The sequence below is a fragment of the Schistocerca piceifrons genome, chromosome 3 (assembly GCF_021461385.2).
Source record: "Schistocerca piceifrons isolate TAMUIC-IGC-003096 chromosome 3, iqSchPice1.1, whole genome shotgun sequence".
Lineage (NCBI taxonomy): Eukaryota > Metazoa > Arthropoda > Insecta > Orthoptera > Acrididae > Schistocerca > Schistocerca piceifrons.
Window position 1 is genome coordinate 621334709 of NC_060140.1, and position 1153433 is coordinate 622488141.

The 1153433-nt window shown below is 40.2% G+C and overlaps 2 protein-coding genes and 4 non-coding genes across 6 annotated transcripts; 3 read left to right on the plus strand and 3 right to left on the minus strand.

Moving 5' to 3' along the window:
* Positions 1–38775: 38775 nt before the first annotated feature.
* LOC124788082 (MAP kinase-activating death domain protein) lies at positions 38776–632717 on the plus strand. Its single transcript, XM_047255179.1, has 37 exons — positions 38776–39015; positions 42976–43637; positions 45938–46100; positions 86884–87082; positions 119595–119752; positions 139769–139910; positions 145960–146118; positions 152276–152407; positions 152493–152563; positions 198634–198760; positions 209650–209682; positions 215968–216375; positions 234224–234382; positions 234891–235098; positions 245712–245813; positions 253932–254254; positions 263622–263855; positions 270772–271005; positions 276436–276510; positions 283790–283990; positions 300825–301029; positions 301949–302053; positions 317253–317386; positions 351049–351207; positions 355186–355395; positions 376608–376737; positions 398402–398550; positions 401827–401991; positions 460376–460520; positions 460667–460796; positions 485456–485672; positions 508472–508744; positions 518672–518851; positions 582122–582130; positions 611778–611850; positions 612176–612222; positions 631891–632717. Exons 2-37 carry the CDS (start codon positions 43340–43342, stop codon positions 632035–632037), a joined length of 5904 nt encoding a protein of 1967 aa, XP_047111135.1. The 5' UTR covers positions 38776–39015; positions 42976–43339; the 3' UTR covers positions 632038–632717.
* On the minus strand, positions 535841–535915 carry Trnal-caa. Its single transcript has one exon. It is a non-coding gene; the product is annotated as a tRNA-Leu (tRNA).
* Trnal-caa lies at positions 536142–536216 on the minus strand. Its single transcript has one exon. It is a non-coding gene; the product is annotated as a tRNA-Leu (tRNA).
* On the minus strand, positions 573512–575862 carry LOC124788081. The gene is made up of 2 exons (XM_047255178.1): positions 573805–575862; positions 573512–573572 (listed from the first exon to the last, which is right to left on the minus strand). The coding sequence occupies exon 1, from the start codon at positions 575571–575573 to the stop codon at positions 573819–573821; it is 1755 nt and encodes a 584-aa protein (XP_047111134.1). The 5' UTR covers positions 575574–575862; the 3' UTR covers positions 573512–573572; positions 573805–573818.
* A 509299-nt stretch (positions 632718–1142016) lies between the features above and the next one.
* On the plus strand, positions 1142017–1142091 carry Trnas-cga. The gene has a single exon. It is a non-coding gene; the product is annotated as a tRNA-Ser (tRNA).
* A 524-nt stretch (positions 1142092–1142615) lies between these two features.
* Positions 1142616–1142690, plus strand: Trnas-uga. The gene has a single exon. It is a non-coding gene; the product is annotated as a tRNA-Ser (tRNA).
* Positions 1142691–1153433: the final 10743 nt, after the last annotated feature.

The following is a 1153433-nucleotide window of genomic DNA, read 5'->3' on the forward strand; positions in this document are numbered from 1 at the left end:
TTTACCTCCGGAATATTTTACCCAAGAGGACGCCATCATCATTTAATCATACAGTAAAGCTGCATGCCCTCGGGAAAAATTACGGCCGTAGTTTCCCCTTGCTTTCAGCCGTTCGCAGTACCAGCACAGCAAGGCCGTTTTGGTTATTGTTACAAGGCCAGATCAGTCAATCATTCAGACTGTTGCCCTTGCAACTACTGAAAAGGCTGCTGCCCCTCTTCAGGAACCACACGTTTGTCTGGTCTCTCAACAGATACCCCTCCGTTGTGGTTGTACCTACGGTACGGCTATCTGTATCGCTGAGGCACGCAAGCCTCCCCACCAACGGCAAGGTCCATGGTTCATGGGGGGGAGACAATATACGAGGTGCGGCTAGAAAAAAACTGGACTGATGCTGGAAAAAACATTTATTTACAATTATTTACAATTTCATGTTATCTCCTTCAATGTACTCTTCTCCTCGGTCTCTACACCGCTCCATACGAATTTTCCACTGTTCATAGCAATGCTGCAGATCATTTTCGGTAAGTCCATACAGTACTTCTGTCGCTTTTTCTTTTACTGCTTCAACAGTCTCAAATCTAATTCCTTTCAAAGCTGACTTGATTTTAGGGAAAAGAAAAAAGTCACAGGGGGCCAAATCAGGTGAGTAGGGTGGATGATCTAAGATGGGAATGTTGTGTTTTGCCAAAAACTTCTTCACTGACAACGCACTGTGAGCTGGGGCATTGTCTTGGTGAAGGATCCATGACTTTTTTCTCCACAAATCGTTCCGTTTTCTCCGTACTCGCTCACGTAGGGTAGCCAGGACGCTAATGTAGTAATGCTGATTCACTGTTTGTCCCTCTGGTACCCAATCAATGTGCACCATCCCTTTGATGTAAAAAAAAACAATCATCATTGCCTTGAATTCCGATTTTGACATTCGTGCTTTTTTTTGTCGTGGAGAACCAGGAGTTTTCCAATGCATCGATTGGCGTTTAGTTTCGGGATCGTAAGTAAAAAACCACGATTCATCGCAAGTAATAACATTTTGTAAGAAGGTGGGATCACTTTCAATGTTTTCCAGGATGTGAGAACAAATCATTCTTCGGCGTTCCTTCTGTTCAATTGTGAGACACTTCGGAACCATTTTTGAACACACTTTGTTCATGTTGAAACTTTCATGAAGAATCTGCCTAACACTTTCCTTGTCAACTCCTGTTAACTCAGACACTGCTCTGATTGTTAAACGGCGATCTTGTCGAACAAGTTTACCGATTTTTTCAATGTTTGCATCAGTTTTTGCTGACAATGGTCTGCCAATGCGAGTGTCATCACTGGTGTCTTCGCGGCCATCTTTAAATCGTTTAAACCACTCAAACTCTTGTGTTCGCGATAAACAATCATCGCCGTACACTTGTTGTAACATTACAAACGTTTCACTTGCAGATTTTCCTAGTTTGAAACAAAATTTGATGTTAACACGCTGTTCTTTCTGTACACTCAACATTTTCCGACGCACAGACAAAACGTCAACTACTTAAAACAGACGCCACGGGCAGTGAGTGCAGGAGGTAGATGAAACTCGAGCAGTAGGCGGAGCGAGAGTCACGTGACAGGCCACGCGACTTTCAGCCTTATTGCATTCGTTTTATTGTTTCACCAGTACTAGTCCGGTTTTTTTCTAGCCACACCTTGTATGTTCCAAAATCCCACAGCAAATCGATGTTAGCGACATGGGTCTGTAATTCAACGGATTAATCCTATTTCCTTAGATTTAGATCTTCCGATGAGCGAGTGGTTGCAAATGATTGCTAAGGATGGAGCTATTGTATCAACACACACTGAAATGAACCTGATTGATATACAATCTTGCCTTCATTAAGTAATTTAAGCTGCTACGCTAGCCTATACCGAGGATATATACGTCTAAGTTACACATGTTGAGAGTTGTTCTTGATTCGAATTGTGCAACGTTTACTTCATCTTCCTTGATGAAGGAATTTCGGAAAACCGTGTTTAGTAGCTTTGCTTTAGTGCCACTGTCATTGGTATCGCACAGTGAAAGTATTGATTACGTCTTACGTCTAGTGTACTTTACAAACGACCAGAATCTCTTTTAGTTTTCTGCCAAATTTCGAGTCAGAGTTTCGTTGTGGAAGCTGTTAAAAGAGTCTCGCATTGAAGTTATTACTAAATTTCGAGATTCTGTAAAATGTCGCCAATCTGGGGGATTTTGCTTTCTTTTAAATTTTACAAGCGTTTTTCGTTGTGTCTGCAATAGTAATCCGACCTGTTTTATGTACCAGGGGGTCAGTACCATCTCTTATTAATTTCTTAGGTGTATATCTCTTGAATGACGTCCATACTATTTCTCTGGATTTAAACCACTTCTGATCTACGCTTGCATAGTTAAATGGGAATGAGTAGAGGCTGCCTCTCAGGAAGTCGTCAAGCGACTTTTCATGTTTTTTTCAACAGATCTATTTTGCATTAGGCAGATATATAAACGTATCATTCGTTTTCTATTGAGAAAAGATGTAAACAGAGCAAGTAATATACGTGGAATGTGCAAATGTTAATAACGGAAAAATGCTTTTATTCTCTGAGTGAACTTATTATTAGTGGACTATATGACAAGTTGTTTTAGCAGGATTTTTCGCAGGGACAGAGAAACGAAATTTTAACGAAATTTTATAAAACTAGCAAATTGTATACTATAATGTGTAGACTTGATTATATATACACAACTTCTGATGATCGTTACAAGTTATAATTTAGCTGAAGGTAATACAAAATTTAAAAAGTTTATTATTGGATGAGGGCAACACATTTGCTCAACATTAGAGTTTAAATTTAAGTAACTTAATACTAGTATCATTAACAGGTTACTTAAAATACACTCCTGGAAACTGAAATAAGAACACCGTGAATTCATTGTCCCAGGAAGGGGAAACTTTATTGACACATTCCTGGGGTCAGATACATCACATGATCACACTGACAGAACCACAGGCACATAGACACAGGCAACAGAGCATGCACAATGTCGGCACTAGTACAGTGTATATCCACCTTTCGCAGCAATGCAGGCTGCTATTCTCCCATGGAGACGATCGTAGAGATGCTGGATGTAGTCCTGTGGAACGGCTTGCCATGCCATTTCCACCTGGCGCCTCAGTTGGACCAGCGTTCGTGCTGGACGTGCAGACCGCGTGAGACGACGCTTCATCCAGTCCCAAACATGCTCAATGGGGGACACATCCGGAGATCTTGCTGGCCAGGGTAGTTGACTTACACCTTCTAGAGCACGTTGGGTGGCACGGGATACATGCGGACGTGCATTGTCCTGTTGGAACAGCAAGTTCCCTTGCCGGTCTCGGAATGGTAGAACGGTGGGTTCGATGACGGTTTGGATGTACCGTGCACTATTCAGTGTCCCCTCGACGATCACCAGTGGTGTACGGCCAGTGTAGGAGATCGCTCCCCACACCATGATGCCGGGTGCTGGCCCTGTGTGCCTCGGTCGTATGCAGTCCTGATTGTGGCGCTCACCTGCACGGCGCCAAACACGCATACGACCATCATTGGCACCAAGGCAGAAGCGACTCTCATCGCTGAAGACGACACGTCTCCATTCGTCCCTCCATTCACGCCTGTCGCGACACCACTGGAGGCGGGCTGCACGATGTTGGGGCGTGAGCGGAAGACGGCCTAACGGTGTGCGGGACCGTAGCCCAGCTTCATGGAGACGGTTGCGAATGGCCCTCGCCGATACCCCAGGAGCAACAGTGTCCCTAATTTGCTGGGAAGTGGCGGTGCGGTCCCCTACGGCACTGCGTAGGATCCTACGGTCTTGGGGTGCATCCGTGCGTCGCTGCGGTCCGGTCCCAGGTCGACGGGCACGTGCACCTTCCGCCGACCACTGGCGACAACATCGATGTACTGTGGAGACCTCACGCCCCACGTGTTGAGCAATTCGGCGGTACGTCCACCCGGCCTCCCGCATGCCCACTATACGCCCTCGCACAAAGTCCTTCAACTGCACATACGGTTCACGTCCACGCTGTCGCGGCATGCTACCAGTGTTAAAGACTGCGATGGAGCTCCGTATGCCACGGCAAACTGGCTGACACTGACGGCGGCGGTGCACAAATGCTGCGCAGCTAGCGCCATTCGACGGCCAACACCGCGGTTCCTGGTGTGTCCGCTGTGCCGTGCGTGTGATCATTGCTTGTACAGCCCTCTCGCAGTGTCCGGAGCAAGTATGGTGGGTCTGACACACCGGTGTCAATGTGTTCTTTTTTCCATTTCCAGGAGTGTATAAGTATATGCAACTTACATTGCAACATGTTTCACGAAATGTTACAAATTAAAAGATTTGTATCAGGCTGCTCTGAGTTTGTTGATTTTGGTGTCTATTCCATTTCTTTTGTAATAGTCGTTAGGATATAACGTAGGGCATGTGTGGAAATTCTTGTACAGTTTTCTGACTGTTGGGGGTCCATGTTCTGTTTAATTTGCGTGAACAGCCAAAGAAAATATATAGCAATTGTTTGTTAACTAGCTGCACTTTCTTATTTAGAATGCATAGGGGTAGTCCATTTTCCTGCCTTTGTTAGTAGTAGGAAATATCTGTTTTGTTAGTTGTGTGTAATATCCGTAAGTTAACTTTGAAGTTGGGAACAGTGTGTCCATGCTGATCCACGTGAGTGGCTATGACAGATTTATTTAAAACTTTTAGTCTAAAGGCATCCATGCGTTCCCAGTATCTTTTAGTGGAGAACCTTGCGGTCTGGGCAAGATCAAAGCTGAGGTGGTTGTCACAAACAATCTTGTAAATTTGGGTGTAAAACACATCTGTGACTCTCTGTCAATACGAGTATTATGAAGTGTGTCACTGTGATTTATTTACAATATGTGTCTGTTTGCAACGCAACATGTTATACATCGACCTGGAAAGACCTAAAGGACCATAACAAAACAAATCGCCATCCACTGCAACATATGCAGGGTAAGGGTACACAACTTTTTCACCTTGTATCTAAATAAATGCACGCAGGTTACCGTGTTTTTACGAATGAAACAACGTATAAAGTGGCTCTAAATATTGCACTATTGTTAGGCAGTGAAGGAGCAGCCGACATGTCTAATACCCTTGTAAAAAAGATCTACAGATTAAAACTAATACTACTACTACTACTACTACTATTACTACATGCTGCTGACCAAAACATTAATGCAGCTGGAAATGTTATCCATGTGCAGATGGACATGGTAGCCCAAAACCGGTTATGACTTTGAAATAAAGTATTTTAAATGATTTGTGACTGGTTGCGTTATTCAGCAACGGTATTAACATTCTGCATCTTCATTCTCCATGTCTACATATTTATTTCTCAACAGAGTCACCTTAGCAACATACTCATTTCTCCCAGTGAGAGGTTAATTTGATGAAACCGTCACTGTAGAATGTTTGTTGGTGGACCACAACATCGCCTCTGTTTTCATCACTTCTTCACTATGAGAATGAAGCCCTTGAAGACGTTCCTTAAGTTTTGGAAACAGATGAAAATCTGATGGAGCAAGTTGATGACTTTCCATCAGTGTTCTTTGCTTCAACTCCTGTATTTTGTACATGTATGCATATTTATCAGTCCATCTTTAGTATGGATAGGAACTGTGACCGTTGCATTCAGATGCGAGAAGAGTTGATGACCCCTTGCTCACAGCTCCAGGTGGTGTTGGCTTCAGTCACGCAGTTACGAGGCTGTTGCTAATGGACATCACTGTGTGTTGGGGGGGGGGGGGAGGGGGAGACAGGGCGATCCGAGGGACATCCAGTACGACCCATGTGTCCACTGATCGATCCACTACTGTGGCCACCCTAGATACTGACCACATGGAGACTGATCTCTCACCTGTGGTCGAGTGGGAGGTCGTTCAAAGATGTGGCCAGCAGCGAAAGACCTTCCAAGGGGTTGATCAGAGTGCCTTCCCAGTTCATCTGACGAACAGGTATCGGACACTATCAGTGGCTGACAAAGTGACTGAGTCAGACGAATTCTCTCAGTCTGCAGGGTCTGTTCATTGACAAACGGTGGGATTACAGGTAGTTGGGTGCTCCAATTTTAGGCGCATAGTGGGAAGGAATCCAGTGTGCACTTTGTGTGTATACCGAGAGGTGTCATTCCAGATGTGGAACGGGTACTTCTGGATGCCTTGAAGAGCTCAAGGTGCAGCCAACTGTAGGTGGTGGTCGCTTTGGATCAGAAGAGATTCTCCCTGGTTTCGGGCGGCTGTCTGAAGTAGTAAAGACTGCCAGTCTTGCTTGTGAGATGAAGGCGAAGTTCACCATCTGTATCATTGTCGACAGAAGCGACGGTGGTTCTTTAGTATAGAACTGAGTGGAAGATCTGAATCAGATCAGATGGTTCTGCGACGTTGTAGATTGCAGATTCCTCGTCTTGTGCCATAGGCTGGTGGGTTTCCAGATTCAGCTAAATATGTCAGGAGTTCAATACACGTAGAAAGCGACTACACGGATAGCGGGGGACATAGGAGCAATCAATACTGTAGTTGTAAACTGTCATAGCCGTGTTGGAAAAGAACCAGAGCGCCAAGCGCTGACAGAAAGCACTGAATCTCAAACAGTTATAGGTACGCAAAGCTGGCTAAATCCGGAAATAAGTTCAGCCGAAATTTTTACAAAGGACCTAACCGTTTTCGGAAAGGACAGATTAAATATAGTTGTTGGTGGAGAGTGTATTGCTGCCAGAAGTAGATACTATTGTAGTGAAATCGAAGTAGATAGGTTCTGTGATTTAGTATGGGCCGAGGTTATATTAGACAACGGAATACATTAATAATTAGTTACTTTTACCGACCCCTCGACTCAGATGATACAGTTGCTGAACAGTTCAAAGAAAACTTGAGTGTCATTTCAGATAGGTGTCCACTAATATAATTATAGTGAGTGGTGACTTCAATCTTTACCTTCGATATGTTGGCAAAAATACATGTTTAAAGTCACAGAAACATCGTCCGAAATCGTAATGAATGCCTTCTCAGAAAATTGTTGTGAGCCACTAGTTCAGGAGCCCATTCGAAATGTAAATGGTTGCGAAAACCATCAAGAATAAACTCAAAATATATTTACTTAAAAAAGCAGATAAAAATTCGCTTGACACCTTCTTAAGAGATAGTCTCCACTCCTTTTAATCTACGAGTATGGCAACTGAGAGATATGTGCCAGATAAATTAACAAGAGATGGTACAGATCCCCCACGGCACACAAAACGGGTCAGGACACGGTTGCAGACGCAACGGAAAAACATGCCAAATTTAAAAGAAAACTAAATCCTCCAGATTGGCGAAGTTTTACAGAAGCTCAAAATTTAGCGAGAACTTCATTGCGAGATGTTTTTAATAGTTCCCACAACGAAACTCTGACTCGAAATGTGACAGAAAACCCAGAGAGATTCTAGTCGTATGTAAAGTACACCAGTGGCAACACGCAATCAATATCTTCACTGCGTGGTAACAATGTTGATGTTATTGACTACAGTGTCGCAAAAGTAGAGTTATTAAACACGGTTTTTCAATATTCCTTTACAAAAGATGATGAAGCAAATGCCCCAGAATTCGAATCAAGTGAGAAACTTAGACGTAGATGTCGTCGGTGTAGCGAAGCAGCTTAAAACACTTAAGAACGGCAAGGCGTGTGGTCCAGATCGTATACCAGTCAGGTTCCTTTCAGAGTGTGCTGAAACAATAACACCGTACTTGAGAGTGGTATACGACGGCTCGCTCGTCGGGAGATCCAAAGCTAAAGACTGGAAAGTTGCACAGGTCACATCAGTACTCGAGGCAGGAAATAGGAGTAATCCGATAAATTGCAGAGCCATGTCACTAAAGTCGATTTGTGGTAGGATTCTGGGACATATGCTGCGGTCGAACGTTATGAATCACCTAGAAGAAAACGGTTCATTGACAAATTGCCCTCGTATTTGTGGTTTGATGCGTTATTCATCCAAAGTCGTTAACGGCTGCGTAGTTCACAAGATCCATCATGGATAAAGTGATAGTGGATATTCAGTAGTTGTTAGAGTCACGCGGTGCCATCGCAGCTTTCATTTTTCACGTGACCAACACTATACGAAAGTAATGCAACCTCCAAATTGTACTTCTAGAGTTGGTAATTGTTAGGTTGGTGCATACGTTTGTAGCGTTTTTGTTCTAACATTTTGGTATTCGGGTCGCTATGGTTTTTTTTGTCGATTGTCATTTTTTATTTGTAGCTCATTGTTGCTATTTGAGTTTACAGATTGTCATTTTGTCATTTGGAGATAGTGAGTGGTGCCATGGACGCTAGAAAACGAAGTGACAACTGGAGAAACCGGAACGTTTCCGACAAATTTTTCTGTTTGAGTCCAATAGAGGGATAACAGCAGCGGAATCAGCCGGAAACGTTTACGTCATACATGGGGATTACGGCAAGGAAATGGTTTCCTCGTTTTAAGCAGTATAGTTTTGACATTCGTAACTCTTCTCATTCAGTAAGATCTTCGGCATTTGATGAAGATCGTTTAAACACATAAATCCACAATGATCCACTCCCGTGTACTCGATAACTGGCAAATGTGATGAACTGTGATCATTCCACCATCGTGCGACATTTGCATGCATTGGGGAAGAATAAAAAAGCGGCTACACGGTTACTGCATGCTCTAAGAAAGACTTCTTGCTCCACGATATAACACCCGCCCGCGTTCTTTTAGACTGACAAAAAACGCTGTACCGGGCAGCTGCGTTGGGGAGCTTCTCAAAACCAGGAGATTTCTAGAGTCGCGAAATCGAAAAGTTGCAGCAGCGCTGGCAGACTGTTGTAAATGGTGAAGGTATATCTATTATTGATGACTAAAGGGAAAGCAGAAAGGTGGAAGGAGTATATAGAGGGTCTATACAAGGGCAATGTATTTGAGGACAATATTATGGAAATGGAAGAGGATGTAGATGAAGATGAAATGGGAGACACGATACTGCGTGAAGAGTTTGACAGAGCACTGAAATACCTGAGTCGAAACAAGGCGCCGGGAGTAGACAACATTTCATTAGAACTACTGGCGGCCTTGGGAGAGCCATTCCTGACAAAACTCTACCATGTGGTGAGCAAGATGTATGAGACAGGCGAAATTCCCTCAGACTTCAAAAAGAATATAATAATTCCAATCCCAAAGAAAGCAGGTGTTGACAGATGTGAAAATTACCGAACTGTCAGTTTAATAAGTCACAGCTGCAAATACTAACGCGAATCCTTTACAGACGAATGGAAAAACTGGTAGAAGCTGACCTCGGGGATTCCGTAGAAATATTGGAACACGTGAGGCAATGCTGACTCTACGACTTATCTTAGAAGAAAGATTAAGGAAAGACAAACTTACGTTTCTAGCGTTTGTAGACTTAGAGAAAGCTTTTGATAATGTTGACTGGAATACTCTCTTTCAAATTCTAAAGGTGGCAGGGGTAAAATACAGGGATCGAAAGGCTGGACGATAAACAGTTTGGACAAGAAGAGAATAGAAGCTTTCGAAATGTGGTGCTACAGAAGAATGCTGAAGATTAGATGGGTAGATCACATGACTAATGAGGAGGTACTGAATAGAATTGGGGAGAAGAGGAGTTTGTGGCACAACTTGACAAGAAGAAGGGACCGGGTGGTAGGACATGTTCTGAGGCATCAAGGGATCACAAATTTAGCATTGGAGGGCAGCGTGGAGGGAAAAAATCGTAGAGGGAGACCAAAAGATGAATACACTAAGCAGACTCAGAAGAATGTAGGTTGCAGTAAGTACTGGGAGATGAAGAAGCTTGCATAGGATAGAATAGCATGGAGAGCTGCATCAAACCAGTCTCAGGACTGAAGACCACAACAACAACAACAAAGTGTCTGTTACGCGTATGTGTTGTGTTTATTAAACTTATGGATAAACGCTACGGATTTATGCACCAACCTAAGCTCGCTTTCTTACAACATGGACCATTGTGTTAACGCTCGGAACTGAGATTGTTCATTGCGGTAGAGTCGTACAGCTTTCAGCACACGCGTACCTCTAGCCTCGCGCGCTTGCATTGCGGGAGGGTGAGCATCGCGGCTGTGTGGCCAGGATGAGACTTCGAGGGGTAGGCGGGCAAAGGCGGCTATCGATCGGGCGTGTTGGAAGGGGGCGGAGGGCGGACTTCGATCCGTGCTCCAACATGTGCCGCGTGCGTATAACAGCTGCAGGCCTCGGCGCCAGGCCGTCTGGCGCGAGTGCGCCCTCGTGCCAGAGCCAATGCCACAGTCTAAAGTGACAGTAGCGACTCTCCGTCTCGTCTTTGTTACTCACTACGATAGCAGCGCGCCAAGTATCCAGTAAGTGACACTTCTCAGTAGGATATCGGATGAGTGCGAATACTATCTTTTATATTGATTTGTAACATAGTTTCTACAATGGGGAGCGTATGTAGTGCCATAAAAATCGACAATAACTAAAAAAATGACACCTTATTTGCCTTTCTTTAGTTTCCTAAGCATCCTAGGACATACAGGACAGTTTATTTACTTTTCTCTTGTAACATACAGATATTTACTGACGAAAGTTGTACTCTTTTGAGAAAAAAAAGCTAGTAAACAGCAGAAGAGCTGTCCTTTTGCAGAAACACATCGTATATCTATCCTAAAACGCTGAGTTTTGTTCGCTACACTTACAGCCAAATTAGTGAAGGGGGAACGCACGAAACCTGTAAGGAATGTAACATCTGCATTCTTTAACGTACCAAAGAAGCCATCACGACTATTGCTAAAAGAAAAACCACACATACGTGATAATAAAACGTCAAAAGCAAGAAAACTGTTCCCCAACACAGAAGAAACCAATTCCACAATTTCTGCTAAATCTGAGCTACAAACTTAGTATTAAGAGAACAGTCTTGATCGCGTTTCTTATTTATTTAGTGCCGACCGGTTCCAGCCCATCGCAGCGGCCATCTTCAGGGCGAACATATGGCCGACTGCTGGTGGCTTCACTTCTACCAAAGTGTGCCACACCTTGGTAGAAGTGAAGCCACCAGCAGTCGGCCTTATGTTCGGCCTGAAGATGGCCGCTGCGATGGGCTGGAACCGGTCGGCACTAAATAAATAAAAAACGCGATTAAGACTGTTTTCTTAATACTAAGTTAATTTATATCAATCGCTGTTACTCCACAACCATGTTGTCCAAACATCTGAGCAACAAACGACAAGAAGTAGGGCTGTTGATGAAATATCGATATATAGACATTTTTTCCAAAAGATATCGATGTACATCGGCGATACCTATTCCACCGATACATCGATATCGAAATGACAATAGCGAGTGGCAGTATGTTAATTTTATATTTTTTCGCAATTTTCGATAAATATTTGAAGTTGTTCTTTTGAATTTGTAATAGAACATAATTTTCACTGGGTGAAAAAGTCTTACTACTTTTTGAGCTTTCATCACGTCCAGTCTTTCTCTTTGTGTGGAACAAGTACTTGTATATATGGCAGCAAGAAGCTGTCTGATTACCTTGGGGCTGGCGGTGTGAATGGAATAACAAGATATCCGATGTGGAAAAACTGCACACTAGTGTGCTGTTACTTCGCATCGCTGTTCTTCAGAAACAATTGTTAAACTGATGAACAAAAATCTAAATGACAAGATTGGTCTTCGCGATGAGCAGAGACGTGTGAGGGGAAGTGCTGACGTAATCGTCGCTCGGTGTCACCATCAGAGAGTGCAACGTTTAACATCACCACGCAATTCTGACACTGCAACTGCTACGTCACTGGCGTTTACAGAAATGAAAAATCATGGAAGGTGACATGAAGTATCCAGACAATTCGATATGTAACAAAACCTAACGACGGACCCACCGGACACCTTTCTTGCATCACTTACGTGTAGTTACCATTGTTAGCAAAGTGGTTATCGCCAATGGTGAACTTGCATCGCTTTCCTTTCAATTCTTGCTCGAAGGAGGATAAGCAGGCTGCTAGTTCCTTGATGTACAGAATATCTAATAATAAATAAATACGTAGATAATACAGCTCTAAACCTGGCAGTATATTTACAATGTGCAGCAGATATTTTTGTTTTGGTCCATACGTCGAAATTCGAGGGCCAATTTTGTTATTTATTTTAAATATCGATGTATCGGACTTTAACACGGCCACTTTTGAAGTAGAAGAGTTTACATTCACAAAAGTATTCATGTATTAGGAATTCATGTGAAACATAAGAATAGGTGAATCATTAAAGTTCATAAAAAAATTTTACATGTCAAGGAAAGTGCCTCTCATAATAAGAACAGACAACAACAAAAAATTCTCTTCTCATGCTTGAAATATGTGTTTTTATTCTCTTGCTGTCAGCGGTATAAGCTCCAATTGCACACGCCTTCGAAAATATTTCTTCATAAATAACTTGTGGCTTATGTCACTGAAGCAGTGAGATGTGGCCGTTTCTATACTGCTTATATCACGTAGGTATATCAAGTAGGTAAAAAGGCGAGGGCTTGGGTAACAGAAGATATATTGAATTTAATTGATGAAAGGAGAAAATATAAAAATGCAGTAAATGAAGCAGGCAAAAAGGAATATAAATGTCTCAAAAATGAGATCGACAGGAAGTGCAAAATGGCTAAGCAGGAATGGCTAGAGGACAAATGTAAGGATGTAGAGGCTTATCTCACTAGGGGTAAGGTAGATACTGCCTACAGGAAAATTAAAGAGACCTTTGGAGAAAGGAGAACCACTTGCATGAATATCAAGAGCTTTGATGGAAACCCAGTTCTAACCAAAGAAGGGAAAGAAGAAAGATGGAAGGAGTATATAGAGGGTCTATACAAGGGCGCCCCCCCCCCCCCCCCCCCCCATGAACCATGGATCTTGCCGTTGGTGGGGAGGCTTGCGTGCCTCAGCGATACAGATGGCCGTACCGTAGGTGCAACCACAACGGAGGGGTCTCTGTTGAGAGGCCAGACAAACATGTGGTTCCTGAAGAGGAGCAGCAGCCTTTTCAGTAGTTGTAGGGGCAACAGTCTGGATGATTGACTGATCTGGCCTTGTAACATTAACCAAAACGGCCTTGCTGTGCTGGTACTGCGAACGGCTGAAAGCAAGGGGAAACTACAGCCGTAATTTTTCCCGAGGACATGCAGCTTTACTGTATGATTAAATGATGATGGCGTCCTCTTGGGTAAAATATTCCGGAGGTAAAATAGTCCCCCATTCGGATCTCCGGGCGGGGACTACTCAAGAGGACGTCGTTATCAGGAGAAAGAAAACTGGCATTCTACGGATCGGAGCGTGGAATGTCAGATCCCTTAATCGGGCAGGTAGGTTAGAAAATTTAAAAAGGGAAATGGATAGGTCAAAGTTAGATATAGTGGGAATTAGTGAAGTTCGGTGGCAGGAGGAACAAGACTTCTGGTCAGGTGACTACAGGGTTATAAACACAAAGTCCAATAGGGGTAATGCAGGAGTAGGTTTAATAATGAATAAAAAAATAGGAGTGCGGGTTAGCTACTACAAACAGCATAGTGAACGCATTATTGTGGCCAAGATAGACACAAAGCCCATGCCTACTACAGTAGTACAAGTTTATATGCCAACTAGCTCTGCAGATGATGAAGAAATAGATGAAATGTATGACGAGATAAAAGAAATTATTCAGGTAGTGAAAGGAGACGAAAATTTAATAGTCATGGGTGACTGGAATTCGTCAGTAGGAAAAGGGAGAGAAAGAAACGTAGTAGGTGAATATGGATTGGGGGGAAGGAATGAAAGAGGAAGCCGCCTTGTAGAATTTTGCACAGAGCATAACTTAATCATAGCTAACACTTGGTTCAAGAATCATAAAAGAAGGTTGTATACCTGGAAGAATTCTAGAGATACTAAACGGTATCAGATAGATTATATAATGGTAAGACAGAGATTTAGGAACCAGGTTTTAAATTGTAAGACATTTCCTGGGGCAGATGTGGACTCTGACCACAATCTATTGGTTATGAACTGCAGATTGAAACTGAGGAAACTGCAAAAAGGTGGGAATTTAAGGGGATGGGACCTGGATAAACTGAAAGAACCAGAGGTTGTACAGAGTTTCAGGGAGAGCATAAGGGAACAATTGACAGGAATGGGGGAAAGAAATACAGTAGAAGAAGAATAGGTAGCTCTAAGGGATGAAGTAGTGAAGGCGGCAGACGATCAAGTAGGTAAAAAGACGAGGGCTAATAGAAATCTTTGGGTAACAGAAGAAATGTTGAATCTAATTGACGAAAGGAGAAAATATAAAAATGCAGTAAATGAAGCAGGCAAAAAGGAATACAAACGTCTCAATAATGATATCGACAGGAAGTGCAAAATGGCTAAGCAGGGATGGCTAGAGGACAAATGTAAGGATGTAGAGGCTTGTCTCACTAGGGGTAAGATAGATACTGCCTACAGGAAAATTAAAGAGACCTTTGGAGAGAAGAGAACCACTTGTATGAACATCAAGAGCTCAGATGGCAACCCAGTTCTATGCAAAGAAGGGAAGGCAGAAAGGTGGAAGGAGTATATAGAGGGTTTATACAAGGGCGAAGTACTTGAGGACAATATTATGGAAATGGAAGAGGATGTAGATGAAGATGAAATGGGAGATAAGATACTGCGTGAAGAGTTTGACAGAGCACTGAAAGACCTGAGCCGAAACAAGGCCCCGGGAGTAGACAACATTCCATTAGAATTACTGACGGCCTTGGGAGAGCCAGTCCTGACAAAACTCTACCATCTGGTGAGGAAGATGTATGAGACAGGCGAAGTACCCTCAGACTTCAAGAAGAATATAATAATTCCAATCCCAAAGAAAGCAGGTGCTGACAGATGTGAAAATTACCGAACTATCAGTTTAATAAGTCACAGCTGCAAAATACTAACACGAATTCCTTACAGACGAATGGAAAAACTGGTAGAAGCCGACATCGGGGAAGATCAGTTTGGATCCCGTAGAAATATTGGAACACGTGAGGCAATACTGACCTTACGACTTATCTTAGAAGAAAGATTAAGGAAAGGCAAACCTACGTTTCTAGCATTTGTAGACTTAGAGAAAGCTTTTGACAATGTTGACTGGAATACTCTCTTCCAAATTCTAAAGGTGGCAGGGGTAAAATACAGGGAGCGAAAGGCTATTTACAACTTGTACAGAAACCAGATGGCAGTTATAAGAGTTGAGGGACATGAAAGGGAAACATTGGCTGGGAAGGGAGTGAGACAGAGTTGTAGCCTCTCCCCAATGTTATTCAATCTGTATATTGAGCAAGCAGTAAAGGAAACAAAAGAAAAATTCGGAGCAGGTATTAAAATCCATGGAGAAGAAATAAAAACTTTGAGGTTCGCCGATGACATTGTAATTCTGTCAGAGACAGCAAGGGCAGTTGAATGGAATGGACAGTATCTTGAAAGGAGGATATAAGATGAACATCAACAGAAGCAAAACGAGGATAATGGAATGTAGTCGAATTAAATCGGGTGATGCTGAGGGAATTAGATTAGGAAATGAGACACTTAAAGTAGTAAAGGAGTTTTGCTATTTGGGGAGCAAAATAACTGATGATGGTCGAAGTATAGAAGATATAAAATGTAGACCGGCAATGGCAAGGAAAGCGTTTCTGAAGAAGAGAAATTAGTTAACATCGAGTATAGATTTAAGTGTCAGGAAGTCGTTTCTGAAAGTATTTGTATGGAGCGTAGCCATGTATGGAAGTGAAACATGAACGATAAATAGTTTAGACAAGAAGAGAATAGAAGCTTTCGAAATGTGGTGCTACAGAAGAATGCTGAAGATTAGATGGGTAGATCACATAACTAATGAGGAGGTATTGGATACAATTGGGGAGAAGAGGAATTTGTGGCACAACTTGACGAGAAGAAGGGACCGGTTGGTAGGACATCTTCTGAGGCATCAAGGGATCACAAATTTAGCATTGGAGGGCAGTGTGGAGGGTAAAAATCGTAGAGGGAGACCAAGAGATGAATATACTAAGCAGATTCAGAAGGATGTAGGTTGCAGTTAAGTACTGGGAGATGAAGAAACTTGCACAGGATAGGGTAGCATGGAGAGCTGCATCAAACCAGTCTCAGGACTGAAGACCACAACAACAACAATATATCACGATAATCCATGTCTCTTCGTAATTTCTAATGCATGGAATGCAAAAGGATAACAAGAATTTCGTTAATTAAGTTTATCGTAACCTTCACTCATCTCAAATTTTCCATAAAAGACTGCTTATTGTGGAGAATAACTAGAATTAGGAAGGAGGGGGGAGGTTACAAGTTCCAGTATCTCCAACTGTACGGCTGCTGTATCGTTAATATTTCGTAGTGAAACGGGGTAGCTGTCTTCCACAACATCATCAAGGGAAGGATTTTCCAAGAATGAAAATAATGGTTTAAGTGCCCTCAGTTCATTAAATCTGACATTTATTTCTTCAGCAAGGGCAGACATTGTTGTTAAATAGTCTTGTATTTGCACTTGAACTAAAGGTGGACATTCAGTAATTTTCTTCAAGCATATGGATTGAAAAAATGGTTTCTAAATCAGAAATAGGTTTATCTCTTTCCCGTAATTACGTGTTTAGTGTTTGTAAATGCTGAACATCAACAAAAAGGCCATATCTAACAGCAGCTGTGGCTCATCAAGCTGAAGGAAAGATTTTCCTTTTTCATACAGAAATTTCCCCACTGGATCCAGTAACTGAAAAAATCTGCCTAGAACATTACCTACTGATAGCCATGCTACTAAACAATAGCAAAACACATCATCACGGAGGTCATCATTGCTGATTTCCTCTTTGATGGATTTGAAGTGAGAGTGAGTTTTGACATTTGGGCGAATGTAGCTCACAATTTTAGCACCACCTCGTACTGTGTGGATAGCGAAAATATTTAGAAGCTAAATTTTCTGTATTGATGGTGCAGTGAACAGATAGGAATTTAGAGCACGAAGTGTCAGCGTTTAAGCCCCACAAGGCCTTGGTTTCCGCCTGTCATAGATGGTGCATCATCGGTAGCAATACTGACAATGTTCCCAGTAGGCATTGAATATATCACTAAAACATCAGGGCTTCTTTTATGTCACAACACCGAGCAGTATCCTTCACTGTAACAAAGTGTAAGAGCTCTTACACCATCTCCAAGTCATTTGATGCGTATCTGTTTGTCTTGGATATCTGTAGAGGCATCCAAAGATAGACTCATTGCAAGTTACTTACAACATCATCACTAACAGCAGAAACTTGCCTCTTTATTATACGTCTAGAAGCGGGCATTTGGTCACCTAGTTTGTGTAGTTCCTTTTTTTCGGGGACCGAAATAAACAACAACTCGTGCAATAACGACGTTTGCAAACTCGCCTTCTCTGTAAGGGTTCTTTGATTTTGCAGTATTAAAAGCCAAGCCAAACCTGTATCTCTGGTAAACATGGTCATAACCGTGATCTGCTCTTGAAATGTTTCATTTAACGACCACAATTTACCTTTCCTTAACTGAGAACCAAGAGGAAAGTCTTTCCTGAAACGACTGTGGTACGTGTCATGATGGCGTATGAGATTGCTGGCCTTGTACTGTGACAATGTCATTTGACAAAAAAGACATTAGTTTACCGTTCTTCTGCAAAAAGAAATTTATCCTCACACTCTTTATTAAACACTCTGTTCTTTTCTTCGTATTTTCGCTTCTTAGATAACACTGCAGCTGTTAGGAAACCAGCCAGTAATCACAAGCTTACTTAATGTCGCTGCACAGAGAAAAGTAACCAAGTTATTAGCTACGAACGTGACAAGCTACTGGTTGCTGGACTTCTATCCGCCCATGGACGGCGCGGTGCGGCGTAGCGTTATCAGAGCGTCAAGAAGGTTGTACAGTTGAGAGGTTAAGCGTGGAGTCACTTTTGTACTAACTACAGGCTAAGCGCAAATCGAGAACGTATAGCACGTGTGACGTAACACGACACTACAGCGCGACACGCACGTTCCGCACATGCCGCGCTGGTCCTGCACATATTGCGACGCGTACAGATACTTCGCACGCGTCGACTGCCGATGCTTTGCGCTGACAAAACCAAAGCATGCCCACTCTGTTGTCTTTCTCAAACGATTTTACAGAAACTATTCACTGAAAATATTTGATTTTTGCCTTACTTGTAGCGTTATATGTCAGCTTCGTGACGAAGTGCCCATCATCTCGCTAATGGTCATGCTTATTGTGATGTACACATTTTAGTAAGACACTACGCAAAACTCAAAAAGTTTGCAAAGAAAATTAGGGGTCGCTGTGATTTTGCGTTTGGTGCATATTACACAATATGTTGCTACGTATGAAATTTAGCTAACATATTGAATTTTTGCTTAGACTTGGTAGGAGGTCTCTCTCTGTCCCCGATCTCAAGAAAATGGATCCTATGTAGCGCATTCACTCCCGATGTCATGCCCACGGGAATGAAATATTCTTACATCCCTCATATCTCCTAAAACGCTCGAGACGTCGAAACGAGATTTTGGCGAATGATGGTACACAAGGTGGAAAGTTCTTTCCCAGTTCGTAAACACACTGAACTTTCTTATCTATGACGATATATCAGAAGCTGTACTTTCTATTTTGTGTTTTTCATTCCATTGACTGTAATACTTTAAGAGTTATCGACACCTAGTGATACAAGAGTTTCCTAGTATGAGAACAAAAATGAAGTTTCTTCTCTTATGTTACCACAAACCGACACAATGAGGTTTTTCGTAAGCTATTGTGCTCTCTGGCCGCCAGTTACTCGTTTAATGAGACACTGTGTTTCAGAATTCTGCCGCAATAGCTGCTGCAAAAATGAGTTTGTGCAAATTATATTGTGTTTTGGCAAAAGAAGTACTATCAAAGCTGTCAACAAGAGAAATGTGGCCGTTACTCATAAATAGTGATGCTTCTTCGAATGAGAAAAGGTTAACAATTCACAATATCAGTTCAATAAATCGCCAACTCTGTTAGAATTTTGGTTGAATCCCATAACCCATGATATTTTGAACACTGAGCGACTGGAATGGAAACTTACCAAACGATTTTATTCCTGAAACTTCCTGGCAGATTAAAACTGTATGCCCGACCGAGATTCGAACTCGGGACCTTTGCCTTTCGCGGGCAAGTGCTCTTGCCCGCGAAAGGCAAAGGTCCTGAGTTCGAGTGTCGGTCGGGCACACAGTTTTAATCTACCAGGAAGTTTCATATCAGCGCACACTCCGCTGCAGAGTGAAAATCTCATTCTGGAAACATCCCCCAGGCTGTGGCTAAGACATGTCTCCGCAATATCCTTTCTTTCAGGAGTGCTAGTTCTGCAAGGTTCGCAGGAGATCTTCCGTAAAGTTTGGAAGGTAGGAGGCGAGATACTGGCGATAGTAAAGCTGTGAGTACCGGGCGTGAGTCGTGCTTCGATAGCTCAGATGGTAGAGCACTTGCACGCGAAAGGCAAAGGTCCCGAGTTCGAGTCTTGATCGGGCACACGGTTTTAATCTGCCAGGAAGTTTCGTATCAGCGCACATTCCGCTGCAGAGTGAAAATCTCATTCTGATTTTATTCCTTTTCTTCGTCTGAGCAGTATTAAAGTAATGACCAGTATACTCTTCAGGCGGAATGACACGCACATGCCTGAAGCTGGGTACTCACCTCCGCCTTCCCAAACTGACAATGCGTGATTCGTGAACAAAATAGTTGTTATTGATAGAAGTAAACAATTGATACGTGGCACAACACAACGGTCAGAGTATCGTCAGCAGCCGAGAATAATGCGCCCGACAGGAATGCGGAAGCTAGCCAAGTGTGCTTTGTGAGAGGAAGAGTTCACGTCGTTTGAAAAACATTGTCATGAAAGTAGATCTGCCTTTGTCAGCAATACGTTTCAACAAATTAAATATATCAAATAACCACACTCTTTCACGATACTCACTCTTTCATAATAATACCATACACTACTTCATTTGTGCAGCCTGTTGTATAATTAGTTTATTAATGCTGACAGTGTGTAAGCGACCACTGAAATGCTTTTTCTCGGCGCGACGATCCGATTAAAACATTGTTATTCATGAGGACTTCTCGACTGTTTCTAGCTTGCAGTGGAACTCTGATGTCCACATGCACGTAGCATAATGTCTCTTATTACATCCATATCCAAATAATGATAGTGACACTTATGTGCTTCATATCTCGGACGCTTTTTACCAGGAGTACAAAGGGAACGTATATGTGGAAATTACGCCTTTTCGACTTTTTGTAACAGATTGTAGAGATACGCTACCAGAACAGGCAGCGAGTATATAACCTTGTTTTACTTACCTGCCTTGCTACTAGATCATATGATTTTATAATATTCCTTACTTCCTTATTCACTACCCTCACGATGAATCGTTTGCCCATTCTTACGATCTGAAAACATTGTGGAGGCAGGAGATACTTTTCCAGTAGCTAATGTTCACCAGTTATTGAACTGTGCGTTGTTCTTAACAAAAGAATAAACAAAACAAAAAGTATACTGATATATGTAACTGAAAACTATTATGAATTAACGAAAAGAAAGGGAGCGCTTAAACGGCGGAAAACGAAACACTACTTCAGGAGCTCTGCGCAAAAACGGATAAATTCCGCGCAGTGTCGGCACATCAGGGGAAATGGTTCGCTGGTGCGCAACTCTGACGGCATTTTCCGTTTCCCATTTTTAATAACGTCCGCGCGCATACCCACAGGAACATTACTGCGTGTACATACTAGTATACAAATCGGGAGAATTTATATCAAGACAGTGTCTCCTGTTATTCTCATTGTGACGTGGAAAAGCTTCGTAGTTTTTTTTATTATCTTTGTTCTGTAGGCTTTGCAACCGTGCAAGACTCTTTTGTGTACAAAAAAAAAATGTGGGATGACTAATAAAAGAAGTTTGTAAATTTCCTGTGCTTTACAAGCAGCCTCCAGAAAGTGTCGTTTTTACCCAATTTTGGTTGTAGTTTGATTAAAAGTTGACAGAAGGTGTGCTCCGTCATCTTAAAATATTAATAAGACTTTGTTTCACCATCCATGACATGAGGAAATAATATTCAAAACTCTCCCTGTACTGATCATGTTTTCCAAACAATATGGAACCACATTTTTTTTCTTCTTCCTATAAAGCAAGTGCTATAAGCCCCAATTCACTATTACGAAAATTAGCGGATATATTTACAACTTTTACAAACAGAAACACAGACCACCGTTTCCGAGTCACTACTAGGAAAAACAGACATGCCGACGAGCCATGGTTAATCGAGAAAGTGTTGCAGCTTACAGAGGATTTTCACACGGCATCATGTCTGTTTCACATGGCACCATGTTTGTGGGAAGTTAGTAACCTCTCTATGCGAAAGGAAATGTCCAGTGTGACAAACTGACTGATTCTCATCGCCCAGCCCAAACCGCTAAGGGTAGAAACTGGAAACGTGGAGAGGGTAAGGAGTCGTGTAAGAAGAAATTTTTCGAAATTACATCCCTAGGGCGTGGGGAGACGAAACTGGAAATCAAAGTTTTATGAAAATTCTTTGTTATTGTAAAAAATAGTTAAAGCTGTATCTATGAAAACTGTTGTTTGACGTCTAAGGAAATATGTACTAGAAAAACAAATAAAATATTTACAGACCATACAGACTGTGCGAGGAAAGCAGCAGGTGCTGCGCTAGTTCCGAATACAAAAATCACAACAAGAAATTGGCTAAAAATATTACATTTCAATGAATGATGTTGAAAAAATCATGCTCTTTTATCTTCAGCGCCATAAATAAATTACAGCCAAAACGAGGACCTTCCACAAACAACTTTCCACCACCGTCTCCTCTTCCGATTTCTCTCACTGTCCGTTATTTCATTGCACAAACCGCGATCCCAGCAAGGTCAGCCATATTGACAAATTTTGGGGTACAACGCATTCAGATATGTGCACGAGACAAAATATCTAGATTACCTGTATACAATGTGTGTCTATGGATAGTCCCTCTACTCTGTTTGCAGACAATCGCTCGATTTTGTGTACAACTTGTTCTTAACCTACAGACAGCTCCAAACTGCGCTGCTTTGCTCCGGTCAGTGCTGCACTGCGCTGCGCATTTTTCTTTTTCTTTTTTACTTTTTTAAATTTTATTATTTTTGTACGTTATTTATTTACATACTTTATTTCAAGAGCAGCATTACACTGAATCAAGAGCCGCATGCGGCTTGCGAGCCTCGTTGTGGCCGGTCCTGCTGTACAGTAATGATCTTGGAGACAATATTCCTAGTAACCTTAGGTTCTTTTGCACATGATGCATTTATTTATAATGAAGTACTGTCTGGAATAAGGCTGCACAAATATTCAGTCAGATCTTGATAAGATTTCAAAGTGGTGCGAATATTGGCAACTACACTCCTGGAAATGGAAAAAAGAACACATTGACATCGGTGTGTCAGACCCACCATACTTGCTCCGGACACTGCGAGAGGGCTGTACAAGCAATGATCACACGCACGGCACAGCGGACACACCAGGAACCGCGGTGTTGGCCGTCGAATGGCGCTAGCTGCGCAGCATTTGTGCACCGCCGCCGTCAGTGTCAGCCAGTTTGCCGTGGCATACGGAGCTCCATCGCAGTCTTTAACACTGGTAGCATGCCGCGACAGCGTGGACATGAACCGTATGTGCAGTTGATGGACTTTGAGCGAAGGCGTATAGTGGGCATGCGGGAGGCCGGGTGGACGTACCGCCGAATTGCTCAACACGTGGGGCGTGAGGTCTCCACAGTACATCGATGTTGTCGCCAGTGGTCGGCGGAAGGTGCACGTGCCCGTCGACCTGGGACCGGACCGCAGCGACGCACGGATGCACGCCAAGACCGTAGGATCCTACGCAGTGCCGTAGGGGACCGCACCGCCACTTCCCAGCAAATTAGGGACACTGTTGCTCCTGGGGTATCGGCGAGGACCATTCGCAACCGTCTCCATGAAGCTGGGCTACGGTCCCGCACACCGTTAGGCCGTCTTCCGCTCACGCCCCAACATCGTGCAGCCCGCCTCCAGTGGTGTCGCGACAGGCGTGAATGGAGGGACGAATGGAGACGTGTCGTCTTCAGCGATGAGAGTCGCTTCTGCCTTGGTGCCAATGATGGTCATATGCGTGTTTGGCGCCGTGCAGGTGAGCGCCACAATCAGGACTGCATACGACCGAGGCACACAGGGCCAACACCCGGCATCATGGTGTCGGGAGCGATCTCCTACACTGGCCGTACACCACTGGTGATCGTCGAGGGGACACTGAATAGTGCACGGTACATCCAAACCGTCATCGAACCCATCGTTCTACCATTCCTAGACCGGCAAGGGAACTTGCTGTTCCAACAGGACAATGCACGTCCACATGCATCCCGTGCCACCCAACGTGCTCTAGAAGGTGTAAGTCAACTATCCTGGCCAGCAAGATCTCCGGATCTGTCCCTCATTGAGCATGTTTGGGACTGGATGAAGCGTCGTCTCACGCGGTCTGCACGTCCAGCACGAACGCTGGTCCAACTGAGGCGTCAGGTGGAAATGGCATGGCAAGCCGTTTCACAGGACTACATCCAGCATCTCTACGATCGTCTCCATGGGAGAATAGCAGCCTGCATTGCTGCGAAAGGTGGATATACACTGTACTAGTGCCGACATTGTGCATGCTCTGTTGCCTGTGTCTATGTGCCTGTGGTTCTGTCAGTGTGATCATGTGATGTATCTGACCCCAGGAATGTGTCAATAAAGTTTCCCCTTCCTGGAACAATGAATTCACGGTGTTCTTATTTCAATTTCCAGGAGTGTAGCTTTAAATGCACATAAATCTCAAATTATGCACTATAAAAAACGTAACATCGTATGACTGCAGTGCACATGACGTAATGCACATTTAAAATCAGTCAACTCATACAATACCTAATTTGTAGGGAGGGATACGAAACGTGTTATGAACTTGTCTCAAAGACTAAGTCGCTGGTAAGACTGGTTGCAGACATCAGCTCACTGGAAGGATACTGGGAAAATAAAGTCAGTCTACAAAGGAGATTACTTGCAAATGAGTTGTGCGTCCCATTTTGGAATATTGTTCAGGTATGTGGGACCCGTATCAGATAGGACTAACAGGGGATATTGGGCATAACGATATACTAACAAGGGAACCTCCCCATCGCACCCCCCTCAGATTTAGTTATAAGTTGGCACAGTGGATAGGCCTCGAAAAACTGAACACAGATCAATCGAGAAAACAGGAAGAAGTTGTGTGGAACTATGAAAAAATAAGCAAAATATACAAACTGAGTAGTTCATGCGCAAGATTGGCAACATCAAGGATAATGTGAGGTTAGGAGCGCCGTGGTCCCGTGGTTAGCGTGAGCACCTACAGAACGAGAGGTACTTGGTTCAACTCTACCCTCGAGTGAAAAGTTTAATTTTTTGTTTTCAGATAATTATCAAAGTTCAGGCACTCACAAATAATCAACTTCGCTCTCCAAAATTCCAGGACATGTTCAGATTTGCTTGCACATATGCAGGATTTGACGGTCTACACACGGAAAAATTTGAAAACGTTAGAAGCATATGTTTTGACAGAGCACAGGGAAAACTGCGACTGTGAAACTGTTGCATTCATTTGTTGCAGTTTATGTGACAAACTCTTATGTTTTCATCACTTTTTGGGAGTGATTATCACATCCACAAGAAAACCTACATCGGGCAAGGTAGAAGAATCTTTTTACCCATTCGCCAAGTGTACAAGTTACGTGGGTCGACAACATATTCCTGTCATGTGAAGCACATGCCGTCACCAGTGTCGTATAGAATATATCCAAAAAAGAGGCTACCAGCGTATTTTCCATAAAAAGCATTACCGGAGTGTGCGGCGGGGGCGGAGGGTGGGGGGGTAGTGTACTTTACGCCCACACAAACAAAAAGGAATATGCATAAGATTCGATGGCGCATTACATTTAGTTATTGTTCCTTACGTTCCAACGCATTGCTGTAATTCTGAACTTCGTTACATTATTGTTGGCCTGTTACTGGATAGTATGTTTGCATTAAGGTGGTCTGGTCACACTAAGATGTCCATTCGTCCCGCTTTTCCCGGGACAGTCCCGTTTTTTTACCAAAATGTCCCGCTATCCCGAAAGTTTTTTTGGGGACCCTCGAATGTCCCGTTTTTTATGATTCCGCTTGGCTAGAGTATTTTACGCTACTGGTTGTTTGACTTGCTATTAACTGCGCAATTATTTACGCTAGGAAGCGTGTGATGACTTTCAGCATACCCCAAACATGCACCGAACAGTGAAAAATCGCAAGTAATTTTAAACGCACTATAGGTTACGAATAACAAAGAAGATTCTTCTCTTCTAAATCGATCCACTGAATCCGTCCTTTCGGTCCAGAATACTCTACACCACTGATACTTGCTCTCTGGCTTTCGTCGCCACACTGTTAATGTTTTGCATTGTGCGATCACTGTTTCATTATGCCAAAATGAAAGTGTAATTTTAACAGCAATATTAAAAGCAAGTTTCCTTTAATCACTGGTAGTGGAGAAACTGTAGAATGTTCGTTGTGCAGATCAAAATTTGCTATTGGTCATGGTGGAAGATCTGACATTGTGAATCACATTAAGACGAAGAAACATCACATGAGTGATCAAACATAAACAGCAAATAAATGCGTGGGTGACTACTATGTAAGCTTAAAATCAGTAACAGTAATGGATAGGCAGTTGGCAGCACAAGAAGCTACGTTTGCATAGCACAATGCAGTGCATAACCATAGCTTTAAGACAATGGACTGTACTACAGCAGTTGTTAAAAAACTTTTCGATCCTAACTTCACATGTGGACACACAAAATGTAATGCAATCATTTCAAATGTTATTGCACCATATGCAACTCAGCAGGTTTTAAATGAACTGAAAAGTACTCGATTCATTTCTGTAATGATTGATACATCGAATCATCTGGATCTGAAGTTGGTTCCTCTCCTTATCAGGTATTTTCACCCTGAAAATGGCATCACGGTGAAAGTGCTCAAATTGGTTAATTTAGATGGAGAAACTTCAGATGTACTTCAGAATTATGTGCTAGAGGTTTTAAAGAAATATGATCTTGAGGGAAAGGTCATTGCAGTTTCTGCAGACAACACTAACACCAATTTTGGTAGTAAGCAGAAGGAAGGAAAAAACAATTTGTTCTATAAACTGCAACAGAACACAGTGAATAATGTAGAAGGTGTTGGCTGTCCAGCACATGTGGTGCACAATTCCTTTCAGACTGGCTCAGATTGCCTACCTATCGATTGCCAGGTAATTGTAAACAAAATCTACCAGCATTTCCACATATATACAGTAAGGGTTGAATCTCTGAAGTCGTTCTGTAAATTTACTGAAACTGAATACAGAACTGTACTTGGGCACAGCAAGACAAGGTGGCTTTCCAGTATTGGAAAGAATTGTAGAGATATTTCCTGCATTGAAATCATATTTCATTTCTCTTGACAAGTGTCCTGTTATCCTTAAACAATTCTTTGATAACCCTGTGTCTATTGTTCTTCTACATTTTCTTGTTAGCCAGCTAAAACCTTTCTCCACAACAATTAAATGTATTGAGAAACAAGAAATCACAATAGTGGAAGTTTATCAAGAAATAAACAAATTATTGGGTAAATTACAATGTAGAAAATCTGAAAGATTACTCACATCCTTTGTACATGAGACTCTAAGAAAGCTGGAAGAAGAGGGTGAAATTACAGTAGAACAATTTCATATTTATGCTGACATCTTCTATATCTCTTGCATTGAATATATTAAAGAATGGTGTTTACCATTTCTCACACCTTTTAAAGCATTTGACTGGGTTAATACTGAAAAGGGGCAGCTACAGTGGAAGGATGTTCAGGACTGTTATGTTTTTGTTAAAAGCATTGTACCAAATTTTCCTGTTGATGAAGACGAACTGTTTGATGAATTTTCATGTGCACAGAACTTCATAAAAAGTGAAGAAGGAGACAAAGAAAGTGTTAGTGCAACGTGGTGTAAAATATTTGCTTAGTTCAAAAGTAAAAACATTAACATGAGAAACATGATTAATTTGGTGGAGTTTTGTCTGGCAGTTCCTGGGTCAAATGCTGCCGTGTAACGTGTGTTTTCGATAGTGAACGCTTTGTGGTCAGATGAAAAAAACAGAATGAAAGTTGAAACAGTGAGGGCCTTGCTCATTGTCAAAACACAGTTTAATGGTGTATCGTGTACTGACTTTTATGATAGAATTTCAAACGAAAATGCACTTCTTGATAAAGTACATAAAAGTGAAAAGTACGGTGGTAGTGTGGCTGAATAATTGTAAAAAGTGATTTGGGATCATCTGAGTGCACGTTGTAAAGGTAAACTTGTATGTGTATTAAATTTAGTCAATACAATATTTATGTCCTGTTTTTTTTCTTCATTGTCCCAGATTTTTCTCTAATGTATTTTAAATGTCTCCGTTTTCAATGAAAATGAAATGGACACCCTAGGTCACACATGTCCGGGCCGTGTGAAGACCAAGCTTCGGACAAATGACGCCAGTGCTCCGACCTGTTCCTCTAGGAAACACACATAACCGAGACTCGTCTGCATGTCTGTTGCTCCTAGTAGTGACTCGGGAATGGTGGTCTGTTTCTGTTTGTAAAAGTTGTAAATATATCCGCTAATATTCGTAATAGTGAATTGGGGCTTATAACACTTGCTTTATAGGAAGAAGAAAAAAAAGTGAGTCCATATTGTCTGGAAAACAAGACCAGTACAGGGAGAATTTTGAATATTATTTCCTAATCTCATGGATGGTGAAACAAAGTCTTTTGAATATTTTAAGATGACGCAGCACACCTTCTGTCAACTTTTAAACAAACTATAACCAAAATTGAGAAAAAACGACACTTTCTGGAGGCTGCTTGTAAAGCACAGGAAATTTACAAACTTATTTCATTAGTGTTTCCACTTTTTTTGTGCACAAAACAGTCTTGCACGGTTGCAAAGCCTACAGAACAATTCTAACATGGCGTCGTCCGTCACGTAAAAATTGAAACAGAACAAATTCCACCCGGCACGCTCTCGGCTCCTTGACGTTCCTCGAACACAGTCCGGTCATATCTGGACCGCTACATTTATTGTAATGGTATTTCGTCCTCCGGGTGACGACAGATACTCGGACGTGTGTCGCCACGGTCATGGCCCGGACGCGTGTGACTGGACCCTTAGGTCATAGACTTTGGCGGATAAGACGACCTTCGGATAAGACGAAGTACAAATTTTCGTCATAGATACGTAGTTTTGCTGTATGCCCGTCCTATAAGACTATCCCCAAGCTACCAACGGCCAGAAAATTTAGTTTAGAACAGTGTTCATCTGGATAATAATACACGCACTGAGTTGGGTAATAAACCAACAATTTGTAAAAGCGTCAGTCAGGTATATAATAGTGTTTTCAATCATCATCCAGTTTGGGGTTTCAGATAGCGTAATCCAATCAAATACTTGATATTTTAAAAGAAATAGCCGATTTCTCTAAGTGCTAAAATCCTATGGCATAGAAAGCCATTGTCTCTTCCTCAAATTTCAAAATCAAATTAATTATTTCTTGATTAGTGTTCTAATTCTTTAATTTGTTCAAATTCATCTTGGTTTGCATGCCAATGAAATTGGCAGTCTCCCTTTCACTCAGACTTCTGTGAGTGTCGATTAATATATTTCTTATTTCAATTTTCGAGACTTTATTCTTCTCCATGCCTCTTATATTTATTTTCAAACATAGCCAAGTTTGACTGTAGAAACAAGATCGAACTACTGAAGAAACTTGAAATTATTTTAGGTGGCCTGTCTTCGGCGTCAAAAATTGTTTTAATCGCATCCAAAGCTCAAATTCTCTTCAACCTTTCTTTAGAGAAAGTGATTCGAGAGAGTAAGTTATAGCTATAAAATGGTCTCCGACACGAACACAGTGAAATAAAACTCCTGGAATACGCAGGTAATCTAGTGTTACTCAGTAAAACAGAAGAAGAGCTGAGGGACACGTACGGATCTCTCAGGCATAGTGCCAACAAAATGGAACTTTTGATAAGCCAAGAGAAAACGGAATATATGGAAATAGGTCGAGTCATAAACCCAAATCCTCACTTTGAAACTGACCACCATTCTAGATTCAGAGAAGTTCATCAGTTTAAATACCTTGGATCACGCTTCAGCAGTAAAAATATCGTAACACTCATAACACTGGATATAAATGACAGAATAGTTCAAATGGCTCTGAGCACTATGGGACTTAACTGCTGAGGTCATCAGTCCCCTAGAACTTAGAACTACTTAAACCTAACTAACCTAAGGCCATAGCGGTCGCGCGGTTCCAGACTGTAGCGCCTAGAACCGCTCGGCCACTCTGGCCGGCAAATGACAGAATAGTCTCAAGGTCAAGATGTCTGTACGCTCTAAGCAGCTCAGTTAAAAGTAAGATATATAACATATCGTCTGCCCAGTAGTACTATATGGTTTGGAAAGCTGGACACTTAGCCGGCCGAAGTGGCCGCGCGGTTCTGGCGCTGCAGTCTGGAACCGCGAGACCGCTACGGTCGCAGGTTCGAATCCTGCCTCGGGCATGGATGTGTGTGATGTCCTTAGGTTAGTTAGGTTTAACTAGTTCTAAGTTCTAGGGGACTAATGACCTCAGCAGTTGAGTCCCATAGTGCTCAGAGCCATTTTTTGAACCAAAGCTGGACACTTACCAAGAAAGAAAGAGAAAAACTGAATATTTTCGAAAGAAAAGTGATGAGAAAAATCTGGGGACCTGTGTTGGAGAATTACATCTGGAGAGTTCGAAAGAACACTGAAATTTATCAGTTAATGAAGCAACCAAGTAGGAGGCTGCAGTTGCCTGGCCATGCAGCTCGAATGGAAACCAGCTCAGTTCTTAAGAAGGCATTGGAGGGCACTGTCCAAGCAACAAGATCATTGGGCCGATCTCGCACACGGTTTTTTTATGTCGTGTGACGAGGACCTCCCGTCGGGTAGACCGCTCGCCTGGTGCAAGTCTTCCGATTTGACGCCACTTCGGCGACTTGCGCGTCGATGGGTATGAAATGATTAGGACAACACAACAACCAGTCCCTGAGCGGAGAAAATCTCCGACCCAGCCGGGAATCGAACCCGGGCCCTTAGGATTGACAGTCTCGCGCTGACCACTCAGCTACCGGGGGCGGACCTCGCACGCGGTGTAAAGGTGACATAGAGGACATCGCCGCATTAGGAACATCTGTAGCGTGGAGAGCGACAGATAGAAGAAGATGGAATCAGATCGTTGATGCAGTACGTGGTCTACACGGCCTGTGATCGCTGAAAAGGAAAAGAAAACTCAAGAATTCTACTCAGCTGCGGGTGTTAACGACAGCCGTTTTGTTTTTGAGTGAGATGGAAGCGTCTGATGATATACATCAACCTATAAGCAGAACTATCTCAGTTTCTCTATCCTTACCGTGTATATTGAAAGATAATTAAATATTTTCGTGGTGATTATTTCAAGCCGACAGTTAAGACTCCAGCAGCGTTTGATATAGCATCGAGGAGAATGTGAATAAGGTACTCAATTCCTTCTACATGTTTTCCTAGTTCGTCTTTAATTTGGTGAAACACATTCCCCTGGCTGCGTCGAAGAAGCCTTCCGTTCGGTTAGTATTGGTACCGGCTCCACAAAAAGCGATTAATTTATCTAATGAAATTTGCAGTTTTCATGAGTTTCTGTTGGATTACATCAGTTTCAGTAAAGTATTAAACAACTAAAGGAAACACCTTTTCATCCTTTTGGTTCGATGCATTGGTGCCTATGCCGTAAAATGAAACTTCTTGCAATTGTTTTATGCATTCGGACACGAGTGTGGTGTGAGATTATTTTTATTAATCGCTGTCTCAGGTAGCACCTGAAGAAGACAGCGAGGCACGCTGTTGAAATAACTTGCGAGAACGACGCGAACATCCCGCTGGATTCCCGAATATCCAAGACGTCAACAGATAGCCGGGAAAGCATGAAGAATTACAGCTTTATAAGCTGTTATTAGTTAAGCAGCAGCAACGAGCAGTTCTTCCTGGGTATCTTCTTTAATCATGAATGTCGAAATAGGCTTTGTTGTCGATGCTACCGCTAATCTGTTTGTATGGTTTCTTGTAGAAGTGCGATGCCTCACATCTACCTTACCTCCGCGAGTTACTGAGATGAAACAGCTACAAATCTCACACAGCGAGCCCTGATCCGTACGTCCTTTCTTAGCAAAAGACCACAGACCACCGTCTCTTTTGATACTCAGGCATTTTCGTAAGCTATGATTTGATAAATCCATTAGACGCAAACAGTCGCCGATATCGCTTTAGTCATCAAAGTACACGTCACTCACTACACTTAACTCTCTAAATACCTGCAGTGAACAGACTTCAAACATTATATTAACTTGCACTCGTTCGTAGTACGTTTAGAAAGAATCATCTTATCACATTGCTACTCAAATGGGAACTGCCCGATTCTTCCGTGTGGCCCTTCATCACAGTCCTTGAAGTTTGGTATTTTCTCGAATAATGGCGCTACACCTAGAAGATACGTGCATTGTGGATACAATATGCCCAACATGCAACGCCGTCAGTGAGACATTGTCAACATACACTTGTTGACATAAATAAAACTAACTGTGGAAAAAATTGGGTCTTGTCGGGACAAGAAAGTCTATAACGGTGATAGCTCCCATATTTCGGGACAATCGGCAACCCTATGAGAATAACAAAAATCACAGTATTAAGACTGCTGTTTTATCGGGGTAGTTTGACTTCGATGCTATAACCTTTTGACGTCCCTCTGAATAAACCATTCAAAGACCACATGTTGATCGATGGAACAATAGGATGATGAGTGGCAAAAGTCGTTTACGAAAGGTGGAGCTATGCTGGCGGCATCACTTGATGTTTTGTGTGATTTCGTGATCAGATCACGGAAAAAGCGAAGGTGGAAGCAATGATCAAACCATTCAAGTAGTGTGGGATATCCAAGGCTATGGATGGCACTAAGGACGATTTGTTATGGGATATTATAGACGAAGCGGAAATCGATTCACAAGGTGCCGAATGGGACCCAAATGACGGGCTTCTTAAAAAAGTAATTGAGGATGTACTTGAGGAGCTGCTTTCCTTAGATGTCGAATTGTATTTTGCAGCGTTTTGAATCAATTGGTGTATGTTTTATTTAATTCTACAATGGTTTTAATTTATATAAATTTCAATCTATATTTTACGTCTGTCGTAAGACGACCCCGATTTTGGGTGCATTTTTTTATGCTGCAACTATCGTCTTAGCAGCTGAAATATGCGGTAGTCACGAAACAGAAAGCAAGCAGAGAACATCGTATGATGCTACTTTCAAGCGCAAAGTAATTCTTTTTACTGAAAAATACAGTAACAGGAGAACGGGACGAAATTTATGTTTAGCTGAGAATAACGTTCGCTTGTGGAAGAAACAGAAATTGACATCATTTGCAACTACCGCTACTAGAAAAAAATTCACTGGTCCTTGCAAAGGAAGACGTCCTAACGTTGAAGTAAAAGTTTTGGAGTCTGTCCGTGAAAGGAGCAAGAATGGGCAATCTGTGATTTGTGACACCATAGAAACAAAGCGAAAGAGATGGCAGGAGTTATTAGTATACCGAGGCAAGAGTTTTCAAGGCTAGCCGCGGATGGGTTGATCCCTTTATGAAACGTCGGCCTTATCTCCACGACGCCGTACAACAGTATGCCAAAAGGTACCATACGATTTTGAGTAAAAACTTTGCGAGTTTCAGCGGTATGTCATCACACTTCGGAAAGAGTAGAATTTTTCGATGGGCCGAATACGCAACGCTGATGAGACTGCAATTTAGTGTGACGTGCCGTGTAATTACATGATTGATGAAAGGGAACAAAAGAAGTTACCAGTAAAATATCAGGTGTGAAAACGAGGGCATAACTGTAATATTGGCAATCACAGCAGATGGACGCAAATTTCGACCTTTCTCAATCTTTAAGCGGAAAACAAGCCCCAAGACCCCTAAAAAATTAATAGTTATTCCCATACGACGTTAACATTCTAAATCAAGAGAAGGGATGTTCAAATGTGTCTGAATTCGTAAAGGACCAAATTGCTTAGGTCATCGGTACCTAAACTTTCACACTACGTAAAATAACAAAAACTAAGTTATGCTAAGAACAACACACACATATGCATAAAGTACGAAGAAGAGCAGATAGAAGAGGTTGACAGTCTTAAATTCCTGGGATTACAACTTGATAATAAATTCAGTTGGGAGGAGCACGCCACAGAACTGCAGAAACGTCTTAACAAATATGTATTTGCAATTCGAGTGTTAGCAGACATAGGCGACATAAAAGTGAAAAAGCTTGCATACTTTGCCTACTTTCATTCCATAATGTCATATGGTATAATATTTTGGGGTAACTCTTCAAGTCAAACAAAAGTTTTCAGAGTCCAAAAGCGTGTAATACGTATTATTTGTGGAGTAAACCCACGGACGTCTTGTAGAAACCTCTTCAAAGAACTGGGTATACTAACTACTGCCTCTCTGTATATTTACTCCTTAATGAAATTTGTCCTAAATAATATATCTCTTTTTCTAACAAACAGCTCAGTTCATACATACAATACCAGGAACAAAAATGATCTGCACAAGGACTTAAAAGCACTTACTTTAGTTCAAAAAGGGGTCCACTACTCAGGAACACTCATCTTCAATAATTTGCCAGCAAACATAAAAAATTTAGTTACAAATAAAGATCAGTTTAAAAAGAGCCTGAAAGACTTACTAGTGGCCAACTCCTTCTACTCCATTGACGAATTTTTTAATAGAAACAAATGATGTATTGTATATATTCATACTATTAGTATTGTTATTTCAGCTTTTTTTTTAAAAAAAAGGTGACATGTTCCATATCCACGAGGATCTCCTCAACACGGATCTATGGAACAAAAAATTAATCTAATCTAATCTAATCTCTAATCTAATGCCCGAGGGGGGACTCGAACCTCCGGCGGGAGGGGCCGCCCAGTCAGTGACATGACGCCTCAAACCGCGCGGTGCGACAGGGTGGATGACTGAACTTTAATGCTTTACTGGCTCCGAAACGCATGAAAACTCCATCCAGGTGGGCTTACCAAACTACCATCAGTGCTTTGTCGTGGTGCATTTTGTGGTCATCTCAGTGACGACGCAAAAAAGATCCACGGCCAGGAAAAGTACGAAAAATGGTTTTGCGAACTAAACTATGAACTGACTCCGACAGGAAAAATTAAGCGTGCCGCACCCCATATTATTGCACACTGGGTTTCGGCTGTCTTGAAAAGAATCGAAGCGCCAACGAGTGTAAAATCAAGCAAGAAGTACCCGGTAATGTATTTCAAATACTCTGGATGGAAGAGAAGATGTTTTCTGGAGCGGCATCAAGGATGGTTGTGGAACTATTATTTGTTTCGAATGCGGACACTGCTCAGAGCATACCAGCAACGATGACATTAGCGACTGATGATTAATAATGCCTGTAATTTACGGACTGTTTTTTTTTTTCATGTATGACTAAAAATGTGTGACTTAAAAGTTGTTGTTTTGATAAATCATTGTTGTGGAAAATAAATGTAGCCTATCAGTAACGCACCAACAAAATCTTTTTTTCCTGATTTTAATTTTTAAAATTGGGGTGTACATTACACTCGATGACGCATTAGAATCACCTAAAGTAGTAGTATAGATGTGCGGGTTCGGTTAGTGGCAATATTAATATCCCTGTGCTTTGGTGCAGGAGGGACTAAGTTGTGGTGCCTTGATCATTTTTAAGACCATACCTTTAAGAAAGTTCCAGATAAATCATCATTTGCTTTTCTCTCGAACGTAGAGCCCAAACTGCTGCAGGAACATCCGCTGTATGCTCTGGGTGTGGAAGAGACGTTCTTTAATCTATTCTTTGTACAACACCATCTGCCTGAGTAACATGAAATAAATTTCTTATCATACCGCATAGTTGTTTCTGGTCTCTCAAAACTTAAAGTTACGATCATATTATCTGCGCAAACAAGTTCTTATTTGCAGATTCATAGATTCATCCGTGTCTCTAGTCACTGCAATGATTACAACACTGGTATACGTGTTTATTTTCAGTCGCTATGATTTAAAGTCGTTACATATCTGACAATGAAAGAAAACTGCCACAGTTGTGGAAATGCACCAAAATGTAAAATACGAACAACAGTCACACAACGTAAATACCAGAGAGGTGTCTGCAAATCCAGAAGGACCACTTGTTCTTTGAACAGCGAAAAACTTTGTTTTACTGCTGAGTGAATAAGGCATTACATGAAGTGAATGTGGAAAGGAAAGTTTTATGCAGAATTTGGCAAACATCTTTCAGTGGTGACGACTCGTGCAAAAGGGCAAATGAGAAAGAGGAATCGTCTCTCATTGCTGTGAAGCAGGAATAGACATTGTTAACAACTTACAATTAGTATCAGAATATAGTGGCAGTAGTTCTCATAAAGTGTTGTGATAATATAGTGACTCTGATCACTTCATAGAGGTAGCAGGTATAGTTTTTGGATCATACTTGCTGCCAGTAGCTTAATTTGTCTGGTATGGGGGTGGATGCTAATGCAGTGTGATCTTTATACACAAATTCATATTTAGAGAAATTACTAAAACAGTTTTAAATTGCACTGTGAAATCTATTTGATAGTAACTGGACACAATATTGGCTATAGTTTTCTGTATGACATTACTAATCCATTGTAACAGTGGCATCAGGCATGAGGTTTTGGCACTCACAACAGGAATAAATGAATGCAGGAGCCTATATCAAAACAATGAATTAAAGCTGTAGTACAGGTATATTTACAGTACAGAACAACCATCTTGTAAATAATTAATGTATATTAGTTGATCATTGTATATTAGTTAATGTATATTAGTCATTATTTATTCATCTGTTTTCATTTATTACATACTTTAATAGCAGGACCTTTATTGATTATAGGACAAGTCCGGTTTAAAATGTTAGACATTGATGTTTGTTGTATACTGTTAAAAGAATGTGTGCCACTTCTTTTCGCATTTCGTGTGATCTGGCTTTCTCCTACATTCCTTCCTATATCTCGTTCCCCCCCCCCCCTCCCCCACCCCCCTGTCTTTTTTGTTAAATGTTGCAAAATTACAGTTACATTATGTTGAAGGTGGAGAATTCAAATTGACTAGGTCTGTGTATAAAGTGGCTCAAGCAACACAAGTGGCCACTTAGGGCACCAAGCTGAGAGGAGCACCTGTATTACCTCTAGCACAAAACTTATGCACAGGGTTTACTGTAATTAGTAGTGATAACAGCCAGTTTCTGAACTCACTAGATTAGATTTTTAAAGATCTTACCAAGAGCCCAAGGAATGGTACCGAATGTGTGAGGGAAGAGAGGGGTGGCAAATGATACTTCACATGCTTGGAAAAGTGAAAGGCGAAGGCAAAGGGTGCCAAATGATGTGTTGCATGTGTGGGAAAGTGTTGTCAAACCAGCTGTGTTTGTGTATCATCTGTTGGTAGATTTTGTTACTGAACAAGATATAATCTACAAATTAAAGAAGAATAATTGGATCAGTAAATTTACAATGTGCAGGTGTTAAAACCTCACAGTTTTAAACTAAGGCTCTTTCATAATGCAGTTTTCTTACGATCACTTTTATTTATTTGTAAGATCACTATGTTAACACATTAGTGGATTGCAAGCTTTGGCAATATAAATTGCCATTTCAAGTCTATAAAAGAAAATATGGGCCGGTTACAGACTTGAAGCAATATAAAAGCACAGTAGGGCATTTACGAAAACTCAAAGTGAGAAAATTACTTATCCATAAAACTGCCCAGTGCAAGTTGCATTGTAAAATGATTTAAACCACATCACCACAAGAAGAACATACAATGTGCTGTCAGATAATAAGTCTCATAAAATTCTGTTCATATGCACAGATGCAATCCAAAGTTCAAAATACAACAATAAATACACCGAATAAGTAAAATTAAATAAAAACATGCTATTATAAAGTAAGAGCATTACAGCAATATGCCAGATGTGCAACCATAATGTATGTACAACTTCGAATTTGTAGAACATGAACAAAGTAGATACATGGCATATAATGTTGTTTCATGGGTTTGATGCTATGTTGACTATAACAGAGGAACTGAGGTCCATATGAACAGAATTTTATGGGATTATTATCTTACAGCACAGTGTGTGTTCTTCTTGTAATGGAGTGATTTAAATTATTGTGTGATGTAACTACCACTGCCTGGTTTTATGGGTACATAATTTTTTGTCATTGAGTTTTCGTGTATGCCCTATTGTGTTTTAATATTGGTTTAAGCTTGTAGCCTTGGCATATTTCCTTTTATAGATCTGAAGATGGCAGTTTATATTGCCAAAACTAGTAGTCCACTAATGTGTTAATGTAGCAATCTCGGCAAATAAATAAAAGATTTCATAAGAAGATTCATAAGATTTATAGATTGCCTCCTGCACAAACTGATTATGCCAGGTAACCACAGTACAGGGCTGTTCCATTTGTGATACACACACATGTGCAAAACCTAGTCAGTGTTGTTATGCCCCATCCTGCTAATCATAAAATTAATTAACTCTAAATTTATTGATTTAGGTTTTCTGTGGTTTCCCTGTGTTACCCCAGGCAAATTCTGGAATAGTTCCTGCTATAATGTCATGGCCAAGTATCTGTCCCATCCTTCCCAGACTATGACCTGTATCTAGTATGTAAATGCTTGTATATGTGAATGATGTCTTATGTTAAACTGTAATACCATGACATATCCAATAAAAACTGCCTCTGCTAGATAAATGACATTATTCGTTGTTGATTTATGTCTGTAATAAAGGAGGCCTCAAAATAATACCCAACTCATACATTTTGTTACTCCTTATGAAGCATTTGTAAGGAAGTTTGGACAGATAATGAGTAAATGGTCATTTAATTAACTCACCTGCAACTCAGTTTTTATTTGTGGGTTGGTTTCTGATTTCCAAAGAAATTAGTATAAGACAGTCAACTTCAATTAGAGAATAGAGGATAATTAATTTGATGGACTCCCATGAGGCATGAACAAATATAATCTGAAAAGGAACTGCTTAAGTTCCTGGTAACTGCCTTTACTTTCTCTTTGTCATGAATATTTTTCTGTAATTATCCTAAAAATGTTTTACTATCTGATAAGATTCTTGCTCACTACTCTTAATGAATAATTATTACTGTAGTAATATTATAAGTGACTACAAATAACAATTTATTCATTTTACTATGGCATTTATATATAAGAAATGCTCTCGAATTGTACCTGGCTTTAGTTCTACAATATTTTCCTTAATTTACCTCAGTTTACATTTTCAATACTGTTTAACACATTGTTATGTGATGAGATTATAAATAAGTTGCTTTGTTTTTAAAAATGCAAGTCAGATGTGGTGTGTGCAGTGGATCAGTATTTCAGCATGCAAGAGAGCTGCAAGCAGAAGCTACCAGATGGCAGCATACATTCCAGCCCCAGATTGTATTGATTGGTGGATAAAGGAGCAGGCTCAGAAATGGGTCAACTCCCTGATGCCTCCAGTGGCTCTCGGGCACTGGGAAGGTTGTCATGTCTCCTGGTATTTTATCCGCAAGACATATATGCCTACCTCTTCTTTTGTACAATTGTACTTATCTTTCTCCATAGTTTTGCATTCATAGAGAGAGTGAAACATTTATATAATCTTATCTCAATCGAAAGAAAATTCTCTTTGAAATTTTAGTGGAAACCTATGTGTAAGTATTAAGAATCTTTTACTGTGCTGCAGAAATAACTATAAATTGTGCTGGAACTCAAATGTGTAGTCATGTATATTGCAAGGTTGCTGTATTAGCTGTTGACTGTGTTCTGGGAATTTGAACATAAAATTAGTGCAGACATAAATAGAATATTTTTTTCCCATTTGTGATGTGGTTTTTTTCCTCCTTTGGCTTAATTTTTTTTCTGTTTGGTCAATTTATTTCTAGTTTCGCTACTTTTTTTTGCATTCTCATTTCAGTAAGATTTTTTATGTGGTGTTTTGTGGCTCACATGATGTCAGTAACTTTCTAAAATTTGTATGGTGCTTTAGTTATTTGTAAATGTACCATATTTATCAATTAAATAATGTATTAAATAGTTATCTTAAAAGTGGTACTCATTATTGTGCTTTATACTTATTGGTTTGACTTTCTTAGTACTTATATGGTACACAGATGATTTTCTCCATCATTGGATGGCTAGGGATTCAGCTGACTCCCTCATTAACTGGAGGATTTACCAGTTGTTGGACGTTTTGTTGCCTTTCCTTGAACTGGCTAACTATGTGCTTTCCGATACCTTAAAATGTATGTGTTGTGAATGTTTCCAATTAATTCACGTAGCCCTGATTCTGTAAGATTTTTCTTGGCATTTTCAGAAACAGTAGCAGTACATGAAATATCAGTTCATAGCATCAGCAGTGTTACTGAGCTACTTCATTTCTCTTGGAAAGGGAGTTTTTGAAATGATGGTCTGCCATATTAATGAACATAACTAATCCAGCAAAGAAATACTTGAAATATAATTAACAGACACTCAAATTAGGGACTAACCACAGCTGCATTTCTCCTTCTCCCTCTCTCCCATCCCATCTTTCATAAATAAGATACATAAATCCAATAGAAATAGGGAACATGAAGTTAGAGTGAGATAGTTTGGTGGTGCCATAGAGAGAGAGGGAGGGATGGGTGAGTGGGGAGTGATTCTGTTTATAAATTTCCCAATTAAATTTTATTTTCAACTTTTTAGTGTCACACTGCTGTTCACAAAAAAATCTTTTACAGTAAGTCTGTGTGCTAGAATCCCCAAAAAGATCTAACTTATTCCTTACAGTTTTTTGTTTTTTTCATCCATTGTGTCTGCTATATCTAATTTACGTTTATATCATTTTGGACAGCTGCAATTAACAGATTGTGTTCCCTAATATGTAACGTGGAGGTTGGTGCTTCATGTAGAGTGAGAGTCTTTGTTTTAAATATGGAAATTTTAATGCAAAATAAAATTTGGATTAATTTGGTACAAAGAATTGTGCAATCTATAATATCTTGTGACATGCTTTTAAGACCAATCTTTGCAAACTGCATGAACATTTGAAGCTTATGTTTAAACCAAACCATTACCTGATAATTCCAGGTCCAAATATTTTCCTATTTCCAATAAAGTGCTTCTATGTTGCTTCGTTTGCAAATGTATGGCAGTTGCAAATTCCAAATATATCTGGACCAGTTGTCTGTAGACAGTTGTGAATTCTTCTGCCATTATGTACTAAATTGATATATTAAGACTTCAATACATGTTTGTGCTGGTAGTTGGGCATATTAGACATAATTGTGTAATTGGTGCAAAATTTCAGTTCTTTTGTGTTCCATTTCTTGTAATTTCCGTCGAAGGAAATTATCCTTTGGATAATTGAAGACATTTTCACTGCTTTCTTTGGCAAGGAATTTGTAAGAGTTGAGCTCATTGCTCGGAGGTCCCTATTCTTAGGCATTAGAATGGATTCCTTGCTTTTGAACCACTATCACAAGAAAAACTAGCATAAGCTAAAACTGGTCACTTCATAGTTGTGTACAAAGTTAAAGGAGTGGTATAATGGGCTCCCCACCATTTTCCAGGTATTAACCTCATAATTATCAGTGACTTTTCTGTTTTGTTCATAATGTATGTGTTATTTTCATTCTGAGTAGATGTATAAAATTGAGTACTGTATAAATCAGTTAGTGTGTGTGTGTGTGTGTGTGTGTGTGTGTGTGTGTGTGTATGTAGCTTTATCATAGGCATACTGCAGTAACCAGAGCAAAGAACAATTAGAATTCTCCTTCGAGTTGCTCTTTGAGGTTACCTTTGCATCATTATTCCGGCACCAATCAATATATTTTTGTATCTAACTTATATTTTTCTCTCATAAAAATAACTTGATGCCAAAGACAAGGCAGTTAGGCTGGCTGAAGTTTATCAGTTTTTATAATAATATAAGAATTACCATGGTTTAGTAGTCACCATCAAATAATGGTGACAGACACTGGATTTCTACATGCAAGTTGCCCTGACATTGATGATTTATAAATTGTCCTGGGTACCTGTGCTCTTTTGGAAACCATTTTGGGGTTAGGACAGGAATATCTGTGTTTCCAACTTGTTCTTCAAATATCTCTCACAGAGGGATTGTGAGGGTAATATTAGAATAAATACTGCATGCACAGAGGCACTCAAGCAATCGTTCTTCCCACACTCCGTACGTGAATGGATCAGGAAGAAACCTTAATAACTAATACAATGGGATGTAGCCTCTGCCATGCACCTCACTGTACTTTGCAGATTGTAGTTGTAGATGCAGATGTTTTACCAATGCAGGATGAAAGTGCTAGAAATTTACACAATTTTGTGTGTTGTAGTTAGGTTTAGGAATTGTGATTTGTAAGGTCCACTCAGAAGTCTTCCTCTTTCATCCAAATACTAGTCATTCTTGTATGATGGGGACGAATTGTGTTTTGAATGATGAATGTTATCCACACTAGGCAATGTATTTGTAATTGTTTTCAGCAATTTCTGAATGCTTAACTTTTGATACAAAAAATTTATCAGATTTTTTTGACTTGTGCTAAATTTTTATATGCTTGGCAATATGAGATTGTCCACAAATTTTTCTAGCCTGCTATCACCAGCTGGTATCTGATTAGCTTCCAAGTACAAGAAACATCTTTTCATCTCCTTTGCACATTTACTTGCAACAGAAATTGAAATTCCTACCCAGTCCTGACAGAACTTCATAACTGCTTACTACTTGTGTCTACTTCATAATTGTTCATGTATTTTGTTTCTTTCAGAAATCTGTAGTTTCTGAGTGCTAATCCCTAGCTTCCTATTGCTTTAAAGTAGCATAAATTACACCATCATGCCAAAGTGTCTTTATGAGTTAGTGTAATATATTGTACAACTCGTTGAATAGCATAGTTTTGTATTGACTAGAGTACTCACACTTTTTCTTGCACATTGCTGTGCACACTGCTACAATATCAATGCCTCTGCACAGCATACATTCAACTGGCTTGTACTATAAGAAGGTTTCATTTTTTACAAACAAAGAAGTGCTGTAATTGAAGGTCTTCAGCTTTATTGACATCCTGCTTATTTGTAAAATTTAATATGATTCTTCAGTTTCTCCTGGTGTACTTGTTAATTGAAACAATCTTGAATGCACTGCCAGTTAATAGGACCTAACTGGTGCAATATTTCGGCAATCAGACGTGTCATCTTCGTCAGATGTGCTGATGAACTGTGCACCTGATGATAATGGTGACATGTCTGATCACCGAAATATTGTGCCTGTTGTATGCTATGACCTGGCAGTACACCCTTGGACTGTTTGATCATAAAAATTAATTGTTATAAAGTCTCAAGCAACTTTAGATCTAAAATACAACATGTGAAGTGAGGAATATAGACTGCTAGAAATGAAGGCTGGCTTGTTGAAATTTGAGCACAACTTGATTATAGCACCTTGTGCCAATTTCAAAAATTTTATGGTATTTGTATTATTAGCTTCTCAGTGCTTCAGTTATATTTTCTAATTATTAATTAATCCATAAAAATGTAATTGCAAACTCCTTTCTGTTGTCTTTGGTAATAAATAAAAACACGTTTTTTTTATTTTTTATTTTTTATTTTTTTTACAGTGGCATGAAAAAGATGGAACAGGCAACACTAGACATCATAATCTGCTGTCTGACTGAAGATTTTATGCACCAGTGCCATTAACAGCTCACTTTTGTGCTGTGAAATGAATCACAGTTGTGATTATCTAGTTCACAAAAGCTGCAGAATACTCAGTAAGAAAACACTTTGGATTTTAAACAATTTCTTGAGAACATTAAGATGACCAGGAAAAGTGGAGATTTAATGTTGCATATTAATTAACAATATCCTCTTGTAAATAATAGAATTAACACAACCATGTGCTCATCGCTGCACTGTGCTGTCATACAAGAGCTCCGTCATCAAAAATTTAGCCAACAAGTAACGTGACAAATTCTGTAGACAATGTGTGATATTCAAAAAAAGTTTCTCTGTCCCCGTTTGGTGGACTACCTCGCCATTGTGGGAGCACGCCCACCAGGTCCAGGACCAGGCTCAAGAGTGGGCTCCAGTGGCAGTACTCCTGCAGTGCAGACTCCAGAACTGTTGCGCAGGTATCCAATGGAAGACCACAAGGATTTCCCTTTGCCTCTTGACATGGTTTACTTTTGTCAGCCGGAAGGCTGTGTCTCTGTGGGACCACGCCGTACTGCTCTACGAGAAGCAACCTCTTTTGTCTTCACATTAACTGAGAAGGATTCAGGTCAGTATTAATCTCCTGGTAACATTATCAAGATTTAATTCCATGAGAGTAAAAAAAAAAAGTTTTCACTTTGAAATTGTGTTGTAATTTCTATGTAATGTTAAAAAGGTGCTGTGAAATAAGTGGGATATAGATGAGTGAATTGATGTTTCCATTTTATCAAACTGGTTACTTGTCCATCAGTTTTAAAGTGCAGTTACAGGGCATATGTGTGGCAGAATACATACAATTATCTATTCTGTTGTATTGTTCTGAACATATTAATTAACCTCAACACTGAAGTTTAGCCTGTATGTTGCAAGCTGCATGTGTTCTGAATATTAATAAACAATGGGCTTTTAAGAAATCTGCAACTTTCAGGAATAACCTGCTTCGACAACATTAACTATTTTTTGTTATTTTTCAAATTAGGGATTAAATCGTGAAAGATAATTTAAAAATGACAAATTTTGTTGATTATAACAATAATGGAAATTCCTGAATGGAACAAAATGTAAAAATAAGGGAAAGATAACTACCTATAGTGGACTGATGTGTAGAGCACAGAAACATGTAATAGAATAAGTATTCATGGTAGCTTTCAAGAACTTGCTCTGTTTCTAGTAAAAGTACACACATTCACAGAAAAAAACACACCAATACCCAATTGTGCACTCCCACTGCCTGAAACAGAAATTCCCAAGAGTAATGTATAGCATATTGCCTTCAAATTGCATTTCAGTTAAGTATGTATTGTGGTGCACATTAACATAAAACAAGATCAACTGCTTCACTTTAAATTAGCTGAAGCAAAAAGGTTGGCAATCTCTTGTATGTATTATTTTAAAGGATTTTGGGGCAGTATGTTATTACTAGCACATAAGAATCATAATACTTTCGATACAAAAAGAACTGAAGTTATGAAATTGTCCATCTAAATAATCAGGCTTTTTAAGGCTCAGGTTTTACAGATAAAATGGTTTTATGATTCTTTCAGGCTTCCATGTCAGTAATTACTAACATTTACCAGATGCTTATTTTCCATTTTTAATTTTCCCAGCACTTTTTAGGATGTGTGGCTGACAGGCCAACTACTAAATGGAATAATAATTATAAATTTAAAACTGTAACAATATTAGTGCCAGTCTGTGGGCAATACTAACCACAACTGTGAGTAAAACATGGAGAAACAGCTACGCTGGTTGCCTGCCAGCAAACTGATTTGTAGGCTGCCAGCGTAAATGCTTTCACATGCAGTGAGTGGTGAGAAGTTCTCATATAAATAGTCACACGGAACTTGATGATAGCACCCATTTTGATGCTGCAGTGTAATTAGGATCAGGTCATCTCTTCCAGTGGCATAATAGCATGAGAGCACTGGTCCATAGCTACTGCCTCTGATCTGACAGTCTAGTATGTGCTACTCAATGTCAGGTAATCAATTTGGCAAACCCAGTGCTCTTCTCTCAGCCTTGCAACACTAACCACCATTTTACTAGGGAATTTGTTGGTTTAGTTGTGACACACAATAATTTTTGCATCCAATACTTTCTCTTTTTCACAAACATTTCTTTATAGTAAATTTTCCATATTTTATAAAAACCTGCATTGGTTGTAACATAAAAATATGTTTCTCAGTGAACTGATTTATTTAGTGGTGATTCTGGCAAAAGTTTATGAAAACAATGTTGAGTCACTTATCAGTTGAGATTTCTTTTTAAACACTTTTATCAAATTAATTAGTGTTGCAGTTATTGTCAGACAGTGGTGAGCGAGAACAAGTAGAAGAAACACTGGGGAGGGGGAAGAGATAGAAGGAGAGAATGAGAGGGAATTTCAGACCAATGTATCCTGATAGAATTTACATGACAGTCACCAGATTACCCAACATGGGAAGTATGTAATCCAAATTATTCTCAAATAAATTTTCTCTGATAAATATATTTTATTTGAAGGTAAGTGTTTACTTTAATCTGTATTGATCCATTACTTTTTATCAAATTGTACAATTTCTGGTATAGCAATTTTTTGATGAATTTTTATCAGCTTTGTGCATTTGATGCCATATAAACTTGTGTTGGACCGATAATAACATTTCTGTAGATTAAGTTTCAGATAAAGCCACTCTATCGGTAGTATGCTAGTAACAGACTACATTAAATACAATGTCACAGCTACTGATGCTCGATAGCTCCATCCTACCATTTATGCAAAATCACAGCAAATAAACTACTCAAAAGGTTCCTCATGATATTCAAAAATCATATTATGTATTATAAACAAGATATGGACATTCATCATTGATCCTTTTACTAATACAGGCAAGAGTCGATATGGAATCTGCGTTAATTTCTACCGCCCAATGGAACGTGTTGCACCACCTGCTGGACTTGGTGGATCTCGCCGAGACCGTCGCTCGTCAGCATTTAGAAGAGAATCCTGGAGAAAGAGTGTTGAGAAAAGCTCAGATTCAGCTTTTTCTAGGTGTGTATTGTCACCTTGTTGCATCTACGTTTTAATAAAGAATTTGTCATTTGTAACTGTAGGAGACATTTAACTAAAAGATGTTTTTTGTGTGTTACTCACTGCAATAAGCTTGTGTGAGTTATGAGCATGTTAGTTTTGGTATATGTGGTACAATAATGATGAAACTAAAATTTATGTTTCAAGCCATATTTTCCACGAGAAACAGCTTATTGACTTTATGTATGAATTAATTGGTACAGTCTTCAACAGATTTCTAAATTATTGTGCATAAAATAAACCTTTTCTGCACAGTACAAGTAGCAAGGGAAGGTAGTGCAGATCTTTGCACTTAATTATTTGTATAAAGATCCATAGGCCATGTGATTGACATTAATAGCTTATGCCCATCCTTAGTATAGCTTCTAATCATTTGTAACAAAATTATGTTTTTTGCATATTCCACAAAAATATGCTGTAACCATAAAATTTTGGGAGAACTGCTGGATGTCTTCAACTTGCTGCCATGATATTTCAGTGAAGAGTCTTCTGGCCACCTTCAGGTGAATACTGACAGTTAAGGCACTGAGCTTGTATATTTAAGACCCTGTCAGCACATGCAGGTACCAGTGGGATCATAAATATGTGAACTCAGTGCTTTCCCTGTCAGTATTCAACTGAAGAGGGCCAGAAGACTGTGCCAAAATATTGTGGCAGCAAACTGCAGACATCCAGCAGTTCTCCTGAAATTTTGTGGAATGATCTGTACACCAGGAAAGTTTTAAATCTCAAATGATGTAACCAGTTTCAAATCTTGTCTACCAATGCTACTTTCAGTGTTCCATTTCCTAATCTAATTTCTTCAACATCACCAGATATGTTCTATTGCTCGTTTTTTACTTTTGTTGGAGTTCATATTATAATCACTTTTCAAGGCACTATCCATTCCAGTCAACCGATCTTCCAAGTTCTTTGCTGTCTCTGGCTGAATTACAGTGTGATCAGCAAACCTCAAAGTTTTTATTTCTATTCCCTGAACTTTAAATCTGTTTACAAGTTTATCTTTGAGGTCCTTTACAGCTTGTTCAATGTACAAATTGAGTCAAATGGGTGGACAGGGTACTACTCTGTCTTAACTCTCTCACCAGCTACTGCTTCCCTGTTCTGTCCTTTCACTTAGTACAGGGGTCACTAAACTATGGCCTGTGGGCTGTATCCAGGCTGAAACAGCTTTTCATCCAGTCCACCGATGGTACCTGAATTTGCTTGATAAAACATACCGAACATGAGACGTTTCTTTCATAGCACTGGTATTGCTAGGGCTATGAGCAGCACTGAATCCTAACAGTGGAGCTTCTGCAGCACAATGTGTGATGAACTACCCTTCGGTATTTTTTGGGCAACAACTTATCTGCCCATCACATGAACCTTCAGGTCAAGAGTTCCATCTGTAACTTTTGCCTGTTGCCAGCATCCTGGCAGACAGAGCTGGATTTCTTTGCGCACAAGGATCTACAGACATGTTCGCATGTCTTGTTTCATACAGAACTGTCAAATCACCATTACAAATGTCATACAGGGGCTCTTGTCCTGTGTCTAATTCATTCAGTGACACACACTCATTCACCATCATTGCCAGGCTTTCCTTGAAGAAATTGATTCTGAATTCTGTGACTTGGCTCATCACTCTGCAGTGAGGTGGCTTAGATGTGGTAAAGTCCTTCTTTTGTTCTGACAGTCTTTGAAATAAAACATATGTTTTTCTTGCCAGAAAAGAGAGCTGATCCACAACTGTCAAATCCTGCCTAGCTTTCAAAGGTGTCATTTTTTATTGACATCACATCCCACCTGAATGAACTGAACTTGAAACTTCGGGGAAAGGATAACCTATTCTGTGACCTCTAAATGATGATCAAAGGATTTTGGTGAAAGCTGTCACCATTTAAAATACAACTGGGAGAAAACTTTTCTCATTTTCATTTCAGTCCCCAAAGATGTCAACTTTAATTTTCTAAAAAAATTATCTGTGACTTGAAGAAGCATTTTTTCAAGAGATTTTCAAGTCTTGACAGAACGGAGAGTGACGTTCTTCTGTTCCACAACCCATATGGTTGTAACTTTGATGATGTGTCTGTTGAGCTACATTTATAGCTCATTGATCCCCAATCACACGACTTGTTGAAAGAGAAGCACGGAGAATGAAAACTTCTGGAATTTTATTGGTGCTTATCTGATGTTGAGTTTCTGAATCTTTTGCCTCTGTTATAGGATTGGTATTTGTAACAACTTATGCCTATGAGCATACATTTTCAAGAACAAAGTATATGAAGTCAGCATAATGAATGAGTATGATCTCAGTCCGGCACAAATTTTCATTGTCGTCATTCCATTATACAGCTGATAGTTATCAATATTCTCAAGTGCGAATACATTTAATGTATAATGATCGAGATTGACTGATGGACATTTGAAAGCAGTTCTCTTGATTGTATTCAGCAACTTCAAACCAAACATTGATGATATTTTGAAAGCCAAATGTCAATTTCACAAATCACACTAACACTGCTGCCTCATTTTTTTGTGATTCAGCTGTGTAACTGTCTTTTTGTTAACATCACCTTCTTTGATAATTATTTTAGTAAATAAATAGGTTGGCTGTCATTGTTTTTTATACTTTGCATGCCACTCATAACTGCAATCAGATATTTGTTTAAGTTGTAGATAACTTTTTGTTCTCTGTTTTTTTATCCCTGCCACCTTCAGAATTTCAAAAAATATATTCCAATTAGCATCTTAAAAGGCTTTTTCTAACTCCACAAATGTAGGTTTTACATCTTTCAATTTATGTCTGAGGTGAATTGTTGCATCAATATTGCCTCAGGCATTCCTACTTTTATTCAGAACCCAGACTAATCTTCTGTGAGATCTGCCTCTACCAGTTTTTCAATTCTCTGTGAGTAATTCATATCAGTATTTGCAACCATGACATATTAAGCAGAGAGTATTGTAATATTCAAACCTGTCAGCATCTGGGATTATTGAAATCTGAAGATATTTTACTTGCCTCTTATATCTTGCATATCTGGCAGAATATTTTTGTCGTGGTTGGTGCTCCTAAGGTTCTCAATAATTTTGAGAGAATGTCTTGCATTTAAAGTGCAATGTTTAACATATGAGGTGTGATTGGAAAGTTTTAAGAAAGGGCTTGTAAGTGTACAATGGTGGTACTTACATGCTACTGTGTTGCATCTCCTTCAAAATAGTCCCCTTCTAACTGAACACACTGACTCCAATGGTGATTGCACTTTTAGAAACATTCCTGGAAATTCTTTTCCTGAAGTGTGTCAAGGACGCTCTCTGGATGTCTTCAATCGAGTCAAATCGCTTCCCTTTCAGTGAAAATTTCAATTAAGGAAACAGGTAGAAGTCCGCAGGGGCCCAATTAGGGGAATATGGTAGTTGTGGAAACACAGGAATTTAGAATTTGGTCAAAAGTTCAACAATGGAGAAGGCACAATGAGCCGCAGCATTGTCATGGTGTAGCACCCAACTCCTGTCTTTCCACAGTGCAGGCCTTTTCTTCAGTACCTTTTCGCACAAATGCTTGAGGACACATTTGTAGTATTCCTGGTTAATTGTCTGTCCTCCAGGGGTAAATTCATCATGCACAACACCGGTGGTCTTGAAAAAAATCACCAACATCGTGTTCACCTTCAACCGACTTTGCCGTGCTTTTTTCAGTTGTGGTGAACCTGGAGTCTTCTACTGCGAAGACTGCACTTTGGTTTCAGGATCATATCCATATACCCATGATTCATGACATGTAATTACCCTATTTAACAAATCTGGTCATTTTTTGTCTGATTAATCAGTTCTTGGCACACTTCAAGTCAGTATTGTCTCTGATCACCTGACAAAACTTTTGGAATGAATTTTCAGATCTTCAGTTAAAATAGACTGAACCGAATAGAAACTTAAATTAAGCTCATCAGCCATCTCCCTAATAGTAAGTCTATGATCAGAGCACACTAAGTCACAAACTTCCACAACATTTTCATTCGTTTTAGAAGTGGAAGGACAGCCAGACCATGGTTCGTCTTCAAATGATTCACGGTCATTTTTAAATCCATTGAATCAAGTGAAAATATTTGACTGTCTCATACAATTATCTCGAAAAGCTGTTTTTAATAATTCATAAGTATCAGAAGCTGATTTCCCGGTTTTAAAACAAAATTTCACGCAAACACATTGCTCCATTTTTATGTCCATTTTCATGCAGACAGAATCCGGCAACAAGCCCTAACAGACCCGCACTCAACCAGCTGCCACAACAAACTGAATGAAGGAAACAGCTTCCTGTCAGAGGGCGTTCAAGAACAAGACAATGACTCACTCCCCACCCTCCATGTACCTGCCCGCCAAACCAGTAAGCAGTAGCGTATCCATTCTTAAAACTTTCCAATCACACCTTGTAGGTGTTTCAGTGCCATGTTAGATTCTTCTCACAGTATCATATCCTCCATCTCATATTCATTTAATTCACCTACCCTTTCCATAATGTTATCTTTAAGTTGATTTTTGTTGCGTATACTCCTTCCACCTTTTAGCCTTCTCTTCTTTGCTTTGTAATGACTTGTTATCCAACCTACACACCTGTGGTCTAGGGGTAGTGTCTTTGATTAGCAGTCCTCTGTCCTGGGTTCTAAATCTGCCATTGCTTGAATTTTGATTAATAATCAACATTGGTGGTCGAAGGCTTCCGTTATAAGAAGAAATCCCATTCTGTGAACGACCTTGTCAAAGATGGCGGAGGAGCGGACAGAGGTTGAGGGCACTCACTTGTCCTCAGGGTGGGAAACTGCCCCTAAAGCTGGAAGAATTAGCAATGATTGACTGCGTGAGGATGCAGAAGGCGATAGAAACAACCACTGGTTTAAGGACATGTAACATGAATCCACAGGACATGTGGCCTTTAATTGAAAAAAGTGTCATGATGATCTCTCCATTGGCAAAAGATTCCAGAGTAGTACCCCATTCGGATCTCTAGGAGGGGACTGCCAATGGGGAGGTGACCATGGGAAAAAACTGAATAATCAACAAGAGGACAACATTCTACAGGTTGGGGCATGAAATGTCAGAAGCTTGAACATGGTAGGCAAGCTAGAAAATCTGAAAAGGGAAATGCAAGGGCTCAGTTTAGATATAGTAGGGTTCAGTGAAGTGAAATGAAAAGAAGACAAGGATTTCTGGTCAGATGAGTATAGGTTAATATCAACAGCAGCAGAAAACAGCATAACGGGAGTAGGACTCATTATGAGTAGAAAGATAAGACACAGAGTGTGTTACTGTGAACTGTTCACTGACAGGGTTGTTCTCATCAGAATCGACAGCAAACCAACACTGACAATGATAGTTCAGGTATACATGCTGACATCACAAGCCAAAGATGAAGACATAGAGAAATTTTTTGATGATATTGAGAGAGTAATACAGTACATATATAGAGATGGAGAACTGGAATGCAGTTGTAGGGGAAGGAATAGAAGTAAAGGTTACAGGAGTATATGGGCTTTGGACAAGGAATGAGAGAGGAGAAAGACTAATTGAATTCTGTAATAAATTTCTGCTAGTAATAGCTCTATTCAAGAATAACAAGATGAGGAGATATGCTTGGAAAAGGCTGGGTGATATGGGAAGGTTTCAGTTAGATTAGATCATTGTCAGACAGAGATTTTGAAATCAGATACGGGATTGTAAGGTGTGTCCATGAGCAGATATAGACTCAGATCAAAATGTAGTAGTGATGGACAGTATGCTGAAGTTTAAGAGATTAGTCAGGAAGAATCAATATGCAAAATAGATACAGTAGTAAGGAACAGCTCTGTAGGAAGTACAGTTGAAGATGAGTGGACATCTCCAAAAAGGCCAATTACAGAAGTTGGAAAGAAAAATATAGGCACAGAGAATGTTACTGCGAAGAAACCATGGGTAACAGAAGAAATACTTCAGTTGATCAATGAAAGAAGGAAGTGTAAAAATGTTTAGGGAAATTCAGGAATACAGAAGTACATGTCACTGAGAAATGAAATAAATAGGAACTGCAGGGAATCTAGTAACTGGAATCTGACATGACCGTGAGATGCAGGGCGACCACAGAAAGACAACAGCTATGGGCAACAGTGAAGACAGCAACGACAAATATTGATGGATACGGCAGTCTGCAAGTCCAAAGTGTAACCCAAATCTAGAGGCCAGACATAGGAAGATCAGGAACCAACAACGATGTGTACGATAAAGAATACAAGAGTGCAGTCGGGGCATGACTGACTGCTGAGCCCCTGTGCTACCAGCTTTATAGGGCCCCTGTGAGTGCCGATAAGCTGTCATGGTGGGTGTGGCTCGTGCCCAGCACTATGGAGGCGACAGCAGCGCTTGCAGGTTATACGGGTGCCACCTAGCAGCTGTTATCTATGTCCATGCCTTCTGGCAGGTTGTCCAAGTTGTCAGAATGGGATACCAGAAGGAATCTAAGACGAAATGGCTGCTTGAATAATATGAAAAAATCGGAAAAAAATGGTTGTTGGAAGGACTGATGCAGCATATAGGAAAGTCAAAATAACCTTAAGGTAAAATTAAAAACAAGTGTGGTAACATTAAGAGTGCAACAGGAATTCCACTGTTAAATGTAGAGAAGAGAGGGGACAGGTAGAAAGAGTACACTGAAGGCTTCTGTCAGGGGAAGATTTGTGCGATGTGATAGAAGAAGAAACAGGAGGTGATTTAGAAGAGATAGGGGATCCAGTATTAGAATCAGAATTTGAGAGTGCTTTGGAGGACTTAAGGTCAAATAAGGCAGAAGGAATAAATAACATCACATCAGAATTTCTAAAATCATTGGAGGAAGTGGCAAAAAAATGACTATTCATGTAAGTGTGTAGAATGTATGAGTCTGACGACATACCATCAGACTTTCGGAAAAATATCATCCACACTATCCTGAAGACTGCAAGATCTGACAAGTATGAAAATTATAGCAAAATCAGCTCAGCAGCTCATGCATCCAAGATGCTGACAAGAATAACATACAGAAGAATAGAAAAGAAAATTGAAGATATGTTAGATGATAATCAGTTTGGCTTTACGAAAGGTAAAGGCATCAGACAGACATTTCTAATGTTGTGGCTGATAATGGAAACAAAATTAAAGAATAATCAAGACACGTTGATAGGACTTGTTGACCAGGAAAAAGTATTTGACAGTGTAAAATGATGCAAGATGTTTGAAATTCTGAGAAAAAGAGGGGTAAGCTATAGGGTGAGACGGGTAATACACAATATGTACAATAGCCAAGATGGAATATAATAGTGGATGACCAAGAATACAGTGCTCAGATAAAATAGGGTGTAAGACAGGAATGTAATCTGTTCAATCTGCACATCAAAGAAGCAATGATGGAAATAAAAAAAAAAAAAAAGGTTCAGGAGTGGAATTATAATTCAAGGTGAAAGGATATCAATGATAAGATTTGCTATCCTGAGTGAAAGTAAAGAAGATCTGTGAAATGGAATGAACAGGCTAATGAGTACAGAATATGGATTGAGAGTAAATCAAAGAAAGACAAAAGTAATGAGAAGAAGCAGAACTGAGAAGAACGAGAAACTTAACATCAGGTTTATGTTCATGAAGTAGATGAAGTTAAGGAATTCTGCTACCTAGCTAGTAAAATAACCAATGATAGGTGGAAAAAGTAGGACATCAAAAGCAGACTAGCAGTGGCAAAAAGGGCAATCCTGGCCAAGAGAAGTCTGCTAATATACAGTATCAGCCTTAATTTGAGGAAGAAATTTCTGAATATGTGCTTTTGGAGCACTGCATTATATGGTAGTGAAACATGGACTATGGGAAAACTGGGTCAGAATAGAATTGAAGCATTTGAGATGTGGTGCTACAGAAGAATGTTGAAAATTAATTGCACTGATAGGGTAAGGAATGAGGAGGCTGTGCACAGAATTGGAGAGGAAAGGTATATGTGGAAAACACAGACAAGGAGAAGAGACAGGATGTGACAGGACATCTGTTAAGACATCAGGGAATGACTTCCAGGTACTAGGGGGAACTGTAGAGGCCAGAAACTGCAGAGGAAGACAGAGACTGGAATGCATCCAGCAAATAATTGAGGATCTAGGTTGCAAGTTCTACTCTGAGATGAAGAGTTGCCACAGGAGAGTAATTTGTGCCAGGTTGCATCAAACCAGCTGGAAGACTGAAGACTCTCTCTTCTAGGAAATCTGGTATCATAATAGAAGAATCAGCAGGAGATGGAACAATCAATTGATGAAATGATAGTATTTTTATGACTTGCTTCATGATATCCGTAAGGGAATGCTGACCATCTTGTTGGAATAGGAGAAGTCTTTTGGAATTAAGTACCACAGAAGTGAGGTCGTGATTGTTACAACTACAGAAAGGAGAAAAGTCTGACTTTATAATAGCAAGATGGGTAGACAATAAGGTTGTACACCTAGCTAGCTCATACTGTGGCAATGAACCCATCAGTGCTGTGAAAAGATGGAAGTCTGTAGAGAAGAAAAAAACTGATGTTCCATGTCCCAGAATTGTAACACATTACAACAGATACATGGGTGGAGTGAACTTAGTTGATGTGCTTATAGAACTGTACAGAACACCATTCAAATCAAAAGGCTGGTATCTGTGCCTTTTGGTTTGTATTGGATCTTCATGTTATAAATGCTTGGCTTCTATATGTTGGCAAACTGGTGATGAGAACACATGTCTAAAGCTGTTCTGAGCAGATATTGCGGATGGTTTGATTCCAGGTGGAAAAGAAAGAATGATAGGCCATCACTGAATGCAACATGATCTGTTGAGAAGAAGAAAGAAAGAAACAGCTCCTTTACCTGCCTGTGACACTAAATATGACAATGTAGACCACTGTCCTCAATGTGGAGCTAAAGGGAGGTGCCAATTTTGTCAACATGGATATTCAACAGTCAGATGTGGTACATGCAATGTGTTATGGTTTGTTCCACAGCGAAATAGTTTTAAAGTTTTCCATGAGAAGCAGTGAAATATTTGTACAGCAATGTAGGGAAAGACAGATTGCTACTTATCCTAAAGAAGACACGTCAGATTGCAGACAGGTGTGATTAAAAGACACTTACATAGTGAAATATTTATGAATTACAACGAGAAAGAATGGAATACAAATTTTTGTTGCAGTGGCTGTGTTGGTGAATACGCACCTCAAATTGGCAATGTTGCTTACATGCAACAACTTGTATTTTCCAAAAATGAAAATAAAATCAGAAAAAAATCATATCACATTGTTAATATGGCTATATACAATGAAATTAACTGTATAAATAATTTTTCCTGTAGGTGTTTTTGGTTTGCCAATTAGAGGATTAAACCAAGTGTTTGCAATGATTAAACTGTGGTGTGTACAAAATTTTACCAGATAGATTTCCCTCTTTCCCCCAGTCCACATTCTCCTGTCCCTTTACCTACTATAGAGTTCCAGTCCCCACCAAAATTAAAGTTTATCTTCCTGAACAAACTGATTAATTTCTTTCACCTCTTTATACATTTCTTTTTTAAATTTCGTCATCATTTGTGGAACTAGTAGACATATACACTTGTACTTTTATAGCAGGTGTTGGCTTTGTGTTTGTCTTGGATATGATAATGCATTTACTACACTGTTCATCCCAATTCCCACTTTCCTATTCATTAGTAGACTGACTCCTGCGTTACCCCTATTTGATTTTGTGCTGCTTGCCTTGCACTTGACAGACCCGGAAACCTGTCTTCCTGCTGTCACACTTCAGTAATTCCCACAATATTCCTAACTTCAGTCTACCCATTTCTCTTTGCAAATCTTTAACCTTCCTACCCACTCTAAAGCGGCCTAACATTTCACGTCTGCAGAATGCCAAATTTGGTTTTTCTTACTACAACATCCTCCTGAACAGTCTCTGCCCATATATCTGACATGGGTTCTGTTTTATCTCCAGAATATTTTACCGAGGAGTATATCATCATCATTAAGCCAGCAAAATGGAGCTACAAGTCCTCAGGAAGTACAGTAGCATTAGTTTCACCTTGATTTTAGTCATCTGCTGTACCAACATAGGAGGCTAATGTTACAAGTGGCTAATGTTACAAGGAGAGATCAATCATACATGCAGATTGTTATTCCTGCAACTACTGAAAGGCTGTTACCTCTCTTCAGAAGCTATATGTTAGTGTGGACCCTCCACAGATTCCTCTCTACTATGGTTGCACCTATTTGTATATTTGAGGCATCTGTATATGTTTGGTTGAGACATCATAAGTTTTTCATAAATGTTCATATCATTGTAAAAAATTTTGCTGAATCTAAATGAATTTTGCTATAAACTTTATAGATGCTGACTCTTTGCTATAGTCATTAATCTGAATTTTTCCCTAAGCATTTGAAAAGGTTCTTTCATTCCTTGAGGTCATTTCCAGTTATGCAACTATACTTAATATGCAACAAATTGGAGGAGGATACAGATATTTTCATTTCTGGCCCCTGTTCCACCACATCATTTTGTTGTCACCATTCTTTACATGTTTGGGAAAAGAATATTCTCTGTATGAATGTGAACATGTCAGTCTGCTCTTGTTGACCTGAATGCCCCTGTAAAAATTCTTGTGGCCTTATGTAATGTCAGTTTTGTGATTGAGGTTATAGATATGGTGACAACAGCTCCCTAAATTTTTCTGGAAGACCTTTAGAAAAGTTGGCATTTCTCAATGTTTGTGATTTAGTGGTGCATCAGTAAGAAGCTACAATGATCCATGGTTTATCTGTCTGTGTAAAAGGTAGAAAAGTAAAAACTTGAATTAATATTTCATGCTGAAGGATAATATTTATTGTTAAATAATTTTGTGAGAGATGAAAATTTTATACCGGTCTACACTTGATCCACACCCTTTCTTTTCATAGGTGTTCCTCTTACTGACTGAGTTACCCAGGCGTGTCCCATTACTCAAGTCAAAGCTTCAGTTTGTCAATACCACTTCTCTACTTTCCAGCCTCAAGAGATACTCTCCAGGGTGGTGATTCTTCTGGAAAACCTGGAATTCTCAGGGAATTACATTTTACCTGGAAAAATCAGGGAAATCTCAGGGAATTTCAGGAATTTCATAAAATCTCAGGGGATTCTGTGTTTAACCCAACATTGGAATTTACTTTTATTGAGCTTTATAAATCACAAATTGTAAAGTACTTAATATTTCAAAGTGTGTCACATATTTGAAAATTACTACATGTAAAGTATCTGTGTTTAAAAATTGCAGTTAAACTACAGCCAAGAAGAAAGAAAAGTAGTTATTGTGAGATGCTCAACACCATCCCCTCCCCCCTCCATTCACCATTAATTCTCAGGAGCTTCTTATGACATCACCTTCCTCCCCACATCTGGAATTCTCAGGGAATTTCCCACTCTGCTCTAATTTTCTCTATATCTTTCTGGACAAACAGGAAAGAGGGAGGCAATTGCAGGAAGACAATGGCTCTAAACCATGTCAGGAAATGTGTGTGGATAGTTCATTCATGAAGAGAGCAGCTTGTGAAAGATGAGGGCTCAGATTCAAGAACTGACCTGTCAGAAAATCTGAGTTTAAAATTTTTGATAGAAAGGAAACAAAATATTTGCATGTATCAAATACACAGTTCGAATGCAGCCCAGAGCATTTTGGAAAATGAATATGTGAGTACTGCAGTGTTCTGTAAATTCCACCCTGCAGAAGAGTTTTTCATCTGATACTACAGTGAAACCTCTTTACAACGTTCCTCCACATTATGTTTTCCTCTATGCTACAGCCATATTTTCCAGTCCTGACCAAAAGCACATATGCACAATGCTAAAGTTTCCTCAGTAGTATGTTTTTTCTATACAGTGATTTCCTCCATGTAACACTAATATTTTATAGCATTTAAGCCACTGCTGTAGATGCTTCATTTTCTGTTCTGTGGATTTGCACAGGCTCCAAAAGGCCGTGCTCAGCATGAGTCACATGTCAGTGTCAGTGCCCGAGTCAGGTGAGATGTGGTGCACATCGTGCTTGCCGTTTGTCTCGTTGGCACTATTTTCTTGTTTTTCACATGAGCGAATGGTGAACATCTGTACAGTGTGTTTAACACTGTGCCCCTATTACACAATACACTGAGGTGCATCCCAGGCTACATGTTTGAAACTGCAAACTGGTTCACGTTGACTGATTACATGGTTCACTTGGGATATCTGCGCATTCATGCTAGATGGAATAATGCTTGAAAATCAAAGGGGAATGAGTGATATTTTGTAAATTTGTTCATTTGAATTAAAAATTTCTGACAAGTGAGAGCTCAAGGCTCCTATTTTTTTTTTAAATTAATTGTTGTTCTCTTATGTAGCCATCACAGGATTAAGATATTACTGTTCTGAATGTTTATTTTGCATTATAACACTTGTTTGCTCAAGGATATTTTATGTAAATTTATAACAATAATGGAAATTCCAGGATGGAGCAATACATAAAATAAGGGAAAGGTAACTACTCACCTTATGTGTAACAGATTGACATGTGGAGCATAGAAACACTTAAAAGGAGCAGCATTCATGCTAGCTTTTGATTCTTTGTTCTTCTTCCAGCAGTAGTACACGAAACCACACAGATCCTAAATTTACATGCATACAGCATTTAGCAAATGGTGGACGTTATTGTTTCTTGAATATTTCCCTGGCAGAGCCTGTAACCATTAGGATTATGGCAGGATGACAGTGACAATGAATCACACTTGCAGCTCAACATTTTACAAGCTATGAATTTGATAACGTTTTCGTGGAGGGAAGTGAGTGCTGAAACTATTAGAAACTGTTTGGAAAAATCAGGATTCCATGAGATCACAACAGTTTCTCCTATGGAAAAAGCTGGATGCGAATTGCAGGAGTTCCATGAATTAGTAGGCAATAATTCTGTCACTTTTGAGGAGTTTGTGATCATAGATGATCATGTGGCAACTACAGTGATGCTGGGTATTGAGGAATTAACTGCTGAGAGAAGTGTTGTGGGTGGATGCCAGGAGATGCCATATTAAAACTCGGCGAGAACTTTCCAAATGATTTATTTGTCTCCACTACACTGCTCCGTTCACCTTGGTCTGCGTCACAGACCCTGCATTGCTGAGGTAGCACCCCAGCGACCTGTGCAACGCAACACTGTGTTGTGCCGGCCTTGTCCGCCAGCTGTAGAGTTTCGATTACATCAGGAGGGCTGCGCCAGCACCCAACGCACCGACCACTGTCCTCATTGTCTCCACGCTGCTCCACCAGAATCCATAGGCTGGCCCCGCTGCTGCTTCTTCCTCGCTGGTGTAGCTGAGAATGCCGCGGCAACGACCACCCCTGATCCGGCATCCAAATTGTGGCCCTCGCCTCATGAGTCTCCGGCATGTGTTGGGAGCCAAGATGACTGCCCGTGGTAGCGAGCCAAAGAGGGGCCTGCCCTGGCTGGCTGCGGACCCTGTGTCGGCCTCAGAGGATCAAACCAACGACCCGTCGTGGACTGGGATGCTGGCACCCCATCTGTTACTGCATGTAGCCTGCAGTGTGACACGCCTCGCTGTCCAGGAGAGCTGCCACACTTGAATGCCCCGCGTTGGCCTCAGAGCATCGAACCAGTGACCCGCCATGGACTGGAATGCTGGCACCCCATCTGCTCTGCCTGTAGCTGGTGGTACGACACGCCCCACCGTCCAGGAGAGCTGTCACACTTCAGTGAATCTCGTTAGAAAATGGCACCTATTTATACTTGGCTGCATGCCTCTGTTTTGTTAACGTGCCGCTCCAAGTCACACGTACACCCCACATCCCGGTTGCGCCAGTGGGCCCCTTCTGCCTATATCTTGCGCCATGCGAACCGCTACGCTTACTCTTTTCAGCAGTTCGATGGCCCTGTGGCCTTCATTCCACTTCGCAACCACTGGTCAGTGTAACATACTGGAATCTGACCTGCACCTGACTGTAACTCGTGCTCCGAATATCGCATAAAACTAACTTTCCCTATCCTAAATTGTGGTGTCGCTACAGAAGAATGGAACCTGGAAGTGAAAATGGATGTGATAGTGAGGTGGAAGATGAACCTGTGCCCACATTTACAAAGGCAGCTGAAGGATCTGACACATTCAGAAGGTTAATGATGGCCCATAAACTTGAGGCTATAACAATAGCAGAACTTTCTCATTTGGTGCAAGAAATGGTTCTGATACAATCCAGAAGAAATAGAAGGCAAACATGTTTGCTTGACTACTTCAGAAAATTCTAGGTATGTGAAGTTCAAATTACGCCAGTTCATAGATTTTTATGAAAATTTGACTGAAGTTGTATTTTACATGTTTGTTATTAAAGTAGTTGCTTGCAGTTAATTCTTTTTAATTTTTACCATTTACTGTTTTTTTCTTCCATATTTCCTCAGTAAAATTTGACTTAACTTTTATAATTATCAATTGGAAGTCTTCCTCTTTATAGTGTATTCGCTCATACAGAGTTCAGAATTTGTGGTCCCTCAAAAAACGTTGTATAGAGGTTTCACTGTACACAATAATTTTAATAATGAGATATGGCCAAGATAGAACATAAAGGGACTTATTTGTCATTGCAGTGAATCTTCAATAGTTTTTTTAGTCCATAATTTAGAATTGACATTTTCTAAATGTTCTTCAGTTGTTGAAAATAATTATTTGTCTCCTAAAGAACTTAGTTCAATGACACTAAAATAACAAAACCACGAGAATGGCCAAGAGGTGCTTACATAGAATATTGCTAACAGTGTTACAGTTTTAAGTTCTGAGCATGGGAAGTCAGTGGTTTGAATTTTTGTGTTTCTGCCTGTTTTAGAATCAGACAGGGAGGGGGGAGTGAAAAGACAGGTACTTTTCAGTCTGGTGGGATATCAAGTGCTCTCTTTACATTTGACAATAATTTTCTGATGAAGTGACTTCTGTCTATACAACTGCATTATCTGCAAAGAGCCTCAGAAAGTTTTAGCAATAATAAATTATGGGCATCACTTTTTAAATTATTGGCAACACTTTTTGTAAAAAGCCAGTTTCTTCATGGGTAAAGCTGAAACAGAGCAAAGAAGCATCTTCTGTATGTTTGATATTAATCGTATAGAGTTAGGAAAGTATAACTGTTGGTCTCAATATTTTCATGGTACACTGAAATATTTTTCACTAGTCTGTTCATAAGAGCTGCAATGAGTGAGCATTGTAATAATTTTATAATACATCACAGCACAGGCATGTTATCTTAAATAATATACATAAAATAGTTTTCTCTTCATAGCAGTGATCTAGTCTGAAGTAGAAGGTAAATGTGCTATTAAAGGTCTGTCATTATGCAGTTATTTTATAGTAATTGATGTAAAAGACTAATGTTAAATATTTCAGGTCTTAAAACATATTGGATATAGTATCTGTATATATTGGGAAGATGGAGATTTGATTTAGTGTTACCTTGAAAATTAGTATGAGCACTAAGTACATATATGGAAAATTGCAAAAAAATGAGCACTAAATACTGATTTGGGAGGGGAAAGAAAGCTCTGTGGCATTGTAGAGTATAGAAGTGGAGTGCCTTCTTAGCAGGCTATGAATGAATAACAACTGGAGCATGGCTGACAGACGTATTCACTTCATGGGCAATTGAATTAGTTTAAATGTTTCCAAGACTAATGGAATAGCTGTGTGTGCTATATTAGTAGGATTTTGTCAGTCCTTGTCCTGATCACTGATGTGATGGTGGATGGCCAAGACATGTGATATCTATTTATTCGAACATTGCCAAATTGTGGGTGCCCAGTGTTTGTGTCACTACAATTCTTTTGTTATGCAGGCATTGGACTCTTCAAGTGACAATGGCGAGATAGTGCAATGTGTATCTCAGTTTGCAGAAAACCACTGCTGCCAGACCCAACTGCTCTCTGCAATAGATTGCTAATGAAACAATGGAAACTCAAGGTTGGAATATCAACAATATAAGGAAAAGATAGATTGCTACTTACCTTAAAATGAAATGTTAAGTTTCAGACAGGCACATCGAAAAGACACTTACACATTATCTTTTGGCCGGAGCCTTTGTCTGAAAAGGAAACATATTCATTCACTCAAGCAGTGCCATTCTGGTCCTTGTTGCCGAAGATGGCAGTTCTGTCTTAGCAAGGTGTGTTTATTTGAGTGAATGAATTGCTAATGATAATGATTGCTGCTAACAGTCACAAGTTTTAACAGCAGACAAATGGGCACAATGCAGCAAACCACTTGCTAATTCAGTTCTAGATAATAGCAACTTGTGAGCAGCAAAACCATTCAGAACAATCTCCTTGATGTGGATACAGATTCCCCTTGCCCACCGCCCACCTCCCCCTCAGTCATATATCTGCTTTCATCACATTTCCTGGAACCAGAGCTCAGCATAGGCTCAGGAACATTACCACTGAGTGCTCAAAGTATGCAAAGAATGGAGGAAGATCACCTGAATTGATGACTCACAATATATGTTCATACCTCTGATGGTATGATATAAGTGGTGAAAACCAGAAGCCAAGAATCTTGCTTATCAACAGGATAATGTTTAAGCTGACGGTGGAAGTAATCAAGTGTGAGACATATTGACATGGAGTGAAATGTGGTCTAAGATACATATGCTATTGTTTCTAATTGACAAATATATGGGAACCCACTATATAAACGTGTGAATATGTTTGTTTGCCTACAGCAGGGCTTCTCAGACTTTTTTCTCATTGACCCCCTATCGCACAAGTGCATTTCTTTGAAACTCCCAGTCACTGTTATAAATGCTATTAGTCCTAACAGCATATACAGACAACCAATAAACTACTTTACATGTGTATTTTTCTGCATGAAATCTGTCTCAATATCCCTCTTTATCGAGATCCTGATGGATAAAATTCTTATGTGAGAACTCTATTTGAGGAAAAAAAATTGAACTAAACAAATATGTCATTAAGGAACTACATTAAAATAGTGGATTGGACATCAATAATGAAATGAACAAAAAGAAGGACATAATAAAATTTAAAAAGACACTATTAATTAATTTATCACCTACAATTTTAACATAACTTAAGATATTTTATAGAAGGCTGGAAAAAGATAAATTTACCTTTAACATGATGAATGTGACTGCTAACTCTGACACACCATCTTGAAATGTGACTTAATGTCCATCACTGTTAGTCTCATGCCACTCTCAATGTTCTGAACACTTGAGCGATATTTTGAATTAATGACCATAATTATGAAAATTATTCACACAGATAAGTGGCAGAAAAATTGTGATTGCTACATCTGGCAGTACTCCAAATCCTACCTTAACACCAAGATAGACATTGTTCAACTGCATATTTGAAAATTGCAATTTATGTAAGAGATGTTTCACCTGTTTCATTTGTATGGTGAAAGGATTTTGAATCCAATCTGGCTGAAGTACAGGTAGAAACTTATGTTCATTATTAAGCCCACCAGTCAAAACATTAGTCTCTCCTTTTGAAGAGTGCAGAGTGCACTAGATGCTTTGGAACACTGTAGTTGTAGTACTGGTACTAGGTGGTCTTGTGCTTCTCCACCTTTGACATTAGTTGTGGGTGTGAAATGCTGTGTATTTGCCTGTTGGGTACATGGGATAAGCTCAGTAAGACGTGTTGCTGTGGAGACATCACAGAATGGCAGCCCTGTGAATGAAACTGCCTAATATGTTGATATATTGAATGCGATCTGTTTTTTTTTTTTTTTTTTTTTTAAATAAAGGACCACCACCAGGAATTGCTGCTGTCAGTGAATGCAGGTCCATTTCTACCAATTTCCAAGTGAACATTGAGAATGCATGCAATGGACATTTGAAGTTTGGTACCTTGTAAAAGGCCATTGTTCACAGTGGCTCATAAAGCTACATGTTTCCAGTGGGAGAAACAATGCATAAATTGGACAGTGGCTTACTGGAAATGTACTATTTTGCTTGCTTTTAAACAGTGCATCGACAGCCCAATTAAGCACTTAATTGGTGTGTGAGAAGGGCGTAATTCAGGCGGGATATGGTACTTTGTTGTTTTGGGACAGTTTTTACTACCATGACTTGGTGCTATTCAAACACACTACCGAAAACATTCTTGGTGATCAGGTGTTGCCTTTTCTTCTACACCTTCTTGATGAGTCTGCCATGGAGACTCCTGCCTTTCAGGATGACAACAGCCATTTTCATTTGGCAGTGCACATATGTTCTTGGATTAATGAATACACAGGCACTCTATCATGCATCAACTGTCATGCTAAATCACCCATTCTCAATCCCATAGGAAATGTTTTGGGCTACCTGGAACAGCTGAACAAATATTACAGTCAAGATCACTGTAGTTTGGTAGTTCAAGGGGATTTAATCATCAGTGAATGGCTCCAGCTGGATATGCCATATGAGTTCATTATCAAGGATAGAGTTGACATTACACAGTATTAGTGAGGTGCCTCTAGGCATTGTTTAATCTTTTGTCTGGTGTGCTGAGTTTACTGCATTTTACCAAATCAAAATCAAACTTCTTTTCAACAGTAAAGTCATCTGTACATAAAAACAATTCAAGCTATTTATTTTCTACCTTATACTTAAAATGAAATTTTTTCAAAAGTCTGAATTTTATGTTTCATTGTAAACATATTTCTGCTTTTCCCTGTAGCTCATGAGTTCCTCAAATATATCTGATAAATGAAAATTCCTGGCCGATTAAAACTGTGTGCTGGACCGAGACTCGAACTCGGGACCTTTGCCTTTCGCGGGCAAGTGCTCTACCAACTGAGCTACCCAAGCATGACTCACGCCCCATCCTCACAGATTTACTTCTCCCAGTACCTCGTCTCCTACCTTCTCAACTTTACAGAAGCTCTCCTGTGAACCTTGCAGAACTAGGCAAAGGTCCCGAGTTTGAGTCTCGGTCCGGCACACAGCGCACACTCCACTGCAGAGTGAAAACCTCATTCCTGATATCTGATAAATACCATGATTTGCACATACAATTTTCCACGTGGGAGAAATTGACATATTCAAATTTATTTAGAGACAAAAACAATATTACTTAATTTTTTGACCATAAGAACTGTTTCTGAGCTGGTCGCCTTTGTGGCCATCATACTCCGTACAATAAAAATTTACTGAACCTTGTTTCCAGTTTATCACATTAATTTAGAAAAAGATGACTAACAAGTGCTCAGATCCTGCATATGCTGTTATCTTGTCGGCATAATATGTGGCATATGTTGTCATTAGTTGCTGACAGTGGTCGCTGCTAATTTCCAGAATGTGTTTACCTACTGTTTCATTTCACAGGAGTTTTTTTTAAGTTAATTTGCAAAATGTGAGTAATTTCACTCATTCATATTGCTACAAATAAAATGAGGTCTTTGCTATAGTATATGATTTCATATCTTTTAAAATTAACTGGGAGGTTTAATAGCATGCTCGTATCAACCAATATATGGGATTAATGGACTCTTTTAAATTTTCAAGTATCCCAGTAGCCCTTTGAAATTAATTGGGAAGTTTAATAGCATGCTCTTATAATCAGTACAAGAGATTGATAGACTTTTTTAGTCTTTAGAAGATCCCAGTAACCATTCAAGGTGTAGTGGAATAGGAAATATATTTTGCAAGTAGATGTCCTTTCAGTTTTTTGGGTTTCAGGTATTCACTTGCTAAGTGTTTATTATCCTTTGAGATTTAAGTGAGAAGTTTCATAGGATGATCTTATCAACAAATTTATGTGATCGATAGACATTTATTTAGATTTTTCATAATTCCATTAAATGTTTAAGAAACTTAACAGGTGTGTTGCAATGGAAAATATGTTTTGTAAGTAGATGTCTTTTCAGTTTTGTAGGTTTCAAGCTTTTGCTTGCTAAGCATTCATTACAAATCAAACACATGCCTATGTCTTCAGTAATTGCAGAAATAGAAGTATCCATATTGCAGAACTGTTTCAGTGCATTTTCACTTTTTTGCCCGCAAAGGCACAATGTCTGCAGTTTCATCCATCTGCACATATAATTTATAGCTGTGTGATTCCAGTGCTGCAAGATCTGTAGCTTCAGTATCCATTGCCAAGATAGTTTGGATTATTTGTGGCTCTGAAACAATGCCAGCCTGTAGACTGATGTTATTCAGTTGCTTAGTTCCATCATTATATGCCAAAGTTGATAAAAACACTGGATTCTCTTGTATAGAATTCTATATGAATGCACTATACTTCTAAATAGATAAAGACTGAAACTGAGAAAATTGTTGGCTGATGGAACATAGCAGGTTACAAACTGTTCCTAATCAGTTGCACACCTGCTGTAAACTTCAGCACAGATACTCCACAATTGCAGTTGTTAGAACTGAATGGGATTTCTTCACACACTGGGAGTCAAATGTTCACCAGAGTAGAGGCAACAGGGTGGCCAAACACAACAACAAACGAATTTCAACATTTATCATTACTGCCAACAGTGACTCCAGGCTATAAAATACAAAAATCTGTAACCAATATCTGTAACCAGTGAGTGATACAGTTCATGTTACACTACACAACGAACAGTGTCAACACTGTTATCTAAAGCAAGTGATACAATTAAAAAAGAGGAAAAACCATTTTCCCCAGCTTATTAAACACTCCCAAAAATTATCACAGGTCCCCCAGGTGGTGCCTCCAAGAAAACAGTTTGCCGCCTAATCATTCATGAATTGTTTTATAAAGCTATGAGGAACTCTCCCCACACATTCCCCTGAGTTACCTAACCCCTACTTAGTACACCTCAAATAGCATCAAGTGAGACAGTGAACCTCAGAGTCAGCTGCAGTCAATGCCTGTGACCTGTGGAGAGTAATTGAGTAGTCATAGCTGAGAGTGATTTCCCAACAATAATTTTGTTATCTTGTGGAGATCATGGTGTGACTTGTCACTATTGTCACTGGGGTTAAAGGGTTGCTGTATGCTATTTTGTTAGTGTCTCTAATTCATTTGCCCATGAATGTAAATAGAAAAGAAATATTCATTAAAATTCAGCTCTCTAGACTTCTAATCTCAGCTGTTCCCACTGTAGTCAGTTCTTTCTGCATCTAATTTTATGCTTAATTTTGACTCCATAGCTGTGTATCCTTCCACTTGTCACCAATGTGTCTTCTCCACAACTTCTTCTGTTTCCTTCTTCCCTTAATAAAGAAATTGCCTAGAAATCTAATGATTAATTCATTTACTCCAGGAGGGTTTATGTTATGAGAATTGTATCTGTTTTGAGATTTTTCTGTTTGTGTCTTATCAGCCCTGCTCTGATTGTTCATACTGCTGCATATGATAAATGGGTATTCTGTACCTATTTCAAACAGTGTTGATTTTCTTATTTCAGATTTCAAAACTGTAATCTTAATTTTTATCAGATATTAGGAGGATTATGTTTTTGAGGTAGTAACTTTCACCTAATTGTTTGTGCTGCTTGTTTCTCCATGACTTTTAATATTTTTTATTGATATTTTGGTTTAATATATGTATGTGTTTTTTCTATTCTAATGAGACACATTGTTTTTTTAGTAACAATATTTCAGATATATTTCAAATAAATGATAAGTTTCACAAACGCAGTTATGGTTTACCAGCAACTTCATGGAGACACAAACATTCAGGTTAAATCACCAAGTCACTGCTCCACTTCTGAGCTAGTCCCCATAGTAGTGTTCTGTATCCTGCATTACAGTTTAATTCATCATCTTGAAAGTTGGCTTGCACTTCTTGTATGTCATAGCATTTTTGCACAAAATAACTGTGAAAATATGAGCCATGCCTGATGTCACCAGCTTGCTGAACTCAGCTGTATGGTTGGCCTGCTGTTCCTGCATTTGTTTGCAAACCTGTCCTATTTCTGAAATGACAATAAAGATATTTTCCCATAATGTCTGAAATAAGGTTGCCATAACTTATATTAAATGGATAATGCTATCAGCCTAATTTCATTACTCTCTTCCAGTCTCTTTGTTAGCTGAAAACTTATGCTATATGTTTGTGTTATGAATAAATATGAACAGCTGTAACAGAAGAAGTTTATGTGAACTTTTGCCTGTGAAAAATATTTACATTATACACTGAAACACTACAAGAAAAAATTATTTTTAATTTCTGGTTTTAGAATAGTCATCAGCATACCAAAATGGGAACAGTTGCTGTTTTTATAGTTAAATATTCTGTTATTGGCTGCCCTTAAAGTTATAAGTTAAAATAAGGGTCAAGCCATAAGTTTCTTTGTCTACATGTTTATTAAGTAGCATGCACTAGTTGTTTGCATAGTGATGTAATTTTTATGTTCACCTTTTTCTTTCATAATTTTATTCTTGAATTCAGGTGACTGTTACCTATGTCATTTTATAGTTTTTGAATATAATAGAGGTAAACATTCAACGTGGGAAAAATATATATAAAAAATAAAGATGCTGTAACTTATCATACGAGAAAGCGTTGGTCTGTTGATAGACAAAATAAAAAACACACAAACACACACACACAAATTTCAAGCTTTCGCAACCCAAGGTTGCTTCATCAGGAAAGAGGGAAGGAGAGGGAAAGACGAAAGGGTGTGGGTTTTAAGGAAGAGGGTAGGGAGTCATTCCAATCCCGGGAGCAGAAAGACTTACCTTAGGGGGAAAAAAGGACAGGTATACACTCGCACACACATACACACACATATCCATCTGCACATATACAGACACAGGCAGACATATGTAAATGCAAAGAGCTTTCGCATCTCGCAACTACCCTCCCGACCCGATACAGAAACAAATAGCTAGAGCCACTTCCTCATCCCCTCAAACCCAGAACCTCCCACAGAAGAACCCCAAAAGTGCCCCACTTGTGACAGGATACTTTCCAGGACTGGATCAGACTCTGAATGTGGCTCTCCAGCAGGGATACGACTTCCTCAAATCCTGCCCTGAAATGAGATCCATCCTTCATGAAATCCCCCCCACTCCACCAAGAGTGTCTTTCTGCCATCCACCTAACCTTCGTAACCTCTTGGTTCATCCCTATGAAATCCCCAAACCACCTTCCCTATCCTTTGGCTCCTACCCTTGTAACCGTCCCCAGTGTAAAACCTGCCCCATGCACCCTCTCACCATCACCTACTCCAGTCCTGTAACCCGGAAGGTGTATATGATCAAAGGCAGAGCCACGTGTGAAAGCACCCACGTAATTTACCAACTGACATGCCTACACTGTGAAGCCTTTTATGTGGGAATGACCAGCAACAAACCACCCATTGGCATGAACGGACACAGGCAGACAGTGTTTGTTGGTAATGAGGATCACCCTGTGGCTAAACATGCCTTGGTGCATGGCTAGCACATCTTGGAACAGTGTTACACCATCTGGGTTATCTGGATACTTCCCACTGACACCAACCTATCAGAACTCCAGAGATGGGAACTTGCCCTTCAATATATTCTCTCTTCCTGTTACCCACCAGGCCTCAACCTCCACTAATTTCAAGTTGCCGCCACTTGTACCTCATCTGTCATTCAACAGCATCTTTGCCTCTGTACTTCTGCCTCAACTGATATCTCTGCCCAACCTCTTTGCATTTACATATGTCTGCCTGTGTCTGTATACGTGCGGATGGATATGTGTGTGTGTGCGAGTGTATACCTGTCCTTTTTTCTTCCTAAGGTAAGTCTTTCCACTACCAGGATTGGAATGAATCCTTACCCTCTCCCTTAAAACCCACATCCTTTCGTCTTTCCCTCTCCTTCCCTCTTTCCTGATGAAGCAACCTTGGGTTGGAAAAGCTTGAAATTTTTGTGTGTGTTTGTGTATTTTTTATTGTGTATATCAACAGACCAACACTTTCTCATTTGGTAAGTTACAGCATCTTTGTTTTATATATATGTTTTATAGTTTTTGATATTTTTGAAAACGTAAAAGTGGAAGATGAAATTAAAATCACTTTGGTTTCCTTGTGAGTAGTGAGTATTTCATATTTCCTTGGAGGATTAAGTACTACAGTAAACAGTTATTAGAGTTCGCAGTCACATGAAAATAATGCAACCTGTTTTGTGTGTAAAATTCAACAATGGAAAATCCAAGATGGAATGTAACAATATTATGAAAAGGATAGTTGCTACTCACCATATAGCGGAGATGCTGAGTTCTAAATTGGCACAACAAAAAGCTTCCAGCTACAAGGCCTTTGTCGGCAATAGAACACACCCACCCACCCACCCACCCACCCACCACACACACACACACACACACACACACACACACACACACACACACACACGTGTGTGTGCAAATGCAACTCACACACACATGACCACGCTGTCTGCTGAGGCTTTGTTGGCCAAAGGATCATTTTCTGACAGTCTTTTTATTGTGCCTATCTTTCTTTGACTCAGAATCTCTGCTATGTGATGAGCAGCAACTGTCCTTTGCATAATACCATTTTATGTTTACACACTTTTGTAAAATGGAAGTCTTCTCATCCAAATTATTACAGCAAAAGGCATGAGAGTTTTGAGAGCCCCTAGAGAAATAACTTGAGTTATTCTATGAAATGGAGAAATGACATATATTAACTAAAACTCACAACCGATGTTTCTCACTTCACTTGGAGTTTGCATAGATGCATATCTAGACAGAGTTGGGTTCCAGATATCTGTCTGTAAGTGTTGCTTAACTACTATAGTGCACAAACTACAAGTCAAGTGACAACAGTCAGAAAAGAGTGAATATACCAATCAAAATTCATTGATAACAAAATGGCACAAGTAGTCAAGCCAATGCATCTCCTTTTAAGAAGAAAAATCATCAGAAAGTTCTGTACTTTCAGGATACTAACTGTCATTTGTTAAACCACTTATAGTTATTCATGATATTTTACTGGCATGCACAAATTTACCACCAGGAAAACTAACTTGAAAATTAAAACTAACGGCATTTAATATATATAAAAATACCAAGTGTAAAAATTGCAGTTTTTTTGTATCCTAATACAGATTTCACGCCCATCTGATTTGTGATGACAGAAATACAGTTGTCTCTTTAAAGTACATGTATACTGAAATGAAGGTTACATAAGCGATTACCATATTGAACTAATCACTATTGACATCTTTACTGTCCATATTTGATCTACATACACAAATTCTTCAATCCACTATACTGTGCCTGTTGAGGGAATTAGCATAGTTGTTCCCTTTCCTATTCAAATCACAAATGGAGAGGTGGAAAATGAATGCCTGTAAGTCCCTAAATAAGCCCTTATCTCTTTTATTTTGTCTTCAACATTCCTTACATGAGCTGAATGATGGAGATAGTAAAATCATTTTGCAGTTTATTAAATACTGTTTCTCAAAACTTCTGGAATGGTATTTTGTGAAAAGGTTGCCTTCTCTTGGAGGATTCCCATCTGAGCTTGCAGAGCATTTATGTAACTCCCTCATGTTGATCAAGGTAACTAGAAAAATCTAATTGCAAGCCTCTGAATTGTTCTGTGTCTTCCTTTACCTAACATGGTGAGGATCACAAACACCCAAGCCATACTCAAGAATGGTTCTGAGTGTGATCTCCTTCATAGGTGCACTACACTTTCCTTGAACTCTCCCAATATATACACATATTACTATCATGTTTTTTGCATGATTTTATGTATATCTATTTATTATGTGGCTTGGACACTGCTTATACCCATTTGAAATTCAGAATAATGGCTCTATTTATGCCTATTTGCATTTGTAATATTTGCTTGAAAATTATGAATGCCCAAAATTAAATCACAATAAATAATAATGTGTAACAGCCTCAGCTGGTAATTACCATGTTTAACTGTTAAAACTGTGTCCTGAGCAAGAAGTTAGATCTAGAATTTTGTATCTCGAGGACAATGCCCAAACATTGGAGCTCTTAGTATACATGAGAAAATAACTGACTCAGTATTTGCACCTACCAGTATAAAAAAGTACTGTGTTGTTGAAACTTTTAATCTAACTGTTTCAGTTATATGGGAGAATATTCCTTGTGAAAAGCAAGTTCTGATCCAGCATGCAGGTTATCTATAAGGGTTACTAAACTTTTCTCTTCTTCCTGTTTTATTTCACTGTGGCTGTCCTTGTTATTTGTTTCTCCTATTTCTCTTAACTTTTCCCTCAAATAATGTTTGAAACTTCACAGTCAGGTACCCTACATTTTTTAATTATGAATAGTTGTATTCTAATTGTATGTATGCAAGTAGTTGTTGCTGATAGGAGAGTGCAATGATAGGTCATGAATTGAAGTGACATTCTATGACTATAAGTCATATCAGCATCTACTTTATTCTTTCTTGTTGTACTAATACAGTTTTTAACTTTGTGGCTTTTCCTTGTGTCTTCTTTTCACAATAGTGTAGTGCACTTGGCTGAATTTTCACAGTTTAATAGAAATTTTGTTAAGTTTACGTAGAACAGTGGGAGGGGGTCATTTGTCCCCTGGCATAACTCCTTTTTAGAGTATTGCTGTTCTCATACACATAAATGTATTTGCATTGCATTTTGCTTTGATCAACAATCACTGCCTTGAATGACGATACATTGTTGGAAATGTTTACACTTAAGACACTGTAGTGTAATTTTTCAGTCATATTTCATTTGTTGCTGTAGTTACTTGCTTCGTCAGTTAGGTAGAATTTTTTTTTCTTTTACATGCATTTACAGTTATGTCACATCAGTGTGGCCCTAGTAATGAAGGGATTTGTGTATTGTGGAGAACTCAGACGATATTGAGTCAGCAAATGACTTATCAGGTTCAGACTGTGATTTTCTGCCACAGACAGCTGACAATGAAGCTAGTGAGAATGAGAAGAAGTTACTGTCAGTAAATGTCTACCCACCACAGTTTTTTCCACCACTGTCTAAGGAGTCAACTGGCACAGCAGTGAAGATATCAGCTCAAGATGGAACGGAAGGTCGCTAAAACACCATCACCTGGAAGAAGGGCTGCTTCGAACATCCTGAAGGAGAGAGGACAACTCACTACAAATGCCTGCCACCAAGTGGATGATTCCATCATCACTGCCGTCTGACTTCTTTTTGATAATCACTGCTTGAAGTGAAATAAAAAACACCACTTGGACTGTATTGTTGGGGAAATTGAAAGCCAGTGATTAATATTATGTACACCAGAAGTGTTTTGTGCTAAAAGTGTTTCCTTGGATGACCTTTGATTGGATTAGTTGCAGGCCTAACGTTAGCAGAGGTAAAATTACAAAAACAATTCTTCCATTTCGGTGACACATCATCTCAAGTTCAATAGAAATATGGAACTAAATCATGCAGAACTGCTTCCACTTTTACTGCAACTATGAAAATATTAGAATTTACGAACAGTTACTTGCGAGCAAAACAAGGTGCAGGAATACCCAGTTAATGTGAAATGAACCTGACAAATGTGGACTGAGGTTCTGGATAGTGCAGACATGGCTTCTAAGTTCATTTTCAGTGGCTTTCCATACCTTAACAATGAGGAAGGATGATCAGACAAACATCTATTGGGAAAGTGTGCCATACTTCGCCTGATGGAGTCATTCCTAAACCAAGGAAGGAAAGTGACAACAGACAACTTCTTCACATCGCTTCAGCTTGCTAGGAAAATTCAACTGATGAAAATATCATTAGTGAGAACAATGAACAAGATTCACTGAGAAATCCCCAGCTGTGTGAAGAAGAACAATTCAGACTAACATTCCACCATCATCTTGAAAAAGACTGATTAGCCACAATACACCCTGACAGAGTACCAAGGGAAAAATAATAAGAATATCATTATTCTCAGTGTGCTACATCCAGGTGTACCACTGAATGAAGATGAAAAGAGGAAGCTAGAAACTGTTAGTTTCTATAATGCTGTGAAGTATAGAGTGGACATGACTGATCAGATGAGTGGTAAATATTCAGCTAAGGTTGCTTGCAGGAGATGGTCACTGCATTTCTTGTGCAATAACCTAACAGATCAAGTAGAAATAAATGTGTGGATCATCTACAATCAAAATAACCGAGATTAACCTGCAGGGGATGGCATTCATTCTTTAGCTGAAAAATGAGAAACAAGAAAGAGCAGAACAGGTGTAAAAAAGCCAATAGAAAGAGGAAGCAGTGTTAAGACTGGAGAAATTACAAAAGGAAAGAAATTACAACTTGGAACATGCAAAGGAAATGAGACCAGTGACATCTGTGAGAAATACAAGACAACTTCCAGAGAAAAAATGTGTACTGAAAGCTCCATTAATCTGCTCAAAGGGAGACTGTAATATTAGAAACAAAAAATGAAGTAATTGAGAAATGCTAGGAACTTATGAACTAGGTCACATTTCTGGGTAGGCATGCAATGTTGTGTATCCAAAACAGTAGTGTTGCGAATTTGATGTATAACTTTGACTGAAATGTGTACATGATATAAACATGAATGGAAAAAATTAACTCTTATTTAACTGTATTGTGAATTTTTAATGGTAATCTCATTAGGGTTCAAATGTTCCATTCCCACTGTTCTGGAGGTATCACATTTGCCACTGTTCTGGTGTTAAAAATTTCTCAGTACTACGCTATGCCAGCCGACTATGTCAGTTAAGGATGTGTAACAGATCATTTAAATATTGATGCACCTTTGTAGATTTGAGTGTATCTCATTGGTTTTGCACTTATGAAAACATTAAATGGGGAGTGGTATGAACATACGTAATAGCATTATGTGCATATAGTAGAACAGTTCATAGATGATGATTGTATTAGCTTAACAATGCACCAAGTCATAAATCAGCATCTTTGGGGCCGGCCTGCCCATAGTACAAACCTGAACAAAGTGAACACTTTTGGGATGTTTTAACATGTTGCCATTACTCCAGAGCCCAGCATCCAACACTGCTACCTTTTCTGGCTTCAGCTTTTTAGTAAGAATGGGCTTTCCTTCAATGTCATTCAGACACCTTATTGAAAGTCTTCCCAGCAGAGTTCAAACTGTCATAAAGGTGTAGGGTAGGCACAGCCCATATCAGGGCCGGTCAGAAATTCTTCACGCGTGCGGTGCTCCTGCACATGTACAACTTCCGGGTCACAGCGTGCACGCCGCAGCCATCAGTGTTCATGTAGTGAATGTTCCTACACACAGATGTCACTTTATCCACTTCCTGGGATACTCTGTACCAGCGCATTCTAGTGCTCTTTCCACAGCTTGCAAGCCAACCATGGGAAAGTATTTCGCGTATTAAACATTTAAAATACTGTCACAGTGTACTCATTGAAACGTCTACTTTTAAATTAACAGTTTAACCCAGTAAGACAAGTAATACAGTTAACAACTGTGGGTTTTTACTAAGGCAGCTTGACTGACGGCACGTAAATACGCGTAATGTTTTTGATCCAGTATTTAAGAAAGAGAGCACTTAGCGACTTCCAACGAATCTTATTCATGATTTCAAATAACATTAAACTAATGCAAGGTTTCCTGTAACTAATTCTCGGTGTCCTCAGTTACACCCACATAATTTCTGTCTCACTGACCTCTGAGCAGAATGATAACCTCAGACCTCTCAATGATCACCTGTTATTTCAATACCATTATTGCTATATCTTTCATTAGTTCCATCTGAAATCTGCATAATAACCGACAATTTGATGAATGTTATGTTTTATCGACTTCAGCTGAGCGTAGCCCTTCACACATTTAAAAAAAAAAAAAAAACCCTAAATGTAAGTATACATTGGAACAGTCGGTTTAATGACCAATTTTCCTGATGATAATATAACATGGAGCAGAATGAGGCAATAATGCACAGTTAGTAAACAATAATTTTTAATTATGAAAGGAATAAATCCAAACACATTTATCACTGCTCATGAGAAATGATATAGTTAATATCGGGCACAAAAGCACGGCTCATTGACATACGCAAGAAGTTGTGAAGATTTTCATCACTTATGCTTGATCGAAACCTTGATTTATTCATTTTCATCACCGAGAAAAATCTTTCACAAACATATATTGACCCAAACATGGACATAACTCTCGCGGCTTCTTGGTGCAGGCGTGGAAGTTCTTGTTGTGAAAAATTTTCGTAGAATTCTTTTGTACTCTGCATTGCAAAGAACTTGTCCTTCAGTCTTGTATTGCACTGTAGGTCGATCAGTTCCATCTGTAGATCATTTGGAGCATATTCAACTGATGACGAGAATGGTCGAACAAAGAGGCGAATGACAGGGGGCAAACTCATAACATCTGCAAATCGTGCTCGAAATTGTTTCTTAATTTTTACAATTATTGACACGTATTCTTGAAATCTAGCACTTTAATGGACCAGTCCAAGAGTCGGGAAATGTGCAGTGTTTTCTGTCAATAGCAGGCTCTCCCAAAGCACAAGCTTCCTTTCAAAGGTATTTACTTTCTCCAACATGTCAGATATTAAATTATTTCCACCTTGCAAACTGATGTTCAGGATGTTCATGTGAGATGTAATGTCCACAAGAAACGTAAGGTATGATGTCCAACAAGGGTCTTCCAACATAGGTTCACTTTTTCCCTTCTCATGTAAGAATGTTACTATGACCAAACGTAAATAAAAAAATATTTTCAGCATTTTACCTCGATTGAGCCAGCGTACTTCAGTATAGTAAAGTATGTCGCCGTACTCCGCTCCTAATTCCTCCAAGAACCGCCAAAACTGGTGATGCGTAAGCCCATGTATCTTCAGATAGTTTACAGTATGCACAACAATTTGCATGATGTTTGCTAACGTTACTGATTTTGCACAAAGCGCCTCTCGATGCAGAATGCAGTGAATTCCATACGTCGTCTCATCTATGCGCCCTAGCTTTTTGCGCATCCGTGCTCTGAGTCCTCTCTGATGGCCTTGCATTGATGGTGCTCCATCTGTGGTCACTGAGACTAACTGATTCCAGTCGGTACTGACCCCATCAATTGCTTGCTCGACAGCTTGGAGTAAGTCCGCACCTGTAGTAGTCGCTTTCAAAAGTACTAAGTCCAAAACGTCCTCTGTTACGCAAAGTGCATTATCGACACCTCGTGTGTATATCACAACCTGTGCTGTATCTGTAAGATCTGTTGCTTCATTGAGCGCAACAGAGAAAGCAACGAAGTCTTTAGCCTTATTTATTAGCTGCCTGTGCACATTGCCGGCCATAGCACTGATACGTCTTGTCACTGTTTGTTTGGATAGACTGATTTCTTGAAACCTGCTAATGTTCGTGGGACACACAAGTTCTGCAGCATCAATCAGACACTCTTTCACAAACTCCCCTTTGGAAAAGGGTTTCCCAGATTGCGCAATTCTTAATGCGATTTTAAAACTTGCTTGAAGTGAAGATTTAGTGTGGTTCTCATTCTGGAAAATTGAAAACAGTGCATTGTACAGCATACAGTAAAATAGACATAAGTGTAACACAAGAAACTAAGAGTTCAAGAAGTATCAGTTACTTTGACATACAGTAAAATCGAGTTATTGTGTCTCATCCATTTTCTTAAGGACTAAGGACATTTAATTTTGCTTACCATTCTTCACTGTTGAGTACACGACACTTGTCTTTGTAATATGTATTGTAGTGTCTTTCAATTGAAAACTTACGCTGGCCGCCTATTATTTGGTGGCACAGCAAACACTGTGAGTTTTCGCCAATGGCTACAAAAAAGCACTGCAGTTCCCAGTCATTTTTAAATGACTAAGAACATAGATCTCCTGTCCTTTACTTTTTCACAGTACCTGCTATTTCTCAGTACTTTGCTGTTAAGGTTACGGTCATCAGGGGTAAACGAGACTGGGTATGTTGCGCTCTTGCTTGTACCACATAAACAGGGACGTGGAGCTGCCGCTGTTCATTTAGGACACATGTCTAATAACAGATGTCGCTGTCGCACACGTGCGCACACGTGCGCACATGTGCAGCACTTCCGCACATCTGCACACTGTGCAGCGTTTGGCTGGCCCTGGCCCATATTAATGTCTGCTAATAGGTGTGCGAATACTTTTGAGCAGATAGTGTATGTTAACTAAGACAAGATGCAGCTTCAAAGTCTGTTACTAATTAACTATTATAAAATGCCAAACACTATTTTATCTATGTAGGCTAGATTTAACAGAGTAAATTTAGCAGTAAAGCCACAACTTACAAAAATTAATACCACTATTGACTTGTATTAAATAGGTACTATTTATCTACTTCTGCTTGCATATTATTTATATTCTGACACTGATATTTATCAAGAATAACAAATACCTACATCCTCAAAGGGTAGAGGCCTATTCACAATAAACACTGCCTCTTGTTACGAAGCTAACAGGAATCATCAGTCTTTGAATCTATATAAATTGAATTACATTGTTGAATGAGTGAAAAATCAAACAATGGAAAATCCAGAATGGAATGTAACAACATTATGAAGAGGATAGTCACTGCTCACCATATAGTGGAGATGCTGAGTGACAGATAGGCACAACTAAAAGATTGTCACAAAATGAGCATTCGGCCAACAAGGCCTTTGTCATAAAAGACAACAGACACACACACACACACACACACACACACACACACACACACACACACACACACACACACACATGCAAACACAACTCACACACACATGACCACAGTCTCTGGCAGCTGAAGCCTGACTACAAGCAGCAGAGCATAATGGGAGAGGCTTCATGTGCTGCTGCTCATAGTCTGGCTTCAGCTGCCATAGACTGTGGTCGTGTGTGTGTGAGTTGCATTTGCGTGAGTGTGTTTGTGAGTGTGTGTGTGTGTAGTCTTTTTTTGACAAAGGTCTTGTTGGCCGAAAGCTCATTCTGTGACAGTCTTTTTGTTGTGCCTATTTGTAGCTCAGCATCTCTGCTAAAAATTCTGTATCAGAAAGCAGAACTTCATCATATTCTTACATATGCTGCAAATTCCTTTGAAGTGTATGGGAAGAACTTCTTCCTATAGTACCATTTATTAGGTTTTCTACCTGCTCCATTTGCATTTCACTTCTTCAGTGCCTCTGTGCACAGTGTAATGAGTCTATTGTTGTACTCTTGGTCCCTTTGGGAATGATATGTAAGGTTCTGTAATAGATACCTATATTGCTCACTTGATTTCAGTTCTTGGTACTCTGTAAGTAGGCTTATGAGGGTTAGTTGGCATCTGTCTTAAAGTGTCTGACAATTTGGGTTCTTCCTCATTTCTGTGACCCTTTCCCATGAGTCAAACAAACCTATCACCGTTTATGTCCCCTTCTTTGTATATGCTCAATATCTTCTGTTAGTCCTATTTGGAGAAGGAGGGAAAGGGGGAGGGGGGAACTCCAGTTTCTTTTACATCTGTCAGTGGCTTCATCCAAGATGACATGGAGCATCCTCCTTACCAAGATATCCTCAATCTGGTCACAAATTTCACTTGATACTGTGTACGATTTTACTTTCATTAATATGAATTGCTGTGGTACTGAGTTAAATGCTCTTCAGAAATCAAGAAATACTGAATGTGCCTATTGCCTTGATCCCTGACTTTCTGAATGTCATGTGAGAAAAGGACAAGTTGGGTTTTGTGTGACCATTGTTTTCGGAACCCATGCTGCTTTGTACAGTGATGTCACTATGTTTGAGCTCAGAATATATATGTTACTAAGCGACTAACCCAGAGCGTAGAAACCAGACTCCATTGGAGGTTGCCTGTCTAGTGGCTTTGATTTTCAGTATTTCATAAACATGTGACCAAATTTAAAAATTAAAATGCTGACATATTCTACTCATTAAGAGGTACAGTCTTATGTGAAAAGTTCAACACAGTAAGACAAGTATTACAGTTACAAGCTTTGTGTATGTCTTGAGGCAGTGTAACTCCCCATGTGCAAATACCCAGACTGTGTTTATCCAACAATTGAGAATGAGAGCACTTAGTCACCTACAGCAAACTATACACATAATTTCAAATGTTTGAAGCACTTTATCTTGCTGACCCCCCCCCCCCCCCCCCCCCCAAAAAAAATGATGAAACCTAAAAATATTTATCGCTTATTATGTTTTTTTTTTGTTCATGCAGTACAACTGCCACATCAGGCATGACATTTTAATTTATTTCTTCTTTACTACTAACTTTAATCGCAACACATTTTGTAGACATTACCCACTCATTCCAACTGAATGTACCTGCAAAATTGTATCATTCTGTGACACAGAATTTAGGAGATATGATGTCATAAACATTGAGAGACTTGAAAAACTTGCTTTTGCGTAAAACAGAGCACAAATTACCCAGGATATACTCATACAATGTTTGATAATGAGAGTACCTAGTGGTTTACAATGAACTTTAAATATAATTTCAAATTTTTTCTAAACTTTTTCATGCTTAATGTCAAATATATTACACAATAACACGTTTGGAAAGTAATCAGAAGTTGGAAGCCATTTTAGAAGCTGTATTTGATTCTGTGAAGAACCAGTGTTTTACTAGTTTTATGAGATTCTTCAACAGGTGGATGCCAAAGATATTGGATAGTAGTTAGTGGGCCACTTAATGCTACCCTTCTGACAGATGGATGTAAGCTGTGCTGCCATCCAACTACTGAGCACAGCTTTTTTTTCTCCCAGAGACCTAGTAGGATTAATAAAGGGGCTAACTCAGTTGAAAATTCTGTGTATAATCTGATACAGAATCCACCAGGTTAAATTTCAGCAATTTTTAACTATTTCTCAGTGCTACTGGCACTAATAGCTATGTGGCTTACCTGAACAATGGTGTAAAAATTAATTTTTAAAAGAACATTTGAAAACAGAGTTCAGCTTATCTGTTTTTGCTTCTCTACCCTCAAATGTAAGTTCATGTGCTATCCGTGAGTGTCTGGAGATGAATCATGGTGCCACTGACAGCCTTTACATGAAACCAGAATGTTTTTTGTGTTTTGTTAGAGGTATTTCAATAAAGCTAGGCTTTGGTAGAAATTGAAGACTTCACACATTACTCTTTCTCAAGGGTCAGGAGGTTGATGGAGTCGGGTGAAAGGTTTTGTAGGGGGCCTAAGCACCTTTCACCCGACTCCATCAACCTCCTGACCCCACCAACACCCCGCACCCCTACCTTCTACCTTCTTCCCAAAATTCACAAACCCAATCATCCCGGCCGTCCCATTGTAGCTGGTTACCAAGCCCCCACCGAACGCATCTCTGCCTACGTAGATCAACACCTTCAACCCATTACATGCAGTCTCCCATCCTTCATCAAAGACACCAACCACTTTCTCAAACGCCTGGAATCCCTACCCAGTCTGTTACCCCCGGAAACCATCCTTGTAACCATTGATGCCACTTCCTTATACACAAATATTCCGCATGTCCAGGGCCTCGCTGCGATGGAGCACTTCCTTTCACGCCGATCACCTGCCGCCCTACCTAAAACCTCTTTCCTCATTACCTTAGCCAGCTTCATCCTGACCCACAACTTCTTCACTTTTGAAGGCCAGACATACCAACAATTAAAGGGAACAGCCATGGGTACCAGGATGGCCCCATCGTATGCCAACCTATTCATGGGTCGCTTAGAGGAAGCCTTCCTGGTTACCCAGGCCTGCCAACCCGAAGTTTGGTACAGATTTATTGATGACATTTTCGTGATCTGGACTCACAGTGAAGAAGAACTCCAGAATTTCCTCTCCAACCTCAACTCCTTTGGTTCCATCAGATTCACCTGGTCCTACTCCAAATCCCATGCCACTTTCCTTGACGTTGACCTCCACCTGTCCAATGGCCAGCTTCACACGTCCGTCCACATTAAACCCACCAACAAGCAACAGTACCTCCATTATGACAGCTGCCACCCATTCCACATCAAACGGTCCCTTCCCTACAGCCTAGGTCTTCGTGGCAAACGAATCTGCTCCAGTCCGGAATCCTTGAACCATTACACCAACAACCTGAAAACAGCTTTTGCATCCCGTAACTACCCTCCCGACCTGGTACAGAAGCAAATAACCAGAGCCACATCCTCATCTCCTCAAACCCGGAACCTTCCACAGAAGAACCCCAAAAGTGCCCCACTTGTGACAGGATACTTTCCGGGACTGGATCAGATTCTGAATGTGGCTCTCCAGCAGGGATACGACTTCCTCAAATCCTGCCCTGAAATGAGATCCATCCTTCATGAAATCCTCCCCACTCCACCAAGAGTGTCTTTCCGCCGTCCACCTAACCTTCGCAACCTCTTAGTTCATCCCTATGAAATCCCCAAACCACCTTCCCTACCCTCTGGCTCCTACCCCTGTAACCGCCCCCGGTGTAAAACCTGTCCCATGCACCCTCCCACCACCACCTATTCCAGTCCTGTAACCCGGAAGGTGTACACGATCAAAGGCAGAGCCACGTGTGAAAGCACCCACGTGATTTACCAACTGACCTGCCTACACTGTGAAGCGTTCTATGTGGGAATGACCAGCAACAAACTGTCCATTCGCATGAATGGACACAGGCAGACAGTGTTTGTTGGTAATGAGGATCACCCTGTGGCTAAACATGCCTTGGTGCACGGCCAGCACATCTTGGCACAGTGTTACACCGTCCGGGTTATCTGGATACTTCCCACTAACACCAACCTGTCAGAACTCCGGAGATGGGAACTTGCCCTTCAGCATATCCTTTCTTCTCGCTATCCGCCAGGCCTCAATCTCCGCTAATTTCTAATTTCAATTTGCCGCCGCTCATACCTCACCTGTCTTTCAACTTCATCTTTGCCTCTGTACATCCGCCCCGACTGACATCTCTGCCCAAACTCTTTGCCTTTACAAATGTCTGCTTGTGTCTGTGTATGTGTGGATGGATATGTGTGTGTGTGCGAGTGTATACCTGTCCTTTTTTCCCCCTAAGGTAAGTCTTTCCGCTCCCGGGATTGGAATGACTCCTTACCCTCTCCCTTAAAACCCATATCCTTTTGTCTTTCCTTCTCCTTCCCTCTTTCCTGACGAGGCAACCATTGGTTGCGAAAGCTAGAATTTTGTGTGTATGTTTGTGTTTGTTTGTGTGTCTATCGACCTGCCAGCGCTTTTGTTTGGTAAGTTTCATCATCTTTCTTTTTAGATATATTTTTCCCACGTGGAATGTTTCCCTCTATTATATATATATATATATATATACACACACACACACACTGCTTGATTAACTATTCTTCTAAGCCTTAGGCTACATACTCCCCCATTCTGAACAGTAAAGAAGGAAGGCAGTATAAACATGGAACTAATATTTGTGTCTTTTATTGTGGTCATATAAATCTCATTTCACCTACAACTCATTATTATCAGAAGTTAATACACTATGCAATGAGTGTAAGAATTCCACGGTAACTGAAGAGGCCTCTGCAAGGAGTGTGTTACTTATTTTACACTATTTTCTCACATTGCACATGTACTGAATTATTACTTTATTTGCTGTTGCTGTATTGTTTGAGAAGATTATTCATTAAGACAACAGCAAGTTTAAAGTATACTGACACCTTAAGGTCAAAACAGTAAGAAATACTTCTAAAAACATGCCAAACTGAGCTTTTTGGTTAGTTTCTCTGTGTTGATTTTATTTTAACTTGCTATCCAGCAGAAACACAGGAAGTTTTCTAATTGTGTCTCGATTATTGTTGTCGTTAGTGTCTACCTTATGTGCTGAAAGATCATTTTATTTGTTTGAAGTCATATAACATCAAGTCATATAACATCAGTATTTGTGGGATTAAGACTTGAACTGTTTGCTTTGAACTAGTTGTAGACCTATTCAGCTGTATTACTTGCTGTGTCTGGTATTGTTGGGTCTGAGACGTGATAAGTATTTTCGTCATCAGCAAGTATTAGTGTTTGTGAACTGTCCTTCAGAGTCACTGAAAGGTCAACTACTTATGTGGAATTAAGTAGCATATCTAGCACCAAGTGCTGTCGAACTTCATATATTATGTTTCCACATTCTGTGATTGGTTTTATTCCTGTAGTGCGATATGTCAATGTGACCCACTGCTTTGTTTTATGCAAGAGGTAAATAGTGAACCATTGCAATGATAATTCAGTGTGAGACTGATTTTGTGGTAACTATGTCCAGTTCACAAACCTGAACTTCTCAAGTCCCTAGAAAGAGTTTCATTAGTCAGCATTCTCTTCCTCTGTTCTATTACTCTCTCCACTACCATTATTTTATGTGTCTCTAAATGTTATCCATTTGAGTACAGTTGTGTCTCATTTACAACTGTTACATTTGCTTGAGATTTCTGCTAATTCCATGATAATACTGTTGTATACCATGGCTGTTCTTGGAAATTTTATTGTAATACAACAGTTGTGAAGCTCTATTTATGTCACCTAACTTTTCATTATGATGTAATAGTGGTGACTGTTGGTCTGATGGAAAAGAACAGCTCAGTCAGGAATTCTATGCAGAACCTTGAAGCTATACAATTAGAATTATTTGGTCATTACATCTTGAAAAAGTACTTTTAATTTAGGTTATATTTTTGTTCTACATTAACATTTGTAGTTGAAATTCTAAGAACGTTGAAACAAAACACATTTAACTGTGTGAAATATTTATAGTATTGTATCTGATTGTGTCTCAAGCATATGCAACAATAATTATTCTGCATGCATGTGTTAAGTTGACAGACATACTGCATGAAACCTCAGAAGTTTTTAGAAGGCTGAAAAACATGATTCACAAGAACTCAATTCATTGTTCCCCTGTTGGAAGTATTCTTGGAATAACGATAACTTAATATATGATTTGGAATTGCAACACATCCATGCTAATGAACATATAGTAACAATTTTGCATTTATCTAATATTAGAATAGAATTTTGCCTCTGGATGGGCCATGAAAATTCAGTTTACAGACACTTCTTATTTTTTTATTTAAAGGTTATGTAAGATATGGTGAAAAAATTATTGTATGCAATACGTTGTGTAACTACTAGACATTTCAGGATAATCATGAGTAAACACGGCATTTATGTCATCTACTGTTAACATTCTGTGTTGACTTATTCATCAGGGAATTAAAGTCACTGCACAAAAGTAGTTTGCATCCTTTGTATGGACCAGAATATATGATGATACCAGTCAAATTAAAGAAAATGACTGTGTATTTGTCTGATGTATTGGATTTTTCTTGGACTGTAGTGCATGTCTGTGTTAACATGGATGTAATTGCTATGTGTAGAATATTATGCAGCTTCTTTTATCTGTGCATCTTTTTAAAAGAAGTTTCTCCATTTGTGGAAATAGAAAAAAACCACTGCAGAAAATATGAATGAAATACTTACACAATGAAACGTTATTCCAACTTTAAAAAGAACTTTCACATTTTTTGTTTGTCAGAGAGAACATACTTGGGTCAGAGAGAACATACTTAGATTTGCTGATGATGCAATAGTGCCACAATTTATCAAAATATTAGGTCCACTAACAAATTTTATCAGTAGTATGAGAAATAAGAGCGAAGATTTGCTTTGTTGCTAAAGTTATCACTTCTGACAGAAGTTTCATCATAGTGATATAGTGACAGTAAGGATAGTTCACATAGAAAACTAACCTGTCCAAATTTTCCTGTTGAAGATTACTGTCTGTATGTCTTCTCCTCCTCATTCTTCTTTCTTGGATGGGTCATTTAGGACTATGCAGTATCAACCCTTGTTGGTCTTCGTTTTGGCCCAGTATTGTTTTATGCACACTGAATGAGTGTGTTTCCATTACTCCGTCCAATCTATCATTTGGTCCTTCTGACTTCTTCCTCAAAAGCTTGTGTTTCTATGAGTGATTGCGCCTGGGTCTTGTAAATTTGGTGATCCTAATTTTATAACATCTTTTTCTGTTTGTACCAGTTGGATCTAGTAATCTTATTTTTCAAGACTGCATGAATCTAATTGATTAGCTCCTGTGGGTTGATTCTTTCTTCGTGTCCCATGAATTGGATTCTTTTTATTCACATTGAAACCATGATTTTATAGATTAACCTGTACATCACTGCATGGAGTATTGGAAGACATATTTCAAATTTTATTCTTCGTCCTAAGATTTTTCTCCTGAGTTTATGTTCTTTTGCTTCCAAATGCTTGGACAGTAAGGGCCTTTGATGTGTAGTGCTTCTGATTTGATCACAGTTGCATAACAGTGGAATTTATAGTTACAGGAAAGGCATTTTTTGTGAACTGAAATATGGTTTCTGTTTTCTGAAGTCTCAGTTCTTTGACTTTCTTTTTGTTACCATTTTCAGTGCTTAGTATTTAAATTCTTTAACAGGGAATACTCTGTTATTGTCAGGCTTTGTCACCATCAATTTTGATATCTGTTTGTCTATAATATTACAGTTTAGATTATATTTATTTCTTATTAGTGATGTCAAAATTAGTTATTTTGTGGGTATTACTTTGCTCTATGTAAAGAGCTGTGAAATGGAGGGAAAACAAGCAAACAGATAATTGAAACACATCAAAATATGTCCTGCAACGAAGAGAATGCACTCCTTATTTTCCTTGGTAGGTTGTAGTACTGCCACAGCATGGTGACCTACCCTGTATAATTGAGCCCTGTATTTCTCTTGAATTTTACCCAGGAATGTATTTGTGCCTCTGTATGTATGGGTGCATGGCATGCACCCTGACCTGAAGTGGAGAGCGCTGTGACAGTGGTGTTTGTTGATGACAGTGATTACCGGAGCAGTCAGGTGGCCCCTAGTGACTCTGACCGGGATTGTCCCAGCAGCAGCAGACGGGATTCTGACAGCCAGCATCCAGGTAGCCTGCGACTGGGGGTGGCCGGAGCTGGTGTACCTGGCGGGGGCAACGATTCGGAGAGTGGTGGTTCTCATTCCCCTTCACCTCGTGCCAGCCGTCGTGCGAGACAGGTACATTGCTGATCTCTCATTACTTTAGAGTTGTAAATTTCATTGTTGTACCTTCCAAATTATTTTATGTTTGTGTATTACTTCCTGTTCAGATACATTGGTAAAGCATTATTGTAGGCAGCACTGGGATAACATTGTTATAAACCATATAAGTGTTTGGAAATATAACTTTCTCACTCTGTTTTCGAATTCTTTGATGATCTTTATGTGTGATGAGGTCAGGACAGTACACTAGTGACAATGTAACATTCTGTGATATTTTCCTTGAATCAAGATTTTTGTATATTGCTGCAACACAAACCAAACTTTCTTGGAAAATGTATAAAGTAATCCTTCATGAAGTTTTACTTTCTGAACCCTATTTCTATGGCCTGCAATTCTATGAGATTTCTTGTTATTGGGCTGTCCTCTCCTGTGCACTGTAATGTGGTCTCTAAAATTTGTAACCTTTTTCCTGGTATGCATGGAAAATTATAATTCCCTGTTAATTACGTTTTCTCTGAAGGAAGTTGAATGAAATATATTAAAATGTTGCAGACATTTATAAGTATCATATAGAAGCTTGAGAAACAGTCATTACTCTTGTGTCTCTTCTCAGTTTATTGCACCCCACAGACAACATTTTGCATGGGAGATTCTTTATATCATGTTTGAATACTCAAGTCACAGTCCTAGTTTTACTAATTTATTTTATAACACAAGTAGTCATGAAGTTTTAATTATCACCTTGGAAAGCTAAACTGTGACCATGAAGTTTGATGATAACATTTATAACTCTCTTCATATTTACCCTTCACTCTTACACATTTTTCTCAATGGTGGATGACTTGATGGAGACATTGGCCATAGATACATGCAAATTTGTTGTGCAGTAAATATCCCACCTTGAAAATCAACTTGTCTTTATTCTGGAAATGCCTGCTGTGCAATTTTTTCATCAAATGAGAAAAGAGCAAGAAGTCATTAGGGGCCATGTCAGGAAAACATGGAAGGGTGAGAGAAAATGATAGACCACAGAAGTAGCATGTGTGACTGACTGTCTCCTGCACATAATGAGTCGGGGTGCTGTCTTGGGTAAAAAACACCCCCTTGGACATCTCGACAGCCTGTCATAACATCAACAGGTGTTTTCAGTAATATGCTCTTACGACAGTTTGCAAGCATGATAATTAAAACTTCATGACTACTCCTCATATTTACTATTTCCCTCCTGAAAATTTTTTGTTCCATGGCAGAAGTGAAAGACAGATAATTAATTGAGAGAAGAATTCCTTAATTGTCAAAACTGGAAATATACATACCATTTTACACTTTTTTTTGTTAATATGATGCCTTGTGCATATAACATAAGAAGTAAAATTCTTTTTGCTTCAAAGTTTTTTTGTTTTTAAAAGAAAAGCTCCACTCAAAAAATGAGCAATACATGTTTCAGACAGATAAAACTGTTCATGCTTTTACATATTGAAGTATATGTATTACAGTGTCTTTCTCTTTTAAATTATACATAACTGCCTGCCTGTGTTAACTTTTAGTATGCTTGTGGTTTGCAGTTTTTCTGAAGTTTGTTATACTGACATCAGTTCTTTGTGTACTGCGACATTATAGTTGTAACTTCATTTCATTTGGTGTTTGCATGTAAACCTGTGATATATTACTGGTCATACAATAGTTTGTTAATAATATGAGAATTCTGAAGCATTCCCATAATACAGCATAAAGCAAAAATGATTAATACCACAGGAGAGACAAGTTTATATTATCTATACATTGAAGTTTCTCACTAATAGTGAAGGGTGAAATGATTGACGGAAGGTCACGAAGTATTTGATTTTAAGTTCTAATTGAGTCATCACAAGAAATGTAAAATTTATATAAACTCTTAATAATGCTTGATAATATTATTTAATCTTTGAAATAGTAGAAGTTTCAGTTACAAAGTTTCTTGCCAATGGTAATGTGAATCATAATGTAGAAAATCATAACTTCTTGGTAACTGATTTAAGCTGTGTTGGAACAGTAAAAGAATGTAGTGCTATGGATATGAAACTTCATACAAATACAATAATATTTATTTCTTCTACAACTACGCTGGCTTTGAATGATTCTTCATCATGCAAAGATCTCAAGATTGATCAAAATATTTACCATTTGATCGTCACTGGTGATTTTAAAGTACAATTACATGTTTTCTATTCTGTGTGGTGCACTGTTTGCATTTTGTGTAGGAATATTTTGCCACTGTCATTTTATACATACGGTGCACCATTTAAAATGTTTATGCTACAAACACTGATTGGTGACAGATATGTAGACAGGATCTTGACAACTTTGGTTGAGTGTTCTTTACTCTACTGAAGAGTTACGCAGCATCTTATCAAAAGTATTTCAGCAGCTTTATGTATTTCAGAAATTAACTGCAGTTGTTTTATTAGAATCTGGGTCCTTCCTAGTGAATGATAATGGGCCATTCTGAATGCAGTAGGCAGCAAAATTGAAATATTTAATTCCAGTTGCAATACATGTCACAAGGATAGGCTGAACAGCAATGCTGGTGGCATATTTATTGCCATAAAGAAGCTGATTACCCCTAGTGAGGTTATTACAGATACCAAAAGTGAAATAATTTGGGGTGATGATAAGTGTGAAAATTGGATGGACATGGTAGTTGCATGCTTTTACAAACCTCTTTTCCCTAGAGAAGTCGCAGAAGAATGGTTCACAGAAAAATTAGAGAATACCATGTATAAATAACCTGATCATGCTATGGTAACAGAAGGAGTTTCAAACTTGCAATCTGCAGACTGGGAAACACACATGTTTAAATCAGGTGTCAAGGACAAGTTTCCATGTGAGATTGCTGTAACTGTCTTTTGTAATAACTGCCTTGAGCAGTTAGTCAGAGAACAGAATATGTGAATGCAACATAGTAAATATCCTGATAACTGATGTAGCTGAAGTTCCCAGTTCAATTAATGTAAATGAGGAAGTCAGCGACTATAAGTTTGCTGTACTATAAATGATGACAGGTGTTAAGAAAGGTAGGAAAATATTTTTGTGCATTTAAACACTGTCAAAACCATACCAATAAACAAAAGTTGATCAAAGGCAAAATGAAGTGGATTTAAAAAAAGTAGATCTAATTGATCTAACAGAAATTCCTACGAATTTTCGGGCTTAAATTCTGTAAATGGATCAAAATCATTTATATAATTGTGCACCTTGTTATTTTTTTTAATTCTCTGACTGATAAATTAGATTTTAGATGTGCAGCTGCAGAAACTTCATTTCTTCAATTAATATTCTGGCCATATACAAGGTGCAATCCAAAATTTTCGGGACTGGTGCTGCCATATGGAAAGTAGGGGTAGTAGATCTTTGCACTGCTGGGTGGCGATAGCTGCATTTCTGATGAGTCAGTGTGTGGAGTGGCATTCAGCTGGGAGGACGTGTTGCGTGTCCGCAGTGATTTCCATAATACTCTGTGTGTGGTGTGTGGTAATTTTATGATGGATCCATGAACAGAACAGCACATGTGTATCAAATTCTGTGCGAATCTCGGGAAAAGTTCTACGGAGACCCTTGCAATGATTCAACAAGTGTTTGGGGGACAGCTTGAGCCGTATGCGTGTGTTTGAGTGGCATGCTCAGTTCAGGGCCAGTTGTACAGACGTCGAAGATGATGCTCACACTGGAAGGCCCGTTAGCTGTATAATGCCAGACATTGTTGCCAAACTTCAACAATTGGTTCATGCAGATTGACGTCGAACCATTAAAGACTTTGTGGATGAAGTGGGTATTGGTTATGGGACATGTCAACGAATGTTGACTGATGAATTGGGCATGCATCGTGTCACTGCAAAATTTGTGCCATGGATCTAGACTGCCGATCAGAAGGCACAGCGTGTTGAAGTGTGCATGGACCTTCATCGGATTGCATCTGATGATCAAACCTTCTTGTCATGGGTAATCACCAACAATAAGAGCTGGATTTATGGTTGTGACCCAGAGACAAAGCAACAATCATCCCAGTGGAAGAGCCCGGGCTCTCCAAGACCCAAAAAAGCAAGATAGGTTAAGAGCAAAGTGAAGAGCATGATCATCATTTTCTTTGATACCAAGGGAACTGTGCACAAAGAATTCGTTGCATCCAACCAGACAGTGAATTCTGTGTACTATTGTGACATTTTGCAACAGCTCCGTGAAAACATGTGGCAATGATGGCCCGAACTTTGGCATCGAGGGAACTGGCTGCTGCATCACAACAATGTGCCCTGTCACATGTCCTTGCTCACCAGGACCTTTTTGGCAAAAAACAACGTGGTGGTTGTACCCCACCCACCGTACTCACCAAATTTGGCACTTTGTGACTTCATGCTATTCCCAAAACTGAAATTCAAGTTGAAAGGCTGCTGGTTTGACACTCTAGAGAGGATTCAAGAAGCATCGCTGGCGATGATAAACACCCTCAAAGAACATGACTTCCAGAAAATGTTTGACCTGTGGCAGAAGTGCTGGGACCAGTGTGTATGTGTAGATGGGAACTACTTCGAGGGTGATGGTGACCATTAGTCTGAAGATAAGGTTTTCAACAGATGGCAGCACCAGCCCCGAAAATTTTGGACAGCACCTCGTACCTCTCAGCCAGCTTCAGACTGAGCTAACATACTAAAGCTACAACACTCACATCCATTATGTTAAATGTGAGGGCATTATCACTGCACTTGTGGCCACAATACACAAGGACTAGAGATGTTGTTCAGCAACAAAAAGCTTTGTATGAGTGGGAAGACACTCAGTCTATACTGGGATACTGGTTCATCAATAGGATCTGCACTGTAGTGACCACTTTTCAAGTTGATCAAAGAAATTGCTTTGTCCAAGCTGTAACCCCTATCTCTGTGAGTCAAATTCTTTCCAACATGAATTTCCCTGCTTCTTTCAGCACCGAGTCCCAGAATGATGATGTCATTGCTAGAATTTTGACACTGTCATATAGCATAAAGTGACTACTGTTGATTCCGTGCTTTGTCATAGCCAATTTATTTGTCTGTAAAAGCTGGGTGTACCTTTGGTGTTTCATGCACCTCTCATAGATTTTACACGTCGTCTTCCCTATGTATAAAAGGCCACATTTGTATGGTATCTTGCAATCCTCAGCATTGCATAGGATCAAGTCATTTTCGGCGGAACCCGGAAGTGCTGCTGCCTTTTGGTGGAGGAAGAAAGATCACTTTAACTTTATTCTTGGTGATGATATACAGAAAATGCTCCCATTGCTGATCTAGACGTCTTATAAATTCTTCTTATTTTTTTCCTTTTTTGTAATGAAAGAATTACTTAAATTTTTTGTAGCCAAAGAGCCAGCTACAATTTTTAATTTATGTGTCAGCAGTGATGATTCCCCATTTGTCTCTGCACTTCTTATATACTATCCTTAGCACATCATTAGACCTCAATGATACTAGATGGCATTTAATCTCATGGTGTGCAGTGGAAATAATGTTTTAGCTCATCAGTGTGTATACAAGGGTTAGTATGAAGTTTTAAATTTCAGCCTACAGGTGGATGTCTTGAGTGCTGGAAAACATTGAAATCCATGGCCACAGTACTGTAGCAACTGCTACAGGAGCCAAAACAGCATAGCCCATTGATAAACTTGAGTATCATGTGGTAATTTGATTTTGGCAGCAGCGGAAATGTTGCAGCTCAGCGAAGCCAATCCAGACAGCTAAAAAGTCATCCGGATTGGTCTGACACAGTTACAAAATTTTGTTTTGGTTGTCGTAGCGGCATGCTATGGTACTGTGAGGTGAGAATGTTCGTATGTACCAGGACTGCTAATAAATACCTACAAACAAGTGAAAAATTATGTTGCACTAGAAAATTATCTCAGACTGCTTACCTTAGGGGGTTTGTGTCACTCTGACATCAAGATCAAAGCTTCTGGTGAGAGAGCATGTGAGAGAGGCTAGACTTGTATAATGGCTGTACAGAACTGAGGTTACGTTCCTAAATGTTGAAGGACTTTCTCATGAAAGTAATACAAATAAGTTGTTCAGTATAAAGAAAAGAAGTCTGATCCTAGTTTGATAGGTGCAAGTACAGATTCAAGTCGCACTTCACTCCTCCATTTTTAACAGACATGAACACATCTGCCTTCATCTCTCGTAACACCAAGTGAAGAATGTCAGGTTGCACTGGAATTCAGAAACTGTATTAAACATCACATCCCTTCACTACCAACTGGGACAGAGCCAATTTAAGTTGGGCCACTACAGTCGGGGAAGGGTGGGGGTGGGGGGTTATAAAGGAGACCCGGGCTTGATTCGTGGTACTGCCAGGGATTTTCCTTTTTGGGAAAACTGGTATTGAGTGTATTCAGCCTCTCAAGGCCAACTGAGGAGCTATGTGACATATTAGGAGCAGTTGAGAGGTCAAGAAACCCAACAACAACCAGGAGAGTGGCGTGCTGACCAGATGCCTCCCCATACCACATCTGATGACGCCATTGACAAAGAGTGACAAGGTCATCAGTCAGGCCTCATTGCCTCACCCACGGGCAGAAGCCACTTAAAAACTGTGGATTGCTTAGTCGACAACAGAGATGCATGCTGACAATTACAGAAGAGAATGACAAACACACAAATAGATGAGAGAACAGACTGGAATAGAGTGAAACTGCAATTATAATGAAAATGAAATGAAAGTAGGTGGTCACATAGCCAGAATGGTAGATGATAGATGGATCTAGGAAGTTCTTTCCTAACATAATGGAAAGTGAGTAGATGACTTTACAGAGCATCCAGGAACACGGAAGCTGAAAACAATATTCAACTGGAAAGTCTATATAAGGCCTTTATCAAGCAACAGATGTCAAACTGCTGCAGCTGATCATGATGATCAAGATATCAATACACAAAAAAATGACACCTCTTCATATAGCACAACTGGCTTTTTGATGTTCAAATCTGTATTAAGAGAGAAAGTAGCTACATTTTTTTCAATACTGTTGCTCTATATGATTCATCTCCATGTTGCTATTCAGTTATGAGTGTCTTCAAAAGTCAACTCAAGTTTAGTCTGATTGCCACATATTTCGTGACAGACATTAGGGAAATTAGATTATAAATCTCCATCTACATATACTCTGGAAGCCACATGATGGCACATGGTGGAGGGCACTTTGTATCATTAATAGTTATTGCCTTTCCTGTTCCACTCACAGATAGGGCAAGGGGAAGACGACTGATTATATGCTTCCATACATCTTATCTTGTCTCACAGTCCTTTTACGAGATGCAAGTTGGTGGCAGTAGAATCATCCCGCAGTCTGTTGAATGCCAGTTTTCTAACTTTTCCCAATAGCGATTCACAAAAAGAACATCATCTTCCTCCAACAGTTCCCATTTGAGTTCATGGAGCGTTTCTGTAATACTCGCGTGTTGATTGAACCTACCAGAAACAAATCTAGCAGCACACCTCTGCACCACTTTGGTATTTTCCTTTAATCTGACCTGGTTGACATCCCAAACTCTTGAGTAGTACTCAAGAATGGGTCACATAATTATTGTGTATGTATGAATTACACTTTCCTTGAACTCTCCCATTAAACCAAAGTCAAACGTTTATCTTCCCTATTATCAACCTTACATGCTCCTTTCATTTCATGTTGCTTTACAGCGTTATACATCGATATTTAATCAACATGACTGTGTCAAGCAGCACACTACTAATACTGTATTTGAGTATTACAGGACTGTTTTCCTTCTCATCTGCAGTAACTTAGATTTTTTTCCACATTTAACGAAAGCTGCCATTCATTACCCCAATCATTTATCCTGTATCCTACAGTCACTCAACTATGACATTTTCCCGTACATTACAGTGTCATCCACAGACAGTCACAGATTGCTGCTCACCACGTCCAGCAGATCATTCATGTATACAGAAAAGAATAGTGGTCCTATTAGAGTTCTCTGGGGGACTTCCAACAGAATTTTTGTCTCGGATAAACATTCGCTTTCTAGGATAATGTACAGGGTTATATTATCTAAAAATTCTTCGAGCCACTCATATCTGAGGACCTATACCATGTGCTCGGACCTTCAGTAACAGTCCTCAGTGTGACACTGTGCCAAATGATTTCTTGATATCTAGAACAATGTGACAAATTCTGAATTATGAGTTATGCTGAAGTAAAGCACATAAAGAGAGTATTCTTCTCTGGGGGAAAAAGGAAAAAGAAGAAAAAGAGCCGTTACGATTTTGTGCACTCTCAATAAATATGTAACTCTCAATAAATATGTAACATTTCCATAAAAATCGTCCAGACAATTGCTGCAATTTCTTTGCCATCATCATAGAGAGTGGGAATGATTATTCACTGTAAAATTCTCTACACAACACATAAGTATCCAAAGTACGAATTTTTCAGATAATTGTAACTTGGCACCATTTGTGATCCAGTATGGCCCCCTGGATTTTGTCAATTACAGTTTTCCAATTAAGTGTCACGATCGACAGTGGCCCCTGATGACATATGCTGGTCTATAGCAGTAGCCCAGGAATAGAAATCTCATCGAAGCCCCGAAGTGTAAGAATTTTACTTTTGCTCTCATTCAGCAGTGTACCAGAGATTCAACAATATTCATCTAACACCACCTTTACAAGGGAAACTCCTCACTATGGCAGAGAAGAATCATAGTGTTGTCAGCATATACTGTAACCATGAGGGTCGTACTAGTAACAGCAAAACAACGGTTCCAGAGAGGGAACAAGTAAGAACATGGAAAGCGGGCTGCCCTGGGACACACCCAAACTAATCATGATCTGTGGCGTCAGCTGACCATTAACAAGTATCTTTGCTGGAATGCCATGAAAATGTAGGAAAGAACTATAAGAACCACAGGAATGAAACTGAGTATCTCTAACACAAGGACCAAACAGCTATGAGAAACACACTCAAATGGCTTATTAAAATTGAGAAAATGAAGAATGCAGTGAACAGAATTGACTGAAGCACCTGAAATCACATCCTGGTTCTTCACTGTTGGAGTCAAGTTGAGTGACCAGGAAGGCAACTTTGATGTTCTCCAATCACATTTACCAACAGAGAAGATAACCTGCTATTGATTGCCCTAACAGGAGTTTTATAATCAAAGTTAAGCAAAGTGAGAAGGTATAGAGAATCTACAATGACACAGCCAGAGTATTTCAGTATTAACACTATCTTACCTTCCTCAAAGGCTGTGGGCACAGTTTTCCCCTGAATAAACTTGTTTAACATTGCTATAAACATCACACTCACGAGGGACCAAAAGCAGATATAAAACTCCTTAGGGAGACCATCCATACCAGGCAATTTACAAGAGTGAGAAGCAACAATAAGTCTAAAACTCCTCATTCATCTGAAAGGTGGTAAGAAATTCAACATTCTGAGCTGGCATGATCCTCCCACTTAGGATTCCATGAACATCATCAGGAAGGGGCCTCACATTTTCATTCACTGCGTATAGTTCCATGTATTACTGGTAGAAAGCACAAACAACATCATGTTGTGCAGCCAGTTGGTGGCCTTCAGCATCTGTGAGAATCGTAATGAAGGAGTGACGACACCACGACTGATGGCAAAGCAGTTGATACAAGGATGTCAGTTCCCCTTCAACAAGTGACCAGGGTCTAGATTTGATGTGTAAACCCTCCACCTGGTGCTACTGGAGCTGCGGATGCTTTGTTTTAACACGACAAATGTTTTGGATCTGTAGAAGGATCCTTATTCTGCTGGGACAAAATCACACCTGACAAGGTCTGTAAAGCTGTTTCCAAATTGTCCAGTTCCAAAAGTATGGACTGCTACTGGATGCCCAATTATGTTGTTAAAAGAGCAGTTCAGTTGATAAGTGAGCCACTATGCAAGGATTGTCTTAAAGAACCCTGTCGTCCTCTTTTTACCAGATTAAGTTGCTTACAGTTGTGAACCTGGACGTCTATGTCTCTGTGCTCTTTTTCAAGATCAGCATTAAGGAAGGGAAACAATACACAAACATGACACCAGAAATAAGGCAAATATTGACATTCCAAGGCACGTGCTAGCTACAACAGGAAACGCCCATGAAGTAAATGCCCTCAAAATTTTTAACAAGCTGCCTCTCAGTGCTCGATCCCTGCCATTCAAAAACTTCAAAATAAATGTGACTGGCCGACAAAAATCCCATTATATAATATGAAAGAGCTCTGTGATAAGGACAATATTGACATTAATATTTAAATTATAGCTGTGTATAAGATAGTTAATCTGTGCATGAATTGTAAATGTCAATGGTAATAATTTAAGTGCAACTGTAACTTCATATGATTAAGATATTACCTAATATTATTAAGAAAGCCTATTCTATTGAATGTGGTCAGTGGCAATGAAAGATTCTGATGTTGATTCTGAGGGGTGACACTCACTTGTTTGTATAGTGCAGTTAAAATAGTGTTATAAAATACATACGTTTTCCTGAAGTTCCTCGTTCAAGCAGCACAGAATGGTATTAAGGACTGATGAAGCTACAGCTTTGCTAAATCTGTCCACCAATCCAAAAGCGAAGAGTAATGCACAGCAAAGTGGAGGCAATGCTTCCACACAATTCCAACCATATCACCTAGTGCGCTATCCATGAGATAGGAGACATTCAGCATCCATTGAGTCTGAAACAGTTTTGTACATTGCTGTTCAAGGCTTACAGTGGCCCCCACAGCACAGTGGTCAGAAAAAGAAATGGGTATACTGTCAGCCACAAGAACCCTATCATGTTAACAATCAGATAAATGAAATCCATTGATATTCCTACAAGAGGTGGCAGTAAAAAATGTATATGAAACCAAGGTGGATATTCCTGCTCCCACATGTCATGCAAATGCATTGAATTAACCAATTCACTTAAATCACTACAAAAATTGTAATGTGGGTGCTGATTGCTAGTATGTAAAACACAATTAAAATTGTCACCTAACATGAGACACCGAGGACTCTTTCACAAAAGATAGACATACTCTTCTTTGTAAGACTGCAAATGCACCTCTGTATGACCCGAGCTAGATGATATATATAAGAAAAATAAGGTAAGATAAAAAAGATGACGGCCCATCCACCTTCCAGAGTCATGCATTTCAATATCAGCAGTGGGAATACCCTCATGAGTGACAACATTAAAAATTGCCTGAAGTCCAGGGAGAGCAAAACTGCTCTACAAAACTTATTGTAAAAGTGCAATATTGGCACAAGAATCATAAATTAATTGATGTAACGAAGGAAAACATAGATCTGAGTCAGTTCTACTAACATTTAGGGTAATTAAGGTGTAACCTTGGGCTATCAAACAAAATAAGAAACAGATGAAAATGGCAAAAAAGAAATATGACTTATTCCAGGCCTTGACCATCACAATCCATCGGCACATCCATCAATGAATCTGAGGGAGAGCAGCTAGTGTTGCATTCTATCCAACCTTTATTATTATGTTTTGCAGCATGATGGAGCTGGATTCATTGTTTATACCAGCTGTGTGGCAAGTTATACACTGCCGCTGGTGAGGTGGGAGGCTCATTCACCACTTCCAAACCAATCATTGTTGGGCCTTAATTGGAAGCTGTCTGCGCAGAAAGAACCCCCAGTGAAAGTGACTGGTCCACATTGGGAGTACTCTACAAGGAACTAGGGGGCTGCTGTGTTTCAACAGTTTGAACACATGGAACAGGCAACAGGGATATCGACACCAAGTGTTCTGACCATTGGTGAGGTTTCGAGTAAACACCTGCAGAAAGTGAGGGAGCTCCAGAACACTCTGTCTCAACTCTTGGCATATTAGTGCTGATTCCATCCTCACCATCTGTCCAGAGGATCAGCAGAAGCATAAGTTGTGGAGAGAGGGTGAGGGTTGCCAGACAGAGGGAACAGTATCAGCAGTATCCCCATCTCGTGTATGGCACCTATTATTTTCAATCACTTGAGCTTCTGTGTGTCCTCAGTCATAACAGCAGAAAATCATGCACAATGAAATTTAAACACATCCAGTGGTCATCATTAGCCCGTGATTTAGTGCCAGTGGGGGCAAGGTCCACAACTGTTAACTTACGCCACTGTTCAGGGGAAGATCACAAACAAAAGCCCTTTACAGACACTGTTTGTAATGTGTATACAATAACCACAGACTTCTAAATAAGATGGAATATTCTGTTTCACCTGAATTTCTATGGAATGAATCCTGCTGTGCTGTCTGGACCATCATCAAGGGAAATGTTTGTGACCTCACCATACTTCAGCAAAATGTGTTTAAGGTAAATGTTATCTACCTTGGGAGGCAGGTTGAATACATGAGCATTTGTGTATTCCATGTCAGTGTTTGCAAGTAGGACTGTAGTAATTGAGACATCTCTGTGAGGGACATTAACTTGAGAATCTAAGCAATGATTTTTCGACCTGTGAGGGATTCCCAAATTTAACAAAGAAAACATAGTGTTCGGTGTCGGAATAAACTGTACATACCTGATCAAACAGCAAATCAAAAGTATCCACCAACTAATCGTGGATTTCCGTGGAATAGACCTGGATGCCATGGGAAAAAAGAAGCAGACAAACTGCTACCAAGAGAACACTTAAATGGACACAAAGACGAATTCAATGTAGTGAATACTCTCACAAAACACAAAAGTCATAAAATATCAAACTTTGAATACTTGTACCACTGTGACGGAGTGCAAGTAAACAGCATCCTAATTGTACAGCATCATGAGCAGAACTGCTGCAGAGGCTGACTTATATATATATAGAAAAATCACCTACACACCAAGCAGTGGCAGGAGAAAACACACAAAAAGATATGGAAATGCACAAGTTTTTGGAGTCAGTGGCTCCTTCTTCTGGCAGAAGGTTTAAAGGGAAAGAAAAGAGGGAGGAAGGAAAAGGACTGGCGAGATTTGGGAAATGGGGAGAGTTATGGAAAAGTCACCCAGAACTCCAGGTCATGGAAGACTTAGAGGGTGGAATGATAGAGAAAGACTGAGTATTGGTGCTGGCACTGGATTAAGATTTGAAAACCTGAGAATTTAAAGGTGGAAGATAGAGTAGCAAGCAAGACAGATATTATTGAAAAAACATTGTGAAAGAGTAAATAACAGTGGAAAGACCTACCTTGTAGACAGGGGCAGGAGAAAGTAGACAGATGAAAAACTAAAAAATATAATAAAATAAAAGCAAGTGAAGAAAAGTTAGGGTTACTGAAAAGAAATACTGAGACTACAGAAATTAACATAAATTTAGGCAGGTGGTTGGTGAGAATCAAGCACATTTTGTAATGAAAGTTTCCACCTCCAGTTCTGAGAAACTTGTGTCAGGAGGGAGAAACCAGATGACACATTTGATGAAATAGGCACTGAAGTCATGACTGTAATGTTGTGCAGCATGCACCACAATAGGGTATTGTGTGTTACCAGTATACACCATGTGCTCTGCTCATTCGTTTTTACTGATAACTCGGAGGTATTCATACCAATGTAAAAGGTCAATGAGTGTTTGCGTAACAGCTGATACGTGATATGTGTTGTTTCAGAGGGAGCTCTCCCTTTGATAGTATGGGTTTTCCAAGTTACAGGGCTGATATAGATGGTGGTAGGAGGGTGCATTGAGCAAGTCTTTCAGTGGGGACAGTCACAGGAGTAGGTACCATAGGGCAGGGAAATGGATGCATAAAGAGTATAGGGTCTGATCAGGCTATTGCGGAGATTATGGTGGGTTCAAAAAACTATTCTAGGTGAGGCTGGCAAAATGTCAGATGGAATGGACCACATTTCACTGCATGACGTAAGGAAGTCCCAACCTTGTCTAAGTAGCTGATTAATATTAGGTTGGTCCACAAGTTCGTAGTGCTTTTGTTTTACATGTTGATGTTCTGAATGCTATGGGTTTAATTACCAATTGTCATTTCTTATTTTTAGTTCACTGTTGGTATTTGAGTTTACATATTGTCATTTAGTCATTTGGAGATAGTGAGTGGACCTGTGGATGCTAGAAAATGGCGTACCAAGTGGAGAAATTAGAATATTTCTGACGTATTCTTCTGTTTGTATTCAGTGGAGGGGTGACAACTGTGGAGGCAGCCAGAAACATTTGTGGCATGTTTATGGATAATGCCATTGGACAGAGCATGGCAAGAAAATGGTTTTCTCATTTTAAGGTTGATCGTTTTGACTCTCCACATTCCGGAAGACTTTCGAGGTGTAATGAAGGTTGTTAAACACATTAATCCACATCCAAAATGATGTATTGGAGAACCGGCATATATGATGAACTGTGGTCATTCAACCATTATGCGATATACACATGCAGTGGGGAATGTTGGAAAAATTGAGTGTGTGGATACTGCATGCCCTATGCCAAAATCACAAAAATCAGATGGTGGCCATATGTGCATCTTTGCTTGCTCATCATCAGTTGGCTTGTGAACTACACAGACTATTCCTATTCTGTGTTGTTACTGATGATGACAAATTGTGTCTTTACCTGCACAAAAGATAATGTTATGCATCTGGTGGAACAGTGACAGTGTGGTTTACTACGAATTGCTTCCCAGAGTTGTGAGAGTTCTTACAGATGCAATGCAAAAACAATGACAAGGAAGACTGCGTCAAGTGATGCTACTCCACGATAATGCCAACTGGCATTCTGTTAGACTGATATTAAACGCTATACAGTAGTTGGATTGGGAAGTCATTCCATACACACCTTATTCACCTTATCTTGTGCTTTCAGATTTTCACCTTTTCCGCTCTCTATCAAACAAAAATCAAGGACCTTCCTTCCTGGATGAAAATGCATTCCAAACGTGGCTCAGTCGGTTATCTGCCTCAAAACCAGATGATTCCTACAGTATTTGAATCAAAAAGTTCCCCAAGTGTTGGCAGACTGTTGTAAGTAATGAGGAAGAATATATTATCCGTGACTAAAGTCTCTATGGATCTGTTGGTTTATTAAATTTATGGAAAAATGCTACGTACTTATGCACCAACTTAGTATATTCAATCCCAGGACAGTCCTCAGTGACAAAATGTGTATTTCTATGTTGTTTTTTGAAGAATCAGTAGTACTAGGATTGGATGTGATGGCCTTGGCAATCTGCTACTGAGCTAGGCTGTTGGGGTAATGGTATACAGTGAAGACTGACGTACTGCTGTGAAGAGTCTGCATGTAAACAAATATATTTGGCTCAAATGCCAAGGCTGTATAGGTGGAAACATTTGATGTGAAAAAGATGAGAACTGTCAGAGTGTTAAAGTACTGTTGTTTGCTTGTAGCATTAATTTGAACGGAAGAGTGTAGCTGACCATCAGTGAGGATGTGGTTAACATCAAGGAAAGTGATGTGATGCTCAGAATAGGACTACATGACATTTAATTGGGGGAATGTATTTAGAGATTCCAAAGATTTTGACAGGGCAGTCTCACCATGAGTCCATATGGCAAAGATGTCATCATTGTATCTAAACCAAACCAGAGACTGAATGCTTATTGGTAAATGGAAAGCCCCCTCTAAGCAATCGATGAAAAGGTTGACATAGGAGGGCCATCGTCCACACCATTGTAGGGAGGAGGTTCAGCATGGTGGACATTGAATTTTTGTACACTCTATGAAATGTGTAACGAAATTACCTGGTATCCACGTGATCATGTAGTATCATAGAGGGGTCTGATGGTGGTATATGATTGCAAGTAAGACCTAGAAATGCACCTGAAAGTGTCATTCCTGCTGCATAAAGATGTAATAACAGTCGTTATTTATCACACAAAGTTAAGTTGGATGTACGCAAATCGGGATATTTAATCTGACATATGTTTAGCTGGTGAGTCATAGTACTGTCCATTCTCCTAAAATGTATAAGGTGGTCTAGTCTCAGTAGAGGTGTGGAAGAGGGGCACCTAGCGATTCTAACCATAGTAATCCTCTGGACTGTGTCTGTTCCATATGTATTACTCTGGCCACTGAAGTGCAACATGATTTTAACCTCCAAGAAATATTTACTCTGCTGGAAGAAGCGTCATCCATACATAAAGTCGTTGTGTTGCAGCCTCTAATGTATATTTTCTTTGGGAGATAAAGAGGCCAAACTATATAGCACATCCAGAAAATAGTAACACAGCACAGCATATTGTTAAAGAGAGAATGGTAGACTAGTCAGAAAGGTCATAATGAATCTTTTATCCAACATATGAAGGAATGACTAATATATAAAGCATTACTGAGATTGTTAAAATGGGTATAAAGACAAGTATTCAGTTGAGTGGTGGCACAATGACTTGAGATGAGAAAAGCCCCAAAATGGCCCTGAAAACACGGCCAAACAAAGGAAGTTTACATGATGACAGAAGATCACAAAAAAGTCTTACGTGATAGAACAAAAGCTTGTAAATTTACTCGAAGGTAGACTGTTGTTATTCTTTCCAATATTTGGCCAGCAGCCGTTATAAGTATATCAAATTCATGACTAAAACCTTTTTTGTTTTAAATAAATATGAGGCAGAGGTCCAACTATTTGAATATTCAGTAAAAAGCTTTGCAGTCAAGTATTATTTACTTATCTGTGCAATGTTTCTTAAATTCATAATTGGACAGACATTTGCTGCTTGTCTGAATTTGCAGAAACAGTGTCTAACTACACTTAAATGATCTCAATAATGTGCAATATTTGTTCCTGTTCCTTTTGGGAAATAAAATCTTGAATAATTCAATTTATTTAAAAACTGAATGAGGTGATACACAGCGGACCATCACTTTGATTGTGCTTTATAATTTCCTTTTATTTCTTATGTCATAACTTAATGACAAAAATCAATCATTTCTATGACTTCTTAGTCCCCATACATTACATTACAATATTACAGTCTTTAGTTTCATTTATTGTCACTGTGATTGATGTTTTGAAAAAGAAAGTTACTAATTCATATCTGGCTATTACCCATGCAAATTAGGGAATTTCAGGATTATACCCAAATTTGGTAAGTACCGGTGTTATGTGGTAGCTTTACAGAGAATGTTTCTGAGCACATTTAAAATATTATGCCGATGGCATATACATCTAGCAGTGTAAAGAGCTTATTTTGAATAACATCTTTGTTTTAGTGGTTATTAATGACCATATTTTATGGGTATTAAAGAATTTTCGTGGTCTTGTTTGTTTTGCATGCCTTGATAGCACTGATATTTCACTACTCATTACTCAGAAATTTTATTATGACCTTTGTTATGGGAACATTGCATTGATGTAATGCACTACACTTATCTGCTATGGAATATAGCCTTTAAATGCCTTCATTTGTGAAATTGAAAGAGATATTATAATATGTCGCAGAAGGAACAAGTAACAAATTGTAATTGTATGTAAGGCCTACTCTCAAGCAAATATTATTGCAGTTACATAGTACACGATATTTAAAAATCGAGGGCATCCCCCCATTTGCTCACAATATTTGATATATCAAAAATTGCAAGGTACTGTGCATGCATATGTCACAAGCTGTAACAGCTTATAAGAGCACAAGTATGCAGAAAGTATAATGTGAAGCAAAATTAAAAATGGGTGACTGACAACTGTATCTTGGTATTTGAATGTGCAATATTTTGCACTATTTCACTGTTGTGATATGACTTAGCTATGCTTACATCAGTTCAGTTTTTTTATGGAAGCCTAGAGACAGCAGTAAAATTTTGTTGTTCCATCACTTTGCTTTGTGGAATCATTTCTTTTTCTGGTTGGTTAGCAAAATCACACCCATTGTGTTGTGCGAAACCATTATTTTTCATTTATTGGACTCCATGTGAATTGAATTTGGATCTTTTTGCGTCAAGAAGGATGGCTCATACAACTTCTTCTTACTATTGAGACTTTTCAGCCAGTGTGGCAGTGAGAGTTGAAGCTATAATTTGGCAGCACAATACCTTACTGTTTATCTTAAACATCAAAGCCTTGTTCACATGTTGATAAACAACATTTTTTGTTTAATTAGGAATGTGATGAAATTTTATGGTGCAGTGTTACTAGAGCTTTGTTACAGCATTTGAAGTTTGATGTGTGCATTCTCTAGGAATTAAAAGAAAATGTGTAACTCTAATTGTTAACCAGTAATGAAACGAATCCAACAAGACCTTCAGGTATTGTTCATAAGTCATTGTGAAATTAAGAAAAAGGTCAAAGATAATAGATTTTTATTATTGTATTCATTAGCTGCTCATGCACTCCATAATGTTTGGCTGATTTCAATTTCTGCCATTCTCTGATTCTCCCCTCATTCATTTTTGAGTTAAGTGTCATATATTTGCTCAAGAGAGTGATAACATGGAGTAACAGGTGAAGAACATTTGTGTATAAATTCTGGTGTTACCATTTGGAGTATGAATTTCAAGTGTACAAGGAGATTTGAAATCGGTTACTAGCATACTAAAGCTATAGAAGCTCTTTCTTTTGATTTATTCATTTAAAATAAAAAAAATTAAAAAAAACCATATGTGCCATACAACTCAAAATCACAGGTGAATTGTGAAGTAGTGTCTTTTTTTCAAATACTTTGTTTTTAATTTGAATTGAAATCATAAATTTAGAGGCTGAAGTGGTGATTCCTTGATAAACAAGAGTGAGAACATTTCTGAACTTTCAGATCAGTCTTTCTTTGGAGCAACAGAATTTGAATTGAAAGCACAAATTTATAAGCTGAAGTAGTGATTCCTTGATAAACAAGTAAGAACATTGCTGAACTTTCAGATCAGTCTTTCTTTGGAGCAACAGAATGCACGTACAAATACACACATACACCTGCATGGCTACATTCTCCCAGATGATCACATTGCTGATTACACTGCAGCTTGACTAGTGTGCAGTGGGCAAGGGAAGAAATGAGAGGGGGAGCAAGAGAGAGCTTTGGGAGAGGGTGGCTGATGGCTGGGATGGAGAGGCAGCAGGTGCAAGGTGTAGGGATGTGGCAGCACAGCATTCTCAATACAGGCTGAGACAGCAGTGACCAGTTCACAATTTTTGTGGAGGAATAGGCCTGGAGGAGAGGGGGAGGGCGGAGGGGGGTAGGGGGAGGGGCAGAGAGCACAAGAAGAAACAGACTGCAGAAAGGAGGATGTAAGTGCAGATCTTCAAAGACAGTCATTTTTACTCAAGTAAATTCCATCTTCTCTTTAGTCATTTTGGAGCTATGTTTGTTAGCTTAAATCCTATTGGGCAGGATAAGTTAGTTTTAAGACAGGCTAAGACACATTTTGAATTTACATATTTTGCTCAACAGCATGCTTCTCATTTAAAGGGGCACAAACCAGTTGCACTCTGGTGTCAGCTGATGTGAGATCAGTTCCTTCACATCTGCATATAGCAAGAAGTTTAAAGGTGTTGAGTTGGAAGACCATGCTGGCCATAAACAGAGTCCATTTTCTCTGTACAATACTTTCATTAGATGTTTTCCAAATGTGCTCACATAACTTTGCTGAAACGCATTGTCATCCATGGTCCAACACTGTAGGTATAAATGCAAACCAATTACAAGTGTATGTGCTATATGTCTTAAATGGAAACACAACAGTATGTTTCAGACAAACGTGAAAAATTCCATAGCAATACCCTGAAAGCCATGCATTATGTTACAAAAAATTCTCACATTTTCAATTCCACCATTGTGTGGACTTTGCAACCAAATAAAACACAAAAAGAATAGCTTGAGCTTCCTAAGTTACAGTAGACATAGGCAAACATAAGGAAAATGACAAAAACACTAACTTTCAGAAATAAAGACTCTTTCACCTACAGAGAGGGGAAATTAAGTAGAAAGTCATTCAGCTTATGAGAAGCACATCAGGACATAACTTGATGGAAACATATTGCTATCTCAATTTGTTTTACATATCCTATGTTTTTCACTCATCTGCACTGTGTATGTATGGGAAGAGAGCTAAATTACAAGTAGAAAACAAAGATTTGTTGGTCAGACAGAGATTACTAACAAAAATTTCAACAAAGTGATTGAGATTATTGCTTTGAGATATATAAAATAGGAATTGAAAATTAGAACTTAAATTGTTTTCCTTTTAATTTCAATCAAGATTATTATATAAGGGGCGTTCACAAAAAGAAATGAGCCGGAGTCTGGAATGTGCAAACCGGTGACTGGGGGATAATATCGTGGCATTTGTAATGAGGTATGGTTCTGACCAGAGTGTGGAAGTTCACAGCCCATCGCTAGAGGGCACGCGTGCACGTCACGTGACTATACAGAGCTAGCAGCAGCATGGATCAATTGTCCAACGCTGCCAGTCACAGGTTATGCTGATGTTCTTCTTTGACCAAGGTGGCCCCCTTCTGATTCACTTCCTGCAACATGGGACAACAGTGAATGCCCAGCGTTACTTGCAAAACTTGCCCACCCCTTGTCAAGCGATCAAATCAAACCGACCAGGCAATCTCACCTGTGGGTTCATTCTGCTCCACGACAATGCAAAGTCTCATATGGCCAACACAGTCGCGGCACTCCAGTAGAAATTCAAATGGGAGATTCTTGGCCACCCTACATACAGTCCAGACCCCTCTCCTTGTGATTACACCATTTTTGGTTCCCTTAAAAAGGCTCTGAGGGGCAAACAATTCACCTCTGACGATGACGTCCAGCTGTACGTGCGGAAATGGTTGACATTGCAGCCGCAGGAATTCTATGAGGCAGCCATTCTTCACCTTGTTTCACAGTGGGACAAGTGCCTCAACAGCCGGGGTCAGTACTTCTAACATACAGGTACTGGTTTCTGTAATTATGCCTCTGGCTCATTTATTTTTGAACGCCCCGTATAATAAATTATCTCTTTTTGGTTCTACTTAACACTGGACATTAGTTTACACAGAATGAGTGTATTATAATGCATCATTAAATTTCACAGAAGGACAAATGCTGGCACTCTATTCCCAAATTGTATGCCAGCTGCATCCTAAGTGTTTCATATTGGCAATGTACATACTATAACTGTTAAGTAACTCTGACATTTAGCTCTTATATTCATTTTTGTATGGTTGCAAATAGTTTATTGTGCTCTTGGGTGAATAAAATTGAGCTTGAAGATTGAAAAAAGGCTAATTATCAGTTTGTGCAGGTACTGATATGAATCTTGTTAGACATATTGGATCATACTCTTGCCATCCGACATCTCTGTCTTGTTATGAGGTTCCACACTATGCACAAGTTTTCAGGTTTGGGGGGCATTGCATTGTTGTTGTCAAAGATATGATGTTGTGGCAAGTATCCTGCACATTAACAAGTGCTAGGAGTCATTCTGCAGTCTTCATAGGATATAAATATGTTTTCAGATAGCACTAGGCAAAGTTGAATTAAGTTTCACAGAGAAACTAACTGCAGCTAGAGTTAAAATGTGAGATGTATAGCATTTGGAGAACTATGCCTGTTTGAAACAGCAATCAGATAAGTACAAATTTCAGTACCATTCCTCCATTATTGAGGCTTGTGAAGAGCATGGATTGAAGAACAAGCATAATACATGAAGTTCGTAGAAGTATTTCATGATGACAAACTCCAAAATTCGCCAAGTCAGTATTTTTCATGTAAGGGTCCATTGTTTGGAACATAATAAATACTTCCATTGAATTTAAAGAACCTTTTGTTATGTCAGTATCATGTGGAAGCTAATAACTGCACTCAAACTATGTATCAAGTATGCCACCTCCAACCATCTGTTGCCAATGTGTAATTAACAAAGAAAGGAGTGAGTGTTACAGTTGGTGACACTTGTCTTCACTCATATTTACTGGCACATAGCAAGTTAGGTTAGAAAAAATTTATGGTTAGTGCAAGAAAATGACCCAGACTCTGAGCCAGCAGCACAATCTCACAATAAGGCAGTTATCTATGTGATAATTAGTAATCAAATAAGTGATTGGCAGGTGTCTGATTCAACTGTGGTGTTTAATGCATTTGAGATAGGGTGCTTACAATGTGTGCACATAATGTAGTAATTATTTCTGATTCTCTCACCACACACTATGTGTCTCAATAACGACTGAAGTACAGTTATTAACCATTGAGTGTATAAAGTGTGCTACTCACAAGTAACATTGTTTTGTACTGTTCCATTTTTGTTTTACAATTGTGAGCCCATCCCTTTTCCTTCATTATTTCTGTGGATAACACAATAATAATTTGTGTTGTCATATGTACAAGTGAGCAGCAGTAATATAAACAGCAAGTTAGGTGAGAAAAAAATTATGGTTAGAACAAGAAAATGACCCAGACTCTGAGCTAGCAGCACAATCCCACAATAAGGCAGTTATCTACATGATAATTAGTAATCAAATAAGTGATTGGCAGGTGTCTGATACAACAGTGGTGTTTAATGATTCAAGTCGGTCATTACTGTAGGGTAACACTTGTGTGTGGCAACAGAGTGATACAATGAAAGCTTTTTATTATTGTTTAATTAATCAGTGATTTAGCTCATATAACATTAGTTTATTTTATTGATGTTTAATTAAACTAAGAGTAAACTGTAATTTAGTTCATACACGTTTACCTTTGTAACATAGAGATAGCTATTCCTTACACGAGTACAAAGTGCGCTGTGAACCCGCTCATGTAATGAAAAATGGTGCACCAGCTTGAGGGTTAAATATTGTGTGATTCAGAAAGGTACTGATGTAAGAAGAGGTTACCCAACTTCAACTGAAATGTTTATTGCGTATTTTGAAGAATATGTGCTGAACGGTTTTCTAAGTCTCATTTATATGACAATTAATGGCTTGGACACTTTCGGAGTTTCTCATTCTGAAATAGTTTTGAGAATATTTATGAAATGGTTCTACAGTCAGGGAATACTGAAAGTTAATACTGTTTTCATGCCTTAATGATGGCAGCTTTGGCAACAAAATGTGGACTTATCTGCTTCCATCTTGAATAAAGCATAATTCACAAAATGTGACACTTCCCATCTGTAGATTTGCCATTTGTCTTCCTGATAGCTGGTGATGCCTCTACAAAATTCAGCTTTGATAACTTTCTTTACATTTCTCTAGTGCTGCCTGAAAACACACTGTCATTCTGTCATAACTGTTGAATGAATGCCCTGTGCGAGCTAGCTGTCACAATCCTGCATTGTTGGTAAAGCACCACAGTCCTCCCACAATCAAAAACTCGTGCACAGCGTGGAATATTTTAGGAAACTAGAGGTGCTGGCATGTAAAATGTGATTCAGTATGTCCAACAGGATCGAAAACAGTAGCCTTACAAGTTTCTCAGTGTAGTTGCACATTTTTATAAAATGGGCTTCTTACTAGTGCAGTAAATAGTTTGATTTTGATCTGATTGAGAGCTTCACTCAAACTTGAAATATAATGATGTATTTCTGGATAAAACACAGAACTGCAATTTCTAAACCCTATTTATGTAGGTGTGTTAGACATTTCGAAACTCTGACACATCATGGGGTCCAAGAAAATACTAACAATGTTTAATATTGTACAACCATTCAATTGTAATTTATAATTAATCTCTATATTTGAAATAAAACTCTAAAAAGGTTTTATTATTTAATTAAAGCATGTTTAATATATTATTTTAAATATGAGTAAGTTTATGCAGCACATCCTTATGACATTCAGGACTTGTTACACAATCATTTTTTCCTCTGCACTTTTCCAGCCTCTCAAAATTTATTAATCTTATTTCCTTTTGTGCTGTATGATATAAGCATTGCAAGATCCCATTTTTACATGATGTGTATGTTTATCGTAGTTTGCAACACTACCACCATGTGTACTAAATGAGAAAGTACTTCAGTAATTGCATGATTCATTGTTAATTTATTGATCCGTGTAAAATAATGAAATATTTGGTTGTCGACTGACATTTCTTATTGGCACCTCTGTAAATGTATGAGCAGTTATACTGCAAGTATTGTATTGTTATTGCATGTTTTATATGCACCAAAATTTCCAATTATTTGTAGTATCTTGTCATTTCATTACTTATTTATCAGAAAACATTGCTCTATTAAACTTGTTGAAATAGTACATTCTAACAGAAATCTGCATGATTGTGAACAAGGAGTTAATGTCTAAAAATTTAAAATTATCATTGTGAACAACAAGTGAATGTTGTAACATTTAGAAATTGCAATCACATTCCAGCTGAAATAATTTCCAAGGTTACATTTAATTTACTTTAAAAATACAATGAATTATTTGTACTGTAATGTCACTGAACTGTTGTCCTCTTGAGGAAGATGGTTCAGTACTGTCGCCGACCATCCATATTTAAGTCTCCCGTTAGTTCCTGCTCTAGGCAAATGCTGGAATGGTTCCTTTGAAAAGAGCATGGATGATTTCCTTCCCCGTCCTTTCATAATCCGCCCTTGTGGTCTGTCTTTAATGACCCATTTTTGATAAGATGTTAAACCCTGATCTTCCTTCATTCTTCCTTTTTTCATCCCATAGATAATCAGTGAAGTGTTTGTTTTGTAAGGAAAAAAGCAACTTTTAGATTTATTGCTTTATGCTCCTTCGTGTAATATGTCTGTTCTCTTGTTGGGATTAGAATCACAGAGCACAGCATGATAATTTGTGCCTTTACATAATCAGATCATATATTGTTTCAGCTGAATTAAATAGAAATGATAGTTCTGAAGGAAGTAGAGCAACACTGAGATGTAATGGAAATTCAGTAAAACATGTAATATAGAAAATAATATTAAAATGGATATGAACTTGTTGGGGGTGGGGGTGGGACCGATGGGGAGGTGTGGAATGTGAGTGTACGTGTAAATGCAAGCACTTTTGATGTGCTTTCTCTCATAATTCAAAATAAAGGGGAAGTCCCATTCCAAGCCACAGATTACCTGCTCATTCGCAAATCATACATTTTGTCATATGTGGTGTTCTGATAGTTGTAACCCAGAAGCACTAAACACTGACAGGTCTTTTCAGTGGAGAAGAAAGTTCCTATTATGAATGAATGATTTTTTTTTCAGGTGTCAACAAGACTTGACAATAATGAATTAACGAGATGTAATTAATATCTCTGAACCTTTTGTATTCAACAGATAGGTAGCTGTATGCTTTACTTATTTTTGCCTCCAAATGTTCACATTAGAGTAATTGCTGGACTCATTTCTGCCTGTAATCCGATCTTGGTCTAGTTGTATCATTATTTTTGTAAGTAATACACATATCATGAAGTTCTGAATCTCATTTGTCGTTATGGTAACTTTTATGTCAAAGAATATAAGTTTTTTACCTGGATATGCTGTGCTCTGTCTCATCTTTTTACTTTATCTTCTCCTTACATCGCTGTAATGTTTAAAGATTACTGATACCAAGAATCTTCTTTCCCTTTGTTATTGTTTTACAACATTTATATTAGTAAGTTGCATTTAAAATTCCATGTTAGCACTTAAAACCCTCCAAAATTAAGTCAGTATTGAAATTCATGCAAATACAATGTGAAATACACTCAACTATAACATGATGTTGAAATTGTATTTTCTTCAAACACCTAGTAAGTTGACTTTTTTAGAGACCTAAAACATTCAATACTCTCTTCAGCCATTGTTGAGATTTTCTTACTTTAGAGTACTTTTATGTATACATGAATTTGCAAAATGACTTTAGAAATAAGTCCCTAAAGGTAAATTTCCAAAAACAACAAAGACTTATTTATTATCTTACTGAAGTGAATAGTGCACTAAATTATTATATGATATGTGTAAGTAAATTACATAAAACTGTCTTTAAAGTACATAACCTTGAATCCCTTTATATGTTCAAAATTTTAAAAAAGGCAGGGCTTAAGCCATTTTTCAAATTAACCTAAGTCAAGCTTCTTATAAATAAATTTCTTTTATATAAATGGATAAGATACACATATTGCTTTTTTAAAAGTACATTCAGAATACACATAACAATAAAGCACTGGAGGATTTAAATACATAGAAAAAAATTTCGAAAATTAAAATGCAATTTTACTCATTTATCATTGTTTCCAAAACTACAGTTTTTTCATAAATTTCAGTGGATTTGTCGTTGTTTGGAATGTTTTTGAGGATTTTGGTTGTGGGTCTCTTTAACTTTGTTTCATTGATTGGACACATTGTTTAGTTAGGCGTGTCTGGTAGGTGGGTTTGGGATATGTGTATATGTTGACCTAAGGACAAGAGTATGTTGAATTCCTCCTGCAATGAGTGGTTTCTTCTGTTCACTACCGAAAAGTCACTATCTGATTGCAGAAAGGAATTTCCTTGATAGGGAAAAGAAGCCTGATGTTGAAAAAATGCATCTGAATGCATGTAGCCATTAAAAACCTGATTACAATGTTCTTATTCTGGCCCATCCAGCTGTCACCAGAGTTATTTAATAGTAGGTGAAACAGACATTAAAATAATGGAGGAGACAACTTCATACTTCATCTGGACTTTCTTTAGCTTGGCTCTCATGGTGGATATAGAAGGATGTTGTATTAGTTTTCTTATTATGCACAGAAAAAACTGCAACATTCAGTTGATGATAATAATGCGTGTCCTAAACTGGTATCTGATGGAACCATACCTTTTGCGTGTAGTCAGATGTTACAGAAAGAAAATCCTCCCTCTCAATGTATAACTTTATTACATCTTCCAGCGTTGTGTAGAATGTTGTGCTGCAACATTTATGAACTAGTAGTTCTGCTGCAGCTACACTTTTAGCGTAATCATTAAGTGAATTGCTTTTCACTTCATCTTTCACTCCTTCACATCTAATGCATCTGTGTACACATGGCCTACCAAACCTTAAATATACATGGTTACTGTAATATCAGTGATAATAGTGGTAAGAAACATTGTTATTAGGTTATTTGTCAAGGAGCTTGTATTTTTCTGCAGTTCACTGTTAAAATAGTAAATTTCAGGGTTTCCATATAGGGGTTTTTTAGTTGGAAATGAGACAGTATAAGCACGTACAAAAGCAAGAGTATAAGCCTCTTTTGCATTCCCTGGTTTATGTTTTCTACACTGATCTCTTCACCATGGATCTGGTAACTTCAACTTTTTATGACAGTGCTTACAGATTGCTGCTGTAAGAATGTGTGTTATTCATTCTGAGTTGTATGCTCATTCATGTAATTAACTGCTTCTAATAATGTGTTTTCAGTAATGAAGTTGAAACATTTTTTCCTTCATATGAAGAATAAGAAAATACATTATAAGCAAGTGTCTTAATTATTAATGTCATTACTAGCATCAGTAAGCTAAAACAATGTGTAGCTCTTTTGCATTGTGAACTCTTTTTAATTCCTTTCTTTCTTTTTATCACAGTTTTCTTAATTTTCCATAACACTAGTATGTAAATCACCACTGATAGGCACCATTGTCATTTTTAACTTACCTGTTGCAGCTCTACCACACAAAAAAGTAAGCTAGACATTTTACCTACTTAAAGGTGTCCGTGAATACAGTAAAAATTATACTTACCTGACAAGCAAAACAACTTAAGTCCTGGACTAAGGTTGTGTAACTGATAAACATGAATATTGAGTTACTGGAAATACTGTACAGAAGATGTGGACTAAAAGTCTTTTTGATATTAAAAGTTGCTATATACTATAAATTGCACATACTATAATTGCACATAGAAACCAGAATTACAAGTCTAATAAATGAACACGAGCCAGATGCTTTGTTGACTGTACCTGTGAGCAAGAGGGATTGTTATTAAAGAAAACTGTAATACCTTTTTACCTCATTATATATTGACGAAAATATTCCATTACACCAGCATCATAAATCAATCATAATTTTACCTACTTAAAGGTGTCCGTGAATACAGTAAAAATTATACTTACCTGACAAGCAAAACAACTTAAGTCCTGGACTAAGGTTGTGTAACTGATAAACATGAATATTAAGTTACTGGAAATACTGTACAGAAGATGTGGACTAAAAGTCTTTTTGATATTAAAAGTTGCAAGTTGGACATTCGAACGTGGCTGTAATGGTCCTCAAAAATTTATTTACATTGGCTGGTTAACAATAATAGTGAACTGCATATCTAAGAATTATAACTGAAACAATGGAAAATCCAGCATGGAATGTAACAATATTATGAGAATTAAAGTTGCCACTCACCATATAGCGAAAATGCTGAGACGCATTTAGTCACAACAACAAGATTTTCACACTTAGAGCATTCAGTGCAGTTTGTAAGGCAACAAGAGAAACACAGGAAAGAAGAGAAAGAGGATGAACATAGAGTATAGTGATGCAAAGGAAAATAGTAACAAAGGAGAACAGCACTTGTCACCTTACAAACCGCACTGCATGCTCTAAGTGTGAAAATCTTTTTGTTGTGCCTGTCTGTGACTCAGCATCTCCGCCATATGGTGAGTAGCAGTTTTCCTTCTCATAATAAGAGTTATATCTCAATTTCTGTTCCTATCTCGAAAGCTTCACATACTTTTGTCTTTCAGAATACTTAAAATTCATTCATTAATGACTTAAGTTGATTTACTTGTGTATAGTTTCACACTCATTGGCAGAGGACTAATGTAGATTCCAGATTGTGGGTGTTAGATATATTTAGAAATTTTCTCATGCAGAGGCATTTCTATACCATCTGTGATGCACTCCCATAGCTGTCGCCAAGGGGATCTCTTTGAAGTCATTAACACATGCACATTTATGGAAATTGTAATTATTCATGCGTGGCATTGTCATTTTTACACATGCATGTGTATATAATGATTTCTGCAGTGTATCCCAATGACTGAACAAATTTTTTCAGCCACTACAGCCTTGACTTTAAAGACTTTGCCCTCCACAGTGAATATGACAGTCACTCATAATTACCAACTAGCAGAATATTTAAATGCCTTTGGTATACTTGACCTGAAAATATTAGCTCAATTTGTTATCAGCCACTAAGTGGAAATAGCTTATGTTGTGGCATGCCAACTTGCAAACTGCTGATTTTAGATCCATTTTTATTGTCATCTAGACAAAACCTGGAGAATTTAAATGCAGTGCCTTAATGTCCATTTCTTAACATGAGTAATGTGATAATTACTGATGCCAGCTTTTGAGCACTTTGTTTGCTTCAGCTAATCTACCAACATCAGTAAATCTAGATAGTACATAATGTATAACATACCGATAGACCAATGGGACCAAAATCTTTCATTCAATTTGGTAATGTAAACACTAGGTTTGGAATGCTGGTTGTAATAACTTTTTTGACTGCTTTAATTACCTCATTCTACAATGAAAACATAAAAAAGTCAATTACTGTCAGAGTATTTATGGGTATTTTGTATCATTTTTGTAGAGAAATGCAAATATTTCCGAACATGATTATGGAATGAATGGAGAGATGGCTTGACAATAGTAGCATTAAATATGTGTGAGACAACATATATGCACTGTTTTTGCTCGTGCTCATAACAGTAGAAATGATGTGGTTGGTATTAAACATACAAATCAAATAAGAATGTCACCCGTAGTTGAGGAGACTAATATCTCTCTTTCGTAAAGGAATTAAGATTCTTTGTTCACCAGTTTTGAAAAATTGTCAGGTTTATTTACTTGTCTAACCAAATGGCCCTCAATCTGTAACCAACATTTTTAGTTCATGATGCCTGTGTGACTTACCCATCAGGTTTCTTATAGTAACCCAAAGCGAACCCAGGATCTGATCTGGGATGTGTGACAATTCAGTCTGTGGATGGAGATGAGATGGAGAAAACAAATCATAATTTCTTATAAAATAAAACTCAAAACTGTTGAAAAACGGTGTTTTATAATCTCCAGACATGGTAGTGGAGCAATTTATAATAGGGATCTACTACCTACAATGTGCTTAACAGAATGAATGTAGGTTTCATACGATTTGTACATATTATTTTGCTGTCACCGAGTAACATTCAGATACATGCAAATACTTTCAGTATTCTCATTTTAATTAGTTTTTGACATTCATTAGTAACTCAAGAGGGGGACAATCGAAGTTACATTGCTATTGGAAGCTTTTAGAATGTGGGGCCATCTGGCAATTTCAGGTTTAAGGAGAATAGTGGCAAACTGCAAAATAGTTTTGAAATTTAATGACAAGTGGTTCATGGTACCCCTAGTCAAAACTCCACCACATGTTCTAGCATTCTTCAGACTAATACCTGATTGGTACATCTGTCTGTGAGTCAGATAGGATGTGAGATTGGTTTAAGAAGAGAGGAGCTAACCTCCCTTGCTTCTTACTAGATACATTCTTAATCGCAACCTTCTTGATAGATTATTATAATGAGTACTTGTGCAGTGTTGTGATTATGTTGTAAATGTGATGATAGAAGAGAGAGATCGGAACCTCATGCTCCCAACTAATCCAATGGATGGATCATCAGCAATATAGTACAGCATGCCTTTCACTTTGTTGTAGTGCAGGACGCTAGTGTAAAATTTGGTGATCAGGACAATACAGCCAAAAATTTTTTCACCACCAAGATTTAACCAGCTACTGTGCTGCGTCGAGCGTCTCCACATACACTGATCTGCTAGGCCATTGTTACCACCTATCTAATAGCTGGTGTGCCCACTTTTGGCATAGATAACAGTGGCAGCAGGACATGGAATGGAAGCAGTGAGGCCTTAGTAGGTCGCTGGAGGGAGTTGGCACCACATCTGCACACACAAGTCACTTAATTCCCGTAAATTCTGTGGGAGGGGGATGATGAGCTGTGATTCCACAATCAGTCACATCCCAGATGTGTTCGATTGAGTTCAGATCTGGCGAGTTGAGGGGCCAGTACATCAAATGGAACTAGCCACTGAGTTTGTTAAATCACTCCATCACACTCCTGGCCTTGTGACATAGCGACATTATCTTGTTGAAAAATGCCACTGCCGTTGGAAAACATGATCATCTTGAAGTGGTGTACGTGGTCTGCAAACAGTGTACAATACTCCTTAGCCTGCATTGCACGAGCTCGACTGGACCCACGGATGCCCACGTGAATGTTCCCCAGAGCGTAATGAAGCTTGTCTCCATCCTGCAGTTGAAGTGTCAAGGAGCTGTTCCCCTGGAAGACAATAGATTATTGCCCTCCTTTCGGCATGACGAAGTTATCGGGATTGATCAGGCCATGCAGTGCCCTGCCACTGTGCCAACAACCAGTGCCAATGGTCACATGCCCATCTCAGTAATAGTTGCCACGTCATGGTGTCAACATTGGCACTTACTTTTTTTGTCAGCTGTGGCACCCATCGTTAGTGGTGTTTGGTGCACTGTGTTCAGACACACTTGTACTCTGCCCAGCATTAAAGTCTAATGTTAATCCACCACAATTTTCCGCCTGTCCTGTTTTACCAGTCTGCCCAGCATATGATGTCTAACATCTGTAATGGATGGCTGCCCAAACCTATGATGTTTGGACATGGTTTCACCTTGTTTTCACCATGTGTTGAAGACGCTCACCAAAGTACTCCTTGAACTCGTAACAAGTCATGCAGTTTCCAAAATGCTCGTGGTGCATCTCCGGGCCATCACAATCTGCCCTCAATTGAATTCAGATAGATTGTGCACCTTTTCCATTCTACACACAGACAGCACACTCACTGATACTACATGCCTAGTAGTCATTCCTCACCATGTGATGCTGCTGTTGTCTGGCTGGGCCCGTATCCACAGTAGATCGGTGATCATAATGTTCTGCCTCATCCACGTACATGTATTATCGCAGTACTGAAATTTCCTTCCTGAAGAAAAGTACTGGCCTACAATTCTTTTTCACAGTGTTATAGTCTTCTTGAGTGATTTTCCATTTGATACAGTTAAATATATGGTTTCAGACTTCAAATTTGAAATGCAAGTATGTTGCATGAGCTCATAACTTTTGAAGAACTGAAAATTAATTTAAACAGAGGTGAAATATATATTTAAAAATTACTTGCATGATGGCCACTGGATTTGTGAATGGTGGTATGCGTAGTTTGTTAATGTTTGTTTTTGGATTCCCCTGTAGTGATAAGCATAGTTTGTTAATGTTTGTTTTTGGAAAGAACTTATGTCATCTTGTATGCCAATTATGTAATTCATTTTGTGTGTTAACTGTGGTTTTTTATATTCAAGAGATGAATTCTTGATCTGGAAATGAAAGTTTAAAGCTAGTGTAGTGTTACTCCAAATGTCTATGGCAAAAAAAATGTGAAAACTTACATATGTTGGTTGGCTATCCACACATATGCTAATTTCCTGAATGACAGATTTCAGTTTAAGCTGTCTATCATCTACAAAATGATTACTTGTCACTCATAGTTATGCCAGTAATTTAATGAATTATTTCAGCAACCAGAATAATCTGGAAAATATTGACATGATCTGTATTTCATTTACTGATTTGGCTGTTTAAAAATTCAACACTTACCTTTCAGTTAGTTTTATTTGCTTAATGCTGTTTGTTTGTTTGTTTGTTTTAACAGAGGGTCCGGAATCATTCTCTGACTTCTTTGTGCCTCTTATCTCATCACCCATTTTTCTCAATATTTCGCGAATGTTTATTCATTCTCAAGAAACTCATAGATGCTTGCAATGAGAATACATCACCAAGACGTGTTGGGGCTTCCAGGCAAATTTCAAGGTACATTTGCAAGAAAAATTATTTTCATAGTTGGTCATTGTATTTCATATGTTCCATATAATTAAACTGTGTCTCATTTCTGTAGTGGTTTCCGTAAACAAGAATAAAAAACTTGAAATATATGTTTGCAATGTGGCTCATCTAGGTAATTATGGCAAGTGAAAGCGTTTTTTGTAAACACTGCATGTCATGTGGTATGAAGCACAACAGATTTTTTGGACAAATATGTAAAGTAAGGGAAAGGCAGATCAATGCGTAGTGCACAAAAACACTAGCTATCAAGCACTCACTCTTTTTCTACAAAAAGTACACACATCCACGTGCATGTGTGCACATGCGCGCACACACACACACACACACACACACACACACACACACACACACACACAGACACCCAAAAACACACTCCCATGTCCATGACAAGTCTGATTATTGATACTTGATTATTGTTGCCTGAGCTGATGGAGATGGTGAGGGGTAGAAACCGATGCAAGGAGAGGATAGCGGCAAAGGAGCAGGTCTTTGGACAGATCATTATGCAGTTGGACAGTAAGATGAAAAGAGTACAGAGGGTAGGGCAAAAAGAGACGTAGGAAGAAAGAGAGGAAGGAAGGGGGGGGGGGGGGGGGGGAAGGGAGAGAAAGGTGAAGGTGAAGGTGAAGTGAAGTTGAAAAGGGTGAAGGGAGGGGAGAGAGAAGGGAGAGGGATTGAAAATGGGGGAGAAGTGGGAGAGGGAGAGGGAGAGAGAGAGAACCTGCATGGAGGGGGGGGGGGGGGGCGTGGCTGGAGGAGGCAGTACACAGTTTGGACAGAGTGAGGCCATAGCAACAGGTTAATGTAGTTTGAGACAGGAGGATTGTGAGAATGTAGGATATAATGGAGAGACAATTCCCACTGCATAGTTCAGAGAAATTTGCACTGGAATGGAATATCAAAATGGTCGGCATTGTGAAGCAGCAGTTGAAGTAATTTGTGTTGTAGCATACAACATGTTTGTCAAATGGATGATCATTTTTGAGGTTTGCCACAGTTCGATGGTGGCCATTCATATGAGTAGACAGTTGGTTACTTGTCATCTCCATGCAGAATGCTATACAGTGATTGTAGCATAACTATTATATAACATGCATGCTTTCACACATGGTCCTGCCTTTTATTGGGTATGAAATGCCTGTGAGTGAGTGTACTATGGTAGGAGTTAGTAGGACAGGTCTTGCAGCTGGTCTGACTAAAAGAGAATGACCCATGGGGTGCAGGATAGGGAATAAGATTGTAATGTGGATGGAGAAGAATATTCTGTAGATTGGACAGATGGCAGAAAATTATTTTGGGGAATGTGGATAGGATTTTGGGTAGGATATCTCTCACCTCATGGCACAACAAGAAGTAGTCGATGCTCTGGTGGAGTATGTGGTTGAGTGTCCTGAGATGAAGGATATCCTACCCAAAATTCTAACTACATACCGCAAAGTAGTTTCCCACTCCCACCCAACCTACAGAATATCCTTGTCCATCCATGTTCTGATCCTGCTCCTCGTCCTGCACCCCATGGGAAAAAATTGTGTTTCTCTGAATCTAAAACTATGTTGTGGTCAGCCCAGGTGCAAGACCTAGCACACCATATCTTACCACTCTCCACTCATAGGCATTTCCTATCCAATAAAAGGCAGGGTCACATGTGAATGCAGCCATATTATGTAACAGTTATGCTGCATTACTATAAAGCTTTTTTTATTGTTTTGTGGCCATGGAGTCTTCTGACCAACGACCTGTCTCTTTCCTGCTACCTCCCTCCTTGCATCTTTCCCTACCTCATCCCCACTTCCACTGACTTAGATAACTGCTTTCAATAATCAAGTACTAATAATCATTCTTGCCATGGACATATGAATGTGTGTTTGGGTGTTTCTGTAGTCATATGTATGTAGGTGTGTGTACTTTTGCTAGAAAATGAGTGAGTGCTCAAAAGCTAGTGTGAGTGCTGTTGTCTGTTACATGTTTATGTACTTCACCCATCAGTATGCTGTAGGTACGTGGCTATCTTTCCCTTATTTTATGCCGGCCGGAGTGGCCGAGTGGTTCTAGGTGCTACAGTCTGGAACCGCGTGACCGCTACTGTCGCAGGTTTGAATCCTGCCTCGGCCATGGATGTGTGTGATGTCCTTAGGTTAGTTAGGTTTAAGTAGTTCTAGGGGACTGATGACCTCAGAAGTTACGTCCCATAGTGCTCAGAGCCATTTGAACCATTTGAACCTTATTTTGTGGTTCCCCCATCCAGGAATTTCCACTGATGTTATACGTCAAAGATTTTCTGGACACATGTTCATTGATTGTAAGACAGCTAATGAAGATAACTGTTGCTTCTTTGAAAGCTTAATATGAATCTAAGTGTTATGAGTGAAAGAGGGAGTCAACAATAACACATAGTATGAGGTGTGGAGAGAAGCCAGCAAAATTTTGTAAAAGGAAGGGAAATTGTCACATAAAATGAATAATTAGATTATGGTGTATCTAGGTAGCAAAAATTGTGTTTCTCTGAATCTAAAACTATCTAGAAATTATGAACACAGATATTTCAGTAAAACTGTTTCACATTCCAGAAATAGCACTGTCCATAAAAGACTTATATGCAAGTTCAAATGTTAGTCTGACACATAAATTTAAATTGTCATTAATGTTAAGTACAGTGTACACTATGCTAAGTGTAGGAAATCATATCACAACAAATATAATAATATAGAACACTCATCCTTACAGGTGGACCATAAAATTTAAGTTATTAATGGATTCTGATTCCAGAAATGAGCAATTTGTGTGTGTGTGTGTGTGTGTGTGTGTGTGTGTGTGTGTGTGTGTGTGTGTGTGTGTAAACAGGCACCCTCTGAAGAAGAATGAGAGTTTACTATCATTACAGTCAACAAACTTTTCATGTGTCTGTCATATGTCCTCTTAAAGCTCAATGGTTATCTTTCCTGTGAGCTTTATTTATTTATGAGGGATAACTTTTTATAATTGACAAACTGAACTTAATGTTCACCTGACTCTGTTGTAAATTAATTTATACATCCAAGTAGTGCAGTTGTATCTTTTTTTTCCCATTGACGGGAAAGTCCAAATTATTCGTTGCTCCCAGAAATCTTGCTAAAGGGTTGTTGTTGTTGTGGTCTTCAGTCCTGAGACTGGTTTGATGCAGCTCTCCATGCTACTCTATCCTGTGCAAGGTTCTTCATCTCCCAGTACCTACTGCAACCTACATCCTTCTGAATCTGCTTAGTGTATTGATCTCTTGGTCTCCCTCTACGATTTTTACCCTCCACGCTGCCCTCCAATGCTAAATTTGTGATCCCTTGATGCCTCAAAACATGTCCTACCAACCGATCCCTTCTTCTAGTCAAGTTGTGCCACAAACTTCTCTTTTCCCCAATCCTATTCAATACCTCCTCATTAGTTACGTGATCTACCCACCTTATCTTCAGCATTCTTCTGTAGCACCACATTTCGAAAGCTTTATTCTCTTCTTGTCCAAACTGGTTATCGTCCATGTTTCACTTCCATACATGGCTACACTCCATACAAAGACTTTCAGAAACGACTTCCTGACACTTAAATCTATACTCGACATTAACAAATTTCTCTTCTTCAGAAACGATTTTCTTGCCATTGCCAGTCTACATTTTATATCCTCTCTACTTCGACCATCATCAGTTATTATACTCCCTAAATAGCAAAACTCCTTTACTACTTTAAGTGTCTCATTTCCTAATCTAATCCCCTCAGCATCACCCGATTTAATTTGACTACATTCCATTATCCTCGTTTTGCTTTTGTTGATGTTCATCTTATATCCTCCTTTCAAGACGCTGTCCATTCCGTTCAACTGCTCTTCCAAGTCCTTTGCTGTCTCTGACAGAATTACAATGTCATCAGCGAACCTCAAAGTTTTTATTTCTTCTCCGTGGATTTTAATACCTACTCCGAATTTTTCTTTTGTTTCCTTTACTGCTTGCTCAATATACAAATTGGATAACATCGGGGAGAGGCTACAACCCTGTCTCACTCCTTTCCCAACCACTGCTTCCCTTTCATGCCCCTCGACTCTTATAACTGCCATCTGGTTTCTCTACAAATTGTAAATAGCCTTTCACTTCCTGTATTTTACCCCTGCCACCTTCAGAATTTGAAAGAGAGTATTCCAGTTAACATTGTCAAAAGCTTTCTCTAAGTCTACAAATACTAGAAACGTAGGTTTGCCTTTCCTTAATCTTTCTTCTAAGATAAGTCGTAAGGTTAGTATTGCCTCACGTGTTCCAACATTTCTACGGAATCCAAACTGATCTTCCCTGAGGTCCGCTTCTACCAGTTTTTCCATTCGTCTGTAAAGAATTCGTGTTAGTATTTTGCAGCTGTGACTTATTAAACTGATAGTTCGGTAATTTTCACATCTGTCAACACCTGCTTTCTTTGGGATTGGAATTATTATATTCTTCTTTAAGTCTGTGGGTATTTCACCTGTCTCATACATCTTGTTCACCAGATGGTAGAGTTTTGTCTTGACTGGCTCTCCCAAGGCCATCAGTAGTTCTAATGGAATGTTGTCTACTCCCGGGGCCTTGTTTCGACTCAGGTCTTTCAGTGCTCTGTCAAACTCTTCACGCAGTATCTTATCTCCCATTTCATCTTCATCTACATCCTCTTCCATTTCCATAATATTGTCCTCAAGTACATCGCCCTTGTATAAACCCTCTATATACTCCTTCCACCTTTCTGCCTTCCCTTCTTTGCTTAGAACTGGGTTGCCATCTGAGCTCTTGATATTCATACAAGTGGTTCTCTTTTCTCCAAAGGTCTCTTTAATTTTCCTGTGAGACAAGCCTCTACATCCTTACATTTGTCCTCTAGCCATCCCTGCTTAGCCATTTTGCACTTCCTGTCGATCTCATTTTTGAGACGTTTGTATTCCTTTTTGCCTGCTTCATTTACTGTGTTTTTATATTTTCTCCTTTCATCAATTAAATTCAATATTTCTTCTGTTACCCAAGGATTTCTACTAGGCCTCGTCTTTTTACCTACTTGATCCTCTGCTGCCTTCACTACTTCATCCCTCAGAGCTACCCATTCTTCTTCTACTGTATTTCTTTCCCCCATTCCTGTCAATTGTTCCCTTATGCTCTCCCTGAAACTCTGTACAACCTCTGGTTCTTTCAGTTTATGCAGGTCCCATCTCCTTAAATTCCCACCTTTTTGCAGTTTCTTCAGTTTCAATCTGCAGTTCATAACCAATAGATTGTGGTCAGAATCCACATCTGCCCCTGGAAATGTCTTACAATTTAAAACCTGGTTCCTAAATCTCTGTCTTACCATTATGTAATCTATCTGATACCTTTTAGTATCTCCAGGATTCTTCCAGGTATACAACCTTCTTTCATAATTCTTGAACCAAGTGTTAGCTATGATTAAGTTATGCTCTGTGCAAAATTCTACAAGGCAGTTTCCTCTTTCATTTCTTCCCCCCAATCCATATTCACCTACTATGTTTCCTTCTCTCCCTTTTCCTACTGACGAATTGCAGTCACCCATGACTATTAAATTTTCATCTCCCTTCACTACCTGAATAATTTCTTTTATCTCGTCATATATTTCATCAATTTCTTCATCATCTGCAGAGCTAGTTGGCATATAAACTTGTACTACTGTAGTAGGCATGGGCTTTGTGTCTATCTTGGCCACAATAATGCGCTCACTATGCTGTTTGTAGTAGCTAACCCGCACTCCTATTTTTTTATTCATTATTAAACCTACTCCTGCATTACCCCTATTTGATTTTGTATTTATAACCCTGTAATCACCTGACCAAAAATCTTGTTCCTCCTGCCACCGAACTTCACTAATTCCCACTATATCTAACTTTAACCTATCCATTTCCCTTTTTAAATTTTCTAACCTACCTGCCCGATTAAGGGATCTGACATTCCACGCTCCGATCCGTAGAATGCCAGTTTTCTTTCTCCTGATAACGACGTCCTCTTGAGTAGTCCCTGCCCGGAGATCCGAATGGGGGACTATTTTACCTCCGGAATATTTTACCCAAGAGGACGCCATCATCATTTAATCATACAGTAAAGCTACATGTCCTCGAGGAAAATTACGGCTGTAGTTTCCCCTTGCTTTCAGCCGTTCGCAGTACCAGCACAGCATGGCCATTTTGGTTAATGTTACAAGGCCAGATCAGTCATCCAGACTGTTGCCCCTGCAACTACTGAAAAGGCTGCTGCCCCTCTTCAGGAACCACATGTTTGTCTGGCCTCTCAACAGATACCCCTCCGTTGTGGTTGCTCCTACGGTACGGCCATCTGTATCGCTGAGGCACGCAAGCCTCCCCACCAACTGCAAGCTCCATGGTTCATGGGGGTTCATAAAGTTTAATTTGTTATCTTATTTGTAGCCTATTTACATAATTGAAACCTAATACAAATATTTCTGGTGGAAAAACAGAATTTCTGAGTTTTTATCTTCGTTAGCATCTGTAGTAGAAAGTTCTGCTCAGATGCCAACAACATGACAACCTGTTATCAATGATCAGTCTCCCGCTTGTGTGTTCTGAGTTGTATTCGACAATAGGGTACTTGTCTTTGTTGTAATTACATTAGTAGCTGTTCCAGTTTTAATTGATGTTTATCATTAATCGTGGTCAGTTTTACCTGGAATGTGTCTGATGTAGAGTGTGAACACTTAGCTAACATGAATGAATCATAGTGAACTGAGTTCGTGGATGGTGTACGTGTCTATGAATCATCTTCTAGTGAGCATTCTATTGAGCATCCATTCACAGATGAGGCAATGAAGATGATAGTGATGTGTGCAGTTAAACATCCCAAGACCCACCAGTACTTGTATTCAATGAGAAGGAAGGGTAGAAATAAGATTTCAAAAATTGTGAACATTAATTGAAAGTTTACACTGCCACACTGTGGCACTCTATTATGGGTAGGAATAAATTTCAGCTGTTGCTGAAATATCTTCACTTCTCAGACAAAACATTGCAACTGAATGACTGTATCTATGAAATTAGACCAGATGTTGACTGTTTCAATAGCAGTATGATACATAATCACATTTCATACAAGAATCTCTTCACTGACAAACTAAAAACTCTATATAAACTTTGTTAATCCAATTACTGAATATCTCCGAATCTAAGATTACTCTGAATGCAGGATGATCCCTTTTGTTTAACAAGCAATTACAGAAAAACATGTATACACATACTAGGTTTATTTGGAAAACTTACAAATGCTTATCTTATTTAAGTAACTGAAGGAGACAGTGAAAGTACCAATACACAGAAAATAAAATCATATAAAGGTCTTCTAGTCAGATACAGATGCGTCTTAGTCCTCCTCACTGGAATGGTCCACAGAATATGCAATGTCAGTGTCACTGCCATGGTTATCTTGCATTTCTTCCCAAAGCAGATGATCTTCATTCACATCTAATGCATTTGTTGCACAGTACTTCCTAAAACAAGTTCACAATTCATGCACTGGATATGGGTGTCCAAGCAGTCTGGATCCATTATGCAATTAGAGATACTGAACCTTCATCAACTTCCTGATAACCAACAGCTGCTTCAGATGGTCTTTCAATGGCTTCTTCACCACTCCATCTAACATTTTTAGTTGCGAAGTCACACATCCCGGAATGACGACAAGATCTGTGTTTAATTTCAAGATTTTTGCCTTCACTGCTAGTGTCAGATACCCCTTCAAAACGTCCAGGGTCAGAATTCCACGATTCTTTACAGGAGCACCTGGTCTCATCCTCCAGACTGTGTGGAGCCAATCTATAACAATCTATCCTTTTCAGTTGCAACAAAATATGGCACCAGGTGGCACTTTCCCTTTGGCATAATTTTACGATTGAGGGTGATACAGGGTCACAGCTTTGTTCCTTTGTGATGTCTCATTGCCCCTTCCTCTTCAACCTTGGTACTGGATCGCATACCAAAGTGAACAGGATTCTTGTCAGTGTTTCCAATTTGCCATAAGAGGTAAGCATGTTCTTTTCTCAATCTCCTAATGCATCACTGATATCAACTAACTTTTCTAGATGCGATGCTGGAAGATGCAGAGAAAGGGATGTTCAACATCACAGCACAAGTCCATTGTGTCGCATGATGCTTGTGCACCACCTAGTGCTGGCTTTAAGTTAGACACAACGTTCCTGTACCAATTCACATGCTTTATTTTGTATGACGTCATGGGAAACTGCTATTCCTTCTTTAAGTTTCTTGTACACAAATGCCACTACCTGCATTCAAGTATTTTTGAAACTTCCTAATTGGCTTTGCATTTTTCAGATATCCTTTGTCCTTTCACCATCTCCAAACATTAGCTTCTGTGACTTCATACTTCCTCGAAGCCACCCAATTGTTTGTTGCTTTTTCATGCCAACAACCACAATTTTCAAATTTCTACCATAGTAATGCATGCATCATGTTGAAAAATTTGATGTTTAACTACAATGTTCCATTAAATATTGAACTACACATTTTAGAAGGGGGACCTCTGTAGTCAAACAGCAACAGATAAAAGAAAAAATTGTTGTGACAAACACTTCCTGCTATTGAACAACAATGCTCAAAGCACACCATACGTTCACGGTTAAAGCAGTAGGTATGCCACAGAGTAGAGTTAAAGATTACTGAAAGCTTGAGGTTGTATTTGGTAAAGAAATTCCGCATGATGTGCTGTGAATGTAAAATGACCCCCGACTTCTGGGCATGAAAGTTTGGGGAAAAACCTCGCCTTGAATTCGGAGGTACTGGTATACAGTATATGGAACTCAAAATAAAAATCAACTGTGGCAAGTCAGGGGAAAAGGCAGAGATGGTGATGCATCTGGATTTTGTTTTACATCTGATCGAAACCTACTCGAACAAAGCATATGAGCATTTTCTATTACTTTGTAGCTGTGACAAAACTGTTTCTAAGTTATGGATTGTGATGTAACAATAGAAGATATAAACCAAAACTGTCAGTTACGTGGAAACTGAAGAAACGTAAGGTGGTATTTGAAAGAAACAGCTGTGTAGTTTTTGCAACTGAATCGGCATAATAGAAGTCACTATTTCAAACATGTAAGTTGGTGAAATGTCAAGCTTTGCAGTCAGAGTCTAATAAAATCAGTGATTACAGTAATGGAAAGTCACACATTGATCACTCTGATCAAGTACTTTCCCATTGTTTAACTCTTTGAAAAACAATTATGACAGCCAAAAAAGATCATTCTAAAATTACAGTAATTGGCATGTTTTGTGGTTCATTTTCCCATTGGGGGTGATAGGAGTGGACATTGAAACAGTCCAGTAGTTGATATGCAACTCTTGTAATTTACTGGATTTTCCAGTTCTCTTACGTTATCTGTTGGTCACTGTACAGTATCAGTGCTGCAAGGGTCCTGTTATGCAGTACCCTTGATCTGTGAACCAGCTTCTCCTCCATGGACTTCGATCCACAGCTTCGATGATGCTGAAAAAGACTTTTTTTATTGTCTGGTCAAATAACACACACAAGGAAATTCAACTTCATATTTCCTAGAACATACAATCCTAACTTCTTCTTATTGATAGACTACATAGGTGTAAAATCCCGGCTAGATGTTTGAACGAGCATGTCTCAGAAGAGACTCTGATCAATTTTATAGTAAAATCTGAACATCAGTTGTCTTTCAGCGATCATTTCTTTGATGTGATGGAGGTCACATGCACTACTTGCCTTTCACTTGTGGCCCCACAGAGGATACAACTCCACTGAGCAGGTAGAAGCGCCAGTCCAAAGCCGTCATCGCTGATAACAAAGGATTAATACAGCTCTGATCTGCACAAATTATCAGAAACCTGCGAAAAGTGGGTTGCTGCCTACTTACTAATTACCTTAACCCATGAATATCTTTCATCGGCCATTTGCAGTTGAGGACATGGCGCATCTCATTCTAAAATCGAGATGTTACACCTCAAAATGAGTTCACACAATGCACGTCTGTTTTACATTTAAGTAACTGGTAATTGTATGAAGTCTCTATCTGTTAGAGAAAAACTTATTCAGGCATGGATAGGGAATAAGATGATAGAAACCTGGAATAAGTTTAGGATACAAGGTAGCTTTCATTATGTAGAGCTCTTACCTGCTATGGGGAAGAAAGCGTAAAATGTAAAATGTAATTTATTCATCACATTACATACAGTTTTCAAACATTTTGATTTGTGTATATGTATTCAATCTTCTCTGTGTCCATCTCCTCCTCCCCCTTCTCCGTGTCCATCTCCTCATCCCCCTCTCTCTGTCCATTTCCTCCTCCCCCACCTCTCCCTATCCATCTCATCCTCTTTCTCTTTCCATCTCCTCCTTTCCCCTTTCTCTGGCCATCTCTTCCCTTTCTCAGTCCATCTCTTCCTTTTATCTATCCATTTCCTCCTTCTCTTCTATCTGTCCACCTCTCCCTCCTGCCCTTCCTCTGTCCAGTTCTTCTTCCTCCTCTTCTCTGTCTTTCTCCTCCTCTTTCATTTCTGTATCTATCCCTCCTACCCCTCTCTCTGTCCATTTCTCCTTTCCTCTTTTTCTGTCCATCTCCTCCTTCACCTTATCTGTGTCCATCTCCTCCTAGACCCTATCTGTGTCCATCTCCCCCTTCCCACTCACTGTCTGTCCATCACTATCACCCCAATAGGAGATGGCTGAATTCTTACCCAACCCGTATTTTTTTTTCCATGTAATAAGTGGCATATTGAGATAGATCCAGGGGTTTCGAGGGCCTTTTTACCTGTGGCTTTGCTCTGTATGTGCACAAGTCACATGTATTTAAAATATGTTTAACCTATTTCACATATATTTGTGCACATAGTTCATGTGTATCTCTAGCAAATTTTGAACTGCAGTTTTGTTTTCACGCATATCAATGCTGATGATATCGTACCTCCTGAACAATGTGCCATACAATGATAGAATTTTGTGTGCACATTTAGCAGTATATATGAATACTGTCTGTGAAATGTATCATGATTACAGTTAGTAAGAAAGGAGTAAAAAATTTAAACATGATGCATGAGTTTTTCATGTATCTCAGTGTTTATTACATCATACCTCTTGAAATATGTGTCACACGTACACATAATTTTGCTGATACATTGAGTGGTGTATGCCAATAGTCTGAAAAATGTGTTGTGATTGCAGTTGGTAGTAAAGAATTAGATCAAAATGTCATGCCTGAACAGCAAATATGTAGTAAACAATAAACATTTCTCCTTTCATTATTTTGTGGGACTTATTAGAAAGAAAGAGTTTTGTAACAGTTTGAAATAATGTGTAAAGGTTGTTGCAAGCCAGTAAGCAGTCTCATTCTCAAATAATGCATGAATAAATTGTGTGTTGTGGTCTGCACTTCTTTTGCAACTTGACATACACCACTTCAATAGATATGTGTTTCTTACCCTCACAGCAGTTCTTTCCTGACACTGAGTGATATGTGTACCAAGTTTGGTTGAAATCAGTCCAGCGGTGTAGATGTGGAACATATACACATACACAATATACAGATACATACATACAAACATACATACATACATTTATTCTTACATCCATTTTTATAATGTGTGTGTTGTGTGTGTGTGTGTTTTCATATTGGGAAACCATCCTCAATGGATTTTTCAACCGAATAATAATACTTTTCCACCAGAAGAGTAAAGAGCTATCTTTCAGTGAACTAAGCTCCATGTTAAATATATTATTGTCTGTTATTTTTAACCCATACACTGTGGTGTGCAGAGTGTACACTTGACAGAGTAAATGTCATGAACATGCTACAACTATCTAAGTTGTGAGGTAGGGTTCAAGCTGTATCTTCAGTAAAAATAAATTGAATTTTTATTACCATATGCTATACAATGTAACACTTTATGTCTAAAACTATATTACTCATATGAACTTTTATATGTGCTATTAACTTGCTTTTTGTCCAGCATGAAAATAATGATTATATTCCACATGTCTAGACAGTTTATTATACCTGTTAGATGCCCACAACCAGTAATCACACTTATTTGCTACAAGCATTTCTACACCTGACTGTAGTTGGAAATGTGATTTATGTGACTTAATTTGTAGTTGATGTCAGCAGTTCGAACATCAATGACAAGATAACTGTTAGTTATATAGATCAAATTCCACTATCATAAATTTTGTCTATAATATCTAATTTCTTTAGGTTTGATTGAACTTGAAAGGGTTAGACAAGTTCAACAGCTTTTGGTGAAATTTGTTTGTTAGTCATTGTTTCTTTGGTAGGACCATATACTCTTTTCATTTTTACACTATAAAAACAAGTTCCCCCATAATTAAGTCTCATTCAAGACACATAATACAATTTTTAAATGAACTTGCAGTCCAATATTTTTTGGTCAGCATGTAAAGATGACTATTCTGTGTTAATATATTTGGCCTTTGATTAGATTTTTTACACTTGGGATAGTGTATGCAGCATTCATCATTTATGAAAGTTTTGAATTGGGTCCAAAAAAGGATTTGAGCTCATACAAGGCGTGTGAGAGAAGTAACGAGACTGATAACACTGCAAGTGATCTGGCAACACTGTGTTGTTCTGATTACATAGACTGATGTGTTCATCTCCCATTTCCATCACAGAAGTTTTGACCTCAAAAGGCATTGGTGTACCTGAGTCCTTGGACTTTTTCCTTTTCCCAAAATTGAGAAATGTTTTAAAAGGATGTCATTTTGAGACCCTTGAGTACATTCAAAAAAATGTGGCTGACGTGTTAAATGTCTTACCAGTTGAAGCTTTTCGGCACTGATACCAAGACTGGGAACAACGACTCTACCAGTGTATCGGAGCCAGAGGGAACTACTTTGAGAGGGACAATAATGTTGTTAAAAAAACTTTGGTAGATAAAAAGTCAGTTTCATTACTTTTCTCCTCCACCTAGTATACCTATCTTTTATGACAGTGCAATTGCAAGTTTAGTGCCTCACCCCACACTTTCAATGAATTTCTAAATTGTAACTTTACATTAGTTTCTCTGTGTTCTCTGTATATTTGTCAGTATCTCTCCTGTAATGCTGTGAGACCAGTACTTTCTGAGGAAAGTTTTAACTGACTAAAATTTTTTATTCAGCTTATATCTCTCTAAACAATAAGACATTTCTCTCAGTAATAATCTGTGGCTATAATGACATCAACTTTTTATTTTGAGGGTTCCTCTCTCACAGCACTGTTTTACAGTCTGTCGAACTGAGAGGCCTAAAAAGTTAAAACAGGAAATTAATAACCAGATGACTGAAACTGTTTTACACTGTCTGCTCTTATTACATTTGTTAATATTTCTGTTCCATTTGCCATAGGGACAATACTGTGACATATTTTGTAACATACACTAAGTAAATTGTCTTTGTCTATCATTATATTATTGTGCAGCTGCCCATTGTATGCCTATTTCGGGTGTATTATAGTATTTGAGAGTTGTAGCACCACGTTTTAGTACCTGAATACTGTAAATTCGCTTAGTCAACAGTCATCTGTTTTTGTTTTGAATGGTCAGTGTCGGTCGGTCACAGCCAGAGCGCCCCCTGCTGCCATCGGATAAGAAGCAGCCAGCAGAAAGTCGTACTCCTAGCTCACTTATTTGCTTCATAGTTTAATTCTTAATTTCTTTGCATGTTTTTGGGTACTTGCATAGTTTAATTCACAAATTTTGGGTGTATTATAGTATTTGAGAGTTGTAGCATCGCGTTTTAGTTCCCGTATAGTGTAAATTGTGTAGTCACCAGTCATCTTTTTGTTTTGAATGGCTTGTGAGATAAAAGAGACGAAAAAAATTGTTAGGGATGGATAAGGACTGTGCCTGTTGTGTACAGATTCAGCGGGAATTGGCCACCATCCGTAAATAGCTGGAAGCTGTGTTGACCATGGTCGACAGGCTCCAGGCTGTTGCCCTGGGCCACGGTAACATTGGGACATCCGAGGTGAGCACTGTGGTGCCTCCGAATCCTGTAGCATTGCCTGGCATCTCTGATGCCACTGTGCCCTTGGATTCAGACGTCCCTGCAGCTCGACACTTGCCTGATGGTGACTGGCTAACTGTGGCTGGGTTGCGAATCCCTGGGTGGAATGCGAAAGTTGGTGCTGGCCACAAGGCTGTACCCTTACACCTCCGTAACAGGTTTGAGGTGCTGCCCACTGCTGAAAGTACTTCTGAGCCAGCAAGGGTGGCCTCTCCTGTTGCGGCAGTGGTCGGTCTTTCTGAGAGGTCCGGACAAGTGCAGAGGGTGGGATTACTTGTCATTGGGAGCATTAGGCAGGTGATGGAGCCGCTTAGGGGTATGGCAGCTAAGGATGGGAAGAAAGCCAGTGTTCACTCTGTGTGCATACCGAGGGGGGGGAGTCATCCAAGATGTGAGATGTGGAAAGGGTCCTTCCAGTTGCAGACCTTTGGTACAGAGCCGAGTGGAGGGTCTGAATCAAGGCTGAGACAGTTCTGCAATCGTGTAGGCTGCAGATTCTTCGACTTGCGCCATAGGGTGGTGGGGTTTCGGGTTCCGCTAAATAGGTCAGGTGTCCACTACACACAGGAGGCTGCTACGGGGGTAGCAGGGACTGTGTGGCATGGACTGGGCGGTTTTTTAGGTTAAACAGTCTTGGGAAAGATCAAAAAGGGCTCGAATCTCAAAGGGTACAGGGCGAAGAAACGATGAGATTCAACCAAGCAACAGTTGGTATTGTAGTTGTAAATTGTCGTAGCTGTGATGAAAAAGCGCTGATACAAATCACTGAAGCTGAAATCGTTGTAGGAACAGAAAGATGGCTAAAGCTGGAGATAATTTCTGCCGAAATTTGTACAGAGGCACAAACCATGTTAAGAAAGGATAGATTAAATAAAGTAGGTGGTGGTGTGTTTGTGTTTGTTGGTAGTAGTTTATTTTGTAGTGAAGTTAAAGTAGAAAGTTCATGCGAATTACTATGGGTAGACGTTATACTCAACAATCATGCCAAAATAATAATTGGCTCCTTCTACTGACCCCCGACTCAGATGATATAATAGCTGAACGCTTCAAAGAAAACTTGAATCTCATTACAAATAAGTACCCCACTCATACAGTTATAATTGTTGGAGACTTCAATCTACCCTCGATTTGTTGGCGAAAATACATGTTCAAAGCCGGTGGTAGACAGAAAACATCTTTTGAAATTGTACTAAATGCTTTCTCTGAGTATTACTTTGAACAATTAGTTCATGAGCCCACACAAATTGTAATTAATTGTGAAAACACACTTGACCTCTTAGCCACAAATAATCCTGATCTAATAGAGAGCGTCATGACAGATACAGGGATTAGTGAACACAAGGTCATTGTAGCAAGGCTTAAAACCATATCAACCAAAACCACTAAAAATAAACACAAAATTCATCTATTTAAAACAGCAGATGTCTTCCTAAGAGATAGTCTCTATTCCTTCCAAGCTAATTATGTAAGTGTAGACCAGATATGGCTCAAATTCATAGATACAGTATTGACAGCAATTGATAGATTCATACCACATAAGTTAATAAGAGATGGGAATGATCCACCATGGTACATAAAACATGTCAGAACACTGTCACAGAAGCAATGAAAGAAGCATGCCAAATTCAGAAGAAAGCAAAAGCCTCAAGACTGGCTAAGTTTGAAGGAAGCTTGAAATTTAGTGTGGACGTCAATGCGAGATGCTTTTAATAGTTTTCACAATGAAATATTGTCTCAAAATATGGTAGAAAACCCAAAGAGATTCTGGTCATATGTAAAGTACACCAGTGGCAAAAAACTGTCAATACCATCACTGCGCGGTAGCGGTGGAAATTTTACCGATGATGGTGCCACAAATTCGGAGTTACTAAATACAGTTTTCCATAATTCCTTCACGAAAGAAGATGAAGTAAATATTCCAGAATTCGAAACCAGAACAGGCTGTTAGTATGAGTGACATAGAAGTAGATATCTTAGGTGTTGCGAAACAACTGAAATCACTTAAAAAAGGCAAGTCTTCTGGTCCAGATGGTATACAAATCGGGTTCCTCTCAGAGTATGCAGACACAATAGCACCTTTCTTAGCAATAATTTACAACTGCTCACTTGACGAAAGATCTGTTCCTAAAGACTGGAAAGTAGCACAGGTCACACCAATATTCAAGAAAGGAATTAGGAGTAACCCACTGAATTACAGACCCATACCACTGACCTCAATTTGCGGTAGGATTTTGGAGCATATACTGTACTTGAACATTATGAATCACCTTGAAGAAAATGACTTATTGATACATAACCAACACGGATTCAGAAAATATCACTCTTATGCTACACGGCTAGTTCTTTATTCCTATGAAGTAATGAGTGCTGTGGACAAGGGATCTCAGATCGATTCCATATTCCTAGATTTCCAGAAGGCTTTTGATACCATTCCTCACAAGTGACTATTAATCAAATTGCGTGCATATGGGGTATCGTCTCAGTTGTGTGACTGGATTCATGATTTCCTCTCAGAGAGGTCACAGTTCATAGTGGTAGACAGTAAATCATCGAGTAGAACAGAAGTGATATCTGGTGTTCCAAAAGGTAGTACCATCGGCCCACTGCTGTTCCTGATTTTTATAAATGATCTAGGTGATAATCTGAGCAGCCCCCTTAGGTTGTTTTCAGATGATGCTGTAATTTACCGTCTACTAAAATCATCATATGATCAATTCCAATTACAAAAAGATCTAGATAGAATTTTTGTATCGTGCAAAAAGTGGCAACTGGCACTAAACAAAGAAAAGTGCGAGGTCATCCACATGGGTACTAAAACGAATCCGATAAATTTTGGGTATAAGATAAATCGTACAAATCTAAGGGCTGTCAGTTCATCTAAATACCTAGGAATTACAATTACAGGCAACTTAAATTGGAAAGACCACATAGATAATATAGTGGGGAAGGCGAAACAAAGACTGCGTTTTGTTGGCAGAACATTTAGAAGATGGGACAAACCCACTACAGAGACAGCCTACATTACACTTGTACGTCTTGTACTGGTATATTTCTGCGCAATATGGGATCCTTACCAGGTACAATTGACGGAGGACATCTAAAAAGTGCAAAGAAGGGCAGCTCATTTCGTGTTATTGCGCAATAGGGATGAGAGTGTCACTGATATGATACGTGAGTTGCAGTGGCTCTCACTGAAACAAAGGTGGTTTTCTTTGTGGCGAGATCTATTTACAAAATTTCAATCACCAACTTTCTCTTCCGAATGTGTAAACATTTCGTTGACACCCACCTACGTAGGGAGAAATGATCATCATAATAAAATAAGAGAAATCAGAGCTCAAACGGAAAGATTTAGGTGTTCCTTTTTCCCAAGTGCCATTCGAGAGTTGAATGGTAGAAAAGTAGTATGAAAATGGTTCGCTGAACCCTCTGCCAGGCACATAAGTGTGAATTGCAGAGTAACCATGTAGATGTAAATATAGATGTACATAATTCATAATGGCATTCAGTAGTAGTAAAACATTATTTCTTTGTATTGTCTGGAGATGAAGCTGATTGCTAGAATAGTTACAGATGTTCTGTGCTTACCAACAGCATTACACTTACCTTTCACTTTACCCTTTTTGACCATCTCATACTTTTACTTTTAAGTAAAAATTGAAACCTCTGCATAATTTGAATTGTCACATGGAAAATACATATCATATTGTGAAATAATAAAAATCTTATACCAATTTCCAGCACAGGAAGACCATGCATTGTCACTAACAGTGTTGCTGATTTTCACAGAGTGGAATTGAAAAATAAAGATAAAATAAAAACATTTGTATGCAGTGCTGAAACATGGTGGAGAAACTGATTATAATCTACATCTACATCTACACTCTGCAAACCACAATGAAGTGCATGGCAGAGGGTACATCTCATGGTACCAGTTATTAGGGTTTCTTCCTGTTCCAGTCATGTGTGGAGAGCGTAGGAAGAATGATTGTTTGAATGCCTCTGTGTAATTATTCTAAACTTATCCTCATGACCGCTATGTGAACAATACGTAGCAGGTTGTAGTATATTCTGTGAGTAACCATTTAAAGCCTGTTCTTGAAACTTTGTTAATAGACTTTCTCATGGTACTTCACATCTATCTTCAAGAGTCTTCCAGTTCAGTTTCTTCAGTATCTCTATGACACTCTTCCATGGAAGAAAGAAACCTGTGACCATTCATGCTGCACTTCTCTGTAAACGTTCAATATCCACTGTTAGTCCTATCTGGTACAGATCCCAAACACTTGATAGTATTATGGAACTGATCGTATGAGTGATTTGTAAGCAATCTCCTTTGTAGATTGGTTGCACTTCCCAATATCCTACCAATAAACCAAAGGCTGCCACCTGCTTTACCCATGACTGAACCTATGTGATCATTTCATTTCATATTCCTACAAAATGCCACCCCCAGGATAATATGTTTTTTGTTTTGTTTTGTGAAGTGCACAATTGTGCATTTCTGAGAATTTAAAGTTGCCAATCTTTGCACCACTCTGAAATCCAGTCAAAATCTGACAATGTTTATGCAGCTTCTCTCAGGTAGTACTTCATTATAGATAACTGCATCATCTGCAAAAAGCCTCATTTTACTATTAATATTCTTTGCAAGATCATTAATACACAAGATGAACAGCAATGGTCCCAACACACTTCCCTGGGTCACACCTGAAGTTACTTCTACATCTCATGATGACTCTCCATCCAAGATAACATGCTGCGTCCTCCCTATCAAAAATTCCCCAATCCAGTCACAAATTTCTCTTGATATTCCATATGATCATACTTTTGAAAATAAGCATAGGTGTGTTGCTGAGTCAAATGCTTGTTGGAAATCAAGAAATACAGCATCTACCTGATTGCCTTGATCCTAAGCTTTCAGTATGTCTTGTGAGAAAAGTGCGAGTTGGGTTTCACGTGATCAATGTTTTTGAAATCCATGCTGGTTGGCATTGAGGAGTTCATTCTGTTCAACATAGCTCATTATATTTTAGTTTCTGTGTGATAATTTTACATATGGTATTGGTTGTATTGTAGTGTATTGTATCATCTGTATAGTTCATTCATCAAACATGAAACTAGTGCATTTGGCTTCAGATGGGGTGAATTTATTTACTGTTGACAGTATGTCTCCATTTTCTTTATTTATAAAATTAAATAAATATTTCTAGTGACAAGATTTCAAGTACTGTATTTGATATGTGAACAATATTATGAAAAGGATAGACTGCTAATCACTGTAAAGATGACACTTTAAGTTTCAGACAGGCACAATGAAAACACTATTACATAGAAGCTTTTGTCCAAAACCTGTACGTAACAGTCTTTTTGTTGTGCCTGCAACTCACGCTGTCATCTTTACAGTGAGTAGCAATTTGTCCTTTTCATAACATTGTTGATATTCAAAGCTGGGTTTTCTACTGTTTGTAGTTAAACTAGCTTACCTGATTTTCTGTTTCTTACTATAGGCTTATCCCTATTGTGTTAATTTGTTGATGAGATTTACTTACTTAGGGCTTCAGAGGTTTATGTTGCCCATCACTCTGTATTAATTTCTCATTTATTATTTGAGCTATAATGATTCAAGACACTGCAGTTGTTTCATAAATATTGCTGAAGCAATGCTCAACCAGACACATTTTTTGAATAAATGGTTTATTTCACTGTGGAAAGAATGTGGTTGGTTGCAGTTTTTTCTGCAGTAATATTTAATTAGTATTATTTGTACATTTGTAAACTGTTTGCAGCCATTCAGTATCTAAACTGCAAGTGGATCATGGTAAATTTTCAGCTTTCATTTTTTAGCCTGATGTTCAGCTTTCAAACAACCACCATGATTCTTTCTTAGCCTGCTCTGTGTTGAAGCACATCATTTTATTCACTAACGTTGTTATGATTTTGGCAGGGATTCAGTGTGGAGTGTGCTGACTGGTAGGGCCTATGATGGTACACCATCTATTGTTTTACATGATGTACGTGAAATTGAAACATGGATCCTGCGGTTACTGAGTGCACCAGTTCCAGTGCCTGGGAAGACAAGAGTGGAGGTAAGCATGTACTATATTTATTTCAGATTAAATAAATAAATAAAACTAAAGAAATACATGAGGGAGAGCTGTCTTAAAACCAGAAGTGGTGCAAAATGCAGTAGAAATATAAGATGCAAATTGGAAAGAGAAATAGAAATAAGTTTACTGACTAAAGAATCATACAATAAGGCATATGTTATTTCCCTGATTGATAAAGAGCTTATGGGCTTTAATATTCATATGTAAAGCATAAAAGTCATGGTTTGACATTATATTCAAATTGCATCCAATTTCTAATGTTCCCTTGCAAACAGGTGATATCATATTCAAATACTTTTTTCACTTAGTACTCCATTCATTATTTCAAGTGGTAAATGGACTTAGAGTTCCCAGTTATGTTATTTCTTTACTGTGCAAAAACTGTGTATAGAAGCAATACCATGCAGATTAATAGGAAATGACAGAGAAGAATGAACTTGATGGATTTCTTGACCTGTATTTCCTGTGGTACATTAATTTAAGTGGGTATTTGCTTGATTTTCTTTGGCCTTAACTGTGAAGAAAATTATGTCTTGTGAAATGTCTGTCTGTCTGTCAGCTGACTTTCAGTTGTTGTACTGATGATAAAAATCAATGAAAAGAAATAGTACTACAGCTATTGAAAATATGTAAAAATCAGTAATACTGAGTCAGATCTTGGAATTTTCACACTGCTTCTGCTCCAGAATTTATTGTGATATTAGCTGTAATAGTTAACATTGAAGTTGTTTTTGTGAACAGAAATTACACAAACATACAGTAAAAGTGCTGAAAAATGTAACAAAAAAAACTTCTGTTTTTTTTGTTGTTGTGAGTTGAAGAAATTGCTTTGTGTATGGAAACGTATCACAACATATCAACAGAACCACAAAACCATTCTGGAACCACCAGAAAAATATCAATATACTTTGATTCCTTGTTTTTAAAAATTCTGGCAAAATGAAGACTTGGGTAATCTTTATGGAGAGTCTCTTTGGAAAGGCACGTGTTGTAAACTTAAGGTCTGTAGGGAACACACCGAAAATTTCAGCTGATGGGTTCTTTCCTCTGCCTGGGCAGACAGTGCCCTTGTTAATAAGATAAATATGCACACTTTTTCCAAGGTCAAATTCAGTCAATCACTTATTATGTTCAAGAAATCTCATCATGATGGAGAGAATTCAGGGATGTGGGATGAGTCAGACTATACATCAAGATAGAAGCAGCTACTGCAGGCCACATCTGAAAAGTATGCTAACAATAAGTTACAACTAGTGCTAATCTGTTCACACTAATAATTATGAGAATCACTTCTGTATTACTTTATGTAAGTATGGTAGGAAAAAAGCAACTGCATTGTTGGTAAAGGGGGCTGTTAAGATCGTACTACTCCTCTTAAACAGTTTAGCTCCTGTTTTTTATCTTACACTTCGAACAGAGCGTATGTGAAAACTTATACAGAACACTGTCAGAGTTTATATTATGAAAATGCCAAATCTGTATAATACACATACTAGTTCCAGTGGAATTTACATCCTAGAGCCCAAATCTGACTGCCTTTTAAGAAGGTATATACGTGTGTTCAACAACTACTCCTGAGCTGCTGATTTCAGCCAAACTTTGTACACCTGTTACTTGCTATCTTGAAAGAAACATGGTTGGGATAAGAACCCCTACCTCCCAAAGGGGTTGGGAGTAGAGATGAAAAAGAAGCATAACACGATGGTGTGCAAATAAACAGACTGTATTCATCCAATATTTGAGAATAAGAGCACTTCGTTATTTGGAACAAACTTTAAATGTAATTTCAAAACTTTATGAAACTTTTTCTTGCTTACAGCACCCATAAAACGATGAAGGGAAAAAAGTTTACTGATTGCTACATTTTCACTGTTTGTGCACTAAAACTGCTGCATCAGCCTTGATCTTATAATTTATTACTTCTTTACCAATAACTCTATTCGCAACAAATTTTGCATATGGTATTGCCATATACTGGTAAATGTATGAGCAAAATTGAGGATCATTTGTGCAAAACTCACTTCATGCAAAGAAATAAAATTTTACAGGAGACACATTTAGTTAAGAATCAAGTTAAGAGGGAAAAATTTTTTACATTTAGCAACTTTTGTACAGTTCTGAATATGTTTTAATATAGTCTTTGCATATACACAAAGTTTTTATTGTTTATCAATTGCTGGGAGTAGAAAAACAGTCTTGTTTTTTAAAACTTGCTTTATGGTCAGACTAGATTAGTGATACTTGAATATTGAATGCCTGTTTTTTACATTAAAGTTTTAAGATAATATTTCTTTTTTCTCTTCTACACAACTTCAGGGATCCCTTCATCCTCATAAATACTCCGTGAAATGTCATGATCTTGATACTCTTCACCACTTGCAGAGAGTATATCACTGTAGAAACTTGCTACATCCTATGGAATAGTAAAGAAATGTATGACCTTCATTACATCCTTATTTTTTCTGCACTCACGTGAGTTATTTCAGGAATAATAAGAGCACGTTTCATGGGTTTGAACGGAGGACTGCTCTTCTTGGAACATCATAAAGTGTTTCTGATACATATAAATACGTCATTTTAACATCACCTTGATCCTTACCATTCTCTGTGGGTTACTGCTTGTACATACATCATTTTGTGCATAAAAGACTTCTCCAATAGAGAGCTTTTGCAGAGATCGACAATTTTTACAGTGTCTTCAGAGTAAATATTCAGGAATACCCCTAATGGCTTTGGCAAGCTAAGTTGTGTAAAGTGAATTTGTGTTGGATGATGATAATGATGATGATTATGAGAGAAGGGACAGGGTGACACCCTGTGGCAGCCAGCACTTAGCCTACTCCACACAAGTAGCAGCAAGGGGGCTGCCAAGCTTAATGTTCTCATCTGATGGATGGATCACCATCAACAGTGTCACATGCCTTCACTTCATGACACATGGAATAGAGGTTTGGTACTTAAACAAGGATATTTGCACAAAGTCTGGTGATCAGGAACTTCATGCCACCACTTCTCCTCCCCTTACTGGCCAAATACAGGCAGTGAAAATTTTTTCCACCACCAGAATTCCAACAGGCTTACCCCCAGGTCAAGTGCCACTGCACAAGCGAGCATTAGTGACATTAGCCACAGAGGCAGTTGAGAAGCATTTTAATTTATCAATTCTTTTGCACTAATACTTTTCACAACACATTTTGCAGACACTATACATATATACCACTGAATGTATCTGCTTATCATTGCATATGGTTCAGGAGATATGACATCAAGAGCACTGAGATGTGTGAAAAACTAGATTTTCTTAAAACGGATTATGAATTACCTGGACTGTACTCATTCAGTGTTTGACAATGAGAGCAGTTAGTGACTTCCAAAAATTTTGATCATAATTTCAAACCTTTTATAAACTTTTTGTTGCTTACAGGCCTAACATCGAATATTTAACACATTTACTCATTTGTAAAGTAATCAGAACTCTGGAACTGTTTTATACAGGATGGTTCAGTTCTTTAAAGAATTGGGTGATTACTGGCTACTTACAATATGAAAAGAAGCACTCTGGGGTTAAGAATCACCTACATCCTGCAGGGGTGGGAAGGAAGAAAGGGGATGACACGGAAGCACAACTCAGGAACTCCTAGAGCAATTCAACCAAATTTGCTGGTCACATGTCTTCTTATTTGCATAATAATACTGCTGGAGTAAGATTCTCCTTTATCACTAGGAATGGGATTGTGAATGAGAAGGCGTGATATAAAAATGTTTGAAATTTTCCTATTGGTATTTATTTCGTGTGGTTAGTTGATATGGACTGCTTTCAAAAGTGTGAAGTGCAATTTGTCTCTTGTTTGTGATGTTCACTGTATCAACCAAGTACAAGAATAAGCACCACAGCAAGCCAATAATTTTGTCAGCATGTTTTGTGACATAAGATCAAGCCATGTGGCTGAATAACACAGGTAAATTTAACGCCCTTTCTTGGTTGTGTGGTGTAAAGGAGCAGAGAATCAGACATATGTGTGCAATGCATATGTGACATACACATATGTTCAACCTCTCCTCATAAGCCCCTAGAATGATTTCATTCAAACTTTGTACACATGTTACTAACTATCTGGAAAGAAACACTATGGGGTTAGAACCGATCATCATCCTAAAGATGGGGTTGATGGATAGAGAGAGATGGAGGAGGAAGTGGGTAAAGAAAGGGGGAAAAAACATGGACAGAGAGAGGAGGGAGAAGGAGATGGACTACCCTGGGTTTCTCAGTTAGTATTGTCAGAAGTATGGGAGCAGCTGATAAAGTATTCTTGTACTTTGTTTGTGATTATCCTGGAATTCTCAGTTCTCTGCCTGTTGTCTATCAGCACCCTGTTACAGACTTTTGCACCCAAGTATAGAACTTCCTTGAACTGGGCTATTTATTTTTTACAGGTATCAAACTACTATTTTCACATAGTAGTTGCATTATTATCTTAAGGCAATCCTGTAAATATCCCTGCACAGTGGCTGCATGTTTAAGTACAGGAGCACAATTTAAGTAGCTGGTACAGACACAAGTATTTCTCCAGCAAGAAAATCATGCATCCAAAAATTCACCAACATATGTATTAAGTGCCCTAGACATGATTAAGTATAATGACTATTGTTCTACACTAACACTTGCACCATTACTTGCATAAATCAAAATATCAAATGTAATCCCCAAAGCTTTCTGTGGAGCACCCAGTTCCTTGCAAGTGGGAAATGGTCCTACACTGATAGTGAAACTACATGGTGGAGATAACATGCAAGCATCCTCAAGAGACAGTGTGTCAAACACAGTGAGATTAATCTTGGCAACATGAATGCAACAAGGCATTTGCTTGATTAGTATCCAAGGTCTGTTTGGAGTTACAACTTATTACCTAGATGGATCATATGGTGTTTGCCCCTAAAGTTGTCTGTGGACTGCAGTGTTTCACACAAGGGTAGTGTGTGTACACCTTCAATATATATGTGCTCTAGACTTAAGGCATTGATAAATTGAGTACTGGGTTTCAAACCTTCCTTGAATTGAATTCTCAATCCCTGTTCATAAGCTTTTACGGCATCCATATTTTCATGGACTCCTTAATTATGTTGCCATAGAAACTTGGAGCATGTAAATCAAAATTGATCTTTGTGCAACTAATTTCAAGATTATACTCCACACAATACACAAATTATGGTTGAACTCTATAAAACAAAAGTGCATAAGACCACCTGAAGAAGATGCATGGGCTAGTAATGAAAATAATGCGAACGGAACTTGTCAACACAGCAGAAAACTATGAAAATCAATGAGACTGTTAAACCATCAAAAGCCAGTATTTATGTTACTAGCTAGTTGTAAATTACATGAGAATGCTGTATCATGATATGTTTTATTATGGCTAAGGCTGTGTTTGAACACAACCTGAACTGTTCAAACAGTATACATCACAGTTCTGGAAATCTCAGTATGAACAGTTTATGTCACAGTTACGGAAATCATGGGTTCTGTTTGAACTTATTCTCTTTTGTGAATATGGATACTCTTCAGACTCGTAAGTATATTGACAGTATATTCTGCATTCTTTTAAGGTTAATTGTGTTTCTGAGAAGTTACTGTACTAAACACTAGAACAGTAATAATCCATAAGAAGCAGTCTGCTTTTGATGTAATACATGGCTTTTAAATAGTTCATCTTTGTCCAAGATAAAAATGAGAGAAGTTGTTCTACTTACAAGTTGTGGTGTTCCTGTCTGAGACACTAAACATATAAACTGTTGTGTTATGTATGTTCTGTATGAGTGTGTAAAATGATAGTGATAGTGAGGAAGATAACTGATTTCACCAACTTTATTTCTCCTTTACTTCCATCAGTGGTATGGCATCTAATTTTGTAGTGCACTGAAATAATTACACATTGAGTAATGCTTATTCAAATGATTTTACTGACATACTGTCAACTACTGCAATTTCACATTAAATTTGTCAGATGCTTTCTTTATATTGTTTTCACAGGTGGAAGTCTTGTCACCAAGCATTCGTCCACCACTCGTATTTGCTCTTCCTGATCACACACGCTTTTCCTTGGTGGACTTTCCATTGCATTTGCCATTAGAATTATTGGGTGTTGATATATGTGTGAAAGTCCTTACACTCATACTTCTTGAGAATAAGGTAAGTTGCTGTGAAATATTAATGACAGTGCAACAGAATGTATCAATTTATAAGCACCATGCAATTGCACCTGAATAATTTCCACGAAGCTAATAAGCACCAGTCTAGAATAACTTTTTAGCTTTCATTTTCATCATTGTCTTGGCTGCAGTGGCTAACCTAAGGTACTTTCAGAACATGAAATGTACCCTGGGTGTCTATTCTGCTGATTAATGTTTCATTTCTGTCTCAAGGGTCTAATTTTTACTGGGGCTGTAAGAATTATGAATTCTATGATAATGTAGCTATACTTATTCGTTGTTTTGACAAACAATTTTTGGACAGTCTTAAGACGTTTTTCAGCTTATCTGTCCCAAAAGAAAATGTAATTACAAAAAATGCATATCTGTTGAGTAATACTCTATTGAGACTAGATGTAGATTATAGTTGTATAAGCATTAGCTGAGTATCATACATAGTACATACAGGGTATTTAAAAAAAAGTGCCCCATATTCTTACAGGAGATAGCAGAGATAGTACTGCTCACAAACTGAAAGAAAGATTCTCTAAATACGTGTTCATAAACAAATGCATTTTTAAGATATGGATCATTTTATCCTATGATAGCCCCTGTTGACACTATAAGGAATGGTCAGTGCAGTTACCCCTTTAGAATATGATTTGTGCTTCCACTTCTTCACACACTTGTTTCAGAATCATCTTTAACTCATTCTGCCGTATCTAGTGTGTGACCTGAGTGAAGTCTACCATGATCCCCTGTCTTTGTTACAACTGCCCCTGTGCCTGCAAGTTTATAAGCGCTATATCTGCCATCCCTGTGCATGCAAGTTTATAAGTGCTTTGTCTACCAACATCATCACACTCAGAGGATTAAATACAATCACAAACAAAAAATGAGCAATGAATGTCAGCAGAAAGATAGCTTCCACCTTTTTGTACCAAATATTCTTGACGCAAGTATTGTGGTCCATATCTCAACAAGTATTTTTTTCCATACAAGTGTTTATGTGACTCTTTTTGGGATTTTGTCCAGTATTCTCTCTTGTAAGAATATGGGTCTCTTCTTTTTAAGATGCCTTGTATTAAGCACTTTTCGCAGTGGAATTTTCTTTGGTGATGATGATCATAAAACTGAGCAAAGTGCTTTTTAAAATAAAGAATAATGACAGGTTTGTAATTATATAATGCAGTTTCTAAATTACCCAAAAGCTTTTCAACAGCACCTACATAAAATTTGTGAATTGTTAATTGGGCTGTTTGTTTCTTACAAGGTACAACAGATTTTTATTTTTTTTTATTTTAACACATTTCATTCATTTCTCTTTCTGCTTGTGATTTTAGGTTTTTCCAGTGTAGGAAAATCTTGAATAGTTCTTGGGTATTAGATGACGTCATCTGACTGAATATCCGAGGACTATGCAGGATTTCTGTTTTTTATAACTTTGGTCACAAATCTATCTTTAGACTGTTTTGTTTCTGTAAACAACAAGAAGCATGGAATTAATGCAGTGTCAACATTGGGCAAGAAAAATATGTTTGTTGCATTTTGAAAGTAAATCATGTTGCAAATCTTTTTTCTTGCCTATTTTATGGTAGGTATTTATTCCCTGGATTCAGTAGTATCAAAGGAAACTTCTATTTAGAAAACTAATGTATATGAGACAGAACTGCTGGCCAGTACTTACCTGTTGGAGGAGGGTGAAATGTTTAGAATTACCAATAGACATCTGCAAAAGTAGAGCTGAAGACCTTATCCTAATTTTTGGAACTATTAGTTTCTTCATCATGGGGGAGAGGTGTAGAGGGGGGAAGTTTAAAGAGGATAGGCAGGTCACTTGGACCCCAGGATGAGAGGAACACATCTATAGTGAGAATGGGAGCCAATTATTGAGTATGGTTGCTGACCAGAGACTCTTACCTGGTTATGTTCGCTAAGAAGAGAGAGAGAGACAGGCAGAGAAAAGATTGGAAAAAGAGATGTTTCAGACCATAACAGAGACACTCAACAGATTCCTATAGGGGATTTTGCAAGAATGGCATTATATTCAAGAGAACCTAGCTCCCACAGTGTTCCAAGAACCCATGTTCAAGTACAAGTCAAGAAGCAAAGGAGGAAAATGATTCTTGTAAATAGTGACTGCTTTACTATACATCCTGCGGTGGCTTGTGGCAAGCAAAAGTAGTTATAAATGTTACCAGACTATGATCTTATATATCACGCCTTTCCAAACAATGGAAAATTTAGGATGGAGTATTGACAGTATTATTAAAAGGATTGGTTGCTACTCACTGTGTAGGGGAAATGTTGAGTTGCAGATAGCCTGCTATTCCACTAACACTCCCTCAGTCTTTTTTCCCCCTCCTCTATTTCTCTCCTTTTCCACTCTGCTCCACCCCGTTCACCCCTCCTCCTCCCATCTAGCTATCCGAATATACCTAGTTGCCCTGTCTGGTCCCCATTACATCCCTGCGTGCTCCCACAAGCAACACCGTAGCCTCCCTGACCCTACCCTTCTATCCCTCCCCCTCCCTGCCTCAGCCTCCTCCTTACCCCCACCACCCAGATTGCTTCTCCCATTATGTGCAGTTGTTCACAGTCCATCCTCAGAGGCCAGAAACAGAATATGGCCTTTTGGCCGAAAGACCACATGTTTAGCAGTCTTTTGTTGTGCCTGTCTTTGACTCAGCATCTCTTCTACTTCTACATGGTGGGTATCAGCCTACACTTTTCATAATATTGTCATCATATCATGCCATCTGAATGAATTCTGATGTTGTAAGGCTGGCATCTGTTATTGTGATTAAACTGCTTTGGCTTTAAAGCTGCACTGAGCTATTGTTCGTATTTGTACTATTATTCTATTGTGTCTAATAGTTCCCCAATGGTAGATCATTTGGTAATCTAAATTTAGAACTGGTAATTGACCCTTGCACTCTCTCTACATGAAAAAAAAGAATATTGTTTTCTAACGAAAGAAAGCAATGCCTACAAATTTTTTATGTGAAAACTCTTAAAGCTTTTAAATAAAACAAACATTATTGACATTGTGTATCTTTATTCTTCATGTCTACATATCTGTTTCTCAACTTAATCACTCTGGTGATGAACACATGTCTCCCAATGAGAGACCAGCTTGTTGATGTCGTCATTGTAGAATCTTTGACATCGTTGATGGAGCCACACCCTCACCTCTTCTTGCACAACTTAATCACTATCAAAGTGAAGTTCTCAAATGTGTTCTTTAAATTCTGAAAATTGAATGGGCCCAAGTCAGGATTGTATGGAGGATGATAAATGACAATGAACCCAAGGCATCAGATTTGTTGCTGAAGTCACAGCACTTAGGTGTCATGCTGAAGAAGAGTGCGCTCCATGTGTGGATGAACTCTTCAAATTCAAAACTTGATTACAGCTTGCTGTTTCTAACGCACTGACATAGTTACATTACACACCACCATGTTACATGCTTCAATTTGAAGTCCTCTAGTTGCAGAGGGCTGCAAATATGTAGATATGAAAAATAAAGATGTAAAATGTTAATAACATGTGTTATGTGATTCTTGAGTTTCTCCCGGCTTTTTTGATAATCAAAATATCCACGGGTGTGCTGCCGGTCTATAGTGTCCAACAGGCACAATATTTCGGCGATCATACATGTCGCCATCATCAGGTGAACTGACGGACTGAGCTCCTGTGAACGTGCCGGCACGGAGATCCGTACGCTATGGCTGCTCAGAGGGAACTGGGTTCGGTTGCGACAGCGGCCGATTTAAATACCCTCCGCCCGCGGCGCGTTCCCTCCGCCGTCCGCGCCCCGCGCCACAGTCGCGCGGTGGAACAGATTGCGACGGCGTCTGAGATGACGTCGGTGTGATGGCTCTGTCCGCCGTGGTCGTCACAACTATACGTTTGCTCGACTTACTCTTGATTGACCCAATCGCTGGTTCCCAAGCCTTCCTAAGATTATAGCCACCGTCACGGTTTATGAGGTCATCATTGGTGCATATTTCGATGGCCTCTCTAACAATGCTGTCCCAGTATCTCGACGTCTGTACCAGAATCCTCGTGCGGTCATACTCCATGGCGTGATTTTCCGACAAACGATGTTCAGCGACCGCCGACTTGCTTGGATACATCAGTTGAGTGTGCCTCTGGTTTTCACGGCATTGATCCTCGATGGTACACATCGTCTGACCAATATACGACTTGCCACATTGACGCAGAATCTGGTACACGCCGGCCTTCCTCAAACCGAGGTCATCTTTGGCGCTCCCCACCAGTGCACGAATTTTATTTGGAGGACAAAACACAGTTCCGACCCGGTGTTTCTTCAGAATGCGGGCTATTTTCCCCGAGAGTGCGCCTGTGTATGGAATAAATGCAGTGCCTACCTCCTCCCTCGTGACTTCATCTGTCTCAACAGGTTGTGCTGCAGTGGGTGGGCGGAGAGCACGTTGAATCTGCCACTCTGAGTACCCATTTCTTCGAAATACAGTTCTCAGATGTTCCAATTCCTGGGGTAGACTCTCTGCATCAGAGATAGTGCGTGCCCTATGTACTAGAGTTTTAAGTACTGCATTCATCTGTGACGGATGGTGGCAGCTGTCTGCGTGCAAATACAGATCAGTGTGCGTTGTCTTCCGATACACCCCATGACCTAGGGTGCCGTCAGCCCTTCTCTTCACCAAGACGTCAAGGAAAGGTAATTTACCCTCCGTTTCAGTCTCAATAGTGAATTTGATGTTGGGGTGTATGGAGTTTAGATGTGTAAGGAAGTCAAGGAGTTTGTCCATACCATGTGGCCAAATGACGAACGTGTTGTCCACGTAACGGAAAAAGCAAGTAGGTTTCCATACGGATGACGACAGGGCTTCCTCCTCGAAGTTCTCCATGTACAAATTTGCTACCACCGGTGAGAGTGGGCTACCCATGGTGACTCCTTCCGTTTGTTCGTAGTATTCTCCATTAAAAAGAAAATACGTGGAAGTCAAGACATGCCTAAAAAGTTCTGTGGTCTTCTCGTCAAACTTCTGACTAATCAATTCTAGTGACTCTCGCAGGGGTACCCTCGTAAACAATGAAACAACGTCAAAACTCACCATGATATCTGACTCATCCAACCTGAAGCTATCAAGGCGTTTAACAAAATCCACGGAATTACGGATGTGATGAGGGCATTTACCCACATAAGGACTTAATTTTCCCGTCAGGTATTTGGCCAACAAATATGTAGGTGCCCTGATGTTGCTGACAATGGGGCGTAATGGTACCCCCTCTTTGTGAACCTTCAGGAGTCCATATAGTCTAGGTGGTACCGGACCTTGGGGTAACAATTTCTTAGCGTCACCCTCCGGTAAATCTGCGTCCTTGAGAAGCGCCCTCATCTTGTTCTCCACCTTCTTTGTAGGGTCAACGCTGATCTTCCGGTAGGAATCGTCATTTAGCAGGCTCTGCATCTTATCAGTGTAGTCCTTATGGGAGACAACAACTGTAGCATTGCCTTTGTCAGCCGGTAAGACAACAATTTCAGAGCGCTCCCTCAGATCACGAATGGCCGTGGCGCGGGGTGCAGACGGCGGAGGGAGCTCGCCGCGGGCGGAGGGTATTTAAATCGGCCGCCCGGCAACCGAACCTAGTTCCCTCTGAGCAGCCATAGCGCACAGATCTCCGTGCCGGCACGTTCACAGGAGCTCAGTCCGTCAGTTCACCTGATGATGGCGACATGTATGATCGCCGAAATATTGTGCCCGTTGGACACTATAGACCGGCAGCACACCCGTGGATATTTTGATTAACACGTGTTATATTTAAAAAGCATTAAGAGCTTTCACATAAAAAATTGAAGGCATTACTATTCAGCACGCCATCATACAATACAGTGCTTTTGGGGATGCATCCTGTAGCAGCACATCAGGTGTTAAATAACAGTAATTTAACTTGCAACTATGACCTTACATCTCAGAAATTACCAGACACATTGGAGGAAAGTGCATCAGTTGTAGCTTTTATTGTATATTCTGAAACCCTGATTTTGAAATTAGGTATCAAGAAATGCAAATGCATAATAATAGCATTCTCTATGCTAATGTTGTTCCCTGTTTGTTTAATTTTAGTGGTTTTTGTGAATATAATCTAATATTGGTTTTATCCTGCAGCTGGTGCTACAATCACGAGATTACAATGCCTTGTCCATGTCTGTGATGGCATTTGTAACAATGATTTACCCATTAGAGTATATGTTCCCTGTGATACCTCTCTTACCAACATGTATGAGCTGTGCTGAACAAGTAAGTTATAACCAAATGTTGTAGTAGTTTGATGCTTAGTCTCTTAACATATTCCTGTAGCTGACTCTGCACTGACTTATTTCAGCTATTACTTGCACCGACTCCTTTCGTCATTGGTATACCAGCCAGTTTTCTAATGTACAAAAAGAATTTTAGGTAAGTAGAAAACTTATGTTAAATACTCTTTGTGTTGAAATTTTATATACTGAGTGATCCCTGAATTTTTATCAGAGATTAACGAAGTGCCACCTTTCATTTTATTGTCTTGCCTACATCAACAGTCCTATTTGACACTGTTATAATGGTAGTTCCCTAGTAATCTTGTGGTATGTTCATCCAGGCTATGTAGAATGTGCCATTGATTATCATTGTGCAGACAGGGACTGCTTCAGTGGCAGGCTGAGGTGTTACACAGGATCTTATGAGTGCTGTTTGAGAGTGAGTTGGAAAGTTCTAGGCTTGGAACACCGAGAAAGTGCATCATATAATACTGAGCAATTAGCCAGTGGAAGCTCTAAGATAGCTGATGACATAAGGTACAACAGAGAAGGATTTTGATATATTTTACATGTAGAATCATCTCCAAAATCATCTCCGACAAATATCTACAGCAAATGGATGCCACATTTAATAAATGATAATGGAACCCAACAGGAAAATAAATTTCAATTTTTGAAAGAATTGAACAGTTCTTATTCACTGACTTGTTACTCTAAATCAGAAGTGGACTCCCCACCCCAAGTGAGAGATGAAAGAGCACTCAAATAATAATAATAATAATAATAATAATATTGTACTTCATCAGGAATTTGCATCTACTTACAAATGTGCACTGATAACAAGAAAACTAAGGGATTTGAAGTACAAATTGTTGGAGTATTCACTGTCTTCCCCATATCAGATATCTTTTGATTTCAACTTTTTCCCACATCTAATTAAATTTGTGATCAGAAAACATTTTGAGTTCAGTGAAAAGATTGTGACATACGTATTTTGTAGACCTTCCAGAACCACACTTGAAAAATGGGCTCTGCTCACTGGAAAAAAATTTATGAAGTCTATTGACCTAGAAGGAAGGCACAGCCACAGGGAAATAAATGTTTGTTTTTAATCAGAAAATACAATCTTTCTCTACCAGATTGAGAATGTTTCACATTGCCCTTGTATATGACTGAAAATTGATTGATGGCTATGGGTACATGCAAGACAAATCTGATGACAAGATTCATTGTTGTATTGAAAGGTACAGTTGTTATTTGGATCAAAGTCCTTAATTGCCAAATTAATCTGGTCCATAATGAAATCACAGGACCAGAGTACCAGTTATGTGTTGTTCTGTATGCACCAGCGAACATCGCTCTTGCACACAGACACACTCGTGTGTGTGTGTGTGTGTGTGTGTGTGTGTATTTGCACATATATTATTCTTTTGGAGATTTTACTGATTGTGTCAAAAAAGTTATAAAGTGTAGTAATTCATTAATTTGTTTGTTCACACTATTTCCACCACATCAGTGTGACCAATGCCCAGTGTGTAGTAGAGGAAAACAATAGTGAGATATTGTAAGGTAAAGAAATTTATGATACTGAAACTATTGCAAAATAAGATTAGCAGCTGATGATTAGAGAGTTGGTGTCATATGACGAATCATTTCGAGTAAAATACTCACAAATAATTCCTGAACTTCATGATTCTAAATTCATAAATAGTTTTCTCAAGTATCTTTGCAGTATACAGTGTGTAACGAAAACACAGAGGAATAAAATATGTTAAAATGGGTGTGGATCTGGAAATGCTTTAGTTCCATGTTAGAGTTCATTTTCTACTTCTCTTCATGATAGTCATTGTAGGCTTAAACTTATTTGTGTTCATTCAAAATTTTTGAAAACAGTAGGCCTATCATTGTTCAAAACAATCGTTCTCTGATTTCACTGTATAATAACATGAGATATATGTTATGTTTTAAAATTTTTAGATGCTTACAAATCTATATTTTTGAAAATTTTCATAAGTTATGAGTGTTGTGAATAACTCATTTTGTAGCTAATCAATGTTTGTGACTCACAGTTACTGCTAATGAACAGATCAACCCAAATTTCATTGTATATCAACTCAAATAAATGTACATTTTTGGGAATTTTCAGAGATTACCTTTGTTGTGTGCATTAGTCAGCAAGCTTAGTTTAAATTTACAGGGTGTATACGACCCGGAACAACCGGGAGATCCGGGAAAAACCCGGGAATTGTTTAGAATTCCGAGAATGTTTCATTGTTTTAGTTTCCAGTTAAATTTTTTTGATTTTGGCTGGTAGGAACCAATACTCCAACAAAGGATATTACTGTATCCCGCTATTGCAGAATAATACTGCAGCAACAAAACATGAACGAGAGGGGGCAGAAACAACTTAAGTTGCAAAGGAAATGCGCCGTATACAACAAGAAGACACAGTGCTCATACAAGCGTCTGCCAACACCAAAGTGTGTCAAAGGCTTTAGGATGACTGTGCAATGCTTCATAACAACAAATTACTCCTGTGAGCATGACGTGACAACTGTTTAAATTAGATTTGTTTGAGCAGTTGTGGGCAGGCTCTTGCGCATGCGCATTTGAGTTGCGTATGAGTAGTACCTTCTTTTGCTTCTGGTTACAGAAGTATGGCTGGACGCCACTACTTAATATTGCCCCGGTTCGGAAATATAGTAAATCTGGCGCTGATGCCCAGAGCAGTGTTTATGTTCAGTGATTTTGTTGTTTCCTCTTCGTTTATTGCTCTCACGTTAAATGAATTAAAATATGTTCACGTAATTATGGAAGGCTAAAATATGATGAAATAAAAGAAATTATTCAGATAGTGAAGGGAGACGAAAATTTAATAGTCATGGGTGACTGGAATTCGAGTGTAGGAAAAGGGAGAGAAGGAAACGTAGTAGGTGAATATGGATTGGGGCTAAGAAATGAAAGAGGAAGCCGCCTGGTAGAATTTTGCACAGAGCACAACATAATCATAGCTAACACTTGGTTTAAGAACCATGAAAGAAGGTTGTATACATGAAAGAACCCTGGAGATACTAAAAGGTATCAGATAGATTATATAATGGTAAGACAGAGATTTAGGAACCAGGTTTTAAATTGTAAGACATTTCCAGGGGCAGATGTGGATTCTGACCACAATCTATTGGTTATGACCTGTAGATTAAAACTGAAGAAACTGCAAAAAGGTGGGAATTTAAGGAGATGGGACCTGGATAAACTGAAAGAACCAGAGGTTGTACAGAGTTTCAGGGAGAGCCTAAGGGAACAATTGACAGGAATGGGGGAAAGAAATACAGTAGAAGAAGAATGGGTAGCTTTGAGGGATGAAGTAGTGAAGGCAGCAGAGGATCAAGTAGGTAAAAAGACGAGACCTAGTAGAAATCCTTGGGTAACAGAAGAAATATTGAATTTAATTGATGAAAGGAGAAAATATAAAAACGCAGTAAATGAAGCAGGCAAAAAGGAATACAAACGTCTCAAAAATGAGATTGACAGGAAGTGCAAAATGGCTAAGCAGGGATGGCTAGCGGACAAATGTAAAGACGTAGAGGCTTATCTCACTAGGGGTAAGATAGATACTGCCTACAGGAAAATTAAAGAGACCTTTGCAGATAAGAGAATGACTTGTATGAATATCAAGAGCTCAGATGGAAACCCAGTTCTAAGCAAAGAAGGGAAAGCAGAAAGGTGGAAGGAGTATATAGAGGGTCTATACAAGGGCGATGTACTTGAGAACAATAGTATTGAAATGGAACAGGACGTAGATGAAGATGAAATGGGAGATACGATACTGCGTGAAGAGTTTGACAGAGCTCTGAAAGACATGAGTCAAAACAAGGCCCCGGGAGTAGACAACATTCCATTGGAACTACTGACGGCCTTGGGAGAGCCAGTCTTGACAAAACTCTACCATCTGGTGAGCAAGATGTATGAAACAGGCGAAATACCCTCAGACTTCAAGAAGAATATAATAATTCCAATCCCAAAGAAAGCAGGTGTTGACAGATGTGAAAATTACCGAACAATCAGTTTAATAAGCCACAGCTGCAAAATACTAACATGAATTCTTTACAGACGAATGGAAAAACTGGTAGAAGCAGACCTCGGGGAAGATCAGTTTGGATTCCGTAGAAATGTTGGAACACGTGAGGCAATACTAACCTTACGACTTATCTTAGAAGAAAGGTTAAGAAAAGGCAAACCTATGTTTCTAGCATTTGTAGACTTAGAGAAAGCTTTTGACAATGTTAACTGGAATACTCTCTTTCAAATTCTGAAGGTGGCAGGGGTAAAATACAGGGAGCGAAAGGCTATTTACAATTTGTACAGAAACCAGGTGGCAGTTATAAGAGTCGAGGGACATGAAAGGGAAGCTGTGGTTGGGAAGGGAGTAAGACAGGGTTGTAGTCTCTCCCCGATGTTATTCAATCTGTATATTGAGCAAGCAGTAAAGGAAACAAAAGAAAAATTTGGAGTAGGTATTAAAATCCATGGAGAAGAAATAAAAACTTTGAGGTTCGCCGATGACATTGTAATTCTGTCAGAGACAGCAAAGGACTTGGAAGAGCAGTTGAATGGAATGGACAGTGTCTTGAAAGGAGGATATAAGATGAACATCAACAAAAGCAAAACGAGGATATTGGAATGTAGTCGAATTAAGTCGGGTGATGCTGAGGGAATTAGATTAGGAAATGAGACACTTAAAGTAGTAAAGGAGTTTTGCTATTTGGGGAGCAAAATAACTGATGATGGTCGAAGTAGAGAGGATATAAAATGTAGACTGGCAATGGCAAGGAAATCGTTTCTGAAGAAGAGAAATTTGTTAACATCGAGTACAGATTTAAGTGTCAGGAAGTCATTTCTGAAAGTATTTGTATGGAATGTAGCCATGTATGGAAGTGAAACATGGGCGATAAATAGTTTGGACAAGAAGAGAATAGAAGCTTTCGAAATGTGGTGCTACAGAAGAATGCTGAAGATTAGATGGGTAGACCACATAACTAATGAGGAAGTATTGAATAGGATTGGCGAGAAGAGAAGTTTGTGGCACAACTTGACCAGAAGAAGGGATCGGTTGGTAGGACATGTTCTGAGGCATCAAGGGATCACCAATTGAGTATTGGAGGGCAGCATGGAGGGTAAAAATCGTAGAGGGAGACCAACAGATGAATACACTAAGCAGATTCAGAATGATGTAGGTTGCAGTAGGTACTGGGAGATGAAGAGGCTTGCACAGGATAGAGTAGCATGGAGTGCTGCATCAAACCAGTCTCAGGACTGAAGACCACAACAACAACAACAACAAAATATGTTATTAGTTTTAGGTTTTATTTCCACCTTGCTGACAGTCAAACATTAATCGCCTTGCAGTACAATGAAGCTATTTTTGTTGGTTTGCTAAAGAGATTTGGCTTTCATTAGTCTTTTGTGCTTTATTTGAAACAAAGTGTTTAATTTCACACTATTGACTAGTTTCAAATGTTTGCTGCATTTCAAGTGAATGTATGCCATTATGCTATAATAAAGAGTCAAACATGAGATAATACTGTACTGGTACAAATCTGGACATATGAATGTGCATTTTAAGCCGAATTATGCATTTTAGTATGGTTCACAAAATTCCAATGCTCATGAAGTATCCTCTGATGTCTTGTTTCTTTTATGACATAATGTAAGATCTTGTAATGTTTTACACGTACGAACATATGGGCTTCCTGCGTCATTATAGCTGCGTAAGCGCGGTGACACCTATTATCTGGTGCTCTCTTCCAACTACTAAAACAAACCTATTTCTAACAGGTCGCAGGAAAATATTGGGAATGGTGGTTTGAAAAATGTTACATTCAAACCAAATTTCCTTTTACGCAAGATGAACTATGTAGGAGAATGTATGATGAGTTTCTTAAATCACTAAGCGTTTGACTCTCATTTAAAAATCAACTCTTTGAGGACGACCATTTAGAAGAATTTTGAGCCCAGAAGATCAGACATTTATGTCGTTATTAAAAATTTTACTGGCACATTTTTGTCATGTATCTTCAAGTGTAACGTGCACAAAAAAGATCAACATTATATGTGGAAGCTTAGCTTCTCCTCCAGCTTATTAATCTTCGAGACCAATATTATATGTGAATGCTATGTATATTAATTTAAACCATTAACTTTTCTTATTTGTGTGTTCACACTACTTAAAAGTGATCTTGCTATTGGCTGACTACATCACGTATCCTATGCTGCCATCAGCTGGCGAGATCACATGACATGAGCTATGACTGGCTTACGCAATCTCAATTTCAATGCTTCAGAAAGTGACATGCAGTGTTTGGTGGCATTCAGATTTATACCTTTGTAATATGGAAGTATGCAGCGTACATGTTGCTGCACATCAAAGGTCTTTCAAAACGTGCTCCCCCCCCCCCCCCCCCCCCCCCCCCAAGTTTCGTTTTCTAAAGTGCAGGGAAATTCTACATTATATAAAACCATAAACATTCAAAGAATTGATGAGTTTTACAGTGCCGAGGAAGAGTATACTGCCACTTAAGATGGAGAAAGTGTATTTTTAACCGGGAAATCCGGGAAAAATCCGGGAGGTTTTTTTCCGTGTCGATGTATACACCCTGATTTATCTCTTCACTGCTCTGTAAAACAGCACCACCCACAGTGCAGCCCCACTGTGAATGCTGTTCTTGAACATGGGATGAGTTACTTGATGTTCATAAGCAGGTGGAAATGCCACAGCTACTGCTAAACAGTTGGCAGCTGCTGCAAATTGATCTGTTGGAAGAGCTCCTGAGAGCCATGACCAGTACTCATGGTACCAAAGGCACTTTAATATCCTACCTCTCCTGTGGATCCTGTTTCCTCTGTGGGAAATACGGGACCTGTTATTACTCATCCACTTGACTGTGAGTGGCATGTCAGTGGTAGATCTAGGCATCCCTTAACTAACCAACAAGTTTGAGGTGCTGCCTATCAATGAAACTGAAACTGAACCAGTGGGATTAACTTCACATGTTTTGAGGAAACATGCTTTGAGGAAACATGCTTTGTCCTGTGTCAAGAAGAGGCAAATGCAAAAGGTTGAGAGTCTATTAATCATTAGCAGGTCAAAAGTACAGCAAATAATGGCACCACTTAGGTAAATGGCAGCAAGGGTGTATACCTTGGGTCCCCATTCGGCATGCTGAAGAGGCTATTCCAGCAATTGTTGACAAAACAGGGTGCAGCCAACTGGTGGTTGTGGTCCACGTGGGAACAAATGATGCCTGTGTTCTAGGCTCTGAGGTCATACTTTGAGCATTCCAATGACTAGAAGAGAAGGTTGAGCAGACCAGGCTTGAACACAGAGTTTCAACAAAGCTCACATTTGGCAGCGCTGTCCCAGAACTTCTTGTCACCACATGGTACTAAGTCAAGTGGAAGGGTTGATTCAATGACTTCAAAGGTTCTGTGACAAGCGGGGTTGCAACTTCCTGCACTTGAGCCTTAGGGAACTGTTATGTTCCCCTAAATGGGTCAGGTGTGCAATACACATCAGATGCTGCAATGCAGGTAGCTGAGTGTATGTAGGGTGCACACAATGTAGGACACCCAGAAGTATCAGTGTAAAGTCCAATAGAATGACCCTCACAGGTGAGAGTATTAAAATCCTAGTAGTAAACTTCCAGAGCATTCACAATAAAGTGCCAGAGTTTGAAGTGCTCCTGAAAAACAGTGAAGCTAACATAATACTATAGTCTGATCCACGAATGATGACAGGTCACATATGTTGAGGCACGGACACAGATTGCATTGTTGACAATTCCAAGCAGCAGTTGCGGTGTGCCCATGTGCATACTGTCAACTTGAAGAATGCATTTATTCTGCAAATTATCTCTCTCGCTTGCTTAGGCAGAATTTATCACTTACCACCACAATCAGCGATGACAGCTCGCAACAAATGGAATTGAAATTCACTAAACAACTTGCTGTGAACACGTCTGCTGCTCGCATTAGCTATGGCAGTCACAACAGAGTGCTGAGAACATGCTGAAAGCTCATTGGCTGTCAGAGAATGCATGATGTAGGTGTACAGAGCAAGCCTAAACTTGACCGTCATCATTCATGACTCCAACTATAGGTACAGAAAGCTGATTGAAACCTGAAATTAATAGCAGTGTGATTTTTGGAGAAAATTTAAGTTTGTGTCAAAAAGTTAGGCTAAAGGGAAATGGAGGTGTATTTGTCACAGTAGATAAGAAACTGAAATCCACAAAGATAGAAACAGTAGCTGCATGTGAGATTGTGTGGGCAAGGCTAAGTATCAGAGGGAGGCATAAAATGGTAACTGGATCCTTCTATTGCTCACCTGACTCACTTACTGATGTAACTGAAAACTTGAGAGAAAACCTCTGCTTGCTTGTACGTAAGCTCCACAATCATACTATAATAATTGATGGAGACATTAATCATCCAACAATCAACTGGAAAAATTACATTTTTGTTAGTGATGGGCATGGTAAGATATCCTATGAAACATTTTTAAAAGCCTTCTCTGAAAATTACCAAGAACACGTAATTTGGAACCCCACTCATGATGGAGATATATTAGATCTAATGGCAGCAAATAGACATGACCTCTTTGAGTATGTTCGCATCAAAGCTGGTGTCAGTGACCATGATGCAGTTGTGGCAACAATTATTACCATAGTACAAAGGACAACTAAAACAAGTAGAAAAATACATACTGTATGTTCAGTAAATTCGATAAAATATCTGTAGAGTCATATCTCAGTGAGGAACTTGAAACTTTCAGCACAACACAGGAGTATGTAGAGGAACTATGGCTCAATTTCAGAAGAATAGTTGACTATGCTCTGAATAGATGTGTATGACAGAAGGGAGGGACACTCTATGGTATACAGCCACTATAAAGAAATTTCTAAATCAACAGAGACTACTCTGTGAAATTTGGCATCCAATCTTCGTCGTGTGTGGCAAATCCTCTCTTTCTTGGATGTGCTAGTTAGACGGAAGAGTGATGGCTCTCTGGGGCATTCGGTTTATTGAAAGCCCACACATACTGATTTGTATTTAAATTTGTCCAACTGCCATCACCCATCGCAAACAATGAGTGTACTTAAAACACTTGTACACAGGGCTCATGTAGTGTCAGATGCAGATAGTTTGCCTGAAGAGCTTGCCCATCTGAAGAGGGTTTTCAAAGAGAATGGATATTCTACCTGGCAAATTAGCAAGGCACTTGCAATTAAGCCAAAGAAACAGGGAGTGGAGAAAGAAGAGAGCACGTCTACTAAATCTTTAGCTTTTCTTTCCTTTGTTGGCAACATTTCCTTCAAAATTACAAGAATCCTCCATGGTTTCTAAGTGAAAGTAATTTTACATCCACCATCGAAGATTTCCGACCTGCTGGGATCAGTGAAAGATGATCTGGTATTGCGGAAGGCGGGAATTTATAAAATACCTTGTCAGTGTGGCATGTCATATATAGTACAAACATTGCGAACAGTAGAAGAACATTGCACTGAACATCAGTGCTGTACTCGCCTTTTGCAAGCAAGTCTGCAATTGCTGAGCACTGCATTTCCACGGGACACTCAATGGAGTATGACAAGACAACAATTTTGGCCACAGCAACATCCTTTTGGAACTCCGTCATAAAAGAATCAGTGGAAATTCACATTACAGACAATCTTATCAACCGTGACAATGGCTACCAGCTAGATAATGCATGGAACCCCGTCATCTCTAAGATCTGCTCCAGACGAAGACGTCAGAGTACTCCGATGGCCGCGGCAATTGACAACGCCAAAGACAGCTGAGTTCTGCAGTTCCACCAGCGAGGATGCTGCTGGTGGGCGGTGTGGTTCATCTCTCCATATGATTTTGACACATGCGTGGAATACTCGCTGCACGCTATATATTATGGAACGGAGGGTGTCTTCATCAGTCTTCGATGGTTCACCTGAGGATGGCTGGCAGTTGTCCAGTCGAAAAATCATGGATGGAAGCTAACGCCGACCGGCTGCAAGCCCAAAATCTTTTTGAATAGTGACTACTCTGTAATAGGTGTAAAACAAAGGATAGTGCTGTAGATAGAGAGATGCTGAATGAAACTTGTTTAGCTGTCAAGAGAGCAGTGCATGAAGCCTTCAATGACTACTGGAGCAGAATGTTGTCAGACAATCTTTCACAAAACCAGAAGAAATTCTGGTCATATGTAAAGGCTGTTATAGGCACCAAAGTTACTGTCCAATGACATGCAAATGAGACAGGAACTGAAATTGAAGGCAGAGAAATAGAAGCTGAAATGCTTAACTCAGTTTCCAAATGTGCCTTTAGACAGGAAAATCCAGAAAAATTGCCCCTATTTAATCCTCATATCATTGAAAAGATGGGTGAAATAAGAGCTATTATCAGTGGTGTTGAGGAACTCCTTGAATTGTTAACACTGAACAAAGCCCCAGGGTCCAATGGTATCCCTATGAGAGTCTATAATAAATATGTGGCTGAGTTAGATCCTCTCTAACTATTCTATTGTAGATACTCAAACAGAAAACAGTGACTGGTAGTTGGAAGAAAGCACAGATCACACCCGTTTACAGGAAAGGTAGTAGAAGTGATAATCGACAAAACTGCCATCCAATATCCTTGACATCTATTTGTTGTAGAATCTTAGAGCATATTCTGAGTTTTTACACAATGAGGTATCTCGAACAGAGTGACCTTCTCCATGCAAACCTTCTCCATGCAAACCAGCATGGATTCTGAAAACATCAGCATACTAAAAGCTTTGGATCAAGGCAATCAGGCAGATGCAGTACTATACAGGATGTTACAAAAAGGTACAGACAAACTTTCAGGAAACATTCCTCACACACAAAGAAAGAAAAGATATTATGTGGACATGTGTCTGGAAATGCTTACTTTCCATGTTAGAGCTCATTTTATTACTTCTCTTCAAATCACATTAATCATGGAATGGAAACACACAGCAACAGAATGTACCAGCGAGACTTCAAACACTTTGTTACAGGAAATGTTCAAAATGTCCTCCGTTAGCGAGGATACATGCATCCACCCTCCATCGCATGGATTCCCTGATGCGCTGATGCAGCCCTGGAGAATGGCGTATTGTATCACAGCCGTCCACAATATGAGCACGAAGAGTCTCTACATTTGGTACCAGGGTTGTGTAGACAAGAGCTTTCAAATGCCCCCATAAATGAAAGTCAAGAAGGTTGAGGTCAGGAGAGCGTGGAGGCCATGGAATTGGTCTGCCTCTACCAATCCATCAGTCACCGAATCTGTTGTTGAGAGGCGTATGAACACTTCGACTGAAATGTGCAGGAGCTCCATCGTGCATGAACCACATGTTGTGTCATACTTGTAAAGGCACATGTTCTAGCAGCACAGGTAGGGTATCCCATATGAAATCATGGTAATGTGCTCCATTGAGCGTAGGTGGAAGAACATGGGGCCCAATCAAGACATCACCATTAATGCCTGCCCAAACGTTCACAGAAAATCTGTGTTGATGACGTGATTGCACAATTGTGTGCGGATTATCATCAGCTCACACATGTTGATTGTGAAAATTTACAATTTGATCACGTTGGAATGAAGCCTCATCCGTAAAGAGAACAAAAGAGAACATTTGCACTGAAATGAGGATTGACACATTGTTGGATGAACCATTCGCAGAAGTGTACCCGTGGAGGCCAATCAGCTGCCTGCACATGCTGTACGTGGTATGGGAACAACTGGGTCTCCCATAGCACTCTCCTTACAGTGATGTGGTCCACACTACCTTGTACAGCAGCAACTTCTCTGACGCTGACATTAGGGTTATCGTCAACTGCACGAAGAATTGCCTCATCCATTGCAGGTGTCCTCATCGTTCTAGGTCCTCCCCAGTCACAAGTCATAGGCTGGAATGTTCCGTGCTCCCTAAGATGCCGATCAATTGCTTCGAACTTCTTCCTATCGGGACACCTTCATTCTGGAAATCTGTCTCGATACAAACGTACTGCACCACGGCTATTGCTCCATGCTAATCCATACATCAAATGGGCATCTGCCAACTCTGTATTTGTAAATATTGCACTGACTGCAAAACCATGTTGGTGATGAACACTAACCTGTTGATGCTACGTACTGATGTGCTTGATGCTAGTACTGTAGAGCAATGAGTCACATGTCAACATAAGCACCGAAGTCAACATTACCTTCCTTCAATTGGGCCAACTGGCGGTGAATCGAGGAAGTACAGTACATACTGACGAAACTAAAATGAGCTCTAACATGGAAATTAAGCATTTCCGGACATATGTCCACATAACATCTTTTCTTTATTTGTGTGTGAGGAATGTTTCCTGAAAGTTTGGCCGTACCTTTTTGTAACACCCTGTATATCCTGATTTCTGAAGAGCATTTGACTAAGTACCATATCCACGCATATTATCAAAACTACTGTGGTATGGGTATCAAGTGAAATTTATGGCTGGATTGAGGATTTGTTGGTAGGAAGTTTTCTTGGATGGAGAGCCAACAGAAGATTTATAAATAAATAACTTCAGATGTGCTCCAGAGAAGTGTGTTTGGTCCATTGCAGTTCATGTTGCTTATCAAGAACCTTGTGGACAGTATTAATATTAACCTCAGACTTTTTGCAGATGATGCCATTATTGTCTGAAAGAAACTGCATAAATTTTGTCAGATCTTGATAAGATTTCAAAGTGGTGCATAGATTGGCAACTTGCTGTAAATGTTCAGTAATCTAAAATTATGCACTTCACAAAATGAAAAAAAAACTTAGTTTCCTATGACTATAATATCCATGGGTCACAACATTTTGTTGGGATATGAACTGGAGTAATCACATATGTTCAGTATTTGGTAAAGCAGAGGGTAGACATTGATTTATTGGTAGAATACTGTGGGAAATACAATCAGTCTACAAAGGACATAGCTTACAAATCACTCATGTGACCCATTCCAGAATGTTGTTCAAGTGTCTGTGGGAAATACAATCAGTCCACAAAGGACATAGCTTACAAATCACTCATGTGACCCATTCCAGAATGTTGTTCAAGTGTGTGAGACCCGTGTCAAATGGGACGAACAGGGGTATTGGACATATACAGAGAAGGGCAGTATTGGACATCTACAGAGAAGGGCAGCACAAATGGTCACAGGATTGTTGGACCCATGAGAGAATGTCAATCAAATGCTGAAGAATGGAACTGGCAGACTCTTGAAATAGAAGTAAACTATCCTGAGGAAGCCTGCTTACAAAGTTTCAAGAACCAACTTAAAATGACTACTCTAGGCATGTTCTACAACCCACTATGTGTCACTCATATAGGGGTCGTTAGGACAAGATTGAATTAATTACAGTGTGCACAGAGGCATTCTATCCATACTCTGTATGAGGACAGAACAGGAAGAAGCCCTAATAACTGGTACAATGGGATGTACCCTCTGTGATGCTAGTCATAGTGGTCTTCAGGTTATAAATGTAGATGTACATACAGGTTCGCATTAATTATGGGGAAACACAACTGATTTGAATCATTCTTAACGAAATGAATGCAGAGAGCTATGCTCACTAATTCAAATAAAGATGGAAGGAGAAAAATGTTTGTGATAAGGGCGAAATCACGAAGGGAATCCCACTAGCATCAGTTTTGGGTCCATTCCTATTCCTTATGAAGAGGTGTTGAGGACCCTCATGAAGTTGTGCAGTCACATCATAGTGTCAACATTTGGGCCCACATTCTTGCTGAGTGTTTGTTAGGGCCTTATGTTCTTCCACACAAGCTCAGAAGAGAAACTTACCATGTTTTCTTAGAGAATACTCTACATTGTCTGGTAGAACATGTGCCTTTAGAAGTGTAACAAAGTACAGTCCATGAATGGTGAACTCCTCCTCATTTCAGTGTTAATGTTTGCAGGCATCTAAATAACAGATTCCATGACAGATGGATAGGGAGAAGTGGACAAATTCCTTGGCCTCCATGCTCTCTGGACCTATACCCACCAGACTTTTATTTGTACGAGCATTTGAGAGTTCTTGTGTACTGAACCCCAGTGCAAGACGTACAGTGTTCTCATGTCCATATTGCAGAATACTGTGAAACAATACACATTCCTCCAGGGATACAATGCTGCATCAGGGATTCAATGGCAGGTTGATACATGCAACCATGCTAATGGAGGATATTCTGAACATTTCATCTGGGAAAGTGTTACATACTCTGATAGTATGTTATTTTCCTATGTGTTTACTATGATTAATGTGTTTAAGAGTTGTAGAAGCTGACCTCTAACATGTACAATAAGTATTTCCAGACCAATGTCCACATATTTTGTTCCTCTATGTGTGAAGAATCTTTCCTGAAAGTTTGTGACCATATCTGTTGGTAACAACCTGTACCTACATTTCTATTTTTATGTCATGGCATGAATTACCAACACTCTAGAGCTATAAAAGCCACTAAGCAATGAAGAAATTTTCACCAGTTGCACTTATGGCAAGTATTTTTATTCACATATTTGTTTATTTGTAGAAATTTTGGACCAGTGTTTTTGCAGTATACAATGTCCCATATCAGTTGTTTTGTATTTCAGCAATTACAACTTTATCAGAGACATTTGTACAAACTCAATTCTGTCTCTAATAGTTATTTAGCCAAAACTGACTGGACTTGCCATGACTTGTATCCCATTCACAATCAGAGTCCACTATCAAAGTGCACAACAAATGCAATTTCCACCTTGTTGGATTCCTGGAGATAAGCGAAATTGTCATTGATAATCCATCCACAAGCTTAGTCCTGCTGGTATCCATGGAGTGAGCTGAACTGGTAGTTTGTGGTAAGGCAGTACTATTTGCTTCCGATATCGCCCCTGATGTGTGGTGGAGATATCCTTGAAAGTAATGAATAAGGCCATCAAAAAATTAAATTTTGTAGTCTCAGTTATTATGCCAGCAATATGAAATTGTGCTTCAGCTTGGAAAAATCAAATATAAGGTTTTGCTTCTAAAAGTACTGCTGGTTTAACACTGGCATTGCTCACTTCAATTTGATCTTTAGCAGTTTTGTTGGCAGTGTTCTGCTGTTTTACTTTTTCATCATTCCTTCGTGATCATGTTGGATTCGCCACTCAGTGAAATTGTTTCTTATGTTTAGCAATCTGTTCTAAGTAATTTGATGAGGAAACCACCGTTCCTTAGCAACACTTTCCTATTTCATAGTAATATACAGTTGTTATTTTCATAAAAGAAAATATAGACTAGGTAACACAATTTACGGATATTTGTTCTTTACAAGTTCATGTATAGCTTTTTGAAATTCAGGAATAGGGATTGAATCTCCTCTTCTGGCACCATGTCTTAATTTTTAATCAGCCTAAGTTATTTGAGGAACTGTAAAGTTTTTTCCAGCTATTGTTTCAACCAACTTGCCATACCCCTTGCTTCTACTGCTCAGTTAACTGTCTCATCTATAACCATCATGCACCTCACTTTTTGGTGTCTAAAATGATTGTTTACTAGCTGATATGCAGCATCTACATAGTCTGTTTCAGTTTTATGTCTCATGTCAGATTTCCCTCCATCCTTTCTTCTTTAGCATTTCTATATGCCCAATTAACTTCATTTCTTGGTGACTAACATATTTACATTTCTGTTGTTTATTTATCAATCGAAATGAAGTACTAGTATGTTATCTGTTATCCAACACTGACTCCTTTTCTGCCATTTTGAATCTTACTTTGTTTTTATTACACCTCTTGTAAACCCACTACATTAATTTTCTACAGCAATAACTTCTTGAAGTGTCATTATTTCTTTGTTACATATTCTTGCAAGGCATACTGAGCCTGTAGATCCTTGAATTTATCTACATTCTAATGTTTTGGCTGCTTTCCCTTGAACTCTTTGAATTTTATTTGACATTTAATTAATATTAGGTTATGCGCCCTGTAAATGTAAGCTTGTGGCAAACTCTCCTTAACTTGATTCCAGAATCTTTTTATTTCCCAAAGTATACTCAACTGAGTATCATTCTTTGATCCCCTGACATCTTCTGTGTATTATTACTTCTCAAGGCATTCTTAAAAAGAATATTTGTAATGACTAACTAGTGCCAAATACTAATTTCTATTAATCATTCTCCATTCATGTCACTTGGGGAGACCAATTTCTCCCTTCATTTTGTGCTTTCTACCTTTGCATTTCAGCCTCCCAATGGCCATGCCGCAGTGGTAACACCAGTTCCCGTCAGAGCACCAAAGTTAAGTGCTGTCGGGCTGGACTAGCACTTGGATGGGTGACCATCGGGTCTGCTGAGCGCTGTTGGCAATTGGGGTACACTCAGGCCTTGCGAGGCGCACTGAGGAGCTACTTGACCAAAAGGTAGCAGTTCTGGTCTCATAAACTGACATATGGTCAGGAGAGCAGTGTGCTGACCACATGCCCCTCCATATCCGCATCCAGTGACGCCTGTGGGCTGAGGATGACATGGCAGCCGGTCAGTACCACTGGGCCTTCCAAGGCCTCTTCGGACGGAGTTTAGTTTAGTTTTATTATGATTAAACCCTCACTCCCATTGATATATTTCATGACACTGTTAATATTATCAAATTTTCTTTCAATTTCACTTCCATCAACTTCTATGGATGCCATATATATGTAACTTTTAAAGTGTTTGCTGAACATCCATTCAGTTCCATTATCACTGTTCTTTCTGCTTATTGCTGATAATCTTTTGCTGTTCTCCCTATTCAGTACTACTACTCCTAATCTTGTTTTACCATTATCTGGTGAAGTATGGATAATGCTCTGATCTTCATTCTAAAACCCCCTTTTCTGGCCTTTGCATCTCACTCTTCCCTAACAATATTATGCCATTTCATAATATTGTCACATTCCATCCTGGATTTTGCACTCTTTCCTAAAGTACCTCTATATATATCCTTTCCATTTCTACCATATTTTTTATGATTTTCTGCACTATATTACATTTATAGCATTCCACATGCACATCTTGATTATAACAATATTTTTGTATGATAGGACATCCTGCCCAGAGATCTAAGTGGAGAATAATTTCACTTATGGAATATTTTATCTGCAAGGAAACCATCATGACTTTTTAACAGAGAACTTTATATGCTAGCAGCCATTGAAGTCATCTGAATGACGCCAGCAGGTAGCATCACACTAACTACACCAATCTTCCCTTCATGTCCACCAATGCTGTTACTAATGGATGGCTACACAATGAAGTTTCTCTGCATACCAGCTCCATCAGTGAAGGCTGCAGTTCTACTCTGTGAACCACATTGATGAGTGCCTGGGTCCATTTGCCTCACAGATCATTGTAATCTTCACTGTAACTTTGTCAAGAGGCCCTCACAAGGTCTATAGGCTGTCTAATAGAGTGGTGTCAGCCAACCATACATCGTAATTACATGTGCTTTAGTTCAAATTATTCTTTATATAATTTTAAACTGAGCTGCAGACTAGTTTTATCCAAGATTAGCAATATTAGGAAAACTCAAACTATGGAAGCTCCAGGTAGGAATATCAACAATGCAGGAAAAGATTGATTGCTTCTTACCGTAAAGAACACATATTAAGTTGTAGACAGGTACAATTAAAAGACACCTACACAAAGCTTTAGGCCACTGCCTTTGTCAGCAGAGGAGAAACACACACCACTCAGAATGCTGCTGGAGCTGGTGGCCCTAGGTGCATGAGGTGTGCTCGCTTGTGTGTATGAATGGTGTGTGTTTCTCAGCCACTGATGAAAGCTGTGGCTGAAAGCTTTGTGTAAGTGTCATTTAATTAGGTCTGTCTGAAACTTAACATGTCTTCTTTGCAGTAAGTAGCAATATATCTTTTCACTGTGAAGGAGGAAAGTGTGCAGGGACTAGATGGGGCAAGACGAGACTTCCAGACACATCATTGGGAGGTTATGAGGTTGTGAAGCAGCAATTGAAATCAAATATTTTATGTTCAGCTGCTTGATGTGCCATTGGGTGGTCTACCATGCTCTTGACCACTGTTTGGTGGTGGCCGTTCATCCTTGTGGACAGCTGGTTGGTAGTTATACCAATATAAAAAGCTGCGTAATGATTGCAGCAGAGGTAGTACATCACTTGGCTATTTTCACATGTGGGCCAGCCTCTGATGGGGTAGGATAGGCCTGTGAGAGGACTGAAATAGGAAATGCTGGATGCGTGGTTTGGGCAGGTCATGCACTTGGGTCTTTCACAGGGATATGATCCCTGCAGTAAGGGGCCGGGATTGGGAGTGGCATAGGGATGGACTAGGATGTTGTGGAGGTTAGGTGGGTGATGGAACACCACTTTAGGAGGGATGGGAGGAACTTGGGTAGGATATCCCTCATTTCAGGGCATGATGATAGGCAACCAAAACACTGATGAAGCATTTGGTTCAGTAGTTCTTGTCCATCGTGGTACTGGGTAACGAAGGGGCCACTCCTTTATAGTATGTTCTTGGGGGTTGTGGGAGGATTGAGGGTATGAAGGGAAATAGCATAGGAGGCCTGTTTGCTTACTAGATCTGGGGGATAGAGCCTGTCTGTAAAGACCTTCAGCATAATGGCAAGGGATTCCTTGTGACAGCAGATATGCCATCCCAGATGGCCAAGCTGTATGGCAGGGATTCTTTGGGGTGGAAGGGATGGCAGCTGTCAAAATACAGGTGCTGTTGATGGCTGGTGTACTGAATGTGGATGGAGCCATCAGAGATGAGGTCAGCATACAGGAATGTATGATACTAGGTTGAGGAGGACAAGGTGAAGCAGATGGGAGAGAAAGTTTTGAGGTTGTGAAGGAATGAGGAAAGGATGTTTTAGTCTTGAAACCATATCAAGAAGATATTAATGAACTGGACCAAATCGAGGGTTTGAGGTTTTGAGAGTTGAGGAAGGTTTCCTGTAGATGGCTCATAAACAGGTTGACATAGCAGGGTTCATCCAGGTGTCTATGGCTGTGCTGCAGATTTGTTTGTATACTTACCGTTCAAAAGAGAAGTAGATGTGTTAGGATTAAGTTTGTAAGGTGTATGAGGAAAGAGGTAGTGTGTTTGTAGTCAAGAGGACATTGGGAAAAGTAGTACTCGATAGCAGCAAGACCATGGGCATGAGAGATGTTGTCGTATAAGGAAGTGGCATCAACAGTGATGAGTACAGATCTGGGAGGGAAAGGGGTGGGGACGGTAGAGAGTCAATAAAGAAAGTGGTTGGTATCTTTGATGTGAGAGGCTATATTTCAGGCATTCGGTTGGACGTGGTGCTCAATGAGGGTCGAAATTCTTTTAGTGGGGCAAAATAACCATCTACAATAGGATGTCCAGAATTGTTGGGTTTGTGGATTTTGGGAGCATGTAGAAGGTGGGTTGCAGGGTGTCATAGGGGTGAGGAGGGAAATGGATCCAAGGGAGAGCTCTGGGGAAGGGCCTAAGGCTCTAAACAGGGATTGGAGGTTATTTTGGACTTGCGGGGTGGGATCACTCTGGCAGAATTTATAATTGGTAAGGTCTTATAGGACCAAACTGCTGAGATCATCGGTCCCTACAGAATTTGTAGGCGGAGGAACTAGTTAATTGGCAGAGGCCTTCCACCAGGTAGTCATTTCAATTCATAATGACATGTCTGTGTGCAGGATGATTAAGTCAAGATTTGTTTTGAGGTTGTGTCTGGCTGCCCTTTCTTCTGCTGAAAGGTTGGTGTTCTTAGGAAGGAACCTGCGGAAGGAAGAATGATAAGATGAAGTTGGAGATAAGGAATTCCTGGAAGAATACCAGCGGTTAGTTAGTAGGAGGATGGGAGGTTAATGGTTGGATGGTCATATGAACTGGGAGAGGCAGCGTTCAGTATTAGGGTTATGTTTGCTTTGCTTGGAGGGAGTGGTGGGAAAGAAGTGTTTCCATTCCAGGGATCAGGAGAAGGAGAGTAGGTCAGTGATAAGTTCAGTGTGGTTAAATTTGGGTGTAGGGCTAAACGCGAGGCCTTTGGATAGGTCTGAAACTTCTGTGGGGCTGAGGATTTTGGTGGAAAGGTTAACAATGGTGTTCCAGAAACTATGCATCAGACCTAGTCAGCAATCATCTCCCATGCCATTTTCCAACACACTCCCAATCCTCCCACCATCCCCAGGAACCAGCTTCAAAGGAGTGCCTGCCCCCATCGTCACTCAGTACCACCCTGGACTGGAACAACTGAACCACATCCTTCATTCTTGAAATGAGGAACATCCTACCGAACAGCTTTCCTACTCCTCCTCAACTGGTATTCCATTGTCCACCCAGACTCAATAACATCCTGTGCCACTGCCAATCCCAACCCCTTGCCACAGGGATTTCTTTCTTTGTGGAATTCCAAGTTGTGTGACCTGCCCAACATACCCATGCAGCACTTCCTATTCCAGTCCTCTCCAGGCTTATCCTACCCCATCGGAGGCTGGGACACCCGTGAAAGCAGCCATGTCATATATCAGCTCTGCTGCACACATTGCAAGCTTTTTATACCGGTATTAGGAGGAAGTTGCCCAGCAGGATGAATGACCACCGCCAAACAGGGGCCAAGAGCATGGTAGACCACCCTGAGGTACAGCATGCATTTGAACATAACACACTTGATTTCATTGGCTGCTTCACAACCTGGGCTCCTCCCCTCCACCACCTGCTTTTCTGAACTGCATAGATGTGAGTTATCCTTACAACACAACCTTCATCCCCAAATTATGGTAACCTATTGTCCCTGCACCCTCCACCCGACAGTTCCTGCCTCCTCTATCCTATCACCTCTTCCCTGTTCAAACCCCCTCATCCTCATTGTGTGCTCCCATCTGCCAATTCACTCACTCACCTTTTTCTTCCCTGCTCCTCTTCTTTCTCCTTCCCTGATCCTTGCCTTTCCACTCCACAGTCCCATCCTCCTTCCCCCTATCTCTCTGCTCCACTGTCTCCCAATCATGTGTCTGGCAGTCTTGTCATGCCTGATATAGTCCGTGCACCCTCTGACAGACAGTGCTCCTCCCTCCCCACCATTACTCTGCTATCTCTCTCCCTTCTCCACCTAACTCCAGATTGCTGCTTCTGCTGAATGTGACCATTGCATTCCGGTCTGAGCTGCTGGAGATGGTGATCATGTGTGCATGAGGTATGCTTGCTTGTGTGAATGTGTGTGTGTGTGTGTGTGTGTGTTTTCATTTCCTGATATTCCATCCTGGAGTTTCCATTGTTTGATTTATCCAAGATTAAGTACCGGGTGATCAAAAAGTCAGTATAAATTTGAAAACTGAATAAATCATGGAATAATGTAGATAGAGAGGTACAAATTGACATATGTGCTTGGAATGACATGGGATTTTATTAGAACCAAAAAAAAATACAAACGTTAAAAAAATGTCCGACAGATGGCGATTCATCTGATCAGAATAGCAATAATTAACATAACAAAGTAAGACAAAGCAAAGATGATGTTCTATACAGGAGATTCTCAAGATGTCCACCATCATTCCTCAACAATAGCTGTAGTTGAGGAATAATCTTGTGAACAGCACTGTAAAGCATGTCCGAAGTTATGGTGAGGCATTGGCGTCGGATGTTGTCTTTCAGCATCCCTAGAGATGTCGGTCGATCATGATACACTTGCGACTTCAGGTAACCCCAAAGCCAATAATCGCACGGACAAAGGTCTGGGGACCTGGGAGGCCAATCATAACGAAAGTGGCGGCTGAGCACACAATCATCACCAAACGACGCGCGCAAGAGATCTTTCACCCGTCTAGCAATACTTTGTTCTTTTTTTTTGTGTTTTAATAAAAACCCATGTCATTCCAAGCATGTGTGTCAATTTTTACCTCTCTATCTACATTATTCTGTGGTTTATTAAGTTTTCAAATTTATACTGACTTTTTGATCACCCGGTATGTAATCTCTCACAGGTAGCCAGTTCTGTTGGTGTGCCAGTGTATGGCAATTGAACTGGGCTGATGTGAAGATAGGTGGGCTCAAAACATGCAAAAACAAAAATCAGTAGAAAATAAAAATTGAGCTGAATGTTGTTATGGTGCACATCAAGCGACCACATTCAATTTGAGATGTACTAAACTTGAATCAGATATTGTCAATACAAAATATTTTGTATGTAATTATTTTTTCAATTAACTGATATTAATTAAAACATTCTCTTATATGCGAAACTACATATATAAATCAAAGTATTAGAATGTCCTGCTTTGATTGAGATATCTATTGTTTTTATTCATGCAAGAACAATATGGAAAGGATAAATTGCTACTCACTACCCCTGCCTGGCACTCTATGGCTGATGATGACATGGGGCTGGTCAGCATTGCTTAGGCCATCTGGGCCTGGACAAGGAGCTCATTTTCCATTTACTTTTGTCCCTTTCTCCCATAGCCTCCTAACACTGCACTTAGTAGCCCTATGCTCTCCCTATCATGCCCCTGTATGCTCCCACAGGTAGCATCTTCCCCCACCCCTACCTGCTGTCCCTCCCTCTGCCCACACCATGCCTCCTCCTTACATGCACCACTGTCCACAACTTATTGCTGCTTACAACAGATACAATCACAATTGGACCTCAGCAACCAGAGACAGTGGAAATGTATGTGAGTTGCTGTTGTGTGAATGTATGTGTGTTCTACTTCTGAGAAGGCTTATGTATTTCTAGTATATTTTTCATTATATCTATCTGTGAGTCAGTGTCTCCTCTATGTGGTGACTAGCAATCTATCCTTTCCATATTGTTGTTATTCCATCCTGGAGTTTCCATTATTCATCCATTTGAATCAGAAACAAATACATTACATTGTTATTACAATTAAAAGCAAATACTGTGAATCAGCCTGACCAGCCTTGCTTGTGATGTTAAATACCCTTGCTGAACAGATGGCCCCTGTAGGTCCAAAATAATAATGAAAATGTCCCATGTATGTTTAACTGAGAGAGTAACTGGCCAGTTTAGATGTTCTCATGTTGAAGATACATAAAAAAGCAGATAGTGTTGCAGAGTATCATCCCTTTAGACCTCAGGTGCCAGAGTACCCCTATAAAATGTATACAGTATATACATTTGGTTAACATGATATTGTTCAGGACAAGAAAACCGACATTGTTGTATCACTCCATTTCCATAATGCTGGTATGGTTTTAACATCTCCTTAGGGCATTTCATGAATACAACACTATACAGGAAGTCTTTGTCCAAAGGTGCTGTTGAATTCATACTTAGTAGTTTCATAACAGCATGACACTTGCGAGGTCTATTCAAAAAATTTCAGAACGTCCCTAATTTCGCGACAGTGGTGAGTTGGAACAAAATACCAATGGCATCCCTGTGTTTCATGTGTAACTACTGGAAGTTTCATTGTCATATGTCTGTTAATTATTGTTCAGTGCTGTATTGACTAGAACATTGGGTCACACATTTTGCAAATTTTGAGATGGCCTAGTTAGAGAAGCAACATGTCAGCATTAAATTTTGATTGAAACTCATGAAAACCATTACAGAGACACCCCAAATGATACAGGAAGCCTAAGGTGATGAGTGCGTATGCCATACTCAATGTTGTTAATGGTTTACACAGTTTAAAAATGACCAGATGGAAGTTAAAGATGACCTTCCTTCAGGCTGCCCTTCAACATCTACTGACAATGCTCATGTCAGGAACATTAATGAAATTGTGTGTGCCAATCGAAGACTTACCCTCTTAGTGACAGCAGAAGAATGTAACATTTCTGTTGGATTATGTCATGAAATTGTGACACAACGTCATTGAATGCATCATGTTGCCATCAGTTTTGTCCCACAGTTTTTGAGTCAAGACTGGAAAGACCTTCACCCCACAATCTGTGAAAAGCTTTTGGTTTGCCTCAATCAGAACAAGATGTTCCATAAGAAAGTCATAACTGTTGATGAGATCTGGGTCTATGGCTATGATGTTGAGACCAAGGCTCATTCTTTTCAGTGGGTTGGGAAAGGTTGTCCGTAGGCTAAAAAAGCTCATCAGGTTAGGTCAAATGTCAAAGCCATGCTGATAGTTTTCTTTGACTTTGATGCATTAGTTTTTAATGAATTCACGACTCTCAGGACTGTGTCGTGATGCCTGCGAGAAAACATGAGAAAGAAACAGCCTGAAATGTGATGAGACAGTTCATGGCTCTTGCATCATGATAATGTGTCTGTACATTCATCCCTGTTGGTGCGTGACTCTTGCACAGAAAACAAAATCACTGTGCTGCCTCATCCTCCTTACTCTCCAGACTTTTTTTTATTTATTTCCAAAACTGAAAACCCTGTTGAAAGGACGAAGATTTGCAGTAATAGGTGAGGTAGTAAACAATTGACAGGTGGCACTTCATGCGATCAAGTAAGAGGCATATCAAGACTATTTCCAGAAATGTGAGACACTATTTTATGGCTGTGCTTAAAACATCTGAATTTTAGAACATGCAAATCATTCAGCATCCTTTTTTCTTTGTGCCAGGACATTTGATGTGAGCAACTGTAGTAACACTTTCTAGTGCATGAAGTTTTCATTTTGTGCCACCTGTAAACTGTGGATTTTAATATCTTATACAGAATAAATCAAGAAGCTTTTGGCTTTATAACAGGAACTTTTAAAGGAAACAATAAAACAGCATTTGTTGGGGGTTGGTCAGCCATAAATTTGTGCATAATTCAATAGATTTTAAAATCAAGTGCATTCCACATCTATATGCCATGTGGTGTGCATGAGTGTTTTCACATAGAGCAGGAGTACGCCACCATCTGGTTACTCATAAATATAGATACAGTAGCACCTTAACTCTGTGTTATGCTTGTAAACAAATACCTTTCACTATTTTCCTGAACATTGTAATTGTGTTATTTCTGTTGCATTGATGGAACAAGATGGGGCACTGTTGTCAGCTGTGCCCTTTTCCTCTGCAGTATCTTCAAAAGAAGTTACCAAATGAATGTATTGTATTTCAGACAAGGCTCTGAGCAATCCTTCAAGCACTAGAACAGAATGGACCATCTGCAATAGAAAATTTGTCACTTGTCAGATCAACCGTCATTTGTGCCCAGCTTGGAACGTTCACTGGCATAGCCTTGTTATTTTGTGAAAGCACATCATAGTAGTTATAGTGACACAGAGAAATATCAGCAAAAGATTAGCTTAGTATACCACTCTATTGATCATAGTTGTTTTCCATTTTATCAAAGTTATTGATGTAAATTGAAAGTGAACATAATTTAATAAAATCAAATACTTGACAGAAAAATCAGTTCTTTCAATGGCTAAGAATACATGAGATGATGCTAATTCTTCTCCTTATAGAACACTGCTATATTGTCACATAGAGTCCAGGCTCTAGTATCAATTAAGATAGAAGGGTCATCAACAACAACTAACACTTCATACCAAAAGCATATTTATCAAGCACTCATGAAAATATAGATGGAGCTGAACTGCCTGCCACAGCACAGAGATTCTCTGAATTACACAGAGTGTCCATAATTAAAGTTCCAGTTTCAAAACACTGTAGAAAGAGAACCACTGCTCTCATTGATGTATAATTTAAACAGTGTATTATTGATGCATGAGAAAAGTCATGGATTTTTCTTTTTTAAATAAACAAATATTTTGCCAATAGATTGTGCTGTAACCGTCTTAATGTAAATGGGGTCGGCTACAAATGACTAATGAATCACAATACAGCAGATATGGTTTGAGTTGCACATTACACCATCTGTAAGATTCAATGTGCATGACTGCACAAATTTGGCAGCCAACAGTTGTGGCACTATTAGTTAGGTAAGACCATCCACCATGGCAAGGTCATACCACATTGGATGAGAAAAATCGTTTTTTAATTGTCCTGAGGCAAAAAAATGCCTATTAAACAAAATGACATCAGTTTTTAATTGTCCTGGGGCCAAAAGCTGCATAAAAAGCAAAATGACATTGGTTTCAACTGCCATGAGACTTGCTTGTGGCATGTTCATTATGCCCTCTACCATTTTCTGCCACAGGTTGAAATCGATGAACAGCGTATTCCACAATAGATTGGAGTGTTTCAGGGGTCTTGTTCAAAATGCGTTGCACAGTGCACGCCTTCAATTCAGCTACTTTAATAACTGGATCCCTGAACACATCTTTCAGATGACCCCAGCTAGGAGCCACACAGATTAATATCAGGTGATTTGGATGGCCAGACTGTGGGGAAATGATGGCTGATACTTCTAATATTTCTGAAATGCCTCTGCAGCAGCCACTTCACTGGATGTGTAATGTGCAGAGGAGCACCATCGTGCATAAAAATGATCCTATCCACACATCCATGCTGTTGAGGGGTTGGAATGATGCTGGTGTACAAAAGACTCTCATAGCATTTACCATGGCCATTTAACAGGGCCTGGATGACTCATCTCCTTGAGAAAATATGGTCACACAATAAACAATACCATTAATCCACACCACACATTCATCCTTGCAGAATGAAGTGATATTGGTTGATGTGTGTGCAGATTTTCCATTATCCATATTCGGCAGTTCGACATATTGATATGTCCTTGGAGATGGAAATGGGCTTTGTCTGTCAACAGAATGTTCCATGGCCATTTATTGTCCACTCCCGTGTGAGCAAGAAATTCCAGAGTCAACATTTGTCTTACTAGCCGGTCAGCAGAAAACAACTCCTGAACAAGGGTGATTTTGTATGCATAGCAATGCAGGTTGTTTCATAGGATTTTATGTGGTGTCTTGCAGGTATGTCCAGTGTTCGGGGAATGCCATGTGCACTGCATGTTTACACACAATCACTCAACCACTCCTGCAATGCTGTGGCCACATGTTCAACAGATTTCAGATCAGCTGCTTTCCTCTGTCTGCACATTACACTTCAAATGAACCTGTATCTTCGAATTTCATAATCATTTCCCCAGATCCTTAACCAACATTGGACCAGTGCCCTTCTTAATACTGTTGAGTGTTTGGAACTTCTGCAGAGCTACTGTTTCACTCACCATTCACCATTCTTGTAATAGAGCTTTACCAGTAGTGTGCAATTCTTTAAGGGAGCAGCTATGTTGCTCATCTCGGACACATTTGTTGGTGAACATATTCCGACACTTACAGCACCAACTATTGGTCAAATTTTTGTTATATGTTTTTCATTTCATCATGTTCCTCCTGTGTCAACAATATGATCTTCAAATTTGTCATCATTCTGAGCTGCAGTTCTCTTTCTACAGCATTTAGAAACTGGAACTTTCATTACAAACTCCCTGTACATACACAGAATCTTCATTTTCTTTTTCTTTTGCTAGGGGACTGCTTTCCCAGTATTTGACCTTTTTTATTTGGCTATGTGGCCTATTATGAGGTGGAGGTTGAAGACCATCCCAGCATTTGCCTAAATGAGTGTAGGAAATTGCCAAAAACTGACACTCACGTTGGCTGGTGAACCAATCTACAGTCCTTAATCTGGCCCACCTTCCTGTCTCATTAGTTAATATGCTGTGCATCACAGTATATGAGCAAGATATTGTGCATACAAGGTCCATTCAAAAATAACCAGGAAAGTAATTAAAAAAAAAAAACTTTAACAAAGTGTGTGCCTCTTTGTTATTTTTTGCTGGCATCCTAGAACTATTATCAGGTGGGGCTGGCATGCCTGCCTTGTGAATGAGATGCTGGGAATTGGTGAAACAAGATGGTACCCTTGCATGTTTGCACCAATACAGAGCAGCGGAGTATCATTAGGCTTCTTATAGCTGAAGGGTTGATACCAATCAGAATTCACATTATAGTTCAGATCAGCCCACCATGTGTTGTTGTTGTGGTCTTCAGTCCTGAGACTGGTTTGATGCAGCTCTCCATGCTACTCTATTCTGTGCAAGCTTCTTCATCTCCCAGTACCTACTGCAACCTACATCCTTCTGAATCTGCTTAGTGTATTCATCTCTTGGTCTCCCCCTATGATTTTTACCCTCCACGCTGCCCTCCAATACTAAATTGGTGATCCCTTGATGCCTCAGAACATGTCCTACCAACCGATCCCTTCTTCTTGTCAAGTTGTGCCACAAACTCCCCTTCTCCCCAATCCTATTCAATACTTCCTCATTAGTTACGTGATCTACCCATCTAATCTTCAGCATTCTTCTGTAGCACCACATTTCAAAGGCGTCTATTCTCTTCTTGTCCAAACTATTTATCGTCCATATTTCACTTCCATACATGGCTACGCTCCATACAAATACTTTCAGAAATGACTTCTGACATTTAAATCTATACTCGATGTTAACAAATTTCTCTTCTTCAGAAATGCTTTCCTTGCCATTGCCAGTCTACATTTTATATCCTCTCTACTTCGACCATCGTCAATTACTTTGCTCCCCAAATAGCAAACCTCCTTTACTACTTTAAGTGTCTCATTTCCTAATCAAATTCCCTCAGCACTGCCCAACGTAAGTTGACTACATTCCATTATCCTTGTTTTGCTTTTGTTGATGTTTATCTTATATCCTCCCTTCAAGACACTGTCCATTCCGTTCAACTGGTCTGTCTCTGACAGAATTACCATGTCATCATTGAACCTTAAAGTTTTTATTTCTTCTCCATGGATTTTAATACCTACTCCGAATTTTTATTTTGTTTCCTTTACTGCTTGCTCAATATAGAGATTGAATAACATCGGGGAGAGGCTACAACCCTGTCTCACTCCCTTCCCAACCACTGCTTCCCTTTCATACCCCTCGACTCTTATAACTGCCATCTGGTTTCTGTACAAATTGTAAATAGCCTTTCGCTCCCTGTATTTCACCCCTGCCGCCTTCAGAATTTGAAAGAGATTATTCCAGTCAACATTGTCAAAAGCTTTCTCTAAGTCTACAAATTCTAGAAACGTAGGTTTGCCTTTTCTTAATCTAGCTCCTAAGATAAGTCGTAGGGTCAGTATTGCCTCACATGTTCCCATATTTCTACGGAATCCAAACTGATCTTTCCCGAGGTTGGCTTCTACCAGTTTTTCCATTCGTCTGTACAGAATTCACGTTAGTATTTTGCAGCCGTGACTTATTAAACTGATAGTTCAGTAATTTTCACATCTGTCAACGGCTGCTTTCTTTGGGATTGGAATTATTATATTCTTCTTGAAGTCTGAGGGTATTTCGCCTGTCTCATACATCTTGCTCACCAGATGGTAGAGTTTTGTCAGGACTGGCTCTCCCAAGGCTGTCAGTAGTTCCAATGGAATGTTGTCTACTCCGGGGGCCTTGTTTCGACTTAGGTCTTTCAGTGCTCTATCAAATTCTTCACGCAGTATCATATCTCCAATTTCCTCTTCATCTACATCCTCTTCCATTTCCATAATATTGTCCTCAAGAACATCGTCCTTGTATAGTCCCTCTGTATACTCCATCCACCTTTCTGCTTTCCCTTCTTTGCTTAGAACTGGGTTTCCATCTGAGCCCTTGATATTCATACAAGTGATTCTATTTTCTCCAAAGGTCTCTTTAATTTTCCTGTAGGCAGTATCTATCTTACCTCTAGTGAGGTAAGCCTCTACATCCTTACATTTGTCCTCTAGCCATGCCTGATTAGCCATTTTGCACTTACTGTCGATCTCATTTTTGAGACGTTTGTATTCCTTTTTGCCTGCTTCATTTACTGCATTTTTATATTTTCTCCTTTCATCAGTTAAATTCAGTATTTCTTCTGTCACCCAAGGATTTCTACCAGCCCTCGTCTTTTTACCTACTTTATCCTCTGCTGCCTTCACCACTTTATTCCTCAAAGCTATCCATTCTTCTTCTACTGTATTTCTTTCCCCCATTCTTGTCAATTGTTCCTTTGTGCTCTTCCTGAAACTCTCTACAACGTCTGGTTCTTTCAGTTTATCCAGGTCCCATCTCCTTAAATTCCCACCTTTTTGCAGTTTCTTCAGTTTTAATCTACAGTTCATAACCAATAGATTGTGGTCAGAGTCCACATCTGCCCCTGGAAATGTCTTACATTTTAAAACCTTGTTCCTAAGTCTCTGTCTTACCATTATACAATCTATCTGATATCTTCTAGTATCTCCAGGGTTCTTCCATGTATACAACCTTCTTTCATGATTCTTGAACCAAGTGTTAGCTATGATGCTCTGCGCAAAATTCTACCAGGCAGCTTTCTCTTTCATTTCTTAACCCCAATCCATATTCACCTACTATGTTTCCTTCTCTCCCTTTTCCTACTCTTGAATTCCAATCACCCATGACTATTAAATTTTTGTCTCCCTTCACTACCTGAATAATTTCTTTTATCTCATCATACATTTCATCAATTTCTTCATCATCTGCAGAGCTAGTTGGCATATAGACTTGCACTACTGTTGTAGGCGTGGGCTTCATGTCTATCTTTGCCACAATAATACGTTCACTATGTTGTTTGTAGTAGCTTACCCGAACTCCTATTTTTTTATTCATTATTAAACCTACACCTGCATTACCCCTCTTTGATTTTCTATTTATAACCCTGTATTCATCTGACCAAAAGTCTTGTTCCTCCTGCCACCGAACTTCGCTAATTCTCACTACATCTAACTTTAACCTATCCATTTCCCTTTTTAAATTTTCTAATCTACCTGTCCAATACTGTCCATACTGTTCATGATGTTCTGATATTCAAGAAAGTTTGTGTGAGGTGGGTTCCAAAACATTTGACTCAGAAATGAAAGAAAGGTGCATGGATGTGTGCAGGGAGACCTGAAGTTCATGTGCTAGCCCTAGCCCTTCCCCCAGTTCCCTGGATCTGGCATCATGATCAGATTATCATATTTTTAACTGAATGAAAGAAGCTGTTAGTGGTTCAGTGTTCACAGGTGATGAGAAACTCCAGGCAGTAGTACATGACCGGTTACATATGTGCTCCCAGGAATTTTTTGCACATGGAATATTGAAGCTAGTCTAGCACTGGCAAAGTGTGTAGTAAATTAAAATGTTCTGTAAGTGACAACGTCCTGGAACCTTCCAGAAATTAAAAGTCTCAAGTGATAAAGAATTACGGATTGCAGTGACACCACACATTTCCAGCTACAATTGCTACATCATGCAGGTGATGTACAGCACGTACCACCAATTACCCTCCTCGCAAAAGAGCTTTGCAGTTTTGGAATGGAATACAGATTGCTGTATCTGGATCTCATCTGTAATCCTGTATGGTGGTGATGGTAGAGCCTCATGCTTTGGTTATGTTGTCACATCTCATGGTCATTGCGATGTTCAAATGGGGAGACATCCATCACGACGTTACAATTGTTGAACAGATAACTATGTTCCTTGTATCAGAAGCCCTTATCTTTGACCTGGCCCTCAGGAATATGAGTGGGATTCATGTGAAGTATGTAGATGATATCTCTGTGCTTTTGTCATTATCCCTCCCCCCCATGAACCATGGACCTTGCCGTTGGTGGGGAGGCTTGCGTGCCTCAGCGATACAGATAGCCGCACCGTAGGTACAACCACAACGGAGGGGTTTCTGTTGAGAGGCCAGACAAACATGTGGTTCCTGAAGAGGGGCAGCAGCCTTTTCAGTAGTTGCAGGGTCAACAGTCTGGATGATTGACTGATCTGGCCTTGTAACATTAACCAAAATGGCCTTGCTGTGCTGGTACTGTGAACGGCTGAAAGCAAGGGGAAACTACAGCCGTAATTTTTCTCAAGGACATGCAGCTTTACTGTATGATTAAATGATGATGGCGTCCTCTTGGGTAAAATATTCCGGAGGTAAAATAGTCCCCCATTCGGATCTCCGGGCGGGGACTACTCAAGAGGACGTCGTTATCAGGAGAAAGAAAACTGGCATTCTACGGATCGGAGCGTGGAATGTCAGATCCCTTAATCGGGCAGGTAGGTTAGAAAATTTAAAAAGGGAAATGGAAAGGCTAAAATTAGATATAGTGGGAATTAGTGAAGTTCGGTGGCAGGAGGAACAAGACTTCTGGTCAGGTGACTACAGGGTTATAAACACAAAGTCCAATAGGGGTAATGCAGGAGTAGGTTTAATAATGAATAGGAAAATAGGAATGCGGGTAAGCTACTACAAACAGCATAGTGAAAGCATTATTGTGGCCAAGATAGATACGAAGCCCACACCTACTACAGTAGTACAAGTTTATATGCCAACTAGCTCTGCAGATGACGAAGAAATTGAAGAAATGTATGATGAAATAAAAGAAATTATTCAGATAGTGAAGGGAGACGACAATTTAATAGTCATGGGTGACTGGAATTCGAGTGTAGGAAAAGGGAGAGAAGGAAACGTAGTAGGTGAATATGGATTGGGGCTAAGAAATGAAAGAGGAAGCCGCCTGATAGAATTTTGCACAGAGCACAACTTAATCATAGCTAACACTTGGTTTAAGAATCATGATAGAAGGTTATATACATGGAAGAACCCTGGAGATACTAAAAGGTATCAGATAGATTATATAATGGTAAGACAGAGATTTAGGAACCAGGATTTAAATTGTAAGACGTTTCCAGGGGCAGATGTGGACTCTGACCACAATCTATTGGTTATGACCTGTAGATTAAAACTGAAGAAACTGCAAAAAGGTGGGAATTTAAGGAGATGGGATCTGGATAAACTGAAAGAACCAGAGGTTGTACAGAGTTTCAGGGAGAGCATAAGGGAACAATTGATAGGAATGGGGGAAAGAAATACAGTAGAAGAAGAATGGGTAGCTCTGAGGGATGAAGTAGTGAAGGCAGCAGACGATCAAGTAGGTAAAAAGAAGAGAGTTAGTAGAAATCCTTGGGTAACAGAAGAAATATTGAATTTAATCGATGAAAGGAGAAAATATAAAAATGCAGTAAATGAAGCAGGCAAAAAGGAATACAAACGTCTCAAAAATGAGATCGACAGGAAGTGCAAAATGGCTAATCAGGGATGGCTAGAGGACAAAGTAAGGATGTAGTGGCTTATCTCACTAGGGGTAAGATAGATACTGCCTACAGGAAAATTAAAGAGACCTTTGGAGATAAGAGAACCACATGTATGAACATCAAGAGCTCAGATGGAAACCCAGTTCTAAGCAAAGAAGGGAAAGCAGAAAGGTGGAAGGAGTATATAGAGGGTCTATACAAGGGCGATGCACTTGGGGACAATATTATGGAAATGGAAGAGGATGTAGATGAAGAGGAAATGGGAGATACGATACTGCGTGAAGAGTTTGACAGAGCACTGAAGGACCTGAGTCGAAACAAGGCCCCCGGAGTAGACAACATTCCATTGGAACTACTGACGGCCTTGGGAGAGCCAGTCCTGACAAAACTCTACCATCTGGTGAGCAAGATGTATGAAACAGGCGAAATACCCTCAGACTTCAAGAAGAATATAATAATTCCAATCCCAAAGAAAGCATGTGTTGACAGATGTGAAAATTACCGAACTATCAGTTTAATAAGCCACAGTTGCAAAGTACTAACACGAATTCTTTACAGACGAATGGAAAAACTAGTAGAAGCCGACCTCGGGGAAGATCAGTTTGGATTCCGTAGAAATACTGGAACACGTGAGGCAATACTGACCTTACGACTTATCTTAGAAGAAAGACTATGAAAAGGCAAACCTACATTTCTAGCATTTGTAGACTTAGAGAAAGCTTTTGACAATGTTGACTGGAATACTCTCTTTCAAATTCTAAAGGTGGCAGGGGTAAAATACAGGGAGCGAAAGGCTATTTACAACTTGTACAGAAACCAGATGGCAGTTATAAGAGTTGAGGGACATGAAAGGGAAGCAGTGGTTGGGAAGGGAGTAAGACAGGGTTGTAGCCTCTCCCCGATGTTATTCAATCTCTATATTGAGCAAGCAGTAAAGGAAACAAAAGAAGAATTTGGAGTAGGTATTAAAATCCATGGAGAAGAAATAAAAACTTTGCGGTTCGCCGATGACATTGTAATTCTGGCAGAGACAGCAAAGGGCTTGGAAGAGCAGTTGAATGGAATGGATGGTGTCTTGAAGGGAGGATATAAGATGAACATCAACAAAAGCAAAACGAGGATAATGGAATGTAGTCGAGTTAAGTCGGGTGATGCTGAGGGTATTAGATTAGGAAATGAGACACTTAAAGTAGTGACGGAGTTTTGCTATTTGTGGAGCAAAATAACTGATGATGGACGAAGTAGAGAGGATATAAAATGTAGACTGGCAATGGCAAGGAAATCGTTTCTGAAGAAGAGAAATTTGTTAACATCGAGTATAGATTTAAGTGTCAGGAAGTTATTTCTGAAAGTATTTGTATGGAGTGTAGCCATGTATGGAAGTGAAACATGGACGGTAAATAGTTTGGACAAGAAGAGAATAGAAGCTTTCGAAATGTGGTGCTACAGAAGAATGCTGAAGATTAGATGGGTAGATCACATAACTAATGAGGAAGTATTGAATAGGATTGGGGAGAAGAGAAGTTTGTGGCACAACTTGACCAGAAGAAGGGATCGGTTGGTAGGACATGTTCTGAGGCATCAAGGGATCACCAATTTAGTATTGGAGGGCAGCGTAGAGGGTAAAAATCATAGGGGGAGACCAAGAGATGAATACACTAAGCAGATTCAGAAGGATGTAGGTTGCAGTAGGTACTGGGAGATGAAGAAGCTTGCACAGGATAGAGTAGCATGGAAAGCTGCATCAAACCAGTCTCAGGACTGAAGACCACAACAACAACAACATTGTCATTATCTTCATCTTCTTAACAAACACCTGACAAGCAACATATGATTTGATGTAGACCATATGATTTGATGTAGACCATAGTATAACAAGGTGTATATGGCCCGGGAAAGCAGGAAATCTGGGAAAAACCCGGGAATTTTTTCATCCGGTTAAAACCGGGAAAATCTTGGAAAATTTTTTTAGAATTCTGGGAATTTTTCATTGTGTTAGTTTTCAGTTCAATTTCTGTAATTTTGACTGGTAAGAATGGATACTCTAACAAAGAATTTCACTTTATCCCACTACTGCAAAATGAAACTGCAACAATAAAACATAAACGAGGGAAAGAAAACCAAAATAAACTTAAGTTGCAAAAGAAATGTGTCATTTCCAACATCAAAACACAGTGCACACACAAGTGTCTGCCAACACCGAAATGTGTCAGAGGCTTTAGGACAAAGACTATGCAATACTTTATAACAATAAACTGATTCCTATGACTGTGACATCACAACGGTTTACATTAGGTTCATTTGAGCAGTTGCCAGTGGGCGGTGCGCATGTGCAGTTGAGTCGCATATGAACAGTACCTGCTTCTGTCTATGACTACTTGAAGTACAGCTGTTAGTTGTATCAGCAGTAGCAACAAGCTGCCAGATTCGCGCATGTGCAGAGCAGTCTAAGTTGCAGAGGGCTGTAGTCTCCACAGGACCTGTGTTTAGGTTTAGTGATTTTCCTGTTTCTTCTTCATTTACAACTCTCACCTCAAATGAAAACAAAATGGATTTCTGTGGCCAAGAGCTAGCAAGTGAATTAAAATACATTCACACACTTACGGAAGGCTATAGCTAGTTTGACAAAGCATGAACCTGTGTTCAGTGTATACCACCTTTAGCATCTGAAGATGGTCATTATATGGCCGAAACCGGTTATGACTGTGTCATGTATGTGTTTGTGTCTATAAAGAAACAAAAAATTTTTACAAGAGAATCAATCACACATTCCATAGACAAAATGTAATTTTTTCCTGAAAATATTCTGTCACTTAAGAAGGGAAAAGTGTATTTTCACCCAGGAAAAAGTGTACTGGTATTTTTAACCAAGACATCTGGGAAAAACCCAGGAATTTTTTTTCCTTGTTCATGGATACACCCTTTATAATTAAGTTGTATAATATCCAAATGTTATGTGTAAGTGTAAAAATTCATACTAGATCCCCTGGATTACAGGTTACAATTGAATGTTTGGCATTATATTGTTCACAGTTCTTATCCTGGGGGTGCAAGGTCTGTATTTGTGTCAACTACCTTACTTCTTCAGGTGATGGACTGTTTTATGCAGTCATTCTCACAATGATCAGGCTGTAATGGAAACAAGGTATTTATCATTGTTTCAGTCTTTTTACTGCGTACTGAGAAAACTAATGTGAAACCTGTAGTGTCAAGCTGTGCCCTATTGGATTTAAATGTGCTGAGAGCGTGTCTTCCAGCATCTTATTAAAACTTCTATGGGACATTTTGCTTGCAGGCGAAAGTCATCCTGTAGATGATTTTGCATCATGAAGTTATTTTAAACAGCAGTCTTGCTTGAAACACATGTCCAGAATCAGAGATCATTACAGGTGGCTCTCCAAGCTTCAAAATGAACTTTAACACAAGACACCTGTTGATTTCCAGAGCTTTGGCTGTTGTTGCAATCTTGATGATGACAGAGTAAGGCACAGCATAATCCAAGTATTCTTGTCAGTTGACTTGGGTAACCATCCCAAAAGGTCAGCTCCCACCCAGTGAGATAGAGCAGCTGCAAGAAGTGTTACTACCAATTGTCTTGTTGGTAACTAAGGCACACACTTAACATCATTAACATTCCATACAATGCCTTACATAATGTCTGACAGATCAGTAGAGACCTGCCCAGTGAAACTAGCTTCTGGTTTCATCAGAAGCCATTGCAGATCTCAGATGAGCTGATGTTGGAGCTTTGCAAAAACACTTCAGTAAATCTAACTGTAAATGAACTGGGATGACAAGAAATCATTTCCATCCAACTGGGTTGTGATACCTTTTTACAATGTTCCAGCTTTTAATCTGAATTTGCCGTGGACAGATTCTTCTTCATCTAAGGCCTTTGTGGTCTTCTTTAATACTGGCTTTTCCTTTTGTTAAGCTGCAATTTTTGTTGATGTAGAGATGACTGGGATCTTGCCAGTGTTTGTGATTGTGTCCAGTTTTCTGTATTACTGCAATGTAATATTACTAAAGCTCTAAGGCAGTGTTCTATCATTGATATTCACACAACACAAGTTACTATTGGCTGGATGTATTGCAGCTTTCAGAACAGTGCTTTTAAATTTGTGAACATAATCTATTTTAGTTGACAGTGATAAACAGTGAAAGTTATGGCCCAGAATTTGCTCGTGCCTTGACAAGTTGGTCTTTGATAATGACATCCATGTGTTTTCCCGACATTTCAGGAAATCTCATCCATGGAGGATTTTCATCTGTGATGACCTTACCTCCATAGATGGTCGTCTCATTTATTTTACTGATTTTGGCCGTTGCGTAAGCAGCTGAAACCTCTGTACTGTGACACTGAACAGCTGGAGAGCTACCTTGACCAGGGTATGGCAATGAGCTCCATCCAGCAGATCGGCTGTAGTCTTCTGCAATTACATGCTATACATAGAATTACCTTGTTGTTTGATGTCTTGTGGGACAACAATTGTTGAAAATTCTTCTTGTCTCTTTACAGTTGTATATAATGTACCCAGAGTGTACGCAGTGGAAAAATAATAGTGCATTTTCCACAATTCACCAAGTGTCCATTTCTCTGCATGGTGACTGAAGTGGTGTGGGTACCAGTTGCTTTTATGTTGTCGAGAACCTTGGATGTTGTATGACCACTGCAACATAAGTTACAGAGTTTCCAATTTCATTCCTCAGTGTTAGCATGTCTCATAGATATTGATGCAGATGATCAACAAACCTCTTTTTGAATTAGTCCTGGATTATAATGGAGCTGTGCATGGGGCAACTGCCACACTTCTGCTTCATTCCCAGGTCCATTGGGGCCAGGAAACAGTGCGGCAGCAGGCAGGCAAACACACAAGCTTGCCAGTGTGCAGCCTTTCTCAAACTTTTTAAAAGAAACTACTCAGTAAAAACAAGTTTATTCCCATGCATCTCATAGCTTTATTTTTCAGCTTCATGATGAACTGCTTATAGTTTCATTAATCAGCATAGTTATTGTGATATTTCAAAATTAAGCAAGCCACTTCAAAAAAATAAAATAGTTTGCAATGAAAAATAGAGATCACTATGAATTTTTCTTTGGTGCACGTTACATCATATGTTGCTGCATACCAGGTGTAGTTATCATTGAACTATTCTTTAAACTTGGGATGGGGTCTTTAACTCATTCCATTCTGAAGAAAATGGATTGTATATAGTGCACTTCATTCCACTCAAGTGTCCATATGATAAAGCAAGAATGAAATATTCATAAAATCCTTGAATCTCATAAATGGTTTGAGATATAGAAACAATATTTTGGCAAATGATAGCATGCAAAGAGGAAGGTGGTTTGCATATGGTTACTGTGTGTAACTTCCTTACTAGTGCAATATAAGGTAACTACAGTACAGATTTTTTCAGCGTAATAATGTAATTTTTTAAGGGTCACCAACAGCTGATGAAATGAGAATTATTACAAGTTCATGGAAACCAGAAGGTTTCAAGACATGGCTGTGACATTCACAGTAGGATTTATAACCATTCTAAGAATTGTGAAGTTGTGGAGCCAACTTCCAAAGTATTGGGATCGCCTCTGGCCACAATATATGAACACCTTCTGAAGATGATTTTGTAATTACAGTAAATGTTGTATATAACATACAGAATTTTCCTAATGCATTTGGTGATGTTGACAGAAAACACATTTATCTAAAATGATCAGAAAATTCTGGTGAAATGTTTATGAAACATTTTTATTGTGTGATCCTACATCAGTTGCAGGTCCTCACAGGAAACTCATTATAATTAATGTTGGGTGATATGGGAAGGAAAATGAAAGTGGTAGATTTCATTCTTATAGTGTATTTCAAGGCATTTTATCAACTCTTATAGTCAATGGGTTTTAGATCCAAGGAAAGAATATTTTGACGAATTCTTTTCCAGATTATGATGATTAATGGAATGTGCTTTAGGAATAATGACCGCTAACTGGAGCATGTTTTGTAAGCCAAAACAAACTTCGCCAAAATTTGCAGACAATATTGTGAAATGTACATGTTCTCCACAACACTGTTATTGGCCTATAAGGATCCCTTAGCATCAATAAGCAACATACAGTAGAATTTGAGTGTTTTATACAAGGCACTTAACGAACAATATGAGATTTCAACAGAGCTTCAAATGAAGCTGTCCACATAGGATAGTTTTGAAAACATTTTTCACACAATGAAACATGATTTTCAAGTATTTATCAGCTGTGCTACTTCAGTTTTATTATTGCCTATCATTTTAAGACAGTGAAAGAAATGAGAGACTAAGGAAATGTATTCTGTACTTGTAGATTGTAATACTGCTGTCACATGTAGATGTTTCTCTTGTTCCATAATAGACACTGAGTAGAAACAGCTGCTATTATGGCTGTTGCTGATACTACTTTCTTAAACAGTACAACAAAAGAAACACAAGCAGTAACAACACTAACAATAGTAGTGTCTGTGCTACCCGCTGCAACAGTGAAATGCTGCTAGCATTGCCTGAATGCAGCCGGAGTCACTCAAATGCTCTGGTCATCACGCTCAGAAACAATTTTTTTGGTCCGCACATAGCCTCTATGTGCCACTCCTCTCTGCGCAGTAGTGCTTGCAGCACCACTATAACCACATGCACTGAGCAGCACTGGTTTCGTTCACCAGTGCTGCTGTAGTCGCTGCACCATGCTGCTCTGATTGTGCCATGTGGCTCCACTATAACTGCAGCTTTAGTGATGCTACTGATCTGGCTGTGTTCAACAGTCAACACTGCTGCTACTGGCAATGTAATTTTGGTCTTAGAAGATTTCATAAAATTTCATATCTCTTCTCTCACTATTTGCCATATTGACAGTGCAAGTTCCTAAGAGTCTTCTATGATTGCCACCAGTACGACGCTCAGAAAATTGTAGAATACCTCTCGGTCTACTTTTTTTTTCTGCTGCAGTCCCTCAACATACAGGTGCTTCTTGGTGAAGTCCTCTGCCATGCCCTTCATTAGGTGTGAAACTTTGACAGCTACCATCATACTCAGTTTCACTGTGTGACACAGATCTTGAAACTGTGTATGTGACTTCATCATTTCCCTCTGGCATTATGCTATGTTGTCCAGTTGTATTCATGCTATGCAGATCTGCTGCTGGTTGTTACCAAATGTTTCTTTTATTTCTAGCTTTGATCACCTCTTGAACTTACCCTTGTTCTCAAGCCACTGCTGGACTCTATCACCCAAGTGAAAGTAGACACTGGCAAAACACATCATGTTAGTAACATGTTCGAATTCCTATAGTCATTTTGTTGGATTCTGGTCACCATGTACAAAAAATACAACTGAATGCCTGATGGGCCTCTGACTCAATTGGGCCTCTGACTCAATGATATTTTTTTATCCATTGATACCTTGATAATTCAGACCATAGGAGGAATTTACAGTTTTTTGTTTTATTTAATTTAATTCTCCCCTCCCTGGGTTACTGCCAATGAAGCTGACAACTTTCACATATTTTTATTGGAGCCATAGTAATGTTGATGTCAGGGCTACCTGGTGTCTTCAGCAAACTGTCAGATAGAATCTGGAATTGTGTTCAGCTAACACTTCAAACTGAAAGCATATATTGCAAGCAAGCATGAAAGAACGGACAGCTGGACTTAAGATTACTGACCTGGATTTTACCTTTGAAGTAGTGATGCTACACGTTAATTTCTTGCTTCTTGCTATAATTTTGTTTATGACAAACACAACACTATATCAGTTGTAATATTTTCACATTTATTAATATCAATAAAACATAATTAATCAGTTTGCAAGTAATAGTTTTAATAGTTCATGTATCACAGGTCAGCACTTGTACTATGAAATTCTTTGACAGAGTGGTGTAATTTTTACATTATACTTGACTGTCATAAATTTGCCTGACTCACAGATTAATTGTACATTTCGACCGAGAGATGATATCAATTAGATTACTTAGTGCAGACTGCCATAGCATTTTTCCTGCCCATCAGCTTACAGGTGAACAAGATAATAAAATTAAAAATTGTTGTTAAACTGATGGACAGTAAAATCAGTGTACAAAAATTATAATGAGCAGAAGAACTATTTCCTTTAACTAAGAGTTGGTTAATAGAAAAATTAACAAAAGTTTAGGAACTGGGTTGTAAAAACAATTTCTACCTCTTTGGGAATTACTGTAGCCCTTCAAAACTTGTTTAAAAAAGAAATTATCAAAATCAAATAATTAACAGACTAACAAGTTCTTCTAGTGAAAGTGGACATTTTTAGAAGCAGAGATACAGGGCTCCTTCCCTCCATGAACCATGGACCTTGCCGTTGGTGGGGAGGCTTGCATGCCTCAGTGATACAGATGGCCGTACTGTAGGTGCAACCACAACGGAGGGGTATCTGTTGAGAGGCCAGACAAACATGTGGTTCCTGAAGAGGGGCAGCAGCCTTTTCAGTAGTTGCAGGGTCAACAGTCTGGATGATTGACTGATCTGGCCTTGTAACAATAACCAAAATGGCCTTGCTGTGCTGGTACTGCAAACGGCTGAAAGCAAGGGGAAACTACAGCCGTAATTTTTCCCAAGGACATGCAGCTTTACTGTATGATTAAATGATGATGGCGTCCTCTTGGGTAAAATATTCCGGAGGTAAAATAGTCCCCCATTCAGATCTCCGGGCGGGGACTACTCAAGAGGACGTCGTTATCAGGAGAAAGAAAACTGGCATTCTACGGATCGGAGCGTGGAATGTCAGATCCCTTAATCGGGCAGGTAGGTTAGAAAATTTAAAAAGGGAAATGGATATGTTAAAGTTAGATGTAGTGGGAATCAGTGAAGTTCGGTGGCAGGAGGAACAAGACTTTTGGTCAGGTGAATACAGGGTTATAAATACAAAATCAAATAGGGGTAATGCAGGAGTAGGTTTAATAATGAATAAAACAATAGGAGTGCGGGTTAGCTACTACAAACAGCATAGTGAACGCATTATTGTGGCCAAGATAGACACAAAGCCCATGTCTACTACAGTAGTACAAGTTTATATGCCAACTAGCTCTGCAGATGATGAAGAAATAGATGAAATGTATGGTGAGATAAAAGAAATTATTCAGGTAGTGAAGGGAGACGAAAATTTAATAGTCATGGGTGACTGGAATTCGTCAGTAGGAAAAGGGAGAGAAGGAAACATAGTAGGTGAATTTGGATTGGGGGGAAGAAATGAAAGAGGAAGCCGCCTTGTAGAATTTTGCACAGAGCATGACTTAATCATAGCTAACACTTGGTTCAAGAATCATAAAAGAAGGTTGTATACCTGGGAGAATCCTGGAGATACTAAAAGGTATCAGATAGATTATATAATGGTAAGACAGAGATTTAGGAACCAGGTTTAAAATTGTAAGACATTTCCAGGGGCAGATGTGGACTCTGACCACAATCTATTGGTTATGAACTGTAGATTGAAACTGAAGAAACTGCAAAAAGGTGGGAATTTAAGGAGATGGGACCTGGATAAACTGAAAGAACCAAAGGTTGTAGAGAGTTTCAGGGAGAGCATAAGGGAAGAATTGACAGAAATGGGGGAAAGAAATACAGTAGAAGAAGAATGGGTAGCTCTGAGGGATGAAGTAGCGAAGGCAGCAGAGGATCAAGTATGTAAAAAGACGAGGGCTAATAGAAATCCTTGGGTGACAGAAGAAATATTGAATTTAATTGATGAAAGGAGAAAATATAAAAATGCAGTAAATGAAGCAGGCAAAAAGGAATACAAACGTCTCAAAAATGAGATTGACAGGAAGTGCACAGTGGCTAAGCAGGGATGGCTAGAGAAACAATTGTAAGGATGTAGAGGCTTGTCTCACTAGGGGTAAGATAGATACTGCCTACAGGAAAATTAAAGAGACCTTTCGAGAGAAGAGAACCACTTGTATGAACATCAAGAGCTCAGATGGCAACCCAGTTCTAAGCAAAGAAGGGAAAGCAGAAAGTTGGAAGGAGTATATAGAGGGTTTATACAAGGGTGATGTACTTGAGGACAATATTATGGAAATGGAAGAGGATATAGATGAAGATGAAATGGGAGATAAGATACTGCATGAAGAGTTTCACAGAGCACTGAAAGACCAGAATCGAAACAAGGCCCCGGAGTAGACAACATTCCATTAGAACTACTGATGGCCTTGGGAGAGCCAGTCATGACAAAGCTCTACCATCTGGTGAGCAAGATGTATGAGACAGGTGAAATACCCACAGACTTCAAGAAGAATATAATAATTCCAATCCCAAAGAAAGCATGTGTTGACAGATGTGAAAATTACCGAACTATCAGTTTAATAAGTCATGGCTGCAAAATACTAACGCGAATTCTTTACAGACGAATGGAAAAAATGGTAGAAGCGGACCTCAGGGAAGATCGGTTTGGATTCTGTAGAAATGTTGGAACACGTGAGGCAATACTAACCTTACGACTTATCTTAGAAGAAAGATTAAGAAAAGGCAAACCTACGTTTCTAGCATTTGTAGACTTAGAGAAAGCTTTTGACAATGTTAACTGGAATACTCTCTTTAAAATTCTGAAGGTGGCAGGGGTAAAATACAGGGAGCGAAAGGCTATTTACAATTTTTACAGAAACCAGGTGGCAGTTATAAGAGTCGAGGGGCATGAAAGGGAAGCAGTGGTTGGGAAAGGAGTGAGACAGGGTTGTAGCCTCTCCCAGATGTTATTCAATCTGTATATTGAGCAAACAGTAAAGGAAACAAAAGAAAAATTTGGAGTAGGTATTAAAATTCATGGAGAAGAAGTAAAAACTTTGAGGTTCACCGATGACATTGTAATTCTGTCAGAGACAGCAAAGGACTTGGAACAGCAGTTGAATGGAATTGACAGTGTCTTGAAAGGAGGATATAAGATGAACATCAACAAAAGAAAAACGAGGATAATGGAATGTAGTCAAATTAAATTGGGTGATGATGAGGGAATTAAATTAGGAAATGAGACACTTAAAGTAGTAAAGGAGTTTTGCTAGTTAGGGAGTAAAATAACTGATGATGGTCGAAGTAGAGAGGATATAAAATGTAGACTGGCAATGGCAAGGAAAGCGTTTCTGAAGAAGAGAAATTTGTTAACGTCGAGTATAGATTTAAGTGTCAGGAAGTCGTTTCTGAAAGTATTTGTATGGAGTGTAGCCATGTATGGAAGTGAAACATGGACGATAACTAATTTGGACAAGAAGAGAATAGAAGCTTTCGAAATGTGGTGCTACAGAAGAATGCTGAAGATTAGATGGGTAGATCACATAACTAATGAGGAAGTATTGAATAGGATTGGGGAGAAGAGAAGTTTGTGGCACAACTTGACTAGAAGAAGGGATCGGTTGGTAGGACATGTTTTGAGGCATCAAGGGATCACAAATTTAGCATTGGAGGGCAGCGTGGAGGGTAAAAATCATAGAGGGAGACCAAGAGATGAATACACTAAGCAGATTCAGAAGGATGTAGGTTGCAGTAGGTACATGGAGATGAAGAATCTTGCACAGGATAGAGTAGCATGGAGAGCTGCATCAAACCAGTCTCAGGACTGAAGACCACAACAACAACAACAGACAGGGCTAGAAAACTAAGGTACTGAATTTTGGGAACAATAACAAGTCAAGAATGAAATATTCTGGAACACAAAAACTTTAATTCTGAATAATTATTTAAATAGTAAGATGCTCATTGAGAAGAGGAAAATGTGGGATTTTCGATGAGCTGTATCAACTAACCTTAAAACATCTATTAAATCACTGCAGATTCCACCTGTATGTGTTCTTGACCAACTTTAAATTATGACTGCTTCTATATGGCAGTTAAATCCAGCAAATTAACTTTATTTTTGTTGTTAATATTTAAGAAAATATGTCTTGAACAATTAATTCTGTGAAATAAGACCTGAGTATATAATATTTTGATAATATTATGAGAAGGATAGTTGCTACTCATCATATAGTGGAGATGCTGAGTTGCGGGTAAGCACAACAAAAAGACAGTCAAAAAGTAAACTTTTGCCCAAAAAGGCTTTCATTGGAATTAAACAACACACAGATACGCAAGTGCAACTCGCCCACACATGACCACAGTCTCTGGCTGCCGAGGTTAGACTGCAAGCAGCAGTGAATGATGGAAGAAGAAGCAGCTGGGTGATAGATGTAAGGAGGAGGCTGGGATGGGGAGGGGGAGGTATAGCAGGGTGGGAGTGGGGGGGCACTAGATTGGTGCTTGTGGGAACACACAAGGGACTGATCCCAACCCCTTGCCACATGGGTCATATCCCTGTAATAGACCTAGATCCAAGACCTCATACATACATCCACCCACCCCCACCTATTCCAGTCTGGTCACAAGCATCACCTATCCCATCAAAGACAGGGAACCCTGTGAAACCAGTCATGTAATCTACAAGCTACGTATCAACCCATGTGCTGCATTTTATGTAGGAATGACAGCCAACAAGCTGTCTGCCTGCATGAATGGCCACCAACAAACTACAGCCGGGAAATAGCTGGGCCACCCAGTTGCTGAGCATGCTGCCCAACATGACGTTCTCCACTTCAGGTTTCACAGCCTATGTCATGTGGATCCTTTCCACCAACCCAGCTTTTCTGAATTGTGCAGGTGGGAACTCTCCCTGCAATATATCCTGTGCTCCTGTAACCCTCCTGGCCTCATCCTTAATTAGTCATTGTCCTTTACCCACCTACCCCCTTCCCTGTTCCAATTCCAGCACTACACAGCTCCCTGTTCCACACCCACATTCTTTTTACTTCTCTCCTTTTCCGCTGCATTAACATCAAGATGGTTGAAAGAGCAAGGAAAAGGAAATAATACAATAAAAAACTGTCAATCAAACGGTGGGTCAATTAGTAGTTGCTTAAAATTATAAATCCAAGCCTAGAAACAGGTTTTATAATTTGAATTTATTCTCAAATCAAATATTTGTTGCCACTCTTAACTTAGTTTGGTTAAACATTATGGAGAGCAATAGAATGACATGTTATGCTCTTGGTTCTCAATATAAATTATTATTCCAATCTGAATATACTTTTAAATTGTTTATTGGTGCATGATCAATGATTGATTATAAAATAGAGTATTAATCATAAATGTCATAGCAGATTTAAAGACACATTTGACTTTATGAATTAAAGGCTTCCTGATGACATCTGGCTGGTCGACTTGGACTCAAATAAGATAACACCGCCATCTGGAGCAACAGATGAACTACCACCATTACCAGAACCTGAGGGGACAATTTTGAAAAACCATCTTAAACAGGTAAGAAACTGAGACAAATGTTAATGTTAACAGCTTTACACACACACAGCTTTGTACATATACTGACAAAAGAAAAGCTCATGAAGTGTGTAAATAATTAATGAAAAGCACATTAACACAACCTTTTGCCATATCCCAATGTATTTGTGAACATTCAAGTATTGAAAAATAAATGAATAAAGGTAAAACTGTGCTCCAGAATAGCATGTACTGTTTTCAGGTTTTATTTGTATTTTATAATTGTGTTTTTCATGCATAGAAAACTGTAATTAGGCTAGTGCATAATTGTAAGTTATTATTGTTGGTATACCCATAAACTCAACAAAAGGCAGACTTTGCACAACAAGTTATGTTGAGTTAGTGTTTATAACTTGCTTGTACTCCTCGTGACAGAAGAACCCATTCAATTATTTCCTGCACCAAACTATTCTTAACATAAATAGTCTTAAAATTTAATCATTTTTGCTAACCAAAGGTATTATAGTCAGTAGAATGGCAGCTGCATAAAGAAGTTGATGTTTTAATTTGAGCTCTCACGTATGAAGTATATCACTTCAGAATTTAAATTAGGTTAAAAAAAAGAGTTTTGCAATATGACTTGAAGAAATGGCATTTAGAGGATGTAAGGGTAATCCAGCTGTGGAGAAATTACTCTCTGATTTTGAGTGGCAAATACAGTAACATATATCAAAGAAAAAAGTAGTAGGAAAGACATACATAATGGTACTTCTTTACACATTAAGTGTAACTGATTGTGACACATATTTGAATTGACAATGTCTGTTGTCTGGGCTCCAAGGTCATACTTAGAGTATTCCAATGGCTGGGAGAGAAGGTTGAGATCAGCCTTGCTCACAGAATGTAAATGAAGCTCACACTCTGGAGCACCATCCCTAGAACTGATATGGTTCCGAGCCAAACATTTAGCCCCCAAATGTTACTCCACATATTTTATAACCTTCTGAATACTAAAAGGCTGAGGTCTAGGTGTGTTACTGTTGAACATGAAAAGGAAGTGAAGTGGGAAAAATTTACTGTCATTTGACTCATGTTGATCCATAAATGCATGCACAATATCCGTGAATGTATTCAGCAGTGCATCATCACTAATGGCTACCAGCGGAGTGACGTTATTGTTTAAAATTGGCTGAAAAAATATTATTACCACCAAAAACAGAAAATAGTTCTGTTTCTGTTTTGTATCTCCAGTCATTCCAAAAATTTGTAAGTAATTTCCAAACAAAAGAATTCTTCTTACCCAAATTTCTAGGATACAAGTTATACAAATGGTAGAAAATCCTACACAAGTATTTTGCAATGAGGAACTATTGATTAGAATTTAATGTTTAGTTTATTTTATGTTCATCAGCCACTTACATTTTATTGCAGCAACTTAAGCTCAAAGCAGTTTTTCTGACTGATGATTACCAGTCTCTGGTTGTATAAAAATGGCCCATATAATTTTGGTTTAAATGCTCACATATACCTGTTGTCTGCTGTACAATAAGACAAACCTCTGCTGGTTTTACTGGGTTTTCATGACATTCAACTTTCCATAACCAACAGGGGGAAAAAGCAACAGAAGTGAGGTATGACGATCATGTTGGCATCAGCCAAAAGCCACAGTATGGCTAATTGTTGTCAGATGCTCCCAAACATTAATAATATAATGGCACAGTGTACTGCCATGTTGAAAACACTCTCTCTCATGGTCAAGAGATACAGTTCTCAACAGTTAAGCCCACACATATGAAAGGAACATGAAGAATATGTTGCACAAGATACGGTGGCCGAGGTGCAATGACCAGTTTTTGTCCAAGGCTCTGGGTGAGTTCATTCGTTTGTTCAGAAGGGAAGGTCGACTAGCGTTTGCCATCGCTCGGCCTGTCGGCAATGACAGAATCGACGTACAAGCCCAACAGTCATACGATTTTACAGAAACTATTCAGTAAAAAATTTAAGTTTTGCTTTACTTGTAGCTTTATATGTCAGGTTTATTATGATGTGCCCATCATTTCATTGAATTTTTCATTAGACTTGGGTGGAGGTCTCTGTCACCAGTCTTGAGAAAATTGATCTGATGTAGCGCACTCATTAGCAATCACACCACTCCAGCATAAAGCCAGAGTAAAATATCCCCAACATCCCTCATATTTCATACACAGTTTGAGGTATTGAAATGAGATTTTGGCAAATGATGGTACACAAAGGGACAGTATTTTGCAAAACTTCATTATCTACCTGTTATTCCCCAAACTACAGACTTTTCTGAGGAAAGAATGTGGTTTTTAGGGGCCATCAACACCTGGTGAAATGAGAAATGCTATGGGTTTTTGAACAACATACATGAAGTCATTACACATTTGTTTTGTACCAAGGATGTGCTTTTTCATAAAATGCTGACCTTACTTTTCCTCAGTTCCTCACTTAATAAAGTTAATAAACCACTATTTCAGAATTCTCATGTAATTGCATCTGCACACCATGTTAGTGAGGTGGGACTCTGGAGTGTAGGTTTTACTCAAAATTCCCTGATTGTGACACTTCTCTGATAGTTACAAATGGTTAACAAGCCAGGTGAAAATAAATCACTGTTTTTGGCAGAATTCTGTTTAGATACTAACCAAAGAAGAGGTGACAGATATTTTTGAATGGTCACCATGCAAGTGTGGACATGAAGGGTCCCCATGTAAGATTCACAAAAAATGTGAATGTAAGCTTCAGTTTTACAATGGCACTTCCCCTCCTGGGCTCGGCATCTCCCCTATAGCACCTGCCCGCAGCCCCCCCCCCCCCCCCCCACTACCACTCTCCCCATGCGTGCCCTGCCATGTGTGCATCTGCCGGCCACAGTATTCTGCATGAGCTATAACATGCATAATTCAAACAGTGTGGCAGCAAATACAGTCATTTAAGTTCAGAATGTACAATTACAGCCCACAGCTTGATGGAAAATCACTGCTGGTGAACTGAGATCTTTGTGACATATGGATTTTCCTCACTCCAGATGTGACTATTGTATCAGTTAAAAAACTTGCTTCTGATTGAAAGAGGCCTCATCCCTGAGCTGCGTAAAATGTATGAAGTTTGTTACTGTAGTACTGTGCTGGATAATCTATTATTGCAATGGATCTGTGGGTTCAGAAATATTTGGCCCATCATTGCCTGTATATGTTAAATATGATATTCATGTAATTATTGCTCCATTAGTACTCTCAACACCATTTTCTTTTTTAATTGTGCATTTAATGGACAAGTTGATGAGTATTTATTGATGAATCTTGTCCCACATAGTGCAGCACCATATCTTCAAATTCTATTTTATTAACTATTCTTTGGTGAGGACTTTGGCCCTGTGTCTGTGGCTCATATTTCTATACATTGCATGGAGGCTTTCCGCCGGCAGTCGTTCTTCCCGCGAACCATACATGACTGTAATAGGAAAGGGAGGTAATGACAGTGACACATAAAGTGTCCTCTGCCACACACCGTTGTGTGGCTTGTGGAGTATAAATGTAGATGTAGAAGAGAATCATTCAACATGACAGAAGTGTGACCCTTCCGCAAATTGGTGCAGATTTCAGTGTCAGCGTGTGAGACTTTCAATGAAACATCATTGATATGGGCTTTCAGAGCTGAAGGCCCACTTTTGTACCCTTGATGATAGCACAACAGAAAGCTTTACACCTTGCCTGGGCCCATCAACACCGACATTGGACTGTTGAGGACTGGAAGCAAGTTGCCTGGTCAAACAAGTCTCATTTCAAATTGTGTCGAGCAGATGGATGTGTAAGGGTATGGAGAAAACCTCATGAATCCATAGACCCTGCATGTCAGCAGAGGACTGTTCAAGTTGGAGAGACTCTGTAATGGTGTGGGGTATGTGGAGTCGGAGTGATATGGGACTCCTGATATGCCTAGATATGACTCTGAGAAGTGACACTTATGTAAGCATCCTGTCTGATCACCTGCATCCATTCATCTTCATTGAGCTTTCTGACGGACTTGGGCAGTTTCAGCAGGGCAATGCAACACCCCACACATCCAGAATTGCTACAGAGTGGTCCCAGGAACACCTTTCTGAGTTTAAAACTTCCACTGGCCACAAAACTCCCCAGACATTAATATTGTTGAGCATATCTGGGATGCCTTGCAATGTGCTGTTCAGAAGAGATCTCCAGCCCATCGCACTCTTACGGATTTATGGACAGCCCTGCAGGATTCATGGTGTCAGTTCCCTCCAGCACTACTTCAGACATTAATCAAGTCCGTGCTGTGTTGTGTTGCAGCACTTCTGCGAGCTTGTGGGGGCCCTACACGATATTAGGCATGTATACCAGTTGCTTTGACTCTTCAGTGTACAAATATGTTCCTCATTTGTATAGCACTGCCTGAAATTACATTTCAAACCATCAGTTCCTTATTTAAAAACAGTCAGTTTAGGATCCACAAATGTCTTGATAATTTTTACACTAAAAATATAAACCAAAGGGGTCTATTGGTAACCAGCCATGCATTGTGCACAAAGAGGTAACAGAATTCTAAGAACAAAAAGAAAGACAGCATGTATTAGAGGAAATAATATCATTCTTGAGTGGAGATAGTATAAAGTTACAAACATTTGAGATTACTGCGATGTACGGGAAAACTGGACAGGCAAAGTATGGGGCTGCAAGCCAATGTTTTATTTGAAAGATTATAGTGGAGAAGTATAGGAGAGACTGAAGAGACCAAGATGACAGGAATTGCTTTAAAAACTATGAATATTGTTTAAGAATATATGTATGATGAACAAAAAGAGAGACTTGATATGCGTAGTGCCACTGCTTTGTTGCTGTGCATTGTGTAGCAGAATTATACCTTTTAGCTAAACAGGAGTGAACTAGAATTTCATGAGTTTGCAGAGCTGTTGGACAAATGTTCTGTTTGCCTTGCGTTCATCTCAGACTTCTGTATTATTGTTACAAGCAGTCAGCTGTGTGGTCTTGTTCGCTTCCTGTGTCTTCTGGTCAGTTTCTTCTTCCTCATATGAGTATTATGTTCTTTTTATCATTTATGTTTTTTTTTCATATAGCTCTTGCTACTGAGTGCAAGAAAACCTTTATCATGGCTCAAATTAACAGATATCATACCATATGTAGAATCGCTTGATCAGAATACTTCTGCTTTATATCGGAGCACAGGTTTTTTTGAAGCAGGACCGTGAATCTCATATGAATGTTTCCCCACCACTCCATTTCTGGGAGTACATTGCACAAATCAAATCTGCAGAAAAATAAAATAATTCCATCATCTGATGGAAAATTCATGATAACAATGAGAAAAATAAAAAATAAAATAATTTTTTAGTAGGTATACCCAAACGAAATGGCATAATTTCATTGTGGATAAAAATTATTTAACTATGATGAATTAAAATAATACATTGACATCTCATATAAAATTCTTGTGAACTATTGGAAAAAGATAGCTTCGTAGATTTTTATTTATGTTGTAAGTAACTTAGGAGTAAATGTAACAGCTCATCGAGTAATAGAGGCACTGAGTTGTCAACAGGTACACAGAGAAGACTGAAAACTACACTACCTTTCAGACAAATCCTTATTTTGAGCTACAAAACACAAACACACACCACAAACACACACACACACACACACACACACACGCACACACACACACACACACACACACACACACACACACACATGACATATCTGTGTACCTACATTGTGGTACAACTACATTGTGCTACTGAATACACAATATTCATTGTTGATGTACAGGTGTGTGTGTGTGTGTGTGTGTGTGTGTGTGTGTGTGTATATATGTGCGTGTGTGCGAGTGTATACCTGTCCTTTTTTCCCCCTAAGGTAAGTCTTTCCACTCCCGGGATTGGAATGACTCCTTACCCTCTCCCTTAAAACCCACTTCCTTTCGTCTTCCCCTCTCCTTCCCTCTTTCCTGATGAGGCAACAGTTTGTTGCGAAAGCTTGAATTTTGTGTGTATGTTTGTGTTTGTTTGTGTGTCTATCGACCTGCCAGCGCTTTTGTTCGGTAAGTCACCTCATCTTTGTTTTTATATATATCTAAAAAGAAAGATGATGAAACTTACCAAACAAAAGCGCTGGCAGGTCGATAGACACACAAACAAACACAAACATACACACAAAATTCTAGCTTTCGCAACCAATGGTTGCCTCGTCAGGAAAGAGGGAAGGAGAAGGAAAGACAAAAGGATATGGGTTTTAAGGGAGAGGGTAAGGAGTCATTCCAATCCCGGGAGCGGAAAGACTTACCTTAGGGGGAAAAAAGGACAGGTATACACTCGCACACACACACATATCCATCCACACATACACAGAAATGTCTGCTTGTGTCTGTGTATGTGTGGATGGATATGTGTGTGTGTGCGAGTGTATACCTGTCCTTTTTTCCCCCTAAGGTAAGTCTTTCCGCTCCCGGGATTGGAATGACTCCTTACCCTCTCCCTTAAAACCCATATCCTTTTGTCTTTCCTTCTCCTTCCCTCTTTCCTGACGAGGCAACCATTGGTTGCGAAAGCTAGAATTTTGTGTGTATGTTTGTGTGTCTATCGACCTGCCAGCGCTTTTGTTTGGTAAGTTTCATCATCTTTCTTTTTAGATATATTTTTCCCACGTGGAATGTTTCCCTCTATTATATATATATATATATGTGTGTGTGTGTATTTTCTAGCTCAAAAAGAATTTGTCTGAAAGCTAGGGAATTTCACTTTTTTTTTTTTGTGTGCCTTCTGACGGCTCAACACCTACAGTACTTATCGAGTTGCTACTTTTACGCCTAAATTATTTATGTAGTGCCAGAACTTTCAATTCCACCATATCATTTAAGTTATTTATTCACAATCAACAATTATTAATGTTCATAATAGAAAAATAATTTATCACATACGTATGAACATTTGCTGATAAGTGAGTACTTGTTTGTTAAAATTTGACAGGTTCTTTCATGAAAAGAGAGTGAGACCTTGCTATAACTCTGTTACTTTCAACTGCAAATTTGTGAGGCATTATCAAGAAATGTATGAAGTGGCTCTAAGGGCAGATGAGGAACAATAGCTGAATTATTGTTTTACCAGAATCTCACTACCTACCCGGATAGTTCTGGTGTTCAACTGCCAGCATCCGGCACATGGGGAGGTACGTCCATCCTGGATCGAATCCACTTTGCAGGTTAACAATTTGGGCCAGTTTTCTGACCAACCTGGATATGGTTTTTAGGCAGTTTTTCACATCAACCTATGTAAATATTGAGATGGTACCCAAATCTCACTTCAGATACTCAGTGAGTAAACACTTCAAAAATGATGCACATTTGACAGTGCAATTGCACTAGATGCAGATACTTGTATACAGTTATGATCATTTCTCCATGAAACTGGAGAAGTTCCATACCAGTCCAGTCCCAGTATTGGCAGAATACAGGTCACTGGAAAGGAAGGAAGTAATATCTCAGTAGAAATCACTGGCCACTGTAGCCACACTGAATCATTTTAAAGTGATAACTGTTATAAAAATTCCAATAAAATGTAAAGATACAGAAAAGGTAAAAAAGAAAGAAAATAGTAGAATTGATCATTTACCCTGTTTTAAGGAACAAGAAGTGGACACCTAAAGAAGCTCATGCAGTAGACTGTATTAAAGATAAATAGCATTGACAGAGGGACCAAACCAAAACAACATGAAATTTTAGAGATTTTGAAATCAAATGAGCTTCCTTCAGAGGCTAAGAGAAAACAGGGTGATTTATATTAGATTAGATGTACTATCATTCCTATAGATCCATTGTGAAGAGATCCTCCAGGATGCAGAATATGCCAGAAAAACAGTAATACACAATAAATAATTACAAAGAAAAACAAATGTGCTAATGTGCCTTCTACAGATCCCAAGTGAAATGGTCCAAATAGTGAAAAAAAAGCTTAATTTTTTAAAAAAATCATCAGTCTTCTGATGTTGGATGTATCCCAGTCTCTTGTCTTCATCTACAATTTTTACTACTTACTGCTCCCTCCAGTACCACACAGGTTATTTCCTGATGTCTTGGCATGTGTCTGTCATCTCATCCCTTCTTCTTGTCATTGTTTTCCATGTGTTCCTTTCTTCTCCAGTTCTGCAGAGAACTTCCTCATTCCTCATTTTATAATTTCACCTATTTTTCAACATTCCTCCACAGCACCACATCTCTGACACTTCTGTTCCAGTTTTCCACTGTCCTTGATCTGTTACCATTTAGTACTGTGCTCCAAACATACACTCTCAGTAATTTAGTCCTCAAAATAAGGCCTATGCTTGATACCAGTAAACTTCTCTTGGTCAAGAGTGCCCCTTTTGCCTGACTTTCTATGTTACCTTAGATTCACCCATCATGAGTTATTTTGCTCCCAAGGTAGAAAATTTTCTGAACTTTGTTTGATTCTTGACCATTAATTTTAATGTAAAGTTTCTTGCTATTCTTATTTCTGCTGCTTCTAGTTATCTTTGCTTTTTCTGGTTTATTTTCAATCCACATTCTGTACGCACTCTTTGCTCTATTCAACAGGTCCTGTAATTCTTCTTCATTATCACTGAGGTTAGTAGTATCAGCAGTGAATCATCATTGATAGCCTTTCACTCTGAATTTTAATTCCACTCTTGAACCTTTTTTTGTTTCCATCATTGCTTCTTAAGTGTATGGATTGAATAGGAGAGGAGAAAGACTGTGTACCTGTCTTACACCCTTCTTAATTCAACCACTTAATTCTTTGTCTTGTAATGTTATTATTACCTCTTAGTTCTTGTACATATTGTATATTGTTCATCATTTCCTATAGCTTAATCCAATTTTTCTCAGCATTTCGAAAATCTTGCATTGTTTTACATTGTTGAACCCTTTTTCTAGGTTGGCGAATCCTATGAGTCTCTCTTGATTTTTCTTCAGTCTTGATTCCATTATCAAGTGCAACATCAGAACTGCCTCTCTGTTGCCTTTATGTTTCTTAAAGCCAAACTGATTATCATCAAACAAATCTAAATCTTCTTTTCCATTCTTCTGTATATTATTCTTGTCAGCAGTTTGGATGCATTATCTGCCCTTGCTACATTAAGAAGGATGTAGATGATACTTTTCTGTACGCCTGATAATACATCGTGAGTCTCATAGATTCTACATACCAACTTAAATAGTTTTGGTTGCCCCCCCCCCCCCCCCCCCCTATGATTTTATTTGATTGCATTTCTTTCAGAGCTGTTTTAAATTCTGACTCTAATACTGGATTCCGTATGTCTTCCATATCTTCTTCTACATGTCATCTCCCCCTCATAGGAGCCTTCAACATATTCTTTCCAACTCCCCATTCTCTCTCCTCTGCATTTAATAGTGGAATTCCCTGAGCACTCTTAATGTTACCATCCTTGCTTTTACCTTCATAAAATGTTGTTTTGACTGTTCTATATGTTGAGACCTCCTAATGATCATTTCTTTTTCAATTTCCTCACATCTTTCCTACAACTGTTTCACCTTAGCAGGCATGAATTTCCTATTTATTTATTTCCTAATGGACTTATATTACTGTATCCCTGTCTTTCCCTGAACATTTTTCTGCCTCATCCCTTTATTGATCAGTTTTGTTTAAAAGGTAATAAATAACTCGAGACAAGACATGTAAATGTTTAGTACACTGAGGTGCATATTATAATTCTTTGACTATTGTATCCATGCATCGTTAACTAATCCAGCAAAATTTTTGTCAAGAAATAAAGTAGGGAACAATACAAAACCAGATCCATAATTTTATTATTTCATTACTAACAAATTAGGTCATTGATTAATCATCCTTAAATGTTGGGAAGAAAAAGAAATTGTGAAGGAACATGAGTCAGTGGTAAAATATTGAACTTTTCTTTGGGATTAACTACCTAACTGCTGTGGTTTAGATTTGCTTTGAGACTTGAGACAATGACTTATTGCTGCCTTGGTTAGGCTAATACTGTTTCCTTCTTCAGTACCTGTGAAAGTTAAGCTAATGCTTTTAATAAAATGATTTTTTTGTTAGTAGTTGATCAGACAGTAGCCACAGGCTATCAGGAGAGAGGAAAAGACTGGAATTCTGGAACACTGCAGAGACGTAGTTAGCAGATTTTTGTTGGTTAGCAACATCATCATTCAATTAACAGATGTCTAATGAGTACATGTGTTGGTAGACATTTAACATAATAAGGGAAGGTGATTATAGCACTGGAACTACAAAAAGTAATTGGTGCAATATAGGATGGCACCCAAAGAAAGGAGATACAATAGTTGGCCTTTCTTTATAATGTCAAAAGAAAGACTGTCCTCTAAAAGTGTAGTACAAACTAATAACTACATAGAAAATTACATATTGCCTATCATATACTGTTGTTTGTTCTACTGGAGGTGTGTGTCTGATGTGCTTGAGGTAAGATTTAGTGTGGGAAATGAATTTACTCTGTCTTAAAATTCAGATTTAATTTACTCTATCTTAAAATTCAGATTTCTAAGTTGTAGCCATCAATTTTAATGAGTTCATATCATTATTATTTTCATTTGGTTGCATTTATTGTACTTAAGTTTATTCTTACTGTTAATGTACCTGTTTATCTACTGTGTGTTTATTCGATAGAAATACTTTGATATTGATAACTGTTTATCATCTGGTGATTAAAGAATGGAAATAATATGAAATTAATCACTTATTGTTTTATTCTATGAGATGTAGAGATGTTTCAAACAATACATAGATTAGTATTTTCTTTTTGAATTAATGCAAAATGAAAAATTTTATCACTGAATTCCACCTGTCTTACCCTTGGCACAGTTTCTCTTTATCTCTTTCTTCTTTAATCTTAAAGGCTATGCAACTGATGGATCAAGTTGGCGCAGGCGTAAATATTCTGCTTATTTCATCTCTTGTTGCTTTTAAATTTCATTCATAATCACAATTTTTATAACTAAAGATGTAGTGAAGTGTCACTGTTTTACAACTTTACGAGTAGCAAAATTCCACTATTTTAAAATTTTAGGGCCACTGATAGTTTGAGATAGACAGAGTATTTTTTCTTATATGCTTGTAGACTTTGAATGAGTTACGTATATACTTCTGTACATTTGGCTCTTTTTTATCATTAAAATTATTTTCCATATGGCATTTTGTATTACAGAAATTTGTTTCAACTATTTTTGCAATCCAGTGGTGGCTTAAACATGCATGCTGCTGCTCGTCTCTAGAAAGAAATTGCCGTAGTGGATTCATAGGCATTTAATTAATGTCTTTCTCATAACAGTGTAGAATCTTATTTGAATTGTTTGTAAAACCTCATTTAGTTCCACATGGTTTTGCAAAGGGAATAATTTGTAGTTAATTTAGTGGTGACCAACTCAGAAATATTCTGTTTTTCTTATTATATAAATGTAACCAGCATGTTTTTGTTTTCTCATTTGAACTGTCATGACTGAGTTCTTTTATCCATGTCATTTGTTCTCCATATTCATGAAATAATAATAAAAAAAAAACCTTGTGTGATTACCATACAAATCATGTCATCCATAATATTTCATTTGCTAAGATACAATGAAAGGCCAGTTAAAATATTGTCACCTCATTATTTTTATATACAGTTTTTTACCTTCATCATTCTGATGTTCACACAATGGTACTGAATTCTCATCCCAATTTTAAGTTTTACTGTTCTTTCTGCAACTGGAAACATTGTTCATAATTCTGCGGTATTACTGAATTAATGTTTCACTTCACTTTGTTTGAAACAGAGAAAGTCAAATGCCATAAGCCCTTACTGAAACTGTAACATTTGTCATAAGGAATTGTGCTATCGGAAGGAGGCGTAATGTTCATTTAAGTCTGTTTGATAACATTAAATAGATATGGATTGGAGAACATATGCTAAGACATACAAGACTGGATTATTTGTCAAAGGAAGAAGCAATGAAAGTACACATTACAGAAGATGACAAAGACTAAAGTGTGTTAATAGATGTTTAGCTATAGCAGATCAGCACAAATAATGTGACAGGTTCAGGATGTAAAAATATATAATCCCATAAAATATTTACAGCACAGTTAAACTTACAATGCTATCATGAAATCTGGGATAATTTATGAGTAATAGGATATATTTGATGAATCATACATTTCACTGAGTTGCAGCCAGAAGGTGTGCTTATTTGAAAATGATTAATGTGACTTATATATTTTTAGTTGTGTTGTGTATTTAAAATGATATGACTACACTGTGGCTCTTACAATTATCACTGCTTTGCATACCTACTACTGCCTTTCCTGCTACTCTTTCTCACACATTATAAAAAAAACTGTGTATGGGAGGTGCTTTTGAAATTCATGCAACTCCATCAAATCACGCAAAATTTCAGAAATGTGATTCACATATTGTCCTCTGGTTCATCAGCCATAAAAATAAAATCTTGATTACCCAGCAAAAATGTAAGAGTAGTATATGCATAATTTTAACCAAATTTTAGCAAAAATGTATCAGTTTGTTCTTTGACATGTAAAATTTGTGGTAATCCCAAAAGTAACACATAAAAATAAGAAGGTAGAGTTTCTTCCTTTTGGAACTTGTATATTCCTTATATTTCTTCCTCAGAAAGGAAGTGGAGATGTGTTTAGGGTGGTTGAAATGAGGGGCTGATCACTCAGGCTGTAGGTGAGAGGAACACACCTTTTGTGAGAATGTCTTACAGTTAACACTCCTCTTTTTGCATGATATTTTATTCCTTTTACCTGAATTTTTAGTTTGCTCCATTTACTTCAGCTCCACAAATTTTTTGTCCTATGTATTATTGTTTCAAGTAGCTGCAACTATAGCAAATGTACATTATTATACTTCAGATTTAACAAATTGTGTTTAAAGCAATTGTTAGGTTCACTTATTTGCAGTGGATATGATTACAATGTTTGACATAACTTGCAGGAGCTGTAGACTGTCCAATTTCAATTCATCATGGGTATCATTTCATAGAGGTTAATTGTGAAAGTATATTTCATGCACAAAAAAACTAATCTGTTGTGATAATCAGAGACTCAGTCATGATGTAAACAAAATTTTTTCGCATTCCTGATTTTTCAGGTTGTGCAAGGAATTTGATTTGTACATTTGAAATTGTTGACACTTAATCCCACTCCCTGTCAGTATTTCATGATAACACCACCATCATCCGAACAGGCCTTAAAGGCTCAGTACTACCGTCCAGCTACCATGTTGTCCTAGGTCCATAGGTGTCACCGGATGTGGATACTGAGGGGTATGTGGTCAGCACACCACTCTCCCAGCCTTTGTCTATCTTTGTGACGGGTGTTGCTACTTCTCAGTCAAGTAGTTCCTCAACTAGCCTCACAATTGCTGAGTGCACCCCACTTGCCAACAGCACTTGGCAGACCTGGACGGTGACCCAACAAGTGCTAGCCAAGCCTGACAGTGCTTAACTTCGGCTATGTGAAGGGAACCATTGTTACCACTGTGGTAAGGCCATAGGTGGTATTTCATGATACAGGAAATTAAATCTACCTGAGATAACAGATATTTTACTCAAACTTCTCTCAATAAAAGGGGAATAAGCAGAATTTGCTTTTGTCAGACTGGATCTGCTGGTATATATTTCTCGCAGTCTACTGGGTTTTCAGGTTCTTTGCCTTTACGCTGCATTTATAATGTGAGTAGTCCCTGCCTGTAAAGATAGGACTATATTTGGAGTTTCTGAAACACATGACATACTTGACAAATAATATTCAGAAAACCACAATTTGCTTGTAAATAGATCAAGCCATGCATTCATTCAAATGAATACGCAGAACACCAACAGCACTTACATCACTTAATATATTATACTGAGGTGACAAAAGTAATGGGATAGTGATATGCACATATCCAGATGCCAGTAGTATGGCGCATACAAAGTATAAAAGAGCAGAGCATTGACAGAGCTGTCATTTGTACTGAGGTGATTCATGTGAAAAGGTTTCCTATGTGATTATGGCTGCATGATAGAAATTAACAGACTTTGAACATGGAATGATAGTTGGAGCTATACACATAGGACATTCCATTTTGGAAATTGTTGGGGAAGATCCACAGTGTCAGGAGTGTGCTGAGAATACCAAATTTCAGGCATCACTTCTTACCACTTTCAATCTAGTGGCTGACAGCCTTCAGTTAATGACTGAGAGCAGTGATGTTTATGTAGAGTTGTCAGTGCTAAGAGACGAACAGCACTGCATGAAATAACCACAGAAATGATTGTGGGACATACAACAAATGTATCCATTAGGGCAGTGTGGCGAAATTTGTGTTAATGGGCCTTGGCAGCAGATGAATGATGCAAGTGCCTTTACTGACAGCACGACAACACCTGCAGCACCTCTACTGGGCTTGTGATCATATTGGTTAGACCCTAGATGGCTGGAAAACTATGGCCTGGACACATGAGTGCTGATTTCAGTTGCTAAGAGCTGATGGTAGGATGTGAGTTAGCACAGACCCCATGAAGCCATGGACCCAAGCTGTCAACAAGGCACTGTGCAAGCTTGTGGTGGCTCCATAATGGGGCAGACTGTGTTTACATGGTATGGACTAGGTCCTCTGCTTCAGCTGAACCAATTGTTGACTGGAAGTGGTTATGTTCGGCTACTTGGAAACACCATTTGCAGCCATTCATGGACTTCTTGTTGCAAAATAATGGTGGAATTTGTATGGATGACAATGTGCCATGTCACCAGGCCACAATTGTTCGCAATTAACATTCTCAACAGGCTGAGCAAATGATTTGGTCACCCAGATCGCCCAGCACTAATCCCATTGAACATTTACGGGGCATAATCAAGAGGTTAGTTCATGCACAAAATCCTGCACCTGCAACATTTCCACAGTTACGGATGGCTGTAGAGACAGCACAGCTGAATATTTATCCAGCGACTTGTTGAGTCCATGTTACATCAAGATGATTCCATACGTCAGGCAAAAGGAAGTCTGACCCAATTTTAGGAGGTATCCCATTACTTCTGTCACCCCAGTGTATGTTAATGGTAACAGTGGATACATTAATGGAAATATCTTCATATAGAAACCTTTATACAGCACTGAAATGCTAAATTTAAGTATCCCTTTGTCAAACATTTTATCTATTTTCTTCTCTTTTTTTCTTATCATGTTAAAGAAGAATTGTGAAATCTATGCAAAACATTTATGCAGTGCTGAAATTTTCTGAGTCATGAGAGACAACATATAGCTGTTGAAGAATTGCAGTGCAGCTTTCTTTTGGTACTTGTTGACAAATTACCATGAGTGTGATGAAATATTATTATTGTAAATGCAAATGTGAATACAAGTTGGTATAATGTAACCTGAAACTTGAAGTAACCGCAGGACGTTGTCATATAGGCTACTGTGGTTTTAATGAGTATGTTATGTGCAGGAATGCACGTTAGTTTAGAATTTCTCATATAGAGTCTTACTTTCCAGCTACTATGATAATATGAACATCTTTGAAAACTCAATATTTGAATTCAGCAGTATTTAATCTTCTGTGAGAGCATAAGTACTTATTGGGATATAGAAGTAGTAATATATTTTTTACATTTAGTTTATTAGATTTCTAAGAAAAGACATACAATACATATTCAAGGATTTATAACTTTTTAATTACGGTATGTATAAAGTAATTATATATAAATACAAAGATGAGGTGACTTACCGAACAAAAACGCTGGCAGGTCGATAGACACACAAACAAACACAAACATACACACAAAATTCAAGCTTTCGCAACAAATTGTTGCCTCCTGATGAGGCAACAATTTGTTGCGAAAGCTTGAATTTTGTGTGTATGTTTGTGTTTGTTTGTGTGTCTATCGACCTGCCAGCGTTTTTGTTCGGTAAGTCACCTCATCTTTGTATTTATATATAATTTTTCCCACGTGGAATGTTTCCTTCCATTATATGTATAAAGTAACTTACATGAACATATACAGATGAGTGATCATATCCACTTATAGTGACATTTTAATGTAGAGAAACAATAGTCATCTTTCAGACCCACACATCTCATTTGTGCACTAATGAAAGAAGGACAGGTAGATATTTGTAGAAATTATTGAATAAGGCACAAAGATCTCAGGGAACAATTAAGATGAATGTAGTACAGCTTACAAACTAATTACTGAAATGCTTCCATGACAAAGATGTAGTCTGAAAATTATTGTGTTCAAATAGCAGAAGGGGTAAAAATAACTCTCCCTTCCTCCTTGTCTCTCTCTCTCTCTCTCTCTCTCTCTCTCTCTCTCTCTCTCTAACACACACACACACACACATTCTTCATTGTGCAGAGAACTCTAATGATGTGCAATTAGTTTCTAGTTTCTCTTATTTGGAGATAAAAAAAACTACTGCAATTCTGTCCCTGTGTTTGTGTTGTTGCAAAAAGAAGGATACAAAGTAACAGTAGAAGAATAAATTACTCAGAGTATGGAAAAACCGAACATAAATGAAAGACTCAAATACAGTGACCTGAAAACAAAGCAGTAATCAGAACTGAATCTCACATTAGTAGTGCATCAAGATGACACTGTTACTTGGCTAAGACTTCATTAAACTTGAATCTGTGATGTGTGATAGCTTTAGTATGCAATACCAATAATGAGTCTCACTCCTCATGAGTCATATCTGCTGTCTCATTCATGGAATCAATGTCTTACTGTGTCTTTCGATGTGTTGTTGTTGTGCGTCATAGTGCACCATAGCATTAAAAATATTTTTACATTTCCAGAGTGGGTCAAATTTTTTGTGTTAGGACTAATAAATCCCAGGAAATCACTTAGAAAAACAATTCTAGTTGGTAGGATGTTTATTTGTTGTAAATGTTCTTCTCTCTCTCTCTCTCTCTCTCTCTCTCTCTCTCTCTCTCTATCCTTTGATGATTTACTCTTCAGTTAAAAATTTAGGCTATGAACTCTCCATCAAGCTAAACATAATTAAATGTGAATATTTCTCAGCTGTATTTTGGTTATTTTTAGGCAAGATATTTGCATGATCCTTTTATATTTTAATCTCAGGTCCTTAATTTTTTTCCATCATTCATTTCATATTGTATATTAACTTTTTGCATAGATTCATCAACAGTTGATATATTTCTTTTGACAGGCACTGTCAAGTATGTCACTGGCAGCACCAACAGTAGTGGTTCCGAGAGAAGAATCCATAACCACTGAAGCACATCAGCAACATCCCTCTCAGGGCCAGTGGCAGGGTAGCTCTGCTGCACCACCCCAGCAGTATTATCAGCCTCACCAAGTTCAACAACATCATCAACAACTGCAGCAGCAACGGCAACTGCAACAGCAACAGCAGCAGCAGCAGCAGCAGCAGCAGCAACAGCAGCAACAACAACAACAACAACAAATGAGCTCCATCCCTAGGCCAGGAATGGGAGCTCCTAGTGGTAGAAGAGAATCACATGTTCCAGAACCTTTACATGCTACAACAGGATTCAACCCATTCATATATGGAAATGATGTTGACTCTGTTGATGTTGCGACAAGAGTAGCAATGGTAAAGTAACAGTTACAATTCATTTCATATTAAAACAATTTAATACAGTTTTCAAAAGTATGTCCAACCATTTAGGCACTCCTCTTTTGACACACAATATTTCAGTATGTGAGATAGCCCTCTTCATCAAGTGCTAATTGATGCTCCTAGATGTGATCACTGTCTAGACTACAGTCAGACTGCTTGATGTCCAGGCAACACATCTAAGACCTTAACTCTCAATACCACATGAATGTCTCTCAGTCAGTTGTCAAAATATTGGACATAAAAATTAAATTGAGGCAGTAAGCACATATGAAGGGGTTTATGGCATAATGGTTGTAGTAGCCACCAGAAAGATCGCGGGAGGCGCACATTGGCACGGCGCGTCACAGACGGTAGTTGCCGCAAGTAGAGTCCCGTCCACCAGAGGGCACGCGAGAATTCGGACGCGACCTCTGCCGGCATGACAACAACAACAACAACTCCGGCAGTACAGGCCATGCCCAGTCAGTTAACATTGGGCATGCCTAGGACACAGTCCTGGTCTACGCTAAGTGCAGTGCGACGTAAACGTGAACAGTGTTACTACAATGGTGGAAGTCCGTTTTGCTCATTTTGAAAATTGAACATTTTGTAAAACATTGTACAGAAAAGTCATAAAAACCTAAAATAAGTACATATTTTGTCATATAAGGGATAGTACTAATACTGGAGTGTAAATTATGTGTAGCTGTATTAATATTGTTACCATAATTATTATATTTCCATGAATTTCACTTTGAATTAACAATACTTGAGCACAAATTAGTGTAGTAATATTAATATTATCATCATAATTGTGTATAAATTGCATGACTTTCAGTTTGAATTAACACAAAAATACATCTCAGACATCTTTGTCCTCAAAAGTTTCTATCAGAAAATGAGTTTAACATCTCCTTTTCCTTCAAATTACTGACTAGTTGTTTTTTACTGTATAGTGCATCCTGTTTTATAGTGTTGTCCTGGACTGGATGTCTCTTCTTTCCTCTTTGCATGACCAAGGTGAAAAACTTCACATCAGCTTTCATAGTTGTCTTGTAATGTAACTTCATAGGTTCAGCTCTTCTGTACTGCTACCACTGAATCTGTAGCCAAGATACTGGACACTTTAATTCATTAGTTTTGCAGTAACTGTAGCCTTCTCCAAAGTTATTGTTGGTACAAATTATTCTTGCTTCACCTATACTACTTTGTACTGTACTGTACTGTACTGTAAATGGCTACTTTCTTTGTGACTGAGCAATTATTTTTTAACAGTCTGATGGTGTGTGTTTTCCTTTTACCTGAAGGTCCATAGAGTCAAAATCAGCATCATCTGGCAGAAAAACATGGTCAATAACATTGAAGTAGAGGACCTGTCATAAGTTTCAGACAGAAAAGTGCCATTTTAAAATTTGTATTTTGCCCAGGGATCACAGTAAGTTGTTATGTGTTTTCTTGTACTAGCCACTTCTGTTAAGTTATTCACTGCGGATGATGAAATTTACTGTGATCCTCTCAAAGCTATAGTTTCATCCCATATATACATGAAAGCAGAGTCAGTTCTGAAGTAATGTCAGCCAAGATTATATCAATATACTGTAAGACCACAATAATCTGGCATTTGATAATCCAGCAGAACCAATAGTTTGGCACACATAAGAAATTTTCTCATATTTTTAGCTTGGTGTGGCAGTATAATTGGACACCTTTGAGGAACCTCAGAACTGGTTGGGGTGGTGCCTCGTCAGTAACAATTGTGTGCTTCACTGGTTGAAGAAGTTGGGATGGAAAATGACACAAATGATGATCACTCATCAACTGATTGCTTTAAAACTGTACCAGTGATAATTTTTGCAACCAATAATGAACTGAGCATTATTTTCAGCTGAAGAAGTTGACAAATGGATTGATATTCACAGAAATTCAGCTATCAAAAATAGCTGACTGGTGATGTGATGTTACAAAGTGTTTTCAACACACAGGAGTCACCAGAAGCTGAGAGTGAGGGAGAAGAAATTCCTGCAATTCACATCTCTTGGGTGGAGGATTCAGATGTGTTGAACACTTTTATGAAATTTGCTGAGATAGCCAACAATACAACAATTCTGAAGTTATTGATCTGCACATTATAGAAAACAATTTTTGTCAAAAAAGTTTTCTATTCAGGATGCAAGTTAGCATTTCTACAATGTTTCAGACTGCTCATAATAAAACTTTGGCTTAACCATCAGTGGTAGACACCAGCCCACATATTCCACACCATGAACAATGTCAGATATCTGTACTATTCCTGAAGACAGTGATTCCATTTAAACTGCACAAAATTCTTGGTAGCAATTTTTATTCGTTACCTTGTTCTTGGATCTTTTCAAGTCAGCTTGGTGCTTGTTTTATTTTGTAACAGGCCTATATAAAATTATTTGTGGGTACTGAACTTTATTGTGATCTCTCCTGTCAGCTAACTGATTTTGCACATTAAAACTACAGGTCTAACTTACAGCCCTGTTTTTAAACCAGGTTTTTAAAATGAAATTGATAATCTGGCATATTTGATAATATGGCATTGTCAGATCCCTGAGCATGCTGGATTATCAAGGTCTTACTGTAATTCTTTTTATAATATGCTACTGAATATGTGAACTTTGGAAATGCCACTGCTTTTTCCAAATCAAATACAAAAGCATAAACGTCTTTAGATTTAGATTTTGGTACTTCCTTATGCACTTTTATCAAATTTCATGCAGATTCAGTTCTCCTTAAATGTAAGTCATGTTATACTTCTAATTGGTTTTTTTTTTTTTTTTTTTTTTTTTTTTTTTTTTTTTTTTTTTTTTTTTTTTTTTTTTTTTTTACCTTCAGCAACTGATAACAGTATCTGGTACTAACCACATATTGTGCACGTATCTCTTCTTAGCAGATGGAAACTTAGATTGAAATTGCGATGGAAAATTGTCCTACACAAAGCTTCAGACACTGGTTTAATATTATCTTCAACAACTTTTTCTTTATATAAATTGTACATAACCCTGATGTTAAATTCAGGACTCACGTAATGTCTCTTAGGGTTTCCTGATCAAGATAATGTGACTGATGACATGGAAAACTTTTAATACGGGAATGGATGTGACTAGCTGTACCTTCTCGAGCTTTATTGCTGACCTCATAAATTGCGGTCAGGCTCCTCTCCATTCTTGAGTGACCCTGCCATCAGAAGTTTGAGAAGTTAAACAAAAATACTTTTTTTCAGATTTTAACCGAACAGTTCTGAACATTAAATTGTATTTATTAATACAAGCCTTTGGAGGTTGAGGTTCTGTTCATGGTCATCTTGCTCCAGAGGATTCTGATTTGATTAGTCCATATAGGTAGCCATTTTGAGAATTAAAAGGTTCCATTTGCCAAAAAACTATTATGAATACCTTTACTTTCTTCTTTAGTTATTTTTGAAGCACATTGCATCCACAGTGGTTGAACATCATTACAAAATATTTTAGCAGTAATGATTTTAACTTTTCTAGTGCTGTATGTTTTACCTTGATTCCTTTTCAGTTTCACCTCTTGTCTTCCATCTTCTCCCTGTCATTTTCTTGTATGATTGCTGTTGCTCATCTTCTTCATTAGTCTCATGATATTCTGAAGTGCAATACAAAACTTTCCCCTCTTCATTCATGATTTCTCTAAGCCTCTCTGAATCAGTCATATTATCATAAACATAATCTCATACAAACAGCAGTAACAACTGCCAAATAATTAAGCTAATTGTTTATACAACAATGAAATAATAAAATAGTATAAAACTTTTCTGACAAAAGTTACATGAAAACAATTTGTTGGATGGTGTTATAATACAAAAGTCACATGAAAACAGTTTTGGTAATTTTAAAATGAAAAACTTTTCTGTAAGTAGTTGTTAGTAATAATAATAATAATAATAATAATAAACAGGAAACTTCCCAGTGGTGGAACAAATGGCTCAAATGGCTCTGAGCGCTATGCGACTTAACTTCTGAGGTCATCAGTCGCCTAGAACTTAGAACTAATTAAACCTAACTAACCTAAGGACATCACACACATCCATGCCCGAGGCAGGATTTGAACCTGCGACCGTAGCGGTCGCTCGGTTCCAGACTGTAGCGCCTAGAACTGCACGGCCACTCTGTCCGGCTAGTGGTGGAACAGAAAACTAATTTAGTTTCACAGCATTATGGTGTAAGTCAGATTTAATTCACTTTGCCATGAAATGTAAATAGAAAATCTAATTTTGTTTCATGGTGTTGCTGTGCATGTCGAACGGACTTCATTTTATCATAACATTTATCATGCAAACCATTTCACAGTAGAACTTGTGATGCCATCTGTGATGCTATTGCACATACAAAGACATGCATCACTATGCCATCCAAAAGAAAAAGGAGTACTTAACTCATTTTTGTCAATATGTGACTTATATCGTTATGTTGTAAATCCCTTCACTGCATCCAGCATCTGATGGAGATGATGAAGAGTATTGTGTATAAGTATGAACTCATCACAAATATACCACCTGTTTTCTTACTTATTATTTATTAAATGTCTGTGTCCTCTTATAAAACCAAAGAATCATGATTGGAATCCAGATGCATCATGCTGTCCAATTTTATACAATCACAAATCGATGCTCTAAAATTCTAATCCATCAGCATGACATTAAAAAAAATTGAGCATGTTAGTGTACATAAACATCTGTTGACAAAAGTGAAGAATGAAACCATGAGTGATAGAGTGTTAGACTGCAGTTGAATTACACCACTGCAATAAGTTAGAAAAATTAACTTTCATTACAATGACTATTCACAATATGGGTAGAGTTGACAATACCTCCCAAAACTTCCAACCACCACTTGCTCATTTTTGTGTCTGCTGCTGCCCTTGGTTCCCCAGTTCTGCACAACAGTGGTTGTGCAATGGTTGCTGTTGTGGTTGTGGTTGTGGAGATATGAATGTTTGGTTGGGTTGCCGCCATGTTAAGGTGCTCACCAGGACTTTTATGTCTCCTCTGCATCACAGTATTTTTCAGGGAAGAATTTGAGATGTTATATGTTGTTCTTGAATGTTTAGGGATATTCTCAAATGTTCACAAATAGTCTAGAATATTGCCAAATGTTTTAGATGGAAACTGAGAAATGGCATGTATCACATTGCTCCACAGTCTGCCAAAATCATCTTAACCTGGATCGTGCAACATAGTAAAGACAGAGAACCAATTCAACAAAAAAGTATTGCCACTAATGGATAAAAACTACATAAATGAAGAATGGTTATGTGACTAAACAGTTTTAACAAATGAAGTAATTCGATAAGCAAATCATCGAATGCAGAGTATGATTCCAGTGGAAGAAACACATTTAAATCCATTGATACAGCATTAACCAATGAAATTTACAAAAGAACTCTTACATTTGCACTATGTTTCTGATATGCCCACACCAAACAGCTTCTAAATAATGTCATATAAGTGGAAATATAAACTAGAAAAGAAAATGGCAAGTCAGTATTCTTACCACGAATTCAGTTCATTTCATCTACCTTACAATTCACTTTTAAAATCTCCCCATAAGATACTGATGGCACCACCTTTGATGATCCTTGGGCATGGCCACCTTTTGTTTATCTGTTGTTTATGTGCCATTCAATAGACTTTGATTTGTTACTGAGACTTAATAAATGTTGTTCCTTTTTATTCCTGTGTCTGAATTTCGATTCCATGAACCCTAGTAGGTTACAGGCCTAGTTTATTCACAAAATTTCAACACAGAAGTTTATTATGTCTTTTATTTGATATGTGATTCAAGTTACCTCATGTGTCATTTTTTGTAGCATGTAGAATAAAGGAATTTCAAGAAGCATGGTGAAATTTGATAGATCGAATTTCCAGTAATGGAAATATCAAATCTGGGCTTTGTTCAACACCTACAGCATTTGAGATGTGGTGAATGGTGAGAGAGCATAACCCAAGATTTGATGACATCTGCTGGAAAACTGTGGGTAAAAGACAATGGTCATGCCATGTGTTGCATTTCACCTGTGATCGAGTACTTGCAACTCAAATTTTTGATAAGGTGCACTACTGCTTGCGAAATGTGGAAGAACAAACATCCAAAGTGAACAAACTCTGTGTTATGAAGAAGTTTCATGATTAGCAAATGAATGTGAGTGATTCATTATTGCGGCATATTGCAAAAATCATGAACATTCTGAGCCATGTCAATTACTTAAAGGTGAAACTGTGTTGGACTTAGTGATCATGGCCAAGATCCTTGGAAGTCTTATGATGGAGTTTCATGCCATTGTCACGACCTGGGACAGTGTGTCCAGGGCTCAGCAAATGATTCTGAAACTCCAAGAGTGACTCATCCCTAAAGAAAAATGATTGAATGACTTGGAGGAGGCATCCATTATCCTGGCTGCAACTTCATTTCAAGGCTGGAAGGAAGAGCATACAGATGTGAAGAAGAAGAACCTGAATCAGGCAGATTCAAGACGAAAATTTACTTGCTAGACATTGGGGAAGGAAGGCCATCTGTAGAGAAATTGCCATTCTAAGAAGAAGAAAAATAGGGAGCAAAATAGAGGTGATGCATTCATTGTTACTGACAGAGGATCATGCAAAACAGGTCTGCATGATAAAGTGGTTTGTGAGAGTATGTTGAATGCTGATATGAGTGAAGTCTTGATTACTGACTGTGTGGGATCGTGGCACATCATTTTTCCATGAGAATGGTTCAGTGAAATTCATGAGTGTCAGAACATTGAAGTTTCAAGTGTAGATAATGCTAAGTGGAAGTGAAGACAATCAGATCAATTAAAATAAAGAAATTCACAAATGAGTATGGAGAAGATGGACAAACTTATAACGCAGTCTATGTCCTAAAAATGAGGAAGTATTTATTATCTGTCAGTATTTGCATGACAAAGGTTTTGGAGTGAGATTTGTAGCTAAGTTCTTTAACATTTCTTGAGAGGGGGATGTGTCATTATTGAAGGAATAAAACAAGGAAACAAAATTTGCAGAATTTTTTTTCGTATCAAACACCCAATGTGATGTGAATTTATCATCCACAAATAACCTCAAAACTGGCACAAAGGATTGGGTCTTGTAAATGTCAAACTGATTGTGAATTTGATCAGAACAGATCTTATCAAGGGAATAAACATGTCTGATGCAGCATCATTCTTTTGTTAGTGTGTAACTATGCAAAGTGTCATCGTTTATCTTTTAACAAGAAAATCAGAGCAAGACATTTGGGAATCAGCGATTTCATATACAGTGATGTGTGCAGACAAATGGTGATTGAATGAGGTCAGTGGTGCATACTATTTTGTAACATTTACAGATGATTCATCTGGTTTTTGTCATGTCTATTTCTTGAGAAATAAGTCTGATATTTTTATCATTTCAAGGAATTGGGATGACAATGTTGAACAGGCTGTCCAGAAGTGTGAAGACCCTGAAGATTGATTGAGGGATGGAATACTTGAACAAGAACATGAAGAGCTATCTCATTGAATATGGGATGGAATTTGAGACAATGGAATCGTATACTTCACGACAAAATGGGAAGGCAGAACACAAACACAGGACCATCATTGAGTCCACAAGGCCCATGCTCATTGGGACGAATGTTCTGAAAATTCTGTGGGTGGAAATGGTTGACACCACTGTTTATATGTTAAATCAGACTTCAATCAAATAGGGAAGAAATGCGACACCATGCGAATTATGATCAGGGAAGTGAATTAAGACCAGGGAACCCCAAATCTCACAAGTGTAAACTTTCAGTGCAGAAGCATTTCTCTCTGTTCCTAAATTTTTCTGCAAGAAGTTGGATTCGAAGGCCAAGAAAATGATTGTGGTTGAATATCAGGGAGGATCTTGCAGTTACAGACTTTTTTAATCCAGAAAACAATAAAATCATCAAATCCCAAGATTTGAATTTCCATAAACCCATTTCAAAGCAGCATTTTCTCAGTTTATGTAATTTTGTTTGCTATTTGGTCTCCAAAACTGAAGAATCTGAAGGTTAAAATGGAAAACGCAATGTCAAGCCACCAGCTGAAGATGTGAGTAAACTACAAAAAGGTGGGCTCAAGATCCCGGACAACCACATGAAGATTAACAGCAGTCTTACAAGTTACATGACATGAGCAAGATTTGACCTCCAGCCAGATATGATGCAAGCTATGTAGACTGTCTTGAACCAAACACCTTTGAAGAGGCAGTCTTGGGTCTAGACAAAGGAAAATGTAAACAAGCAATTGAAGAGGAACATAAAACACGTCAAATGAATGAAACTTATGTCATCCTGCTATAAAAGGACCAATGGATGATAGATTCAAAGTGGGTTTTCAAAACTGAGCCACCAAAAATAAAAATTGCCCCTGGTACAACGGTAGACTTTTTGCGTGAGGCTTTACTCAAAACTCTGGACTGTACTACTAGGAAACTTTGTTGCCTGTCCTGCGATACAACTCACTGCACACGGGGGAAGCTGCCAATTATCTGGACTTCTTGGATTTGTTTGTGGATGATGGGCTGTTGATTAGAGAAAGCAAAGAATCTTTCAAGGTAATTGCAGATGGAATGAAAATGTATATAATAACTGTTTCTGAAGTGAAGGTCTTTTTTAGAATGGAAACTGAATGAAATAATGAGTTAAAACATTGTTTGTCCACCAAAAAATGTATGCAATGCAAATCTTGAAATGTTTTGACTCAGAAAATTTGAATCCTGTGTCTGTTCCAGTGGATCTAAATGTGAAATTGTACTCAGCGGATGAAAATGTGCCAGTTGTAGTTAAATTTCCATTCCTGGAAGCAATTGATCCACTTTTATTTCTTGCAACTATTAGTCAACCAGATCTGGCTTCCAAAATGCCTGCAGTGAGCAAATATGTAAACAGTTAGGAAGACAGTCATTGTCAATCCATCATACACATTTTCAGGTATGTGCAATGCACGAAGGATTTCAGTATATTGTACAGAAAGAGCAAAGACAAGATGGTTCTGTTCAAGTGTAGCAACTTGGATTATGCAAGAGATATAGGAATAAGGTGGTTGACCTCCAGTTTTGTTATCCTGTTATCAAATTTACCTACAATGTTCCTCCCTGGGTCAAAGAATGGTAACTTTGCCTACCGCAGAAGTGGAATATGTGGCCGCCAGCATGCTGTAAATATGTGATATGGTGCAGAATCTGCTAAGTTATTTCGGAGAGCAATCCAATCAAGCAACAAACCTCGTTACGGATAATCAGAGTGCGATAAGACTCATAAAAAATCCCAAACTTCATAAAAGATCAAAACATATTGATATCATTTCATAAGAGAAGAAGTATGAAGAGGGAGGAATCATTATCAAGTATGTTCCAAGTGAAAGGCAGTAAGCAGACATTTTAACAAAACACTTGACATTTTAACCAAATCCATGAGACCCAGTTCTATATCAACACTTACTTTGATTCTTTGGACTCTCAGAGATTGACATTTAATTCTACCAGGATTTGTACTATCTCTCATATTGTATGCCAAGAAAGAGGGAAAATTGAATCATTTGGAATGTTAGGTATAATTTATGCCATACTATCAGTTGGATTAATAGGATTTATTGTATGAGGACACCATGTATTCACAGTGTGAATGGATGTTCATACATTGACATACTTCACATCAGCAACAACAATTACTGCCGTACCAACAGGTATTAAGGTATTCAAATGACTAGCTACATTATATGGAACTAAATTCAAGTTTAACCCGCCATTATAATGAGCCCTAAGATTTGTTTTCCTATTCTTAATTGGCGGGTTAACAGGCCCAGTATTAGCAAACTCATCTCTTGATGTTCTACTCCATGATACATACTATGTAGTAGCACACTTCCACTATGTATTGTCCAAGGGGCAGAATTTGCAATTATAGAAGTTGTTGTTGTTGTGGTTTTCAGTCCTGAGACTGGTTTGATGCAGCTCTCCATGCTACTCTATCCTGTGCAAGCTTCTTCATCTCCCTGTACCTACTGCAACCTACATCCTTCTGAATCTGCTTAGTGTATTCATCTCTTGGTCTCCCTCTACGATTTTTACCCTCCACACTGCCCTCCAATACTAAACTGGTGATCCCTTGATGCCTCAGAACATGTCCTACCAACCGATCCCTTCTTCTAGTCAAGTTGTGCCACAAACTTCTCTTCTCCCCAATCCTATTCAATACTTCCTCATTAGTTATGTGATCTACCCATCTAATCTTCAGCATTCTTCTGTAGCACCACATTTCGAAAGCTTCTATTCTCTTCTTGTCCAAACTATTTATAGTCCATGTTTCACTTCCATACATGGCTACACTCCATACAAATTCTTTCAGAAACGACTTCCTGACACTTAAACCTATACTCGATGTTAACAAATTTCTCTTCTTCAGAAATGCTTTCCTTGCCATTGCTAGTCTACATTTGATATCCTCTCTACTTCGACCATCATCAGTTATTTTTCTCCCCAAATAGCAAAACTCCTTTACTACTTAGAGTGTCTCATTTCCTAATCTAATTCCCTCAGCATCACTCGATTTAATTCGACTACATTCCATTATCCTTGTTTTGCTTTTGTTGATGTTCATCTTATATCCTCCTTTGAAGACACTATCCATTCCGCTCAACTGCTCTTCCAAGTCCTTTGCTGTCTCTGACATAATTACAATGTCATCGGCGAACCTCAAAGTTTTTATTTCTTCTCCATGGATTTTAATACCTACTCCAAATTTTCCTTTTGTTTCCTTCACTGTTTGCTCAATATACAGATTGAATAACATCGGGGAGAGGCTACAACCATGTCTCACTCCCTTCCCTACCACTGCTTCCCTTTCATGCCACTCGACTCTTATAACTGCCATCTGGTTTCTGTACAAATTGTAAATAGCCTTTCGCTCCCTTTATTTTACCCCTTCCACCTTCAGAATTTGAAAGAGAGTATTCCAGTCAACATTGTCAAAAGCTTTCTCTAAGTCTACAAATGCTAGGAATGTAGGTTTGCCTTTCCTTAATCTAGCTTCTAAGATAAGTCGTAGGGTCAGTATTGCCTCACGTGTTCCGATATTTCTATGGAATCCAAACTGATCTTCCCCGACATTGGCTTCTACTAGTTTTTCCATTCCTCTGTAAAGAATTCACGTTAGTATTTTGCAGCCGTGACTTATTAAACTGATACTTCAGTAATTTTCACATCTGTCAACACCTGCTTTCTTTGGGATTGGAATTATTATATTCTTCTTGAAGTATGAGGGTATTTCGCCTGTCTCATACATTTTGTTCACCAGATGGTAGAGTTTTGTCAGGACTGGCTCTCTCAAGGCTGTCAGTAGTTCTAATGGAATGTTGTCTACTCCGGGGGCCTTGTTTTGACTTAGGTCTTTCAGTGCTCTATCAAACTCTTCATGCAGTATCTTATCTCCCATTTCCTCTTCATCTACATCCTCTTCCATTTCCATAAAATTGTCCTCAAGTACATCGCCCTTGTATAGTCCCTCCATATACTCCTTCCACCTTTCTGCTTTCCCTTCTTTACTTAGTACTGGGTTTCCATCTGAGCTCTTGATATTCATACAAGTGGTTCTCTTTTCTCCAAAGGTTTGTTTAATTTTCCTGTAGGCAGTATCTATCTGACCCCTAGTGAGATAAGCCTCTACATCCTTACATTTGTCCTCTAGCCATCCCTGCTTAGCCATTTTGCACTTCCTGTCGATCTCATTTTTGAGACATTTGTATTCCTTTTTGCCTGCTTCATTTACTGCATTTTTATATTTTCTCCTTTCATCAATTAAATTCAATATTTCTTCTGTTACCCAAGGATTTATACTAGTCCTTGTCTTTTTACCTACTTGATCCTCTGCTGCTATCACCACTTCATCCTTCGAAGCTACCCATTCTTCTTCAACTGTATTTCTTTCCCCCATTCCTGTCAATTGTTCCCTTATGCTCTCTATGAAACTCTGTACAACCTCTGGTTTAGTCAGTTTATGCAGGTCCCATCTCCTTAAATTCCCACCTTTTTGCAGTTTCTTCAGTTTTAATCTACAGTTCATAACCAATAGATTGTGGTCAGAGTCCACATCTGCCCCTGGAAATGTCTTACAATTTAAAACCTGGTTCCTAAATCTCTGTCTTACCATTATATAATCTATCCGAAACCTGTCAGTATCTTCAGGCTTCTTCCATGTATACAATCTTCTTTTATGATTCTTGAATCAAGTGTTAGCAATGGTTAGGTTGTGCTCTGTCCAAAATTCTACCAGGCGGCTTCCTCTTTCATTTCTTACCCCCAATCCATATTCACCTACTACTTTTCCTTCTCTCCCATTTCCTACTGACGAATTCCAGTCACCCATGACTATTAAATTTTCGTCTCCCTTACTATCTGAATAATTTCTTTTATTTCATCATACATTTCTTCAGTTTCTTCATCATCTGCTGAGCTAGTAGGCATATAAACTTGTACTACTGTGGTAGGCTTGGGTTTCGTATCTATCTTGGCCACAATAATGCGTTCACTATGCTGTTTGTAGTAGCTTACCCACATTCCTATTTTCCTTTTCATTATTAAACGTACTCCTGCATTAACCCAATTTGATTTTGTGTTTATAACCCTGTAGTCACCTGACCAGAAGTCTTGTTCCTCCTGCCACCGAACTTCACTGATTCCCACTATATCTAACTTTAACCTATCCATTTCCCTTTTTAAATTTTCTAACCTACCTGCCCGATTAAGGTATCTGACATTCTACGCTCTGACCCGTAGAACGCCAGTTTTCTTTCTCCTGACAACGATGTCCTCTTGAGTAGTCCCCGCCTGGAGATCCAAATGGGGGACTATTTTACCTCCGGAATATTTTACCCAAGAGGACGCCATCATCATTTAACCATACAGTAATGCTGCATGCCCTTGGGAAAAATTACGGCCGTAGTTTCCCCTTGCTTTCAGCCGTTCGCAGTACCAGCACAGCAAGGCCGTTTTGGTTAGTGTTACAAGGCCAGATCAGTCAATCATCCAGACTGTTGCCCCTGCAACTACTGAAAAGGCTGCTGACCCTCTTCAGGAACCATACATTTGTCTGGCCTCTCAACAGATACCCCTCCGTTGTGGTTGGACCTACGGTACGGCTATCTGTATCGCTGAGGCACGCAAGCCTCCCCACCAACGGCAAGGTCCATGGTTCATAGGAGGTGTCATTCAATGATACCCATTATTTACAGGATTAACCATAAACAATACATGGTTAAAAATTCAGTTTACAGTTATATTTATTGGGATAAACTTAACATTTTTCCCTCAACACTTCCTAGGTCTAACAGGAATACCATGATGATATTCAGACTGCCCAGACGCATATACATTGTGAAATGTAGTATCAAGAATTGGATCAACAGTCTCTATTGTAGCATCATCATATTCATTGTAATTATATGAGAAAGAATGGTTACAAATTGAGCAATTATATTCAGAGCTAATATAAGCAAATCAACAGAATGGTTACAAAATAATCCCCCTGCAGAACACAGCTTGAATGTTGTCAGAAATAGATTTTAAGATGCTCAAATAGTGGGAGTATTGAAAATGAAATGTTATTTTTATTTTTAAAATCTCCCCATGTATGATACTGATTACATCACAGTCGTATTTCTTTTGATGTACCTTGGATGTAGCCCCCTTTTGTTTATTTGTTGTGTGTCTGCCCTTCAGTACACTTTGCTTTGTATTAAGATGAAATAAAAGTTGTTCCTTTGTATTCCTGTGTCTGAATCTGAATTACATAAAACTCAATAATTCAGCATTAAGAGACTCCACTATTCAATAAGATAAATGTACAGTGTGACCATCAGTAAAGCATAAGGGCAAACATTCCAACTTGTCGAGTGAATGTAAAAGAATTGTGTTGTTTTGTATGGACAACTGTTGTTGTTGTTGTTGTGGTCTTCAGTCCTGAGACTGGTTTGATGCAGCTCTCCATGCTACTCTATCCTGTGCAAGCTTCTTCATCTCCCAGTACCTACTGCAACCTACATCCTTCTGAATCTGTTTAGTGTATTCATCTCTTGGTCTCCCTCTATGATTTTTACTCTCCACACTGCCCTCCAATACTAAATTGGTGATCCCTTGATGCCTCAGAACATGTCCTACCAACCGATCCCTTCTTCTAGTCAAGTTGTGCCACAAACTTCTCCCCAATCCTATTCAGTACCTCCTCATTAGTTATATGATCTACCCATCTAATCTTCAGCATTCTTCTTTAGCACCACATTTCGAAAGCTTCTATTCTCTTCTTGTCCAAACTATTTATCATCCATGTTTCACTTCCGTACATGGCTACACTCCATACAAATACTTTCAGAGACGACCTCCTGACACTTAAATCTATACTCGATGTTAACAAATTTCTCTTCTTCAGAAACGCTTTCCTTGTCATTGCCAGTCTACATTTGATATTCTCTCTACTTCAACCATCATCAGTTATTTTTCTCCCCAAATAGCAAAACTCCTTTACTACTTAGAGTGTCTCATTTCCTAATCTAATTCCCTCAGCATCACCCAACTTAATTTGATTACATTCCATTATCCTCGTTTTTCTTTTGTTGATGTTCATCTTATACCCTCCTTTCAAGACACTATCCATTCCATTCAACTGCTCTTCCAAGCCCTTTGCTGTCTCTGACAGCAAATGGACAACTATAAATAGCTTATTGAGCAACAGTAAAACTTATTTAGCTTTGCAGCAAAAAACAAGGCATCAAATGTAGTTTATAATAATCCATTTTGAGTAAGTTAGATGCTAAACAGGTTAGGTGATCAACATCCCCATTTTTTCCAATTCTGAAAATGAATGGAAAAAATACCAAAGCAAAATTTGTCATTTTTGGATAGTGGATAATAAGCCCTGCATAAGTGACTTTCTTTGATTAGCCATAAGAGGAAGCTACACATTTTGTATCAGATACAGAGTTTTGAAGTGAAGTATAATTGATGGGTGATAATTTTTCTACTATGTGCAGTGGCTAGAAACTTATGAGGCCGCAAACCACTTGCTAAACCAACCGTTTTTCTGAGTGGGCCTTTTATCACCATTAGACTAATTTTTGTGCATCAGTTTCATTTAATCTGTTGATTTGTGTTTGTGAAATGATCCAGTGGTCCTTCAGAAGCATTTTCCATAATTAACCTAAGCTCAAACATATCTATTGTCATGGTCTTGATGGCTATGATAAGATGTGTTATCAGTTTATCCAATGATTTTGGACATAGAGGAATGGAAATTCATTGGTGAAACCCTGCACCATGAAACAGCAAATTGAGATATATGATCAGAGCAGAAGGTGATGATTGCAGCAGAAACATGACTGCTCTGTAGACTTGGCTGAAGTTGAAATCAAGAAGATTTTGAAAACTCCAATTCTCTTCTTGTTCGTGCTGCTAATTACCCAGGATTTACTTCCATGCAAGACCACACTCCAGACACTACTTCCTAATATCTCAGTTTATATTAGTTATTAAAACACTTCTCTTTTTTGGAAATGTGTTCCTCACCATCACCCTTTTGCATTTTATATCCCTTCTACTTTTCCCAACATTATTGATTTTCCTGCTCCAATAGCAAAAATTATATATGATTTTAAGTGTAAGAGATATTAGGAAGAATTTCCTGAAAGTATTTGTATGAAGTGCAGCTTTGTGCAAAAGTAAAATGTAAATTATAGATAAACTCTACAGACAATAAGATAATAGAGGCTTTTGAAATGTGATTCTGCAGAAGGATGGAGACAATTAGATGGTAGATCACATAATTAATTATGCAAATTGACTGAAAGAAAGGCTAGGTTGATTTGACACATCCGGAAGCATCAAGGAATAATTTTTCTGATTATCAGGGGAATGGGGTGGAGGGTATAAAAATTGTAGAGGGGAATGAAGGTTTGATTACATTAACCAGACACAAGTGAATTATGACTGCAGTAGTTATGTAGAGATGATGAGGGTTTCACAGGATATTAATTTCATTCATCATGATTGATGTTTTGGGAACGCTGGCAACTGTGTCACTAATGATTTAAGTAATGAAACTCTGCAAGAGTTATGTATGTTTCCATCCTTAGCGCAATGCATTTTGAGACCTTATTCACATTTCAAAATGCAGTTATATACATGATTATTATATGAGGTGCTTGAATATGTGTTTTCCCACCTTCCTTGGACAGTATTCACATTTTTGGAATTATACTGCAATCAGAAAACTGAGCAATATAAATCTTGGAATTTGTGTTTATGTGTGGATGTCAAAAATAGCATATTTGTCTGCCTACTTTCAGACATTGTGCCTAGTGCCTTATGCAGAATATCACGCACTTGCAATTCATCACTCGCTGTTTGATGTTTAAACAAAGAGATTGTGACAGTATGGTTCCAGAGGAAATTTGGATACAGAGGTGCTATATTTTCTGTGGATTACATTATTTATTTACTTAAAGTTGTCACTTATAAAATTATTTTACCAATACTGACTATTACTGACTTTTAATTTATAAATTGTTATTTATTATTTATTTATTATTTATTATTAATTATTGACTATACTTTATGCTTTATTTTGTTGCAAATATTGAGTAAAGTCTCAGAATAAATTAGCACATTTATGGAATTTACCGTAGCTGTTACATACAGGAGAAAAATTTTCAAAAATTAATTGATTCACTATCTAGCTTGTCCCTGAGAATTTTTTCCCCTTGATTTTGGCAGGGTACAAAAATTTTCAGCTCCTCCATTAAATACATTGTTTGCAATTTCTTGAAGTGATGGATTATCATAAGAGCTTCTTCTATGTTTTTCAATGGGTGGCCAGTGTTTGTGAATTGGTTATGTGTGTAACAGTTGATTTGTTCAGTATGTCCAGTATGAAAGTTCCTGCCAGTCTGTCCTTTGTGGTAGCTTCATCAAGTCTTACATGTGATTTTGTATATTCCTGAGCCTTAGGCTTTATTTTAAAGTATAAACTAATTTCTGTTGTAGTTTGCTGAGAAATGATACCTTCATATGGTATGCTGGCCACACAATTGATTGTATTATTTGTGCCCTCTAAAGAGACAGGAACTTCTTTCTTTTCTGTTGCTTTTTCTGTGTTTTATCTATCACTGAGCTGGGGAAGTCATTAGCCACTGCAGTTTGCTTGATGATGTCTAATTCCTTCTCACTGTTCTCTTTGTTTGGTGGAATTTTGTTTTCTCTGTATATCATTGTTTTGTAAGCAGGTTTTTTATATGTGGCAGGGATTATGGCATTGGACGTTGTCTTTTTCCTATAGATCGTGAAATTGTGTCTGTTGTTTTGATCTCTTATGCACAAATGTAGGATATTACACACTATGCTATTGTAAAATGTCTTCTTCAGAAAAGAAAGGAAAGCAAACACACATTCACACAAGCAGACAACACTTCCCACACACGTGACCACTATCTCTGGCTGCTTTAGCTGGATTGGCTAAAGCAGCTGGAGATAGCGGTCATGTATGCATGAAGTTTGCTTGCTTGGTTTGAATCTGTGTGTGTGTTTTCCTCCCTTTTCTGAAGAAGACTCTGGCTGAAAGCACACTGTGTAACAGTGTTTTCATTGTGCCTGTCTACAAGTCAGTGTGTGACCTTTACAGTGAATAGCAGTCGATCCTTTTCATAACCATTAAATATATGTTGGTGCTGTATCACCCACAATCACAATTTCTATTGTGATAGGCACTGAAATAAAAATTTTCTAATGATCCTTTTAATTACTTTGCAGGTGAGATTTTTCAATTCCCAGAATCTTCTAGCAAATTTCGCTGAACACACGAGAACACTGAGACTCTATCCAAGACCTGTTGTGGCATTCCAGATTAATAGCTTCTTGAGATCCAGGCCTCGAACAACACATTTTCTTAACCGCTTTGCTCGTACTCAGGTAACATGTCTTAACATTATACTGTCGTATGGCTCAGATTTTCATGATTACCGTAATTTTTTTGAGTGAATACATGTGTTTAACAGTATTGTCATGTATATGTCAACTTACCATTTAAGTACAACATACTGTAAATATGCAAGTACATCTGAGGTGATTAGAACATTTTAGACTTTAAAATAGTGTGTTTGCTACACCTGTTACGATAAAATATCCTTGTTTACATGCAGAGGGTCCCTCTCATCCTGAGGTCTGTGTGACCCACCCTTCCGTTTTGACCTTCCATAAACTTTCCCTCTCTCCTCCTGGCAGTACTGACCAGCAATTCTGTCTCATAATTTATTAGTTTTCTTGCTTGAATATTCCTTTTGATACAATTCACTACATTTTATCTCACTGCAAGAACTTAAGGGTATTGAAGTATTCATATGTATGAAGTTTGTTTTGTTTGAATAATTGAAGTTTATTTTGTTTGAATAATTGTATTTTCTTGGTGATTTATTTTCAGGCTGTGGAATTTCTGGCAGAATGGTCTCTAACTCCTAGCAATGTCGCGTTCTTGCGTGTGCACACTGGGGTGTTTGATCCTACTCTTATTGGAGATAAATCCAAGTGGTATGCACATACTCTGGAACCCATTTACTTCAGTGTGTGGGATGAGAGCAGTTCACTGAGTGGGGCATTGCGATCGTTACGTCAGCAGGAGCAACCAACAGGTTAGGAGTGTTACAGAAGTTAATACAAGGATAGTACTATACAACTATGTTGTAAGTAGCCCTTGAGAGACTTTGTCAGAGTTTAAAACTTTCTTTGAAATATTTCATTTTTCAAAAATGTTTAACTATTGGTATCAAGCCATCTTACCACTTTACACCTTTGCTATCATTAAGAGTAGCAGCATCCCTTAATATGAATTGCATGACTTGAGTTAGTTCCTGTCGTTCCCCCTGGAACATAGGGCCGTGATGAAATTCCTCCGCCTGGTACAATTTCTAGCAAGTCTCTTCACTTCACTCCAGGTTTTCCCATCCTCTGCAGCTCCTCTCTTGATCATCCTTTTCCAGGTCTATTTGGTATGTCCACATTTTCTAACTCCTTGAGGGTTCCAATCCAATGCCACCCTTTCAACAGGTCCATCTGGTTTCCTCAATGTATACCCAACCCAGTTCCATTTTCTTTCCTTGATTTGTATATTGATTGGTTACTGATTTGTCTCCCTCCAAAGATCTTCATTTGTCATTGTATCTGGCCATCTCACATTTAAAATATGCCATAGACAGCGGTTGATGAAACTTGTAGCTGGTTTTTGATGTGGTTAGTCACCTTCCAAGTTTCACAACCATACAACAGAACAGCCTTCACATTGCTATTGAAAAGCTGGAGTTCGGTCTTCTTTGAGATGTTCCTATTTCTCCAAACAGGGTACAGTTGTACAAACACACCATTTGCTTTGCAGATGTGACTACGGACATCTACCTCAGTGCCTCCTGTAGTTGTTACTATACTTCCAAGATAGAGGAAAGATTGGATCTGTTCTAAGTCCTCTCCATTAACGGCCAGCTATTTGTGATGGTCAAATTTATCCACATTTCTTTGGTTTTGCGAACGTTTATCTTGAGGCCAGCAACTTCCGCCTTTCTCTGGAACCTGGCCAGTTTCACTTTGATGTCTTGATATTGTTGTGCCATTAAGCAGATGTCTGTGAAATCTAGATCTTTGAGCCTATCCCGCATCCCCCATTGCACATCTCTCTTCCTTTCCCCCATCACTCTCTTCATCATGTGGTCCAACACCAAAAGAAATAGTGTTGGCGAAAGAATACACCATTGTTGTACTCACGAATTAACTTGGAATGGCTCTGTTAGTACTTGGCACTCATAGTCTTCATACATCTCCTTGATGATGTTAATATTCTTCATTGGCATGCCATATTTTGCAAGTGTATCCCACATGACTCTTCGATTGACAGAGTCGAAAGCCTTTTCAAAGTCAATGAAGGTACAGTGGAGGGTATGTTGCCTCTCTGCACTTTGTTCCAGGATCATTCTGAGAGTATTGATAAGGTCCACACAGCTTCGATGTTTTCTAAAACTCACCTGTTCTCTCTTCAGTTGTGTTTCCACAGAATCCTTAATGTGGTTTAAAATGATCCTTGAAAGAACCTTACTTGGTACTAACAATAGGGTAATGCCCCACCAGTTGCTGCAATTAGTAACATCTCCTTTTTTGCATATTTCCATGATAATACCTCGTTTACAATCTGTTGGCAGTTTCTTCTCTCCCCATATCTTCTCTAAGAGGATGTACAATAACTCGACAGTGGTGTCCAAGTGTGTTTTCAGCATCTCAGATGTTATGTTATCTGGTCCTGGTGCCTTCCCATTCTTGATCTGCTTCAGTGCTATCCTACTTTCTGCTTTCGTGGGTGCATTTACACCATGCTGGGCCTAGGATCATTGTATTCCATTTGTTCTTGTTCTTCTACCTCACCGCCAAGGTCTCTGTTCAGAGTTTTGTTAAAGTGTTCCTTCCACCTGTGTGATGGTTCTTCACATTTAGTTACTATCTCCTCTTTCTTATTCCTTACTGCTCGGTTCCTCTGGAAGCTTTTCTTTGAGAGCATCTTAGTGATATCATATAGTTCTTTTACATCCTCCCTCCATGCTGCCTGCTCTGCTCTATCAGTTTGTTCATCTATTCGTCTTCTGTGGTCTCTTCTCACACTCCTTTTCACTTCCTTATCTGCTGCTCTATAATCAGCTTGTGTCTGTGCTTTTTTTTGCCTGGTTCTGCTCTGATTTACTCTTCCCTTGGCCTCCTTTTTATGGGCGATCTTCCTCCAGGTATGTTAAGACATCCAATCTCTCCACAGGTGATTTTTAAAGCCAAGTTATCTCTCACTTACTTGCACAAAAGTATTCTTAACTTCTGTCCACATTTCCTCCATGTCCTTATCCTCAGCCATCTCTTGTTCCAGGACCTGGAATCTATTCCAGAGTTCCAGCTGGAATCCCTCACTTATCTGTGGATCTTTCAGTTTACCTATGTTGAATCTTCTTTCTGGAAACCACAATCTTCATTTGGAAACGGGCAGTAACAAGATGGTGGTCGCTACTTGCGTCTGCTCCTCTTCTATTCTGCACATCTTCCAGGCTCCTACTGAACTTCCTGGATACTGCGATGTGGTCAATTTGATTTTCTGTAATATGATCTGGAGACACCCATGTTATCTTATGACATCTCCAATGAGGAAACAAAGTCCCTCCTATTACAAGGTCATGGCTTGTGCAGAAGTCACTAAATCTTTCCCCCCTATCATTCATTTCAGCCAAGCCATGTACCCCGATTATCTGTTCGAAACCCTTGTTGTAATCTCCCACCTTAGCATTTATGTCTCCCATAACAATGAGGATATCTTTCTTGCTCACTTTCCTTACAATTCTCATAGCAGGTAATAGAACTCCTCCTTCTTCTCAATGTCTGATGTCTCTGTGGGGGCATAGCATTGGATGAGCATCATGTTTCAGACCTTCATCTTAAATCTGTCAGTCCTGATCCTACTGAACACAGGTTTCCATTCTAGAAAGCTTTCCTTTGCTGCCTTGGTGAACAATAGCCCAACTCCATTCCAATGTTCCTCTTCCTTTTAACATCCTGAATATAAAAATGTAATTCCATCTGATGTCTGCATTTCACCAAACTCTGGCCACTTCACTTCACTCAATCCCAGGATATGAAGCGTATAGTTATTCATTTCCCTTGTCACTTGTTTCAGCTTGCTACTCTCCCTCAAGGTTCATATATTCCAAAAACCAATTTTCATTTTCCTTTTCATGCCAAAGGTTGTTACCAGTTTATCTATCTGGTTTTGTATTCTTGTCTCGGTTTCAGTAATCAGGTTATTTAATAAGGGTGGGTGACTGGCGCACCACTTCTGATTGCCTTGGTGGGGCTGCCACTTTGTCACCCAGGCACTGACGATTTGCCAGATGTTTGGCATAAGGTATTGGCATTTCGTCCGCACCCCTACCCATGTTTTAATTGCCAGCATCAGTTAAGTGGGGGAAATGGGAAGGAAATGAAAAAGATTGGGCTAGGGATAGGAAAAGGATAGGAGACAAGTTTTTGATAGGCCGTTGTGGGACACACTTGGTCTGGCTCCTCCCCTTTAGCCTGTCTGGCATAGGTGGCCCTGCTGGTAGCTACACTACCACTGGCATAGTCCTCTGGATCTAGAGCATGCAAACCTCCTCACCTGCACAGACAGTGCTACGTTAAGGCGGTACCCCCTGAGGAGGATGAATTGCACGGCAACCAGGTAAACCAGTGAATCTGAACAAGTCCCTGTTAATATAAATTGTAAATGCAAGAAAAATCTTCACAAAATCAGAATTTATCTTGGAAAGCACCACAGTAAAAGAAAGGAAGACTGGTGTAGGCAAACTGAAAATTTGTAAAATTACTCAGAATCAAAATCATTAGAGATATGATAGAAAGAGAGTGAGATGGAATATACCTGTGTAATTCTGCATGCACTCTTCTGTCTTTATGGCCCTAATTTCCTTTTTGTCAGTGTTTCTTTTTTTGCTGTCTTCTGTCTTTTCTATGCTGGATATAAAGTCTTTGTGAATTCTCTTTGTGGGTATGTGATATCAATCCCATCAGTTTTTTCCCAGAAAAATGTGTGTGTGTGTAAGACTATTCTAGTGTTGGGGAAATCAAATTAAGCTATTTTTTTGCATACATAACAGATGTAGAAAAATTTTGATAATTGTTTTGGAGACAAAATAAATGCTGTATCCAAGGTTCTCAGGTGTCCAGCCAGATCTGGTCGTCAAAGTTCCACGATATTTCGGCGAATAACCATTCCCACATCATCAGGTGGTGCTGATGGAATTCCATCAGCACCACCTGATGATGGTGGAACAGTTATTCACAGAAATATCGTGGAACTTTGACGATTGGATCCGGCTGGACACTCGAGAACCTTGGATACAGCACATTCACCAGGAAGGCCTCAGATCACAAAATAAATGCTATTTTGCCTGCACCATACAATTTTAAGAGTTTATCTGAAATATACTGTTTGGAACAGAAGAAATGATAACTGCAGTAGCAAAGCTATTGGACATATGTATGGAAACTAAGTATAAATAAAAGTATAAATAAAAGAGTTGTTTTATCTTAATAGTACTCATTGATTGCCGAGGTAGGCAAAAAAATTTGAACACACACCTTATATTGTGCACGGCCAACTTTCATGTCAAAAACAAACTGAATTCTCCTGTAAATATATTCTTACAAATCCTGAATTGTTTTCAATGAGATTTTATATGAAGTATACTGGGCTATCAGTTACTTTTCCAATAAAGACCTGAATGGGTTGAGAATATTCAAACCCAATTATTGTGGGTGTCAGAGAAGACCTGTTGTTTCACACTCATATTCATAAAAATATTGTTGTTATTTACAGCCTTCAACTTCACTGTCATTATGGAAGAGGTGGTCCATTGTTAGGAATAATTTCTTCAAAACTGAACAGAGTCTATCACTTACATTTCTTCTGTTCTGAGTGGTGTACATAGAAACTGTTTATCCTCACTTGCTTTGGTGGGTATCCAAACCACCAGGAAATTAATACATGTTGCTATAAGTCTTCAATAGATGGACTTCACGAAGTGGAAGTCCAGGAGGTAGTGAAGTCTGTGTAACAATACAACAATCCCAGACTAGTAAACACTCAAGACAGAAAGACAGCTAGAAAGTACAGCAAGTGGTGTGCTGTGCCATGAGTCCAGGCCACAGCCTCAGCAGCAAACAGTTGCTAGTGGGTGGCACCATGTGATGTGCTTATCTTGGTGGCAACTCCACCCAATTGCTCCTATTGCTTCTCAGTACCTACTTCCCATCAATGCTTTGCACTGGGGCAAAGGGCAGAGGGGGAAGGAGGAGGCCCAGAGGCTGGTTTGGTTTTGGGATGAGTCCACCATTGCTGCCCCATCAGTGCCTGAGGAGGATTCAGGGGTGACATGTCACACTGTGGGTGGAGTTGATTGCAGTGATGGACCAGCTGCTCCTGGCCGATCACCACCTTGAACATCTGTTGCCACTACTGCAAATCATGATACCCTGGGTCCATCTGGTATTTCGGCTAAACATCATGAGAGCCAGCATGGTAATACAGTGTGGTGCAGGAGGCATGGAGCCTACAGTGAGCATGCAGGAGGTCAAACAATGTACATGGTTGACACTCAAGCAGAATCTTGGCCGGGCTATGTCCATTGGCAAGGGTGGGTCAGTACATAACCAGGTAGCTGTTGAGTTCATCCATTGAGTTCGCCAATGTCAAAATTTTTGTCATTTACAACTTGAACATTCTGACCAACCACTTGGTTTCTGAATTGGATGCTGAGTGAAGCAGGGAGGTGTCAGGTGCTCAAAACAATTTTGCCTTCAGAAATCCTGGAATGCCGAAGTCATAAATTGTGGTTGTCGTCAACAAAATACTAAATTCTGAAGCCTCAAATTGTGGGCCATTGTCAGAAACCAATGTAACTGGGCCCCCTTCTATAGCAAAGATTGTAGATAAGGCACAGGCCTTAACCCTGGAGGATGTTGACATCTGCACTACGTATGGGAAATTTGAAAGGGCTTGGGTGTCAGGATGGGGCTGTAAGCTAAAATGCTGTGCTGAGTTCAACACCTTGCAAATTCAATAGGTTGTTCATGCTGTTAACAAATCTGTGACAGGATGGGACCAACAACACAGTCAGACACACCTGTGGCCAGTATTAATTGTTCACCTGGTTGGAACGTTGCCAAAGAAGCAGCTTATCTAAGACACTTTTTAAGTTTCACAAATGCTCTTGTACACTTTTCTGACCACACAAATGGAGCACCCTTTTTTACATAAATACTTAAGGATGTGGGAAATATGAGCAGCATTTGGAATGAACTTGCCATAATAATTGACTTTGCCCAGAAAACATTGCAATTCTTTTATGATTCTTAGGCACTTGTAAAATAATAATGACAGTCACATGGTCGTGTGTGGGTGTAAGCCTGTCTGTACTTAATAAGTGGCCCAAATAGTTGCCAAGTAAAATAAAAATGGTAGTCTCATGATCTTGTATGGGTGTAAGCCCATCTCCGCTTATTTTGTGGCGCAAATACTTGACTCTCGGCTGAAAGAAACTAAATTTGGTGAGACGACTGTGTAGGCCATTGGCTTGCAGCCACTCAAACAACACATGTAATTGCACAAGTGCTGCTCCCATGTGGCCCCCATAACTAACAAATCATTCAAATAATTGTCACAATTAGGGATGCCCTGGATGAGCTGTTCTAGATACCTCTAAAAAATTTCAGAAGTACTAGTGACCCCAAATAACTATCTGTTATATCTGTACCTGCCAAATGTGGTATTAATCACCAGAAACTGTTTTGTAGACCCATCAACAGGTAACTGAATTTACACATCAGTGAGATCAACTTTTGAAAAATTCTGACCTCTAAGCAATTTAGTTAAAAATACCTCTTGCCTAGGGACTGGTACAAATGGACATTTGTTTGGGCATTAATGGTAGACTTAAAATAACCACAGGTCCAAAGTGATGCATTAGGCTTTTGTGCAATAACCATGGACATTGCCCATTAATTAGACAAGACAGGAGAGATAACACCTAGATGCTGCACTCTGTCCAGTGCTGCCTTAACTTGTTTGCACAAGGCAAACGGTATCAGATGAGCCCTACAGAACTTAGGAATTGCCAAATGGTTCAAAGAGATGTGTGCCTAAGGTAGGTCCAAATAGTTGTTGAAATTTTTGCACCACACATCTAGCTTTGTTAATAGTATTGCATTAGAAATTAGATTTACCTGATTCTGAATTTGGCACCCAAAAAGTGTGATAGTGTCAAGATAATAAATGTTAGTAGTCATCCAAGAATTAACTACAAGCAAGGTTAATTGCTGAGCTAAGTTTTTGTACTTAGCTTGCACCCTGATTTGATCCTGCAGTAGGACCGACTGGCTGTTGTACATCAACACTTTGTGTGCTGGTCCACACAGCGGCAGGGAGCCTATGTGCCAGTAAGTATCCCCATTAATTAGGGACACAGCTGAGCTGGTGTCCAGCTGGAAGTCTGCCGTCACCCTACTGACATCCAGTTGCAACATGATATGCTGCATCCCATCAGCTGTTGTCCCTGGCAGTGGTGGGATAGCATGCAGCTTGTTAGTAGCCAAAGTTGACACCTGCTTGCTGAAGCAGACACTCGAAAGGTGTCCTGGCTGATGACAAACAACACAGATAATGTTACAGTACAGGCAGTGATGCTGTTGATGATGAAGGCCACACTCTGGACGTGATTTTACAGCATGGCTTGTGCTGGAGTTCTGATACAATAACGGAGAGGAAACTTTGTCAGGAGCCACTGCTTGCTTTGGGACACATTGATGGTGAACAAATCCCTTTCAGCTTTGCGCATTCACTGATGTGGAGGGTGAGGAAGCACCAACCACTGAATCTATTGGCATTAGGTGCACAAGAGCTTGGTGAACCAGATTATGGCCTTGACTGAGAGTCATTAGTTGAGTGACACGTGCAATGGTGATTAGCTACTGAAGCCAGTGTCACCTGACTACTTGACGCTCAGATGATGACCTTGACTGGGAGTCATCAGGTGATCATTGGGTGTGATGACAATTAATACTCCTATCAATGTTGAAACCATAACAATCATCAAAAAGAGCTTGTGCCAAGACAGTAACTTTGTATGCCTTAGCAATTTTCAACACACCACTCGAAGTTGGATGTGAAGTTTCTAAAACCTTTACACTAACCTCATGATCTGGAACCTGGCAGATTATAAAGTCCCAAATTAACAAATGTATGTAAGATGTGTCACACTTGTGAGAGGCAAAATCACACTTGCAAGTGCCTTATAAATCAGCAGCCCATACCTTAGTTTCCTTAACACAGCGATTCAACTTGAATCTAGCTGCAATGAAGTGCATTTGGTGACTAGTATTCAGTCAGCAAACTACGAACTTCAGAAAACTTCAAAGTTTTGGGATCCAAGACTGTGTGTAATTTTTGCACCATTTCATACAATTTACTACTAGATCACAGTAACAGTACATTGTGGCGTGCAGGATCATAAGTTTGATTTTCCGTGCTGTGCAGTTCAAAACACTGTAAACAGACCTCCCAACTCTCACTTACCTCATTGAAAGAAGTGAATGGTAGAAGGAGAGGTGCAGACACAGCAGCTGCCTTCTGTTGTTGATTCTAGAGAGACTGTAACAGCAGTGTGTGCTGCTCCTGCTGCTGCTGCTGCTGCTACTACAACTTGACAAATTCAAGATCTGTGGTTCACTAAACGAAAGGGCATTGTGAAAAATTCCTCATTACTAGTTTTCTATCATGTGTGGTGTTGGTAGAAACATGTATATCGTCACTTGGTCTGGTGGGTACACCGAACCACTGGGTAACAAACACACATTCCTATAAGCCTGCAGTAGACTGAGTTCATGAAGTGAAGGAAACACTAACAAGACTGGGACATAGCAGAGTTGATGAATCAGTACAACAATTACAAATTAGTAACTGTTTGAGACCAGAAACAAGCTAAATCAACTTGGCTGCGCAGTGGTGTGATATGAACAGCTAAAAATACAGCAAGTAGTGAGGGAGCCATGAGCCTGGACACAGGCTCAGTGACAAATGCTCGCTACCAGGTGGTGCCACTTGACACTCATATCTTGGCAGTGACTCCACTTATGGCAGCAGCCTGCAGCTGCTGATAAGTCCACATCTGTGCTAGGCAGGGAATCCAAATCACTGCTGGTTACAAAAACATTGGTCTCATAAATGTTTCTAGGTAACTTTCATGTAATGTGATTGTAGGACTCAGTAAAAGCCTTAAAGAGGCTTAGTAGCAGGTGACGGCTAAAGTGAACAGTGGCTCTCTTCACATATTATTCCCAAACATTACTCAGATAGTTGTAGACTCTTGTTCTGAAATTACTGCAGCTGCCATCAGTGACCAGTTTACTCAGCACTGCATAGCATCTCTCGTTGGGGGTTGTTGACACACAATTATTTCACAATAATTGATCTTTTTCCTTCTTGTATCTACGTTGTTAAAATTGCTAAATCATGATGGTGGGGTGGTATTTACTTCTATCTCTACCTACATGTTCCACAAGCCACCACACACACACACACACACACACACACACACACACACACACACTTGCAGTATTTTATGACACTGACTTTTTGTACATCTAAGTCTAAGTCTTTGTAGGTTACAGTCACTTTGTAATGAAATTAATGATTTCTGGGCATGGTGTGGAGTAGAGCCTTGACTGTATGGCTCATGACTATCTGGCTTCAGTTCTGTATGACCTACTTCATTAACCCTTTAACTGCTCTGGACATGTTAACGTGCACGTCTTTGTACCTGTCCCTGTGTGCTCTGAATGTGTTTACACACGACACCGGTCCTTCTACCTGGCATACGTTCAGAGTGTACCAAACTGTCAGGATGTTGATGCAGATAACCTCACAGAATGGACAGCGACTGATGAAGTTGATGAACTAATTGGCAATGATATTGTAGAAACAGTGATGCAGGGGGGAGTTATTCATCAGGAAGAGGTAAACTTAGGTGACAGGAGAAATCCCATCCCAAATTCAGAAGGGTTCTAGACAATTGTGTTAGTGCTGCAGTACATTCAGTGAACAGGAGGAAGCATCGCCAGCTGATTTCATCTTTTTGTGTATGTGGAGGGTTATTGCACCACAGAAGAAGGCTGAAGGAGGGAAACATTCATCTATCAAAGTCTCTCTCTCTCTCTTTTTTTTTTTTTTTTTTTTTTTTTTTTTTTTTTTTTTTTTTTTTTTATATATATACCCTGTAAGTTTCATCTTTTCTGTTAGGCTTGGCTTTTCACATATGTATGATCATACATTCATACTTGCAGATCATTTTATGTTTCCTATAATAATTTTTGAAGGGTGCAGTATGTACATAGCAAACATTGCTTGTACTATTATGCACTATTTTAGTTTTTGGATGTGTGCTTGCAAAGTTGTTTCATACACTTCATTGCCAGTTTGAGTGTCACAGCGAATTTATTGGCTTTCATAAGCGACTGTAGAAACAACTTGTTATTATACTACAATTAATTTTATTGAAATATTATCTGATATTATTCTCAGAGACAGCACAACATAAAAAACACAAAATAAAAACATAAAAAACTGTAATTATTTGATAGTTTAGTTGTGTCTTATTTGTGCTGAAACTGTTTGTTCCAGATGAAAGTGGTTCTGATTCAGAAGGAGCTGAGAGCACAAGCTCATCATACTCTTCTCTCAGTGACTTTGTATCAGAAATGGTATCATCTGACTTATCACCAAGTAAGTGTGTCACCAGTTAGGCAACATTCTACACTTTTCACAAGCTCTACTGTGCATTATAAGTTTTAAATAAAGTCAGTGAGTGTAGATTGTGAATTTGATTATAATTGTATGTGAAAAATATGTGTTTCAGTATAACAGTTAAACATAATGCTCATCTGCTTTCAAATCTAAACTATCATCCTTATGCAACAACCAATCCAGTGATTTATAAGCTATTTTCAGTCTCTCTCCCTTCTCTCTCTCTCTCTCTCTCTCTCTCTCTCTCTCTCTCTCTCTCTCTCTCTGTGTCTCTCTGTCTATCATTTTTTCTTCTTTTATTTACAATAGGGATTTATTTTTACTTTTAATCCAACAGTACATAGACATCTTATCAGAAATCTCCAGTCATAGAACTCTACATATTTTATACATAGTACTCCTCAATCTACTCTTATTAAATTAACAAATTTGTAAATAAACGATAACTGAAGTAGTGAAACAGCAATGTATGTAAAAAGACCAATATACCTATTAATGATCAGATTATGGAGATGTTACTCTACTTACTTCAAAACAACTTCCAATATACAGCTTATATAACACCTCTTTCATTGCTCCCTTGTTGTCTTCTTTGTGTTTCTCCAGACTATTCTTCTTCCCATCACCAAAATCTACATGCTACTTCTTTCAATAGAGACCATGCAAAAACATTACACAAAAATCCCCATGCCCAATAGTCCTGTCATCCTTTAGTCAGTTAGTTATTTGCATGTTATTTGGATTTGACAACATGCTGACCAGTTACACAATTTCTTTTCTCATTTTTGTCTGTGCATAACACTGTTTTATGTTTAACTGTGTTCAATGTCTCTCTCTTCATCTCTTAAAAAAACAACAAAAAAACACTCCTGTTGCACAAGACACACACACACACACACACACACACACACACACACACACACACACACCAAACTAAACTCGTTCAGAAATTATTCTGTAAAACAGAAGTACTTTTCAAGTGGATATGACTTCAGTTTGTGTTTCAAGTTAATTTTAGTATCAATTGCATTCTTTACATCACTCCATAGTTGGTCAAAGACTTTTACGTTTGAATACCTTACTCCTTTCTGAACTGCACTAAGGCTGAGTGATGAACAGTGTAAATTGTTTCTCCTCTCAGGTTTATATTCAGAATGTTACTGTTTTTTCAAGTCTTTGGTTAATAATTGACAAGAAACTTCATAAGGGGCACTTGTCGGTATGCTCAACAGTGTAAAGAGCTTCTGCGAAACATACTCTCTAAGGCAAAAAGGTGGTGCACCATGGAGGAATTATCTGTATGCGATGATAATCAGTAAATGTGATGTTCATGTACAGACAAACAAATGATTACAATTTCAGAAATATTGGATGATTTATTCAAGAGAAAGAGCGAGTCAGTAATTTGATGGTCCACCTTGGGCCCTTATACTAGCAGTTATTTGGCTTGACATTGATTGATAGAATTGTTGGATGCCTGAGGGATGTTGTGCCAGAAACTGTCCAGTTAGTGCGGCAGATTGTCGAAATCCCATGCTGGTTGGAGAGGACTGCTCATAATGCTCCCAACATTCTAAACTGGGGAGAGATCCAGTGATACTGCTGGTTAAGTTAGTGTTTGCGGGGTGTATACGCCACAGGACAACCAGGAAATCCAGGAAAAATGTGGGAATTTTTTTATCTGGGAGAAATCTGGGAAAAACTCTGGTTATCTTGTAGACCTCTGGCAACTTTCCATTATTTTAGTTTTCAGTTAAATTTTTCTGATTTTGACAGGTAAGAACAGATAACTTATACAAAGAATTTTGTTGCAGAGTAATGGTGCAGCAGTAAAATGTAAATGAGAGAATAACACCAAAATAAAACTTTAGTTGCAAAGAAAATGCACCATTTACAACAACAAAACACAGTGCACACACAAGCGCCTGCTGACAGCAAAATGTGTCAAAGAGTATGCAATACTTTGTAACAACAAACTGCTTTCAACATGTCTTTCTTGTGGGCCTTGTTTTAAGGAGCATGACGTCACAACTGTTCACATTTGTAACAGGTTGCAGAAAAATAGTGGTAGTTTGAGAAGTATAACTTTCAAAGTAAATTTCCCCTTACATGTGAGAATGTGTGATGAATTTTGTAAATCATGGAGTGTTAGCCTTGCATTCAAAACTTAACACAGAGGACTAGCCACTTAGAAAAATTTCAGGCCCAGAAGACCAGCCATTTATGCCATTAATTAATATTTTAGTGGTACATTTGCCATTGGTATATCTTAAAGGATAACATACATTGAAAAAAGACCAAATTTTGAGGTTAGTTTTTCATATTTATTTCAGTTCTTTCATAGATTACAGACTGTGCAGTTAGAATGACAAAAAAAGTATTACATTCCTTTAAAAAGTGTGAAGCATTTATTCAGCCAAGTAACCCATGAAATGCTCATGTGCAGCACTGAAATTTATAATCATGCTTGTCAGAAATATTCAACTGCTGAACCATTTTCGTACTACTTCTCTACCATTCCACTCTTGAATGGTGCGTGGGAAAAAGGAACACCTAAATCTTTCCGTTCGAGCTCTGATTTCTCTTATTTTATTATGATGATCATTTATCCCTACGTAGGTGGGTGTCAACAAAATATTTTCGCATTCGGAAGAGAAAGTTGGTGATTGAAATTTCTGAAATAGATCTTGTCGCAAAGAAAACCACCTTTGTTTCAGTGACTGCCACCCCCAACTCGCCTATCATATCAGTGACACTATCACCCCTATTGCCTGATAACACGAAACGTGCTGCCCTTCTCTGCACTTTTTCGATGTTCTCCGTCAATTGTACCTGGTAAGGATCCCATATCGTGCAGCAATATTCCAGCAGAGGATGTACAAGTGTAATGTAGGCTGTCTCTTTAGTGAGTTTGTCGCATCATCTAAATGTTCTGCCATCAAAGCGCAGTCTTTATTTCGCCTTCCTCACAATATTATCTATGTGGTCTTTCCAGTTTAAGTTGCTCATAATTGTAATTCCTAGGTATTTAGTTGAATTGGCAGCCCTTAGATTCGTGCGATTTATCTTATACCCAAAATTTATCGGATTTCTTTTAGTACCCATGTGGATGACCTTGCACTTTTCTTTGTTTAGTGCCAGTTGCCACTTTTCACACTATATAGAAATTCTCTCTAGATCATTTTTTAATTGGAATTGATCATCTGATTATTTTACTAGACAGTAAATTACAGCGTCATCTGCAAACAATCTAAGGGTGCTGCTCAGATTATCACGTAGATCATTTATGTAAATCAGGAACAGCAGAGAGCCTATGACGCTACCTTGCAGAATGCCAGATATCACTTCTGTTCTATTCAATTGTTTACCATCTATCACTACACTGTGACTCCCTGAGTTTATCGCAACGTAGAAAACATAAATGAAACACTACAAAAGAGGTGACTGCTATTTTTTGGACATTTATACAGAATGAACAGCAACAGGTTAACCAAAGGGATTTTTAAATATCTTTGGGACAAGAAGCCAACAATAGCCTGGATTCAAGAAGATATGAAATATTTGCAAAGAAACAACCTAAGTGAAAAAGATGCAACAGAAACAGAGATTTTCAAGAGGAAAGTGTTAAAAATGGAAGGATTTCAAGGCAAGAGAGAGGGAGAAGAAGACAGGCCCAAAACGGTCTGAGGAGAGACAAAGGATACATAGTGAAAAGATGAAACAATACTGGAGGAAAAAGAAAGAACAACAAAGAAAGAGGCATTGAAATTTGTGCATCGTCCTTAGATGACCCGAACGAAGAAAGAAGAATAATAATTGGCAAGTTGTGAGTAGAACTCTTGCACTGAGGGTTCTGTACAAACTTAATTATGTATGTAGACAGTTCATCCATTCCATCTCGACCATTGATACTTGGAAGATATTGGTCCCAGGGATTCTAAGATTTTTGAGAATGTTTTAATTTTTGCAATATATATGTAACATAAAGTCATGCAGGAGGTGGGTGACCATTATGATAATCAGTAGTTCTCCATTCAGGCTGTCTGGGTTGCAATGGTAAAACTCATTTCCTGCCTGACATTTGACTTTATTGCTCATATGATGCGTTTCAGGATTTATCCCTCATCAGATATCCAGTAGTGGTTAATGCATGTAGATATGGTATTTCAAGTTGTATATGAAACAAACGTGCACAGACTTCACCATTGTGACCCTGTCAGTGTCAATGGAGAACTAATGATAGTTTTAATTTCAGTATGATGGCAGATAACAAATGAAAAAAGAAATATTTTTTCCTTGTGTTGTAATTAAAAGTTAACAGTTTTCAGATTTTTTTCCATTACATGGACCATGAAACTTCACTTCTTGCCAAATTTCATCATTGTTGATCAATGGGAAGTACGGTATAGGTTTTGATGAGTGAGCTTCCGAGTATCAAAATACGTAACATAAATGGCCATACCTTTTGATTGCATTGACTTAGAAGCTAACATTTATTCTTCCGCCAAGGGACCATAAACATTAGTATATGGCATAAATTTCAACTTGATATATCTATCCTTTCCTGAGTGAAACAGGTCTTAACAGGTGGATGAACAGACAGACAGTCTGATAACAAATGACAATTTTTTTCATGTGATATAATTACAGATTTACAGTTTTTGGAATTTTTTGCTTTGGATGTACTGTGAAATCTTCCTTTGAGCCAAGTTTCATTATTTTAGGCTAATGAAAAGTATCCTATAGATTTTACTGAGTGAGTTTGCATGTATCAAAATATGTGACATAAATTGCCATGTCTTTTGAATGCATTGACTTAGAAGCTTCATTTTTTTTACACTGCCAAGGAATCATATGCCTTAGTGTGTGGCATAAGTTTAAACTTGATTTGTGTATGACATAAATTTCAGCTTGATATGTTTACCCTTTCCTGAGGAAAAGGGATTTTTACAATCAGTCAGACAGGCAGACGGACAACAAAGCGATTCTTAAGGGTTCTGTTCTTATCTATTGAGGTACAGAACCCTAAACATGCACTTTTTTATGTAGCTCTGTTTTAGGTTGGTGCATTTTGTACAGAGTTTTTCCAGTATTCTATCACAGAATTGTCAGTCTGAAAAATCTATAAAATACACAGTTAATGCTGCCCTAACTACTTCTTTGGAAACAAAACATTGTCCTGCAATGAGTAACATTAGATGTGGCAATATGCCTACCAGATCTGGTGAAAAGATCATATTTTTCAATAATTTGTACTTCAATTCCCTCAGTTTTCCCCTTCTCAAAGCACCTTTGTGGAAAGGTTTATTGACCTGATAAATGTTGATCTTTTTTATACAAACAATTTTTTCTGTCTAGTAAGCCCAAAAGACTTGTGTACTACTTGCCAAGTGTTGTTTTACCAATGAACAGTAATCCAAAAGAGCAGCCCCATTAGCATTCCTAAAAGTGACCATAACCTTTTTGGCAGATTAAATTGACTGTCCTTTGTTTTCTGCGGGGCAGCCAGCTTCTGCCAACGGATTTGGTTGTTGTTTCATTTCAGACTTGTGTCTGTGGACCCTTGTCTCATCCACAGTAACAAACAGGCACGAAAAGCAGTTGAATTTTCATTGTTTCATTTGTTTGTTGTTGGCTTTCAGCTAAAGTGGCTATCATCTTCCATAAAACTGTCTCATATTTAATTCTTCATGTAAAAGGTGCCTTAGTCTTTTTTCTGTTACCATATGCCCTTGACATTATTCTGTACACATTTCATCACTGACTGTCAAAACTAACCAGGATTAGTTGCCCAGTTCTTATCAAATTTGAATGGGTTTATGGGTGTTAACCAAAAGAACACTGGAGTGAAATGCAAATGGCAGCTGTGTCAACATCAGAATCAACCATGATTGTATGCAGGGGTGGCAGTAATCAGTAATCATACAGCTCGACAGAGGCCAAGGAGAATCCACAATAGTCACATTCCTTACATAGTAAAAGTTGAGATATTCAGGCATCAATCTAAAGTGGCCAACCAAAACATTATGACCGCTGACCTACGATCAATATAAACCTGTCCAGGGAATAGCAACATCACCTGGTGAGGAACGACTGCTAGTCAGATACAAATGCGGTGCATGTAGTATCAGTGAGTGTGCTGTCCATGTGTACAATGGGGAAGGCGTGCAGCCTATCTGAGTCTGACTGAGGGCAGATTGTGATGGCCTGGAGACTAGGCACAAGCATTTCAGAAACTGGTCAACTTGTTGGGTTTTTGAGGAGTGCTGTGGTGACTGTCTTCAGCACATGGTAAAAGCAAGGTGAATCTATGTCCATACATCATGGGGTTGGGCAGCCATCCCTCACTGTAGATGTTGGATGTTGTAGGCTGGGCTGATTGGTAAAACAGAACAGGCAGCAAACTGTGGCAGTACTAACATCAGACTTTAATGTTGGGCATGATACAAATGTGTCTGAACACACAGTGCACTGAACTCTTCAAACGATGGGCCTCCACTGCCAACGACCCAGGAATATGCCAATGTTATCAACATGACATCAGCTACCGTGTCTGAAATGGGCACATGACCATCAGTACTGGACGTTGGTGCAGTGGCAGAGCATTGTATGTTTGATGACTCCCAATAAAATCTTCAACATGCCGATGGGAGAGCACTGATCCATCATCTTCCAGGGGAACACCTCCTTGACGCTTGTACTGCGGAGAGACAAGCTGGCAATGGCTCCATTATGCTGTGGGGAACATTCATGTGGGCATCCATGGGTCCAGTGGAGCTCTTACAAGGTGCCATGACAGCAAAGGAGCATTGTACACTGATTGCAGTCCACATACATCCCTTCATAACAATCATGTATCCTGATGGCAGTGGCATTTTTCAACAAGATAATATCACCATGTCACAAGGTCAGGAGTGTGGTTCGAGGAACACAGTGGCGAGGTCCAATTGATGTGCATGTCATGCAACTCGCCAGATCCGAACCTGATTGAACATGTCTGGGATGTGACTGAACCTGGTGTCAGAGCTCGTCTGCCCCCTCCCCAAAATTTATGGGAATTTGGTGATTTTTGTATGCAGATGTGGTGCCAACTCCCACCAACAACTTACCAAGGTCTCATTACTTCCATGCCATGATGCATCACCACTGATATCCATGCCAAAGGTGGATACACTGGCTATTAGGTAGGTGGTCATAATGTTCCACCTGATAAGTGTATTTGATTGTGTAATTCATGAATCACATGATAAAAGTCATACTTACTCTTATGTTATTACTGAATGCAATACATTACCATATTTAGCTGGGTGTGTTGTGTTTTCCATTTTCTTTACTGATTTCATATGAACTCGTTCCTTGCCCTTATGTCTTTCAGGATTTTAGTAATATTATTATGAAATAAATTGTATGTAACACACATGATTGTAAAATAATTTATGTAACAGAGGATTGTGTATATGACAGTGTAATCTTCCATTCAGAATGGAGTAATTCCTCTCCTTTCTTCTCTTTAAAGATTTTTTTCTGGGATCCAGAATCTCCTTCAAAATTACTATTGACTTTTCTCCCACAGAGATCTGTAAGCTCAATGTGTAAGCAGTCAGGTAAAAGGATAAACAGAATGCAGTAAATATACATGAAAAATTCTGAAAGTCTTAAATTTCTGAGTGAGACATTTCTTGTTCTGCTAGACAATTCCTCCTCTTGTAAAATCAGTGAAGAATACACACTTCCACTTATAAAGTGTATCTTAATTAACTGGACTGATCTACATCTATCCAAATTTTCCTTTTTTGCTTGGATCTACAGAAGATAACTTGATGGTTGTGTTCATTTCAATGTGCATACTCAAGTATGAATCAGTGAAGTAAGTGATAAAATAATATTTAAAACAGTTCTGACTGAATTATTTGATTTTTATTGAAATTTCATACAACAAAATTGGAAGAAACATTTGTGCCACAGTTATTCCCTGTAACTCACATTAAGCACACATGATCTATATTTACTATATACATCAGTCTCAGAGACATGCTGTATAAGATCAGTTTATATATTGATTGATTCATTTGCACATTTTGCCTCTTATTACTACAGGTTTCCCACCAACATCGGTTGATCGTACAGAGCCACCACCAGCTGCACTCACCATTCAGCCATTAGCTCTGTGTAGTGGCCTTGACCACCGCACTGTATATAATCCACCAAGCAGTCTGCAGTTTCCTGGTTCCATGATGCCTGCTGTCAGTGCTCCAGCAACATCACCTCCAGGCTCAACCTCTTCTAGCAGAAGTGATCTCAGCTCCCCTTCCCTGAATCGTGATTCTGAACTTGATTTTGCTGCAGCTGTTGCTGTTGCAAATAGTAGTCAGGAACAATTACCAGCTGAATCATTGCAACCTCAGCGACTGGGAACACTGGTGAGTAAAACATCTGGGAGATTCAGTGGAGCATTTAATGGTAGGTGTACAGGCTCTGCATGTGGGGCCCCAACCACTGGGTGAGGAAATGAAATTTTAACAGTTTTGTTCAAGGGTGACTCCATGATAACATACATAACATTTTTACAATTGGCATTGAAATATGAACATGAAATTAATAAAGATAGGCCAGAAAATGAACAACAGACAGCCAAAGTTTGATGAGGCAAGCTTTGTTCGCTTGCCACTAAACAAATGAACAGGAAGTAATACAGAAATAACTGAACCTTCACTTTTCATAGAATAACTTTCAAATTTCTGGTTTAACTCAAATTCAACTAAACCACTTCTCAGTGAAGGAGTGAGGCTGTCTTTTCCTTGCCACCTATGAGACTGCTCTCGACTGTGCTTGTGTTTCTTACTATAAAACAGTGCACTTTTTTTTACTCTGTCTTCAAACGCCACTGGTACATCATATCATAATGTTTGCATGAAAAAGTAGTGCAAAATATTGGAGAACACATGCATTTGTATTCCACAAACTTTGCAGAGGAGGGTACTTGTGTACCATTTTCATTTCCCATCCTTTCCTGCTGAAGTCCTGAATGACCCAGGTGGTGGTAGTGGTGGTGGTGATGGTGGTGGTGGTGGTGGTGGTGGTGGAGGGGGGGGGGCAGCAATCGACTTTTGGGGTGAGTCTTCAGATGAGTAAAAAGTGGTACTGGTGCCTTTTAATGAGGGTGGTAAATATGACTGTTGTGAATGTATACATGGTCTTCAAGGGATGCTGTGAAGGGACTTCTCTTTCAGTGAAAGAATTCAGAAGACAGATTGTGAGAACATGCCTGAAGAAAGGTCTTGAAATGAGGTTAGCTAGGGGGAGACCAACAAAACTCATCTCACCTTCCAGTAGTAATGTGCCAGATATATATGGTATGATCAGAAGCTTCATGTCATCCAGAAGCATGAAAAGCAAAGGCAATGCCAGTATGAGAAATGCAAAGGAAAGCCAAGCACATATTGCGGGAAGTGTAAATTTATGTCTGTATGGAATGCTTTCCCAAATATATCAGGCCTTAACGAAACTTCCATTTTGGAGAATTTTTAGGTTAAAACGTTTGTAAATGTTTCTTATTGTAAAATAAATAATAGTTTCGAAAAGTTATTTTGAGTTTATTATCACCAATTTCTTTGTCCCTTGTCATTTTTCATAGTAAGCAGTGTAATGATGAAACAACTGCCAAGCACCCAGCAGCTTCAAATGAGAATGGCCAAAAATTTCACATTTAGGGAACAGATGATCAAAATTTCTTCATATTTCCATAAATGGGCTGCCATGACACAGTTTTCCAAAAATACAGAATAAATGTTAACTAAAAATAAATTGGGCATCAATGAGTTAACTGAATCAAAAGTTCAAGCTTGTTTATAACTAGATCTGAAGTATTACTCTGAGGAATTGGTCCTCTCAGTCACTATTCAATGTAATAAGATGTTAGAGCTATACCACACCAATTCTTGGTGCTTCCCTCCTGTCCTAATCATTTGAGTCTCCCTGGTAAGTTGAAATCTCCCCCCTGCTACTACAATAGGAAATTTATGTGCAGTCTTCTCCAAGTTTTCACGAAATGTTCCACCACTATGGCTCCTGAAGCATAGGGTTTATAAAAGGCTTCTGGTTATCAAATTTGGTCTACTTGTAACATTTACCTTCATTCAGATTATTTCACATTCAGAATCTGTACTATCCTCACTAAATTTTATCACAACAGTGGAAATTCCTGTACAGAATAGTACTTAAAATACATAGAAAGTGACCACTCACCTATACCGACTGATGTGTGGTGTGTAGAAACCCACAACAGAATACAGTACAGGGTGTTTCAAAAAGGACTTTACAACTTTAAAAATTCATGTAAATTTATTGAAAAAAAATATAGAGCTGGGTTTAGTGTTATTTTGTAGGGAAACACATCAAATTTTTTTACCTTAAACTAAAGATGTTGTATGTGGCTTCCGTTGGTTATCCTGCACACATCCCATTGGAAGTCAGTTTTTTCCCAAACTTGCTCTAGCATTGCAGATGTAACGTGCTCAGTGGCAGTGTAAATTGTTGTTGTAATTTCAGGTAGAGAAGCTGGCATGGGAGGTACAAACATGATATCCTTGATGAATCTCCATAAAAAGAATCAAGTGATGTCAAGTCTGGGGAACGTGGTGGGCATTCAATTGGAGCATCATGTCCAACCCATTGCCTTGGAAAGCAGTCACTGAGAAAATCCTGGACATCAGCCAGGTAGTGGGATGGTGCATCATTTTGCTTGAACTAAACATTCATTCTTGGTCATCCTCATAGATCTGTGGTATCAGAAATTGTTGTAACATATCCAGGCATACTATCCCGTTGATGGTTGTCTCACGGAAAAAAAGGGGCCGTACATTTTGTTCTTGCTCAATGCACAAAAAACCTTCAGTTTAGGGGTATCATGAACATGTTCCAATGTTTGATGTGGATTTTCACTGCCCTAAATTCTGCATAAGTGAAAAGTTGACTCCTCAGAGAAGATGACTAATTTATCCAAGAAATGTTCATCCTCATGTAATTGATTTAACATATATGCACAGAAGTTCTTGTGAGCAAATTTAGCAGTGTCTTTTATTGCTCGTACAGCTGTCAATCTTTATGGTTTCAATTGCAAACAGTTTCTCAACACATGCCAAACAGTTGTATGTCAGATTTGCAGTTCACGAGGTGCACACTGGGTTGATTTATTCGGGCTATTGACAAAACATTGTCTCACTCACTCAACAGCGTCGTCAGATGTGCTTGGATGAACTGATGATTTCCTGCATCTTACTGAACACCTTGTTTCTCCAAAACATTTATACCATTCATAACTTGTAGGCCTACTAAGAGCAGCTTTAGCATACTTGGTATGGAAATTACACTGAATTGTTGTCACTGACTTTGATTCTTCAAACCAAAACACACAGCTAGCACGCTCAGGTCTACTGAAGGCAGCCATCTTTAACGCAACTGCCACTAGTGCTCCTTATGGTGCAATTTGGCACTAGCGAACCATGAGAGATGAAACTTGACGTATTTCCCTACAAATTGACACTACAATCACCTCTGTAGGTACTATGAATTAATTTATACAAATTTTCAAAGTTGTAAAGTACTCTTTGAAACAATCTGTATTTACACTCGTTTTTGAGCTCTTGCTCTTTCTCTAGCAAAAGTAAATACATTCGTACATACAGCCACACAGATATCCAAATGCTCACACCTGCAGCTGTGGCAAGACTGCCTGTTTATCATTGATTATTGAGGGTAGTCGTCTGGGTCGATGGAGGTGGGGAGGGGATAGAGAAGAATGCACAAAGCAAGGACCGGTTAGTGAGATGATGTGAGGTAGATCTTTGAACAGATGAAACAGTGACAACACAACAAGATGACAAAAGTTGAGAGTTTCGATCATATAAGTGATAGTGAAAGGGAGGGGCCAAAAAGGAAGGGGAGGAAAGGTGATGAGGGTGGAGATGGAGGGAGAGAAAGGGAAGGGGGAAAATGGGGAGAGGGAGATAGGGAGATGGTGAGAGAGATAGAGATCAGAGGAATAGTACTCGAGAGAGAGAGAGAGAGCCTGCATGGTGGAAGGGGGAGGAAGGAGGTAGCAGCATGTGATCTGGACAGAAAAGGACAGAAAAGTGGAGGTAGAGTGTAATGTGAGGCTGTGGGAAACAGGTTAGTGGAGGTTTAGACCAGGAGGATTTTTAGAGTGCTAGAGAGACAATTCCCAACTGCATAGTTCAGTGAAACTAGTGCTGGAAAGGAACAGTAGATTCTCTGATCCCTTTGTGCCTCCCCATCTTCCCCCCTTCTTTCTCACATTTTCCACAGCTCTCCCTTTCTCTCTTCCCTCCCTATCTCTCCCTTAATCTTCATCTTCGCCTCCTCTCCTCCCCTTCCTTTCCGATACCCTTCCTTCTCTCTCTTATATGCTCTACCCCCTGAACCCTTTTTGACTTGTTATGAAGCCCCTGATTCATCTGTTGAAAGACCTGACTCACATCATCCCACTACCCACTCCTTTATCATGTGCATCCTTCCCTACCTCCTCAGCACCACCATTAACTCAGGCAACTGCATTCAGAAATCAAAAATCGAATCAGTATAATGGTGGCTGTAGATGTGGGCATTTGGCTGTCTGTTTTGTTGTGTGTGTGAATGTGAATGTGTGTACTTTTGCCAGAGAAAGAGCAAGAGCTCAAAAGCTAATGTAAATACTGTATTCTGTTGAGTGTTCCTATGTGCCGCACAACAGTCAGTTATTGTTCTATGAAATTTCAGGAGAACTTCTGGATGTCAGTACCTTCCTGCCATCATATTTTGGTACAATGCCACCACAACATGAGCACTAGCTTGAAGCCAGTTGACTGTGGCTAAAGCTGCATCCTAGCTTTTCTGCACAGTGGCTAATTCCCTTTCCATCTGCACATAAGAGACCCCATCCCTATTCACATTAGTAGTCCTTTTTATGCATGAGTCCATAGCATCAATAAATTTATCAAAATAAGTAATTTTCCTCTGTTGACATTTTAAATATTTTATGGAAAATACTTATTTTATTATTAGTGGTTAGCTGATTTAATCCCCAGTGCCATTATCAAGCTACTGCAATCCCCTTTGGCATTAAAAAGCTAAATACTGATCTACACGGCAGTATGGGGAAAAAGAGTTCAGCACTGTCATTATTGGTACTGGCATAACTATCTCAAATGTGAATTGATAAGCAGAATGAACATTTTACATATGAATGTCATAATTGATAACTGTGCTTTACCTTCCATGGTTCTGCTGAATTCATAAGAGTAATGAAACCACAAGTTGTTCTTTTTCACACGCTGCTGTGTGAATTATAAAATCTGTAAACATAACATAATTTTTGGTGTGATGTAGCTTGACAATTGCCAAGGGCACAAAATTAACAAACTGCTAGACACAGTCAGAGTACTGCTGTTTTATTGCTCCTAGCTATCATTCACTTGTCCATCACTGGAGCACTTTTGATTCTTGTCAGACACTGGAACACTACTGAATATTTGCTGTTCAAATTGAGTCACGTGACTGCGACGCATTTGTGTTGTGGAACTACAGTACAAAGTCAGATAATGTCACAGTAATTCTCATAAAATACCCAAAAAGTTAGAGAAATGGAGACCACTACTCAGCCCAGCCAAGAAATAAACAGCTTCTGATCACTTCCAAGTTGAAGTAATAAAATGGCTGAATTGGCATTCTATGCAATGTAAGTACTGCTGTTGCAGGGTACTGCCTGCAAAAAGGACTATAGTACCACATTACTAAATCAGTTCATGAGATGCCAATGCAAAACATTTAAACTCTTGGATAAAAAATGGTATTTACTGATAGAGAGTTACTGTCCCCTTATTTTGCAGAATGACACAAGGAAATGTCTAAACTAAAGGTTGCATACATACTGGGTACAGCTCTGCTGATGACTGCTCACTGGTCTGTGACTGGACTAGTGCTGAATTGACAGTAGCTCTCAAAGAATACACAGCAGCCTCTGTCCTTCTTAAACACTGAATGAATGTACCCTTCATTAAGTATTGTTTGAAAAATTCTCCAGTTACAGTAACAAGCTTTTGTAAATTTGACCTGACTGTGTGCTATATCTACACAGGAATAAAATGGGCTTAGGAACAGTATTTTGTTGTATATATTTGATACTTAACTGCAGTCCTAATCTGCTTTTCTTCAGAGGTATGATAGATATTCTCATAAATGTTTCCTTCAGGGTCTGTGAGTGCAGAACATATGTCCTATGTACAGCCTGTGTGTGGATTCTGATTACATGTTGGTAGCTTCCTTGGCTATCTTTATTACTGTTTGTTCCTGCAGAAGATAAAAATGAAATTTTACTTCGCAAAGTGGCTACTTCATCAATATGGGTAATGGAATTCATACCATTAATGTAGTTATGATGACAATTTGTGTTTTATTCAATTTGATAACATTCTATCTATCAGTACACTACAATTTTTATGTATTTGACACCACTGGCAATCAAATTAACTACTGAGAACAATAAAAACTCCTAACATTACTATATTCTGTTCAAATGCACTTCTTGGAAATGCTGCCTCATGCCACCAGTCCAGCTTTGAAATGCTGAAATTAGTAAGAGAGTATTGTATGTCTTTTATAGCTCTTACTGCCCTTGATAGTTCAGTCATTTGTTTTATGATTTAAGCATTTTATTGTATGTGAGAGTTATCAATTTACAGAAATGTAATTGGAAAAGATTTCTCTTTGGTTCTTATCTTTGGCCTTTGATGCCTTTCATTAATATTTAACAGTCAACCTTCATAATCTTGGTACACAAACATAGCTTACTACCCAAATGTTGAGAGTGAGCTTCAGTACATAAATGTCTGTAAAATATGAATCTGTCTCAAGAATGAACAACTCATTTTGGCAGAATTTTTTACTTTGCGATTTTTCTTCATGTTTTGGTAGCAGTTAAAGAGTTTTGAGGTGACAGTTGCAGATCTACTAGTCCATTGTCATGGTGAAAAAATGGGACTGTATTTCTGAAAATTTCATGTCAGACTGGTCCAACATGTCATTGGAATATGGCCAGTGATCATTTAATCTTTTCCTAAGAACTCTTTGTGTGTAGCACCTTTTGGGGGCGGGGAAAAAAAATTACCGTTATTTTTCTGGCTATTGGGACTGTCTTTGCCTTCTGTGGAACAGAGTCACCTGAAGCAACCCATTGCTTAAATGTAGGTTGGTTTCTGGGGTAGCATGTTGAACTAGTTGTCATGGGCTAGATAACTTGGTGCAAAAAGGCCCTTGGAATTTAATTAAGTTGCTTAAATACAACTTTGAAATTGAAAGCAACACCCACTTGTCAACTATTAACAATTGTGGCACCCATCGAGCCAACAATTATTTCATTGCTAGCTTGTCATGTAAAATATTAATTGTCATTCCTGTTGACATACATGATCTGCTACTTAGCACAGTCAACAAGAATTGTGTCTTTGATGATATTCATCACCAACAGATGTTTAAATTCATTCAACCAGTATCAACTATTGTCACTGATGACAAAAGTTCACCATAATCAACATCCAGTTTCATTTCCATCTCTTCACACATTTTCCCATTGAAAAGTGGAGAGTGAATCACTGAATTGCACTGTACTTCTACCATGTTGGTAAAATCCATTTAGTGCAACTAACTGGAATAGTTACCAAATTCAAACTATGACACCATGTAATTCTTTTTAGCAGAAATGGAAAACAGTGTTAACATCAACTTACACTATTGACAACAAGTGTACTTATTGAACCTCCCATGTATGTATCAATTTGTGGGCTATTATTCACACAGTATAGAGTTTTCCTACTATCCTTGCTTGAAGTTAGTGTAAGGTGTTATACTGTCTGCAGGAAACTTTCTCCCTAGGTAAGAATGACCAACTGCAAAGCTGAGATGTGTAAAATAATTTAATCTCCAACTCTAACCAAAGAACTAGAGGACCATCACTTCTCTTTCTTAAGCAACAACTTTCTGATTTCCAAATCTGTTATGACCCATTATCTCTTGCAATATTTAATAGAACTACATATCACCATGAACATTATGAAAATCATTATAAGATTTTTAAATAATACAGCTAATGCAGAAAGCCTGTTATCATCTGAGGAGGCAATTCAACATGAATTTTTGATGAAATCTTCTTTTAAGTAATAAAATAGTTGTGGGTGCAATTTTCACCATTAATGACTACATCAGGTTCTTGTATTCTAGTCAAATTATGCAACAACATTTCATACACGCTAATTACCTTTCCTCAGCCTAATCTATAGCCATCTATATAAGCCTAAGATTGTTGTCATCAAAGTTTAAATAATGCTGTGCTATCTATTAATAAAGAACATCCACTAAACTCATTATGTCAATAAAAAATACATTACTTGACACTGAGTTATCTGTAAATAGGTAAATTGGGAATCTCCTAAACATAAACTAGCAATTGGACCTTCTGCAACCAAGTCGCAATGGTCTTCAGTGACAGCAAGCAGGTTAACATGCTAGGAAAATATTCCCCAAATACTGTCAGTGTTATCTACTTCAAATATAGGATTTTCATGTGCCTGATAAGAAAAGTCTGATGCTGTTACACACAGTGGATGGTGTAGTGTACTCATAATGACAACCAGAAAACATACCTGTCACTTTGCCATTCAGAAATAGGCAATCCTTATTGACTGTCCAATACTTCTTGGTAAAAGGAAACACATATAGCACTATGCTGTCCACTTGATTCATTTTCCCTCTGAAATACAAAGAAAATGTTTCACTGGTGCTTACATTCAAGTGGGTTTCATTAAAATATTGAACAGTTTCATTTTTCACATCATTACAGTGGGTATCTAGTTCATTAAATGATTTCTTTTTGCATATGATGGAGGTATCATACACATACAAAACTACTTTGGAACTTTGAATGCAATGTTTTATGTCATTTACATAATCAAAAACAGAAGAGCACCTGATACTGAGCCCTGGGCCACTCCATATTTTTATATAAGCATTTTTTTATTTGTGAATGCAACTTTTGGTTTTAAGTAGTACAAATGATTTTTGGTGACTCATGTAAGACTTTATTAGGTCATGAGCAGTGCCTCTTATGCCAGTGTTTGATAGCTTATCTAATAGGATAGTAGTGTTCACACAATCAAAAGCTTTCTCAAGCTCTTGTAACATATTGCTTGTTTTCAATGCCATTATTACCTCTTCAATTAACTGGGTTGGTTTCCTTTTTAAGAATCCATTTTGATTTTCAAACATTAAGTTGTGTTTGTTGAGGAAGTTTGAAATTCTTTTATATATGACTTTTTCAACTATTTTTGAAAAGACGGGACGTATTGAGATCGGTCTGTAGTTTTCAATTTTCAATTTGTCACCTTTTTTAAAGTTTTGTGTTACTTGGGCTATTTTTAGTCTGTCTGGTAAGGTGCTTGATTCTATTCTATTCTATTCTATTATTTACTGCTATAGACAGAGGTACAGACATTTTGTCTACACACTTTTAATACATTAATATTGAAGCCATCTTGTCCTGCAAAACTGGAAGATTTTAAAGAGCTAATGATATTCATTATTTCTTTGCAGTTTGTGGAGATTACGTATATACTATGCTCAGATAGATTGCCTTTAAAATTATACTGCAAGTTATTATGTTTGATTCTTTGAAGTTGACCTATTTGTGTTTGTGTCTGTTTTCTCTAAATCCACAACAAAACTGTTCTTTTCTTTCTGTAGGAGAAAGAAGATATAGCAAGCCCAGGTGGAGAATCAGATTCCAACTCAACAATGACAACAGCTACCCCTAAGACTGTACTAAGTCAACAGTCATCTATACCACACCGATCTCCTACTCCCAGCCTTGGTAGTGAGGGCTCTGGTTCACTCTCACTAGGAGGTTCATCAGATAGAGAGAGAGATAGACCTGGCACTCCAAGAGCACCTCATCGTCCACCACGACCTGCCACACCAGTGAGTCAAATAATCTGTTACATATGTAGCATTGTGGAATCTGAATTATTACATGCACTCAAAAGGTTATTGTGTGCTGTTTTGTAAGGTATAAATTTGTGGAATAATCATTTAAAAGCCTATTAGTTAGTTATGTTTCACACTGGTCTACAGTACAGTGTTTATTATTGATGTACAGTGCAGTGATTATCATTTACTAAGTTTGTTATGTATACACAACAGGAAAGTCAATTTTGGTCAAATGTAAAGTTGATTATTAATTTAACACCTTGACAACAGCAGACACACTTGTTAAGTGCAACAGCAGATGCAACTATTAGGTGCCACATTGAGTGCTGAGTTGTAATCACCTAACCAGGCTATCTCTGCTGAGTGTCTCGTATTGGGACTGCATTGAGTTTCATCACCAAAATATGACTACTGCAATTGTTTGAAACAGGTGCACAGTTGATGATTGTCTGTTAATTTTATTTATAAATGAACTAGCAGAGAAATCCTGTATTGCCCAGATATTTATTTATAGCTATGTATCCACACCTGTACCATGCAGCATCTGGCCTTGTGCTTAATATTTATGACATTGTATCTCCCTAACTATATTTTGTGCAATGATATAATTTTGTTGGTATATTCAGTGGTATATGTGGATACTGTCTGAAAAAGGTGATGCATGTTGAGGTAGTAGCAATAGAGTAATAAATGCATGATACAGCAGTTTTTCACACATCTGATTGTTTATGATGTCATATCTCCTGAACTTTGTGACGTACAGTGGTATAAGTTTGCATTTACATTCAGTGGTATATATGCATACTGCACGCAAAGTATGCTGTGAATGTAGTTAGTAGTAAAAAAGTAATAAATTATAACATCATGGCTTATGTGGTACTTATACTGCATGAACTGTGGAAAAGCAGTAAGTGATAAACATTTTTCCTTTCATTGTTTTGTAGGGATTGTCTGTGAGAAATTTTTTTTGTAATGGTTCTAATTGTGTCTAAAGTTTTTTTACAAGTTGCTAAGTGCTCTCATTCTCAAATACTGGAAAGTTTGGAAATCCAACTCCACCCCTTTGATAGGTAGGTAGTTCTAGCACCCATAGAGATTATTGCCTGAAGTTAAGGTATATGTGTACCAAGTTTGGTTGAAGTCAATCCACTTGGTTTAGGAGGAGATGTGGAGTTTCTTACATTTTTATATAAAAGGCAGAAGCATGAAAACAAGACAGATGGAAAAAGTATGTAAACTGTTTAACAATGAAAAATTCAGGATGGAGTGTAACAATATTATTATAGACCTAGATGCAAGAGCTGTCCCACACATCCTTCCACCACCACCTATGCCAGTCTGGTCACAAACATCACCTATCCCATCAAAGGCAGGGCTACATGTGAAAACCCTCACGTGATCTACAAGGTACGTTGCAACCATTGTGCTGCATTCTATGTGGTCATGACAACCAACAAGCTCTCTCTCCACATGAATTGCCACCGATAAACTGTGGCCAAGAAATAAGTGAACTACTCGGTTGCTAAGCATGCTGACAAACATGACATCCTTCATTTCAATGACTGCCTCACAGCCTGCGCCATATGGATCCTACCCACCAACACCAGCTTTTCTGAATTGCTCTTGTGGGAACTTACCCTGCAATGTATCCTACGTTCCCATAGCCCTCCTGGCTTCAACCTTTGTTAGTCATTGCCCTCACCCAGCCAGCATCCCTGTTCCTATTCCAACACTATACAGCCCTCATTGCACCCTCACACCCAGTCTTTTTTACTTCTCTCCTTTTCTGCTACTCCGTCTTCCCACCTCTCCACTGCTCTCTGTCTGACCTCCTGACTGCACATAGCTGCCCTACCCTCTCCATCTCATCCCTGCACGCTCCCCAGCAGCACTGCACTGTCCACCATCCCTATCCTACTATCCATCTCCCTCCCTACCTCAGCCTCCTCCTTACCTCCACACAGTCGCCACTCCCATCCTGCACTGGCGCTGCTGTTCACAGTGTGGCTACAGTTGCCTGAGACTGCAGTCATTTGTGTGTATGTGAGTTGTGTGTGTGTGTGTGTGTGTGTGTGTGTGTGTGTGTGTGTGTGTGTGAGTGTGTGTGTCTGTCTGTTGTCTGTTTTTGACAAAGGCCTTACGGCCCGAAAGCTTTATTTGTGACAGTCTTTTTGTTGTGCCTATCTGCAACTGGCATCTCCGCTATATGGTGAGTAACAGCTTTCCTTCTCATGATATTCTTAAGTAAATTGTTTATTATTTCAAAAGTAATTGCCATAACTGTAAATACATTTATCATACTGTGAGACTATTGTTGGTGCCTTCATGCGAAAATGTTTGAGGAACCATGGTGGTACCCAGACATGAATCTCTTTGTCTGAAGAAAATAAGTGGGCATGAATGTCTTTTTTCAGTGCTCCAGAAATGTGTAAATTGCATGAGGAGAGATTGGGACTGTATGAAGATGTGTAAGGGATTTCCAGCAAAACTTCTGCAGTCTAGTCAAAACAGCCTTGGAAACACGTGCAGGCCTATGTGTTAACAGTCATGGCGATTACTTTTGAAATAATAAACAGTTTAGTTACATTTTTCCATCTGACTCATTTTCATTTAACTGCCTCTTATATATATATGAGTAGGCAGTACTAAGAGTTTTGACTCCTGGAGGTAATACTGGGCAGCCATTCTGTCTCAGAACATTATTTTGTCAGTAAATGGTGTGTTCAAAAAAACATATTGGGACCAAATATCACTCATTTTCAGCCTTTTTACCTGATAAATGAGAAGAAAAATAGCAATGAACTGAAGAATTGCCTCATTTACTATCTCAGTTTATTTTGATTATCAAATTTGATTGTATGGGTAAAAAATATACTCACCAAGAGACAGCAGGAGAACACACATATGAAAGTATTTAAATTTGCAAGCTTTTGGCACCAGTGCTACTTCTACTGACAGAATGGCTGAAGGGGAAGGAAGAGGGTTGAGGAAAAGCTGTGATGAGGTTTAGGAAATGGGGAGGGTTTGGAAAAGTCACTCTGGTCATGCGACTTATCAGATGGGATGAGAAGGAAAGACTAATTGTTGGGGACTGCACAAGACAAGAGTGGAAAGTCTGGGAGCTTAAAGGTGGAAGATAAGATATGCTAGTCAGATATTACTGACAAAGCATCATGCATGAGTTAATGAGAGTGGAAAGCTAAGTGCATTGTATGCAGTAAAGGTGAGGAGGTGGATAGGCAGGTCAGAAAATAAAAGATATAGGAAACTAAAAGGGAGTAAAGAAAGGAACAGCAACTGAGAAGAAATACTGAGACTGAAGAAATTAATGCTAAATAAGGTCAGATGGGTGTGCAAGAGCCAAGGAACTAAAGCCATCTTATTAAGCCAGTTCCCACTTACAGAGTTCTGAGAAACTGCAGTCTGAGAGAAGAACCCAGATGACACATGTGGCAAAAAAGCTTCTGAAGTCACAACTGTCATGTTGTAGAGCATGCTATGGAACAGGATTTTGTCTGTTGCCAGTATGCACCCTCTGCCATTGCCCATACATCTTAACTGGTAACTTGGTGGTAGTCATGCCAATGTAAAAGGCTGAACACTATTTACAAAACCATAATACACAACATGTGTTGTTTTCCAGGTGACTCTCCCTTCGATTGTATATATTTTGCCAGTTACAGGGCTGGTATAGGTAGTGTTATGAGGGTACATAGGACAAGTCTTGCAGTGGTGATGGTCACAGGGATAGGGGTCATAAGGTAAGGAAATGGGTGCAGAAAGAGCTTAGGGTCTGAAAGAGATGCTGTGGAGATTGAGAGGGTGACAACAAGCTATTCTAGGAGTTCTGGGCAAAATGTCTCATTTCAGGGCATGATTTTTGGATGTCATAGCCTTGTCAAACTAGCTGTTTGATATGTTCAAGGCCAGGATAATACTGAGTGTCAAGAGGTGTGCTCCTAAGTTGTTTCTGGAGAGATCAGCAGTGCCAGGATTTGATGTGATGTCCTGGAAAATCTGATTTTGGACTAGGATGGTGGGGTAATTATATCCAGTGCAGCTGAGATATGGGAGTGGTGGTATATTGCTGTGAAGAGTGTGCATCCAAACAAATACATGAATGACAAGGCTGCATGGGAAGGAACACTGTACATGGAAAGGATGGCAAATGCCAAACGTTAGAACTGTTGTTTGTTAGTAGGTTTAATGTGGATAGAAGACTGGCTGTCAGTGAGGATGATATCAACATCAAGAAAAGTGCCGTGAGATTGAGAATAGGACCATGTGAAGTTTAACTGGGAGAATGTATTGAGAGATTCTAAGAATTTTAACAGGTCAGCCTCAGAGTTGAAGAATTTTAACAGGTCAGCCTCACCAAGAGTCCATATTGCAAAGATGGCATCGATGTGTCTAAATGAAAGCAGGGGCTGAATGCTCGTGGATCCCAGGAAAGGCTTGTGCTTCCCAGGAAAGCCCCCTCAAAGTGACCCATGAAAGATTAGCATAGGAATGAGCCATCCTGTTTCCCGTGGGTGTGCTCCTGATATGTTTATATGTCTGCTCCTCAAAGGTAAAGTAGCTGTCGGTAAATATTAAGTTATAAGGTGAGCTGGAAGGACATCATAGGTTTGTAATCAGGTGGGTACTGATTGAGGAAATTTTCAGCTGCAGATAGACCATGTACATTGGGTGTGTTGGTATAGAGGGAGTTGGCATCTGTGGTGACAAGCAGGTGTACGGTGTGAGTAGAATGGGTACATATTTCATACGATCTAGGAAGTGATTGGTTGATCAGAGTGGTTTGATGAAAAACAACCATACATGAACATGAAAGAACTGTGTATAAGCAAGGTAAGTGGAGAGTGAGAAAGAAAATTGCTGTCAAATTTGCAAATAAATCAGCAGAAAACAGTCAGGAGCAGATTCTGTGGTGTAATGACCCGCAAACAAAATGTTAGATGCAAATTCATAAATAGCAGTGGACCCATCTATGTGCACAGAAATCAGTACTAGGAAAGACATGGGGGAGGATGTTGGTCAATACAATAAACAAGCAAACCAGCACATAAGCTAGAAAAGAGATGACAGTTTGAATAATACAGATGACAATAAAGACTGACAAAGAAGTTACATAAGAGGGAATGAGGCCACAAGGGCTAATATATCCATGAAAATAACCAAGTTAATGTGCAAGACTGAGATTACTGGTAAAACATCAGGCACAGATTGATAAGAGCACTGTATGTGATATAGATGAGGCAGGAGATAGATAGGTCAGAAAGTAAACGATATAGAAAACGAACAGTTACTGAGAAGAAATTCTGAGACTGAAGAAATTAATGTAAATTAAGGCCAAGCAAGTAACAAGAACCAGGGAAATGTTGTAGTGCCTGTTTGCACCTCCTGAGTTCTGAAGAGTTGGCGTCTGGATGAAGAATCCAGGTGGCACATTTGGTGAAACAGGCAGTGAGGTCAAGATGCTCTGCAACAGGATATTGTGTGTTGCCAACATACACCCCCTACCTCTGTCCATTCATCCTAACTGATAATTTGGTGGCAGTGCCTGATTAATACATTTGAGACCACAATAATATTACTAATTTATTTTTTGGGGGATTCAGCAGTACCAGGATTGTATGTGATAGCCTAAGAAATATGCTTACATTAATTTCTTCAGTCTCAGGATTTCTTCTCAGTACATCCTCTCTTTTAATTTTCTATATCTTATATTTTCTGACCTGCCTGTTTTTCTCCTCTCCTATCACCCCACCTCAGCCATAAACAATGCTCTTAGCTTTCCACTCTTATTACTTCTTGCACAATGTTTTATTGACAACCTCTTTTTTGTGAATTACCCTATCTTCTGCCTTTACGCTCTCAGGTTTTGCAATCTTGTCTGAAGCAGTCCCCAATTATCAGTCTTTGCATCTCATCCTCTCAGGTAAGTCTCCATTGGTCTGGGGTTCTGGACAACTTCTCTGTACTGACTCCATTTTGTAAACCTCACCAGCACTCTTCCTGGGGTTCCGGGCAACTTCTCCGAGCTGACCCCTTTTCAGTAGCATTTTTCCGTCAACCCTGTTCCTTCCCCTTCAACCCTTCTGCCAGAAGAAGAAGCCTCTGGCTCTGAAAACTTGTAAAGTTAAATATATTTATATGTGTATTCTGCTGCTGCTGCTCAGTGAGTAGATTTTTATCTGTCTAATTACATTTTATTTTCAGAAATTGATTTTTTTTGTAGATATGTTTTGATCATCATGGATTCACTAGTCTTGCACAGTTGCCATGGTGTGTGAATAACATGTATTAATTTGATTTGCTATAAATATCATCATATGTTGTATTAGAAATGACCTAATAGTTGACAGAACTCTTGTACCATTACCTAGTTGATACTTCTGTGCTGAGACAAAATCATGTAATGCGTATATAAATGTATGAAAATTACCTTTTCCTCTCAGTTGTATGTGTCATAAAAGGCATGCTTTCTTCACAGGAGATTCACAATCTCTCTTAGATTTTCAGGAACTTGGTGTGTTTCCAGAATGAATTTTCACTCTGCAGTCGAGTGTGTGCCCATTTGAAACTTCTTGGCAGATTACAACTGGTTACTGGACTGGGGGGGGTGGGGGGTCGGGGATGGGGATGTCAACTGAGGATTCAGTCCCAAACCTTTGGATTTGTTGTCTGTTACTTAATGAATATCTATAAAGCCTTGCACAATAAAAGCAGTTTACATAATTCTGATTGAGTTAAGTTCATATTATGAAGTCAAGATCTTCTTCCATTCTTCTTTCTATGGCATTCATTTGTGTTCTTCTTTTTAGTTATATATTTGGTTATTAAATTCCATTATTGTGTTGACTGTGGGATCTCATTAATTCATTTTAGAACTTCATTTGCATAGGTTCCTCCTTCAAGCCCAGGCCCACAGCGCCAAACAAGCTTGGGAAATGTCCTGGCACGCACTGCTAGTTTTGGTTCGGGAAGCAGCAGGGACAGTGGCAGTGGGAGTAGTGGCGTTCCCCGCCAGGGTAGCCAAACATCATTGCTGGAACAATTTGCTGTTTCTGCAAAGGAATTGGTGCGAGAAACTACGCGGCAGAGTAGTCAGGATGGACTCCTTGCACATATGGACAAGGTAAGCTTTGTCATTATTTGCTCATATTTCTGACAGGCAAGTAGTACACAGTTTTAACAGTGTGTTTAGATTTTCCATTATTTTAAGAATTTACCAGTGTGCTTCCGTCAGATGTAGATGTGGATTTGATTATGTACATACAGAGCGTTACATACAGTATATTCCATAAACTGGGAGTTAATTATAACATCCAGAAAAATAGGAACAATTGTCATAATATCCTTGTATCAAACATTGGGGAATTAGGTTGGAATAACAATATCAAACGGATAGATTTCTGATCACAGCTTAGAGAAGGCATTGATTTGTAGACTGGTACAATGAAAAGCTTGCTAGAAATCTTCAGCTTTCAAATTACATCTTTCGCCACAAGTAGAAAACACACATTCACATGAGCACATCTCACTCAGACATGGCCACATCCATCTCCAGGTGCTAAGACCAGACTTCTGCTGTGTCTGATGTGAACAGAAATCTAGCGGGGATAGGCAGTGGGGCCATGGAAGAGACATGGGTGGGGAGGAAAGGGATAGCACGATCAGAAAATGGTAGCTCTCCCTGAAATAGAGTCAGAGACATGTTGGGGCAGGATATGGTTGCTAGGTGTAACATTGTGATGCTTTGCTGCCAGAGGGTAGAGGGAGGGGGCGAAATAGAGAAGGAGAAGGGACTACATACATACATTGGTGGGATAGAAAGTGTGTGAGTACTGGTGTGGGAGCGGGAGGGGTGGGGGGATGGCAGTTAGAGGACAGGGACTAGCAAAGGCTGTGGCAAGGGGGGAGGGGGGGGGGCTTACAAGAACAAAAGATACATTGCAGGGAGATTTCACAACTATGCAATTCAGAAAAAAAATCTGGTGTTGGTCAGAAGGCTCCCCATGGCACAGGCTGTGAAGCATTCATTAAAGAGAAGTGCATCATTGTTGGTGCATGCTCAGCAGCTAGGTGGTCCACCTTTCATACAGATTAGCCAACTGTGGTCACTATAACTGTGTTGATGAGCAATCCCTCTAAATATGGGAAGGATCTCCTGAGGCCTTCACAAATCGAAATCACTCTCTGACCGTTGTCCAGAAACAGATCTCTCCAACTACATACCTTCCTCCCCATGCCCAATGTTTGGGCACAAGAAGCATTTCTCTTGTGACTCAGTGTCACCCTGAAATGGAGCAGCTTTGAATACCTTTCATCATGCTCTGAAATGAGAAATAGCCTTCCCTCTATCCAACTCACTCCTACCACATCCTGATATTTCACTGCCCACTCAATGTGTGCATACCTGCGACAATCCCTAATCCACCCCTGCTCCCAATCCCTTGTCATGTGGCTCATATCTCTGCAGTAGATGTAAGATACAAGGTCTGTCCCATACATTTTCTGACTATCACCTACTCCATTCCTGTCACAGGCATCTCTGACCCCATCAAAGCCAAGGCCACCTGTGAAAGTGGCCATGTGATCTACAAACTTAGCTGCAATCACTGTGCTGTGTTTTATATGGGTATGACTACTAACAAGCTGTCTGTTTTCATGAATGGTCACCACCAAATTGTGGTCAGGAGACAAATGGACCACCTAATTGTTGAGAATGCAGCCCAACATAGTGTGCTGCACTTTATTGACTGCTTCATTACCTGTGGTATCTGGATAATTCTGACAACACCAGCTTTTCTGTATTGCTCAGCTGGGAACTCTCTTTGCCATATATCCTTCGTTCCTGTAACCCCCCTCCCCCACCCCCCTGGTTGCAACCTTCACTAGTCCCTGTCCTCCAATTGTCTATCCCCTTTCCTGCTCCCACTCCATTACTACACATGCCTTGTATCCTTCAGTGCATCTGTGTACCCATTTCCCCTTCTTTACTTGTCTCCTGGCCCCTACCCTTCCCCCTCCTGCAGTACAACCTCCTAAAGTTACGTGTAGCAGCCTTATACTGTCCCCATTGTGCTCCTGTACTCTTTTATAGGCAGCACTAGCATTTTCCCCTACACCTGCTCTGCTGTCCCTTCTCTTCCTCACCCCATGTCTCTTGCATATGCCCACTGCCTATTCCAGCTAGATTGCTGCTCACCTTAGACTCAGTTATATTTGGTCCTTAGCGTCCAAGACAACAGTGGCCAGTGTGTGTTAGTTGTGGTTGTGCAAATGTGTGTGTGTTTTTTACTTCTGATAGAGGTAGTGCAAAATCTGAATGTTTTTTGTATTCTTTTTTGCTGTGCCTGTCTGTGACTCTATGCCTTCTCTATGTAGTGAGTAGCAGTTTTATCATTTCCACATTGCTGATGTCTGAGTATGTTACCATAGTTCAAGCTACCATGTGTGGGTCAGTCATGCTACAATCCAGTTGCAAAATATGTGGTTTTGAGACAGCTACATTTTTAGAACAGCATGGTGATTTATACCATGATAAGTTTGGGGAGATAATTAGGAACTTCATTGAATGATGCTGAAGCATCAGATATATTATGAACTATGTTGGATAGCAAATTGGAGGCAAATTATACTTAAAGATATCAAGTTGGTTTGTTGTTTGCATTTCTGACGTATACAAATTGTGACAACATTTTCTAACCAAAGTCAGTCAAGGACATGATGCATGATGCTGTCCAATATACCCTACTTTCTGTTGTAACTTGAAGGAATTTGATCACATTCTAATTAAAGTCTGGCCTTGCTGTTGCAGTATTGCTCACTGAAGGCTTTATGTACATGTTGTACGCGCAAGGCAAGAAGTAACAGGATAATACTCTTTGGAGCACCAGAATCCAATATGATGAGCCAGTCTTTGTGCATGAGTTGTTATATTGTTAAGTAGACGAACCAACTTTCATATATTTTATGTGGAACTGTGTTTGCAGTGGTTTATGCAGTGATACCCATGGCAGAATTGATGTTTCCATACCAGGGTTATAGTTAATGATTTCACCATAAAGGATAAAACTCAGTCACACCAGTTTCATCTGGTGGACAAACTTGTTCAACATAATACCTTAATTCTACAGATCATCTTTCGAATGTTCCCAAGAGGCATGTTTTTGCTCTGCAGTCTTCCTCCACAGACTGTTGGCACACTGAGAAATGTTTTGCAAGAAGAGTAGCTTACACTAGCATTACCATACTGTTTAACCTGTATACTGTAGAAGCGATGAAGAAATTAAAAGAGAAGTTTAGAACTGGGTTTTATTTTCAAGGTGAAAAAATATCAATGAGTTTTGCTCGTGACAATTTTGGAAAATTGTTTTCCTTGAATTTCTTTTTCACACTATAGTATTAGGGGAGATTTCAGTGTACCAAACTGTGAAACTCATGTGATCAAAACAAGTGGAAGATTGGGGACTCATGTGATAGTATAATGAAAGTTGTATCCAAAATTCCCTCCATGAAATATTGTTCTTGCTGTGGTGGGGCAGCTTGTGTACCTCAGCAATACAAATATCTAGCTATACATTAGGTGCAACAACAAAGGAAGGCTATCTGCAGAGAGGCTAGATTAACGGGGCAGTGCCCTTTTCAGTAACTGTGTGGGCAACAGTCTGGATAATTGACTGGTCTGGCCTTATAACATTAGCCGACATGGTGTTGCTGTGCTAGTACTGCAGACAGTTGAAAGCAAGGGAAAGCTACAGCTGTTATATTTCCTGACGACATGCAGTCTATTGTATGGTTAAATGATGATAGTATCGTCTTGAGTGAAATATTCTAGAGAAAAAATACCCCTAACCCCCCATTTAAATCTCTGAGCGTGGAATATTCAGAAAGATGTTGTCATCAGGAAGAACAAAATATACAGAGAGCAGAAAGTTATATTCCTTAATTAGGTAAGAAGTTTAGAGAATGGGTAGATTGAAGTTAGATATTGTGACAGGAAGTGCAGAACGTCCAGCTAGATGAGTACAGGGTTATCAAAAAGAAATGAGTCTAATAATGACTCAGAAAGTAGGAAGGTACTATGGACAACATAATGAACACATTATCATAGCCAAGATAAATACAAAACCAACAACTGCCACTGTAGTGCAAGTTTGTAGGCCTACTAGCTCTGCAGGTGCCAAAGAAATTGGAAAAATGTTTAATGAGATAAAATAATTTATTCTGATAGTTAAGGGAGATGAAAATTTAAATGAGGAAAATAAGTGAGAGAAAAATAGTAGGAGAACATGGTACTGGAAGAAAGGAATGGGAGGGGAAGCCTCCTACTAGAATTCTGCACAAAGTGCAGTTTCATCATCAATAGCATTTGGTTAAAGAATCATGAAAGAAAGTTGTCTATGTGAAAGAGACCAATAGAAACCAGAAAGGCTTGCATAGATTTATAATGGTAAGATTTTTGGAAACTAGGTTTTAAATACAAAACATTTCAAGTCCATATATGAACTCTGATTGTAATTTATTGATTATGAACTGCAATTAAAACTGAACAGATTGCAGAAAGATAGGATATTCAGAAGATACAACATGTATAAATTAAAGAATCAGAGATTGTTGAAAGTTTAAAAGGAAGCATTAGGCAGTGCTCATAGATTTATTGAATATAACATGCTTGATATATGAGGGATGGTTATAAAGTTTTAATTGTCACATCAAAAAAACAAGCTGCTACCATGGTGTTATTCCTTGTGCACATTATCTCCCATCAGTGTTTTACAATTTTCCAAATGATAGATGACTTGGCAGAGACCTTGATTATAGAAACCTGTCTTTTGGCAGCTAAAGAAATGATCTGATGTGGCCCAACAATGCTACAACATTTCCACTGCTGCCTCAGTTTGGTAAGCTTTTTGAATATGTGTGAGACAGTGTGGAACGCAGTGAGTGGTGACCTCTGTCATCTTCAAAATGTCATGCAACATGTTGAAAGTTGATGTGACAATTTATGAGAGTTTTGTCATGTTCAGTATGCCATGAAAGATGTTGAAAACTAATTCATGACTTATCTTCACTTTTTACACTATTTCTTCAATTATGATACACCAATTATCAAGCACGGGGACCTCGTCAGACACAAAAAATGAGTATACGTAACATGATAATCCTCTTTACCAATCAACACCAGTAGTTTGTTTTGCCCCCTTAAGTGGTCTGCTACAGTGCTGTGGCACAGGGACGTCCCTGTACCAGGACTGCAAATATGTAACTTCGAACAAACAAAAAATTGTATATATAATTTTATTTTTTGAGATTATAGAAAACTGTATAACTACCCCTCATAGTCCATGTAATGTACTGAAATAAATGTATGTAGACCTAAATAAAGATGAATACAACAATGAGACTTGTATCTGAACTTCTCATCTTACTTTATGTTTTCTTATACTGGTATTCTAACATACTGCTAAAGAAGTATGTGATCTGTGTCTCAAATATTCTGAAGTTGTTTGTATTTCACATTCTCTGTTTCTGGTGCCTTCTAATTTTTTGATCACTGAAGTTGAAACTACAAGCCAAAGAAAAAATCAATGAGGCAACTCATGAAGAGGGAAGCTTATTTGCACCTCTTGAACAGGTAATGTAATTCCAATGCAAAGGTTCACTTTATAGCAACCATGGAATGTGCTTAATAGCACCACTGCCACACATCTGAATTATTATTCAATCTGAGTGGCAGTAGTGAGTTGTATGATTTCCTTAGAAGGAGGAGTTAATATAGTTATCAAACACAATAATATTCCAAGTGAATACTGGTAGTGTGCACAAGTAGCTAGAAAAAGAATATTTGATGAATGATGTTAGTTAACCATTTATTTGGTTACATTAGTTTTTCTTTTGTTTTCTGTTGTAGTGGCAGAAGCAATTTTTGTAATTTTATATCACTGTAATTTCAGATACACGTAAAGCGCAAATAAAATCTTTAGTACACATTCAGAAACCAGATTTCCCTTGAAGTGTATAATTGTATTGACATATATTAACCAGTATCCTTACGTTGGTTAAGCAAGAAGCCTTTTCTTTAGTGCTGTGCAGTTAATTAACGTCTTATATGCCCTGAAACATGAAGATGCATAACATTTTTTGCTGCTGCTTGTTTTTATTTTATAGATAGTGAAAACATAAAGATAAAATCGTGTACAGTACTTTACTAATACAATTGGGAACTGTTTGGATCATTAACAATATTGGCAATTATTAATACCCAAAATGATTATCTTTGATACAGAAATTCTTTGCTTTTACACTGATAGTTTCAAATGAAAAGGAGATTTTTGCATGCAAGCAGAAATTTAGCTTTTCTCTAGCATTTTGCTTGGCAGTAAGAAAACTAATGAACTGACATTTAAAAATATTTTGCTGCTAAAATAGGTTGAATTTATTTTCCATACATTACTTTATGATGATTGTAAGCTGATTAAAAATGGACATTGATGATACTGCATGCAAAATGTCTGCAGTTAAGCAGAAGAGAAAAATATCATCTCACAATTGTTTCATTACAGTATTATTTTCTTTCTGTAATTGGGTTTTGAGTTACTGTGATAAGTTAAAAGCTGACAGCTGATGATCAATAATTCAAACAGCATATATAAATTAAGGTAAATAAATATTAATAAATGTCATATGATTTTTATCAGTTGGAATAATACAGTCCAGCACCATTCCTTAAATACTGATGTGACACATGAGGAAATCCATTATCAGCATGTAACATTAATTACCTGCTAGCTTCATTTGAAGTGGTCTTTCGGCCTTGATCACTGATTAGTGCTTGATAATAGGAATTTTCAATGAACATATTAACTCTGCAGATACATGAAGTACTTTACAATGTATTTATTTCATCAACCACTCTGAAAGGGCAATCAGATTGCAGTTTCACATTTACCAGTGTTCATAAAAAAAACTTATAAGCCAGGGACTTATATAGACTCATATTAAGTCTAACATAATTCTACGAGTGGCAATATTAACATAACAATATTATGAGAAGGAAAGTTGCTACTCACCATATAGTGAAGATGCTGAGTTGCAGATAGTCACAACAAATAGACTCTCACAATGAAAGCTTTCAGCCACTAAGGCTTTGTGAACAATGTACACACATGCATGCACGCACACACACACACACACACACACACACACACACACACACACACACACACACACACTCACGCGAGTGCAACTCACACATGGCTGCAGTCTCAGGCAAATAAAACCACACATATTAACATAAGGTCTTCATAGCACTTTGCTTAACCATGAGTAATTGGTTATGACTGAACGTATGGCTATGACTGACTGCTTGGAGGAAACTGAATGTTGTTTGGAGGAGACTCAATGTGACTGTTTGCTGTTGAATGTCTAATGACAACTACAGTGGCATTGTTTACTACACCTGTTTATAGAGTATCATAGGAAATTGCCAACAAATTGTGCATCTTCATATTTTTGCAGCGCAAAGACTGGTCCATAAAATTTCACTGTGCAGCCACATAAATTTGACTTCTTCTTCTAATATTTTGGCTGAATACCATCCAACCATTTTCAGAGTGAGGCGAGGTGATTTGCCAACAAATTATTTACTGTATGGTAAAATGCAAATCAATTACATTTTCCATAATATGCAGATAACATTCACACAAATTCAGAAATGAAATTATTTTGTTTAGGTATTGAGTCAGTACTCTATTCTTTGAACAAGTTTTTATATTGGATTTGAGCTGAAAGGGTGTATTTTGAAGAGTGGAAATTTCTCCCACATTTGGTACTAAAGCCTACCAAAATTATTCCAGAAACAAAGCCTTATAACTAAAGTCTGTCTGTTTTAGCACTAGAGATTTTGTGTGTTGGATGAGATACACTGCCTGATTAAAAAAAGTGAAGCACCCAAAAGACACGGTCAGAAATCAATGTAACATCCTACACATATACACCATCAGCAAGTATGTAAAGGATTAGAGCTGCAGTTATCTGTGACAGATAGAAAGGGCACCAGAGTGCATTAGGTTTGTTTATGTTTAGTGTTATTACCAGATCTGGTAGGGTATGTAACAGACATAAATAGTGTCAGATACTGAGTGATCACTGCAAAGGACATGGAGATGCTACATACTCTTGTGAGACAGCATTATCAGCACCTGAAGAGTTTGAAAGGGGCGTCATTGTGGGTCTCCATTCAGCCAACTGGTCGAATTATCCAGTATGCAGATCTGTGGGGCATTCAGATGTGACAGTGGCCCCATGTTGAATTGCATGAGAACCTGAGGGAAGGCATACTTGTCATCAAGGTTGTGGTTGACTGCATTTGAACATAACAAGGGGAGACATCCATATTGTGCACCAAGCATTTGATATCTATGCACACCATCTGAGAACAAGCGATGGACTCCCTGCAATGTTTTGGGTCATCCCACACAGTTGTTTGAGAGTAGCAGCAGCCGTATAATGGAATTACTATTCCATGCGTAGATTGCCATTAACACTACAACACAAACAGCTTTTTTTTGGAGTGATGCCGTTTCAGGGAATCATGAACTGCTGATTGTATTGTGTTCAACAATGAGTTTCAGTTCTACACTACCATGAATGACCATCATTGGTGAATAATCCGCAACCTGGGAAGAGGTCCTATTTTCTTCTAATGTTTTGGAGAGACATAGTGGTGTTACCCATGACGTCATGAGGCAGGGAGCCATTGAATATGACATCAGGTCACAGCTGGTAATGATTGAGAAAACTCTTGACAGTGCATCAGTATGTCACTGACATCCTGCATCCTCATGTTAGGTCTCTATGAACTGTTTGCGTCATATTGAGGTATTTCATTGCCAGCAAGACCCACAGGTCAGTCCCCAATAGAACATGTGTGGGATCAGTTTGAACATCAACTCTGTCCCAGTGCTAGTATCGAAGATATTAAGGACAAGTCACAACAGTTGTGGGTGAGCTTGCCTCAGGAGAGGATACAATAGCTTTATGACATTGTGCCCAACTGAAACAGTGTGTGAATCCAGGATGGAGGAGGCTTATAACATCACAAGTGATCTCATGCTGCTAAGTTCTCTGTAAATTTGACTGTAATTTGTAGTCATTGAAATAACATCACATAATCTGTCAAACTGTGAAAATTTATTTAGATTTCTCTTTCCATTCTGGATGCTTAACTTTTTTTTGTCAAGCAGCATATTTTAATTTACTTGTCATTTTCTCAGAATAGGTTTTAGATAGAAAGGTTTTATAGAACATTCCCACAAGTGTAAGAACATGCCAAAATTGTCACCACTTGAGATACTGTGGACAAGGACTTTCCTGTTTACTTCTGGAATTTCAGACAGCAGTATTGAATATTGTAAACCCCTAAACAAAAAAAGAATTTACTCTCATCTTAAGACAGGTAATTGGTTGTAATATTATTAGTACAGGTTTCAGGTTGAGCATTTACTATGAGAAGGATTAAAAGAAATTTAATTTAAAATAATATTTCATGGTCATTAAAGCAATGAACTTGAATACATTGCCATATTCTGGATTCTACCCCCAGTCAGTCATATAATTTCTTTCTGTCTTTTATCTCTTATTTTACCTCTGGCAATGATATGTATGTGAAAAATAGCAAGTTGCACTATAGTTGGGAGTCTACAGTAAACTATTGTTCCTCCTATAACTGGGCAGGTAAATCACTTTGAAAGTCACAGGAAGGCAGAAACATACCACCTCAAATACAACAATACCTCGTAAAGCAGTATAGTATTCAAACAAAATTTTTGGTTGAGGACATCTGAGTTGTATCATTTCATTTATGGAATTGATGTTGTAATCAGTTACTATTTTGAGCTTTTAGTGAAGTAATCTACTAGATGACAGAATTGGTCTATAGGAAATGTTCAGTTGTTGCTAATCTTGTAGTGCTATAAGTTGAAATAAAAGTAATACTAAATTCTGGTAAGTCTACCCAGTTGACCTCAAGATTACACACTTCATCTGGAAAAAGGGGGGGGGGGTACTATTCATTTCTAATTTTGTAGTTATATCTGACTGATGAAGTATGCAAGAACTCCTATATAACTTACGCTATATGCTGCTTTGAAACTTGTGATTTTATTGAACTCATTGTATGAAAACCTTTGAAAGCTATTTTCTATTTAGATAAATCACTTTAACATTCTCTCATATGTGTAAAAATATAGTGGTTGATTACTCCTATAATTCCCATTATTTGAGCTTAGCAGTTTGTTGAGTATGTGCTTTCAGTTTTGTCTATAGTTGTATATATGCTATTGCTTAGAAGGTTCTTTGGTTATTCCGTTTTTTGTGATTGGATATGATTTATCATCCCCCATTAGTACTTAAAGTTCTCATTATGTTTTATGATTTCATATGTCTCACTGATAATTTTCTGGAAGATTTGGAGCCTACCCCTAAGCATATTATGACCTTTTGGTTTCTGAATTTAACTAACATATTGATTTTGATGAATAATTTGTTTTTATAAAAAAGAAAGAACAGTAATTAATTCTCAGTCTCTATGAAATACTCATTAACATTTTGTTATCAGTTTAATGTGATTGAAATATAATATGAATAAATAAAAATTGTACTCACCAAATGCCAGCTGGAGAATACACATAAAAGATGTGGAAACATGCAACGTTTTGGAGCCAGTGGCTCCTTGTTCTGACAGAAGGGTTGTAGGAAAAGAAAGAGGAGTTAATGAGAAGGACTGGTGAAGCTTAGGAAATGGGAAGAGTTATGGAAATGTCAACTAGAACCTCTGATCAGAGAGGACTTGTTGGACAGCATGAAAAACATTGAAAATATGATAAAAAGTTAAAAAGTATCAGAAGTTCGTTAATATTTTTGCCAGCAATGAAAGCAAATTACTTGTAATTGTTGATAATTGGAATAAATTTGCTCTGAAAAATTTTTTTAAACACAAAGAGAACTGTGTAACAATTTTGCAACTGCCCTAGACCCAGTTTTGTAAGTTGTCTGAGGTTCCTGGTGTAACATTTGAAAAAGTGAATTGGGTTTACACCACATTTTTTACAGAAACTGTAGTTTTGTGCTCTTGCTAACAATAGCTTTTCATAATGTAGAAGGAGGCCAATGTCAACAGAATCAGAAAGTGTCTGAAGAGAGTTTGTGTGATATCACCCAACCATAAAGTCATTTTAAGCATTGAGTGGAATTAACCTCCTTTTTCTCCATAGTGCAGACAGAAATAACACACTCAGGATGGAATATAAGAGTGCAGTGTAGTGTAAAATAATAAAATACAGAATCAGTGTGCAATACATGTTTTACCAGTATGTACCAAGCAAAGTTGAGGGATGAGAAAGACCCCTGTGGTTCAGTAACCATGAACAAAGAGAGATCCATCACAAATTTAACCGGAGTCAAAGCATAACTGAAAAACATAAGCTGAACATAAAAAATATGAGCTTAAGGAGATCAATGCAAGAAGCTTTCCATTCATTTGCACATAAAATTTTGCAGTTTTTGTTTTACTTAAATGGATAGAAACCATACATTCAGTTTCTTAGTGCTATACTGTCTCCAAAATGCAAGATGATAGGAGGGTGAAATACTGAATTTGGTGTTCTAAAATTATTTTACTATTTTATATCATAATATGGTTACTCCTTTCACTCAACACACAAGTTCTAAAATGGAAGATATTGAGGTATGTGATTATGGAACAGAAAGTCAGCTAAAATCACTAAACTGTGGCAAGGCATCTGAGCTGTATAAGATACCTACAGGATTCTACAGGTTTTGTGCTAAAAAAACTTGCTACTTTCCTAACAGGACTTTATCATAGATTGTTGCAACAAAGTCGACTACCAAGTATTTGGCAACACAACTCATTCCGATTTCCAAGAAGGGTCTTTGGACTGATGTACATAATTATATAAGCTCAATTTGCTGAACCCTGTCTGTTTTAGAATTATGGAAGGAGTTTCATGGTCATGCATTATGATGTTTTTGGAGAACAGAAATCCCCTTTATAAAAATCAACATGGATTCCACAAAAAGAAGGCTTTCAGATTTAATCTCAGTATCTGATTGCCCTTGAGAGCCGGGGTGCCATAGATAGGGCTGCCCGTGCTGATGCTGTGTTCCTCTACTTTAAGAAGGCATCCATTGCAGTTCCACACTGTCATTTAGTGAACAAATTAAGAGCTTACTAAATGTAGGAGTGGATTTGTGACTTGCTTCAGGACTACCTACCAGATATAATGGGCTGAATTTGTCTAATGGAAAGATGATTTCAGGAGTAGCCTACTTCGTCCATAGTGATGTAAAGTGGAATGATCATATAAAACTAATTGCAGGAAAATAAGATACCAGGCTGAGATTTGCTAGAGGAATCATATGGAAATTTAATTCATCCACTAAAGAAGTGGCTTACAGAACACTTCTTGAATATCCATGTTTTTGCAAGGGATTGTTTAATGAGCATTATGGGGATGCTCAGTGAACTCCAGTAGGAGACACAAGAAGAGGGGTGTTGTGCACCACAGGTAGTCATTCCACCCATGCATCAGTCACAAATGTATCAGGGAAGGGGAGGTTCCTTAATAGTGGTACCAGAAGAACTCTCCACCACACACTGTAAGTGATTGTACAGTGCAATGTAAATATAGATCTGGACACATCAAAACAAAATTTGTGTTTTAAATGACAAGGATGTGAATAACAAGGTGACACATATTTAATTTCCCAGTCAGATGTTGTACAAGTAGATCTTAAAATGTACAGAATGTTTATTAAAGTGTAGAAATAAAATTATTAGCAGCATTGTTGTTTTATATTCCATTCTCATTATGTTTATGTATGTGTATATGCAGCTTACTATCCAGGCCAAAAAAGCAGCTGAAGAGGCTTCAAAATCCGTCCAAGAAGCATCTAAGACAGCTCTGGAAGCCAGTAAGACTGCAGCTGGTGTCAGCAAGAATACATTTGAGGATTTGACATACGTTGGAAAGAGTACCTTGGGTGATCTAACAAAAAGTGCCAAACAGGCTGCAGCAAAGAAAGGATTTATTAAGGTAACTTTTTCATCTGGTAATCAACATGTATACACTGTAAATCAGGGCAGTCAACCTTTTTTACCTACTGTCCACTTTTGTATCTCTCTTAGTAGTAAAATTTTCTAACTGCCCACTAGTTCCACAATAATAATGTTTTATAAAGTACCATAGTGATGTATCTTTATAAAGTTTATAAAACTAGAGTTACAGCAAGTTAAGAATTTACCAAATAGTTTATGACAAGATTGTAAGAAAACCTAATGAAAATGTTTTTAAAACTTCTACCACCATCTGTCAACTGTGAAAGCTGGAACACCCACTAATGGGCACTAGGTGACCTGGTTGGCTACCACTGGTGTAAATTATAAAAGACTATTATCTTTTTGCAATTGAAATGTAGTACACTCATCTTTAGACTTGTGACACTGTCTTGTTTATATCAGACTTCTTACAAATTCATAAGCTTACATTCTATGTGTCAAGCTCTTCTGTGTCTAAATGGTTGAAAACAATTCTTCTGGCTGGTTGTGCAGTTTTCATTTTTAATTTATACTTTATAAATGAGTCAAGATTTTTTTAAAGGTCATTAGTATTTTGACTGTTTTGATGCTGGCCGCCCTTATTCCTATTGTGTTCATCTCTATGTGTAACTGCTCACAAAACATACACTAAAATCTTTTTTGCATATTCTAGTCTTTACCTGCCTCTGCCTTTTTCCTCCATGGTTGTCCTTTCTGGTACCAAGTTAAGCATTCCTTGATGCCATTGCAAGAACACCTAACCACACCATTAACTGGTCCCTTCATCACTCCTTTCCTCATCTGCTCTTTGTAGTATTTCTTTATCTCATACTTCATCTTCCCTCTTAATTTTTAACATACTTCAGTAGTACCACATTTAAATGTTTCCAGTCTCTTTTTCTCTGGATCCCCAACACTATACATCTTACTTCCATACAATGATGTGCTATAAATGAACACTTTCAGTGACTTACTCCTTGTTTCCATATCAACAGGCCTCTTTTTCTATTTAAGCTTTCTTCATTTGTGTCAGTCTACCACTGGTTCTTCCTTGTTTTTGTGGCCACCCTGCCTAATATTGTTGCCCAGGTAAGTGAACTATTACACTAATGTGTCATTCCATATTTTTTATGTTAGCTTGTTGTTATTCTTCTTTTTACTACTCTTATCATCTCCATGCTTTGTTTATCCTTGAACCATGTTGTGTGCTAGGCATGCTGCCAATTTCTTTCAACACATCAACCAGTTCTTATCCACCTTTGCCCATAAGAGCTATGTTGTCTGCGAATCCAAACATTTGATTCTGCTCCTGTTACACACAAGATAAGAATTAATTTATTTTGTTTCTTTGCTTTTGTCCGTAATGACTATGTTGTCTAAGAATCTTGCACACAAGATATGAATTAATTTACCTTGTCTGTTCATTACATATATAATGTTATGTACACACATCAAAAAAAGTTTTGCATCACCCCAGTTCCCAGAACTCCTGAAGATAGTTGTTGACTTTGGATATTGTATCACAGACACAGTCCCTTTGACTGTTCAGAGATGTCACTAAACCTGCCCAAAGATGTAAACAAACATGCATGAGCAGTGCCTATTAGGTGGAGGGGGTCTGACAGCCAGTCATTTCCAGTCATTCCACCAGGAAGGAGGTACACGGCTCGTGTTGTCTGTAGTTCAACCATACCACGATTCGATAGCGTCAGCATTGTTACTTTGTGCCAGGAAGGGCTCTCAACAAGGGAAGTGTCCAAGCATCTTAGAGTGAACCAAAGCGATGTTGTTCAGACATGGAGGAGATACAGAGAGATAGGAACTGTCGATGACATGCCTTGCTCAGCCCGCCCAAGGGCTACTACTGCTGTGGATGACCACTACATACAGATTATGGCTCAGAGGAACCCTGACTGCAACACCACCATGTTGAATAATGCTTTTGATGTAGCCACAGGACGTCATGTTATGACTCAAACTGTACGCAATAGGCTACATGATGCACAACTTCACTCCCGACGTCCATGGCGAGGTCCATCTTTGCAACCACGACACCATGCAGTGTGGTACAGATAGGCCCAACAGCATGCCAAATGGACTGCTTAGGATTGGCATCATGTTCTCTTCACTGATTAGTGTTGCATATGCCTTCAACCAGAGAATCGTCGGAGAAGAGTTTGGAGACAACCCGGTATGGCTGAACGCCTTAGACACACTGTCCAGTGAGTGCAGCGAGGTGGAGGTTCCCTGCTGTTTTGGGGTGGCATTATGTGGAGCCAACGTACACCGCTGGTGATCGTGGAAGGCGCTGTAACGACTGTATGATACGTGAATGCCATCCTCTTACCGATAGTGCAACCGTATGGGCAGCATAGTGACAAGGTATTCGTCTTCATGGACGACAATTCGCACCCCCATCATGCACATCTTGTGAATGACTTCCTTCAGGATAACGACATCACTCAACTAGAGTGGCCAGCATGTTCTCCAGACAAGAACCCTATCAAACATGCCTGGTATAGATTGAAAAGGCCTGTTTATGCACGATGTGACTCACCAACCACTCTGAGGGATCTATGCCAAATCACCATTGAGGAATGGGACAATCTGGACCAACAGTGCCTTGATGAACTTGTGGATAGTATGCCACAATGAATACAGGCATGCATCAATGCAAGAGGATGAGCTACAGGGTGTTAGAGGTACTGGTGTGTATAGCAATCTGGACCACCACCTCTGTTGGTCTCACTGTTGGTGGTACAACATGCCATGTGTGGTTTTCATGAGCAATAAAAAGGTCAGAAATGATGTTTATGTTGATCTCTATTCCAATTTTCTGTACAGCTTCTGGAACTCTTGGAACAGAGGTGATGCAAAACATTTTTTGATGTGTGTACAATATTATGGAAAGAGAGATTGTTACTGGTCATATAATGGAGATGTTGAGTCACAGACAGGCACAATAAAAAGATTACTAAACGTGTAAACTTTTAGCCAGAAGGCCTTTTTAAGGGGGTAGTGACAGGGTGGGGGAAAGGAGGAGGCTGGGGTTGGGAGGGGCAGGGATAGCATGGTGGGAACAGCTGACAGTGAAGTGCTGCAGGTTGTGTGGCGGGCAGAGAGCAGTGGGGTGGGGGGTGGGGTGGGGGGGGGGGGGGGGGGGGAAGTAGCGGAGAAGGACAGAAATAGAGAGAAATAAATAAATAAAAAACGACTGAGTGTGGTGTTGGAATGATGGCTGTGTAATGCTGGAATGGGAACATGGTAGGGGTTGGATGGGTGAGGACAGTGACTAATGAAGGTAGAGGCCAGGAGTGTTGCGGGAATGTAGGATGTATTGCACAGAAAGTTTCCATCTGCAAAATTCAGAAAAGCTGGTGTTGGTGGGAAGGATCCATATGGCACAGGCTGTGAAGCAGTCATTGGAGTGAAGGATATCATGTTTGGTAACATGTTCAGTAACAGGGTGGTCCACTTGTTTCTTGGCCACAGTTTTTCAGTGGCCATTCATGCAGACAGACAGCTTGTTGGTTGTCATACCCACATAGAATGCAGCACAATGGTTGCAACATACCTTGTAGATCACATGACTGGTTTCACACGTAGCCCTGCCTTTGATGGGATAGGTAATTTTAGTGACTGGACTGGAGTATGTGGTGGTGGGAGTATGTATGTCTTGCATCTAGGTCTATTACATGGGTATGAGCCTTAGGGTAAGTGATTGGGAGCAAGGGTTGTGTAAGAATGGATGAGTATATTGTGTAGTTTTGGTGGATGGTGGAATACCACTGTGGGAGGGGTGGGAAGGATAGTGGGCAGGACATTTCTCATTTCAGGGTGCGACAAGAGGTAGTCGAAACCCTGGTGGAAAATGTAATTCAGTTGCTCAGGCCTGGGTGGTACTGAGTTATGAGGGGAATGGTCATCTGTGGCCAGATGGTGGGGCTTTGGAAGGTGGTGGGAGAATGGAAAGATAAGGCACAGGAGATTTGTTTTTGTACAAGGATGGGAGGATAATTATAGTCAGTGCAGGCTTCAGTGTGACCCTCGGTGTATTTCGAGAGGGACTGCTCTTCACTGCAGAAGCGACATCATGGGTGGCTAGGCTGTATGGAACGGACTTCTTGGTATGGAATGGGTGGCAGCTGTTGAAGTGGAGGTATTGCTGGTGGTTAGTAGGTTTGATATGGACGAAGGTACTGATGTAGCCATCTTCGAGCCAGAGGTCAACATCCAGGAAGGTGGCTCATTGGGTTGAGTAGGACCAGGTGAAGCAAATGGGGGAGAAGTTGTTGAGGTTCTGGAGGAATGTGGATAGGGTGTCCTCACCTTCAATCCAGGTAGGAAATATGTCATCACTGAACTGGATATTTAGGAAGGATTCCTTTACATCCCTTTGCTCTTCTTTTGAAGCCTCCACTCCACTATTTTGAAAATGATTGAGTAGGTGCAGTGGATGGTCGAAGTTTGGACATGCTCACTCTGTCTTCATGTGAGTTTGCGCCCATGTCCATTTAGTGCTGAGTCTGGGACCTCAGTGCTCTTATAGAGACCATACTCTCTTCCATAGGCAATAGCATTATGGTCCCTTTAATATTTTTCATTTTATAACCTCCACCTCATTTCTTTTTGAATGACCCTATTATATAAAACTGGATGACGGGTTAAATATTTATGATAGTAACAGATGTACAAGATGTTATGCATATGGGCTCATGTTAATTTATAGTTTGTGATATGTGTGAGGGGACTATGAATTATGGTTCCATGGGGGGTGATCACTGTGGGCCAAAATAAAGGATTCTCATTTAGGCTCTCCCATGGATATGTACATTCTGTGTAAAAGATAGGAAGATCACAGTACAAGAGGCAAAGATTTGTACCCATCAGGTAGAAATTTAGACAGTGAAAATTGAATTAGAGGAGATAAGGGAGGAAAAAGGAAATTGGGATGTGGGAAAAGGTAACAGGAAAGGGATGAAGGTGGAGTAGTTTGCATAGTTCTGTAATTGTTTAACTAAAGAACATATATTGCCTCCTGCTGCTTTTTAAAGAATAGGAGCCTCATTCAGCTCTAGAACAAAACAGAGCACAACAGACCATTAATAAGAATTTAAGAGACAGATCAGAAACTAAGCTAAGTAGAAAAATATATTGCTTCCTGCTGCTTTTTAAAGAAGAGGAGCCTCATTCAGCTTTAGAACAAAACAGAGCACAACAGACCATTAATAAGAATTTATGAGACAGATCAGAAACTAAGCTAAGTAGAAAAAAGACCTTTCTTCTGAGTATCAGTCATGGGAGCAGTAGGGCAGCACACGTAGGAAAAAATTGTGATCATGCTACCAGATCACAAGCATTGTAAAACCTAGTGCTAGCCTTAGCCAGATAATGCAGGATATTAAGGCACTGACTTGGTGTCTGAGTGAAGAAGAGCTGGCTATAACCTGACCAAGAATAGAGAATACAGTACCAGGAGTGACCTGGAGAGGCTAGGTGCAGTAAAATCATGTACAAGTGTGGATTCTGCAATAAATGATAAATCTGGGAAAAATTTGGGAAAAGCTGGGAATTTTTTTTAGAATTCTTGGAATTTTTCACTTCTTTTGTTTTCTGTTAGTTTTTTGTAATTTTTATCATTAAGAACTGATACTCTAACAAAGAATGTTACTTCAGCCCGATATTGGAAAATAACACTGAAGCAGTAAAACATAAATGAGAGCAGCATAATACCAAAATAAAACTTTAGTTGCAAAGAAAATGTGCCATTTGCAACAACAAAACACAGTACACAAACATCTGCTGAGAGCAAAATATGTCAAAGGCTTTGGAATGAAGACTATGCAGTATTTTGTAACAACAAACTGCTTTTGATGAGCATGATATTGCAGCTGTTTACATTTCTAACATGTTGCAGGGAAGTATTGTGAATGATGTATTGAGAAGCACTATTTTCAAAGTAAATTTCCTTTCACAGAAGATGAACTATGTTACTTGTGAGAGTGTGTGATATATTTCTTAAATCACAGACTGCTTGAATCTCAGTCAAAACTTAACACTTTGAGGACCAAATGCTTAGAAATATTTTGGGCCCAGAAGACTAGCCATTTATGCCATTATTTAAAATTTTAGTGGCACTTTTTTGTTTGTTATATCATAAAGGTACCACACACTAAGAGCCATGGTTAGTTTTTCATATTTTTTTAGTTCTTTCATAGCGTACAAATTATGCAAAAACAATGGGAAAAATGTATAATTATCCTTCAGAAAAAATTGCAAGGTCAGTTTTTAAAGTAATTTCACATGTAATTGGCTTTTCTATGGAAAAATTGAAGTGCTGTATAGAACATTTATCCAGTCAGATAATCAACAAAATGTTTGGTGCACAGTAGTGAAAATTATAACTGTGCTTGTCAGAAATATTCAGCTGGTACAATTTAAGCTGTACTCTTAGGATCTGCTTAACCAAACCCTCGTAAAAAAATAGCAGAAAAATTTGATGACTAATATTATATGTGAAAGCTTAGGTTTTTGTTGAACCTATACTGTACGTATATTAATTTAAACCATTAACTTTTCCTATTTGTGCACTTACTTACTTTACTTTCTGTGTCTGGGTAAGAACATCTAAATTCTCTTCTTCTAAAACTCTGCAGCTTTAATTAACTTGTCATTGCACAAAAATAAATCTTCCGCTGTGCAAACAATCTCCATCCTTGGGCAAATAAGCAAATGTTTAACTGTCTGTGTTTCTCTACATACACTCTGGTCATCTTCAAAGTACCCTCACTTGACCATATTTACTTTGCATTTTGCAACTCATGTTCCCAATTTATTCGCTGCTCTGCATGTACTATACTGTAGTTGCTGCTCTCAGGTTTGTATTTTGTAGGGGGTCCAACCATAAAGAAGGGCAGTGGGTCTCAGGTCAGCTTTCTAGCAGTACTGTCGTGGAATAAAGCTCTTTCTAGACTTAAGACAAGTTGGAACTATTTGGTGGCTGTACATCAAGTGCCATGCATCAATTTGCTGCTTTTTCTTCTCTGTTTCACTGTCTACTTTATGTCTGATATTCATGTGTTCACACTACTGAACAGTGATGTTGCTATTGACTGAGTACATCTCACCCTATGCCATGAATATCTGCTGTCATTGGCTACTGAGATCACGTGACTTGAGCTGTGACTGCCTAACAAAAGCACAGCACTATCTTGATTTCAATGCTTTGGAAGCTACTGTGCTATATTTGGTGGAATTTGTGTTTCTTCTTCTGTAATATGAAAATATGCAATGAAGATGCTGCTGTGTTTCAAAGATCTTTGCAAAACACGTTGTTTTTTTGCTGTGTTTCTTTTCCTACAGTGCCTGGAAGTTCTATGCAGGTGTATAAAGCCTTTACCATACAAAAGACTGATTATTTTTACAGCTCTGAGGAAAATATATTGTGACTTTGCACTGAAGAAAATGTACTTTCACCTGGGCTATCTTCTCTGAACTTTTTAAGTAGCGCATCATCTTGTTTGGCATTGGTGTTGATCTCCACTCTTCAACAAACGCTCTCAGCGGAGTGAATCTTCTTTGGTTTGAACCATGATTTGGTCATAAGTAAAGAGTGATCAGTATCATCATCAGCATTGTGATATGCACAGGATTAAGGATGTGATGTTGGTCGCATCTTCTGAATATCTGCTGTCATTGGCTACTGGGATCACGTGACATGAGCTATGACTAGCTAACAAAAGCACAGCAATCTGATGCCAATGGCCCGAATGTGTGTGTTTCCATGTTACTTTGTGCACGGCTCTGTTCCGGAAGGAAGTGTTAGTGATGCAGAGCAAAAGAGAGGTGCAATGTTTCAACAGTTGCTGCCCATTCTTGTTCATATTTTCAGTGCCATGTGGGTCAATGCAGTCAGGCCGCTTGTTCCATGTATTCCCAATCCTTTCATTGAAGTCTCCCAGTAACATGAGGTTATCTGATCCACAAACATTCTTCAAACATTTCCTTAGATCTTTGTCTTCAGGTGGCACTTTAATAGTGGGAGCATATGCTGAGATTAATATGACGGGGCCCGATGTCCTTAATCTGAAAGTTGTTAATCATTCAGAAATAGATTTTGGTTATTCACGGCACCTAAGCAGACTGTTTTATTCTGCAATGCCAACCAACTCCATGCTCATATTTGTCTCCAATTTCTCTCCATTTCCAGAAAAAGATGTAATTATCTTCACACAGGCTGCCTTTCTCTGAGAGATGAGTTTCCTGTAATGCAGCCACTCAGTGCAAAAATCCAGCAGTTCTCTTTCAATAATGGCTGTTTTTCTGACTGCAGGGGCAGTATCTGTAGGAGTGTCATGTCTGGGTAATATAGACATTCCAGGTGTCAAATTGTGTTATTGAATTATTGGTTTTATTCATATGAGCTACTTTATTATGTTTTTTTTCCAGATGTCTCAATAACCAACCTAGTATCAAACACTGCAAGATGCTTGCTGCTCCATACACCCATATAACTACAAGGTGGGGAATGGACTAGTACCTTACTAACTGAGAGGTGGCCTAGTTTGAGGCAGGTGCTAAATAGTTAATTAGCCACAATGGACAATCCCACTGATGAGAGTTATCCTGGTGCATGCACACACATCCCTCAGCGCAGGGCTTAAAACCAGCAACAGTGAATCCCCATTATGTTGTCTACACCTTTGCAGGAGCAAGTGGAGTATCCTCTCCATAGGCACTGCATCACCTGGGACTTATTTAAAAACCATGAACTTGCCCAGCATTCATGACTTTCTCTCAACCCAAACAAAGGTTTCCACAGGAGTGATGGATCACTAAGTGTGAAGTTGAGTGGGTTGCAGAAGTTTCCAACTTGTTCAGGTTGAAACGTGCTATTGCCGTGGTACTCTGGATCCGTTGTCTTTTTCACTAAGCATATGCACCATACTGAAGCCCTCCTGCACCACTGCAGCTGCCATTGGGGAGTTCACGCACAACCTTATTCTGCAATGCCAACCAACTCCATGCTCATATTTGTCTCCAATTTCTCTCCATTTCCAGAAAAAGATGTAATTATCTTCACACAGGCTGCCTTTCTCTGAGAGATGAGTTTCCTGTAATGCAGCCACTCAGTGCAAAAATCCAGCAGTTCTCTTTCAATAATGGCTGTTTTTCTGACTGCAGGGGCAGTATCTGTAGGAGTGTCATGTCTGGGTAATATAGACATTCCAGGTGTCAAATTGTGTTATTGAATTATTGGTTTTATTCATATGAGCTACTTTATTATGTTTTTTTTCCAGATGTCTCAATAACCAACCTAGTATCAAACACTGCAAGATGCTTGCTGCTCCATACACCCATATAACTACAAGGTGGGGAATGGACTAGTACCTTACTAACTGAGAGGTGGCCTAGTTTGAGGCAGGTGCTAAATAGTTAATTAGCCACAATGGACAATCCCACTGATGAGAGTTATCCTGGTGCATGCACACACATCCCTCAGCGCAGGGCTTAAAACCAGCAACAGTGAATCCCCATTATGTTGTCTACACCTTTGCAGGAGCAAGTGGAGTATCCTCTCCATAGGCACTGCATCACCTGGGACTTATTTAAAAACCATGAACTTGCCCAGCATTCATGACTTTCTCTCAACCCAAACAAAGGTTTCCACAGGAGTGATGGATCACTAAGTGTGAAGTTGAGTGGGTTGCAGAAGTTTCCAACTTGTTCAGGTTGAAACGTGCTATTGCCGTGGTACTCTGGATCCGTTGTCTTTTTCACTAAGCATATGCACCATACTGAAGCCCTCCTGCACCACTGCAGCTGCCATTGGGGAGTTCACGCACAACCTTAGGTTAGGGTCGTGCATCCAAGCCTGTAGAAATGGGGTGAGAGAGTTAGGAAACTGAAAGTCACCCTCAGGTCTCGAAACCTAATTCTGTGGGGTTGAAAAAAAAAAAAAAAAAAAAAAGAGTTGGCCAAGGGAGGCTGACAGGAAAGAAAACAGGAGGGGTCTGACACAAGTAGGTGGAAGTAATCTTAGACTCAGCTTGGGGCCCCACGAATGCCACCCGCAAACTTCTAGATGATGTCATCTTCCCCTCATCAGTTTGCCTATAGTCTAGCCCATTAACAGATGCAAATTCTGACCCAAATTTCTCAAGCTGTTGGTTTTGTTTTTCTAATATTGTATATAGTTGAACATGCAATATCAAATCCAATCATAATAATGTTTCACTTCTCACCTTTCTCACGTCTTCTAATGACGTCCAGTTTTTAGTGGATTGTGAACGTCAAATGTTAGCATTTTACTGTTGTAGGCATACTTTTGCTCCGTTTGGAAAACATATTCACAGTATGTACAAAAATTTTACTGTGCTATAGGCTATTTGATAGTCATACATTGAAATGCCAAAGCAACTGGTACAGGCATGCGTAATCAAATACAGAGATATATAAACAGGCAGAATACAGGACTGTGGTCGGCAATGCCTATATGAGACAACAAGTGTCTGGTGCAGCTGTTAGATCAGTTACCGCAGCTACAATGGCAGGTTATCAAGATTTAAGTGAGTCTGAACTTGATGTTATAGTCGACGCATGAGGAATGGGACACAGCATCTCTGAGATAGCAATGAAGTGTGGATTTCCCATATGACCATTTCATGAGTGTACCGTGAATATCAGGAACCTAGTAAAACATCAAATCTCTGACATTACTGCGACCAGAAAAAGATCCTGGAAGAATGAGACCAATAACAACTGAATAGATTCCTTCAACATGACAGAAGTGCAACTCCTTGGTAAACTGCTGCATATTTCAATGCTGGGCCATCAACAAGTGTCAGCATCTCAACCATTCAACAAAACATCATCAATATGGGCTTTCAGAGCTGAAGGTCCACTTGTGTACCCTTGATGAGTGCATGACACAAAGTTTTACGCCTTACCTGGGTCCATTGACATTGACATTGGACTGTTGATGATTGGAAACATGTTGCCTGGTCAGACGAGCCTCGTTTCAAATTGTATGGAGCTGATGGACATATATGGGTGTTGAGACAGCCTCGTGAATCCATGTACCCTGCTTGTCAGCAGGGGTTTGCTCAAGCTGGTGGAGGCTCTGTGATGGTGTGGGGCATGTGCCGTTGGAGTAGTACGGTCTCTGATACATCTAGATATGACTCTGTCAGGTGACATGTACATAAGCATCCTGTCTGATCACCTGCATCAATTCATGTCCATTGTGCATTCCAACAGACTTGGACATTTCCAGCAGGACAATGCGATACCCCACACGTCCAGAACTGCTACAGAGTGGCCCTAGGAACACCCTTCTGAGTTTAAACACTTCCACTGGCCAGTTAACTCCCCAGACATGAACATTATGGAGCATACCTGGGATGCCTTGCAGTGTGCAATTCAGAGGAGATCACCACCCCTTCATACTTTTACGGGTTTATGGACAGCCCTCCAGGATTCATTGTGTCAGTTCCCTCCAACTACTTTAGACATTAGTCAAGTTCATGCCACATAGGGTTCTGGCACTTTTGCATGCTCACACAGCCCTACATGATATTAGGCAGGTGTACCAGTTTCTTTGGCTCTTCAGTGTATAAGTAGCTGAATATTGATGCAATACACTGACTTTATCAAAAAAACTATGAAATTAAATCTCACAACACTGATAAAAATGTAGAGTAGTGTAAATTTAGGTCTACTGAATGAAGAAGTGTTGATACCAACTAGAAGCTAACAGGTTTGTCTTGGCGAGAATACATTCATTGAGGCAGACAATAGTTACTGATGAGATGCCACACGAGTGGTTCTGACGTTTCTTAAAGATGTCAGATTGTGCTGTCAACTGTGCCAAAGAAAATTTCCTGATGCATCATAGACTGCCATGTCTGCCAGATTATATCGAGTGTCAGGTAGTCACGGTCTTAGTGTAGTTTTCCTGTCTGAGCACCACAGAATTACAGGAATGTTAAACACAGAGGACTGTAAAGCTGCAGCCCAGTTTTTGAAGGAAAAATATGAAGAAAGAAGTAGTTGTCATGTGTGTAAAACAGTACAGATATATTGACATCAGTAGTATCTGTGTATATCAGCAATTTAAAGCCTGTGCTTGTGAATTGTTGTTACTGGAATAGTAATTTCTATTTGTTACAGTGAACAGATCCTGACTGGAAAACTTTCAGATATTATTACTGGAAACTGAGTTAACAGTCAAAAGAAAACAAATGATAGTCTTTGGGGATTTTAATATTAATTTTCTGAGAGATTCAAATAAAAAGAACAACTTGGAAATATTACGTAATGCTCATAATGTGTTTTGCAGTTAATTTTCTCACCAGCATTGCATAGGAAAGCAGTACGCTAGTAAACACATGTCTGTAGGTGATGACCCAGTAGTGAATAGTCTTTTAGACCCTGAAGCATGACTGGCTACAATAAACAACTAATTTGATTAAAATGAAATAGGATCATGGAAATGGAGTAATTAATGAACAGACAACAGAAAGTTTCAAGGCAGCCTTACAGGAAGCTGACTGGAATGATGTGCCATATATCAGTCCCAAATTAATATATTTATTAATGGATTTCAGTCAGCTAAGTATGGCACTACTAAGACATCAACTATGTTCTAGGTTGCATAAGGGATAAAAATATCATGTGCAAGGAAATGAATTTTTATGGAATGGCAAGGACAAAAAGAAAAGTAGAACTGATTTTGTGTTATAAGAAATACTATGCTGTTTTAAAGAAAGTGATGAAAAATTGAAAAAGCTCAAAATAATGTCTGAAAACAGTAATTCAGATAATAAAATGTAAATCTAATTGGGCAATACTGGAAAGAAAAACTGGGAAATCAGTTAAGAGAAGTATGGTGTTTGTTATTAAAGGAAACAGCCAAATGATAAATGATGGCAGTCAGATAGACAACATGTTTAATAATTACTTCTTCAAAATAGCTCTGAAGATTGGCATGGATAGTTCAAGAGATAAAGAAATTGAATATATACAAGAAGCAATGCCTCATACACTGAGGTAAATTACAATTACTCTATTCTCTGCCAAAGAAATTAAGAGTGTAATTAACTCCCTGAAAATTAAAAACTCCCATGGAATTGCTAATGTCTCAGGTTTATTACTAAAATTTTGTTCACTTATATGGAATGTTTTCAGTCACATATTCAACACATAAGTGTCATGGAAGATGTTTCAAGACAGACTGAAAGGTATTGGTGTCTGCTCCATTTGGAAGAATGGTAGCAAGACTGATATTAAAAATTACTGACCATTGTTGCTACTTGTCTCTTCAAAGGTACAGGAAAAATTGTGTATGCAAAAACCACAATACGAGGGAGAACCCAAAAATAACCTGTATTTCTTTGTAGAAAGCATTTACTTTATTGTTTTTCAAATCAACATTAATCATCTGTAAAGTGCTGTTATTAGCATTAATTCACTTGTCCTGATGTTCATGCCAGTGTTGGAGGCGCCTTTTTAATTCATCCTCTTTGATGTCGGCTAGCACCTTTGTGACGTGTTATACATCTTAAGTATCAGCAAAACACTTAACTTCCAAGTCTCTTTTCATTGTTGGGAACAGGAAGAAGTCTGTGGGTGCTAAATCTGGCAAATAGTGCTCATAGGTCAAGGTAGTTGTGTTTATTGAGGCCAAAAACTGGTGAACACTGAGAGCTGTGTACACGAGAATATCATAGTGATGCAGTAACTGCTTACCAGACTTCCACACAGCTGGATGTTTTTGCTCTAGACTTCTGTGCAGCCATTTTATAACCTCCAAATAGAATGGCTGATTTAATATGTGATTTTGAGCGACAAATTCCGAGTGCAAGATCCCTTAGATGGGGGTGGGGGCTGCTGAACTGTTTTTGGATTAGGTGAGCCAGCTGACTTCCATTGAGGTGACTCTTTTTAACTTTCTGGATGATACCTATAGCACTATGACTTGTTGCCTATTTTGTGATATGCTTGAACACGACGATCCCTTTGATCTCCGGTGACAAGTGTCAGCATGAACTTATCTGCCCCTCTTTGCATCCTCAATCCACAGTCAAAATACACTGAACTGAGTTCCAGGACAACCTGGATAAGTCGTCAAGTTGGTTAATTGTCCTGCATCAATCTTTGTTGATCAGATCAAGGATTTTTCTGATGTTGTCCTCACTTTGAGCAGTTGAAGAGTGAGCAGAATGGGACTGATCTTCACTGGCTACTTTTCCTTTTTAAACCAGGAAAACTGTGCATACACTTGAGTTTTACTAAGAGCATGTTCTTTGTAAGCTGTTTGCATCATTTTACTGATGTTGTCTTCACTTTGAGCAGTTGAAGGGTGAGCAGAATGGGACTGGTCTTCACTGGCTATTGCTCCGTTTTTAAACCAGGAAAACCACATGTATACTTGAGTTTTACTAAGAGCATGTTCTTTTTAAGCTGTTTGCATCATCACAACAGTTTTCGCAAAATTTTACTGCTGCACATTGTTCATAAGAAGTAGCCATTTTCTTATGTCACTTCTGCACTTTACACATACTCACAGAACTGGCAGAGAAACCACACTAGTCACATTTTGGTGATGCCTCCTGGTGGAATTACCTAGGAGAGGTCCTGCAACAGCCCTCTTGTGGCACAACCTGCTGTTACAAGTACACAGTGCACAGCATTACAATTCTGATTATTTTAGGGTCCTCCCTCATATTATTAGTCAGTCTCAACTAGGAATTCAAAAGTGTCTCTTCACAGTACATGCAATTTTTCAACTCACAAATCAGATGATGTGGAACTGAAATGACAAAATATTGACAATTGGTATATTCTTTGACTTGTTTAAAGCATTTGACTGTGTAATTTACAGCAGATAAGTTGAAATATTATGACATCAGAGTTACTGTTAGTAGCTGGATTTCATCCTATCGAACTAAAAGGATTCAGAGTGTTGTGTTAAGAAACTCGAGGAGTGTACACAATAAAACAGTTTCTTCAGAATTTGAATAATCACTTTGTGTGTATCACAGGGATAGACATTGGATCTGCTTTTCTTTTTGTTACATGTACATGATTTTACATCGTATAGTCAAGAAACAGAAAAAGTTGCTTTTATTGATGATGCAAGTATTACAATGAAATCTAATCAAGTCTAAGTGACTAACTTCAGCAGGTGAAATGTAAATAATTTTTTTTAAAATTATTGAGTGGATCTGTGCAAACAGACTATCACTGAATTTATATAGAACTCAATACATGCAATTCAGTACTGTGTAAGTCCTGAACACACCATTAGAATTAATACATGGGGGTGTATCAGTATATGAAGTATATGTTTTAAACAGTGGAAAATATTTTAACATTATTGTCAAATATATATTTTAAATTTATGAGTAGTTGTATTAGTAAGAACCTGAACTAGAAGTCACATGTTTCAGATCTTAAACATCTAAGCTCTGCAACTTGTACAGTTCATATGTCAGAAAGTTGAATTATTTTTCCTGTTTTCTTTCACTGGTATCTTATGGCAACATATTTTTGGGTAAATTAGCAATGAAGAAAAAAAATTATGTTGGACAGAACTGTGTGTGGTAAGGATAATGTGTGTTGTTTACTCTAGAATCTCTTGTAGATAGCTTTGTAAACAGTTGGGCATACCGACAACAGCCCACAGTACATTTACTCTCTTATGCAGACCATTGACAACAATCAGTCACTGATTGGAAGCAAAATATTTTACAATGTATACAATATGTAAATTCAGATTATAAAACTGTTCCTAATAAGTTTATATCTTATTTCACTGCACAGGGATTTCTGTTTAGTTCAGATACTCCCTCTTATGACTACTCTGTAGGCCCCAGGCCACTATTAACCTTACTTGTGTTTTGCTACCTGTCTCATCAGATTGTCCCTCAATTCCTTGGATTTCCTTTGTCCATGTCCTCCAGAGCACTGAAGGTGTAGTCATGTAGACGAAAGCTAGGAAGCTAACTGCATTTCTTGTGTCTGTTGCCTGATCTTGCAGTTCAACCACAGTCCAGTCATCTGTCCTATTTCTAATCTTACTACTGCCAGCTGCAGCTTTCAAATGTTCTAATTCCACCTATGCTCCTGCTAAGTCAGCTTTGAGTTTTAAATCAGCTGCTGCTCCTCAAAATCTGTCGAATATAGTGTAACTACTCTAACACCATAGACCAGCTATATCTCCTTCCAAACAGATTGCTCCACAGCCTCCAACTTGGAAAAAGCATAGACAGTCTTCGCATTGTCAGCCATTTTCACAGCTCTGTAGCAGTTTGTAAATTTGTCCATTGTGCCAATATTTATTTAGCCAGGACATATTATTAAATAGCTCGTGGTCTTGCGGTAGCATTCCTGCTTCCCAAGCGCGGGGTCCCGGATTTGATTCCTGGGGGGGACTGGGATTTTTCCTGCCTCGAGATGACTAGGTGTTGTTGTGTCATCTAAATCATCATCATTCATCACCATTACAGCAGAGGAAGGCAATGGCAAACCACCTCCACTAGGACCTTGCCTAGTACGATGGTGCTGGTCTTGTGCATCGTCCCCTACGCTCCACAGAGTATGGGACATCATCATCATCATCATCATCATCATCATCTCATCACCTGCTCAACAAAAAGTTGTATTGCATGATATTTTGTTGTTATAGTTAATTTAAAATTACTGCTTATTATACATATTTTATATAAAACAGATCTAAGGCCCTAGTCTTGCTTGGTGAAATAAAGAAAATAGCTGAGGTACCAGATATGAACTGTATTGCAACAATTTCATATAACATACATTCACAGCCCAACCAACAACAGCAGCACCAACAGCAACAGCAGCAGCAGGGAAATATCCAGACAGCTACTGGACAGCCGGGAGGTGGTCCAAACAACTTATTGGTGCAGCCTGATCTAGGCCGCACTGCAGGCAGAGACTTCTTCTCCAATGTCAGTTCAGAGCTGAATGGCATTGCAGCCCAGACCTCCAGCATGTTCAGTGGATTCTTTGGTTTGTGCAAAATTTCTACTATATAAAATAAATCCAGAACATAACTAAATGCTAGAAAATGAAATACAAAAGTTACCAAAAATCGAAATCCTAAGGTAAATGAAATGCAGAATATATTAGAATGATTTTGACAGAAGTGTTAATGAATGATGCTGAGTAGTGAGCTTTTAAATTACAGAAATGTTTAGAACACATCAACCAACATAAAATGAAGAGTCACAACAAATTAAGTTTTAGATACTAGCTAGGAGGAGGGTCAAAATAGTCCTCATGGTAATGTATGTTTGTTGTGTAGACTATTTCTGTATGCACTTTCACATTTACTGTCAGCTCCATCATCCAGCCAATAGCAAGAAGGGATTCCCTTGATAAATAATATAGACAATCTCATGAACATTATTCTCTTTGATAATGCAATTCTTTTCACTGAGGCAGGTACAAGTAGCAAAGTAGCAGCATAAGATTGTGTAGAATAAGTTTTGAACTGATAACTGTTGCAGGGATATGAACTATATAACATGTAAATGGGTTGCAGACATACTTAAAATCTGAACAGGATGGTAATGAGTATAGGATGATTCATTTCAATACTTGAGATAAAAGTTACAGCCTTAGTGAAGAAAATGATAGATGTGTTTCAGGAAGGAATACTAATAAGATATACATCTACATCTTATGTTTGATATGACTTATTGGTTCCAGCTTAGAAAATATGCCAGAAGAAATAAACATTATGAACATTGTGAGGTCTGTGGCCTGTGCAAGAAAGTTTGTGCCTAGTTTGTCACTGTTTGTTCCAAGAGACAGTTTATGGTATTTGTTGTAATAATGTTTTTAACTTAAGTGTGCTTATTTATATTTAACTCTTCTGCTAAATCTGCTTGTTACAAGAAAACATTAACAATATTATTTGTTTCAGGATCAAAAAGCACTTCTAGTCCTAGAAGCAGTAGCCCTGGAACAGCAGCTGCCACTGTCACCAAGCCCAAAGAAAAGGCACAGCCATTTGGTCCTTTTCCTAAAGGTAAAATGTGATAAATCACTAAACTAGCATAAAATAGTGCTTTATCTAGTATCCTATGAAAATGTTTATTGATCTTGTTTTTGTCTGAATTTTTCTTATTCTCATAAAAGAATAAAATTAGCTTTTTTCTATCTCATAATAATATGTACTTCAAAATGTTCTAAGACTGTAAATTTTGTTGAAAAACTTTAATCTGGTTATATTTTTGACAAAAAAATAACTTTTGTAATTGTGTGCATATTATACCAGGTCATAAAAATGATGCATTTTCATGTCCTTGCATAAAATTGTTGTTATTCCTATACAGAATGGGTTACTTTGCCAAGTGTTTCACAGAGAAGGTCTACTTCTCTTGCTATGACAGAAAACCTTAATCACTTTGGTTCTTAAATGGAACTTATAATCCTTGTAGCATGAAATATCCAGAAGCTATAAGGGAATCAACAAGCACAGTTAAAGGTTATTTGTTTACTGTTCTGTGAAACAATGGAGCACCCACAATGTAACTGGATTGTGAATGCTATTGTTGAGCACAGGACAAGTTAGTTGCTGTTTGTAAGTGGTTGCAAATCACTCTGCTTCGAGCAATTTAAATCAATTGCAAGTGAATTACACATACCAGAGATAACAAAAGCACCTCAGCTACTATCCTGTCCTGTGGATATTTTCTCCCTTACAGGAAATATGGGATCTGTCATTACTCACTGACATATCAGTTACAGATACAGGGATCCTGTACAGCAAATACAGGGACCAAGCTGAACTCAGGGTATTATATCTGTCCCACTAACCAAAACTTTCATGGTCTTACCTCCTACAGAAACTAAAACTGAGACTAATTTCACAATTTGGAAGCCTACAGTAACGTATGTCATGGGGAAGCAAGTGCAAATAAGTAGGGATCTGTTAATCACTAGCAGTTGGATGGTACATTGAGGGATGGCAACCCTTAGGAAAATAGCAACAAGGGATAAGAAGGATCATCCAGTGCTCTCAGTATGTATGCCTGGAGGCATCATTCACCACATTGAAGAAACTGTTCTAGCAGCCTTTGAAGAAACAAAGTGGAACCAACTGCTGATTTTGATGTACATTGGGATGGACTACACCTGTTGTTGGGGATTGAGGTCATATTTGGATCTTTCCAGAGGCACTGACAGAGGAGATTCAGAAGATATTGTAGGATAGGCCAATAGGAAATGAGATGGTGTATTTGCAAAGTAGACAAAAAACTGAAATCAGCCAAGATTAAAATTGCAGCTATATGCTACATTGTTTTGGCAAGACTCAATGTTAATTATGCCCATAAACATATAGTTTCATCCTTCTGTGAAATACCATACCAACCCACAAGATGTCACCGAAAAGCGCAGGCAGCACCTCAGATTGCTGGTACATGTGTTCCACAATCATATTATCATCACTGGAGGAGACTTTAATCATCCAACAGTTGATTGAGATGATTCCATTTTATAAGTGATGGGCATGATAAGATATCCTGTGAAACAGTACTGAATGTCTTCTCTGAAATATACGTGGAATATATATTTTGGAATCACACTCACAATGGATATAAACTGGCAAAAAAGCAACACAAAGAAGAAGTTGTGCAACATACATGAAAGTTGGTAGGCACATTTCTACATCTGAAAGATGATGTCTATTCAGATTTTGCACTAGTCAAATAAGAGTGGCACTAATGCCACCACTGTGAGGATGCAAATGAGGTTTGCTTTAAATACAAGCTGTAACAGTTGTGAGTGTTAGTTACCTTTGAGATTGGATGTGGTGAGTTAATGTTAGTCATGAATGCCTTTAAGGCAGCAAAGTGTAATGGGGCTAAATGAAGCTGGATGTTTCTTCTGCGACACTGTGGAAAGACTTGGCAGGAATGTAGCCACTGTACAAGATTGCTGGGAGCAGTAGTCACAAGAATGTACGGTCACAAGAAGACAGGATCTGGACGACCATGTGGCACTGCAGAGAGGAAGGACCGTCATGTTTGGTGTATGGCTCTAGCACATCATACTGCACCTGCAACAGTAATTTGAGCAGCAGTTGGCACCGCAGTGATGCCACACATTGTTACAAATTGGTTATTTCAAGGACCAATCCATGCCAGGTGCCCTGTAGCATGCATTCCACTGACCACAAACCATTACTGTCTGTGACTTCAGTGGTGTCAAGAAAAAAAGAGAGCTCATTGGAGGGCAGGTTGATAGTCTGTTGTGTTTTCTGATGAAAGCTGCTTCTGCCTCAGTGACAGTGACAGCTGTATGTTGGTTAGGAGGAGGTCAGTTGAGTGCCTGCAACTAACCTGTCTGCATGCTAGGCACCCTATAGTGTGTTTAAAATCTGTTGCAAGTTTGATGTTTGCCTCACCACAGGAGACGTGATGCCGTTGCCCAGGTAATATCATTGGTGAACCAGTTTTCCCTATCACACTGACAGCAGTTCGGTTAGTAAAGCGACTTTGTTGCTGCACCATGGATAAGCAGTACCACATGATGTCACACATTAGAAGCATCAATATTCATTAGCTCTCATTTTAAAGTGGTATTTTCTGGCATTGAAGTATTCTGCTGTAGTCAGGTATTGTGAACAAATGTTTTGTGTTCATGTTGCCTTAATAATAACAGTGCAGCATGTCTGAACGTGAGATTCACAATAAAAGTGTTTCTACAAGAACACATTCTTGGCTGTGAAGATAATGTTTTGCTGCAAAATATTTGACTGAATTCGACCATAATAATGGACAATATGCCATACCACTCTGTTGTGATGGATAAAGCTCCAACAATGCATAGAGGAAAGTGGATATTTTGCTCTGGGTACAAAGAAATGTTCCATTGGATAAGGATGAACTTAGCTTATGTATGGTAGGGTTAATGGAACTTTTGTACAAGCCAAAGCTCCAAGCTCCCAAGTCAACAAACTGGCTAACGCTAAAGGGCACAGTTTAATAACAAGAAATTTATGCTCAGTGTCGTTGTAATGCTGACAAAAGAAGCCATTTCAAATGTTACACCCCAGGATTGGTTTCGAATTGTGAGCCATACTAAGAAGCTAGTTGAGGAGACATAGAATCATGAAGGATTGTGATGAGTTTTGAATAAGATGTAACTCCTGATGTGCCATGTTGAAATCTACTTCTTTAGCATAAACACAGCAGAGTTTACAAATATTAATCTCAGTAACATTCTAATGCAGTTGGAATTTCATCAAGATCCTGAAACAGTGTATTGTTAAACTAGCAGCTGAGGGCAAGACAAGACAATAGTTATGAGAAAGCTCATTCTCGTTATAAAAATAAGCATGTAGCTTTTTCAGCAGTCTTTAAAAGTTATATTATTTCATTTAAAAAACTATAATTGTTTGAATATCCCAGTAGATAGGGAAGTCTCACTTATCACACATATGACAAAATACTCTCCTTTTTGCCTTCTATCATTTGCCAAAATCTTGTTTTAGTATCTCAGACCACTTATGAGTTAAAAGGGATTTACAAATATATCATTCTGGCTTTTTCCCCGGCACATGCGATCATTGTAGATCCTGTTACATACATACTATTTTCTCAACAGTGGAGACATAGGGCAATATCCTTCCAAGTTCAAAGAGTAATTTAATATGTTACCAAAAGCTCATATGCAGCAACATATGCTCTAACACACACCAAACTCAAATGCATAGTGACTCATACATTTCACTGCAAATTTTAAAAAATTCTGTGCAGTAGTTTACCTAATATCAAAATATCTCAATAACTATGACCATTAATGAAATGATCGGCAGTTCATCATGAAGCTGACAGAAGATGCTGTAAGATGTGTGAGAATTAAGAGTTTATTGCTGAATAGTTTCTTTAAAGTCATTTGAGACAGATTTCAGATCAGCTGGCCTGCCCGGCTTGCTGTTTGCGTAGTCAAATGAGCTGGACAGCTTCCATGTGCAGCACATGCTGGCAACTATGCTACCCATCACATGCTCAGAGCTGAACTGTCAAAAGTTACAACTAATTTTAAACACACTGTAGACCTACAGCTAGAGTTTGGTCTGTGGAGCGATTTTGTGTGATAGCAGGAATACTCTCTTGGTTATCCCACACACGCTGACTGTAAATTTGTATGTCAGTTTGGTGATTCGACCTGTTATGCTGCCATTCATAAACAGCATTCAAAGTGGTGTTTTCTAACAGGATAATGCTCATTCACATACAGCTGTTGTAACCCAGCATGCTGTATAGAGTTGAGCACTTATAGTACATTATCGGACAGCAACTCCAGTGTCATCCACAAGCAGCATTAACCATCCCTTTACTGACCAATCAAGTACAGCAGGCATGGAACTCCATCCCGCAGACATCTGGCACTTGTACAACACAATGTATGCATGTCTGCATGTTTACATTCAACATTCTGGCTATTAATGTATCAGCATTTCACATTTACAATTATTTATCTTGCACTTACATTATCCTTTGATCTTGCAAAGTTAATCCATTGCACATGTTACCTATACAAATATATTCCCAAAACTCTACCTAAATTACTTTTTGGTGTGCTATTCCCCCTTGTCAGTGTATATTACATTTGTGAGAAATATGTACCTCACTGTATTCCTACATATGAGCTCAACGTGGGTCTGGTCTAGCGCACGCACACTGGATCTGCAGAATGAAATAATGGGAAACAGAAATGTTCTTACAGTTCCTATATTGGAACTGGGCACAGCTACATACAACATATAGTAGGATTACATAGGATAATGTACTAACTTAAGCTGTTCCAGAAAAAACACTACTTCTCTGCTCGTGGACACTACTATTCTTGTGCACTTGGATCTGCTGTGCGTTTCACAATGAAACTAAACAGTAGCTTGAAGGTGTCTGTAAAATTACCATATACCCTTGAGTGCACATATGTTTACAGGGGGTCTGCCTGAGCTTGGCTAATAGAGGGCAGATGCCAGTGACAAACTGCAAATAAGTCATTGTGGGTGATACACAGTGGGTGCTGGCAGTTTGAAGTGTGGACACCATTTATCACACACAACCCTATCGACAAGGCATTAAGCAATCTATAAACTGTGGCCACACTCAGGGCACTCTAGACAAATACATCAGCATATAGTTATAACCAGACTGGACACACACAGTGTTATCGTGCCAACAAAATGCTATCGTACATTTGTAATACAAGAGGAGACGGATGAAGTGACCATGGATGAATTTTCTCTAAAGTTAATTGTGCATGGCAGAAACAGTTAAATGCTCTTGCTACAGTGGTGAGGGAAATGACATGCTATCCCTGAGTACACAGTTATACACTAATACCATAACATGCATGAGTTATAAAGGAAACAGGAAGGTAAAAGACAAGCCATGTATGTATTTACTGTGTAATAGTTACAATGTGAGCAAGGTAATACAATTAAATCCCCTCACTACTGTGTAGAAGGAAGTGACTGGTTATTGCTGAAAGGACAGTCCCTTCCTGGTGCACATGTGCACTCCTTTGATAATACATATGGCAAGAGTGATTCAGTCCCTCAGGCAATAGGCTTTAACAGAAGGCATTCCTTGAGGCAGGGGTAATAAGCTGCAAAAATGAAACTTGGTCTGTATGAAGAGTAATTGAAGCACTCTTCCACTAGCTCTCAATAAGGCTCGCAAATGCCACCATTTACAGTTCTCCTAACCATGCGGTACTGACTCACTGGTGTTATCTTTGCTTCATTCATACCTATCTGGAGCAGTGTTGCAGCAAGCCACCAAATGTTCATTATTCTAATACAGATCACTCCAGATTAACACTCAGAAAAATGTAATCCCATTTAAATGAAGATGTGAGTTGGCTGGCTTTGGCACAGCAACTGCCGGTCAGGCAGCAGTTCCTGCTAAGTGCCTCTCTGGAAAAAACCCTGAGCTCGTAGCAAGGAAGTGTATGGTGGAGAGAGACTCCAAGTCTTGGGTCTGCTTTTGGTCATGGCCCAATGTGGTGATGTGCAATGTGTCGCCTGCTGTTAACATCTGTTGAAGCCACACTTTTAATGGCATCAGATACACCTAGTCCCTTTGAGGATTTCTGTATTGAAACTGGGATCTCGAAGTAGTTGTAGTGACAGTGGTTACCCAAGTACAAAGGGCAATTACAACAAGTTGAAGGATTTACATATTCAGCAAACTTATGCAGTATGCCGTATTTCAAAGAAGAACTCAGAACCTTTAGCTCTTGGAATGAGCATGTAGACTAACTGTGAACGAAATTTAGAAAAGTAATTGACCAGGCACTATATAAATGTGTACTGAGTAGGACTGTTCCTGCTCAGAGAAACCCTGTGTAGTACACAGTTTCTGTAAAGAAAATCTTACAGAAATAGTGATTATGGCATAATAGGTGTAAAACAGGACATAGACTTATATATATCAATGTTGAATTGAATGCATTTGACTGTCAAAAGAACAGTCTGTGAAACGTTCATCATGTATCAGAGCAGAATCCTCTTGAAAGACTAATCCACAAAATAAAAAAATAAAAATAAAAAAATCTGGTGACTTGTATGGACTGTCATTGGTACGAAGGGTAGGTCCTAGACACTCATGGATAACACAGGAGTTGAAGTATATGGTAGCAAAGCAATGTTTAGGAATGCTGAACTCTGTTTCAAATGTTCCTGTACAAGTGAAAATGCAGGATTACTGTGCCAGTTTAGTACACCCATGAGCTGGCACTGAAATAGCAGTGTAAGTATTTGCTACTTTCTGTATGAGTACATGTTCTTATTGCAATCTCTGTTTCAACATTCCTGCAGATTTCAGTTATATCTCCTCAACTTGGTAATGTTCCTTGCAACACAGGATCATTTGAGTCCAGAGTCTGTTTGTGGTGGACATACAAATGCTGCACAAGGCTGCTTTGAAACCATACCATTGCCAGATCACTTGTTTCATCTTGATGAAGATCTTGTAGCTGGCAACAGTAGAAGATGGTACTTTCAATGACATTCCCTTACTGGATACCATCTACATCTCAGAGGTGCCAGCTGTAAAGGAGATGCCAGAGAGCCTATTCTGTGACACATCTGTTGGATGCTGTTGACGAAGCTTGCATGTGGTGGATTCATTCTTTATAATTTGTAGCCTTTAATAAAGGACATCATGGTTGCAGTGGAATTTCGTGAAGCGTGATACATGTAAAAATATCTTTCTTTCTATGTGTTTTTGTTTACTTCATCATAATATCATGTTTACTTCATCATAATATCTAGAAGTAACAAAGGACCCCACGATTACCACCAATAACACGTAGACAAGTATAAATCAACCAACATTAAAAGTCATTCCTAAATTCATACAGATTTTTAATGTTCTATGCACAATGAAATGGTTTGTTGAACAAAATTTAACTGACATAAAGTTGTCCTATTCATTAGTTTTATTTGTCTGCCATAAATTAAATATCCATTACCTTTCTTGTGTATTAGGGTTAAGCACATCTCCATTTAATATTGTATTATTGCATGTTTTCACAAGTATAATTGTTTGACATGTGTGTGATCAGGATACTCTCAATGTGTTACTATTTCTATTTTATTATATATAAAAACAAAGATGAGGTGACTTACCGAATGAAAGCGCTGGCAGGTCGATAGACACACAAACAAACACAAACATACACACAAAATTCAGGCTTTCGCAACAAACTGTTGCCTCATCAGTTTGTTTGTTGCGAAAGGTTGAATTTTGTGTGTATGTTTGCGTTTGTTTGTGTGTCTATCGACCTGCCAGCGCTTTCGTTCAGTAAGTCACCTCATCTTTGTTTTTATATATAATTTTTCCCATGTGGAATGTTTCCTTCTATTATATTGATATTTCTATTTTATGTTATGTATGCCAGTTTGCTCTTCACTTATATAATCTGGAGACAAGACAGTAAACAAAACATGAATCATATGAATGATATGTTTCAGAACATAGTCACATTGGCAAAATGTTATTTACTTTCACTTTCCATGGATACCTTGCCGTTGGTTGGGAGGCTTGCATGCCTCAGGGATACAGATAGCCATACTGTAGGTGCAACCACAACGGAGGGGTATCTGTTGAGAGGCCAGACAAATGTATGGTTCCTGAAGAGGGGCAACAGCCTTTTCAGTATTTGCAGGGCAACAGTCTGGATGATTGACTGATCTCGCCTTGTAACACTAACCAAAACGGCCTTGCTGTGCTGGTACTATGAACGGCTGAAAGCAAGGGGAAACTATGGCTGTAATTTTTCCTGCGGGTATACAGCTTTACTGTATGGATAAATGATGATGGCATCCTCTTGGGTAAAATATTCTGGAGGTAAAATAGTCCCCCATTCGGATCTCCGGGTGGGGACTACCCAGGAGGACATCGTTATGAGGAGAAAGAAAACTGGCATTCTACGGATCGGAGCATGGAATGTCAGATCCCTTAATCGGGCAGGTAGGTTAGAAAATTTAAAAAGGGAAATGGATTGGGTAAAGTTGGATATAGTGGGAATTAGTGAAGTTTGGTGGCAGGAGGAACAAGACTTTTGGTCAGGTGAATACAGGGTTGTAAATATGAAATCAAATATTGGTAATGCAGGAGTAGGTTTAATAATGAATAAAATGAAAGGAATACGGGTAAGCTACTACAAATAGCACAGCGAATGCATTGTTGTGGCCAAGATAGACACAAAGCCCATGGCTACGACAGTAGTACAAGTCTATATGCCAACTAGCTCTGCAGATGATGAAGAAATTGAAGAAATGTATGATGAGATAAAAGAAATTACTCAGATTGTGAAGGGAGATGAAAATTTAATAGTCATGGGGGCTGGAATTTGAGAGTAGCAAAAGGAAGAGAAGGAAACATAGTAGGTGAATATGGATTGGGGGTAAGAAATGAAATAGGAAGCTGCTTGGTGGAATTTTGCACAGAGCACGACTTAATCATAGCTAACACTTGGTTCAAGAATCATAAAAGAAGGTTGTTGACATGGAAGAAGCCTGGAGATACTGACAGGTTTCAGATAGATTATATAATGGTAAGACAGAGATTTAGGAACCAGGTTTTAAATTGTAAGACATTTCCAGGGGCAGATGTGGACTCTGACCACAATCTATTGGTTATGAACTGTAGATTAAGACTGAAGAAACTGCAAAAAGGTGGGAATTTAAGGAGATGGGACCTGGATAAACTGAAAGAACCTGAGGTTGTACAGAGTTTCAGGGAGAGCATAAGGCAACAATTGACAAGAATGGGGGAAAGAAATACAGTAGAAAATGAATGGGTAGCTTTGAAGTAGTGAAGGCAGCAGAGGATCAAGTAGGTAAAAAGATGAGGGCTAGTAGAAATCATTGGGTGACAGAAGAAATATTGAATTTAATTGATGAAAGGAGAAATTATAAAAATTCCGTAAATGAAGCAGGCAAAATGGAATACAAACGTCTCAAAAATGAGATCGACAGGAAGTGCAAAATGGCTAAGCAGGCATAGCTAGAGGACAAATGTAAGGATGTAGAGGCTTATCTCACTAGGGGTAAGATAGATACTGCCTACAGGAAAATTAAACAGACCTTTGGAGAAAAGAGAACCACTTGTATGAATATCAGGAGCTCAGATAGAAACCCAGTTTTAAGCAAAGAAGGGAAAGCAGAAAGGTGGAAGGAGTATATAGAGGGTCTATACAAGGGCGATGTACTTGAGCGCAAAGTTATAGAAATGGAAGAGGATGTAGATGAAGATGAAATGGGAGATATGATACTGCATGAAGAGTTTGATAGAGCACTGAAAGACCTAAGTCGAAACGAGGCCCCGGGAGTAGACAACATTCCATTGGAACTACTGACAGCCTCTGAAGAGCCAGTCCTGACAAAACTCTACCATCTGGTGAGTAAAATGTATGAGACAGGCGAAATGCCCTCATACTTCAAGAAGAATATAATAAGTCCAATCCCAAAGAAAGCAGCTGTTGACAGATGTGAAAATTACCGAACAATCAGTTTAATAAGTCACAGCTGCAAAATACTAACGCGAATTCTTTACAGATGAATGGAAAAACTGGTAGAAGCTGACCTCGGGGAAGATCAGTTTGGATTCCGTAGAAATATTGGAACACATGAGGCAATACTGACCTTACAACTTACCTTAGAAGAAAGATTAAGGAATGGCAAACCTATGTTTCTAGCATTTGTAGACTTAGAAAAAGCTTTTGACAATGTTGACTGGAATACTCTCTTTCAAATTCTAAAGGTGGCAGGGGTAAAATACAGGGAGCGAAAGGCTATTTACAATTTGTACAGAAACCAAATGGCAGTTATAAGAGTCGGGGGACATGAAAGGGAAACAGTGGTTGGGAAGGGAGTGAGACAGGGTTGTAACCACTCCCCGACGTTGTTCAATCTGTATATTGAGCAAGCAGTAAAGGAAACAAAAGACAAATTCGGAGGAGGTATTACAATCCATGGTGAAGAAATAAAAACTATAAGGTTCACCGATGACATTGTAATTCTGTCAGAGTCAGCAAAGGACTTGGAAGAGCAGTTGAACGGAATGGACAGTGTCTTGAAAGGAGGATATAAGATGAACATCAACAATAGCAAAACGAGAATAATGGAATGAAGTCGAATTAAGTCGGTCGATGCTGAGGGAATTAGATTAGGAAATGAGACACTTTAAGTAGTAAATGAGTTTTGCTATTTGGGGAGCAAAATAACTGATGATGGTCGAAGTAGAGAGGATATAAAATGTAGACTGGCAATGGCTAGGAAAGCGTTTCTGAAGAAGAAAAATTTGTTAACATCAAGTATAGATTTAAGTGTCAGGAGGTCGTTTCTGAAAGTATTTGTATGGAATGTAGCCATATATGGAACTGAAACATGGGAGATAAATAGCTTGGACAAGAAGAGAATAGAAGCTTTCAAAATGTGGTGCTACAGACGAATGCTGAAGATTAGATGGGTAGATCACATAACTAATGAGGAGGTACTGAATAGGACTGGGGAGAAGAGGAGTTTGTGGCACAACTTGACTAGAAGAAGGGATCGGCTGGTAGGACATGTTCTGAGGCATCAAGGGATTACCAATTTAGCATTGGAGGGCAGTGTGGAGGGTAAGAGTCGTAGAGGGAGACCAATAAATGAATACACTATGCAGATTCAGAAGGATGTAGGCTGCAGTACATACTGGGAGATGAAGAAGCTTGCACAGGATAGAGTAGCATGAAGAGCTGCATCAAACCTTTCTCAGGACTGAAGACCACAACAACAACAGATCGTCATGATGTGGAAAGAGTCATTTTACATTCTTATTGCAAATAAGTTTATACATCTATTTGTACTCTAAACATTATATATATTTTTCCCCTCCCTGAAAAATTGTTCTATAGAATAGAAGGAGTTGTCAAGGAGAAACTTTTTCAATTTATTTTCAAATTTTAGCTTGCTTCCTGTTAGACATTTTATATCACTGGGTAAGTGGTCAAAATTTTTTCTCACAGTGTTGTGCACCCCTTCCTGTGATAAGGGCAACCTTACTGTTGAGTAATGAATGTCATTTTTTCTTCAGTATTGAGATTATATTCTTCATTGTTACATTTGAACTACAGTGGATTATTTACAACAAACTTTGTAAGGGAATAAATATACTGTGAAGCAGTAGTTAGGATACCCATCTCCTTTAACAGATGTCTACTAAAGGATCGCATGTGAGCACCACATATTATTCTTACAGCACATTTTTGGGCAATAAAGACCTTCTTTCTTAAAGATGAGTTACCCCCGAACATTTTTTCATATGAGATTACCGAATGAAAATAAGCAAAATATGGCAGCTTACTGATTTCTCTCTCCACAAAATTTGCTATGATTCTAAGTGCAAATGTGGCTGAACTGAGTTGTTTTAGGAATTCCAAAATGTGTTTTTCCAATTTAAATTCTCATCAAAATGGACACCTAAGAATTTTGAAGTTTCCACCCTATGTATTATTTCATCACCTTATGTTACACATATCACTATGGATTGGGGCTAAGAAATGAAAGAGGAAGCCGCCTGATAGAATTTTGCACAGAGCACAACTTAATCATACCTAACACTTGGTTTAAGAATCATGATAGAAGGTTGTATACATGGAAGAACCCTGGAGATACTAAAAGGTATCAGATAGATTATATAATGGTAAGACAGAGATTTAGGAACCAGGTTTTAAATTGTAAGACATTTCCAGGGGCAGATGTGGACTCTGACCACAATCTATTGGTTATTACCTGTAGATTAAAACTGAAGAAACTGCAAAAAGGTAGGAATTTAAGGAGATGGGACCTGGATAAACTGAAAGAACCAGAGGTTGTACAGAGTTTCAGGGAGAGCATAAGGGAACAATTGAAAGGAATGGTGGAAAGAAATACAGTAGAAGAAGAATGGGTAGCTCTGAGGGATGAAGTAGTGAAGGCAGCAGACGATCAAGTAGGTAAAAAGAAGAGGGTTAGTAGAAATCCTTGGGTAACAGAAGAAATATTGAATTTAATTGATGAAAGGAGAAAATATAAAAATGCAGTAAATGAAGCAGGCAAAAAGGAATACAAACGTCTCAAAAATGAGATCGACAGGAAGTGCAAAATGGCTAAGCAGGGATGGCTAGAGGACAAATGTAAGGATGTAGAGGCTTATCTCACTAGGGGTAAGATAGATACTGCCTACAGGAAAATTAAAGAGACCTTTGGAGATAAGAGAACCACATGTGTGAACATCAAGAGCTCAGATGGAAACCCAGTTCTAAGCAAAGAAGGGAAAGCAGAAAGGTGGAAGGAGTATATAGAGGATCTATACAAGGGCGATGCACTTGAGGACAATATTATGGAAATGGAAGAGGATGTAGATGAAGATGAAATGGGAGATACGATACTGCGTGAAGAGTTTGACAGAGCACTGAAGGACCTGAGTCGAAACAAGGCCCCCGGAGTAGAGAACATTCCATTGGAACTACTGACGGCCTTGGGAGAGCCAGTTCTGACAAAACTCTACCATCTGGTGAGCAAGATGTATGAAACAGGTGAAATACCCTCAGACTTCAAGAAGAATATAATAATTCCAATCCCAAAGAAAGCAGGTGTTGACAGATGTGAAAATTACCGAACAATCAGTTTAATAAACCACAGCTGCAAAGTACTAACACGAATTCTTTACAGACGAATGGAAAAACTAGTAGAAGCCAACCTCGAGGAAGATCAGTTTGGATTCCGTAGAAATACTGGAACACGTAAGGCAATACTGACCTTACGACTTATCTTAGAAGAAAGATTAAGGAAAGGCAAACCTACGTTTCTAGCATTTGTAGACTTAGAGAAAGCTTTTGACAATGTTGACTGGAATACTCTCTTTCAAATTCTAAAGGTGGCAGGGGTAAAATACAGGGAGCGAAAGGCTATTTACAACTTGTACAGAAACCAGATGGCAGTTATAAGAGTTGAGGGACATGAAAGGGAAGCAGTGGTTGGGAAGGGAGTAAGACAGGGTTGTAGCCTCTCCCCGATGTTATTCAATCTCTATATTGAGCAAGCAGTAAAGGAAACAAAAGAAAAATTTGGAGTAGGTATTAAAATCCATGGAGAAGAAATAAAAACTTTGAGGTTCGCCGATGACATTGTAATTCTGTCAGAGACAGCAAAGGACTTGGAAGAGCAGTTGAACGGAATGGATGGTGTCTTGAAGGGAGGATATAAGACGAACATCAACAAAAGCAAAACGAGGATAATGGAATGTAGTCGAGTTAAGTCGGGTGATGCTGAGGGTATTAGATTAGGAAATGAGACACTTAAAGTAGTAACGGAGTTTTGCTATTTGTGGAGCAAAATAACTGATGATGGTCGAAGTAGAGAGGATATAAAATGTAGACTGGCAATGGCAAGGAAAGCGTTTCTGAAGAAGAGAAATTTGTTAACATCGAGTATAGATTTAAGTGCCAGGAAGTCGTTTCTGAAAGTATTTGTATGGAGTGTATGGAAGTGAAACATGGACGGTAAATAGTTTGGACAAGAAGAGAATAGAAGCTTTTGAAATGTGGTGCTACAGAAGAATGCTGAAGATTAGATGGGTAGATCACATAACTAATGAGGAAGTATTGAATAGGATTGGGGAGAAGAGAAGTTTGTGGCACAACTTGACCAGAAGAAGGGATCGGTTGGTAGGACATGTTCTGAGGCATCAAGGGATCACCAATTTAGTATTGGAGGGCAGCGTGGAGGGTAAAAATCATAGGGGGAGACCAAGAGATGAATACACTAAGCAGATTCAGAAGGATGTAGGTTGCAGTAGGTACTGGGAGATGAAGAAGCTTGCACAGGATAGAGTAGCATGGAGAGCTGCATCAAACCAGTCTCAGGACTGAAGACCACAACAACAAACATCACTAGTGCAGTACCCCTAGAGGTGCAGAACTGAATATGATGTGTCTTTGTGAAACTCAGGGTGAGACCATTCACAGAAAACCGGTCAATGATACTTCTGAGAACTTTGTTCTCCATTTATTCCGTTTCTGTGTGTATACTGGGAGTGATTACAATACTGGTGTTATCTGTAGAAAGAACTAATTCTGCTTGTTGTACATTAGATGATAGATCACTTACATAAGTGAGAAACAGTAGTGGATCTAAGACTGAGCGTTGGGGAACCCCATACATGTTTTCTTCCCAGTCAGAATTATGCCTCTAGGTTCCATTGGTTGAATTACTGCGAAGTACATTTAGTGTAAAAGATTATATCTCTTAATGAATAGTGTGTGACAGCATTTTAAATTCCATCAATAAATATATGAAATACTGAAAATCAAATATTTGTTCCTTCCAGAAGCCGTTACATAAGCAACCTGCAACTGACACTAACTATTTGTAGCCACATAGAAATATAGATGGATAAAAGTACTTCTGCACACAAGTTGCTGAAACACAAACAGCTTGAACAAGTCTGACAAATACAAAAATTAGGGAATTTGTATCAATATGTTACTTCTCAAAGTTTTGAAGTCTAGAAAGCTAGAGAGTCAGTTGTCTTTCTTGTCTCTGGTCTACAAATAATCAGTTATTCTTGTTGGGTGGTCGTTAAGTAAACATTTCTATTTCATTTCAGGTATTAATAACATAGATTTTCTTTCTTTCATAATTTTTAAAATGTGCATTTCCTTTTCTTTATTAGGCCGTAAGGGATTGGTAGAAAAATCATCTCTGATACGACATACAACTACAAAAAGCAGGCAAGAGGAATTGCAAAGAATACAGAGTGCTGAACGTTCAACCACAAATTCTGAGAATCAAGCTTTCCTGAAGGATGTGAGTACTTGTGCAGTATTTTTCAGCATTTTTTTTAAAACTAAGCCATAGTAATTATAATTTACTCTCAAGGCAGCAGAAAATATTTGTATTTTTTAAAATTTACATCACAAGAGTTGTTACTTATTAGCAACATGACAGAAACTTTGAGATAAGAATAATCATTTTACACATTCATAATTTTTAAGTTGATGATTGGTTGGAAAGTGAGAGTGACTAGGCAACAAAAAGTCACAAATATCTTATGAGCATTCAGACAGGTTCAATGGAAGTTGAAATAAGAGCAAATTCAATAGAGATCAGTAGGGCATTTATGGATAAACTGTAAACTGGTGAGTGAACTTGATAGAAGGCAAGATAATATGGAAAGAAACAGAAAGATAAATAATAAGGAAACTGGGATAAAATGGAGATGGAGGGTAAAAAACAAAATAAAAACAGAAACACACCATAACTATACATAATTTGGTAAATACTCGTACACTTGTTGTATTAAGAAAAAAGATGGAGAACATAATGGAGAAATTGAACAAAAATACAGGGTTGAAATAATTGTCTCATCATAAGAAAAGTCATATGAGAGTTGACTTTGTGTTGCCAACCTCATAGTATTCTGAATTTATTCAGTAACTGTATATTGCAGATAACTGGAGAAAACATACTATCAGTTTAACAAGTATCTTGTTCAAGTAATCTTGAAAATGAAAGGAGGGAGTGAATTTCAGAGTTGATACTGGCAGCTGGTACTTTCTGATAGCAGCAAGATGATCCACAAGTTTAATATTTGAAGCTGTCCAATTACTTCTGTTGGCAATCTCTCACAATCTTATTTGGTTACTCTGAGTAAAGTGATAGCGAAGTACATGTGAGTTGTTTTCATGCAAGCTGAAGATTGGAGAATGTATGTCACTGTCTCTCTCACTTGGCCAAAGTATTTGAATCAATGTTATATTCTATGGCAGCTGCAGATTTATGATATGAGAACTAGTGCTCAAGTCCATAATAGTAGGTTGAAAATGTGTGTGTGTGTGTGTGTGTGTGTGTGTGTGTGTGTGGGCGCGCGCGCGCGGGCACGCGGTCATGTGCGCGCATGTATACATGCTGCATATACCATTGAGCCTGCTCATGCAAAGGAGACATCCTACAATCTGTAGAGACTTACTGGATGAATAAATAATTCAAATTTGAACTATGCCTGATGTCTGTTTTGACTTGGTGGGTGAGCTTTATTCATGACATCTCTTCATGAGTGTTCCAAGACATCCTTTTCGATGTTTTATGTATTTAATTATTTTTAGTGCAAATTGCTACTATTACATTCTTCCTTTATGGTCATTCCATTTATTTTTATTTTTATCTATTATATTCTTTAATCATCCAGCTTTAAACTTTTCCTTAATTTGTTGATTCTTTTTGTTGTACCTGATTTTGTACTTCAGCGGCATTATGGAAAGGATATATTGTTACTCACTATATAGCGGTGATGTTCAATTGCAGACAGGCGCAATAAAAGGCTGTTAATTATGTAAGCTTTCAGCCAGAAGGTCTTTCTCTGAAATAGACAGCCTGTGTCAGGCAGCCAGAGACAGTGGTTATGTGTGTATGAGCTGCATTTGCAAAAATTTGTGTGTTTATGTTGTCTATTTCACAAGAAGGCTTTCTGGCTGAAAGCTTACATGTCTGAAGTCTTTTTGTTGTGTCTCTCTGTGACTGAACAGCTCTGCTATATGGTTAGTAGCAATGTATCCTTTTCATAATATTGTTATTATTTCATTCTGGATTTTGTATTGTTTAATTTTGTACTACTTCATATGAATCTTGTTTCAGGCAGTGGGTTCCTATTTTTCTGTCTTTTTTTAAGAGTCTAAATCTCATTGCTTCAGAGTAATATAGGAATGGCCATACTTTTATAAACTTCATTTTACTTTCTTTCCTCACCCTAATTCTTAAACGTCTGTGTTACATGTATTTTGGATTTGTTTTAATCTACATATTAATCGTATAAACAATAGATTAATTTTTAAGGTAGTTAAAATGTCCCCCCCCCCCTCCTCCAATGAACCATGGACCTTGCCGTTGGTGGAGAGGCCTTGTGTGCCTCAGCGATACAGATAGCTGTACCGTAGGTGCAACCACAACGGAAGGGTATCTGTTGAGAGGCCAGACAAATCTGTGGTTCCTGAAGACAGGCAGCAGCCTTTTCAGTAGTTGCAGGGGCAACAGTCTGGATGATTGACTGATCTGGTCTTGCAACACTAACCAAAGTGGCCTTGCTGTGTTGGTACCACGAACAGCTGAAAGCAAGGGGAAACTACAGCCGTAATTTTTCCTAAGGGCATGCAGCTTTACTGTATGGTTAAATGATGATGGTGTCCTCTTGGGTAAAATATTCCGGAGGTAAAATAGTCCCCCATTCGGATCTCCAGGCGGGGACTACTCAGGAGGATGTTGTTATCAAGAGAAAGAAAACTGATGTTGTACAGATCAGAGCGTGGTATGTCAGATCCCTTAATCAGGCAGGTAGGCTAGAAAATTTAAAAAGGGAAATGGATAGATTGAAATTAGATATAGTCGCAATTAGTGAAGTTTGGTGGCAGGAGGAACAAGACTTTTGGTCAGATGGATACAGGGTTATAAATACAAAATCAAATAGTGGTAATGCAGGAGTAGGTTTAATAATGAAGATGAAAATAGGAATGCGGGTAAGCTACTACAAACAGCATAGTGAATGCATTATTGTGGCCAAGATAGAAACGAAGTCCACAACTACCGCAATGGTACAAGCTTATATGCCAACTAGCTCCACAGATGATGTAGACATTGATGAAATGTATGATGAGATAAAAGAAATTATTTAGATAGTGTCAGTCATGGGTGACTGGAACTCGATAGTAGGAAAAGGAAGAGAAGGAAACATAGTAGGTGAATATGGAATGGGAGTAAGGAATGAAATGGGGCGCCCCCTTGTAGAATTTTGCACAGAGAATAACTTAAACATAACTAACACTTGGTTCAAGACTCATAAAAGAAGGTTGTTGACATGGAAGATGCCTGGAGATACTGGAAAGTCTCAGATAGATTATATAATGGTAAGACAGAGATTCAGGAACCAGGTTTTAAATTGTAAGATATTTCCAGGGGCAGATGTGGACTCTGACCACAATCTATTGGTTATGAACTGTAGATTAAGACTGAAGAAACTGCAAAAAGGTGGGAATTTAAGGAGATGGGACCTGGATAAACTGAAAGAACCTGAGGTTGTACAGAGTTTCAGGGAGAGTATAAGGGAACAATTGACAAGAATGGGGGAAAGAAATACAGTAGAAAAAGAATGGGTAGCTTTGAGGGATGAAGTAATGAAGGCAGCAGAGGATCAAGTAGGTAAAAAGATGAGGGCTAGTAGAAATCCTTGGGTGACAGAAGAAATACTGAATTTATTTGATGAAAGGAGAAAGTATAAAAATTCCGTGAATGAAGCAGGCAAAAAGGAATACAAACGTCTCAAAAATGAGATCGGCAGGAAGTGCACAGTGACTAAGCAGGGATGGCTAGAGGACAAATGTAAGGATGTAGAGGCTTATATCACTAGGGGTAAGATAGATACTGCCTACAAGAAAATTAAACAGACCTTTGGAGAAAAGAGAACCACTTGTATGAATATCAAGAGTTCAGATAGAAACCCAGTTCTAAGCAAAGAAGGGAAAGCAGAAAGGTGGAGGGAGTATATAGAGGGTCTATACAAGGGCGATGCACTTGAGTGCAATGTTATAGAAATGGAGGAGGATGTAGATGAAGATGAAATAGGAGATATGATACTGCATGAAGAGTTTGATAGAGCACTGAAAGACCTAAGTCGAAACGAGGCCCCGGGAGTAGACAACATTCCATTAGAACTACTGACAGCCTTTGGAGAGCCAGTCCTGACAAAACTCTACCATCTGGTGAGCAAAATGTATGAGACAGGCGAAATACCCTCATACTTCAAGAAGAATATAATAAGTCCAATCCCAAAGAAAGCAGCCGTTGACAGATGTGAAAATTACCGAACTGTCAGTTTAATAAGTCATGGCTGCAAAATACTAATGCGAATTATTTACAGACGAATGGAAAACTGGTAGCAGCTGACCTCAGGGAAGATCAGTTTGGATTCCGTAGCAATATGGGGACACGTGAGGCAATACTGACCCTACGACTTATTTTAGAAGCTAGATTAAGAAAAGGCAAACCTACGTTTCTAGCATTTGTAGACTTAGAGAAAGCCTTTGACAATGTTGACTGGAATAATCTCTTTCAAATTCTGAAGGTGGCAGGGGTAAAATACAGGGAGCGAAAGGCTATTTACAATTTGTACAGAAACCAAATGGCAGTTATAAGAGTCGAGGGACATGAAAGGGAAGCAGTGGTTGGGAAGGGAGTGAGACAGGGTTGTAACCACTCCCCGACGTTGTTCAATCTGTATATTGAGCAAGCAGTAAAGGAAACAAAAGACAAATTCGGAGTAGGTATTACAATCCATGATGAAGAAATAAAAACTATAAGGTTCGCCGATGACATTGTAATTCTGTCAGAGTCAGCAAAAGACTTGGAAGAGCAGTTGAACGGAATGGACAGTGTCTTGAAAGGAGGATATAAGATGAACATCAACAAAAGCAAAACGAGAATAATGGAATGTAGTCGAATTAAGTCGGTCGATGCTGAGGGAATTAGATTAGAAAATGAGACACTCTAAGTAGTAAATGAGTTTTGCTATTTGGGGAACAAAATAACTGATGATGGTCGAAGTAGAGAGGATATAAAATGTAGACTGGCAATGGCTAGGAAAGCGTTTCTGAAGAAGAAAAATTTGTTAACATCAAGTATAGATTTAAGTGTCAGGAAGTCATTTCCGAAAGTATTTGTATGGAATGTAGCCATGTATGGAACTGAAACATGGGAGATAAATTGCTTGGAAAAGAAGAGAATCGAAGCTTTCGAAACGTGGTGCTACAGACGAATGCTGAAGATTAGATGGGTAGATCACATAAATAATGAGGAGGTACTGAATAGGATTGGGGAGAAGAGGAGTTTGTGGCACAACTTGACTAGAAGAAGGGATCGGTTGGTAGGACATGTTCTGAGGCATCAAGGGATTACAAATTTAGCATTGGAGGGCACTGTGGAGGGTAAAAGTCGTAGAGGGAGACCAATAAATGAATAAACTAAGCAGATTCAGAAGGATGTAGGCTGCAGTACATACTGGGAGATGAAGAAGCTTGCACAGGATAGAGTAGCATGAAGGGCTGCATCAAACCTTTCTCAGGACTGAAGACCACAACAACAACAGATCGTCATGATGTGGAAAGAGTCATTTTACATTCTTATTGCAAATAAGTTTATACATCTATTTGTACTCTAAACATTATATATATTTTTCCCCTCCCTGAAAAATTGTTCTATAGAATAGAAGGAGTTGTCAAGGAGAAACTTTTTCAATTTATTTTCAAATTTTAGCTTGCTTCCTGTTAGACATTTTATATCACTGGGTAAGTGGTCAAAATTTTTTCTCACAGTGTTGTGCACCCCTTCCTGTGATAAGGGCAACCTTACTGTTGAGTAATGAATGTCATTTTTTCTTCAGTATTGAAATTATATTCCTCATTGTTACATTTGAACTACAGTGAATTATTTACAACAAACTTTGTAAGGGAACAAATATTTGATAGAGCACTGAAAGACCTAAGTCGAAACGAGGCCCCGGGAGTAGACAACATTCCATTAGAACTACTGACAGCCTCTGAAGAGCCAGTCCTGACAAAACTCTACCATCTGGTGAGTAAAATGTATGAGACAGGCGAAATGCCCTCATACTTCAAGAAGAATATAATAAGTCCAATCCCAAAGAAAGCAGCTGTTGACAGATGTGAAAATGACCGAACTGTCAGTTTAATAAGTCATGGCTGCAAAATACTAATGTGAATTCTTTACAGACGAATGGAAAAACTGGTAGCAGCTGACCTCGGGGAAGATCAGTTTGGATTCCGAAGAAATATGGGAACACGTGAGGCAATACTGACCCTATGACTTATTTTAGAAGCTAGATTAAGAAAAGGCAAACCTACGTTTCTAGCATTTGTAGACTTAGAGAAAGCTTTTGACAATGTTGACTGGAATACTCTCTTTCATATTCTGAAGGTGGCAGGGGTAAAATACAGGGAGCGAAAGGCTATTTACAATTTGTACAGAAACCAAATGACAGTTATAAGAGTCGAGGGACATGAAAGGGAAGCAGTGGTTGGGAAGGGAGTGAGACAGGGTTGTAGCCACTCCCCAACGTTGTTCAATCTGTATATTGAGCAAGCAGTAAAGGAAACAAAAGACAAATTCGGAGTAGGTATTACAATCCATGATGAAGAAATAAAAACTATAAGGTTCGCCGATGACATTGTAATTCTACCAGAGTCAGCAAAGGACTCGGAAGAGCAGTTGAAAGGAATGGACAGTGTCTTGAAAGTAGGATATAAGATGAACATCAACAAAAGCAAAACGAGAATAATGGAATGTAGTCGAATTAAGTCGGTTGATGCTGAGGGAATTAGATTAGGAAATGAGACACTCTAAGTAGTAAATGAGTTTTGCTATTTGGGGAGCAAAATAACTGATGATGGTCGAAGTAGAGAGGATATAAAATGTAGACTGGCAATGGCTAGGAAAGCGTTTCTGAAGAAGAAAAATTTGTTAACATCAAGTATAGATTTAAGTGTCAGGAAGTCGTTTCTGAAAGAATTTGTATGGAATGTAGCCATGTATGGAACTGAAACACGGGAGATAAATAGCTTGGACAAGAAGAGAATAGAAGCTTTCGAAATGTGGTGCTACAGACGAATGCTGAAGATTAGATGGGTAGATCACATAACTAATGAGGAGGTACTGAATAGGATTGGGGAGAAGAGGAGTTTGTGGCACAACTTGACTAGAAGAAGGGATCGGTTGGTAGGACATGTTCTGAGGCATCAAGGGATTACCAATTTAGCATTGGAGGGCACTGTGGAGGGTAAAAGTCGTAGAGGGAGACCAATAAATGAATAAACTAAGCAGATTCAGAAGGATGTAGGCTGCAGTACATACTGGGAGATGAAGAAGCTTGCACAAGATAGAGTAGCATGAAGGGCTGCATCAAACCTTTCTCAGGACTGAAGACCACAACAACAACAGATCGTCATGATGTGGAAAGAGTCATTTTACATTCTTATTGCAAATACGTTTATACATCTATTTGTACTCTAAACATTATATATATTTTTCCCCTCCCTGAAAAATTGTTCTATAGAATAGAAGGAGTTGTCAAGGAGAAACTTTTTCAATTTATTTTCAAATTTTAGCTTGCTTCCTGTTAGACATTTTATATCACTGGGTAAGCGGTCAAAATTTTTTCTCACAGTGTTGTGCACCCCTTCCTGTGATAAGGGCAACCTTACTGTTGAGTAATGAATGTCATTTTTTCTTCAGTATTGAAATTATATTCCTCATTGTTACATTTGAACTACAGTGGATTATTTACAACAAACTTTGTAAGGGAACAAATATTTGATAGAGCACTGAAAGACCTAAGTCGAAACAAGGCCCCGGGAGTAGACAACATTCCATTAGAACTACTGACAGCCTCTGGAGAGCCAGTCCTGACAAAACTCTACCATCTGGTGAGTAAAATGTATGAGACAGGCGAAATGCCCTCATACTTCAAGAAGAATATAATAAGTCCAATCCCAAAGAAAGCAGCCGTTGACAGATGTGAAAATTACCGAACTGTCAGTTTAATAAGTCATGGCTGCAAAATACTAATGCGAATTCTTTACAGACGAATGGAAAAACTGGTAGCAGCTGACCTCGGGGAAGATCAGTTTGGATTCCGAAGAAATATGGGAACACGTGAGGCAATATTGACCCTATGACTTATTTTAGAAGCTAGATTAAGAAAAGGCAAACCTACGTTTCTAGCATTTGTAGACTTAGAGAAAGCTTTTGACAATGTTGACTGGAATACTCTCTTTCATATTCTGAAGGTGGCAGGGGTAAAATACAGGGAGCGAAAGGCTATTTACAATTTGTACAGAAGCCAGATTGCAGTTATAAGAGCCAAGGGACATGAAAGGGAAGCAGTGGTTGGGAAGGGAGTGAGACAGGGTTGTAGCCTCTCCCCGACGTTGTTCAATCTGTATACTGAGCAAGCAGTAAAGGAAACAAAAGACAAATTTGGAGTAGGTATTACAATCCATCGTGAAGAAATAAAAACTATAAGGTTCGCCGATGACATTGTAATTCTGCCAGAGACAGCAAGGGACCTGGAAGAGCAGCTGAACGGAATGGACAGTGTCATGAAAGGAGGATATAAGACAAACATCTTCAAAAGCAAAACAAGGATAATGGAATGTAGTCGAATTAAATCGGGTGATGCTGCGGGAATTAGATTAGGAAATGAGATGATTAAAGTAGTAAATGAGTTTTGCTATTTGGGGAGCGAAATAACTGATGATGATTGAAGTAGAGAGGATATAAAATGTAGACTGGCAATGGCAAGGAAAGCGTTTCTGAAGAAGAGAAATTTGTTAACATCGAATATAGATTTAAGTGTCAGGAAGTCATTTCTGAAAGTATTTGTATGGAATGTAGCCATTTATGGAAGTGAAACGTGGATGATAAATAGTTTAGACAAGAAGAGAATCGAAGCTTTTGAAATGTGGTGATACAGAAGAATGCTGAAGATTAGATGGATAGATCACATAACTAATGAGGAGGTATTGAATAGAATTGGAGAGAAGAGAAATTTATGGTGCAACTTGACTAGAAGAAGGGATTGGTTGGTAGGGCATATTCTGAGGCATCAAGGGATCACCAATTTAGTATTGGAGGGTAGCGTGGAGGGTAAAAATCATAGAGGGAGACCAAGAGATGAATACACTAAACAGATTCAGAAGGATGTAAGTTGCAGTAGGTACTGGGAGATGAAGAAGCTTGCACATGATAAAGTAGCATGGAGAGCTGCATCAAACCAGTCTCTGGACTGAAGACCACAACAACAACAGTTAAAATGTTTTATTATCTTTTGTGCCTAGGTCCCTTACATTTCATGTCACAAAAATAAATTATCACTTTATAAAAAGTTTCTTTTTTTATCACACTTTGCTTGTTGTCTTTGAAGCCTGTCTGAGTATTCCTTCTGAAGATGTTCAGTTATTAATATGTTCTCATTATAGGAAACCATTCTGTAGCTGAATAAATCATATGATTGAGTTGCAATTATATGGTTTGTTTATTTTGGGGGTTGTTTCCTTCTAAGCCTTTGAAGTGGTCATCTACACCACAATAGAAACCTCTGCACTAAAAGCATTGGAATCATATCCAGGCAGATACAATCTTCAAAAATTATCTCATGGTGGCCAATTCCTGTGAAAAATACTGTGAACATTAGCTATATTACAGTTTGATTTATGATCAGCAGTGGGTTACCAACAGGAGAATAAACAGTACAGTGCTAATGTCCTATTAATTGGAACGTAGGATGCCAGAAGTTTGGATTATGTGGTGAACACAAAAATCTGAATAGAAGTTAGATAATTACATGGAGACAGAATGGTTGGACAGAAATTACCTAAAGATGCTGAAATTTGGAGTACTGCTGACAGAAACACTTAAAGTGGAAAATACTAAATCTAGCTTTCAGATTTTGTATATTTCATCTTCTGGAAGGCAAGAGGGATTTGTTGGAAAGCTTGGAAAAAAGGAGTAGGTTGCTCAGATACTCCTTTCAACATTATGATTTTTGCCAAAAGTACTAAAAATTTCATCACATGCAGATAAGAAATAGCCAGCTATTCTGTCTCCATTCTTTATTGACATTTCCCATTGATACAATTGAGTTGAATAATTAAAAAGAATTAATTAAGTGAAATGAAAAATCAGTCAATGATTTGGAAAGACTGAAAGTCCAGATTAATTGTCATGTTGACAAGGTCATAAAAATTGTGGGCAATAAAAGTGATTTCCTTTTCAAAGAAACAAACCCAGCATCTGCCTTATGTGATTCAAGAAAACCATCTAAAACTTAAATCCTGGTGTTTTGATGAAGATGAATTGTAAATGTGATTGCAGTACGTTATTCTCAGTCAGTGGGTGAAGTACTGAGATCAACTATAGAGTTAACATATAACTTTCTGATTGAAAGTAAGCGGTAGTTAGAACTGTAACACACTGAGTGCATATGACCACTGGTGGAGGGGTGGGAAGGAAGGGTGGGATGACATTCTTCTGTTTGTATGATGGCATGGCTGTTCCCAATGTGGAGTGTTGGCTTTGAACAATGGTTGTTAGGTTCAGGTTCTAGTTAGCAAGATGACAGAAGCTGAGTTGAACTCTTTTATTAACAATAGGACATTCAGTACATAGCAAAGAATGTGCTCACATCGTGCAAGCGCGGCCTTGAATCCACCTCTGAATTATGCAAAGTGAAGTGGTGGTAGCCCACTGCTCACAGAAAGAAGTCCAAAGCTCTGACATGAGCAGTATCACTAGGGTGGTGGTGTCTCACACAAGTGCTATGAGAAACTTCAGCTGCTGCTGGCTCAACAATTGTGGCTAAAACTGCAAGGGGCAACTTAACATTGCAGTCTGCCCAAGAAGTCAATATACGATTAGCAACTAACAAACAAATGACGGCTCCTCAGTGGATAGTTAATTGATGGGTCATCTGGCTGCACAGTGGCCAAAAGGCTTGACTGAATGACGTATGCCTTGACGGCTGGATGGGGTGTATAAATTGTGCCTTAGTGACTATTTACTTTGCTGCTGCTGTTGATGGTGCCATGTAGCAAGGTTGTTGCAATACTCATTTTTCATTTGTAATTATAAGGCCAATGGTCAATTCTCTGGTGATGTCACATGTGAGGAAACTCCAGCAATATGCATGAAATGTCATACACTCCTCTTCCATTTAGAAAGTTAGGTCTACAAACTCTGCACCACAGCTGGTTCTGAAGACTTGTGGAAGGAACTGAGAATATGTCTCTACAGTCATACATTTGGACTCCAATAGTTACCATAATCCACATTTTTCACTTTATTTCAATCATATATGTGACATATTGAAATTAATCTTAGCGCAATAAATGCTTAGTTCCTTCACGGCAATTTTTTGCATAAGCTACATTGTTGTGATAGACCTGTATGCAAAAGAATGGTGAGGGTGAGATTTGAAAAAATTTTCCATCAGTAGCAGATGTGAGCTCCACCAACCGTGATAAGGACCCACAAGTGAGCAGGTGACTGATGCGAAGATTCCCAGCACGATTAGTAGGTACTGGCAGTCTCTGCGGTAGTTGTCACATGCTGATACATTTATTTTGAGTAGTGCTTAATTGGTACAGGAAAAGGGGAAAGTTGGATATGGCATGGCAGTTATGTGAAATTTTTGATGAGCAAGATTTCAGTTGGGAGAAGTTCAGGGGCATAGAGCAGGGAGCGTGTGGTTTTTTTGCATTCTGGTTACCATTCAGTGTCTTCCCATATTTGCAATAGCATACCCCATGACCTTAATGAACACAGAGGGGCATGTGTAGTTGCAGGAGCAACTTGATTGCTTCACTGTGCCATTCGTCTCCTCTGTACCACTTTCCTCCTCCCTTTTGATGTAGCTGCTAGTAGTGGCAGCAGAACTTCTGGAGCACCTCTAAGAGGTCATATCTGCTCCACATGTACAATAGGGGTTTGAATCAGAAGCAGTAATTTAACATTAATCAGAGATGTCACTTCCATTTCATAGGAGGTTTACTGATATCACTTGTTAAACTTATTTGCTTTCGAGGTAGGAGAGTATGCACTAGTTAGTATCACTCACATACCAATGTGGAATTTTGGTAGTGTGGCTTTCCCTTGTAGTGCTCCTTCATGACATTCTAGAACATGCACCACATGGAATTTAACCTTTTCACAAACCCATCATTTCATTAATTCAGAAGGGGAGGGCATTTTTTCATGTAGACTGCCTTGTAGCGTGAAAGCCCCATTCTCTGGTGTACCCTGAAGTTATAGACTGCTATAACTTATGATGGCAAGAAGTCCCAATTAGAATGATGGCTTTCCACATAGTGATTTAGTATTTTGCTTTCGGTTCAGTACACTCTATTCTTCCATCAACGAATATAATGCATTTGTTCTTAACTTCTGGATTTTCTGGAACCAGTACAACTGTTTCAATATTTCTGTCATAATATTAGTGTTTTGATCTGTTATAAGAGCCTTAGGTGTTTAGAATTTCAACATCGAATTGTTAACCATGACATTTGCCACTTTTTCAACTTGCTGGTAGGGGATGGCAGTCTTTGTCAAATGGTGCAAGAGAGTATAGTGTGCTCAGAATACCATAGCTGGTACTTAGTGAAAGGCAGGATTCGGTGTGGACAGGGCTGAAATCAGTTACCATTGGTTGCTCAGTTTTTTTTTTAAATTACGTACACTTTATTTGCAAGCAATTGCAAATAAAGTTGACAATAAGGAACAATTATCAAATTTGACTGTTAAGACACAATGTCTAATTAAAAAAATTAAGCAAGTTGCACTCATGGCTGAAGGCCTTATTGATCAGAAATTCAAATTATTTGTCGGCTGAAGGCCCCAGTAGTAATAACTCAAAAAACAATTTGATGGCTGAAGACCTGAATAGCAAATTCTTAAGAACCAATTAAAGTTCTCCAAGAGATACTAGAATATTTAGACAAAAGACAATCATCAACATTTCACTGTTACGAGACAATATCTAATTAAAAATTCTTAAGACCAATCGCATTCATGGCTGAAGACCTAATTGACAAGAAACTCAAATTATTTGTTGTCATCAGGAAATTGACATATCCATCCAAAGGTTCCCCTGCCGACAGCCGTTCCTTAACCAGTCGCCAAGTGGGGTCCTGATCCTGATGGTCGGCAACATCACTAAACAAATGAGGAATACCACCTAACACGATACAACTAAGATTGCCTTCCTCCATTTCTTGTGCGCGCCCGCTAGATGGGTGTTCAGTGAACATATATGGCTGAGGACATCCGCGAGCACATTCTCAGTCCCCTCAATGTGTTTAACCTCGAATTGAAATGCTGAAATGCGTACTGCCCACCTGGTGATATGACCAGTTTTATGCGTCCCAGCTAGCACCCAGCTTAATGCTTGATTGTCGGTTTCCAGCTGAAATACTCCATGCTTGAGATAAAAGCGATACTTCTCAAGTGCGAACAAGACAGCCAGTGCTTTACATTCGTAAACGAAATATTTAAGTTTGGCACTGGTTAACCAACGATGGCTGCCTTTGACCCTCATACTCCTGTCGGAGGATGGCCAAAATTCCTGCATTAGATGCATCGGTTTGTACAATAAATTTTTTATTAAAATCAGGCACTCCGAGAACCAGAGGGTTGGCTATAGCTGCCTTAATGTGCTCAAATGTGGCAGGTTCCCATTCAAAATGCACCCCTTTATGACGCAATTCATTTAAAGGAGACGCCAACTGATCAAAATTAGGGACAAAATGCCTAAAGTAATTCACCATGCCAATAAACCTGGCAATCCTGCATTTATTGGAAGGATGTGGGAGAGCTCTCAATGCCTTAGTCCACTCCTGGTCAATGCGAATGCCCTCACCTGATACTAAGTGACCTAAGGAGGATACCTGCTGCCTGGCTAATGTCACCTTACTGGGTTTAACAGTTAAACTGGCCCCCCCTGCAACCTAGAAAAAACTTGTGATTCTTCAATTTTTCCAGGCGTATTTTATGACGAAATAAATCTCGGGTGAACAGCCTGGTATGAGTGTGCATAGGACACAATATTTCGGCAATCGACCACATCAGTGCACATGATGATGGCAACGTGGTCGATTTCCAAAATATTGTGTCCTGTGCACACTCATACCAGGCTGTTCACCCGAGATTTATTTCGTAGCAAAAACTTGCTGGATATGTTCCAGATGCTCATGAAACTAACAATTATAAATCACCAAGTTGTCCAAGTAATTATAAACACAGACTAATTTCAAGTCTCCAAGAATATTATCCAGCAAACTAGTAAGAACGGCTGCGCCAGTAGCCAAACCAAAGGGAACCCTGTTAAACTCAAACAGATTCCAATCAGTACAAAATGCTGTAACGTGTTTACATTCTTTTGCTAAGGGAATCTGAAAATAGGCTTGATTTAGATTGAGCACAGTGAACCAATTAGTGCCAGCAAACCAAGTAAAAGAGTTATGAAGATCAGGTAAAGGAACTGATTCGAGGACAACCTTGGTGTTCAGGCACCAGTAGTCAATAACAGGCCGAAAATCCTGCCCCTGATCCTTAGGAACAAGGAATATGGGGGAAGCATAAGCAGATGTAGTAGGCCTAATAACTCCTTGTTGGAGCATTTAAGAGATCTTTCCTCTTAGTATTTTCATCTTAGGCTGTAAGAGATGATATGGGGACTGCCTGATGGGAATATGGTAAGATAGACAAATATGGTAGTCAAGAATATTAGTAACCCCCTGTCTATCACAGAGAAGCTCGGGGAACCTCTGCAACAAATCCCTTAGTTCAGAGGCCTGCTGTGAAGACAAATGGGTGAGATCAAACTCATTAACCTTAGCATCAACAGCTAGCATGCCAGCATTTCAATGCACCTTACACTTAGCACATTCACAGAACCCAAACTTGTGAACAGAAGTGAACTTAAAGAAGAAGGTGTACCTGGAATAATCCAAGACAAGACCAGTTTTACTGATAAAATCACATCCCAAAATCAAATCGACTGTCAACTTTTTAACCAAGGCCAAAGACAAGGTCCAGGAGAAATCTCCAACCAAGATATTCCCTCAGACCCAACCATGCAGAGACAACACCTGCCCATTGGCAACCCGACATCTCTGCACCAAAGAAGGGACCGACCTAAGTTTCGTAAGATGACCAAATTCAAGAAACCATTCCAAGATCAACAACTAAAAGAAGCTACCAGAATCCAAAAGGGCACAAATAGGTTCACCACCTACTCAAGAACAAATACAAGGCAGGGGAGGTGATGATTGAGCAACGACACGGGCACACCAAAGTTTAAAGGCTTGTTCCTGAGGTTGCTGCCCAGCCCGGCGTCATTTGTTGGCACTGGGTGCACGTGGTTGAATGCAAGAACGAACTAAATGACATGTCTGACTGCACCTGAAGCAACACCGTGGTTCCCTTTTAGCAGACTCAGCTGATGTAGATAATCCGGAGTTCTCCTTGATAACGCCCGTGGGCTGAATCTTAACTTCATGGCATGGATTGTCCGCGAGCAGTAACACAGATATCACTACAACTGTGGCACAAAGTTCTTCCCAGGTGGAGGGATGACCACGAAAACTAAGTGCGACTTATCTGCCACTTGCATTCCCCTCAGAACAATAGAAACTAACTCCCGTTCTGGCAAGTTGACTAACAAGGCCAAGCCGGCCGTCTTGACTCTCTCCACACATTGATGTAACTCCTCTTTATCTTTCTGCATCTGCCAAATATAGTGACAATCAAGCTGTTTGTGAACTCCCATGGTCAATCTTTCATTAATTACAAGCTCCCTAAACCACTTCAAGGAAAACCCCTCTGCCATGGCTCTGGATATGAGGGTCCTCAATTCGCCTCTAGCTAACGGATACAACAGTGACAAAACTACTTGATGCTGTACGCCAAAGGCATCAGCGTGTTGCTCAAGGTGAACCAACAACCATAATAACCTTTCAATTTGCTGGAGTCGGTCTACAACAAATTCTGTGATGTCCTGAAAGAGATGCACCAGAGGATTATGCAATTTAGCAAACGGCATGTCTAACCTCTCAGTAGACATGAAGTGCATTATTCCTGGGTTGGCTTGCGCACCACCCTGAAGACAGCAAGTCCTGCTCCTCAGTCCTCTTCCCACCAGCTCTAAACATGTAATCTTAAACTGCAATTCATTAATCAAGGACCCCAATTCAGTTGTTGATTCATTACAATGATCCTCTAACTTTAATGTCCTTAAATCCACTATCCAGTTGGTTAAAGCCTGTGTAACTGACTGCCACTAGGTTGAGTGCCCTCCAAAAAGCTGATGGTGTCCTCAAGACCCCTAACAGCCTTAAACAAAAACTCAATGGCTGCTTCTATCTCACTCACAACATCTGGCATGACATCAACTGGCTGAAGAACAGTAGCATGCAAATGGGCGGCTAAGTCCACGACGCTACCCTTAGTAGGCTGGTGCCTTATTGCCAGCTCATAAATGGGGTGGTCCTTCCTCAACAGGCCAATCCCAGGACACTGCCTGACTGCCATTAGAATTGGTCACCTGAAACAACAAAGTAGCAAAGACAAATATCGTATAGCACTGACAGAGTTACAATTTCAACCAACGGTAACAGTAATGGCAATATTATAATTGTAACCACACTTTGCTACCACTGAGACCTGGTACTTAGGGAAAGGCAGGATTCGGTGTGGACAGGACCATAATTGGTTACCATTGGTTGCTCAGTTTCTTTTTAAATCACATACACTTTATTTGGAAACAATTGCAAATAAGGTTGACAATAAGGAACAATTATCAAATTTGACTGTTAAGACACAATGTCTAGTTAAAAAAAAATTCTTAAGCAAGTTGCACTCACGGCTGAATGCCTTATTGACCAGAAATTCAAATTATTTGTTGGCTGAAGGCCCCAATAGTAATAACTCAAAAAACAATTTGATGGCTGAAAGCCTGGATAACAAATTCTTAAGAAACAATTAAACTTCTCCAAGAGATACTAAAATATTTTAAAAAAAGACAGTCATCAAAATGTCTCTGTTAAGAGACAATATCTAATTAAAAATTGTTAAGACAAATTGTGTTCAGGGCTGAAGGCCTAATTGACAAGAAATTCAAATTATTTTTCATCTGAAGGCCCCAATAGTAATAACTCAAAAACCAGTTGGACAGCTGAAGGCCTGGATAGCAAATTTTTGAGAAACAATTAAACTTCTTCGAGAGATATTTAAAGAACAATCATCTACATTTCAGTGTTAAGATATTCTGTCTAATTAAAATTTCTTAAGACAAGTTACACTCATGGCTGAAGGCCTTATTAACAAGAAATTCAAACTCTTTGTCGGCTGAAGGGCCAATCAGTAATAATTCAAAATTAATTTTTTTTAACAATCATCACAAACTGACCACATCAAGAGAGAAGCGGGCCTCAGACAGTGCTACAAGGATTGACCTGGCAAAGTCTGGCAAAGTTGCTCAACTTTGTAAAAGATGAGAAAGGCATACAAGAGTTGTATTCACTTAACCGAATGGCAACTCAAACTAGTGACAGTTCAAACACAGACTGACACCTTGCAAAATCTACCTAACATCTGATAACCAATACAACAATGGAATAACCCAGGCAAGGCTGAACCAGCGGACACACTGTGTCTTCAGAATCTGTTGTTTAGAACATTCAGAAGCAGAAGGAACCACTATGACCAAAGTAGTTCAAAAGAAACAAAATATCCAAAACACAATCAAGAAGGCTGTTGAACTACGTGCCTTACCAGACAGCAGCGGCAAGGTGAGGGAAGGTACACTGCCATGAAAATACACTAACTGCCAGGGCAGGTAAATGGGGCATTAGTGTCCACTAGGCAGAAAAATACTGCTGGTTGAACTTCACCAATAATAACACAAGGAATTCAATGATTCACAATAAGAAGTGGAGGATGGCTAATTAATTTTGCCAACTCCAAACACCCCACTTGTTGGTCTTCGTCTGAGCAACCCTGCGAGTAGCAACATGTGAACAAATGGCGGGATCTCAAAATAGTGGAGATTTCACTACTGGTTAATGTTCACTCAACTCAAACATCCTGGCTCCAGTGAACAACGAGGCTGTGGCCCTCACAACTGCAGCCACTCCACCCGGCAGTGCCTGCATGCTGCCAGCAGTCCTGACATGTCCTCACGCTGCTGGACCTCACTGATGCTCCGTCTCAACCGAACTATCCGACACACTCCGACCCGGAGAAACACTTGATGTCCCTCCAAAGATAGTACCACCGTACTAGATGTCAATAACCACTGTTGCTGCCACTCGCTGCCACTGAAACAGTGGTTTACCAAGTTTATTAAGTGAGGAACTGAGGAAAAAAATGTTAGTATCTTATGTCTACAACTACATCTACATAGATATTCTGCAAATCACAGCCAGCTGGAGTGGCCAAGCAGTTCTAGGCGCTACAGTCTGGAGCCGCGCGACCGTTACGGTCGCAGGTCCGAATCCTGCCTCAGGCATGGATGTGTGTGATGTCCTTAGGTTAGTTAGGTTTAAGTAGTTCTAAGTTCTAGGGGACTAATGCCCTCAGCAGTTAAGTCCCATAGGGCTCAAAACCATTTGAACCATTTTGCAAATCACATGTAAGTGCCTGGCAGAGGGTTCATCGAACTACCTTCACAATTCTCTTTTATTCCAATCTTGTATAGTGTGCAAAAACAACGAACACCTATGTCTTTCTGTACAAGTTCTGATTTCCCTTATTTTATCATGATGATCATTTCTCCCTATGTAGGTCAATGTCAACAAAATACTTTCGCATTTGGAGGAGAAAGTTGGTGAATAGAATTTTGTGAGACGATTCCTCCGCAGCAAAATATGTTTTTGTTTCAGTGATGTCCCTCCCAAATCCTGTATCATTTCAGTGACACTCTCTTCCCTATTTCGCAATAACACAAAACATGCTGCCCTTCTTTGAACTTTTACAATGTACTCTGTCGTCCTATCTGGTAAAGATCCCGCACTGCACAGCAGTATTCTAAAAGAGGAAGGACAAGTGTAGTGTAGGCAGTTTCCATAGTAGATCTGTTACATTTTCTAAGTGGCCTGCCAATAAAACACAGTCTTTGGTTAACCTTCCCCATAACAATTTCTATGTGTTCCTTCCAATTTAAGTTGTTCATAATTGTAATTCCTTGACATTTAGTTGAATTTATGGCCTTTAGATTTGACTGATTTATCATGTAACCAAAGTTTAACGGATTCCTTTTAGCACTCAAGTGGATGATCACACACTTATCAATTGCCAATTTTTGCACTATACAGATATCTTTTCTAAATCATTTTGCAATTTGTTTTGATCTTCTGATGACTTTACTAGTTGATAAACAACAGCATCATCTGCAAACAACCTAAGACAGCTGCTCAGATTGTCTCCTAAATCATTTATATAGATAAGGAACAGCAAAGGGCCTATAACAGTACCTTGGGGAATGCCAGCAATTACTTCTGTTTTACTCAATGACTTTCCCTCTGGCAGGAAATCATGAATCCAGTCACATAACTGAGATGATATTCCATAAGTGAGCAATTTCACTACAAGCTGCTTGTGTGGTACAGTGTCAAAAGCCTTCTGGAAATCCAGAAAGATGGAATCAATTTGAAATCCCTTGTCAGTAGCACTCAATACTTCATGCGAGTAAAGAGCTAGTTGTGTTTCACAAGAACAATGTTGTCTAAATCCGTGTCGACTGTGTGTCAATAGACAGTTTTCTTTGAGGTAATTCATAATGTTTGAACACAATATATGTTCCAAAATCCTGCTGCATATCAATGTTAATGATATTGTCCTGTAATTTACTCCTACTACCTTTATTGAATATTGGTGTGACCTGTGCAACTTTCCAGTTTTTGGTTACGGACCTTTCGTCAAGCGATCAGTTGTATATGATTGTTAGGTATGGAGCCATTGCATCAGCATACTCTGAAAGGAACCTAAGTGGTGTATAGTCTCGACCAGAAGACTTGCTTTTATTATGTTATTTAAGTTGCTTCACTACTTTGAGGTTATCTACTTCTACGTTACTCATGTTGGCAACTGTTCTTGATTCAAATTCTGGAATATTTACTTCATCTTCTTCTGTGAAGGCATTTCAGAAGGCTGTGTTTAGTAACTTTGCTTTGGTAGCACTATCTTCAATAGTATCTCCATTGCTATCATGCCGAGAATGCATTGATTGTATCTTGTCGCTAGCAAACCTCTTGTACGACCAGAATATCTTTAGATTTTGCATCTCGCATTGAAGTCCACACTAAATTCGAGCTTTTGCAAAAGGTCGCCAATCTTGAAGATTTTACGTCTTTTTTAAATTTGGCATGCTTGTGTTGCTGTTTCTGCAACAGTGTTCTGACCCGTTTCGTGTACCATGGAGGGTCAGCTTCATTGTTTGTTAATTTATTTGGTATAAATCTCTCATTTGCTGCCAATACTATTTCTTTGATTTCAAGCCACATCTGGCCTACATTTATATTGTTGCTTTGGAGGGAGTGAAGATTGTCTCTCAGGAAGGCATCAAGTGAATTTTTATGTGCTTTTTTGAATAGGTGTAGTTTTCATTTATTTTTGGAGGATTTGGGGGTTACAATATTCAGTCTTGCTACAACTATCCAGTGTTCACTAATCCCTGTATTCATTTTGATGCTCATTATTAACTCAGGATTATTTGTTGCTGAGAGGTCAAGTGTGTTTTCACATCTGTTTACCATTTGCACACACTCATGAGCTAACTGCTCAAAACAAATTTCAGAGAATGCATTTAGCACAATTTTGGATGATGTTTTATACGTACATCTGGTATTAAACATGTATTTTCACCAACATATTGATAGTAAATTAAAGTCACCATTAACTATAATTGTATGAGTTGAGTACATGTTTGAAATCAAATTCAAGTTTTCTTTGAACATTTCAGCAACTGAATCATCTGAACTGCGAGGTCGGTAAAAGGATCCAATTATTATTTTATTCTGATTGCCAACAATGAAGTCTGCCATACTAACTCGCAAGAACTGTCTACTTGAGTTTTGTGGTAAGATAAACTACTTCTAACAGCAACAGACACACCATCGCCAACTGCATTTAGCCTATCCTTTCGGAGCACCACTAGGTTCTTCGCAAAAGTTTCGTGTGAGCTTATCTCCAACTTCAGCTGGCTTTCAGTGGCTATAATGATTTGAGCATCAGTGCTTTCTATTAGTGCTTGGAGCTATGGTACTTTCCCAACACAGCTACAACAATTTACAACTATTATACCTATGGTTCCTGTACCTACATTCTTCCTGTGTTCGGCCTTTTGTGAAAAAGCACATCCTCGGTGCAAAATAAATGTGTAATATCTTAACTTATGTTGTTCCAAAGCCCCTATCATTTCTTGTTTCACCCTTAAAATTACACTCTCTCATTGAAAAATTCTGTAGTTTGTGGAATAAAATGGTAGATAATAAAGTTTTGCATAATAAATATTTCACTCTGACTTTATCACTGGTGCAGCATGATCACAACTAAGTGTGCTACATCAATCAGTTTTCTTTAGATTGGTGACAGACAGGGAGACCTCCACTCAAGTTTAAAGAAAACTTCATTATTATAGCTAAATTTAATGTGCAGTAACATACTGCATAATATCCACCAAACGCAAAACATAGTGACCCTTATTTTTCATTGCAAACTCTTTTGAATTTGGCACAATGTCTTACTTCCGTGTAAATACCACAATAACTTTGACCATTAATGAAATGATGGGAAATTATCATGAAGCTGACATTATAAAGCTACAAGTGAAGCAAAAATTAATTTTTTTTACCAAATAGTTTCTGTAAAGTCGTTTGAGAAAGTTGCAGGGTGTGTGCCTCGATTCTGTCACTGCTGACCAGCCAAAAGGTGACAGATAGTGTCAGCTTTCCCTACCAAGCAAATGAATTAACTCACCCAGTCCTTTGGATGACGTTTGTCCCTGCACATCAGCCACCCTATCCTGCATAGACTCTAAAGAGAGACTGTCAAGATTCTCTTGTGTTTGCCTAAAAGGGTCAATAATTTCCATACCAATAGTTTCAAAAGCTTGACTAGCTTCTGGTGATCTTTGCAAGGGCACCCACTGACGACTAAAGTTCTACCATTTGTGTGCTAGATACACAGTATGACAACTCTTAACAAAAATATTTACAGCTGTCAAAGATTCATGTAGTAGTATGACAACCCTTAACAAAAATACTTACAGCAGTAAAAGATTCATATATATATATATATATATATATATATATATATATATATATATATATATATATATATATATATATATATATATATATATATATATATATATGAATCTTTTACAGCTGTGGGCCACTTTTCTCTACATGAAACACAAACAAGTGTCTTTATTAGTTCATGAAATGAACTGAATGAGAGTTTCATATTACACTCCTCCAATGATTTAATACTGGATTCTGTGTAAGATTCCAGTGCAGTTGCTTTCCTCTTGTCCTGTTTCTCAGAAGGAGCTTTTATGGTTCCTGGTATCATTTTAGAAATATATGAAGGGTCATTAGGAAACTGGCAAAGAATAGCATTTTCTTGAGCTGTGGCTTGATTAGTAGTATGGTTAACATAACTTCAGTTTCAGGCTGTGGCTGGTGTTTCTCACAATATATCACCTTTGTAGAAATACAGGTGACAAACCTATGATGTGAAGAAAATTGTACTGTAAGCATATTGCTGAAACTCGTGCTGTAAACCAATGTTAAACAGCTAGATACTTTCATCAATCTATTGCTATCAGTGTGCAATGCTTAAAATCAAAGCTACTTACCACAGAAATCTTGCTAGAAATGAACAGTATTCCTATTGATTGCCGATAACCATTTCCTATGTCTCTTCATTGGCTGGAAATTTATAAATATGAACTTTCTTCTTCTTGTCATAATTACTGACACAATCATGAACACAACACTTATTCACCACCATGTTAAAGGTTACTGCCAAATTTATACAGACAGTAGACACCTCAGCAGCCCATTAAAGAGGAAAAAAGCAAACAATTTCACAAATGAATTCACTTCACTAGCAATGCTGCTATTCATTGGCCATTTAAAGGCATTGCTACAGACAATCAGGTGGTGCTGCTACAGGCAGATGGGACTGTGTGTATGCCTAAAGTTGCAGAGAACTGTAAGGCCCTGTAATATTGGTGGTATTGGTCCAACAAAAATAGTTTTCTGTGACCTGTCATTCCATTATTCATTGTAGTCTGTGCCTTGCCAAGATAGAATCATAGACCTGCCTCAGCACTTCATTGCATAAACTTGCTGGTACGACTATACATTGTCCGTGCTTGGTTTGTTATACAGTATCGTGTCATTGTCACAGAATTGTGTTTTATGTTGTGAATCATGGACAGTCTGGATCAGGATCCTGTGACATTCACCATTCTTCAGCAGAAATAGCAACACACTCTTTTTGCCACACGTTTCAGCTCAGGCCATTGGTGTTACTATAAGTTTTCTTGAGGTGGTGTATAACTTCAAAGGCAAAATCAGTAAGATGTAACGCCGTTTGAATCAGATGGCTAATCAGTTCCTTCCACTCATAAGCCATTTCAGTACTGCATGAGCAGCTACTACTTTGAAGTGTCTCCCATATAAATAGTAATGGAAATATGTGATACTGCAAATCAAACTCAGCATGTCTTTTTCTGGGGTGGAATTTTTTGTCTCAGCCTTGTGCAGTTGCCCAGAGGTATAGGCTGTCAGGCATTCTGTTCTGTCTACCTCTTTCCTTAATATTTACCTTAAGGTGTGGTTGATATCATTGTATGAGAGTATACACTGCCTCTGGTAATCCAGAATAAGCATGGATAGGGCTAGTGGTAAATAAATCTTTCAGCTGCACCCCATTTTTCAGAAGATATGTCAGAGATTTCACTATTTCCACATATTTTGGCACAAAGTTTCAGCAAAAACCTAAAAAGGACTGTAGCACCATATCTACATGTACATCTACATTTATACTCCGCAAGCCACCCAATGGTGTGTGGCGGGGGCACTTTACATGCCACTTTCATTACCTCCCTTTCCTGTTCCAGTCACGTGTGGTTCACGGGAAGAATGACTGCCAGAAAGCCTCCGTCCGCGCCCGAATCTCTCTAATTTTACATTCGTGATCTCCTCAGGAGGTATAAGTAGGAGGAAGCAATATATTCGATACCTAATCCAGAAATGCACCCTCTCAAAACCTGGACAGCAAGCTACACCGCAATGCAGAGCGCCTTTCTTGATAAAAAGCAAGAGTGGAGTAGGGATGTCTAATTGAGGAAAATTTACCAAATCAGTCAGAAATACCCCAGTGTGGTGCCTTGGGACTTAGAATAACAGCCACTCAGTGACATATGAAGAAGTGTGTGCATCAATCTTTAACTTACCAAAACATCTGTTATTACTAAAGAGTAACAATATTTCATTGAGGTAGTCAACATGAAGTACTGGGTAGGGGGGGGGGGGGGGAGTAGTTACTGGTGATAAATTTGAGATGGACTTCAGACATTCAATACATGGTGTATTTATTGTTAGTGCCTTTCCATGATTTTATTTATTTATTTCGAATCCCATAGATCCATATTGTGGTGAAATACAAGGATGTGGAATGAGTCATGTTTACATTATTATTATTATTATTATTATTATTATATCAATACAGTAAACAGTGTACAATAAAATAATGTAAGTTACTGAGAATATTTTAAGGCACAAAAAGGAAAGTATATTTTATACATTGTAAAATGAAAGTCTCAAAACATAAATACAAATGACAACACAAGTTTACAAAAACAATCACTGGTTAATCCTTACATACTGATCAAAAGTATGAAATGACTTGTCCATAAAATATTTTAGTAATTTAGCTTTAAATGCTGGTGGGTCATTAATGTGGACTTCAGTATCTGATGGAAGAGAATTGAAAACTTCTGTGTCAGAATAGTGAATACCTTTTTGTACAAGATTTAGATGTTTAAGAGCCCTATGTAAATCATTTTTAGACCTTGTATTGTAGTCATGGTATGCACTATTAGATGTAAAGAGAGAATGGTTATTACAGGCAAAAATCATCAGAGAAAATAAGTATTGAGAAGTAGTCATTAATATTTGGAGCTTATGGAAGAATATCTTGGATGAATGCCACTCATGATTCTAACTGCTGTCTTATGAGCAATAAAGATTTTTTTGGCCAAAGGTTGACTATATCAAAAAATTATACCATATGACATGATAGAATGAAAATAGATGGAATAAGCTGCTTTGATAGCGTTCTTATAACCAACTGGGATAATTACATGTAGGTCATAAGTTGCTGCACTGAGTCTTCTTTGTAGGTGTAAATATACCTGGACCAATTTAACTTGTGATCAATTCGAATGCTCAGAAACATTGCAGATTCACAAAGTAATATATTGTGGTTATCACAGTGCAAGTGGATTGCTTCATTTTCTTGTCTAGATGCATGAGATTGCATATATTGAGTTTTATCAATATTTAGAGTTAATCTATATAATGGAAGGAAACATTCCACGTGGGAAAAATTATATATAAAAACAAAGATGAGGTGACTTACCGAACAAAAGCGCTGGCAGGTCGATAGACACACAAACAAACACAAACATACACACAAAATTCAAGCTTTCGCAACAAACTGTTGCCTCATCAGGAAAGAGGGAAGGAGAGGGGAAGACGAAAGGAAGTGGGTTTTAAGGGAGAGGGTAAGGAGTCATTCCAATCCCGGGAGCGGAAAGACTTACCTTAGGGGGAAAAAAGGACAGGTATACACTCGCACACACGCACATATCCATCCACACATACAGACACAAGCAGACATATATGTCTGCTTGTGTCTGTATGTGTGGATGGATATGTGCGTGTGTGCGAGTGTATACCTGTCTCAGTGTTTGTTCAATGTGAGAGATTGTTGATGAAGATAAGAAACACCCAAAAGGAGCATTGTGGTACTTCACATTTCAGTGTGCCCCAGACAGGTGAAACAGGACAGCCATCACATCAGTTAGTATCACCTTTTGCTACCTACTGTATAGGTGTAATTCAATCCACCTCCTGGTGCTACCATTCAAATGATAGAAATCAGCCTTCCCTAAGAGTATGTTGTGGTCTACACAGTCAAAGGCCTGTGACAAGTCACAGTAAATTCCAGTAGTTGACATTTTGTTATTTATTGACTTAAGAATTTCATTTGTTACATAGAAAATAGCCTGCTGTGTTGATTTGTTTTTTTGGAAGCCAAATTGGTTTTTGTTGAGGACATTGTCTACAATTCTGTTATACATTAGTTTCTCTAATATTTTCGAGAAGCATCTTATCAGAGATATTGGATGGTAGTTGGATGCATTAGTTTTGTCACTCTTCTTAAAAACCGTGTTACTATAGCAAACTTTACTCTGTATAAAAACAAAGATGAGGTGACTTACCGAACGAAAGCGCTGGCAGGTCGATAGACACACAAACAAACACAAACATACACACGAAATTCAAGCTTTCGCAACAAACTGTTGCCTCATCAGGAAAGAGGAAAGGAGAGGGGAAGACGAAAGGAAGTGGGTTTTAAGGGAGAGGGTAAGGAGTCATTCCAATCCCGGGAGCGGAAAGACTTACCTTAGGGGGAAAAAAGGACAGGTATACACTCGCACTCACGCACATATCCATCCACACATACAGACACAAGCAGACATATTTAAAAGACAATGTCTGCTTGTGTCTGTATGTGTGGATGGATATGTGCGTGAGTGCGAGTGTATACCTGTCCTTTTTTCCCCCTAAGGTAAGTCTTTCCGCTCCCGGGATTGGAATGACTCCTTACCCTCTCCCTTAAAACCCACTTCCTTTTGTCTTCCCCTCTCCTTCCCTCTTTCCTGATGAGGCAACAGTTTGTTGCGAAAGCTTGAATTTTGTGTGTATGTTTGTGTTTGTTTGTGTGTCTATCGACCTGCCAGCGCTTTCGTTCGGTAAGTCACCTCATCTTTGTTTTTATATATAATTTTTCCCGCGTGGAATGTTTCCCTCTATTATATTAAACTTTACTCTCTGTGAGACAACACCCAGCTGCAAAGATTCATCGAAAAAGTGACACAGGACTTGACATACATAACTGCTATAGTGCTTTATAATTTTGGATGAAATGTTGACAATTTCTGTGATATTAAGGCCATTATTATATTTTTGACTTAACTAATAGTGACTGGAGCTACACAAATTGGGTCATGTAAGTTGTGGTCACTTCGTTCTAATCAATTAATGGTCATATTTAATGAGCCCTTACAGCCCACATATTACACTGCAAACAAGAAGTGGTTGTTAAATATGTTAGAAATTGATACAGGATTATGTATCACCTTGTCGTTATAGTTTACCTATATGGTATTTTCATTCTAATTGTTCTTCTTCACTCTGTCTTTGTGATTTGTTCCTAGAGTTATCAATTTCAGATTTAATATGTTAGCTTCTGGATTTATTTATCACTCTTTTTAAAACTTCACAGTGCAATTTATTATAGGATCTTTGAAGGTGGTTGTTTGATGCTCTTAATGAGGCATTTATTTCTCTCTTAGTGTTGCAAGAAATTTTAGTTCATTCAGTAATCCATGGTTTCCTGGAAGAAATCTTAATGTTCTTCCCCACAGTTCTTTTTGGAAAAGTCATTTCAGATATAGACCTGATTTCATTTAAGAAAAAAAAATATATTTGTCATTTACATTAGTTATCCTATACACTGAATCCTAATCAACCTGTGACAAATGACTGAAAAAGTTTCAGTGTTTATACATCTAAAGGACTGATAGGTGTGGGAAACTCTGTTAAACACGTTGATATTGTTGACCTTAAGCTGTTGGCCATCATGATAAGGCAGACCATTTATGACTTACTGTTTGTTCTATTCTTGTCAATAAAAATATTATTTATAAGACTTCTGCAGTTATCTATAACTCTCATGGAGAAGTTAACCATAGCAGCCAGGTTGTAAAAATTCATTAAATGCTAAATGTCAGAGTTGCAAGTGTCATTTGCTGAAAATATTGAGACTCTTTGGATGAAGCATCATGTAGCACTGATGTTTCTGCAGTTGGTGTCTTCAATGGAGTTATATCACTGTTGTCACAGGTTTTGAAGAGTGATGGACACAACTTAGTAACAGTAAATGCAATTAAGGATAAAATAAGTAAAAGACAGGGAACTTCAACTGCCATCCCTCCCCCTCTTCCAAACCAATAGGTTTTTTTATTTATTTAAAAGACTTACATTCTTTCCAAAAAGTGCTCACATCTTGCCTCACAACACAAACAGGTGCATTAGTTCAGGATCAGTTTGAAGAAAGTCAGAACATGTAATGGATATTGGCTAATATCAGCTGTATTGATATCAGATGTATTGAAATCTTGTAACTATTTTACTGATGTTTGGCGTTTGTCTACTTGTAACTGAAAATGCCAAATGATTCTGGGCTCTAAAAGCTTCCAAAGGTATTTTACGATCAGTTTGCAATGTTTGTTCTCATTCTATTAGCCAATGTGAAAAGCTACTAAGAGGACTACATTTTTGGCATGGGATACATTCAATAAATGATTGCAGATACTTAACTTTACCATCATTGTCTCGAGGTTCGTTTCTTGTGTTAACTAGGTGTTAATAATGGTCCAGCTTTTTTATCAGTTGCTTGAATGAAACACAGGATTTGTTTTTGGCTGTATTCAAACCAACAAAAATCTCTTCATGTACTTTTTACACGGATGATACATTCCATTCTCATCATAATTAAACTTTCTTCTGTAGACTCCAGCAACTGTCCACCCCTGAAAATCAACAAGTCCCATGTGACAAGGACGCTAGCCTCATATTGTCCAATACATCACTATCGAACAAAGATCTTCCGTGCTTCCAAAATGAAAGATACACACCTACCAAAGATAGGCTATCAATAAGGACATTAGCATGAAAATATAAACTGTAACATTAATTTTGTATATTAAGAAAATAGTGTCATGTATTATTGTAAAATATAATTTATATTGACATTAATAATTATTTTTGTCTGCTTTCGTTTTAAGTTGAAATTAAAAACATCTAGTTTTTTTCAGAATGCACATGTTTTCATATAAACAGCTTACTGAAAGTACTCGTAATTATCCAGTAGGATAAAAGAAGCCCAAAAAGAGCTGTTAATTATGCAAGTATCAACAAAAACTTGTACTGAGAGATTCATTAGCAGTAATACTGCCAGTCTGAAGAAGAAAACAATTCCCTCGGATTGCTACAATCTGAATGTTGAAAACATGCATGTTTTTGCTCTATAGTCACTTAGTTTCGCTTACTGGGACTGGTTTTGGTACACAGTACTGTCATCAGGCCATACTACGATCAAAAAATTCCATTACATAATTACAACAATAATGTGTGAGAAATTTACAAAATATTATTCTCATGATGGCAAACATATGGTGTATAGTGTAACCTTAATATGCTGTGTCATTTCTAAGTTAATTTGTATGGAAATTAGCCAATCAGGCTGCTGCCCTCACAAATTCAAATGGCCCGCCAGAAACTGTGTCACAAAATGCGTTCTTCATTTGGTTTTCTAAAATTAAACAAGAGAGTGATACAAAAATTGGACATGGGACTCTAGTGAGGCTCGGACCTGAGCCAAAGGCTGAGCAGCGTCCTATGTTATGGTCTATGCTATGAGAACAACTGACACTAATTATACATGGGAGGCTGCTTGAATTTGCATATACTATGGCCTGATAGGCTAACTTCAGTGCCAATTAACTCAGAAATGATGCAGTGTATCGAATTTTTTTTCTTAACAATTATTTCTCAGCACAATCTACCCTTGACCCGTTGCAAGCTTTTCAGACTTTTGCTGACCTTGCTGTGCATAGCTTACACCACTATAAAGTATCGATAAGACCATGATTTTTAAATCAAGCAAGTGTTGTCATAATAATAGCATTTTATATTAAAAATACAAAATTATTTTTATTGAAAAGAAACGAAGTATCAAGAGGGTATAGTGCCGCAGTATGGCTATGTATTACTCTGCAACCGTGAATTGATCAATGGCTGCATCTCCAGTTTCATGTTTGTCCAAGCAGTGTCCACATGTATGCTGGTGCTCTCAGGGGTGCTGCATCAAGCCTTCTCCACACTGTGTCATAGCTCACCGACCAGCCATGGCAGTGGTAACCCTCCTCGTAGGTAATATGCAGCTGTGAAAGGATGCATTAATCAGCTTTGATATTAGGTGATCAGGAAGGATCACAAAAAGTACATGCCACACTCTGAAAATTATCCTTTTGTGGCACTGTAGTCCAATTATTATGCTCTCAACCTGGCAGTGATGTATAAGTGATGAGACGATTTTGAGTCCATAGTTACCTTGTGCACCTATGACTTGTTGGATAGGTAAAAAATCTACTCATCAAGCTGTGGCAGGAGAACACACATACAAAGATATCTATATTTGCAAGCTTTGAGAGCCCATGGCTCCTTCTTTTGGCAGAAGGCTTGGAGATGAAGGAAGAGAGATGGAGGACAATTGAGGTTTAGGAAACAGGGAGAGTTCTGAAAAGTCACACAGAACACTGCGTCAAAGCAAACTTACAAGGCAGCATTATTGCTGGGGACTGCACTGGATAAGATTTGAAAACCTGAGGGCTTAAAGATGAAAGATACGGTAATACACAATACAAAGATTACTGCCAAATCATTGTGTATGAGTTAATAAGAAAGGAAATCTAAGTTCATTGTATAGGTAGAGGTGGTAGAGAGGAGAGAGGAGACTGGTCAGATGATGAAAGATATAGAAATCTAAAAGGGAGTGAAGAAAGGAATAATTACTGTAAAAAAATGCTGAGACCAAAGAAATTAATGTAAATTAAGGCCAGGTGGCTGGCAAAAAACAAGGACATGTAATGCCAGTTCCCATCTGTGGAGTTCTGAGAAACTGGTGCCTGACAGAAGAATGCAGGTGGCACATGTCGCGAAACAGGCACCGGGGCTACAACTGTCATGCTGTCAGGTTTTCAAATCTCATCCTGTGCAGTCCCCAACAATCAGTCTTTCCTTCTCACCCCATCTGGTAAGTGTCCCATGACCTGTGGTTCTGGGGTACTTTTTCTGAACTCTTCCCATTTCCTAAACTTCATGAGTTCTTTCCCTTCAGCTCTCTTCTTTCTCTTCAACCCTTCTGTTAGAAGAAGGAGCCACTGACTCCAAAAGCTTGCAAATTTAAATACCTTTATATATAAGTTGTGCTACAGCTTGGTGAGTAGATTTTTTATCTATCCAGTTACATTATATTTTAAAAACTTATTATTTTTTATTGGTGTACAGCTTCAAATAGTAAGTCAAATGTTTTAAAGTACCATAGTGCTAGAGCCCCTATCATCTTTACGTCAGTAATTTAAATAAAGTAAACAGTGGGATATATTAGACTAGGTATAATGAAACTGTAGATGCAGACAAAGATCATCAACTGATGGTTGCAAAGTAACAATATGTAGCCACATTGTGCCACTATTCCCTCTGGATTCTTGATTTATTTTCAATAAAAATAGTTTTGTATTTTTGGTTTAAAAAGGTGTTACTATGATGAACTTGCTTAAATACAAAATGTTTCACCACACAGAAGGAAGTGTGGAGTGGCAGAAAGGTACATTAGATGTTATTAGCTACTAGACAGAGCCCTTCTTCAGATACAGAAACACACACATTCATACGTGCACAACTCTCACATACATGGCCTCTGTCATCACCAGGCATTAATGCCCATCTGCACACATTGCACACATTGATGTTTTATAGTACCATAAACTGTATATAATGGCAAATGTAAACTTGGCTAAACACATGTACTATTTTGCTTTTAATGTCTTATTGTAGTGGGGACTATTTTGTCAGGCATTTCTTAATTTCAAATTTTATGCTATTTTTAGACATCTTTTTACACAGTCACTTTTTTTAAGGGTAAAAAAAGTAATAAAACACTATACATAGGGGGCACTCTTATCATTGCTGGTCACAATTAACATCTATTTAAAGCTGAAGAGTGACCTTTTATTTTAATATTTGAAACATTACTTGGGAAATGAGCATGATGACTGCATGCCATGGGTAAGGGGCAGCCTGTGAATTTTAACGTCACGCCATATACAGTTTCTTTGCTGTCATACAGGATAATTTGTTGTCAATTTATTACACATTGTTATTGCAACTATATATATAATAGACTTTTTTTTATTATAGGGTGACCCGAAGATGGTACTGTGTGCCAAAATCAGTAGCCATTAGGCAAAAATAAATCAACTGCAACTGTAGACAGAAACATATAATTTTCCAGTATTGTGTTGGTCATTGTTCCACCATCAGTATCTTGGGAATATGTATCTGAATGTTACCTAACTAATAGAAAAATAATAATGTTACAAAAATGGTAGATTGCTACTCACCATGTAGAGATTTTGAGTCGCAGACAGGCACAACAAAAAGACTGCTATAAATGTGAGCTTTTGGCCAAAATACCTTCTTTAAATGTAAGAAAGACACATCCATCCATCCAAGCATAGCTCACACGCACTTGAGCACCCTCCCTTTTTAGAGTGGAAGGCACAAGGATATTTATTATGTTGTAACTTATTAATGAACTTCAGTCCTTTGCATCTCATTTTCTTCAGGGACACTCTACTTGAACATTGAACAAGTTCATTCCAGTAGTGGTAATATGGAAGTAAACGAACCCACCTAGTGAAATTATAATTCTAAATATTAAAATTTGATTGTGTAGTCTTGAAAACAGGAGAAGAGATCGCACATAGTATTAACAATATGAAACGGGATTGATTGCTACTCACCACGTAGAAGGAAGTGTGGAGTGGCAGAAAGGTACATTAGATGTTATTAGCTACTAGACAGAGCCCTTCTTCAGATATAGAAACACACACATTCATACGTGCACAACTCTCACATACATGGACTCTGTCATCACCAGGCATTAATGCCCATCTGGACACATAATATGGCTAGATTAAACCACCAAAAAAAGCTCCCAATTTTCCAATCATGTAAATTCTGGGCATTAAGCATCACAATGGTAACTACCACCCCCAGAACCTAATTAACTGAAGTAATATTGAACAGAAAGGATATGAAAATACGAGAAAAATTAGTTGTTCTAAAATTTGAGACTCTGAGGTCAGCCAGATAAATGAATACAAGAAATTCATAGTGAAATGGTTCGCTTCACTTTATTTTAGTTGTAACAGAGTCTGCAAGCATCACAAATTCTCTGAATGAAAAAAAATTGTGCCACACTCATTGCCACTGGATTGACTAAAATGTCTTTCTGAAATAAGTTTCCTGGTCTGATGTAGGAGAGGGTCTGACATCCCTAATTTGGTCGGGCTAAATAAACAATAAATTAATGAAGGAATATTTTAAGCCTGTCAATGACAGCTATATTTTCAGAATGTTATCACTGTTATTCAACATACTTTTATTTCACATTAATACTATAGCAACTATATTGTGGTACCATGCTTCACTTCTAAGAAAAATACAGATTATAATTGTACAAATTTGTTTACTTGATTAATCAGTTATTTTTATCATTGTGTCTTGTATACATAATTGTGCAGAAAATGATAACTCATTAAAATGTTCTTCGATTGGGAAAATTTGACTAGTCTTCCTGTGTTTCTTTGTAAGCATTAGATAATATTTATAGTTTGTATCTTACTTCAGTTAAGAATTGTGTTTCAGGTTGTGAATCAAGTTTTAGATGGGGAAGGTGTTGGATGGTTAAAATTAAATCGCCTGAAAAAGCTTATGGAGGATGAGAGCTACAGAAACTTTGTAGTGAGCAAGTTGAATCGTACTCTGGAGAGAAAAATCAGTCCTGATGATCACATTGATGATGTTGTAAGCATATTTTTACTTCTTACTGTCATAAACAATTATACTTTTTTTACTTATACAGTGAAACTACGCTGCCTGTGTGTGTGTGTGTGTGTGTGTGTGTGTGTGTGTGTGTGTGTGTGTGTGTGTGTGTTTGATCATATGTGTGCGTGCATGCACGCGCATGTGTGTGTGTGTGTGTGTGTGTGTGTGTGTGAGTGTGTTCATATAAAAGTTTGGAGAAACAACAGTACATGTTAACTCAATTAATTTTTACTTTCCTGTGAGTGTTTGTACTATGTACAAAATACTGAATAGTTTTTGATGGAATCACAGGTAATATATAGGTTTTTGTTTCATAGTGATCTATCATTTCAACACACTACTTACCTGGAAGTTCCTCTAAGAAACACAGATCACTCCATACACATTTTCAAGCTGTTGTTAAATAGTGAATCTTGATTACTGACTCTTTAAAATCCAAGAATTACCAGAAAAATAAAGATACAAAGCTTACTAAAATTTCTGAATGAAATATTTTTGCGTCAATTTGGTGTAGTTCGTGAAATATCACTACTTACTATCCCACCCATGTCCATCCACATATTCACCATATAGAGGAGGCATTGAGTCACAGGCAGGCATAACAAAAAGACTGCTATACATATGAGCTTTTGGACAAAAGGCCTTCTTCTAAAGTAAGAAACACACACACGTGACCACTGACACTTGTGAGGCTGGACTGCCTCAGTAGCCAGCATAACTCTCACACACATGACCACTGGCACATGTCCACTCTGTGTTGAATATCACTTCTTTCTTCTCAAAATTCATGGTACAGTTTTGGCACATGTTGTCCATATGTAACTTACTTTCCACAGATGGCAAAAATAGGTTCTGAATTTTATGAGCTGTTTTTTGTTTCATGTGCCAAAACTGAATCACAGCATCAACTTCACCCTATGAGATTTGTAATCAGCTCAGTTATTCTGAAATAATTTTTCATGCTTAATGGTGCTTCCCTTCAGATTTACTTTGTACTCCAGCAGATGATGGAATAGATTTAGGAAACACTTTTACTTCTTGAAATGACAGACATCTTGTTCATTCATTCATTGTGAAGGAGAACTTTCAGGGAAGTGGAATAGATGAATGTATAAATTAACAAAGTGAAGCACCTGTTGGGATCTGCATTAGTTAGGAACAGTTTAACTGTGTAAATTTAGCAATAAAGTGCTTCATTGATATAAAAATGAAAAACTCACGTAGCTGTCTCAGTTCGTATTAAGAAGCTGCATTGTATCTCCTTCCAGACTAATACGCGCATGACCACACTGATATTCATTACAGACTGATAGTTACATACATGGCTTAAGAATAAAAGTGTCTTTACAATGAAAACTCATACTCAATATGGAGGTAACAGGAATCTTCAATTGAGATGGATGCAGATGGTGACTGCCACACCAGAAAGCAGAATTTCGCCCTGAACGTAGACAAGGAGGCAAAGTCTACATGGACATTATTTACCTGTCAAGTATTGTGATATAACTGAAAATTATTTTTATTATTAACTTAAAAAACCAATAAAAAGTAAAGGTACTGGGAAATGGCTGTATGAATTCCATCTAAAGTATGTGATGTTATTTACTTTATGTGGTATGTATGCACTATGGCATATGGCAAAGCAATACCAAAATAAGTTAATTCTATACAGATAGTGATACAGAAGCAAGTACTTCATATGAAATGAAATGATCATTTGGTGTTATTGGCCAGGATACCCCATCTGGGGTTGTTCGCCGACATGGTGCAAGTCTTTCTATTTGATGGGACTTCAGCACTAGTGGTTTATAATTACTATTGAAAAATGTAGTGCTTGAGCAAGTACTTAAACCAGACTGAACTCATTGCTTAAAAGCCAAAAACCAGTTCATAGCAAATTACAAAATACACACATCGAAAAAAGTTTTGCATCACTTCGGTTCCCAGAACTCCTGAAGGTAGATGTTGACTGTAGATATTGTATCACAGACACGGTCCCTTTGACTATTCAAACATGTCACTAAACCCACCCAAAGATGTAAACGACCATGCATGAGCAGTGCCTATTGGACAGAGGGCTCTTGTTGTCTGTAGTTCAACCATGCCTAGATGGTCAATGCCATGGTTTGGTCATGTCCGTATTGTTACTTTGTGCCAGGAAGGGCTCTGAACAAGGGAAGTGTCCATGCATCTCAGAGTGAACCAAAGCGACATTGTTTGGACATGGAGGAGATACAGAGAGTCAGGAACTGTCAATGAGATGCTGTGCTCAGGCCAACCAAGGGCTACTACTGCAGTGGAGACTGCTACCTATGGATTCTGGCTCAGAGGAACTCTGACAGCAATGCCACCATTTTGAATAACACTTTTCGTGCAGCCACGGGACATCGTGTTACAAATCAAATTGTGCACAATAGGCTATGAGATGTGCAAGTTCACTCCCGATGTCCATGGTGAGGTCCATCTTTGTAACCATGACACGATGCAGCATGGTCCAGATTGGTCCAACAACATGAATTGGCATCACATTCTCTTAACCGATGAGTATCCCATATGCCTTCAACCAGACAATTGTCGGAGACATGTTTGGAGGCAACTTGGCCAGGATGAACACTTTGGACACACTGACCAGTGAGTGCAGCAAGGTGGAGGTTCCCTGATGTTTTGGGGTGGCATTATGTGGGGCTGACGTACGCTGCTGGTGGATATGGAAGGCATTGTAATGGCTGTACAATACATGAATGCCATCCTCTGACCAGTAGTGTGACCATATCAGCAGCATATTGCTGAGACATTCATCTTCATGGATGACAATTCGTGCCCCCATGATGCACATCTTGTGAATGACTTCCTTCAGGGTAATGACATCGCTCAACTAGAGTGACCAGCATGTTCTCCAGACATGAACCCTATTCAACATGCCTGGGATAGATTGAAAAGGCCTGTTTATGGACAACGTGACCCACCAACCATTCGGAGGGATCTATGCTGAATTGCTGTTGAGGAGTGGGACAATCTGGATGAACAGTGCCTTGGTGAACTCATGGATAGTATGCCACAACAAATACAGGCATGCATCAATGCGAGAGGACATGCTACTGGGTATTAGAGGCACCAGTGTGTACAGCAATCTGGACCGCCACCTCTGCAGGTCTCACTCTATGGGAGTACAACATACAATGTGTGGTTTTCATGAGCAATAAAAAGGACAGAAATGATGTTTATATTGATCTCTATTCCAGTTTTCTGTACAGGATCTGGAACTCTTGGAACCGAGGTGATGAAAAACGTTTTTTGATGTGTATATGTTGTGGAACATCAGTACTGTGCATTTCAGTTTTTAATATGTCTTTATACATCCAAGTACTGATGGAATATTCTGTAAATTCATATGTGGCAACAAACAAAAACCAACAAACACACCTAAACATGCACAGATGCATTATCACAGTGCTGCAGTTCTACTGAGGTAAGGTGTTCTGTTGCATGGAGTAGGTGAGAATGTCAAGTGGGAGTGGACAGGCAAGGCCACAGAATGCCACAGAAAAACTACCTCATTTCAGCTATGACCAAATAAAAAATAACAAATAGTTCATAGCTTGATAAATATCCAACTGAACACTCAATATTTATAGCACACATATTGATAGTAAAGAGTGTGTAACTTAGTATGAAGAAAGCAGTGCAATTGGGATGGAAATGGAGAGACAGCCATATCAAAGTGCCACTTAGAAAGTGGTCTATAAGATGACATTGCTTTTCAGAGCTATAACATAACAGTGAAATCAACAGCCCTCCAGTATGATTTTTATAATGATTTTTGGTCAGTGAATCAGAGTATTTAGTATTCTGTATAACGTCTAACTTTTTAGTGTTAAATGTTATAGAAATTATTATGTTTTTATTGGTAAAAGAAATATCTTAGACCAATTGCTTTTGAATGTAACTCTCGTACAGTGCGTCAGTCGAGCTGTCTGGAAAGGCATGTTGAAAACACTACAAGCTGTGATATATGGCTTGGAGCAAACATATTCAAACTATGGTTTGGGTGGCATGGCTTCAGCATTTCAAGTGCTGGAGATTGCACATACACACTACTGGACAAAAGATTTATCGGAAGCTCCAGGGATGGATCTTGCTGCTAGCAGTACCGCTGCGATGTCACAGGCAAGTGGAATTTTCCATTCTTTAAATAAATATTTTAAATTGTACATTATGGTGAGTTGTGGAGAGAGAGTTGCAGAGAGAGAATAATGTCCTTGTAACAACTAAATTACTGATCTCTTTGGCTGAAGTAGCATCCTTAACAATGACTGACTTAAGACTAAGAACACATATAATGAACAAAGTAAATGAGTGTATATCCCTGTAAACTCTATGCTCCCACTGTTTTATTGATTTTGTTAATCTGTTTACAAGTTTTAACATGCAGATAAATAAATCTCTCTTTGGTTAATGCTTTGGCAAACATATCAGTGAGTTATTCTTTGGCAAGTACCTATTCTGCTTTTATCTCTTTGTTTCAAACTTCTTGTGCAGAAAATCGTACTGAAAATCAATATGTTTGGTGCACTTTCAATATTCAGAATTTCTTGATAGTCAAGTAGTGCTCTGGCTGTCAACTTTTAATGTTTTTCAGACTCGATCCCTAGACCATTGGGTAATTTTTCTCAGCCAGATTTCTTGTTTTGCAGTAATAGAAGTGGCTGAGCATTCGGATTTGGCTCTACACAAAGCAACAATTTTTTGCCTCTGGGCAACCGAGCTTACTAGTTTGCCTGCCAAAAGAAATACAAATCTTGTTGCTGATTTTTGTAAAATAAGACCATTTACATAAACATCATCAGAAAAACCTGCTAATTGTACTTCACTACTGCTGCTGATGACTCTGTCCCATAATCTTCTGTTTCGATCAAATACCAGAAAATCCTCTTTACTGCTTGCCAGCCTGCATTGTTATGATTGCTCAAAAACCTGCTTACACTGTTCACTGCAAACAAAATATCTAGTCATGAGATAACAGACAGAAACTTAAGGTAAGGTATATTCTCAATCTTAGGTTGTTTTTCAGCAGGTAATAAATCCACTCCAAAATTTTCAATTCTTCATCTCATGTATGTGTGTTAATGTGTCAACATTTTCTGTACTACATAATCTTTCTTGGTTTCCTCTCCCACAAAATAATGAAAATCTCTGATTTAATACAAAGAAGTTTCTTCTAGGGATGTGACAACTTCATGAATCAATTTGCTTGGTTTTGATATGATAAACTCATCATCTACAAATAATGCTAACATTTTAGCTGCAAACAAAGTAAACACAAGGAGCTACAGATCCAAATGACGAATGCTAACATATCAGCTTCACCACTGATTGTTCAATGTGCTAAACATGGGTCAGCATTACAGGGTGTTTCAAAATGGACTTTACAATTTTCAAAATTCATATAAATTAATTCACAGTACCTACAGAGGTGAGTGTGTTGTGTCAATTTGTAGAGAAATACATCAAGTTTTATCTCGCATAGTTTGCTAGTGCCAAATTGGACCATAATGAACACTAGCAGCAGTTGCATTAGAGATGGCTACCTTCACTGGACCTGAGCATGCTAGCTGTGGTTTTGGTTTGAAGAATCAAAGTCGCTGACAACAGTTCAGCATTATTTCCATACCAACTATGCTAAAGATCCTCCTAGTAGGCCTACAACTAATGAGCGGCATATATGTTTTGTAGAAACAGGGTGCTCCGTAAGACATGGGAAAGGCACATCTGATGATGTTGTTGAGCAAGTGAGACAACATTTTGTCTACAGCCCTACAAAATCTAGCCGGTCTTCATCTCGCAAACTTGATGTTGTATAAACAATAAAAGACACTGATAAAATTGCTCACATGAACTTCTGTGCGGATATGTTAAATCGATACATGAGGATGACTACTTCTTGGAAAAAATCATGCTTTCTGAGGAGTTGACTTCTCACTTAAGTGGCAATGTTAACACACGGAACTGTAGGATTTGGAGCAGAGAAAATCCACATCAAACAATGCAACATGTTCATGATAGCCCTAAAATGAACATTTTTTGTACATTGAGCAAGAACAAAATGTATAGCCCCTTGTTTTTCCATGAGAGAACCATCAATGGGATAGTGTACCTGGATATGTCACAACAATTTTTGATACCCCAGATTGATGAGGATAACCAAGAATGAAATGTTTACTTCATGCAAGATGGTGCACAACCCCACTACCTGGCTGATGACTGGGATTTTCTCAGTGATCGCTTTCCAGGTCAACGGATTGGCCATGATTTGCCAATTGGATGTTGTGTTTGTACTTCCTGTGTCGGCTTCTCTACCTCAACTTGGAGCAAGAATTTGTACCACCACTACCACTGACCAAGCTACACCTGCAATGTTATAGCAAGTTTGGGAAGAGATTGCCTTCTGATGGGATGTGAGCAGAACAACCAATGGAAACCACATACAATGTCTTTAGTTTAAGGTAAAAAAACTTGATGTGTTTCCCTACAAAATAACACTAAATCCAGCTCTATATCTTCTTTCAATAAATTTATAAGAATTTTTAAAGTTGTAAAGTCCTTTTTGAAACATCTTGTATTTGCTTGAAAATTAAACTGCAGAAGAATGTTTAGGAACTTTGTTTCAGCCTGCTTGAGCCCATCTGGTGATTTCTCAATCTTACAGACTGCAGGATTATTTGTGTCAATACCAGCCACATGAATATTCAATATTTCTTTCTTCTTCAAGGCTGTATATAGAAATAAAGTGAGTATATTGAACTGTTTGATTTCTAAATCTTTGTGTGTGACAGTTGCCAGGAAAACTCCATACATGTCATACACTATAACTGTTGAGGTCTCATCCTGTTTGAAGCCGTGCCACAAAGCCTTGTTTTCTACCAAGTTATCTTGCCATTTCTATCAAGCACCCACTTTGAGTCAATAAGTTGCTGGCTGCTGGTTTTTGTAATGATCTTCCTAGTTTTGTTCTCCTTGTAAACTTTCAGTTTCTCAGTAATAACCTTTTTTCAGTGTTTCAAGTCAGTTCCAGAAACTGTTTCCTTGAAACTATTTGGAGCATAATGTTGGATGAAATCAGCTTCGTGTCTTGCTGACTTGTGGCTTGTAGTTATGTCAACCAGACTTGACTAGGTGACTCTTCCATTAGCTGTTGTGTTACTGTTATATAGTTTTGAGGAGGCTCTTTCTTTTTGCTTACTTGTAATGAGCTTACTTGCCATGAGACATTAATTCTTTTTCTTCAGCACCCAAGATCATCTATGATCTTTATCTTCTTGAGTTTCTGGTGTTGTGCTGCTGCTCACCCCATTGAGTGTGACATCTGAGGATGCTAAAGCTTTCAGCATTGTTGGTCAAAAAATTAATAATTTGTCAGCTGTCCTTGGTACCCAAAGCTTAACTTTTTTGACTTTGGCATTGAACTTTCTTCAAAATAATTTTGGCTCTTGAGCAAAAGTATCAGGTTGAAAGATACCAAAATGTTCAACATAGGGTTTTTGTCTCCTCTACAGTTTAAGTAAAGTTTGCTGCAAATTGTGTTTTCTTGGAATCCTGTTAAGTATGCGGACAGTAGTGTTAACTGCTTCTGATCATAGAAATGTTAGAAGAGTTTTGGCTTTAGAAGAGTTTTGCACTTGCTTTCAGCAGTTATTCAGTTGTCTCGCTCAGATTTGGCATTCTGGTCTACTGTGTATGGAGCACTCACTTCCAGCTAGATTACAAAGTTTCTGAGAAGCTGTTTCATGTTACAATTAATGTACCCAGTACTACTGTCTGCATGCAGTACTTTCATTCTTTGACTGAACATATTCAGCAAAAGGGCTTTTATTTAATGAAATCAATCAATGAAATTAAATTTGTGTCTGAGAAAATAAGTGGCCCTATGTCAATTTGAGTCATCTTTAAATATGACAAAAGAACTTTGCACCATGACTTATTCATCAGAAATTGGACTGCAGACATCCAAATGGATAAATTCACCTGGGTTTGTAGAACAAATTGTATTTTTATTGTTGAACTTAAGCCAATTTGATTGCTTAACTGACAGTGTTCAGGAGAGGAGGGAAGGGAGGGACATCAACTTTCATTTTTAATGACTTTAAAATTATTGGACTGCAATTTCTTTGCATGCAGTAGTATAATAGGGTGTATACACCCTGAGATAACCAGAAAATCTCAGAAAAACCTGGAGATTTTTTCATTTAGGAGACATCTGGAAAAAATGCAGGAATTTTTTAGAATTCTGGGAAATTATCATTGTTTCAGTTCTCATGTATTTTTTTAAATTTTGACTGTTAATAACAAAGAATTTTACTTTAGCCTTTTACTGCAGAATAATATTGCAGCAATAAAACATAAATGAGGGAATAAACCAAAATAAAACTTCGGTTGCAAAGAAAATACACCATTTCCAACACCAAAACACAGTGCACACACAAGTGTCTGCCAACAGCAAAATGTTTCACAGCTATGCAGCACTTCATGACATCGAACTGTTTTCAAAGCATCTTTCTTGTGGCCTTCATTTTGATGAATGTCTCATCACAACTGCTTACATTTCAAACAGGAGTGTTGTTGTTGTGGTCTTCAGTCCTGAGACTGGTTTGATGCAGCTCTCCATGCTACTCTATCCTGTGCAAGCTTCTTCATCTTCCAGTACCTACTGCAACCTACATCCTTCTGAATCTGCTTAGTGTATTGATCTCTTGGTCTCCCTCTACGATTTTTACCCTCCACGCTGCCCTCCAATGCTAAATTTGTGATCCCTTGATGCCACAAAACATGTCCTACCAACCGATCCCTTCTTCCAGTCAAGTTGTGCCACAAACTTCTCTTCTCCCCAATCCTATTCAATACCTCCTCATTAGTTACGTGATCTACCCACCTTAGCTTCAGCATTCTTCTGTAGCACCACATTTCGAAAGCTTCTATTCTCTTCCTGTCCAAACTGGTTATCGTCCATGTTTCACTTCCATACATGGCTACACTCCATACAAATACTTTCAGAAACGACTTCCTGACACTTAAATCTATACTCGATGTTAACAAATTTCTCTTCTTCAGAAACGACTTCCTTGCCATTACCAGTCTACATTTTATATCCTCTCTACTTCGACCATCATCAGTTATTTTACTCCCTAAATAGCAAAACTCCTTTACTACTTTAAGTGTCTCATTTCCTAATCTAATTCCCTCAGCATCACCCGATTTAATTTGACTACATTCCATTATCCTCGTTTTGCTTTTGTTGATGTTCATCTTATATCCCCCTTTCAAGACACTGTCCATTCCGTTCAACTGCTCTTCCAAGTCCTTTGCTGTCTCTGACAGAATTACAATGTCATCGGTGAACCTCAAAGTTTTTATTTCTTCTCCATGGATTTTAATACCTACTCTGAATTTTTCTTTTGTTTCCTTTACTGCTTGCTCAATATACAAATTGAATAACATCGGGGAGAGGCTACAACCCTGTCTCACTCCTTTCCCAACCACTGCTTCCCTTTCATGCCCCTCGACTCTTATAACTGCCATCTGGTTTCTGTACAAATTGTAAATAGCCTTTCGCTCCCTGTATTTTACCCCTGCCACCTTCAGAATTTGAAAGAGAGTATTCCAGTTAACGTTGTCAAAAGCTTTCTCTAAGTCTACAAATGCTAGAAACGTAGATTTGCCTTTTCTTAATCTTTCTTCTAAGATAAGTCGTAAGGTTAGTATTGCCTCACATGTTCCAACATTTCTACGGAATCCAAACTGATCTTCCCCAAGGTCCGCTTCTACCAGTTTTTCCATTCGTCTGTAAAGAATTCGCGTTAGTATTTTGCAGCTGTGACTTATTAAACTGATAGTTCGGTAATTTTCACATCTGTCAACACCTGCTTTCTTTGGGATTGGAATTATTATATTCTTCTTGAAGTCTGTGGGTATTTCGCCTGTCTCATACATCTTGCTCACCAGATGGTAGAGTTTTGTCTTGACTGGCTCTCCCAAGGCCATCAGTAGTTCTAATGGAATGTTGTCTACTCCCGGGGCCTTGTTTCGACTCAGGTCTTTCAGTGCTCTGTCAAACTCTTCACGCAGTATCTTATCTCCCATTTCATCCTCTTCCATTTCCATAATATTGTCCTCAAGTACATCGCCCTTGTATAAACCCTCTATATACTCCTTCCACCTTTCTGCCTTCCCTTCTTTGCTTAGAACTGGGTTGCCATCTGAGCTCTTGATATTCATACAAGTGGTTCTCTTCCCTCCAAAGGTCTCTTTAATTTTCCTGTAGGCAGTATCTATCTTACCCCTAGTGAGACAAGCCTCTACATCCTTACATTTGTCCTCTAGCCATCCCTGCTTAGCCATTTTGCACTTCCTGTCGATCTCATTTTTGAGACGTTTGTATTCCTTTTTGCCTGCTTCAGTTACTGCATTTTTATATTTTCTCCTTTCAACAATTAAATTCAATATTTCTTCTGTTACCCAAGGATTTCTATTAGCCCTCGTCTTTTTACCTGCTTGATCCTCTGCTGCCTTCACTACTTCATCCCTCAGAGCTACCCATTCGTCTTCTACTGTATTTCTTTTCCCCATTCCTGTCAATTGTTCCCTTACGCTTTCCCTGAAACTCTGTACAACCTCTGGTTCTTTCAGTTTATCCAGGTCCCATCTCCTTAAATTCCCGCGTTTTTGCAGTTTCTTCAGTTTCAATCTGCAGTTCATAACCAATATATTGTGGTCAGAATCCACATCTGCCCCTGGAAATGTCTTACAATTTAAAACGTGGTTCCTGAATCTCTGTCTTACCATTATGTAATCTATCTGATTCCTTTTAGTATCTCCAGGATTCTTCCAGGTATACAACCTTCTTTCATGATTCTTGAACCAAGTGTTAGCTATGATTAAGTTATGCTCTGTGCAAAATTCTACAAGGCGGCTTCCTCTTTCATTTCTTCCCCCCAATCCATATTCACCTACTGTGTTTCCTTCTCTCCCTTCTCCTACTGACGAATTCCAGTCACCCATGACTATTAAATTTTCATCTCCCTTCACTACCTGAATAATTTCTTTTATCTCATCATACATTTCATCAATTTCTTCATCATCTGCAGAGCTAGTTGGCATATAAACTTGTACTACTGTAGTAGACATGGGCTTTGTGTCTATCTTGGCCACAATAATGCGTTCACTATGCTGTTTGTAGTAGCTAACCCGCACTCCTATTTTTTTATTCATTATTAAACCTACTCCTGCATTACCCCTATTTGATTTTGTATTTATAACCCTGTAATCACCTGACCAGAAGTCTTGTTCCTCCTGCCACCGAACTTCACTAATTCCCACTATATCTAACTGGAACCTATCCATTTCCCTTTTTAAATTTTCTAACCTACCTGCCCGATTAAGGGATCTGACATTCCACGCTCCGATCCATAGAATGCCAGTTTTCTTTCTCCTGATAACGACGTCCTCTTGAGTAGTCCCCGCCCAGAGATCCGAATGGGGGACTATTTTACCTCTGGGATATTTTACCCAAGAGGACGCCATCATCATTTAATCATACAGTAAAGCTGCATGTCCTCGGGAAAAATTACGGCTGTAGTTTCCCCTTGCTTTCAGCCGTTCGCAGTACCAGCACAGCAAGGCCGTTTTGGTTAATGTTACAAGGCCAGATCAGTCAATCATCCAGACTGTTGCCCCTGCAACTACTGAAAAGGCTGCTGCTCCAGGAACCACATGTTTGTCTGGCCTCTCAACAGATACCCCTCCGTTGTGCTTGCACCTACGGTACGGCCATCTGTATCGCTGAGGCACGCAAGCCTCCCCACCAATGGCAAGGCCCATGGTTCATGGGGGGTTCAAACAGGAGGTGGGAAAATAATGCGAATGGTGGTTTGAGATGCACTACTTTCAAAGTAAATTTCCTTCTAAGCAAGATGAATTATTATATGTGCGAAAATGTGTGATCAGTTTCTTTAATCATGGAGCATTACATTGTCATTCAAAATTTAACAGTGACTTAGAAAAATTTTGGGCCCAAAAGACCAGCCATTTATGCCATTAATTAAAATTTTGCTGACACATTTGTGTTTCATATCCTAAAGGGTAACGTACTAAAGAAGAACAAGTTTGAAGGTTATTTTTTCATATTTCTTTTAATTCTCTCATACTGATAAAAATTATATGTGAAAACTTAGTTTTTCTTGTAGCTATATGTGTGCATATTAATGTAAACCATTAACTTTTCTCATTTGTGTGCTCACACTACTTACCAATGGCATTGTTATTGGCTGACTATATATGATATCCTATCACGCTGAATACCTTCTGCCATTAGCTGGCGACATTGTGTGACATGAGCTATAATTGGCTGACAAGCACGTCACAGTCTAGATTTCAGAGTTTCAGAAACTGTTGTGCTGTATTTGGTGGAATTTGTGTTTATACTTTAATAATATGAAAATATGCTCCATAAATCTTGCCGCACATCAAGGATTTTTACAAAAGTGTTGGTTCTTGCCGGGTTCCATTTCCTAAAGTACCAGGAATTTCTATGCTGGTATATAAAACCTTCACTATTGAAAGTATATTGTCACTTAAATGGAAAAAAAATGTAGTTTCACCTGGGAAAAAGTGAATTTTCACCCAGGGAAAAAAGAATTTTTAACTGGGAAAGCTGGGAGAAATTCAGGAATTTTGGTTTTCTTATCCATGTATACACTCTGTATAACTTCATCTTCTGTGTAGTGAGTTTCTTTGAAATACATGTCCCAACACTAAACAAATTGTTTTTAATAACTAATAAATACAATACATTTTTGAGACATGCTTCACTTCATGTGCCATCAGTTTCTACATTGACAATTCCAGTGGCTTCACATACTTTATTATCGCCAAGTGATATGTGTTCTGCCATTGTGGATCACACTCCTGTCAAAAAATCCTGTGATGGGCAGTCCATTGTCCATCATCCATACATCCGACTGATCATTGTCTAGTCATTTCACAACGCATTGTACTTTTACAAAAATGATGTGATGATTTTTGTCATTATGGCTACATCTGACACAATTTCTCCAACATTTCGGAGCTGAAGTGCCAGGTTGTCAGCTTTAGCTGCAAAATAACTGAATCATTCATATTCATCTGCTGATAATGAAAAGACTGCATTAATGTTAACTTATCTGCTTCTGATTGTTGCTTGTGTAAGAGAAACAGTTTGTTCCACATTGCATGTGTTGTCTCACAAACTAACAGATTTTGCATTTGATTTGTGTTTGCTGATGTGGAAATCAAGTACATAGACTTGGCAATTTCTTTTATCCATGTTTTCGTAGCTGCATCATTTGTTTTAGTCAGTTGAACATGTGTTCCAATTACAACAGAACTGCATTCATCTGGAGTTTCTAGGCCTGATAATCCTTCCTGGCTAGTTTTGCAACTTGCCTCAAAGACATCTCTTCAGCCATTGTAGACTACTTTTTGTCTGAGCACCTCATGATCAGCATAATGAAATTTTGCCTAGTAATGGTGTCTTACAATGTTTTCTGAGTAACTACTCATGATATAACTTGTCCAGTTCTCTCAGGCAAGCGCAAAATGCCTGGCCTCATAACCTGATTATGTATTTGAAGATTTCCAAAGAGAAATAACATTTTTGTATCAACTATATTACTGATTTATTTGACTGAACTAGCATCTTTTATAATGATGGACTTTACCCTCTAACTGCATGCGATTTTTCCATACAAAATCATTGGGCATAATCAGAATAGTTGTAAAGATAGAATTAAAGAAATGTGACAAGAAAACAAAAAAAATAATTTATAGTTGATTTTTTATTGCCATTTTATGTAAATAATTCAGGAAATGCAAAATCTCATTCAATGTTATAAAAGCAGAAGAAATTTATTGATAATTTTTCTGAATGTTCTATCTCTTAAAGCAAGGTTCCATACACAAGCTTGGGAAAATGGTTTTGAAAAGTGCTGGCATGAAAGATGTATGTGTAAGTATGTGACTGAGACTGGAGAACATTTAAAATATGACTCCTGATGTTTTGGTGGCCTCCAATATTTGAGAGCAACAGAAAAAGATTTGATAGGAAAATACCATTCTATAGTGTTCCAGAGTAACAGAAAGTATTCAGAGTGAATACCATGACATCCAATGAGCAAACAGTGCAGAAATTACATATGGTGCGATAATAGCAGTGCCTGTGAAATTGTCTGGAAGGAGCTGTACACACAAGTTTGTGTTGCGTGTGGCTGGAGGGTTAAGAGTAACAACATACTTATTGAACAAATGGTAAAAACATTCATATATGAAAACTAAGAACTTTATTCGTAATTGCACAAGAAATAAATGCAAGCATGGAAAACTTATTCAACATATAATACTTACAGTGTTACTATATAAATCATGTATATATACCATTACTGCTTATGGTCACGGAGTTATTCCTGCATGTTGTGCCTCACCAAAATATATTTCAGACAATTAATTATATCACTAACACATCAGACAAACTGTGTGTAGTACCAAGAGTCAAACTAAAATCTCTGCCTTTCACGGGCAACAGTCTACCAACTGATCTTGTCACACAGACCAGCACATAGTCACAACTTTCCTCTGCAGTTCCTAGCTCTGCTGTGATGCTGCATGACTCTCACTTCCAGGTGAAAAGGATAGGATGGATAATGACCTACATTGAGACAGGGTTTATTTCTGCATTGAAGCTCAGTTTGCCAGTAGAATGCTCCTTAAATGTCTGTAGTACATAATCATAGGAGTAGATTGGAAGTGAGCTAGGTATCTTGCAACTTTATCTGTGTCCTTAAGAATGAAATTTTCAAATGTGATGTAGCATGTTATCTTAATATAGGTCTAATAATGGTTCTTGTCTGAAAGTATATAGGGTTCTGTGAGAGCCTGAAGCAGTTAATCTGTTTTTAAATGCTTTGTGAAAGGAACCTTTCTTCAAGATATTCCCCTTTTAACCATTGTTTAAGTTACATAATTTGTTTTTCTTTCTTTTGTCGTGGTGTTACTTAAATTACAAATAGAGTTAGGAATCTTGTCTCTGCAGTCCCTACAAGAGCAATATTCCTAGATCACTCACTTATAATTGGTTCTTGAATCTTGTGGGATAGTTTGTGTTTATCAGTTCATGTTTACCAGCATATCCAAGCTGCTCTTCTGTGGTGAAAATAAATCTGTGACCATTTATGCTGCATTTCTTTGTATATGTTCAATGTGGAAAGAATATAACACAGTAGAAAAATATTCTAGGATGGATGCCATGAGTGTTTTGTAAGCAATCTGATTCATAGGCTGAATTTTACCAGTATCGTAGCAATCATATAAAGTATGCCTCCTGTCTAATGACCACACTCTTGTCAGGAGATTAAACTCTAATCTCCCTTTTTGTCTGATGTGTGCCACTATATGCAAACACTGGTGTTATTATGAGCATATGAAATAGTTTCAAGAGTAATAAATGAGTGACAGTTGTAAACAGGACATTTATTAAGACATTTTGAGCCCAAAGTTGTGTGGGACACATCATGGATAATGTTAGTGTAATATTTTTTCTAAGTTAGTTCTCCGGTTTCATTTAATTTATCATTTTTATTCAATAATATACTGCAACAAAAATCTGCATGTGGCAGGTACAACACATCAGGTACATGTTAATAAAACCTGATAAATTATTACCCCAGATTGATTGGCAATCACTCTTGCACAGAAATTGTGTTAAGAATGTTGAGACAAACTATTTCTGCTTCAATAATATTTAGAACGTACTGGAAAGTGTGTTGCACATATGTCACTGTCTGAAAAAATGCCTCAAGTAATTTTTTATCTGTTGATATAATTCCATGAAGTATATGTAATGTCGACTTTTGCATTCAGAACTTGCTGGCCAGAGATCCGCTTCTTCTTCTTTGCTAATAACCACATTTTTGCTGTGGCAAATCACTGTCATTGATGTCAGACAATATGGAGAATGTCATTTTCACTTCTCACCACTGCAAGTAGTTCAACTAACTAGTGACGGGAGCTGGTGCAGGATAAATGTTCCAAGTGAACAGGTATCTGCTAGCACGAGGCATAACCTTCTGAAGAAGGATGGTAAGTGCCCAAAACCAGTAAAGAAATTAAATTTCTTTTATGCAACTGGGATGCTTGTTATTTCATTATATATTTCCGGAAGTGCCAATCAAAGATTATCCTCTTCACTCCTGACATAAAAAAGCATAAAAAATTTTCTTTTCATATTTTTTAGCAAACTAACAAACAAGCATGACAAAAATGGAAATGAAATATTATTTTGGTGGTTCATTAAGGCATAAATTGAGGTCAACATATGTTTACCTCAAGTCCTCAATTATTCTGAAAATGTGCTAGTCTTTGCTTTGTATTTTGTTTCCTCTTTTTTTAGTAAAAATATTTTTTCAACAATATATGCAGTTTATTTGAAACTTTAAACTGTATGTGCAAATGCACACAGAAAATAGGATTCTTAATCTTCATATTTTTGAAACATATGATATTGTAAAACATCCCCTTAAAAGCCTTGAAATAATAGTCATACAATAATTTCTTGGAGGTAATAATTTGCTACTGCCAGTACATAAATCTTTATGTTCTATAAGCAGCTTAAAAACAATTATTTTTGACAATACATAAATACATTCCACATTTGACACGTATGCCTCTTATTTTTGTTTTATAATTGCAGCGAGGTTTCCTGTATTTTGAGGCATTCCTTGCCTCAACAGATTTTGGTAGTTGATGAATGTTGTAGAACCTAACGTCTGAAATTGGTTGCAACACAGCTATTCTTGGCTTTTTATTAACCTTTTCTACATCACCTACATCTTTGCCATCAGAAGAGTTCACTGTACAATGCTGTACTCTTTGTCTACCTATTGACACATCATCTTAATATTATTATTGCTTACCATCGGTGCTCATCAAGCTCAGCAGAACCTTCTATCAAAACCAAAAATTCATCATCTTTCCAGTCAGATAATTGCGCATTGCTGTCATTAAGAAGAACTTCTAATTGCTCATCAGTTGATATTTCATGCATTGCTGTAGAGTGTAGAAATAACAGTTATTTCAGTATTTCATTATCTAAGACCAAATAGAAACTAGCAAACATGCATTGTGACGTGAGGCCCACATTTGAGGACCATCAGAAAATGTTATTTCATAGTAATGAACAAAATTTATGCAAACTTGAACTAATTCTCAATATCAAGAATAGTTTGCAAATTTATGTGAAAAACATAGATTCTCAGTACAATATTTAGGCATAATAATTGTTCACATATAATTTAAACATGTAGAAGTAACAGATCTGTGTATTACCAGCTGTAAACTAACACAGAAATGAAACTTCCTGGCAGATTAAAACTGTGTGCCCGACCGAGACTCGAACTCGGGACCTTTGCCTTTCGCGGGCAAGTGCTCTACCAACTGAGCTACCGAAGCACGACTCACGCCCGGTACCCACAGCTTTACTTCTGCCAGTATCTCGTCTCCTACCTTCCAAACTTTACAGAAGCTCTCCTGCGAACCTTGCAGAACTGACACTCCTGAAAGAAAGGATATAGCGGAGACATGGCTTAGCCACAGCCCGGGGGATGTTTCCAGAATGAGATTTTCACTCTGCAGTGGAGTGTGCGCTGATATGATACTTCCTGGCAGATTAAAACTGTGTGCCCAACCGAGACTCGAACTCGGGAGAGCTTCTGTAAAGTTTGGAAGGTAGGAGACAAGATACTGGCAGAAGTAAAGCTGTGGGTACCGGGCGTGAGTCGTGCTTCGGTAGCTCAGTTGGTAGAGCACTTGTCTGCAAAAGGCAAAGGTCCCGAGTTCGAGTCTCAGTCGGGCACACAGTTTTAATCTGCCAGGAAGTTTCATATCAGCGCATACTCCGCTGCAGAGTGAAAATCTCATTCTGGTAACACAGAAATTGTTGCTTGCACGGTGTTGCACTGTGGTTTTAAAACTAATGACTAGAAGGTCCACACTCATGCACCATCAGTCTATAAGCAGAAAAGTACGCCTATTTGTGGAGAAAAAAATAGGGAATGAAAGTCCTTACATGTTGACTGAGGGAATGAAGAGGTTGTTCAAGTTAGTGTGTAGAATCTTTTATCTACACAATCCCAAAGGTAGCAAGGAGAACTGCTGCACATTCGGATTAATGACTGTGCATCCTAGCTGCTGCCAATAACAATACACAGAAAATTGAAGATCTATAAAATGACCATAAATTTGAGATTAGGAACTGCATCTCTGCACCAGAGACATGGTTCTGATGTAGCACCTGATAATAGATGTTATACGTAAGAAAAATCAAGGCACATACATAAGATTTGTCAACCCAAAGCCAACAAAATAAATTGGGGGGAGGAATTATGGAGGACCAAGAGAGAGAAGTTCTTGGGTTAAGAAGGGCATAGGCTAAGGATCCAACATTACTCCCAACTATGTACATCAAAGGGCAATGACAGATATAAAACAAAGGTTCAAGAATGATAATTAAAATTCAGGGTGAAAGACACTGACTATAAGTTTTGTTGATGATATTACTATATTCAATGAAAGTGAGGATGAATTACAGCAGCTGTTGGATAGAATGAATAGTCTAGTAGATGAACATTTAATCAATGATATAAATGATTATCCTGTAGTGAATAGCCCCTCTGACTCTAATGCACAACTAGCCATAGTAAAAGAACTGTCTGATGACAATGAATTGGCATCATGGAAAACATTTAGAGTAATTAATAAACACACAACAGAAAGTTTCAAACCAGCCTTACAGGAAGCTGTCTGGAAGTACACTGATGAGCCAAAACATTGTGACCACCTGATTAATAGCAGATGGGTTTCATAGGATTTACATCAGGTGAATTTGGTTGCTGAGACATCAATGTGAGTTCACTATAATGCTACTCAAGCTGCTGTAGCATGGTTCTGGCTCTGCATTTGCTGAGATGACCATCTACCTAGTGTAGCAAAAATATGATTCACCTGAAGAGCCGACACAATTCCGTTGACCAACAGTCAAATCCAGATGGTCCTGTGCCCTCTGCAGTCATACAGAGTGTGCTCCATAAGTAATGCGACCAATTTTTTTTCTGATGCAACGGGACACCACAGCGTGTTGTAACTGGCTGGGCTAAGTGGAGGGGGGTGTTAGCTTCAAAACACTATTTGTCTCATTCGGCTGCGAGCTGCAGGAGAGTCAGGACATGCATTTCTGTCAACCCTGTTTTGAGTTTATGTAACATGGCACAATGGATCATTCTGTAGAGCAACGATACACTATCAAATTTTGCATTAAACTTGGGAAGTCCACCACCAAAACGTTTCCATTACTTCAGCATGCCTTTGTGAATGATTGCTTATCCAAATCACAAGTTTTCCGATGGCACAAGTCGTTCAAGGAGGGCCAAGAGGAGATCTCCGACGACCATTAGACGGCCATTAACTGCACGAGTCGACAAAAATGTGATGCATGTGCGTGATTGTTTGAACTCTGACAGACAGCTGAGCCTTCAATTGAGAGCACAAACTCTAAACATGTCAAAACAACAGTTTTCTGCATTGTGACTGAAGATTTGAACATGAGAAAGGTGTGTGCCAAACTCGTCCCAAAAGCGGTGACCGACGAACACAAGCACATGCGAGTGCTTCGGTGCCGAGAAATGTTGGAAATGTGTGAAAATGAACCTCATTTTTTAAACTCAGTTATCACTGGTGATGAGTCATGGATATTTGAGTATGACCCTGAGACAAAAAGGCAGTGTTCGTAGTGGCACACCCCATCGTCGCCCCGTCCCAAGAAGGCACACATGAGCAAGTCCAGGATCAAAATCATGCTCATTGTCTTCTTTGACGTCAGAGGCATTATCCACCATGAATTTGTACCTACTGGGACTACAGTGAACTCAGCTTTCTACTTGTAAGTGCTCAAAAGACTGAAAAGGAGGGTCTCATACTGCTGAAGCGACATCAAGGACACAGGGAAACTTCACCACGACAATGCGCCGTGCCCCAGTGCCTTCATTGTCAATGACCTCCTGGCCAGGACCAAGACCCTATTGGCTCCCCAGCCTCCATAAAGTCCTGACCTGGCTCCCACTGACTTTTTGTTCAGTTTTCTCTGTTAAAAGGAGTCATGAAAGGAAAACATTGGGACAAGATTGAAAGCATCCAGGCGCATGTTACATTCCAGAAAAGGCCTTCCAGGCATGGAAACACTGCCTCCAGAAGTGTATCAATGCAAGAGGGTCCTATTTTGAAAGTTTTTGGTTATTTGTATGAATATATTCAATGACCGATTTTTTTATGAATTTGGTCGCATTACTTATGGAACACACCTTGTAATTGACAATGTCATTGAGTCAATATGTGAACACCTACTGGTGGTCTGTGCCAGAGCTCCATGTTCAACAATTTACAATGAAAAGTGTGCTCAGAAACGTGTGCATGCACCAACACTGGGCTCTTTTATCAGAGATTCCACAGATAGCCATCTATTGTACTTTACAGAGCAGACAAGCCTCCAAAACCCACATTCTGTGAAGAGTTGTTGATGTCGAAACATTTAATGCCTAGTGGTAGTTTCAAAGTCCTTACACATCTTTTCATAGGTGGATTTGACCTTAGCATGTGAACATTCGACCAACTTCACCGTTTTTGAAATACCTGTTCACAGGCTCTGCATAATGACAAACTGCCCTTTGGCAAAGTCTCTTACCTAAAAGAATTTCCCCATTTGCAGCCCATATCTTTGCCAGGGTGATCCTCTGTCTGTGTCAGCTCTGCTTACATTCTTTCGTTACTACATCACATGGCCACAACACCACCTTGCAGCATCCAACATCATGGTGGGCAGTGGTCATAACATTTTGACTTATCAGATTATGTGTACAATGAGACAGATGTCAGTTCCAAATTAGTGTATTTATAAATGGGTTTCTATCAACAACATATGGAATTAATAACAAGTAGGACTGATTTCGTATTGCAAAAGATACAGTGCTGTCTAAGGAAGAGGATTAAAAAATCAAGAAGGATCTGTATAATGTCTCAAATTAGTAATTCCAATAAAAAATTAATTATGTGCGTACATTAGTTAAAAAAATAAATGAGGAAATCAGTTAATGTATGTGAGAACTTTCTTATTAAAGAAAAAGCCAAATAATAAATGATAAGAGTTAGATAGCTAACAAATTTATTAATCATTTCCTTAAAGTTGCTCAAAAGATTGGCTTTGATATTTCAAGGATAGTGCAATAGAATACATGCAAGAAGGAGTGGTATGTACATACAGGCAAATAACAATTAATGCATGACCTATCAAAGACATTAAGAATGTAATTAATTCCCTTGAAGGTGAGACTCGCATGGAGTTGATAATATGTCAAGTGAAGTTCTAAAACCCTGTTCTTCACAGGTATAAAACGTATTTGTCATATATGTGATACATTATTGTCACAGGGGATATTACCAGATAGACTTAAATATTCTGTTTTCAGACTCCGTTTCAAGGAAGGTAATAAGACAGGTATGAATAATTTGTGAACAGTATCAGTTCTACCTTGTTTTTGAAGGTAATGGAAGAAACTCCAGGACTGGAAAATGAAAATAAAATTTTCTTCACTATTAATAACTGGTTCTTTGCAAATTGACTCTAATTGAACTTAGATGAAATGAATTACATACAATTCTATAATGTACAAATGAAACAGGAAATTGTAAACCCTTGGGTGTTAATATTCATAGAAGCTGTACTTAAAGTCACATCTTAAAATCTTAAAACTCTTCTAAAACATCGAAGTTCTGCAACCTTTGCACTATGGATAATACCAGATCCTTGGAGGGGGATGGGGTCGGGGGGAAGAGAGAGATCAACAATTTAACTCTCCTGTTTTCATTCACTAACGACTTATAGCATTTTTCTGAGGTTACTTGTTATTGACAAAGAACCTTTTTGCTACACCGATGCATATAGTAATAAAAATATGTGGTGTCAACTCTAGAGCCTCTTTGAGATAGCCATTTAAATAGTTGTGTTTAATGGTAACATCCTCAGAGTCCATTTGCTTCTTTATGAAGTTTTAACAAAGAGATAGAGGGGCTGGCCAGGACTTACCTCAGCTCAGTACAGCCGATAGATACACAAAACAGAACAGAAAATTTACGTTCCTAGCTTTCGGAACTTTGTTCCTTCATCTGGGAGGAGAGAAGGGAAAGAAAGGGAAGAAGGGAAAGTGGATTCAGTTACTCACAACCCAGGAACGTAAATTTTCTGTTCTGTTTTGTGTATCTATCGGCTGTACTGAGCTGAGGTAAGTACTGGCCAGCCCCTCTATCTCTGTGTTAGTATTTGTTTCACATCTTTATATGAGATTTACCATTAATCTTGTAGATCTTTAGGAAGTTTGTTATTAAGAATCAAACACAATTTGAAAACAATAATAACATTCATAAATATAATATTAGAAGGAGAACTGACACTATCCACCACTCAAAGCGTGAGACACAGAAATGAATGAGATATTAAGTGACAAAATTCTCTGACCACCCACCCGACAGTATAAAGGATCTAATAAATAAAAAAAATTAACTTCAAACACACATATGATCAACAGTTCCTTCAATTCTACAACAGAATGTGTAATAAAATTGTGCGTGTGTGTGTGTGTGTGTGTGTGTTTTGAACAGACGGAGGGGGAGCCATTGAACATAGTTATGTGTAAATCACAGCTAAACAGTATTTAACTCAAGATAATCATATAAATGGTCAGTACGTTGCTGTATTTTGGCAGAAAAAAAGTATTTCAACTGTAAAACTTAGATGTTTTGGTTGTCCAATTCTGGTGTCCATGTTCCACTAATTGGTACACAGATTCTTATGTTTTTTGTAATATCAAGGCCATTTTTTAAATATGTATGTTTGTTAAGTATTGGGGGAACAAGAGGAAAATTTTAAGCCTACAATACGTTCAGAATAAGAGTGACATAAAAAATGTATGTTGGAAATTCGGGGATCAGGTGAAAATTATTACAAGGAAACACCAGAAACAAGAGTGGGTAAATGAGAACTAAGAGATAATCCAAAGTACTAAAATTTGATTAAATCACTGCTTGTGTTAGGCAGTTCCAGCTTAGAGTACAACAGCAAGCCATGAGTATTTGATTTCAATGTTGAGACACTAGTTTTCAGAGTACTAGAGTTCACACATGGCTTTATGTGCCTGTTTGGGGGAACACATTTCTAGTTTCTTAACTATGTTCCAAACACATGCTACACAACTATTTAAAACCTACCTGTATACATAGAACAATATCATAGTACTCAAGTAGGTAAAATGTTTGTCTTTTATTAAGTGCAACAAACTGGAGGTGGATTATATTTACTGCTGCTCATAGTGCCCAGTGGGTAACAGCATTTATGAAAGTAAAAACAAGGGGTAAAATAGTAAGGGGGAGAGGGTGAACTGTGAGGGTCTATATGCTCTGGGACAATTGGGAAATCTGTGAATTTTTCCATGCAGGAAAAATCTGGGAAAAACCCAGGAATTTTTTAGAACCCCATGAATTATTCATTGTTTTAGTTTTCAGTTAAATTTTTGTGGTTTTGACTGGTAAAAACTGATCTTTAACATAGAACTTTACTTTAGCCTGCTACTGTAGACTTATACCACAGCAATAAAACATAAACGAGAGAATAACGCCAAAATAAAACTTCCATTGCAAAGAACATGCACCATTTATAACAACAGAATGCAATGCACACACAAGACTCTGTTCACAGCAAGATGTGTCAGAGGCTTTAGGATGAAGACCATGCAATACTTTATAACAACAAACTGCTTTCGATTAGCATGACGTCACAACTGTTTACATTTCTAACAGGCTGCAGTAAAATATTGCAAATGGTGGCTTGAGAAGCATTACTTTCAAGATAAAGTTCACTTTATGCAAGATGAATTATGTTATGTGTGAGAAAGTGCAATGAATTTCTTACATCACAGAGTGTTAGACTACCATTCAAAACTAATAACTGTGGACCAGCCACTTACAAAAATTTTTGTCCCAGAAGACCAGCCATTTATGCCACTATTTAAAATTTTTCTGCCATGCTAAAAAGAGACTAAGATCCAAGGTTAGTTTTTCATATTTATCTTTATTCTTTCATGGATTACAAATTATGCAATAATGATGACAAAAATATAATAATCCTTCAAAAAATGTACAAAGTGAGTTATTAAGTGGTTTCACTTGTAACTGGCTTTTCTGTGGGAAAGTCGAAGTGCTTGATGGAACATGTATTCCGCCAGGTATCCCTCTAAATGTTCAAGGCATAGCTGTAAAATTTATAATCCTGCTTCTCGGAAATATTCAACAGTGATCTTAGGATCTTGCCTAACCACACTCATGGAAAAAATGGTTAAATCATTTTGACAACCAATATTATATGTGATAGCTTAGCTTTTGTTGTAGCTATACTGTATGGATATTAACTTAAACCATTAGCTTCATCTGCTTGTGTGTCCGTGTTACTTCACAGTGAGGTTGCTGTTGGCTGACTACATAACATATTCTACTCTCTGAATACCTGCTGTCATTGGCTGGCAAGATCACATGACATGAGCTATGATTGGCTGACAAAAGCACATAACAGTCTCAGTTTCATCACTTCGGAAGCTACATTGCTGTATTTGGTGGAATTTTTGTTTATACGTCTGTAATATGAAAATATGCAGTGAAAATGTTGCCACTTATCAAAGATGTTTCCAGAATGCATTGTTTTTTTTTTACTCTGTTTTACAGCTCCAATGGAAAGTATATTGTCAGTTAACATGGAAACAACATACTTTCACCAGGGGTACAGTGTACTTCCAACCAGGAAAAAGTGTAAAAAGTGCATTTTCATCCCGGAAAAAGTTTTCTTTTTACTGGGAAATCTGGGAGAAAGCCAGGATTTTCTTTAGTTTGGCTGTGCGTAGCCCCTGATAGTTTTCTTTACGTGACAATTATATAGTCTCAAATAATTTATGTTTTCCGATAAAATGTTATGCTAAAGTCTAGAAAGTAAATAAGAAATAATAGACATAAAGGAAACAGTGCTCTGTAACAGATGCTTAAATACTTCTTTCATTGCCTTTTGTATAATCTTCAGATCCTTTAAGGTAATGTCTGCTCTTAAAATGCTTTGACTGGTTGAATAAACTGACAAACTCAAACTGTACTCAGAACTAGCATTTGATGAGGCAGTAGTACTTTGTTATGACTAACAAACTTCCATTCTGTTCCAGGCGTCAAGTCCATTTGGAAGTCATGAAAATCTGAAGTCCCCGCAGAGCCCGCATGGTTTCCAGCTTCCCCCTCACTCCGATTTTTATCCTCCAGACAGTTCTCGGAAATCATCTCAGGCTGGTATTTATGGTGAGTGGCATCGAATGCACAGCTTATTTGTCCTTCTTTTCAGTTTATCGATTATGAATTATTTTTGTCAAAAATGCCATCTCCCCTCTGTAGGGTTATTATGAGAGAATATTTTTCCAAAAACTTAATTGATTTGTTTTATATATATATATATATATATATATATATATATATATATATATATATCTTCATTGGCATGAACAGACACAAAGATGATGTGACTTACCAAACGAAAGTGCTGGCAGGTCGATAGACACACAAACAAACACAAACATACACACAAAATTCTAGCTTTCGCAACAAACGGTTGCTTCGTAAGGAAAGAGGGAAGGAGAGGGAAAGACGAAAGGAAGTGGGTTTTAAGGGAGAGGGTAAGGAGTCATTCCAATCCCGGGAGTGGAAAGACTTAACTTAGGGGGAAAAAAGGACGGGTATACACTCGCACACACACATATATCCATCCACACATATACAGACACAAGCAGACATATTTAAAGACAAAGAGTTTGGGCAGAGATGTCAGTCGAGGCGGAAGTTCCCTCGTGGAATGTTTCCCTCTATTATACTCATATATATATATATATATATATATATATATATATATATATATATATATATATATATATATAAAACAAAGATGATGTGACTTACCAAACGAAAGCGCTGGCACGTCGATAGACACACAAACATACACACAAAATTCAAGCTTTCGCAACAAACTGTTGCCTCATCAGGAAAGAGGGAAGGAGAGGGAAAGACGAAAGGATGTGGGTTTTAAGGGAGAGGGTAAGGAGTCATTCCAATCCTGGGAGCGGAAAGACTTACCTTAGGAGGAAAAAAGGACAGGTACACACTCGCACACACACTCATATCCATCCGTACATATTTGCGGATGGATATGAGTGTGTGTACGAATGTATACCTGTCCTTTTTTCCCCCTAAGGTAAGTCTTTCCGCTCCCGGGATTGGAATGACTCCTTACCCTCTCCCTTAAAACCCACATCCTTTCGTCTTTCCCTCTCCTTCCCTCTTTCCTGATGAGGCAACAGTTTGTCGCGAAAGCTTGAATTTTGTGTGTCTATCGACGTCCCAGCGCTTTCGTTTGGTAAGTCACATCATCTTTGTTTTTAGGTATATTTTTCCCATGTGGAATGTTTCCCTCTATATATATATAAAAATAGAGGGAAACATTCCACTTGGGAAAAATATATGTCTGCTTGTGTCTGTGTGTGTGCGGATGGATATGTGTGTGTGTGCGAGTGTATACCTGTCCTTTTTTCCCCCTAAGGTAAGTCTTTCTGCTCCCAGGATTGGAATGACTCCTTACCCTCTCCCTTAAAACTCACATCCTTTCATCTTTCCCTCTCCTTCCCTCTTTCCTGATGAAGCAACCGTTTGTTGCGAAAGCTTGAATTTTGTGTGTATGTTTGTGTTTGTTTGTGTGTCTATCGACCTGCCAGCACTTTCGTTTGGTAAGTCACATCATCTTTGTGTCTGTTCATGCCAATGAGCGGTTTGTTGCTGGTCATTCCCACATAGAAGGCTTCACAATGTAGGCATGTCAGTTGGTAAATTGCGTGGGTGCTTTCACACGTGGCTCTGCCTTTGATCGTATACACCTTCCGGGTTACAGGACTGGAGTAGGTGATGGCGAGAGGATGCATGGGGCAGGTTCTACACTGGAGATGGTTACAAGGGTAGGAGCCAAAGGATAGGGAAGGTGGTTTTGGGATTTCATAGGGATGAACCAAGAGGTTACGAATGTTAGGTGGATGGCGGAAAGACACTCTTGGTGGAGTGGGGAGGATTTCATGAAGGATGGATCTCATTTCAGGGCAGGATTTGAGGAAGTCGTATCCCTGCTGGAGAGCCACATTCAGAGTCTGATCCAGTCCCGGAAAGTATTCTGTCACAAGTGGGGCACTTTTATGGTTCTTCTGTGGGAGGTCCTGGGTTTGAGGGGGTGAGGAAGTGGCTCTGGTTATTTGCTTCTGTACCAGGTCAGGAGGGTAGTAGCGGAATGCGAAAGCTGTTTTCAGGTTGTTAGTGTAATGGTTCAGGGATTCCGGACTGGAGCAGATTCATTCGCCACGAAGACTTAGGCTGTAGGGAAGGGACCGTTTGATATGGAATGGGTGGCAGCTGTCATAATGGAGGTGCTGTTGCTTGTTGGTGGGTTTGATGTGGATGGACGTGTGAAGCTGGCCATTGGGCAGATGTCTGTGTATGTGCAGATGGATATGTGTGTGTGTGCGAGTGTATACCTGTCCTGTTTTCCCCCTAAGGTAAGCCTTTCCGCTTCTGAGATTGGAATGACTCCTTACCCTCTCCCTTAAAACCCACATCCTTTCGTCTTTCCCTCTCCTTCTCTCTTTCCTGATGAAGCAACCGTTGGTTGCGAAAGCTTGAAATTTTGTGTGTATGTTTGTGTTTGTTTGTGTGTCTATCAACCTGCCAGCACTTTCGTTCGGTATGTCGCATCATATCTAAAAACAAAGATGATGTGACTATTTACCACACGCATCTTTCCATTTTTCGTGACAGTAATATGTTTTGCAAAACCTGTGTCTGTAATGTTATGTCTTGTTGCTGGCAACAAGTACAATTCGTTTGTTTTCTGTTTTGCCTATCGTATGGAGTTCAGCATGATTTCCACTATTTACACTTTTCAGCATTTTAACCCTCTCATTTTGAACATGGTATCTGATTGATCAATTGTGAGAGGACTTCCCTAACAAATTAGAAAAATCTCATTGTTATGAGTGATCTTACATTACATTTTTGGTTAGTAGCAGAGAAGTAACTAAATTTCAAAATTGTTATGCAATGTGCAATTTATCCATGTATAAATTGTGCTCTTCTAATTGTAAATTCCACTGTACCGCATATCATGAAGCTACAGTTCTGCAAAATAACTGATGAAAGCAGAACTGGGAACAGTGTTATCTGCAATTACAGGTGAGGCACCCCCAAATATATTCATAATGAATAAATATATCAAGGTGCAATATTTGCCAAGTTATAGAGGACAATATGAGAAATTTTCTGATCTTTGCAAGTAATTTTTATCATTTGAGATCTCAAATACAACATTTACTTTGTTTTTATTGTAATGGAACTATAATTTTTCTGTGACATTTGAAAGAAGCTTCTAAGAGAACTCCAATGACTTAACATGTATAGGATTTGATTACAGAGAATCAGGATAATAGCACCACAAACAACTGACCTGCCTTCAGAAGAAGAGATTCTGCAAGTATCTTCCCTATTTATACCAAATATAAGTAAACATGTAACTTAAGTATGGTTCTTGTGTTTACCTGTGTGCTTGGAGCCCATCAGTCTGTGTTCTGCTGTTGCAGCAATTAGATAACTTGCTCGTAAACATGTTGAGTCTTTGAAAATGTATATGACATACATGACAGTCGAAAAAGTGAATATCATTTATAGTGAATCTCATCAATCTGTTAGAGCAGCGGTGCGGTTGTATATTGAAGTGTATCCAGATCATGCCAGGCACGAACAGTCTGTCTTTGGAAACATTATAAAAAAAGGTTCTAGAAACTGGATGTGTGGAGAATAAAATACACCAAGGAAAAAGAAGAGCAACTGATGTAATAAATAATAACTAGAGACCGTATTATACGCACCATAAAAACCTTAAAATATGGATGAAAATTTCCTTCTTACCTCCCTTTCGAAGACTGCTAATTACATTATTATTTTGAAGAGTTGCTCAGTGTAGGTGAAAATACGATCAGTAATGTTTCAGATTTCGAGGTAGAATGGGATAGGAATGATGATGGAAATAGGATCACATTTGAGGAAGTGGAGAAAATGGTCAATAGATTGCAGTGCAATAAAGCAGCTGGGCTGGATGAAATTAAGTCGGAACTCATCAAATACAGTGGACTGTCAGGTCTTAAATGGCTACACAGGATAATTGAATTGGCCTGGGAGTCGGGACAGGTTCCATCAGACTGGATAAAAGCAGTAATCACACCAATCTTTAAACAGGGAAACAGAAAAGATTGTAACAACTACAGAGGTATCTCTTTAATCAGCGTTGTGGGTAAAATCTTCTCAGGTATTGTTGAAAGGCAAGTGCGAGTATTAGTTGAGGACCAATTGGATGAAAATCAGTGTGGGTTTAGGCCTCTTAGAGGTTGTCAGGACCAGATCTTTAGCTTACGGCAAATAATGGAGAAGTGTTATGAGTGGAACAGGGAATTGTATCTATGTTTTATAGATCTAGAAAAGGCATATGATCGGGTTCATAGGAGGAAGTTATTGTCTGTTCTACGAGATTATGGAATAGGAGGCAAACTTTTGCAAACAATTAAAGGTCTTTACATGGATAGTCAGGCAGCAGTTAGAGTTGATGGTAAATTGAGTTCATGGGTCAGAGTAGTTTCAGGGGTAAGACAAGGCTGCAACCTGTCTCTGCTGTTGTTCATATTATTTATGGATCATATGTTGAAAACAATAAACTGGCTGGGTGAGATTAAGATATGTGAACACAAAATAAGCAGTCTTGCATATGCGGATGACTTAGTTGTGATGACAGATTCGATTGAAAGTTTGCAGAGTAATATTTCAGAGCTAGATCAGAAATGTAAGGACTATGGTATGAAGATTAGCACCTCCAAATAGGAGGAACAAAGTTAGAACAGGTGGATGGTTTCAAGTACTTAGGATGCATATTCTCACAGGATGGCAACATAGTGAAAGAACTGGAAGCGAGGTGTAGCAAAGCTAATGCAGTGAGCGCTCAGCTATGATCTACTCTCTTCTGCAAGAAGGAAGTCAGTACCAAGACTAAGTTATCTGTGCTCCGTTCAATCTTTCGACCAACTTTGTTGTATGGGAGCGAAAGCTGGGTGGATTCAGGTTACCTTATCAACAATGTTGAAGTTACGGATATGAAAGTAGCTAGGATGATTGCAGGTACTAGTAGATGGGAACAATGGCAGGAGGGTGTCCACAGTGAGGAAATCAAAGAAAAACTGGGAATGAACTCTATAGATGTAGCAGTCAGGGTGAACAGGCTTAGACGGTGGGGTCATGTTACATGCATGGGAGAAGCAAGGTTACCCAAGAGACTCATGGGTTCAGCAGTAGAGGGTAGGAGGAGTCGGGGCAGACCAAGGAGAAGGTACCTGGATTCAGTTAAGAATTATTTTGAAGTAATAGGTTTAACATCAGAAGAGGCACCAATGTTAGCACTGAATAGGGGATCATGGAGGAATTTTATAAGGGGGGGCTATGCTCCAGACTGAATGCCGAAAGGCATAATCAGTCTTAAATGATGATGATGATGATGATTATGATGATGCATGAAAATGTTTAAAAATGCATGAAAAGTGTCGAAATATGCAAGATCAAATAATAAAAAAACATGGTAGTTACTGCGTGCATTATATCTCAAAGTCGAACCTGTGCATATCACTTGTGAAGAAGAGTGCCGGCCATCCGAAAAATCGGTACATTTAGCATGCCGATATCATTTTCAGAATACTTTCTGAGAGAGTTTAGGAAAGGGGCCTTTCTGGGATTATTTTCTGAAAATTTGCATACCATGTTTCAAGAATTGTTCCTTCTTTGCTATTGTTGTTGGTAACAAGCGGATGCGATGCGAGTGAGTAGCAGTGAAACAATCAATATGTACAAGACAAACTTTGAGATATATCACATGCAGAGGGGCATGCTCAAAAGCTCCATAACATTTTATTTAATAAACAACATATAATCATGAATTTTTTGAACAGCATTAACTTTTAATTAATACTATTGGTCCAAAGCATCATTTACAATTTATTTTACGTTTTTCTATTATTGTAAACATAAAAGATCAAGTACTGTTCCAAACGTTCAGTAGTAAGATTGTGTGTTCAGTACTAAAAACAGTTTTATAAGGAGAAAATATAATATAATATAAACCGGTCTCTAATGATAACATTATGCCAGCAGTAGCACATAATGCAAATATCAAAAGGAGGCATCTCGGTAGTTTGAGAGGGATCAACCAAAGAAATGTTTTGTGAGCACTTCATTTCACCATGTTTCATACCCTTCACATTTTGGTACATCTACAGTTTCATAACAGTGACCTTCAAAATTGGTTACAGTTTTCTGAATGTTATCTATGAAAAGTGAAAATGATGCAGCATGTCTCTTCAGAATTTTGTTTAACGGATAAGTATTGTTTACAAATGATGGGCAAGTCAATCTTTGCAGTATGCACCAATTGTCAGTTGAAAATGCATACTGACTTCAAGAAATAGATAAAACATTTATTTTTTCTCTCTCTCAACATTCAGTGCTTATGTTTCTGGACACACACATAATTGGTCCCCGTTTTATTGATAGAATCTGAATACACTTAGGTATCTCAAACTTCTAAGACACGCTGCTGTTGCACTTACTGGAAGACATCCCACTTGATATAAAGCAATCAGTGTTATACCAACATGACATATGTCCCTCCTATTCCACATATGTAATGACAGACCCCCACTTTAGAGAACATTTGGAGAGCACTGGAATGTTTGTTCAGGAAACAGAAAATGATATGGACGCTCACCAAATGTAACACTTCATACTTTTATCTGTGGTGAAAATTAAAACAAGAGCTCTATTAGGAAGGTAAAACAAGACCTCTATTAGGAAACACTGGCAACTCCTGGAGCCATGAATTGCCTTATAACATGGGCCTTTGTTCTGGTTAACTCCAAATGAAATTCTACACACAGTAGTGTTTCTACAGAATCACTTTATAGTGTGCAGCAATGCTTTAGGCCAACATTTTGGGCACTGGCATGATAGCCATAATAATAAAGACTTAAACCTTGCTTGAGTTGTGTGTTTTCTGACATATGGTATAATAGTACAGGTGTTTGTGGAACCTCTGCTCCTAATGTCAGGACCAGGCGCGGCTCGTGGTTTCTATACTGGGGAAGGCTGCGGTATTTATCGATCGGAGCCAACATAGACGTCGGGTTACGCTACAGATTAGTCTGACATAAACAACTAAGGATTCAGGGGGAGGGGGTGGGCATATCACTTTCTACCTATAATTTTACGTACTGTATCTTCTATAATCAGGTATTAAATATCATTAGAAGCTAACCTCGAGTTAAAATCTTTGGTTAGTGTTTTTATACGTCATCATTACATTTTCTGACACTTTGCAGCAAATCATATGAAAAGACGCGTTTCGGAGAGATCTTTAATGCGACGAATCTTAACTTTGCGGCTGCTTAATATTTTAACATTTTTGGTGTTTTCAGTTCTAAACTTAAGGCGTTTATTGTGCTTTACCTCCAAAGCTCGAAGTTTACGAGTTCGCATGACGATACTGTGATGTTCTGGTGACGTCACAGGTCTTGTGCAAGTAAAACTCACTAAAATCTTGCAAAATACACTCCGAAAAAGAAACTTGCTAATATCACACGATATCAACAAAAGCAGTCAGCATCAGCAAGCAAGGAAAGTAAAGTAATGGGACAAATTTCGCGTGCTTTGTCCTCTAATCACTTATGAAACTCTCGCTAGATGGCAGTACTGTTATGTTTCTGTAGTCTATTGCACTCTGGCGGGATATTTGCAAACTTATTCTAAACGTGGATAAAATAGCCAATGGCAGAAACAAAACAACTATGTAAAACATTATCAAAACAATAATACTAAACGTCGATTAATGGCACATCGAAGCGTAGTAGAGATGTGCAGAGACAGAGATTGGATAGCGAAGTTTCGGCCACTCTACATTCCTTTATTACATAGATAGTGGAACGTGAAAAACGTGTGGTGGTTGGTATGACACCCTTAGGCTGCAAGCTCTGAGCCTTCGTGTCGCCCATAAAGAGCAGTACTATGTAGAAGCCACGCCCCCAAACCGCTACTACATGCAGCTTACGGACGTTCCAAGGCGCAGCCTAAACATTACTAACCGTTCGGAAAACATCTATCAATACAAGCAGTTCCAAAAACGTTGACCGTCGTTATTTTAATTGGAATGGGCAATATGCGAAATTCGTCCTGATAATTTAAATTATGTAATACGTTCTTGCGAAATTTACTTTAACATATATTTTGGGGCGGCTCCGCCTCAGAGCCTTTAATTACGAGCCGCGCCTGGTCAGGACAGTGGTTGGTGGTGCTGTTATCTTGATTCTATGTGGCTATGTCCCATACATGTTAACTCATTGAAGTTCGATTAGAAGATTATTTCAAGTACCACAGAAAAAAGTAAGTAGTTTCAGTAGAAAAAAAAACAAAGTTGGTATCTTATTTTGGCATATATAAATGATAAAAGTTATTTGCGAATTTCAGGAAATTCATCATATTTTCCACTATAACTTGGCAAAAACCACACCCATTGAAGTTCTATTAGAAGATTCTTTCAAGTACCACAGAAAAAAGTATGTAGTTTCAGTAGAAAAAACAAAGTTGGTATCATAATTTGGCATATATGACTGATAAAAGTTATTTGCAAATATCAGGGAATTCACCATATTTTCCACTATAACTTGGAAAAATCACACCATGGTATACTTATTCATTCTTTATATATTTGGGGTCACATGTCTTAGCTCCTTCATCCTCTATTTCTGAATGTATTATAACATATAACCCTCTGAGTGATTTATCTGTTGTCTACATTATGTAAATCTCTGTGGCTGAACACTATATGGAATTCTGGATACAGATCATAATATATGTAATAAACAGTTCCCAAGTTTTCCATATACACATATATTTTACCATAAAGACTGATACACATGAACACTGCATGAAGTACAAAGGCAGACTGAATTAATTGTGGTGGCGGCTCGTCAGAGCAGTTCATGTTCCAGAGATTGTAATTTGTGTGGTTCACGTGACCTATCGATGCCACACAACCCCCCCCCCCCCCCCTACACCACAGTACGGATTACAGTCTATGACCACTGAGGGGAGGTTGAGTGGGTGTCAGCTTCAGCGTGAGTGGTGCAAGTTGGCAGGCATACGACCGGAAGCTCCATCTCCGTCGGGTCGGCATATGGAGGTGTGACGAGCGCCTGCCGGTCCAACTCGTAATCTAAAAAGCAGTGGGGAGGACTAATGCATCAGCCAACTCAGGAGTAGCGGTATGCGAGAGGAGGCGGTGTGTGAGTGTGCCTTCCCCGAATGCATACTGAGCAGTCCGAAGAAATGAAAGCTCGAACACATGATGGGTCGCACTCCTGTGGGAGAGACAAGCTGTGCTCTATCTTGACGTTGAGTTCCTCAGTGAGGGTCGGGCCTGTGCTGTCGGTGAGCAGTACAAGAACATGATTATCGAACACCATAAACGACATGTCATCGATGCGGTCAGGTGGTACATTGCGGCGCAATATGAAGGACGGGGTATCCGCGTCTATAGCACCTGAAATGTCTTCAAAACCTGTGATAGGGATGATGATGACATGCCTGAGGAACCCGTGAGCTGTGGTGGTGACTCATTGGACGAAGAAAACCCAACTGTAGGTTGCTTGGACTTGTTAGCGGGTTTGTCAAAAGAACATGTGCTCGGGCAGTCCAACTGGGATGGCAGAGGGGTGTCGGAGTCTACAAAGGCAGGCTTGAGCCTGTTTAGAGATCTTTTATCATAATGTCGAACGTCATCTCACCCCTCCAGAGTACTTTGTAGGGGCCGAGGTAAGGAGGTTGTAAGGGTTGTCTGACAGAGTCGTTCCTGAGCATGATGTGTAAGCAAGTGCTGAGTGCAGTCGGCATGTAAGTGTCAGGTGAGGAATGGCTGTCCGGGTGTTTCTAAAGTGTGCATGCATCCTTCCGATAAAGTCTGGGAAGGAAGGGGAATCTCCAGGATCTTGGGGGAGAATTAGTTCCCCTGGTAAAACTCGGTTTTCACCGAAAACAAATTCGGAAATTGTCCCATAAAAATCTGGTTTAAATGTGGAACATAGGCCCAGCAACACCCAAGGAAGTGCTGCAGACCAGAGACAGTTGTGGCACCTGAATTCAGTTTTAAGGGTGCAGTGCCATCGTTCCACCAACCCGTTGCTTTGCGGGTGGTAGGCTGTTGTATGGATCTTTTTAATACCGCAGAGAATACAGAGAATTGTAAAAAGTGTAGATTCTAACTGTCGACCATGGTCGGTTGTGATGGAGGACAGGCAGCCGAACCTAGTGATCCAAGAAGAAACGAAACCCTTGGTCACAGTTTCTGCTGTGATGTTGGGTAAGAGGATAACTTCCACCCAACGAGACATTCAGTCTGTTGTGGACAGAATATACCTGTGGTCCTCCGATGGAGGCAGGTGACCGATAAGATCCATATGTACATGACGGAAATGTCACTTAGGGATGTCAAACTTGCCGAGTGGTGGAGAGGTGTGACGCCCTATTTTGGTTCATTGACAGAAAATGCAGCTGTGTGCCCATGTTTGACAGTCCTGTTTCACATCTTTCCACACTAAACGCTCGGTGACAAGGCGAGTGGCGGCTCAGATGCTGGGGCGGGCGAGATTATGCAAGGCGTCGAAAACCTGTCGGCACATTGTGGGCGGAAGCAAAGGCCACAGAATGCCTGTAGAAGAGTCGCATCACACTTCGTCTGAAATGCCAGGGAACTTAGCCTTGGTAAACATGAGCGAAGACTGTGGGTCCATGAGCAGACCCTGAGTGTCCTCATCCGAAGCCTGTAGAGTGGCGAGGTCGGATAAATTGATGATACTTGAAACAGCATTGATCCGCGAGATGAAATCAGTGGGGATGTTCTCCGCGCCTTTGATGTAGCGTACGTCTGTAGTAAATTGAGAGACCAGGTCGAAGTCGCAGAAGCGTCTGGGAGGAAGATCCTCTGGCGGATTGCAGAAGGCGTCTGCCAGTGGTTTGTGATCAGTAAGAATGAAGTAAGGATGGTCCTCGATGTCAGTGCGAAAATGTTTGACAGCCTCGTACACCACCAGAAGCTCTCTATCAGAAGCAGAGTATTTCTTCTGTGCTGTAGACAGTATTTTAGAGAAGAAATGAGGTGGTGAAACTGTGTCGTCTTTGTTCTGTTGTAATACTGCCCCGACCACAATGTCACTGCTGTCTGTAGTGGTGAACAAGTCGGCAGATGGATCAGGTGGGTGAGTATGACTGCGCGAGCTAAAGCTGTTTTAAGAGCCCTGAAGGCCTCTAGCATGGGTTCAGTCCAACGGACTGGTTTAACGCCCAAAGTTTGTTTGCTGGAGAACGAGTCCATTAGCGGGGCCTGCATGGTGGCAGCAGGAGGTAGATAACAGCAGTAGTAATTTATAGTACCTAAGAAATGTCTGAGTTCTTTGTACGTAGCTGGGGGTGGCAATGACATGATAGCCTGCACGTGGGGTTTGGGAGACTGTATTCTGTCTGCGGAGACAGTGTGTAATCCAGAAATGTAACAGAAGACTGACGCAATTGGAATTTTTCTTTGTTGACCTCCACATCGTTGGATGCCAAAGTCTGGAGGACTTGGGATAAATGATCTTCATGGTCTTCAGTCGGTTTGCTGAAAATGAGTGTGTCATCCAGGTATGCGAAGCAAAATTCGAATCTTCATAAGATTGAGTCAGTGAAACATTGTCATGTTTGTGCTACATTCTTTAAACCGAATGGCATGAAGTTGTACTTGAACAAACAGAGTGGCAAGATGATCACAGTCTTTGGAATGTCTTCCAGCACTATGCGAATCTGCTGATAAGCATGTTTGCCGTCAGTCACACTGAAGATTGTGGCGCCCGATAACATATGAGTGAAGTCATGTATGTTTGGCACAGGGTAATTGTCTATGACAGTGCGAGCATTTAAACTTCTGTAATCACCACACATTCGAATAGAACCATTGTGTTTGGTGATGAGGTGAATTGGTGAAGACCAATTGCTGTCTGATGGCTGTCGAATGCCTGCCTCCAGAAGTTAGTTAATTTGCTGCTGCACCGCACACAACTTAATGGGGTTGAGGTGTCTAACCTTGTGTCTAATAAGAGGGCCGACAGTGGTAATTATCTTGTGTGTCATTCTGTCAGTGATTCAGTGATGGAAGAGACTGAGAACTGCACACAAGGCTGAGTACCATCCTGACATGGAGTTTTGGGATGAGTGGGCCGTGATGAGGTGTAGCCATTAGCGCAAGTGAGAAAAGGCAGCATGAAAGTCACATGCCTATTACGTGAGTGCAGCTTGTGCTTGTTTGTAGAGGTCGGCTGTGTGGGTGCTTGGGCAGTGCGGAGGTCACTAAACACAAATCATCACATGCAATGAATGTTTTTGAACTAACCTGATGAGTATTCAAACTGATGCTTGGCAATGAAGTCCGATCCAGTAAAGGAAATGCAGATTTCAGTTTCAACAGTGAGGTGCGGGCCGCAGTGAGCTCATTGTAAGTGTGAGCAATGCATTGTTTCAGCTCGTCGTTCTCCTGGCAGAGGTGCACTGCTGAGTTGTATTCTGAAAGTAGGTTAATGATGCAGGTTACAATCTTGCCCGCGAGTGTGGAACACTCATGGACTAAATCCCATGTTAAGACGGAAACAGAATGAGGAGAGTGGGTGCCGGAGTACAGTATCTGAGTGTTAGACAGGTGGTGTAACACTGAACACTGGACTACATTTGGGGAGAGCTTGTAATGGGACAAAAAAATCCATACCGAGAATTGGTTCGTCGATGTCGGCGATGTAGCATGTCCACAGAAAATGCTGAGAAGGGGATAAGTGCACCATTACTTTCACAGAATCGACAGTTTGTAACATTGATGCGTTGACAGCTCATAGGAGAGACTACATCAGTGAAAAGTTGGCAGCAGCCAATGATCGAATTATGATAGACAGGTCAGCGCCAGTGTCATTTAGGTAGACAAACTGCGATGAAATGTCTGTCATGTATAAACGACCGCTCAGCTGAGGGGACGAGTGGACAGAGTGCAATGTTAGGGGATGTCTGTGAAGTTCCCCGCAGGACTCGGTGTCACTTAGTTCCTGTGGTCAGCATTGGGTGTTGACAAGGTAACGAGAACTTCTTGGCCTCAGCCCCAAAAATCTTGTGGTACCAACAGTATGGATGAGCCGGATGTGGTGGTGGCAGTGACTGTGATAGCGGGAGAGGCTTGTCCTCGTTGATCTGTTCTGGGACATAAACCAGGATGTATGAAGCATGGGCGATTCTTGAGTGCTCAGAAAGAGGAGAGGGCAAATGAGTACTGCCTGGCGACATAGAAGGTGTGGAAGTGGAATGGGCTCTGCCCCTGCCTGCAGAGGGCCAGTAAACAGGAGGTGTAGTGTCACACAGCGATGGTGGATGAGCTGGGCGTTTCTGGTGCAGGAGCACATACAGCTAATCTGCGATGTGTAGGCGAGAACCGATAGACTCAAAAGAGTGCGGCAGTAGGTGTATCTGTAGGTCAGTAGGTAACTTAGCAGACCATACCGCTCACAGGGTGACGTCTGGCATCATGTGTTCTTTTATGAGTAACATGAGGCAGCACCAAAGTTGTGACGGAATGTGGTCCCCCAGGTGCTCTTCATACAGAATCTTGATTATCAATTCTTGTGGCAAGCAGGAAGTCGGTCCAATATTGTTTTCTTGGCAAACTCATACTTCGGTGGTGGTGGAGGCGAAAGTAGGAGATTACAAATTAAATCCAAGTGGTCGTGAAGGTGTGTGACCAAACATAGGAACTTGGAGTTGTCATCAGCTCGAAGAGGTGCTCCACCAGTGCGAACCATGAAACTGGGTTGTCCTTGTGTAGGGGAGATAGCTAGGGTAGGCGGACTGGAGGTGGAGACGAAGGTGGCTTCAGCGTGTCTTGGAAGGCCTGCAGTCCCGCTGCACAAGAGTTCATTCTAGGATCCGGCATCACCAGAGTGGAAATGTTACTAGCACACACGTTCAGAACAATGGCTGGTTGTATAGTCTCTGAAGATGCCTGAAAACATGACACGGCAGGCATAGTTGGTACTGTAGAAGTGAACGGGCGAGCAGGGTGTAATGAGGGGCTGTAATTTGGACCAGAAATTGCAGGAATAGCACTGACATTGTCGAACTCGGAAATGACACGGAAGGCTGGTGTGGCAGACACAGATGGTGCTGCAGAAGGAGTGAGCGGTTGTGTGGTCAGAATCGAGGCCCCCTGTGGGGGTGGGGTGTGGCCTGGAGCTTAAAGTGGAAACAACGAGAGTTTTCCGTGCACTCTGGTTATGCACCCTTTGTGGTAGGATCATAAAACACTGGTGAAACCTGTTGGCTGTTGCACTGTCATAGTACTACATTGCTGGGTGAAGAGGCTATGTTGAGTGCACTCGTACCCACGTGGTCGCGAAACTGGGCTGCCGATCCGGTGGTTTGTTCTGGCAAACTGGAGGCATAAAAATGTCTGTTACTGATTTGTAAAGAAGGCGAGGCTGGTGTAGATTGGTAATAGTTGAATGCATGTGCGTTTTGCACAAATAGCGGCGTTGCACACGGCACTACTGCAACTGACGTCGTGGTGCGTAGAGGATAGGAGCGCGTGTGCGAATTTCGGTCCCTTTGAACTTTGTACAAGCAATCGATTGTCACACTATTTAAAAGATCGTCCACTTCACTTTTCATTTATTCTTGTGCGTAATCTGGTGTAACAAAACCTGAGTCCATTGTCTGAGGTATCTACGTAACACTCGGTTGTTGTGGAGTTGCTAAAGTAGAGGTTATACTCCTCGAAGATCCTAGATCATTGTCCGTTAGCTGCGAAATAACTGACAACAGAGGATTGTGTTGGCTGGTTGTAAGAGGTGGGCCACCAAATCTTCGTAAAGAATGTTCAGTGATGTAACCATGGCATCGTACATGAAACCTGTTGATTCTATTGACCAGTCGTGGAAGACGTAGAACTTTTTGTCCGGGGTCACCAATATGGGATTCTGGATATGGATTGTAATATACGCAATAAACAGTTCCCAAGTTTTCTATATACACATGTATTTTACCATAAAGACTGATACACATGAACCCTGCATGAAGTACAAAGGCAGACTGAATTAAACATGGCGGCTTGTCAGAGCAGTTCATGTTCCAAAGATTGTAAATTGTGTGGTTGATGTGACCTATCGACGCCAAAACTATTTATCCTAACCAAATAAAAGCATCTGATGAATGTAATAAAGATGTTGGCATTTAATTAATTAATACAGAAAAAGTGGGAAATGCCACATTCTTTTAATAAATTCATTGCTATGGTACTGACTATGAAAAAGTAATAAAATTGTATCAGATTCCCTTGACTGAATTAGTGTAATTGAATTACTCAACACACCTCCAACATACAGCAGATTCCAATCATAAAATTCCTTATAATCCACTGTGTATACGCTGTGTGAGTGTGGATAGGACACCAGCAGTTTGCTATGGGGCCATATTGACAGTTTTTGTGCGTGGCCTTACACTGTGCTGCTATAAATGACAACTCAGATTGCATGAAATAACTGATGATGCCCTACCTGTATCAAATGCATAATTTTTGAGCCAACAAAGAGTTTTCTGAAATCTAAGACTGTTTTTAATGTTAATTTAGATTAAAATTACTCATAAACAGTGAATGTTAGAAAGTACTCATGGTAAACAGGTACTAAGTAAAATAAAGGTAGTAAGTATGTAGCAGTTGAAAATTGATTATCTTTTGTGTAAATCTGGAAAATAATTGATGAAACTTTTGGCTACTTTCGATGAATAATGTCATCGAAATATCAGTTTCATTCCTAGGCATAATAACATTCGCTTCAGTAGAGACAGTGTGAAGTAAATGCACATTATCATTATGATGTGCCACATGATAAAATGGTTCTCTTCGTACACTAACTGATGGCCAAGTCAGTTCATTTAACAGACAACCTATATGCAGATTATAACCTCCTAAATATCATTCATTTTTATTTCTGGCTTTAAAAGTGAACATCTGAGGTTGGGCTTTACCATGGCTGTTATCAATATTAATTGTTATGTACGAATCATATACTGTATGGACAATTCAGGTAGAATGTGAATAATTTATGGAGTATAGGAAGCAACTCACTGAAATGTAGAAGTGCAGAACTGTTGAAAGGCACATGTAGGCACATATACTCTGAAGCGGCAAAGAAACTGGTATAGGCATGCATAATCAAATACAGAGATATGTAAACAGGCAGAATACAGTGCTGTGGTTGGCAGTGTTTATATAAGACAACAAGTGGCTGGCGCAGTTGTCAGATCTGTTACTGCTGCTACAAGGGCAGGTTATCAAGACTTAAGTGAGTTTGAATGTACAGCACACAAGTGATGGACTACAGCATCTCCGAGGTAGCAATGAAGTGTGGATTTTCCTGTATCACCATTTCACAAATGTACCATGAATATCCTGAATCTGTTAAAATATCAAGTTTCCAACATTGATGCTTCCAGTAAAAGATCCTGCAAGAACAGGACCAATGATGACTGAAAAGAACATGACAGAAGCGCAACCCTTCCACAAATTGCTGTAGATTTCAATGCTGAGCCATCAACAAGTGTCAGAATGTGAACCATTCAATGAAACATCAACTATATTGGCTTTTGGAGCCAAAGGCCCACTAGTGTACCCTTGATGACACAAAGATTTACACCTTGCCCATCAACACTGACATTGGACTGTTGATGGCTGGAAACATGTTGCCTGGCTGAACAAGTCTCGTTTCAAATTGTATCAAGCAGATGGAAGTGTGTGGGTATGGAAACCAGAGATCCTGCATGTCAGCAAGAAACTGTTCAAGTTGGTGGAGGCTCTGTAATGGTGTGGGGCATGTGTAGTTGGAGTGATGTGGGACCCCTGATATAACTGGATAAGACTCTGACAGGTGACACCTACATAAGTATCCTGTCTGATCACCTGCATCTGTTAATGTCCATTGTGTATTCCGATGGACTTGGGCAATTCCAGCAGGACAATGTGGCACCCCCCCCCCCCCCCCCCCCCATGTCCAGAATTGCTACAAAGTGGTGAGCATGTAATGTTTTCTTAGCACCTATTGACTTTTAATGGTTTCTGAGTCAATAAATTCTTGCTTGTTGAAATAGGTGCAGTCACTATTTCATTCAACTCAACATGAATCCAGCTACTCATTCTTCATTACATTCAGTGAAGATTTCATCAAGTATTTGTTTAGAAGTGCATAATGAACAAAAATGAAGAACGGTCAACATTCAGCTGTAGTTGATTTCAAAATAGAATGTATGCTGCGTGGAAATGATTTAAAAATAGAATTTATAGTCTGTGGAAAAGATTGACTATGTCACTGCATCCATAGGTAGGAGTGTTTTAATATCTGTGTTTATTAACTATAGGTGAGATGTGGCCTTGGCTCATTCTTGATTATTGATTATCGTTTTCTTCCTGGAATTTCCATTATTATAATAACAAACTTATTTAGACTGTTAGCAAATGGAAAATTCACTTGGGAAAACCATAAAATCCCAGGAAGACAGAATTGGTGACCTACCTTACCTTCAGAAAGTGAAATTTTGAGTACTTCTGACAAACTCACATAAAATTACAAAGAACTATCATAGCTTTCAGAACAATTGTTTGCTTCCTTGGGAAGGAAAGAGAGATGGAGAGGAGAAATGTAAATTGGAGGGGCAGGTCACAACTACTGTTCTGGGAACAAAGGGAGACAAAGATGAGAAGGATAGAGAGAGGAGAAGATCAAAGATATTACATTGGCATTGTGGTGGCTTCTCTTCAGAGGTGACAGACAGATAGAATGAGAAGTAAAAATTGATTAAGACAAAGAGAAATGAAATTGGTGGTGCAATTAAGAATTAAGAAAGTGGGAAAGGAAATGGAGGAAAATCGAAGGGTTAGAAAGGTGGGGAGGAGGAGTAAGATAATGTATTTTGCCTAGGATGATTGTTGTACCAGTATATGTCTGTTTGATGCACACATGTAATTATAGTAAGTTCTTTTGCTAATCAGGTTTACTTTGTGTGTGATTCACATTGGTTTGTTGCATACAAGATTATGCAAGTTATTGCAAATGTAGAAGAATTTAAGCAACCTTTTTCATAAACGTATTTCATAAAAGCAATGGAAGTAACGTTCAGTGATGATAATAGAGTAAGAAATGTACTCACAGCTGTTTAAATATCTGGAACATTCCTTGTCCCCGTCACAAGTACTGAATAATTCTAAAACTAGGTCTAGAAATATTGTGTTCATGGTGTAGCTCTAGGCCTGATCACAGATGCTTTAGATGTTATGTATTTAAATTTTTGGATTTTGATGCCCCTGGTTTTTGAATTTCAGTTATTTTTCTGACAAGATTCTTTTTCGGTGGCACCAGATTCACTTCAACACATCACAGCACTCTGGCCACACCATTATGTAAATAGTTTCATTTTGTTTATACAATACTGTGTGCTTAGCAGCTTTGTGTCATGTGTACCAGTAACTGTCACATTCTTGAATGGAATTCTGTTTCCTCAATAATTCTGAGCCCCACTATTTTAAAAAAGAAAGCACTTGTTTGTAAACTTATAAATACAGTATGGGGGACAGCAACTTGCCTATTTAAATTTGGCACCCTGAAGCAAGATCATTCTGAGAAGGTGGGGGGTAGGCACATTCAAGAGGGCAGAGTGTAAACTTGTAGATTCAGTGTTTCACTTAGTATCATGGAGTAGACAAAACTGTAATGTACGTTCACTGATGATGTGTACTTTTGTAATGGTCACTCTATCATTGCCATGCAATGAGCATCCCATACTCATTTCAATGGTATGCCTCGAGTCTTGTTCCTGGCTGGCAGTTGTATGTTTCATGAGTAAACAACTTCAGGGAAACTGGTGATGCGAAAGGGGGGGGGCGGCTTCCATGCCATGAACAGCAAGGTCACAGGTCACCCCAGAACATTGGGTAGGTAAGGGTTTCTGTTTTATGATCCTCCAGTGCTCTACCAACAAACATGTGGCTTCTGTTGGGTTGTCTTCTCATTCTGTGGGGTGAATCCTTTATGAAGAACTAAAATTTCATGCCTACAAGTTAGCTGTGGTGCAGCAACTAAATCTATGAGATTTTGTTGCTTGAGAAACTGCATGTCAGGTGCTTTTTTGCATGCCTAACAATGAACTTGTTCTCTTCAGTGATGAGTCTCACTTCCATCTTCTGGGATCTGTAAATAGGCATAACATATGCTACTGGAATTCACAATGTCTAACTATACATACAGTACTACAACTTGGAATAATTGATCCATGATTTTTTTCAAGAATATTGATGGGCAGTTTTGGTGACTGCTTACCATTAAGTCTACATAATTCAGGAGTTTTTGCTGCCAACACTCAATGAGTTGGATGTGGGCAGTATATGGTTCAACAGTATGGTGCTTCAGCACACACAGAGTGTGTTTCGACAACTGTTTTGCTACACTACTTCCCAGGATACCTCATCTTCTTGAGAGGTGATCTGCACTGGCCAAGGTGGTGACCTGGTTAGCTCCATCTGACAGTCATGCTCCATGCCCCATGTGACAATGACTTTTTCATGGAATATTCCTAGTTTCCTTCCTCATATGAAGAACAACGTTCATCAAGATGTCACCTACATACTCCTTGATATGCTGGAAAGAGTTGAAGAAAACTTCTGAGTTCAATTAACACAATGTATTGAGAATAATGGACGTCATCTGCTTGATATCATCTTTAAAATTGTGCAGACAGAGAGTACTGAAATGTTGTACTTGGTGCTGTTCAAAGAATTAAATATAAACCTGCCTTGCTTTTATTTAAATTGAATTTTTAAATAAGCATGTTGCTCTGCCCTACTCTGTTCATTATTGGTGTATATTTCATAGAGTTTGAAGCGTATATAATTCCCTGAAATATTCATTTTATGTGTTTCTGTGGCAGTTCTTATTAATTTTGAACTTCTAAAAAACAACTACAGTGCGCACAATAAATTGTATCTGGGACCATAAATAAGAAAAAAATGAGAAATGTAATAGTGCATTTGTAGAAAATATTGTCCTGGAAAACCACATGGGTATAGTGATCTTTGTCGATTGATTTCAAATAAAAGATTAGTGAACTGGTGTAGCGACTGTGGTTCAGAATACATGTTAAAATGTAGATCACCCATTTAATTGGTTGTGTAAATCAACTGAAAGTTTGGAGGAAGGAAATTGTATAGGACAGAGACTAGTAAAGTAGTGCGGTACCAGGGCATAGGACCGTGCCTACTACAGTAATCCAGTTTTAAATCAGACTTCAGTGTGCACCACAAACAAACAAGAAAAGTTTTCATCATAATTTTACATTACATGTGAGAGGAAATGGAGAAAGTAGGGTGGGAATGGAAAGGGGGGAGGGGTACAGTATTGGATAAGTCATTCTTATCTTACAGGGCAGCTAGGGGTGGTAACAACATACACTTACCAGAGCTGATGGTGGCACAGCCATGCATGTTGAGGCTTTCTTACATCTCATACTATTATAAAACTCCATAAATTGATCTCTGGCCATGAAATGCTGATTTAATAGGCAGCTCTGTGTGGGAAATAGTTTACAGGGAAGGACATTCAGAGAAAAAAGCAAAAGTAGGTGTTTCTAGAATGAAATTTTCACTCTACAGCGGAGTGTGCACTGATATGAAACTTCCTGGCAGATGAAAACTGTGTGCTGGATCGAGACTTGAACTCGGGACCTTTGCCTTTCGTGGGCAAGTGCTCTACCAACTGAGCTACCCAAGCATGACTCACACCCCGTACTCACAGCTTTAATTCCGCCAGTACCTCATCTCCTACCTTCCAAACTTCACAAAAGCTCTCCTGCGAACCTTGCAGAAATAGCACTCCTGGAAGAAAGGAGGAGAGCTTCTGTGAAGTTTGGAAGGTAGGAGATGAGGTACTGGTGGAATTAAAGCTGTGAGTAAGGGGCGTGAGTCATGGTTGGGCAGCTCAGTTGATAGAGCACTTGCCTGCAAAAGGCAAAGGTCCCGAGTTCGAGTCTCGGTCCAGTACACAGTTTTAATCTACCAGGAAGTTTCAAAGTAGGTGTGTTTGAAAGGCTGCTGATTAAAGTACTGTATGGAATAATGTTGCAGAGCAAGGTGAAAAAGAATGTCCATAAAAGAACTATTTGAATGTTAATTAACTTTTATACTGGGCATTTTGTTCCGAGTGAGTTGTTCCGTATCATTTTGTTGCACACAGAAACTGAATACCCTGTGTGAGTTTTCTGGGTTTGAGATGCTGTAGAAGATTCAGCTGCCATTTTCTGGTGTTCTGTTTCAGTATTTAGTTTATGCAACTAGTATTTGTCTCCTGGTGTCTCTAGGGTTATTTTCATGCTGCTAAAACACATGGAAATATAATAACAACAACATGTTTGATGCATCAAAAAAAATTTTCACGTTGTCCGAGTCATTACTTTTTGTTTACATACATGCCAGATGAAAATGCAGTTACTGTTGTTCAGAGAATAAACTTTTTTTAATACATGTGACAGCTTTGACAGTATTTAAAACGTGAATTGTCAATATGTTTTGAAGATACAACGACTGCAGTAATATTTATGCCACACCCTGAAATGTGTCATATTGCTTTATGTGTTCATGACTGACACATCAACAAGTCATGCACATAAAATAATACTGAACTGGATCTTTAAACAGATTCACCTCCATCAGTGCGGTTGATTCAGGATCCTCAACAAGGAACAGAAGAAAGTGGTGATGGGCAGTCTACCACTGATATGCTCCGTGATTTGCTCAATCAGAAACGGCATTTGCTTTTATCTAAACTAACCTCCATGGACTCTGAGGTAAGTTACAAGTACAATGGTGTAGTGAGAGCAGGAAACTTGTTCTGAATTTTGTCATACTTATAGTTTTAAAAATCCACAGAACTATAGGAGCATGTTGATCTCCACTTTTCCTGCAAATGACTCTCCCACTACATCTCTAGACCATCCCAAAACCCGCATTACTTAGCTGCAAAATTAAACTAAGTTTATGATTTGGATTATTGCTTGCTTCCCACATAATTCATTTGTTTTCTTTGATGAACACTATATACCACATAATACAGTAATCATATACACAGATCATAGCTGCCCTTACATCTGATGAAAGGCATGATTTTTTTGTTCCTTTCCTTTTTCTTTCTGTATTTGATGTAAAGCCGTTACAATCACTTGTTTGGTGTATACTACCCATAAAAACTTTGCACATGTTTCTGGTATTGATAAAACTCTGCTGCTCTGTTTATTGATATGTGCTCTTGATTTAATAAAGGAAAAAGTTATTACATGAAAATTTACCTTCCTTATTGCAAAGCAAGAAAAAATCCCTTTAGCAGTTGCTAAAGCCAAAGAATCTATGTAGGAGAGGAATGTTCTTGATTGACTAAAATGTAGTCAAGAAATTCAAATAGAAACCTATAAAGTTCCTGCCAAATGTTTGAACTCTACAAAAGTTCAGTGTTTGACAAGTATTGTGTGGCATTGAAGAATGTTCCAAAAGCAGATGCATGAAATTAAAAAGTAGAGACTTTTAGACACTGGTCTTAACTTTCATGTGTTAATATTAGCAATAAATTTGTAGCATATTACATCTGTCCATTGGTAGGCAAAAAATAAATGAATTTACATTTTTTTATGGACTATCCTTACAAATATTTCTTACTTTCCACCCTTCAAAAATTTCTGTGCTTATGTTTCAAAATATATATATTTGTAATCTAGTGTATTCATACTTTCCTTCCCATTATGTAGATTCACCCACCCTTTATCTTTTCAAGCTGTAGTAAAAGTTATAAAGCTACAGTATTGTAAATATTCATCTTATAATATCCTTTTTATCTTTAAGAATAGATTATTATGCCTATCCATTCAGTCCTTTTATTTGTGTCATGTGTCACATATCCCAGTAATTCAGGAAAATTGTCAGGAACTTGAATGGATTAGTGTTGAGTACATGGGGTGTCTGAAAGTAAAACTTGGAACACTTATGTTGAATATCTGTTAATCATTCAAGTTTTCCTAATGTCAATATCAGAGATTCACAAATCATTGTGTTTATTGTGTTCTTATGTCTTCAGTTGGTTTTTTAGTTTGTAATATTTGATTTCTTGTGAAGTTTCTTATTCAGGCATTAAATAATCTTATATAGACATTATTAATTTTGTAAACTCAGTGTAAAGCATGATTCATGTTTTGTGTGGTTTTTAATTGTTTCGAAATGAAACAGGTATATAGAGTTTTGGAATGACAACAGCTGGCTGGCCTATGTTGAAAGAACAATTTTATTTATTTGATTGTTGTCTCGATCTTAATTCCAGATAAACAATGAGTATGAAGCCAAGTTTCTGCATGCATGCTGTGTGATTATTTTATGCTGTCCATTTCTGTATTAATACATTATACTTATTTTGTGCTTTATTATTGGGGTACTGTTCCTTATATTTCACTATGAGTCTCTGTAAGCTTAACACAGTTTTACAGTTTGTGAAACAATTTTTCTAATTTTAGTTCTTTTGTCAATTTACTTTCAGTATTAATGAATTTTAAAGGAAAAAACCTTATCAGAAAATTGCAGTGGGTAGTTTTTTTTTTTAGATGATTTTAAGATCTTTGAATCCCATGGAACACTGCATATTATGAACATTTTTACATGGTAAACCTATTTTGGTAACAAATTCAACAGTAAATGTGCAATACACAAGAGCTATGAGACATCAACACGCAAGTTTATTATGTCAGGAAATACATCAATGGATGAGTAAACAGCAATTTACAGGAAAATAACATACATTTGTTTTTATTATTAGAACACATAATTACTGAAAATTTGCTTCATAATGCTTGGATATCCCTGTTATGTCACAACACTACAATAAAAAAAGAAATTAATGGTTGTCATCCCTGACATTTGTGTATTGTTGTCTGGTGTAAATGCACTGCAATTCAAAGAGAAAGTGCACTATTTGGTGGCCAAAGCACAGTTGTCGAGTTCTTACCTCTACCAGCTAATTCACATTACATCTCCGTTGTGACTCGCAGTGGCAAACAAAAATTAAATAACAAGGTACCATGATAATTAATAAAGCATACCATCAGCTAAAAATTATTTATATAGGTTTATGTTACACAGATACAGTTGGAAATTATTAATGTGATTGTATATGATCTGCACGGTTTCATATGATTGATCTGGAGTGAAATGATATAACAATGTCCATAAGCAACTTAATAACTGTCTAAGGACTATGAGAAATAGATTAGTGTGATGCTGGAGATTCTCATCAACATAGATGAGAACATCATATTAGGCTTTGTTAAATCAGAAATATTTGCCATTAAAATACTATCTTGCCTACTGAATTTCACACTCTGAGCTATTCAGAACACTGGAATCACAAAAAGTCACAATAGCTCAAACCTATGGAAAGCAATTTGTAGCTGAAGACCAAATTCAAACAGCCCACTAAAATTTTACAATTTTTCTGCATAAAAATGACTAATATAGCATGTTTTAAGCCACCATAATGAAAGCTTTGAGGAACATATTCCTAAATGGAATGGTATAATGACAATATTAATCTACTTCGCCGTTTTGAAGCCATTCCTTTTATAACAGATATGACTATATGAGAAATATTTTGAAATGTTGGGTGTGGGAAATCCAAAATAAATTTATTCAACAAAGTAATGTCAAGAAAGAATTCTGTCAATTTGTGTGATCTAAATGCTGGAAAAAAAAGATTAGCTACTGAGAAAAGAGCTTCAAATACCCAGACTGCAGTGAAGTTAAGTTACAAATGAGGTATTGTTCAAACAACAATGAACTGACTGTATAAATAGTGTGCATATTTTCAAACCTTGTGGAATGTTTCCTACCTTGTATATATTTTAGTGAAGAAATCCTAGGCAGTGAGCTACGCTTTATATCAAGAATAGTATTCAAGTTTTCTATAATATTTGATGGGATAAGGAAAGTAGGGCCTCCAGATGAACTTGTGACATTTTATTGCTTTTTGTGCTATTTCTTTTGTTACTTTCTTCAAAACTTCCGTTTTCTTTTGTTCTTTTGTTTTTTAGGGTGGGACTGAGAACACTTTACATGGCTCAACTGAGGGTGTGGCTTCTTGCAATGCATCCGATGCTGGCAGTATCATCACAAACCCGGCATTCACAAGACAAAGGGCCGGTCACCAAGCTTCGTTCCGTAGTACTGTTTCTGATAGTGAGATAGAACAGGGCAATGTGAGTTTTTGCATTTTTGTATAGCCACATTTGCCACGCTTTTTTCCGTTGTTTGCCTGCTGAGTGGCACCTATTTTTGCAGTTTAGCCTTTGGTTCTGCTGCATGTTGCATGATTTTTCTTTTTGTAAAGGGTCTATTCTGTGATAGTCAAGTTATTGATGCCCTGTATAGCTCTTGAGCAATAATCTAAATCACTGGTTCCCAATCTACAGCAATAAAACCTCTGATTGATTACTTGCACCATAACCACTCTTTACTTTTAATGATTGTTAAGAATCAACAGTATTCTTGAATATTAGTCTGGGGAAGTCATAAATGTGTTGAATATTACTTTCCAGTACCAGATGAGTGGATAAGTTGCTTCTTCGTTCTTTATAGAAACCCTAAGGTTCTGTAGGCTAATTCAGAAAATTGGCTTTCCACTACCAGCTAAGTAGATAAGTTACTTTTCCTTTATTTATAAGAGACTTAAGGTTCTGAAGGTTGCAGTTTGGGAACTGCTGATTTAGATTTGAGTTTTTATACATTCTGCAACTGAAATATGTGATTCGGAGTATTTTAAACTTGACTTGGAAAAAAAGAAAAAAAAAAAACATTTTAGCCTTGATAGTTACTATGAAGAGAACTTACTGATTGCAAATTTGTGTACTCCACATACTAAACTCATTAATTTATGTGATTTTCATTTATTAAGGAAATTATTTACTCAATGTTGTGTACACTGCTGGCCATTAAAATGTGTTTTGACATGAAGGCAGCGTGCAACAGAAGTCAAACTAGCATGAAGTGTACAAAATGCTTAGATATGCAAATAATTACCATTGCAGTGCAGCTGTTCAAAGTAGGTAGGAGTGACACCATCTGTGTTATATATAAGACTATGCTATGGGTTTCTCATTCAAAAATTACATCTCAGTGTTGTTTGTTTCTGAGAAGATTATGTTAGGCTGCATCATAGAAGGAGAAACACATACTATCTTGTGACAGAATTTGACTATTGAGGCTGTAATTTATTATTCTGTGATATTGCTATTCATATTGGCCAAGATCTCATTAGAATATGTCATTGATTGGTTCAGGAAGGCCATAATTAGTGCTGAGCAGGACCTCAGTGGTCCCACATGATAGAAATAAGGGTGCATGAAAATATAGTGAACAGGGACAGTGATTGCATCTCTGTGATGCTTGTGATGATGTGCTGAAAATGGACTGGACAGACTGGTGTCTCCAGAACACAATGTTTGGCCACTCCCCCAACAATTCTACCAGTACCGTTCAGGACTATCGCTTCTGACAGCAAGTTATGTCGAATGATAACATCCCCAGTCTTAAAATTTCATTGTAAATAAGTATTCTACAACAAGTTCTAGATGGCTGCAGATGACAAACTGTAAAAGGAAAACAAATGTAATGCGAAGTATGAAAAACCACAAGATGTGATAATGAGGTCCCATGACCATGTGTCTGGAAATGCATCATTGCCACGGTAGGTGGTACTGACGAATGAAAGTTACTGTGACCATGTGCTGTGTGTTCCTTGTGTTTTGGGGTCTGTGAAATTGACACAGTGAACTGTAGGCAGCAGAACGTCCGATATTCTTGTTGGGAACAAGCCGTAATGGTGTTTGTATACAGCCAAGCAGATGGAAATGGTCAAAAGGAGTATGATGCGATGCCCCATCCAGTTTTATCCTAGTGTGGATAATTTTTTGCTATTAAAATTGTCTGTGAGTGGCATTCAGATTCATTCATAAGTGTGGGGAATAACCAGGTGTAGTACAGTACTCAGTATACAACTGGAGATCATCACTCTACCAATATCAAGGCAAGCACTCTACCAGTTTAAAATAATTGTTGCAAAAGGAATTACTGTTGTAAAGTCAATACCATAAAGATGTATGCACAACTACTTGTAACCAACTTTAAGATGATGACATTTACCTGTTTGGTGACTAATATAGATGGGTAACAGACATAAAACCATTCAATGAAGATCTCAGCACTGACATAAGTATCAAAACATATGTTTGATGCTAAAATACATTAATCATGCAAACGTACACTGCAGAATTAATGTAATATCCACTATGTGATCCAATGTATCCGGACACCCCCCAAAATATAAATTTTTCATATTAGGTGCATTGTGCTGCCACCTATTGCCAGGTATTCCATGTCAGTGACCTCAGTAGTCATTAGACCTCATGAGAGAGCGGAATGGGGACTCTGTGGAACTCACAGACTTCGAACATGGTCAGGTGATTGGGAAACATGAAGGGACATGTACAACACAATAGCGTACAGGCCGACCTCTTCTGTTGGCTGACAGAGACTGCCAAGTTGAAGAGGTTTGTAATGTGTAATAGGCAAACATCTATCCAGATCGTCACACAGGAATTCCAAACTGCATCAGGATCCACTGTAAGTACTATGACAGTTAGGTGGGAGATGAGAAAACTTGGATTTCATGGTCGAGCGGCTGCTCATAAGCCACACATCACGCCGGTAAATGCCAAACAACACCTCACTTGGTGTAAGAAGCATACACACTGGATGATTGAACAGTGGAAAAATGTTGTGGAGTGATGAATCACAGTACACAATGTAGCACTCCAGTGGTAGTGTGTGGGTATGGCGAATGCCCGGTGAACATCATATGCCAATGTGTGTACTGCCAACAGTAAAATTCAGAGGCAATGGTGTTATGGTGTGTCGTGTTTTTCATGGAGGGGGGCTTGCACCTCTTGTTGTTTTGTGTGGCATTATCACAGCACAGGATTACATTGATGTTTTAAGCACCTTCTTGCTTCCCACTGTTGAAGAGCAATTAATGGATGGCAATTGCATCTTTCACACAATCGAGCAACTGTTCATAATTCACGGCCTGTGGTGGATTGTTTACATGACAATAACATCCCTGTAATGGACTGGCCTGCACAGAATCCAGACCTGAATTCTATAGAACACCTTTAGGATGTTTTGGAATGCTGACTTCGTACCAGGCCTCACCGACCAACACCGATACCTCTCCTCGGTGCAGCATGAAGAATGGTCTGCCATTCCCCAAGAAACCTTCCAGTACCTGACTGAATATATGCCTGTGGGAGTGGAAGCTGTCATCATGGCTAAGGGTGGGCCAACACCATATTGAATTCCAGAATTACCGATGGAGGGCGCCATGAACTTGTAAGTCATTTTGAGCCAGATACTTTTGATCACATAGTGTAAAAACCTAATAAGCATTGAGGATGTTTAGCCACTGTGGCTGTAAATTTTGAAAAGTGTACAACTGTTAGATATAAACTTATGAATCTCTTTGACATAATTTGCTTATGTTAGTTTGAAAACCTTTTGTAAAATTATGTATGTAGATTCAGTATCCACCACAGTAATTATTTTTCTTAATACAAAAATATTCACTGTACGTTTTGTCGTCTTCATCTGCTACAAAGCATCCTATTCATGCAGCATGTTCTGGTGATTTTAGCTGGTAAACATCATTCACTTATCTTACGATTTTGTTCCATGTATTCCTCACTCACATTCAAGTGGCTAATGTATCTGAAAAATATTCTGCTATAAGTATACAGTTTAGGGAACAATTATTGATAGCCTAAGAACTTCTAATGAAATAAGGAAACTGTTAAAGCCATTTGCTTCGTATAAAAGACAGAAAAATATATTACTTAATTTTTATATTTTGTCAGTGATCATGGTTTTCACAACATGGATTCCTATCCCATGGTAAATGATACACTAAAGTTCACAAATGAAATTATACTTGAGTCTTTTATTTGGTGGTGAGCACAGTTTATCACCCCGAATGAGAAATGCTACATGAAGAATAAATTGCAGCAAATAATAGTGACTCCAACATTGTAGTATTTATTGTTACTATCCTAGGCTAATACAACATTTCTTGAAGTTGCACAGTATGTGCAGCAAGCCAGTATACACTTTTTCCAAATTGGCAGATTAGATTAGCCACTTCTTCTTACTTGTAATTCTGCTGCTCAAAATTCACCGTAGTGGTGTCAATAGCTACTTTTAACTCATTCATCCAAGATGTTGTTCATAAAAGCGCATTTTACCACTAAACACAGTTTTACACATTCGCTCTTATAAAGCAATACTCAAACTGTACGAAGACTGTCCTCATAGGCAAAAGCAGTAGTAAACTTTCTTGCCACCAATTCATAGGTGGTGGTTCCCCTCATCTTCATAACTTAATATTAACGCCATGAACACTTACATAATTGTTAACATAGTCACAGTATATTTAAATATGGAAAAACTCTTTTACAAAACATATTATGCTTTAGACACCTGATTACTTAAAAAATAATGTTTCTACATAGTTGTCAGTGTTTAGATCACACTCTTTTCTTTAGGTGGCAGCACCCTTCAGCCACTTCTATTCATTTTGTTTAGTTCTATACTTCAGCCGCGAGATGGCAGATGACAACACTAGGTGCTCACTGTCGCCTTGCTGCCTGCTACATTTCAGCATCCTCTGCTGCTTGGTGAATGATCTTGATTAATAAAGTTATAATGAAGATTTATTTGCATGGTCTGGAACTATCTATTGGGTTGTATCATTATAACATCTGTACCAGAACAAGTACCCTCACTGAGACCAACCACATCACACAATACTTCAAGCCCTTTTTGGCTGTTTTTGTGATCCTGGATCCTTTCAGACAGACAAATGTGCAGGGAGGCAGTTGAATGTGCGTACATCAGATTTGGAGGATTGGGTGCTGCTTCTCAACTGTTTCCGTCTGCTTGGCCATATACAAACACCATCTTGGCTTGTTCCTGACATGAATACCCCCACTGCATCAATCACACGGCCTGCAACACACAAGGAAAACACAGCATATGGCCAGGGGAACTTTCATTTGGCAGTGCCTTATATCATAGCATCAATGTGTTTCTGAACAGACATTCATAGGACATTTTTTCCTCCATTTCCAATAAGAAGTCTGTCCTTGCAATTTTATTAAGTTCATCCAGTATTAAAAAAATCTTGTCTATTTTCAAATTTGTAAATACATTCTTTGAATATCAGATTTTTATATGTGAAGCTAGTAAAGAGCATTTTTCCTGTTGTTTAATAGAAAGAAAATAAAAGTCACTGATGATACTGTAAATTTACTGAAACAAGTCTGGCTAAAGGAAGGAAAAATTATGTTTTACCCAGAGAAGATCCCATCTGAAACAAATTGGGCCAGGGATATTGGAAAGTTAGCTATGCCCTCTTCAAGGGAACTGTTCCAGCATTTATTTTAAGCGGTTATGCAAACCACAGAAAACCTATGCAGCATGGTCAGCAGGAGTATAACCCCTGACATCCTGAATGCAAGTTCAGCCCAGTGCTGCTGTGCCTACCAGGCTCAGTACTTTATAATGTTGTTCTCTTTGTAGCAGAATAGCACCTGGAAACTTAATCTAACACTCAGAATACCAAGCTTACTCTATTCTTTTCTACTTGGTCTAAATGCCTCATTTTATAATTATTAAAGAACTGATTCACACTACATTTGGATTCTCCACATTGACCTGCTACACCATGGACATTTACTGAAGTGGTGACTTGTTTCTCTCTTTTCAGTGCCTCCTTTCATGATGGTTGACTATACGAAAAGAACCACTACTTCTGCAGCCTCTGCCTCCTAAGTCATTTAGCCCCACTGTGTTCATCTGTTTCCTGTTGTTATGAACCCCCTGATTTTACCTGAAATCATGTCAACAACTATCTATGTACCATCTGTCAAATTCACGTACTGTCCTCAAATAGTATCAATATACTCTTACTGCCCAATGTATTAGATGTTTTATGAACTGGCAGTTTCTCCATGAATGTGTCAACCATAGCTCTATCGTCAATTGGTTGATCCAAATACTTCCAATCATGGAGTTAAATTTTGAAATTGGAATTATATTAATACCTTCAGCTGATGACGGGTGTTGATATATATCAACAGGGACAGGTGAAAATGTGTGCCCCAACCGGGACTCAAACCAGGGATCTCCTGCTTACATGGCAGATGCTCTAATCAGCTGAGCCACTGAGGGCACAGAAGATAGTGCGACTGCAGAGACTATCTCGCACACGCCTACCTTGAAACCCACATTCTCACCTTGTATGTCCACACACTACATTCGTAGTGGACATGTCTGAAAGAACAAACACCATATACATAAGTATTGAGTGAAATTTTTGTTATATTCCTTCATAGATCTCTCTATCTGCATATTGAAATGAAGTACACTTGTAAAAACTGTTTGGTTCTCTTTACACCAATATTACAATAAAAACCCCTTAGTAAATTCATAAGAACTTTCATAGCCCTCTGGTTGGTTTGAATCTCAACCAATACTGTCTCCATTCAGTAAATTTCCTGTTTGTCCAAATTTACCCTTTTTGACTAGTTTTCTATTAATAAATGCCAAATAAATATGAACTCAGCAATGACAATGGCATCAGGTTCATCGCCTTTGCAACACTGAAAGATATGTGCATCAACAGCACAAATTTCTAATGAAAGGTTATACACAAAAGAACTTGGGCGTTACCAGAAGGTAAAACAGATTATTAGATATATTACGTTACAATTGACATCAAAGCAAAGAACTATGTGATGGATGTAAAGACAGCATGGGGTGCGTAGTGTGGAAGGAGAAATTTCCTAGCAAAAAGCTGACTGCAAATACAACTGAAAGCCAAGAATCAGAAGCAGTCTTAAGAAATCAGTACACTACTGTGGATATACTCAAAGACATTGCACAGAAAGCTGAATTTCAGACCCACCTCTGCAATCACTTTGAAATCCTGCAGGAAGAGTGTCCACAAAAGATCTCAGAAAAAGTATTGAAAAAAGTCGAAGATTTAGTAAAGGATGTGTCTGATATGGCCATCAAGAAACAGATCAGCAGCAAGAAGATTTTGTTTCAGGATAAATGCATTCAGGCATTAGCCAAGAGAACAGAAGCCAAGGAGAGCTGGCTATGAGGCACAGCAGATTTTACACAAGGCAAAGCACAGTTTGGAGAAGCATGGAGAAATATAATTGCAACCCTGAGGAGGGTAAACAGATGTATGTCAAAGAAATGATAGATGAGGCTTAACAGGGTTTCTTGGAAAAGACATTCAAAAGATGGACCGTGAAGTTAACTTCTTTAAGAAGGGATTCCAGAAGCACCAAAAGTTTGTCAAGATAATGGGACCATACTTACAAATAAATTCAACATTCCTGAGGGATGAAAACTGTATTCCAGGGAGCTCCTCAACTGTGATGAATTCCAACCTCCTGATGTAGATCTAGAATATCCACCACCTACACTGGAGTAAATAAAGAAACTGACAATGAAGCTGAAAGAGGACAAAAGTTCCAGGCAGAAGTCATTCAAACTGGGGAAGGGAGAGACTCCACAAGGGTAATTGCCAACTAATCAAGAGAATATGGATTGCAAAGGAGAACTCAGAAGATTGGAAGACTGCGTTCATCAGCCCTATACAGAAGAAAATTGACAAAATGTAATGAACCAACTAGGGAGCCATTGTTGTCTGAATGTCCACTGTAAGATTTTGTCCAACTGTGTATTGGATAGAATCCAGGCATTTACAGAAGAAGTGATTGATGAATATCTGGATGGTTTCAGAAAGGGCCATATGACTGTGGTCGACATTTATGCACTGTGGAAATTCACCAGGAAGATGTAGGAATATGATGAAGGTCTTCGTGGTCTTCAGGTGCTCTTCATAGATTTTAAGGTGTATGACAGCATTCACCAGGAGAGCGTAATGAACTGCCTAACCAGGTTTGGAATACCCAAGAAACTTGCCAGCCTGTTGTGAGTTTGACTCACTGATTCAAAAGGCAAAATGAAGCTTGGGAGCCAAGTCACAGAGATATTTTTACTTTAACACAGGGTTGAGACAAGGAAATGATGTGTCACCAATATTGTTCAACCTTATGCTTGAAAAGGTAGCAAGGGAAATTTTCCATAAAAATTTTGAAGGGATTGAGATAGAAGGTAAGAAAGTCACACATCTTGCACTTGCTGACAATGTGGCCCTGTTGTTCAACTCTAAGGAAGAACTGATGTAGATGAATGACAGTGTGAAAGACAGTAACCAAGCTTGGTATCCTTGTGAATGGATTGAAGACCAAGCACTTGAGTGATAAACAGAACACACGCTTGCTTAAGAAATGCACCCCAGCCACTAGTAGTTGGAACCTGATAATGCAAAAAGGTTCATAATTTTAAATATTTGAAGATAATCTTTGCAGAGGACACATCTTGTGAGGCAGAAATCAAAATGAGGATCCAGGTATCAAACCAATTGTACTTTAGTCTGAGCCAGTTTTTTAAATTGCTGAGTCTGAGGAGAAATTTCAAACTCCAACTGTACAAAACAATGATCCAACCCATGGGGCTACAAGGTTGCAGAACTTCGAGTGTCTGGAAAAAGACTTAAATAATCTTCTCAGAAGATCTATGGTCTGGTACAAGATGAGATCACTAGGGATTTGAGGATACAACATAATTGCTGGGCATTATCTACAACAGACCAAATCCTGTAGGCTTGATGAGATCCAAACAGCATGTATGGGCAAGGCTTGTTAGATGGATAAACACAAATTGCCTTTGAAATTCATTGATTTACCCCCTTCCTCTGAAAGAAGACACTAGGCTGACCAAAGAAAAGCTGGAGAGCTGGAATCCACGAAGACTTGTGCAGGTCAGCATAGAGTGTGATTAGCAGCAGAAAACAGGAAATAAAATCCATTGGAAGCAGGGCCGTGTAGCTGCACACAGTCCTCTGGTCCTGATAGCATAATGTAAGATAAGTAAGTTATAAATGCACTTGAGTAAGAAAAATGGTTCTCCCTTACAACTATTACAGTATTCGTGGCGTAATTACTACCCCGATGCACTGTACTTTGTTCCCCAAGTTCTCTACTTGTACTGTTACCCCTGATGTAGCATCCCTCAATTCTTACAATTTTCCATGAAAACTTACAGTCTGTCCAAGGATCAGATGACCACAGAAATCTTTCATTTTATTTTTTCTTTTATTGTGCAGAAGAACCTAGTGACTTACGGTATTATCCATGGCTTCTGTTTTATTTTATTTTATTTCTTATTGGATTGTCTAAATCTGATTGTCTACTGTTAATTTCTTTTTTTTTATCCTTTCAACTGTTTAATTTTTTTCAGTTTGAAACTCAGTCAAGTTTTTGTGGACATTTTCATTTGAATCTAGTCACAAATATGGTCTGATACTCTGGAAGCACAAATTGTTTTTGCTAAACAGCAATTTGAGCGAGGGTCAGATGCCTTCCTGGAGTTGAGTAACATGACAGCAACCTTAGCATCAATATTTTCAGTGCTGTGGGTCCATGAAGGAACAGAGTGAGCTGAGCTTCACAAGATCTCTATTTGTAGGATCCATTTTAGTTTCTATAGAAGAGATTTTTGTTCTCCAAAAATGTCATATGAGCATTAAACATGGTTGATAATCTTACAACAGATAGGCATCAATGATATAGGTGTATAATTATGTGCATCCACCCTCTGACCCTTGTTGAATATGGGAATAACCTACACTTTTTTCAGTCACTAGTACCTTTCATCACTCCAGCAAACTGCAATAAACTGCTGCTACAAGGGGAGCAAGTTATTTTGCCTATTCTCTGTAGAATATTACAGGTACCTCATCAGTTCCTGAAGCCTTTCCACTTCAAAGTGATTGTAATTGTTTTTCTATTCTGTGAACCGTTATCTCAAGATCTGCCATTTTGAAGTCCATACAGTAATTGAAGTGAGGTATGGTACTACAATCTTCCACAGTGAAATAAGTTCACCAGACCAAATTCAGTATTTCAGCTGTCCCTCTGTCATTTTCTGTTTCTGTGCTTATTTTACATAAAACTAAAACATATGATGGTAGTCCAATCAGTTGACAAAATTTTACTTTCAGATTCACTGAAAACTTCGCTCATTGCTCTCCTTATTCCCCTTATCATTTTGTCCAGCTTTTACTTGGCATCTAGGTTTTGCCTTCACCTGAATCTGTAGTGAAGCTTTTTTGTTTATGTAGGAGTGTTCTAACATGACTATTACTCCATGATTGGCCTTTCCCATCCCTTAAGACCCTGCTTTGAACATAGTTGTCTAAGGCATAATGAACAATGCTTTTGCATTTTTTTCCATTTGTGCCCCACATCTTCACCCGCAGCACTAATTCTTTGATTTTGACTACTAAGATACTTTGCAATTTGTAACCTGTCACTCTTGATAAGCAAAAATATTTTTCTACATTTCTTAATATTCCTTTTTAATATCCGTAATCATAGTTGATATCACAGCTTTGTGACCAAGTGAGGCGGCACAGTGGTTAGCACACTGGACTCTCATTTAGCAGGCTGGTTCAAATCCACGTTTGGCCATCCTGATTTAGGTTTTCTGTGATTTCCCTAAACCACGTCAGACAAATGCTAGGCTGGTTCCTCTGAAAGGGCACGGCCTAATTCCTTCCCTAATCTGATGGGACCGATGACCTCACTGTTTGGTCCCCTCTCCCAAACACACCAACAAACAGCCTTATAATCACTGATATCTTTCTCTATGTTGACTGATTCAAGAAATTCAGGCCCATTTGTTGTTGAGAGGTTTAAGACATTACCCTTATGTGTTGGTTCTCAAACTATCATCTTGAAGTAATTTTCAGGCGAGACATGCAGAATGGTATCACATGAATGCCTGTCTCTGACACTAGTTTTAATGGTGTGACTTTCCAATCTATACCTGGCAGGTTGAAGCCACCCCCTATTACAATAGCATAATCAGGAAACCTCTCCCAAATATTCTGCAAGTTCTCTCTGAAGTGCTTTCCACTACACCTTCCGACACAGGTGGTCTATAAAAGCATCTGATTACCATTTTTGATTCACATTTCATAATTAATTTCACCCAGATTAACTCACATTTGGAATGTGTGCTAACTTCATTACATATATAAAATTCATTATGGTGATAAACACACTGCTAACATTGGTGACTGACCTATTCCTACAGTAAATATTCCAATCTCTGCTTTCAACCAGCTTTCTGTTGCTAATACTATGCGGGCATTATAACCTTCAATAAGCAATACTAATTCTTGAACCTTACCTTGTACATTCCTGCAATTTATTAATATCATACTAACTTTTTCCATTTCCAATGTGCAGGGATGAGCATTCTCTGAGAATAAAGATGCTGATGTAGCTTTGATTCCAGCAGGCAATTCTTCCCTGATGCCAAAAGGGGGGGGGGGGGGGGTCTTCTAAACTAAAAAACCTCTAATAGCTGCTTCCTGCATGTAGTGCATGCCTGACCTAATAAGGGAAACACTACAACTGTTAACCCAGCAGTGGATATAGAGAAATTGTCATCTGATACCATCACAGAATTGCTGAGCCTCTGGTTTAGACCTTCCACTCTGTTACAAACTAGAAGACCCTGATCGACCCCAGGTACGATGCTACAAATCATGAGCTTACAGTGCACCGTGTGTGTGGCTAGATGTCTTCACCAAATCACCCACCCTTGTAGGAACTGCAAATGACCACAGAAACCAAGTGGCAGGTGTCATTCGTGGCAACATGACCCTCGATTTGCAGCTAGTTGCACTCTGTGCCCTTGATAGCCACCAGCAGAGCCTCCTCCACATCCACATCTACATCTACATCTACATCTACATACATACTCTGCAATCCACCATACGGTGCATGGCGGAGGGTACCTCATACTACAACAAGCATCTTCTCTCCCTGTTCCACTCCCAAACAGAACGAGGGAAAAATGACTGCCTATATGCCTCTGTACGAGCCGTAATCTCTCTTATCTTATCTTTGTGGTCTTTCCGTGAAATATAAGTTGGCGGCAGTAAAATTGTACTGCAGTCAGCCTCAAATGCTGGTTCTCTAAATTCCCTCAGTAGTGATTCACGAAAAGAATGCCTCCTTTCCTCCAGAGACTCCCACCTGAGTTCCTGAAGCATTTCCAAACACTCACATGATGATCAAACCTACCAGTAACAAATCTAGTAGCCTGCCTCTGAATTGCTTCTATGTCCTCCCTCAATCCGACCTGATAGGGATCCTATATGCTCGAGCAGTACTCAAGAATAGGCTGTATTAGTGTTTTATAAGTGGTCTCCTTTACAGATGAACCACATCTTCCCAATATTCTACCAATGAACCGAAGATGAATCCGCCTTCCCCACAACTGCCATTACATGCTTGTCCCACTTCATATCGCTCTGCAATATTACACCCAAATATTTAATCAATGTGACTGTGTCAAGCGCAACACTACTAATGGAATATTCAAACATTATGGGATTCTTTTTCCTATTCATCTTCATTAATTTACATTTATCTGTATTTAGAGTTAGCTTCCATTCTTTACACCAATCACAAATCCTGTCCAAGTCATCTTGTATCCTCCTACAGCCACTCAACAACGTCACTTTCCCGTACACCACAGCATCAGCAGCAAACAGCCGCACATTGCTATCCACCCTATCCAAAAGATAATTTATGTAGATAGAAAACAACAGTGGACCTACCACACTTCCCTGGGGCACTCCAGATGATACCCTCACCTCCGATGACAACGTACTGGATTCTATTACTTAAGAAGTCTTTGAGCCAATCACATATTTGGGAACCAATCCCATATGCCCATACCTTAGTTAGGAGTCTGCAGTAGGGCACCGAGTCAAACGCTTTCCGGAAGTCAAGGAATATGGCATCTGTCTGATACCCTTCATCCATGGTTTGCAAGATATCATGTGAAAAAAGGGTGAGTTGCGTTTCACAGGAGCGATGCTTTCTAAACCCGTGCTGATGCCTGCACAGCAACTTCTCTGTCTCAAGGAAATTCATTATATTCGAACTGAGAATATGTTTGAGAATCCTGCAACAAACCAATGTTAAGGATATTGGTCTGTAATTTTGAGGATCTGTCCTTCTACCCTTCTTATATACAGGCGTCACCTGCACTTTTTTCCAGTTGCTCGGGACTTTACGTTGGGCAAGAGATTCACGATAAATGCAAGCTAAGTAAGGAGCCAATGCAGTAGAGTACTCTCTGTAAAACCAAATTGGAATCCCATCAGGAGCTGGTGATTTATTTATTTTCTACCCATTCAGCTGCTTCACAACCCCAGGGATGTCTATCACTATGTCCTCCACACAGGAATCTGTACAAGACTCAAACGGCGGTATGTTTGTACGATCCTCCTTCATGAAAGATTGCTCAAATGCTAAATTTAAAATTTCAGCTTTTGTTTTGCTGTCTTCCATTGCCAGGCCAGACTGATCAGTGAGTGACTGGATGGAAGCCTTCGACACACTTACCGATTTTACATTAGGCCAGAATTTCCTCGGGTTTTTAGCAAAATCTCTTGCGAAGGTATGACAATGGTAGTGGTTGTATGCTTTGTGCATCGCTCTTTTTACAGCAGCATGAATCTCTACTAACTTTTGCGTGTCCTCATTCTCCCGATCTTTCTTGTACCGCGAGTGCAACTGTCTTTGCTTCCTGAGCATTCTCCGAATTGCGCTGTTAAACCACGGTGGGTTTTTTCTGTCCGTAACCCAGTTTTTCAGCACATACTTCTCAAGGATCTTGGATGAAAGCCCCCAGCAGACATACTGAGTACACACAGTCTTTCTTGACCTGCCTGCTGTTTCTGTGAGGGGCTCCATTACCTGCCTAATGATGGAGCTCCCAATGACTAGCATACCTGCCCTCCATACTTTTCAATACTGGGTAGGAAAATTAGTGACTAGCCCAACAGCAAAGATGTCATGTGCTGGCTCAGAAGTGTCATCAACACTGGCTAGCCCCTCATACCTGTTGCTGAGACATAAGGAGTCGGCTGTATGGCCAGTTCCCACTTTCATCTTCCACCCAGAGACATGTTGTGAATCCACTACTGTTACTCTTGAGAGATGACAGACAAGTCAGATATAGCTTGTCATAAGTTACAGTGACAACTGTATCACAAGTGGATTCCAATGGCACTTAATTTTTTTGCAGGTCTTGCCTCTGATGCCCAAATTTGCCACAACTTTGGGCAGTAGCCAGAAGCCTATTGACCATGGTCAATGCAGCTTCCAACTGATTAGATTTTGATGCTGCTGGTGTTGATGGTGAGCACAGAAAGTACACTGACACAGTGTCTCTGGGTATACCAATATCCAGCCTGTCCTGATAGGTGTAGTACTGACAGTGCACTACTGCTACCATTGTGACTCCGGAGTGTTGATGGCGTTTTGCTTCATGCAACCCATAGGGGATAGGCCCATCATTTCTGCAGTCACCAGGAACATGGCCTGTTACGTGTCACCACCTTAACAAGGGGTGAAGGTGTACCTCCTGGAAACCTCACAGAGGCAAGCATGGCTGGACACAGAGCCATGAAGGCAGCAGAGTGCTGAGCTGCCCAATTTCCCAGCTGGTCAGGCAGCAGACAGGGGTATGAGGCACAGTGATGGTAATGCCATCAATGTCATCATGATGGCACTGATCATTGTGATGGCGTTAATCAGCGCAGACTGGACATCATACTAAGCAATATCTATTACACCTAAGCGGCTCAGTTTGTGGTTCCTATAGTGTTGAGATGACAATTATGTTTCATACACTACTTTTCCACCTGGTCTAAAATGTCCTCCATTGAGATGCAGCAATTTTGCACAGATAACATCTAGAGAGATGAGCAGAATTGCCTCGAAAATGGTATTCAACTAAGTCAGGCTTTCAGCAGGTAGAATCTCAAAGGATTGGTTGAGTAGGTAAATTAATGTGTGACCAATATTTAGGGTGATGGTTCCAGTGATGGTGGTCGGTAGTCAAAAGCTTGGTCCAGAAATATCAAATCGGGTGCTATTAAGATACTATTCTTTGGAAGAATTCTGTTTTAACAGTGGTTATCTCTTTAGGACATTCTGTTGTGGGTGCAGAATATGATAACTTTTGTCACCCAGGAATATTATGTACCCTTTCTGTAGGGCAGGTAGTGATTGGCCTGGCTTGGCAGCACAGTATTCCTATCTGGAGAGTAGGGCATGGGAGTGTCTATTTGGGATCATTACTAGTATTTCATGTACTTTCAGATGCACAAACTTTTGAGGGGCTTCCCAGGCTCCTGGGTAAAATGGAAAGTGTTAAACTCAAATCTACAGTCTCTGGGAGTCAATGATATTTTTATTTTGATTTTCAGCTGAATACCCTATTGTGTAATAGTGAAGGTGGCCATATGATAGCACAGAGGTAAACATTCTTCCCTCACTGCTGTTAATAATTTTAGTGGTGTGGGTAATTCTGCTTGAATGTAATGTAACTTTTTAGAAACTGTTCTGCACATAGGAGTATCTGGGTTAAATGATTACTTCTATAAGTACATTGGTAATATTTTCAGTGGGCACATGAAATAGCTTTGCAATCATGAACTGGGTGTCTACATTACCCAAACAGTCCCTAAGTCTGCTGAAGTTGTGATTTCAAGACTGGTGAGCTGTGTGGTGTGTGGGTCCACTGTTCCTTGGTTGACTTCTACATCCACTTGTGCTTGCTGTAATGCTTTATTGATCTTTTCTAGGTTATTTTCCTCCTTTGAGCCAAAAATAGTTTTCAAGATTTGATCATCTTTGTCTAGCCAACCCCTTTGTGGTCAGACTCGAAGGACTTGTGTAGCTGCCTCTGTTGTCGTGTAAAGCTGTCTGTAGAAACTGATGTTCTCTATGTGTATTGTTTAGCCTTGTCTGATTATTTTTACTTCAAATGAATTTGTACCAAAAGGTCATCATTGATGTAGTTAATGTTCATACAAAAGAAGGTATTTCATGAAAACTTAATCAGACTTCAAACTGAGATGTGGGTTCAACTTTTTAATAACAAGATAACTAATGATGATGTGGCACCTGATTGTTGCATCACAAGCAAGTTGCTTCCGGCTTGATTTAAACAACCAGTAGTAACTGTTACTTGGTAGTTCGCAAGTAGGAAAATCATTATTCAGGGTTATTTAATTAGGTGAAAGAGTTCACCCATTGTTCTTTTTCAAAAGATATATTATGAAGGTAATGCTGGAAATGGAGGCAGCGCCTCTAGGGTTCACTTAAAAGGGAGAACACTATTTGCAAGCACTATTAATGTGCAGGTTGGTAGTTGCAATTTAACATTAACAGGGAGTGTCATTTCTATTACTTGATAGGCTCCTTTGTAACATGTAACAGATTTTTTAGTCTTTCCTTTTGGTACGTAATGGTTGCTAAGCATCACCCATCATCTGACATGATATTTTGGTGAAGTAGCTTTTTTGTGAGTACTTTCCTGTCCTTCCATGGCTTTACTGCTCATCTTTTTATCTTGATATCATTATTTGCAACTAAGACCATCTGCTTTTCTATATGGTTTACCCAGTCAGTGTGTTACTAAAAATTCAAATTCACTTAGTAGTAACGCCTGTCTAAGTAAATGACTTGTTGGATCGTGTACTACATATTCAATTATAACTTTGAAGCATCGACCATAAAAATAACAGCAGAAGTAAGTTTTTCCATTTACACTTCCAGTAAAAAAAGAAAAATGAAAAACTATAAAAAAAATTAGTACACTTGGAAAGACCATGCTAATTTTATCGGGTGATGGATTATGCCATCTGAGGGATAGTAGATATACTGATAATGGTTTCAACATTGTCTGCCAACAGGTAGCGTAGTGGCATAGCTACTAGAGCACCATCTGTGTCTACCCTTAAATAGGGAATGCTGACAGCCAGAAGGCTCAGTGTGGTGCAGATGTGTGAAGCAAGCAAGCAACCATGCTATGGAAATGCGCTCATGCTTCCTACAGCCAACTGAGTGAGTTTTGAAAGGGGTAAAATTGTGGCTTTCTGAGTAGTGGGATGATCCTTTGGGAGAATTGATATGCAAGTTTGACACGCTGCATCAGTTATGCAAAGATGCTGGTATCAGCGATCACAAGAACATTTTCACACCAATAGCTCCCCGAGGTTCTGGACATACAAGCAGCACAGATGCCCACCAGGATTGTCATATTGCAAGGGCACCAGTGGCAGATTGTACAGCTACCACAGCATAGATAAGAGGGTTTGTGAGCTCAGACGAGTCAACAAGAATTGTTGTGAACTGGTTATTAGCAGTGGGAGTACGGGCATGCACATCCCTAGCCCATCTTCCACTCACAACACAGCATCAACATGCATGGCTTGACCTGTACCGCCACAGGATCACTTGGAAGATGGAATGGCATGCCATGGTCTTCAGCAATGAAAGCAGATTCTGCAAGCATGCAAGTATGGTTGTTTGTGTATATGATGTAGACCTGTTGAATGCTGTCTCATAGAGTGCATTGATCCAAAACATACTGGCTGCATCCGAGACCTTGGAAGATGGAATGGCATGCCATGGTCTTCAGCAATGAAAGCAGATTCTGCAAGCATGCAAGTATGGTTGTTTGTGTATATGATGTAGACCTGTTGAATGCTGTCTCACAGAGTGCATTGATCCAAAACATACTGGCTGCATCCGAGACCTCAAGGTCTACAACTCTTTCACCTTTGGTGTTTCTGGAGGGGATGCTAACCAGCACTTCGTACGTGCAGAATGTTGTTATACCTGTCGTTTTGCTGTTCTTCAGACAGGAAGGAGACGTATGGTTCCAACAAGATAATGCTCACCCACACACTGCCCATGAAACTCAACATGCTCTGCAAGACATGCAGCAACTTCCCTGGCCAGCACAATCTCCAGACTTGATCCCAATTGAGCATGTGTGGAATATGATGGGACAAGAAGTCGCTTATGCGACTTTTCAACCAGCTCTTACAGAAGTACATGAACTGGTTGAACAGCATGGAATAACATAGGAGAGTATTCACCCTCTAAACAGTTGGCTGAATGCCAGAGTCAGTGCCTGCATATCCATCCATGGAGGCTACACCATGTACTAATATGGGTGTTTCAGCACAGCTTGATTCCTGGTATCTAACAGCCACTTGTGCTATTGATCTGTAAATGTGATCATTTCACATTCTCCATTTGCATTGTTGGAATAATAAATCTTAAGTGAATTGGGAACCTCTAAAAGCAGGTACTAATTTTTTCTGACAGTGTATTAGCATTATTATTTCTTTCTCAGTAGTCAAATAATTTTTCCCTGCCTTACTAAGCTGTCTTGATGCATATGCTTTTAGATGTCCATATCCATTTACTTACTGGCTTAAAATGAAACCTGAAGCAAAAAACACTGGTGTCAGATGAAAGTATAATTTTCATTTGGTAGCTAGAAAATAGTTGAATGGACAGGTAGTTAATAACTCTCTCAGATTTACAAATGCTGTTCCGAAATCCAGAGAGCATTGAAATTTTACTCCTTTCTTTAATAAATGTCTGTGGGGTCATGCAATTTCAGTAAGTTTTGGAATAAATTTTCTATAGATATTAGTTAACTCTAAATATGACCGCAATTAGTTTTCAGTAGTGGGTGTCTGAAAATTTCTTATGCCATCAGTGAGTCAAAGATCAGCACATACACAATCCTGGCTGGTAATATGGCACGAGTAATGCAGTTCTTGTCATATGAAATGGCATTTTTCCAGGCTGAGAATTGTGCTGCACTTAAATGGATAAACACTTCGTGTAAAGGCATTACATGTCATCTAAACAGACAATGCACTGCTTTGGTTTGAATCATCCTAATACACCATCTAATAGGTAGTGGAAGGTTGACGGCAGATTTTACAGTCCAGATGGAATCCACTCAGAGTGAAAAAAGGGAGAAGCAGTTTTTAGCAAAGGACATCATGTTCAGTTCAACTTAAAGTCAGTATTCACAAACTTGCCAGTAGACTAAATTGTTCGCATTGCACAAGAGCATGTCATACTAGACATATGCAACTTCACTGAGTTATGTTTGTCTTCAGTGTACATAAAATGGGAAGGAAAATACTACGAGCAGACAGACGGCATAGCATGAGATCTTCCTACGCCATTAGCATCCAACATATTCATGATGGCCTTTGAAGCAGTAGCACTTTGTCCTTTTCCTTTTACACCTACAGTGCTGGCTCAGATACGTAGATGATATGTTCATCATATTGCCTCATGGTGCAACAGAGGTTCACAGGTTTCAGGAATGGTTGAATAAAATACGAGGGATGATATAGTTCTCAGTCAAGATAGAGAAGAATGGCGCTGTTCCATTCCTTGACGTGGAAGTGTACAGAACAACTGAATACATTCTAGGACACAGAGTATATCAGAAGCCTACAACCACAGAGTCATGCTTCATTTACTGCCCATATGCACTGCCTAAGTGATCCTCAAAACATGATACAAGAGTTCAAAAGGCTGATTAACATTCTCGCCCAAAGTTACAGCCATAAATCAATCCAGACAGCCATAGCAGTGCACAAAAGAAAACAAGACACACAAGAAACAGACAAACTGCAGCTTCAGCATGCTTACACTATGTGAAGAATGTCACTGACAGGACTGACAAATACCTTTGCTGGGTTGGTGTCCCTACCGGTGTGTACAACATGGAATGTCGGTGTGGAGAAGTATACATCGGTGAGACCAGCAGGCCAAAGGCGATGTGCGTGCAGGTACACGAGTCCCACATTTGTCTAGGGTAAAGCAGCAAATGTGCAGTGCTCAAGCACCAGCATGACTGTGGCAAGGAAATAAAAGTTTAAAAGTCCTGCATGCTTGCCAAGCAGCTAGGTTTTATAAAACTGAGTTTCAGAGAACCCATTGAATACTAAAACACCCTAACAACAAGAACAGAGAGGATGAATTCAGGCTTACCCTGCCATGTATGCCAGTCCTTAGAGTCCAACAGGCCACACTAACAACGCTAGAAATGAGTGCTAATTTTTTTTTGTGAGTAACTGCCTCCCTACAGCCTATGACTCATTCACCAATGACCACCAATCCTGGCACATAATGCAAGAAACAGTAGACAATGACAGACCCAACTTCCTCCATTGTAGTAACCTAATGCAATGAAGCTCCTGCTCTTTCTGCTGTTATATTAAGTGCAATTGAGAACTAGGTATTAGACATAGCTTGACCTGCAATAACTACTGTACTATTAGTTGTGTTTTATCTTGTCTCCATAAACTTTAGAGAATTTCAGTAATTTGCTACTAATAGGATCAAGAAAACGTCAATGAAATTTTGTTTTCATAGCTGGATCTACTCTCAATCTACTGAACATCAATTTCTGTATGTCATTTTCCTTACCTCTTCATGAGTAAATTTTGGGTAATTCTCTTCAAGTTCTGCTGTTTCAAAATCATCTAATGGCTGCTTATATTCATAATCCCCCCCACACACAGGGTGAGTCAAATAAGATGGAACACCCCTTTTATTTCATGAGTGGTTACACATATTGAAACGTGGTATTTGGCAAATGTTAGAGCATTGAGGGGCATGTATGTTTTTGTTTGGTTAAGGTCTTTAGTGCTGATATCAACTGAGGTATTGAAGTGAGTAAGTTTTTTTAAATGGAACTGTATACTTTTTATAACTGCGCTTGATAGCTCTTGAGAAGACAATCACAGTGATATAGCATTTGTTAAGGTTTATGTTGAAATATGTCATAAAAAAATTTAGAAATGTCTGAAAATTTGAGACCACGGTGGCTAGAAATGGCATTTACAGTACAAACACTGCCAAGCAAGCATCTCAGACCAGGATGCGTAGTTGTATACCGTAAGGTATGCCTGCACTATGAGAATAAAGCCTTATTTCCCCTGGAATCAACTTAAGACCCAGATGCAGGTTCACCTACAAATGTTGTTTATGGAAACACAACATAGGCTAGAATCTAGCATATCACGAAGGGCTTAAAAAAACTATTCCACATTTGTGTAGCCTCCAAGATTCACGTGAGGTAAAACGGATAAATCAACTGTTAATTCTTCAAAAATAAAGAGGTCTTATACTCTGCAAAAAGCAACTACTGCATTAAATATGTAACTGTTAGCTTTTCCTGTACATGGCTGTGTGCTTATTAGAGGTAAAATACATGCTGTCAGACAGCTATCTCTACCTTCACTGCTCTAAATTATATCATATGGGATACATTCATTGAACTAAACATTTTATTAAAAATCCTTTTTTGACCACCTGTACATCAAAAAATAAATACTCTTCTTAATGAAACATCGTTTCATGCTGAATATAAGCGCATAATTACAGTGTCACCAGCGATGTGCAATACACACTATTGACTTATTTGACACTGGAGTTCAGTTTTGTACACATGTAAATGAAATAAACAATTTACTAACAATGATTTGGTAATCACACGAATCACATAAGATATACATTGTCTCCTAAAAAAATAAATTTATCCTTTAATTTAAGAGTGTGTAGACTTAAAGGCACATTGGCAGTTGCTGTTTGAAAGAATGATGAACACATGTAATTACATTGGTTGATATATTAGAGCATCCACTGGTGATTTGATGACACATATGGTCTGACGTAATTGGGGCTTCATTATAGACTGCATCTTTGAGTGCTCCCCAAAGAAAGAAATCAAGAGGAGTCAAACTGGGGGACCTTGCAGGCCAGTTGATAACAGAATTTTGTTCTATCCAATGTTCAGGAAAGATCTCATTCAATATTTGCATTGCAACAGGGAATGAATGAGTTGGACAACCGAAGCGCCTCCTCTAGAAGAACTGACAGAATGTTTGTCAGAAAGTGTGCGTATGAATGTTCATTATAATGCATAGATGAAGTAAGGTCCCACAATGTAATTTACTATCATGCCGCACCATACACTCCACAGTCATTGATGTTGCAGCTGGCAAAGTCAGTGTGGATTTTCAGCTGCCTAGGAGTATATATTATGCAAATTTACTTTAGTGTGATTAATAAATATTGATTCATCGGTAAAGACCACTATACTGGAAAAATGCAGGGTCATCCCTCAGTTGCTGAAGGGCAAACTGACAAAATTTTGTATGACATTCAAAATCACAATTGTCAGGTGCCTGATGTAGTGACAGAAGATAGGGATGAAAATTCTGTCGATGCAGGATGCAAATGACACTTGTCTGGCTGATTGCACATTCCTTGGCAGTATGTCTCATACCGCTGTGTGGATTCATTAGCATTGTAGCCAGAGCAGCTTCTTCATGATCTCTGTCAATTGCACTTTTCTTTATCGTCCTCTTTTTGACATTGAAGCAGCTTGTCTGCATTAGTGACTTAATAATTCATGAACTTGCCTGACATGTCAGATGCTGGTGATCTAGATAGATAGCTCTATATTGCTATATTATTTTTACAGCATTTATTTTACATATCCAGTTTCTCCTCATTGGTGTACATGTTTGCTTGCAATGAATGTTGAAGCAGAAATGAGCAGCCTGCAGTGCAGACAAGTAAACAGGTAAATGTGTTGACATTCTGACACAGGATAGCATAAGAACTCTGCTTGGCAGTGTTTGCACTGCTAATGCCAATTAGGACCACTGTACTATCAAATTCTAGGACATTTCTTGAATTTTTGTATGTTAGGTTTCAGCATCAGTATTAACAAATGCTATACCACTGTAACTGTCTTCTCAAGCGCTATCAAATGCAGTTATAAAAAGTACAGAGTTCAATTCAAAAAAGGCTAAAAAACATACTTGCTTCAATATCTCCATTGATACCAGCACTAGAAACATTAACCAAATAAAAAAATACATCCTCCTCAATGCTCTAACAGTTTCCGAAAACCGTGTTTTGATACATGTAACTGTTCACGAAGTAAAGATGGTGTTACATCTTACATGGCTCACCCTGTATATACCTTATGAAAACCTAGTATTCTAGTTGCTTATACATTACTGAGGTAAATTTGGAATAACTTCTAGTTTTCTCGCTCTGTTTATTTATCCATCTTTGAAATCATATTCATGATATGGGATACATGTTATTGTAAAATGTGAAAAAGTGTCTTCGGCTTGCAATAATTTTCATGTTTACTTGTACTGTGAAGAACAGCATATACATGACAAAAAGAACTAATTGTAAATTAAGTCCCATTAATTCCTGGAGTATAACATTTTAAACAAAATTAAAATTATTTATGACATAAATTGGTCTCCATAAATTCAGCAACCCCCATGAGCCACAGACATTGTTGAGGTGGGTGACTTGAGCATCTCAGTTGTACATATAGCTGTACTGGAGGTGCAATTATGTCAGATATGTATCTGTGCAGAGGCCAGACAAACATGAATCCCAAAGTGGTGCAGCAGTCTTTTCAATAGCTGCAGGGCCAACACACTGGATAATTGACTGTCTGGCTTTGTAACATTAGCCAACATGGCTTTGCTGTGTTAATAGTGTGAATGGCTGAAAGCAAGGGAAAATTACAGCTTTTATTTTTCCCAAAGGCATGCAAGTCTTCTTTATGGTTAAATGAAGATGGGATCCGTTTGGTTAAAATATTCCAGAGATAAAAAAGTTCCCCAATCAGATCTCTGGATAGGGAATACTCGGGAGGAAATTCTCATCTAGAAAAACAAAACAGTTATTCTACAGGTCAGATAATGGAATGATAGAGCCCTTCATCACATGACAGAAACTTCACAAAGGGAAACTGGTAGGTTGAAGTTAGATCTAGTGGCAATTAGTGAAATGCAGTGGCAGGGAGACCAGGACTTGTGGACAGATGAGTACAAACTTATAAATACAAAATCAAATGGGAGTAATGCAAGAATTTTGATTTTGAAGCAGTGGACCTGTGAAAGAGATGATGATTCTTACCTTTGCTGAAGGCTTGCAGCTATGCTAAGATAGGCCCACAGTTTTAATCTTGACACAAATACTGAAATACAAATTGTAGAATCCATGAATACATGACCACATTTGTTTGCACTATGTGAGATGAACCATGGACCTTGCCATTGGTGGGAAGGCTTGCGTGCCTCAGGTGCAACCACAACGGAGGGGTATCTGTTGAGAGGCCGGACAAACGTGTGGTTCCTGAAGAGGGTCAGCAGCCTTTTCAGTAGTTGCAGGGGCAACAGTCTGGATGATTGACACATCTGGTCTTGTAACACTAACCAAGACGGCCTTACTGTGCTGGTACTGCGAACGGCTGAAAGCAAGGGGAAACTAAAGCCATAATTTTTCCCGAGGGCATGCAGCTTTACTGTATGGATAAATGATGATGGCGTCCTCTTGGGTAAAATATTCTGGAAGTAAAATAGTCCCCCATTCGGATCTCCGGGCGGGGACTACTCAAGAGGACGCCATTATTAGGAAAAAGAAAACTGGTGTTCTACAGATCGGAGTGTGGAATGTCAGATCTCTTCATCGGGCAGGTAGGTTAGAAAATTTAAAAAGGGAAATGGATAGATTAAAGTTAGATATAGTGGGAATTAGTGAAGTTTGGTGGCAGGAGGAACAAGACTTTTGGTCAGGTGAAAACAGGGTTCTAAATACAAAATCTGATAGGGGTAATGCAGGAGTAGGTTTAATAATGAATAAAAAAATAGGAGTGCAGATAAGCTACTACAAACAGCATAGTGAATGCATTATTGTGGCCAAGATAGACATGAAGCCGACGCCTACTACAGTAGTACAAGTTTATATGCTAACTAGCTCTGCAGATGATGAAGAAATTGATGAAATGTATGATGAGATAAAAGAAATTATTCAGGTAGTGAAGGGAGATGAAAATTTAATAGTCATGGGTGACTGGAATTCGAGAGTAGGAAAAGGGAGAGAAGGAAACATAGTAGGTGAATATGGATTGGGGGGAAGAAATGAAAGAGGAAGCCACCTGGTAGAGTTTTGCACAGAGCATAACTTAATCATAGCTAACACTTGGTTCAAGAATCATGAAAGAAGGTTGTATACATGGAAGAAGCCTGGAGATACTGACAGGTTTCAGATAGATTATATAATGGTAAGACAGAGATTTAGGAACCAGGTTTTAAAGTATAAGACATTTCCAGGGGCAGATGTTGACTCTGACCACAATCTATTGGTTATGAACTGTAGATTAAAACTGAAGAAACTGCAAAAAGGTGGGAATTTAAGGAGATGGGATCTGGATAAACTGACTAAACCAGAGATTGTAGAGAGTTTCAGGGAGAGCATAAGGGTACAATTGACAGGAATGGGGGACAGAAGTACAGTAAAAGAAGAATGGGTAGCTCTGAGGGATGAAGTAGTGAAGGCAGCAGAGGACCAAGTAGGTAAAAAGATGAGGGCTAGTAGAAATCCTTGGGTAACATGAGAAATATTGAATTTAATTGATGAAAGGAGAAAATATAAAAATGCAGTAAATGAAGCAGGCGAAAAGGAATACAAACGTCTTAAAAATGAGATCGACAGGAAGTGCAAAATGGCTAAGCAGGGATGGCTAGAGGACAAATGTAAGGATGTAGAGGCTTATCTCACTAGGGGTAAGATAGATACTGCCTACAGGAAAATTAAAGAGACCTTTGGAGAAAAGAGAACCACTTGTGTGAATATCAAGAGCTCAGATGGAAACCCAGTGCTAAGCAAAGAAGGGAAAGCTGAAAAGTGGAAGGAGTATATAGAGGGTCTATACAAGGGCGATGTACTTGAGGACAATATTATGGAAATGTAAGAGGATGTAGATGAAGATGAAATGTGAGATATGATACTGCATGAAGAGTTTGACAGAGCACTGAAAGACCTGAGTCGAAACAAGGCCCCGGGAGTAGACAACTTTCCATTAGAAGTACTGACGGTCTTGGGACAGCCAGTCCTGACAAAACTCGACCATCTGGTGAGCAAGATGTATGAGACAGGCGAAATACCCTCAGACATCAAGAAGAATATAATAATTCCGATCCCAAAGAAAGCAGATGTTGACAGATGGGAAAATTACCGAACAATCAGTTTAATAAGTCACAGCTGCAAAATACTAACGCGAATTCTTTACAGACGAATGGAAAAACTGGTAGAAGCTGACCTCGGGGAAGATCAGTTTGGATTCCGTAGAAATATTGGAACACATGAGGCAATACTGACCTTACAACTTACCTTAGAAGAAAGATTAAGGAATGGCAAACCTATGTTTCTAGCATTTGTAGACTTAGAAAAAGCTTTTGACAATGTTGACTGGAATACTTTCTTTCAAATTCTAAAGGTGGCAGGGGTAAAATACAGGGAGCGAAAGGCTATTTACAATTTGTACAGAAACCAGATGGCAATTGTAAGAGTCGAGGGGCATGAAGGGAAGCAGTGGTTGGGAAGGAGTGAGACAGGGTTGTAGCCTCTCTCCTATGTTATTCAAACTGTATATTGAGCAAGCAGTAAAGGAAACAAAAGAAAAATTCAGAGTAGGTACTAAAATCCATGGAGAAGAAATAAAAACTTTGAGGTTCGCCGATGACATTGCAATTCTATCAGAGACAGCAAAGGACTTGGAAGAGCAGTTGAACGGAATGGACAGTGTCTTTAAAGGAGGATATAAGATAAACATCAACAAAAGCATAACAAGGATAATGGAATGTAGTCGAATTAAGTCGGGTGATGCTGAGGGAATTAGATTAGGAAATGAGACACTTAAAGCAGTAAAGGAGTTTTACTATTTAAGGAGCAAAATAACATGATGGTCGAAGTAGAGAGAATATCAAATGTAGACTGGCAATGGCAAGGAAAGTGTTTCTGAAGAAGAGAAATTTGTTAACATCAAGTATAGATTTAAGTGTCAGGAAGTCGTTTCTGAAAGTATTTGTATGGAGTGTAGCCATGTATGGAAGTGAAACATGGATGTTAAGTAGTTTGGACAAGAAGAGAATAGAAGCTTTCGAGGTGTGATGCTACAGAAGAATGCTGAAGATTAGATGAGTAGATCACCTAACTAATGATGAAGTATTGAATAGAATTGGGGAGAAGAGGAGTTTGTGGCACAACTTTACAAAAAGAAGGGACCGGTTAGTAGGACATGTTCTGAGGCATCAAGGGATCACAAATTTAGCATTGGACAGTAGTGTAGAGGGTAAAAATAGTAGAGGGAGACCAAGAGATGAATACACTAAGCAGATTCAGAAGGATGTATGTTGCAGTAAGTACTTGGAGATGAAGAAGCTTGCATAGGATAGGGTAGCATGGAGAGCTGCATCAAACCAGTCTCAGGACTGAAGATCACAATAACAACAACAACAACAACAATGTAAGACTGTCGACCAAGATGTTGCCAATGCAATGAATGTAAGATCCGCTAGACAGTATTTACATGTGTGAAAGCACTGAAAATATAGAGTAAAGTGAAATATATTGTCATAGTTGAAGTTACTGCAAATGGAAAATAGGTTTAAAATAGGTGATGGAAGTAAAACAGATGTAAAAAAATTAAAGAAGGAATAAGATATCTAATACATGGCTCCATCTGTTGACATCAAAAGTAAGGACAAGAAGCCCATAAGAAATATATGAACATAATAGCTTCTTTACAAAACAAATATAAAATATGTAAAAAAATTCCAAATGTAACGTATACAGTTTTGAAGTAAATTAACGTCTTCATGAAGAGAATCATGCCAGTACTCAGCTGCACTCTTTGAAAAATTGTTGTAATGGAATCATAAAACATTTGATTCTTCGTAATCAGTTGGCCATTAAGACTTACAACTTTATCTACATGAGAATGTTTCACAATCTCTAATTTCTCCAGCAATGTCAATTTTTTGCTCTTGGTTGCACAATGCAAAATTTGGAGTGATTGAGTACATGTCCTGCATGGCTGCTAGCTTTTAAATTCTGAGTGAATGAAGAACTATTTTAGTTGTATCTATTTTAGTGACAATATGCTTCAGATTCTGGCCTCAGTAGCCAGAGATGGTGGTCATATGTGTGTCAGTTGTGTCTGCCTGAATGTGTGTGTGCATGTTGTCTAATTCAGAAGAAGGCCCTTTGGCTGAAAGCTTACTTGTTTTGCAGTCTTTTTGTTGTGCCTGTCTGTGACTCAACATCTCTACAATATAATGAGTAGCAGTCTATCCTTTTCAGAAAATTGTCATTATTCTTATTTGATGTCCATCTACATCTCCTCAAGTCACCATTCAATGCGTGGCAGAGGGTACCCTGTACCTGTACCTTTCATGTTCCACTCACAGATAGGGCAAGGGAAAAACGACAACCTATATGGCTTCGTATGAGGCCTAGTTCCTCAGATGTTAAGTTCCATAGTGCTTAGAGACATTTGAACCATTTTGAGGCCTAATTTCTCGTATCTTATCTCGGTAAAATGGAAATGAGCGTACGGTGTCAGTGGACGGGAGTTCCCAGGCGGAAAGTTCGGCTGCCAAGTGCAGGTCTTATTGAGTTGCATGTAGACAATGGGGATGAAATGATGATGAGGACAGCACAACACCCAGCCCCTGAGGGGAGAAAATCTCCCACCCCAGCTGGGAATCGTATCTGGGCCCCCATGCGTGGGATTCCAACATGCTGACCATTCAGCTAATGGGGCGGACATCTTCATGGTCCTCATGTGCAATGTATGTTGGTGACAGTAGAATTGTTTGACAGTCAGTTTCAAATGCTGATTCTCTAAATTTTCTCAATAGTGTTTCTTGAAAATAATGTCGCCTTCCCCATAGGGAATCTCATTTGGGTTCTTGAAGCATCTCTGTAACATTTACGTGTTGTTTGAATCTACTGGTAAAAAAACCTAGCAGCCTACCTCTGTATTGCTTCAATGTCTTCCTTCAATCCGGCCTGGTATGGATCCCAAACACTGAAGCACTACTCAGGAATAGGTTGCACCCGCATCCTGTATGCGGTCTCCTTTACAGGTGAACTACTCTTTGCTAAAATTCTCCTAACAAACCTAAGTTGACCATTTGCCTTCCCTAGCACAGTTTTCACATGCTTCTTCCAACTCATATTGCTTTGCAATGTTACGCCCAGATATTTAATTGACTTGACTGTGTCAAGCAGGACACTAGAAATACTGTATCTGAACTTCACAGGCTTGATCTTCTTTCTCGTCCACATTAACTTACATTTTTCCTCATTTAGGGCTAGCTGCCATTCATCACACCAACTGGAAATTTTGTCTGTCTTATATCTTCTGCTGTCACTCAACTTCAACACCTTATGGTACACCACGGCATCATCAGCAAACAATTGCAGATTGCTGCCCACCATCTCCACCAAATCGATTTATACATATGGAGAACAACGGTGGTCCTATCACACTTCTCTGGGACACTCCTGATGATACTCTTGCCATCAAGGTCAACATACTGAGTTCTTTTATTTAAGAAGTCATCAACCCACTCACAAATCTGTGAACTTATTCCACATACTTGTACCTTCATTAACAGCCTGCAGTGGGACAATACTTTCTGGAAATCTAGAAATATGGAATCCACCTGTTGACCTTCATCCATAGTTCTCTGTACATCATGTGAGAAAAGGGCAAGTTGAGTTTTGCATGAGTGATACTTTCTAAAACCATGCTGATTTGTGCTCATAAGTTTCTCAGTCTCAAGACAGTTTATCATATTCAGACTGAGAATATGTTCAAGGATTCTGCAGCAAACAGAAGTTAGGGATGTTGATCTGTAATTTTGCCAGTCTCTACATTTACACTTCATATATACTGGAGTCACCTGCACACTCCTCCAGTCGCTTGGGGCTTTGAAGCTAGGTAAGGGGCCAATGCCATAGAGTAATCTTTGTAAAATCAAACATATAGACACCACCTAGCAGGCCTTCAATCCACTGTGTCGGCAGTACCGTGCATGCCAGTCTCACATTGTGCATACACATGCAGTCATATATTCACAGTGAGTGCAATTTATATTCCAATATATGTGTCAAGATTATAAGTGTGGCACTATCTTAGCATAGCTGTATGCCTTCACTGAAGGTAAGAACTGTTGTCTCTTCCATGGTTCGATTACCAATTTGACCCTTTGGTTTTAGTCTTGGGCAATGTTTTTTTAAAAATCCTTTTACTTTTACATTCTATGTGCAATCCAAAAGTTTGACTACTTATGACTAATGCATTATCCGCAGTTCCTAAACTGGTGTCATCTCTGGTGTTTTTGTAGTATCTTAAAAAAGTTTTTACCACCTTCTTATGCTAGATAGAACCATACCCCTAGTTTGTTTTTATGTATTTTTTCCATATAGAAACTCTGAAGATGCCTCATAAAGGCAAAATGCATCAATAAATCTGGTATCATTGCAATTGAGACTGTCTTCATCCTGAAAATATATTATGTTGCTACACCATGGCCATAGAGTGGAAGGATATAGGTTATTGAGAAGTTCAGAGGGAGCAGTAGACAACATTTCATTGGAACAGAGGGAGGGACTTCAGTAGAAGAGAAATGAGTAGCTTTGGGAGGTGAAACAGTGAAGACAGCAGGTGGTGAAATAAGTAAAAATATTAGGACTGTTATAAATCTTTGTATAGCCAGGGAGATGTTCAGTGTAACTGACAATTGGAGAAAATATAAAAATTCAGCAATGAAGGAAGTGAAAGAGTATACAGCCATATAAAATATGAGATTGCCAGAAAGTGTAAAATGTCTAAACAGTTTGCTAGATGTCAAATGCAAGGCTATAGAAGCACATGTAACTAGAGTAAAGATAGATACTGACTGCAGGAAAATTAAAGAGCCCTTTGGAGAAAAAGGAATCAACTGTATGAATAGCAGGAGCTCAGATGACAACGAAGGAAAAGCTAAAAGGATGAAGGAATAAATAAAGGGGCACTACAAGAGAAAGGAACTTGAAGACAGTATTATAGGAAGGGAGAGAAAGTAGGTGAAGGTGAGGTAGGACATATAATACTGCAGATAGAATTTGACAGGGCACTTAAAGTTCTAAGCTGAAACAAACCCCTAAAGACCTTAACCATCTAACAATTAATTGGGAAAATTACAGTTTTGGTAGTGGAGGCTGTGATAAGACATCCTGTGAAACATTACTAATTGCCTTCTCTGAACATTACCTAAAACAGATTGTCAGGAACCCCACTTATGATGGAAATATATTGGATCTAGTGGCAACAAATAGACATGACCTCTTTAAGGATGTCTACATCGAAACTGACATCAGTGACCATGATATAATTGTGGCAGCAATGAATACCAAAGTACAGAGGACAACTAAAATAAGCAGAAAGATACATATATTCAGTAAACTAGATAAATGTGGAAATATGCCAGTGATACAGTTCAAACATCCTTACACATAGCCCTAACAAAAATGTGTATAACAGAAAAGTTTCCCAAACATCAGACCACAGCCATAATCCATCCATTCCACAAAAAGGGAGATAAAAGCAATGCAGATAATTACAGAGGTATCTCTCTCTTACACTGCACATAGAAGATTTTCTCCAGAATCCTATACAAGAGGATCAAAGAGCAACTAGAGGAAGAATTAGGTGAATACCAAGGAGGCTTCAGACCTTGGAGAAGCTGTGCAGAACAGAAAATCACTTTAAAATTAGTCATAGAATATTACAAGAAACAAAATAAACCTCTTGTAATAACATTCATGGACTTTAAAAAAGCATATGACTGCTTCCATAGACCTTCAATGTTAAAAATCTTAAGAAATTTTGGTCTCCATATAAAATTAATCAAATTGATAGAACTCACCTTAACCAACACTGTACCAAAAGTCAAGTTCAAGGGAGAACTCTCTGAGCCATTCATCATAAAAACAGGTTTAAGACAAGGAGATTGCTTGGCACCCCTGCTGTTCAGCTGTGCTTTAGAAAAGATAATGAGGGAATGGTACAAGACTAACCCAAAGAACATCCAAATTGGAAGACTCAAAGACAACATAAGTTTAAATTGTCCAGGATTTTCTGATGACCTTGCTCTCTTGTCCAACAGTATTCAGGAAACCAAACAACAAGTTATCTCACTACAGGAAATAGCACAGAAAATTGGTTTTGGAATATCCTTTGAAAAAACAGTCATCGTGTTAACTGACACACCACTCATAAACAAAATTGCCATGGGAGACCAAGAAATACAAATTGTAGATAAATTTAATATCTGGGAGAAATCATAATATATAACCTCAATGAAAAGCCAACATGGCATAACAGAATAAACAAATTGACTAAAGCACAATATATCACCAAGAACACCTACAACAAAAAGAGCCTGTCAATAGCAACAAAATTAAAACACTACAAATCAGTCAATCAACCAGAAATAATGTACACAAGTGAAACCATCTTCAAAACAACTGACACTGCACAAATAGACAAAATACTCAAAATAGAAAGAAGAATCATCAGAACGTGCTTCAACAAATTGTACCAGAAAGATGGACACTGGAGAGTAGCTACAAATGAAACAGCCTACAAGGAAATAGAACCAGTAATGAGCAACAATCAGGAAGAAACACATTTTATTTTTTGGACATCTAATCAGAACACCAGAGAAAGGTTCATCAGGAGAACAATAGAAAAATTGTGGAATAGTAAGTGCAACATTAAGTGGATTACAGAAATTAAGGAAGATATGGATGAGCTACAGATTACATTGGAAGACTTAAGAAACAAAACTGACAAAATCAGGAAACTCACAGACAAACAAACCAGACTGCAAACGAGAATCAACAAACAGACAATAGGAAGGGTGATTTTCGATGAACAAAGAAGGATGGGAGCCAAGAGAATGAAGAAATACTGGGCTGAAAGGAAACTGAAAAATTCTTTGTATAAAGTTGGCTAGAGTGATCCAATGAAGGCCATAAAATGCAAATAATAATAATAATAATAATAATAACAAAACTAGATAAAAAAATCAGTAGTGTCATATCTCAGTGAGGAACTTGTAACTTTCAGCACAGGCCAGGAGCATGTAGAGAAAATATGGCTCAAGTATAAAAGAATAGTTGACCATGGACTGGATATATATGTACCCAGCAGAACAGTGCATAATGGGAAGAAACCTCCATGGTAGATGGTCACTGTAAAGAAACTTCCAAACAAACAGATTACTGCGTGATAAGTGTAAAACATAGTGTATGTCTGTAGATAGAGCGATGCTGAATGAAATGTGTTTGGCTGGCAAGAGAGCAATGTGCGATGCCTTTAATGACTACCATAGCAGAATAATGTCAAGTGATCTTTCCTCCAAAACCCAAAGAAATTCTGGTCATCTGTAAAGGCTGTTAGTGGTGCCAAAATTTGTATCCAGCCGCTTGTGAATGAGACTGGAACTGAAATTGAGGGTAGCGAAGCAAACGTTAAAATGCTTAACTCTATTTTCAAATGTTTGTTTACCAAGGAAAACCCAGGAGAACTGCCCCAATTTAATCCTCATACCACTGAAAAGATGAGTGAAATAAGTATTTATGTCAGTGGTGCTGAAAAACAGCTGAAGTCATCAAAATTTAACCAAGCTCAAGGCCATATATAATCCCTGTCAAATTCCATACTGAATTTGCAGCTGAGCTAGCCCCTCTCCTGACTATAATCTAGAGTAGATCACTCGAACAAGAAACCACACCAAGTTCTTGGAAAGAAACACGGGTCACATCCATGTACAAGAAGGATAGTAGAATTGGTCCACAAAACTACCCTCCAATATCCTTGAGATCGATTTGTTGAGAATCTTAGAACATATTCAGAACTCTTAACATAATAAGGTATCGTGAACCAAATGGCCTTCTCAGTGCCAACCAGCATGGACTTCAAAAGCATTGATCATGTGGAGCCCAAATCGCAATTTTCTCACATGACAGACTGAAAGCTTTGGATCAAGGCAATCAGTTAGATGCAGTATTTCTTGAGTTCTGAAAAGCATTTGACTCAGTAGCACACTTATGATTATTGTCAAAATTACATTTGTATGGGGTATCAAATGAAATTTGTGACTGGATTGAAGATTTTTTATTAGGGAGGATGCTGTATGTTACCTTGGATGGTGAATCATCACATTCAGACATAACTTCGGGTGTGTCCTAGGGATGTGTGTTGGGACCCTTAATGTTGATGTTGTATGTTAATGACTTTGCAGGTTATATTAACAATAACCTTAGGCTTTTTGTAGAAAATGCAGTTATCCGTCATGGAGTCCTATCTGAAAGAAGCTGCATAAATATTGTCAGACCTTAATAAGATTTCAAAGAAGAGCAGACATTGGCTGCTTGCTTTAAATGTTAAGAAATGTACAATTGTGCACTTCACAAAACGAAAACGAAAAAAATGTACTATCCTCTGACTATAATATCAATGAGTCACTGTTGGAATTGGCCAACTCATACAAATAGCTGGGTGTAACATTATGTAGGGATGAAATGTAAGATCACATAGGTTCAGTTGTGGCTAAAGCTGGTGGTAGACTTTAGTTTGTTGGTAGAATACTGTGGAAGGCCAATCAGTCGACAAAGGAGGTTGCTTACAAATCACTCATGCAACCAGTTCTAGAATGTTGCTCAAGTGTGTAAGACCTGCACCAGAGAGGACTAATAGGGGATATTGAATTTATACAGAGAAGGGCAGCACAAATGGTCACAGGTTTGTTTGATTCATGGGAGAGTGTCACAGAGATATCGAAGGAACTGAACTGGAAGACTCTTGAAGATAGATGTAAACTATCTGCAGAAAGTCTATTGACAAAGCTTCAAGAACCGGCTTTAAATGATGCCTCTAGGAATATACTACAATCCCCTACATATTGCTCACATAGGGATCATGAGGATAAGATTATTCTAATTACTGCACACACAGGGGCATTCAATCAATCATTCTTCCCACACTCCATAAGTGAGTGGTATGGGAAGAAACCTTAATAACTGGTACAGTGGGACATACCCTCTGCCATGCACCTCATGGTGCTTTGCAGAAAATAGATGTAGATGTAGAGTGAAAGGTTATACATAGCTTGTACATAGCTTGTACAGAAACCAGACTGCAGTTATAACAATTGTAGGACATAAAAAGAAGAAGAAAACAAGTCAAAGTTATAATATATACCCTATATTATTCAATCTGCACATTGAGCAACCTGCAAAGGAAGCCAAAGAAAAATCTGAAGGAGAAACTGAAGATCAGGAGGAAGAAATATAAACCTTGTGGTCTGCCAATAACTTTATAGTTCTGTCTCAGACAGCCACAAACTTGGAAGAGCAGTTAGACGGAGTGGATAGTACTTGAAAAAAGATTCTGAGATGATCATCAGCAAAAGCAAAACTAGAGTGACTGAGTGTAGTCAGATTAAATCAGGTGATAGTGATAGAATTAAATTAGAAAAAGAGACACAAAAAGTAATAGATGAATTTAGCTCTCTGAGCAGCAGAGCAATTGATGGTGGTGTAAATAGGGAGGATATAAAATGCAGATTGTCTATAGAATGGAAAGCATTTCTGAAAAAGAGGAATTTTTTAATATTGAATATAAATTTAAGAGTTAGGAATTCTTTTCTGGAAGTATTTGCCTGAACTGTGGCCTTGCACGGAAGTGAAACATTATCAATAAGAAATTCAGACAAGACAAGAACAGAAGCCATTGAAATGTGGTCCTATAGAAAAATGCTTTAGATTAGATTGATCACCTAACTAATGAGGAGGTTACATATCAAATTGGGAAGACAGAAATTTGTAGCACAAAGGGGATTAGTTGATAGGATACATTCTGAGGCATCAAAGAATTATCAGTTTGGTATTAGAGGGAAGTGTTGGTGGTAAAAATTGTAGGGAGAGACCTAGGCACGAATACAGTAAGCAGTTTCAGTTATTGAAAGATGAAGAGACTTGTACGGGTTAGACTAGTGTGGAGAGCTACACCAAACCAACCTTTGGACTGAAGACCACCACAACAGCAATTTCAGTATTTATGGCATTCTTCTTGAACAAGTTCTTATTATTTTGATGGAACAATGCAATCTGTTATAAAGAATGGTTCCTGTGTGCCTTACACTGGTATGACATTTAATGTCTTTATTTGTCAGATGAATGTTACCACTAGTATATGTTTAATGATTGAGCATGTCATTTTTTTAAGTAGATGGAGAGCGTTATTTACAAATGACACAGTCTTTGGGATATTTGTTCATAGGATATCCAGTGTTTTGAGTTTTTTGAAAATTATGTTAGTAGTTGCATATGGTGACAATGGTGTTATGATCTTCATAACCTGTTTCTGCATGAAAATTTATTATGTGTATACATACCCCCAGAAGGGAATTGATGGTGCTGTTGTCTTCAGTCTGAAGACTGGTTTGATGCAACACTTTACACTAATCTATCCTGTGGAAGCCTCTTCATCGTCAAGTTACTACTGCAACCTACATCCTTCTGAATCTGCTTACTGTATTTGTCTTCTGGTCTCCGTCTACAATTTTTACCCTTACGCTTCCCTCCAGTACTAAACTGGTGATCCCTAAACGTCTCAGAATGTGTTGGACCAACCAGTTCCTTCTTCATGCCACAAATTTTTTTTCTCCACAATGCTAGTCAGAATCTCCTTTAGTTAACTGATCTGTCCATCTAATCTTCAGCATTCTTCTGTAACATCACATTTCAAAATCTTGCATTCTCATCTCCTCTAAACTGTTTATTGTCCATGTTTCACTGCCGTATGTAGCTATACTCCACAAAAATACTTTCAGAAAGGACTTCCTAACACTGAAATCTATGCTCAGTGTTAACAAATTATGGTAGGCAAATCAGTCTTTAACTCCAAAATCATAGCAAGAGCTGCTTATTTTTCTTAGCAGTTTTTGTGTGTTTTTTCCACTGTAGTGTGTCATCTATCCACATCCCAGGGAATTTTGCCTCACTGAGCTCTTCGATAGCTTTATTTTCAATCACTGTTGGTTCTACAAATGCTGTATGGTTCTTGAATGGCCAGAATTTCATATGAGCTGTTTATCCTTACTAAACAAGAAACTGTTATCAAAGAGCCAGAACAAGAGTCTTTCACTGCTGTTCAAATAAACAGTTCTCATCTGCTGTGGAGAAATGTTGTAAGAGATGGTTTGTGAAATCAGTGAGTAATACAAGTTTTTCTGTGGGATCATTAGAAGAATGAAGAAGATTGAGCATGGGGTTGAGCCTTGCTGGGCTCCTGAAGTGACTGCTGTTATATCTGAATGAGTTGATCTTCTATCCTGTGTTGTTACAGCTACCAGCTGCCCTCTGTTTTACAGAAGTGACTGGAACCACTCATTGCACAATCCTCCTATATAAAAGCATTTAGTTTGTGTAAGAGCAAAGGGTAGCTGACTAGATTAAATGCTTCTGTGAGACCAATGAAAGAAACACAAAATTTGTGCTGTTAATTAATGAAGAGAACTTCACCGATAGTTTTATTTCTCTGTAGACCTGAGTGTCATGCTGTTATTAAGGAGCTTCTTTAAAGAAACATTGTTAGTCATGAGTACATTACCTTTTTTGTCAAATGGAGGTAGAGGGGGAGGGAGAGACAGTTGACATCAGTAATCCCCCCTCCTGCTCAATTTACATATAACAGATCGCAGCTGTGGATTCTGTTCTTTCAGACGTATGGGCACCACACATTCGTGTAATACATTACTTTTTCTATTATTTTGAATACAATTGGGAGGAGGTGTATTAGTCAGTGGTTCTTTACCTCCTTTTTGCCTACATTCTTGTGCAATGGAATAATTTTGGAGATCTTCAATGATTGAGAAAAATTGCCAGTGCCCATGGAGCAGTTTGTTATGTTGTATAGTAGTATTACTATTATCAACCTGTTTCATTATATACCTAAAATAACATTTGGCCAGATGAAAGGAAATTTTTCATATTCCCAGTAATTTGAAGAACTTCCTTAAATGTTGCAAGCATTAAAATGTAATTTCTTTGTTTCTCCTTTTGTACACAAAAGCAAATGGTGACATGTCCTTTGTTTGTACTAAACTAAACCAAACGATATACCTTTTTGACCAGAGAGTCCATTTGACCAATCCAGAACATTTGTAAGTTGGGCAGATTCCAGATTCAAGTATACAGAATCTTTACAGCTACTTGAAAGAGATATTATCTTAATTGGGTATTCAGCATTACTAAGAGGTTTTTGACATAACTCACTGTGCAAAAAATGTTTGTAAAATTTATATTAAAATTACCCTGTGATATGACTTCCTTACCTTTTCATTTATAGAAATACAAGGCATTTTCAAGTCTTCTCAGAAACTGGGTCATGTTGCAATCAGGTTAACAGTACATACATACTGTTGTTCCCAGAATGAATTATGAATTTTGAATCTGCAGTGGAATAATTTGGAACTTTGTTGCAAATGTAAACTGTGTGCTAGAGTGAGCCCCAAACATAGGACTCTTACAGCCTTATTTCCACCAGTACCTCTTCTCCTACCTTCCAAAGTTCACCAGAGTACTTTGTGGAACGACAGTCCTGGCAAAAAGGTTGTAGGGTTTGAGTTCCAGTGTAAAAAAAAAAAAAAAAAAAAAAAAAAAAAAAAAAAAAAAAAAAAAAAAAAAAAAAAAAAAAAACTGGCTGTGGCTACACCATGTCTTTCTTCTAGGAGTGATAGTCCTGGAAGGCAGAAGATGAGGTACTGGCAGAAGTAAGGGTGTGAACATGGGTCCATGAGTCATACTTGGATAGCTCAGCCAGTAGAGCACATGCATATGAAAGTCAAACTACAGTGTCATCAGTAGCAACATTTCAACATGATTCCTACTCATCATCTTTAGACAGAGTCACTTGGTACGAAGGTGACAAGTATGATACTTATTGGAACATTCCTACAAGAGGATTCTGCCACTCAGCTGATATCCTGGGTAGATGCTGCTACCAACTGTACAATTTGTGAAGCTGACATATGACAGGTTTTAATTTTTGATCCAGTACAAATAACATCAATCTTGAAACAAGTGGCTGACAATTATACCACAAATTGTAACTGTTGGTTGTGTAGTGATTAGATATTTTGATGACAGATGATTACTTATAGCCTGATTTCTTCCGGAAAAGCATTTTTAGATAACTTTTCCCCTTTCTACCCTTATCTTCTGTTTCATTTCTTGGTCTAAGCATGTTTTATTCATCTCATGTAGTGTGAGCTAGGTGTATTGCCATATTCGCCCAAGTATAAGATGACTCTGAATATAAGACAATGCCCCTCCTTCCCCCTTTTTTTAAGAGGTTCCTTCAGAAAAAAAATTATTTTTGATGTAATCAAAACTACAAACTGTTTTATTGATATATCTGCCATAAAGTTTACTTTATACTTATTGTAAACTATTGCTTGTTACTGATTGTCTACATTTTGATAACACTAGGAGAAATAAAATAAACAAAAATAAATTGTGTACTGTAATTTTTGCACTGTTTTCTTTCCTACCTTTTTTGCTTACTAACCTTGTAGTCCTTGGACTCACTACTTTTAAACATCATCATAATCTTCCTAATAACACATATATGAAATTTATATCTTCATTGTCACAAATATTTGGTCATTCCTTCAGAATTTGTTGCTATTTCTGAGGTTGTCTTTGTGTTGAGATCTGAGAACACAGCTGTTATGTTCTGAATATGTGCCAAATTTTGCTTCTGTACTGACATAAGAATGTTACAACAATGTGTCTTACTTCCGAACATATTGCCTGCCCTCCACTGTTTTGTTGGCTTGGCTGTGTAGAATCAGCTGACACACCCCCATTAATTCCCATCATACATCATGATGCCCCCCCATGAACCATGGACCTTGCCGTTGGTGGGGAGGCTTGCGCCCTCAGCAATACAGATGGCCGTACCGTAGGTGCAACCACAACGGAGGGGTATCTGTTGAGAGGCCAGACAAACATGTGGTTCCTGAAGAGGGGCAGCAGCCTTTTCAGTAGTTGCAGGAGCAACAGTCTGGATGATTGACTGATCTGGCCTTATAACATTAACCAAAACGGCCTTGCTGTGCTGGTACTGCGAACGGCTGAAAGCAAGGGGAAACTACAGCTGTAATTTTTCCTGAGGACATGCAGCTTTACTGTATGATTAAACGATGATGGCGTCTTCTTGGGTAAAATATTCCGGAGGTAAAATAGTCCCCCATTTGGATCTCCGGGTGGGGACTACTTAAGAGGACGTCGTTATTAGGAGAAAGAAAACTGGCGTTCTACGGATCGGAGCGTGGAATGTCAGATCCCTTAATCGGGCAGGTAGGTTAGAAAATTTAAAAAGGGAAATGGATAGGTTAAAGTTAGATATAGTGGGAATTAGTGAAGTTCGGTGGCAGGAAGAACAAGACTTCTGGTCAGGTGACTACAGGGTTATAAACACAAAGTCCAATAGGGGTAATGCAGGAGAAGGTTTAATAATGAATAGGAAAACAGGAATGCGGGTAAGCTACTACAAACAGCATAGTGAACGCAATATTGTGGCCAAGATAGACACAAAGCCCATGCCTACTACAGTAGTACAAGTTTATATGCCAACTAACTCTGCAGATGACGAAGAAATTGAAGAAATGTATGATGAAATAAAAGAAATTATTCAGGTAGAGAAGGGAGATGAAAATTTAATAGTCATGTGTGACTGGAATTCATCAGTAGGAAAAGGGAGAGAAGGAAACATAGTAGGTGAATATGGATTGGGGTGAAGAAATGAAAGAGGAAGCCGCCTTGTAGAATTTTACACAGAGCATAACTTAATCATAGCTAACACTTGGTTCAAGAATCATAAAAGAAGGTTGTATACTTGGAAGAATCCTGGAGATATTAAAAGGTATCAGATAGATTATATAATGGTAAGACAGAGATTTAGTAACCAGGTTTTAAATTGTAAGACATTTCCGGGGGCAGATGTGGATTCTGACCACAATCTATTGGTTATGAACTGCAGATTAAAACTGAAGAAACTGCAAAAAGGTGGGAATTTAAGGAGATGGGACCTGGATAAACTGAAAGAACCTGGAGGTTGTAGAGAGTTTCAGGGAGAGCATAAGGGAACAATTGACAGGAATGGGGGAAAGAAATACAGTAGAAGAAGAATGGGTAGCTCTGAGGGATGAAGTAGTGAAGGCAGCAGACGATCAAGTAGGTAAAAAGACGAGGGCTAATAGAAATCCTTGGGTAACAGAAGAAATATTGAATTTAATTGATGAAAGGAGAAAATATAAAAATGCAGTAAATGAAGCAGGCGAAAAGGAATACAAACGTCTCAAAAATGAGATCGACAGGAAGTGCAAAATGGCTAAGCAGGGATGGCTAGAGGACAAATGTAAGGATGTAGAGGCTTGTCTCACTAGGGGTAAGATAGATACTGCCTACAGGAAAATTAAAGAGACCTTTGGAGAGAAGAGAACGACTTGTATGAATATCAAGAGCTCAGATGGCAACCCAGTTCTAAGCAAAGAAGGGAAGGCAGAAAGGTGGAAGGAGTATATAGAGGGTCTATACAAGGGCGATGTACTTGAGGACAATATTATGGAAATGTAAGAGGATGTAGATGAAGACGAAATAGGAGATAAGATACTGCGTGAAGAGTTTGACAGAGCACTGAAAGACCTGAGTTGAAACAAGGTCCTGGGAGTAGACAACATTCCATTAGAGCTACTGATGGCCTTGGGAGAGCCAGTTATTGACAAAACTCGACCATCTGGTGAGTAAGATGTATGAGACAGGTGATATACCCTCAGACTTCAAAAAGAATGTAATAATTACAATCCCAAAGAAAGCAGATGTTGACAGATGTGAAAATTACCGAACTATCAGTTTAATAAGTCACAGCTGCAAAATACTAACTCGAATTCTTTACAGACGAATGGAAAAACTGGTAGAAGCGGACCTCGGGGAAGATCAGTTTGGATTCCGTAGAAATGTTGGAACACGTGAGGCAATACTAACCTTATGACTTATCTTAGAAGAAAGATTAAGTAAAAGGCAAACCTACGTTTCTAGCATTTGTAGACTTAGAGAAAGCTTTTGACAATGTTAACTGGAATACCCTCTTTCAAATTCTGAAGGTGGCAGGGGTAAAATACAGGGAGCGAAAGGCTATTTACAATTTGTACAGAAACCAGGTGGCAGTTATAACAGTCGAGGGGCATGAAAGGGAAGCAATGGTTGGGAAAGGAGTGAGACAGGGTTGTAGCCTCTCCCCGATGTTATTGAGCAAGCAGTAAAGGAAGCAAAAGAAAAATTTGGAGTAGGTATTAAAATTCATGGAGAAAAAGTAAAAACTTTGAGGTTCACCGATGACATTGTAATTCTGTCAGAGACAGCAAAGGACTTGGAAGAGCAGTTGAACGGAATGGACAGTGTCTTGAAAGGAGGATACAAGATGAACATCAACAAAAGCAAAACGAGGATAATGGAATGTAGTCAAATTAAATCAGGTGATGCTGAGGGAATTAGATTAGGAAATGAGACACTTAAAGTAGTAAAGGAGTTTTGCTATTTGGGGAGTAAAATAACTGATGATGGTCGAAGTAGAGAGGATATAAAATGTAGACTGGCAATGGCAAGGAAAGCGTTTCTGAAGAAGAGAAGTTTGTTAACATCGAGTATGGATTTGGGTGCCAGGAAGTCGTTTCTGAAAGTATTTGTATGGAGTGTAGCCATGTATGGAAGTGAAACATGGATGATAAGTAGTTTGGACAAGAAGAGAATAGAAACTTTCGAAATGTGGTGCTACAGAAGAATGCTGAAGATAAGGTTGGTAGATCACGTAACTAATGAGGAGGTATTGAATAGGATTGGGGAGAAGAGAAGTTTGTGGCACAACTTGACTAGAAGAAGGGATCGGTTGGTAGGACATGTTTTGAGGCATCAAGGGATCACAAATTTAGCGTTGGAGGGCAGCGTGGAGGGTAAAAATCGTAGAGGGAGACCAAGAGAAGAACACACTAAGCAGATTCAGAAGAATGTAGGTTGCAGTAGGTACTGGGAGATGAAGAAACTTGCACAGGATAGGGTAGCATGGACAGCTGCATCAAACCAGTCTCAGGACTGAAGACCACAACAACAACAACAACATCATGATGAGGGTTGACAACATTGCAGCAAGAAACACATACACTATGCGATCAAAATATGCTGTTGGCCCACCCTTAGCCTTGATGACAACTTCCAGTCTTGCAGGCATATGTTCAATCAGGTGCTGGAAGGTTTGTTGGGGAATGACAGACCATTCTTCACAGAGTTCTGCGCTGAGGAGAGGTATCAATGTCAGTCGGTGAGGCATGGCATGAAATCGGCGTTCCAAAACATCCCAGAGGTGTTCTATATGATTCAGGTCAGGATTCTGTCCAGGCCAGTGTATTACAGGGATGTTATTGTCATGTCACTACTCTGCCACAGGCTGTGCATTATGAACAGGTGCTCGATCACGTTGAAAGATGCAATCGCCATCCCCAAATTACTTTTCACCAGTGGAAAGCAAGAAGGTGCTTAAAACATCAACGTAGGCCTGTGCTGTGATAGTGCCATGCAAAACTACAAGGGGTGCAAGCCCCCTCCATGCAAAACGTGACCACACCATAATGCCACCACCTCCAAATTTTGCTGTTGGCACTATACATGCTGGCAGACGACGTTCAGTGGGCTTTTGCCATACCCACACCCTGCCATCGGATTGCCACATTGTGTACTGTAATTCGTCACTCCACACAAAGTTTTTCTAGTGTTCAATAATCTAATGTTTATGCTCCTTACACCAAGCGAGGCGTCATTTGGCATTTACCTGCGTGATGTGTTGATTATGAGCAGCTGCTCGACTATGAAATCCAAGTTTTCTCACCTCCTGCCTAACTGCCACAGTATGTGCAGTGGATCCTGATGCAGTTTGGAATTTCTGTGTGATGGTCTGGATAGAGGTCTGCCTTTTGCACATTACGACCCTCTTCAACTGCCAATGGTCTCTGTCAGTCAGCAGACGTGGTCGGCCTGTAAGCTTTTGTGCTGTACACGTCCCTTCACATTTCCACTTCACTATCACATTGGAAACAGTGGACCTAGGGATGTTTAGGAGTGTGGAAATCTCACGTACAGATGTCTGACACAATATGGCACCCAATCACCTGACCACGTTTGTGAAGTCCGTGAGTTCCACAGAGCACCCCATTCTGCTCTCTCACGATGTCTAATGACTACTGAGGTCGCTGATATGGAGTACCTTGCAGTAGGTGGCAGCGCAATGCACCTAATATGAAAAATGTATATTTTTTGGGGTGTCCAGATACTTTTGATCACATAGTGTAAGTACACCATTGGTTCCTATGTAGACTTTTACTATTTCCTGCAGAAATGAATACTATTGTTAAGTATTTGTCCAATTTTAAAGTCAGTTCAATGACAACTACAAATGGGTTCAGGCAAATTGCTGTTTAAACATGGCAAATGTGCACAAAAACCCAAAGTACATAGTATACATTCACACACTTGGCAAAGGAATGAAATTGGCTGCTCACTCACTCCTCCCCTCCCCACAATCATCATAGATCCCAGCCAAGCTGGTGTCATTGATCCCCTTCCGGTCCTTCCATAGTGCTGAGATTGAGCAATTGTGGAAAACAGACTGCAATATCTTCTAGTGTGTAAGTCATATATAGAAACAACAATGAACACATAAATAAAAGGCCACAATTATGATTCAGTTCCATTCTCTAACCTTCAATCATCTGTGATCTACTGATGTTTGTTGGTACTATTTCCACGATAGATCTTGTCACTGTAATTTATTCTGAAGATGACAATTACATTCAGTTTAATATGATGTACTACCGTTGTTACACATTTCATTCTGGATTAAATTTCCTTCTGTTGCAACTGAATGCCACCATCATGTTTGCAATCCACTTAGTAAATTGTTACATTCTCTCATAACAAAATAAAATATTGGTCTGGGGTTGTGAATGAAGGACAACCTTTCTATCTTTGAATTTTTTCTTTACTTAAAAAGTGGCATTAATGTTTGTATATGGTATCCATACAGGTATGAGAATGGTTATTGCAAACCTGTTCAAATACAGCAAAAGTTTGGAAGAGGATAGAAGTGAATGCTATTTCCTCCTGTGTTTCATAAAATTGTAAAATTTTAATCAGGGCAGTAGATTGTTGTAGTGGTTAGTTCGAAGTTTTTTGCGTATCTGTTGCACTAGTGCCATGCTAATCAGATCACATGGTTGTTCAAACAACATCAAGACTGTATCAAGCCCTTTGGCATATCTGGAAAAGTTGAGACTGTTAGAACGTGAGTATGATTTGCTGAGCCCTGCCCTTCCGAATTCTTCAAAATAAATCTGCACATGAGGTCAATAAAGAAAGCTTCATCTTTCAATGTTCAGTGACCCCTATAAATGTAGGACTGCCCCTATATACTCTACTAAACAATGTAAAAATGTTGATGTCAGCAGCAATATTGTGAACTGGGAATATACTGTTTGCGCAAAATAAGTTGCCTCTCAGCACTATGGCTGATGTGATCGACCGTAAGTGCATTCCCCATTTATGGTCACTTTCTTCAGCCACTATGCTGAGCATCAGTTTAGTCTGTATGAATAGTAAGATGATCCTTAATTTTTCAAATGACAAATTTGGGGGAAAACCTTGTCTTATAATAGGGTAAATACGATACTTGCTTTCATCTCTTTTATATTAACATAAAATCCGCTACTGTCTAGATTACATCTGTTACTTTACAAACATTATATTTAATATCTCAGAACCATGCTTGTCTAAATGCGACCGACTTTTTTTTGTGGCACTCATTGCGTGCATATATTTTAGGATTTATAAATATTGTGCTGAATGTGTCACACTGTTCACTTATATGATTACACATTTATTCTATGTGTTTATCAGATGCTGAATGTCTTTTTATGATCTTAACAACAATACAAGATTTTGGAAAACCATTTTTTGCCATCCTAATGAGATTATGGTTGTCTTTTATTAGTTATATTTTGTTGCCGTGTCAGAGTGAGTGTGTGGCCACATGAATGAAAACACATTGACAGTGTTTACTTATTTTGTGTCTTCCTACATGAGTGTTTTGAAGATGAGCTTTTAATTGATATGACATAATTGCTGGTTGTACATGTGCCTAAGCTTTATCACAGTGTGCAACCCCACACAGCTGCCCAAACTCAACAGAAAATTCAGGAATGGTTCTGGACTACACTAGAACAACTTCCTTACAGTCCAGACTTGTTGCCCTGTAATTCTGATTCGTTTGCACTACTATATGAGGTAGTCGGAGGACACAAATTTGATGACAGTGGCCCTGTCAAAGTGTTTGTGCACAACTGGCTGCTGTCAGAGCCACATTTGTTTACAAAAATGGGGTCAGGAAGCTACCAATCCACTGTGTTCACCATCAACATGCTGAAGATCCATATAAATTGCACAATGAAGCCTTGCCTGGCTTCTGGTGAAAGGTGAACACGAGTGGCATATGGCCTGTATGTACATGCATTCACTGTAAACCACTGTATGGTGTACGGCATGTACCACTACTAGTAATTTCCTTTCCATTTATAGTACAAAATGGAGCAAGGGAAAAATGACAGCTTATTTGTTTCCATATGAGTCCTGATTTCTTTTATCTTGCCTTCTTGGTCCTTATGCAAAATGGACATTGGCGGCAGTAGAATTGTTCTGCAGTCAACTGCAGATGCCTGTTCTCTAAATTTCATCAGTACCATTTCGTGAAAAGAATGTCATCTTCCCTTCAATTATTTCCATTGGAGTTCATGAAGCATCTCCGTAACATTTGCGTGATGGTCAGATCTACTGCTAACTAATCTAACAGCACACTTCTGAATTGCTTTGATCTTTTCCTTTAATGTGACTTGGTGCATATCCCAAACACTCAAGCAGCACACAAGATTTGGTAACACAAGTGTTGTATATGCAGTTTCCTTTGTGGATGAAGTACACTTTCCTAAAACTCTTCCAATAAATTGAAGACTAATATTCTTCTTCCCTCTCACCAAACTTATTCGGCCTTTCCATTTTATTTCATTTTGCAACATTGCACCTATGTATTTAATCAACATGGCTTTGTCAAGCAGTGGACCACTAGCGTCATATTTAAACATTACATGATTGTTTTTCCTACTCATCAGCATTAACTTACATTTTCCTACATTTAGAGAAGCTTCCACTCATCACACCTAACTGAAATTCTGTAAGAGCCATCCTGTATCCTTCTACAGTCATGCTACTATAACACTTTGTCATATACTACAGCATCATTAGCAAACAATTGTGGACTGCTGCTCATTCTATCTGTCAGACAATTTATGTATTTAGAAAACAAGAGTGGTCCTGTCACACTTCTGTGGGACACTCCTGACAATTCCCATGTCTCTGATGAACACTTGCCATCAAGGATAACATACTTGCATCTAGTAATTAAAAAGACTTTGAAAGCCACTCAAATATTTGGGAACCTACTCTGTATCCTCAGACTATCGTTAACAGTCTGCCATGGGGCACTGTGTCAGGCATTTTCCAGAGAGGTAGGAATATGAAATCTGCCGGTCCCCTTCATCCGTGGTTTGCAGAATATCAAGTGAGGAAAAGGCAAGCTGAGATTTGCATGACTAATGCTTTCTAAATCTGTGCTGATTTGTTGACAGAAGGTTCCCAGTCTCAAGAAAATTAATTGTATTTTAACTTACATGTACAGGAGTTACCTGTGTTTGTTTTCAGCTGCTTGGGACTTTCTGCTGGGCAAGAGATTTGTGATAAATGCAAGCTAAGTAAGGGACCCATGCCTTAGGGGACTGTATGAAAAGGAATTTGGATTCCATTCACTCATGGTGACTTATTTGTTTCCAACTCTCTCACTTGCTTCTCAGTGACAGGGACACATATTTCTATATGGGATTATGTGCAATGGTCAAATGATGATATGTCTACACAATCGCCTGTGTGAATGACTTTTTAAGCTTTTCGTTGTACTGTCTTCTATCAATACACACCAGACTGGCCGACAAGTGCCTGGACACGACCCTGACACCAGCTTAGTGATTTCACTTAGCATCAGAATTTTATGGGGTTCACACCAAGATCTTTTGCTGTGTTATCACGATGGAAGTCATTGTATGCTTCGCACATCACTCTTTTTATAAATGCACATATTTCTACTAACTTCAACCAGTTAACATTTCCATGCCCTCTTTCAATCTGAGGGAGCAACAATCTCTACTTTATCAGCATTTTCTAAATTTTATTGTTAAACAACAGTGGATCTTTTCCATCCGTAATCCTTTTACTCAGCACATAATTTTCCAGAGCGAGATATGGAATCAGTTTAAACTTTGTTCCTAATTCTTCAATGTAAATTTATAAGAAAATTATAAATAAAATTATTAGAAGTAAAATTATAAGAAGTCTGCTCCAACAATCAGATATAATGCATGAGTGACATAGAAGCTCCATATGATTTTGCATGGAAGATTGAAGTTTGGATGTAAGTTGATGTGGCTATAAGTCCTGATGGAAGACCCATTCATAGCGTACAGGTGACTGCCATTGGTATTTTGCTGTGGAAGAGGGGTAAACTGAGAGATCAGCATCTCTATCATTGAGGAATGTAGCTTGGTGAAGTTTTCTGTTATGAATATTCTATAGCTGTCTTGTTTGAAATCAGCTGCTGTTACTACTAATTTCCAGTGGCATTTTCCTTGTCACAGGATGGTCAACACTGCCAATCTCCACATTTTGTGATAACAGCAGATATTCTCCCTCATGAGAGAACATGTTGGAAGATCATCACTGTTGTGACATACTTATGGATCATTGTATTCTTGGGGCAACAACTTGCTTAGATAGTTCAGTTAGACCCATGGATAGATACATCTTAGTAGTTGATCAACAGTTTGAATGAGAGCATTGAGATAACCAGCACAAACTGTAAGTATTTTCTGTGTACCGCAGGCAAGTGTGACAACTGTATATTCTACAGAATATTATCATTGATGATCACATACATTTACTCACCCCTCTGAGCAGAGGATACTTGGAATGGAAGCTTGCAATTGTCTTGTAGCACATTGGTTGCTAGGACAAGTCATGCCTCCTTCTCCCAATGGAGCTGGATTATAGCTTATAAAAGAAACGAACATGTAATGGATTTATATTTCACAGAAGTGACGCAAAAATTGATGGCAAGTTGCTAGAAGGACCAGTTACAGTCTCTTTGCACATTTATGTAAACACCATTAACAATCACCATGCACAACTCAGGACACAGGCCAACACGATATTCACAACAGTTGCTTATAGCTTCAGTGCACAATACTGTTATGTAACTAGGATTGGCAATGAGCATATACATTCATGAGCAGGATGAAGTGTGTGATCAGTAAAGTGCCTGCAAAGAAGACAACGTATTTGGGATGGTGTGCAGCCTCCAAGTCCTTCAATGCAGAACAATTTTTCGGGTTGGCTTCTGACTGAGAATAGCTGATTGAAAGCACATGAGTAAAAGATATGTGTTTCTCAGTGCTTGACAGTGAAGCTAGGATGTCTTTTACTTTGTAGCCATTTACTTGTTAAGGGCAGTCACTACGAACTACATTTAGTTTCATCCAAAGTGATATGGGTCAAGACAAAAGGGATCTCAAGTTGGGCGAACCACAATACTGGATCTTCTGACCTGCAGGGTGGAGTTTCACTGCAGTTGGAGCTATAATCATGTTTGCATTGATAAGTGAGTGCTTAGAGGACTTTGTATGTTTGTCATGGTAGGCACTGATTATGAGACGTGTGTTTCACAAGTAGTTCTGCACAGCATGGTCAGTATGTTAAAAGTGTAAATGCCATGTGGCTAGGGCCTTCCGTTGGGTAGACTGTTCACCTGGTGCAAGTCTTTCATGTTGATGCACTTTGGTGACTTGTGTGTTGATGGGGATGAAATGATGATGATAAGGACAACACAACACCCAGTCCCTGTGTGAAGAAAATCTCCGACTCAGCCAGGGATTGAACCCGTGCCGTTAGGTATGACATTCCATCGCGCTAACCACTCAGCTACCAGGGGTGGATGTCAGTATGTTGTTCCAGAGTGTTACTCAGTTTTTCTGGTGTGTGATGTGATCATTCCAGTGCATGATTGAGGAACTCAGGGCCGTCAGATGTCACGAGAAAATACAATTCATTCATCACAACATAAATGGTTAGTTATAATGTGTAAATGTAAACTGTAAAGAACATCTGCATATCAATCATTTGTTCAGAGATGGGAAACAACGAGAATGATCAAAGAATCTGAACTGCACATAAAATTTAACAGATGTTTTTCTGTCCACAATTCTGATGTTTGAACAGAGTATGGGGGTTAAACAAATCCGTATTTGCACATAAAATATCCCACCTCAGGGATCAGCAATGACTGAAATACAGGGCTCAGAATTGCTGGCCAGTAGTTACTCTTGGAGGTGAAATATTTCATGTTACTGATAGACACATATAAAAATACACGACACTGTCCTAGCATTCAGAAAAATTAGGTGCTTCCTTGGGGAGGAGCAAGGAATAGGTTGGTGAAGGTTAAAGATAAAGGTCAGATCACTCAGATCCCAGGATGTAGCTACTGCCCCTCCTCCCCTATCTTTTCATCTTTGTCCATGTTGTCATTGCACAACAGATGAAGAAAGAACCAATAGTTCCATAAGCTAGGACAGTGTTGTGTATTTCTGTATGTGTCTATCAGTAGTTTTCCCTGTAGAAGGTAAATACTATCCAGCAATTCGGTCACATAATTGTAAAGTTTTCTTGACTTTATGTTATTTTTAATTACTCACATGTCACTGAGCTACCTTTAGTAGATTCCCAAATGCAGAACTCTCATTTTGATGCAACTTTGTCCAGAGTTACAGGTTCAGAGCTCCATTTGATGTGTGAGTTGATTTAGTGGTTTGAATAACAAAGTAAAATTTCATGGAATGTTTGTTTGTTCTTAACTTCCTGCAGATAAAAATGTATATTTGAATTACGTCAATATGGCTGCCATCAGTATTGTCACCATCCATTATTGAAAACAAAAATACTGTGCCATCTAAAGTGGCCCATTTTGTTGTCCAATCAACTACTGTCTGTGACTGAAAAGCATGTAATATTCTCCTGCATCCATTTTCAGTAAGCTACCACAAGAATTCGAAAATCACACCACTAATCCACATGCTTTCAAATCCAAACCAAAGAGTCTCCTCATGGGTCATTCCTTCTATTCTGTTGATCAGTTCCTTGAAAAATTAAGCTGATTCTTGTGTTATATTATTGACTGCATTTACATAAACTTATAGTTTGACTTCTTTTTAGGATTCATAAACATTTTATTTTCATCTGTTATTAATTTTTTGTTGTTATGTCATGTACTGACACTTTCCATGACCATGGTGCTTTGCTCCTCAATTTGGACCTATTGAACTAGATGCGTAAAATAAAATAAATAATAAACTACTGATACTCCCCTACCTTCAGCCTTCAGCTGAGGCAATTTTGCCTTCGGCTGAGGCAGTTTCTTTTGTACTGGTGGTTTGTGACAACATTGAAATAGTGGCAGCCAAGCTATATATCATAATTAGAAAATGTCTTTAAATTCAAATTTTCTTTTTCATAGTTTCAAATTGTACTGATGTTTTATTGAAGGTTCAGTTTATCAAAATAAAAATTGGTGCCCTTCAGAGATTGCCAGTTCTGTTTCCATGCAAATCTTGCTTCACAATATGTTGACTGACATTAGTGTAGAAGGGATAAAAACACAGAAAAACAAAATTTGTTGCAAAAACTGCCAAAATAAAAACTGAATAGAATATTGTTATGAATATGAAATGATAACATTTGATCTGGGGAGTACAAATCTTTTACCAGGTTTTATGACTTTTAAAGTTATTAAAGTATTTTTATTAATAAATATCAATTAAAACATCATCTGTTAGGAGGAACTAGTCGTCTGAATAAAAAAATTTTGACATTGTGTTTTGACTTAAATACCTCAGTTGCCACAAAAGGCTTTTTTAAAAAAGTATCTGAAAAGTAAATTCAACAATGCCCTCATATCAGATCTGGTGGAATTTATGGTGCCATGCCCACTTGTCCCTTATAGGGTGCCTAGGAAACTGTTTTCTTGGTTAACTAGACAACATACAAGCAAATCATATTAATGGTGTTTATTACAGTAATTGAATTGACAATACTTTACTTTGATTTACAATGTCATGTCACAAGCTACTGGCGACATGCAAATGATCAATGTCTTTCGCTATATACAATATCCATGCAAGTAATGGATATGGATCTCAAGTCATCATTCTTCTAGTGCTCTCTTCTAGTCTGGGTCTACTAGTGTCCGTCTTCTAATGTCTGGCTGAGGCTGACAGGAGTGGTGCTTAAATTCTCTTCAGATAGAGGCCACTCCTGTTGTGGTGCAGTCCTACTCGGTGTACTATTGGCTGACATCACCTCACAGCCTTCCCTGCAGTTACGTTCTTGCTCTTCTTGCTGGTGCTTGTCGTTACACTGGAACAGAATTAGTTCAGAGAAACAAACCCCCTGAAATGTGTTGTGTCACTACAGATAAGATGTGGGTCTGACTTTAAATAAATGTTAGTAATGTTAGGCATAATTTCTAAAAATGGAATCAAAAGCAAAATCGCACAATGAGAGCTGCCAAAGTAAATACAAATAAAAAGAAGAGCCTAATATGAAACGAGATTGATAACACAAAGTAATTTTTAATAATGCATGGAAAATTATGGTTGAAAATTATGAATTATTTATGAATAAAGGAGATGACTCAGCAAAAGGCAGAAGTGCTGCATCATCGATCTGCACACAAACAAACAATAGGTACAGAGCTTGGCTGGCTTCCTGAATGCACTTTCTTTTTCTGGCTGTAAGAAAAACAGAAAAACATTCACACAAACGCACACTCTCTTTCTCACAAGCACATGCCTTCTCATTACAGTGTGTTTACTGATAAAGAGCAGACAGTTAACTGGGCATAATGTAGGGAGACAGGCATGTGCATGTGAATGAGTGTGTGTGTGTGTGTGTGTGTGTGTGTGTGTGTGTGTGTGTGTGTGTGTGTGTGTGTGTGTTTATGTGCATGTTTTTCCTACAGATAGAAAAGGAAAGTACATTCCAAAAGCTAGCCAAGTTCCATACCTTTTGTTTGTTTGTGTGCCTATTGATGTCACAGTGCTTCTGTATTTTGGTGAGTCATCTCGTTCATTCTTAAATAATTCGTAAAGCAATTGTTGGAAACCATAGTCTGTGTGTTACATCAGAATCAACATTTGTGATGTGAAAAAAAAGAGCCTTCCATCTGGAGCAGTTGATTTGATGCAGACTGAGTGCTTTCAGATAGTCTTAGATTGACAAAAAGATTGGAGAACTCAGCAGAATTATACCACAGGTTCACAATCATCACATGCCATATTATAGACAGTAATTTATAGGAAGAAATTAGTTTCCTTCACTGACTGTTTTTTAATTCATTTTATTTTTGCTTTATGTATTACAATGTTTGGGTTATGTAGCCATTTTCAAACATCTTCACACAATTCAGAGAAATGTAATTATAATACAAGCTACAGAGCAACCATTGGTTATAATAACCAGAATAAAAAAGAACAAAAAGGGAATGTATAATGTTTAACCCTCTTAAATATATATGTTTTGGGTTACAGTCATACAATTTCATGGGCAAGTATGGTTGGCCTGACATATAACAAAGTAAAATAAACTTAAACGTTATACAAGTGTAGGTCAAAATGGTAAGGAGGCAACAGTTTAAAACTTCATATAATACAATGGGTTACCAAATTATTATGCTTGAGAGCTGTAGCCATGATTTTCAGTTCTGTACTGATAGCAGCACACAGCCAAGCCATTTACTAGTGTGAGAGTGCCCTGAACCGTGCAACATCACCTCATCCCAAACAAGTCAGAGATAAACTTGTTGACAGGTAAAATCTATGTATGATCTACATTATCTAAGACATTAATACATATGTTAGTAAGGAAAGAAAGCATGATTTTCTATTTACTCCATGTATGACGTTCATAACTGTTACTTTTGAAATATGAATTTTTACAATAGTAGCATCTCTTTAACAGTTATTACACAGAGTTTACAATAATAAAAATGAAGTAAGCTCATGAACAGATTCCCATCTTCCTTACTGAAAATAGAGCCATTAGGAACATTAATATAAAATGATAATATGCATGAGTATTTTCAAGACATTTTAGTATGACATCATATGCAATAATAAGTACAGACCAAGTCCATGCTCACTCTCATGATCAATTCTTTAATGCAGCAGTCAAGAAATGATCTCTTGATAAAAGTATTGAACTACGAGGATAAAGTTGGGAGGGGGCAGAGAAGGGGAAGGAATAGTAGCATATGAGTGGGGAGAGAGACAAATGCTGTGTAGTGGAGTGTGAAGGGATTAGATTGCCAACAGGCACTGCATTGGGAGGTTATATGGTAGGGAAGTGGGGAAAAAAGGAGCAAGAAAGGAGATGAGTGGGGAAAGATGGGTGGATGAATTATCAGAGGGCAGCAAATAAATAGGGTGGGAGACAAGAATGGGGAGGAGACAACAGGACAGAGGAGATGGAACCACACAGGTTTGTGTTTGACTTGTTTGCACAAGATGTTGCTACACACAGTTCAGTGCTTCCTTGCACTGGTAAATGTTTTGGCTGTATGCTGCTGTTTGTACAGAATTGGATATCATGGCTAGAGTTTATAAGCCCAGCAATATGGTAAACCATTTTATTACATGAAATTTTTAACTATTGCCTACTTACCAGTTTTGCATGTACTTAAATAGTGTTCAGTTCTACTTTAACCACACGTAGTCAATAAAATTATGTGACTGTAACCCAAAACATGCACTTAATTGGTTAAATACTGTATGTGCACTTTTCATTTCATGTTATTCTTTTCTTTATTCTGGTTACTGTAACCAATGGTTGCTTTGTACTTTGCATTCTAATTACTTTTGCTGATATGTATGCAACTGTTTCAAAATCGCTACTCAGCCAAAGCATTGAAGTGTAGAGAAGATAAAAATAAAATAGAAATAGATATAAAAACAGGCAATGCAGAAAACTAATTTCTCTGGTTAATATGACTGTAGTCCCCCTCCTCCCCCCCCCCCCCAAAAAAAAAAAAAAAAAAAAAAAAAAAAAAAAAAAAAAAAAAAAAAAAAGAGGTCATTCTCCTGATTCTGAAAATATATATTATAGATATAGTACACCATCATTTTTATGTTTAAATGACTTTCTAAAGCAGACGTGTTGTGTGAATGCTTTGCTGTCGCACTACTTTCAAACACCAAACCTTGCATACAATGTCTCATTAATTAACTTTGGTGCCACTATTTCCATACCAACTTGACTGTGGAAGCACACTCACTGTATAGGGCTACGACATATAGGACATGTGATGAAGATAGTGGGAGCAAGACTTAGGAAACTCTGCAAGGATATGACAGCTAAAAATATCTCTGATGGTACAGCAATTGGCGGACAAAGCAGACTCACCAAATCAGAAATAGAAAACCTCACAGAGTATTATGAGCTAGCCATCACGAGAAACAGCGAAAATGTCAGTGAGACAAGAAAAGTAATTTGAGCAACTCTGTTTCACAGAATATCCACTAACGAGCATCCAGACCATAGCCTCTGCCCAGAAGGAATTACTGTATGGTGCAAGTGTAAGAGGTGTGAAGCAAATGAACAAAAACTTACATGTGCATATCCCATGCAGGAAACCGTTATGGTGGAACTAAAGTAAATGTATAAAGATTTTTCAGCTCCTAAACATGTGGAAAAATGTTTACATGGTAAATTACAGAATATGACTGAAAGCTTCAGTAGTATAATTTTGGAATGCCTGCCAAAATCTTTTGTTGTCATGTCAGATTTTCAGATTGGTGTGATGGACACCGTAATGTTTTAATGATGGAGTAACAAGTAGATTAAGAACCATGAGCAGATTAGGCATTGAAATGGGACAGCAGGTAAAGTGGGCTGCTATTAGTGGACAGGAAACGTGTCGCTGAAGCTGAAAAGTCTGCTGAAAACTTGACAAAAGAGGTCAGAATACCAAAGAAAGAAAGAAAACTGAAGAAGACAATAAGGACACTCAGAATAAACAAAATTATGGACCTGGAATGTTTTGGCATGTTTATAATTCGCAGTGAAATGACTTGCAAATCTTTTTTCAGCTTTGTGTAACCAACGTTTTTGCATGAGCTCATCCACTATTAAAGCTGCAAAACAAAATTTTGCATGAATAATAATATAGTGCTTGCCTACACAGTGAACCACATTATTCAACAATGCATTAAATATTTGAAGATGGAGCACATCAAATGTTCTTAAATTATTAGGGAAAAAATGACTTCTAAAAAACCTTTATTTTAAAATACACAAAACAACAAATTAGTAAATATTTCTGGTTTACTTTTTCAACAAGTTTAGTGAGTAAACGACTAAATTTTGTTTCGAACTTTTATTTTGAATAGTGTGGAAGTAGTGTACCTAAAATAAAAATTGTATTTAATTCAGTATGTAAGATAAAAATCAATATTAATTCCACTATGTATTCCACAGTTTTTAAAAATTTTTTTCATATTGAGCTGACAATACACTAATTATTTTGTTAATGTTTCGATCCAACATTTATTAAAGGTTTTGAGTTATTAAATTTCAAAATACACTCCTGGAAATTGAAATAAGAACACCGTGAATTCATTGTCCCAGGAAGGGGAAACTTTATTGACACATTCCTGGGGTCAGATACATCACATGATCACACTGACAGAACCACAGGCACATAGACACAGGCAACAGAGCATGCACAATGTCGGCACTAGTACAGTGTATATCCACCTTTCGCAGCAATGCAGGCTGCTATTCTCCCATGGAGACGATCGTAGAGATGCTGGATGTAGTCCTGTGGAACGGCTTGCCATGCCATTTCCACCTGGCGCCTCAGTTGGACCAGCGTTCGTGCTGGACGTGCAGACCGCGTGAGACGACGCTTCATCCAGTCCCAAACATGCTCAATGGGGGACAGATCCGGAGATCTTGCTGGCCAGGGTAGTTGACTTACACCTTCTAGAGCACGTTGGGTGGCGCGGGATACATGCGGACGTGCATTGTCCTGTTGGAACAGCAAGTTCCCTTGCCGGTCTAGGAATGGTAGAACGATGGGTTCGATGACGGTTTGGATGTACCGTGCACTATTCAGTGTCCCCTCGACGATCACCAGTGGTGTACGGCCAGTGTAGGAGATCGCTCCCCACACCATGATGCCGGGTGTTGGCCCTGTGTGCCTCGGTCGTATGCAGTCCTGATTGTGGCGCTCACCTGCACGGCGCCAAACACGCATACGACCATCATTGGCACCAAGGCAGAAGCGACTCTCATCGCTGAAGATGACACGTCTCCATTCGTCCCTCCATTCACGCCTGTCGCGACACCACTGGAGGCGGGCTGCACGATGTTGGGGCGTGAGCGGAAGACGGCCTAACGGTGTGCGGGACCGTAGCCCAGCTTCATGGAGACGGTTGCGAATGGTCCTCGCCGATACCCCAGGAGCAACAGTGTCCCTAATTTGCTGGGAAGTGGCGGTGCGGTCCCCTACGGCACTGCGTAGGATCCTACGGTCTTGGCGTGCATCCGTGCGTCGCTGCGGTCCGGTCCCAGGTCGACGGGCACGTGCACCTTCCGCCAACCACTGGGGACAACATCGATGTACTGTGGAGACCTCACGCCCCACGTGTTGAGCAATTCGGCGGTACGTCCACCCGGCCTCCCGCATGCCCACTATACGCCCTCGCTCAAAGTCCGTCAACTGCACATACGGTTCACGTCCACGCTGTCGCGGCATGCTACCAGTGTTAAAGACTGCGATGGAGCTCCGTATGCCACGGCAAACTGGCTGACACTGAGGGCGGCGGTGCACAAATGCTGCGCAGCTAGCGCCATTCGACGGCCAACACCGCGGTTCCTGGTGTGTCCGGTGTGCCGTGCGTGTGATCATTGTTGTACAGCCCTCTCGCAGTGTCCGGAGCAAGTATGGTGGGTCTGACACACCGGTGTCAATGTGTTTTTTTTTCCATTTCCAGGAGTGTACTAGTAAAAACTACAGACCCTGATTGCCAGGTCCCCTTAAAACACAGTAAGTATTGATATTATTTGGTTTCTGAGCTATTCCACAGGAACAACAAATGTCACACACACACACACACACACACACACACACACATACACACACACCGAATTTTTATATGTTTATTGTTTAGTTTAAACTATCTAAAGTTGAATGTTTGTTTGCATTTAGTTTCCACGCCAAGCAAAGCAACGAACACCTAGTGTCTGGTCGAGCAAATCATCTCTTAGCACCGGATTTCGATATCATGGTGGAAATATGATCAACACTTCAACAACACCAAGTCCTGATACAGGAAGAACATATCTCTTTGAAGGTACATAAATTATATTCTATTATTAATTAATTATAAATTAATATATACCAGCCATCAGTTTATGACATAGTTATTTTATCTACTTGCAATGGTTCACACCATAGTAATACCTGTAGTTAAAAGCTATTCTTATTTTTGTATCACAGGACTTATTGGCAAGGAACGCTCCAGCCTGTGGGACCAGATGCAGTTTTGGGAGGATGCCTTCCTTGATGCAGTTTCACAAGAAAGAGATATGGTTGGAATGGATCAAGGACCAGGAGAGATGATGGAAAGGTAATTCAGTATTCTCATGATGATGTTAATAGCAAGGGAGCCACTGAGCTTAATGACTCATTTGACTGATGGATCAAGACCAACAGGATCATTTATCCTCAAAATACCAGACATTCTTAGCATATGTGTAATTTAACCCATGATGCTGATGTAAAGTCTAATGATAGAAAATAATTCAGAGTAGCATCTCCCCAACTTTTGTCAATTACAAGTTGGAATGTTGAATGTTGTAATTGAGATCATCTGAATGTGTGTGTGTGTGTGTGTGTGTGTGTGTGTGTGTGTGTGTGTGTGTGTGTGCGTGCGTGCATGCGTGGGTGGGTGGGTGGGTGGTGCACATGAGTGTGTGCCTCTCTCAACAGTTCTTATGCACTGTGAGTGATTATCTTTGCTCGTACTATAGTTTGTTTTCCACCCAGGTTATTGTAACTGATTTATTGTTTATTTTTAAGGGGACAAGATATTTATACAATAGATTTACCATTACCCAGACTATTTTGTATATAAGGGTGGTATGAAAAGTTCTCACAATGGAATAGAAAAAAAGTACTTACATCACTGAAACTTTTTTAATTTTTCAATTTAGTCTCCTTGTACATTAATTCACTTGGCCCAATGATGTACCAGTGCCCTGATCCCATCTCGATAATTAGTTTCCTCCAGGCCTGCAAAATAATTTTCAACTCAGGCTATCAATTCTTCGTTTGAAGTGAATCTTCGTCCGCCAAGAGAAGTTTTCAATTTTGGGATGAGATGGAAGTCTGATGGAGCCATATTAGGTGAATAAGGTGGATGTGGCAACAATTCATCATTAGTATCATGACACCCATCTTGCAAATAATTTTTTCATTTTTAATTCTTCTGTTAAAACGTGATATACCCTTTCAGACAGGATCTGGCAAGCATGAGCAATTTCACACACTTTGAATTGGCGATCCTCCATGACCATTTTGTGCACTTTTGCAATGATTTCTGGAGTAGTGACACATCTTGGCCAGTCACTGCATGGATCATCATCTAAGCTCTCCCGACCAAATTTAAGTTCATTTGTCCACTTGGCATCAGTTGAATATGAAGGAGCAGAGTTCCCCAGTGTATTCTAGAAATTGACATGAATTTTGCTTTGTTTTCATACCTTTCTTTATGAAGCACTTAACCACTGTTTGAATCTCGATTTTTTTCCATCTTTGGAAATCACTATGCAGGAACAACAACAGAGCCACATCACTGCCTCAGCTCTCTTCCAAGAGCACTCACATGGCACGTGTTTACAGGTAACAGTCCAATGAATATCACCTCTCATGGTGATTCTGAGAACTTTTCAACCACCCTCGTATCTTCTGGTATATGGTATCAGATTTCTAAAAACATTATTACTTCATGCCTTTGATGCAAATACCTCACCAAAACACACAGCATTTCAACTACATTTGATTGTGAAAGTTACACTCTCTTGGCAAGGCAATGTGTCACAGTCATTAGTGTAATTGATGTGATGGGCTCTGCATTGATGAGAGATTAATACATAGTTTTTTCTCCATTGTATGAATCAATAAGCAGCAAAGATGAACAACTCTGTCTGATGTATGACTTATTCGACAGACCTTAAGTAAAGTTAATGGCTGACAATGAGCTGGGTTTGCACTTTCTTTGCCATGTTTAGTTTTTGCATCTCATAATTGATGTCTGAGACCAGTTTTGTTTGCCAGCTGATCATGCAGAGAAGGGCCACTGTGAAATTCTGTCTAAACATCTGTATGTCAGTTTCCCTTGTCTAAAATTTTATTCATGAACTACTTTATGGAACAAAAATAAGCAGTTATTTGTGCTACCTTTGTTTGTACTTATTTTGCCAATGTGGTTGATTGATGCTTGTTATGACTTCAGCTCCTGACCTCTCCTTGATTTCCTCAAGCTTCATCCTGTATGTCCCCTTGTTTTTCCTCTTTTCTTTCTTTTTTTTGTATGTCTTGATTTTTGTTTTGTCCTATTCTTCTCTTTTAGCACTCTGTTTTATCTTACATTCCTCATCTTATCCTGTCTTCTGCTTCTTTTCCCCCTTTGTTTCATCCTCTGTCTCAAGTTCTTTGCATTCTTCTGTTTCCCCTCCTCCTTTATAGTTAGTGCATTTAACTTGTGTGTTTTCATTTTAGTTTTATGAAACATTATTTGGTAGTGTTCATAATTTATTGTAGCCTGCTTTACATGTACATCTACACCTGCATACATACTCTGCAAACTACCATGAAATGCATGGCAGAGAGTATGTCCCATTGTACTAGTTGTTAGCATTTCTTCCCATTCAAGTCACTTATGAAATGTGGAAAGATTGATTGTTTGGATGCCTCTGGGCATGCTGTAATTATTCTAATCTTGTTCTCACAGTCCCTATGTGAGCGATCCATAGGGTATTGTAATATATTCCTAGAGTCATCAGTTAAAGCTGGTTTGTGAAGCTTTGTCAATAGACTTTCTCCAGATAGTTTACCTTAATCTTCAAGTGTCTTCCAGTTCAGTACCTTCAATATCTCTGTGACAGACTCCCATGGATCAAACAAACCTGTGACCATTATTGGTGCCCTTCTCTGTATATGTTCAATTTCCTCTGTTGGTCCTATTTGGTACAGGTCTCACACACTTGAGAAATATTCTGGAACTGGTTGCATGAGTGATTTGTAAGTAACCTCCTTTGTCGACTGATAGCCCTTCCACAGTATTCTACCAGCAAACTAAAGTCTTCCACCAGCTTTACCCAGGACTGAGCGTATGTGATCATTCCATTTCATTATCCCTACACCGTGTCCGCCCCTGGTAGCTGAGTGGCCAGCGCGATGAAATGTCATGCCTAACGGCCTGGGTTTGATTCCCAGCTGGGTCAGAGATTTTCTCCACTCAGGGACTGAGTGGTGTGTTGTCCTTATCATCATCATTTCATCCCCATCAACACGCAAGTCACCGATTTGGCATCCACTCAAAAGACTTGCACCAGGCGAACAGTCTACCCGACAGGAGGTCCTAGCCGCACAAGATTTCCATTTCTATTTCCATCCCTACACAGTGTTATACCCAGCTATTTGTATGAGTTGGCTGATTCCAGCAGCGAATCATTGATATTATAGTCAGAGGATAATACATTTTTTTTGTCTTATGAAATGCACAATTTTGGATTTGGGAACATTTAAAGTAAGTTGCTAATGTCTGCACCTCTTTGAAATCTTGTCAAGGTCTGACTGAATATTTATGCAGCTTCTTTCAGGTAGGACTCCATTACAGATAACTGCATCTTCTGAAAAAGGCCTGTGGTTACTATTAATATTGTCTGCAAGGTCATTAATTTAAAACATGAACAACAAGGGTCCCAACATACTTCCCACGGGCTCACCTGTAGTAACAAATACATATGACCATGACTCTCCATCCAAGATAACATGCTGTGTCCTCCCTACAATAAAAGTCCCTAATTCAATCACAAATTTCACTTAATACCCCATATGATGAAATTTTTGACAATAACCATAGGTGTGGTATTGAGTCAAATGCTTTTCAGAAATCAAGAAATACTGCATCTGCCTGACTGCTTTGATCCAAAACTTTCAGTATATCATATGAGAACAGAGTGAGTAGGGTTTCACATGGTCAGTGTTTTTGGAATCCATGCTGGCTGCGTGGAGGTTATCCTGTTCAAGATACATAATTATGTTTCAACTTAGAATATGTTCTAAGCTTCTACAGCAAATCAATGTCAAAGATATTGGATGGTAGTTTTGTGGATCACTACCACTACCCTCCTTGGAGACAGGTTTTATCTGTGCTTCACTTGGAAGTTCTATTGGCTTGCTATGAACGTTTTTCTTCTTTCAGCTTCTCATCACCAAGTTCTTCTTCATACTTTTTGATCTTTTTAAAATCTTCTCTCTTCCCCTAGATTTCTTCAGTTCTTGTTGGTGCAATCTCCAATTTTCTGCGGAAACCTTGTTTACCATCTGTATTTAATTTCTATGTTCATTTGTACCATATTTCATACTTCTCTTGATTCTTGATCATTCTAATTCTGAATTGGTAGACCTCAACAGAACTCAAAAGACTTTAGGTGTTTGGAAATTGCCAGCATTATCACTTTTGCAAGATTAACAGTGTTTATGCATTGTAGTAACCATTAGGTAGTGAATGTTGTGTTGTGCTATCAGTTTGTAAGCTTCAGCTAGAGTAAAGAAGCAATTTCTGATTCCTCATGGGATGGGTACTATGACTCCTCAGAGAAAAAGAGTTACAGTGCATAGTAAAGTTCCTGTCACTTCTGCATTTGTAAATATTCATTAAGAAGCCCAAAGTACACAAGTAATACTAGCACTGTATGAGGAACGCAGAGCTCGTTCACTCACACATTGCTCCTCTCCACCTGGCAGTTCGTGTGCTAGGAGGTGGTTGCATCTTATGCTCTATACACCTACTTCTGTTAGCAATCAAGGAAACTACCATAAATAGTAATCTCTTTAAAAATGCCCATGCTGGTTTATTCATGTCAACTTTAACCTTTTTTTCCTTGTTCCATCTTCTGTTTGAAAATTCTGGTGTAAACTACCAATTGCGTTCTTTTATGATTTTCTCCTATTACTTTGGAAATTTTATTTTGTATTCTCAAATAAGTTTACCTTCATTTCTTGTTTTACGTTTATCATTCTTTCAGATCAGACTAGAGCTGCTATAAATGTTTGTAGTAAAATTGGGACAAAATCCGCAGAAATCCAGTCACAAGATGTGTATGAGGAGGAACTTCAAATGCCTGGAAAAATGAACCTATATGTTACTAGGGAGAATTATACTTTGGTATAAATATATTTGAAAATAACAAAGCGTAACAAAAGTTACTTGTGTACCCAATGTTTACACAGATTATTTGATGGGCCAGTCATACTTCTCAGATGATTTGACGGCTCTTAGAAGATCAGTTTCTTTACTTCATGATTATAAATTTCTGCACATCTCACTTGAAAGTACACTTTAAGACACCCTCAGTTGTTGATACATCCAAACAATTTCATTCTGTAGTGCACTGAGCTCCCATTAGTGAAAAATTCTCAGCATTAGAATATGTGCTACAACTGAAAACATACATTGGCATGTCTTTGGCAATTCAGGCTTCTGAATGTTGAACTCTGTATTTCTGAAAAATTCCAACCATTTGTTCTGGGCAGGTAATACTACTGACTTCCAGTTATCCTATGAAAGTTTCGAAGCCAGAAAATTCTCCAATGCACTTACTGATCAAAACGTTCCTGACTCATAAATATCTACTTCCTTTCCTTTTAAATAAACCAATGTCCTTTCTATGTCTTCCCATTCCACTAATTTAGTCGAAGACATCCAATCAAAAATGTCAAAACCTGACAGTTGAAGAGACCATTTTGCAAAATAAGTAATGGCAGTCTCATAAAAACTCTTTTAGGTCACTGTGAAATTTTTTTATGGTTATTTCAGAACAATGATCTGTATTTTTAACATTTCTTTAGCTTTCATACCTAATACCAACAGTTTTATTTCTCTTGCAATGAAATTATTGTATTCTCAGTAATAACCTTCACTTCAGTCACAGATAAGTTACTACTCTCAATTTCCTTTATTTGTTTACTAAAAAACTCAACTGATGGTGAGTAAACCAAAAGTAAATGTCACTTGAAGGGGCAAAGAAAAATTCTGCCGAGACCTTTGACATTTTGTCTTCTAAGAAGTAGACAGTTGTAAGTTTCTCTTGACTGCAGGAATGAAAGCCAACCATCTAGTTTTAGAGTGTGACAAATGTTATCTGTAGCAAGAATGCACAAATACACAAAAGTCAACACATTCTGATGTTCTGATTGTGTAGACGGAAAAATAGAAAGTTTCACCACAATTTGCTAGATACCTATACATATTATAAAAGTCGATGTATGCGTATATGTGTGTGCCACATCTCCTCCTAAACCACTAGACTAATTTCAACCATCTTGTTTAGGATATCTTGGGTCCTTTGTTGTTCTTAACATATATTAATGACTTGCCATTCTATATTCATGAAGAGGCAAAGTTAGTTCTCTTTGCTGATGATACAAGCATAGTAATCACACCTGACAAACAAGAATTAACTGATGAAATTGTCAATACTGTCTTTCAGAAAATTACTAAGTGGTTCCTTGTAAATGGACTCTCACTGAATTTTGATAAGACACAGTACATATAGTTCCGTACAGTGAATGGTATGATGCCATTAATAAATATAGACCTTAATCAGAAGTATATAGCTAAGGTAGAATATTCCAAATTTTTAGGTGTGTCCATTGATGAGCAATTAAATTGGAAGAAACACATTGATGATCTGCTGAAACGTTTGAGTTCAGCTACTTATGCAATAAGGGTCATTGCAAATTTTGGTGATAAACATCTTAGTAAATTAGCTTACTATGCCTATTTTCACTCATTGCTTTCATATGGCATCATATTTTGGGGTAATTCATCACTGAGGAATAAAGTATTTATTGCACAAAAGCGTGTAATCAGAATAATAGCTGGAGTCCACCCAAGATCATCCTGCAGACATTTATTTAAGGATCTAGGGATATTCACAGTAGCTTCTCAATATAAATACTCTCTTATGAAATTTGTTATTAACAACCAAACCCAATTCAAAAGTAATAGCAGTGTGCATAACTACAATACTAGGAGAAAGGATGATCTTCACTATTCAAGATTAAATCTAACTTTGGCACAGAAAGGGGTGAATTATACTGGCACTAAAGTCTTTGGTCACTTACCAAATAGTATCAAAAGTCTGACAGATAACCAACAAGTATTTAAGAAGAAATTAAAAGAATTTCTGAATGACAACTCCTTCTACTCCATAGAGGAATTTTTAGATATAAATTAAGTAAAAAAAATATAAAAAAAAATAATAAAAAAATAAAAACACAAAAAAATAAAAAAAAGGTGTTATATTAACTTAAGTATGTTGTTAAATTAACTTAATTATGTCATGTATTGGAAAATTTGACTCGTTCCACATCATTACGAAATATCGTATTCATGATCCATGGAACTAGTATTAATCTAATCTAATCTAGTCTAATATCACTTACTGTCTGAAAATAATAGCTGTGTGTGCAAGAACCACCTGCCTATCAAGAGGATGGGGATGAAAAACCAGTGTACTCCACAATGCACGAACAGCCATACTTTATTTATCCAGTATTTGAGAATAAAAGCACTTAGTGGCTTGCAATAAGCTTTACGCACGATTTCAAACCTTTATCAAACTATTTCTTGCTGACTACCATCACAAAGTGATGAATGGAAAGAAGTTTATCAATTAATACGTTTCCGCTGTACCATACATGCAGCAAAACTACCAAATGGAGCATTATGTTTTAATTTATTACTTCTTTACTACTTAATATATTCATTACACATTTTTCTGACAGTGTTTACTTATACAGCTGAATGTACTGGCAAAATTATTTCACTGTATGACACACAGTTCAGGAGATATGACATCATAAACTCTGAGATACTTGAAAAACTGTCGCATTGTACATGGTATTTGAATTTATTACTACTTTGCTACTACCTTTATTCACAACACATTCTGCAGACAGTAGCGACATGTACCAATGTATGTAACTGCAAAATCATGTCATTGTACATCTCATTGTTCAAGAGATAAGATGTCATAAACATCGAACTCCATGAAAATGAAACTGCGGGGCAAAATTTGATATAGATGTCTACAAACACATGTGAAACATATTTGACATATACGTGCATGTTCAAAACCATGGGTGAAAAGCTCATCCTAATTCTTGGAATGATTTCAACAAAATTTGGTTCACATATTCGATATGATCTGTAAAGAAATACTGTCTTGATAAGAACCATGAGGATCCTGTTGTGGTGGTGGTGATAATGTGGAGAAAGAAGGGGGGAGAAAGAGATGGATGGATAAAGAGGGAGAACAAGGAGATGGACACAGATAGGAGAGGAGGAGGAGGACAAGGACAGTGAGGGGAAAAGGACATGAACACAGAGGGAATGAGGAGGAGATGGACAGAGACAGGGGGATGAAAGAGATAGGCAGACAGAGGAAGGAGGAGAAGATGGACAGGGAGAAGGGGAGGAGGAAATTGACAGAGAAAGGAGAAGACAGGCAGAGAGATGGGAGAGGAGGAGATGGACAGGGACAGCGGGAGTGGATATACAGATGGGGGAGGGTAGAGCAAGTGACAGAGGGTGGGGTAGTAGGAGAAACATGGAGAGAGGAGCAGGAGGATATGATCATAGTGTGTGTGTGGGGGGGGGGGACAAGGTGACAGAAGAGGGGGTGGAGGAGATGGACAGTGAGGGGGGAAGGAGGAGGTGGACAGAGGGAGGGGGGGGAGGAGGAGATGGACTGATAGATGACTAGAATAATACATATCTGGGCAATGCTGGCTTCTCAGGTAGTCGCAGAAACTTCTGCAGCAGCTGAAAAAGTGTTACATAAAATGTGTGCTGGACAGCCACTCTTTCCAAGTTTTGTTTTTAAGCAACTGAATTTGTTGTTTTCACCTGTACGGTTAAACCCTCTGTGACTGATGTTGCAATTGGGAGTGCTGAAGTGCATAAGCTGGATATAGTTTCTGATGTTTCATTTTATACAGTATCCAGCTTAATTAGTTTAGTTTTCATCCCTTCACCTACATCAAAATACTGAACCACCATAGGAAATAATTTCATTGCTTTGTGATTGCCACTATCAGTTGCAAGTCTGTACAGTGCAGCTTTATCAAATCCAAGATGCAAGTGGTTACAGAATGAAGAACAAGAATATGTTTGATTAGTGCTGTGGCTTTTGTTCTTCCAACATTTTGCTTTTTAGCAATCGCAGGATTGGCATACATAACTAAACACAGTTTTGTTTTCCAATTAAGTGACTTAAATGAATTGTTGATGTTTACTGTTCTGAATGCTGTTGTCAGTTCAGCAGTAGTAGTGAGCATTTCCTCTCTTGTGTGTGGTTGTACAAAACAAGTTGAGAGTTTTGAAGTGGATGCCTGTCATTGAGTAGGCCTGATTCTTTGATATTTTTGGGTCTTAATGTCATGATTTATGTCAGATTTTGCACTATGTTTAACTGAAAAATAACAGGAACAGTGTTTTGCAGAATGCTTACCCATCTGTGTTGCCTTGTTTTATGAAAGACCATATTTCTGTGTATCCATCACTAAAGAACACTTAAATTTTGCTTTTGGCACCACGAAACAATAACAATCCACACATTATAATTACACATAGAGGCACTGCAACAGTAGACAAATTAGTATAACTCAAGTTAATTAAGTGAATAATGGTTGCTATACGAGTTACCAACTGCAATCAGATAGACTACACCTAGTATGAGAGTAAGCCTCAGATGGTCACATATATGTTATGTACCACATTTACCCAATTATAAAATGAGTTTTTTTTCTCATATTCCTCATTTGATACATACAGGGTTGACTAATACTCACAGATTAAACTACTGCTGCTGAGGTCAAGGTTTTTACATTGTTTAGTGGAGTATATAGGAGTAGTCTTACATTTATAGGGGTTGTTGTACATTTAGAGATGAATCTTTGGTTATTGAGTTCATGTGCAGATTTATTTTGAAGAATTCAGAAGGGCAGCACTCAGCAAATGATACTCGCATTCCAACAGGCTTGACATTTCTGGATACACCAAAGTGCTTGATACAGTATCGACATTGCTTGAACAACTATGTGACATTGACTCACATGGTGCTAGTGCAAGAGATATGTGAAAAATTATGAACTAGTCACTACAACAATCTATTGCCCAGATTAAAATCTGACAATTTTGTGGAACACAGGAGGAAATAGCGTTCAATTCTATCATCTCACAAACTTTTGTTTACTTGAATAGGTTTGCAATAGCCATTCTTATTAATGAATGGAAACCACATAAAAACATTGACACTGCTATTTAGATAAAGGCAACATTCAGATAATGGCAACATTCAAAATCGGAAATGTTGAAATAGTATTTGACTCGGAACTGGAACTAATATTTTATTTCATTATGAGAGACTGTAATGATTTACTAAGTGGATTGCACATGAGAAATTAGGTCACTGTTCATGCGTTAGAACACTGGGGAAAATGTTAGAACATGACAGTGACATTCACTTGAAACAGAAGGAAAATTAATCCAGAATGATATGTGTAACAAAGGAGGCACATCATATTAAACTGAATGTCATTGTTATCCTCAGAATAAATTACAGCGACAAGACCTGTCACAGAGACAGTACCAACAGACATCACTAGATTGTGAGATGATCAAAGTTTAGAGAATGGGACTGAATTGTAATTGTGATATATTACTTATGTGTTCCTTGGTGTTGTTACATATGACCTGCATGCTAGAAGATATTGCTGTGTGAATTTGCACAGTTGCTCAAACTCAGCACTTAGAAAGGAGTGGAAGGGTATCACTGACACCAGCTTGACTGGGAACTACAAGGATTGTGGGGGATGGGAGCAGTGAACGAGCAGCAAATTTCATTCTGTTGCCAACCATGAGAGTCTATACCATGTACTGTGGCTTTTTTATGAACATCTAACACATTTAAACTGCTGTTTGCCTGAATCCATTTGTAGTTGTAATTGAACTGACTTTAAAATTGGACAAATACTCAACAACAGTATTCATTTCTTCAAGAGACAGTAAAAGTCTAGATAGGGGTCAACGGTATACTTACATGTTTCTTGCTGTAATATTGTCGATGCTCGCTGTGATGTATGATGGGAATGGGAATGAATGGGGGCGTGTCAGCTGGTTGTACATGGCCAACAAGAGAGCAGCAGGCAGGGGACATGTTTGGAAGTAAGAGACAGTGTAACATTCTTATGTCAGTATAGAAGAAAAATTTGATATGTATTCAGATCAAAATACCTGTGTTCTCAGCTGTGTGCTCAGAAATAGCAACATATTCACAAAAACAATCAATGTTTGTGATAATGAAGATTCAAATTTCACAGCTATGTTATTAGGATGCTGATGAAGATTACAAACAGTGGTACCAAAAACTACAAGGTTAACAAGCAGAAAAGGTAGAACAGAAAATAATCCAAAAATTAATGTAATCATTTATTTTTCTTTATTTTATTTCTCTTTGTATTATCAAAATGTAGACAATCAATAAATGACATCCCTTTACAATAGGTATAATGTTAACTTTTTAGCAGATTCTGTATGCCATGAAACAGTTTGTGGTTTTAATTATCCAGAATATGTTAAAAATGAATCTTTATCAATGAGTTTGTTTTTAAAAAAGGGAGGGGAGGGTCACCTTATATTTAGGGTCGTCTCATACTCTGGTGAATATAGTGTTAGTCGTTTTATTCTACTTAGAAATCATTAACAGTGTTGTTTTCCTGAGGGATATCGTGCAAATTCTGTCCATATTTATGTTTGCCTGTTGAAATCCCAAGCTGGTTGGAGGGTCCTGCTCATAATGCTCTAAATGTTCTCAATTTTGGAGAGATCTGGCAACCTTGTTGGTCAATATAAGGTTTAGTAAGCATGGAGACAAGGTGTAGAATCTCTCTGTGTTCAGGCAGGTGTTACCTTGCTGAAATGTGAGCCCTTATGGATGGCTGGCCATGAATGGTAACAAAACAAAAAAACAGGACATGGGATTTTGTTGATTTACTGCTATCTTGTAAGTGTGCTGCAGTTGACAACCAAAGGGGTTCTGCTGTGAACTGAAATGGCACCCCAGGTCATCACTCTAGGTTGTCAGGCCATATGGCAGCTGATAGTCAGGTAGGGATCCCACCACTGTCCAGGGTGTCTCAAGATACATCTTTGGTCTGACATCTCATTGACTGGAGTAGAATTGATATCGGTGATGAGTCTTGCTTTGAAATGAGCTCCAATGACCAGCAAAGACATGTCTGGAGACACTGTGGACAGCATTTGAAAACCAACATGACTGTTGTCCACCATACAACCTGACAACCAGAAGCAATGGCCTGAGGTGCCATTTCATTTCATAACAGGACCCCATTGGTTGTCATCCATGGCACACTTACAGTACAGCAGTACATCAACCATATTCTACACCCCATTTTGTTGACCTTCATGGCAAGACGTCCTGGGCTTACATTTCAGCAAAGTAATGCCTGCCTGTTCATGACGAGAGTTTCTACTGCTTACCTTCATGCTAGTAAAACCCTACCTTGGCAAGCAAGGCTGGATCTCTTTGCAGTTGAGAACATTTGGAGCATTATGGGTGGGATCCTCCAACCAGCTTGGAATTTTGATGATCTGACACACCAACTGGACAGAATTTGCACAATATCCCACAGGAGAATGTCCATCAACTCTGTCATTCAGTGCCAAGCTGAATAACTGCTTGCATATGGGCCATTGAGGACCAATGCATTATTAACTTGCTCAATTTGTGAAGCTTTCTATCCTGAATAAACCATCGAGTTTTTCTGAAGCTGTTCTCATTTGTTTGTCTGTACGTGTACATCACATGTGTCAATTTTTATGCCATTTGGAAATTCCTTCATTGCGCATTTTTTAAAGAGTGGAGACATATTAATATATTGAAGCAGTAGAATATAAATATTTGATTCTCTTACTTGAAAACTGGTATATTTGGCATTCCAATTGAGCCCTTTTGGGACAGTGGGACAAAGAGTGAAAAATCAGAACACTCCTTATTAACTGGGACTTTTGTATATTTTCATGATTTACATCGTTTCAAAGACCGTTACAGTTGATTTTCCATCTCCAGTTTTTGTTGTCAATTGTATCGGCACATCCGAGGCTCAACGAAATCACGTTTTCCAGGAGAGGCTCCTCGATGCAGAACGTGTTGATCAGATGAAAGCCCAACTCCGACTACTACTGCTGAGCCCGTTATGCCATGCCGCGCCCGTGTGCATTTTCCCGCGCTCGCCTGCCATCCACCTTTGACCACTCCCCTACAGACAGGGTATTCACCAAAGGTTTTGCATTCCACATATCCTAATACATTGCCTACGTATGGACCAGATGCACAAATACAACTTTGACATCTTACAACCGTTTCAACATTTCTTACATTTCCATTTTGTTATAATATTGCTTGCAATTTGACATAAACATTAATATTCACATCGAAAATTGTTTACAGTTTCTTTAACACAATGGCAAAGAAAGAAAAAGAAATGAAATCAGAATATCGATTACACTAATTTATCGAAAATCAGAAGAAAAAATTATTATATGTACAATAGTATAACGTTGTTGTTGTTACACATGCCCCTGTTTCCAGCACAGTCCAACCTCCTATCACAACATTATTTAATTAGCACATTACTCATTTTTACTAAATTTATCAAAGAAATAATTTCTAATCCGGAACACTAACACTTAATTACAAAAGCAAATACAAATACCTATATACAGCATAAGACAATTTGATGCTGCTTGCATTGAATGGCAGTCCACTTCCTTATTTACTAATAACCACACAATAGTATTCAGAAAATTTACTGCACATATTTGCTGCCTATTATTCGGATTTGGGCAGTCCGTTTACCATCATTTTACCACATCACCTGTACCACACTTACAATTCTCCATTGACTATTTATCTGCCCTCATTGGTGTTTGGCAGTCCTTTATATTATGACTCATATACTGCCCACTTTGATTTTTGACAGTCCCATCTTTTATTTGGCTTGCAGCATTTACCCTTTCTTTTCAGCCCTTTTCTCCATACATCTTTACATTTACAGTACATTTGGCAATCTGAAACTCACATAAGTACATTAGCACACTGATATTGGTACACATATATTTACAAACATTAGTTACATTTGGAATAAATTAGTTTCAGCATAAGATACATCACATTTACTGCAAATTGCTCTCTGAGTGTACTTAGGTCACTCACTCCTAGGAACATACAGTTTCAGGTCCACAACATTTCTTACACCTAAAGGTCTTTTGGATTTTGGGTAGATCAGGTAGTAAGAATTATCGTGGGGAATGTTCTGTATTATATACGGTTCATTATAAATATATTTAAATTTGGAAATTTCATGGTTCAGTTCATTAGACTTTTCGTGGGTTTTTAAAAGAACATAATCCCCAATTTTAAATTTTGAAACTTTCAGATTTTTATCGTATCTTTTAGATCTAGATTCAGCTTTTTGCTTTGCCCTTTTTCTGACTAATTCTTTCTTTTGATTCAGCCTCAAACTTGTACAAGGTGGAAACTCTAGTTTTTCTTCAATTAAACTTTTACTCCTGCTGCCTAACAAAATTTCTTCCGGTGGGAACCCAGTAGATTCATGATGTAAGGTTCATGACATTCTCAAAGTCCAATATAAATCTGCCCCAGACTCTAAATCATGCCCCTTCCTGTTTTTTCCACAACGCACCTTGGTCGACTGTGACATTGTCCCAAGATACGTTCCTGACCTGTGAACCATTTATATCTGGCGGCTTTTCCAGTTTCTGGAGTTCAAAGTCTTTACTTACTTGAACTCGTTGCAAAATAAACACTGAGTCATCCGGTGGCTCTTTCTTTCTTTGTTCAGTCTCAACATCTGGATTTTGTTTTGAAACTACGTCATCATTAGGTACAATATCGCAATTAGCTGTACCCCCATTATTTTCACTAGTACGGAAATATTCGTCATCTGAACACTCGTCAGAATCCGACCATTCTGGCTCGCTTTCAGGTTCTAACATAAAAGCTTTTCTGAGACAGGCACTAAGTTCTCCCTCTACATTTTCGTCAGGCTTTAATTTTAATTCAATATCCTCCTTTGACACAACGGCCTCATTATCAGCTTTACTCACATCCACTGTTACTTCATATTTAGTGTAATCCTCGTGGATTTCAATTACTTTTAGGTAATCACCTGCCTCTTCCCCACGGTGCCTTTCGGTAGCAGCTTGTACTGTTGGCGGATTGTTAACAGAAGTTACTTCCTCGTCAATGCTTAGGATTTCATCCTCCAGTTCCTTCCTATCTTTAACCTTCATCCTATCGGCAGCACGTGTACTTTGTGCGGTGCTATTTACTCTCTCCTCTTTAAATTCGGGCCACGTCACCTTATCGACGTCCCTACTATCTCCTTTTTCACTAATTAGTCTCCTTGCCTCATACTCCTTCTTAAAATCCTCGCACTCACATTGCTTTAGGCCCTTGTACAGATCGTCAATCTGCACACGCCAATCAGTTACTTCTGCTAACTCATTCTCGCCATTTACTTTATTGCTAACACTGCTAACCGCACCTCTCTGTGTATCCACTGTTTCATCTATTATTTCCTTCGCCACGGAATTACCACTCGTAATGTATTCACCAGTTCTTACGGCAATGTTCATATCTAATGCTGCCGCATTGCTATCGGCTTCTCTCTGAACAGCTGTTCTGCTAGGCTGGGCCGTTGCCCCCTGATGCTCCACTCGCCTGTTAATATGTAGCACTCTGCGCAGCGAAGATGAGTCATCTGTGCGCGCACCTGACGCTTGTTCCGCAACGACACATTGCGTCGTTCCACGCCTGTCTCTAACCTGTCTCATAATTTTACTGTCCCTCCGGTAACATTTCTTAAATCGGGGCTGGTATGTACTGTCCGCTTCCGTTTGGCCCGCAACGTTCGCGGAAATCAGTTTCCCGCGTCGTTATTATTTTGCGCGGTGTACCCTCTACCGCGACCTGAATAACTTCCTCTTTCTCTTCCTCTGCCTCTACCTCTTTGTATCATATTGACGCAAAACCCATCGCCGTCATTTCTCTCGTCGTGATTATGATTGTTTCTGTTACCAAAATTTTGATAATTGGCACGACTTTCGCGCCAGTGGTCTTCGTCTTCGACCCTTTCAAGAAATGCTTGGAAGTTGCGATGATTGCTTCCCACATATCTCTTTTAATCTTCTGGAAGCTTTTTATATAGCTCCCAGATGATTTCTGAATCGGATCTTCTTCCTCTTAAATGCGTCAACTTCCGGTACCAGTATTCGCAGAAATCTTTCAAAGAATTTCTGCCCCTGTTATCATGAAGTTTGGCCATGATAAACTCGCGCCACAAGTGATCCTGTTTTTGTTTGGACCAATATTCTTCCGTAAATTTTTGCTTAAATTCTTCGAACGTCATTCGTTCGGTATTTGAATTAATTCCCCAGCGCTTAGCATCACCTGCTAAGGCGCTAATTACTATGTTTATCTTTTCCTGACCAGACAAGTGTTCAGGAAACATTCTCTCGCAATTTTTGATGAAATCTAACGGATGCCATCCGTTATGTTTCTTGGCGGGATCGAAGCGTTCCTCACCTTCTAACAGCTTTGTAAGTGGTGTGCCATTACAGACAACACCAGGTCTATCTTTAATTTTACTCTCAAGATCGAAAATTTTGCCTTGAATTTTCGAAGTATTTTGTTCACGTTTTTGTACACATCCAGTAACTTTCTCACCTAAATCTCTTTCAGTGTCTGAAACTGCCTTTTTCAACTGTGAGATTCCGTGTTGACATTCGTTTATGATCTCAGTTTTAAGACCGAAAACTTTTTCGTCTACTTTTGTTTCAACTAGAGGCTCTATTTTCTCTTGGATGTTGAGAATTTCAACATCAAACCTACAGTTAATGTTGTCAATTTCCCCCTGCATAGTATCCATATTTTGATTAATTGTGTCAATTTCAAGTTTCATAGTATTTACTACAGAGCTTAAATTACCCACTTTTTGTTCTACCTGTTCTATTTGTTTACTAATTTTAATTCCTTGTTCTTCGACCTGTGCTTTAATCTGATCATTCTGTGTTTTGAGCTGATGGCTCTGTGTTTTAAGCTGCTCATCAACGTGTCTTTTAAGTTGATCATTCTGTGTTTTGAGCTGCTCGTCAACATGTGTTTTAAGCTGACTAACCTGATTACCAACTTGTTTTTGAAGCTGATCGTTCGGTCCTGCAATTTGTTTGGTTAATTGTTCAAATAAATCGTTCATGCTTAAAATTTTCACACTGTTTTGCTCTATGGAATTGGTGTGTTCCGATCCTACTTCAAAAGTTTCTTTCGGTCCTTTCTTTATCTGTGGAGAATCAAACAAGTCAGTGGATTCATTCACATACCCACTATCATCTACAAAGTCACCCTCTACTCGCTGTTTTATTCCTTGCTGTGTTTGAGACGATCTCGACATTTCAATCTGTTCGTTAACATGTTCGTGATATTGTATGTACGCCAATTGTCTTCCGCTCATGCCATCTGTTATCTGGCCACGTAAACTCCTGCTACTGCCAGCCACATTTTCCATTACGCTCGACACATCTACTGTTTCTATGTTCTTGTCCATACTGAACGCAAATTACACCATACTATCGTACTTGACGTTTACTGCTATTTACTTTACTAATTATTATTGAAATTCGTGCCACTGAACATCCACTGTTTGGTAGTCACATTAATTTGTGACCGACAACAACTGGATGTCCTGTCACCGGGAAGCCACTTGTAACCCTACGCTACTGCGCACAATACGTATTAAAGCCTGTACTGTGGTAAGTTGACGGTCTTCACCTTATAAGAAAGGATTTTGGTATATATGTTGACTGCGTGTACCTGAATGGAGGCAAAATCAGACTTCCACCCACTCAGTAACAACAATGATACGTCAAGTAAGTCTGATGTGCAACTACACATTAGGACGGATAAAAAACGACACAGCAGATGCTACCAAATTGTTAATAATATGGTTGCCAGCCTAATTAGGCATTAACTGAGTTTCTTCCCAATACAAGTTGATGTACGTTCATACAAAACAACACGTAATGACACTGCATAATATGGTAAATTTTAGAACTAGAAAATCTACTGAACTGATAATTTCACTTTCTGTACCAATAAGGACAAGCCATATTTACACATTACACTATAATGTTTACTACAAACTTCATACTGTCTATTGATCTGATTAAAATCGTGCATAGGTTACCCTAGAAATAGCACTTTCGAAACACACATACAATGGCAATTTTGAAAAAGGTAAAACACTGATAAATTTTGGTTTTATATTGCCTTTAACTTTACTGGTCAAATCAGTTCAGTAAACTTCAGAATTTAAATGAATAGAAAAGAAAAGGGGGGGGGGGGGGGGGGACCCTGAAACTGTTATGATCACTATACTGAAATTTTTGATTATCGAAATCGTTAAGCGCTCAAGATTTCCAATATATGAGTTACTACTCCTCTTGTCTTATTTGTTACTCATTTAACTATCATTATTTTTGTCTCAAATTGACTAAACTTCATTACTAAACCAATTTCAAAATTATCTTCCAACTTTGTCAGACCTATATTATTTGCCTATATATTCATTAACAACAAAGTTCTTTAAACATCATTCTAACATAGATAGGTCTGCAGGTAATTGTTATTGACATAAACTTTAAACCTTCATTTCGGGACACTCGGATTGCACAACATGTGGAAAGGACCCTGTCTAGGTTAGTGATGAGGATAATTAAATGATAGGACAGTTCTGGTAAAAGTTAAGTTGCTATTGAACAGTCAGGAACAAAAGTAACACTGCTCCACACGAATACAGTACTAAAAGTTTCAACCTGTTCGTATTGATGCAGCGATTGGTGGGCGGCGAGATGGCGAAGCGCAGAGCACACATACAATCACAGCTATGGCTCTTGATGTATCGGCACTTTACTTCTTCATAGCGTCGCAATATTTTTCCATTTAGTGCCTATGGAATATTGCCATGCCGTATAGGCGTCAGAAACGGCACATCCGAGGCTCAACGAAATCACGTTTTCCAGGAGAGGCTCCTCGATGCAGAACGTGTTGATCAGATCAAAGCCCAACTCCGACTACTACTGCTGAGCCCGTTATGCCATGCCGCGCCCGTGTGCATTTTCCCGCGCTCGCCTGCCATCCACCTTTGACCGCTCCCCTACAGACAGGGTATTCACCAAAGGTTTTGCATTCCACATATCCTAATACATTGCCTACGTATGGACCAGACGCACAATTACAACTTTGACATCTTACAACAGTTTCAACATTTCTTACATTTCCATTTTGTTATAATATTGCTTGCAATTTGACATAAACATTAATATTCACATCAAAAATTGTTTACAGTTTCTTTAACACAATGGCAAAAAAAGAAAAAGAAATGAAATCAGAATATCGATTACACTAATTTATCGAAAATCAGAAGAAAAAATTATTATATGTACAATAGTATAACGTTGTTGTTGTTACACCTTACATTGATGCATACCTGTATTCTTCATTTCATACTATCCATAAGTTCATCAAGGCACTGTTGGTCCAGATTGACACCCTCCTCAACGGCAATTCGACGTAGAATCCTCAGAGTGGTTGTTCAGTCATGTTGTCCATAAACAGCCCTTTTCAATCTATCTCAGGCATGTTCGATAAGGCTTGTTTCTGAAGAACATACTGGCCACTCTAGTTGAGGCGATGTCATTATCCTAAAGGACATCATTCACAAGATTTTAACGATCAGGGCACAAATTGTCATCCATGAAGATGAATGCCTCACCAGTATGCTGCTGTTATGGTTGCACTATTGGTTGGAAGATGGCATTCACATATCGTACAGCCGTTATGGCGTCTTCCATGACCACCAGTGGCATACGTCGGCCCGACATAATGCCACCACAAAACATCGGGGAACCTCCATCTTGCTGCACTCGCTGGACAGTGTGTCTAAGGCATTCAGTCTGACCAGGTTGCCTCCAAACACATCTCTGATGATTGACTGATTGAAGGCATATGTGGCACTCATAGGTGAAGAGAAAGTGATGCCAATCCTGAGTGGTCCATTTGGCATGTTGTTGGGCCCATCTGTACCACATTGCACAGTGTCGTGGTTGCAAAGATGGACCTCAGCATGAACATTGGGAGTGAAGTTGTGCATCGTGCAACCTATTGCGCACAGTTTGAGCCATAACACTATGTCCTGTGGCAGCATAAAAAGCATTATTCAACATGGTGGTGTTGCTGTCAGGGTTCCTCCAAGCCATAATCTGTAGCTAGTTGTCATCCACTGCAATAGTAGCCCTTGGGCGGGCTGAGTGAGGCATGTAATTGACAGTTCCTGTTTCTCTGTATCTCCTCCATGTCCAAATAACATCGCTTTGGTTCACTCCGAGATGCCTGGACACTTCCCTTGTTGAGAGCCCTTCCTGGCACAAATTAACAATATGAATGCAGTCGAACCATGGTACTGACCATCTAGGCATAGTTGAACTACAGGCAACACAAGCTGTGTACCTTCTTCCTGGTGGAATGACTGGAGCTAATCGGCTGTCAGACTCTCTCCGTCTAACAGGTGCTGCTCATGGATGGTTGTTTACATCTTTGGGTGGGCTTAGTGACATCTCTGAACAATATTCACAATCAACCTCTATCTCCAGGAGTTCTGGGAACTGGGGTGATGCAAAACATTTTTTGATGTGTGTACAACAAATTCAAAGTTTCTCTTTCTCAGTAATATTTCAAAGCATGTAGTATTCTTTAATAATGAAAAAATTAATACTTCCATTCCCATAAGCTGCTAGACTACCTGCAATTTCCTTTCTTTCTACCCCCACAAGGTAGACAAGACAATTTCCGTGAAGTTTTGAAAGTAGGAGACTGGCTGTGACGGCAAGTCATGTGTTTTGCTGTTGTGCAGTTGGTAGGGACATTATCCATGAAGGGCATGGTTCTAGGTTAGAGTCTCAGTCTAGGACACAGCTTTAATCTGACAGGAAGTTTCATAATGGTGTACACTCCACAATTAAGTGAAATATTCATTCAAATTTGACTGATATTAAAATATCATTATCCTTCTTGGATGCTTTCTATTAATTCTCCATCTTTCTTCTACAGTGTCACTTTTGTTTTTAATTGTTATGATTGCAGTGGAAATTATTATGGTTTTCTATTGTAAATTTATGTATAAAGAAAGAATTGTTATTACTATTATTCCAGTCAGGTTTCTCACCAGCACACACTGAGTTTCAAGCAAACTGTCCAGCTCTGCAGGATATCCACCTTGATTAATTTTCTAAAAGTAAATTTGGAAAATACCTCCTCATGAATAGCTGAGTATTGTTGTCATCAGGGTATGTTTCTTCATCCATTTCATAAAACTGGAAGTTATTTTCTCAGAGACAGATGAAACACTGTTATGATATTTTGTATCTACAAGGGACAGTGAGATGAAAACCACATACCCACCACAGTGGTACCATGGAATGATTCCATTCAAAAGTAATCATCATACACATTAAGACATTTATCCCACTGGCAGTTGAGATGATCAGTTCCTGGTTCATAGAATGTGGTTGGCCTCTGATGGATCCACAACCACACCCAATCTTGCCCTTCCTCAACTGATTGAAACTGATGTCCATGCTTGTCTCTCTTCTCGTCGCCAGTGATGTGAAAATCACATGGTGAAATATCTGGACTGTACAGAGGATGTTGCAGTGTTTCCCAGCCAAATTGCAGAAGCGTTGCCTTCATGTGATTGAAAGTGTGAGGCGGGCATTATCTTGCAACTGACAGCATTCTGAAAGCTCGAGGACAACTGGCAAAGCCAGCAGTGGAAACATCCCACATCTCTGCCTCCAAAGGAATCTAAAGCTATTCACACAAGTTCTGGTGAGATAATGATGACTTTCTTCTTCAAATGCTCTGGCCCTATGCTTGTTGATTTCCTGAAGAAAATGAGTGCACAGGGCTATGAAGATAATTTGCAGAAACCACAACATGCTATGAAATCAAAATGGCTAGGAATGCTGTTAGACAGAATCATTGTGTTGCATGATAATGCCTGGCCCCACACTAGCAATCAGCTGAAGGCTACATTTCAGAGATTTGGTTGGGAGACACTGCAGCATCTTCCATACAGCCCGGATCTTTCACTGTGTGGTATTCACATCTTTGGTGAACTGAAGAAAAACATCCTTGGACATCGGTTTCAGTTGGATGAGGAAGTGTAAGAGCAAGTGCAGTTGTGGATCTGTCAGCAACTGACTGCTTTCTGTAAAACAGGAATTAATCATCTGATGTGTCAGTGGGATAAATGTCTTAATGTGTTTGCTGGTTACTTTTGAATGGAATCACAGAAGTGTTCAGTTTTCATTTCACTGCCCCTTGTAGCTGTGGTCCAGTGAAGACACCGAGCATTTAAAATACATAGTTCATTTTGGTTGGCCCCAGCAGAAGTCCTGTTCTCTCAATGCAATGCTCTCCCATCATTAAAAATTCCGCCTTACAACATGTCCCACATTTAAAATTTTCTTTAATGTTATCATGACCATTAACATTGATTTTCATACATATTTCTGCAAAAAGTGCATCATATTCCTTCTCAAAGTCAGCTTCGGAACAAAGCAAAATCTGCGGACTATAAGCAAAGTTATTGATCATATATTTTTCATTATTGGCATGTTGGATCACAGCTGCCTGTAAAATAAGTTTGCAGTGATTGGAAGGGTGGGAAAGTATGTTGAATCACTTTCATAATGATAATCCTGATATGATGACAGTGACTGTAGCAGCAACCTCCCTTCTGCTCATTGCACTGTATTACAACAGCTTTAATTTAATTTCACAGTCATTTATACAAATAAACTATGCTTATAAAGATGACTGTCTCTATAATGGACTTTCATGAACCACTGTTACTTCTGTGTGAAATGCCCCAATCTGAACTAGGTTTGAAGTCTTAGGTTGGTACAATCTGATGTCAGATGCAAACATTCCTCCTCAAGATGCTCTGTAACATGCTGGCAATTTCCACCATTTTTCTTATCCAGAACCTCCCTGAACTGAGTGATCTTGTCAGCAACAAGCCATAGATTTCACACCTATTGTCCCCATTTATAAAGACTGCCAACTTAAGTGTTTTAATCAATATTATGTTACAAGTTTTATTTACCATAATTTTATAATTATTATCAACAATAAGTACCACATTAGAATACAAATGTCTTTTTCATGTGGTTTCAAAAAAGGCTTTTGCTTCCATGGTTTATTTACACCATTGGACATGAGCAGAGCGAAGAGGGAAACCTGTGCATGTGTTTGCATGTGTCAGCACTCAGTCACTGTCTTTACACATAACTGCAAAGGCAGTGGCTGGACACATAATCGCAAAGGCAGTGGCTGAGTGCTAACATACACAAATGCATGTTTCCTTCTTTGTTCCAATCATGTCCAATGGTGTAAATATAACACAGAAAGAAAAGTCTGTCTGAAACCAAATTTAAAAGATATTGATAATCATTCTCAAATTATGGTAAATAAAACATGTAAACAACACTGGTCAAAACATTAAAGTTGGTGGTGTTCATAAACAGAGAACAATAGGCAAAAAATTTACAGCTTGTTGTGTTTGCTATGCTTTCCTGTAATTTTACACTTTCCTGCAGTTTACACTTTTTTGGGTCAGTCCGCTGAAATGTGTAAAAAGAAGGTTTTACTGTATTCAACTGAAGTCAGTTGCATGAGAGAGTTGTCAGTTGCTTGCATCAGTGTAAATAATGTTACTTCAAACCTCCTTATTGAGCATGATGGCACAGTGTTAATACATTGGCTTCACATTTGGGAGGATAATGGTTCAAATTCCCATCCAATCATTCCAATTGCGGTTTTCAATGATTTCCTTAAATTGTATGAGGCAAATACTAGGATGGTTCCCCAATATAAGAGTGTACTCTGTCTCTCTCATGACCCCATTGTTGATGGGATGTTAAAGCCTAATCTTCCTTTTTCCAAACTTCTTCATCTGGACAACATACAAGTTGCCTGAAATAGATTTTCATCAATACAGAGTGCTGTGAAAGTTGTCACAGATGTGAAACATTCTCAATAATAGCACATGCAATCCTGGAACATAATTTCATTCAAAACTTGTGTGCCTGAGCATGCATCTCGTGGCCAACAATTTCTCATTTTCAGCAATGAAAACCTTCGAAGCCTGTATCTTTCCATCTCAACTGTTGGTAATGCTCTGATTTTAAACTATTTGCTGCAGTCATGTATAATAAAGGTGGTTGGCTTCATCTTTTATGCTTTATGTACTTCATATGTCCTCCTCTCACCTGCCCTTCCCCCCACTCCCCATGGAAAATTATTGCACCAATGTATCGTAACTCCAACGTTTTGCTATTACATTTAGAGTCATGGAGTTGTGATGTACATCAACTACATCTCCTGTACAAACATTACTTATACCTGGTATGTACACAGCTGACAGTGCTTGCTCCAAATTTATGTAGAAAATTCATCACTGTTAAAAGTGTCAGTGTGGGTGGGTGGGGGGTTTGGGGTTTGAAACAACTCTCTGAACTCTGTCCTGATGAGTGACGTGAACCAGTTATTGGGAAAAAGCATCAGAAATGATATGCCTCCAGCTAACTGAAAAACAGTCCATCTAAATATGTCTACAGCACTGAGGAATCTACTCAGCATCATGAGTAAACATGTCTTCAGCACAGAGGGAAGACATTCTGGCACACTTTGATGACTCTACTGCTACCAAAGGATAAAATGTCATGTGGTACCTTTGTCAGTAATATGTCTTTTCCATATTATATTTCAGGTATAATTCTCTCAGTGACACAGAAAGGAAAAGGTTGGAACATGATGAAGATCGACTTCTTTCCACAATGTTGTATAACCTGGTAGCAATCATGGTCATGATGAATGTCAATAAATTAGATATAAAGCGTAAAGTGCGCAGACTGCTTGGAAAGAGCCATATTGGGTTAGTCTACAGCCAAGAAGTTAACCAGTTACTGGACCAAATAAACAACCTGGTAAGTACAGTATACAAATATATGCCTCAATAAAATGTAGTAGATCATATCATTAAATAATTTTTGAATACTCAGGCATTCTCCCAATAGAAACCTTGAATTTACACATTTTAATCCTTCCTGGAAGTACTGTCCAATCTAGTAAACAAGATTCTATCCCTATAACTTCAGATTGCCATTTTTAATGTTTGCTCTTCCGACAAAATGGTATCAGATTATGTTTGAGTTAATGCTCTTATAGACACATCATTTTAACAGGGTAAAGGCAGGTTAACACATATTCCTTCAAGGGAAAAGTTAACACTACCTTTCATATGTGCTAAAGTAATTTAGAAGTATAGTTTCCAAAATTTATTATGCTATATTAACACCCTCTAAAAACTGCAGATGACCATTTCACTGTTTCCAGTTTCATACAAAGGTTTTTGGAGGAAATGGTCCATGATAGAATGCTGTCACATTTTTGTGTGTAGGATGTCTTAACTGCATCTTATTTTGGCTTTCATAAAGGATTCTCTACTGCGAATGCATACTGGACTTTACAAATACATTTCTTGAAGAGCTAAACAAGAAAGTTATCCTGTTTTTACATTCTGCAACCATGACCTTGCCAAATACTTGAAATGTGTGGACCACAAAATGTAATGGCATTAGTAATATCCAAATAGCATGGATAAAGTGTTACCTTTGTAACAGAAAACAGCAGTCACAATAACACATCATTGCACAGGAGTGGAAGTAACTTCAGAACAAGAGATTGTAACAAATGGAGTTTCACAAGGATACTTCTGGTATCTTGTTCTTATTACTGATGACACAAGCAGACTAATTAGTGAACAAAATTCAGCTTCAGCAGAGATGGCTCAGTTGTTAATTAAACAGTCCAACACCAGGTTCACAGCAGGCAGTTTTATTTTTTTATTGCATTATTATTGTTATTCACATTTGGGTCCTGCTGGACCACATGGGGCATTTCCAGCATCTTGTTTTAGCATTTCTTTGAGCCCATATTACTTTCATTCTCTCAGAATGGCCTATTTCCAGTTCACCAGACCAAATTGTTCTTGTCTTCTTGTTTTTTTCTGCCAGGCCAACTGTCCATTTGGGAGTTTTCTGTCAGAATATTTACCTGTCATGTATCTTACATTATGTTATTCCTTATTGTTTTGATTTTTGACTTACCGCAAGTTTCATAGAATTCCATGGCCTGTCCATACAATTTTATCCTCCTTTTTCGATATGCAAATACACATTGATATAATTTTCAGTATCTGTATTTATTCTTAGTCTGTATGTTCCTTCTTCGGTATAATTTGGAACTAAAGTTTTCCTGATTGCTTTTTGTTTTCTCTTTTGGAATTCTTCAGTGTCTCTTTCTGTTTAAAATGGATGCTTCAGCCCCATGAAGATGTTCTGGTTTGATGACTGTATAGTAATGTCTCAGTTTCATATATTTTGAGATACATTTTTGCTGTAAATGTCTCATGTAAGCCTGGTAACAAATTTCGTAACCTGTCTTTTCCAGGTCAGTTTCCTGAATGTTTCACCTAAATATTTGAACTGAGAAACTCTCGATTTTCCTATATTTAGTTTTTAGAATCTTGGGTATCAGGTTGTTGCTGGACATGAGTTTTGTCAGATGTCCTGACATAGAAATGGCAGATACTCTGCAAAAGCTAAATAGTCTCTCCTAACATTGCTTCTTCATTATTTGGTAGGTGTCGTACACATTTTTAAAATGTACGAAAGTACAAACTGCTATCTTGTTGTAAATTTTTTGATGGTTGAGAATTAGTTTCAGAACTAAAATTTGTTCTTGATAAGATATGTTTGGTCTGAAGCCTGCTTGATACTCAGCAATTTTGCCTTTACGTTTTTATTGAGTTTGGTTCCAGAGACAAAGAGATAGAATTTTGTATGAGACAAGAAGAAGTGAAATCGCTCTGTAATTATTAACATCCATTCTGTCTCCCTTTTTATGCACCTAATGTATTAAGGCTGGTTTCCAACCGGAAATGTTTCAGTTTACCATAGTCAATGATTGATATAACTTTTTTAAAGGTTTGGGGTCAGCTGATTTCAGCAGTTCTGCAACAATTCCATCTTCACTAGATGCTTTATTTGAACCTCTTTTAATTTGCCTAGCATTTTCGTCTTCATTTGGTTCTTCTGCATTTGTTGTGGTTCTTAGGGCCACACGGGGTAGCTGCGCGATCTGAGGCATCTTGTCACAGTCCGCGTGGCTCCCCCTGTCGGAGGTTCGAGTCCTCCCTCGGGCATGGGTGTGTGTCATCCTTAGCGTAAGGTAGTTTAAGTTAGATTAAATAGTTTATAAGCTTAGGGACCAATGACCTCAGCACTTTGGTTCCATAAAACCTTACCACAAATTTCCAATTTTTCTTAGGGAAATTGCTGGTGGGAATCTTTCCAAGGGCTCAGGCAGTTTAAAAGTTTTTAAAAATATTTGCAAAATTCTTTGCAGTTTTCTTGGTTGTTAAGTTCTAATTGTCCATTTCCCTTTTTGAAGCAAAGATTTTGGGACTGGTATCCATTTAAATTTGTTTTAAATGTTTTATGAAAAGTCCTGAGGTTGTTGTTGGCAGTAGTGGTCTCTCTCTCTCTCTCTCTCTCTCTCTCTCTCTCTCTCTCTCTCTCTCTTTCTCTCTTTTAAACTTCTTCGGTGTCACAGAGCTGATTATACCCATGTTGTCTTTTTGCTTGTTTAATCAGGTTCGAAACTTATTTTCCATTTGCTAGGAAAATGTTATGCACATTTTCTTATTTGTTACTAGTACATGTTTTGAATGCCTCGTGTTGAGATTTTACTGCCTGTTCTCATTCTTCATTTAACTATGGATGTTTTTTATGTCTTTGTAAGGGAATTTGGTTTCAGACCATTTTGATAAGCTTGTGTTTGAGCTGTTCACAATTTTGTGCTTGCGTTTTGTCAAATTCATTTTATAATAACAGTGATGGAATTTCTGGTTTCAAATTTAAAAATTAATGACATCCTTTTGCTTGAATTTTTGGGCTTTAAATTTAGCTCTACTTGGGTTAGGTAGTGGCCTGTGTCAAGATTTGTTCCTTTGTGTACTTGAGCATTGTGGATTGCCTGTTATCCAGATGGCCACACTTTCAAACACTTACGCTGCCAGTTACACTGCCACATTTCTTGCAGCCATTGTAAGGGGACCAAAAACAGCCCCCCTCTGATTCACTTCCTGCAGCACAGGACAACAGTGAATGCCCAACGTTACTTGCAAACCTTGATCACCCTTCGCCAAGCGATCAAATCAAAACAACCAGGCAATCTCACCCACGGGGTCATCCTGCTCCACAACAATGCAAAGCCTCACATAGCCAACACAGTTGCAGCACTCCTGCAGAAATTCAAAGGGGAGGTTCTTGGCCACCATCCATACAGTCAGGACCTCTCTCCCCGTGATTACATCGTTTTTGGTCCCCTTAAAATGGCTCTGAGAGGCAAACGATTCACCTTGGACGATGATGTCCAGCTGTACATGCGGAACTGGTTAATATCGCAGCCCTGGGAATTTTATGATACAGCCATCCACCACCTTGTGTCACAGTGGGACAAGTGTCTCAACAGCCATGGTCAATAATTCTAACATACAGGTACTGGTTTCTGTAATTATGCCTCCAGCTCATTTCATTTTGAACGCCCCTTACACTTAAGTTTGAATATCCATGCACTAAGCTCATTTTGTGTATTTGCCAGCTGAACAACATTTACAAATTTTCATAGTAGCCAGGACTTAACATCTTCTGAATAGACACTGTATTGAAGAGTGAGAGATGCATGACTCTTTTGTGTCTGTGTATGTTTCTGCATTCAGAGCTACTGTTAGCGACTGACACTGTAACTACAGCAACAGAGTTAGGTATTATTTTTAGTATTTGATATTAGATGTAGAATAAATTAATATCTGAATTCTCTGTTCATGAATGGCATCTGTTCCTAACTGCTGTATCCACTAAAGATCCACACAGTGCACTAGGAAGTCATAACGAGCATTTAATGTCTCCTTGTGATATGGGTAAGAGATTGCAGTTTGATCAGTTTGGAATTCACCTACATTCTTGTTGGGTGATTCCATGATTTTTTTATGAAGATTTTTCTTAAAATGGTTTGACATCATTTTAAATTGACATTTATACACAGTTCTACTAGTCTCTTTCTGTTTTGATTGGTTCATTTGTCCCCAGGAAAATCATCTACCATTTCCCTTATCTTCTCTCTTTCCCTAGCTGTGTATTTTGTAGATTTTTCACCACCTCCCATGACTTATTTACTTTTTATAGGTTTGTTTTATTGTCATGGTTGAGCAGCACATTTACAAATTGTACTTCATACATTTTATTTGCACATTTTAAGAAAATTGTCATTAGTCTGTTGTTCACAGGTTTTACATTGATTACTGAGCTGAGAAGGTCTTCTGAAACTTTCAATTCAACACCCAGATGGGGTGTATTTTTAAGAATACTTTTGTTTGTATTACTTTTGAACAGTCTGTAATTCCCAAAATCCATGGTATTCACATCTGGCAATCTTGTGTCTTACATGGATGAAATTTTAATTTTTTGTTTCTTTAAGTGTTTGTCTTAATTTTTAGAGATATCCTGTGTTTGAGAGTGAGTTATTTTTTATTGTTCTAAAGAAGGTTTTGATTTTGAGCTTGGGTTAGCCAGAGCACTCTGATTTCCTCTGACTTGGGGTATAATGTCTCAGCCTAGTCTCCCCAGAATCCAATAGTTGAGCCACTGATTGTGGAGGACTTGTTGCCCCCTGATAAATTAAGAAGATGCTCAATTGTTGAGCTTGGAATCACGTGTACAAGATCATAAGAAAACTCCATGGGCGTGGAAAGCTTAGTTCCAGTAGTTTAACTTCTGGCCATATATCTGGTGAATGGACACTAAACGTTCACTTTATCCAGGTCAGATGCAAAAGTGGGTTCTGTTCAGTGAGATGCCTTGTCTGGTAGTTTTGCTATATCTGGATCCATTCCCTCCACATTCACTATCATTGAGGTCTTCATTGTCACACCAGCAAGGGCTCTCACAGGATTTTGTCACCAAGGCCAGGTGAAACATGATTTTTTATTGAGATTGTTACTACTCCACTCTCCTCTTTCCTCACCATTTGCATGATGAGGCACTGGGCTTATTTATTTATTCATCCAGGAATCATCTCGCAATGATATTGGATTTGTCATCATAATATAATGAAAACAGTAGCTCCAGTATGTATACAGACAGAATATATAATTAAGTTTTTGAAGATAGGACAGATGGTCAGCCATGGTCTTGCTGAAGGAGCCATTCTAGCATTTGCCTGAAGTGATTTGAGGAAACCAAAGAACACCTAAATCAGGATGGTCAAACAGAATGAACTCTACCTTCACGAATACAAAGTCTGTGTCTTAACAACTCCACTGTTGTCTCATTTGGTTGATGCCTATTACACAATGTTCATTTTATCATACACAATTTGAACCAAATATGTTATAATATAAAAATAGTTTCGGGCTTCAACACTCTACACACTATGGTTGCCTGCTGGTGACTCCAGGGCCATGAACATGCTTGTTTCCATGTCCTCCCTTCATACTGCCTGGAAAACAAAGTCCGCATTCCCTGGTGAGTGAAATGCTGAGCTCAGGCGAATGACAACAGATTACTTTCATGCACTATATATCTTTGAACATTTCCTTGTAAAAGCATCATATTGAGATTATGTATTTTTATGTGACAGAATGCCATAGTAGTCCCCTTTCATTACTAACCAGTACTGTGAATCCTCTAAATAATCTTAACTTGTGCAGTAAGCATTAGTCATGAAGTAATTATATTTTAATGAACTGCATTTTTAACCATCAGCTGTATATATAAACCTTTATTGTCTACTGAGTTTGGTCAGTCAGATCATTTTCACTGGAAAAATACATTGGATGGAAAAGCAATCAATCTTTCTCTCAACTGTCTCAAAAGTCCTCTATGTCATAATATGTGGTGCTCACCAACGATCATCTTGTAGACATCTGTTTAAGAAGTTTGGCATTCTGACTACTACTTCACGGTATATTCATTCCATCAAGAAGTTTGTTGTAAATCATATACATGACGGAGGTGTTGGTTGGGGGCTGTGTTGTTGTTTGATGACTGTGACATAAGTATGTATTGGTCAAGTCCATTCTTCATGGCATGTCCAACTGGTGGCAGAGGTTGATGCTAAAGATTGATACATTACTTCCTCAATATTCTCTATTACCTCCTTTTGTGTAGGAATGACGTTCATGGCTGCTATATCTTGTGTATCTGGTCTGACATTTCTTGCTGCTATAAACTGCTGTCTCTTCTCTTACTGTCTGGTGTATGAGAGAGATGAGTTGATGGTGGTCTTCCACAACTGCCATAGGGACTGCATTTGAGAGTCAGTCATACTTCCTTCACCCTACTCTTTTTCTATTGCATTTGCTTGATGTGCTGGCACCACTTGAAGCATTCCTCTGTTGTTATGATGTACTTTATCAGAAGAGCTTGGTACATGTCTTCTGTGACTCCTCTCATGAAATATGAGATTTTTTTTTTTTTTTGGCTTCTGTCATATTCAGATTCACAATGTGACATAGGGCCAAAACATTTTGTATGTAAGTCTTTTGTCACTTTACCATGCTTCAGTTGTATTTTTGCAAAGTGGACTTGTTGCTTATTGTCCCCAGATGTCTTCTTCAATTCAGCCAGCAATTTTCCCCAGCTGTCAAGCTGATCTTCACTGCTCAATGCTTAGCATTACCATCCAAGTAGGTGTACACTTCTGCCAAGCACATCAAGTCATTCCACCTGTTGTGTTTGGTGATACGGTCGAATCATTTCATCCATTTCATGGCAACCTGAGCAACGTTTCTGGAAATTAGTGGTGGATGTCTGGTGTACAGCTGACTTACTGCTGATTTGGATCCATTGATCTCTTGAGTATACAGACCTTGTGAGCAATTTATAGATTGTATTCCTGTTCCTGTTCCTGCTAGTGACAGCTTTTGTATTGCTTTATACAGACCACAGTGATGTAGATATCTTGAAGTGCCTGCTATCTCCACCAAACAATGTCACATAACCATAATCAAGTCCAAATCTGAGAGCAGAGTCATCAGTGAAGAACAACACTTAGGTCTGTAAAACAGTGTATTATGTAGGCCAATATACAGACAGAACAGAACTGCATCCTGGGAAGAGAATATTGCTATTTATGCAGCCAACAAACTTTCCAGAATATGCAAACATTACAGGCATAAGAAATTTTGAGAACATTTTAGAAAAGTTAAATACTAAATAACAAATACTTTTTGCTGATTGAATTTGAACTGGCAACTTGCAGCATGCCAGTGAGCATGCTAACTGCTACTCAACATTGTATGAAGTATAGGTCATGGCAGTGTCATTACCAACATCAGATAATGTAAGTGCTATGTAAAATTGACTTCTGCACATCTTCAGTGCAGTAATGTCATCACTGTAAATAAATGTTGTGAACTGCTTTGTGTTTGGTGAAGTCTGGTTGTAGTAGTGAAGTGTAAATATTTTTCAGTCTTTTTGACTTACAGTATTATATGCCCATGAGAATCATTTCTCCCAGGATCTGTAATAGATACATTAGCATCTCTCTCTCTCTCTCTCTCTCTCTCTCTCTCTCTCCTACAAGCATGTATTAAGTTATTGTGGTATTCAGTCCAAATAATGATTTTACACAGTTCTCCATACTAATCTCTCTTGTGCAAACCTCTTCATTGCTGCATAACTACTGCAACCTACACCTATTTGAAGCTTCTTGCTGTGTACAAGCCTTAGACTTACACTACAATTTTTACCCCTTGCATTTACCTCCGTTACCAAACTGATGGTTCCCTGATGCCTTAGGATGTGTCCATCAAATCATCCCTTCTTTTAGTCAACTTGTGCTATAAATTTCTTTTCCTCCAGTGTCATTTAGTACCTCCTCAGTAGTTACTGATCTACCATCTTAACTTCAGCATTCTTCTGTAATACCACATTTCAAAAACTTCTATTTCCTTTTTGTCTAAACTGCTCGTCCATGTTTCACTTCCATATAAATTTGTACTCTAAATAAATCATCTGTAGTTTCCTTAGCTTTGTCTGATTTAATTTGACTATCTTCTATTACCCTTGTTTCACTTTTGTCAATGTTCTTCATATAACCTCTTTCAAAGTTGCTATCCATTCCCATCTCCTGTTCTTCCATATGCTTTGTTGTCTCTGAAAGAGTTGCAGTGTCAGCAGCAGTTTTTATTTCTTCTCTATAAACTGTAATTTCCCTTCGAAATTTATGACTGCTTGATCTACAAATTCAATAGCTTCAAAGATTACAAACTTGTCTTACCCCATTTTTACCCATAACTACTGTCTCATTTGTGTGCAAGTTGCAATTAACCTTTGGCCTCTATATTTTATCCCTGTTATAGTTGGAATTTGAAAGAGTGTATTCCAGTGAACATTTTTCAAAGCTTTCTCTAAATCTACAAATCCTATAAACACTGCTTTTACCTTATTGAACATATCTTTTAAGATATTTCTATAAAATTGTTTTCAAGTTCATTTCACTTGCACAGCCCTTGTGTGTATTCATATCATCTTTTAGCTTTCGTTTCATTGCTTAGTACTGGTAACTATCTGAGCTATTTCTCTTTTCTCCAGATGTCTCCTTAATATTTCTATAAGCAGCATCTATCTTTCGAGTAGTCAAGCATGCTTCTACAGTTCTGCATTTGCCTCCAGCCATTCTTGCTGTGTCATTTAGAACTTTCTGTCAGTTTCATTTTTAGACATTTGTACTCCCATTTGCCTGTTTCATTTGCTCTAGTTTTATATTTTCTACTTTAATCGATCAAATGCAGTATATCATTCATCATCCAAAGATTTCTACTGGGCCTTGTCTTTTTGCCCATTTGACCCACTGCTGCCTTCACTATTCCATCACCCAGAGCTACCCATTCATCTTCTATTGTATTCCTTTCTGTTGTCTCAGTAACATGCAGCATAATGGTACCTATGAAGCTCTCAACAATCTCAAGTTTTTTTTTTCGCAGTTTACATCTCATGTCCTTATTTTCCTGTTTTTCTACAATTTCTTCAGTTCAGTCTACAGTTCATTACCAATAAACTATGGTCAGAGTCCACAACTGTTCCTGTACAAAATTCTGCCAAACAGGCAATGGCCTTGCCATGTTGGTAACACCAGTTACTGTCACATCACGAAAAATAAGCAATGTAGGGCCCAGTTAGTACTTGGATGAATGACTGTCTAGAGAAAACCAGGTGCTGCTGCCTGAAGGGTATGCCAAGTAAATGAAGTGGTGTCTGACTGAAAGACTTGCATCAGGCCAGGGTGCCAAACAACATTATTATTATTATTATTATTATTATTATTATTACCACTACCACCACCACCATCATCATCATTTACTATAGGGTTTCCCCTTTCATTCCATGTCCCCAGTCTATGCTCTACTATTTTTTCCCTTTCTTCCTTTTCTTATCATCAAATTCTGGTGCCCAAGTCCAATCAAACATTCATCTCTCTTAACCATCTGCTTAATTTCTTTTATCATCTGTTACATTCATCAGTGTCTTCATCATCTAAAGAGATAGTGGACATATAAACCTGTATTTCTCTGGTGGTTATTTGTGAATATCTTGGTTACAATAAAGCAAGTGTTATAATGTTCATAGTAGCTCACCACCATTCCTATCTTCTGATTCATTATTAGACACACTCCAGCCATACTTTATTTGATGTTGTCTTTATTACCATGTACACTCGTGACCAGAAGTCCTCTTCTTCCTTTCACCACATATTACTAATTCCTACAACACCTAAGTTCACCGTATCCATTTCCCTTTTTACATTCTGTAATGTAGTTGCCCAAATAAGGGGTCTAACTTACCACACTTCAACTTGTAGAATGTCAGTTTGTTTTTTCTGATGGCAACATATTGTTGTATAGTCTTTGCCCAGAGATATGGCTAGGGGACTATTTTACCTCTGGAACATTTTACATAAGAGGATGCCATTATCATTGAGCTTTACAGTAGAGCTGCATGCCCTCACAGAAATACAACCGGCTTAGTTTGCCCCTGCTTTCAGTTATTGGCTGTAACAGCATAGCATTGTCATACTGGCTAATGTTACAAGACCAGGTCTGTCAGTCATACAGGTTATTGTGGTCTGTCAATCATCCAGATTATTTCCCCAGAACTACTGAACCACAGACACCCCTCCAGCATGGTTGTCACTGCAGTGTGTCTTATCTGTATCACTGAAGCATGCAAGCCACCCCACTTCACCAAGCTCCATGATTCATAGGGTGAAAGCATTATGTATCCTTATTTTATGACGTGCTGTACATCCTTGGAGATTTCCTCACTGTAGATCTATGGAACAAAAAGTATATCTAAACTAATTCTCCATGGGTGTAATTTGATATTTATTTGCAGCCCATGGAGAAGGAGAATCTAATGGAAGTAGAGTGAGTCAATTATAAAAAAAGACATGCAAATTATAGAAACTTAATCTGTAGACTGTATTTAAAAAAACTGTCATTGTACTACTTCATGCTATTCATGATTATACTGGCTAAATATAATCTAATAAATTAGAAAGGAAGCTACTTCTTTGAGAAAAGGCTGCTACCTTGTCAATTGGTAGCTTAATATTTACTTGATTAAATTTATATTTTGCAAAGAAGATATGACTAAAAATACTATTAACAGTACAGTACTATTTGTCATGCATTATTACCATGAACACTACAACTTTCCTTCAAGTTAACAGAATTTTCAATTCTTGAACCTATATGTTCAGGTAATTTGTAGAAATTTTGGCACATAAGGTACATTTTTCATTCTTTTTTGAACTGGTTGGTATTCTCAGTTTGCTGGTCTATGCTAGATGGCAGAGTGTTGAATACGTTTGCACTAGAGTATTACTGCACTCTGAACTCTAGGCAAGAAGCCAAAGTCTGCATGAAAATTATTTTTTTGTCTTGTTTTGTGACTTTGTAGACAATAGTTCAGCTGAAACTTTTTTATCAGCTACAAAAACCACTAAAGAGTAAATATTGTGGGAAGCAAATGTATGAAGTCCAAGAGCACTGACAAGGTTTCTGCTTGAGGCATCCCAAACTGGTGAGACTCTTTCAGCTAACTTTAACTAACACAAATTCAAAGGTCAAGTTTAGAGGAGAAATGACAAAAGTTTTCACAATAACAACAGGACTCAGACAAAGTGATGGATTGTCCCCTTTGCTTTTCAGTGTGACCCTTGATTACATCATGACAATCTGGCAAAAAGAAAATCCATGTAAAATCAAAATTGGAGCAGCAATAAGGACAAACAGCCTTGAGATTGCTGATGATTTAGCTCTCTCAGCCCTTGACATGGAAGAAGTTCATGCTCAGATCACAAGTCTCTAGAAAATTGCTTCCAAAATAGGATTACAAATATCCTTTGAGAAAACTGAAATCGTGCCCATGAAACCTCTTTGCATAGATCAAATGTCATAAATGATCAAGCAGTTAACATAGTGCTACAATTTAAATATCCTGGAGAAATTATTTTGCACAACTTAGGTGAGAAAGCAACATGGATAAATAGAACCAACAAAATTAAAAAAAGCACAATTTTTAATCTGGTCAACATATAATAAGAAATGCCTATCAATAGACCCTAAGATCCAACATTACAAAACTGTAACTTTGTTGTGAAACCCTTTTCCAAATTAAAAATGAAAGAGGAACTGATGAACTCCTCAAGACTGAATGAAGAATTTTCAGAACATGCATCAATAAAAAACACCAGGTTGATGGAGTCTGGAGAATCCTCCCTAATGAAACTGTCTATTGTGAGGTTGACCTAATCACCAGCACAATGAAGAAGAAAATAATCTCATATTTCTTTCATGTCTTTATGACTGCCTGACTACAGGATTTTAAAACAACTAGTGATGGGAAGTCTCGGGAAGAAGCCAGGAGGACAGTGGATCAAAGAAATTCAGCAAGATCTTGAAGCAGTCATACTCGGAATTGCTGATGCAGAGAACAAAAACAAAATTAACACTCTCCTTATGAATCATAAATTTTCAACAGAAATGACGCACAGAAGACCGGTAGAGATTTCAGATGAGTTAAGAAAATTGCGTTCAGAATGAATGAAAAAGTACTGGGCTGAGCACAAGAAGCAAGCAGTCCAATCTCCAAAGAGAAGGTGAACATGAAATGACTCAAGTGGTCCAATGTGGCCAATAAGTTAATAATAATAATAATAATATGATATTCGTGCCACTCACTTCTGTGAATAAACTCTTTGTTTACTTTAGGTGCACTGTCATGGGAAGTAATTCCATAACACAGTAAAGAGTGAAAATGTGTAAAATGGTGACTCTTGTCTTTAAGTCAACATAATGAAAGATGATTTATAAGATATGGGGAAACACCTGACAAGTGTTAGTGCCCACTGTTGTTAATACCAGTATGCATTGTGACAGCATTGCAGAAACTGCACTATATTGGAATGAAGCAGCTGCACATCACAAGTCTCCAGAAAATTGCTTCCAAAATAGGATTACAAATATCCTTTGAGAAAACTGAAATTATGCCCATGAAACCTCTTTGCATAGATCAAATCTTCATCAATGACCTGAAGATGATGAGCACCTACCTTATTGAAATTTTATGCTGTTCCCACAACACAATCTGACACTGTGCCCAAGAACACTTCAAGCACTTATTATGCTGGGAAAGCATCAAGCAGCACAATAAGAAATGCTTGTATGGGTAAAATATGATGAACTAAACTCACTGATGAGTTTACCTATTTGTTGACTCCATTTAACTACTTATCCAAATGGACATCAATGAATTTTACATGCCGTGTTCTATTTACTGTATGACTTTCAGTGCTAGCAGGTCATTTGACTGCATTTTTGAAACTTTATAACATGAGTTTTTGTGAGATTACCACTTAAACTGTTAGATCTGAACCACTTGTAGGCTTGTTTAGTTGTCATGTGAGTTGTTTTCCTAAGCTTGAGTTTGGATTCTTGATTGTTGATTGATGCTTGTGTCATACACAGACATTACAGGTTCTGAATTGCCATTTAATGTCATCAGAAGATCATTTATGTAGGTCAAGAACAATAGCTGTCCAATACTTATATTTGTAAGATCACACTTTGTATGATTCCCCTTTATGAGATTAATTTCATTTTTGGGATAATGCCTGTCAAGGAGACACTATGCTTTCTCTTATGAAGATAAGAAATGACCTTTTGTATATGGATGCCATCATGCCTTAATACTTAATTTTGACAACTACATTTTTTTGGGCTGCACATTCAGCAACTTTGGAAAGGTCACAGAATACACCAACAGGATATTTTTTCTGGTTTGGCTTTGTTAGGACTTCAAGAGAGGTCTTGCACTGCTGGATGAATGCTAGACTGTGATGCATTTTACAAATGCTACTAAGTTAAATGAGTCAGTATTCTAGAATAGATCTGTTTCTCTAACTCTTTTGAAAATGCTGGTATGAGTGACATAGGTCTGTAATAAGAACATGTTTGCTTCTATTTATTTTTGTAGATTGTATGTTACTACAGAATATCTGAATCTGTAAGGAAATATACCCTGACCCAGTGATTGATTACAAAGATAATTAAGGTACATTTGTTGATTTAAAGGGGGGGGGGGGGACTGCTTGGTTATTGGTCCATAACTTAAGGCTAAGACTGTCAAATTTGCTCAAGATTTTAATATTATGTTGCAAAAACAATTATAGTGAGCAAAATTACTGTTTTTTAGCAAACTGATGAATTTTGTAATCTCATTAGGAGTACTGTATTTTGTAAACTAAAGGTCATTTGTGATGCATGCAATGTCTGCACAAGGCAGTGTACATTTATTTGATTTTTTATTAGTGGGTGCAATGTTTGCTGCTATTGCGGGGCAGTAATGATTGGTGACAAATGATTTGAAAGTGCCACGATCCATGTCAGAACTACTGTATTTTCTGGAGGTTAAATTTCAGTTGTACTGATATTTTTGTTGGTTTCTTGTTTAACAATATTCCAAGTAGTTTTTATCCCATTCTTGGTGTGTTTTATTTTTTTGAGCATGGTACATGTGTATCACTTTCTCAGTAACAGACTAAAGGGTTCTACAACACTGGCAGCAATGGAGTTTTGGTTCTTGTCTACAGCTTGTTCTCTGAATATGGTAGAGCTCTCCCATCCCAGTGCAGGATATTTTAATCATAACCCTCTCCTTCGTTCAATTTCCCTTTGTTTGTGTTTGAGGTAAAGATGTCCCAAAGTGTTGTTGTAGTATGTTTGAGGAACAGTTCAGTTTTCCATCTGCTCTGTCTACCTTATAAATTTCTCCTCAGCACTTCTCCCATAGTTTCTCTCTAAACACTCTGACTGAGCCATTGTTTATGATTCTGGGAGCCAATGCTTTCCTTCTGTGATATGTGCCTGACCAGTCTCTGTCTGTTATTGTTAACATCTGAGCATGGTCATAAAAAATTGACTATTGGTTTCACAGTTAAGTTACTAATACTTGTTGGATCTAATATCAAATTGTCAATGGCTGTTGGACTGTCTTGTTTTATGTATTAACTGCTTCAGTTTTTGAAGGGAATTAGTAATGGTTTTAGCTTAACATATCCAGGAACTGATAAAGAAGCAGCAGGCTTATTTTTAAAACTATTTGTTTACTGTTCTGAAAACTTTGCACCAGCCACAATGCAGCCCCATTTTGGATGCTGTTCTCAAACACAGGATGTGTTAGTTGACATTCATAAACAGTGGAAATCACCTTGACTGTTGTCAAATGTTTGGAAGCTGTGATGAATAGGTGGATTGTAAGAGCTCCCAAGAATTGTGTACCTGTGGTACCAAATATCTCAAGTACTATCCTCTGCTGTGGATCCTGTCACCTCTACAGGAAGTATAGGTCTATCACTGCTTGTCCACTACTCTGTGAGTGATGTGTCTTTGTAAGGGTTACACAGAGAAGATAGAAATCAGGAAGAACAGAGGCTGTTATACCTGACCCCCTAACCAATAAGTTCAAGATGCTGTCTTTTGCTGAAACCGAAACTGAACCACTGAGGCTCACTTTACTTATTGTGAAACCTGCTGTGTCCTTTGTCAAGAGGAGGCAAATGCAAAAAAAGGTCAGGCATCTATTAATTTTTGGCGGCTCAGATGTATGGTAAATGATGGTACCCATTGGGAAAATGGCAACAAGGAATAGGAAGGAACAGCAGGTGCACTTGTTGTGTGTGCCTGAGGGCTTCATTCAAAATATTTAAGAGACTGTTCTAGCTGCCCTTGAAGGAACAAGGTGCAGATAGTGCTGGATATTGGAACAAACAATGCCTGTCACCTGGGCTCCAAGATCATACTTGGATCATTCCAGTGACTGCCAGAGAAAGTTGAGAAGACCGGCATTGCTCATAGATTTCCTGAGATGCTCACAATTTGCAGTATTGTTTCCAGTACTGATCATGGCCCCCTGATTCTGAGTTGAGTTCAAGAATTGAGCCAGACACTTCAAAGGTTCTGTAACAAGCTAGGATGCAACTTCCTGGTCTTGAGCCTTAGGAATGAGAACAGTAGAGCCTCCAATGGGTCTGGTGTGCATGACTCATCAGATTCTGCTACCCATTTAGCTGACTGTGTGTAGGGTGCACACAAGGATTTTATAACGTAGATGATTCATCATCCATCCCAGTTAACAATAGCTGTAAGGGACCTGGAAGTGTCAGTGTAAGATCCAAAGAAATGCTCCATACAGTTGATAGTACTAAAATCCTGGAGCTCATATAATACTAGATACAGAAAGCTGACTCGAAGAACTGTTGTTCAGGTTTAAAAGAATTGTTGACCATTGTAATGTTCCTGTTCTTGTGGAACACATAAAAAAATTAAGTCCAACAATTCTAATTTTAGACTGCATATGCCTCAGCTACTAACTGAGACATATAGCAAATCATACAATTCTTTGGGGAGGAGAGGGGGATCAAAGTTAAACCAAAGCTATACTGCTGTGGCCACAGATGAGCCAATTGGGGCTGACCAAACTCTGTGTCATCCTTAGCCAATGACATCATCTGGATGCTGTATGCAGGGTCAACACACCACTCTCCTGGCCATTGTCAGCTTTGCTGACCTTGGAGCCAATACTTCTCATTCAAGAAGATCCTCAGTTGTCATCATGAGGATGAGTGAAACCTGTTACAGTCCTGTCAACAATGAAAGATCCATGGCAGAAACAGGAATTAAACCATAATACTTTGGATGGCAATCAGCCATGCTAACCACTCAGCTATGGAGGTGACTTGTACCAGGAAATGCTATTGTCAATTTTTTTCACTGTATGAGAACTGTAGTCTTTGCTTTTGAAACATGTTGGATCCTTTTTGTGATTCACAGAGGCTAACTTTTTGAAAGAAAAAAACTGACTTAATTTAACTGATAAGTCCAACTTACTGCCATTAACAAACGTTTACAACTGCTATTCTATCGTGCTGCTTTCTATGAGCATCCTTAACGACTGCCAACTGGCTGCCACTCTTTCTGCTGTTACAGCCATGGACACTTCGATAAAGCCTTACCAATGTAGTCAGTTTTAGGTATTATTATAAACAGAATTTTATGTCATTTACTGTGGAGAAAAACTTATACAGAAGCAGATTTTTTTGGAGGGGGTGCACCTTGAGCAAAACACAATTTTATATTGTCTTCTATTTCCCAGACATAATTTGCTGAAGTTTCTGCATCAGCATCATCAGTGGGCTCTTATTTTGTGTTTTCCAAATTTAAACTCCATAAAATACATGCAGTAAATTTCACTTAGTTATAAAAAACCAAATTTCTACTAAGTAATGCAATCTTTTTGATTATTAGCATTTACACTTCTCACTTAAGAATAACATTTGTTTAACAGCAAGTTGCTTTGTACTTCATGTTATATGTTATTAAATGATCTTGATATTTGTATGCCCATATTCTGGAGATCTAAAAATGATAATTTTATATAAAGATAACTACACTACAAAAGTTTTTGAATTAACAATTTTATTTTAGCTTACTCTAAACTCATAAGCACATTATTAAAAATTATTAAAATTTATAGTTCTGTTGAAGATGTGCTGTGTTCGATGTCAGTAGGTATGTAATCTGCAGTTCCTCCACACAGCATTAAATATTGGATAATAATTGCGAAATAGTATCAAATAATACATTAAAAGCTGTGTATCACACATTCCAAGAAGAGATTTGAGGATGCTACATTACACCATTCACTAACTGGGTAACTACGTAGTAGAACAGTTCATGATAGGAGGGACCCTCCATGGTAAATATTTACTATAAGGAGACTACTAAAGAAACAGAGACTAGTGCATAATAGGTGTAAAACAAAGCATAGGGTTATAGATAGGGAGATGCTGAATGAAACAGATCTGGCTGTGAAGGGGCAATGCAAGAAGCTTTCAGTGACTACTGTGGCAGAATATTATTGCAGGATCTCTCTCAAAATGATAAGAAGTTGTGCTCATCTTGAAAGACTGTAAGAGGTACCAAAGCTAGTGTCCAGACACTCATGGACAAGACAGTGATTGAAACTGGGATTATCAAAGCAAAAGCAGAAATGCCAAACTTAGTTTCTACATTTTCATTTACAAATAAAAATCCAGGGTATCATCCCAGTTTAATTCTGACACCACTGCAAATAGCCTATTATAAGAAGTGAAGTTGGCAGTGAAATGGAAAGAAAATGCTCCTCTAAATTAATGATAAATGGTAGAGCTGTTACAGTCCCAGCGCTGTTTGTGAATCCTTCAATGGCTTCTTCATTAGTTGTAATAAAATTTGTGACTGCTTACCGCCAAGTACAAATCCCAGTAAGGCAGAGAGAAATTCCTCTGGTTTTAAGTTTTTCCCATGTCTCCAGCTCTGATGATATCAAATTCGGAATGTACCAAACAAATTTAAACCCATTGGGTTGGGATGAGATTCCCACTGGAACGATAAAAATAGTCTGTTATAATACAAGGTGTACAACTTTGCTTCTGCCATTTTTCCCCAACATTTGAGGCTTTAATGAAACAAATTGGTTACACATGTATCATTCAAAGTATTTTCCATCACTGGCCACTACTTTCTCCCATCTTTTGGGCAGTCTATGAATCCTGTGCCAAAAAAAAAAATTGTTCATCTTTTGAAGTGAGCCACAAATTGATCCAGTTTGTGACTTCTTCATGAGATCAGAAATGCTGATCAGCCAGGCCATGTGCCATAGATCTAAACAGGTGATAGTCAGAGGGAGCAACGTCTGGAGAATATGGTGGGTGGGGTAGGACTTCCCATTTTAATGTTTCCAAGTACATTTTGACCTCTTTTGCAATGTGGGGTCGAGCATTGTCATGCTGCAAAATCACCTTATTGTGCCTCTTGCTGTATTTCGGCCATTTGTCTTTTAATGCTCTGCTCAAATGATAATGAGCACCTGTGATTGTTTCACTTGGTTTTAACACTTCATAATACATGACGCTGAGCTGGTCCCACCAAATGCAGAGCACGATCTTGGAGCCATGAATATTCAGTTTGGCTATCAATGTGGAAGCGTGTCCGGGATATCCCCATGATTTTTTGCATTTAGGGTTATTGTAATGAACCCATTTTTCGTCACCGGTCACAATGCGATGCAGAAATCTCTTCCATTTTTGCATCTGAAGCAACTATTCACAAACACACAAATGCCCTTCAATGTCTCTTGGTTTTAGCACACACGGGACAAAAGTTCCTTCTTTCTGAATCATGCCCATTGCCTTGAGATGTTTTGAAATGGCTTGCTGTGTCACTCCCACTAATCATGCCAATTCATCTTGAGTTTGACATGAGTTTCCACTCAGCAATGTCTCCAATTCTGCATCTTCGAAAACATTCTCTCTACCGTGCACTATGGCGGTCTGCGATGTTAAAATTACCGTTCTTGAAGCATTGAAACCACTCACAATATGTTCTTTCACTAATAGTGCCCTTACCATATGTACTGGAGAGCATTCGATGAGACTCAGACACTGTTTTCTTCATACTGAAACAAAACAGTAACACCTCCCACAAATGACAAGAAATAGGCTTGTAAACTGACATTTTCAATCAAGAACAACTTTATGATGCAAGCACAAATTGACTAATGTTTGAATGAGGTTATGTTGACTGAGGTCCAAGCTAACTACGTAACATCTGCAATCTGTTTCTTTTGACTGCTACTTACTTTTGTTGCCACCTATCGGCAAACGGCGGAAGCAGAGTTGTACACCTCGTATTGCAGATCCACTTTCCCTCTTAATCGACTAGTCTTTTGCAGAGGGATGTTTCCTAGATTGATTAAAATATGCTGAAGTTCGGCCAATTCATATAAAGGGCAAAGAAGATGAAATGTGAAGCTATAGGCCTATCTCATTATTACCTGTGGTTTTTTTCCAAAAATATGTGAAATTATAATTCATCCAAAAACATTCTTTTACACAGTCAGTATGGTTTCAGGAAAGGCTGCAGCACAACCCATGCAATAAATGGTCGTGAAAGTAGGCTGAGATCTATGTTACAGAATGTGCACATTGGACATCTTTTGTGGTCTTAGTAAAGCCTTCAACACTGTAAATCCTGACCTGCTGCTCCAAAAACTGACAGAATATTGTTTTTAAGGAAAATCTCTTAGCTGGATGTTATCATACTTGTCAAATGGAAAAGAAAGAATGCTTGTTAATGACAGTAGCAAGAAAGTTTTGTCTGGCTAGAAACACACACGCACACACACACACACACACACACACACACACACACATAAGGCATTCCACAAGTTTCAATATTAGGCCCAGGTTCAGTCTGATATCATCCTTCCTGCAGATGACTCAATAGCGATAGTCTGCTGGAAAACCAATGAAGACTTAATCTGCAATATTGAGAAGACACTTGGGGAAGTAGGGATGTGGGTCAAAAATAATAATTTGAAATTAAATACTTTAGTTTAAAATGAGCCCTCTCACCAAAAATCAAAAGGATTGAGGCATACATAAAAGAAATAAAATGTGCTAGCTTTTAGAGCTATCCTTTGATGAGCTAGAGTAAAATACACACACAGGCAAACACACACACACACACACACACACACACACACACACACACACACACACACTCATGCATTCACATGCTTATGCCCCTATGTGGTGCTGGCTAAACTAACAGTGCCAGTGCTGTTTTGCAGCAGGCGAACTGTTTGTGCTGGGTAGGGATTGGAAGGCAGGGAGAGGGACTGTATTTGAGCGGCTAGCGGCTTGGAGGGAGGCAGTCGATTTTCCAGCTAGGAATGTGGGAGGGAGGGGCGGCAGGTATATGGGTTGCTATGACTGTAGCAGCCCATATACCTGCCACCCCTCCCTCCTACATTCCTAGCCGATAAACTGGCCACCTCCCTGCGAGCAGCTAGCCACCCACCCCCAGTTCTTCTCCCTGCATTCTGCCTCCCACTACGCACCACACCAACACTACCCCCTCCTCCCCTCACCAGAACCAGTCCACCTGCCACAAAATAGCATAGCCAGCACCAAATTGGGGCATAGATGTGTGTGTGTGTGTGTGTGTGTGTGTGTGTGTGTGTGTGTGTGTGTGTGTGTGTGTGTGTTTGCATATTTATCTTGTCAAAGTATAACTCTGAAAACTAACAATTTTATTTCTTTTGTGTACCTATCGACAACTCAGTGCCTCTGCTTTTTGGAGAGTGGTCTCTTTTAATCCTACAGTATCTACTTTCTGCAGGGAATTTCCTACAAAAATCTGAAATCAAACTTTGCAAAAACATAAGTTGTTAATTTCACCACAAAACAATCAACACAATGTAGAGATGAAATAAACTATAGGGACAAAAAATTTGACTCAGCAAATTGTGCCAAATTCCTAGGTGTATTAATAAATGAAACTGATAAATTTATTTGTTTGCATATTCATCCAAGCAACATCCCACCATGATATAGGAATTGTCATGGTAATGCAATCAAAATCAAAAACTCAGAATACACACACACACACACACACACACACACACACACACACACACACAGAGAGAGAGAGAGAGAGAGAGAGAGAGAGAGAGAGAGAGAGAGAGCGAGAAAGAAAGAGAGAGTACATAAGTATGCTTTTTTTATGGGGATAAAACAGGTGGCCAGCTAGGGCCTCGATAGAGGAACCGTTTAGCTGAAATTATTTAGGAAAACTTAAGAAAACCTTAACCAGGATGGCTGGACAGAGCAAACTCCATCCTGCTGAGAATATGAGGTCAGTGTCTTAGCAGCTGAACTGTGTTATTCATTGATTTACATACAGTTTGAGTAAGATAACGTATAGTACAAAACATTGTTTTTCTCTTCATCACTGCACACACTAAAGATACCTGCTGGTGACTCCTGCACAATAAACATGCTGCCATGCCCCTTGCATATTTGACTGATTTCATTGATTCTAATGGCTTACTTCTGTTGGCATATTCAGAGAATACCATACTTTTTATCTGGTTATGGGCTTTACATTGCATTAACTTGAGAGTCAGATGCCAGTTCCTGCACACAGCAATAATCATTTGCAAGTCTTCATGTATTTTACAACAATTTTCTGCTAATATCACTTTCCTGTCTGTAGGGAGTCCCAGAGGCCATATGAATCATATACTGACACTTGTATATGTTGTGAACACTCAAGATACTGTCACAGGTTTTGGGAGACAAGTTGGCTTCAGGACACTTTTATTGTTTTGTAGGAAGATGTTATGGACATAAAAATTCTTTTTTAATTTCTTTGAAAACAGTGAACTGATTCTTTGAAACTGAGTATCACTCATCTTTGATGAAAAACAGTGCATTCTATTGCATTCTCCACAAGATTTGCTGCCTCATTTTCTCCATTAACAATTACCCTAAAAGAAAACTCATTGAATGAGGAGGAGACTACAAAATTTTCAAGTGTGGCCATTGATGAAAGTTGAACTGAAAATTAGCTATGCAATGTCTGAAATACCAAGGTTCTATAATTTTGTGTCATGAGTAAGAACAGATTTTGGACATTCAAATGAAAAAAAAATGTTTTGCCTATAATAACACAGTACACTTGGGCCAACTCTACATTGAAAAAGCAAGTATTTATTGTACAAAAATATTAAATCAGAACATATAGTGTCCCCACTTAAATTTCTTGAAATTAAATAAGTATTCTGACAGCATCACTATACAATATCCTCCTTATGGCATTTGGAATCAATTATCTGTCACAGTTAAAGAAATAAAGAAACCTTCATATAGGCATAACAGTGAAAGGGAAAATGACTCATACTATACATTACTCATCCAGTACAGAATGGGGTGATTGTGCAAAGATAAAGATCTCTGAACCTTTATATTGTGCTCTGTAGAGTTGAATAGATAATAAAATTTACTACAACCAAATTAAAATGCTATCTGCTTGACAAATTCTTTTACTTTTTAGAAGAAAATTAAGTTTAGTTATTGTTTAAATAAAATAATTAAGTCTTAGTATAACCTTGTAAATAGATAGAACTTAACTTTACAAACATGCAAGAAATGTGTGATATGAATTAATTGAACATACAGAGTTGAAGCACTTTTCTCAATATTGCTTTTACAGCATGGCAATGACATTGATCTGAAGCCACTAGGCTCAAGGCAGATGCACCGACAAAGCTTTACAGTTCATGCAGGTGTAGATCCTTCTGGTGATTTACTGTTCCTTGAAGTTCGTGAAGATGGACTTGTCTTGCGTTCTGTGAATGGTACAATTGTTGAGCGGTGGTGGTTTGAACGGCTTGTTAACATGACGTACAGCCCAAAAAATAAGGTGCTGTGCCTTTGGAGACGAAATGGTGGTCAGACACAGTTGCATAAATATTATACGAAAAAGGTTAGTAGAAACTCAAACAATACTGTATTTAATATTAAAATGTAAGTTCCTGCATTTTAAATAAATATTAATGGTGAAACCTTAACAAACTGAATTGTAGGATCCCGCAGTTTGGATATGGGAGCAATGCGCTACTGACTTACTGCAGTCACTTCTCAAAGGCTTTCCAATGTATACTGTATTCAATCTGATTATTGTAAACTACCTTTTCCGGTTGTTACAGTGTCTCACAAAGAACAAAATACAGCTAAGGGGAGGTATTTTTGTCTGCAAAATAACACATACAGTATAAGTTAAAGTCTTACCTCAGTTACTACAGTAATTTTATTCTATTAGATGGTGTTCTTTTTTACTGTATCAGATGTCTTTGTCTTTTGTTGTTAAAAAGTTTTATCACATTATAAGCATGTGCATTCTGGAGAAAAGTGATATACTTTCCTCTGTAAAAATTATGAATTAAGAGGAAAATGGCTGTAAATTAATTTTAACACATCAGCAATTGGCAGCATTTATGGAACTATTAGTCCATTTTTAGTTAAATTAACCATGATACTATGATAAAATTGTAAATGTGGAATCAAGAGATACATGGACAGGCTTGCCATATTTTTTTGTGTCCAACCCAGGATATATTTTTGGAATTACTTAGAAATTGTAACAGTTTACTGAAACTTTAAACTTTACTTAATCAGAGGATGCAGTGCAGTTAGTCAATGAACTGTTCATGGGCTGCAAATCATGCAACGTACCCAGCTCTTGTCCAACATTTGTTGGCACTGGAGGAAAAGAAATTACTTCCTCTGAATTGTTTGACAGGAGGGGCATCCATAGTGGCCAGCTGAGTATCCTCATGTATGATGTGTTGTTGATTGCTCATCACCTTCTTTGGGGACACCACTTTTGGGAACGCCAGTCTGCAATGAAATGTGAAGAATATTAAAACCACACACTCTATTAAACTGTGAACTGAATACATGCAACACTAGAAAGAAGATACTCGCTAAGTAGGACATGGAATGCACTTGTGGGAAACCATGTATAAAAAGAAAACATGAGTTCAGAAAACAAAAATATTCTACACATCACTTTTTCTGATAGTCTTAGACTAATTGCGCTGCCACAATCTATTCAAATCTGCCTGAATAATTTGTCAATAACTGTAGAGCAGTTTACTAGCTGTTTGAGCAATATTCTAAGCATCTTTCCTAATGCACCACTATCACAAAATTCAACCTTATAACTTTATATATTTATGTCAAATTTCTTGGATGTGTCCTTCACATTGTAACATGCCCAGGCATCAAAATAATTAGAATTTTTGGTCTCTCATTCACAAATGCTGCACAAAGTTTCATAAGCATAGGCATAAGGATTGAATGTTTTATGATCACATGTGTAAATCCAAAATACCTAGTTTCCCTGTGGCAATTGTCCTTTTGCTTCTCCCACTGCCAGCTAAAGATAGAATCCTGTAATGTTATCAGTTATGGCAGGCTGGGAAACTACCCACACAATGACAGCCACAAGCAAATGGCAGATATTCAAATATATTGTGCAATGAACCATTAAATAAGCTGCACCATTTACATTGATTTAACATATTATCTGTGAGATCATTTATTGGCACTTCAGCAATGTAGTTAAAATATATTGAAGTCTGTTGTTGAAACATTAATCACTCAGTTCAAATACTTGGAGCAAAAACACAGAAAATACTGTTTGAATTAGATTGGTGGTACAAATCTTTCGATTAGCATCATCCATTCTAGTGGCATTACTTATTATTTTCACACGTGTACACATGACTGTTTGTGACAGGGCAGTTTCAGGATTTAGCGGTATGAAGTCTGAACAAAAGGTATCTATGCTCTAGTGGGATTACTTATTATTTTCACTCGTGTACACATGACTGTTTGTGACAGGGCAGTTTCAGGATTTAGCGGTATGAAGTCTGAATAAAAGGTATCTATGCTCGTGAGGTTTTGCCTGATGTGTTAGAATGTTCAATCAGATCTAATCAAGTCCACATTACGTGTACTGTAACCATCATGATGCAGTTTATTGTTTTCTTGGAATTCATCACATAATTTCAGAATTGTAAATTCTCAAATAAATCACCAAAAGTGAGCCATCAGCACTGATGTAAAATACACAGCTTCCATGGTAAAAACTTTAATTGCTCCAACAAAATATTGTAATTTGTTTTCTGCATGCAATATGTCAGCACTAAAGCATATACACATTATGGAAGCCAAAAATGCCTCTCAACAATTGTGCTCTGCACTTCACAGAGAGGTGTTTATCAATATAGGCATGTGGGTAAGGTAGAGATACTACAGTATGCTTAGATTCCTGCATAGAAATGTTTTCAAATTCTAGAAGAGAACCAGGGAAAGCAAGAAACAAGCTCTCTCTGATAGTATTGTTATGTACTTAAATGCCATGCACTAAATAAAATAAATAAATTGTAGGCAAGCAGGTAAGGGAGTGATACTACAGTGTGCTTACATTCTCACACAGAAATGTTTTTGAAGTCTAGAAGAGAATTGGTAAAAGCAAGAAATAAGGTCCCTGTGGTAGAGGTTATTTCAGAGGCGAGGGGGGGTTTAGTCCATCTCACAGATACAGATGTAGATAGATAATGACAACATAGTAATATCATGAAGGTTAGAACAAAACAAAATAGTCATAATATTGATCAGTTTTTACATCACAAAGACAAAAGATAATGTATATAAGAAAGCACAGTATTATTTAAGTCCCTGGAGGGTTTTTTTAAAAAAAAAAAAAAAAAAAAAAAAAAAAAAAAAAAAAAAAAAAAAAAAAAAAAAAAAGCCATGCACGCTCACTTCAGCTTGACAGTTCTCACAAGAAATTTTTTTGTAATTCACAGTACTGCACCTTTGTGATGCTCATTAGATGGATAATTGGGGAGGGGCTGCTGTGTTATGGCACTGCCCACTTGCAGTTGCAGGTTAAGCAGCTGCTGTTACAGCATATGATAGCCACAATGCACATTCATCAGACTGTCCTCTCCACCTTATGGTAATCCATCTCCAGCACACACGAAACAATGCAGCTGTGCCCCATCAGTGCTGACCTTCTCCTGGCCTGTAAATCATACATTTAGCTTATGTCTAGCGGTAGTAGTCCTTACACTGTACTCAGCTAATATTAAACAGGGCAAATGAAATTAAGTAGCTAAGAGAAATTGTCAGTGAGCCTATGAACATCACAGATATTGTGCTCATCATATATCAAAAATGCAGTATAAAAGTGATTAATATATATGTCAGGGAAACTTGAGCCATCTTGCTACTTCAGAGCAAAAATAAGTACATGAAACAAATTTTATTACCGTATGTATACAGGGTATAGGCAGATTGTTGGATTATGTAGAATAATAACACTTATCAGTACTACAAAAAGTTTCACTATTTTTGAGTGTACTCATTTCATAGGTCTAAACACACAAAATGCTCTTACATACTAATAAATAACTGTGACTGCATAAAGATAGCTATCCACAGAGTCACATACGTCACTAAATTTTTTTACACTACATAGTGGTTAGAAACTGTGATCATACTAGTCACTCCATCTTCTCAATGATATGGCTTGATGGTCTCCACATGATGTTTTCTGTCATGTTTACCAGATTTCATTGGAACTACTGACGGCCGTGGGAAAGCCAGTCCTGACAAAACTTTACCATCTGGTGAGCAAGATGTATGAAACAGGCGAAATACCCTCAGACTTCAAGAAGAATATAATAATTCCAATCCCAAAGAAAGCAGGTGTTGACAGATGTGAAAATTACTGAACTATCAGTTTAATAAGTCACAGCTGCAAAATACTAACACGAATTCTTTACAGACGAATGGAAAAACTAGTAGAAGCCAACCTCGGGGAAGATCAGTTTGGATTCCGTAGAAACACTGGAACACGTGAGGCAATACTGACCTTACGACTTATCTTAAAAGAAAGATTAAGGAAAGGCAAACCTACGTTTCTAGCATTTGTAGACTTAGAGAAAGCTTTTGACAATGTTGACTGGAATACTCTCTTTCAAATTCTAAAGGTGGCAGGGGTAAAATACAGGGAGCGAAAGGCTATTTACAATTTGTACAGAAACCAGATGGCAGTTATAAGAGTCGAGGGACATGAAAGGGAAGCAGTGGTTGGGAAGGGAGTAAGACAGGGTTGTAGCCTCTCCCCGATGTTGTTCAATCTGTATATTGAGCAAGCAGTAAAGGAAACAAAAGAAAAATTTGGAGTAGGTATTAAAATTCACGGAGAAGAAATAAAAACTTTGAGGTTCGCCGATGACATTGTAATTCTGTCAGAGACAGCAAAGGACTTGGAAGAGCAGTTGAATGGAATGGACAGTGTCTTGAAAGGAGGATATAAGATGAACATCAACAAAAGCAAAACAAGGATAATGGAATGTAGTCTAATTAAGTCGGGTGATGCTGAGGGAATTAGATTAGGAAATGAGGCACTTAAAGTAGTAAAGGAGTTTTGCTATTTGGGGAGCAAAATAACTGATGATGGTCGAAGTAGAGAGGATATAAAATGTAGGCTGGCAATGGCAAGGAAAGCGTTTCTGAAGAAGAGAAATTTGTTAACATCCAGTATTGATTTAAGTGTCAGGAAGTCATTTCTGAAAGTATTTGTATGGAGTGTAGCCATGTATTGAAGTGAAACATGGACGCTAAATAGTTTGGACAAGAAGAGAATAGAAGCTTTTGAAATGTGGTGCTACAGAAGAATGCTGAAGATTAGATGGGTAGATCACATAACTAATGAGGAAGTATTGAATAGGATTGGGAAGAAGAGAAGTTTGTGGCACAACTTAACCAGAAGAAGGGATCGGTTGGTAGGACATGTTCTGAGGCATCAAGGGATCACCAATTTAGTATTGGAGGGCAGCGTGGAGGGTAAAAATCGTAGAGGGAGACCAAGAGATGAATACACTAAGCAGATTCAGAAGGATGTAGGTTGCAGTAGGTACTGGTAGATGAAAAAGCTTGCACAGGATAGAGTAGCATGGAGAGCTGCAGCAAACCAGTCTCAGGACTGAAGACCACAACAACAACCACATGGCTTCCAGCTCAACAGTATTCTGACACTCAATGCCTATAATACAATACTAGTCTCTTATGCTCATGATGAACCTTCTGTATTTCTTCATTCACCATGCATGCAGAGATTCTTACAAATCTTTCTTTTCATTCAAAAAAATATACAAAATATGTCTGCACCAAAATGGGCATTACTGAAAATCGTCTACAATGCCAGCTTTCAGTTGTGTGTGATGGAATACACAGCCTATAATCCTGTGATGACCAATTTACACACTGATAAAGACTATATGATGAATCAAATAGTAGTTCCTCAATGTCTCTTACCCTGTACAGAGACTGATTTGATGCAGCTCTCCATGTTACCCCATCCTTTGCAAGCTTCTTCATCATGAAGTACCTATTCCAACCTACATCCTTCTGAACCTACTTAGTGTATTCGTCTCTTGGTCTCCCTCTATGATTTGTACCGTCCACACTGCCCTCCAATACGAAATTGGTGATGCCTTGATGCCTCAGAACATGTCCTACCAACATATTCCTTCTTCTAGTCAATTTGTGCCACAAATTCCTCTGCTCACCAGTTCTGTTCAGTTCCTCCTCATTAATTACATGATCTATCCATCTAATCCCTGTGCAAGAGGATGGTTCAGTATCCTGACCACATGCCATTGATACTACTAAAAACCTTCACCCCATGAAATTTCTGGAGTAATTCTTCTAAAGGTTTGGGTCTTTCACACTGTGCAAATGTTACCTTGTTCGCTGTACATGCATCCAGTACACATCTGATGTCGGATTTCTACCAGAAATAATCAGCTATTATACTGTCTTGTCAACTGTTCAGTAATTCCCATCTGTAACTTCTTCTGAATCTCCTCTTCTATTGTTTCACATTTTGACTATGGGATTGCATATGGTGGTACAAAATAGGCCTCACGTTATCTCACTGAAGCTTGTATTCTGCCTTCTTTATTACTTCTGGCTCACTTGACAAAAAATCAGCTTACGCCTTCTAGAAATCTCTATCAGCTGTTTCAATTCTTCCCAGTTTTGATGTTACGTGATTTGTATTTTCTATCAACTACAAGTTCAAGATCTTCTGTGCCTGCCTTGCCTTTCTATCTTCATTGCTTCTTGCATAATGCTCTGCCTCTATGGGTTTTTGTGTTCTAACTGCAAATCATACAAACAATATGACATAGTGGCTCTTACCATTTCCCTAATATCAGGTCTCCCTTTGAAATCAACAACAGCTTCCTTTCCTTTTGTTTACACCTCTACAAAAATGTCAAATGAGCTTTGTGATCCATCAAACAGTCAACACCTAATACCCAGGCTAATGCTAACACAGGAACCACAAGTACCTATACATTATAATTTTCTTTATATAGCCTCATTGTAACTAAGATTTGCTCTTTAATTATCTTGATTTTTGCACCTGCAGAAAGTGTAATACATATTACATTCCCTGGAAAGTTTGGTATCCTTTTTTTGTGCTCTAACCATTTCATATACAGCTTCTGTGGCACAGCATTGACTTTTCTTCTGGAGTCAAATTAAACATCTTCTCTGGTTCCAAAAATATCTGCTTCTGTTATAGGCTGTATGGTCTCATCAGGTACTTCGTTATTTTTCTGCATCAGTTCATCAGTTTGAGCAGCTGCATGTTCAATCTTGCATGTTGACATTTCCACTGGTCCTACAATGTCTGTTCCTCATTGGATTGCCTCAGGACCCTGAGATTTAGTTTTACTTGTTCCCATCACGCCACAGCATGCCAGTGTTGTTTACATTCTGTTCCCTGCTGGCCGACTAAACTTACTGTGTAGTTGTTCGAACCGTTTTCTGGTGGCCATAGCCAGCATGCTGTCCGCAGTAGCCTCTGTGACCTTGAAAACATGTTAAAATTTTCTGTTGTTCTCTCGATTTGATCGATGGCCATTAATAGTGTGCCAGCATTCCTCTTACTGTTTCCATATAGCCCTCTATCGTATTTGGATTTTTTGCTTCCTCGGCGTTCATACAACTTATCTAGTTGCCCCAAGCTGGCTTTATAACTTCTCAATCATTCTTCGGAACTGCCAGCAACTTTCCTGAACTGTTATCAAGAATTTACTTATATTCAAAGATGCTATTGCCTCTGTTTTGATTGGTTGATCTAAATACAGGTTCCTTCCTAACAATCTTGGGAAAACTTCATTAGATTCCAGTTGTGTCTTCTATAAAATCTTCTGCTTTGGTGTAGATTGTTTCACGCACCTTTTGGCTGTTGTATGGAGCAATACTGTTTTAAGCGCTCTTTCTCACTGTCTCTGGTAGCTTCTGCAGTGGATTGAGGAATGCCAACAGTAGTTTGAAGAGATTAAGCAACAGCTGTGTAGCTCACAATTACTTTCACATCAAGACTTGAATAAAGAGTTGAACTTGGCATGCAAAAATGCAGATTTTGGGTTGGGTGTACACCTGTACCAAGTGGATGAGGCTGATCATGATAATATGAAAACCATTGCATTTGCAAGCAGGACTCTTTAAGTGAGAGTGGCAGTACACCATAACTGAGAGAGAGGGACTTGCATTCCTTTGGGAATTCACAAAACATGATGTTACCTCCGACATTTCCTCAAATTTTAGTACTTTTACAGCCAAATGTCATATTGTAGTGTTATATGCTGCTGCTCCATCTGAGAACAAATAAACACTTGCATCAAGCATATATGAAACATTGTCCATTACAACATTACCACTCATTACTTCACATAATTTGAATGTCAGCTGTTAGATGGCAATATGTATCTTTTTATCCCAATGAAATCATTTCAAGAACAACAAATTGCTGTATACTCAGAGAGATGTTCTGCAAAGCATCATTGTTACTGATGGGAGATAAAACTATGTGAGAAAATCCTGCACTTGACCTTCTGTACAATGAAAGACGAGATGGAACTTCAAACAGATTTATTAACTGTCCACATTTGCAGTTGTGTACAAGCATTACTATATCAACAAGAGTCACAGAATCTCTCCAAAACAGAGTAAAAATAGGTAGTTGCTCCGCTATTCTAAGAGCAAATGAGGCGTGCCACTGCAGGCAAATCACCATGCCCCTAGTGGCGAAAACGCTCAGCATAAGGATGGTATTCTTCTTCCTTCATTTTGCACTGATGCGCGAACTTCAATGCAAGTGACAGTTGCATGTTCCGATTGTGGTGTCAGTGTGTAGTAGTCACTACAGGAGCCCCCTTGGCGAGGCAGAGTGTGGTAAGTCTTCTTTGTAACTGGCAGGAAAATGAACGTATCTTCCTGAGCAAGTCATGCGTTTTGCTTCGTCTTGATGTGGTTGAGGTGGTGGTGGAATGGGAGACTGGATTGTAATACCTTCCTTCTCCTGTCTCAAAATCTTGGGCAGTGTAGTCAATGCCTCTTTGAACATGTAGACCAGCTTCACTCTATTCATTGAAATTGTAGCTTGTTTGCCACTAATGAGAATGTCCATGATATGTAAACTCTTGCGCAGCACACCATGCTCCCCCCCCCCCCCCCCCCCCTCCCCCCAACCCCCCCTTCCAATTATAACTGACATTTAAGATATGGTTTGTTTCAGAAATATTCAGAGTAGAGCACATGTCCTTCCAAACCTTTTTTTGCTTCATATGACAATATCTGTTATTTTTGCAAAACATTAATCTTTCCTTCTGTCTATTGTAGCAATTTGTTGATTTATTTCTTTTTTAGAATCATCCAGAAGGCCCCGTAAAACCAGTGTATTGGACATTTATGATTCATACCTAGACAAATTATCTCCAACATAAATAAACCATTCTTTATGCTATGCAAACAGCAGTTGTAGCGTCAAATAACCCCATATGATGTAATCTCTTTAATCTGTGGCAAAACATAACACACACACACACACACACACACACACACACACACACACACACACACAAGATATGTAATGAATTGGTACTAACACAGACAAAGTATGAGTGTACCAATGTTTACATTTGTTATTCGATATCCGCTCCAAATTGCTTTAATTTCTCCTGTTCAGTGAAGTTCCAGTGTATCTTACTTTGTTACCTTCTTCCAGGATTGTAGAGGCAATTGTCACAGTGTTTTTGATTCTTTTAATTTTCCATTTCCACTGTCATTTGTCATAGACTCGTGTGATGAATTAAATCTTAATTTGCAATCCAAATCAAAAATGTTTAACACATACTAAGAAAATGTAGTCATAGAAATAATAAAATAAAATAAGACCACTTTAAGAACATTTTGAAATTTCAATGTTTTTGAAAAGTGCACCACAGAATACCAATCCCAGTGTTATGTTCATAGATGAGCTAGCAGGCCAAAGCAAGAAATTATTGAGATTTAATATGAATTTCGTAAAAAAAAAAAGCCTCTTTAACTATTAAAAAGAGGAAAGAAAATATTTTTTGATATTTCCATGTCTCCATTTCCTCTTTCATTTCCGAAGGACTACTGCATATGAATAAATGAAACAAAAAAGTTCATGAGATCACTTACATTTTATGTGAACTATAAAAAAAATTACATAATGGCGAATGGAAAAATTTTTGTTGTATTTTATGGCTATTATTTCTATTATGGTAATCATTTATTAACTTGATTTTACATAGTCTCCTCTTCAAAAATTGTTTATCAATTGGGACAGTCATGTCAGTTTATATTCTGAAATTACCTCTTCGAGTCAAGTTTTGTTGTCAGAGTATATGTTTGCAGTCACATTATTTTGCTCTGCTTTTCTTCGTTTACTATTCTAATGTGTTTAAGTAACAGTTGTATCTTATCATGAAATGTATGTTTTTTGTTGTAGTGTAAAGATCTCTACTATTGCATAAAAGAAGCAATGGAGCGGGCAGCAGCAAGAGGTAGTGGTGCTCTGGCCGGAGTAGAACTTGGAGGGGAGTTCCCAGTACAAGATATGCGAACTGGTGAAGGTGGCTTACTGCAAGTGTGTCTTGAGGGAGTTGGTCTGCTTTTTGCCAACAGCAAGGTATGTGCATAAAACAGAACATCAGTATTTTGTCATTTAAACTATGTGTACAAATGAATGTATTGAAGAGTTGAAGGGGAAAACACAGACAAAAGATTTGTTATTGTGAATTCCATTTACAGTGGTGACTGATAGTTGCTTTCCCAAGAAAAACTGAGTTCTGCAGATGTTGTAGACAAAAATGTATAACTTTTAATCCATTGACTTTCTAAAATTTTTCCCCATAGTCAACCCTATATTTACTGTTTAAATTTTTAAATTTTTTGTTTTGTCTTACACATCTGTCCCAAAATTATATCATTTTTTTTATAGGCATTCTTTATAAATCTGTCCTTACTATTTATGAAGTGATATGGATTGAATGTAATACTGTTTTAGAAATTTTTATTGGTGTGGTGTTCTTGGAAAAGTACAGGCATGTGCAATGCGACTGGGAATTTCTCACACTCATACCATGTATTACTTTTTGTCTTCCTTCCTTGACACATTACAGAATTTCTGGAGGGTGTTTTCTTGATGGACTGATTGATTATCACTCACAAAATATCAAAAGATATCAAATGTGTTATAAACCTCTAAATAGATTGATTTTTCAGCTTTCCAATGGTATATAACTTGTCATGATCGTGATGTCAGCTGATAGTGGGTGTATTGTTACATCATCAAATAATGTGTGTGTAGTGTGTGCATTGCTCAGTATTGAGAAATCAGTGCATAATGTAGCACTAGCTTTTTACATTATTGAATAACTTCTCTGCAGTGCTGTTTAATAAAAGCAATATTGTACACTAGGGATGAACAAAATGTGGTTGCACTGTTTTAAACAGACTGGAGGCTGCATTCTCTGTCTGGCCACCCTGTTTTAGACTTTCTGTGATTTCATAAAATTATTGCAGGTAAATACCAGAATTGTTCGTACTATAAGGCCACATCCAACTACCTGTATATATCTTCTTGAACTGTGAGATCGAATGTCCAATATCCTTGTAAAAGTTTCCATACTTTAGTAAAATTAGTGCTATTAGCTACATCTGTAATACCATTACAGTTACAGTCTTTTACCGCATATTTGAACTCATTTCTTGATATATGAAGGAGTGGAGAAAAGCTTAATGAGCTTCTGTTTTCATGTCTATATTATATTTTTGCTCGCAATGAATATTTCTGTATTGCCAGTAGTTCATTAGTACTCTGAAAACTTAGTAAAGTTTGCAGTCTGTGTATGACCCAAAAATGTGTTTATCTGTTATTGTATAACATAATGTCCCTCCATGATACAATTCATTACAATTCAGTTGGCACAAAACATGCCAGACATTCTTTGGATCACCATGTGATGCCACTCAACCCTCTTTTACAAGTTGCTGGCCCTTCACAGGAAATGCCTGACATGACTGTATTATTGTCATCAGAAAATGGACAAAAGCCACTGAAGATCCTTCATAAATTAAAAAAACAAAATACATATGGCAGAAAACAAACTGACTTTCATTTAATTACAAAGACAGAACATACATCTGTGAATCTGCATCTAGTGTCTAGGTACCATTTATCTCACAAAATTTTGTAAATAATTTTTGATAACACTGTACCATGAACATCACCAAACTCATAGACAATTCATGATGCATTTGTAGCAAGTAATAATCTGTTATTCAATGACAGTAACATCCTGAGAAACAAGTGTTCACTTGTAGGAATGGTCCTTTCTCTACAATAATCTTAAAAGTGATGATGTTTATGATAACCAGACACACAATATAATTCAGTATTTTTATTAGACCCCAGACTTCATACTTAATGTGAAGGAAAGGAAGTGTAGAAAAGAAGGAAGATGGAAAGATAGGTGGAAAGAAAGAGGCAAGAAATGGTTAGAGCAGAAAAGGTTGCTAAACTGCTAGGTACCAGCAGATTGATTTAAAAATGATTGTTTCAAATGTCGGTATTTAAGACATATATTTGAACTTCTTATTGGACTATATACATAGTACTACTGATAAACAAATAAAAGTAAAAATGATGCCCATATTCTAGCTTTTGGAACTATTAGTTATTTCCTCAAACTCGCTATAGGTGGATTCCTCTCACACTGGGGCCTGAGTGACCTGCCTTTCTCTTTTAACCTTCCCTGCTTGAGGAAGGAACTGATAGTTCCAAAACCTAGGATAATATTATCATTTTTACTTTGATTTGCGTCTGCTAACAATGCCAAATTGTCACCTCCTGAAGGTAATGGCCAGAATTTCTGTCTCATAATTCCTCATGAAGCCCATACCCACCACAGTATTGCAAGTTTATATGCCAAGTAGCTCTTCAGATGATAAAGAGGTTGAAGAAATGTATGATGAGTTAAAAGAAATTATACAGAGAGTTAAAGGTGATGAAAATTTAATTGTGGTGGGGAGTGGAATGTGACAGTAGTTAAAGGAAGAGGACTTGTAGAATTTTGCACAGAGCATAATTTAACGATCGCTAATTCTTGGTTTAAGAATCATAAAAGAAGGCTGTGTATGTGGAAGAGACCTGGAGACACTGAGGGGTTTCTGATTGATTATATAATGGTAAGACAGAGATTTCAGAGCCATATTTTAAATTGTAAGACATTTCCAGGGCTGAATGTGGACAATCTATTGATTATGAACAGTGGTTTGAAACTGAAGAAACTGCAAAAAGGTAGGAAATTAAGGATATGGGACTTGGATAAGTTGAAAGAATCACAGGTTGTTGAGTTTCAGAGGGAGCATTAGGCAATGATTGAAAAGAACTTGGTAAAGGAATACAAAAGATGATGAATGGGTAGCTTTGAGAGATGGAATAATGAAGACAGCGGAGGATCAGATAGGTGAAAAGACAGGGCCTAATAGAATTCCTGGGATAACTCAAGAGATATTGAATTTAACTGATGAAATGAGAAAATACAAAACTGCAGCAAATGAACCAAATGAAGCGGAATACTAATGTCTAAAAAATGAGACTGATAAGAAGTGCAAAAAGGCTAAGCAGAAATGGCTGGAGTACAAATGTAAAGATTTAGAAGCACATATCACTAGGGGATGAGGCAATACTGTCCTATGATTTCCCATAGAAGATAGGTTAAGGAAGGTTAAAACATACATTTATAGTATTTGTAGACCTAGAGAAAACTTTTGACAATGTAGACTGGAATACTCTCTTTGAAATTCTGAGGGTAGCAGGGGTAAAATACAGGAAGCAAAAGGCTATTTACAATTTTTACAGAAACCAGACAGCAGTTATAATAGTTCAGGGGCAGTTAGGGCAAGAAGTAGTTGAGACCATAGAGGGAGACCAAGAGATGAATACAGTAAGCAGAATCAGAAGGATGTATGCTGGAGTAACTGTTCAGGGATGAAGAAGCATGCACAGGATAGAGTAGCATGGAGAGTTGCATCAAACAAGTCTTAGAAGTGCATTATTGCTAAGGAAATTACGGACAATGTGGTCCAAGCATCCATCCATGACCTCTTGCAACTATATTTTTCTTACAGATTTTATCCCCTGTCATATTCCGGCTTTGTATGAAGAAGAGCATGTAAAGAATTTGGAAATTAAGGGAAAGGCACTGACTTATTAAATTTTTATGTTAGACTGTGAGTTATTCTTATCTTATGCTGTCAGGAAAGGAATGAGCCCGGGAAGAAAAAGATGTAGAGTCAACTCATGGTGTACCACACAGCTTTAATTTGACTGTAAGTAGATGTCTGAGACTTGAAACAATCTCTGTAATCTTATAGTTTAATTTGATCAAAGCACCTATGCCTGGGTTTCAGGCAGGATCCCACATTTTGTTCAATGCCAAGATACTATTCCAATACAGTTGGAGAACCTCTGCAATGCTGAGGCATGAATGGGAATTTGGATTGAGGAAGGAGGCATACTAGGATAGTCCATGCAGTTTTGCAAAGGCACTTGCCAGGATGCCATAGTGGTTAGTGCATCTGCCTAGTGAGCAGGAGACCCAGTTAAAAAAAAAAAAATGGCTCTAAGCACTATGGGACTTAACATCTGAGGTCATCAGTCCATTAGACTTAGAACTACTTAAACCTAGCTAACCTAAGGACATCACACACATCCATGCTTGAGGCAGGATTCGAACCTGTGACCATAGCAGCAGTACGGTTCCAAACTGAAGCTCCTAGAACTGCTCGGGCACAGCAGCTGGCAGACCCAGTTACTAGTCTGGGTGTTGGTACAAATTTTCATTCACTGCTTCAATATTAATATATACATCATAAATGTTTAAGACTTTGAAAGGTTTCTAGAACCATATAGTATCATTTTTCTCATTTGTAGCTCTTTCTTTTCCTTTTTACCCTTTTCTTCATCGTGCATTTTTCTCCGTGTTTTCTTGAAATTTTTTGATTTCTGTGGCTTTTTTCATTTCTCATGTTGCATTCGTTTTGTAACCTGTATCATATTTTTGTTTATATTTATATATTAACACTAGACTGGTGAAGTTTCTGACCTTCCTAAAATGGCAGAAAGGAATCGTTTTACCTCACATACAATAATTTCATATGTGACTTAAAGTAGTCCTTTATTTTAATGTATGCTAATCCCTACATTTTTGTATTATAAAAATAATTTTGCAACATGATGATTACTATATTAATGACTTATTTCAACAACAAAATATCTTACATGTTTGTTGTTGTTAATGCTAACAATTTTCCTAGACTGTAAACTTTTGTAAACATTTGATATATATGGACCATATTATACTCACATGTGTTCCACACATGGCTTTATTCTGCTTTTTACTCAGGTCATGGGAAACTGCTAAAAGCACTTAACCCAGGTTTTTTGTGCACATTTTCTGCACTTGGCCTTGAGGCACTTTACACAGTTGTCACTGGTATTGTTGCCCTTGCAGAGGCTGGTCTGGAACTTCTTCTGCTTTCTAGATAATTTTTGATGTGTATCCTTTTCCTTTGTCTCTTCTTCTTCTTCCTCTTTTATTCCCTTTAGGTCATTTGCCGGCTCTAGTACAAACTTCTTCTTTACTATTTTCTTGTTTGTTACTATTTTGTAGATGACCCATGCATTTATTGTCACCATGTCCAAGATGATGTAAAGACATGTCATCTCCTTACATGCAGTCTTTGTAATACATTTTCAGGTAATTAAATCAACCTGCTTTGCTGCATTGTACAATGTTATGTTTACTTATTGATACTTTAGCATGCAGCATACTAAGAAGAATGACATTTTTATTCTTCTTTCCTTGATCGTAGTATCATAGTGCAGTCTGTGTTGCCAGTCATGCACAGGATGGTGGTGGAGGATATTATATATTTGATGTCCTTACCTCATCAGGAATTTCGTGATGTACTGTATTTTGCTCACTGTACCAACTAAGGGAGTTTTCTTTTCTTCAAGCTTCTTAGCCAGGTGAAGAGATATGAAGAAGTCTGTTGTCACATTTCTTCCTTGATTGAGAAATATCCCCATGAGACATGACATAATCTCCTATTGGTTTCTTCTCTCTATGCATTCCTCTTTTCTGAGTTATGGGGAAGCATTATGTACATACTTTGTTGTCACAGTGGCAGCAGTCCAGAATTTGAGACCATATTTTTCTGGTTTATTGGTGAAAATTTGAGTGAACCTGCATCTTTTTTTGCTTGGTAATAGTTGCTCATCCACAGTTATATTTTCTCCAGGATGGTAAGAATGAATACTGTTTTCAGTAAACCTTCCCCACATTTCAGACGCAAGAGTTGAATTTGTTGGGTGGAGGCAGACAGCTCGGTTTGATTTTTCATCACAACAGAGAAATCCCAGATGTTCCTGAAATCTGTTTTGGAAATAATGTCCTTGATGAAAGTAAGCCCCCAAGGATGAGACCAGAGATTACCCACAGACATACCTCTTGTACGTATGACACCCTGAGCATGCATGATGGCTATCAATTTTTCTAGTTCCTCAAGCGACATGGTCCAATCATTGATTTTTAGTAAGTTTCAAGCATTCGATTCTTTGTTTTCTTTATGAGACTTAACATTGCTTCATCAAAAATAAGACAGAAAGAACTGATTAAAGAGTCATCTACACATTGAAAAGTGTAAGGAGTGGTATCACCTCTCTCCTTTAGAAAGTTTGCAGCCGACGTTCATCCAGAATATGAAAAATTGTTGATCTCCCATTCGGTTCTACCATTAGTGACCATTTTTCTAGAGGCACTCACTTGGGCCTACTGTGGTGGATGAGATGAGGATTGGCATAGATCAGTGTCCTCCACTAATCCCTCTTCATTCACAATGTCTTCATCTCCATCTTCACTTGTCTGTGGCACAAAATCATTTTCATCATCACTGAAATCGATTTCCAATTCAGAATCAAAATTCTCTAAGAGACATAACAGTTCTTCATCAGAAAGTCCATGTTGACAATGTTGTTGTTGTGGTCTTCAGCCCAGAGACTGGTTTGATGCTACATGTTCTAAAACATCTTTCACAGACAAATAATATTCAAGGTCTAGTGTGAGACTGATTTGTAATACAATATGGATTGAAACCCTCAAGTTGGCAGGTTTCCTTAACAGAGAACAATAGTCAGGAAAGCTACAGCTTGTTACCAACAAGGAGATCACTTGATTCACAGACATCCTGGTGAGAAAGGGGCCAGAAATTGTCATCATGTTACGGAACATCTTGAGGAGGAATGTTTATGTCTGACATCAGGGTGTACCAGCCTAAGACTGCACACCTATTATGGATTAGCATATTTCATGCAGAGTTAACAATTTTTTGTGAAAGTTCATTATAGATATAGCTGTCTTTAAAAACAGTGTTAATTTGTATAAAAGACTGCAAAATTAATTTAAAGCTGTTGTGATACAATGAAATGAGCAAAAGGAATGTTGCTACTAGAGTCACTATCATCAGATTGTGATTGTCATTAAAGCAGTGACTCAGAATGCTTTTCCACCCTTGCAAACACTGCAAACCTATAATGCAGATGGCGATGACCCAACTCGCAGACAATGAAACTGCACTAACACTACGTTACACGATCAATAACTTTGCATACAGACTGCATATTCTGCTTTTTTCCAAGGATGATTTTGAGCAGGAATATGATGCACTTCTGCAGAAATCTGGTTGAAAATCAGTGTTAAAGGTCTTGAAAATGCCAAAGAAATCTTAAAATTCAGGAAATGGTGTAAGATGGTATTATTAATGACAAAAAAGAATTGTATTGAGAGGATAAGACTTGCATTGTGACTGACAAAAATGAATGTAAAAGTGGGAAAATGTAAAATGCGGTAACATAAGAAAGGGATTTTACTGTAGCTACTTCCTCATTTGTTGCCTCAGCTCTGACTCCATTCTTCCATACCTTCATCAGCATTTTAGCACTCTGCTATGAGACTACATTATTGTTATGGGCTGCAGTAAATAGTGTAAATAAATATTAATTATTTCCCCAGGGAGAAAAAGTGTCTGAGTGGTGGCAAGCTTGTGGATGTACTCAGCACCCAGTGCATGGAGTGGAATATGAACATATAGTTCAGAAGCTTACACATGGTGGAAATATTGTATATTTAATGGTAACAAAGAGACTTAATCTCTTTTACAGTATTCACGATGAAACTAGTATCAGTGCCCATGAGACAGTTGTAGCAACAATGATTAACAAAGTGGAAATGGCAGCTAAAACAATTATAAAATTTTACATGTTCAATAAACTAAATAAATATGGAATAGTGTCATGTCTCAAGGAGAATCTTGAAACATTTACCTAGCAGGGCAGTTCATGAACAACCCTATATGATATACAGTTTCTGTTGGCAAACATCTTAAGAAATAGTGACCAGTGCACAACAAAAGTAAAACAAAATATAGGAATATTGATAGTGAAATGCTGAATGAAATGTATTTGGCTTTCAGAGGGGCAATTTGTGAACTTCCATTGACTTCCTTGCCAGAATCTTCTGACAAAACCCAAACCAATTCAGCTCATATGTAAATGATGTGAGTGACACCAAAGTTAATGTTCATACACACATGGATGACACAGGAATTAAAATTGGGAGGTAAAAATACTGAACTCCACCTTCAAATGTTCCTTTACAGAGAATGATCTGAGAGTATTGCCCCAATTTAATTCTTGCACTGCTGGAATGCTGCGTGGAACACTTATGAGTGGAATACAATCACTTACAATAAACAAGGGTCCAGGGCTCTATGGAACCTCTGTACTGGCACAAGCTGAGCCAAATGGACGTGAGAGCAGTGGTAGCAGCAGCATTTGTCTCATCATCATCATCATCTTGGACAGTTTCCAGCCACTGGCTGGGTCTGTCGGGAGCACAAGCCTCTCCATCGTGTTCTGTCTTTCCACCATTCCCCCTCTTCCACCTTCGTCCAGTTCTCTCCTCTTCTTGTCACACATTCCTTCACTCCCTTCACCCATCTATCTCTTGGTCTTCCTCTGGGCCTCTTCCCCTCCAGTTGCAGATCAAACATCCTCTTTGGAATTCTTCCCTCATACATTCTCTTCATGTGTCCATACCACTGCAGTCTTGATTTTTCTATCCTGTCCTGTACTGGTTCCTCCTTTAGTCTTTCCCTCACATACACATTTCGCAATCTGTCTCGTCTTGTTACACTCAACCTGCTCCTCTGGAACTTCATTTCACTAGCCTGTATTCTACTTTTGTCGCTTTTGTGCATTACCCATGTCTCACTTCCGTATGCCAATATGGGGACAAAGTAGGTTCGGTATATAATTCCCTTGGATTTCTGTGGCACCTCCTTGCTCCAAATAAGCCCCCTAATGCATTTGTAGAACTGCCCTGCTTTTCTGCACCTTTCATTTATTTCCATTGCGTTTCCCCCCTTACTTTCAATCGTGCTTCCCAGGTACTTGAAGTTCTCTACCACTTGTAGTTTTTCCCCTCCACAAGTTATATCCACATTTGGCCTATTCTTCTTCCTTGTTGTGACAATTATTTCACTTTTCTTTGCAGAGAAATGCATTCCATATTGTGCTGCTGTTGCCTCCCATACATCTAACTGCTCTTGCACCACCTTCTTGCAATTTCCCCATAACATCAGGTCATCGGCAAAAAGCACTGCATTCACTTTATGATCTCCAATTACATCTGATACTTGCTGTAGGATTTCATCCATAACAATAATAAACAATAAAGGCGAAAGTGCACTTCCCTGTCGCAGCCAATTTTCCAGCTTGAACCATGCAGTACGTTCCCTCCCCACTTTCACACAACTCTCACTTCCCTCATACATTTTTCTGACTTTTTGTGTTATCTCTTCATCTATCCCTTTTGCGCTCAGCACATCCCAGAGCTTGTCCCTACAGATACTGTCATACGCCTTCTCAATATCTAAAAAGGCCATGATTAAGTCCTTCCCGTACTCATAGTGCCTTTCCTGCAGTTGCCTTACCGCAAATATGAGGTCCGTTGTTGATCTTCCCGGTCTGAAACCATACTGCTTCTCTTGCAGTCTACTTTCAATACTGCTTCTTATTCTCTTCTCCAGGATCTTTTCATAGATTTTTCCACAGTGGCATAGCAGGGTGATTCCTCTGTAGTTCTCACATCTCCTTTTATCCCCTTTCTTGAAGATCAGGACTATAATTCCTTTCTTCCAATCCTCAGGAATTCTGTTCTCCTTCCACACCACCCTCAGCACTCTGTATAGCCACTGGGTTCCTACTTCTCGTGCTGCTCATATCATATCCACTGTTACTTCGTCCCAACCTGGTGCCTTGCCCCCTTTCATCCTCTTTATGGCTTCTTCCACTTCATTCCAAGTTAGATCATCAATTTCCCCACTATTATAATCATCTGCTGCCTTAGGCTCTCCATCACTGTTAGTTACCCGCTTGGCGGCATTCAACAGATCTTCAAAGTACTCCTTCCAAATCTTTTTGAGCTCATGCATTTCCTCCACAACTCTTCCATTATTATCCATGATCCTCAGGCACTCGCTTCTGTCGTTCCTCTTATTTCTTACCATGGTGTAAAGTACTTTTTTGTTCCCTTCACTGTCCTCTTCTAACATTCTTGTCCATTTTTCCATCCACTTCTTCTTCTCCGCCCTTACTATGCTCTGTGCCGCTTTCTTGCTTTCCTTATATTTTACCCTAGCTTCCTCTGTTCGGGTCTGGAACCATTCTCTGAAGGCTTTGTTCTTTCGAAGTACTGCCTCTCTACATATGTTGTTCCACCATAGGGTTTCCTTACTTCTCCTCTTTGTGCTAGTTCTTCCGCACACAGTCTCAGCTGCCTCAACTAGAGCCCTCTTAAAATCTCCCCATTCTTCTTCCACTGTTCTCTGATCTTCCTTTGGCAGCTTCTTCCTGATCAGTGTCTGGTACTGGGTCCTTCGTTCATCCTCTTTCAGCATCCATGTCTTCAACCTTTTCTCCTGTATATCTGTTGCCCTCCTATTTTTTTCTCTCTCAGGGTGGCTACCAACAGCCGATGGTCACTGTCTAAGGCCTCAGATGGAATGACCTTAACATCTGTGAGGCTACTCATCATCTGCCTATCCACTAGTACATAGTCTACTACTGAGGTTTGGGACCAGTCTCCACTGTACCAAGTTATTTTGTGTCTACTTCTCTTCTTGTACCAGGAATTTGTGATCGCCAGCCCATTCCTCTTGCAGAATTCCAGCAACAATTTTCCTTCTCTATTTCGGTTCCCCCAGCCCTCTGGTCCCATTATCTCCTCGAATCCTTTCCTGTCTGTGCCAACATGAGCATTGAGGTCCCCTATTATAATCTGATTACCTCCATTTAGCTGCTTTTGCATGTCATCTTCAAATTCCTACTTCTCCTTTTTTGTACACCCCACCTGTGGGGCATATGCTTGGATGATTTCAATGATTTTTCCTTTCACTCGTACTCTGGCTTTTATCATTCGATCATTGATATCTTCCACCTCCTCCTGCAGACCCTCTCTGACCACTATTGCCACTCCATTTCTTCCCCTCTCATTCCCTATCCAGTACAGTTTACATCCTTTACTTAGTGGTTTTTCACCAACTCCTCTCCACCTAGTCTCAGCAAGTCCCAAGATGTCCAATTTCCTCCTTACCATCATTTCTACAATTTATTCTAACTTCCCAGTTAGAGTCCTTACGTTTAAGGTGCTCAGTCGTAAACCATCTCGTAATCCTTTTCCATTGCTTGGTCGGTTTCCTTTAAATCCGTTCCGTGATCCGAGGCATGTTCCCTTTTTAAAAGCAGTTGATTTATCCACTACTGGCTTGCTAGGCCTATTGCAGCTTCACCAGAGCCCCGTTAGCCGTCACGTTTCAGGGTTCCCATAGGGCCTTCCCAGCTACCGTAGCGGTCCTGGGGCACACGAAGTCTCGGTTGTACATCGCCCCTATAGGCAGTCCCCTACTTTGTGCCGTTGCCCATCTCCCACGACTTGGACGAGGGGTTGGACTTATGGGAGACAGCATTTGTCTATACACAGTAATTTAGCATTTGTCTATACACAATAATTTAGCTTTGTTTCTGTTTCTTTTGTGTGCTTCTCCAAACAAGTGAACTATACCTGTGTATTTTACTGTGTAGACTAGCGGTTAGCAAATTACTATTTACTTTTTGTTTTTACACAAGTCTTGGTGCATACCCTTGTGTAAGGCAGCTTTCTATTGTAATTGTTCCACTGCCAGAAGCTCCATGTCACACCACTAGGTTTAAATCTCATACTGGTACACAGTGTATAGTTTAGATCAGTGCATTCTAGTTTGCATACTTATCTCATACAGTAGCTTTTTGGTAAGCAGAATTTTTAGTAACAGGTAACTGTACATACATCTAATTCAGTAGAGAAATTTATTCTGTTTAAGAGCTTGCCATCTCAGGGTATAGCGAGAAATCTGCAGAGCAGTTTTTAGTGCTTCTTCATTCTCATCGTTCTGTTCTGCATACATTCCAAACTAGTAGCCATTCGAGATCTTATATTTATTTTTCACCCACTATGATATGTCTAGGGAATTTGCTTGTGTCGGGGGACACAAAGAGTATTAGCTGCTGTCCTTAAACAGCTGGAAGCTGTATTTGCTACCGTCAGCATGCTCCAGGCTAATACTCAAAGTTGCGGTGACATTGGGACGTGGGTGATGAGAAGTGTGACACCTTTGGTGCAATTGGAATCCCCTGGTGACCCAGGTGTCACTGCATCATCTGAGAGTGAATGGCAGGCAGTGGTGGGTTCACATGCCACAGGACGGAAGGTGAGAGAGGGAGTGGGTCCTGCGGCTGGCTGCCTATGACTTAGCAACAGGTATGAGGTGCTACCCAGTGTTCATGACAACTCTGAGCCAGCACAGGATGCTTCTCCTGTTGGGCCAGCAGCTGATTTTCCTGCCCATTGCAGAGGTTGGATGTGCTTGTCATTGTGAGCTCCTATGTTAGGCGGGTTATGGAACCCCCATAGAAATAGCAGGCAAGAAGGGAAAAAGTGCCAGTGTACAATTGGTATGTTTGCCAGGGTGGGTCTCGTCTGTGTATGTGGAGGAGGCCCTGCCCTGTCGAGAACACTGGGCGTAACCAGCTGCATATAGTGGCACATATCGGTACAAATGACACCTGCTACTTGGGTTCTGAGGGCATCATTGGCTCCTTTCCATGTGTAGTTGATTTTGTGAAGACAACTAGCATCACACACAGGGTGCAGGCTAAGCTGTCTATTTGTAACATTGTACCCAGGGTCGATCACAATCCTCTGGTTTGGAGCAGAGTGGAAGGTCAAAACTAGCAGGTCAGATGACTGTGCGACGGTATCAGATGTGAATCTCTCAACCTCCGCTATGGTGTGCAGAACTGTAGGGTTCCCCTCAATAGATCAGGTGTGCACTACACAAAGAAAGCAGCTGCTAGGGTAGTCGAGTCTGTGTGGTAGGCACACGGGCATTTTTAGGTTAGAGGAACCCTCCCTTGGATTAAAGATGATTTGCCTGATAAATTAGTCACAATGTCATCAGAGTATGTTTGTCCACACAGATCAGAGACAGAAAAGGTTAATAGCATTTTAGTAAACTGCAGGAACATCCAATGAAATGTCCCAGAATTAGTATCACATACTGAAAGTTATAATGCACTGGTAGTATTTGGGACAGAAAGTTGGTTGAAACTGGATGTTGATGACAATGAAATCCTAAGTTAAGACTGAAATATTATCATAAGTATTGGTTAGTTGCCAGTGGTGGTGGCATGTTTATTACAGTAAAGAATTCAATAAAATATAGCAAGGTTATCACAGATTCTGATTGTGAATTAATCTGGGCGAAGTTAAGTATCAAAGATTGGTCAAAAATGATAATTGGATGCTTTTATAGACCACCTGGGTCAGGAGCTCTACTCATAGAGTGCTTCAGACAGAAATTGCAGAATATTGTTAATAACTTTACTGATCATGCCATTGTAATACGGGCTGACTTCAACTTATAGATTGGGAGTATCATGCTATCAAAACTGGTGCCAGAGGCAAGGATTGTTCTGGATATCTTTTCCAAAAATAAGTTTGAGCAGATGGTTAGAGAACCAACTCGTGCGGGTAACATCTTAGACTCCTTCTACACAAACAGACCTGAATTTATCGAATCAGTTAACGCAGAGGAATGTCTCAGTGATCATAAGGCTGTGATAGAATGTATGACAACGGGTCTTACAAAGAATGTTAAGAAAGGTAGGAAGATATATTTGCTTAGCAAGAGTGACAGGATACAAATTTCAGAATATCTGAGCAGTGAGCATCAAATATTTGGTGATGAGTATGAAGATGTGGAGGACAAATGGCAAAAATTCAAAGGCATCGTGCAGTATGCTATAGACAAGTACATTCCACGTAAAGTCTTAAGGGATGAGAAAGACCTACCATGTTAGGAAACTGCTACCTAAACAAAGAGAACTTCATCTCAAATTTAAGAGAAGTAAAAATGTAGTTGACAAAGAAAAGCTGAACGAAGTGAAATGAAGGTAAGGAGAACAATGAGAGAAGCTTTCAATGACTTTGAAAGTAAAACTTGGTCAACTGATGTGAGTAAAGCAACGCAGGACATTCCATTTTTTAAGAATGGCAGACGCACACAATTATAGACCTATGTCATTGACAACAGTCTGTCATAGAATTATGGAACATGTCTTGTTGTTGTTGTTGTTATTGTAGTCTTCAGTCCTGAGACTGGTTTGATGCAGCTCTCCATGCTACTCTATCCTGTGCAAGCTTCTTCATCTCTCCGTACCTACTGCAGCTTACATCCTTCTGAATCTGCTTAGTGTATTCATCTCTTGGTCTCCCTCTACAATTTTTACCTTCCGAGCTGCCCTCCACTATTAAATTGGTGATCCCTTGATGCCTCAGAACATGTCCTACCAACCGATCCCTTCTTCTGGTCTGGTCAAGTTGCGCCACAAACTCCTCTTCTCCCCAATCCTATTCAATACCTCCCCATAGTTATGTGATCTACCCATCCAATCTTCAGCATTCTTCTGTAGCACCACATTTTGAACACTTCTCTTCTCTTTTTGTCCAAACTATTTATCTTCCATGTTTCACTTCCATACATGGTTACACTCCATACAAATACTTTCAGAAATGACTTCCTGACACTTAAATCTATACTAGATGTTAACAAATTTCTCTTCTTCAGAAATGCTTTCCTTGCCATTGCCAGTCTACATTTTATATCCTCTCTACTTTGACCATCACCAGTTATTTTGCTCCCCAAATGGCAAAACTCTTTACTACTTTAAGTGCCTCATTTCCTAATCTAATTCCCTCAGCATCACCCGACTTAATTCGACTACATTCCATTATCCTCATTTTGCTTTTGTTGATGTTCATCTTATATTCTCCTTTGAAGACACTATCCATTCCGTTTAACTGCTCTTCCAAGTCCTTTGCTGTCTCTGACAGAATTACAATGTCATCGGCGAACTTCAAAGTTTTTTTTTTCTTATCCATGGATTTTAATACCTACTCTGAATTTTTCTATTGTTTCTTTCACTGCTTGCTCAATATAGAGATTGAATAACATTGGGGAGAGGCTACAACCCTGTCTCACTCCCTTCCCAACCACTGCTTCCCTTTCATGTCCCTCGACTCTTATAACTGCCATCTGGTTTCTGTACAAATCGTAAATAGCCTTTCGCTCCCTCTATTTTACCTCTGCCACCTTCAGAATTTGAAAGAGAGTATTCCAGTCAACATTGTCAAAAGCTTTCTCTAAGTCTACAAATACTAGAAACACAGGTTTGCCTTTCCTTAATCTATCTTCTAAGACAAGTCGTAGGGTCAGTATTGCCTCACGTGTTCCAATATTTCTACGGAATCCAAATTGATATTCCCCGAGGTTGGCTTCTATTAGTTTTCCCATTCATCTGTAAAGAATTCGTGTCAGTATCTTGCAGCTGTGACTTATTAAACTGATAGTTCAGTAATTTTCACATCTGCAACATCTGCTTTCTTTGGGACTGGAATTATTATTTCGTCTGTGTAATACATCTTGCTCACCAAATGGTAGAGTTTTGAAAGGGTTGGCTCTTCTAGGCTATCAGGAGTTCTAATGGAATGTTGTCTACTCCTGGGTCCATCTTTTGCCTTAGGTATTTCAGTGCTCTGTCAAACTCTTCATGCAGTATCATATCTCCCATTTCATCTTCATCTATGTCCTCTTCCATCACCATGATACTGCCCTCAAGTACATCGCCCTTGTATAGACCCTCTATACACTCTTTCCACCTTTCTGCTTTCCCTTCTTTGCTTAGTACTGATTTTCAGTCTGAGCTCTTGATATTCATACAAGTGGTTCTCTTTTCTCCAAAGGTCTCTTTAATTTTCCTGTAAGCAGTATCTATCTTACCCCTAGTGAGATAAGCCTCTACATCCTTACATTTGTCCTCTAGCCATCCCTGCTTAGCCATTTTGCACTTCCTGTCAATCTCATTTTTGAGATTCATGTACTGCATTTTTATATTTTCTCCTTCCATCAATTTAATTCAGTATCTCTTCTGTTACCCAAGGATTTCTACTAGCCCTTATCTTTTTATCTACTTGATTCTCTACTGCCTTCACTACTTCATCCTTGAAAGCTACCCATTCTTCTTCTACTGTATTTCTTTCCCCCATTCCTGTCAATTGTTCCCTTATGCTCTCCCTGAAACTCTGTACAACCTCTGGTTTAGTCCGTTTATCTAGGTCCCATCTCCTTAAATTCCCACTTTTTTGCAGTTTCTTCAGTTTTAATCTACAGTTCGTAACCAGTAGATTGTGGTCAGAGGCCACATCTGCCCCTGGAAATGTCTTACAGAATGGGATTTTCACTCTGCAGTGGAGTGTGCGCTGATATGAAACTTCCTGGCAGATTAAAACTGTGTGCCCGACCGATACTCGAACTCGGGACCTTTGCCTTTCGCGGGCAAGTGCTCTACCAACTGAGCTACCGAAGCACGACTCACGCCCAGTACTCACAGCTTTACTTCTGCCAGTACCTCGTCTCCTACCCTCCAAACTTTACAGAAGCTCTCCTGCGAACCTTGCAGAACTAGCACTCCTGAAAGAAAGGATATTGCAGAGACATGGCCTAGCCACAGCCTGGGGGATGTTTCCAGAATGGGATTTTCACTCTGCCTCGGAGTGTGCGCTGATATGAAACTTTCTGGCAGATTAAAACTGTGTGCCCGACCGAGACTCGAACTCGGGACCTTTCCCTTTCGCGGGCAAGTGCTCTACCAACTGAGCTACCGAAGCACGACTCACGCCCGGTACTCACAGCTTTACTTCTGCCAGTACCTCGTCTCCTACCCTCCAAACTTTACAGAAGCTCTCCTGCGACACTTGCAGAACTAGCGCTCCTAAAAGAAAAGATATTGCAGAGACATTGCCTAGCCACAGCCGGGGGGATGTCTCCAGAATGGGATTTTCACTCTGCAGCGGAGTGTGCGCTGATATGAAACTTCCTGGCATATTAAAACTGTGTGCCCGACCGAGACTCGAACTCGGGACCTTTGCCTTTTGTGGGCAAGTGCTCTACCAACTGAGCTACCGAAGCACGACTCACGCCGGGTACTCACAGCTTTACTTCTGCCTGTACCTCGTCTCCTACCCTCCAAACTTTACAGAAGCTCTCCTGCGACACTTGCAGAACTAGCGCTCCTAAAAGAAAAGATATTGCAGAGACATTGCCTAGCCACAGCCGGGGGGATGTCTCCAGAATGGGATTTTCACTCTGCAGCGGAGTGTGCGCTGATATGAAACTTCCTGGCATATTAAAACTGTGTGCCCGACCGAGACTCGAACTCGGGACCTTTGCCTTTTGTGGGCAAGTGCTCTACCAACTGAGCTACCGAAGCACGACTCACGCCGGGTACTCACAGCTTTACTTCTGCCTGTACCTCGTCTCCTACCCTCCAAACTTTACAGAAGCTCTCCTCGCAGGAGAGCTTCTGTAAAGTTTGGAGGGTAGGAGACGAGGTACAGGCAGAAGTAAAGCTGTGAGTACCCGGCGTGAGTCGTGCTTCGGTAGCTCAGTTGGTAGAGCACTTGCCCGCGAAAGGCAAAGGTCCCGAGTTCGAGTCTCGGTCAGGCACACAGTTTTAATCTGCCAGGAAGTTTCAAATGTCTTACAATTTAAAACCTGGTTCCTAAATCTCTGTCTTACCAATATATAATCTATCTGAAACCTGTCAGTATCTCCAGGCTTCTTCCATGTATACAACGTTCTTTTATGATTCTTGAACCAAGTGTTAGCTATGATTAAGTTGTGCTCTGTCCAAAATTCTACGAGACAGCTTCCTCTTTATTTTCTTACCCTCAATCCATATTCACGTACTACGTTTTCTTCTCTTCCTTTTCCTACTACTGAATTCCAGTCACCCATGACTATTAAATTTTCGTCTCCCTTCACTATCCGAATAATTTCTTTTATCTCATCATACATTTCATCAGTCCCTTTGTTATCTGCAGAGCTAGTTGGCATATAAACTTGTACTGCTGTAGTAGGCGTGGGCTTCGTGTCTATCTTGGCGACAATAATGCATTCATTATGCTGTTTGTAGTATCTTACCCGCACTCCTATTTTTTGTAAACATTATTAAACCTACTCCTGCATTACCCCTATTTGATTTTGTATTTATAACCCTGAACATGTTTTATGCTCAAGAATTATGACGTTTTTGGAGAATGAAAATCTCCTCTAAAAAATCAACGTGGATTCCACAAACAGAGAGCCTGTGGAACTCAGCTCACTCTGTTCCTCCATGAGATCTACAGCACCGTAGACAATGGGACTCAGGTTGATGCCATGTCTCTTGACTTCAGGATGGCATTTGACATCATCCCACACTGTTGTTTAATGAAAAGCATATGAGCTTATCAACTACTGGAACAGATTTGTAACTGGATTCAAGATTTCTTTGCACATAGAACTCAACACATTGCTCTTAACAGAACAAAATCAACAGATGTAAGTTAATTTCCAGAGTACTCCAAGGAAATGTGGTAGAACTGTTACCATTTACGATATATATAAATGATCTAGTAGAAATGTCAGATGCTCTTTAAGGCTGTTGCAGATGTTGTGGTTGTCTATAACCAAGTAGTGCTGCCAGAAGATAGTAAAGACTTGCAGAATGACCTCCAGAGAATTTATGGATGGTGCAGGCATTGCTATTTGACCCAGTTATACATTGCCATTTGACCATGTAATACATTGCACATATGCAGGAAAAGAAATCCACTACTGTGCTGCTACACTATTGTTGATCAACCACTGGAAACAGTATCTACTGTAAAATATGTAGGAGTAACTATCAAGAACAACCTTAAGTGGAATGATGACATAAAACAAACAGTGGAAAAACCAGATGCCAGACTCAGATTCATTCGGAAGAGTCTTAAGGAAATGTAACCCATCCGTGAAGAAAGTGGTGTATAAAGTGTGTATTCGACCAGTTCCTAAGAATAGTTCATCTATCAGGTAGGACTGACAGAAGAGGTAGAGAAAGTCCGACGAAGAGTGGTGTATTCTGTCATGGGATTGTGTAGCCAGCATTAGTGCATTACGAGGGTGCTCAACAAACTCTATTGCAGACATTACAAGAGAGATGTTGTGCATCAAGAGAGATTTACTACTAAGATTTCAAGAGAGCACTTTCTGGAAAGAATCAGACAACATATTACTTTCCCCAATGTACACCTCGTGCAATGATCATGAGTAGAAAATTTGTAAAATTAGACCCAATACAAAGGCGTACTGACAATCATTCTTCCCACATGATATTCACCAAATGGGACCAGGTGGAGGGCTCAGTTAGTGGTACAAAAGTACCCATCAACACACACCATTAGGTGGCTTGCAGAGTATGGTGTAGATGTAGATATAGATTCTAACCAGAATTTGCATATGAATTAGTTGTGGTTTTAACCACGTTATATTGTAGATCGCTCGAACAAAAATCTGTGCCCATTAGTTGGAAAAAAGCACAGGTCACACATGTCTACAGGGATGGTGACAGAAATCATCCATAAAGCTGCCATCCAGTATCTTTGATATACTTCTTTTGCAGAATCTTAGTATATATTCTGAGCTCATCTCTAATAAGGTATCCCAAACAGTATGAACTTTTGTGTACTAACCAACATTGATTCCAAAAACATTGGTTATGCAAAATCCAACTTGCACTTTTATCACATGACAAATTGAAAATGAGGCATCAAGGCAGTCATGTAAATGTGGAATTACTTCAGTACAAGTGTTTGACTGTGTAATACACCCACACTTGCCAACAAAAGTGTTATTATGTTAGATATAAAAAGCTATGCCTTTGCTGTTTTATAGGTTCTTTGCCATTACATATTTAAGCATGTTCTGAATATTATGTGTGTGCATTAGTACAATAAAACATTTCTGTGTGCTGCTTCAAACTACAATTGCTTTACTTAACCACTTTACTGAATATTAAAGCAAAAAACAAGTTATGCTGTCAGTAAATGCAATTTACTAAAAATTACTAGGCAGAAAACAGCAGTCCTCTTTGCTGCAGGCTTACCAAAAGCATATGGGTCAAGGCAGCAAAGCAGCCTCTATAGCTGCTTGCCTCATTAGTAGTTTACCTTCAAAAATATTTAAAAAGCATGACACAAGAAGAAGCATAAGAAAACCAAATCTACGGCATTGAAGAATAGGCATAAATGGAATAAGAAAAACATTGAATGCATACTGACAGGTTACTGTGAGCAGAGTAAGGCATATCAGCTAGTCCAACCCAATCAGTGAAAATTAATGAAAGCAAGAGATGCGACATTTAAAGAAAATACTGCTCAGAAAAATGTTAATAATAGTGTCTAAAAAGTCTCAGGAACCAGTAATCATTTCCAAAATTTTGCTAGATTTATTTTATCTGATAAAAGCAGCTCTGATAAAAGCAACTCAGAAGATTTAGATTCATCAGGTGCAAATAAAAATTCTGCATCCTTACAAACAAAGTCAGATGCTTAGAAAATCATCAAGAATTCCAAAGCTTATAATGATGAATGGTAGTATATCCTGTTGTTCTTCAGAGACAGAGAATAGAGATCATGATGATTAGAAGAGGCTTTACAAAGTAAAGAACTGCATAATTGGCTTGAGGCAATTAAAGAAGAATTGCAGTCAAATGCTGAAAATCAAAAATGGAAAGAAGCAATTTTACATTCAGATAGAAAATCGATAGACACCAAATATATTTATAAGACTAAAAAGAATCCCCAAGGACACATTTTTAAGTAAAACACACATCTAGCATTACAGACTGTGCACAAATGAAGTGGGTAAAATATGAAGTGAATTATGCCTCAATGATTCACTACAATTCATTAATGTATCTGTTTGGTGTAACTTTTAAACATGACCTACATGTAGATCAATTAGAAATTATAACAGCACTCCTGCAAAGTGATTTGAGAGAGGAAATTTTTGTTAAAATACTGGACACCGATTTTAACACTAGAACTTTTAAGGACAAAACTATCATGAGGCTTAACACTTCGTAGACCAAGCATGAGCGTACTCAGGCCACAACCTTGTGGTGTAAAGACCAAACCCAAGTATAGCTTGAGCCACGAATTTCTTGACGTGCAAGCCATCTGTTGCTCAAAAGTGGACTACTTGCATATGAGAACAATGTATAGACATCTCGCTAACTTCTAGGTCTTGACGCACGAGTCATGTATCACTCAAAAATGGACCATTGCGTATGAGAATGATGTATGGACATCTCAATGACTTCTACGTCTTGACTGGTGCTGCCTTCTGTTGTCAGTTTCTAGAATTATTTTGGAAGAAACATTACTGAACGCAATGGCTGCTGTCATTAATGGCTGAGTCAATATGATCATGTTGATGTAATTTCATTGGTGTACTCAATATGTTTCATAGTTTGCGTAATTCTGCTACAAATACATTTGTTTGTTGAGTGAGCAAGAATTTTTGAAGCTCAAGAGGAAGAAATTGCTCAATGACTCATATCACACTTCCTTCTCCTCCTCCTCCTCCTCCCTCTCTCTCTCTCTCTCTCTCTCTCTCTCCCTCTCGAGCGGGGGGATGATTGTACTTCCTGTCATCACGATTTTAAAATTTGTAATCTATGAGGCATCCAGAAAGTAAGTGGGCTGTGATTTTTTGAGGACTGGCTACTTCGCACAGTAGTGGGGAATCCCCTGGCCAGAGTGAGCATTGCAGGAACACAATAGTACATTTTAGTGTTCAGTTGCATGGAAGATGTCAGTAAGAGTGCAGCCACATGCCGTGATCCACTTACTACTCATAGAAGGAATAACACCTATGGAAATTTTTTCGCAGCTGAAAGTGGTTTACAGTGAAGGTGTTATGAAGAGAACAAGTGTGTGTAAGTGGTGTAGGGAGTTTAGGGAAGGTGAAACAAATGTTCATGATGAACAGAGGACTGGAAAACCTTGCAATTTGACTGAAGAGTTGGTGCACAAAATTGAGGTAACTGTTCATAAAGACTGTCATTTGATAGTGGATGAAATTTGTGCAGTTCCTCCAAAACTTACCAGAATTCTCTTACACAAAACGCTTGCAGAAACACCGGGATACCAGAAACTGTGCACGAGATGGGTCCCAAAACAGCTTACAGAGCAGCACGAGAAAAATTGGGTCAGTAGTGCCTGCGAGTTTCTTGAGCGACTTGAATTGGAATGTCAGGATTTTCTGAGCTCTATTTTGAATGTAGATGAAATATGGATCACTCATTACAAGCCTGAGACAAAAAACAGTTATCACAGTGACATCAAACCATCTGCCAAAAAATTTAAAAACCACTAGTTTGGGCCAAAAAAATCACTGCCTCATTGTCTTGGGATTGAAAAGGCATAATGTTGGTCGAATTTCTGTCTCAGTGGGAGACCATAAAAGAACAACAATATCGTGAGACACAACCCCTCCTCAAAAAAAAAAAAAAAAAAAAAAAAAAAAAAAAAAAAAGCTGCATTAAAAACAAATAAGTCACACAGCCTTAGCCACCAAGGCACTTTCTGACTCATAGGGTGGGGTGTTTTGAACCATCCCTGTATGGCACTGACTTGGTACCTTCAGATTATCATATTTTCGCCTCTCTGAAGGCACAAGTGATTGGAATTAAATTTTCAGCTAATGAGCAGCTGCAGAAATAGGTTCTGAAGTGGAGAAATGAGCTGGCAGGAGAGTTCTTTGAGGAGAACATAAAGAAGCTTTTGCCACTTGTGATATATGCATTGAATGGGATAGTGATTATATAGTCAAAAAGTGTATCTATAGTATCCTGTAATTTTCTTCAAGTACACATTTTCTAAAAAAAAAATATTTATAAAAATGTAGTGCACTTACTGTCTGAATATGGCTCATATTAAAGAACTGAAGCGAACATGAAAACTAAATCTTGAAGCTTGGTATTTTATTTAGTATGTATTACTCTTGGAGATACATCAATTACATATGGGCCAGTGGTGGAGTGTTCGTCACTGTTAGTAGTAGTTTATCCTGTAGTGAAGTAGAAGTGGATAGTTCCTGTGAATTATTATGGGTGGAGGTTACACTCAACAACCAAGCTAAGCTAATAATTGGCTCCTTTTACCGACCTCCCGACTCAGCAGCATTAGTGGCAGAACAACTGAGAGAAAATTTGGAATACATTTGACATAAATTTTCTCAGCATGTTATAGTCTTAGGTGGAGATTTCAATTTACCAGATATAGACTGGGACACTCAGATGTTTGGGACGGGTGGTAAGGACAGAGCATTGAGTGACATTATACTGAGTGCACTATCCGAAAATTACCTCGAGCAATTAAACAGAGAACTGACTCGTGGAGATAACATCTTGGACCTACTGATAACAAACAGCCCCGAACTTTTCGACACTCTATGTGCAGAACAGGGAATCAGTGATCATAAGGCTGTTGCAGCATCCCTGGATATGGAAGTTAATAGGAATATAAAAAAAGGGAGGAAGATTTATCTGTTTAGCAAGAGTAATAGAAGGCAGATTTCAGACTACCTAACAGATCAAAACAAAAATTTCTGTTCCGACACTGACAATGTTGAGTGTTTATGGAAAAAGTTCAAGGCAATTGTAAAATGCGTTTTAGACAGGTACGTGCTGAGTAAAACTGTGAGGGATGGGAAAAACCCAGCATGGTACAACAACAAAGTTAGGAAACTACTGCGAAAGCAAAGAGAGCTTCACTCCAAGTTTAAATGCAGCCAAAAACTCTCAGACAAACAGAAGCTAAACGATGTCAAAGTTAGCATAAGGAGGGCTATGCCTGAAGCCTTCAGTGAATTCGAAAGTAAAATTCTATGTACCGACTTGACAGAAAATCCTAGGAAGTTTTGGTCTTACATTAAATCAGTAAGTGGCTCGAAACAGCATATCCAGACACTCCGGGATGATGATGGCATTGAAACAGAGGATGACACGCGTAAAGCTGAAATACTAAACACCTTTTTCCAAAGCTGTTTCACAGAGGAAGACCGCACTGCAGTTCCTTCTCTAAATCCTTGCACAAACGAAAAAATGGCTGACATCGAAATGAGTGTCCAAGGCATAGAAAAGCAACTGGAATCACTCAACATAGGAAAGTCCACTGGACCTGACGGGATACCAATTCAATTCTACACAGAGTGCGCGAAAGAACTTGCCCCCCTTCTAACAGCCGCGTACCGCAAGTCTCTAGAGGAACGGAAGGTTCCAAATGATTGGAAAAGAGCACAGGTAGTCCCAGTCTTCAAGAAGGGTCGTCGAGCAGATGCGCAAAACTATAGACCTATATCTCTGACGTCGATCTGTTGTAGAATTTTAGAACATATTTTTTGCCTGAGTATCATGACGTTTATGAAAACCCAGAATCTACTATGTAGGAATCAACATGGGTTCCGGAAACAGGGATCGTGTGAGACCCAGCTCGCTTTATTTGTTCATGGGACCCAGAAAATATTAGATACAGGCTCCCAGGTAGATGCTAGTTTTCTTGACTTCCGGAAGGCATTCGATACAGTTCCGCACTGTTGCCTGATAAACAAAGTAAGAGCCTACAGAATATCAGACCAGCTGTGTGGCTGGATTGAAGAGTTTTAGCAAACAGAACACAGCATGTTGTTATCAATGGAGAGACGTCTACAGACGTTAAAGTAACCTCTGGTGTGCCACAGGGGAGTGTTATGGGACCGTTGCTTTTCACAATATATATAAATGACCTAGTAGATTGTGTCGGAAGTTCCATGCTGCTTTTTGCAGATGATGCTGTAGTATACAGAAAAGTTGCAACATTAGAAAATTGTAGCGAAATGCAGGAAGATCTGCAGCAGATAGGCACTTGGTGCAGGGAGTGGCAACTGACCCTTAACATAGACAAATGTAATGTATTGTGAATACATAGAAAGAAGGATCCTTTATTGTATGATTATATGATAGTGGAACAAACACTGGTAGCAGTTACTTCTGTAAAATATCTGGGAGTATGCATGCGGAACGATTTGAGGTGGAATGATCATATAAAATTAATTGTTGGTAAGGCAGGTACCAGGTTGAGATTCATTGGGAGAGTCCTTAGAAAATGTAGTCCATCAACAAAGGAGGTGGCTTACAAAACACTCGTTCGACCTTACTTGAGTATTGCTCATCAGTGTGGGATCCGTACGAGATCGGGTTGATGGAGGAGATGGAGAAGATCCAAAGAAGAGCGGTGCTTTTCGTTACAGGGTTATTTGGTAACTGTGATAGCGTTACGGAGATGTTTAACAAACTCAAGTGGCAGACTCTGCAAGAGAGGCGCTCTGCATCGCGGTGTAGTTTGCTCGCCAGGTTTCAAGGGGGTGCATTTCTGGATGAGGTATCGAATATATTGCTTCCCCCTACTTATACCTCCTGAGGAGATCACGAGTGTAAAATTAGAGATATTAGAGCACGCACAGAGGCTTTCAGACAGTCGTTCTTCCCGTGAACCATACGCAACTGGAACAGGAAAGGGAGGTAATGACAGGGGCACGTAAAGTGCCCTCCGCCACACACCGTTGGGTGGCTTGCGGAGTATAAATGTAGATGTAGATGAACACTTTAATAAAGCAGTTTGTGTACTAAAATAAGCTAGTTGCAATTGGAATATAAAGGTAACTGAAGCACCCTTGAACTCTACAAGTACCACAAATTAATGTGTTTATCAGAAGGGTAATGGAAGTAACATATTGATTGTTGCAAATTATGTTGATGGTATATTAATTTTCAGTGATAATATGCAAGAAAAGGAAACCTTCAAAAATAAAATTAAAGGGCAATTTAGATTGATGCAGCTAGAAGAAGTGTGAGATTAAAAAAGGGGCCTATTATGGATGGATCAGTCTCGCTACGTAGACCAAATATGAAATAAATACGCATGAAGGATTGTTATCCAGTGTCAACAACAATAAAATGCTTACATGTGATATGAGCCCCAAGGAAGATGATTGGGGGGGGGGGGGAGGGGGGGGGGGGAATGAGAAATATTCCCTACAGAGGAAATATAAGCAGTTCAATGCACATGCAGTTGGGAACCAGACATGACCTTGTGTATGCTATTGCAGTTGTAAATCACTTCAACAATGATCCAGGCATGCCTCACTGGCAGGCAGTCCAAATAATCCAAGGTACCTGAAAGTGGGTAAGGACAAGCTGCAATTTTCTAGGGAAGAGAATAAAAATGTCACTGGATATAATGATGTAGACTAGGCGGGAGGCAAAGAGAACAGGAAGTCAATCACTGGTTTTTTGTTTAAATCAAAAGGAGCTATTATTTTCTGAAGCAGCAAGAAACAACCCACATTATGTTCATCAACTACTGAGGCTGAATACTTGCTGATGACCTCAACTTGTCAGGAAGCACCCTGGCCACAGAAGATAAAAAAGGAGATCTCTCCATTCCCCAAAAGTGACCCCATTAAACTTTATTGTGATAACAAAGATGCTGTTGATTTATGCAACAAGTGGCTGCAGTGGAAGAATGAAAATTATCAGATGTCATTTTATCACAGAAAATATAGACTCAGCTTAAGTTATAGGGGAACAAATTCCAATGGAGCAGATGCTTGCTGATATGTTAACTGATTCATTTGCAAAAACAAGACATCAACAAATGAGTAATGAAGGTGGACTGAATTTTAATTTTATTAGGTATTTATTCTAGTGTGAGTGTGAGAAATGAGAATCTATGACTTTGCTGTTATATAGGTCTTTGATGTTAATTTCCATTTATGTTGTTTCTCATTCATGTGCACATTGTAAATATTATGTGTGCGTTAATGCAATTAAATATATTTTTGTGCTACTTCAAACCATGATCAATTTACTTAATCATTTTACTGAATATTAAAGCAGAAAACAACAGTTTCTATTGGGTATCAAATGCAACTCGTAACTGGATTGGGAATTTCTTGCTAAGAAGAATGCAGCCTCTTGTGTCGGATAGAGGATCATCAACAGGCATAGAAATAACTTCAGTTGTATCCCAGGAAGTGTGTTGCAACCTGTGTTGTACATTAATGATCTGCCAAATGATATTAATAGTAACATTAGGCATTTTTCAGATGATGCAGCTATCTATAATGAAGCTGCATAAGTATGCAACCCTATCTGAAAAGGATTTAAAATAGGTGTAAAGATTAGCAGTTTGCTTTAAATTTTCAGAAATGTTAAATTGTGCACTTCAGAAATGCAGAAATGTAATTTCCTACATGATTACATTATCAGTGAGTGACAACTGCAGTCAGTCAACTCATACAAATACCTGGATGTGACAGTTTCTGGTTGTATAAAATAAAATGATCACACTATCTCAGTAATAGGTAAAGAAAGTGACAGACTTCAATTCATTGGTGAGATCCTGGGAAAAAGCAGTCTGTTAACACTAATATGACCCATCTAGAATATTCATACATTATAGGATTGACAGGGAAAATTGAATATATGCAAAGAAGGGTGGTAGTAATAGCCACAAGTTTGTTTGAGTAACAGACAAGTTTTATGGAAATGCTGAGTAACCTGAAATCAGATTAGATAAATGTCAATTAGTCTATAAAAACTGTTTAAAAAGTGTCAGGAAGCAGTATTATGTATTATACCTATGAATATGTTTACATCTCCTACTTATTGCTCTTGTAGGTACTAAAGATAGGAGTAAAGTAATCACAACATGCACAAAGCCACTAAAGCATTATGAATGGAATGGGGAAGAACACCAGTCTATATCTACATCCATACTGAGCAAACCACTGTGAAGTGCACTGGCAGAGGGTACATCCCACTGTATGTGTTATTAGGGTTTCTTTCAGTTCCATTCGTGTATGGAGTGCAGGAAGAATTATTGTTTGAACGGTGTGTGCTATAGTTATTCAAATCTTTTCCTTAGAATCCCTGTGTGAGTGATACATTGGGGGTTGTAGTATATTCCTAGAGTCATCATTTAAGGCCAGTTCTTGAAACTTGGTTAGTAGACTTTCTTGGGAAGTTTACATTTATCTTCAAGACACTGGCACTTCCGTTTCTTCACTATCCCTTGACACTTTGCCATGGATCAAACAAACCTGTGACCATTTGTGCTGCCCTTCTCTGTGTACATTCAATATCTCCTGTTAGTCCCATTTGGTGTGGGTCCCACACACTTCAGCAGTATCCTAGAACTGGTCATATGAGTGATTTGTAAGCTATCTACTTTCTAGACTGACTGCACTTCCCCAGTATTCTACCAAAGAATAGCACCTGCTTTAGCCAACAACTCTGCCACAGTGGTAACACTGGTTCCTGTTATGTCACTGAAGTTAAGCACTATTGGGCTTGGCTAGCACTTGGACACATCACCATCCAGGTCTATTGAGTGCTGTTGGCAAGCAGGAAGCACTCAGCCCTTGTGAAGACAATTGAGGAGCTACTTGATTGAGAAGTGGTGGCACTGGTCACAAAAACTGACAACGGTCATGAGAGTGGTGTGCTGACAACATGCCCCTCCATATCCGCATCTGGTGATGCCTAAGAGCTGAGGATGACATGGAATCCGGTCGGTACCATTGGGCTTTCAAGGCCTGTTCATATGGTATTTCTTTGTGTGTCTGCCACCTGCTTTATCCACAACTCAGCCTTTGTGATGATTCCATTTCATATCCCTACAAAGTGTTAAACCCAGGTATTTATATGAACTGCCCAATTCCAGCAGTGACTCATTGATATTATAGTCATAGGATACTGTGTTTCTTTTTTTGTTTTATGAGGTGCACAATTTGCATTTCTGCAGACTGTTGTCACTGACCAAAGTTTATGGAAGTCCTTCAATGCAGAAGACACTCTGTAGGGCCCAAATGGTTGCTGAGCTCATTGTTGATGACATCGGAAAGTCAAAGGAAAATCGACTGAAGGCATTGATGAGCAGAAGCCATTGAGTGTTCCAGACGCGACCCAGAAAATCAATGTGAACATGTTGTCATGGCACTGAAGGTTTCGGCCAGCTGAAGAATTGCTGCTGGGGCACTGTGTGGTTCTTGGAACAGGTGTGACACTGTCCAATCATGCATTTGATGTTGTAGTTTATGCTGATCCAAGAGCAACGCTGACAGGTGAGTTGCTTAGTTCTCACATCAACCCAATGTTCTTGATGAAGCAACTGGGAAACTCTTCAGTGCAAAGACTGAGGGATGATGACATGCATCTGACAATTCTCCGTGTGCAGGAGGAGGACCCCCAATCAACTTGACAAGAAGTGAAGGATGCTGAAGAAGTGGCAAATGCCGGACATGAAAAATTGAAGATGGCCATCCATCGCAAATGTAATGGGAAGCCAAGACAAGGTCAGAATCCTTAGCTGACTCTTCAATAATAAGTTTGGTGACCAGTGGAAATGCTTGAGGGCTGACTGTTTAGCGTCATCAACTTGGAAACACATGGCATCCAAGGAATTTAAGGCTGCATCCTGTCCTACACGGAGCCTGGAGAGGGTATCCACAATGGCATGTTTCGTGATAGCCCAAAACATAATGTCTTACTGTTCGTTGGACAATAAGTTACCTCTTTTGTTGCATTGAACAAGGATGTCAACGGTTTGTGGTCAGTGAGTAAGTAGAACTTTCGACACTACAAGTATTGACGGAATTCAGTCCATATATGATCACTGAGGTCTCTCCCTGTGTCTGAAAATAGTTCTATAGAGTGAGTGTGAGGACCTTAGATGTGAATTTGATGGGGCGTTCTACACTATCAACTCAGTGAGACGAGATCACACCTATGCCATAAGAACTTCCATCAGTTGTCAAAGATAGCAGCTTGTCGAGATCATAACGCACAAGGCACAGATCAGAGAGAGGAGTTCGTTTAAGCTGCTAAAATGCCTGGTCACACTCGGTAGTCCACCAGAACAGTACTCATTCATGGCAAAGCCTGTGGAATGGAGCAGAGATTTGGGCAGCGTCCAGTATAAACTTGATGTAGTAAGACAGTTTGTCCATAAATGCCTGGAGTTCAAAAGCATTCATAGGTGCAGGAAGATGGTGGATGGTTTCCAAATGATGATGACTGGGATGGATACCCTGTCCGGTTATTACATGTCCGAGATACTCAGCTTCAGTGGCAAAGGATGTACACTCGCTTCTGTTGCAATCCAAACCAGTGTCAGACAAGACCTGAAATAACTGTTCTAGGTTTGACAGATGTTCCTCAGGAGTTCTACCAGATGCAATGATGTCATCCAGATAGTTTGAGCAGGATGGAACCTTTGCGACCTGCTGCTCAAGAAACCATTGAAATAGACTGACCAATACTGAAGACGTTGAAACTTAAAGAGTCTCACATGCGTATTGATAACCATGAACTGTTTGGAAGCATCATTCAGAGGCAGCTGAAGGTATTTTTCAGTGAGATCAGCTTTGGAAAAAAGCTTTCCTCCATTCAGGTGCTCCATCAAATCTTCAGGCCGACGAAATGGGAATGAATCAACAACTCTAGGTGGATTAACTGTTGCCATGAAGTCAGCACAAAGACATAACTTTCCGGTCTGTTTCTTTATCACCACCACTGGTGATGCCCACTAAGATGCTGAAATAGGCCGAATGGTGTCAATGTCCTGTAGCTTACGCAGTTTAACTGCAACGGCATCCCTCAGCACATGCGGTACCAGTAGGCTCTGTGAAACTTAGGCTGCCCTGTTTAAGAGTGATAGGAACTTCAAGTCCCTTAGCTTTACCCAGTCCCTCTGGAAAAAAGTAGGAATATTTGTCACAAAGTCTTGAAATTTGGTCCTGAAATTGCTGTGGGGGTATGTAAGAAGCTACCTGAAGCACATTGTCCACAAGAGAAAACCAAACATTTCAAATGCATCCATACCAATAATGTACGTGACTCAAAAGATTCCAACACTGTAAAACAAACCATGTACATCTGACTTTTGCAGTGCACAGACAAACTACGAGTACCTAAGACTGGGATTGATCCACCATTGTATGCAGACAAAACTTTGATACAGGGAGACAACTGTGGAGAACCGAGGAGGTGATATGTGTGCTGGTTCAACAAGGTGGTAGTAGCTCCTGTATCCAATTGCCACTGCACCAGTAACCCTTCGATGAACACATCAATAAACAATTTGTTTGCAGTCATACTAGACTGTAGAAAAACTGATGTCAGCTGTGATGGAACTTCATTTCGAAAGGACTGTGATGTAACTGTCGACATTGTGTACCCGACTTGACTTGTAAAAGGGTGTGATGATGCTGTCCACACTTGGAGCTTACCACATTAACTGCAAAACTGATGGCCTGATCTGAACCATTGCTACCTGACACTGACATAAATTCACAATTGAAAGCATTGTCTGGAGAATCATCATGGGAGTCTACACAACCACAACCAAGTGGGTTGGAGGCAGCGGTCTGGAACCCAGGACCTACCATGTCCCCTGTCATGGAAGACATGAGTTCTGATACTACTCTCGGTGTAACTACTGATTGGTGTGTGGTGGCTTGTGACACGTTGGGGATGTACCGGGGAACCGAATCCAAGTGCGGAAGTGCCAGCCCAGTTACTGACAACACATGGACATAGTTAGGGCTGGGAACCACTGAATTCACCTGAGCACTACTCCAAGAGACAGTATCAACGTCCATATGCTGCTGTGTGTGATTAGGCTTACTGGACAGACAAACAATTGAAACATGGCCCTGTTTTCTGCATGTAAAACACGTGTGTAGCATTACAGAATTGACAGTCCTTTCTGTTATGTTGGATGCCACACCATATACAAGATTTCTTATTGTCAGTACAGGAATTAGAGGAGAACCCAGACACAGTTTGAACTTGTTTACATGAACTGCAGCGCGCAAGTATCACAAACTGGCGCAGTGTTTACTGCACTGACACTTGCTTTACGTGCGTGAGAACCACACCTTGTACTATTACATGACACATGACAAAGAAATTCTGAAGACAGGTCCTGTTCCACATTGAAACTAACTTCATGACTGTCAGTAATATTTATTGCATCCTGGAGGGAAGAATTTTGATGCTTTAGGATAGCTGCACATATTCTAGAGTCTGACAAGTTCTGCAGTATTGTGTCACGCAGCATTTGATCACAGAAATTTTTATCACAGTCACAATTACATTGACACTGTTGTAACAACCCATTTAGTTCCATGACCCACTGACAAGTCGAATGATTGGAACGTTTACGTAGATGAAAAAAATTGAACCGCGCAGCTGCTACTAACACTTGTTGTTCAAAATAGCTTTGTAGCAATAAGAGGATACGGTCCATTGACAGCTCTTCAGTATGGTAGTCAGGACTGAGTTTTAGACAAAGGTACCACTTGTGATGGATTATAGATGCCGAGCTGTGCCTCCAGCTGTTGTTTATATACATCCCATTCCTCTTGCTGTGGGTCAAACTCACGGAATGGAGGTATGACTGGAACTTATAATGAAGGCTGTGTTTGCTTTTGTTGCAGCTGAGTATTTAGGTAGACAGACAGTTTTAATGCCATAATCAACTTGTTGATTTGGTGAGCCTGAATTTTACAAATTTCAGTAACGGGAATGACAGGAACAGGTTCTTTCTGTTTTCAAATTTTAACAAATCTCATGTGATGACTGTCACTAAGTATACTAGCATGAAAACTAAGAACAGGAGGACAAAATACACAAGCAACAGCAGAGAACCATGGAATAGGGCCAAAGTGCAATATGCTGTATTGAAAACGGAATATCTAAATGCCACACAAGAAGAGACAAAAACTACCATATCATTAGGAAAAAAAATCCAAATCCCTTAACTCGTCACCAGAGGACTGACTAGAAGTGTGGGAAATTTATTGTGTCCCAGGAACAAACTACAAATGGAAAGTCAGAATCAATTACAAGTTAGAAGATTATTATGAAAACAAGGTGAAACATAATTCAGCGTAATCACTTGTGTCCAGGTCTGTAGCCCAAAGTTTATCTCCCGTAAACACTATTGAGTAACAGCATTGTGACTGAGAGGAGACCTGCTCCAAAATCCAGGAGGCCCACCAGACGACCCCCTTCCTGGCCATGACAATGCAAATTAACCACATGGGGCTGCATCCTGATTGGCTCCCTCGACTCCAGCGGTATGACTGCTACATCCCTTGTAGTGCCCACACTGTGAGCACTTCGATGTATGCCACACTACTGCCACTGGAGCGTTGGTGCACAGTGCTCGAGAAGGCATGTCGTACATGCTGAGTCCGCACTGTATGAGTGCATGATACAACAATTAATATAAAACATGAACAGAAAAGATCCCAGCACACTTCCCTGGGGCACATCCAAAGTTAGTTCTACATCTGATGATGACTCTCCATCCAAGATAACAAGTTGCTGCATCCTTCCTCAATCCAATCACAAAATTCACTTGATACCTCATATGATCATACTATCATACTTTTGACAATAAGCATGGGTGTGGTACCGAGTCAAATGCTATTTGGAAATAAAAAAATACTGGATCTGTCTGATTGTCTTGAGCTAAAGCTTTTGGTATGTCATAGAAAAGTGCAAGTTGGGTTTCAAACGATCAGGGCAGCTCATTGATAAGGGCCAGAGGGGCTCAGTCCCACCAGAATTTTGTGATATAATTTTATTCTGCATTTTTTCCTCTTGAATATTACATGAAACAGTTTGAGTATGAGATGATTTTGGTGTAGCAGTATGAAATGATTTTGGTCTAGTGCGGGTGGCAGAGACTAGAGGTAATCAGATGCAGTTTCTGTAGCTCCATTGCAGAAACACACAATGTTACTCTGTGGTGTCAGTAGTAGGGCCAAGTCTTGCTGCTGCTTTTCCTCACCACTCCCCCAGCCCATCATTCCACAGTGACAGAACTGTTTTCTTTCCATACCCCACTCAGCCAAGAGCCAGTGCTCATGGCCCATATCCCCTCCCCCCACATTTCCGGCTCAGAAAACTGCAGTTGTAGCAACATGAACAATCCATTTCCCTTCCTCCACCTTGCCCCTGAAAGTAGAATGGCTTGGGGTCACCTCAGATGGGCCCAGAAGATGGACCGGCTCATGTGTACCCTCCTCCCCTGCACCTCAGTGAGCCCTGCTGTCTGTCACATTACCACTCTCGCACCTGTCCGCACCTTTACACAGTGCCTGGGGCCAACTGACATGAGCCTGTAACTAGAATTCTCATCTGCATCACTTAATGCACCTTCCTGTAGGCCAATGTGAAATGTCACAGACAGCAAATGTGACCATCTCTCAGTAGTGTTCCGTATTCTGGAGCTTTGTGGCTAAAAATGAAGTATTCTTACAGTGATTTTAAAATTGATGGAGTGGATTGTTTGCTAAAAGAACCTTTAATTTATTAACAATGAAGAGAAGCTAGAAAGCAAGCAGTCATGTTCACATCAACCAAAAGGTTTCTTAATGTCTCAACCTGATGGAAAGAAGAACACGAGTTTCTGCAAAACACAGTTCTACAAAACTTTGTGTGTAACAGCGAGTGAAGAGAAACAAACTTTCATTTCTATTGTGTTTTATTTCGGGGTGGAAGATTGCGGACAACAATCAGCTGTAAGGATCTAAAGCATTTAAGCAAACAGATTAACGCACATGAAGAATACAGACTACATTTAGAAAATGCTTGTAAATACAAAATGTTTGGCACCATTAACATTGCTGCTCAGGTTGATTTAGCATATAAAATGTCAATTCAGAAACATAATGAACCATGAACCATGGACCTTGCTGTTGGTGGGAGGCTTGCATGCCTCAGCAATACAGATAGCCGTACTGTAGGTGCAACCACAACGGAGGGGTTTCTGTTGACAGGTCAGACAAATGTGTGGTTTCCAAAGAGGGGCAGCAGCTTTTTCAGTAGTTGCAGGGACAACAGGCTGGATGGTTGACTGATCTGGCCTTGTAACATTAACCAAAATGGCCTTGCTGTGCTGGTGCTGTGAATGGCTGAAAGCAAGGGGAAACTACAGCTGTAATTTTTACCGAGAACATGCAGCTTTAATGTATGGTTAAATGATGATGGCGTCCTCTTGGGTAAAATATTCTGGAGGTAAAATAGTCCCCCATTTGGATCTCTGGATGGGGACTACTCAGAAAGACGTCATTATCAGGAGAAGCAAAACTGGTGTTCTACGGATCGGAGCGTGGAATGTCAGCTCGCTTAATCAGGCAGGTAGGCTAGAAAATTTGAAAAGGGGAAATTGATAGGTTAAGGTTAGATATAGTGGGAATTAATGAAGTTTGGTGGCAGGAGGAACAAGACTTCTGGTCAAGTGAATACAGGGTTATTAACACAAAATCAAATAGGGGTAACGCAGGAGTAGGTTTAATAATGGGAAAAAAAAGGTACACAGGTCAGCTACTACAAACAGCATAGTGAATAGATTATTGTGGCCAAGATAGACACAAAGCCCATGCCTACCAGAGTAGTACAAGTTTATAAACCAACTAACTCTGCAGATGACAAGGAGATTGAAGAAATATATGATGATGTAAAAGAAATCATTCAGATAGTGAAGGGAGATGAAGATTTAATAGTCATGGGCGACTGGAATTCGATAGTAGAAAAAGAAAGAGAAGGAAAACTAGTCAGTGAATATGGAATGGGGGTAAGGAATGAAAGAGGAAACCGACTGGCAGAATTTTGCACAGAGCATAACTTAATCATAGCTGACACTTCATTTAAGAATCATGAAAGAAGGTTGTATATGTGGAAGAGGCCTTGATACACAGGAAGGTTTCAAATAGATTATACAATGGTAAGACAGGGATTTACAAACCAGGTTTTAAATTATATGGCATTTCCAGAGGCAGATGTGGACTCTGACTACAATCTATTGGTTATGACCTGTAGATTAAAACTAAAGAAAGTGCAAAAAGGTGGGAATTTAAGGAGATGGGATCTGAATAAAACTGAAAGAACTAGAGGTTGCAGAGAGTTTCAGAGAGAGCATTAGGGAACGATTGACAGGAACAGGGGAGAAAATACAATAGATGAATAATCGGTAGCTTTGAGAGATGAAATAGTGAAGGCAGCAGAGGATCAAATAGGTAAAAAGTTGAGGGCTATTAGAAATCCTTTGGTAACAGAAGAGATACTGAATTTAATTGATGAAAAGAGAAAATATAAAAATGCAGTAAATGAAGCAGGCAAAAAGGAATACAAAGCCTCGAAAATGAGATCAACAGGAAGTACAAAGTGGCTAAGCAGGGTTGGCTAGAGAACAAATGTAAGCATGTGGAGGCATATATCACTAGGGGTAAGATAGATACTGCCCACAGAAATATTTAAGAGACGTTTGGAGAAAAGAGAACCACTTGTATGAATATCAAGAGCAAAGAAGGGAAAGCAGAAAAGTGGAAAGAGTGTATAGAGGGTCTATACAAAGGCGATGTACTTCAAGGCAGTATTATGGTGATGGAAGAGGACATAGATGAAGATGAAATGGGAGATATGATACTGAGTGAAGAGTTTGACAGAGCACTGAAAGACCTAAGGCAAAACAAGGCCCCGGGAGTAGACAACATTCCATTAGAACTGCTGATAGTCTTAGTAGAGCCAGCCCTTTCGAAACTCTACCATCTGGTGAGCCAGATGTATGAGTCACGTGAAATGCCCTCAGACTTAAAGAAGAATATAATAATTCCAATCCCAAAGAAAGCAGGTGCTGACATGTGTGAAAATTACCGAACTATCAATTTAATAAGACACAGTTATGAAATACTGACACAAATTCTATACATATGAATGGAAAAACTGGTAGAAGTTGACCTTGTGGAAAATCAGTTCAGATTCCATAGAAATGTTGGAATGCAGAAGGCAATACTGACCCTATGACTTATCTTAGAAGATAGATTAAGGAAAGGCAAACCTGCATTTCTAGCATTTGTAGACTTAGAGAAAGCCTTTGACAATGTTGACTGGAATACCCTCTCTCAAATTCTGAAGGTGAAGGTGGCAGGGGTCAAATATAGGGAGCAAAAGGCTGTTTACAATTTGTACAGAAACCAGATGGCAGTTATAAGAATTGAGGGGTATGAAAGGGAATCAGTGTTTGGAAAGGGAGTGAGACAGGGTTGTAACCTATCCCTGATGTTATTCAATATGTATATTGAAGAAGCAGTAAAGGAAAGAAAAGAAAAATTCAGAGTAGGAATTAAAATCCATGGAGAAGAAATAAAAACTTCGAGGTTTGCCGCCGACATTGTAATTCTGTCAGAGACAGCAAAGGACCTGGAAGAGCAGTTGAACAGATTGGACAGTGCCTTGAAAGGAGGATATAAGATGAATGCCAACAAAAGTGAAATGAGGATAATGGAATGTAGTCTAATTAAATCAGGCGATGCTGAGGGAATTATATTAGGGAATGAGACACTTAAAGTAGTAGATGAGTGTTGCTATTGCAAAATAACTCATGATGGTCGTAGTATAGAGGATATAAAATGTAGACTGGCAATGGCAAGAAAATCATTTCTGAAGAAGAGAAATTTGTTAACATCGTGTATAGATTTAAGTGTCAGGAAGTCGTTTCTGAAAGTATTTGTATGGAGTGTAGCCATGTATTGAAGTGAAACATGGACGATAAATAGTTTGGACAAGAAGAGAATAGAAGCTTTTGAAATATTATGCTACAGAAGAATGCTGAAGATTAGATGGGTAGATCACATAACTAATGAAAAGGTACTGAATATAATTGGGGAGAAGAGGAATTTGTAGCACAACTAGACTAGAAGAAAGGATTGGTTGGCAGGACATGTTCTGAGGCATCAAGGGATCACCAATTTAATATTGGAGGGCAGTGTGGAGGGTAAAAATCATAGAGGCAGACCAAGAGATGAATACACTAAGCAGATTCAGAAGCATGTAGGGTGCTTTAGTTACTTGGAGATGAAGAAGGTTGCACAGGATAGGGTAGCATGGTGAGCTGCACCAAACTAGTCTCTGGACTGAAGACCACAACAAAAACAACAACAACAACAATGAATTAGTTGCAAAGAACGGCATGTAGTAAGTATAGTAGCAGAGTGCTTAATTTTTTGTGGAACTAATGAGTTAGCACTAATGTTTCAGCTAACTCTTGCAATTTTTTAGATTTATCATCTCTTCAAGGAAATCTTGACAGTGTGTTAGGTGATGACCTAGACAGCTCTAGTACTTCTGCCTGTAAATTTACATTGCAAATTATACAAAATGAACTTGGAGACTGTATATATGAAGTTTACATTGAGGAACTGATTTAATTCAATAATGCTGCCACTTTTCTTTCTGTGTAGGCAGATGAAACAACACATCGTTATCAGGGATATTGGATGGTAGTTTTGTGGGTCTCTTCTACTACCCTTCTTGTAGATGGGAGTGACCTGTGCTTTTTTCCAAGAACTGGGCTCAGTTTTTTGTTGGAAGGATCTACAATAGAATATAGTAAGAAGAAGTGCAAACTGAGCCATAAATTTTGTATAGAATCTGATAGGGATTCCACAGGGCCCTGCAGCTTTGTTCAGTTTTGATGAGTTCAGTTGTTTCTCAACAACACTGACACTGATACTTATTTCTCTCATCTTTTTATTGGTATGAGGATTAAATTAGGGCAATTCTCGTGGGTTTTCCTTTGAAAAGGGATGTTTGAAAATGGAGTTAAGCATTTATGTTTTTCCTTTGTTACCCTCAATTTCAGTTCCTGACTCATTCACTAGGGACTGGATGCCATTAACAGCCTTTACATGAGATGAGAATTTCTTTGGGTTTTGTGAAAGTTCATTTGACAGTATTCTTCTATGGTAATCATTAAAGGCTTCATGCATTACTTCTTGGCAGCCAAACATGTTTCATTCAGCATCTCTCTGTCTGTAGCCCTATGTAATGTGTGATAAATGTAAAGACCCTTTGTCATGTGTGTCAAAGTGTTTTACAGTGCATGGAGTATGGATTTAGATATAGTTGTAGATGTTATATTGTACCTCATCGTTAATTGACACACCCATTAAATCAACAATCATTCTGTAGCTTCACATTTTAAAAGCCTCTACTTTTTGTTTTCTGTATGTACTGTTTACTTCCACATTTCATCTCCATATGAGGATACATTCTAAATGGCAAAAATATTCTGGTATTGGTAGATATGTGCAGATGGATATGTGTGTGTGTGCGAGTGTATACCTGTCCCTTTTTCCCCCTAAGGTAAGTCTTTCCGCTCCCGGGATTGGAATGACTCCTTACCCTCTCCCTTAAAACCCACATCCTTTCATCTTTCCCTCTCCTTCCCTCTTTCCTGATGAAGCAACCGTGGGTTGCAAAAGCTTGAGTTTTGTGTGTGTGTTTGTGTTTGTTAGTGTCTCTATCAACATACCAACGTTTTTGTTTGGTGAGTTACATCATCTTTGTTTTTATATATAGTTAATGGAGATGAATTGAGATGGGGAACTGAAATTCAGTAGCAGGAAAAGGAAGAGAATGAAAAATAGAAGGAGAATATTAACTTTGGGGAGAGAAATGAAAGGGGAAGTCACATGGTGGAATTCTGCACAGATCACAGTTTAATCATGGCTAACACAAGGATTGAGAATCATGAAAGGATTTGCATGCTTTGAAGAGACATGGAGGCACTGTAAGATTTCAGACACATTACATTATCATAAGACAAATATTTTGAAACCAGATTTAAAACTTCAGAAGATTTCCAGGGGTAGGTCTGGACTCTGACCATAATTTACTGTGGAATCGTAGGAAGTTAAGGAGACGGGACCTGAATGAATTGAAAGAACCAGAGGGCACTGAAAAGTTTCAAATTAAGCATTGGCCAGCAATTGATTGAAATAGGGGGAAGGAATACAAAGAAGACAAATGGTTAGTTTTGAGAAATGAAATATTGAAACCAACAGAGGATCAAATGTGATGTGATGATGGGATGGTAGTGAGAGAGGAGGTGGGGATGCCCCATTGAAAGGGGTGGTGGTGGGGGAAGAGGTGGGGAGGCCCTGTTGAAATCTTTGGGTAGCACAAGATGTATTGAATTTATTGATGAAAGAAGAAAATGTAATTGCAGCAAACAAGCGAAATAGACATAAGAAAATACTGGTGTCCAAAAACTGAGATGGACAGAAAGTGCAAGATGATTAAGCAGGAATGTCTAGAGTAGAATTGCAAGAAAGTAGAAGCACATGTGACACAGGAAAGGTAAATGCCATCTTTAGAAAAATTGAGGAGACTGTTGGGGAAAGAGAAGTACTTGCATGAATACTAAGACTTCATTGGCGGGTCTTTACTAATTAAAATAGTGAAGGCTGAAAGGTGCAATAAATATCTGGAAGGATTGCTGTACAAAGGAAACAAATCTGGGGGCACTACTGTTGAAAGGAAATGAGCATATGATTTTTTTATCTTAGGAGAGTAGTTGAAGAATATGCAGCTGAAATTCTGAGCGTATCATGGCTAAAATACAGAGAAGGAAAGATGTCTAGAGCTTGTACAGATACAAGACTGCAGTTGCAAGGATTGAAGGTGATAATTGAGAAGAGAGTTTTAGCTTATCCCCAATGTTACTCAGTCTGTACCATGAGTACCATGAAAAGAAAACGAGAAACTTAGAAAGGGAATTAGAGTTCACATAGAAGAATTTAAAATGCGATGACATAGTAATTCTGTCAGAGATAGCAAAAGACTTGGAAGAGCAATTGAACATAACAGATAGTGTCTTCAAGGAAGGCCTGAAGACGAATATCAATACAATTAAACAAGGAAATACAGTTGATTTAAATTAGGCAGTGCTGACTGTATTAGATTAATAAATGAGATACGAAAGGTACTGGATGAGTTTAGTTGTTTGAGCAGTAAAATAACTGACAATAACTGAGGTTATAAAACCCAGACTTGTAACACGAAGGAAAATAGTCCTGAAAAAGATAAATTAATTAACACATAATGTAAATTTAAATGCTAGGGAGTCAATTTTGAAGTTACATTTCCAAATTGTAGCCTTGTTCAGAAGTGAAATCCTGATGATAAATAGTTCAGACAAGAAGAGAATGGATGTTTTTGAAACATGGTGCTGCACAAGAATGGTGGAGATTAGATGGGTAGATTGAATAACTAGTGAGGAGATTGTGAATCAAATTTGTGAGAAAATGAATTTATGACACAGTTTCACTGAAAGAAGGGATTGGTTTATAGGACACAGCATAAGTCATCAAGGAATTATGTTTGGTAATAGAGAGAAGAGTGAAGGGTAATAATTTTAGAGCAAGACCAATCGTTAACTACAGCAAGCAAGTTTGAATGGATGTAGGCTGTTGTAGTTAAGTGTAAATGAAGAGGCTTGACCAGGTTAGACAAGTCAGGAGAGCTGCAAGAAACCAGTCTTCAAACTGAAAACCACAACAATAACAACAACAACAATAATAATAACAAGGGGAAAGGAATACAATATAAAATAAATGAATAGCTTTGAGAGATGAAATAGTTAAAGTAGCTTAGGAACAATTAGGCAGAAAGGCAAAGCACAATAGAAATTCTGAAGTAACATAACATATTGAATTTAACTGACAAAAAGAAAAAGAACTATAAAAATGAATCAGGAAAAAGTAAAAACTATGTCTAAAAAGAGAGAGTGACAGAGATGAGTAAAATGGCAAAGCAGGGATGCCACAGACAGGAAAATTGAGGAAGCAGCTCGAAATAAAAATAAGATATGAAAATCAATAGCCCAGATTGCATGTCAGTACTAAGCAAAGAAGTGAAAGCAGAAAGCTGAAAGGAATATGTGGAAGGAATGTATAAAGAAAACAAATTTGAAGACAATATTATGGAAATGGAAGAGGAAATAGGTGAAGGTGATACAGAAGATGTGATAACTGTAAGATCAATTTGACAGAGCACTGAAGGATTAAAGTCAAAACATGGCACCTGGAGTAGCTGATATTCCTTTGGAATGATTATGTTCATTATGAGAACAAACCATGATGAAAATGTTTCACCTTCTATGTGAGACATACTAAATACCCTCAGACTTCAAGAAGAATGTAATAATTACAATATCAAAGAAGGAAGATGCTGAGCAGTGTAAATATTACCTGAATATCAGTTTAATAAATCACTATTTACAGGAGATTGGAAAGCATGGAATGAAAGAAGATCTACAACTTGTACAGAAGCTATGCTGCAGTTGTAAGAATTGAAGGACATGTAAGGTGTGCTGTAATTGAGAAAGACGTGAGATGGGGTTTTAGAACATCTTCCAGGTTCTTTGGTCTTTTCATTGAACAAACAGTAAAGGAAACTAAGGACCAATATGAAAATGGATTTAAAGTTTGTAGATAGGAATAAACACAAGAGTAACCAAATACATTATAATTTTGACAGTGACAGAATTAGACCTGGAAGTTTAATTGAGCAGAATGGATAATGTTGTGAAAAATAGTTTCTGTGATGAAAATCATCAAAAGTTTTGGCACAGAAAATCAGGTGAGCCTGTGGGAATTAGATTAGGAATTGAAACACTGAAAGTAGTAGACAACTGTGATGCTTCAGTCTGTACCTACAGTTCTAAAATGAAATAAAGTTTATTTTATTACATTACCACAACAATAGAATACAGTGCATGTATAAGAATTCAATGTTTATGGCTCATCTAAGTCAAAGTGGTTTCCAAGTGCCACTGCATTTTGTTGCTGAAAATGTTGTTAATCAAAAAATTTAAATGTTTCTAAATAATTAAGATAGAGTTAATTTAAAATTACCATTGTCAACAGATGTGAGAATTAAAGTTTAGTCAATTGTTTACTGTCCTCTGATGTTTGTGCAAAGTCTGATGGATCGTAGGACCAGTTGGACTTGACTGACTCACTAATCGTAAATTCTCCCAAGTCCCATTGTAGACACTGAAACACCAACTAATGATTCTAAGTCCTAACAACTTTTAGTGTATAGAGCCCATGTACAGCACCATGTCCATTCAAAAGTTAAAGTACTATAAGTAGCTCATGATACACAAAACACGAAGTCCCTGTGAAAGTTCAAGTCATGGCTCTAACATTTCTCACGCAAATAATATATCAACGTGCCTAAACTGTCCGTACCAACACTGCTAGCTCACACAGTTACATCTTGTAGAGTACATTTTTACAGCCTGTCTGGGCGCCACCATTTCTTCAAGTTTCTGGATTAGCTGAACGACATACAGTCTGCCTTTACTAAACTCTGCAAGTTTGTCACAATTATTAGGTAACTTAATGTTCTCACAGAACATACAGTGCCCTCAGATGTCAAACATGTAGGGAATGACTTTGTTGATATGGAAAGGGAGACAGTTGACAATATGGAGGTGCTGTGGGTTGACACCGTATTTGAGGTGGGTAAATGTTTTTATGAGTCCACCTTGAAGCAGAGATCCCAGAAAGGTAGCTCATTCAGGGGTGCACTTATCATAGGCCCATATCATGTAGCTCCTACTAATGTGTCTGAACCAGAAAAGTGGTTTGAGATGTTTCCTGAATAGGAAGAGTTCCTCTCGGAGACCCATTAATTATCCTAAGAGGGTTCCATACAAATATTCAAGGTAATTCAGAACTTTTTTCTTGATTTCAACTTTGAAAGTGAAACAATTATTAGTCACAAAGAGATTGGAACAGATTGTATTGCGTAACAGGATGTTAGTGTATAGGGATTCTGTGTTTGTAAGGAGTTTAGTGGCAATGGTCCAGAAATGATGGGATGGCAGTGGAGAAGAGATTAGTGTCTTGGATATAAGAAATGAGAGTGTAAACTGTCAGTTGCAGATGCTGGTCAAGCCAAAGGATCTTTCTCTGACTGTGCTATAGCCAACCATGTTGAGAAGACCAGGAAGGAGACATAAAGAGCTGATTTGTTGAGCTTTGGTAGCAGGAAAAATTTTAACGTACAGTCTGTAGTTAGTATGAGAAGGGAGGTGGATTCAAGTGGCTGGTTCTAGGATGTACTTAATGTTTTAAGATACCCTTAGCACTATTTTCTGATCTATTACATGTGTCAATGTGCCACCGATCATTTATAAGCAGATGACTAGTTGCCTTTCTTCTTTTTCATTTCTTGTTTGCTGTTGTGTCATAAGCACTGTATTATTTAATTTCATAAGCAGCATATAATGACTGAGAAGATCAAAGGCTTTTGATAAATTCAGAAAGAATGTACCTACAGTGTACTTATCATGAAATTAAGCATCAAGGACGTGCGTCGGGAAGTTCCTGATGGTTTTTTCAGTTGATCAGCTTTTCTCAAAAACATTTAGATTCTTAGACCTAAGGGTATTTTATTGTTGTTGTTGTTGTTGTTGTGGTCTTCAGTACAGAGACTGGTTTGATGCAGCTCTCCATGCTACTCTATCCTGTGCAAGCTTTTTATTCTCTGAGTAACTACTGAAACCTACATCCCTCCGAATCTGTTTAGTGTATTCATGCCATGGTCTCTCTCTATAATTTTTACCCTCCACCCTTCCCTCCAATACTAAATTGATGATCCCTGGATGCCTCAGAATGTGTCCTACCAACCGATCCCTTCTTCTAACCAAGATATGTCACAAGTTCCTCTTCTCCCCAATTCTGTTCAGTATCTCCTCATTAGTTATGTTATCTATCAATCTAATCTTCAGCATTCTTCTGTAGCACCACATTTCGAAAGCTTTTATTCTCTTCTTGTCTGTGTTTCACTTCCATTTATGGATGGCTACACTCCATACAAATACTTTCAGAAAAGACTTTCTGACACATAAATCTATACTCGATGTTAACAAATTCCTCTTCTTCAAAAATGCTTTCCTTTCCATTGCCAGCCTACATTTTATATTCTCTCTACTTCAACCATCATCAATTATTTTGCTCCCCAAATAGCAAAACTCATCTACTACTTTTAGTGTCTCGTTTCCTAATCTAATTCCCTCAGCATCAACTGATTTAATTTGACTACATTCCATTATTCTTGTTTTTCTGTTGTTGATGTTCATCTTATATCCTCCTTTCAAGACACTGTACATTCTGTTCAACTGCTCTTCCAGGTCCTTTGCTGTCTCTGACAGAATTACAATGTCATCGGAAAACCTCAAAGTTTTTATTTCTTCTCCAGATTTTTCTTTTCTTTCCTTTACTGCTTGCTCAATGTACAGACGGAATAGCATCGGACACAGGCTACAACCCTGTCTCACTCTCTTCTCAACCACTGCTTCCCTTTCATGCCCCTTGACTCTTACAACTGCCATCTGGTTTCTGTACAAATTGTAAATAACCTTTCGCTCCCTATATTTGACCCCTTGCACCTTCAGAATTTGAAAGAGAGTATTCCTGTCAACATTGTCAAAAGCTTTTTCTAAGTCTACAAATGCTAGAAACATGTGTTTGCATTTCCTTAATCTGTCTTCTAGGATAAGTTGTAGCATCAGTATTGCCTCACGTGTTCCAATGTTTCTACGGAATCCGAACTGATCTTCCCCGAGGTAGGCTTCTACCAGTTTTTCCATTCATCTGTTAAGAATTCGTGTAAGTATTTTGGGTATTTTATTATGATAAAATAAATCAATACAAACATTACAAAATGCCTAGTTGCAGTTTCTTATAAAAGTATTCTACATGGTGGTCAGAAAATGTCTGAAACCCTTGAAGGGATGTTGCAGGGCAGGTTGTACTGAGACATAAATGTTAAGAAAAAAATTTGATACATTGCACCATTTCGGAGTTATTTAGAATTCAAGTTATTCAACCAAGTCTTTGCACATGCAAATTCAAGTTTCAGCTAGCCAAACAAAACACTTGTTGGGCAACATTACCTCTGGCAGGTCACTTGAATGTGAGCTCAGGATGCCCTGATTGGCTAAAAAAACACATGGAATGCTAACTCAAAACATTGTGTTGCTTCATGACAAAGTCCCATTCTGCTAGAGTCAATCAGAACCATGTCCAGCAGTTTGGTTGGGAGCAATTCAATGGCCCACCATACAACCCCAATTTTTCATCATCTGGCTACCATTTGTTCTTGATCCTGAGACATGCTTTTGGAGGTAGGCACTTTGATAGTAATCATGACGCAAAAAACCATGTTCTGTAGTAACTACGGTATCTTTACTGGTGGCATCTTGCTATGAAGAGGGCATAGAAAGTTGGTTTCTCATCATGAGAAATGTCTGAACAGTTGTGGCAGCTTTGAGGGAAACTAGCTTAAGAAATGCTCTTTCTTGTAAAAATAGATTTTGGTTTGAAAAAATTATTTTTATAAGTTTTTTCCAAAACGTTTCTTACTTGCTGGAGATGCCTCAGATTATGTCAGGGTTGGCAATGGACTTGGAAGATCATTTGAATAGTGTCTTGAAAAGAGGTTGTATGATACATATCAACAAAAGTAAAAATAAGATAGAAGAGTGTAGTAAAATTAAGGCAGTGTTGTGGTAATTAGATTGGGATGTGAGGCATCAAAAATAATAGGAGAATTTTGCCATTTCAGCAGCAAAATAATTGATTGTGATGATTATGGTGATGATCACTGAAGTAGAGACAATTGCAAGAAAAGTGTTCCTGAAAAAAAAAGAAATATAAATTTAAGTGGATGGAAGTCTTTCCTGAAAGTATATGTTGGGGTGTTGCCTTAAACAGGAGTAAAATGTGGTTGGGAAACAGTACAGACAAGAAGGTAATAGAAATTTATTAAATATGGCACTGCAGAAGAATACGGAAAATTGAGAGGGTAAAGGGATAACCAACGAGGAGGTCTTCAACTGAACTGGGGAGAAAAGAAATTTATGGAAAAACTTCATATAAAGAAAGAACTGATATACAGAACACATCAAGGTATGGTCAGTTTGGTGACCAAGGGAAGTGTAAGGGGTAAAAATTATAGAGGGAGACAAAGGCTTGACTGAACTAAACAGGTAAAAATGAATGTGGGTTGTAGTAGCTATGCCCAGACGAAGATACTTAAATAGGATAGCGTGGAGAACTGCACCCGTGTTCTTTGGACTGAACACAACAACAACATCATTGTGTGGCAACATTTCTCAGGTTTTGATCTGTGTCACATAGTAACAAACCCAGTATTCCCTTGTGTAAAAACTAAATGAATGGGCTACACCTCATTTGTTCTTCACTGATATTTAGTACATATATAGCACACACTTAACTGCCATATGCTGTACAGAAGCACTGTCTCAGATCTGTTTGTCACTAAATATCTGATCAATTAGTCTTTCACACATACAAGTATGTTCATATTTGGTGGTCTTATGTATAATTAGTGGCCCAAATCTATTTGTCACTAAACATCTGATCAGTTGTTCTTTCATACAAACGAGTACGTTCAAGTTTGCTGATGTTATGTATAATTAGTGGCTGTTGTATGAGATGAATAGCTTAAACATTTGATCCAGTTTTGTACTTCGCTTTTTAAACACTCAAAGATATTCTGCTAACATGAAAGGCTGTTAGAGGCAGTGAAATTAGTGTCCAGGCAGATAGGTATAAGACAAAAAATGATATTTAGGACAGCAGTAGAGGAATTTTGCAAAGCAGAAATAATGAACTCTATTTTCAAATGTTCTTTTTCAAAGGTAAATCTAGGTGTACTGTCCCATGTAAATTCTCACACCACTGCAAAGATATTAGTGGCAGCTGCATAGAAAAACTGCTAGTCACTGAAATGAAATAAGATTTCTTGGCTTGATGGAATTAGTATCCAGTTCTAAACTGAATTTGCATCTAAATTAGTCAGTCTTTTAACCATTATACTCTGTAGATCACCTGAACAAAAAACTAATCCAACTAGTTGGAAGAAAGCACAGGTCATGCCCATCTACAATATGGGTGGCAGAAGTTACCCAAAAAACTACCATCCAGTATCTTTGACATCAATCTCTTGTAGAATCTAAGCACATATTCGAAGATCAAACATAATGAAATAGATTATGGAATGACAACCTCAATGCTTGCCATCACAGATTGTGAAAACAATGGTTGTGCAGAACCCGAATTGCACATTTTTCACATTACATTCTGAAAGCCATGATTCAAGGTAATGTGGTAGATGCAGTATTTTATTGATTTCTGCAAAGGATTTTAATCAGTACCACACTAATGCTTATTAAAAAAAGTACCATCATGTGGAGTATCAAACAAAATTTGTGACTGAGTTGAGTAATTTTTAATTAGGGAGATGCAGCATGTTGTCTTGGATGGAGAGTTATTGATGTATAAAGAAAGGAAGTAGTTTGGTACCCTTGCTATTGATGTTACATATTAATGACCTGGAAAACAATATTTATAAACTGAAGTGACAGATGTTATGGGATAGCGGTGACATGCACATATACAGATGGCAATAGTATCATGCACGCTGGGTATAAAAGGGCAGTGCATTGGCAAATCAGTCTTCTAAAATCAAATGATTCATGTGAAAAGGTTTCTGATGTTTTTATGGTTACATGACTGATTTAACAGACTGTGAATGTGGAATGGTAGCTGGAGCTGGACACATCTTATATTCCATTCTGGAAATTGTAAGGGAATTCAATATCTGGAGATCCACAGTGTCAAGAGTGTGCTGAGAATACTAAATTTCAGGCATTACCTGTCACCAGAGACATTGCAATGGCTGATAGCCTTCTGTTAAAGACTGAGTTTAGCAGCATTTGCATAGAGTTTTCAGTGCTAATGGACAAGCATCACTGTATGAAATAACTGCAGAAACCAGTGTGGGACATATGATGAACATTACCATTAGGACAACGCTGTGCAGGAAATTACCGACCTAAATACCTTTGCTAACAGCATGACATTGCCTGCAGCGCCTCTCCTGGGCTCATGACCATATTGGTTTGACCCTGGATGACTGGAAAACTATGGCCTGATCAGATGAGTCCTGATTTTAGTTGATAAGAGCCGACATTAGGATTTGAGTGTGGCATAGACCTCAGAAACTCCTGTACCCAAGTTGTCAATAAGGAACTGTGCAAGCTGGTAGTGGCTCCATAATGATGTGGGCTGTCCTTACATGGAACGGACTGGGTCATCTGCTCCAAATGAACCAGTCATTGAATTGAAATGGTTACGTTCACCTTCTTGGAGACCATTTGCAGCCATTCATGGACAACAATGATATTTTTATGGATAACAATCCACCATGTCACCAGGCCACAATTGCCCATGATCAGTTTGAAGAACATTCTCAACAGTTCAAATGAATGATTTAGCTGCCCACATTGCGCAATGTAAGTCCCATAGAACTTTTATATGACAAAATTTAGAGGTCAATTTGTGTGCAAACTTCTGCACTAGCAACTTTCGCAACTGTGGATGGCTGTAGAGGCAGCATGGCCCCTATTTCTTCAGGAGAGATAGCCCATGACTTTTGTCACATCAGGGTAGTAATGCCAGATCTTTTCCAGATGATGCAGTTATCTATAATGTAGTAGACATACTCTCCTGGAAAACACTGAAAAAAAACCTGGACACAGTCTTGATAAGATTTCAAAGTGATGTAAGGATTAAAAACTTGCTTGAAAAGTTCCGAAATTTGAAACTATCCATTCCACAGAACACAAAAACATAGTATTCTATGAGTACAGTTGTCTGTGGGTCACAATTAGATTCTGTTAATTCCTACAAATACTTATGAGTAACAATTTATAGTGATACGAAATGGGATGATCACATATGTTCAGTTGTAGGTAAAACAGGAGGCAGAGTTTGGTTCATTAGTAGGAAACTGCAATCTGCTAAGAGAGTTATATACAAAAAACTTCATGTGATCCATCCTAGAATATTATTTAAGTGTATAGTACACGAAATAAAACTTTCGTCTTGACCACAAGGTCTTATTATATTCTTTAATCCATACACTTTACAGCATTAAACAATTTTTGGTGTAATTAAATCAAAATAAAAAGCACACATTGAGGAGCTTGTGGGGAACACCAGTTGAACACAATATGTACCAGCAAAATTTGCACATACCAATATACTATTGATTGAAAATATTGTGCCAAAGTTAATCACATGATGCATAAGAGCAAACTGGCTTATGTTTGGATGATAAAGAAAACAGCTCTAACAAAGGGCAGTACCACACAAAGATGACATTCTCCTACAATGAATATTTTTTTTTTTAATTTACAGAAATAAGAGTATACATTTTACAATAATATACACACACTAGCATATGTGTATATACTTAATGTCATATAGAATGTTTAAGAACAAAAGACATTACATGAAGTAGACATTTTGTTATGCAATTAGTATGCATAAAAATTACATAAAAATATAAAGAATATTTAAAATATAAGAAACAGCTTTAAAAGAACTAAAGCCAATCCTTATAAAATGTTAATTGGGAGCCACTTTGGGTACTTTTAGTATGTCACATTACACATCAGTATGTAGCACCTTGCACAACCAGAGCTCATGTAGCTCCTAACAACATGAACGGTGTGAAGTAATGCCTAAAAATTAAGATGAGTTAAGATGAATGGTAAAAACAGAATCAGAGGCTAGCTGTCACTGTTTAAGGTCACACCATCAGAGGATTACATTTTCAATCATTATTCAGTCACTGTATCCACTGATGAGGCAAACAACCTAGTGTCCATAGCTTAGCAAGCTGAATTTACAAAAACAATAAGTGTGCATTCTATGGTCATCTAAACACAGTAGCATAAATGCATTCACTCAATGTTGTGTGTGTGTGTGTGTTTATATTTCTTTTTAAAGAATAAAGGGAGGCACTATGGGTATTTCTGGTGTGCTGCATTGATCCTCAGTATCTAAAGGCAGCCTGCTAACTGAGGACACCATATGGTTTGCCTCATCAGTGAGGTAGTGGCCAAATGATGACTCAGAATGTAATCATATGACTCCACAACCTTACATAATGACAGCTAGCTGTTGATTCTGTTTTATCATTCATCTGAATCTTTAGGCATTGCTTTAGGCCTCATGCTGTTGTTATGATTTTTGTCTGCTTTGGTAGTTCAAGGCACTACATATCGAAGTCAATACACTGTACCAAAAATGCCCCTAGTGCCTTCCAGTTATCACATTGAGTAGATTTGCTTCTGTTTTGTTTATAGCTAGCTGTTCTTATATTTGTTTTTGTGTTATTTGTACACAAATGTCTACTTCATACAGTGCCTGTTGTTCTTTAAAAGAAAATTTTTATAGGTTTTAAGAGAATGTATACATGGTACTATGTGTAGATCATTGTAAAATGTACACTTGTTATTTTTGTAAAGATGGCTCGCTAAGCTATGGTCACTGAATAGTTTGCCTCACCAGTGTGCCAGTGGCCAAATAATGAGTACTAATTTAATACTGTGACAATGTGACCTTAAATAGCAACGGCTAGTATTTGATTCTGTTTTTACCATTCATCTTACTTTTCAGGCATTGCTTCAGGTGATTCATGCCATCTTTAGGATCTATGTGATGCAACACACTATGTTCTAATGTGTAACACAATATACTAAAAATACCAGTAGTGGCTCCCAATTAATATTTTATACAGATTAGTTTCAGCTTTGTTTATAGCTGTTTTCATATTTTTATATTTCTTATACTTGTATGTAATTTATACACTGAGTAATCACACAAGAAAATGTCTACTTCATGCTGTATATCTTACTCCTTAAAAAAATCTATACGACATAAACATATACATGTATACTATTGTGTTTATATGATTATAAAATGTATGCCTATTTCTTTGTTAATTAAAAAATGTATTTCTTCTAAGACAATGTTATCTTTGTGTGTTAGTGCCATCTGGCAGAGCTGTTTTCCTTATCATTTCATGGTCACACATAAGCCAGTTTGCGCTTATGCTTCAGGTGATTACTTTGTACCAATAGCATTTTTATAGGTGCAAGTTCTTCTGGTACATATTCTATTCAATTGGCGTTGCAAATTTGTTCTCAATGTGTGCTTTTTCTTTTCATTTAGTTCCTTTGAAAATAGCTTAATTTTAAGTGTGTAAGGATTAAAGAAAGATAATAAATGCTTGTGGTCAAGACAAGAGTTTTATTGTAAGTGCAGTCTGTGAGCGTCATGTTAAATAAGGAAACTATGTATATGCTAGACCTCATACAATGAAAGCTTTCATGACCTGATATTTCAGCTGCTGAGAATTCTTCCGGGTTGTATGGCCGTGGTCCATGAAACTCTTCTATCCCTGACGTTTCATCCAAAGCTACATTGGACATCTTCGGAGGTGCTCCTGGTTGTGCTGATCTTTCGGAGTCGGCAAGACTCAGCACAACCAGGAGCACCTCCGAAGATATCCAATGTAGCTTTGGACAAAACGTCAGGGATAGAAGAGTTCCGTGGAACACAGTCATACAACCTGGAAGAATTCTTGGCATATGCTATTACTCCCATTTATTGCTCTCATACTTACCTCAGAGGCAAGGTTAGGCTAATTACAGTGTAGCTGAGGCATTCAAGCAATCATTCTTCCCTGTATCCGAATGCAAATTAAATTGAAAGACACCCTAATATGTAACACAAGGAGAAGTACTCTCAGCCATAAACTTCACATTGGTTTACAGAATACAGATGTAGACGTAAAAATCACCAGTCAAAATCGTGCAGTTTGATGGACTTTTAAGCTAATTAGAAGCCATTCTTCATTTTTTAAACAAAAAACATAAATATTGTTCTACGTTTACATCTACATACATGCTCTGCACACCTCTGTTGAATGGTGGAGGGTACCTCGTACCACTGTTAGTCACTCCTTTTCCTGTTCTTCATGCAAATAGAGCAAAGGTAAAATGACTGTCAATATGCTTCCATATGAGTTCTAATTTTTCTCGTCTTTTCAGTCCTTTCACAGACATACACTGGTGACAATATTATCACTCAATAGTCTATTGCAAATACCAATTCTCAGAATTTACTCAGTAGTGTTTGACGAAAGGAACATCTTACCACCAGGGATTCCCATTTGCTTTTTCAGAAAATTTCCATAATATTCACATTGTATTGACTGAACATACTGGTAAGAAATATAGCAGCACACATCTGAATTGCTTAGACGTCTCTCTTTAATCTGACATCGTGGGGATCTCGAACATTTGAGCAGTACTCAAGAATGGATCATACAAGTGTTCTGTATGGGGTTTCCTTTATAAGTGAGCTATACTTTCCTAGAATAATCTCAATTAACTTAAGTCAGCCATTTGTTTTCCCTAAAACCAACCTTATGTGTTTGTCCCAAATCATGTCCCTTTGCAACATTATGCCTATATATTTAATTGGCATTATTGTATCAAACACCATGCTAATAATACTGTGTTTGAACGTTACAGATTTGATTTTCCTACTTATTTACTTTAATGTAAATTTTTCCATATTTAGAGCAAGTTGTCATTCAACATACCAAATAGAAATTCTGTCCTGTATCCTCCTAGAGTCATTCAACAACAACACTTCCCATACACTACAGCATCATTAGCAAACAGTGTGCTCATCTATACATCAAATTGTTTATGTATATAGAGATCAAGAGTGGCTCTATCTCATTTCCCTGAGGCACTCCTGATGATACCATTGTCTGTGATGAACTCTCACTGTCCAGGGCAAAGTACTGGGTCCTACTCCTTAAAAAGTCTTAGAACCAGTCATAGAATTGGGAACTCATTCTGTGTGCTTGGACCTTCATTAACAGTCTATAGTGTTGCACTGTGTTAAATTCTTTCTGGAAATCTAGTAATATGGAATCTGGCTGTTGCTCTTCATCCACTGTTTATATGGTATTATGTGAGAAAAGAGTGAACTGAGTTTTGCATGAGCAGTGCTTTCTAAATCCATGCTGATTTGTTGAGAGATGATTTTCTCTCTCAAGGACATCTATTACGTTTGGACTTAGTATATACTCAGGAATACTGCATCAAACTAACATTAAGTAATTCTGGATGTCCATTCTTTTACGCATCATATACATATGAGTCACCTCTACCTTTTTCGATTCACTTGGTACTTTTTGCTTGGCAAGTGATTTATGAGAAACGCAAGCTAAGAAAGGGGCCAATGCTAAAGAGTACTCTCTGTAGAACTGAATTGGGATTTCATCTGGATGTTATGATTCATTTGTTTTCAGGTCTTTCAGTCCCCTATCTGGACCAGAAGACTTGCATTTATAAAGTGATTTTAGTGATCAAGGATCGCTGTTTCTAAGTTACTCATGTTGACTGCTGTTCATGATTAACATTCTGGAATATATACTCCATCTTCTTTGATGAAGTAACGTCTGAAAACCGTGTTTAATAATTCCACTTTAGTGGTGGTGTCGTCAGTGGGTATCACACATTCAGGATATTTATTGTTTCTTGCTACTGGTGTACCTTAAGGGGGGACGTACACGAAACTGCAGTAATTTTAAAAGTATTTTATAAAACTCTAATTTTTTAAGATAATCAATCCAAATTTGGTACAGTTATTAAGAAATGTTATGCGCATATGAACCTAAATTTTCATTTTTATTGACCTTTTACATCTTTAATTATTAGCAATTAATTTTTTTTCAACAATGTAATTACAAATGTTCCTTTTTTGAGAAAACTGTGAGAGCAATGTTAATGAATTTTTGTACACACTTTCATACCAAATAATTACAAAACTCTGTGGAGCAGAATTTTTATATCTTCTTTTGTTCAGTTTTTACGGGTCTCCCAATTTCCCTGAAAAATAATATATCAAATTTAAGGAATATTTTCTACCATAAATACCTTACTATTTTATTAAATGAAAATTCCTTCCACAGAATTTTTCACTATAGTACTGACTAGTCATATACCAAATTTCACTTCTCTACCTTTTGTGGTTTTTGAGAAAAAGGTACATAAAGTTATAAAAATGTAAGTTACGGGAAAACTGAATCAATGATTTGATAGTGTTTGTATTAGGTCTTACCGTCTCTGTGTGAACTAGTGCAAGCCATATGCATACTCCTCTTCATCTGCAAGCAGTCTCTTCTTTGCTTGTCTTCTTTGGTTAACCTGCTGTTCAATTTTATTGGCTGTAATATCAGCCGCAGCAACTCTTTTGTCATCGATGTCCTTCAATATTGAATAGGTGAAAGCTCCTGGATGAAATCCTAGCCTCTGTAGAGTTTTTATTCTTCCAAGATTACCATTGTTAAAAACTAAACAAGCATCATATGCAGCAATTTCAACAATAATTGTTGAAACAAATGTTGTTTTTGGGCAACGTTTCCAAATCAGTGAGTTGTAACTTTCATTAGGGTTTTGTGTCTTTCCATGCACACACTTTCGTAGGAGGTCTGGCTCTGCTAAACACCTAAATGTTGGTTTTATAGCACTTAAAACAGCCACAGGTAAACTGTGCTTGTGTGAATAGTTCATGCCATCACGCTCAGCCTGCTTGAATTTGCACCACGATATGTCACACAAATTATGTACAGGTTTGTCATCTGTGGATAGTTTATGAAAATAAATAGACCACACAGCCTTCTGCATGTTATTCAAATTTCCACTGTTGTCCCTTATTGCCTTGCCATAGTACACTTGTAAAGAATGAATTTCTTTGTCTGTGAGTCTGTTGGGACCACCTAAAAGTTTTCCATCCTCAAGTTTCCTGCCCTTCAATTCACGTTTCAATTTTAAAAGTCTGCCTCCCATTCGTTTTTGCACATGTCCAACACATTCCAACTTTTCTATAGCACAATGGGGACCATAAGGTTCACTTTCCAAAACAGTTTTGAAGGAGCTGGAGTCACCATCACCAAGGTATTTTGTGTATCTAACACCGTACTTTTCCACACTTCGATGGAACATAAGTTTCATAGCTGCAGGTTCCATTCCACCACTAGAACCAGAATAATTTCTACAGCACACTTTCTTGTGTTCAACCTGCCACTTATTTTCTTCCACTTCACCAGCTCTCTTTCCGAGTACACAGCTATAGCAATATTTGCTCATTACCTGAACGTCAAGAATTTTTCCAGTATCAACACTAATGACAGATGATACTCCATACAGTGATGTATGTCCACGCTTCATCCACGTTCCATCACATGACACACACAAATCGGTGTCTGGCGTGTTATCTGCTTCTGTCTTTAGTTCACTATTCATCTTCACAGCTTCCTTTGCAGAGGACTTCAAGTTTTCTTCCACTTCCTCTTGAAGAGCACTTAGCAGTGTTTTATTTCCAGTGGTGTACCTAGCACTTGGTTGTGGCATGTTCATGATCCCACAAAACAGTCTGGTACCTTCCCTGCCTATGCCCAAACATCTCATGCCATATATTAAACGCATATTTGCTTCATATATCCGGTTACTTGATGCCGAAGTTCTAAAAGCAGTGTCTGAATGACAGCTTTCACAAGTAAGATGCAACATACACACTATTCCAATTCTGTTTTCTTCGTCATATAATCTCAAACTTTTTGCACCACAGTCAGCACATACACAAGCAGATGATATAATATCAGATAGTATTTTCAAATCAATAAGCCTAAAACCACTAGTAGCTTGAGTGTCTGAGCCACAATCATCAAGTGATTGACAGCTGTCAATTTTCCTTCTCGAAGCACTCGCTTTCTTGGTTGAAGTATCGTTTCCATTTGTTATTATGGGGCTGGTTTTCAAGTTGTCTTTACTACATCGAGAAGCTTGACACTTTCTAACCTTTTTAAACACCTTACTAGAACGCGGCATGCTGCAAAATATAATAACAAGTCTACTTACAACTTTCGTAAAAATGTATTCCAAACAAACACTCGTAAACAAACGCTATAAATCAAAGAATATAAAACCAGCGGCAGAGATATTATTCCACAGCCTTCTTGATGTAGTACACAAACGTTCCCTGCATTGTGACTGCACAAAACTGGAAAAAAACGCAGTATAAATAGATATACGAGAGGATGAAGACCAAGATGGGGGGGCGTCGCCCTGTGCAAGCTATTACAAATTATTATTTTTTTCCCCCTTAGAAGCGGAATTGGAACGTAATATTTGGTAATTGAAATTTCAATACCATGTAGTAAATGAAGAGCCAATAAAATTTTTTTCACAAATTTGGTCATTTTCATGTACGTCCCCCCTTAATGCAACTGGAATCTCTTTGTATTTTCTGTCAGATTTCAAAACAGAGTTTTATTGTGGATGCTATTAAAAGCTTCTCGCTGTGGATTTCATGCTTTGAGTTTCAGTGAAACATAGCTAATCTTGGATACTTCATGTTCTTTTAAATTTGGCTTGCTTTTTGCGTTGCTTCTGGGACAGATACCATCCTTTATCAATTTATTAAGTATAAATCTTTCAATCACCATGGGTACTATTTCCTTGAATTTAAGCCACGTCTGCTCTACACTTACATAGTTAGTTGGGAAGGAGTGGCATCTGTGTTTTAGCAAGGCATCAAGTGAATTTTCATCTACTTTTGTTTCAGTAGTTATATTTTGAGTTTACTTTTGTTGGATTTGGGTCTTGCAGTGGTCAGTCTCACTGCAGTGACCTTGTGGTCACTGATCCCTGTATCCATCATGATGCTCACTATTTTTTCAGGGTTATTTCTTGCTAAGAGGTCAGTTACGTTTACAAAACAGTTTACACTTTAATTGGGCTCCTGAACTAATTGCTCAAAATAATTTTTGGAGAAAACATTTAATACAAATTTTGATAATGTTTTATTCCTTCGATAGACTATGAACATTCATTTTTGCCAACATTTGGAGGGTCAATTGAAGACACCACCAACTATAATTGAATGAGTGGGGTATTATTCAAGATTATATATTGCAATGCTTTCCACTAGCACTTGGATGTCTGGCTCTTTTTCAATGCAGCTATGACGATTTACCACTATAATCCTGATTGCTGCTATGTCTGCTCTCTTCCTGTGTTCATCCTGCACTCTTTGGGAGTAAAGCCCTTCCTGTACTTCCCAAGACCCTTTAACCTAAAAAACCACCCAGTCCATTCCACACAGCCCCTACTGCTTGTGTAGATGCCTCCTGTGTAAAGTGGATGCCTGACCTGTTAAGCAGAGCCATAAACCCCACCACTCTGTGGCGTAAGTTGAGCAATCTGCAGCCTGCATGGTCGCAGAATGGTCTGAGCCTCCGATTCTGACCCTACACTCAACTCTGCAACAAAAGTGTGCATTTGGTCCTGTCTGCAATGTTACGGATTGTGAGCTCTGCCTTCATCTCACAAGGCAGTTTTTACCATTTCAGCTAGCTGCCTGAAACCAAGGAGAAAGAGAGAACGTCTTCCAGTCCAAAGAGACACACATCTTTAGTACTGATATGGGCCACCACTGGCAGGTGGCTGCATCCTGTGCTCTTCATGGTATCTAGAAGCACTCATTCCACATCTGGAATGACTCCTCCTGGTAAGGACACAGTGTGTGCACTGGATTTCTTCCCCTCCTTGGCAGCCATATCTGTAAGGGGATCAAATTGAAATACTATCATTGGAGTACTTCTGTGCTGTTGACTCAACAGTTACAATGAAATCAGTTGTCTGGTGACAGCATCTGATGATTAGATTCATCTGTTTCACCCTGTATATTTATATATCATACAGTGCAAAGGTGTTCTGCTGGTTCATAGTGTTCAGTGGACACAAGATTTTAGTGATTAGACCTGCCATCATCAGATTCACTGACAAACTTTCCTCCCAAGGCACATGGCTTATTAATATCTTCTCCCCTGCGGTCTTCTTTTTATGCAGTCTGCATACAAGGGCAGCTGAAGATGCGACTGCATCTGTGATTGTGGCAGCAATGCCCAGCAGCACGCTTGGCTGCAGCAGGATGGATGTAGGAACTCCATCTACCCTGGCTTCCAGCTTATGAGTGCCTTCTCCCTAATGAGGCCCGATGCTTGGAAACCATCGTAGTACTATAACCTAAATGAAATTAATAACTAAAAATGAGCCCTGTTGTCTTTTAGACAAAAGTTTATGACTACCAAACTTCTTACATTCCAAATGTATGTTGCTAGAAAACACTGAGCCTGTCTCTGAGACTAGTTCAGTGTACATTTGCCAACAAGAAAATGTGAGTGTGAGTGGTTATGTTACCCTTTTCAAAACTATGTGACTTTGATGCCACAGACAGTCCTAAGTTACACTACAAAAGTAAGAGCTACAAAGAATGCAAACAATAAATGAAAAACAAGCCCTGGTGTCTTTTGGACATGAATTACACAACTAAACTTCTTAAAATCACAAATGCTAACTGCTAACATATGACTGTCACTTACACTAGTTCACTGAATGATGGCAGGCAAGGAAGTGACTCATGCACTGTTGTAAAATTTTGCTTTCAGTAGTTTGTGATCAGAACACAGTTGTTGTGGTTTGCTATGTTCAGTTTGATTAAATCACAGGGTGATAACTGTAACAGAACAGCTTATAATGCCATTAATATCATTCTATTCTTGACCTTTTCAAATTTTTATTATCGAGGTGGAAATTGATGTTAATTGTAAGACACATTGACAATAATATAACTATTAATTTTTTCTCTTGGGGTTTGTGGTCTTAGATTAATAATCAAGTTTTTCTAATAACCACCAGATTCAGACACATCAGTCATAGCCTCACTTAAAGATAAACTCAATAGGGTGGAAATACCCAAAACATACTGTAATAGTAGGTGGTGACTTTAACCTGCCCAGTACTGGCTAGGAAAACTATTCACTTATTATCTGTGGTAAGGAGAAACAGTCCTGTTAAGTAATACTGCAGAATGTGACTGCTAACTGTCTCAAACAGTTAGTCAGACAATGCATAAATGAAAGAAATATTGTAGACCCTAGCTACTTTTCAAGTGTGTTACCAGTCAAAGGGGGATTAACAACCACAATGATATTACAAGAACAATGGTCACCAAAGGAAAACAGGCCATCGAGAAACCTAGAAGAGTATTTGTGTTTGGTCAAACTGAAAGAGAGTCATTATCAACTTACTGAAAAGGTGAACCCAGAACATTTAGTTCAGATCTGAAAAACACAGAATTATGGTGCATATAGCTGAAGGACATTATAAAGTGCAGTGTGGATAATAATGTTTCAAGTGAAGTAATAAAAAGTGGCAAAGGACAACCTTAGCTTTATGGTACCATTCAGAGAATATTGTGAAAAGAGAGATTACTATAATTGTATTGCAAAAGAGAGTGCAGGGAGACTGACAGACGAAAGTTAACAGCAACTAATGTGTCTATAACAAGGCCCATACATGAAGCATAGAGTAATTTTTGCAGTCTTATCTTGGTGAAAGATCTATTAGAAAATCCGAGGAAATTCTAGTCACACAGACATCATTGACTTTTACTGTATCTGGAAATCATAGATTGTATTTCATGAAGTGGTATCTCTCCTGAAAGTGAAATAATGACTGTAGTTGCAGTCACAGTAATAAACGTTACTGTTGCCAAGATTATCAGTCACTGTTGTGATCATTTGTGTCTGGACATTCATTACATTAAGAGATGAATTAAGATGCCACTTATTAAGGAAATAAAAATAAAATCTTGACAGATTGTATTAAGTAAAAGAAATCAGTATTTAAAACACCTATTGTAATACAGCCAAATTTACCTTGATGCCATTTATGACTACATCTGATAGAGGAACAAACACGAAATAATGAAGATAATGAATGTTAGGCTTTGGACTTGCTATTCTTCTTGTCAGGTGCTGATGGCAGCGCAAGACTGAAACTTAAGTTTCAGGAAATGATACTTTCATGCTCTTAGGCTTCAGCGATATCATCCCAATTTGTACGTGACACATTCAGAATTAAAAAATAATTGGCTATAGAAGCTTGTGATTTATCATCATTTGAAATTGTATGTTTTTGTTGATTTTGTCATTATTTCCTTAATTTAGGTTACAGGTAAGTAGACATTTTTCTTACATTTTCCTCCACTTTTTATTTATGTATTTGGAATTTATAATTGCAGTGTATCTGTGTTCATGTCTGTGAAACATGTATTTTAATTTGTTGCTATTAATGAGTTGAAGTCAAGTGCTATCCAATAGTATGATGTACGTATCTTGTTGATTTTCTTGGATAAAACTTGAATTTTTCAAAATGACTAACATGCTGTTTGATACTAATAACAAGAGTGACATTGATTTTATTTTATAGATATACCTTCAACTCTTCAAATATACATTCATATGAATTGCACTAAAACTTTCATTTTACATTTTGAGGAACAATTGTCATAATTGCTCTGTGTGAAACTGGAGTTCTTTATTCTTTTGGGGTTTTTGGAGTTTTGTTGCTGTTGGTAATGAATATGTGTACTGGGAAAAAAATAATTGTGTAACTTAGATTGAAATTAATTTTGGAGTTGTGATACTTGTAATGATAATAAAAAAAAGTAGGTTAACATACTGGCTATATGACATGAATTGGTTTTTCAATATATATACAAAGTAAGAACATACTGGCTATATCATATGAATTGGTTTTTCAATATATGTATACAAACTAAGAACATTCTAAATGTGAATAAAATGTTACACTGGTACATTTATTGAGCTTGTTAATAAATTTAAAGTTCACACATTAAAAAAGTGTGCTATGTGGATAAACAGCTTATGGGATTGAATTACACAATCACTTCCCTATCAGAATTAGAGGCAAAGAAATTGGGCTTGGGGGAGGGAAACTATTTTAAAATATGCACCTTAAATGCTGAAAAAATTCTCTCTGATTCATGTATTACAATAAAGTAGTGGTACATCATGGCTACAGTATTTTATCCTGGAAAGTTTATGACTAATAGTAATAATAAATATGTCTTCAGTCAATATTCTGATTTTTGTTGCACTGGTTTCCAGAATTACCAGAAAACTTAGAAAATTTCAGATAAACATCCAGTCTTGCAGGTTTCAAATATATTTAATAATAAAAAAAAGAAAAACAACTATGGTATGCTATAAGGAAATAAAACAAATTTGTGGTACTGTGAATGTTGTTGTATTACAGCATGGATACATTAAGTTTCACAACAAGGCCTGCACTGAACATTCATTTTGCGATGAAAGAAATTACAATACCTTTTCAAACTGTGTGTCTCATACTGACTGAAGACTTTTTGGCTTGGGGTATTTGTGCAGCCTGTCTGATATGAGCAAAATACATTTTGTCAAAAGGCTCAGTTGAAGCTTATTCTGTCTCTGTCTTTCTGTCTATCTCTTTTTATTATAAATTTTTTAATTGCCTCATACATGTGCTGGCCTGGACTGTTGGATGTTTCTCTACTGGATGTCACAGATAATTGCAAGGACCTCTCAAAACATTCCTGCTACTCGCTATATTAACATTACTGTGTTTACTACTACTACTGCTACTAGCATTGACTGAATGTTACGTATATCATTAAATTATGCTAATACCTCATCCAGGATCCATAATCCAGACCTCTATTCCAACTTTCTTATGAATTTGTTGATTTATTTGATTTCATCACATAACATACATCGTCTTAAAACAGACAGAAATTTTACAGTTTACTGGGAACAATGAAAAATTCTCAGCCCATTTTAGGGGAAGGTAGTAATTTTTCATTAATTCATATAATTATATACACTCTTTATTTTTATAGAAAAATTTATTTCATATCATTCATTTCAGTTCACTTTTGATTATTTTACTTGATGGTTTTGTATCTGCATGATATTTTCACTAATGAACTTTTTCTAAGCTCCATGTCATGAAAAAAGTCTGTAAATTAAGCTATTATCTCATTTCCACCTTTTCATTCTTTCTCTTTAGTATGACATTTTTATTTAATAAGATCATCCACTTACTTTTGAGTTAACACATAAATTTTCTTTAATCCTCTCTTTTGAATGCCGTATTTCCTGTCTCTATCTATCTGTCATCTATCTCTCTCTCTCTCTCTGCCTGTCTCTCTCTCTGTCTGTTTCTCTTTATTGAGTGGGAAACGTATTTTATATATATATATTTATTATATATATTACTATCATAAAAAGACAGCTTAGGAACTTTTGAGATGGTCCTTGAATACAAGAAAGCAGTAGTAGTAACCGTTTGCCCATGTTGTTGCTAATCATAAAAAGAGAAGAAGAAAACATACTATATATTTTCTTCTGCCTACTAATTGAAAATCTACTTTGGTGGGTACAAAATACATTTATATAATATGTATTTTTGTTTCCTTTTAATTATATATTTTTTCTTATCTCATCTTTACACGCATCCATACATGATGCCAGGATTTCGAGGTATTTTGAAAAAAGAAAATATAAAATCACACAGTTGTGTTCATTCTCACTGCTTCACCTACTCTCTAGTTTGCTATAGATCTGTTTAGTATATTATCATTGTTTATAAATCAGTAACAGCAAACATTATTAGTAGAATTGGTGTTCCTGTGTTCATATATTCTTTTTATGTCAATTTATAGAAAGCATATCCTAAAATATGATTTACATTTTTTTTAATTTATGAACACATGTGATTATTAAGTAACTGAACACATTCAGTTTCACAGCATGGCACACTTATATATTATATTTCTAGCAAAATAATAAAACTACATAGGTATGCACTGTTAGCTGTACACCATATATGTACTAATCTGATAGCGAATATTTCTAAAATATAATGATACTTTGTAGACCGACCATCTCTTAAGTTACCTATGCAGATATGTTTAGAGTTCTGTAGCAGTGTGCTCTTAAATTGGGTGTTCTAAAATTATTTTCATATTCTGTATTTGGTCTTGGATCACCAGTTGTTTGATTTATGTTCACAGTTGTTTTTCTTCTAGTTGCATGCCCTTGTACAAGTACTGCTTGCATGAAAGTGTTGCATGAACTGTCATGTTCAATTTGTTGCTTTGTTTGGCTTACTTGGAATTTTAGTGACTCATAGACATTACATTCTGTCATTAAACTGTGTTGAATTAAAGTGTTACCATATTTGAAAACAATACATTTCTGACACAGCTTATCATTTTCATTTCAATCTTTATCAGTTAAAGTGACATAAAAGCAGAGTACTGTTTCACGTAATACATACCAACAATATTCCTGAGATATAGATGACCATTGCTGAAAGATGTGTTGGGTTTGGCAGTGTAACAAATTAGTGAAATATTCAAAGTAACACACTTTTCTGGTAATGTAGTGATATTATGGGTCTTTGTATTGCCTTATGTATGTATTGAAAGGCAAAACAGAATTACTTTACTTGGGTGTTTTATATATGAGACAAAAAGCTTAACACATAGTCAAAACTTAATTTGAGGTCTATAATTGAGGGACAGTTTCATAAGTCAAATAATCATATACCAGTAAAATTCCTACATCTGTAACAAACAAGAAGTACTAAAATTATGCATACAGAGATATGAATATAGACTTGATGAGTTTCTGTAAGTTATTTAAAAAAATGTGGATAATGATGAGTTTCCGTAAGTTATTTTAAAAAACGTGGACAATAACTTTCATCCAGCAAGACAAATGGAAAGTGGCATTAGTGTTGGTATGTAGGTAATCACTGCTTGCAGTTGAATGTTCAGGACTTGTTATTTGTTCACTTAATACTCCCTGAAATTGACAGTGTGACTTGTTGGCTTGCAAGGTACATTTTGAATCATTTGTGGATTTCCAATGCCAATGGCCTTGCCACAGTGGTAACACCAGTTCCCATCAGATCACTGAAGTTAAGAACTGTTGGGCTTGGCTAGCACTTGGTTGGGTCACTGTTCAGGTCTGCCGAATTTTGTTGGCAAGCGAGGTGCACTCAGTCCTTGTGAGGCCAGTTGAGGAGCTACTTCACTGAGAAGTAGTGCACTGGTCACGAAAACTGACAGTGGCTAGGAGAGCAGTGTTCTGGTCACATTCCCCCTCCATATCCACATCTGTTGATGCCTAAAGGCTGAGGATGACATGCCAGCCAGTCGGTAACGTTGGGCCTTCAAGGCCTGTTCGGATGGTGTTTTTTGTGGAATCCCAATAACTAGATTTATTTCCATTAATGGATGTGCCTCTTCATGCCAATTATGCTCTCTTACAAATTAAGAATGCCAACCTAACAAATACAAACAGGTTTCCACCAACATAGTTTACAGAAGTGATGTGCTTCATGGGATTTACACTGTCAGAGCAGTATTTTAAATTCAACAGTAGATTCTAAAAAATAATAATAAAATAAAATGAGGCAACAATGGGGACCAACTTGTCCGGTTTGCCATGTGAACCATATACCAACTACGTAGAAGACAGGACTTTTTAAGTCCTGACCAACAACCTCTAAAAATTATTTATAATTGTATATATGTAGACTGAAAGTGAATTTCAGACAAAGACATGGAAGATGAGACACAAAAATTTCCTCGAGAGCTGCCTGAATCATGCAGGTATGTGCAACCCCCCCTTTTCCACATGCAAGCACGATCCCCCCCCCCCCCCCCCCCCACGCGCACACACACACATGCACACACACACACACACACACACACACACACACACACACACACACACACACACACCACTGTGCTGATACTCACTAGCCTTTGATCAAGTACCAGGACAGTACCATTTCAAATCTACTGACTTTCTAACTCCACCATAACATTCAAGAAATACAGACCACAGCTGTAGGGTACCATTCAAGTCATCAATTTTTTCATGACTCTTCTAAATGGCTCAGAAGTGTTATCAAGCTGACCCTGTACAAATCTAATATCTTTTAGAGAGCTCTTTAATTTGTGGGCAAAATTTACCTCCTACAGGAGACCCCTCCTCTGCAGAGTGAAAATATCATTCTGGATACTATATATAGTTCTGAATCAGAACTCATGTAATCTTAACTGGCTCATTATTATTCATGTGTAGAAAGTGCAGTATGGGGTTGATGTATATCTTGTGTACCACAAACCATTAGGTATCATATGGCTATGGCACCCTATCTGAAAGCACCTCACCTCTCTCTTCCACTCATCATTCTCTCTCTCTCTCTCTCTCTCTCTCTCTCTCTCTCTCAACCACCCCTCTCACCGTCTTCCATCCATCCCTCTTTTCTTCATTGCTCTTTCCCTCTGTGTCCACGTCTTGATAATCCAACTTCCTCTGTCATTCAATCCCAGAGCCTCGCGCCTCCCACCCGCTCTCCCACATAATATGCTAAAGTAAAAAATGTTTGTTTTGTGTAACTTATTGACACTACTCTTGCAAACTTTTAGTAAACAATCTCTGTATGTCAGTTCATGAAAAATGAAGCTTGTAATGTGGATGCAATTGGATAAAGAGCCTGTAACCATTGTAGTGTATTTACACACATCAAAAATTTTTTTGCATCACCTCGGTTCGGAGAGTTCCAGAACCCGTACAGAAAATGGGAATACAGATCAACATAAACATCATTTCTGCTCTTTTTATTGCTCATGAAAACCACACATTGCATTATGTACCACAATACAGCGAGACCTTCAGAGGTGGTGGTCCAGATTGCTGTACACACTGATACCTCTAATACCCAGTAGCATGTCCTCTTGCATCGATGCATGCCTGTATTCGTTGTGGCATACTATCCACAAGGTCAAGGCACTGTTGGTCCAGATTGTCCCACTCATCAACAGCAATTCAGTGTAGATCCTTCAGAATGGTTGGTGGGTCACATTGTCCATAAACAGCCCTTTTCAATCTAACCCAGGTGTGTTCGATAGGGTTCATGTCTGGAGAACATGCTGGCCACTCTAGTTGAGCGATGTCGTTATCCTGAAGGAAGTCATTCACAAGATGTGCATGATGGGGGCAGGAATAGTCATCCCTTAAGGTGAACACCTTGCCAATATGCTCTCGATATGGTTGCACTATCGGTCGGAGGAGGGAATTCATGTATTGTACAGTTGTTACAGCGACTTTAATGACGACGAGCGGCGTACATTGGCTCCACATAATTCCACCCCAAAACAGCAGGGAACCTCCATCTTGCTGCACTTGCTGGACAGTGTATCTGAGGTGTTCAGCCTGATCAGGTTGCCTCCAAACAGGTCTCTGCCAATTGTCTGGTTGAAGGTATATGCGACACTCTTCAGTGAAGATAACGTGTTGCCAATCCTGAGTGGTCCATTTGGCATGTTGTTGGGCCCATCTGTACCGCACAGCATGGTGTTGTGGTTGCAAAGATGGACCTCACCACGGACGTTGGGAGTGAAGCTGCGCATCATGCAGCCTATTGCACACAGTTTGAGTCATAATACGACGTCCTGTGGCTGCACAAAAAGCATTATTCAACATGGTGGCATTGCTGTCAGGTTCCTCTGAGGCATAATCCATAGGTAGCAGTCATCCGCTGCAGTGGTAGCCCTTGGGCAGCCTGAGCAAGGCATCTCATTGACATTTCCTGTCTCTCTGTATCTCCTCCATGTCCAAACAACATCACTTTGGTTCATTCTGAGACACCTGGACACTTCCCTTGTTGAGAGCCCTTCCTGGCACAAAGTAACAATGCAGACATGATCGAACCATGGTACTGACTGTCCAGACATGGTTGAACCACAGGCAACACGAGCCGTGTACCTACTTCCTTGGGGAAAGACTGGAACTGATTGGCTGTTGACCCCTCCATCTAATATGCGCTGTTGTTTACATCTTTGGGCAGGTTTAGTGACATCTCTGGACAGTCAAAAGGGACTGTGTCTGTGATACAATATCCACAGTCAATGTCTATCTTCAGAAGTTCTGGGAACTGGAGTGATGCAAAACTTTTTTTGATGTGCATATATTGCTGTTTATCTGTGTGACATAACTATAAATTTTCAGATCTGTGTAGTAAGCAATGTAGTTTTCACTTCTGCATCCATAGAGTGTGACAAACAGGCCAGGAGATTGAACATATAAAATCAGTTTCTGTGCCATATTAGTTTTCATGGAAGCTTTGGATGAAATCTTCAAAGCAATAGTGGAATCATAAAGAAAGTAACTGCTTCCTCATATTATGTTTTTCAGTTGTATGTTGAACACAATTATTTTTGTCCTACAAATAAAGATTTAGTTTTGAAAGTCATAGAATATTTGTTATTTTCTTGATGTTTACAGAAATGATGTGTAGAATGTTGTTCAGTCACAATACTTGCGAAATTACTTAATAAGGTGACAGACTGAAATACATGGAAGTAGAGTTACATTTTGGTTGCAAAAAGAGACAACAGCAACTTATTAACCAATCTGTAAAACACATTGTTGAGGCATTTCTTGTATTTACCATAACAGAATATTCAGAAGTAGAAAACTCCACATACAAAATTAGGAAATGTGGCTGTTTCCTCTTCTTTATTCTTCACTAATTGCTTGGCCTCCTGCAGAAAGTACATTTCAACCAAAAATTAAAGAGCTCTCTAAAAGATAATAGGTTTGTACAGGGTCAGCTTGATAGCACTTTCAGCCATTTAGAAGAGACAATACACATATTTTGATATTTCTTTACCTTAAGTTCCATAAATAATTGTCTTTACATATTATTGTCAAATCAAAATTCCGTGCAGCACACGAAATGAATGGAAGAAACGTACACAAATTATTTAATGACCCTAATGTCCAGCATTTACACATGATGCTTTTCATTGGCTTCATGCCGAGGCAAAGAAAGATACTATGGTTGAAACTAGTGCATGCCTTGATTCAATAAATGCAATCAAATAAGTGACAGAAAATGTGTCCAGACTGGAAGATTGTCATTCTATATGTTTCTATTGTTTAAACTTTCTGATTGACTGTATTTAGAGTATACCACTACAGTAGCGGATATACTATGAGGTTTCTGGTGCTAGGATGTTTGCTTTGGAAAACTGGGGATCAGAATAATTGACAGTGAATTGTGGTCATTCATCCCGTGATGTATATTTGTGTGGTTTGTGTGGTTTGCGTACAGAAAACATGTCAAAAATTTACATTACAGTTACAGTGATACTAATAAATAATAATAATAAGTAATAAACAATGTAGGGAAAGATGGATGATAGATTGCTACTTACCACAATGATGATTGTTAAGTTGTAAACAGGCACAATTAAAAGACCTTACACAAAGCTTTCAGCCACAGCCTCGATCACAAAAAGAGAAACACACACCATTCATACATTCATGCAAGCACACCTCATGCACACATGACTGCCAACTCTGGACCTTGGGCAAATTGTGCCTGTCTGCAATTTAACGTGTCTTCTTTATGGCAAGTAGCAATCTATCTTTTCCTACAGTGTTGATATTCCTATCTGGAGTTTCCATTGTTTGATTTTATGCACATACAGGGTGACCATCAATAAAACTGACAAACTGCAGAGATGGATTCCTGACTGGAAATAGTGGAAGAAAGGTCCTATGCACATATGCCCAGAAAGGCTTCATTGCCATGGTAGATGACACTGACAAATGAAAGTTTCTCTGACCACATGCTGTGTTTTCCTTGTGTGTTGGAGGCTGTGTGATTGGTGCAGCATACTGTAAGTAGTGGAATGGTTTGGTATTCATGTCGGAAACAAGCCAAGATGAAATTTGTGTACGATCAAGCAGTTGAAGAAAGTCGAGAGGCAGAACCCAGTCCTCCAAATGTGGTGTATGCCCAATCCCCCACCTCTCTGCACATTTGTCTGTCTGAAAGGACCCATGATCACACAAATGCCCAAAAAGGGCTTGAAATGTCTTGTGATGTAGTTGGTGTCTGTGAGGGTTCGGGTTTTGGTGCAAGGTCCTCCCTCTCGATCATATCCTTCTGCTTGGCCATGCACAAACACGATCTCAGCTCATTCCTGACATGAATACGGGACCATTCTGCTGCTGTCAGTATGCTGTGTCCATCACACAGCCTGCAGCACAGAAGGAACACATGGCATGTAGTCAGAGGAACTGTCATTTGTCAGCACCATCTACCATGGCAGTGCTGCATTTCTGGACACGTGTTCATAAGAATTTTTCTTCTCCATTTCCACTCAAGAATCCGTCTCTGCAGTTTGTTGGTTTTATTAATCTTCACTTTGCATAATTCTACAATGTGTGACCATGCTGTTTTGAGCAATTCCACAAGAAATATTTGTTGACAGATCCCAACAGCTTTACAACCAATGCCCGAAGTGTGTTGTAACTAATGGTAATCACTCTGAAGGCCATTAAAGGTATTCTGTTTAGAGTTTCCTTTATTTTCTGAGACCATTCATTAAATTTTTCAGATGCACCTATGTAGGTGGGACTGAGAAATTCAATGAATGGTCTTCATTAGCTACAGCACACTTCTGACACTGGCTGTAATGCTTTGGAATGTGTCAATAAATGCTTCTTATGGAATTGCTCGAAGCACTATGGTCACACATTGTTGGATATCCACTTCATTACAGGAGATGAGACCTGATTCTACCAATAAAATCCAGAGACTTAGTGACAGGTGTTCCCCATCTTCATCACCTCCCAAAAAATTCTTCTGGCAAACTCCAAGATGAAGACAATGTTGATTTCCTTTTTTGACAGCAAGGGCTTGATCAATCATAAATTTCCACCTGATGGCAGTAGGGATGACATGAACACCATGCCATTGACTGTTGCTGGGTCTCTGGATGTATTGGTAGTACCTAACACCACATAGAATGCAAAGGCTGATGGCCTTGATGGAGGAAATCGATGTGGTACATTCGACAAACATATGTTTAAGGACAGTGTGATTAAATTTGACTGTTAATGGGCTATGGCAGCAGATGACCAATGCAAGTGCCTTTGTTAACAGCAAGACATGACCTGCACGCCTCTCCTGGTCTCATGACCCTATCAGTTGGACCCTAGATGACTGGAAGACCATGACCTGGTCAGATGAATCCCAATTTCAGCTGTTAAGAGTTGATGGTAGGTTTTGAGTGTGATGCGCACCCTAAGAAGCCTTGGACCTACGTTGGCAACAAGGCAATGTGCAAGGCAGTGGTGGCTCTATAATGGTTTGGACTGTGTTTTCATGGAATGGACTGGGTCCTCTGGACCAACAGAACTGAACATTGATTGGAAATGGTTATCTTCAGCTTCTTGGAGATCATTTGAAGCCAATCGTGGACTCCATATTCCCAAACAGTCGTGAAATTTTTATGAATGACAATGCTGCAAACTTTCATTGGGCTACAATTGTTCATGACTATTTTAAAGAACATTCTGGATGGTATGAGTGAATGATGTGGCCACCCAGACCACCCAACGTGAAGCCCATCAAACATTTATGGGATATAATCAAGAGGTCAGTTCATGCACAAAATCCTGTGCTGGCAACACTTTTGCAATTGTGGACACCTGTAGAGGCAGTATGACTCAGCATTTTTGCAGAGGACTCCAACAGCTTGTTGAGTATATGCCACATCAAGTTACTGGGCAAAAGGAGATGCAACATTAAATTAGGACGTATCTCATGACTTTTGTCACATCAGTGTATATTGCTGTACCCAGCTCAAAATACCAGTTCATCCTGGATGAATTCATCCACTGAGTAATAGCATTTCAGTATCACTGCCTCATACAGCTTTCTTTTGAGTAGATCTAAATTTATCTGCATTAACTTGTTCCCTTTAAATTTACTATCAATTGTCATAGCCATGTATTGAGGGGTGTAGGCATGCAGTTTGAGGCTGTAGGTGGGAAGCATGAACTTTCCTTTGTTTCTTGTATCACATGTGTAAACAAAATGATTTCCCTCAAACAATTCGTGTTTAGTACACAAAAAAAATAATAAACTCAAAAATACATAGGGATGGCGAATTAATATTTGAAGTTTTCAAAGTAATGGGCAATATGGTTCTTTGTGGTATACAGTACACATGTTCTAAGCAATGTTTTTGTGTCTGTATTATCTGCATTATGTTATCCAAGTTTCCCCAAAAATAGTACTATACTTAATAATACATTCAAAGTAGCAGAAATAGAAATTCACGTTTTCTCTCAAAGAAGAATTTTTTCTGAGAATTTTTTTGAAGTAGTCCTCATTAGAGTTAATAGAGGTGATTAATTGAATGATGATGGTTTCTCAGGTATGCTATCACTTCTAAACGTTGAATGCTCATCGTACTTTGGTGAACATCCATTTGACCGTCAAGTGATGAACATTGACGGAAAAACAGTTGTTTGGTGAAACATTATTGACATGTAATGTCTTACATTGTCAGCATATAGGGAGCAGTTTAAGCAGCAAGTGATATGGTATATCACAAAAAGGTTGCGAGTAGAGAGTTAAACTGTAAAGTAAACAAAGACCAGTTCAGCTACTGAAGGAGTTATGGGCAGGAATTTCCAGGAGGCAAGTTACAATGAAAAGGATGATAACAACTTACAAAGAAAATTGTAAGCTCATAGAGCGTCAGTAACTTATAAAAATATACCAGTAACAATGCACTGATTGAAAGAATAAACCAAAGAGACAAATATAAAGGAAACAAAGAGAGTTGTTGCTAAGAAGAAGAATGGAGAACTGAAGAAAAACAAAAGTAATAAAAGCAAATGTGAATGAGAGAGGAAAACTGAAACATTGGAGGAAGATTTTATCAGCTTGTGATTTTTCGTATTGCCATTCGTACCAGTGGCGGATACAGAAAAACCTCAAGGAGGGGACACTAAAGTTATCTTGAGCTACCTTTAATTTTACTGTAATAAAAAATAATCAAGTCACAGGCAAGGTTTAAGAAAGTTTTATTTTGATTATACACATATACAAGACAATGCCATCTTTTGATATATGCACCTGTTCATAAATATCAACATATGATATTTATTGCATCACCATATGAACAATAACAACATGGTTGGGAATGAAACTGAAACTTCCTGGCAGATTAAAACTATGTGCCAGACCAAGACTCAAACTCAGGAGCTGCAGGAGAGCTTCTGTGATGTTTGGAAGATAGGAGACAAGGTACTGGTGGAATTAAAGCTGTGAGGATTGGTCATGAGTCGCACTTGGGTAGCTCAGATGGTAGAGCACTTGCCTGCGAAAGGCACAGGTCCCGAGTTTGAGTCTCAGTCTGGCACACAGATTTAATCTGCCAGGAAGTTTCATATCAGTGCACACTCTGCTGCAGAGTGAAAAATTCATTTGAGAATGAAACTGTTTACTTTACTTTGAAAAGACAGTATCACACATCAAGGGACCCAAGATGTCCTTGTCCCAGTAAAAAATACCTCACTGATTTATGTATAAAAGTTGCAATTTAATACATTTTAGTTTCATGGATAGTTAAGTTTGAATCCTGTGGATCATCTTCAGATACTCTTGGTTTCTTATTCACTGGTTCCATATATGCTCGCTCACATTTAACATTCAGATTCATGAAGAAACACTCACATGATGCAGCTTACAGTATAAATGAGTGTACTCTTAAACAAAATGAATGCATCTCAGATTTAAAATAATAAATAAATAAATACTATTTGGGGTAATTCATACTGATGCTAATGGAGGTGAACTGGAGAAATCAATGAAAATCTACTAGGTACAGATACTAACATTTAACAAAGAATTAACTGTCTGTGTATGGCATTGGTGGATTCTCATTGATTTATGTATGTGTTGATAACAATAATCATTTTGGTGTAGTTAATAGATTTAAGATGATTGCTGGACTGAGCCTTGAGAACCTGGTCACTTTGCTTATTGTGGGCAATGCATTGTATTGCAGATGGGTCAACTTTTTTGTGGGAATTCACTGGTATTATTGAGTGCTTTATGACTGTGAAAGCCTGAATCCAAAAATATTTATATGGCAGATACATCAACATGGAATGACAGGAAATTTTCAGGTGGATTGTTATTGCTTGTTATTACATTTAATGCCCAAAAACCATAATGGCTCCACTTTTCATCCAAATAATGACAATAAAAAAGATGAAATATAGTTGTTGAATGACTACATGGATTTGTTCTTGGAAGTCATTATAGAAAGCCCCTAGATACAGTTTCAAGGCAGATTTATTAAAAAGCCATTGTAATTAACTTAAAATCCCCATAGGACTAGCCTCTAACTGAACCAAAAAGCAGATCTCCATGCCTCTGAAATGTTTGGAATTGTCACAGATATTTAGGTAAGTATAAAAATGAATAATGCGGTAAAAGAGTGTTCCATGTGTTTTATTCTAGTAAACATTTTTATGCTGTAAACGAGACTGGATATTTGTTACTAATGTGCTGGATAGTGACATCTTTGCTGAAAAACAGGAAGTTATTAATGATTGTGATTAATTTACTACCATAATGAAATTAGGAAGAGATAGATGCCAGACTGGGATGATAGCTAACATATCTGAACATTAAGTGAAATATCCTGACAAGGATAGAAGACAAAAATCATCCTCTGAATTTATTATGTGTATGTGTTGCCCTCCTTTCTGTTACATGTCTATAATCCAAGTATGTGGTTCATTTAGTATAATTCTTTTCCTCATGTCATTACCTGCATGTTAGAACCCAGAGATGCCTTTCATCACTCTTTCATGTAATTTTAATTTTTTCATGAACATTTCATTTGTTAACTCCTCACTCCACAATGGTATAGGGATAACATAACAAAAACACGAATTCTCCGCAGTTCTGCCAATAATGTCACAATGTCTCTGACGTAGTGCTCAGAAGTTCTTGTTATTGACCAACCATATGAATTTGACATATGTTCAGTGAACTCTTGTGTGCTGCCTTTGTGGTCAGTTTAAATTTCTCTGTGTGTCTGAGTCACTTAATTTTACTTTGGCTGTTTGAGTTTTATGATTCCATTTGTTTTCATTTCTCCTTTTGCTGTACATTCTTGTGTAGCAAAACTCAAGTTCATTATATGCAACTGATGTAATTTTTCAACTTTTTTAAAAAAAAGCTTTCTTTCAATTTTTGTTGACGTCTATGTCCTTATGCCCTGCTATATTCAGTGCTGTCATCTGCTCATATATTTTAAGCTTGATCCATATTTTTCTTACAAGTGATTTGCCAGGAAGTAAAGTAAGATAAAAAAATCTTTGGGCAGTAATAGTGAAAGCAAATTGCAGCAAGAATGTTGCCTCATTCATTCTGAGTAGCTTTTATATGATTTTATTGCTTAATTTATGGTGGTAATTACCAGACGATGATAGTATCATCCAAAAATCTAAGATTCTTCATACACATTACATGAATCTTTTTATCTTCTTATACGGTGTACTTCTGTATTTACATTTGTTTCTTGATTAAAGAATTGATGTGATTTAGCAAGACTGAAACACAAAAATATGCATTCATACCTTCATTGTTATTTCACATGCTATAATCAGAATCTTTTGTATCATTAGGAAATCAGCTAAAGAAAGAAAAAAAAACTACAAAAGTGAAAACTGCAGTTTGACATTGTAGCAAGATTTCAGTAGAATTCAAAGGGAGAAAAAATGAAAATTATTTCATGTAGTGATGTATCCTATGCATCTCACTCTATTTGGTGTGTGCTATAGGAGGGTACTTTACACTACTATAAATGAATTATTGTAAGTATTGTTGTGAGTATGAGGCACATCCAGGAAATAAATTTCCTGATGTTGTTTCCTTTAAAGTAGATGCATTTAGCTGGAAAAATTGCACATGCACAACTGATGTATGATGTGACAATCAAATGCTGGCCAGACTGCTCCACCTGGTGCCAGTATCGTGGCAGCAGTGACTAAAAATGGCATCTCTTATTCGTTCTGGTGTGGCAGCACATCCTGGAGAACCATTGCTTCATGATTACAGAGCTCAGCAGCTGTTTTCTGCAGATATCGCTATCCTTGTAGCAATGAAATTGTCACTAAGCACCTGATGTTCAAGAAATTGAGTGCCACGAGGTTGCGAAAAAACCTGACACCCGAGCACAAAACAAAATGCTTTGGAGCAGCACTGACATTTCTGCAGCAGTTTCATGATGACAGGGAAAAGTTTGTTGACAGGCTCATCATGGGCAATGAGACATGGATTTCTCACTTGACTCCAGAAAGCAAGCAGCAGTCAATGCATTGGCATCACAGTGGATTTCCGATCAAGACAAAATTCAAACAGACTGTGTTGGTGCAGAAAATGATATACATAGTGTTTTGGGACAGGAACGGCATTTTTCTCGTTGACTTCCTGCTCAGAGGTGAAACACTGACTGCTGATTGTTACTGTGAAACAATGTGGGAACTGCACAATGCCATTAAGAACAAGAGGTGTGGAATGCTTACTGCAGGTGTTGTGCTGCACCATGACAATATTCATCTCCATACGGCTCAATGCACAGCAACTGTTTTGCAGAAGTTCAGCTGGGAGCTTTTTGTTCATCCAGCATACAGTCCTGGTCTTGCTCCCAGTGATTTACACTGTTTCTTGCATCTCAAGAAATTCCTGTCCTCCAGCCAGCATTTTGTCAATGATGAAGAGCTGAAGACAGGTATCACAAACTGTTTCCATTCTCAGTGGCAGATTTCTATGACACAGGAATATAAAGTTGATCCCACGATATGACAAGTGTCTCAGTTCTTTTGGTGGCTGTTTCCAAAAATAGCTAAAATATCACTATACCTGTTGCCAATAGAGTTTTCCATATAACTTTATTGTCTTTGTTTAAGAAAAGATGGGGAAACTTACTTTCTGGATGTGCCTCATACTTGCAATTTGAGGAAAAATATGATGATGTGAATTATATGTAATGAATGCACTTTAAAAATATACACAAGGAAATTAGATAATTTTATGTCAGATGAAGCATTGCCATACCGTCCTTACCAAGCTGGTTTGCTTCGAGTTTGGAAACAAATGTGTGAAAGGGTTTCAGAACTATTTTTACACCATACTAAGCTGTTGAGAGAAATACATGAGAGTCATATTGAAAGTGATGCATTCTAATTTTTCATGAAAGGCATAAAGGGTTCTCTAACTAGCATAACACACTTAAAAACAAAAATAGCAGATTTTTAGCCACTTGTAGCTGTTTTTGCATGTAATCACCACTATTTTTACACACTTGTTCCAGCAGTGAATGAGACACTATGTGCTGCACTTGCTAAACTGTAATGCAGCTGACATCAACTACTTCCTTAAAGTTTCATAGATGGTATTTCATTGAATGTGTTGCTCAAATGGTCAATATATCAGAGACATGAAGCAGTGAAAGTGTTAACATACTAAATACTGTTTTTATGCTGGATATTGTAGAACAGTTCAGCCTAATTTGCTAGATGTTCTATAAAGGCAAAACTTATTTTATCATGCTGCAAGGCAAAAGTGCTCTTGAAATATAGTTCAATCAGAATTGAATTTCCACTATCTCTGTGCTCAAATACAGCTCAGAAAATTACACATTGTCTACCTGTAATCTAGACATTATTTTTCATACAGATGCCTGTACCTCAGAACTTCAGTTTTGTGAAAATGTACATGGAGTTCAGCTCTTGATGATGACATTTCATCCACAAAGACTATTCTAGCCAAAACTTTTGTCCCCTTTTGGTAACAGGTGAAGAAGGACCTTCATTCAGAATTTTTCTACTTGTGTTTAAACCTCTGTATTATCACCTTTACAAAAATAAAATTAATTCAAAGTTTTCAACAACCTCACAAAGTGTTATAGGCTACACTAAGGTGAGTACAAAGCTCCTTGTCAATCTGCACATATTACTTGATTGAAAAATTCTTCACTGTCTGGAGTTAAAAAGGCTGAGCAGGGCACCCCAAACCTGGCTCGTCATTAACATTATTTTCACCTTTTAGGAAATTCACTATACACTGTCCAACTCAAATCCATTATTTAAACTTTATATCCACAGCAAATACTTGTGGATATCAGAGACTGCAATTTGTCCTTGCAATGAAGAATTCAGTGATACACTTTCCTATGTTGGGTATAATTTTGCCACAGTAGCTTACTGTTACTCTCTGCCACATGATAATGAAACTAACAGTGCAGAGAAAAGAAGGTTCAACCTCTCCTATAAATCAGCAAACATTAAATTTAATTGTTATGGGTGAACACAAAAAATGTCAAAGCATTACTTTTGAAGTGATCTTCATACACTCTTATGTGGCTTATTAGTAAATTTTTTGACAGAATGTCCAGGTGATTGTGTCTGATAAGTTTGAGTAAGCAAGCAAGACTACTGAAAATATATTCTGCCAATTTTGGCGACAGTGTTAGAATAGTGACTAGTATTTTGGAGGAGTGGCCATCTAAGTGTGTTTTGTGGTTGCCTTAAACTGCTTTAGGCCAATGCCCTGTTGATTCCCTTGAAAAGCCAATGGCCAATTCCTTTTTCTATTTGCACACATTTGAGCTATTGCTGCGTCTTTAATGACCTTGACTTTGATGCTGTATTGAAGATTGGTGTAGCCTTAAATATTCTTCACAGTTTGTAATCATTGGAACTCATTTTATAGACAAAGGTTTCAAAATAGCTTACTTAGTCATGCAAATTGTTTATTGCTTCTTGCCAGTAACTCGCTGTATGCATTTATCACCTGTTTAATATCACCCAACTAACTCCACACATGAGACCCCTTTTGTCCAAATATTAAAACAAATTTGTTTGGATCAAAAGTGAAAAACTTCTTTGGAATTGTCTATAATTTTGAAACATTTTACAGATGTATCTTATCTTTGGTCATGTGGTATTCATTTGGAAAAAATGCAAACAATTATTACTAAAACTTACTGTATAAATACTGTCATAATTTGGCAGATTGGCAGAGTTTCAGCATTGATTACCTTGTGCCTACCTACATATATACACCTGCAGAGGAATTGACATGAAATGCTTTGTGACAGGCACTATCCATTCTCTCTGAAATCAGGTTTTATAGTTCCATTCATGATGTCTGGTTGTAACCAATGCTTATATTAATTTATAGGAGGTATAATAAAAGCATACTGTTGTATCTTGAACATTCTTCTGCTGACTCATTAAATTGAGGTGGTTCAATTATTTCTAGCCTTTGACAGGAGATTGCATTTGAATCATAGGTTTCTTTTGCTGCTGAAGTTCTAAATATGTTCTGTATATGACTGCAAAAATTGTTATTATCTGTTTTGTAGAAGCTTGCTGAGAACATATAGAACAGTCATTGTGTGTTGGTTGGTGAAAATGGAAGAGAAACGAATTTCATGTTCTAATAAAGCATTACTTTTTGTGTGGTAAGATAATGAAGGAAATGGAAAAACAGCTGAAAAAATTATGGGGGTTCTACTGCAACTCATGGCATGATCCACAAGTAGTTCATAGAACTCTGATGTGGGTGTTGAGAGATGCCACATGCACACAGTGCCAAATTAAGGTTGCAACAGAAGAAATTTTAACCAAGTTTCATGATATTGTTATGGGATGCCACCAAGTGAAAATTTGTAAGACAGCCAAGACCATAAACATCTGAGATACGGTATGAGAAAGGTGTCAGCAAGATGACTGCCTTGAATGCTCACAGTTGACAAGTGGAAATGTGACCATTTCACAGGATTATTTGAATATCTTTCAGTGAAATTCAGATGAGTTTTTGACAGTTGGTGAAACATGAATACATTACTTTGAGCCTGAGGTAAAATAACAATCCAAGCAGTGGCATTTACCTAGTGTACATCCTCCAAAGGAAACAAAAACTATTTCATCATGACAACTAACTTTTGGAATTCCTAAGGCAAGATAGACTACCTGGCAAAGGATATAATGATTATAGGTTCATAATATGCTGCGTTACTGGATCAGTTTCACAAGAAATTGTTAAGGAAACATCTTCATTTGATAAAGAGAAATCTTCTCTTAGACCAGGACAATGTGCCTTGTAACTCCACTAAAAACTGCTATCTCTTTCTCCCTTTTCACCAAACCTGAAGAACTGGCTCAAAGGGAGTGTATGTAAGTCCAGTAAAAGCATCATGACAAAAAGAAATTTTACAGACCTTTAAAAATAAAGGGTTAAAATTTTTTGAGAAAATTTGAGGAATGTGTGGTGAGCTGAAAGGAGACCATGTTGAGAAATAAAATTGCTATTTTTGGAAAATAACGTTAATCTGTATAAAACGTCACAGACTTATCAACTTTCCCTCATATATGCCTCCTTTCAGTATTCTCCTGAGTAAAAGCCAGATACGTATCACACGTATTAAAGCAATGTTATGGAATAAGTTGTATATGAGCTTTGTACACAGTCTCTCTACTAGAAAAATTGTAGTTTATCCACTGATTAATCAAGACTGCCATCAGACTTACACATAAGTGAATGTGTATCACAGTACCACTTGATATTCTTACACCAAAATATGTTTTTAAAGACATTACTGTTTCCTGTTATGACTCATTAATTTCATTTTCAAATTCAACTACAAATAACATTTAATGAAATTGACAACCGAATTTTCCTGCATAGTTTCTCAAACAGCTCTTCTTCATTGGACTTGGGACGATGAAGCAGACAACAATTCAGGTCAAAACTCTATTATAGCAAACACTTATTACTTCAAGAAAAGTTGGACAAAATCTTTTCACTAATAGCAGCTTCAGTGTTGGAAATCTTTTCTATACATCCAGCTCATTCCCACCATTATTTTTACATTAGGTACCATGGGCCATTTTTTGATCAGAGAGGCTTTTTGAAGCCCAAGATGGATCAAAAACAATGAAATCCATCATGTTGATTTTTATGTTGCAATGACACCAGAAATATTTGCAGTGTTCTGGTTTGTACACAACACAAAAATTTAAATTTGCGCCTATAAACATGTGATAGTGTAGATAGGTAAAAGAATTACATATTGCTCAAATAATCCATGACAAAAAGGTTTAACACTCTCCAAGATAACAACAACAAGTAATATGTATGTTAGACAGTTCATCATTGAAATAATGCCAAAATGAACACAACTGTCATGATTAGATTTGTGTACTTTGATTGTTATCAACATCAACTACCCATTCTTGTCTGAGAGCAGTTTTTGCAGTGTTTAGGATAGGACCTGTTGATTTACTAAATGATTAAATGATCTGTAAATGCTGAATGCCAGCATGCTTCCAATTATTCAATAATTTTTTATGCATGTGCTATGTAAAAAGTGAGTATGTTTTGATAATTTTGGAAATGTACAGAAGTTTTTAAATTTTTTGCATGCTACATAAGAAAAACACTCTTTTTACTGCAGAGATATTTTTATTATTAGTATGACTGACTTATTTTTACTAATATATGTTAATTTCATTTTACTTTTCGTTTTGTTAAGTTGCTTTCATTTTTCTCCTAGAGCCAATAGCCATTTCTGTTTACCTAACTCAACGAAATGAAAGCATGATACAAATTCACATTCAGGCTGTTTTCCACTTCATACCATTAGAAAATATTTGCAATGAATGTCAAAAGACATTTACTGCAAAACACTCCACACAAGAGGAAATTCATATTTTACATTAACGTGGTCCATCTGAAGATAGGGAAAAAAATATTTTTTGTGTAGTACCCTGAAACATGAAACTTTTTTTGCAGATAGATAGTAAATATGCTTGCATCCTCATCTTGTCTCACAATAATGGATGGGAATTAATGAAATGAATAAAATTTATCATTAAAGATCTGTTTTATGAGATTGGTTGTAAATATCAAGATCTGAGAAATGGCTTCAGCAAATCCCCATCTAAGATTATTCACAGGGATATCTTGTATACACACATAATTTTATTTTCATATCCTTAACAAAGTTTTGTGGTTTTGCGCACCACTAAGTAAATACTGTACCTTTAAACATGAGAACATTAAATGAACATATTCCTCCAGCAATTGGAAGAATCAGTGAACTGCTTCACAAACCAATGTAGGCTTTTGTTGCCCTTGTCCTGAATTCTGATACTGTATCATTCTTTCCATAATTTTTGGATCTGACATGTCTGCCCTCTTGTTGAGGCCTTCTTCTGGGAACTGACTGCACATTATTGTACACTGTTAAACATTAACAAATTTATGGAGAGTATTTATCATGTTTATTGCAGTAAATATTCATTATCAGCAGTTGGAGAAAGTGTTCACTGGTTGCTACTGAGTGAAGTATGGGGAATGAGCAGTGCTTGGTTTGTGTTTCTGTTTATGGCTGCATATGCCTGTGGACTCCTTGCAGAGGTGGCAACAGCTTCATGTTACCAATGGCTTGGTTGACAGCCTTCAGTGCCACAAGGACAAGACCTATACAAAAATAAATGCAAATGCAAACAAGGTGCTGATCAGACCCCACCACCCAGCTTGTAATACACTGGGTAATCTTTCTTCCAGTCATGGAGCATTTATGAACACATTGAACATTTATGGTGATAATACTCTTCTAAAATTTGTAGAAGTTTAACAGGGCACAACAGTGTGCAGAAGTTCACAGAAGGAGCCTGAATTGTTCTGTCTGAATGTTATGAAAAGAAGGATATGGTACAAAAGCCCAAGAACTTTTAACTCCTTACTAAACACTACTTATTCATGTCTTTGTAATTTGGTAAACTGGCTCTTGTTAAGACAAGTGAGAAACATAAAAAATGTTGGAAAAGAACTATACTGTAGCAGTAGTACTAAGAATGATTTTGAAAGGGACAAGATGAGGAAGAAAATATGTGTGGAGTTAAATAATATCAATAAATAAATTGACAGAGATAATCAGTTTTTCAAAATTTTATGTAATTGGATATATAAAAAAAATCTACTGACCAAGTATCGGCAGTAGAAAACGCATATAAATGTATTGCTCTTGGAGCCAGTGGCTCCTTCTTCTCACAGAAAGAATGACGGGCAAGGAGGGGGGGAGAGGGGGTCAAGGAAAAGGACTGATGAGGTTTATGAAAAACGGGAGGGTTTAGAAAAGTCACCCAGAACACCGGATGGGATGTGAGTGAAAGACTGATTGTTAGGGACTGAATCAAACGAGATTTGAAAACTGAGAGCTTCAACGTGGAATACAGGGTAATATGCAAGACAGGGATTACTGGCAAAACATTGTGCATGAGTTAATAAGAGTGGAAAGCTAAGTGCATTGTATGTGGTGGAGGTGGGAAGTGGTGAAAAATAGACTGGTCAGAAAATGAAAGATATAGAAAGCTAAAAGGAAGTCGAGGAAGGAGTAGTTACTGAGAGGCCAAAGAAATTAACCTAAGTTAAGACCAGGTGGGTGGCAAGAACCAGTGACATGTTGCAATGCCTGTTACCACCTGCAGAGTTCTGAGAAACTGGTGCCTTAGGGAAGAGTCCAGTTGGCATGTGTGGTGAAACAGGCGCTACACTGTAAGCTGTAGTAGTTTCTCTAAGCAAGTGACATGACAAGATGACCAATACACCTATGTGGCATTGATGTATATTAAAATAATTTTTAGCCTTTCCCCTTATGTTTTCATTTATTTTTATTTTTATTTTTTAATTCCTGGAAGATCTTCATTTACAGTCAGAAAGTGTATGAAATGTAGTGTTTAAAGGCCTAAATCAGGCTTCTAATTTACTACGCAATTACTGTTAGCCTCTTCTCGAGGTTAGCAGCTATGACTTAGGATATCATAGCCTTGTCACAGTAGCTGATTAATACATTCAAGACCAGGATAGTAATGAGTGAAAAGAGGTGAACTCCTAAGTTGTTTTTTGGAGGGAAAAGCAGTAGCAGGATTTGATGTGATGGTCCAGGCACTACTGAACCCTCCCAAAAGTAAATTAGCTCTTGTCAATCAGTATTATCTTGGTCTTGAATCTGTTAATCAATTGCTTTAACAAGGCCATAACTTTCTAAAATTGTGCCCTGAAATGAGAACCCACCACACCTAGAACACCACACCTAGAACAGATTTCCATTGTCCTCCCAATATCTGCAACATCCTTGTCAGACCCTATGCTCCTTCTGCATCCATTTCCCTGCCCTATGGCTGCCACTCCTGTGACTGTCCCTGCTGTAATACTTGCCTTATGCACCTTCCTACCACTGACTATACCAGTCCAGTAAGTGGCAAAACAAATATTATCAAAGGGAGAGCCAACTGTGAAATGACACATATTGTGCACCTGCTGTTATGTAAACACTGTTCAGCCTTTTGCATTAGCATGACTACCACTAAGTTATCAATTAGGATGAATTGGCTTAGGCAGAGGGACAGAGGGTGTGTACTGGCAACACACAATATCCTGTTTTAGAGCTTGATATACAACATATATTCGTGACACCAGTGCCTGTTTCACCACAAGTGCCATCTGTGTTCTTCTCCCAGACACCAGTTTCTCAGAATTATGCAGGAGGGAACAGTTGTTGCAATATGTCCATGTTTCTTGCCACCCACATGGCCTTAATTTATGTTAATTCCTTTGGTCTCATTCCTTTCTTCACTCACTAGTCCTTTTCCTTCACTCCTCTCCCTTTTCCTTCAAACATTCTGCCAGAAGAACGAGCCACTGGCTTCAAAAGCTTGCAAATTTCATTATCTTTATATGTGTTTTCTCCTATCGCTCTGTGATGAGTTGATTTTTTATATATCCAATTACATTATATTTTAAATAAATAAATCAGCAACTGGAAAACATCAGTATGATGCTGTAGGGAAATCTAGATGTCTGCAGTAAGTGTAGGAAACCAGTTAATGAAAAAACAGCATTTTGGAAGATAGATCATAGCAATCCAAATTATTCCTGTTAATAATTCAGACAGCAAATGGGTTGATTATAAGTTAGGCAGCAAGGGAAAAAGTAAGTGACTTAACAAATGAAACAGTGATTCTTTGTCATTGAGATCCTGGTTGTCAGATAAAGACAATGGGTGTAAATGAGGTAGTGCCTTACAGTATAGTTATTCCTCAGTGGAAATCAGTTAAAATAATTAATTACTCCAGAACAAATGTTTTTGAGAATAGTTTACAAGAGATCACCTGGGATGAAATTTATAATGAACTAAACACTAACATAAAAACTGATCTATTACATGTTAGATTCACATCATTATTTGAAAATATCTTTCTGCTTAAGCTAATCAGAAAGGACATTAAATGGCCAGGTAAAGAAATAATGGATCACTAGAGGGATTAAAGTATCATGTGAAAGAAAAAGGGAATTGTATCTGTTGGTAAGAACATGTAAATATCACGCACTAGTTGTAAACTACAAAAACTACACAAAATTACTAATAAAAGTTGTTACAAATCAACAAACATGCACATTATGCCAGAAATTAGTAATTTTGACAACAGACTGAAGGATCTATGGAATATAGTGAAATAAGAGGCAGGACAAGTGGCCAAAGAACAGGATAATATAATTTTGACTTAAATGGAAGGACTATAAACGATGAGTCACAGGTAGTAAATGTGTTTTTAATCATTTCTTAAATATAATTGGAAGTATAGGGACAAGCAGTTTAAGAGAAAAAGAATAGCAGTGTGTTGAATAAGCAACTCTCATAAAATTCAGTCATATGAATGTATCACCAACTTCTACTTTGAAATTAAGAAAATTTTATATTCCTTCACAGATAAAAGCTCATATGGATTTCACAGTGTTTCCAACATAGTACTAAAGACTTGATGCCATGTAATAAACTCTGTCATGTCTGAAATAAGGAACACAGCAGTTACTCAAGATGTTTTTCCAGAGAGCTTGAAATATGCAATTGTTAAACGCCTCTATAAGAAGGATGATAGGAGATATACCAGTAACTACTGACCTGTTTCACAACTGACATCATTTCCAAACTTTTTGAGAAGGTGTTGTATCTTAGAACAGTATAACATCTGAGCAACAATAAAACCTCAGTAAAGCACAGTTTGCATTTCAGAAGAGTTGCTCAACACTTTCACTCAGAAAATAACACACTAACACCAGTTGTTATTTTCTGTGACATATCTAAAGCATTTATCGATGTGAACCACAATATCCTCCTGGGTAAACTGAGATTTTATGGAACTGGTGGTAGAGCCAAACAGCAGATAATGTCATACCTAACCAAAAGAATGCAGAAAGTTGTACTTAATAATTCAACTAATGTAATCAGGGGAGATTCCTCTTAGTGAAGAGAAATCACATATGGCATCCCCCCCATAAGGATCAGTCTTAGGTCCATTATTGTTCCTCATATGTATAAATGATCTTCCATTTAATATACAACCAGCAGAATTAGGTCATTTTGCAGATGACACTAGTACTGTAATCAATCAAAGCACATGCATAGCAACAGAATAAATGGTAATCAATGGCCTTAACCATGTCTTCTACTTTTTCTTTTTATGACAGTACAGCCCTCCTTGGATCTTAACCTCTTCAATAGGTTTCCTCCATCCTGTTCTCTTCAACACAGTCCTCTGCCATCCTCTAACTCTGAGTGTTTTATGTCTTCTTCCACATCATCTATCCACTGATTTCGTGGCCTTTCTCTCTGCCTTCTTCCAGTTGGCCTCCATTTAAAAACCATTTTAGTTGTTCATCCAGCACCCACCTTAAGGACATGTTTAAACCAGGCTATTATGCTATTTTATTGTTCTGACAATGTCAGCTTCTTGTATGAGATGATCTAGCTCAGTGTTCATTCTAGAGCTGTAGACACCATTGTTATCTTGAATTCCCCATAGATCTTGTGCATAGATCTTGTGCAGAATCCTGTGTTCAAATGTCCTAAACTGCTGCTCATAAGCACTCATTAATGTCCATGCCTTAGCTATGTCCTTAAATGGTTTTATTTGAATGGTCTTGCTCTCAGTTTTAAGAAGACGTATCATATACAGTTCTGGACATCTAGAGGTACTACACCAATGAAAAGGGTAACACATGGTGAGGAAAAAATAAATAGGATACACATTAATAGTTTTAGGTGTCCATATTGATGAGAATTTACTCTTGAAAAGGACATTTTAGAACTAAAACAACTTAGTTCATCCACTTTTCCACTTAGAATCATTGCAAATTTTGGGGAGAGACAAATCAGTAATTTGAGATATTTTGCATATATTCATTCAATAATGTCATATGGAATAATATTCTGTGGTAACTCATCTTTAAAAAAGAAAATATTCATTGCTCAAAAATATGCTGTAAGAATAATATGTAGACATCTGTCTAGGGAGTTGGGCATTCTGACCACTGCTTCAAAATATGTGTATTCTCTGATGAAGTTTGTTGTAAATAATCCACTGGAGTTCAAAAGGAATAATGATGTGCATAATTATAATAGCACATGGAAAAATAACATTCATTACTCCACATTAAGGTTGTCAGGTGCACAACACTGCAACTAAAACTCTTGATATGGATAATGACCCATGGAATGTGAAGCTATCTAAATAACTCCCACAGAAGCTTCTGATTTGGTCTGCCATGCACCCCTCTTGGCAGAACTGAGAACTTGCATATCATGAACACATCTCTTGAACTCCTTTCTGTGTACCTAAAAAGCTGTAAACAATGCACAAATATAAATTATCAAAATGGAGTGAGAAAGACGAACATTCAGCGTATCAGACTGAAATAGTGATGCAGGGTGTGCCACATTGGTCAATACTGGGATCATTTATTTTTCTTGTGTATGTATGTGATATTGTACAACCTCCTTATTCCAAATTAATTACTTATGCTGATGACAGCTGCATGCTGTTTCATGTTGACAATGAGGTGGACATAACATTTTTTTCAACACATGGGCTGTCAGAAGTTACTAAATGTTGTAGTAACCAGGGCCTAAAAATCAATACCACAAAATAATAGCTACTGGAGTTCAAAGCAGGCAACCCTTGCCATAGATGTGTAGAAATATTTGTGGAATGTCATGTGCAGACAATGAAGACTGTACGTATCTTGGTCTGTACTTACCTGTCAATCCTTGATTGGAAAACAATGTTAACAGTGTATGCAGGAAAATAATAAGTGTATTGTACTTGCTTAGTCAACTCACCAGCATTATGTGTAATAAAATGCTGAAAACAGTATACTGTGGGACAGTTTTCCTATTTGTAAGGTATGGGAATAAAACTGTGGAGCTTTGCCACTGATACACACTTGAACAGAATATTCGAGCCACAAAAGAGAGCTATTAGGCTGATATACATGGTCTCTCTCTCTCTCTCTCTCTCTCTCTCTCTCTCTCTCTCTCTCTCTCTCTCTCTCTCTTATACAGGAGCTGATGAGTCACGGAAACAGGCAATTAAAAGACTGTGATACATTTAAACTTTCAGCCAGAGAGTGGTCATGTGTGTGTGTGTGTGTGTGTGTGTGTGTGTGTGTGTGTGTGTGTGACAGAGTAGTGCTTGTGTGAATGTGTACGTGTCTTCTGTTGTAGATGAAGGCCTTTTGGGTGAAAACTGAAATGTAGTAGTAGTCTTTTCATTGTGCCTGTCTGTGAATCAACTTATCTTTCATATTGCGAGTAGCAATCTATCTTTCGATAATATTGTTAGTATTCCAAGTGGACTTCTCATTCTTTAAAACAAAATTAAAATATTTTCTTATAAATGAATGTCTGTATTCATGTTTTGACATGATTTGTTATGTATTAAATGTTTGCACAAAAATATGATACATACTATACCTTTGTAAACAGTATGGCACTTCCAAAAGTCATCATATTATTACTATATTCAACAAGGAAGGTGAATAAAAATAAAACTTTAAAAAATGTGGACTGTTGGGAAACTGGTGTGTTACAGATGAACTAATGAGAATATTTTGCAGTGAGTTCAGTATAAGCTTAGTAAATTTTATGCTATACAACATGAAATAAATATAGAGAAAAATATTACTCCTGAAGTAGCCTGCATGAATTATTTGAGGAGAACTCATTTCAGTGAACTATATTTGTTAAACTGTTACCAGATTCTTGGTAAGAATGTGTAGCAACAAGTTAACACAGTATGTACTATTCCGAACACTATTTACAACATAATAACATGATCCTAATTCGTATGGTTTAACTTGTGGAATACAGTACACAAATTTTTGACAGTTCTGTATAACAGTTCAAAAATGGAGAACATTGTCTTTAATAATATCATGTACTTATAAATTTGATCAAATTGTTTGTACACTTATTTCATCTGCTGATATGAGTTCCCTCATTCAATTTCTCTATCTGCATCTTAACTGTTGTTTACCTCTGTTTCATACTCTTCTGTATAGTAATCCCCCTTCTGCATACTAATCCATCTGTATGACCGCTTTCTTGTATCCTTAAAATATATTATGCTGCTGGTTAGTCATTGTCTTCAGTGAGGATTTTGTTTTCCTTTGTCCTCCCAAGACAGTTCCATTACATCTTTCTATATTTTTCATATTATTTAATTTTACTGTCTGAAGTAAGTAGCTACTTTTTCAGAAGTTTTTGTGAAGACTGATCAAGCACTGTGTTTTACTCCATCTTCCTCTGTCCTGAGTGTCATCTACATTCAACATTTGTTTTACAATATCAAGAACCCATATCATCTCATTGTTTGATGTGTGTCAGTGGTTCTTTATTTTTCTTGCGGTTATTTTCAAGAGTAGAATTATCAAGTTCTGATAGTTTCAGCAAGGAAATTGTTTCTTAATGCTTTGAGCAAATCAGTGAGCTTCATCTTTGTTGAGTGAGATTCCTGGCTATGAGTGTGCCTTCATTGTCATTTCCTTGACTTGGATTTTAACTTTGTGCAACAAAAGAAACATTCTGCATTCAACACAAGTAGTTTTCTAAATACCTTTAGTGAAAATACACCAAAGCTGGTATTGTTTGTTCATGTTTGTTACATGGATTGTCATCTAATATGTTTTCTGGCTGTAGTACAACAATCAGTACCACAGAAAAAAAATTCTCATGGTGATTAATAAATGCTACTTTATCCAGTCAGAAAAGAGAAATCATGTAATTTTAATGAATATCTCAATGAGTTCAGAGGCTTTCTTACATACATCTCATTCTCATATATGTAGACCACCATACAGTTCCAGTTGTGGCAAAGTCTTATGTCTACTAATTTGAAAGGTTTGTCAACCTTCCCATTGTCTTTTTTATCCTTTACTTCGTATCTTGTTTTAGAAATGCATGACTGGAAATATATGATAGATTTGTTTTTAATACACATGACATTGATCTATGAGGCAATCACTTCCGTCTTCTAAGCAATATCTTTATTACGTTATAATACCAGAAACTTAAATGCTTTAAAGATTGTTATGATATCTCACATACATTAATGTTGTTATTGATTGAAAAGCTCCCATCCAAAAACATATGTGCAATAAAAATTATACAGGATGTAAAAAAAAAGTTCATAAACACTTTATTTTTGTGTACTTCCCTTCATAATCATAACTGGTTTGAATCATACTTAACAAACAGAATTTAAAACATGTGTTCTGAATAATTTAAATAATGTTGGAAAGAGAAAAATTTTTGTGACAAGGGACAAACCATGAAGAGAGTCAACAAGGTTTAAGTTTGGGGCCACTCCTATTAATTATTATGGGATTATGAGAATCTTCATGAAATCACGTGGTCACGCCATCAACAAAGTTTTTCTGTCATTATTTGTGCGGGAATTGTTGGTGACTTCCTGTTAGGGTCTTGCATTCTTCCACCCAGGATCAGTGAAGAAACTTACCATGCATTCTTAGAGAACACCCTACCTCTTCTGCTAGGGCATATTCCATTAAGAATATGACAATGTGTACTTCATACATGATGGAGCTCTTCCTCATTTTAGCATTAATGTTTGTATGCTTCTAAATAACGGATTCCATGATGGATGGGTAGGTAGAGTGACATCAGTTCCTTGGCCTCCATGTTCTGCAGACCTAAATCCACTGGACTTTTTATTTATGAAGGCATTTGAAAGCTTTTGTGTTCGGAACACCAGGACAAGATGTACAGAGTCTTTGTCCCTGTATTGTGGGAGGCTGTGAAACAATACATAATTCTCCAGGAATACATTATCACATCAGGGATTCAGTGCAATGGAGTGTTGACACACATATTCTTGCTAACGGAGATCATGTTTAACATTTCATTAAGCAAAGTGCTTCATACTTTGCTGATACATACTTTTCCTGTGTTTCCCATAATTAATGTGTTGAAAAGATGTAGAAAATGAGCTTAACATGGAAATAAAGTGTGTTCTGGACCCATGCCCATATAACATATTTTATTACTCTTGTGTGAGGAAAGTTTCCTGAACGTTTCTGTTACACACAGTATACAATTACATGCATGCACAGAGTTGGGATGAGTTTGCATTAAGTGAGTTCATGGTGTAAGAAACAATGCTTAGTAAAGATACAGACAGATAGTTAATAGTTAGTATAATTACCCATAGATAGTATAATTGATGTAATATACTTTATGACAATAAAAGAGAATGGAATGAGAATGGTATAAAATTAAACTGAATACATTTTCTGCTTTTCCATGTGAGTGAAAGAAAAAACATAACAAAAAAGATTGAGAGCTTTTTGTTAGTTTATACTCTAACTATTAATCAAATCTTTTCTCTAGTAATGTGGTTAGCAGGAAGTCAATGTAATATCAGTACTCATAAAATATGCAGCTATTTTGAGATTTGAAACTTATTATAATATTGTTTGGGAATGTTATACATGAATAGACCTTGTAAAAATATTGGAACCGTCTAAAAAGAGAGTCATGTTAACAAGTTCGTTATACCTATTCTGAAGTGACATAAGGAACTGATTCAATTCCTCATTTACATTCACAGATTGGGAAATTAGCAGAAATTAATGTGTTAGCTTTTGCAGAAGAGATAGAAGGGATGAGAAGGAACACAATGAATAGATAAAATGGGAGCATGAAAGCGAAAGATGAGGTAATGTGGAGAATGAGCGAAAAAGGTGATAAAAGAAGAAGGGGCAAAATGTGAAATATACAAAGAGGAAGAGAGCAAAGGATGAGATAAAATGACAAAAGAAATAAGGAAAGAGATGTGATTTATAAGAGTTGATAGCATGTAAATATGTATTAAATTCAAATATAACTGTTTAAAAAACAGCCAGAAGGATAGCTACATTTGAAAGTCAAAAGAAATAGCATAATAATGCCTCTATTTGTTCTGTATATTAGTTCCCACCTTTCTCTTTACATCACTTAGAACATTATTTCTTTAATTAACAGGAATTTTCTGTGCCCTGAAAAGAATAAATAGTACCATGTATCAACAAAAATGTTTGTTGTGAATCTGCTTCTTCCAGACTTTTCATGACTGAAACATATAGCAATTTTTATACAAATGCAAAATGATTGTCCTAACCACAGTTCTGTGAGTGACAAATACAACTGAAGGGTGTAATATCTTCTATGTTGGGTAGTTGGTCTGAAGTCCTGTGGTATTTTGTTGTGGTGAATTAATAGTGGAGGCTAAATCTTAACCTATGCATTCTTGAGCACATAGGAAAAAATGTAAATATGTAAACTTACTTGTAACAGTGATTTCTGATTTTTTGGCACAACTGAGTGTGATATCTTTTTAGATTCTATCTATGTTGATGATTCCATTTTCATGTACAATATTTCAACTAGGCCAGTCAATGAAATATTGTCCTTAAAAATGACATTGTGAACTTTATTGGAAATTCTGAAAGATACCACCTGTATTTGTAATTGTTGTTTACTAAATTACATAAACACACATTCTTGGAGAAATCCCTAAGTACAGTACTCTGCATTTATTCCACTCTACAAAGTATCTGTTATATCTGACTAGAGATAGTCAATATCAGTAGTTCGTATCATAACAGAAAATGTGTTAGGTCACATGGCTAAATGCTCTAGAGTTTGTTGCAGTGAATCTATACACATGTAGCTCATTATGTGGTTCAATAACTACTTCAGTTTATCATACTGTGGACTAATAATTTGTCTTTTGCCTGCACCATCTAAAGTTGCTATTGATTAAGACTGTTTCTTGCAATAAACTGATCTTCCTCTCTTTTTCTCCTATCCAGTTCTTTGTACGGTTGGATCACATTCGCAAATGCTTCACTCAGAAAGGTGGAATCTTCGTCTTGGAAGAATATAGTAAGTGCATTAAGTTGTAGAAACATCCAAAAGACTGGCTTTGCTTGCCATTTCAAAAACATGTGCCGATTATTATGTTTTTTCATCATGTTAAATACTGATATTCTTCCTGCTTGTGTATCAAAAACAACTGTGTATCTGGAATGTTGATTAATTTTTTCAAGGACTCTGTTATTTCATGTGTGTTATGGATAATCATCATACCTGTTTTCGGTCTATGTTGACAGCATGTGCTGATTTTGTTGGTAAAAATATCATTTATGTTCTTTAATACATTGTAATAGCATACATAATAAGTCATTTGTTTGCTCTCTTCGATTCACAGACCCCAAAACAAGACAGGTGATACAGAGGAGGTACAAGTCTTCAATGGTAAGTGACAAAAATCTTCTTGCAACAACAACATGTACACTTTGATTTAGTCTCTTTTTATTAATCTGACTTACTGACCTTGACTTCCTTATTTGTGTTTAGTTTACATTTTAGACTTTTCATTCTGATTCTAGGATAGTGAATTGAACCTGGCTGTCCATCGTGTGATATCTGTAAAGGTTGCACAAAGCATGCTGCTCTCCGAACGACCCCTCGCATGATATATGAAACTGCTCTCTCATTGTCGTAAGCTTTTCTGTTTTTGTTGTTTATATGCACTAGCACTTTCTGTTTGAATGTATTATATTTTGTATTATTTTGCATAGTTTCTGTTTCTCCTTGCATTAACTTCAAAGAATTTTTATTTTCGTATATATTAATCAGGTCGTTGGGGGGGGGGGGGGGGGGGAACCACAACATAAGGCACTGGTATTCCATTAATTAATGGATTTCCAATTGGTTTGCTCGAGTGTCAATTAAACATGATCAAAAATACATTTATTGAATAATACAATATTTAAAAAATGCTTATGTGGAAAAATACCAAATGTTAAGGCAAATTAGAATGTCACATATGACTTGAGAAAAATCTGAAATGAAAGAAGGGAATGAAAGAAAGGAGACATCATAAATGCTTTAATTACTTTGAGCATGAATTTTTCGGAAGACATGTTAATGAATTAACCAAACAGTACAGTCAAGACTCTCTTTAATGTAAATTAAAATTTATGAAGGTACTTTCTTCATTCATTATGGTTGTGTTAGATATCAATGTCTGCAGTGGCAATATGCTTGAGGAGTGCGTTGTACATTCTCTGATTCTGCATTACTAACAGATCCTGTAATATATATTGAAAATTGATGGCCATGCTTCACAAGTTTGTGTATGACTCCCATAAATTCATGTCATTTGGGACACCGAAAGAAAACATAATCTTTATTATCCAAATTTCTACAGATTTTGCCAAATATGTCTATTTTGAGACGAATTATTGAAGAAACATTTTGCATAGAGACAATGTGTAAGGTTTTTCACAGGCTGAGAGCATTGGATGATTTTTTTTTTTTTTGTAGTTCTTTTCTTTGTGTCTAGTTGCATTCTCCCAGCCCCATTGCCAGCATTCTATGATGCCTCTAAACAGTGCCTGTCTGTTATCTGTACTTGTGTTCTCATTCAGTCATTTACACTGCTTCTGCAGGACACTAGCAAAGGAAGAACTATCCAAAAAATTAACCAGTGTTTCCTCATCCCACCAAAGCCCATCCACTATACTGTGCATCTTAACTCAAGTAAAGTTACAGATTTTTCTTCTTCTTACATTGATTCCAGCACTTCAATAAACCTGGGTGCAATAAGGTTTTCCAGGTTTCTGACATGATACTGAAGTTTGTCTGAGATACCGTACTTACACCAGCTGAGATTGTCAAATAGCATTTGAATCTATTCATTGTATTATGTGACCATGCTCGCCTTGGCCTATGCACTTAACACCCTTTATGATGACTCAGAAATGAGTAATACCCATTTTATGAATAAAGCCACAAAATGATTGGCAACTGGACTACTTGACAGTAATGAACATGTAAGCAATAAATCCAGTCCCCTAAGGAGTGGCAGATCAACCATTCTCTCCTGAGCAAGACAAGATTTAGCAGATTCTACTCATATTCTGATACTACTCTTAATCTAGCATCACATATGGTGATGTCCATTTCAATAAAGAACTTACATCGCTTCACATAACGCGTCCAGACATCCTATATTTTCAGGATTGTTCCTTACTTAGCTTAAGTGTCCCATTGTCCTGACAAAATACATATGGAATGTATATTTCCCTGCTCTTCATCACTCGTCCCATATGTTTTGAAGTAGCATGTTTTCAAGTAACATGTAGGATAACCAAATGTGGTCATATGCAAAAGAAAATGCACTCTTTGATTAAGCCAAACTGGATTATACCCACCACTTTCAACTTTCTTGTATCTCAAGATATCTGAAGTAAGAAACTGTAACCCATTACTGTGTTTGTGCTAGCCCTACCTGGCACTAATGCTGCTGCAGAAAGAATGTTCCTGTTACAAATGCTTTATGGACTGATGAAAAGAATAGTTTTAATGTGGAAACTCAAGGAAACAATTTCAGGATACTTCAGTTGTTGGTTTTTATAAAAGTGTGTTGAAACTATCAAACTCCTGAATGACATATTATTCTACAAAATATAATAAAAAAGATTTTTCAGGAACTACCCACAGCAAAACTTCCAGGCCAGTTGACGGTGAGAAATAAATAACCTAGGTAAATAATAATCATTTCCATTCCTAGTTAAAGATCTCATTATATTAAAGTGATAGATTGTGTTTTCATGTGACACAAACAAAACAATAAAATATTAACTCCATTAATAATGCAAGTAATTTGTTTTTTGTTAGTGTGAGTTTAAAGAAAAAGGTACAGTGATACATGTAGGTGCACCATAAATCAACACAAATCTACTATATAGACACAGCATTAATGAAAGTTTCCACAAAACATATATTCATTTTAGCTTTTAGCTGGATTCCATATGTTGATTTTGGAAATTCGGTCACCCCAACTTCACGTTACATTTGTTAAAAATCGGAATGTTGGTCACTGATGGATGTAACTGATCTTTCATTAGATATTCCCATTTATATTATTCAGACATTTCTTTCAATGTATGCTAACAAAAACCGTCAAGTTTTGACAAATTAATTTAATTGGATGGAAAGAAAATCTACCCACCTAGCGGCAGCAGAACACACACATAAAAGAAGGTTATAATTAGGCAAGCTTTCAAAGTCAGTGGCTCCTTCTTCAGGCAGAAGGGTTGAAGGGGAAGGAAGTGCAGTGAAGGAAAAGGCCTGAAGAGGTCTAGGAAAAGGGGTAGATTTTGGGAAAATCACCTAGAAGTGCGGGTCACAGGAGACTTACTAGAAGGGATGAGAAGGAAAGACTGATTGTTGGGGACTGCATTGGACGAGATATGAAAACTGGAAGAAAGGGTAATATGCAAGACAGAATTTACTGTGTAAACGTCATGCAAGAGTTAATAAAAGTGAAAAGCTAAGTGCATTGTATGTAATGGAGGTGGAAGGGGGCGGTGGTGAAAAATATATATAGATAAGTGAATGAAAGATGGAGAAAACTGAAATGAAGTGAAGGAAAGAGTAGCGACTGTGAAGAAATGCTGAGACAGAAGAAATTAATGTCAATTAAGACCAGGTGGGTGGTGAGAACCAAGGACAGTTGTAGTGCTAGTTTCCAACTGTGGAGTTCTGAGAAACTGGTGTCTTGGGGAAGAATCCATATAGTGCCTTTGGTGAAACAGGCAATGAGGTCACTTTGTCATGTTGTAGAACATGCTCTGTAACAGGATATTGCTTGTTGCCAGTATACACCCTCTGCCTTGCCCATTCATTCTAATTGATAAGTTGGTGGTAGTCGTGCTGATGTGAAAGGCCGAACGGTATTTAAATAATAGCTGATATATGATACGTGTTGTTTCACTGGTGGATTTAGCCGGTTACAGGGCTGTTATAGGTGGTGGCCGGAGGGTGCATAGGGCAAGTCTTGCAGCAGGAAGGTCACAGGGGTAGGAGCCATAGGGTAGGCAGATGGGTGCAGAAGGAGCATAGTGTCTGACAAGAATAATGCAGAGATTGGGAGGGTGACGAAGAGCTATTCTAGATGTGTTGGGCCAAATTTCAGATACAATGGATCTCATATCAGGGCATGATTTTATGAAGTCTACATCTACATCTACATATACATATATACACCGCTAGACACCAAATGGTGTGTGGCGGAGGGCACAATTAGCACCAAAGTCATATTCCCCCCCCCCTGTTTCATTTGCCAATAGTGCAAGGGAAAAACAACTGTCTGCATGCCTCAGTACGAGCTCTAATTTCCCTTATCTTTGAATGGTGATCATTGTGCGATTTGAAAGTTGGTGGTAATAATATGTGCTCTACATCCTCAGTGAAGATTGGATTTCAGAATTTAGTGAGCAGCCCCTTCGGTTTAGCACTCTGTCTATCTGCAAGTGTTCCCACTTCAAACTTTCTATGAGATTTGTAACACTCTCACAATGGCTAAATGTACCAGTCACGAATCTTGCCGCTCTTCTTTGGACTTTCTCAATCTTTTGAATCAGACCCAACTGGTAAGAGTCCCATACAGACAAACAGTACTCCAAGACTGGACGAACTAATGTATTGTAAGCTATTTCCTTTGTTGAAGGACTGCATCGCTTCAGGATTCTACCAATAATCCATAATCTAGAGTTTGCCTTACCGTTACTTGTGTAATCTGATCATTCCATTTGAGATCATTTCAAATAGTCACACCCAGCTACTTGATGGATGTTACCACTTCCGAAGACTGGGCATTTATTTTGTACTCGTACATTAATGGGGATTTTTGCCTTGTTATATGCAGTAGGTTAAACTTACTAATATTGGGAGATAACTGCCAGTCATTACACCACACATTTATTTTCTGCAAATCTTCATTGATTTGTTCACAACTTTTGTGTGATACTACTTTCCTGTAGACTACAGCATCATCGGCAAACAGTCTAATGCTGCTGTCTATACCGTCAACCAGGTCGTTTATGTAAATCGTAAAAAGCAGTGGACCTATTACGCTGCCCTGGGGCACACCTGAAGCTACGCTTGTTTCTGTTGAAGTCGCCCCGTTCAGGACAACATACTGCTCCCTGTCTGTTAGAAAACTTTCTATCCAACTGCATATGTCATCAGATAGACCATAAGCGCCCACTTTTTGTAGCAAGCGACAATGTGGAACTGAGTTGAATGCCTTTCAAAAGTCAAGAAATGTGGCAACAACCTGGGAGCCAGTATCTAGAGCCTGTTGTATATCATGCACAATGGGGGCCAGTTGTATCTCGCATGACCACTGTTTCCTAAAACCATGCTAGTTTCTGCAGAAGAGCTTCTCAGAGTCTAGGAAGGTCATTATGTCTGAACACAAAATATGTTTTATGATTCTACAACAAATTGATGTAAGTGAATTTGGCTGGTAATTATGTGCATCCGAATTTCTACCCTTTTAATAGATTGCTATGGCCTGGGGCTTCTTCCAGTTCCATGGAACTTTCTGCTGTTCCAATGTTCTTGGTAGATGATGGATAAGTATGGTGCTATATTTGTAGGATATTCAACATATAATCTTACGGGGATACTGTCTGTGCCAGATGCCTTCCTAGCGTATAAGGATCTTAACTGTTTTACAATCCCAGTATGTCAGCAATCCTTTCATTTGTTCAATAATTGAAAGGGGGAATCGCGCTGCAGTCCTCTAGCGTAAACAAGTTTTTGAAAGCTGGGTTTAGAAATTTGGTCTTCTGTTTATCATCATCAGTTACATTACATGCACTGTCAGCAAGAGAAGGTACTAAATTATTTGTAGCATTCATAGATTTTACGTATGACCAAAATTTTTTGGGGTTATTTTTAGAATCTGCAGATAAAATATTGCTTTCAAATTCGTAAAAAGAATCTCTCATTGTCCTTCTGACAGCTGCTTTCATTTCGCATAATTTCTGTTTGTCAGCAGGGCAGTGATTATGTTTAAAACAACTGTGCAAAATTCTCTGCTTTCTCAGCAACTTCCTAATATATTTGATGAACCAAGGTGGATCCTTTCCCTCCCCTATATTTTTTCTAGGCACATACTTCTCTAGCACATCTTGGACAATACCTTTAAATTCCAACCAAAGATGCTGAATATCTTTATTAATGACACTTTTATTTGCTTTCCCTAACAAGAAAACTCTATGCTGTCATGGTCTTGTCGAAGTGAGTGATTGATACATTGATGCGGTCCCTAACAATCAGTCTTTCCTTCTCATCCCATCCAGTAAGTCTCCCCTGACCCGCAGTTCTCGGTAACGTTCCTGAAACCTACCCCTTTTCCTAGACCTCTCCAGTCATTTTCCTTCACCCCTCTTCCTTCCCCTTCAACCCTTCTGCCTGAAGAATGGAGCCACTGACTCCAAAAGCTTGCCTAATTATAACCTACTTTTATGTGTGTGTTCTGCTATCACTTGGTGAGTAGACTTTTTATCTACCAAATTAAATTTCAATATATCCTGTTATGTTACGCATCTTAGTTAATGCAAAGACTACTTTGTCATCACATTCATTGTTTGCAGCTGTCCTTTGATGACATTTATTATTTATCCAAATGCTCATACTGTCACTCTTTTTTATGTTTCTGCATAAATATTGGAGAAATCTTTCTCTCATCACCAGTACTGCCCTTGTCTGGCATATATAAGTCTTTGTGCCATATGAGATTAGTCTTCTCTAAGAGTTTTGTAAATTCCAACACAACCTTTTTCATTACACTCCTGAAACCCATTTCACTGAAATTAACTGTTGTATTTTAGTGCAGAATGTAACTTATGTTTATTTTAGTTACAATGATCTCTGTAGACACCTGACAAAAGAAATTGAAGTACCCAAAAGACCTTGTCACATGTCGATGTAACTCTGCACACGTATACACTATCAGAGAGTATGTGAATGACTTAAGTTGCAATTCTCTGTGAGAGGTAGTGACCACCAGAGTGCATTAGTGTTGTCCATGTTTAGTGCTGTTACCAGGCCTGGTAGTGTATATAAGGGTCATGAACAGTGGCAGGTGTTGATTGATCGTTGTGAAGGACACGGTGATGCGGTATTTCATGTGAGACAGCATTATCAGCACCTGACAGAGTCTGTAAAGGGCCTTGTTGCAGGCCTTATATGGAGGTTGGTCTAACTGTGTGATATCCAGATTTTTGGAGCGTTTTGATGTGACAGCAGCCCAATGTTTGACTTCTTGGGAAAGTGAGAACAGACTCTACTCATCGTTGAGGTTTCAGTCGACCGTGTCTCCCCAGTACAATGGAGGTTTGCCATATCATGTACTGAACACATTATAATCCTTCACATCTGCACTTTCCATCCAAGAACAAATAATGAAGCCACTGTAACATTCATTGTCATCCTTCACCAAGGAGACTAGCGGCAGCCTCTTTACAAATTACCATCCCGTGCATAGGCTGCCGTTAACACCACAACACAAATGGCTGTATTTGGAGTGGTGCCATGACTAAGAAGTGTGGGCTGCTGATAACTGGCATTGCACTGTGTGCAGCAATGAGTCATGGTTCTGCAAGACACTGGATGACTTTCATTGGCGCCATGGTGGTGATCTCGAGAGGTTCTTTCTTGCAATGTTTTGGAAAGGCATTGCAGTGTTACTCCTGGAATTGTGATTTGAGGAATAATTGGGTGTGATTTCAGATAATGGATGGTAGTGATTGAGAGAACTGTGATGGCTCAAGGGTATGTCATGGACATCTTGCAAACTCAGGTATTACCTCTCATGCAACAGTATTGCGGTATCATTTTTCAACACACAGTTGCTCATCCACATGTGGAGTATTCTCTATGAAATGTCTGTGTGATGTTGAGATGTTTACATGCCCAGCAAGATTCACAGATCTCTCCCATAGAACATGTGTGGAACCAGCTCAGATGTTAACTCCATCCCAGTGCCAGTATCCAAGATGTCAACAACCAGTTAAAAGTTTGTGGGTCAGCTTCCCTCAGGAAAGAATATAACAAACTTATGGCACTATTCCCAATTGAATCAGTGCATGCATCCAGACCAGAGGGGGTACATCCACAGGGGGTACTGATAACTGGATTCATACTGCCAAGTTCTTTGTAAAAATTTGTCACAATTTTGTATGACTGAAATAACATCACATACCCTCTCAACCCATGAAGTTTCATTTCCTTCTCCCCTTCTGGATGCTTAATTTTTGTGTCAGGCAGCGTATTTTTTATGAGGGATTATATGGATGCACTAACGGAAAAAGTCAAAATAAATTAATCAAGCCAACTAAGTATGACCAGTGGATGTGTGTAAAAACTTTGTTTCATCTTACACTGTAAACATGAAGTATTGAAAATCAGTTTGAAAGGAAATTGTACCAGTTATAATGACCAATGAAGAGTGATGATGGGTACTGATAACATTGAACTCAGTTGTTACTGTTTCAGGATATTGTCCTCACCTCACTAAAGCAAGTAAATTATTTTTACAAGAAACAGAAAGAGATTTTTTAAATTTTTTTTAATCTCTCTGTCTTCCTGTGCTATATTATTAGCTGTTTTACAGACAAGAAACAAAGGAATCTTTACCTGGAAATGGAGATGGTCTATAATGGAATGAATAAAACTAGGCAAAGGGCTTAAAGAAAGTGAATGCCCTGAATGTCTATAGTGTTCTCTCCATCTAGCCATAAGACTATAGGCAGAACTGTAGTGTCGACACGTGGTCTGTGCTATTGTGAGCTCAGTACTCTGACAGCAGACATGATAGGAACTGTTGCCATTCATTAGCAGTAGCGATTTGTGGGAGACCATGTGTCATGATTTAACAATAGTTTGTTGTGGGTGGACCACATTGAGAAGGGCTGTTGAGGCATTTAATCTTGTCTAACATTCATGGTGCCAGGTCAGAGCATACATTAGCATAATTCCCGATGGTGGGTTTAAGCAGTGCCAATACCTGTGTGATCATGCATGGACACATAGTTTCACAATGTTTTGAATGTTCTTTGCTGAGAAGTAGGATGCCTGTGATAATTCCCAAAGGGCAGAATAGTTCAACAGGGACATGTCAGCTGTGTCCAACAGGAACATGTCAATTGTGATTAACACACCTGAGAATGCCCTCAAGTGTCGAAAATAGGGGCAGCTGGCCTGCTAATTTTTGCATGTTTTCAAAAAATGGTAGTCTTGTAACATCAATTGAAATTATTCTGTATTGTGTGTAGGTGTAAGATTCAAGCTTGATTTGTTTACTCATGAGGATATTGTTGTAGTATATTAAATCTGTATTCATACAATGTATTCACCATACCATTTAGGTTGTTTGCTGAAAATTTAATAAATAGTCCACACTCACTAATATCTTTTATATGAATTGTTCAAATAAATGATGGAATATGGAAGATTGAGGAGAAAATGCTGATTCTGATAGAGGAAACAAAGTATCCATATAATAAGCATATTCCTTTTGTACTTAAAAATACTGTATTTTATCCTGACAAACAGTGCACATTAATTGCGGACTTAGTATGACCGCATAAATGCAGTGTACCACAAGCTTCCTAGTAACACTGAATGGAGGAGATCAGGTGCTAGAAGATGGATGGTCAGTGACTTCAAGAGACAACAGGCTGTCCAATTTTGACTTCACATTCTCGCCAGTGGTATACTCAGGGTGTATACGACCCGGGACAACCGGGAGATCCGGGAAATACCTGGGAATTTTTTCATCCGGGAGAAAACCGGGAAAAACCCTGGAATTTTTCAGAATTCCGGGAATTTTTCATTGTTTTAGTTTTCAGTTAATTTTTTGTAATTTTGACTGGTAAGAACCGATACTCTAACAAAGGATATTACTGTATCTCGCTACTGCAGATTAATACTGCAGCAACAAAATATGAACTAGAGAATAAAACTTAAATTGCATAGGAAAAACGCCATAAAAAAAGAAAACAGTGCTCATACAAGAATTTGCCAACAGCAAAATGTGTTAAAATGGTTTTGGAAGACTATGCATTGCTTCGTGACAACGAATTACCTCCGATGAGCGTGACGTCACAACTGTTTACATTAGATTCATGTAAGCAGTTGCGAGCGGGATCATGCGCATGCGTAGTTGAGTCGCGTATGAGTAGTACCTCCTCCCGCTTCTGGCTACACAAATGTTGCTGTTGGTTGTGTACGCAGCAAACCGGGGTATCAGAGCTGGGCGGCAATTTCAGTGGTGAGGGGGGCCAATTCGTATTGTTGAGGAAAAAAACCTTGTTTCACAAAGCGCCAAGCAGTTAGCGCACGTTAGTCTATCGATTATTCAAATGATGACAAAAGGGGATTGGGCTATTAGAGCTGAGCGGAATAAAGCTGAACGGGTGAAAGCCGTTTGTTTATGTGATTGATTGGTATGCGAATGATTAGCGTTATTATAATTACTAGCAAAGTCCATAGATTCAGACTACCAGAGTGGAAATAAACGACTAACAGGAATAACAGGTAAGAAAGATTACATTATCTTCTCGGTGTATCCAAGAAAATGAAATTTTGACAGAAAATTTTTGACCAGATCGCTACAGTAGAAAGGGCAAGTTGTACATTTTCTGGCTAGCACCCGCTTAAGTTCTATACTGGGAGAAGCGTGGAAAACGCGTTGTACGAACACGTAATAACGCCTAACCGGAGAATAATCGCTGGATAACTAAACCGGTGATTCTGGCAGGGTTAGTAGAGTTAACCGGAGAATGAATGAGCTTTGACAATGATAGGAATAGTTACAGAATTAGTGATGAGAAGACAGTTTGTTAGAATGAGGAAGGAGAAGAAGCGGGGACATCACACGGATTATGGAATAATATGACGATTCCAAATTTATACAAAAATTTCGTACTACTACTCTTCGATCTCGTGCTTCAAAAACTGGAGCGTATGAATGAAATGTGAAACTATTTCCTAAAATAAAGCAACAGCTGTTTCAGTATTAGACAACGACATTTAGAATTTTCATGTAGCAAAACGTTTGACGAACTTTGATGAGGTAATAGATTCTTTCGCAGAAAGGAAAGCACATCATGTAAAGCTGTACCAAGATTAGAGAGAGAAAGAAAAACACTAAGACTTAAGGATTGAAGAAATGTGTACTGTCTTGCTTGTCTCTTGTCGTACCTGGTTTTATGTATCCTGCATTTCACAGAGCGAAGTGGCACAGTGGTACGCACACTGGACTCGCATTTGGGAGGACGACAGTTCAATCCCATGTCCGGCCATCCTGATTTAGGTTTTCCATTATTTCCCTAAATCTCTTCAGGCAAATTCCGGGATGTTTCCTTGAAAAGGGCACGGTCGACTTCCTTACCCATCCTTCCCTAATCCGACGAGGCCGATGACCTCGCAGTTTGGACTCCTCCCCCAAAACAACCCAACCCTGTATTTCATTTTATGCCACACAGAACAGTAAGTTATTAGCTAATAGGCAATAAAGAGTCCAAATTTTCTGAAGAGTTCTTGTTCTTCCGGTGAGGGTTTCTTTTACAAAAAAAAAAAGAGGGGCATTATGTCAAACCGGCCGACTGGGAGCAGGAGAAGCACCTCAGGACATTTTAATTTCCGCTGTCCTGATATATTTTGATGGCATCCATTACAAAATATACACATTTGAGTTCCACAATGTGAAGTACAGTGACATGTGGTAGAAGAATGCTGTGTGAGGAGGAGTGGCACTGCACTTTGGCACACTTAAGACCAAATAACACTTCTTACATTTCCTCGAAGTTTTATGCATGAGACTCTTCAGAAAGATGTGCGCTGCAAAATGAACATATTTTTGAAAAGTCGTTTTTTTTTAATTTTTTACATTCTGTCTCAAATGCTCGAGAGGGGAGGGGGGGGGGGGGGGGGCATCATCTAGTATTGCCCCGCTTTGAAATATCGTAGATCTGGGGTTGATGGGCAGAGCAGTTCGAGTTACGGTGGGGGGTTTACATTTAGTGATTTTGCTGTTGCCTCTTCGTTTATTGCTCTCACATCAAATGAAAAAAAAGTGATTTCTGTGGCCGGAGCTATCAAGTGAATTAAAATACATTCACATGATTATGGAAGGCTACAATATGTCGTTAGTTCCAGAACTTATTTTATTTCCACCTTTCTGACAGTCAAGCATTAATCACCTTTTAGAACAATGAAGTTATTTTTGTCGCTTTGCTAAAGAAATTCGCTTTTTATCTATCTTTTCTGCTGAGGCAGCCAGTTTGTTTCAACTGATGTATTTAATTCCACACTATTGGCTAGTTTCAACTATTCACTGCATTTCAAGTGCAAGTTTATATTTTCTAACACATATGGCGTTATGCCATAATAAAGAAGCAAACATGAGATAATACAGTACTGGTACTCCAAGAAAATTTACATCCTGAAAATCACACTGAAAAGCTTAATATGAGATCGAGGCCTACTTCGCTGCGAATCTGGACATATGAATGTGCAGTTTAACGCGAATTATTCATTTCAGTATGGTTCAAGAAATTCCGGTTCTTTTGGAGTATTCTCTGATGACTTGTTTCTTTTATGACATAATGTAAGATGTTTTAATGTTTTACACATACAAACATATGGGCTTTCTATGTCATCGTAGCTGCGCAAGTGCGGGAACACCTCTTATGTGGCACTCTCTGGCAAATGCTGGAACAAATCTATTTGCAGCAGATCTTGGGAAAATATTGCGAATTGTGGTGTGAAAAGCGTTATTTTCAAAGTAAATTTCCTTTTGCGCAAGATAAACTATGTGTGAGAATGTACAATGGATTTCTTAAATCACAGAGCATTTGACTCTCATTTAAAAATCAACTCTTTGATGACAAGCCATCTAGAAGAATTTTGAGCCCAGAAGATCAGAGATTTATTTTGGTATTAAACATTTTACTGGCACATTTGTGTGATGTGTCTTAAAGTGTAAAACGTGCAAAAAAGATCAACATTATATGTGATAGCTTAGTTTCACTAGTAACTTATTAATCTTCATGACAAATATAATATATGAAAAGTTTGCTTTTCCTGTATCAGCACTGCATATATTAATTTAAACCATGAACTTTTCCTGTTTGAATGTTTGCACTACGTAAGTGATGTTGCTATTGGCTGACTCCATCACGTGTCCTATGCTATGAATATCCGCTGTCATCGGCTGGCGAGATATCGTGATGTGAGCTATGACAGGCGTACAAAAGCGTATAGCAATCTCGATTTCAATGCTTCAGAAAGTAACATGCTGTTTTTGGTGCAATTCGAGTTTATACTTTCGTAATACAAAAATATGCAGCATATATGTTGCTGCACATGAGAGAACTTTCCAAAATGTGGTTTTTCCCCCTGAGTTTCGTATTCTAAAGTGCCGGAAATTCTAAGCCGCTGTATAAAACCATAACCATTCAAATGACTGATAAATTTTACAGTTCTGAGGGAACATATAGTTTCACTTAAGATGGAAAAAGTGTATTTTCACCCGGGAGAAAGTGTTTCCCACCAAGGAGAAAAATGTATTTTTAACCGGGAGATCCGGGAAAAATCGGGGAATTTTTTTTCCTTGTCCACGTATACACCCTGATACTGGATGGGTAAAGTGGTTTAAATGCTTTAGAGATGGAGAGGAAGGTATTAAGTGTTACCCACATTTGAGTTGATCATGTGCAAACACAATCCCAGACGAGACCAAATCTGTACAACAGATGTTTGTAGACGACTGATCTTTGAGAACGTTGAGAATGATATCAGAAGAGGTGAAGATAAGCAATGTCAGTGTAAGCACTATTGTTTATGGACATTTGAAAATCATAAGATTTGTGCCGTGTTTGTATCAGCACATGCTAATGGATGAACAGAAGGAGACTTGGATGGAAACTTCTGGAGATTTTGTCGACGTATCTGACAAGAATCTGCAGTTTTTGGAAACCATCATTACAGGAGATGAGATCTGTAATTACCAATATGATCTGGCAACCAAACAACACTCAGTGACATGTGTTCATCATCTTACCCACCTCCCAAAACTAGTTGGCTGACAAAATCAAAGTTTAAGATGATATTGATCGCCTTTTTTGAGAATGTGGGCTTGGTCCATCATAAATTTCTACCTGACGGTCAAACAGTCAACATGGAAGGTTGTAAGGGAGTTTTGAAATGGCTGCTGCAATGCATCTAGTGGGTACTCTACTGGAGTGGAAAGTGGAAATTTCTCCGCAACAACAACTATCTGCATGCTCAACTATCGTGTTTAATGCAACACCCTCCTTATTCTCCAGATTTGGTAACAACAGACTCCTTTTTGTTACCCCACCATAAATTAGCTCTGAAAGTCTTACACTTTTGCAGGTGCTGCAGATATTGAACTACATGTGACATTGTTGCTTTGAACAGTACCACAAGAAGTGTTACTGGCAGTTTCCAATAGCTTTACAACTGATGCCAGAAATATGTTGTAGCTAATGGTGATTACTTTGAAGGCTGGTAAAGATAGTTTGTTTGTAACTCTTGTTTTCTTTAGTTCATGAGACCATTCACCAAAAATTTCAGATCCACCTTGTATGGATGTTCATCCCTGTATCTGTCAGTCCCATAGAACTGTGAAGGCAAAATTAGTCTAATAACTGCATCTACAGAGACACATAAGTCATCACTCTTTCCATGTTACAAGCATGAATGAAACAGGGAGAAATTATAAAACTTGGACAATACTTTTTTTCATGTATTGTAGATTTGTATAAATTTGCCTGTAGATTTGTAAGCCCTCTACACATAAATTAAACAAGTTGTCTCACTAATGGACATTTCTTATGCTACTGTAATTTGTTTGCTAGGGTGTATCCTTGAAATTGGCTGTTTTATTGTGTGTGTGTGTGTGTGTGTGTGTGTGTGTGTGTGTGTGTGTGTGTGTGTGTGTTTTAACACAGTAAGGAAAGAAACCATGAGAATCTCTATCAAAGTTATCTGAAATGAGTGAGATGTAACTGAATATTACTGAATGTTTTACACTTATTTTGACAGATGTCTTCATTCTTTTTTCCCTGGTACTATATATTCTATTTATCACTGGCATAGTACACCACCTCTCTTGATATAGTCTGTGCTAACCTCTTCCAATTCGATGATGTAACATATATTTTCTGCCCCTTCCTCTTACCTCTTGTTTCCATCTTTTGGATACTTTTTTTTCCCACAGACTTTGTTCTCTTTCCTGTAGTTTCTTTTCCATTTCACTTTTTCCATTTCTGTTTAGCATTGTTTACACCCTTATTTAATCTTACCCTAGTAGTAATTATTTTCCTGCTTTTGCTATGTGAATGTTATCTCAAATAAAAAAGTAGTTCTGGCTACCACAGTTGTACTTCAATTTTTATAATTGTCTAATTTTTGTTACAATAATTAGTAGTAGGAGGAGGAGGAATAGGAGTAGTTTTAGTAGTTGTAGTAGTAATAGTAGTAGCAGTACAGAACTGGAACAGTTAAATTTTAACATTAATGTTCAGTTTATTTCTGCTCGTTAAGATAACTGAACAGAGAAAGCTTCTGCAGTTGTTAGAGAAAATGCAACTTCTGCTATGCAATATAAACCATAGTAAAGAAATTAAAATGCATATTCATGATTTCTCTTTTATTCTAAAAACTTTAGAAATATTTGTGAATTCAGTTATGGTCCCTAGCTGAGGCCCGTTTATCTGCTTACAAGAATATTTTCGATGGAAGTACTAAAAAAATCGTTACAGGAAATTGCTAAAACACATTTTATGTATCCCATATAAACATCAAAAACTATATGCACTTGCTGAGTCAGTTTTGTCAACCAAGCATTTTTATACCTGTAGAGTCACCAAGCTCACTTTTACCTTCTGCGTTCCCATGTGAACTGAAAGATGCCAAAATAAAACAATTTATTTTCTAGGTGGATACTTACTTGGGATCAATAATGGATTTCCTGAAATATTTGCATGTTTGTATGTAATGTTCCATGGGCAAGTAGGTACTGCAAATGATAATGTGCAAGAGGAAATATGATGTTCAAGGATGGTCAAGTCACACCCATATAGCTTATAAATTATGACATAAGATCAGACGATTAATGAAAGCTGTCCAAAGTCTAAGAAAGAGTCCCCTTGTGCTACAACAAAGCAAGAGCTTTCTTGATTAAAATGTACATGGAACTATGAGTTACATTTGACTTTTTTCTGGAATGCTTTGTCTCATTGTCAGTCTATGCATTCATCAAACTTAACCCCTTTTGATTAACACATTTTTACTATTCTTGGAGATATTTCTAAGCAGATTAACTTTCATTGGTGAAAAGATCATTAACCCTTTATTTGGCAAATGGTGAAAATAAAAACAAAAAAAATTTCAGTGCTTATATTTATTTATTATGCTTAAAGAAATACAATTCAGTCAGTTTTAGAAATTTTTGTCAAAAATTATGAAATGTTGCTTACAAGCAACATTGTCAGCAGTAGACCACATTCACACATATTATGGAAAAAAAGTGTTTGCCAATAACCTCAAGCAAAACGTTGCCAGTACATGGAAAATTTAATTTATAAACACATTTATGCATTCCTTTTGTGTAATAGAACTGTTTCATTTTCCCTTCTAGTTCTTCTTGTAATGGAATGTTTGGAAACAGTTCCTCTTTGGAACGAAGCACGATACTAGATTGCATTTTGAACACATGACTATAGAATATCCAGATGGACAATAATGACAACAAACTTTGGGACCGTGTACAGGCCAATGCTCCATATTATCAAATTGGACATCTTGTGTAACAGTCAGAGCTGTTGGCTTCCTCCTCTTCTTTTGTGGTGCTGTTATGTCTATTGAGGGCCTTCTTACTTTCCTTTTCCCTGAAAACATCAAACCATTGGCAATATCTGCCCTAAATGACTTCAATGAGGTCTTCTTGTCCAGATATTCTCTTTGAAATACCAGCCAGGCATCTACAACCCTCAGATCTAGCATAAATCCAAACAATCTCATGTACCAACACCTAGTTTTCATTGGTACTCTGTAGAGCTCTATCAGCATACCAGCAAGGTCAACTCCTCCCATATGCTTGTTGTACTGACATACAATACAGGGAAGGGCACATCAATTCTTCATTTTTCATTGCTGTCCCATCGTTTTACTGTTGAGAGTGGTTGGACACCACAAAATGAGCTTGCAAGTGTCACAATTTTATTATCTGCCCACCTTACTAAAATGAGGTCTGAGTGACTGTCCTTCCTGTAGTCATAGCTTCCTCGTCCTTGTTTCAGTAACTGCTTCTCGTATTGTAGAAGACAGTTCTTTATTCGGTTCTTCCTTATGGTGCCCATGGACTCAATGTTTTGATTTTTTAAAAGTATGTTATAAGTTCAAGGCTGCAAAAGAAATTGCCAAAATAAACTGTGGGAGAAATATCTCTTGGAATACTTTTGCAAAGTGTAACCACAACTTGTCCTCCAATTCCAAATACTTTCTCATCATCAGCAAGATCAGTTATCATCCCCTTGCCACTATAGGGAAGAAAATCGTAGACAACTCCAGACACACCAGCATGAACAAAAATCTTAAAACCCCACTTGTGTGGCTTGTTTTGAATATATTGGCGCAAATTACCTGCTCTTGTACCTTTATATGGAAACATCATCTCATCTATAGAAAATTCCGACTCTTGTTTCTGCTCATGGCAGTTCTTTACAATTGAATCAAGAACAGGTCTTATTTTGAAAAGTCTGTCAGAAGAGTTCACAGCATTCTCATTGGTCGTAAAATGCAGGTATCGGTGGAGTTTTTGAAAGCGCTTCAAACTGAAAATGCTGGTGATTTTTTCACAGTTCATTGACTGAAACCACTAGTCAGTGTACGAAGGCATAGAAACAAGACCCATGTATATCATAACACCGTAAAATTGTTCCATTTCATTTATATAGGTGTTTACTGAAATGGTAGTTCGTTGCACAGAGTATAAGTTCGTTTCCTGCACAAGTTTGTCAATTAGTTCTGAATCAAAGAAATCTTCTGAAATAACCCAGTGGTGTATTGCCTTCATCAGGAAACACAGGAGAGAGACTTTCTGCCCTAGCAGTTGTATCTTCCTTTACCCACATGTAAGTGACTCCTTTTGTAATTTTCTTTTTCACTTGACTGGCACTTGCACTAGAAGGATTCACTGCAGAAGGTCCTTGCACATGTTCAGCTTCTGAGATTTCACTTCCTGAATCAGAATCAGTTTCTGGTATAACTAGGTTATGGAACTCAGATTGACGCTCTAGAATATAGTCTGGATCATCATCACTGCAGTCTGCCAAAACTTCGAGTTCAGAGTCTTCAGATTCGCTTAGATCAGACAAAGCCTGGTTTTCTATTGGAACTACTATTCCTCTTGCTTTTTTAATTCCATAAAATATTATGGAATCCATAGCTAAAAAGCCCCTGAAAATAAAAATGTCTACTCTGTCACGCCGTAAGCATATGTAATATACTAATGGCACATGTCCCAACTATGTGCAATGTTGCTCACAGGCAACATAAAAGTTTTATACTATTTACGTAATTCAAAACAATATTAGATTGAAATATTTCTGCTGTAAACTCACGTCTGGGTATTTATTGAAGAAAATCTGCTAAGATTACTGCCAATTTATTGAAATACACTCTTTCAGAACCAAAATAAGACACCCCTGTTGATCACACGAGGAGATCTCTGTAACACCAATGCACAAACTGCCATCTAACATTATGTTGATAAAAAGATGACAAGAAGTTTTTGACATCACTATTAGATATTTGTGTGGTCATATTCCTCTTTCGCACTAGATGACTGTATGTCACCACAGAAGACACTTTTAAATGTACTTATGCTTTGTAGATAGGTTATTCATGAAGACCGAAGTGAATGCTTTTAATGCCTTTATAAAATTTCTGTAAAAGATATATGGACATAAAAACATGTTCAAAGACCAGTGGACTGATTAGAGTACGATAAGTTTAGTCAGAAGGCATAGCAGAACGAAGAACAAAAGACAGAACAATTGTGCATTAAGTTGAAAAACTGGGATTGTAAAATATATATGGGAGAGAAAAATGGACAGATAGAGATCGAGAGAGAGAGAGAGAGAGAGAGAGAGAGAGAGAGACAGACAGACAGACAGACAGACATAGGGTGTGTGTGTGTGTGTGTGTGTGTGTGTGTGTGTGTGTGTGTGTGTAATTAAATCTCTCAATGTTTTTTGAGCAGCGTTCAGTTAAATCGTGTTATGCAATTTGAATCAGATCCTCTTTCTTTGCACATAACAGCTTAAAAATCATTTGTAACGTTTTGCTAAGCCAGAGATAACCAGACAGCCTTGTGGAATAACAATGTTGTCTTTATTTCAATAGTTTCTGTGTAGACTCTCGAAGCATCTCTTATCACTTTCACATTGATTGAACTCACTATTATAACCTTAGCTGTGTGTCTAACTTTCTTCAGTCAGTTCTGGAAATTCCAAACATTTCAACAGTGCTCATGAATAGATTCCTTTAGAACCTTGACTGGGGTCCTCTTCTGCAGACTCAGTAACCAGAACTGACACACATTACATGTTCTAACAGTAGCTTTCAAGAAATTATTGAGAAGAAAGTAGACACCATCTGCCTATAAGCTGACAACATATGTGTGGACAGAGATGTGTATGCTCATATTTATGTCAAGTCAGGCCCTGTTTGAATACTGAGTAGTCTACATAGGGATTTTTTCCTGCATATTGAATGCATATTAATCCAGTAACACAGTAATGATTTTGCTGAATTGAAGGTGTGATAACATAGTTCATATCCAGTAACGATTTGTTTTTGTACTTGCGCGTAATGTGCGTGTAAAGTTTTCATACTTTTATTATTTGTTCAATGTGTTCCAGACTTTATAAATGACAAATCTTTGCTTTAATAACTTTATTATCTGTGCTTCTTTATTGTGCATAACAAAATAAAACTAACTGTCTGATTTTTCTCTTATTTCAGTCAGATCAGATTTGCTACTCGGTGCTGTGTGTTTTCTCGTATGTCGCAGCAGGACAAGAACACAGGCATTTGCAGCAAAGCCAAGGAGATGGGGTGTCTCTTCCATCACAACACCACTCGTCACACTCTCCGCAGCATCTTCATTGAAGTTCTGATTTCTATGCTACCTTGATTTCTTATTGATTCCAAAACTATGCTTTATTACGGTTTAATATTGGAAGCTTAATAACACAAATAAGAAGTTCAAGTTATGTACAAGTTTTGTATGAAATGTTCAGGTTATGCAAAATGAAATGAATGCTCAGTTTGAAAAAGTTGTTGTAGCTATTTATTTAAATTCTTAAATTGCATAAGTTTTGTGTTCTCATTACCATATAACCTACAGCTATGCAATGTTATATGAATATGAACTCTCTTGCAAAAAACAATGTTAAAATTTTGTGTTCTCCTTACCATGTAACTTACAGCTATGCAATGTTACATGAATATGAACTCTCTTGCAAAAAACAATGTTTATCAATTAGTGCCCATACAGCTTTTGATGGCACAAGGGCTCCATTATCCAGAACAAATGTGAAATGCCAATTCTCATTTGATTTCATTTGGTCTTTAGTTTTGGTCCACATAGTTTACCCAGCAGCCTCTTACAAATGTACTTGGATAATTTATGGGTCCACTGCATGTTACGGGACAAATAGGGTATTTAAAATAAATACCAAGTGCAACTAATACAACACCAAATAGAATATTAATGATATGTTATGTAGTCCCAATATATTATTTCTTTCTAATGAACACAAATTCGGTATCTGCCTCTCTCTCTCTCTCTCTCTTATTTTTTTTTTTTTTTTTTAGAAAAATTGTGTTATGCCTCATGGATCAGATTCTTTTTCCTTGCACATAACAATTTAAGAATCATGTGTAGTATTTTGCTACTTGCAAGAGACATCTTGATGTAAGAATACAGTTATGTAACACTGAAATTACCGAAATGTAAAACTGATTCATAAGTAAATACAAATACGAGACATTGTGTAGGTTGCACATTTGAGTTGTTTGTTTGTGAACAAAGTTTTGGGATTTGTGATTATTTAGACAGAAAAACTTCTTTTATGTCAGTAATATGTGTGAGACAGTATCTGTTAAAATGGTGTGGGGATAGCTGTGCTTAAAGCAATCCATATATGAAACATTACTATGGCATTATTATGAAGATGTGACAAGGCAATAATATAGTTGTGGTATTGCATAAATGCAGGTGAAATGTTAGATACTGTTGTATATGAATAAACACAGGCTATGAAATTTTATACGAGACAGTTTGCATTGTTTTGTAATTCACTGTGACTCAGAGTGATATTAATTTTTGTAAATACAATGTTGCCATTAACTAAATTTTAAGATTTGTATATCTGGTTGTCACTGAACTGTATTGCAATATATAGATCTGTGTGTTGGATATTATAGCCACAATTTTCTTTCCCAGAATTACAGTATGTATCACCAATAATTGTTGTGTCATATAAAGATAGTTTTTCCAGAATTTTTACAATAATTATTATAAAAAGCAATAACTGCAGTTCATTGTTGAGATAAAATAATCAAATGGTGATCATAGATCTGTTTTAAATTTTGAAGCTGTTTAATGTTAAATAAAATACAAATGTGTGGAACTGAGAAATTGTTTACACATTTGCCTGTTCTTTGTAAGCAATTTTGAACACCATGGTAGTGACCACTAGTGCTACAATTATAATTTGCACTAAATTCTTTTCTTTAAATGGATGTTGTGTAACTCAAAATGCCGCAGACAGTCTTTAATACTGTTCATAAAATTCCTTTGTCTTGAGAGGCAAATGGGAAAATGGCTCTGTTTCATAATTTTGTTTGTTGCACAACCCTTTCGTCTATAAATGGATTATGGTTATTGAACAAAATATAAGGTACAGTAATTCAATGAAGACAGAAATGAACTTCAGCTTACTGAGTTACAGCAAACATAAAATGCTTAAAAAGTCATATTAACACTACCAATGAGCATTGGCAAAAGAGGTAATGTAGTTGTAGAATGTGAGGATATTCAGGACTTAGGAAGTGAACTCAAAACAAGTATTCTGGGTCAAGAGAGATACAGAAAACAGGATGATGACAAAATCAGTGCATGATGCATACCCCATTTTACAAACTTAGTACATGTTACTTTTTGTGCTTCCTCACATCATTTGTTGCTATGTGGTACTATGAAGGTTTTTCTTTTTTGTCTGAAAAAGTGTCATTTTGTAAATGCTTTCCTTAAAAATGTATGGTCTAAACAAAAATATTTTTCTTTATATCACTAATTTATTTTTCACAGATATTCATCTAATTCTTGAAGTTTAATGTGCATTATATATTGCAACAAAAATCATGCCAATACAGCCAGATGCTGTAGAAGCAATGTTGTGAGGTACTTAAATAACATTAAACAGAATTATTGGGCTTTAGTCATAGGGCTCTAATCATATAGGCAGATTTAACTGCAGCTATAATTAACAGTGAGTCTCAAACTATAAGAATTTGTTGGAACCCGAGAAAAACAAAATGCAGTATTTCTGGGATCCGCTATTTGTGGAAATAGTAATTATTGATTTTTATTGTCATTTGCAAGTAGTAGGCAATTTTTTTATTGCACACTTTTTATACATAATACCATACCAATAAATTATGCCTTTTCTGAAATCTTATAATTATATTTTTTCTTTTCTGAAATGTCCTTAACTCACTATAAAAAGCAATATGGGGTTGTGTCACCTGATTTCTCAAAGAAAATAGTTTGTATCTCTACTGGAGTGCTGATAATGCTGCAGTATTGCCTTAAAAAATATTGTGTTTTTGTATCATGATTTGCTTCAAATTTCAGTGGTCAGTTGTAGTAATTACAAGTAATAATTCTCTGCTGGAAACAATTTCTTCACAGTAAACAGCTGCATTGACAGCAGATATAAATGTTATAGGTTCTTCTTAATGCTGTTTACTGGATGTGTCTTTCTCAAATTGTGAATGTGGTTATGTATTACATATGCGTTATATTTCTCCTGCATCTGTCAGTTGATTGAAACAATATTCTAATTATATGACAGAATGCCAATTGAACAATCAATGTACGTCTCACATTACCATGGGTGTTCCATCTGCTTCATACGCAGATTAAAATATTTAGCACACATTTGGTTTGAACCACATCTTAATCCACAGGTTTCTAAAGAAACCTTCATTTACTGCAAGTATTATTTTGTGAAGCTGTTCATCCTCACACAAACACAATTTTTTCAAACACTATTGATATTGTAATATGTGCCTGCAATTGTTACAGAAAATGTGTATGTCCATAAAGACACTCAAGACAATGTTATATTTATATTAAATTTAGAGTTTTTGTAGAAATGTGTGTGTTGGGAAACATGTAAGAACCATCTGTGGTACTGTAGTGTGTACTTGAGAGTGTGAGTAGTTTGGTTTGTAAATATGTATATAACATATTAGGAAATATTTTTTGTAGCTTTAAGACAGATTGTAATTTTCTACGTTTCTAGCACTGATGCTTTATTATTTGTTAAATCCATTTGTACTTCAGTAAGGAGTTTCATATCATTCCAGATAACATTCTGAATGTACTGTATGAGGTGCTTCCTCATTTTTTGTTGTAAATAAAAATCAGTATGAAATGTTACATACATCTGATGTAGATGGTGATGTACTGCTTTGCAGTTAAGTAATATCTTCAATGTTGTGCCTCCTGTTTAAAGTGCAAAAGTAGTGTGAGTGTAAAATAGCATTGCATGTTTGAATGACATGAATAATGAACTACTTTCTGTTACTTGTTTTTGTCAGAAATTAGAATTTTAATATATTGGTACTGGACTAATTGTTTGTATGTTTCTATGCTGACAAAGTTCAGCCACATTTTCATTTTTTGTTAGTATTGTGATTAGACTTCTGTAGCATTAGTAGAAGCATTGCTTTACGTAAAATATTTCAGTGCCATTACTTTATCTGAATTTCTGATGTTCACCAAATTTTGTGTGTTGTGGTAAATGAAGTTCTACACCCATTGACTGCTGATGAATACTGAAAACTGAATATTTAGTTTTTGAAGAAAAAGTTCCTTGTGTAGGAGATAATAAGAATCAAAGAGAAAACAAGAGATTGACATGGTAGGGAAATGTTACATGTAAATATATTGCACACAGAACTATGGATCAATGAAAGTATCTAAAATGAAGGAAAGAGAGGGTCATGAGAAGAATATTTGTTTTCAGAAATGTAATGCTGGTTGTTTGATAAAAAAAAATTACTTTAAATTTCAGCTGTATTCAATGAGTGTGAACTTATCCACCATGTTACATTAATTATCCTGCAACTTGTTTTCCCATCTCAAAATTTAAGCTTCATGGTAAACTTTGACTGTTATAATGAGGACTTAAAAAATGTTACACCTTACGTATGTAAAATGTAACAGAGGACATGTTAAGTAACTGTAATGACAGATCCAATAATACTATTGTAAGACAGTATACAAGAACATGGCCTGTGATGCTTAATGTCATAATACTGGAAATTCCTCCAGAAAATGTATTTAGTTTTCTTTATGGGATAACAATTTATACAAGGTTTGTAAGAAATCTTTGAAACCATAGCATGCATTTGTGAGCCATTCAAAATCATGTTGTGTACATTTTAGTTACATATTTGTGCAGCAACCAGAATAAGAATTTGGCTAAAATGTCCAATTTTATGGATTGTACTCATTTCCAAGGAGAGCCATAAAATATATTATGTATTCCAGTATTACATTTAATCTTGTGGTAAATCCTGAAGAAACACATGTTATCTTATTTAGAATCAAATTACCATGTATTAATTGTTTGACTCCCCATTTTAGAATTATGCTATTTTTCGAAAATAAAAGGCATGTTTTCCAACAGTTATTGTTCAGTGTTGTGATTAAACCATGTGTGTGCATTGACTTCACTAAACTGAATTAATAGTTGTACATAAGATCCAAAGATGCTCTTGCATGTAATGCATTAAATTATAAGTATTCTCTCACGGAAAGTGGATCTGACTTAAAAATGTTATTCACTCATAAGTAACAGTGTATATTGAGTCCTTAAGAAATGGTTAGACAATTTAAAAAGGCAAATTCTGTAGCCATATACTTGAACTACTTTCATTTAATAAAACACATAAATAGCGTACAACACATAAAAAGCATTAATCATATCAGCTGGATTTGGAAAATAATGTGATTGACTTGAAAATCATTGTATATGCAAATACAACTTTGCAAGTTGCAGACCAGTATCCACAGTCATGCCATGTATCTCTATTGGATTGTACTTCACTGCAGCTCAAACTCCTCACAACTCTTGCAAGGTGTGAGTTCAGTGGCATAGACTTCCTACTTCAAACGCTGCTACAAAAAGCAGTCCCCAAGTAGATAGCCTAGGGTGGTGTGAAGAGCAAACATCACCCCCATTGCAAACTACATGGCCCCATGGAAAAAATGTAATGGGAAATGCTCTTTAATACATTTATTTACAGAGCACCACCTTGTTGGAATATTAGACATCATTTTGTATTATAAAAAAAAGTAAACTGTGTGATCACACCCAGAAGACCAAACAGTGCCGAGAAGCCACTGTGTAGTCTTCTGCCTTTGGGGAACATTAGTGGTAAAGGGTGGCAGGATGTTCTTCTGTCACCACCAATTTGCCCACAAGGACTGAATTTGTGTACTGCATCTTGTTTCATCTACTGCTGGCTTATGTGAAAGTAAGCCAACATTTTCTAAATATTTGCAGATCGTTTAACTGAGGCAGGATGTAGGTATCAGCCCAGTATTCATCTTGTCAGATCAGGGAAACTGCCTATAAACTACATCCATGCTGGGCAACATACCAGCTCTCATTGTTAATCCAACAGGTGTATTTGATCCGATCCAGAGGTGGCGTGCCATCCCAAATCCCAGAAGTGGCATATTAATGTGCATGGATTTCTGGGAAGATCACCTGTAGCTCAGATGCATGCATTGATTCAGTTAGGAAGTGTGCCGTAAAGCTGTTGTATCCTTTCCTGGGGCAGGCTGACCCACAGGTGTTGTAAATAGTTCTTTATGTAATGAGTACTTGCACTGGGATGGAGGTGACGTCGAACCTGTTTCCACAGATGTTTGATCAGGGGCATACTGTGGGATCTAGCTGACAGTTCATAAAGACGTGCTGTGTGTGGACGAGCATTGTCTTATTGAAAAATGATACCTCAATACTGTCCCATGACACAGGATGTTTGTGACATACCATTGTGCCATAAAAATTTCCTTGGTCACTTTCAGCCATGTTGCATGTTCTGATGATACCCAATACCTTCTTCATCATGTTGATGGGTGGGCGTAAATCTGTCATTTTTGAAGGGAACAACTCCTTGACACCTTACTGCAGGACAGAGACAAGCTGGTGTTGGCTCCATTACACTCTGACGAACTTCAATGTGGGCATCCATGGGTCCAGTGGAGCTCTTGGAAGGCACCATGACAGCTAAAGAGTATTGCACACTGCTTGCAGTCCACATGCACCCCTTCTTGATGATCATGTTTCCCGATGGCAGTGGCATTTTTCAACAAGATAATGCTCCATGTTAGAAGGCCAGGAATTGCTGGAGTGGTTGAGTAACACAATGGCAAGTTCGAATTGATATGCTGGCAAGTTCCAATTGATATGCTGGCCACCCGACTTGCCAGATCTGAACCCGATTGAACATATCTAGGATGTGATTGGATGAGGCATCAGAGCTCATTGCGTCCATCCCCAGAATTTATGGGACTCAGGTGACTGAGTGTGCGGATGTGGTGCCAGTGATCTATCAAGGCATTGTTTTGATGCCATGACTAATCACCACAGTTATACGTGCCAAAGGTGGACATACCAGCTATCAGGTGGGTGCTCACAATGTTCTGTCTGATCAGTGGATGCTACCAAGCGTACTAACAACATTACATATAAACAAAACTAACACAGTTTTGTGGCCATTCTACCTGTCCCAGAGAATTGCAGTTCTAATCTTTTACATGCCCTCTGATGGTGTGTATGTGAACAAAGTTACATTGACATCCAACAGTGTCTTATCAGTGTTTTAGCTTTTTTTTCAGGATGTTTATAATTCCCTTGTTCAATTTGTGAAGCTAGCAATATTTTCAGTGAACCAAGCGCATTGTTAAATATCATCATCATCGTCATCATCATCATCATCATCATCATCTCAGGCTTTTCCCACGTCATGTGTGGTCAGTGTTGATTTGCTGGATCCTTCTCTCCCATAAATGCCTATCCAGTGCTTCTTCCCTGAGCCATCCTTTCTCCCATAGGTCCCCTGCTACCTTGTCTTTCCATCTCAGTTTCGGTCTTCCTCTTGTCCTCGATCATTCAATTTCTGGGTCTTCAACTCTTCTCCCCACATAGTGCTCCCCTCTTCACTGCCCATGTCCACACCATCTTAGTCTGCTTTCTTGGATCAACTTCCCTATGGGTCCCACTTTTACTGTTCCCCTGATGTACTCATTCCTTAGTCTATCCTCTCATGTCACCCACACATCCATCTTAACATTCTCATTTCTGCCACTTCCATCTTTTTCTCTTGGGATTTTGTAACTGGCCAAGTTTCTGCACTATACAGCACCACAGGCCTCACCACAGACTTGTAAAGCTTTCCTTTCATTCTGCAGCTAACCTTCTTATCACACAGTACTCCGCTTAGTTTCCTTCAGTTCATCCATCCACTATTTATCCTGTGCTGTATTTCGGCCTCCGTGCCTCCATCACTTTTCATGTAAGAGCCTAGATATTTAAATTTCTTGACCAGCCTCAGTTGTTCTCCTTGCTTGTTAATATATAGATCTTTTGCATTCTTTGAACATATATACCCTGTTTTCACCCTGCTAATTCACATTCCCCTTTCCTCTAGAGCTTTTATCCACTGTTCAAGCTTGTATTGAAGTGCCTCCTGGGTGGGTTCATAGATTACAACATCATCAGCAAACATCATTCTCCAAGGTGCCTCTCTTTCACCTCTTTGACTAGTACATCCATGACAAGGTCAAAGACATATGGACTGAGAGCAGATCCCTGATGTAGTCCTACTCTCACTGGAAATGCCTTTGTTGCACTTGCACTGCTCCTGACTTGTGTTATTGCACCTTCATACATGTCTCCTACCCCCCTGATATATTTTTCTGGCAGGCATTTACTTCTCAGACTTCTCCATATCTCTTGCCTTGGCACTCAGTCATATGCCTTTTCAAGATTGATAAAGGCCATATGCAGTTCAGCTTATACTTCTCTGTGCCTCTCCATCAGTTGCCTTACTGCAAATATTGTGTTGGTTTTTCCTCTTCTCCTCATAAACCCAAACTATTCTTCACATACTTCAGTTTCTAGACACAATCTCTTCTCAGTTATCCTTTCCCAGATCTTCATTGTGTGGGACATCAGTTTTATCCCTCTGTAATTGCCACAGTTTTGGTTATCCCCTTTCCCCTTATACAGGGTGGTCCATTGATCATGACTGGGACAAATATCTCATGAAATAAGCGTCAAATGAAAAAACTACAAAGAACAAAACTCGTCGAGCTTGAAGGGGGAAACCAGATGGCGCTACGGTTGCCAAGCTAGATGGCGCTGCCATAGGTTAAACAGATATCAACTGCGTTTTCTAAAAATAGGAACCCACATTTTTTATTACGTATTCATGTAGTACATAAAGAAATATGATTGTCTTAGTTGGACCACTTTTTTTTTTTGCTCTGTGATAGATAGTGCTGTAATAGTCACAAACATATGGCTCACAGTTTTAGACGAACAGTTGGTAACAGGTAGGTTTTTTAAATTAAAATACAGAATGTAGGTACATTTGAACATTTTATTTTGGTTGTTGCAATGTGATACATGTACCTTTGTGAACTTATCATTATCAACCTCAATGCATTTGGCAATAAGTGTAAGGACATTCCTCTCAACAGCGAGTAGTTCGCCTCCCGTAATGTTCGCACATGCATTGGCAATGTGCTGACGCATGTTGTCAGGCGTTGTCGGTGGATCACAATGGCAAATATCCTTCGACTTTCCCCACAGAAAGAAATCTGGTGATGTCAGATCTGATGAACGTGCGGGCAATGGTATGATGCTTAGATGACCAATCTACCTGTCATGAAATATGCTATTCAGTACCACTTCAACTTCACACAAGCTATGTGCCAGACATCAATCATGTTGGAAGTACATCGCCATTCTCTCATGCAGTGAAACATCTTGTAGTAACATTGGTAGAACATTATGTAGGAAATCAGCATACATTGCACCATTTAGATTGCCATCGATAAAATGGGGGCCAATTATCCTTCCTCCCATAATGCCGCACCATACATTAACCCACCAAAGTCGCTGATGTTCCACTTGTCACAGCCATCGTGGATTTTCCATTGCCCAGTAGTGCATATTATGCTGTTTTACGTTACCGCTGTTGGTGAATGACGCTTCATCGCTAAATAGAATGTGTGCAAAAAATCTGTCATCGTCCCGTAATTTCTCTTGTGCTCAGTGGCAGAACTGTATATGACATTCAAAGTCCTCGCCATGCAATTCCTGGTGCATAGAAATATGGTGCAGGTGCAATCGATGTTGATGTATCATTCTCAACACTGACGTTTTTGAGATTCCCGATTCTCTCTGCTACTGATGTGTGGATTATCTGTGACAGCAGCTAAAACACCTACTTGGGCATCATCATTTGTTGCAGGTCATGGTTGATGTTTCACATGTGGCTGAACACTTCCTGTTTCCTTAAATAATGTAACTCTCTGGCAAATGGTCCAGACACTTGGATGATGTCGTCCAGGATACCGAGCAGCGTACATAGAACACGCCCTTTGGGTATTTTGATCACAATAGACATACATCAACATGATATCGATCTTTTCCGCAATTGGTAAATGGTCTGTTTTAACACAGGTAATGTATTATGAAGCAAATACCGTTCGCACTGGCGGAATGTTACGTGATACCAAGTACTTATACGTTTGTGACTATTACAGCGCAATCTATCACAAAGTGAAAAAAGTGGTCCAACTAAAACATTCATATTTCTTTACATACTACATGAATATGTTATAAAAAATGAGGGTTCCTATTTTAAAAAATGCAGTTGATATCCGTTTGACCTATGGCAGTGCCATCTAGCAGGCAAACCATAGCACCATCTGGTTTCCCCCTTCAAGCTAGATGAGTTTTGTTCTTTGCAGTTTTTTCGTTTGATGCTTATTTCGTGAGATATTTGGCCCAGTCACTATCAATGGACCACCCTGTATATGGGAACAAGTATACTGCTTCTCCATGCATGCGGCATTCTTTCTCCTTTCCAGATCTTCTGCATTAGATCCCAGAGAATATCAGTTCTCTATTCTCCCAGATTTTACCATGCTTCTATTGGGATTTGGTCTGCCCCTAGGGCCTTCACATATTTCATTTTTGTCATCGTGTGTTCGACTCCATCCCTACTTATACTTTGGGTCATTCATTCATTTATATCTCCATCCTCATACTTCTCTCATACATTTTCCTCATTCAATAGCCTTTCAAAGTACTCTTACCACCTATTCAGGATTTTCTCAAGGTCGTGTAATACTACACCTGATTCATCTTTTATCTGCATCATTGATGTTATGTGGTCACCTTATCTCTTGCTTTAGCAATCCGTAGGAGTTGCCTGGTGTCCTGTCTTCTTTCCAGCTCTTCATATGCCTTTTCCATTGTCTCAGCCTTTGCTTTTGCCACTGCTCTTTTGGCCATCTTTTTTGCAGTCTTGTAGGCTTCCCTATCCTCCTGTATTCCTCTTAAGTCCCATTGCTTTTTTTTTTTTTTTTGCAACTTTCTTCACTTTTGTCACTTTCTGAACCTCTTCATTCCACCACCATGCCTCCTTACCTTCTGGTGGTCCCTTTCCTGTTGTTACACACAGATTGTCTTTTCCAGCTTTTGCAATTACATTGCTATTATAACTCCACCGCTCCTGTACATCCTCTGGTAATTTCACTTCTCTTAATACTGTTTCCTTGAATTTTTCTCACAACACCTCTTCTTTCAGTTTCCACCACTTTATTCTTTGTTCTCCTCGCTTGATTCATTTACATCTTTTCCCCACCCCCATTTCATAATCGGCCACTATGAGTTTGTGTTGTGCAGCCACACTTTCCCTGTATATAACCTTGGTATTCTTTATTTCCTTTACGTATTTCCTTCTTGTCAACAAATTGTCTAACTGACTTTTATGGTCTCCACTCCTGTATGTTATAAGTTGTTCTCTTCTATGATTGAAGTAGGTACTGGCAATCATTGGGTCAAAAGATACAGTGTATTCTGCAGTCTTGTGCCCTGCCGCATTCCTTTCTCCATAACTCCATCCACCATAAATTCTATCTTCCCCACTCCTCCTCTCGCCAACATGTTCATTTAAATCTCCCTCAATTATCACCCTTTCATTGTCTGGTATTTCCATTGTTATTCCATCTAGGATTTTTCAAAATTCGTCCATCTCTTCCTCCAAACACCCTGCCTGGGGTGCATACACACTTAGAACTGTGATGACATCTCCTCTGTCATTGATTCCGTCCACTCCACAGACTTCTTCCTTAAGATCTTTATCCGCAATAATCCCTACTCCATTTCTGGACTCTTTTTCAGCACTGCTATAAAACAACTTGTATCCTTCTGCCAATAGTTTGGCCTTGTCACCTTCCACCTGGTGTCTTGTAAGCACAGGATATTTACCTGCCTTCTTTACACCATGTCTACAATCTCTCAACTCTTTCCCTTCAATGTCCCAATGTTTAAAGTTCTGACTCTGATTTTCTACTTCATTCCTTTTTTCGCAACCTCTTCTTTTGTTGGATTCTACACAAAATGTCTCCCCTGGAGATCCGATTCGGAGACTATTACTCTGGAACATTTACTTTGAGAAGTATCCATCATTGTTTTGTTTTTTTTTTCTGGCAGGATACCCTTCCTGACGCCAACCCTCCTCCTTTATCTGGGCTTGGACTGGCAACAACAGTTAACGAGCTACTCAATACACTCATTACCTGTTGCAGGCAGAGTTTCAATGTTAAATATATTACTGTCTTTAATTTTGTTGTAAATTTGTAGTCCCATGTGCTCTGGTGTTTGGTTGTGGAGATTTTAATGTTGTGTCAGAATCTTAAAATTCCCTCTGTGGTGAGTAATATCATGGTGAAAATGGAAAGTGTCAGGTATTTAACTTTTGTTGTCCTGTCATCCACAGTTGTCTGTGACATTACATTAAGAATTGTCACTTTGGGTTCATCTAATTACAGCTGAATTATAAGAACTTTTTATGCCATATAGACTTTGCCATTATTATTTGACTGTTGTAAATGTCATAGATGCTTCTCTGCATCTGTTCTTGTTCCGGTTTTGTAGCTGTTCTTCTGATTATTTTCATTCTTAATTTCATTATCACAGCACTAAGAAATGAACTCCCATTTGCTTCATGATGTTTTGAATGTTGTATAAACTTGGCAATAACCTCCGAAACATCTACATTTCCTAGTACTGTGTGAATGAGATTAACAACAGCAGATGCAGAGCAGCATCTACAAAATTTTCCTCTAATCATGCCTTTCAAACAATAAAGGCAAAACATGTATGAAATGAAAGATTTGTTTCATCCAGTTGCAGTCAGATGAACACAAAGTGATAATTGTTAACATAATATCATGTGTATTTTGGTTTTTGTATAAGAAAATGAACACTGCCTATATGTAAAGGAAGGGAATGTATAGTAGTTTTGAGTTTCTTAAAAGTGGTCAATAGGATATCTATTGTAAGTCAGCACATGTTTCCAATTAATTTATGTTGTAATATTAAACTCCTCATGATATATTCTGAATTTCCCAGAAGATAATGCCATAATGAATAACCAACCCAAAGTAGCAGTAAGACTACATTTCTGGTGTCCATGTTTATGGCACAGGACAAAATACGAATTGTAAATGCCAGTCTTTTCAATTTATTTGCTAAGTAGTGTATATCAGTCGTCCAAGTTTTTGTCAAGGTTTAGGCCTAAGTGCTTTACATGGTTTGCTTCTGTGCTATCCTGAGCGTAGCAAATTATTTTTATTTTGTTCCATTCTAATGATCTAGTTTCAAATTGCATAATTCTGGATTTAGTTCATTTAGTTTCAGTTCATTTTGATGAAACTAACCAGATTCTAGTTTTTCTAAAGTATTTTTGACAATTTCTGGATTTCTTTCAAGCATATAATTTTCAATGAGAACTGGTGTATCACCAGCAAATAAAACCGAATGAATATCAATAGCAACCACTAGGTTATTTATGTCAGAAAAGAACAAATAGGGAATCAGTATCAAACTTTGCGGGATTACTTTTGAAATTGTTTTCCAGTTTCAGGAATATTTGCTTTAATTTGAAGTTACAATTATTCTTTGTTTCCTGACAGTCAAATAAGAGTCCAACCATTGTAAAATGGTGTTCCTGATTCCATATATTTGCAATTTGTGGAGCAGTAAGATGTGGTTCAGAGAACTGAATGCTATATCTGTGGGATATTGCTGTGAGCTTTTTATCCATATCTAATATGGATCATATGTTTTTAGCAAACTCATTGACGACATTTATAGAGTTTTTTCTTGTTGAAGTACAAACTAGGTTTTAAAATTTGTGTCATTTATAATAATGAAATTTGAATTTGTTTTGCTGCAATCTTTTCAAACACTATGGAGAAAACTGGAATAGGCAGATAGAGCACTAATTTCCCAAATACTCTGTTGATTCCTTTATAAATGATGGTTTTATCTCAGCATATTTGAATAAATTTTGAAGCATCCCTGCTCAAAGGATTGGTGTATAATAATCAACAGTGGTTGTGAAATCATGTTACACCACTCTTGATTACAGATGTAGGTATTCCATCCCACTCATATGAGGTTTAATTTTTTAAAAGCAAATATTTCATTTTCTACAACTCTTTGAGTGATTTTTTTTTTTTCAAACTGTTTAGAATATCTGTTATGGTTGTTTTCTGAGCTTGTGAAATTTTTCATGTCCTTATAGGCAGCCATATACGTCTCATATTCCTACATTTAAGAAAAATTCATTGAAACAGTTGGAAATCTGGACAGGGTCTACTACATCATTTTCACATTCTCCTGACTTTCAACTTTGGTTCCTGATTCTGACTGGACAACTGACACACTGCTTTTGTCTTATTGTTATGTTGGAGGTCTAACGTTTTTGATGACTAAGAGTGTGTGAAGTGTATGTACAAACTCCCCACTTCTCTTAAATGAGTTGACTTACTTGGGAATGCGCAGCCAATATTCTTCTCTGGATAGCCGGCTTCTGGAATCCCTACAAACTTCTTCTCCGAAGAATGATGCTAGTCACAGGAACCTTCAAGACTCTCTCTCTCTTTGTGAAAGAATGAGTTAATCGAAGAATACTTTTCAACAACTATCACAGTATGTTTGAACTTCCACAAAGAACAAAATTCACACTTCTTACAAAAACAATTTACGTCTTGTAAGTCACCCGTGTTGTCTCACATTAGAAGCAATTAAGTCACATTTACAGCAGATTTGGTTGCTAACCATGACTCTATTACATAGGAATTATACACATGTCTTGCCTCTAGCAAATCCAAATTCAGAGTTTCTTAAAAGTCTTCTCAACTAAAATGTTCTTTTGTCAGTAACAATAATCACAGTTACAAAACAGCACAGAATAACACAGATGTTCCTTGGTGCTGCCGTGTGCGTTCATTACGACTTCCATGGACCAACTGACAAGTATTTGCCACTGCCGTTCAACCTCTGCGTCATCCTTTTGGTCACGACTGATTTCACATCTGCACACAGAGAAATGACGCGCAATCAATAGGGTTCCTTTCTCCTACTCACATCTAAAATATCGTGTGTGTGAGATGGTGGAAGGCCGAGTGGTTCTAGAATATATGCAGAATTTCTTGAAACACTACAGAGGAAGACCATGTTATTTGCCATTTGTAATACAAGTTTCTTGAGTACAGCTTTATAGCATTTAACATACATAACAAAATTTGGATTTATGTCTGATTGTAGATGTGTGAGCTGTCTCTTTCTGGCCTTAATATATTTTTTCTCAGTGTATTCCACTTAAGTTTACTGCTTATTCTCTTTTTGCAAGTTCTGGGAGGAGCAGATTCCTTGATATATCCACAAAACAGTTTAAAAATTTGTCATAGTTTCTGGTGTTTGAAATGCAGTGGTCTGTGTGCCACCTTACGACATTTTACTATGGTCAAAATCAATATTACTTTTGTTGAAATTCCTTTTTGCATACATGCATGGAAGTTTCAGTTTATCTGTTTTTGGGAGCTTGATAAACAAGGCTGAATGGTCTGAAATACCAAGGTTGAAGCAGTACCTGTTTACATCTAGAAACGTAAGTTATAATATTATTAATACAGGTCACTGATCCACAGTTTTCTCTTGTACCTTCAGAAAACTTCAATGGAAACCAGAGTTCTAAATTAAACTGTGAAATTTGGTGGATTCACTGCTTTCAAGTAACACATTTAAATTTAAATCTACTGCGATCACAATTTTTTCTCTCCTTCTTCCTGAAGCTGTTCTAGAAAACACTGGAGTTTTGCTAAGAACACAGAATATCCAGAAATTCTCTACAGCCAGAAGTTAAGCAAACCTAAATTTAAAAAAACAGGGTGTACATAAAGTTCGGAAACACTTTCAATTATTTGTTGCACAAGAACCAAACATTGTACAGATATCATATGTATGTCATTTTGAAGAGAAACCCTGAAAGTTTTTTCATGTATATTGCCACAGTATAGTTTGGTAATCTGCTGATAGTCAGCACTAGTCGCAAACATGGCGAGTTCAGGTGCGGAGCGAGCTTTCTGTGTGTTGGAGTTCGACAAAAATCCGTTGTGACAAATTTGTTGTGCCTGTGGTAAATGGCCTTACTTGTTGGTGGCTTCTTACCATACTTGGTTCTAAACATCCATTGGACAGCTGTAGCACATTTGTTTCTGTTGAACTCCAACACACTGAAAGCTCGCTCCGCACCTGAACTTGCGCTGACTATCGGCAAATTACCAAACTACGCTGTGGTGGTATTCATGAAAAAAAAAAAAAACTTTCAGGGTCTCTCTTCAAAATGACATATGTATGATATCTGAACAATGTTTGGTTCTTGTGCAATAAATAATTGAAAGTGTTCCCAGACTTTATGTACACCCTGTGCTATGGTGGGAAATTGAGTTTATTCCCAGCAGGAATGTTTATGTTGGTGACAGATGATCTTGTGAGAAAAGCATAGCACATGGTATCCAAGCAATTTGCTACCCTTTGGAGTCATTGTAGACTTAGGTGTTTGTGAACAACATGAATTTTTCTCAGGCTGAAGGTGTTTCATTCTTGCAAGTCAGGAAGATTAGCATAGCTTTTCCTGAAACAAAAGTACCTAATAATCAATAATTTTGTGCCTAGTCTCTCATTTCAGAAAAAAACTGGTAGTATAAATGAGTGTTTAATGCTCTGGCTGACCTACAGTGTTCAGTGATACCTCATTGGAAAAGTTGGTACAAAAACTGTGTCAGCAAACTGGAATGTCTTATGGGAATGAAGAATCTGAAATTCTCTTTGTATTGCATTCACACTGTGCATGTGATTCAAGAACCTAATAGCAGGAAAACACAACATTACTGTCAATGGTCTCTGTAGTTTATTTGCTTGGGTACTGGATTAGGTTTTCTGCTCTGATGAACTATGGTTTCATGGAAGTGGCTATGTAAACAGCCAGAGCAACAGATATTTTAGTTCAGAAAACCCTCATATTTTCCATGAGACGCCACACTGACAGAAAGTTAAAATTTTGTGTGCAAATTCATGCAAAATAATTGTAGGCCCAATTTTTTCTCTGAAATAACAGGTGACTGTTACCAGGACAGCGCCATACAATTCTTAGCATTCATAGTGGCTGTTGAACAAAACTGTTGGCTGCCGCAACACATGATGAGCACCATGATCATATTGCATGAGTTCTTTGGGGGACACATTATTTCACATGCCCCGTGATCATCTAGATCTCCTGACTGACTTCTTTCTTTGCAGATATCTATAGGATAGAAACACAACAAGAAAGACAAAATATCCCACATAAGTGTCATAAGCATCTGATAAGAAGAAACATCTTGAGGCATGTGTTGCAGGATGTGAAGGACATTTGCAACATCTTTTATGAGAAAATGTATGTTGTGAGTGTACACAGCATAAATACATTAATGAAGATTCGAATTTTTTGACTTTGCTGTTGTGTAACTCCTGGCTCACCCTGTATAATCACTGTACTCATTTCATTTAACTCTACAGAGTAACTCCCAAACCCTCTCTCTTCATTCAAAGAATTAAAATTTTCTCTTATTATATAACTTACTGAAGAATCAACAAGAATGCAGGACTCTGCACAATGTTTATTTTCACTATGAAAGCTGTTAGCTACTTTAAAATTATTAATACTATTTAAAATTTTCATACAATCTTCTGTTAACCAGTGTTCATTTTATCAGTTTACTGTGATATTTACACATTCTGAGAGCAGAATTATGAGTTCATCAACTTCAGAATATTTAAGGTTTGGTATTTCTGCTGTTGAGCCATTGATATTCCAGTGCATCAGTAGAGCATAATTTGACTTGTGACCTTCATTAGCAAAACAAGATTTGGATTTCAAAAGTACCACTGTATTGAATCAGCTGTTTATACATTTACTCAGCACATTGCTGCTACCTAATATCGGAGCAAAAGCTATAAGTCTTTAGCAAATGTAATAAAAAGTGATGAAAAAACTGATGGAGAATGTTGCATTAGCAGCCATGACTCAGCAACCACCAGTGTAATGACATGTGGGTCATAATAACAAACACACAGAGCATTGAGCGGCATGGATAGCCAAGCACAGCAGTAAACTGTATCACACAGCAGTAATCATGTAGCAAGTGGGGTGACGCCACCACACCGGAGCAAGTCTCTTGTTATGAGCGATGTGAGAAGGTGCTAGGTTTTAATGAAACAAATGCATGCAAGTGGCATATATACACTCATCAGCCAGAACATTATGAACACCAATGTATCGATATAAACCTGCCCAGGTGACAGCAGTGTCACCTGATGAGGAATGACTGCTAGATAGACCATGCCCAATGCATGTAATATCAGTCAGTGCGCTGTCTGTGTATACTATTGGGCAGCACACAATCTATCAGACTGTGATGGCCCGCGTGCTGTGGTGAGTGTTGTCAACTTGTGGCAACTAGGTAAAACCACGTCCAGATGACTTGGGATTGGGTGGCCACCCCTCATTACAGATGTCGGACATTGTAGGCTGGGCAGACTTGTTGGGTGTTTGAGGAGTGCTGTGATGAGTGTCTTCAACATGTGGCGAAACCAAAGTGAAACCATGTCCAGATGACATAAGATTGTGCAACTGCTGCTCATTACAGTTGTTGGACGTAGTAGGTTGGGCAGACTGGTAAAACAAGACAGATGGTAAACTGTGGCAGAACTAACATCAGACATTAATGTTGGGCAGGGCACAAGTTTTTCTGAACTCACAGAGTGCTGAACATTGCTAACGATGGGCCTTCATAGCTGACGACCCATGCATCTGCCAATGTTAACACCACGACATCGGCACCTACAGCTGAAATGGGCACCTGACCAACAGCAATGGATGTTCACGCACTGACAAAGTGTTGCATGGTATGATTAATCCCAGCACATTCTTCATCATGCCAGTGGGAGGACCATTGTCTTCCAGGAGAACAACTCCTTGACATCTGTACTGCGGGACAGAGAAAAGCTGACGGTGACTTCATTATGCTCAGGGGAATATTCATGTAGGCATCCATGGGTCCAGTGAGCTTGTGCAAGGAACTATGATGGCCAAGGAGCATCATACACTGGTTGCAGACCACATGCACCCCTTCATGATGTTTATGTTTCCCAATGGCAGTGGCAGTTTTCAACAAGATAATGCCCCATGTCACAAGACCAAGGGTGTGATGGAGTGGTTTGAGGAATACAGAACCAAGTTCCAATTGATGTGCTGGTCCCCCAACTCACCAGATCTAAACCTGATTGAACATATCTGGGATATGATTGAATGTGGTGTCAGAGCTCATTGCCCCTCTCCCCGTAATTTACAGCAATTAGGTGATTTGTGTGCGCAGATGTAGTTCTCTGTTAGAGAAGAAAGTTAAGTTTTCATGGAATACATAGTTTAGCTCATGCCTGCTTTAGTTATTATTTAAGAAACAGAGAACACGAAGTTATCATAGGCTCTTTGAGTAATATACAGTAGAGGGACTCCCCATCATCTTGCATTGTGAGAAATTACAATGGGTCTCTTACTACAACTGATCTTGTTTATGGTAATGGTTTACTATTTTATTTGAATCAGGAGGCAGAATTAGTCCTGTCTGCAGATGATACTAGCATTTTTGTGAAGCCAAGTAAAGAAGCATCAACAGAGAAAATAGTAAATGATCTTTTTATGAAACTTACTGAATGGCTTTGTGCAAAAGGGCTAGCTTTAAACTTTGAATGAAGCATAGCTCGTCCAGTTTTGTATTATCATAAATATTCCACCTACTGTTAACATGGTATATCAACAAGAAATAATAAACAATGTAGATAATTGTACATTCTTAGTTGTAAATATGATGAAAACTTGAACTGGAAAAACTTAGTAGTAGACTTGCAAAAACATTTAGGTTCAACTACTTTTGCCATAAGAAACACTGCCAACTTTAGTCATACTGAAGTGAGAAAGTCATCACATGCTGCACAGTTTCTTTCATTCTTATGGGATAATATTTTGGGATAACTCTTTGCTAGTATGCATAGTATTCATCATACAAAAGGAAGTAATTATAATTATAATTATGTATGGAGTTTGCAAATCTAAAATACAGGGCTGTTGTATGATATGTCAGCAACTGAGGGGGCCAAGAAAGACATTCAGATATCTACAAAAAGGTAACATGCTAATAACTTATTTAATAAGTATTTATAATACGTACATTTAAATTAAGAAATAGCTAACTTTGATGTACTGTGAGCTGTTCTGTGGCACTATGTTATATACAGGGAGAGTAATGTTCTTGATAGAAACAAATATTCTTTAATGCTGATACAATCTGACAATCTCTGACTAACAGAAATTTTAGTAGTGTCATGCTATGTCAATGTACTTTCTCATTTCAATCCTCCTTATGAAGGCCGATACAAGGGGATTGATCCACTGAATCTGAGGTGAAGTTCTGAGTGCAGCTGCTTAAAAAGATGTACTGACCTGTCACGGTCACAGACAGGTGATGTCATGTGAATACAGCATCTTCTGGTTGCACTTATGCGTAGCACGGCCCACTGGAGGCAGCAAGTGATGAAATATTGAGCCTGCTGGTGGGGGGTGAAATGTGCCACCTCCTGCAAAGCTGTGTACAGTTCATTGCACACTGGGTGCAGCTGACGATACCACTCTCTTCCTCCCGAAATTTCACACTCTGTCTGCAGGCAGTGATGAGGGAGAGGTTGGTGCTGTGGTGGTGTTGATGGAGGTGGCTATGGTTTAATCTCTGATGGTAACTGACCAAACTGCTTCCTGAATTGATCTTGTGAACCACCAGGAACAGGTGCTGAAAAACTGGAGGTAGGACATCCATCCAACTACACAGCTGGGATCAGCATTGATACTGCTGAGGACACAGAAGACTATACAGCTGATGAAGGTTCAATGCCCATGACTGTTGTCACTGTGAACAACGACAGGTGCAGTGGCTGCCAGAGGCAATTCTAGAAGATGGTGAGGTGGGGAGGGGGGGTGGGGGAAATGGAATAAGACTTAACAAAAGGAGAGTTGGGGTCCTTTACTGACAAATTGGTAAAATTTGGTGTTGCTTAAAGTAGTTTTTGGTAACTGTTTTGGAGTTCAGAGTAAAAAATGTGTATTAATAAATAATAAGACGCCTTATTTTAAGTTAAATGATATTTATTGGTTTAGGTAATAAGCTATATGCCGCTCTTATTCTTTTGTTAAAATCTGTATGGAGTACATTGCATGCTATATTGCTACATAATTATTAAAAAAATGATTGAATCTGTTGGAGTTATATATTTGCTGATTTCTGATGTCATTTTATCCAGTGTAATATGATACTCCATGGGGGAGGGGGGGGGGAGTTATAGCCTCCACAGCCACCCTCCCCTTGCCACAACCCCTGGTGGCTGCAGAGGTGGCAGCAGCTATTTAGGGTCAGTCTCCATGGCAGATTCGTTGGAAGACCTATGCACTTGGACGTCAGGCATCAGCAAGCCCTGCTCAGGGCAGTGGGCTGGGTTGCAAGCAGTATGCCTGCAAAATGAATATCTATGTCAGGATCACCATAATCACATAAGCAAAGTTAGTTTTGGTACTGTAGATGAGTGCCCGATGTGCTGTGAGTGATACAATGAGCACAACCAGATGTGTGAATGAAATGCTAGATTTCCAGAAATGAGGCTTATTACAGACATGTTAGGAATCTTTGTCTTTCATGCAGAACTTCGTTGCAAAGTGTAACCTCTTGTTACATACCTGGTCTTCCTTGAAACTAAAATTTATTCGTTCTTGCCATGAATAATTCCCATATTTCATATAGAATCACAAATTCCCATTTTAAGGCAGAGAAAATTAAATGAAAGAATAATAAGAGCCAATGGAATAGAGTATTATATGCAAAGTAGCAAGTGGCTTTATTCAAAGAGTTCCTAACGAAAGTCCCTTTTGTTTCACAAGTACCACATAAACCCAACGCACTTAGTGTTAATGTCTTTAGTGTCTGGGAGTTTTTAGCTTTTGAGATTTTAGTGTCCGAGCCTTTCGTGTCAGAGTCCTGAATAATTCGAGTTCATGCACCACTGTGTGAAATAGTTAAGCTCATTGGAAGCCAAGCTAATTTAAAGTAAATTTCGGTTCTTTTAATTTATTGTCTAAAATACAAAAACTGACAGAACTGAGATAAAGCTAACATTCACCGAACATATCATTAATTCCAATTTCAGAACTTCAGTTGTTGCCTTATTTACTATTCAAACATCGCGTCACAACTTGACTTTCGATTATAGATGTTGTTTGCATATTTATTATCGGGTTCAAGTGTGACCATTCTTAGTAGTGAAGCGTATAAGAGAAACTGTGTTAGTAAAAACTGAATTAAGGAAAAAACTGTCGTGTCCTACGATTTCAAACAGAGTATCACGACAAGTGAACCGTGTACGGTATTGGATAATCTCTGGACAATAATTAAAATAGTTTATTTCATATCAATATTGAAGAGAATAATTTTCAACGGACAAAATATCGAGCTGTTTTAAGGGGAGCAGGAGGTGCCTATGCTGCCCATGATAAAATCACTAAGTTTGAGGAACATTTATGAATTAACTACCAAATGGAAAAATTTGAATTTTTTTTTACATATAGAGTGGTTTAGTATTGCAGTTATGACGGAGGGATTTTGGAGTATCTCTTCTAGTTTTCTTCCAATTACTTTTTTTTCAAATAATTGCTTTATAATTAAAGTGAAATGAAACTACTGAACATATTGCCAAATGGCTGTGTTACAATGTAAGTTTGACCACTAGGAGTGCTGTATAAAATTTTCATCTCTCTAGCTTGAGTGGATTTTGAGAAAATGTTCCTTATATTCGAAAAATTCTAATTTACAGGAAATAGCTATCAAAGTTTCTCAATACATTCCTGCACTATAGGATGGATTATCAGGGTCTTCTTCTTCATCCTCCAAAAGCTTCCTCTTCTGTCTTCTTTTCTGGCCTGTTGTTGCATCATACCTCATATGCCTTTCTCTTCTTTCTGCTCCTCTTATCCTTTCTCTGTCAATATATCTTAGTGCTCGTACAGTGTTCACCCCAGCTGTAAATCCTAATGCCTTCAGATCTTCACACTATTCCCTTGGTCGTAGGTTGCTATTGCATCATAAATGCCAAAGTGCAGTGTTTTTATGTTTACAAACACCCTTTTAGGAATCACTTTCCAAATCAAATTGTTTACGCTCTCATTAGTTTTCTGTGTCTTTCCGTGTAGACATTTGTGTAACAATTCTGGCTGTGCTACGTCATGAAAAATTGGTTTTATTATTCCCTCCTGATTCTTGTACATACTGCATATTACCCGCTTTACACAAGAAATATAATACTACCAACAACAGACGCAACACTGAACTAATTTGAAACAGGAAACAGCAAAGAGACGATGTTCCGCACTCTTATTCATTGTAGTATCGCAACTTGGTATTAGTGTTAATTTTCTTTTCCCTACGTTCTTCCTCTTTTTATATACACGGTTACTAAACCAGAACAAAAGTGTACGACAATATTAAATGGAGCAAGATGTTGACATTCTGAGGAAAATAAGAGTAAGCTGTAAGGAAATACGGGTAATATTTGTCACAGAAAACAATGTAGCCAACCCTTTCACACTCGCTGTATGCGTAAAATAGTGGTGGGCAGGAAATCGCGTATCTGTTAGAAATCACACTGACTGAGAAGTCGCAGATATCACGATAACAACTTTACAGAATCTAACTGCGATTTCAGTCACAGTTAGCAGTCGCAAGTAGTATTTCACATTCAAAGACGTGAGACATCTATTGGTCTAATTTAACACTGCTTTCTGCGATTTCAGTGACAAGTCGCAACTAAGAGTCGCAAGTAGCAACTAAAAAGCGTGGTGAACAGTGGCATCTGTTGGCCATAGTTTGTACTACGCTCGTCTCTGCGATTCGCAGTCGAGTCCAACTGCGATTTCCGTGACAAGTCGCAACTAAGAGTCGCAAGTAGCAACTAAAAAGCGCAGTTAGCAGTGCCATCTGTTGAGGAAAGTTCATACTACGCTATTCGCTACCGAGAAACTGCGATTTCTGTGACAAATCGCAACTAAGTGTCGCAAGTAGCAACTAAAAAGCGCAGTTAACATTCTTTTCCTAGTGCCATCTGTTGACCGACGTACGTACTTCGTTATGAGAGCCTTGTGTCTCACAAGATCGGTGTGCTGTGTGTGCATATGAAGGACTTATTTCATTAGTGGTACAAGTCCATTTTTGTTCATTTTGAGATACAGAGTCGTAAAGTTAAATGAGCGCTGAAAAATCTGCAGTTGAGATACCAGAAATATTCAAGCATATGGCTTCTTGCTAGAGATGAACCTTTATTTATGTTTGTTTGGATTATTAATTTCAGAAGCATTATAGACAGAAAAGTGGAGGTAATGGACTTGTACCACTATTGAAATAAACCCTTCACATTATATGACGACATGCACATTCAGCATCAGTTATGGTTGGTCAAACACAGCTGTGACTCTGAAAGTATTATATTAATAAGAAGCAACATTGCCTTTTTCTCCTGAAAATATCAAGTAACGTAACAAATGTGTTTTATTCTGCTTCCAATATGACAGTTTTGCGTAATATTCCACGTGCCTACAGGACTTTGCAATATTAACTCAGAGGAACTCAGACATCTGTATAAGTGTAGTGAACGAAAACAGTATTATTGAGTCATATGAATGCCTCACTTTTGTTCCGACACAGTTCAAGACTCGGGATAAAAGTTTTACACCTGGTGTTCTACATGGCAACTTCACACACAGGAACTTTTCGCCAACACTACTACCACCTACATAAGTAAGCTTTTCCTGTGTTACTTTCAAGTAATGCACTCAAGCTATTCCTGATTTAAATGGAAGATCTGTACTTCCCACTTTCATATCAACAGCCTCAAAATGCATTTTGTAGACTTTGGGATATGTTACAGGTCAGTGTCACACCAAGATTGTGGGGACGGGGAGGGGGAGCGGCATGTCACTCTCCAACTAGTGTTTACCAGTAAATAAGTGGCGGAAAATTACGGGTATAGGACGGCTTAAACATGTGGAAAATGAGATTTTCATTATTCACTCACTGTATTTAACATTTATTATTCCTTTAAAATCGCACAACAACTTCAATAAAACACAGTTTAATCACTCATCTGCACACTTATTTCACAATTATGTCACTTTTAAACTGCAAAATCTTCTAAGTGCTGTCTTGAATCTTCACGAGTCTCTCTCAACAGCCTTGATGTGGATAGATAAGTACAGCAACCAGTAATCAGAGTCAGAACTGTGTCTGCAAAATCACAAGGATTATTAAACAAGTTTTGCTGTCACTAATTACAAGTAATATAATTGACAGAGTAGATTGCTAAAATTTGCTCTAATGAAAGCCACTCAATGGGGTATATTTCACATTTGCAAGAACAATCTCACTGAAGACATTAAGTCCATCGAAATACTTAGAAACTAACCTCTCGTCTGACGAAAACGGTCTAAAGACGCAGTGGCAATTTCTCCAGATTTTGAGTTATCACTTTACTGAGTGACTAAAATGTAGTTCGCGTACCTGTGAACATAACAATATGTTAGAATTCATTTTATAAACACGAACTATTACGCTACTGTATGGCTACTTACATATTAATTACACCATTAATATTTTCACAGTTGTTTCTTGAATACAAAATTAAAGCCAACGGAAGAACAAACGTAAAACATACTTACCAATGACAGGTTTGTTGAGATGCAATTTTCTATGTGGACAGATGTAACTTTTTCATACGGTGGTAAGTCGCAGAAATCGCAGGAGTCGCAGAAATCGCAGAAGTCGCAGAAATCGCAGAAGTAGCAGAAATCACAGAAGTCGCAGAAATCGCGGAAGTATCAGGAATCACAGAAGTCGCAGAAATCGCGGAAGTAGCAGAAATCGCAGAAATAGCAGTGGCGGAGGGATACACGACCTAGGTTCCTTAACTGCGACTCTTAACTGCGACAAATCACAGTTAAGAATAACAGATACTGAAAAGTAGCATTCACAGAAATCACTGATATCGGAAAATCGCAGTTTAGCCCATCACTAGCGTAAAATAAGGCGCTGTATGCGTAACAGGCCGAGAAAATCCCAAGCAGTTCGCCAGGAAGTCACGAGAGGGTGTTTGATGCATTCAGCGGCCGCCCATTTTCTCTGCAGGCGTGGGGGAAAATGGTAATAACTCCACTTCTATGGCGAGTAGAACAATAATTCAAAGTTTACATTAAAGAGGAATGTTCCAATTAATTTTCGGTAGCAAAAAAAAAAAAATCGTAATTTTTTGGATTTGACCTCCTCCGGCTCAACTTGAATGAATTCTGTGACCTTTCAAGGAATTAATCAGTGTACATGTGCTACGCAAATCAAACCTATCAATTCATTTTGAAATACTAGTCGGCCGCCTAATAACTGTTAATGAACATCTTTGGTGGCAACCACTAAACGACACAGCTAGCCAATGGTAATAGTTGAATTTAAGCTTATTAATCAACAAATATTGACTACAATAACAGTTAATGTTGTGTCGCCCCACTTTTGCGTACCTCGACTTGGTGAAGAATACTGGCTAGGCTTAGAAAAAGGACATTACAGTTTCGCTGATCGTGGAAGTGCCAGTAGGCAGCAATAGGAGATGTCACACAATTTAGCATCAGAAACAGAGTAGTGAGGGTGAAAGAGATGTGGTAGAGTGCGGTGGTGATGGCATGTAAGAGTTTTTCTGTTGGCAAAGTGTCTTGAGAAGGCATAGTGCAAAGGCTGTTCAAAAGAGTGACAACGCATTTTCCCTTGAGTGCAGGGCTCTAAGTTTGGACATCTGAGCCCTGAAAATGCGGAGAAAATGTTCAGCTTCACCATTCGATTGAGTGGAGAACTTTGCCAGTGGATATGACAAATTCCCATTTGTTGACAAAATCACTGAAATTTCGATGAAGAAATTGATGAACTGTAGTCCAAAGCAATTGTTTGTGGTGAACCTTCTAAGCAAAAGACAGAAGCAAGTGCTTGATAATGGTAGCACATACAGCCAAATGACAAAAGGATGTTTGCTGTATGGATCGATGATAATGAGCCGTCATATGTTCCAGAAAGGACCAGCAAAATCAACATGAATACTTTGGCAAGAACTGTCAAGTCGAAGACAACTAAAAAACTTCTGGCAATGCAGTGCCTGGTAATCCACTCATGTGCGGCTGCAGGCAGTCGTGTCTTTTATGTATCTGTTTGTCAAGTCTAGCCATGAACAGTGCTGGGGCCACAGCAACATTCTAAAGATTCCAAGGGAGCCCATACTCAGTGGCGAGGGAGGCCGAGGTCCTGCCCTAGCTCTCGAGGAAAGAAAAAAATATAATGTTATGAGGTGTTTTTCTTTCAGGAAAAGATTTAAAAGTTGGTGTTATACAGGTTTTTAACAGGATTTGAGCTGGAACTTTTTTGTGGCTACTTGAAAGTCTTCCATACAGCCTATCTTATGGATGCCCTTGAACAATTTCCCAATGTCCTTCATGCAATAATGTCAACACACTCTGTTGCAAAGATGTGGGGATTAAGACTTGCATTTGTTCATTAGGAGAGTGCAGTAAAATTATTCCATTCTGAAGAGAAAGTCTATTGCATTGTGCATGATATTGCAAGCTACAGCATCTGGGGCAATTGTAGTGATTGATTCAGTGGTCTGTGCAATCAGCCAAGTATCAATGGGAAAAGCTCTCAGTGCTTGCATGGGGCAATTGTAGTGATTGATTCAGTGGTCTGTGCAATCAGCCAAGTATCAATGGGAAAAGCTCTCAGTGCTTGCATATCAGAAAATTTTGATGTTTAAAAATCTGGATCATTTCACACCGGCAAGTGAGACAGTGTGTTTGCCTTTGTATGCTGTGCTGTGGGATGGTTAAGAATTTCATATTGATGTTTGGAAAGAAATAGTCACCAATGTTGCAGCTTCTTTGCTGTATGATTTGGTACATCTTTCACCAGATAAAAAGATTAGTCAGTGGCTTATGATCAGTCAAGAAAAATATGTACCATGCAGATATTGATGAAATTTTCTGACACCATAAATTATGGCTAAAGTTTCTTTTTTGAGGTGAATGTGGATGACTTGAGCCTGGTTCAACCTTCTAGATGGGAATGCCTTGGGGTGTTCCATGTTGCCAACCTTGTGAGACAATACTGCCTCTATTCCAGGTGATGATGCATCAGTTGCAAACACGAGCCCTAGTTTGTGTGGGTCAAAATGCCTAAGACATAGGTGGCTAAGCAATGCATGTTACAGTTTCTGAAAAGATTGTTTGCATTCTCCAGTCCATTTAAAAGGAACATTTTTTATACCAGAGGCGATGCAAAGAAGTGATTGACTAGTTGCACTACATTTGGAATGAATCTGATTAAGAAGAAAGTGCCCGAAAGCAGATTCCTCTCCTAAAGTGGATCCCCTAGTCTCCTGGCTCTGCAGTCTCCTGAACTCTAGCGGCACCAAGTGTAAACACTAGCTTACGCTTCTACCCGTCTGTAGTGGAGTGCACCAGACGCCCACTTCACTCATTGTTCGTCCGTCTGCCATTACGTGTTCTGACAGTGGTTGAAGTTTTCACATCGTGCTACATTTTCCATTATTTCTCCAAGATATAGGAAGATAAGCGTTTAGACCTGTACATATTCTTAAAGCCGGCCGGTGTGGCTGTGCGGTTAAAGGTGCTTCAGTCTGGAACCGTGTGACCGCTACGGTCGCAGGTTCGAATCCTGCCTCGGGCATGGATGTGTGTGATGTCCTTAGGTTAGTTAGGTTTAATTAGTTCTAAGTTCTAGGCGACTGATGACCTCAGAAGTTAAGTAGCATAGTGCTCAGAGCCATTTGAACCAACCATATTCTTAAATGGTAAAGTTCAAGGTCTTTGTTTATCACTAAACCAGTTCATTTAGATGTTTGGTTAAAAATTGAAGCCGTTAGCAAAATGTAGACTATAGTTGCCAAAACTGGACCCCACTTGGTTGCCTAAACTGGAAAGCTTATACTTTCATGTCTGAAGTCCACCTGTATTTGTGCACACTCTTATTCTCTTGGAATTGTGTTTCAGATTCCAAGAGGACAATGGGGAAGGCTGACCAAAGAAAGTGGAGTCCCTCTAAAATGACTAACGCTATTGACGCAGTTCGGAAAAAGAAATGGGTTGGAAGAAGGCCAATAAACTGTTTAATGTCCCGAAAACAACATCATGAGGTTGTTCAACATAAAGTACGGCACACCTGAGGAAGCGGCAAAAACCACAAGAGGTAGACCTACAGTTTTGGGTAATAACCTTGAGGATAAACTTGTTCACTATTGTCTTGCTATGGAAGCATCTTTCTTCGGACTTACTTGTAATGATTTACGATGAATGGCCGTGCAACTGGCAGAGCGAAATAACATTGAACATCCTTTCAAAGATGAAACTGCTAGGAAAAAGTGGGTTAAGCTATTTCTTAAGCACCACAAAGATAAACTGTCAGAGAGGAAGCCTACTGGAACACCCTATGCTAGGGCTTGTGGATTTAGCAAGGAAAACACAGAGAAATTCCAAAACCTTCTGGAAAATCTTTATGACGGGTTTAAATTCTCTCCTGACAGAACTTACAATGTTGATGAATGTGGCATTACTGTGGTACAGTCAAAAGTAGCAAAAGTAATTGGCCTTAAAGGTAAAAAGTAGATAGCCTCCTTAACATCTGGAGAACGTTGAGCTCTTATAACAATTGCTGCTTGCATAAGTGCTAGTGGATCATTCGTGCCTCTTGAAAAAAGGTGCTCCAGCAGGAACAATCTTTGCAGCGCACCCTTCAGGTTGGATTCAAATCAACTTATTTACTCGGTGGTTTCGACACTTTATTGAATTCGCCAAACCTACAGAGGAAACACCTGTGCTGTTGCTCTTGGATGGCCATTTTAGCCACACACGGAATATTGATGTGATCGACTTGGCAAAATCAAATCATGTCACCATTGTCTCATTGCCACCTTACTGCTCACACAAACTGCAACCATTGGACAAAACTTTCATGGGTCTCAAACTTTACTACAGAGAGGAAATTAGGCAGTGCTTAAGACACAATGAATGTGCTGTCAGTGCTTATGATGTAATGGAAATCTTTGGGAATGCCTACATTAGATGCCAAACAGCCCAAATAGCAATTAATGGATTTAAAGCAACAGGAATATACCCGTTGGACAAAAACCTGTTCTCAGATGCTGAATACATTGAAGAAGTCAATAAAAAACGCGAGTCATCTTCCTATGAAGCTGCGCTAAGCAAACAATTAGAACGAAATCAGGGGTTTTCAGAGGACAGAGAAGAATGTGATGACATAAATCAGCAATCAACTTCGAAAAGCCTGGGTGTTCCTCTATCATCAGTTACACTTGAAGATCCTCAGGGCACCACATCTTCTGAGACAAGTCCATTCGACATCACTCCCATTCCAAAAATTAAAAAGAGCACCTCGAATAGGGGACGAAAGGTCTGCAGTTCTACAGTCATCACATCTGCTCCTTATAAAGCGCAGTTGATGGAAGCTCAACTAGCTAAAGAGGCCAAGGAAGCTGAACAGCAGGCATGGAGTCATGCTCAAGGACTGAAAAGCAAATCAAGTTGGGGGCGTGGTTCAGCAGCAAAGCCCTTGAATAAAGGGAAGAAACTCGCGAAAAAACGTTTAAACTTCGAGAAAATGAGAAGGACTCTAGCACTGAAAATGAAAACAGCGTGTCCCTTGGAACATTTAAATCGGAGTTTCTTCCAGGAGTTACCCCATCAAATGATGATGATGCATGATGTATGTTCTGTGACAGGAAATTTTCTGAAGATTCTAAAGGGGAACTTCGGGTTACGTGCATTATGTGCTCGTCATGGGCCCACATAGATTGTTCTGGGGCTGAAAAGGATGTGTACATTTGCGACTTTTATCGCTGAACTATCTCTTATTGTCATCTACTTGTTACGGTTTAATTGTTGAATAATTTTGTAATTTTTAAAATTAACTCCTGAAATTGTTGTGTAAAATTTATACTTTGAATCTAGTTTATGTTCTTATTGATATAATGCTCTTTCTAATTTTGTTTACTGTTTTTCGTTTTTTTTACAAGGGGTCCGCATTTGGCAACTAGTTTTCCAATTCGCAAAGTGCAAGGATCTCAATTATATTTTTTTAAATATTAATTTTTAATTATATTTTCTGAACGCAAACTGTAAATGGTACACAACATTGCGAAGTATATAATAAATGCTTTTGAAAGATAATTTTCTATAGTTTTCTATCATTTAAAAGTTAGAAACAAAATGAGGGTTCGCTTTTGGGCACTTTCCTCTATTACATCAGTTTGCCAAGAACAGCATGTAGTTCTTGTACGTTCGTAGGAGAAGATAATCTCCATATTGCCTTTAAATGCTTACACGAGGGATGAGCGCCATGAACATCCATGCCATGTCCCAAAAATTCAATTTCAGTATTAAAAACTGAATATTTCTGTAAATTACACTTGAGTCCCGAGTCAGTTAAAACTTGAAAGAGAAATTCCAAATTTTTTAAATGCCGTTCTGATGTTTGGCCGAATAAACTGATGTCACCAAAAAAATTTTTACCGTATGGAACTTTCGATGTCATTTGTTCAAAAAACCGTTGAAATAACCTAGGACCAGATATACTTCCGAAAGGAAGGGGTTGGTAATGCTACAACCAAAATTTTTTTTTTATTTTCTTCGCCAGAGAAAACTAGATAAGCATTGACTAAATCAGTTTTTGAAAAGAATTGTTCACCTGCTAGGTGATCCTGAAGCTTGTCAGTGCATTGAAGCAGAAAAGAGTCAGTCACTGTTTCAGCATTAAACGAGCTTTAAAGTCAGCACACGGCCTAATCTTCCAATTCACTTTTCTTGTGATCACAAGGCGAAATGCTGAATGGCTTGCGGAAATGGGTTTCAAAACTCCGATTTGCTCTAGTCTGTTGAGTTCGGATACAGCTTCATTGCGGATGGAATGGGGTACTGGATGACCGCAGTGGAACTTGGAATTTCCATTGGTTTGAGCGTAATGAGTGCGTGAAAATTCTTCGCATGTACCAGAGTACCGCCAAACAAATGTTCATGTCATTAACACAACTGATGAATACTGATATGGGAAAGCTGCGTATCAATAGCACATACATTGTCCTGAATGTCTAAACTAAATAAATCCAAAGCATCCTTGACAAAAAAATTGTTTCTATGTGGCTGAACTAGTGTGAATGGCACTAACCATTTTCTATATCTTGCCTGCAAAGTGCACGTTCCAAGGACATAAACTTTCGCCATTGTTAATCTTGAAGCGCAGGGCTTGCTATTTTGGGCATTAAAAGTTACATTGGCGTGGTGTTTAACTGTCAAAATGATTTCCTTCGAATCAAGTATTAAATTCAAGACGTTTTTAGAACAGAAGACACTAGGAAAGCCAACTAGGTGACAATAGGATTATGCTTGTGGGCAAAACTTGAAAAAAACGTAAATAGAATCAGTCAAATGTTTTGTGAGATGACTTTTGTAAAGGTAAGAAATAAAATAGATTAGAAAAACATTTGATGCGGCTTGGAATGATGCTCGAAATATGAACAGCAAATGAGGTGTGTTATATGTTTTTCAAATCTATTTCTTTTCTTACCGTTAGAAAAATCATTTCACAAAACATTTGACAGCTCTTTTCTTTTTTAAAATATTTTTACGTCATTTTACCAGTATTTTCGCGTCACTTCAGTGATAATTTTCCCTGTAGTTGAGGTCATAGAACTCCAGGCCCTGCAGATACAGGTCCCTTTTCACATTCGTGAACTAAACGGGTGCCCTGATTTTAGAAGTTGTAAGAACTTTTTGACGCTTGACAAGCATCAAGGAATTCGTATTTGGAAAACATTTAAATTGAGGGACCATTGTGTCTTACGCCAAGTATGGTACATAAATCGAATTATGGATGTTCACAAGTGTAACTTGACCTGCAAGTTCGTTGCATAAGTATTGTGATAATGTGTGTGAACATGAAGACACTTTTTACGCAACTGAAGTAAAGCTTTTTTTTTTTTTGCGTGGGTCAGTTCCAGTACTGCGCTGTCATTTGTTGAAAAGTAGTGGGGAGGCGATGGAGAGGTGGAAGGAGAAGGCGAAGTGTAGGGAGGGGAGGGTGACATGGGTACGGGCATGATGATATCATTTGTTGGTCAGTATGACGATTCAAGGTCGTTCTTCGTCCAGTGACGCTTACGTAACTTTTTTGAACGTGGTACCATTTAATATAAATGACCTTGTTTATCAGCTGTTGAAGAGTGAGAACTCACTTACCTGTGGGGGGGGGGGGGGGCCGACGCTTCCCTCCCCCTCCCCCAAACGGAGAAAGAAAACAGAAACAAAACCAATGACACGCACTTCTCATCGCTTAAACTCGTTAAACTGCAAGAGCCCCCGACACTAAACCTGCATCTACGTTGTACCTATGCATATGTCTTTCAGATTTAGTTGAAAAATGGAAACTCCTTACAGATAAACAAAAGAACTTAATTTTTGCAATCAGGTGATCCTGTGAAACGAAACGTCTACAGAAAGGTAGGCCTTGGTTTCATCGTATTAAATTCCTAAAAGAAATGCTATTCATAAGAGCTACGTACAGTTCGTAGAAAGTGGAGGTAGCGTGGGCCTAAAGCATGTTATTATTTAATAATTGTGTTACTACACTCTCCCAGAAATACGAAATCGAAAATTACATGAAGGAACATTTGGCTCTTTGAGTGTAGAAACATCCATGAATGTTATTGTATTTATGGTATCTGCTTTTATTGCAATCCATCCTCAGCGTTGTCTCATATTACATTAATTTATTTATGGAATATTTTCCACTTCTGGTTTCAAATACAGTACGTACATTCCACTCAACTGTAGGACCGGGGTGGGAATTAATTATCTGTTTTCCATAATGGAAAGTGTGAGTTACGTAAGAAGACAGCAGAGGATTGAGCAATATAAATGGCTTTCCGAGGAAAATATTCACACATATACTTAAATTGTTCTGCAGGTGGATGATTAATCCTTTCGTGGTTGATGGGTCATATATGTCCCACTAACTTTGAGCACCAGTTCGAGTGTCGGGATATATGTTACCCAGCTCTGCACGGTGCTGCCATCTAGGGTCGACTGAACTGAACCTGAGAAAAAATCGGGACTGCACTGCAAAGGCAGGAGTGCTAGTTCTGCAAGGTTCACAGAAGAGCTTCTGTAAAGTTTGGAAGGTAGGAGACGAGATACTGGCAGAAGTAACGCTGTGGGGATGGGGCGTGAGTCGTGCTTGGGTTGCTCAGTTGGTAGAGCACTTGCACCCAAAAGCCAAAGGTCCCGAGTTCGAGTCTCCGTCCGGCACACAGTCTTAATCTGCCAGGAAGTTTCATATCAGCGCACACTCCTCTGCAGAGTGAAAATCTCATTCTGAGAACAAAAGTTGTTTGCACTGCTTGTGGTGTACCACTATGTGCCACACCATGTTTTACCAAGTTTCATGGAATGTAAAGTTTTGTAAGTATTGGTCATGTATCATGAAAACTGAAATGTAATGAATATTTTTTACACTGGCTCTACACAAATAAAAAGATTACATGCATGTATAATTTGTAGTTATTTTATTCTACACAAACTCCAGTTTATGGCTAAAAAAAAAATAAAGTTACAAAATCAGTCAGCAGAAAAGGTATCTCGGGTTGGTTCATGAGATTTATGTGTCCCACTTCCTGTTGTGAAAAAATGGAGAACTTAAAAAATATTTTGGTGATGAAAATATTATAATGGGACTGAAAAGAAAACGTTATCACCTTAATATTTTAAAAATCTCTAAAAAATGTATTTTATCCATGAAAGGGTTAAGATCATACGAAGTTACAAAACTAGGTTTACATCGATCAATATTTAACTAGTTTTTCTCTCTTGCATAGTTTGATGTTACAATGACAATATGGTTTTCTTAATGCGCTTCTGTGTGAATTACTGCTTCCTCTTATGGAATGATGGCACTGTATTTTAAATGTCTTAATAATGATGCAAGCTGTATAACTTTTTGGTGAGTTTTTGAAATTATCTTAATTTTACTCTTTGTCTTGTGTATCTGAAGATGGTTGGTGACAGCCGAAATAGGTAATTACCTTTTGAAATTTTATGTGACTAGCAATGTCGGCAATGCTTTGCAGTTGCTAAATATGTATGGAAATTGGATGTGTGACCTATCTCCCTCATACCCCTCTCTCTGTCCATGCCCTATTTCCCCCCCTACCTCTCTTCATCATCTTCTGGTTCTCCCTCTTTTACATGTATGTGGTATCGTAGAACTGCTGGCTTTATCTACCAATAATATCGCTGCCCTACTGCAGCAAGAACAATTGTATCTTTGCCAGATCAGCTCTCTGTAGTATGCGCTCTGTACTAAACATGTTGTGGGTAAGCTGTGAGAATAAAAGTATTCATAGTAAGTGACGGGGCTGCGAGTGATTATTTATCGTCGTAATTACCACGCCCGCTCCCCACTACCTACAGTGGTGGGTAAGCTGTGAGAATAAAAGTATTCATAGTAAGTGACGGGGCTGCGAGTGATTATCGTCGTAATTACCACGCCTGCTCCCCACTACCTACAGTGGCGACCCTGTTATTTTATTTTCAACTACACCGCGAAGTACCGACTTATACTCGTGCCAGCATGTCGCTGATCACAGTGGGATACAAACTTCATTCTGCGATGAATGTGCCCCACGACATTGCTTCATCGCCTGACATCACTATAGACGATTTATTTGTGCATCTATTTGGTGTTTTTGCCGATTACCAGACGATATAGCCAGTGCAACTGGGTTCTCGAATGGTTAATGTTCCTATTGTTTCTAAAAACCCCAAACCTGGCCATCGAAGACACTAAATCACAAAGCAAGTACGATGTTATCAGTGACGGTGGTGAGCCAAAGCGTGCCACTCTATTAATTAACTGTGCTATGTCAACAGTGACCAAACATGGTGAACAGTGGCTCCCTGCCACCATCCCCTCCTCCTTCCTAACCAGTGATTTTAAATACCGATCAGTGACAATGTTAATGAACTACACCACATTCTTTTTATCCTAATGACTCAGCAAGTATCGACGTTTCCTGTGCAATGTACCACATTACAGACACCCTCCAGAGTACTGCAATTGTTGACAAACAATCGCCACCACATACGACTGCCTTCCACTGTAGAGAACCGATATTTACGGATTACTGCGTACAAATCCGCCCTACAGATGACATTCCTGTGCCAGACCATGTTTTTCTATGACCTACGCCTGAACTTCATGTTCCGCGCGATGCCATACATCACCCGGGTGAGGTCACACTTCTTATGGCCACGCCGTGACACAAGTCACATCATCACAATGCTGTCACACTGACAACAGCCACACCACACTGTGGGCCATGCCTGCCACACAGGTTCGTTGTGTCTAACAACAACTGTGCAGGGTTTTCACACCTTGCGACCGCAGCATATCAGTACGGCGAGCCTGATCCCAGATATGACCCATGCACTGTGGAAACACAAGGAATACCTACAACAGCCGCCACGTTGTGTGAGCTACATTGATGCGCCATCCACCACAATTGCCATCAACCACGACCCGTGTACCGCACTGCATTTCTCAGTACCCCACTATGACACTGTCCTCCACGACGCCGATGCTCCAGCTGCGACACTCGCGACACATCCTGTGATAATCAGTCATGACACCCGCATTACCGACACCCCTGCCGTGACTACCGTGCCACAACGCCAGCTGCCACCTCTATCAGCACCACCTGATTGTGTTCATGAACCTGTACCACATACTTTGCATGATTACAACAACCTCATACTGTTCCTGGTCCACACCAACACCGATCTTATCAGTGACCTCCTATTGCACGCACCAACCATTGACAGATATGGGACGGCAGAGACGCTCATATTACAGTGCCTTTCTTGTTCACCCGAACAACAACTCCACCTAGCCATCGCTGAGACATCGCTGGGCCACAATACACCATCAGCTCTCTGGTGCAGGTCACACCTCTGAATCGACACAAACCTCTTATCAGATCGTGCGCTGTGGTCACTATGGCTTCTCAAGCTGCCTGAAAATGTACAGATGGCCACGTTAATGTATGAGGGCAAACCACTTGCCCTCGCACAACATCACACCTTCATAAACACTCGCATTGGCTCTGGCACCGACGTCAACACTGGTTGCATCTACAGCCAGCCTGGACCAGCCTGCACACTGGCTGTGCCCATGGAGACCACTGCACAGTGCTTACTGCGCCACGCCCAGCCAACCAACAATCGCTGAGGTGCTCCAGCCTCAGCTGAGCCCTTTCATGCTGTCCCCATAACAGCCTCACAAGACTCTGCTGCAGCGAGGAACCAACAATCAGATACCACAACAACCCAGGCGCCGCATTTGTAGCAGAATGTAAACAACCACTTGCCACATTCATGTCCGTCTGTTGACCCACAGCTAACTGTCACAACTCACCCAGCTAGGATGCTGCACTTACTCAACTGCATCAGGCCACTCCTCTACTTCAAGCTGCCTCACTACGAAACATGAGAACACTCATCATATTGCACTTCCACATTCTAACGGCCCACAGCTCTTCATCTGTGACAACCATCTTAGAGCATACTTCCTAGTCAAATGGGTACCAAAGTTAGGACACTGCCACATCAGCTTGCACCTGGAAAAGGCACACCATCCACTATACAACTTCACACCGTGAACGATTCAGTGATTTCATGACAGCACAGCCTCTACAACAGTTCAACTGCCAGCCGCGGTGGCTGTGCGGTTCTAAGCGCTGCAGTCCGGAACCGCGGGACTGCTACGGTCGTAGGTTCGAATCCTGCCTCGGGCATGGATGTGTGTGATGTCCTTAGGTTAGTTAGGTTTAAGTAGTTCTAAGTTATAGGGGACTGATGACCTAAGATGTTAAGTCCCATAGTGCTCAGAGCCATTTGAACCAGTTCAACTGGACAACCACACTTATCGCCCATGGACTTTTTTCGTCGCCGCCACTGTAGAGTCAGTGTTGGGAACATATTTTTTGAGGCATTACAACCTTGTGCTGACCTGAGTAGGGTCTTACTACCACATCATGGGGACTGCACATCGATCAGTGGAGTAAACAGTGACCACCTACTGATGGACGAGACTCCACTGCCTGCTCCTCCTACCTCTGAAACAGTATTGGACCTATTGCTAAAGTACCAGGCATTGTTCAAGGAGTTTAAAACTGCGAATACTGCGTACAACGACCTCCGCTGCACCAATGCCAACTCACAAGCAGCTAATGAACACATCTGCAACTGCCGCTCTGAGTCCATAGCACAACTGCACACCCCACAACAACAGCTGTCGTTGCACCAACAACAACGAGAGCTGTCCCCCTGAGCCATCGCCAGGCATTCAGAACCACAGGTCAGTCCAGTGCCTTTTACTTCTGGTGATGATGTTCCCACGAGTGGGTCATGCAAAAACAGTGATACTGCTCTTGCAAGTGGGTTGAGTGTAAACAGTGATATCGCCTCTACTAGCAGATCACATGCCTCATGTGCTATTTCACATCAGCCCCATAAAAAGATTAACATTGTATGTGACAGTACTGACGCTGGCCTCACCGCCTCGCCCCTCACAAACTAAAGGCGGCCAAGGCTGCAACCGAGGAACTGTTATGCAAGGGCACCTGAAAAAATATAAAACGTGGTGCCTGTGTGGGATTATAGAAATTTGAATGTGCACACCATCATTAATAGTCACCCCATGCCCAATACTCTGGACTTCTCCCAGGAACTGGCTGGTGCAATCGTCTTTAACGTGATAGACTGCAGAAGAGTTTATTTACAGATCCAAATGGCCACGGAGGAGTCGGCCGCTGGGGCTGAGCGGTTCTAGGCACTTCAGTCTGGACCAGCACGACTGCTACGGTCGCAGGTTCGAATCCTGACTCAGGCATGGTTGTGTGTGATGTCCTTAGGTTAGTCAGGTTTAAGTAGTTCGAAGTTCTGGGGGACTGATGACCTCAAATGTTAAGTTCCATAGTGCTCAGAGCCATTTGAACCATTTTTTCTTGCCTAGGAGTAAATCTCAAAGATGGCAATAATTACACCGTTTGGCCTAGCTGAATTCGTCTTTATGCCCTTCAGACTACAGAACGTAGCCAAGACTTGGCAACGGTTCATTGATGGCTTGCTTTTTTACCATGACCATTTGATATTGTTACTTGGATGATAATTATCTTCTCACAAACAACTCAAGATCATGAGAAACACCTCCAAGCGGTATTCGACAAACTAGCAGAATGTGGTGTTGTGTTGTGGTCAACAAGGACAAATGCCAACTACCGCAAAAATGTGTTACACTGGTAGGCCATCTCGTCAACACTTCAGGCATCCACCCCACCCCTGTAAAGATGTAAAGATAAACAAAATCCATATCCTTACCCCTCCACCCCCACCCCCCATCCCCCCACTACCTGACAGACTATCAAGAGTTGCGCCGTTTTTAGGGATAGTTAATTTTTACTAACAACACCTCCCTCATGCCGCAGAAACACTTCTGCCACTCACTGAATCACTCCATAGCAGAAAGAACACATCAAGCAAATGTAAACGCACTTGGACTCCTGATATACAAACAGCTTTCCAGAACATCAAAACTGAGCTCGCTCAAACCATCACCCTGGCACTTCCATGGCTGGATGCCAATGTGGTTATAAAGGCCAATGTCAGTGACCGGGCGATTGGGGCATGCTACGGTCGCAGGTTCGAATCCTGCCTTGGGCATGGATGTGTGTGATGTCCTTAGTTTAGTTAGGTTTAATTAGTTTTAAGTTCTAGGCGACTGATGACCTCAGAAGTTAAGTCGCATAGTGCTCAGAGCCATTTGAAGCATTTTGAACCAGCTCCTACAGTTTTTCTTGTGTAAACTTACCGACTCACAGAAAATGTGATCAACCTTCGACTGTGAGCTTTTGTTGATATATGAGGCAGTTCGGTATTTCCAAGATAACCTTGAGGGCTGGCTGCCTACTAGCTACATAAACCCTCACCCTCTGGCTGAAGCTATTAAAAGCCCGCCACCCAATGCCTCCCCTTGACGATTCCGCCACCTGGACTTGATTTCACAATATGCTACAGACGTCTACTATATGTGGGGAGCAGAAAACATGGTGGCTGGCTACTTCTCATGACTCGCTGCCACATCAGCAAACCTTAACTTCGACCAATTACGGGCAGCACGAGCAACTGACACCAACCTTCAAAACCCGCTATCTGGTCACACAATGGGCCTCCAACTCAAGCAGTGCACCATCGCAGAAACAACCAAATTAGTTTGGTGCGACGTATCCCATGGTAGGCAACGACTAGTCATCCTATAGAACTTCGGTAGACAGTTTCCGATATCCTCCACAACTTGTCTCACCCCGAAGTATTCCCGACTGTGAAATTCATAATGGAATGTTTCATTTGGACTAACATTGAAAGAGACTGGATTGCATGGATGAGATCCTGCATCCAATGCCAATGGGCCAATACAGGATGTCATGCCCTACCATCCTTCAGGAAATTCCCCATCCTGAAGGGCCGTTTCCAACATGTCCACATAGACCTGGTGGGACCACTCCCAGATTCAAACGAATACAAGTACATCTTGTCAACCATAAGCAGGACAATTCTGACTGTTACCTTGGCTGACACTGTCGCCTGAGCTTTCATCACACTAGAGATTACTCACTTCGGCTACCCACAGTCCCTGACAATGGACCAGGGCCAGCAGTTCGAGTCAACCCTGTTCTCCAAGCTCTGCCGCCTTGTGGGTGCCACCAGTTCCACAAGACGGCCTACCAGCCTCAATCCAAATGACTTGTGGAACTGTAGCATCACACCCTAAAGACAGCATTCGTATGCCATGACCAGAGTGGATGGAGGCCCTCCCCTGGGTGCTGCTGGGCATACAAGCTGCCTACAAAGATCTGGATGCCTCGCTGGTGAAGGTAGTCTATGGGGAACCAATGACCCTCCCAGCAGAGTTCCTATCACAAACCACCAACCCCATGGATGTCAACCTGCCAGACCTATTGAAACATGTCAGGGACCACATCTGCCATGTCTGTATCCCACTGCCATTCCACCACGCCAAACCAACCATCTTTGTGCATGAGGACCTCCAACTGTGTACACATATGATGCTGAAGACTGACGCCGTCAAACCCACCCTCCACACGGTGTAAAGTGGCTTGTAAAGGTGTTGAAATGAGGGCCAAACACTTTTGATATCTTTCAAGCTGGAAAGACGACAACAGAGTCACTGAACAGCCTAAAACCGGCGTGGACTTCAACAGACACACCCTGTGTTTACCCTCCAATGGCCTCAGCTCCAGGCTCCTCAAACCAGTTTACAGTTGGCCTAGACCTGCAAGACTGTCTCCAAGAAGACATTTCTGTAACACTGCAGGACTCACTACTCATGGTTATGGCCAAATTCGACAACAAACAGCCAGGCTACAGCACAGTCTAGAGGTCATTGGAGCACTCCACGACCCTTCCGCCTATGATCGAGACAGCAGGTCTGAAATGCACTCTTTCTTCAGACAGCTACCTGCTAGTATCGGCCCCGGGGTACTTAATAATGATGACTGACACCGTAGACACTGCCAGCGGACAGACAGCCTCACCAACACCAAAAGGCGCACCACCAGCCACCAACACCTCAATGGACACTGCCACCACCTCATTGGCTCTACCACGGACGTCACGGTCTGGCCGCCCTTTATGACCACCCAGGCACCTGGAGGATTACGATATGTCAGCTCTTGCCAACACCTGGGGACAATGCATCACGATGTGCACCAGTCACTGTGTTCTGCACTTGGAGTGGGGTCTGTTCTGTGGGAATGTACTGGCTCTATCCCCCAATAATATCGCTGCCCTACATCAGCAAGAACTACTGTATTTTTGCCAGATCAGTTCTCTGTAGTACATGCTCTAAGCTACATGTGTTGTGTATATGCTTCAAGAATAAAAGTATTCATAGTAATAAGCGATGGGAGTGCGAGTGATTATTTATCGTCGTAATTACCGCATCCGCTCCCCACTACCTACATGTCTTTCTTCTCTCCTCTCGCTGACCTTGAGATTTGTTAATTATTATTGCCAATGAAACCTTGATTGGGAACTGTTCGCTTAACATGAAAGGGTAAATCAGTAGCAATCATTGGTATGTTGCGAATCAGAGAGCTTTTCTGCTGCTGGGTCTGTGAGTACAGTATCTTCAACAAGAGTACTTTGCGAAGTTTTAATCTACAAATGGGTATGATTACATAGGTCAGGCGATTCAGATCCACAATAGTATTCTGATCATAAGCTGATAATCCATCAATACAATTTTTGTGTTTTCTGTTAAAACTGACTTCCAGGAAGACAACAAAACAGAATATAGTTGTGTACACAATTTTTGTTAAAATTATATAGAAGAAAAAGAATACACACACACACACACACACACACACACACACACACACACACACACAGTGAAGTGCCAAAGAAACTGGTATAGGCATGTGTTTTCAAATACAGAGATATGTAAACAAGCAGAATATAGCACTGAGGTTGGAAACGCCTATATAAGACAAGTGTCTGGTGCAATTGTGAAATCTGTTACTGCTGCTACAACGGCAGGTTATCAAGATTTAAGAGAGTTTGAACGCAGTGTTATAGGTGGTGCAAGAGCAATGGGGTCCGAAGCTCGTGGTATAGTGGCTAGCATTACTGCCTCTGGATCACAGGGTCATGGGTTCGATTCCCAGCCAGGTTGGGGATTTTCTCGGCCCGGGAACTGGGTGTTTATGTTGTCCTCGTCATTTCATCATCATTCATGAAAGTGGTGAGACTGGACTGAGTAAAGATTGGGAATTGTACGGGTGCTGATATCTGTGCAGTTGAGTGCCTCACAAACCAAACAACCAAATTGCTGCAGATTTCAACCTGGGTCATCAACAAGTGTTAACTTGGGAGCCTTTCAACGGAACATTATCGATATGGGCTTTTGGAGTCGAAGGCCTACTCGTGTACCCTTGATGACTGCATGACACATAGCTTTACGCTTTGTCTGGGCCTGTCAACATCGGCATTGGACTGTTGATGACAGGAAACATGTTGCCTGGTCGGACGAGTCTCGTTTCAAATTGTATTGAGCGGATGGACGTGTGTGTGTATGGAGACAACCTCACAAATCCCTGTCAGGAGGGGACTGTTCAAGCTGGTGGAGGTTCTGTAATAGCAGGGGGCATGTGCATTGAAACCAGTCAAAAAATTATTTCTCCCATATGTATATATATATATATATATATATATATATATATATATATATATATATATATATATTCTTTTTGCTTATATATGATTTTAAACAAAAAATGTGTACACAGCTATGTTCTGTTTTGATATACATATGTGAAGGGCTTATTTCAATAGTGGTACAAGTCCATTACCTCCACTTTTCTGCCTATAATGCTTCTGAAATTAATGATTCAAACAAACAGAAAGAAAGGTTCATCTCTAGCAAGAAGCCATGTGCTTGAATATTTCTGGTATCTCAACTGCAGATTTTTCAGCCCGCATTTAACTTTAGGACTCTGCATCTCAAAATGAACAAAAATGGACTTGTACCACTATTGAAATAGGCCCTTCATATATAACGCAACTTCAAAACATAACTAATGTAGAGTAATGAAATTCCAAGACTATATTTGTGTAGATCGCATATTTAACTCATTAACATTGCAAAACCACAGGTTAATGTAAAAGCAAGATAATTCATAGCAAATGTGGAATATTGGCGCATATCTATAACTAGTGTAACCGCCAGAATGTTGAATTCAAGCAAACATCCATGCATTGTGTTGTACAATTGTTGGAATTTATTAAAGACTAAAAACCCGCCTAGATTGCGAAAAAAGCACCTAGTGTTAAGTGTTAACCCATGTTTCGGCGTAGATAACTACACCTTCTTCAGAACAACAGTAAAACCCACAAGTGCCTAAGAAGACCTTTGTCAATGATTAAAAGAACACCATAGCTATACATTTATAAACCAAAAAGAAAAGGAAAACACAAACAGTACATATGCACAAAGTCAAAACCACTACTGAACTTAATGGTGTACGCTCCACCTCACATCGGCCTATGTTCGATGGGCCATGACCCGCAATAAACTGCAGCTACAAACGGTCGCTCACTTACAAGCCTGACCCGCAATCCATGCACATACGCACGACAAGGGAAGTTACTTGAATGCGCATGCGCATACGAATACGAGAAAGTTTATACATGGGTCGGGGCTAAATAGCCCATATATTCCCAACCATGGATCAACGTATATCAAAACATGAAATGGATAGAACAAGAGACGTGCTAAATAGGAGATGAAACCTAAAAATAACCACACACGGTTGCTTATGTTAGTAAAGAAACTTACATATGAAGCTACCTATGACACCAGGAGGATCTCTTAAAAACTATACCTAACGCCAGTAGTTAGCCTGGAGGGAGGGGGGGGGGGGGAGGGGGCTGAGGGGACGTAATCTAAAGACGTCATGGTAATAGAGATATAGGGATAAAACGTGAGGTGTTCAATGGGCTAAAATAACCTTCATCGTAAAAGGAAAATGAGGATAAAAAGAAAGAAGATGAACAGCTTGACCAACCACGCTCGTCAATCAGCGGCGCTTGTGATAATCCCAAGATCATCAGATTTACAAGTATGAAGAACAAAGTATAGGCGCGAAACCTTCAAATAATTTTCTATTTCTTAGTAGGAGATGGTCATTGAGGATATTGTCTTTAACACGTTGCAGATGCTTAAAGATCTGCATTTCTTCCAAAACATCCAGTTTTAAGCCCTTAACCTCGGCATGAAGTAACTCGATGTCAACTGGAGGGCTCGGCGCATGAGCCGTTTGCAGAAGGTGTTCCACATAAGTAGAGCCCGTAGTTGCGTCACCACTTCTAATAGGAATATGTTCTTTATACCTGAGACCCAGAGCTCGCCCCGTTTGCCCGATGTAAAATTTTGGACAATCCCCGCATGTAATTTTAAACACTCCTGATTGGGAAAGTTTATCGCTCTTACTCTGAAAGGAGTGAATTAAATTCCTGTGTAAACTATTATTAGTAGAATAGGCGACTCTGAAATTATGGGCTCTGAGTAAACGCCCCAATTTGTAACTTATATTGCCTATGTAAGGGAAAGATACCGTTGCCACCTGTTTGTCATCTAACGCATCACCTAGGGTGGAAGACCTAATATTATTTTTATTTATTTTCTTGTTATACGTCTGTCTTACCAACTGAGACCTATAGCCATTATTTACAGCAATATTCTCAAGTGTGACCATTTCAGTTTCTACCGCATCTGGTGCAAGAGGGATAACTGTAACTCGATGAATATTAGAATGAAAAAAGGCCATCATATGGGCGTACGGATGGGCCGAGTCTGCAGGTATAATATTGTCGGCAAACGTGTTTTTTCCGAAAAACATTAGATTCAATGCGGTTGTCAACCATAGTTAAAGTGAGGTCCAAAAAATGTAAGGACCTAGTATCGGATTCACGCTCAATTGTCAAACTGATATTATGGTGAAGCTCATTAAAAATCGAAAAAATATGCCTGTGACAGAGAGATTCTTAGAAAAATAAAATTTTACAAAAGATATGTTGACGACATTCTATTAATCATTGATGGTTCTCTAAATGATGTAGACCATATTTTTTCAATTTTTCATTAGCGTCACCATAATATCAGTTTTACAATTGAGCGTGAATCCGATACTAGGTCCGTAAAGTTTTTGGACCTCACTTTAACTGTGGTTAACAACCGCATTGAATTTAATATTTTTCGGAAAAACACGTTTGCCGACAATATTATACCTGCAGACTCGGCCCATCCGTACGCCCATATGATGGCCTTTTTTCATTCTAATATTCATCGAGTTACAGCTATCCCTCTTGCAACAGATGCGGCAGAAACTGAAATGGCCACACTTGAGAATATTGCTGTAAATAATGGCTATAGGTCTCAGTTGGTAAGACAGACGTATAACAAGAAAATTAATAAAAATAATATTACGTCTTCCACCCTAGGGGATGCGTTAGATGACAAACAGGTGGCAACGATATCTCTCCCTTACATAGGCAATATAAGTTACAAACTGGGGCGTTTACTCAGAGCCCATAATTTCAGAGTCGCCTATTCTACTAATAATAGTTTACATAGGAATTTAATTCACTCCTTGCAGAGTAAGAGCGATAAACTTTCCCAATCAGGAGTATATAAAATCACATGCGGGGATTGTCCAAAATTTCACATCGGGCAAACGGGGCGAGCTCTGGGTCTCAGGTATAAAGAACATATTCCTATTAGAAGTGGTGACGCAACTACGGGCTCTACTTATGTGGAACACCTTCTGCAAACGGCTCATGCGCCGAGCCCTCCAGTTGATATCGAGTTACTTCATGCCGAGGTTAAGGGCTTAAAACTGGATGTTTTGGAAGAAATGCAGATCTTTAAGCATCTGCAACATGTTAAAGACAATATCCTCAATGACCATCTCCTACTAAGAAATAGAAAATTATTTGAAGGTTTCGCGCCTATACTTTGTTTTTCATACTTGTAAATCTGATGATCTTGGGATTATCACAAGCGCCGCTGATTGGCGAGCGTGGTTGGTCAAGCTGTTCATCTTCTTTCTTTTTATCCTCATTTTCCTTTTACGATGAAGATGATTTTAGCCCGTTGAACACCTCACGTTTTATCCCTATATCTCTATTACCACGACGTCTCTAGATTACGTCCCCTCAGCCCCCCCCCCCCCCTTCACCAGGCTAACAACTGGCTTTAGGTATAGTTTTTAAGAGTTCCTCCTGTTGTCATAGGTAGCTTCATCTATAAGTTTCTTTACCAGCATAAGCAACCGTGTGCAGTTATTTTTAGGTTTCATCTCCTATTTAGCTCGTCTCTTGTTCTATCCATTTCATGTTTTGATATACGTTGATCCATGGTTGGGAATATATGGGCTATTTAGCCCCGACCCATGTATAAACTTTCTCGTATTCGTATGCGCATGCGCATCCAAGTAACTTCCCTTGTCTTGCGTATGTGCATGGATTGCGGGTCAGGCTTGTAAGTGAGCGACCGTTTGTAGCTGCAGTTTATTGCGGGTCATGGCCCATCGAACATGGCCGATGTGAGGTGGAGCGTGCACCATTAAGTTCAGTAGTGGTTTTGACTTTGTGCATATGTACTGTTTGTGTTTTCCTTTTCTTTTTGGTTTATAAATGTATAGCTATGGTGTTCTTTTAATCATTGACAAAGGTCTTCTTAGGCACTTGTGGGTTTTATTGTTGTTCTGAAGAAGGTGTAGTTATCTACGCCGAAACCTGGGTTAACACTTAACACTAGGTGCTTTTTTCGCAATCGAGGCGCATTTTTAGTTTTTTAATATATTAACCAACGATTGCTGACGCGCTGCGATTTTGATGGTTCTTAAATTGTTGGAATTCACTGTGTGGGATGTAGTTTCATGCCTGTTGCACTTACTTGGTCAATACTGCTATTGTTAATACAGTTTTTGGATGCCGCTGGAGTTGTCATCTGATGATGTCCCATATGCGCTCGATTGGAGACAGATCTGGTGATCTAACAGGCAACACGTCGACATTCTGTATAGCATGTTGGGTTACAACAGAAGTACGTGGCTGAACGTTATCCAGTTGCAAAAAAAGCCCTGGTAAGTTGTTCGTGACTGTCAGCACAACAGGTCGAATCACCAGACTGACGTAGAAATTTGCAATCGGGATAACATGATAGCTAATGTGAGTGCTCCCACTGTCATAAGCAATTGCATCCCAGACCATAGCTCCAGGTGTTTGTCCAGTGTGTCCAGCACACAGACAGGTTGGTTGCAGGCCCTCAGGTGGCCAGCTTCTTAACAGCACACGGGCATCACTGGCACCGAGACAGAACCACTTTCATCAGAAAACACAACAGACCTCCGCCCTGTCCTCCAGTGAGCTCTTGCTTGACGACAACGAAGTTGTGAAAGGCGGTTGTTTGGGGTCAGTGGAATACACGCTACATGGAGTCCGGCTCAGAGCTGTCCTTGAAGTAATGATTTGTAACAGCATGTTGTGCCACTGTTGTTAAGCTGCTGCTCAGCTTGCTGCTGCAGATGCAGTACGATGTGCTATGGCTATACGTCGAACGCGATGGTCTTACCTCTTGGTAGTGCCACATGGCTGTCCAGAGGTCGGTCTACTTGCGGCCATACATTCTCGTGATTGGCGCTGCCAGCAGATTTATTTAGGACCCTAGATTAAATATATGAAAGGTGTACAAACCTAGAGTATTGCGTAACTTTACTCTCCTGAGTGTACTATAAAAAACTGTCGTATTGAACTGAAGGTAGAATGAGCGAGCTATCATTGTTTCTCCTTGTCCGCACACAAATGGTAAGCTACTGTTGTGAATCCACTGTGGAGCAAGGGCATGGATGTTCTTTTGAGAATTGCAGACTGACGACTGACATGTATAGTGCTGACACGTCTGTGATATGTTGGGACTCGATGACGGAATCCGTGCACCACGATGCTGATTCGTCCCCTTTATTAAGGGCTGAATGACAAAGCGACACATAAAGTTTGAAGGCACTATTTCGGCACTGTTCAATAAAGATTTACATCCAGTTTGACTGCAGAACAAGGCAGTAACCGCAGTCGCAGCAGTTAATCAGCATAATTTCTCCTGGGCAGAGTGGCAACTATGAAAACCCTAAGATATGCAGGGTGAGGCAGTTTAGTCATAACACCCCTTGTATCTCCCCAACCGTAATAGATACAAAGATGCCGTTTGGACAGTGAATTACAGTGGCAGGGGCTATTTGAATACATCACATTTCACGTTTGTACTATTTTTTATTACAGAGATATGAGGCAATCTTTGTTTTTTTTTTTTAAATGAAACCCTGTGTTAAATTTTAGCGTAATAAGAATGGCTTAAAAAGACGGTTTCAAATGTGTGTATATCATAATATTTAGGCGAATAGTTTTTGAGACACAGATATGGTCTCGTATCGTGTTCGTCCTTCGAAGCGGCGTTGTCCAATGCGATCTTTCCCGTTGACCACTGAGGAACTTAACAGGGAAGCCGTTGTTTTCCTGCTTCTCGATAACGCTGCAGGGTGACGTACGAGGTAGCTGGAGAGAAGGGTATAAATGTGCTGCTGGGGTAATGAGTCATCGCATTTCCGTCACAGTTTCTTGGAGCAGACATGTACACCAACAAAGAAAAGTTAGATATGCTTCTAGTGTGAAAGCAGAAGAAATGCTGTTAGAGCAATAAAGCGATATGGAGAGCTGTATCTTGATCGTGAGCGTCCAACGCGCCAGCTTCTTGCACGTATTCGCAAGAAACTACTGGAATCGGGATCATGGAACGTCATACAGAGGACACCGCAACTGGCGAGGTACATGAAGAGGGCGTTCTAGCCTTGGCGCATAACGATCCTACTGTTTCGTTGAGACGTATCACCTTGGAATGTGGTATAAGTCAGAGAAGTGTTCTACGCATTTTGCAGCGGCATAGATTTCACCCGTTTCACCTCTCATTACATCAAGCACTCACCGGTGTGGATTTCGAACGGCGCCAGGAATTTTGCCGGTTTGCTCTGCAGCGCCTACAAGATGATCCAACTTTTTTTCAACGGGTGCTTTTTACTGATGAAGCTACTTTCACCAACCACGGTAATGTGAATTTGCATAATATGCATTACTGGTCAATAGGAAACCCTCATTGGCTTCGACAGGTACAGCATCAGCAACTGTAGAGTGTTAAAAAACGTGTGGTGCGGCATCGTCGGCAATGCCATTGTGGGACCGTACGTCATTCCGGGTATACTAAATGGCAATAACTATGCACAGTTCCCGCGAAACGTTCTGCTCATTTTGCTGGAAGTGGTACCACTAACTACGCGTCAGTGCATGTGGTTCCAACATAACGGCTGTGTTGCTCTTTCTTCCCATGTGGCCACAGAGCTGTTAAATGAAAAGTTACCGGATTGTTGGATAGGACGACGTGCTGAAGTGAAGCGGCCAGCCCGGTCTCCTGATTTGGCCTCTCTTGATTTTTTTCTGTGGGGAGCAAACAAACATAAAGTGTATGCTCAAATACCAACTACGCCAGACGATAAGAAGCAAAGTATCCTCGAAACGTGCGCTGGTATCTCACGTGACACCTTCGCAGCCGTTCACAAATCATTCGAACGGCGACTACAAATGTGCACTGCAGCGGAGGGGAAGCATTTTGAGCACATACTTCAGTAAAGTTTTGCATCATGTAGAGTATGTATTTTGCATCTTTGTGTGTATTTGCTTCGTATTGTGATCAATAGTAAATATTTTCGAATAAAAAACAAATACGTACGAAATATTTGTGACCAATAAGGGCCTCCTCATTTACATTTGTATTTCTTTTACTTAAAATGTATTACCATCTTGTAGTATTTTAATACTGTATGTTGTCTACTATTATGGTATTACAGTTTTCAAATAACTGAATAATATTTGCGCGACATCATCAGTTAGTTGTTGAGCGAAATATCGCAGTACGTATTACTATTGTCGGGTAAATGGGCGTGTTTGTGTAAGGACGGACTCGCGACGTTTACCATGTACTCTACACAACAGGAAAGGTCACATTGGACAACACCGCTTCGAAGGACGAACACGATACGAGACCATATCTGCGTCTCAAGAACTATTCGCCTAAATATTATGATATACACATATTCGAAACCGTATTTTTAAGCCCATCATGTTACGCTAGAATTTAACATGGGGTTCCATTTAAAAAAAAACAAAGATGGCCTCATCTCTGTAATAAAAAATAGCACAAACATGAAATATGATGTATTCAAGTAGCCGCTGTCCCTGCAAATCACTGCCCAAACGGCATCTTTGTATCTATTACGGTTGGGGAGATACAGCTGCCTCACCCTGTTTAATTATTACTAGAACTGCAGTATTTTCTGTCGTGGATGGCAACGTTAAATCTTCGGTTTCCTGGAGTCGCAGTAAGTGATTACTAGAATTCTATAGAATTCTATAGTGAATAATAAGACTGTACCCAGATTCCAAGAGGGGTAGGTGCCAGCACTTGCTACATCCCCTCCCCCTTGCGGACGCCAATGATTGGAAGCACAAAATTGATCTAAGTAACAAACGTCTGGATTAACTAGATCAGTTTCAGATTATTAAACGTTAAAGTCTGTTGAAGAAGCCAGCTCAGCAGCCCAGTGAACAATAGAAGCACTCTGAAAGCCGAGGAATATTATATTGCAATAGACGTCTCCATTGCGACTGATATATCGTTCATACTATAATAAAACCATGGGAATCTCCTAAGCTTCGCCATGTTGTTGTTGTGGTCTTCAGTCCTGAGACTGGTTTGATGCAGCTCTCCATGCTACTCTATCCTGTGCAAGCTTCTTCATCTCCCAGTACCTACTGCAACCTACATCCTTCTGAATCTGCTTAGTGTATTCATCTCTTGGTCTCCCTCTACGATTTTTACCCTCCACGCTGCCCTCCAATACTAAATTGGTGATCCCTTCATGCCTCAGAACATGTCCTACCAACCGATCCCTTCCTCTGGTCAAGTTGTGCCACAAACTTCTCTTCTCCCCAATTCTATTCAATACTTCCTCATTAGTTATGTGATCTACCCATCTAATCTTCAGCATTCTTCTGTAGCACCACATTTCGAAAGCTTCTATTCTCTTCTTGTCCAAACTATTTATCGTCCATGTTTCACTTCCATACATGGCTACACTCCATACGAATACTTTCAGAAATGTCTTCCTGACACTTAAATCAATACTGGATGTTAACAAATTTCTCTTCTTCAGAAACGCTTTCCTTGCCATTGCCAGTCTACATTTTATATCCTCTCTACTTCGACCATCATCAGTTATTTTGCTCCCCAAATAGCAAAACTCCTTTACTACTTTAAGTGCCTCATTTCCTAATCTAATTCCCTCAGCATCACCCGACTTATTAGACTACATTCCATTATCCTTGTTTTGCTTTTGTTGATGTTCATCTTATATCCTCCTTTCAAGACACTGTCCATTCCATTCAACTGCTCTTCCAAGTCCTTTGCTGTCTCTGACAGAATTACCATGTCATCGGCGAACCTCAAAGTTTTTACTGCTTCTCCATGGATTTTGATACCTACTCCGAATTTTTCTTTTGCTTCCTTTACTGCTTGCTCAATATACAGATTGAATAACATCGGGGAGAGGCTACAACCCTGTCTCGCTCTTTTCCCAACCACTGCTTCCCTTTCATGCCCCTCGACTCTTATAACTGCCATCTGGTTTCTGTACAAATTCTAAATAGCCTTTCGCTCCCTGTATTTTACCCCTACCGCCTTCAGAATTTGAAAGAGAGTATTCCAGTTAACATTGTCAAAAGCTTTCTCTAAGTCTACAAATGCTAGAAACGTAGGTTTGCCTTTCCTTAACCGTTCTTCTAAGATAAGTCGTAAGGTTAGTATTGCCTCACGTGTTCCAACATTTCTGCGGAATCCAAACTGATCTTCCCCGAGGTCCGCTTCTACCAGTTTTTCCATTCGTCTGTAAATAATTCGCGTTAGTATTTTGCAGCTGTGACTTATTAAACTGATAGTTCGGTAATTTTCACATCTGTCAACACCTGCTTTCTTTGGGATTGGAATTATTATATTCTTCTTGAAGTCTGAGGGTATCTCGCCTGTCTCATACATCTTGCTTACCAGATGGTAGAGTTTTGTCATGACTGGCTCTCCCAAGGCCATCAGTAGTTCTAATGGAATGTTGTCTACTCCCGGGGCCTTGTTTCGACTCAGGTCTTTCAGTGCTCTGTCAAACTCTTCACGCAGTATCTTATCTCCCATTTCGTCTTCATCTACATCCTCTTCCTTTTCCATAATATTGTCCTCAACCACATCGCCCTTGTATAAACCCTCTATATACTCCTTCCACCTTTACACCTTCCCTTCTTTGCTTAGAACTGGGTTTCCGTCTGAGTTCTTGATATTCATACAACTGGTTCTCTTCTCTCCAAAGGTCTCTTTAATTTTCCTGTAGGCAGTATCTATCTTACCCCTAGTGAGACAAGCCTCTACATCCTTACATTTGTCCTCTAGCCATCCCTGCTTAGCCATTTTGCACTTCCTGTCGATCTCATTTTTGAGACGTTTGTATTCCTTTTTGCCTGCTTCATTTACTGCATTTTTATATTTTCTCCTTTCATCAATTAAATTCAATATTTCTTCTGTTACCCAAGGATTTCTATTAGCCCTCGTCTTTTTACCTACTTGATCGTCTGCTGCCTTCACTACTTCATCCCTCAGAGCTACCCATTCTTCTTCTACTGTGTTTATTTCCCCCATTCCTGTCAATTGCTCCCTTATGCTCTCCCTGAATCTCTGTACAATCTCTGGTTCTTTCAGTTTATCCAGGTCCCATCTCCTTAAATTCCCACCTTTTTGCAGTTTCTTCAGTTTTAATCTACAGGTCATAACCAATAGATTGTGGTCAGAGTCCACATCTGCCCCTGGAAATGTCTTACAATTTAAAACCTGGTTCCTAAATCTCTGTCTTACCATTATATAATCTATCTGATACCTTTTAGTATCTCCAGGGTTCTTCCATGTATACAACCTTCTATCATGATTCTTAAACCAAGTGTTAGTTACGATTATGTTGTGCTCTGTGCAAAATTCTACAAGGCGGCTTCCTCTTTCATTTCTGTCCCCCAATCCATATTCACCTACTATGTTTCCTTCTCTCCCTTTTCCTACACTCGAATTCCAGTCACCCATGACTATTAAATTTTTGTCTCCCTTCACAATCTGAATAATTTCTTTTATTTCATCATACATTTCTTCAATTTCTTCATCATCTGCAGAGCTAGTTGGCATATAAACTTGTACTACTGTAGTAGGTGTGGGCTTCGTATCTATCTTGGCCACAATAATGCGTTCACTATGCTATTTGTAGTAGCTTACCCGCATTCCTATTTTCCTATTCATTATTAAACCTACTCCTGCATTACCCCTATTTGATTTTGTGTTTATAACCCTGTAGTCACCTGACCAGAAGTCTTGTTCCTCCTGCCACCGAACTTCACTAATTCCCACTATATCTAACTTCAACCTATCCATTTCCCTTTTTAAATTTTCTAACCTACCTGCCCGATTAAGGGATCTGACATTCCACGCTTCGCCATATGGGTTACATAAATGCTAAATTTTACTTTGTTCGAGCTGTTTTAGCAATACTTTCGATAGTAGACGAAGGTATACCGTTATTTACACAGACGTCTCAAAGGAAGGAGACTGCATTATCTGTGCTGTACTTTCTTACTGAGCTCTTAGAGAATCTGCATACCCAATAACGTTTTGGGCTTGCACTGAGTTATAGTGTACTCTGAAAGCAAAACATCAGCCAGATGAATTATACTGACAGAAAAAAATCGCAACATCAAAACATATTTAATGTAGAGTAATGAAATTTTAGGAATATATTTATGTAACGTAAGTACATAAGCGGAGCAGACGCGGACAGGGCGTCGCCTTAGCGAAGATATGGCCTGAAAATGGGGAAATCCATCGAGATAAGCGACTTTGACAAAGGGCGGGTTATTATTGCGTAGAGCTTGTGGACGTTGTCTCGAAAACAGTGAAGCTGACCGAATGTTATGTGCTACTGTCGTCAGCATCTACGGAAAGAGGGAAAGAGATAGAAGGTTAAAAAAAATGGCTCTGAGCACTATGGGACTTAACTCCTGAGGTCATCAGTCCCCTAGAACTTAGAACTACTTAAACCTAACTAACCAAAGGACATCACACACATCCACGCCCGAGGCAGCATTCGAACCTGCAACCGTGGGGGTCGCGCGGTTCCAGACTGTAGCGCCTAGAACCGCTCGGCCACAACGGCCGGCGAGATAGCAGGACAGTGAAACTAGCAGTAAGCTCTAAATAATTGGACGTCCACGACTCTTTACAGAACGTGGAGTTCGGAGGCTTGGCCGCTCTGTAAAGTAGAATAGATGGTGATCTGTGGCATCTCTGCCGACAGTGGTGGTGCACGCACAATTGCTTCTGAGCACACCGTTCATTGTACATTGTTGAACATGGAGCTCTACAGCAGACCAAATCTACGGCTCCACATATTGGCCCAATGAAATCGTCAATTACGGTTGCTGTGGGTACAGGACCATCAGGATTGGACCGTCGATAAATGGAAACGTGTCGGCTCTTCGGGTGAATCACATTTTTGCTACAATAGGTCGTTGGTCGTCTCCATGAACGCCGTCATCGGGGTGAATGGCGGCTCGGAATGTGCAGCTCGCAATGGGCACAGGCTGGTGGGAGCAGTGTTATGCTATGGGAGACGTTCTCATGAGTTTGCATAGTAGTAATAGAAGACAGGCTGACTGCATGCTTGATGTCTGCCCCGATGTTGCATGTCGTCTTTCAGCAGTATAACTGTCTGTGACTCAGAGCCAGAACCATGACGCAATGGTTTGAGGAGCATTATAGCAAACTCACGCTGATGTTTCGGCGACCAAATTCGCCTGATGTATATCCTCTGGAAACCATGTGGGTTGCTATCGGGCTATCATTGCGTACGCAAATCAGCAGCCAGTTTTTTACGCGAATTACATGTCCTGTGCGTAGAGGTCTAATGTCACATACCTCCACAAATTTACCAACAAACTGTCGGATCCCTGATACCCAGAATCAGTGATGTATTTCTTTCCAAAGATGGACAACAAGCTATTAAGGAGGTGTTCATAATGTTTTGCCTCATCGTTGTATGTTATTTATGAGCTCCTTCTCCTTGTCAAGTACCTTCGAGGAGGCCTGTGTCCTTTGGCTAGCTTTATCTTTTCTTCCTGTTACACAGAAGCAGTTATTCAGTGACGTACATTATATTTTAGCTCCTTATTCCTTATATGCTTCGAAAGAGGATCGCTCGTAATGGCTGCAATAAATTCTGGCAGTTTATCAAAAGAACGGCCACGGAATTCTGAACTCTGCTCTGAGTGAGAGATTCTCTATAACATAGTATGTAGGGGGTGGCGTAGAGTGGCGTGGTTGAGACGGTGGGCAGAAGAGAGCGCTACAGGAAGCTGTGGGCTCATCTTATTTCGTGTGTAATTAATAAAACACGAAAATCGACCTATTTCTGAAAATTACAGATTTCGGAGAATATTTCATGCAGGTAGTACTCCGCAGCTTGCATGTAAGCACATATAAGTATACTGGAAATAATATTAGTCGCTCACTTAAAGAAAAATGCACTGGTAACCTTGGAGCGTTGTAAATGTTGCTCAACTAGTACTAGGATGTCATGTGACCCTCCTCAGCTGACGGAAGTCATGATAGTGAAGTGGTGTGTACGTACCAGTGGGATCTTTTGAATCAGTGCAATAAGACATGTGGAGAGGGTAGATAAACAGGCAGAGAACGATTACAGGGGCAAGGGGGATAGGCAACCTGACAACGCTGTAACTGATAGTTACAACAGGTTACCAGTGAGTACTCTAGATGTCTTTGACCTTTACACTTTCGGTTTTGCGTTACACATTTGGCTAGCTATATTTAACGTCACTTCTCTCTATCGTCTCACCCCCCTCTGGGGAACCACTGGCAATTGATAAAGGTCTTTCAGGGGCACCCCGTCCTGCCCACACACCTTAGGAAATTGTTTTATTTATATATTTACACGTCAAGTTCCCTAGGACCAAAGCGAGGAGCAAATCTCCAATGTCATGGAACGTGTCAGTACATGAAATTACAACATAAAAGTAGTAACAGATAAAAATAAAATGTTTATGAGCCCGAAAAAGTCAATCCATTAGTTTAAGTTAACGCAATTGAGAATACAACAAGAATCAACGTAATTTTTCAAGGAACTCCTCGACAGAATAGAAGGAGTGACCTATGAGGAAACTCTTCAGTATAGATTTGAAAGCGCGTGGATTACTGCTAAGATATTTGAATTCGAGTGATAATTTATTGAAAATGGATGCAGCAGTATACAGCACCCCTTTCCGCACAAGAGTTAAGGAAGTCCGATCCAAATGCAGGTTTGATTTCTGCCGAGTATTAACTGAGTGAAAGCTGCTTATTTTTGGGAATAAGCTAATACTGTTAACAAGAAATGACTGTAAGGAATATATATATATATATATATTGAGAGGCCAATGTCTAAATACCCAGACTCGTGAACAGGGGTCGACAACAGGTTCGTGAACTTACACCACTTATTGCCCGAACTGCCCGTTTCTGGGCCAAAAATATCCTTCTAGAATGGGAAGAGTTACCCCAAACTATAATACCCTACGGCATAAGCCAATGAAAATAAGCAAAGTAGACTAATTTTCCTGTCAAACGATCACTCATTTATGATACCGTTCGAATTGTGAAAATGCTAGCATTAAGTCTTTGAACAAGATCCTGAACGTGGGCTTTCCACGACAGTTTACTATCTATCTGAACAACTAGAAATTCGAACTGTTCAGTTTCACTAATCATATTCCCATTCTGTGAAATTAAAACGTCAGGTTTTGTTGAATTGTGCGTTAGAAACTATAAAAACTGAGTCTTACTGTGATTTCGCGCTGGTTTTTTTTTTTCCACAAGCCATGAACCTATGTCACGAGCTGCACTATTTAAAACAGAGCCAATGTTGCACACAACATCCCTTACTTCCAAGCTAGTGTCATCAGCAAACAGAAATATTTTAGGATTACTTGTAATACTAGAGGGCATACCATTTACATAAATAAAGAACAGGAGTGGCCCCAACACTGAACCCTGGCGCTACCCCCACTTGAAGGTACCCCACTCAGACCCCACATCACAGCTATTCTCAGCATCGCGAATAATGAATGACCTTCTGCTAAATGTTGCTAAAGTAAGAGGTGAACCAATTGTGAGCTAGTCTCCGTATTCTGTAATGGTCCAACTTCTGGAGCAATATTTTGCGATCAAGGCAATCAAACGCCTTTGTTTAAAAAAAAAGAAAAACTTGGCTATCGTTCGAAACCTTTCGTTTAACCCACGCAGTACCTCACAGAAAAAAGAGAAAATAGCATTTTCAGTAGTTCCTAAACGACTTCTACAGACAAACTGTACATTTGATAGCAAATCGTGTGATACAAAATGATCAATTATCCTTACATACACAGCCTTTTCAATAACTTTAGCAAACACTAATGGCATAGAAATAGGTCTAAAATTATCTACATGATCCCTTTCTCCCATTTTTTAAAGTGGATTTACTACTGAGTACTTTAATCGTTCAGGAAACTGAGCATTCCGAAAGGGAAAATTATAAATATGGCTAAGGGCTAACATGTGCAGTACAGTACTTTAATATTCTGATAGGCACTCCATCACAGCCTCTAGAGTCCTTAGTATTCAGTGAGTTAATTATTGGCTCAATCTCCCCCTTGTCTGTATGACTGAGGACTATTTCAGACATCAATCTCGAAAAGGCATTTGCCAAGGAAGTTATATGATTCCCTGCAGAAACTAAATTTTGATTTAATTCCCCATCAATGCTCAAAAAATGATTGTTAAATACTGTACATATATCAGATTTATCAGTAACAGAAATATTTTTGCTAGGAATTGAGTTTATATCATCGACCTTGTGCTGCTGACCAGATACTTCCTTCACAACTGACCATATGGTTTTAACTTTATACTGTGAATTATCTATTTTATTTGCATACCATATACTCTTTGCCTTCCTAATAACATTTTAAGCACCTTACAGTACTTTTTGTAATGGGCTACTGTAGCTTGATTGTGACTACTTCTAACATTTTGATATAATTCCCACTTTGTTCTACATGATATCCTCATCCCACTTGTCATCCACCCGAGCTACCTTCTACTGCTAGTACCCCTTTTAGAACGTTCTAATGGAAAGCAACTCTCAAAGAGCATGAGAAATGTGTTAAGGAAAGCATTATATTTATCATCTATGTTATCGGGACTATAAACATCCTGCCGCTCTTATTACTTGACAAGGATTAAAAACACTCTATTGGTCTTGGATTAACTTTCCCACGTAATTTGTAAATATATGTGACATTTGTTTGACTACAAAAGCCCTGTAGTGTTAAAATTTGTGCATCATGGTCTGAGAGGCTATTCACCTTTTTACTAACAGAATGCCCATTTAGTAATGAAGGGTGAATATAGATATTGTCTATGGCTGTGCTACTGCTTCCCTGCACCATAGTTGGAAAAAACACAGTCTGCATCAGATCATATGAATTTAGGAGATCTACCAACATCCTTTTTGCGCCATAATATACAAAATTTATATTAAAGTCACCACATATAACTAATTTCTGGTATTTGCTACAAAGTGATTCAAGATCGCTCTCTACCCAGAGCAGAAATGCTCTGAAGTCAAAGTAGGAGACCTATAAACTACAACAATTAGAAGTTTAGTTTCACTAAAATCAAGTGCCCATGCACAACATTCAAATATCTGTTCAGTGCAGTACCGTGATACATCTATGGACTCAAATGGAATACTGTTTTTTACATACATAGCCACTCCCCCACCCCGTAAGGAGCTCCTTGTAAAACAGCCAGCTAATCTGTAACCTGGTAAAGGAAGCCTCTGAATTGTCACCTAGAAGCTTAGCCAGCCTCCCCTTCCCATACCTATTGAGGTGCAGGCCATGCCTAGTGAAACCCGATCTACTGATAGATCCAACTGGCACCACTGAAATGTGACCCATGCCCTCTACATCTACATATACATATATACTCCGCTACTCACCAAGCGGTGTGTGACGGAGGGCACAATTCTCACCAACGTCATATTCCCCCCTCCTCTGTTCCACTGTCGGATCGTGCGAGGGAAAAACGACTGTCTGAACGCCTCAGTACCAGCTCTTATTTCCTTTATCTTTGAATCGTGATCATTGCGCGATTTGAAAGTTGGTGGTAATAATATATGCTCTACATCCTCGGTGAAGATTGGATTTCAGAATTTAGTGAGCAGCCCCTTACGTTTAGCGCGCCGTCTATCTGCAAGTGTGTCCCACTTTAAACTTTCTATGAGATTTCTAAGGCTCTCGCAATGGCTTAATGTACCAGTCACGAATCTTGCCGCTCTTCTTTGGACCTTCTCAATCTCTTGAATCAGACCCAACTGGTAAGGGTCCCATACAGACGAACAATACTCCAAGACTGGACGAATTAACGTATTGTAAGCTATTTCCTTTGTTGAAGGACTACATCGCTTCAGGATTCCGATTTTCTACCCTTTTTATAGATTGCTATGACCTGGGCCTTCTTCCAGTCCCGTGGAACTTTCCGCTATTCCAATGATCTCAGATAGATAATGGATAAGAATCGTGCTATATTTGTAGCCTAGTCATCATATCATCTTACAGGGATACCATCTGGGCCAGATGCCTTCCTAGCATCTAAGGATCCAAACTGTTTTACAATCCCAGATACACTAAACACTATGTCAGCCATCGTTTCGTTTGTTCGATAATTGAAAAGGGGAATGATGCTGCAGTCCTCTACCATAGACGAGTTTTTGAAAGCTAGGTTTAGAATTTCGGGCTTCTGTTTATCATCATCAGTTACATTACCCGTACTGTCAGCAGGAGAAGGTATTGAGTTATTTGTAGCGTTCATAGATTTTACGTACAACCAAAATTTTTGGGTTATTTTTAGAATCTGCAGATAAAATATTGCTTTCAAATTCGTTAAAAGAATCTCTCATTGTCCTTCTGACAGCTGCTTTCATTTCGCATAATTTCTGTTTGTCAGCGGGGCAGTGACTACGTTTAAAACGACTGTGCAAAATTCTCTTTTTTCTCAGCAACTTCCTAGTATGTTTGTTGTACCAAGGTAGATCCTTTCCCTCCTGTATACTTTTGCTAGGCACATACTTCTGTAGCACATGGTGGACAACACCTTTAAATTCCGACCAAAGACACTCAATATCTTTGTGTCCCGCGGTGAATGCTTGGAGCTGACTTTGAAGCTATTCATTAATGACACTTTTTTTTTTTTTTTTTGCAACTTCTGCTGACAAAGAAGCCACAACGACATTATGGTCGCTACCAGCGCCCTCCCCAACCCCATGTCAACGCGCCTAACAGCCGCATTAAGATGAGGTCGATCATGACGCTGAAACAGTTGCACGAATTACACATTAGTGCCACCAGTTTGAGTTACATTCCAGGTCATGACGTAACTCGATCCTAGTCGCATGGTTTGCCTTGTACCACCCACGCACCGTATGTAAGTGGACTATAGTCCGTTTAAAATTACTTGATATTTGACGTGTGTCACTTGCAGCAACACGGTTGCCACATCAGCTGCCGGCTACAGGTCTATTACAGATAACACATGGCGCATCACTTCACAGGTGCTTTTAACAGTCCTGCACACGTTCATTATTTCTTGACAGTTCTAGTTTTTCAGGCCTTTAAAATATTAATGCGACCCTCACTCCATCTATAATATTGTCAGTATTGTCAGTGTGCAACACAATTTTACAAGATTATATAGGCTTGACAGTATTTCATTCTGGGGGAGATCTATGTTGATATGAAAATAGACGTAACACACTTCAAATTGCCACAATCTCCTCAGTGGAGCGTTTATTCAGATTTCCGATTTCGGCAAATCTATGCAGCCATAATCTGAATAAATGCTCTTCCAAAGCGATGGTGGTATTTTGAAGTTCGTCACTTCTATTTTCATCATTTTACAAGGCTAAAAATATCGAACACGCAAAAGAAAACGTGCGCTGCAATTATTTTAGCTATAGCTGGTAAACAACAGGAAACAACGAAAATGGGGCAATACGTCCGAGAATGGTTGAAAAAGAAGCTACTTTTTGTGTGTTAATTTACTAACTAAAATCTTAACGACGGAAACAAAAGACGTCAAACCATTTTCGTATGAGTCCTTCATCTTACGAGAAATTATTAGTGCCGATACGACGTAAAATGGGAAAGCAAATTTCGTCAGTGGGAGAGGCAATCGCAGTCGACGAGATTACGTGTAATTAACATTTCTGGCAACAGGCAGGACATTCGAATGCTTGAAATGCAGTCTGTAATATCGTCAAACACAAATAGAAAAAATGTTATTGAAACCTGTGAAGTAATAATATCTTTACTGCAGTGATATATTCAGGTAATTAACGTGAATAATAGGAAGAGGCTGCTATGTATTTCACACCCATTGCATGTACAGTGCATGGCGAGGCCTACTATGTTTCCAAATTAAAGAACAAAATAATGCCGCTGAGAATGCTCGATTGATCACCGTAAAGTGACCAGTACGACTACTGCGAAAACCTTTTACAAAGGTTATCTGTTAAAAGACTACTCCAAAAATTGCATCTGAGAGATATTATGCTCATATACATGAAAAATGCGCACTATCGCTGTGTGGCTGGTTCATGAAGCTCTGCCAACACTTGAACGGCGAATAATGTCAAACCTTCCATGCTCGACCCCACACGCTCAGTACGCGACTAGAATATTTTTGGAGCCATCAATACCGCTCGTCAATATTTCTGGTATTGACAATACGTCAATACGCGCTCTCAGGCGGTCAATATAATGACGTATTGATAATATTATTGAACGTGTGAGGCCCCCTTTTCTTAGTGTAATGCGAAGCAATGTTGGCAATGGCCGTTTTAAGGTGTGATGGGAAACGGAAATGCTCTGTCGACAGCTGATTTTAACTGACTGAACTGCTATCATAACTACAACTTTGTGGTATGCAATGTATCCGAGGAGACGGCGGTCAATAACTTGTGGCAGAACTATTGATCACAGCGATTAACGGTAACCTCTGCGAGCAAACCCAAGAGAGAAATCGATGCCAAATGCAAACTGCGATTTCTCGCTTTCATTAGTTACGTGGAACTATCCTCGCACCGTTACACGTTATAGGCCGCACAGGCACGGCACATAGATCTAAATGGTTCAAATGGCTCTGAGCACTATGGGACTTAACAGCTATGGTCATCAGTCCCCTAGAACTCAGAACTACTTAAATCTAACTAACCTAAGGACATCACACACATCCATGCCCGAGGCAGAATTCGAACCTGCGACCGTAGCAGTCGCGCGGTTCCGGACTGCGCGCCTAGAACCGCGAGACCACCGCGGCCGGCACGGCACATAGAAATAATGTACAATGTTTGAAAGTAAGTAAACTGTTTTGTGTACATAGCTCCACCGATTGCTAGCTGCCCTCAGCTGCGCTGTCCAGAAGAGGGTGGGTACCAGTCATGACAGTCACTTTAACTTTCCGAAGTGGATGAGTAGCTGGAAGTAATAAGTTCCGTAACACTATCTTCGAGAAGACCTTCATTATTCAACGCTTTGTCAATTACTCGCTTCGTATGCATCACAACAGCCCTCCAGTCCATTTCGGTGACATTTTCCAGCCCCTGGATAGTCAGTTTCTCATCTTCACTCAGAGTAAACCTTTTATTTTTGCGAGCAACATCCCTTCACTTGCACCCAAATATGTTCAATAGTGTTAAAATGGAAGTGATAAGGTGGTAGCCTTATGAATCGTAGTCCATATTTATAAGCTACCATCGATAACAAAGATTGAAAACTGTGGATTGTGAAGTGACACGAGTTCTAATAAATCTACTTTTTTCAATGAATCAACAGTTGCTCTGTGTTGCCGTAACCAATAAATAATTTCTACCTTTCCAGGCGCTAAGGTTGGAGTCTTATCCTTTAAAACTGAATGGTACGGGGTCATTGTCGGTAACCGTTACTGACAGATTTTCTAAACTTGGTAACAACGTATTTTCGAACCAATATAAAAATGTTTCATGATTCATTTCCTCGTGGTACTCTGATGTTTTGTTGCATCTGAAAAGCGGTTGACAGCCGCGAATAACGCCATGGTAGGTTCTAGCATGCAAAAGAATAATTCTACCACCTTTTCCAGTGGGGAATGCCATACCTTCTACGTCGTCCCTCCAATTTTTCATAACATTATGATCTGCATTCACCTATGTTCCATCGAGCCAAAAAATGCCCTCGAAATTAATATCATCCGTTTCACGCAAAAATCTGCGTCACCGTGCGGCTATGTCTTCTCGTTCCATCAACATTTTACGGCCTGAAATATTTTTGTACGAGGTCTGTTCAAAAAATTCCGGAACATTCGTAATTTCGCCCCAATGGTGTGTTGCAGCGAAATGTGGTTGACATCCCTGCATACGACTGTGTTTGATGTGTAACTTCCGGAAGTTTCAGTGACTTATGTCTGTTAGTTATTGTACAGTGCTGAGTTGAGTAGAACGTTGTGACGCACAGTTTGCGAATTTCGAACGGCAGAGTTAGAGCAACAACGTTGCATTAAATTTAGTGTGAAACTCAAGAAAACCTTTACAGAGACACACCAAATGATGCAGGGAACCTACGGTGACGAGTGCTTAACAAGCTCGTTGGCAGAACAAAAGTGACTTCCTACACCGGGAGTCTGCGCCAGCTGGCCGGTGTGGCCGAGCGGTTCTAGGCACTTCAGTCTGGAACCGCGCGACCGCTACGGTCGTAGGTTCGAATCCTGCTTCAGGCATGGATGTGTGTGATGTCCTTAGGTTAGTTAGGTTTAAGTAGTTCTAAGTCTAGGGGACTGAAGACCTCCGATGTTAAGTCCCATAGTGCTCAGAGCCATATGAACCATTTTGAATTTCGTAACCACAATACAGGAACATTCACCAGCTCAAACCCGTTCAGAGTTCAACATGATGATTCACAAATTAAAATATGTGATGCAAAGAATAGTAACTCATACTCTGGCTGTTTTCAGTTTCGTAATTCAAACGGAAAGGGTTAGGGTCCCACTCTGGAGCATATTCAGCCCTCTCACATTATAAAGTCCTTTCAGAAGTATAACAGCGGCATTTCTCATTCCAGAATTAAAAACCTCCGAGATCAAACGACGCACGTTACCGCAGACAGATCTGGCTTTTTCAGGAACTCGACATAAAGTGTCTCGAATCGCTCCCTTGAGCTCGTCACCTCGAAACGTCCGAGTCTTCACTTGACTCCAGCAGTGTTCCGCCACTGTCCAACTCTCACTGGCTGAGAGCCATCCCTACCAAAAATACATCGTTCTAAAGTTCTAGAGACGTAATTTGAGTTAACATGCCCACTTCCCGGACTAAACAAATATGTTATAGCAATATTTATAAATGAAGAAATGTTATAAATATTTGGTTACATTCAGATAATTTACAATAATTGTAAATGAAGGTTTGTCCGTAAATAAATAAGGCAATCTTTCTTGTGCAGTTGCGTTCACAATAAATGACAACAGATTGGCGTTGTGTATTATTTGCACAATTATTTATGCCTACTTGACAGAGGCGTCTTTTGTTTCTGTTTTCAATTATGGTATCCGCTAACACATGTGATTTACCACTTTTACATTAGCACAGTTTTTAAATAGCACTTGCAATCAACATGTAAATAAAGTTACTGCCAAAATAGTAAATCGTTCATTAAAAAAACGCAGGTATGAGAAAATATGAGGTATTCATGTTCATTCATTTGTAGTGTAAATGTGGAATACGATGTTCTGAGAAACATTTGCGTGATGAAAAAGATATAAAAGACATGATAAAACAATAAATAAAATAGATACAGATATGTACAAACAGATCTGGAACATATATTGTTGTCGAGATTATGAATCACTTCGAAGAAAACGGTCTATTAACACACAGTGAACACGGATTTAGAAAACATCGTTCTTGTGAAATACAACTAGCTCTTTACTCGCACGAAGTGTTGAGTGCTATCGAAGAGGGCTATCAAATTGATTCCGTATTTCTAGATTTCCGGAAGGATTTTGACACTGTACCACAGAAGCGGCTTGTAATGAAATTGCATGCCTATAGAATATTGTCTCATTTATGTGAATGGATTTGTGATTTCCTGTCAGAGAGGTCACAGTTCGTAGTTATTGACGGAAAGGCATCGAGTAAAACAGAAGTGATTTCTGGCGTTCTCCAAGGTAGTGTTACAGGCCCTTGGCTGTCCTTAGCTGTTGTTGTTGTTGTGGTCTTCAGTCCTGAGACTGGTTTGATGCAACTCTCCGTGCTACTCGATCCTGTGCAAGCTTCTTCATCTCCCAGTACCTACTGCAACCTACATCCTTCTGAATCTGCTTAGTGTATTCATCTCTTGGTCTCCCTCTACGATTTTTACCCTCCACGCTGCCCTCCAATGCTAAATTTGTGATCCCTAGATGCCTCAAAACATGTCCTACCAACCGATCCCTTCTTCTAGTCAAGTTGTGCCACAAACTTCTCTTCTCCCCAATCCTATTCAACACCTCCTCATTAGTTATGTGATCTACCCATCTAATCTTCAGCATTCTTCTGTAGCACCACATTTCGAAAGCTTCTATTCTCTTCTTGTCCAAACTAGTTATCGTCCATGTTTCACTTCCATACATGGCTACACTCCATACAAATACTTTCAGAAACGACTTCCTGACACTTAAGTCTATACTCGACGTTAACAAATTTCTCTTCTTCAGAAACGCTTTCCTTGCCATTGCCAGTCTACATTTTATATCCTCTCTACTTCGACCATCATCAGTTATTTTACTCCCTAAATAGCAAAACTCCTTTACTACTTTAAGTGTCTCATTTCCTAATCTAATTCCCTCAGCATCACCGGATTTAATTTGACTACATTCCATTATCCTCGTTTTGCTTTTGTTGATGTTCATCTTATATCCTCCTTTCAAGACACTGTCCATTCCATTCAACTGCTCTTCCAAGTCCTTTGCTGTCTCTGACAGAATTACAATGTCATCGGCGAACCTCAAAGTTTTTACTGCTTCTCCATGGATTTTAATACCTACTCCGAATTTTTCTTTTGCTTCCTTTACTGCTTGCTCAATATACAGATTGAATAACATCGGGGAGAGGCTACAACTCTGTCTCACTCTTTTCCCAACCACTGCTTCCCTTTCATGCCCCTCGACTCTTATAACTGCCATCTGGTTTCTGTACAAATTCTAAATAGCCTTTCGCTCCCTGTATTTTACCCCTACCGCCTTCAGAATTTGAAAGAGAGTATTCCAGTTAACATTGTCAAAAGCTTTCTCTAAGTCTACAAATGCTAGAAACGTAGGTTTGCCTTTCCTTAACCGTTCTTCTAAGATAAGTCGTAAGGTTAGTATTGCCTCACGTGTTCCAACATTTCTGCGGAATCCAAACTGATCTTCCCCGAGGTCCGCTTCTACCAGTTTTTCCATTCGTCTGTAAATAATTCGCGTTAGTATTTTGCAGCTGTGACTTATTAAACTGATAGTTCGGTAATTTTCACATCTGTCAACACCTGCTTTCTTTGGGATTGGAATTATTATATTCTTCTTGAAGTCTGAGGGTATCTCGCCTGTCTCATACATCTTGCTTACCAGATGGTAGAGTTTTGTCATGACTGGCTCTCCCAAGGCCATCAGTAGTTCTAATGGAATGTTGTCTACTCCCGGGGCCTTGTTTCGACTCAGGTCTTTCAGTGCTCTGTCAAACTCTTCACGCAGTATCTTATCTCCCATTTCGTCTTCATCTACATCCTCTTCCTTTTCCATAATATTGTCCTCAACCACATCGCCCTTGTATAAACCCTCTATATACTCCTTCCACCTTTACACCTTCCCTTCTTTGCTTAGAACTGGGTTTCCATCTGAGTTCTTGATATTCATACAACTGGTTCTCTTCTCTCCAAAGGTCTCTTTAATTTTCCTGTAGGCAGTATCTATCTTACCCCTAGTGAGACAAGCCTCTACATCCTTACATTTGTCCTCTAGCCATCCCTGCTTAGCCATTTTGCACTTCCTGTCGATCTCATTTTTGAGACGTTTGTATTCCTTTTTGCCTGCTTCATTTACTGCATTTTTATATTTTCTCCTTTCATCAATTAAATTCAATATTTCTTCTGTTACCCAAGGATTTCTATTAGCCCTCGTCTTTTTACCTACTTGATCGTCTGCTGCCTTCACTACTTCATCCCTCAGAGCTACCCATTCTTCTTCTACTGTATTTCTTTCCCCCAATTCCTGTCAATTGTTCCCTTATGCTCTCCCTGAAACTCTCTACAACCTCTGGTTCTTTCAGTTTATCCAGGTCCCAACTCCTTAAATTCCCACCTTTTTGCAGTTTCTTCAGTTTCAATCTGCAGTTCATAACCAATAGATTGTGGTCAGAATCCACATCTGCCCCTGGAAATGTCTTACAATTTAAAACCTGGATCGTAAATCTCTGTCTTACCATTATATAATCTATCTGATACCTTTTAGTATCTCCAGGATTCTTCCAGGTATACTACCTTCTTTTATGATTCTTGAACCAAGTGTTAGCTATGATTAAGTCATGCTCTGTGCAAAATTCTACAAGGCGGCTTCCTCTTTCATTTCTTCCCCCCAATCCATATTCTCCTACTATGTTTCCTTCTCTCCCTTTTCCTACTGACGAATTCCAGTCACCCATGACTATTAAATTTTCGTCTCCCTTCACTACCTGAATAATTTCTTTTATCTCGTCATACATTTCATCTATTTCTTCATCATCTGCAGAGCTAGTTGGCATATAAACTTGTACTACTGTAGTAGGCATGGGCTTTGTGTCTCTCTTGGCCACAATAATGCGTTCACAATGCTGTTTGTAGTAGCTAACCGGCACTCCTATTTTTTTTTATTCATTATTAAACCTACTCCTGCATTACCCCTATTTGATTTTGTATTTATAACCCTGTATTCACCTGACCAAAAGTCTTGTTCCTCCTGCCACCGAACTTCACTAATTGCCACTATTTCTAACTTTAACCTATCCATTTCCCTTTTTAAATTTTCTAACCTACCTGCCCGATTAAGGGATCTGACATTCCACGCACCGATCCGTAAAACGCAAGTTTTCTTTCTCCTGATAACGACGTCCTCTTGAGTAGTCCCCGCCCGGAGATCCGAATGGGGGACTATTTTACCTCCGGAATATTTTACCCAAGAGGACGCCATCATCATTTAATCATACAGTAAAGCTGCATTTCCTCGGGAAAAATTACGGCTGTAGTTTCCCCTTGCTTTCAGCCGTTCGCAGTACCAGCACAGCAAGGCCGTTTTGGATAGTGTTACAAGGCCAGATCAGTCCATCATCCAGACTGTTGCCCCTGCAACTACTGAAAAGGCTGCTGCCCCTCTTCAGGAACCACATGTTGAAACGTCCCCTTTGAACAATTTATACACGACTGACCTTAACCTGACACACAATATTTTTAGCGCAACGCAATCTGACTTTCAAAATTCCCTACAAAACAATGGCCCTGACTAACATTTAACTATACCTTTCACAAATCACTTACCTCACAAAAATCTTCACTGCTCAAGCTACTGCAATACAGCGAGCGCCACTACTGCCAGCTAAATAAAAGATTCAAACTATGGAAGGCACTAACTACTGATAGGGATAGTTAGCAAATGAAAGATATTAATAGAGAACGAACAATGTATTTACCTTGATATCATCACAAGTCATAATATATATATCAGTTCATGACAAATTACAAACCTCCGCCATCTCTCTCCCCACATCCACCACTGCTGGCGGCTCACCTCCAACTGCACAACGCAACGCGCTGTTCACATCCAGCTGCCGCTGCCCAACACTACAATGGCAGACAACAATGCAAACTAGCCACAGACTGCACACAGCACAGCCAGTGATTTTCATATTGAGCGCTACGTAACGTTGCCAATAAGAAAACATAAACAGCCTACTTACATAGCCCCCATGCTCCTCACAAAAAATTTTACAAAATTTTTTTTGGGCAGTGGCCAATAATGATTTGATAAAATTTTTCATAATTACAATAACAAAGAAATCAAATGCACACACTTATTGATACTATGTTGGTCAAAAGCTAAAATTTTCTCACAGTTTATAAAGACAGTCCTGATCATTCATTACGGTAATCACAGGTTTTTTTTCACAAAGTCTCATTAGTAAAAGAAATTGCACACAGAAGTAGTGGATTTCCATGCAGTCTTGAAGAAGTAGTGTTGTCCTTCCAACGGAAAGACAGTGCTGGCTCTTGACATGCTGACAGGTAATGGGCCACAATGGAGCAAACCCACAGCAGAGTCATTCGAAGTTTTGAAGAGTATTGGTAGGTAAGTCATCACAGAGCGGACCCACTGTAGTCCTGGTAGAGAGTATGGTATTGGTGGGCCACCAGAGGTGCAGACCCACTGCAGTCCTTGTAGAAATAATGGTATTGATGGATCATCGAAGATGTAGACCCACTGTAGTCCTTGAAGAGATGGCCAGCAGCCATCTGTTGTGACTGTGCAGGTGCACAATCACCATTGAAGAGTCTTGCGGATAATATAGCAAGTCCATAAACCACCACTTGTGCACTCACAAAGTTTTTGAAATTGTCCTTAGAACCAGCAATGCTGTTATCCAGTCCCTTGCTGAGTTATTAACACACGTGCAAACACTAACAGTCCCTACTTCTCACATATTGTCCACATACTATGACCAACAGAAACGTGTGCAGTGAAATGTAACTAACAAGTTAATAATGTCATGAACTGGTGACAATTACAATTTTATAACATAAGAATACAATTACAAAGGTACAAAATACATCATTAAAAACATAACAATACAGATAACATTTGTAGTAAAAGAGGCGTTACAAAAGAATAGAAATAAACATATACATCAGTGTTACAAAAATAGTGACATAAGTACATACATAAAATAATGAGAATAGTTTTCGAAACATTAATTTCACACATGAACATTGAAACAGAACAGAATTGTAAACAACTTTACAAAGAAAATAACATATTATTAATGCAACTTATATTTGAGGATAACAGTATTCCTCCTCATAGTGAATATAGCTTAGTATTAGAAGAGAAAAAAAATTCTATGAAACAGTACACAGAGACAGGAAGAAAACAAATACTCAAGGGTACACAAACACATAGTGGGATAACACCAATAGGAAAGGACAGGGTTCGTTTTCAGTGTAACATTTGGTACTGCAGTCCAACCCAAAACTTCATATATCTTTCCTCTTATTTCATCCTCTGTTTCCACCAAAAAAAATTCTATCTAAGCATGCTTTCTGTATTTATATGTTCACACATTTCTTACCTCAACATTTATTTCCAAGAAAATCCTACCTAAACCTGTTTTATGTACTTTTTTCGTATTAATTCTCAATGCATTTCTTCCAATTCATCGCAACTCATTCTCTTATATAGTCTACCCCCTCTTAAGCTAACTTAAATCTACTGAGCTCAGATGCTAAACTAAGGGACGAGGCAATGCAGCATCACATAACAAATCAACACAAGCAGCAATGCAAAAAATGCAAATTGGCAAAGCTAGCAGCATAAATGAGCAAAAGTCAAATTCAATAACACTATGCCTGGCAAACAGCAGCAACTTATACCTAAACATGACATAGCGCAAGCAGAAAAAATATTACACTAAACAACAATGCAGATAAGGGAAATGTATCATCTTAATGTCTATGTAATTAAAGTGGTGCACCACAAGAAGTTATTCTACCAAAAAGTTACCAATTACTTGAAAAGAAAATTATGAATGCAGTTACTAGTTCCTTCTTATTGTTCTTTCCTGTCCAAGTGCTCCTTTTTTAAAGAATGTGGATCATAAAATAATTATTTAATAGATCTGTTGACAGAAAGTGTTCACATTAGCAAATGCATTTCATTTTATAAAAGCAATGCTGCAACACAGCTGGAAACCAGATATCAAATGAAATAAGCAATTACGCAAACCAAAGCATAAAAACATCATTCAATAGCTATGTGGCATTTCGTAAGTCAGTAGCTCTCAATTCTCGTAGAAAGACACTTGTCATTATCAGGTTTGCAGATGTAAGAATATTTCCCATCAATTCATAAGCATTTCAGCAATTAGCACAAAGTGCGAGTAATCATATGTTTTCAAGTAACGAGGGTGTCGCATTAGCGATGAAAGGCACACCCTAATGGCTTGTTCTCCAGGTGTTTTCCTGTGCTCTGAAAGGCACGCGCTAATGGCTTTTTCTCCAGGCGTCTGACACAGCTGGGTGCCCACGACGCATTATGTGTAGGTGGTCCGTTAACTTTCTTACGGAAATATTTACGACAGCAGTTTCCGCTACAGAGACAGTCGCATATAAAAATATTTCACAGGTCAAGAATTTGCGTTACAAATCTGTAGAAACAAAATGCTATTGATATAACAGTGTCCAAAAAAAATTTTCGTCTGCATTGTAATACATTCACGAATATACACACACATTTCATAACTCTTAAAGTACGTTTCTTGGTTTCCAACATCCTTTTCATAAATCAGAGTCCCTAAACACTACTCATTATTCCTTACCTCATTATACATATACATATTCGTCGACACTTCTTCAATATTTCATCATGAGAAATACGTAGCATAATAAACATTCCTCAACAACATAATACACATCGTCGTCGTAATAATAACATCATAACACCTCAGTCAAATCTCAAAATCGTCGTAACTTCCTCCAATAATTTCTAAGCCTAAAAAAATTCTCTGCTCATGTCAAAAGTGTCAGCTGCCTCAAACGTACTTTAAAAATCATGATCTCATACCAAATACATCATTCAAAGCTCTCATAGTATCACAATGATTCCGAAAAAATATGAACAGTTTACAAAGTACAGACAAAATACAGTTTCATAAGTGTGAAGTTATCCAACTGTATAATTGCGTAAACATGTGTCACTGATGTAGTAAAATAAATGTTTGTCTCTCTCAGTTAAATAATCAGATAGCTGTATAATTTGTGTGTTAGAGAAATATGGTACCGATGTGTAAAGTTGTGTAAGCAAATACCATATTAGCTAGGGTTCCTTGTGGTTGCCACACACATGGTACACAAAGTAAGCGTGTACCCCCCTGAGGATAAATGTAATTATACCCTCAGGTGTTACAAATTACAGCAATGGAATGAAATGTATCATGGAAAACTTTCTTTGTAATTAAAAAATCTTTGAAAATAAGTGTTTTAAGTATAAGATTAATCACTCAAATGCGTGTCCTGTAGCGCTAAATGCGCGTCTTGCTGTAAGATAATTCTGTGGAACTGTCGTAGTTATCGTCCTCTGTAAGCAAAGTTCTGCTAAAGTCAATGTACTTACCTCATGATACACAAAAGTGAAATGCTTTGCGTAGAGATATCTTAGTTATTACGCTTATAGTTGTGATGATGAAAGTACTGTGCTGTAACGTATTGTGTACAACAATGAAAGGCTACAACTACAAAGGAGATTCTCTCTACAATTACGCGCTAGCAATAAACAAAAGCTACACTAAATACACAAACTACAAGAAAAATCAGAAGATTCCAGTGAGGTATCCTAGGCTAAGGGTCGACATATGAAACGTCCCCTTTCAACAATTTATACACGACTGACCTTAACCTGACACACAATATTTTTAGCGCAACGCAATCTGACTTTCAAAATTCCCTACAAAACAATGGCCCTGACTAACATTTAACTATACCTTTCACAAATCACTTACCTCACAAAAATCTTCGCTGCTCAAGCTACTGCAATACAGCGAGCGCCACTACTGCCAGCTAAATAAAAGATTCAAACTATGGAAGGCACTAACTACTGATAGGGATAGTTAGCAAATGAAAGATATTAATAGAGAACGAACAATGTATTTACCTTGATATCATCACAAGTCATAATATATATATCAGTTCATGACAAATTACAAACCTCCGCCATCTCTCTCCCCACATCCACCACTGCTGGTGGCTCACCTCCAACTGCACAACGCTACGCGCTGTTCACATCCAGCTGCCGCTGCCCAACACTACAATGGCAGACAACAATGCAAACTAGCCACAGACTGCACACAGCACAGCCAGTGATTTTCATATTGAGCGCTACGTAACGTTGCCAATAAGAAAACATAAACAGCCTACTTACAATGTTTGTCTGGCCTCTCAACAGATACCCCTCCGTTGTGGTTGCACCTACGGTACGGCCATCTGTATCGCTGAGGCACGCAAGCCTCCCCACCAACGGCAAGGTCCATGGTTCATGGGGGGGGGGGGGGGGGGCTATATAAACGATATGGGAGACAATCTGAGCAGCCGTCTTAGGTCGTTTGCAGACGACGCTGTCGTTTATTGACTAATAAAGTCATCAGAAGATCAAAACAAACTGCAAAACGGTTTAGAAAAGATATATGTATGGTGTGAAAACTGGCGATTGACTCTAAATACCGAAAAGTGTGAGGTATTTAATATGAGTGCTAAAAGGAATCCGTTAAACTTCGGTTACACGATACATCAGTCAGATATAAAGGCCATAAACTTAACTATATACCTAGGAATTACAATTACGAACAACTTAAATTGGAAGGAACACACGGAAAATGTTGTGGGGAAGGCCAATCAAAGATTGCGTTTTATTGGCAGGACACTTAGGAAATGCAACAGATCTATTAAGGAGACTGAGTGCACTACGCTTGTCCATTCTCTTTTAGAATACTGCTGAGCGATGTGGGATCCTTATCAGATAGGATTGAGGAGTACATCGAAAAAGCTCAAAGAAGTGCAGCACACTTTATTTTATCGCGAAATAGGGGAGAGAGTGTCACTGAAATGGTACAAGATTTTGGACGGACATCATTAAAACAAAGGCGTTTTTCTTTGCGGAGGAATCATCTCACGAGATTCCAATCACAAACTTTCTCCTCCGAATGCGAAAATATTTTGTTGACGCCGACCTACATAGGGAGAAACGATAACCGTGACAAAATATGGGAAATCAGTGCTCGTACGGAAAGATATAGGTGTTGGAATAACAGAGAATTGTGAAGGTGGTTCGATGAACCCTCTGCCAGGCACTTGCAGAGTATCCATATAGATGTAGATGTAAATGTAGATGTAGCTTTCAGGAATGATAGCTATAGTGCAACGCTATCATCTCAGATATCGTATGCTGAAATCACATGAAGTGTTTAAAAGTTGTTAATTCAAATGTTTATTACGAAAATGTTTATTCGCTGTGAAATATTAGCTTCTGTAGTTTTAAAAATATTGAAATAATGTTGTGTCACGGGATGTGCCTCATTTTTCTGAGATCGGAAATGTATTCAGATTTGTATTAATATTTGATGTGAATTACTGTCGAATCTTAAGGAGCTGTAACGTTGAGATGTTTAAGAGTGTCTGACACTCAGCCATTTCGTGGAGCATATTCTGCACAAGGGCAATGCGAGCTGTCCGAACTCCCAGCTGTGGGATTTACCCGTGGCCGGCAACGCGCTCATTGTCTCTGCATCTGAACTCAACTGGAGCGGAACCGGTCAACCAGCCGGACTGGCCGCGGCGCGCCCTGTGCCCTGGGCCCGCTAACTTTCAGCCGTGCAATAAATTCACCTTACCTCGCAGCCATTATAGGTGGCCAATTAGCTCGCCTAGATACGCGGTAACGCTAAAACTATAAAGAGCTTTTACTCAAGATATAGTCTCCCGACATTTGAATCTGCTAAATGGTTACCAGAAAATTTCAAAAATTTAGTTATGGCTCACAGCCCGGGTGACAGAAATCGGATCACAGTCTACAAAGATTAAATCAGATATTGAGTGCAAGGCCGATGAACTGAAAATTGAACTTCTGCTATAGCTAATCGGAACCGGTTACTGGAGCACCCACCATACGAGCAACAAATTGCCCACATTCGAACTATCTCCGACGTAACGCACAGATAATTGTTCTGACTTCTACTGACGCATGCAACATATTGAGGACACGGCACAGGTTCAGTTCATGTTCAAATACAACAGTGCAAACTGCAGGTTTGGCTGCCATCAGCGTTTACGTTCAAGCACGCGTTTCTCGAGGCGTTTCTAACTTTTTGTCTAAGCTCTGTAGTTCGATTTACGGAGGGTCAGTCGAAAAATACCTTGTATCTTTTTCCCCTTAAATAAAGTTAAAGTGAAAAATTTGTATTTGGCGCTATTCCGTTAAGTTTCTTCTCCAATCCATTGGTAGTGGTAAATTTATGCATCAGCGTCTGGCACTACTGCAATCGCTTGCGGAATGGTCCAAATCGACATTCGTATTAGATACCGTTGTGTGATAGAATTCTTGAATGCAGAAGGAGAAACGCCCATTCACGTTCATGAAAGACTGAAATATGAGTACGGTGATGCAGCAGTGGATATCAACGCTGTTAGACGAGGGGTTCGTCTCTGTAGCGAACCTGAAGGGCAAATATCGGTGGCTCACAAAACGCGGAGCAGCAGGCCGATGACCGCAGTGACTCCACACAACATTCGGCGAGTCGATGAAATAACTCGTGGCGACCGCCGTGTGACTGTAGATGGTTTGCACCGCATACGCTCCCTCAGTAAAGGCAGTGTGAGGACGATTTATTCAACGGCTGGAATACTCGAAGGTTTCTGCAACTTGGGTGCGAAGAATGTTAACCTACCGGAAAAAAAGAAGAGAAAAACAATTGCCCCCCAACGGTTGCAGCGCTTCCGTTTGGAGTTTCTGGAAAAAAACTGTGAAAATTGGATGGGAAGTCTTGCCTCATCCCCAGTACGGCCCGAACCTGGTACTTCCATCTGTTCAGTCTGCTAAAAGAAGCTCTTCGTGCAATTCACTTTGAAGATGAGGAGGCAGTGAAAACGCCCGTGCGTAAGTGGCTTCCGCAGCAGGACCATGCGTTTTATCACACTAGAATACATGCCCTTGTTAAAAGATGGGCAAAACTGTGGAAATGAACGGAGATGATATTGAAAAGTCATAGATTAATCGCCAGTGGTATGACTTACGATTTGTGTAGTAGCACTTGAAATTCTTGACAAATAAATAAAAAAAGACACTTTTTGACTGACCCTGATACAACTGTGACTCTACATTACGCTGTCTAAAGTAAGATCAAAATGACAAAAGTTTTGTCTCTGTTGCGTAGATCGGCCGCGCGTTTTAGCCGCGCGGTCTTAGGCGCCTTGCCACGGTTCGCGCGGCCCCCTCGTCGGAGGTTCGAGTCCTCCCTCGGGCATGGGTGTGTATTGTCTTTAGCGTAAGTTTGTTGAAGTTAGATTAAGTAGTGTGTAAGCCTAGGGACCGGTGACTTCAGCAGTTTGCTCCTATAGGACCCTACCACAAATTTCGAGTTGCGTATGTCTGTCCTTCTGCTGCACGTAACGACGGAGCCGAGCGTGACGGACCTACTTGGCGATGTTTACACTACAATAGCCGATTCCGACAACTTTTACAACAGCACGTTTATCGGATACATTTACAAGAAGTTTCAACGTCTGCATCAACAAGCGTTATATCACTGCACTCGTCTTGTCAAGAGTTCCCTAATACTGTTAAAAAAAAGTTTATTATTCCGATAAAAAAATGGTTCAAATGGTTCAAATGGCTCTGAGCACCATGGGACTTAATTACTAAGGTCATCAGTCCCCTAGAACTTAAAACTACTTAAACCGAACTAACCTAAGGACATCACACACATCCATGCCCGAGGCAGGATTGGAACCTGCGACCGTAGCGGTCGCGCGGTTCGAGACTGTAGCGCCTAGAACCGCTCGGCCACCCAGGGCCGGCGATAAAAAAGATGCTTCAGCATTTGTTTTTACATCAGTAAGAGTGATAATTAACCTTATACTAGAATTGAAACACCTTCTGCGTACTATCATTTGCTGAATATCTCCTTTCGATATCTTGCGCGCTCACGAAATGAAAGTCACGTTACGTACGAGGGTAGCCCAGAAAGTAATGCATCGCATTTTTTTTCTCTGCCGAAAAAAATGCTACGAATACGAAACGTTGCCTATGTACAATATAAAGTCTTCTGAGTGAGCGCGCCAAGTTTCCATCGCTTCTGACAGACAGCGTAGCTGCAGGACGGTTTCAAAATGGCGTCTATAGGTGATGTACGTTACAAGCAACGTGCCGTCATTGAATTTCTCAGTGCAGAGAAAGAAACTGAGGAATATTTAAGAACGCTTGTGCAAGTCTGTGGAACATCTGCTGTCGACAGAAGTACAGTTAGTCGCTGGGCACGGAGGGTGAGGTCATCAGAAGGCAGCTCGGCGGAGCTATACGATTTGCAGCGGTTAGGCAGACTATCCACTGCTGTCACATCTGACAGCCCTGACCTAGCCCCTGGGACTTCCACTTGTTTGGGCCATTAAAGGATGCTACCTTGGAAGACATTTTGAGGACGATGAGTAGGTGATTCACACAGTGAAACACTGGTTCCGCCACTAGGACAAGTATTGGTACTTTTTTCGCGCTGGAGGAAGGCCATAAAACGTGATGGAGATTACGTGGAAAAATGGGGTGTGTAGATAAAACACAATTCTTTCGTGTGTGTAAATCTCATTATGTTCAACAGAGATCTCCTGAACAAAAAAAAAAAAAAAAAAAAAAAAAATGCGGTGCATTACTTTCTGGACAACCCTCGTCTTATACAACTAGCCAGGTATATCTTAAAGTCGATCACAGGGAAAGTAGGATGCCCGTGCATAATGGGCGATAGTTTGCAACTAATCACTAAAATGGCTTACATACTTCTTGTAGATTTAGCTGTTTTACAAATTTCCCCATTTATTTTAGTTTATTGGTACATCAGTTACGTTTGTATTGTACTATCCTGGCTTTCGTTGATCACATCAGTGTCTGGCATGCTTCAGTTATTCGTTGTTGGAATTTTTGACTGTGAGAATGAAATACGAAACTCCAGCGTGATCAGCTTTGTTCCGCCCTATTTACTGTGCCAAGTACGAATTTACCTCCTCCCGCCTCGAACACTTCCCACACTTCACCAGCCGCTTTGTCTGTTCATTTGTTTGCCCGTATGTAAGTCCGAATGAGTTTTGAAGAGAGCGTAACAGCTCCACTGTTGACGCCCGTGATTAGTCTAAGAACGATGTGGTTAGTAAAGAGTGTCCATAATTAAAGTTCCAGTTTCAGAACGCTGTAGAAAGAGAACCACTGAACAGAACGACGTCCAATTATTGACGCAGGTGGAAACGCCATGGAGCACAAAATAACTAACGTAAATTTGATCAATAGATGGCCGTTAAGCGTCAGGATATGCATGTTCAGGAGTCGCCTCCTGCGGATCTGCCAGCAAGACAAACGTTCTTTCTGGAATTTCTTGTCGGCCGGGAGTGGCCGAGCGGTTCTAGGAGCTTCGTTCTGGAACCGCGCGACCGCTACGTCGCAGGTTCGAATCCTGCCTTGGGCATGGATTTGTGTGATGTCCTTAGGTTGGTTAGGTTTAATTAGTTCTAAGTTCTAGGGGACTGATGACCTCAGCTGTTAAGTCCCATAGTGCTCAGAGCCATTTGAGCCATTTTTGGAATTTCTTGCGCGCGTGGAAATGGACGATGAATGGCCATAAAACATTTTATGGACAGACGAAGCCCATTTCCAAGGAGATGTCAATACGCAAAATTGTAAAATATGGGCACTTCAAGTGCTACCACTTCATTCTGCAAAGGTGACTGTGGTGCGGTTGACGGCACCGTTTATCATAGGACCGTAGTTTTCTAGGAGATGAGTCCTGCAGGTCCTGTTACCCGCAGAGTCACTGGTAAACGCTGTGAGAGTCTTTCACGCAGCAATACATTGAAACCCTTCAAAAGGGTGGATGTGTGGGAAGCGTCATTTTTATGCCAGATGGCGCTCCTCCGCACATTTAACAGCCAGTGAAGTGGCTGCTGCAGAGGCATTTCGGAACCAGTGAAGTGGCTGCTGCAGAGGCACTTCGGAAATACTAAAATTAGCAGCCGTCGTTTCCCTACAGCCTTGCCATCCATATCGCCTGATCTTAGTCCGTATGACTTACGGCTGTGGTGTTATGGGTGAAAGATGTTGTGTGCAGTACTCCAGTTACGGACATAGCTGAACTGAGGGCACGGACTGCGTGACGCATTCTGAGCGTGACCCGCGAGACACGCCTTTCTGTTGTGGAATATGCTGTTTCTAGATTTCGTCTTGTGTCAGAAAACGATGGACTGCATACTGAACATGTTTTGTGCCATTCTTACGGCAGATAGAAACCGATGTCATTTAGCTTTTTCTGTAGTTTTTGGCCCCGGGACAATTACAAACCTTGTTTTCGCTTTGATTGTGGTACGACCTTGCCGTGGCTTACCTAGCTAACAGTGCCACAACCGCTGGCTGTCGATTTTCTGTAGTCATGCTCATTGAACAGTACGGATGTGCAACTCAAACAGTAGCTGTCGTTTTGTGTCTGTCATTTGCAGCTGACCATTTATGTTACGAAACTTACAGCGCCATCTATGGTAAAATTTTCGTTAGCACTTTTTGTTCTACGACGCTCCCCTGCGTCTGTAATATACTGTTCAAATTTGATTTCATTCTGAACAGTGATTCTTTTTCTACAGCGTTTTGAAACTGGAACTTTAATTATGGATACCGTGTATTTCTGAACTAAACACTGTATACAACACAGTTAGGACCTCGTTAACTTTCTCCCAGTCTCATTCATGATCACTCGTATTAATTCATACTTACACAAAACGTAAAATCCTTAATACAATTTTTTTGATATTAAGGACAATATATTTAGCCACTACGAAAGGAGGGTTACATTACATGTCTTCTGGCATGCTTTTTTGACCTCGTCTTTTATTGTATTATCTCTTTGTAGAGGTACTTGAGGCAGGAGTCCTCCGGGAGTATTACATTTTTCATAATGGTCTATGGTCATATATACATGGTGGTAATAGTAGTAATAGTACAGTTTAAGAACAAGCCAATAAAAACATATAAGGATTTGTGTACTTAAAGGTGTTGTTTGACAGGGGCAGAACAAGTAGCCGGCCGTAGCCTCATAGGAGGAACCATCAGACAAACAAAAATTACGCGAAGCGAAATGTAGTGGGAGGAAGGCTATGCGAGAGGCGTTCATGGATTCGAAACTAAAGTTCTATGTACTGACTTGGCAGAAACTCCTAAGAAATTTTGGTCTTATGTCAAAGCGGTAGGTGGATCAAAACAAAATGCCCAGACACTCTGTGACCAAAATGGTGCTGAAACAGAGGATGACAGACTAAAGGCCGAAATACTAAATGTATTTTTCCAAAGTTGTTTCACAGAGGAAGACTGCACTGTAGTTCCTTCTCTAGATTGTCGCACAGATGACAAAATGGTAGATATCGAAATAGACGACAGAGGGATAGAGAAACAATTAAAATCGCTCAAAAGAGGAAAGGCCTTTGGACCTGATGGGATACCAGTTCGATTTTACGCAGAGTACACGAAGGAACTTGCCCCCCTTCTTGCAGCGGTGTACCGTAGGTCTCTAGAAGAACGTAGCGTTCCAAAGGATTGGAAAAGGGCACAAGTCATCCCCGTTTTCAAGAATGGACGTCGAACAGATGTGCAGAACTATAGACCTATATCTCTAACGTCGACCAGTTGTAGAATTTTGGAACACGTATTATGTTCGTGTATAATGACTTTTCTGGAGACTAGAAATCTACTCTGTAGGAATCAGCATGGGTTTCGAAAAAGCCGGTCATGTGAAACCCAGCTCGCGCTATTCGTCCACGAGACTCAGAGGGCCATAGACACGGGTTCACAGGTAGATGGCGTGTTTCTTGACTTCCGTAAGGCGTTCGATACAGTTCCCCACAGTTGTTTAATGAACAAAGTAAGAGTATATGGACTATCAGACCAATTGTGTGATTGGATTGAGGAGTTCCTAGATAACAGAATGCAGCATGTCATTCTCAATGGAGAGAAGTCTTCCGAAGTAAGAGTGATTTCAGGTGTGCCGCAGGGGAGTGTCATAGGACCGTTGCTATTCACAATATACATAAATGACCTGGTGGATGACATCGGAAGTTCACTGAGGCTTTTTGCAGATGATGCTGTGGTGTATCGAGAGGTTGTAACAACGGAAAATTGTACTGAAATGCAGGAGGATCTGCGGCGAATTGACGAATGGTGCAGGGAATGGCAATTGAATCTCAATGTAGACAAGTGTAATGTGCTGCGAATACATAGAAAGATAGATCCCTTGTCATTTAGCTACAAAATAGCAGGTCAGCAACTGGAAGCAGTTATTCCATAAATTATCTGGGAGTACGCATTAGGAGTGATTTAAAATGGAATGATCATATAAAGTTGATCGTCGGTAAAGCAGATGCCAGACTGAGATTCATTGGAAGAATCCTAAGGAAATGCAATCCGAAAACAAAGGAAGTTGGTTACAGTACGCTTGTTCGCCCACTGCTTGAATACTGCTCAGCAGTGTGGGATCCGTACCAGATAGGGTTGATAGAAGAGATAGAGAAGATCCAACGGAGAGCAGCGCGCTTCGTTACAGGATCATTTAGTAATCGCGAAAGCGTTACGGAGATGATAGATAAACTCCAGTGGAAGACTCTGCAGGAGAGACGCTCAGTAGCTCGGTACGGGCTTTTGTTAAAGTTTCGAGAACATACCTTCACCGAAGAGGAGGAGGAGGAGATTAGTGTTTAACGTCCCGTCGACAACGAGTTCAATAGAGACGGAGCGCAAGCTCGGGTGAGGGAAGGATGGGGAAGGAAATCGGCCGTGCCCTTTCAAGGGAACCATCCCGGCATTTGCCTGAAGCGATTTAGGGAAATCACGGAAAACCTAAATCAGGATGGCCGGAGACGGGATTGAACCGTCGTCCTCCCGAATGCGCGTCCAGTGTGCTAACCACTGCGCCACCTCGCTCGGTACACCGAAGAGTCAAGCAGTATATTGCTCCCTCCTACGTATATCTCGCGAAGAGACCATGAGGATAAAATCAGAGAGATTAGAGCCCACACAGAGGCATACCGACAATCCTTCTTTCCACGAACAATACGAGACTGGAATAGAAGGGAGAACCGATAGAGGTACTCAAGGTATCCTCCGCCACACACCGTCAGGAGGCTTGCGGAGTATGGTTGTAGATGTAGATGTAGATGTAGATCTAGGCATTTGCTTGAGGTAATTTGGGGAAACCATGAAAAACGTTAATCAGGATGGACAACTGCGTATAATGTGTACGTTTCCGATACGGGAATAAATAAATAAGTCTATAAGATGTTCTGAACTCTACGTTGTCGACATGGACAGTGTGAACTATTTATAAGTGATTGAAACTTCCTCTGGTTGTAATGGCAACCCATCACATCTACATCTACATCTTCATTTATACTCCGCAAGCCACCCAACGGTGTGTGGGCGAGGACACTTTACGTGCCACTGTCATTACCTCCCTTTCCTGTTCCACTCGCGTATGGTTCGCGGGAAGAACGACTGCCGGAAAGCCTCCGTGCACGCTCGAATTTCTCTAATTTTACATTCGTGATCTCCTCGAGAGGTATAAGTAGGGGGAAGCAATATATTCGATACCTCATCCAGAAACGTACCCTCTCGAAACCTGGACAGCAAGCTACACCGCGATGCAGAGCGCGTCTCTTGCAGGGACTGCCACTTGAGTTTGCTAAACATCTTCGTAACGCTATCACGCTTACCAAATAACTCTGTGACGAAACGCGCTGCTCTTTTTTGTATCTTCTCTATATCCTCTGTCGACCCGACCTGGTACGGATCCCACACTGATGAGCAATACTCAAGTATAGGTCGAGCGAGTGTTTTGTAAGCCACCTCCTTTGTTGATGGACTACATTTTCTAAGGACTCTCCGAATGAATCTCAACCTGGCACCCGCCTTACCAACAATTAGTTCCATATGATCATTCCACTTCATATCGTTCCGGAAGCATACTCCCAGATATTTTACAGAAGTAACTGTTACCAGTGTTTGTTCCGCTATCATATAATCATACAATAAAGGATCCTCCTTTCTATGTATTCGCAATACATTACATTCGTTTATGTTAAGGGTCTGTTGCCACTCCTTGTTAGCCGAGCGGTATAAGGCGCTGCAGTCACGGAGTCCTCCCTCGGGCATGGGTGTGTGTGTTTGTCCTTACGATAATTTAGGTTAAGTGGTGTGAAGCTTAGGGGCTGATGACCTTAACAGTTAAGTCCCATAAGATCTCACACACGTTTTTGAGCCACTCCCTGCACCAAGTGCCTATCCGCTGCAGATCTTCCTGCATTTCGCTGCAATTTTCGAATGCTGCAACTTCTCTGAATACTACAGCATGATCCGCGAAAAGCCGCATGGAACTTCCGACACTATCTACTAGGTCATTTATATATATTGTGAAAAGCAATGCTCCTATAACACTTCCCTGTGGCACGCTAGAGGTTACTGTAACGTCTGTAGACGTCTCTCCATTGATAACAACATGCTGTGTTCTGTTTGCTAAAAACTCTTCAATCCAGCCACACAGCTGGTCTGATATTCCGTAGGCTCTTACTTTGTTTATCAGGCGACAGTGCGGGACTGTATCGAACGCCTTCCGGAAGTCAATGAAAATGACATCTACCTGGGAGCCTTCGGAGATACTATAAGCTGAGTCCATAGCATGTCTTCCTATATTTTAGATGTCACTTTCTAGAAACGTTTTGCTCGAACTTTACTATTGTCCATCCCACGAGGAAATGTTGCGCCACCACTCCTTGGTGCGCCGGAATTCTTTGCGATTGTGTATTTCTCTAAAATAAGTTCTCAGTTAAATTGTAAATTTATTTTTACAACTGGTTTCGATTCAGTTATGGACAATTCGTAAGCACATGAAGTGATTGTGCCGACGACACGCGAAGTTGGAGCTGTGAACCGAAAGAGAGGCAAAATAAGAATCCTGTTGAAAACGAGGGCAAGTTTTGCAGTATTGCCACACTTTCCCCCTGGTTTACTCAGGCATATTAAAATGGGCCTTCACACGTCCCTATTTCATGAAATTCAGCTGCTTTGACATTTTAATAGTAGTGCTACGATTGATCGATCTGTATGCTACTCATCGACGTCACCTACGCAGTTTGCTATTTGCAAACTGTGAGTGATGTAGTCGTTAATTTTGAAGTTCTCCTTTTTCTGATGAAGTGTGGCTGCATTTATTGAGGTACCTGAACATGCAGAACAGTCGGTGGAATTCTGAAAATGCTCACCCGTTACATCTAGAGCTTCTGCTTGTTGTGAAAACAGGACTGTTGTGTGCGATTAGGGCAACAAGAATTATTGGACTTGTCTTTTATCAGCTCGCCGGAAACACTGTAGAACTATGAGGAATGGCTCGTGGTTTACCCTCAATGAAAGGAAAACCCTGTATGTCTAGGGCAGTTTATTCACCTGTAGGTGCACACAACGTTAGCTAACGTATTTTGGCTGTTCTGCAATATTTCTCACACGGTTTAAAGAAACTATTCAGTGCAAAAATTTTATTTAATTATTTATAGCGCAATATCAGCTTCATGGCGAATTGCCTGTATTTTAGTTGTGGTTATAGCTACAGTAATATTTTAAATTAAATAATCCACTGCACGAAATTCGAATAGACTGCAATTAACTGTATGTAAGTATAACTGAGTGTAAGTATAACTATACTGGAAAGTACTCTTCTCTTTGCATGCTATTATTTGCCAAAAATCGTTTTGATTTATTGAATAATTTATGAAATACGATGGCTGTTATGAATAATTCACTATTGTACACGTGTGAGCGGAAGGGCGTACGGTGAATAAATACTGTTTTCTCAGACCAGAGTCAGAAATAGTCCTTCCACCAAATTAGCTACATTTCATAAGCAGCAATGTATGACCTAACACACGTTAAATGTAAACTCATTGTGATCACTATTTTTCAGTGCATTCTATACAAATTTCATGCAGCAGGTTATTTAATTAGAAATATCGCAGTAACTATGACCATTAACAGAATGACAGGCAGTTCATGATGAAGCTGATATATGATGCTTTAAGTAACAGAAGAATCAAATATTTTCACCGAATAACTTATTTAGAATCCTGTCAGGAAGCCAGGAAGCACAAGCTGCCTGCAGTGTACCCCATCGTCCACCTGCCACACCAGACTGGGAAAATAATGTTTTTTACATCCTGGCTAGGCAGGGTCGACATGGCTGTGGTCAACGTTGCCACTTGACTGCCACTCTGCGCTGCCCCGTTCCGCGTTACATAAGACAGGGATATTTTTTGTGCTGTTTCCAGCTGCCTCACGTTCTGCTATGAGGGTTAACCTGCGCTCTTTGTATGTGCACCTTAATATAGGTTGCGACAGAATGCCTCCAGGAATACTCCTTGGGGCAGGAAACTATCCCAAATGGTAGTTGCCAGCAACAGCAAAACGGTGTCGAAAACAATGGAAACTTACAAAAAGAAAGATGCATTTTGATATCTCATGTGTATCAATCATGGGAGAAACTAATAATTTATGTATCCTTATTGATCATGGGTTTCAGATACCCAGGTTCATTTTTGGAACACAATCTACTACCAGCTTAGAGACAGAAGTGATGACACTTTCTGCAGGACCTGACTATCATTTTGCAGGACAATGCTCAGGCATGTACAGTGCAAGCTGTTGCTTATTTGTTTAACCGATGGGGCAGCTAAGTGCCATATCACCTACTGCACTCCCCTGACTTAAGCCCTCGTGAGTTCACCTCGATTTATAAACTGAAGGAAACACTTCACGGCATTCGCTTCAGAAGAACTGCTACAAATTCGTCGGGCAATAGACCGCGCCACTCGAACTGTCAACACAACTGGCACTACTAAGAGTATCCTACGACTTTCACATTGCTGTCAACGGGTTATACACAAAGCTGGTGACTACTCTGAAGGTCAGTAAAACTTTGGAACACGTGTCTATTTTGTACGAGCTGTACATAAATAGTTGCCACTATTAAAGTTCCAACCCTCGTAGTTTAAAATACCATAAAGAGATGGGTTTAAATGATACCTCTGCAGAGCTCCTATGAAACGGTAATGTCTACATCAAAAGAAAGCTGATTAGGAATATATAAAGGTTTTGGAGAGCCTATCGTATCAACTGACTTTACAAATAATAGAACTGTAGCATTACACAAGAGGACAAATGCAGAGGACTGTACGAATGATAGAACACTAACCGTCTTGTCACATGCATCGAGCAATTCCTGTCAATAATTAAAGAGGGGCTCAAAAAGCAAATAGAATGGAATTTAGCCAATGATTAACTCAGCTTCAGACCAAGAGAAGAAATGAGGGTAACAATATTGGCACTACCACAAATTTTGAAAAGAAGATTAGAAGTGAACAAGAAAACATAAACAGCATCATAGACGTAGAAGAGGCCTTTGATATCGTTGACTGGAAATTATTGTTTAAAGCAGTGCGCAAAATAGGATTTGACTGGAAGGACAGGCCAATAATTTTCAGTATAAATAAAAATTAAAGTACTGAACTGAATGTTAATGGCAGGAAGAAAGTAGTAAAAACCAGAAGTGGAGTGAGATAGGGGTGCCCTCTATCACGTATTTATGTAATATATTCATCAAGGAGGCGATAACAACAACGAAAGGAAAAATTAATGGTATGCATATTCACAGTAGCAGATTTGCCGATGGCATTGCAATAATGGCAGATTCAAAGAAGGAGGTAAATAAAATGCTTGGGGTCTTACAGCAAAAGATACCAAAAATAAAGCTAAAAATAAATACCATACGGTAAGTTTGTGTACAACCACTTCATGGAAAGTTTGTTGCTGTCACCATACATCATGGCTATCGGATATGTCACTTGGTATGCATAACACCTGTGCTTGTCTGTACTTAACGATTTACTCATGTTACATATATGAATTAATATTTTATATCTTCTCTTTCTCTCTCTCTCTATTTTTTCTTTTTTATATAAAAGGTATCTGTCTGTTACGTTTGGAATCATGGATGAAAATATTTATAAGTCATGACATCGCGTAGGTTTTGCACATTTGCAGTAGCGGCTAAAATATACGCTAACAACCATTAACGTTGCCACGTAGGCAAACAATTCTGACTAAAGATACCAGGCTGGATTGTAACAATTTGCTTATGTACTCAACACACGTAGCTACCTCAAAAATAAACGTGGTTTGTTTAAAACTGTAATAATTAATGCCAGATAAATAAATATTGTTGCAGAGAGAGACACGATATACTCACATACGTAGCTGCACTATTGTTCTCAATTACTTTAATTCTTTATTAAACGCTGACCTTTTGTAGTGTTAATTATTATTTAAATATTATTTATGGCAGTTAAAACAAATTTTTACCAGTCCGCCATTTACTAATAAGCAAGCCTGTGCTTCGTATTTTTTTTTATTATCTTTGTGTTCATCGTGTATTTTTAATGAAAACTTTTCTCAAAAAACATTTCTTTTCCTAATACCAAAAATATTTAAATTATTTTTTCCTATTATCTTGTCGATGAAGTCCGTAAATCATGTTTTTAATTATATTTCACATAATGTCTGCCACAGCGCCATACGATAAAAGAATGGCAGGTGCCAATGATAAAACTTGAATTCTAGAAATAATTAATTATTTCCACTTAATTATATATTCCGAAAAAACTAATGCACATTTATCAAAATCTTGCGTTCTGAAGCAATCTCATACAAAAGCGTCTAGTAAGTTCGAGAGCTGATACCAGAGTGATCATTGGGGGCTTGCCATTACAGACTTTGTTACTTCAATGATAGTTTGTCCTATTACTAGTGGCTATTAGCGTTGATGCCTATCCAGATTCGCACCTCCGTGCTCTTCAGTGCAAAGTTACGTATGTGATTGACTACTATTCTCTGTTAAACGTACTGTAAAGTTAAACGCAGTACCAAAGCATTTCACCTTTTCCTGCTCCTCACTTCCTACATTCGGCCTATCCTTCAGTTTACAGGAGCAGACCCACGAGCCGCCTCCCAGGCGGTATACTAAAAGTGTCGACGCGAATCGGTTAAATTTTTTTTCTCTCCTATCATTTCCTTTTTTGCTCGGTACTCCTTTCTTTTCGTGCTAGCCAGTGTGAGTGCTCCCACCTTTGGCTATAAGACTTTCATTTGTGTAAACCATGGCTTCGCTACAGGAACGGGCTTCACTGTCCGATTTGTACGTTTTCAGGCTCAACAAATGACTCAACAGCTTGCTGCCATAAATGGACTGGTCACACTACAAACTGCAGCTACTTCGGCGCCTCCGACGCCACCGCCTGTACCGACGCCGTCGCCGACGGTGCTGCCATTTCGTGCCTTCAATCCAGACGTTGAACGCTGGCCAGAATACATCGCCCAGCTCGAGGCATACTTCGCAGCATACTACATACCAGGTACACAGCGGCTTGCTATTTTCATTGCCAACGCGGGTGCTGTGTTATACCGTGTGCTCGTAAAATTGTTTCCCACCATCTGCCCAGAAACTAAAACTTACGACGAAGCGATTGATGCTTTGAACTCCCACTTCCGTGACAGTGTAAATGTGGTAACTGCACGCTACAAATTCTTGAGCGCCCGGCGTGGCCCTACTCAGTCCAATAAGTCTTGGTTAGCAGACCTTCAGGGACTCACTTCTGATTGTGACTTTAATTGCTCGTGTGGACGCTTATATGCGGATATAATGATTAGAGACGCTATTGCGCAGAATGTGGAGGATCACCGCATCTGCGAGTAAATCCTCAAATTTGAAAACCCGTCTTTGCAGGATTTGCTAGACAGACAAGATACTTTAGACATGGCTACTTCCGCGTTCGACGCGGCCTCGGGTGTGTGTACTGTTATCGCGGCACGTGTGCCGTCCTCGCCCGGCCCCAGCTCGGCACACCACGCCGCGCCGCTCGCGCGCTCGTAAACAAGTTTCACGCCTGGACCTACTCAGAAACTGAAACCATGTCAGAACTGCTTTCGAGCCCACCCACGGGACAGTTGCCCATACCGTCAATCACAGTGTTATTTTTGTAATAAGCAAGGTCATGTACAAGCTGTGTGTATTAAGAGAAACTCTAATTCACACCATGTCTCCCGTTCGCCTGACTCGCGTGGGCGTCACCGCAACGGATACCGCCGTAATCATGATTCATATCAGCCTGTGGAAGTTAATGCCGTCTATTCAAAGCCCTCTGCTTCACGTGCGTCTACAGCTCGTCGTGTGAATCAAGTTTTGCCAGACACTTCCTCTAACATTCAGCGCGATGCGAGAAAACTTTTTGTGACTTTGAATATTTGTGGACGTTCTGTTCGCATGCAGCTAGACACTGGTGCGTCAGTTTCTTTACTGAACAGATCGACGTATGACTTGCTTCGTTCGCGCCCGCTTCGTCGTTCACATTCCACACGGACTACATTTACTGGACAGGAAATCTGTGCTCGGCGTGTGTAGTTTACAAGCCACGTATGGGGCAATGACACGTACAGTGTCTTTCCACGTGCTCCGCTCTAGGGATGCTACAAACAGTTTTGGCATGGACGCATTTGAACTTTTTGGCCTCGCAATTCAGGACTATGTACTTTGCATCAACGCTAGTGACCTTGCAGACAGTGTTGCCGCACTATGCGATGATTTTGCTGAACTCTTTTCTGAGGGCCTTGGTTGCGCCGCAGACTATGCAGCGCATGTTGTAGTTAAAGACAATGCCATGCCTGTTTTCCAGCGCCCACGCCCGGTACCGCACGCACTGCTCGACGCCTTAGCCGCTGAACTTATGCATTTGCAAGACAGTGGTGTCATTGAACCTGTTTCTGCTTCGCCATGGGCTTCGCCTATAGTGTGTGTGAAGAAACCAAACGGTCGTCTCTGTACTTGTGCTGACTTTAAGTCTACAGTAAATCCGCAGACAGTGATAGCTACGTTTCCCTTGACGAGCCTTGAAGACATTTTTCATAAGCTTGGTGCGGGAAAATTCTTTGCCACGATTGACTTGCGGGACACATACTTTCAAATTCCGCTCGACAAACAGTCGCAGCGCTATTTTGTGATCAACACCGCCATTGGACTGTTCACGTTTCGCGGTCTTCCGTTTGGTTGTGCTTCAGCTCCTGCTATTTTTCAGTCTTACTTGGTGCAGTTGTGTGCCACTGTCCCTGCTTCCTCAAATTATCTGGACGATATAGTTGTATCAGGTCGCACCCCTGACGAACATTTGCAGAATTTGCGTGCCTTATTTACTGTACTTTTGAAGGCAAGACTAAAGTGCAACAGAGACAAGTGCAAATTTTTTCAAACTGAGATTCAGTATTTAGGACACATGATTAACGGACAGGGTATCCACCTCTCGCCGTCAAATCTCCGTGCGATTAGAGACCTGCCAGTACCCACGAACTTGAAGGAACTTCAGTCTGTGTTGGGCAAAATCACGTATTATATTCGGTTTATACCAAATGCAGCGCCTTCGTATCGCCTTCGGCGTAAGAACGTTCCTTTTGTTTGGTCTTCGGAATGTGACGCTGTTTTCCACAAGCACAAATCTGCTTCGTTGAGTGATCGCTGATTCCCTCGAAACCAGTTGTTCTGGCTGCCGATGTATCTTCTCATGGCATCGGCGCGGTTCTCTCACATCGCATTAATTCTGTCGATCGCCCGATCGCTTTTGCGTCTAAGTTGCTCAATTCTGCCCAGCAAAACTATTCTCAAATCGAGAAAGAAGCTTTAGCTATTGTGTACGGAGTGACAAAGTTTAATGATATTTTGTAAGGGCGAAAGTTCTATTTGATCACCGACCATAAGCGTTTGACGTCGTCGTTTCACCCGTCAAAGCCATTTCCGGCCTGTACTGCACATAAGTTGCAACGTTGGTCCTTGTTTTTGTCTAACTACAATTACGAAATCTTGTTTTGGCCCTGGCCCAGCATGACAATGCCGATGCTTTGTCTCGTCTGCCTGTCGGTCCTGACGCAGTGTTTGATCCTTCCGAATTGTCATGCATGTTTATTGGTTCGCAAGATAAGGAATTTCATCGTATTGCTTCCGCGACAGCCGCCGATGCTTCTTTGCAGATTGTTTTGCAGTTTATTTGTACTCCATATGCTACGCGGATTCGTGATCCACTTGTTTGACGTTACTTTGCGCAACGTCACCGCTTGTCTGTACACCACGGTGTTATCTTGTTGCGAACTGACAATGATCAGTCTCGTGTGGTTGTACCTCATTCGTTGCAGTCGGAAATCCTCCGACTGCTGCACGCCGGTCATTGGGGTATAGTGCGGACGAAGCAATTAGCACGTCGTCAGTGCAGTTGGGACGGCATTGATAAACACTTTGAGACTTTGCTTGGTAACTGTCGCTCTTGCGCAGAGCATGAATCTGCTCCCCGCCAGCGCTTCTTTGCGTGGCCGACTCCTACTACGCCTTGGCAGCGCGTTCACATTGATTTTGCGGGTCCTTTCTGGGACACCCGCTGGTTGATAGTCATTGATGCGTACAGGAGGTTTCCTTTTGTTGTTCCTATGTCTTCTACTACATCTGCCAGTACTATTCGGGCTTATCTATTTTTTGCATTGAGGGCCTTCCTGAAGTTATTGTCTCCGACAATGGCCCCCAGTTTGTGTCCTCAGAGTTTGAAGCGTTCTGTGCTGCTAATGTCATTCGCCATCTGACCTCCACCCCGTTCCACCTCCAGTCGAATGGCGAGGCTGAATGCTTTCTGCATACGTTTAAGTCGCAGATGAGCAAGCTGCGCTCCACACACTCTTGTGAGCGCGCGCTCTGGACTTTCCTTGCTTCCTATCGCTCCAAGCTGCACGGCACCCGTTCCCCAGCGGAATTGCAACATGGCCGCTCCCATCAGTAGCTCCTGCAGCTATTGCATCCGCCTCTGTGCGCTCCCGCTGCTTCGCCTCGTTCTGGCTTGGTGCCGCATGATTTGGTGTTCTGTCGCGTTTTCTCTGACAGGAAGCGCTGGGAGCAGGGGCGCATTCTTCGCCAACTTGGCCGTGCCTTATTTGACATTTCTGGTCTCTCCGGCACTGTCAAGCGACACCGGAACCAGATCTGTTTGTGCCGTCCTCGGATTTCTGCCGCTGGTTGTTTTCCGGCAGAATTGGAAGCTTCGCTGCTTCCGCCGCCTCAGCCCACGACTCCGACAGCGCCTCCACTGCTCGCGCCTCCGCCGCGGGCGCGCCTGCCGTCGTCGTCACTGCCGGTCCGGTCACGTGCACCAGACGGGCGCCTATCGCCGCCACCACGCCCCCACAGTGGCTCAGAATCCCAAAAAGCTGGTCAAAACATAAGTAGTTGTTCAATTTGTACCAAACTTCGTATGTAAGGGTTTACGGAGTTTCTGATTAAGAATATGACATCAAAAAGTGAAAAAAACAAAATGGCAGACCCAAGATGGCAGGCTCCATGTACACTACTATCATTTTTCACGTATAAAAGTAATTTTTAGGGAATTATCGAGGTTACTGATGATGACAGAGTTCAAAAAATTTAAAAATGGTGGATCCAAGATGGCGGTCAAAATCTATGTCTTTTTATTTATTTATATTTATATATTTTTATTCATATAAATGTCAGTATTTAGGAGTTATTGTAGTTAATGCTTAAAAAAATAAACCAAAAAAATGGAAAACTCGAAGAAAGGAGCAAATATGGGTTACAAGATGGTGTAAAATATTACAAAAATTATTTAATTTTAATTACAATTATTTATTTTGTAAATTTTTTATAACTTAATTTACAAGTTTTCATTTTATTATTCTTTTTCATCTTCTGCTTCAACTGAATCGTCATCATCCTCAAACACTGTTTCCTCATTATCTGCATCTGCATCTGAATCTTCATAGTCTTCCACCATAGGAACTAAGAGGGCAACGGCTTCTGGCGACAAACTCTTCAGTTTCTTCGGCGAAGATTTGCGTAAGGAAGAAACGTAGGGGTCTGTCGTTGCCAACAATCTCCTGAACACGTCTTCCATAGTCTTAACTCTTGAAAACTTTCGAGAAAAACTCAGGCGATATTGCTTTATCAACTTATTGGTTGATTCCTGAGCATCCTCCGATAGTTGACCGATGGGTAAAAAGGCCGAAGAAATAATGTCTGGACCGTGAATCAACAATCTATGGACTGCTGTTGGCATGTTGTACCAGGGGTGTTCTTTCACGTAGTGCCTGGCAGTTGCTAAGGCGTATGCTCGAAACTTTTCAACGTCGATCTAACGTCCGCTCGAAATCGTCTGCAAAATTATATGGAAACGGTGGATTAGTTCTTCGGAAACTCCAGTTATCAGCGCTGATGTTGGAGTGTTTTCAAAAAAACGTCGAGCGGTGTTTCCATCATTCGTACTGCCAGACCCTTGTTTCGGCATGTCAATTACAATTCCAAGCTGCTCTTTGAAAGCTTTTTGAATGTTGGCTTTCAATGTTGCTTTTTCCTCTTTATCTTCTGCTTTACGAGCCTGTCACTTTTTTATTTTCATTTGGTATGCCAAATGAATACAACATTCAAAACATCGACTCCAGGCGTGAAGAGTTGATAGTCCGTACTGCAGATAATCGGCGGTAACTTGGTTTTTCAAAACATCGTCAATGTTATTAAATTGGGCAGATGTAGCCTTGCAGAGATAGCACCTTTGCGCAGATTTCGTGTTGGTGATAGCATTGCACACTTTACCATCTACCATGGTCATGCTTAAATTGTATTTAATGGAAATGTCTTTCCCATGAATAACTGTTTCGAATGACTGGAGTTGTTCGATCTGTTTGTCGTAATACGCTTTCTCATTTAAAGACGTTTGCTCTGTTTCCTTTGTAAATTCTAACTTCAGTGGTCTGCAAAAGAGGGTTGAAGACGGCTTCGGATTAATCCATAAGATCTTTTCTTCTTTAGTTTCTTCATTTACACCTGCAAGTTTCAGTGGAACAAGCGAAGTGAAAAATAAAGTTGCATCTGAAATACTCGAATCCGAAAACTTCATTTTATACATGCTTTGCCCGGAGGTTCCGTCAAAGCCCCACTTACAAATAAGGGCCATATTATATATTTCCGAATCACTCATATGTAAAATAACGTCTCGTTTCAGCAGTAGAACACGTTGAACAGTGTGGTCTAACAACGCTTGCAACCGTACCTCAGCTTTTGATTCGGTAAAAGTGAGGGTTACGTCTGGAGGGCAGCAAGCTCTTTTTGCTACCAAAACAGCTGAATACGGAGGATATAGTGTGTTTAAGCCTTTTCCTTTAGCCCAATTCCTCAAATGCTGGTAAGATTCTTTTGACAATTTCAAGTCGAAAAGGAGTGCTAGACCTTCATTTGCATCATATGAGGATGGCGATGATGTTAAAAATCGCAAGCCTGCCTTGTATTTTTTCACCTTGGATGGACTTGAGAGTGTGACGTCTTTCACAATCTTCGCAGCATCTGGGTGCCCCGAAGATCGAAGACTCATTTGCGCGGCGAACGATAATTCGACAGGAATGAACTTCGTACGAATCTCCCCAGTTCTCCTTCTTTTAGACCTATCAGATAATGTTTCAAATTTTGTGGCAGGTTGGCCTGTTGATTTAGTTACACTTGCAGGTTTCGAATCAATCGGAATATATACTATTGTATTTAACCAGGTTTCGTTCTTCTTGAAAAAATATCCTTGTCGCCGAGTTGCTTCCTTATACTTGCTTCTTAACTTTGTTAACAAAATCGAAATGGTAGGCCTCATATCATAGGGAATTTTAATTGTATGTCCACTTTTTTCTGTCAACGACCTTTCCAAATGTTCTATGACCCCTTCCAAATCATTTGACAAATACTCTTTTGTTATTAGAAAAATATCTTTCCTCGAAAATCCGATTCTGGAATACGCTGGATCAGATGAAACTGAAATTTAAAAAAATCTGTGTTACACTTTTCGTCATTTTTCTAATTATTTTATTCTTTACAATGCTTCTACGTGTCGATTGTAATTTAAATTGTACAAATAAAACTCATAATTAATTGATTTTTGAAGATGTCTGAACAATGACACTTTGCAAGTGTCGCTTAAAACGTGGCTCAAAGCCAGAGTCGCAACTAGTCGCAGGATTTGAAGCTTAATTTACAAAGGTAATAATATATACTTGCGTACACAGCGCAAAAGAAAGCGGAATGTCGTGGAATTCGTAACTTATCTCTATTTTTTAAGCGCATTTTACGATTTTGTCATTCATTTCCCTGTAGTGCGTTAATTGAAATGTAAACGTGCATAATTGATGATTTAATAGTGATATAAGTGTTTTTTCACTAGTACATACCTCCTGGAATACATTCCATATTGAAAGTATTGGTTTCACTTGCAAAAAACATAAATAACTTCCTTCAACAACACGACTGTTTTTGTAGCCTGGCCAGCTGCGCGCACGCTAACAATGAAATGCCGCATTTGACCTGAGATGTTACCGAACAAATGAACATCTGGTCGTCCGCACAGCCGGCATTCAGTTGTCCCAGCATTCCTGCTGCCAACCTGATAGTCCAAAATCCCCATGTTTAAACTTTTTTTTTCCTTTTTGGCCACGTTTTCAAGATTCTGTCCCACTGTGCGGCCCCACGTCCGGCCGCCGTCGGCGCCGCTGCCGCCGTGTTCCACCGTGGTGCCGGAAATGGACACTGAGGGTGCAGTCACGCCACCGCCGCCCCATGGAGGTTGTTGCTCCACCTCCTCATCTGAGCATAGGGGCAGGTTTTCCACGGGGCGTTGTCCTCGCCCCCTCGCGAGCAATTCGGGGATGCGGGTGGACAGCACACCCCGGCAGTTCCGCTGTCTGCCACATCAGTTGCGCCACCCCTGGGTCCGTCCAACCGTCATCGGAAGCCCTACTCAACGATAGTGCGTCGTTTCAGGGGGGATAGCTATAATGCCAGAACGTATGTGCGCTCAGCTAGGTTGGCACTAAGACACCGACACTGACGACAGCGCCCTGTAGCCGGCACTGTGCAGCTCTACGAGCGCCGCTCCAGATTCAGCCCATTTGATTCCGTGGAGACGACCTAGCAACTTAACTTCCCCTTCATAGGGGGCTAGCCATTACAGACTTTGTTACTTCAGTTACTTCAATGATAGTTTGCCGACTACTAGTGGCTATTGGCGTTGATGTCTATACAGATTCGCACCTAAAGTGCTCTTCAGTGCAAAGTTACATATGTCATTGACTACTATTCGCTGTTAAATGTTCTGTAAAGTTAAACGCAGTACCGAAGCATTTAACCTTTTCCTGATCCTACTCGCTTCTTACATTCGGCCTACCCTTCAGTTTACAGGAGCAGACCCACATGCCGCCTTCCAGGCGGGATACAAAAAGATACATTTATTGTTAATACTTTTGTGGTCAAAACACTTAAAATAGGAGTTTTTCTCGTTAAAAAATAATATTCCACCACTGACAGCACATTCACATACATAAACAGCCGTAGTTTTGCTCGATATTGACACAGTTAACTTGTGGTTATCGTAACATTTTACTACGGTTTTTAGAAGGCTTTTCAGGAGATGATACAAGCTGACATTCTGTTGCATTGTTAACAGTTAATTTTAATACTGTTTTTAGAAGTCTTTCCAGGTGAAGGTACAACCTGACATTCCGTTGCGTTGTTAACAGTTAATTGACAAAGTGTCCTCTTATCTTAGACACTGCAGTGTATGATTTGGTTTGAAGATTTGCGATAATGGTCGAAACTAGTTCTAAAATTTCCTATATACAATGTTGGCTAATAGAAATTTTATTAAAATAAAAGAGAAATCAACTTCCATTGAAAGTCATGTTTACAGACAAAAAAAGGGAAGTGGTGGTAATACTTTATAAATAGTAGAACTATTGAATTACAAATGAGGGAAAATGCAAAGGACTGTACCAATTATAGATCTCCTGCCCTCCTGTCGCATGCGTAAAAAGAGGATTAAAAACAAAAAATACTGAAACTTAGCTTTAGTATACGCAGGAGACACGACAATGACAATACTCAATAGCGTTAGTGCAGGTACAGAGGAACGATGACTTGATAACAATTCGGAAAAAAACACCTGACTGGAACAAATTCATTGTGCGAATTGAACTATGGAAAGTGAAGTCTCTGACACACGTAGGTGCGCGCACGACTATATTACTCAGCACACGGCAGACATGGTTGGCTAATGACTCAGAACACAACTCCCAGCACAATGCATCAGCCTAGGTACGCACTGGTTTAACTTTGCAGGAGCACTGGTCTGCTCCGCTTAGTGCTGCTCTCAAGCAAACACTTCCATCAGTGGATCTGCCCATATGACATGACCCCTGCGCTCTCCATGACAGGTTCTAGAACTACTCTGCAATTCTATCCATGTCGGCTTCCATTGTATCGTCCGCTAGCAGGGATATTAAATTCCTCCCCACTTTAAAGGCCATATAGGCCCGAAAACAACTGCCGACCTGTGTAGACCACCATGACACTAGCCAACCCAGTTACTGGCCAAAAGGCAAGTCCCAAATGGCAGCCATAGCAGAAGTATGGAAGGCCACAGTGGTCTGTTGCTTGCGGCTCAGGGTGCAACAAATGCAAGAGACCATGCAGCTAGCGCCGATGCTAACATTCCACCAGACTGCCAGAGTCGTCCAGAACATAGTCAGATAACTCGACAATGCATAAATCGTGGGAAAAGGTAGACATGGGTTTCTTCATCTGGGACACGCAAAGTGCTCCACCTTCAAATTAGAAGCCAGCTTAAATGGGGCGGTAGTCACATGCTGAATAGCACTGCGGATGCAAAAGTCGTCAAACTGCAATCACACAAACTGCCTACTATTCTTGGACATGAGGGTCCTGGGGGTGGCAAAAATAAATGACAACGCGTGAACAGAGGCACTTGATGACGTGGATGACAGGTTGGCTATGTATGGAAAATTATACAATGTGTCGACCACCAATCACCACATACTGCCCAGAAATGGGCCCATGAAATGGACATGCACCAAAGTTTGCTTCAGGACGGGCCAAGGACAGAAACTGCAAAGTGGTGCGACCTGGTTGTGTGCACAAGCCCCACAAGTTCACACCAGATGTTCAATGTCATGATTAATCACTGGTCAGTAGACGTGATGTCTAGCCAATGCCTTCATCCGAGTTATACCCCAGTGTGATGCATAAAGCAACTGGAGAATGTAACGACGTAACGCCAGAATGCCACCACTCGACAACATTGCTCCTCTATGGCAAGCGTGAGGACCTTATGGACAATGTTGAGTCGAGCACATAGGAGGAAGAACGTATGCCACGCTGGATCCACATGCAAGACACTCTCTGGTCAACCCATCTGGACTGCTGAAACGATTTTTGTGAAAAGGTCAGCAGCTGTGGTGGTCATGAACTTCCATGCTGTCAACGAAAAACCTGACAGGGTTTGCTGCAAGCACAGAGCCTTCTGCTGACAGAACTCTTGATCTGGCTCCACTTGCAGCTGCGAAAGTGTATCAGCACTGCTAGACAGTGGAAGTCATAAGAGTAGCTACTGAGAAATAGGACACACAGCTGCAGCTGGTGGACAATCCTATATGGCATTTTGAATGGGGGCCAAATAAGGGAACCATCAGCTTGTGGCTTGTTGTTAGTGATAAGGAACCTCGCCCCATACTGGATGATGTGGAACTTCTTAACCTCCCGAAAATGATAGCTACCGCTTCCTTTTCCACCTGTTAGTAGTTCCCCTCTGTAGCAGACAGTGTCTTCAGTGCATAAGCATTTGGCTGTTCAATGCTGTCCAGGTTTTGATGGGACAAGACTGAACCAATGCCATACTGGGATGCGTCACAGGCCATGGTTCAAGGTCACACAGGAAGCAGGGCACAAACGCTGCAAGAGAGACTGTAAAGCCCGTCGACAAGCCGCAGACCACACTTAACGTCCTTCCGGCGAAGCTGTTTAAATGGCTGGCAGAGGCGTACAGCCCAGGGGAAGGAACTGAGTATAATAAGAAATCTTACCACAAAAGACTGGAACTGCTTCGAATTCTTGGGCACTGGTAGATTGACAATGGCCTTAATGTAGTTGTCTGTATGGATGACGCCATCTTATCTATGCACATGAGCTAAGAAATGTACCTTCATAGAAAAGAAACTGCATTTTTCCAGCTTCCAACGGATGCCATTCTCCAGAGGACGTTGGGAAACTGTTTGAAGGTTCCATAAATGATCCTCCCAAGTAAGGTCAATGATCCAAAAATGGCGCTAAGCACTATGGGACTTAACATCTGAGGTTATCAGTCTCCTAGACTTAGAACTACTTAAACCTAACTAACCTAAAGACATCACACACATCCATGCCTGAGGCAGGATTCGAACCTGCGACCGTAGCAGCAGCGCGGTTCCGGACTGAAGCGCCTAGAACCGCTCGGCCACAAGGCCGCCCTGTCAGTGATCCATTTTCATCAAGGTAACTGAAGCAACAAGGAGTATTCTGAATCAACTGCTCGAATTATTGTTGCTAAATTCCTGATGGAGACGAAATTCCAAAAGCAAGTGATTAAACTGGTAAAGCCCAAAGGTTGTGTGGATGACCAAGATGGTCCGAGAAACTGCTTCCAGCGGCAGCAAGTCGAAGTGGGAAAAATAATGTCCACATCCGACCACCATCCACAACACTGCCAACAACTCCGCCTGCTGCAGAATGGGATACGAATTCACGACGCATTGCGCGTTGACCGCCCGTTTAAAATCGCCGCTAAGGTGCCCAGCGCCATCAGGCTTCTGCATCATCACCAAAGTAATGGCCCACTGACTCGATGAAGCAGGAGAAACAACATTCTGATCATGCTAACACTCAATGCAGCCTTTACCTTGTTGTGGGTGGTGAAGGGAATGCAGCGGGGCGATACAATTTCGGGACCACCGATGGCTTAAGAAAAACATGTGCCTCGAAATTTTCTGCCAGGCCCAAGCTGTTGTTAGACAGGGAGCTGCAGGATCACACAGTACAAATCGTGGAAAGGAACAGATTAAGGCACTAAAAGCTCTTTGTCAATGACCTGAAAACCGAATATCGAAAAGGCTTCGAGCTCCAAGATATTTTACGCCAATGGTGAAGAGACCACTAACAATGTAAGCTGCCATTCCACATTCTTGTATCTGTGGAGACGTAGAGTTGCCGTCTCAAGGGAATGCACTGTTTACTATAAGACATAATTTGACTGAGCGGCCGTTGCAAATCGCGGCACCCCAAGATCCTGTTCACTTCAAAGGTAATGAGGCTGACTGACGATCCCATGTCTACTTGAAATTCGATTGGCCGCCCATCCACAAGGAATGACAGCAAAATACACTGGGGTGGCACGTGTGGGGTATTAGAGGCAGCCCCAGAGTTCAAGGAAAAACACTGGGCATCCGACGGCTGACTCACAGCTCGCCGACTATCACAGTCAGTCGTCAATGTGCCATCTGAGGACATTCCCTTCACATGATCTACACGCACGAGCACTCCCAGCGAACATGCAAATGGACTGGTGTCTTGCCCAATGCTGAGGACCCAAAAACTGCCGCAAACGGAAATTATGACACCGCGAGCGATGCGAACCTGCCCAGCTCGGCGCAGGTGGAGAGGGGCAGCGACGAGACACTGTTGCAACAGCATCTTAAACAGTGGCAACACACGGCAAGGCCGCCTGAGTCACATACGGTAATGATGCCACCTGCCAATTATCAGAAAGGACATCTCAAACTGCTGCTGTACGCTCATACCATTCCGCAATTTGGGCAACGTCGGCTAAAAAAGAGTCAACCTCGGGATCAGGAGCGAACCAACCAATCACGAATCTGCATAAGAGGTAGCACATTTGGGACAGTCGAACCTCCACCTGTGCGAGAAGCCTTGCAGATCTCCCATCCAAGCCACATACGACAGCTCAGGGCGCTTGTGGTGGTAGTTAAACTGCAACCGTGCTGCTACCACATGGGTTTAAAGGCCGAGATACTGCGAGAGCAACCGACAAAGCTCGTCAAAGGAAAGCCTCTGGCGATCAGTGGAGGGACGTCACAGAAACTAGCGCTGCTGGACAAGAAGGCGGCCTTATCAACCGGATCGGGGGAACGCCTTACCTGACAGTGCAGCAAGAACTGGTGCAAGTAAGCCTCTCGCCTTTCCATAGACTCATCGAAACCGGCAAACAGCATCGAGAGCGACGGGGGTGGAGAAGAAAACTGCCCCGCGGGCGAGTGGATCTACGCACTGCAGAAACGCTGCGTCCATCGTAGACTCAGGTGAGCACTATAAAAATAGGAAAGAAATTTTAAAAACTGGGGCGTCACACGTGTAAGAACGTCGTTCGTCGCAACTTCAATATCTACATATGGCGTGACGATGCCTCTACACAACACAGTCGGTGTGGGTACTTGACAGGCCGACGGTGACTCGGTAAGACTGGGGAACAGAACCCAGTGCGTGGGTCGAGATCGCCGTGCGACCTGAACATGCAAGAACCCCCCCCCCCCCCCCCCCCAACTTGTACTAAACCTTGAGAAATGTCTCAGTTTAGCAAGTGAGTCCGTAGAGGATGGTGTAACAAGCATGCAGAATGATTGGCCGTGCTTTTCCAACAGAGTTTTGCGGAGATTAAGACAGCCCGACCTTGGACTAACTTAGTGAGCTCTCTCGTCGGATTCTTTCTACCTATTTTGCCGAGAAGGAGTATCAGCGCCGTCGGGCTCCCTGTATAGCGCAATTCTACTGCCTGTGATTCTAAGGGATGAAGCGGGAAGCTATATCACTCGGAGTAGCGTTCAGAGGCAGGAACGCTATTATGATTTATTTACTAAATACAATAAATTAATAATATCAACACAATTAATAACGAATAACTGGAAACTATTAATTTCCTAAGAGCATAGTCTTAAGACAGAACTAGATCGTTGGTATCGGCGACTGACTAGTATGGCGCACAGCCTGTTCCCCTTACTTACATTCGTGATACTTCGTAGCTGTTTGTACATTTTCGTTAGCTGAAATATTATTCATTTATTTATTGAGATGATCGATTTCTGACATTGTCATATTGTTGTAATCAAGTGCTTATGACCTGTAGGCTTCTAACAGCCAGCCGGGGTGGCCGAGCGGTGCTAGGGGCTTCAGTCCGGAACCGCGCTGCTGCTACGGTCGCAGGTTCGAATCCTGCCTCGGGCATGGATGTGTGTGATGTCCTTAGGTTAGTTAGGTTCAAGTAGTTCTAAGTCCTAGGGGACTGGTGACCTCAAGAGTTAATTCCCATAGTGCTCAGAGCCATTTGAACCATTTTTTTCTCCTAACATCTGTAATGGAAAAAGCGACTTTTATTAGCACGTATTTTATGAGTAAGATTACTTGCTTCACACCACCTGACGCAACGGGCATTCTTATGTCTAGCCACAGCGCCTCACACCACCTTTCACCGGCAATGCCATATGGTCCACGGCCTACGTCAGCCAGCGAGACAACTGAAATCTTTCTCCCGACTGTGGCGTTCTGCAGTACCGCTTTACTCACTCAATGCTACAGGACGTCTGCAGACGCGATACAAATGTGTACAACTGGAAAACAAGGAAACAAAATGTGACTCGAACAGAAGGGGTACCATACAAACTACGGCAAGCGGAGCGTTCGATCCACATAGATGGGCGCACGGCAGTGTACTCGTACTAAGCACGCTGCTGTCGCGGGCGGCTAACGACTTGCAGCCAAACCTGCAGGTGTCAGTCAAATCCGTACCAAACGTTGTATATCGGCAGAGTATGAACCAAAACTACGATACAGTTTCTGCTACGATCTGTCGACCAGGAGGACGTGCACAAACGGTAAATAATAAGCAACACAAGACCTAAGGAGCACACAAAAAGCACATCTGTGAGCGCCTGTCGTGTAGAGCTTCCGTGGGGAAGTTGGTGCAGTGTTAGTTCGTCGTACCCATTGTCCAGGGTTCGAGCCATGCAGCTGCCAGTTTTTCTACTATAGTACGTGTGGAAATGTTACATGCGACATCACGATCCTGACATTTAAAAGGACTGTTCAGAGTTTACAGCAATGTTCTATTCGCAGTCCGCTTTCACTTCGTTTATTTGGAGGAAGCAGACCTATAGAGCACATCTGCAGTTTCACAGAATAAACACAAACAGTCGGAATATAATAATAAAGAAAGAACTGCACCATATGTGCTGAATATTGATAATAATAACAGTAATAATATGAATAATAGTCTGTTACATGGCAGCAATGCCACACATATATAAACTCTGTTAGTCCTTTCACATACCAGGAACATGCTGTCTCGTATACCAGTTTCACACATAGTATGGTACAAAAACTGGCATGATGCGGGCTCGATCCCTTCATAAGACTAATGCATTATCAACTTCCCCACACGACCGACGCTCACGGTTACGCGTCTCCTGTGCCCCGTGGATCATGTGGTACTGATTACATACTGTTTACGCACGTTCTCCTGGACGACAGTGCGTAGCACAAACTACACTGACAAGCCAAAACAGTACGACCACTTCCCACTGGGACGGCCGGCCGAAGTGGCCGAGCGCTTCAGTCTGGAACCGCGGGACCGCTACGGTCCAGGTTCGAATCCTGCCACGGGCATGGATGTGTGTGATGTCCCTAGATTAGTTAGGTTTAAGTAGTTCTAAGTTCTAGGGGACTGATGACCTCAGATGTTAAGTCCCATAGTGCTCAGAGCCATTTGAACCTTTTTTTTGAACCCACCGCGACGTTCGATGCCGCCTGGTGGCATTGCGGGCACGTGACGCGGTAACAAAAGTATGTGAGTGGAGCAGACACGGACGAAGATGTGCGCTGCAAATAGGGTAATACATTGGGATAAGTGACTCAAAGGGCTGATTATTATTACCCAGAGTATCTCGAAAACGGCGAAGCTGGTGGAATGGTCACGTGCTACTGTCGTGACCCTCTACGGAAAGAGGTGGAGCGACAGTCACACTACCATTAGGCGTTAAATGGTTGGACCTCCACGACTGTTCGTAGAACATGGGTGTAGCATAGATGGTGGTCTGTGGCATCTCAGCCGAATGCTGGTGCACCCACAGTGTTTCGGAGCACACCTTTCATCGTACATTGTTTAACTTGGAACTCCGCAGCAGACCACCTGTACGTACTCACATATTCACCCAACGACATGGTTAGTTATGATTGCAGTGGGCACAAGACCATTGGGATTCGGACGTCGAGCAATAGAAACGGGTCGGCTCTTCGGGTGAATCACATTTTTGCTACACGAGATCACTGGTCGTCTCCACAAACGCCCTCAGCGGGGTGAACGGCGGTTGGAAATGTGCAGCGCGCCACGGATGCAAGCTAGTGGGAGCAGTTTTTTTTTTTTTTTAGTCGTAAGTCTTGTAACCGGTTTGATGCGGCCCGCCACGAATTCCTCTCCTATTCCAACCTCTTCATTTCAGAGTAGCAGTTGTAACCTACGTCCTCAATTATTTCCTGACTGTATTCCAATCTCTGGCTTCCTCTATAGTTTTTGCCCTGTACAGTTCCCTTTAGTACCATGGAAGTCATTCCCTCACGTTTTAACAGATGTCCTACCTTCCTGTCACTTCTCCTTGTCACTGTTTTTTTACATATTCCTTTCCTCTCCGGTTCGGCGCAGAACCTCCTCGTTCCTTACCTTATCAGTCCACCTAATTTTCAACATTCGTCTGTAGCACTGCATCTGAAATGCTTCGAGTATCTTCTGTTCCAGTTTTCCCACAGTCCATGTTTCACTACCATATAATGCTGTGCTCCAAACGTACATTATCACAAATTTCTTCCTCAAATTAAGGCCTATATTTGATATTAGTAGACTTCTCTTAGCCAGGAACGCCCTTTGTGCTAGTGCTAGTCTACTTTTGATATCCTCCTTCTCCGTCCACCACTGGTTAGTTTGCTGCCTAGGCAGCTGAATTCCTTAACTTCATCTACTTTGTGATCATCAATCCTGATATTAAGTTTCTTGTTGATGATGAAATTATATTCCGCCAACAAGCATCAGATTCCCATCAGACCGACAAGAACTTTGGCCGTCGGCATTGTTTATAGGCCAGTGATCGATCTCAAAATTATGTAGTTTGGGTAATTACATTGCTCGGATACCGGTCGAAAAGATCGGTAAAAGAGATAAAGAGATCTCAGGGACGCCGAAATAAAAGTTTAACAAAATAAATGGCTATTGAACACCAGTAGCGTTCGGCTGTGATTAATGGAAGAGGAAAGTACGTTCCTAGTTCAAACATGGCTATTGTAATTAAACTAGCGTAATTTAACCAAGAGTTACAGATACGAGAGCTATACTTACATTTTGTGAAACAGCCATCGAAAACAAACGAGACTGAGAGAGAGAGAGAGAGAGAGAGAGAGAGAGAGCGAGGGCGAGAGCGAGCTCACAGCTCCTGCTTTTATATAATCCAAAAACAAATTACGGCGACTGCCTTCAACTAGCTTTACAGAGCGTAAAGTTAAAATACATAAACATTTCTCTGGAATTCTGTTCCGGTTTTCCCACAGTCCATGTTTAACTACTATACAATGCTGTACTCCAGACGTACGTTCTTAGAAATTTCTTTCTAAAATTAAGGTCTATGTTTGATACTAGTAGACTTCTCTTGGCCAGGAATGCCCTTTTTTGCCATTGCTTGTCTGCTTATGGTGTCCTCCTTGCTGTGTCCGTCATTGGTTATTTTACTGCCTAGGTATCAGCATTCTTTAACTTCATCTACTTCGTGACCATCAATCATGATGTTAAGTTTCTCGGTGTTCTCGTTTCTGCTGCACCTCATTACTTTCGTCTTTCTTCGATTTCCACTCAGTCCATAATCTGTACTCATTAGACTGTCCATTCCATTCAGCATATCATGTAATTCTTCTTCACTTTCACTCAGGATAGCAATGTCTTCGGGGAATCGTATCATTAATATCCTTTCACCTTGAATTTTAATTCCACTCCTGAACCTTCCATTTATTTTCATCACTGCCTCCTCGAAGTACAAGTTCAGCAGTAGGGGTCTTACGCCCTCTTTAATACGAGCACTTCGTACTTGGTTGTCCACTCTAATTATTCCCTCTTGGCTGTTGCACATATTGTATATGGCGGGATTCGTACCCGGGACCGTGGACATTTTGATTATTAATCAAAGACGCTACCCCTGGACCACGGGTACCATCTAGCCTCTCTTGTACATATTGAATATTGCCCCTCTCTCCCTGTAGCTTACCCCTATTTTTCTCAGAATTTCGAACATCTTGCACCATTTTACATTGTCGAAGGCTTTTTCCAGGCCGACAAATCTTATGAACGTGTCTTGATTTGTCTTTAGTCTTGCTTCCATCAACCGCAACGTCAGAATTGCCTCTGTGGCGCCTTTACCTTTTCTAAACCCAAACTGATCGTCATCGAGCACATCCTCAATTTTCTTTTCCATTCTTCTGTATACTATTCTTGTCAGCAATTTGGATGCATGAGCTGTTAAGCTGATTGTGCGATAATTCTTGCATTTGTCAGCTCTTGCCGCCTTCGAAATTGTGTGGATGATATTTTTCTGAAAGTCAGATGGCATGTCGCCAGACTCATCCATTCTATACACAAACGTGAACAGTCGTTTTGTTGTCACTTCCCGCCGGCCGCGGTGGCTGTGCGGTTCTGGCGCTGCAGTCCGGAACCGCGGGACTGCTACGGTCGCAGGTTCGAATCCTGCCTCGGACATGGGTGTGTGTGATGTCCTTAGGTTAGTTAGGTTTAAGTAGTTCTAAGTTCTAGGGGACTTATGACCTAAGATGTTGAGTCCCATAGTGCTCAGAGCCATTTTTTTGTCACTTCCCCCAATGAATTTGAAATGATGATGGAATGTTATCTATCCCTCCTGCCTTATTTGATCTTAAGTCCTCCAAAGCTCTTTTAAATTCTGATTCTAATACAGGGTTCCCTATCTCTTCTACACTGACTCCTGTTTCCTCTCTTATCACATCATTCAAATCTTCTCCCCCCCCCCCCCCCCCCATAGAGGTTTCAATGCATTCTCTCCATCTATCAACTCTCTCCTCTGCATTTAGAAGTGGAATTCTCATTGCACTCTTAATGTTACCTCACGTGCTTTTAATGTCACCGAAGGCTGTTTTGAATGTCCTGTATGCTGAGTCTGTCCTTCCCACAATCTTTTCTTTTTCGATTTCTTCACATTTTTCGTGCAGCCATTTCATCTTAGCTTCCCTACATTTCCTATTTATTTCATTCCTCAGCGACTTGTATTTCTGTATTCCTGAGTTTCGGAACGTTTTTGTACTTCCTCCTTTCATCGATCAAATGATGTATTTCATTCTGTTACCCATGGTTTCTTTGCATTTACCTTCTTTGTACCCATGTTATTCTTTCCAGCTTCTGTGATGGCCCTTTTTAGAGATGTCCATTCCTCTTCGACTGTACTTCCTACTGAGCTATTCCTTATTGCTATATCTATAGCCTTAGAGAACTTCAAGCGTATCTCGTCATTCCTTAGTACAGCTGTATCCCACTTCTTTGTGTATTGATTCTGCCTGAGTAATGTCTTGAAGTTCAGCCTACACTTCATCATTATGATCGGAGTCTATATCTGGTCCTGCCTACGCATGACAATCCAGTATCTGATTCCGGAATCTCTGCCTGACCATTATGTCATCTAACTGAAATCTTCCCGTTATCACCCGGCCTTTTCCAAGTATACCTACTCCTCTTGTGATTCTTGAACAGAGTATTCGCTATTACTAGCTGAAACCTGTTACAGAACTGAATTAGTCTTTCTCCTCTCTCATTCCTTGTCCGAAGCCCATATTATCCTATAACCTTTTCTTCTACTCCTTCCCCTACAATTGCTTCCAGTCTCCCATGACTATTAGATTTTCGTTTCCCTTTACGCACTGTATTACCCTTTCAATATCCTCATATGCTTTCTGTATTTCTTCATCTTCAGCTTGCGACGTCGGCATATATACCTGAACTATGGTTGTCGGTGTTGGTTTGCTGTCGATTCGGATGAGAACAACCCGGTCACTTAACTGTTCACCGTAATACACTCTCTGCCCTACCTTCCTATTCATAACGAATCCTGCTGCTGCTGATCATCTTACTCTATACTCATATGATCAGAAAGACTGTCTTCTTTCCACTTCACTTCACTTACCCCTACTACGAGTATATCTAGACTGAGCCTTCACATTTGCCTTTTCATATTTTCTAGTTTCCCTAATACGTTCAAGCTTCTGACATTCCACGCCCCGATTCGTAGAACGTCATCCTTTCGTTGATTACTCACTCTTTTTCTCATGGTCACCTGCCGATTGGCAGTCCCTCCCGAAGATCCGAATGGGGGACTATTCGGGAATCTTTCGCCATTGGAGAGATCATTATGACACTTTTCAATTACAGGCCTCATGTCGTGTGGATACACGTTACGTGTCTTTAATTCAGTTGTTTCCATTGCCTTCTGCATCCTCATGCCGTTGATCGCTGCTGATTCTTCCGCCTTTAGGGGCAATTTCCCACCCCTAGGACAAGAGAGTGCCCTGAACCTCTGCCCGCTCCTCTGCCCATTTGACAAGGCCGTTGGCAGAAGGAGGATGACTTCTTATGCCGGAAGTCTTCGGCCGCCAATGCTAATTATTAATCAGAATTTAAGCTGTAGCAGGATTGGTACCTGGGACCGAGGACGTTTTCATTATTAAAGACGCTACCCCTAGACCACGGGTATCATCTATCCTCTTGTACATATTGTATATTGCCCGTCTCCCCCCATAGCTTACCTCTATTTTTATCAGAATTTGGTACATCTTGCACCATTTTTCATTGTCGAACGCTTTTTACAGGTCGACAAATCCTATGAACGTGTCTTGATTATTCTTCAGTCTTGTTTCCATTATCAACCGCAACGTTAGAATTGCCTCTCTGGTGCCTTTACAATACCTAAAGCCAAACTGATAGTCATCTAACACGTCTTCAGTCTTCTTTTCCATTCTTCTGTATATTATTCTTGTCAGCTACTTGGATGCATGAGCTGTTAAGCTGATTGTGCGATAATTCTCGCACTTGTCAACTCGTGCAGTCTTCGGAATTGCGTGGATGGTATTTTTCCAAAAGTCAGATAATATGTCTCCAGGCTCATATATTCTCCACACCAACGAGAATAGTCGTTTTGTTGCCGCTTTCCCCAATGGTTTTAGAAATTCTAATGGAATGTTACCCAGCCCTTGTGCCTTATTTAATCTTAAGTCCTCCAAAGCTCTCTTAAATTCTGATTCTAATACGGGACCACTATTTCTCCTAAATCGACTCCTGTTTCTTCTTCTGTCACATCAGACAAATCTTTCCCCTTCATAGATGCCTTCAACGTACTCTTTTCACCCATCTACTCTCTCGTCTAAATTTAATAGTGGTAGTCCATTGCACACTTAATGTTACCAACCTTGCTTTTATTTTCACCGAAGGTTGTTTTGACTTTCTTGCATGCGAGTCAGTCCTTCCGACAATCATTTCCTTTTCGATTTCTTTACGTTTTTCATGCAGCCATTTCTTCTTAGCTTCCCTACACTTCCTATTTACTTCATTCCTCAGCGACGTGTATCTCCATATTCCTGGCTTTCCCTTTGATCCGTCAGCTGAAGTATTTATTATGTTACCCTCGGTTTCTTTGCAATTACCTTCTTGGTACCTATGCTTTTTGTTTCCACCTTATGTGATGGCACTTTTTCGAGGTGTCCATTCCTCTTCAACTGTACTGCCTGTTGAGCTATTCCTTATTGCTCTATCTATGGCCTTAGAGAACTTCAAGCCTATCCCGTCATTCATTAGTACCTCCATGCCCCACTTCTTTGCGTCTTCCCTTAAACTTCACCCTACTCTTTATCACTCTACCTTGTGATCACAGTGTATATCTACTCTTGGGTACGCCTTACAATCCAGCATCTGGTTTCAGATTCTCTGTTTGATCATGATGTAATGTAAATGAAATCTTCCCGTATCGCTCGACCTTTTCCAAGCATTCGTCCTCTTGCGATTTTAGAACAGATTATTCGTTATTATTAGCTGAAATTTATTGCAGAATTCAGTTAGTCTTAGCCGGCCGGTGTGGCTGTGCGGTTCTAGGCGCTTCAGTCTGGAAACGCGTGACCGCTAGGGTCGCAGGTTCGAATCCTGCCTCGGGCATGGATGTGTGTGCTGTCCTTAGGTTAGTTAGGTTTAAGTAGTTCTAAGTTCTAGGGGATTGATGACCACAGATGTTAAGTCCCATAGTGGTCAGAGCCAGCCAGTTAGTCTTTCTCCTATCTAATTTTTGTCCCAAGCCGACATTCTCCTGTGACTTTTCCTTCTACTCCTTACCCTACAATTGCGTGCCAGTCTCCCATGACTATTCGATTTTCATCTCCCTATATGTACTGTATTACCCTTTCCTTATCCTCATATACTTTCTCAATCTCTTCATCTTCAGCAGACTCTCGGCATAAAGTGCCAAGCTAGGTCCGCGGCGGTTTAACCTTGCAGGAGCACTAACCTGTTCCTTTCCCAGCACTCGCAAGTAGACATTTCCGTCAGCAGGTCTGCCCATGTGACACGACGCGCGGGTCCTCCATGGGTGGTTTTCGAACTACTCCACTGTTCTGTCCATGCGAGCTCATTTGCCTCCATCATGCCGTCCGCTAGCGGGGATACTAAATTAGCCAATGATCAATTTGTCTTCAGATCTAGGAAGGAAATGAGGGGAACTATAGGCAACTTGGTTTTACATACTGTGAAACCAAGGTGTTAGCAATGCACGAGAACGCTCGCCTTGAAACTGCCGAAATATGGTTCTGAAGGAGGACTGCAACTACCTGGATTGACAGAAAAACGAATGAGATTGATCTACAAGAAACAAGAAAGAAGAGAGAACTACCGAAAGCTAATAGGCTTACGCAAAACGAAACTCAGTAGACTCTTAACTAGACACGATAATCTTTTACCATAAATTTGCGAAGCCGACATTGTAAGAAAGAAAATATGGGAACGACTGAGAACATTCTGTTTAAAAATGTGATTGGTCAGATGAGATGGTCTCCATTCGTGGTCACGAAGCGGACTGCTCGAGAGAGGGAGCTGTGGCTGCATAGACACGGCTTAGCCTTTCGAAAGAAAACATTTCTTCTTCTTCTTCTTCTTCTTCCTTCATCATGGTCGAGGCCATATGTCTGTTCCATGTTCTGAGTATCCAGACAAGTTTTTCTTGGTCATCCTATGGATCTTTTACCTAAAGGTCTGAAATTTAAGACTTGTTTTGGGTAGTATTGAATCTGACATTCTTTACAGATGTTTTAGCAGGACTTATCGATTAGAAAAGATATACGCTATTTATAGCATATATGCCAACCTCGTATATCTTCATTTCTCAGTATAACTAATCTTGTACATCCTTTGGCCCTCTTAGAAATTTCATTTCTGCTGCTTGGCTTCTACTTTCTTGCATTTTAGTAACTGTGCAAATTTCACTTTCAAATAGCAACGTGCGAGTGTCCATTACCTCACAAACTTGATTTTTGAGTTTTTCTCACTTTGTTTCTCAATGTGCTATTGATAGTTCCGCGTATCATTCGATATTTCTGCAGTTTGTTGTCAGTGTGGAGCTCATTATTGGAGCTTATATGTCCTTGGTAATTAAAGTGACTGACTTGTTCAAGGGTTTTCTCTCCTATTATAATCTTAATCCTCAGCGGTTTTGTCCCTTTGAAAGCAATCACTTTTATTTTTGGAATGGATATTTTCAAAGTATAGTTTTTGGAAATTTGGTTCAGTTTATAGATTGATCTTTGTGGCAAAATCTCCCTACCGTGTATGACGGGAAGATCGTCTGCAAAAAGCATATTTTTTCAGCAAGTTATAACTCCTGGTAAGTACGTGAACAGTCCCGCCAGGGTAGCCGACAGTGTTGATGTGCTGCTCCCTGGACTCGGGTAGGCGCGCCGGCCCCAATCGAATTCGCCCGGCGAATTAACGACAAGGGCCGGTGTGCTGGCCAGTCTGGATGTGGTTTTTAGGTGGTTTTCAACATCCCACTAGGTGACTACTGGGCTGGTCCCCACGTCCCTCCTCAGTTACACGACTCGCAAACATCTGAAGAAGTTCGCACTATTCCATTGATCACACTAACACACAGGCAATTGGGTTACACTAATTCTGTCCTGGGGGGTATGGAGTGGCGGCAAGAAGGGCATCCGTCCACCCCTTAACATTAACTTTGCCAAATCCGGTACTAACCATGCCGACCCAGCGAAACTGCGGGATACAAGCACAAGCAAAAACTGGAAATTTGTGGTAACGTCTTATGGAAACAAACTGCTGAGGTCATTGGTCCCTAAGCTTACACGCTACTTAATCTAACTTAAGCTAATTTAGGCTAAGGACGACACACACACCCATGCCCAAAGGAGGACTCGAACCTACGGCGAGGGGAGCCGCGCAGACCGTGACAAGACGCCCTAGACCGCGCGGCTACAGGCACACACAACCACACAACGCCAATGCTTTTAAGACAGTATTACGTGGTTTTTTGAGGATATGATAGTTGATTGGCCTCCTCCTTCCACAAATCCATTAGCTCTTACTTTATTTTTGGTCTGGTGTCCAAACAACCCCGACACTCTCGATGAGTTAGAGGACATTTTAATCATTTTGGCAGCGAAATTCGACGAGTATTTGAAAATGTGCTCTGAAGAGGAGAGGTTGCTCTTAACTCGTAGGGACGTCCATTTGAGCACCTGATGTAAATAAATGTAAGGTTAATTTAATCACATTACGTCTAAGTTTACAGTAATCAACAAATTAAAATACGCTAGAAAGCAGCTTTGGCGGAATAGAATGACGCTTTTTAAAACTTTGTTAGTAAGATTCCGTTTGAACTCGATTCTCTCTATTTTTTTTTGTATTGGAGGAAACAATATACTGTTTGACTCTTCTAGGAACTTAGGCTCTTGAAGTTTTAAGGGCAAACCATTCCACGATGCACAATATCTCTCTTGTAGAGACTGCCATTGGAGTTTTATAAGATGCTCCATAACGCTGTCGAGCTTACTTTAACGGTACTGCAATGAAAAGCACTGCTCTTGTTCCGACTTTCTCCATTTCTTCAATTAATTGTTTCTCCAAGCTAAACTCAAGTGTAAGTCTTCATGTCCGCTCTGCAGTTGCTGAGGATTCTTCTGATGAATCTGTTTTGCATCTACATTCCCTGCGATTAGTTTTAATTAGTTTTAATTAGTTTGATTAGTTTATTAGGCATCGCCTTTGTCACAGCGGTCTCCATTGGTTATAAAAACTAATAATCACAGTGTGGAAAGCAGCAAGAGATTGCCTTGGGAAGCAGCTTTCGTCGCAGTTCAAATCAGTTCTTTTTTTTTTCGGACAACGAGGAAATTGCTATGGTTAGCGTTTGTGACCGAAAAAAAAGCTGCCTCTTCTGTGTGATGCCCTTTTTACAAACGATCCAATTAACGTTAGTTGGTATCTGAGTCTTTCTGTTGCCTGCGTAGCTCTGTTGACCGTGCGTGATTAGTCTGTGGGTTTCCGATTCTCTGGCGTTGATTGGATTGCTTTTCATTACCTCAGCAAATTTTGAAAGTGGGTCAAAGGCATCCTGTTTACTGGCAACTCTTGTTTTCGTTTACATTGCGTTTGCGCGACATCTGCTTATGTGCCTGCACAATAGAAAAAGAAAATCTCGCAGAATAAACATGTGGGGCATAACGTGTTAGAATAACTATTATATCTTTTACATCGCAGGTGTTACACCTAAATAAGGAGGCCTTATTTAGCTACTAGTGTGATGAATGAATAAAATAAAAAGGTTACTGAAAGAACAAAATTTTCTTCATAATAAATCATTCCAGTATTCAATTAAATTGTGACTTATTCTCACAAACGGTTTCAATTCAGTCACGAATCACTCTCAAGTCTGTTAAGTGGTTATGCCGAGGAGAGCATGACACAATGAAATGTATGCTGCTGACTAAAAAATTAAAACACCATGAGGACGGCCTGCAACAAATATCAAATTTTCTCGTCGCAGGTTATTTGGCGAGATGTATGTGGGAGGAAGTAACCTGCTGTCCGACTCTTCCTGGAAAGTACTCTCTTCAAATGTCAATAGCAGACCTTTCCTTGACGCAGAACGCCTCTCTTGTAGCCTCTGCCACTGGAGTTTCGTTGAGCATCTCTGTAACGCTCTCGCGTCAGCTGAATGATCCCGTGACGAAACGCACCGCCCTTCGTTGGATTCTCTCTCTCTCTATCAGTCCTATCTACACGAACAGTACTCAAGGATCGGTCGAACTAGCGTCTCGTAGGCCACTTCTTTCGTGAATAAGTTACATTCCCTTAAGATTCTTCCTAAGAATCTCAATCTGGCATCTGATTTCCTTGTTATTTGCTTTATATGGCCATTCCATGTATAGCTGCTCTGGATAGTTACTCCTGGGTGTTTTACAGTAGGTACGGTTTCCAGCAGTTTGTCATCGGTAGTGTAGTTCAAATGGTTCAAATGGCTCTGAGCACTATGCGACTTAACTTCTGAGGTCATCAGTCGCCTAGAACTTAGAACTAATGAAACCTAACTAACCTAAGGACATCACACACATCCATGCCCGAGGCAGGATTCGAACCTGCGACCGTAGCGGTCACGCGGTTCCAGACTGAAGCGCCTTTAACCACACGGCCACACCGGCCGGCCGGTAGTGTAGTTGTGCAGTAATGGGTTTCGTTTCCTATGAATGCGCAATATGTTGCATTTCTTTCCGTACAAGACCAACTGCCATAGCCTGCACCATTCACCAATCTTCGGCAGGTCTTTCTGCAAATCGATACTTTCTTCTGGCATTGCTACTTTCTTATAGACAACCGCATCATTTACGAACGGTCTTAAAGAGCTTCCGACGCTTCCTATTAGATCATTTATATACATTGTAAACAGTAACGGTCCTATCACACTTCCTTGGGCTACTACGAAAATTACATTTACACCTGTCGATTTTATTCCGTTGAGAGCGAAATGTTGAGTTCTATTTCCAAGGAAGTCGTGAATCCAGTTGCAAATTTTGGACTTGTAAATGATTAGGATTGCAGCACATCCGCACAAGTAGGTAGGAGTAACAGCATCCATAGTCTGTTTATGAGGAACGATCTGACTGCGGATTTATCACTCAAAAATCGCAAGCGAGTGTTGTTTGTTGGTGAGAGGATAGTGACGTGCCTTCTGTAAAAAGGAGACATGTCTGCCACCTCGTGGTAAAACTCAGCAGCAGCAGAAGTGTGGTCTATCGAGACTGCAGATAATACAGGGTACCTTGGAGGAATGGTCAATATTCAGGGATATGGCAGAAACGATCAATCTTAGCAAAAAAGTCTAGTAAACGTGGACTCCAAAATTCATACTTTAAGAACTATGAGCCTTGTTCATTTTCGCTGCCGTGAAACGCACCTCTTCCACTGAACAAGCGTTCACAGCTCTTGCGTTATCCAATATAGAACCCATGTTTACTAGAAATTTTTTTGTTCTTTTGGTCCATACCACCACTGTTATGACCAGAATAAACTACAATCGTTAGGCCGTAACTATGGGTTCTTTTATTTCTCTGGGAGATAGCTCATGTTAACTACAACATATTAAGTAATTTTATTACATAAATGATAAAAAGATTTAACTTGCTACGATCTGCTGCCACAGGTGCGCTTGATAATTTACAACTGCTATTGACTATTAAAGCATCATTTCATGCATGCAACTACAAACTCTTTTCTTGAAGTAAAATGTTTAACATTTACAAAAGTACATTTCCATCTGAGACTTGAATAACTCTTTAGTCGTACTCGGTTATGCGGACTGCTTCAGATGGTCATGAACTGGGGCAGAGCACTTACGTCCTAAGCCCTATATTGACTTGGGTGAAAGGGCGCTGCTGTGCTGAGGGAGAAGGCGTGTCTTCTTTAGCCTCTGCTATTCGTCGTTGCGAAGTGCAGCGAGACACTGCTGATGCCTTTGGCATCGATGCGCGTTGCCGACGTCGGTGTGACACCGCGATCTTTGGTCGATACGACAACATCCTCCAGAAATAAGGAAAGCAAAGACCTTGAAGTAGAAGAGATTTGTTTCACAGTACTGAAAATGAAGAAGCGCCTTTAGCTCTTAAGATATGCATTTTAGAGCCCATGTTAACTAACCTTTTTTGGTTCGAATGATTGTTCCTGTAATATGCCTGAATATTTACCAATCCTCTTGGGAAAGCCTGTATTTCAACGATATTGCTGTTCGTGTTCGTCGTGATCACACAACTGTCATGCGAATGTGAAATCGATGGGTTCACTAGGACCATACTTATCGCCATATACGATCTCAGTGAACCTCTAGTGATTAGTATCCGAGAGGACAGACATGCCGTATTGTTTGTTTGGCTCTGTAGGGTCGTCTAGCCACGTACCGTAGTCTGTCACGAAACGGGCTTGTTTGCTTCGAGACAAACATCTACACAGACAATGTGACGGGTTCTAGAGTGCCACGGACTGTCAGTAAGGTGACCGTTGTCCAGACTTGTCTTGAAGCAGAAGCAGAACTTGGTGAACCCAACGACAACACTATTACACGAGTGGTGCCACGTCGTCTGTACAAACGAGTCCCAAGTCCCAACTTGATTATTACGTAATTTGGTGGAAAATTCTGTAATGTTTCATCGTGTTCAGTTACATAAAGGAGGAGAATCGGTACCCATGCGCTGCCTAAGGTGTTCCTAAACGCAGGGAATGAAAACGTGATTTTTACGTGACTCGTACCTCGCGTTCTATTGGCGATGGACAGGATGGGTCAAATGATTTGGTAAGTTATTAGGCTTGGGGCCATTTTTATGCCCAATAGAAGCGCAGTCTTACAGTTACTATCCTACGATATAGGGTCAAAATTAGAATATTACACTCTTCCTGCAGCTTAAGCAAATGGAGCAAATCCGCTAGTCCTTTTTTACATTATATGTAGTCTTTGGTGCGATTTAGGGGCTTACGGAGGTACCCATGTAGTTCGAGGACAGTTCCTGAGGTCCAAAAAGCATGGTTTTCGGGTACCAAAACCGAGTCGCGGATTTCAAGGCGGCTATGCACAGCAGATGGCTATAATTCTTATGAAATATTCCTAAGACCACGATCTCGAGTATTCTTGAAAATGTTCTTGATATCTCACTCTGTTTCCAAGATACAGAGGTTCTAAGTGCCCTATTTGTGCATTTAAAATGCGCATTTAAAATCCGGTGTGAGGGAAAACATACGTAGTTTATTAAGTGCCGTAACACGGAGAAATATGCTGTAAAATATCTCCGTTGCCATTAGAAAGATTATGGGAATCACATGTTTTAATATTGAAGCACGTGCAAGATTTTTTGTGCAAGTGAAATTCTTTCTAAGTTGTAAAATTGGGTTTGCCTTATTTCAATTTCACGCAAGTAAAATATCAATAATTTTACTGACTGATAAAGTTGTTTTCATATGAGTGAAAAAGAAGGGAACTAGTGAAAAATGTTGCTACTGGAGTACAAAAGAGCCGAATTATGCTTCTGTTTCAAAAGTCTCTAATTCAGAAGTGGGGTACCAGCTGCCGCGTTCAGCCTTCCTCAGCACCTTTAAAAATTTTGGCTTGCGAATATATTCGCGCTTTTTTATGCTGAGAGAGAAGGAGACAGTGGCAGTGGGAAGGAGACAGAAAAGAGAAAAATACTGAAAAATAGCAGACGGCGGTCGTGGTTCGGAAAGAGTGAAGACAATAACAGAGTGACACGGTGGCAGCAGAACTTAGTTGACAGTGACAAAACAGTGCTAGGAAAAGAATGAAGGAGACAGTGCCAGTGGGAAAGAAATAAAGAGGAGGAGAAAGTGGAAACGGATGAGAGTCAGTGACAGTGAGGGTCAGAGTATATGACAATGCCGAGGAACAGAGAGCTAGTGACAGAGAGAATAGATGATAGCAGTGAGAAGGAATAGATGACATAGTAGCAGTAAGAGAGAGCAAGAGGGAAAAAGTGACAGTGAGAGGATACAGTAGTAGCAGGACAGAACGAAGTAGGCTGTGAGACAGGACAGGAGACAGTGACAGAGAGATACAAAGAGATAATGTCGATGAGTTGGGCCGAATGAGTGAAAATGGGCAGGTGGGATTGCATTGGTACGAACGACTTACAGCGATGGACAAGTGGGTGTGAGCGGGTTACAGTCACAGGCGCTTGTGGGAGTGAGACGTGACTTGCCTGTTAAAAAGACCTGAAATATATTCGCATGCCAAAATTTCTGGAAAAAAATCTAATGGTACCGAGGAACGTAAAATAGGGTAGTTGGTACCCCACTTCTCAATCAGAGCATATTCATCTTTCCTGTGCTGTGATAGTATTTTTCCGCTATTTCTTAGATGTTTCGTTATGTTCACTTCCTTACCGCCCTCCCTACCGGTAAGGCAGTTGATCTCGGCAGTAATAAGGCCGATTGCACATGAAATTGAGTTATAAGCCTACTTAGCAGTGAGGTCAATTTCGGGACAGGTCTATGCTCTGCAGAGTTTATTTTGTCGACACACTAACGGCGTCAACATCCCGTCGTTGGTCGTCCTCGGTGTGTTGTGCGTGGTAGTTGAAAAGAAAGGGACTTTCTAGCTACAAAGTGAGGTGGAATTTTCCGACAAAATTAACTAGATCTCCGAGGATAAAACGATATGGAAAGTAGGAGTGTAATTTGAAGTGGGTCTTTACAATTGATAAATTTAATATTGATGTTCGCTAATTTTATTTGTTACATATGGCTGCCTATTTTGAGTCAATGAGGCTAAAACTAAGAACAGTGCCAATGGCGGCCACGATGTGATGTCACATCATGCGGGATGTCAGACTATTATCACCACATCAGAACTAATTAAATTAGAGGTTACCAGGCCTTTGAAGCTAACAACAATATTGATTAATTCTCACTATAATCTAATTAGTCCTTTTACGTGTATTGCGAGGACGAACGAGAGATCTACATCCACGTCTACATCAACATGATTACTGTGCATGATTACTGTGCAATTCGCATTTAAGTGCCTGGCAGAGGCACCCTCAAGTCAGTTTTCTACCGTTCCACTTTCGAACAGCAGGTGGGAAAACGAACACTTAAATCTTTCCGTGCGAACTGTGATTTCTCTTATTTTGTTGTGATGATCATTTCACCATATGCGGGTGAGAACCAACAAAATATTTTCACACTCTGTAGCTGATTGAAATTTCATGAGAAGATCCTACCGCGACTAAAGGCGCCTTGCTTTGAAGATTGTCACCCCAATCCGTGTGTCATATCCGTGGCACTCTCTCTCCTATATCACGATAATACAAAACGAGCTGTCTGGCGTGAGGTCAGTCGCTTGACGGCGCGTTTCGGCGCGGGCCCGCCCGTTGCCGGCGCGCCGTAAGGCACGGAGGCTCGCACTGGGGCGTATCGCTTTCCAGTCGGGCGTGCCGCGGCAGTCCTCACTCGGGGAAGTGAAGCGTCTCTTACAGCCTCTCCTTCCCAAGTAGCTCTTTCCGCCTTCCCGTGGTGCCAGACGTCAAGCTCGGCATTCTGCCTTGCGTCAAAAGGGAGAGCTGCGACCCAACCCGATGCGAAAGCGAAGGGTGCGTGGCACAGGGGGAGCTGTGTCGAGGGACCGAACACCAGTCCCTTTCTGTTCGCAGGGTACAGACCAGCAGGTGCTCTGCATGCCGGCGACCTCGTTTGTCGGCGTGGGATCACGGCGCGAGTCGGCAAGGGTGCTTCGCCGCGCCCCTGGGTAACCGGGGCGTGTTCTGCCAAACCCAGGTGGTGGTGACATCGCCTGGGCTAGGTTAGATGGGCCCAGACCGCCGAACGACTGGGGGACCGACCCACCACCTGAGTAGGAGTGGGTCCTTGGCCTTCGGGTGGAAACTCGGGCTAGTAGGCGGCGAAGGGCGAGGGGTGCATCCGCCTCTCCGGAGTGCGGGGTGCACTTGCCGAGGAGCGTCGGGTGAAATCGTCGACGACGAGGCCTTCGATGGGGACCAGTGCGCTGGCAACGGCGCGTTGAACCCTGCAGCTCTGGAGTGCCCTTGACCTAGGGGCGAGGTCGGTGGGCGAGCTGCAATAGTCCCCCCCCCATGCCAGAGGAGCCGGTCCGGGGTAAGAGACGGGCTCCCATCTTTTTATCACTCGTCTACAAACATGGCAGATCCTGAGACGAGTGACTCTAGTGCGACCTCGAGGGCGTCGATGGCGACTGTTCCTGCCTCACAGGAGGAAGTGGAACAGAACGAGCAAAGCACACTCGAAAGACACACCAAAATAAGTCAAATCCTTGACTCGAGTGTGAAAAATGGTAAAATAAGCCAGGCTGCAGTCCTGGCAATCAAAAATGAGCTCGCCGCTTGGGCCATTGCTAGTGCTAAGCTTGAGGGGCGACTCGAAGAACTCGAAAAAGAAAATAATAGACTCAGGCAGCAGCCAACTAAAACCTGGGCTGCAGTGGCTGCACAAGCAGTCACAAAACCCCAAACCACGAAAGAGACAATTGCCAAGGTTACTAAAAGGCCGGATACGGCGGTCTTTTTAAGACCCCTGCCCGGGCAAACAATTAAAAAGGTACAAGAAATTTTCACTACCACAATTGATCCCGCTAAAGATAAAATTAAAATCAATAAAGTCAAAGCAACAAAGAATGTCGTTGTAGTTGATGTAGCAACTGAGGAAGACAGGGATAAGATCTTAAAGCATGCTAAACTGAACATGGCAGTTAAATGTGAGCCACCAAAGAAGCGCAACCCGCTGGTGATCCTTTATGACATACCTGTAGCATTAACAGAGTCAGACATCTACGAGACGCTTTATAATCAAAACTTTGATGATTTGGAATGGGAAAGTTTCAGAAATGACTTTAAATTGAGATTTAAAACAGGACCCCGGGAGCGTGATGTCGTACATCACGTTGCCGAGGTCTCAGGAAAGATGTGCCGAAGAATCACCACTATGGGGAGAGTATATATAGGTTTTCACGCAATTAACGTGCGAGATTACCTAGTGGTTCCGAGATGCCACAACTGTGGCGACTTGGACCACATACATAAGCATTGTGAGAGGAGGCCGGCTTGCTCCAAGTGCGGGTCAGAAGATCATTCAAGGAAAAATTGCAGCAAAACTGGAATCTGCATACCTTGTACTAAAAGAGGCAAAAAGTCATGCAACACTACCGGTAGAAATTGCCCTACCTACAGGATGCTTGAGCAGAGACTCATAGCCAGAATCGATTATGGCTGAGTCCCCCAATGGGAACAGGAAGCCCAAAAGAAAGTCTCCCAGCAAGAGGTTGAGGGATGCTTTAAGGGCCAATAAATTCAAAGAATTTATACAGAAATTCACGAGGCCACAACACCTGGCAGTCACAATGAAAGATGTCGGTATTCAGACAGATCCTTGTGATCAGAAAGAAGCACCCTCCCCTCCGAAACGGGGACAAAGGTCGCAAAAAGATCAAGTACGACCACTCGGGCATCCTGTGGTAGGGAGATTGTTAGAGACTGACGATCCTAATACTATAAGTCATGAAGATCAAGTACAAGTTAACAAAATAAGCAGCACCTGTGTACCCACAAATATAGGTACACCAATAAGTCCATCCATAGTACGAGGACCAGGAATAGATCCTGTCAGGATTTATCCCAATTTGGAGCATGCTTTACAGCTGTCTAGACTTGAAGAGCCGGCCACCCTCACAACAGCCCTGAGGCATGTGGTGCGTGTCGGCCATGAATACGGCAGAGACATTACCTTCCCAGTGATGGAGGCTGTAGACAGAATACAGCTCAAGACAATGAATCTCCCCACAGATTTCGGAGCCCTGCGAGACCTGGTTCAGAAAGTGTTTGAAAGGCGCAACGAAAAGTTTGACCTCAATGAATTATATAATCAATCTGTCATAACTAACGGAAGAATTGCTCACGACTGGCGCAAAAACTGGCCAGAGTCTCATATACATACATACTTCCCACGTGAGCCAGTTAAGAGTGGGACAGATGAACGCACATAATAGTAAACTGGTCTTGCAGGAACTCCGGAAAGTGGTGGAGGAGAAGAGTCTAGATGTAGTCTGCATACAGGAGCCATACTCCCAGGCTGGACGGATCCCGTTCACCGCAGCCACTTGGCAACAAATATATAATCCAGGAGAACCAAGAGCTGCAGTCATAATTACAAACAAAGCATTGAGAGCCACTGTGTTAGCGCAATTCTTGGATGACCACTGCAACGTCGTGGAGCTCCACTCACCAACAGGAATACTATACCTGGTCAATATGTACTTCCAGTACGGAAGACCAATAGATGAATTCTTGGACAAGCTCGTGCAAATAGCCACGGCGTTGCGGGGACACAAAATCCTTGTGACTGCGGACATCAATGCTAAATCCCCCCTGTGGTTCAGTGGTACTCAAGACGATCGAGGAGAACAAGCTGTCGACACCATCATGTCACTACAACTCATGGTCGCTAACAAACAGGGAAACCCTCCCACCTACACTGGGGGGGGTGGACACGGTACAAACATCGACGTTACTCTAGTAACGCCAAACCTCGCAACAAAAATATCTAATTGGACAGTTTGGGACCGGATTACCACAAGTGACCATAACCTCATAACATTCATCATTGGAGACAGCGAGTGCCACTGGGACATAGGGTGGGAAACACAACTTAACTACAACAAAACCGATTGGGACCGGCTGGCTAGGGAGTGTGACATCCCTGCATTGCTGGAGGGTGATGTCAACATAGAAGAATACGCCCGAGATCTCACTAGTGCAATAACTAAGGCAGTCAAGGCAGCGGTACCAACCAGGAGGAGGGCCATCGCGGCCTCCCCTTCACCATGGTCAGCCGAACTGGGGCAAATGCGCCAAGCAGTACGGAGGGCGAGGAGGTATTACCAGCGGTGTGCCGTCTGGCAAGAAAAGCAGCGATGGCTACAAATATACCGAGAAGCCAAAGAACAGTTTCAACAAGAACTCAAGGCTGTAAGGATGAGGAGCTGGGAGAAATATGTGCAAAGCCAATTGGCTACAGACCCTTGGGGACTACCCTATAAAATAGTAAGGGAAAAAATTAAATCACCTATGGTGTTATCTACCGTCAGGAGTGGGGACCGGATGACGGAGACCTGGCAGGAAACTGCGGGGGTCCTACTCCGTGCCCTACTGCCTGACGATAGAGAGGAAGACGATACAGAAGAACAACTTAGAATAAGAAGAGAGAACCAACGGGTCTACGAAAACAATCGTGTCGTCTACCCCTTCTCTGAAGAAGAGGTAAACTCCCAAATAAAGGCGCTCAAAAGAGGCAAAGCTCCTGGTCCAGACGGTATAACCGCGGAGGTGATACAGTACCTCGCCCCCCAGCTGGTGGCGCCTCTCACTCAGCTGTACAACGAGTGTTTACGGCTTCGGACCTTCCCCTCGATATGGAAGAAGGCTAACGTAGTGATAATTAAGAAAGGCCCGGACAAAGACCCCAAAGAAGCCAAGTCGTACAGACCCATATGTCTGCTGGACTTGTTGGGCAAGCTCTTTGAGAGGCTGCTGGCAGACAGGTTGGCTGCACACCGAGTCTTGTGCGGGATGAGTGACAGGCAGTTCGGTTTTCGGGCGGGGCGGTCGGCGTCTGACGCAATCGCCCTGGCCGCGGATGTCTGTGGCTCTGCCCCGCACAAGTATGTAGTCGGCATCATGGTGGACATCAGTGGCGCCTTCGACAACCTGTGGTGGCCTTCGCTCTTTTCCTGCTTGCGGGAGAAAGAATGCCCAGGGCCGCTATATGGCTGTCTGAGGAGCTATTGTGAAGACAGGGAGGTCTGGCTATCGGCCCCTAGCGGCAAAGTCAGCAAGAAAATCACCAAGGGGTGTCCTCAGGGATCGGTCCTGGGGCCACTCTTTTGGGATATAAACATGGAGCCACTCTTGGAAGAACTAAAGAGCAGTGAAGATGTGCTAGAGGTCATAGCCTATGCTGATGACCTCCTCCTGCTGGTCGGCGGCCGCAGCCGCGAAGATCTGGAACCAAAAATAGAAAGAGCCATTACAATACTAACCACATGGTGTCGCAAAACCAAAATGACTATTGCACCCAATAAATCAACTTACCTGCTGCTCAAAGGCCAACTCACTAGAAATCCTACCGTTAGAATAAATGGTCTACCAGTTATCAGGCGCCGCGAAGCCCGGTATCTTGGTGTCATCGTCGACGAGAGGTGGAACTATACATCACATATAGACACAGCAACACAGAGATCACTCACAGTATTAAACAACCTAATAGGTATTGGACACAAAAGATTCCACCTCCCACCTGACCTCATAAAATTATACCACAATAGCATTCTTACATCCATAGTAGGCTACGGGTCAGCGGTCTGGGCACACAGGCTCACGAGGGTCATGCCTGCCGTGGCCATAAGGAGAGTGCAGCGAAATATGCTCCTACGCTCAGTGGGCGCATACAGAACAACCCCAGGAGGGGCACTTTTAGTACTAATGGGGTTATGTCCACTGGACATAAAAATAAGAGAACAGGCCACCTGGTACTGGATAAAGAAAAATCGAAGGGAAAAGATTGAGGAAATTATGGGGATATATATAGGGGACAAACCAAGTATCAAAAGAAGGGGCATGGAATTATGGCAAAATCTTTGGGACAGCGACGAAACTGGCCGCAGAACACATGAACTGCTTCCGAACATAAAGGAAAGGCTAGAACTCGCTTATATCAAACCAACTAGGGGATTGCTGCACTTCCTTACCGGGCACGGACCCTATCCGACATATCTTTGTCGGTTTGGGAAAAGGGCAACACCAGTGTGCGACTGTGGAGCAGAGCTAGGCACTCCAGACCATGTGGTGTACGAGTGTCCTCTCTTCGACGATGTTGCACAACAATTTAGGGAACAATTGCCTAACAACGACACGTACCACTTGCTCAGGCACGAAACCACATTCAATATCCTGAACCACCTAACAAACAAAATATCGAGCAAAGTCCTCACAGAATATCTCGATAACAACCGATAAATGAATTAAACCGGACTTGTCAGGTACGCCCCCCTGTTCCGCCGGAACGTGGACTTGGCCAGCCGCCTCACGGCTGGAATCCGCCAGGTTTTTGGAATAGGTTGGGGGGTAGTACATCACCACGGACTTGACACGCACCGACTACGACACTAGATATAAGATTAGTTATAAGATCAATCTAGGATATTAGAAATAGTATAGAACTGCAGCGAAAGCATCAATGGCCCGCCCAGTGCCAGGGGCACTCCCACTGGGATTAGCTCAGTGGGAATGGCCAAACAAGTAGGTTTGTATCTATTCTGGCACGCATGTAACGCTGCAGGTAGTGTAGTCTTAACAACAACAACTAACATAAAATATGATAGATTAACCCCCATAGTGGTGATGGAATGTAGGATGAAAAACCTGTAGTGTTAATATATTAAGTAGCTGCAGATACAAATTAGTAATAACTTAGGACCTACTAATGTATTTAGGCAGTAGGTTATATTGTAACATGATATTGATGAAATAAAGATTTTTTTAAAAAAAAAAAAAAAAAAAAAAAAAAACGAGCTGTCCCTCTTCGGACTTTTATGACGTCCCCAGTCAGTCCTATCTGATGCGGACCCCACATCGCACAGCAATACTCCAGAAGGGGCGGAACAAGTGTAGTGTAATCAGTCTCTAGAAGGAGGTAAGGAACATTCTTAAATACTGTACCTACACACATATTGTTGTGCCTTTCAATCCGAAGACTGATTTGGTGCAGCACTCCATGCTATTCTATCCTGCGCAGGGCCCTTCGGCTCTGAATAACTACTGCAACGTACATCCTTTTGAACCTGCTTAGTGTATTCATTCCTTAGTTTCCCTCTAAAACCCACCCTAGCCCCTCTCCCCCGCCCCCTCCCCACACTTCCCTCCAGTACTAAACTGGTGATCCCTTGGTGTCTCAGAACGTTTCCTATCAACCGATCCCTACTTCTAGTCAAGTTGTATCACAAAATTCTTTTCTCCCCAGTTCTATTCAGTACCTCTTCATTAGCTACATGATGTGTCCATCTAATCGTCAGCATTCGTCTATAATACCAGGCTTCAAAAGCTTTTATTCTCTTCTTATCGGAACTATCATCCACATTTCACTTCCAGACAAATACCTTCAGAAAAGACTTTCTAACATTTAATTCCGTATTATATTCTGTGTTAACAAATTTCTCTTCTTCATGAACCTTTTTTTGACATTACCAGCCTCCATTTAATATTCTCTATACTTCGGCATTGTCAGTTTCTTTGCTGCCCAAATAGTAAAACTCATCTACTACTTTGAATGTCTCATTTCCTAGCCTAATTCCCTCAGCATCAACTGATCTAACTCGACTACATTCCGTTATCCTTGTCTTGCTTTTGTTGATGTTCATCTTATACCCTCCTTTCAAGACACTGTCTATTCCGTTCAATGGCTTTTCCAAGTCCTTTGCTGTCTCTGACACAACAACAATGTCATCGGAAACCTTCAAAGTTTTTCTTTTCCCTGAACTTTCCTACCACAAATTTTTCTTCTTTTTACGTTACTGGTTGCTCAGTGTAGAGATCGAATAAAACATTGGCGATAGGCTACAGCCTCGTCTCACTCCTCTCTCAAGGACTGCTTCCCTTTCTTGCAGTTCGACTCTTATAACGGCCAACTGTTATCTGTACAAGTTTTAAGCCTTTCTTGTGTCGTATTTTATCTTTGCTACTTTCAGTATTTCAAAGAGTGTGTTCCAGTCAACATTATCAAAGGCCTTCTCTTTGTCTGCAAATGGTATAAACGTAGATTTTTCTTCCTTAACCCACATTCTAAGAGAAGTCAATATTGCCTCATGTGTTCCTATAATTCTCTAAAATCCAAAATGATCTTCTCCGAGGACGACTTTTACCATTTTTTCCATTCTTCTGTGAATAAGTCTTGGAAAATATTTAGCGAACATCACTTATTGGACTTATTCTTCCCTAATATTCACACCTGCCAGCCTCTGCTTTCTTTGGGACGGGATTTATTACTTTCTCCTTGAAATCTGAGGATATTTATCCTTTCTCATACATCGTACATACCAGGTGGAACAGTTTTGTCATAGCTGGATATCAGTAGTTCTGACGGAACGTTCACTCTTAGAGCCTTGTTTCGACATAGATAAAATTCTTCTCGGAGGGTCATTTCTTCCATCTCATCTTCGTCTATACACTCTCTTCCCCTTCTGTAATATTGCTATCAAGTTCATTTCCCCTGTACAGCCCTCTGTATGCTCCTTCCACATTTCAGATTGCTCTTCTTTCCTTAGTATTGGTTTCCGATGTGAGTTTTTGATATTTATACTGCTACTTCTCTTTTCTCTAGAGACCATTCTAATTTTTCTGTAGGCACCATCTTTCTCATAGTTACACGTGTTTCTATAGATAACATTTGTCGTCTAACGACTCGTGCTTACCCATTTCACACTACCTGTCAGTCTCATTTCTAGACATTTGCATTCTCTTTCGTCTGCTTCATTTTTGTATTTTCTCCTTTCATCGTTTAAATTCCATATATTCTGTGATATACGAGGGCTTCTACAAGACCTTGTCTTTTTACCTATTTGACCCACTGTTGCTTTCACTATTGCACTTCTCAAAGGAATCCGTAGGTAATCTACTGTATTCCTTTCCCCTGTATTAGTCAATCGTTGCCTAATGCTCTTTCTGAAACTCTCAACAACCTTGCTTCTTTCAACATATCCGGGTTGCATCTCCTTAATTTTCCTCATTTTTGATCTTATTTTTTAATCTACAGGTCATAGCCAATAAAACTGGATCGGAATCCACATCTGTCCTTGGAAATGTCTTACAGTTTAAAATCTGGTTCCGAAATCTCCGTCTTACCATTTTATAACGAAACTGAAATCTTCCGGTGTGTGCAGGTCTCCTCCACATATAAAACCTTCTTTCATGATTCTTAAACGAAGTGATAGTGACCGTTAAATTATACTCTGTGCAAAATTCTACGAAGCAGCTTCCTCTTTCACTCCTTCCCCCAGTCCATATTCATCTATTACTTTTTCTTGTCTTCTTTTTCCTGCTTTCGTGTTCCAGCGCCCTATGACAATTAAATTTTCGTCTTCCTTAACCGTCTGATTAATTTCTTTTGTCTTTATCACACATTTCCACAATCTTCATCATATGTGGAGCTGGGTGGCAGGGTTGGAGTTCACAGGCACATTAAACTTGTCAGAGCTATCTGTGCACAGTAAGTTGTAAGGGCAGGTCATACCAAATCAGGCTGTAACACTACCGCCCTTCTCGGACGTACGTTAGCTCTATCAAGCCTGTACTGTAATAAGTTCACGGGCTTCACCTTATAAACAAGGATTTTAGTACATTAGTTGACCGCGCGTACCTAATAGAAGCAAAATCGGACTTATTCTCAGTCAATAACTACAGTGATTCATCAAGCAGATGTAAAGTGTAATTGCTCGTTCGCATGGACAAGAAGTACACACAGTAGATGCTAACAACGATTAATAATTCGGTCGCCAGCCTACTTAGGCAATGAGTGAGTTTTTCCTTGTACAAGTGGGTGCATGTACAAGCATAGTAACACGTAGTAATGATGCGTTATATGGCAAAGTTTGGAACCAGAAAAATCCACTGAACTAAAGTTTTCTCTTTTAGTATTAATTTGGACGAGCTAACATTACACAACACCACACAGCAATGATTACTACGAACTGCATTTTGTATATTGATCAGACTGAAATCGGGCATAGATTGCCCTAGCATCGACAATCTTGAAAGTACACACACACAATGTCACTATTAAGGATGGAAAAACACTAATACACTTAGGATTAATATAGACTTAGATTTACTGGTCAAATCTGATCAACACATTTCAAGGTTTGAAAGAATGGACAAGAGAAGGGGGGGGGGGGGCCCGAAACTGTTATGGTCGTTATACTGAAACTATTAAGTACTGAAGACAAAGTTACACTCAAGTTTATCAATCTATAGATAACTACTCTTTTGTCTTACTTCTGAATAATTTAACTGTCATTATTTCTGTCTCAAATTAATTAAATAACATCGCTAACTCAATGCAAAAAACTCTCTTCCAATTTAGTCATGCTTTTGTTCTTTACCAACATTCGCAATAACACGCAGAGCTTTAGAATCCTTTATGGCATAGATTAATCTGCTGATAATTTTCATTAACACTAACATTAAACTTTCAGTTCAGGATACTCGGGTTGCACAATACGAGGTAAGGATCCTGTCTAGGTCAGTGATCAGGATAAGTCATGGCTAAAGCAATTCTGGTAAAAGTCACGTTATTATTGAACAGTTAGAAACTGTTTCGACACTGGTCCACACAGATACACTTCTAAAGATGAAATAAATGTTTGACCTGTGCAAGTCGGTGCGGCGGATGGCGGGCAGCGAGATAGCGAGAAGCACAGCACACATGCAAGCACGGCTAAGGCTCTCACTGCAGCGGCACTTTCCTTCTTCTTAGCGTCGTTATCTTTCCAACTTTGTGCCTCAGAATATAGCCATGCCAAGTAGTCGTCGGAATCGGTTCATCCGAGGCTCAATGGAATCCACTTTTCCTGGGTAGCCTCCTCGGTACAGTACGTGTACTTCCGACTGTTGCTCGCCTCCGACTGTAATACTGTGCCCGTTGTGCCGAACCGCGCCAGTGTGCCTTTTCCCGCCTCGCCTGCCTCCACCTTTTCCCGCTCCCCTACAGGTAGGGTATTCACCACAGGTTTTCTACTACACATATCCTAATGCATTACCTACATATGGTCCAAGTGTATAAATTACAATTTTCACATCTTACAATAGTTTTAACATTAAATACACTTTCCTTTGATTACCACATTATTTGAAATCTAACATAAATAATAATATTAATTTCAAGAGTTGCTCACAATCTCTTTAACATAACGATACGAACCGAAAAAAAAGGTCAAACAATTGCTTACATTAATTTATCTAAATTCATAAAGAAAAAAATTATTATATGTACAGTTATCGTTACACATGCCCCTGTTTCCGGAATATTTTCTTAAGTCCAAATGTTATGGGAACACTAAATCTTACAATTATACAGTGGTTCTGAATCTTTACTTAAATGTCCAAAAAGATTTACACTACATATTTCCTTTTACTCACTGTATGTAGGTTTACACTTTTTTAACACATCAAGAATAATTACTTGTCATTTACCCAAGTGCCTTTTGCACAGTCCAACTTCCCATCATAACATTACTAAAATAACAATTTAATCATTTTTTTCTAAATTTCTCAAAGAAATAATTTAAAATTCTGGAATATAAACATTTAACTACAAAAACAATTGCATATTTTGTATACACTATAAGATAATTTGTCGCTGCTTGCTTTGAATAGCAGTCCATTTTCTTACTCACTAAACAAAACACACACACATATATTCAGAAAATTAACTATACGTATTTGCTGCCTATTATGCGGATTTGGGCAGTCCTTTTTACTTCATATTGTCACATCTCGTGGTTCACATTTACAATTTTCCATCGATTATTTATCTGCCCTCATTGGTATTTGGCAGTCCTTCATATTATGGTTCATACACTGCCCATTTTCATTTTTGACAATCCCATCTTTTATCTGGCTGATAGCATTTATCCTTTCTTTTCAGTCCTTTTCTCCATACATTTTTACAGTTACAGTACAATTGGTAATCTGAAACTCACATAACTACATTAGCACACTTTCAAGGGTATACAGACATTTACAAAGATCAGATACATTTAGAATAACTTGGGTTCAGCATAAGATACAGCATATTTACTCGTTCCTAGGAACATACAGTTTCAGGTCCACAATATTTCTTACACCTAAAGGTCTTTTGGATTTTGGGTAGATCAGGTAGTAAGCATTGTCGTGTGGAATATTCTGTATTATATATGGTCCATTATAAATATATTTAAATTTTGAAATTTCATGGTTTAGTTCACTAAACTTTTCGTGGGTTTTTAAAAGAACATAATCTCCAATTTTAAATTTTGAAACTTTTAAATTTTTATTGTGTCTTTTAGATCTAGATTCAGCTTTTTGCTTTGCCCTTTTTATCACCAACTCTTTCTTTTGATCCAATCCCAAACTTGTACAAGGTGGAAACTCTAGTTTTTCTTCAATTAAGCTTTTACTACTTCTGCCTAACAAAATTTCTTCCAGTGGAAATCCTGTAGTTTCATGATGTAATGTGTTCATGACATTCTCAAAATCCGATATAAATCTGCCCCAGGCTCTATGATTGTGACTGCAGTATGTTCTACACAATCTCCCGATTTCTCGCATGTACCTTTCAACCGGGTTGCTAGCAGGATGATAAGCTGAGATATATTTAACCTCCACCCCAACTTTCTCCATTCCTTCCTTCCAAATTTTGGATATGAACTGAAGTCCATTGTCAGATAGTACTGCTTTGGGTTTCCCGATGGTCCTGAAGTATTCGATCATCCTATTAAATACAGCTTTTGCTGTTGCTTTTTTCAAGAGGTATAATTTCACAAATTTTGAAAATACTTCCAAAATCACCAAAATATATGCACAATTTCCCGAAGTCTTTGGGAGGGGACCATATAAATCCACCGATAATAAGTCTAGGGTGTCTTCAGGCAACGTACTTTGCATTGGTCCCCTACTAGTTTTGTTCGGCACTTTGGCCTTTTGACAGACATCACATGACTTAATTCGTTCCTTTACCTTCTTACTTATACTACCAGTAATCACTATTACATTATTCAATTTATCCAAACATTTCTTCGGCCCACTATGCCCTAATGCTAAATGAAAATAATCTATGACATCAGTGTCAAACTGGTTTGGCCAACATACCCTCCATTCCTCAGTAACTAAATCTTTCTTCCTATATAAAATGCCCTTATAAATTTTGTAATATTTCTTAATTTGAGGATACTGTACACTGTCAAATTTTACCTTCACTGATTTCCAGGTTGAATCCTCATTCTGATGGTATCTCATATTTTTACATATCTGCTCAATTTTCCTCTTTCCTGAAACCTCTTTCATGTACCTTATCTGAAAAGTACCCTCTTCACCATTTTCATTTGGCACTTCACTCATACCATTTGGCAATCGAAATAAAGCATCTGCCACATAATTCTCAGTACCTTTAACATAGCAAATATCGTAATCAAATTGTTGTAGGTACAAAGCCCAATGAGTCAGCCTACCATTAAGTAAACGGCAATCTTTAAGAAAAGTTAAAGCTTTGTGGTCAGTATGTATAATGAGCTTATGGTCCCACAGATAATTTCTAAATTTCTTTAGCCCCCATTTAATGGCTAAAGCTTCCTTTTCCGAAATAGTGTAGTTTCTCTCGTATTTTGTTAGAGTTCTACTTGCAAATGCGATAGTCCTGTGTTCGATTTCTTTGTCATTACAGATTTCTTGGAAAACTTCTATACCAATTCCATAAGCACTGCTGTCAGTACTCATATGGAAAGGTTCTGATAGTATGGGGTGATGCAAAATATTGTCATTCAAAAGTTCGTTTTTTAATTTTTCAAAATCTCTCATACACCCTTCAGTCCACACAAAAGCACTATTTTTCTTAAGTAAATTATTCAAATGAGGACTATTAAAAACTTGCCCCTTGACGAATTTTCTATAGAACCCACATAAACCTAAAAAGGCTTTCAACTGTTTTCTATTTCTAGGAGCTGGACATCCTGATATTGCACTTAATTTTTCCGGATCCTTGCCAATGCCAGTTGTAGTAATAATGTGCCCCAGAAACTTTATTTCTGATTTCACAAATTCACATTTCTTCCACTTAAGTGTCATGCCCCCAGCTTGTAGAGCAACAAAAACTTTCCGCAATAACTCGCAATGCTCTTGCCATGCTTCTGTAGCAATCAGTAAATCGTCTACATAAATGGTTAGCCGGGAACTCAGTTCTCTTCCTAACACAAAGTCCAGTGCCCTAATAAATACTGCCACAGAAGTGCTAAGCACAAACGGCACTACTTTATACTGATAGCATTTCCCGGAAAATAGAAAAGCGGTATATTTGCGGGATTCTTTACTCAATGGGATTTGCCAGTATCCGGCTGTCATATCCAGACTGGTTAAATACTTCACGTTATAAAATTTTTGGAGCATTTCGTCCAGATTTTCAGGTCTGTCTATTTCCTTCTTTACAATTTTGTTCAAAGTCCTGGCGTCGATAACTACTCTCACTCCCCCATCCCTTTTGTTCACTATGATAAGGGGACTATTATACTCGCTGCTACTTCGTTCGATTACCCCCCACTTTATCATTTTATCTATTTCCACTTGAACAGCCTGCCTCTTTGATATGGGTATCGAAAACGGTCTTACAAAGAAAGGTTTATGCTCTGTGGTCTCAATCTGGTATTAAAAATTCTTAACTAGGCCAGGTTTGTCCGAAAATACGGGGCGGTTACTATTTAAAATTTCAAGCAATTCTGCTTTCTGTTCGGGAGATATTCCCTCTAAATTTTCCACCATTCCCTTAAATTCCTGCCCCTGCTCGTCACTCTCATTTAATATTCTCTGGACATGGTACACCTCATACTTGTTTGTCAACCCATCATTCCCTTGGTCGATCTCCAACAACAAGGAATCGATTTCTGAATCAACCACTTTCCACTTTCCTCAAAATTTAATTCCAATTTGCTAAATGTACTATCTATTTTGATCACTCCCTGGCTACAATCAATAATAACCTTTTCTTTATCCAACCAATCTATCCCCAAAATCATTTCAGTACTCAAGTCTGGCACAACCAAAAAATCGTGTTCAAAGTTTTGTCCTTTTATACTAAATTCAACCAAAATCTGGTTCTTTACCGGCTTGCTAGTCTTACCAGTTGCACCAACAATTTTTACACCTGTCACTGACATAATTACTAGCCCAGGCTTATCACAAATGTGTTCGAAAAATGATTGAGAAATTGCACTTATCTGAGACCCAGTATCAAGAAGTACTTGCAATTCCACGTTATAAATTTCAATTGGTATTATAGTTTGTTTAACCGTCGAATGTTTTTCATTACCGTGGTCTTCCTTGAGCAAATCCGGGTCGACAATAACATCGTCCCAAGATACGCTTTTAACATTCACTTCACATATATCTGGCGGTTTCTTGGGTTCCGGGAGTTCAAAGTCATTAATTACCTGAACTCTTCGCGAAATAAACCCTGAGTCGTCCGGTGGTTCTTTCTTTCTTTGTTCGGTCTCAACGTCTGGATTTTGCTTTGAAGTTTCTTCATCATTAGGTACAATACCGCAATTAGCTGCATCCCTATTATTTTCACTGATTTCCTCATACCCTCTTTCAGTAAAAGTATATTCATTTTCCTCTACACCTGAAAATTCATTTTCACTAGAGTCATCACTACTCTCTTCCTCACCATCAGATTCACTTAAGTACGCTACTTTTGCACAACAGGGAGACTAAGAATATTCAATTTTGTTTGTATTTGCGTACCTTTCATCATCTGAACTATCGTCGGAATCCGACCATTCCGGATCGCTTTCAGGTTCTAACATAAAAGCTTTTCTGAGACAGGCACTAAGTTCTTCCTCTGTATTGTCGTCAGGCTTGGATTTCAATTCAATCTCCTCTTTTGGCAAAACGGCCTCATCCTCAGCTTTATTCACATCCACTGTGACTTCATATTCAGTGTAATTCTCGTGGACTTTAATTACTTTCAGGTAATCATCTACCCCTTCTCCACGGTGCCTCTCGGTAGCAGCTTGTACTATTGGCGGACTGTTAGCAGAAGTTATTTCTTCATCAATGCTGAGGATTTCATCCTCCAAATCCTTCCTATCATTAACCTTCCTCCTATCGGCAGCATGCGTACTTTGCGCGGCGCTATTTATTCTCCCCTCTTCAAATTTGGGCCACGTCACTTTATGGACGTCCCTACTATCTCTCTTTCCATCAACTAATTTCTTCGCCTCATACTCCCTTTTAAAATCCTCCCACTCACATTGCTTTAGGCCCTTGTACAGATCATCGATCTGCACACGCCAATCAGTTACTTCTGCTAATTCATCCTTGCCTTTTATCTTATCGCAAACACTGCTAACCGCACCTCTCTGTGTATTCACAGTTTCATTTATTGTTTCCTTTGCCATGGAATTATCACTCGTAAAATTTTCATTAACTCTGATGGTTATGTTCGTATCTACTGCTGCCGTAGTGCTAGCGGCTTCTTTCCGAGCAGATGTTCTGCTAGGCTGGGCCGTTGCCCTCTGATGCTCCACTCGCCTGTTAACATGTAGCGCTCTGTGCGGCAGAAATGACTCATTCTGGCTCGCACCTGACGCTTGTTTCGCCACAACACTTTGCGGCTTTCCATGTCCGACCCTAGCCTGTCTCATTACATTACGGTCGGTCTGGTATCTTTTCTTAAATCGGGGCCGGTATGTTTGTCCGCTTCCGTTTGGCCCGCAACGTTTGCGGAAATTAGTTTCCCGCATCGTTATTATATTGCGTGGTATACTCTCGACCGCGACCTGGATAATTTCCTCTGCCTCTTCCTCTCTGTACTACATTGACGCGAAATCCATCGCCGTCATTTAGTTCGTCATTGTGTCGGTTATTTCGGTTACCAAAATTTTGATAATTGGCACGACTTTCGCGCCAATGGTCTTCATCTTCGACCCTTTCTAGAAATGCTTGGAAGCTACTATGATTGCTTCCTACATACCTCTTTGAATCCTCCGGAAGCTTTTTATATAGCTCCCAGATAATTTCTGAATCTGATCTTCGGTCTTTTAAATGCGTCAATTTCCGGTACCAATGCTCGCAGAAATCTTTCAAATAATTCCTGCCCCTGTTATCATGCTGTTTGGCCATGATGAACTCCCGCCATAAATGGTCCTGCTTTTGTTCAGACCAATATTCTTCCGTAAATCGTTGCCTGAATTCTTCGAACTTCATTCGTTCGATATTTAAATTTATTCCCCAGCGCTTAGCATCACCTGCTAAGGCGCTAATTACAACGTTTATCTTTTCCTGATCAGACAAGTGCTCAGGAAATACTCTCTCGCAATTTTTGATAAAATCTAACGGATGCCACCCGTTATGTTTCTTGGCTGGATTGAAGCGTTCCTCGCCTTCTAACAGCTTCGTAATTGGTGTGCCATTACAGACAACACCAGGCCTATCTTTGATTTTGCTCTCCAGATCGAAAATTCTGCCTTGAATTTTCGTAGTATTTTGTTCACAATTTTGAACACATCCGGATACTTTTTTACTTAAATCCCTTTCAGTGTCTAAAACCACCTTTATCAATTGTGATATCCCGTGTTGACATTCGTTTAAGATCTCAGTTTTGAGACCGAAAACTTTTTCGTCTACCTTATTTTCAACCAGAGGTTCTACTTTCTCTTGGATGTTGAGAATTTCAACATCGAATCTACTATTAATGTTTCCGATTTCCTCCTGCATAGTATCCATATTTTTGTTAATGGTATCAATTTCAAGTTTCAGTGTATTTACCACAGAACTTAAATTACCCACTTTTTGTTCTACCTGTTCTATTTGTTTACTAATTTTAATTCCCTGTCCTTCGACCTGTGCCTTAATCTGATCACCCTGTGTTTTGAGCTGCTCGTCAACGTGCGTTTTAAGCTGCTCATTCTGTCCTGCAATTTGTTTAGTTAATTGTTCAAATAAATCGTTCATGTTTAAAATTTTCACACTGTTTTGTTCTACGGAATTGGTGTGTTCCGATCCTACTTCAAAAGTTTCTTTCGGTTCTTTCTTTATCTGTGGAGAATTAAACATGTCAGTGGATTCATTCACATAACCACTATCATCTACAAAGTCAACTTCTACTTCCTGTTTTATTCCTTGCTGTGTCCGAGGCGATCTCAACCTTTCAATCTGTTCGTTGACGTGTTCGTGGTATTGTAAGTACGCCAATTGTCTTCCGCTAACGCCATCTGTTATCTGGCCGCGTAAACTCCGGCTACTGCCAGCCGCATTCTCCATTTCGCTTGGTGCATCTACCCTGCCTACGTTCCTGTCCATATTGAATGCCAAATACACCACACTATTATACTTGACTCCCACTGCAGTTTATTTTACTGACTTTATTGCTGTTCGTGCCACTGAACATCCACTGTTCGATCTTTACATTAATTTGTAACCGACAACAGCTGGATGTCCTGTCACCGGGAAGCCACTTGTAACACTACCGCCCTGCTCGGACGTGGGTTAGCTCTATCAAGCCTGTACTGTAATAAGTTCACGGGCTTCACCTTATAAACAAGGATTTTAGTACTTTAGTTGACCGCGCGTACCTAATAGAAGCAAGATCGGACTTATTCTCAGTCAATAACTACAGTGATTCATCAAGCAGATGTCAAGTATAACTGCTCGTTCGCATGGACAAGAAGTACACACAGTAGATGCTAACAACGATTAATAATTCGGTCGCCAGCCTACTTAGGCAATGAGTGAGTTTTTCCTTGTACAAGTGGGTGCATGTACAAGCATAGTAACACGTAGTAATGATGCGTTATATGGCAAAGTTTGGAACCAGAAAAATCCACTGAACTAAAGTTTTCTCTTTTAGTATTAATTTTGACGAGCTAACATTATATTGATCAGACTGAAATCGGGCATAGATTGCCCTAGCATCGACAATCTTGAAAGTACACACACACAATGTCACTATTAAGAATGGAAAAACACTAATACACTTAGGATTAATATAGACTTAGATTTACTGGTCAAATCTGATCAACACATTTCAAGGTTTGAAAGAATGGACAAGAGAAGGGGGGGGGGCCCTGAAACTGTTATGGTCGTTATACTGAAACTATTAAGTACTGAAGACAAAGTTACACTCAAGTTTATCAATCTATAGATAACTACTCTTTTGTCTTACTTCTGAATAATTTAACTGTCATTATTTCTGTCTCAAAATTAATTAAATAACATCGCTAACTCAATGCAAAAAACTCTCTTCCAATTTAGTCATGCTTTTGTTCTTTACCAACATTCGCAATAACACACAGAGCTTTAGAATCCTTTATGGCATAGATTAATCTGCTGATAATTTTCATTAACACTAACATTAAACTTTCAGTTCAGGATACTCGGGTTGCACAATACGAGGTAAGGATCCTGTCTAGGTCAGTGATCAGGATAAGTCATGGCTAAAGCAATTCTGGTAAAAGTCACGTTATTATTGAACAGTTAGAAACTGTTTCGACACTGGTCCACACAGATACACTTCTAAAGATGAAATAAATGTTTGACCTGTGCAAGTCGGTGCGGCGGATGGCGGGCAGCGAGATAGCGAGAAGCACAGCACACATGCAAGCACGGCTAAGGCTCTCACTGCAGCGGCACTTTCCTTCTTCTTAGCGTCGTTATCTTTCCAACTTTGTGCCTCAGAATATAGCCATGCCAAGTAGTCGTCGGAATCGGTTCATCCGAGGCTCAATGGAATCCACTTTTCCTGGGTAGCCTCCTCGGTACAGTACGTGTACTTCCGACTGTTGCTCGCCTCCGACTGTAATACTGTGCCCGTTGTGCCGAACCGCGCCAGTGTGCCTTTTCCCGCCTCGCCTGCCTCCACCTTTTCCCGCTCCCCTACAGGTAGGGTATTCACCACAGGTTTTCTACTACACATATCCTAATGCATTACCTACATATGGACCAAGTGTATAAATTACAATTTTCACATCTTACAATAGTTTTAACATTAAATACACTTTCCTTTGATTACCACATTATTTGAAATCTAACATAAATAATAATATTAATTTCAAGAGTTGCTCACAGTCTCTTTAACATAACGATACAAACCGAAAAAAAAGTTCAAAAAATTGCTTACATTAATTTATCTAAATTCATAAAGAAAAAAATTATTATATGTACAGTTATCGTTACAAGGCGAGAACATTCGATAATGGCGACCCTGCCAGGATTTATCTAACATACTCACCCGGTTTGGTGTGACCTGTCCTTACCACTTACAGTGCACAGATAGCTCTGACATGTTTTAAATTCCTGTGAACCCAGGCCCTGTCAGGTAAGAAGATCCCAGACACACTGACATCAAGACATCAGAATACTAACTGTTATACTGGATCAAAAGGTACATCTATGAGGAAGTGGTAATCTCTACTTTAGATCAAAGAAATTCATTTTTCAATGAAGGAAAATCCTATGTGCTGAGGAAGATCTCATAAAACTAACACAAGAAAATCTTAATGAATCTAACTCCAAGTAAGATAAACGCATGAAAATTTATCAAGAAAAATCTTACACTAGCGTAATCTCAACAGAAAACAGATACTCACGGAACTTCAGGCACACTTAACGTAAGAAAATCTACCCCAATAATTTTACACTGACAGTTTATAAAACCACACAACTGACTGTAGACAGATTACTCTATTGCAGCTACAATAACGCCTATCTGCCGAATGCCTTCTTCGAAATTAAGCCCTTAGGACACACACTCAATACATGGCTGAAGTAGACACAAGGAGATGAGAACAACTACACAAGTGAACTCCAATCTAAAGCAGATCTGAAATGAACGCACTCTAGTGACTCCAACACTTAGTGTATTTGTCTTGTGCAGACTGCGGCGATAAGGACGGCCGTGGTTGGTTATGACGTATATCAGCGGTTGATGCGTCGGCGCCTTGCGAACTTGTAGGTCTGACAGTTCTGCTCTGGCCTTGATTGGATGTACAGTCCTAAACTGCCCTAAGTGTTTGTGAGGCGAAAAACTAAGTTTGTCCCAGGCTAAATAATCAGGCTGTGTCCACTCGCTAAGGCTGAGCTATGTGTACACTGTTGCCCTCAAATGTTCTGCAGAACTTAACTAACACAGCTTGTGGCTCATATTCTCCAGTCCAGAGATATTACGAGACTGTTAACCCAAATATGGGTGATATGAGAGCCTTGTGAACACTGTTGTTCACAATATAATGTCTCTTCCAGAGCCATGACAATGCGCTCCGTCCAGCACAAGGCCCTTCTAGGAAGAGAGTGACCTCGCTCGTAATTGCCTATATTATATCAGCCTTGCCCCACCGTATTGTGAGTTTGCCTCTTGCCACAATTAGTGTCCCCCTATTAGAGCTTTTGCTGTTACTTTCGTCGTTTCTTTGCCCAATGGGCTTCAGAAACAAACTGGCATTCACTGGTCCCACACAGTCCAATGAGCCTTCGCCAAACAGGAGATCTCCACGTGGACATAATGCATTATTCACGCCTCTGTCATGTGATATGTTATGTTTACAAAAATGTTAGGTTCATAAAAATACCTGAGTGCTTTCTTAAGTTAAAAGGCATTGCCAGAGCAGGTGCAGTTCTCATGCCTTCTACATATGAGTGTCACGTGGTGTTCTTTTTTCAACCTGATGACGCACTTGCTGCATTATTACATTTCTGTGTTCTCCTTTAAGAGCAACCAAAAGTGGACCCCCAACTGCGTTCAGATATTTCTTCAGCGCAGGTGAGAGTCAGAAGACTCACCCAACTGTGAGTTACCTCGGCCAAAAATGCCAAGTACGGTCCACGCGTTGCATCCCTAATTGATCTCCCGTGGCGAGGGTTCGCTGGTTTTGTCTTTCCAAAGTGTCGCTGTGCCCGGGTTGACTGTAAAGTCTCGCTTAACTTCAGTCCACTGCTACAGAAAGGCTACTTGTCTATCAACATGCAAATTAGGTAGATTTTGTTAGTATCGAGTTCACATGAACCACACATGAATTAATTACTCTTTGTACTCTGCAAATAACGTGATACTAAGTGAAGTGTGGCTTGTGGGGTATCACACTCATTGGATCGATGAGTGGAATCGATTTCTCGATGTAAAAAAAAAGTTAGATGGTAAAAATTATTCTGGCACATTACAGTCTTGCACACTTTTTAATCCAGGCATTTGATTCTTGGTCTTCTAATCTCATTGTTACCTCTTAGTTCTTGTACATACTGCATATTACTTATCTTTTTGTAAAGGTTAATCCGATTTTACAATGTCAGATGCTTTTTCTGGGTCGACAAGGCCTGCGAGTCGCTCTTGATTTTTCTTCAGTCTTGATTTCACTGTGAAGCGCAACATCACAACTGCATCTCTGGAGCCTTTACCTCTCCTAAAACTCAGGCTCCAGGTCTCGACTGATATGTGAGTGCCACTACAGAGTGGCAAGTTAAACGTTTATCTTTTTCTGTGTTTTACTCGTAGTATATTCATGCATGTTTCTCTGTTTATTAGGTTCAAATATCGCGTTTTTGTAGGTGTAAATTCATTTAGTCCGTAGTGCAGCAGCTGCTCATTTCTTTTGTTTTGAAAGCAACGTCCTTTCGTTTGGTAAGCCAGTCAGTGAGCCTCCAGCTCTGGGCTGATATACAACTATGATGCAGGAAGCTAAGTGTTTATATTTTTCTGTGTTTCCCTCGTAGTAAATTTATTAAATTTCGTGTGTGTTTCTCTGTTTAAGAGGTCTAATCTCGCGTTTTTGTAGGTATAAATTTACCCAGTTTGTAGCGCAATAATTGCTCACTGAGCAGCCAGGTACATAGCTTATTAATGCATCAGCGTCCACTGGTGACAAATGGTTCAAATGGCTCTGAGCACTATGCGACTTAACTGCTGTGGTCATCAGTCGCCTAGAACTTAGAACTAATTAAACCTAACTAACCTAAGGACATGACACACATCCATGCCCGAGGCAGGATTCGAACCTGTGACCGGAGCGGTCACGCGGTTCCAGACTGAAGCGCCTTTAACCGCACGGCCATCCACTGGTGACACATCAGGAGAGTAGCAAGTTGCATATCTAGAACTGACTACTTTTATAGTTCACTTCTTCACTTAGTCTTGTTTAGACGGCTAGGTTGTTTGCTTTGTGCTGACGCAAGAGGAGCTGGCAGCAGTTTGCGAACAGCTGAATGTGCTTTTGGCTACAGTCAGTCACCTGCAGGTTGCTGCCTCGAGGTGTAGCGGCAGCGGAGAATGTGGCGTGTCGCATGGGTCACCTCAGGTGTCGCTTACTTTGCCCATGGGGTCTGCTTCCGAGGCACTCCCTAGTGCACCCGTGGATCTGCCCTCACAGCAGGGTGAGTCGCAGGTGGTAACACATGTAAGTCACTCAAGGCTCAGGGCCAATGTGGAGACTCGGCACCGGCCTCGCCCATTCACCCTGTGAGTGGACAGGTTGAAAAGCGTCAAAGCCTTTCATGTTTATAATTAAGGAGACAATTGCTTTTAAAAACGATAATTAGTTTGTTGCAATATACGAAGTGCGATGGAGGTGAATTATTGTCATTAAGCATCGGTAAAGGCCTATGATTCTTCTCTTTGCAAACTTGGGACACTTTGTGCATGAAAGGAATTCTTATGATGCGTTCCGAGCTGGGAAGCCCGGTGACCAGGTGGACACAGGTAGTGCCCACGGGAGAGCGGCGGTCGCGCGCCTATGTCGGCTCGCTTCACAGGGGGCAGGCCCCCAGAGGATTAGTGACAGGCGAAGACGCTGCATACATCAACACGCTGCCAAGGGAAGCCGTGGACATTCGCACGTGTGCCCGACGCAGTGGAAACTATAAACTTAGAGCGAAAAACAGCTTTGCCACGATTCTAGGTAACACGGACAGAGCGGCGAGTTGAATAGCAATAGCACGACTTGGGTGTCCAAGGATCTCAAGTGGCCCGGGGAATTCTGGCCGTTTCCCGCGAGCAGAACACCTGGGAACGTAGTGGCAGTACTCAAAGGGAGAAGTCTTGGTTTATTTGTATACTCTGTCTCATACAGAGTATGGCTCTCTTTTCCTCGCGGAATGCGACGGCAAGGAGGGAGGAAATTTTGAAAGGGACTTCTTCATTGGCAAGAATCTAACGTTGGCTTTGAAAAATAGTACGAGCTACGTAATTGGCGGAAGGGCGGAGACGAGACGCTGGAGGGGAGTGGCTCTCTCTCTCCAGGTGCGAGGAGCGCACCAGTATTTTGAGCATTCCGAATATTGCTTCTGAGGGAGTTCACTCTTGACTGCTTCCGATAAGTCGCAACGATTCTCTTATCGCTTGTCATTATACGATTGTACTTTGCATTCGTCGCAAACAGCGTAGAGAGCAAATTTTGTTAGATCCAAGTAGGCGAGCTTCACTCACTGTGCGCTTTATCAAGAGCTTAACTCTGGATCATTTTGATTCACTACATGTCCGATGACGGTAGTACTGTTAGAACAGTTTTGAGCTATGTTGTATGCAGTTTCACGTAGGTTAGCACTTGCAGATGGACGCATACCGTCGTCCAGTAATGATAACTTCCAGTAGCAAATTTCGGTCACTATTTTCAGCGTAGGGCATGTTAGACGCTATCAACTACGACGCTGGCAGAGTCTCGATGCAGCCGCACGGAATCATGCCGACTCCACCGCCACGCCGACAACGCTATGAACATGGTAATACAGAAAACGCCCGCTTTCTTAGCTGCGCATTCTTCTTTCGCTTTCTTCAATTTCCTTGCAATATGTTTGATGCTCATAAAGACGCAAGGCACAGTATTCACCGTTTACCCGCTAAGAGAGTCATATGTTCAGCTGTTTTTCTTTTTTTTTTCCTTCCTCATTTAATACACCAGGTCAACCCGTCTCGTGTAAATTATTTATATGTTAAATTAGAATGAAGTCATACAATTCTCATGTTAAAAGGCAAATACCAGGACAGGCACCTTATATAATTCATTTGTTGTGAGCTGTTGGTGCCAATTCAATTATATTTGTTGTTTTTTATGATACTTTCTACAGTATCTGGCGACCCAAATTTATTACTTTTTTGTATCATTATTTGAATAATTTGTGAGTGAATGTTTAATGAATTAGGTAAAATTTCAATAAATTATTGCATATGCAGTTTCGCTGAATAAACCACTTATATCATGAATAGCCCTTGTTGCATTTCATGTATAGAGTTTAAATAAAATTCACATCTCTTTCTCCCTCTCACACGTGGTATTTTGCAAGGTGGCCGTTCCTTCAGCATGGTCTGAGGCGGCACACGGGGGGAAGGGTCTACTAGTTACTGGGAGCTCCAGTGTTAGGCTTGTTGTGGAGCCCCTTAGGCAGATAGCGTTCAGGGCTGGAAAGAAAGCCAATGTGCGATTGATACGTCTGCTGTTAAGTCTCATCCGAGATGTGGAGGCAGCCTTGCCTGTGGCTATCGAGAGTGCAGGGTGCCGTCGCCTGCATGTTGTGGCTCACGTCGGTACCATCGACACGTGTCGCATGGATGCTGAGGTGATCTTCAGTTCATACAGGAGGCCGGCAGGGATGGTGAAGATTACTGGCCTCGTGCTTGGGTTACAAGCAGAGTTGATCGGGGTCCTTTAGTTTGGAGTGTCTCAACCACAGGCTTCGTCGATTCTGTGACGGTCTTGACTGCGGATTTCTAGTCCTGCGTATCGTGTGAGGATTTGTAGACCTCTCCTTGATAGATCAGGGGTGCACAACATAAAGGCAGCAACTACTCAGGTAGCAGCGTACCTATGGAGTGCGTTTGAGGGTCTTTTAGGCTAGCCAGTAGTTTGAGATACTCTGATGAACGCTCGTCAGTAGATATGTAGCAAGGGAGTCAAACGATGTTAAGAATAAAGCCACTTCGACTGTCCAATTTGATCAGTAAACTGTAGAAGTATTCGTAATAAGTTACCGAATTTACTGCCGTCCAGGAAAGTTCTCTCACTCAAATTATATTCTTGGGACCGAGAGCTCGCTGAAACGCGAAGTGGAAAGTTCTGAGATATTAGCGAGTCGTGGAACATAAATCGGAAAGACAGGTTAGAGGCCACAGGAGGGGAAGTGTTTATGCAGTTGGCAAAAATGTTGTGCCTCTTAGGTCGAAGATGAGTGTGACAGTGAAGTTATCTGGTCGCGTATAACAGGTGTAGGTAAAACGAAGTTAATTGTTGGATGTTTTTAACGACTACGCGATTTTGCTGTGCCATTTCTAAAGGCATTCAAAGAATGTCTAGGCCATTAGAGAGTAAATACCCAGGCCATGCAGTACTAGTTGTAGGAGACGTTAAACTACAGGATATAGAAGACTTTAAACAACCGGGTGTAGACTGGCATGTCTATGGATTCATTGCGGGGGTACGGACAGAGAGTCACGCGAAATTCTTTTAAATATGTTTTCTGAAAACTGTCTTGAGCAGCTATCTCTGAAGCCCACACGCAGTGAAAATATCTTAGAACTTGTAACTACCAACAGGCTGGACCTTATCGACAACGTCAGTATAGAAACGGGGGTTTGCGATCATGATAGCAACTACGATTACGAAAGTTAATAAATCAGTAAGGAGTCTAGGAGAATTTTTCTGCTAGATACAGCAGTTATTAGCACCTCACTTAGACAGTGAATTGGTATGACTTATTTCCAGCAAGATGGATGTAGAGGAATTACGTGCAAAGTTTAAGCAGACTGTAAATCGTGCTCTGGAGAGTTATACGCTTAGTAAGTGAAAAAGGCTCACCATGGTTTAATAACGAAATTCGGCGGATGCTGAGGAAGCGGATGCTGTTGCACACCCGGTTCAAAAGGGAACGCACGAATGACGACAACCGAAGGTTAGTAGAGATTCGAGCGTCTTTGGAAAGATGTATGCGCGAAGCGTACAACAACTACTACCGTCACACGTTAGCAAAAGATCTGGCAGATAACCCGAGAAAATTCTGGTCTGAAGTAAAATCACTAAGCGGGTCTAAGGCTTCCATTCAGTCCCATGTCGACCAGTCTGGTTTGCCAGTTGAAGATAGCAAAAGAAAAGCCGACGTTTTAAATTTTACGTTCAAGAAATCGTTCACGCAGGAGAATTGTACAAACATACCGTCGTTTGACCATCGGACAGACTTCCTTGTGGACGACATAGTAATAAGTATACCTGGACTAGAGAAACAACTGAAAGGTTTGAAAGCAAATACATTACCGGGTCCGGACGGTACCCAGTTCGATTTTATACATAGTACTCTACGGCATTGGCCCCTTACCTAGCTTGCATTTGTCGTGAATCTCTCGCCCATCACTAAGTCCCAAGGGCAGATGATTCCTGTATGTAAGAAGGGATAAAAGAACGGACTCACAAAATTACAGAGCAATATCCCTAAATTCTCTTTGCTGCAGAATCGTTGAACACATTGTCAGTTCGAATGTAATAAACATTCTTGAGGCTCAGAAGGTTATGTCTACGAATCAGCAAGGTTTTAAAAGCATTGCTCCTGAGAAACTCAGCTTGCCCTTTTCTCACATGATATACTGCAAACAATGGATGAAGGGCAACAGGCAGATTCCATATATTTAAATTTACGGTGCCCCATTACAGGTTGTTACCGAACGTACGAGCATCTGTAATAAGTTCACAGATATGTGAGTGCCTCGAATATGTCTTAAATAATGGAACCAAGTATTTTGTTCTCGACGGCGAGTGTTCCTCAGAGACAAGGGTATCCTCAGGAGTGCCCCAGGGATGTGTGTTAGGACCGCTGTTGTTCTCTATATACGTAAATTATTTGGTGGACAGGGTGGGCAGCAATCTACGGTTGTTTGCTGATGACACCGTGGTGTACAGTAAGGTGTCGAAGTTGAGTGACTGTAGGAAGATACAAGACGACTTAGACAAAAGTTCCAGTTGGAGTGAGGAATGGCAGCTGTCACTAAATGTGGAGAAACGTAAGTTAATGCGGATGAGTAGGGAGCTTAAACCTGTAATTTTCGGATATGGTATTACTAGTATCCTGCTTGACGCAGTCAAGTAGCTTAAATATCTGGGCCTAAACATGCAAAGCGATATGAGGTGGAACGAGCATGTGAGTACTGTGGTAGGGAAGGCGAATGGTAGACTTCGGTTTATTTGGAGAATTTTAGGAAAGAGTGGTTCACCTGTAAAGGAGACTGGATATAGAATGCTGGTGCGACCTATCCTTGAGTACCGCTCGACTGTTCGGGATCCGTACAAGGTCGTACTGAAGAAAGATATCGAAGTGGTTCAGAAGCCGGTTGCTAGAATTGTTACCAATAGTTTCGAACAATATATAAGTGTTACGGAGATGCTTCAGAAACTCAAATAGGAATCCCTGGAGGCGGGGCGACATTCTTTTCGAGAAACGCTATTGAGAAAATTTAGAGAACCGGCATTTGAAACTGACTGCCGAACGACTCTACTGCTGCCAACATACGTGTGCGTGGGCTCATACGGAGGCATATACGAGGGTTGGACTTTTAATAGTGGCAACTATTTACAGTTCGTACAAAATAGATATGTGTTTCAAAGTTTCACTGACCTTCAAAGTAGTCACCAGCATTCTGTATAACCCGTTGCCAGCTATGTGGAAGTCGTAGGATACTCTTAGCAGTGGCCGGCCGCGGTGGCCGTGCGGTTCTAGGCGCTTCAGTCCGGAGCCGCGCTGCTGCTACGGTCGCAGGTTCGAATCCTGCCTCGGGCATGGGTGTGTGTGATGTCCTTCGGTTAGTTAGGTTTAAGTAGTTCTAAGTTCTAGGGGACTGATGACCACAGCAGTTGAGTCCCATAGTGCTCAGAGCCATTTGAACCATTTTTGAACTCTTAGCAGTGCCAGTTGTGTTGACAGTTCGAGCAGCGCGGTCAATTGCCCGACAAATTTGTAGCAGTTCTGAAGCGAATGCCGTGAAGTATTTCCTTCAGTTTAGAAATCGAATTGAGCTCACGAGGGCATAAGTCAGGGGAGTGCAGTAGTTGGTATAACACTTAATAGCCCCATCAGTCAAACAAATCAGTAACAGCATTGTACGTGCTTGAGCATTGCCCTGCAAAATGATGGTCCGGTCTTGTAGAAAGTGTCATCACTTCTGTCTCTATGCTGTTCATTTTTGGAACACAACCTACGACCAGCTTAGAGACAGAAGTGTTTGACTGATGGGGCTGCTGAGTGCTATATTAACTAGTGTATACCTGTCTGAATACCTCCTCCTCCTAGCTACCTTCTTGCCAACTGCCAGTTCCCCTTCCCAGCACCCTTCACCCTTCTCAACCTATCCAGTTCCTCCTTTGCGTGTTGTAACTGCACCTGAAGGGCACAGATCTTACACTCCTGCTCCTCAATCAACTTATTTCTACTACAGATTCTGAATTCCCAGGAGAGGATCTTGCTAGAATGCCCACTGGCTTCCCCACAGCATTCACCCCAAAGAAAATACTTTGAACAAATCCCACACCGTAACCCACTACTAAAAAACCTACGACAGAACCCACACTTCTCACTCATGGTAAAATTTTGCAGTTACTGAAAAAAATCTATATGTCTACGGTACATAAGTTCAGTTACACCAGTAAAACTGTTTACAGAACTAACAATACCGGTCTCGAAATTATCTCTCTTCTAAGAAAACAACTACCAATTCTACTGAACCACAACTAACACCAAAACGTACAAAACGTCACAAAATTACTAGCTAAAACCAAAAATTCAAGCGGCCACCGGAACACTCAACGAAGTTATAACACTGAATGAAAATTTTACTGAAATATTTCACTAGAAACAATAAAAAACGTCAGCTGAAAATTAAAGCACGAATTTTACCAAACGACATCAATGCACAGAAAACTGTAAGAAACGCAACGAGCGAACGCTTCCAAAAGTTTATTAGATCCTTATTTCGCCACCAAGAGCACGAAGCACCGCTAAAAACTATTAAATTTAATAAATGTATAACAGTGCACAAATAATTTTGTCGGTACTTAGCTTTATAACCGCTACAGCTGCAACTGCAAGCCGCAAAATGTAAACATACTACTGAGGCGTGCGGCTCTTCCTTATATTATTCTGGTCTGCAACTTGGATGCATGAACTGTTAAGCTGACTGTGATAAATCTCCCACTCGTCGGCTTTTGCTATCATCGGAATAGTATGGTTCACATTTCTCCGAAAGTCTGGTGGGATATCGCCATGCATTCGATATACCAACGTGAATATTCGTTTTGTTGCCACTTCCTCCAACGATTTTAGAAATTGTGTTAGAATGTTGTCTATCGCTTCTGCCTTAGTTGATTTTAAGTCTCTCAAAGCACTTCTCAGTTCCGACTCCAATGCTGGATCCCCTCAGTAGTAGCGCAACCTTCGTGCCAGCGCACTCTGCATTGTTGCCAAATTTATTCAATATGGCGGCGATGTCTTTATCCAAGATGGCGGCATGTAGACTTGGCAACATTGCACGACGTCATCCAAGATGGTGGCCTTTGGCGGGAGAATAGTCCAATTATGCTACGTCCACTAATGTAACCTCAAGAAAAAATGGCGGGAATTTTGAATTTTGGCGGGAAAATAGCCCAATTGTGCTATGTCCACTAACCTAAGGCACCAGAAGAAAAAATTGCGGGAAGTTATAATTCCAACAGGATAATGCATGCAAAAACCATAATTGAATTTTTATTATTGATTATCATTTATTATCATTAATTATCATTTATTATTATTGGCCTACCTCCACTAGAAAATTGTGCCAAATTCAAATTCCAACACGATATTGTCTCGAAAACTGTACTTCTATTTATTATTACCATTTATTATTTATTCAAGATGTCCGATTTTCTCGGCGAGAAAGCCATTTTACTCACATCCATAACAAAAATCTATCACAATTTCAAATCCCAACACCATAATTGATCACACATGCGAGCTTTTTCCGTCACTTATCTTTTTTCACTGGTAGCCTATCATAATCACGTCAAATAATGAACTGCACTTATCGTAACACAAGTCACGTCCTTTGATTTTGCAGGGGGGAAAGGACTGAAGACTTTATTTCAAGCAGTACGGTCATCACTTGTTCTCCAACACAGTCAGCACACACATCTTTGATATCGCAGTGCAGTCACCACGACGTCCACGCTCCAACTGAATTAGTTCAAATCCTCGCCACCCCCTGGCCAGCTCGCGGAGACACTGCCGACGCCTGTCACGTGAGGCGGATGGCCACTCTCGCTGGGGGCGAGCCTAGCGGTCGCCCCCACGTCGTAAACATGTTTTCGCTGGACACGCTGAAACTTGCCGACTTTGACGTCACAGCGCACCTAGTCCACTCACCACGTGTATTCGTCGACTCCGCCCGTTTCCCGCCAAAATTGTTTCCCTCGGAGCTGAATCACACAACGGTCGGCTGTTCCCCGCCACACTTTTGGCGCCAAAGCTTTTTTCCTGGGCACGTTCAAACCTGTCAATGCCGACCGCTAACCGTCCACCACGTGTCCATATGCGAGCGAGAACGCAGTACTACACTTTTGGCGGCAAAGTTTGCTCGACAGTGGAATCCGCCATGACTATATAACAGCACGTTTGGACCGCACTAGAATGCTCGCTAATTGACTCCCTCTCGCGCGAGTGTAATAACTGTACAATCGCTGCGCCGCCGCCCCGCTTACATCACACACCCTCCATACACGCGACGGACATAGTCTTCTGTAAATACCTGGAAAATAACTCTTTATTTCAGACATTACGGTCATGCAGATGTGTCCCAACTGACTTCTCCATGCTCACACAGCGAAACTCCAGAGCGCAGCTGACGTACGCGCGGCTGGCTTAGTCCGCTCCATCGGCAGCTCCCTGGCCGGCTGACGTCAAGCGACCAGTGGTGCCTGCACAGCCCCACGGCCAGTGCGCCAGGTAGGCGCCTCAGGGTCCAGCCACAAACGGTCAGCCACACTCGCCTCAGAGTCCGACTACGTAAACATCTTTCTGCACCAGCGAGCACTTAATACTGGACAGGATGGAACCTGTCAACCACGTGCAGGACAAAGGACACGTTCCACCACAAATTTATTTTTCTGAACAGGTTTGAACCTGCCTATACCTGCCTCACACAGCTGCCCGAGATGTTTGGAAAGTTCTATCACATGACACGCTAAAAACTATATCGGTCCTAAAGTTCGCAAATTCTCACCACCGACGGACAGGAACCGACACGCTTGCTCTGTCCAAACCACCCTCACGCCACGTACCGCCCCACCATCACGTGTGATGGAGCACAAAGGACGCCCTCACCCCCATAAACATTGCAATTCAAGACCGATAGACAGGAACCGACACGCTCGAACTGGAATGTTTTTTCTACCGAGTCAGAAATTTCCTTGACATCACAACGCGCGATCGACCACGTGGCTCTGTCGGACAAAGAACGCTCTCACTAAGTTAACTGATCACCTGATTCTCATTATTCAGCCCACATGCTTCAATTACCTAATCCAGGTGACACATTTTGCACTTGGTGCAGCCGTCTTGAATAATGGTAACCGCGTAATCAACTGACGTGATGACAGAGTGCTCTGGTGGTTGTCATAGGAGCTAAACACAGTTGAACTTGGAGCCATTTTTGTTAGGTAACATGATATAAATAATAATAAATAATAAATCAAAATAAATAATAATAAATGATCATACATGATAATAAATAACTGGAGCAGCTGTCCGAATGCAGAGACCTGTTGGAGTGTATGGATCTGTTAGAACGAACTTTGATGTCCTCTACACGACCGAATAGCGAAGTAATAGTATGTGTTGGCCGGCTTTGGTGATCAAGTCAGAATTTGAGAAGATGATTGATTTGGGTTGGAGTGTTATTAGATGTGACGTAGATTGTTCCGTTGACTACTTCTGCACATTTGCTTCCTTTATTTAGCTGAGTGAAGATCGATTGTGGTGTGTTGGATACATGCTTGTCTGTTCTCTAGACCTGGGACAGACCTTAGTTGACGTGTAAATTACAGCAAAGGTCTCGAAAATGTTACATGACTGAGACCGGTGTTCGAGAGTGGAAATATCATTTTGCGTATGTTTGTTTCTAGTTAGTCAGTGGTTTACAGCATGCTGTACATAGATAAAGTTCGGTGTTTGTAGAGAATTAATTTGAAGTCTATATCTTGGGAATTATGATGAACTAGTGATCGGTAGGGTGTAGCCTAGTGCATGATATTGAGAAGTGCAGCTAAAATGGTGTAATATTATGGAGAGAGTACATGTGTTCTTGCAGTCTATAAGTCTGAGGATGTTTGTAGAAAAGCGAACAGATAAGGAAGGAGAGACAGTAAGGTGTTTGTAAAAAGAGTTCTGATTGTGACTTAGAAGAAAGATTAGCTCTGAGTGTCGGGTCTGTAGAGAGAACGGGTTGATGGTGCTTTCCTAGGATTGGGGGGCATTGCTGTATATAGACACTGTAGGAATATGATATATTGTTTTCGCATGCTGTAGAGATATACTCGATAAGTGCACTGTTTTGTGTCAAATGTGTATATACTGTATTGTGAAGTTAATGTGGTTTACATTGTGTAGCGTTTGTATATACTGCAATGAAAGTTAATATTGACTATGTTATGTGACGAGTAGAGAGGAAGTCGTAAGGACGGTAGAGATATTTCCAGAGTAACAGCGGTCAAGAGAGTATATTTCCGATACTTTGCTCATTGTGGAATGCCAATCAAATGAGACCGCCATCGTAAGATTTAACTGTATAAGTATAATGAGATCAACGACTTCGGTATTCGAGAGTGCGAATGTAATTTTTTGGTCTGTTTGTTTCTAGTTATTCAGTGGTTTAAAGGTTGCTGTACTTAGAAAAAAAATTGGTGTGTTCTTGTAGTCTATGAGTCTGGATAAGTTTGTAGAATAAAAGCGAGCAGGCAAGGAAGAAGAAGAGAGAGTAACGTATTTGTGTTGAGGGGAAGCGATCGCTGAACTTGTGGAACAGTTCTGAGAGGGACTTCCGTCCGTTGATGCACAAGGTCTGATTACCGCTGAGTGTGGCGTGCGTAGAAAGAAAGAGCAGTGCTTCCTTAGGAAGTGAGGGAATTGGGGCATGTAGTGGGTATTGTAAAGTTGACGTGGCTAACATTGTGTAGGGTTTGTATATAATGAATTGTAAAGTTACAATTGCTTATGTTATGAGATGAGTAGAGAGGATGACCGTGTGTGTGTGTGTGTGTGTGTGTGTGTGTGTGTGTAGATTGAGGGAGCTGTGGAGGTAATTTAGCGATATCTGTAAAAGTAAGCACAGGATGCCTCAGAAAGAAAAGCAGGATGGTTCTTCGATAACGGGTCCTTAGGAAATTACGCCAGTAAATTCGATAAGAAGGAATAAGAATGATTAATCGGTTGTGCTGGGATATAGGAGGGTTGAGAACATTTGCGTATGTTGAGAGCTGGAAAGGCAGGAGGTCGGGAGCGCATTCAGTATTATTTTGGTGAACAAGTTCTGTTAGCGTAAGAATTTGAATTTACAAATAAGCTGAGAAAACACGAAAGCGATCGTTAACTATTTTTGGGGGCACTATACAATTTCGGAGAGGTTGACTGGGTTCTTTTTTTTTTTTTTAATTTTCAAATGATCGTTTTAGATTGTGAGGGGAGAGAAGCGCTGGGATGGGTGCGGACGGTGTGTGTGTGAACTCGCTCTCGGCTATTCTGACAATAGACGTGAAGGTGGAGATGTGTCGCATACAGGCCGGCAAGAAATGGAATGCGGCTTTAACATGTGTGTTGGAGCGCACTGAGTTAGGACGGTGACAGGCGACTCGTGTGGTCTGGCTTGAATAGTCATGTTCGGCGTGTTAGTGATAAGAATTTCTCAGGTGTTAGCTGTGAATGCGGCTGTCATCAAGTCATGTTTGAAGGGTCGAACAGAGGCCTTTGAGCGAATTGAGAGCTGTTGGACGTGTGACTTAGTGTGGGACAGGTTGATTGCGCGCGTCTGTTGAGTTACTTTGCTGTGCGTTATTTGGACAGATTATGAGTATTGATGGTGTTTACAGTTATGTGTATTGCATTATTTAGAAGCAGTTTGATACTGTGCACTGAAATTAGGAGCTGTTTGCGTGTCTGTCGACTGTGCAACATGACACCAGGTATATCAGGGCGAGTGTTTTTAGTATGAGAGTGGTAGGTATACTCGATGCATAGATAAAATGTACGTTAAGTATTTGTGGAACGATATAGAATATGAGAGAGTTCGAGTTGGTTGTTATTTTTTCTACTTGGTCGGTTTGTTAGATCGAATTGCTGAGGCGAGTAGATACGAGAGCGCGAGGGATATGATTGCAGCATAACTCCATCTCTCAGCGGTTAACTAAAGATGGGGCGAGCAATGTTCTCGGCTTAGGTACTGGGGGTGTGCTCTGGCCATGTGCTAGACTGTGTGTATTGAACAACAGTATTAGGGTCATAGTTTAGCTAGAATATTTATAGAAGAGTATGTCTGACACGAGTATAAAGGTCCAGACTGTGACGTGGGCGGTGTCGCGCTCGTGGTGTATGAGAGAGTCAAAGCGATGATTTTGAGTCATCACAGGTGACTTAGGTTAGTGGCTTCGTTTGCCACAATTTTCTTGTGTTTGGTAGCGAAACACGAACTGACCATCAGAATTGAAGCTTGGCTTATTTGTACAGACAGAATGTGATATAAGTTAATGTAGGTTAGTACACGTAAGTGCACGTTAGTAAACAGGAGCAAGCATTTGTACATGTTAGCCAAGGAACATGGGTCGGTAAAAAGACGTGGTGGTCGGTAGGGACTTTAACTATTTCATTTCAAGTCCAGGTGGGTGTGGCAGTGGCGAAAATTGATTCATAGTCTAGGTGGACGTGGCAGTTTTCCGCATCAGAGAGGTTAATTAATTGCTCAGATTAATTAAATAGTCATGCGGACTTTGTTACATTCACTTGTGGAGGTACTGAGCTAGGTGTGTGCGATGGCTCATGTGTATGGAAGTGTGTTTTCACCAAGGTCCTGGATTAGATAATCGCAGCGTGGGCTGAATAATGGGAATCAGGTGATCAGTTAACTTAGTGAGAGCGTTCTTTGTCCGACAGAGCCACGTGGTCGATGGCGCGTTGTGACGTCAAGGAAGTTTCCAACTCGGTAGAAAAAACATTCCAGTTCGAGCGTGTTGGTTCCTGTCTATCGGTCTTGAATTACAAAGTTTATGGGGGTGAGGGCGTCCTTTGTGCTCCATCACACGTGCTGGTGGGGCGGTATGTGGCATGAGGACGGTTTGGACAGTGCAAGCATGTCGGTTGATGTCCATTGGTGCTGAGAATTTGCGAACTTTAGGACCGATATAGCTTTTTGTGTGTCACGTGATAGAACTTTCCAAACATCTCGGGCGGTTTTGTGAGGTAGGTATAAGCAAGTTCGAACCTGTTCAGAAAAATAAATTTGGGGTGGAATGTGTCCTTTGTCCAGCACATGGTCGACAGGTTCCATCCTGTCCTTAGCTAAGTGCTCGTAGGTGCGGAAAGATGTTTATGTAGTCGGACTCTGAGGCGAGTGTGGCTGACCGTTTGTGGCTGGACCCTGAGGTGCCTACCTGGCGAACTGGCCGTGGGACTGTGCGGGCACCGCTGGTCACTTGACGTCAGCTGGCCAGGGAGCTGCCGATGGAGCGGGCTCAGCCGGACGCGTGTACGCAGCTGCGCTCCGGAGTTTCGCTGTGTGAGCGTGGAGAAGTCAGTTGGGACACACCTGCATGACCGTAATGTCTGAAATAAATAGTTATTTTTCAGATATTTACAGAAGTCTATGTCCTTCGCGTGTATGGAGGGCGTGTGACGTAAGCGGGGCGGCGGCGCAGCGATTGTACAGTTATTACACTCGCACGAGAGGGAGTCAATTAGCAAGCATTCTAGTGCAGTCCAAACGTGCTGTTATATAGTCATGGCGGATTCCACTGTCGAGCAAACTTTGCCGCCAAAAGTGTAGTACTGCGTTCTCGCTCGCATATGGACACGTGGTGGACGGTTAGCGGTCGGCATTGACAGGTTTGAACGTGCCCAGGAAAAAAGCTTTGGCGCCAAAAGTGTGGCGGGGAACAGCCAACCGTTGTGTGATTCAGCTCCGAGGGAAACAATTTTGGCGGGAAACGGGCGGAGTCGACGAATACACGTGGTGAGTGGACTAGGTGCGCTGTGACGTCAAAGTCGGCAGGTTTCAGCGTGTCCAGCGAAAACAGGTTTACGACGTGGGGGCGACCGCTAGGCTCGCCCCCAGCGAGAGTGGCCGGCCGCCTCACGTGACAGGCGTCGGCAGTGTCTCCGCGCGCTGGCCAGGGGGTGGCGAGGATTTGAACTAATTCAGTTAGAGCGTGGACGTCGTGGTGATTGCACTGCGATATCAAAGATGTGTGTGCTGACTGTGTTGGAGAACTAGTGATGACCGTTCTGCTAGAAATAAAGTCTTCAGTCCCTTCCCCCCTGCAAAATCCAAGGCCATGACTTATGTTACTATAAGTGCAGTTCATTATTTGACGTGATTATGATAGGCTACCAGTGAAAAAAGATAAGTGATGGAGAAAGCTCGTACGTGTGATCAATTATGGTGTTGGGATTTGAACTTGTGATAGATTTTTGTTATGGATGTGAGGAAAATGGCTTTTAATAGAGAAAATCGGACATCTTGAATAAATAATAAATGGTAATAATAAATAGAAGTACAGTTTTTGAGATAATATTGTGTTGAAATTTGAATTTGGTGCAATTTTCTAGTGGAGGTAGGCCTATGATAATAAATGATAATGATGACAATAAATGATAATGAATGGTAATGGATCTTAATAAATGATAATCAATAATAATAAACACAAATACGGTTTTTGCATGCATTATCGTTTTGGAATTATAACTTCCCGCCATTTTTTCTTCTGGTGCCTTAGGTTAGTTTATATAGCACAATTGGGCTATTTTCCCGCCAAAATTCAAAATTCCCGCCATTTTTTCTTGAGGTTAGGTTAGTGGATGTAGCACAATTGGACTATTCTCCCGCCAAAAGCCGCCATCTTGGATGACGTCATGCAATGTTGCCAAGTCTACATGCTGCCATCTTGGATAACGTCATCACCGCCATCTTGAATAAATTTGGCAACAATGCAGAGTGCACTGGCACGAAGGTTGCCCTACTACTCCCTTCTCTCTACCCTGTTGACTTCTGCTCCTCCTTTATCATGTCATCACACAAGTCCATCCCCTCATAGAGGCTGTCAGTTAACCCTTTTGGCCTATCCACTCTGTCCTCTGTATTTAACAGTGGAATTCCTGTTGTGCTTGTAATGTTACCACCAATGCTTTTAATTTTACCATAGGCTTTTTTGACTTTTCTATAAGCTGTGTCATTCCTTCAGTCAAATATTTATTTTTCGATTTATTCAAATTTTTCATGTAGTCATTTCGCCTTAGCTTTCCAGTCCCTCCTATTTACATAATTCTTAAGTGACTTCTGTTTCTTTAATCCTGAATTTCCCTGAAGATTTTTGAACTTCCTTCTTTCGTCGATCAACTGAAGTATCTCTTCTGTTATCCAAGGTTTCTGCATAGTTACCTTCCTTGTGCCTATGTTTTTCTTACCTACATCTGTGATTGCCCTTTTTTCTAACCCAGTTGATCGATTATGCCATATTAAATTTCACGCTCCGACTCGCAGAATGCCAGTTTGGTTGCTCCTGGGGACGACATCCTGAGCAGTCCTTGCTCAGAAATCAGAGTGGGCGACTGTTTTATCTCCGGAATATTTTACTCAAGATGGTGTCATCATCATTTAAACATACAGTAGAGCAGCATATACTCGGAAGAAATTACAGCTTTCAGCCGTTATCAGTACCAGTGCAGCAAGGACATGTTGGCTCCTGGTACAAGGCCTATTCAGTCAATCGTTGTTCTTGCAGCAACTAAAAAGGCTGCAGCTCATCTTCAGGAATCATATAATTTTCTGGCCTCTCAACATATGCCTCTCCATTGTGATTGCACCTAGAGTGCGGCAGTGGTATTGCAGTGCAGGTTCTGGATGCCCACACACTCCAACAGTACTCACAAAATGGTCTTATACGATAAGGAGATTAACAGATTGCACTGATAAGATAAGGATATCTGGTAACTGATGAGGCAGGAACTTCCAGGCTATCAGGTTACATAATGAGGCTGTTGGAGAAGGTCAGCCCCCTCACACCCTTCCCCCTCCCCCCCCCCCACTCGCAGAGAACAACAACCCAGCCCACAAACCTTAGGCAACTTGACGAGTTATCTTCAACACCACCCGAACCCACTCCCCACCCTGTACATTCTCCCCACCCCTCCCTCCTAGACCAATAAGATTCAAGACCAACTCTCCCCCTACACTTCCATTATAACTAGAGTAATGGAGAAGGATGCATCATTTGAGTAACATGCGCTATAGGAAGAGGATCAGGATTGTTTGAGACCAGAGTGTGGTTATTTGTTATAAGCAATAATAATGCAAAAATAAAATTTACTATTAATCCAATTATATGTGTTTTGTCATTTGAGGAGTCCGCAGAGACCAGCCATCGTGCTAGGGCAGAATAAGAAAGTATGTAAGTCATATCACATACTAAAATGTAGACTTTCACGGCCGGAAATATCATGGTGTGTTGGACCTTCCATCGACCTACGGACCCCCTTGAAAATGTCTCCCGCAGTCGGAGACGAAACGTTGGGAATTGAGACAAAATTCATCAACCGACCACGGCATAACAGCCTGGATAATTATAATGGACAAGTCATATCACAATTAATTGCTATTTTGGGTCAGTTGTTGATAGTTTTGCAAAATTTTTTAAGATATAGACATCTCTATTAGAAACCAAGTATGGAAGTGCATAATTTAACAACAAATACGCACTTGCAAAATCTTTAAGCGAAGAAGACACAGCACACTATATAAAAATCGTTACATTACTAGTGTATGCATTAAAAGGAGCGCATTCTCCTATTAGTAGAAATAATGGTTTCATGGCATATTATGCAAACTAGTTGCAAATATTAACGTAATTTATTACGTAAGGTGCTATGACATCATTCTGACCAGTGATGTTATTTCTACAGCTTTTGAATGTTTAACTTTAATTATGATCACCCCATATTATGCAAAATGGCGGAAAATTTTGTCCATTAAGGGCTAAGAGCCAAATACATTCACTAGGAGCATGACATTATTTCCTAGTTTGATTCTTGTGAGTTATCAGATGTTTTTGAAAAAATAGCAGAAAATATTGGTCAATCTACTTCTCATGGTGAATTGTGAGCAATCACCACCTAGCTCATTTCACCACCAATGGAGGGAATTTTGCGTTGTTTAGACAATGTTTCTGTAATTTTTTTCCAACATGGCTGATCTGGTTGCTGGCAGAAGAGACATTGCTACTAAAACAAGCAATCAGCGACATGCTTCCAGGCAAGCAAATCTGTTGGAACCCGCTAGTAGCTACGAGTTCGAGAACAGAAATCTGTGGGCAGCTTTGCAGATAAGCATTGCTATCAGCCAAGCGATAAGCACTCCTCCCTGCCACCCGCTTTGCCTCTGAACCAATAACAAGAAACAAACTCGTCCCCCTCCCCAACTGTCCTGATTTTAGTACCAGAGCCTATGTGTTGCTAGCATCTTCCTTTTTCTGTTCACAATAAGGTGTAGATCATTATAAAACACCAGAAGCAGCAGGAATCAGCGAGCACTTCCAGGCAGAATAAAAAGACACACAATTTCAATTAACCTGACACAAAACAATATTTAAACCAATAAACTCTTGCTACCCCCTGACATTATCAGTGTGTGACGTCATTGTAAGATTCGTAAATAACTGTGGAAAAATCTGAGTATGTACACTCCACATCGCTATAAACCATTACTGCAGCTCATTATTATAACAAAAGACGTCGATTTCGGCACAGCGTTATTTAGAAGCAATATTATCCACGTTGTATCTTCTGGAAGCTCACAGTGACGAAGATTTCAATCCTCCATTACTAACAACAATTTTATCGATTCTCCCTCAACACTACAAAGACTCACACATAAATATCAACCTGTACAATTAGCACAAGAACTGAACTTTCAGACAACATGTGCACATTAGCTGGAGAAATATCCTATACATAACTGATAAATGTAGACTCTCGGCCTTCCTGCACATACCCATACACACATAATCCACTACATACAGCTGTCTGGAGAGACACTGCCGTTGCCGGTTGGGATGCAGATAACACCAGGCCGCTGCACAAGACTCCCTAACCATAAGGATGCCCCCTTGACCAGTCCACCTTAACTCACAAATCACAGAAGCCGTCCCCCCAGGGGGCTCACAGTTTTTCGTGAGTTCGCGCGTGGTGCACACGGGGCACCGAGCTATTGCAGCCAAGTCTTCCTTCCCTGGCTACATTTCCTTCACCCTGCCCTCCTTCCCTATCTCCATACCCCTTCCCCATTGCCATCTCCTACCCCTCTCCCGGTGTTCTGATTTGTGCCTACCTGGCCTATCCACCTAGTTTCCTGTATTGATTGCAATTTTGTTCCTTTTGCCTGTTCTATCATCCTCTTTGGCGTTTAGGTCTCCACTCGAGGTTTGACCTCCACTCCAAAATTTCCTGTTTTTAGTGTTAGCCACATGGGGAGGAACTCCATCCCTAGCATACCCAGTGTGGATTCCTCTCCCCTCTTCCTTCCCCTCTCCCTTCACCACTGTAACCCCCTAACACCATACTAGGTCATTAGCATGTGTAGCTAGTCCATGTAGTGGGGCTATTATATAACCAAATGGCTGAACCCCTGACAACATAGGGATCACACTACTGATACCTGAGCTGTTCCCTTCCCATGTATGCCAAGGAGTGGTTGCTTATCTTCTTGGAGCATCAGAACTCCTAGCAATGGCTGCTGTGCCAGATAGCCCTTGCTGTGGTTGCATGGCATCCATGGGGAGAGCCCCTGGTCGGAGTGGGTGGTATCAGGGCGGATGATTGGCGCATGAGGCATATCAAGCTGCAAAAATCTGGCCATTCTCAAATGGCCATCTCTTTGAATGTTGAAGGATCATTGAATGCTGCTTTGTATGACCTGACAACCTTCCCTTCCCTGGCTAAGCTATGGCAGGAGGGCCAGGCTCACCATCTTGGAATGAAATCCTTTCCCAGTTACCTTGTCTGTACTAGGACGGATGGGGACACATTCACCGCCACAAAGCCATTGTTTTTCATGGAAAATATCGAGGAGAAGTTTGGTGAAGTGGAATCTCTTGGTAAGATGTGGTCGAGCTCCCTGTTGATCAAAGCTTCTTCTGTCACCCAATCCACTGCTCTTCATGCCTGTGATCGTCTTGGCAATGTCCTGGTGTCTATCGCTCCTCACCAATCTCTGAATATGTTCCAGGGAGTAATTATTCGTAGGGACCTCATCCTGCAAACTGATTAGGAAATCCGGCCTAATCTGGAGTGCACAGAAGGGTCTCAAAGACAACTGCACCTATACTGTCGTCTTCATTCAGGCTTTTGAGGGGGATACCATCCCAGAGAATGTCAAGATTATGTGCTACAGATGTGATGTGAAGCCGTACATCCCTACACCTATGTGGTGCATTCGGTGCTTGCATTTTCGACATATGTCTTCCCACTGTAATGCAGAATCTTGGTGTGGTGACTGTGGCCACCCACTACAGGAGAGAAGCCCCTGTGTTCCACCACCTTTGTGTGTTAATTTGTGCTGACCACCACTTTCCTCATTCACCGGATTGCCTGGTTTACAAGAGAGCAAAGAAGATCCAAGAATACAAGTCCCTGAATAGCCTGCCTTATACTGAGGTTCGCTAAGAGTATGAGAGACTCCATCCAGCGTCTGTATTTTCAACTTTTACCTCTGCTACTTTATTTGCTCCTCCTCCCTCGTCCTTACCCCAGCCCCATCCATCTCTCCCCTCTCCCTCCCCTGTAGTTGCCATGACCTCGCATCAGGGAGCTGCTCCCACTCCCTGGCTGAAGAAGTACTGGTGATCGGGTCCCTCCCAGGGCCTCTTCCCCCCGGCGTCTCTCAGGCCACAAGACTCTTACCACCACTCAGCCATGAGGTGCACCATCTGTGTGCCCATAGGTCGCCTGCTCTCATTTGGTTCCAGATGTTGCAGAAGCTTGTATTCCCCTGTGACCTGCCCTCCTGCCCTCCTCCACCTCAGAAAGAGAAGAAGAAACATAAATCCCAAGTGCAGCCATCTACCCCCTTGCTTCTTCATGTCCACCATGGACTCTCTGCACATGATCATCCAGTGGAATTGCAACAGATACTATCGTTAGCAACGGGAAATACAACGTCATGTCTCCTCCCATTCTGCGTTCTGTCTTGATCTTCTGCATTCTGTCTTGTTCTTCAAGAAACACATTTCTGTGATGACCACTCTCCAACATTTCGTGGTTATCAGGTATTCTGTAAGAACTGTGCTGGTCCTGGGGTAGCACCTGGTGGGGTCTGCACTTTGGTTCACTCTGGTGTCATAAGTGACTGGATCCCTCTACGTACCAACTTGGAAGCGATAGTGGTCCGAGTGCAAAAGACTCTGGCAATCACCATTTGTAATGACTACCTCCCTCCAGGTAGGCCACTTCCTTATGTTGCACTGTCTACCTTCATCCAGCAGCTTTCGCCCCCATTTCTCCTCCTTGGGGACTTCAATGTCCACCATCCACTGTGGAGGAGTATCACTTTAATCGGTAGGGGTATCCTCATTGACCAACTTATCATGGACTTCGATTTGTGTCCGCTACCCACTTCAGTGCCACTCATGGCACCTTCTCTGCTGTTGATCTCCTGCCCTCATGGCTTCCCTACAATGGTCATCCCATGATGACCTTTGTGACAGTGACCACTTTCCAGTGATTCTATCGTTCCCCTGCTGTCACCAGGCAGACATTCTGCAGGGCCAATTGGCCAGTATATACGTCTGCTGTGCACTTTGACACCACCCTCTCGAATTCCATTGATGCAGTCGTGCAAGGCATCTCTGTCACTATTCTTCATGCTGCTGGCACTGCTGTCCCTCTATCCACAGGTCCTCCTCGTCGTCGATTGGTACCGTGGTGGTCCAAGGATGACACAGTCAGTGTCCAGGACCGCCGAGGGGTGCTGCAGCGATTTAAGCGACACCCTTCACAGACCAGCCTCCTCACTTTTAAGTGTCTCCGTGATAAGGCTTGTTACCTTATTAAGTGAAGTAAAACGGAATTCTGGGAGCGCTATGTTTCCTCCCTGGGGATGTATCTCTCTTCATCGCAGGTTTGGTCCGCCAACAGAAGTCAACTATCCAGGGTCTGAACCTCCAAGGTGGTCTGTGCACTGATCCATTGATCCTCGCAGAACACCTTGCGATACACTTTGTGGCGGCATTGTCATCCTCTTCCTACCCTACTACCTTTCTCCAGCAGAAACGCAGGGTTGAACAGACCCCACCTCTTGTTTCATCCCACACCACATTGCGCCCTTAATGCACCCGTCACTGAATGGGTATTGATGCAGGCTCTTAGCTATTCACGAGACACAGCTCCAGACCCAGATTCCATCCACAACCAGACGATCCAAGACTTGGAGTTCCTCAGAGGCAACAGCTCCTCATGTTCTTCAACAACATTTGGCTCATGGGTGCTTTTACATCACAATGGCGAGACAGTATAGTTATCTCTGTCTTTAAGCTGGGGAAAAACCCAATGTCTCAAGGCAGCTACTGCCCAATTTGCTTGATGAATGTACTTTGTAAACTGCTCAAAGGGATGGTCAGCTTCAGATTATGCTGGGTACTAGAATCTTGGGGCCTTTTGTCCCCATATCAGTGTGGCTTCTGGGCAGGGCGATCTCCAACTGACCATTTACTCTGATTGGAATCAGGCATATGACAGGCTTTCATGCACTGCTGGCGCCATGTTGCAAAACTTCTTTGACCTAGATGAGGGGTATGACATGGCTTGGCTCCATCACAGTTTAGTTACCCTCCATGACTGGGGCTTCCATGCTCCCCTTCCGATTTTTATCCATGAGTTTTTATCTCGTCAATGCTTCTGGGTTCGAGTTGGCGCTTCACTCAGCGCCCTTCAGTTTCATGAAAATGATATCCCACAAGGTTCTCTGCTAAGTCTCTTTCTCATTGCCATCAATGGGCTTGTGACTTCTGTTTGGCCTCTGGTTTTTGTCATAGACACAGAGTACACCCCAATCCAGAACTTTGTTTAGGCGACCAGCACAGTCCTGTTTCTTGGGCCTTATTTTTGATAACAAGCTGACATCGCTGCCCCACACTTGCCACCTAAAGATTACATGTATGCAGAAGCTTAATGTTCTCCATCTCTTGGCCCACATGGCTTGGGGTACACACTGTTCCACTCTTCTCCATCTTTACTGTGCTCTGGTCTTGTCCAGACTATAATGTGATAGTCAGGTTTATGGCTCAGCAGCTCCTTCCACTTTGAAACTCCTCGACTCTGTTCACCATTGTGGGGTGCCTTTCACACTAGTCCTGTTGATAGTCTCCTCACAGGAGCGGGGATTCCCCCTCTATATACCCGACAGAGCCAATTCCTTGTTTCTTATGCAATCGCCATTCGCCAATTCCCTGACCATCCTGTGTACCCAGTGTTCTTTGCCAACGAGGGATGTCTTCCTCCTATCACCACCCACAGGTGGGATTGACAGTTGGTATGCATCTCACTTCCCTCTGTCAGGATCTCCATCCCCACTCACTGGTCACTGGACTGCACCCCGTGTCTTTCCTCCCTCCTCCCATACCCCCGCCCCCCCCCCTCTCCTCGGATGGTGCCTAGACCATGGATTAGGACCGATCCATTCCAGGGTCCGAAGGTCTCTGTCACTCTCATGGTTTTATGGCGTCTTGTATGTGCCATCCTTACATAGTTCCAGGGTGCCACCATCTTTTACAATGATGACTCTAAGACAATCGATAAGGTGGGATACCCTTTCACGTCTCCTACTAGTTTCGAACACCATTTATTGCTGGGATCATGTAGTGTGTTCACATCAGAGCTTCTAGCTGTTCACAGGGCCCTCATTTTTGTTTCTCTGGCCTCTCTCCACAGTGTTTTGTTCGGTCTCTGCTATCCGTGACTTTCTCTCTGTTCCTGAACGTGCCTCCTGTTGAGTCGTCTTTCTCTGAGTCCCAAGTCATATGGGCATCCCAGAGAATGAATTGGCAGACCGTTTGGCTAGAGAAGTAGATACTTACCCCCCCCCCCCATTCCCCCATTTACTTTCATGATTTCAGCTGTCGATATGCGGATCTACGTAAATTCTCTCTTTGCCCAAAAGTGGGATGCCATCTGGAGCGCTACTGCTCATAGTAATAAACTCTGCACAATCAAGGACGCTACTGCAGTTTGGAGCTCTTCCTTCCACTCCTCTCGGAAGGAGTCCACTGTTTTATGCCGTTTAAACATTGGTCATACACTGCTCACCCATTGTTACCTCTTACGTAGCGACCCACCTCCCACAATGTGGTTCTGGAGCCAGACTGACGATATATCACATATTAATGAAATGTCCGTTTCTTTCATCCCTTCGTGTTAAGTATAGTCTTCCCAAATCCTTAAATTTAATATTAGCAGACGATCTACGGATGGTTGAACTGGTCCTCAGTTTTCTCCGTGAAAGTCGTTTTTATTTCCAGATATAAGGTTCTACTCTGGTGTTGGAGCAAGGGCAGGTTGGTTGTGGTTGGGACTTCTTTTACAGTCTTCTCGGTCTGTGACCCCCTTTTTTCCAGTTTTTAGATTTGGTCTCACCTTTTATGCCTTCATTGTGCGTGTTTAATGTTCATTATTTTATAGTTTGACTTCCCTGACTGGATCCATTCGTTTTTTGCAGATCCTCTTTCTTCTGTGAGTCACTTCGGAATCGCGCGACTGATGACCTCACCGTTTGGTACCATAATCGTTTTCAATTAATGAATCAATTAATCGATCACGGAAGTCGTGTGTGTATGAGACAGGTAAGAGTCAACCATTCCATATGAGTAGCCCAGTTGCAAATTTAGTTATGTGACCAAAAATCGAAAATTGAGTTAGAGGCACTTTAGTGTACAGGTTTTCACGGTCTATGTAATAATGTATCGATCAGGCTTCAAAAACGGTTCTAAGTATTTTAAAATGATGTGCGAAAATCGTGTGCTGGTGCAAAGGCGGCTATGTTTTCTACGCGTTAGGTTGCAAAAGCGGCCAAATTCTATTCGGTTGCAAAAGAGGCAGAGTCCTAACGGGATATTGGCCGTCGACAAAGGTTACGGTTGCAGGACCGGACTTATCGTCTTGTCACACGTAACACTTTTTAAAAGTTTCGATTTTTAGCTACATGTGACTAAAGTGTTTGGGTTGGCAGTACTGTGTAGATTCTCGTATGTTTCTGCTTCTATTGCTACATTGTAGGAAGGAAACTGCGAAAAGGCATTGTTATATGACAAAAAGACCTACCAGCACATTCGTTCTACTGCGTATTTTAAAACCACTTTGTAGGCAGTTTTATAGTAGCGCAGTTCGAAATGGACAAGGATAATGAAGAGGAAATTTCTACTATTGAAGTACATTTCGACGAACCCGGCGACAATAGAGCTGAGATTAGCTTAATGATGAGAGGAAAAATGCCACGAGAAACTCTGCTTCTAGGAACAGAAGATGGGATGTACAGCAATGGAAGCGAAACGTCGGGAAAAGGAAGAGGTAAGGAATATTAATATTCAAATATTCATTACGGGTTTAATGTTGTTGGAATTAATGACCTAGCAACATTGCCTAACCTTTCATGAAACACATTTCTTGTAAATTCAACGCACTTGCAAACAGAAACACTGAACCTCTTATTGCATTGACATAAAACCACTATCAATTTGTTTTCAATTTCATTTTTCTTTTATCTGTAGGTACCAACCGAAAGGGTTTCCACAGATGGCAAACTGAAAACATCCTGCTGGAAAGCTGAAATGTAAAGAACTCACTATGCAGGACGTAAGATGGATCCATCAGAAATGTTACGAACAAAATAACCGAGAATGGCAGAGCAACTACATTCGACAGCATGTCACTTTGTCTTCTCCTCGAACATCTAAGCTTACAGGAGACAAAGTATCAAGAAAGCAACTAATTACGGAGTTCGTGCTCCCAAAAAAAGGTGAAGTAATTTCTATAAACATCAGGGTTTGCAGAGCGACTTTCATGGGGATTTTGCAGATCAAAAAAATGAGACCCAACAAAATTTTTCAGAGTATAATGAACGATTCCTCACCTGCAACCGCTGAAAGGAGAAGGTAACAGAAGAACGAAGTTGTACGTAGGTAGGAAAAATGCAGTTGTCAGACACATTGAACAATTCGAGCCGATGGAAAGTCACTACTCTCCAGGAAAAATGCTACATCGCCAATATTTGCCCAGTGAATTAAATGTAAAAATAATGTGGGAAATGTTCTGTTACAAACATTCTGATCTGGACGTAAAGTATGACTACTACCGGACAATATTCTGCAATAATTTTAATATTGGCATCGGAGCATCTTATATTGACGCATGCTCTACATGCTCGTCCCTACAAAGCATGAATTCCTTGGAAAATCGGCCAATGGAAAAGCAAAGCCGCGCGGGATTAGCCGAGCGGTCTTAGGCGCTGCAGTCATGGACTGTGCAGCTGGTCCCGGCGGAGGTTCGAGTCCTCCCTCGGGCATGGGTGTGTGTGTTTGTCCTTAGGATAATTTAGGTTAAGTAGTGTGTAAACTTAGCGACTGATGACCTTAGCAGTTAAGTCCCATAAGATTTCACACGCATTTGAACACATTTGAAAAGCAAAATTTGGAACATGAGATTACTGCTCACAAAGTTCGGAGCGATGTCTTTTATGAAAGAATGAAGGAAGACATCGAAGGTCAACTAATTTTAAGTTATGACTGCCAGAAAAATTTAGTCCTTCCAAAAGTCTCACATCAGGCGGCTTATTATTCCAGATAGACGTACTTATATAATTTCACGGTTTGCCGAGGTTCCTCTACGAGCAGTCAGACAAAAGACAATGTGACCTGGTGTGTTTGGATGGAGAACGAATTTGCAAAGGGGTTGAATCAGATTACTTCACCTCTTCATCATCAACTGCTTAACACCAATTTGCATGGTGTCACCGAACTACGCCTCTTTTCGGATGGATGCGGTGGGCAAAACAAGAATGCAACAATGTTTGGGATGTTGATATACTGGTTCCTGTACGCTGCTCCAGTACACCCAGAGAGCGTTGAAGTGTGGTTCCCGATCGTCGGTCATCCTTTTATACCCCCTGATAGAGTTTTTGGAAACATGGGGTCGGACGACTGCAAAGTGGAAGAAGATCGCCACTGAAGTCATCAAAGCTCCTGGATTCTGGCACTTACAGTTTCAAAAGTCGAAGAGAATATCACGAAGACAGAAAACAAAAAACTATGCATTGTGGAAAGAGAAGCATTGTTCAGTTTTGAAAGTGGAGAGCTGAAATCTATTCTTAAAAGAGGCAAACGTATCACGAAAGAAACTCTTCCTGAGGAGCTTCCAAAAGGCGTCCCGCTTTAAAAAGGGAGGGAAAGTTAAAATTCTATACTGATGTTTTTGAGCTGCAGGTCATGGAAACAGACGAATGTCAAATCAGCGAGGATGAAGGACTTGATTTTGAGCTCTTAGATGACGACGATTCCCCGAACATAGCTTAAACGCTGTACACTTCATTTTACCTTGTGATCGTTTCTCTGCAATATTTCATTTTCGCAAGATTTGTTTCCAAAGATTTCTCACTTTCATGACAGGTGTTAAGACTAAATTCAGTGATGAATTCTGAGTAATATTAATATTGTACCCTGTAGTAGTTCATGTTTAGTTTTTTAATTTAAAGGTTTCAATCTTTTTAAATATTTAAAATAAAACAGTATTTCAGCACTTAGTTCGTTTGATTTTCTTCCTTTCGGATTATTTTAGTATACTGCTGTAGTCGGCCATTGTTCCCGACATAGCCAGATAAACACCGGAATTAATTTTTCGGCCGGTTTTGCAGCCGACTGCATTCCATCACGGCCCATTTAGTTGCAAAACGGGCTAAGTACAAATTTTTACATAAAAATACTAATAATGGGTTAATGTAGGATTACAGAGACATTTATGATTTGGTCGCTATGTTTTTTCCTTTTTTTGAGTCATTAACCACCGTTGTAATATTTCTGTGAGAGCAAGGCTACGTTTTTCGGCGTTTCCCAAAAATCTTTTAAAATTGACTTAGTCGCTTTTGCAACTGGGCTACTCATATACTGATATGAACAGCGAATCTGGCTAATGCAGGTAACACTCACAACGCCTCTTAAAAGGACGGCCGCCCAGGAACATATCACACACGTGAACACAGAGACGCTTCTGCACTCTCTGAGACAACCACCAAAAGTAGAATGCAAGCGACTTCAAAAATGTTCTAAGATTGTTTTTATTATGTGGTTCATATATGCCGGTGAGCTCTCTTGTGAGCTGCTGCATTTGTTCAAAAAGTCCTGCCTCTGACAGCGTCATTGAACATGAGGCACAAATCATTCTGTATTCGAGTCATAGGTAGACGTCTCACTCTTTCGATACATTGCATCAAATAGGTTTCGTGCTATATTACTGACAGAAAAAAATGTATACCAAGTACCCTCCGCTCTGCTATATGACTAAACAATTATGATGCAACAATCACTCTGTCTGACAGAACGTTGGGTTACAAGAAAAATGATTCACGTAGTCATTCAGTACAGCTGTCCAAAATAGTGTGAAAGGGTCCTGTAGCCACCTTTCATTAGTCCGGTAGCCCAGTTTCACTATCATTTCTCTTTCTTTTCCCTGTTTATCTTTTCTCATAACTCATAGTTGTGTGATTGAATGAATGTGGTTGTGTGTCACGCTGCTAGACGGTGGCGTAGTCTGCTGCAGAAAGTCTGCGATAGTGATACAGATTCAGCAGCAATTGTACAGAATAGCCAACTCTCGTAGTGGTCAAGTAGGCAAAGAGGTTTGCGGTACTTGTGAGAAATCCACCTGCGTTAGGTTGGTGGCGGAAATGGCATCCTTGGGTTTTCCGGGCCACGCGGAGCGTGGAGGAGGCTGGAGAGGAAAAAGGGAGGCAGTCTGACGCCGGTACGGGAAGCGTCCACAGCTGAGCTACAGTCGAAGAACGGTGAGTTAGACTGACTGCATGGCGCGTTGTTACTTGGCGAGAGGAGAACTGTTAGCTTTTGGTCTCGATTTTCAATTCTGAAAGATTGCTTTGCCTTGTCGCAGCAAGGAATGCAAAACTTTGGCAGATTTTTCTTTTAGTAAATTTCTATAGCAGACTCGGATCCACCGGAAGAGCGCCACACAAAGGTGTGGATAAGAAGTGAGCACTCGCTTCTGTATGAATGTCTGTTTGCCTTCAGCTGTGCCTGTAGAAGCTTTCATCTTTCCAAATATTTATAGCTTTGCCTTCTCGTAAATTTTCCTTGCTTTATGTATCTTTCGTCCGTGGGCAGCCACCACGTGGTAGAGCTTTATAGTTGTTGGGCTACCGGCATCACTAACTGTCCGATCTCATGTTTGTTTTAAATAATGTTAACTGTTCATGATTGTGTGATGTGATATTGTTGCAATTTGGGCACTATACCTAGAAATTGTGTCTCCACAAACCACGTGGGCACGCGGGTGTACTGCGAAACGTGTACCGTTTCACGAGTGATTGCGATCAGTTATCAGGCAACAGCAGTTGTATGAATGATTCACACAATGATTTTAGGTGTAGATTATAGCGGTGAACGTATCGACGCTTTTCTTAAATGTTATCAGGAATTGTGTACATGCCTCACATCCATGTCTTACAAATAAATGATGTTATCCACAATTTTCTCTTGTATTCCGAGGTTACGATTTCGCACCTAAGCCACTCACCTAGTAGCTTTCCTGTTACCACATCCAACGCGTTTCCTTACGCACAGGTCCAGTGATTTGTTTCCCCTTTTATTTTAAAACAAATGCCTTAGATTAAGTCTTACTTTCAGGTGTGTTGCTGGCAGCTGATCTTCTGCACAGTGTTCTTGCATGTGCTATTTTATTTTAGATGGTTGATTCTCGTGAACAGTGCACGGGAAATACTAATTACGTCGCATCCTCTATGAGCGATATCACGACGTACGTATTTTTATGAGTTTTTGGTCTGTGATCAAATTAATTTATTTTCCGACTCGGCCAAACCTTTGATTAGTTGTATGGTTAGAGTCGGTGGCGACCCTAATCTTCACACGTTAATTTCACAATCAATAGGCATTTCCATTCCCACTCTTAACGTAGTAACCCGTAGTAACAGGTTACTTACAAGTGTAGTTTGATTTTCGTTTAATCGGCCTATTTTAACAGATATATTAGAAAACTTGAAGAATATCCAGTATCACCAACATAAAAAAACACGTAAACTTACAAGTCGATCCTTCTGTTACAACATCCTTATGTGGACACATATTATTCATCTGTAACCTTCGTATAATACTTTACTATACTCGACTTCAGTATTTAGACACGTAATGCTGAATATTAATGTAGGGAGACTGTCAGTCGAACCATATCTTTTTTATGGCTTTACAATTACAACTGCTCCCTACTGCAATTCTTTTAGCCGGGAGCATTTGTTGTTTTAATTTTATATCTTATTTCCGGCATAATGATGTTGATGAAGTCCCATACTCTGTGAAAGAGCGTAAGGGAACGATGCGGGAGACCCGCACCGCCGTTCTAGGCAATGTCTTGACCCCGCTGGGAAGCGAACCCGGGACCCCATGCTCGGCAGGCGAGAACGCTACCGTGAGACCAAGAGCAGCGGACTTCCTGCATAGCACTATTGGTAAATAATTCCACATCTTTCCGGGTGTACGCTGGCACTTCCGCCGCATATTAGTTGTGTCATGGTGATAGCCTGACCACAGTGATGGGATCATTAAAGATGTGCTTAGTTTACCCACACAGTGGTAAACTACGATCGTTGTTCCACACAACATCCTGCAAGAAGTGTCCGCACATGGTTCTTACAATGTACTGTGCAGCCCTGTTACCTACGAAGAAAGATGAAGGTCGAAATAAATACACTACTGGCCATTACAATTGCTACACCAAGAAGAAATGCAGATGATAAACAGGTATTCATTGGACAAATATATTATACTAGAACTGACATGTGATTACATTTTCACGCAATTTTGGTGCACAGATCCTGAGAAATCAGTACCCAGAACAACCACCTCTGGCCGTAATAACGGCCTTGATACGCCTGGGCATTGAGTCAAACAGAGTTTGGACGGCGTGTCCAGGTACAGTTGCCCATGCAGCTTCAACACGATAACACAGTTCATCAAGAGTAGTGACTGGCGTATTGTGACGAGCCAGTTGCTCGGCCACCATTGGCCAGAATTTTTCAGTTGGTGAGACATCTGGAGAATGTGCTGGCCAGGGCAGCAGTCGAACATTTTCTGTATCCAGAAAGACCCATACAGAACCTGCAACATGCGGTCGTGCATTATCCTGCTGAAATGTAGGGTTTCGCAGGGATCGAATGAAGGGTAGAGCCACGGGTCGTAACACATATGAAATGTAACGTCCACTGTTCAAAGTGCCGTCAATGCAACAAGAGGTGACCGAGACGTGTTAACCAATGGCACCCCATACCATCACGCAGGGTGATACGCCAGTATGGCGATGACGAATACACGCTTCCAATGTGCGTTCACCGCGATGTCACCAAACACGGATGCGACCATCATGATGCTGTAAATAGAACCTGGATTCATCCGAAAACATGACGTTTTGCCATTCGTGCACCCAGGTTCGTCGTTGAGTACACCATTGCAGGCGCTCTTGTCTGTGATGCAGCGTCAAGGGTAACCGCAGCCATGGTCTCCGAGCAGATAGTCTATGCTGCTGCAAACGTCATGGAACTGTTCGTGCAGATGGTTGTTGCCTTGCAAACGTCCCCATCTGTTGACTCAGGGATCGACACGTGGCTGCACGATCCGTTACAGCCATGCGGATAAGATGCCTGTCATCTCGACTGCTAGTGATACGAGGCAGTTGGGATCCAGCACGGCGTTCCGTATTACCCTCCTGAACCTACCGATTCCATATTCTGCTAACAGTCATTGGATCTCGACCAACGCGAGCAGCAATGTCGCGATACGATAAACCACAATCGCGATAGGCTACAATCCGACCTTTATCAAAGTCGGAAACGTGATGGTACGCATTTCTCCTCTTTACACGAGGCATCGCAACAACGTTTCACCAGGCAACGCCGGTCAATTGCTGTTTGTGTATGAGAAGTCGGATGGAAACTTTCCTCATGTCAGCACGTTGTAGGTGTCGCCACCGGCGTCAACCTTGTGTGAATACTTTGAAAAGCTAATCATTTGAATATCGCAGCATCTTCTTCCTGTCGGTTAAATTTCGCGTCTGTAGCATTTCATCTTCGTGGTGTAGCAATTTTAATGACCAGTAGTGTTTTAATAACATGTTAATGTCATTCTAATAGGATCAAAATAATTTTACGTAGTCAGTCGATACAGTAGTTGGAGATTGGTTCAAGCGGTATATAGCAGAATGCTGAAACACACATAGTTACATAAACACATACACATGAGCATGCACACATGCGCATGCATGCACGCGCCACTTACTGAGGAGTGATGCTTAAATATTAGCTTATATGTATATACACAATTCGGTGACATTAATGTGACCATTGCCTATGCTGACTATCACGTGCAATAACCATTTACAGAGTGCAGGTGACAGTACTAGCTAGCAGCGGAGGTTACGTGAAACATGTCAGGGGTCGCGGAGAACAGTGTGGTCGCTGTCGCAATGCGGAAAAAGAGGGATTTATCTAACTTAAGAATGGGCATGATCGTTGGCTTTCGAGGCAAGTGTAGCAGCATATTCGAAATAGCTAAGTTTGTCAACTGTTTGCGGGCTGCTGTGGTTAAAGTGTACTGTCCGTGGAAAATTGGTGCTATCTAAAACTGACGCCGAGGTAAGAGTGGTGCATCACAGGCCATAAATGACAGGGGTGGACGACGGAGGCGGAGACGTGTACAGTGAACAGACGTGTAACTGTAGCTACCTGCTAGAACCTCAGTGACACTCTTTCTGCACGTCTGTGCTGCAAAATGTGGTTTTTAGGCTTTTGAGTGATGGTCGCATTAATGTTACTGGACTGTGCATGTAGCATTCTTGCTTTGCAAAGCCTAAATTTATATGCAACGACTTTTCTACGATAATGGCCCCTCACAGGAAATTACTGGCTAACAGATGAAGTGTTCTGATGGGTGTGAGAAATGTGATCAGAATGTCTGCAGCTAGCAAATGGTCTCTTTGTTGACGACGATTGTCCGTACCAGTAGGAAAAAATGTCTGGGAAAGTATACCTGATGGCAGCCATAGTTGCCGATCCATCACCACAATTGAACATGTTTCCCAGTTTTGATCAGTCGGCTACAGAACAAAGATCCGAGTGAGGTGGCGACGAAATAAAACAAACTCTCGTTAAAGATAATAATTCCACAGGTTTAAAAAAGCCTCTACGACTAGTCCCTACAGCGAATGACGGCAAGCCAACTTATTATCTCTAACATCACAGATAAACCCCGTTGTGAAACGTATGTACGGGGTGGGGTAATACGTTTTTGTTACACACACGGTTTGCTTCTAGCTGTGCTTCGTGTTGGGACTGTCTAGCACAGTTAAGTAACGAGCGAGTTCTGATAAGTAATGGCTCCCAATTTTTTTATCTGAAACTCATAAAGCTTTCTTAAGATAAAACAAATGTTATTAACATTCTACATCTTCATTATTCATGTCCACAAATTTATTTCTCAACAGTCACCATGGCGACGAACATATTTGTGCTAATGAGAGACCAGTTTGTTGATCCATCGTTGTAGAATGTTTGACTTTGTCAACGGAGCCACAACCTCGTCTCTGATTGTAATGCAGCTCTCGTGTGGGGCTGTCATTGTCATGCTGAAGGATTAGGTGCGCCATGTGAGACGGATATAAATAGTATATGTAAACAATAAGTCGATGTATAAAACATCTTGATGCATTCAATACATATTTTTGCTTCTGAACTTCTAATACACACGTCAGCAAGTACTAGTCCCCATGCAGACCTAAAGAAATTTCTAGGCGCATTGCCTTACTTTATCACGTGAAACGAGCCTAAAGGACTTTGCTTAGTATTGTCCTCCATGACGAATGGGTGTATCTTTGACGGTTCTATATAATAGCTATATCGTCTTTGTTAAAAATCTCTTCTTCCTGCCAGGTTGTTATTGTTGTTGTTGTTGTTGTTGCAGTCTTCAGTGCTAGAATGTGTGCTAAATACATTGTGTAGAGAACACTTTTATCCTCTATTAGCAAAGTATTCGCGGTTTCATCTTTATTAGCGCCAGTATGTGATCAATGTGTATCACTTTTTCATTTGTGGAATCATTTCACTTTATAGTGCACCCGAATGTTTTACAATCTCAAATTCATATGACTTGCAGCTCACGTTTATTGGGAGATAATGCTACAGCATTCACAATTCAAATAAGAGGTTATATTTCAAATAATACTCCACAGTAATAAAACGACTCGAGATATAATGACTTAGTGCATGTCAGCAACCTCTTTTCACCCTATATTCTTATGTACAGAACTACCAGTTTAATAACCGGATGGATGCCTATCACTTTACGCCGCAATAGAATATTATAGCTGAAAACATATCGTAAATACTGCTAGGTATTCATAGTACACCTAGTATGATACTTATGTCACAAGTATGAACGATCTTACCCTGTTTTATTGCTAGTGCGAATTCGGAGTAACATTACGACTTCCTTACGCACACAGAAATTTTGAGAATATGACCATTTCGTCTTACCACTCTAACTCCAGACTACCCCTTTTTCCACTATTGAAGCATATATATGCGTAGGTGGTGTCACTCTCTTTCCTGTATCTAGTTGGCACACTAAATATCTACAGCCCCACTCTACCACATATTCTGGTTACTCTATCTACATACGGCTTTTTTATTTCTGATTATGGAATTAGCACTTTGCTATGCTATGTCTACAGGCGACTCTTCGTGTATTTATATTGTAGCTGTTAATATACATACCAGTTAAATGGAACTAGAACGCGACAATTTTAGAATCACTTTACCAAATCACTAGGTAAAATTATTTTGTTCATCATGAAATGACCTTAACATTTTGTTATTACTTATTTCGACCTTGATTTTTATTTGTAAGTGACAGGATTTAATAGTACATTGTAGGGACCAACATGTGGCCATGTCTTGCAGGATGATATATGGTACAACGACCATAGTTTACAGTGGTATACGTAGACTAAATACATATTTAATGATTCCATCACGGTGGTCAGGCTGTCACCATGACACAACTAATGTGGGCCGGAAGAGCTGCTAGTGTACTACTAGGAGGATGTGAAATGATTTAAGTAATGTTATGCAGGAAATAAGAGGTAAAATTAAAATTTACCAACGTTGTGAACTAAAGGAATTGCAGTAAGGAGCAGATCTTGTTGTAAAGCCATAAAAAAGATTCTTTTTGATTGAAGTACACTCCCTGTTTAAATATCTAGTATTGTGTGTCGAGATACCTACGTGGAGTATAGTAAAGAATTATTGTAAGGTTATAGATGAGTGATACGTATATGAATAAGGGTGCTATGTAAGGAGGATCGACTTTGGAAGCTGACATTTACGCAGGGTGTTCGCAAATTACCGTTACAACACCATAGGACTTGTAGAGTGGAGTGAGTACATAATATTTTGAATAGGAACCCTTGTCCTGGAAGAGGCAAGCAACGTATCACATCCTCCCACATAAGTTTTGCAAAACGACCACATCAAGAAAATTAGAGAAATTAGAGCTCCTAAGGAGATTCACCGACAATATATATTCCCAAGCGCCATTCACAATTAGAAGATGGAAGGGGGGAAAAGTAGTGGTAACGCAATCACCCTCTGGCATGCACCGTACGGTAGTAGTGGGACAACCTATGTGCCAGGCCACACTGCATTGTTACAAAATTTATTCAAGATGGCGGTGATGACGTCATCCAAGATGTCGGCATGTAGACTTGGCAACATCGCATGACGTCATCCAAGATTGCGGCTTTTGGCTGGAAAATAGGCCAATTGTGCTGCATCTACTAATCTAACCTCAAGAATAAATGGCAGGAATTTTGAATTTGGGCGGGAAAATAACCCATTTGTGCTATGTCCACTAACCTAGGCCACCAGAAGAAAAAATGGCGGGAAGTTTGAATTCCAACAGGATGATGCATGCAAAGACCATACTTGTCTTTATTATTATTGATTATCATTTATTATTATGTATTATCATTTCTTATTATTTATTATTATTTATTATCATTTCTTATATTTATTATTATTGACCTGCCTCCACTAGAAAATTCAATCCAAATTCAAATTCCAACACGATAATGGCTGCAAAACCTTACTTTCGTTTATTATTATTCATTATTATTCATTGTCATTCATTATCATTCATTGTCATTCATTATCATTCATTATCATTTATTATTATTATTTATTATTATTGACCTTCCTAAACTAGAAAATTGCACCAAATTCAAATTCCAACACGATAATATCTCGAAAACTGTACTTCTATTTATTATTATCATTTATTATTCATTCAAGATGTCCGATTTTCTCAGCGAGAAAGCCATTTTCCTTACATCCATAACAAAAATCTATCACAAGTTCAAATCCCAACACCATAATTGATCACACGTACGAGCTTTCTCTATCACTTACCTTTTTTTCACTGGTAGCCTATCATAATCGCGTCAAATAATAAACTGCACTTACAGGAACGTAAGTCATGTCCTTTGACTTTGCAGGGGGGAAGGAACTGAAGACTTTATTTCAAGCAGTACGGTCATCACTTGTTCTCCAACACAGTCACAACACGCATCTTTGATATCGCAGTGCAGTCACCACGACGTCCGTGCTCCAACTGCATTAGTTCAAATCCTCGCCACCCCCTGGCCAGCGTGCGGAGACACTGCCGACGCCTGTCACGTGAGGCGGCCGGCCACTCTCACTGGGGGCCAGCCCAGCTATCGCCCCCACGTCGTAAACCTGTTTTCGCTGGACACGCTGGAACTTGCCGAGTTTGACGTCACAGCGGCCCCTTGTCCGCTCACCACGTGTATTCGTCGCCTCCACACGTTTCCCGCCAAAATTGTTTGCCTCGGAGCTGAATCACTCAACGGTCGACCGTTCCCTGGGCAAGTCCGAACCTCCTGATACTGGCCTCACACAGCCGTTCGCCATCCACCAGGTGTATTTCTTGGACAAAGAACGCAGTGCTACACGTTTGGCGGCAAAGTTTGCTCGACAGTGGAATCCGCCACGACTATATAACAGCACGTTTGGTCCGCACTAGAATGCTCGCTAATTGACTGACTCTCGCGCGCGCGCGTAATAACTGTACAATCACTGCGCCGCTGCCCCGCTTACGTCACACACCTTCCATACACGCGACAGCCATAGTCTTCCTTAAATACCTGGAAAATGACTCTTTATTTCAGACATTACGGTCATGCAGGTGTGTCCCAACTGACTTCTCCATGCTCACACAGCGAAACTCTAGAGCGCAGCTGACGTACGCATAGCCGGCTGAGCCCGCTCCATCGGCAGCTCCCTGGCTGGCAGACATCAAGCGGCCAGCGGCGCCCGCACAGCCCCATGGCCAGCGCGCCAGGTAGGTGGTGAGCGGCGCCTCAGGGTCCAGCCACAAACAGTCAGCCGCGCTCGCCTCAGAGTCCGACTACGTAAACATCTTTCCGTGCCCGCGAGCACTTAATGCTGGACGGGATGGAACCTGTCGACCACGTGCTGGACAAAGGACACGTTCCATCCCAAATTTATTTCCCTGAACAGGTTCGAACCTGCCGATACCTACCTCACCCAACCGCCCGAGATGTTTGGAAAGTTCTATCATGTGACACGCTAAAAGCTATATTGGCCCTAAGGTTCGCAAATTCTCAGCACCGACGGACAGGAACCGACACGCTTTCTCTGTCCAAACCACCCTCATGACACATACCGCCCCACGAGCACGTGTGATGGAGAACAAAGGACGCCCTTACCCCCGATAAACTTTGCAATTCAAGACCGATAGACAGGAACCGACACGCTCGAACTGGAATGTTTTTTCTACCGAGTTGGAAACTTCCTTGACGTCACAACGCGCAATCGACCACGTGGCTCTGTCGGACAAAGAACGCTCTCACTAAGTTAACTGATCACCTGATTTTCATTATTCAGTTCACATGCTTCGATTATCTAATCCAGGATCTTGGCGAAAACACACGTCCGTACACATGAGCCATCACGCGCACCTCCGCAAGTGAATGTAACAAAGTCCACATGACTATTTAATTAATCTGATCAATTAATTAACCTCTCTGATGCGGAAAACTGCCACGTCCACCTAGACTTGGAATCAATTTTCGCCACTGCCCCATCCACCTGGACTTGAAATGAAATAGTTAAAGTCCCTACCGACCACCACGTCCTTTTACCGACCCATTTTCGTTGGCTAACATGCGCTAATGCTTGCTTCCGTTTACTAACGTGAACTAACGTGTACTAACCTACATTAACTTATATCACATTCTGTCTATACAAATAAGCCAAGCTTCAATTCTGATGGGCAGTTCGTGTTTCGCTACCAAAGATAAGAAAATTGTGGCAAACGAAGCCACTAACCTAAGTCACCTATGATGACTTAAAATCGTCTGCTTTGCCTCTCTCACACACCACGAGCGCGATACCGCCCACATCACAGTCTGGCCCTTTATACTCGTGTCGGACATACTCTTCTATAAATATTCTAGCTAAGCTATGACCCTAATACTGTTGTTCAATACACACGGTCTAGCACATGGCCAGAGCACACCCCCAGTACCTAAGCCGAGAACATTGCTCGCCCCATCTTTAGTTAACCGCTGAGAGATGGAGATATGCTGCAATCACATCCCTCGCGCTCTCGTATCTACTCCCCTCAGCAATTCGATCTAACAAACCATCCAAGTAGAAAAAACAACAACCAGACACGCAAACAGCTCCTAATTTGAGTACACAATATCAAACGGCTCCTGAATAATGCAGTACACATAACTGTAAACACCATCAGCACTCGTAATCTGTCCAAATAACGCACAGCAAAGTAACTCAACAGACACGCGCAATCAGCCTGTCCCACACGAAGTCACACGTCCGACAGCTCTCAATTCGCTCAAACGCCTCTGTTCGACCCTTCATACATGACTTGATGACAGCCGCATTCACACCTAACACCTGAGAAATTCATATCACCTACACGCCGAACATGACTATCCAAGCCAGGCCACGCGAGTCGCCTGTCACCGTCCTAACTCAGTGCGCTCCAACACACATGTTAAAGCCGCATTCCATTTCTTGCCGGCCTGTATGCGACACATCTCCACCTTCACGTTTGTTGTCAGAATAGCCGAAAGCGAGTTCACAGACACACCGTCTGCACACATCCCAGTGCTTCTCTCCCCTCACAATCTAAAACGATCATTTGAAAATTTAGAAAAAACAAAAGAGCCCAGTCAACCTCTACGAAATTGTATAGTGCCCCCAAAAATAGTTAACGCCCGCTTTCGTGTTTTCTCAGCTTATTTGTAAATTCAAATTCTTACCCTAACAGAACTTGTTCACCAAAATAATACTGAATGCGCTGACCACCTCCTACCTTTCCAGCTCTCAACATACGCAATTGTTCTCAACACACACGGTCATCCTCTCTACTCATCTCATAACATAAGCAATAGTAACTTTACAATCCATTATATACAAACCCTACACAATGTTAGCCACGTTAACTTTACAATACCCACTACATGCCCCAATTCTCTCACTTCCTAAGGAAGCACTGCTCTTTCTTTCTACACACGCCACACTCAGCGGTAATCAGACCTTGTGCATCAATGGACGGAAGTCCCTCTCAGAACTGTTCCACAAGTTCGGCGGTCGCTTCCCCTCAACACAAATACGTTACTCTCTCTTCTTCTTCCTTGCCTGCTCGCTTTTGTTCGACAAACTTATCCAGACTCATAGACTACAAGAACACACCGATTTTGTTTTCTAAGTACAGGATCCTTTAAACCACTGAATAACTAGAAACAAACAGACCAAAAAATTATATTCGCACTCTCGAATACCGAAGTCGTTGATCTCATTATACTTATATAGTTAAATCTTACGATGGCGGTCTCATTTGATTGGCATTCCACAATGAGCAAAGTATCGGAAATATACTCTCTTGACCGCTGTTACTCTGGAAATATCTCTACCGTCCTTACGACTTCTCTACTCGTCACATAACATAGTCAATATTAACTTTACATTGCAGTATATACAAACGCTACACAATGTAAACCACATTAACTTTTCAATACAGTATATACACATTTGACACAAAACAGTGCACTTATCGAGTATATCTCTACAGCATGCGAAAAAAATATCATATTCCTACAGTGTCTATATACAGCAATGCCCCCCAATCCTAGGAAAGCACCGTCAACCTGTTCTCTCTACAGACCCAACACTCAGAGCTAATCTTCCCTCCTACATCAGCGGACCTAAGTCACCCTCAGAACTCTTTTTACAAATTCGGTATCGTCCCCCCCCCCCTCCTTCTCAGCACAAATGCCTTACTGTCTCTTCTTCCTTATCTGTTCGCTTTTCTACAAACATCCTCAGACTCATAGACTGCAAGAACACATGTACTTTCTCCATAATATTACACCATTGTAGCTGTACTTCTCAATATTATGCACTAGGCTACACCCTACCGATCACTAGTTCATCATAATTCCCAAGATATAGACTTCAAAATAATTCTCTACGAACGCCGAACTTTATCTATGTGCAGCATGCTGTAAACCACTGACTAACTAGAAACAAATATATGCAAAATGATATTTCCACTCTCGAATACTGGTCTCAGTCATGTAAAATTTTCGAGATCTTGGCTATAATTTACACATCAACTTAGGTCTGTCCCAGGTCTAGAGAACAGACAAGCATGTATCCAACACACCACAGTCGATCTTCACTCAGCTAAATAAAGGAAGCAAATGTGCAGAAGTAGTCAACGGAACAATCTACACCCCATCTAATAACACTCCAACCCAAATCAATCATCTTCTCAAATTCTGACTTGATCACCAAAGCCGCCCAACACATACTATTACTTCGCTATTCGGTTGTCTAGAGGACATCAAGGTTCGCTCTGACAGATCCATACACTCCAACAGGTCTCTGCATTCAAACAGCTGCTCCAGTTGTTTATTATCATTTATGATCATTTATTATTATTTATTATTATTTATATCATGTTACATAACGAAAATGGCTCCAAGTTCAACTGTGTTTAGCTCCTATGACAACCACCAGAGCGCTCTGTCATCACGTCAGTTGATTATGTATATACTATTATTCAAGACGGCTGCACTCAGTGCGAAACGTGTCACCTTTCCCGAACCTGCATGCTACATTAAAATTCCAACTTGGCTTTAGTCACACCCTACACATCGTTCAGCTGATCCCATTTCCAGATCATTGCGCATCTTATATATGCAATTTAAGTTGGAGAAAGACATATCAATTACCTTCTGCAGCCTGTTTACAAGCAGAATGACCTCAGTTACTGCAACAGGACCTTGTCTTGACCATTCGCCTAAAATGCAAGCGCAGCCGGCGGCATGTCAAAGCCGCATATCTGTCCATCTAAACAGCCATCCACTAAGCCCCAGGACCAGCATGCCGTAGTGGTCTCTCTCTCTATACCTGCTCTCCAGCTATTGTCTAACGACATACACTGCACAGATGGAATTCTGAATAGCGCAGATCTCTATCCTCCCCTGCATCTCCGACTCGACATGTAAACAGTGTCTCCCCAGCCAGCGAACCCATCGTCATTCACGCTTTGTTGACAATTCTGTCAAAACTCACTTTCTAAGCAAAGATGAGTATTCATTTAGAACAAATAGACAAACATAACTCCACGCAGAAGTCATACATATGATTAAAAGAAAAAAAAGACATCAATTTAGATTATCCGACATTTATTTACATGACCTAATGATACAGTCGTAGATGAGTCGTGTCATCCACTCGCTCACTCCTTCTACACACGCTTTCACAGAACTTGTTCTGTTATAATAATTTTGAACAAGCATTTACGCCCCCTCATACAACCCAATTCAATAGAACATAATAATTCCTTTTTCCACAGACAGTCATATTCGGTGAACACTTAAATGTACTAAATTACACATACATGTTGTCAAATAAGCAAATACTTTTACCGACATACACACCCCTCTCACTGAGGATAGGGCATTTAATATTATATACTTAAACACAAACCAATGATAACAATATTCCGACGTGCACCTAGCCTCGTAAAAAAGCACACTGGCCAATCATGTGAGAGCATGTTTTCCTAATTTCAATGTCATAGCTAAACCATACCTCCTCTATTTTGCAAGTATCATTGCGAACATTGATAGATGAACTGCTGAGTATGTCCATTCACACTTAATTCTCGTACACATAAAAACGATCAAAGTATACCAGACAACGATATACATATATCTAAGACCACGCTCATAGTACTTGATCAATCTCTCTGCCTATGGTGGTCACAGAGCAATCTCGCCCTCTTACGTTAAAAGACCATCCTCACTTTGGCAGTGACCACTCTACCCTGCAACGTAGCTACCCAATTAATCCTCAACTGAGCAGAGGAATATAGCTACACTTCACCTCTCTTATCTGAATAGAGCTTTCCTGGGCCTAACCTCTCCAAGTGCACCACATATCTCGAGATGTGCCCAAGTATTGGAGCTTAGCACACCATATCGATCTATAGTAACAGATCTCAAAGTGCCTTAATTTGATAGCATACAGTTAAGAAGAACAAGAACGGAGTGATATTTATACACAGCGTAGTTCGAAAGATATTTACGTAAAGCATCCAATCTATCATGTGTAAAGCACTGTAGCTGCATGTGGCTAGAATGCGGGCTATATCACGTGACTAAAGCATCCAGTTAGAACACTGGCAAAAAAATTGACCTTCATCAACTTCTCCTTCTCTAGACTAAATGAGTCAGCGTTTAAATCGTACCAAGTTACAGCTCGATCTCAATCGATCATCCCGTACACTCTCTGTTATCATTTAACACAGATGTGAGTAAGTTTAGACGTGAATGATTCTCTGTCCTGAAAAGCCTCAAATACAGTATTCAACTCGCGTGTATCACTGCTACCTCAGTAGACATACACTAAAATACAAACTCAACGAGAAAAAATTGACTACCTTCCTTATTCAGCTCACTTCGATGTCATCGTTTTCCTGCATTCGTCTTGTTGCCACATACTTGACTCCATGTACAAATTCCCCCCTGCTAACCAGAAGATAAGCAAGTACGTTCTCATTTTCACCGCATTTCGGTCTATATTAGGTCAGTTTACATCTATGCGCTAATCAGTTTTCGCATTTCTTTCGATTTTATGTCAGATCCGTCCATGCGACCGCGACATAAGTTATCGTTCTGTGTTCTAAAATTGCATCTAAAGGTAACCAAGGCGTATCGTCACCTCCACATTCGGAGAGCGCTTGCTCTGTTTTCTGTATGCGTTCTTTGTCCGAGAAATACACCTGGTGGATGGCGAATGGCTGTGTGAGATCGGTATCTGCAGGTTCGGACTTATCCAGGGAACGGTCGACCGTTGCGTGATTCAGCTCCAAGGCAAACAATTTTGGCGGGAAACGTGCGGAGGCGACGAATACACGTGGTGAGCGGACAAGGGGCGGCTGTGACGTCAAGCTCGGCAAGTTCCAGCGTGTCCAGCGAAAACAGGTTTATGACGCGGGGGCGATCGCTGGGCTCGCCCCCAGCGAGAGTGGCCATCCGCCTCACGTGACAGGCGTCGGCAGTGTCTCCGCACGCTGGCCAGGGGGTGGCGAGGATTTGAACTAATTCAGTTGTAGCACGGACGTCGTCGTGACTGCACTGCGATATCAAAGATGTGTGTGCTGACTGTGGTGGAGAACAAGTGATGACCGTACTGCTTGAAATAAAGTCTTCAGTCCCTTCCCCCCCGCAAAATCAAAAGATGTGACTTACGTTACTATAAGTGCAGTTTATTATTTGACACGATTATGATAGGCTACCAGTGAAAAAAGATAAGTGACGGAGAAAGTTCGTACGTGTGATCAGTTATGGTCTTGGGATTTAAACTTGTGATAGAGTTTTGTTATGGACGTAAGGAAAATGGCTTTCTCACCGAGAAAATCGGACATCTTGAATAAATAGTAAATGATAATAATAAATAGAAGTACAGTTTTCGAGACATTGTCGTGTCGGAATTTGAATTTGGTGCGTTTTTCTAGTGGAGTAGGTCTATAACAATAAATAATAATAAATAATAATAATAATAAACGATAATGAATGATAATGAATGTTAATAAATGATAATGAATAATAATGAATAATAATAAACAAAAGTAAGGTTTTGCAGCCATTATCGTGTTGGAATTTGAATTTGGAGGGAATTTTCTAGTGGAGGCAGGTCAATAATAATAAATAATAAGAAATGATAATAAATAATAATAAATGATAATCAATAATAATAAAGACAAGTATGGTATTTGCATGCATTATCCTGTTGGAATTCAAGCTTCTGGCCATTTTTTCTTCTAGTGGCTTAGGTTACTGGACATAGCACAATTGGGCTATTTTCCCACCAAAATTCAAAATTCCTGCCATTTTTTCTTGAGGTTAGGTTAGTAGACATAGCACAATTGGCCTATTTTTCCGCCAAAAGTCGCAATCTTGGATGACGTCATGCAATGTTGCCAAGTCTACATGCTGCCATCTTGGATGACGTCATCGCCGCCATCTTGAATAAATTTGGCAACAATGCAGCGTGGCCTGGCACATAGGTTGTCCCACTACTTACGGTGGCTTGCAGAGTACACATGAAGACGCGAAACTGAGGTCCATCGTCAGCTTTGCAAATGTTCATCTCGAGCAATTTCTTGCCATGCCTGGAAAACATGCTGAGTCAGTTCAGAATATTCTTGGGTGGAGACTGATATGCTAGAAAGTCTTCTCATCGCATCCCACAGATGCCCTATGGATGGCCAGTTAGTGGATCTGGCAGGACAGTCAAGGATCTGCACACTCCTCACTGTCTTTATAATGTGAACTGCAGTGTGGGGTCTTGCATTATTCCAGAGCAATATGCCATTTAGTACCCTGATCATGAAGCGTGTATCAACAAATCATTCTTGCCATTGGCATTTAGAATAGCTTCAACAATTACGAAATCAGTCCCGTTGTCATATCCAGTACCTACCTGCACAGTAATTCCAGGATTTTGAGAGGTATGAGTCTCGAGAACAGCTGCTTCAGAGACTTCTCAACACTCCGTCTTTGGACATGGATCCGACAGAGGAAAGCAAGACTCTTCACTGAACACCATGGACCTCCATTCAGTCTCCCAGCTGACTTCGGTTGCACGCCATGCAAGTCTCTGTCGTTGTGGTATGCTTGCATTGGTAAACGACGCATGGTAGTTCAAGATCACGACCCAGAATCCAGTAATCTGTTCCTGGCGGGTCATGGGTTTCTCTGCCTGTAACCGCCAACTAGATTCCACCGGCTGTCATCCGTCTATTCGCCAGCGACTGTCAAGCAATTCTGCGGTCTTCCTGTGGTGCAATCCTTCTGGAAGGCCTCACACACACTGCTTGCCGCACTGTGGCTCTAAGTCTATCGCGTCCCCTTCCTTTCTATAGTCAATAGAATATAGCCAACTGTTGGAACTGTATATCGGTGTGATGCTCCGATGGGGCCCCCATGGCAAAGATTCGATCTTTCTCAAAGTCAGAAATATCACTGTAATCCAACGAGTACATCCTCTGGGTGTACTGTTTTGCAAACTGCACCTGAAAACTTGTGGTAACGTTAGGTACTCATACCATTCTTCATATGTAGCAATGTCTTGTTTCTGTACTGAAAATACAACTGCAGAAAGATAATATTTTAATCAACATATCCCACAGATCCATACCTATTATAAAAGTATATGTATATATGTGTGTATTTATGTGTGTGTGCAGCGGTGGCGAATTATCATGTGCTAATGTGCTAAAATATACTGTAAATATCGCTATTACTTCATTTCTCTTCGATTGCGAGCTGGAAATCAACCTAAAATTACGCCATTTATCTTCAAATGTGAGTCGGGAATGGTACTAAAATTACGCCATTTCTCTTCCAGTGTATGCTGGTATGCAAGTAAAATAGACGAAAAACTGTTCTGTAGTACCCCCTCCACTATAGCTAGACAACAGTGTTTAGTGCTGAAATAGTGGTCACCCGCGCTGCGATCACCTCAGAGAAAGGACGCAGCTGCCTGCTTTCAACTGCGCATGCTGCGATGTTATCGTCATCCCTTGTGGCACTATGAGTCCTACGTTGCTCACAGCACCAGATCAGTATTTTTCTTTGAAGCTGAATGTAATATACTGTGCAAGCATAGAGTATGATACGTTTTTGAGAAGCATATGGCATAACGACACAGTAGCCAACTGGTCAAGTGCACCAACTGTCATTTCAGTGGTACAGTTCAACTAGTACCATCTGCTTTCATTTTATTTTATTCCTCACAATGTTAAATGATTAATCATAAAATTTAAACGTGTCATAGCAGTTCAATTTATATAGGTAAAAGCAATACATTTTAGTTCCGTTTAATACCCTTGTAAGTCAAAAGCCTGTAAGCCAGCACATTGTAAAAGTTTGCACAGGGCACCAATGTATGTATGTATGTATGTATGTGTGTGTGTCTATGTATGTATGTGCATCTATGGATGTATGTATGTAAGTCTGTTCCACATCTGCTCCTTCCTAAACCACTGGATCGTTTTCAACCAAATTTGGTACACATATCATTTACTACCTCTAAAGAACCACCATGGGGGTTATGAACTACATACCCTCAAAGGGGTGCAGGTGACTATAAAAAGAACCGTCGTTCAAAAGTTGCAAATAGCCAGACTATATTCCTCCAGTGTTTGAGTATGAAAGCATTTTGTGACTTGCAACAAATGTTACACATGTTACACCTTTACAAGACCTTTTATTGCCTGACACTTCCCACAAAATGGTGAAAGTAAAAAGTTTATCGCTTGCTACATTTTCGATTTTCCTGCTGTAAAACTGCCGCATCAGACGTTGTAACGCTACCTCCCTGCTCGGACGTACGTTAGCTGTATAAAGCCTGTACTGTAATAAGTTCACGGGCTTCACCTTATAAACAAGGATTTTAGTACATAAGTTGACCGCGTGTACCTAATAGAAGCAAGATCGGACTTATACTCAGTCAATAACTACAGTGATGCATCAAGCAAATGTAAAGTATAACTGCTCGTTCGCATGGACAAGAAGTATACACAGTAGATGCTACCTATAATTAATAATTCGGTCGCCAGCCTACTTAGGCAATGAGTGAGCTTTTCCTTGTACAAGTGGGTGCATGTACAAGCATAGTAACACGTAGTAATGATGCGTTATATGGCAAAGTTTGGAACCAGAAAATTCCACTGAACTAAAGTTTTCTCTTTTTGTACTAATTTGGATGAGCTAAAATTACACAACACCACACAGCAATGATTACTATGAACTGCATTTTGTATACTGATCAGACTGAAATCGGGCGTGGATTACCCTAGAATTAGCAATCTTGAAAGTACACACACAATGTCACTATTAAAGATGAAAAAAAAACACTAATACACTTAGGTTTAATATAGAACTTAGCTTTACAGGTCAAATCTGGTCAGTACACATCAAGGTTTGAAAAAATGGACAAGAGAAAGGGGGGGCCCTGAAACTCTTATGGTCGTTATACTGAAACTATTAAGTACTGAAGGCAAATTAACACTCAAAATTATCAATCTATGGATAACTACTCTTTTGTCTTACTTCTGAATAATTTAGCTGTCATTATTTCTGTCTCAAATTAATTAAATAACATCGCTAACTCAATTCAAAAAAAACTCTCTTCCAAGTTAGTCATGCTTTTGTTCTTTACCAACATTTGCAATAACACATAGAACTTTAAACTTCTTTATTGCATAGATTAATCTGCTGATAATTTTCGTTATCACTAACATTAAACTTTCAGTTCAGGATACTCGGGTTGCACAATACGAGGTAAGGATCCTGTCTAGGTCAGTGATCAGGATGTCATGGCTAAGGCAATTCTGGTAAAAGCCACGTTATTATTGAACAGTTAGAAACATTTTCGACACTGGTCCACACAGATACACTTCTAAATATGAAATAAATGTTTGACCTGTGCAAGTCGGTGCGGCGGTTGGCGGGCAGCGAGATAGCGGGCAGCACGGCACACATACAAGCACGGCTAAGGCTCACACTACATCGGCACTTTCCATCTTCTTAGCGTCGTAATCTTTCCAATTTTGTGCCTAAGAATATAGCCATGCCAAGTAGTCGTCGGAATCGTTTGATCCGAGGCTCAATGGAATCCACTTTTCCTGGGTAGCCTCCTCGGTACAGTACGTGTTCCTCTGACCGATTCCCTACTCCGACTGTTGCTCACCTCTGACTGTTATACTGAGCCCGTTGTGCCGAACCGCGCCAGTGTGCGTTTTCCCGCGCTCGCCTGCCTCCACCTTTTCCCGCTCCCCTACAGGTAGGGTATTCACCACAGGTTTTCTACTACACATGGACCAAGTGTATAAATTACAATTTTCACATCTTACAATAGTTTTAACATTAAATGCACTTCCTTTTGATTATCACATTATTTGAAATCTAACATAAATAATAATATTCATTTCAAAAGTTGCTCACAGTTTCTTTAACATAACGAAACGAACCGAAAAAGAAGTTCAAAACATTGCTTACATTAATTTATCTAAATTCATAAAGAAAAAAATTATTATATGTACAGTTGTCGTTACACATGCCCCTGTTTCCACAAAATTTTCTTAAGTCCAAATTTTATGGGAACACTAAATCTTACAATTATACAGTGGTTCTGAATCTTTACTTAAATGTCCAAAAAGATTTACACTACATATTTCCTTTTACTCACTGTATATAGGTTTACACTTTTTTTTTAACACGTCAAGAATAATTACTTGTCATTTACTCAAGTGCCTTTTGCACAGTCCAACTTCCCATCATAACATTACTAAAATAGCAATTTAATCATTTTTTCTAAATTTCTCAAAGAAATAATTTAAAATTCTGGAATACAAACATTTAACTACAAAAACAATTGCATATTTTGTATACACTATAAGATAATTTGTCGCTGCTTGCTTTGAATAGCAGTCCATTTCCTTACTTACTAAACAAAACACACACATATATATCAGAAAATTAACTACACATATTTGCTGCCTATTATGCGGATTTGGGCAGTCCTTTTCACTTCATATTGTCACATCTCCTGGATCACATTTACCATTTTCCATCGACTATTTATCTGCCCTCATTGGTATTTGGCAGTCCTTCATATTATGGTTCATACACTGCCCATTTTCATTTTTGACAGTCCCATCTTTTATCTGGCTGATAGCATTTATCCTTTCTTTTCAGTCCTTTTCTCCATACATTTTTTACAGTTACAGTACAATTGGTAATCTGAAACTCACATAACTACATTAGCACACTTTCAAGGGTATACAGACATTTACAAAGATTAGTCACATTTAGAATAACTTGGGGTCAGCATAAGATACAGCACAATTACTCGTTCCTAGGAACATACAGTTTCAGGTCCACAACATTTCTTACACCTAAAGGTCTGTTGGATTTTGGGTAGATCAGATAGTAAGCATTATCGTGTGGAATATTCTGTATTATATATGGTCCATTATAAATATATTTAAATTTTGAAATTTCATGGTTTAGTTCACTAGATTTTTCGTGGGTTTTTAAAAGAACATAATTTCCAATTTTAAATTTTGAAACTTTTAAATTTTTATTGTGTCTTTTTGATCTAGATTCAGCTTTTTGCTTTGCCCTTTTTATCACCAATTCTTTCTTTTGATCCAATCCCAAACTTGTACAAGGTGGAAACTAGTTTTTCTTCAATTAAACTTTTACTACTTCTGCCTAACAAAATTTCTTCCGGTGGAAATCCTGTAGTTTCATGATGTAGTGTGTTCATGACATTCTCAAAATCCAATATAAATCTGTCCCAGGCTCTATTTCAACAAAACAATAATTCACTTTCAGATAACACTGAGTTACAGTAATAATAAAGTTATGCATAATAATAATAATAATATATACAAATACAGCGCCCTGCCCCCAGTCTCTTTATTAACAAGGCAGTCTTTTATGGTTCATCCAACAGTCACTTAAGTCTGGTGGCTTTTTAGGCCTGTGGAGTTCAAAGTCTTTGCTTACTTGAACTCTTCGCAAAATAAACCCTGAGTCATCCGGTGGCTCTTTCTTTCTTTGTTCTGTTTCAACGTCTGGATTTCGTTTTGATACGTCGTCATCGTGAGGTACAATATCGCAATTAACTGCATCCCCTTTATTTTCACTGATTTTCTCATACCCTCTTTCAGTAAAATTATATTCATTTCCCTCTATACCTGAAAATTCATCTTCACTAGAGTCATCACTACTCTCTTTCTCAACATCAGATTCACTTAAGTACGCTACTTTTGCACAATAGGTAAAGTTAGAATATTCAATTTTGTTTGTATTTGCGTACCTTTCATCATCTGAAATATCGTCGGAATCCGACCATTCCGGATCGCTTTCAGGTTCTAACATAAAAGCTTTTCTGAGACAAGCACTAAGTTCTTCCTCTGTATTGTCGTCAGGCTTGGATTTTAATTCAATCTCCTCTTTTGGTAAAACGGCCTCATCCTCAGCTTTATTCACATCCACTGTGACTTCATATTCGGTGTAATTCTCGTGGACTTTAATTACTTTCAGGTAATCATCTGCCCCTTCTCCACGGTGCCTCTCGGTAGCAGCTTGTACTATTGGCGGATTGTTAGCAGAGGTTATTTCTTCGTCAATGCTGAGGATTTCATCCTCCAAATCCTTCCTATCATTAACCTTCCTCCTATCGGCAGCACGCGTACTTTGCACAGCGCTATTTATTCTCCCCTCTTCAAATTTGGGCCACGTCACTTTATGGACGTCCCTACTATCTCTCTTTCCATCAAATAATTTCTTCGCCTCATCCTCCTTCTTAAAATCCTCCCACTCACATTGCTTTAGGCCCTTGTACAGATCATCGATCTGCACACGCCAATCAGTTACTTCTGCTAATTCATCCTCGCCTTTTATCTCATTGCAAACACTGCTAACCGCCCTTTCTGTGTATTCTCAGTTTCATTTATTGTTTCCTTTACCACGGAATTATCACTCGTAAAATTTTCATTAGCTCTGACGGCTATGTTCGTACCTACTGCTGCCGTATTGCTAGCGGCTTCTTTCCGAACAGATGTTTTGCTAGGCTGGGCCGTTGCCCTCTGATGCTCCACTCGCCTGTTAACGTGTAGCGCTCTGTGCGGCAGAGATGACTCATTCTGGCTCGCACCTGACGCTTGTTTCGCCACAACACGTCGCGGCGTTCCATGACTGTCCCTATCCTGTCTCATTACACTTCGGTCGGTCCGGTATCTTTTCTTAAATCGGGGCCGGTATGTATTGTCCGCTTCCGTTTGGCCCGCAACATTCGCGGAAATTATTTTCCCGCGTCGTTATTATTTTGTGCGGTATACCCTCTACCGCGACCTGGATTATTTCCTCTGCCTCTTCCTCTCTGTATTATATTGACGCGAAATCCATCGCCGTCATTTCTTTCGTCATTGTTTTGGTTATTACGGTTACCAAAATTTCGATAATTGGCACGACTTTCGCGCCAATGGTCTTCGTCTTCGACCCTTTCGAGAAATGCTTGGAAGCTGCGATGATTGCTTCCTACATACCTCTTTGAATCTTCTGGAAGCTTTTTATATAACTCCCAGATAATTTCTGAATCTGACCTTCGGCCTCTTAAATGTGTCAATTTTCGGTACCAATACTCACAGAAATCTTTCAAAGAATTTCTGCCCCGGTTATCATGCTGTTTGGCCATGATAAACTCGCGCCATAGATGGTCCTTCTTTTGTTCAGACCAATATTCTTCCGTAAATCTCTGCCTAAATTCTTCGAACGTCATTCGTTCGGTATTTAAATTTATTCCTCAGCGCTTAGCGTCACCTGCTAAGGCGCTAATTACTACATTTATCTTTTCCTGATCAGACAAGTGCTCAGGAAATACTCTCTCGCAATTTTTGATAAAATCTAACGGATGCCATCCGTTATGTTTCTTGGCTAGATCGAAGCATTCCTCGCCTTCTAACAGCTTCGTAATCGGTGTGCCATTACAGACAACCCCAGGCCTATCTTTAATTTTGTTTTCCAGATCGAAAATTCTGCCTTAAATTTTCGTAGTATTTTGTTCACAATTTTGAACACATCCGGTTACTTTTTTATCTAAATCTCTTTCAGTTTCTAAAACTACTTTTTCCAACTGTGATATTCCGTGTTGACATTCGTTTACGATCTCAGTTTTAAGACAGAAAACTTTTTCGTCTACCTTAGTTTCAACCAGAGGTTCTACTTTCTCTTGGATGTTGAGAATTTCAACATCGAATCTACTATTAATGTTTCCAATTTCCTCCTGCATAGTATCCATATTTTTGTTAATGGTATCAATTTCAAATTTCAGAGTATTTACCACAGAATTTAAATTACCCACTTTTTGTTCTACCTGTTCTATTTGTTTACTAATTTTAATTCCCTGTCCTCCGACCTGTGCTTTAATTTGATCCACCTGTGTTTTGAGTTGCTCGTGAACGTGTGTTTTGAGCTGTTCATTCTGTGTTTTGAGCTGACGTCCCTGTGTTTTGAGTTGCTCGTCAACGTGTGTTTTAAGCTGATTAACCTGATTGCTGACTTGTTTTTGAAGTTGCTCATTCTGTCCTGCAATTTGTTTGGTTAATTGTTCAAATAAGTCGTTCATACTTAAAATTTTTATACTGTTTTGTTCTACAGGATCGATTTGAACCGATTATACTTCAGAAGTTTCTTTCGGTTCTTTCTTTATCTGAGGTGAATCAAACATGTCAGTGGATTCGTTCACGTACCCACTATCATCTACAAAGTCACCCTCTTATTTCTGTTTTGTCCCTTGCTGTATTCGAGACGATCTCGATATTTCAATCTGTTCGTTGACGTGTTCATGTTATTGTATGTACGCCAATTGTCTTCCGCTAACGCCATCTGTTATCTGGCCGCGTAAACTCCGGCTACTGCCAGCCGCATTCTCCATTTCGCTTGGCGCATCTACCCTGCCTACGTTCCCGTCCATATTGAATGCCAACTACACCACACTATTATACTTGACTCACACTGCAGTTTATTTTACTGAACTTTATTGCTATTCGTGCCACTGAACATCCACTGTTCGATCTTTACGTTAATTTGTAACCGACAACAACTGGATGTCCTGTCACCGGGAAGCCACTTGTAACGCTACCTCCCTGCTCGGACGTACGTTAGCTGTATAAAGCCTGTACTGTAATAAGTTCACGGGCTTCACCTTATAAACAAGGATTTTAGTACATAAGTTGACCGCGTGTACCTAATAGAAGCAAGATCGGACTTATACTCAGTCAATAATTACAGTGATGCATCAAGTAAATGTAAAGTATAACCGCTCGTTCGCATGGACAAGAAGTATACACAGTAGATGCTACCTATAATTAATAATTCGGTCGCCAACCTACTTAGGCAATGAGTGAGTTTTTCCTTGTACAAGTGGGTGCATGTACAAGCATAGTAACACGTAGTAATGATGCGTTATATGGCAAAGTTTGGAACCAGAAAATTCCACTGAACTAAAGTTTTCTCTTTTTGTACTAATTTGGATGAGCTAAAATTACACAACACCACACAGCAATGATTACTATGAACTGCATTTTGTATACTGATCAGACTGAAATCGGGCGTGGATTACCCTAGAATTAGCAATCTTGAAAGTACACACACAATGTCACTATTAAGGATGAAAAAAAACACTAATACACTTAGGTTTAATATAGAACTTAGCTTTACAGGTCAAATCTGGTCAGTACACATCAAGGTTTGAAAGAATGGACAAGAGAAAGGGGGGGCCCTGAAACTGTTATGGTCGTTATACTGAAACTATTAAGTACTGAAGGCAAATTAACACTCAAAATTATCAATCTATGGATAACTACTCTTTTGTCTTACTTCTGAATAATTTAACTGTCATTATTTCTGTCTCGAATTAATTAAATAACATCGCTAACTCAATTCAAAAAGACTCTCTTCCAAGTTAGTCATACTTTTGTTCTTTACCAACATTTGCAATAACACATAGAACTTTAAACTTCTTTATTGCATAGATTAATCTGCTGATAATTTTCGTTATCACTAACATTAAACTTTCAGTTCAGGATACTCGGGTTGCACAATACAAGGTAAGGATCCTGTCTAGGTCAGTGATCAGGATAAGTCATGGCTAAGGCAATTCTGGTAAAAGTCACATTATTATTGAACAGTTAGAAACATTTTCGACACTGGTCCACACAGATACACTTCTAAATATGAAATAAATGTTTGACCTGTGCAAGTCGGTGCGGCGGATGGCGGGCAGCGAGATAGCGGGCAGCACGGCACACATACAAGCACGGCTAAGGCTCACACTACATCGGCACTTTCCATCTTCTTAGCGTCGTAATCTTTCCAATTTTGTGCCTAAGAATAAAGCCATGCCAAGTTGTCGTCGGAATCGTTTCATCCGAGGCTCAATGGAATCCACTTTTCCTGGGTAGCCTCCTCGGTACAGTACGTGTTCCTCTGACCGATTCCCTACTCCGACTGTTGCTCACCTCTGACTGTTATACTGAGCCCGTTGTGCCGAACCGCGCCAGTGTGCGTTTTCCCGCGCTCGCCTGCCTCCACCTTTTCCCGCTCCCCTACAGGTAGGGTATTCACCACAGGTTTTCTACTACACATATCCTAATGCATTACCTACGTATGGACCAAGTGTATAAATTACAATTTTCACATCTTATAATAGTTTTAACATTAAATGCACTTCCTTTTGATTATCACATTATTTGAAACCTAACATAAATAATAATATTCATTTCAAAAGTTGCTCACAGTTTCTTTAACATAACGAAACGAACCGAAAAAGAAGTTCAAAACATTGCTTACATTAATTTATCTAAATTCATAAAGAAAAAAATTATTATATGTACAGTTGTCGTTACAACGTGACCTTTTACTTTACTTCTTCTTTACTAGTAACTCTATTCTCAGCACATGTGGTACACAAGAGTCTCTTATACTGCTGAATGTACCTGAAGAAATATGTAATTATACTGAATTGTACTTCACATCATAAATGTTGAGCTACGTGAAAATAAGACAGTAACCCGACATTCTCTAGAGACACGTGTGAGGAAAAGGTAAGCGTGAGTCACAACACACAGCTGCTGTCACCACTCATATAACGAAACACCATGCTGTGGCCACCTTTCTGTCATGTGATTTACAGTGCAGACGATATGAACAAGGAATTTATACAGCTGTCGCTAACGCTGCATCTATGCACCACGTATATTTTTACAATTGCTAGCTGTCCATTAACACATCGCAGATAATGTGAAAGAAACCTAACACATCTGTTTTATTCCTCCATGGGTGGAGAGACAGAAATAGTCTCACTCGCTTGGAACTACGACGTCATCGAATATTATTGATACAAACCGACATGCGTTAAAAATACATGCTACAATAGCAATAGCTTATCATGTGGCGACCCTATCATAGGCTCTGTCAGCAAACAGCGACAGCTCCACCTTGCAACTTAAACCAGACCTACATAAAAAAATATGTAGAAGTGAAATATATATGTCTTGTTAATGGCCATAGGAATGGTTTGTTTAGTGTGGAAACATCTGATGATATAGTTTTGCCATGATTTTTTTTAAATTTATTACACAGTCAGATAATGAAAAGTATGGCGTCACACTGCTAGACTGTAACCACACTGTAGGGGGTAGCTTAACGGCATAAATCTATGTCAGCCTAGATGTCGTCATAGTCCAGGGTGACTGTCTCTTACGTTAATCGCTGTTGTGCATTGCTATGACATAATAGCAAAAATGTCCTCACAGAGTCGTTCAGCCAGAACCTATAGATCTGAACACAGGGTAGGTGGTTGCGTCGTGTTACAGTTATGCAACTGAACTTCTCTTACAATCTATATATGACGTCAGCCTTTCTAGATACTTAAATGTGAATGTTGGCTTCGACCTTTTTTTTTTAAGTCATCAGGTTTTTATCTTCTAGAGCTCTCTCTGTTTTAACATATGTCCTATCATCCTTTCCCTTCTTCTTCTCCTTGTTTTTATCAGTCCACCTAATTTTCAACATTCTTCTGTAGCATCATATCTCAGATGCTTCAAGTCTTTTCTTTTCCTGCCGGCCGGTGTGGCCAAGCGGTTAAAGGCGCTACAGTCTGGAACCGCGTGGCCGCTACGGTTGCAGGTTCGAATCCTGCCTCGGGCATGGATGTGTGTGTTGCCCTTAGGTTAGTTAGCTTTAAGTAGTTCTAAGTTCTAGGGGACTGATGACCTTAGAAGTTACGTCCCATAGTGCTCAGAGCCATCTTTTCTTTTCCTGTTTTCCCGCTGTCCATGCTTCACTACCATAGAATGCTGTGCTGCTAACATACGTTCTTGGAAATTTCTTCCTCAAATTAAGCCCTATGTTTAATACTAGACGACTTCTCTTGGCCAGGATTGTCCTTTTTGTCAGTGCTTGTTGTTCTCTTTGCTCCGTCTGTCATGGGTTTTTTGCTGCCTACGTAGCAGAGTTCCTTAACTTACTTTGATTCGTGATCATAAATTTCTCGCCGTACTCATTTCTGCTACTTCTCATGACTTTCGGCTTTCCTCGATTTACTCTGACGATAGCAACGTCATCAGCGATCTTATCATTGATATTGTTTCACCTTGGATTCTAATATCAGTCTTGACCATTTCTTTTATTTCCGTCATTGCTTCTTCGTACAGAGTGAACAGTAGGGGACGAAAGATTACATCCTTGTCTTACACCCTTTTTAATCCACGCACTTCATTCTTGGTCTTCCACTCCTATTGTTTCCTCTTGGCTCTTCTAAATATTGTATATTACCCGTCTTTCACTATAGCTTACCCCTATTTTTCTCAAAATTTGGAAGATCTTTCACCATTTGACATTATCGAACGCTTTTTCCAGGTTGACAAATCCTATGAACGTGTCTTGATTTTTCTTTAGTCTTCCTTGCATTATCAACCACAATCTCAGAACTGCTTCTCTGGTCCTAAAGCCGAACTAATCGTCATCTAACAGATCAACAATTTTCTTTTCTTTTCTTCTGTACATTATTCTTGTCAGCAACTCGGATGCATGAGCTGTTAAGCTGACTGTGCGATAATACTCGCACTTATCGGCTCTTGGAATCTTCAGAATGGTGTGGATGATGTTTTTCCGAAAGTCAGATGATATCGCCAGACCTATACATTCTACTCACCAACGTGAGTAATCGTCTTGTCGCCACTTTCCCCGATGATTTTAGAAAATCTGATGGAATGTTATCTATCCCTTCTGCCTTATTCGATCTTAAGTCTGCCAAAGCTCTTTTACATTCTGATTCTAATACTCGAGCCCCCATCTTTTCTATATCGACTCCTGTTTCTTCTTCTCTCACGCCATCAGACAAGTCTTCCCGCTCTTAGAGGCTTTCACTGTATTCTTGCCACCTATTCGCGAGCTGTATATACCACTGAAAAATAGTCAGCTAGTGCATGCATTGCTACACTACAAAATCTCACGACGGACGGACAAATGATTTCTAGGACAGTCCATAAAGGATTGTCACAACGAGATCCCTGAAGTCGACGTCAGTGGTGTGGTAATTGACAGGGTTAAGAATGGATGTGGCGCCCGTGAAATGCCATCTGTCTGTCTGTACTGGGCACAGGGTAGACAAAGAAGCAGTTTCCTTTCTAATTAATTAATAACTGCACAATTTCAGCATCAGTTTTGAGTCAAATCTACTCCACTGATGTTGAACAAGTACACGAAAGAATCACATGCAATTACTCACTCAGTAAACGATACCTGATAGCAATCACGACGCAGAACGTATACATCAAAAACGGTTCAAATGGCTCTGAGCACTATGGGACTCAACTGCTGAGGTCATTAGTCCCCTAGAACTTAGAACTAGTTAAACCTAACTAACCTAAGGACATCACAAACATCCATGCCCGAGGCAGGATTCGAACCTGCGACCGTAGCGGTCTTGCGGTTCCAGACTGCAGCGCCTTTAACCGCACGGCCACTGCGGCCGGCCACGTATACATCGAAAGCTTTCTGCTTCACTATGTGTTTTACATTGCGTACGTAACATAAAGCATTTCCATTTGATATCCAGATGAAGACGTCCGACACACACCCACACATACACACACACACACACACACACACACACACACACACACAGCAAATCGTTGTATTTTCACGTCAATTTCTCATATAAGCTAAATGTAATCTTTAACTTCATAAGCAAAAATGCATGTTACATATTCTTCTGTCAAATTAATAAAATATGCATGTATTATGAAGTGTACAACGAGCGTTTGTCATATTGCAATTATGTAAAAGTGACAATAACAGAAATCACTAAAGCGTCGATGGTGAATGTTAGTGACACTTTTTATTGTCCTGTTACCTATAAGGTTGACCAATGTCTGGCCAGTGCTAACTCCTATGATTCTGTCGATTGAAGATGAAACCGTTCGATTACACCTTGTTGCTTGTATAAGCAACTGGCGTCCATTTGATGCTATGCTTTATACATTCGTACAAATATTTGTGGGTGTTTCACTGCACATGCTCTGTCAGTCGACAAGAAGCAGTTGATCGATTCACTCCTTGTTTCGTAAATAACCGTTGACGTTCTGCTGATTTCTGTTATTGTCTCTTTTATGTACGGTAATTGTAATGTGTCAAATACCCATGCATACTTCATTGTACGAATTTTATTAAATTGACAGAAGAATATGTAACCTGCACGTTTACTTATAACGTTGCGACTTACCATTTAGATTACGCAACTCCACTTTCATTTTACGACATATGACATATTTTGACCAACAGTTTAAGCTTAATGTTTGTTGTTAATAACAGTATGCTGTCGTAAATGATGGCGACGCATTTGCCCGTTCATTTTAGCTTGTGTCAGGCCATCATAGATTCTATAACATCACTGATCGATAACAGTATGTATCGATTCCGGTTTCATCTGCTCACTTGGCGTCCTATTAGCCATCGTTGGACTACGCGTAGCTACTGCAACCTCCGACAGCGCGCAGGCCACGTTGAAATACCATATGTTACGGGATATTGCTTCCTTCCGATTCTCTATCGTGATAAGATTTCTTTTCATTGTATAATTCATATACAGGGTGTTACAAAAACGTACGGCCAAACTTTCAGGAAACATTCCTCACACACAAATAAACAAAAGATGTTATGTGGACATGTGTCCGGAAAAGCTCATTTTAGTTTCGTCAGTATGTACTGTACTTCCTCGACCCACCGCCAGTTGGCCCAATTGAAGGAAGGTAATGTTGACTTCGGTGCTTGTGTTGACATGCGACTCATTGCTCTACAGTACTAGCATCAAGCACATCAGTACTAGCAGCAACAGGTTAGTGTTCATCACGAACGTGGTTTTGCAGTCAGTGCAATGTTTACAAATGCGGAGTTGGCAGATGCCCATTTGATGTATGTATTAGCACGGGGCAATAGCCGTGGCGTGGTACGTTTGTATCGAGACAGATTTCCAGAACGAAGGTGTCCCGACAGGAAGACGTTCGAATCAATTGATCGGCGTCTTAGGGAGCACGGAACATTCCAGCCTATGACTCGCGACTGGGGAAGACCTAGAACGACGAGGATACTTGCAATGGACGAGGCAATTCTTCGTGCAGTTGACGATAACCCTAATGTCAGCGTCAGAGAAGTTGCTGCTGTACAAGGTACCGTTGACCACGTCACTGTATGGAGAGTGGTACGGGAGATCCAGTAATTTCCGTACCATGTACAGCGTGTGCAGGCACTGATTGGCCTCCACGGGTACATTTCTGCGAATGGTTCATCCAACAATGTGTTAACCCTCATTTCAGTGCAAATGTTCTCTTCACGGATGAGGCTTCATTCCAACGTCATCAAATTGTAAATTTTCACAATCAACATGTGTGGGCTAACGAGAATCCGCACGCAATTGTGCAATCATGTCATCAACATAGATTTTCTGTGAACGTTTGGGCAGGCATTGTTGGTGATGTCTTGACTGGGCCCCATGTTCTTCCACCTACGCTCAATGGAGCACGTTATCGTGAATTCATACGGGGTACTCTACCTGTGCTGCTAGAACATGTGCCTTTACAAGTACGACACAACATGTGGTTCATGCACGATGGAGCTCCTGCACATTTCAGTCGAAGTGTTCGTACGCTTCTCAACAACAGATTCGGTGACCGATGGATTGGTAGAGGCGGACCAATTCCATGGCCTCCACGCTCTCCTGACCTCAACCGTCTTGACTTTCATTTATGGGGGCATTTGAAAGCTCTTGTCTACGCAACCCCGGTACCAAATGCAAAGACTCTTCGTGCTCGTATTGTGGACGGCTGTGATACAATACGCCATTCTCCAGGGCTGCATCAGCGCATCAGGGATTCCATGCGACGGAGGGTGGATGCATGTATCCTCGCTAACGGAGGACATTTTGAACATTTCCTGTAACAAAGTGTTTGAAGTCACGCTGGTACGTTCTGTTGCTGTGTGTTTCCATTCCATGATTAATGTGATTTGAAGAGAAGTAATAAAATGATCTCTAACATGGAAAGTAAGCGTTTCCGGACACATGTCCACATAACACATTTTCTTTCTTTGTGTGTGAGGAATGTTTCCTGAAAGTTTGGCCGTACCTTTTTGTAACAGCCTGTATATCCTCATATTTATATTTTTTGTTATTACATCTATAGTCATTACACTTTACTACAATCCTGCTATGAAATTATGTCATACTCCTTAAACATTGGCTGCATATGACGTCATGCCGGAGACAATGGGCGAAGCTCAGAAAAATGGTTCAAATGGATCTGAGCACTATGGGACTTAACTACTGTGGTCATCAGTCCCCTAGAACTTAGAACTACTTAAACCTAACTAACCTAAGGACATCACACACATCCATGCCCGAGGCAGGATTCGAACCTGCGATCGTAGCGGTCACGCGGTTCCAGACTGTAGCGCCTAGAACCGCACGTCCACTCCGGCCGGCTATAGGCGAAGCCTCCAGTACTTAACCGCAGTGCGGCGCTACGGATCTCAGTAGCGTTTATCTTTGCTACACAGCCGGCTGCCACTCGCCACTCTCTACAGCCGTCTTATGAGTAGATATTGAATCGTACCTTAAATTAGTTGTATTATTTACATCCGTAACTAAGTCTTGTCCTCTGAAAATTTTTTATCACTCTTTTCACAGTGTTTTAATGGTGCCACGATCGGAACCGGTCACCTAATTAATAAAGTTTAAATTTTAACGACTTGCATATGACCGTAGACTGTTTTACTTTAAAAACTTTTATTATTGAGTTCAGATCAGCAGAACTCCAACATGTTGCTTTTACCCCTATTGAGGTGTGGTCGACTCTGAAGTTACTTTTTCTCATTACTGTTGTTTCAAGTGGCACCATTATTTCGGTAACAACATGGCGCCGAATTTGGAGAAAATCGTAAACAAATGAGCGGTCTGGTTCACATACACCGTTCAGCTTGAATTATTCTTGACTGATTCAATTTTAGCAACATCATTCATATTAATACGAAAACTATCTTTACATGCAGCATACAATCTACTACATGGTAGCTGCCCTCTCATGACATGAGTTTAGTTCTTCGTTCTTGGCCAGTAAAACACCCTTGCACTAAATTACCCTGACCAACTATTACACCATTACGTACGATACATCTTATTTCCGAAATCGCGCTACTTATCTACCCTCTCAATCTGCTTTTGCAAGTTATACTCTGTTGAATGTTTCCTTCAGAAGTAGTTACTCTGCCGTTAATAGCTTAGATTCCGGACTGTATGATTTTATCCCACTGTTTACACGTTATTTCATGCAACCCACTCTCCCATCATAAACATTCTTTGTTTCCACTTTCCCTTAAAATTAGTAACTCTGTCATGAATGCCCGTTAGTAAATCCGTATTTTAATCACAAAGATCACACTGTTAATTTTTATGTTATCAGATTTCTCGTCTGTGTTTCCCACATTACCTTTAACGTTTGGTTCGCAGCTCGTGGTCGTGCGGTAGCGTTCTCGCTTGCCCCCCCCCCCCCCCCCCCCCCCCGCCCTCCCAGGTTTCCGGGTTCGATTCTCGGCGTGGTCAGGGATTTTCTCTGCCTCGTGATGACTGGGTATTCTGTGATGTCCTTAGGTTAGTTAGGTTTAAGTAGTTCTAAGTGACTGATGGCCATAGATGTTAAGTCCCATAGTGCTCAGAGCCATTTGAACCATTTAACGTTTGCCTATTTTGTCTCTAACATCGTACATGTTATAACAATGTATGAATGTTCCACGTCTCCTCTTAGAGCATTGGACCAATTTCAAGCAAACGTGATGTATACATCCCTTACCGTATAGAAAGAATCGCTTTATGGGTAATAAAAACCTGCGTATCAAAGGAGCGTAGCCGAAAATGAGCGAATACTCATACCGTATTCATCCAGTATTAGAATTAGAGCACTTACTTACGTGCAACAAACTTTACGCATAATTCGAAACCTTTACGAAAATTTCTATCGCTGACAACCCCCATAAATGATGAAAGAAAAAACGGCTCTCGGTTACTACATTTTCACTGGTTGTGCACTAAAACTGACGTATGAAGCATGACGTTTTGATTTGTTACTTCTTTATTACTAACTGTGTTCGCATACACCACTGAATGTAACGACAAAATTATATCACTGTACGACGACACGTAGTTCGGGATATATGACGTCCAATACTGAGATGCGTAAAACAACTACTGTATTATGCATGACACTTTCTTTTATTAGTTCTTTGCTATTAAAACTGTTCGCAAAACATTTGGCAGACAATAGACACACATACCACCGGATGTACCTGCAAAATTATATCACTGTACGACAGACTGTTCTGGATGTGCGAAGTCATAAACATCGAGCTGCCCGAAATTGAAAGTGCAGGACGAAATTCGCTAGAGACGCAGGTGAAATATTTAAAATACATGTGAAATACATATAAGAAGCTCGTACACGGACAGGCGACAAGTAAAAAGCTCAACCTAAAACCCTGAAACAATTTGAAGCAAATTTGGTACACTCAGTAGTTACATTTTGGAAATAAATACTGTGGTAGTAAGAACCATCATCCTCCTATTGGGGTTGGAGTGACAATGTGGAGAGAAAAGGGGGTGGAGAAGAGGAACAGAGAGTGGGGGAGGAGGGGGGTTGGAGGAAGTGGTCAGAGAAATGAAGGGGTTAGAGGCGGTACACAGAGAGGGGCGGGGGGTGGGAGAGAGAGACAGAGGGAGGAGGAGGACTAACAGAAGACTGGAATAAATACATATACGGGCAACGCCGGGTATCCATCTAGTTACTAAATAATCCATGTGACAGTGCAAGGACCCTCAGGTTCCATGTCCCCGCTTGACCTGGACTTCCAGGATCTCTTTCCAGCCAGTGCAAACCGCAATCACTGTTAGACACCAATGCCAGTTCATACCATCCCCACCAATACGAAAAGGCATTCATCTCCATGATTCACTGGCTCCTTCGTCTACCTTTGGCCAAAAGCAAAATACGTCAAGAACTCAGCATTTTAAAGCAGATTGCGATAGGTAACGGATTTTCTGTAGATGACATCATGCGTCCTGACAGTAGGCTAAAGAAACGTATAACAGGAAGCGCATACACACTCACAAAGACAACAGAACCAGTAAAGCAAGAAAGAAAACCATTCCTATAAAATTTAAGGGCAAAACGTCGTTGCAAATAGAAAAATGTTTTAGGAAATCTGGTGTCAGATGTCGCTTTCAGGTCAACAACAGCCTAAAACTGCGAGTAAAACATAAACTGAAAAGAATGTATAACAAATTTAATGGATCTAGAGTATAAAGGATTGATTGCAGTAACTGTGACAAATATTATCTCGGTCAAATTGGCAGAGCGATTACGTGCCTAACACCTACTTTGCTTTGTTTGACGATGTTCTACTTTCATCATTTTTTTACTTTATTGAATTTAGATTCCCCCCATAGCGGGGGGGGGGGGGGGGGGCAGCAGCAGCTTAATATGCCGCTCTTTACCCTACAGAAGAGTTAAAAGCATTATGAGAAGATAACAGACAGTAAAAACAAGCGATAAAACGATGACTTTTTAAAAACTGTAAAATGGTGGGAAGGTTGTGTAATTTAAAATATAAAAACACAGGGCTGATAATGCTAATTAAAGCGAATAGACACGCACAATTAAATAAAAACTTGGTGACAATCTGGTTTCTGTTCGCAACATTTAAAAAAGGGGATGTACAACACTGAACACTCATGTAAACACTGTACTATAGACACAAAGATGACACACCATCGCCTAAGGCAGATTGGGGGGGGGGGGGAGGATCCAGACAAATGAGGGGAAAAAAGGGGGTAGAAGAGGAAAAAGCGAAAAGGGGGGAGCTGATGGAGGGAGAGGACACATAAAAAGGGAGGCAGGGCAGATACGAAAAGGAGTGGGGAAGGCAGTGCAGGGGAAAGCAAAAGGACTCGGGGGAGGGGCGGGGAGAGAATGGAGGCAAAGACAGGGTAAGAAACTTCCTGATGGATTAAAACTGTGTTTCAGACCAAGGGACTCGAACTTGGGACCTTTGCCTTCCGTGGCCAAAGGTCCCGATTTCGAGTCTTGGTCTGGCACACAGTTTTAATCTGTCAGGAAGTTTCATGTCAGCGCACACTCTGCTGCAGTGAAAACCTCATTCTCAAAAGAGAGGGTAGGTGGGGAAAAACATGATGGAAGAGGAGGGAGCCTAGGAAAAGGACTGAGGTAGGGAGGAGCAGGTGAGGATCAGAGTTGACAGGAGGGATAAATGGAAGGAGAGAGGGCATCATCTGGGATGGGGAGTTGACAGAAGCCACCTTGGGAAAGGAGATGAAGGGTGTAGAGGTGAAGGGTGGGTGGGACACAATGGTGAATGTGCAGCAGCAGGCACGGGTTGGAGAAGAGAGGAGCAACCAGGGGATGGAAGGTATCAAGTCTGCAGGAGGTGCAGAGGACTCAGATATGTTCAAGGAAAAGGAGCAGATGGGGACGAGGAATCATGTCATAGAGGATTTACTTTCATCTTTTTATGTTTTTTATTCTTTATTGTAATTTCATCCTCTGCCCCATATAGGCAGGGGGAGGGCTGGCAGCAGCACAGTCCATCGCTCTTCAGCCAAATGGCCTTAACAAAAATACATGAAAGGGGAACTCTTACATAAAAAGGAGGGTAAAAGAGGGACATAAAAAAATACAGTAAATGGAGATGATGGGAGTTAAATTATCACTAATATTGGGACATGCACTGGGGGACAGTTAAAAAGTTGTCGTAAAGTTAAAATAACGCAGCTGGCAATTCGTTGCACACTTAAAATCACTACAAGTTAAAAGTCGGCTACAGTATAAAAATCACACAGAGTGACACACTTAAAAAAAAAAAACACTGGAAAATATGGAACACTCATGAGGAATAAAAACCGCTGGGAGGAACCTGCTGAAGGACTGGAAGCTGGGGAGGAGGAAAAAGAGGTGAGGAAGATGCAGTGGGGCCTCTGTGGGCAGGAGAGGGTCAGGAGGCTCAGCAAGGGTGGGGCAGCAGATGAAGAGGGAAGACAAGGCAGGAGGGGGTGCAGAGACACTGAAAGGGTGGGATGGGAGAGGGAGGAGGTGTAGAAGGGGAAAACCACTCAGGGGAAGGGAAGGGGAGGGGTGAGGGAGACCTGAGGAGTAGGGAGGAGGAAGGTAGGGTTAGAATTGGTAGGAGGGGTGATCTACTTTCATCATTTTTTTTCTATATTGCATTTCAAAGGCCCATGTAGGACGAGCTGGTAGTAGCGTAGGCGCTGCTCTTCAGCCGAGAGACATACAGTAAGTACGGAACATGGAGACATTTAAACAAACAACAGAAAGGAGGAAATACGGCTAAACAGACATATAAAAGGGAAAACATAATGGAAGATAATGTAAGAATTAGGGATGACTGTAAAATGGTGATAAAAAGCTAAAAACTGTACACAAAAAACCGCACACTGTGATGATTAAAAGAAACAAAAGGCGAAGTATGCCTGGAGAATAAAAGCAGCTATGGGCGGCCTGGCATATAACAATAATTGACTGTAACACTACATACAAGTCTAGCACACAATTAAAACCACAGCTCTTGACATCTCGGGAGAACAGCACCAAATACAACATTGATGTAGCACACTGATGATGAAGAAACTGAGAGGATATGCCAGGGGGATGGAGACCAAGTAGAAGGGAAGAAAGAGAGAAGAGGGTGGAGATGGGCTGGGGGCGCACAGTAGGGTGAGGGAAAGACATGGGAGAGAAACAGTCTAGGGGTGGTGTAGAGACTCAGGGGGAAGAAAGAGGAAAATCCCCTCTGGGAGAAGGTGGGGAGAGGGAAAAAGGCGGGGCCCTGGGGAGGGTGGGAACAAGGTCAGGCTACAGTTGGTAGGAAGGGTAGATGTCACAGCAAAGTTCAACATCTGGGAGGGGGAGGTGCTGGAAATTGCCCCGATAAAGGAGATGGAAGGTGTGGAGGTGGAGAGAGGGGGAGAGACAGCGATAGAGGCACAGCAATGGGCAGGGGATGAAGAGGAAGGAGGAAACCAATGGGGGGGGGGGGAATCAGGCCTGTGGACAGTGTAAAGGATGCAGATATGTTGGAGGGAAATGAGATGGGGGAAGGAGATGACATCATACAGGAGTCATGTGGGGGAAGGAAGCTGGATACGGTAGGAAAGGCCGAGTACATGGCGTTCTAGGTTTTGGAGGGCCTTATAAATGCGGAGGGGGGGGGGCGAGATCCAGGCAACGCTGGCATAACAGAGGATAGGATGGATGAGGGATTTGTAGGTGTGGAGGATGGTGGAAGGATGCAATGCCCAAGTGCAGCCAGACAGGAGTTTCAGGAGGTGGAGGCAGGAATGGGCATTCTGCTGGATGGTCAGGAGATGAGGGGTCTAGGTGAGGTGTCAGTCGAGGGTGAGGCCAAGGTATCTCAGGGTGGGGGTGAGCTGGATGGGACGACCATAAATGGTTAGGAAGAAATCATGGAGATGGAAGGAGTGGGTGGTGCAGCCTATGATGATTGCCTGGGTTTTGGAGGGGTTGATACAAAGGAACCACTGGTTACACCAAGTGGTGAACTGGTCAAGGTGGGTTTCGAGGGTGTGTTGGGACTGTTGAAGAGTAGGATAGAGAGACAAGAAGGCAGTGTCATCAGCATATTGGAGGAGATGGACAGGTGGGGATGGCTTGCGCATATCTGCAGTGTACAGGAGATAGAGGAGAAGGGAGAGGACAGAGCCTTGGGGGACGCCAGTAGTGGGATAAAAGATGGTGGCGTGGAAGGTGACATAAGAAGGGCGGCGTGAACGCATCTGTTTTATATACAGGGTGTTCCAAAATAATGTATACACTCTTTGAAACAGAATATCTCTTTAATTAAAGGAGACGGAAACACACTTTTTATTGGTAATAATTTAGAAGCCGGTGAACAACATAACAATACTTTCGTTTGTTTCAAGACTGTCAGCAAACATGGCGTTATCGTTTGGTCAACGGAAATGGATGCTAAAGTGTTACTGGAAAACAGAGAATGTAAGTGCAATACACTGACGTTGGAGAGTAGAATTTGGAACAACACCACCGACAAGAGTAACAATTACAAAAGTCAGAGATAAGTTTGAAGTCGAAGGAATGGTGCAAGATATGAAGAAGGGACATCGTGGATGAAAGAGAAGTTCAACAGACAATGAGAGTGTTGATGCAGTAATCTAGGCACACGCACGACCCCCGAAGAAATCTGAGCAATGCTCTCGTGAGACTGGGATCTGCAGAAGCAGTGTTCATAGAATTTTGCGGCCTCAGAACTTCAAGCCTTACATTCCAAGACTTCACCATGCTCTTATCGAGGAAGATCGTGATAGGCGAAGGGAATTTTGTGAGTGGTTGATTAACAGATGTGAAGAAGAGCAACATTTTCAAGATCGAATTCTTTGGTCAGATAAAGCGACGTGTAAAATTGATGGAATTATTAAACGCCAGAATTGCGTGTACTGGGCCAGGGAGAATCCATACATAACCGAACAAAAGCACGTTAATCTACCAGGAGTCACAGTCTGGTGCGGTCTGTCTTCTAGAGGGTTAATCGGGCCTACTTCTTTTACAACGCTGCCACGGGTGACTCGTACCTGGAAATGTTGTGTTTGGAAATGAAGATTATTACTTTCAACAGGATGGGGGGCCACATCACTTTCACCTCGATGTGAGGGCGTTTCTCAAAAGCCATATGGATGCGACGACAAGGGAATGTGGAGTATCCCGCTCGATCTCCTGATTTAACTCGTCTAGACTTCTTTCTTTGGGGTACTCTCAAGAACACAGTTTACGCTGCAAGACCACACACACTGCATGACCTTAGACAGCAAATTGAACACACCTGTGATGCTATTCCGTTGGAAACAATAAAGTTGGCATGTCGCACAATCTAAAGTCGCTGTCGACGGTGTATTGCGATGGACGGACACCAATTTGAACATTTACCACCTTAAGTCGGACCATGAGGAACCTAACATCACTAAAACTGTATTTCTAATCCATTTCATTAAAGAGATGTTCAGTTTCAAAGAGTGTATACATCATTTTAGGAGAGCCTGTATTTTGCTAATCTTTCACCTAGTATAGAGTGCCTCACAAATTTACTTCCTTTTCTTATGTTGTGCACATAAGTCTAGTGTTTTCTTGTTCCTTCTATGCTTATATAATACGTTTCATTAATTAGATAATCTTGCTCATGCTCAGGTAAGGGATTTCATCATTCTTTTCTTGCAACGGCGTGCCGCAGTGTACGAGGGGCTCTGTGGCGATGAAGTTCCTCTTACTACTTATCACCTCTGTGGCATTCTGGCGTTAGCGCTAACAGAGGACGCTGATTACGTGCGGCAGTCTACGTTTTCTTTTATTGTGCTTTCTTTAGCTATTTGTACTATCATTTTTATTTATTCTGTGCACTCTGAAGGCTGTTTATCATTTATGTCATTGTCTTTAATATTGCCACATGAGCGTATGTCAGTTGCTGTCTCTTAACTTTTTCCTTTTTAACAACCTAACTTTCGGTGTGTTTTATTTCATCGCTTTTAATTACTATAATGCCTCTTACACCTTATAACCGCATTACAGACTTTACTGATTGTATCCCCCTTTACTTTACGTTGTACAATTAATCGTTGAAGAATATGTGTATGCCTACAGTGCCGGCCGGTGTGGCTGAGCGGTTCTAGGCGCTTCAGTCTGGAACCACGCGACCGTTCCGTCGCAGGTTCGAATCCTGCCTCGGGCATGGCTGTGTGTGGCTGTGTGTGTGATGTCCTTAGGTTAGTTAGGTTTAAGTAGTTCTAAGTTCTAGGGGACTGATGACCTCAGATGTTAAGTCCCATAGTGCTCAGAGCCATTTGAACCATTTTTGAGCCTATAGTAGCGGCATCCGGTGAACTTGCAACACAAACATTTTGTGGCTACTGTATGGCAGTTTGTTTTGAATAGTAGTGCTGCTGACAAGGTGACTCTAGCATATGCTGTTGTTTACATACATTTGACGATGCTGGTGCTGATTTTGGCTCTAGTATCTTAGGACATGTTTTTTTAAAACAGGTATGCCTCTTCATATTTAAAGCGCACAAATGCACATGTGTGTCAGTAATACTTTTCATTATGGTCTATTTTATTGTTTTAAGCTGTATACAGTCTGCTAGTCCGCTTGTGCTTTTCTCATATTTTGCTGCAGATCTGAAGATGTTCATCATAGTCTGAAACCGGTAGTCTGATGACAAAAAAATTTGTGACCATAGACATGAAGGAAAGGAACTTCAACCCACCTGGCTAGCCGCGCGGTCTAACGCGCTGCTTCCCGACCGGGAAGGCATGCCGATCCCAGGCACGAATCTGGCTGGCGGATTAGTGTCGAGATCCGGTGTACTGGCCAGCCTGTGGATGTTTTTAAGGCGATTTTCCATCTACCTCGGCGAATGCGAGCTGGTTCCGCTTATTCCGCCTGTTACACCATGTCGGCGATTTTGACGACTGCTCGCCAAACACTGTCTCCACATACGTCTACACAATAATTACTCTACCACAGAAACATCTGGGGTTACACTCGCCTGATATGAGATATTCCTTGGGGGAGGGGGGGGGGGGGTGTCCACTGGAGGTCGAACCGCACCATAACCCTGGGCTGGGTGTGAGGTGGCGGTGGCGTGGGTGGACTGCTGTGGCGTGTCGTGGGGTTGTGAACCACTGTGGGTGGGACGAAGCCTCTCCGTCGTTTCTAGGTCCCCGGATTAATACACAATACAAAGGAACTTCACTATTAGACATCTTAAACATTTCGCCCGTCCCTGAAGAATCAGACCAAACCGTATCTGGCGTAAGCCGCCTGTCCTGCTTCCGAACCCGCTGCGATGTATTGCTGCCGTTCAGGGAGGCTGCAGTACGAAGCCGCTACAGCCTGTGTGACGTGCAGCCGTTGCCTGCTGCTGCCCCTGTGATGTGGAGCCATCGCCCCTTACCACTTCTGCGGCGCGGAGCCGTCGGCGTTGCGGCGACGTGAAGCGAACCGACCCTCGTAGACTGCCCTCTCGATGTGAAGCGATGCGATCTATGCGCCCAGTAGCCCGGTAGTAGATTCGGACATGCCGCTGTCAGCCTCATCTGCTGTTCACGCTGCGGGTCTAATGTGTAGCGGCGGTCTAACGCCGCGCGTCTGTTGTGGACTGCCGTCTCGGTGTAAGCAAAGCGATGTGTGCGCCGCGCGGAGCCGCATGGCTGACCGAATACGCCGCTGCTCGCCTCTCATATCGTCTGTTGCTGCGTGCGTGCACTGGTTTCTAGTTTCCTCAACTACACTGTCTGCGCACTGTTCCTGCTGCTGCATTACTAACGGCCTCGGCCGGCCGTTGTGCCCGACGAATTTGTAGCAGTTCTGAAGCTAATGGCGTGAAATGTTTCCTTCAGTTTAGAAACCGAGTTGAACTCACGAGGGCTTAACTCACGGGAGTGCAGTAGGTAATATAGCACTTAGCAACCCCATCAGTCAAACAAATCAGTAACAGCTTGAACTGAACGTGCTTGAGTACTGACATGCAAAATGGTCAGATCCTGCAGAAAGTGTCATCACTTCTGTCTCTAAGCTAGTCCTAGGCTGTGTTTCAAAAATGAACAGCATGGAGGCAGAAGTGATGACACTTTCTGCAGGACCTGACCATCATTTTGCATGTCAATGCTCAAGCACGTTCAGTGCAAGCTGTTACTGATTTGTTTGACTGATGGGGCTGCTAAGTGCTATACCACCTATTGCACTCCCTTGACTTAAGCCCTCGTGAGTTCAACTCGATTTCTAAACTGAAGAAAACACTTCATGGCATTCGCTTCAGAACTGCTACAAATTCGTTGGGCAATTGATCGCGCCTCTCGAACTGTCAACACAACTGGTACTGCTAAGAGTATCCTACGACTTCCGCATCGCTGGCAACGGGCTATAGACAATGCTGGTGATTTCTTTGAAGGTCAGTAAAACTATGAAACACGTACGTATTTTGTACGAGCTGTAAACAAATAGTTGCCACTATTAAAGTTCCAACCCTCAAAGTTAATAAACTGCATGGATGAATTCTGTAATAAGTAATGTTTTAAGAACAGAATAATTATTATTTACATACAATAAATATTTACTGCAAATAATTCACACATTCTGAACAGTGGCTATACACAGTTATGAATTAAAATGAAAACAAGCATAAATAGCTATGGGTGTAGTACAGCAGAGGAACAGAAACGGAACACATACGTGCAAAGTTCATTTAGCAGCGCATTAAGCACAAAATTCTTACTCAAGCATTCAAAGTCCGATAGCACAGTTTCTTCTATTAATTACGGCAAAAAACCAAAAGTCATTGTCCCGGATAATCACGGCAGAAAGCCAGAAATAAATTATCACATTCAAGGCTCAACATTAACTGCAGCAAAATGAACAAAGTTCTCAACTGCCTCATGAACAAAAACAAAGTTAAACTTTATATGGATGCTCAGATTTAGTCGCCAAACATCGGCATCAGACATTCTAAGTCTAAAGGAAATTTAAAGTATCAGTATGCAGCCAGCAAAATTTCTTTGTGGAATGACGGACGCCCCAACAAAGTTACACTTTAACTAGTTGAGCTGCTCTGCCGCCCACGCTATCTCGACTGCAGAATCAAGACAGCTTCCAAGGACAAAAGACTTCCCACTAAAGATGAAAATATGGCGTACGCTCTGTTGTTCGCCCTTAAAAACATTCCATGACATCACACATTGCTGATGTTGAAAATAGAAACAACGACCGCCATTCAAAATTAAGGCTACTTGCACACATGCACTTACTGTCAGAATAACTCCACAACTATAACAATCATTTTGTGACCTCTCATTACATAAGTCATTAACAAAATTCTTCAGCACATATTACTTTCATCTGGTTTTACAATCTGAAAGAGTTAAATTAAAATTACAAAACATGTAGGACTGTTTTGTAGACAATTCATCCTCCCACCTCCCGGATACATAATCTTACATGCAAATGTTTTACTTTTTGTTATTCACACCTTTAAACTGATTTGAATAAACTTTCATTAGTAGCAGCTTACATACACAATCATTTAAAGTATGCCTAATAGGAGACTGTAGTTAGTCGTTACCAGGGATTATTAGGTGAAGAACTGTATAACTCGTGCTATGATATACTCGGCGTAGCTTGTGGAGTATTTGTGACTTAGGTGCATTTGCATATCTCACTTTCGTAAAATAGCCTGTAACTTTTTATTTGCATACAGAATTTGAAATGTAGCACTATATGGTGTTTGTTGATTTCATCAGCTTTCACTTGATACTTCAACAACTGTGATCACTCAGTGGGGTAGCAGGTAAATAATCTCTACTGATCTTTACTTTTTGTAATGTTGTTAACGTGAAAAGATCCATATGTTGTCTGTGCGTTCTTTACTTCCACTGTAGCCATTTACAAGAGCCTGAAAACTATCTATGTAGTCAGCCAGAAAGCGATGGAGAGCATACTGACGATAATTTCCAGTCTGCAAGTCCACGTAGCTCATTGTGCTAACTCAAAGAAAACTTTCCTACGTGCTATTTGCTCAGCGGGATCAGGAACAATGACTATAAATAAAAGTCTAGACTTCTAACGATTGACATATTCTTTAAAAGTTCAGATGCACAAAATATAATAGTATTCTTGATAATAATAATAATATTGCTATCGGAAACAGCACTATTAACAGTTCAGAGGTGACCTCTATGGGAATTTCCAGGTAAAATGGTCTATCCCCTGAGTTCTAATCACCAAAAGTCAATTGCCCACCTTGAAAGTTGAAAATAATCTCGCCAATTGCCACACGGCTTTGTCAACAATACGGGCGGCACGCAAACAGTTACTTCAGTGAAAGCTAAGCGTGGCAGGCCGGTGTAGAGTCCTCGTGAGTTCACTTCTTACTTTACTGAAACCGCTTTTGGTAGCTACCTGGCTGTGACGTCATCCGAAACACAGCGCACGCAGGCGTCTGATTGATGTGGACAGATTGATATCTTGGTGGGAAGTGTCCCTTGCTACTGCCTATGTGGCTATATTTATGTATGGCTGCAGTGGACGGCCGAACGAAACACATGCTGTCAACCGTCCTAGGCACGGGTAGCAGCATCTAAATGGCCCCTTTCTCGGACACTTAGTAATTAATATCTCTGTCGTTTAACAATTTACAGCATTCTTAATTTTTGTATAATTAGAGTCAAGTTGACTTAAGTTACTGAAAAAGTTTCAGTTCGACTGTACTTAAACTTTACCCGCTGGAACTTTTAGAATACAACTGACGGTAGAACATGGCCCCTGAACTGCCCCTTTAAGATTCCTTGTAATGATTGTTATTTAGAATAAAGTCTTGAACTTGGTGCAGCTGTATTATTTCATCAGCGTAACCGAATGCTGTAATTATAACTTTCTATAATAAATACAAATGTTACTTAATCTATTATGAATAACAATGGTTCAAATGGCTCTGAGCACTGCAGTGGTCATCAGTCCCCTAGAACTAGAACTACTTAAACCTAACTAACCTAAGGACATCACACACATCCTTGCCCGAGGGAGGATTCGAACCTGCGACCGTAGCGGTCGCGCGGTTCCAGACTGTAGCGCCTAGAACCGCTCGGCCACCCCGGGCGGCTTTAGTTACAAATTTGGTTTTTAGCAAATAACTTGAAAATGATAGAGGTAGCTTATTCGTGTCACAGACATAAGGTTTCCAGATCAAACTGAACTTACATAAGAAATTTCATCTTTCTGAATCTAATATTTGGCGCCTCCAATTTTTCGTAAAAAGACCGATTTTGGCCAAAATATTGCTCTGATGAAGTTGAGACTTGTAACTTTTCGTTGTGACATACATTTGCACATTCTGAACAGTTTTTTTTAGCTTTCTAGCTTCATTATTTAGCGCCACTTACTTTTTTGCTAAAAAATATTTTTAGTGAAACATAATCATTTGATCATTCTAAGGCTTCACAGTGTTAACATGGATATACTAGAGCACACATAGGCAAAGTTTGGATAAGGTATTTTAATTTTTAAGTTCACTCTTAGTTTACGGTGCAATCCCTTGGATGCTAAGCACAGGCGCGATATAATGACGTGGCGCTGTGAACTGGGATAAGCCCCAGCACACACGCTCACCTCTCTACCTCTTACAATGATAAAGCGCTTGTTCCGCCTCAACTCCAGTGGTTCAGTTCTTATTAATTCTTACAGTACAGCATAATAATTATAATTAAAAACTGTTATTAATTCATATAGTACAGCATAATATTCATAATTAAAAACAGTTTTAACTTTTTTAACACTAATCATAGAATAAGGTTACATTTGCAATGTGATCATCTCATCACCATCCATTTTTTTACTGTATTTGGTGTTTTGTGTCATCTTTGTCAGGTTTTTACCGTAATCTCCCTGAAAATTCAACATTCATCTTCTATTTCGTTCACTGTAGTCACTATTTTCTCTTCAACAATTGTACATCGGTGAGAGTGTTTACGCGGGTTCAGCCCTGCTTGGTCGCTGCGCTACTGCTGACGGTTGACGCTTCCTCATCCAACTCTGTCTCCGACTACTCATAATTTCACAGTCAGTGTCTTCACATGGTCTGCCGGACGTACCACATGTGTTCGCTAGCACTGAGGTCAAGTGTCCTCGCCGCCCAAACAGTGACCTTCATACAAGTGAGCGCTCTTCAAACCATTCCGATTCGAGAGCTAGGCAGTCATTTCATATCTCGTTTCAGCTACATAACTCTTGGGAGATAATGAGAGATGACGGCATTCGTACCAGGCTCCTAATTTCATCCCATGTAAACATCCCTCATATGATTTTTCCTTCACCACAAACTTTTTGTAAATAGATTGGCTAGCATAGCTTTCAATTTACTCTTATACTGCTATCGGCGTATATCGAAGTATACCGCAAGACGTCAGTCCAGCCTCTCATTACTTGTGCGTTGGTCATCAAATGACGCTGTTCCTGCAAGTAAACTAATTTCTACGCTTGTGATGTGCAATGAGCATATACCCAAATGGGGAGGGGCATATTTTCTGTAATAAACTGCAAAGAGATGGTTCTGGTTCTAGAGGGCTGCTGTATCCCTCCACTTAATTAGCTATTGTTTTGTTCTGTTGCCTATCAGTGTCCTAGCTGACGTCGACCGTTGTCATCAATCTGTTGCTACCACAGTACCTCACTGGCTGCAGAGGTTTACTAGTACTGGGGTAATCAGAGTCTCGCCTCCACATTTTTTATCTGATGCGCTAAAACTGGGTGACTTTGAGACTGAGATTTTAGCTGGTCACAAAATCATTTTGCTCGCGGGCGGATAAACATGTTTGTAGATTTCTTTGAAACTTGTTGCTGCTACTGACAACCATGAAGAGGTGACTAACTGAAGATAAGTTAAATGTGCAGACCATTTTGTATGAGAGTTAAATTTTTTAGGCGTTGTAAAGCCAGAAAGCTATTTACATTGATTATAGGGGTTACCCTGCGACAGCACACATTCCTCCTGAAACAAACGTGGCAATTGACATTGTAGATAACAAGTTTCATTAATGAAATTGCTGACATTTGTCAACAGTGTAGTAAAAGTGTCAAGGTTTTATTTCGCATTATAACTCATAATCTCTATGTGATACAAAAACCTGTGTGTGTTTGTATTAACACACACTAAGGTGACAGAAGTCAAGGGATAGCGACACACAGATAAACAGGTGTCGGTAGTATCGCATACCCGAGGTATAAAAGGGCAGTGCGTTGGCGGGACTGTCATTTATTCTCAGGTGGTTCATGTGAAAAGGTTCCCAACGTGATTTTCGCCGCACGACGGGAGTTAACAGACGTTGAATGCGGGACGGTAGCTGGAACTAGACGCATGGGGCATTCCATTTCGGTAATCGTTAGGGAATTCAATATTTCGAGATGCATAGTGTCAAGAGTGTGACAAGAATACCAAATTTCGGGCATTACCCTTCACCACCTACAACGCAGTGTCCGACGGCCTTCACTTAACGACCGAGAGCAGCGGCATTTGCGTGGAGTTGTCAGTGATAACAGATAAGCAGCAGTGCGTGAAATAACTGAAGAAATCAGTGCGGGACGTATTACGAACGTATCCATTAGGACAGTGTGGCGAAATTTGGCGTTGACGAGCTATGGCAGTAGACGACCATCACGAGTGCATTTGCTAACAGCACGACATCTCCTGCAGCACTTCTCCTGGGCTCTTAATCATGTCGGTTGGACTCTAGACGTCTGGAAAACCGTGGCCTGGTCACATGAGTCCCGATTCCAGTTTGTAAGAGCTGATGGTAGGGTTCGAGTGTGGCGCATGCCCCACAAAACCATATACCCAAGTTTTGAACAAAGCACTGTGCAAACTGGTTGTGGCTCCATAATGGATTTGCTCCGTATTTATGATGGGGACTTCCAACGACTTGTTGAGTACATGCCACATCGAATTTCTGCACTATACTGGGCGAAAGGAGGTCCCATAGGATAATAGGAGGAATCTCATGACTTTTGTCATCTCAGAGCATACCAACCGACCGGTGTATAGTGTACACCAATTCTAACAAATTTCTATTCCGTTCTTATCGCGTACTGAACGAGGGAAAAATACCCGGCCGTATCCTAATCTCCCTCATCTTTTTCTCATGATTCCTATGCGAGGTGTACGACGGCCAGCATTATGGCTGCAAAGTCTTCTTCGGGTACAAGTACTCTAACACGGTTTTCGTGAAAACTACATTGTTTTTCTTCCGAAGATAAATTCAACGAGCATCTCTATTAGAACTGCAATGAACCTTTCAATGAATTCAAAACTTTTTCGGCTACAAATATCTTTCCATGTTATAATAGGTGGAACAGAGAAGGTTTCGACACTGGCGAATTGCGTGAACGTACCAATAACTCTTATTTCAAATATCTTTGTCATCGTACTGTCAAAGCACCTCTCTAGGCTTTTAAAGCGTACTGATGAAGAACAGTTTTTTTGACTTTTTCTGCAATTAGGGGTATGTATTTTTGTTCATCTGTTTGGCGCACAGGCTTCCGCTTGTTTTGACATGCGCAAAGTTCCCAATAGCATGAATACCATTTTAGAAAATATCGACGCATTGAACCGACATCGAGTTTCGGTGTAGCGCCTCCGGCTTCCAGTCAGTGCTTTGATCACCATTTTGTTTCTAGTGTCAGGAGGCCAGTGCGTATTTTGTCAAAAGCAGCAGATCAGTGCAAAAGATCTTTTGGTTTCTTTTCAAAGCAATCGAAATCTTTTTCCGCATTTGCTTTCGGTCAATACTCAATAAACGTTACGCATACCTTGTACAAAGCTTTCACAGAATTAACTTTATACATTTACAATGGACTGTGCCGTTGTTTGTTATTCCTATGGTGACAGATATTTCACTTTACTATTATTGACCTTGTCGTCTTTTGTTATAGATTTGTTTCGCTCTACACGTGTAGCATCCTCAAACCGATGCAGCCACTCTTAAATTCAGTCGCTCATTTCTTAATCGTTGGATATGAAGCACCGCACTCTGTAACATTCAACTCTTTTACTGTTTTATTATTACTGTCGCTGGAAAAACCATGTTCCTTTCTAAGCATAGCCTTCTGTCGGAATGTTCGAATCGGTACCTCCTGTAGGAATTCCCGTAAAAGATACTTCCAAAGAAGATTCAAAATCTTACATTCCTTAAGGTAACGTTATCCCTTTTACAAGAAATTTAAAAGTTTGTTGTCTGTATAGTGTGTGTCTTATGGATGCAAGTATCAGACTACTATTTCGTATCCTGAAGATGTTCCAGTATGGAGCAGTATTACAGCTAATCAGAACTTTCACGTGGTCAAGAATATTGTAATGGATCGCCAGTCTAACTAGTCTCGAAGTTATCTTTACTGTTTTATTCTAAAATACAACTGTGATCTGCTGTTTTATATATACCTTACCGTAATTAGGAAAGTAGAAACAGTATAGAAAAACAGCTAACTTTCATTTTTTCTCTGTCAACCAGAAGAATTATACTATAGCATCCAAATACGTTACCACTTTCTCTATTCTTTGTGTAGATAATATTATTCAAGTTAGACAAACAAAAATCGGCCGTAAGGGGTCTCTGTAATCGAGATTTGAAGAACCAATTATTATTCTAAGTTATTTTATTTGAAAGATGTAAACAGCATTTAACCGTACAACATGTATTATTCCTCAATCTAGATTTCGGCGTTACAGCATTTTTAATGTAACAAGTATCAAAAATCATTAAACTTGGGCAGTAACCAATTCACGTCAGACATGTATCTTTCCTTATATAACACAATTTTGCCAAAAGTAAATGCGACAACATGTGAGTAATAGGCTAATTGACTGATAATTAGCATGAGTTATTCACTTGATATGGTTCAGAATAAAATGGATGACCAAATCAAAGACTTAAATTTCGCTACACTGTGTCTAAGCAGCCAACGACATGAACATAAATGAAACGGTCGTCGAAGACCACCATAAAACACTGCACAAAATGTATCAAAATAAGAAATAGAAATTTGCACGATATGAAGACTATCTCTGAGGCAGACAGACTATTTTTCGCTTTTTATCATTTGACTGCATCATAGAGCGTGCACAGAAATTGAAGCGACAGTCTGATGTAGAAGTTCTGGTTCTCGGATCTTGTTTCACAATATGAGACTAACTACATATTCAGTTACAGTAATTTTTCCATCCCTCCTTCCACGCGGAAAGTTTTGTCGACTGGGCTTCTCTCAGTACCGATTATCCAGTTGGACCCCACCTCACATTATCACCTCCGTACCCCAAGCTGGGCCTGCCTCCCATCACCTCCCACTCCCACCTGTCCCTCACCCTTCTTCCCAGGCCGCCCTCACCAAAAGAAACCCCTAAACGACCTAGTGTCGATCCCACTCCTATCTCCTCCAGCAAGAAACCAACACCCACCCCCACCCCTTCTGACCTCCCCCCCCCATGGATACCACTCCAACCACTCCTGTTCCCACATCTCAATACCTGTTATGAACACTTTTGTCCTCACCTGCCCAGACACCAAGTTCCTTGAGGCCCATGCTCTCACTTTAGAAATCTGCATATACTTCCCCAGTGCCTCCATTTCTCAACTAATTCCCCACAAGGATTCTGTCCTAACAAATCCCCCAATTCCTCTATCCACGCAAGCCGGGGTTGCCGTGCAGTCTAGGCACTACAGTCTGGAACCGCGTGACCGCTACGGTCGCAGGTCCGAATCCTGCCTGGGGTATGGATGTGTGTGATGTCCTTAGGTTAGTTAGTTCTAAGTAGTTCTAAGTTCTAGGGGACTGATGACCTTAGAAGTTAAGTCCCATAGTGCTCAGAGCCATTTGAACCTTCTAGCCACACCGACCTCCTCAAAAATATCTCCCATGTCACCTTTGGTCCCATGGCACCCTTACACCCTTCCTTTCCCCCTCCTCTCCTGACCAACCCTAACCTCCTCGCCATCCTCCAACCCTCCCTGCCATGATCATGAAGCTCAGCCCCATGGTCACTGAGGTGGATGTGCTGGTGGAACTGAGCACCCACCCTGCCCTGTCAGTTACATCTACATTGACTCCGGACCCACGTTTCTTATGTGTGTCTTCACAGCATCCCCATCCCCCATCGACCACTTGTTCACCTCAGGGATCCCTTATTTATAGTTGCTGCCACCCTGTTGTCCCTTCCTTATCCTCCCCTCCCTTCCCAGTCCTACCAGTGCTGAAAATGACTGCTCTATAATGATCACCTTATTTCTGCTTGTAAAAATCCTCCAACCTGCCCTTACTGCAAAGCCTCTCATTTCCCCATCAGCATCCCAACCTTGCCTCCCCTTCTTTCTGCAATACGTGTAATAAAGCACAGTCCACCTATGCCTTTAACTGTACAGCAAGACCCTCTCCCACAAAACCAGAGCTCATAATCTCTGTACATCCCATTTATCAACCTCTCCACTCCAGCAACTCACTCCATCCATCCCCACAGCCAAAGACATCATATGGTTCCTTAGAATAATTGTCCTTTAAAACATCAATCCCTCCAACGCCCACACACCCTCAAGGAGATCTTCGTCACCACCTGTTACGTTTTCCATCGGAACACCTACTGTACCTACCCCCACAACCAAGAAAACTTCGCCTGCAGCCACCTCAACACCCCACCTAAGCCTTTCTCGGCCCTCCTCCTTTCTCTTCCTCACTCACCATTCTGACATAACGACATTATTACCTCCTTTATCAAAACATCCGCTCCTTCCATGCCAACAAGCCTCTATCGATGCAAACCATGTCCCAGCACCAGGTTGACACCTTCATCCTCATTGAAACCTATCTCCAACCTCACCACATTGTGCTCACCTCTCCCTATGTCCTTCACTGTACGGATAATCCTGGCCCCTCAACGTGAGATGGGATCGCCATTGGCCACCATAAGCATATCCCTGTCTGGCCACAGTCATCACTGTCACCTGTGCTACCATCTACATCCGTGCTGCTGCCCCCATCCCCTATGGCTTCCTCTCGCATATTGACCACACCTTCTCCACCTACGTGACTGCTGCAACCTTATCATCTGTAGCCATGACCCTGCTATCCTCCGGCAGTGGCCATCAGTTCCTTTTCTCCCTACAAGGCGACCTTGTCCCCCCTCCCTCAGCATACACATCCCAAAAGTAGTACCATCCCAAATGTTGTCCTTTCTTCCTCCAACCTCCTTGGGCATATCACTGCAGAAGCTCTAGATCCCATTGTCAGTGAACAACTCCAGTCCTTCTGACCATCTCCTTCGCCCTTCACCCTATCCTTCCATGTTGCCCCTCCGAAGGTCGTTCATGACTATCACCATGGCGACTGGAACACCTAAAGGGAATCAATCCATGCCCAGGAAAGGAGCCACCGCCCCCCCCCCCCCCTTCCACCATCCTGATGACATCGTCCACACCTCCAGAAGACCATCTGTGATGTTGTGGTGGCCCATGATCCGTCAAACCGATCCATCTCTACCATCCTACTCTTCCTCCATAGGCCATCCTCCTCCTTCGTGAATTCCATTGGCTCTACTGTTCCTTCCTCTGCACTTGCGACTGGTACACACTCCTTCACCACCAGCAATTGCAAATACACCTTCGAAACCTTCTGACAGCAAAGAAACGTCAGGACTGGCAACACACATGCACACAACTCAACGCCACCCTCACTGTCAGTTCCTCCAAGTACTGACAAGTACTGATCCACCTTCCACTGCTTTACTGGTAGCCATCCCAGCCTGCATTACCCAATCCTCCATGACAACCACCCATTTCCTGACAACCACAGTAAAGCTAATCATTTTGCTTCCCACCTCTCCAAAGTCTTCTCCATACCTGATGGTCCTCACTTTGATTACTTCCTCTTCTCCGATGTCCTTGATCGCATTGACACCACTGTCCTGCCACTTGCTCCCAGCTTCCAATACTTGAACTGATTACTGCCATCAGAATTGAACACTCCTGTTACAGTACGTGACTTTAAACTCATCCTCTGCTCCAAACACAACACCAACCCTGGCCACAAATGCTTCGCCTACCACCATCTGAATGAATGCCCTTTCTTCTTCCTTGCTGCCCTTGCCACCCTGTACAACACCATCCTCTCCACTGGCCTTTACCCTGACCTTTGGAAGACATCCCATATCCTGTTGTTCCTTAAACCCAACAAACCCCATTCCAACACTTTCTCCTATCACCCCATATGCCTCACATCCATGTTCGGTAATGTCTTGTAGTCTATCCTCTCCTGCTGTATCCATCACCTCCTAACTCAACATCAGTTTCTCCTGCTTACCCTCTGTGGTTTCTGGCCCTCCTTCTCTGCTGCCAACCAGCTCCTTAACCTTACCCATCTCCTCTCCCTCCACCTTAACTCCTGTCGCTGTGCTATTTTTGTTTCCCTCGACCTCCAGAACGCCTATGACCACGTAAGGCATTCTGGGATCGTTTCCAAGCTCCAGATTTGTGCTACTCTAGTCAACTTGATCTGTCTCATTGCCTCCTTCCTCTTCCACCTTTCTATGTCACCATCCATCTTACCTTCTACCCTATGGCAGGTATGCCCCAGGGGTGCATTCTTTTTCCTCTGCTTTATCTCCTGTATACCATCGATATGCCCAAACCACGCCCACCAGTCTGTCTGCTCCAATATGCTGATGACACCGCCTTCCTTGCCCTCTATCCTACCCTACAATGGTCCCAGCACTCCCTCCGAAATCACCTAGACCAGCCTATCGGCTGATGCAACCAGTGGCTTCTTTGAATCAATCTTTCCCAAACCCAGGCAATTATAATAGGATGTACTGGCCCCTCCTTCCAGCTCCATGATTTCCACCTCTCCATCGATGACAGTCCTGTCCAACTTACTCTCACCTTGACCGTCACCTCACCTGGACCCCCCCCCCCCCCATATCCTTAACATCCAGTGCAAAGCCCACAATAGACTCTGCTTCCTGAAAATCCTGTCTGCGTCGACGTGGGTATTGCATTTTTCCACCTCCCTTCGTACTTACAAAGCCTTGATCCATCCCAACCTTTTTTACACCAGTGTCGCCTGGATCTCCACCCCTCCTAAATTCTATAAAGCCCTCCACATCCTTGAATACCATGTACTCCACCTCACTTTCCATATCCATCTTCTGTCCTCCATGAGGATCCTTTATGACCTTATGCCTTTTCCATATCTCCTCCTTTACCTTGAATGCATCCATGTCCTCTACAACAACTGCCGCTTGATCCCCCTAACCCCCTGGTGTCACCTTTTCTGCCCCTCTCTGCCTGCTGTCAGGCCTCTACTAATGTGTTCCACCGTCTGTCCATGTCCATACCCTCCATTTGGTCTCCCACAGAAACTTCCTGTGTCTCCCCATCCTGGATTATGTGCTTCATCCCGATATTTATCCATCCTTCCAACTCTGACCCTCCTCTTCCTCTCCTCTCCTGCCTTGGGCATCCTCTTCATCCCATCTTCCTCTGCTGTTTCCTTCATCCTACCCCTGTCCGTCTCACTTCTCTTGCACAGTACTTGTGCTCGTTACTGGGTTGCACCCTCCCCATGTCCTGGCCTGTGGTGTGCTACTGGCTTCTTCCCTTCCTGCCCCTCTCCTCTGCCGACCCCATTCTCTCTTCCCTCTCTCCCTCCTCTGACCTCCCGCCCCTTGGCAGGTCCTACCAGTTTTAACACAGTTACTCTCTGTAGTGTCTTGGTGCTCGCCATGTATGTTAAATAAGTACAATGTGCATTCAGTGCGTCGTCCCATACTGCGAACGCTGTTTTTAATTGTACTATTTGTGCCTCCAGTTTTCATGTGCTACGTCGTTGTGGGGTGTCATTTTCATTATATATGTGGATTTTATGTAAACGTGCCTTCATATCTGAAATTTAGTTAAGACTGCCGGTTAAAAATAACGGACGTAAAATTTGTTTCTGTCAAACTACTAATCTTCCCCCTCTTATGTATAAACTTCATACTGGGCAGGGGTATGAAATAACAATAAAGAAAACATCGTTTTTCCATCGGTTAATTTCAGCTGCCAGTCTTAACTAAATTTCAGATATGAAGATCGTGGTACCAGCAAGAAACAGAATTTATTCATTGTGTTAAGTGACGAGGGATATCATGACAAAGAGTGACACAGGTTCAGACTGCCTTCTTTGTAATTAAGGCATTGTTCTTGCAGTCTTCAATTCCAAGAATGGTTTGATACTGCTCTCTATGCTATTCTATCCTGTGTAACCGTTTCCGTCTACGAATGGCTACTACAACCTACATCCTTCTGCATCTGCCTACTGTATTCTTCTCTTTGTCTCCCTCTAAGAGTTTTACTTCCTACACTTCCCCTCAGTACTAAACTGGTGGTCCCTTGATGTCTCAGAATGCATCCTGTCAACCGATCCCTACTTTTTAGTCAAGTAGTGACACAGATTTCTTTTCTCCCAAGTTCGATTCAGTACCCCCTCATTAGTTACGTGGTCTACCCACCTCTTCTTCAGTGTTCTTCTGTAGCACCACATTTCAAAACCTTCTCTCTCTTCTTGTCTAAACTGTTTATCGTCCATGTTTCACTTCCAGACATGGCTACACTCCACACAAATATTGTAAGAAAAGACTTCCTGACACTTAAATCTACACTCGATGTTAACAAATTTCTCTTCTTCAGAAACGCCTATCTTGCCATTGATGGTCAATATTTTATGTCTTCTCTGTTTCGACCATCATCAGCTATTTGCCCAAAAAGAAAAATCCGTCTGCTAATCGAAGTGTCTCGTTTCCTAACCTAATTCCCTCAGCATCACCTGATTTCATTCAACTATATTCCATTATACTTATTTTGCTTTTAGTGTTCATCTTATATCTTTCTTCGAAAACAGGGTCCGTTCCGTTCAACTGCTCTTCCAGATCCTTTCCTGCCTCTGACCAAATAACTTTGTCATCGCAAACCTCACATTTTTTGTACTTCTCCCTCAATTTAATTCCTACTCCAGATTTTTCTTTGGTTTCCTTTACTGTTTGTTCGATGTATGTATTGAACAACATCGGGGATAGATTACAGCCCTGTCTCACTTCCTTCTCAACCACTGCTTCCCTTTAGGTCCCTCGACTCTTATACCAGTCATCAGTTTCTGTACAAGTTGTAAACAGCGTTTCGCTCCCTGTATTTTACCCCTGCTACCTTCAGAATTTCAAAGAAAGTATTCCAGTCATCATTTTCAAAGCTTTCTCTAAGTCTAAAAATGCAGGAAACATGGGTTTACCTTTATTTAACTTATAAAAGAAGAGAAGTCGCAGGGTCATTATTGCTTTGCGTGTGCCTACATTTCTCCGGAATCCAAACTGATTTTGCTCGAGGTCGGCTTCTACCAGTTTTCCATTCTTCTATAAATAATTCGTGTTAGTATTTTGCAACCATGACTTATTTAACTGATAGTTCGGCAATATTCACACTTGTCAACACCTGTTTTCTTTGGAATTGGAATTATTGTATGATTCTAGATATCTGAGAGTTTATCATCTGTCTGATACAACTTGCTCACCAAATGAAAGAGTTCTGTCATGACTGGCTTTTCTGAGGTTATCAGTAGTTCTGGCGGATTCTCGTCTGCACCTGAGGTATTATTTCGACTTAGCTCCTTCAGTGCTCTGTTAAATTCTTCTCCCAGTATATCTCCTATATCATCTTTATCTAAATCCTCTACCATTTCTATAATATGGCCTTCAAGTGCCTCTCCCTTGTATAGACTCTCTATATAGTCCTTCCACCTTTCAGCCTTTCCTTATTTGCTGAGGAGTTCCTTCGAAAACAGGGTCCGTTCCGTTCAACTGCTCTTCCAGATCCTTTCCTGCCTCTGACCAAATAACTTTGTCATCGCAAACCTCACATTTTTTGTACTTCTCCCTCAATTTAATTCCTACTCCCAGTGGTATATGCTTCTAATCCTCCTAAGGCATATTTAAGTTTTCTGTGAGCGATATCTAATTTCCCCCGGTGGTATATGCTTCTTAATCCTAAAATTTGTCCTCTAGCTATTTCTGCTCAGCGTTTTGCACTTTCTGTCAAGTTCATTTTTAGGCGTTTGTATTCCCTTTCGCCTGCTTCATATACTGCATTTTTATATTTTTCCGTTTCAGCAATTAAATTCAAAATATTCTGTGTCATCCAAGGATTTCTAAAAGGCCTTGTCTTTTTACATATTTCATGATGTGCTGCCTTCACTATTTCATCTCTCAAAGCTACCCATTCGCATTCTACTGTATTTGTTACCTCTGTTTCAGTCAATCGTTGCCTACTGCTCCCTCTGAAAACCCGAATAACCGTGATTTTTTCAACTAATCCACGTTCCATCTCCTGAATTTCCCATATGTTTACAATTTATTAGTTTTAATCTATTGTTCATAGCCAATTAATTGTGGTCAGTGTTCACATCTGTGCCTGGAAATGTCTTACAGTTTAAAATCTTGTTCCGAAATGTCATCTTACTCTTTTACAATCAGTCTGAAACCTTCCATTGTATGTAGATCCCTTCCACCTATGCAGCCTTCCTTCATGATTGTTAAACTGCATGCTAGCAATGATTAAATTATGCTCTGTGGAAAATTCTGCCAGGAGGCTTCCTCTTTTATTTCTTTACCCATTCCGTATTCATCTACTATTATTCCTATCGATTTGCAATCTCCAGTTACAAATAAATTTTCGTCTCCCATAACTATCTGCATAATTTCTTTTATTTCATCATACATTTCTTCGATCCCTTTATCAACTGCGGAGCTAGGGCACATATAAACTTGTACTGCTATGGTGAGTGGGTCTGTGTCTATCTTGGCTGCGACAATGAGTTAACTATGCTGTTCGTAATAGCTTATGCTCATCTCTATTTTCCTCTTTATTATTAAACCTACTCCTGAATTACCCCTATCTGCTTTTGTATTTATAACCCTAAATTCGCCTGACCAGTAGTCCTGTTCCTCCTGCCACCAAACCTCACTTATTCCCATTGTATTTAACTTTAATCTCTCTGACATGCCCTGCTTAACCCACAGGGCAGGACAGGTAGTTTAAATTGTGGAAAGGGGCCAAATAAGGGGCTGTCAGTCTGAAACCTTCCATTGTATGTAGATCCCTTCCACCTATGCAGCCTTCCTTCATGATTGTTAAACTGCATGCTAGCAATGATTAAACTATGCTCTGTGGAAAATTCTGCCAGGAGGCTTCCTCTTTTATTTCTTTACCCATTCCGTATTCATCTACTATTATTCCTATCGGATTGCAATCTCCAGTTACAAATAAATTTTCGTCTCCCATAACTATCTGCATAATTTCTTTTATTTCATCATACATTTCTTCGATCCCTTTATCAACTGTGGAGCTAGGGCACATATAAACTTGTACTGCTATGGTGAGTGTGGGTCTGTGTCTATCTTGGCTGCGACAATGAGTTAACTATGCTGTTCGTAATAGCTTATGCTCATCTCTATTTTCCTCTTTATTATTAAACCTACTCCTGAATTACCCCTATCTGCTTTTGTATTTATAACCCTAAATTCGCCTGACCAGTAGTCCTGTTCCTCCTGCCACCAAACTTCACTTATTCCCATTGTATTTAACTTTAATCTCTCTGACATGCCCTGCTTAACCCACAGGGCAGGACAGGTAGTTTAAATTGTGGAAAGGGGCCAAATAAGGGGCTGTCAGTCACAATGGAACATATAACTTTATTACTTGATCAAACATTACAAGAGCCGCAAAAAAATTTTTTTTAAACACACAGCGTTCATTTTTGGGACTTAATTACCGGCTGAAAGTTACCTTAATTTAAAAACGGCTGAAGGCCAATAACTTAAAACGCAAGCATAAGCAGAAATTTAAAAGGCAAGCCTTATCTTACAACAGTTCTTTATTTAGGCTGAAGGCCCAAAGAATCTGAGAAGTTGAGAGCAAACAATTCGAACTCTAAATCGGCTGAAAGCCCAACACTTAAGGCTGAACAACATTATTTTTTAAAAAAAAAGGCCTCTCGTAAAACAATTCTTAATTAGACAAAACTCAACCAAAATAGAAATTTAAAAGGCAAAGCCTTATCTTAAAACAGTTCTTCAGTTAGGCTGAAGGACCAAAGAATCAGACACTTCAAGAGCAAACAAGTTAAATTCAAATTGGCTGAAGTCCTGACACTTAAAACTCCATGACATTAATTTTTTTAGATACCAAAGGCCTTACGTGAAACAGTTCTTTAATTTAGGCTGAAGGCCTTAAGAATCTTACGCCTTAAGGGCAAAACAACCTTAATTTAGGAAAATTCGGCTAGAAGCCATACAAGTACAAACGACAAGAACAAAAAAAAGGTATTACACCCAAGGACGCTCAGATGTTCGAGGGTCAGCCTGGAATTCAAACACTAACGCTCGCTTAGGTGAGACAGGCAGTCGGGCCAACCATTCAGCATCCAACGACAACTCAACCGACTGACAGTCAATGGATCCATCGACAAGATAACTTCCATTTCATCCGACCAGGGCACAACAGGGAGTTCAACAGAACAATGTAGAAGATATTGTGACCCACAACCAATCATACATGGAGCCGTCAGACTACACACCGTGCTGGACAGCAACAACATGATGAGGAAACTACGCTGTCTGAAATTTACGTCAACGCCCAGGGCAGGTAGCCGGAACGATAACGGCCACAAGGCAGAAGATTCCGCTGGTGCACTTCAGTTCAAATAACCAAATACAGTGAAACTCCACCGGAGGGTGGCTAGAATTTTCCAACTTGAAATCCACATTGTTGCTCACAGGAATATCCCAACAGCTGAAAAACAAACTCCAACCGACACAATGTGAACAGTCTTAATTTGCTGATAGATTAAATCAAAACTCAACTTTCGTGTTCAGGGTTGGTGAGCCACGGACCTCGTAACAATCGGAACAGCACCACACACTCCAACACTGTGTAGAGACCGCCAGCAGCCCTAACCAAACTACGTCCCGCGGAGAATTCCTCGCTGCTCCACGTCAACCGACCGAATGGTCGCACACCGCCCAGCCGGAAACTATAAGCGCAAGGTCAAAGATAGTCCAAGGTGTGAATATCGATACACATCGCTGCTGCCACCCGTGGAAGGAGAAGATAAGAGCCTAATCGCGATAACCTCTGGAGTCTAAACACAGAATCGCAATGAAGGTTTAATCCAGCGCATAGCGTGAGCCAGCCACGACTCACTATCCATTTCCCTTTTCAAATTTTGTAACCTACCTGCACAATTAAGCGATCTAACGTTTCACGCTATGATTCGTAGAAAGACAGTTTTGCGTCTCATGGTGACATCTTCCTGAGTAGCTCCACCCGGAGATCTGAATGGAGTGCTACTCCACCTCTTGAGACCGTAACCCCTTCAGCGACTGAAAAGGCTGCTGCCACTCGTCAGGAGTCACATGTTTTTCTGTCCTCTCACTAGATACCCTTCCATTGTGGTTGCGCCTACGTTACGGCTGTCTGTATCACTGAGGCACGAAAGCCTCCCAACCAACAGCAACTCAACAGTTCATGGGGGCGGTGATAAGGGTATTTTTCCAGTTAAATATCCCACGATATTTTAAGACTCACAATATCGTGCAAGGACATAAAAACGTACGTCAGTATTTTCTTTCATCCAGCTCGCCGTAAAACTATACCGCCATTCTCTGCATCACTTACAGATGCGTCACAGAACTGTGAGAGTATAAGTGGAAATACAGGACGTACCATCCGGGTCCTGCAATCCAGGAAACGGAATGGAGTGGTGTTAGGAGCTCACCCTGAGAATTAGTTCCGTTAGCAGGTGACGGACACTGCACTATTCAATCGTTCTCCAGTAAAGTTTGGCCACCATCTCGCAACATCTTGACGTCGAGGAGACATTACGTTTCGTATTCCTTTGTCACCAAATATAAGCCAAAGGTGAAAATAATATGGATCTCAACGAAAAATTTGAGCAACAAACATTTCAAGTGATCGAGATTGGACCGCGCGAAGTGGCCGCGCGGTTAGAGGCGCCGTGTCACGGATTACGCGGCCCCTCCCGCCAGAGGTTCGAGACCTCCCTCGGGCATGGGTGTGTGTGAGCTGTTCTAAGCATAAGTTAGTTTCAGTTAGTTTCAGTAGTGTGTAAGTCTAAGGACCGATGACCTCAGCAGTTTGGTCTCTTAGGAATTCACACATATTTGAACATTTGATGTAGATTGTATTCGACGGTTTGAATCTGCCCCTTACGCTTCTTTCCTGCAGCACAGCACTCCTCTTTAATACAGCACAGCGGCATCGCTGACGGGAATGCCCCGTAGTTCTGGAAGGTGCGAATCGGCACCTAGAGATCAGTTTGCGGGAGACAGTGAGTCAGTCGCCCTCGAGCCATACCCGGGGTCATCACGTGAGCAGGAAGCGAATATGTATGAAAGCACGATCACGGGAACAGTCTTAAAAATATTAATTTGTTGATTATGAAATATTTATTACTGAAAAGGCGACCGTACAGAAAAGAAAGGCAATGGCTAACTCATTTTCCATCGTGAATGATGAATATATGCAAGTGCAGCTCGAAACCGTGTTAAAGACGTTTGCAATCAAGAAGCGTGTGTTACATACAAGTAGTTATCTAGCTGATAACCTAAATCAGTGGAACTGTGTTGTGTTAGTGTGGACAAAGCAGATAGGGCATGTGTGGTAGACTATAGAGTTGAGACTCTACCGACACATGAATCTCGCGAGTACGTTTGCCCCTCAAAAAACTGGCTAATCTAGATGTCTGATGTCTTTAAAAATATCAAAAACTTCCAGCAACTGATATAAAAAGGGGGCAGTTTACATGTGGTGACACGTGAAAACAAAGACTGCAAGGCCCCTAAGAAGAACAAAGGAAGCTACAGCTTTTGAAACATTTCGGATACGACGAAACAGCTGTTGCAAGAAAGAAGAAGAAACCAGACTGACGAATAACGGGTCAAGCAGATGCCACATCACAACGATCAGCAGCCACCAGCAGCAGAAGTACAAAGCGTAATAGTTGCTGTAGGCCACTAAAAAAAAAAATAAAAAAAACGGTGCAGCAGAAACTGTGTCGCATTGAGGCGGAAAGTATTCAGTGTTAGGTGCTGCATAGGCTATCAAGGATACGTAAAACTGCGTGAAATTTTAGAGCTGCAAATATTAACAAAATTTGGGATAATATTCAGAAAAATATTAGTATATTTGAAATGTAAAATGGAGACAATATTGCATGTACAGGAAATTAAAAAGTAAGTATTTCAGATGATGCTGATTATCAGTCAAATGTAGAGGAACCGGAAATCTGGTTGGCTGGTTGTCAGGGATTGAAATGAAAAAAGATAATGAATCCGATGGGGAGGAAAACCCGACAGCTAACTCAACAAAATTATTCTTTGAAGATAAAATGGAGCGGGGAAGCGCGGGAAGTCAGCCGAGACCCCGAGCAGAAAGGGAAAGTCGGGAAACCCCTGAGGGCAAGCAAAGATAGTGCGTATGACGTTCTTGAAGAAGCACTAAAGCCAAGGGGAGGAACTGACTTTCATTTCAAATTACTAATGAAGTCACTCAAGGAGTTAGATGAAGAAGCAGCTAGGCGAACGAAAGGAATGAAGTCATCAATACTAAGCGAGCTTAAATCAGACATTACTGCACTTAAAAAAGATTGTAAGTAGGCTGTTTATGTTTTCTTATTGGCAACGTTACATAGCGCTCTGTATGAAAATCACTGGCTGTGCTGTGTGCAATCTGTAGCTAGTTTGCATTGTTGTCTGCCATTGTAGTGTTGGGCAGCGGCAGTTGGTTGTTAACAGCGCGTAGCGTTGCACAGTTGGAGGTGAGCCGCCAGCAGTGGTGGATGTGGGGAGAGAGATGGCGGAGTTTTGAAATTTGTAAGACTGGATGTCATGAACTGCTATATATATTATGACTTTTGAACAATATTAAGGTAAATACATTGTTTTTTCTCTATCAAAATCTTTCATTTGCTAACTATGCCTATCAGTAGTTAGTGCCTTCAGTAGTTTGAATCTTTTATTTAGCTGGCAGTAGTGGCGCTCGCTGTATTGCAGTAGCTTGAGTAACGAAGATTTTTGTGAGGTAAGTGATTTGTGAAAGGTATAGTTTAATGTTAGTCAGGGCCATTTTTTTTTGTAGGGATTGTTGAAAGTCAGATTGCGTTGCGCTAAAAATATTGTGTGTCAGTATAAGCACAGTCATATATAATTGTTCAAAGGGGACGTTTCAAGATCAGGGAAAACAATTTGCAAGTTTAGAGGCAAAGTTCTGGATTTAAAGTACTTTCTGTAAGATACCAGATGACACAGTGGTTAGTTTATGTGACAGCTACATGATTTTATCACGCCGCTACTAATGAGTGACAATTTACAATGTTGCTTTTGCAGTGTTTCTGTTTTATATCTGCACAGTTTTTCTGAATTATTCTGGAAAGTAAAACATGTTTTAGTAGTAACTTTTGTGATATAGCTACAATGAGACTGCCTTTTCTGTAGCACAACAATACGTTACAGCACAGTACATTCTTCATCACGGCAATAAGCATAATAACTAAGATATCTATATGCAAAGCATTTCACTTTCGTTTATGATGAGGTAAGTACATTGACTTCAGCAGAACTTTGCTTACAGAGGACGATAACTACGACTCTTCTACAGAGATTATCTTACAACAAGACGCACAGTTTAGTGCTACAGTACATGTATTTGAGTGATTAGTTTTGTACTTAAAACATTTATTTTTAAAGATTTTTGAATTACAAAGATACAAAGGTTTTCCGTGATACATTTCATTCCATTGCTGTAATCTGTAACACCTGAGGGTATAATTACATTAATCCTCAAGGGGGTACACGCCTACTTTGTGTACCATGTGTTTGGCAAGCACAAGGAGCCCTAGCTAATATGGTATTTGCTTATACAACTTTACACATCGGTACCATATTTCTCTAAGACAGAATTACACAGCTATCTGTTCATTTAACTGAGAGAGACAAACATTTTTTTTTCTATGTCAGTGACAGATATTTATGGAATTACACAGCTGGATAACTTCACACTTATGAAATTGTATTTTGTCTGTAATGTGTGAACGCTTCATATGTTTCAGAACCATTGTAATACTATGAGAGCTATGAATGATGTATTTGGTATGGGATCATGATTTTTAAAGTACGTTTGAGGCAGATGACACTTTTGACATGAGCAGAGAATTTTTTTAGGTTTTGAAATTATTGGAGGAAGCTACGACGATTTTGAGAGTTGACTGAGGTGTTATGATGTTATTATTACGATGACTATGTGTATTATGCTGTTGAGGTATGTTTATGATCAATAAGCTGATGCTATATGAGGAATTTGATTATGCTATGTATTTATTATGATGAAATATTGAAGAAGTGTCAACGAATATTATAAGTATAATAAGGTAAGGAATAATGAGTACTGGTTGGGGACTCTGATTTCAGAAAAAGGATGTTGGAAACCAAGAATCATACTTTAAGAGTTATGAAATGTGTGTAAATGTGTGAATGTATCACAACGGTGGCGAAAATTTTTTGGACACTGTTATATTTATAGGATTTTGTTTCTACAGATTTGTAACGCAAATATTTCGACCTGTGAAATTTTATTTGTATCAAACTGTCACTGTAGCGGAAACTGATGTAAATATTTCGGTAAGGAAGGTAGGTCACTGTAAGCACCCAGCTGCGCGACAGTCGCCTGGAAAAAAGCCATTAGTGTGCGCCTTTCAGAGGCACAGGCAAAAAAAAAGGGGAGGCCATTATCCTCGCTATTGATATTCCTTTGTAGAAAGCATCGCAAATACGACACGCTCAAACTTGAAAACATATGATAACTCTGTGGAGCTCTTAATTTATGATATTTACTGAAATGCCTAATGAAATGACGAGAAATATGTTTATGTCTATACACCTGATTATGACTACTGTCTTTCTAGTTGAGAGATTTTTTTTACTACCTTATGAAATGCCATATAGCTAATGAATGATATTTCATGCCTTCCTTTGTACATATTTGCTCATTTTCTTTAATATCTAGTTTCTAGTTGCACTGCAGCATTGGTTATAATAAAATTTAATAGATGTACTAATATCACCATTTTCTGTCTACAGACCCAGTAAAGAATATGATGTACTTTCTTAGAAAAGAGAGCACAAATAGATGTTTCCTTTAACAGGAATTGTATACATAATTTTTTAACGACTTGGTAACTTTCTTGCAGAGTAAGTTTTTGTGATGCATCACTCTAGTGTTAAGATGTGATATAGGTATTAAACATGGGCATTTTTACTGTAATATTTTTTCTGCTTGAGCTTTCTCATGCTTAGGTATAAGTTATTGCATTTGCTGCTGCTGCTTGCTTTGACAATTTCCAATTTTTTCATTTCTGTTTGTATTAATTGTTTTGTGCTGCTGCATTGCCTCGTCCCTTAGTTTAGCATCTGAGCTCAGTAGATTTAAGTTAGCTTAAGAGGGGGTAGACTATATAAGATGATGGATTGGAAGAAATGCATTGAGAAGCTATAAGAAAATGGTTTGGCCAAAAAAGTAGTGTACAGTGGAGAAAAACTATTTTTGAAAGAGGATGTGAACAGAATACAGAAAGCATGCTTGGATAGGATTTTTTTGGCTGGAGCAAATGTTGAAATAAGAGGGATGGTCTATGGAATGAAGTTTTGGGTTGGACTGCAGTACCAAATGTTACACTGAAAGCAAACCCTGTCTTTTCCTTTTGTTTTATCCCACTATGTGTTTGTGTACCCTTGTGTATTTGTTTTCTTCCTGTCTCTGTGTACTGTTTCATAGAATTTTTTCTCTTCTAATACTAAGCTACATTCACTATGATGAGGAACACTGTTATCCTCAAATATAATTTGCATTAATAATATGTTATTTTCTTTGTAAAGATGTTTAGACATTATTTATTCTGTTTTGTTTTAATGCTCATGTGTAAAGTTGATGTATCAAAAGTTATTCTGATCTTTTATGTATTTACTTATGTCATAATTCCTGTAACACTGATGTATATGTTAGTTCGATTCTTTTGTAAAGCCTGTACTACAAACGTTATCTGTATTGTTAGGTTTTTAATGATGTATTTTGTACCTTTGTAAACGTATTCTTATGTTATAAAATTGTAATTGACACCAGTTCATCATATTATTAACTTGTAAGTTCAATTTCACTGCACACGTTTCTGTTGGTCATAGTATATGGACAATATGTGAGAAGTAGGGACTGTTAGTGTTTGCACGTGTGTTAATAATTCAGCAAGGGACTGGATAACAGCATTGCTGGTTCTAAGGACGATTCCAAAAACTTTGTGAGTGCACAAATGGTGGTTATGGACTTGCTACATTATCCGCAAGACTCTTCAATGGTGATTGTGCACCTGCACAGTCACAATAGATGGCTGCTGGCCATCTCTACAAGGACTACAGTGGGTCTGCAACTTTGATGACCCACCAGTACCATTATTTCTACAAGGACTGCAGTGGTTCTGCACATCCGGTTGCCCACCAATACCGTAGTCTCTACCAGGACTACAGTGGGTCTGCTCTGTGATGACCTACCTACCAATATTCTTCAAAATGTCGACTGGCTCTGCTGTGGGTTTGCTCTGTTGTGACCCAGTACCTGTCAGCACATCAAGAGTCAGCATTGTCTTTCTGTTGGAAGGACAACACTACTTCCTCAAGACTGCATGGAAATCCACTACTTCCATGTGCATTTTCTTTTACTGCTCAGACTTTGAGAAAAACACTGCAATTTTACTGTGATGAATGATCAGGACTGTCTTTATGGACTGTGAGAAAATTTTAGCTTTTGACCAACATTGTATCAATAAGTGTGTGCATTTGATATCTTTGTTATTGTAATTATGAAACATTTTATCAAATCATTATTGGCCACTGCCCAAAACAATTTGTAAAATTTTTTGTGGGGAGCATGGGGGCTATGTAAGTAGGCTGTTTATGTTTTCTTATTGGCAACGTTACGTAGCGCTCTCTATGAAAATCACTGGCTGTGCTGTGTGCAGTCTTTGGCTAGTTTGCATTGTTGTCTGCCATTGTAGTGTTGGGCAGCGGCAGTTGGCTGTTAACAGTGCGTAGCGTTGCGCAGTTGGAGGTGAGCCGCCAGCAGTGGTGGATGTGGGGAGAGAGATGGCGGAGTTTTGAAATTTGTAAGACTGGATGTCATGAACTGCTATATATATTATGAATTTTGAACAATATTAAGGTAAATACATTGTTTTTTCTCTATCAAAATCTTTCATTTGCTAACTATGCCTATCAGTAGTTAGTACCTTCAGTAGTTTGAATCTTTTATTTAGCTGGCAGTAGTGGCGCTCGCTGTATTGCAGTAGCTTGAGTAACGAAGATTTTTGTGAGGTAAGTGATTTGTGAAAGGTATAGTTTAATGTTAGTCAGGGCCATTTTTTGTAGGGATTTTTGAAAGTCAGATTGCGTTGCGCTAAAAATATTGTGTGTCAGTATAAGCACAGTCATATATAATTGTTCAAAGGGGACGTTTCAAGATCAGGGAAAACAATTTGCAAGTTTTGAGGCAAGGTTGAAAGCGTGAGAGGAAAAGATGGATAATGAATTGAAGAAAGGGAAGAAAGAACAGAAGAAAGTAAACTAGGAAAAGAAATCGCAATTGGGGACACAGGAAAGGAGACAGGAAACAGTAGTTAAGCAAATAAAAGATTAACAAAAACAGATGTAGGATATTGTAAGGGCAGAGGTAACCGCAGTGGCAGTTTTGGTAAATATAAATTTACAAGGACGAGTGGAAACTAATACACAGAAGATATCGTGAAGAAGATAAAAGTCACTGGGGGTATGGTAGCAAAAATACAGAAAGTACAACAAAATATTGAGCAATAGATCGAGCGGGTAGTAACTGAGAGATTAAGTAACGAAATAAAATCAAGTGGCCAAACTGCACTAGTTGACAAAATTATCGGATAAAAGAACAAAAATTACTTTACGTCATAAATAAAATGGAGGACGAAGCATATAATTGCGGTACGCATCAGATAAGGAACATTTAACCTAAGCATAATTTAAGATGTTCCTAAATATGAACCGCTCCAAAAGCAAACAGGATGACATATGTATTTATCTCTATATGTAGCCGTCCATATAATAGCAGAATGGACGGAATTTACAGCGAGTTCTTAGAAAAAGGTATTAGAGAGGAACCAGTATCTTGATCTACTGTATGCTGAGAGAAAAGTCTTGCGATGATTGATACAAAGGCTGCCACGTGAAGTACGTAGTCACTCAACTCTTTTACGGTAGGTAGTACAACGAGTGTACCATCATTCCTCGTTGCTTAAATGCATGGTAATACAAAAAACGTATCACTTAAATGGAAATTCCGTGCTCTTCCAGCGTGAAGTATGTTCGTCGAACCACCCATTGTAGATGATGCGGTAGTTCCCACTACGACCGAGAGAAGTCAGAAGTAGCGTTGCTGCAATATTCCGTCTACGGCGATTGTTATTTCTCACGGTGTGCCCATCGTTGCTGGTTTTCGCCCACTGCAACCGATGGCGTAATTGTTTCCGTCTTTACGTCATATGTTATTGATTCGGCTTTTTATTACGGGTATGATAATGACTTACATTCATTCAGAATTAACCTACTGTTTGCGGTTCTTAGATGCATTCTGCAGAAGACGATTATTTCATGAATAACTCAGAATTAAAAATATGAACCACCATGCATCAACGTTCCTCCTCTACGTTAGATACGGCGTGGAACATGGAATAGTGTTACACGTTTGGTGCATTTTTGCGCTGTGGAATTGCATGAGGGGATAAATGAAATTCACATATGTAATTTGAGACATTATTTTCAATTTTAGTTTTTAATGAATCGCTGTAGTTATGTGTTGAAAGATGAGACCATACTCCATTCTGAAATATCCCCAGCTCAGTGTTCATCAGACGAAGATACAGGTTGTAGGAATGACGAACCAGATTACATGCCGGCTGCATATCAGAGCAGGGAGAGAAGAGTTATGATAAGCTGTACACGTTACGACCATTTTTGTCTATGGTGGGTGACAGTTTCAGAAGACCTTATCATCCAAGTGATTATTTTACGTCTCTTGTTGGGAAAAAGCTAGTCCTGCTTCCAAGCCTACCATGCAGAATGAAGTGTTTCACATGGCAGGTTTCTCTATTTCTTCAAGGATAAATGTTGAATTCAAACTGCCGAGTAACTGGAAGAAGAATGGTACACATAACGTACCACCAATGTTTTCGGAAGATTGTTTTGAAACACATAGTAATGTTTGCTAACATTCTTATTCTAATGTAAGTGCAAAACGTTTCACGAGTTTTTTATAAAATTTTTCAACAAATAAGTCTAATGCAGTAAGAGTCGAAAGTTGTCTCATACCACTGTACCTGAAAGACTTAACTGGAATCATTATTGACTCCGAGGACCAGGCCATGGCTATATTTGCACAATTAGAGTGGGAGGATAGGCCTCCAGAAGCGAACAGCGACAATTTCAGTAGCGCAGCACCGCAGCGCGGGACACGCTGTGAGTAGGAGTGACGAAACGAACATAGAGGCGGAAGAGGTCGAGGATGCAGCGGTTACGCTTCCATATCTCGCTATGAGCAAAGGACAACTGGAAGAGGGGAAGTACAGTAAAAACTTGATTAACCGTCGCTCTTTAAACCATCGGTTTCTGTTAACCGTCACTGTTGTAACGGCATAATAATACTGTAATAACAGAATGCTCTAAGGTGCAATGACGCGTTCGCTTTGTTTATTTACTCTGTTTTAGTGGGAAGTGAATGTACCCGCCCGCCGTAGAATGGTACATAAAATATGACCTTCAGTTGACGTGCTAACACATGTCCCCCTTTTCTTGTCTTTGTCTCACTTGTGAGTCAACAATCACCACTGGGTCGGTTTCCAGTTGTGGCGAGAAGACTGTAATTGTCGCAGTGTATCTAGCGGGATGTGCCGTGTTACGTGTTTTCCACTTGAATAAGCTTCATTGACTAATATTTTACACTACCGTATTTAGTGAAGGTGTGTGTGATACAGTGACATGATAAAATGTCTGAAAAACGTAAACGTGTTGTTTTAGGACTTAATCAAAAACTTGAAATTATAAAACGCTTAAGAAAGGGCGAAACTGCGACAAGTGTAGCGCTGATTTATGGTATTGGAAGAACTACAGTTAACGATATAAAACGTGATGCCGATAAAACAGAACAACATATGTCAACAATGCAGAAAAAAATGGTTCAAATGGCTCTGAGCACTATGGGACTCAACTGCTGAGGTCATTAGTCCCCTAGAACTTAGAACTAGTTAAACCTAACTAACCTAAGGACATCACAAACATCCATGCCCGAGGCAGGATTCGAACCTGCGACCGTAGCGGTCTTGCGGTTCCAGACTGCAGCGCCTGTAACCGCACGGCCACTTCGGTCGGCAACAATGCAGAGCATGGATGGAGATGTGCGAAGAAGAAAGACAATGAAACCTACAAAATATGATGAATTGGACACTGCAATGTACCGATGGTTTATACAAGCAAGAAGTCAGGGGATTCCACTTTCAGGGCCTATAATAATGGCCAAGGCGATTGAAATGAACAACAAACTTGATGGTGACTCGTCTTTTATAGCAAGTATCGGATGGCTCGCAATTTTAAATTTCGTCATGGCATTCACCAATTTGATATCAGTCGAGAAAAACTCAGCGCGGATAGCTCTGTAATTGCTGTGTTCCGGGAACAATTTAAAGAAAAAATGGCTGAATTGAATTTTGTTAGGGAGCAAGTTTACAATTGTGATAAAACTGGTCTTCATTGGGAGGCTTTACCACTAAAGACATTAGCATCACTCTCCGAAAAAGCTGCTCCAGGTTTCAAAGTACAAAAAGATCGCATCACTGCTATGGTTTGCGCAAATGCGACCGGCAATCATAGGCTACCCCTACTTGTGATTGGGAAATCAAGAAAACCTCGTGCATTCGAGAATTTGAATTTGAATGCTCTCCCTGCACAATACTACGCCCAGAAGAGTGCTTGGATGGATCAATCAATTTTTTCTGACTGGTTTCACAACAAATTTGTACCTCAAGTTAGAGCACATTTGGTTGAAAAAAAGTTGCCACAGAAAGCGCTATTGCTATTAGACAATGCCCCAACGCACCCTACTTGCGAAATGAAAAGTGATGACGGCAACATAACATGTTTCTTCCTTCCAGCAAACACAACTGCACTTATACAGCCCATAGCTCAGGGAATCATCGAAAACATGAAACGACGTTATAGAAAAATATTTATCGAAAGTTTGCTCTCATCTGATGAATCAACATCTGTAAAACAGTTTTGGAGGTCTTACAGTATTAAAGATGCTATTTTCAATGTTGCCAGTGCATGGAGTGATTTGTCAGTGTCAGATCTCAAGAACGGCTGGAATAAACTTTGGCCTCAACGTAGAGGTGAAGAATCGGAGAAACCTGAGTGTGTGACAGTTGACGAGATGGTCAATTTGTGCAATAATTTACAAATCAGCACAAATTTGACGTCAGAAAAAGTATCAGAGTGGTTAGAGTGTGACAAAGTGGACGGGGGTTATCAAATTTTGGGTGATGACGAAATTGTTGCCAGCGTAAGTGCCACCAAAGAAGAAGAAGAAGGGGCTGATGAAGACGAGTGTTCAAACCATGAAGAAAAACAAACTATTAGACATCCAGAGGCCGAAACAATGCTGTCCAAGTGTATAGAATGGTTTGAAAGTCAAGAAGAGGCTAATGCAACGAAGGCACTACTCCTCCGAAAAATACGAAATATTGCCGCGGTGAAAGCTCGAACATCAAAAAGGCTGAAGAAATTGACTGACTATTTCCAAGGTAGATAAACTATTTCACCTGTAAGTTTATAGTCCAGCACAGTACTGTACATTACGTATTTTGCAACTTGTGTAGTTACTGTACGGATGTTTTTATCATGTAATAAATAGTTTTATTTGCTATTACAATCGTGTTTAGTTTGTTTTCGCTCCGAAATATTATTATATTACTGTGAGAGTGATATGTGTCTATTGTTGTTGTTGTTGTTGTGGTCTTCAGTCCTGAGACTGGTTTGATGCAGCCCTCTATGCTACTCTATCCTGTGCAAGTTTCTTCATCTCCCAGTACCTACTGCAACCTACATCCTTCTGAATCTGCTTAGTGTATTCATCTCTTGGTCTCCCTCTATGATTTTTACCCTCCACGCTGCCCTCCAATACTAATTTTGTGATCCCTTGATGCCTCAGAACATGTCCTACCAACCGATCCCTTCTTCTAGTCAAGTTCTGCCATAAACTCCTCTTCTCCCCAATCCTATTCAATACCTCCTCATTGGTTATGTGATCTACCCATCTAATCTTCAGCATTCTTCTGTAGCACCACATTTCGAACGCTTCTATTCTTTTCTTGTCCAAACTATTTATCGTCTATGTTTCACTTCCATACGAGGCTACACTCCACACAAATATTTTCAGAAACGACTTCCTGACACTTAAATTTATACTCGATGTTAACAAATTTCTCTTCTTCAGAAACGCTTTCCTTGCCATTGCCAGTCTACATTTTATATCCTCTATACTTCGAGCATCATCAGTTATTTTGCTCCCCAAATAGCAAAACTCCTTTACTACTTTAAGTGTCTCATTTCCTAATCTAATTCCCTCAGCATCACCCGACTTAAATCGACTACATTCCATTATCCTCGTTTTGCTTTTGTTGATGTTCGTCTTATATCCTCCTTTCAAGACACTGTCCATTCCGTTCAACTGCTCTTCCAAGTCCTTTGCTGTCTCTGACAGAATTACAATGTCATCGGCGAACCTCAAAGTTTTTATTCCTTCTCCATGGATTTTAATACCAACTCTGAATTTTTCTTTTGTTTCCTTTACTGCTTGCTCAATATACAGATTGAATAACATCGGGGAGAGGCTACAACCCTGTTTCACTCCCTTCCCAACCACTGCTACCCTTTCATGTCCCTCTACTCTTATAACTGCCATCTGGTTTCTGTACAAATTGTAAATAGCCTTTCGCTCCCTGTGTTTTACCCCTGCCACCTTCAGAATTTGAAAGAGAGTATTCCAGTCAACATTGTCAAAAGCTTTCTCTAAGTCTAGAAATGCTAGAAACGTAGGTTTGCCTTTCCTTAATCTGTCTTCTAAGATAAGTCGTAAGGTCAGTATTGCCTCACGTGTTCCAATATTTCTACGGAATCCAAACTGATCTTCCCCAAGGTCGGCTTCTACTAGTTTTTCCATTCGTCTGTAAAGAATTCGCGTTAGTATTTTGCAGCTGTGACTTATTAAACTGATAGTTCGGTAATTTTCACATCTGTCAACACCTGCTTTCTTTGGGATTGGAATTATTATATTCTTCTTGAAGTCTGAGGATATTTCGCCCGTCTCATACATCTTGCTCACCAGATGATTGAGTTTTGTCAGGACTGGCTCTCCCAAGGCCGTCAGTAGTTCTAATGGAATGTGGTCTACTCCCGGGGCCTTGTTTCGACTCAGGTCTATACATAAAATAATTGATTGAGGTTATGTTTTGGAGGAATACAGTGTTTCTGTTATCCGTCTATTCGCTCAACCGTCACGACCACGGTCCCGAAGATGACGGTTAATCGAGTTTCCACTGTAATACGCAGGTCGCACGAAGATAGCTACAACTGGTGGAGGCAGAGAGGTGGAGGAAAACATGACGAAAATGGACGAACTGGAAACGTGTATACGTTCCAAGACCTGAAACATACATGTCGAGTCCTGTGAACATAGACTGAGAAGAAGGAAATATTTATGCAATAAAGGCTGAATAATTAAGGCTGCACTCGCAGTGCTTCAATCCGGAACCGCGCGACTGCTACGGTCGCAGGTTCGAATCCTGCCTCGGGAATGGATGTGTGTGATGTCCTTAGGTTAGTTGGGTTTGAGTAGTTCTAAGGTTTAGGGGACTGATGACCTCAGATGTTAAAGTCCCATAGTGCTCAGAGCCATTTGAACCATCAAGGAGGTTAGGTTAGGTTAGAATCTATTCTATGTATGAAGTAGGTGGGATTTTAACTTCCTAGGGTGGGGTCGATACCACGACGCTTCTGTGCTTGGATACGAGTGCTGCAAAGCGGATTCTTCTATTAAAGAGACGCCGAAGACATGTGAATAAGCTTTCCTGTCTCTTAAAGAACGTGCCGAGCACTGTATTGGTCCTCAGTTATGAAAATAAATGGGAAGCCTTACGAATATACGAGATGACAGGAGAAACGTTCTGTTACGTTCTCCAGATGATTTGTGGTGACGTACAAAAACAAGTTATGAACACACTGTTGCTCTGTATGTATTTAAAGTTGTGCATGCTTACGTCAGTTAACCTTCAATGAGTGTAATGTAGCACACGAGTGAAAGACAAGCATAAACTGTAACATAACCTAAGCACTTAAAAGAGGAAATACATACCGGACAACACATTTACAAGTCACTTCATATTAACAGAATCACTAACCTACTGTCATAAAACGCCAGTAATAATAATCTGTAGACAACTAATGACAACCCCCCCCCCCCCCCCAAAAAGAGCAGTAAACTAGCTACAAGCATATGAAATGCGACACCCTCTTCACTCGAAGAAATTAATTTTTGATATTATAATCTACGCCTCCTCCCCAAGATGGACCTTGCCGTTGGTGGGGAGGCTTGCGTGCCTCAGCGATACAGATAGCGGTACCGTAGGTGCAACCACAACGGAGGGGTATCTGTTGAGAGGCCAGACAAACGTATGGTTCCTGAAGAGGGGCAGCAGCATTTTCAGTAGGGGAAACAGTCTGGATGATTGACTGATCTGGCCTTGTAACACTAACCAAAACGGCCTTGCTGTGCTGGTACTGCAAACGGCTGAATGCAAGGGGAAACTACATCCGTAATTTTTCCCGAGGGCATGCAGCTTTACTGTATGGTTGAATGATGATGGCGTCCTCTTGGGTAAAATATTCTGGAGGTAAAATAGTCCCCCATTCAGATCTCCGGGTGGGGACTACTCAAGAGGATGTCGTTATCAGGAGAAAGAAAACTGGCGTTCTACGGATTGGAGCGGGGAATGGCAAATCTCTTAATTGGGCAGGTAGGTTAGAAAATTTAAAAAGGTAAATGGATAGGTTGAAGTTAGATATAGTGGGAATTAGTGAAGTTCGGTGGCAGGAGGAACAAGACTTTTGGTCAGGTGAATACGGGGTTATAAATACAAAATCAAATACGGGTAATGCAGGAATAGGTTTAATAATGAATAAAAAAATAGGATTGCGGGTAAGCTACTACAAACAGCACAGTGAACGCATTATTGTGGCCAAGATAGACATGAAGCCCATGCCTACTACAGTAGTACAAGTTTATATGCCAACTACCTTTGCAGATGACGAAGAAATTGAAGAAATGTATGATGAAATAAAAGAAATTATTCAAGTAGTGAAGGGAGACGAAAATTTTATAGTCATGGGTGACTGGAATTCGGTAGTAGGCAAAGGGAGAGAAGGAAACGTAGTAGGTGAATATGGATTGAGAGGAAGAAATGAAAGAGGAAGCCGCCTGGTAGAATTTTGCACAGAGCGCAACTTAATCATAGCTAACACTTGGTTCAAGAATCATAAAAGAAGGTTGTATACATGGAAGAAGCCTGGAGATACTGACAGGTTTCAGATAGATTATATAATGGTAAGACAGAGATTTAGGAACCAGGTTTTAAATTGTAAGACATTTCCAGGGGCAGATGTGGACTCTGACCACAATCTATTGGTTATGATCTGTAGATTAAAACTGAAGAAACTGCAAAAAGGTGGGAATTTAAGTAGATGGGACCTGGATAAACTGAAAGAACCAGAGGTTGTACAGAGTTTCAGGGAGAGCATAAGGGAATAACTGACACGAATGTGGGAAAGAAATACAGCAGAAGAAGAATGGGTAGCTTTGAGGGATGAAATAGTGAAGGCAGCAGAAGATAAAGTAGGTAAAAAGACTAGGGCTACTAGAAATCCTTGGGTAACAGAAGAAATATTGAACTTAATTGATGAAAGGAGAAAATATAAAAATGCAGTAAATGAAGCAGGCAAAAAAGAATACAAACGTCTCAAAAATGAGATCGACAGGAAGTGCAAAATGGCTAAGCAGGGATGGCTAGAGGACAAATGTAAGGATGTAGAGGTTTATCTCACCAGGGGTAAGATAGATACTGCCTACAGGAAAATTAAAGAGACCTTTGGAGAAAAGAGAACCACTTGTATGAATATCAAGAGCTCAGATGGAAACCCAGTTCTAAGCAAGAAAGGGAAAGCAGAAAGGTGGAAGGAGTATATAGAGGGTCTATACAAGGTCGATGTACTTGTGGACAATATTATGGAAATGGAAAAGGATGTAGATAAAGATGAAAGGGGAGATATGGTACTGCGTGAAGAATTTGACAGAGCACTGAAATACCTGAGTCGAAACAAGGCCCCGGGAGTAGACAACATTTCATTAGAACTACTGACAGCCTTGAGAGAGCCAGTCCTGACAAAACTCAATCATCTGGTCAGCAAGATATATGAGACAGGCGAAATACCCTCAGATTTCAAGAAGAATATAATAATTCCAATCCCAAAGAAAGCAGGTGTTGACAGATGCGAAAATTACCGAACTATGAGTTTAATAAGTCACAGCTGCAAAATACTAACGCGAATTCTATACACACCAATGGAAAAACTGGCAGAAGCTGACCTCGGGGAAGATCAGTTTGGATTCGGTAGAAATGTTGGAAAACGTGAGGCAATACTGACCCTACGATTAAGGAAAGGCAAACCTATGTTTCTAGCATTTGTAGACTTAGAGAAAGCTTTTGACAATATTGACTGGAATACTCTCTTTCAAATTCTGAGGTGGTAGGGGTAAAATACAGGGAGCGGAAGGCTCTTTACAATTTGTACTGAAACCAGATGGCAGTTATAAGAGTCGAGGGACACGAAAGGGAAGCAGTGGTTGGGAAGGGAGTGAGACAGGGTTGTAGCCTCTCCCCGATGTTATTCAATCTGTATATTGAGCAAGTAGTGAAAGAAACAAAAGAAAAGTTCGGAGTAGGTATTAAAATCCATGGAGAAGAAATAAAAACTTTGAAGTTCGCCGATGACATTGTAATCATGTCAGAGACAGCAAAGGACTTGGAAGAGCAGCTGAACGGAATGGATAGTGTTTTGAAAGGAGGATATAAGATGAACATCAACAAAAGCGATACGAGGATAATGGAATGTAGTCGAATTAAGTCAGGTGATGCTGAGGTAATTAGATTAGATTATAGTAGTAAAGGAGTTTTGCTGTTTGGGGAGCAAAATAACTGATGATGGTCCAAGTAGAGAGGATATAAAATGTAGACTGGCAATGGCAGGGAAAGGGTTTCTGAAGAAGAGAAATTTGTTAACATCGAGTATAAATTTAAGTGTCAGGAAGTCGTTTCTGAAAGTATTTGTATGGAGTGTAGCCACGTATGGAAGTGAAACACGGACGATAAATAGTTTGGACAAGAAGAGAATAGAAGCTTTTGAAATGTGGTGCTACCGAAGGATTCTGAGGATTAGATGGGTAGATCACATAACTAATGAGGAGGTATCGAATAGGATTGGGGAGAAGAGGAGTTTATGGCAGAACTTGACTAGAAGAAGGGATCGGTTGGTGGGACATGTTCTGCGGCATCAGGGGACCACCAATTTAATATTGGAGGGCAGTGTGAAGGGTAAAAATCATAGAGGGAGACCAAGAGATGAATACACTAAGCAGATTCAGAAGGATGTAGGTTGCAGTAGGTACTGGGAGATGAAGAAGCTTGCACAGGATGGAGTAGCATGGAGAGCTGCATCAAACCAGTCTCAGGACTGAAGACCACAACAACAACAACAACAACAACCTACGCCTAAAATTTTCAATAAAGATTTTGCCCGTTTGAGGTTTCGAATAAACCTGCGATTTCAGTCCATAGAATCCAAACTATGTCCCGAATATGATGTTCTCATCCTCAGGATGCCACAAACTCTCTCTTTATTGATCTAAACTTGTCAGTTGCATACGCTCCATATTTCGTGTGCGAGGACGTCGGTTGGATTGACCGAAGAAAACAAACTGATTTGAATTTCACCGATTGTCGTCCGATCGGCTATGGGGTGACCGCGCATGTAGTGTCATACTGATTTGAAAAGAACGGCCGTCTCCGGTCTATGTCGATCGTTGGCGGGATCCACCGATATCGGAGCCACTGTGACCGTAGCCTAAGTGACAAACAAAAATGTTTACAAGAAGAACATGTTGTAGTAAAACATAACGTGGTAGTTATTTCGATAACTGAAATTAAAACAGAGGGGAATGCAACTAGATCTTAAGTCGATTCGGGAATCCAGCTGTGTGTCATACCTAACAACGTTTATAATGATCTTCTGGTGTTAGCAAGCGACACACAGAGTTTACCGGCTAGTGGATTCAAAACAGAAGGAGCTGTTGTTGAATACTGAGGTTGAGACTGAAGGAGATGTACAAAATACGGACGCAGTAATCGTGCCTAATCTGCAGTAGGAAGTCATTAGAGGGTTAGATTGGTTGACGTAGCACTACGTAGAAATGGATTATGTAGAAAATGAGATGAGATTTTGTAATGGAGAAAAAGAGAAGATTAGTTTCAAAACGACAGTAGATAGAGGTTTTTCACACATATACCTAGTAAATGTGAAACTGTAATGGAAGAGGAAAATTTAGTAAACCATAGCTGGAAGAGTATAATTTCAGTCAGTACGGAGGAAGCAAGTCAGCTCACATGGGAAGAAGTAAGCAGCAAAATACGTGGGATTAGGAATACTAATAGAAGAGCAGCTGAAAGGTTATCCACATGGATCGAAAGACACAGAAAAGCTTTTGGAAAAAGGCCGGTTTTTATGATCACTTCCATTGTGCTCCTTTGGATAACGATTGTCATCATTTTTGCTGTGTGGAGTAATATTTATTTGATTGGATGGATGATCTGAGAATAGTTTATGAATAAAAACCGGAAACTAGTCATCATCAAGTAATAAAAACAGCTATTTTGCAACTTTGGCTGTGTGTCATAATGAGACCAGGAATAATAAAAGGCCCACCATATTGTATAAAAATAAAGCCTGATAAGCCATATTTTGAAACACTTTATTCAATACCATTTGCAACTAAAGAAGCAGTGGAGAGGGAATTGCAGAAGATACCAACAATTGAAGTAACAGAGAGAGCTCGAAATCAATACAACAGCCCACTGGTTACTGTGGCTAAGAAGAATGGGAGGCTTGTGTTGGACGCAAGACAAGCCAACAAGGTATTTGAACCGGAAAGGGGCAGACCAGTGAACGCAAATAAACTCTTACAGAAATTTAAAGGAGCAAATATATTTACAAGTCTGATTTTGCCGTCGGAAAACCAAATACTCTTGGACCTGGAGTCAAGGGTATTTACAGCATTTTCACTCGAGGGAAGATGTTATCAATAAGTGCTCCCTTCAGCCCAGACATACACTATGTGATCAAAAGTATCCGCACACACCCAAAAACAAACGTTTTTCATATTACGTGCCTTGTGCTGCCACCTACCGCCAGGTACTCCATATCAGCGACCTCAGTAGTCACTAGACGTCGTGAGAGAGCAGAATGGGTCACTTTGCGGAACTCACAGACTTCGAACGGGGTCAGGTGACTGGGATTCACTTGTGTCATACGACTGTACGTGAGATTTCCACACTCCTAAACATCCCTAGGTCCACTGTTTCCGATGTGATCGTGAAGTGGAAACGTGAAGGGACACGTACAGCACAAAAGCATACAGGAAGACCTCGTCTGTTGACTGACAGAGACCGCCGGCAGTTGAAGATGGTCGTAATGTGCATTAGGCAGACACCTATCCAGACCATCACACAGGAATTCCACATTGCATCAAGATCCACTGCAAGTACTATGACAGTTACGCGGGAGGTGAGAAAACTTGTATTTCATGGTCGAGCGGCTGCTCATAAGCCACACATAACGTCGGTGAATACCAAATGACGCCTCGCTTGGTGTAAGGAGCGTAAAAATTGGACGATTGAACAGTGGGAAAACGTTGTGTGGATTGGCGAATCACGGTACAATGTGGCGACCCGATGGCAGGGTGTGGGTATGGCGAATGCCCTGTGAACGTCATCTGCCAGCGTATGCAGTGCCAAAAGTAAAATTCGAGGCGGTGGTCTTATGGTGTGGCCGTGTTTTCACGGAGGGCGCTTGCACCCCTTGTTGTTTTGCATGGCACTATCACAGCACAGGTCTTCATTTATGTTTCAAGCACCTTCTTGCTTCCCACTGATGAACGGCAATTTGGGGTTAGCGATTGCATCTTTCAACACGATCGAGCACCTGTTCATAATGCACGGCATTTGGTGGAGTGGTTACACGATAACAACATCCCTGTAGTGGACTGGCCTGCGAGGAGTCCTGGTCTGAATCCTATAGAACACCTTTAAGATGTTTTGGAACGCCGACTTCGTGCCAGTCCTCACCGACCGACATTGATAGCTCTCCTCAGTGCATCACTCCGTTAAGAATGGGCTGCCATTCCCCAAGAAACCTTCCAGCACCTGATTGAACGTACGACTGCGAGAGTGGAAGCTGTCACAAGGCTAAGGGTGGGTCAACACCATATTGAATTTCAGCATTACCGTTGGAGGGCGCCGCGAAGTTGTAAGTCATTTTCAGCCAAGTGTCCGGATACTGTTGATCACGTAGTGTATCTATGTCTGCTTTTGTTAGAAAGTTAGACCGCGTGCTACGAGAAAACTTTCTGAAGAAAATTACGATCTACGTAAACGATACGTTAATATCTAGTGAAACGTGGGAGGAAGACTTAATGACTCTAAAGGAGATTTTAGAAATATGTGAACGTGCAGGTGCTAGGGTGAATTTTCAGAAGTCAGAATTCGAAAGACCGGAAAAACTTTTCCATGGGCACGTTATCCGGCCAGAAGGAATAAAACCAGATCCAAAGAAGTTGACAGCAATAAGAAATTCTCCGATACCAGGAAATAGGAAGCAGCTGCATCGTTTCATCGCTCTCTGTGGATTCCACCGTCGATTCGTCGATGAGAAAATATGAAATAGCGAAGTACTGCGTAGGTATCTGACGAAAAGCAGTACACGGTCGTGGACAGAAGAGTGTACAGAAGATTTTGAAAAAATAAAATATAAACTTTATAATGTTTTGATACTAGCTCATCCAAATGTATCAAAGACATTTTAATTAGTGTGGCACTCGTCGGATTATGGACTAAGGGTTCAATTACATCAAAAGGACGAGGAACAAGGAAAAGAAGTTGCTCTTGGTTGTCGGGTGTTGAATGTACTCGATAACAGTGAAAGAAGCGTTAGGAGTAGTATATGGTTTTGCCAAATTTAGGCATTATTTTATTGTAGTAACAGATCATAAGGCTTTGTCATTCATGTTAACTTTCACACCGCGGCGTAACAGATTAATGAGGAGGATACTTGCTCTGCAAGAATTTGATTTCGATATTCACTACGGGCCAGGAACTTAGCAGACAGTGCCAGAAATACTATCTCGCTTGCCTTCAGGATCAGAAGAACGTTGTAATCTCCTTTGCGAACAGAAAAGGGGTTGCACATGAAGGGACCGTACGCAGAGTAATAGAGAACATCGGAAGAGAGCAAAAGGAGGATGAAAAGGTAGTGCTAATTAAGAAGAAATACAATAGTGCTGGAGAGGACAAGATCAAGGCGTATTAGCTCCTGCACAATGGCTTATTATACCATCGGAACAATTTAAACGAAGAGGAATGGAGAGTGTGCATTGCGGAACAAAGTATAATGATGTCATATGGTATACCCATGTCAGATGCGTAAAAATATTATTACGAGGAACTGTATGGAAAAGTTACGGTGAGGACGCTGGTCTTTCTACATGTCAAGACGGATAATGTAACTATTGAATTGGGAGACATGTCAGAAAACAAAGACTGCTACAGCCAGCACAAAGGGTTTATGAGCGCAGTACTGCTGAAGGAACTCAAGGAAGCAATTGCGAAGGATCTCCTGGACGCACCCCCAAAATCTGGTGGTAGAGTGACACACGTATTAGTGGCATTTGATGTATTCTCTGGATATGTATGGTTGTAACCTTTGAGGAAGGCAACAGGAAGCAAGATAACAGAAACGTTGGCTAATGATTATTTTTGTAATGTATGCCTGCCAAAGCGCATAATCAGTGACAATGAGGGACAGGTTACAAGTATGGCACGAACCGTTCTGTCGAAGCAGTATAGTGTAGAGCCAACATATACAGTATTCCAGGTATAGGTCTGCTTCTAACCTGACAGAGATTATGATGGAAGAGATTTAACAGATTATGAAAATTACAGGTATATTGCCACGTGGAGTAGGCGCTTGGTCTAGGGCGTCTTGACACGGTTCGCGTGGCTCCCCCCCCGTCGGAGGTTCGAGTCCTCCCTCGGGCATGGTTGTGTGTGTTGTCCTTAGCGTAAGTTAGTTTAAAATAGATTAACTGGTGTGTAAGCCTAGGGACCGATGATCTCAGCAGTTTGGTCCCATAGGAACTTACCAGAAATTTCCAAATTTTTTTTCCAGAGTATATTGTCATAACAGGCATAGTAAGTAGGCCAAGTGGATTAATACGTTTGAGTGTGTCATCAACCAAGTTCCTCATGATTCCACGAGATACGGTTCAGTAGCAATCTAATTAGAGACAAGATGGAAAACATATCCCACAAGTACTTGACGTGGCAAGAAAAAAATCGAAAAGGCCAAACAAATGCTTATTACGAGGGCTGAAACATGAAAAGGACAATTTGACAAGATTGTGCACCCTGTAGCGTAGAGAGTTGGGGACCTTGGTTTAATACTTACCCATGTTCAGTCGGAAAAGGACGATAAAGGGAGTAAAAAGTTACATCCTGTATATAAGGGAAGCATCCCAATACTTTGGAACTTGAGGAGTGCAGGGTAGTAGGGTTCATAGTAATGATATTTTCAAAATGTAGAGAAATACTTTACCAGGAAACTGTGTCTTTCTGAAGAGAAAGAGGAGAAGAGGGGAGAAAATTATTAGCGTTACAAATAACGTTTTTAAAGTGTGATAGCTGTCTGTTAACTATAATTGGCAGTGAAACGTAGTTGTAATGAAAAGGTTCTTTCAGAAAGACAAGGCTCTATGGAAATATTAATTGCGATTAAAACAACAGAAGAAGCGTTAAATGTATATTGGTATAAAAGTGTGTTGTGAACATAAACTTATGCAGCCAAGTATTTAGACTGTTGCGTTTCAAAGCACAGTGTTGATAGTGTTAAGCGATAGGCGGTCGTTGCACCCGCGACACTTGCTAGGGTGTGCAGCAGGTGCGAGCATTATTGTCGTGCCACTTCACACGTGCTATACGTGTCTATATTTGCGCTTAGCCCAACGTGGTGCGAACTGGCGCAGGGGCGTGTAGCGTCCTCATTGCGTCGCCTCCCAATTTGCGCGCTCCTATTTGAACCTGTGAAGTTACAAAAGTGTGTGCCCTCCTGGGCAGCGCCATACGCGCTATACGCGTCTCAATTTGCGCCTAGGGTAAAGCGCGACGCGTACGTTCCGCACTCACCGCGCAATTCCTGCGCATATTGATATGCGTACACATACTTCACCCGCACCGGTTGGCGAAGAGCTGCGCTGACAGTATCGAAGCGCTCGACCTGTAAACATTCTTGAAAGATTTTACAGAAACTATTGGTAAACATATTTGATTTTGCGTTACTTGTAGCATTATATGTCAGCTTCGTAGTAAAGTGCCCATCATCTCACTGATAATCATACTGATTGTGATATATACAAGTAAGACACTGAGCAAACTTCGGAAAGTTTACAACGCATAATAGGGGTCGCTATGATTTTGCGCCTGGGTGTATTACACCATACGTTGCGGCATATGAAATTTAGCTATCATATTGAATTTTGTTTAGACTTGGGAAGAGGTCTCTATCTGTCTCCAATCTCGAGAAAATGGATCGTAGGTGACACTTTCACTCCCGATCGCATGCGCGCGAGAATGAAAGATTCACAACATCCCTCATATCTCCTCTAAACCGCTCGAGACATCGATAGGAGAGTTTGGCGAATGCTAGCACGCAAGGAGGATAGTATTTCGCCAGTTCGTAAACACACGGAACTCTCTTATCTGTAACAATATATCAGAAGTTATACTTTCTATCTCGCGGTTAAGGCGCTCAGTCCGGAACCGCGCGACTGCTACGGTCGCAGGTTCGAATCCTGCCTCGGGCATGGATGTGTGTGATGTCCTTAGGTTAGTTAGGTTTAAGTAGTTCTAAGTTCTAGGGGACTGATGACCACAGACGTTAAGTGCCATAGTGTCCAGAGCCATTTGAACCATTTATACTTTCTATTTTTTTTTCCACTCCAGTGACTGCAGTTTTTTAAGAGTCATCGACAGCTAGTGGAACGAAAATTTCCTAGTATGAAAGTAAACACGTTACTGCAAACCAACGCAGTGAGGTTTCCCGTGAGTTATGCCATCTCTGATGGCCAATTGCTTGTTTAATGAAACACACTGTTTCAGAATTCTGTCGCAATAGTTGCTGCGAAATGAGTTTCTGCAAATTATATCGTGCTGTTGGCAAAAGAAGCACAATTAAATTTGTCACCAAGAGAAGTATGGCTGTTACTCATAAGTGGCGACGCTTCTTTGAATGACGGAACGTTAACAATAGTTGCTGCGAAATGAGTTTCTGCAAATTATATCGTGCTGTTGGCAAAAGAAGCACAATTAAATTTGTCACCAAGAGAAGTATGGCTGTTAATTATAAGTGGCGACGCTTCTTTGAATGACGGAACGTTAACAATTCACACAAAAATAAATCACCAATTGTGGTGCAATTTTGCTCGATTCCCTGTAACCAATCGTATTTTTTACATTAAACAACTGAAACGGAAACTTAACAAAGGATTTTATTCGTTTTCTTCATGGCGAGCGTACCCTTCAGGCGGAATGACACGCACGTGTCATGCTGGTTACTCACCTACTGCTTGCCAAACCGCCAATGCGTGATTCGCGAGTAAAATAGTCGTTATTGAGAACAGTAAACAATTGACCCGTCACACAACAAAATGGTCAGCGTTATGTCAGCAGATGAGAATAATGCGCTCGACAGGAACGCAGAAGGTAGCCTGGTGTCCCTTGTGAGGGGAAGAGTTCACGTCGTTCGCAAAACATAGTCCTGGATGCAGGCCTACCTTTGTCAGCAATACATTTCAACAAATTAAATACATCAAATCACACTTTCAGAATACTCAAACTTTCGTAATTATACCGACGACTTCTTCGTTTATGTAGCATGTTATATAATTAGTTTATTAATGCTGGTAGTGTGTATGCAACCACTGAAATGCTTTTCTTCGTCACGAGCCAATTAAAACATTTTCATTCGTGAGGATTTTGTCGACTGTTTGTAGCCTGCAGTGGAAATGTGATGTTCACATGTACATATTATAATGTCTCTTATTATATCCATGTCCAAGTAATCAGAGTGTAATTTCCGTACTTCAGATCTTGGACGATTTTTACCAGGAGCACAAAGGGGTCATACCTGTGGAAATTGCCCCTTTTAGACTTTTTGTAACAGATCGTAGAGATACGCTAGAATAATATGCAACAAGTAGATAACCTTGATTTACTTTCCTGCCGTGTTTCTTGATCACATGATTTTATAATATTCCTTAATTCCTTATTCAGTACCCCCACGATGAATTGCCTGTTCCTTCTTATGATATGAAAACATGGTGGAAACAGAAAATATAATTGCAGTGGCTAATGGTTCGCCAGTCAGTATAATGTAAAGCTGTATTTTTCGGATGGGCAGTACTTCCACTGCCCATTCGAGAAATGCCGAAGTGAGCTTAAGGCAGGACTGCTTTCTCACTCCTCGCCTCACCCCTCTCTTAGTGCTAGGGTGGCGCGAGAAATAAATGTTATCCTCCTGTACGAGGCATGTTTTTCTAAGTAAGTACCGTTTTGAAATTAAAAAAAGACGTGCTACGATATCTCAAAAATTTTATTTTTACATGAAAGCCTGTACCTTAATCTACTTTTCTACATAATTTCCGTTAGTATTGAGGCACTTGTCATGACGTTGTACCAGTTTTTGAATTCCCTCCTCATAGAAGTCTGCCGCCTGACTTGTTAACCACTGCATCATCACTGTTTTGACTTCGTCATCGTCTTGAAGACGCTGACCGCCCATGTGTTTCTTCAAGATGAAACATGGGTGGCCTACGTCACAACAGAATCAAAGTAACAGTCCATGGAATGACGTCATTCAGATTCACCAAGAAAAGTGAAGTTTAAGCAAACAATTTTTGCCCGGAAAATCATGTGCACAGTTTTCTGGGATAGAAAAGGAGTATTGCTGGTGGAATTTCTGCCTCGTAATGAGACAATCAATGCAGCAGCTTACTGTGAGACATTGCACAATCTGCGCCGTTCAATTCAGAACAAAAGACGTGGCAAGTTGGCCAAGGGCATCATTTTGCTGCAAGACAATGCCCGTCCTCACGTGGCGAATCAGACCAAAGATCTCATCACATCTTTTCGATGGGAAATTCTATCATCCCCCGTACAGCCCCGATCTTGCGCCCAGTGACTACCATCTGTTCCTACACTTGAAGAAACACCTGGGCGGTCAGCGTCTTCATGACGAAGTCAAAACAGTGGTGATGCAGTGGTTACCAAGTCAGGCGGCAGACTTCTGTGAGGAGGGTATTCAAAAACTGGTACAATGTTATGAAAAGTGCCTCAATATTGACGGAAATTATGTAGAAAAGTAGATTAAGGTGCAGGCTTTCACGTAAAAATAAAATTATTGAGATATCTTAGCACGTCTTTTTTTTAATTTCAAAACGGTACTTACTTAAAAAAACACGACTCGTATGTTTGCTATGCATTGCGAAGGTATTCTTATATATGCGTAAAGTTGTTCTGTTCCGTGTATAAGTGCTGTTTTTGTTTTCCTTATAGCAAACTGGAAAATTTTTTGTTTCGGCTTGTCTGTATTGTCATTTTTGTTGATCAGATTCCAATGGAAAAAACACGATTTTAAAGGCTCAGGATTATTCTTGTGTTGTTGATCATGTTTTTTTTTTCTGGCAACAGTGAAATTCTCAGAAACGTTTTCAAGCTGCCAAATTGTAACTAGCATGTTTATTGATTTTTTTGAGAATTTGTTACGTTCATATGACTGATTGCTGTGGTGCAATTAATGCATTTGCCTACAAATGAGGTACTTTGGTATAAATACGAACAGTTTATAAGTTCGTTGATCTCATTTGTGATTTGATCCTGAATTTCAAGATTTGTTTTGTGCCATTCTTTTTCAGCTTGCAAGTGTTCTACAAAGAAACTAAGGCGAAATGGCTGCATGATAAAAGTGAAGAAATCGAAAGAAGAAGAAGTCGGAGGAACTGACTCGCATAAAGGAATGTCAAAACAACCTTCGGTGAAAATAAAAGCAAGGATGGTAACATTAAGGGTGCAACGGGAATTCGACGTTAAATGTAGACCAGAGAGTGGATGAGTGAAAAGAGTACATTGAAGGCATCCATGAAGGGGAAAGATTTGTCTGATGTGACAGATGAAGAAACAGGAGTCGATTTAGGAGAAAGAGTGGTCCCGTATTAGAATCAGAATTTAAGAGACCTTTGGAGGACTTAAGATCAAATAAGGCAGAAGGTATGGATAACATTCCATCAGAATTTCTAAAATCATTGGGGAAAGTGGCAACAAAACGACTATTCTCGTTGGTGTGGAGAACGTATGAGTCTGGAGACATATCATCTGACGTTTGAAAAATATCATCCACACAATTCCGAAGACTGCAAGAGGTGACAAGTGCGAGAATTATCGCATAATCAGCTTAACAGCTCATGCATCCAAGTAGCTGACAAGAATAATGTACAGAAGAACGGAAAAGAAGATTGAAGACGTGTTAGATGACGATCAGTTTGTCTTTAGGAAACGTAAAGGCACGAGAGAGGCAGTTCTGACATTGCGGTTGATAATGGAAGCAAGACTAAGAAAAATAAAGACACTTTTATTGGATTTCTCGAACTGGAAAAAGCGTTCGACAGTGCAAAATGGTGCAATATGTTCGAAATGTTGATGAAAATAGAAGTAAGCTATAGGAAGAGACAGATAATATACAACATGTACAAGAACCAACAGGGATTAATAGGAGTGGAAGACCACGAAGTGCTCGGATTAAAAAGGGCGTAAGATAGTGATGTTGTCTTTCGCCCCTATTGTTCAGTCTTTAGATCGAAGAAACAATAGTGGAAATAATACAAAGATTAGAGAATGGGTTTAAAACTCATGGTGAAAGGATGTCAATGATAAGATTCGCTGATGAGAGTGCTCTCCTCTGTGAAAGTGAAGAAGAATTACATGATTTGCCGAATGGAATGAAGAATCTAATCAGAACAGAATACAGACTGAGAGTAAATCGAAGAAAGATGAAAGTAATGAGAACTAGCAGGAATGAGAACAGTGAGAAACTTAACATTAGGATTGGCGGTTACGAAGCAGATGAAATTAAGGAAGTTGTAAGTAGCGTGAATAAAAGGACGCTATGTGCAAGAAGCATGAAGCGCCCTTTGAATGTATCCTGATAGTTAGAAGAGCCACGCGCACTTTCAATAAGAAAATGCTATTTGACACTGAAATCAATATAAAAGATAGGGTCGCCACCAACTCTAGCCACACGACAAAGAAGAGGTAGCACTGAGTCGGAAAATTACTTAATTTATTAATAAGAAAAACTCACAAAGGAACATTCATTGTAAAGTCATTGATAAAGAATGGGATGTAGTTATTAATATGATCCAGGCATTCTTCCCGTAAATCAAATATTGAGTAAAGTAAATAGGGCGTGAACACCATGCGTAAGTGCAGCCTGCAGCAAGATTCGTGAAAACACGATCTATTCCAGAGCATTTGATTCAGATAAAAAAAGGGACACTAATCACTACACCTGTGCACATGGGAACGCTATAGGTGGGCCAACAAGGAAAACTACAAGGTAAATGGCGAAGGTAACAGCGACGTAACATCGGTACACAAGATAAGATTGAAGGCAAAATTATTTATTCCGTAAAACATTGATGTAGTGCATCTATAGACTGCTGTTGCATGCTAACTATGTAAAATTGTTTGTGAAATACTATACGTTTCATAACAGACTCGCGTGCCCACTCGGTCCGCGGAGACAATTTCTATGGACCGTGGCCAAATTTTAATCACACGAGACAAAGAAAATTCACAAATACACAAAAATTACCAAGATCCGGAAAAGATTAGAAGCATACACACACAGTTGTAGGCACATAAACATTCACACTAAACCGAGGGCACTTCAACATATGCAACTCCTTTGTGCTGCGTTCCTCTCACGTATCAAAGTCAAGACTGCATTGGGAATCAAACTGAAAGTCTACAAAAGCCTTGCATTCCCTGCTGCAACCCAGCAAGTAAATCTTTATAAGACGAAATTCGAGACCAAAAGCTAAAAGCTCCCCTCTCTATGTGACAACGCGCCACGCGGTCAGTCCAACTCACCCTTCTTCGACTGGAGCACAGCTGTGTACGCTTCCCGTACCGGCGGCAGACTGCCTCCCTCTTCTCCAGCCTCTTCCACGCTCCGCGTGGACCGGAAAACCCCAGGATGCCATTTCCGCCACCAACCTAACGCAGGTGGATTTCTCCCAAGTAGCGGAAACCTCTTTGCCGACTTGACCACTACGAGAGTTGGCAATGAAAGGTGGCTACAGGACCCTTTCATCACCCCAAACGTCCCGGAGAAGACTGTGCCGCGAATTTTCTCGCCATGCTAGGAGATTCGCCAACAGTCTTCGAAACAAACATACCCTAACGAGTAACAATTGCAACAGTAAACAGCAGCACAAAGGAGTTGATTAATCTCTTATATCCAAGTGAGCTTTATCTGACCTTAGTCAATAATTGTGACCTCATGCGGTCCGCAAAGCAAACAGAACAAATTAAATTAAGCGTGATATACTACGCTAACATCATGTCATCTGACCTACTACGACCACAACCATGAGATATTATTTTAAAATTGCTTTAACCAACTATCAAAAGTTAACATAGAGACATAGGTGAACAGGTACATAATATATATAAATATATAAACAAATACAATGACGCAAAACCATTATCACGAACCAAAGCAGTATCATCTGGTGCTGACATATATAAAAACATGCAAGTGAAAGTGCAAAATACAATATTCACAACAAATACAGTGATACAAAATCATTAATGAACCCAATGGTATGACAGCTGGTAAATAATCACCTATGGAAAATAAGACATGAGTACAAAAACACATCCAGAAATCAACTCGTTGACACGCTGTCATTTTTCAGTTTCGCCACATGGTTGTTTCAGTGGGTATTCTCTTTAGGTGCTGGGGTGGGCGTCTCTTCTAAAGGCGACTTGGAGGATAAGCTACTAGGGGACCACAACACTGAACTGGGGAGTTCGCAGCGGCGTTGATTGTAACGTCCGTTGTAACCCAGGTTGTTCATCCTAGACAGCACCCCGCGACGTTGCCTCGTGCCCGTTTCCACCCTCTGCGTCCATACTGTGGGATGGTTCGGCGTTGCAGATTTGCAGGACATCGCCACTTGTGGGCCCTGCCTCATCATCGAGAAGGCGGCTTGGCGGTCGTCGTCCGTGTGTTGTGGAGGAATGTGTTTTACCGACACACGCCCCCGTCTCCTGTCGTGTCAGTGGGGAGACACGCGCTCTTCTGCGTCGCATCGAGGTCGACGTAAACTCGTGCGGGTGTCGGGCTTGAGACCCGCTTATCACCTCTTTGCACCGTCTCAGCTGATGCGTCAGTGGTGGGACCCGCGTCCCTCCGGGCAGTGGGCGTTACCTCACCGCAGCAGCCGTCTGGACTAGCGGCGCTCAGGGATCGGGGGCCTCGCCTGGTGTGCGACATACTTTCCCTTTCGCTTGTCAGATGACTAGCGCATGGGGTGGAACGCCGGCCATCAGCTGGCGCTGCCGTGGTGACACGCCTGCGGGCTCCGGTGTGAGCCTGCGCCTGGGGGAAGACCAGCATCCCCTCCCCTCTGACGGGGAAACAGCTGTGACCGCTCGCCGCACCACTGCTTCGCCGTTGATACCAGGGTTCTGCAACGCCTGCCGGTGGACCAAGCCCTGTGCTTTCTGATGCGGAGGCTCCCTAGGCGGCCTTGCACCCACTTAAGAACTGCGCTCACAGGGATCGTTACAAAATATCATGTGTACAGATTACCACAAAATCTTCGGAGTTTCCCACTCCTGATCAATACATGGAATAGTGCCCAAAATTAACTTGACAAAAAGGGCCTTCTTAACATTACTAAAAAAAACAATGAAGAAAATTAAATAACCAATATTCAAACAAACACAAAATCCTTTTTATAAAATATAGTTCCAGCATTACATCTGCTGTCAATCACTCAGGGTAGATCTTGTACAAGGTTTGGTCAGGATTTGGATAGGATTTGGCGCCGCTGCTAGCTACAGACACAAAACTCTACCTGCTCCTAACTACGCTCTCACACACAATCTACACAGCTCGTACTAGTCACCATCACCATATAGCCCGACTACAATTCCCACATATAAACAAAATATTCCTTTCAACACCAATACCCATATCGTTGTTCATTGACTGCTCCTCCAAGGTTTGCAGAACATGTTTGCTGATCTGTGAAAAATTTCCGAGACTTCTTTTCTATGGACATTGCATAATAAAAGTTTTGATTAATGAGACACAGAAGGTTCATTCAAGTCACATCTGGAATGGTAAATGTTTCAACATCTATTCATCAGACTAATGCAAAAGGTCAGTGGGCATAAAAATGAAAATAAAAATCATCCTATCCTATTTGCAAACACATAAACACTTCGTCCTGTAAGTACATAAAAAAATACTGTCAAAAGAAATCCATTGTCCAGGGCCATGAGTACCCAAATTACTGCTATCATAAGATACTCATAATGATTACACACTTACTCACCACATGTCCCCAGGGGTCCTCACCTACCGTTATGTTATTTTAGCTTGGAGGTAGTCGCATTGATTCTCTATTAAATATCAAGCTGCTTGAGTTTATAAGCTGTTTCCATATACATCTTCTGGGGTTTCACATCCTGGTGTCCTCAACCGTACCTAGTAGTATGTGACGGCAAGTTACACTTTCCAAATATGTTATAAGATGACAACTCTGTAAATCAAACACTATTAATCTCCCTTCATACACAAGTCCTTCACCTACAAGTCACCAAGTTGCTTCATTAACATCGCAGTACATTTGAAAAATCTCACTGAATCATGCTCACCTAAGGAGAATAAGAACACTAAAACTGTAATTTATCATCAAGAATTACCTTACGACCATTGACTCGCCACGCCAACACACCCGATACCTTTTTAGTCATCAAAGAACGAAAGCCATCTTGCTGTAATAGGAAACGCTTCATATGAGCCTCATAATCATTCACATTCAGATGTTTTGAAACTGCACAACACTACTCCTTTCTGCTGACAAGATGAAATAACTACACACATATTGGGGGAGCCTTTACAGTACACAGAAAATATACACTTTAATTTCAATCACACCAGAGTGAATCAAAACATTGGAAAATATGCACTGTAATTTTACGAAACAGAAGCGACTGGGTTTACCGCAGACACACCAATACTGTGGCCCTCCCTCAACATATCTTCCATAATAACGTCTTCCTTTATCAAATGCACATCAATATCTTCAATAGCACGGGTCCTCATTAAGTTGCGCCAACCGAGTCATCCAATAGTCATTGATCCCTTTGATTAGGGGCATTTGTCGGATTGTGCCGCGGGTTTGTGGGACGAATTTCAACACCCACTGGCGGACCACCCGTACTGTTTACAGCACCCCTGTTGTTGCTTGTTCGATAATTATTCTGTGGTCGGTCACGACTACCGTTCCTAGGTCCGCTATAATTACTCCAATATCTCTGCTCATTACCATATCTTCTAAACTCCCGGGGCTGTCTTTGATTTACTCTCGGCGAATGATGACGATTGGCATCGTTCGTTCTGCCCGCGTTCCGTGAGGAGTCGCGACGCTGCCAACGCTCGCGCGCCCTGTAACTCTGAGGCGACCCGTTACGTCTGGAGTGCCACCTGTCTACGGCTGCGGCTTCGCTCGCGCGGCCGCTGCTCGTAGGCGCTCTGACCGTAATTCTGCGTGGTGCCATTCGCATCGCACTCAAGCTCTAAAAGGAAATTGCGAAACTCCTCTACGTCATCCTTACATCGTCCTGCAAGGATAACGTGCCGCAACTGCATTGGAAACTTTCCCAGGCAAATACGAATAATTTCTGCAGGTCCATAAGAATCGTCAAGATGTTCATTCGCCTGCAGCATGTGCTCGAACATCTGCACAGGGCTGGAGAATTTTGACCTGTTTAACTCTGGTAGCATAATGAGTCCGTGTTTTACACGACTTTGCGCTGCCACTGACCAATATATCGACAGGAAGTGTTGACGAAACTCCCCAACAGTGTAGCAATTGCGTGCAATTGACCTCATCCGCGCCGCTGGCTCACCTTCGAGGTAGCCGCACATATACTCTATTTTGTGCGCACTGGGCCACGTAGGAGGGAGGGAGAACTCGAACTGCTGTAACCAGGCCCGCGGGTGAATCCCCGTGGCCGAGTTACGGAAGACTTCAAACTTCCTCACGGTCAGAAAATGTTTAAATTCAAATTCGTGAGTTTCCCTTGGCGAACGTTCCTGAGGGGATCCGCGCCGTTCCCACCTGGTACGAGATCCGTGATCATGACGATGATCAAATTCGCCATCGTTCCCGGAATCATCGTCGGAATAATGGCCCTTTCGTTCATTTCTTTCAACTTCATGGGCCTTTAACCCTAAGGTGAAGTTCTAAACGGGCCATGCGCTCACATATTCCCTCGGTAACCCCTCTTTGTTGTATTTTTATTTCACACTGTCCACGCGGACATTTCGTTATCGACCGTATTTCGTCTGCATCCGCTGACGACGAGGTAATCGTTTCCCTATTATTGTCAGACTTACGCGCCACTGCGTCTGAGATCCTGGCTATTTCTTCTCGCATCTCTCGGTGGGCCGTGTCTTGTTTTGTTTGCGTAAGCCCTTGCTCTCGCTCGAGAGCTATTATCACCTGGCTGAGGGTTTCTACCTGCGCGCTAAGGTGGACCGGGCACTTAGCCGCAGTGTCCTCTATTCGGGACACAAGAGCCGCGTGGTCACTCTGGCACTGTTCTGCTAACGCGCGGAGATCCCTGGCGGAATTTCGTCCTACTCGGGACTCAAGAGCCGCTTGTTCACTCTGGCATTGTTCTGCTACTATACGTATATTCCCAGCGAACCTTTCTTCTTGCTCTATCACCTGCTTGCTAACGACTTGGTGCCCCTCTTCTAAGGCAGAGATGCATTGGTCAGTGATCGCCAGTTTCTCCCCAACACCCTGTACTATTTCACTAGTCAATCTTTTATTCGCTTCCTCGATATGCCTCCTATTTTCTTCTGCTTGTTTTTTATTCACTTCCTCGATATGTCTCCTATTACTGTCTAGTAATTGTCGTATCATAGCCTGTAATGAATTTGCATCTATCGAATGATTCGAAATCACTACGGCGGGCTCAGGATGGACAACACTTGTACTTGTGTTTTCCGCGTTTCGTTCCTGGTCGGACTCGACGTTTTGACCTCGTCCTTGTTCAGGGTTATTGTCTGGCAGGTTTTTCCGATCGCGGCTCCCTGAACAGCTACGCGTCTCCATCATAAGGATAGTTACTCCGTGCTCCAAAATACAACAAGAATAATGCCAAAGTCTCCTAATGGACTCACAGTCCCCACAAAGCACCCAAGATTTACTATATGACACCGATACACGCCACAGGACAAGAGTCAACCCACACTTGTAACACAATTTAATACTAAATCACAATATCTATACAGTAATACATATACAAGATAAAACATGTAAGAAAATGCACACCTATATCATAAATTCACGTAAATTCTGTATCACAGAAAGACAATATACCAATTAGCACATCCAACCGAAAATAACTAATCCTCACTGCGCATCAGAAGATCTCTGGTTTATCGAAATCCGTGAGCAGGGTAAGCCATGTGTAAGTAGCGTGAATAAAAGGACGCTATGTGCAAGAAGCATGAAGCGCCCTTTGAATGTATCCTGATAGTTAGAGCCACGCGCACTTTGAATAAGAAAATGCTATTTGACACTGAAATCAATATAAAAGATAGGGTCGCCACCAACTCTAGCCACACGACAAAGAAGAGGTAGCACTGAGTCGGAAAATTACTTAATTTATTAATAAGAAAAACTCACAAAGGAACATTCATTGTAAAGTCATTGATAAAGAATGGGATGTAGTTATTAATATGATCCAGGCATTCTTCCCGTGAATCAAATATTGAGTAAAGTAAATAGGGCGTGAACACCATGCGTAAGTGCAGCCTGCAGCAAGATTCGTGAAAACACGATCTATTCCAGAGCATTTGTTTCAGATAAAAAAAGGGACACTAATCACTACACCTGTGCACATGGAAACGCTATAGGTGGGCCAACAAGGAAAACTACAAGGTAAATGGCGAAGGTAACGGCGACGTAACATCGGTACACAAGATAAGATTGAAGGCAAAATTATTTATTCCTTAAAACATTGATGTAGTGCATCTATAGACTGCTGTTGCATGCTAACTATGTACAATTGCTTGTGAAATACTATACGTTTCATAACAGACTCGCGTGCCCACTCGGTCCGCGGAGACAATTTCTATGGAGCGTGGCCAAATTTTAATCACATGAGACAAAGAAAATTCACAAATACACAAAAATTACCAAGATCCGGAAAAGATTAGAAGCATACACACACAGTTGTAGGCACATAAACATTCACACTAAACCGAGGGCACTTCGACATATGCAACTCCTTTGTGCTGCGTTCCTCTCACGTATCAAAGTCATGACTGCATTGGGAATCAAACTGAAAGTCTACAAAAGCCTTGCATTCCCTGCTGCAACCCAGCAAGTAAATCTTTATAAGACCAAAAGCTAAAAGCTCCCCTCTCTATGTGACAACGCGCCACGCGGTCAGTCCAACTCACCCTTCTTCGACTGGAGCACAGCTGTGTACGCTTGCCGTACCGGCGGCAGACTGCCTCCCGCTTCTCCAGCCTCTTCCACGCTCCGCGTGGACCAGAAAACCCCAGGATGCCATTTCCGCCACCAACCTAACGCAGGTGGATTTCTCCCAAGTAGCGGAAACCTCTTTGCCGACTTGACCACTACGAGAGTTGGCAATCAAAGGTGGCTACAGGACCCTTTCAAAGTCTTCTATCTACGTAGCAAAATAACCTACGACAGACGGAGCAAGGACATCAAAAGACGAATAGCACTGGCAAAAAGGACATTTCTGCTCAAGAGAAGTGTGTTGGTATTAAATATAGGCCTTAATTTGAGTAAAAAATTTCTAAGAATGTCCGTTTGGAGCATAGTATGGTAGTGAAACAAGGACTGTTGGAAAATCGGACCAGAAGAGATGTGATGATTGACGAATGTTGAAAATTAGGTGGACTGATTAGGTAAGGAATGAGGAGATTATGCGCAGAATGGGACAGGAAACGAAATGTGGGAAACACTGACAAGGAGCAGGATGATAGGAATCTGTCAAGACATCAGGGAATAACTTCAATGGTACCAGAGGGAGCTGTAGAGAGGAGAAACTATAGAGGAAGACAGAGATTGGAATACATCCAGCATATAATTGCGGACGCAGGTTACAAGTGTTATTCTGAACTGAAAAGGTTGACACAGGAGAGGAATTCGTGGCGGCCCGCATCAAATCAGTGAAAAAACTTCTGATTCAAAAAAAGATTTTTTAAATTAGTCGGGAGGGATGCATATGGAGAGTATATGAGACAAACCTACTGTTACTGAAGAGAGATTTTGTCTAATGGCAGGGGCACCATTGCCATTTTAGATTAAATTGTTATTGGGGAGTTTCCTTTTCGGTACCGAAGGTGACGTTTTCTTTTAAAAATCCTTGTTGCATGCAGATTTTGAAAAAAAAATGATGGGGGATGTAAGGGTACAGATGTCAATCCGGCATTCGATGCATCGAATCTGCCCTATGTGATTCTTTGCTGGTGCACACTGCGCCTCTTCGATAAGGCGCAGCGGCAACGCTGAGGAGGACTTGCCATAGTTCTGGAGGGTGCGAATCGGCGCCTAGAGATCAGTTTGCGGGAGATAGTGGGTCAGTCGCCCTTGAGTCATAGCCGGAGCCATCACGTGAGCAGGACGCGAATATGTATGAGAGCATGATCGCGGAAACAAATATTAATTTGTTCATTATGAAATATTTAATATTGAAAAGCCGACCGTATAGAAAAGAATGGCAATGGCTAACTCATTTTATATTTTGAATGATGAGTATAGGCAAATATAGTGCGAGTGCGGTTAGAAACCGTGTTAAAGTGATTTGCAATAAAGGAACGAATAAAAGCGAGTGTTCCGTACAAGTGTGTTAGTTAATTTATAACCTAAGTCACTTTAATAGCTTTTGGATGGGACCGTTTTGTGTTGGTGTGAACTGAGTAGATAGATCATATGTCGTATGTTACACAATTGAGACTATAATTACCAACGCATGTACCTTGGGAGTCAGTTTGTTCCTCAAGAAATTGGCTAATCTAGATGTCCGATGTCTTTAAAAATATCAAACAGCCAGACTGAAACATTTCCAGCAGCTAATATAAAAATATGGGGGAGGGGGGCAGCTTACAAGATGTTAGGTTTACCATAAAGATACCTATCATGTTCGATGTAGTGCACATTTGTTGAATCAGTGCGGTTGATGTTTGAAATACGAACTAAGGAGAAACTTACCTGACCTCATTTCGTGATGGCTGCGTCTGTTTACTATCACCATCACTCGAACGACAGAGTGCGCTATTGGACAACGTCTTCCCTAAATTTCTCTAAGTAATCCTGTAATGAGTAGCTGTGCTAGATGAGAAACTATAGTAGTGTAACCTTGCTATATACGAATAGTCGCTAAAGTTAGAAGGGGTTTCTTTCTATAAAATGATGATTAGGGACCCTAGGCGGGTCAGCCAAATGTGGAGGGGGGGGGGGAGGGGGGTAGTTTTAACAAGAATGCTTTTACTTGTTATCTTTGCCTACTGGATCGGGTCGTTGGCTCTGGCTGTTAATTAAAAGTGCCCCTTCACTAATTTTGATTAATATTTAGTAACTAAATAGTGTTCAGGGAACTGCTCACTACTAAACAAACAAGGATAGCAAACACATTTATTGAACACCAATCTTCCTAACATCAAACTGAACAATGACATACATTTATAAGTGATAAAATTACGCTAGTAATGGCAATGGCCCTTAAATTCCAAAACTAACACTTAAGGTCGGATAATGCATCTGTAGTTGTTATTTTCTACTACCTCCCCTTGTCAGACGGCATAAAATACGTCAGACAAACCTACTGCAATTAACAAATTCTCAATAAGAGCGTGGCTGGAAAACTGAGCTCTGGTAATCAAAGGCGTGCGTAATATCGGATTAAATGCCGAAACTGAGCATCACGTTACCAAATGCTGCATCGTGGACAGGGCAGCAAGCTGCCGATGGCGTCTCCGTCGTCGAGGAGCCTCAATTGCAACAAAAATGAAATGCGAACAGGCTTCCTGTTCGTAAACTCCTATTCAAAAGCTAATTCTGCTTTCTTTCCAATCGTCTCGCACTCGTTAAGACGTGACTCACCAGCCCAAAGGCGGAATCCAGTAACGCCTTTAATAAAGTGTGGCTGTCTGCTTCCTGTGAGACAGTATTCCCAACCGTAATTAGCGGGATCAGCCTGTCTTTAACAGTAAAACATGACAGTACCCCTAACTGAATACTAGTTTCAGCTGGCAGACTTATTCAAAATTCTGCACAGCACACTGAAAAGAATTTACTCTCCTACAGCGGAGCCGAAAGCACGACATCCGCTCGCTACAGGAGCTTCCCATCGATAACAGCTCCAAAAGCTTCCCTCTGCAAAAATCAGCACCCCCACGCCATTTTTCGAGCTGGCCAATCGCGTGGCTCTAGACCAGCACAGTTCGCTCCCACTATTATTTCCTGGCTTCTTCCAGCCAATTAAAACATTCTGCGCCTAGGATGTTCTGGAACAAACTGAAACGCCGTTCAAAATTGAACCCACCAATCGTGTCTCTGTGTTCGCCCTCGCGCGGGTAAAGGTCATTCATTGCACTAGCTTAACCGCGTTTCTTAGAAAGCCCCAGAAAACGTTAAGATTCGTGGGAAGGCTCCCTTAGGCGCCAGCTCATCTCGACACTGTGGCGTCGACGTAACGCCCAGCGCCAACGAGGCGCCGTCCCTCGAAGCCCTGCCTGTGTTGTCCGCGCAATGGGTGCCTACCTGCTCCGGCGGGGCGTCTCCCCCAGTGGGACGCTTTCGCATGCCGACTCGTAATGGTCGGTTGTAAACTTCCGCACCCCTCTGCCCTGCCTTTGAGCAGTGCCGCTCGTCCGCTCCAGCCAAACTCCGTGAAAATATCACCTGAACCCCGACTTCATGCGACATGCGAATTTCTTAAAGTTAATACGAGTCTTATTCCGTCTGATACTCCCTATATCAATTTCAATAGGCTGATTGCCTGATTAATAACGTAATAACCGATATCTTACTCGCCTTTGCAACAATTATTATATTACATAAGGTGCAAAATACTGCTACCTTTCAAAGTCATAGTAGGAATTTTGTTAATGGGAAAGGGAAATGTGGCCAAATGAAGATACATAACATTTTTGAGTCTCTCACAATACATTTCACTTACGTTTTACGTGTGAAAGATCCCCAGTTGTTTTACAACTACAGAATCAGATCATTTTCCACGGATTTAATGTACTGCACAATTTAAGTATTATTTACAGGCCTCATTCATGACTTTCGCATGTCACAGTCATAACAAAATTGTTCTGAATATTAGCAAGTGCATTCTAGTCCTGGAGACCGTATGACGTTCGATTGAGAGTCTGTACGTAGAAAGTGCAAGGAATAGCTTCAGCTACCGAAAGAAGGAACGAACAATTCTGCTCGACAGCGCACAGGAGGCAGAGAAATGAGGAACTGCCAGGGGAGAGGAAAAGGACAGCGACCCTCTGGGCGAGAGATGTTTGTGCCCCTGCTTGTTTACTTAACAAGCTATAGGAAGCAGAAGAGCGGAAATCAGCAGCTGTTTGAGATGAAACTAGAAGTGCAACTTCGAACCTCCTCTCCTCTTTCAAATGGCATTCTACTACTGACTATTGACGGTTTATGCAACTGGAGAGATTTTAACGTCATTAATAGTTAAGAAAGGTGAGAAATAATTTAAATGCAGCAATCATCCAGAAACAAGCAGAAGCCGTATATCGGGGTGGATGAGGGCGGGAATCTATAGATCGTGAGAACGTCTCTGGCTCTCTCCGAGAGGTTACACATAGAACGTCGTCCTATATTTTCGCTTGTAAGGTGAGATTTTAATGTCAGCGTAATCTTGTTGACGACTGTAAAACGTCATTGGTTTTTAATGCTAGTTTTTACAAGAGTTTGAGAAACATAAATCGATTTGAAGTTTTCTTTCATGCTTACTTTGCCACTGACTTTTCGCTTATCTTTCTGTGATGGAGAATTACACAGTAAATCGTTCTGATACGCATTCCTTTCGAGAAGGACGAGGTCGACTTCTACGTCAAACAAGAAGGATATCAGTTTGATCGTCTTGCCGGCAAGGGTCTGCATCCTGCTCGATATAGCGCCAAAATTGCCAGCTACACAGTGGTAGAAGCGAAAAACATATTCTGGTTTTATAAACGTACTGCACTGGCTCTACACGATTTGAAGATACCAACAGAATCCACTGTGGAAGGTGAGGTTTGTAGGATGTTAGAAAATTTCTGCTCATACCTCCTCACGTATCCCGTGCCAGTCTATTCCTTATACTCCTTCTTCCCTTCAACATATTTTACGATACACTGCACAATTTTTAACATTAGTGGTGCTTTATCTGCTTACTGAAAATGTCACGTTACCATATGCCATTGAACTTGCACGGTTATTTGTAAATAATGTCACGCTCGGAGAGGCAAGCGAGGCCGTCTACTACTGAGGAGTTCAGTAACGGAAACGTGCTGCATTTCTCTATAGTATTCATAAGCGGCAGTTGTCTTTCGTGGTAACCACGGAGAGCCGGCAAAAACTATGCCCTACCTGTGGTCGTCTACCGTCTGAGAGTAAGTTAAACACTTCAGCAAATCCTGCACTTTATATTTCTACATCTACATCTACATCCATAATTCGCATGCCACCTGACGGTGTTTGGCGGAGGGTACCTTGAGTACCTCTATCGGTTCTCCCTTCTATTCCAGTCTCTTATTGTTCGTGGAAAGAAGGATTGTCGGTATGCCTCTGTGTGGGCTCTAATCTCTCTGATTTTATCCTCATGGTCTCTTCGCGAGCTATACGTAGGAGGGAGCAATATACTGCTTGACTCCTCGGTGAAGGTATGTTCTCTTCAACAAAAGTCCGTACCGAGCTACTGAACGCCTCTCCTGCAGAGTCTTCCACTGGAGTTTATCTATCATCTCCGTAACGCTTTCGCGATTACTAAATCATCCTGTAACGAAGCGCGCTGCTCTCCGTTAGATCTTCTCTATCTCTGCTATCAACCCTATCTGGTACGGATTCCACACTGCTGAGCAGTATTCAAGCAGTGGGCGAACAAGCGTACTGTAACCCACTTCCTTTGTTTTCGGATTGCATTCCCTTAGGACTCTTCCAATGAATCACAGTTTTTCATCTGCTTTACCGACGATCAACTTTATATGATCATTCCATTTTAAATCACTCCTAATGCGTACTCCCAGATAATTTATGGAATTAACTGCTTCCAGTTGCTGACCTGCTATATTGTAGCTAAATGATAAGGGATCTTTCTTTCTATGTATTCGCGGCACATTACACTTGTCTACATTGAGATTCAATTGCCATTCCCTGCACCATGCATCAATTCGCTGCAGATCCTCCTGCATTTCAGTACAATTTTCCATTGTTACAACCTCTCTATATACCACAGCATCATCAGCAAAAAGCCCCAGTGAACTTCCGATGTCATCCACAAGGTCATTTATGTATATTGTGAATAACAACGGTCCTACGACACTCTCCTGCGGTACACCTGAAATCACTCTTACTTTGGAAGCCTTCCCTCCATTGAGAATGACATGCTGCGTTCTGTTATCTAGGAACTCTTCAATCCAATCACACAATTGGTCTGATAGTCCATATGCTCTTACTTTGTTCATTAAACGACTGTGGGGAACTGTATCGAACGCCTTGCGGAAGTCAAGAAACACGGCATCTACCTGGGAACCCTCTGAGTCTCGTGGACGAATAGCGCGAGCTGGGTTTCACACGATCGTCCTTTTCGAAACCCATGCTGATTCCTACAGAGTAGATTTATAGTCTTCAGAAAGGTCATTAGACTCGAACAGAATACGTATTCAAAAATTCTACAACTGATTGACGTTAGAGATATGGGTCTATAGTTCAGCACATCTGTTCGACGTCCCTTCTTGAAAACGGGGATGACCTGTGCCCTTTTCCAATCCTTTGGAACGCTACGCTCTTCTAGACCTACGGTACACCGCTGCAAAAAAGGGGGGGCAAGTTCCTTCGCGTACTCTGTTTAAAATCGAACTGGTATCCCATCAGGTCCAGCGGCCTTTCCTCTTTTGAGCGATTTTAATTGTTTCTCTATCCCTCTGTCGTTTATTTCGATATCTACCATTTTGTCATCTGTGCGACAATCTAGAGAAGGAACTACAGTGCAGTCTTCCTCTGTGAAACAGCTTTGGAAAAAGACATTTAGTATTTCGGCCTTTAGTCTGTCATCCTCTGTTTCAGTACCATTTTGATCACAGAGTGTCTGGACGTTTTGTTTTGATCCACCTACCGCTTTGACATAAGACCAAAATTTCTTAGGATTTTCTGCCAAGTCAGTACATACAACTTTACTTTCGAATTCATTTAACGCATCTCGCATAGCCCTCCTCACACTACATTTCGCTTCGCGTAATTTTTGTTTGTCTGCAAGGTTTAGGCTATGTTTATGTTTGGTGTGAAGTTCCCTTTGCTTCCGCAGCAGTTTTCTAACTCGGTTGTTGTACCATGGTGGCTCTTTTCCATCTCTTACGATCTTGCTTGGCACATACTCATCTAACGCATATTGTAAGATGGTTTTGAACTTTGTCCACTGATCCTCAACACTATCTGTACTCGAGACAAAACTTTTGTGTTGAGCCGTCAGGTACTCTGTAATCTGCTTTTTGTCACTTTCGCTAAACAGAAAAATCTTTCTACCTTTTTTAATATTTCTATTTACGGCTGAAATCATCGATGCAGTAACCGCTTTATGATCGCTGATTCCCTGTTCTGCGTTAACTGTTTCAAATAGTTCGGGTCTGTTTGTCATCAGAAGGTCTAATATGTTATCGCCGCGGGTCGGTTCTCTGTTTAACTGCTCAAGGTAGTTTCCAGATAATGCACTTAACAAAATTTCACTGGATTCTTTGTCCCTGCCACCCGTTATGAACGTTTGAGTCTCCCAGTCTATATCCGGCAAATTAAAATCTCCACCCAGAACTATAACGTGGTGGGGAAATCTACTCAAAATATTTTCCAAATTATCATTCAGGTGCTCAGCTACAACAGCTGCTGAGCCAGGGGGCCTATAGAGTCATCCATTTGCTCTTCAATATAACATTTTATAAGAAAATAAGTTACTGGCACACTGTTGGTCTGTCGTGAATAGTAGAGGACCACTGCGGATATAAGACCAAGAGTTGCTGGAATCAGCATTCCTGGAATTAATGACATCAGCAAGAGCAACCTCGGAATTGATATCAACATCAGCATTCCCAGAATTCTCTCCCCTTCCACCCCTCCTCCCGTTGCTGTGGCGTTACGCGTTACAAATGGCGTGTCCCAGTGCACTGAAGGCATGCAAGCTCCGCACCAAGTTTCCACAGCCAAACGGGACTCTGATCCAACGCTGATGGAACTTCTGGATCCGTACATGGATGTGCTCCGCAGCTGAGTACTGGCTGAACCATTGCAGCAGCAAACCTCTGCAGCCCAAGAAGTCTTTGACCCAATGCCAACAGAACAGCTGGGTAGGGTCTTGCAAGTGTTTCATGATGCTCTATTGTCAGTCACAGCAGCAGAGGGACGAACAGCATACAAGTGTGGGAGACGCACAGCTGGATCGGATGCTTGAATACAATGAGTGAAATGCATGAAATGTATTTGCAGATGCGAATATGGACAAGCGTCAGCTGTGTAGTGGAATGGCGACCGTGAAAATTTGTGATGGTCTGGGACTTGAGTCCAGATTTCCCGCTTATGCAAGTGGTCGCCTTACTGTTAAGCTATCCGAACATGATTGATGCCCAGCCCCTAACTTCCATATGCAGTCACAACATGTCTACAGCCTATACACATACATCCATTATCTATATTCCCATGCATGGGAGACGTTTTAATTGAAGTCGCTTGCCCAATGTCGGTGGATAGGTAGAATATTGCAAAACCTGTGTTTGTTCCGACGTACGATGGAATTTTCCTATGCATGCACGTTCAAAGGAACAGCCACTGTGGCGAATACAGTCGTTGTGAAATAACTGAAATGTATTTGCAGGCGCAGGCGCAAACAAGGACAACTATCAGCTGTATAATGGAATTGCGACAGTGACAATTTCTGCGGGATAGGGACTCGAACCCAGATTTATCGCATATCACGATCTGCCACATAACTATTAGGCTATCCGAGCACATCTCATGGCTTAAGTGAGAGAGTATCGCCGACTGAGAGGGCTGTGGAGAGGCTCCGTGTTATTAAATGGTTTAAAGAAGATAATAAGAAAATTCGAAAACACTCGTGAGCTTGGTATGGTAGCTGGAAGAACAAGGCGTCCTATCCTGGTGGAAGTTTTGACGAGGTTACTGTTGCTGTTACTGTTACTGTTGCTGTCAGTGACAATGCAAGACATACTCCGGATAATGCTAGAGCTCGAGCAATGTCACAAGAATGGTATATCCCATGGTAAACCTTAGAGAATGTTTTGCAGTCTTTTTTTACACTGGTACCCGTACAGGATGCAGACGGTTCAGCAAATGAAACCTCATTATAGACAGCAACAGTCTGTATTTGGTCTTCGGTTTCTGGCACGGGTCGAAGTTGATGACTTGTGGCCAGGCTGTACTCCGTTGAGTGACGACGCACATTTTATACCACAGATTGCGGTGAATACACCGAACTGCCAAATTAAAGGTACTGTTAAGCAGCGGGTTTGCACGAATAGCCGTTGCACTCGCCGTATTTGACTGCGTGTTGTGGATTCACAAGCACTTTTATTCTAGGTACGGGCTTCTTTGAAGCGAATACACCCAGAGGGCCAATCAGGTTTGCCGTGACGTATGTGCGTTATTGAGACCTCCTTGTACAGCATGTGGTGCTTGCTTCGGAAGAGCGCAACAGCGTGGAAACCACTGTTTTCATGCAGGAGGGGGCAACGCCTCACGTCGCTCGCCCAGTGAAAATCCTGCTTAATGCAACCTTCCATGAACGTGATATCTCCTGAGGTTTTCCAGATGCATGACCCGCAAGATCACTTGATCTGAATCCATTTGACTTTTGACTCTGGGGATATCATAAAGAACGCGTTTACCAGGGACACGTTCGGCCAATATACAGGAACGCTTTGCTCAGATTCCACTGGAACTGCTGCTAGCAACTGTTGATTCGCGTCATTGTGTAAGCGGCGGTCAATAGTAAAATCAACATTATGCCTTTCTCACTTGATCGAAAGTTTCTGGTCTCGTCCCTTTTTTAATCCTTTACCTATGGAAACATTTCTATACGTCTTACTTGCATTCATAATGCCAGATTTGAATCTGGTGGCCAAAATTGGAACTAATTTTTTCCAGCGGTAACGGTTTCACATTAACGCATTAGAATATCTATCAAGTTTCGCTGCCATTCGGTAATTACAGCTGACACTGGACCTCCATGAGTAGCTGCACTTTATGACCACGTGGTACATTCAAGTTCCAAACACTTTTGTTCGAAAAGTACATCTCCAGCGAATCTTTCTATTTAATCACGTGTCAGTTTAAAAACTTTGTAATATTCCACCATATTTCGGGCGTTCATCTGGGACAGCAATACGTCATCGTCCGGTATTTCGGCTGTTAAGCGTACAGCCATCTCCAGAGTGAGTCGGTGACTGGATTAAAACCGTACAACTTTACTACACACAGCCATAGCCATCGAAATTCATGATAAATTTTACTTGAGTAAAACCGCAGACAGAAGTTAAGAGATGTTTTAATCACGACCGGTTTCGCTGCGTTAATGCAGCCTCTTCGTGGATGGTAGCGTTGCATACTCCTAGACCAGCACACGGAGCCGGTCCCAACGTTCGTAGTCACACGCGCCAGTCCCATGAAGAGGGGAAGCTGTCAACAAATAACAACCGGCTGAGAACTGGGACGATTAGTGCACAGGGTGAGGCACCTGTAGTTGATTGTCGCGATGGTAAAGCACAGGAAGCGGCCAGCGGGTTACTATTTAATGATAACTTGTCCTCTTCATGGTGTTGGGTTCTAGGACTCGGAACGTTGGGGGCGTCTCCGTGTGTTACTTATGTAACACTACTAACCATCTGAAGGTGCTACTTTAACTCAGGAAACCGGTCGTGATTAAATTGTCACTTAACATCTATTTGCGGTTTCATTCAAGCCTAGTTTATGATTAATTAAAACCATTTAATTCAATGATCTACTGTCGAGTAGCCTACAATGCGCATGCGTCACAGTTAAGGCAGTCGGCGCAGGAGTGGCCGCCATAGGTGAAACTTACGCGCCTTTGAATAAAATACGGAGAGTGTCGAATCAGCAAATCCACAGTGCTACAAATTTTGTGGTTAATTATTTAAATGAATGGAAGGTGTTGAAATAACAGGCAGCGAGGAACTAGAACAACACTTTCTCTGATAGTACAAACGAGAAATTAGTGCTTGCCATAAATTTTCAAGCCATAAACTCCCTCGGTTGAACAAGTTGTTTACCAGTTGTATTTCCACAGCTTCCACGACCACTGAATCTAAACAGGATGAGGCTGTGGCAGTATGTTGCATCCGCGAAATGGCCAGTAGAAATTTGTTCGGTTGCAGTAGCCGGTGTTGCACCGAACCCCAGGCACCTGCCTAGCATTTATCCTCTGCAGTTCCATCTGTACGTTGGGAATTATTCGTTGCTGTCTTACTGCATGTCATCTCATACTGTTCATTAATCTTGCAGATGTTTTCCGTATGTTCCTCTCGTCGTAGATTTTTCAGAGATCGGGGTGGCCGAGCGATTCTAGGCGCTACAGACTGGAACCGCGCGACCGCTCAGGTCGCAGGTTCGAATCCTGCCTCGGGCATGGATGTGTGTGATGTCCTTAGGTTATTTAGGTTTAAGCAGTTCTAAGTTCTAGGGGAGTGATGACCTCAGAAGTTAAGTCCCATAGTTCTCAGAGCCATTTGAACCATTTGAGCCATTTTTCCGAGATCTTGTAATAAATCAAGACATGACGGGACATCTCTCGGTTACAGAAATCTGGCGATACCAGCTAAATCTCGGCCAGATTTGAACTCATTTTTATTTTTAAATTATGCAATCCATGATAGTGGGTGTTTTCTAGTCCTCGGGAGCAAATTTGCCTCAAATATAATTCTTCGTTTCTATATCAATATTCTGATAGACTGTGGTGGAACACCATGAAGATTAGTTTGCAAATAATTGACAGAAATGCTAATAAAACAAAACTACATCGTTTATTACCCTTAAACGAATTAATACTTATGAAAGATAATAAATTAAATTTGAATTAATATCTCATAATAGTAGGCGCTCAGTCCAGAGCCGCGCGACTGCTACGGTCGCAGGTTCGAATCCTGCCTGCCTCGGGCATGGATGTGTGTGATGTCCTTAGGTTAGTTAGGTTTAAGTAGTTCTAAGTTCTAGGGGACTGATGACCATAGATGTTGAGTCCCATAGTGCTCAGAGCCATTTGAACCATATCTCATAATGGAAGTTACATAAACAATGTTTTGGGTCATAGAACATGCTGGAAGCTTTGAGAACAATTAGCACGATTTATGTTATCCTTGATTGGCGCCAATCACGTCAGACGCGTTATGCTGATGAAATATTAACATAATGTGTGAAACTCTTTGGAGGTGTCGGTTTTAGAAAGTCAATGAAACTGTTCTCAATAATTTATGTTCGTTCTAAATATATATTATTTCTAGTGATGTGTTGGTGTTGTGGTCTTCAGTCCAGAGACTGGTTTGACGCAGCTGTACATGCTACTCTATCCTGTGCAAGCTTCTTCATCTCCAAGTACCAACTGAACCTACAACATTCTGAATCTGCTTAGTGTTTTCATCTCTTGGTCTCCCTCTTCGATTTTTACCCTCCACGCTGCCCTCCAATACTAAATTGGTGATTCCTTGGTGCTTCATAATGTGTCCTACCAACCGATCCCTTCTTCTAGTCAAGCTGTGCCACAAATTCCTCTTCTCTTCAATTCTGTCGAGTACCTCCTCATTAGTTAGGTGATCTACCAATCTAATCTTCAGCATTCTTTTGTAGCACCAAATTTCTAAAGCTTCTATTCTCTTCTTGTCCAAACTATTTATTGTCCACGTTTTACTTCCATACATGGCTACACTCCATACAAATACTTACAGAAACGACTTCCTGACACTTGTGGCGTTCGCTTTGTTATTCAGTGGTTTGGTATTTAACTAATTTGTAAATGGAAATGATAATCTTATTTTATTACATTGAGTAAGTACTAAATAATTTTTCTCTCGGCTAAATATTTGATCAAGTTGCTAAAGAACTCCAAGTTAATGTCGTGTTAAATATTGTCTGTAAGTTGTGTAAGTGTCACTAAATCATAGTTCATACAACAGATTCTATACAACTATTGATTAAGATGAAAGCAGTTATCTTCAGCAAAATGATCATTAAAACCACCGAATATCAGCCGCGCACAACACTGACGTATGTTATCTGAAACAATATTCTTCGCAACTCGTGCGTAATTACTTTCGGCTCCATACATCAGCTAGAAAAGTTTGTTATAACGTTCGTGCTATGAGCACTGTATTTTAAGAACCAATCTGATTCGAATTATTTTCATTAAAATGAGTTCGGGACCACCGGTGCACATTTATTTTTACACATTTGTATCACCTTCGGCATTTATTCTGCAGAGTTGCGTAATTTAAATTTGAATTTGCCGCTGAGATAATTGTTAAGATGGCGGCAGACAATTGATAAAGACTTTCTATTGTTAGAGAAAATAAGTAAATATTTAAAATAGTCATTATACGCTATAAAATCTACTTTCGTATTGTGCACTATTTAGACTTCATCAAGCAAACATTTGATTTGTTTCTAAGGAAAACACAAACAAACACGCGATACAAATCGCTATCATCAATGGCTGCGCTCGTTGCAGCGGAAAGAAATAATTAACACAGATAATGCTTACTGAGAGAGGAATTGGAGTTACAAATAATTAATTACTCATATTTATAATAATAATGAACTCTATTTTCAAGTAATAATTAACAAAAAATTACCATTTCTTAAAAGACCTCGGTTTGATAAGCGTCCGCAACTTACAAAAGCCGACCAACAAACGGTAAAAACAAAGGAAGACGAACGCAGATCATAAAAGGAATTTACAATTATCGTGGTCTTTGTATGATACACATCGATATGTCCAATTACATTATACAATATTATATAAATAATTAATATTTATAAGTTTTCACTGTTTTTTCATACGTCGAATAGATAATGTTTATAACTGTTTGAGGCATAATTTCCTCTCGTCGCACTGTAGCCAAAAATTTATCACGTGGATGTTACACACTTAAATCCATACTCAATGCCAATAAGTTTCTCTTCTTCAGAAACGCTTTCCTTGCCATTGCCAGTCTACATTTTATATCCTCTATACTTCGACCATCATCAGTTATTTTGCTCCCCAAATAGCAAAACTCATCTACTGCTTTAAGTGTCTCATTTCCTAATCTAATTCCGTCAGCATCACCTAACACAATTCGACTACATTCCATTATACCCGCTTCGCTATTGTTGATTTTCCTCTTATATCCTCCTTTCAAGAGACTGTCCATTCCGTTCAACTGCCCTTCCAGGGCCTTTGCTGTCTCTGACTGAATTACATTGTCAGCAGCAAACCTCAAAGTTTTTATTTTTTCTCCCTGGATTTTAATTCCTACTCCGAATTTTTCTTTTGTTTCCTTTACCGCTTGCTCAATATACGTACTGAATAACATGGCGGATAGGTTACAACCCTGTATCACTCCCTTCCCGACCACTGCTCCCCTTTCATGCCCCTCGACTGTTATAACTGCCATCTGGTTTCTGTACAAATTGTAAATAGCCTTTCGCTCCCTGTATTGGAACCCTGCGAACTTCAGAATTTGAGTCTACAAATGCTATAAACGTAGGTTTGCCTTTCCTTAATCTATCTTCTGAGATAAGCCGTATGGTCAGTATTGCCTCACGTTTTCCAACATTTCTATTGAATCCCAACTGATCTTCCCTGAGGTTGACTTCTATCTGTTTTTCCATTCGTCTGTAAGAAATTCGTGTTAGTAATTTGCAGCCGTGACTTATTAAACTGATAGTTCAGTAATTTTCACATCTGTCGCAACTGCTTTCTTCGGGATTGGAATTATTATATTCTTCTTGAAGTTTGAGGGTATTTCGTCTGTCTGATCATATTGCTCACCAGATGGCAGAGTATTGTCAGGGTTGGCACTCCCAAGGCTATAAAAAGTTCTAATGGAATATTGTCTACTCCTGGGACCATGATTCGACTTAGGTCTTTCAATGGTCTGTTAACCTCTTCACGCAGTATCATTTCTCCCATTTCATCTTCATCTACGTCCTCTTCCATTTCCATAACATTAGCCTCAAGTACATCTCCCTTGTATAGACCGTTTGTATAAGCCTGCCACCTTTCTGCTTTCTTGCCGGCCGGTGTGGCCGTGAGGTTCTAGGCGCTTTAGTCTGGAACCTCGTGACCGCTACGGTCGCAGGTTCGAATCCTGCCTCGGGCATGGATGTGTGTGAAGTCCTTAGGTTAGTTAGGTTTAAGTAGTTCTAAGTTATAGGGGACTGATGACCACAGATGTTAAGTCCCATAGTGCTCAGAGCCATTTTTTCTTTCTGCTTTCCCTTCTTTGCTTAGAAGTGGTTTTCCATCTGAGCTCTTGATACTCATAAAAGTGCTTCTCTTTTCTCCAAGGAGCTCTTTAATTTTTCTTTAGGCAGTATCTATCTTACCCCTACTGATATATGCCTTTACATCCTTACGTTTGTCCTCTAGCCATCTCTGCTTAGCCATTTTGCACTTCCTGTCGATCTCATTTTTGAGACGTTTGTATTAGTTTTTGACTGATTCATTTCTTGCATTTTTGTATTTTCTCCTTTCATCAATTAAATTCAATATCTCATCAGTTACCCAAGGATTTCTACAAGCCCACGTCTTTTTACCAACTTGATCCTCTTCTGTATCACCTCTCAAAGTTACCCATTCTTTTTCTGTTGTATTTCTTAATCCCTTTCCTGTCAGTTGTTGCCTAATGCTCTCTCTAAAACACTCTACAAGCTCTGGTTCTTTCAGTTTATCCAGGTCCCATCACCTTAAATTCCCACCTTTTTTGCAGTTTCTTCAGTTTTAGTCTACAGTCCATAACAAATAAATTGTGGTCAGAGTCCACATCTGCCCCTGGAAATGACTTTCAATTTAAAATCTGGTTCCTAAATCACTGTCTTACCATTATATAATCTACCTGAAACCTTCCTAGGTCTCCAGGCCTCTTACCCGTGTACAACCTTCTTTCATGATCCTTGAACCAAGTGTTAGCTATGATTAAGTTGTATTCTGTGCAAAATTCTACCAGGCGGCTTCCTCTTTCATTACTTACCCCCATTACATATTCAACTACTGCTTTTCCTTCTCTTCCTCTTCCTACTATCGAATTCCAGTCCCCCATGACTATTAAATTTTCGTCTCCCTTCACTATCTGAATAATTTCTTTTGTCTCATCATACATTTCTTTAATCTCTTCGTCATTTGCGCAGCTAGTTGACATATAAACTTGTACTACTGTGGTAGCCGTGGGCTTCGCGTCTATTGTGGCTACAATAATGCGTTCACTATGCTGTTCGTAGTAGCTTACCCGTGCTCCTATTTTTTATTCATTATTAAATCTACTCCTGCATTACCTCTATTTGATTTTGTATTTATAACCCTTTATTCACCTGACCGGGTCTTGTTCCACCTGCCACCGAACTTCACTAATTCCCACTATATGTAACTTTAACGTATCCATTTCCCTTTTTAAATTTTCTAACCTACCTACCCGACTAAGGGATCAGACATTTCACACTCCGATCCGTAGAGCGCCAGTTTTCTTTCTCCTGATAACGACGTCCTCCTGAATAGTCCCCGCCCGGAGATCCGAATGGGGGACTATTTTACCCAAGAGGACGCCATCATCATTTAACCATACAGTGAAGCAGCATTCCCTCGGGAAAAATTACGGCTGTAGTTTCCCTTGCTTTCAGCCGTTCGCAGTACCAGCACAGCAATACCGTTTTGGTTAATGTTACAAGGCCAGATCAGTCATCATCCAGTCTGTTGCCCCTGCAACTTCTGAAAAGGCTGCTGCCTCTCTTCAGTAACCACACGTTTGTCTGGTTTCTCAACAGATACTCCTCCGTTGTGGTTGCACCTACGGTACGGCTATCTGTATCGCTGAGGCACGCAAGCCTCCCCAACAACGGCAAGGTCTATGGTCACACTGAACTGTATTTGTGATTATAAACTGACTGAGAATAGAACATCGTATTTTGAAAACAAGAAGTAGTTCTTCAAGCTTATCGTAACGATCAGAGTACGCCCAAGTCAGTGGAATTAAAACGACGCAGACCCCTAGAAAGTGACATCATTTGCAACTTAAGTAAATTGCTTTTTATAAAATGTGATGATGTCTCTCTTACAATGCAGATACATTGTCATTACAGAGCTGCTCACTCGCATGCAATGTCAGCAAAAGTAAAATTTTCTGCATACCATATTACGAGAGAGTCTTCTCAACATTCTTATGTAGCACCACATATCAAATGCTTCTACTCTTTTCTTTTCCTGTTTTCCCACAGTTCCAGATTCACTTCCACGCTAATGCTGTGCCTCGAACGCACATTTCCAGAAATTTCAGCCCCAAATGAAGTCCAGTGTTTGATTCTAATAAATGTCTCTTCGCAAGGAATACCCTCTTTGCCCATGGTTGTCTGCTTTTTATATCCATCTTGCTTCGTCCTTCACGTGTCTGTAGGAGAATTCCTCCTCGTTGTCTGCTACGTGATCCCAAATCATGATGTTATGTTTATTGACAACCACATTTCTGCTACTCCTCATTACTTTTGCTCTTCTTAGGTTTACTCTAAATCTGTATTCTGTACTCATTACACCTTTATTCCAGTCACCAGTTTTGCAACTCTTCATCCCTTTTACTGTGGATAGCAACGTCATCAGCGAATTCCATCACTTAGACCGTTTCACCGTGCATTTTAATTCCAGTCCTGAACGCTTCTTTTAATTCTATCATTCCTTCTTTAATGAACAGATTGAACCCTATCGCTGAAACCTTACTTACCTACCTTATACTTTTTTCTAATCCGAGTACTTTGTTCTGGGTCTTCCTTTCGCATTTTTCCTTCAGCGCTACTGTAAGTCATCCATCCCTTTACCTTACACCAATTATGCTGAGAATTTCGAACATAATGCAACATTTTACATTGTCGGGAGGTTTTTCTTGGTCTACAAATTCTACGAACTCTCGTCTCTTTTGTTGGGCTCAGAATCATGTATCAAGTGCAACGTCAGAACTCTCGTGCCATAGCCTTTTCTAAATCCAGAATGAGCGTCGTCTAATAGATTCTCAATTTTCTTTTGTGTTCTTCATTAAGTTATTCATGTCAAGACTTATTAAACCGACAACGAGATGTCTCACTTATCTGCTTTTACTATTTTCAGGACTGTGGTCGTGATATTCTTCCGAAAGTGTAATGTGTTGCGTCATCGGCCACAGGCAAATTGTTCCAACCAATTGAGTGGTATGCAGGCTAATTCTGCAGCTGGGCACTAAAATAATACTGGTATAGCGTTCTACCATCAGCGGTAAGTGGTATTGCTGTGTGTCATTGTTTTCATATATATTATGCAACACTTCAAGAGGAAAACGACATCGTCTGCGATGGTTCTCAGGCCTAGTGTGATGCAAACGTCGGAGTTTGTACTCACGCAACTGGAGACGTTTGTGCACTGTGTCGTACATCGTCGAACGGGTACGGGCAGGTCCATAATTGCTTGTCTGATGAATTTACGTGAGTTTTTAGCGAATGATTCGCGCATACATTCCACAGTTTCTTCTTCACATACATTTTAGGAGGTTTTCCAGTTTGTTAAAGTAAAGTTCTCGTTTCCCGACGATTTCTGTCCCACTGGTAAATGGTTTTATGTGTGGGAGTATCTACGTTTCATTCTCTTCTTGCACGCCGGCTGAATACGTGTTACGATGGCTAACTATACCGCAGACTGCACCTCTCTTTGTGACGTCCACATGTTGACTGTCAGGACTACTTCTGCCTGCTGCGCTGTCAACATCTGTGCGAATGCGGCATACAACTCACCGCTGTTCATGAAATGGAGAGGATCACATTTTGGAGAGTGTCTCTACTGACTGCGTATTTACCCAACAACGTAATATGTCGATTTATGCCGTTACAAGCATTTGCTCATGAAAGCTCTAGCCCAGACATCCTATATAAATTCTCCCACTCAGTCATTAACAGCACTTGGATCTCCGACTTCCACTGGCGCCATGGCACTCTGAGTCAAGTACATGCCGCCAGGGACTGCCTGCACTGTACACCAGTCCAGCCACCAGCTAGCTGGATGCCGAGCTGACTCCAGGCCACACACCCCGGCAGCTGCCCTTTTGCTATGATAGCACACTACTTCCTTAGAGTACACACTTATCACACCCCAAGCCATGGCTGGCTGCTGGGTGCAGTCGTTGACTTGCTGTATCGAAGGAACGATTAATGAAGAATATTTTTGATCATTAAAATTCTTGTGTGTCCGTGACCGCATTGTCAGTGTGTGAAACTTCCCACGTTTAGGTCACTATTGCAAGTGGCTTTCCTCAGGGTGCCCTTTTTCTAAAAACAGGTACCCTGAGGAACGCCATCTGCAATAGAGGCGAAAACATCGGGTGTTTTACCCATTGACAGTGCTGTCACAGACCCAGAAGGATTTTATTGGCTGACAATGGCAGCGGCAGTGTTCCGCAACCCCACGACGACTACCGCAGTCCACTTCACCCCACCACCTCCCCACGCCGAACCCAGGGTTAGTGTGCGTTTCGGCCCCCGGTGGACCCCCCCCCCCCCCTCCCCCAGGGAACGTCTCACACCAGACGAGTGTAAACCCAATGTTTGCGTGGTAGAGTAATTGTGGTGTACGCGTACGTGGAAAAAATGTTTGCGCAGAAATCGTCGACATAGTGTAACTGGCGCGGAATAAGGGGAACCAGCCAACATTCGCCGAGGCAGATGGAAAACCGCCTTAAAAACGATCCACAGACTGGCTGGCTCCACCGGACGGATTCGTGCCGGGGACCGGCGCTCCTTCCCGCCCGGAAAGCCGTGCGCTAGACCGCAAGGCCAACTGGGCGGGCTTTCAGCCTACACTTACAAGAATATTTTAGTTGGGTTAACGTTTTTGACTCCACACTTGCAGCGGTTCTGGAAGATCCCATGCCATACCATCCCATCCCATAGACATTCGCGCCATTTTAGGACAGAAGTGGCTCTCCTGCAGCTCTAGTGTCAACATAACGCGCAACAAGCTCGCACCGGACCATTTCAATTGGCGTCAGACGGTTACAGATGTGTCTCCAGGCTTATTATCTATAAACAACTGTTTCATTGCTACTTGCCCCAATGATTTTAGGAAGTCTGAAGGAATGTTATCTATGCGTTCTGTTTTATTGGATGGCAAGTCTTTCACAGCTGTCTTCGGCTCTAATACTTTCATATACTGTGTGTGTCTCCAAAGAGCCGTTAGGCGCGTTTTTCTTTTTTTTTGTTTAGGCAGGTATTTGTCACATCGCTCTGGCAGCTTGTAGCTGGAGTCAGCCCATACAAATGTTGCTCGTTACTTCTTTCAAGCGACGGCCAGTGTCAACAGAAAGAGCCGGCTCGCCGCCCATTGTAATACTTCTGGCTTATTCAGCCATCATATTAGGCTCCAGGAAGCTATTCCCGGGGCAGTGGAGATGCAAGAAGCATAGAGATGACGCAATGTGGGATGAGGTACCGGTGGCAGCTGTTAGATTCGGTACCATTCCCGTGAGAAAGGCCGCCTGCATGATGCTGCTGCTCTGTGATTGGCTGCTGTGTTCGGCGGTAGGGCGCCAAAACGTTAAACTTTAGTTGCTATTATTAATTAAACCTGTCATCCAAATTACTTCATTTTTTTAAATAAACATCTCTCAACAGCCAGCTATCAATCAGTCATTTCAAAATTATTAAAATTAAAGTATTACTGAAACAAAAGACTGACGATAATACTGCCGATGCACTTCGGTGGCGTTCGGGTCACGCCTTGCTGGTTTGGCGCTCGAAGTGCCTCGGGCGGTCCGGCTCTCCAGTTCTGATCGTTCCAGTAGACAATGTCTGTTATAGCAGTATTTGTTTCATGCAATTTTATTTACTACATTTCCGACCGTCGCTAGGTACAGACATGTTGTCTGTAATAGTAGTATTTGATGCATGTAATTTCATTCTCCAGTTCTGACGGTTCCAGTAGACAGACATGTTGTCTGTGGCAGGATGTATTTCATGTTATTTTAGCCAGATATAATGACTGTGGAAAGATATGTTCAATACGTTGTGATCAAGAATAGTTTCTCGTGTCTATGTCAATAAAAACGCGAGTGGCATCCCAAATGAGTTATAGTTTATTCGTAGCAGCAGTTCCTTGTGAAGTTAATTTCAGCCTCAAAAAAAAGAATCCACGACCTGCGTGCTGTTTTCTGCGCTGGGGACATAATCATCATGAAGACAGCAGGTTAGTGAAGTGTACAAGAACTTATGAATTCCACACAGGGCAGTGGAAACAACTAGGCGCCTCACGTGTACTGCATGCACAGTACAAATGTGCTGAGTGACACGTCATCTGCAGTAATGCAGAGGACGTAAAGAAGGATGAAAGTATTAACACTATCTCACTTCTATTCCTTTTTCTTGCCGTACCATTACAAACAAAATTATTTTTAAATCGGAATTTTAGGTGCCCATTCGGTAGACCACTGCCAAATTAGTCTAGTGCGATATTAGTTTCATCTTTATGTATTGACAAGACAGTAAAGCACGAAGTATAACTAGTACTCCAGCAGCGACGCAGCGCTGCAAGCCTGACGGTAGCAGTCAGTACGGGCTAGGGTAGTGTTGTCGCTGCTGGAGTAACGGTTACTCGTTGAACTTTGTTGTCTCTGTTAATTCATTTCGATGAAAAGAGTATCGCACTAGACTAAGCTGGGACCGCTATATCGAATGGGTACGTAAAATTCCGCTTTGCTATGTAGCTTCATCAGATACAGGGCGGTTATAATTAAATTTTCGCCGAGAGATTTAAAACTTTCCTGGCGTACAGAGTGTTCCAAAAATGGTTCAAATGGCTCTGAGCACTATGCAACTTAACTTCTGAGGTCATCAGTCGCCTAGAGCTTAGAACTAATTAAACCTAACTAACCTAAGGACATCACACACATCCATGCCCAAAGCAGGATTCGAATCTGCGACAGTAGCGGCCGCTCGGCTCCAGACTGTAGCGCCTAGAACCGCTCGGCCACTCCGGAGGCACAGATTGTTCCATAAAATTTCGGTCAAACTGCTGGATGTCTGTAACTTGCTGCCACGATATTTCGGAGCAGAGTGTTCTGATCATCTTCACGTGAACACTTACAGAAAAGTCACTGAGCTAACGTATTTAAGACCCCGTTGACACATGCGTGGTGTGTGCAGTTGGCACTGCGCATTCGCTGTTTGTTTGGAAATCTGTGCGCCGGGTCGCGCACCCTCCGGGGTGAAAGCTGGTTTCGTCCATATCAGATGTATTGCCTTCGCATGCAAACGACGCCGGTTACGCAGTGCACGAAGTTTTCCTGTGGTGGGATTCCAAGCAGAATTTAACTGGAAACCGCCATCTCGATTAATAAGGGACTCAGACAGTCGTATTTCAAGTGATTCACTGATGATTGAGCTCCATAAGTTTGGCATAAGGACCGCAATGTTCGTTAGGACGCATTTCATCAAGTGTCCAGTGGAAATACAATGTTCGGTGATAGCGTACTTATTGGCTTGGAGCAGCCGAGAATGCTGCTGATGTTCTACGATGCGTTCCTCCACTGTGCGCATCATTTGTCCTATGTGAAATTTGCCGCATTCGCACGGAGTTCTGTAAACACCTGCCTTTAGCAACTCTATGTGTCGTCTTTAACAGATCCCAATAGAGCCAAGATTATAGAAGGATTGCAGAGATTCTGTGGAATCTCTTCATAGAAAAACTTAGTGCTCTGCGTAATCCTCGTCGTTTGCCATGCGAAGACAATCGATCTGATATCGCTGAAGCCAGGTTTCGCCATGGAGGGCGCCCGACGCAGTGCACAGGCTTGCAGACGAACAGCGCATGGGCGCTGCCAACTAGACACACCACGCATGTGCCGGCGGGCTCCGAAGGTGGCAACAAGACTCTCAGCCGAAATATCGTGGCAGCAAGTGGCAGACATCCGGCATTTCACCCGAAATTTTATGGAACAAACTTTCGCTACTGGAGAGAGCCCCCATGATAAACGAGTGATCGTGGGACAATCAAATTTTGTGGAAATACATATAAGTATATGATGAAGAAAAGCAACGAATAACCCACTCAAAGAAACAAATTTTAATTTCCATATGAAAGGGTAACATGTGGTAATTGCGTACCACGTTTCCGTTGCAGGCTAGAAATGTTGCTCAATGTGACAACCATTTCCATATACTGCAGCCTCCAACTGCAACAGAGATGCCATTTCAAAATTTTTCACAACTCTTCTCGAACGGTCGACCATGGAATGATTACTTGACCATCATACACTACGTTCAATATTCTCAGCCATGGAACCAGTTTCTTCGTCAACAGTTTGTGGTGCAATTTCCCGTCGGCCTCTCGCAGGAACAATTCCCAAAACGCCAGTTAATAAGAATTTTGAATCATGTTATTCAGCATCACTGCAGGAAGAGGAACTCTCTGTAATTCTTTAATGCGTCGTTACTCGCTAAGAGCAGTAGAGCTATTGGTTTTCAATTTTTTAAAACAGTAAATCGCTCTTTGACTGTGTATTATTGTATTTTCCTTTGCGCTATCCACATTTCGGCTTTTATGCTATTATTAAGTACCATGCTAAAAGGCGAAATGTGGATAGTACAAAAGATAAATACAATAATACTCTGTCAAATGGCGGTTTAATTTTTTAAAAAGTATTGCATGACTGGGCTCAACGCTATCGAAAGCTATTGATTTTGATTTGATAAAACAGCTTCAGGTGTAAATCCCTAATCGCCTTGTCCAGACCGGTGTTGACTGTCTGCAGCTGTAATGCACACTAATTAACACTTTTAACAACAACGCAAATACTGCATCACATAGTTTGAACATAATTCCTATAAAGTTGGCTACCCATCCGGTAAATAATTCTCCATGGACACTGGCTCAAGTTGCGAAAGCTTAATTATAATCGCACTATGTTTCCTCATCCACGTATCTTCTATCTTCTCTCTCGCCTTCACGTCTTCTTCTTGTTTCTTTGTCCAGCACCAGTGCAGGATCGACATGGCTATGAACAGATTTGGCATGGTTAATTTATTGGGGGGGGGGGGCGGATGACCTCCCTGTTGCGTCCCCTTTTAGCCCTCAGAGCCAGAATACGTATTTGTACCCCATCTGTCTGCGTGTGGTGTTAATCATGTAACAATGAGCGGAAGTTTTCTAAATGCTTGTGAATCGTGTAACTGAGGCAGGACTTGGGTGAACCAGCCCAGCATTCACCTAGGGGAATGTGCGAAACCGCCTAAAAACCAGATCCAGACTGGCTGAGACACAGACCCCCCTGGTTACTCCGCCTGGCGGATTCGATCTGGGGGCAGAATACCTCCCTGTCCGGAAGCGGCACTTTCACAAGCATAGTTATCTGTGTGGGTGCTCTCTCGTCTTCATATAACAGTGGATTTCCTCTTGCACTCTTAATATTAATGCTCTTGCTTTTAATTTCACCAAACGTCGTTTTGACTTTTAGACACGCTGAATCACTTCCTCAGACGACCATTTCTTTTTCGATTTCTTCAGATTTTTTCTGCAGCCATATCGTTTTAGCTTCCCAGCACTTCGTTCTTTTTTCTAAATTCGTAAATTATTTAAGTTCCTGTTATACTACAGTTTCCTGAACGTTTTTGAACTTCCTTCGTTCGTCAATCAGTTGAAGTATATCGTTCATTACACAACTTTCTTTAACGATTACGATCCTCACAACAAGTAATTGTCTGTCCAACTTCTGTGATTTCTCTTTACAGAGATGTCTGTTTCTCTTCAACTGAACTGTCTATTGTGTTACCAAAACAAGAATTATACATCTGGTTTTTTACCATAAAGAACGTAAGACAGCAACATAAACAGTTTTCGGACACAGGTTTTAACTTGATTTCAAATGAGCAGAATTAGCTCATACCAAGTTTCATAGATTAAAGGCTTTCAGACCACAAATCCTTAACAATACCAAAGAAATTACAAAACAGGTTGACACCATAGTAGAGAACAGTTAAATAAGCTAAATAATGATACTGTAATGTAAAAAACCAAACTTCAGAAAAATCTTATTGAATTTTGAAGACCAAGTTTTTAACAGAAAAGTCTTATTGATTTTTAAGACCATGTTTTTAACAAACACAAATGTAGAATTAAGAGCAGAAGCTTGCCGTTTCCGTTGGTTGCCATTAATATCCAGCTTGGCACAAGACAGTGTGTCCACATACTGTATACATCACAGTTAACAACGCTATGATTTACATGAAACAGTTAAGTATTAGGCACAAAACACAGAAATGCTTTATCAAAATTAATAAAATGAGTGTTGCCAGCCATGCACTGTGGCTGATTGCATTAACACATTCAGTTATAACAATCTGCATTTAAGAGTTTACTAAACTATCAGGTATGGGAGTCTGTACCTAATGACAACGTTTCTATGACCTTTGGTAAAACATCAGCTTACAGTACCTGCTGGAGAACTGTTTGGTTTAGCACAACTACTCATATTCACACACTGGTCATGCTATACCGTTCTGTGTCCAACACATGGTAGGAAACGCTGGGTCAACTCCAACCCGACATGGACAAGCGGTACACTCCGTCACTCCCTTTATGGGATCTGGTCGCTAGGCAACAAGCTAGCTCCGCTGCGGTCGGCATCCTCCATCATCGACAAACCAACTCCGAGCTCGCAAGAAACTTCACTACAGTCGGCCGTCGTCCACAGTCGAAAAGCTCGCAACCCGGCTCCCTGTGCACTTTCTCCTTTCCCCACTTGGCGCCGCTTGATCATCACTCCTTCTGCCAGAGAGTGCATATCATCGCTGCCTAGCAACTTATCGAACTGGAGTAGCGCCAACTTCGGTAACAAAGGAAAGATACTGCCACTTTGCCACAATCATTATTAAATTGTTACCCGAGTTCGCATCTGCTTCTGGGTATGCAGTACAATCCAATATCTTGTTTAGGAAGTCTGTCTGACCGTGATGTAATGCACCTGGAATTTTCACCTGTTTCCAAGTGTTTTCGATGTATAACTCGTCCTATCGCCATTTTTCAACAGTGTGTTCACTGTTACTAGATGGAATTTATTGCAGAACTGTTTCTCCTCCTTCATGCATACTACCAAGCCCACTTTCCCATAAATCTGACGCTGATTCTTTCTCCTACCAAGCATTCCATTCACCCATGGTTAATAGACTTTCACCTTGCTTTACGTACTGAATTACGTGTGGAATATCCCCATTTACCTTCAACGCCTCCTCATCTCCTGCTTGTGACGTCAGAATGTATAGCTGAATTATTGTTGTTGGCAGTGGTTTCCTATCGAATCTGATAAGAATAATCCAATCACTGAACTGTTCACAGTTAATCACTGCGTACCCTAGCTTTCTTTTCATGACGACACTTACTGCTATTACAAAATTTTCGGATTCCAGAACCCCTTATCTTCTTTCCATTTCGCTTCACTGATCCACACCATATTCAGCATTCTACAGTCCTACAAGTACGTAATGGCTGAAAACTGTATTTCCACTGAGCATGCTACGAATTATGGGAAAGTGTACTTACTGGCTACAGTTTCATCTTATTGGGATTCATTGGTCAAGCAAGCTGTAGAAATAAGATTGGCATCTACTTGCTTAACTTAGACGAGGTTTCCTAGGACGACAATTCTTGGAAACCTTTCCTTTCTTGTCTGCGGTCTCTCAGGAATTATTATTGTGGGGCTTCGCTGCCTGGCACATCAACTATTGCCATCCATTTTAATAATTAGCCACGTAACTGGAGATCACTGTGTATTTGCTGTATTTTATTCTTACACGCATTATTTTTATCTATAGCTGGCACTGTTTTGCCGAGTCTATTATCGACTGCGCATTTTAATCCACAGTAATTTCTAGGTATTTAGTTGAATTTACGGCCTTTATATTTGACTAATTTATACTGTAACCGAAGTTCAACGGATTCCTTTTAGCACTTATGTGGATAAGCTCACATGTTTCATTATTTACGATCAATTGCCAATTTTTGCACTATACAGACATATTTTCTAAATCGTTTTGCAAATTGTTTTGATCTTCTGATGACTTTACTGGATGATATACGACAGCATCATCTGCAAACAGCCTAAGACGTCTGCACAGATTGTCTCCTAAATCATTCAGACAGATAAGGAAAAGCAAAGGGTCTATCGCACTACGTTGGGGAACGCCAGGAATCACTTCTGTTTCACTCGATGACTTTCTGTCAGTTACTACGAATTGTGATCCCTCTGACTGGAAAACACGAATCCAGTCACATAACTGAGACGATATTCCATAAGCACGCAATTTCACTACAAGCCGCTTGCATGGTACAGTGTCAAAAGCCATCTGGAAAACTTGAAATACGGAATCAATTTGAAATCCCTTGTCAATAGCACTCAACACTTTATGTGAGTAAAGAGCTAGTTGTGTTTCACAATGAAGATGTTTTCTAAATCCGTGTTGACTTTTTGTCAATAAACCATTCTCTTCCAGATAATTCATAAATTTCGAACACAGTATATATTCCAAACTCCTGTTGCATATCGACGTTAATGATATGGGCCTGTAATTTAGTGGATTCTCCTACTACCCCTCTTAAATACTAGTGTGACCTGTGCAGCTTTCCAGTCTTTGGGGACGGATCTTTCGTAGACCTAACGCTTGTATATGATTGTTAAGTATGGAACTGTTGTATCAGCATACTCTGAAAGGAACTTAACTGGTATACAGTCTGGACTGGAAGACTTGCTTTTTTTAAGTGGCTTAAGTTGCTTCACTAATCCGAGGATATCTACTTCTACGTCACTAACATTGCCCTGTTCTTGATTCGGATTGTGTAATATTTACTTCGTCTTCTATGGTGAATGAATTTCGGAAGGCTTTGTTTACTAACTCTGCTTTGGCAGTGCTGCCGTCTATAGTATTACCCTTGCTATCGCGCAGAGAAGGCATTGGTTGTGTCTTGCCGCTAGCATACTTCACATACAACCAGAATCTCTTTGCATTTTCTGCCAGAATAAGAACATGACCACATAACTTTGTAAGTTAGTGTATTGTAAAGATTTTCTATTATCATATAATCTGGAAATCGTAACTCAGTTGCACGAGGAGCGTTCAGTAAGTAATGCAACACATTTTTTTCTGAAAGGAGGTTGGTTTCATTCAGGACTCCAGTACACCATATTATTTCCCACTCTTATGGCTACAAAACCCTATTTTCCAGCAAAATCTCCGTTCAATGCGATGGCCTTAAGCCATCTTACTGGAAAGACCTCTTTTCCTTCTGTGATCCGTATAGCTCGTGTGTGGTGTTATTAAAAACTATCACCCATGTATCTTATCCTGATTTTGTTATCTGGAACAATATATAAGTCCACAACGAATTTTAACTCCGAACAGAATGTACACAGATATGAAATTTCCTGGAAGATTAAAACTGTGTGCCGGACCGAAACTCGAACTCGGGTCCATTGTCTAGGTCCCGAGTTCGAGTCGCGACCCGGCACACAGTTTTAATCTTCCAGGAAGTTTAATATAAAAGTCATCTATTGTCTCTCTCGTAGCCAGTGTCAGATACGTAAGATACGCAACTTTCCGCGGTTGACTGGTCAAGAACACCAGAGAATTATTTGGAAACACTTCCTCTGGATTTGTAAACTTTCTTTTCCGTCGCTTCTGTATGGGAAAATTAATGGAGCGAACAGACGCAGTATTGGACTAGGAAAATTCGTTACGGTAGTAGAAACACTGTTTCTCAGTAATCTATGCTTCCTATATCATTTGTAATCATAACAACTTTAAATCTTTTGAATGTTGGGCTCCATAAGGTTCCCTTTCTGTGCAACGACCGTGGAATATAAAATTATAAAGAATGTAGCAACCAGTCGCGGAAACATAATTTATTTATCTTGTTGCAAATCGATTTTGACTTACGGTTCCGCGACTGGTTGCTACATTCTTTACAATTTTAACTTTAATGCTATTTTTGAAAATTAAAATTAATGGCTCAGTTGAAAAAGATTGTGCTACATTTATGATAGTAATGAGATATGAATGCATGTACAGAATATTTGTTGATCATGCCGGAAGAAATTTTACATGAAAGAAAATACAGCTTGTGGTATTCCTTTCTGGCTACAGAGGGCTAATTTCTGAGTATTACACATTAAGTTAATAAATATAGTTGCCTTTTTTAAAGAAGCAATACAGCAACTTGACTGAGATTAACAAAACCAGAACTGTGCTCAGTTCTAATGCAGAACCAAATGTTGCCTTATTATTGTTAATTAATTAATTAATTCATTTTAAAATTAGTTTTGTTGAGTGATCTCTATTTACAAAAGCAGACACATTGACTGATATTCATAGCTAACAAAAGAGAACGAGAAAGAAAATTGTGTTGTAGCCACTTTTTGTGTATGAGATTCGCTTAAACTGAAATCGACCACTTTATCAGGTGAGGATAGATACTGCTTGCAGTCGGTTTATGGTTTTTAGCCGAGTTTTTTTATTATAACAGTGAAGAATGACGAAACCAAAAAACATTAATTTGCGAAAAGAAGTAAAATTTTTTTCGACAGGTTAGGTCAAAATTTTGGTGACATATTTTTCGAGATAAACTCATTGTATTATAAGCTATTTGAGAATACTGAGTTGAGTGTAAGTGTAATGAATTTGGCGATGAAGGTTGTTGCATACGTCTTACAAAAACATAAAAATATCCGCAGAAGTATGAATAGTTAGGATACATTCAGGTGCAATATTTTATGTATATAACAATTTCTTTTTTACTTCATACATCGTACTGAGAATCTGTGCAGACACATTGGATATACCTGTGTTCTTACATCCAAAAACTCAATGAATGACATAAATTTTGAGGCGAGAAAATGTCGAAGCTAGTCATCTTAGTATTATTACAGTATCTGAATCAGATTTTGTAAATGTAACAAGATCTAAACGTCTATTTTGTCGTAAAAATCTGACATGACTGCTAAAACCGAAGCAAAAATAATTTTGTGTTTATCTTACAGAAATCGATGGAAAACGAAACGCTTTCTACCAAAATGATATTTCGTTTCCCAGTCACATGTGAACGTTGCATCGTATGATGTACAGTGCAGCAAAAAAGTGGAATCCTTAGACATCTCATAAATATGGGAATATCTCAGAATTTACTTTAACTGCTGTGCCACAAATGTTATTGAAGTACTAATCAGAGATCACTCGGCCCTTGTATTTCAATGGTTGATTTGAAATAAAAATGAGAAAAGCTGCGTCAGCTTCAATTTTTCTAGCGAGTAGTGACATGGTCTCAGTTTTATTCCACCTGTCACATGACTTATATGTTGGTTTCAAAGTTCACCAAGAAAGATATAGGTGATGATGATGATGATGTTTGGGTTGTGGGGTGCTTAACTGCGCAGTCATTAGCGCCCGTACGAAGCCCAATATTTTCACACTCCAATTTTTTACGCAGTCCAATCTAGCCACTATCACGAATTATGATGAAATGATGAGGACAACACGAACACCCGGTCCACGAACAGCCAACCTGGCTGGGAATCGAACCCGGGACCCCGTGATCCAGGGGCGGCAACGCTAGCCATTAGACCACGAGCTGCGGACGTAGATATAGATGCGTGCGCATTCTATATGTACACTATCTGGTCAACAGTAATCGGGTATGTACTGGTGTCCATCTTTATTACTGAGTGAACTCTGCTGCGAACACTCAGTGAGGTGTCTGAAAGTGTGTGCTGAAACTGCAGCCCATACTTTCTCAGGAACCGAAACCAGAGATGGTAGTAATATAGGATGCTGAGGCCTGCAGTGAAGTCAACGCTCTAGTCCATACCGAACGTGTTGGGGTACGGTAGGGACTCTGGAAAAGCTAGCCTATTTAAGGAACGTTTTTGTCCACAAATCACTGGCTCACAGGTGCTGCTTTATTGTCATGCTGATAAGAATAATCCGAACTCATCCTCTACTATATCCGCATCTAGCATTTCCTGAAGCGAAACAAGGGTACCAACCCCACCTACGAAAAGAACCACCATAACGTAACACCACCTCCTCCGTAGTTCATTGTTGGTAGCACTCTGAAATTCAAGAGTGATTGCTTCCGCTGATTTCAAGTTATTTCTCACTTGTTCCACGGCCTCCATCCATCAATACTTGAGATCTGTCTGATCTTAGTTTAGTCTTGGATGTTCCTTCGTTTTTACAATTCACTACCGCATCAACAACAGTCAGGCAGCCTTAGAAAGGTTGTAATGCCACCTATAGATTTTGTTACTGAGGTGACTGCTGAAGACTAATCCACCTTCTTAGCTGGTGAGCTCCCCTGCTGTTAGTGCTTCTCTAGCGACACCAAAATAATCCCTGCCTCCTTTATACTGGCGGGTTCACCTCTCATGATACATAGTGATCAGTTCCACATTACGTGTGGGTGGCCGTATACTTTTGATCAGATCGAGTACGTACGGTCTAAGAAGTATATATAGTGTATTTCCGTTCTTGAAAGTATCTTGCCTAGTGTAATGGATATACAAGCACGGGTTGTAGACACATGGCTGTTGACGTATGGAAGTTTGGGTCTGGGCGTGAGTTGTGCTCGGGTAGCCAAATGGTAGGACGACCGCTCGCGATAAGCGGGAAATCAGGGTTTGAGTTCCCGTCTGGCACAAACTATAATTTTTGTAAGAAAATGAACGCCTACGGCCGTCCTTGTAATCTTATTTATTGCGCAACTAACAGTTTCGGCGCTTTAAGGTGCCATCTTCAGGCCATAGTTGCTGCTGAAAGGGTTAGAATAGAGGAAAAGAAAAAAAGTCACCTTGTTACGCAAACTATCTGTAAACTTACAGACAGCCTGCTTAATCAGTTATGTTGGCCACTGATGCGGTGTATATATGGATCCTGTTAACCCCTTCAGCATCAACTACGGCCTGAAGATGCTGCATGAAGCGATGACACTGATAGCTACACAATAAATAAGATCATAAGGACGGCTGTGGCGTTTCATTTTCTTACAGTAGTGAACGGCCGTGGTGCGCAAGACTTCCAGCCAAAAGGGTGGACGTCAAAACGGTGGACATACAAGAACTATCATTATCGTCCTTTCGCTACGCAACTGATGGTTATCCATATTGACAGCTGCGAGTACATTTAATGTACTTCTTAACAGCTGTAGTCGACGTATTGCCTGTTACTTTGGACATGCATGCTTATCCGAAGGAACGTTTCACTGTACGAAGGTTGTTCGATAAAGAATTATCATAATTTTTTTTGACAACATACCTTTAGTCATCCTTATGATTTTGATGGTCCTTCTCAAAGTAGCCTACCATGAATTCCATACACTTGTCCCAGCGTTTCTGCCAGTCTTCAAATACGTGCTGGAAACCAGTTTTGAGAGACCCTTCAAAATCGCCTCCGCAGCCTTCACTACTGCTTCTAAAGATTGGTAATTCCTCCCACGAAGGCGTTTCTTCATGTTTGGGAATAGAAAAAAGTCACATGTGGCTAAATCCTGACTATAGGGAGGGTGAGGAATGCACTTCACGTTGATTTTTGCAAGATATTCAGCAACAACATTGGCAATACGCGGCTGCCCATTATCGTGGTTAAGCATCCAGCCTGCTTCAAGTAAATGTGGTCTTTTGCGACTGATATGGACTTCACAATGTTTTCAGTACATTCCTGTAGCATTGTCCAGTTACTGATGTGTGTGTAGGTACAACATGCTGATAAACCATTCCATGACCATAACAAAACCATGAAGCACAGCAGTAGGAAGGCATGGAAACTGGTCAAAAGTCTCAACAACGACCCAACAGAACCACAACCAAATTACAGTGAAGTTACACTTGATCAGATAGCTCACCAACTACTCATGAACGGAAAAACTAAAAGGAAGATCAGAAATGTCAAAATTAAAAGAAAATTGAACGAGGAGATTAGCCTCCTAGCTCGCCCGTTCTTCATTAAGGAGCTACAAGATGCCATCAACGATTTGAAAAACAATAAGGCCGCTGGCCTCGACGATCTGAGATCTGAGCAAATTAAACATTTTGGACCGGGAGTACAAGCATGGATCCTAGAGCTAATGAATAACTGTATCACAACAATGCAAATTCCTAAACTGTGGAGGAAAGCTCGGGTTATTGCGTTATTAAAACCAGGGAAAGACCCAGCTGAAGCTAAAAATTTCCGGCCTGTCTCACTGCTTTGTCATTTATTTAAAGTGCTGGGGCGAATGATCCTCAAACGCATAGCTGATTATTTGGACAAAGCCCTCATTAACGAACAAGCTGGATTTCGACCAGGAAAATCATGCTGTGGCCAAATCCTTAATCTCACACAGTACATCGAAGATGGCTATCAGAGGGGAGAAGTAACTGGGGTCGCATTCCTGGATCTCAGTGCTGCATATGACACAGTTAACCATAAGTTGCTTACCCAGAAAGTGTATAATGTCACTAAGGACTACACCCTTTCTATGTTCGTGCAATGCATGCTACAGAACAGACGCTACTATGTAACCTTACAATCTAAAAACAGCCGATGGAGGACACAGAAAAATGGACTTGCACAGGGTAGTGTCTTGGCTCCAATATTATTTAACATCTATACCAACGATCTTCCCATCAGCCACCAGACACGAATGTTCCTATATGCTGATGATGCAGCAGTGGCCACTCAGGATAAAACCTTTGAACAAGTGGAGGAGAATCTCACAGGAGCCTTAACAGAACTTGCTACCTATTACGACGGCAATAATCTCAAACCAAACCCTAGTAAATCTCAAGTATCCGCCTTCCATCTTAGGAACAAACAAGCCAAACGGAAACTCCGAGACATGTGGCAAGGGGAAGAGCTGAAACATACAAACAGCCCAAAATACCTGGGAGTAACACTGGACAGAGCACTTACTTTTAAGCAGCACTGTCACAACACAAAAAAAGGTCTGTGCCAAGAACAACATACTGCGGAAGCTAACAGGCTCATCGTGGGGAGCTCAACCACATGTTTTGCGAACCACGGGTCTGGCGCAGAGTATCTCAGCAGTGGAATATGCGGCGCCAGTTTGGAGGAACTCTGCTCACACAAAGCAAGTTGACGTCGCCGTAAACGAAACTGTACGTATTGCCACAGGATGCCTCAAACCAACTCCCACAGACATCATTTATCCCATCATAGGCATAGCACCACCAACTATCCGCAGACAAGTAGCCGCCGAGATCGAAAGATCAAAACAAAAGAATGATCCTCGACACCTAATGCATAAGCACCGAAAACAACGTGTCCGGTTGAAATACCGCAGGAGTTTCATTGAAACTACTGAAGAGCTTGCCACCAAGCCCGTCGCAAGGCGGCTATCTGTTTGGGAAGAAATGGTGCCACACTCCACAATGGAACTACTTGAGGAGGGATCTGCAGGATTTCAACTACCTTTTACAACTTGGAGGTCATTAAACCGGCTGCGCACTGGAGTAACTGGGTGTAAATCAAACCTATTTAAATGGGGTTACAGTGATAGCGATAGGTGTGAATGCGGAGCAATACAGGACTTGGACCACCTATTGATTTGCTCAGATATGTCTATAACATGCACTAAAGATGATATTTTGAAAGTCAATGACAAAGCAAACTACGTTGCTAAGTACTGGGAAGCGAAAATATAATTGGTGCATCCGAATACGGAAGAAGAAGAAAAAACCATAACTTTCCCAGCAGAAGTAATCACTTTTGCTTTTTTGGGGGTTGGTGATGAAGGAGATTTCCACATTAAGCTTTGCTGTTTGCTCTCGGGATCAAAATGATGCAGCCAGGTTTCATGAGCAATGACTACATTTGACAGTAGCTCCGGATCTTCCTCTAACATCAACTTTAACCGCATGCAGACCTGCATGCGAATGTCCTTTTGTTCGGGAATTAGCAGTCTTGGAACCCATCGCACACAAACACGTGTCATGTGTAATTTTTCTGTCCCCAATGTGTGGGTGGCACCCAATGAAATGTTCAGTATTTCAGAAAGTGATCTTAATGTAATTCGTCGATCCTCTCTCACAATGATAGCAGAAGTGTTGATGTTTTCTTCCGTAAAGACCCCCACACACCCTACTGAATGCTTGACAATTACGCTTGCGCAAGCGTGCTTGTGCAAGCTTGCTTGACCGTGTGTAGGGTAAATTAGCGCAAGCATCAAGCTTGCACAAGCAGCTTGACGTTTGACCGAATTTCGATTACGCGTGCTTGTGCAAGCCTCCAAGCGTGTCCATGCTTGCTCGTGTGTGCCTAGAGTTGGGAGGCTTGAACAAGCACACATCTGCCTTTCGGACACCGACTGTGGAGAGCGCGCGATTGTTTAGATTTTTTGTCGTTTCCTTCTTCGTTCTGATGTCGGACCGGCAAGTGTTTGAGGAATTTATTAGGTGCTACGAAAGACACCCATGTTTATGGAATATTAAAAGTAAAGAATATCACTATGAAATAAAAAGAGACGCGCCATATGAGGTGCTTCTCACAAAGTACAAAGAAATAGAGCCATCGGCAACTAAAGATACTGTTATTAAGAAAATTAATACATTACGAACGAATTACAGCCGAGAAAAAAGGAAACGTGACAGCACTTAAAAAAACAGGGGCTGCAGCAGACGAAGCTTACAGACCTGTTCTGTGGTGCTTTGATCTTTTCAGCTTCTTAAATGAACAGAAGAGACCAAGATGCTCTTCGAGTAAATTACAAGAAGTAGAGGTAAATGAGATAGGTTGGTAGTGGTATTTAGTTACAGTAGCACTGTTACAATTAAGATATATGCCTATGCTTTTATTTATTTATACTATACTGCAATACACATTGTTTTCTTTTGCATTTTTCTTTACTGCCAATGTACAAAATTATGTTGCCAAGGAACTTGTCCTTCATTCACAAAGTAGTTCATATTTTCCTCTCTCATATGTTTGGCATCAAGTGGAATGTTTCCTGCTGTAGACCTTCGCAATTGTAGCATATTAGAATCCTCTGTTGTTAAGCCATTATGGAACAAGCCATGTTCTATGTCCTCCAAATCAAGAGAATCACGTGGGGCTTAAGTTTGATTCACAGTAGTCATTAAAAAATTAAGTGAAGCAACTGTTGCTTTTACCACCTTATCGATACAGCCGACTTACAGATTAATAGCTGCATGGAAAATCCTGAAGCGTGCTGCCACGATCCCAAATACATTTTCAACAATGCGCCGAGCTCTGCATAATCTGTAGTTCTAAATTTTCTTTTCCATGCAGTTCAAGTCACTCTGCCGGAATGGTTTCAGCATATCAGTCCTGAAAGGAAATGCATCATCCCCTATAAATACATATAGTAGTTCTCGTGAACTCTTTGCTGCTTCTTTCTCTTTTGGAATGTTGAGGGTGTTACTTTAAAGTCTCTTAAAAATTCAGTATTTCGAAGAACATCGCCATCAGATATTCTGCCAAAATTGAGCAGAATAAATCTGTAATTTGCGTCAGCTATTGGAAGTAGGACCATACGGTGTGTAGGTTTGTAACTGAAATAAAGTGATCCACTTCCAGCTGGAGGTACAATCTCAACATGCTTTCCATCCATACCTCCAAGACAGTGTGGAAAATTCCGCCTCCTTTCAAAATCCTTTGCAATGCTGGCCCATTCATCCACTGTTTCAGGAACCTGAAAAATGAAAAGCCCCAATTTTAAACATGTTAGCTCAAAATAACATTATTATGAAAAGTAGTATATAGCATTCTTACACCTATTAAATTTTTTTGGGACCATAAACAGATCTATGTGACCTCTTTCCCCCACCCCCACCCTCCCCTGCATGAAACATGTTTATCTACATGAAGGTAATATTTGCCCCTATTACTATATTTACATTATAATTGTAATCTCGTTTGGTTTCCAACATTGAATTCATTGTTCTTTACTGTTTTACAAAAAATATTATTTTCTGTAATATAGCTACTTCTTTGCATTTTCGATGTTCAGTCTTTCTTGAGTGTTCAGTATTATTTGCGGAATGAAATTACAACAGTACAACCCCCCATATCACAGTATATGGAGGAGAGTTGGAGGTGGAAGTAGAAATTTCCACTGTCCCATATACTAGTAATGGAGGGTCACCAGAAGTTTTTCTTTCAAAAAATAAACAGAGCAAACCAAATAGTAAAAGAAGGGGTACTGAAATGGACTCTGTTCTGGGAGTTATTAGCGAACATTTCTAAAGACAAAAACAAAAGAAAGATGAGGACCGCCATGACGTTTTTCGGAAATTGGTTGCTGCTAAAATGAGAGACATATTGGAGCACAAACAAAGACTGGTGGCAGAAAAAATTATAAATGATACGCTATTCATGACTGAAATGGGCCAGTTGAAGCCCACCCACACTATTTGTGATGTGAGTGCAGACTCCACTCTGCTGTACAGCAGATACTGTGCAACAGTGGCAGAAGCAGTTCAGAGTCACTTGCATCATTTGTCAGTAATACCAGTGACAATTAATATGTAAAGTCACTCATTTTGTAACAAAAAATTAAAATAAAATACCATTTTTGATTGAACACAAGTTCATTTGTGCTTTAAGAGTAAAATTTAAATTTTAACAATTTTAGAAAGTTACATTGTCCTTTTGATTAGCTTTAACCCAGTTTTCAAACATTATTTTTCCTATATCTAATGATTTGGGTAACTGCAGGCGGTGCCAAAAGAAAAACGAGTGTTAATAATAAGTAAAGGAATACAGTATGTTTCAGTATTCAAGATTCGCTTTGAAATGTCAAGATGTTTGCAATGAATGACCTGCAACTTTCCAGTTGAATTCACTGTCATCAAAGGCCTACCAAATAAAGGCAATGCGGTTGGGTACTACAACAACAATTTCAAACTAAAGCAAAAGGTACAGAGACAGCTGTCATCAAAGGCCCATAAATAAAATTATGCTGTGTGGTACGGCAACAACCATTTGAAACAAAAGCAAGACGTACACAGATAGCTGACTGGTAAAATGTTGCCATGAATGTACTGAAAAAAATAGTTTGCTAGCATATGAAATGTTTCAATTTCAAGTCCAAAAAATGTGCAGTAATTTGGCGTGAATAAGGATTACAATATTTATAGAGTAGGGACTGTAAATGCTATGGGCTCAATAAAGTACTGCCGTCAAGAAGTTAAAGTACATAAACCAAAAATACATTCAGTGGCCAGAGGAAAACTTCATAATGAGAAAACATTGTTTCACTTAGCTTTAAGAACTTACTTTGACCACCTCATAGATAGCATGGCAGGTTTCAGGCATTATTACACTTAGTGCCTGTGGTGAAATTACAGACGTGTATTTGAGGTCTTCATAACTCCTTCCTGTCGCGAGAAATCGTAATGTTGCTGTTAGCCTTTCGTGTGGTGTTATAGGGGCCTCCCGGCCAACAATGCCATAGTCTCAATTCTTTTCATAGCCTCCCTCATGACTGTATCTTGCTTCTTAATCAAAGGCGTCCCGAGGGAGAAAAGATTCAAATACGTTTCCTCATTCACCCTGAGGTAATTATGCCAATCACGAGGATATATCTTCAATTCACTAAGTAAAGTTGTGTGAGAAAACGATTTTCGCTTTTTAAGCCACTCTTTACTCCACATATCACGTTTCCTCTTTTGTTTTTTTCCGTAAAACAAGCAAAAAGGCTGCAACAGCAAGCGCATCGTCTTCTGTGCTCGACATTTTCCAGTGTAAACAAACTGATGCTTGTACGTGCGTGCTTGAGTCGTGTGGTGGCACGAGGAATTTGTGCACGCTTGGGCAAACACGCTGGAGCACGGGGTAAACCTTCCTTTGAAATTGATTGTCTCCAGTCTTTAAACATTTTAAAAGACCTTCGAGCTGTGCTGTAGGGACGAACAGACTCTCATAGGCCTCCTGTAACATTGTATAGGCCTCAGCTGAAGATTTGTTGAGACGAAAGCAGAATCTCAGAGCCGCATATTGTTCCTCGCGTGTTACCTCCGTTGCAGCGGTAGGCGATATTGAACATGTCTGACCTTGCCTGTCTCTCACAGGCGGGAACCAGGAGTCCCAACAATGACCACTACGGCGTGTTTGTTGCACATTAAGCTAACAGAATATCATAAGATTAAATTTTAGTGCGAGAAATTATAACCATAAAGAAATTATGATCACTCTTTATTGAACAACCTTAGTAATTGGGAATAACAGAGGCACTGTAATATTGTGAGAATAGATGAATACCAAATGAACAGGTAGTTTTCAAGCTGTATCCCGATAACCATTAAAAACTGGACACACGTTATGTGGAATGCTTTATTCAAATTAGTTTGTAGTATCACCTCCTAAAATATTGATCCTTTCTTCTGAAAATCCCTAAGTGGTGTAGAAAGTCTCAATTGAATCTTCCGCTCTGTGTAATGTTTGTCAAATAAGTTATAATTTTATATATAATGCGTGCTCTTCCAATCCGTGTAATGTTGGTCAGATAAACCATAATTTTATATATGATCTGTGGTGTCTGTTCTGTTGGACAGGTCCGACAGAACAGACACCAAACTATATTGCAGATACAGTGGCCGTAAATATCAGATGTTGAAGGAATGACGTCAACCGCCATCGGGCATCAAAATAATTCCATAGTGAAAGTTGACAATTTATGCCACACCAGGACTCGCGCCCGGATCTCCCGCTTAGCGCGAGCTGTTGCCTTAATTGCCTTGACCATCCGGACACGCTACCTGTTCGACCAAAATATTCAGCTCATCACACGCTAGTAGCGCCCACTATCCTTGCACTTACTTGCTCGCAGCGAGTCCTGTATTCCCGCAAGAGGCTTAGACCCTGCTGTGCATCTACACTACAGTTATCAAGGCAGTTACGCCCTACAGATACTTTGTAATGTGACCACCGCCTATGATCGAAGTCAAATACTTTGTAATGTGACCACCGCCTATGATCGAAGTCAACGCACAATAACCACTCACAGACGGCAAATGGCAGCATTAGCAGTGGAAAATATATAAAGCTTACCGGCGGGGGGGGGGGGGGGGGGGGGGACGCAGAAAACAGTGCAGTCATTGTTGTAACTCCACGGATTTCTCTGACGTCCAAAAGAGCATTATCGTTGGCTTTCGGGCCAAAAGTGGAAGCCTTTCTCAAACAGCCAAATTTGTAAACCGTCATCGTGCCGCCCTGGTTAATGTGCATCGGGCATGGCAAAACGGCGTTATACAAAACCGGCTTCTCTGCCTCGTGATGACTGGGTGTTGTGCGATGTCTTTAGGTTAGTTAGGTTTAAGTAGTTCTAAGTTCTAGGGGACTGATGACCATAGCTATTACGTCCCATAGTGCTCAGAGCCATTTGAACCATGGTTTTGAACAAAACCGGCGCCGAGGCCATAGATGACAGGGGTGAACGACGGTTGCACAGATGTGTACAGGCGGATAGACGAGCGACTGTTGAGCAACTGACCACACAGATGAGCCAAGAAGGTACCAACAATGTCTCATCAACGATCGTTCAGCGAATGTTGCTGCCCACAGGCCTCCGCAAGAGGCGCCTGGTTCATGTACCCTTGCTGTTCATCGGCAACGAAGGCTGGAGTTGCACGCTAAAGCCGCCAATTGGACGTCCACTGAATGTCGACTGGCGGCCTTTTCAGATGAATTACATAGTATGCTCCATCAGACAGCTGGCCGTTGGCATGTTGTTACACCCGCACATTTCTTCACGTACGGTAACAATGAATTCCATCTTAAAATTAGATATCTCTCCTATCGAGCAATGCTTTGTTATTAAGTGTTTCTCATATTACGTATTATTGCCTTGATACAATCAACATGAAAGTAAAATAGGCTGAGGCCTGCTGTAGTACTTTACTAACAATTAAAGTGCCACAAGATGTGCCCTTTACATTTTTCTAATTTTGCGGCCAGCATGTATAAGAATGGGAACATTACTTCCACTCAACATTAGGTTCCTGAACGTCACACATGGGCCTAATTACGTACAGACTGATAAATACCGTCACTGTAAATGGGTTCAGAATGAGTCACGACTTATACTTCAGTTAAAGGAACGCAGTACTGATTTCTTTTTATTACTATACATGTGTAAGGAATCTGAAATCTGAGTTTCGAATAACACCACTAGACAATAGTGATTCACTTCATTTACTTATTACTTAATTCACCCCAGGGTTAAATAAACCGCTGAGGAAACTGATGCTTAAAGAAACTTAGTGGTTCACGTATGTCGTAATCAGGGAGGTATGTTGTTGCAACAATAAAGTTCGAATATATCATATGATCGTACCAACCAGCTACAGAGGCTGCCCAAGGGATATGACAGGAATGAGCTTTCGATGCAAAAAATGTAGTAAACACGGGCTCTAGAATGCATACATTAAGAGCTATGAGCACTCCCTCATCTTTTGCTGTATGTTCCTTGCTTCCTTATTTTGAGAGGTGGTAGTAAGAACCAAAACAAGAAACAAATTCCCGGTAAATATGGGTTCTAAAGTGTATACCTTAAGAGCGATGATCACTTGTTCGTCTTTACTACTTCAGGTATGCATTCCATAGTCCATGTTTACTAGAATTTCTTTTCTTATTTTGATCCATATCATCTCCTCGGAAGATACAGAAAGCGAAGAGCTTGCCGTAGAAGAGATTTGCTTCACAGTATCGAAGATGAAGAAGCGCTCATAGCTCTTAAGGTATGCATTTTAGAGCCCATGCTTACTAAACTTTATGCTTAGAATGATTGTTCTTGTCATATCCCTGAATATTGGGCCCTCTTTCAGGGGTACTCTGTATAGGGATCACGGCGACAATGTGCGTCCCCGTAAAGACAGTGAAACGATTCTTAGTTATCTGCCCCCGGAAGCTGAGTGGTCCTGCCGGCACTGTAGCTCAGCGTCTTCGGTCAGAGGGTTTAGCTATCCTCTGTAATAAAAAAAAAACTGAGTGAACGGATCAACGAACAACCAGAACAAGTGTCATAGGACGTCCGCTACGAACAAAATCAACGTACAATGTAGACCAAAACGAGAAAAGAAAGTGGTCAGCGGGACAGAATATCAATCCTAAGGGCCCGGGTTAGATTACCGGCTGGATCGGGGATTTTCTCTGCTTAGGGACTGGGTGTTGTGTTGTACTAATCATCATTATTTCATCACCATCGATGCGCAAGTAGCCGAAGTGGCGTCAACTCGAAAGACTTGCACCCGGCGAACGGCCTGCCCGACGGGAGGCCCTAGTCACACGACATTTACATTTATTTTTCTTTGCTGCGTTGCTAATCGCCATCAGTCCTATAGCAGAGTTCTGATAAAACATCGTGAACCAGCATTCCACATGTGCAGCACAGAACTAAGGATTTGGTTCTTAGTTAGAGTCACTACGCACTGCAGCAGATAGTTAGACATGCATTGCTTAACAGCAACAACCATCTAGAAAAATGTTCTATTCGGAATTTTTCGCATTTTCTAAGATGATAGACCGAAATCACGGGCCAGGACCAGGCTAGCGTGAGACGACACAGAACTTTTTGCGCTCTCCAAATAAATTATCCCAGAAACAAATAAACCTCACAGCTTCAGAACGATGTTTACACCTACAATTAACAGATACTACTGAGTTTCTGGTTCGGTGAACAAAAACGCGCGACGATTATCATTCTCTCTTTCCTGACCTTTACCTGTCGTGCGAGCTCACATTTTATCGTGGTATGACAGATTTATTTTGGTTAACCTTGTGGTCCGATGTTTCTCCTGTCAGTTATTCTAATGGAGGGAAGTCCTGTTCGCCGTCTGTCGATGAATAGTATTAACTTTTTTTCTGGGTTAACATATTTTAACTGTTTGTGCATCGCAATTTCTGAGGCAGAAACTGGGAATCAGCCCAACATTTGACAATTTTTTCTGAGCCATCAATCTTCTGACTGGTTTGATGTAGCCCGCCACGAATTCCTCTCCTGTGTCAAAATCTTAATCTCTGAGTAGCACTTGCAATCCACGTCCTCAGTTATTTGCCGGATATATTCCAGTCTCTATTTTCCTCTATAGCTCCCTCTAATCCCACGAAAGTTATTCCCTGACGTCTTAACACATGACCTGCCACCCTGTCTCTTCTTCTTGCCAGTGTTCTCCAGATATTCCTTTCCTCGCTGATTCTCTGGAGAACCTCCTCACTCATTACCTTATCAGTCCACCTAATTTTCAACATTCATCAGTAGCACAATATCTCAAACCCTTCGATTCTCTTCTTTTTAGGTTTTCCCACAGTCCATGTTTCACTGTCGTTCAGTGCTGTGCTCCAAACGTATATTCTCAGAAATTTCATACTCAATTTAAGGCATATGTTTGATACTAGTAGACTTCATCCTTTCTTTCTTTTTCTTTTTTTTCTTTTCTTAGGTATTAGTCCACTGGACTGGTTTGATGCGGCCCGCCACGAATCTCTCTGCTGCGACGATCTCTTCATCTCAGAGTAGCACTTGCAACCTATGTCCTCAATTATTTACTGTATGAATTCCAATTTCTGTCTACAGTTTTTGCCATATACAGCTCCCTCTAGTACCTTGGAAGTCATTCCCTCATGTCTGAACAGATGTCCTATCATCCTGTCCCTTCTTCTTGTCAGTGTTTGCCACATATTCCTTTCCTCTCCGATTCTGTGCGGAACCTCCTCATAATTTTCAACATTCGCCTCTAGCACCACATCTCAAATGCTTCGATTCTCTTGTGTTCTGATTTCCCCACAGTCCAAGTGCTGTAAACGTACAGCCGGAAATTTCTACCTCGAATTAAGACCTATGTTTGATACTACTAGACTTCTCTTGGGCAGGAATGCCCTTTTTGCCGTGCTAGTCTGATTTTTATGCCCTCCTTGTTCCATCCTCATTGGTTATTTTGCTGCCTAGGTAGCAGAATTCCTAACTTCATCTACATTGTGAACATCAATCCTGATGTAAAGTTTCACGATTTTCTTATTTCTGCCACTTCTCATTGCCTTCATCTTTCTTCGATTTAATCTCCATCCATATTCTGAACTCATCAGACTGTTCATTCCATTCAGCACATCATGTAATTCTTCTTCACTTTCTCTCAGGATAGCAATATCATCAGCTTATGGTGTCATTAACATTCTTGCACCTCGAATTTTAATTCCACTCCTGAATCATTGTTTTATTTCCATCATTGCTTCTTCGATGCACAGACTGAACACTGGGGGCGAAAGACTAGATCCCTGTCTTACACCCTTTTTGCTCTGAAAAATTCGTTCTTGATCATCTACTCTTGGTATTCCCTCTTGGCTATTTTACATATTGTGTGTTAACCGTCTCTCCTTATAGCTAACCCCTGTTTTTCTCAGAATTTCGAACAACTTGCACCGCTTCACATTGTCGAAGGCTTTTTCCAAGTCGACAAATGCAATGGAAGTGTCTTGATTTGTCTTTAGTCTTGCTTCCATTATCAACTGCAACGTCAGATTTGTCTGTCTAGTGCCTTTACTTTTCATAAAGTCAAACTGATCTTCATCTAACGCATCCTTAATTTTCTTTTCCGTTCTTCTGTGTATTCTGTGTATTATTCTTATCAGCAGCTTGGATGCATGAGCTTTTAAGCTGACTGTGAGATAGTTCTCGCACTTGGGTGCTCTTACAATCTTCGGAATTATGTGGACGTTATTTTTCCGAAAGTCAGATGGCATGTCACCAGACCCATACGTTCTACGTCAACAGTCGTTTTGTTGCCACTTACCCCCCAATGATTTTAGAAATTCTGGTGGAATGTTGGCAATCCCTTCTGTCTTGTTTGATCTTAAGTCTTCCACAGCTCTTTTAAATTCTGATTCTAATACTGGATTCCCTACCTCTTCTAACTCCTGTTTGTTCTTCTATCACATCAGACAAATATTCCCCCTCATAGAAGCTTTCAGTGTACTCTTTTCAACAATCCGTTCTCTCCTCTGTCTTTAACAGTCGAATTCCCGTTGCACTCTTAATGTTACTACCCTTGCTTTTAATTTCACCGAAGGTAGTTTTGACTTTCCTATATGCTGAGTCAGTCCTTTGGACAATCATTTGTTTTCCGATTTCTTTTTCTTTTCAGGCAGCCATTTCGTCTTAGCTTCCTTGCACGTACTATTTATTTCATTCCTGAATGACTTGTATTTCTGCCGGCCGTTGTGGCCGGCGGGTTCTAGGCGATACAGTCTGGAACCGCGCGACCGCTGCGGTCGCAGGTTCGAATCCTGCCTCGGGCATGGATGTGTGTGATGTCCTTAGGTTAGTTAGGTTTAAGTAGTTCTAAGTTCTAGGGGACTGATGACCACAGCAGTTTAGTCCCACAGTGCTCAGAGTTATTTGAACCATTTTGAACTTGTATTTCTGTATTCCTGAATTTCCCTGAACGTTTTTGTATTTCCTTCTTCCATCGATCAACTGAAATATTTCTTCTATAATCCATGGTTTCTTCGCAGTATCACAGTATGAAAGATGAAGAAGCTCTCATAGCTCTTAAGGTATGTATTTTAGAGCCCATGCTTACTAAGCTTTTTGTACCTGTGATTTTCTTTCCAGCCGGCCGCTGTGGCCGAACGGTTCTAGGTGCTTCAGTCCGGAGCCGCGCGACTGCTACGGTCGCAGGTTCGAATCCTGCCTCGGGCAAGGATGTGTGTGACGTCCTTAGGTTAGTTAGATTTAAGTAGTTCTAAGTCTAGGGGACTGATGACCTCACATGATATGTCCCATAGTGCTCAGAGCCATTTGAACCATTTTTTTTCTTTCCAATTTCTGTGTTTGTCCTTTTTAAGGACGTCCATCCCTCTTCAACTGTACTGCCTACTTATCTATTCCTTATTGCTGTATCTATAGCTGTAGAGAACTTCAAGGGTGTCTCACCATTCCTTTGTACTCCCGCTTGCTACTACTTTGGTTATTGATTCTTCCTGACCAATCTCTTAAACTTTAGCCTACTCTTCATGACTACTCCATTGTGGTCTGATTCTATATCTGCTCCTGGGTACGCCTTACAGTCCAGTATCTGATTTAGGAATCTTTGTGTGACCATGATGTAATCTAACTGAAATATTCCAGTATCACCCGCCGTTTCCAAGTATACCTCTTCCTCTTGTGATTCTTGAACAGAGTATTCGCTATTACTAGCTGAAATTTATTACAGAGCTCAATTAATCTTTCTCGTCTCTCAGTCCTTGTCCCAAGCTCCGGTAACCATTTCTTCTGCTCCTTCCCCTACAACTGCATTCCAGTCTCCCATGACTATTAGGTTTTATCTCCCTTTGCGTACTGTATTACCCTTTCAATATATTCATATACTTTCTCTATCTCCTCATTTTCAGCTTGCGACCTCGGTTTGTATACCTGAACTATCGTTGTCGTTGCTGGTTTCTGTCCATTCTGGTAAGAGCCACCCTGTTACTGATCTGTTCATAGTAATACACTCTATGCCATACCTTCCTATTCATGACGAATCCCACTCCCGTTATACCAGTTTCTGCTGCTGTTGATATTACCCTATGCTCATGTGACCAGAAGGTCTTGTCTTCTCTCCATTTCATTTCACTGACCCCTACTACATCTAGATTGAGGCTTTGCATGTCCCTTTTCAGAATTTCTAGCTTCCCTGCCACGTTCAAGTTTCTGACATTGCACAACCCGACGCGTAGATCGTCATCCTCTCGTTGGTTATTCAGTCTTTCTCTCATGGTGACCTTCCCCCTGGCAGTCCCCTCCCAGAGATCCGAATGGTTGACTGTCCCGGAATCTTTTGCCAGTAGAGAGATCATCATGACACTTTTTCAGTTACAGGCCACATGCCCTGTGGATACAGTGGTTTTCATTACCTTCTGCATCCTCATGCTGATTTTTCCGCCTTTAGGGGCAGTGTCCTGAACCTTTGTCCACTCCTCCTCGCTCTTTGACAAGGCCATTGGCAGAGGAGGGTGACTTCTTATGCCGCAAGCGTTCGGCCGCCATTGCTGATTATTAATCAAAGCTGCTACCCCTCTACCACTGCACCCATACGAAGGGAGGGAGGGGGGGGGGGGGGGACGGCCTAACCGCTCACGAGGTTCAGTGTACTAGATCAACGATCGTTAATCCGCTGCGCGTATTTGATCCATGATTGTCACACCTCCCTTCTCGTAAGCCAACGTACTGTGTGGTAAGTTATACGAGCAGGTCACTCTCGAGGGAGTAAACGGACAATTACCAATGTATAATTTTCTTCCTATTATGAAGTCGTGACGAGTGAATCGGCGATACAAGTTCTGCCATGGCATCCATAGCGCTTAAAGGTAATACTTTAACATCATCCATTTAGTCTAAATTAACAATGGTTGAGGTAATTTAGACGAAATTATATACCGAATGTCTCTTCTATGGGCCTCTGATGTTTTGGCAGATATTTGCAATTCCATTTTTGCAACGTGTGGCTGGAGTCAGCGCAAACAAATTTCTGCTCATCACGCCTTTCATACGACGATCATCGTCGACACAAAGCGTCGGTTTGTTTCCCATTACAAACAAACTGTGCAAGTAAAACTCCACTTTAAAAAGCGTTCTGTTTGTAAAGGGAAACAAACCGACGCTCTCCATCGACACTTGGTGTCGGGTGAAAAACATGATCATCGGTATTTATTTGCGCTGAATCCAGCTACACGTTGCAAAAAAAGTCATTGCAAATGTCCAACGGAACTACCGAGAAAATGCGCGTGACGACTCTCGGGAGAGACTCTGTATAAATTCCGCTTCACGTCTAAAATAAACGTTGTTTTAAAATACTGGATACTTCAAAAAGATTCAAGACGTTTTTACAAGAATGTATCTATTCCATGAACGAAAGATAATGTTGGAATGAAGTTTAACTTACGTATAGGTCTGAAAAGTTTTTATTTCCAAAGGCACCGTCCATTTTTACAAAGGTATATTTTGTACACTCGTAGCACCACCTAAATGTTACAACAGGAAGTTGTGCCGCAAGAATCCCAGACATCTAAAAGTACCAGGGGATTATGCTAGTATCGAGCGAGGAGGTGCAGTGGTGAGCACACTGGACTCGCAGTCTGGGGGAAGGCGGTTCAGACCCCATTTGGACATCTACACTTAGGTTCTCCGTGATTTCCCTAAATCTATCCAGACAAATGCCGGAGTGGTTCCTTTGAAAGGGTACGGCCGATATCCTTCCCTACCCTTGATACAATCCGAGCTTGTGCTCCGTCTCTAATGTCCTTGGTGTCGACGGGACGTTAAAGCTAATCTTTCTTCTTTTCCTTTAGTTATGCGGGCGAATTTTAAAAAAATGCTGTGCACCTTCTTCTTTCTTGCGGTATTAGCGAAAAATAAAAAGTATTATCCGTCATATTTTTCTATGCTCTCTTGTACTGGAATTGTACGAGTGTGGAGCTAAGAAACGTTAAGTGTCAGTAAACTGGTGCCATATTATGTTTAATCGTAATGTAATGAAGTAATGTTATTTTTACCATGTTTGATGTCGTGAACTCCGCGGTCTTTAATCCTAGCAAAAGATTCGTTTATATTATTGTTGCTGACATATATTAATAACACACTTTTTAAAGACATTCTGATGAGTAAGTATATTCCAGAACATGAAAATCTATTTTAGCATTCTCTTAGAATACCAACGCATTTTCAGTAACGTGTACTACCAGGAGGCGGAGGGGTTACTTTATGAGCACGACAAAAAATTTTAGAAATACAATTTTCGTTAATTTCTGTTGACTTTTACTCACAACATACTTATTAATGAGATACTGATGTGTATATATGGTCCTAAACCTGAAAATACTGAACTGACATTCATTGTGAAAAGTTACATCTACTATTACGTTTTAAAAATGGCTCTGAGGACTATGGGACTCAACTGCTGAGGTCATTAGTCCCCTAGAACTTAGAACTAGTTAAACCTAACTAACCTAAGGACATCACAAACATCCATGCCCGAGGCAGGATATTACGTTTTAAATTTTTTCGTTTAGTTTAACTGCAAAATTTAAAACATCTGTCGAGTCTGCTAGAAGAGACCATTGTAAACAATATTTTTTCTAAATTTTAAAATATTTTCAAACTGAGATTTTATAGCACTCCATCTTCGATTTCCGGAGGATTAATGATTGTTGGAGATTAACGCGACCAGCCACAAATGCTTTAAAACTGTTTTATTTCAATGTCACAACCGGTTTCAGGCTACCATACCCTTCTTCACATGGCTAACGTGTCTAATTGCATCATGTTTTGTTCTGCAGCTTGTCGACTGCTCCTGCAATGCACAAGAATATTGGAATATTTAGAGACAGTCCATATGTTGTTTCTTTAATAAAACATGCTAACGTGCCTACATTTATTTAGATACAAGGTGAAGTAGTTTTATACAGTTGTATGTGTTGTAGTGGATGGCGATTAGTACTGTTGTGATCCTGCTGGTTATCAAAGGCGACGTATTTACACCCTTACTTCACCCCAATACACTGTAAATGAGCAACTGGAGCTAGCCCACAAACAATTTCTGCATAATTTTCTTGGGTTTTTCACACAAAGTAAACACAACATGGGCCTCATCAATCAGAAATCTGCACAAGAATATCCGCAGTGTAAAGGAGGAGCACTACAGTACATAAAATGCTAACAACTGCTGAAGAAGAAAAAGAACAGTCACCAAAATCAGCGCACTCAGACTAGCGTAATAAAAAATCATTTAATTTTTAACACCTCCTAAACAAACTGCAACGTAATTTGAAGAAAAAATTATATTTGAATATAAATCTGAAGTCCAATGTTAAGCAAATGTGTTGCCCCCGTCCTGCCAGTTTCTTTTTTATTTCGTTTAAGAAACTTATAAATTACACTGATTATCAAAATTTATCTACATATAGCTGTGCACACACACACACACACACACACACACACACACACACATATATATATATATATATACATATATATATATATATATATATATATATATATATATATATATATATATATATACAGGGTGTTACAAAAAGGTACGGCCAAACTTTCAGGAAACATTCCTCACACACAAAGAAAGAAAATATGTTATGTGGACATGTGTCCAGAAACGCTTACTTTCCATGTTAGAGCTCATTTTATTACTTCTCTTCAAATCACATTAATCATGGAATGGAAACACACAGCAAGAGGACGTACCAGCGTGACTTCAAACACTTCGTTACAGGAAACGTTCAAAATGTCCTCCGTTAGCGAGGATACATCCATCCACCCTCCGTCGCATGGAATCCCTGATGCGCTGATGCAGCCATGGAGAATGGCGTATTGTATCACAGCCGCCCACAATACGAGCACGAAGAGTCTCTACATTTGGTACCGGGGTTGCGTAGACAAGAGCTTTCAAATGCCCCCATAAATGAAAGTCAAGAGGGTTGAGGTCAGGGGAGCGTGGAGGCCATGGAATTGGTCCGCCTCTACCAATCCATCGGTCACCGAATCTGTTCTTGAGAAGCGTACGAACACTTCGACTGAAATGTGCAGGAGCTCCATCGTGCATGAACCACATGTTGTGTCGTACTTGTCAAGGCACATGTTCTAGCAGCACAGGTAGGGTATCCCGTATGAAATCATGATAACGTGCTCCATTGAGCGTAGGTGGAAGAACATGGGGCCCAGTCAAGACATCACCAACAATGCCTGCCCAAACGTTCACAGAAAATCTGTGTTGATGACGTGATTGCAGAATTGCGTGCGGATTCTCGTCAGCCCACACATGTTGATTGTGAAAATTTACCATTTGATCACGTTGGAATGAAGCCTCATCCGTAAAGAGAACATTTGCACTGAAATGAGGATTGACACTTTGTTGGATGAACCATTCGCAGAAGTGTACCCGTGGATGCCAATCAGCTGCTGATAGTACCTGCACACGCTGTACTTGGTACGGAAATTACTGGTTCTCCCGTAGCACTCTCCATACAGTGACGTGGTCAACGTTACCTTGTACAGCAGCAACTTCTCTGACGCTGACATTAGGGTTATCGTCAACTGCACGAAGAATTGCCTCGTCCATTGCAGGTGTCCTCGTCGTTCTAGGTCTTCCCCAGTCGCGAGTCATAGGCTGGAATGTTCCGTGCTCCCCATAAGACGCCGATCAATTGCTTCGAACGTCTTCCTGTCGGGACACCTTCGTTCTGGAAATCTGTCTCGATACAAACGTATCGCGCCACGGCTAATTCCCCGTGCTAATCCATACATCAAATGGGCATCTGCCAACTCCGCATTTGTAAACATTGCACTGACTGCAAAACCACGTTCGTGATGAACAGTAACCTTTTGATGCTACGTACTGATGTGCTTGATGATAGTACTGTAGAGCAATGAGTCGCATGTCAACACAAGCACCGAAGTCAACACCACCTTCCTTCAATTGGGCCAACTGGCGGTGAATCGAGGAAGTACGGTACATACTGACGAAACTAAAATGAGCTCTAACATGGAAATTAAGCCTTTCCGGACACATGTCCACATAACATCTTTTGTTTATTTGTGTGTGAGGAATGTTTGCTGAAAGTTTGGCCGTACCTTTTGTAACACTCTGTATATAAAATTTGTACTATGCAATCTGATGACTTTGTAATATGACGTCAAAATTTCCATAACCGGCTGTTACAAAAAGAAATTAGAACAAATTTTTCCATTGTCCTTCAATAATAAGTTCACTCTCTTGAGTATAAACATTTTTCTGTTATTAACATATTGCATGTTGTATATCCCACACATCTTCTTTTCTTAGTTAACATCTTTTCTCAATAGAAAATGAATAATTTCTTTATATCTTTTCTTAATCGAGCCCCCTTCCAGAGTAAACAGAAACACAGATCGAGCGTAAAGCACGTACATGCTGCTCTAACTATGACTAAGAACATTATGAAGTGTGCAACAGTGATTTATTCACAATACGCACGTTGTCTGCAGTGCAACAGCGTATAAATCGCGAGCAGTACAAAACTAACCGCCATTCACTGGCAAATGTAAGAATATAAAGATACTTCACCTTATATCAAAATAAAAGCCGACACATTATCATGTGTTTGCTAATGAAGCAACATATAAAGTGGTTCTAAACATTCAAATATCCTTGTGCACTGAACAAGCAGAAGACATGCTGCTGACCAAAACATCAAAGTAACTGAACTGTTAGCTATGTGAAGATGATCATAATAGTCCAAAACAGGTTGTAGCATTGAAATAAGACAATTTAAATGCATTTATTGTTGGTTGCTTTAGTCACCAATAAACTAGACAATCTACTCAATTTACAGTCGACTTCAGTGATATAACCACAATCAACTTTGCCAGTGATATATACTTTAAACTTTATTTTTTATCAACATTGTAAATACTCGTTTGTATAGTACCCGTAAAGAGAAAGAGAAAGTGAAGTCAGATACCGAAATATTCTGATGAAATATTTGGAGAAAAATGTTATATAGCTGTGTGATCTTACGCTATTGTGCACTTCAGGGTGGATACAGTTTAATGTTTCCTTAGTACTACCTCTTAATATGGTTTCAGTGCACGAAAAATGAGGTTTTTGTTATTTGAATTCGACAGGGAAAGGGAAAGACGTTCTCCTAGATCTCTATAGTTGAAAAAAACTGCGAAATCACAAGAAACCTCGTATCTAAAAAAATATTACATGACGTAGCTGAGTACTTTCAACATAATTAATAAATCTGTTTTACTAACTTTAATAATTCAAGCTACAAAACTACGGCGTACAATGTTTGTGAGGCAATTATGACAAAAAATGCAGGTTTCTTTTCACATGCTTATTCTTTGATAGCTGCCTTTCTATGCACTCGAAAATTGTGTCAGTACTCTGATACTACCCGAGAAAGATACTGCTACTATTGCTCGTTTTTTGTAAATAATTTATTATATTTATCCGTGGTCTTGAAGCCTCTTTCTGCTCGATCACATAAACTTTCAGTTTATTGACTAGTTCTAGAGTGCTGATGAAATATTCATTTTCAAATAACTGCGAAAGATCCGTCTTATGGAACACATTACTAAAGCCATATGTGAAAAAATAGTACTGTTTTGCTAGAAACGAACTGTTCGATACCATTACTGATGATATCAGAGTTAAATCGAACCCTGCTTCAGCCTGTTTAGTACTTTTTTCTGATAGTTCCGCCTCATGTTTCAATGCTTTGCCAAGTTCATTTTTAAATCAGAAGACAAATTAGGATCAAGGAATGTTATGATGGCAGTATCAGGAGACAGGCACGATAGATAATTTTTCATTTTGCTTAAAGCCACACGAGAGACCCCATGATCGACAACCTGATATTTGTGTAGCTGCGTAAGAGGTTCAAAATTACGCTTCGTCGTACACACTTACTAAAAAAGTACCGTTATGACACATTGCATTATCTTGTTGGCTTGATACTTTAAATTCATCCCTGAACCTTTTCAAGCAAGAAGAGTAACCTCTGAAGCATGGAAAGATATCCTACGAGATGGTGCTTCACCAGGAAACACCACAGTACACTGAGAGAACAGTAACATTGAGAGGATTATAGGGAATGTTTTACAAAATATGTCGAAATAAATCTGGAATTCGTGACACATCGACTTGATTGTAGTGTTTCTGAACTTTTCCGTGTCGAATTACAATTTGGAATTTATTAACATGGATTCCACACCAAACGTTTTGAAATTTTGTAATGATTATTGTAGATGGGCCCACTTCTCCTCAAAAACATTTTTAAGATTGAGTTCATACATGTGGCGCAAGTTTTCGATTTCTTGTTGTAGCGCATCGATTGTACCTTTCATAAAGCATACTGCTTCCCTGACACTGATTCTACATTTATCAAAGGCAGCTACAAGAGTGCAGTCATTACTGCTCGACGTGCTCTTCTCTTCTATACCTCTCGTGATGGAATTGTCGAAGCAGTGTCATCAGTCAATGTTCCTGGAACTTCCTCAATAGCAAGTAACTCTGACACACTAATTGTGGGTGGAGTCACCAATTTGACCTATTGGTCTGGGAAAAAATGATAAAAGAGATCTGTCTGACTGCAAGTCGAACAACAGAAATAAGAGAAAATTATCACTGTTAAATGAGCATTGGATTTTTCATTTTGTAAGCTTATTGTCATATCGCTGGCTTGGTTGCGGAGTATTTTTGCGAGCGGCCGCGTTTTTGCTGAGTCGAGCACGGGGCACCGAACAGTTGTGTTGTGGGTTGCTCTGCATGTGAGAGGCACTGTTATTATGGAATTTCAATTGTTACTGAAAGTGCTATTACAGTAAGGTGATGAAATATGGAAGTGATTCAGAGGAAGGTGCGTAATGATGTAATTAAAAATGAGCAGTGCTGCCGATATGTATTTGTGTATTCTCTCGTTGCGTGTCGCACAGCATCAATCATCCGCGCTGTGTTCGGTCTCTCAGAATGAACTAATGTGAATCAGTAAAAATTTGTTAGCATAAAAGACTGCAATCAAGTGCCAGTCTCTTGTAGCGAGCGTGAGAACGTGCGTTCGGTCATCGTCTTCCGCATCATCAACAATCAGTCACGCCGGGACGGTAACGCGCACTCTTGTACAATTGTGAACTGTGAACCGTAATTTAACCTTATGAGCAGTGTTATATCATTACTAGTTGATTACTAGAGGACTGGTACCAAAAGAAATCTGTTTATGAGTGGCGAACGTAATAACTTACGTTCTATCATTCGGCTTCCACATCATTAACAATCATCCGTGCCGTGTTCACTTACGAGTACGCTCGTCCAAGTGATATTGTGGTCAGATAATTATCTAGAAGTTGGGATAAACACTTGTGATTTAGAGTGTAAACAGTGCGACCTGTGATTTCCATATTGCCTTAGAAAATAGATGTTCGTACCAGAAGTAGGACAGTGTTGTGTTTGAAGTTGGGAGGCTCCCCTAACCTGCTGCCTGCACTAACAGTTTCACGCACGAAACATTAAATAACTGTTTCTGTTCACATATTGTCGAACAAATATGTTCCAGTGAGCAATGAATATGGAGTGGGACTTCGGTACTATAGTGTGGCTAGGGCCTCCCGTTGGGTAGACCGGTCGCCTGGTGCAAGTCTTTTGAGTTGACACCACTTCGGTGACTTGCGCGTCGATGGGAATGATATGATGATGAAGACAACACAACACCCAGTCCCTGAGTGGAGAAAATCTCAGACCCAGCCGGGAATCGAACCCGGGTCCCTTTTCACAACATTCGGCCGCGCTGCTCAGCTACCGAGGCGGACACTTCGGTACTGATATGACTAAAGTCCCCCCCCCCCATGAACCATGGACCTCGCCGTTGGTGGGGAGGTTTGCGTTCCTCAGCGATACAAATAGACGTACCGTAGGTGCAACCACAACGGAGGGGTATTTGTTGAGAGGCCCGACAAACGTGTGGTTCCTGAAGAGGGGCAGCAGCCTTTTCAGTAGTTGCAGGGGCAACAGTCTCGATGATTGACTGATCTGGCCTTGTAACACAAACCAAAACGGTCTTGCTGTGCTTGTACTGCGAACGGCTGAAAGCAAGGGGAAACTACAGCCGTAATTTTTCCCGAGGGCATGCAGCTTTACTGTATGGTTAAATGATGATGGCGTCCTCTTGGGTAAAATATTCCGGAGGTAAAATAGTCCCCCATTCGGATCTCCGGGCGGGGACTACTCAGGAGGACGTCGTTATCAGGAGAAAGAAAACTGGCGTTCTACGGATCGGAGAGTGGAATGTCAGATCCCTTAATCGGGCAGGTAGGTTAGAAAATTTAAAAAGGGAAATGGATAGGTTAAAGTTAGATATAGTGGGAATTAGTGAAGTTCGGTGGCAGGAGGAACAAGACTTCTGGTCAGGTGACTACAGGGTTATAAACACAAAATCAAATAGGGGTAATGCAGGAGTAGGTTTAATAATGAATAGGGAAATAGGAATGCGGGTAAGCTACTACAAACAGCATAGTGAACGCATTATTGTGGCCAAGATAGACACGAAGCGCACGCCTACTACAGTAGTACAAGTTTATATGCCGACCAGCTCTGCAGATGACGAAGTAATTGAAGAAATGTGTGATGAGATAAAAGAAATTATTCAGATAGTAAAGGGAGACGAAAATTTTATAGTCATGGGTGACTGGAATTCGGTAGTAGGAAAAGGGAGAGAAGGAAGCGTAGTAGGTGAATATGGGCTGGGGGGAGGAAATGAAAGAGGAAGCCGCCTTGTAGAATTTTGCACAGAGCACAACTTAATTATAGCTAACACTTGGTTCAAGAATCATAAAAGAAGGTTGTATATATGGAAGAAGCCTGGAGATACTGACAGGCTTAAGATAGATTATATAATGGTAGGACAGAGATTTAGGAACCAGGTTTTAAATTGTAAGACATTTCCAGGGGCAGATGTGGACTCTGACCACAATCTATTGGTTATGATCTGTAGATTAAAACTGAAGAAACTGCAAAAAGGTGGAAATTTAAGAAGCTGGGACCTGGATAAACTGACTAAACCAGAGGTTGTACAGAGTTTCAGGGAGAGCTTAAGGGAACAATTGACAGGAATGTGGGAAAGAAATACAGCGGAAGAAGAATGGGTAGCTTTTAGGGATGAAGTAGTGAAGGCAGCAGAGGATAAAGCAGGTAAAAAGACGAGGGCTACTAGAAATCCTTGGGTAACAGAAGAAATATTGAACTTAATTAATGAAAGGAGAAAATATAAAAATGCAGTAAATGAAGCAGGAAAAAAGGAATACAAATGTCTCAAAAATGAGATCGACAGGAAGTGCAAAATGGCTAAGCAGGGATGGCTAGAGGACAAATGTAAAGATGTAGAGGCTTATCTCATTAGGGGTAAGATAGATACTGCCTACAGGAAAATTAAAGACACCTTTGGAGAAAAGAGAACATGACTATCAAGAGCTCAGATGGAAACCCAGTTCTAAGCAAGAAAGGGAAAGCAGAAAAGTGGAAGGAGTATAAGAGGGTCTATACAAGGACGATATACTTGAGGACAATATTATGGAAATGGAAGAGGATGTAGATAAAGATGAAATGGGAGATACGATACTTTGTGAAGAGTTTGACAGAGCACTGAAAGACCTGAGTCGAAACAAGGCCCCGGGCGTAGACAACATTCCATTAGAACTACTGACAGCCTTGGGGGAGCCAGTCCTGACAAAACTCTACCATCTGGTGAGCAAGATATATGAGACACGCGGAATTCCCTCAGACTGCAAGAAGAATATAATAATTCCAATCCCAAAGAGAGCAGGTGTTGACAGATGCGAAATTTATCGAACTATCAGTTTAATAAGTCATGGCTTCAAAATACTAACGCGAATTCTTTACAGACGAATGGGCAAACTAGCAGAAACCGAGCTCGGGGAAGATCAGTTTGGATTCCGTAGAAATATTGGAACACGTGAGGCAATACTGACCCTACGACTTATCTTAGAAGCTATATTAAGGAAAGACAAACCTACGTTTCTAGCAGTTGTAGACTTAGAGAAAGCTTTTGACAATATTGACTGGAATACTCTCTTTCAACTTCTAAAGGTGGCTGGGGTAAAATACAGGGAGCGAAAGGCTATTTACAATTTGTACAGAAACCAGATGGCAGTTATAAGAGTCGAGGGGCACGAAAGGGAAGCAGTAGTTGGGAAGGGAGTGAGATAGGGTTGTAGCCGTTCCCCGATGTTATTCAATCTGTATATAGAGCAAGCAGTGAAGGAAACAAAAGAAAAATTTGGAGTAGGTATTAAAATCCATGGAGAAGAAATAAAAACTTTGAGGTTCGCCGATGACGTTGTAATTCTGTCAGAGACAGCAACGGACTAAGAAGAGCAGTTGAACGGAATGGATAGTGTCTTGAAAGGAGGATATAAGATGAACATCAACAAAAGCAAAACGAGTATAATGGAATGTAGTCTAATTAAGTCGGGTGATGCTGAAGGAATTAGATTAGGAAATGAGACACTTAAAGTAGTAAAGGAGTTTTGCTATTTGGGGAGCAAAATAACTGATGATGGTCGAAGTAGAGAGGATATAAAATGTAGACTGGCAATGGCAAGGAAGGCATTTCTGAAGAAGAGAAATTTGTTAACATCGAGTATAGATATAAGTGTCAGGAAGTCGTTTCTGAAAGTATTTGTATGGAGTGTAGCCATGTATGGAAGTGAAACATGGACGATAAATAGTTTGGACAAGAAGAGAATAGAAGCTTTTGAGATGTGGTGCTACGGAAGAATGCTGAAGATTAGATGGGTACATCACATAAAGAAAGAGGTGGTACTGAATAGGATTGGGGAGAAGAGAAGTTTGTGGCACAACTTGACTTGAAGAAGGGACCGGTTGGTAGGACATGTTCTGAGGCATCAAGGGATCACCAATTTAGTACTGGAGGGCAGCGTGGAGGGTAAAAATCGTAGAGGGTGACCAAGAGATGAATACACTAATCAGATTCAGAAGGATGTAGGCTGCAGTAGGTACTGGGAAATGAAGAAGCTTGCACAGGATAGAGTAGCATGGAGAGCTACATCAAACCAGTCTCAGGACTGAAGACCACAACAATGACTAAAGTATACGCTGTTCAACTTGAAGACCCATTTAATGCGAAATATTTGAATTTGGCACAAGCTAGGATGAAATACGAATAAATGTGTCAGGAATAAGGAACATTGATGAAATGGTTAATTATTTTGTAAGTGTGGCTGATAAAAACCCTGTCAACAATCAGAGAAATGCAGGAGTTTCTCGAAACTTTAAATGTAGGATTTTCCCGAAAACTACATCACACAGCTAACGCTCCGCCAACATTTCGCTCGTGTCAGCTAACAAGTGGAACCCATCATAGGTCGCTGTCTTACGCAGGCAGAACTTCGCAGAGTAAAATAAGGGTGAAAATAATGAAACATCTATTTCAGTTTCAGTACCGAAAGTCTGTACCTTCCAAGAGAAGGTTAAAGTTTCGATGCAACATTATCAGTTCGCTCGTGCAGAGAAAAGCCGAGTGAATCGATAGCGTATTGGTTAACACCATAGATTCGTCTTTGTTCGCCCTCTGTTCAAATGCAATCATATGTTTTTTCTTTATCTTTTGTTGTTGCCGAAGTATGTCGCTTGAACATTTTTTGTGATGTATGATGAATTGTTTGTCGATGAAATGGAATACTGACGTGTTCATTAAAAGCAATTTCGCTAAAATACAGTATAAGTTGTTTAGTCAACCATGTGACGCATACTTTTACTGACAGATGAAAAATTACCTCGCTGATTAAGAAGTTCCCTACATTGCACAGCGAAGAGAAATCACAAGCACGAGAGATGCAGTTCAGTTACACCCCTTGATCCATAATCAGTTGTAGGCTCCAGCTTTCGAGAAATGCTTCGATATGCATGGTGGTTTACCGTGAAGTTATCGCGAGGCATTTAGGAACACTAACGAGGTTGCAGCGGTAACGTTTATAAGACACCTTGCTAGTGTGGCCAGTCTTACGTCGGATAACAATACGTATTGTGGGAGCAGGAAGGAGCATGAGTGGTTCTATAGCCTACGCTAATCCATTTAAATCCGGCAAAAGTGAGCATGCTTTAGAAAACGGACACCGGATAAAATCTGACGAACACCCGTCGTGGCTCGCACTAAAGGCTTTGGGATTGTGTAGTTAAAGAAGCTATTGAAATAAAAATCACCGATAACATCCTAAACTGTAGGCTGCAGCTGAGCACGGCATGGGATCCAACGATCGCGCAACTGAAGCGGACGCATCGAACGTCAAGTCAACGTATCCCCATATATGGAGATGCCGCAAGCACCATTGACGTCACAGCCGGCAGCTAGTTTATATACGGGGCACACCAGCAGGCCACTGGCAGCCATACTACTTGACTATGGCCGAGGAATACTTGGCCGAATGCTAGTGTAATTTTAATTTTAAAAAATGTGTGTGAAATCTTATGGGACTTAACTGCTAAGGTCATCAGTCCCTTATCTTACACACTACTTAACCTAAATTATCCTAAGGACAAACACACACACCCGTGCCCGAGGGAGGACTCGAACCTCCGCTTGGTAATTTTAATCACTTGACTGGAAATCGGAGACCTCGTCTGTCGAATAGCTTATGGGAAAAAATGAACGATGCGCTAAATCTTTAAATACGAGTATCTCGTTGTTCTTCTTTGTCTGTAGAATAAGGAGAATTGACCTAAATCTTAAGCGATACAGATCTCGAATAATTAAATCTTCTTTTCGCCCCTTCCATCCTTCTTATCTTATTTGTCTAGTCTCTGTTCGAGATATATGATGGCTGGTGTGGAATTATCATGCTCCCTACCTCAAACGAACGTTCCCTAAAATTACCCAGCAGAGTTTTCCAAAGAACAATGTTATTGCCGTTCCATGGAAGCCTATTTTAGTGCGGATATGAGAAACCAGGGATTGCATATGCGTATGTCCGAACTACTATCAGACTGAACTATTAAACAGACAAACAATTTTTGAGATCAGGACGTCATCATGACCCAACTAATGTGGGGTGCGAGAGCTGCCAGCTTACGCCCAGGAAGAAGTGGAATTTTTTAACAGTAGTAGAGGAAAGGTGCCTAATATGAGACACACTTTTGTAAACCCATTTGAAAGACCTAAAAGTAAACGCAATGGTATTTTTTATGATGGTAATAAGATCTTGCATTATTTAATTTTATCATACAATTATCGTATTTGCAATAATAAAAAAACTTTCAGTGTAGTTATTAAATCTTCACAAACAAGGCATTTCGTAGAAATGAGATCAAGGTTTCCTAATATGAGACAGTAATAATATTTTGCTGTAATTATTTTATTACATAATAAAGACATACGAAAATAAAATTTTTACATATTCATTCATTTCTGTTATCCTTCACTCATTTCACACTACTTAGGTTTATATTTACGGCATCCGGGGCAAACAAAATTGTCTTCTGTGACACCGCAATCTTCGTGAACCCAGCGATAACATTTTGTGCACAGTGCCCATTTCTTCCCGTGTCTGCCTTCAGAAAAGCGCCCAGTACAGAACAGACACTCTGGATCATCGTCATCACTGCTGTCTGAATCCCCACTGTCATCAAGATGGACATCGGATGCCGAGTCACTAGACGATTCTTCTGCTTTAGGTCTACGATTCGAAGATTTTCCACTCTTCTCCCCAAATAACTTTCGCGCTGCTTTCTTAGCTTCAACCTCTGATTTCTTCTGTTTACATTCTTGCAATTGCTTCATATAATGAGTTGAAGTTAGTAACGCAGCAGAACACGAACGCGATGTTTGACCTATTTGACTAACTCCAGGTGGTTTTGCGATGTGTGGGAGAGGTCTGATGTCTGCCTGTCTGACAGCTTGACCATCACCATCAGTAGTTTCATTTTCGTTTTTGGCATCTCTTTCTTGAAGAGCGTTAGCATGGCGATGAGTTGAAAATTCATGTTCCCTAAAGATGTTCCTGTTGCATGGAATGAGACCTGTTTTTCTGAAGGCATTCACAGATGGCCGGCCGCGGTGGCCGTGCGGTTCTGGCGCTGCAGTCCGGAACCGCGAGACTGCTACGGTCGCAGGTTCGAATCCTGCCTCGGGCATGGGTGTGTGTGATGTCCTTAGGTTAGGTAGGTTTAGGTAGTTCTAAGTTCTAGGGGACTTATGACTTAAGATGTTGAGTCCCATAGTGCTCAGAGCCATTTTGAACCATTCACAGATGCTTCCATTGTTGCTGCTCGGTTGTAAGCTGCCCCAAATAACTTGGCTATTAATAATGGGGTGATAACACGACCTGGGTTACTTGACAACCACGTTTCTATCTCTTGGACATAGTAGGTTTTCAAAGGCCCCATAAATCCGACGTCAAGTGGCTGCATTTTATGCGTTGAAAAAAATGGTTCAAATGGCTCTGAGCACTATGGGACTCAACATCTATGGTCATAAGTCCCCTAGAACTTAGAACTACTTAAACCTAACTAACCTTAGGACATCACACAACACCCAGTCATCACTTATGCGTTGATTGAGGTGGAGAACATCCTTTATGAACATTGTTTTCACGTGCTTTATCTAACACATCGAGATTCTTTGTGTGGGAATAATGTCCATCAAGAATACAAATGACAGGGTCATTTGAAGATGGCTTTACATGACTCACAAAATGATCAAACCACTGAGTAAAAATGTGAGTTTGTATCCAGCCACTTGGATGACAAGCTGATATTGATCCTGCAGGTGCACCATCCATCAAGTTCCAGAAAACATTCCAATTTCTGATCAGAAGACTAATCAAAGTAATCCCTCTTTATCATAATTTAATCGAATTAAAATAAATGCAGTTGCCAAAATTTTACTACAATTAATGATGAAATATTGTTATCTCATGATAGTATTGCGTAAATTACATATAAAAATTCGTGAGAGAACGAGTTCCCCCAATATGCGACAGGTATTGTAATATGTGACAGTGTCACATATTTGGATCCCCATACTATCGCATATTAGGAATTTCGACATCTTATACAAGGAATCACCTACTTGCTAACAACGTTCGTTGGAAAATGAACCTAATTGTCAATAATTATAGGTAATACCGTTACAAATAACAACAATAAAAGAGTACAGTAATGTCCACTCACCTCTAAGCTGAAATATTGTCTCAACACCGATGTCGCAAAAACTCCAAACACAAGAAATTTTGTATCAACCTCTACGTACTGTGTCCGGCTCAACTATGGCTTCCTACTCGCTGTGTCGTCGTCTGGCACACAATAGACGTGTTTAAGAAACTCTCCACCAGATTACAACCCCTAACATGAGCAGATTTGGGGTGTCTCATATTAGAGATCGCATAATATGCACCTTTCCTCTATTATGGATAAAGTAAGAGGTAAAATTAAAAATCCCTTCAGTTACAAGAAGAATTTTAGGAAGGAATGGAACTAACTGTTAAGGCCATAAAACTTCAAGAGGTACTTTTACAGGATAGGAAATAGATACATGTTGGAATTAGAGAACATATCTTCTCTGTACTTGTCAAATTACTGGCTCGGGAAAGAATTAAATGATTCTACTGTTGCTTTAAATTATAAGTCAAGAATAAGGTTGATGTTATTGAAATAATAAATAGTGATAATGATATTAAAGTGATAAAGATTCTGTGTGAGCATATTTGTTATACTTATTTCCTAGCCTGCCAAAAATCCTAAGAAGTTACCATTTACAATGATCTACGTGCATTTCTTATGGAGAGGGGGGGGGGGGAAGTTGCTGGTTGGGTAACGAAAAAACTCCAATATATCTGTGTATGTGTGTGTCAAAGCGCTTCCAGGATTCCATCTCCATTCTCACCGAGAACTCTCAATAACTAAAAGGGTTTCACAACGGACCGTCTGCTACACGTGCGTCGAAAATGAGAGATGGCTAAACAGTGACACACACATACACCAAATAAAATACCTCTCCATAATGCACAATGCCTCTCTCATTGTTATCACCGTTGACCGTCCCATAAAATTCTCGTGATCCTATAACAAAAAGGCAGGGCTAATTTATTAATTGAACCTGGTATAGGGCTCAGATCAACGAGAAAATAGTCGTAGAAAGTTGCAGCTGCAACTGTTCGCCGGGCTACATCTCGCGCCGTTCCATGGCTGAAGCGAAATGTTTCCTGTGTATATGGCGATGTGTATCGAGTGTTTGCCCACCGCTGTTCACATTCTTGGTTGTTAGAGAGACACACAATTAAGTTATTAGAGCAGTTAATACAGACCGCTTTCTCCTCTGCTCAGTAATAATAATGGCGTGTGACGAGGGCCTCCCGTCGGGTAGACCGCTCGCCTGGTGCAAGTCTTTCGATTTGACGCCACTTCGGTGACTTGCGCGTCGATGGGGATGAAATGATGATGATTAGGACATCACGACACCCAGTCCCTGAGCGGACAAAATCTCCGAACCCGGGCCCTTAGGATTGGCAGTCCATCGCGCTGACCACTCAGATACCGGGGTCGAACCCTCTGCTCAGTGATTCAACTGGTCGCATCCTGCGTCTTATAAAGCCCCTCTCTCGGCTATTGGTGCTGCCGGTACATACGTGGGCTTTCTTGATCTTCCCTAGTTGATCTCTCGTTTTTAACTGTCATGGATCAACTATGTCTCTCTCGCCCACTGTCTGTGTGGTGTCTGGGCGCTGCTGGGGCATGGGGGCTACTGGAATGCCATACAGTTCTTCTCTGCTGTAACTAGGCGGTTCCCGGTGGAAAGCGTCCGTTGGGCGTGACGGCATTGTCCTCCAGCCAGCTACCAGGTACGTTGTGAGTGTTTGTTGTTGATTAATGCAGTGCAGAAATTGCTTAACATTTAAAAATTATTATTTACGTTTATCTTAGAATGGAAATGTAGTATCTTTAGAGAAAATCGACCACAGTTGTAAATAGCAGTCGAAGATGGTGTGCTTATGCCATAGTTTCCAACAAACTATGTCATCACACATTAATAACATAGCAACGGGTTTCTCGTAGCAAAAGTTTATTTGTAGTATTGTGGTATTTGCATAACGTCTCGCTCAGAGTGGGTATTCGTGCAAAACTTGGTCAAAATTGTAAACAGCAGTGGGAGGTGAAATTTTTACCAGAAAATGCCCAGTACTTTGCTAATTGCGTTAACTTACACATGGAACTTGAAGATGACCACTTTGGACCATTAATTGTGGTAATATAGACTATCATTTCGAAGTAGGATTATACTCTGTCATATAATTCGCCTAGATGATTGTATGGTCTATCATTTTCCACCATTTTGCAGAATATACCAACAAGTCATAGAATTATAGTAACTTAATCACACACTACAACGGTAAAATGTCTTACTTCATAAATGATAGTAATAAATTTGCCGCCATTTCTTAAGAAGGATAACTCTGATGCTGGCGCTCCAAGATCCTTCCACTCTCTACAACGTGCGGAACAAGAATGACGAGGCCCACCACATTCGCTGTAGTAATAAAAGAGGGAGGAATAGCTTGATTATTATTGCCTAGAGAGAAGAGGGGTGAATGTGGAAGGGGACCTTGAATTATCACAAAGAACTGCTGCAGATGCATGGGTAGCCACATGACCAGCATCGGGTTACATCCTGACCTTGACGTAACACATGAGATGTGACGGGTTTCCTAAGGGTAGGGGGAGTGGGGGAGTGCGGGGGGGGGGGGGCGTCCTTAAGGATAAATAGCATTCTCTTAAAGCAATGCTACTCTACATATACCATTGTGCCATACCAAACGCATTGAGTGAGAGCATTACTACTGGAAAAATATTGACGAAGACATTGAAATGGTTCTGGCAAAATGAGATTTATGTCAAGAATACCAATCAGCTCCACCTCAACAATTTGTTCAGTGGCGACAGGCAGCAAACTCCTGATCATGTCTGCATAATGATTTTGTAGGACCTTTTCTCAGAAGCTACTGGCTAATCCTCATAGATACGAAAGAAGCTATTTTTGATGCATATATCATCAATATCTTCAACAAAGGCTATTGTAGTTCGCTACGTAGCCTTAAGGAAAGCTTGTAGGAATTTGTAAGAAACCTACAGTGGAGAAATTCGTTAGCTACTGCTGGCAAGTAAATATAGTGTGGCGGCATATAGGTTATAGCAGTTTGTACGCAAAAGGATTGCAAGACCGACCAGCCTTGCGTGGCCAAACCTTCACCTTGCAGTGATAATAGCCACAGTGGGAAGGATGTTGGCCGGCCGGAGTGGCCGAGCGGTTCTAGGCGCTACAGTCTGGAACCGCGCGACCGCTACGGTCGCAGATTCGAATCCTGCCTCGGGCATGGATGTGTGTGATGTCCTTAGGTTAGTTAGGTTTAAGTAGTTCTAAGTTCTAGGGGACTGATGACCACAGCAGTTACGTCCCATAGTGTTCAGAGCCATTTGAACCATTTTTGAAGGATGTTGTCACAAAATCAGGGCAAGAAACAAGTTATGAGCTATGTGACTGGGAGCTGGGTAATAATGTAACAAATTCTCCGGAGAGCCCTGTAATATCTGCGAATTTCGAAGCACATTTATTTGGAATCGATGAAGTCAAGGTTACATTAAGGACAAGATGACTGGGCACCGCCCACTGCAACCGTCGGTTCGAGATAAGGTCAGGCCAGTTGCCTTCCACACTGAGTCCACGCTGTGGTATTTTGTGTGCAGTGCAGTCTACTAGCAGTCGCGCTTAGTGTCCATAGACTCACGCCAGGGGACAGTGGGTCATGTCCCACGAAGGACAGTCTCCTTCATCTCCAAGGTGCATATGAGCTGGGCCCGAGTTGCCTGGGCTCGGGTATACCCCAGCGGAATGCAGTCTCAATACAAAGAAGTGAGTGCTGCTGACATCACCTAACTATCAGCCTGTTGGTTTCTGCTAGCATGATGTCAGTGTCACAGGGTGTTGACTCATGAATCTTTTCGTTGGGTAGGAGCAGCCACCTGCTGGCCATTGCCAACCTGCCATGCCGCAGTGGTGTGTGTCTCCTTCGCGTATTCAATGACAAGATGTGTAACTCGACTCTAATAAGATACTCCGCTCGACCACCAGCCTGCCAATGGGCCCTGCCGGCCCCTCATTCCACTGATCGCCTTGCGGAGTGGTGTCTGAAACTGGCGTCACTGCCAGAGAGTGGTGACAGCAGCCATCGTCACCCCCCTTCAGAATGGCGTCAGGAGAGCTGGTTGACGTCGCTGCCAGTGGGCAGCGAAGGTTGAACCATCCCCTGCAGCATTAAGTCTGAACCACAGACTGTAGTGTTCTATACTGTGGTGAGAGTATTGTTTGTGTTTTAGCGACAGTCAAGGAGTCGTAACTTTTGTGACGTCGTGGGAACCGGTGGATGTCTCCCAGTTTAAGAGTGATTGTAAGTGTCACTGGTTAGAGCCTGTGCTACGTGCACAGTGTAATTTAATTGGGCATTCTGCCCCTTGTGCCTAATCTGTGGCAGTTGTTTGTTTCAAGTACTAAAGGGTACAGCAGTCGGTCGCAAATGATGTTTAGTGAGTATCTAGATTTCGGTCACTGTGTAGTTATCTTCATTGCTAAAAATATGTGAAGAATCAGTTACAATAAGGTAACATGCATGCCTTATTAAATGTACAGTTTCATAAGCTTTGCATGTAAGTCTGTCATAAAATACGTACCTGTAAGTGTAAGGTTGGCTGGGGAAGGGGAGGAAACAGCGAGGTCATCGGTCCCATCGGATGAGGGAAGTATGTGGAAGGAAATCGGTCGCAACTTGTCGGAAATAGCGAATGAAGATATGATTCCAATTAAACTGTGCCTCAGAACTTTCCTGAAGCATAGTCTTTATCCTGAAGCATTTCTTCATCTTCAAGCTTCCTTTTGGCATTCCTTTTAGCACTTCTTGCTTCTTTGGTAACTTGAAGAGCGAATCTTTCTGCTTCATGCACCAGTTGTCTGTCACACGCAAGCAATTGATCTTCCATATTAGAGTGACATTTTATGCCTAAATTTCTCAGGACTTCCAACCTTCCTATCACCCCATCACTGAAACATATCAATGCATCTAGTACACCAACTTTTAATGTATTTGGTGCTACAAAAACATTCTTGGATAATCTTTCCCATATGCAATGGTTGAAACTTACCATTGTATTCTGAGTGCCCCCATGAGAATCTGCTCCTTTAGGGCAAAGTCCGTGAACAGGGTGGTCATCTGCGGACAACTTATGGAAGTAGGTGGCCCATACAGCTTTTCTCATTGCTGTAACATCATTCAGAGGTGCAGTTTGTCTAATGGCCAGTCCATAACAACTCTGAAGAAGATCTATTTCAGTTCCTGTCAATCTGCCTCGGCCAGACAGATATTTTTCATCAGATAGCAACTCTCCTTTGATTTCTCTTCGTAGCTTCCTCAATCTAGCACCCATCCTCTTTTGCACATGCCCACAACACTTCAGTTTTGTTACCACGGTATCGCCATAAACATTGAACTCATTAATTTTATTGAAAGTTTTAGAGTCCCCATGGCCTAGGTACTTCATATATCTAACGTTATATATTGTAGATCCATCACATTCCATAGCTCCACTATAACCATCATAATTCTTAGAACACTGATGTTCAATATGTCCTTCAGTGTTACCATGGCAGGTGTGGCAGTACTTAGATAAGCACTCAATATCAACACTTTTCCATTTTCCAGAGAAGTAGCACTTACATCACCATTCAAGGAACGATGTCCTCGACGTTGCCATGTCCCATCAAGTGCAACAGCAATGTCCCTGGTTCCACTAATATTTACGGTTTCTTCTACTGCACGTTTCATAATGCTTTAGACAAAACCGTCAAGGCACCTAAAATATTTTTATGTACTTGCTGAACCTACTGAGAGGAGGTGGAAGGTGCATCAAACCACAAAACGTTTGGGCAGCCTTTTTTTCCTTTCCTATTAGACGCAATGCATACACTAACTTCAAATTCACATCATATGAATTATGCACCATGTTCGAAGTCATTTTCGAGGTAGATTTATTGCAGGATCTATCCAGAATCACTAATTCTGATTCACCACTTCCTTTATCAAAGAAGATAAGATGCCAACATTACCAACAACAAATCCACTACAAACAGAGTATTTGTCAACACAAAACTTTGAATCACCAGGAGGCGTGCCATCTGGGAGTTTTTTCTCTGAAGAACTGATACATAGGTTACTTTCAACAGTGTGGCTTGCTTTGTTTGTGAACTGGTTACCACGGAATTTTCTTTTATTGAATTTCTTGATGCATGGCATAGTTCGTATTTATTGCACACTAAAGGATATGTACTTCCACGAATATATGTAGCAGTTGGGCAACAAACATTCAGTAACACGTGAACAAACTGCTTCAGCGAAACAAAAGTAAGTACTAGCAAAGAAAATCATTTACAGACACTAGAAACCTGCACTGTTACCTACATATACAAAGTATCATACGTATAATCTTTGTAAACAAAAAGTTCACAGTTCTTTCCGAAATAACACTGGTTTCTGTAACAGAAATAAAGGGGGCGTGGCGGCATACATGACCGTAACTTTAAACTTTGGTATACATAGGTCATTTTTCATTTGAAACCCTATAATGTATATATCAATGTAATCAGGAAAGACTACAGGATTTAATAAAGTCATAAAAAATTTCGATTTTTCCACCATTTATAAGTACCCTGTAACCTTAAGAAATGACTAAAATGTACTTGCTACCTGTGACTCATCATTTATAGTCATTCCTTTCAGCTGAATACTGACGTTATTCTGTTTGTGGTTAGTTGTCATGTCTCCGTCCACTACATTCCACATAGCCTTACGTCTGTAATTACTGATTTCTTATTTTATGTCATGTCCCTTGATTTTTAAAAACTTTTCTAATGATTTTAAGTAGTTTTTGTAGTGTACAGTTACTCCATAATCTCTACTTGTTCTTGCCGACAGATACATTTGCCTTTGAGATTATACCTCTAGCGGTCCATGATTTTTTACATGGCTGTTTCTGATTAGCTTTCGTGTAAAGCTATTTTCAAATAATGATATTAATTTATCACAGAACAGATTAAATCTATGAGGAGCTGCAGTTGTTGAAACCAGAGAGTCTGCGGGCAGATCCAGATGTTGTAAACCTTGTTACTCCCTTTTCCGGTTGTTCATCCAAGGATGTGTTACGGTTTTTGGAGGATCTTTTAACATCTGTTGACATAGGGAGTTTGATGGGCAAGCATTTGTTGGAAATAGCAAGATTATGCCTTTTGGGAGAAACGGATTGTCTTGTACAATGCAAAGAAGCAGTAGATTAGGAAGAAATTTATGAGCAGCTGAGGCAAGGATTGGTGCAACGAAATAAGAAGCAGAATAGTGCACTCTGTTCCCATGAGCAATTAAGTGTAATTTATAAGAGGCCTAATGAAGCCATAGGGGATTTTGTGGACAAGATTAGAAACATTAATTTGCGTAAGTATGAACTGACGCAGAGTGATCAAGCAAACGAGGTTTTGTGTGAATGCGTGGTGTCTGTTCTTTCAGACATGTCTGAAAAACAGACACCATGCATTCATATAATTGGTTTGCATAGATGCCAATGGATCCACCTCATTCAGTGCGGATCCACAAGTACGTCCGATCTCCTACGGGAATTTCAGAGTAGCGAGCACGGAGGAAATCGACAGGGACTGTGGATTAGCGGCGCTCGGTGGGAATGTGGATCGGCTGTGAGGTGTGACTAGGTAGTCCGCGCAGTTGCGATTACACTGTGCCCCAGATATTGCAGTGGTTAACACACCTGCCTAGTAAGCAGGAGATCCGAAGTTCGAATCCTGGTCTAGTACACACTTTCACTCGTCGCCGCTGATTCCGCGTAATGTTCCGATGCCGCTGACATCAGTAATCCCTTCCCTTTCCTTTCACTTCCCACCTCCACATTCAGCGTATAAACAAGGTATTTTTTTACAGGAAGCTGAGCAACGGTCACTCGATGCTTTCCTGAGGGGTTTAGCACCGGAAATATCTAGAAGGATGCACACTGGTGTGCCTATGTATCTCCATATAGCAAATGGGCTAGCAATAGCATTTGAAGAGCTTGATGTTACGATAGGGTAAGAGATCGACGAAATGTGTTTGTAGTGAGTATAAGGTGGTTTCATTGTGGGCATATGGACATGAGCAAAGGCAGTGCTGCCAATCACAGAATAATAAGGGTGGTATGAACTATCAGCTGTTTCATGGGAATACCAGTAGTGGTGGTATCAAGCAGAAGCGGTATTATGGGAATAATGGTAGGGGTAATTTTGGTGGTACTAAGCACTCATTAAACTCAAAAGGGAACCCCAGATCAACCGAATGCGTCCCCACTAAAGGCAAATGGAGCAAATACGAACGGAGAGTCGATTTAAGCCATAGTGGGTATAATAGATGGTAAAAAGTTTTTGTTGGTCTCAAGGGCGCATGTGCCAGCGACCTCGAGAGATTTTGTGGGTAGGAGAAGAGAGACCCACCATGTTATAATTTGTATGCGATTGGGGATAACGATATAAGGTCACTGGGATCGATAATGTGAATTTTCAGTTGGAGGCAATCAAATTTACGCATTGTGTTGAAGTGGTGCTTTATGTATGCAAGACCTGTAGCATGATCCTAGAGTTACACTTCCTGCACCAGCATCATGCAGTAATTGACCTTCGAATAGATGTAGTGGAACTTAGTGGGAAGACATTCCGGCCAGGTGAAGCTGTTGTCAATGTTGATCTACTGTGAGGAGCGTCTGTTGCACAAGGAAATCCTGTTAAACCATGTACAGCGACATTAAGGCTTAATTAGCATGATTGTGTGTCCAGTGGCACTGGAAAGTCGCTGTTGGTAAGTGTGGAGCTTGACTTAACAGTTGATACTGGAATTGTTAGAGCATAGTAATGTATTAGATGCAGCATGTTGCTTAGTAAGATGAAGTAGTGTATATGTGCAGGATAAGGACAGAGGCAAGGTAATACCCATCAATGAGGATAATTTGGCGCCGAGGGATTAAGTTGGTAAATGGAACGTTAGCGGCAACGTCAGTAATACCGGAAGAGGAAGATTGTTGCAGGGAACGTGTAAGCTATGAAAATGCACAGGGAGCCATTGAGACTGCATTGCATGACAAGGTTAAGCATCTGAGGAGAACTTTAAGTAAAGTTTCAAGATTTGTTCTTTCCACGGCGGAGGGTAGGGGTTGCGTTGCCGACGACGCCTATGACGCAACACGGGATACCTTCGAGGCAATACAGAATACCATGGCCTCTGCAGCCAATTTTAAAAAAGATTTATTAATCAGCAATTAGCATAATGGAAGAGACAAATAGCCTCTGGGGGCCAGGAACAGTTCAAGGAAGTATCGATATTGCTGTGACTACACGTATTGTTTGGAGAGCAGCGTGCTGAACAACAAATGCTTGCTTCGACAACCACCTAAGTAGGTAATGGATTCCACCAGAGCATCAAGTATAACTCTAAACTGGGATTTAGAGGTAGGTCAAGCACGAAAGGAAGTGTTGGATGCGAGATTAACGCTAACAAGACTGTTGGAGTCACTAGGAGGCACAAGAGAGGAGTTACCCAGCTTGCAGGCAGCCATTCATCAGACACTATATGGGCAACTGAATCTGATCCTATTGCCACTAGAGTAACATGTGACGGTATTGAGGAAGGTGCTGAAAAAATTACCATCAGAACTTCAGATTGTATCAGAGCCTAGCCGTCAAAACCTGCCTTTCTACTACCATGAAGTAAATACAACTGTGGAAGTAAATATGGATAACGATTGGCTATACACGTCAATGAAGGTACCGGTAGTGAAGAAGCATGGTTTTGTAGGAATTACACGGTGCACACCTCTCTAGTCAGGTTATAAACAATGAGGAAGGTTGAGGAGATACGTGAAGATGGGGTGTTATTGACAGTGGAAGACAGAGATTGCCATGTGGTAATGCCTGCGACAGAACTACTGAAATCCCAAATCAAGCTGGTCACGAAATGTACTACTCGCGAGATCCAGACGGGAGAAAACACATGCGCCCTGTAGTTGTTCAGAGGCAAAGCAGATATGAATTTCTCTCGACCACTAGTCTGTCACTGGGCCCAACCGGTCCGTCACTCCACCGCTCACACTATGGAGTGTCACCTGCAATCAGCGTCACCCTACACAGTGGTGCCAACAGCCATCGGGCTCTTCAGTCTAAAGACATTGTGAAAGGTCTCCTCTACCGAAGAATTGCCGAAATTTATTGCTGATTACAGCACCATACAATTTTCTTCTCGGAAATTTAAAATATTTTGAGATCCCAACGGCATTTTACACTTCAGAGCTGCACCGTTTCATATTGAGACCAATAAAAGCCCTGAAAAATTCGTTTGAACATTTAAATCAAACATTACAAAGCTTTTTACAATACAGTAAATGGAATATTTTATTGAGCTTTCTTTCTCAGTACAGAGCCACTCCATACATCACACAGACTCCATCTGAGAGACTCCTTGGACGAGCACATTGAACATTAATATCAGTCTTAACACCATTCATGCAAACACAAGCGGAGCATCGATAACAAGTGAAAAAAATTTTTTTTTTTTAACTGTGAACCGTTGCGCGATGGATAGTTCGCGCCAAGTCTGCTGGAACACAATCTTTGGCGTGAAGGGCGCGTGGCACTTTTGCCGCCACTGAGACCATTATTCCGGGAGAGGCAGCAGGCGAGGCAGCACGGGCAACGCAGCTCTCCGGGGAAACGGGCCAGCGTGGTCTGGCTGAGCATCTTCCGCACACGAGGGACGTGCATCGGAAACTGGAGTGGTCTCATTAATCCTTTGGCTGACCAGTTCCGGCTGCGAGCAATGGGTTGTCATCCATACACCTGGCGGCTCCAAGTTTTTCCATTGTTTGTCATGGCACAGAGCCTTTGCATGCAAGATGAGCTAATTTTAGTTCGTTGCTTCGGCGCCGAGACCATGCGCCTACCATAATTTTGCTCCCCTATGTGAGCGCGATAATTGTGACCGGTTCGCTTCCTCCGCGTGTTTGTGCCCTGCAGCTTTTACATCTGACTCTCACTGAAATATTTGATAACATTGTTATCAATTATCAGTAATTGTTGTTAAATTGTTTTAAAGTTGTTTTCCAGAGGGTATCAAAAAACTTGATGCAAATGATGTTCAGCCCTTACCTGGTCCCGTCCTTCCACTCCCAGGCAACCTTGCGCCAGCAGTACGTACCAAACTGAATGATCTGGTATTCATTTCTGTGTAAAAGTATAGGAAAAAAACATGGGTACCAACCATAGTCATAGAGCAGCATCTCAACGTCACCGAGCGAGGTGGCGCAGTGGTTAGCACACTGGACTCGCATTCGGGAGGACGACGGTTCCATCCCGTCTCCAGCTATCCTGATTTAGGTTTTCCGTGATTTCCCTACATCATTTCAGGCAAATGCCGGGATGGTTCCTTTGAAAGGGCACGGCCGATTTCCTTCCCAATCCTTCCCTAACCCGAGCTTGCGCTCCGTCTCTAATGACCTCGTTGTCGACGGGACGTTAAACACTAACCACCACCACCTCGACGTCATTCCTAAAGTCAATATTTTAAATGGACCTACAACAGGACATAAAAATTAGATCAAGCCGCACTGTGGTCACATGCATGAGGCAGAATTCATTGGCTGTTTTCTTTTACAGAAAAAGAAGACCTGTACACAACCACCTGTCCGACGGACCTTCCAATATAGCCGGCTACCGCCTCCAGCACCAGGGCCCAGCGGCATCCAGCCAGCGATAAAGCGATGGAAGTGCACGTCATGCCTCAGGCCTCAGATCAGCCTCTGGATGTCGAAATGGCAAACACTTGTACTTTTTCGTTGATTTCCCAAGGGGCCGCTTGTGAATTCCTGGATAAGCAGGTGCGCAGCCACCAAATACGCACCCTGGTAAGCTTGGGATCAGGACACTGTCATCAACTCCCCTACATCTCCCCTCCCCCTCCCACGCCACAGGGATAGGATGCTGTGTAGTAGGATCACGAGGGACAAAACAATACTATGAGAGCCCTCCACAATACAGGCACGACCACATGCCAGGACCTCCCAATTCTGAGCAGCTGCCTCGTAGATGGCGCTCGCTATTGTTATAGTTAAATGGTTATGCCAGCTGCCAAAGACGGTGCTGTCAACTGGGGACTATATTGCTTCTGCTTACTACTGCAGAGATAGCAGCTGATTGGCAGAAAACACGATACTACGTGGACACTCTCTGAATTTAGTGCATGCAATCAGCTCTGTGCAGTACGTGCAATTACGCTACGGAGCACATTGCCACGAGTTACATTCAGAGGAAAACAGTCTCGCTATTCGTGGGCTAACAGAATATTCAAACGAGTGTCTGATTAATTACTTTGAGTCATATTGACAGTATCATAGACTGCCAAGAGGCAGTAAAGTTATTTAGGTGACATTGTAGTAACCGTGAAGTAGGCAAGCGATCGTTAAACCTCCAGCGCGGTACACATATTTTCGTCATCGCTGATTCCGCATTGCCGGGTCGCTGCCCGCACGAGTCAGCTAGCAACGCAGAATAAAAGTGGGTCTTTCTGTCGGCCGGGCGGCTGTTGTCATGAGACACCCTGCTGCGTCGTCAGACACCGGGCTTCCGCGTCGCGTTCGGGTCGGGAGGCTGCGAGGACACTGACCACTTCTGAGTATGTATGTAACGAGTTTTTAATGAAAGTTAAAGTAAATTATTCGACCGTGTTCAAATGCTGATCACCGGCTCGCCCTAAGACCCTCACGCCCACCCGCCATCATCCTAACCAGTCAAATACCTTAGAAAATGGGGTCAGGAGTGGGATCCTCTGGAAATCCTTTCCTGGGGAGAGAAGAAAACCTACCGTCTTCCAATAGGGTATAGCGGTGATTGGCATTGTTCGCGAAGTTCGAGTTTCTTATCCACACGTGGAAGCAGCACAAGGCAGATGCCATCCTCCGTCGGAGCACATCTCTGCAGACGATGCAACGGAACGAGACCCAGCACAAAAAGGTAGGACTGCAGCAGATACTGGCTTTGCCTGGCGTGCATGCGAACGGCAATGATGGCAAATTTTTAAATAAATAGAGTGACCGGGTTATTCAGTATGGCAGAGGCACAACAACATTTGCAGACTGTTATAGCACAGTTACGAGAAGAAACTCGCGATTGAAAACAGATGCAGAAAGTAGAAGGAATGTGGGACAAGTGAATAGTATCCTTAGGAATGTAGCCGATGAAACCACAACAGATTCAGCAGTAGTTAGAAATTTTTCTTTGATCCCCACAGTTCCGGTCTTTCGTGGGAAGTCTGATGAGGATATTCACATATTTTTTAGTAAACTGGAAAACGCAGCAAGTTTAGGATCCTGGAGTGATTCAGATAAAGTAACCATGGAGAAATTGCGAATTCAAGAGGATGCACTCGATTTTGTTTCGTGTGATACCATGTGCACTCGAGCAGCTACCTATGATGTTTTTAAGCAGACACTGGTGCAACGGTACAAAGGGAAGAAGACAGCAAGATTTTACAGCGAACAACTCCACAACATGCGTATATTGGACGGAGAATGTATTGAGCATTTTGCTGATCGCATTAGAAAAGTTAACGCTAATACGTATGAGTTCAGCGAGAACGATTCGCACAATGAGGAAAAATTGTTTGAAGCAGGACAAAGGGCATTAGATACGTTTTTGAATGGGTTACAGGGTGAAGTCGGTCGTGCAGTCAGATTGGCACATTGTGAGACATTTGAAGAAGCCATATAGACGGCAGTTCGATTTGTGGAAGAGCTACGGAGACCTCAAATGGACCGCAAACCGGATCGGCGTGTGTTCGAAGCTTATTCAGGAACCAGTTATCGTGGGAACGGGCAACAGGCAGGCAATACTCGTGGGAAGAAGATTCGGTGTTTCGTTTGTGGAAGGGAAGGCCACATAGCGCGGAACTGTAGAGGAAGGAATGCAAGGAGTGCGTTAAACGACAGAGGGGACGGGAGGGCCATAACTACTTCCGCCCCAAAGAAGCAATAGTTACTGCGAGCTCCACGAATGACAGTTCTGAAGGCCTGCTTTTTAACGCAATTTACCGTGGACAGAATGTCCGTTTTCTAGTTAATACAGGGGCTCAAATTTCTCTAATGTGGTGCCATGTAGTTAAAGAGAGAAGCTGGAGGCAGCCGAGCTGTACCATTAAAGGGTTAAATGGCAACCAGGTGCACAATTACGGAGAAGTTGTGATTAACTTCGTGATAGGCCAAGATGAATATGAGGCCGGAATGCAAGTGATAAGAAGTAGAGCGAAACGCTACGAAGGTATACTAGGTTGGATTTCCTGTCAGCTAACCACGCTCAGATCGATGTAGCAAAGAGAGAAATCCGATTCGGTCATAATGATTATGGCTGCAATGGGAACTGTAAGAGTCAGACTCAAAAGCATGTTAGTAACGCTGAGGTAATGCGCAAACCGAGTAGCGGCACAAGTATACCGTTCCGAGTCGACGTACATTTGACTGAAAGTGAGCGCATCCCCACCGGGAACAGGAAAAACACTGTATATCGACGTGAAGACACCGATTATGGCCGAGCGGTTCTAGGCGCTTCAGTCTGAAACCGCGCGGCTGCTACGGTCGCAGGTTCGAATCCTGCCTCGGGCATGGATGTGTGTGATGTCCTTGGGTTTGTTAGGTTTAAGTAGTTCTAAGTTCATGGGGACTGATGACCTTAGAAGTTAAGTCCCATAGTGCTCAGAGCCATTTTTTTTAAGATACCGAAGTGCCGAGGAAGTAATTTGTAGTTAACAGAGCCATCAGTAAACGGTGATTTGCTAGACCAGAAGCATTGTTATGTAGCAAGAACTGTCAGTGTTATTGAGGACGAACCAAATGGGAGACTGCAAGTTCCAATGAACATTGCTAACATGAGTAATGCGGAAGCGGAATTACCACGCGGAACTACTGTGGCAACAGTATAGAACCTAGATCCACAAAACGTGATAGAAATCCCTACCAAGGAGAAAGATGTACAAGTAGCAACTTATGGTCCACCGAATGTCAATACAGGAGGGGGCCATTCAAGGTCCTTGAAATTATCTCCCCGGTCACTTTAAAAGTCCAATTGCCGTTTCGCTCTATCATAGTGCACGTAAACCGTGTAAAGCCATATTTGATCAATCCGGGGCCGGAACCAGCGGATGAACCAGAAGAACGACCCCGATGCAGACCCCGGAAGCAGCTGAGACATCCCGCAGAGCACTCCCGACGGTAACCAGCCGGTGTGCCGTCGACGCCGAGATCCGCAGTTCGATGCTGAGGAGCCAAGTCGCCGCCGAACGTGCCCCGGTGCGGCCCCGAGCTCCCCCTCGTCAAGGTATCTGCTACGGCCGAGACAACGCTAAGCGTGTGCTAAGTTCGTATACGTCGTTTACAGCACTGTGCAGTGTCTAATTGCCTATATGCAGAAGTGGAAGTGTGTTATTCTGGTAACAACCAACTGAGTCAGTGTTAACACTGTTCTTATTGCAGAAGACTACCTCCTTGTCTTCATTATGTTAAATTTAAGGATAATGATTGTTTTTGCTTTGATCACTTGCTTTTGTTTTAGGTTTTGTTTTCTTTCAATCTGGTGTTCTTTTCGAACCACAAACTAGTATGGTAGTAGCTAGTGGTAATTTTAAGATTATTTTGAAGTATAACCTAAGTGAGGTAGAAGAGCAGTTTCAGAACATAAGTGAACTCATGAACCTTATTGAGGCAATTCCAGTCAACCATACGATATGGGATCCAGCACTGTCATGGTTTCATAGTTGGTTTATGGCTAAAAATCAAGTCAAGGTAGCCTTTACCGCGTATAGAAGGGAAATTGATTGCTTTTTAAATCTATTACCCCACAATAATCTTGTTAGACGTAAGCAGGCTTGGTTTGAGTTTGGTGGCAATATACTCAGAACTGTCTCGGAACATTAACTAACAGGGACTTGGTTGACGTGAGTAACAAGTTAGAGCAGCTAGGGGAAGAAGTACATTTCAATGCTAAAGAACTCTCTGAACATTTAGTGATATTACGCGGTATGCAGCAGACTCAGACATCACTTTCAAGTTTACCGCTTGTATACCTATCCAGTAGGGCGCCCCTCCATACCTATGTTCAGTACCATCTGCGGGAGTACTTTTTAATTAGTCAGGACCGAAGGTATTTCTTAGCTTTATCTCTGAGCACTTTGCGCGAATGTGAGCAAACAAAAAAACTTATTTGTCCTTCGAATATCATATTTTTCGACAGTCGTGTATACAGCTGTGAGAGAGATCTTTTCATGAATGTTCAATCCCGGAACTACTGTCCCAGGAACCTGAAAACACTCACTCAACCCTTCCTACAACGGTTCGCAGAAGGTATCATCTACTCTTTCAACTCAACAATTGACCTGATCTTCATGTGTAACAAGTCCTTCTCCCCCTTTACCCAAAACATACAAGGTTTTGTGGTAGACGTAGAAAACTGTGAGCTGTCGAGTGATTTTTTCCATGTACCCCAAATGTCCCAAGGCACCTTGTATGTAGAAGGCAAGTTATCTGTAACTCCCATTTCTACTGTATTCCACAATAATACTTACTTATTTGAGTCAATGAGTTCATTCAACTTTAATTTAAGTGGGACAGTCGAACTGTACAACCAATTAGTTCAATCCATAAGTACTAGTGGCAACGATTTGAATTTGATTCAAGCTTTTAACAGTATTAACAAGTATCAACAAGCTACTCAGAGTACCATTACTTTAAAGCTTTCCATTGGACTAACTACAACTTTTGCAATAATTTTGTTATGTTTGATCACCTTTGGTGTTTATGTATTAAAGCGGTCAAGGCCTTCTGCACCTGCTGAGCTCAAACGCGTTACTGCCGATGATATTGTAGTTGACTTGGCACCTATTGTGAATGAAGCCCAAGGCTATTAGAAGTTATCTGGTAGAGGATTGTTAATGAGCCACCAGGTAGCTCAATTTTAATCGGGAGGGTGGTGTAAGGGAACGGGTGAAGTAGGCAAGTGATCGTTAACCCTCCAGCGCGGTACACATATTTCCGTCATCGCTGATTCCGCATTGCCGGGTCGCTGCCCGCGCGAGTCAGCTAGCAACGCAGAGTAAAAGTGGGTATTTCTGTCGGCCGGGCGGCTGTTGTCATGAGACACACTGCTGCCTCGTCAGACACTGGGCTTCCGCGTCGCGTTCGGGTCGGGAGGCTGCGAGGACACTGACCGCTTCTGAGTATGTATATAACGAGTTTTTAATAAAAGTTAAAGTAAATTATTCGACCGTGTTCAAATGCTTATCACTGGCTCGCCCTAAGACCCTCACGCTCACCCGCCATCATCCTGACCAGTCAAATACCTTACAACATTTTATTAGGTGTAGGACACAAAGTACCACATATCAAACTGTAACCAAAGTAAAGTAAAGTTTGTAACATACTCTTAATAAATGTAATTGGTTGTTTATTATTGTAGTCCTGTCAGGCAAGCGGTTAGTTAGTGGTAGTAATAGTGCGCAAACTGCCACCAATTTTAGTGGACTGTAGTAGAAACAACTTCCCTGCTATCGTCGGTGTTTGGGCTGAATTGATAGTAACATGAAGTTACAACATAGCAACAAAAATCGATATGATGATTCCAGCTATTTCTTTCTGTCACATGTTCATATGAATTCATGAACGTGTGTATTCTAAGGTATCTCTGCACGATAGTATAGACCTCCCTTTTGAGAACTCACATTAATAATAATAATAATAATAACCTACAATGATCTGTTTCTTTCTTAGCCCAAGTGGATCCTTAGAGCATTGTTTTTTGAGAACAAAGTTTGTATGCAGCTACATACCGAGAGCATCTGATACCGTATTAGATTCTGCGAATCACTGAAGAGATTTGCAGACAGGTTATATAGAATTCGCCTTGCATAGTTCTTTTAGTTCTTCGTCTTAAGCATCTTTCACAAAGAAATCAAATAAATGTATTCCACTCTCTTAGATATTTCACTAACAACATTTAACTTCGAGTTTACCTGCATTCAACACTGTTATGTTCGTAAATACACAGTTAGTTTGTCATTAGATTTACAAAAAAGGTATGTAGAACAGAGAATCATTTTCCTGATTTTCCTGGGCACAGCCAAAGCAGCAACGTTCCTCAACTTTAAGTAGCACAGACACGGCACGTGGAAAACTGAGCATGCTGCATTCATCTGAGGTTGCCGTGGCATGTCATACAACTCAGTTACGTCTCGTCAATCCTGTAGGCGCTGCGCCATTAGATTGTCTGCGTTCCATGTGAAGTTGCAAGCTAGGACGCGTGCTTCGTACCACGCCACGCATCACACCATTTGCCACGTCACCTCGGTGAGCACCCGACCTTACTTGCAGATGCCAGTTTGTGGATGCCATGCCAGGTGTATCTTCTCTTGGAAATGACGGAAAACATGCAAAATTTTAGGGTAGCTTTTTTATGCCCGGCTATGGTATGTGGCTATTGCATTCCCAAATTTTTACTTTGTGGCGGTTCTCTTTTCAGCTTCAATGGATCGGAACCTTACCGCTGCACATTAAATGTGAAAGTAAATTGCTGTAACTCGTCTCCAAGGCAAGAGCGAATATAGGAAATCCTATATGTTGCTTTTCACCGTCACGAACGACATGTGGCAATTAAGTTCTGTGGTTAGAAGCACAAACCTCGCCATCACAACACGTCAAAATGACTAAGTCTCTGCTGGCATGACGAGTGGACTTATAGAGGACTATGTGCAAAGGTCTGTGGAATGCGCTCTACTGTTTGAACAAGGACACTTGGGCAACCTCTGGTTTTCCGCCTTACATAAGCAACCAGCGTTCTGAAACTGCTGGTACCATTCTTAAATACTTCGGGCTATAGATGAGAAAGTGCTGTACACTAGACTAGAATCAGGCCACGACACTAGTAAGTGAATTGCTCCTATTGAAACGGAGAACGCAAAATGCGTTTTATTGCTGTGTCATTGCCATCTCAACTGTATTTTATGTGCGCAATGAACAAGTTATCTGCACCAGAGAGACCCCTACCGACAACTTCGTAAACCTGAAACTTAAATATGGTGCAATGGACAACTTTTAGCCTCGATGCACAAGTTGAAATTCGCTTCAAGTTTCGATCTTCATTCATATAGTCTTGTGAAATTCGATGAATCTTTTTGAGGCAGCCAGTACAGCAAATGACGTTACGAACACTCTGGACAATCTAGGTGTTTATGTGATAAACTGTATCGACTGACACATTCAATAAATGAATTACAGCGACTGAAGGCGGATTGTCAGGGTCAGAAATACCATCATGCATAATTTAATTTATAATTAAGCTTTTTTGTGACTGAAGGTGAATATACATTGTTCTTTTTTTTTTTTTTTTTTTTTTTTTTTTTTTTGTAAAAAAAGGGATCCCCACGAAGGCATTATCTGAATGGAACGGAAATCGGTAGATGTGAAATAAATGTATAGACAAACAAATGACTACAGTTTCAGAAAAACTGGGTGCTTTATTCAGGAGCAACAGCATCACAGATTGAGCATGTGAATATCGCGTTGGTCCACCTCTGGTCTTTATGCAACCACTTATTCGGCTTGGCACCGATTCGCAGAATTTCTAGATGTCCTCCTGAGTGGTATCGTATCAAATTCTGTCAAATTGGCGCATTACATTTTGAAAATCCGAGATGATTGAAGGGCCCCGCCCGTGATGCTCCAAACTTCAATTGGGGAAAGATCTGCCGACCTCGGTGGGTAAGTTAGGGTTTGGTAAGCACGATGACAAGCAGTAGAAACTCCTGCCATGTGCGAGCGGGCATAATCTTGCTGGAATGTAAGTCCAGGATGGCCTGTCAGAAAGGCAGCAAAACGGGGCATAGAATATCGTCGACGTATCGCTGTGCTGTAAGGGTGCCACGGATGACAACCAAAGCATGACAGGAAATGACACCCTATATCATCACTCCTGGTTGTTCGGCCATATTGCGGGTGACAGTCAGATTGGTATCCCACCGTTGTCCAGGTCGTTTCCAGACACGTCGTCGCGGTCGTCGCGGCTCAGTTCGAAGCGGGACTCATCACTGCAGACATTTCTACTCCAGTCAACGAGATTACAGGGCGAAGACGAGTCTCGAGAGGCCCGAAGAGCGATGGGACTTCAATCTCAGTTTCGCCCGCTATACAGTCTGACAACCAGGAATGATGTTCTGGGGTGCCATTTCTTGTCGTAGCAGGCCCCACTTTGGTTGTCACACTTACAGCACAGCGATATGTCGACAACATTCTACGCCTCGTTTTGTTGCCCTCCATGTCAACCCATCCTAGGCTCTCATCTCAGCAATATAACGCACAGCTGCACAAGGCCAGAGTTTCTACTGCTCGTCTTCGTGGTTGCCAAACCCTACCTTCGCCACCAAGGTCACCAGGTATCTTCCCAACTGGGAAAGTTTAGGGCCTTATTCGCAGGGCCCTCCAACCATCTTGGGATTTTGATTGTCTAATTCGCCAACTGGACAGAATCTGGTACGATATACCTCAGGAGGACATTCAACAAGTCTACCAATCAATGTGAAGCCGAATAACTGCTTCCATAAGGGCCAGAGGCGGATCAATTTGTGGAGCTCCTTCTCTTGAATAAATCATCCAATATATCTGAAATCGTAATCATTCTTTACGTCTGAATATGAACTTAACATCTATAGATTTCCATCCCATTCAGATAATTTCTTCGTGCCGCGTAGTTTTTTTCTTTTCTTTTTTTGTCTTAGAGTGTACATTCACCTGTTCTGATCTGATTTGGCACAACCAGTCAAGTGATTCTGTCGGTCATCAAGCAGCTTTTTGTTCCAGATTTTATGGCGCGCAGTGCAAATTAGAGCAACAGAACTGACGTGACTTTTTTTTTCGCTGACCCATACTTAGTTACCGCATAATTATATGAGAAGCACGATGAGGGGAGCCCGGCGACATTCGCCGCGTTAGGGACGGGAAAGTGCCGTGGTAGCTTGCAGGCTCGCCCAACCTGTGGCTACAGCCTTGACCTTTCGCCAGTCGCTGTATCTCATAAGGGGGCGTGTTGCCGGGGCAGCTGCTTTTCTGCCCTCCCCTCGTCATCCAAGCTTCGCTGCGCTGAAACTTAGCAAATACCCAGCCAGCCAGAGGTGGCACTAATAGCAAAAAGCACTCAGTTGCACTAACAGTGTCTACGTCTCTGGATGAAATCTGTTGCACTTCTTCATCTTTATGCAGCAGTTGCAGAGACGCGTATGTCCTACATTCGAGGTAGTAACAAAGCAGAGCAAGAAAGATGGTTTCAGGGAAAACGTCCTGGAATGGAAAACGTGACAGTAAAATTCGTCTGCTGTGTTATTAACAGCGTTTTTTTCGCCACTCTGGCTGGTCTTCATGTTTTCCGTCGCGGTTGGAGCAGATTTCCACCTTGGCTCCTGCGGAGACCCAGACTTATTTTAGATTTGACTAATTTTAAGAAAGATAGTACACCAGATATTACATTCCAGTCTCTGTTTTTTAATATTTTAGATGTGCATCACGGTTTTACAGTCGTTTACACTGATTGCCCCAAACAAGAGAATTTCCTTGGTTGTTCTGTAGTGTTCCCTGATCACGTTACCTGGATTCGCCTCCCTGATGAATACACCGTTTTCGCAGCGGAGCTCCACGCGATCCTAAAGGCACTGGAGCAGATGAATCGTGTTCGGGGCAATCGATTTCTCCTCTGCTCTGATACTCTTAGTGCCTTACAATCATTGCAGAATCTGTACCCAACTGAGGAGATGGTCCAGCTGATACATGACCAACTGTACTTGCTCCAACGGAGGGGTAAGGAGGTGTCCTTCTGCTGGGTGCCTGGTTATGTCGAAATATGGGGCAATGAACAGGCCGATCGGGCTGCCAAGGAGGCCTGCAGAGAGCAGCATGTGGTCCAGTGTCCTATTCCCTTGCAGTGTGTCATTTCTGCACTCCACAAGAAGTGCATGGAGTTGTGGGAGGAAGAATGGCTGGCGGTGACGGCTAATAAATTGCGGTTGGTGAAGTCAGCAACTCGGCCATGGCGCTCCTCCTGCCGGTTGCTCAGGCGGGAGGAAGTGACCCTCACGCGTCTTCGGATTGGGCACTGTCCTCTCACACATAGCTTTCTATTACGGTGGGAGGATCCCCCGTTCTGTGATGCCTGTGGTGTGCATATCTCTGTCCGGCACATTTTAACAGACTGCATTTTATACCGTGATGCAAGGGCAGAAGCACAAGTAGCTGGGGATCTGCTCTGTGTTTTAGCTAATGACGGGACGTGTCTGTCTAGGGTTTTAAAGTTTTGTGTCGTGTCTGGACTCTGGCCTAAACTTTTAGGCTGGAGGTTTTAGTGTATTGCAAAGTGGCTGGCTCCTCCCTTTTTTCCTTGTGGTCAGCTAGCCACTTCCATCTGCTACATTGTTTTAGCTCCCTCTACCACTTTCTTCTTGTCCAGTTTTACTGCTGACGGCATGCTTCATCCCACGTTTCGGTGTGGGTAGGCACGTATTTTTCCAACCTTGTTACTTGTGCTTTACGTTCTGTTTTATCTTATTGTTCTGAGTATTTTCTTGACACCCGTCTCAATCTGTTACTGAGCGGGCGCTGAAGACCTTGCCGTCGTGCGCCCATACAACCCTCACCATCTCCATCACATCATCTGCTTAATAATGAATAAACGATTGCCCATTTCTTAAGGTATAAGCTGAGTGCCCGAGCGTATGTGATTGAAACCGCTGCCTGTAAGCACTTAATTTCCAACCCGCCAGAACATCCGACCGTAGACCTACATAAATTTTTACGTTAAATGCGTTCGCAGTTGCGAATATGAGCAACCATCAGCTGTATAATGGAATGACGACAATGAAAATTTGCGCCGTACCAGTACCCGAACCAGGATTTCTCTCTTATCTCGAGCGGTCGTCTTGCCGTTTTTTTACCGCTTTTTTCTTTTTTTTCTTTTTCTTTTTAAAAATAACCTGCGACCGTAGCGGTCGCGTGGTTCCGGAATTTTTTTAGTGTTTATTTTTTCTTTTCCTTTCTCATTTTTATATATTTTTATTATCTTTTTTTGATTTTTTTAAAAGAGAACAAACACCAATAACATGAGCAGAAGTTTCAGGTAAGGAGAAAACAAATAAAAACCTCTTGTGTATGAAAATAAAAGATGACGTTCTTCATAAAATAACATAATATCCTTTGAAAACGTAAAACATAAAAGGTAGCTATATTTCCGCAAAAGCTTTTTTTTTGTTAACGTTAATGAGTATACAGTCTCACCATCAGCAACCCAATTTTTCATGTTATTTTTTTCGGGGGAGCACAGGAGAAAGAAAACAAATAGTCTGCAGCAGATAGAGAGCTATGCGTGAAAAGGATAAACATGTGTAAGGAAAAAAAAACTTAGAAGAAGAGGAGAAAAGTGAAGTGAAATAAATTAGGAATACTTTCCACGCCATGCTCCACTTTGGCGCGCCATCAGAACAAAATGCATTCTATCATTGACCATTAAAGGGGAACGTGGGATCGTCCAGTCTTGGCTAGCACGGTTCGTTGAGATTCCAGCTCTGAGGCAGGGTGGTGCTCTGTAAATAGTTCGCGAAAGTGGCCCGATAGTGTTGGTGTCGGCCGAAGAGTGTGGTGATGTACTTGGAGGCGTGTCCAAAAGTCAGCCGGATCGACGATGTCGTCCCGGGAGAGGTAGTTGACAGCCATGGCACTGATCCATGTGATGGCGTGCCATTTAGCCGATGGAAATCAGGCTGTGTCGGGATATATCATCATGGTAGGAGAAACGTGATGTGGTGGTACTCGGAGGTAGAAAGCCACAATCTTCTGTATAAGGGTCCAGACAGCTGCTGCTAGCCCACACTAAAAACGATATAAATCTGTATCTTCGACATTGCACTTGAGGCACAGGGGTGAGTCCACCAGCACGATGCGATGCAGTTTCTGTCTTGTAGTATACTTGCCGTTGACGAGAAGGTACCACATCGCGGCGGTGTCAGCGGTGTGATATGGTTGGTGGATCGTTTTCCAAACTGTAGGCCATGAAACCTGGGGGTGACGTGTTTCGACGGGGTTTCGGGGTGGAGACTTTCTGAGAAGGCGATAGATGTCGCTGGGTGGTCGTCTTCCTGGTCCTGGGGGGTTGGGTGAATATGTAACTGAATTCCAAAAAGAAACAGCCGATATGTGACATCGGAGGTGGGATGTGTGCCAGAGACGCCGGTGGGCGTCAATATTCCAGTAAAACTAGCATTTTGGCTTTTCCATAACCGGAGCATAGTATTGGTGTAAAGTGCCGTAGTCCTGGCTCTCACATTAACCAGATCGAGGCCACCGTCCCGCTTCGGTAAGGTGAGAGCTTCATACTGGACTTTGAAGATGTGTCCAGAACAAATAAAATAGCCGAAAGCCGCCTTGTAATCTGGCCGCCATTGTCGCAGTGATGGTCAGAATCTGCGCTATATGGGCTATCCGGGCTGCCAGATGGGTATTGACGAAGGTGACTCTCTGGCACATACTAAGCGGGCGTAGTATGTGATTTTGTATGTTGGCCCGGATGCGTTGCAGTAGCGCCCGAAAATTGATCGCCGAGGTGTGGCGAATGTCTCGTGTGTACACCAATCCGAGACAACGAAGGGTGTCGACCAGTTGAAAGGGGAATACGCTGTCTGCGGGAAGGCCGCGGCCGATCTTCAAGGTGCATGATTTTGCCACGTTCATAGCGCTCCCTGCCCCTGCACTGTCACGGGTAATCCACTACATCGCAGCTTGTACGTCGGCCGCTGAACGTACGACGAGGGCCAAGTCGTCCATGTAGGCTCGGCAGCGGAACATATGATCTCGGAGTGGAATACCTGTCAAACGTCGCCGTAATCCGCAAGTAAGTGGTTCCATCGCAATGGCATAAAGCTCCGTCGACAAAGGGCAACCCTGCCGTACTGAGCGTTCAATCCGCATAGGTTCTGTAAGTCTGCCGTTGACGAGAAGTCTGGACGTTGCCCCACGAAGGAGCTCCATAATAACTTGCGTGAACGTCGGGGGAATTGCCATTCGGTCCATCACTGCGTTGAGGAATGTATGAAATCGATGGAGATTTAAGCGCCTGGCAGTCGCGAGTGTGTTGCCACAGCGATCACATCTCGATATTCACTGTGGACTGTCTGTATATTACGATCGCCGCCTACGGATGTTTGTTCGTGGCAAATAATGTCTCGTAAGACATGTTTGAGTCGCACTGCTAGAAGGCGTGTGAAAATCTTGAAGTCGGAATTGAGTAACGTGATCGGCCGATAACTGCCGAGTCGTGTTCCTCCTGCGGGTTTCGGGACAGGTACGAGTAAGCCTTCCATGAACATTGGTGGCGGGTTCGCCGCGCCGGACAAAAGTTTCCAGTACATGTCCCTCCATCGCGGCAACATCAAATCTTGGAAGGTTCTGTAAAATTCGAGAGGTAAACCATCCGGGCCGGGAGATCGATTCAGAGACCTTTTGGCCACAGCGCCTTGGACGTCGTCGGTGGTCTCTTCAGAAGTCAGGAGGGTTGCAGATGCTGCGTTTAGAGTACCAAGTGTCTCCTGGGCAACCTCAGCAGTGGCCTCTGCACTGGCAGGTACTTCTTGATAGAAAAGTCCATAGTGCGCTATGAAGGCATCCGCAATGGTAACTTGCGAAGTCAGCCGTCGTCCATCAGGTAAGTCTAAAGTTGTCGGCGTCGACGAATATTTTGAACAATATGATGCATAGAAGGTTCTTCACCGTCAATCCTATCTTGGCTGCGTGCTCGTTCAATGGCTCCGTCTAGACGGCATCTGGTCAAGGTTAAAATCTTTGCCTTGATGCGTTGAGCTTCTTTTAGACGATCCGGGGATGGAGGATGATCCATGAGTTCATGTTGAGCGCTATAGTAGAAATCAGTTGTGTGGTGATTCCACCTGGCTTTGGCTCTACCATAGTGTGTCAAGGTGAGTCGGATGGCCGGTTTGGCGCACAGTAACCACCACTGCAGTGTGGTCTCGTAACGCATAATGCGTAGAACACAGGTATGCCACGTGTCGGTGACCTGTTGTCGACATTCAGGGTCCCGCAGTAACGTGACATTGAGTTTCAAGGTGCTGCACTGCGCCATGTAGGTTGTCGATGTAGGTTCATGGTACATATGTAGATATCATGATCCGAAAAGGCAGACGGTCAACGTTCCGCGTCGAGGAGAACTGATGTTAGAGCGTCAGAGACGTATATTCTATCAAGTCAGCTGGCGGAGTGGCTCGTGATGTGTGTATACCCCGGGCGGTCGCCGTGTACCACTCGCCAAGTGTCGAGGAGACGAAGGCGGCGGACGAGGAAGCGAAGTTCCGGACATGTGGTGAAATGTGGGTATTGGTCTGTGCGCTCGAGAACACAGTTGAAATCTCCACCTACGATGAGATGATCGTATCGGCCGAGGAATAAAGGCGTGATATCTTCTGCGTAGAACCGGGAGCGATCCCTCCGTTTATCAGTGCCCGATGGGGCGTAGAGATTTATTATTTTGATTCCTTTAACTGTTATGGCCACCCCTCGCGCCGTTGGGAGATATGCGACATCGGAAACTGCAATCCCTTCTCGGAGGAGGATGGCTGCACCTGTGTGTTCCATAGCTGGGTGGCGTACGTCTCATATCCATAACACCCGGTCCAAGTTGCTGTCCTCAGTTCTTGTAACAAGGCGATGTCGATGTCCGCTGCTCTTAGCGTGTCACGGAGTAGTTGAAGTTTAACGTGGGAGCCGATGTTATTAGTATTGATAGTAGCTATTCGGTACGCCTGATGAGAGATCCGTGCTGTCGATAGGTTCGTAACTGGTGATGACGGTTGTCGTGGATTCTGGAAGTCCGTAGAAGTCGCAGGAGTCGTCGTAGAAACATCCCCCATTTTAGTGTTGGTCTAACGGAGGAACATACCTCATTTCCGCATCAGGTGGAGGTGGGAAATCCGTGTCATCCGCCCATGAAAAATGTCCGACGGGCGAGAGGTGGCAGCGCTGGCCGAGTCGGCTCAATTGCGTCGGTGACGACAGGCTTGCTGTGTTCCATGGCTTCTGGGCGCGGGGCCTGCTCACGATCTCTGCTGGATGGTTCAAATGGCTCTGAGCACTATGGGACTTAACAGCTATGGTCATCAGTCCCCTAGAACTTAGAACTACTTAAACCTAACTAACCTAAGGACAGCACACAACACACAGTCATCACGAGGCAGAGAAAAACCCTGACCCCGCCGGGAATCGAACCCGGGAACCCGGGCGCGGGAAGCGAGAACGCTACCGCACGACCACGAGCTGTGGACTCTCTGCTGGATGGCTCACCGTCGTGGATGACGCGTCTCCGTGGCAGAGGAGAAAGAGTTATCGTGTACTCCGTCAGAGTGATGTGCCATCTCTTTGTCCTGCGGAGGGGGCTCAGTGGTCGATTATGATGTCTTGCGGCGTTTTTTTCGTCGTTTGGGAGACTTCTGCTTCCGGCAATTAGTTTCGGTGTCTGAGGAAGGAAGAGATTCACGTCGTTCCGGTAAAAAAGCCGCGGGTGCTATGATGCTGTCTTCATTCTCCGGAAGACTCTCGTTGGTATCCTTGTGATCTTCTAGCGTGGTCGTGTACGGCTGTTGGACATGTTCACGGGCGGCATCGCCGGTGTCAAGGTGCTGGGACGCCTCCGGGTGCATCGGACCAGAGAGACGCTCATGAACGGAGTCTTGTGAGGGCTGGACGTGCTGTGTCGCCGCATAGGTTACTGGAAGGGTGGTTGTGGTTCTGTCGGTGTTCGTATCGTCGTGCCTTAATTGTGTGAAGCGACGTTGCAGACATTCATTACGGACGTGGTCTTCTTTGCCACAACCGGAACATGTTCGAGGTTGTCCGTCGTAAAGGATCACCGCACGGCAGCCGCCGATAGGAATGTACGATGGGACGTGCCGTTTGAGATCGATCCGGACTTGTCTCACACCATTAAGCACCGGATACGTCGTAAACTGTGCCCATGTCTCGGCTACGTGGCTCTGGACTTTTCCGAACGGGCTTAGCGCCGTGATGACTTCATCTTCATTCACCTCGAAAGGCAGTTCGAATACACGGATCGTCCGAAGGCCAAGTCCTGCATGGTCGATTCACAGGCCCGACATTTCCGTCGGAGTATCGAAATTTTAGTCCATGTCGCGTCCTTTGAATAATATCGTTGCAGGCAGCGTCGGAAGTCATCTTAACATAAACGACGCTGGTAATGATCGATAGGTGTATGCCGATGAGTTCGTCACGGGGGATCTTCACGTCTTCGCGTAGGAAGCGTTCGACGGCCAGTGCTTTGAGTCGTGCGTATTCATTTGAGAAGGGGAACTTAAGAGTTGGCCATTAGAGGTTGTTCGACTGAGAAGCGCTGTGACGAGGAAGTAAACAAAACACTCCGCGCGCGCAGCGGCGTGGACAGCCGAGCGCGGTGCGCACTGCTGTCCTGCCGAACGCAACACTATCATTAGGCTATCCGAGCACGAGTCACAACCAGACCCAAACTTTCATATGTCCTCAACCAAGTGTCTATACCCTGCACTTATACATCATTATGTTTATTCCTGTACAGGGTGGGACATTTTAATTGAAAGTCGCTTGCCCCTTGTCGGCGGATAAATACGATATTGCAGTGTCTGTATTGCTCAAAAGTACGATGAAATGTTACTTCGGACATGAATGCATGTTCGAAGGAACAGACATTACCTCGACTATAGCTGCTATGAAATACATGAAACGTCGTAACAACGAAGCCTTACGTGACTGGTGTCATGCAGATTAAAATTCCTCTGGGTGTTTGCAGCGTCAATGTATAAAATACTTTGATTATAAACTTAAAACCAGCGTTTCGACTCTATTAAAGCGGCCTTCCTCAGGGTTTACAAACTGAAGACCAGGGTATTGCCCTGAGGAAGGCTGTTGTAATACGGTCGAAACGTTGGTTTTAAGTTTATAATTAAAGTATTTTATACAACCATGCAAAACATCACCCAGAAGAATTTTAATCTACATGAAATGTATTCACAGTTGCGAGTATGGAAAACTAACAGCTGTATATTGAAAAGACAAAAATGAAAATTTGCGACGGACTGGGACCCGAACTCGGATATCCCGCTTATGGCAAGCGGTCGCCTTACAGTTAGGCTACAGATACAAACAAGTTCTGAACAACCCAACCACTTCAATATCGTACTTATCCAACGACACAGACCAAGCGACTGTCAATTAAAATGTCTCCCCTGCATGGGAATGTACATAATTAATGCACAAGTGCAGGTTGCAGACAGATGGTTGACGATATATGGAAGTTTGGCTCTGGCTGTGTCTTGCTCGGATAGCCGAATGGTAAGGCGACAGCTGCCGATAAGCGGGAAATCTGGGTTGGAATCTATGTCCGACACACATTTTCATTGTTGTCATTCCATTATAGAGCCGATAGTTGTCGATATTCGAAACTCGTCCAGCCAGATGGCGCTATGGTTGGCCCGCTAGATGGCGCTGCCATAGGTCAAACGGATATCAACAGCGTTTTTTTAAAAAATAGGAACCCCCATTTTTTATTACATATTCGTGTAGTATGTAAAGAAATATGAATGTTTAGTTGGACCACTTTTTTCGCTTTGTGATAGATAGATGGCGCTGTAATAGTAACAAACGTATAAGTACGTGGTATCGCGTAACATACCGCCAGTGCGGATGGTATTTGCTTCGTGATACATTACCCGTGTTAAAATGGACCGTTTACCAATTGCGGAAAAGGTCGATATCGTGTTGATGTATGGCTATAGTTATCAAAATGCCCAACGGGCGTTTGCTATGTATGCTGCTCGGTATCCTGGACGAAATCATCCAAGTGTCCGGACCGTTCGCCGGATAGTTACGTTATTTAAGGAAACAGGAAGTGTTCAGCCACATGTGAAACGTCAACCACGACCTGCAACAAATAATGATGCCCAAGTAGGTGTTTTAGCTGCTGTCGTGGCTAATCCGCACATCACTAGCAGGTAAAGTGCGCGAGAATCGGGAATCTCAAAAACGTCGGTATTGAGAATGCTACATCAACATCGATTGCATCCGTACCATATTTCTATGCACCAGAAATTGCATGGCGACGACTTTGAACGTCATGTACAGTTCTGCCACTGGGCACAAGAGAAATTACGGGACGATGACAGATTTTTTTGCACGCGCTCTATTTAGCAACGAAGCGTCATTTACCAACAGCGGAAACGTAAACCGGCATAATATGCACTATTGGGCAACGGAAAATCCACGATGGCTGCGACAAGTGGAACATCAGCGACCTTGTCGGTTAATGTATAGTGCGGCATTATGGGAGGAGGGATAATTGGTCCCCATTTTATCAATGCAAATCTAAATGGTGCAATATATGCTGATTTCCTACGTAATGTTCTACCGATGTCACTAAAAGATGTTTCACTGCATGACAGAATGGCGATGTACTTCCAACATGATGGATGTCCTGCACATAGCTCGCGTGCGGTTGAAGCGGTATTGAATAGCATATTTCATGAGTAGTGGATTGGTCGTCGAAGCACCATACCATGGCCCGCACGTTCACCGGATCTGACGTCCCGGGATTTCTTTCTGTGAGCAAAGTTGACGGATATTTTCTATCGTGATCCACCGACAACGCCTGACAACATGCGTCAGCGCATTGTCAATGCGTGTCCCAACATTACAGAAGACGAACTACTCGCTGTTGAGAGGAATGTCGTTACATGTATTGCCAAATGCATTGAGGTTGACGGACATCATTTTGAGCATTTATTGCATTAATGTGTTATTTACAGGTAATCACGCTGTAACAGCATGCGTTCTTAGAAATGATAAGTTCACAAAGGTACATGTATCACATTGGAACAACCGAAATAAAATGTTCAAACGTACCTACGTTCTGTATTTTAATTTAAAAAGCTACCTGTTACCAACTGTTCGTCTAAAATTGTGAGCCATATGTTTGTGACTATTACAGCGCCATCTGTCACAAAGCGAAAAAAAGTGGTCCAACTAAAACATTCCTATTTCTTTACGTACTACACGAATATTTAATAAAAAATGGGGGTTCCTATTTTAAAAAACGGAGTTGATATCCGCTTGACGAATGGCAGCGCCATCTAGCGGGCCAACCATAGCGCCATCTGGTTTCCCCCTTCAAGCTAGACGAGTTTCGTTCATTGTAGTTTTATCATTTGACGCTTATTCCGTGAGATATTTCGCCCAGATACCATCAATGGACCACCCTGTATATGAATTTAGTTTCAAGAAACTGATATAGTGCGGCGATCTATTAGTCATTTAGCTTCATCAATCATTTTAAGGAGGAATTCAGTAGTATTCGAGAAAGAGGAATCGCCATACTGGATACGGCTTCAGAGACTGTAGTGTCATTCGCCGTCTTCATTCATCATGATGTAGGAACGACTCACCTGCGTGCATCTTAGATCAAAGAAATCAAAGAGTACAAACGAACCAAACCGCGGCCATCTACGGTCGAAGGAACCAAAACTAAACAAACCACTTCTGCATTTAAAGTGGAACAAGAATTTTTATTTTTGGTTTTCCAGCGTGCTGGGTTAATAACTGGCTAACAAGTTGTATTAGTTAGGTGTACAAAACAATCCAAGTTGCGAAATTCAGTTTTTTTATTTAATGGATGACCGGTTTCGGGTATCAGAACCAGTTCTCAGGTCATGATTTGACAATGGATTCTGATACCCGAAACCGGTCATCAATTAAAGAAAAAAGATCTGAATTTCGCATCTGTGACTGTCTTCTGCATCAAAGAAGAACTGTCGTGTTCTGAACCAATATACTGACATATTTGTACTGTATAGATTAAAGGTTTTTCTCTCATATTTAATGAAAAACTTATTTCAGAATCAGTCTAGGAGGCGAAAATACTTGCTATATATACTTAGTGCTTTAGTAGCGCCCATGTTGTAAGAGCTGACAATCCATAGTCAAAATACATTACATTAATACTCGCTCCACAGATCATGAATACGACATTTTGTAAAGATGTAGAATGCACCGGCTTAACATAAGTTTTCTTTACACAGTATGATTTTTCCCCCTTTCAATTACTGCTTCTTATCTAAAAATTCATCTATTGAGTAGAAGGTTGTCATTCAGAAGTTCTTTTAATTTGTTTTTAAATGTTGGTCGGCTATCTGTCAGAGTTTTAATGCTATTTGGTAAATGACAAAAGATTTTTGAGGCAGCGTAATTCACCTCTTTCTCTGCCAAAGTCACAGAATAGTGAAGGTCATCCTTTCTTCTAGTGTTGTAGCTACGCACTTTGCTATTAATATTGAATTTGTATCGTATTGTGTTGTACTGTATATTAACCGGGGGCCTAGAAATGACCGAGAGGCCCCGTCCCCGCCGCAGCCGCAGTGGTCCACAACCCCACGATGACTACCGCAGTCCACTTCACCCCTCCGCCACCCCACACCGAACCACTCTTTCAGTGTTATTGTGCGGTACGGCATTATTGAATTTGGTTGGGATATCAATAAAAAATTTCATGACTGAATATATGTATTGTTAAGGAACTTTGAATATTCTGAGGTCCTTAAATAAACGTCTGGAAGTGATCTTGGGTGGGCTCCAGCTATTATTTTGATTACACACTTACATGCAATGAATACTTTTTCTGTTAATGATGAATTACCCAAAAATATGATGCCATACGAAAGCAGTGAATGAAAATAGGCATAGCAGGCTAATTTACTGATATATTTATCACCAAAATTTGCAATAACCCTAACTGTATAAGTAGCTGAACCTAAACGTTTCAGCAGATTACTAATGTGTTTCTCCCAAATCAGTTTCTCATCAGTGCACACAATCACAAAGTTTCAACGTTCTACCTTAGCGACAGACTTCTGTTCAAAGCCTGTATTCGTCAGTAGTGTTATGCCATTTACTGTACAAAACTGTATATGTACTGTGTTTTCTCAAAATTTAGTGAGAATCCATTTGCAGGAAACCACTTAATAATTTTCTGAAAGACATTATTTATAATTTTCTGAGCTAATTCTTGTTTGTTGGGTGAGATTACTATAATTGTATAATCTGCAAAAATGAACTAACTTTGGATTTTCATGAATATGGAGTGGAAAGTCATTAACATATATTAAGAACAATAAGGGACTCAAGACTGAACCCTGGGGTCACCATTCTTGATACCTCCGCAGTTAGAGATCTCTCCTGATTTTTGTTGACCATCTGTAATGTTAATTTCAACCTTCTGCATTCTTCCAGTTGAATATGAATTAAACGATTTGTGCAGTGTCCCATTCATACCACAATACTTTAGCTTATTTAGAAGAAGCAAAAGCCTTTGAGATATCACAAAAAATCCCAATGGTGATGTTCAGTTAACCAGAGCATTTAATATTTGATCAGTGGAAGCATATATAGCATTTTTTGTTGAAATGCCTTTCTGGAAACCAAACTTATTTTTGTTAGTAATTCATTTTTAGAAATATGTCAAACTACTGTTGAATACATTACTTTTTCAAGAATTTTGGATAAAGCTGTGAGAAGTGAGATTGGGCAGTTGTTTGTTAGCATCGGAACTATCCCCTATTTTATGCAGTGGTTTAACAATAGCATGTTTCAGTCTGTCTGGAAAAATGCCCTATACCAGCGAACTGTAACATATGTGACTGAGAATCATACTTGTCTGTTGGGAACAGCCGGCCGCTGTGGACGAGCGGTTCTAGGCGCTTCAGTCCGGAACCGCACTGCTGCTGCGGTCGCAGGTTCTAATTCTGCCTCGGGCATGGATGTGTGTGTTGTCCTTAGGTTAGTTAGCTTTAAGTAGTTCTAAGTTGTAGGGGACTGATGATCTCAGCTATTAAGTCCCATAGTGCTCAGAGCCATTTGAACCATTTTATATAAGTTACTTTTTAGTGTATAGTTAAAATCTTCTCAAAGCCAACTGTAAGCAGGGAAGGAAGGAGCACACCTAATAGCTTTAGAATATTTATTGCTGCTCTGAACTGAGAATACAGTTCATGTGTGCAGCTCTTGCTGTATTAGGGTCTTTTAACATAGCTGTCTTAGCGCTGTAATGGTTTACAAAGATCCACCACTCGTAGCTTGTAATGCACCCTCCAAAGTTCCTGTTGCGATGCGTAACCTTTGCACGCCGCAAAACGTTTACGAATTTTTGTCCGAGGAAACTCCATTGTGTGTTACTTCAAAAATAGCGTCTTTTCATGTCTCCTTTGTCACCGATTCACTGTTCTACGTGGTGTTCAAGTTATCGTTTCTAAGTCACTATCTTTTATATGAAAAAAATAATTTCATTTCTTTGTCATCTATGTTCTGGAAATATATTTTTACGAAGTTCTTCTTTCACATTGTGTACATTATGAACTTTTAATGTGCTTACATACTGCACGTGGCACACAATTAACTCAACATACACAATATTGCAGAAATAAACTGAAATTCACTGTTTTCTTTCAAGCTATACTGATAAAAACTCTAAAACCGCTTTCATACAACCCGTGACGTTCTGATAAATGTACATAAAAGAACATCCTCGAAAAACGTTAGTTCTAAACCTCGCTTAATTAAAATGTTGCTGCTACGAACCAGTTTAATGGTCAGGTCTTTTTCCTCCAAAGCATTTTTGTTCTCTTCATTACCTATTGGTTTTAGGAATAAAAAATTATTCTATTTGATTTGGCGAACTTCGTTTTTATTAGGTGTGAATTCAGTGTGCACCACAACGACCCGCGGTGCACGATGTTAGGGATTCTCACATTTCTGTTTTCGATAGCACCTGTCTGCGTCTTGTTCCATGACCTCTTGTACTTATTTTTAACAAAAGAGTATTACACTGAAAATGTACAGGAATTCGGATCAAAACAGATAATGATATAACATTTATGTTATTGAACACGTATGCACCGAGCCGACTGCCTGTATAGAGAGACAATATGGCGTCGGAATGACGTGAAAGTTACAGCGTGGCACCTTGGAGACATGTCCTGGTCCCACGACATCACCCATCTCAAAAGCTTGGTACTATCTGGATAAAGCTCCAGTACAAATGGTAACACAAATTTCCGTAGTTAGGATTGACTGAAACGAGCTACGCAGAAGCTCTCTTGTGATGGAATGAAATTGAAGGTCAGGGTTCAAATGGTTCAAATGGCTCTAAGCACTATCGGACTTAACATCTCAGGTCATCAATCTCCTAGGCTTAGAACTACTTAACCTAAGCAACCTAAGGACATCACACACATCCATGCCCGAGGCAGGATTCGAACCTGCGACCGTAGCGGCAGCGCGGTTCCGGACTGAAGCGCCTAGAACCGCTCAGTCACAGCGGCCGGCGAAGGTCAGGGCTACTAGCGTCAGTTTGATGGCGGGGGCACAGTGAAGAGTTTTATCAGTGATGGCTTTCACCAGTTACGACAGTTATTGCGCAAACGTGGGCCGGTCTGTAGTACAGTTGCATATATGCACTGTAAGTAATTAAAATGTCGTCTGCCTACAACTGCAGAAAATTGATGGAAAATATCATTTTGTGTAAACGTGTTAAGTGTACATTGAACTGTGATGTGATTAAAACCACAGAAATCACGAAAATGCGTCTCTTAAAAGGATTAAACTATGCATTTTTCACCGCAAATCAAGTGGTTTAGGATTGCATCTAAATACCACCATTTACAGCACTGCGTCAGCCACTTCTGTAAGAGCCCACAACTGAGCACTTCCACCGAGGGAAAGGACCATCTATCAAGATCTAAGATTAGTAGATTTCAGAAAAAAACAGTGACATGTGACAGATTTGCACGTCTTCAGTGGCAACCTCATAAGCATGGCTACTCTATTATAACAGAAGCCAGGAACACCTTAACCAATGCATCCAATGAATATGGGTTGATTTAGGCTGTAACAGAAAATACCTGAATAGAATAGTGCATATATGACAGTAACAGTGCATAAGAACAATGTCAAGGATCTGATGTACAGTGACAAATAGTGGCAGTCGTAAAGAGCACAGTGTAGTATAATAACAGTGAATGAGAGAGAAAAAACTGTGATAGTGACTGTTGGAAAAATTTATGCAGCATTCCGCAACGATGAGTGACCATTAATGTTTCGTAATGGTAGATAAAGAGGGTATAGTGCAGAGGACTGTGAACTGGGATGTCAGCTAAGAGACTGACAACAAGACCAGGAGACTGGAAGACTTTCATCTGATGTCCCTTGAATAACAGAATGGATGTACGTGTCGTTTTTTCAGATTTTTAGCAGCGCGGGGTAGCCGCGCGGTCTAGGGCGTCTTGTCACAGTCCGTGCTGCTCCCTCCGTCGGAAGTTCGAGTCCTTCCTCGTGCATGGGTGTGTGTGTCGTCCTTAGCATAAGTTAACTTAAGTTAGATTAAATAGTGTGTAAGCTTAGGGACCGATAACCTCAGCAGTTTGGTCCCATAATACCTTACCACGAATTTCCAATTACAGATTTTTATTCATTTGAAACTACCCTTTCAAGTGCCTTACAGAGTGTTAAATCGATAGGTTATGCAAATTTGCTATATAACAAGTATGAGAAGTCAACGGGATGTGCATCCATTTTCTCATTCTTATTCCCTTTTTTCTTTAATACAGTAACCTTCTTTCCACTTCTTATGACAGTTGTAGTTCAGCTTTTAGTTGCAGTGAGTTTGTCTCTTAGCAGAGCAAACTTGGTGAGGACCGAGCGAGAAGACAGGTCCCACGCAGGTTGACCATCGGCAGCAAGCCCTCGGCTTTATAATTGCCAGCGAGGCGAGGGCGCTGCCCAGGCGCCACCACGTGCTGGGACAGACACCACGCTTCCGCAGAGGGCCATGGTCTGTGTGCAGCTAGACGTAGAAAGTCGTTTTTGCCTCTGAAGTATGCAGTGGGCTTCAGGCCCGGCGAAATCTCAGAACAAGTTTTCTCACCGCCATTTTACCGTAATGCAGTGTGGAAAGAGCATTCCTCACCACACGCTGAGTAGGTAGCTCCCTTGGAAGTCAAAATCTTAGACTTTCTGTATGTCCATCCTTATGACTGATGCTCTGAGGGTGTTAGGGTGTTTGACCGTTCATTTATCTCATAAATATATACACTCCTGGAAAAAAGAACACATTGACACCGGTGTGTCAGACCCACCATACTTGCTCCGGACACTGCGAGAGGGCTGTACAAGCAATGATCACACGCACGGCACAGCGGACACACCAGGAACCGCGGTGTTGGCCGTCGAATGGCGCTAGTTGCGCAGCATTTGTGCACCGCCGCCGTCGGTGTCAGCCAGTTTGCCGTGGCATACGGAGCTCCATCGCAGTGACGGACTTTGAGCGAGGGCGTATTGTGGGCATGCGGGAGGCCGGGTGGACGTACCGCCGAATTGCTCAACACGTGGGGCGTGAGGTCTCCACAGTACATCGATGTTGTCGCCAGTGGTCGGCGGAAGGTGCACGTGCCCGTCGACCTGGGACCGGACCGCAGCGACGCACGGATGCACACCAAGACCGTAGGATCCTACGCAGTGCCGTAGGGGACCGCACCGCCACTTCCCAGCAAATTAGGGACACTGTTGCTCCTGGGGTATCGGCAAGGACCATTCGCAACCGTCTCCATGAAGCTGGGCTACGGTCCCGCACACCGTTAGGCCGTCTTCCGCTCACGCCCCAACATCGCGCAGCCCGCCTCCAGTGGTGTCGCGACAGGCGTGAATGGAGGGACGAATGGAGACGTGTCGTCTTCAGCGATGAGAGTCGCTTCTGCCTTGGTGCCAATTATGGTCGTATGCGTGTTTGGCGCCGTGCAGGTGAGCGCCACAATCAGGACTGCATACGACCGAGGCACACAGGGCCAACACCCGGCATCATGGTGTGGGGAGCGATCTCCTACACTGGCCGTACACCACTGGTGATCGTCGAGGGGACACTGAATAGTGCACGGTACATCCAAACCGTCATCGAACCCATCGTTCTACCATTCCTAGACCGGCAAGGGAACTTACTGTTCCAACAGGACAATGCACGTCCGCATGTATCCCGTGCCACCCAACGTACTCTAGAAGGTGTAAGTCAACTACCCTGGCCAGCAAGATCTCCGGATCTGTCCCCCATTGAGCATGTTTGGGACTGGATGAAGCGTCGTCTCACGCGGTCTGCACGTCCAGCACGAACGCTGGTCCAACTGAGGCGCCAGGTGGAAATGGCATGGCAAGCCGTTCCACAGGACTACATCCAGCATCTCTACGATCGTCTCCATGGGAGAATAGCAGCCTGCATTGCTGCGAAAGGTAGATATACACTGTACTAGTGCCGACATTGTGCATGCTCTGTTGCCTGTGTCTATGTGCCTGTGGTTCTGTCAGTGTGATCATGTGATGTATCTGACCCCAGGAATGTGTCAATAAAGTTTCCCCTTCCTGGGACAATGAATTCACGGTGTTCTTATTTCAATTTCCAGGAGTGTATTTATATGTGTGTGAACTCCTAAGGGACCAAACTGCTGAGGTCATCGTCACTAGACTTACACACTACTTAAACTAACTTATGCTAAGAACAACACACACATCCATGCCCGAGGGAGGACTCGAACCTACGGCGGAAGGGGTATGTCATAAAATGGAACACCTACACTCTTCCTTTCGATGTTATTTATTATGTGGCTACCAGTTTCAGTGGTTCAATGCACCTTCTTCAGACCTTAACTGATGCTGAGTAGCAAGTTGGTAGTTGATCGTTGCAGACACATCACCGTTCCTTCAGTCTACGAAAACTGGTTAACAGATATTGGCCATTGATGGAATCGTGTGGACGATTGGAGTTCACACCCTCAATACCAGGTAAGGCTTGAAGATGGAGTACTGAATCATCGAAACTGGTAGCTATACAGGGTGTGTGGGGAGGAATGGTCAATAATAAGTATAAGTAATTTTGAACAAAAAGTGTTATATGAACATAGGTCCGTAAATGCTTCGTTAGGGAGGTTTGGGTATTGAGAAGAACTTTAATTCTGCAAAATTGATGTGCACAACTTGAACGTATACGAAATACAACTGGACCGTAACGTGATTTCTTTGCTAACAATGCACGGGAACATGTCATGTTTACACTATGTAACCTACCACGTGTTATGGTCATGAGACGTACGTAGTACGTAGTACAATCACCCGTTGTTTGCGCAGTTGCGCCGTGTAAGCAGCATTGTGTAGTGTTCCGGCGACGGATCGGTTAGTTGTGTAGTGTATGGTGTTAACTGTGTTCGTACAAGCGCTGCTAACAATGCCACACGTCTACAGTAATGAGGAATACCCAAATATGGTGTATGTTAACAGCTTCTGCGACGGTAGAGCTCTAAGAGAAGAATACCACAGGCGCTTTCGGACTCGACGATTACCTGATCGCAGGGTATTTACCAAAGTGTTTATCACTTTGAGTGCAACAGGCTCTCTTCCAAGTAGACATTTTTCGTCCGAGCGTGCACGTCAACGAACTTTGTAAGAACAGGAAGAAATTATCGCAAGCATTGAGCGAAGTCCCAGTAGGAGCATACGAAGAATGTCCCTGCATATGAATGTCCCACAGACACGTGTATGGGAAACATTACATGCGGAAAACCTGTATCCATTTCACATACAGCGTGTCCAAAATCTCCACGTTGGCGACACTGCCCAACGACTTCAATTCTGTCACTGGGTAATTGAGAATAGTCATTTACTGCCATACATACTATTCACTGACGAAGCCCATTTTCACGACATCGAATAAACAACACACGCAATGATCATCGATGGTCACGGGAAAATACACACGCTTCAGTGGATAGCAATTTACAAGTTCGTTTTGCCTTAGGTCCATTTATTGTCAATCAGCGACTGAAGGGAGAGAGGTACCTGCATTTTTTTGGAAAATTCATTTGTGAAACTATTGGAAGACGCTCCTTCAGCCAAGCGAACTGGAATGTACTTTCAACATGACGGTGCCCGTCCACATATTACCTTACGTGTGAGGGACCATCTCAACCATACCTACCGTAATCGCTGGATTGGCCATGGCGGTGCTATTAACTGGCCTCCAAGATCACCTGACCTTACACCTTTACATATCTGTTTATAGGCCTGGATGAAATCAGAGGTGCACGAAGTGAAGGTAAAGACACGAGATGAACTGCTTCGTCGTATCATGGACGCTGCTGAACTGGTTAGGAACCAACCACCGGCAATTGAACAAGCAACACAACATGTTATCGCTAGAGCGCAAAAGTACATTGACGTTCATGATACGATATTCGAGCCTGTTCTGTGAACTGCACAACATCTGTACGATAAGTGTTAAAGCCGTTTGTAAAAGACGTGGTACGTCTTTTTCAACGGAATACATGTAAAATGCTTGTTGTAATGCATTATGTACTAAATGCAAAGTAAATAAACATTACGTAAAAATGTGTAACATAACTGTACTTCTCTGTAACATTGTTTTCAAGAAAATCACGTTACGTTCCAGTTGTATGGCGTATACGTTCGCGTTGTGCACATCACTTTTCTAGAATTAAAGTTCCTTTCAATACCTGTACCTCCCTAACGAAGGATTTGCGGACCTATTCATATAACAATTTTTGTTCAGAATTTCTTATATTGTACTATCACTGTGTAAAATATTGACGTTTACTCCCAGAACACCCTGTATAGAGTCCCGATATTCGGTTTTAACGGAAATTCGGAATAGGCGAGTTTCATGAAATAATATCAACGTTGTTGTTGTTGATGTGGTCTTCAGTCCTGAGACTGGTTTCATCCAGCTCTCCACGCTACTCTATCCTGTGCTAGCTTCTTCATCTCCCAGTACCAACGTACAATATCAACGTATTGACTTGTTAAGGTGTAAATTAACTACGGATCATCGGACAGTGACCTTAGACGACTCATAGCGCAGATACCTCTCCCTCCCGCGTTCCAAATTCATTATTAATAATTTGTTGTTAAGCTTTGTTCTGTGAGTGTTGAGCTACTTTATCGAGCCATTGTGCCTTTTTTATTTATGTTCATAGTCTTTGACGTCAACTGTTAAACATTAAAGACGGCAAGTAAACTAAGTGCACTTGAAAACAAGATCTTGAAGTGTTAAAGAGACTGGACAAGAGAGAAAGTGCTACTAAATAGTCACTTGAAAATGGTGTCGGAAAAGCAACGATTAGTGACTGAAAAAAATTACGTTAAAATTGAGCATTTTTGTTCTGCTTCAAGTGAAATAACTCTTTAAAAAATGCCAAAAAACGACTGTGTCTTCAGATAAAAAATTTGAGACCTTATTCCTGTGGTTCACTCAAGAAAAACAGAAAGGAATTCCCATATCTGGTCCTCTGGTAAAAGCAAAACCGCTTCAACTTAACAAGCTTGTGAATGTTGATCCATCTTTTTCAGCTGTTCATGGTTTTTTGCGTCGTTGAAAGAAAGGACACGGAATTAAATAGCTCACGATTGCTGGAGAGAAGCTGCCAGCTGACAACGAAGCAGCTGCCAATTACCTAAAAGAATTTGGAGACCTTGTTTCTTCTCAGAACTATTCACCGCAGCAAGATTTCAACGCGTATAAAACCGGATTGTATTTTGCGGCTTTGCCTACTGAAAGTCTTGCTTCGCAAGAAGAGAAATCTACCCCAGGGTTTGAAAAGGACAATCAATGTTTTACAGACTTATCTTGCAGCAACGCGTCGTCAACAAACAAACTTCCGCTGATGGTAATAGGCAAATCGGCGAAACAACGAGCATTCAAAAACTTTAACATCAATTCACTTCCTGTGTACGGTAAGAACCAAATTCGCTCGGATGCAGCGCGACTTATTCAAGGAATGGTTCGAGCACCAATTTGTCCTTAAAGGATTGCCTAATCGTGCTCTGCTGTTTATAAACAAAGCTTCGTCCCATGCAGAAGAAACGGAACTTGTTTGTGGACACATCAAAGCAGTTTTTCTGCCACCGAATGCAACTTCAATTCTCCAGGCTGTGGACCAGGCGTGTTGCAGGCCATTAAGCAAAAGTACAGAAAAATGCTTACTTGAAGAGGATGTAAATGAAATCACAGTCCAGCAAAAACTTAAGAAAGTTACAATAAAAGATGTGATTTACTGGTTGCCAGGAGCATGGGATAACACCACTAAAGACGCATTACAAAAACCATGGAAAAATTTCTGACCTGCATTGGAATTTGTTGAAATAGCTTATACGCCGGTGAAAGACTGTGACCCTCTTCCACTAGTTAAGAAAATCTCTGGCTGTGGAGACATGGAAGAAAGCTGTGTTGAGGAGTGGACTGCTGTTGACGACAATGACCATCAGGAGTACGGAGACGAAGACATCGTAGCAGTGGCGTAGTGCTGAGATCGACTCGAAGGAAAGCCGAGGATGAGGTGAGTGCTCAAACTGAACTCATATTACACACAGAAGCGCCAAACGCTCTTGACCTCACCTTACGCTACGTCGAACAGCACGCTTCATCAACACCAAATGATGTTACGTTCATGCGGCGATGGTGGAACATCGATTTAGTGCTCTTCGTCAGAAAAAAAAGACTGACTTTACTTCTTAAATGCGTGTAAATTGTTTTTTTGTTTTGTGCTTAGCATTGATTAAAAATTATTCCTCAGAACTGTATAAACGGAGCCAACATGAACTGTATACTCTGTACTGTAAATAAACAACTTTTATTCCTATATGGTTTCAGGCGTTTTCGTCATAACTTAGGGTCTATGTAATAGTTTTCTGGGTATGTCACCGCGTCATATTGTATAAAACTACTGCTGGGGAAAACCAATGTTTAACCCTAAGAACATGAATCTAGGGGATGGACTTAGGCAGGCCCTATCTTGGCTGCCAGCAATCAGAGCCCAACAGACCGCACTGTCAACACGGGGGACGAGCACTACCGGCGAGTAACCGCCCCCGCGCGGCCGTCGTCCAGCAGTTGGTAAACAGAAGACAGCTTCTCAATCGCCGGTGACCACCAATCATGTCACATAATACTCTAACCAACACACAACAGAGGTTACGCTCTCCCTCCATAGCAGCAAACTATTAAAATAAAGTTCCCTCTCCTTCTTCCTTAAATGACCAATGACCAATGACGTAATTGCATGCGCAGTTAACAGTAATAACAAAATATAAGGGACACTGGATAGCTAGAACGCACCAGTAGACCCAGAAGATGGCCGCTGCAACCGGGGCCGAAACGTTGGTTTTCTCCAGTAATAGTTTAATCCAATATGACACGGTGCCATACCCAGAAAACCTTTATGTCGAATGACTCTGGCCTCAGAAGCCTACTCAATTATATTAGGCTCTATGTATGCCTCTATTTATCTTCTTTGTATAATAATAGACGCACTTTTTTTCATGAAAGTCTTTTTGATTTCTCTTGTTTTCAAGTTTAAAAAATTGTAAATTTTTTCTGAACTCTGTTCGGAATAAGTCGGTTTTTGGAATAGCGGGGTTCGGAGTAACGGGGATCTGCTAAAATACATAACACTGAAAGGAAGGCTGCAGGTGTTCTGTTTTAGTACATATCTTAGAATTTCAGCTGAGGGACTGTGGAATTTCTTCCCCAACCACTGCTGATTAGTTTTGCTCTTTTTAGAGAAACTCCAAACTGAGCACGAGGACGCTGTGAATTTATCAACGTGTGGAAAGAAAAGTGCCGATTGGCTTAAATTCCATGATGTCAAGGGGCCGTAGGAAACGCTTCTCTGGCAACCATAAAAAGATAATAACATACGAGACCGAAAAGAAAATTTTCTCGTAATTTTTCTTGTAATACTGACTGTTTGCACTATGCTCTGTTCTGCGAATGGTAGAGGCATACAAATAATGATAGTAAGGGAGGAATGTAACGCTTCATTATTTCAAATGCAAGAGTCTGGCATCATTGTATTTTTTTGATTTTCTGAGTTCACGCGGACTGGTTTACGAGATTAACAGGCACCTCTACGTACGGCTACCCTGGCAACAAACAAGACGTACTTCTGTTTGGTGATTAGCAAGTGCAGACCAGCCATCTGCCTTAGGACACGGTATAGTTAACTGTTTCCTCTTTAACCTTCAGTTGTGACAGACTAAACTCTCTTCATAACGGTAATGGCTAATTACGGCCTCTTAAGTGGCCACAAGACTATGCGAAGGATTGGGCTTAAGGGAATTCAAATGTTTCATTCATTGGTTTAATACATACGCATAATTTACGAACCAATCTGCGTTACGAATTACATAAACTTCGTCACAAAATTGATATGAGGTAAAAAATACACTGTAAGAAACAGAGTAATCATCCCAAGTAACAAGTCACTTTTCAAAAAGTTTATAAGCAGTTAAAATACAAATTATTAACAATTTTAAAAGGTGCAATAACTTAGAACTGTTGGATTAACAATATGCAAATACCCCTGGATAACATCAACACACAGTACCTTACAATCAACAGTACAAGTTTCAAAACATACTTTCCAATAACAACGGATATGAGCCGTCCTTCAACAAAGCCTTTAAAATAGAATCTTTTGGTTGGATTTAAGTAAATGATAACTTACACTGAAGATTTTAATAAAATATGAATTAAGTTACATTCCCATACGTTACAGAAAATACCTAGATATGCTTTCAAAGAAATATTAATTTAATATAAATGAACTTAGCAATTGTAGAACGGCAATAAGAATGACTGAGGACTTACTAAAATAGGTTAATCGTCAGACCTCAGGAAGCCCTGAAAGCTGACACTCATGGAGTGCCTAGAAAACCAATATGTCCAAATCACGGTAACTTGACTTGTCTATAGTATAGGTGAGCGGAACTGTGGCCGGCCACCTGTCTCGACCGACGCACCATGCCGCTGACGTGTGGTGGTAAGAGAACAGACACCGCTGTCGTGATTAAGCACCAGGATAGCACACTACCAGGACCAGCTTGGCCGACAGCCTCAGGTTGAGTGGGTCACTTCCATACGAACCCCGTCACCAATGATCACCTCAGAGAAATCTCAGTGACACGTTACCGCAGCACAGAATATTTACCTTAAGAATTGTACTGCTATAAAGGGACTACGAGTGACCCTCTCCCAAATATATATTCTAACGGCAGGTAGTCCAACAGATCGAGAATGGTCTCCTTTACATACAAAATAAGCTAACAGTCTGAGCACGGACCACAAACACCACGGAATCTTTTAAAATTTTTATTTAAACGTGAAGCCTTAAAACAAAATTACGTCTGAAATAATGCATTTTTATCTCACCAGGTATTTGGTGGAGGTGTAGTGACGCTGCGGAGAAATCATGAGACACCTGAATACAGCTAGTGCTGAAACAGACTGATTACTACGTGAGCCACTGTATTATAATAAGTACATATACAGCGACTGCAGCAAAAACACAACCTAGAATAATTTCAATTTAAGGCTGACACTAAAGAGAAATAATATACTGTCATTAATCACCCATTAAAGATGCATTAACAACGAAGACCACATTAGTCGCGTTACGTAATTTAGTACCGCCATGGAAAACCAAAGCCAACCCAAATATGAAAATTCATCCCACTAAAATAATTGGGCATAGGCTAGAATTTTTGACATTACTTCGTGATTCGTGCCTCAGACATGGACGAGAATTACAATCTGAACTTCCTTTTAACACCAAGCTCAGTTACCAAAATGCTATGAGAGAAAAGGATGGCCAGCGTAAGAACACAAAACAGCCAGGGCTGCTTAGCATAGTGGTCTCCTCCTTTCAAGAACGCTTGAAATCAATTACAGGCCAGAAAAATAATCCAATAAGGTAATAAAAATTCATACACACGGAATATCAGGGCAAAAGTTCCCGTACACAACTTGGAAGTCCCAAAGAAACAAAATTTAACGACCGTAATGTGAACTCTCTCTCTTAACCACAGGAAAGCCACTACCGTCTACCACCATGGAGATGAGAATAGTCACGAATCGAACACAGCAGAGAAACACCCTTCCGTAATGGTAACTCGCCTCTTACAGCCCGGTTCTTCCCTCGTAACCAACTCCAAGCTCCTCGAAGATGTCAAACGATGAATACAATGTTCCTTTAGGCCTCAATGTTGAGATCCTTTTTCCCCTATTGCACTGACAGACCGGAAGCCGCAAGAAAACTTGTTTTTGATTCCTCTCTACAGTCCATACTTCGCAACCAAAGACAGCCAGACATCCAGAGGGAGCCACACTCGTATCAAAGCCGTGGGGTCGAAGATGTGAGACGACTACCAAAGTCGACATCACCCAATAAGCCTCCACGGCTCAATAACTGCAAGATATGACAAACTTCTGCATACGATCATGGGAAGTGGAAAGAACATGGAAAAATTTTTGTTTGCTGATCCTTGTTAGGGGAGCTTTGGGTCTAAGTTCGGGTTTATTCAGGAGCTTCACTGAGGATCATGTGTTTTAGCCCGCCGTTAGAATTTTTTCCTTTACTTTGTTTTGAATTTTGCACATGTTTAAAGATAGGTTTTGCTCTTTATTTTGATGCATACCATCGTCCTCTTAGACTTAAATATGGATAGGATTTCTCCGAAACTTTTTCAGCGTAGGGCAGGTGTAGTCGTGGTTCAACCACCTCCAGATTTTCCTGCAAGCACAGACCCAGTATGCAGAACGCACGCTGACCAGCGCCAGTCGTCGAAGCCATGACTCTGCAGTACAGTCACCCCCTATGGTAAAGTTAGATTCAGTTCTTGCATCGTAAGGAAGTCAGGTGGCAAGACTCAGCCTAATTTCTTTCTGTCTGATAGTTTTTCTTCTCTTTAATGTACGCACAACTTTCGTTAACATCTATAATGAACATTCATTGTTGTTCGGGAAGGACAATTTGTCTCGTGAACAAGGAGCAGGAAATCTGTTGGCTTTTATTCCCCCTCCTTCTGCATCCAAACACAGATCAACTAATTAAATTAAATTAATTCCTGCTTATCTAGACTACTGGCCATTAAAATTGCTACACCACGAAGATGACGTGCTACAGACGCGAAATTTAACCCACAGGAAGAAAATGCTGTGAGATGCAAATGATTAGCTACTCAGAGCATTCACACAAGGTTGGCGCCGGTGGCGACACCTTCAACGTGCTGACATGAGGAAAGTTTCCAACCGATTTCTCGTCCAAAAACAGCAGTTCACCGGCTTTGCATGGTGAAATGTTGTGACGCCTCGGGTTAGAAGGAGAAATGCGTACCATCACATTTCCGACTTTGATAAAGCTCGAATTGTAGCCTATCGCGATTGAGGTTTATCGTATCGCGACAATGCTGCTTGCGTTGGTCAAGATCCAATGACTGTTAGCAGAATATGGAATCGGTGGGTTCAGGAGGGTAATATGGAACGCCGTGCTGGATCCCAACGGCCTCGTATCACTAGCAGTCGAGATGACAGGTATCTTATCCGCATGGCTGTAACGGATCGTGCAGCCACGTCTCGATCCCTGAGTCAACAGATGGGGACGTTTCCAAGACAACAACTATCTGCACGAACAGTTCGACGACGTTTGCAGCAGCATGGACTATCAGCTCGGAGACCTTGATTTTGGTTACCCTTGACGCTGCACCATAGACAGGAGCGCCTACGATGGTGAACTCGACGACAAACCTGGTTGCACGAATGGCAAAACGTCATTTTTTCGGATGAATCCAGGTTCTGTTTACATCATCATGATGGTGGCATCCATGTTTGGCGACATTGCGGTGAACGCACATTGGAAGCGTGTATTCGTCATCGCCATTCTGGCGTATCACCCGGCGTGATTGTATGGGGTGCCATTGGTTACACTTCTCAGTCACCTCTTGTTCGCATTAACGGCACTTTAAACAGTGGATGTCACATTTCAGATGTGCAACGACCCGTGGCTCTACCCTTCATTTGATCCCTGCGAAACCCTATATTTCAGCCGGATAAAGCACGACCGCATGTTGCAGGTCCTGTACGGGCCTTTCTGGATACAGAAAATGTTCGACTGCCGCCCTGGCCGGCAAATTCTCCAGATCTCTCACCAATTGAAAACGTCTGGCCAATGGTGGCCGAGCAACTGGCTCGTCACAATAAGCCAGTCACTACTCTTGATGAACTGTGGTATCCTCTTGAAGCTGCATGGGCAGCTGTACCTGTACACGCCATCCAAGCTCAGTTTGACTCAACGCCCAGGCTTATCACTGCCGTTAATACGGCCAGAGGTGGTTGTTCTGGGTACTGATTTCTCAGGATCTATGCACCCAAATCACATGAATATGTAATCACATGTCAGTTATAGTATAATATACTTGTCCAATGAATACCCGTTTATCATCTGCATTTCTTCTTGGTGTAGCAATTTTAATGGTCAGTAGTGTAATAGAGCTTTTGGTTCATGTTTAATGTGATCAGCATTTGTTGAAATCATGCTAACGTCCGTTTTTATGTGGTGACAATAAATCGTATTCATTGATTTTTTGCTTCGCGTAATAGCACCATTCATCCTTGAAACTTTCGTATGTTATGAACATAGAAAAAAGTACTGAATTTAAATTCTTGTAAGTCAGATGCGTTACTACAAATAGATAGGAGAAGGAGTGATTTGTCCTAGATGGCAGACCTGAAAGTAAATGATAGAGCGTGAAATTCATTCCTTTAGTTGCGGTTTTTCAGATCGTTGCATGGCTTCATTAGACATTCACCTTGAGGGGAGTAGTGTGGCATTTCATATATGTACACATGAGTCAGTTGACAATTAGTAAAATAATAATTCCAACTGGTATTTTGAACTTTTTAAGACGGACGATGACGGCACCAGGCAGACATGCACGCAGCACCAGACACCAGCAGAAGCAGCTTCATGTGCGTGGGCGGGAGCGACAGGGACGCGGGGCTCCACCCACGGCACCAGGGCGGACGCGCCTGCTCACTATTGGAGTCGGACTCTGAAAGCAGCTACCTGTATATAGCGCAGCCCGTGGCCTTGTGATGTGAAACACGGTAAAGTTGTCAGATCTTACTCTGAAGGCACAGCTGAATAGCGAGGCGCAGACCCACAACAGCAGCAGTAGCACAGAGGACAGCAAAGCGCACTGCAGCAGTACTGTTGAAGCGTGCTTACAACAAATCAAACGAGCGCGACAACAAAAACGTTGTGGTCTTGAGAAGAACTAGGGAGCTACAGTACTCTGCTAGTGGAATAAATTGATGAAATTTTTAATTTAATTTCTTCTGTTAGTTCTCGTTTATTCTCCTTAATAGAATTCTTGATTGCTTGTTTAACAGGATTTACATTTACTGTTGCATGACTATCTGTTTTTGACTGAACTGTCTGAGAAACCTCATTACATCGTCGTTGTTAATCATTAACATTTATGATAGCAAAACAACTGTAGGCGAGAGTATGGACGCATTTTGCAACATAATCCATGATGCAAGTGAAGAGTTAGGGAAGGAAGAAAGGGGTATTAGTGTAAGGAACAAGATCAGGGCAAAGTCATATTAGAAAAACACTATGAATACAGCTTCTATCTCATCGGAGCTGACGTGATAGAAACTAATTCAGGTGATGGATCAAATCCAAGCGATGTTGAATTTGGCTAACAAAATTATTACACTAGTTGACATTAAAAATCCTCAGAGGACTCACAGCTCTTTTGCGGGAACGTAATTGGTAAACATAGGGCCTCAAGCTAGTGATGTTTCCTGTATTTTAGATTTCTGCACTATTGTTTTATTTTATTTTGTTTACACGTCAAGTTCCGTAGGACCAAATTGAGGAGCAAATTTCCAAGGTCATGGAACGTATCAGTACATGAAATTACAAAATAAAAGTAATAACAGATAAAAATAAATGTTCATGAGTCCGAAAAAAGTCAATCCATAAGTTTAAGTAAACGCAATCAACAATACAATAAGAATCAGCTTAATGTTTCAAGGAACTCCTCGACAGAATAGAAGGAGTGACCCACGAGGAAACTCTTCAGTTTCGATTTGAAAGGGCGGGGATTACTGCTAAGATTTTTTAATTCGAATGGTAGATTATTGAAAATGAATGCAGCAGTATATTGCACATCTTTTTGCACAAGAGTTAAGGAAGTCCGATCCAAATGCAGGTTTCATTTCTGCTGAGTATTAACCGAGTGAAAGCTACTTATTGTTGGGAATAAGCTAATATTGTTAACAAGAAATGACAGTAAGGAATATATATATATATATATATTGACAGGCCAATGTCAAAATACCCAGACTCGTGAACAGGTGTCGACAAGAGGTTCGTGAACTTACACCACTTGTTTCCCGAACCGCCCGTTACTGAGCCAAAAATATCCTTTTAGAGTGGGAAGAGTTACCCCAAAATATAATACCATACGACATAAGAGAAGGAAAATAAGCAAAGTAGACTAATTTTCGTGTCGAACGATCACTCCAGATACCGATCGAATAGTAAAAGCTTTAGCATTAAATCTTTGAACAAGTTCCTGATCGTGGGCTTTTCACGACGGTTTACTATCTGAACACCTAGAAATTTGAACTGTTCAGTTTCACTAATCATATGCACGTTCTGTCAAATTAAAACGTCAGGTTTTGTTGAATTGTGTGTTAGAAACTGTAAAAGCTGAGTCTTACTGTGATTTAGCGTTAGTTAATTTTCTACAAGCCATGAACTTACGTCGTGTACTGCACTATTTGAAACTGAGCCAATGTTGCACACAACATCCTTTACTACCAAGCTAGTGGCATCAGCAAACAGCAATATTTTAGAGTTTCCCGTAATACTAGAGGGCATATCATTTATATAAATAAGGAACTGTCTGTAAATCTATCAACGTTGCCCTATGGCTATTAATCTGTGAGGTGTGAGGGTGAATAGTATGTAAAACTCATTTATAGGGTCGAAGATACTCTAAGTCATAGTAAAAGGAGAAACTATCCTTAACTATGTAACTATAAGAATCCAAAACGTCTAGAAGTTGTGAAAAGCATGAACCCGAAGCAGTTCATGAAATAGAATAATATATAACAGCTGCAGAGATGTGTAATACTCACTTCAAATGATTGGACCGAAGTTATCACAAAAAACACATAAAATCTGTTAAATATTGTCAATAACAACTAAGAACTCATTATTACTCTAAGCAGACATAACATACACTAACATTTGAATGAGCATACCAAATAAACATGACTTGTATGGTTATTAAAAGTTGTGAGTCAAAAGAACAGGTATTTCAATAAACTTATGAGAGTAAAATCGATACTCACGTCAGTATGTCAAGAACGGTAAGTCCTTCCAGGAAACCATATGGAGCAGATATCCCATATTATTAAAATATTAAGTAATATGGGCCAAAATAACGGGTCACAGATTAAGATAAGGAAAAACTGAGAGAAGATGAAAAACTGTAGGAAACCGGTAAGAGGTCAGAGGTTATTAAGGTTTGGAGAAGGAAGTGAGAGGACATTAAATACTGTAGTTAATTGTAAGGTGGCACAGATTATTTATAAAAAAAGAACGGGCACAGTAGTAGTTGGAGTTTGGCACTGGTTTGAGCAACACTTTCTGGAGCGAGGAGGCTCTCCTGGAAGACATAGCTTCACTGAGCCTCGGGTATGCCGTTCAAACGCCCACACAGTATGGAAAAATTCCATAGGCACTAAATGGAAAAGTATTGCGACGCTAAGAAGAATTAAAGTGCCGACACGTCAAGAGCCATAGCTGTTCTTGTATGTGTGCTCTGTGCCTCGTCATCTCGCCGCCCGCCAACCGCTGCATCAATACTAGCAGGTTGAAACTTTTAGTACTGTTTTCGTATGGATCAGAGAGTGACCTGTGTTTGTTTGGTGCAATAACAACCTAAATTTTACCAGAACTTTTCCATCATTTAATTATCCTCACAATTAACGTAGACAGCGTCCTTTGCAAATGTTGTGCAACCCGAGTGTCCCGAAATGAAAATTAAAAATTGTGTTAATAATAATTATTTGCAGAACTAGCTATATTAGAATGGTGTTTAAAGAAATGTTTTGTTAATGAACCAGTAAATGAATAGCGAAGGTCTAACGAAGTCGAAAGATAACTTTAGTATTGATATAGTAATGAAGTTTATTATTTCGAGACAGATTTGAAAGCATTTAAATGAGCAGTAAATAAGATGAAAAGAGTAGTAACTTATATACTGGAAATCTTGAATGAATAATAAATTCAGTTATCATTTTTTTAAATGCAGTGATCATAACAGTTTCAGGGTCCCCCCCCCCCCCCCCCCTCATTCATTAGAATTCTGAAGTGTTCTAAATTGGTTTGACCAGTAAAAGTTAAAGTCAATATGAAAGTAAAGATTTATCAGTGTTTTGTCTTTATCAAAACTGACATTTTGTGTATGACTTGAGAGTACAATTTCTAGGGTAACCTATGCCCGATTTTAATCAGATTAATAGACAGTATAAAGTTTTGTAGTAAACATTATAGTGTAGTGTTATGTATTCATGATTTTCCATATCAGTACAGAACGTGGAACTATCAGATTTGCTGGTTCTAAAATTCTACCGTATTATGCAGTGCTACAACTTGCTGTTTTGCATGAATATATACCAACTTGTACAGGGAAGAAACTCAGTTAATGCCTAATTAGGCTGGCGACCGTATTATTGCCACATTGGTAGCATCTTCTAGTTTCCTTTTGATCCATCTTGTCGTGTGATTACATTTCTAACTTACTTGACGGATCATTGTTATTACAGAGTGGGTGTAAGTCTGATTTGCCACCATTCAGGTACACGCGGTCGATATCTATGCGAAAATCCTTTCTCATAAGGTGAATCCCGCTCACTTACCATAGCACAGGCTTTAACGAGTGCTGTGTCACGGGAGTTACACTCTTCTTTAGTGATGAGCAATTTTGAATTTGAGTTATCGATTACATAATTTCTGCTACTCCTTTTGCTTTCATTTTTCCTCAGTTTACTCCCTAACCATAGTGTGTCCTGTTTAGACTGTTTGTTCAGTTAACAAGGCCTGTAGTCCTTCTTCAGTTTCACTGAGGTCAGCTTGTAATCAGCGAGTCCTTTCATTCATAACCCACTCCTGAACTGTAATTACAACTTCAGTGTATACGTTGGAGTGTCGAGGCAAGACATTATATCCATGTCGTCTAACCTTCCTAATCCGAACGCTTCATTCTTCTCTTCCGTTCTTATTTCCCCTTCCCCCTTTTTGGTTCATGTATATACATTCTGTATTATCTATTATTTTGTATTACCTATCTTTTGCTATAGCTTACCTCTGTTTTCCTATGGATTTCCAAGGTATTTCAGAATTTGGCGAACAGTTTTTTAGACTGACAAGAACACTTACATTATCAAACGCAACACCAGAACTGCACCTCTTTTGCTTTTACCTTTCCTAAACAGATCCTCAGTTTCAAACTTCTGACGTTCTGTGTATTATTCTTGTCAGTAACTTGAATGCATGAGCTAACAGCCGAGTCTGTGAAATTTCTCGCACTATTTGCCCTTTCTATCTTCGGAAATGTATACGGATAAAGACCCAGATTTTACAAACCATCTTGAACAATTTTTGGGTTGACACTTCTGCCAATGATTTTAGAAATTTCGTCATAAAGTTACGCCACCTCCTTATTCGATAACAGAACTTGGAAAGCTAAGTTTAACTCTTAGTCTAGTTCTGGATTTCCTACCTCTTCCATAGAGGCGCTCATTTTTCTCCTGTCACATCAGACAGCTCCTTCCATTTGTAGACGGCCGCACTGTTCTGTTCACTAGGCATTAAACAGAAGAACTTCTTTTGCACTCTTAATGTTGGTACCTTTGATGCAATTTCGCGGGAGACTGTTATACCTTTTCTGTAGACTGAATCAGCACTCCCGACGAGCATTTCTTTTTCGATTTTTTCAACATTTCCTCTTCTTGTGTTTCAGACCTAAGTGACTTACACTGTTGTGTTACTGTCTTTGCTTACATGTTTGTACTTCTTCCGTCGATGAATTGAAGTATTTTTTCGTTATCCGAAGTTTCTTCGCAGTTTCCTTCCTTATGCTATATTAGTCTGTCCAACTTCTGTGTTTGCAGATTTTAGAGATATGTATACTAAAATGGTATTTCTTTCGGACATGATACCATCTTAGTATATACACTCCTGGAAATGGAAAAAAGAACACATTGACACCGGTGTGTCAGACCCACCATACTTGCTCCGGACACTGCGAGAGGGCTGTACAAGCAATGATCACACGCACGGCACAGCGGACACACCAGGAACCGCGTTGTTGGCCGTCGAATGGCGCTAGCTGCGCAGCATTTGTGCACCGCCGCCGTCAGTGTCAGCCAGTTTGCCGTGGCATACGGAGCTCCATCGCAGTCTTTAACACTGGTAGCATGCCGCGATAGTGTGGACGTGAACCGTATGTGCAGTTGACGGACTTTGAGCGAGGGCGTATAGTGGGCATGCGGGAGGCCGGGTGGACGTACCGCCGAATTGCTCAACACGTGGGGCGTGAGGTCTCCACAGTACATCGATGTTGTCGCCAGTGGTCGGCGGAAGGTGCACGTGCCCGTCGACCTGGGACCGGACCGCAGCGACGCACGGATGCACGCCAAGACCGTAGGACCCTACGCAGTGCCGTAGGGGACCGCACCGCCACTTCCCAGCAAATTAGGGACACTGTTGCTCCTGGGGTATCGGCGAGGACCATTCGCAACCGTCTCCATGAAGCTGGGCTACGGTCCCGCACACCGTTAGGCCGTCTTCCGCTCACGCCCCAACATCGTGCAGCCCGCCTCCAGTGGTGTCGCGACAGGCGTGAATGGAGGGACGAATGGAGACGTGTCGTCATCAGCGATGAGAGTCGCTTCTGCCTTGGTGCCAATGATGGTCGTATGCGTGTTTGGCGCCGTGCAGGTGAGCGCCACAATCAGGACTGCATACGACCGAGGCACACAGGGCCAACACCCGGCATCATGGTGTGGGGAGCGATCTCCTACACTGGCCGTACACCACTGGTGATCGTCGAGGGGACACTGAATAGCGCACGGTACATCCAAACCGTCATCGAACCCATCGTTCTACCATTCCTAGACCGGCAAGGGAACTTGCTGTTCCAACAGGACAATGCACGTCCGCATGTATCCCGTGCCACCCAACGTGCTCTAGAAGGTGTAAGTCAACTACCCTGGCCAGCAAGATCTCCGGATCTGTCCCCCATTGAGCATGTTTGGGACTGGATGAAGCGTCGTCTCACGCGGTCTGCACGTCCAGCACGAGCGCTGGTCCAACTGAGGCGCCAGGTGGAAATGGCATGGCAAGCCGTTCCACAGGACTACATCCAGCATCTCTACGATCGTCTCCATGGGAGAATAGCAGCCTGCATTGCTGCGAAAGGTGGATATACACTGTACTAGTGCCGACATTGTGCATGCTCTGTTGCCTGTGTCTATGTGCCTGTGGTTCTGTCAGTGTGATCACGTGATGTATCTGACCCCAGGAATGTGTCAATAAAGTTTCCCCTTCCTGGGACAATGAATTCACGGTGTTCTTATTTCAATTTCCAGGAGTGTATATAGTTAAGGCTCACCGGCCACTTGGCCATCTTCTTCTTCTGTGCGAATGCACAAAGTGCCCGAACTCTTAGGGGAATCGGCAACGCGCAGCGAGTAATGAGTATAATGGGCGGGGGAACTACGATTATAGTGCGGGACAATACGTTGAGAATGTGGGTTTCGCAGGAGGCGTGCCAGAGATCAATCCCTGGAGTCGCGCTATCCTGTGTCCTCGGTGGCTCAGATGTATAGGCGTCTGCCATGTAAGCAGGAGATCCTGGGTTCGAGTCCCGGTCGGGACACACATTTTCATCTGTCCCCGTTGCCGTATGTCAACGCCTGTAAGCAGCTAAGGGTGTTCATTTAATTGTAATTTGATTTTAGAGATGTCCATTCGTCTTCAGCTGAATACTGTCTACAAACATAGATAATTTCAAGCGTCTCTCTTCATTCCTCAATACTCCAGCATCCAGCTTCGTTCTGCATTAATTCTTCCACACGATTCTCTTAAATATTCGCCCTATAGTTTATTATGCTAAATTGTGATCAGAGTCTACATCGACTGCTGGGAACACCTTTCAATGCAATATGTGCCTTGGATTCTCTGCTCAGCTGAAATCGTCCCCTGTTTCCATGACTTTTACAAATGCACTTCCTCTTCGTTTTGTTTTTGAACAGTGTATTAGCTATTACCGTCTGTAATTTATTGCAGAACTCCTTTCTCATTCCTACTACCATGCCCATATTCTACTTTACCTCAGTTTTGTATACCTTCCACTATTACTGCAATCCATTTAAATAATTAAGTTTTCATTACCCTTTTCATGCTGAACTACAATTACAATTTCAATGTCCTCATAGAATGTATATGAGGCTCTTTTTGTTCTTGGCCTGTGATGTCGACATCTATACCTGAAAAACTGTTATTGGCGTTGGTTTGCTGTCTTTTCTGATGAGAATAATCCCATCACTTAACTGTTCACAGCAGCTCACTTTCTGCCCTACCTTCCTGTCCATGACAAGTCGAATTCCTATCACAAGAATTTTCTGTCGCTGTTGATATTACCCTGCATACGCATGACGAGTAATCCTTATCTTCTTTGCACTTCATTTCACTTTAACGCACTATAGCTAGACTTCCTGAGATCAGAACAGGAGATAAATCCAGAATATTTTCCAAATGGAGAGAACATCATGAGATCTCGTCAATTACAGGGCACAGATCCTGTGGACACTCATTAAGTGCCTTTAATGCAATAATTTACATTGCCTTCCGACTCGTGATGCGTGAATCTTCACCCCTGTAGAGGTAGTTTTCCACATCAAGAGCAAGAAGCTGCTACGAACATATGTACGTTCTTCTGGCCTCTCTGACAGTGCATTTGTCAGAATGGGGGTCACTCCTTACACTGACAGTCTTCTGTCACCATGGACGATGATTTTTATTCAAAATTTAATCAGTTGTCAAGGCCCAAGGCTTTGATTACTAGTCGAAGACCCTACTCCTGTACCACGGTGACTCGTAATATAACAGGAACACCAAAACGACTCGAGGGGACAGATACTTATTAGTGTACGAATTATAATACTGTAGTCCAAATAAGTACAAATGCTCATGGGATTTGTACTTAATGGCGTGGGCTGTCTAAATAACAATGGAGCGCAAATTCGTTGTACGCAAGACGGAAAAAATCCTTGTTTGTTTTGCAACTGCATCATTTCGAAGTGCTGAGATGTAGCGTCGTGAACCTGATTAAATGGGAACAGTACCTCGTGTTCCTTCGAACGAGACTGTACCTGGCTGGTAGCCACAGGATGTGCCCCAGGGTTGAAGAATTGTGCCATTACCCTGCGCTTAGCCTACACCAGGCACGTCACATATATTGCTGCTGTTCATGGAGGCGTTTCTCTCCCACGTTTAGGTATCCCGTCTAAAAGCAGTTATTAGCTGAGGAAGTGGGCAGTGGTAAATCGAAGTCTGAGATTAAAGTCACTACTCAATCTTTTGCTGTAAGATCTGAAAACGACATGGCCGGTTGAGAGGAAACTGACACCTGTTGAAATGAGTGCTAGCATATTTAGTTCAGAATACTGCTCAGTGATAATGCCAGAGAAGTAGACGATGAGTACCGAAAGAGGGGCGCAACAGCATGACTGGGCGCGACGCAGGCGGCGAAAGCTTTCTGCACTAAATACTGATGTTAGACAATAATATGGAACTGAGGAAGAAGTACCTGAACAGTGAAACGAAACATTGTTGGCAGTGAATCATGGAACATCAACATTTGGAGAAGGAAAAGTAAACAGAAACATTTGAAATGTGGTGCTACCGAAGAATTTTAAAAATTATGTGGACAGATAAAATAGAAAATGAAGAATTACTGAAAAGAGTAGATAAAATAGAAATGAAGAATTACTGAAAAGAGTAGAAGAGGACAGAAACCTGGGGTACCCTCAGCAACAGAACAAGATAGTTGGACCTCTGCTACGACATCCTTGGACCTCTGCTACGACATCCATGGCGCTTCAAGATGCAATAGATGGGCGGAAAACAGAGGGGACTGAAAGAGACTGTTTGAATCAGATTGCAGAGGACGTTAGGTGTAGTGGTTACATACAGACGAAAACATTAGCACTAGGTAGAAGAAGATGGAAGCCAGTATCAAACCAGTCGACAGACTGATGAATTACGAAATTTCACAACTGTATTCAAAGTCCCCAGGCGACTCCCTGTAATCGGCGCGCAAAGGCGAATGCCCGTAGTGGACTCAGAACAAAGTACAGTCGACCGGCTGAATTTCTTCCCCGTGTTTGGAACCCACATGTACGTCGCCAACTCGCGTTGCGAAACCAAAAAATCAGCTATCTATATCTACGTTAATTTGCCATTTACGTTCCAAGGGACAGCAGTTAACTATCGTATACTACACAACGTACATGACTTTATTAATAATAAGGAAAACAATTTTTGTCGGATATAGCGCAGTATGGTGTATCGTTCGTTGCAACTTCTTCGCATTCAGAGTCAGTAAATTTCATGTAAAGTATCAGCTCTTTTCTTTTGTGTCCCTGATGTCTTAAAGGCATAGAAGGTAAGATCAGCACAGTATTTAGCTCATGAAACTTTCCGCTACTTGAGCACTGAAATTCACGCTGTGTAGTGTTCACGAGACGAGGTGTACGCTACCGCACGTTCCTTTTTAATGAGGCTTTCAGTTGAAATGTAAAATATGTAAGACACGAACCGCTTCAGTTTCAGGTCTAAGTTGAAAGGGCTTCTTTCGTCATCTTCCGCTTCTTCTATGCAGGAGTTCTTCGTGGTAGTTTACTTACACTGCAGTATATTACTCAGATGCAACGGAAAGTAAAACAGTAACCATGACAGAAGATTGGTTTGAACAAGTGCTCTAGTGGCAAGAGCCTCGATCCTGTTGGAGATGATATCCTTTGATATACCTATCTGAGGCCTCCATAGATTTAACGAACCTTTAGATAGTCAAGAAAGGAGATCTATATCAGAGATAGTCAAGGAATGGAGATCGATATCTTAATGTTACACAGCAGCTTTAAATATTAGCTTGTTGGAACAAAACTACCAATAATCCTGATAGCCAATTTCTGTTGGTTACGATTATCTTTATATCACCTATAATCCTTAGTACTCCAGCATTTCAGCCGCTAACAAAAGACATTGACACGCTATGTACAGGGGATAGGCAAAATAATATAATCACCTGTACTTACTTGGGACTGGTTTATTAATAAGGTGTTGGACCCCATTTTCCCGTAATACAGCTCCGATTCTTCTTGGAATACTAGCATATAATGATAGTATAGTATCCAGTGGAATGTTATGCCACTCTTTGATCAGAACCTCTTCTAACTCCTGTAGTGACGAGGGAGGCGGAAATCTGCTCCAGAGTCAGCGCTCCAATACCGCCCACAAGGGTTCGAAAATGTTCAAGTCCGCGGACTGTGCTCGCCAGAGAAAACGCTGCAGTTCAATTGCATGATCTTCATACCACGATTGTACTGTTCTGTCTGTGTGAATGAGTGCATCATCGTCCTGAAATATGGCTTACTGCTGGGGAACCGCATTTGAATCATGAGGTGCACATGATCACCTAAAATGTTCGCATAATCGTTGGCTGTAACACGGTGTTTGAGAGTAATGATGGGACCAGCAGAATATCATGGTATGGCTGCCCACACCATCACGCGTCCACCTCCATGCTTAGCCGTTGGAGTCAAGCAATCAGGATTGTAGGCTTGTGTTGGCGTTCTGCTGACGTAAACCCAGCCCTATGTTGGAAATAAAGAAAACGTTGAATCGTCGGACCACATCACGTGTTACCACTGATTAGCCGTCCGGGATTTATGCTCGTGACACCATGTTTTAGCTTCTTTGCGTTGGTTGTCGTTACTAATGGTTTCGGTATAGCAGCTCGTCCATGAATATTCGCTTTACAGAGTCCTCGGCGGATAATGTCGATAGATACGGGGTCTCGAAGATAGCTGCAGTCATTTTAGCAGCTGTAGTTTTCTGTTGTTATGACACAATTCGTGTTTGCGTATGACGAACTCTGCCATTTAGTTTTGATTTGCGCCCACTGTTACGTTTACACGATGACGTCTTTCCATGTTTTGTGTAGGCTGTTATGAGTGTTGAAACAGTTGCTCCCGAAACATTTGGTAAGTTGGCCGTCTTAATTGCTGATGCTATAGCCAATCGGGTGCCCACAGTTTGCCCTTTTTGGAACTCTGTTAGGTCTTTCATTGCACGTCGACCTCGGCCTCTGAATGCAAATACGATGTGTGCACTACTCATAAACAACCTGCACTGATGCCTAGTCCGTACTGTTAATATATCATCATTTTTAATTCACCGTCTGGAAGTCTGGTAACGATACTGATTCACATAAGAGGCAGGTTCTGTTTTCGTACTTACGTCCAAGTACATTCAAAGGTAATTACACTAGCGGTGGTAGTTGATTTTACGCTTTCAACATGCCCTGGCTTGAAAGGACTGACATTTATTGATCTCTCCAGATTTTCTGGTTGTAATGAGTCGGTTATTTAATAGCTAGATTTTTCATGATATCTGATTTTTTCTTAATGAGCAAGGCTTTGGTGTTATGTGTGAGATATAAACCGCCATTCTAGGCTGATAAAGTTAAAGTTTTGAAAATATTCCCTCGCCATTCAAACCATTTTATTGGTGTTGTTATCTTATTTTTGGATTGGGGTAATTTGAGCCGAGTAAACAAGAGTACACTAACTAACAAGAGTACACTAACTGGAATATATACGGCAAAAGTTCCTGTCCGGACGACTTACTAATGTCTTTGGAAGATATGTCTAAAATTTGATGTCGTTGTTTTAGAGGGACATTTGTTGCGTTCCACTCCAAGTATCCCAAGGCTTGTTTGTTTAGTCAGTCATTCCGGAATTAGTGGTTCTCCTTTGAAGCCGGGACTTAACAGTTTTGTGTTCGTAAATTTTCTTACTGCCTATCCTCCTGTTTGCCTTGGTCTGTTGTTTTAGGAGGAAAACTGATTCTCGATTCACGTAATTGCGGAGACATCGTCTGCTTACGCTACAGTTGTTACGATGTTCCTAAGAACCGTTAAGTCAGGTATTACCTTTCTCATGGCAGCTAGCAAGAAGCTGCACGATAATTTTAAAAAAAAATTACTCCTTGTTAATGTGTATCTGAGCTCCTCTAGAGCTCCTAGTCCAGACGGTGAATGCCCAAGGGATGTGTCTACCGGCCGCCGTGTCATCCTCTGCCATGCGGCTGCAGTATGGAGAGGCATCGGGTCAGCATACTGAAATCCCGGCCGTTCCACCGACTATCCGGACCACGTAATGTACTTCCTCCCCTCGATAATCATCATAAGGTTACTGGTTTTTATTGATTTTTCTTTAATTACTCTCGATTTCGGTTTCTAAATGTTTTATTTGTAATTTGTAGGAATCTTTCACATTAGTATAGCGAAAGCAATATTGTTTTGGTTTTTGGCGCATTTGTAAATATTGTTTTGTTTCCGGGTACACCTACAGTTTTATGGTGAGTAAAATTCTGTATAATTTTTAAAATTATTTATATTCATATATGGACGGTTAAGTCATGCGTCCTAAAAAATAACACAGTTATTGTGATTGAATGGTTTACAATAGGTTTTACAGTTGCGTCCTAAAATAAACAAAGTTTTTGTGATTACATACATTCTACTTACTTCACTAAAAGCTCCTCTTAACATGTTATAAGGCAGAGGTTTGAATTTCTTTTGCGATCCATACTGATCCGTGCACTGAACTAAACACAAGATGGCGGATACATTTGTTTACGTCGGCTGCTGGTTTGATGTATCAAGAATGTGAAATGTGTAGAGATTTATCTGACTTCTGGAGTTATTGCAAAGATACTTCTTTGTAATACAGATAATGTTATAGAGAGAGATGCTGGTAGTAGCTGATCATGTCATCCCAAGCAAGGGTAATGCTCAACAGAATGGGAAAAGTGCCTTTGTACACTGAAGATAAACTACAAGAACTAAATGAAATCAAACTCTAACACCATCAGTAAATGAAAATGAAAGTTCCAGAACTAGTTACTATAAGGTAATACATTTTAATAGTTTTTACGACAGATGTATCACGTAAAGTATTAAAAGAATATATTATCCTATTGCAGCTAGTTTTCCAGTTATTTCACGTATTTTCATTTTGTCATATACTGACGTTTACTATGTTGTGGGCCCAACGGAACCTAAAATCATCACTAAACTTGACAATAGAATTTAAAAAATACTATAAAAAAGATAGTTCTAAGTCCAAATCATATAGCACTTTAGCACAAATAGCTCCTCAAAACTTTGTGAAATATATCTTCACATCATTCACTGGTAAAGTGTCATATCCGATTACAAACTTGTTCTGTGCCAATAATATCGAATCAGTTTCTCAACAAAGAACAAAATGGAAGCCAAAACTGTTTACAACGTAAATTTAAAAACTGAAGAATAGCACAGGTCTGACATTCATACGCAGAATTGTTCCCTGTGCCCTAAATTTTACGATGGCCAAACTGTCTGGCGCTACAACGAATGCGGGCTAAACAACCTAAATAAGTCAACTTTCTGTACTCACTTGGCCCAACACAAAAAACAGAGATGAGCATTGAAGAAAACTTAGAGATATTAATTTTACTTTAAAAAAGAGTAGAGATGAATCTGTTAGAGAAATTAGAAAAATACAACCATATTCACAATAAACCTGACTGCATCTTGAATGCTCAACTAGAATTTAAAAAAAACAAACTAAAAGTACCTTCAAAATGTCATACAACTTCTGCAATTTGTAGTGATGGGAATTATAATTAATTTCACAGTGGGAAAATTGTACGTTGATCATTATCAGCATATTTCAGACCTAAATAACTAAATGAATAACTGTATAAAATTATCTGTACTATAACGTAGTGTATTTCCAAAAACTCCACAAGTGTGTAATATCTCTATACATATCATGTTCTTTGACACATCAAACCAGCAGCCGATGTAAACAAATGTATTCGCCATCATGTATTTAGTTCAGTTCATGGATCATAAAACAAAATCAAATCTCTGTCTTAATATATGTAAAGGAGAGATTTTTCATGAAGTAATTACAGTGTATATAACTTTTTTTATAATTTAGGACGCAACTTTAAAATCTTTTGTATACCATTAAATCACGAAAACTTTGTTGTATTTTCGGGCACAAATACAAAACTTGCAAGGAAGTCAACGCTACCATCAAAGCACTTGGGGCTGGCTGCAGTATTTCCTACAGTGTAATATAATTTTTCAGTCGAGCAACATTTTGTACCTTGATATGTATCATGATCTAACGTGGAACACATGATATTTGCAAAGTACTAAGTTTATTTGAAATCTTAACGATTTTCCATTGAAAATGAAAATTTGGTTGGTTACGAAAGTTCCTATTACCGAATCTTTTTAACTTGCAACTGGTTTTGATAACACTTCTTCTTGATTTGATTTCACTTACTGGTTACCATTACGCCGCAGATTAATAATGTAAAATGCGATCTATTAAATTCAGTATAGACAAGTTTGCTGGAGCGCCAGCGTATTTGCAACTACCTCGCCTTCGCGCTCTTATCTTTGCTCGTGGCGCGTACTGAGTCTTGGCTGCCTTATCTTTGTCAGAGGAGTTAACTGGAGGCTCTCGCGAAGAGCGTGGAGAGTTGGTGTTCGATGTTCCCTGAGGCCGGAGTGCGCTTGTAGTGGAGCGGGAACCGACCACGTGCGTGGGGCAGCCTGGTGGCGAGCCTTTCCTGCCGCCTGTGGGGAGGCTTGTTGCTGCCTTGGGCTGCGTGCTGCTGGTTCCGGACACGGCTGTCTACGGTCGTCCGCTGCCTTATTGCCGCCTGCTGTACCCGAAGCAAGCCATATCGGACGTCCAGCGAAAAGGTAAGTGAGATTGTACTTAGGGCACGTGTGTGAAGGTGTTGAGGGCTGCTACCTCACTTCTGGTAACTGTAAGCGCATGGGTGTTACCATGGAAGTGAAGGTGTGCCTATGAGTAGTTTATGGAGTTTAAGAGAGGTGTTAAATGTTAATATAATGCACGAGCGTGCTTCTCCCCACTCGTGGGAAATTGTTGTTTGATGTAATACGTAATCAGCTGCAAGGCCGTAATCTGTTTATCAAATATACTGCATTCCAGTATTTGGTGGCTTTAGTGCAGTGAGCCCCACTAAGGCTTATAATGAAATTTTCAGAATTGTGCTCGTTACGGTTTTCACTGAACAGTGGGGCATAAGAGCTCACGTAATTTAATAGTGACTAATGTTGCAGTGTCCACTGGCCTTGCTAGTAATTGTAAGTTTTTTTTTAAAATATCTTAATAGCAGGCTATTCTCCTTAAGGTTATTGATAAGATTTGCGCTGTTGGTTGTACCTTGCCTGTGTAGTTCATTCGTAGTGGGGCAAAGTCAGTGTGCGTCTTATTAGTGAATAATTTAACCTGTTATTTGATATCTTTTGGTGGTTGTTTACATTGTCCATGCAGACCTGTTCTGTGCGCTTCTTAAATGTTACAGCTGGCTGGCTGGTGTTTTGGAGTAAGCGCTACCTTTCCACCTATGTGTACCAGGGCTGTGAAATCCTGTGTAGCGGGAGGTGACTACGTGTCGAAGCTTGCGAAGTGGGTCTTCTACGAACTGCTGCCTTCCGCCTTTCGCCTTGGCTTCTCCGAGTTAAGTTTTCGTTCTGCCTTCGAGCGACCTGGCGTCACTCCTGGTTAATTAATTCTGGCGCTAATTATATTTACTTGGGTATTTTTATATTTATTAAACCCTGTCTCAAGCGCAACAGACAACTGTGAAAAGTTGTTGCTGTGCTATTCTTAGTAAGACTATGCGCCGACTAATTATGTTACTGGGCCTTGGAGCCGAAGTTTGAAACCTTAGTAAGCCTTAGTGATATTGATTGACTCTTGAGTGTGAAACAAGTGCCTTTGTATTAATTTCATCCTGCTATTTATTGGGTGCATCTCTGGCAGGTTGTTGTTATTTAGGTAAATGTTTCTGAGAACATCAGTTCTCAGTGTCCGAAGACTGGTTAGAAATATTGTGTGTCTTAATTTAAGCCATCAGGCGCATAATTGTCAGTGATTTTAAAATTTTCTTATATATGAGATAGACTGTTTCATAAAAATACATTGGAAGCGGATTCACTAAATTCTTGTGACTTACTATTCTTATTTCCTAAAGTAATCGGGTTTAAGATATTGTTGTTTTAAAGGAAATTGTTGATATGATTTTTAAATAAAACGAGTGATAGCAAAAGGTGTCCAGTCCTTCCTATTGTTTCCATATTCCCTAGTAGAGGAACGTTTCACAAGTATTACAACACTTTTCATTTTGTATAAAATATTTGTTAATTGCTACATGACCACGTTGTACCTTGGAACTGTTTTTCAAATTTGGAACAACCTTACTTTTCTGTATTAATTTTAGAAATTTCATAGAAAGACTGCAACACATAAAAAAGTACATGCCATCATTCAGAAATGGAATAAGAAATTATATTAAACCTCTATTATGGGGATGCCTGGAAGCCAAAAAGTGCTCCCCTACTACATACAGCTCATTGAAATTTGATCACAACTGCATAAGGAGGTAACAGTGACACTGAGCCCATTGTGTATGTAAGAACAAGAAGAAGAGAGGGTGGTACCGGAAGTTCCCTCCAACACACACCGTAAGAAGAATATAAATGAAGATGTGCGTAAGAAAAACTTAAATACGCATTCTCATTCAGAAATCTCGTTTTAATAATGGCTATTTTTGAGAAGGCAGTGTTACTCCTTGTGTGAGAAAGAAAATGTCTACCAGCACATGTCGCAATACAACAGCGACAGGACTGTGGCCTATAAAACATACTGTTTAGCGTTCCACGATACTGCTTCTCGGGTTGGTCGCGACCCAGTGACAGTCATGCGAACAGAGAACTGATGGGCTTAGGAGCCATATAGTCAATGCAATGCTAGATATCAACACTCCCACACGACGAACGCCATGGGGAAGTGACATACAATGTTAGAATTCACTCAGAATTTATTATTCCAAGAGTGCATATGGAGTACATGAAATGATTACGTTTACAGATCAATAGCATAAGCGGTTCTGAGATACCAGTTATTGACCTATGCTGAAACAGCCGTATTAGTATGTGGTGTAGCCTGTACTGGTGCAGGTGCTGACTCTGGCATCAACTCGATCGTACAGATGATAAATATTGCCCTGGGACACGTTATGTCACTCGTGCTAAACCTTTCCACGTAGTTCTGAAAAGTTGTTGGTTGGCAAGTCGTACGAAGCACTTCTCGTCCCACCCTTACCACGATGTACTCGATTGGAGACAAGTCCGGATATCGTGGTGGTCAGGGAAGTTGCCGCACTTCTTGCAGAGCACGCTGAGTTTTATGGGAACTGTGTGGGCGAGCATTATCCTGTTGGAACAAAACATCACCTCATTGTTGCAAGAACGGAAAAAGAATGGGTTCAACAATATTCTGCACGTACCGAAGGCTGGTTAGCGTCCCCTCCAGAAACACCAAAAGTGGACGAGAGTTGCAGTTTGTAGCACTCCAGACCATAAAGGGGTTATTACACAACGATCCGCCGGGAACGATACTGGTCTACCGCAACAGCTATTTAGCGCTCGAACGGGTGAACTACGAAAATTAGCAGACACATTATCCGCGCGCCAGAAAAGAGAGCAGTTCTAAAATGCCATCAGTCCGCACATGTGCAGAAGGAGATACCGCAGTGCTTTCCGTTTGTTATTTGCTTATTGATTGATGGCTAGCTGCTAACTTCAGATTTTCATGTTCGGGATTTTCCGTGTTTTTTCAGTAAGTAGGTTTTCATAAATGCAGAAAAAACATTTTTTTTGCCAGTAGACTTTCTTTTATCCTAGCTGATTGTAAAACCATCATTTCTTTTGATTACTTCGTATTATAGAAACGAAATGGAGTAAAGAGGCGTTTAAGTGTCTTAATTGAGCTATACTGGCAATCATTTCTTTCTGAGTAATAAGCATTTAACGTAACACGGTGATTTTCGATTTGTGTCGTAGCTTACGAAAGTTCATGTTTCATTAGATTTCATGTCTTGCTTTATTTCAGCATGCCAGAAAAGAAAAACTGGCAGTGATGCCGAGAAAGTCCGTGCAGTTTCACCCAGTGCAACAGACGACGACTGCAAAACTCTGAGTAGCACACTGCACATTGCATTCCACTTTCCAAACTTGGAAAAATAACACAAGTGCACCTTTAAGTATTGGTCCTTTAATGCATTGCAACTGTAGTGCATACACCCACAACAACTTTTTAAAAGGTGGGCTGTGCTGTTCTGTGGCTAAAAGACACTCTTAAAAGATTCACCAGTTGCCAGGAAACGTAATGTTACAAACAGCCTGCAACATACCGGGGCATGTACTGGTATTTTATCAGTGATCTAGGCTGGTATGATCACAAAACATATAAACATATGAATTAATTCTTACTTTCGAGGCCGGCTGGAATGGCCGATCGGTTCTAGGCGCTTCAGTCTGGAGCTGCGCGACCGCTACGGTCGCAGGTTGGAATCCTGCCTCGGGCATGGATGTGTGTGATGTCCTTAGGTTAGTTAGGTTTAAGTAGTTCTATGTTCTAGGGGACTGATGACCTCAGATGTTAAGTCCCATAGTGCTCAGAGCCAGTTGAACCATTTTCACTTTCGAGAAGGTGAGATAGCCTCCCTCATGACTGTGTCACACTTGCTAATTCCGTCTTCCATTATAGACAGCAGCTTCTCGAAACAGGGTATGTCCATCCTCAAGAAGTTTCGGATTCTTGCGGATCTTCGGGCCTCAGTTCTTTCACAAGCAATGTAATACCCTGCCTGCGTTCCTTCTTTTAAGAATGTGTCTGGCTTTTCGTTTTCGTCATCGTTCTGCCCTAATCCGAAGATTTACTGTCGTTGCCAGGGCAACAGCTCCAAAAACAATGGGTCCTCCATGCGCAAAATCTAAATTTAGATACACATGTACCTGTGTAACCAAGCGTAGCAGTATGAAACTAAATGCTGAGTCTGTAATTCGGACAGTAGTAACCTACATAATAGAATAACAGTTACTTAGTAAATAATAATTACCGAACTATCAGTTTAATAAGCCACAGCTGCAAAGTACTAACACGAATTCTTTACAGATGAATGGAAAAACTAGTAGAAGCCGACCTCGGGGAAGATCAGTTTGGATTCCGTAGAAATACTGGAACACGTGAGGCAATACTGACCTTACGACTTATCTTAGAAGAAAGATTAAGGAAAGGCAAACCTACGTTTCTAGCATTTGTAGACTTAGAGAAAGCTTTTGACAATGTTGACTGGAATACTCTCTTTCAAATTCTAAAGGTGGCAGGGGTAAAATACAGGGAGCGAAAGGCTATTTACAACTTGTACAGAAACCAGATGGCAGTTATAAGAGTTGAGGGACATGAAAGGGAAGCAGTGGTTGGGAAGGGAGTGAGACAGGGCTGTAGCCTCTCCCCGATGTTATTCAATCTCTATATTGAGCAAGCAGTAAAGGAAACAAAAGAAAAATTTGGAGCAGGTATTAAAATCCATGGAGAAGAAATAAAAACTTTGAGGTTCGCCGATGACATTGTAATTCTGGCAGAGACAGCAAAGTACGTGGAAGAGCAGTTGAACGGAATGGATGGTGTCTTGAAGGGAGGATATAAGATGAACATCAACAAAAGCAAAACGAGGATAATGGAATGTAGTCGAGTTAAGTCGGGTGATGCTGAGGGTATTAGATTAGGAAATGAGACACTTAAAGTAGTAAAGGAGTTTTGCTATTTGGGGAGCAAAATAACTGATGATGGACGAAGTAGAGAGGATATAAAATGTAGACTGGCAATGGCAAGGAAAGCGTTTCTGAAGAAGAGAAATTTGTTAACATCGAGTATAGATTTAAGTGTCAGGAAGTTATTTCTGAAAGTATTTGTATGGAGTGTAGCCATGTATGGAAGTGAAACATGGACGGTAAATAGTTTGGACAAGAAGAGAATAGAAGCTTTTGAAATGTGGTGCTACAGAAGAATGCTGAAGATTAGATGGGTAGATCACATAACTAATGAGGAAGTATTGAATAGGATTGGGGAGAAGAGAAGTTTGTGGCACAACTTGACCAGAAGAAGGGATCGGTTGGTAGGACATGTTCTGAGGCATCAAGGGATCACCAATTTAGTATTGGAGGGCAGCGTGGAGGGTAAAAATCATAGGGGGAGACCAAGAGATGAATACACTAAGCAGATTCAGAAGGATGTAGGTTGCAGTAGGTACTGGGAGATGAAGAAGCTTGCACAGGATAGAGTAGCATGGAGAGCTGCATCAAACCAGTCTCAGGACTGAAGACCACAACAACAACAACAACATAGTAAATAATGATAAAAACAATTTCTTATTAAACAGGAACCTTGAACTCACATAAATAATTTGAACGAATGACGTTCCAATATGTCACGTGGTCTCCCTTGTGTTTCGCGCGGTAGAACGAATGATTTTGCAAGAGATAAGACGGTTCTATTTGTGTTTCGCGCGTTATTACCGTCTACTGCGCATGTGCACCAGATATATCCAGCGATGATGGTGTAATAGGTCTACTTGAACCGGTCTGCACTTACAGATATGCGCGTTTGGGGCGCTGGTGCATAGGTGTGCGGCTTAGGCGCATCGTGTAATACGGGCTTAAGGTCTGTTGTGGGACCAGTGTGTCGGGCGAATGCGCTCTATGAAAGAGCGCTCACCAGGTCCACTTCATACATGCAAACGACCATCACTTGCGTGCAGGCAGAATCGGTGTTCATCAGTGAAGGCAACGGCGCGCCATTCCATCTTCCAAGTAATCCCCTGACGATACCAGTCGAGCAGTGCACGTCGATGTTGTTGCGTGAGTGAAAGACAGGTGTGCCCACAATACGACTGATATTAACCGGTGCCCAATAGTTCGTGTTGACATGTCTTGCCTCACAAGCCCTTTTATCTGTGCTGTGGTAGCTGTACGATCTGCCACTGTTCCTAATACAATACGACAATCCTGTGTTACGTGGTCGTCCAGAACACGTCTACCGGTGTGAGAATGTTCACGTGACCACTGACACCAGCATCATTGCACAATATAGTGTTTCTTTTTACTGATTTAACATAATTTATATCTTTTGAAAATATTGGTATGAATTCGTACTGCTTGAAAGTGAAACACCACAATTTATTGTAATGCGTCGCTTGAGGCTCTACTTCTGCAGAATAAAAAAAAAGAAAAAAAATGAATTTATGAATTTTCGTAGTTGTTTTACTCCATTATATAACTGTGATGATTTTTGCACTCCAGTGTATCACAGGACCAAATCAACCAATTGTTGCATGGCAACATTGTTAAGCCTGCTAATGACCGATCTGAAATAGTACGCCTTTCACGTGAAAACATAGCTCGGATCGCGAACAGAAAAGACCGGAAAAATTATCTCAGGGCTGTATGGATTTGAAAGGATGGACTAAAGGACGAATGAACACTATCAGTGTTCGTTTGTTAGGCCACCCAACGATGTTCCCACAACATCTCTCCAATGAGTCCTGAAACATTACTTTTACACGTAATAAAAATATCCAGTATGACAAGGATGGACTTAGAGGAGGTTCAAATGGTTCAAATGTCTCTGAGCACCATGGGACAACATCTGAGGTCATCAGTCCCCTAGAACGTAGAACTACTTAAACCTAACTAACCTAAGGACATCACACACATCCATGCCCAAGGCAGGATTCGAACCTGCGACCGTAGCGGTGGTGCGGTTCCAGACTGAAGCGCCTAGAACCGCTCAGTCACACCGGCCGGCACTAAGAGGAGGCATCGAAATAATGACACAGCTGCTTAACATAAATTCAATTATTCAATTAACATACAAAAACATGATCGACACTTACGAGAGTAAAAATTCACTTTTTACTCCAGACAAGAGAAGGAAATGTGTCTCTTGCTCCATAGAGAGCAAAAATTAATTAAATGTAATTGCTTTGCAAAGATGAATCTTTCGCTTACTTATAGTTTCATATCATTTTACACATTTATTTACACACAGAAAAAATTATTTATCATGTTCGGAGAATATCCATTAGATTTGGGGCTATTTTTGGTCCTTGTCCTTACAGGACTAAGAATTCAACAACTGACGCAGACGTCCAACTTGTGTGGCAATTCCTGTCATTCGGAAGGCCACAACATGAGCCCTTTCAGGTTCGCTCACTTACCTGTAGGAAGCACGAGTGAGTCTCCATTGCATTGGTGCCCGCTTGCTTCAGACGTTTGCACCACACTGCGTCTTCTGTCTGTGAGCATTGCCAGTTAAAGGGTAGACATTCACGGCGCTCCGGTAGCTATGCCACCACGCCATCTGGTGGCGGACGACGTTGAAACCTTTGTGAGAACATCTTCTATCCCCCAGGTGACATATTCCGTCATCGGATCAAACTGGACATCGTCTTTCTACATGTACTAATTTTTTGCGGTAGTGTATTATTAGCATGGCAATTCAAGATCGTACGATCACGTCACCTTCCTTGAGCCAGGAAATGGGCTTGTTTCCAGCAAGACGTGTATTCACACTGTCATTGTGACGAAATATGAGACGCCATGGCCTGGCAGTAGGGCGAAAATTGTTGCGGCTTCCCTTCACGTGGCAGCAGAAAAGTCCCGTCGACTGTGGTTTGCCCGACGTCAACACGGACGCAACAAATCTACATCTACATAGATGCTCCGCAAAACTCCTTACGGCGCGTGGCGGAGGGCACCCTGCACCACTATTAGTCGTTTCCTTTCCTACTTCACTGGCAAACAGAGCGAGGGAAAAACGACTATCTGTATGCCTCCATGTGAGCCCTAATTTCTCATACCTTTCCTTCGTGCTCCTAACGTGCAATGTATATTGGTGGCAGTAGAATCGTTCGGCAGTCAGCTTCAAATGCCTGTTCTCTATATTTTCACAGCAGTGTTCCTCGAAAAGAACGTCGCGTTGTATCCTGGGATTCCCATTTGAATTCCTGAAGCATCTCCGTAACAAGTGTTGATCGAACCTATTGGTAACAAACCTAGCAGACAGTCTCTCAATTACTTCGATGTCTTCCTTTAATCTGAGCTGGTTTGGATCCCAAACACTCCAGCAGTACTCAAGAATAGGTCGCGCCAGTGTTCTGTATGCGGTCTTCTTTGCAGATGAACTACACTTTCCGAAAATTTTTCCAATAAATGGAAGTCGACCGTTCGCCTTCCCTCCCACAGTCCTCAAATGCTCCTTCCATTTCATATCTCTTTGCAATGTTACGTCCAGATATTTAAACGATGTGACTGTGTGAAACAGAACACTACTAATGCTGTATCCGAACATTATGGGTTTGTTTTTTCTACACATCCCTATTGACGTACCAGTGCCAGTGAAGGCAGTTCTGTATACTATATTTCGGGCCCTGTGCATCACGAAATTACCTGCAAATATGAGCAAGTATTCTTAAACTATACTACACAGGGTGTAATAAAAAAGTAAGGCCAAAATTTCAGGAAACGTAGAGAAACTAAATACACTCTAAGACAAAAAGATCTGTTTTACATGTACAGACAAACAAATGATTATAGTTTCACGTAAATTATATCATTTATTCAAAAGAGAGAGCTTCACAAATGGAATAAGTCAGCAGTGTTAGTCTACCTCTGGCCCTTATGCAACCGGTTATTACGCTGAGCATTGATTGATAGAGTTGCTGGATGTCCTTGAGAGATATCGCGCCAAATTCTGTCCAGTTGGAGCGTTATACTGTCAGAATCACTAGCTGGTTGGAGTGTTCTGACCGTAATGCTTCAAACGTTCTCAATTGGTGAAAGATTTGCCGACCTTGTTGTGCGAGGTAGCGTTTGGCAAGCAGGAAGACAAGCAGTAAAAAACTTTCGCCATGTGTGGGGGGAATTATGTTTGCTGATATGTAAGTGCAGGATAGTTTACCATGAAGAGTTAACAAACCAGGACGTAGAGCACAGTTGACGTACTGCTGTGCTGTTAGATTGCTGTGAATGTTGACCAGAGCGATTCTGCTATGGAATGAAATGGCAACCCATACCGCCACGACTTCTGCTTTGAAGGGAAGGTATACGAACAGATCTGCAGCATAGCCATGAACACCCACATTGACCATCCTACGGCAACCGAATTATGAGCCATCTAGAAGAGACCTTCCTACCCTCCCAAAACCCCAAACCCCTCGCCTGGTTCTGGTTCATTAATAATATCTTCATGATCTGGACTCAGGGCTGAGACACTTTATGTTCATTTCAACCTCAACACCTTCTCTCGTCTTCACATGGTCCTCCTCAATCCAGTGTGCCACCTTCCTAGATATGGATCACCTACTCTCTGATGGATCCATCTCCACCTCTGTCCACATAAAACCTACCAACCATCAACATTACCTGCATTTGACAGTTGTCATCCCTTTCACACCAAAAAATACTTTCCATATGGCCTGGCTACACAGTGATGGCGTATCTACTGGGACAAGAACTCCCTTGCCTAGTATGCTGAGGATCTCATTAAGACCTTCACAGACAGGCACTATCATTCAGGCCTATTCCGTAAACACATCTCCTGTGCCACTTACCCTCACACCCTAATCCTCCCACCACCCCAAGAACCAGCTGTAAAGGAGAGTCATCTTCGTTAATACCACCCTGGACTGGAAGAGCTGAACCACATCCATCGCCATGGCTTTGATTACCTATCATCATGCCCAGAAATGGGGGACATCCTACTTGAGATCTTTCCCACCCCTCCTAAACTGATGTTCCATAGACCATACAAGCCTCACAACATAGTAATACATTCCAATGATACTCCCAATCCCAACCCCATGTCCCAAGGATCATACCCTGTAAGGTGGCGTGGTCTCCTGACCTTCATTTCTTACATATTCCGTCCTCACAATCGTATTCTGCACATCAACACGCTTCATTCGAACCCAAACTCGATATGGTAGAGTCAATTTTGTATGAATTCTTGTAAGCTATATACAAATCTAATAAGTAAATCGCAAGTGCTCACCGAGGTTGAAAAAGTTGAGGCTGGCGTACACAATATGACGGTCACCAGCCCACTGGGAGGCCCATTCCTTCAGAGGGGTGAGTCTACACACGCCTACTTCGGCTGGAGCAACCGCCCAGAGCGAAGGGATAACGAGCCCCGTGTTCGACTTAAAAGCAAATTCCGCTACATTGTGTGGGAGCGCCCAGAAGACGCATTTTTTGACGGACCGACTGCGTAGTTATGGGGTTGACACTGGAGGACAGTATACGCCTAACGGAGATGCTACGACATATTTCCCCTTTGGTCAACTTAAACGAAACGTCATTCTCCCGTTTAAAAGAGCAACGCTGATTGGCGGAATATTTCTGATGCAAAGAGCAAGAGGAGTGAGGGAAGACAGCGAATGATATACCCTTGCAATTTTTTCAGAAAAAGGGGCCATTCTGTTGTCGCTCTTGGAGCAGGAACACGCAACGAGAGCGAGTGCTGTCATACGTGTATGCAAAGAGTGTGGAACAAAGTCTCTCCTCAGTACTTCACTGGGAGAGCACCTCTGTCATTAGCGAATCGGAGTGATACTCTATATTGAGTCGCTCGTGATTAAACGTTGTTCACTGTGTTGGCCACCACACGGACAGAGTACTAGTTAAACACCTGTGAGCAAATATTGCGTGGCATCGTGGTGGACTGGTTATCTGACTGGCATACCACGCCAATAGTTAGACTAGGGCTGGATAGGAGTCCTTGACTTCATCATGGTGTAGGGAGAATTTGATTGATGAAGGTCAATCTAGATAGAAAGAGATAGTTGTGTTATTTGTCAGCAGCGAGCGACGCAGGTAGCAGTCATTGCAGCTCAATGTATTGTGTGCTACAGCATATGCGAGCCCCATCTTTCCTCCCTAACAGTACACTCCATTATATTTCTCACGTGACAGTCTTGACTGTACCTAGAAAAATTATTCAAGTTGTGTAGGCCATTCTGCCGGGTAAATAACATTCTTAAAGAAAAGGGAGAAAAGAACCTGTCTATACTTTGTAAAATAATAGCATTCCTACCCATAAGAAGCAATCTACTGTTCCAAAAAGAACCCGGAAATTTATTTATTTATAAGAAAAAGTTTCACTTCATTTCTCAGAATTTTTTTTGCAATAAATAATATTTTTCATTCGTTTAATATTTTTCTTACACTAACGAGTGATACTCCAGTACCCAAGTATTCCACTAGTTACATAAGAATATAGAATATTTTTGTGTCTTTTCCTTACAGCGGATGACTCCAGAAGATATTTGTTGTTGAATGTTTTTCAAGTAGTTCTAGTTGGTACAATGGGAGTGTCTGTCTGGCTTTTGTAGTAGTGTGAGGTGGAAATTGTTTCTTGCAGAGGCCAAAGTGTACTAGTTGGATCAATCCACTGTACAACTTGACAAAATAAAACCCACACAATCACAACCCCTATGCAAGACCTGCCCAACCTACTGACCCAGCTCTTCGTACTGAAGCCCTGTCACATGTTTCTGCTACCCCATCTTGGCACTGGGCCACCAGTGAAAGCAGCAATGTCATATACTAGCTCTGCTGCAATCATTGCACAGCTTTTTACATTGCTGTCCACCACGACAAACAGCCACTGCCAAATTGTGGCCAAGAGCAAAGTAGACCTTCCTGTGGCACACAGTTGGGAATTGCCTTCACAACACATTCTCTGCTCCCGTAACTATCCTGGCATCAACCTACAGTAACTTATTGCCTCCCACCCTCCACCCAACAGTTTCCACCGAATCTGCCCTATCACCTTCTCCCCATTACCGTTTCCTAATGTCTTTGTGTGGAGCCCTCTGCCAATGCACCTGCCCATTTTTCTACCGTACAGTGCATGGCGAAGGGTACCCTTTACTACTAATACTAGTCATTACCTTCCCTGTTCCAGTCGCAAATAGAGCGAGGGAAAAACGACGGACTGTATACCCCTGTATAAGCTCTAATTTCTCGTATCTTACGTTCGTGATCCTTATGAGCAATGTATGTTGACGGCAGTAGAATCGTTTGCCACTCAGCTTCAAATGCCGGTTCTCTAAATTTTCTCAACCGTAACTACCTGTTCGTAACCAGTACTTTGTTACGAGATTTGCACAGTGCAAAATTCGTGTCCAGAACAACCTCAAATGCGAACATTGTCCTGTCACCAGGTCGCCACGTGTAACCTCCCCCTCACTTATCGTCCTTAATGACAGTGAAAATTAAACCGCGTGTATCTAATGGAAATTTAGGAAAAACAATCGTCACCGAAGTTAATCTGTCGATAAAGAGGGAGGAAAGGGTTACATCTAAATGAAAGGAAAAATGCAAATGAAATTGGTGGAAGTTAATTTTGAAAAGGGGTAAAGTTAATAAAGAAAGTAAATGTGCGGTTGTTACATTAACAATTAATTGGCCTTAATTAGATATTTGAGATTTGGGAAAAATTATGGTCGCCAGTCCCATGGACAACTACTATAATAACTGAAAATGAAAGATTAATGCACATATATTTAGCACTAAAAGCGTGGCAACTGAAGGTTGGCACATGTTGTGTGAAAACTGAATGTTTGTCAGAAGTCATAAATTTCGCTACACTCTGACTTAATTTAGCAAAAGAATTAATAAAACCAGAAAATTGAAAGTTAATTTAGTGACTGAAATTAATAGTGAGCTTTGTTTCTGAAGCACTACGAAATTCAATAAAATAAGGTTAGTCTTGGGCTACCTCAACAATCATCCCAAAAGCTACTTGAATAAACGCAATTTAGAAAGAAGAGATTTAACTTTGAACTTGAATTAAATGATTCTGAACAATTAACAATAGTAAAATTTAGTACATAGCAAGATGAGCTGCAGTCACAGGTAAGCTCAAATATGGTAACAAATTCACACTCTTAATTTGTGCTTGTGTAATCTAAATACTGTAGCCAGCTATGAATACTTTAAGTGAACTTTGAAATTAAAGCGGTGGAATGGAATGATATTACTTTAATGCTGGCGTTTGAATTTCAACGACACTCGGGTTCATTCCGGAAAAGGAAGGGACGCTGCTTGGTAATGCAATTGGGACAATGAGCAACAAAGGTTCATGCTAAGTTGCTGTAATTTTGTGAATCAAATGGGACAATTTTAAAAGCTGAGGCCTACCATTCAGTTCTAAAACATTACGTGCTTACAGTCTTCCTTGTTGATTGATTGAAGATTTGAAGTCGTCGGTTGAGGAGGTGGCGACAGTCACTCATTGCCGGCCGTCGCTGTCGCAGAAGCTGGATGTTGGCGCGCCTTCTTCTCGGCACTGTCACCAGGCGAAACGGGCTCTTGATGTTCACCAGCTAATGCTTCCTGTCCGCGACACCGTGTCAGAAACTATCATAGCAAGTCGAGCGCAATTACATGCTGCCAAACGCCGAAAGCGCGGAACTCGCGGGAGCGTCACACAACACACATGCTCCACCGCCCTGCTCCAGCCAGACTGTCCTCTGCCCGCGCTCCATGCGGCAGATTTAACACTACCAAAGATCCTAAACACTTTGGTTTTCCACACGACCTATCGATGTAATCGTTCGATAGCATAGTTTTCCCTAGGCCAGACCCAGCGTAAAAATACAAATAATATTTACGAAACAAACCAATTACACATCGACATATATATATATATATATATATATATATATATATATATATATATATATATATATATAGCAAAACAATTACAATATATAAAGACACAGAAATGTCATATCTTCAGGTAACAAAATAAGGAAAAACTTTATAGTGCAATAGATAGAAATAGAAGGATATGCATTTCCGGCGTTACATGTGTTTCCCGAAAAGAACGTCGCCCTCCCTCCAGCCGCCAGGGTGCCTATTCTGTATCTTCGCGCCATTGTCCCGAACGGTCTAGTACTCGAATTAGAGTCCTTGCATTATTCAGTATGCATTTCGGTAGCGATACCGTTCGGGTCTAGAGAACCGAAGCACTGTTGTCAGTTCGTGTCGCGCAAGCCAATCAAAAGCAAGCGGCCACAGGTCCGCACATGCGCTCTGCAGCACGCACAGCGCCACAAACACAAAGCAGCTAGCAGACGACACATGCGCGCTATTCTTCCAAGTACCGAAAATTGAGTTTACGTTGCAATAACGCATGACGCCGCATTCCATCGAGCTGACGTACTCGCCTTCATCACCCATGCCTCCTCCTTGACAGTATCAGGCGCAGTATTTCCATTTCCATGATTCTCAGCTGAAATACATAAAAACGTTTACATATTCCATGCATGCGTAGTAATGATAATGCATTTGACTTTATTCCGCAGATTGTCGTAAATGCCGCATTATGTCATCTTATTCTCATTCACACTGACATCGTGTTTTGGATTTTACGGTTGGAAAATGAGTTAGGAATAGTGTGTAGTACCACATTGTACTAATACATCTATAAAAACACCCGAAAAATTGATTCTGAGAGTTTCAAAGAATAAGAAGATAAACAGAATGTGGTTATAACTCGCTCCTAGAGATCCAAATGATTAAGTAACCCACTTCCCTGTATGATACGTCAACGATTTGGATCCTAGAAACAAAATTGGAAAAAAACGCTTTTTCGAGAGTTCCTGCAGTTCGTCGAAGTTTATAACATGCATCTCATGACTGAAAATGTTTCGTATATGGTGCTACAGTCTAAAAATATTACGGCAGAGATCTTTCATCTCTGTCTACTGTGGTTGAGGAATCGATCGCAGATAAATACTTGTGACAATCAAGATTATGAAGATGACTGCTGCTAGATACATTCCCAATAATATAAGTTGTGCTCTTAGATTCCTGTCTAACCGCATACTCGGAAATCGCTACATATTCGGAAAAAATGATGACTTATTTCTGACAAGAAAAAATATAAAGGTCCCTGCCGGTTGTTTCACTCTCAGCAATTTCATCTCCAACACTTTCATATTTCATATTTTAAACACACAGAAATCACGAAATCATTACTGAGGAAGTGTGCTCTTACATGTAAGTAATAACGGATAAAGCCGCTAAATATGTTGAAATAACAAATTATAGGTATACATAAACCACAGCTCACCTATCGACAGGGCCACACCGAAATTCAAATTCTCTCGGTACAATTGTCGTAAAATCGGTGGGAGGACCATTCGGTAACAGGTCTCAGAAGCTTGCTGAATAGGATATTTCGATAAAGAACCGAAAATGACGTCACTACCGAGACTAACCTACTACACCGATCGGTATGAACGATACAGAATAGGGCCCCAGGTGCTGCACATCAGCTTGGCAGTCAGGAATGTCGGCGGACCGCTCGCCTCGCGAACAACATGAAAGTATCAGACCGAGCACCAGTTCATCAGCAAAGCAGGACAAATACACATAGCAAAGGTTCTGAAAGAAATGTTATTAATTTTTTAAGCACTCCTCAGTTAGTCGTGTATACTATTTTTGTCTGCACTGATGTAATGTAGGGACGTATGAGCTCCAGTTCCTTAAATAATTTTATGGCTCGAACTCACACATTTCACTTTTTCAACTTAATAATTGCTCTTTGATAAGTGTTCACTACTCTGCACGACACATTGTCACCGTGTCAAGCGTCCATGTGAGTACATTGCTGTGATACCTTTTCACTTCGCTAAGCTGGCACTACGTCGCTTCTAGCGTTCGTTTATCGGCCCTGGAATCCGCAGTTCGCTGTGCGCTACCCATAGCATCCTTTCAAAGTCCACTTGGGATATTCCGTTCACAGGAAGTTTATCTTGTCCCCAGAAACATTTCTTCACACTATAAACATCATCACTACTTGCATATTAATTATATACCTTGCTGAAGGCACCACCACATATGCTGCTAATTTTATTTACATTAACTCACTCTACTTGAATAACGGTTATACACTGCGAAATACAGTCAACACTCACTGCGTTAGCACACAGTCTAATGTTCACTTTTCAAATCACATTCCAATTAGTGATTCCCCTTATCCGTGTTGCACTATCTAAGCATCCGGATAGTTTCATTTATGAGTTGTAACACATTAGCACATATTACTTAGGCTATATAAGAAATATGGCTTTGAAATTACATAGTAATGTTTCGTTCATTAGGTAAATCACAGTTACTTCTAGATACGGCTTTTCCCTCTGTATCAAGTGATTGATCTAGCCAGCACCTCTTATCTAAAGTTTCGACCAATTGGTCTTCCTGGACCAATAAGTTCAGTAGGTTTTTACATATGGTATGCATAAACATTCAATGCTGATTCAATTCTTTTGTTATTGTTGCGCTTGCAGTTGCCTTGCTTGTCCGGGTGTGACTGCTAGCACTTCCAAGCTGGAATCTATGCAGATATTAATCATCTGCCATACCTTCGATTATTATACTCTTCAAAGGCTAAATCGTTAGATTTCACACATTCTGTTAATGATCTGTGGCTAGTATGTGTTTCCAGCAACCATGCACAAACCCCCCCCCCCCCCCCACTTTTTTTTTTGCATGGCGCCACTAAGCGGATTCATTTACTAGTACTTTATTTACATGCATACATTTAAATTCATGACTCTCATTCACAAGAAACTTACTGACGCACATACTTAAAAACTGCCACATATATATATACACTCCTGGAAATGGAAAAAAGAACACATTGACACCGGTGTGTCAGACCCACCATACTTGCTCCGGACACTGCGAGAGGGCTGTACAAGCAATGATCACACGCACGGCACAGCGGACACACCAGGAACCGCTGTGTTGGCCGTCGAATGGCGCTAGCTGCGCAGCATTTGTGCACCGCCGCCGTCAGTGTCAGCCAGTTTGCCGTGGCATACGGAGCTCCATCGCAGTCTTTAACACTGGCAGCATGCCGCGACAGCGTGGACGTGAACCGTATGTGCAGTTGACGGACTTTGAGCGAGGGCGTATAGTGGGCATGCGGGAGGCCGGGTGGACGTACCGCCGAATTGCTCAACACGTGGGGCGTGAGGTCTCCACAGTACATCGATGTTGTTTCCAGTGGTCGGCGGAAGGTGCACGTGCCCGTCGACCTGGGACCGGATCGCAGCGACGCAGGGATGCACGCCAAGACCGTAGGATCCTACGCAGTGCCGTAGGGAACCGCACCGCCACTTCCCAGCAAATTAGGGACACTGTTGCTCCTGGGGTATCGGCGAGGACCATTCGCAACCGTCTCCATGAAGCTGGGCTACGGTCCCGCACACCGTTAGGCCGTCTTCCGCTCACGCCCCAACATCGTGCAGCCCGCCTCCAGTGGTGTCGCGACAGGCGTGATTGGAGGGACGAATGGAGACGTGTCGTCTTCAGCGATGAGAGTCGCTTCTGCCTTGGTGCCAATGAAGGTCGTATGCGTGTTTGGCGCCGTGCAGGTGAGCGCCACAATCAAGACTGCATACGACCGAGGCACACAGGGCCAACACCCGGCATCATGGTGTGGGGAGCGATCTCCTACACTGGCCGTACACCACTGGTGATCGTCGAGGGGACACTGAATAGTGCACGGTACATCCAAACCGTCATCGAACCCATCGTTCTACCATTCCTAGACCGGCAAGGGAACTTGCTGTTCCAACAGGACAATGCACGTCCGCATGTATCCCGTGCCACCCAACGTGCTCTAGAAGGTGTAAGTCAACTACCCTGGCCAGCAAGATCTCCGGATCTGTCCCCCATTGAGCATGTTTGGGACTGGATGAAGCGTCGTCTCACGCGGTCTGCACGTCCAGCACGAGCGCTGGTCCAACTGAGGCGCCAGGTGGAAATGGCATGGCAAGCCGTTCCACAGGACTACATCCAGCATCTCTACGATCGTCTCCATGGGAGAATAGCAGCCTGCATTGCTGCGAAAGGTGGATATACACTGTACTAGTGCCGACATTGTGCATGCTCTGTTGCTTGTGTCTATGTGCCTGTGGTTCTGTCAGTGTGATCATGTGATGTATCTGACCCCAGGAATGTGTCAATAAAGTTTCCCCTTCCTGGGACAATGAATTCACGGTGTTCTTATTTCAATTTCCAGGAGTGTATATAACCAACATACACCCAAAATTCAACATACATGAAATGAATCTTAACTAGCTCTGTATTTTACACCATATACCTAATCTCTGTACATTACCCAGATGAGTTTTCTGTTTATTCAAGCATCTACCTACGCATCCATGGGTATGAATGGCTTTAGATCTTTATGAGGAATTAATCCACTTACTTTTCATGTTGCAGGGTGTGCCTGAAGGTAACACCCGTCATGAGGTATATCCATGGTTCTGTGTGGCCCTGACTATAAGAGTTGTCACTAGACTTGGGATGGTTCTTTAGCGTCTCCAAGTCTCCTCTGTTGTAAATGTAGAGTTCGTTCAAACTCCTATCATATTTTGCGTTTCTAATTGCTGCATGACGCTGCAGTGCAAGCAGGGATTGCTGTAACCTTTGTTCTCTAGTTATGACTCTTGGGATACGTGGCAGAGGCTTCAGCCGCTCATCGTCAGGTACATCCGGCGTCGTGATTTCACAGGGTGTGCACCCCGTAGATTCATGAGGCACATTGTTATGAATTCTCTCAAAATGTGGCACCAACTCAACCCACTTAGTTTGTCGGTTTGCTGCATATGTCCGGACAAATCGATTTAAATCGCGAAAACAGCGTTCCACGGGATTCGCGCTTGGGTTAAAAAATGGTACTAAAATGTGTGTTCCCGTAGAAACAGTTTCCAGTCCTGGTTTTTGAAATAGCTGGCATTGTCTGTCAGCAAGGTCATCGGTTTCCCGAAGCCTGGTATGTAGTCTGATACAATTTTCCGGATTATAGTTTTTGTAGTGGAGGTTCTTGTGGGGTACAGTTTCAGATGTTTGGAGAAAATATCAAACGTGGCTACCACATATTTTACCCCGCCTCTTGGTATCAGCAAGGGTCCGGTTACATCGACAGCGACAATCTGTGATGGCGCTGTCGGAACTATGGGTTGTAGCTCCTTCCTAGTACTACGAGTACATGGTTTTGTTTTTTGGCAAATGAGGCAAGACCTCACCAGTGTTTTGACCTTCCGGTGCAAGATCAGAAAATAACAGTATCTAATTAATAGGTTGGCACATTTCTTGCCACCGCAATTTCCCCAACAATCGTGAGTGTACAATATCAGATTGTTAACAGACTGTGTCGGTATGCAAACACACCAGTTTTTCAAGTTTCTTTCATTCTGTGATACAAAATGTCATTTTGGATCTTATATAATTTGCTAAATTCTCCATTTGGATTGGTATTTAGTGAGTCAATTATCCCGTACCATAACGGATCGGCACGCTGCATACTTGTGATCTCGCGAGACATACATACATATTTGTTACGTCTGGTGAGATCCTTAAGCAACAAGATTTTAAACTCCGTAGACTGTTCTACTAAACCCGTAAACTCGGGTAATCCTCTAAACAATCTAGACAATGCGTCTACAACCACATTATCCGTTCCCTTTGCGTGTTTCATTTGGAAGTTGTAATCTTGCAAAGCCAAAATCAACCTTGTGAGACGTCTGTGCAGTAAACGGCACGTAAGCACATAACTAAGTGCCTGGTGGTCGCAAAATATTATTATCCTTTTTCCGCACACGTAATAATGAAATTTCTTCAGTGCCCAGATCGCTGCAAATGCTTCAAGTGCAATTTCCCTTCTAACATTCGTAAAACATCTCTCGCGGGCATGGGTTCATCCCAAAACGTCGTCTTATTCAAATAGCGTTCAAAGTATATCCTCAGATTGCCAAAGCGATAGTTAAAGGGTACAGGGTTGTACACCTGTTTACACAGTCTTTCCTGTACTGATCTAGATTTCTCACAGGAATTTAGCACACGGCTTGCAAATACTATTATTTTAATTTCAGTTGTTGCCCTTTGTTATCCACTTGAAACAGGCAACATCCCAACCCACAAAAAGAAGCGTCCGTCGCAAGATAAAATTCTTGTGACATGTCAGGATGGTGCAATATCTCTGCATTTACTAGTGCTTCTTTGATTTGATCAAATGCCCTCTTGCATTCATCAGTAAAAATCCAAGGTCGATTTTTTCTTAGTAGACTTAATAAGTAGTCACTATTTAATAACTGAGCTGGTAGAAATCGCCGTAAAAAGGCCTTTCCTAGAAATGCCTTTAGTTGCTTTTTGGTAGTAGGGTATGGCATCTCCTCTATTGCCTTTAATTTCATGGGAATGGGTAAAATTCGCACACGAGAAATGATGTGTCCTAAAAATTTTATTTCCTCACGACCAGATTTAGATCTTGCAAGGTTGGCAATAGCTCCTACTGCTGCAAATCTTGTTAACACACGGTGCAAAAAAAAAAAAAAAAAAAAGAAAAAAAAAAAAAAATGGTCCAAATGGCTCTGAGCACTATGCGACTTAATTTCTGAGGTCATCAGTCACCTAGAACTTAGTACTAATTATACCTAACCAACCTAAGGACATCACACAAATCCATGCCCGAGGCAGGATTCGAACCTGCGACCGTAGCGGTCGCTCGGCTTCAGACTGTAGCGCCTTGAAACGCACGGCCACTCCGGCCGGCCACACGGTACAAAATTTCCGTTTGTTCAGACCAGGTTTCCGCTGCTGTTGGGATATCATCGTCATATACCGTTACTTTTTCTAACAGGTCGGGCCCTAATACTGTGTCCTGTGCCGTAATGAACATGACCGCACTGACGTTCAACCCAAACGGTAAAACTCGGAACTGGTAACTTCTACCGCCGAGTATAAACGAGGTATATTTCCTCGAAGCTTGCGTCAAGGGAACCTGACAGTAAGAAACATTTGGATCCAGGCTTATCAAATACTTGACGCCTTCGAATTTCTATATTTGTTCTTCTGTATTTTCGAGTCTGGTCCGAACGGTTATTATTATGTTATTAACGACCCGTGTGTCCACACTAATCTAACACTGCCGTCTGTTTTCATAACTGCTAACAGCGGACTACTATAGGGTGGCATTGAAGGTTCGATTATCTGCCAACCCAGCATCCTTTGTATCTCTTTTCCTACAGTTGGCCTTTTAGTCCACGGTATAGAGTATGTAGCACGACAGAATATTTGATGGGGCTTCACGTGCGTGTCGAATTCATATCCCTTAATAATTCCTGGTTTTTCTGAAAATAATTTCACAAATCGATTTTACAATTGTCTTAAGTCAGCTTGTTGTCGCGGGCTTAAGTAAGAGGATTCGGCTACTTTTTCTTCGATTCATTGTTTAATAGTGACAGCTTCCAACTCCCAATACGGTTGAAACACGTATGTAACATAGCAGCGATGGCGAGGCATTGTAGCATCTGTGACCAGAGAGTATGCGCTTGACCGCGCGAGTGTTGCGAGCGGTTCTCAGTTAGTAGCAGTTAGTCAGTCGTTGCGAGTCGGTCAGCAGTCGTTGCGAGTCTGTCAGTTTAGTCGTTGCGAGTCTGTAGCTCTGTCTAGTTGAGAGCAGTACTCAGTCTGTAGTCGTCATGCAGAGCGGTCGGTCAGTAGTAGCAGCCGAGTGCGGTTGTGTGATGTAGGCGGTCGGCAACACTGGTCAAGATGAGGAATAAGGTATACTGTTAATTAATATAATCATTAGATAATGAAAAATTTTATTTACTGTAATTATTCTCCAACAAGTCCCCCAATAATAATTTTTTATTTCAAAAGCATTTTCTCAAAAATTTAATTTTTTATTGAACTCAAGATTTCGTTGCACTTCCCATTTCATTCCACTTCTTTTGAAGAAAAACTCCACTAAAATCACAAAAAAACAGAATATTATTATTTGCAATGCAGTTCCTCCAAGCGGTGCGCAACAACAAGAGCAGATATGTGACATCCATTTATTCCGAGGTAAGACTTTAATTCTGATTGTTTTACACAGGGCCAAAGACCGATATTTCGGTTTAATTGAATTTTCTTATCACTGAATGGACTTTAATTTTTTTTGAAGGATTTACATTCGAGTCAGATTGCGTATTTCACATTTTTGTTGCCATTGTCAGTACATTTCATTGTGGGCAGGTTACGCATAGAGCAATGTCCATTAGCATCCCTAAATAATATTGTCAATTATTATAAATTTTGCGGGGAGGTTACACTCGGCTCCCATTTGTATTAAGTATTGTCATTTTTTCTTTCTTTTAAAATTACGGTGGGGAGGTTACACTTGGCGACACCCAGTCCAGGATCGTATTTCGTTGAGAGTCTTTTGAGCAACAGTCAGATATCTGCTCTTATTTGCTTAAGTATAATTAGGATTTGGCGCTACGCTTTTATTAATCTTGTGACTTTCTCTCTACAGGTCAACGGCAATTTGTTGCTTTGTTGTATTTGTGTGTTGCTTTTGCATTGTGCTCATTTGTTTTGTGAAAAATTTTGACTATTGTAAAAATGCCGCGAAAGACTGTGAATAGTGTATCGCGAAGTATTGTGAATGAAATTACCGACTTAAACAACGTGACCGATAGTAATTGTGATACGCAACGTAATGATGACAATCCTGCGTTCACTAACAATCAGTGCATTCCAACCACTAAAGATGACTTTCACCTTAATGATGAACAAACGAACTCAATTGTCTCGTCTGTTAACTTGACGACAATTGATGACGCAGAATGCTCTATGGTAATGAGCGCTGCCGAGTTTAACACACCCGATTTAGAAAATCCAAGTAATGTACAGACAAATTTGTCTAATGAAAATGAACAGGATACTGAAAGTACGACGGATTTATTTAATTCCGAAATAATGTGTGACAGTGTACATCCGACTGCTCAGAATAACCAAATGGTTACAGTAAGCGTGAAAGTTCCAGATCCACCACTAAACAGCACAGAGAGTATAAACGCTAACTTTGGCTTTGAACAAATCATGGTAAGATTGCTACAACAACAGAGTGAAGATATCAAACAACAATTTAGTGAACAGGACAAAAAATTTAATAAAAATGATGAAAATCTCAGACAACTTAGTGAACAGGTCAGACAACAGAGTGAAGATTTTAAACAACTTAGGGAACAGAACAAACAAGATAATGAAAATCTCAAACAACACTTAAATGAAAAATTAGACGACAATTCGAGACAGCTTAGTGAACAAATTAGAGCCGTTGCTGCGCAGTGCCATGACACTAAGGAACAGTTGCGCGTGGAAATTGAGGCTTGTTCACAAAAAAATAGCGAAGAAATTAAGTCTGTTGCGCAGGAATTAAGAGAAATGCAAACAGCCGCAACAGATACACTCAGAGACGAAATTAGCGGAGTCGCTAAACAATGCTCTGAAAAAGCTACACAATTACGGGACGAGTTTAAAGCCATGACGGTAGAACTTTCGCGCACAGTGGACGCAAAGATAGACGCGAAATTCGAACAGCAGAACACTCAGATTAACGAGCGCCTTAACCAGCACATACAGAACAGTGATACGCGTTTCCGCAAATTTATTCAGGATCAAAATAAAGTCAAACGTCAGGTTATGGAAACAATCACTGCACAAAGACAAGAAGACAAACGTAAAATATTCGCGAAAGCAAAGACGTATGTAGACAATAATATTACTACAGTGTCTGACAAAATTAATACCATGGAACAATTGAACGCGGAATTACGGGATGAAATTTCTGACCTTAAATCAAAAACAGATACACACACAGTAAATATTCAAACAGTGACAGATAGATTCGAACAATTAGATCTAACACAGAATTGTGATGTTATCAAAGCTGATGTTAAAAAACTGAGCGAAACTACGCGCAAGTTGCAAAAACAGATTAATGCGTCTGATTCTAAAACCGATGATCAGGTTAAAATACTGACTGAAAAATGTGATGAATTGGCCAGTCGTATTGATGCTATCGAAAATACTAATGACAATAAATCAGACGATACTGCACCGGTTTCATTTATCCAAACGCCTGAATTTCAAAATTTACAGCAGACAATTAATGAGATCGATTCATCTAACAACACGTTACGTAGGAAGTTATCAAATTTACAACAAGAAGTAACAGAAATGAAAAACACTTCTGTTAATAATATACAACAGACGCCACTTTAAGAACATGTGTCAGACTCACGCAGCGCGTATAATTTGGGTAATCTACAGAGAGTGCGAGACTTAGATTCCGATCAACCACAGTTCAATAGATTCTCTTACGATCCTGAACCTGTTCCATCATGCAGAGATGATAACTTCGACTACAAACATTTTCTGTCAGTGAGAAAGTTTAAGGTTTTCAAAAACGATAGAACGCAGATTCACCCACTGGATTGGATTCAACAGTTTAGTTTTGCTCTTCCACCGACTTGGCCTGTAACACATAAACTTGAATTTATTTGCAGTTTTTTGGAAGGCGAACCGGCAACTCGTATGAGACCGATCGCGAGACAGTGTTACTCGGTAGAGGAATTTCAGAATGCTTTTCTGTCAGCGTACTGGTCGAAGACGACACAGCGCGGAATTAAAGACCAACTAATTAGTTTGCCAAACTACGAGAACTCAAATTTTCCCAGTGTAACGCAATTTTTTGAGCACATGGTACAACAAAACCAGTACCTAAGTGAACCGTACAGTGAATCCGCACTTATACAACTATGCATCTCTAAATTACCACGGTCATTACGAGTGTCACTTCTAACGGGCCAGCAAAAAGAAAACATTTCAGCATTCAGAGATCTTTTACAGCTCTTGGAAGTACAGCAATCCGATTATTCTTTTGTAAACAAAAACTTTTCGAGTAACAACCAAGGTCAACAACAGTACTGGAATTATGATCAGGGACGTAATTCCAATCGGAAAGATAACAGACGTTTTAGAAACGACAACTACCAAAACTTTAATAACAGGCAAAATTCTAATTATCAATACCGTCAAAATTTTCAGCAACAGGAACAACACTTTAGTAACAATAGAGGTGTTTCACAACAACAACATCAAAACCAGCCGGTTAACATACCTAACCAACAATGGAATACACAAGGTCAACCAGGCTTTAATGTTTCGCCGCGTGGACGTATACCCCCTGGTCCAACAAATAGTAACGTACGTCAGCAAGGAAACAACTACGTACAAAGAAGACAGTATTTCAATTCCTATCGTAATGCACCGTATAGGAATGACTATTACGACAGACGTAAAAATAATGAGGACAATTTTCAGCGAACATCTAACAACAGTCGGTCATACCAACAGCAAAATCATACGCAAGAACATATTCTCATGAATGAACCCGACAGTAGGTACCATCCAGAGCGTAACACGCCTGGAAGAAGTAATAGGACAGTTCAAATAGTCGAAATGCCACAGAATCCTCCTAATAATAATAACACGTCAGATAGAATCTGACTAAATACTGCACAGGACGCATCTTCTAATAACACAAGCACTACCTTTGACACGCAAAATGTTATTCACGAAAATGTAATTACTTTTGACGATATCAGAGACACTCTCTTGCAGGAAAGACCAGTTATTCAGAAAACCATTTCACATCCTGTTATCGAAATTAAAATTGGTTCATCGAAATTCTCAGCAGTAATTGATTCCGGCTCACCTATATCAGTAATAAATGAGGAGACTTTTAATGAGTGCAACAAAGAGAATACCTATCCGACACTACCTTTAGGCAAAACAAAAGTGAAAGGAGCAGTATCGAGTAAAGGTGTAGACGTTAAATTACAGACGCATTTATCATTTTGCATTGGAGGTCATACTTTCCACTCTAATTTTTGGATTGTTCCTTTATTGACAACAGACATTATTTTAGGCACGAATTTTCTGGTACAACACGACGCAGTCATTGATTTTCAGAATTCTTATTTAATGTTAAAGGATGAAAATGTACAACTTGCTTTAGAATTTCAGCACTCATTATCTGCGGAAGAACAAACAATCAACCGCACAGAGGTCATTTCCGCAACACGTGACATAGACTGTAATCCCACATTGTTAACGGATACGTACGTACACAACTATAATACTCCAGACGAAGCTGACTACGACGTTATGGAGTTAATTTCTGATAAGGTTAAAGAGAGCAGTGCAACTACAGACGACGAACGAACGCAATTACACAAAATTCTTTTACAGCAAGCTCCAGTTTTTGACAACATTCCTGGTACTATGTCCGGCTTTATGTATGAATTTCAAGTCAAACCGCACGACACATTTAAAGCAAAGCATTATCCTATTCCATACATTCACAGAGAACAGGTTAAAAAAGAATTGCAGGATATGCTCGACCAAGGAATTATAGAACCAGCAGTTAGTCCGTACATAAACCCACTACATATTGTTAAGAAAAAAGATGGCTCACTTCGCCTTGTACTTGATTCACGTCACATTAATGACATTATTATTAATGAAACAGATCGACCACAGACACTAGAGGAACTTTTACAGAAATTTCACGGCACTGCTATTTATTCCACATTAGATTTGAAATCGGGATTTTGGCAAATTCAACTTCATCCGAATTGTAGAAAATATACAGCTTTTCTCTGTTTCGGCGACTGTTATCAATTTTGCAAACTACCGTTCGGCTTAACTATTTCTTCTGCAGCTTTTATTCGCGGTTTGAACACAATACTTCCGACAGAACTTAAGGACAGAATTACGACGTACGTAGACGATATTCTTATCGCAGAAGCTAACTGGTCTGAACACAATCTGATTCTTGAACAACTGTTACAAACATTTCGTGCACAAGGACTTACAGTTAACCTCAGTAAATCGCACTTTGGTAAAACTTCTATAAAATTTCTTGGACACGTAATTTCAGCAGAAGGCATTGCGCCTGATCCTGAAAAACTTCAGGCTCTACGTGACATTAGTGTTCCTACGACGAAGAAGCAATTACGCAGTTTTTTGGGCTTAATTAATTTTTTTCGTAAATTTATTCATCACTCTGCTTTAGACACACCCAGATTATGTCAATTAACAGGTAAAAACAGTATTTGGTCTTGGGATAAGCAAGCACACTCTGAATTCATGAACCTGAAACATGCTTTGTTGAATGCACCACTTTTATCGCACCCAGATCTTACTAGAAATTTTTCCATTGCCACTGACAGCTCTAATACCGCTTTAGGTGTACATATTTTTCAGGAAATTGAAGAAGATGGTTCTACAGTAATTAAAAACATCGCATTTGCAAGTCGCATTTTGTCACCTGCTGAACGAAATTACTCCGTTACAGAATTTGAAACATTATGTGTTGTATGGGCTTTTACGAGATTTCGGCATTTTCTTTATGGCAGACATACCACAGTTTACACAGACCACAGAGCGATACAATTTTTACTTTCAGCTAAATTTACTCACGACAGGTTAAGTAGATGGAAACTATATTTACAGGAATTTAATTTTACGATTGTTCACATTCCCGGCACACAAAATGTTATAGCAGACGCGCTATCGCGTTCTCTCGGCAACAATCAGCAAGACGTAGCAACCCACTTCTGCAAAGCAAATTTCAGTGTCATGTACATTCAACAAGTTGCATTTGAAAACTTTATTTCATCATCATTACAGGACATAGCACGAGAACAAAATAAAGACAATGTGTGGAAAGAAATTAAACACCTTTGGCAAGATAAGAATAATGTTACGATTAGGAACCACTACACTGTACGCAATGACATTTTGTTTCGCCGCTCTCATCCTGACAGCAACAATTGGTTATTATGCATACCTGACGAACTGGTTAACAAATTAATCTGGTACACTCATTTAAGCTACGCACATTACGGAGCACGAAAATGTTTTCTTATACTGAGACAGAACTGTTATTTTACCAACATGGAGAAACGTATACGACGAGTTTTAGCGTCTTGTAAAATTTGCCAGAAAGGTAAATCAGACACCACTTCACATATTCCTCCATTATATCCCATTATACCTGTTAAGTTAAGACACATGGCCGCAGTAGACATTTTTGGTCCGATTCCGAGAACTAACAGAGGTTTTTGCTACATCTTTGTCGCTGTTGAGCTCACTTCAAAATTTGTTACTTTCACTCCGTTACGCAAAGCTACTGCTAAAACTGTTTCGAAAGCATTTGTAAAACATTTTCTATCTCATGTAGGGCATGTAATGAAAGTAATTTCTGATAATGGATCTCAATTTCGTAGTAGTGTATGGACACGCATGTTACGAGCCAGAAACATTTCTCCGATTTATATATCCAAGTACCACGCTTCTTCGAACCCCTGTGAAAGATTAATGAAAGAAATTGGTAAACTGTGCCGAATATACTGCCACAAAAGACATATTGATTGGGATACACACATACTCTCATTCCAAGATGTAATTAATTCCATTCCAAATGAATCCACTATGCTATCTCCGTTTGTTATACTGAAAAATGCTGAACCACCTAACAAAATTAAAGAATTAATAAAATTTCCTGCATCTCGTCGATTACGACACCACGAAATAATTGACATTGCGCTGAACAACATCAAACGTGCCGCAGAGCGCCGGAGAAGACAGCAAAAACAGGTTTGTAAACGCCGAGACTTTCACGTTGGACAGAAAATATTAGTGCGTACACACTATTTATCCAGCAAATTAAAAGGTAAGTGCAGTAAATTTGAACTTCTATACGCAGGTCCATATCGGATTCGCAGCATCCCTCACCCCAATGTTGTACATGTCGAAACTTTGAGAACTAGAAAATCGAAAGGCAATCACCATATATCAAACATTAAACCGTTTATTGAGTGAAACCACTGTATGATTCAACACACTATGATGTCATTTACTAATGCAATTATTTCACGTGACTAATTACTGATGATTATCGTATTTTTTCTTGGCAAGTGCCCGGCAAGGTAAGGTTAGCAGGTCGCTCTTCTTGTCGTTACACATCAGACCGTGCATATTTTTTCAGACACACTTACGTATTTTATGACTAATTATGCAATGTTAGCTAATGACATGTTAATTTCATTACATTTTTTTCATTAAAGGCTTTAATTCTCGCCTCTATTAACTACACTTCATACAAGCTGAACACAACGAACGTCACATTTGTCTTTTTATGTACGATTGTACTCCAGTTTTGTTTGTATGCACTATGAAATAGTTAAGATATAACACACACCAGTCGACTTTGACATTTTTTTTGCCTTATGACATCTCAACATCGTGACTGTTTCACATTTTTTTTTGCTACTGCATTGTATTATTCTGTGTATAATTTTGTTTTTGAACACTGTCAATGTTTTTGACATATTACGTTTTCTGTCATGTTATGCTGTAGGGTTAATTATGTTACCATAAACCAGTCATTATCTAGAGGGTATATGATTTAAATGCAGGACATTAATCTTTGTTCATCAATTTCAGAAAGGAATGATGATTCTAAGAAATAAATTTAACATAAATGGGAATTTCACCTACGGAATAAACGAAAGGAGATGCAATAACTTTATGAGGAAGAGTAAATGGATCAGGATTAACAAGCATTAACAAGAATATACTATACTCATCACAGAATAGCAGTCTTAACTAATTTTTTCTTTCAGAATACAAGGTGATTGATGCAGGCTGTCAGAGAGAACTACACATCTTAGTTTTAGTGATGAAATATGCTAGAGATAAGGAATAGTTATGTAATGAGTAATGAAGTGATTTTTTGCAGATGATAATGAATACTGATGAATAATGATGAAGGATATGGTATTATGAATAATGAAGTTTTTCTTTACAGGTGATGATAATGGTGAAGTTATGTTGATATGGATAATGAAGTTTTTTTTTTTTCTTTACAGATGAGGATAATGTTGAAGTTATGTATTTATGTTATGTAGTTATTTAGGTATTTGTTGCAGTTTGCTTTGACAGCAGGTGTACTATTGCATAGTAGGATGACGGAAAGTTTTGGAAAGGACAGCTATGGAACAAATTTTATACACATTTCACTACTTGTTAATTCGAAGTTCACTACTTTTCAGCATAGTGTGCGTTTCTTCTTTCAGGTCAATAATCCGTTTTGTATTTTTTTTCCAGGAGAAGTTTTTCATGATACTTGCTAAACCTGTTACTTATTATACCTGTTCTAGAACTTGCATTTTTTTTTTTTTGTATTTTACCCATTTGTGTTTATCATTTATAAATGTGATCACATGTACTGCCTTGTTACATAATCTTGCTACAGTTGACTCATGACGAATGACGTTACCTATCCTCATTTGCAGCAATAGGTCAAAAGCAAAAAGTATTATGCCTCAGCAATTAATTATCGATCCCAACGCAATGCATTGCTAACAAAAAAAAAAAAAAATGTATTACCAGTCCCACATAATGTCACTAGTTTATGATAATTCTGAATAATACTGATCAACTCTGAATAGCATGTCACTTGATTAATGACCTCTTAATGAGACTATATTCAAAATGATGCTTTTTCACTAGCTAACAACTGCCACTGTTTATTGTAATGTTACCACTTATAATGCCTGTGATTACTAATGATTTGCCTGTAATTAACTGATTTTAATAATGACTTTGTAATGATCTGAATACTACTGAATGAGGAACACTGTTTATTGTAATGAGTACTTGTAATGCCCATAATTATTAATGATTTGACTGTAATTAACTGATTTTTAATAATGACTTCGTAATAATCTGAATAATACTGAATGATGATTTTATTCAATACTTGCTGGCCACTGAGTGCCAATAATTAATGTCACTCCACGAATTGTTATTAATTATGCCATTGATTAGCTCTTGTTTCCAATGTTGATACTTTGTTGTTGGAAATGAATGTGACTGTTTCATAATGCTTTGTAATTAGGAAAAGACTAATGATTCTTAATAGATTGGAATGACACATAATTAATTAACTATGGTACTGTTTAATAATGCTTTGTAATTAATTAAGGCTAATAATTCTTACTATATTGAAATGACAAATGATTAATTAATTAACTGTAATTAGACAAATGATTAATTAATGACAAATGATTAATTAACTGTAATTAGGAAAAGGCTAATGATTCTTAATTATACTCTGTAACTAGAAAGGAATGCGATTATTTAATAATGCTTTGTAACTAGGAAAAGAAGATTACTGATTCTATGTAAAACAATTAGTGAACATTTTTCTGTAATACTACATACATGGTACAGAAATGTTCAATAACTGGGCTATGAATGCCGCACACTACTACTGTAATTGACAATATTATGTGACTTAATGTCCTTCACCTTATGAGCTAACTACCCTGAATTACTGCAATGTCCATTTGTCCTGTTTATCCTAGTGATCATGGAGCACTATCTTTGGTTTTGCACTAATTCTACGTTGGTGTGCCTTGTAAGAGTGTGGTGTTGACACGACATGCTGTCCACCACCGTGAGCAATGAAGACGTTATTATGGTCCCACTGTTTGGTGTACCTAATGTACTGCCAAAATGAAAACATGGAACATTACTACGACAGTTCAGTGTCTTTGCTACACTGATAAATTCTGATGGGAAAAGATCTTCAAGTTGTGTCACTTGGTGTTGTACTTCAGTGGAAAGATATGGACTTTCAGAGCAGCTGTGTGCAATCTAAAGTGCTACAACCATGATGCAATCCTTCCCTTTCCTATCCTGATTCTTGTCACATAAAGAAAAAATTTTTTTGGTAACATCATTTATGTTCATAGGTTATACATTTTTCGATTCGCTGAACTCCAATGCGAGTACACTTATGTCACTTGTCAACATAATGTTTTGTACTCACATAATGTTTTGTACTCACATTTTGTCTTTGTCTGATATATTTTGTACTTAGTGCGTGTGCACAACATATACTTTATGTACTACATCTAATTATTCTTGCCAGTCTGTTTATTTGTTCTGAATATGCTAAAGAATTTTTTCAGTGCCTGTGCACTTTATCTGACAAATAATTTGTATATACTTTTCTGATTTGCTACTATGTTTTGTACTCACATTTTGTCTTTGTCTGATATATTTTGTACTTAGTGCGTGTGCACAACATTTAAATACTCTGTAAGTTGTAGAATTTTGTTAATTAAAGAAAAATTTTGCCGCGCTTGGCAAGTCCAAATGACTCACCATCGCTGCCAAATTTTTGCCCCCCCAGTGGAGGGTTATGAAACACGTATGTAACATAGCAGCGATGGCGAGGCATTGTAGCATCTGTGACCAGAGAGTATGCGCTTGACCGCGCGAGTGTTGCGAGCGGTTCTCAGTTAGTAGCAGTTAGTCAGTCGTTGCGAGTCGGTCAGCAGTCGTTGCGAGTCTGTCAGTTTAGTCGTTGCGAGTCTGTAGCTCTGTCTAGTTGAGAGCAGTACTCAGTCTGTAGTCGTCATGCAGAGCGGTCGGTCAGTAGTAGCAGCCGAGTGCGGTTGTGTGATGTAGGCGGTCGGCAACACTGGTCAAGATGAGGAATAAGGTATACTGTTAATTAATATAATCATTAGATAATGAAAAATTTTATTTACTGTAATTATTCTCCAACAAGTCCCCCAATAATAATTTTTTATTTCAAAAGCATTTTCTCAAAAATTTAATTTTTTATTGAACTCAAGATTTCGTTGCACTTCCCATTTCATTCCACTTCTTTTGAAGAAAAACTCCACTAAAATCACAAAAAAACAGAATATTATTATTTGCAATGCAGTTCCTCCAAGCGGTGCGCAACAACAAGAGCAGATATGTGACATCCATTTATTCCGAGGTAAGACTTTAATTCTGATTGTTTTACACAGGGCCAAAGACCGATATTTCGGTTTAATTGAATTTTCTTATCACTGAATGGACTTTAATTTTTTTTGAAGGATTTACATTCGAGTCAGATTGCGTATTTCACATTTTTGTTGCCATTGTCAGTACATTTCATTGTGGGCAGGTTACGCATAGAGCAATGTCCATTAGCATCCCTAAATAATATTGTCAATTATTATAAATTTTGCGGGGAGGTTACACTCGGCTCCCATTTGTATTAAGTATTGTCATTTTTTCTTTCTTTTAAAATTACGGTGGGGAGGTTACACGGTTCTTGTTCATTATTGCTTTGATTAATGTTACAGTCATTGGTAGCCAATGTATATGGATCGTTGACCGTTACTCTGACAATCCGGCAGTAATTTATATTTGAGTCCGGGGTCCTAATCAGTGCCAGGTCAATTTGCTGGTTACGATAGTATGCGCCTGATTCCTTATCACTTGCACTCTGCCCCGTAGAGCACCTCGACCTAACAATTTTCCACTGGCAAGATGTGCAACTTGTTTACACAATCACTACATTCAAAATTGCTCGTCTGTGACAGAGGCTCTCGCCCCTGCATCAAGGATTACTGTCATTTCTATTCCATTTATTTTTGCGATAAACGCAACCTATTCATGACCTACATCCTGTTGTTCCGCCGATCGCGGATCAACCGTTAACTCGTCTTTCATCTCGCATCCGTCATTATAACGGAGTAAAATGCATACGCACATTCTGCTTGCCCCCCACCGCCGCCCCCCTCCCCCTCTTTAACCTTGCCGACCGTCTGGGAAGGGCCTACAGAGGTCGGCCAGATTTTGACGGCGTGTCGCACTCTGCCGATACTTGGTCTCTCACATCTGTGATTCTCGCCCCGTCAGTACCAGTTTGCGGTGTACCCTGAGCGACATAAACATGTGGCTGATTATTCTGTGGCTGAGGTGGGGGCGGAACAACGTTAATGTGGTTGACAGGCACATGACCTGTTGTCATGGCTTGTTGTGCTTGCCAGTTCGCTGGCCCTGTCCGTTGCCACTGCTCACTGTTTGCTCGCATATTCTTATTTACTAAGTTGGAGTTTCCTCCCTCTTCGCTCCTTCTTTTACCGTTATCATTGCCTTTCCCCTTTTTTGGTGGAGACTGGTTCATGTTGGCATACTGGTTTGCATTATAACCACTGCTACTCCAGTTGTTATTCGCAGGCGGCCCATTATTCATTAAGTTTGCCTTCTCATGGAAGTTCTCTCCACGCGAAATTCATTGTTCTTGCTAAAACCATTTTTACTGGGGCTATTATTCCCCTGATTTCTTGTCTTGTTATTCCCTTGACCCTTACCTGAGTTCCTTTGCTCATTCTGCCGGGCCTCCTCATGTGTCAAGTCCAGAGAATCTATCGTTGCCATGAACAATTCTAGGTCTGTATCCGGGACGTGCACTAATTTTTCCCGAATCGCTATTGGTAATTTCCCTTTTAAGATTCGTAAAACATCTCTCGCGGGCATGGGTTCATCCCAGTACCTCGTCTTATTCAAATACCGTTCAAAGTATTTACTCGGATCGCCAAAGCAGTAGTTAAAGGGTTCAGGGTAGTACACCTGTTTACACAGTCTTTCCTGTACAGACCTAGACCAGTACCTGTCTAGGAATTTGTTCTCAAATTCCGGGAACATCGAACACTGTTCCGCAATCTCCATCGCCCACAGTGCCGTGTCTCCCGTAATAAATGAAATCACGAACTGAATTTTCTGGTGTTCAGTCCAAGACACAGGTAACACGTTTCGAAAACTTTTGAGAAAATTAACGGGATGTACATTTTTCCTTTCATCACTAAACGTTTGAAATTGCCGGTGATTAACTGAAGATTCTTCGTGCTTTACCTGTGCTATCGTTGGTAGCACTCCAGCCTCTGTTGCAGCGACAATGTCTGGGTAATTCACCGGAGTGAGCGGCTGCTTTCTCTGGCAGTCTGGGTTGGGTTGGGGTCCGGCCCCGGTAGCCGAATGGTCAGCGTGACGGAATGTCAATCCTAAGGTCCCGGGTTCGATTCCCGGCTGGGTCGGAGATTTTCTCCGCTCAGGGACTGGGTGTTGTGTTGTCCTAGTCATCATCATTTCATCCCCATCGACGTGCAGGTCGCCGAAGTGGCGTCAAATCGAAAGACCTGCACCAGGCGAACAGTCTACCCGACAGGGGGGCCTTAGCCACACGACATCTCATTTCATCGGATTAGGGAAGGATGGGGAAGGAAGTCGGCCGTGCCCTTTGAAAGGAACCATCCCAGCATTTGCCTGGAGCGATTTAGGGAAATCACGGAAAACCTAAATCAGGATGGTCGGATCTCTGGCAGTCTGCTTTTCCTGCTCCGTACACATCAAGTGGTACATTTTCGAAATGCACTTTCTTTCCTTACAGGTGTCGCGCCAGTCGATGATTGCGCTTCCACCCCCACCTCCAGCCCAGCCACGACCTGGGTTACGCAATCATTAATCGTTTGTTCCAAAGCATTCGACATTTCTTCAACAGTACTATTTATGTTCTTCGCCTAATCTTCTAAAACGCTATGCGCCTTGTCCAACTGATCTACACGCTCATCTAAGTGTGATACCTGTTGCGGAATGTCTTTGTTTTGTTCAACTAATTCCGCGAATTGTTGTTTTACAACATCGACCTCCTGTAACAAATGTGACACTATCACCTTGTCACGTTAGTCTAAAATTTCGTTCAATTACGCCAGAAACTGAGCATGGCGCTCCTGTTCCCTGCGATCGAGAGCTAGGCAATCCTGTCTTTCTTTTTTTCTCACACTCGGCTCGATCTACAGCTAAAATATCTTTAAGTTGTGAAATCAGAGTTTGATCGCGAATCAAGCGCTCTTCCCTTTCTTTTTCTTCCCGAACAAGGCGCTCTAATTTGTTTTTCTCTTCGCTTTGTTTCTCTCTGAGATCCAATTGTGCAGTAAGTGCAGTCAAGAAATCTGCTGATGGTGCTGCTGCTTGCACATCATCTGTTGATGTTGTTGCATCACCTTTACCTATCCTAGCCGCCGAGTGAACTTCTTTGCTCATCTGAGCCTGTTCATCAGCATTGCCAGATACATTATCTGTCACATGCTACTCACCTTCCTCTCTAGGAATTTGAGAGCATGACATTTCTGATTGATTAGTTACTGGAAATTCCTGTACATTGTCATCTGTATCATACCCAGACATATTCTCGCTCTCTGCTAGTTTTTCTTTGCGTGTCTTAACCAAGTCTGCAGAAATCTACTATCACTATCTGGACACAAATATACAAAGAAATCTGGTTCCCTCAAAATGTCACACACACAAGAAATACACAAAATAAAAAAAAAACCACACAAAATATTGAAATAACCTAAAGAAATTCTATCAATCACTTCAAATGAAGCTATAACCTACCCTTTTGCACTGATTTTATGGTGTAAACCTTTCACAATATTTCTGTAGTGTACTGCTAAAAATCTATCTACGCAGAAATGTTACTTTGACGGCAGTACACACACAAGTGAACCTGTCATTAATTTTACTTGAATTTATTAGCACTACACACAGCTGTTGTGTGACTCCAAATTCTAAAAACTGATTCACTCACAAGTATCAAGTTATAGCAAATGAGTCTGACTAAAATTCACTGTGGCAAAAGAATGTAATTTTACTTTAAATACAAGACTGTGACAAATTTGTTACAACACGTTCAGCTCGGTGCATGGTCCCCGGATTCCTCCCTGTTCTTGCGTCCAGCCCAGAAGCACATGCACTTACACCCTTACCTTTAGTTAATAGCATTGCGTGCTGTTGCGTTTATCTCGGTTGAGACAATTGTATATATTGAGTCAGCTGCAGGTCCAAAATCTTCGCTGCATCGGTCTCGTACAGTTCTCATTCAGGTGCAAGTGTTTATGTTGGAGTACATGGAACAATGTTACATATACAGGATTAGTTCTTGCACCAGACATATCACATACACAGAAATATATCTTCCTAATAGTTTTAAATTTTTTTCATAAACACAACTGTATCTCAGTTATTCTTTACGTACTCAATATTTATGTACATAACTTTGGTACATACGAATTCGAGCCCCACGTTCGTGGGCGTCACTTATAGCGGTACTGGGGCTTGGGAGTTTTGTTAAATTCTATATATACACTGATTAATAAAAAAAATACTGAATACTGCAATATTATTTACTCTGTTAAATATTGTGGGCTAGCATGAGACTCAGAAATAACCCAATACCACGATAACATATGTACGGACCTAGGCTATTCCGAAGTACGCACAAGATAATATTTTATACACAGCGCGCGACTCACCGCCTTCTAGCATATAGTTCACGTGAGCGCTGCTATTATGGAGAGAAAATGTGCGTGCTTTTGCGCAAACTGTAATGATTAATTTGATTCTCAGGGGCTACTGGTCATTTATGTACCAACTTTCACAAAGAAACTGAGATATATTTTTTATGCTTATTAAACGGAATGTTTTTCCGTGTTTGTTATTCGTTATCTGCAAGGCAAAAACTGAGGAGAATCTCATGTGCCGTTGAGCGGTCACTCTTAAACATACTCAACTCATTAAGTACGAAAACATTCTTTGAAACTATTAAAAGATAAAAATAGGTAAGTCTCCCGCATTTGCATTTAATATTAAAGACTGAATTTCTAGCTAAAAAATATCGTTTATCGGAAGGCCGCCATTATAGTACAACCGGATATTTAATGTAAGTCTGTCTGCAAGTTATCAGAATATATGTCGAATTGTTGTTAGAAAGTGTTGATTATTGAATTAGTGAGCACCTCCAGTAATAGCCACCATTAATAGTAATTGATAACTCTATTTCAGAACCTCGTGTTGCGGGGAGCTCTCTTTCCCTAGCTGCATTTGGTCGCCCATTACGCTGACGATATTTTTTAGTTATAAATTCAATCTGTAATATTAAATGCAAATGCGGCAGACTCCTCCATTTTGATCTTTTAATAGTTTCAAACAATGTTTTCTTACTGAATGAGTTCAGTATGTTTAAGATAGGCCGCTTAACGGCACATGAAATTGTCCCTAATATTTGCCTTGCAGATAACGAATAGCAAATACAGAAAAAATATTCCGTTTAATAAGCATAAAAATATAAAGGTGGTACATAAATGACCAGTGGCCCCTGAGAATCAAATTAATCATTACAGTTTGCGCAAAAGCACGCATATTTTCTTTCCATAATAGTAGCGCTCACGCGAACTCAATTATCGTGGTATTGGGTTATTTCAGAGTCTCATGCTAGCCGACAATATTAAACAGAGTAAATAATATAGTGGTAGTCAGTAATTTTTTTTGATTAATCACTGCATATACAGAATTACAAAATTCCTAATTCCCAGTACCGCGATATCATCTGATATTATCTGATTTTCTGTTTGCGAATAAAACCAACAGATTATACCAAAGCACGTTAAAATGTTGAGCACTGTTTAAAAAAATATTGTTGCATTAGAATAGTTATAGCCCAATTTTCCAAATGTTTCCAGTTTAAATATGATTAAGCTTCCTGGTTGGCTCGTTAGAGCAGAAATCCTGCTTGAGTAATACGTTTCATTAACTGAGGGACACTCGAAATGCAGTCGGAGGAAAGAGGAAAGAGAAAGGATAATTTAATCCGTAAGAGCTTCGAGGAATCAACGGCACAAAAAATGAAAAGGATTGTAATTTATCACCGTATAAAGATGATAATCGAGTAGAGCGGGAGGTAGGAACTACGACGTGAATAATAAGAGAATATGTCTTTTCCAGAACGCTACGTCTAATATAATAGGGGCGGCGAGCACGCACATGAATCGACACGCTTACTTAGCTCTTTATTGTGCCCATAAACATCGCGAAAACAATTTTTTCTCAGTTTTCCAGAGAGATGCGCAAAAATAGTGTGAGGTATTGAATGTGGTCAACATTTAAAAAATTTGCGTCTCAATTTCACATTTTACCTAGACGCAGTGCCACATATCTCGAAACTCGCATAAACTCTTAATGCCTAAAACAAATTATGATCCAAATAACAATCAAAAATGGGCCTAAATTTTTTTACATTAAAAATACGTACTGTTCCACTGGCTTCATTTCGAAACCACTCCTAGAGAAGTAGCACAAACTCTTATTTACTGAATGTAACTCCATATTCTGGTGGAGTATGGGACTACGGCTGTTCAATGTTCAATAAAGACAATACCGATAGCCGTTATGTAGGTTTATTTCTAAGCAACCAGTTTCGACATTACACTACTTCATCTTCAGGCCTAAACTGTGGAGGATATAACAGAACAATAATTACATATTGAAATACAGAGCATATTGACAAAAAGAATCCAGTGTTGCATATTACTTTAGGTATTGAGAATTATACAGTGAATGTTATATCAGAGCAAAAAATCATATTAAAATACAGAACGTACTGCTTAAAAGCTGCAAGTGTTACATGTAAATTTCCTTAATTAAAAGAGCTCAGTTTTAATAAAACTCCATAATACACCGTAAAAAAACACCATCATAATTAATTAGTTATTCATACATATTGTAAAATCTTCAGTATCATCATAGATGTACTAATGAAACAGGAGTGCTATAGTAATGTAACCATCAGCATATTTATTGTCTTCAAAACATATGACTATACGTGGCAAACACCTGGTTGGGTCAAAAGGTAAAAGACGGGTAAGAGGAACCGACAAATCACATGTAAAACAGTACTATGATCACATGTCAGGTGAAGTAAAAAAGAGGGGGTTCGCTATAAGGACTGGGACTATTTAAAATAAGTATATACGAAGGAACGAACCAATAAAAGGCATTGCAACTACTGAACCATTACAGTTGTACTCAATAGTTGTAGATAATATTCTACATGGAGGAACTACTGGAATACTTTACGATGACGACAGTAAAAGGTAAAAACCAAAAGACGCAGGTAAGAAGTATCCTTGCATCTATGCAAGAGATAGGTCTTAGATACCACAACCTAAATAAGATATTACATACGTTAAACTTATTTGACATTTTTTATAGCTTTTTAAAAAACACCTTTACCAACTAATTCGTACTACTATATTACGTCTTTAGGTATACTTACTTTCACCGTCAATGATCTCCGCTATAGGGGCACCATATAAAGAACACACGTCACAACCTCCTACAATTACGTAGTACACTCTCCATGCCGACTGTTGCTTTAAACACTGTTAAGTGACTGCTCCAACGCACTGTAGCTGTAGAAGTATCTCAGTGTAAACTAGATGTCTCTGTGCTACAACGGTGCAGGGTCTCCCAAAATGTGTTCCGCAGGAAGTGATGAAGAGCTCAGCGAAAAACTATATCATGGCGTTTTTTTGTAGATTTTGATGGAACTAATATTTTTCTTTTTTACAATCGTATTGACCAACTAGGATCACGTTAACAACTTCAGTTCCTCTTCTTCCTTTGTTGTTGTTTCCTATTTTTCCAGTATTCCCTCATTTTCTCCCCATGAAGTCTCTTCCTTTCTTCTGTCCATGTTGTTCCCGATTTTTTATTTCTTCTGCTTTGAAAGCCTTCCAAATTTAGTATTTTGTTTTTAAAATATTAACTAATTATTTTTAAGATTTTTATTATGTCTATGTTATTAGTTAAGATCACTGAATAAAATAATTTTTTCTCATTTTCGAAATTTAATTAAGCTTCAAAGTAAACAAGATACTCCATCAAAATAACAGGAGTCTCATAGTGTTCTGGCAGAGAAGAAGATTGAGAACTCCTGCAATAGCATCGGCGGTCACACGTGAAAATGCCTTTTGCCGAAAGACACTGATTCTTATGAGAATAATAATGAAATGGTGCTTTCTGTGGGAAAACACTGGTACTCAAACGCTTCATCTTTTTACGTTGCTGTTGTCACATTTTTCTTCTGGATGATTAATTAATAATGAACATCGTGAAGACAAAAACTATTCCACAGGTGTTTCAAGAGAAACTCGCAGTGTCTTTATAAACATAAATACATAAATAAGTATAGTCCAGTGACCACATTATACTCCTGCTGGATGACAAGCTCTGCCCTGGCATCCACCCCTCCCACCAACCCCAACTCCAGGGCCCTCCCCCCCACCCCCCCCCCAAGCGACCCCCATTATCTCCAGCTACTGTGTTATTTATGTCCTCCTTTCATTCATCGCTCCTTTTTTTCTAAGCTTTCTCCTTCCATGTATTTTGAAAAACCGTTTGGCTGAAGCACGGTGGACTGCACTGCTGCTAGCCCCCCCCCCCCCCCCCCCCCCGCCCATGGGGCAGGGGAATGAAATTACAATAAAAAAGGCCATCTTACAGACTTCACGCAAGATGAGTATGTAGGTTAGCGTTCACAGTAGTTTAAACTGGATCAGGTAGTCAGCAGTGAGTGATATGCACATAGATCTGTTGGGGTAAGTATCTCATCCTGTGGATGTATGTGCATTAGCGTCTCCTCGAGTGGTTTTGCTTGGGTTAGCGTTTAACCAAAGGCGTCCAGCATAGTAATGGTTGGTTACAGGCCTTAGAAAAAGTCACGCCAGTTTTCTGTGGTGTCATTTAAATACATAGTTAGTGAAGAACTCTCTGTTTCCGAAATTATTGCAACAAAATGACAACGAAAAGGAAATATGGTTATCCTTTGATACTATGTCAAGAACCGATGAAATGCAGTAATAACTCGTAATGGCTTCTCAGCGTTCCAGCTGTGCTCCAGTAGGGGCACTTAACTGGACACCAAATTCACACATGACACACGTCAGAGGTGTGGGATAACGCCCACGTGACCACCTATTCAGTTTCCACCTAACAGAAACGTATTGTCCAAGTTAATGGTGAATATTAGCTCCTACTACGAAGACAAACACTGTTACTGAATGTTTAATTCTGTTTCCTAACACTCTGTGGACACGATCTTAAATTCAAGTACGGAAAGTTCTAAGGTAGTTCAAGATTCATACAAATGTTTGATGCACTAAGAGGAGCGCTCTCAGAAATGTCGTGTAATGTAGCAAAGTGTTTTTCTGTACAGAATTGTCTTTGTATACTACATTTGAAGTCACCGCCTTTTGCGACTCACAGACTTCTCAAAAATCACTACAGTCTCAATGTTGTGTATGTGATTCATTAATTATTTCTCTAAATAAATCTCAACGCAGTTTAGCAGATAATACTGAAGTGCCCTGGATAGCATCATCTGCTAACAGCCTCGTGGAGCTTTCTCTGTAAGATAGATAAGGTCCATCAGAAAAGATTCAGTCATTTCTGAAGCACACACTACTGAGTCCCTTAAGGTTACGACTGTTCCTCAGCTTAGGGACATCCAATAAGCACTTATTTTCTCCTGAAAAGGGCTATTGGTCGTACACTCTCATACAAAGCCGAGTCGGGGGATGATTTGTGTTTCTAGGCGCAGTAGTTGGATCCAGATAATATACAAAACAGTCTCGAAAGATGTTTGGTGCTCATATCGTAACGACACACACTATTGTCACTCATTCCGCGTGAGCGCTAGGGAAATAATGCTCGTAGAGCAGTGAAGAGGTAAGAATAAATGATAGCATAAAAGAAGCTACAATGACTCGAATATCTGCACTCACTATTCCAGCGACAGCGAGCACCAGTAATGAGCCAAAGTTTTGCTATTATATACAAATAAGAGTGAATTAGATCACATTCAAAGGTAAGAAACGTAGGGATGCAATAAAGGTAGCTCATAAGGTCATGTGGTATAATATTCTGATATATAAGGAGTTAAGCAGCAATGACCCTAGATGACCCAAATCATTTTATATTGTCGCCATTGACACCTACTTGATATATTTTTTACTCTCTGAGAACACACACAATAGTTCTGCGCTGAAATTCAGTTCGAACACACTAATTTCTTCACACAAGGCTCTTACTGCTTTGAGGACACTTGTTGGATCCAACGAAGTTATCACACAGGACTGATGATACGTCAAGCTGCCAACAGTCCAACTAAGTGTCCATATGGATCAGAACAACTGTGCAATGGCGTATACTAGTGATTTACGTTTTAGTTTGCGCCGATTTTTACGCCAGTTCATAGGCTTCTTATTGTAAAAAAAACTGTGTAACAAAGCAATATAAATGATTCTCTTCGCTCTCGTTAGGTATCGTATTCAGAAGTATTGATTTCTATCCTCTTGGTGCGCTGCTTTCCAATGTATAACAAATTTCAGTGGGTATTTCGTGATTATGCACTATGTTATCAAAAGTATCCGGACACCTGGCTGAAAATTACTTAAAAGTACGTGGCGCCCTCCATCGGTAATGCTGGAATTCAATGTGGTGTTGGCCCACACTTAGCCTTGATGGCAGCTTTCACTCTCGGAGGCATACGTTCTATCAGGTGCTGGAAGGTTTCTTGGGGAATGGCAGCCCATTCTTCACGGAGTGCTGCACTGAGGAGAGGTATCGATGTCGGTCGATGAGGCTTGGCACAAAGTCTGCGTGCCAAAACATCCCAAAGGTGTTCTGTAGGATTCAGGTCAGGACTCTGTGCAGGCGAGTCCATTACAGCGATATTATTGTCGTGTAACCAGTCCACCAAAGTCCGCGCATTATGAACAGGTGTTCGTAGTGTTGAAAAATGCACTCGCCATCCCCGAATTGCTCTTCAACAGTGGGAAGCCAGAAGGTGCTCAAAACATCAATGTAGGCCTGTGCTGTGATAGTGCCACGCAAAACAACAACAGGTGCATGAGAAACACGACGACACCGTAGCAACATCGCCTCCGAATATTACTCTTGGCACTACTCACGCAGGCAGGTGACGTTCACCGGGCATTCGCCATACACACACCCTGCCATCGGATCGTCATATTGTGTACCTTGATTTGTCACTCCACACAACGTTTTTACACTGTTCAATCGTCCACTGTTTACGTTCCTTACACCAAGCGTTGCGTCGTTTGGCATTTAGTGGCGTTATGTGTGGCTTATGAGCAGCTGCTCGACCATGAAATCCAAGTGTTCTCACCTCCCGCCTAACTGTCATAGTACTTGCAAGGGATCCTGATGCAGTTTGGAATTTCTGTGTGATGGTCTGGATAGATGTCTGCCTATTACACGTTACCCTCTTCAAATGTCAGCGATCTGTGTCAGTCAACAGACGAGGTCGGCCTGTACGCTTTTGTGCTGTACGTGTCCCTTCACGTTTCCACTTTACTATCGCATCGGAAACAATGGACCTAGGGATGTTTAGGAGTGTGGAATTCTCGCATACAGACGTATGACACAAGTGACACCCAATCAACTGACCACGTTTGAAGTCCGTGAGTTTCGCGGAGCGCCTTATTCTGCTCTCTCGCGATGTCTAATGCCTATTGTGTTCACTGATATGGAATACCTGGAAATAAGTGGCAGTACACTGCACCTAATACGAAAAACATATGTTCTTGGATATGTCCGGATACTTTTGATCACATAGTGTATGTGTTAGATACTGGCTGAGTCGTACACGAAATTTATTCTACGGTATTGTGAAGGGTTTGTAACTCTTCTGTTTGAGACGTCAGACAAAAATTGCCAAAGTATATACAAAAAGTGTACATATGGGATTTTTCCTTTGTTTTAACTGGAACCACAAACTTTTCCGAGGGGGATCATGATATCAAAAGACAAAAGTATGTCATTTTCATATAGAAATCAAACAACAAAACAAGGGCTGAAAATAACCGTCTTAGGTTTCGAAACAATTGTGGACTAATCATCGGCGGAAAGATTCAAAGACAATTTATTTTAGGATTCAGGATTATCGAATATTTCAGAAAAATTCGTTTTCTCAGTAACAGTGGTTGAACGATCGAGAAAAACATAGTAGAAATTGAAGGGTCAGTTGAAGAAACGGCAAGAAAATAAACACATTCCTACTAGAAAGAATTACAAAATATGGGAGTGAGAGCTATAAAATTCGTCACAAAATGGAAAGGTCGTTGAAACTGCTACAAAGGAGTACGGTCTCAGAATATTATGAACTTGTTACTAATATGTATAGTGAATTTTGAGGCATAATCCCCATTCGTACAGGACACGAATTTCTAAAATTTTTCGTTAAAAGACAGTTGTGAATACTTCATAAATGCGTCATACCATTATATTCTTAGGAAAGGTAGTAAAATGTATGCCGGGACTTCCCTGCGTCCGCCAAGACAAGTGTAAAACTGTCATCTTTGTTTCTAGACCCCTCAATAGTGCTGGTGTCTCACTGTCGACCGAAAAGAGCTGTAGACTGCGCTGTATACCCTTGCGCTGTATACCCTTCCTGATATGTGACGAGATCAACAGATTTATTTGTTGTTCCATGAAATTTCGAGCGAAATGCCAGATATGTGTAACTTGCTGCCATGATATTTCGGCGCATGGTCCTGTGACCATTTTGGGTGAATGTTTCCGAAAATTCATTGCGCTCTCATAACTAAGACCACCAATTTAACTGAAAATATGACTATAATATCATGAAACTAGTCGTGATTAATCACTTTGACGAGGCTGTTCCAGATTTCATCACAGGTGTGGTTGCCCCTCATACCAAGGGATTTGTGATATTTATTAGTTTTCTGATTTTTAGAACTTATTGAAAAACATGTTTGCGTGACAAAGACCTTTTTTATTGGTGGTGGAAGTTGTTGGTGGGCGTAGTGGTTGAAAAAGTGTTAAATGAGTAATGTGGAAGTGTATTACAGATCTCAACATATCCCTCCCAACGGGATCACAAGGACAAGATTCGACTAATGTTACAGCACGAACAGATGCATCCTAACACTCATTCCTCCTGCACTCCATACGAAAAGGAACCGAAAGAAAACCTGATGTGTGCTAAAATAGAAAATACCCGTTACCATTCACTACACAGTGGTTTGCAGCATATGGATGTTGATGTAGGAGTGTCATTTAATGTCATTGCCTGACATGATCATTCGTTGCAAGAGGCGATCTATAATTTTGTAGTGTTGTCTTCTTACGAAAACCTTTACTTATTTGCCAAGGTCGCTATGTTAAGACAGTGGTGGATTATTAGTCTCGGCAATATAAACTGCCATCTTCATATCTATAAAAAGAAATATGCCGACGTTACGGACTTGAAGGCAATATAAAAACCACATTATAGCATACACAAAAATTCAATGTCAAAAAATTTACTAGCCCATGAAGCTAGGCAGTGGTAGTTAACATCATACAATGAGTTAAATCACTCTGTCACAAGAAGTATACACAATGTGGTGTAAGACAGTTAATATCATAAAAATTCTATTCGCATGGATGGATATAATTCAAAGTGACTATGCATATGTCGCAAGTTTTTGAGAATAATAGTAACTCAATACTTGCAATACATGGTACTGATTTATATGTTACTCACAAACCCCGTAGTACATACAGATACAGATGATGTCACGATTACTAAATAAAATAATATTTTGCTGTTCATGCCGACTTATTCATGATGTAAAAATAAGGTATCACTGCATTTGTATCACAAAACCGGCCGATAAGTGTAATTTCTGGTAACTTCCCTCATGTAACTAACCACACTACTTATTATCAGAAATGGTGTGTAATGGCTGCAAACAAACTACAATTTTACGCATACAATGATAGTACGTGGACGTAAAGATGTAAATATAATAAATGAAATCATATTTTACATACATTTTGAGATTGGTGCATGATTTTTTTTTTTAATTTATACATCAAATGTCGTTTATATTGCTCTCCTACACCGCTTGGTGCCTTCTTTTATAGTATCCTATTACATAACTGCTAAATTTCATCGTCCTTCGATTCCAGCGAAACTGACCAGTAATATCAAATTCTAGTTGATTCTTCTGTAAATGTCAACTGTGCGATTTTCCTCTAAAGGTAGTCCTATTATATATCTTGTGGAACGTAATCTCTTAGTACTGCATGTACTACATTATGTCATCGTTTCGTAAAAGAATTGAGGGAATTATTCCCAGATGTCGAGCCATCTGTGACACTGTACAGTATGGTCTGTCTCTTTACGAAAGAGTTGTGTAATTTTTCTGTTTTTATTACTTGGTATATATTATTTTGATGTTAAATTACCTTTGCCAGTTCTAATGTTATACGAACGTGGGACAGTATTACATTATTCTAGTTGACGTCATGCACTGCAGGCCGCAATCTGGTGGTACCTCTCAGCGCTTAGCATTTTCTAGGCCCAGTTTTTGGTTCCGCTTTTGCAGTCAACATGCCATTATACCATGAAACACCATTATGCGGCCTGTCTCTGTTTTGTTCGAGCCATTCAATTTCTACATTACGTTTGTACATCTGACATATTACTGTAATGGCTCGACTTCTTAAGTTAAGTTTCTGGTTAATTTTACTTATTAGATGTATTCACTATTGTATTTAGACTTTGAACTGCATTTGTACATATGAACAGAATTTTATGATATTCATTAACTAACAGGACATTTTATGTTCTTGTGGCAGAGTGGTTTAAATCATTGTATGATGCAACTAAAACTGCCTTGTTTTTGGGGTAAATAAACTTTTTGTCACTGAGGTTTTGTGTATGCCATACAGTGTTTTTATATTACTTTAAGCCTGTAACTTCGGCATATTTTCTTTTATAGATCTGAAGAGGGCAGATTTTATTGTCGAAACTAGTAATCCACTAACGTCGTAACATAGCGATATTGGCAAATAAGTTTTCATGAGAAGACTACAGTGGAGTCTCATGGAGTGATTTACTTTTATCTTCGTGTCGTTCTGTTCGAGTTTGATAAGCAAGACTAAAACAAGTTCTAAGGTGATATGTAGCAACCGCATTATAACCAAACAAAGAGACCTTATCTTCCACTTACAGGTTCTCCGATGCCACATCGCAAACTGAAACTTCACTTGAAGAAAACCATCTTGTCCAAAATGACGGTGATGATCGTACAAGGACAATAACCATAAAAAACTGCAATTTTGAACTTTCTCGATGACGTATCGATTGTTTTATGAAATTTCGAAGTGCCCGATGTTTGTAAATTGCTTCCACGATATTTCAAACACTTTTTTATTTCTATTTCAGTTCTCAACAACGGGGGCTGCTGCCAGTAAACAAAAGCCGCTCTTCAGCCAAAGGTTACAAAAACTGTATTTAAAAATTGTTAAAACATACAAAAGGCAACAATAACAGATGATTTTGTAAACACTTCGTAGGTGGGCGATAGTGACGATTTTTACATAAAAACAAGTGACAACAAACGAGGATTTGTAGAATACACTTATGTGAAAAAACTGATGGTTTTAAAACTCATTTGACGACTTTATATTACATTTAAAATATAGTCACTATTGTACATGAGTGATGCCATGGTGTAATGCTGATGCTAGGAGACACAAGAAAAAGTTGGCGTGATGAAGGTGCGATGATGAGTATGACTATGGGTTCCTGCAGAACTGCAGGAAGCGACTTGAAGTCAGCAAGGTGGACGAAGGGGGAAGGCGAAAATTGGAGGATGGTGAGAGGTGGAGCGTTGTGACTAGGGTTGGAAAGAGGAGTATATCTCGGGACGCACTTCGTCGTTGAGACGTGGGAGCTGGTTAAAATTTCGGCGGGAGAAGACGGATAAGGCATGGAGGAGCATGGAAGGTGGAATATCGTTGTAGTGGCGCAGCAGGTTCCCTGGTTTGGTGATTGGTGAGTGGAAAATTGTGGCTGGTACTGACTTTTGCGATTGACGTATGTGATCCGTAAGTGCTCCAGGAAGAGAAGAACGTGTGGGTAATGGGTGAGTTGGTACAGGATGCGAGATGGGGAAGGCAGACGGATGCGGATGACGAGGCAGAGTGCATGTCTTTCCAGGATTTCAAGGGGCTTATTGCATTTAGGCGAAGCAGAGGTCCAGACAACATTAGCGTAGGTTAGGATGGAGCGGATGAGGCATTTATAGATGAGGATAATGGTAGAAGGATGTAGATGGGTCAAATGGCTCTAAGCACTATGGGACTTAACATCTGAGGTCATCAATCCCCTAGACTTAGAACTACTTGAACCTAACTAACCTAAGGACATCACACACATATATGCCCGAGGCAGGATTCGAACCTGCGACCGTAGCAGCAGCGCGGTTCCGGACTGAAGTGCCTAGAACCGCTCGGTCACAGCGGCCGGCTGAGGATGCAGATCAAGGTGGCGTTCCATGTCAGTTTTCTGTAGAGAGTTAGTCCTAATTACTTTACTATGTTTGTCAGAGGGATGAGTTGGTTTTAGCTGGAGAGATGGAAATCTGGACAACTGAAACGCCGAGTGGTGTTATGAAAGATGGCAGCTTGGCTTTTCCACGTATTACACCACTCGACTACGAGATTCAGGTAGCGTTGGAGAGAGGCAAGGGAGATTTGAAGGGTGTGGTGAATTAGGTAGTTGGTGTCGTCAGCATATTGCTGGAAGTACGTTGGAGGTGGCGGCATGGTAACGTCTGCAGTGTAGTGGATGTAAAGGACGGTGAGAGGACCGAACCTTGAGACACACCTGTAGCAGGGTGAAAGAGGCAGGAGCAGGCATAGTTAATTGTGACATGTGTAGGACAGTCTTGAAGGAAGGATGTTATAAGGCGGGAATAGTTAACTGCAAGTGCGTAGGTTTGTACCTTGAAGAGCAGCCCAGAATGCCGTACCCAGGCACGGCTGGGAGACAAATGCGGCAGACTTTCCTCTATTCAGTTGATGGGAGATTAGGTGGGTAAGATAAATAAGTTGGTCGTCGATGTAATAGCACGGACGAAAACCACATTGGGTATTGTGGATGGATGGGTGGGTTCCGGCCGAAGTGGCCGAACAGTTCTAGGCGCTACAGTCTGGAACCAGGTGACCGCTACGGTCGCACGTTCGAATCCTGCCTCGAGCATGGATGTGTGTGATGTCCTTAGGTTAGTTAGGTTTAAGTAGTTCTAAATCCCATAGTGCTCAGAGCCATTTGAACCATTTTTGGCGGGTGAGTTGCAAGGTGATGATGGATTCGCTGATTAAGTATAGTTTCATAGATTTTACTGAAATCTGACGTGAGCCTGATAGGTCGATAGGATGAGGTCTGCTAGGGCGGGTTATCAAGTTTCAGGAAGAGGAGGACTATGCACGTTTTCCACTGTTCTGGTTAATCTGTGTACAGGATTGTATTATAAAGGATGGCAAGGGTTTCGTGATAAGCTCTGCTATATTCCTTTAGATAGCGGTAGGTAACTGTATCGTGATTGGACGTAGTGTTTCGCTTTTTAGTGCGTGTTTGCGTAATGTCATCAGCTATTATTGGCATGTTTAGTCCTGTTCGTGGAGTGCTGTGTAAGTACTGTAAGTTTGGTTCGAGTGGTAGGATAGTTGTGTTGGTACCTTCATACACAGAAGGTTCCATCGTGTAATCAAAGTTGTAATAATGTGGTCTGATGAATCCGTCTTCCAGGTAGGATGCGACGTGACTGGCATTCGATATGTTGTCTGGAAGTGGTCTGTCGTTATCTAGGATGGAGTAGGTGGGAGTGGGGCTGTTTCTGGGAAGTCTATGGAATGCTTTTCAATACTTTTTGGTACTGATAGGTGTTTCGTTTTGTTTAAGGCATGTCTGTGCCAGCCCCGAAGTTGTTTGCTTGTAAGTAACTGCGAACATGTCACTGGAGCTGGCGGTGGCGTGTGAACATGTCTCGGTCACGAGTACGAAGGAATTCCCTGTATGTACGACGCGAGTCTTGGAACAGGACAACAGCACGTGGAGGAAGAGTAGGAGGGTCGTCTTAGAGAGTTCAGAATGGGATTTGATTGGAAATTGTATCCGAGACCGGGTGTTGTACAGCGTCAGCCTCACTTTGGACGTCGTCAGGATTTTGAAGGTTGGAATCATGGCTTTCGATTAGGATATGAATTTGAGCACGGTATGTATTCCAGTCTGCAAAGAAATAATCCTATATATAATAAATATGGCTCTAAAAATGCTTGTTGGTTGTTGAAAAAAACTGTTGCTTCTTTCTGGAAGAAAATTGGAAATTTGTGGTAAGATCTTATGGGACCAAACTACTGAGGTCACAGGTCTCTAAGCTTAACCATTACTTAATCTAACTTAAACTAAATTACGCTAAGGACAACACACACACCCATGCTCGAGGGAGGACTCGAACCTCCGACGAGGGGAGCCGCGCGAACCGTGGCAAGGCTACCCCGCGCGGCTGGTTTTGGAGGTTATTTTTTTTTTTGTTTCCACATTCACAACATGTTTAGGGCCCACCCCATCGTCTGGTGACCTGTCAGCAATTACAATTTGGGATTACAAACTCTTGCTCCAATACAAATGCAAGGTTCACAAACGTACAAAAATAATAAAAAATGAAGATGTGAAAATAGATGAAAATATACACAACATATGGAATTAAATAAGTTCAAGAGTCAGTTTTAAATGCCGTACATCAAGAAATGCGTGTGGTACATCAGGTGCAATAACTTGCCATTCGCACAAAGAGAAACGAAAAGTACCAAACATGCAGTTAACGCGCGCTGTGGGCGATAGGGGGCACTTTGGGCCGACAGTGCCAGGTGGTGGAGCAGCCAGTGTCATAAAGAAATTTAATGTAAGTTGTATGACCAGATTAATAACAATGACAAAAAGGCATAAAAATATGTACGATATGATAACAAATAGTACATCTGTGGAAACTGGGGTATTTACAAAAAAATGGTTCAAATGGCTCTAAGCACTATGGGATTTAACATCTGAGGTCATCAGTCCCCTAGAACGTAGAATTACTTAATCCTAAGTAACCTAAGGACATCACACACATCCATGCCCGAGGCAGGATTCGAACCTGCGACCGTAGCAGTCGCGCGGTTCCAGACTGAAGCACCTAGAACCACTTGGCCACACCGGCCGGCGGTATTTAACAATAAACTCATAATTGCGTTAAACATCACCGTAGCCGGCCGCGGTGGTCTCGCGGTTCTAGGCGCTCAGTCCGGAACCGCGCGACTGCTACGATCGCAGGTTCGAATCCTGCCTCGGGCATGGGTGTGTGTGATGTCCTTAGGTTAGTTAGGTTTAAGTAGTTCTATGTTCTAGGGGACTGATGACCACAGATGTTAAGTCCCATAGTGCTCAGAGCCATTTGAACCAAACATCACCGTACATTTGGTGTTATAAACATTGTCCGAAGGAGCACACGGTTTTTGCTTCTAATTGGCAATTGAAGACAGTATCAAAAATTTGGAAACGTCAATCTCTTGTTCCATTGATCTACTCATTAAGTAATCGGTCATGGAAGCGCCGACTATGTATGAAAATTTCTACTCTTCCAAGATACCCTGATTTTTGGCAGGTCACGAGACGATGGACTGGGCCCCATACATGTTGTGAATGTGGAAATAAAATCTCCAAAAACAGCTACGAGGTTTTCAGCAACCAAAAAGCATTTTTAGAGTCATTTTTACAACATATTTGTCATGGATGCCTACTTCTATCAGGAATTTCAGTCTGAAATTAGTCCTGGATATGACGGGATGGAGGATTAGAAGTGGTGCGGGTTGAGTTGGGTACACGGCAGGTAGGTAAACATTTCCAGCTGGATCTAAGAGTTCTACTGTGGCGCGCCTCAAGAGGTTGGCGAGACAGTAATGGAATTAGGGGTGGTATCTGTGTCAGGACGGGTGTGGACGGGACCGTGGATATCGTAGCCATTGTGGATGTTGATAAATTGAAGCTATCGCCGATTTTAGGCGCGTGTACGGTAGAGAAAGTTAAGATGGACGGCTATTATGTATATGGTAAAGTTTCGGTCTACGTACGCCAGGAAATCATTAGGAGTGGGATGGTTAAGATGGATGTAGGTAGTGGCAAGAGTTAATGTAAATATTGGGAGAGAGATGCTGTGGATGAGGTACTCGGTTGGATCATTGAGGAGCGGTTGGGGAGTACAGGGGATATTTCGGAGATAGGCGAGTGGGAGATCCTTCATGGGCAATAGGATGTGGATTATCAGAGCTCTGTAGGATGTAGGGAGACAAGCAGATGGACTAATGGGGTTAGAGAAAGGTTTCGTGTAGGAGAAGGGCTTCGATGTCATGTTCTTGGAGGGTATGGATAAGAAGATGTTTGTTAAAACGAAGGGGATGGATATTTTGGTGCAGGATATTGTATGTCTGCTGCGCCATTTTCAGTAAAACAAGAAGTTTGAGAGGTGGGTTAGATTAGTGATTAGAGAAGATCGAAAATGAAATGGGCTTTATTTAGGGAATATATGTCGTAGATATTGAGATACAAGATGATGTGAGTGGCGAGGGTTGTTTGTTGTAGGATGTGGAGTCTTTCAAAGGGATGTATGTTTTTCAGGATTAATGTTGTGAAATGTGTTATATCTCCAACGGTGGGTGGAGGTCGAAGGGAGTTGTTTATGTGGAATTGTTGATCAACTGTGCGTTTAGGGATAATGAGTTCAGATGGTCATCATATTGGTGACAGCCGGCCGGTGTGGCCGTGCGGTTCTAGGCGCGTCAGTCTGGAGCCGCGTGATCGCTCCGGTCGCAGGTTCGAATCCTGTCTCGGGCATGGATGTGTGTGATGTCCTTAGGTTAGTTAGGTTTAAGTAGTTCTAAGTTCTAGGGGACTGATGACCTCAGAAGTTAAGTCCCATAGTGCTCAGAGCCATTTGAACCATTTGAACCATATTGGGGACATCCTGGCATCTACAAGCTTGAGGTGCTTCTACAGGATGCTTCCTGCGATAAATTAAGGCCCATATTTTATAAGTGTGTCAGTGGTGTCGGGTGATTCTGAAAGACTCATATTAAGAAGTGAAGTCCATTATCACTTTGGATGCAGAGTGCCTTGCGCACATTGATTCCCGGTTGTAAGTTGAGTTCATTTTCGACCCCTTCGTCGTTGTATTCTACGTTAATCTTCTTCAGCACTGCTGAGAGTGTGAGGGGTCGGCGTGAAGATTGGGGTTGTATAGGTGGGTGGTTTGCAAGAGTTGTAATTGCAGCATTTCCACCAAAAGAAGGAATAATTCGAAGGAAATGGGAAAGAGGATCGTTAGTTTTAATCATGGTGGAAACCCTCGTAGAAATAAGTTGCTCGATTTGCATTGCAGGTATGTAGCGCTGAATGTAAGTTAGGAGTGTCTTTGGAGCCGCGCGGGATTTGCCGAGCGGTCTGGGGCGCTGCAGTCATGGACTGTGCAGCTGAACGTGGCGGAGTTTCGAGTCCTCCCTCGGGCATGGGTGTGTATGTGTTTGTCCTTAGGGTAATTTAGGTTAAGTAGTGTGTAAGCTTAGGGACTGATGACCTTAGCAGTTAAGTCCCATAAGATTTCACACAGATTTTTGATTTTTGAGTGTCTTTGGATTGAGAAGTTTGGGATCACATCTGCTGAGCAGACAGGAAGACGAATGCACTAGGCGATGCTGTTCTGGGATGATTTCAACCTACATGTCGTCAGTATCTGAGAGATGTAGCTGGTCCTTTTAGTTTCACCATCACGATCACTGGTGCTCGGCCTTTTGTTAGTTTTAATGACAGTTTTTGGCTGGGTGTGTAAGAGAGGTTGGGGGATGACAGGGGGCGCGAAAATACACCTTTCTCCCCTATTCAAGCCTCACTGGCACATTCCTGGTGTACCCATGCGCGTGCACTTCTGCTGCAAGTGTCAGTGCACTGCGCCGCTGCCCCCCCCCTCCCCCCCCCCCCCAGCCCCCTACGTGGTCAAACCTCGTCTCACCTCGTCGGTAACAGATCGATCTTCAAACGGTAAAATCGAAGGACGACACAGACTATGCAGGGCACGTAATTTTTCTGTGATGATATTCATATTCATGGATTTTCGCCGCAAGTAGGCAATAATTTTCGTTTCATGGTCTTCCATCAAATACCAAGGAGAAGTACAGTGTCCGGTAGTAGAGGACTTGCTGACCTGGACGAGGCGAGTATGCTGCTGATGTTACAAGCTGTGTTCCTGATAAGTGCTCATTGTTTGCCGTATACAGTGTGTCCCAGTGTCCCATTAGACATGGTCAATAGTCACGGGTATGACCGAACAATCACTCGAAGCAAAAAAGTGTAGTAAACCGGGCTTTAAAACGCATACTTATGAGCTATGAGCACTGGTTCAGTAGAAGAGATGAATTTTGCAGAACAAAGATGAACAAATACTCATAGTTCTTAAGGTGAGCATTTTAGAGCCCATGTTTAAAGCTTGCCGTAAAAGATATTTGTTTCACATTATCGAAGATGAAGAAATACTCATAGCTCTTATGGTATGCATTTTAAAGTCCATGTTTACTAGACTTTTTTACTTCAAGTCTTCGTTTCTATCAATCACCTGTATCCTGACCATTCCTCCTGGTACACCCTTTGACAACCGTCGCACGCGCACAGAATGCAATAAATGCCAGCATTGCCTCACTCTAGGTTGTCTTTGAAAGATTCCGCCGGCAAAACCTGATGATGGAACCATAACGTCTTGAAATTACACTTGAGTGATAAATAATTCGGAGGCAGATTTTCCGGTTTAAGTCATTTTAAATTAACGAATACCTTTTTCCGGAGTCAAGCAGAGTTTACCGATGCGGCCGTTTGTTTATTTGTCCGATTAATTTATTGTGTCTGGTTAACAACGAATCGTAACATCCTTGCATGTATGGAAGATATCTACTGCATTAGAACGCCGAGAAAAATATTTCTGAGGGGGGAAACATTACCTGCGATAACCGGTTTCTTTTGTGGAAACTGGGGCTACATCCGAGATAATATACGAGAGATACGCCTCATAACATTTTTGCTGCCTGTACAGTTGTATTCTTTAGGCAAGGAACATAAGACACGAGCTATTAGAGTGCAGACGGGGATACCATCAAAAGTAACGGCTACTGCTATCGGAAATTACCATCTCCTGCAGCCTCGCTGTCCTTAACTACTTCCTTTTTCTAGCCAAAAACGTTACGTCTGAGCATAAAAGGAAAATTCTCTATTCTCAACAGGTGTAATTATACGCAATGGGATGATGAGCAAGAAATTACATTTCATCAAAAAAAATTGTGCAACAGTCTGCGTACTACGATGCTCAAAGCTTCTCGAATTTTGAGATTGCTGTTCAAGTGCAGTGGCATTATTTTTCTTACCGGATTGTGGTGCAGGCCTGTGTAATACAACAGCGTAGCGTTAGAGAAACTTCGATTGATTAGAACAGGCTCTGTTCGACAGTATGTATCTCTGCTAAATACAGGCTACGATGGAGAACTGAAGAATTGACGACGTATCCCTTACATTTCATTTTGTCATATTTAATTTAGTGCTGATGAAATCCATACAGATATATCCGTTCTGTCGTGGAAGTAGCAGCTTCTACGAGCTTTGTTGCTACGTGACTGATCTGCAGCAGGATTTTGGAACATATAATGTGTCCGAACGTTATTAATTACCTCGAAGAACTAATTTATTGACAAATAGCCAACATGGATTCAGAAAACATCATCCTTGTGAAACTCAGCTAGCTGTTTGTTCTAACGAACAATGAGTGCTACCGACAGGGGACTTCAAACTGATTCCACATTTTTAAATTTCCAGAACGCTTTTGACACCATTCCTAATAAGTGACATCCAATATACACTTCTGGAAATGGAAAAAAGAACACATTGACACCGGTGTGTCAGACCCACCATACTTGCTCCGGACACTGCGAGAGGGCTGTACAAGCAATGATCACACGCACGGCACAGCGGACACACCAGGAACCGCGGTGTTGGCCGTCGAATGGCGCTAGCTGCGCAGCATTTGTGCACCGCCGCCGTCAGTGTCAGCCAGTTTGCCGTGGCATACGGAGCTCCATCGCAGTCTTTAACACTGGTAGCATGCCGCGACAGCGTGGACGTGAACCGTATGTGCAGTTGACGGACTTTGATCGAGGGCGTATTGTGGGCATGCGGGAGGCCGGGTGGACGTACCGCCGAATTGCTCAACACGTGGGGCGTGAGGTCTCCACAGTACATCGATGTTGTCGCCAGTGGTCGGCGGAAGGTGCACGTGCCCGTCGACCTGGGACCGGACCGCAGCGACGCACGGATGCACGCCAAGACCGTAGGATCCTACGCAGTGCCGTAGGGGACCGCACCGCCACTTCCCAGCAAATTAGGGACACTGTTGCTCCTGGGGTATCGGCGAGGACCATTCGCAACCGTCTCCATGAAGCTGGGCTACGGTCCCGCACACCGTTAGGCCATCTTCCGCTCACGCCCCAACATCGTGCAGCCCGCCTCCAGTGGTGTCGCGACAGGCGTGAATGGAGGGACGAATGGAGACGTGTCGTCTTCAGCGATGAGAGTCGCTTCTGCCTTGGTGCCAATGATGGTCGTATGCGTGTTTGGCGCCGTGCAGGTGAGCGCCACAATCAGGACTGCATACGACCGAGGCACGCAGGGCCAACACCCGGCATCATGGTGTGGGGAGCGATCTCCAACACTGGCCGTACACCACTGGTGACGGTCGAGGGGACACTGAATAGTGCACGGTACATCCAAACCGTCATCGAACCCATCGTTCTACCATTCCTAGACCGGCAAGGGAACTTGCTGTTCCAACAGGACAATGCACGTCCGCATGTATCCCGTGCCACCCAACGTGCTCTAGAAGGTGTAAGTCAACTACCCTGGCCAGCAAGATCTCCGGATCTGTCCCCCATTGAGCATGTTTGGGACTGGATGAAGCGTCGTCTCACGCGGTCTGTACGTCCAGCACGAACGCTGGTCCAACTGAGGCGCCAGGTGGAAATGGCATGGCAAGCCGTTCCACAGGACTACATCCAGCATCTCTACGATCGTCTCCATGGGAGAATAGCAGCCTGCATTGCTGCGAAAGGTGGATATACACTGTACTAGTGCCGACATTGTGCATGCTCTGTTGCCTGTGTCTATGTGCCTGTCAGTGTGATCATGTGATGTATCTGACCCCAGGAATGTGTCAATAAAGTTTCCCCTTCCTGGGACAATGAATCCACGGTGTTCTTATTTCAATTTCCAGGAGTGTAACTGAGTTCCTATGTGGAGTTTCATGTCAGTTGTACGACTGCATTCGTTATTTTCTGTCAGAAAGGTACAGTTCGAGGCCCTCTACTGTCCTTGATATATATGAACGATTTAGGAGACAATCTGAGCAGCCCTCTTAGATTGTTCGCAAATGATGCTGTCATTTACGGTCTCGTAAAGTCATCAGATGATCAAAACCAATTGTGAGTCATCCACACGAGTACTAAAGAGTATCCGCTAAATCTCGGCTACACTGCAAGTCACACAAAACTGAAGGCTGTGAATTCAACAAAATACTTAGGGGATTACAGTTACGAATAACTTAAATTGGAAGAATGACACAGATAATATTGTGGTGAAAGGAAACCAAACACTGCAATTTATTAGCAGACACTTAGGAAATGTAACAGGTTTCCTAAAGACACTCCTTACACTACGCTTGTCCGCCCTCTCCTGAAGCACTGCAGTGCGGTGTGGGATCCGCAAGAGATAGGATTGACGGAGGGTATGGAAAAAGTCCAAAGAAGGGCAGCTCGTTTTGCATTGTCGCAAAATAGAAGAGAGAGTGCCACGGATATGATATATTTAGTGGGATAGCAATCATTAAAACAAAGACGTTTTCCATTGCGGCAGGATTTTCTTATGACATCCCACGCGCTGTTCGAGAGTGGAACGATAGAGAAATGTAACTAGTCTGAAGGTTCTTCGATGAACCCTCTGCCCGGCACTTCATTGTGAATTGCAGAGCACTCATGCATATGCACATATGGATGTATGTATTCAACAGAAGGATACATTGTGAAGTTCAGTCGAATTAGTCATGTGATACCGTAGTATTAGAATCGTTTTGCTTAGGCGTTGTCGAAGAGTGTTAATAATGTTAGAAACTTCATTACTAAATATACATATGTACTTGTTTTTATTTTGTCACTCTGCTTCAGTGCCACTCTGATCGTTCGTAGGCCATATGCACCACAGGAATACAACTACACAGCCTGACAAAAATAGGGAAACACCTAGAAAGGAAGGAGGGAACAGAATGTAACTTCACGTGTTGAGAGGGTAGTATGTGATGCTACTTAAGTGGTTACGAAACATAGTCAAATGTACAAAGAAACTGACAGTATGAGCCCACTTACCAGTATGACGTTGCAACTCCTCCAGCCTGGACGCATGCTCCGATTCAGTAGGGAAAGGCGTCATAAAGCTGTCGAATCTTCTCCTGAAGCAAGCAGGGTACAACTGTTGTAACTGGTCTTTGGTATCCTGGGTAATGGTACTGGGACGGAGTTGACGTTCGAGCTGGCCCCGCTCAAGTTCTATTTTGGATAGGTCTGGAAACTTGCTGCGCACAGGAGTACCTCAGCATCACGCAGAAAGTTCATAGAGATAAATGCCTTTCCTGAACGACCATTGCCCTGTTGCAAGATGTTACAACGATATTGTCACATGAGAGGCAATATGAGGACACAGGATTTCCATGAGATAGTGTTGTGCTACCACAGTCTCTTCAGTCACTTTATGAGCTGAAGTCATACCCAATGGTTCCCAACCTCGTGACGCTAGCAGTAACTCCTATGAGCCTCTGCAAATCATCCTACGTCGAAGCTCCACTCACCGATGATGGTCATCCAGGCTACTGTAGAACGGTGATTCATCGTCGAAGAAAATGCAGCGCCATTCATCAGCAGTCCATGTTTCCCGATCGCAGCACCGCTCCATTTGCAGCCGTTTGTGCTGTGATATTAACGGTGTGGCTGTAATTTCCCTGTCCGGCTGCTGCTAGTCCTCAACCAATATTATGGAATCACACAGAATGCTGCAGGGAATCCATGACTTTTTCTCAGATGCCAGGCACGGGTCTGATGGGCTTATGGTATGCTTAGTACACAACACAGCGATCTTTCCTTGTGGGGGGTCAGACAAGTTCGATCGCGACCTTGACGACGAGTATGCGTGCCCCCACATTTCAACACTGGACCACCCGCAAGACTACACTGGGCTTGCGTTATGTTTTGGAAGGCGATAGGCGACAACGAGATACCGTTCTGACAGCAATCACTTTAACCAGTAAACCTTCCACTTGATTACCTGGCCCATGCATCTACTAAACTGATTTTGCCCCTTGTCTGTGTTTGCTGTTGACAGGCTGCATTAGAGGTTATCACATGTATCAGAATCCAAATGAACTTGAATGCTGAAATAATATTAATGAAATGGCGGCCCTGTTATTATTTTAGTCAGCTGTTGGTGGGTGATTAATATATGAAAACGGGATTATATTTTATAAAAGATACGCCACAAGATTGATTATAAAACAGGACAAAAGGATACACGTTAAGCGAGATGACAAACATAAAACATGATCTGATGGCAGCGCAATTATATATGGAACAGTTAACACTCCCCTGGGTGGCGGCTGGTACGCATAGACTATGGTTTGTCTGACTGAACTATTTGCTCTGGCTCAAGACTTGGATAACGAAATCGGAAATTATCTAACACTGAAAAGACTATGATGGATTTAATCACCACAGAGGTTATACTACGTTGGTGAAGCTGAGAACAAGAGACAAGATTGTGATCCTGTTTGCCCTAACAAGTCGGAACAGCAATACAATACCCCCATACTCGATGGGGCGCTGTCTCAGGTGACGGTTGTGGTTCCAGCGTCTGCAGAGCAGTATGTGTGGTGCCTGTAATTCCCTATCTCGGCCACGAAATACGCAAAGTCTGTCTGTTAGAAAGATAGCAATTACTCTCTAATGGAGCCCTGAAATCGCAGTGTGTTCCAGCGTGTGACATTCTCGTTTGCAGGTTATACCATGGACCAATTTGACTCACTTAGCCAGTCGCGGTGGCCGAGCGGTTCTAGGCACTTCAGCCCGGAACCGCGCGACTGCTACGGTCACAGGTTCGAATCCTGCCTCGGGCATGGATGTGTGTGATGTCCTTAGGTTAGTTAGGTTTAAGTAGTTCTAAGTTCTAGGGGACTGATGACCTCAGATGTTAAGTCCCATAGTGCTCAGAGCCATTTGAACCATTTTGACTCACTTATACGGCAGTGTGCACAAGGAGATCAAACATGAAAGCGGTAGACCTGTCATAAATAAGGTTGCCCTTGGCACAGCGAGATGTCCGAGATAACTGAGGTCTAAACTGTTTGTACAGCTAAGTCCTCACCACAGGCTCCATAGCCAAGACCAGTGCTAGTGCGGAGTGACACTCAGGACAAGCGTTCCAAGTGCACAACACTCATAACAAAAGTCAAAACCAGAATCCTCTTCAGACCGGAGTCTGAATCAGTAGACCCACTTCAGACTGTAGTCTGAATCGGAAGACGACTCCAGACGAGAGTCTGAATCGGAAGACCCACTTTTCTCCTGCTCAGGTTCCGTCAAACGGTAAACTCCACAAAAGCAATCCCGCAACCGCCCCCAAAAGGAGAAGCAGCCAATCCTCGACTCGCAAATTCCCGCACGGAGAGGAGGAGATGTTGTGCTTCAGACTTGTTCTTTCTCACAGTCACTTTAGGTACCGTGTTTTCGAGCTTCCATATAGTTCTAAAGTGAACAACACATTTAATCATGGAGATCATTATCAGGACAGCCTGAACGTTACTACATGTCCGCCTAGGGTCCCAGTTAAACTAAAAGAAGTGCTTTTGTGTCCCAACATAGATCATTTCAGAGCCACCACAAATGTTGCTTTCCTTCAAAAATTCTTTTTAAAGGCCTGAGGCTTCCCAAAAAGCTCTGCAGGCTGAGGGACGACACCACCTGACGGCTCCACGGAGAAAGTGGAAACTTGCGAATTTTTATGGCCACCATCCCTGTCCACATAAGGCATTTATGACACTGCCGTCATGCGTTGGCTAGATGACTGAGTTTTTTCTAGCACCCTATGCCCCTGCAGTGGCAAGAGGCACCTAACAAGTAGGCCCAGTTAGGCCGTTTTTTCGCCTCTTCAAGCGAACACATTGTCTGCACACCAGTGTGCGAAATTCTTGGGCCCAGCGTTCTGACCCCAGTAAGTGCCTCGAGATGTTCCTTTCCCTAACAGCTGCATGTGGCTTTAAACCCTAAACGTCCACTGTAAGATTTACTGCTAAATGACTAAAATGCACGCTTGTTCTCAACTCTAGAAAAATACTACTCGAAGGAGAGCCCCCATAAATATTCCGCACGGTTCCATCAGTGTCTACTCATGCTGATAACTTCCTATCATACATATGATGCTTTGTGTGAAAAATGAACATTAAATTGTACCCTTGAATATGGAGAAAAGTGAGAGAGTGACTGGCCCTCTCTCACACTGTCACATCAGAACGCCTCATTAATCTCCAAATTTCACAATTCGGCCAATCGGCCAAATGGAGATCCATGATGATGCACCTTTCAAATTCTGTCAGATGCTGATAACGCTGACTCAGAGGAGTATGGGGCGTCTCCATGTCCTTCACAGTGACCACTCAACGTCTGACTCCACTATGTCTCTTGTATACCCTACAAGGCTTAGTAAAATCATTAAACTTGTTGTGGCCACCGTTCTGCCTGACACGGAGAATTGTAACTCTAATCATTTACACACCAATGGGGTGTACGTCTGTGAAGTTACGTTGACTCCAGACTATGTATTCTAGGTGGTTCAGGTTTTTGTCAGGCATCATATGTGACACAGAACACAGTAGCAACTTTAGATTATTTTTCTGGAGTTCTTTCATTAATAGAAGCATAGTTGTGTTAAACAATTTTCGGTACCTTGGTACGCTTTTAATCGGATGATAATTACTATATATCCAGATTAAATCATAACTTTTAAGAAATGGTGATTGTGTTTACTGCATGAAAAATATCCATTCTAATGTACAAGTCTCTAGCATAATGTCTTCATTAGGACTTTGTGCTCAATTTAAATAAACATCGACAGTTAACGAAGCTCTCAAAGTGCAACTTCCTAGTTAGGTTAGACACGTCCATGAACAGACTGCTCTTTATAACAGTACTACGTTTATACCTAAAACTAAATGCTTCATACCGTTTCACTGCTCATCAAGATGCACCTAATATAAATACATGGACAACTTATTGTATCCTCATAATTTAAATTACAATATAATTCAAATCATATTTATATCTATATGTGTTATAATTATACTGTAATTGAATTTTTAAATCATAACTTTCTACATGTGTGTGTGTATGTGTGTGTGTGTGTGTGTGTGTGTGTAGACATCACTTTATTTTATCTCCTTAAGAAAGTAGATTGCTGCAAAGTTTGATTGAATACTTTGAAATAATTTTACCACCTTACAATTTCATACCGAGCGTAGTGACGCGTTGGGCTCATATTCAGGAGACAGTGGTTCAAATCAACATCCGAACATCGTAAATTAGGTTTCTTATGATTTCCCTGAATCGCTCCAGACAAATGCCAGGTTGCTTCCTTTGAAGGAAGTGTAGTCTGAGGGTATTTCACCTGTCTCATACATCTCGCTCGCCAAATGGTAGAGTTTTGTTAGGCCTGGCTCTCCCAAGGCTGTCAGTAGTTTTAATGGAATGTTGTCTACTCCCGAGGCCTTGTTTCGACTTTGGTGTTTCAGTGCTCTGTGAAACTCTTCACGCAGTATCATATCTCCTATTTCATCTTCATCGACATTCTCTTCCATTTCTATAATATTGTCCTCAAGAACATCGCCCTTGTATAGACCCTCTATATACTCCTTCCACCTTTCTGCTTTCCCTTCTTTGCTGAGACCCGGTTCTTCACGTGAGATCTTGATATTCATACAGGTAGCTCTATTTTTTCCAAAGGTCTCTTTAATTTTCCTGTAGGCTGTATCTATCCTACCCCTAGTGATATATGCCTCGATATCTTTATATTAGTCCTGAGCCATAGCTGCTTAGCCATTTTGCACTTCCTGTCGATTTAATTTTTGAGACGTTTGTATTCCTTTGTGCCCGCTTCATTTACTGCATTTTTAAATTTTCTCCTTTCACCAGTTAAATTCAATGTCTCTTCTGTTACCCAAGGATTTCTGCTAGCCCTCGTCTTTTTACCTACTTGGTCCTCTGCTGCCTTCACTATTTCATCTCTCAAAGCTACCCATTCTTCTTCTTGTGTATTTCTTTCCTCCGTTTTTGACAATCGTTCCCTGAGGCTCCCTCTGAAATTCTCTACAACCTCTGGTTCTTTCAGTTTATCCACGTCCCATCTCCTTAAAATGCCACCTTTTTGCAGTTTCTTAAGTTCTGTTCAACAGTTCATATCAATGAATTGTTGTCAGAGTCCACATCTGCCCCTGGATACGTCTTACAGTTTAAAACCTGTTTCCTAAATACATAATAAACTCAAAGTATTCAGTATTATTTCTCCACTGAGGATTACTTACATTGTCTGCTGTATATAGGTTCAAAGCTCCTTTCTTTTGCGTATCATCATGTAATGTGTTTTGTGTACTTACACTCTGTTTGTGTGAGTTACATTTATTATTTGAATACATTTGCACTTCTACGTTACAAGCGTTTTTATACATGGGTTTGTAACAATTTAATCTGGGTAATTATTAGCAATGTAAGAATAATTATTGTAAGGTTTAGCTCCAGCGGTGGTTTATCGGATACTGGAGAAAGATAACGCCCTGGAGTGTTGATCAGGATACATCGATTGTCAGAATGTTTGGAATATCTAAACCATGTCACATAGGGGTTTTGGGTAGTTCCCAGACTGGACAGTGCACTAGGGCTGTTACAAGGGTGTTGACAGTTTACGTTAAAGGCAGATGTACATGTTTGTGATACCACAGATTTTATAAAAATGGATCAATTAAAAATTATGATTAGTCATTGCGATTCTGGAATGCAAACAAAAAATATCTTTTGTAATTATATTCTTTGTATAATTGCGTAAATTAGTGTAATGCATAGACATTCGAAGAAAAATGCTCTTTATCTATAGTTCTCCGTTGGTACTCATGGCCTGAGTATGGCGAAAGTGTGACGAAAATCGATTGTCAAAATAAAGATAACTACAGCTTTGTATTGCATAATGAAGCTGCTAATATACAATAGCATATATCATTCGAATCAGTAACGGCGACGAAATACTATTGCATTAAGTAATATGATGATCTTTATGCAAAATCCTGTGTGTGTAAGTGAATTAAGCTGAATCGGAATTACTCATGAAACAGGCACACTCTTGAGGCTCAATATTGAGTTTAATGTATGCAACTTATTAACCACAGCTATAAATTAAAAAAAAAAGAAAAACCGTAGACAGGAGACAGTGGTATTGAATGTAAGCTTGAGGACGAAGACTGAAGAAAGCTTATCAGAAATGCCCTGAGGGAATGGAGCAAGATTGTTTTCAAACAAGACGCTCATCATCTATCTTTCAACATTTGCATTGTTATCCAGAAATTTTCGATGCAGTACAAATAAAAAGCTAAATCGAGATAAGAGAACACACAGAGTGCAATTGTTCTGTTACGGGTCATCGTAAGCCACGGCATCTACTGTACGCTGAGGCAGCGACAGTAATGGGATAGCGGTATGCATATATACAGATGGCGGTAGCATCGCATACACAAGGTATAAAATGATAGTTCATTGGCGGAGCTCACATTTGTACTGAGGTTACCCATGCGATTTTGGCCTCACAACGGGAATTAACAGACTTTGAACGCGGGAAGACAGTTGGAGTTAGACGAATGGGTTATTCCGTCTCGGCAATCGTTAGGGAATTCAGTATTCAGAGATCCATTGTGTCAAGAGTGTGCTGAGAATACCAAATTTCAGCCATTACCTCTCACCACGTACAACGCACTGGCCAACGGCCGTTACTTAAAGACCGAAAGCAGCGCCGTTTCCCTTGAGTTTTCATCGTTAACAGACGAGCAACACTGCATGAAATAACCGTAGAAATAAATATGGAACCAGGTTTTAAATTGTAAGACATTTCCAGGGGCAGATGTGGACTCTGACCACAATCTATTGGTTATGACCTGTAGATTAAAACTGAAGAAACTGCAAAAAGGTGGGAATTTAAGGAGATGGGACCAGGATAAACTAAAAGAACCAGAGGTTGTACAGAGATTCAGGGAGAGCATAAGGGAGCAATTGACAGGAATGGGGGAAATAAATACAGTAGAAGAAGAATGGGTAGCTTTGAGGGATGAAGTAGTGAAGGCAGCAGAGGATCAAGTAGGTAAAAAGACGAGGGCTAGTAGAAATCCTTGGGTAACAGAAGAAATATTGAATTTAATTGATGAAAGGAGAAAATATAAAAATGCAGTAAGTGAAACAGGCAAAAAGGAATACAAACGTCTCAAAAATGAGATCGACAGGAAGTGCAAAATGGCTAAGCAGGGATGGCTAGAGGACAAATGTAAGGATGTAGAGGCTTATCTCACTAGGGGTAAGATAGATACCGCCTACAGGAAAATTAAAGAGACCTTTGGAGATAAGAGAAGGACTTGTATGAATATCAAGAGCTCAGATGGAAACCCAGTTCTAAGCAAAGAAGGGAAAGCAGAAAGGTGGAAGGAGTATATAGAGGGTCTATACAAGGGCGATGTACTTGAGGACAATATTATGGAAATGGAAGAGGATGTAGATGAAGATGAAATGGGAGATACGATACTGCGTGAAGAGTTTGACAGAGCACTGAAAGACCTGAGTCGAAACAAGGCCCCCGGAGTAGACAATATTCCATTGGAACTACTGACGGCCGTGGGAGAGCCAGTCATGACAAAACTCTACCATCTGGTGAGCAAGATGTATGAAACAGGCGAAATACCCTCAGACTTCAAGAAGAATATAATAGTTCCAATCCCAAAGAAAGCAGGTGTTGACAGATGTGAAAATTACCGAACTATCAGCTTAATAAGTCACAGCTGCAAAATACTAACACGAATTCTTTACAGACGAATGGAAAAACTAGTAGAAGCCAACCTCGGGGAAGATCAGTTTGGATTCCGTAGAAACACTGGAACACGTGAGGCAATACTGACCTTACGACTTATCTTAGAAGAAAGATTAAGGAAAGGCAAACCTACGTTTCTAGCATTTGTAGACTTAGAGAAAGCTTTTGACAATGTTGACTGGAATACTCTCTTTCAAATTCTAAAGGTGGCAGGGGTAAAATACAGGGAGCGAAAGGCTATTTACAATTTGTACAGAAACCAGATGGCAGTTATAAGAGTCGAGGGACATGAAAGGGAAGCAGTGGTTGGGAAGGGAGTGAGACAGGGTTGTAGCCTCTCCCCGATGTTATTCAATCTGTATATTGAGCAAGCAGTAAAGGAAACAAAAGAAAAATTCGGGGTAGGTATTAAAATTCATAGAGAAGAAATAAAAACTTTGAGGTTCGCCGATGACATTGTAATTCTGTCAGAGACAGCAAAGGACTTGGAAGAGCAGTTGAATGGAATGGACAGTGTCTTGAAAGGAGGATATAAGATGAACATCAACAAAAGCAAAACAAGGATAATGGAATGTAGTCTAATTAAGTCGGGTGATGCTGAGGGAATTAGATTAGGAAATGAGGCACTTAAAGTAGTAAAGGAGTTTTGCTATTTGGGGAGCAAAATAACTGATGATGGTCGAAGTAGAGAGGATATAAAATGTAGGCTGGCAATGGCAAGGAAAGCGTTTCTGAAGAAGAGAAATTTGTTAACATCCAGTATTGATTTAAGTGTCAGGAAGTCATTTCTGAAAGTATTCGTATGGAGTGTAGCCATGTATGGAAGTGAAACATGGACGATAAATAGTTTGGACAAGAAGAGAATAGAAGCTTTCGAAATGTGGTGCTACAGAAGAATGCTGAAGATTAGATGGGTAGATCACATAACTAATGAGGAGGTATTGAATAGGATTGGGGAGGAGAGAAGTTTGTGGCACAACTTGACCAGAAGAAGGGATCGGTTGGTAGGACATGTTCTGAGGCATCAAGGGATCACCAATTTAGTATTGGAGGGCAGCGTGGAGGGTAAAAATCGTAGAGGGAGACCAAGAGATGAATACACTAAGCAGATTCAGAAGGATGTAGGTTGCAGTAGGTACTGGGAGATGAAAAAGCTTGCACAGGATAGAGTAGCATGGAGAACTGCATCAAACCAGTCTCAGGACTGAAGACCACAACAACAACAACAACAACAACCACGACCGTATCCGTTCGGACAGTGCGGCGAAATGTGGCATTAGGGGGGTGGGCAATGGCAGCAGGCGATCGACGAGAGTGCCTTTACTAACAGCGCGATGTTGTCTGCAGCACCTCTTCTGGGCTTCTGACCATATCGGTTGGACCCTCGACGACCGGAAAACCTTGGTCTGGACAGATGTGTCCCGATTTCAGTTGATAAGAGCTAATGGTACGACTCGAGTGTGACGCAAACCCCACGAAACCATGGATCCAATTGTCAACAAAGCACTGTGCAAGTTGACGGTGTCAACATATCGGTGTGGGCTGTGTTTACATGGAATGGACTTGACCCTGTGGTCCAGCTGAAGCGATCACTGACCACTGACTAAATATGGATATGTTCATCTGCTTGGAGACCATTTTCAGCCATTCATGGGCTTCATGTTTCCAAAAAAAGATCAGCTTTTTATGGATGAAAATGCGCCATGTCACCAGGCCACAAGCGCTAGCGACTGGTTTGAAGGACACTCTAGAGCGAATGATTTGGCCACCCAGATCACCCGACATAAATCCCATCGAACATTTATTGAACGTAATCGAAAGCTCAGTTCGTGCACAAAGTCCGCACCGGCAACACTTTCACGGTTATGGACGGCTATAGAGGCAGCACGGCTCGGTATTTCTGCAGGTGACTTCCAACGACTTATTGTGTCCATGACACGTCGAATTGCTGCGTATGCCGGGCAGGAGGGATTTCCGATGGTTTATTTGGAGGTACGCCGTGAGTTTTGTCACCTCATTGTATATTTAGCATACAAAAAATACGATGTCCGAAATTTCGTCGGTGGAGCTACAGTTAATGCTGTATATCGCTCCTAATCGACCTAAGATGAGTGAAGTGATGTTGTTGTTGTGGTCTTCAGTCCAGAGACTCGTTTGATGCAGCTCTCCGTGCTACTCTGTCCTGTGCAAGCTTCTTCATCTCCCAGTACTTACTGCAACCTACATCTTTCTGAATCTGTTGAGTGTATTCATCTATTGGTCTACCTCTACGATTTTTACCCTCCACGCTGCCCTCCAATACTAAATTGGTGATCCCTCGATGTCTCAGAACATGTCCTACCAACCGATCCCTTCTTATAGTCAAGATGCGCCACAAATTTCTCTTCTCTCCAATTCTATTCAATACCGCCTCATTAGTTATGTGATCTACCCCTCTAATCTTCAGCATTCTTCTGCAGCACCACATTTCGAAAGCTTCTATTCTCTTCTTGTCTAAACTATTTATCTCCATGTTTCACTTCCATACATGGCTACACTCCATACAAATACTTTCAGAAATGACTTCCAGGCACTTAAATCTATACTCGATGTTAACAAATTTCTCTTCTTCAGAAACGCTTTCCTTGCCATTGCCAATCTACATTTTATATCCTCTCTACTTCGACCATCATAAGTTATTTTGCTCTCCAAACAGCAAAACTCTTTTACTACTTTAAGTGTCTCATTTCCTAATCTAATTCCCTCAGCATCACCCGATTTAATTCGACTGCATTCCTTGTATAAAATGTAGACTGGCATTGTTTTTACTGATGTTCATCTTATATCCTCCTTTGAAGACACGGTCTATTCCGTTTAGTCCTCTTCCAGGTCCTTTGCTATCTCTGATAGAACCTCAAAGTTTTTAATTCTTCTCCGTGGATTTTAATTCCTACCCAGAATTTTCTTTTGTTTCCTTTACTGCTTGCTCAATATACAGATTGAATAACATCGGGGACTGGCTACAACCCTGTCTCACTCCCTTCCCAACCACTGCTTCCCTTTCATGCCTCTCGACTCTTATAACTACCATCTGGTTTCTATACAAATTGTAAATAGCATTTCGCTCCCTGTATTTTACCCCTGCCACCTTTAGAATTTGAGAGAGAGTATTCCAGTCAACATTGTCAAAAGTTTTCTCTAAGTCTACAAATGCGAGAAACGTAGGTTTGCCTTACCTTAATCTATTTTCTAAGATAAGTCGTGTGGTCATTATTGCCTCACCTGTTCCAACATTTCTACGGAATCCAAACTGATCTTCCCCGAAGTCGGCCTCTATCAGTTTTTCCATACGTCTCTAAAGAATTGGTGTTAGTATTTTGCAGCCGTGGCTTATTAAATTGATCGTTCGGTAATTTTCGCATCTGTCAACATCTGCTTTCTTTGGGACTGGAATTATTATATTTTTCGTGAAGTCTGAGGGTATTTCGCCTGTCTCATATATCTTGCTCACCAGATGGTAGAGTTTTGTTAGGCCTGGCTCTCCCAGGGCTGTCAGTAGTTTTAATGGAATGTTGTCTACTCCCGGGGCCTTGTTTCGACTTTGGTGTTTCAGTGCTCTGTGAAACTCTTCACGCAGTATCATATCTCCTATTTCATCTTCATCTACATTCTCTTCCATTTCTATAATATTGTCCTCAAGAACATCGCCCTTGTATAGACCCTCTATATACTCCTTCCACCTTTCTGCTTTCCCTTCTTTGCTTAGAACTGGGTTTCCATTTGAGCGCTTGATATTTATGCAAATGGTTCTCTTTTCTCCAAAGGTCTCTTTAATTTTCCTGTACGCAGTATCTATCTTAGCTCTAGTGATATGCGCCTCTACATCCTTACATTTGTCCTCTAGCCATCCCCGCGTAGCCATTTTGCACTTTCTGTCGGTCTCATTTTTGAGACGTTTGTATTCCTTTTTGCCCGCTTCATTTACTGCATTTTTATATTTTCTCCTTTCATCAATTAAATTCAATAACTCTTCTGTTACCCAAGGATTTCTATTAGCCCTCGTCTTTTTACCTATTTGATCCTCTGCTACCTTCATTATTTCATCTCTCAAAGCTACCCATTCTTCTTCTACTGTATTTCTTTCCTCCGTTCTTGACAATCGTTCCCTGAGGCTCCCTCTGAAATTCTCTACAACCTCTGGTTCTTTCAGTTTATCCAGGTCCCGTCTCCTCAAATTCTTACCTTTTTGCAGTTTCTTCAGTTTTAATCTACAGTCCATAACCAATAGATTGTGGTCAGCGTCCACATCTGCCCCTGGAAATGTCTTACAATTTAAAACCTGGTTCCTGAATCTCTGTCTTACCATTATATAATCTATCTGAGACCTTCCAGTATCGCCAGCCTTCTTCCATGTATACAACCTTCTTTTATGATTCTTGAACCAAGTGTTAACGATGATTAAGTTACGCTCTGTGCAAAATTCTACCAGGTGGTTTCCTCTTTTATTCCTTCCTCTCATTCCATATTCACCTACTACGTTTCCTTCTCTTCCTTTTCCTACTATGGAGTTCCAGTCACCCATGACTATAAAAATTTTCGTCTCCCTTCACTATCTGAATAATTTCTTTTATCTCATCATACATTTCATCAATCCCTTCATCATCTGCTGAGCTAGTTGGCGTATAAATTTGTACTACTGTGGTAGGCGTGGGCTTCGTATCTATCTTGGCCACAATAATGCGTTCACTATGCTGTTTGTAGTAGCTTACCTGCATTCCTATTTTCCTATTCATTATTAAACCTACCCCTGCATTATCCCTATTTGATTCTGTATTTATAACCCTGTATTCACCTGACCCCAGAAGTCTTGTTCCTCGTGCCACTGAACTTCACTAATTCCCACTATATCTAACCTTAACCGATCCATTTCCCTTTTCAAATTTTCTAGCCTACCTGCCTGATTAAGGGATCTGATGTTCCACGCTCCGATCCGCAGAACGCCAGTTTTTTTCTCCTGATAACAACGTCCAATAGTCCCCCATTTGGAGATCCGAATGGGGGACTATTTTACCTCCGGAATATTTTACCCAAGAGGACGCCATCATCATTTAACCATACAGTAAAGCTGCATGCCCTCGGGAAAAACTACGGATGTAGTTTCCCCTCGCTTTCAGCCATTCGCAGTACCAGCACAGCAAGGCCGTTTTGGTTAGTGTTACAAGGACAGATCAGTCAATCATCCAGACTGTTTCCCCTGCAACTACTGAAAACGCTGCTGCCCCTCTTCAGGAACCACACGTTTGTCTGGCCTCTCAACAGATACCCCTCTATTGTGGTTACACCTACGGTACGGCTCTCTGTATCACTGAGGCACGCAAGCCTCCTCACCAAAGGCAAGGTCCATGGTTCATTACGACAGCATTGAAAAACATAGGATCCCGAAATACTAGGAATCAAACACAAGTGGAGAAGTAAGGATTTTCCAGACATTCGACAGCACTATCTCGTAAAAAAACAATGTTTTATTTTTTAGACAAAATGTTGCAACGAATGAATGGTTAATTTATATCCCAGATGAACTAATTAATAAGTACATATGGTATACACATTTAAGTAATGGCCACTTTGGACCAAAGAAATGCTTTTTAAAAATAAAACAAACAAGCCATTTTCCTAATATGGAAAGATGAATCAGAACAGTATCAGTCAAATGCAAAAAATGTATGAGGGCTAAACACGTCACTTTCCAAACCAAACCACCTATGTTTCCAATAACCCATAAAAAATTAAAACAAATAGCTACAGCAGATTTGATGGGGCCCCTTCCACGCACAAAAAATGGATATATTTTCATATTTGTTGTTTTGGAACTTACTTCTAAATATGTTACCTTGACACCATTAAAACGGGCAACAGGTCTTACTATAAGTAAAGCATTTAGACAAGGTTTTCTCAGACAAGTAGGTCAAGTGGAACGAATAATTTCGGATAATGGCCCACAATACAAATCAATGCAATGGCAGAACGCATTAAAACAACACAAAATAAAACCCATCTACATATCTAAGTACAAACCTAGCGTAAATCCAGCAGAACGATTTATGAAGGACATAGGAACTTTATGCCGATTATATGCAGGCAAAAGACACAACACTTGGGATATATACCTTAAAGATTTTCAAGAAGTAATAAATGAAATGCCACATAGCACTACACTACTACCTCCAGTTACTGTACTTAAAAATATTGAACCCCCAAACATAACCAGAGAAAATGTTAGATTTCCTATAGTACCACGTAGACAGCACAAACAAGTCAGAGCAACACCACTCTCCAACATCAGAAAGAGGATAGAACAGCAATTAAAGAACATTCTCAGTAGGCCAGAAAGTATTTGTAAAAACACATCATCTCTCCAGCAAACAGAAACACAAAATACATAAGTTTTACGCTGCATACAAAGGACCTGTCATAATTAGCCGAATTGCTCATGATAATGCTGTGGAACTAATGAACCCAAAAACAGGCAAAACCTTAGGACTTCACCATGTGAGCCATATCAAAAAGTTTGAAGATTAATTTTATTACTGGTAAATAATCAGCACAATAGTTCAAGATTATGTTGCAGATAAGATCGTTGGGAGAAAGAAGAATGAAGCGAGAGGAAGGTGGAAAAAAGAAAGTAGTTTCAATAAAAACAAAAATAACACCAATAGTACCATAGATTAATGCGAAGGGATAAAGTGTAGATAGTCTAACAGCATGAAATACTAAAATGCTATACACCACAACACTACACAACAATAAAAAACGAATTTGAGGATTCTTGTAGAAGTTAAGACTCAAAATATCTTAGAATTGTAACATGGAAAGGGCACTGAAATTTGTAAAGCTTTTTAAAAAGGCGTAAAACAATGTAGGTACTAGACATATGTTAGATGAATATAAGTAAAACTTTTTGTAAGAACCATTGTAAAAAAAACTCCAGCAAAAAACCAGATGCAATGACCCACAAGTTGCAACCAGAGAAATATTAAGAAAGGAAAGGACGTAATTAGCAACACACGATTCCTACAAGGCAGAAGTGTCGAGAGAAGGGAAAGGACAGTGAGACCAACAAAGGGCACTTGTAAATCTACTGCTGAAGGGACAGACAAGCAAACACCGGATTTTAACCACTCATAAACCCCGGGACGCTCCAACTCAGCGGAGCGAGCAAAAAACGGCCCGATGAGAAGACCGCTTGGGAAAGGCACCACTGGCAAAAAAAAAAAAAAAAAAATATGTGTAAAAGTCACACTACTGCTATTAAACAGCACGCTAATGTACGAAACTGAAGAAAACTTCCACAAAGTAAAAATGACACATCCAAACAATTTATCAAACTGTTACTAAGAGGAGAACTTCAAAGCGACTAGTTATCAATAAATATTCCCATGTCCTGCCCATAGAAGAACCAAGAATCAAGTAAGAAGCAGAGGAAAAGCAAGAAGAACAGAAGTTGAAGATTCGCAAGATTGAGACCAAGAAAGAAGATGGGTAAAGAATAGACGACATACCTTCCCAAATCCCTATCCTATTGTAATCTAGTCGTCTGCGAAGTATCACAACGAAAAACGACCATTTTCAGCGACAGATAACGATGACTTTCACGCATACAAAGCCAGTAAACCACAAGATTCTGCACTCACAGCTCCATTCCGGTATGGGACCTCCACAACAGCAATACACCATTGCAAAGCCAACAAGGAATGACGAATGAAGCTGTACATCAAATACTTGTCCACATCCATCTCGCTCAAGTCCATCATCTTCGTGCAAAAACATTCGCCAGACTCATGCTTAAACATTCATAGGATTGTGTGAATGTGTGAAATCAAATTATGTGATGTAGAAATTGTGCAAAAGAAACATGTGAAAAACTAAATAAATTAAGCACACCAGACAGCTAATAAACTACAAAATAACAGTCATTGACTATGGACTTAAGTAAAAAATAGACTATCGATAAAAATAAGTCATTAGTTCTGAAATGGACAGTATATAAAGAACAAAAGTAAGGCATAATAAACACTAAAACTATATGCCACTTATTTTCTCCTCATAAAAATAAAAGAATAACTATATTTTACTTATTTTCTCCTTATAAAAACAAAGAATAAAAAATTATCTTGTTGGATGTTTTCCCTTTTTTTAAACATTTGTACCATTTGTTAGGATAATACCTCAATACTTGTAAATGTATATTTCTTTGTCAAAGCAATTGTTGGAAATAATTCTTATTTGTTAGTGTAACAATGTTGAAATGAGTGTCTAGAAACAAAAACATTTTACTTGTACATGATATTTAGAAAATGTGTTAGGAATAGACTTTACTTACTTACTAGATTTATAAAAAAATATTTCTAAGAAAATCGATGTGAAAGACTCCTCACTTTCGATAACAAACTTCTTAAAAAACAAACTTCACACTTAAATAAAGAAAGAAAACAATTAAAAATTAATAATAATAATAATAGCATAAAAATATTCTTCTGTTGTCAATATAAACATATTTTTGAGAATAATGTGGAAGAATATAAAAATATATATTAGTAATACAAACTAGCATAGAACCAGAATAACGTGGCTGAACAGTAGGCAACAAAATTTAGATAAAGGAATAATTTTTAACGATATATATGACGGTAGTATCTGCTCCCGAAAGAACAGTTACCGTGGATGACCATGCAGCTTTGCTAGAAATGAAATGATAATTAAATGGACACCCTAGCTGCAAGCAGGCGTTGATACACTTCATAGGGGACATGTTGAAAATGTGTGCCCCGACCGGAACTCGAGCCGGCCGAAGTGGCTGTGCGGTTAAAGGCGCTGCAGTCTGGAACCGCAAGACCGCTACGGTCGCAGGTTCGAATCCTGCCTCGGGCATGGATGTTTGTGATGTCCTTCGGTTAGTTAGGTTTAACTAGTTCTAAGTTCTAGGGGACTAATGACCTCAGCAGTTGAGTCCCATAGTGCTCAGAGCCATTTGAACCATTTTGAACCGGAACTCGAACCCAGGATCTCCTGCTTACATGGCAGACGCTCTATCCATCTGAGCTACTGCGGGCACAGACGATAGTGCGTCTGCAGGGACTTATCCCTTGCACGCTCCCCGTGAGATCCACATTCCCAACATGTCCACAACACTACATTCGTAGTGCGCCTAATAGATGTTTGCCCATCATACTCATTACTCGTGGCAGATTAATCTACCAAGTCCCGTACGAGTTCGGGCATAGCGTGTTCGTTCGCACAAGAAGGTCAAAGGCCGGGAACCCATATTTTTAACTATATATATGACGGTAGTATCTGCTCCCGAAAGAACAGTTACCGTGGATGACCATGCAGCTTTGCTAGAAATGAAATGATAATTAAATGGACACCCTAGCTGCAAGCAGCCGTTGATACACTTCATTGGGGACATGTTGAAAATGTGTGCCCCGACCGGGACTGACTTAGACAACGATTCAATCATTGCCTAACTTCAGTGCAAAAATTAAGTTCGAAGGGTGGTGATATGTAAGGTGTCAGGCAAATCCAACACCTTCCATGAAAACCGTGACATGATAAGCAAATCCAGCAGTATGTCACATAGCTCCGAATAAATCGTGACATTAAACTAATCAAAGTAATACTGGTAACGAGTGAGCAAATGGAATACCACAGACTAACACAAGAATGCCTAAATGCATGTCATACCTTCCCACCGTGAGACAGACGCAGTTCCGAGGGAAGAAACGAGAGCAGAACTGTGTTAAGCTAGAAGGCCCTACGATAAAGGACGGACACCCACGTCGCAGCCAACCGCCAGGACCACCCCCCAGCCCATGTTAAAAGATAGAGCCCTCCAGGAGAACAGTACAGATCTTACGATAACACTAAAAGGGCCACACCAGCTGCAAGTTTTAGCGTGAGACTTTTTCGCGTCTCTGTTACATTGCAAACGTTAAATGACATTGCCCCATCATGAAAAGTATAACGTTTCTCATTGGATAGACAGAAATTTTGTAGGCGGAGCTTAAGGTTAACATTGAGACCCTGATTGGTCAGATGAAAACACAGCCAGATAGTTTTTTTTAAACCAACTTCGGTAAATTGCAGTAAGGAGAAGTTAGGAGAGAGTTGCTTCCGAGACGGCGAGCTGTATGGAGCTACGCCTCCCACCGCCCCCTGACACTGCCTAACCAACTACAAGGTAATGAACGCATGCGATGCCGCATGACAGCGCATAAAGCTTCACTCAGAACTGCAGAAGTCTCATCTGTTACACCCCCTTTTTGCGTAATACTAGTGTCGATCGTCAATTAAAGCTCATGGTATTCACATTTGCTACGTAAGTTAAAATCTGCAACGCAATGATTTGGCTGTTACATAATTCTTGAGAAGCCACATCAGCCACTGTAATTTACGACAAGTTAGATAAGTAATTAAAGATAATTGAGGGTCACTGTAGACCATTTTGATAGTTTTCTCTTTTCTGAAACTTAATTTAAACCTAGATTATAGATGTGATATGGCATAGGTCATCCTTCGATCCATTGTAGAACTTGGAAACCCACTCAGGGAATATTCGTTCACATTTTTGTTGAACGCAGTTGGTTTTTACCATCCTGTATTAAAACATTTCCTTTTATCAATAGTGCAATTTATAAAGAATGTTTTGTGAGTAGAATAAAATTTCCAACGGTAAACTTAACTGCTTTTTCGACGTTATTTTACCAGCTAACTAAAAATAGGAAAGCCTTGAACCCCTTCCACTAAATTTAGTTAGTATTAAGATTCTAGCTAACTAAAAATAGGAAAGCCTTGAACCCCTTCCGCTAAATTTAGTTATTATTAAGATTCTTTTACAGGGAGTACAGTGGAGCTGACGCTGAAATCATGAAGTGTTTGGTTATATCATCGCTAGTCTCACTGAACTCTTCTGAACTCTACATATCATGTGTGGTTTGGGGTCTCCTTACCAGCAACAGGTCCCAGGTTCAAACTAGTCAATTCGCTAAAAAACACGCTCAGAGCGTCGTTGCGCGAAAGTGGTAGGGAGACACGACTCAGAACAAACAGACACCACGCAGAATGTTAGAAATGTTGCCCTGTCTAAGGAAAAGTAAATGGACAGGCCAACGCCTCTGAATGAAGACGGCTAGAGAAAACCGTTTCATTATAGCTCCATGTATAGACAAGGTTATTTAAATTTCTGAAACGGTTTTATAAATTCACTGTTTGTACATTAATTGAGATATTGTCACGAAACTCAACACTCATGTAGAAAAACTCAAAACTTTTTTATTGTTGCAGCCGCACTTCAGATTTCTAGGCAGAATGGCTACAGGCGATGAGATGGCATATGTTGTGCATGAAATGCATTAACAGTGCATCTACACTTGAGTACGATGTTCAACAAAGATCCACCAAATGGAAACTCCTTTCAACGATGGCATGCGTAGTTCATGGTACCTCTCCAGGAAAAATCAACGGGTCGACCTGCAGTGAGTAAAGAAACGGTTGTCGGCGTACGGGGGACTTTCTCACGTAGCCCGCACAAGTCGATGAACAGAGCAAGCAGAGAGATGAAAGCACCACAACCAAACGTTTGGAAGAACTTAAGAAAACGGCCGAAGCTGAAATTTTACCGCATGAAATTGCTAAAAGCCCTGCCTCTCGATGGCAAAGTCAGACGCTTTGATCCTTCAACACAGTTGCAACAGCTCATGAAAGAGGATGAGTTTTGTGAGAGATTACTCATCAGCGATAAGGCAATATTTTTTGTGAATGGCACTGTAAACAGGTACAATGTGCGAATCTGAGAAACAGTGAAACGAGCAGAATATTCAAGAATCACCAAAAGTGATTGGCATGGTTTAAAGCTACTGTCTCCTTTTCTTCTGTGAAAAGATCGTTCCAGGGCACGTGTATCTGACATGCAGGAAAACTGGCTCATGCCACAATTGGAGACCGACAGTGTGGACTTCATATACCAACAGGATAATGCTCCACCCCGCTACCATCTTGATGTTCTTAAATTCTTAAACAGAAAGTTGAAAAACCGACGGTTCGGTCATGGTAGGGTTGGTGATCAGCTATTCATGTCATGGCCTCCACTCTCTCCCGACCTAACCAATGCAATTTTTTTTTTGTCTGGGGCTATATGAAATATTCACGCCTCCAGTACCAATAAACCTAACAGAACTGCGAGTTCACCTCAACAATAGTTAGAACAGATTGATAGGGACATACGGGAAGAATTCGATTATCAACTTGACACCTGTAGGATCAGTAGGAGGGTGCATGTGGAGCACTTGTAATAAGTAAAAAAAAATTTTTGAGCTTTTCTATGCGCCTACAAAGCCCTGTTGCAATATGTCAAACAATACAGCTTCAGAAAATATATGATATCGCTTCAGTCAATTATAATAACATTGTGTTGGAAAGAACAGCATAGTTGCAATGTAAATGTCGTGTGACTAGGGCCTCCCGTCGGGCAGACCGTTCACCGGGTGCAACTCTTTCGATTTGACGGCCCTTTGGCGACTTGCGCGTCGATGTGGATGAAATCATGATGATTAGGACAACACAACGCGCAGTCCCTGAGCGGAGAAAAATCTCCCACCCAGCCGGGAATCGAACCCGGGGCCTTAGGATTGACATTCTGTAGCGCTGACCACTCAGCTAGCGAGCGCAGACATAGTTTAATAAATGATAGCTATGATGAGCGCTTTAGCAAAATATTTACCCCGGCTGTCTCGACATGGATGTTCGAGCATTTAACTGTAAAGCGAATCAGTGAAAGAACCTAAAAGCCCGTTGCAGAAGAATAGGAAACTGCAATGTTTATACCCTCCTTAAGTTCAGGAAAAGTACAAAGTTAAAGGCGAAAGTGACAAACATGATATTGGATGCACTTTGAAGAGATACAAAGGTGACTTCTACAATAAAAGATATAAATTAATACAGACATGTAGTGTAAAAACCAGACGGAGGGCAATGGGAAGTATGTCAAGGCTGCATAATAATTTGGGACGGAGAGTGAAGGGCTGTATGTAGTAGAGTGAGTAGGCTGCCCTTTCTTTTGACTGTAAGAAGTTAAAGTTATCTGGCTGTCTGAATTTATGTAAATCGAACTAACCGTTCAATGACAGCCAAGGGCGCCCATGGAAAAGGCTCCAATTTATTAAAGTTCCTAGTAGTGGACCTACTGTATATTTCCTATCGCAACAACCACTACTTCTGTTCAATAGTTCGCTCCATAATGTTAAAACGTGATGAATAGGTTGGAAAGATGTTACAACGGGTTAAATCAATACTCTATTTATTGTATAACCACTCTGTCCGTATGTGGCCTGATCGCAATCGTGCTACAATCACACAATTGGCACAATCCTATTTGAGTTTGCCTTTGCTGTTCGATACTTTACGGTCGCCTTCAAATAAAATACACATTTCTCCGTTACGAAATTAATCCCATTCTTCAAACTACTCAGTTTTACAAGCGATATCGTACACTGCTAGCGCTCGCGACCCTCTCAGCATGGTGGCTAAAGCCATAATGACTAACATACGAGCCGAAACATTGATACACGCCAAACCTCGCCCCGCTAGTATCACGGGAATACCCGCGCGTCATCGATGCTCCTCCACCAGAGCAAAGATGAGTAAAGGCAGATTCGACCTCCTAAGTGTAGTTAGATACAATTGTCAATTGTAGGAAAATAATTTATACAAAAATGACAGAGATTGTGCTAATAAATATTTACATACCTGCTAAACTGAAGAAGATGAGGATGCGGAGCAGGAATTTGCCATTCATGGTGTGAAGAGTGATGTAATTCCAATTGTCGTGCGTAACAAAAAAAAAAAAAAAAAAAAAAAAAAACTGTGGCTACTAATGTTCTCCTATTGGTAGGATTACGTGTTGCGGAGCAGTGGTCAATAAACTAGACGTATTCGGGACGAGGCAGGTTCAAACTCTAGCCCAGTCATTGGGTTCCGGTTTCTCGCGGATTCTTCTAAATCAGATAAGGTGATTGGCGGGATGGTTACTGCCTCCCACACTTCTCCATGCGGCATCTATAATGACCTTCCTGGTGTCATTCTCTAATCTTTCCGCCATTTAGTTGAAGACGTTTATTCAATTCCTGTGGAAGGATAGATCTTTTTTTAAAAGCAAAAATACACATATTCACCATATACGAGCATCAGTTGTTCGTTGACATATGTATAAAAAATGCAGTACATAGTGGGTAGTCTAATTTTCCTTCGTTATGTAAACAAACATATAGCTCTTAAGTATTTCGTTGCTAGAGTGATAAGGTTAGAGCAACAACTTCGACAACGAAAAAAAAAAAACTGTTTCCTGTCGTGCATGAAGTGCATATAAAGATAACGGAATGAGGGCAGCGATAAAGGCGAAGGATTTCTGACGCTACGATGAGCGAAGTTGCTGTATGCTACAAGGTCTCTTAGTAATGGAACAAGTGCTGCCATTTCAACAGATCGAGCGAGGTAGTCCAGTGGTTAGCACACTTGACTCGCATTCGGGAGGACGACGATTCAAACCCGTGTCCGGCCCACCTGATTTAAATTTTCCGTGATTTCCCTAAATCTCTTCTGGCAAATGCCAGGCTGGTTCGTTTGAAAGGGTACGGTCGACTTCCTTCCCCATCCTTTCCTAATCCGATGGGATCGTTGACCTCGCTGTTTGGCCCATCCCCCAAATCAACCAACTAACAACTTCAACAAGCACTTGAAAATCTCTAGACTGAAACAAATAGTATAAATGATTGCAACAGGAATGAAACACTTGAAGGAATCTCAGTCAATTCATGTCACGTTGACGTCAAGTCTGTTAGAGGTAGAACGCAAGCTCTGTTTCAACCAGACGAAGCACAAATCTCATGCGCAGCATTTGCAAAGGAATCACTCTGGTATTCTCCCGATGTTATTTTAGTTAACAAAAATCTCAACACGTCACCACGTTCGAAAACAGAAAGAGTAGCTGTCCAGTTTTCCCATCATCTCTCTCACTAATGTGAATACTGTACAAGAGACATCACGGACAGATTTACATTAATATGAAGTCCGCATGGCCCTAGTATCGTACAAAATGTTGCTTATATGTGAGATGCAAGAGCTTTACAGTATGTCACTTTAGATGAGATAATAAGGTGAACTCTTTATTGCACGGATATGTATTTATCAAATCGCCGTGGATACGGAATATGTCAGATGTTTTTCCCTTAGGTTATATGACATTAATAAAAAACTGGGGAGGGGAGGGGGCTGAGTTCAACGTAACACTGTCATCGAGGTCATTAGATTTGGAACACAAGTCCGGATTGTGTCAAAGATGGGGAAGGAAATTGATCATGCCATTTCGAAGGAACCATCCTGTCATCTGGCTAGAGCGATTTAGGGAAATCACGGAAAACCTAAATCTGGATGGTCCGACGCCGGTTTGAACTGTGGTCAAACCGAGTGCGAGTTCAGTGTGCTAACCACTAGGCCACTTCGCTTGGTATCAATAAACAATAGTACTAATAGTAATGATAGTGGTAATACTCACACTGCATCAACTATTTCTGTATAGGGAATCTTCAATGCAGTAGAAGGAGTTGGCTCCTAGTAAGTGCTTCAGGCTCTTGTCAAACAGAAAATTATTTTTGGCTAAGCTTCACATGGTTGCTGGCAAGTTGTTGAAAATATATGTTCTGAATAGTGGCTCCTTTTTGGACTAAAATATATGTATTTGAGCCTTTACGTGGATTTTTCTTATATTTATTTTGTGAACTGAGCTGTTTGTTGGAAAAAAGGTGTTTATTATTAGGATTTTCATTAATAAATACATATACTGAAGCAGTTTTAGACTCTGAAAACTTTTATTTGACTTGAGGAGTTACCCCATGCGGCCTCATGGATGAAAGTGAGCAAACTCTATTCGTATGCTGAGTGGAAACGCCTTACATGTTCTGAACACCTTGTAGTGAGTTCCTCAATGTTGACAGTGCCTTGGCTATAAATCATTTATTAATGCTCAAGAAAATATCGTTAGCAGCCATTTCTAAATCTATGCTCGATTTGTTATTTGTTTCTATGCTTGTATCGTCCGCAAACAAAATAAACTCTGCTTCAGGCAATGTGACTGATGAGACATCATTAATGTACACAAGAAAAACAATATCGCTACGACAGTCCCTTGTGGCACACCACATGCAATTACTTTACGATCTGATGATGACTGTGTAATTCATAAGTCTCTCGCACTGACACCCTTTATTTTTTATTTTCGAGATACGACTTCAACCATTTTGCAGTATTGTCAGTGACACCATAGCAATCTTTAAGGAGCGATCAAAGTGTGTCCGTAAGAGGGCATTGCTGCAGCGTATGTGCAACGTAGCGCGATTCTGATACCGGTATACAAGCAGCGACTTGTAGACGGGGGATCGGTGCGGCGTTCTTAAACACCGCCGTGGAATGGTGCGCCAAGTTCCGTGACGCGTCCCCACATTGCAGATGTCGTAACGCACAAGTTACGCCAACTTAAGTGGGAGACACCCAAGCACCTGCCCTACAGTCCTGATCTCTCCCCATGCGATTATTAGGCCTTTGGTCCTTACAAAAGGCCTTGAAGAGTCGACGATTCCTGTCGGACGATGGTGTGAGAGCAGGCAATTACGGACTTCTTCACACGGAAGGACACGGTGTTTTACCAAACGCATATTTGCTAAATCACTCGTCGGAGGGATGATTGCCTAAGCGCTCACGGCGATTCTGCCTGATTGGTATGGCGATTCTGGATTGTATGACCTTCGAACGGAAACTTTTTGATCTCCTCTTACTATCCAACATAAAAGGATTTTGTGGCTCACATAGTCCAATGCCTCTGACAGACCACAGACAACACCTGTAGTTTGTAATTTTTATCTAATGACTTAATTACATTCTCACTATATGTAAGACGTGTAAATTGCCTTCTTAATGCCGGATCCTCTCAGAAATCCAAACTGTGTCTTGGACAGTATTTGTGGTCAGACAGTTAAGAGGTGTATACACTGTCTTTTCTAAAATTTTCGATGGACCAGGCAAAAACGAAATTGGTCTGTATTTTGATGGCATTATCAACGTATTACCTATTCATAAAGGTATCCCCTTCTGTTCCCTTCTAGTTGTACCAGTCATCTCTTTCACTATATCCCATACTGTTTTTACTTTGTTGTGTAATTTTACAATCTTCTCCTCATAATGCATTTCAGTAGACGTCCGGATTACTTTCCATAATATTTCGTAGTACTCCTTGTGATGAGCTAAATCATCAACATTCTGTAGGCCATTTGTGACTTCTCAACACAGCGAGTATTTGGGATTTTCTTTTAGGTGTACGCATTCTTTCAACAATAAAGACCTGAATTCAAATACAGACTTTTACATAAAGCAGAATACTTAACAAGTGAAAGATCGTCTTCTCATTAGTGTATGACAGCGTTCTGTCAGAGTTTAGTTTCTGGCAACTTGTTATTTGACTCTGACTGGCATTTTCTGGTTAATGAATGCTCTGAGCTCAGATTAGAGTCTAAAACACAATAGTCTTGTTAGTGCCACCTCTGTTTCTCAGCGGATAGAAGTTCTTCATCTCTTGAGAGGCCTTTAAGTTTTTGGTCTTATGATTTAAGTTGTCAATAAGCAAGATTTTTTCCCTTTTTCCTCTGTTATCGTTTCTTATTGTGGGTCTAGTACTTCGTTACATGCCCGTCTACGTAGCCGTGATCACCCCACTCGAATTGTTGATAAGTTGCTTTTCTCATACTCGCTCTTGTGGTTATCAGAATACCATGTCTCCACGTACAGTCTTTGCTGACCTGTCTTCGATTATGGCAGGCAATTCATCACTGATCCCAAGCAAAGAGGGGGAATGATGGTGTTCTTCCAACCTGAAATGCGCACATGACACTGTGTTATCCTGCTTCCTGCATGTAATGCACACCTGACCAATCGAGGGAGTTTTCTTTACTAGACAATGGGTGTTGAGAAATTCACATCCCATAGTGTTGCAGAATCTTCTGAGCCTCTAGTTTATACTTCCCACTCTGCTTCGGGACAGTGATCGATTCTGGGTGCAATGCAACAAATAGTGAGCAAAGCTTGCACCAGTCATGAATAGTAGTACCATGAGGAACCAGCTACCCCTTGATTACAGTTGTGTTATCGCATGTGCAGGTGAGTGCCTTAGCCACGACGTTACAAGCCATGCCCCATTACCTATGACATCATCTTAACCATGTGACAAGCATGTACACTTCTCTATGATACCATTCACAAACCCAGACGCCGTACCTCGGTCGCCATCACAGATCAATAATTTACTGGCAATTAGAATGAAGCCCCATAACATGTGACGCGCTCCCATAGTCCCTCCCCCCCCCCCCCCCCTCTTCATGTGTGAAATGTTAGTGAGCTTGTAACGCCGGAAATGCATATCCTCCTATTTCCATCTATTGTACTATTATTTTTTTTCCTTGTTTTGTTACCTCAAGATATGACATTTCTGTCTCTTTATATATTGTAATTGTTTTACTATTTGTATATATATATATATATATATATATATATATATGCATTTATGTCGATGTATAATTGGTTTGTTTCGTAAATATTATTTGTATTTTTACGCTGGGTCTTGCCTAGGGAAAACTGCTATCGAACGATTACATCGATAGGTCGTGTGAAGGATCTTTGGTAGTGTTAACTCTGCCGCGTGGAGCGCGGGCAGAGCAAGGGAGAGTCTGGCTGGGGTGGTGCAGTGGAGCAGGTGTGTGGTGTGAAGCTCCCGCGAGTTGCCGCGCTTTCGGGGTTTGGCAGCATGTAATTGCGCTCGACTTGCGATGATAGTTTCTGACATGGTGTCGCGGACGGGAAGCATTAGCTGGCGCACGTCAAGAGCCCGTTTCGTCTGGTGACCGTGTCGAGAAGAAGGCGCGCCAACATCCAGCTTCTGCAACAGCGACGGCCGACAATGAGTGACTGTCGCCACATCCTCGATCGACGGCTTCAAACCTTCAATCAACCAACAAGGAAGACTGGAAGCACGCAAAGTTTTAGAACTGTATGGCAGACCTCAGCTTTTCAAACTTTTAAAATTGTTGCATCTCAAAATTACAGCTACTTAGCATGAACCTTTGTTGCTCATTGTCCCAATTGCATTACCAAGCAGGGTCCCTTCCTTTTCCGAAATGAACCCGAGTGTCGTTGAAATTCAAACGCCAGCATAATTCCATTTCAGTGCTTTAATTTCAAAGTTGAGTTAAAGTATTCATAGCTGGCTACAATACTTAGATTACACAAGCACAAATTAAGAGTGCTAGTTTTGTTACCATATTTTAGCTTACCTGTGACTGCAGCTCAGCTTGGTACGTACTAAATTTTACTATTGTTAATTGTTCAGAATCATTTAATTCAAGTTCAAAGTTAAATCTCTTATTTCTAAATTGCGTAGATTCAAGTAGCTTTTGAAATGATTGTTGAGGTAGTCCAAGACTAACCGTATTTTACTGAATTTCGATGTGCTTCAGAAAGAAAGCTCACTATTAACTTCAGTCACTAAATTAACTTTCGATTTTCCGGTTTTGTTATTTCTTTTGCTAAATTAAGTCAGAGTGTAGCGAAATTTATTACTTCTGACAAACTTTCAGTTTTCATACTACACGTGTCAACCTCCAGTTGCCACGCTTCTAGTGCTAATTATATGTGTAATAACCTTTCTTTTTCAGTTACTATAGTAATTGTCCTTAGGACTGGCGACCGTAATTTCCCCCAAATCTCAAATATCTAATTACCGCTAGTTAATTGTTAACGTAACGGCTGCACATTTACTTTCTTTATTAACTTTACCCCTTTTCAAAATTAATTTCCACCAATTTCATTTGCTTTTTTCCTTTCATTTAGATGTAACCCTTTCCTCCCTCTTTACCGACAGATTAACTTCGGTGACGATTGCTTTTCCCAAATTTCCATTAGGTACACGCGGTTTCATTTTTCACTGTCATTAAGGTCGATAAGTGAGGGGGAGGTTACAAGCTCATGCCAAAACGTGTACATATTGATGTTTTGTTTGTTTGAATAAGTCATGCCTTGCTGCCATCAACAAGTCACAACTTGGTGACCTAACGCTTTTGCTTGTTGGAACAAGATAGAACTTGTTGGAGCAAGTCTTAACTTGGCTATGTATGGGGAAATTTGTTACAATTTTTGTAGCAGTGGTAATGTATGGGGTAATTTGTTAAAATTTTGCTGTAATGTAGTAATGTATTTAGCAGTTTGTTACAATTCTGCGGTAAACTGATGATGTATGGGGCAATTTGTTACAGCTTGTTACAGTTTTGCTGTCAATGACACTACATGGGTCAGTTTATTAGAGTTTTGCTCACACCCACTGTAAAGTTATGGCACACGTACTGGTAGCTTCTGGTGCTATAAACAGTTTTGAGATCCAGTAGCTGGCACCCACTGTCAGGTTAGAGCATCTCAAAACATATTAGGCGCTGTGTGCAAATTTTCAGCGTATGTATATAGTGTGTCGGTAGTATTGAGAGGCGCTGATACTGCGTATTTTTACTGCAGCTGAAGTTCAGTTGTTCCACTGCTTCTTCGATGGAATGTAATAATATTATCATTCAGTTGATATTGGGCTCTAATCTGATAACTTGTCTCCGGTCTATTACCTGAATAATAAAGGACTCATTATCAGTGCTATGGCATTGATATGAGGCTGCAATATCTGAAACAATTATTTCACTTTACTGCTTACATGAAAAAATAAAGACTACTACTAACAACCAGCTTGCTGGACTTGTATCATACATTGAACTCAGCGTGAATACATTGCTAACCATACAGACAAGAAAAAAAGATAGAAGGTAATATCATGTAGAGAAAACAATATACTTCTCCCAAGAAATAAAAAATCAGTCAAATAATAATATGATTATATATTACATTAAAAAGTGAGGCACGTTTAGTGTCAGCTTCTGGTGTTACGAGACTATGCGAGATGCAGTGGCTTACACCATTGTCAGGTCATAATATATCACTATGCATTCATGCTGATGGCAGTATCCTGTAGACACAGGGAGGGGCATCAAGACTGCATTGGTGAAAGCATGTTAAGTCTTCTGGCCGTTTTACCTGCCTTAGAAAGCACGAACGTGTCGACAGTTCCAGGACCCTTGCAGACAAAAAACCGACAAGAATTCGCACAGGGAGGAGTGTGAAACTATATAACTGTGAAAGAATTCAGTCGGCTTAAAAAAGTGATATCTGGACATTTGGTGAGACAGCGTGGAAACAAGAGAACATGGGGGCTCTTCCGTCCATCGCCAACATCCGCCTTCTGACCCCGTGATAACGCTGATCACGACACGGCAACACGTGGCCACCTGTCAACGCGGACATCGTTCCGGGCCCTTGCCGCATACCCTCAGGTCACTGAGCAGACTGGCCGGCTTGGGCCGCACGGCTCCAGAGCGACAGACCGTCCTGATGCAGCGCAAACGACTGTAAAAGGAAGAGAGTGAGATAATTCATTCCCCCCACATTCCTCACAATAAATGAGTCGTGTCCACGCCCAGTCATATAGGCCCTGAGATTTGTAATTTTCTGTTTGCTTTGTGTGTAAAAGTTACTGAACTAAAATGTACTTATTCCATGTGTTACTCACCAAACAATTTGCTCCATTTGCTTATCAATCCCTTAATTTTCTTTATTTTACACGTCTATATCCGTACGGCCAAATTGAGAAGAAAATCTCCAAGGTCATGGAACGTGTCAGTACATGAAATTACAACGTAAAAGTAATAACAGATGAAATAAAATTTTATGAACCCAAAAGAAGACAAGCCGTAAGTTTAAGTAAACGCAATTTATAATACAATGAGAATCAGCTTAATTTTTCAAGGAACTTCTCGACAGAATAGGAGGAGTGACCCACGAGTAAACTCTTCAGTTTAGATTTGAAAATGCATGGGTTACTGCTAAGATTTTTGAGGTCTTGTGGTAGCTTATTGATAATGTATAGTGCACACCTTTCTGCACAAGAGTCAAGAAAGTGCGATCCAAATGCAGATTGGCCTAGTCTCAACTGAGTGACAGCTGCTAGTTTTTGGGAATAAGCTGATGTTGTTAGCAAGAAATGACAATAAAGAGAGGCCAATGTCAGAATACTCAGAATAGTCAACAGGGGTCGACAAGAGATTTGCGAACTTACACCACTTATTGCTGTAACTGCCCGTTCCTGAGCCAAAAATATCCTTTGAGAATGGAAAGATTTACCCCAAGACAAGCCGTAAGTTTAAGTAAACGCAATTTATAATACAATGAGAATCAGCTTAATTTTTCAAGGAACTTCTCGACAGAATAGGAGGAGTGACCCACGAGTAAACTCTTCAGTTTAGATTTGAAAACGCATGGGTTACTGCTAAGATTTTTGAGGTCTTGTGGTAGCTTATTGATAATGTATAGTGCACACCTTTCTGCACAAGAGTCAAGAAAGTGCGATCCAAATGCAGATTGGCCTAGTCTCAACTGAGTGACAGCTGCTAGTTTTTGGGAATAAGCTGATGTTGTTAGCAAGAAATGACAATAAAGAGAGGCCAATGTCAGAATACTCAGAATAGTCAACAGGGGTCGACAAGAGATTCGCGAACTTACACCACTTATTGCTGTAACTGCCCGTTCCTGAGCCAAAAATATCCTTTGAGAACGGATAGATTTACCCCAAAATATAATACCATACGACAAAAGCGAATGAAAATAAGCAGAGTAGACTATTTTTCGTATCGAACGATCACTTACTTCAGGTATCGTTCGAATAGTAGAAATGGCAACATTAAGTCTTTGAACAAGATCCTGAATGTGGGCTTTCCACGACAGTTAACTATCTACTTGAACACCTAGAAATTTGAACTGTTCAGTTTCACTAATCACATGCCTATTCTGTGAAACTGAAACGTCGGGTTTTATTGAATTGTGTGTTACAAACTAGAAAAATTGAGTCTTACTGTGATTTAGCATTAGTTTATTTTCTACAATTCATGAACTTATGTCATGAACTGCACTATTTGAAGCAGAACCCATGTTGCACACAACATCCTTGACTACTCAGCTAGTGTCATCACCATCATTTCAGAATTTCCTGTAATACTATAGGGTATACCATTTACATAAATAAGAAACAGGAGTTCCCCCACAGTGATTCCTGGGGCACCCCCCATTTGACTGTGTCCCGCTCAGACCCCACATCACAGCCATTCTCAAAACTGTGAATAATGACCTTTTGCTGTCTATTGTTAAAGTAACAGATGAACCATTAAGCTCATAACCTGTTGTTAAAGTAAGAGGTGAACCAATTGTGAGCTACTACCCGTTAATCTCATAACGTTTTATGTTTGATTTCATTTAATTATTGATGTCACTTAATTATTGGCTCCAAACTTGGGGTGAGCTCATTGGTAATTTGTATGCTTTGTGGTATTATACAGAATTCTCGATTCACTACATTTTTAGCGCCAAATGCGGGGAAATATAAGTAGTATTCCGCATGCCACTAGAAAATGTTTAACTTGAGGATCCATTGTTCTTTGCAAAGTGTGACACAGATACTTAGCTCTACTCACTGACAGGTGCCGCTTAATGTTTAGTTCTTACAAGTATGGCTATTATCTAAGCCATGTGTATTTTATGTTACAGAACATTCCGGTTGGGATGGTCATGTCATGTGCGTTTTGTACCCAAAATCATTTGCGTTTTGATAAATAATTAGTTTTTGATGAAATTTCGAATTTTCGTTTGCAGTCAGAGATCTGTGATTATACTTGTGTATTTTGATAAGCAACCTTGTTTGTTCTTGTACTCAGAATCTTTACTTATTTGATAAATAATTTTATTTTGCAACGGAGATCGTATATTTGAGACATCGAACTTTTATCTCCGTTGGAAAGCTTGTTCTATCATCGTCTTTGGGTATTCACATTTTATATTTGTGAGTTATGAAGTTCTCCTTGCGTTTTATGAAAATTTACCAGTTTAATTGATCCAACGTTTCAATGACATCATCAAAGCGGGTCGTTTTGAATATAGTTTTTTGCCCCAGAGTGACAGAAAATGTGATGTTGGTGTACAGAAAACCAATTGAACATAACTACAGGTATGTTCAGGACCAGAAAAAGGTTGTTTTATTTGGGAAATAATGGAGATTATATTTTTCTAGTGTTGAACATGATGAATTAGTGCATGAAGAGGTGCAGCATTACTGAAAAATACTGGTGGTGATCTACATACCACCGACAACAGGTTCTTGGATCGAAATGCCAATATCTTTAAATATTTTGTTAAATATTACAGACACGTTAGAGTCTCGGTCCCACAGTTCCGATCAGTAAATGTTGTAGCCCTTCTCGAAAGTTCGTTTTTGGTCATAGCCTCTTTTAGGTATAAAATAAAGTGTCAACTGTCTGCTTATCAGGTTATTTTTAGCCATTTTTGTTTCTTACTGTTTTTGAAAGTTACCATTACAGAGAGAGATGAAATAAATTGCTGAGGTATAAAGCAAAGATAGTGATTTAGCTTACAGGTAATGCTGTGCAGTCCTAGAAATATCCATTTCTAGTGACATATTAACCGGACAGAGAGTGATGAAATTTACTGATGAAGCAGAATTTTTGATAAATAATAGAGATGTGGAAATATTGTGCGTTGCACCATTACGTATTTTTGAAGCTGTTTGTTCACATGTGAGATGATAGACACTATATATTACATAAACATTTTTTCGTGTATACGGTAGATTGTCGTTCGGATTCTGTTTAATGTGGCTCATAATCATATCATTCGTATACTTTTGACCACGGTGCCAATTTACACAATTCATGTACACCTTTCATTTTCATAAACACTTCTCAAGTCATTTTGACGCTTTTGATCTTGGAGACAAATTCAGATGTGTGTACGCGAGTGTTTCTCTAATAGAAATACTGTAAGCTATACCCAGTACATAATTTTTTATATACAATAGAGTGTTGCAGAACAAGGTAGGAATGGTAGAAGAGATAGAGAGATTCCACGAAGAGTGAGGCATTTCGCCACGGGATCATTTAGTTCGCGCAGAGTGTTATAGAAATGCTCAAGACTCCAGCGGCAGACGCTACAAGAGAGACGTTATGCATCACGGAGATATTTACTGTTGAAATTTAGTGCTTTTGGGGAAGAGTCAGATAACATATTACTTCCTCCCACGTACCTCTCGTGAAATGACCACGCCGGGAAAATTCGAGACGTTAGAGCTAGTACGGAGGCTCACCAACCATCATTCTTCCCACGTGCCAATCGAGAACGGAGCGGGAATGGCGGGATCAGTTAATGATACCAGGAGTACACTTCGCCTCAAAACGGAGTATTGATGTAGATGGCACAAAACTCGGATCGTTGAGGTACTTTTGAACATGACGAAAATGGTGGCTCTGATGCTACATTGTGATCGGCTGTTTCATTTTAACGAGTAGTAAAGTACTGGGACGTGACTGGTTGTTAATGGCTGCCACCATTCCAAGAAATGGGATGTGGCTTCTTGGATTGTGAATGACTTCATAGAGAAAATGTTGCGTATCAAAAAAATGGTTCAAATGGCTCTGAGCACTATGGGACTTAACTTCTAAGGTCATCAGTCCCCTAGAACTTAGAACTACTTAAACCTAACTAACCTAAGGACATCACACACATCCATGCCCGAGGCAGGGTTCGAACCTGCGACCGTAGCGGTCGCGCGGTTCCAGACTATAGCGCCTAGAACCGCTCGAACACCATGTTGCGTATCAGAAGGTGCAGAGACAACGAAGTTTCCGGTGGATTCCAACGGCACCGAAGGTATCGCTGCTTCCGACACTGGTGTGCCGTGGCGATCGCAGCTTCTAGTTGTTTCTGAAGAGCAATTAATTCTCCAACCGCTCTCAACTTCAAGCACAGTCCCAAATTTTATACTGTATAAAAAGCTGTATAGAATCTCAAAAAAAGTGTAAACCAAGCAGTCTAGACAGCTATAATGGTCTGTTTCGGACCAAAACTGGTTGTTTATTAAAGTGACAACACAGGTGTCTGCTAACTATGATTTTCCAAAAATACCTAAAAGCCCGAAAGTCACCGATTCCCAAAAATATATAAGCAATAAAAACTATCAATAAAATCTGCTCTACACATTTCTTTTTCTATACAAAGGAAGTAAAATCTGAAAAAACTTGAAACTTAAATAAATTACATTACTGAAAACAGATGTATAAACAATTACTTTTTACTGGGAATTTATCTCACGCAAAAACTGATGCACAGAGAAAATACGTAGCCACGTATAAAATGTAATAAAACACACAACGTCAGAGACAAACACATAGATATTATTCACTTACTGACAGAAGCTCGTGAGAAAACACTAAACTAAACGCTTTGAGCTGGCGGAGCTCCGTGGTGGACGGCTGGGCTCTGCTTGTATGGTCCTTTTATCTGATAATCGCACAAGTTGTGGTCCGTAACTTTTCGTATTTAACTTTTCGTCTGTGCTGTTCCAGAGGAGAAAATTTGTACCATGTTTGGGTCACCTCTGGTATAAGTATTTGGCTACTTTCAACATTTCGTGGCGTAGTATGTCTTCGATGAGCTCTTTTTAGACTGACGGGCAATGACGACGGAATTTTTGGGGACATAAGTGCGACAATGTTTTTAATGTGGCAGTTGAGAGGAGAGAGCCATGAAGCTGAGAGGAAGTAATAAAACATTCATATGACTCTAATTATTAGAGAGAATTTTCATATAAAATGCATGGCTAAACTGTTTCAACTTGACCTCCTGTAAGTGAAACATTGATGCTGTTACATATAATAGTAAACACTACCTGTACGTTGACGTATCCATTATCTTGTCACTTACTATTTGAAAGTCTAGTGTCTGGCAGTGTTACAGCAGTATGAAAAGTTACTTGAAGTTGAAAAATTCATTATTATTGGAAACGAAGCATCGTTTATAGACATCTTGAAACTTATATTACATTACATTAAAATACCCTTCTTTCAAGTGACAACAACATTGTATCTCAACACCCTCTACTAGCAAATTCGAAACAACAAACCAGACTAGAAAATTTGAAATAACAAACCTGACTTTAGAATGTGATGAGAGGCAACAGATTAGTTAAGAATTACTAGAGAAAGAAGATTTTGTAAAGCAACAGGGATGAATAATATTTTAGGAAACTGAATTTCCTGTTGCTCAGTAACTGATAATTCAGAGTAGAGGTACAAATGCTAGAGAGAAAATTTAGAAAATCATGAGAAAAGAAAACAATCTTGACAGTGGTTTGATAGCCTTAAATATGAGGTAGCGGTAATACGATTAAGACCTAGATGAGATCCAAGAAAACAGGCTCCTAAATTTAAAAAAAACTTGGCAATGGCACCCAGAGTTTGATGGTGACGGAAACAAATCATATGAAAATGATTATTTATTGAGATATCGGTCGTATTAGTGGCTTGAGAAAAAGATAAAAAAAATAGACTAGGAAATTTTAAAAAATCTGGCAAATGTATCCTGAGTTTCAGGATGTCATGGGCAAATCATATGAAAATGAACATTTATTGAGATATCAGTGTAGTTAATGGAAGAGGTCTGACTGAGAAACACGAATACGAAGGAGTGTGTCGTACTGCAGAGGATTTGCATAGTGTAAGTGTGCGCATGACGTGCGCGGACCTCGAGCTGTTCACATTTTCTTCTTTTCCTGAATTACGATCACTTTTTTCTATCTTTGATTTCAACAATCATAAGCACAGAAGGTGTGTTAAATCGTATTTGACCAAAATTTTTCGGATGCTGAATTAGTGTAGTAAAAGTAATTTTTTCATACGAGACAAATAATGATATGATTAATTCAGAGGACAGCTTATAACTGTTCGTTTCAGTACTGCACGAGAATATTTAAAATTAAAGAATTTAGGGTAGCATATCCACTATAAGACATGGAAGGTAAGTGTTGGGTAGAGATCTGTACCCTATCAGTGTTGTTGTTCAATCCTTACATAAAGCAAATAGTAAAAGGAACTAAGGAAACTCTTGGAAAACAAAGTAAAGCTCAGAATGAACAAATAAAAAATTGAGATTTATGATAACAGTAATTCTGACAAGAACGGCAAAGGAAATGGAAAATCAGTTGAATGGAATGGTTAATACTCTTAAAACATGGTATTATAGAAGTATCAAGGAAACTACAGAAATCTAGTCTAAAACAGGTGCAGCTGTGGTAATTAAATTCGGAAATGAGACACCCAGAGTAGTAGATAAATTTTGTTGTTTGGGCAGCAAAGCAACGGATGATGGCCGAAATTTGGAGTATATAAAATGCAGACTGGCAATAGAAAGAAAAATACTTCTGAAAAAGAGAGAGATATTAACATCGGCTACAGATTTGACTAAAAGGAGGTGTCGGTTGACAAAATACTTACGGAAACACCAGGGAATCAGTAATGAAATAATGTGTGTTTGTGTGCGTGTGTTTGAGCGAGAGCGGTGGGGGGGGGGGGGGGAGGGGGGCGTAGAGGAAGGCCAACGTTTGACTACAATACGCAGCTTCAAATGGATTTAGGCTGAAGAGCTGTAGTTTGGCACACATGAAGGAGCTTGCACGGGATAGAGTAGCGAGGAGGGCTATTGTTCTGACTGGAGACCACATCAGTAACAATATTCCTTCTATTTTACGTTTATGGAACCCTCGACAGTGACTAATGAAACAAATGGAGGGGAAAGGGAGAGAGGGAAAGTTAGCAGTTTACAGCGCATACAGAGTATGAAATAACTAGAGGTTCTCGTTAAAGCTGATGCCACTGGTTAGAGAAAAGGGATCTCAGTAACAAAAGAGAAAGGTTTTGATTTTTGAAGTACGGTGGAAGGAAGAAATAATTGTGCGAGTTTACTTATTTTATAAAAGTTATAGTAGAATATTCAGCAATGATGCGGATTTATAGAGGAGTCTCTCTTGAATGAATTTGACTCAGTTGTAGAAGCTTTTGCCAGAAGGGCTCAACAGTGCCTCGGTATGTAAGCATGTTCTGGCTACTTTACTAGTTTTGTATATATCGTACATTTTTTCAACAATCGGAATGGTTAAAAAATTCGTTCTACATTTTTTTTAAATTTGAGAGTTAGTAAGTATGGGAATTTTTTACTGGCTTGCTTAGTGTATCTTTTTAATTGAAGTGCTTCAACTGGATAGTCCAGCTACCAAATTTTTGTAGGTATACGGGGTGAACCAGCACTTGTAAAGAAATTGCTAGTTGCGAGTGATTTTCCTTTTTTCCGCTTCTTTTCTTTCTACACGTATTCCGCGTTGAATGTGTCCTGGAGTAAAAAATTGTAACTACGTTTTACTTTATTTGTGCAACAACACGAATGTCGTCTTTACATATTTACTCTTATTTTTGAGCACATTACTGAAAACTTTCAATTTATTTTTTATCGTCTTCGTAATGATTTTGTTAAATGGAACATTTAAAACCAAATGTAATATGTAGAACTGTTAAACGAAGTGTGATGCGTGAGCGATATCGATAGTTGCAGGCGAACAGAGAGTGTGAGAGTGGCTATGCGGAGACGAAAGTGTGCGTATTGTTGAGTGTTAATTAAGTAAATAAATTAGTGAAATCAAAGTGAACTAAGAAATTAGAATATAAATGGAAAACTTGGTTTAGTTTAGAGAGTTACATACTGGCATTCAGCGGGCAGAACAGAAGAAACAATGACCGTGGAGTCAGCGAGTTCCACATAAGCAGGCGCTGTCGATTCAGCCGTCAGGGCATCGCCCGACCGGCTCACGTGTTTCTAAGTTGTCGCATGAGCAAAGGCCCACGCCTACATTCCAAGAGCCAATGACCGAGGTCAAGAAGATTCTTCGAGAAGCTTTTCAACGTGACAGAAGAGGCAATGGCCGTGAAGTCGTTCACCCCCAGTGAACTGAAGTGAATAAATACGCGAGACGCGGTGGGCCCGAGATGAAGACAGATGAAGACAGACGGAGACGAAGACGAGAGACGAAGGAAGAAAAGAAGAGTAGCAGTAGTTTTCAGTCAGTTTCGGTGCTGAAGACCGTCATGCAAGAAGAGACTGCATCATGCACAGACGCACCAAGTCCGCCGCTGTAATGGAATAGCAAGCAGCAGCCGCGGCGCCAGAAGACAGAAGTTAAAAGGTATTGGAAGTCTGGTTTTTACATACCCGGGTGACTCGTGAGGACGGGAAGGAGACGGCCTCACATCAGTAGTCACCTGTGAGCTGGGATGAAGACCTGACAGCCGAAGACTGGCAAGCGGGAGTCCGTGGTTCGAGTTCGGGACACTGGCCTTCCACCGCCGCGCCGCTCCGCTGGTCGACGCACAACACACGCGGCCGCTTAGAGAAGAGAAACACTGGGACGCCACATTCAAGGTATCACCATCCGATGCACGACGTCGCTCGCAATAATTAAACGGGCCATCTCGCGCTGCGCGTCTCCGGTCAGCTGGGCGAGACGGCGACACGAGATACACACCGCTACGCGTAATCAGACGCCGCCGCCGCCGCCGCCGCTGTCGCAGCAGAAGGCTACGCAAACGACACGGCTGCCGCTCTCCGAACCAGAACGTCCCAGTAAGATACAGTTGTACGAAACTTTCAATAAAAGTTAACTTATGTAAGAATGATGTTTCATTCGACCTCATACCCGAGCCAAGGAAGAACCCACCCTGCCCACATGTTGTTAAGAGAGAAAAGTTAATTTATTTAATATTTTCACCCTGACAGAATGCTTTAGAATGCTCATCCTGACAATTGACAGCATCAAAAGAGAAAACACAGTTACATTGAGTGACAGAAGTGTCACATTTAGTAACACAATTGTTACATTTAGTGTCATAAGCCGTCATAGTTGTTACATTTGATGTCAGAAGCTGTAGCAGTTGTTACAATTGGTGTCAGAGAAAAAACCCTTGGCTCAATATGAGGTGTGAATGACAGTCACTAAAGGTCCACAGTTAGTATTGTTTAATGTGTGAAAGAATAGGGGTTTGCATATCAGTCGTAATATTTTCTTTATTTAGGAGTTTGTTCTCTCTCATGATTTTAAGAGTTTCTCGAAAATATTGAAACATCCTTTTCATTCAGTGTGGTAAGATTGTGTAACTAACAGTTTGTAAAATGAGGACACGAAATCGTACAAAGTCAGAGTCAGCACCACAAGCGGTTTCTACTGAGGAAGCTATTCAGAGCTTAGTTAATCAAATAGCACAGCTTAAAAATGATAATAATACATTATTTAAACAGTTGAGTGAGGTTAGGCAAACCAATTCAATCCCTCCCACCCTAGATTCCTCAGCAGCAGCCTTAGTAAATCCTTTTTCAGGTAAACCTGGCGAGGACATAACAGCCTTTTTTGATGATTTAGTAGCAGCTGCAAAGTTAGGATCATGGTCAGATGAACAGCTCTTACAAATGACAAAGTTAAGATTGACAGGAGAGGCTAAAGCACACGTCTTATACCATGAAGAATTACGGAATGCTCCAACATTTGAGGAATTGAAGAAAGGATTGCTTAAACGTTTTCAAAAACAGAACAGCTGTAGATTTTATAGGGAACAGTTAAACATTATCACTCAGAGGCAAAACGAGTCGTTAGAAAGCTTTGTAGATAGGATTAGAAAAGTTAATATTAACACCTATCAGTTGACAACTAGTGATGAAGCAAATAAAGTTATTTTACAAGAGGCAGAAAATAGAGCTCTGGATACATTTTTACGTGGGTTACCTCCTGAAACGTCCCGTCGTGTCAGGGCAGAGTTTCCTAAAAATTTAGCAGAAGCTGTATCTGTGGCGACAGCTTTTGAAGAAATTGACATTGCCACCAGATACAAGGAGAAGCGAAATATATTTTCAGCAGGAGTACGATGTTTTAGGTGCGATCGACAGGGACATATAGCAAAAAATTGCAGACAACCTCAATGCACTAATTGTCAAAGAACAGGTCACACATTCAAGGAATGCAGGTCTAAGAAAGTTTTTGGAAATAGAAATCAGTTAAACTCAAACGGGAATGTCGGAGCCGCCGCCAGGCGTTCCCAATAAAATTTCATGCCATTAAGGCGAATGTGAAGGCGGAATGCTGGTTATCTGCTACCATACAGGATAAAGAGGCAAGGATACTGGTGGATACAGGCGCAAACGTATCAATAGTAAGTAATGAATGTATTGCGGAAAAGAAATATGACCCTCCAAGGTATAGATTGAGTGGAGTAGGAGGAGGTACAGTGAAGTCATTAGGATGTACATCACTGATTTTCTATATTCACGGTGTACAATTTCAAGAAGATGTAGAAGTGGTAACAAAGGTAACTGACGGGTACGACGCGATCCTAGGGTTGGATTTCCTGAATAAACATCACGCTAAAATCGACCTCAGACAGCAAACTGTAGAACTTAGCGGAATAGTGTTTCAGTTAGGTGACACCGCTGCAAAGGACCCTCTGCCGCAAGATTTCCCTAACCGGAAGGCGAAATCAACTATACTGCGTGCAACGTCCTTGAAGGTTGATTCGCGGGATCAGATACCATCTGGCTCAGGAAAACTTCTCTGGATGACCGTTGACCACGAAGTACCTACAGATACAGTGTGTCTAATAGAGCCATTAGAGGAAAATGAGGAATTAGATGTATCACATTGTTTTGTACGTAGGAGTGTTGTACGGGTTCAAGACGTTGAGGGAGAAAGAAAAGTACCGGTACATATTGACAATTTCGGAGTGGAGGACAAAGAGTTGCGTAAGGGAATATTAGTAGCTACAGTCAGTACTTTTGAAGAAGAAGATTTCATTTGGTCAGATATTAATGATGGTCAGAAACCAGACGCCTATAAAACCGCATTGCGCCAGAAGATTGAGCATTTGAAAGGAAATGATAGAGACACGATAGAAGCAGTTTTAGTTGAGTTCCAAGATTTATTTAATGCAGAAGGTCCATTGCCAGCAACAGACATCACACAGCATAGGATCCCAACAGGAAATAGCCCCCCAGTTTATAGGAAGCCTTATAGAGTTGCGCATCACTTACAGCCAGTACTGGATGAATTTATAGAACAGCATCTAAAAGATGGATTTATAGAATATTCTGATTCGCCTTATAATTCAAATATCGTAATTATTCCAAAGAAGTCTCCCGACGGTACGAAACGATATAGATTTTGTTGTGACTACAGACACCTTAACAAACAAACTATCTCAGATGTTTATCCTCTTCCAAACATTACAGATATCATTGACAGTTTGGATAACAGTAAATACTTTTCAACAATCGATCTACGTAGCGGATATCATCAATTGGAAGTTGCACCTGAAGATAGGCATAAAACAGCATTTTCTACCCCTGGAGGCCACTGGCAATTTAAAAGAATGCCTTTCGGTTTGAGAAATGCACCAGCAACTTTTCAAAGACTACTCGATGGAGTATTGCGAGGACTCAAAACTCAGCAATGTTGTGTATATCTAGACGATATTATTGTATTCTCCAGAGACATTAATGAACATGCTGTGCGTCTGCGTAATGTTTTTCAGAGACTTAGAAAAGCTAAATTAACATTAAATATGGAAAAATGTAGTTTTGCATTGACAGAGGTTACATACCTAGGGCATGTCATTAGTGAAAAAGGAATTGAAACAGATCCTCGATTAATTTCGGCAGTTAAGGACTTCCCAACACCACAACGCGTTAAGGAAGTACAAAGTTTCATTGGTCTCGCATCGTATTACCGAAAATATGTTCAAAATTTTGCTGAAATTGCCCGACCCTTAACCCAATTGTTGAAAAAGGGTGCAAAATTTCATTGGTCTGAAGATTGTGAATCTGCATTTCAAACCCTTAAAGATAAGTTAACACACAGTCCTGTATTAGCCTACCCAGATTACAATAAAGAATTTATTTTATCCTGTGACGCAAGTGGTCATTCAGTAGGAGTTGTTTTGAGTCAGAATATTAATGGCGCGGAACACCCCATAGCCTATGCTTCGAGACAACTAACAACGGCAGAAAGAAATTATTCCACAACGGAGAAAGAATTGTTAAGTGTTATTTATGGTATCAAATACTTTAAATGCTACTTGTATGGTAGAAAATTCAAGGTCATTACAGACCACGCAGCTTTAAAATGGTTGCTTGGATTAAAGGATCCATCTAGTCGTCTTACCCGTTGGGCCCTATGTCTTTCCGAAATGGATTTCGAAGTTATCCATAAACCAGGCAAAAAACACACGAATGCAGATTGCCTAAGTCGGAAAATAGCACTTTTGGAAGCAACAGGCCGAGATACTGAGGACTGGAGAAACGCACAAGATGAGGATACAGAATGTAAAAAATACGCAACTCAAAAACAATTTTGCTTTGAAGATGGTGTATTATGCCGTAAAACAAAACTTGGACCGCGAATTGTTGTCCCCCAACACCTTAGACAAGAAATAATGGCAGAGGCCCACGATCATATCCTTGCAGGACACGGTGGACAGCGGACAACCGAAAGACGAGTAGCAGAGCGATTTTGGTGGCAAACCAGAAAGCAGGATGTTGCGCAGTACGTTCGTAATTGCATTGCGTGCGCACAACGAGCTGAACTTTCTCGTTCAAAAATACCCTTACAGAGGCTCCCCGAGGCTTCATGTCCATTTCAAATCTGCGGAGTCGATCTCTATGGGCCATTTCATAAAACACCTGCTGGTAATAAGTATGTTCTTACAATTATCGATCACTTTTCACGCTATCTAGCTATGGTGAGTCTCCCAGATCAGCAAGCAAATACAGTTGCCCAAGCTTTAGTTAACAACTGGATACTTAAATTTGGAGTACCAGAAGCTATTATCACAGATCAGGGATCTAATTTTATGTCTGAATTAATGAAACAGCTATGCCACTTATTAAAAATACGCAAATTACGCACAACTCCGTTACACCCTCAGTGCAACGGGCGCACAGAAAGAGTTCATCGGACAATTGGCAAGATGCTTAGTTATTATATTAACGAACAACATTCTAATTGGGATACGTATTTACCAATAATCGTGTCAGTATACAACGCCAAAACGCATGAAGCAACTGGCATGTCACCTTATGAAGTGGTCTATGGGAAAAAAATGCCGTCCCCTTTTGATGTAATCAGGCAGAAAAACGGAAAAGTCGGAGAAACAGTAAGAGATTTCAGTCGAATGATGAAGGAGGTATGGAAAAAGGTTCAAAAATCTAATACAAAGGCTTTGGAACGACAGGAAAGATTAGGTAATACCCAAGCTAAATATCCAAATTACAAAATCGGTCAGTGGGTTATGCTTTCAACTCCTTACATAGCTAAAGGAAAAACGAAGAAATTTGTAACAAACTACAGAGGTCCTTATCAAATTATTGAGATCACGTCACCAGTCAACGTTAAATTGCAACTGCCCACCCGAACTACCATTGTCCATGCAAGTCGGTTAAAACCTTTTAAGGGGGCTCCAGATGTAATTCCTTCAACAATAGTGTCTGCTTTTCCGAAGGGTGGAGGAAGTTCCCGTAAAGGAAAAAGAGTGGCCACGCCAGCACAACATACAGACATGGCACCATACAATCTTCGATCAAGAGTGCGAATGTCCTAGTTGAATCTTAGTAGACTATGGACAGTATACAAATGTAAATAATTAATAAATTATAATGGTTTATTTTTTAAGAAAGAAAAGTTGAACGTAGAACCATGTAGATCTGTAGTTAACAATGTATTTCCTCTTTTCTTTATTTTTGTTTTTACTAGGTTGGTAGGTTCATAACCATGTTGTTTGCTTTTTTCAGAAAACGCCATGCAAGCATTTCCTACACAAAACCTATCCTACCTCAATGACTCCCTTGACAGTTCCCTTCTGAAGTCATTAGATATGTTCATAAACTCACAGCAAGGCAAAATTGATGCCAATGTTATGATGCAACATGTCTTAAAATTAAAAGGTGAACACAAAACTAAAATTATAATGCTAGGAACGGGTATATCTGGAACCTTTGTGTTGGTGTTTCTGCTTTGTACAGTTTTCTTTTATTTAAGACGAAAAAATAAGCCAAATAATAATATACCACTTCATCAAATCCCTGTTAACTGGATACCACACTCTTAACTGGTGTACTTCAGTAGTTACTTTTGAGCATTAGTGTATTAATTTTGTTTATTGTACTTCATTCTATATTAAACAGTCTCTTGTTAACATAAACAATACTGTAGAATAGATATTCTTGCATTAGTATAGGGTAGATTAAACAGCTGTTGCTATGTAATTTTCTAAGTGCAAAATCTATTTTTTGTTTATTCATTGTAATCAAGATTTGTTACACTTATTACAACCATTTATGTAAGAACTATGTGATTCATGACCGTACAGTGCTTTTGTAAAGTGATAAACTATTTTCCACGTACTTAATGTGAAGCGTGTGCAATCTTCTAAGTCGAGAGTTTTCAGTGCTTGTGCTTTTTTCCGTGTGAAGAGTGGAGGAATGTTGAGTGGTAAATTCGAGGGCGAATTTCTCCGAAGGGTGGAGGAATGTTGAGTGTTAATTAAGTAAATAAATTAGTGAAATCAAAGTGAACTAAGAAATTAGAATATAAATGGAAAACTTGGTTTAGTTTAGAGAGTTACATACTGGCATTCAGCGGGCAGAACAGAAGAAACAATGACCGTGGAGTCAGCGAGTTCCACATAAGCAGGCGCTGTCGATTCAGCCGTCAGGGCATCGCCCGACCGGCTCACGTGTTTCTAAGTTGTCGCATGAGCAAAGGCCCACGCCTACATTCCAAGAGCCAATGACCGAGGTCAAGAAGATTCTTCGAGAAGCTTTTCAACGTGACAGAAGAGGCAATGGCCGTGAAGTCGTTCACCCCCAGTGAACTGAAGTGAATAAATACGCGAGACGCGGTGGGCCCGAGATGAAGACAGATGAAGACAGACGGAGACGAAGACGAGAGACGAAGGAAGAAAAGAAGAGTAGCAGTAGTTTTCAGTCAGTTTCGGTGCTGAAGACCGTCATGCAAGAAGAGACTGCATCATGCACAGACGCACCAAGTCCGCCGCTGTAATGGAATAGCAAGCAGCAGCCGCGGCGCCAGAAGACAGAAGTTAAAAGGTATTGGAAGTCTGGTTTTTACATACCCGGGTGACTCGTGAGGACGGGAAGGAGACGGCCTCACATCAGTAGTCACCTGTGAGCTGGGATGAAGACCTGACAGCCGAAGACTGGCAAGCGGGAGTCCGTGGTTCGAGTTCGGGACACTGGCCTTCCACCGCCGCGCCGCTCCGCTGGTCGACGCACAACACACGCGGCCGCTTAGAGAAGAGAAACACTGGGACGCCACATTCAAGGTATCACCATCCGATGCACGACGTCGCTCGCAATAATTAAACGGGCCATCTCGCGCTGCGCGTCTCCGGTCAGCTGGGCGAGACGGCGACACGAGATACACACCGCTACGCGTAATCAGACGCCGCCGCCGCCGCTGTCGCAGCAGAAGGCTACGCAAACGACACGGCTGCCGCTCTCCGAACCAGAACGTCCCAGTAAGATACAGTTGTACGAAACTTTCAATAAAAGTTAACTTATGTAAGAATGATGTTTCATTCGACCTCATACCCGAGCCAAGGAAGAACCCACCCTGCCCACATGTTGTTAAGAGAGAAAAGTTAATTTATTTAATATTTTCACCCTGACAGAATGCTTTAGAATGCTCATCCTGACAATTGACAGCATCAAAAGAGAAAACACACAGTTACATTGAGTGACAGAAGTGTCACATTTAGTAACACAATTGTTACATTTAGTGTCATAAGCCGTCATAGTTGTTACATTTGATGTCAGAAGCTGTAGCAGTTGTTACAGTATATACACGCTGCAACGTGTTAGTACTGCGTCGGATAAAGACAAACGCAAGTTTACAGCCGGGCTATTATGTTTGGGACGCGGCTTGAACTAGACTTTGACGTGAACGCTGTAAAAGAAAATTGTTAGACTGTTTGAATACTGCAAGCTTCGTGGCATATTATAAAGACCAGTCACAACCAAATTGGAGTGGACAGCGATTGTTATTATTTTTAAACCAAACCGTTTTGCTGCGAAGCGAGCTGCATAAACTAATATCCTTATTAGTGTTATTGTACGCAGTGTAATGGGCTTCGTCGGGAATTAAATCATTAACCGTCGCAACAGAAACGGTTAAACTGTTTGTTGCATGTGGGACTAGTTCGCCATACTGTGAAATTGCGAATGTGATGCGCGTGCTAAAAACGGACGAAATAGCTTCAATGCACAACAAGTGAAACCGGGTTACAGGTTACGTCAAAGCTATGTATGTGCTTTTAGCAGTTGTAGCGATTGTGTCAGCAACGTCACTGGCATACACTAATGGACTCCAAGCCAAACAGCATCAACTATTACCACTGACCAACACGCACTCAAAGGGAATACGAGGCAGGATAACATTGCCACCATGAGAATCATGTATCAAGCAAGAAAATGAACGCACTGCAGTTCACGAGTGACATAGCTGCTTCAGTGCTTAAGTTACGCAGTCACCACCGATGAAATAACAGATCACTGCCTACGAACAGATAAGCTGCAGTACGAAGCTTTCTCCCCTTCTTGTCTCTGTGTTGCTCTCTTTATAAAGGCTTGGGGAAATCATTTTAAAAGATTTAAATTCTATTTTATTTCCTTTTATGACGAATGTTTGTCGTAATTGCTTTGTCTATAAATACAGGTTTTTCAGTGAGAGTATTCACTATTTAGAGTTGACATTGTTTATCCTATTAGCTGTAGTCATCACTATTTACCGTCTTTGTCTTTCTCTTCTGGTTTTCTTTGGTTGTTATTGCTTGTGTTTTTACATATTTTTTGAAAGATAGTGTTTTTGTATGGCTGCAGTGTTTCTGGTAGCCACATTTACGTATTGACTGTGGTACGTGCCAAATCGCAAATCTGTAGCATCTGACAACAGCTTCCGGGCTCCTATCGATAGAAGCATGGCTTCTCGCTTGTCACCAGAGGAAGACAAGAAACATATGGTAACTTTAAATTTGACATCTGTCCAACTATGAGAACTATGTTTACATCCAATAGACAGCCATATTACAGCATTTGAGTTTATATGCCTTTCGTAGTTATAGCTGAGTTACGTTACAGCCTGTTCCGCTATTGTTTACAAAGTGATTACAGGATTTTGTTATACATACACTTTTCAGTTTGCTTACCAAATTTAGAAACTTCGCTATTGAAACAGGTTTTTTTGATTCTAAAATAAACGATGTTTACATCACTACTTTATTATAAGTTAAATGTTCAGATAAATTCATTATAAATGTTTTACAAAGTAACTGATTCATGACAGAAATGAATAGCACGTTACATATGGCACCATATAGTGACAAGACAGAGTTGCTTTCAGTGCTGTTTTACTTAAACATTGCAGTCTTCGAATTTGGGCTTCGAAATATAGTCGGTCTTACATTTCGTTTCGATTTGTTTTTTTTTTTTTCACTTTTTTCCTTGAGTCTTCAACATGACGATTAAACTGGAGGGGTGCATAGCTAGTTTACAAACATGGAGAAGTGAACGTGTAGGAGAGACAAACAGAGAAACTGTTAGGAGAGTGTAGAAGAAGTGTTAGTCATTAAATAGGAAGCAGATATTAAAAAAGAAGTAAATGAAAAATGAAGAGTATGTAACACCCCATTTACTTTCAGAGTACATAGACCACTTCCAGAGGTTGCCACAGCAAGAGGTTTCATAGTACTTGTCACATAGCTGTTGAGAACGCCCAATGACCACCTGGCTCCAAAATGTACAATTAACAATGGGAAGACTTAGTGCAGAGGAAGAAGATGTACTTGTAAAAGAACCGAAACACCTGGAGGGACATCCTGAGAAGATAAATTAATATCTTCTGTAACAGATGTAATGAGTTCCGGGTATTTGTTATATGGGAGGAAACCTTTGTATAGAGGAAAATCTCAATAAATAAAAATAGGTTGTTGAGAACTAACCAGTTGATAAATTTAGTCTTGCAATTTTTATTAACACTTTTTGCACATAGTTGGAGACTCATGTGCATCTAAAGAACTATTTAAGACCAAAGCAACTTTCTCCGAATACTATACTAGTTACACTACAGGAAATAACTGAAGCGATAAAACGAGCATGCATCATCAGGCTGGGTTAACGGTCGAAGGAAAAGCCCGAGTAGCAGACAGAAATGAAGTCGAAACAGGTGCGCGCCGCTAGACGGCATACGTATGTACCTGCACTGTCGATGCAACTACACTCATGTTCAGAAAAAAAAACATCTTGAACGACTAGAACAGGTCGTTCATTTTCATAGGAGATGTACATTAGCATGTTCTGCGGAAATGATTAGCATTTCTCCCACTTCGGTTAAGCATGTGCCCTGTAGACACAGGGTCTGCCATTGGTCCTGATAACTTGTTCCATTCGTGATGACATCGACGCGTATAAGGCTCTAATGGTGTCCTGTGGTATAGCCATCCATGCTGCATTCACCTGGTTCCAAATTTCGTCTGTAGTGGTTGGCAATGCGTCACAGCACTGACCTGTCATTGGGTTACTCTTGCTCTTTAAGCCACTAAAGATGTGAATTCCATTCACTGGTAAGGCTGCTGGAATGTTTTTGATCTTCTTTAACTTATCGTATAATACATCTGGGACAGCAGTCACCCTACTACCTGAGTTTACCAAACTATCTGCTTTTCTTCCACATTTCTCAGAGACAAAAATAAATATTAACAGTTCACTGTTTCTGACTGTTGTCTTGTAATAGGTGTAGCTTACACCCTTCTGGTCTTCAAACTTAGTGGTTATAATTGGTACTGACGTGCTTGCAGTATTTGTTCTCAACTAGATCACAATGGAATATCGTTTCAGTTTTCGATTTCTCGATGTGTTCGCGAACGTTCTCCATGATAGTTTCTTTCTGACAACTATTTCGGGACTTCTCTAGTTATTCACAAATTCACGACGATGATTTCGCCAGCATCCTTTCTGTGCGAATTGATCTTGTATGTTATCCAACATTAAATATAATTCCCCCACATCGCGATGTGGCAAAAGTGAAACTTTTCTGTGTATGGACAATGGTAACCTTTGAATCAAAATTTCCATCAATTCTTATTTGTGTACTGTGTCATGTAGGTATGCACTTCTGTAAATATGTTCGGACAAATTATTTCATTTTCCCTTCATGACGTGAATAATTAAAAGGTGTCAAGAATGACGCTTTCACCGATTATTGTTTATTTCGTGATCAATACTTCCTCAGAAATGCACTTTCCAATTGTTCGTAGCTCCTGTATTAGTCGATTACCTTGCTACCCGAGGAATGTCGTCACCTTTGCATACAGCCAATGCAAAAACTCATTTTCTTCCATTCACCCCAATTTACTGTCTTACTAAAGCAACTGGATGTACGTGATCTGTTTCCTGGAATGACAAATTTACACACACCTAAATAATTATCACTCGCAACACTGATGCTGGTAATGACAATTTCTTTCTGTTTGTCTTGTACCATTGTAGCTGTTCCTTCAAGCATCTTCTCCTCGTCCCCTTCAAAATCGGTAGTTCACGTTCCCTGCAGGATTCGTGGATTTGGCAAATTTTGTTGCAATAGCTCACCGCAGTGACTTTACACGCTGCTGATCATCTTTGTGCGCTTGGTAGAGACCTGTTGTTCAGATTTCGCTGACTTGTTTCTTATTCTGCTTAGACAAATCTGTCATTGTTTCCTTGTATCAGACTCTGTTCTACTAAGTCCCTTTGAACCTCATCCTCGATATTAGTGCTCTCCGCTTTGTTCAAAAATGGCTCTGAGCACAATGGGACTTTAAACTTGTGAGGTCATCAGCCCCCTAGAACTTAGAATTACGTAAACCTAACTAACCTAAGGATTTCACACACATCCATGCCCGAGGCAGGATTCGAACTGCGACCGTAGCGGTCGTGCGGTTCAGAATGTAGCGCCTAGAACCGCTCGGCCACCTCGGCCGGCGCTGAGTTCTTCTCAAAGTTTTTCTTTTGTTATTATTCTTGAGAACTTCTGTGATGCCCTGGCATTTTTGATCACTTGTTGCAATTAGATCACTTAATTTTCATTTCTGTGGTTACTGTCTTTAATAGTCTGCTGAATTTACATTAGAATTTCGTTACCGTCCTTATCTATTGTTTCTTCCTGAGTACTCATGGGTGTCGAGGATTGCATTGTTACCTGCTCGCTAATTGCACTCTCATTTCCAACTGCTGAGTCACTTTGCTGTCTAAGGAATTCAGAATTTATTAATATGTTTTCGATTACTTCCACTTCCTGATTGTTTCCGACCTTATTAACTATTTCGTTTTCAATGACTGTTCACTCTGCCATGCAGTTACACCGACTGTCTCTATTGTTCACAGACATATTGTTATCCGGAAAGAATTAATGTCTTAATCACTTTTCTTAGATCACGCCCAAGCAATGTCTTCCTGTGCCGGCCGCGGTGGTCTAGCGGTTCTAGGCGCTCAGTCCGGAACCGCGCGACTGCTACGGTCGCAGGTTCGAATCCTGCCTCGGGCATCGATGTGTGTGATGTTCTTAGGTTAGTTAGGTTTAAGTAGTTCTAAGTTCTAGGGGACTGATGACCACAGCAGTTAAGTCCCATAGTGCTCAGAGCCATTTGAACCATTTGTCTTCCCGTGTCCTATACGAGGCACAGCTGTGTAAATTTTTACACACTTACCACTCACGGCTTTCGCAGACTGGCAGTCCTCGAACATTATACTGTGTCAAGGTCACACCACGTTTCTTTCGCCCAGTGTGACATCCCTACTCCTTCAGAATATGCAGACCACTTTCAGAGTGCAAGAAGATTTGTAGCATTTATCACCTGGATACTGAGAACTCATCGATTAATGGAGAACAGAAGCACAGTGGTACATTTAGATTTTCGATTTTTATTAAGACCTTTCGTCACACGGTCTGAAATTCACCTGCCGCGAAAGAACTATTTAAGAGCAATGCCAGTTTTTTACACATATTATGTTAAATACGCTACAGAGAGAAACTCAAGCACTAAAACAAGAGCATGTCAGGCAGAGACAATAGCCGGCATAAAAAGCCCGAATAGCGGGAAAACAGAAGTGAGAACACAACTGCTGCTGACGCACAGTACTAGGTGCACTGTAGGCGCCTTCTGTTACGTTCTACATTGGTGGTACAAATAAGTATGCTTTCATGTGCTACGTTTCGATTCTTGTGCTTACGCTACATAGCTTACAATTAGAAAGTGTATTTGCATTGCTGCTTACGAAAAATGGAAGAAAGCAGAAGATAACGGAAGAAGAGGAGAAGAAAATGGAAGGAGCTATAAAAACCGTGAGTAGAAATGTAGAAGCTGTTAGTTAATCACACATGAAAATGAAGAAATAAAGGAAACACGGTAAAAAGAATGGGAGGATGAATAGGAAAGATAGACAGGAAATTTGAGGAAAACTTGAAAGAATTTAAACAGGAGTAGGTGGCAGGGCTAGAAAAGTAGTAAATAAAGATTTTGAAAATTCGAAGATGAAATTAAAGAGACGTTTAATGACGCAGAATTTGGAATGAATGAAAAACGAAAGAAATTTGAGAATGTCATAAAGGAAATGGTAGAATGCTTGGAAAAAACATTTGAGCCCATGCTGTTGAATGTGAACTAGGAAAGGCTGAAATGAAAAACTATTGCGGTCATATTTTCCAGAAACATATCAAAAAGAATAAGGGAGATGTGAAAGGAATTAAAGAGGCTTTCTGGGATTGGAAACGAGGTAGATAATTTAGAAATAATAGCAAAAACTAATAGTTTTATAGTAACATCATTAGTAGCGCAGATGAGGGATGGTAGTAGTTTCAATAATATGTTTTTTCCATCTTAATGAGGATGTAAATATAGAGTCTTTTATAAATAGCTTGTGGGGCCAGTTTGCTGCAGGTTGGTTAGAGAAAGAGAAACTGGGAAAAGAAAGTGTGTGTTTAAGAGAGAAAGTTTGAACTGGACATCAGATGCACCAGATAAGTGAGTCCTTTGAGGATTTTGTATTAGCGTTTCTAGGAGAGTACTGGCCCATAGAAAAACAAATTGATGTTATAGAAGCTTTTGATAAGACTCAATGATATGATAAGAAATATTGGCGATTATGAAAGCGTTCTGCGAGAGATGTATCAGGAAGTTAAAATATTTAGATGACTCATGCAGTACAACAGGTACTAATGACATAGTTGCCTTCTAATAAGAGATATGGGTTAATTGGACATAACAATAATATTAAAGATTTTCTGAGTGGAGTGAGGGATCTAGGTACGTGGCAAAAGGCAGACGTTCCGAGTGATATCATGACAGCAAGGATCAGACCAACAGAATGAACCAAATAATAATGTGAGAGGGAGAGGACGAAGAAGTGGAATGAATTTAAGGGGTAATAACAGAGGTTATTACAGAATGGGAGAGTCTCAGATGGGGGAAGACACCCACAAGAGCAAGGGTCCATGCTGAGGGGCTCATATTTCTTGGCCTACCAATGTTACAAATTTGCCATGAAGAAACAGTGAACTTAGAACTTTGTAGTAATACCAGCTTTGGTGCTAAAATGTGTGGAAGTCAAAACCTATTGATTAAAGAGAATGTACCTGAGGTTAGTTATAGAAGTAATGTGAAATCATTGGAATCTTGTGTGGAAACTTGTTCTCAGATGTATAGTGTTTCAGAGAATATTAGTGATTCTGGTAATGAAGTTATTAGTGATAGCAGTAGTTACAGTAGTAGTAGTGAAGAGGAAGAGTAAAGAATATAAGGGGATGTATTTATTTTACATAATGGTTTGGGGGAAGGAGATAAGGAAGGAGAAGGAACATTTTCCAAAATTGTGAAGGAGGTAACTATCACAAATTCTTTGACCGATGAAGTAGATTTTGGAGTCTAGGAAAATGTTAATATTTCTATAATTGACAGATATAGAGCGTTGGCTGCTTGTAAGGAGAAGAAAGTAGGTTTATGTGTAATTGAAAAGGAATTAGATAAAAGGTATAAATCGCAAAATAGATAATAATGACTGGACATAGAATGGTAGTGAGGAGGACTTATTACATGAAGAAGGTGATGCTAATGATACTAGAATTGGACAACCTCTTGTGGAAATTGGCTTTTATAATGGAGAGGAAAAAACCTTTTTGGACTTTGGTAGCGAAATTAGCATGGCGACTGAAAGCTTTTTTAATTATTTACATCTACATCTACATGTATATTCTGCAAATCACACTTAAGTGCCTGGTACCTTTACCATCATTCTCTATTATTCCACTCTCGAACAGCGAACAGAAAAAACGGACACCTATATCTTCCCGTGCGAGCTCTGATTTCCATTATTTTATTATAATGATCGTTTCTCCCTGTGAAGGTAAGCTTCAATAAAATATTTTCGCATTCGGAGGAAAAAGTCGGTGAGAAGATTTCGCCGCTACGAAAAACACCTTTGTTTTAGCGGTCTCTATCCCAAATTCTGTATCATGTCCATGACACTCTCTCCCCTATTTCACGATAATACAAAACGTGCTGCTCTTCTTTGAACTTTCTCGGCGTACTCCGTTAATCCTACCGGGTAAGAATCCCACGCTACGCAACAGTACTCCAAAAGAGCCGGACAAATATAGTGTGGACATTCTCTTTAGTAGATCTACTACATTTGCTAAGTGCCAATAAAACGCGGTCTTTGGTTAGCCTTCCCAAAAACATTTTGTATGTGTTCTTTCCAGTTTAAGTTATTCGTAATTGTAATTACTAGGTATTTAGTTTAAGTTACGGCTTCAGATGAGACTGATTTATCGTGTAACCGAAATTTAACGGATTCCTTCTAGCACTCATGTGGATGACCTCACACTTTTCATTATTTAGGATCAATTGCCAATTTTCTCACATTTTAGATCTTTTCTCAATCGTTTTGCGTTTTGTTTTGATCTTTTGCTGACTTTACTACTCGATAAACGACAGCGTCATCTGCAAACAACCTCAGACGGTTGCTCAGATTGCCTCCTAAATCGTTTATATAGATAAAGAACAGCAAAGGACATATAACACTACGTCGGGGAATGCCAGAAATCATTTCTGTTTTACTCGATTACTTTCCGTCAGTTATTTACAACTGTGGCCTCTCTGACAGGAAATCACGAATCCAGTCAGATAAAAACACAAGCGATAACAACCAAGCCGGCCAGAGTGGCCGAGCGGTTCTAGGCGCTACAGTCTGGAACCGCGGGTTCGCTACGGTCACAGGTTCTAATCCTGCCTCGGGCATGGATGTGTGTGGTTTCCTTAGGTTAGTTAGGTTTAAGTAGTTCTAAGTTCTGGGGGACTGATGACCTCAAATGTTAAGTCCCATAGTGCTCAGAGCCATTTGAACCGTTTTTGCTATGGCGCAGAGAAGGCATTCATTGTGACTTGTCGCTTGCATACTTGGCGTACGATTAGAACCTCTTTGGTTTTTCTGCCAGATTTCGAGACGAAGTTTCTTTATGGAAACCCGCATTGAAGTCCACGCTAAATTTCGAGTTTCTGTAAAAAATTACGGATGTTGGAGATTTTGTGTCTGTTTAAATTTGGCCTTTTTGCCGTTGTTTCTGCACCAGTGTTCTGACCTGTTTTGTGTACCGCGGAGGATCAGCTCCGTTGTTTGTTAATTTATTTGGTATAAATCTCTCAATTTCTGCCGACTATTTCTTTGAGTTCAAGCCACATCTGGTCTACGATCCACTAAGTTACTGAATATAAGCATGCACCAGATGCTGGGTAACAGGTTCTCATGGCGGGTTTTCATAGCTTTTATATTCAGATATAGTACATCTGCAAACACAATCTCGACAGCGACCATAGAGAAAATAAATATGCATAAGGTAGCTAGTAGAGGTAAATGAACTTTCCACGGATGTTCTGCTGAAAAAAAAATCCTAACAGCTATTTGTACAGGCTCCGAAGAACGAACTGTAAGGTATCAGCCATTTGGTTCGATCATGAGGCAGAGTTAAAATTTTGTTGACAAAGAAAACTATTCACAAATACAAGGTTTCTCATCCCAGTTCTATATCTTGGTGCTTATTATAACACACACCATCGGTATATACTTGGTCGAAAATAGTAAGAGAGAGGAAAGGGACACAATAGTAAAACTGTGGTTTACAAGAAAAGCCAGTTAAAATTACGAAAATTCACACGGAAATTATATAACATCATGTTTATAATAACACATACAATCATTTTGTATTCGTTCTAAAGTGGTAGGAAGCAGAGTAAAGACCAAGTGGTTGGCTGAAGGTCACTGTTCTGCAAGGTTCGCAGGAGAGCTTCTGTAAAGTTTGGAAGGTAGGAGACGAGGTACTGGCAGAAGTAAAGCTGTGAGTACCGGGCCTGTGTCGTGCTTCGGTAGCTCAGTTGGTAGAGCACTTGCCCGCGAAAGGCAAAGGTCCCGAGTTCGAGTCTCGGTCGGACACAGTTTTAATCTGCCAGGAAGTTTCATATCAGCGCACACTCCGCTGCAGAGTGAAAATCTCGTTCTGGAAACATCCCCCAGGCTGTGGCTAAGCCATGTCTCCGCAATATCCTTTCTTTCAGGAGTGCTAGTTCTGCAAGGTTCGCAGGAGAGCTTCTGTAAAGTTTCGAAGGTAGGAGGCGAGGTACTGGCAGAAGTAAAGCTGTGAGTACGGGGCGTGAGTCGTGTTTCCGTAGCTCAGTTGGTAGAACACATGCCCGTGATAGGCAAAGGTCCCGAGTTCGAGTCTCGGTCGGACACACAGTTTTAATCTGCCAGGAAGTTTCATATCAGCGCACACTCCGCTGCAGAGTGAGAATCTCATTCTGGAAACATAACCCAGGCTGTGGCTAAGCCATGTCTCCGCAATATCCTTTCTTTCAGGAGTGATAGTTCTGCAAGGTTCGCAGGAGAGCTTCTGTAAAGTTTGGAAGGTAGGAGACGAGGTACTGGCAGAAGTAAAACTGTGAGTACCGGGCCTGAGTCGTGCTTCGGTAGCTCAGTTGGTAGAGCAATTGCCCGTGAAAGGCAAAGGTCCCGAGTTCGAGTCTCGGTCGGGCACACAGTTTTAATCTGCCAGGAAGTTTCATATCAGCGCACACTCCGCTGCTGAGTGAAAATCTCATTCTGGAAACATCCCCCAGGCTGTGGCTAAGCCATGTCTCCGCAATATCCTTTCTTTCAGGAGTGCTAGTTCTGCAAGGTTCGCAGGAGAGCTTCTGTAAAGTTTGGAAGGTAGGAGACGAGGTACTGGCAGAAGTAAAGCTGTGAGTACTGGGCGTGAGTCGTGCTTCGGTAGCTCAGTTGGTAGAGCACTTGCCCGCGAAAGGCAAAGGTCCCGAGTTCGAGTCTCGGTCGGGCACACAGTTTTAATCTGCCAGGAAGTTTCATATCAGCGCACACTCCGCTGCAGAGTGAAAATCTCATTCTGGAAACATCCTCCAGGCTGTGGCTAAGCCATGTCTCCGCAATATCAGTTTGTAAAGCACTTGCCCGCGAAAGGCAAAGGTCCCGAGTTCGAGTCTCGGTCGGGCACACGGTTTTAATCTGCCAGGAAGTTTCATATCAGTGCACACTCCGCTGCAGAGTGAAAATCTCATTCTGGAAACATCCTCCAGGCTGTGGCTAAGCCATGTCTCCGCAATATCCTTTCTTTCAGGAGTGCTAGTTCTGCAAGGTTCGCAGGAGAGCTTCTGTAAAGTTTGGAAGGTAGGAGACGAGGTACTGGCAGAAGTAAAGCTGTGAGTACCGGGCGTGAGTCGTGCTTCCGTAGCTCTGTTGGTAGAGCACTTGCCCGTGATAGGCAAAGGTCCCGAGTTCGAGTCTCGGTCGGGCACACAGTTTTAATCTGCCAGGAAGTTTCATATCAGCGCACACTCCGCTGCAGAGTGAAAATCTCATTCTGGAAACATCCCCCAGGCTGTGGCTAAGCCATGTCTCCGCAATATCCTTTCTTTCAGGAGTGCTAGTTCTGCAAGGTTCGCGGGAGAGCTTCTGTAAAGTTTGGAAGGTAGGAGACGAGGTACTGGCAGAAGTAAAGCTGTGAGTACCGGGCGTGAGTCGTGCTTCGGTAGCTCAGTTGGTAGAGCACTTGCCCGTGAAAGGCAAAGGTCTCGAGTTCGAGTCTTGGTCGGGCACACAGTTTTAATCTGCCAGGAAGTTTCATATCAGTGCACACTCCGCTGCAGAGTGAAAATCTCATTCTGGAAACATCCCCCAGGCTGTGGCTAAGCCATGTCTCCGCAATATCCTTTCTTCCAGGAGTGCTAGTTCTGCAAGGTTCGCAGGAGAGCTTCTGTAAAGTTTGGAAGGTAGGAGACGAGGTACTGGCAGAAGTAAAGCTGTGAGTACCGGGCGTGAGTCGTGCTTCGGTAGCTCAGTTGGTAGAGCACTTGCCCGCGAAAGGCAAAGTTCCCGAGTTCGAGTCTCGGTCGGGCACACAGTTTTAATCTGCCAGGAAGTATCAAGAAAGATATAATTTTTCTAAACATCAGGAAATGTGTTTGTTTACGTTAGCAGAATTATCAGAGTATACTAAGCGTCCTGGTATGCTTCATACTATTCTGAGGTATTTTATACACTGAGGTGATATGTACATATACAGATGGTGGTACCATCGCGTACAAAATGTTATAAAAGGGCAGTGCATTGGCGCAGCTGTTTTTTGTGTTCAGGTGATACGTACGAAAAGGTTTACGAAGTGTTTACGGCCGCATTACGGGAATTAACAGACTTTGAACGCCGAATGGTAGTTCGGACTGGACGCATGAGATATTTCATTTCGGAAATCGTCAGGGAATTCGATATTCCGGGATTTACAGTGTCAAAAGAGTGCCGAAAATACGAAATTTCACCTCTCACCACGGGCAACACAGTGGCCGACGGCTTTCACTTAATGACCGAGAGCAGAGGCGTTTGCGTAGAGCTGACGGTGCTAACTGACAAACAACAGTGCGTGAAATAACCGCAGAAATCAATGTGGGATATACGACGAGCGTATCCGTTAGGACAGTGTGGCGAAATTTGTCATTAACGGACTCTGCCAGCAGACGACCGATGCTAGTGCCTTTGCTAACAGCACGACGTAGCTTGCATCGCCTCTTCTGGGCTCCTGTCCATATAGGATGGACCCCAGACGACTGGAAAACCGTGGCCTAGTCAGAAGAGCCCCAGTTTCATTTGGTAAGAGAAGCCATGGACCCAAGTTGTCAACAAGGTGCCGTGCAAGATGGTGGTGGCTCCATAATAGTGTTTACGTGGAGAGGACTCTTTCCTCTGGTTCAACTGAACAATTCAGTGGAAAGAATTATGTTTGGCTACTTAGAGACCATTTTTAGCCATTCATGGACTCCACGTTCCCAAACAGTCATGGAATTCGTATAGATGACAATGCGACATGTCACCGGACCACAACTGTTTGCAATTGGTTTGAGGGTAATTCCGGACAATTCTGGCGAATGATTTGGCCACGCAGACCGCCCAGCATGGAACATAATCGAGATATCAGTTCGCGCACAAAATCCTACACTGGCAATTGTTACGCAATTACGGGCGGCTATAGGGTCAGCATGGCTCAGCATTTCCGCAGGGGACTTCAACGACTTTTTAAGTCCATCCCTCGCCGAGTTGCTGCGCCAGTCAAAAGAAGGTCCGACACGATATTGGGAGGTATCCCATGACTTTTGTGCCCTCAGCATACTTATTCTAAACATTTGACAATATGGTACTTTACAATTATATACTTAAATATTCCAAAATATTATTTTGTACGTGTGTGCGCTTGTGGAGGCTAAGGATGAAAAAAAAAAATGGTTCAAATGGCTCTGAGCACTACGGGACTTAACATGTGTGGTCATCAGTCCCCTAGAACTTAGAACTACTTTAACCTAACTAACCTAAGGACATCACACACATCCATGCCCGAGGCAGGATTCGAACCTGCGACCGTAGCGGTCACGCGGTTCTAGACTGAAGCGCCTAGAACCGCACGGCCACGGCTAAGGATCTGGAGGATAACAAAACAGACCAGTGGTAGAGATTTTCCATTGTTATTTTCACAATTCCTGAGATCTTTGAAGTTATTGTGTTTTTTAGATATGTAATGACAATAACCTTTTAGCGTCTATTAAAGCAGCAGCTGAGAGTGCAGAAATGAATACGGTGTAAGTAGGCTGTTTAGGTTTTTTTATTGGTAACGCCACCTCTGTATAAAAATCACTGGCTGTGCCGTGTGCAGTCTGTGTCTAGTTTGCATTGTTGTCTGCCATTGTAGTGTTGGGTAGCGGCAGCTGGATGTGAACAGCGCGTAGCGTTGCACAGTTGGAGGAGAGCCGCCAGCAGTGATGGATGTGGGGGGAGAGATGGCGGAGTTTTGTAATTTGTCATGAACTGCTATATATATTATGACTATTAAGGTAAATACATTGTTTGTTCCCTATTAAAATCTTTCATTTGCTAACTATGCCTATCAGTAGTTAGTGCCTTCCGTAGTTTGAATCTTTTATTTAGCTGGCAGTAGTGGCGCTCGCTGTATTGCAGTAGTTCGAGTAACCAAGATTTTTGTGAGGTAAGCGATTTGTGAAATGCATAGGTTAATGTTAGTCAGCGCCATTCTTTTGTAGGGATTTCTGAAAGTCAGATTGCGTTGCGCTAAAAATATTGTATGTCAGTTTAAGCACAGTCATGTATAATTGTTCAAAGGGGACGTTTCATGACGGGAGCCGTAGCCAGCATATGTAGCGTAGCGCTGGTTTGGGATAGCGTGCTTGTAAAGAGACCGAATAAACCGTTTCGTTATTACTACGAATTCTCACTTTGTACTCCCTAAAGCGAATGAATTTATACCAAACAATGAAATTTAATCAACGTTTTTAATTAAGCATTACCCTGTAATATTCTGGGCGACTGTCTTGTGTAGAAGTGAGTAAAAGTACATTAAATTAACAAATATCTTTATTACTCTACACGTGGCTGCAATAACAGCCGTCGTGGACGTAGTAGAATACCTGATGTTAGAAGAAGCGCACATGGCCAGTTCAAATGACGACAATGAAGTACGAAATCTAGTTCTAAAAAAGCAGAACAGTTCAATGCCCTGCTGTTTGATTTGAGCCCTTCACTCGAGTTAACGTCCTTTCAGATTACATCCATGCTTGCCCCAGTACCACACAAGCGGTCGTTAATTCTCCCTGCACATAAGATTTGGGTGTGCGTCACCTCTGTGTACTGTACTGAATCATACGTTTCATGTCGAGTTTAATTAGAAAGATTACTTCGCAAGTGTTTCTACAGCAACAGTAACTTCGAAATTATAGGACAGATTCGTCTTTGCAGTAATTCTGAACGCAGAAATAACATGCTGCCATGCTGAGTCCTGAGCCAGCCAGAATCTTCCGCTTTCATATGTTCCCATTCCTGTCTTACGAACAGTCGGCATTAGGAGACGGAATGATTACATGACCATTAAATTTATCCGCTCTGCTGCGGCTATTTCCTCCCAGTTTCTGAAGCTGCTTCTCAAAAAGAATCGAACTTGACGGAGGAGAGAATACACCTTGTCATACACTATGGTTTTTCGCGTTCCCTTCGGCGGTGGAGCGTGGAAAGATTGATTGTATGTATGTGAGTTGTTGCTAGTCTTATTCGCAGACTCACTTTTAGGAAAACTGCGGTGTTGTTCTAACTGAAATCGACTGAGGTGTTGTTGCGCTGTAATGCTGCCTTGCTATCGTGGGACTCAAAGTTGAAAACTAGGTGCTGTCATAGTGATTTGCATTTAAATTGTTTTGCTCTATAGGTTTCTGTGAACGATTAGATAGATCGAAACAAATAACTCAGTCGTGCTGTGGCGAAACAAGCGCTGTATCATTGTGAGAGGTACAGAGGTGAGCGGGTGTGCCGGGACTTACCCCGGTTCACTACCACTAGCGCCACGTCATCATACGGCGCATGTGCGTAGCATACAAAGTACTGTGCCATAATCTAAGAATGAAACTAAAAATTAAAGCAACTATTCCAAACTTTGTCACTATGCTTGAGTACATTAATGTTAACACTGTGAACTCTCAGAACGATCTATTGAATGTGTTTCGCTAAATACATTACTTTAAGAAAAAATAAGTGGCGCTACATAATGAAGCTAGCGAGCCAAAAATTGTTCAGAATATGTGAAAGTATGTCACAATTAAAAGTTACAAGTCGCAACTTCATCGTTGCAACATTTTGGTCAACATCGGCATTTTTATGAGAAATTTGAGGCGCTGAATATTAGACTCAACGGATGAGAATTTTTATGTAAACTCGGTTTGATACAAAAAAGTTAACTATGTGACTCCATTAAGCTACCTCTCTTAGTTTTTAAGTTGGTTCTGAAAACCAAATTTGGAACAGAAACGTCCTTGTTCATAGTAGATTAAGTATCATATGTATTTTTGATATAAAGTTTTAATTACAGCAATTGATTCCATTCATTAAATAATACAGCTGTACCAAGTTTCAAGACTTTCGTATAAATAACAGTCAATACAAGGACTCTTGAATAGGTAGTTCATACGTTATGTCCTGCTGTCGGCACCATTCTAAAAACTGAAGCCAGCAAAATTTAAATGCAGTCGAGCTGAATGTTTTTCCGTGACTAAAGCCAACTTAACTTCAGTTATATAAATATTATGAAGGTTGTAAATTATTACACAACAGAGATATTAATTAACATGTGCTTGAGATAGGAGCGATATACAGGATGTTTCAAAAATGACCGGTATATTTGAAACGGCAACAAAAACTAAACAAGCAACGATAGAAATACACCGTTTGTTGTAATATGCTTGGGACAACAGTACATTTTCAGGCGGACAAACTTTCGAAATTACAGTAGTTACAATTTTCAACAACAGATGGCGCTGCAAGTGATGTGAAAGATATAGAAGACAATGCAGTCTGTGGGTGCGCCATTCTGTACGTCGTCTTTCTGCTGTAAGCGTGTGCTGTTCACAACGTGCAAGTGTGCTGTGGACAACATGGTTTATTCCTTAGAACAGAGGATTTTTCTGGTGTTGGAATTCCACCGCCTAGAACACAGTGTTGTTGCAACAAGACGAAGTTTTCAACGGAGGTTTAATGTAACCAAAGGACCGAAAAGCGATACAATAAAGGATCTGTTTGAAAAATTTCAATGGACTGTGAACGTGACGGATGAACATGCTGGAAAGGTAGGGCGGCCGCGTACGGCAACCACAGAGGGTAACGCACAGCTAGTGCAGCAGGTGATCCAACAGCGACATCTGGTTTCCGTTTGCCGTGTTGCAGCTGCAGTCCAAATGACGCCAACGTCCACGTATCGTCTCATGCGCCAGAGTTTACACCTCTATCCATACAAAATTCAAACGCGGCAACCCCTCAGCGCCGCTGCCATTGCTGCACGAGAGACATTCGCCAACGATATAGTGCACAGGATTGATGATGGCGATATGTATGTGGGCAGCATTTGGTTTACTGACGAAGCTTATTTTTACCTGGACGGCTTCGTCAACAAATAGAACTGGCGCACGTTGTCAAAGGTTTCGGGTAATTTCATTCAGAGACTACGCCATATTATTGCTACGCATGGTGGATATGTGGAAAATATCGTACTATAGAGTTTCCCAGACCGCAGCGCCATCTGTTGTTGACAATTGTAACTACTGTAATTTCGAAAGTTTGTCTGCCTGAAAATGTACTGTTGTTCCAAGCATATTGCAACAAACGGTGTATTTCTATCGCTGCTCGTTTAGTTTGTATTGCCGTTTCAAATATACCGGTCATTTTTGAAACACCCTATAGATGTTGCAATTTCTGCGTAAAGCTGTTGATAGCGGATGTTCCATAGACATTTCGCACCGAGCTATCATTCTGTCCGCCTCAGTAAAACGCCGGCATGCTCTCTGCCTCGGATGACGTCAGAGCTAGACACATACCAAATGCGTTTTCGGTAAAAGCAGGAAGTGAATTCCCGAGGACTCTACACCGTCCTGGATCACTTAGCTTTGACGGAAGGAACTGACTGTTTGTGTGTCGCCTACAGTATTGACAAAACCTCGTGGCAAGTGGTGAGATTGTTTTCCACTTTTGAGGTGAGCAATTAACTTTGATTATGGATCATTTTACTTAGAACTTCCCGTAGAGGTGACTTCTGAGTTGCTAATAGTGCTGTTTCTAAAAGGGACATTACTATTATTATCATTGTGAGTGTGAACTTTTACTGAATATTTTAATCAGTTACACCTCAAAACATTTATTTATAATAATAGTTCCGGATCACGCTGAGTAAACAGATACTAGGAACATTTTCTTTCAATGAGCACAAGAATATTGTGGTCTTGCAGACTGGAAATTATTGTTAGTATGTTATCCATCGCTTTGTGGCTGACCGCAAAAATAGTTTTCAAGCACATGTCAAAACAGCAAAAAATAAACAAGACCCACCCATCACTCCACAGTGCCACAAAGGAAGTTAACATTCAGCTTGTAGCGCCGTTGGTGCCCAGCAAAGACCAGTTATGTCCAAAAGGAATATGGTGTGCGTAGAAAGTACATATTTCATTTTCTAGATCGTAGACTTTTCCACGGTGATTGATGCTCACACTGGCAATGCTAAGTCAGCTATTACACCATGCCCATACAAAGAGAGATGCTACTATAAATCAGTTCATCTAAGTTCCGATGACATGTTCTAACAGATGATGTGATTACGGGTCGAATCGCCGGGTCAATATCATAATATTAAGCAAGTATATAAAGTTAGTATTCAAATTTCTCCCAATAAATTGTATGTATGGAAAGTTCTGGAACTACACGGTCCAGTCACATTAATGTGACTACCGCCTATGTTCGATGTTGACGTGCAGTAACCAATCACACATGGCAGATGGCAACATTACCAGTAGGGAGTATATAAAGCGTAGTGGGGGAACGTGGAAAACAGCGCAATTGCTGTCATAATACGGAAACGGAGCAATTTATCTGACGTCCAACGTGGATGATCGCCAGCTTTCGAGCCAAGGCTGGAAGCATTTCCGAGTGGCTAATATTGTAAACTGCTAGCGTGTTGGCGTTCTTGAAGTGTACCAAGCGTGGCAAAATGGCGATATCCAAAACCGGCGCCGTTGGAACTGTGGTGCACCACGAGCCACAGACGACAGCGATGAACGACGACTGCGGCGATGTGTACGGGCGAACAGATGCAGAGCTGTTGAGCAACTGGCCGCCCAGATGAACCAAGGGGCTGTCGAAAGTGCCTCCTCAATGTTCAACCGAACGTCTCTGTGTATGGATCTCTGCAGCAGCCGTCTGGTTCATGCATCCATGCTGACTGTTGTTCATCGGCGACGATGGTTATAACATACACACCAATAAAACCGCAAATGGATGCCCACTTACTGGCGACAGGTGGCTTTTTCTGTTAAGTCACCTTTTATTTTCTATTGGACAGATGGACATTGGTGTGTATGGCGTGAAACGTCTAAAATCAAAGGTCCTGTAGTAATCATCCGAAGGGTCCAGGCCGGAGGGAATTTCCTGGGTGATCTCGTCAATCTGGAAGGCACAATAGATCAACACAAGTTTGCATCTGTCCCTGGGCACCAAGTCACTGCTACATGCAGTTTGTTTTTCTGCGAAATGATGGCATCCACCAGCAGTAGGAAGGAACATGTCACTCAGCTGGCAGTGTAGATGCGTAGCCCGAAGAGCACCAGGATAATCTTACCGCACTCCCGTGGCCACCAATCCCCAGATTTAAACCCAATCGAGAATTTGTGGGATCACCTTGATCGGGCTGTTCGCGTCGTGGATACTCAACCGAGAAACCTAGCACAGCTGGTCATGTCACTGACGTCGGCATGACTCCTGTTATTGCCTTCCAGAACGTCAATGATTATCTTCCTGCATGTCTTGCAGTGGTCCGTACTGCAAAAAGGGGTTATTCAGGCTTTTGATAAGTGGTCACATTAATGTGACTGGACAGTGTAGCAATATTTTCTGGAAGTGGAGGACTCGTGATGCCAGAATATGTATTTAATGAGCCGACCGTTGTGGCCGAGCGGTTCTGGGCGTTTCAGTCTGGAACCGCACGATCGCTACGGTCGCAGGTTCGAATGCTGCCTTGGGCATGGATGTGTTTAATGTCCTTAGGTTAGTTAGGTTTAAGTAGTTCTAAGTTCTGGGGGACTGATGACCTCAGCTGTTAAGTCCCATAGGGCTCAGAGCAATTTTTGTATTTAATGTAAATAACTTCTGTTAAAAATCACAAATAAGGTTTACGGTTAGGAACAGATGCTTCCGTTCCACGTTTGTTCGAGGCTCACTTGGCCGTGGAGGAAGACGTTTATTTACGTGCCTTCAAAAAAATGGTTCAAATGGCTCTGAGCACTATGGGACTTAACTACTGAGGTCATCAGTCCCCTAGAACTTAGAACTACTTAAACCTAACTAACCTAAGGACATCACAAACATCCATGCCCGAGGCAGGATTCGAACCTGCGACCGTAGCGGTCACGCGGTTCCAAACTGACGCGCTTAGAACCGCACAGCCACACTGGCCGGCTATGTGCCTTCACATAAGCGCTTTGTCAGAAGGACAAGCCCAGAACTAAGTCGTCGCCCCCATCATCAAAAACGTAACAGGAGTAGGTCAGTGTAGCCTCCCTACATGGTTGGTAAAGCAGACTATGTTTTTAACTGCCGAAGTACACCATCCAGGTTATAAACAGCACGAGACATGTCGCTCCGTCTCATTGATTGATCAGTTGTGTATCGTTCATTCCTCATTCGTTCACCATGGCTAATTCGTTCTTTGGTAACGTTAACATCGGCGCAGCAGTCTGTCACCATGCTAGATAACGGTGTTCTCTGACTTCCATTGCCTTGGAGTCAGACCTGCAGAGTCCCACCTTGCTGTTGTTTCCACCTCGTCAGAGTTTTGACCACGCATGTCCAAGGTCGACGCTACGAGCTGTCAATCATGTACACTGTCCAGTCACTTTATGTGACCACCTGTTAAAAGCCAGAGTAACCACGTTCTGAAGCCCGAAAATAGTTCAAATGGCTCTGAGCACTATGGGACTTAACAGCTGAGGTCATCAGTCCCCTAGAACTTAGAACAACTTAAACCTAACTAACTAAGGACATCACACACATCCATGCCCGAGGCAGGATTCCAACCTGCGACCGTAGCAGTCGCTCGGTTCCAGACTGAAGCGCCTAGAAGCGCTCGGCCACAGCGGCCGGTCTGAAACCCGAACTGCTGCAAGATGTCCTGGAAGAGAGTTGATGATTCCTGAATATACCGACAGGGACGTGGAGCCATCCTGACTCGAATGCCGTCGCTAGCTGCGCAGTCCGATCGAGGTGATCCCACACATTCTCGACTGGGTTTTAATACGAGCAGTCTGATCGTCAGGGAAGTACGGTTAACTCATCCTGGTGATCTTTGGACTACGCACATGTACTGCAGGCTGTAGGACACGTAACACTGTCCTGCTGGTAGATTCGACCGTTCCGTGGAAAACAAATTGCATATAGGAGTGGACATAGCCCCAAGCATAGATGCGTACTTGTCTTAACCCACTTTGCATACCAAAATAATGATATAACTCAGGCAATGCAACTAAAATATTTCCTGTACCATAACGTACCTTCCTCTGGCTCAGACCCTTCCATAGATTGTTGCAAGGTTCATTTAGATGGACTGTAAAATGTGATTCATCTGAAATGGCCGCCTGTCACCACTTAATGGACGTTTAGTTGTGGCATTGCCGTGTAAATCCCAGCT

Coding starts and splice junctions, on each gene's coding strand:
- LOC124788082 (XM_047255179.1), top strand. CDS start 43,340: ATGTGTGATATTCAAAAAAAGTTTCTCTGTCCCCGTTTGGTGGACTAC. Junction 152,408..152,492: donor GTATGAGCTGTGCTGAACAA/GTAAGTTATAAC, acceptor GACTTATTTCAG/CTATTACTTGCACCGACTCC. Junction 276,511..283,789: donor TATTTGCACCTCTTGAACAG/GTAATGTAATTC, acceptor GTGTATATGCAG/CTTACTATCCAGGCCAAAAA.
- LOC124788081 (XM_047255178.1), bottom strand. CDS start 575,573: ATGCCGCGTTCTAGTAAGGTGTTTAAAAAGGTTAGAAAGTGTCAAGCT.